The sequence below is a fragment of the Schistocerca piceifrons genome, chromosome 7, assembly GCF_021461385.2.
Source record: "Schistocerca piceifrons isolate TAMUIC-IGC-003096 chromosome 7, iqSchPice1.1, whole genome shotgun sequence".
In the NCBI taxonomy this organism is placed as follows: Eukaryota; Metazoa; Arthropoda; class Insecta; order Orthoptera; family Acrididae; genus Schistocerca; species Schistocerca piceifrons.
This window is the reverse complement of record NC_060144.1, coordinates 470,077,144-471,230,576: the sequence shown is the minus strand read 5'-3', so window position 1 is coordinate 471,230,576 and position 1,153,433 is coordinate 470,077,144. Positions and strand designations below refer to the sequence as shown.

At 42.6% G+C, this 1,153,433-nt stretch overlaps 1 protein-coding gene, 1 non-coding gene and 1 pseudogene across 2 annotated transcripts; all 3 read right to left on the bottom strand.

Annotated features, from left to right (window-relative positions):
* Positions 1-611,280: 611,280 nt before the first annotated feature.
* Positions 611,281-1,134,852, bottom strand: LOC124805076 (allatostatins). Its single transcript, XM_047265508.1, has 2 exons — positions 1,134,744-1,134,852; positions 611,281-613,293 (listed from the first exon to the last, which is right to left on the bottom strand). The coding sequence occupies exons 1-2, from the start codon at positions 1,134,745-1,134,747 to the stop codon at positions 612,446-612,448; spliced, it is 852 nt and encodes a 283-aa protein (XP_047121464.1). The 5' UTR covers positions 1,134,748-1,134,852; the 3' UTR covers positions 611,281-612,445.
* Trnas-gga lies at positions 711,201-711,284 on the bottom strand. The gene is given in 2 exon segments: positions 711,201-711,235; positions 711,245-711,284. It is a non-coding gene; the product is annotated as a tRNA-Ser (tRNA).
* On the bottom strand, positions 835,605-835,722 carry LOC124709483 (annotated as a pseudogene).
* Positions 1,134,853-1,153,433: the final 18,581 nt, after the last annotated feature.

Sequence of the window (1,153,433 nt, the reverse complement as noted above, 5' to 3'; positions counted from 1 at the left end):
GCGTCACGTTCGTGTTAAGTGCGCCTTGCGACATTCGTCCATTTGCAACCGTTTCCCCCATGCATAACATTGTTCCACTGTGTTCCACTGTATGTTGCCAAAGATCTATCTTCGCACGATGTTTGTCAAGCAAGTCCAGTCCGAGAATCATCGAATACCCCTCATCCACACATGGTAACACCTCTATCTGCTCACTAAACTTAGTTCCTGCGATCACAAATTGAAGTACCGTCGTACCCAATGACTCCACTTTATTATCCCCACCCCCGTAGCCTATAACGTGGTGGCTCAAGCCTTCTCCTGCTAACCAGGTCTAGACTAATAACAGGCAAGTATGCTCCTGTGTCAACCAGAAACCTCTGTTCCCTTCCGTTCACCAAGCCTAATAAGTAGCATTCCGTCTGTGAACCTACAAGCGCATTGCCTAATTTCATTGGGACCACCCTCCGACGGTTGAAGCAGTCCCGTTCTTGTTTAACGGCTGCTGTCGCCGAGGTTCCCCCTTGGTTTTACTCCTGCAGTTCACTGCCCGGTGACCCATTTTCCCACGTCAGTAACACCGCAACTGACGCTGACATTGCCTCCTAATAGCCCTACCCGTCCACAACCAAAACAATTTCCGCTGCCTGAACTTTATGCTCCATCCTTTGCTTGGTCGCATAATCTACGTCCTCCAAGTATGTGGCAATCCTTAGAGCCGCCGCAAGACCACTGGGATTCTCCATTCTCATCAGACGTGACATCTCCGGCGGTACTCCCCGTAAAAACACATCTGACGCCCTGTTCTTGGCCTCCTGTAACAGCACTCTATTCGTCTCCCCATTCAGTAACAGTTCGAACGTTTGTGCATTCAGCTTTTTAATATGTCTGAGAAAACCTACACAGTCTCATTTCTTCTCATAACTAACGCACTTAATTTTTTCCCCAAAAAACCTGGTACTGCTCTGTTTTTGGTACCTCTGGCGTAACCCAGACTCAAGCTCTGCAAACGTCCCCACATTGTTCAACGTTTCATGGTACAGTACGTACGACTTGGCATCCCCTATCAAGTGTAATTTCACCACTCTCAACATTACAACATCCAACCACCCATTGGCCTCAGCCATTATGATAATGTCATTAAGGAATACCGACACATCCTCCATTGTTTTACCTGAAAAGGGCTTAATCAATGCCGCGATTGCCGGGTCAAATGGTCGATGACACTCCTCGATCTGCAATTTACTTTCACCCGACGTCCCTTCTCCTACTTGCAATGTCTCAAATCTCCCCACTAATTTTTCGTATTTTTCTTTGTCCCTTATCCCTGCCTCCGACAATACCCGAATTTGCTCAGTTAGAGCGGCTACAGCTTCCGCTGTAGTCACTGCAGCAGCCTCCGCTGCTTGACGTGTTTCTACCATTCTTGCTTATAGCTCTACTGTTAGTAATAATTCCGCTCCGCTATTCCTAAAACTTAGTTTTGTGGCGAATCATTGCCTATCTACATTCTGAACGACTGCGCGCCGTATGTCCAAAATAGATTAGGCGCTATGTCGTCATCTCCCCCATTTCCCCTGAATTCAGATAAATCTACAGGCTCCTCCGCCCTTACAAAAGACACCTTCAAAAAGTCCACCCTAATTGACACTTAACCCATTAAAACACAAAAGAATGACACATCAACAATAAATCACGTCGCTCACCCATCCCCAACGTGCTCGTGCGCAGGTGAGAGTCCTGCTTTCCTCCCTATACTGGTATGGACGAACACTTTCTGAATGACAAGACGTAACAAGAAGTGTACGACCACCTGCCACGAACGCAGCCAAACACCTCAACTACTCCTCTGCATAGGCACAACTCAATGCTATTTGCTCGATATAAGATATGGGAGTGGAAATCCGGTATCAGTGCTGTAACCGGCACCACTTCCGACACCACTGTTGCGGGGTGTCGATAGTCAAATCCGGGACTCCAGGTGGCCGAGCTGAAGCCGGGATCCACCACTCCATATTTCATCAGGAGGCCGAGCAAATTCAATAGCATCAAGGGGTAGTGCAGAGTAATACAGCGGTATTCAGTAGCATTGCTTTATTCACATAATTTACAGTACTTTGATGGGTGCAGTGTAGTGGCGGCGTGCCGCCCGCAGCCCTGTTCTGCGAGTCCGGCCGGTTCAGCAACTCCTGGTATGCTGACGACACTGCTCCATCATCAAGGCCGCTCAGCTGGGGGTCGCCGTGCTCTGCCCGGTCGCCACCCGCTGGTGTGTCGCGTCTTGCGTCACGTAGCTGCCCGCGAATCCGGGGACTACTACAGTGCCTGGTCCCCGCTGCCCTCCACCCGTTTGGCCTGCTCTGTCCGACCATGAGGCGAAGGTTGATGTACTGGTCACCCGTTGCCCTCGGGCCACCGCTGCTCCCAGAACAGGACAGGACTCGAACCCACGCCCTCCTGGATGCGGTGCCACAAATTGCCGCTGGTTGTGCTTGTCGGATGGCAACACCCGCCACCGTCTCCGACGCTGCTACAGCGCTGTTGCGCCTCCTGCAGCGTACGCTTTGCTCGGACCCCGGTACGCCAGGTGGGAAGCGAACGTGGTCCGTCCTGGACCCATTGCAGACCGCTATTACTGCCCTCCTTCAGGCAGACTATGCAGTCTCCAAGTAGCCTGCTGCCGTTCCGTCCCGCCCCGGTGTTTTGTCCCCAGAGGCGGAATGCACCCCAAACAAGTACATAGAAACAACGTACAGGTTACACAGAATATTTACAACATCACTGCCAAACTGGCCCCTATAGGCGTAGACCAGCACAGGTCCGACCCATCTCTCGGCTGACCTGGCACACTCCTCAAGCTTAAAGTGCCTGATTATTTACTCTGATTTTTCCATCGCTTCTGACGTAGTGTCAGAGAGAGACAGGAACTATGGTAGGGGTAAATTCCCATACATCAGCCACTTACACATCGCTCTCCTGGCTCTGACCTACTGCCTCGCCTCATACATCGCAATAACTTCAAGTAACGCTGCGGTTTCCTGCCTCGTTGTTGTACAACTCAAAACAAATCGTGCGTGCAATAACGCCGTCGAAGCTTCGCGCCATCTTACCCTGTCTGGCCTACTGGCTGCCGATTATTACCACACACTGTCAGTGGCCCCAGACTTCATTGCCCAACCGCGCCTTTACCGAATTTTTTAACAAAATTCCCCTTTACTACGGCAAACACTAACATTAGCGCAGCAAAGATTAGCAACAGTCTACAGGTCCCCATTAGGAGACTGGGAGCAATTCACAAAAATATTTGACTCCCTATTATGCTGTCTGTCAGACAGAAAGAAAAAGTTAGTAGTCTGTGGTGATTTCAATGTAAACTTTCTAAGCAATTCTGATAGAAAAAGTGAACTAGAAGTGTTATTAACAACATATAACTTAGAATCAGTAGTCAATTTCCCTACACGTATATCTCAAGATAGTAGCACTCTAGTAGATAATGTATTTGTACAGAAAGAGGATGTAAAACAAACACATGCCTTCCCTGTGGTAAATGAATTGTCAGACCATGATGCAGAACTGATTAACTTACAAAAGCTAACAGAATGTACAGCGCAGAAACTATTAAGCAAAAGTGTGAGGTTGCTCAACCAGGTATCTATAGAAGACTTCAGAGAAAGTTTAAGAAATTTTAATTGGGGAGATGTATATAATAAGCCAAATGCTAATGATAAATGCAACATATATCTTGATAAACTTATATCCCTTTTTGAACATTGTTTCCCAAGAAAATTACTAAATGTAACACCACACACTCTTCAAAGAAACCTTGTATTGCTACAAGTATTAAAGTGTCTTCAGAAAGAAAAAGAAAACTGTATTAGACAGCAAGAACTAGTAAAGATCCATAAGTAGTTTTACACTATAAATATTATTGTAACACACTGAGAAAAGTTATAAGGAAATCAAGAAATATGTATGTTATAGAAGAAATTAACAACCCCGGCAATAGAATCAAATCAATATGGAATGTTGTTAGAAGGGAGACAGGAAAAGTAACCACTGGGGTAAATAGCATTACTATTAAAGAGAATGAGACCATCCTAACCAACAGTACACAAGCAGCTAATGTATTTAACAACCATCTCTTAAGTGTCAGAGAAGATATTGGTTAGAACAGTTCAAAAGAAAAAGCCAGGCAGTACATAGAAGAGTCAGTTCTGAAAAATTTTAGTCAGATTAAGTTTCACCTATCAACTTCTTTCGAAATGAGTAAAACTATTAAATCTTTGAAAAATAAATGTTCTGTTGGAGTAGATGACATCTCTAATAAGATATTAAAACAATGTGCAACAATTACAGCTGATGTTCTGAGTCACATATGTAATGCATCACTAACTCAAGGTATTTTCCCAGACTTAGAACTATTTAAAACTAACTAACCTAAGGACATCAAACACATCTATGCCCGGGGGAGGATTAGACTGTAGCACCAGCGCGGTTTCGGACTGAAGCACCTAGAACCGCTCGGCCACCGCGGGCGGCCAATTGAGTGTGCAAATAGCATAAAATGTGATGAGAAAGGCCAGAAAGAGGCCGCTGCTTTACAACATATTCTAGCTTTCCACAGACTGGTACCGAACTGATAAATCTGTCGGTGTTGTGGGATAAGATGGGATGCTAATTCGATTTGTGAAGATCGTAATTTTTCTTCAGTAGGCAGAGGGTGCAGGTATGTGGGGGTACGAGGACTCAGTTGCTCCTCTCCTTCCCTTTGTTGGGCATGACCCTGATGACCACGGAAAATCAAGCTACGCGGTTCTCAATTATTGAAAATGAAGCAGAAAGTTCCTTCCTTGTTAACTAATGTAAACTGGGAAAGTTGTCGCCGGAACTGACTCATCGATTATGTAACTAGCTGATCCCGGCCACGCGCTGCTGTTGTCAGTCTGGTTAAATGGAAAGGGAAGAAGTGGGAAAGCAAACGCTGGTAATACGTATGAGGATTGGAGTCCCCCCCCCCTCTCATTGTCCATCACCTTCTCCTCCTCCATCTATCTCCTCCCGCCCCTCTCTCCCCCCCCACTCTCTCTCTGTCCATCTCCTTCTTTCCGCTTTCTATCTCCACTTTCTCCCATTCATCTGTCCAACGCATCTTCAACTCTCTCTGTAGCGTTGAGCCTTGCTGATTGTTCCTGGATATTCACGGTCTGTAGTAGTATTCTAGTGATAAGCAGATATGCCATAAAGGCAACTATATTAAAAAATAGGTACTTAAAAACACACGTGTATTCGAATGCAGTTTTGTGTTAAAATCACAAAGAAATGGGTTTAGAACCTTTCGGAGATTTACGATTTTGTACAAACGGGCATTTACATTTTTATTGATTTCCCCTGTAGTTATTACGTATATGTTTATATATTGTATGTGGCTCTCTAGTAGGTATATAAAAATAAAAACCCTCAAATATTCAGGTGCAACGATGTGTCAAAATATCAAAGCTGTCGGTGAAGAACTTAATGGAGATTTAACATTTACATTTTTATTAGTATACTGGGTGTCCATAATTAAAGTTCCAGTTTCGAAACACTGTAGAAAAACAACCACTGCTCAGAACGGCCTCAAATATGAACAGCATGTTACTCACGCAAAGGGGGAAACGTTATGGAACAAAGTAGAATTTGTAACGTAAATTTTACTTATAGATGGTGCTGTAAGCGTCTTAACGTAAACAGGGTCGACTACAAATGACAGGTGAAACGCAGTAGAACAGTTATGGTTTGAGATGCACATTACACCATCCGTACTGCTGAATGTGCATGACTGCGCTGGTTCGGCACTGAACAGTTGTGGCACTTTTAGTGGGGTAAGGTCGCTCACCACGGCAAGGTCGTACCAACTCTGAAGGGAAAATCAGTTCTTCATTGTCCTGAGGTAAACAACCACGAAGAAGCAAAACGACGTCAGTTTTTAATTGCCCTGGAGCCAAAAACAGCATAAAAAGCAAAATGACATCGGTTTCTAATTGTCCTGAGACTGGCACAAAACATATTCAACATGCGGCCCACCTTTTTCTGCCACAAGTTGAAACCGATAAAAAACATGATCCAAAACAGATCGGCGTGTCTCTTGGGGCACGTTCAGAACGTGTTGCGCAGTGTGTGCTTTCAGTTCAGATAAGTTCGTAAATGGAGCACTGACTAGTGCTCTGATGCCTTCACTAATTCATCCCTCAGAGCTACCCATTCTTCTTCTTCTGTATTTCTTTCCACCATTCCTGTCGATTGTTCCCTTATGCTCTCCCTGAAACACTAACACCTCTTGTTCTTTCAATTTATCAAGGTCCCATCTTCTTAAATTCCCACCTTTTTGCAGTTTCTTCAGTTTTAATCTACAGTTCATAACTAATAGATTGTGGTCAGAGTCCACATCTGCCCCTGGAAATGTCTTACAATTTAAAACCTGGTTCCTAAATCTCTGTCTTACCATTATATAATCTATCTGAAACCTGTCATTATCTTCAGGATTCTTCCATGTATACAACCTTCTTGTATGATCCTTGAACCAAGTTTTAGCTATGATTAAGTTGTGCTCTGTGCAAAATTCTAACAGGCGGCTTCCTCTTTCATTTCTTACCCCAATCCATATTCACCTACTACGTTTCCTTCTCTCCCTTTTCCTACTGCCGAATTCCAGTCACCCATGACTATTAAATTTTCGTCTTCCTTCACTATCTGAATAATTTCTTTTATCTCATCATACATTGCATCAATTTCTTTGTCATCTGCAGCACTAGTTGGCATATAAACTTTACTACTGTAGTAGGCGTGGGCTTCGTGTCTATCTTGGCCGCAATAATGCGTTCACTATACTGTTTGCAGTTGCTTACCCGCACTCCTATTTTTTATTCATTATTAAATCTACTCCTGCATTACCCCAATTTGATTTTGTATTTATAACCCTGTATTCGCCCGACCAAAAGTCTTGTTCCTCCTGCCACCGAGCTTCACTAATTCCCACTATATCTAACTATGACCTATCCATTTCCCTTTTTAAATTTTCTAACCTACCTGACCGATTAAGGGATCTGACATTCCACGCTCCGATCCGTAGATACACTACTGGCAATTAAAATTGCTAACCAAGAAGAAATGCATATGATAAACGGGTATTCATTGGACAAATGTATTATACTAGAACTGACATGTGATTACATTTTCACGCTATTTGGGTGCATAGATCCTGAGAAATCAGTGCCCAGAACAACCACCTCTGGCCGTAATAACGGCTTTGATACGCCTGGGCATTGAGTCAAACAGAGCTTGGATGGCGTGTACAGGTACAGGTTCCCATGCAGCTTTAACATGATACCACAGTTCATCAAGAGTAGTGACTGGCGTATTGTGACGAGCCAGTTGCTCGGCCACCATTGACCAGACGCTTTCAGTTGGTGAGAGATCTGGAGAATGTGCTGGCCTGGGCACCAGTCGAATATTTTCTGTATCCAGAAAGGCCCGTACAGGACCTGCAACATGCGATCGTGCATTATCCTGCTGAAATGTAGGGTTTCGCAGGGATCGAATGAAGGGTAGAGCCATGGGTCGTAACACATCTGAAATGTAACGTCCACTGTTCAAAGTGCTGTCAGTGCGAACCTGAGGTGACCGAGACGTGTAACCAATGGCACCCCATACCATCACGCCGGCCGATACGCCAGTATGGCAAAGACGAATACACGCTTCCAATCTGCGTTCACCGCGATGTCGCCAATCACGGATGCGACCATCATGATGCTGTAAACAGAACCCGGATTCATTCGAAAAAATGACGTTTTGCCATTCGTGCACCCAGGTTCGTAGTTGAGTACACCATCGCAGGCGCTCCTGTCTGTGATGCAGCGTCAAAGGTAACCGCAACCATGGTCTCCGAGCTGATAGTCCACGCTGCTGCAAACGTCGTCGAACTGTTCGTGCAGATGGTTGTTGTCTTGCAAACGTCCCCATCTGTTGACTCAGGGATCGAGACGTGGCTGCACGATCCGTTACAGCCATGCGGATAATATGCATGTCATCTGGATTGCTAGTGATACGAGGCCGTTTGGATCCAGCACTACGCTCCGTATAACCCTCCTGAACCCACCGATTCCATATTGTGCTAACAGTCATTGGATCTCGACCAACGCGAGCAGCAGTGTCGCGATACGATAAACCGCAATCGCGATAGGCTACAATCCGACCTTTATCAAAATCGGAAACATGATGGTACGCATTTCTCCTCCTTACACGAGGCATCACAACAACGTTTCACCAGGCAACGCCGGTCAACTGCTGTTTGTGTATGAGAAATCGGTTGGAAACTTTCCTCATGTCAGCACGTTGTAGGTGTCGTCACCGGCGTCAACCTTGTGTGAATGCTCTGAAAAGCTAATCATTTGTATATCACAGCATCTTCTTCCTGTCGGTTAAATTTCGCTTCTGTAGCACGTCATCTTCGTGGTGTAGCAATTTTAATGGCCAGTAGTGTACCACAGCCGGAAGTCACACGGATTGAGATCAGTTGATTGGAAAGCCAGGCTGTGCGGAAATGGCTGATAATTCTAGGATTTCCGAAATCCCTCTGCAGCAGCAGTTCGACTGGCTGTGCAATGTGCGGAGGAGTGCCAATCTTGCAAAAAAGTGTTCCTATCAACACACCCACGCTGTTGAACTGTTGGAGTGACGTTGAGCAAAAAAACTCTCCTAACTTTTACCAGTGTCTGTACAGGTAACAGGACCCGCAGCACTTACCTTCCCGATAAAATGCGGTCCTACGATAAGCGATGCCGTCAATGCGCACCACTCAGTCACATTTGCGGAATGAAGTGTTACCGCTTGATGTGCGTGGGCGTTTTCCGTTACCAATATTACGTAATTCTGCGTATTGGTATGTCCTTTGGGATGGAAATGGGCTTCGCTTGTCCACAGAATGTTCCATAGCCATTCATTCTCCACTTCCACGCGAGCAACAAATTCCAGAGCGAATGTTTGTTTGGCTGGCATGTCAGTAAGAAGCAACTCCTAAAAATAGTGATTTAGTATGAATAGCAATGCAGGGTATTAGGCACTGAGGTCGCAGGCACGTTCAACGTTCGGCCAGCTCCCCGTACATTGCATGTTTGCGTACCACTTCTCGACCTCTTTTATAACTCTGTGGCCACATCTTCGAGAGACGGCAGATCAACTGCTTTCCTCCCTCTGCCACATTGCACTTCAAAATAACATGTCTTTTCAAATATTGTAGTCATTTTCTCTAGACCTTTTGCAGACATCGGACCAACGCCTTTCTTCATACCCTGAGTGCCCGGACTCCTGCTGGGCCACTGGCGTACAGTCACCGTTCTTGTAAAACAGCGTCCGATCCTTCAAGGAGACAGTCATGTCGGCGCTTTCAGATGCAAATGGAGGAAAAGTCATTGCCGCGTGCACCTGTTGGTGTTCATATTCTAACGCTTGCAGTCACACCTATTAGTCAAATTCTGTTAATTTTTCCCCTATGACGTCTCCCCTGCGTAATAAAATGCTATTCAAATTTGATGTTAATCTGAATAGTGCTTCTCTTTCTACAGCGGTTTGAAACTGGAGCTTTAATAATGTATAGGGTAAATAAGTACTCTTATATACAGGGTGGTCCATTGATAGTGACCGGGTCAAATATCTCACGAAATAAGCATCAAACGAAAAAACTACAAAGAACGAAACTCGTCTAGCTTGAAGGGGGAAACCAGATGGCGCTATGGTTGGCCCGCTAGATGGCGCTGCCATAGGTTAAACGGATATCAACTGCGTTTTTTAAAATAGGAACCCCCAGTTTTAATTGCATATTCGTGTAGTATGTATAGAAATATGAATGTTTTAGTTGGACCACTTTTTTCGCTTTCATGGTATCACGTAACATTCCGCCAGTGCGGACGGTATTTGCTTCGTGATACATTACCCGTGTTAAAATGGACCGTTTGCCAATTGCGGAAAAGATCGATATCGTGTTGATGTATGGCTATTGTGATCCACATGCTCAACGGTCTTGTGCTATGTATGCTGCTTGGTATCCTGGACGACATCATCCAAGTGTCCGGACCGTTCTCAGGATAGTTATGTTATTTAAGGAAACAGGAAGTGTTCAGCCACATTTGAAATGTCAACCACGAGCTGCAACAAATAATGATGCCCAAGTAGGTGTTTTAGCTGCTGTCGCGGCTAATCCGCACATCAGTAGCAGACAAATTGCGCGAGAATCGGGAATCTCAAAAACGTCGGTGTTGAGAATGCTACATCAACATCGATTGCACCCGTATCGTATTTCTATGCACCAGGAATTGCATGGCGACGACTTTCAAATGCATACCTGAGGAGCTATGATCATTCGCTCATCTTCACTAATGTGAAACACATCTCCTCTACTGAGCAAGTGTTCATAGCTGTTAAGGTATGCACTTTAAAGCCCACGTTTATTTGACATTTTTTCTCGTTTTTGTCCACACTACCACCACTGAAAATTACCGGCCCTACGCTCTTCGCAGCACAAGAACTGGTACATGTACTCAACTGTCAGAGGTATCAGAACGGGTTTCGCTTATAACTTTAGTTCGTTTCCGGTACAGGGATCCTCGCTTCAAATTAATACATTTGTCGTTCTCTATCATCCTAGAAAGTCTGTAGCATCATCACGGAATCACCCCGTGTGTACTAACATCTACAGACGCTCTGTAGTCTCGTTGAATGACGTTTCCGGACGTGGGTTCCTATTCAAAATACGATGTACTCACTCCCGTCTACAAGTCCTAGAAGTCTGTAACGGGAATTTCCGACCACCCTGTATATACCTTTTGAAGTGTCATATATGTATTATATACATTATATTTTTATTTACTATGTATGTAACATACAAATAGTTGTATACCATGTGGCATACCAGTAGGTGTACGAAACCACTAGCGTTTTCGAAAGCAATGTTGTGTCAAAATTTCTAAACAATCGGTGGAGAAATTTCGGAGATATACGATTTTGAACAAACATTTACATTTTTATTTATATGTTGTGTGTGGCGCTCTAGGAAGCGTATAGAAACACGACTGTGTCATAACGTAAAACTGCATAGGAATTTAAAAGCAATCTGTGAAGTGTTCTCAACACCAGCAAGAACGGGTCTACTCCACACCACAGATTCCTGCTGTCACCAAGGAAAGTAGATCTGATGATATTCTTTGCAGTAGATCGAAACTGGTCACCCACAAATAAAAAGTAACAACATAGGTGAGATAATATTAATACATCCCTGGAACAATATTTCAAAAAATTATAACTTATGGAGATTAAAAATTTCGAACACACAAATATTTATATTTGTATTTATGCAAATGTAAACGTTCATTTTCACAAAATTTCCGAATGTTCTTAACCAAATGCTTTGTAATTTTGACACAACATTGCATTCGAATATTCAAATGTTTTTATATACCTAATAAAGTGCCATATGGTATATATAAAACCTATGTAATGCACAAAAGGGGATACTTTCATGTTGTTTATTGAAAAGCTTACATCTCTGAAAGTTCTTCACCGATTCCATAGAAATTTTGACACAATGTTGCATTCGAATACTCACTTGTATCTATATACCTACTGCAGTGTACATAAAGATATATTACATTTTTATTTATTATGAATATAACACATATTGCATGTATAATACATATTATGTATATTTATATACTATATGGCCCTCCAGTCTATGTATATGTCCCTTGTCCCGCAGTTTGCACAGGGTCAGCACTGCTACAATCTGATTTGGCATGGTTAATTCCAAGGGATGGCCAGATGCCCTTCCTGCCACCACCCTGTACCACCTGGGATGGAATCAGTGTACCCCAGCTGTCTGGGTTGCTTGTAAATCATAAAAGGGTGCGAATGTGTTTCAAATGTCTGCGACTCGGGTAACTGAGGTGGGGCGTGGGGATCAGCCCGGTATTCACCTAGTGGGATGTGGAAAACCGCCTAAAGACCACATCCAGGCTGGCTGGCACACTATCCTTCGTCGTTAATTCGCCACGCGGATTCTATCCGGGGCTGACGCGCCTACTTGAGTCCAGGAAGCAGCGCATTAGCGCTCTCAGCTAACCTGCCAGGTCACCAAATTGCCCTCCAGTAGCTACATAAAAAATCGCGCGTACTTGAATGCAACATCGTGTCAAAATTTCAAAGGAATTTCCGGAGATTTAAGATTTCGAACAAACGAACATGAGACTTTTGTTAACAACGTTCCTCTTTACATATACACTTATGTATTCAAATGCAACTTCGTCAGACTTTTAAAGCAATCGGCGAGGAACGTACGGAAATTTAAGATTTTGAACACAGGCACATTTAGATTTTTACTTACACAGATGTAAATGTTCGTTCGTATGAAGCTGTAAATCTTCGGAAGTTCGTCACCAAATGCTTTGCAATTTTTACACAGCATTGCATTGAACTACGTGTGCGTTTTTGTATATGTGCTGAAGCATCATTATATATATATATATATATATATATATATATATATATATATATATATATATATATATATAAGTTAATAAAAGAATGGGAAATATCACAACAGGGGATAACCGTAGGAAACCTACAGATAAAATGCCTGGCTTTTGCAGACAATTTGGAGATTGTCTCGAAAGGTATAAACGAAACAAAGAAGCTATTGAAAAACTACACGAAATCGCTTCCAAAACTGGACTACAGATCTCTTACGAAAAGACACAGTTTGTGATCACAAAGAAACTCTCATATCTGACCACAAAGTACGGCACAATTTACAAAACGACAAACTTCAAATACCTCGGTGAAACACTACAAATGAGCAGACATACAGAAACTCGAACGAAGAAAGAAAACCTAAACTGGACAAGGCATACAAAGTAGTGTGGAATCATTACAACAAGAAGTCTATCTCACAAAAAGCCAAATTACACCACCACGACACAGTGGTGCTGCCCGAAGCACTGTATGCAGCAGAGACCACACTGATCCTAGCACATACATGTATCAGACAACTAGAAAAATTAGAACGGAAAATACTTAGGAAAATATTTGGCGCAACTAACAACAATGGAATATGGATCAAGTAACCCACAGAGGAACTATACAAACATATAGAGACAATCACAGAAAAGATTAGAAAATGCGGACTACAATTGTATGGACACCTCTACGGAATGACATCACACTGACTGACCAATCAGATCTTCGACTGGGTAACCACTAGAAACAACAGATGGGCGGCACAAATAAAAAACGACCTGAACCAACTCAACATCACATCAGACACAATAAACGGCAGAATAAAATTGAGAAACACCATTAAGAAAAGTAAACTACATAAGATACACTGTGACAAACGAACAAGCGTAAAATGGAACGAAGAACGCAAACAAGACCACTGCCGGAAGGTGAAAGAAATATGGGCAACCAAACAGGCAACCAAGATGAATCCGAAGACACGAACCCGACAAGAAGCATGGGCAGAGGACCGGAAACAGAAACACAGCGAGCGAATGATGAGAGTTTGGGCAGCAAGGAATGCAGCAAAATGAACTGGGCATGTCGTTTAATCTAACTGAGCTCTTTAAGGACAAAACACCAATAATATACAGAGGGATCCATAAAATGTATCCACTGTTTAAAAGTCCAAAACTGGCAAACTAATTGACGGAGTTGTCTCATCTTTGGTAGTGTAATAGTTTGTAGTTCCGGCAATCGCCACACAAGCGTTGTATTGCGTTGTTTTGTTTTGTTAGATGACAGTCGCCAGATAGTGTTTTGTTCTTAGTTGCACCTAGTTACTCGAGTAAACATGGCTGGCGCAAGGCTTACATTCGATGAAAGGAAGTCAGTTTTGAAATGGTATTTTAAGTACGAAAACATTAATGAGGTTCAAAGGCAAAGGCGAAATGAGTATCAAACAGAGCCACCGATACGTTTAACGATTTGTCGCATTTGAGGCATTCTGGACGACCTGTAACAATAACAAGTCCAGCTAACTCCCGTAGTGTGTTACAGCAATTCACTCGCTCACCACAGAAGTCTGTGAGACAGTGTGCCCGTGAAACTGGAGTGAGTCGCTCAAGTGTTCGATGAATTTTGAAGACAGTAAAGTGGAAGTGCTACATCCCACGATTGCTACACGCAATGAACGAGGACGACCCAGATCGTAGAACAGAGTACTGCGAGTGGTTTACTAACATGGTGCACAACGATGAAGAGTTGGCAGAGATGATTGTGTGGTCTGATGAGGCACAGTTCAAACTCTATGGTGCAGTAAATCGCCACAATTGCATCTACTGAGCCGCCGAAAATCCGAACGTCCATGCAGACAAAGCCGTGAATTTGCCAGGAGTAAATGTGTGGTGTAGCTTGTCTTACTGGGGCTTGATTGGGCCATTCTTCTTTGACAGCACAGTTACCGGTGAGGTGTACCTTCAGAAGCTTCAGACATCCATTTTATCTGCCATCCGAGACTTGTACGGGGACGGAAGAGTTTACTTTCAACAAGATGGTGCCCCAGCCCACTACCAAAATCATGTTAGGACGTATCTCGACGAAAATCTACCATGAAAATGGATAGGTCGTAGAGGTGCTGTGGAGTATCCATCACGTTCCCCAGACCTAACTCCTCTGGACTTTTACCTGTGGGGAACATTAAAGGACGCCGTTTATCGACAAAAACCACGCACATTGGATGAACTTCGAGAATCCATCGTACATTCATGTGCAAATATCCAACTCAACACGTTGCGGTCAGTAGTTCGTGCTGCAGTTCGGCGGCATCGTTTGTGTTTGGATGTTAATGGTGACCATTTCGAACACCTACAGTGATATCTTTAAGCTGCACTTTCACCAAAAACGAGAGAACTCCGTCAATTAGTTTGCAAGTTATGGACTTTTAAACAGTGGATACATTTTTTTTGGACCCCCCCCTCTCTCTCTCTCTCTACCAGGAAACTTTCCTCACACACAAATAAAGAAAAGATGTTATGTGGACATGTGTCCCGAAACGCTTAATTTCCATGTTAGAGCTCATTTTAGTTTCGTCAGTATGTACTGTACTTCCTCGATTCACCGCCAGTTGGCCCAATTGAAGGAAGGTAATGTTGACTTCGGCGCTTGTGTTGACATGCGACTCATTGCTCTACAGTACTAGCATCAAGCACATCAGTACGTAGCATCAACAGGTTAGTGTTCATCACGAACGTGGTTTTGCAGTCAGTGCAATGTTTACAAATGCGGAGTTGGCAGATGCCCATTTGATGTATAGATTAGCACGGGGCAATAGCCGTGGCGCGGTACGTTTGTATCGAGACAGATTTCCAGAACGAAGGTGTCCCGACAGGAAGACGTTCGAAGCAATTGATCGGAGTCTTCGGGAGTACGGAACATTCCAGCCTATGACCCGCGACTGGGGAAGACCTAGAACGACGAGGACACCTGCAATGGACGAGGCAATTCTTCGTGCAGTTGACGATAACCCTAATGTCAGCGTCAGAGAAGTTGCTGCTGTACAAGGTAACGTTGACCACGTCACTGTATGGAGAGTGGTACGGGAGAAACAGTTGTTTCCGTACCACGTACAGCGTGTGCAGGCACTATCAGCAGCTGATTGGCCTCCACGGGTACACTTCTGCGAACGGTTCGTCCAACAATGTGTCAATCCTCATTTCAGTGCAAATGTTCTCTTTACGGATGAGGCTTCATTCCAACGTCATCAAATTGTAAATTTTCACAATCAACATGTGTGGGCTGACGAGAATCCGCACGCAATTGTGCAATCACGTCATCAACACAGATTTTCTGTGAACGTTTGGGCAGGCATTGTTGGTGATGTCTTGATTGGACCCCATGTTCTTCCACCTACGCTCAGTGGAGCACGTTATCAAGATTTCATACGGGATACTCTAGGTGTGCTGCTAGAATATGTGCCTTTACAAGTACAACACAACATGTGGCTCATGCACGAAGGAGCTCCTGCACATTTCAGTCGAAGTGTTCGTACGCTTCTCAACAACAGATTCGGTGACCGATGGATTGGTAGAGGCGGACCAATTCCATGGCATCCACGCTCTCTTGACCTCAACCCTCTTGACTTTCATTTATGGGGGCATTTGAAAGCTCTTGTCTACGCAACCCCGGTACCAAAATATAGAGACTCTTCGTGCTCGTATTGTCGACGGCTGTGATACAATACGCCATTTTCCAGGGCTGCATCAGCTCATCAGGGATTCCATGCGACGGAGGGTGGATGCATGTATCCTCGCTAACGGAGGACATTTTGAACATTTCCTGCAACAAAGTGTTTGAAGTCACGCTGGTACGTTCTGTTGCTGTGTGTTTCCATTCCATGATTAATGTGATTTGAAGAGAAGTAATAAAATGAGCTCTAACATGGAAAGTAAGCGTTTCCGGACACATGTCCACATAACATATTTTCTTTCTTTATATGTGAGGAATGTTTCCTGAAAGTTTGGCCGTACCTTCTTTTTGTAACACCCTATATATATATATATATATATATATATATATATATATATATATATATATATATATTGTTAAAATTGAGACAACGTTGCATTCGAATGTTGACGTGTGTCTGTATACTTATTGATGAATGAAACGATGTGTCACAATTTAAAAGCAATCGGTGAAGAACTTTCGGTGAGATGCGGTTTTGAACAACCGAACGTTTCAGTTTTTATTTTTGTACACGAACAAAATTCGTTTGGAGGAACGGCAGCGCGAGACCTGGCCACCTGAGGCCGCGCGCTGTCCCTTTCCACGGCAGGAGGCCAGTTAGCCAGCTGGATTCCAGCCTCCCACTCATTCCGCGCCAGCAGAGGAAATCGCGCGGAAAAGAAACCGTAAATACAGTTCCTGGCGGGGCGGCTTAATGGAGGGACTAATGAGAAAGCTGTTTGCGCCTCCATGTAGCGGTAATGGATCGGAGGCCGGAAGCCGATGAGTCTAGCGTCACACGGAGCGGGGTCGCACCAATCGGAGTGCACTGTGCCCCACTCCGCACCTCCCACCCCTTCTGACCCACCCCATCTAGTTCCTTCTCCGGCTCGACAAAGTTGTCATTTCAGGACTGTTTTCGACTTGGTCCTCATTTTCGGAAAGTTATTGCATTAGCCGGCTCGAGTGGGCTGACAGCCAGAGAAACAAGGTCCGTGAGGCGGTTCCCGCCCTGTTTATTACGAGAAGTGGAGGAGCGCTGTTTTGTGACAATCCGATGCGCCCCTTTTGTGAGCAGACTACAGTTATTTACAAAGGCTTGCACCAGTCGGCATGTGCATTACGTATGCAGCGAGTGCCAGCTGATGAGAGTTTGGATTCGTTGTCTGAGGTAGCCTCATCTCATTGTGGTCACTTTGGTTTAAATTTCCTTTTGTTTCTATAGATTCTGTAGACTCTTGGAGATGAATAATTCTGAGATGATTGTATCACACAGGCAATATATTTCTTCACGTGCCATAGCATTTCTCGTCGAATGATTTGCTTATACAGAAAAAAAGTGGACTAAGATCTCTTCGAACATTTAATACGATTAATAGCTGAGTAAAATTACTTCAGGCGTGTTTGTGTTTGGAAGATTATCCAGTGTGTCACCATTTAGTGAACCTATAGCCAAACGTACCAAAAAAACAAAATTTCTACCACTTCAGAATTGTCTGTTGGTACTGTTATGTCGATGACGTAATCTGAGTTACTAACAAAATGAGTCACATGGATAAAATAGTTGTACAATGAAAAGCAAGCTGTTCACCCATACTGTAATTTCATTGACAATCGAGACTGAAATGGATAAAACAAACATTTTGTACCAAATTACAAAAAAAATGAAGTATCAACTCATGTGAATTCATGATTGAAAGAAAATTTACAACTATAAGCATTAAGCCCAATGTCTCCCTCCACGAAATCGAAACACAAACAGTGTACACAATCTAAGGACGAAACTGACTTTTACATCGCATTTCACTGAAAAACAACATAATTCTATGAAACTAGGATCATACATATAGAGAACTACAGTATTACAGTACGGAACGGAAGGTAATTGAAAGGAATGCGCAATGGGATGAACAGAAATGATACTTTTATTCAAAGACAGCAATTTCACTAAAGTCACCGCGGTTTATGATGGTCCCCAGAACATTACAAAAGGCGGGGCATGGTTCTTAATAGGGTGTGTGACCACCACGGACAGCAGTGTATGCTCTGCAACGTGTTCCCATGCTGGCCACAAAATTTGTAAGTCCTGATGATGAGGAGTTCCTTTCATTCACCAGTGCGGTTGACAGCTGCTGCATGGTCGTTGGTGCATATGGACGTGCTGTAGTACGTCTCTCCAACACATCCCAAACGTGTTTGATGGGATTTAAGTCGCAGCAACAGGCAGGTTAGTCTATTCGCCGAATATCCTCTTCTTATTAGAGCTGCTGCACCTGCGCTGTTCGCTGCAGTCACTCACTGTTATCCAAGAAATCAAGTCAGAGCCGAATGCACCAAAATGACGCACATGGGAAAGAGTACATTTTCACAATACCTTGACCAGTGAATGTACCGTGCTCAAAAATGTGGAGGTCAGTACGCCCACGCAATCTATTTGCCTCCCCACACCATAACATCTGGAGCACCAAAACCACCAAAACTCTCATTTTCAACAGTGCTCCTGGGTGCATGATGTCTCCCACCTTTCGTCTTCTACATCTACATCTACATTGATACTCCGCAAGCCACCCAACGGTGTGTGGCGGAGGGCACTTTACGTGCCACTGTCATTACCTCCCTTTCCTGTTCCAGTCGCGTATGGTTCGCGGGAAGAACGACTGTCTGAAAGCCTCCGTGCGCGCTCTAATCTCTCTAATTTTACATTCGTGATCTCCTCGGGAGGTATAAGTAGGGGGAAGCAATATATTCGATACCTCATCCAGAAACGCACCCTCTCGAAACCTGGCAAGCAAGCTACACCGCGATGCAGAGCGCCTCTCTTGCAGAGTCTGCCACTTGAGTTTATTAAACATCTCCGTAACGCTATCACGGTTACCAAATAACCCTGTGACGAAACGCGCCGCTCTTCTTTGGATCTTCTCTATCTCCTCCGTCAGACCGATCTGGTACGGATCCCACACTGATGAGCAATACTCAAGTATAGGTCGAACGAGTGTTTTGTAAGCCACCTCCTTTGTTGATGGACTACATTTTCTAAGCACTCTCCCAGTGAATCTCAACCTGGTACCCGCCTTACCAACAATTAATTTTATATGATCATTCCACTTCAAATCGTTCCGCACGCATACTCCCAGATATTTTACAGAAGTAACTGCTACCAGTGTTTGCTCCGCTATCATATAATCATACAATAAAGGATCCTTCTTTCTATGTATTCGCAATACATTACATTTGTCTATGTTAAGGGTCAGTTGCCACTCCCTGCACCAAGTGCCTATCCGCTGCAGATCTTCCTGCATTTCGCTACAATTTTCTAAAGCTGCAACTTCTCTGTATACTACAGCATCATCCGCGAAAAGCCGCATGAAACTTCCGACACTATCTACTAAGTCATTTATATATATTGTGAAAAGCAATGGTCCCATAACACTCCCCTGTGGCACGCCAGAGGTTACTTTAACGTCTGTAGACGTTTCTCCATTGATAACAACATGCTGTGTTCTGTTTGCTAAAAACTCTTCAATCCAGCCACACAGCTGGTCTGATATTCCGTAGGCTCTTACTTTGTTTATCAGGCGACAGTGCGGAAATGTATCCAGAATCATAGGCTGAAACTGCTGTCGTCTGAGAAGACACATGCTCACTCTCTCCGTAGACCTGTAAATGGTGCTGTCGATGTATGAGTGTCAACGGAATACAACATACTGGTTGTCATGCAAGGAGATCACCCCAAGCAATCGCCGTGCCTCTTGGTGCACGAGATTACATGCCCTGCTCTCCTCTTAAATGTGGTTGCAATTGCATACACTGTTTGGCTTGGGTTCCCTCTTGCCTGTTGCCAAATGTAGTGGTCATCTGCTGCTATGGTCGACCATTGTCACCTCTTTCCTACTCTTCGGGCTGCAATGCCTGTGGTTTGGAACACTCTCCATCCCCTTGAAATAAAGCAGTTGGCAGTATCAAATACCTAGACTAAACTCGTCATAATTCGTTCTCCTTTCAGTTTCCCGATGATTCTTCCCCATGTAAAGTAATCGAGGTATTGTCTCTGGGCCACGTTGCTATGAAGGGCAGCATAATTGCTCGCTAATGGACACACAGCGTCTTCTTCCGTTCCTTTAACTGACTCTTGTTGCGGAGCTAGCCTCATGTGGCGCTATAGTCATACTGAATTCACACCATGTGACGTCCATATTTCTGTGCGCGACTGGGAGACCTCTGGCAACATGCTTCCGCACCCATTAGTTGATATATTATGTTACTTTATGCATCTAAACCGCTGAGGAATGTGTATATAATGGGTAAATCAGAACTCTATCGACAAACCTTTCAGAGCAATTACTATCGACCAAAACTATAAAAAATTTGGGTATTCATGGACCCTAAAATGCATACTTTAAAAGCTGTGAACACTTATTCGTCTTCGATGCTGTGAAACACATGTCTGTTACTAAAAACTCTTTATTTTTTATACAGGGCGAGGCAAATAAAAGTGCAAAGAAACACAGCAGAGGAAAGGAAATGCGATAAAAGCTTGACTGTGTCCATCGCTCATCTCTTGGCACTTTTGGGCCCTGGTCAGCAAACTGCTGAAGGCAGATCGAATCTGGACTTCTGGAATTGGTGCAGCCTCATCCGAAATGTTCTGCTGCAGTCTTTAAGACCGTGAGGGTTGTTCCAATATACCTTAAACTTGAGAGCTCCCCGCACAGAGTAATCGCACACTGACAGATCAGGCGACCTGCGTGGCCAGGTCCATTGTGAGTACCATCGTCCCCTTGCACTGCTCCACTCACACTGACACAGCTGGCACTACGCTCTGAACTGGTTAAAGAGATAATTAAAAACACGAAAAAGAGAATCCCAGAATGCCCCAGAGAGCATCCCAGAGTGCCCCAGAGAGCATCCCAGAGTGCCCCAGAGAGCATCCCAGAGTGCCACTGAGACCTAAAACACTAAGAAGAATCGCTTCTCGGCTTTTGGCAAGATCAATGTGTAGTAGATTTTAATAGATAAAGCACACGCGGTATGGGCGTAGTGGGATGTGGTTGTATGCATACATTCACGCCCAATTGTATCCACTCGTCCGGGACACTTTTATTTGCACCTCTCTGTATTTTGGGAGGAGGTTGAACAGAACGAAACAAGAAAAAGCATACAGTAAATATAGGATCTAAAGTGAGTACTTTAAGAGTTACGATCACTTTCTCATCAGAGAAGATGTATTTGACAGTAGCGGAGATGAAAAGGTGCTAATAGTTGTCAATTTATGCACTTTAGGCACCGTTTTTACTGGGAATGTTTTCTTGTTTGGTCCATTGTACACCGAGGAATTTTCAGAGCTTGATCAGAGATGCTTTCTGAATATTTTGGTGTAAGTGACATGCTCTCTTGAGGCTCGTTACAGAGTTATTACATTTTGTTTGTTTTTTTCCCCAGTTAGCTTTGTGTCCGTATTACATTGAAAGAAGTGCACAACACTGCAAATGTCTACGATATGCGCTGTGTATCTTGTTTCTGTTCGCTCAAGACACCTGTTGTTGACAACAGCAATGCACTCTTTAACGTGTTGCCATCAAGCTTGCATTTCAGTACTGCTCGGTCGCGTCTAGGGTTATAGTTGGTTGGTTGGTTTAAAAGAGGGGAGAAGGGACCAATCTACGAGGTCATCGGTCCCTTGTTCCTAATAAAACAATGCCACAAGTGTGAGAATAAAACAGACGAGACATATAACACAAAATGAAAAGAAAGGAAAAACCATCAGAACGAAGGAAAGGCAACGAACACTAAAAGGAACAAAAGGGGACAAGAAAACAACAGAGAAACGCTAGAAACAGAAGACAGTAAAACAAGAAAGCAGATTACAGTGGCTGGCCGACCACGAGAATAGAAAGGAAAAGCCAGCCACTCTGCAACACATTAAAACCTCAATACTAAAAGCCCTAGGGTGGAGGACACAGAGGGACAAAGGACATGCGTTAAAACTTAGATCAAATGATAAAACCCATCCTCACGAATAAAACGTAAAGCTAAATCAGCCAATGAGTATTGTCAGATAAAATGAACGGAAACGAGTCCGGATGGCCGGCCGGAGTGGCCGAGCGGTTAAAGGCGCTACAGTCTGGAACCACACGACCGCTACGGTCGCAGGTTCGAATCCTGCCTCGGGCATGGATGTGTGTGATGTCCTTAGGTTGGTTAGGTTAAAGTAGTTCTAAGTTCTAGGGGACTTATGACCACAGCAGTTGAGTCCCATAGTGCTCAGAGCCATTTGAACCATTTGAAACGAGTCCGGTAACCCAAGATTTGGTCCCTGGGCAGTCAACGTGGGACAGTGCACCAGAATATGGGCCACTGTGAATCGGGAGCCGCACCGACACTGAGGTGGGTCTTCACGGCGCAGGAGGTAGCCGTGGGTCGCCCAAGCGTGGCCAATGCTGAGCCGGCAGAGGACATCCGATTCCCTGCGAGAGGCACGCATGGAAGACTTCCACACATTCGTAGTCTCCTTAATGACGCGCAGATTGTTGTGCGTACTGTTATGCCATTCCGTCTCCCAAAACCGAAAGAACCTGCGGCGTAAGTCAGAACGTAGGTCAGGTTCAGAGATGCCCATCTCCAGAAGCGGTTTCCTCGTAGCCTGTTTAGCCAGCCTGTCGGCAAGTTCGTTGCCTGGGATGCCAACGTGTCCTGGGGTCCATACGAACACCACTGAACGACGGGACCGGTCCAGGGCGTAGATGAACTCCTGGATGGACACCACCAAAGGATGGCGAGGGTAGCTCTGGTCGATAGCTTGTAGGCTGCTCAAGGAGTCATTACACAGAAGAAACGATTCCTCGGGCCTTGAGCAGATATACTGAAGTGCACGAGATATGACCACCAGCTCTGCACTGAATACACTGCAGCCATCGTGCAAGGAATGCTGTTCAATATGGCCTCTGTGGACAAAGGCGTAGCCAACATTACCATCAGCCATCGAGCTGTCGGTGTAAACCACTTCAGAGTCCTGGAACACTTCAAGAATCGAGAGGAAGTGACAGCGGAGAACGGCAGGGTTAACGGGAGTCCTTAGGGCCACGCGAAAGGGCCAGGTGAAGCTTCGGCCTACAGATACACCACGGAGGTGTACGTAATGGACCTCGAGGAGAGGTGGTACAGGCAAGGACTCCAGAAGCGATCGCACGCGAACAGGTCTAGGGTTATGTTTTCCGGTAGTGTCAGTTGTGTATTAACAGTGACACACAGCAGTACTGTGTATAAGTTTACTCAGTTGGCCAACATGCCTCTCGTGTGCAGGCTTCACGGGGTTCACTGAATGCAATGGAAGAGCAACGCAACGATGAGTTTTGCCCACACCGACAGCAACCACATCACATTACTTTTGCAGTGTAGGGTTGATGCATCACTCTGATTTGTGTTATTAGTTTTGGTGATTGTATATTGCAGGCTTTTTCACTGTTGTGGAGATATTCTCACAGAAACAAGGGCGACAGCGGTAACAAACCGAAGTAATCGTAATTACTTTATTACTCTTTAATGAGCCACCAGTCACCAGTGGTCCCTCGTAATGTAATACTCAGAAGGTGTCAATGAACAACCTCTGAACGTTTGTCTGTGGATTTCTGGTTAACAATGTATATATTCAGCAGATTAAACAGAATATTCATACACACATAGATTATACTCAATAAACTGGATATCTCTAGAGAATGCACTCAACACACATATGGTAGATAAACCATTCGCAGAGTATGAGAATAGGTGGTAAGGGAACATACTATTCAGAAACAAAACAGCGCTTGATGAACCCACACACAGATAATACTAGCATATAAAGGCCACAACTACCAGACACAGTTCCATGCCCTTCATGTAGCAAACAAAGGCCAATAGCTCAATCTGCTGGAAGCTCTGGAAATTAACAAACATCTGGCACACAGTCAAGATCTAACATTGAGTGACCAGAACAGCTTAATACTTCCCCTTTCCTAAACTTCACATAATCCTCTAAGTTTTTCATTACTTCCCACACTGTCTGCTCCTTCATATTCCCCCATTTTCCTGCATTCATTGAGTTCTTATATTTTACTGGAATTGCCTATGTAATCCATGTAGCCTGTAGTTACAGTTGTCAAGTCTTCCTTTTAGTTGGTACTTGTATTACTCTCCTTGTTTAATATCTCTTGAAGTTGTCTTGTCAAGTACTGTTTTTATTTTACTTGGCTCATTTATTTAATGTAAACCATTACACACTCACAGTTTTTTGTATAGAGTTAATCTTTTTCCTGTTTGCTCCCTTTATATTTGTATATTGTTCAACTTTTTAGTTTTTAAAATGCAGTACCACCACTCTCTCAAAGATGGCATTAACTTCATGTTCCCTCACACTCCTTCATTTTCCTACTTTTATTCATTTATGTTTATATTCCTGATATTACTTACGTTCTTCATATATTCTGTAGTTACGTTGATAATTCTTTCTTGTAATTAGTTTGTGTATCACTCTCCATGTTTTATACCTCCTGAAGTAGTCTTGTCAAGTACTAATTTTATTTTATTTTATTGGTTTTGTTTATTAATACAAACTGTTATGTAAGCACGCTGTTCCAAGTTTGTTTTTAGTTTTTCCTATTACTCCCCTTATATTTAGTTATTGCTCAACCTTTTACTTTATACATCGCATTGCCAGCACATTGTCAAAGTTGTCATTTACTGTGCCTTTGTGTTTCAATCTGTATGTGTAACTTCTTTTCCAGTGTCGTTTATAAACACTGTAATTTCTTTGGCGAGAATAATCAGTAAATATCTGAAGATGGCCTTGTAAGCCAAAAACAAATTAACACAATAAAATTAATACTATAGAACAAAAGCAGACTAGTGCTATTCATTTATTATAATGTTGTTCTACCAAGAATCGACAGAAGAGTCAGTTAACACAAACATAAAATTGTTCCAAAACTGACACATGCCTGTAGCAGACGGGATATCAGTGGCTGCTGCTGGATAATGGGAAGTGTCTTCGTGTATGTCAGTGGGCATTCCACTTGCACCTAGGGTGTCCTGGATTCGGATGACGGTGAGGAAGACTGTAGTATGTTGTGGGTGACTGGAACAAAACCATCGCTGAAATTAACACTTCCATATCATTACATTAGAACTTGAAGGTTACATGTGTATGCTTTCATTCTGGGCCAGGCTGCCCTGTGTTGTGAAATGTAGTGTTCAGCTGGACTGTGTATGCACGCAGTTGGAGGGAAAGCTGCATACTTGGAGAGTGCTGATGCGGTGGATGCTGACACAGTGGATGCTGACATGGCTGTGGCTGAGTGAAGCAGTTGACCCACCTGTGCTGCTGCCAAGAAGCAGCCAGTGGCACCTTCTGATGATGGTGCCCCAGCGTCCCAGAGATGCAGCAGGCAACGACATTGCCCAGAGTCAAGCTCTGAAAGGTTGGCTGGAGAGCAACAGTGGGTGACCTTGGCAGTGAACGGTGTGTGGACATCGGCAGCAAGGGGCCAGTGGGTTGACTGTTCACGCCTTGGACCATGGGGCAGCGGCAGGGTGCTGGATGGTGGTAACCAGGTGGTGGTCGGCGGCTGTCAGCAAACGGTGGCGGTGGCAGGGTCGTCCAGCACAGTGTGGTATAACTGTGCCGATCACGACTACGTCAGCAGAATGTTGTCGATCTCACAGAGGCGACTGTGAAATGGTAGGCGTCATAACAGCTGGGCCAGGGGTTAAATTCAGCGGTCCCGAGCTCACGATTTAGCAGATAGACCACGTGAAAGTTTCCTGAATGGGAGCCACTATTCTGGACCTGGATGTCGTCACACAGAAGGAGGTTGAAGTGTAGCAGGAACTTGGCGAGGGAAGCTGGTGTTAGCTGGTCATTGACTGTAGCAATCGGATTTCTACGTACGCCGCTGACACTGGCTGTGGTCTGTGCCGTTACGTATGAATTACAATAGCACACTTATCACCAAAATAGGCAATAACAACAAAAACAGAGTTCTCAAATATGATGTTATTTACGTCAAATACAGCAAAATACAGAATACGTAATACAATCACTGACAAGCCCAGCCAGTTCAGCATATAACAATCAATAAGAAACTGTCGGTAGTCTCCTTAGGCCAGTCATCGATGTACAAACTGTAACTCGAGGAAAGTGGACACCTATGTAAACTAAAAAGCAACAGTTCACAATGTACATTTTTTGATAAATCTATAATACACAACTGTTATCAACGAAACAGACACACTCTTAAAATTTTTAAATTTAACCACACGTTACACTAAAAATTGATGATCGAAGGAAACAACAAATTGGTTCATATTGAACGCAGCAGAGGAAGAGAAACAGTTTTGCTAAACAGAACATACGATCGACCTCAGAAAGTTAACTGCCTCTAGTTCTTTTTATTCAGCTGCCATAAATTGCAGAACTTATGGACCCTAAGATAGTTCAATGGAGATGGAAAGGGAGTGAAATAAGATCAAATGGCATATATTAGGGTTGCCATAAGCGCAGTGAAACAAGAAATACCAAATGTTATTAAAATCACGTTATATTTATATTACAGTGAAAAAGATCATGGAGCCGGCCGCGGTGGTCTCGCGGTTCTAGGCGCGCAGTCCGGAACCGTGTGACTGCTACGGTCGCAGGTTCGAATCCTGCCTCGGGCATGGATGTGTGTGATGTCCTTAGGTTAGTTAGGTTTAAGTAGTTCTAAGTTCTAGGGGACTGATGACCACAGCAGTTGAGTCCCATAGTGCTCAGAGCCATTTGAACCAAAGATCATGGAGGAAAGACAGATACAGGCATTACTAAGAACAGGGAATGAAAAATAGTGCAGAGAGTGAAGAGATCTCAGGCAGAATAGCAGCCTTTGTTTTAAAACGAAACACATGATATTCCATGAAAATAAAGAACTGGCTCCTATAAAACTAGAATTCACTGTTGGAGTGAGGATCGTCGATCACCTGATTCCCAGTAGCACCTGCTTCGACCGAACAACTACTACTGAAGAGTTCTATAAAAACCTGCATTCATTTGACTGCCCCATGTAACAGTTTATTTCCAATCACTACCAACCCCGAGAGCAAATAGAGTTCATTTTAGCTTATAATGGAGATTTGCAGTCGAGGCCATTATCTGAACACTTCTGCAATGACATGCTACTAAAGGTTCTCAGTTACCATTAGAGCTATGAGAAACGACTATACGTCATTTAGTGAGACCAGAATTACTATCTCTTAAATGTTTACTTAAGCGATTGTGGTGTACAACTCAGAAACACCGCACAGTGCGACGGATGTCAAACGCAATTTCTAAAGTAATCCGATTTGAGACTGCAAAAAATTTGCTTTCGTACGTTGCGTTTTATTGTAATTTTATAGTGTCCACCCTTATACCCTCTGGCAGGCATTTGCGTTATGCCTGGAGAGTCCGCAGGAAGGCCGGCGGCCTGAACGTGTGCAGGATCCAGCTGGCCTGCACAGTCCAACTGATCAAGCGGCTGGAGACGGAGCGAACACTCTTACGTCCGTAATGTCCGACTGAACAGAGCGTCAGCGATTTGGAGAGTGTGTAGCGTGAGGCGACAGGACTGAAGGCGTTAAACCAACACTCATCTGCTTCAAACGGAAATGATTCGATGCAGAAGACGCCATATTTATTTTGGCCTATTCAGCTGTTTCATAACATAACTTCAGTTTGCAAGGTTTCAAGATAGGGGAACATCGATGATTTATCACAAACACATCATCTTTATCATTAAATGACAGTTAATGAGCATCAAGAGACACAGTGATACCTAACACAAAAGACCAAAATCATATGACTGTGGCGTGGCATACTGAGTAACGTCATGGATTACAGCACCGAAGGAAGTGGGTTTGCGTTCTGCTACACTATGTGATCAAAAGTATCCGGACACCCACAAAAACATACGTTTTTCATATTAGGTGCATTGTGCTGCAACCTCCCTCCAAGTATTCCATTTCAACGACCTCAGTAGTCATTAGACATCAAGAGAGATCAGAATGGGGCGCTCCGCAGAAAATGGCTCTGAGCACTATGCGACTTAACTGCTGAGGTCATCAGTCGCCTAGAACTAATTAAACGTAACTAACCTAAGGACATCACACACATCCATGCCCGAGACAGGATTCGAACCTGCGACCGTAGCGGTCGCACGGTTTCAGACTGTAGCGCCTAGAACCGCACGGCCACTCCGGCCGGCCGCTCCGCAGAACTCACAGACTTCGAACGTGATCGGGTGATTGGGTGTCACTTGTGTCATGTGTGTGTACGCGAGATTTCCGTACTCCTAAACATCCCTAGGTGCACTGTTTCCGATGTGATAGTGAAGTGGAAACGTAAAGGGAAATGTACAGCACAAAAGCGAACAGGACGATCTCGCCAGTTGACTGACAAAAGACCACCGACAGTTGAAGAGGGTCGTAATGTGTAATAGGCAGACATCTATCCAGACCAACAACAGGAATTCCAAACTGCATCAGGATCCACTGCAAATACTATGACAGTTAGGCGGGAGCGCCTGCGCCTGCGCATAAGCCACAAATCACGCTGGCAAATGCCAAACGACGCCTCACTTGGTATAAGGAGCGTAAACATTGGACGATTGAACACTAGGAAAACGTTGTTTGGAGTGACGAATCACGGTACACAATGTGGCGATCCGACGGCAGGGTGTGGGTGAGGCGAATGCCCGGTGAACGTCATCTGCCAGACTGTGCCAACAGTAAAATTCGAAGGCTGTGGTGTTATGGTGTGGTCGTGTTTTTCATAGAGGGGGCTTGCACCCCTCGTTGTATTGTGTGGCACTATCACAGCACAGGCCTACATTGATGTTTTAAGCACCTTCTTGCTTCCCACTGTTGAAGAGCAATTCGGGGATGGCGATTGCATCTTTCAACACGATTGAACACCTTTCATAATGCACGGCATGTGGCGGAGTGGTTAGACGACTCTAGCATTCCTGTAATGGACTAGCCTGCACAGAGTCCTGACCTGAATCCTCTAGAACACCGTTGGGATGTTTTGGAACGCCGACTTCGTGTCAGGCCTCATCGACCGACATCGATATCTCTCTTCAGTGCAGCACTCCGTGGAGAATGGGCTGCCATTCCCCAAGAAACGTTCCAACACGTGAGTGAACGTATACCTGGAGAGTGGAAGCTGTCATTAAGGCTAAGGGTGGGCCAACACCATACTGAATTCAGGAATTACCGACGGAGGGCGCCACGAACTTATAAGTCATTTTCAGCCAGGTGTCCGGATACTTTTGATCACATAGTGTATGTTCTGCAATATTCGAATTTATTTATATTTAGATCTGATTAGAAAACGAAGAATGAAATAAATTTATTTGGCTGTTTGTTTCCAAATATATGGTGATTTACGAGTGTGCTTAGGGAGGAACCCAAGAGGACAGCTTAAATTGCTGCGAGTGAAATGAGCAGCAATGACATTTAAAATTCCTCGCTTGTCCCAAATATTCGGCTGTTCATTTCCGAATGTGTTGCTATATCCGAGGGTGTGGCTAGGCAGGAACATAAGAGGACAGCTTACAATGTTGCTAACGAAACGAGCAGCAATGACGTGTATATTCTTTGTTGTCACAATTATTTCGCCAGAAGATGATGAGAATGACACTCATCGAAACGTCGCGGATTTTCGACCCAGCTACCCGGATGGAAGCCCGAGAAGATTTCATCAGAAATATTTAGCTGTTTGAGAAGAGGAAAGCAGCCTTTGTCCATGTGGGCAGAGGTGCTTATTACACCACTTCGGATTGGAGCACATGCGTGGTGTGGGTTTGACGTCTTGTCGATAAGACGGTCGCCTGAAACTACGCGAGCTGGATACTAACCAACGGTGTTTTCTGGAAAAATTCGATATGATATACAGTCTAAAGCCGAGGGGGCAATTTAGGAGGAAGCTACACATTTCTTCGCAAAGTGCTCTTTACTACCATCCATCACCGCAAATTTCCACAGTCCCCTCACATCTGAACAGTATCCCCTGTTATGCTTCCCTGAGCTCGACCAGTTCATAATTCACCTTACCCAATCACTGCACCAGAGCACTCCTGTATATTCGCAATATTCTTACCATAACTTAAACCAAGACTACTGCTGTATCGAATAACAGCGAAGAAACAATAATCTACTTTCCACTTATTTGTTGCGTACAATGATTTTTCCTAATTCACACACTGAGGTGACAAAAGTCACGGAATACCTCATAACATCGTATTGGACCTACTTTTACCCGTAGTACTACAGCATCTCGACGTGGCATTGACTCAACAAGTCGTTGGAAGTCCTTTGCAGTAATACTGAACCATGCTGCTTCTACAACCGTCCATAATAGCGGAAGTGCACGAAGTGACATACCGATTATGTTCCCATGAATGATCGACGGTATTCATGTCGGGTGATGTGGGTAGCCAAATCATTCACTCGAATTGATCAGAACGTTATTGAAACCAGTTGCGAACAATTGTGGCCTGGTGACAATTCCATCGTTATTTGTGAATATGAAGTCCAAGAATGGCTGCAAATGGTATCTAAAAACATAACCATTTCCAGGCAATGATCGTTTCGGTTGGAACAAAGGACCCAGTTCATTCGGCTCAACCACAGCCCACACCACTAAGGATCCACCGCCAGCTTGCACAGTGCCTTGTTGACAACCTGGGTCCATGGTTTCGAGAGGTTTGCGCTGCACTCGACCCCTACCATCAGCTCCTACCAGTTTAAAGCAGAACTCATCTGACTAGGCCACGATTTTCCAGTCGTCTAGGGTCCAATGGATGTGGTCTCGAGCCCAGGAGAGACGCTGCAGGCGATGTCATGCCGTTAGCAAAGGCACCCGCGTCGGTCGTCTGCTGCCATGGCCCGTTAACACCAAATTTCGCAGCATTGTCCTAACGGATACGTTCGTCATAGGTGTCGCATTGATTTCAAATGGTTCAAATGGTTCTGAGCACTATCGGACTTAGAATCTGAGGTCATCAGTCCCCTAGAATTTAAAACTACTTAAACCTAACTAACCTAAGGACATCACACACATCCATGCTCGAGGCAGGATTCGAACCTGCGACCATAGCGGTCGCCCGGTTCCAGACTGAAGTGCCTAGAACCGCTCGGCCACAGCGGCTGGCCACATTGATTTCTGCAGTTATTTTGCGCAGTGTTCCTTGTCTGTTAGCATTGATAACTATACGCAAACGTCGCTGCTCTCGGTCGTTAAGTGAAAGCCGTCAGACATAGCGTTATCCATGGTGAGAGGTAACACCAGAAGATTGGTATTCCCGGCACTCTCTTGACAGTGCACATCCCGGAACTAGCTCCAACTACCACCAGAGTCTGTTAGTTCCCGTCGTGCTGCCATAATCACACCGGAAACCTTATCACGTGAATCATACGAGTATAAATCAAAGCTCCGCTTTTTCTTCCTTTATTGGGTTTCGATTCCCTCCCAGAGGTTGCGGACTGGCAGCAGCTCAGTGCGTCGCTCTTCAGCCTACAGAATATTTGTAAACATAATAAGAATGCACTGCTCTTTTATATCTTGTGTACGCGACACTACCGCCCTCAATAACTGTGCTTGTAGGTATCCCATGACTTTTGTCACTTCAGTGTATTCTTCTTCTTTTGTAATTAAGTCAGAATAAAAAATAACGCAGTATAATTATATGTGAAGTTCTTACCTGCAGATGATTTCTACGTAGAAACTTAGTAATTCTATCGCAGGTATCAGGCATAATTTTCCGAAGTGCCTGGGATATTATGATAGTAGAAAACTTCGGGTTCTCCAAAACTCTCCCTGTAACTAGGTACCTCCTGTAAGTCATTTATGAGGAAAATCCCATTTCTCTTCACCGTATTTTTTCTTTCAATTAATCCTGCCATGAATGACGTAACGGTTCCGTTACATTCATTTTCTTATTCCCCCGGAAATATTAATTTCAAATGTACACCTAGGACAATGGATCTCAGACGTTTGCTGAGTGATCGGAGAAAAGCGAGAAGTAGAAAAAATTCTTTTATTAATAATTTTTGAAAAAAATTGTTTCATTTTAATTGCTAACAGCGTCCGAATTATTACCCAACTTCGCATGCGAGGGAATGCAGGACTTGGTAAACTGATGTAAGTGTGATGCAGATACTGAACAATTTTCCAAGAGGCACAGGAGGCACGACTGGTGGTTGTTAGCAGAAAGTAAAGACTGTCATATAACTGCAACTGCACATGTGGAGGTACAGATGAAATAAAAAGAAACGTAAAAAGAGAAGAAAACTGCTCCTTGTAGAAAACGGATCTTCATTGTTCTTCCTCAGCCTTGAACGTGTTTATCAAGCACATCAAAACTTCAGCACAGATTTTCGAGCACCTTGACCGTTTTTTACAAAAAAAAAAAAACAAACCTTTTCATGTTATAGTACATGCCTTCCTCTATAACATTGCATTAGGCACTCAATTTTAAATTTTTATGGCCTTCGATCGTTATTTCCGTATACTCTTCATACATACATATTATTTCTTATTAAGTGCACTTATGTTCATGATTGCATATGATAAGTACAATGTACCAAAATTGATCTCCTTTACGGTGGGTGAAAGAATATATAAAAGCAGTAGTTGAATGGCATCCTAGTATGATTATTCGATTATCACAAAGCTTGGTGAAGGTTCGTGTACTTCGAAAACCTCAAAACGAAATTCAAAAGTAAAATCAACAAGGTTATTCCTGAGGAAGTGACACAGGGATGTCCTGGTAAGATATATTCTGGGAAATGAAGTAGATAGGCTACTGTTAAAAAGATACAATAATTTAGTGTGAAAACCAACTGTGAAACAACATGCTGTAACTAAATATTTTTTAAAATATATGTGAAATACCTGTTTAAGACGGATGCATATGTTACACAGATCAGGCTGTCATTACTAAAAGACTGAGTTACATAACTGCTAAATCAGAGTATCCATTTTACACGGTTTAAGTAATTGAGATCGATCCTTTATTCACAATGGCACTAACTAATTGAGGATGTATTAGTTTCAATGCTCGTTAATACTATGAGAACTGCCTAATGGCAACTATTATTGAATCGGAAATTGCTGGAAGACCCTTCTAAAATGTAATCACAGTTTTTTGCTGTTTTGGGCACACAATGAGTGATGATTCATAGGTAAGAGTTAAAAGTGAAAAGATGGTGTAAAACACAATGACACTGATACATTGGCAGTCTAATTAAACAACAGATCAATTCTGCATAGAAGTATACCTCCATGCAGTTATGTTCCCTCGACATTTCAAGAATCTTTCACTTTGTTGACAACTACAGTCATAGCATGCTTTGCTTACTTCTTTCCTCATTGCACATATTTATCGGTTCACAAAGAAGACGATCGTAAGTTTTTTGCAGACGTGAACATTAAAAACGTTGTGCGTATGATTTGGAAGTTAGAAATGTAACGATTACGAATTATTACCAACCAATAAGCAAATACACATTGCTTTCAGAATTATAGCTCCATCAGTTATCGGCACAAAAACAGTAAAAGAAGATTTAAATAGATGACAAAAGCATTCTTTTCACGCTACATACTTCTCTTTTTGGTTATTTGAAAGGTATAACGACAAATAACAATTGATTTAGATATTTCTGCATCAAATACGCATTTTGGTTTGAAAATACCTTCCTTTCTTTTATGTCTCCCTGTTCGTCGTTAATTGTTATGTGTCCCTGTTCGTCGTCAAATATGGGGTGTCTAGGAAACCTGCTTACTCGGATCGCTAGACAACATTCAAAACAAATCGTATTAATGAGTTTTATTACAAAATGAAGAGACAAAACTTTGCAATTACACATATATGTCACAAGCAAGGGGCGACATACAAAATAAGCAAGTGCCTAATCTTGAAGCTGCTGCTGAATTTATGTCCTCTTCGCATAGGGGCCGCTGCTGTCGCGCTGTCGTCCTGGAAAGGGGTCGGTCAGCGTGCGATTGGCTGACGTCTTCTCACAGCCATCTCTTCTCTATCGTCCCCTACTGTCGTGCCGGCCCTTGACTTTACGCCGTAACATTTCTCCCCTCTCCCGTAACATTTCTCCCCTCTCCCCCCACCCCTTCAAAACGACGGACCATCGTCGTGTAAGGAGCTCGACAACGGGAGGAGAGGCAGGGGACGATGGACTGGAAGCTACTGCTGCAGGAGACGTCAGACTTTCAGTCGTACCCCGGCATCTGGCCTGCGCTCTGATGGAAACATCCCACGGAAAACGCCCGGGATGGTACGCGTCCATCTCCTGAGGACCACAATTAGATGTAGAAGTCGTTGGGTGCTGCGGCGTGGGCTGGTCCAGCTCCATCGGTAGGACAAGAGGAGGCGAAGAAGGCGAAGGCTCCGTCTCCATGGGGTCTTCCCGAGGTGTCGTGATGACATCCTGTGGCAGCTGCTGTGTCCGCACTGTCCTCGGGATCCGTGAATCTGGGGGAAGAGAAACCGAAGGATCACCGTGCACATGACAGCGGCGAATTTGATTGTGATGTCGGCGCTGCAATCCGTCTGGGCCTGAAATGAGATACATGCATGCGCCAAGTCGACGAAGGATCTCGCCTCGCTCCCACCGTCTGCTGCCGCTAAAAACCATGAAAAGCACAACATCCTGCGGCGCAAACCGATAGTTGCGGCCTTCCTTCGGCGCCGGATGCTCAAGAGGGTGGAGCAGTGTCCGATGATGGCGGCCATGAAGTAATTCCGCCGGAGCTGGTCCATTTCGTGGATGCAAACGATAGGAGGCGAGAAACAGTTTCAATGCTTGATTCCTGGCGTGTGTGGTGCGAAGTTTGGCCATCTGCTGCTTGAAGGTTCTGATAAAACATACCGCTTCGCCGTTTGACCGTGGATGGAACGGTGCACTACTTAGATGCTGTATGCCATTGCGTTCACAGAAAGTTTCATATTCATTTGACGTGAACTGAGGACCGTTGTCCGACACTGTGACTTCAGGAAAACCTTCGAGGCAACAAACAGAGGACAACGCCTGAGTTGTGCTACGTGACATTGTCGAGTTCACTGGCACAGCAAAAGGAAACTTGCTATAAGTGTCTACCACAATCAACCAACGAATCTTCCAAAAAGGTCCCGCAAAGACTATGTGCACACATTGCCACAGTGATTGCGACTTAGGCCAACCAGAAATTTTTTGTGGTGGAGCCGACTGATTTGGGTGTCCATACCCACCAAGTACAGTGTCGACGCGCTAAGTGTTTCGTACAAGCAATCTCCCAGTGTGCTTGGTGAAGTAACTGCAACACTTCTTTTTATAAAGCTTTGGGAATCAACACACGTGACTGTCCACTGCCATTCTGAACAAGAATCACACCTTGCTGTATAGCGAGGATAAGCCACCAAGCAAAGTATCGGCGCACTACAGAGTTCTTTATGATATGCAATGAGCGAGGCCAAGATGTGCGGATGTATTTCAGCAAAATGTTCAAATCTGAATCAGCTTCCGTGGCCTGTGCAATTTTCCTATAGTTCAGAGGAAAGGATAGAAGCAATTTAGTATCCTGAGCGTCGATGTGACAACAAGATGCAGCAAAAGTGTCAAAGTCTGTATCAGGGCCAATCGGACGACATGGAAGTGCGTCCGCATTACCATGTTCAGCTGTCGGACGATACACAATCTCGTATTGGTATTGGGACAACAACAAAGCCCATCTTTGCAATTTTTGGACAGTTCGCACTGGAACCGCTTCATTTTATAAACAAGGACTGTAATGGCATGTGATCCGTCACTAAGTAGAATTTTCTGCCATACGGATAGTGGTGAAATTTAGTGAAACCATACACAATAGCCATTGCTTCTTTCTCTATTTGTGAATAGTTACAGTGAGCTTCAGATAACACTTTTGATGCGAAAGTAATAGGCCCGTCTTTATCACTAAAGCTGTGTGAAAGCACTGCGCCGATTCTGTAAGAAGAAGCGTCAACTTGCAACACAACCAGTTTGTCAGGATCAAAGTAAACCAAGCTTCGATCACTGAGCAATGCATCTTTAAGTTTTTGAAAAGTTTCTTGGCACTCATCTGTCCAAACAAAGGGGACATTCTTGTGACGCAAGCTATGCAGTGGAGCTGCGATTTGTACGTCATTTCTACATGGACCGAATGCAATAGTTCATTTTCCCTAAAAATGACTGCAATTCTGTGACATTGCGAGGAACTGGCAGATTCCGTATGGCTAACAAATGTGATTGAAGTGCATGTACACCTTGGCTGTTCGTCTAGTGGCATCTGAAGATATGCGTTGCGCAATTCAATTTTTGAGAAGTAGCGACCAGAACCTAATCTGTCCATGAGATTCTCTGGATAAGGCAATGGAAAAGTATCAGTCACAGTTCGTGGGTTGACTGTAGACGTAAAGTCAACACAGAGGCGAATATGACCTGATGGTTTGGGGAGCAAAACCAGTGGACTTGACCACTGACTAGCTTGTATGTGCACAATAGCTCCGCTATCTTGCAATTCTTTAAATTCAGCAGCGACTTTCTCCCGTAATCCAATGGGAACAGTTCTGACCTGGAAAAATTTCGACTGAGCATTGTCTTTCATAGTAATATGTGCAATAAAATTGTTAGCCTTGCCTAAAGCTTCAGAAAAGAGTTCAGGGAATTCTTTCAGCAAGCTACACTGTCTTTGGAAATGAATGCAGTGACTAACAACACATTGTCCTGAATTTGAAAGCGAAACAAGTCAAACAAATCAAGGCCAAATATGTTCTCACAATCGCGTGATTGTAGCACAATGAAAGTTACAGTTCGTGTGCCTGAGAGTGATACATGGCAAGCAAAGTACATTTTCTGAGAACGGGAATGTCTTGTCCATTATAAGCCGTCAGGTGCTCGTGATAGTTTTAGACAGTCTCTTCAGCAATGTAACAGAGGCACCCATGTCCAACTGAAGTATCATACGTTTTCTACTAATATGCAAATAAAAAAAAAGTTTGTTGGACTGGAGTAGCACTGAAGAAACTGTTTGCTTGTTAGTTTTGTTAATGCCTGAAGCAGATTTTGAATACACTGCATTGATTACGTGGGCCTTATACCTAGATTTTTGTGAGTGGGCAGAAGTCTTATGTTTGTTCCATTACAAACATACAAATCGTACGTGACCTTTCTTGTCACAAGTGTAACACTGAGCTTGTCTTGATGGATAGTCCTGGCATTTGTGCTGTGAATAGCACCGAGTGCATTACTTAATTCTGTTCGCCTGTTTGGAGGACTGTTTATGCGGCGTGGTGCATGTGGGCTGTTGCTGCCTAATGGGCTGGTCGCGAGCAAGGGATGACTCAACCTGACAAATTAGTGGCTGCTCAAATTTATCTGCCGCTACGGCATCTGAATCATACTGATCTACAATTTGCACTACGTGTTGAAATGATAGACTTCACTGTTTCAAATCTGTTCTCTAAGCCTGGAGTCTGTTACATTGTACACCATCATATCATGCAACATAACATCTGAATATAAAGCACCACAAGCACATTTTAATTTGCATTTCCTCATCATACACTGCAGATCTGTTACCCACTCACGGTAAGTTTGTTCTGACCTTTGTAATGAAAGAATTGGTACCTAGTTGCCACCACATTCACTTGTTGGTCATAATAGTTAGAGAATCTACAACCTATTCATAGGAAAGTTCACTCAGAGTGGTATCAGGGAACAATTTCTGAATGAGGCGAAAAACTGCATTTCCTACCATTGACAAAAAGTAATGTAGTTTCACAGTACCTGATACGTAGTGAGCAATTACATGTTGCAACCACTGGGGCCACTGCTCGCTTTTTTTCGTTAAACTGGCAAAAAGTCAGTATGGCACTCAGAGCTACAGGTATTTTTTGTTGTTCTGTTGGGTGCAGCATTGGCCAGTAACTGCTGTACTGTGTTTAGCAGCACACCCGTCTGCTGCATCAGAAACTGAAACATCTGTGTTAGCTGCGTTGTATCTATTGCTTGCAGCTGAGGTGCTTGAGCAGTGTATGGGAGAGGTGGGTTGGTCATTGTGCAATAGGCAAATGCAATAAACAGACAAGGCAAAAAATAAAAATAAGCACACAAGCAAAGAAAATTTCTGCAATGCCCAAATGGAAACGCTGATTAGCAAAAACACTATAAGAGACACTGTGAGAACATGTAAACACACCCCTGCAAAGAAAAGACAAGAAAGAATTAAGGGGTCAGAAAATCACAGAAGTCCACAACAAAAGAAAATTTAGTGAACAGCCAGGCACTGGGTTGTCGTTCACCTCCTCGTCGCCAAGTTTTATGCCTCCCTGATCGTCGTCAATTATTATGTCTCCCTGCTCGTCGTCAAATACGGGGTGTCTATGACAGCTGCCTCCTCTGATTACTAGACAACATTCAAACAATTTATATTAATGAGTTTTATTACAAAATGAAAAGAGACAATACTTTGCAATTACACAGGTGTGTCGCTAGCAAAGGGCGACATACAAATAAGCAAGTTTCTTCAGTATAGACAATCCTGAGTCGCTGCTATACAAGTGGCTAATCTTGAAGCTGCTATTGACCTGGGCTGCGACCAATCTGGCGTGGTGTTTATGTCCTCTTCGCATAGAGGCCACTGCTGTCGCGTTGTCGTCCTGGAGAGGGGTCGGACAGCGTATGATTGGCTGACGTCTTCTCACAGCCATCTCTTCTCTATCGTTCTTGATTGGCGTGCTGGCGCTTGACTTTACGCCGTAACACTTACATTATGTTATTTGCACAAGCATTGTAAAACAAATGTCACGTGCAAACAACGGAAATTACGAAAAAAAGAAATCGTGAACAGTCTCTCGTGAACAGTCTCTATGTAAACAATAGCCTGCTAATGTCATGGAGGTAAAAAAGATGGGAGATGGCACTACAGAATTACGCTGTATGTTTTTTTGAAGCCAGATGTGGGCGCCATTTGAAGTAGCCCAAAACATTAGCAGACTATTGTTTACGAGTGCTTCTTGTTCATTATTTGTGTCGTGTGCGCGCAATAACTATTTTAAACACTAAAAATTGTAGAGCTTCAATGGATAACATAGTGTTAGAAGGCAATTTCGAACATTTTTCTGTCCTTGAATGCGTATTTGCTCCAGTGACGTCACGGGCAAGTGCCAGAACGGTGAACTATGGTGGTATGAATGTGGTGAACCTAATGCTTTGGGGTAGTTAAGATGGCCTACATGGCCTTCAAGTTTGTGACGTAATGCTTCCTCCCTCTTGTTTTACCTCCATGGTTAATATTTTGAGGCATCTAACGTTGTGGCGTCGGCATTTATTTTTATCTCCATGCCAGAGCTAAGGTAACCCTCGATTTCACACTTCCTGTAAACGTGACGTCCTTTTGGCATCACGCGGAATATCGACGACCCCGTGATCAGCTATTGACTTTCGTTAGCGTTCGATACGGGCCTCTCACAAGACTTCATGCACTCGTATCGGGGATTTACAAAAATACGTCATTCTTGGAATTATTCGTTACAATTACTGCTACTGCTGCTTCATATCTTCAGGCCAAAACGGCATTAACCACAACCATCGCACACATCGATGAGTGGCTCTTTATCAACGGGCTGGAGATCTCCAAGTCGACGACAGCTCGCACTGAAGATCACATTACCTGTGGCAAGTACACCTTCCAAATAAAATCTCACGTTCGATTTCTGGGGATGATTTTTGACTCTTGGTTAAGCTGGGCGCCCCACATCCTATCCACCGTTACCAAGTGTGAAGAAGGTTTAAATGTAATCAGATCACTCACTCGTGTCTGGTGGGGAGCGCACCAGAGTGTTTTACTCACCATGTACCGAGGGATAATTCGATCTCGATTAGACTATGGCTGTCAATTCTACCACACTGCGTCAAAGATTCATCTCTCCAAATTAGATACTCTTCAATATAGAGCCATTGGTACCTGTCTTGGAGCCATGCGATCGACGACCACCAACGCCCTTTTAATAGAAGCAGGGGAGATGCCCTTGAGCATTAGGCGCCAAATGTTATCGGACAAATTCTACATTCAAAGCATGGCCATTATGGACAGTTCCGTCTATCAAAGTAGAGACTGCATTTATCGACTGTGGATTGCATCCCACAGAAGGAATAAAGTGCCAGCCGTTTGTGCCAGCTTTGACACTTGGTCACCTGTCATACATTCTATACGACGTTCAGCGCATCTACCTGTTTTTGAATATGATCTTCAAACGCTCTGCTCCCAGATCCCAGTCCATTATTTAGGTACGACCTGGCTGGACAGTACTGATGTCAACGTTGGCTTCAATCGTCTCGTTCAAGCAAAATGGCCGGGTTTTCTCTGTGTATATACCGATGGCTTCAAATTTCCGCAATAAGAGTGTACAGGATGCGCTTTTTTCTGCCCTCAGATCCAGATCCGCAAAACCTTCAAACTGCCTACGAGCACTTCTATTTTTACGGCGGAGATAGTGGCAGTTTTGGAAGCACTTAAGTTTGTGTCTAGCACTTACTTCCGCAAGATATTGATAGTATCTGACTCGCAAAGCGTTCTTAAAAACATTAAGTACAGTCGATGGAACAAAACAACCAACAGTTATATCTTGGATGTGATATCTGAATATATTCGCAGCACACGCACAGGCCAGACGATCCATTTGTTGTGGGTACCTTCCCACTCTGAATACTCTATAATGACGAAGTTGATGCATTAGCCAAACAAGCGGCAACCTTAGGCACCGTCCTGGATCTACACCTTCCTTATACAGACTACTAACGTGAAGTCAAGGATCACGCAAGACAACAATGGCAGGAAATGTGGAACGTTTCTCAACAGACGAAAGGCGGTTATTACGTGGTGCTACAACCTCGGATTCCTTCACAGCCATGGTTCATGAGGACACATCTGGACCGATCCACGATTTCTACTATCATAAGACTCCGCTTCAATCATGCCTCTTTTCCACAACATCTACATCGGATCAACGTTTACAGTTCACCAGCATGTGAGTGTGATCCTGAGTCGGAAGCTGATGTCAACCACATCTTATTTATGTGCCCCAAGTTTGACCGTGGACGGTTGGTCTTTCTGAAGACATTGCTGAGTATGGGCTACCATCTTCCTTAATCAGCTTCTTCTCTTTTGTGTACTAAAGACGTTCGTCTATATAAAGTGATAGTTAACTTCATCAAGAGTACTGGTCACAATCTGTAGGTTTTAATGGTGTACGTAAATTATAAATATGTCTTGCTGATGAAGATATTTCAGAATTGGTGTGAATTGTAAGCCAAGGCACTTTTAATTATTTTCCAATTCAATTAAGTTCAATTTTTAAAACATTATGTACAAACTTGTATTTATTCTTGTAAATATGCATTTCTGTATTTGTTTATTCAATTATGGGTACATTGTCACTATGTGTTGCCGATGGCTAAATTGAGTACACACTCAAAGGCCAAATAAAAAAAAATGCCACACAATGATTTATCGATGGTTAATGCCATCATCTAACAGTGCTCTCTCACGAGTGACTTGTTATCGTCAATAATTTACAGATTAAGCATGAAACACACTTGTGATATAATTTGCAGTATACCCTTTCAAGGTAATGGAGTACTGAAAATTTGTTGCCATTATCATTAAATGTCAGTTCATAACACATCAACGATACAAGCCTTCAAGAGAGACAATGATAACCAAAGCAGCAAACAAGTGTCACATGCTTACGTGCTAGCGTAGTGAATGATGTTGTGGCTTCTGGAGTAGAAAGATAAGGTCTGTGTTTCGACACATGAATTTATACTTTTTATGTTAGCATTGTTAACACATTCTATGACTTTCTTATGAATGTAATAGAAGTATGTTCTGCAAAATTCTATGTTATTTATATTCTGCCTGATTTGAGAAAGAGGGATGAAATAAATATTTAGCGACTTCAGAGGGCGTTGTTGGGCAGGAACCTAAAAAGACAGCTTAAATTTCTGCTAATGAACCCAGGAGCAATAAAAATAACATTCTTCCTTATGGCAGAGTTGATAGTCGATCATAAGATAGTCGTTAATGTGAGTGACAAAGTGACGTCACGTTTTCAGGAAGTAGTGTGAAACGAGCTTTACCCCCCAGAGCTATTGCAGTTACCGTTGATATTTTTAGACTGTTAGTAGGTTATTTCTGTGAGCTACAACGCCTGTAATATTCTTTGAAGAATATGTTGTGATTTTAGTTTAGTGAATAATGGCTCATTTTAAACAGTGAACTGATATGAAAGTCCTCTCGTTTTATTCTCAGTTACTTCCCGCAGCGTGGAATTGTTTAAAATCGCTTTGTGAAATAGAGACAAATATTTAATGCTTGGTGTTCTTCGCTTTTGTTGGTGGTACCTGAAGAGGCGAGAACATTTTTATTGTTTTCTGATGCTATATTTAGGTCCGAGTAATGCTTTTATCCTTGAAACTTTAATTTTCCTGGAGGTTTTTACTTTAGGCCACTCGTAGCGGTGGTTCATCCTGGACAAATCGTAAGAACTAAGTGGTTTCTGAACTTTGCGCTTCGGACTGAATAACACTTAATCATATTCAAGCCTCATTTTTTAAGAAAAGAAGCTGCCACCATCACTATAATTGTAAGTAAATTCTTCCGTCGAGTCTAAGGTATTGTAGCAGTCTTTTGGTGACAGCTTTAGTTCCTTGACCAAATTCAGATGTTAATACGTCGGTCTCTTCAGTGACCATTCTTCATGAGACACCATACGCTTTTCCTTACTGTCTCCTAATTAGAGCAAGAATAGCGAGAGCATCTCCATCGCTGGGGGACGTGATGACAGACGATCTCGCCTGCCTGCCAGCCTGTGTCGAACGTTCAATCAATCCAACTGCCGGTCTTTGGAGAACGGTTCAGGAGAAACTGATAGGCCTGCCGGAGGGTGCATGGGGCGCATAAGGAAACTGTACCTATTCTATTCACTCCTATGCTGAGTTGATGAAAACAGCCGTTATGCCTGCGTTGCTTAATTTTAACGTAAAATCGTAGTACTGACATGTTACTTCATATGTACATGTGTAACTATACATCATAAATAATGTTCTGATATACAGAAGTAGAGATTCCGATGATTAGCCTCGCTCTACAGGGTGTAACATAAGTAACAGCGAAAACTATCCAGAATGAAAGTACATAATAATAGAAGCAAAGACATTATAGTAGACATTGGTCTGTAAATGAGCGGTTTGCAAGATAATTTGAGCCCAATTAGACGGGCCTCGATCGAAATGCTTATATTTGAGATATATTCGTGCTAACTAGGACAATATTTGATACTAAAGTCACCGGCGGCTCGTAACCACACATTCGCAGTTCTCACACAAACGGCTCGTTTGCGGACTCATATTTACTGGACCCATTTTCCTTCTGTTAAGTATACTTTCACCCGTCTCAGTCCTTGCTACTAATTATCATACACCTCATATACAGTAAATACAGCATGATTCAGCTGCCCCTATGTATGGGTTGTACGCAACCCGCAACACCTTCAAAAAGCACTTGCGAGATTTTAATATTATGTCGCTGGCCACACACAAACCATTAGTGCCATGGAAAAAAATGGAAATTTAATGTAGTTTTTTTTGTACTGAGACGTGTTTTTATAAGAGGTCACAGTTTTCTAGTTATCCAAGAAGAACGCGCTTGAAGATCATTTTTCTATACTTTTCTTGAAAATTCGAAAACTGCTGGTGAGGTAGCTAGGACAGGTCACCCCAGAATGAGTAAATCAATCGCGGTGGGGTTTTCGCTAAAGTATAGCGCAGCATACGGGGAATTTCGAGACGTTCGCTAGTAATTTATCCTGTATACAGGGTGGTCCATTGATAGTGACTGGGCCAAATATCTCACGAAATAAGCATCAAACGAAAAAACTACAAAGAACGAAACTCGTCTAGCTTGAAGGGGGAAACCAGATTGCGCTATTGTTGGTCCCCTAGATGGCGCTGCCATAGGTCAAACGGACATCAACTGCGTTTTTTAAAATAGAAACCCCCATTTTTTATTACATATGCGTGTAGTACGTAAAGAAATATGAATGTTTTAGTTGGACCACTTTTTTCGCTTTGTGATAGATGGCGCTGTAATAGTCACAAACGTATAAGTATATGGTATCACGTAACAAGTAACAAAAAAAAAATAGCTCTGAGCACTATGGGAATTAACTTCTGAGGTCATCAATCCCCTAGAACTTAGAACTACTTAAACCCAACTAACCTAAGGACATCACACACATCCATGCCCGAGGCAGGATTCAAACCTGCGACCATAGCGGTCATTACGTAACATTCCGCCAGTACGGACGGTATTTGCGTCTTGATACATTACCGGTGTTAAATAGACAGTTTACCACTTGCAGAAAAGGTCGATATCGTGTTGATGTATGGCTATTGTGATCAAAATGCCCAACAGGCGTGTGCTATGTATGTTGCTTGGTATCCTGGATGACATCATCCAAATGTCCGGACCGTTCACCAGATAGTTACGTTATCTAAGGAAACAGGAAGTATTCAGCCACATGTGAAAGTCAACCACGACTTACAACAAATGATGATGCCCAAGTAGGTGTTTTAGCTGCTGTCGCGTCTAATCCGCACATCAGTAGCAGACAAATTGCGCGAGAATCGGGAATCTCAAAAACATTGGTGTTGAGAATGCTACATCAACATCGATTGCACCCGTACCATGTTTCTATGCACCAGGAATTGCATTGCGACGACTTTGAACGCCATGTACAGTTCTACCACTGGGCACAAGAGGAATTACGGGACGATGACAGATTTTTTGCACGCGTTTGTTTAGCGACGAAGCGTCATTCATCAACAGCGGTAACGTAAACCGGCATAATATGCAATACTGGGCAACGGAAAATCCACGGTGGCTGCGACAAGTGGAACATCAGCGATCTTGGCGGGTTAATGTATGGTGCAGTATTAAGGGAGGAAGGATAATTGGCCCCCATTTTATCGATGGCAATCTAAATGGTGCAATGTATGCTGATTTTCTACGTAATGTTCTACCGATGTTACTACAAGATGTTTCACTGCATGACAGAGTGGCGATGTACTTCCAACATGATGGATGTCCGGCACATAGCTCGCGTGCGGTTGAAGCGGTACTAAATAGCATATTTCATGACAGGTGGATTGGTCGTCGAAGCACCATACCATGGCCCGCACGTTCACCAGATCTGACGTCCCCGGATTTCTTTCTGTGGGGAAAGTTGAAGGATATTTGCTATAGTGATCCACCGACAACACCTGACAACGTGCGTCAGCGCATTGTCAATGCATGTGCGAACATTACGGAAGGCGAACTACTCGCTGTTGAGAGGAATGTCGTTACATGTATTGCCAAATGCATTGAGGTTGACGGACATCATTTTGTGCATTTATTGCATTAATGTGGTATTTACAGGTAGTCACACTATAACAGCATGCGTTCTCAGAAATGATAAGTCCACAAAGGTACATGTATCACATTGGAACAACCGTACTAAAATGTTCAAACGTACCTAAGTTCTGTATTTTAATTTAAAAAACCAACTTGTTACCAACTGCCGGCCGGAGTGGCTGAGCGGTTCTAGGCGCTACAGTCTGGAACCGTTGTGGGGCGGCGAGTAAGTTGTAAAAATAAATTGCTGTATAAATGCTTACTTGTTGAATCAGTTTCTGGCTTTTAGAATGTTGTTAATGCTGTCTTTCGCCGTTCTCAACACTGGCTCTCTATTTACTTTTTAGCACCCAGAAAGTGATTTAACAAAACGTGAAGCCAGTAGTTAGAGTTCCTAGTGCCCACTTCATCTGAGAATACAATTATAGCTGCAGCTTATAGCTCTGAGGAATTAGGAGATTGTCCGGGATTTCTAATCAAAAACGATTTTGCAAAATAGTTGAGTATATTCTGAAGTTCACTGATAAAAAACACAAGTATCCTTTCAACCTAACTAACCGAGCAGTTCAGAGTCTAATGCGCTGATGCAACTATAAATGTCCGAATTAAATGTTGAAATGAATGCTCGCCATAATTTGATGAGAATATTTCATCAAACGCCACGCTAAATAATTGGTAGAATGTCGGTCCCGCGACGACACGTGAAAATACGACAATACGCAAACTGAAGCTAGATAATGAAAATCATCCCAGAATTAACCCTTCACTTGAAATGATTTCATGGTTCCGCGTATTTCTAGTAACTTAATACGGCACCCGAGGCTGTTTGTAGCAGTGATACCGATGCGACGCGACTCCTGACACAGATGGCGTGTTATTCAGCGTCTGGAGAGAACTGGGGCCTTTCTTCCTCGCGCAACGATCTTATATATAAAGCCGCGGTGTGGACGGCTAAGGGAACGCCTGATCAAATCGGCTCTCCCGACTAGCCGCTGGGCTAGTAACGCACCACATCAAGTTACATAATAATTTATAGCTTCTTTTGCTGATGGCCGATGAAGCTCTTAATTTAAACGTGCATTCAGCACGCAGGTAAGTATTGATAATAAAATTTTGACGTGGCTAAGTTAAATATTTTGGGCGAGAGAATTAATTTAATTACACTGCACGCAGTAGATGAGCTCTGAACTGGCCCTTTTGAGATCCGCTATCGCTATACTTTTATAGGTATTCAAAAGAAACTTTTCACATCTTCATAGTCATAGCGGACCTCCAACCTGTTTAAATCTAAACATCCTAGCCTTATTTATTAGCCTACTTAATCTATCTTGCTTCCTTCAGTTTTGAGACGAAAATCAGAAAATCATGAATTTCCACTAAAATCTTAATTTGTGAAATCCAAAGTACTGTTTTTATTAAATCATTATGAAAGATGAATCTAAATATAAATTTTGAAGTCTCTAGCTCTTTTCTCTTGCGCCAATGATTTTTTTAGAAAAACGTCCAAATTTCGAAAATGGCTGAAGTTATCGAACTGATATTTAACACACATTAATTTAGTATTATTCCTGACATGTTAGAAAAGTTTTAGGTCATTTGCTTGATTTTTAAGGTATTGCACAACATTTATGACGTCAGAGCTAGTTACAGCAGACTGGCTGGCACACAATGGAAACTGATGTGAATTTACTACAGCGTGAGTAGGCTGCTTCCCTACACCGTGCGACCGCTACGGTCGCAGGTTCGAATCCTGCCTTGGGCATGGATGTGTGTGGTGTCCTTAGGTTAGTTAGGTTTTAGTAGTTCTAAGTTCTAGGGGACTGATGACCTCAGAAGTTAAGTCCCATAGTGCTCAGAGCCATTTGAACCATTTTGTTACCAATTGTCAGTCATATGTTTGTGACTATTACAGCGCCATCTATCACAAAGCGAAAAAAGTGGTCCAACTAAAACATTCATATTTCTTTACGTACTACACGTATATGTAATAAAAAAATGGGGGTTCCTATTTAAAAAACGCAGTTGATATCCGTTTGACCTACGACAGCGCCATCTAGCGGGCCAACCATAGCGCCACCTGGTTTCCCCCTTCAAGCTAGACAAGCTTAGTTCTTTGTAGTTTTTTCGTTTGACGCTTATTTCGTGAGATATTTGGCTCGGTCACGATCAGTGGGCCACCATGTAGTTGCCGAATTACGGCGATATCCATTTTGATGCTCTCACGCTTACCCATTACTTGGAGCTGGTCAACAAGCAAGAAACGACATCTGCGTCACGTTCCGCGCCTTATCGATTCGAGTAGCTCGCTATACAACGTGACCATCACCGCATCAACATCGCCGTGGCTCTAATAAATTCACCTTTCGATGTTTTTAATACTATTTTTATGTTACACAAACTGTAGACTGAGAATAGGTCTGAATGCGTATCTTGAGACTGAAAATAGGTCTGAATGAGTATGTCGCCCAAAGCTACTGACGATGCTTGTAGCAGAGAACAGGAATGGGTAGAAAAGTCTATGAAAAAGTGATTTGTAATGTCTTGTGCTGTGTGAATTTGCATTAACTAGGTCATCTTAAAATCAATGGTCGATAGTATTTTTTGTGTACAGATACTCTTCACTTGCAGGAGTAGTTTTATTAGATCGAATAGTATCAAGATAACAGCGCTGCAAACCACTGTGAAGAGAAAATGTTCAAAAACGGCTGCCCTATTATGCCAAATGTAAACAAACACGTAACTCAGGCATGGTTCGTGTGTTTACTTGTGCGCTGGAAGCTGTTGTAGCAATCAGATAACTCGCTCGTAAAACTATTGAGAAATTTTATAACGATACGACATTCGAAAAAGTGAATATCGTGTATGGCGAAGATCGCCAAACTATTCGAGCAGAGGTACGATTGTACGCTGAAGAGTAACGAGATCGTGCCAAGCACTCACGATGTATATTTGCAAATATTATAAAAAAAGGTTCTAGAAACTGGAAGTGTGGAGAATAAAATGCGCCAAGGGAAAACAAAAGTAGCCGATGAAAGAAATGGAACTAGCATTTTAGCAGCAGTAAAGCACAATGCAAATTTCACTAAGAGGCATCTCGGAAGTGTGACAGCGATCAGCCTAATTATTCATTCTCTTCACATTTCGCTGCATCTACAGCTTCATGGCAGTGTCTTCCATAATTGGTTACTGTTCTCCAAATGTTATCTAGGAAAAGTGCAAAGTGATGCGGCATATCGATGCTTTTTTTACAGAAAAAGCATTAATACATACCATGGCCAACTCAGTCTCCGCAGTATGCATTAATTGTCAGCAGAAAATCCACGGTAACTCAAAGAAGTGGATAAAAACAACGCTCTTGGTGTGTTAACCTTCGATGTGTGTTTTTTCAAGACCTGCATTATCGGTATCTGTTTTGTTGATGGAAAACTAAATACACTCAGAAGAAAAATGAAATGAGCGTGTGGCATTGTTGGCCGAGCGGCCCCATCCGGGGAAGTTCGGCCACCAAGTCCAAGTCTTATTTCAGTCGACGCCACATTGGGCGACTTGTGCGCCGGTGATGAGGATGAAATGATGACAAGGACAACACAACACCCAGACCACGAGCGGAAAAAATCTCTAACCCCGCTGGGTACCGAACCTGGGCCCGCAGTATGCGAGGCAAGCACGTTACCACCTTTTTTTCTTTTCTTTTTCCTCAGCGAAGCACGCGGAGTACACTCAGTTATTTCGAGTGCTTAAGATATGCTGCTACTGCAGTTACTGGGAAATACCCCACTGGACAAGCAGTCAGTGTGGTACCAACATGACGGACGTCCCTCTCATTCCACACATATAATGACAGACCCTCTTAAGAGAACATTTGGAGAGCAATGGAACGGTCGTTCAGGAAAAATAGTCTGCACACTCACCAAACTTTACACTTCTATACGGCGGAGGTTCGAGTCCTTCCTCGGGCATGGGTGTGTTTGTTTGTCCTTAGGATAATTTAGGTTACGTGGTGTGTAAGCTTAGAGACTGATGACCTTAGCAGTTAAATCCCACAAGATTTCACACACATTTGAACATTTTTTGAACACTTCTATAATTTTATCTGTGGCGTAAATTAAAACAAGACGTTTATTACTAAACACCGAAGACTCCTGAAAGCTTGAAATGCATTATAACACGGCTCTGTGCTGCCGTTAACTCCAGATAAAATTCGAAGTGCAATATTGTTTTTCCACAATCACTTTTCAGCGTGTGCAACGCTAAAGGTCAACATTTTGAGCACTTCAGTACGACAACCGTGATAATAAACACACGAAACGTATCTGAGTTACGTGTTTGCTTACATTTGGTATAATGGGGGCTGACGTATATGGCCGAACAGTGGTTTGTGGCTCTGTTATCTTGGTACTATTTGATCAAGTCCCATACAAGTTACGTCCCTAAAATTCTCTTAGAACCTTCTTTCAAATGTCACAGAAAAAAGTGTATAGTTCCGTTAGACAAAATCAAAGTCGGTGTCTTAATTCGAGCGACTATAAGCGACAAAAATTATTTGCTAACCTCGGGAAATGAGCCAAATTGTCCGCTATAACTGTGCCGAAAGCGCACATCCAATTATTTATTCATTCTGGATGTATCTGGGATGGCCTGTCTTAGCTGCTTCACCTTGTAGAAGTATAGTTTGCGCACAGGTGACTGTCAGTTTCGTCAAAATCCTCGTGCAAGTGAAGAATATCTGTACACTGAGAAGCAAAGACAGCTTAAAACAAAATTCTATCGCCCAGTACTGGGGCAGTTTGTTTTTCGGTTAATCTAGTTGATCTAAATTCACTCAACACAACAGCGTTACAAATTACTTTTTCTAGATGTTTCTCTTGAATCTTGTTCTGTGCTTGAAAGCTGTCAGTAGCTTTAAGCGACACGTATAGTCAGACCAATTTTCAGCCTATAGTTTGTGAAACAAAAAATAGTATTATAAAGATCGAAAGGTGCTGGTATTAGCAAACGGTGTTGCTGCTGCGATGAAATTGACATTGCTTGGCCAGCTGCTCGGATTCGTTAAGTTGCAGAAGGTGATATTGATGTCATTTCTTGCTTGCTGATAAGTTCCGGATAATGGGTAAGTGTGAGGAGATGAAAGTGAAGAGTAGACAGAGGATAAGAATACAGAGCTGACACCGGAATTACAGAGGAGTTGTGTGTGGTTTGTGAGGGCCATGGCAGGGACCTAACTGTGCTGTGGCCTGGGTTTGAGTGTTATGGCCTGGGTTTGGGTATATTGCACAAGTTTGAGTGGGAAAGTATTAGGTATGGGTGTTCGTTGGGTAAATAGGAAGTGAATGTGATTTTGGATGTATGTGGCAGTGGCATTTAATGGCATCTATGGTAGGATATTTTGAAGGACAATGGTAATGAAGCGGATGACATCTTCTGTGGTGAGAGTGGGTCATAGGGAGTTGTCTCGGAGAAGGTATACCGATAGGGTGGACAGGGACAGCTAATTTAGGTTTGGTTGGCGAATGTTTTGTTTTAAACTCATAGGTGTATGTGGGATGGGCTGGTGGCAGGTGTTACAGAAGTGGGGAAACTGAATGCTATTGGCTTTGCATTGGGGGAATGGGTGTTGGATTTTTCAGTTAGAAATTACATGGTGATTGTAGATGAGCCACTTTGCCAGCAGTAGTCTTTGGCTCTGGATCAGGTAGCTTCTGATTTTGTTTTCAATGATATATGTTGGCTCCACTCTGAAAGAGGTGATCTATGGCAGACGGGTCTTTGGAGAAGATGAGTATGAGAAATGTGGGACCGAAGTGGTGGTTAATTCAGAGAGCTCTTCGAATTTGGGGGGCTGGAATCGGAATTTAGGTCCTGCTAGACTTCCCTCCTCCCCCTCCCCATCCCACTGTGACCCTCAGATCAACCCCCATGATCAGAGTAGTGAGAGTCTGCAGGAGCGAGGTTTTGGTTTTCTAAGACTGCGTGGGCTAAGTGGGAACAGGGAACACGTGGACCAAAAATTATCGTAGAAAGTCTATGCAGTAGATGGAAGAGGAAATCAGAATTAGGAGACTCGGTTGCTGGGGAATCATCGTGAGATAAAAATTGTGAATTTTTGGGGTTTGGAAGATTCTTTTTCATTTGAGTATTAGGACTTAGGAATTTAACGGTCTGACGTGACAGGATGTAGGAATGTACTGGAGGAGACGTTTCGATTGGGACTGGAGTCTTTAAGTTTTGTTACGCAGGTTTTTATGGAGGTTTTTAGATTTAAGAGCTTCTGTACTAGGACATTCGCAGGGAGCTTTTGGAGATGGCTTGTGTGAGAATATTGTTTGAGGACAGGGATGAGTTTTCGCACAGCTAGTTTTTTTTTTAATCTGGAGCTGGTGGAGTTAAAGGCAGTGCAGATGAGGTTGTGGCAGTCACAGCTGCTGGATATGAAGCTGATGTGAAGTTGGATGTGGCTGGAGTAGTTGTGGCCGCTACTTCTGCTTCTGGATCCATTTGTAATGATGATGGTGGTGACAATGGACCGGCGATAGGGGTTGATGACGCAATCGACTGGTGCAGTTCTAATGATGATGGCAGTGGAGGTGGCAGTAGCGGCAGTGGTGGTGGCGGATGACCATGGTGGCAGTGGCAGTAGATCAGCAGAGCATGCTGGAATGATACTATCGGCGATGGAGAATTCTAGCAAGTTGTCGATTCCGTGTGTATTGGCGAAGAAGTTTAGTTAGTTGTCGATTCGGTGTGTGTGAGAGGGAAAGACGATAGAACCATTCTTGTAGTGGAAAAGTTGGTAAAAGTGGGGTGAACAAGTGGGGATGGTGAACAGAGATAAAGGAGAAAGTGAAGGTGGTAAAGGAATACGGGTGCCAGTACATTATTGTGGACGTCTAGCCGTGCGAGATACATCGTAGATAACGAGAGCGAAGACACTGAGTTTGTAAGGCGAACGAACCTCCGAGGCAGTGGTGACAGGAAGACGACGAAATGGTGGTGATGGTAATGACTGGCTGACGAAGGCAATGCTGGGAAGCAAAGATGATGAGTGGCGATGACTGGCGGCACAGTCCATGACTGGCAACGAGGGTGATGACTGGCGGCGATGGCAGTGACTGGTAGCAATGACTTGGCGGCAGCGCTGATGGCAAAGAAAGTGACGGAGAGACGAGGCGACGAAGCTTTTCCCGATCGAAATTCGTACTCTGACAGCAATGCAGGGAGTCCTTTTCTCGAGTGGAAGATGCGTTACAACCCTCGGATGTCGTACGCTGTCGGTGCTGCTGCTGACAGAACATACTGTGATGCAGATATCCGAAGGGTGAGGGATGCTAAACCGGTAGGTTTTTCCTCCAGTCTACCGGTTGCAACGTAGTCCAACTACGGATCACTTCAGTGCAACATTCTTCTAATAATGTCCTGGAGACAGCGCTGACTTCCAATGTTCCCAGGACATTGTTAGATGAGTGTTGCACTGACAGTGATCCATAGTTGTATAGCAAGTAGCACGAGAGAGTACTTGCGCACCAGCGCCCCCGACTGTGCTCGTTGGGCGAAACTTCTGTCGTGACGAAAAAGGTGCGCGACATCTCCCGGGAGCGTTGTCTAACGTATAGAATGCCCGCCAACTTATCGAGCAATTCTGCCGGGTAGTGCAGAGGAAGACGAAAACCCTATAGGCGCTTTACACTTTCTGACGCATAATAGGACCCGGTTACATGTGTCGAAACAGGAACGGTATCCAACGTAGAGAGAACGGTAGCGTTACAGCTTCGGACTCTTGGGTTTTGACTTCGCCAGTAAATTTGAAACGGATAGGACACTGCAAATAACGCTAAACAAGAATATTTAAATTTACGTACCTTTAACTGGGGTGACTCTTCGACTAAGGGGATGGCACTGTAAAAACCGTATTATCGTTTCTCTTGACGCAGCAGTTTCTTGGAACGAAGCGCAGAGGGCAGCACAATGTTCCAGAGAAATTAGTGCACTACAAGAATCCGCTTCTAATCTGCTAACGTGTACTCCATTGTTGCTGTGTACTTGGGTACAGGTGGATTTTTGATTAACAATTGAAAACTTTTATTTTTACGGCTCACTTCACATCCTGCTGATCCCAAAGTTGTATATTTTACAAACTTTAGTTCAATTTGAATAGCTGAGAGTCAAGTTCCGATCGCATTTGTCGGTTTTGCGGCATATCCCGAAATGTTTTCAGGAATTCTAGTCTTTGTCGGATGAATGTATAATACGTTGATAATGTTTAAAAGAGGCATCTGTTCTCAAATTTTTCCAATTGTAGGTATTATATATGACACAGATGAAGTTAGTCCAGGGATATTTGCTGTATTTCGTTATGAAAGAGATTTTTATGCTGGTTTGATCACAGGAGAAACACCATATGGATACACCCTTCATACAATGGCAAACAGTAAGAAATGTTGGCTATCGCCCGAGAAGCCAGTTGAAATGGAATAATTTCCAGATAATATCACTCTCCCAAAAACATCAGCACGAAAATTAGGTGACGAGACATATACAGGGTGGATAAAAATTTTAACCCTGGATAACTGATGCCAGTAGGTACCAAAATTACTAATGTTGTGCAGGTCGACAATGCACCATTTTTAAACTAAGGAAACGTGGCGCCACGCGCTGCGATTGGCCGTGTGATTGCCCTGTTGCCGTTGGTCGGTCTCTGGCACGCAAAGCATTTGCGGCCAGAGCATCCGGCAACAGGGCAACCCTGCGGCCAATCGGATCGCGTGGCGCCAAGTTTCCTTAGTGTGCGTTGTCGACCTACACAACATTAGTAATTTTGGTTCCTACTGGCATCAGCTATCTAGGGTTAAAATTTCTTGACACTATTTTTCTCCATTCTGTGTATGAGGTGCCTGTAATTATGTTACCGAAATGAACTGTAGAAAAACTGTCAGAAATGTTATTGCTTCCTTTGTGAATTTGAATATATTAATTTTGTAAATCACAATTTATCACCTTCTGTATAACTTTGATTTTCAGTTATTACATGGTGTTGTATGTGGCCATGGTGGTCCAACAGGTGGAACACTACTCTCCAGTCAAGGAGGTTCCGGTTTCAATCCTGGGTGGGGCCAGGGATTTCTCTGCGTTCCATTTCCTTCTGGATGGCCCCAGCTCCACTCAGCCTGCTACCGAATAAGTTCCAGGGATCTTTCCTGGGTGTGAAATGCGGCCGGGGTGATGGACCCACCATCCCTCCTAGTGCCAGGCCAGGTAGAAAGGTCCGATACCCTGGTTATGGGCCTACTCCACAGACTTTACGTTACCTTTACTTGATACTGTATGTAAATTAAAAGATCTGTGGGATAATTCTATTATTTCTTATCTTCCTGAAAATTTATTGTTGAAGAAAAATGTTGTTACGAATGCACCATAAATCGCAGGGTCACTTTGAGACAACACAGAAATATTTTCTCCTTTAAATATGTACATTTAATCGAAATTTACTTAAGATATCGATGGAAGAAATGGCTATATTTCAGATATAACTGCAGATATTTTTATCCAGGGCGGTCGGAAATTCCCGTTACAAGCTTCTAGGACATGTAGAGAGGGTAGTGAGTACAGAACATTTTGAATAGGAACCCATGTCCGGAATCATTTCGTTTCCGTTCTACGACAGTTTCAGTTTAGGTGTGTGCCTCGTCAACGTCTGCTTAGGGCAAGAGAAACGTCTCAGAGTTCCCTGTCCGGGTATGCAACAGTGTAGACACAATGACGTGTACTACGTCAAACGATCCCGAGATGTCACTTATTGTCCGCTTTGCTGTGAGACCGAGTCAATACCTGTGCATCACCGATAGAGGAAACATGGTGCAGGACACGTTTGCGGAATACACAGACATGCTCCTTGTGTATGGCGAAGCTGGAGGTAACGGAAGAGCTGCTAGTCGGCTGTATCACGAACGTTTTCCACACCGTCACACTCCATCGCACAAACTGTTTTCCCAAGTTACACAACGGTTACGACAAACGGGTACCTTCACCGTGAGGAGGCAGGACTGTGGTGCTCCACGGCGACGCCGCACTCCCGAATTTGTAGAAGCTGTACTGCGTCGCACTGAAGACAGTCCGTCAACGAGTTCGCGAACAATTGCGCGTGTAATGGCTGTTAGTCACAGTACCGTCTTGGACTTCCTGCACGAGCAACAATTATTTCCGTACCACTTACAGAGGGTACACGCTATGGGTCCAGCAGACTTTCCACAACGCGTCGCCTTCTGCACATGGTTCCTGCACCGTTGCATCGACGCGCCTCTTCACAGATGAATGTAGGTTCACAAGGGATTGTGTTCTGAATGCTCGAAATAGCCATGTCTGGGCTGACGAAAACCCTCATGCCACGCATATTCAGGGATTTCAAGACAGGTTTGGAATTAACGTGTGGGCAGGTATTCTGGACGGTCATGTAATTGGACCATACCTCCTCCTTCCATCCAGGCTCACGGGTCCCACATACTTAATCTTCCTACGACACGTTCTGGACCCGTTCTTGGAAGCTGTGCCATCGAATGTCCATCGGGAAAAGTGGTTTCAGCATGATGGAGCACCACCTCACTTTTCACTGGCTGCCTGGAGACAATATGTTGGTTGGTTGGTTTTTCTCTGCGTCGAATAGCCTTCCCACAAACGTGTCACAAACTTTACGACCTGATGTTTTCTACTCGGTCATACTCCACTACTAAGAGGACTTCCCTGTCAATGTAGACTAACTCTTTTGCGTCCACGTGTACACACTTCTACACCTAACCTGCTCCCCAGGGAAAAATAATAATTTTGTACAAGCATTTACGCTCCCACATACAACCCAGCTCAATAGAACATGATAATTCCTTTTTCCACACACAGTCATATTCGGTGAACAATTAAACGTACTAAATTATGCGTACATGTAGTCAAATAAGCAAATACTTTTACCGACATACGCATCCCTCCGACTGAGGATAAGGCATTTAATATTATATATTTAAACACAGACCAATGATAACAATATTCAGACGCGCACCTTGTCCTTGTAATAAAGATACAATTCATTTTCCTATACGGTACAGAATCCCCATTTTACATTAGAGTACCCTCAGTCGACCTAAGTCGGTCTCAGAACAGTTCAGCTAATTCGAGAGCCTTTTCCCATTGGCAGAAACGCGTCAGTCTTTCTGATCAGAGCCTGCTCCCTTTTCTATAGATATATCCACACTCGTGTATTAGAAGACCAAAAAATATTTTTAATATAATATTGTAAAATTCACCTTGTACTCGTCGATATTAAGCACAGTCCTAGTACTTTAGCGTCCCATAGACCTCTGACTAACTAGAATTCCTGCCCTGCACAAACATTAACACGGACTGATGCATGGCCTCTCACAGGAAACTGTAACTTGCACCTTGTAAATCATATTCTTACAGTCGATAGCATAACATTGAATGATTTTAAATAAAGGACAGCCACAACATCAGGAAACTAGAAGAGCCTGGTGACGTTGTGGCGATTTTCCAAACTACCCCCGAAAGTGATTGACGGCCTCTACATTTAAACTCATATGTCGCAATGACCCAATAGTTGATAACTCTGCGTTCCATTTCTAGTGATTGTTCATTTTGCACACAAGTACGGGATCACCGTTTCGGTGCTAGCAACCCCAGAAGTTGCGGTCCATCAATTAAAATTTGTTCCCCAACTCAAACAAGCATTGTCACTCAATCATTATGTGGTACCCACTGCACAGATGGGCTGGATAAGACACCACCGATCTACTGTAATATTATCCATCACAGCTGATATCGCAAAAAATTTTACAGTAACTCCAATACTGGTCAATCATGTGACAGTATGCTCTCCTAATTTCAGTATCATAGCTAAACCATACCTCCTCTACTTTGCAAGTGTCATTGCGAGCATTGATAGATGACTGCTCAGTATATTCATTCACACTTAATTCTCGAACACATAAAAACGATCAAAGTATACCAGGCAACGATATACATATTTCTAAGACCTCGCACATAGTACTCGATCAATCTCTCTGCGTATGGCGGTCACAGAGCAATCTCGCCCTCCTACGTTAAAAGACCGTTCTCACCTCGGCATTGACCAGCCTACCCCGCAACATCGCTTCCCAATTAATCCTCAACCGAGCAGACGAATATAGCTACACTTCACTTCTCATGACTGAATAGAGCTTTCCTAGTCCTAACCCCTCCAAGTGCACCACATTTCTCGAGATGTAACCAAGTCTTGGAGCTTAGCACACCATATCGATCTATTGTAACAGATCTCAAAGTGCCTTAATTTAATATCATTCAGTTAAGCAGAACAAGTACGGAGTGATATTTATACGCAACGTAGTTCGACACATTTTTACGTAAATCATCCAATCTATCATGCGTAAAGTATTGTAGCTGCATATGACTAGAATGCAGGCTATATCACGTGACTAAAGCATCCGGATAGAACACTTGAAAAAAATTGACCTTCAGCTAATTGTTCTTCTCTAGAATAAATGAGTCAACGCTTAAATTGTACCTAGTTACAGCTCTATCGCAATCGATCATCCCATGCACTCTCTCTGTTATCCTTTAACACAGATGTGAGTAAGTTTAGACGTGAATGATTTTCTGTCCTCCTGAAAAGCATCAAATACAGTATTCAACTCACGTGTATCACCGCTACCTCAGTGGACATACACTATAATACGAACTCAACGAGAAAAAATTGACTACCTTCCTGATTCCGCTCGCTTCGATATCATCGTTTTTCTGCATTCCTCATGTTGCCGCATACTTGACTCCACGTACAAATTGCTCCCTGTGAACCAGAAGATAAGCAAGTACGTCCTCATTTTCACCGCATTTAGGTTAGTTTATACGTATGCGCTAATCAGTTTTCGCATTTCTTTCGATTTTATGTCAGATCCATCCAAGCGAACGCAACATAACCTATCGTTCTGTGTTCTAAAATTGCATGTAAATGTAACCCAGACGAATCCAGTCACCTCCACATTCGGAGAGCGCTTGCTCTGTTTTCTATTTGTCTGTGTATATGCACGCCTCGTGGAAGGCTCCCAGGACCCAGTCCCATCGGCTGGTGGACCAAACTTCGAGCTTAGAATACTTGTCCGGTGGGGCCAAGGGGTGGCGACGATTTGAACTAATTCAGTTGGAGCGCTGACGTCGTGGCGACTGCATTGGGCGTTACTGTGATCACAAAGGTGTGTACTGATTGTATTGGAGAACAAGTGATGACCGTACTGTTTGAAATAAAGACTTCAGTCCCTTTCCCCCTGCAAAATCAAAGGACGTGACTTACGTTACTGCAAGTGCACTTTATTATTTGACACGATTTTGATTGGTTATCAGTCTTGAATAAATAATAATAATAAATGATAATAAATAATAAAAAATAGAAGTACGGTTTTCGAGAAATTATCGTTTCTGAATTTGGCGCAATTTTCTAGTGGAGGTAGGCCAATAATAATAATAAATGATGAATGATAAAGAATAATATTAATAAAGATAAGTACGGTTTCGCAGCCATTATCGTGCTGCAATTTGAATTTGGCGCGAATTTTGTAGTGGAGGTGGGCCAATAATAATAAATAATAATAATAATAATAATAAATGATAATAAATGATAATGACTGTTAATAAATGATAATAAATAATAATGAATAATAATAAAGACAAGTATGAGTTTTGCATGCATTATCTTGTTGGAATTTGAGTTTGGCGCGAATTTTTTCTGGAGGCTTAGGTTAGTGGACGTAGCCCAATTGACCTATTTTCCAGCCAAAATTCAAAATTCCCGCCATTTTTTCTGGAAGTTAGGTTAGTGGACATAGCACAATTGACCTATTTTCACGCCAAAATCGGCCATCTTGGGTGACGTCATGCGGTGTTGCCAACTCTACATGCCGCCATCTTGGATGACGTCACCGCTGCCATCTTGAGTAAATTTGGCAACAATGGAGAGTGGGGCTGCACATAGGTTGCCCCACTACTAATGTTGCTCAGTGCACTGTTCTCATTCGCCAACAGAAATATCTGCAGTAACACCTGTTGCACCATGTACTGGTGTGGTATTACTGTTGAGTATTTCCACAGAATTGTCAGAGGTCTGTTCAGGGAATGAGTGATATTAACTACAGCTGCAAATATATTTATTTCCTAATGATATTTGTCATAAAAATATATCTATTTTTCAGTTTCATGGAATTAATACTAGTAATGAAAACAATCATCACAAAGACTAGTAGTCATTTACTTTGGTTCAGAAACGTGTCCACTATTCAGAAACACACATTTTCAATAACTTGCCAGCAGCTATAAAAATTGTAACTACTAAGAAAGTTGAGTTTAAGAGCCTAAAGGATTTATTGGCGGCCAACTCTTCCTACTCTACTGATGAATTTCTTAGCAGAACCAACTGATGTGTATATGCTACTAACAATATAAAACAATGCGAGTATTAATAAAATCTGAGTTCTATGCAAATCCAGTGCAGTAATGTAGTCATTATACACATGCCGCTCCATGTATGAAGCTTTAATACACTACTGGCCATTAAAATTGCTACACCAAGAAGAAATGCAGATGATAAACGGGTATTCATTGGACAAATATACTCGTATTATACTAGAACTGACATGTGATTACATTTTCACGCAATTTGGGTGCATAGATCCTGAGAAATCAGTACCCAGAACAACCACCTCTGGCCGTAATAATGGCCTTGATACGCCTGGGCATTGAGTCAAACAGAGCTTGGATGGCATGTACAGGTACAGATTCCCATGCAGCTACAACACGATACCGCAGTTCATCAAGAGTAGTGACTGGTGTATTGTGACGAGCTAGTTGCTCGGGCACCATTGACCAGACGTTCTCAATTGATGAGAGATCTGGAGAATGTGCTGGCCAGGGCAGCAGTCGAACATTTTCTGTATCCAGGAAGGCCCGTACAGGACCTGCAACATGCGGTCGTGCATTATCCTGCTGAAATGTAAGGTTTCGCAGGGATCGAATGAAGGGTAGAGCCACGGTTCGTAACTCATCTGAAATGTAACGTCCACTGTTCAAAGTGCCGTCAACGCGAACAAGAGGTGACCGAGACGTGTAACCAATTGCTCGCCATACCATCACGGCAGGTGATACGCCAGTATGGCGATGACGAATACACGCTTCCAATGTGCGTTCACCGCGATGTCACCAAACACGGATGCGACCATCATGACGCTGTAAACAGAACCTGGATTCATCCGAATAAATGACGTTTTTCTATTCGTGCACTCAGGTTCATCGTTGAGTACACCATCGCAGGCGCTCCTGTCTGTGATGCAGCGTCAAAGGTAACCGCAACCATGGTCTGCGAGCTGATAGTCCAAGCTCCTGGAAACGTCGTCGAACTGTTCGTGCAGATGGTTGTTGTCTTGCAAACGTCCCCATCTGTTGACTCAGTGATCGGGACGTGGCTGCACGATCCGTTACAGCCATGCAGATAAGATGCCTGTCGTCTCGACTGCTAGTGATACGAGGCCGTTGGGATCCAGCACGGCGTTCCGTATTACCCATCCTGAACCCACCGATTCCATATTCTGCTAAGTCATTGGATCTCGACCAACGCGAGCAGCAGTGTCGCGATACGATAAACTTCAATCGCGATCGGCTACAATCCGACTTGTATCAAAGCCTCCTTATACGAGGCATCACAACAACGTTTCACCAGGCAACGTCGGTCAACTGCTGTTTGTGTATGAGAAATCGGTTGGAAACTTTCCTCATGTCAGCATGTTGTAGGTGTCGCCACCGGCGCCAACCTTGTGTGAATGCTCTGAAAAGCTAACGATTTGCATATCACAACATCTTCTTCCTGTCGATTAAATTTCGCTTCTGTAGCACGTCATCTTCGTGGTGTAGCAATTTTAATGGCCAGTAGTGTACATCACACGAAAAAATGTTTTCTCGTTTGCTATCAGATTGTCTGTCCATCCGTCACTTAAAAATCCTTTTACTCAGGAACAGGTTGACTTATCCAGTCGAAATTTATGTCCACGATCGGTTGGCAGTATAATAAACGTTAGCTTCTAAATACCGGGTGATCAAAAAGTCAGTATAAATCACGGAATAATGTAGATAGAGAGGTACAAATTGACACACATGCTTGGAATGACGTGGGGTTTTATTAGAACCAAAAAAACACAAAAGTTCAAAAAATGTCCGACAGATGGCGCTTCATCTGATCAGAATAACAATAATTAGCATAACAAAGTAAGACAAAGCAAAGATGATGTTCCTTACAGGAAATGCTCAATATGTCCATCATCATTCCTCAACAATAGCTGTAATCGAGGAATAATGTTGTGAACAGCACTGTAAAGCATGTCCGAAGTTATGGTGAGGCATTGGCGTCGGATGTTGTCTTTCAGCATCCCTAGAGTTGTCGGCCGATCACGATACACTTGCGACTTCAGGTAACCCCAAAGCCAATAATCGCACGGACCTAGGTCTGGGGACCTGGGAGGCCAAGCATGACGAAAGTGGCGGCTGAGCACACGATCAGCACCAAACGACGCGCGCAAGAGATCTTTCACGCGTCTAGCAATACTTTGTTTGTTGCTTTTCCTTTTTCGGTTCCAATAAAACCCTTTGTAATTTCAAGCATGTGTATCAATTTTTACCTCTCTATCTACATTATTATGTGGTTCATTAAGTTTTCAAATTTATACTGACTTTTTCATCACCCGGTATATCAAGCAATAGGTACGGCCACATATGTCACGCATTTCGATCCTCGCCAACTCACTCATCAAAACTTGCCGTTGGTCTTTAATGATGAAATCTGGCAAGAAGCAAGGTTCCACACTGCAAGTAAAGGAAAAAAAAACTTGAAAATTGTTAATTCGAAATTATATCACAAAAAATATTTATTTTGTCAGTTGTTATTCGATGTCAAACTTTAAACTGAAACAGTCAGTAGTTTTGCATTCAGGCTGATTGGGTCACAATGGTAAAAAGTCAAACATCAGACTAGGAATGACTTTTTTGCTCACATGACGCGGTTCGAAATCTACTCATCACCAGATATCCAAGAACGACTGCTGCACATAGATATGGCATTTCAAGTTGTGCGTGAAACCAACATTCACAGGATGTCACTCCTGGATATCTCATGATGGACGAATTACGAAACGCATCATATGAGCAATAAAGTCATTTCTAATCCAATGTTTCACTTTTACCACTGCGACCGAGCCAGCCGGAATGCATAAATGCAGTTTATTATAATAATGGTCGCCTGCCGCCTGCATGACTTTATGCCACATTAATATTAATGAAATTAAAACATACTTGAAAATCTTGGAATCACTGGTACCGGTATCTTGCCGGTATCAATGTCGATAAAAAGCAAAAATTGTCGAGATTCTCGATTATCTGAATCGATAAACTGCCTATTCTATCTATCTATCGATCTATGTCTCGTGCCTTATCCCGCGGTTGCGCAGGGTCGGACATGGTTAAACGGATTTGGCATGTTAATTTGAAGGGGTGGCCGGATGCCCTTACTGCCGCCACCCCATACTCCCCCCCCTCCTCCTCCGCGCAGGACGGAATTAGTGTACCCCAACTGTCTGCGTCTAATTTAATCCATGGAATAGTGCGAATGTGTTCAGATGTCTGCGAGCTGTGGAACTGAGGCGGAACGTGGGGACAAGCACGGTATTCACCTAGCGGGACGTGGAAAACCGCCTAAAAACCACATCCAGGCAGGCTGGCACACCGGCCCTCGTCGTTAATCCGCCGGGCGGATTCGATCCGGGGCCGGCGCGCCTACCCGAATCCAGGAAGCAGCGCGTTTGCACTCTCGGCTACCCTGGCGGGTAATCGATAAACTGTCTATATACATAATTCATGGTTCAAATGGCTTTGAGCATATCTAGAGCTTAGAACTACTTAAACCTAACTAACCTAAGGACATCACACACATCCATGCCCGAGGCAGAATTCGAACCTGCGACCGTAGCGGTCGCGCAGTTCCAGACTGAAGCGCCTAGAACCTCTCGGCCACACAGACCGGCACATAATTATGTGTGTACTGAATCCTCAGTGCGCCATCTTTTTTGCACCTGGCCAATTTCTTGTTTTCTGACATGTTAAAGTCCTGGAGGATCTCCTCACTCAGGACGTATTGGAACGAAAAGTACATCTTATCTATTCTCAGAAATTGCGAGAAGTCACACCCACTCACCGTGTGTAAGAAGAAAACATAATGTGTTCTTACAGTTCTTCAGGTGTGCTGTCCACGGCACCCACACGCGCTGCGCTGCGTATCTGTTATTGATGGAAACAATCTCGGCGGAAACAGTAAGTCGGCAGCGTGCTGCCGCGGCTGGCGTCTGGATCTTCGCTGCAGTCCTTTCGCTGAGTACTCCTGCCGCGACATCGCCGCCGCCGGCGTCCAATCTCAGGCGTCGTGCAAGCGTATCAAACCGCCGCTCCGCTGGGCGCCCCCGTTTCGCAGCAGACCACATGAAGTGCACGCGTCGTCGTCAAATCAGCGCGAATGTGGCTGGCCTTGCTGGAGGCGTGCTATCGCACGCAACCGGCCGCGTAGCTTTTTCCCTCTCCGTGCTCTGATCTCAGGGTGGCTGGCTGCCTGCGTGTGTGTGAATTATAACGCCCACAGATAATGGAGTCAGGGGCATAATGTATTACTCAGGCACGTCATGAGACACAGTACAGTGCTATTCATTAGTACGGGAAGGAGACAATTTTTACCACACGGAATATATACTCACTGTATTCTTGTATCAAATGTTTTTGCAAATATACAATGTGACTATCATTGGCTCTATCGCAGATATTCAGTTATTTTAAAGGGTATTGCGGTTCCTCCTATGTTTAACTAACAACCTGACAAAATTAATTAATTTGGGAGAGGTAAGGAGTGTTTCAGCCGTGACACGTTACTGCGTCGGGCAAGCGCGACGCGCACGTTCCGCATGTGTCGCGCGGGTCCAACGCATATTGAGACACGCACACGTGCTTCGCACGCGCCAGTTGGCAACGCTCTGGGCTGACAGCAACGAAGCGCGGCACACTGTGATTTTTCTCAAACGATTTTATACAAATTAATCAGTTCAAATATTTGATTTTTGCCTAACTTGTAGCGTTACATGTCAGATTCGTGCCGAAGTGCCCAAAATCTCCCTAATGGTTATACTTATTGTGGTATACACATTTTAGTAAGACCCTACGCAGAATTCGAAAAGTTTGCAATGAAAAATAGGGGTCGCTATGATTTTGTGTTTGGTGCGTATTACACCGTAAGCTGCTGCGTATGAAATTTAACTAACACGTTGAATTTTTCTTTAGACTTGGGAGGAAGTCTGTATCTGCCTCCGATCTCGAAAAAATGGATCCTATGTAGCACGCTCACTCCCTATCTGGCGCCTGCGAGAATGAAATATTCATAACATCTCTCATATCTTCTAAGCCGCTCGAGACATCGAAACGAGAGTTTGGCGTATGATAGTACAGAAGGAGGAGAGTATTTTGCAAATTCGTAAACACACGGAACTCTCTTAACTATGACGATATACCAGTAGTTATACTTCCTTTTTTATTTTCTTCACTCCAGTCACTGTAATTTTCTAAGAGTTATCGGCAGCTGATGACGATGATGAGGTCCCATACTCCGAGGAGCGTAGGGGACGGTGCGAGAGACCCGCACTGCCGTACTAGGCAAGGTCCTAGCGGAGGTGGTTTGCCATTGCCTCCCACCGTAATTGGGATGAATGATGATGATGATGAGAACGACACAACAACACACAGTCATATCGAGGCAGGAAAAATCCCCGACCACGCCGGGAATCGAATCCGGGACCCCGTGTGCTGGAAGCGAGAACGCTACGCAGGACCACGAGCTGCGGACAGCTAGTGAAACAAGAGTTTCCTGGTATGAAAATAAACATGAAATTTCTTCTCTTAAGTTACTGCAGACCGACAGTATGAGGTTTTTCGTAAGCTATTGAGCTCTTTGATTGCCAATTACTTGTTTAATGAGTCAGTCTGTTTCAGAATTCTGTCGCAATAGCTGCTGTGAGATGAGTTTATGAAAACTACACTGTGTTTTGGCACAGGAAGTACAGTTAAATCTCTCAACAAGAGAAATGTGGTCGCTACTCATAAACTGTGATGCTACTTCGAATGAGGAAAGGTTAATAACTCACACAAAAATAAGTTGCCGATTATGTTGGAAGTTTGGTTGAATCCCCGCAACCCATCGAATTTTCAACACTGAACGACTGGAATGGAAACTTACCAAAGGATTTTATTGCTTCTCCTGATATGAGCAGTATTAAAATAATGACGACCATTCCCTTCAGGTGGAATGATAGGCACATGCCAGATGCTGGTTACTCACCTACGGCTTGCTAAACTGACAATGTGTGATTCGCGAATAAAATAGTTGCTACTTAGGAAAACAAACAATTGATCTGGCGCCCAACACAATGGTCAGTGCATTGTCAGCAGCTGACAAGGGAGCACCAGGGAAGAGACAACACGTTACAAGCAGCACCAGGCGGGCGCGGACGGCAAAGAGAGCACCCAGCGCCGTCTGGGCATAAATACTGGACTAGATGCTCCAATATGTCAGTCTCAGGTAGCACCTGAAGAAGGCAACAAGTTACGTGGCCGACATACTGTGCCAGAGCGACACAAACATCCGGCAGTAGACCCGATTATTCCACATGTCAAATTAAATATATCTAATCACCGTACTCTTTCACGATACTCCTACTATCGTAATAATACCAACGATTTTTTTCATTTGTGTAGCCTGTTGTATAAGTGGTTTATTAATGCTGATAATGTGTATGCAACAACTGAAATGCTTTTTCTCAACACGGCGAGCCAATTAAAACATTATTATTTGTGACTGCTTTTCGACTGTTTCTAGCTTGCAGTGGAAATGTGATGTCCACATGTACATAGTATAATGTCTCTTATTACATCCACATCCAAGTAAGGATAGTGAAACTTATATACTTCATTCCTTGGACGCTTTTTACCAGATGCACAAAGGGGTCATATCTGTGGAAATTACGCCTTTTCGACTTTTTGCAACAGATCGTAGAGATACGTCAGCATATCAGGCAGCGAGTAGGTAACCTTGTTTTACTTTCCTGCCTTGCTTCTAAATCACGTGATTTTATAATATTCCTTACATCCTTATGCAATACCCTCACGATGAATCGTCTGTCCCTTCTTACGATCTGAAAACATTGTGGAGGCAGAAGATATAGTCCCAGTGGCTAATGGTTCACCAGTTATTGAGCTGTGCATTGTTATTGACAAAAGAATTAACAAAACAAAAGAATTGTACAGATATATGTAACTGAAAACTATTATGAACTAACAAAAAGAGATGGAGCGCTTAAACGGTGAAAAGCGAAACACTACTCTGTGATAATAAAATTCAGTATACAGTAAGGCCGTATTTTTCGGATAGGCAATACTTCCACTGCCCATATGCGCCATGTCGAAGTGAACATACGGCAGGACCGCCTTCCCGCTCCCCGCATCACCTTTTCCACAGTGCTCGCGAGGCGCGCGGCGCGGGGAACTGTGCCACAACCACAACGCCGCGCGACCTGGCGCAGGCGCGTGTCGCGTCCCAGTCGCGTCGCGTCGCAATTTGCGCGATACCGTTTGAACCAGTGAAGTTGCATCTCAATTTGTGCCTAGCCTAACAGCGAAAGTTATTCCGCGCGAAAGCACAGTATTCTAGGACAGCTTCACTAATGGGCCTTTCGTGGCCGCCTCCCCATATTCGTCCCGTCCTTCTTATCGAAACGCTTTTTGAGGTATCGAGTTGGTGACGTGCCGTCAAATAGCTCGGAGCAGGAAATGGTGTTACCAGGACAGTGTTTTAAGTTAACCTCTTTGCACTAGCCATAAACAGAGTAACGTCTATGGTAAAAAATTTTGTGCAGCGGTCCTTATTTGCAGACGGTTTTGCGATTTTGCGCTGCAACAGTGGCCCTTCAATTGCAACTTACAGCGACGAGGTTGAAGGAGTGGGCTGCAAAGGCAGGTTTTACGTTTATTGTAGATAACTGTATGTGTGTGTGTGTGTGTGTGTGTGTGTGTGTGTGTTGAGTTTAGTCGCTCTCTCTGGATATTTCTTAAACGTTTGGGTTGTGATACAACAACCAGAAAGGAACATGCAATTGTATCAGCAAACCAGGTTACCCGTTAGCTTGCAGATTAAACCGGACCATCCTATACGTAAGCGAGATCAAAAATTTATGCAGGCAGAGCAACTGGAGACTAATGAACTTTAACAGCCATTTCGCTTGGAAGATTAGACGCGCAGTGATGTGTTTAGCTGCATGTTGACGAACCATTAACAGTGGTAAGGCTGGCAAGGCAGCAGGTGAAGACGACAGATGAAACAATTTCTACAAAACCTGGAGGAAATCACATGTGATCCCCATCTTAAAACTTAAAAGTCGGCAACTGAGCCAGAGAACTGCAGGCTAATGTCCTTGTGCTATGTGCTCAAAATATTCTAGCGAATGTCGCTGAATATTTTGATTCATATTGTAGAACCAGTTCCAATTCAAGAACAAGCAGGTTTCGGTACAAGCAGTGTTTTGAGAAAACGATAATGAAGATGGGAACCAGAAACAGCATGCTTCGCAAGATCACTGATAGTACTGACACTCAGTCCCTGAGAGGGACGGCACTAGCACCGCGTTGTTTTTTTTCCTTTATTAGTACGCTGCTCTACAGCCTACAGACTTTTATTTTTAAAAAATGGAAGAAGAAAAGAAACAAGAAAAACAGGCGATAAAACGGTGACATAAAGTGTAAAATGGCGCAAAAATGCGGAAAGTTAAAACAGAAAGCAAAAGGGGTTGGCAATGTTAATAAAAGACACAGGAATCAGACAAGTAACATAGTACACACACAGTTAAAAAACATGGCGACAGTCTGGTTTCTGTTCGCAAGAGATAAAAAGCACACCCAGCTACAGTATGATGGCCGTTCGCAACACTTCCCAAAAAAACACATCACAGAACACTCACTCTAAAACACTCATTGTAAAACACTGCACAAAAAGGGCGGCACAAAGATGACACTCCCGAGCAAAAGGCAGAGGGGGAGGGGACCTGGAGGAGGGGAAGATCAAGGAGGAGGAAGGGAAAAAAACGAAAAGGGGGGAACCAAGGAGGGAGAGGACTAATAAAGGGGGGAGGGCAGGGCAGACGCGAGAGGGAATGAGAGGAGGCAGAGGAGGGAAATGAAAAAGGACTCGGGGGAGAGAAGGGGGCAGAGAGAGGGGAGGTGGGGAAGAAAGAGGATGGAAGGGGGGAGAGGGAGCCCAGGAAAAGGACACAGGAAAGGAGGGGGAGTGAGGATCAGAGTTGATAGGAGGGATAAATGGAGGGAGAGAGGGAATCATCCGGGAGGGGGAGTTGATGGAAGTCACCTTGGGAAAGGAGTGAAGGGTGTAGAGATGGAGGGTAGGGGGGACACAACAGTGAAGACGTGGCAGGGGGCAGGGATGGGAGAGGAGAGGAGCAACCAGGGGGTGAGGGGGATCATGGTGGTGGGAGGTGTAGAGGATGCAGATATGTTCGAGGAATAGGAGCAGATGGGGGAAAGGAATGAGATCATAGAGGATCCTCGTGGGGGATGGGAGGCATATACGGAAGGCAAGGCGCAGTGCGTGACGCTCAAGGATCTGGAGGGACTTATAGAATTTGGGGGGGGGGCAGATATCGAGGCAGGACTGGCATAACAGAGGATGGGACGGATTAAGGATTTATAGGTGTGGAGGATGGTAGAGGGGTGCAACCCCCATGTCCGGCCAGAGAGGAGATTGAGGAGTTGGAGGCAGTTGTGGGCTTTGGATTGGATGGAGCGGAGATGAGGGATCCAGGTGAGGTGACGGTCAATGGTGAGGCCAAGGTAGGTGAGGGTGGGGGTGAGGTGGACAGGATGGGCGCAGACAGTAAGGGAGAAATCCAGGAGCCGGAAGGACCTACGATGATTGCCTGGGTTTTGGACGGCAGGAGCCACTGGTTACACCATGCAGCAAAAAGGTCAAGGTGATTCTGGAGAAGGCGTTGGGACCGTTGGAGGGTAGGAGCGAGGGCGAGGAATGCGGTATCATCAGCATATTGCAAGAGGTGTACTGGAGGGGGGGGCATATGTGCCGTGTACAGGAGGTAGAGGGGAGAGGACAGAGCCCTGGGGCACACCTGCAGAGGGGTGGAAGGTGTGGGAATTGGCATTATGGATGATAACATAGGAGGGGCGGTGGGAGAGGAATGAGGCCATCAGACGGATGTAGTTGATAGGAAGGGCGTAGGTTTGGAGTTTAAACAGGAGACCGGGATGCCAGACATGGTCGTAGGCCTTTTTGAGGTCAAGGGAGACAAAAATGGCGGAGCGACGGGTGTTAAGCTGGAGGGAGAGGAGATGAGTGAGGCAGAGGAGTTGGTCATCAGCAGAGAAGGAAGGTCGAAAGCCACATTGGGTGTTGGGGAGGAGGTGGTTTTGGTGGAGGTGGTGATGGATGCACCGGGAATGGATGGATTCCAAGAGCTTGCTGAACACCGATGTGAGACAGATAGGACGATAGGAAGAGGCATCAGATGGAGGCTTGCTGGGTTTGGAGAACATCAGGATACGGGAGGTTTTCCACAGGTCGGGAGTTGCGTTTAGTGCGGAGTGTGAGGCTGATGTCCTGTGTAGTGATGGGAGTGTTAAGTTCAGATGGTGGTGTGTGGCCCAAGTACTGGAAGCTAGGAGCAAGGGGAGGAATGGAGGTATTTGTACGGTCTATGGCGTCAGGGAAGAGGGAATAATCAAAGTGGGAATCATCTGGGATGGGAAAAACATCAGAGAGGTGAGAGGCAAAGTGGTTGGCCTTACTGAGGTTGTCAGGAAAGGGACGGTCATTAAGGAGGAGAGGGTACTGGGGAGTGGGGCGGTTCCCAGTAAGGTGGTGGAAAGCAGACCAATACTTGGAAGAGTTTAAGGGGAGCGTGGTGTTGAGTTGTGTACATGTCTGGCGCCAGGCACTGCATTTCTTCGCAGTAAGCAGGTTGCGGATGTGTCGTTGTAATTGCCAGTGGCGGGTAAGTGTATCCCAGTCACGAGTGCGGAGAAAAGAGCGGTAGAGGCAGCGGGACTCTCGAAGAAGAAGGACGGCCTGTGGAGGCAGGGTGGGGTGGTGAGGGTGGATGGCTTTGGTGGGGATATGGGTGGCGACGGCGTCAGACAAGGTCTGGTGCAGGAAAGCAGCAGTGCGAGAGATGTCATCAGGAGATTGGAGGGTAAGGTCATGGCCGTCAACCTGGGTGTGAATGGAGTCCCGGTAGGCATCGCAGTTGGCACGGGAGTAATCATGGACAAGTTTAGGAGGGACGTCGGGGGAGGAGCGTTGCAGGGATGGCGACCATTAGAGATAGTGAGGAGAACAGGAGCATGGTCACTGCCAATGAGGTCAAGGACATCTGCGGTGATGCGCCCAAGGAGGTTGGGAGAGGCAAGGACCACATCGGGAGTGGTGTTGGATTCGGTTCGGGTGTGCTAAGGCAGGGGAACTAGGTCTCCCTGGAGGGTGGTGAGAAACTGATGCGACTGCTGGAGGTCGGCAGGATCATGGCTGTGGATATTGAGGTCGGCAGCAATCAAGTAGGTGGAGAAGGTGTGGTCAATGTGGGCCAGGAAATCGTACGGGATGGGGGTGCGAGGGTGGACATAAATGGTGGCACAGGTGATGGTAAGGGTGGGGAAGAAGAGGCTGAGGGTGAGATGCTTGGCAGGATTGTTAAGGAGAGGTTGGGGCCAGACAGGGAGGTGCTTGAGGTGGCCTATAGCAAATCTGCCACGCGCCAGAGTGTACAGGTTATCAGTGAGGTGAAGGGTGAAAGGAGCTGTGGAGATGGAGATACGGGGTTGAAGGAAGGTTTCATTTAGGACGAAGGCATCTATGTGGTGCTGACAGAGGGTGTGGAGGAAGAGGAGTTTGTGGGTGGGCAGGGAGCGAATTTTGTGGTACGGGATACGGTAGGGCTGTTGTACCATGGGAGGGGAGAGTTAGACGAGGGTTGTGAGGGGGGGAAGGTGAAGTGGGCTTGGTTGCGGGAGTATGTGGCATAGGTGGTAAGATGGAAGATGGAACGGGCAGCGAGGGCGATTTGGGAAAGGGTGTGGGAGCACTGGAAGGGGTGGATGTTTTGGAGCACAATGATGATGAAACGGATGATGTCCTCTGCAGTAGGTGGACGGCAGAGCGAGTTGTTGGGGTGGGTGGGGTCATCAACAGGATGGACAGGGATGGTGAGCTCAGGGGTGACTGGAGGAGGTTTCGTTTTACACTTCGAGGAGTAGGTAGGATGTGATTCGTTACAAGTGTTGCAGGAGGGGGGAGAGGTGATGTTGGGGCAATTCTTGAGGAAGTGTGAAGCTTTGCAGTGGGGACAAGTAGGGGGGTTCTTGCAGGCAGAGGTAACATGGTCATTGTATGTGAGACAGCGTTGGCAGCGGCAGGATTGGACTGGGGAACAGGAGGGGTCCACCTTATGACGGCAATTGTAGATGAGGGCTCCCTCGGCGAGGAGGCAGTCAATGGAGGAGGAGGATTCAGTGGAGACCCACATGAGAAAAGTCGGCCCGGCATCATTGAAGATGCGACGGGCCGAGCGGGCCTCTGTGATCACGGGGCTAAGCTTCGTGATCACAGCGGTGAAGGTCGGCGGACGTCGAGGAGGTTGAGACTGACGGGGAGAGGACGGGGTGTGGTAGGGGGTGAGGGTTGCACGTTGGCCAAATTGGATACGGCGGATGCGGGAGAGGAGATCAGTGTGGAAGGAAGAATTGGGGGATTTAATGAGGACTGAGTCCTTGCGAGGAATCAGAAGGGAGATGGGGGCATTGGGGTGATATTTCCGGATGGCGAGGGTGAGGGAGCGGGCATCAAGGAATTGAGGGTCAGGACTGGAGAGGACAAAGGTGTGGGTGGCAGGCGTGGTTGGGGCGGGGGTCAGGGTCGCGTCCATGGGGGTGGGTGGGTCACGGGGATTGGGGATTTTTTTGGAGGAGATTTTGGGGGAAGGGTCAACATTCGGGCGCTTTGGAGGTTTCGAGGTCACGACCAGGTGGAGAGGGGGCTGGGGGACGGGTTGCAGGGGGAGATGGCGGGGGGCAGCACCACCCTGAGCAGCGGACGACGCAGAGGGAGGGGGCGTGGGTGTCACAGAGACTGTGGAACGTCGAGCCGAAATCCGTGCTGGCTTGGAGCCCGTCGGAGGGGGTGCAGGGAGCGGCGGAAAGTCAGTAGCTGTCGATGGGGCGACAGGGGAGGGGGAGTTGGGGGTGGTTACAGCCGAAAGTGGCGCAGGGGTGGGGTGGACAGGGAGAGAAGGAAGGACGGGAAGAGGGGTGGAGGATGAGCTCCATGTGATTGTGGTTGGAGCAGCGGAGGGAGAGGTGAAAATGATAGTGGTGGTGGGTTGGGACATGGTGGCGGCGCGCGAGAAGGGAGGCGGCGGCGGCGGCAGACGGCGGCGGCGGCGGCGGCGAGCACCGGCAGGCGGTGACCGAGCGGCGGCGGCGGCGCGACAGGCAGACGGCGGCGGCGGCGACCAAGCGGCGGCGGCGCGGCGGTAGGCGGCGACGACGGCGGCGACGGCGGCGGCAGCAGGCAGCGACCGAACGTCGGCGGCGGTGGCGACGGCGGTGGTGGCGGCGGCGGCGGCGGCGGCGAGCACCTGCAGGCGGCGACCAGGCGGCGGCGGCGGCGGCGACGGCGAGGGGGACCGGACGGCGAGCAGTAGTGACGGCGAGCAGATGACACGGCAAGGAAATGGTGGGGCTCTTCCACGTCGAAGATACACCCTGAGAGTAGCCCAGGCAGTGCGAGTCCTCATTGAAGAAGTGAGGGAATCCAACCCTCGAATGCACCGCGTTGCAGTGCTACAGAGTATGAGTGGCCAGTCTGGTACAAATCCACCCATGCAACCAAAGTTGACAAGGCGCTAAGAAACACTCTTTTGCTGAGACCAACGCCATTTATAATACCGGGTGATCAAAAAGTCAGTATAAATTTGAAAACTTAGTAAAACACGGAATAATGTAGATAGAGAGGTAAAAATTGACACACATGCTTGGAATGACATGGGGTTTTAGTAGAACCAAAAAAAGAAACAAAGTTCACAAAATGTCCGACAGATGGCGCTGGACAGCAAAACGTCGGTGACTGCGCATGACAATCGTGTATAAAAGAAGCTGTAATCAGAGAGAGAATCAGATGCACCAGCAGTCGCAGCATGTTGACGTTACCTGAAAAGGTGCTTTTAGTGAAGCTGTATTATGAGAGTGGGGAATGTGCTAGTTCAGCGTTACGATCCTATCGCCATAGGAAGGGGATTCGAACGGGTAAAGGTCTGTTGACAAATGCAGCTGTAGCGAGAATGATTTCGAAGTTCGAAGCTACGGGTTGTTTAGACGATAGACCCCGTAGTGGCCGACCGAGCACAAGGCGTGATGCTGCTGAAACAGTTCAGGAAGAAATAGAGACTGTAGCTGGTTCGTCTACGCACGGGGAAGTCAGAGCTCGTGCAGTCGCACTTCGCACCGGCATTCCATACACTACTGTTTGGTTGGCACTTAGGCGTACCCTCCGATGCTATCCGTACAAAATCCATAGGCATCATGAACTGTTACTTGGCGATTTAGTGAAGCGGAGGGAATTTGCGGTGTGGGCGTTTCAAAAGATGGCGGACGCTGACGATTGGTTGAGTAACGTGTTGTGGACCGACGAAGCTCATTTCACGCTCCGAGGGTCTGTCAACGCCCACAACTGCGGATTTTGGGCTACCGAAAATCCTAGAACTGTCGTGGAAACTCCATGACGTGACGAGAAAGTCACGGTATAGGTTGGACTTACCACATCTACCGTTATCGTGCCTTTTTTCTTCGAGGAAATGCGTGATTCTTGTTTTGTAGCTGCTACCGTGACGGGTGAGAGGTGCGCCGATATGTTACAGAATCGCATCATCCCAAGCCTGGCTGATAAACACCTGCTGGGACGTACGATGTTTACGCAGGATGGCGCTCCACTCCATACTGCTAGACGCGTGAAAGATCTCTTGCGCGCGTCGTTTGGTGATGATCGTGTGCTCAGGCGCCACTTTCGCCATGCTTGGCCTCCCAGGTCCCCAGACCTCAGTCCGTACGATTATTGGCTTTGGGGTTACCTGAAGTCGCAAGTGTATCGTGATCGACCGACATCTCTAGGGATGCTGAAAGCTAACATCCGACGCCAATGCCTCACCATAACTCCGGACATGCTTTACAGTGCTCTTCACAACATTATTCCTCGACTGCAGCTATTGTTGAGGAATGATGGTGGACATATTGAGTATTTCCTGTAAAGAACATCATCTTTGCTTTGTCTTACTTTGTTATGCTAATTATTGTTATTCTGATAAGATGAAGCGCCATCTGTCGGACATTTTTTGAACTTTTCTATTTTTTTGGTTCTAATAAAACCCCATGTCTTTCCAAGCGTGTGTATCAATTTGTACCTCTATATCTACATTATTCCGTGATTTATTCAGTTTTCAAATTTATACTGACATTTTGATCACCTGGTACTTTACTAAATCGCTGGCAAAGCGCTACCAAATATTCGTCGTGGAGTAGCTGTCAGTGCAGTGAGAACAAACCAGACTCACCAGGAAAACCATGCAATATATGGCTGTTTCCAGTAGCCACAAAATAGAGTTCCAGAAGAAGTTTCCTAAAGACCACTTCCCTCTTACAAAACAACAGTAGCTACAGCAAGGAAACAATTGTGGATTTTCAGACTTGACAATAACTCCACCTGGCATCTCTTTTGGGAAAAAATTCCACCTGAGTACGAACAAAATTTCTTCTTGTGAAGGGCCCTCAGTCGTGTTCTTTCTGGAGTCGGTAGATCCTGCAGTAATCTCCAGAAATGGTACTTTTCAGAGTATACCACCAATTGTGAGTGTGGAGAGCCATAGACCATGGGCCACTTGCTGGATTGTCAACTGTGCCCTGCATCTTGCACAGAAGATCTTCTGCATTGACTCCGAGCGCAGTTCAAGTTGCAAGACTTTGGTCAACAATATTGTAGCTTGATAACTCTTTGTTTCATTTGTTTGCCCTCTATTTTAAATTACAGTCAAACGAATGTAGTGCGTCTACTAAGGTTTTGTGAGATGTTCGACTTGTTCTCTAAAGTTTTAGGGAGAAGTTTTGAATGTGTTGACAGGGAGCTTGGATCATTCACGTATTTTGTAAGTGATCAGCTTCTCGCATTTCCTTGTGTATTTATTTTAGTTTTCCTCTCGTATTACATGTGTTTCTACTGCCAGTTTTAGAACATCTGCCCACTTTTACACTATCTTAAAGGCTGCGAGATAGTGTGATTGTCTGTAGGACCGTGATAGAGGTTGGAGAAAGTGAGTGTAGTTATTAGTGTTACCCTTATTTATTTGATAGTATTTTAAACATTTTAATCACATTAGTTCCTACTAATTGTCTTAAGGATGCTGATAACCTCGCAGTTGAGCGCCAGTGAGCTGCAAACATAAATACACATAACACTTACTGTGTCTTTTTATTCTGAAAATTGCAGATATTGTAATCTGCTGTAGATAGTGAGCGGCGATAATCGGCAGGCCAGTTATCATCTACGCTGAATGACATCTTCAGACCTTCATCCCATTTAAAAAAAAGTGTTGTATAGGCTAGTCCAGCATCTTTCAGATGCGGGAGTGTTCTCAAAGACAAAGACGGTAGAGCATGGACACTTATCACGCCAGATATGCAGGAGTGAGCGTTGTGGCGAAGACGAGACGATACGGAAACAAGAGGGCGAAGAACTGGAGCTGTTGAAGGCACGTACCATGCTGTAGCGTGGTCAGTTCTGCACGAGCAAAATCTATATCACTTACAACGTATACAAGTTCTGTGGGCACGAGATCGTCATGCTAGTTTACAGTCCTGCCAATGGATACTACCGAAACGCTGAGGGACCGAAGGGCCGCACATCACTTGTAGCGTTCTACACTGACGGAAAAAAATCCCTACACCAAGAAATAATTACAGTAAAGTAACGAAATTTCGGGAATACATTTACGTAGGTAACGTATTTAAGCGATTAACGTTGAAAAATAACAGGGTAATGTAAGTGCGAGAGAAGCCATTACAAATTTTAAATGCTGGGACATTAATAGGCGGTTTAGCCTCCAGAATGTAGATTGAATGCATGCAAACGTGCATGCGTTGTGTCGTACGGTTGCCGGATGTCAGTTTGTGGGTTGGAGCTCCATACCTGCTGCACTTAGTCGATCAGCACAGGGACGGTTAATGTTGATTGGATAACCCTGGAGTTGTCGTCCGATCATTTTGTAATGTGTGCTCGAAAGAAGACTTCTGATGATAGAGCAGGCCAAGGCAACATGTGGATACTCTGAAGAACATGTTGGGCTACAACAACGGTACGTGGGCGTTACGCTTTTGGGAAATACGCCTTGGAATGTTGTTCACGAATGGTAGCAAAAAAGATCGAATCACCAGACGACGTACGAATTTGCAGTCAGGATAACCACGACAATGCTCCTGCTGTCATACGAAATCGAACTCCAGACTATAACTCCAGGTGTAGGTCCAGTGTGTCTAGGCCTCCGACAGGCTGGTTGTAGGTGCGCATCTGGTCTCTTTCTAGTCAACATACGGCCTCACTGGCACCGAGGCAGAACTGGCTTTCATCAGAAAACACACAAGACCTTCGCCCTGCCCTCCAATGAGCTCTCGTTTGTCACAACTGAAGTCGCAAATGGCAGTGGTTTGGGGTTGGTAGAATGCAGAACGTCTGACCCGGAGCTGCGCTTGAAGTAAGCGATTTGTAACAGTTCGTTGTGTCACTGTGATTCCAACTACTGCTCGAACTGGTGCTGCATACGCAGTACGACTCGCCACAGTCATACGCTGAACACGACGGTCTTCCCTGTCGGTAGTGCCACGTGCCGTCCGGGGCCCGGTTTTCTTGCGACCATACCTTTCTGTGACCACCACTGCCAGCAATCATGTACAATGGCTACATTGCCGCCAAATATTTCTGCAATATCTCGGATGGAATATCCAACTTCTCGTAGTCCTACACCACGATCTCGTTCAAACTCATTGAGCTGCAGACAGTGGTGTCCTTCTCTTCTTCAAGGCACTCTCGACTAACAGCAACTCACTAAGTCCACTCTCGAAGGTATCTAAAGCTCAGGACCTTTCCGGCGCGTATTTGAAGCAAACCTGATTTGCATCCTCTTATACGACTGATGTGAAATTTGGACAGACATCTATCAGATGTAGAAACGCACCTACCAACTTTCGGTTACCTCGCACAACACCTTCTTCGTGTTGTTTTTTTCCATCAGCGTATTTACCGATGAGACGCGTATCACAGAAGTGGCTATATCGATGAAAAGGTCTTGGAGACCTGCGCGCAGCAATGGCACAAAATTCTGTAGGCCGAAGTCGCAAGTGGTCATGCCAGACGCCGATGGCACCGACTGCGTTACAGCGCCATCTGTCTCTGCAGTAAATTCTGGCGCAAATTCTCTTGCTCATTTCTACTGCAATATTCCGGACAGTAGTCATCACGGAAGACGTAGTCCTTGCTGCCCTTATTCTACTGAGACATTATCCAGTTTTCCAAATAAATTAGCTCCTTGAGTGATGGCTCTTTTAAGGAAAGAGGACCACATTTCAGGCATTACCTCTCATCACGTAGAACACAGTGGCCAACGACCTTCAGGTAACGACCGAGAGCAGCGGCGTTTGTGCAGAGTTGTCAGTGCTATCAGACATGCAATATTGCGTGAAATAACCGCAGATATCAATTTAGCACGTAAGACTAAAGTACTCTTTAGGATGGTGCATCGAAATTTGGTGTTAATGAGCTACGCCAACAGACGGCCGACGCGAGTGCCTTCGCTAACAGCACGATATCGCTTGTAGCGCCTCTCCTGGGTTCATGCTCATATCGGTTGAACAACTGGAAAACCGTGAACTCGTCGGATGAGTCCCGATTTCAGTTGGTAAGAGCTGATGGTAGGGTTCTAGTGTGGCACAGACAACACGAAGCCATGGACCCAAATTGTCAACAAGGCACTGCGCGAGCTGGTGGTGTTCTATAATTATGTGGGCTGTGTTTACATGGAATGGACTTGGTCCTCTGGTCCAACTGAACCGATCATAAACTTGAAATGACCATTTTCAGCCACCCGTGGGCTTCATATTCCCAAAAAGAGATGGAACTTTTATGAATGACAATGCGCGATGTCACTGGGTCACACCTGTTCGTGATTGGTTTGAAGAACATTCTGGACAGTTCCAGCAGGTGATTCGGCCACTCAGATCTTCCGACATTAATCCCACTGAAAATTTATGGAACATAATGGAGAGGTCGGTACGTGAACAAAATCTTGCAACACTTCCGCAATTATGGACGGCGCAATTATGGATGGCTCAATATTTATGCAGGGACTTCCAGCGACGTGTTGAGTCCTTGCCACTTCAAGTTGCTGCGCTATGCAGGCCAAAAAGAGGTCCGACAAGATATTAGGAGGTATCCCATGACTTTTGTCACCACAGTGTAACCTTCGTTGAATCTCACACATTTTTGAGATGGTAATTGATATGTTGCAGTGATATATTTTTGGCCCATGATTAGTATTTTACTCGTTTACACAGATCAGTCACACTACAATGACCACCGCCCACAACAAAGCTGCCATCCTTCTGGCGCCGTTGCAGTGAGGAAAGTGCAGGATGAGCACAAAGTCTTTCCCTTATCACAAAAATTTGTTTCTAAAGATCTGTGCTGGATGAAGCTATGTGATTTGTTGCAAATGGTAGCTTAACTCATAAAGTTTTGTATGGAAACGCTTTCAAATGTCTATGCCGCTTTTTTGCAAGTTGGAGTTTTCTTAGACACACTTTCATATTTGATCTGACAGCATCAGTTACAGGAATTTCAACCACGGGTAGTGTTTCATCACTGGAGGTTATTTGTTTGCTAGTTTTTGTACGAAACCTTTCCGGAGAGATGGATCTGTAAGGATGGTCCACTATCATGGCCACAACGTCTACCAGACATAACCCCTATTGACATTTTTGTGGAATTACTTTAAGGAGAAAATGTTCATTTCAGCAGTTCCTGATGTGCAGGCTCTTACAAGCATGAATATGAGATGCTGCAGAGATGGTGATGGAACAGATATTTGCGAAAGACAAGGAGAGAAATTTAGTATCGTTAGTCATTGTGGTAAGTGGTACAAAACAACTATTCACGGTGGTGTGTAGGAAGTATGAGATTTGAGATACATCATCAGACATTCTGAAAAGCACCATTCACTCAATTCCGAATATAGCAAGCACCGATAAGTACGAGAATTATCGCTCCATCAGCCTAACAGCTCATGTAATCAAGTTGTTGACAAGAATAATGTACACGAGAATGGAAAAGGAAATTCAGGATGTATTAGATGACGATGAGTTTGGCTTTAGGAAAGGGAATGGCACGAGAGAGGCAATTCTAACGTCGGTGTTGATAATGGAAGGAAGACCGAGGAAAAACCAAGACACATTTATTGGATTTATAAACCTGGAAAAAGCGTCGACAATATAAAACGATGCAAGGTGTTCGAATTTTTGAAAAAAAGGGTAAGTTTAGGGAAAGACCCGTAGTGTACTATATGTACAAGAACCAAGAGGGAACATGTAGGGAAAGGTGGGTAATATACAATTATAGAAGAACCAAGAGGGAACAATAAGACTAGAAGACCAAGAATGAAGTGCTCGGATTAAAAAGAGTGTAAGGCAGGAGCGTAATCTTCCACTTATTCTGTTCAATCCGTACGTCGAAGAAGCAATAAGGGAAATAAAACAAAGGTTCAGGAATGGAACTAAAATTCAGTGTGAAAGGATATCAATGATAAGATTCGCTGATGATCTTGGTATCCTCAATGGAAGTGAAGAAGAATTACAGGATCAGTTGAGTGGAGTGAACAGTCTGAAGAGTACAGAATAAGGACTGACAGTAAATCGAAGAAACATGAAAGTATTGAGAAGTAGCAAAAACGAGAAAAGCGACAAACTTAACATCAAAATTGGGGAACTCACGAAGCAGGCGAAGTTAAGTAATTCTGTTACCTAGGCAGCAAAATAACTCGTGATAGGCGGAGTAAGAAGAACATAAAATGCGAACTTAGCATTGGCAAAAAGAGCATTCCTAGCCAAGAGAAGTCTTCTAATATCAAACATAGGCCTTAATTTGAGGAAGAAATTCTAAGAACGTACATGTGAACGTGCTTAACATTTCGAGGGGCGTCACTTATTAGAAACATTTGATTGTTCTTGAGTTGGGAATTTAACTGTGTAAAAAAAAGTAGCCTGTCTATCAGCAACGGTGTATTTAGATTAACATTACAGGCATATTTGATGTGACTTATTGTGTTCCACTGAAGTATTCTTCGCAACAACTTGATTGGGACTAGGCCAGTAATTCATCTACACGTAAATCTACATGGTTACTCTGCAATTCACACTTAAGTGCCTGGCAGAGGGTTCATCGAAACATTTTCATACTACTTCTCTACCATTCCACTCTCGAATGGCGCGTGGGAAAAAGGAACACCTAAATCTTTCCGTTCGAGTTTATGCATTCGGAAGAGAAAGTTGGTGATTGAAATTTCGTAAATAGATCTCGCCGCAAAGAAAACCGCCTTTGCTTCAGTGATTGCCACCCCAACTCGTGTATCATATCAGTGTCACTCTCAACCCTATTGCCCGATAACACGAAACGAGCTGCCCTTCTTTGCACTTCTTCGATGTCCTCCGTCAATTCTACCTGGTAAGGATCCCATACGGCCCAGCAATATTCCAGCAGAGGACGGACAAGTGTAATGTAGGCTGTCTCTTTAGTGCGTTTGTCGCATCTTCCACGCGTTCTCACAACGAAGCTCAGTCTTTGTTTCGCCTTCCCCATAATATTATCCATGTGGTCTTTCCAATTTAAGTTGCTCGTAATTGTAATTCCTAGGTATTTAGTCGAATTGACAGCACTTAGATTTGTGCGATTTATCGTATACCCAAAAATTATCGGATTTCTTTTCGTACCCGTGTAGATGACCTCGCACTTTTCTTTGTTTAGTGATAATTGCCACTTTTTGCACCATACAGAAATTCTCTCTAGATCATTTTGTAACTGGAATTGATCGTCTGATGATTTTACTAGACGGTAAATTACAGCGGCATCTGCAAACAATCTAAGGAGGCTGCTCAGATTATCACCTAGATCATTTATATAAATCAGGAACAGCAGAAGGCCTATGACACTACCTTGCGGAACGCCGGATATCACTTCTGTTCTACTCGATGATTTACCGTCTATCACTACGAACTGTGGCCCCCCTGAGAGGAAATCACGAATTCAGTGACACAACTGAGACGGTACTCCATATGCACGCAATTTGATTAATAATCGCCTGTGAGGAACGATATCAAAAGCCTTCTGGAAATATAGGAATATGGAATTGATCTGAGATCCATTGTCGACAGCACTCATTACTTCAAGGGAATAAGGAACTAGCTGTGTTGCACAAGAACGATTTTTTTTGAATCCGTGTTGGTTATGTATCATTTTCTTCAAGGTGATTCATAATGTTCGAGTACAGCATATGCTCTAAATTCCTACTGCAAATTGAGGTCAGTGATGTGGGTCTGTAATTCAGTGGGTTACTCCTATTTCCTTTCTTGAATATTGGTGTGACCTGTGCTACTTTCCAGTCTTTAGGAACAGATCTTTCGCCAAGTGAGCGGTTGTATATGACTGTTAATCAAGGCGCTATTGTGTCTGCATACTCTGAAAGGAACCTGATTGGTATAACATCTGGAGAGGAAGTCTTGCCTTTCTTAAGTGATTTCAGTTGTTTCGCAACACCTAAGATATCTACTTTTATGTCACTCATGCTAACAGCTGTTCTGGTTTCGAATTCTGGAATATTTACTTCGTCTTCTTTCATGAAGGAACCTCGGAAAACTGTATTTTGTAACTCCGCTTTAGTGGCACCATCATCGGTAACATTTTCATCGGATATCGCGCAGTGACGGTATTGACTGTTTTCTGCCACTGGTGTACTTTACATACGACTAGAATCTCTTTGGGTGTTCTACCATATTTTGAGACAATATTTCATTGTGGGAACTATTAAAAGCATCTCGCATTTAGTTGTTCAGGATTATTATTACTATTATTATTATTGTTATAGCTTGACCTGAAGCTCTTGGTCGCAAGTTGATAATGTTGACTTGACTCGTTTCGTATTTCATTTTAGGCGCTGACGTACTTGTACAATAGTTCAGTGCTTTTAAAATTTGGAAAATTGTTCTTAAATTTTTTAGTTAATTTTTTGCTGATAAATCACTGACTATTCCACCTTCATTATTATCCTTTTGCTTGAAAGAAATTGTTTTGTTTAAGAATTAATAAATTTTTATGTGTGTGGTGAGCAGTTATATTGAGAGGAAAGGTTTTAAAGGTTTTAATTATTTTTGGTTTTTCCATTTTAATGGACTTTTCATATGACACACGGTGCTGCTTCGCTGGTAAGACAGTGTCTGGGCCTGGGTCGACATAGTACCGGATATTATGCGTAACACCCACGCTCAGTCCATGTGAACATCGTCCCACTGTAGTACCGCTGGCTAGGGACGCTATGTTTAGTATCGCTGACGGAGGGACGCTCACTGAAGCACCCTCTGGGCACCAATAGGAGGACTGGGAAGGACGGTTTCGTGGGACGCGCAGGACCGCTTGTGTCTATATCGAGTACACTCTCTCGCCTTCCAGCAGTCTCCGACCGGACGTGTCCACTAGTTCCTCCCTTTGGAGGCGCAATGGCACTCAGTTTAACTGTGGCAGCCTCCTGTTGCCGTAGCGAGATTGAGTAGTGTACTACTTAGGCACAGGCTTTAGGAGAAATGAAACCTCCACTGGTGATTGGAAACAGTCTTTTCTCTCGAGGGTTTCCTCCTAACACCTCCGGACGCCAGTTCCCCGCTCATTTTCCCACCCTACCAAGTCCAGCCCTACAGTTGTTTATGGACATATGACTTAGGTCGGCCAGCACCTCACACTTTCCAACCAGCTCTCTACCTTTTAGAGTCCTAATCTAATACTTATGAAATTAACAGACTTTCTGTCACTTCCTTATTATGTCACTTTCGTCTCTGTCTGTCTGTTCATTACAAATTTTGCAGTTTATTTTAAACAAAGTTCCCGATGAGTTAGAGACTCGAAGTTTTAAACACAGTTCAGAACTGGATGACAACGCAATATCAACTCGCCTTTTGCCACCTACCTGTCAAAGGAGTGGGGGTGAAAAAGATTGTAAAGACTGACGTCTCAGCTGCACTGCAGAACCGGCATGTTGTGCAGGTGTTATTGGAATGCATTACAGGTGGTATGTGAGCAGACGGGCAGGGCTGACCAGAGAAAGGGGCAAGATTAGATGAGTACCTCTTGCTGTTCGGTACGGATTTTGTAATTGATTTTGAGCTATTTTCCCGGTGAGCTAGAGCCTAGTAATTTTAAACACAGCTCACACTCTATGGCAGTGCAGTATCAACCTTCTCTCTTGTCTGATGTGTGGTGGAGGGTACTTTTTGTACCACTGCATTTCTGCCTTTTCCTGTTGCAGTCACCAATTTCTCTAATTTTTACTTTCACAAGTTTTCGATAGGTACACATTGGAGGAACGAAAATATTTTGGTTGAGCGGGTGGAGAGAAACTGAAAGCAACCTAAAATTTACAACATATCTCTGCAGTAATGTCATCAAAATGTTTGAAACCGGTGGAAATATCACACATACAAGACTAAAAACCAGAATATATTTATTTAAATAAAAGTGAATTTTTAATGTAGCATGGTTTTGAATCGGACTAAAAAGTATAAAATAATTTCTCCTACTCCTATACAGATTGATAATCCCATTTATATAAATGATATGCCTTCTAGTATTACAGGTGATTTAAAAATATTTCTGTTTGCTGATGACACCAGCTTGGTAGTAAAGGATCTTGTGTGTAATAATGAAACAATATCAAATAATGTAGTTGATGAAATAAGTTCGTGGCTTGTGGAAAATAATTAGATGCTAAATCACAGTAAGACTCAGTTTTTTACAGTTTCTAACTCACAATTTAACAGGAACCGATATTTTGATCGGACAGAATGGGCGTATTATAAGCGAGACGGAACAGTTCAAGTTCCTAGGCGTTCGGACAGATAGTAAGCTGTTGTGGAAAGCCCATGTTCAGGATCTTGTTCAGAAACTAAATGCTGCTTTATTTACCATTAGAACAGTATCTGAAATAAGTGACAGTTCAACACGAAAAGTAGTCTACTTCGTATATTTTCATACGCTTATGTCATATGGTATTATTTTTTGGGGTAATTCTTCTGATTCAAAAAGGGTATTTTTGGCTCAAAAACGGGCTATTCGAGCTATATGTGGTGTAAGTTTGAGAACCTCTTGTCGACCCCTATTCAATAGTCTGGGAATTCTGATATTTCCCTCACAGTATATATTTTCTTTAATGTCGTTTGTTGTTAGCAATATTAGCTTATTCCCAAGAGTTAGCAGCTTTCAGTCAGTTAATACTAGGCAGAAATCAAATCTGCATGTGGAATGCACTTCCTTGACTCCTGTGCAGAAAGGAGTGCCCTATTCTGTTGCATCCATTTTCAATAAGCTACCACAAGAACTCAAAAATCTTAGCAGCAGCCCAAACACTTTTAAGTCTAAACTGAAGAGTTTCCTCATGGCTCACTCCTTCTATTCTGTCGAGGAGCTCCTGGAAGAGCTGAAAAATTAAGCAAATTCCAGTGTTACATTGTTGATTTTCTTTATTTAAACTTACTAAGTGTCGCCTGAATACGTTTCTTATATTTCATTTTATCTACTATCGTGTTATAATTTCATGTATTGGCTCGTTTCATGACCATGGAGACTTCTCCTTAATTTGGTCCCACGGAATAATAAATAAATAAATAAAAATAAATAAATAAGAGAATCCTGAAAGTATGTGAGTGTGAAATTTAAATAGCTACGAAAATACTTGTAAGATTTAAAATTAAAACCGCGGGGTGCATTCAGTACATAAATGATGCATTGAAAGTTCACCTCTTCGTTATTACACTACTTAATGGTTGATGCATTAATAGTTCACTTCCTTACTATTATCTGTTGCACGCACCGCCAAGTTTTCCGTTTTAAATCTTAGAACTATTTACATAATTGTTAAAAATTCACTATCACAATGTTTCAGGACTATCTGTGTGGGGTAAGGAATCTGTTTGGTCCTGGGATAAATTATTTTATACCTTTTAGTTCGATTTGAAAATGTGATTCAGTAAAAATTCATTTTTATTTAAATAATTATTTTTTAACATTGCTTAGGGAGGATGTGTCTGATAAGTCATACTGCACTTCTGCACAGAATAAGAGAGGTTTGCACTGGGGCTTGGTAGAAATAGGAGGGGGAAGGATGATCAATTTTTTTGGGTGGTAGGGCGTCGATAAGTGATTGTTACTGAACAAAGGTAAAAAAACTACTTGCTTAGTAGTCTGAACAAAAGAATGACGTGGGTTTTGTTCTGTACAAATCACATATAAAGAAGGTAGCCGTTTAACTAGAAACGGCTCACTGGCGAACGCATTTTAAGCTTTCCTAAATAATCCGCACCTCTGTAAGAACTTCTCCCAGTACAACAATACGGCTGGTGACAGTGCGTTCAGAGCACCACCTTTGCCATTAGGGTTTCCGATTTTCCTTGTAATTTCCTTCTTCTTTCCAAAATTGAGGAAATTATCGTTTCGTACCGTTCTTTGGCCGTGGAAACTTATTAATCCATGGATGAAGGATTTGTACAGTAAACCGTGGTAATTCAAGCTCTGGCAGTCCGAGCCTCCATTTAATCCAGATGAATGACGGATGACTTCTGTGTTAAGAAAATCAAAAGAATATCACGGATAAAATCGAAGATACGCAAGGAGTAGGTGTGACCAGCGGGCCAGATGCACGCATGTAATTATATTGTTTACAAGCGCTCCAACTTAAGCCGCTATTGTTATTTCACCCGCTGCCATTCAGCCATTGTCTGCCCAGGCTCCGTGGGGTGTGTATATGTAGCGCGGCTATATTAAGTATTTATTATTGTTCCAACAAAGGGAGTAATAGTGATGGAATGGCAGAATTAGAATTAGCACTGTGTTACATGGAGCAAAAGAATGTGGCGACACCAGCTAACGTTGTGCTTCTACGAAGGTGGCGGTACTACGCTGCTAAGATCAGGCGTTCTTCACAAAAACAGAGTAAAAACTGTTGATTTGTTTCTGAAAATAAAATAAGTACACTAATAACAGTTGTACAGTAGTCTAAGGATAAAGGATTTCTACAGTAAACTGTGGTAATTCAAGCTCTGGCAGTCCGAGCCTCCATTTAATCCTGGATTAATGACGGTGTTAACAGTAAAAGTTTGTTTCTGGCAGAACATTATTAGTACGGTAAAACAAACTGTAGGTTAGGCGTTAACTGATCAAATAATTTAGTTTACTGTAGTAGTTCTGTGCACTTAAAGTTCTTAACCTACCTTTAAATAAAAGGTCTCTAAAACTGTTGCTCTTCGTGAAATTCGAGCTTTCTCAAATACGAACTTCACTCAGTCCCAGTTACTTCGAGTTAAGAAGAGTTTACTGTATTCAGAGATCCACTAGAGTTTGAAGTGTTGGAGGGGTAACTGGCGACAATCATAACAGTCTCTTTCCAGCAAATGGCTGTGAGGAATTAGCAGAAAATGGCCAGAGATTGGGAGCTTCTGTTTCATATTGCGCATTAAAATACTCCTTTGTTAACCACTATCTTCCTTTAAAAACATATGTATGCAGCTCGTCGTATATGAATTAAAGTAACCCAAATAAAAATACTCAGACGGCTTTGGAAATTCACAAATTATTGTTTTCACTCTCTGGCAACGGTGTCATGGCATGGGACTGTCAGGGAGGAGGGAGAAGAATGAATGGATGTCAAGAACATTCCGTTCAAATATTTTTAATTTCTTCTAAACCTAATGAGAAAGCATCGTCACTTTTTTGAGTCATCAGTCTTCTGACCGGTTTGATGGGAGCCACCACAAGTTCCTCTCCTGTGGCAACCTTTTCATTTCTGAGTAGCTATTGCAACCTACGTCCTCTGTTATTTGATGGAGGTATTTCAGTCTCTGTTTTCCTCTACAGCTCCTTCTAGTACCATGGAAATTATTTCCTGATGTCTTAACAAATGGCCTGTCATCGTGTCCCTTCTTCCTGTCCGTGTTTTGCTTATGTTTCTTTCCTCGCTGATTCTGTGGAGAATATCCGCATCCCTTACATTATCAGTCCACCTGATTTTAAGCATTATTCTATATCATCACATCTCAAAAGCTTCGATTCCCTTCTGTTCCGGTATTCTCTCAGTCTATGTCTCACTACCATACAATGCTGTACTCCAATCGTACATTCTTATAAATTTCTTCCGCAAATTAAGACCTGTGTTTTTCACTTGCAGACTTCTCTTCGCCAGGAATGCCCTTCTTGTCAGTGCTAGTCTCTATTTATACCCTGCTTGCTCCGTCCGTCATGGTGTATTTTGTTGCCTAGATAGTAGAATTCGTTAACTTTGTCTACTTCGCGATCCACAATTCTGATGTTAAGTTTCAAGCTTTTCTCATTTGTGCTACTTCTCATTACTTTTGTGTTTCTTCGATTTACTCTCAGTCTATATCCTGAGTCATTAGACTGTTCATTCCATTCAGCACATCTTGTAATTCTTCTTCACCTTCACTGAGGATAGCAATGTCACCAGCGAAATAGCAATTGATATCCTTCCGCCCTGAATTTTAATCCCACTCTTGATTTCTCTCATTGCTTATTCGATGTATACATTGAACGGTAGGGACGAATTTTGGTTCTTGTACATGTTGTATATTACCCGTCTTTAAACTTTACCCGTATTTTTCTCAGAATTTCGAACATCTTGCCCCATTTTACATTGTCGAAAGCCTTTTCCAGGTCGTCATGAAAGCAATAATTATTTGAAGAAAAGAATTTTGGCTATTTCACCATGTGTGGAGTGTAGAAATGGAACGATATTTCGGCATCAGACCAAGAAAATATCATGAGGCAGTCTGGCGAAATGTGAGAAGACAGGAAGCATATTAGCAGCAGGCGAGACAACATCTGAGTCCATTGAGTGAAACTTGACGCCATTTCACCATATATGTCACCTGAACATCGTTTCTTCAATGCATCCACTGGCAAAATGCATCTTAGTCCATTTACAATGTTCTGTTGTTTACAGTGTTATTTGTGCGAAAGCACTCCATTGATCATTAACATTGCAACACAAAGAAGGAGACATGCAACAAACGTCAAACTGCCGTGGAGTGCCGTACATGCTTGGATTTGCAAATGATTAGCATTTAAGCTAATCCCATAAAGTAGGTAGAACTAGCACAGCTGAAATCTTTGTATTGAGGAAAATTACGTGGCAGATTTTTCATTCAGAAATCGCATTTGAGTGATGTTTATTTGTGAGAAGATTGTGTGTCTCATATAAGGAGAAACATGTACTAGCACAAGAATTTATAACAGCAGGGTAGTGATCTTTTAGGACTGTGGTTTATCATTCTGCGATATTGTTGCTTACATTGGTCGAGATCTCATGATGTCATGGTAAGGGTGGACTGCGCCGACACATACGTCTTACCGAGCGAGGTGGAGCAGTGGTTAGACACTGGACTCGCATTCGGGAGACGACGTTTCAATCCCGCGTCCGGCCATCCTGATTTAGGTTTTCCGTGATTTCCCTAAATCGCTCCAGGCAAATGCCGCGATGGTTCTTTTCAAAGGGCACGGCCGACTTCCTTCCCCGTCCTTCCCTAATCCGATGAGACCGATGACCTCGCTGTCTGGTCTCCTTCCCCAAACAACCCAACCCAACATACGTCTTTTCGAACCACGGAGGTCGTGAGCATTGTTGAGGAGGCTACCAGAAGAGTATCAAGATATACCACAGAGGAAATTCGTCGGGTAACCTGCCGAATTCTCGCCAGCTCGGCTTCACCATAAAGCTTTATCTCCAAAACAGAAGTGGCAACACACTCGGAGGAGACAAAGCAATTGTTGTTCTTCCACCCGACAACGGCAATGCCGCTGGTCTCCTCCAACGCAAGGAGCGCGAGGTGGAAATGCTAGAGCCTCTGGACGACAACAGCAGACCCAACCAAGAAAGAGCAGCAGAGTTCCTCCACCGTGTTAAAGGACGGGGTCTCTCGATAACGACGTAGCCCAGTCACTTCGCCAGCGCACTGCTGTACCACCCAGATTATATGGCCTTAAAAGACCCACAAGGAAGGGATGCGACAAAAATAGTGAGCAATATTGAGGCACCAACACATCCTCTGGCGAAGCAATTGGATTTTCTATTTGGCTCTCACGTCGGCAAGTCTACACATCACATAGAAACTCAGATGATTGCATCTGCCGGCTGAAGGAGACAAGGGCGCAAAAGTCCGACATTCGATGTTGTCTCGTTTTCACTCAAGTCCCTTTGGAAGACTCTGTAAAACGAATGAGCGTGAAGTTCAGCTCTGAGCTGACTCAGCTTTTTAGACGTGTTCTGACATTGACTTATTTTGTTTTTAACGTGCAGTAATAAGAGCAGACCGAATGGCGTAACCATGCGCAGTCAACTTTAGCCAGTTGCAGCAAATCTGTTCATTGAGTGCCGGCCGCGGTGGCCGTGCGGTTCTGGCGCTGCCGTCCGGAACCGCGGGACTGCTACGGTCGTAGGTTCGAATCCTGCCTCGGGCATGGGTGTGTGCGATGTTCTTAGGCTTCCAGAAGAGTATCAAGATATACCACAGAGGAAATTCGTCGGGTAACCTGCCGAATTCTCGCCAGCTCGGCTTCACCATAAAGCTTCATCTCCAAAACAGAAGTGGCAACACACTCGGAGGAGACAAAGCAATTGTTGTTCTTCCACCCGACAACGCGCTGGCGCTGCCGTCCGGAACCGCGGGACTGCTACGGTCGTAGGTTCGAATCCTGCCTCGGGCATGGGTGTGTGCGATGTTCTTAGGTTAGTTAGGTTTAAGTAGTTCTAAGTTCTAGGGGACTTATGACCTAAGATGTTGATTCCCATAGTGCTCAGAGCCATTTGAATTTGTTCATTGAGTACTTCCAGGACAGAACACTGGAAGCTGTTGATCTAAAACCTGTTTCTTTCTCTCAGTATGTTGATGATACTTTTGTCGTTTGGCCATATGGATCCGAATAACTACATATTTCTTACAACATCTGAATACCATTACTGAAATATTCAGTTTACCATGAAAATAGAAAAAGACAGTAAACTACCTTTACTCGACTTTTTAGTACAGCGTAGGATCGCTTGCACATAGTGCATACCGTAAGCCACCGCAAATGGATTTATGACTCCTTCCCTGCAACCGCCACCATACTTTGCAGAAGAGGGAACGACACAAAGACGGAAACACGGAAGAAGAAGATAAGAAGACCGCTTTCAATGCTGGCAACGAATCTACAAAAATTGGTGGACTACTGTGAAAGCACCAAATAACACCAGTTTTCCGTCCGCCAGCCAAAACACTAGCTTTGTTGGGGAAGGTCAAATACGATCTGGGTGTCAAAAAAGCGGGGGGTGAACCAAGTTCCATGTGAATGCGGATAAACTTTCATTGGACAAGCGATCCCTACGACTGAAGATCAATTGCAGAAAATGAACGCCATTCCCCTTTGCTGCAGCCCACCAAGTATGTAGGGGCAGACCACTGAACTAAAAATGGACATAAAATGAATTACCTGGCTACCACCGATAAATTTTGGACTTTATTTTTGAAGAATCAATTGAAATTCATACGATTGATAAGTTAATAAACAGGGACATTCGTTTACAAATGAGCAAGGCGTGGGAACCAATACTAAGCTTCATCAAGGCAAAACGTGACATCCGGGCGCGAGTCGCAATAGGGACGGTGGGCGGAGGGCAACTGAGAACTCCCTCCTCCGTCGCAGCCGCACGCCCCCCCACCACCGAGCTCGGCGCTGGGTCGACGAGGCATGAACTCTGGACCGGCAGGTATGAATACCACGAGCCCGCAGCACACACTTCAGGCCATCAATACCAACTGATCATGGCGAAAATGTGGACTTTCGAGGGTCATATCCGGCAGTACACGCGAGAACCATGGAAGCAGCATATATCACGGGAAAGTCTCAGATCACATAATACCCACCTCTATTATCTAAGCTCAGTTGAACGTGATGCCTGTGCCGTTAGAGCCATTGCTGCTGCCAGAGATGGCAGCTATGTGCACTAAATATCTCACCCTGCATAGCCTCAGACCACCTTCCACTTCCATGATATACACTACTGGAAATGGAAAAAAGAACACATTGACACCGGTGTGTCAGACCCACCATACTTGCTCCGGACACTGCGAGAGGGCTGTACAAGCAATGATCACACGCACGGCACAGCGGACACACCAGGAACCGCGGTGTTGGCCGTCGAATGGCGCTAGCTGCGCAGCATTTGTGCACCGCCGCCGTCAGTGTCAGCCAGTTTGCCGTGGCATACGGAGCTCCATCGCAGTCTTTAACACTGGTAGCATGCCGCGACAGCGTGGACGTGAACCGTATGTGCAGTTGACGGACTTTGAGCGAGGGCGTATAGTGAGCATGCGGGAGGCCGGGTGGACGTACCGCCGAATTGCTCAACACGTGGGGCGTGAGGTCTCCACAGTACATCGATGTTGTCGCCAGTGGTCGGCGGAAGGTGCACGTGCCCGTCGACCTGGGACCGGACCGCAGCGACGCACGGATGCACGCCAAGACCGTAGGATCCTACGCAGTGCCGTAGGGGACCGCACCGCCACTTCCCAGCAAATTAGGGACACTGTTGCTCCTGGGGTATCGGCGAGGACCATTCGCAATCGTCTCCATGAAGCTGGGCTACGGTCCCGCACACCGTTAGGCCGTCTTCCGCTCACGCCCCAACATCGTGCAGCCCGCCTCCAGTGGTGTCGCGACAGGCGTGAATGGAGGGACGAATGGAGACGTGTCGTCTTCAGTGATGAGAGTCGCTTCTGCCTTGGTGCCAATGATGGTCGTATGCGTGTTTGGCGCCGTGCAGGTGAGCGCCACAATCAGGACTGCATACGACCGAGGCACACAGGGCCAACACCCGGCATCATGGTGTGGGGAGCGATCTCCTACACTGGCTGTACACCACTGGTGATCGTCGAGGGGACACTGAATAGTGCACGGTACATCCAAACCGTCATCGAACCCATCGTTCTACCATTCCTAGACCGGCAAGGGAACTTGCTGTTCCAACAGGACAATGCACGTCCGCATGTATCCCATGCCACCCAACGTGCTCTAGAAGGTGTAAGTCAACTACCCTGGCCAGCAAGATCTCCGGATCTGTCCCCCATTGAGCATGTTTGGGACTGGATGAAGCGTCGTCTCACGCGGTCTGCACGTCCAGCACGAACGCTGGTCCAACTGAGGCGCCAGGTGGAAATGGCATGGCAAGTCGTTCCACAGGACTACATCCAGCATCTCTACGATCGTCTCCATGGGAGAATAGCAGCCTGCATTGCTGCGAAAGGTGGATATACACTGTACTAGTGCCGACATTGTGCATGCTCTGTTGCCTGTGTCTATGTGCCTGTGGTTCTGTCAGTGTGATCATGTGATGTATCTGACCCCAGGAATGTGTCAATAAAGTTTCCCCTTCCTGGGACAATGAATTCACGGTGTTCTTATTTCAATTTCCAGGAGTGTATTTTTCCTACCTACGGTATACCCTAAATTAATAAAATTTCATTATTTGCTATCTTTCCAGATGTTGTAATTTTAACAGCCAGCACTTTGTGTTCAGTCCATCGCTACCCTCTGCATCTAGGCGAGAATCTGTGTCATAGCGCCGCTGTGATGCAGTGCTGTGAACGAAACGTCGGTTGCGAGTGGAATTATAAAGAGGAACGTGCCCTGCCTCCCGTTGTTCGCGTTATCGACTTTATCGACTGCAGACTGTTCCTCAGTGTTGACGGAATTCAATTACGAAATTCCTGACCCGTTTACATGCGCCTTCACAATGCTCCTGATCTAAGCGCAAGACTGGTGAACGTTTTTCGAATGATCTGTATTACAGAGCGGAGTCTTCTCAAGATGACTGTTGTTTGAAATGATGACCGCTGCAAGCGATCCTTTGTCAAGACCGTATTACCACATCGGCATCCTAGCCGCAGTCTATTAGTAACATGTAAGCTCACTGAATAATCTTGTTACGAATGCAAATTAGATCACGATGTCAAGGCGACATTCTGCCTGATAGTGAAAGACTAATTTTTTTTTGACGAGATCTATTTATACAGAGAAACAGTCCCCTTTCATTTTCTCATTTGCTGTAGAGAGGTTTTTTCAGAGAGTGGATTCCACCTCTGAAGTACTACTCCTGAAGGTCTGTGTTTAATATTTTTAGTGGGCTCAAGACGCCTATCAACCACAATATTTTTTTTAGATCTGGAAATAGGTGAAAGTTGATGGTATCAAAAGTTGTGAATAAAGTTGACGTTAAAATAATTCGTACCTCTAATACTTCAGTTTTCTCGTTAGCAAAACATCCTTGTAGGTAGATGTAATATTCCGATGAAAGACGTGATTCTTAAGTAATTTTTCAGGAGAGTTGCACAGTATTCGACTGTTACAAGCTTTGCAAGTAAATCCGTAAGACCACTCCGTTATTTATCTCAGAAAATATTATTCATGACAGATAAATCATCTTCGTTTATTTTGATGCGGCATTATCGGAATCAACCCACTGTTGTGACCATACGCATCCGCAAGAAGGGAATTTGCGCCACCCTCGAGATGTGGAGCGTGGAGGTTTTATTCTCTACAGACTTCTTATACATTTCTAGAAGTGATTTCCGTTGGTTCTACCAAATCTCTCATTTACTCAAATGTATAATTACATAGTTGATCGCAGTGAGACGATAGTATGATTTTTGGTAATCGCTGTATAACTTTTGTTTTTTGGTTCTAACTATCAAAGAAATCTATCTATAACAAATATTGAGCTGATAACCATCAAATCTGAGGGGATATAACAAGTTTTTTGAGTCATTTATAAAATTTAGTTCTTGTGGCATGACACATCCCGAAAGTGACTAACTGCTTTATATAAAAAATGAGCATTTTAGAGTCTTGCCCACTCTACCTCTCACTCTGGATAAATTTGTGCGGGCTTCCATAGCTGTGCTTGTAATTTCATGTTTAGCCTAAAGTACTGGAGCCAAGAGCTATGTACAGTAACAAAATGTTAGTCAGTATCTGTTGGACTGCTGTTTTTTTAAATTGTCCAAGGACTAGAGATAAATTCGCTTTTGGTTTTCCTTTCGGCGTGCATTCATCAAACGTGCTACTTGGCTAGCAAAAATCTTTTGCATAGATAATTTCTCACGTAAAATGTACCAACTGTTATTTTCTCCGATTACACGTATGACGTCAGCTATTTGGTGCATTAATTACCGAGGCTGTAATACCAGGCCTGCATTCTCTAGTTGTTTTCATCACTGGTTACTGTTTTGGGACATTCTACACGTGGATTTTGTTGAAAATAAATTCGCTCACATTCAAATTTAGCCGTCAGTTTATTAGCAATTACAGGAGTAGACTCTACACAACTCTTCATCTACTTTGAATGAACTTTCTTAGCTAATACACATTCTGAAAGAAACAATTTTTCGCTCTCTTTGTTACTGCTCGCGTAACAACTAATATATTGATAAATGGATGAGATAAAATATGTTGCTACGAAAAGAGCCCTGAAATACTTTTTAGGGATGCTGTGCTGTGACTTTCTTTGGATCATTAATTTTCAACAAAACAAAATATATTTTGTTCTTATTATTCTGGATCTGGCTTTCTATAAAAGGAACATTGTTTCGTTACTGTAACTCGCTATAAAGTTCAACATATCTTTCTTATTTTACAGTTATTGAAAAGGTTACTGAAAATTATTTCGTTATCAATACTGATGTTACAGTATGCAATGTTTGTCCAACATCAAAATTTTGCAGTGGATTATTGTTAACATTAAAACACCAATAAGTACCACGACTAACACGAGAACATGAGACTATTATCAGAGAAAAATGTTTGTACTAAAATGTTTGCCATACCAGAACTACGCACAGCAAGATTTCTTTTATGTCATGAAGGTAAATTATCTTTTCGCACTGTTAATAATATAACATCATCTACAGCCCGCGTCCACCTGTAAAACACATCATAAAATCTGCTGCTCCGCTATGGAATCCCGAAAGCTGAAAGAAATAATTTTAGTTCACTATTACCTGTCCGCTTCTTTGCGGTATGATTCGTTTCATTTAAAGCAATTTGACTACGCTGCGGCAGCGGCTCGTTTGTTCGTAGTGCAGCTCTGCACCAAGAATAATATTTAAATAGCTGCAAATGTCTTAAAAGGATGGGATAAAATACCAGGCAAGTTTATTAAAAAATCATAATGCAAGTTTTCACTAAGTAACTCTATTCAAAACATTCAGACAGATTAAATTCTTACACACCTCTACAAATCAATGCCTAATGACGTCCTTCTCTCAATCTTGACAAAAGAATGCTACACAAGCATACAATATAGCGTCACAGGCTCTTCCTACTCACGTAACTCCAAAAAGACGACAGAGAAATTAGTGCTCGGTCACTACTACTTATACTCGGTTTAATACATTTATATCTTTATTTGATATTTAATAAGTATCGTCTGTGGTGGTTCCAGTACTCGCCGACACAGGTAATATCTTTAAAAAATCGATACATAATTCTATACAAGTATAAAACCTGACACATAATGGTTTCTTTTTATTACATAAAGTTCACACAATCATTATCCGTGGTTGGTTGGTTGGTTGGTTGGTTGTTTCGGGGAAGGAGACCAGACAGCGAGGTCATCGGTCTCATCGAATTAGGGAAGGACGGAGAAGGAAGTCGGCCGTGCCCTTTGAAAGGAACCATCCCGGCATTTGCCTGGAGCGATTTAGGGAAATCACGGAAAACCTAAATCATGGTGGCCGGAAGCGGGATTGAACCGTCGTCCTCCAGAATGCGAGTCCAGTTTCTAACCACTGCGCCACCTCGCTCGGTCATTATCCATGCAGAAATAACATTACAATCATCCAGTTCATTCATTTTTTCTTTTTTTAATTTTTTTTACCACATATATAATGTGTTTTGTCAGGAGACGTTACAAATTCCATGACAACACGGTATTCCCATTTATCTAATTGAACTTAATGCTTGCAACAGTACAACTTTAAAAAGCTGTACAAACAAGAAGATAGTGAAGATCTAATTGATCCAGAAACATAATTCATTCCTTTATACGGAACGCTCCCATACATAGAAGAGCACCGAGCTGTCTAGTACGCAGGTGCAGCTGAGTTAAGGCTAACCACTAACAGAAAGTACACAGGGCCAGGACTATTTTATGCATCGCCTGATGTCACACAAATAGGTCCCAGGTGGACTCCATCCGCCAAACGCAGAAGAAAGCAGGCGCGCGGCTCCACTCAGACAGTGTGTCTACAGTATCTCAACAGTAACAAGAGAGTCCCCAGACAGCATCAGGACTGTGTGTACGGTCGCCGCCAAGGAGAGGCAGACTGGACATTCTACAAACGATCGTAGGTATCATTCACCGCATTCAGCGCTAGACGTTAACTAAAGCATATCAGTGCAACTGAACACTAAAGTTAAGTAATGTAAAGTTTCTATTAATAAATTCATGTACATTGTTGTTAACAGGTGTTGCCTTCATCTTTCCGTAGCTGTAGCCGAACCATGTTGGGCTCTATGATGGAACTATATGTTTGGTGCAAGCAAGCAAACCATTTCATAACAATAACTGCTTTCGGTTGTAAGGGATTCTCTCCTTGTTACGTGGTTGTGTTGACACCAAGAACGCTTGATGCATACAACAATTAATTTGATCTCTTTAGTATGCTATTGACCACTATTCACAGAGCGTCTTGGAAGCCCACATTTCAGGTTGTTGCTCTTGGGAACACCGTGATCTATCACTTATTAATCTTCAAAATGTTGAAAATTTGCTCTGCACGCTTTCTTTATCTTCCACCTTCTTACCAAAGCTCCGTGTCCTAATCACTGGGAGACAAAATGAGATGTTTTTTGACCCTCTTCTTATGTGTTCGAAGCCGACTCAGAATACTCATATTTGATCTGTCATCCGAAGTATTGTGTGTTACTTTACCTTTAATGTAACTCTGTCATCGTTAATTATCTTCTTTACATGGAGGTCCTGCAAAGCAATATATCAGTAGAATCGTGTGTAGCCCTGGAAAGGTTCAAATGGTTCGAATGGCTCTGAGCACTATGGGACTTAACTTCTGTGGTCATCAGTCCCCTAGAACTTAGAACTACTTAAACCTAACTAACCTAAGGACATCACACACATCCATGCCCGAGGCAGGATACGAACCTGCGACCGTAGTGGTCACACGGTTCCAGACTGAAGCCCCTAGAACCGCACGGCCACACTGGCCGGCAGCCATGGAAAGGCTTCAGCTCTTCTCCTTCACAGCTGTTTTTGGCGAAGGAAAAACTGTATCTACTCTAATTACGAAATGACGTCAAAATTTCATTTCTGGCTATCTTGTATTTGTTTCAGTGGATGTACAGATCACAACTACTTCGTAACTTAGAGATACAATATAAATGAAATATAACATCCACCTTGAAGGTTCGACAAGAAGTGACATTTCATTTCTTATGGCTTCCTTTGTTCGTTGCTGTTTTCATTCTTCGAGAGGAATAAATTTTCTCAGCGTGTTATAGTCTTAGGTGGAGATTTCAATTTACCAGATATAGACTGGGACACTCAGATGTTTAGGACGGGTGGTAGGGACAGAGCATCGAGTGACATTATACTGAGTGCACTATCCGAAAATTATCTCGAGCAATCAAACAGAGAACCGACTCGTGGAGATAACATCTTGGACCTACTGATAACAAACAGACCCGAACTTTTCGACTCTGTATGTACAGAAGAGGGAATCAGTGATCATAAAGCCGTTGCAGCATCCCTGAATATGGAAGTTAGTAGGAATATAAAAAAAGGGAGGAAGGTTTATCTGTTTAGCAAGAGTAATAGAAGGCAGATTTCAGACTACCTAACAGATCAAAATGAAAATTTCTGTACCGACACTGACAATGTTGAGTGTTTATGGAAAAAGTTCAAGGCAATCGTAAAATGCGTTTTAGACAGGTACGTGGCGAGTAAAACTGTGAGGGACGGGAAAAACCCACCGTGGTACAACAACAAAGTTAGGAAACTACTGCGAAAGCAAAGAGAGCTTCACTCTAAGTTTAAACGCAACCAGAACCTCTCAGACAAACAGAAGCTAAACGATGTCAAAGTTAGCGTAAGGAGGGCTATGCGTGAAGCGTTCAGTGAATTGGAAAGTAAAATTCTATGTACCGACTTGACAGAAAATCCTAGGAAGTTCTGGTCTTACGTTAAATCAGTAAGTGGCTCGAAACAGCATATCCAGACACTCCGGGATGATGATGGCATTGAAACAGAGGATGACACGCGTAAAGCTGAAATACTAAACACCTTTTTCCAAAGCTGTTTCACAGAGGAAGACCGCACTGCAGTTCCTTCTCTAAATCCTCGCACAAACGAAAAAATTGCTGACATCGAAATAAGTGTCCAAGGAATAGAAAAGCAACTGGAATCACTCAATAGAGGAAAGTCCACTGGACCTGACGGGATACCAATTCGATTCTACACAGAGTACGGGAAAGAACTTGCCCCCCTTCTAACAGCCGTGTACCGCAAGTCTCTAGAGGAACGGAAGGTTCCAAATGATTGGAAAAGAGCACAGGTAGTCCCAGTCTTCAAGAAGGGTCGTCGAGCAGATGCGCAAAACTATAGACCTATATCTCTGACGTCGATCTGTTGTAGAATTTTAGAACATGTTTTTTGCTCGAGTATCATGTCGTTTTTGGAAACCCAGAATCTACTATGTAGGAATCAACATGGATTCCGGAAACAGCGATCGTGTGAGACCCAACTCGCTTTATTTGTTCATGAGACCCAGAAAATATTAGATACAGGCTCCCAGGTAGATGCTATTTTTCTTGACTTCCGGAAGGCGTTCGATACAGTTCCGCACTGTCGCCTGAAAAACAAAGTAAGAGCCTACGGAATATCAGACCAGCTGTGTGGCTGGATTGAAGAGTTTTTAGCAAACATAACACAGCATGTTGTTATCAATGCAGAGACGTCTACAGACGTTAAAGTAACCTCTGGCGTGCCACAGGGGAGTGTTATGGGACCATTACTTTTCACAATATATATAAATGACCTAATAGATAGTGTCGGAAGTCCCATGCGGCTTTTCGCGGATGATGCTGTAGTATACAGAGAAGTTGCAGCATTAGAAAATTGTAGCGAAATGCAGGAAGATCTGCAGCGGATAGGCACTTGGTGCAGGGAGTGGCAACTGACCCTTAACATAGACAAATGTAATGTATTGCGAATACGTAGAAAGAAGGATCCTTTATTGAATGATTATATGATAGCGGAACAAACACTAGTAGCAGTTACTTCTGTAAAATATCTGGGAGTATGCGTGCGGAACGATTTGAAGTGGAATGATCATATAAAATTAATTGTTGGTAAGACGGGTACCAGGTTGAGATTCATTGGGAGAGTCCTTAGAAAATGTAGTCCATCAACAAAGGAGGTAGCTTACAAAACACTCTTTCGACCTATACTTGAGTATTGCTCATCAGTGTGGGATCCGTACCAGATCGGGTTGACAGAGGAGATAGAGAAGATCCAAAGAAGAGCGGCGCGTTTCGTCACAGGGTTATTTGGTAACCGTGATAGCGTTACGGAGATGTTTAACAAACTCAAGTGGCAGACTCTGCAAGAGAGGCGCTCTGCATCGCGGTGTAGCTTGCTCGTCAGGTTTCGAGAGGGTGCGTTTCTGGATGAGGTATCGAATATATTGATTCCCCCTACTTATACCTCCCGAGGAGACACGAATGTAAAATTAGAGAGATTAGAGCGCGCACGGAGGCTTTCAGACAGTCGTTCTTCCCGCGAACCATACGCGACTGGAACAGGAAAGGGAGGTAATGACAGTGGCACGTAAAGTGCCCTCCGCCACACACCGTTGGGTGGCTTGCGGAGTATAAATGTAGATGTAGGTGTCTGGTTCTCGACAGTCAGCACACCGCCAAGCCGGTCCGTCAAAACATAAAAGGCCCGCCCACAGCAGGTGAAGACGTTTACACGCCGTCCCACCTTACCGATTACTCGAACCTCACAGCTCTCTGTTCAACTCTGCACAAGCGTGAAACAGAACGACCTCTCGCAGTATGTGTTTCGCGACTTCTTCCATTCCTAATACTACTTTACTGTTTTGTTACGATCATCTTAATTGTCATACATAGGGTGTGGGAAATGTCATTTACCTAAACGGCATGTAACACTAAAGATTCCCCCACATAAAGGAAAGTTATCGGGACAACTCTTTATTGTGCGAGTTTAGTATTATTGTCCTCTCAGTTTTATCCTTTCAAGAAAATGATGAGTCTTTTATTTAGTTTCAGGCAGATTTTGCTACGCAGTGTTAGCCTACGCGTATTCATCTTATATACTTCACATTCTGTTTAACTAACGCAGTAAACTGTTATGTAATGACCGATTTAAATAAAGAAAAATTGTTAAAACGCTTTCTTGTGGTTTCTGTATTTACACTATTACTACCCTTTAGATTTCCTTTCGGTCTTCTACTACTTGAGAATTACATCCCTATTTTATTTGAAATAAGTATGTGTACATATATGCATATGTGAGGTTGACCATATTTTCCAACACTTTCTTACGTTCTTGTTACCCGAGGAGTTGCCTGTCGGGTACGTATCTATCATACAATCTCTAGGGTCAAACCTCAGTACATACTCTTGTCAACTTGTGTGGAGCATCTGTACTGCAAACCATTCTTTATCTCAGCTATTAGGTTGGTTGGTTGGTTTGGGGAATTCAAGGGACCAGACTGCGACGGTCATCGGTCCCTTTTTCCAAATACTAAAAATACACACAGAGAATAAAAAAAACATTCAACAGAATAGCAGACAGAAACGTAGACAAGGACCAGACAAAACGAAATAAAATCACACAGAGTGTGACGGTGGTTGGCCGACCATAGGAACAAAATAAAGGAGAAGCCAACCACCGAGAGACACATTAAAAACTCAGTTTAAAATCGTAGGCCAAAGGCCCGAATTAACACAAAAAACATAACAAACACTCAAATTAAATGATAAAAAACCCCTGCCCGAATAAAACGTAAAACTAAGCATGCCATGGCAGAGTCATCAGTTAAAAGGGCAGGGAGCGTATCAGGCAGCGCAAATGTCTGCCTGACCACAACGAAAAGGGGACAGGCCAACAAAACGTGGGCCACTGTCAAAGCCGCCCCGCAACAACATAGAGGAGGGCCCTCCCGACGCAGTAAATAACTGTGTGTCAGCCGGATGTGGCCAACGCGGAGCCGACAAAGAACAACTGAATCTCTGCGAGTGGCTCGCATGGATGACTGCCACACACCCGTCGTCGCCTTGATAGGACGGAGTTTGTTTGGCGTGGGCAGATTGCGCCATTCAAAGCGAGAGAACTTCGCGGCATAAGACGGCCCACAAATCAGTCTCCGGGAGGCCAATCTCCAGAGATGGTTTACTGGTGGCCTCTTTCGCCAGGCGGTCAACATTTTCATTGCCGGGTATCCCAACATGGTCGGGGTCCACACAAAGGCCACAGAACGGCCGCTACGGGCAAGAGTATGCAGGGACTCCTGGATAACCAGCACCAGACGAGAACGAGGGAAACACTGGTCGATAGCTCGCAAACTGCTCAGGGAGTCGCTACAGATAACGGACACACCTGAGCAGGAGCGGATATACTCGAGGGCACGAAAGATGGCGACCAGCTCAGCAGTAAAAACGCTGCAGCCAGCTGGCAATGAATGTTGTTCATAGTGGTCCCCTAGAGTCAGAGCATAACCGACACGACCAGCAACCATCGAGCCGTCAGTGTAAACAACGCCAGAGCCCTGATACGTGGCCAGGATGGAATAAAAGCGGCGGCGGAAGGCCTCCGGAGGGACTGAGTCCTTCGGGCCCTGTGCCAAGTCGAGCCGAAGGCAAGGGCGAGGAACACACCATGGGGGTGTACGCAAAGGGGCCCGGAAAGGAGGCAGAACAGGGAAAACGCCAAGCCCTGAGAGAAGCTCTTTGACGCGGACCGCGATCGTACAGCCTGACCGGGGCCGACGTTCTGGCAGATGGACGACCGATTGTGGGAACAGAAGACGATAATTTGGATGCCCGGGCAAGCTAAAAACATTGGCAGCATAAGCGGCCAGCAAACGTTGGCGCCGTAACCGCAGTGGAGGGACACCTGCCTCCACGAGTATGCTGTCCACAGGGCTGGTCCGGAAGGCACCAGTGGCAAGTCGTATCCCGCTGTGTAGGAGTGGGTCCAGCACCCGCAACGCAGAAGGGGACGCCGAACCATAAGCCAGGCTCCCATAATCCAGACGGGACTGGATTAACGTCTGGTAGAGCCGTAAGAGGGTAGATCGGTCGGCGCCCCAGCTGGTGTGGCTCAGGCGTCGCAGAGCATTTAGATGCCGCCAACATACTTGTTTAAGCTTCCGAATATGAGGCAGCCAAGTCAAGCATCAAAAACTACACCCAAAAACCTATGTGTCTCAACCACAGCAAGAAGTTCGCCATCAAGATAAAGCCGCGGCTCCAGGTGAACAGTGCGTCGCCGGCAGAAATGCATAACGCAGGTCTTGGTAGCCGAAAACTGAAAGCCATGCGCTACAGCCCACGACTGCGCCTTGTGGATAGCGCCCTGAAGCTGACGTTCAGCGGCTGCGATGCCAATAGATCTATAGTAAAGGCAGAAGTCTTCAGCATACAAGGACGCTGAGACAGACGTTCCCACCGCCGAAGCAATCCCGTTAATTGCTATTAAAAACAGGCAGACACTTAAAACAGATCCCTGTGGCATCCCGTTCTCCTGAACTCAGGAGGAGCTATGTGAGGCTGCGACTTGCACGCGGAAGGTTCGATGCGACAGAAAATTTCGGATGAAAATCGGCAGTGGACCGCGAAGACCCCATCCATGAAGCGTAGAAAGGATGTGATGACGCCATGTCGTATCGTACGCCTTCCGCATGTCGAAAAAGACAGCGACCAGGTGCTGACGGCGGGCAAAGGCAGTACGGATGGCCGACTCCAGGCTCACCAGATTATCGGTGGCGTAGCGGCCTTTACGGAACCCACCCTGAGACGGAGCCAGAAGGCCCCGAGGCTCCAGTACCCAATTCAACCGCCAGCTCAGCATCCGTTCAAGAAACTTGCAAAGAACGTTGGTTGGGCTAATGGGACGGTAGCTGTCCACTTCCAAAGGGTTCTTGCCAGGTTTCAGAATGGGGATAACAATACTTTCCCGCCATTGCGACGGAAACTCACCCTCGACCCAGAGACGGTTGTAAAGGTCTAGGAGCCGTCGCTGAAAGGCGTTTCAGCATCTGACAGTGTATGCGATCTGGCCCAGGAGCGGTATTAGGGCAAGCGGCTAGGGCACTGCGAAATTCCCACTCACTGAATGGAACATTGTACGATTCTGGAAGGTGGGTGCGAAACGAAAGGCTCCGACGTTCCATCCGCTCTTTAATGGAGCGGAAGGCCAGGGGGTATTTCGCAGAAGCGGAACTCAGAGCAAAATGCTCTGCCAAGCGGTTTGCAATGACGTCGGAGTCAGTACAAACTGCTCCATTCAGTGAGAGCGCTGGGACGCTGACAGGGGTTCGATAGTCATAGAGGCGTCGAATCTTGGCCCAGACCTGCGATGGAGAGACATGGAGGCCAATGGTGGAAACATACTGCTCCCAGCACTCCTGCTTGCGTTGGCGGATAAGGCGGCGGGCCCGCGCACGCAGCCGTTTGAAGGCGATGAGGTGTTCTATGGAGGGATATCGCTTGGGACGCTGCAGCGCCCGCCGGCGATCTTTAATCGCTTCAGCGAGCTCAGGCGACCACCAAGGCACAGTCCTTCGCCGAGGGGACCCAGAAGAACGGGGAATGGCAGATTCTGCGGCAGTAACGATGCTGGTGGTGACTGAGTGAACCACCGCATCAATGTCGTCATTAGAGAGAAGCTCAATAGCGGCAATGGAGGAGAACAAGTCCCAGTCAGCCTTATTCATAGCCCATCTGCTGGGGCGCCCAGAAGAGTGACGCCGTGGCAGTGACAGAAAGATCGGAAAGTGGTCACTACCACACAGGTCGTCATGCACACTCCATTGGACAGACTGTAAGAGGCTAGGGCTGCAGATCGAAGGGTCAATGGCGGAGTATGTGCCATGCACCACACTGAAGTGTGTGAAGGCACCATCATTTGAAATCAAAAGATCGAGCTGCGCCAATAAATGCTCAACAGTGGCGCTTTGACCTGTTGCCACTGACCCACCCCACAGAGGGTTATGGGCGTTGAAGTCGCCCAGTAACAAGAAAGGTGGCGGCAATTGGGCTATCAGCGCAGCCAGGACATGCTGCGCGACATCACCATCTGGTGAAAGGTAAAGACTGCAGACGGTAACAGCCTGGGGCGTCCACACCTGAATAGCGACAGCCTCTAAGGCTGTTTGGAGAGGGACAGACGCTGTGAAGCGAGTGTAGGACATAGATGCAGACGCCACCAGACACCCTTTCATAAACTGCCCAGTTCTTACAATAACCCCGATAGCCACGGAGGGCGGGGTTTCGCATTGCGGGAAACCAAGTTTCCTGAAGAGCAATACAGAAGAAAGGGTGAAGGGTGATAAATTGTCGGAGCTCAGCTAGATGGTGGAAGAAACCGCTGCAGTTCCACTGGAGGATGGTATTGTCCATGGCTGAGAAAGGCGTGAAGGGACTTGGAAGGCAGATTACGCCGCTGGGTCACCTGCTGCCTCCAATTGAGCATCTGCGCTAGTACTATCCATGGTGTCTGAGGGACCGACGAGATCGAAGTTCTCAGTGGACGCCAGAATCTCCACCTCGTCCTCAGACGCAGAGCTTGTAGGAAGCGGTGGGACGGATGTCACTGCAATGTCGTTGTTCTTGGGGACTTTCTTCTTTTTCTGCTTCTCTCGCTGTGCCTTCGGTGGTTCAGGCTTGGAGGGCTTCACAGGGTCAGTCTCAGGGACGGACGACGACCGTGAGGCCCTACAACCAGGGACTGGTGGTTGTTTTAGCCACTTGCGTGTGTCCGCTTTTCCACTGGTCGGAACTTGCGAAGGGAGGTCCCCAAGGGACCCCTTCCTTGCGAGAGTAGCCAAAGAAGTCTTACTCTTCTCCAGCTGGGAAGGGGGAACTGATGTCCTCGATGGTTGTGGGGGGGGGGGGGGAATGTTGCTCCTGAAGTAGATGGAGCAGAAGCAACAGGGTGTGAAGTGCCCCCCACAATCAAGGGGGCTGGTGGATTTTGACCAATCATAGATCCAACCGGACGGGACGACACAGGAGATGGGAGAACGGTCGTTGCAGCAGCGGCTTAGGTCGACGTCATTGGCACAGGATGGAGCCGCTCATATTTCCGCCTAGCCTCTGTGTAGGTCAGGCGGTCCAGGGTCTTGTATTCCATTATCTTCCTTTCTTTCTGGAATATCCTACAGTCCAGCGAGCAGGGGGAATGGTGTTCTCCGCAGTTAACAAAGATAGGAGGTGGGGCACATGCGAAGGATGTCCACAATCTCGACATGTGATGCCAGAAGTACAGCGAGATGACATGTGCCCGAACTTCCAGCATTTAAAACACCGCATCGGAGGAGGGATATGTAGCTTCACATCACAATGGTAAACCATCACCTTAACCTTTTCAGGTAAGACATCACCCTCGAAGGCCAAGATGAAGGCACCGGTGGCTACCTGATTATCCCTCGAACCCCGATGGACGCGCCGGACGAAGTGAACACCTCGTCGTTCTAGGTTGGCGCGTAGTTCATCGTCGGACTGCAGAAGAAGATCCCTGTGGAATATAATACCTTGGACCATGTTGAGACTCTTATGGGGCGTGATGCTAACTGAAATATCCCCCAACTTGTCACAAGCAAGCAACCTCCGTGACTGGGCAGAGGATGCTGTTTTGATGAGTACTGACCCAGAGCGCATTTTGGACAAGCCCTCCACCTCCCCGAACTTCTCCTCTAAATGCTCCACAAAAAACTGAGGCTTGGTTGGCATAAAAGATTCACCATCAACCCACGTACAGACAAGGTACTGGGGTGAATAATCTCCACTACTGTCTTTAGACATGCATTCCTCCCATGGAGTGGCCAGGGAGGGAAATGATCTTGGATTGTATTGCTTGCTGTTGAGGTTAGACCTCGATCACTTAGAGACTGCTGCTGGAGGCCCACCAGCGAGAGATGATGTACCACGCTTCATTGCAGGTCGTCCGCCCTGATGCCACCCACTTCGACCAGGGGCTCTCCCCACAGGCGCCACCCAGCCGCAGCAAAGACCACCTGGCAGGATGGCCTTTGCCGGGAGTCCCGATGCCCCAGAGGGATAGGGATCTACTCCACGGAGTACATGGAGAGGTAGCAGCTCAGGCATCAGCAGTGCGATCCCTGTGTAGTCAGGGGGCTACCACCAAGAGGGTACATGATGACCCCACCACAACGAACTGGCTACCATGCTGGTTGTCGGGTGTGGAATATCCATTAATAAAGGGAGCAAAGATGGAAGTGCAGAATGGAGGGAATGTAGGCTACCCGGAACACACTGCAGCTGATGTGGCCAGAAGCTCAGTGTAAGTCCAACTCCATGACAGTAGCGAATATGCCAGATCTTAGGGCAAGATGGATATAGAATGCGCCACGTAAGGTGTCCTTCCCCAAATGGTATGCACTAACGGAAAATTTTGAAATGGAGTGGTCAAACACCGTAGGGGACCATCACATTAAGGCCGAAACGTTTGAGACTCCTTTTAGTCACCTCTTATGACAGGCAGGAATACCGCAGGCCTATTCTTACCCCCGAACCCGCAGGGGGGAGCTATTAGGTAAGTATATCCAATTTTATAACTAATTTGGTGAAAACTTCCATATCTTGACCATCAGGACATAGGAAAGGCACTGCGTCATGCCCCTATACCATTATAGATGTGGGTGTCTCCTTTTTACCTTCACACACAGAAAAGTACGATGCAGGTCATTCCCCCAATGGATTTGCCTTCCCAAGGTATAGACCATCCATTTCATGGGTTCACCCATCCTTACACCTCTCCTACCTACTTAAATTGGCATAGGTCATTCGTTCCATGGATTTGCCAGACCTATGTCTAGGACATTCGTCCTTCACCTATCCTTTTCTTCTCCTACACCTAATTTGCCAATTTTGGGTACGCCCCATCTTAACTTCATCAGTAAAAACAGCTACTACTCCTTTTCTACAATCTTTATTCACTTTAATGTTTCTTCATAATAATTATACCTTGACTTTACCTGATTACACTCTATCTCTACATTTTAACTAGTCTGTAACATCTTTTTTTTTTGCTTGTTACTCTTGTTTACAATGCGTATGACAACACCACATACATTCGGCTTCTGTTTATTGACATATATTTTCTTATGTTTCACTCTCTTACATCTACTAATTTTAATCAACACTCGACTATTTGAGTATATTCAACGTACTTCTTTTTAATACACTAGGAGAACGTTAGCATCTCATCTCCCGCTCTACACAAAATCCTTCATCGTTAACGGTTTTAGCTCCTATCCTGCATAACATACTTCTTGTTGAAGAAAAGTCAGCACACCTTCTCGTTAGTTTGTTGACTCTTTAACATACAATCTCGTGTTCAGTTATGCATGTTAGGGCGCCATCAATTTTCCTAGCCTTCTGCGTCCTCCGTGGAGTTTCCTCCCCTATAACAGGGAAGGTAACTAACACGTGTCATGTAATCGACACTCCACAAAAATCTGTCAGTCTGCTGTCGTCGTCATACATGAAATACTCTCCAGTGCAAACCTTATATTGTAGGTTGTAACGTCAATTATGTCGACTGTAAAGAGAAGGGATCCTGGAATAGGAACTTTACATATGAACAGAGGAAGAATAGATTTGGTACCCCTGAGGGAGAAGTAAGAAAAGGAAACAAAGAGACAGGTATGTTAGGATCGAAGAAGAAAAGAAGACAGTTGCCCATAGAGAGATTCCCTTAGCACCCCCACCCCAAGAACTCTATCTGCTAAGATACAACACCGTGGCACCGGAGAATGGAGGTGTTCAGTATTTCCTACAAAACGGCTTAGCCACGGTTTCGCAGAAAACCCGAAAATTGACTCGAAAAACTCCTATGAAATGCAGTTGAAAGGGAAGGATTTTCACTTAAGTCGTCGTCAAACTGTCACTATAACAGTTAAAGTTGGTCTGTTCGTCTGTCAGTACTCCGCAGATAACATCTTACTCTCAATTCCTCAGTAGTCTTTCTTCTACATTCATAGTTTATCGAAAGCACGTTGTCATTGCTATTTCAATTTTTTATACGTTTTATATGACTACATATTCTCCGAACTCATAATACTATCATATGCGAATAAAACTAAATCGTTCTTATTCTTAATTCTTCGTGTACCACATGTACATGCTGTCGTGTAATTAAATAAATGATATGGAAATATTAACTGTCATATATTCATGATAAATTTAATCGATGATACAATTAAGTTTATGCACTAATTGATCGTATATTATCTTAACGTAGTGGTGTAACAGTCACAAAACAAACAGTAGACGCTACGCATCCAGTTGTTGTAGACGTAGGGGCTTACCTGGTCATTTTCACGTCGAACTCAGTCCCCTTTTGTTTTCTTGCAGTTATTTTTACAGAAGAAGTGATGACAGAAAGTATTACTTTATTAAAGGGTTGCAGGAAATTCGAAGAAAGAAGACACTGTCTCCGGGAAAACTAAAAAGAGAAATACAGAAACAATTTAACTGGTACAGCCACTGGTCGTCAATCAGCGGAATTCAGAGAGGACGTGAACTCTCCTGGGGCTTGGGATCTTTTTTACCAAGCATACTGCTTTCGGATGTGGTATGTCTTGCACTTTGAATTGTTCACTGTACAGAGGGAAAAATTTATTTGTCTCCCTCTTTAATTTTGAGCTAAGGCAAAACTCACCCACTAACACCATATTGTCAGTCTCAAAGCTGGGTGTAACAGCTTTGTCATTAAAAGCCTTGATTTATTTCTGTGCCTGCATATGTACACTACTGGCAATTAAAATTGCTACACCAAGAATAAATACAGATGATAACCGGGTATTGATTGGACAGATATATTATACTAGAACTGACATGTGATTACATTTTCACCCAATTTGGATGCATAGATCCTGAGAAATCAGTACCCAGAACAACCACCTCTGGCCGTAATAAGGGCATTGAGTCAAACAGAGCTTGGATGGCGTGTACACGTACAGCTGCCCATGAAGCTTCAACACGGTACCACAGTTCATCAAGAGTAGTGACTGGCGTATTGTGACGAGCCAGTTGCTCGGCCACCATTGACCAGACGTTTTCAATTGGTGAGAGATCTGGAGAATGTGCTGATCAGGCAGCAGTCAAACATTTTCTGTATCCAGAAAGGCCAGTATAGGACCTGCTGAAATGTAGGGTTTCGCAGGGATCGAATGAAAGGTAATGTAACGTCCAAGAGGTGACCGAGACGTGTAACCAATGGCACCCCATACCATCACGCCGGGTGATACGCCAGTATGGCGATGACGAATACACGCTTCCAATGTGCGTTCACCGCGATGTCGCCAAACACGGATGCGACCAACATGATGCAGTAACCAGAACCTGGATTCATCTGAAAAAATGACGTTTTACCATTCGTGCACCCAGGTTCGTCGTTGAGCACACCATCGCAGGCGCTCCTGTCTGTGATGCAGCGTCAAGGGTAACCGCAGCCATGGTCTCCGAACTGATAGTCCATGCTGCTGCAAACGTCGTCGAACTGTTCGTGCGGGTGGTTGTTGTCTTCCAAACGTTCCCATCTGTTGACTCAGGGATGGAGACGTGGCTGCACGATCCGTTACAGCTTGCGGATAAGCTGCCTGTCATCTCGACTGTTAGTGATACGAGGCCGTTGGGATCCAGCACGGCGCTCCGTATTACCCTCCTGAACCCACCGATTCCATATTCTGCTAACAGTCACTGAATCTCGACCAATGCGAGCAGAAACGTCGCGATACGATAAACCGCAATCGCGATAGGCTACAATCCGACCTTTATCAAAGTCGGAAACGTGATGGTACGCATTTCTTCTCCTTACACGAGGCATCACAAAAACGTTTCACCAGGCAACGCCGGTCAAATGGTTCAAATGGCTCTGAGCACTATGGGACTTAACTTCTAAGGTAATCAGTCTCCTAGAACTTAGAACGACTTAAACCTAACTAACCTAAGGACACCACACACATCGATGCACTAGGCAGGATTCGAACCTGCGACCGCAGGCGTCGTGCGGTTCCTGACTGTAGCGCCTAGAAGCGCTCGGCCAGCCCGGCCGGCCAAAGCCGGTCAACTGCTGTTTGTGTATGAGAAATCGGTTGGAAACTTTCCTCATGTCAGCACGTTGCAGGTGTCGCCACCGGCGCCAACCTTACGTGAATGCTCTGAAAAGCTAATCATTTTCATATCACAGCATCTTCTTCCTGTCGGTTACATTTCGCGTCTGTAGCACGTCATCTTCGTGGTGTAGCAATTTTAATGGCCTGTAGTGTAGATTCTCTTGCTCCCTCTCTTGCAGTTTTTCTGTCACTCTGAGACAATGATCGTTTTTTACATCTATCACGGAATTAATGATCTATTTTCAACTCTTGTTTTATTCTTAAAGTTTAACTTTCTTACGTCATTGTTGGTGTAGCTTAAACCCAAAAAAAAAAAAAAAAAAAAAAAAAAAAAATTGCCGGCCGCGGTGGTCTAGCGTTTCTAGGCGCTCAGTCCGGAACCGCGCGACTGCTACGGTCGCAGGTTCGAATCCTGCCTCGGGCATGAATGTGTGTGATGTCCTTAGGTTAGTTAGGTTTAAGTAGTTCTAAGTTCTAGGGGACTGATGACCACAGATGTTAAGTCCCATAGTGCTCAGAGCCATTTGAACCATTTGAACCAAAAAATTATCGCAAAAATTACTCCTGGCCCTTCAATTCGTTTTGCTTTACTCATACCGAGACGCAATCGTGATAATATATCGGGTACTACATTCTGTCATCCTTTTATATAATTAATTTCTATATGGTATTCCTGGAAGACTAGAGCCCAACGCATGAGTGTTGATGCAATAACCGACTTCCTGTCAAAAATGACAATGCTTGATGGTTGTGTAGGTAATAACCTGTGAACCCCATATCAGTGTTTGAAATTTTGGTATACTCTATCCGCGACTCCGTATTCCGACGCATCTGTTGCTAAATGGCTCATTCATTGTGGTAAGGTCTTATGGGACCAAACTGCTGAGGTCATCTGTACCTAAGCTTACACGCTACTTAATCTAACTTAAACTTCCTTACGCTAAGGACAACACACACACCCATTCCAGAGGGGGGACTCGAATCTCCGACGGGGGCAGTTGCGCGAACCGTGACAAGCCCCCCTTCGACCGCTCGGCTACCCCGCGCATCTGGCTCATTCATTACAGGGTGCTTTAAAATGGATGTGTCTACTAACGCCTGCTAAATATTTTGTAATGCTTCTGCTGCACCTTCATATCATGACTACACATACCGTTCTCTTAAAAGATTTAGTAACCGTGTATCGTTCAAGGCTTGCCCTTGAACATATCGAATCCCGGTAATCCTAAAAACGAGCGAAATCGTTTTACATTCTGAGGTTGATAGCTCTTATTCTCTCTTAAAGTTATTTTATACCATTCACCCCACAAAATGCCCTAGAAATTTTGATTTCTCCCTTGCAAAACGCGATCTCGATGGCTTAATTCTTATCCCATTTCATAAAATTTTTTAAAAGCTTTCATTAATAAATGACAATGTTCTTCCCAAGTTTTCGACTCTACAAGTATGTCATCTACATAGATAGTCAGTTCTTGTAACAGTTCCTTACATAACGCTTCATCCAGGGCTCATATAAAATCTGATGCATAAATATTTAACCCAAAAGGCAACATTCGAAATTGGTAAGATCTTCCATCAAATAGAAACCCAGTGTAGTTTTTGGAGTCATCATGTAACTTGACTTGCTAGTAACCATCTGTCAGAGCCATTGAGCTAGAGTATTTGGCCGGCCGCGGTGGTCTCGCGGTTCTAGGGGCGCAGTTCGGAACCGTGCGACTGCTACGGTCGCAGGTTCGAATCCTGCCTCGGGCATGGGTGTGTGTGATGTCCTTAGGTTAGTTAGGTTTAAGTAGTTCTAAGTTCTGGGGGTCTGATGACCACGGCTGTTAAGTCCCATAGTGCTCAGAGCCATTTTAGAGTATTTGGCCTGTTTGAATCAGGCTAATAATTCTTCAATACAAATGGGTCTGTCCCTTACTGTTTTAATACGTTTATTTAACGTATGAGCATCCAACAGCAAGTGAACCTCTCCTGTAGATTTTTTACAAAAAGTGGTGGGTTGTTATGTTCCCTCAGGTTTCACTCAATAACTTGGTTAGCTACAATTTTGTTAATTTCTTCCTGGACTGCTCTTCTGAAACTTGTAAGCTGTGGGTTGTTGTTGTTGTTGTGGTCTTCAGTCCTGAGACTGGTTTGATGCAGCTCTCCATGCTACTCTATCCTGTGCAAGCTTTTTCATCTCCCAGTACCTACTGCAACCTACATCCTTCTGAATCTGCTTAGTGTATTCATCTCTTGGTCTCCCTCTACGATTTTTACCCTCCACGCTGCCCTCCAATACTAAATTGGTGATCCCTTGATGCCTCAGAACATGTCCTACCAACCGATCCCTTCTTCTGGTCAAGTTGTGCCACAAATTTCTCTCCTCCCCAATCCTATTCAATACCTCCTCATTAGTTATGTGATCTACCCATCTAATCTTCAGCATTCTTCTGTAGCACCACATTTCGAAAGCTTCTATTCTCTTCTTGTCCAAACTATTTATCGTCCATGTTTCACTTCCATACATGGCTACACTCCATACGAATACTTTCATAAATGACTTCCTGACACTTAAATCAATACTGGATGTTAACAAATTTCTCTTCTTCAGAAACGCTTTCCTGGCCATTGCCAGCCTACATTTTATATCCTCTCTACTTCGACCATCATCAGTTATTTTGCTCCCCAAATAGCAAAACTCCTTTACTACTTTAAGTGCCTCATTTCCTAATCTAATTCCCTCAGCATCACCGGACTTAATTAGACTACATTTCATTATCCTTGTTTTGCTTCTGTTGATGTTCATCTTATATCCTCCTTTCAAGACACTGTCCATTCCATTCAACTGCTCTTCCAAGTCCTTTGCTGTCTCTGACAGAATTACAATGTCATCGGCGAACCTCAAAGTTTTTATTTCTTCTCCATGAATTTTAATACCTACCCCGAATTTTTCTTTTGTTTCCTTTACTGCTTGCTCAATATACAGATTGAACAACATCGGGGAGAGGCTACAACCCTGTCTTACTCCCTTCCCAACCACTGCTTCCCTTTCATGTCCCTCGACTCTTATAACTGCCATCTGGTTTCTGTACAAATTGTAAATAGCCTTTCGCTCCCTGTATTTTACCCCTGCCACCTTCAGAATTTGAAAGAGAGTATTCCAGTCAACATTGTCAAAAGCTTTCTCTAAGTCTACAAATGCTAGAAACGTAGGTTTGCCTTTCCTTAATCTTTCTTCTAAGATAAGTCGTAAGGTCAGTATTGCCTCACGTGTTCCAGTGTTTCTACGGAATCCAAACTGATCTTCCCCGAGGTTGGCTTCTACTAGTTTTTCCATTCGTCTGTAAAGAATTCGTGTTAGTATTTTGCAGCTGTGACTTATTAAGCTGATAGTTCGGTAATTTTCACATCTGTCAACACCTGCTTTCTTTGGGATTGGAATTATTATATTCTTCTTGAAGTCTGAGGGTATTTCGCCTGTTTCATACATCTTGCTCACCAGGTGGTAGAGTTTTGTCAGGACTGGCTCTCCCACGGCCGTCAGTAGTTCCAATGGAATATTGTCTACTCCAGGGGCCTTGTTTCGACTCAGGTCTTTCAGTGCTCTGTCAAACTCTTCACGCAGTATCGTATCTCCCATTTCATCTTCATCTACATCCTCCTCCATTTCCATAATATTGTCCTCAAGTACATCGCCCTTGTATAGACCCTCTATATACTCCTTCCACCTTTCTGCTTTCCCTTCTTTGCTTAGAACTGGGTTTCCATCTGAGCTCTTGATATTCATACAAGTGGTTCTCTTATCTCCAAAGGTCTCTTTAATTTTCCTGTAGGCGGTATCTATCTTACCCCTAGTGAGATAGGCCTCTACATCCTTACATTTGTCCTCTAGCCATCCCTGCTTAGCCATTTTGCACTTCCTGTCGATCTCATTTTTGAGACGTTTGTATTCCTTTTTGCCTGTTTCACTTACTGCATTTTTATATTTTCTCCTTTCATCAATTAAATTCAATATTTCTTCTGTTACCCAAGGATTTCTACTAGCCCTCGTCTTTTTACCTACTTGATCCTCTGCTGCCTTCACTACTTCATCCCTCAAAGCTACCCATTCTTCTTCTACTGTATTTATTTCCCCCATTCCTGTCAATTGCTCCCTTATGCTCTCCCTGAATCTCTGTACAACCTCTGGTTCTTTTAGTTTATCCAGGTCCCATTTCCTTAAATTCCCACCTTTTTGCAGTTTCTTCGGTTTTAATCTACAGGTCATAACCAATAGATTGTGGTCAGAGTCCACATCTGCCCCTGGAAATGTCTTACAATTTAAAACCTGGTTCCTAAATCTCTGTCTTACCATTATATAATCTATCTGATACCTTTTAGTATCTCCAGGGTTCTTCCATGTATACAACCTTCTTTCATGATTCTTAAACCAAGTGTTAGTTATGATTATGTTGTGCTCTGTGCAAAATTCTACCAGGCGGCTTCCTCTTTCATTTCTGTCCCCCAATCCATATTCACCTACTATGTTTCCTTCTCTCCCTTTTCCTACACTCGAATTCCAGTCACCCATGACTATTAAATTTTCGTCTCCCTTCACAATCTGAATAATTTCTTTTATTTCATCATACATTTCTTCAATTTCTTCGTCATCTGCAGAGCTAGTTGGCATATAAACTTGTACTACTGTAGTAGGTGTGGGCTTCGTGTCTATCTTGGCCACAATAATGCGTTCACTATGCTGTTTGTAGTAGCTTACCCGCATTCCTATTTTCCTATTCATTATTAAACCTACTCCTGCATTACCCCTATTTGATTTTGTGTTTATAACCCTGTAATCACCTGACCAGAAGTCTTGTTCCTCCTGCCACCGAACTTCACTAATTCCCACTATATCTAACTTCAACCTATCCATTTCCCTTTTTAAATTTTCTAACCTACCTGCCCGATTAAGGGATCTGACATTCCACGCTCCGATCCGTAGAACGCCAGTTTTCTTTCTTCTGATAACGACATCCTCCTGAGTAGTCCCCGCCCGGAGATCCGAATGGGGGACTATTTTACCTCCGGAATATTTTACCCAAGAGGACGCCATCATCATGTAATCATACAGTAAAGCTGCATGCCCTCGGTAAAAATTACGGCTGTAGTTTCCCCTTGCTTTCAGCCGTTCGCAGTACCAGCACAGCAAGGCCGTTTTGGTTATTGTTACAAGGCCAGATCAGTCAATCATCCAGACTGTTGCCCTTGCAACTACTGAAAAGGCTGCTGCCCCTCTTCAGGAACCACACGTTTGTCTGGCCTCTCAACAGATACCCCTCCGTTGTGGTTGCACCTACGGTACGGCTATCTGTATCGATGAGGCACGCAAGCCTCCCCACCAACGGCAAGGTCCATGGTTCATGGGGGGAAGCTGTGGGTATATTTTAGAAAAGAAAGGGTCTGGGTCCTTTATGTGATATTTACACATATAATCTCTGATGATTCCTGATTTGTCAGAAAATACTTCTTTATATTTAGATAGAATAATATAACTCTTGTTGTTCTTTGGCAGTTATAAGGGTAATTCATACGCCTTATTATATATAATACTTTCACCAGTCAACATCTCATTTTAAGTTACGTCTCCATATGCAAACTGAAACACTGCGTTTGAAACTAAAGCTATTTTAATACTTAAAGAAGAGTCGGCTTTACCTGGCATTGCGTGTACATCAAAATTTTCGACTTCTTTATACTTTAGCAGCCAATCCATGCCAAGTAATACTGGTAAATTTACATTTGACGATATTAATAGAGTTTACATAAATTCCTGTGTTCCTATGCTTATAGGTATTCTTGTCTCATGCTTAACAGGCTTACCTTTGGGTTCTGTAATACCTACTGTATATATTCGTGTAACCGGTAATAGCTAAAACATACACTTATGTTTCATAGTATCTACTAATTCTTCTGGAATTAATGAGACTTCAAAACCAGAATCTTGATAAACATCTACTGGCTTTCCACAAATTTTTCCAATTACTACCGGCTTTGTTTGAACATCCTCTCGATCTCCTTCTTCCTCTTCTTCTGCCTCTTCTAGTAACCACCCTTTTGTAGGTATTCTATGAGTAAAGCAAAACTATGGTTTCTGTGTATGGACCTAACATCCGTTCGTTACATCCTGGATCTTGGCCCCTGTTCCAGGATACTTCCCGTTTTCCATAACTATTGTTGGGAAATTAGTTGTAATCACTGTGTTCTCTGTTCCCGTTCTACTTACTGGTGCTATGGTGTCTTAGCTACCGCCTTAGGCACGAATACCTGTGAGGGTATGTTACTATTTTGTAAACTGTCAGATGCACTTCTAGTTTTAATTTGTATACGTGTTCGGCAAAGATTTGTATTCTGTTTCTTAACAAATTTGTTTCGGAATCGTCTATTGCCTGTGTTATTTCCTCTGTTATCACCTAGCACACGTTCATTTTTTCCTTTGTTCAAAGTATCTAATCTCTCAAAATAGGGTAATAAATCACTACTATTGGTCCATCATCTATACAAAACCTCCTTTAGTGCATAATATGTTACTCTTCATACCAGTATTTTGACTAAGTGTGATTCTTCTATCCGATTATCTGAATACTTAGAACGGGTCAAGCGCCGTTCTATGTACTTCTTATAACTTCTCCACTAGCTGTTATAGTATTTTGAGTCTAATCAATTTTTGCTGTGTGCTAGCAGACCATTAGGCCTACTTTCTCTTAAACTTGTTTTTAAAGTCCTCCCAAGGTGTAAACACTTCAGAATGAGTGGTTTTCCATTCCGCTGCATCTCTCACTAAGTATCTCAAGGAAAAATCTATCTTTTTACGATCTTCCTAGTTTTATGGCTAAGACCGAGAAAATATTGTCAATAAATAGGTCTGGTGGACTTCTCCATCTAGTTTGAATTTCGGGAATTGCTCCCATAAGTTCACATTTTTTCCTAGTTGGAAAACCTCTAGTAAATGCCTTATAATTTTCTGTTTAGTACTCTCTGAAGCCTTCCATAGTTTCTTTAATTTCATCTTTCGTTCTGCAACATCTTCCTTTGAATGACTGCTAGTATTAGTTAATTCTCCTTTCTGCTTTACTGTATTATTTACAAATTCCTGTAACCGTTCAAAAATTGATAAAGCCTCAGGTGTTTTGTTTATTTCCCCGATTTCTTTGCATTTTTCCAATACCATAACACGTTCTTTTATCTTTGAGATTTGACCCTTAACCTGTTCGAATTGTTTAACGGCAAACTGGCCTACATTGTTAATCTTGCCATCTAATTCTTAAAACTGCTCTTTGACTTCCTCTTGAATTATATTAGTTTGGTTATCTATTTAATCCTTCAACTCCTTAGGTAACTGAGTCAGAGTGTTTTCTACATTCGTTAACTTAGTTTTTACTGTAGTAGTTGACTCTTCCTTAGTTGCATCTAATTTAGTGCTTACATCCTTAGTTCGCTGCGTCAAGACTTGTAGATAGTCGGGGGCCTCTGTGGCCATGCTCCGTGAGAGTACTGGCATATAACGCAAATATACCCTTTCCTTTTCTTCACCTTATCTAGGTAAATTGTCACCTCACACAGATACATTAACGCGATAACACAAAAACAATGTCAGTCTCCACAAAATGTTTCACAGATTTGAATTTTGGTAGCTTCCCCTCTCTGTGTAACTACACCCACAGGTTGCACACCCGATGCAACAGCGTGTGCGAGGCCATGCAGCGCGATGTTTTGTACCGCCTAGACGATGTCTAGAAAGAAGCGATTTGAAGATTGCAATGTGGGTTACCACGACACCCCCGCAGCGTTGCTCAGCTACTATTGCGTCACCACCGTTGTCAGGATTCGAAATCTCCTTCTCCGAACCTGCAGTAAAATCTTAGAAGCAGCAGGAAACCGTTTACGTTGCAGTTGAAAAATAAATGCTTTTATACATATGTCAGCATTATTTTCGGAACCTGTAAATTTTATTTCAGTTGACGTATTTGTTACTCGACCGCTGTAGACCTGTGTACTGTCATAAAATTTCATCAGTTGACCAGAATGTAAATAACTTTTGTCAGTACGATGGTTCAAATGGCTCTGAGCACTATGAGACTTAACTTCTAAGGTCATCAGTACCCTAGAACTACTTAAACCTAACTAACCTAAGGAAATCACACACATCCATGCCCGAGGCAGGATTCGAACCTGCGACTGTAGCGGTCGCGCGGTTACAGACTGTAGCGCTAGAACCGCTTCGCCACCCCGGCCGGCTTTGGCAGTACGGCTACATACACTATGTGATCAAAAGTATCCGGACACCTGGCTGAAAATCACTTACAAGTTCATGGCGCTCTCCATCGGTAACGCTGGAATTCAGTATGCTGTTGGCCCACCCATAGCCTTGATGACAGCTTCCACTCTCGGAGGCATACGTTCAATCACGTACTGGATGTTTTCTTGGGGAATGGCAGCCCATTCTTCACGGATTGCTGCACTGAGGAGAGATATCGATGTCGATCGGCGAGGCCTGGCACGAAGTCGGTGTTTCAAAACATCCCAAAGGAGCTCTATAGGTGTCAGATCAGGTCTCTGTGCAGGCCACTTCATTACAGACATGTTATTGTAGTGTAACCACTCCACCACAGGCCGTGCATTATGAACAGGTGCTCGATCGTGTTGAAAGATGCAATCACCATCCCCGAGTTGCTCTTCAACAATGGTAAGCAACAAGGTGCTTAAAACATCATTGTAGGTTTGTGCTGTGATAGTGCCACGCAAAACAACAAGGGGTGCAATCCCCCACCATGAAAAATACGACCACACCATACACCACCACCTTCGAATTTTACTGTTGGCACCACACACGCTGGCACATGATGTTCACCGGGCATTCACCAGACCTGCACGCTGTCATCGGATAGCTACATTGTGTATCGTGATTCGTCATGCCACACAACGTTTTTCCACTCCTCAGTCATCCAAAGTTTACCCTCCTTACACCAAGCGAGGCGTCGTTTGGCATTTACCGCCGTGATGTGTGGCTCATGAGCAGCCGCTCGACCATGAAATCCAAGTTTTCTCACCTCCCGCCTAACTATCATAGTACTTGCAGTGAATCCTGATGTAGTTTGAAATTCTTGTGTGATAGTCTGGATAGATGTCTGCCTATTACACATTACGACCCTCTTCAACTTTCGGCAGACTTTCAGTCGGCAGACGAGGTCGGCCTGTACGCTTTTGTGCTGTATCTGCACCTTCACGTTTCCACTTCACTATCATATCGAAAACAGTGGACCTAGGAATGTTTAGGAGTGTGGAAAACTCGCATACATACATATGACACAAGTGACACCCAATCTCCCGATCACGTTCGAAGTCCGTGAGTTCTGCGGAGCGCCCCATTCTGCTTTCTCACGATGTCTAATAACAACTAAGGTCGCTGATATGGAGCACCTGGCAGTAGGTGCCAGCACAATGCAACTAACATGAAAAACGTATGTTTTTGGGGGTGTCCGGATACTTTTGATCACATAGTGTACGTCCAGTTATATCTTGTTAGTCCTCATATTTTCTGTTGCTCTTGGGAACACCGTAATCTATCACTTATTAATCTTCAAAATCCTGAAAATTTGCGCTTTACGCCTTCTTTATCTTCCTCCGTCTAACCAGTACTCCGTGTCCTAATCACTGAGAGCGAAAATCAGATGTTATTTTGATCCTCTTCTTATGTGTATGAAGCTGAGTCAGAACACTCACATTTGATCTGTCACCTGAAGTATCGTGTGTTCATTTACCTTTGATGTAACTCGAGCGCCGTTTATTATCTCCTTTATGTGGAGGTCCTTCAAAGCACCGTGTGTAGCCGTGGAAAGACTTCAACTCTTGTGCTTTGCAGCTGTTACTGGCGGAAGGAAAAAATGATACCTACTCTAATTACGAAATGACGTCAACATTTCGTCATTACTATCTTGTATTTGTTTAAGCGGGTGTACAAATAACGATTACTTCGTAACTTGGAGCAGATGCGATATAAATTAAAAATAAAACCCGCCTTGAATGCTCGACAAGAAGTGATATTTAATTTCTTAGAGCTTCCTTTGTTCGTTGCTGATTTCATTCTTGGAGAGTACGTCTCCTCCTTGATAATCAAGGCACCGCTAAGCCGGGACGTCAAAACGTAAAAGTCCCACCCACAGCAGGTGAAGAGGTTTACAAGCCGTCACGCCTTGCCTATTACTTGAACCACACAGCTCTCCGTTCAACTCTGCACAAACGTGAAACTAAACGACCCTGCACAGTATGTGTTTCGCGATCTATAGCCACAAATGTCCGGACCCTATCGACAACGTCAATTTAGAAACGGAGATTAGCGATTAATGTCATTATAGCAACTTTGGTTACGAAAGTTAATAAATATGTCGAGAAACTAGGAGAATGTTTCTACTAGATAGAGCAGATAAGAAATTGTTAGAATCTCACTTAGGCAGTGAACTGACATAACTTAGTTCCTGTAAGATGGACGTAGAGAAACCACGGGAAAAGTTTAAGCAGCGTAAATCGTGGTCTGGAGCGTTATGTGCGTAGTAAGAGGATAAAGAATGGAAAAGACCCACCATGGTATAATAACGAAATTCAGAAAGTGCCGAGGAAGCAGAGGCTGTTACACTCTCGGTTCGAAAGAGAACGCACAAATGACAAGCGAAGGTTAGTAGAGATTCGTGCGTCTGTGAAAAGATCTACGCGCGAAGCATACGACTGCCACCGTCACACCTTAGCAAAAGATCTAGCAGAGAACCCGAGAAAATTCTGGTCATATTTAAAATTGCTTAGCGGTTCTAAGGCTTCCATTCAGTCTCTTGTTGACCAGTCTGGTCTGGCAGTTGAAGATAGCAAATCGAAAGCCCAGGTTTTAAATTTCGCGTTCAAGAATTCGCTCACACACGAGAGTCGTACAGACATACCATCATTTGACCATCGGACAGACTCCCGTATGGAGGACATAATAATAAGCATACGTACGTAGAGAAACAACTGAAAGATTTGAAAGTAAATAAACTACCAGGTGTGGACGGAACCCGAATTTGGCTTTACAAAGAGTACTCTACGGCATTGTGCCCTTACCTATCTTGTATGTATCGTGAATCTGTCACAACCGACTGGAAAAAAGCGCATATGGCTCCAGTATACGAGAATGGTAAAAGAGCGAACCCGCAAAATTATTGACCAATATCCCTAACTTCGGTTTGCTGGAGAATCCTTGAACTTATTTTCAGTTCGAATATAATAAACTTTTTTGAGACTGAGAAGCTTATATGTACGAATCACTGTGCTTTTAGAAAGCATGGCTCTTGCGAAACTCAGCTTGCCCTTTCCTTACATAACATACTGCGAACTGTGGATGTAGGACAACAGGCAGATTCCGTATTTTTAGATTTCCGCAAAGCATTGGACACGGTGCGCGACTGCATATTGTTAACGAAGGTGCCACCATATTGAATAAGTTCGCAGATATGTGAATGGCTCTAAGAATTCTTAAGTAATCGAACCCAGTATCTTATCCTGGACGGCGAGTATTCATCAGAGACAAGTGCATCGTTAGGATTGCCCCTAGAGAAGTGTGGTAGACCGCTTTTGTTCTCTACATACATAAATGATTTGGCGGACAGGGTGGGCAGAAATCGGCGGTTGTTTGCTAATGATGCTGTGGTGTATGGCAAGGTGCCGAAGTTCAGTGACTGTGGGAAGATAACAGACTACTTAGACAAAATTTCTAGTTATTGTGATGAATGGCAGCTGGCTCTAAATATGAAAAAATGAAAGTTAATGTGGATGAGTAGCAAGAACAAACATGTAATGTTCGGTTACAGTATTACAAGTATTCTGTTTGTCACAATCCAGTCGTTTAAATATCTGGGCGTAACGTTGCAAAGCGATACGAAGACGAACGGGCATGTGAGAACTGTGCTACGGAGGGCGAATGGTCGACTTCTGTTTATTGGGAGAATTTTTGGGAAAGAGTGGTTCACCTGTGAAAGAGACAGCATATAACACTCTGGACCTGTTCCTGATTACTGCTCGACTCTTTGGAATCCATACCAGGTCAGATCGAAGGCAGACATCGAAGCAATTTAGAGGCAAGCTGTTAAATTTGTTACCAGTAGGTTGGAACGACACGTAAGTGATACGGAGATGCTTCGGGAACTCAAATGGGAATCCCTGGAGGGAACGGGAGGATCTACAGCCGCCAACATAAATCGCGAGTAAGGATCACGAGGATAAGATTCGAAAAACTGGGACTCATACGGAGGCATATAGATAGTCGTTTTTCCCTCGTTCTATTTGCGTGTGGAACAGGAAAGGAAATGACTAGTGTACCCTTCGCCATGCACCGACAGTGGCTTACGGAATATCTGTGTTTATGTAGATGTATTTCCTACCTAATATTACTTTCTCGTTTTGTCACGATCAACTTTACTTGTCATAAATAGGGAGTCGGAAACGTCGTTTGCCTGAACGGCATGTAGTGCTACACTAGCAAGGATATACTGTGAAGCGGAATTTTACCTGTTGTGCATATGCATTATAGTACGATGAATACTTGATTAAATTTGAAAGTGCTTTGGATGTAGGAACTACAATGGGTGCAACATTCAGTACACAGAGCTGCTACTACCACCAGCAACAGCAATGGCTCTGACCTGGCTTGACATCGAACTGGACTGAGCTTGGGTGACAGTTATGGCTACGTTCCATCCTGCTTCAGCCCTATGCCAGAGTTTATCAATCTTGGTGACTGGTGAGTGGCCGAGTGCCAGTCTCTCAGCGAGACATGACCAGTTTTTGGATCGGTTTACGTTAGGAGAATTATTGCACAATCTGCATAATAGCTGATGCATCCAAGTTTCTGGCTAGAATAACATACAGAAGAATGGAAAAGGAAATTGGGGATGTGTTAGATGACGATCACTTTGGCTTTAGGAAAAGGAAAGGGACAGAGAGGCAGTTCTGACGTTGTGGTCGGTAATGGAAGCAAGACTGAAGAAAAATCAAGACAAAAATGTTTCAAATGGCTCTGAGCACTATGGGACTTAACTTCTGAGGTCATCAGTTCCCTAGAACTTAGAACTACTTAAGCCTAACTAACCTAAGGACATCACACACATCCATGCCGGAGGAAGGATTCGAACCTGCGACCGTAGCGAAAAATCAAGACACGTTCATAGGATTTGACGATCTGAAAAAAGCTTTTGACAACTTAAAATGGTGCAAGATGTTCGGAATTCTGAGAAAAATAGAGGTAAGCTTTAGAAGCAGACAGTTAAAATGTAATGCGCACGGAACAATAAGACTGGAAGACAAAGAAAGAGGTGCTCGGATTAAAAAGGATGTAAGAAACGGTACAGTCTATTGGTCCTATCGTTCAGTCTGGACGTCGAAGAAGCAATGACGGAACTGAAAGAAAGATTCAAGAGTGAGATTAAAATTTAAGCTGAAAGGATATGAGTGACAAGATTCGCTGATGACATTTTTATCCTCAGCAGAAGTGAAGAAGAATTGCAGGATGTGTTGAATCGAATGAACAGGCTACTGAGTACAGAATAAGAGCTAAGACTAAATTCCCAAAAAGATGAAAGTAATGAGACGTGGCAGAAAAAGAGAACAGCGACGAACTTAACATCAGAATTGCGGATCACGAAGTTAAGGTGTTGTGCTACTTAGGCAGCAAAATAACCTATGGTGGACGAGGCAAAGAGGACGTAAAAAGCAGACGAACACTGACAAAGAGGGTATTCATGGGCAAGAGAAGTCTACTAGTGGCAAACATAGACCTGGTCTCAGGGAAAAATTTGTAAGAATGTACGTTCGGAGCACAGCATTGCATGATAGCACAACATGGACCTTGGGGAAACGGGAACAGAAGAGAATGGCCTGAGCGCTTGCAGGCTGGTGTTTATTTAATTTTTTGTACTTACGTTGCTAGATTGCCTTTACTGTTAGTTTTATCTAGGGTTCATTATTTTTCCAATGCTTTATATTTTCCTTTGTTGTTTGATTTTGGTTCTTATACTTAAGTTTTATGTTTTTATAATTTTGGCTTTTTTAGTTAAGATGCCAATATTTTTAGTTCATTGAGAGGTGGTGCTACAGAAGAATGTTGAAGAGTAGGGGACAGATCACGTAAGAGATGCGCAGGTTCTCCGCAGAATCGACGAGGAAAGGAATTCACGAAAAACACTCACAACAAGCAACAGGACGTTAGGATATTTTTAAGACATCTGGGAACAAATTCCGTCGCATATCAGGGATCTGTAGAGGGTTAAACCTGTAAAGGAAGACAGACATTGGGATATGTTCTGCAAATAACTGATGATATACGCTATGTGATGAAAATGTATCCGGACACCTGGGTGACAATGACTTACAAGTTCGTGGCACCCTCCATCGGTAATGCTGGAATTCAGTATGCTGTTGGCCCACTCTTAGCCCTGATGACAGCTTTCACTCTCGCAAGCATGCGTTCAGTCAGGTGCTGGAACGTTTCTTGGGGAATGGCAGCCCATTCTTCACGGAGTGCTTCACTGAGGAGAGGTATCGATGTCGGTCGGTGAGGCCTGGCAGGGAGTCGGCATTCCAAAACATCCCGAAGGGGTTCTGTAGGATTCAGGTCAGCACTCTGTGCAGGGCCTTCCATTACAGATATGTTATTGTAGTGTAACCACACTGCCACAGGCCGTGCATTATGAACAGGTGCTCTATCGTGTTGAAAGATGCAGTCGCCATCTCCGAATTTCTCTTCAACAGTGGGAAGCAAGAAGGTGTTTAAAGCACCAATGTAGGCCTGTGCTGTGATAGTGCCACGCAAAACAACAAGGGGTACAAGCCCACTCCATGAAACACATGACCACACCATGACACCACAGTCTTCGAATTTTACTGTTGGCACTACACAGGCTGGCACATGAAGTTCACCGGGCTTTCGCCATTCCCACACCCTGCCATCGGATCGCCACACTGTGTGCCGCGATTCGTTACTCCACACAACATTTTTCCATTGTTCTATCGTCCAATGTTTACGCTCCTTACACCAAACAGGCGTCGTTTAGCATTTACCGGCGTGAAGTGTAGCTTAAGAGCCGCTGCTCGACCATGAAATCCAAGTTTTCTCACCTCCCGCGTAACTGTCATAGTACTTGCAGTGGATCCTGATGCAGTTTAGAGTTCCTGTGTAATGGTCTGGATAGACGTCTGCCTATTACACGTTACGACCCTCTTCAACTGTCGGCGGTCTCTGTCGGTCAACAGATGAGGTCGGCCTGTGCGGTTTTGTGCTGTACTTGTTCCTTCACGTTTCCACTTCACTAGGGATGTTTAGGAGTGTAGAAATCTAGCATATAGATGTATGACACAAGTGCACCCAATAACCTGACCACGTTCGAAGTCCGTAAGTCCGCGGAGCGCCCGAAGCTGCTCTTTCACGATGTCTAAGGTCTTCGAGGTCGCTGTTACGGAGTACGTGGCAGTAGGTGGCAGCACAATGCACCTAATATGAAAAACTATGTTATTGGGGGTGTCCGGATACTTTTGATCACATAGTGTAGGTTGCAGGTGCTACTCCGAGGTGAAGCGGATGGCATAGGAGAGAAATTCATGACAGGCTGCCTCAAACAAGTCAGAAGATTGATGAGAAAAGAAAGAAATAGAAGAGTTAGGAGAGCTCGGGGATCATGCGGTCTGGCCTTGTTGAAAGGAACCTGATACCATCACGCCAGCTACTGGGCCTGTGTGTCGATAGGAAGACAGTGTAGTAGTATTTGTTCTCCTTTGAGCCTCCATGCGAGGATAAGTCCATCATCGTGATGCTATACACATAACGGGGACTCACCTGAGAAAGCGAAGTGGTGCACCCCTGTGTCCTGTGTGGTCAAGGGCACACTATTTGCGCGGCTCTCTCTCGCTTGTCGGTCAGCGAATTGAGGCTGACTGGCTAGCGTGAGCCCAAAACAAATCTGGTGTGCGGTGGCCATGTTGTGCTGGTCTCTCTCGCTGGCTGTTAACAACGCCCCCACCGTCAATTAGGTTCTGGGAGGTAGCAACAGGGATGTGGAGCCTAGATGAGTACTGCGCCATGGCCAGCTGCTTTAGGTTTCTCGGCTGAGGATGCACGGCGCGGACAGGCTGGTCGAGGTGATCCTACAGATTCTCGCCTGGGCTTAAATCTAGGAAGTTTGGTGGCCAGAGGAGTACGGTAAACTCATGCTTGTGCTATTCGAAACATACGCATACACTGCGACGAGTGTGACATTGCCCAGCTGCTGGATGTCATCGTGCCGATGTAAACAAACTGCGTGTAGGGGTGGACATGGTCCCCAAGGATAGATGCATACTTGTGTTGATCCGTTGTGACCTCCAGAGTGAGGAGATTACCCAAGGAATGTCTCGAGAACATTTCCTAAACCATAACGCTCTAATGATTGTAGGACGGTGTTTGCTTTCAGACGTTCCACGCCGTGCACGCCACAAGCTGTCCATGCGATGGTGCACAAAATGTAGTCGTCTGAAAAGGCCACCTGCCGCCACTCACAGGACGTTTAATTGCGTCCCTGGCGTCAAAATTCGAGCTTCATCGCCGATGAACAGCAGTCACTATGGGTGACGAACCAGGAGCCTGCTGCGGAGACCCACGTGCAGCAATGTTCGCTGAACTGTCACTGAGGAGACATTCTTGTTAGCCTCTTGCTTCATCTGGGCAGTCTGCTGCTCAACAGCTCCACGTCTATTTGCCCGCAAACATCTTCACAGCCGTCAGTCACTTCTATCGTCTATGGCCCGTAGTGCACAACAGTTGCCTCGGCGCCGGTTTTGGAAAGCGCCGTTTTGGCACGCACATTATGCTTTAACCACGGCGGCACGCGAACGTTTTATAAATTTAGATGCATTTTATACACCCTCCACTGCTAGTGTTGCCACCTGCCGTCGATGAGTGGTTAATACAAGTTGAAGTCGAACATAGGCGGTGGACACATAAACGTGACTGGACCATGCAATATGAAAGCAACTGGTGCCAATTACCAGAAGTGGTAAAGATCAACAAAAGAGCTGGATTCTAATAACGATTACCTATTCAGTGTCCTACCGTGTAAGTATCGAAAATGTTCTTAGATGCAAGCTATTCTTTATGGTATGGAGAGTGAGGAAGACAGAGGGGAAAGATCACCATTCAAAAGAATACCAGTAAGAGGTGTAAGATATAAAAAACTGGACATATTCAGATATTGGAAGTTAAGCAGCACCACATAAGAGCTTATGAATAGAAAACTTAGCTAGAGTGCACTGAAACTACCCATCTGAATGAAAACTTACTTGAGCTGTACAAAGGTCAGCACTGTGTTAAGTGGAGAATGTTGGAGGTAATTCGCTTATTCGCTTAAGCAAGAGAGAGAGAGAGAGAGAGAGAGAGAGAGAGAGAGAGAGAGAGAGTACTTTAACTCAAGATAGTTATTCAGGTGACAAAGGGGAGGTGACAATATATTCTTACCACATGGCAGGCGCCATCAACCTGTGGCCATAGCACGAGTGGTGTGAACGAAGCAGAGTGTTTACGCGAGCGACATTGGCGCCATCTATTCACGTTAACCGTCTCATATCGGAATTTTTTCTGGGGAAAGAAAATGTTTTTATGTTTCCAATGTTCTTAGGTGGTTTTTAAAATGATTTATACAAATATACCTACCTGTTTTCGAAATGCACTTTGAACACTATTCCGTACACTGAACATCAATAAACGGTAAAATCGGTGCAGATAAAAAAAAATACATTTATATGGAGCACTTAAATTCGTACTCTTTCATATGTACATCCGCTGCATAACTCATTAGTGAAACTGTTCGGCTGCTATGCAGAGGAGCCGGGCTCAATCCCTGGTACTACTAGAGATTTTTGCTTGGTGGGAGGACTGGAATATGACGCATACCGCCTTGTGAGGCCAAATGAACAGCTACTTGATTAAAAAGTATAGGATCCAAGGTAAAGAAAGCTGGCCCCATTACCATCTGAATGACGTCATTAGCAAAGGATGACATGGCGATCGGTCGGTCCAGATTGGCTCTTCCGGGCCAGAACGCGGAACTTTGCTTTGATTTGCTTTTACACACACACTAGAAGTAAAATTCATGTTTTAGTCAACACTAAAATGTGTTAGATTTATGTTTATCATGCTCTTTTAATTCAAATGAAATGAACGGAAACAGTTGTTTTTCCTTTGAGAAACAAAAATATACATTACATTTTTCAAATTTTACTCTCGGACATCGCTTGTAATCTGGAAATTTGCATCTGATAGACAATGTGTCATTTTTCGGGCTTTGTCACACTGAGTCTCTTCAGGAGGTATAGTTACTCCTTGTCGCCTTTGAAGAGGATAATCTGGAATTGTGGTAGATGCTCGACTTCTTTTTTTGATTCGGGATATCCTTCCCACTTAACACCAGAACAATGGCTCGCTTCATACAGAAATGTAGGAGATCCATTATTTTCTTCATTGGTAGGCGAAGTGGTTTGGCACGTGTACAGCTAACTCTCTACGAGAGCAAAATTAACAGCATGAGAAATTGCTCTGAGATTCCATTTCTTGTATTTTATGAAAAGCCTACAGTATGACATTAATCGATCGTCCCTGGTATGGTTGCATAGTTTTACAGCCTCTAGTCGAACAACAGTAACGTTCTTATTATGTTTCTTTTCGTAGCCTTCAGCTTCGTCAGTTTCTCCTTTCCCAATAAAATCTGAACCTAGAACAGCTGTTTTGCTGTTAATCCCTTTTCCTGCTTTATGTTATCTGTGCCGCAAATTTTTTTCTGAGAATCCTCTGTCCTTCAGTGATTCCTTGTTCAGGATTAGAGAAGGTTTGACAGTTCCATCAGCAAATGCTTTCTTGATTCAATGATTGGAAAAACTTGTATAAAGAAATGTATGACATGGACCTTGACGACAGCTACTAGACGGCACTGCTGTCATCTGCGAGCGCTGCTATCGCCTTTGCAGCGCTGGCCACGGAGACACGGTCCTCCCGCCAGGCCATCAGCGATACGGACGATCTTTAAAGCCAGCAGTGAAGCCACTCTGTTATTCACGAGGTGAACACGGCAAGTGCCACTACCCGATTTCCCATCAACTTCGCTCAGTGGAATAGGGGTTAAAATAAGCGACGTGTGTCTTGGCTTATCCTCAGACAATCTACCGGTTCAGAGAAAACGACAGCCGGCCTGAGTGGCCATGCGGTTCTAGGCGCTGCAGTCTGGAACCGAGAGACCGCTACGGTCGCAGGTTCGAATCCTGGCTCTGAGCACTATGGGACTTAACATCTGTGGTCATCAGTCCCCTAGAACTTAGAACTACTTAAACCTAACTAACCTAAGGACATCACACACGTCCATGCACGAGGCAGGATTCGAACCTGCGACCGTAGCAGCCGCGCGGTTCCGGACTGAGCGCCTAGAACCGTCAGTAATTTTAAATAACGTGTCTTTTCCGAGTGAGATTCGTACAAAGAAATGTGGGAAACCTGATTTCACGCGATGCTCATTGTGTTCGGAATTACTATGTTTCGAAGGTTTCTGTGGTCGGTATCATCCAAGGTAACGCACCAAATCTTCTTGTACAATAAACATAATAATGAAATGTAAAAATTAATACAAGAACTGATGTAAGAATGAATTATAAGAATCAGAGAATTAAAAAAAAATTGTAACCTCTGTAAATACCATACACTCATGTATTATGTGATGAATGTATGGTACTCATTGTGAAAGCCTGTTGTAATTTTACAATCAATATAATGCCTATAAATCCGCTCACTTGATACATCCGTATAGTAAGCTTCAAAGTACGTGGGTAGACAAATGAAAAAATAAAATATAATAAAATAAATAAAACCATTAGTCGAGTTTCGAACACGGGGCTCAAAAGTGAGGGAGGAGAGACGGTAGCCACTGTGCCACCATTTCAGCTCGTATTACAGCACGTGGTTTTCTCAGACACGATCGAGTATTTAGGATAAGCCGACACGCATGTTCGCTTATTTTGACTCCTCTTACACTAAGCGAAGTTTCCGGGAAATCGGCTAAAGGTAGGAGAAGTCAGGCTGTTATGACATACCTTGCTGAAATAACAGCAAGGCTTTTGACGAAACCAGATGAGTGGCGCCACCTACATTAAGCTATGTAGAAAGGTCGACGGAGAACCGTGTTCCTACGTTTATGGTGATAAGCTGCCAGCTTTCGTCTTGCTACTGTGAACCAAAAACTTACAGGTAAGCTTCCAACATTTTACTTTTATTCACATACGGGGTGACAATTATTGAACGATAAGAAAAAGAAAATAAATTAGTTACAAACTGCGACGTGCACACATTTTATTCAACAAGTAAACGGCACTACAAGTATTCGGATTTAGGTTATGACATGCTCGATATGCCTGCCATAATTGGCTGTGATGTGGCGGAGACCAGTAGCGAAATTCTGCATTACCCGCTGAACTGTCGGAACATCGATGACTTCCTGGATGGCTGTGTTCAGCTCAGCGATGGTTTGTTTTGGGGTTATTGCTGTACACCCTATCTTTAATTTAGCCCCACAAATAGAAGTCACATATGGTCAGATCTGGAGAATATGGCGGTCAATCAGAGTCCATGCCAATGACCTCTGGTTATCCCAGAGCCAGAATGCGGTCTCTAAGTGCTCCTCCACGACATCAAACCGTCTCCTGCTTCGACGGGTTCGAGCACCGTCTCGCACGAACCACATCTTGTCGAAATCAGGGTCACTGTGGATAATGGGGATGAACTTATCTTCAAAAACCTTCACGTACCGATCGGTAGTCACCGTGCCATCAAGGAATGTCGCTTCGACATTCCGTGACTGGACAATGCAGACCACACAGTCACTTGCTGAGGGTGAAGAGACTTCTCGAACGCGAAATGTGGATTCTCAGTCCCCCAAATGCACCAGTTATACTTATTGACGAACCCATCCAAATGAAAGTGGGCTTCGTCGCTAAGCCAAACCATACAGCGCATACTAATTTCCATCATGCCACGTGACCAACCGTGCAGTTTGAACGTCCTAACGCAAACCGTTCATAAGTTATGACGATTTTATTTTATATAGTTCAATAATAGTCATCCTGTAAACTTTATTCATTAATATTGTAGGTAATTACATGTTTGAGACAAGTATAAGTTATCTTATAAAGCATACTTTTAGCTATGTTTTGAGGGGTAGAAGATTCTGCTAGGGCACGCAGTTGTTGAACGTTTCTCAAATGAATCAAAGAAGGCATTCCAGGCTACAATGACATATTAAATCTCATTGTAAAACGACACAGTATGTCATTTTACCCTGATTTTTTATTTTTTTGTTTACACTTTTAGTTCCGTAGGATCAAATTGAGGAGCAAATCTCCAAGGTCTTAGAACGTGTCAGTGCATGAAATTTTACAACATGAAAATAATAACAGATAAAATAAAAATGAATTAAAAGTTGGAAAAGCTGGAAATCCTACAAAGAAGAATATTACAGAAAGCATGGCTCCAACCCAGATTGAAAGGGCTGCAAACTTAGGAGCAACAATAAAATTTACAAAAAGGTGGAGAAAATCTCGGAGACCATGAAAAAGAGTAGGTTATTATTTCTAGGACACTTGTACAGAATGGACAAAACCAGACTAACCAAAAGGATATTAGAATATCTGAAGAAAAAGAAGAAAACAACGACATGGAAGCTAGTAAAGATCTGGAAAGTTTTAACATTCAGGAAGTTCTGATGTTAATTAGGGATACATTTCAGACCATGATTGAAAAATTGGAAGGATTTCAAGTCGAAAGAACCTAGAAGACTGGAAGAACCTGGACGGATGAACAGAAGCAACAGCACAGGGTCCATCTGAAGGAGTACTGGAGAAAGAGGAAACTTCAGACAAAGAAGAAATGAAATTGTAGCGAGATCCTAAGCGGTCAATTCGGAAATTAAAAAAAAAGTTTGTAAACCCAAAATAACTCAAGCCATAAGTTTGAGTAAACTCAATCAACAATATAAAATAGTGTGTGACTAGGGCCTCCCGTCGGGTAGACCGTTCGCCGGGTGCAAGTCTTTCGATGTGACGCCACTTCGGCGACTTGCATTTAGATGGGGGAGGAAATGATGATGATTAGGACACCACAACATCCAGTGCCTGAGCGGAGAAAATCTCCGACCCAGCGCGGAATCAAACCCGAGTCCTTAGGACTGACATTCTGTCGCGCTGACCACTCAGCTACCGGGGGAGGACAACAATATAAGAATCAGCTTAATTTTTCAAGGAACTCCTCAACAGAAGGAGTGACCCATGAGGAAACTCTTCAGTTTCGATTTGAAAAAGCGTGGATTACTTGGACCATCAACATCTACATCATAATCCGCAAGCCACCTAATGGTATGTGGCGGAGGGTACTTTCGGTACCACTGCCTGATCCCTTCAACCCTGTTCCACTCGCGAATAGTGCGTGGGAAGAATGATTGTCGGTAAGCCTCTGTATTTATTGGCTCTAATTTCTCGAATTTTCTCCTTGTGGTCAATACACGAGATGTATGTGGGGCGAAGTAATACGTTGTCTGATTCCTCCTGAAAAGTACTGTCCCGAAATTTCAGTAGAAAATCTCTCCGTGATACACAATGTGTCTCTTGTAACGTCTGCAAGTGGAGTTTGTTTAGCATCTCCGTTATGCTCTCTCGCCAGCTAAAGGATCCCTTTACGAAACGCGCCGCTCTTCGTTGGATCTTGCGGGCTTTCAAAAAAAAATTAATGGTGACCCTCAACTACATACCCTCAGATCCAGAGTTGAAATATAAAAAGTTTTGTCTGGTTTCGTTGTCTAGGGACTGGGATACGCATTAGAAGCCAAATACTGCTGAGTCTACAGTATACAATATGAATATACACATAAATCGAATGATCGAAGGTTCTTATCACTTGGCAATTGCAAATTTTGAATGAAACATAGAAATTTATAAAAGAAAGATTGCAATTAAATAAAATCTGCAGGTACTATTTTTAACAACTTTAAATGATGAGTACAATAGCAGAAGTACCTCAAAGAATGCCGTTTATTACTGCAAAACACTTATTGGTGTCGATGGTCCGCCGGTTGCTGCGGCCGAGCGGTTCTAGGCGCTTCAGTCCGGAACCACATTGCTGTTACGGTCGCAGGTTCGAATCCTGCCTCGGGCATGGATGTGTGTGATGTCCTTAGGTTAGTTACGTTCAAGTAGTTCTAAATGTAGGGGACTGAAGACCTCAGATATTAAGTCCCATAGTGCTTAGAGCCATTTTTGTCGGTGGTCCAACAATTAAATAAAATATAAGTTGAATGACAGGGAGACAATAATTTCGTACTTCACATAATCAGTTATGAACTACAACATAGCTCGCGAGATATTCACTTCTAAACGCATACTACGGTCTTCACTGCGGAAGCTACAGAAATCTCACAAGTGCACAAGTCGGCACTACGAAATATTTCTATCTCCCGCGACCCCGCGCAAACTGCTCAACACTCTCCAAGTATTTCCTGCGACCGTAAGTCACGCCTTCCCGTCCAGCACTTCCCCCGTGTCCTGTGCAACCCGATGCTCATCCCCCACTTCTATACAGTCTCTCCATTGACTTCGGTAGTCGCCTACCGTATTAACGAGCGCTGTGATTGGCTACAGTCTCCCGCCTTGTCTCCAAGACAACGCACACTCACAGATATATTGAAACACATACGAAATACTGAATTTACATTTAAATAACTTGAAATTAAATAAATATTCCCATGTCTGGACCATAAACACGCTCTATACACATTATTAAATACATAAACAAATCAAATAAATATACGTATATCAGAGGAATGGAAACAAAAGTAGGCCAGTAGCCTAATGTCTCTGTGGTGTCACCGCCAGACACCACACTTGCTAGGTGGTAGCTTAAATCGGCCGCGGTCCATTTAGTACATGTCGGACCCGCGTGTCGCCACTGTGTGATCGCAGACCTAGCGCCACCACAAGGCAGGTCTAGAGATACGGACTAGCACTCGATCCCCAGTTGTACGACGACTTTGCTAGCGACTACACTTACGAAGCCTTTCTCTCATTTGCCGAGAGACTGTTAGAATAGCCTTCAGCTAAGTCCATGGCTACGACCTAGCAAGGCGCCATTAGCCTTACATAGTTCGATAGTTATCATATGAAATGTCTCATCAAGAATGCTGTAATTCACATCAAAGAATAAAAGATAAGTATTCGAGGAGCTGCATACATTTCTTATGAGAATTCACTACTTATCCTGTTCCAGAATTCACGCCCGTCTGCCTTAGATAGCGTGCATTTAGGCCGCCTCTATCTACAAGGTGTTGGCACATTTACCAACACATCAGTCTCTGTGCTTTCTGAAACACAGAAAACATTTGACCAATTTCTTCATGAGTAGTATGTATCGGATATAAACAAAGACATAGACGAATAAATATATTTATAAGTATGCTGCTACCGTTTTTTGTATAACTGTGGAGTACTTATGGCCTGACGCGATCACTAGTAATTGGTCACTTTAACCTCCAATAACTCACGTGCTATTCAAGTTACATGCCTGTAATTCATACCAATTTAGGTTTACACTAATAACTTTCTAATGAGACATCGATCGACAAAATCGGATGAACCATTTTGATTTTGTAAGTTAGTTGCTGGGTGTTACTTGTATTATTTACTGTCAGATTCTAAACTCTAAACTAATAAAGATGTAGAAAATCTGATTACACCATCAGAATCGTCGTGCAAATAATTGTATTAGACATGTTTCTTTTTTAAAGTATCACGATTCCTCTGGCTATTATTAATTTCTACATGAACTGTGAAATGTCTGCCATTATGGTTTCACAAAGCCCGCCACCTTTTGCACTCCTGGCATACAAATCTCCTTCATCAACACAAAGCACAGTCCTCGACACAGCGTCAACATGTAATTCCCAGCCACGTGGTCGGCTTGGACCACATGCTGGTGCTACCCCTCTTGCACTGGCTAATGCACAGCACCATGCGGTTGCTGACAAGCCCCGGCTTGCTTAGTGGCCCCTGGGGCTACGCCAACTCTGAACTTAGAATATCTCGCCCCTACCTCACAATCTTCTCTATCTCCTCGATCAGTCCTACGTGATAGGTGTAGTGTTGGCAGAAGAGCCAACACTGTGTTGCTAGAGGAGGCCGAAATGCACGCGTTTAATTACACGCTGACTGGCGTGAGGTCTGGAACAGTTAAGGGAATTAATAGTAGCAAATAAAGTACGTAGTTGATATAATACTTAACTTTAATCCACAATTGTAGAACATCTCTCGTTACGGTACATGCTTCACAATATTAATTATCAAAGGCTATGGCGCCTTGCTAGGTCGTAGCAATTGACGTAGCTGAAGGCTATGCTAACTATCGTCTCGGCAAATGAGAGCGTAATTGTCAGTGAACCCTTGCTATTAACGTCGGCTGTACAACTGGGCGAGTGCCAGGACGTCTCTAGACCTGCCGTGTGGTGGCGCTCGGTCTGCTATCACTGACAGTGGCGACACGCGGTTCCGACGTATACTAACGGACCGCGGCCGATTTAAAGGCTACCACCTAGCAAGTGTGGTGTCTGGCGGTGACACCACAATAGGGATCCCAGATAGATGAACAATTCTCTAGAACCGTGCGAACAGGCACCTTATAAGACACTTCTTTCGTGGATGAGATACATTTCCTTAAGATTCTTCCGATGAATCTGGATCTTGTGTGTGCTTTTCCCACTATATGTTTTATATGGTCATTCCACTTAAGGTCGCTCTGGATAGTTACGCCTAGATATTTTTTGGCAGACACTGTCTCCAGCTGTTTGTCATCAGTAGTGTAGCTGTACAGTAGTGGATTGCTTTTCCTATGTACGCGTAATATGTTACATTTATGTACGTTCAGGGCCAACTGTCATTCATCAATTCCCTGCGGGTCAATCTGCAAATTCTTACTATCTTCTGGCGTTGCTACTTTGGTATAAACAACTGCATCATCTGCAAATAGCCTTAAAGAGCATCCGACGCTTTCTACTAGATCATTTATATATATTGTGAACAGCAACGGTCCTGTCACACTTCCCTGTGGTACTCCGGATATTACCTTTACATCTGTCGATTTAGTTCTGTTAAGAGCGACGTGTTGAGTTCTATCTACTTTATTTGAGACGTCTGTAAATAGATAGGGTTGGTGAGTACTATTTTTTAAAAAACGGAACTAATTTTGTCGTTCAATGCATTAACATTCCTAATTCTACTTTCAGTCTTCACTTTTTGTACGATTGAACTGAGAAAGCTTAATTACTACTGTTGAAGAATTGTTTTAGAAATAGTCTTTTATTTGTTCTTAAGTACAAGTGTATTAAATATATCAAATATCCAAGGTTTAACTGAATTTCTTACGCTTTCTTACTCCTATGTCATTTTACCCTGACATCGGTCTAAAATGTCATATTACGCACTTTTTACAAGAATGTCAAAAACATATGTTTTATACAGGGTGTTACAAAAAGGTACGGCCAAACTTTCAGGAAACATTCCTCACACACAAAGAAAGGAAATATGTTATGTGGACATGTGTCCGGAAACGCTTACTTTCCATGTTAGAGCTCTTTTTATTACTTCTCTTCAAATCACATTAATCATGGAATGGAAACACACAGCAACAGAACATTTGTACTGAAATGAGGATTGACACATTGTCGGATGAACCATTCGCAGAAGTGTACCCGTGGAGGCCAATCAGCTGCTGATAGTGCCTGCACACGCTGTACATGGTACGGAAACGACTGGTTCTCCCGTAGCACTCTCCATACAGTGCCGTGGTCAACGTTACCTTGTACAGCAGCAACTTCTCTGACGCTGACATTAGGGTTATCGTCAACTGCACGAAGAATTTACTCGTCCATTGCAGGTGTCCTCGTCGTTCTAGGTTTTCCCCAGTCGCGAGTCGTAGGCTGGAATGTTCCGTGCTCCCTAAGACGCCGATCAATTGCTTCGAACGTCTTCCTGTCGGGACACCTTCGTTCTGGAAATCTGTCTCGATACAAACGTACCGCGCCACGGCTATTGCCCCGTGCTAATCTGTACATCAAATGGGCATCTGCCAACTCCGCATTTGTAAACTTTGCACTGACTGCAAAACCATGTTAGTGATGAACACTAACCTGTTGATGCTACGTACTGATGTGCTTGATGCTAGTACTGAAGAGCAATGAGTCGCATGTCAACACAAGCACCTAAGTCAACATTACCTTCCTTCAATTGGGCCAACTGGCGGTGAATCGAGGAAGTACAGTACATACTGACGAAACTAAAATGAGCTCTAACATGAAAATTAAGCGTTTCCGGACACATGTACACATAACATCTTTTCTTTATTTGTGTGTGAGGAATGTTTCCTGAAAGTTTGGCCGTACCTTTTTGTAACACCCTGTATAAATTTAAAAACATAACACCAGGATAACGAAACCTATAAGTGAATAAGGAACGGTCCTGATACAAATTTTATTTAACACCATGCTTTATGAAACAACAATTACATCAAAACAAAATGGTATGTTATTTCAGCCAGACTTTTCCTACTTGTGTTCTCCTCGTCAATCGTGATTTCACTGCGCTGTTGAGTTGACCTCAGTACGCTCAGTTATTTTGGTTCAAATGGTTCAAATGGCTCTGAGCACTATGGGACGCAACTGCTGAGGTCATTAGTCCCCTAGAACTTAGAACTAGTTAAACCTAACTAACCTAAGGACAGCACAAACATCTATGCCCGAGGCAGGATTCGAACCTGCGACCGTAGCGGTCTTGCGGTTCCAGACTGCAGCGCCTTTAACCGCACGGCCACTTCGGCCGGCTCAGTTATTTTGGTTGTGAATTAGATACGCCTTAGGTTTTCGAGCTTGCTTTACTAGCTGGACTTGATTTTCCACCAAGTCGTCTCCGTAATGTGTCTTTTTCTCGTTGTTATAATGGTTACTCTCTGGCGACTCGTTGTTTGGCGCCTTCAAGCAGTCGGCCAGTCTCCACAGATTCTCGATCCATTCCCAGTATTGTCATATTCTGGCTACTGTAGCAAATTCTGTAAATTGTGAGTGCTCAGGAAGTGGATGGCGCTATGGAGATGTATGAAACTTACTCAAAGTTCAGCAAACGTGTGCCAGTCCGCGCCTGTCACCACCGGATGAAAGATCACCCCACCTTGCATTAGCAGGGTGTGCCACATTTGGAGCCAGAATGAGAAGTCTCTCTCCCTACCCGACAGGACTGCAAGAGTCCGAAATTAACCTCCTCTAAATCTAACTCCCCACTTTTTAGAAAATTCCACGTGGAATGAGTAATTCAGTTGTACTGCCAACACAATCACTGAAATGTTACTAAATGTGAATACAGGAGACCCCTGAAGAAATTTTCCCATTTTTGGCTTTCAGAACGCATCTTAATATGCAAGAGGTTACTACTAGCCACGTTGCACTCATTGGTCAATCCCTTCCTGCCAAGGCACGGTGGTGTATAAGGGGCATTTTATTGGATAACAAAATTTGGAGTGTAAGTCTACGAATTACAGCACAGTAGCTGAGCAGTGCCATAGCGGCCCATCCTTAGATCTGCGTACAGGGAGGTGATTTTGTCACGCTAAATGATGTACTATGGACATACAGCGGCTTAGCGGTTAAATGTCTTCAAAAGAGGAAACCGCATTTGCCGATAAAGTGCAGAGTAGGGGCTTACCACAACCGACCTCTGCAAACTGGAGTGCCCTGGGGATCCACGTCTTTTTTAGAGCCTCCGTGTCTGAGCTCTCTAGGCTAACCGTAAAACGACTATGAAGTCCAAAGAAAGTTTTGAATTCTATTGGAGTAGTTTCAAACAAACTCCTGAAGAGGTTTTCAGGAATGTGCTACTAAAATAAGTGGAAGGAGAAAGTAACTACTATACTTGAAAAAAGAGACAGCATTGGTCGTATATTTTTTACTATTGCAAAATCGATTTTCTGTCACTGAGTGACCATCTTCAGTGCTATATTGTATAACTTAAATTGGGATGCACTGTTGTCACTAAGCTTACGGCAATCACAGACTTTTTTCTGGGTGAAATGTACTTCATACTACTAAATTCATTGTTAATATGTACATCACGTTCTAGAATAGCGCTATACTGTCGCTACTGTTATTACACACATCACTTTCATTATATTGACATTACCTGGTCGTTGGCTTGTTCCCTGTTTATTTTGTCTGATCTCAGTTCTTTCCTCTTGTAGTATGGGAAGACACTACATCAGGAGTAATTTTTTCATCCGACGATAAATCAAACTTTAAGACCTTTCCACTCGTCAACACATCTAAACTGGCGTCTGAATTTAACTCAGTGTTGAAATACTGTTTGTTTGAGATGATGAACAGAGCTGAAAAATATTAGTTATAGTATACTTCTGCATATAATTATATATAGAAGGCCTAATCATGTTGTCGGTGACTGAAACTTGAATGCTATGCTAATTATCCTAATTCTAAATTATTATAACTATTACGAATATACATCAGTAATTGAAGAAATCCGAATCAAACCTCGTGAAAATTGTTAAAATAATAAAGAATCAGACAGGTACTCCACAGCAAGTACACACGAAAGTTCTAGGTTACGTCACATGTTGTACTTCAGAATTCATGGTTATGATTATACACACTACAAAACGTTGTTTCGTTTTGTGGGCTAAATAATTAATTTTGTAATTTTCGCAGTTGTAATAAATAATCATTAAACAATTTTTATGAAAAATAACAATAGTGATATTCAAACAATGGAAAATCCAGGATGGTACGTAACAATACCATAGAAGGAAAGTTGCTACTCACCAGATAGCGGAGCTGCTGAGTCGCGATAGGCACAATTAAAAGATTCACACAATTATAGCTTTCGGCCATTAAGGCTTTTGTCAGCAGTAGACACACATGCACACACACACACACACACACACACACACACACACACACACACACACACACACACACACACTCACGCAACTTGCGTTTGCGTGAGTGTTTGTGTTTGCGTGTGTGTATGTGTGTCTAATGCTGACAAAGGTCTTAACGGCCGAAAGCTATAATTGTGTGAATCTTTTTGTTGTGCCCATCGCGACTCAGCATCTCCGCTATATAATGATATTCAGTTATACGGTGGACTATAACTTACTAGCCACTTACGAAGATCACAAGCTGCTGAGCACTGCTATATTTACTTATTTACTTGTTGGTGTTATTATAGTGTTCCTCAATAGATAGCAGCAGTTGTGCATGATGAAAAGATAGAAATTTCACAAAAGTGTACACGAGGTTCCATTGTGAATAAATATTTCCATTGCAACAAAAATACAGTAAAATTTAATGTACACGAGTGTAGCAAATGGGTCCGAAAGGGGTAAACTATTACAAAAAGCAAGGCAGTATATGAATACAACAAATCTCATGTGCCACAAAGTTACATCTGTTGATCAGTATCAAACTTGACACTGAATGAGACCGAAGTTTTATGACTCCGCAAGAACCACCATCTACTGAGATTCTAACCCTAAAAGATAAGGCCATTGCCGTCTTACGTAGAAAGGCACGCACAAATGCCTACCTGTTATCGCACTAGGAGCTGACCACGTCTTTTGTCGACAACAGTTTCACTTTCTGGCTCAATCCCAACCGCCGGAAAATAGATCCACAGTATGTTCCTAAGCCTGCACGTGGAAGAAGAAGAGTTTTTAACGGTTGCCGCCATTTTGAGTAAACAAGGTCGCTCAAAATGACCACAGTCGAAATCTGATTTCAGATTTCAGTTCGTCATTACTTCAGAAATACACTACTGGCCATTAAAATTGCTACACCAAGAAGAAATGCAGATGATAAACGGGTATTCATTGGACAAATATATTATTTGACATGTGATTACATTTTCACGCAATTTGGGTGCATAGATCCTGAGAAATCAGTACCCAGAACAACCACCTCTGGCCGTAATAACGGCCTTGATACGCCTGGGCATTGAGTCAAACAGAGCTTGGATGGCGTGTACAGGTACAGTTGCCCTTACAGCTTCAACACAATACCACAGTTCATCAAGAGTAGTGACTAGCGTATTGTGACGAGCCAGTTGCTCGCCACCATTGGCCAGACGTTTTCAATTGGTGAGAGATCTGGAGAATTTTCTGGCCAGGGCAGCAGTCGAACATTTTCTGTATCCAGAAAGGCCCGTACAGGACCTGCTGAAGTGTAGGGTTTCGCAGGGATCGAATGAAGGGTAGAGCCACTGGTCATAACACAGCTGAAATACAACGTCCATTGTTCGAAGTGCCGTCAATGCGAACAAGAGGTGACCGAGATGTGCAACCCATGGCACCCCATACCATCACGCCGCGTAATACGCTAGTATGGCGAAGACGAATACACGCTTCCAATGTGCGTTCGCCGAGATGTCGCCAAACACGGATGCGACCATCATGATGCTGTAAACCGAACCTGGATTCATCCGAAAAAATGACGTTTTGCCATTCTCGCACCCAGGTTCGTCATTGAGTACATCATCGCAAGCGCTCCTGTCTGTGATGCAGCGTCAAGGGTAACTGCAGCTATGGTCTCCGAGCTGATAGTCCATGCTGCTGCAAACGTCGTCGAACTGTTCGTGGAGATGGTTGTCTTGCAAACGTCCCCATCTGTTGACTCAGGGATCGAAACGTGGCTGCACGATCCGTTACAGCCATGCGGATAAGATGCCTGTCATCTCGACTGCTAGTGATACAAGGCCGTTGGGATCCAGCACGGCGTTCCGTATTACCCTACTGAACCCACCGATTCCATATTGTGCTAACAGTCAGTGGTTCTCGACCAACGCGAGCAGCAGTGTCGCGATACGATACACCGCAATCGCGATAGGATACAATCCGGACTTTGTCAAAGTCGGAAACGTGATGGTACGCATTTCTCCTCCTTGCACGAGGCATCACAACAACGTTTCACCAGGCAAGGCCGGTCAACTCCTGTTTGTGTATGAGAAATCGGTTGGAAACATTCCTCATGTCAGCACGTTGTAGTTGTCGCCACCGGCGCCAACCTTGTGTGAATGCTCTGAAACGCTAGTCATTTGCATACCACAGCATCTTCTTCCTGTCGGTTAAATTTCGCGTCTGTAACACGTCATCTTCGTGATGTAGCAATTTTAATGGCCAGTAGGGTAGTTACAACAATGTCTATTTGCTCCTGTTATTTTTATTCAAGGGTTAAACCAGAATTGAAAATTAAAGGAACTCAAAATAATATTGATATAAAATGGTTACAGCGGTGATTTTTCATTATCAATGGGTCATGAATTTGCAATCAGATCGTATGATACGTTAGTGAACAGTGGTCGCCGTGCTAAAAGATCATGGTGCTCCAAATGCTGCAACAGATAATTCTGTTGCTGCAAACAAGTTCATTTCCTGATATAAGACACGTGACGTAGCTGTGTGATCCTTTGAGAACAAGTGAACGATTAACCTCTCCTCTCTAGCTTTAGCCACGTGGCGCTGTTAAGTTTCTGCGTGGTGTTGAGTACCCCTCTCATGAACCTATCAAACCCATATTCCCATGACAGCCATGGGATCCCGACTAATGCGGGCTATGATATCGTTGGACAATGAACACGAGTCTCAATATCCAGAAATATGTCATTGGCTAATTCCGACGTACTTGAAGAGGTTTCTTACACGATCAAAACAAGATAGTCCCTCAAATGCCAAATGTTTAAATGCGATTTCTGGTGGAGAAACGCACTGCATAAGCTTTCCTCATACTGTCTTTGTGCCGTTGATCTGAAATGCTAATCATTTGCATATCCAAACATGTAGCATCCCACATGCCATTATGCCGTTTGTTGCATTCCGCCTTCGTGGTGATGCAGTTTTAATTGCTATCCGTGCTCTTTATCGTCGATTCAAGATCAACGTATTCGAATACAGCATAAAGAAACGAAACGAAATTAAACACAGCGAACACGAAACACTGCTCCGAGAACAAGGTGAACATTTATCTGACGAGGGAAGAACCCCGGCTCGAACGCCTAAAACCGAGTACAATTGCGTTTACAATACGAAGCTGTGCCTCGTATAAAATCGATATTTTAAGGATGAAGAATCTAAAGACTAGAAAAGCACAAGTCACTAAGAAATAGTACCTGCCGGCCGGAGTGGCCGTGCGGTTCTAGGCGCTTCAGTCTGGAACCGAGCTACCGCTACGGTCGCGGGTTCGAATCCTGCCTCGGGCATGGATCTGTGTGATGTCCTTAGGTTAGTTAGGTTTAAGTAGTTCTAAGTTCTAGGCGACTGATGACCTCAGAAGTTAAGTCGCATAGTGCTCAGAGCCATTTGAACCATTTGAAATAGTACCATGTAACAGACAGTTACGAGCAGCAGATCCACAATGACATAAATGAAGTATTATCTTGCAAAAAGCTGCACGAAATTTGCTGTAACTAATACATTATATTAACAGATGCAGTACATACCCGTGCGTATTTTACAAACTAGTAGATGCTGTGCTGTGGAACGTTCTCCCTTCATTCGTCATCAAAGTGTAAACGTGGAGTTTCCATGATGTGATTAAATACTAAAGAATGGAAATAGTATGCACATTTTACAAGGGCAACATGTGGGCATGCTACATTGTCTTCTGTGTATCCGCACTGCAATAGTCCAATGGCAAAAGGCATAGTGCCCACACTATCAAATGATGCGACAGGAACATCACCATCGTATCCGGATCACTGCTATGCATAGTTAACGCAAATTTATCCCTCGGTGCAGAACGCTGACTGTGGTTATGATAGTGAAAGCGTATGACGAGATATCGATCATGTAATGTGACCTGGGGTTTGTCAATTTGGAATCATACAAAATCAACAAGAAATCTGCAATAGAGTTTGTACTGTCTAAAGAAATATACATACAGAGATGGGCATATTTGGTTGTCTTCGGTGGCAGTAGCTGTAACGTAATATTCTTATTGCGAAAATATTCTTCTATCAGACTGTAGTCTTTGTGCACTGACTATGAATCACGAAGTAATAGACCATTCTCACCAACATATTCACAGAGAACTGTACTGCAAAAGCCTTTTATGTGCACTTTTGTCATTTTTTCACTTTTATTCGCTTCAGTATGGATGTTCCGTGGATAAATTGCTACTAGTTTCTTTGCAACCTGCGAACCAAACGTCCCCTGTGTTTTCTGCAAACAAATGCAAAGGTTGTTCGCTAATCAACCATCCATAGACATAGGCACATCTATTGTGTAATTGTCTGTGGCACAATGAACAGATTGTACCACATCAGCTGTTGATTTTTCACCACTTTGTGAAAGTGGTGGAAGAGACGATAATTGATTAAAAGTTGGCTCTAGCCATATTCCCATATGCCTGCCTTAACAATGTTTTGTAGGTAAAGAACATATTGACATTCTCGTTCTAATAATATGGTCTTGATCGTCATGACCGCAGTGATATGCCTGGATGAAATGTAATATTCGTCTTTGAAGCCCTGACGAAATGCTTAGAAGCTTTAAAATTGTCCAGAGCCACTGCCCTAGCAGCTTGCAGATTCCCCACTTGAATGTGCCGTTTGTAGACTGCTGATCCATTGCCTCCGGCTTTGTCAAACTGTGCTGTGACAGATTCATCTTCAGCCTTTAATTTCGATGTTTTGTTTCCCTTGAACTGACCTTGGTCTTACTTTTTGCACGTCGCATAATCTAAAATTATCTCGCAGTTGGACTTTGAGCGTATGTAGCTATAATGGTTCAAAAGTCTTCCACTCCTGCCCTGGCGTACGAAGTCCCACCGCCAGATCTTCACCTGCCCATGTCAGGCTAAATTTTTCTGCCTGATTCATGTAGTACTATCACCGTCAGAGGGTGGTACGGGACTACAAGTCCCACCGCCACATCTCCAAAGCGAATTGCAGTGACGGAGTCACTGCCCTGTGGAAATTTACTGCCTCACCAACACAGTTAGACCGCAATAGACCGGTGACGCTGTATTGCAACATATCACCCTGGACTACAAGTCCATTTAAAAAAAACCCATGACGTTTGCATATAGATTATTAACGGCTTATATGGACGTTACCTATTGTATGGATTCCAGTACATTGTTGCATAATGGGTAGTGAAATTCTGTATGTCAGTTCAATAACTAGATAAAATTTGTCCAATGTTTGGGCCTCAATACACAGTAATTCATTTACTTGATAGATGTTGTTCAGTATCTGGGTGTCATTACACTGTTGCACATTGGGTTGTCATTTTGTTGGGAGTGAAGGTGTGCAGTGACTGGGACTACTAGTTCCTTCAATTGACGGCAAGGACGTTCTCGGACTGTTCGAACTCTCATGCCCATGAGGTGGTGTAACTTATGGGAGTCGAAGTGTGTATTCACTGTGACATCCACTTCCATCATTTTATGATGAGGACGTTCCAGAAGTAATTAATTCACATAAATATTGCCCAGCGTTTTGTCTTCAATACACTGTAGCACACAGCGTGGTGATATTGTTGCGAGTGAAGGTGTGTATTCCAGTTCCTTCAGTTGATAAACGTTGCCCAGTGTTTGGTCATCAACACATTGTAGCACTCTGGGTTGCGATATACTGGTAGTCCGGAGTGAAGGTGTGTAATGACTGTGATTTCAAGTTCCTACAGTTGATCGTGAGGACGTACCAGAGATGTTGGAACTATCACATCCACGATGTGGCGAAACTTGTGGGAATGGAAGTTTGTATTCATTGTGACCTCCATTCCATCATTTGCCGGCGAGGACGTTCCAAAGCTACTGGAACTCTCATACCTATGCGCGGTTTTTCTTTCTCCGTCAGACTCCCAATCACTGTTTCTATCTAATGTGTCACTATGCATTTCTGTTGAATCGCCATAGTATTTTTGCATTATGCTGTCACATAGTTGCCGTGTCGTTCGAGTCCGCAGCTCGTGGTCGTGCGGTAGCGTTCTCGCTTCCCGCGCCCGGGTTCCCGGGTTCGATTCCCGGCGGGGTCAGGGATTTTCACTGTCTCGTGATGACTGGGTGTTGTGTGATGTCCTTAGGTTAGTTAGGTTTAAGTAGTTCTAAGTTCTAGGGGACTGATGACCATAGATGTTAAGTCCCATAGTGCTCAGAGCTATCTGAACCATTTTTGCGTCGTTCGAACAAGACACAGTCAGGGCAAAAGCACCACAGGTGCAAAGACGCGAGCTTGCGCCAGTGCCATAGAGACTCGTCACTTGCGCGAGTTCGATCTGTGCCACGTGTGGCGCTGTGGATTAAGATATCGACTTCACCTCGGCCAGTTGCCGGCCGAGTACAATCCGCCAATGACCGGACGAGAATGCACAGAAGCCTACCCGGAAGACAGAAGAGTAGCTCACGCCCACTTAGTTATAGATCATCGTCCAGGGCCGCCTTAGACAGGGAACGTCGTTTACTGAACTCTTAGACGTGAACAGACTTGTTTTAAATTGCGTTTATTTACACTTAGCCATTGAGGTCTATTTTTGTGTTATATTACAAGCACTGTTGTAGACTTTATAATTCAACAAGTCACAAGGATAATTAAACGTTTTAACTCATTTGTGTGACTTTGTTACTAATTTGTTGGAGTGTTGTAGAATCGTCGTTCTCCTAACCTGTTAGCTGACCCTGGGGCGTAGCTGTGTAATAGTGACAGGGAGAAATTGTCATAGCGGTTACTGCAACAGGAGCCGTTTCACAAACTCACATATTCTGCCTGCCGTAACAACAGTGGCAAATCGGTCTCCATAGCAGCAGCAACGAGGCCTTTACAAAACTGGCGACGAGAGCTTACGAAAATAATACGCGTGCATGTGGCTCATCCTCAGCTCCAATTACTTCCTCATTGTCAGACATGTAAGTTCGACTTTCCGCGCAGCAGGCTCATAATGTTCATAGGATTAATTGGCTTCAGCCTACTCACGTTTGACAGTACTTGCACTTCACTGCCGCACACTGCAATGGTCACACTCTTACTGTCTGTATAGCTACGGCGCAGTGGGGCTAGATAGCGCTAGCGCCCGCACACGTAATTTCACAGTTGAATGACTTTGATAGCTGTTCGAACAGGTGCAACATTATGTTTTAAACGCGTTTGCAGTCGGCTTTGGCCGTTGGAACTGGGATTTTTCCCTTGTGAGTGATGTTGAAGTGCTATGTTTTCAGGCAGGAGTTTCATTTAGTTTTTCACTGTATTGTCCTTGGCGATCGATGTGATTTGCGCACCATTTGTCTGGTCAATAGATTTTGTCCTGGAAGTGCTGAGGAATGTACTGGAGTTTGTTTTACAGTTTCCAAAAGTTACTGAGAGGCGCCATAGACAGTACCACACTCTTGCTCTTGATGTGCATGCGGCATCATCTATGTTATTCATCTTCAACCCAATACCAGTTGCGCAGTGCCTCGCTGTTTGTGTGTGCGTAAGTGGTTGCAGATTTGAGACGTCCTTCACATCGATTATCATCGGTGGAAATACGACAACGTTTAAACTGAGAAGCTGATTTATTAACTGCTAAATAGCAGATTACTTATAAAGTTTCACAAGTTTTGGATGAATTTCCGTTGATGATAAAACAACTAAATCTAAGAATATTATGATGGCAGGCTATTCAGTATTATACGTTTGAGCTAAGAAGACACAGTATGTCTTCGTTACAAAGCTGAAAAAGCAGAAATGCTCCAGGCATTAAGTTAACAATTCACTTCAACACTATTGAGTAACATTTACCAACATTAGAGAATGAAATTTCATTTTTATTAACGCCCTTTTTAAACTAGATTCAAATGGTTCAAATGGCTCTGAGCACTTTGCGACTTAATTTCTGAGGTCATCAGTCGCCTAGAACTTAGAACTAATTAAACCTAACTAACCTAAGAACATCACACACATCCATGCCCGGGGCAGGATTCGAACCTGCCATCGTAGCGGTCGCTCGGTTCCAGACTGTAGCGCCTAGAACCGCACGGCCACTCCAGCCGGCTTTAAACTAGGCCCAGATATTTTCTCCTTGTCTCTATACATTGATGATGCCACAACAGGAACAAAACACTATTGGCAAAATACGGGTGTTTTTCATAACCCTATCTCTTTGGGTCCACCGCTCGTGGTCTCGCAGTAGCGTTCTCGCTTCCCGAGCACGGGGTCCACGGTTCGATTCCCGGCGGGGTCAGAGACTTTCAACTGCCCCGAGATGTGTGGGTGTTGTTGTGTCGTCTTCCTCATCATTATTCACCCCCATTACGGTCGGAGGAAGGCATCGGCAAACCGCCTCCATTAGGATCTTGCCTAGCACGGCGGTGCGGGTCTCCCGCATCGTTCCCCTACGCTCTGTCAAGCATGGGACTTCATTTCCATTATCTCTTTGGAATACGTATTGCCGATTTTGAATTATTCATTCGCGTGATGCCAGTTGCTATACGCTGAGGTGACAAAAGTCATTAGAGAGCGATAAGCAGATATACAGATGTTAGTAATATCACGTACAGAAGATATAAAAGGGCTGTGCATTGGTGGAGCTGTCATTTATCGTCAGGTGATTCATGTGAACAGGTTTCCGACGTGATTATGGGTGCACGACGGCAGTTAAGAGACTTTTAACGCGGAATGGTAGTTGGAGTTAGACGCATGGCATATTATATTTCTGAAATCGTTAGGGAATTCAGGATTCCGAGACCCAAAGTATCAAGAGTGTACCAAGAAAACCAGATTTAAGACATTATCTCTCACCACAGACAAAGCAGTGGCCGACGGCCTTCATTTAACGACCGAGAACAGTGCCGTTTGCGTTGAGCTGACAAACAAGCAGCACTGCGTGAATTAACCGCAGAAATCAATGTTGGACGCACGACTATCCAACCCGTTCGGAAACTTTTGTGAAATTTGGCGTTAATGGGCTATTGCAGCAGCCGAGTGAAGCAACTGTCTCTGCCAACAGCACGACATCGCCTGCAGCGCCCCACCTGGGCTCGTGATTATATCGGTTGGAACCTAGCCGACTGGAAAACCGTGCTCTGGTCAGATGAGTTCCGATTTCAGGAGGTAAGAGTTGGTGGTAGGTTTCAAGTGTGGCGCAGACTCTATGAAGCCATGGACAGAAATCGTCAATAGGGCACGGTGGAAGCTGGTGGTTGCTCTGTAATGGTGTAGGCCGTGTTTACATGGAATGGACTGGTTCCTCTGGTCCAACTGAACCGATTATTGACTGAAAATGGATATGTTCGTATACAGGAGACCATTTGCAGCCATTCGTTGACTTCATGTTTCCAAACAACGATGGAATTTTAATGGATGACAGTGCACCATGTCACAGGACCACGGTTTTCCGCGACTGGTTTGAAGATCATTCTGAACAGTTCGAGCGAATGATCGCCCCTCATGAATATCATCGAACAATCATGGGACATAATCGAGAGGTCAGTTCGTGCACATACCCTGCACCGGGAACACTTTCGGAATTATGGATGGTTAAAGAGGCAGCAAGGGACAATATTTCTGCAGGGGACTTCTAACGACTTGTTGAGTCCATGCCATGTCGAACTGCTGCACTACGTCGGTCAGAAGGGAGGTCCGACATGATATTAGGAGGTACCCCCTGACTTTTTTCGCCTCTGTGTCATCTACCAATGACCCCACTGTTCACTATTGTAATAATGTAGCAGAGGAAGGTAGCAGACCAGATCTGTAATAAGAGTTTACGCGACGTCTGAGGGTACCAGAAATCCAAACGCCATCTTTCAGTTGTTCGTAATCTTTAAAATTTCTCCTTCTTGGTTATGGAGAATACAAATGTCCTCCAAGATTTGGGTGTATAGTGGTCACATGATATTTCTTCAGCAATAATGCTTGTTTAAAAGTATCTCACTTTCTACATATGTCGATACACTAGTTTCTGCATTCCTCCACGAGTCTTCGGCACAGAGAGCTCCCATACACTTAATCACTTCCAAACGTTTCTTACCTTATTCCGTAGACAAATGCCGGATTGATTCAATGCCGTTTTATTGCTTTCTGTTATCAATGGTCTGTTCAATAAAATTACTTCATTTCATGAAGTCGATAGTGGTACGACATCTTATGACTCCAGAATGAGATTTTCACTCTGCAGCGGAGTGTGTGCTGATATGAAACTTCCTGGCAGATTAAAATTGTGTGCCCGACCGAGACTCGAACTCGGGACCTTTGCCTTTCGCGGGCAAGTGCTTTACCATCCGAGCTACCGAAACACGACTCACGCCCGGTACTCACAGCTTTACTTCTGCCAGTACCTCGTCTCCTGCCTTCCAAACTTTACAGAAGCTCTCCTGCGAACCTTGCAGAACTAGCACTCCTGAAAGAAAGGATATTGCGGAGACATGGCTTAGCCACAGCCTGGGGGATGTTTCCAGAATGAGATTTTCACTCTGCAGCGGAGTGTGCGCTGATATGAAACTTCCTGGCAGATTAAAACTGTGTGCCCGACCGAGACTCGAACTCGGGACCTTTGCCTTTCGCGGGCAAGTGCTCTGTCACCATGATCATGTTTTTTTTCTAAGGAAATGGACTCAATGAAAACCAGATTTCAGACATTATCTCTCCACAGACAACGCAGTGGCCGACGGCCTTCATTCAACGACCGAGAACAGTGCCGTTTGCCTAGAGTTGTTAGTGCTGACAAACTGAGGTACACCGTAATCAGTACGCAAAAATTGCGGATTGTGAAACTTTTCTTTTAGGTTCACATAGGTGTTGCTACGAATGCCAGCGAGGTGACAATCCAAAACGGACATGTATTGTTGTGAAAAGATAACTGTAATCAGAAACTCTAAAATTTAAATAAGGAAATCAAATTTCTTCACTGTTACTTGAGAGAACTATTTCATGGAACCAGTCTTTCCCTACAGTATTAATTTGGTACTTTATTGTGAGATGCTAATTAGTAATGATAACTCCCTCACATTAACGATGATGAAAATAATACGGATGTTTCTGAATAAAGTAACCTCATGTAAGTTAACCTGCAGGCCTGGTTCAAACTTTTATCTTAAATATTTGTTGAAAATTACTGTCAGAATAAGTTATATTCAAATTAGTTGCATTTTTTATGAAAATCAAATTCTGTTTCAATACTATGCAATAGCTCACTGATCACTATAAACCTTTTTGGGTTTACTCAATTAATAAGCTGTATTTCAAACCAATGGTAATCACTTAGAGGCTTTGTTAGAAAAATATGTTTTTCATTATAGTTATGGGGTTAAGGTTTATTTTAGGACTAACTGACAAGCCCGGGTATTCATTTTGCCAATTTTCTAGTAGAAACAAAACTGTATATGTACCCCTGCAGTAGAGGCGGTGGGATGTGATCCAGGGCTAGTTTCGTATGCGGAACGCAGCTGCTTTGGGCGCCTACAACGCTATTTTGTAACGTCTCTATGGCAACGCCTCTTCATAACTATTGTTTTTGCCTACAGGCGTTCGCGCTTCGCAGTTGAAAGCTGACAACAGCGCTGCCAGGTGCTGGAAATTTCCTTAAGTTGTCTCGACTGTGGAAGTATCTTAGCAGTAAAGAATAAATGTAAACTACTGGCCATTAAAATCGCTACACCACGAAGATGACGTGCTACAGACGCGAAATTTAACCGACAGAAAGAAGATGCTGTGATATGCAAATGATTAGCTTTTCAGAGCATTCACACAAGGTTGGCGCCGGTGGCGACATGAGGAAAGTTTCCAACCGATTTCTCATACACAAACAGCAGTTGCCTGGTAAAACGTTGTTGTGGTGTCTCGTGTAAGGAGGAGAAATTCGTACCATCACGTTTCCGACTTTGATAAAGGTCGGATTGTGGCCTATCACGCTTGCGGTTTATCGTATCGCGACACTGCTGCTCGCGTTGGTCGAGATCCAATGACTGTTAGCAGAAAATGGAATCGGTGGGTTCAGGAGGTGTGATGTAACAAAATAAAAGTGATGCTGTTATTCAATGGAAAGATTGGAATTTGAGATTTCGCTTACTGTTTTATCAATCACAATTGGTGTAAGAATCATGGATTGACCATTGTCATAAAATATTGCATTATGAAATGTGAATAGTCTTTACTTGCAGTTTCGTGTGGCTTGAAGCAGTCACAGCTAGCGTGCTATTGATTAAGAAATTGCATTGTCGTCTTTGTAATTACTTCATTATCGTAGATACGATCATACCCGGTCGTGAAGTTATTGTTATGAGAAAACAGTTTACTAAGGGACCAGGAAGTTCTTAAGGACGCAAAAACAACTGTAACATCACACAAATGGAAAATTCAATATTAAAGCTGATGCAAGAAGACGATAAAACAGTTTTCTTTTTGTCAATGTAACACGCACTTTGGACTGCTGATCTTGGCGTCTTTAATCTTAGCAAAATGCATAATTAAAATGAAAATAATACTGAGGAGATGATAGGAATGAGCACTGCTAAATGAGTCAATATTTCCAGAACAAATATTCATTATAACTAAAACTTATATCGTACCTTATGCTTAGTACTACAATGACGGTAGATTTTTATGTCCATTTCGTGTCCCTTGAGCGCTATTTTATCTAGCCATTGTCGTTTTGAGTCGCCCGTGCGTCGTCACGATAAGTTATAACACTTCTTCTTTTTACACTTCGCTCAAACTTAGACGTAACACGTTTTTATACATTTGGTAAATAATTAGATCAGACCGCCACAAATTTGCGTCCGTCTAACTTAAGAAAACCAGTACACGTGTTTAGCGCTCAAGGCTTCATTTGTTCTCCAGCGAACAAAATAGTGAAGGATCGCATATCTATCCGTATTCTTCTGTTTGTGTTGCCGCCCAAAGACGACGAATTACATTATTTAGGAAATTCCACCGTTGCTATGCGAGGCCTTATTATACATTAATCATTTTTTATAAACAAGTATTTGCCTTCTGGCTGAAAGTGTTAACTATTTGCTGTTTTAATGAAGCCAAAAATAGCGAATATCACATCGCCTCCCATGAGGAGAGAGGGAATACCAAAGGATTACCTCGATCCTCATGTCTTCATGAGATATTCGTGGTTATTGGTATGACACATAATGTTACTGGCGTATTAAGTACATACATTGAAATTACGTTTATAAACATATATTAGATATTTATCTTTTTCAAAATAATGTTTTTCACTCTTTGTTCATCAGTCACTTCATTCCTTAATACCAAGATTCACATTTATGTGCATATTTAAGTTTGGTCCATATTTGCTTATAACAACAAGTGAACGTTAATTTTTCACTTCGGGGGACAGAATTCAGAATTTACATTCTCTTGAGCTTAACAACTAATACGTGAGTACAGTGAGTGTTTATTTTCACTAAACTAGAGTGGACAATGTTCGAGCCTCTGTTGACTCATTGTGGTTCAATTACAGTTTAATAACGACTCACTACATTTGGTGATGCTTTCACTTTCTGTGTTAGCTGTCTACGGCGTTCATCATGCAGTACATCTGTCCTTTCCACTGTGGTACCAGGTATTCAAGTGGCTTCCCGGGTTTTTATTTACAGTATGAAACAGAAGAAGTGGAAAATTATTAGTATAACTTACAAGCTATTAGATACATTGGTTAAGGATCGGGACTGGTCTGGAGTTCAGAGTGTTCCTATAGTGTTCATTCATTTTCTTTGTCCATCAAGAGACAGGATTATAATTCATTTTTGCAGTGTTCAGGAGTGCCGGTATTAATGGCTTTAAGGTCTGAGTAATCTGACAATCTACTTCTCACTCATCTTAACTTCAACTCAAGTAAATTGCTTAATTTACGTATGAAAATGTAGTCACACAAGTGTGCAAATGTCTTTCCTTCAGTATGTACGATTGAAGTCATGGCGGTTAATAGTTTAAAGTTTGGATCGTTTCGTCACCCACACGTCAGCCACTCACAGTGGCTGCACAGTGTTGCGTGAGCTCCAATACTTAGTATCCGTTCGCGCTCAGGCTGTAACAGAGGTGCCGGTCGTCGATCGCTCCTTTTTTTTTTCCTTGAGGACTTCGTATCACGCGAGTGCATCGATACAGACACCTCGCGCGCGTTTTCCATCGGAGGAGCCGGACACTGAAGCTGCCTACGTACTTCCCTGTCAACTGCCTCCCTTGAGGCTCACAGGTAAGTGACGACGAATATTTTAGCTGTCTCTGTGTCACTGCACTTAGAACAACACTGAACTTTGCGTTGCACCTATTGTCGTATAACACTGCCACTAATACACACTGAACAGTTACTTTTATTATGCACGTCGCACTGTAGCGTGCATCTTCACACAGCATTCGTACTCAGATCCTTTGTCGATACAAAACAATCAAATTTGCAGGTTTCCTCCACTGGTACAGAAAGACTTATATTCTACTATTTACAAAAGATCACTTACGACCTAATATTTACAATTAATGGTCACTCCTCTTGTTAAGTCCAGTGAACAACCGCCTTATGAATGGACTCTTTATATCGCAAGGTTTACTTTCACTAGTGAACCTAAAAATATTCTTTCAAACTTTCTTTTAAGGGCTCTTCTCCTTAATATGAAAACTACAGATTTCGCAAAACACGTTGCATTTATTCTTTAGTGCACCCAAGACCATTTTCTACTGGCACGTAGTATATCTACTACTTAACGAGTACGAATTTAACGCTGAATCTTTTCTTTTGTGCTTTCCTTTGTGCTTGCCAAAATTTTTATATTTGAGGGCAGACTGGATAACAGTAGGTCTCCCTCTTCGCTTCATGTACTCAGCAATCGTTCTCTGTAAAAAAATAAAAAAAAAGGTAACGCGTGTCTACTATTTTTCGCATGAATGGAATTACCCACATTTCACTGGGCTTACGCAACCTGTCCATAACAAACATTACCAAAGCTAGCGAAGTTCATCGCACTTGCTGTCTCATTTCTCATAAGCACTGCTTTGCCTGCAAGCACACGTGCCTTTTACAAGTCGACCCTTGGTCTGGGTTAATGAACCAGGATCAAAAGGAAAGGGCACAAGGAAAATGGATTTCATAAGAGGAGTGTCTTAGGAGACATTTTTACAATAAAATCTGCATGTAAATAAAATTATCATTATAAACATAGGCACATATATAAACTTTTAACCTCTTTCATTACAGTATGCTTTGCTACTTCTACATCTTACTCTCGTTACAGTCAGTGTTAAGTTTAAATATCACTGCATTGCTTGTTATTTGCACTGAATGGTCGCTAGATTACACTACAAACCTTCTGAAGATCTTTACTTGGACTTATTTATGATATAGGGGGCTTGCAGTGTGGTTAATTAGTGCCTTGATTCTACTGTAATCAATTCGTCAGCTAACATTCCTCATATACTCTTTAAATTGGGCTCAGATCACAGGGAAACAGTTTACTTTCATAGCAATTAATGGCCTCGTGGAGTACTTTCGCTACAGTATTCATGCTTCATGATTTCTCTCTTTGTACTGTATTTCAACTAACTTAGTTTACTACAGCTTATTGTCTCCTTGCATGAACACATGTGGGTTACCACTTGTTTTCTCATTTAACAGCACGCTTTAACTGAACTTTAAGCTAAGATATTTCCTCCACTCCTGTTCACTGTCTGGTCGTGTTGAACATGTATTTTTTTTAAGCAGGTAATTTGGGCGTTTACAACAGAACTTCAAGTACTTACATTAGTAAAAATAAATCTATAAATCTACTTGTACTTTGAGAGAAGTGCTTATTTACGCATCCTCCTCCATTTATCACCTTTACATATTTATATAGCACCGGGCAATCACCTTGCAAGCACATTTTTTTTGTATACTAACTTAAAGCTAAATTCAAATTCTTTCTGCAACCTTAATTTCCTGCTTCAGTTTGTTGAAGAAATAGCAGTTCATGTCCATCACTATAAAATTTTTTTCCATACTTAACATTTAATACTTAAAGTTTCCATGTAGCAACCGTTACCTTGTAGTCTGGGCGCTGTTCAACACAATACTTATCATTAACAGTTCACACAAGGAAATTTCCAGTACGCAAGAGGTTAGAAACCAAAACTGATTCTATCTGCAGTTGAGGCTGTGTCTGTAAACGAACTCTCTGTTTCAATAGACCAATCGCTCCCGATATGGAGCAACCCTGAATCGGCAATGATAAAACTTTTGAAACAGAAGACACCTGTTTGAAGAGACTTGATGCCATGACATTGATGTTTGCTCCTGTACCAACCATGGCTGTGACAGGGAAGTTGGCAATAGAAATCTTAATCGATGCCTGAACCTGTTCATCATAAATGCCATTAATGTCTTGAGCTTCTTTGTCAGGTGCAAGGTCATCTCATAAGTCGGTCTCATGGTCGTACCAAATCGCATTAACATACTCAGAACCAGAGTATTCGTTAGTGCCCCACTCAAACCTGCAGCGACCTCTAGGAGGCTGAAAGGCGCTGCCTCTAATTTTCCGCAGGATGTTTAGTCTGTTTGTCATTCATGGCCTTAAGTGTTTGTTTCGTTTCATATTGGTGCTGGTTATGTGGTACAAATGTCGGTTGAAAGGGGTCTAATCCACTGGGTGCATTCACTTGTGAATAGAAGACTTGAGACGGCTGCTGTCGCCCCATCTTTTGGTTGCCGGCAAAACCATTTCCTTGTGAAGGAAAGTTCGCATTTGATGCCGTTTGAAAATTGTTCCGCGGTCCTCTGTCCTGTGAAAAGTTGTTCTGATGTTGAGCTGGGTGGCCTCCGCCTTGCCCATGCCACTTGCTATTTTTCCGCCTATAACTTTGATTGTACACTGGCCCATTTGAAAAATTACCAGTCGTTTGTGGAGAATTTCCATACTGCTCAGGCGCACAATTAAATGGCCGGTTTCCATATTGCTGTTGTACCTGGTGGTTATAAATTGGGTGGTATCTCTGCTGATTACTGTAATTGGTTTTCTGCTTCCGTTTAAAGTTATTGCTGTTTGTGTTTTCATAACGGCTGGCAGGTTGGTACTAGCGATCGCAGTAGCGCGCTCTCTCCTTCGGCGCATTGTTGTCCGCGTGCAATGGATTCTGCTGGCTGCCGGGGAAGAATTTACCGCTGTCAACCTTGGAGCGCACATCCTCGCTAATTAAATCTAAGGAATCCAGCACAGAAAGGAATGCATCCGTGTTTTCTTCGGACACATTTACTAGTTTCTCTCTAATAGACACAGGGAGTTTGCTTTTGAGAATCATAATTACGTCCTTGGAAGTAATCGGAGAATACCAGAATTTAATTTTTGCCAGATACTTCTCAAAGTATCGCCGGAGACTTCCATGATTCTCATTGAAAATTTCCGCACCATACACCTCCTTCCTTAAACTCTGCTGTACCCCATTACTCCAAAATTTTGCCAAGAACATTTTCTCAAACTCTTTATAAGTCCTTCACGTGTCTACCATTTCCGTTCCCCATAATGCTGCTTCACCAGAAATAAATCCAGTGACAAACTGAATACGCTGTCTGTCCAGCTCCTGGGAAATATGCCGGAAAAATTCTTTAGGAACACGATGGGGTGCATTTCTCGCTTCTGCGGATGAAAAACAGGAAAAGTGCGATGCTTAAATCACACTTTCCTCCTGCATTAAACTCACAATTGTGGGCGGATCATTTATTTTCCCCACTCGGGGCTCAACAGGACTGTTGTTTTGCATGTAATCAGGCGGTGAACCATAAGGAGTTGACTGACATTCGTCACCGTCTATAGAGTTGTTCCCTAAAGTTTGCGTATGTGTGTGCGGATTTTCTACCCAGTTTCTCAGCATTCTGACTTCGTCCACTACTTGCTGCTTCCACTCAGGAAGATCCCGTTTAGGTGTTCTCCGAATCTGTCCCAATTCAGACACCACTGTGTCTCCCGACTTACCAGGAGCAGCTAAGATTTCATATGTTACATCCTTGACAGTCTCCCTAAGCTCCTCCTTGACCTTCTTTTCGATTAAAATATCTTTACCCTTTATCCATTCACTGTAGTGTTCCGATAATGCTTCCGCGTGTGCTTTCACGGTGCTCTTAGCTTGTTCTTCGACACTGATTGAGTCTATCTGCCTCGACAGATCCTCTACTACACCTTCAATGTCAGATACCGCATTTCTAACTGAGTTTATTTCTTTGGTAGTTGCCTGAATTTTTGTATTTAATGTTCCAGATACTTCACCTATTTCTGCATTTTCTGAATTTGATCGCTGATCTTAGTTTGCATCTCATCCAGCTGGGTATTTAATTCAGCCGTAATTTCTTTATGCAGATCTGTTTTGATTGTGCCTAGCTGTGTTTCTACTGATTCGCTTATAGCATCTAATCTGGCGTTAACAGTCTCATTTTGTGTTTTTACTGATTCGCTTACATCATCTAATCGGGCGTTAACAGTCTCATTTTGTGTTTTTTCTGATTCACTTACAGCATCTAATCGGGCGTTAACAGTCTCATTCTGTGTTTTTATAGTCTCATTTACTGCGCGATCGTGAAGGATATGGAATACTGTTAACGTCTTCACTACCGTCTCCTGTTGTCACCTGTCTCTGTTTACTATCTGCCATTTTCGTCAGTAAATCACGTGCTACGCAAGGATTTCGTCGTTTGTCAGTGACGTGGCGAGTCCGCTAAAAACAGCGCTCTCGCGTGAGCAACAAATGAAATTGTGAAATTCTATCTGGCGAGAAGACAAGATGGAACCTAAAGATTTCAGACAAATGAATGAAGATGCGCTTCACTGCAAATTGCACACAGTATCCACCATCTTGAAAATGTAATACAGCTATTCTAACAACGGAGAAAAAAATTTCTATTATCAGACTACGAAGAATTTTACTTTGAAAGATAAAATAAAGCAGATTTTCTATAGCGGGAAGAAGATACAAAGGATATGAATCGACTTGGAAAAGCAACGTTGCTACTGAAGCACTACACTGCGTATGTAAAATTCTGACTTACTTTTTGATGGCTTGATCACCGCTATGTTGTCTCAGCAAATTCGCGTCTCTTTTCTTTTCCTTCCTCTCGGTAATTAAACTGCGTTATCAACCAGCATATTTTCCGTCTTTCTCTCAGAGGGATGATGTATACATGAAACGACAGAACATTTATTAACACAAGCACATAGAAAATTTTCCAAGTATTTGAACTAATTTTTGGTCAAGTCCCTGTTCGGGCGCCAAGTGTGATGTAAAAAAATAAAAGTGATGTTATTCAATGGAAAGGTTGGAATTTGAGATTTCGCTTACTGTTTTATCAATCACAATTGGCGTAAGAATCATGGATTGACCATTGTCATAAAATATTGCATTATGAAATGTGCATAGTCTTTACTTGCAGTTTCGTGTGGCTTGAAGCAGTCACAGCTAGCGTGCTATTGATTAAGAAAGTGCATTGTCGTCTTTCTAATTACTTCATGATCGTAGATACGATCATACCCGGTCGTGAAGTTATTGTTATGAGAAAACAATTTCCTAAGGGACAGAAAGTTCTTAAGGACGCAAAAACAACTGTAACATCACACAAAAAGAAAATTCAATATTAAAGCTGATGCAAGAAGACGATAAAACAGTTTTCTTTTTATCAATGTAACACGCACATTGGACTGCTGATCTTGGCGTCTTTAATCTTAGCAAAATGCATAATTAAAATGAAAATAATACTGAGGAGATGATAGGAATGAGCACTGCTAAATGAGTCAATATTTCCAGAACGAATATTTATTATGACTAAAACATATATCGTACTTTATACTTAGTGCTACAATGACGGTAGATTTTTATGTCCGTTTCGTGTCCCTTGAGCGCTATTTTATCTAGCCATTGTCCTTCTGAGTCGCCCGTGCGTCGTCACGATAAATTATAACACTTCTTCTTTTTACACTTCGCTCAAACTTAGACGTAACACGTTTTTATACATTTGGTAAATAATTAGATCAGACCGCCACAAATCTGCGTCCGTCTAACTTAAGAAAAACAGTACACGTGTTCAGCGCTCAAGGCTTCATTTGTTCTTCAGCGAACAAAATAGTGAAGGATCGCATATCTATCCGTATTCTTCTGTTTGTGTTGCCGCCCAAAGGCGACGAATTACATTATTTAGGAAATTCCATCGTTGCTATGCGAGGCCTTATTATACATTAATCATTCTTTATAAACAAGTATTTGCCTTCTGGCTGAAAGTGTTAACTATTTGCTGTTTTAATGAAGCCAAAAATAGCGAATGTCACAGAGGGTAATACGGAACGCCGTGCTGGATCCCAACGGCCTCATATCACTGGCAGTCGAGATACAGGCATCTTATCCGCATCGCTGTAACGGATCGTGCAGCCACGTCTCGATCCCTGAGTCAACAGATGGGGATGTTTGCAAGACAACAACCATCTGCACGAACAGTTCGACGACGTTTGCAGCAGCATGGACTATCAGCTCGCAGACCATGGCTGCGGTTACCCTTGACGCTGCATTACAGACAGGAGCGCCTGCGATGGTGTACTCAACGACGAAGCTGGGTGCTCGAATGGCAAAATGTCATTTTTTCGGATGAATCCAGGTTCTGTTTACAGCATCATGATAGTCACATCCGTGTTTGGCAACATCGCGGTGAACGCACGTTGGAAGCGTGTATTCGTCATCCCCTTACTGGCGTATCACCCGGCGTGATGGTATGGGGTGCCATTGGTTACACGTCTCGGTCACCTCTTGTTCGCATTGACGGCACTTTGAACAGTGGACGTTACATTTCAGATGTGTTACGACCCGTGGCTCTACCCTTCATTCGATCCTTGCGAAACCCTACATTTCAGCAGGATAAAGCACGACCGCATGTTGCAGGTCCTATAAGGGTCTTTCTGGATACAGAAAATGTTCGATTGCTGCCTTGGCCAGCACATTCTCCAGATCTCTCACCAACTGAAAACGTCTGGTCAATGGTGGCCGAGCAACTGGCTCGTCACAATACACCAATTACTACTCTTGATGAGCTGTGGTATCGTGTTGAAACTGCATGGACAGCTGTACCTGCACACGCCATCCAGGCTCTGTTTGACTCAATGCCCAGGCGTATCAAGGCCGTTATTACGGCCAGAGGTGGTTGTTCTGGGTACTGATTTCTTAGGATCTATGCACCCAAATTGCATGAAAATGTAATCTCATGTCAGTTCTAGTATAATATATTTGTCCAATGAATATCCGTTTATCATCTGCATTTCTTCTTGGTGTAGCAATTTTAATGGCCAGTAGTGTATTAAAACTTCATGCATGGCGCGGCATTTTTTCACGCACCTCACTGTTTATGCTGTCGTATCTCACAAACTATGATAGGTAGGTGGTTCTTACCCCATAGCAATTGTTGCCTAACAGTAAGGGGTATGTGTACCAAGTTTGGTTGAAAAAGATTCAGTGGGTTAGGAGATGTGGAACACATATACATACATCCATTCGTGTTCATAATATGTGTGGATTCAGGCGAGGATTCAATCAGGGGCAACATGACTTAGGTCAGACGTTAATTAAATTTTGCGCAATATTCATAAAAGAACACTCAATAAATACCGACCTATGCGTTTTTACAGTAATAAAGAAAACAGTACTTCTCCTGGGGGCGACGATGTGAAGTGCTGCATCGACGTTGACGAGTATTACGTAGAAGTAACTTCACCGTTTACGTGGCTCGAACGTAGAGCGTCTCCTACATACCAGTTCTCATGTAGCACAATACAGTCATTCCACATTTTTACATGTGGAACCAGCTTCCATCGGAGGTTCTAATTCGTTCAACTGGAGATACTTTACCCCGCTTCCACACAACGATGTGGGCTGTCTGTTGGTTAACAACTGACTGGTGCTGTTTTCTCATCTGGCGCGCTCTCCTGGGTCCTTGACTTTTCCACTGGTGTGGTGACACGTTGTGGAAATAGTACTGGTTAGAAAAAAGCCCTTTATTTCATAACAAGCTACTGCAATGAAGACTGAGAAGGGGTCAGTGCCATCCGCGATGTAGGTTGGACTCGGCTGGTGACCAGCACGACAGTTGAGTTGCTAGATCAGGAAAGGAGTGCAGTGGTGTGCGTTAGACAGCACACAGTGCCCACACCAGCTGGCCTGCTCTGTTATTCAGTACGAAGTGTGCCGGGCCAGGTGCGATCAAACAATGGCCCCTAGCACTGGTGATGGCGGTGGCATGTACCTGCACAGAGTGATTGCAAGCAACATCAGCACGTACCCACATGGGAGATGACAGGTGGGCATCTAGATGGCACAGGCTCGAACTGCAGTCTAGCAAGAAAGTGGCCGACTGCAGATGACAGCCACCCAGCATGTGGCTCACAGGTGAAGAGTAGTCAAATTGACAACATCCAGACGTAGTGGCTAGTGAAGACAATGTCTGATGGTAGCACCTCGCTGACACATCTTGACTCGAAAACTGATGTGGACCTTCCCTCATGACTGACGATAACTGAGACTGAGTGTCTAAATTTGGCGGTTTATGTGCAAACATGTTCCACTACCGTTTCTGGAACTGTAGCGTTTTTTTTTCTCCAATGCAAGGTGCAAGACCCAATAGATGAGCAAACAGGATATCATTGCTGCAGTTTTCCCTTCGTATCAGCAACTCCATAGGCCTGGCGGCACTGTAACGGTGTCGCAACTTCCGCTTTCAGAAGCCCCAGGTGTCGGCTTCCACAATGTCAGTATGCTGAATACAAGTTCTTCCACCAGTGCACTTGCTTAATGAGATGTCTTGTCAAACCCTCACTTATGTATGACATCATTGTGCTGTCAGACGCTGATGACCGTATTACTGAGCGACCTAAAGATGCAACAACAAACAACAACATCGTTGTGCTGAGCTGGTCACAATAGTTGTCCATTTCGCGCAGTGGCACCGTGATGCTACGTGATCTCCCCTTTGGGAGATCTGGTCCACTGGATCATCGTCTGTTTGTATTTGTGGAAAATTTCTTAACAACACATTCAATAGTTTAACGTATATGTAGAACATACTACGACTCTCTCTATTCTGATCCATTGTGAACCACAATGTTGACTGGCTGTTTATTAAATTAATTACTATTTTCCAATATTAACCCAATCTACCAGCACCTAATGCGATGGGAGCTCAAGTTGATGGATGGTTTACTGCCTAAAGTAAACGTGGATTAATGTGGATTATAGAAAGTCGAGTCAGAGACACAACGATACCAGAAATCAAGGCATTCAGAGCCATTACTTTATTGCTTCGTTCATCTTGCTATTTCTGTGTGTGCTAGAACATCTGCCCTCTGGTAGTGTGTCCCTTTTGTGTTGCTATTAGTTCGCCCAATGAATGGAGAAGGTGAAGTTCCAAGGTATCTTTTACGTAGGTCAGCTTCTGAGCAGGAAGCACCTCCAATGGTTTATCTGGTCAGTACAACAAGGATTGTGTCACATTCACAATAGTAATGTAAGTGATAGTGGCTGAGAGAAGAAAAGTTGCTGCTGAGATGTCACAAGCTGCATCATTAATCAGCAACCCACTGTCTTGTAATTCTAATCTCACCTCTCCTTTAAGTCGACCCCACTCATCTTAATTTGTGGTAATAATATTACACGGAATATATCCAATGCACGCTTACCATTTGGAATTAGGCTGTGCGGTGCGAGGGTCACAAGTGGGCATCCTTCTCGTAAAAACAATTGTACCTCGTATGTCTTTGAGTTAGTATGCACCACTGGCGTCGGGTATACCATAACCAGCTATCTCTGACAGTTACAGAGTTCTTCCGCAGAAATTGGCATGTAACTCTCCCTTTCTTTAGAAATCAGCATCACCTCTTGTATTCTTATTTGTGTGAGTTCCCCACTTTAGGTGTACTGTGCAACATTTATTCCCTGTACCAATACTTGTTACCGAAAATTGGACTATCACATAGTGTTGGGCCCTATTGGTGCCAATTCTTACTGTTGAAACGCGATAAAATAACGACAAGTCTTGTTTTTTGGTGTGATTATGTGCTTTAGTTCAGACGTTAGTTCCTTATGGAGCATCTGTAGGCCAAGCAGGATTTGTTCTGGGGGTAACAGAGCAGGGCTTAACTGCCCAAGCACCACATGATGAATGACTATTACTTTTACTCTAGCATCCCCCATGTCCGCAGCTCGTGGCCGTGCGGTAGCGTTCTCGCTTCCCACGCCCGGGTTCCCGGGTTCGATTCCCGACGGGGTCAGGGATTTTCTCTGCCTCGTGATGACTGGGTGTTGTGTGATGTCCTTAGGTTAGTTAGGTTTAATTAGTTCTAAGTCCTAGGGGACTGATGACCATAGATGTTAAATCCCATAGTGCTCAGAGCCATCCCCCATGCTGTCAGCTAGTGACGTAGGAGTTACGCCACAACTGCTCTAATATCTAGCAGATACAGCGAAGTCCATATCACGTTCAGATCTTGAATCACTAAGCCCACGGTCGTTATTGTTAATAACGCCACCTGGGAAAGGAAGCTACAATCACGCCCCCTTCCCCTCTTTTTAAGACTGGCTGCTCATGATCCATACACGCGCTATGACCTTTGTTGTTAGCAACGCCACATGTGAAACAAAGCCACAATAACTCCCCCCCCCCCCCCTCTTGATAAGACGGGATGCTCGAGTTCCCTGTACACTTTACGAATGACATAAATCCTTTTTTTGTATTAAGACACCTTCATGTTACTTCATTCATTATAAAATAAACTCCATGCCATGCCTGTCGTTACAAAATATATCAAAATAAAATAAATCTCCCATTGTTAACAAATAATAACCTAAGCAAAACAAGAAAAATCACACAGACAACACATAATTGATAAAAAAGCGTTAGATAGCAAAGATCATATAAATTCGTCTTTCTTTCTACAGTCGTTTTCGACAAATATAACTTCCTTTTTCTTGTCTTCAAAATATTTTTGTTTCTTCAAGACCAGAAGATGATAATTATATCTATGGGAACTGGAAGTAAAAAATAAAGACGAATTTATGTGAATGTTATTTTATCCATGTTGGATCTTGTGAACTCCATGACCGTTAATAATAGTTGGTGAATGACACAACGAGCAACATATACTTTTTTAATATTTTTTTCTAGTGCCATAATGGGCTTCGTGCTACCATGTCCATCTTCAGATGGCTAATATTTTCAGTTATGTAGATATTTTGTTCAATAGCATGTCGTCTGCTGGCCGAAGTGGCCGTGCGGTTCTAGGCGCTGCAGTCTGGCACCGCGAGACCACTACGGTCGCAGGTTCGAATCCTGCCTCGGGCATGGATGTGTGTGATGTCCTTAGGTTAGTTAGGTTTAACTAGTTCCAAGTTCTAGGGGACTAATGAACTCAGAAGTTGAGTCCCATAGTGCTCAGAGCCATTTGAAGTATTTGAACCATGTAGTCTGCTGCTGCACTGTAAAAGAGTATTTGAATATTTAATACCACATCATAAATCTTTCATCAATAAAAGCACTTTATTTGGATAGAATATAAAATAGTTTTATTCATTTACATAAGTTTCAGTAGATAGTGATTTGTTTTCTGTGGTTTTTCCAGGTCGATGTATATGTTGTTGAATTGCAAACAGAACACATATTGTAAATAAACTACTGTGGCACACTTCAAAATATTCTTAATGTCACTGTTGAGCATCATACATGTGTTAAATACTTGATGTCTTTGTTTACAGGATGGGCCTTGGTAGCCAGAAACCGGTTATGGCAACTAAATAAACCATTTAAAAGGAATTTAAGCAATCTCGGCTACTGAAGGTTTGTTGCCAAGTAACACAAATCATTCCTCCTAATATGTCAACATGAGAAAATTCGAACAAGACATAACATTTGGAAACGTTTTCAATGGGTTCCTTATTTCCTGCATAATAACCACATCCAATGGACAAGCTCAAAATATACATGGTAGCCTACCTGTCTATTTTCATCACCTCAATGTGTATGTCAATTCCTTTTGCCCCCTATCTTCTTCCCAGGTAGTGGCATAGGTATTGTCAGTAAGGCACTTGGAGTACTTTTAAAGGGATGAAAGCACCTCATATGGACAACTGCCCTATTTAACATTTACAAGAAATGTCATTTCCGCAACTTGGTACAGCTTCTAAGACAGCACGATAAACTTCATCGTCTTATTCTTCAGAATATATGGGTTAGTTAACACCACCCATTGGCCAATCCGATATTCTGGCAATTTGCCACTATGCTGCCCTATTTCCTCTTGCTCCTAGAGTGCTCTGGTGTTCACAATCCAGTCCCACTTCCATATATCCTTCGACGTTCTAGTGAAGTTCAGTATGCGTTCTCCATTTTTCATGTATTTAGGTTAATAATCTTTGAATGGTAATGGCAATTTCTTCGCACACATCACCTCAACACTATCATGCACTTTTGAATTTTACACCACCATGACTTATGTAAGCATCGCAGACATTATGGTGATTATTGATGTAAGATCAGCAGCCTCATGTTCATTTGAAGAATGCATTCGGTTCTCTTGTTAGCCTGTGGATACAAGGCTAGTTACTAGTTTACAGATGTATAAGAGGTGACATAGTTGTGTTTCATTATATCTGACGTGATGTTGGTGCCTTGATTAATGTCTTAGGACCACCAAACTACAACAACCAGTTATCCACGATCACTCGCGCTTCAGTGCTCACTTGCGGATTTGGAAGGCGATCACTGCAACATATCACGAAAAATTCTCTATAATAGTCAGAATGTAGTGGTTCCACACTAATCTCCGCTAAACAGGCCTAGGTGTCCAGTCTAATCATTTTGAATAATTTGGTTGCCTCTGGTAAACTGTGAAACAGCATTTGCCGATTTAATCTACACATTGTGCATGTGGCACAGAATTTCTCATATACTGGTCGACTTCTTGCGTGCACGTCTTCCACCAATAATATTAGACTACTCTGTGACCCATTGTCCTGCGTCTTGTGTGTCGAGATAGCACATGATCATGTGCTCCTTTTAACACTTCCTCTCAAGCACAGCAGGCACTATGATACATGGCCCAGGCCTTGCTGTCTAACTGAACAATCCATCATGAACAATGAACTACAGCTGAATTTTGAATACTTTGCAGTCTGCATCAGCAGTTTCTGCGTTCTGCCATTCCACAAGACTATGACCAAATGTTCAGATTACTCAAATTTTGCTGCTCAGTCCATCTAAATTACCATGTTTCTAACCTGGTTTGTGAATCGCCTCAAAGTGGAGTTGACTTAGCTTCTATGCCCATCGAGTCCGCCTGATCAATGGACCTTTAAACCTAAAAATGATTTTAATGCTGTGTGGTCTGCTAATACTTTGAATTTCTTGCTGTTCCGACAATATCTGCAGTAAGTTACGCCATATGTCAAACTTAACATTTCCTCTTCAGTGTTTCAATAATCCTCTCTGTCTTGTTTAATTGTCATGATGTATAATCCACTGGATACTCTTTATCTGACACTTCTTGGCTTAGAATACACCCTATCGCCTGGTTGGAAGCAACACATGCCACGATAAAATCCTTCTATTAACCTGGGAATAGTAACACAGAGCTAGTTGTTAGTCTCCTACAGTTTTTCAAGCTCCAAATGACGGTCTACCGTCTACCTGAACTTACAAACTTCTTTAACAATTGTGTCAATGGTCTTGCAATATCCACAAATCCCATTATACATTTCCTATTGTAGATGGCTAATCCAAAGAATGACTATAGTTCTTTACTTATGTACTGTATTGGGAAACTGTACACTGCATGTATCAATCCTAACTCCGTTTTTACACAATCCTTGTAGTCACTGTCCCTTGATGCAGAATGGCACTTCTCAACACTTTAATTCGAGTGTACGGACCCAAGCTCTTAAACAATTTTCTCAATCGTTGTGCATGTTCCTTCATATCCTTTGAAAATACAGTGATATCTGGATACATTATGCATTGACACTGCTTCAAACCTCTTAACACTTCATCTGAAAACTGTTGAAATGTGGCTGGTACATTCTTTCTACCAAACAGCATTCGCCAATACTCGTAACTATTTATCAACGAAATCGCTAAACAGTATGTTTTGAGTAGATATTTTATTTAGACAAGACAACAAGTTTTGGCGTCTCAATAATGCCATCTTCAGATCTCTGCATATTAAAAACGAGCACACATGTAGTTTACTATTGCTGACATTTATAGAAAGTTAAGCGTAATAATAAAAGTCCTTGAAATGCAGGGGCCTGATGATGGCATTTTTGAGATATAGAAACTGACTGTCTAACTAAAATATCTACTCAAAACATACGTATGTTTGGCAATCTTTCTTGGCAAATATCTAACAGGGGGTTATTTCAGTTTCACAGTGGATCAACAGAGAATACTGGTAATGGCCCAAAGGGACTGTAAAAGCAGTCTTTGGCCAATCCTGTGGCACAAATTCTAATTGATGGTAACCACTTTTCAGGTTTATTGTGGAAAAATAATTGCACGGATCCAAGTTATCCAGGGCCTCTGTAATATTTGGTATTGGATATGCATCTGTAACCATTGTAGTGTTCAAGTAGCATAATCACAACGTAACTTATACTTCTTTGTACCCTCTGACGACTGCTGTGCCACCATTCAACTGCTGGTTAAAAACTCTTACATTGCTAGCTGTAAGTGATGGTACTCTACGTAGTTTCTGGTGTATGGTGAGTCGTGTCTATTCAAAATTTGTGCTCTGTTATGGGTGTTGAATCCTACTAATACCTTCTCCATGACAATCCTATCTTCCTCTTCCAAATGCTCTATTTTAGCATGTACTGCAGCTGTCCTGGTAGTTTGCTAATGACTAAGGTCTACACTGACCGGTCTGAATCGTTCTCCCCCATAACGTCTACGTTGATAACTGTAAAAGGATTCTTAAAGTCACTACACTGGTACCAAATCTATCCACACTATTATCAGTGTGGATAAATCTGATGCCAAGTTCAGCATCTTCATCTATAACATGTACAAAACTTCTGCATATAAAACATTACAATACATCTAATTCATCATTGCCCTCTAATGGCTCTCCACACTTAAGACACTGGTCAATAGTTCTGTACCTAAGCCCACCCAAAGCGATTCCCCTGTGTTCTGTGGCACTTTCTCACGCAGATTGAGTTTGATGACTTTGTACACCGTTTAACTGGTTCAACTGTAATGGAAAGAGAACCTTGTGCAGTGCATCATCGGCAACAGTCTCCCCCGTCCGGAACAATGTGCCAAGTGGTACACCACGAAGATCAAATTATGAATGATATTTATTTAAGAAATCTAATCCTAGCATTGTGAAGCACCCTTCACTTATTCTGGGTAAAACTTCCATAGTCTCTCGGAACTGTTTTGCTTCAATGCGAAAATCCAATATCCCTGAACCTCATCATACTACATCATTATTTCCTACCCCACATAACCTACAGCATAGAGGCTTCAACCTTCTCTTGCCCAAGACGCCCAAAATCGCCTCAGCGTAATTCGACTACATACCATCAGCAAAGTGAATATATGCAGTGACGTCGTTTATTTTAACGTATGTAATTTGAATTGTCTTTGTTTCTGATGTCTTTGAGGCTGCGTATATTTCTCTGGATGCTTGTAGTGCGCTCTACAGAACGGATAAGTGACAAAAAAAAAAACAAAAAAAAACTACTACTCATCCTGTTTGAACCCCGAACTTTTGGTTTGATACCCACTTTGCCATTGAGTCACAATGTATAACTGTTCCAGAAGAATAGCTATAGTTCAGACGAATGAGTAAGACAGTTTAGCCGGCCGGAGTGGCCGAGCGGTTCTAGGCGCTTCAGTCTGGAACCGCGCGACCGCTATGGTCGCAGGTTCGAATCCTGCCTCGGGCATGAATGTGTGCGATGTCCTTAGGTTAGTTAGGTTTAAGTAGTTCTAAGTTCTAGGAGACTGATGACCACAGCTGTTAAGTCCAATAGTGCTCAGAGCCATTTGAGCCAGTAAGACAGTTTTCTTTCAACTAATTCCTTTCAGGAGAGAATCAAAATAGAATAATTAAACATAAACATATGATATTTCTGTCTTTCTCGGTGAGTTGAACTAATATAAAGATATGATATATCCTGAAGGTGATATGATTTACACTCATCGAAACGTCGCGTCGTTTGGACGAAGTCACTAGGCTTTTATCTTAAAGGTCATAAAAATTGCAATAAACGGATTCATGCTCGAGGAGCTCAATTCGCGCTTCATTCTTCCAGGTCATTGAGAACACTCTCATCACAATAGCCGACTAAACGTCACAGTCATTTGCGCCTCGTTCAGAGAGCTGCTTAACGACGCTTGTGCATTAACACGGTGGATGAAGAGAATACAGCAGGCTGCCATTTTAGTGAAGCGGCGGCGTTGCTGGTTGCAGAGGAAAGCGGGGAGAGAGAACCTGCGATCGCAGGCAAGTGGCACGACAGGTCATCAGCCGGCACGCGAGATTGCTTCCGTGGCCAACGCGGGCGGCAGTTCCATTTAGTTCTCTGCGTGATATCACAACGCGTCACGTTGTTCACACCAGGAAGTAACGGTAGCCGTTATTTTACTCACTGTAGAGAACTTTGTACTACAAGCATCCAGAAAATAATACTGTGCCAGTCGGATTTCACAAGTAAACACAACTCACATTACGCGTCTTGAAACAACCTAGGTCAATGAAAATACTTCTTCGATAAAGAATCTCACGTTGTAACATAGTAGCCTAAATGATGCCTATGATGCAATCATCACTAAATGTGATATGATTTAAAATTTGGACGTGTTTATTGATAGTTAAGTTTTCTTATGCTTATTTGCATATGTTGGTTTTGTTGTAAAGTATTACGGAAGTCTGATTCTCTGTGAAGGAAATAAGTAGTCCATGTTCCGTTAGAGACTCTCTGCAGCTAATTCTTTGTATTTAATTCGTGGCTAAAACTGTATATTGTGCGTGCTGCTTGTAACAGAATATATACCGCTAAAGCTAAAAGCGCGCAGTAACGTTTAATTTGCCCAAAAGTAACCCACTGAACGTGGTACCAGTACTTACGACAGTTGACAGCTCCTTCTACAGGCCGAACCACTCATGAACTTTCAGAAGTTGTGGTTCGCCAAAGCATGGACTCTAGAATGCATACCTTAATAGCTATGAGCACTTGTTCATGTTCGCTACTGTGAAACATCTCTTCTACAGCTCTTAAGGTATTCATTTCAGAATACTTGTTTACTGGTCATTTTTTTGTTGTTTTGGTCCACACTACAACTTCTCAAAGTATGGAAAGCAAAGAAGTTGCAGTAGCAGAGATATGTTCCACAGCAGCGAAGATGAATAACTGCTCACAGCTTAAGGTATAGATTTTAGAGCCCCTGTTTGCTAGGCTATTTTTCTTGTTTTGGTCCATACTACCACGTCTGACAGATTGTAATCGGAGTTCCGCTTCATCCAGCATGTACTTCTGGAATAAATCGGTCGCGTTGTAGTTTAATTGTAGAGAGCTGAGTAGAGAGTTAGCTAAATGTTGTTTTAGTGGTATAGGGCGCTGAACTGCGAAGGCATCAGCGTCCTTGCATGAAATAATCAGAGACGAGGGCGGTTAAAATTTATTGCAACAATATGTTCTAAAACCAATCTGTGCCAACAAACACAGCACAGTAAATAGTGCATTGACATTTGGAGAGTCACAAAAGATAATGCATGTAATACAGATAAAAACGCAATAGAATAACTGTAGCTAATATAGGTCATAGAATAATAGTACAGATACATATAAAAGGAGGCAGATTAATGTGGCTGGATGACTACCTAAAATGCAACACACTAAAACCTCATACCCAGTATTTTGAGAAGGGGTACTGACAACACATAAAACCTTGAAACTTCTGCTACATTCACTTCATTGTCACGCAGAACAGAGGTAAGCTCCTGTGGGAGACAGTGATCAGTCCTCAGGTCGTCAAATGGAACACAGCTAAAATATCCTGCCGGCCGGAGTGGCCGTGCGGTTCTAGGCGCTACAGTCTGGAACCGAGCGACCGCTACAGTCGCAGGTTCGAATCCTGCCTCGGGCATGGCTGTGTGTGATGTTCTTAGGTTACTTAGGTTTAATTAGTTCTAAGTTCTAGGCGACTGATGACCTCAGAAGTTAAGTCGCATAGTGCTCAGAGCCATTTGAACCACTTAAAATATCCTCTATCGAGAACCATGTTTGACACCTTTGACACACTGACGGATTCTCCCAGCGAAAGAGGAAGCCATGTGCTATGGGAAAATTTTCCACTCTTAGCCTCGTAAGGGCTACTTCCTCAGCAGGCCATGGTCGGAAGGGGGTAAACCAAAGGAGGTAAACCATGGTCGCACTGAAGGTTTCACTGACTGCTGTTTGTTGCTCCTCACCTCCAGCCACTGAGCCTCCCACCAACACATAGCCTATTTGGCTTGGAACCGAGCAGAAAATTATTTTCTTTTACTGCCTCTGCAAGAGAAGGAGAGCGTCTTGGATATCTTGCACCATCTTATCCGCTGGCTGCTCCTGACCAATAGCAAGAAGGGCCCTTTGGGAATCAATTTCTTTCCATGATGTTGTCTGATCTGTTGAACTGCTTTCAGAATAGCAAACAATACGGCATCATCATTATCATTATCATTGTCATTGCCAGTTCAATCATTAAATGATGTGGTCTCTTCGAGTCGTGGATTCAGATAGGCTTTCAGCAGTCTTCTCCAAGTGGGATGGTCTTGGGCAGTTCTCTGCCAGGTGTTACCAGCGATCTTCTTGATGTCTTTGTCCCATCTGTCTGGTGGTCTTCCTCTAGGCCCCCGGTGCTCTCTCTGACTCCAGTACTAGCTTCGTCCATTTGCTGTCTTTTCTTCTTGCATCGTCTCCAGCCCACTGCATAGTAAATCGAAAACTGATTTCGGAGCCATATCCAAAAGTCACATTCAAAGAATGCGACAGAGCTGTTGCCCAGTAGAAGAGTAATTAAGTGTAGGAATAAAATCTTATGATAACTAGCTGAGACCACACTAAGTGGAACGCGTCTGCTGGGTGCACACCAGTGGCATGACGAATGTCAACACTTGGAAGAACTGAAGTCGAAACAGACAGCGAGCTCATTGCTTCACAGTGTGCATGAGAAACGTCGGGAACCTAAAGAAGCAACATATAGTAACTCCGCCTAGAGATGACAAAAGAACGCCTTCCACGCTGTCTAAAGGAATGCTCTGAAGGCTTGAACTTAAACACTAGGCCAATCAAGAGCGCTGACAGGCTCAGAAATCAGGCGCAAAATTCGGTCATCCATATGGGCGAATCACATCATCGACTGCTGTAAAACTCCTGCCTTCCTTCCACTCACTCTCAGAGTTTGGCTATTCCACCTGCATCACGGATACTGGTGAAAGGTCAGTTCTACTGGTTGCAGGAGGCTGTGGTGAATACAGTTAAGTGTCTACAGCCGTGCGCCACCTTGGAGTCCTCTCCTACGAATCCGCACCTATCGGGCTGTGGAGGAAACTTCTCTGCGAGAAGCACTCCTGCCGATCATGATTGTGACATACTGAATATGAGAACTGGGCTGATCTTTCTTCAATGGGGAGCTGATCTGCCTGTCTGTACAAGTACCACCTTACCAGCTGTAGGCTGGGACCATTTCTTGGCTGTCTTCCGCTTACATGCCATCTCGACAACGAACAGCAGGGGCGTGCAGAGTTTTGGGGCCAAGCCTAAGCGCAGCTTCGCTCAAGAAGAACGCCGAGGCTCTGACAGACGTCCACAGCCCGGCTGTGCTTTAGCGACGGGCCGGACGCTGAACCCTCCTATGGCGGGCCACAGCACTGGCCCCCGACAACGCCAGATCCCGCCAGATCCTGCTCCTGCAAATTGCTTGCCTATCGCTGATGTGCCTCCGTTCAATGCGGGCTTAGCGCAGCTGCTGCGTGGCAACACTGGAAAGAAGAAAGAGTGAATGTAAAACTCTTACCAATAAATGATCGTTAATTGAATGATGTCCCATTAGCGCCCCAGTGCTCCACAGGCCTTCACCATCGCACCTCCGCTCATCTGTTCTATGCTCATGTAGAAGGCTACATCTGACAGGCTCCTACACAGCACACGATAAAGCCCCCGGTTTAGACACACAATTTTACAGACTCATAAAATTCGGGTGGTAATTTAAACTATCGTTAAATTTAAACCTAATAATGTAATGTGGGATCCAGTTCTTCCTGAACCTCATCAGTTATAAAACTAAACTAGGCCTCTTTAGTAACCAGTTGGATCCCCTACTCTACTCTTGGCTTTGGACCTTCCACTATTAATTGTAATACCTCAAAGCTTTCCTAACATGGATTCCAAAGAGTCTCACTGCCCTCTGATGGTTACTGAAAGAATGTTCCATTGGTAGCTGAGTAGCAATGATGGCTGCTGGGGTTTTTCAAACAGACAGGACCGTCTATGCTTAGCATTCCATGAGCAGAAGAAATCGAATGGACGGAGGGTGCTCATTAGCCTTTGAGTATAGAGAGGCTGTTATCTTACAGTAGGGTGCTTACGGCTTTCGAACAATTAAGAAAGAAGAAGTAAGACAAAGTATATTGATGGAGTTTCATGAGGTTATGTGTTAATATCAGCTTGTGTGCGATTTCCCTGGTAAGCAAACAGGCCGCGACTATCGACTGTCATCTATCTTGACACGTATGTATATCAGTAGTGAAGGAACTTTCAGAAGAGAGGCTCATATAGACGGTTTGAATATGTATATTCACGAACTCTGACAGAAGTTATGGCAGAAAGATGGTGGGAGACGAACGGAAGAGGTGAGGTATCAAACCAGTAATATTTCAAAATTAGTGCTCATTTTGTGTACTGAGTTGTGAGAGAGAAGATGGAATACGAAGGTCGAGAACAGAATTCTTGCGTGTAGATGCGCCTGTGCTAACAGATGTCGACACTATTGTAATGAACGAAAATGTAGTGAAGGGAAGCAGAGAGGGCAGGTGAGGTTGGTAATCAGTTAGTATCTGAGAGCAAACTAGAAGTTTGTGGGTTGGATAAGGGCAGTGGCCTCAGGGAAGAAATCGCACCAGCGAACAGTAAAAACGTTTCAGTTAAAGCAGAGGTTGTTGAGTTTAACTTGATGATGCGAATGTTGCAACAGAATTTTGTAGTCTTAGAACTAAGATGTCAATTGATTCTATTTCCTTTTATCTCATATCAGCATCGAATGTTACCTCTTTAACAATAACCTAATCACGGTTCACTCTGTGATTCATGAATGTATGGTTAATTGGGTAATGCATGTGGGATCGTAGAATCAGTGTAGCTTTTCTTGGTTCTCCTTGTGCAAGCGCTAGAACGTCCAAAAACGAAAGAGAGAAGATAGTAATTTCTAAAGTCATCTGGGAGATAACTTTTTCAGATGAGGATGACTGCTGATGTGTCTGAGACTGCAGAGGATTCTGAATCTAAGTTTTTCAAGGAATTTTGGTCAATGGAGGAACAAGAAGCGATTCTTCGTGAATTCTGGGTATGAACCGCTTAAAGGTGGTTTGAAAGCTTGACGCCAAACGTAGCTGTTCAAAGTGTAGCCTTTGGATAGTCGCGTAGGTGATGAAAAGGTAATTTTAGAACTCGACAACAAGTTTCCATGTTGTTGTTGTTGTTGTGGTCTTCAGTCCTGAGACTGGTTTGATGCAGCTCTCCATGCTACTCTATCCTGTGCAAGCTTTTTCATCTCCCAGTACCTACTGCAACCTACATCCTTCTGAATCTGCTTAGTGTATTCATCTCTTGGTCTCCCTCTACGATTTTTACCCTCCACGCTGCCCTCCAATACTAAATTGGTGATCCCTTGATGCCTCAGAACATGTCCTACCAACCGATCCCTTCTTCTGGTCAAGTTGTGCCACAAACTTCTCTTCTCCCCAATTCTATTCAATACTTCCTCATTAGTTATGTGATCTACCCATCTAATCTTCAGCATTCTTCTGTAGCACCACATTTCAAAAGCTTCTATTCTCTTCTTGTCCAAACTATTTATCGTCCATGTTTCACTTCCATACATGGCTACACTCCATACGAATACTTTCAGAAATGACTTCCTGACACTTAAATCTATACTCGATGTTAACAAATTTCTCTTCTTCAGAAACGCTTTCCTTGCCATTGCCAGCCTACATTTTATATCCTCTCTACTTCGACCATCATCAGTTATTTTGCTCCCCAAATAGCAAAACTCCTTTACTACTTTAAGTGCCTCATTTCCTAATCTAATTCCCTCAGCATCACCCGACTTAATTAGACTACATTCCATTATCCTTGTTTTGCTTTTGTTGATGTTCATCTTATATCCTCCTTTCAAGACACTGTCCATTCCATTCAACTGCTCTTCCAAGTCCTTTGCTGTCTCTGACAGAATTACAATGTCATCGGCGAACCTCAAAGTTTTTATTTCTTCTCCATGAATTTTAATACCTACTCCGAATTTTTCTTTTGTTTCCTTTACTGCTTGCTCAATATACAGATTGAACAACATCGGGGAGAGGCTACAACCCTGTCTTACTCCCTTCCCAACCACTGCTTCCCTTTCATGTCCCTCGACTCTTATAACTGCCATCTGGTTTCTGTACAAATTGTAAATAGCCTTTCGCTCCCTGTATTTTACCCCTGCCACCTTTAGAATTTGAAAGAGAGTATTCCAGTCAACATTGTCAAAAGCTTTCTCTAAGTCTACAAATGCTAGAAACGTAGGTTTGCCTTTCCTTAATCTTTCTTCTAAGATAAGTCGTAAGGTCAGTATTGCCTCACGTGTTCCAGTGTTTCTACGGAATCCAAACTGATCTTCCCCGAGGTTGGCTTCTACTAGTTTTTCCATTCGTCTGTAAAGAATTCGTGTTAGTATTTTGCAGCTGTGACTTATTAAGCTGATAGTTCGGTAATTTTCACATCTGTCAACACCTGCTTTCTTTGGGATTGGAATTATTATATTCTTCTTGAAGTCTGAGGGTATTTCGCCTGTTTCATACATCTTGCTCACCAGATGGTAGAGTTTTGTCAGGACTGGCTCTCCCACGGCCGTCAGTAGTTCCAATGGAATATTGTCTACTCCGGGGGCCTTGTTTCGACTCAGGTCTTTCAGTGCTCTGTCAAACTCTTCACGCAGTATCATATCTCCCATTTCATCTTCATCTACATCCTCTTCCATTTCCATAATATTGTCCTCAAGTACATCGCCCTTGTACTTCCATCACACGTAAAATAATTATTGGCAGACCAAAGAGGTCAGCGTGCAAGTAATGAAGGGTAAAGTAGTGGTAATGGCAAGTTTTGGCAGGGGAACAACAATAGTCACAGTCCATTTGAAATAAGCTGAATGAGAAGTGATAAAGAGTAGAATTCTTAGAGAGACCGTCGCTCTACTAAGCACACATGGGGCACACAGGAGATATCTCGAGGTGACAGCAGATCGTCTTTTCTTCTTCTGCAGTGTCTACCTCGTCAGTTATTTTTTGGACTATCGACACTAACGTTATGTGGGGAAGAATGTATGTTTTGTGTGACATTGGGAATAGAGTAAGACTGTGTTTTTACCTAGTGCTGTTTGTGACTGTATTTCTTTGGCAATCAAAACCAGAAGGGAAGCGAGGGAGAGAGAAGTGTTTGGCGCTTGAAACTTATTCCCAAACGATCCACTGTTCTGGAGTGGATATCTTTGACGCTCACAGGATTACCCTTTGGTAATGGAAGTTCTATTTCTCTCTTTGCCGATCTGCCTCCAAACGCTCTCTAGGCTGTCTGCACTTACATCTACAACTACATCTATATACTTGCTCTGTTAAGTCGCCGTATGGTACACGGTGGAGGGTACCTTGTACCATACTAGCCACTTCCTTCCCTGTACAACTCGCAGAAAGAGCGAGGGAAAACAACTGTCAATATGCCTCCATACGAACCCTTTCTCTTGTCTTCTTGTCCTTACGCGAAATATTTGTTGACAGCAGTAGATTAGTTCTACAGTCAGCTTCAAATCTGGTTCTCCAAACTTTCTCAATAGTTTAGGTGCATCCATTAGTGCTTTACTGAATGACGTGGCAACAGCCGATATGTATGTTAAAAATGTAAAGAACCCCGTCAGCTACAATTTCATCTCCAGTTTATTGGCTGCCGGTTTCAGCGTTACAATACGCCGTCGGATAAGCCGAGAACGAAGTATGTGTTCACAGTGTAGCAATGAAACTACATATCAGGTAATTTATCAAATATACTAGAAGCCATATAACTTCAAATGTGTTATCTAAGCGGTATGCTTGTGACCTACAATAAAATAGAGATAAGTTAATGTCAAAGAGTAAATGAGTGGAAGTCTTGACAGTGTTAAGTATGTTACTAGTAGTACCAAAATAGATTACTAAACAGTATCACACGATAAGTGATAAGAAAATTGCAAACAGTAATCAGTGGAAGACATCATAAGTAAAATCAAGTGAGCTACGTCAGTAGTATCCCAGATCACGTAGTATTTGTGTGCGTCAGTTATTGATGCACATCAGCTGACATAAAAGAGAATGTACTACTCCACCTAATAATTAGAATGGTGTATTGTACACTGTTTAACATGGAGTAAGGGACAAAAAATAATTTCATAGTCAACCATTATACACCTTAAAAATGGCTGAATACATACGGGTAGTACAGTAAAAGAAACTGTGAATGCTCATATGCGTCATATAACGACATAACAAAGCAGCTGATAAAAGGAATCACAAAGATAACAGAAACAAAACTGATCTTACCAAAGTACCCTAAACTACATAACCAATCTTCACACCTGAATTAAGTACTGACATCGTGGTACATGTGCAAATTCTTAGTAATACACTGAGGTGAGAAAAGTCATTGGATAGTGAGATGCTCATATACTGTAAGGTGGCTATAATTTCGTACCTTAGAAACACTCACCTACATACTTTGCCTTGATTTACAACCGGAATTAGGTATCATTTGATAAGTTGTTGATCGTATATATGAATATTTAAAGAAGACTGACATTGTCACGTGCACCTTCTAAATAGTTGTTAACGCTTATTGCACGAAAGGCGATGGAATGTCTTTATTATCAAAATGGCGTAATTAATGATTGCCTGTACTGTTAGAGGTTGGAACGCCAGTGGAATTGAAACGGCAGGCGTAACTCAGGCTCTGGGTGGAAAAGCCCGCACAGGTGTGTTGGTTCTGCTTAACAGAGGAGGACGGTCGGTGCTGAAGCGCAATAGAGTAGCGGCTGGCCGGTATTGTAGCTATGCCAGGAGGATAATTGGAAACTTTGAAAATCTTGGACGCAGCAGAGAGGAACAAGGAAGCATTACTTCGGAAATCATGCTGGCTGCGTTATTTCTGAGGAATTTTACTCTGAGAAGCGTACCATTGTATGAATTCCTAATTAGCGGGGATAGGTATTTCCTAGCAAACTTTGCGCGCTGGACGACAGAAGACTGAAATATGTGTTGGTCGGCGTTTGGAAGATTCTGTATAGAGGTAGAATATTCAGTGGTTTCGAGAATATGATTCGCCTTCTGCAGTTACGAGGGAGGGGAGCTGAGCTTTCCTGGAAGCCAGCTGTCGAGAGAATGAAGTCTTCCGTTTTGAGCGCCCATGTTTGACGATCACTTAGTATCAGCGTTTGTTGGTACAGGCGGACTTGCTGTCTTTGCTCTCAGGAGATTTTTATAATCAGAACGGTTAGGCACTGTACTGTTGCGAACTTACACGATTCTGGACTTCGCCTCAGGGTAGGGAGTCGTCGGTGAGTGCGCAGTGTTCAGGATTGAAAGCACTTCCTCTCTCTATACTCACATTGAGACGTTATCTGAATTTTGTCCTTGTGGCTGGGAGCTCGCGTTTCTTGTCTGTAGAACACAGAGAGGAGAAGACAGTATTAGATCATACTAGTCAGAGGACCGCCTTCTGTCGTCCTAGTGTTTAAAACAGTTTTTTTATATTTTGTGGTTGGAGTTCTTCCGTCGTCGCAGACGTGTACGAGAACCAACACTCCAACACACCGGACGCAGCGCATATGGTGATATTGCTAATTGCTTCGGCTTATTAGGACTATAAAGCAAAACAACTGTGATCACGTAAAGCTTTTTCCACTAAGGTTGCACACCACTATAAATCATCTTTGAAAGTAGTGTATTTTAGTGTTTGGTATGTTGGTGGTGTCAGTCATCTCGCATTATTTATATTATATCGCGTAGCCATAAAAAGAGGCAGATTTGGGCATTTGATCAATCATATTAGTCTATGGCAGCAGAAGGCCAATGCCAGTGCCTTTGTTAACAGCACAATATCGTCAGCAGCTCCTTTCCTGGACTCATGACCATATTGGTTGGACTCTAGACGACTGGAAAACTGTGGCCTGGTCAGACGAGTTTCGATTTTAGCTGGTAAGAGCTGATGGTAGGGTTCGACTGCGCTGCAGATCCCACGAAGCCATTGGCCCAAATTGACAACAAGCCAATAGGCAAGCTGGTGGTGTTCCTTAAAGGTGTGGGCTGTGCTTATACGGAATAGATTAGGTCCTCTGGTCCAACTGGACCGATCATTGACTAGATCGGCTACTTGGAGACAATTTGTAGCCATTCATAGACTTCATGTTCTCAAACGTCACGGGGCGACAAATGTTTACGACTGTTTTGAAGAACGTTCAGGACAATTTGAGCGAATAACTTGTCCACCCACATCACCCGAAATGATTCCCATCGAACATGTATAGGACGTTATTGAGAAGTCAGTTCGTGCACAAAATTCTGCGCCGGCAATACTTTCAGTTACAGACGGCTAAAGAGGCAGCATGATTCGATATTTCTGCAGTGGACTTCCAACGACTTGTTGAATCCACGCCACGCCTAGTTGCTGCACTGTGCCGGGCAAAAGGAGGTCCAACACGATATTTAGAGGTACCCCACGACTTTTGTTACTTCAGTGTAAGAGAACTAGACTATGTGCCAGAGCCACATGTGCACGCCACGTCCTTTCACTGATACGCTATAAACAAATACTCCGTTATCGGCTTATCCAGGTCCTATGGCTCACAGATTGACAGTTCTCAGTCTTATCGTCTTCTAACATAACGATCAAAGCTTGTGTAATATCTATATGCGGTGGCCTTACTTTCAGACTTGCTCAGGTAACATCATTTATGACAAATATGTTTTTATGTACCTTCTGTTTGATACTTTGTTTGACGTGATTCTTGATAATAATACGGCTGGCAATTTTGTTATTAAGGGCCTGATGGCGGATTATTGTAACACTGGAACCGGTAGCCAATAAATTGGAGATAAAATTGCAGCTGACGGCGTTCTTGACATTTTTAACATTTTCTCAATAGCGTTTCGAGAAAATAACGTCGTCTTCCTTCCAGGGATTTCAATTTTAGTTCATGAAGCATCACCGTAATACTCGCTTACAGCTCACCTCTGAACTGCTTCCATATATTCCTTCAACCCGACCTCGTGGTGAACCCGTAAACTCGACTAGTACTCGAAAACGTGCTGGGCTAGTGTTCTCTATGCGGTCTCCTTCATAGGTGAGCTACAATTTCCTAAAATTACCTCTGTAAGCCGAAGTCGAACATTTTACTTCCCTACTACCGTCTTTGAGTGCTTGTGCCACATTACATCATTACGCAATATTACGCCTAGGTATTTAATCGGTGTGCCTGTTTCAAGCAGCATGCTATTAAAGCTGTTTTCGAACCTTATGGGATTGTTTTTCCTACTCATCTGCATTAACTTGCGTTTTTCTACATTTACGAAATGCCATTTATCACACCAACTAGAAGTGATGTGTAAGTCCTCACGCTACAGTGTCATCAGCAAACAGTCACTGATTGCTACTCACCCTGTCCGTCAGGTAATTTATGTAGACAGAGAATAAGAGCGATCCTGTCGCACTTCTCCGGGGTACTCCTCACGATACTCTTGTATCTGATGAACACTCGCCGCCAACGACAACTTACTCTGTGCACAGGTATTGTCCAAATGTGCGTGTGGATTCCTAAGGGACCAAACTGCTGACGTCATCAGTCTCTAGACTTACACACAACTTAAACTAACTTATGCTAAGAGCACCACACACACCCATGCCCCAGGGAGCACTCGAGCCTCCGGCGGGAGGGGCCGCGCAGTCCGTGACATGCCGCCTCTAACCGCGCGGCCACTCCGCGCGGTTGTGTGCTATTACTGTCCTTAGTACGTACGAAAAAGCTTTCAACTGGAATATGGATTGTAGCACCCGACATGCGTGTTACAATGTGCTATGTACTGATAGCGACTTAGGTTGAAAAAATGACAGCTCACACTGGTAATTAATTTATGGTGACTTATAGTGAGCCAACTAATTGATTTGTATGTTGCAGCTATAATATGTTAGTGTGACATGTGGAACCCTATGTCTGAATGTAATGGTGTAACGTAGGTCGTGGTAGCGTGATATTTCTCTAGCTTGAATTATTGCTAGAATATGATGAGATAATTAGTGATAAAAGATAGGTGCTAATGTTAATCTATGTATGTGTTTGAATTGCATAAGAGATGCACACTATTTGTGATAATGTAATTTCCATGGTGTTATTAAGTTCTTGGTTTTATTCCATGGATGATAAAAGAAATTTGTGCATGAGGATAAAGATGATATGAGAATGGAATGCATGGGCTCACAAAAGCCATGTGTAGTTAAAAATAGATGTTTTGGAAGGAATCTTATTGGTTCCAAGGAACTGTATGCGTGGATTGAGGACATTAAGTACTAAAATACTTATGCAGGGTGTAAGATAACTGTTTACAACATAGCATAGTGGTGTACATGAAGTCTTGACGGAACAGTTTCATATAGGATACTTGATCTTTCAAGCTGGGAAATAACCTCAAATTGGCCTACAAAAGCCATGCACGAGCACAGGTGTTCAATATATTCTTGTTTACTTAGGCCACCGGCCTAATCATCTATTTGGTTTACTTTATTAATTTAGAATTTCACATAAGGTTTATGCAAAGAAAGACTTTGTGAACGTTATGCAAAAAGTTATTACATTTACAATGCTTTCTACATTTATACCTTGCAAGTGCAGTGGTTTCTTAGTGAGAAGGCTAGACAAAGAAAACAATTTAATCTATACTAATAACAATTATTAGTATAGATTAAACTGTCATGTCTGTCTGTCTTTGAACACGTTGATCTCCAAAACTACTAGACATCTCTATGGGGCTTTTACAGGTAAGCTGAGTATGGTTTTGGGCTCCGTATAGGCTTTACTTTATCAAAATATGATCAGGGAAAATGAGATATCCATAAATATAATAAAAATGTCTGCATGTGTTGTAAGGTGGCAGATTGAATGAATGTCAATTTCGCACCCTACATGAGAGATTTTGTATGTCATAACAAGTAGATGAGTATGTCACCTGACATACTTTGGCGATGATGAGCAGATTTGGCTATTAAAATGTACAGAATGTACTGCAAAGGATGATACTCAATTCGACGGTATTAATACTCCAAACCCAAATCCTGCATGTCAATGAGCAAAAGTTGAAAAAAGCTGCTGGAGGAAATGTTTTAGCTTGGGGGCAGATGCGGGTTGCACCGTCACACTCTGAGTACAATGGAACACTTTTAAAAAGGGGTTGGTGACCCGTGGCAAAAGGGGCAACGAACGCTGTGGGTGATACATCGAGGAGGGCAAGTAATGGGACCGCGCTGCTTGCTATGGAGAAATTCTTTAGAAAACTGTATTGAGGAATGTCCAGATGGATACAAACAGACCAGCGATGCAGTTGATCACATGAAATACCTGTGGTGCACTCATGATGTACGTGTGTAGCATTTAGGCGTTAGGAGTGGGCACAAAATGTCTGACTGGCTGGAATAAACTTGGAAGGAGCAGAAAGGGGCGAAATTTCGATGCAGTTTGAAGGTAGGCCCTTTGCGATTGGCAGAGGTAGATTCCACAAGATGAAAGGAATGCTCCCATTGGTCTGAAAAAGCCATTACGTGAAACACGAAAGGACACAGGTGTGGGACAGCTTGCTACAAAAGACACAAGACCGAAAACTTCGGGGACTCTCCACTGAACCAGCGTCAAGTGTAGAACAGGGAGCATCACACTCTGTATGATGTCAAAAGAGGAATTTTGTGAGAACACTGCGTTCACTTCAGCTGACATTCAGCTAGAAATTAGCTGAAGAGTCTCCAACAATGGAGAAACGTAACAGCCACAAAATTAATTGTTCTTGTGAGAACTGAGAGGAAAATGTAGTATACACCAAGTCCAAGGATATGAGGCCAATCAGTCTGTTCTCCTTCAGTCTCAAAACATTGAAAAAACTGGTTAATGCATACATAGTGCAGAGGAGGCTAATTAGGGGCCCTCTACATTCAAACCAAAATGCATATCAACCAGGTAAATTATGTGAGGCAGCACTCCACCAACTCGTTGGGAGGGTGGAGAAAGCGCTTCACTTCCAAGAAATAGCCCGCTGCATCTTCCTGGATATCGAGGGGGCCTTCAATAACACGACCTTCGATTCCATGAAGGGCAGCAGAGGCGCATGACCTAGGGACTACTATATGTAGGCAGACCAGAGCCATGCTTAGTGGAAGGAAGGTAGAGGCTATCACGATGAATGACAAGATGGTAATTAATGGCAGTAGAAGCTGCCCACAAGGAGGAGTTCTGTCCCCTTTATCGTGGAATATAGTGGTGCACGAACTCACTGGGGAACTTCTGCCAAGGATACACAGATGACCTTGTCATAGTAATACTTGGCAAATTTACTGACACAGTTAGAAATATGGCAGAAAGAGGATTGGACATTGTGAAAAATTGGTGCATTAAACAGGATCTGAGGGTTAATCCTAAGAAGACTGTTGTGGTGCCATTTGCGAAGAGGCATATCCAACACTCAAGTTGGAATCTAAAGCTCTTCGATGAAATTCTACCTGTGAAGGGGATAGTGAAATATCTAGCGGTAACCTTAGATAAGAAACTAACGTGGACCCCTCACATTAAGAGTATCTGATCCAAGGTAAAAAGCACTCTAGTGAGTACCAGAAGGGCTTGTGGTAAAAACTGGGGACTAAGCCCCAGAGGTATGCACTGGATATACACCACAGTGCTTATACCCAGGATTTCCTAGGGGGCTGTAGTGTGGTGGAAGGAGCTAGAACAGTGGGATGTAGATAAGGAGCTTGCTAAGGTGCAGAGACTGGCCTACTTACCCATAACACGCGGAATTAGCAACACACCAACCGCTGGGATGGAAGCCATGCTGGACATGCCTCCACTACACCTTTGGGTCAAGATGGAGGCAGCAGCTGGGGCACACAGACTTAAAAGTGGCAAAAAATGGATCTCATCGGAATATCCAGAACCACACACTAACATACTGAGTGAAGTAAACATAGGAATGGCTGGAGAAATGCCTGCCGACTACATGATAACTCCCAACTGCTTCAACAAGCCTTACATTATAATAATTGGAAGTAGGGAACAGTGGGAAAAAACAGTTCGACACCGTACAGGTGACATTGTTTGGTTCACTGATGGGTCGAAATCAGACCAAGGTGTTGGGGCAGGGGTGTACACGGTTCAGCCACGACTGGAGGGCATCATCTCTCCAGGAAAACTGGCCTCTGTATTCCAAGCTGAAATTACTGCAATCAGGGCATGTGTGGAGGAGAATATGCGTAGGTGCTACAATGACTGTAGCATCTACATCTATTCAGACAGCCGGGCAGCCCTGAAATCACTGGCAGCTCCTGCAACAAGATCTAAGATTGTTGCAGAATGCCGCAGGGCTCTGGTGGAGCTAAGGGGAAGCAATAGGGTAAACCTAGTGTGGGTCCCTGGCGACTCAGGGATTTGTGGCAACCAACAAGCCCACAGATTTTCCAGGTTGGGGGCAACGACTCCATTTATTGGACTGGAACCTGTCCTGACAATCACCAAGGCTATGATCAAACTAAACTACGGAACTGGCTCAGGAAACAGCACGTAGAATATTGGACCAAGGTCTATAAACAAAAACATGGTAAGGTAATGATGCCCAAGCCATGTTTTAAAAGAAGCTCTGTAATCCTGGGATTGAAAAGGAAAGAGATCAAACTCATAACTGGACTGAGGACCGGCCATGGGAATTTCAAAAACACCTATACAAAATTGGTATCATGGAAGAAGACCTTAAATGTAGGATCTGTGATGAGGGTGAAGAAACTGCATCACACCTAATCTTCGAATGCATGGCATTGGAGAGCAAAAGATACAGAATCTTCGGGACAACTAAACCTGAAGAAATTATTCTAACAAACAACTGGTAAAGGGACTCCTTGAACTATTTAAGGGTATTGGTTGGCTTTACTAGATATACAGGGAACGCTGCCGCACAATCAACTCGGTTTCGGTGCGGTCAGTGGCGGGTTGGACCTAAGCTGTTTTAGCTTCCCTGTCAAAATCAGATCAAATCAAAAAATCAATACACGCTGCTCCATCTATGCACGTGCATATCACCATATTTCCAGACTAGGGATGAGTGCATGTTTTCTCGGCTAACGAGAAACATAGGACAGTTTCTACTGATAAAATCAGTAAAGATTTTTATTAGCTATTTATAGGATTTTCAGACGGCGAGAGCAGCACTGCAGCTGACAGCTCACCGCAGCTAAGGTAAATGCCACTAGCAGAGGCTTAAACTTGTTGATTCATCAGCTTGCGTCCACTGTGCACTCGAACAACCTTGAGTAATCTATTGCTCATCTTGTAACAAAAACTAACCATCCTCCGTAGATTTGATTGTAATCGTAAATAGTAGCGAACTTAGAACCGGAATCGAATGATTTGTTGTAATATTGGCCAACTTCAACTTGTAGAGAACCTTCTATTTAAATTTGATATTGTCGTGTTCTGTGTAATTTCGGTTAAACAGGACGTAATGCGTTATCTTGACAACTGTCCTAACATAGTCATGTTACAACCTACGTAAATTCGTGTACTTCTTTGACAAAAAATCTGAAATTAAACAAATTGTGAACAGCTAAAGACCAACGTGCTCTGTCCTATAATAAGCCTCCACACCTAACACCAGTCACTGATTCTTGAGACGCTAATGCACTCACAGGGTGTTTTTTCTGATGTCTGACAAACGCGAAAAGGAGTGGAGTGTCAGAGTGTGTGTGTATGTTCCACATCTCCACTGAAACCACTGCACCGACGTTAACCAAACTTGGTACACGTATCACTTAACTGTCTGGAAAGAATTGCTGTGGGGGTAAGAATCACCAACCCATCAAAGGAGTGTGGGTGGAAAAGAAGTGTGGGCCACATCACGCCAGATTTTATTCATCAGGTATTTGAGAACGAGATCACTTAATGTTCTGCAACAAATTTTGTCATAATTTCACGCCTCAGCGAAACTTTTTCTCGCTGACACGCTCAAAAAAAAAAAAAAAAAAAGAAAAAAAAATTGTGAAAGAAGTAAAGTTTATTACTTACTAGATTTTTGCTGTTCATTTTCGCATCCGGAATGACGTTTTAATTTATCAATTCCTTACTACTAACTGTATTGGAAACACATTTTGCAGATAGGGTTCACATATACCACTGAATGTAGCTGCGAAATTATATCATTGTACGACACATAGCTCAGGGTATATGACGTCATAAACACTGAGATGCGTGAGAAAGGATCACATCTTGCATGACTTTTAAATTTATTATTACTACTCCCCCTTCCCCCCTCACCGCATCCGATTACGGTGAAATTTGGTTAGAAGATAGTTAGAACACTGAGGAATAATGTGGTGTCTAGGAAACCTGCTTTCTTGGATCGCTAGACAACATTCAAACAAATCATCTTAATGAGTTTTATTATAAAATGAAAAGAACACAACATTTAATTTTGTGGTACGCAGATGTGTCGATAGCAAAGGGCGACAGACAAAATAAGAAATCTCTTCAGTATAACAATTCCCAAGTCCACGTTACATAGCCGGCCGGAGTGGCCGAGCGGTTCTAGGCGCTACGGTCTGGAACCGCACCACCGCTAAGCTCGCAGGTTCGAATCCTGCCTCGGGCATGGATGTCTGTGATGTCATTAGGTTAGTTAGGTTTAAGTAGTTCTAAGTTCTAGGGGACTGATGACCTTAGAAGTTCCATAGTGCACAGAGCCATTTGAACCATATGAACCACAGTACAAACAAGTCATTAGAATTGATGCTTCTGTTCAAGTTGTTAGTCTTGAAGCTGCTATAGTACTGGCTGTGGTTTATGTCCTCTTCGCACAGGGGTCGCTGCTGTCGCATTGACGACCTGAAGAGGAGTCGGTCAGTGTGCAATTGGCTGACGTCTTCTCACAGCCCTCTCTCCTCTATCGTTCCAGACTGACGTGCCGGCGCTTGACTTTAGGCCGTAACATTCCTTGCCCTCCGACCCAAAGCGTAGGACCGTCATCGTATATGGAGGTCGAAAACGTCGGGGGAGGCGGGAGCGTGAACACTATGATGGACTGGAAGCTGTGACTGCAGGGGAAGTCGTACTTCCAGTCATAACCCCCCCCCCCCCCCCCACCAGTCCGGCCTTCAAAATGGTTCAAATGGCTCTGAGCACTACGGGACTTAACATCTGAGGTCATCAGTCCCCTAGACTTAGAACTACTTAAACCTAACTAACCTAAGGACATCACACACATCCATGCCCGAGGCAGGATTCGAACCTGCAACCGTAGCAGCAGCGCGGTTCCGGACTAAAGCGTTGTATCAAATTCATTTGACATGAACTGAGGGCCGTTGCCAGACAATATGAGTTCATGCAAACATTCGAGGCAGAAAATAGAAGACAAAGCTGAATTGTGCTGCATGACGTTGTCGAGTTCATAGACACAGCAAAAGGAAACTTGCTATAAGTCTACTACAATTAACCAACTAGTGTTCCAGAAAGGTCCTGCAAAGTCTATGTGCACACGTTGGCATGGTGATTGCGACTTAGGCCAAGCAGAGAATTTTTGTGTCGGAGAGGACTGATTTTCCTCATATGAGTGACACCGTGACGTCATCTGTTCAATTTAGTGTCCATACCCTGCCAGGTACAGTGTCGACGTACTAACTGCTTCGTACGAACAATGCCCCAGTGTCCTTCGTGAAGTAACTGCAGAACTTATTTTAGCAAAGCTTCGGGGATCAACACACGTGACTGTCCACTGTCACTTTGAACAACAGTCAAACCTTGCTGTATAGCGAGGCTATGCCGACGTGCAAAGTATCGGCGCACTACTGAGTTATCTACGCTATGCAACGAGCGAGGCCAAGATGTGCGAATATATTTTAACAAAATTTTCAAATCTGAATCGGCTTCAGTGGCCTGTGCAATTTTCCTATAGTTCAGAGGAAAAGATTGAAGCAATTCAGAATCATGAGCATCGATATGGCAAGAAGATGCAGCTGAAGCGTCAAAGTCTGTGTCAGGGCCAATCGGAAGACGTGAAAGCGCGTCCGCATCACCATGTTTAGCTGTCGGACGATACACAATCCCGTACTGGTATTGATTCTACAACAAAGCCCATCTTTGTAATTCTGAACAGTTCGATATAGGAACCGGCTTCATCGGATGAAACAAGGACTGCAATGTTTTGTGATCCGTTACTAAGTAGAATTTTGATCCGTTACTAAGTAGAATTTTCTGCCATACAAATATTGGTGGAATTTGGTGACACTGTACACAATAGCCAATGCCTCTCTCTCTCCATTTGTGAATAGTTACACTGAACTTTGGACAACACTTTTGATGCGAAAGCAATAGGCCTGTATTTATCACCAAATCTGTGCGAAAGCACTGCACCGATTCCATAAGAGGAAGCGTCAACTTCCAACACAACTGGTTTCTTAGGATCCAGGTGAATCAAGCATCGATGACAGAGCAAAACATTTTTAAGTCTTTTAAAAACTTCTTGGCACTCATCCGTCCAGACAAGCGATGCAATGGAGCTGCGATTTGTTTAGCATTCTGTATGAACCGAATATAATGGTTCATTTTCCCTAAGAATACTACAATTCTGTGACTTTGCGAGGAACTGGCAGGTCTCGTATGGCTAACAAACGGGACTGAAGAGGATGGTCACCTTGACTGTTTATGACATGACCAAGATTCTGCAATTCAGGTATAAAAAAATCACACTTGTCCAGTCTACAGTACAGTCCTGCATCGTATTACACACGACACAAAGAACACAAATTTTAGATGCGTCCTTCAGGTGTACGACCTGTTACGACAATATCGTCCAAATAGTTTGAACAGTTTGGTACTTGACCTGTCAGCTATTCCAAATACCGTTGGAAAATGGCGGGTGCCGAAGCACCGCCAAAAGGCAAACGCAAATATTTAAACAAGCCCAAATGAGTGTTCACAATACACACAGTTTGAGATTCTTCATCTAGTGGTATTTGAAGATATGCATCGCGCAAATCAATCTTTGGAAAGTAGCGACCAGCGCCTAATCTATCGACGAGATCCTCCGGGCGTGGCAGTGGACAAGTATCAATGACAATTTGTAGGTTGACCGCTAATGTCAACATAAAGGCGAATGCGACCCGAAGGTTTGGGGGAGAAAAACCAGTGGACTGGCCAATCGACTAGCTTGGATGAGCGCAATAACTCCGTTGCCTTGCAATTCTTTAAGTTCAGAAGCGACTTTGTCCCTTAATGCAATGGGAACAGTCCTGGCCCGGAAAAATTTCGGCTGAGTCTTGTCACTCATAGCAATATGCGCAACAAAATTGTTAGCCTTGCCTGAACATTCAGAAAAGAGTTCAGGGAATTCTTTAAGCAACCTAGCTACACTATCTTTGGCATCGAATGCAGTCACTGACAACGTATTGTCCTTAATTTGAAAGCCAAACAAATCAAATGGCCGGCCGCGGTGGTCTAGCGGTTCTAGGCGCGCAGTCCGGAACCGCGCGACTGCTACGGTCGCAGTTTCGAATCCTGCCTCGGGCATGGATGTGTGTGATGTCCTTAGGTTAGTTAGGTTTAAGTAGTTCTAAGTTCTAGGGGACTGATGACCACAGATGTTAAGTCCCATAATGCTCAGAGCCAAATCAAATGAATCAAGGCCAAATATTTTCTCACAGTTGCGTGGCTGTAGTACAGTAAAAGTCACAGTTCCCATATGCGAGCGGTACATCGCAGGCAATGTACGTTTTACGAGAATGGGAATACCTTGTCGATTATTAGCCGTCAAATGTGTTCTAGTTTTAGACACGCGTGGGGAGCCTAACGGTACGTATGTGTTGTTATTCAGCAATGTAACAGAGACACCCGTGTCCAACTGAAACTTCACACGTTTTCCACTAATATGCAAATGAACAAAACGTTTGTTGGACTGGCATAGCACTGAAGAAACTGGTCGCTTGCTGGTTTTGCTAATGTCTGTAGCAGGCTTCGGATACACTGCATTGATTACATGGGCCTTGTGACTAGATTTTTGTGAGTGGGCAGAATTCTTATGTTTGTTCCGTTAAAAACCTTTCTTGACACAAGTGTAACACTGTGCTCGCCTGGACGGGCACATTGTAGAGGACTGTTTACGCGGCGTGGTGCGTGCAGGCTGTTGCTGCGTAGTGGTCCGGTCCCGCTCAAGGGACGAGTCAACCCGACAACTGGTGGCTGCTCAGATTTGTCAGCCGAGACGGCACCTGAATCATACCGATCGAGAATTTGCACTACATGTTGAAACGAGGGATCTGACTTTCAAAATCTGTTCTCTGAGTTTGACATCAGTTACAGTGTACACGATTGCATCACGCAACATAACATCTGAATATAAAGCACCACAAGCACATATTAATTTGCATTTCCTTGTCATACCCTGCAAATCAGTTACTTACTCGCGAGAAGTTTGTTCTGACCTTTTTTTGCAACGAAAGAATTGATATCTAGCTGCCACCACTTTCACTTTTTGGTCATAATAGATAGTTATCGAGTCTACAACCTGTTCATAGGAAAATTCACTCAGAGTTGGGTTACGGAACAATTTCTGAGTGAGGCAAAAAATTGTGCTTCCTGTCATCGACAAAAAGTTATGTAACTTCACAGTACCTGATACGTTGTGAGCAATTACGTGGGTTTCATACTGTTGCAACCACTCGAGCTGCTCCTCATCGCCGGCCGCTGTGGCCGAGCGGTTCTAGGCGCTTCAGTCCGGAATCGCGCTGCTGCTACGGTCGCAGTTTCGAATACTGCCTCGGGCATGGATGTGTGTGATGTCCTTAGCTTAGTTAGGTTTAAGTAGTTCTAAGTTCTAGGGGACTGATGACCTCAGATGTTTAGTCCCATTGTGCTCAGAGCCATTTGAACCATTTTGATCCTCATTTTTTTCGCTAAACTGGCGAAAAGGTGGTATGGCACTCAGAGCTACGGTTGTTGCCTGTGGTCCTGCATTGGTGGCTTGATTTTGCAGGAGCTGCTGTACCGTGTTTAGCAGCGAGGCAATCTGTTGCGTCTGAAACTGAAACATTTGTGATAGCTGCGTTGCATCTGTCACTTGCAGCTGAGGTGTCTGAGGAGGGGGTGGGAGAGGTGGGTTGGTTATTTTGTGAGAGACAAATGCAATAAACGGACAAGGCGAGCAATAAAAATAAGAACACAAGCAAAAAAAAAATTCTGCAACGCCCACGTGAAAAAGCTGCTTAGCAAAAACACTATGACATTACTAAAACATGTAAACACCCCTACAAAGAAAAGACAAGGTAGAATTAAGGCACCAGCGAAACAAAAAAGCCCACGAGAAAAGAAAACAGAGAATCTGTGGTGGCTGTCGGTTCTGTGTGTGTCGCATTGGTGTTCGTTCAACCTTCTCGTCGCAAAATGTTAAAACCAGCCTAGTAGTCAGTTTGGGGTGTCTGGGAAACCTGCTTCCTCGGATGGCTAGACAACATTCAAGCAAATCGTATTAATGAGTTTCATTATAAATCTGATCCAACGGCCTTGCCACAGTGGTAACACCGGTTCCCGTCAGATCACCGAAGTGCTGTCGGGCTGGGCTACCACTTGGATGGGTGCCCATCCGGTCTGCCGAGCGCTGTTGGCAAGCGGGGTGCACTCAGCCCTTGTGAGGCAAACTGAGGAGCTACTTGATTGAGAAGCAGCGGCTCCGGTCTGGTAAACTGACATACGGCCGGGAGAGCGGTGTGCTGACCATATGCCCCTCCATTATCCGCATCCAGTGACGCCTGTGGGCTGAGGATGACACGGCAGCCGGTCGGTACCGTTGGGCCTTCCAAGGCCTGTTCGGACGGAATTATAAAATGAAAAATTACAATACTTAATTCTGGGTTACACAGATGTGGCGTAAGAAAAGGGCGACAGTCAAAATAAGAAACCTCTTGAGTATAACAATTCCCAAGTCCGCGTTACATAGACGATACAAACAAGTGCTTAGATTTGACGCTTCTATTCAAGTTGCTAGTCTTGAAGCTGATGTAGAACTGACCGCGACAAGTCGGGTGCGGCGCTAATGTCCTTTTTGCATAGGAGCTGCTGCTGTCGCGTTGTCGTCCTGAAGAGGAGTCGGTCAGCATGCAATTGGCTGACGTCTTCTCACAGCTTTCTCTGCTCTATCGTTCCCGACTGGAGTGCAGGCGCCTGACTTTACACCGTAACACTATTTATTCATAGACTTTTGAATTTTATTATATTTGTGAAAATAGTTTTATTGGCTGATATGTGCCATGTGATACGATTCAAAGTCGTAAGTACAATGCTTATATTATCTTCAGTGTACGTAATGTACGCATTGCATAATGTATAGCTAGTATGCGTACTATCCAGTATTTGAGAATGAGAGCACTTAGTCACTTGCAACAAATCTTTACACATAATTTTAAACTTTTACGAAACTTTTTCTCTCTGACAATCGCCACAAGGCGATGAAAGGAAAAAAGCTTATCAATTTTTACATTTGCTCTATTCATGCACTAAAACTGTTGCATTAGGCATGACGTCATGTCATTTAATTTCATTATTTGTTTGGCACTAATTCTATTCGCTATACATTTATCAGACAGTCTCCACATATCTACTGAATGTAGCTACAAAATAATATCACTGTACGGCTCAGGGAGAGAGGTGGAGGAGGGGGCGGATAAATAGATCAGGGGGTAGCAGATGGACACAGTTAGGGATGGGAAGAGGAGATGGGCAGAGAGTGAGGGGTGGAGGAGGTAGGCAGAGAGGAGGAGGAGAAGGAGATGGACAGAGAGGAGGGCAGAAGAGATAGATAAGAGAGAGGAGGAAGGAGGAGATGGACTGCTAGAACTGAAACAAATGCGTACCCAGGCAACACCCGGTACTCAGCTAGCTGTTAATATTATGTTGACAAAATTTACAATATTTTGAGGAAAAATTTACACAAACGTCAATTTTACATCCTCTGTTCCGAGAGCAAGGAGTTTTTAATATTAAAGGACGAATTTAACCAAAATGTCGTGCGGCGGGCAAGCGCTGTAGTTTAGGTCGTTTTAGTAGGCCAATTTACACTGTTTCCAGAATTGGTAGACCAAAAGTGTCCGGTATCAATTTGTTCGCCTCGACTTAGCCTACACCATTGCGGAACTTTTGAACAGTTATCGTCCATACTCTCTTTAGGGACCCTCTGTATGCTTTGTAGTGTTAAGGGGGTGCGTTTCTAAAGACAAGCTAGTGAGAATGATGACAGCACTACACAAACAATGATGATGTAGGTAGGGTCGGTGTAAGACTGTAACCGACGCATTACTTCTCTTGGAAGTGAATAAATGCTTCTTTAAGCCTGCATGACAGACAGTATCAAGTACCGCTGCACAGAGGAGTCGCAGAGAGGCCATATGGGAAGAGGTAGGATGAGGCATCTGGTTATACAATAAGATTAAAGGGGGTAATGTCACAGCAGAAATGGCACGTTGTTTAAAATGAAACGCTAGGGCTTAATAATAGGGGGAGAGAGTGTCTGAATGTGTGTGCGATGTTTCCATGTACTTTGGTTCTTGCGCTGGTATTCTTTGAGTCGTAGTGGCACTTTTTAGCCAGCTTTTGTGTATAGACAAAATAGCTTCTGCTGGGCCAAAGAGACATCAGAGGACACTGGTCAGCAGCTATTGGCGCTTCTACATGGGGACCTCTATCCGCTAGCGTGCAACAGGGAAGTCGAAAGGTGAGGTTGTCTGCTCCCGCCATCACTTATAACATAAGTTTAGGTAGTTGGAATGTGCAAAGATTTTGTTGAGGTCGGGATACTAATATGTTTCTCAGAACTATAGCGACGGTTAAATCATACCGATGTATCTATTTCAGTTAGGGAGTGCGACGATAGTTTCAGTTAATTAACGCGATTCTTTGTCCCACCGCTACTTAGTGATGGGAGAGCGCTTCGTTCAACTCATGTCTTGTTTCAGTTAGCGTGAATTTCATAGTGTGAATGCTTTGTCTGTTTGCTATCAAAATTTGTTGCCTCGAATTCTTTACCCGCGTTTTAATTTTACATTCAATTCGTGAGTTCGGTATTTCTTTCTGTTGGCACGTTAAACTAGACCTCGTGCCTTTCCGCCACGTGGAGAGTCTTCCGCTCAACGTTACTATCCATGCTGTTTAAATTGAATTTCGTATCGAATGAGAATTTCGTTTCGCCCTGTATATATCTGTATGTTTTGTATCTCCGAGGTGGAGAATTTCTACGCAAGCTGCCTACCAAGTAGCTTATCAACAAAGCCAACCTTTCTCTGACCCGTGTGTTTCTATCTGGTGTACAAATTGATATTTATCTTCTTTTCCTTCTGTGGGTTTGTTGTGAACGAATGTGAGTGTGCATATACATGAGACGAATCCATCGTTATAGCAATCCGAGGTCTTTCCCGTGTGTTCAGAAATAGTTATTGAAATAGTTACTATGTCATACACACAGTATCAAGCATTCCTGTAGTGAACTTGAGTGTTCGTAATTGATATTTTCATATGGCTTAATTCGTAAAATAAATGTTAACTGGATACTAAAGTGTGCTAGTAACGTTACTTGTGCAACCCGTACAAATTTTAACCTGGCTCACTCATAGTTATGTGGTATTTTAATCAGATGACTTTAAGGAGACAGACTAAAATTTGGACGGGTTGCACAAGTAATTTTTTAAAAAATATTTCACTTTGAATCTAATCGAATAATAGGCAGGGGGATAACATGCCAGTGACGCAGTGCAAAACTAGTTGATTCAATTATTAATCAGTTCGTAAAGTAACTGATCGAAGCTTACGCTCCCTTTTAATCTGACCATTCGAAAGGGTTGTGAAGCTGAAGCGCGAGCACCCAGCAATCAGTATTGCGGTTGCAAGAGTAGACCAGTCTCATTCTGTGGGAAGGAAATGAAATGAGAGATGCCAAATGGAAGACTGAGTTTGTGACAATAATAGCGTGTACGTGCTGTTTCAGAACAGAAAGAAAAGCAGGACACTGAGTGTTCAGTACAATAATTACCGTAACTGGGAAACTGAGTTCAGCTACTGTGCTCACTTCTGAACTAACTATGGGGAGTAATATAACATGGCGGCCTAAATGACGGCTACGATGCAGCGGTCACCCGCGCTAAGGCTATGATTTAATATTTAAATTAACGCAGTAAAGCTACCTGCTGTTTGTAGCAGAATATATACTGCTAAAGGTCAAAAAAGGAGGAGTAATGTTTCATTTAATCAAAAGACTATCATTGAACATGTTGCTAATGCCTGCAGTTGAAATGGTTCAAATGGCTCTGAGCACTATGGGACTTAACATCTATGGTCATCAGTCCCCTAGAACTTAGAACTACTTAAACCTAACTAACCTAAGGACATCACACAACACCCAGCCATCAGCAGTTGAAATCTTTTGTATGTACTAATAGACTAAATCGCCCACGTGGCAGTCAGTATACAGAAGGCTGTTAGACTGCAACATACACTCAGTTTGCTGGTAAAAGTTGTGAAACAGGTAAGTGGTTGATTTTCGAAATTCACGAAACACAATAACGCACAAATTTAAGTGAAGAAACAGCATCTCTACGGCCTATCCATCTTCTTGGTAGATTTTCGTCGAGATACGCCGTAACATGATTTGGTAGTGGGCTGGGGCACCATCTTGTTGAAAGTAAACTCTTCTGTATCCATACAAGTCTCGGATGGCAGGTAAAATGGATGTCTGAAGCTACTGAAGGTACACTTCACCAGTAATTGTGCCGTCAAAGAAGAATGGCCCAATCAAGCCCTATTAAGGCAACCCACACCACACATTTACTCCTGGTAAATTCACGGCTTTGTCTACATGGACGTACGAATTTTCGGCGGCTCAGTAGATGCAATTGTGGCGATTTACTCTACCATTGAGTTTGACCTGTGCCTCATCAGACCACACAATCATCTCTGCAAACTCTTCATCGTTGCGCACCATGTTAGTAAACCACTTGCAGTACTCCATTCAACGATCTGGGTCGTCCTCGTTCATTGAGTGTAGCAATCGTGGGGTGTGGCACTTCCACTTTGCTGTCTTCAAAATTCGCCGAACACTTGAGCGACTCACTCCAGTTTCACGGGCACACTGTCTCACAGACTTCTGTGGTGAGCGAGTGAATTGTTGTAACACACGACGGGAGTTAGCTGGACTTGTTACTGTTACAGGTCGTCCAGATCGTTGTTTGTGTACATCTTTAACACAGCCTTCGGCTTCAAATTTGTCTGGAATGCGACGAATCGTTAAACGTGTCGGTGGCTCTGTTTGATACTCATTTCGCCATTAATGTTTTCGTACTTAAAATACCACTTCAAAACTGACTTCGTTACATCGAATGTAAGCCTTGCGCCAGCCACGTTTACTCCAGTAACTAGGTGCAACTAAGAACAAAACACTATTGGGCGACTGTCATCTGAGAAAACAAAACAACGCAATACAACGCTTGTGTGGCGATTGCCGGAACTACAAACTATTACACTACCAAAGATGAGACAACTCCGTCAATTAGTTTGCCAGTTATGGACTTTTAAACAGTGGATACATTTCTTTGGACCCCTCTGTATAGTATCAACAGTAACAATGAGTAACAGAAACAAACACAAATAAACTGATGTATTTTCTGGTTTCAAAGATAAAGAATGCTTTTTTCGACTGACAGGATTACATTGTTTGCTTTAATTGTAGTTCTTGCAACACGTAATTCTTTTGATACTTCGCTGTCATTTTGATACTTCAATATCATTTTCACACGTGAGTAGAAAATCATTTGCGCGGCATTCTAGTAGCCAACAGGACGAAAAAGAGTAATACAAGAAACACAATTTTAAAACAGGCACAGCACTTAACACGTGCTAAATTATCTTTAAGTAAATCTTTTATCCGTAGTGGATGCAGAACAAGCGACTATGATGAGATAAGTTTATCAGAAACAGCTGCAACATGTCGCCTTTTGTGTTGGTAGAATTTTTACTTACGGCGCTCGCATTGTACTCGTTTTCCGATATTTCCGCTAACGCTCGGCTCGCTTCGGGTTCATACAGCGGGGGCCCCCGAGAAATGCGGGCCTCCCAAACATAGGTTGTGACGTCACAGTAGTCGGCTTGGCCGTCACAGTTCGCAAACACTCGGCTCCGTTCAGGGCACACAGGATATCAATGTGTAATTGAAAAGGTACCCGCTACACGTCTTGACTTTGTCGTAGCTTGCATGCTTTTAAATGAGCAGTCAAGAATTATTAAACTCGTCTGAAATGGTTACTCGCTCTCCACCGGACCTGCAGTGTGACATGCGGTGTGGAACGCGCCACGGGCTGTCTTTCTTGTGGGCATGGGTTTGGAGCTCACGACGCAGTCCATTGAAAGTTTTACTTGATCTGCACATGTGCCCGGCAGTTTCGCCGCCACTAGATTTGAACAACGAAGAGAAACACGTTTCCAGTTTGAGAGCAAAGTTATGGCCACTGAGCTCATGGAGAATGGAGGAAACAGCTCATCTCCTGGAATCGCTGCTAACAACACATACACACACGGTATTTACTGCCTACTTCCTACCTCTGTGCTACACGTTGATAGATCGCAAACGTTGGTAGCAGATGGCAGTGCCACGAAAATCATCTGATTTTAGCAGCGCCAGCAGAGCCATAACTTAGTGAACAAACTAGTTATCAGTTCACACGTAATGTTTTGTGCTAGTTATTTGTTAATTTCGTGCAAGTGTTGCTGTGTGTTCTTTCTGACGTTAATCGCAAAAAGTCTCGCATTTAAAAGAGAAAAGTAGCTGCTGAACGCCGCCAATTCCAGGAGAAATGGACGAAAGACTGTTTCATTACCATGTATTGTTTGCTTGTTGTGTAGTGAATCACTATCTGTTGTGAAGAAATATAATACGAAAAGGCACTTTTGTACGAAACACTTTGCTCAACAAAAACTTACATGGAAATTGCAGAAAGGCAAAATTAAAATATTAATTTATAATTTGTGCAAACAACAGCATATGTTTGCCAAACCGAGGATACAGTACGATAATTAGATAGTTTTATTGTGAGTAAAAGAACTACATATGGTTACAGCCTTTTTCTGACAACAAATTCGTGAAAGAGTGCCTCCTGGACATTGCAGATGTACTATGTCCCGACAGAAGAAAATGAGTTCGATCGCCGGCCGGGGTGGCCGAGCGGTGCTAGGTTCTACAGTCTGGAGCCGCGCGACCGCTACGGTCGCAGGTTCGAATCCTGCCTCGGGCATGGCTGTGTATGATGTCCTTAGGTTAGTTAGGTTTAAGTAGTTCTAAGTTCTAGGGTCCTGATGACCTCGGTAAAATCCCATAATGATCAGAGCCATTTGAGTTCGAGAAAATAAACTTGGCGAGACGAACAGTCGTTTGCCCAATTACTATGATAGCTGATAACATTTAAAACAGTTTGTGTGATTCGCCACAATCAAAGCATTTGCGATAGGCTTGTTCGAAAGCACTGATGTGTTAGATACAATTCAGCGATATCCGTTCGTGGTGTAGATGTGGAGTTCAACACAACGGAAAAATTACGAGCATTACAGCCATCAAAAGGAAAGTTGTTTCTTTACTATTAGCGTTGCACAATTTTGCAACGAAAGTATTTAAGGCAGATAGTGTAGAACGTCGTAAGTAAAGAAACAACGTTCACGACGCTTAAATAAATATAAACATCTGACGATGGGGTGAACATAAAATGAATGTACTCCCAGAAGCGAGTGTTTCGGGGCATAATTTGTCAGCGCAGCGTGTCGTGTGGGCATAGCGTGGGTGTGTTACACGATAAACATTTACGTCAAGGATGCTACAGCTCTGACTTTATGTTGCTGTGGCGTCATATGACGAGGTGGCCCACCTGTTTAAACAAGTAAGCGAATCAGGCACGCGAATCACCAAAGATTGCACATGCCTTGTTTATAGCATTGTAGCGGTCGTTGTTTATGTTACCAGTTAGCTTAATTGCATAACACTGGTTTCTAAAGGACGTGGGAGCTGTTACCTGCGACAAAGTTTGTGTAATGCTGTGTAATTAACGAGCAGGAAAACAAAAACAATGTTATTTGTGCAACGAGATTAATACCACGGATTCAAATAGACAAAAACCCCCACGGTGCTATAAATAATCACTAACAAATGTGTGCCACCTGATAATGAGTCGTTACCAATACAAAAGGCGACTGATTGCAATTATTTATGAAATCTTTATCGCTAAGTGGAAAATACAGAGAAACGACACTTCGGAATATGAAATAGTCATCGTTTCATGAATTGCTCCCGTACTAAGGCAGTAGTCTTTATGACTTAATTCTTATAAGCTCGAACCAGTCAAGCGAAAGTAAGGCCATTTTTGCATTCAGCGACACTAAATTCCTTAAGATGATCGTTTTACCGAAGAGACACTTTGACTGTCCAGAAGTATTATTGTGATGACAGGATGAATTTGAACGGAGAATTGTAGGAGACAGGCAAAATGACGGTCATGTAGTGGTTAATAAAGAAAGAACAAGAGAAGAAAAGAAAAGAAAAGGTTGAAAATGTGGAAAGAAATGGCGAATGAAAAGGGGGTTTTAAAATCGTTAATGACCGTGAAAAAAGGGAAAGAATGAAATGCAAATCGGACTTCGTATTACAGAAAAGTTATCGGACTTCGTGATTCGGGAATGCTATTGTTGGGGGGGGTAGGGGGGGGGGGGGGGTCCTTGTGGCGTTTCTGAGCAAAAGTCAAACCAATTTCCACTACAAAAATTATTTGAAACAGAACCGAGAATAACAAAATGTGATTAACAGGGGGAAATGGCGTAGATAAGAGTTCATCCTCTACCGTGTTAACACGTCTTCTCTCGTGCGGCGTCCAGGTCTTGTTCTCCAAAAATCTCCTGCCTAATTTCTGCGTGAAAAGTCGTTGCTGCTCCGAAATTTTGCAATCGTCCAGGAATCACTAATTTATACAAATCAAAATCATCTTGACACTGAATGCAATTTATTTTACGTTGCTACTTCCATCCTCCGAATTTCATAACAACTTCCACAATATGTCTACACATTAATAAGTTTTTTCGTCTTAAATCAGATCAAGACTAGCTAAATAAGTTTTTACGTCTGCATTAAGCTTCCGCTCTAAAGAGACAATAGACGGATAGAAAACAAAAAAAGAGTTACAATTTTAGTATTTTCTCTGCCGTCGAGCGCTCATACCGCTGCGACGGTATAATTTATATCTGAGGGAACGAGTGTAGCGCGGCGAAATTAAAAGTCCCGCTACAGTCATCAGCAAACATCAATTTCTATGTTCTCCCTACAGGGTCTTTTTTTTTTTTTTTGGTTATGGTTTTAGGGCGCAAAACTGCTACGGTCATAAGCGCCCATTCTGTGGCTTATGTGGCTTAGGAAAAGTAAATGTTAAATCAGCACCAGTGGGAGCGAAACTCAAGAAGGAGGGAAACTAAAAACGGAAGGAAATCTTAGAAAACTGCTATTGAAAGGTGGGACGGTTGTATCCCCAAAAAAGAGCTTCAAATGACCGATTTCATATCACTGACACCGATAAACTCAAGGACGTGATCGGCTGAGCGCGTGTCATCTGCTATCTATCCATATCCGTATCCCGCTCCAGCTACTTCCGGATCTGGGTGCTGACGAGTCCTCTCCATTTGGCTCGGTCCTCCCATCACTTTTCTTCCTCCACTTGCTGCCACGTCACACCTCTCCTTTCCACAGATATTCTCACTCCCATTTTCCATCGTGTTCTTTTCCCATCCATCTTTAGTTCTTCCATAATTTTGAGGAGTCTCCGCCCACGCATCCTCTTAACATACCCATACCATCTTAATCTCTTTTTTTCAATTTCTTCTCTCATACTTTCTTGTTTAAGGTCCTTTCTAATCTCAACATTCCTTATTCTGTCCATTCTTGTTTTTCCCTAAATTGCTCTGAGAAATTTCATTTCCCCTGCTTGCAGTCTGCTTCAGTCCCTTTCCGACATTGTCCATGTTTCTCCACCAAAGATGACAATAAGGAAGTAATAATTCTTATACATAAGGAGTTTTGCTTTCTCTGGAACTTCCTTATTCCAAATCAAGTGTTTAATTGTTTGGTAGAAATTGCCTCCCTTCTGTAACCTTCTAACAACCCTACCACAACAAAGGTCAAATTTAATAACGATTGTGGTGTTGCTCACGCTGCTAAATACTGCTTTTTGGGGCAACAACAGTCATATTATGTGGCAGGTGTCATTAGAGAACAGTTAATAAAGTTATTTCATGTAATAATCAAAAAACTAGGTACTCATCTTTTTGTGTTTCCCACGCTGGTCTCGTATTATCATGGCTCAATCGTTGAAAATCTAGGTGGTTATGATTCCAAGCTCGGATGCAAAGAGGCCTAGGTTTTATCCTGCTATATTCAAAAGTTTTGTAGATGGGCTTCTCAAGCCATTCTTGGAGGTTACACTTTTTCTGGACAATGGTGATGTAAAAAAAATAATCAGCACTCCGAAATTAAGTTACACTTCCTTTTAATTGCTTTTATTGCAATATCACGTGACACACAAACATCACTTCACAATACAAAACATACTTGAAAGCATCTTAATCACAGTCACTGTTAAAGTTCACATTTTATCAGCGGACTACAATACGCGTTTTTCCAACATGACGTCCAACATTTGACTTTCTCAAGGTCCGTCTCTCTAACAACTCAACAACTTAACTTAACTAACAATCGCTTACGCGCCCAAAAATCAGAGTTACAGGTACGTCAAAGATCATTGTGACAAAAGAAGCTCGCATCTCGTGGTCGTGCGGTAGCGTTCTCGCTTCCCACGCCCGGGTTCCCGGGTTCGATTCCCGGCGGGGTCAGGGATTTTCTCTGCCTCGTGATGGCTGGGTGTTGTGTGCTGTCCTTAGGTTAGTTAGGTTTAAGTAGTTCTAAGTTCTAGGGGACTGATGACCATAGATGTTAAGTCCCATAGTGCTCAGAGCCATTGGAACCATTGGACAAAAGAAAGAATACACATAAGAATAATATCATTGCAATATAAACATATCGATGTATCACAAATGAAATCAAAGCTGAATGTTGTCTCAGAAATATGTCAACTACTTTGCAGAAACACAGTAGAATATTACTGGTATCGAGAGGTTCAGGTGAGGTGCCGTAATGGTTGCGTAATTCAAGTACCATTACAACCTCCTATTAATTTCGTTAGTTATTCTTCCATCACTAGATATTTCACTCCCTAAATAAGTGAAAGTTTCTACCACTTTGAGGTGTTCTCCATTCAAGGTAGTATTTTCGTTGATCACTTTCTCTCTTCCAAATACCATTACTTCACTCTTATCTTTATTTATTTTCAATCCATACCTTTTCATTATTTCCTTTCACGCATCAAGTTGTAACTGTACATCTACCTCTTTATCACCCCATATTACCATATCATCTGCAAAAGTCATCTTTCTGTCTTTTTCTTTTACTATATCTTTAACTGCCCTATTCATTCCCTCCATCACAACATTAAAAAGTGCAGGAGATAGAATACTTCCTTGTTTAAGTCCTTGTCTTATTTCGAAGTATTCAGAGTTCCCCAATGGTGTTCTAATTCTACAATTGTGTCCTCTGTAATCTCTCTTTATTGCATTAATGTATCCATCTTCTATATCTATCTTCTTCATTTCTTTCCAGAGTCTTTCCCTGTTAACTGAGTCATATGTCTTTTCTATGTCTATAAAAACCATTATCACCCTTTTGTTATACTCCCAACTTTTTTCCATCAGTTGACAGATAGAAAATATCAGGTCGATCGTGCTTCTTCCTTTCCTAAAACCATGCTGTTCTTAACTCAGCTCCTTTTCTGTCTTTTCACTTATTCGATTTAGTAAAATCCTTTCAAAAATCTAGGCTGTATGACTCATAAGGGTTATTCCTCTGTAGTTTTTACAAAGTCTTTTATTGCCTTTTTTGAAGATGGGAACAATATCTCCTCTTCTCCAACCGTCAGGTATTGTACTATTTCTCCACACACATGATAGTACTCTATACACTGTCATCTGCTAAAAGGGAAGACATATCAGGCGACAGCTGTAAACGGGCGCGTAGCGGATTAAAATAGAGGCACTGAAGTAAAAGGTGTCTCAACGTCCACGGTTGGGAGAGTGGGGACAAAGCAGGGGAGGATAGCCACTTAAAAGGTGTCCATGGCTGAAAAGACAGTGCCCTATCTGGAGTCTAGTTAAAATTACCTCCTCCCGACGACGAGGCCGGGAGAAAGAGGTCAAAGCACAGGGAAGAGGTTTTACCTCACGTAATTTAGTATCGGGAAGTGTAGACCAATGTGTGTGCCATAAAAGAGCAACACGACGACATGAAACGCGCTGTGGTCTCATTGTGTTGTGAGCCTTCTGAAGGAGGAAAGGACCGGTGGCATCGTAGGGGGGAGGGGGGGAGGGAAGGATGCTTCTGTGCCATATATTGTACGTAGTTCATATTACACAGGGCGATTGACAGTGGTCCGTCATTCACAAAACAGTCCAGGGTGCCAAATAATGTCACAACTTAGAACTCCTATATAACAGGCTGAATCGTCCGCCATATCTTCCCCATCTCTGAGAATTCGTCACTATTTACCTTGTGGGTGGTTAACTTATTAACGCAATTTTTTACGATATTTCTAATAAAATGTAATATTACATGGCTATAGAAACGTAGTCTCGGAACTTGCATGGTAGTTTGCAAATATTAAATGCAAATATGGGTGTTACACAGTAGCAGCCTGTGTCTGTTTATTAGTCTTGCCTGTATATAGCCACTTGCAGAAGAGGTGTTTATTTATTTATTATCAGGAGGAGGTACTGTAAGAAATGTCGCACATTTATTGTACAGAGGTGGAGGAGAGTATAGTTTTACCTGACAGTGAAACGAATTTTTAGTAATAGTTTCATCTATCACTTAACCAGTATTCGCTTTATGTACTTGATGATAGGTTTGTTGTTTTGTGGTAAAAACTCGATTCTTTGAAAGTTATGTTACTTGTGCAGGTTCCCTCACCATGACCAGTCCGCTATAATAGTATCTGAATTATCACTCATTCTACGGTGCCTATACAATAAATGGGGTTCAGTATTAATCAGTTTGTGTATGTATGTTTATGATAAGACGAATATATACACAAAAATATTCCCCTCCACCTTGCCAATTGCGAAAATATCTCAGGAATCGAAAAAAATTGAGACGAACTGCTTCAGTACAGTTTTCCACATAGAAGAAACGCAATTGCACGCAACTGGTTTCACGTTTATAACTACTTTTATTAACATATATTTACAATGCATAAGTGAACGGCGGGTGGTTCCCAATTGTCTCTAGAGTCACTAGGAAAGCTAAACATGCAAAAAGCATTTCTGCAATTGTTAGTGCAGTTCACAGCTAAGCAGCCGCCCATATTTACTACGAATTCTTCAATACATTTCATTAGAAATCTTCACTCCATCGTGCACCGAGCGAGGTGGCGCAGTGGTTAGCACACTGGACTCGCATTCGGAAGGACGAAGGTTCAATCCCGCCTCCAGCCATCCTGATTTAGGTTTTCCGTGATTTCCCTAAATCGCTTCAGGCAAATGCCGGGATGGTTCCTTTGAAAGGGCACGGCCGATTTCCTTCCCAATCCTTCCCTAACCCGAGCATGAGCTCCGTCTCTAATGACCTCGTTGTCGACGGGACGTTAAACACTAACAACCACCACCATCCATCGTGCAGGAAGTGGCAACTGACCCTTAACATAGACATATGTAATGTATTGCGAATACATAGAAAGAAGGGTCCTTTATTGTATGACTATGTGATAGCGGAACAAACACTGGTAGCAGTTACTTCTGTAAAATATCTGGGAGTATGCGTACGGAACGATTTGAAGTGGAATGATCATATAAAATTAACTGTTGGCAAGGCGGGTGCCAGGTTGAGATTCATTGGGAGAGTCCTTAGAAAATGTAGTCCATCAACAAAGGAGGTGGCTTACAAAACACTCGGTCGACCTATACTTGAGTATTGCTCATCAATATGGGATCCCTACCAGGTCGGATTGACAGAGGAGATAGAGAAGATCCAAAGAAGAGCGGCGCGTTTCGTCACAGGGTTATTAGGTAAGCGTGATAGCGTTACGGAGATGTTTAGCAAACTCAAGTGGCAGACTCTGCAAGAGATGCGCTCTGCATCGCGTTGTAGCTTGCTGTCCAGGTTTCGAGAGGGTGCGTTTCTGGATGAGGTATCGAATGCATTGCTTTCCCCTACTTATACCTCCCGAGAAGATCACGAATGTAAAATTAGAGAGATTCGAGCGCGCACGGAGGCTTTCCGACAGTCGTTCTTCCCGCGAACCACACGCGAGTGAAGCAGGAAAGGGTGGTAATGACAGTGGCACGTGAAGTGTCCTCCGCCACACACCGTTGGGTGGCTTGCGGAGTATAAATGTAGATGTAGATGTAGACTTGCATGTAAACAAGTATGAATATTCCATACCTTGGGGAAAACATCGTGGACAGTTCAGATCAGGTTATAGGAGTCTTATTACAACTACTGACGTATTCACTGGATAAAACTGCAGTATCGACATTTTGATCGACCGCACAAATGGTCGCCGGCGGGCGCCTACGTTTTCTCTCCAGAGCTCGCCGCCTTCCGATGGGTGGCGCCACGTTCTCCACCACAAGACGCCGTCTTCGGTTTGAGTCGCTGCAACCTAACCTAACCCACGGCACGTCTGTTTAAGTCGCCGCACTCCGAGCTCCAGCCCAGATCTCGAAAGTCTTGCAATGAAAGTAGATGGACCTAGAACGACGCTACTGACCTGGGAATAGACCACAAGTGATTGAACATGGGACTAATAGCCAGTGAGCCACAGTATCATAGAACTCTGACAGTGTGGAACAGTTACATACAAGGCCAAAAATTTACGTACTTATCTTGTTCACCTGCACATATTGCAAATAGGGTAAATTAATATACTCATGTTTGAACCATTTAATAAATCTGGTCCACTTATGGACAGAAGAAAAACATTTAAATGACATGGTCTAGACCCAGATTTCTCAATCTTTTTTTTTTTTTTCTCTGGGGAACTCCAAAGTAAGTTTCAAACTTTCGCGACACCGCAACAAGTGACTTTTTCCCACATAAAAACAACACGTGAAGTAAGCACAGTAATATGAAACAACTATGAGATACAAATTTTACAAATTTATTACGGGAGACTCTTTACTAGGAAGATGTGAAAGTAAACATAAGGCATGCAATAAAAGAAATGTGTTACTCGTAAGCAGGAATGTAAAGAATAGCAAACACTTAAAGTACATAAAATACATATTTTGTCATTATGGAATAACTTTGAGATACTAACCTCGCAAACTAATTACTTAAGGCTCTTGAATAGAATTATATGAACATAAAAAGAACTTATGTCTTTTATGCAGGAACATAAAAAATAAACATTAACGTCAGAAATACAGGTTGATTCAGGAGGAAACGTATATACTTTGAGGTCTAATAGTGATTATGAACGAAAAGCTTCATATGGACGTAAGCTCTATTCTAAATACTTTCCGAAGTAGAACACATTTAATGTATATTGTTATTTACTTTCAGTAATATTCAAACATTGTCTTTACTCACAACCTCCACAGTAGTGGAGAGGATAGTCGAACAATTTGATGCAGGACACGTGTGGTCTGTCAAGTCGAGAAACTACCTGAAATTGGTCTACAGAACTACCGAAGCTACAGCGCATGCTCGTCGTGCGAGATTTCCAAATTGTCGCTCTCTCTTTGCGGAGTCTATTAGTCCTAGACGAAAAAAATCAAGAGTCCTTTTTTGTAGGAAATGTAATTTGGTTTTATACTGCGTCAGGTTTTCGCTGTAGAGTGCAGTTTTCCAATTACTCAAGAAAAAGGAATAAAAGTGATATTAAATGGTTCAAATGGCTCTGAGCACTATGGGACTTAACATCTGAGGTCATCAGTCCCCTATAACTTAGAACTACTTAAACCTAACTAACCTAAGGACATCACACACATCCATGCCCGGGGCAGGATTCGAACCTGCGACCGTAGCGGTCAAAAGTGATATTAAATGTGTTCCACCTCGGAAAAAATTCTGAACATGGCGGATGTCCATATGATGTTCTTTTGTTCAGAATAACTGATACTATTCCCCCCCCCCTCCCCCCCCCCCCCCCCCCCCCCGACTCACGTTGTATACAAAGACATAAAACTTAAAACTAGTGAGATACTTGTCCCTGGAGATTTTTGCAAAGTAGATCTATACGTGAAAGAACTTTTGACAGATACGTACTCATCTCACCGTCTACATCAAGGAGGCGAGACATGTACACATTTTACGTTCTTCAGTGTAGAGAATACCGACTCGTACACGTAGGACTTGAGAAGGGCAGTAAAAGGACTGAGATCCAAAAAACCCTTGGGAGCAATTTCTTTAAATTTCGACTTCACGGCTTCATTCGATGACATTTAGATAAGTTGGACTTTTTCGGAACCGTTTAATACTGCTTTGGATACGTTTTCCTCGTCAGGTGCAGTCAACCACTGCCAACAAATAGTCACGATCGAGGGAAATTGTTTGGACGTCTCTTCTTCCAACACAGATACCTGCTGTTTTATGTGTTTCTTTGACTGATTTTTTTCTTCCTGTATTCATCTCACTTGGTGCGGTAGCTGTAGTTGGAAAAGCAGTTAGATCGTTGTCTCCTATGGTCGAGATCAAAAGGGCGAGTTTTTCCAAAAATGAGCTGATTTAGTAACTTGATGATACGATCGTTTCATGTCGTCCATGCGTACATGAATTCAAAGCATTAAGTTTGATGAAAATATCGGAAAGGTAAACCAGCTCAGTACACCAAACTGGGACTTTAAGACATTCGCAATAATCAAACTTATGATTATCATTAGTTTCAAAAACTGCAAGTAGTTAACCTTTAAGTTCTTAGAGCTCTAGTAATTATTTTTGCTATGGGAAAACCAACAGGTTTTGCTGCGAATAACAAAATGTTATGAACGCTCGTGATTTTACAGGTAAGCTTTTACAAACCTGGTCACTGAAATATCCGTTTGAATGACATCACCCAAACGATTCCGTGCAGTCGTTACTATTAAAGCCAATATATGTAAAAATCAGTGAGTAGTTAATACTGGTGGGTTTTTATTGCGCACAAAAGCAAGAAACTCCTTTATATTTCCTGTTGATTCAGCAGCGCCATCAGTACATATAGCAATACAATGCGTCCAATTACGTCCGATATCTTGAAAGAAACTCTCAACAGTCATTGTTGTTTCCAGTTCTCGACTAAACATTTATTGCTCAACAATTTTTGACATAGACAAATTGCACAAAAGATAATAGTTGAACTTTTCCGGAAATGTCAGTGCTTTCATCCAACTACAGAGTAATTTGTGTGTCTCTTAAGTCTTCTACAACATAGTTTTACATACACTATGCGATCAAAGTATGCGGACACCTCCCCCCCCCCCCAAAAAAAACCATATGTTTTTCATATTAGGTGCATTGTACTGCCACCTACTGCCAGGTACTCCATATTAGTACTCATTATACATCGTGAGAGAGCGTTCTGTGGAACTTCGAACGTGGGCAGGTGACTGGGTGTCACTTGTGTAATACGACTGTACGAGAGATTTCCACACTGCAAAACATCCCTAGGTCCACTGTTTCCGATGTGATAGTGAAGTGGAAATGTGAAGGGATACTTACAGCACAAAAGAGTACAGGCCGACCTCGTCTGCTGACTGACAGAGACCGCCGACAGTTGAAGAGGGTTGTAATGTGTAATAGGCAGATATCTAGCCAGACCACCACACAGGAATTCCAAACTGCATCAGGATCCACTGCAAGTACTATGACAGTTAGGCGGGAGGTGAGAGAACTTAGATTTCATGGTCGAGCGGCTGCTCATAAGCCACACATCACGCTGGTAAATGCCAAACGACACCTCGCTTGGTGTAAAGAGCGTAAACATTGGACGACTGAACAGTGGAAAAACGTTGTCTGGGGGACGAATCACTGTACACAGTGTGGCGATCGAATGGCAGGGTGTCGGTATGGTGAATGCCTGGTAAACGTCATTTGCCAGCGTGTGTAGTGCCAACAGTAAAATTCGGAGGCGGTGGTGTTATGGTGTGGTGGTGTCTTTCATAGAGGGGGCTTGCACCCTTTATTGTTTTTCATGGCACTATCACAGCACTGGCCTCTATTGATATTTTAAGCACCTTCTTGCTTCCCACTGTTGAAGAGCAACTCGGGGATGGCGAGTGCAGTCTAGCATCTGTGCCTAATGCAGGGATTGTGGCGGAGTGGTTACACAACAGTAACAAATGGCTCTGAGCACTATGGGACTTAACATCTATGGTCATCAGTCCCCTAGAACTTAGAACTACTTAAACCTAACTAACCTAAGGACAGCACACAACACCCAGCCATCACGAGGCAGAGAAAATCCCTGACCCCGCCGGGAATCGAACCCGGGAACCCGGGCGTGGGAAGCGAGAACGCTACCGCACGGCCACGAGATGCGGGCACACAACAGTAACATCCCTGTAATGGACTGGCCTGACGAGAGTCCCGACCTGAATCCTATAGACCACCTTTGGGATGTTTTGGAACGCCGACTTCATGTCAGGCCTCCCCGACCGACGTCTACACCTCTCCTCAGTGCAGCACCCCGTGAAGAATGGGCTGCCATTCCCCAAGAAACCTTCCAGCACCTGATTGAATGTATGCCTGCGAGAGTGGAAGTTGTCAAGGCTAAGGGTGGGCCAACACCATATTTAAATCCAGCATTACCGATAGAGGGCGCCATTTTCAGCCAGTTGTCCGGATGCTTTTGATCACATAGTGTATTGACTAACACGCCATAATGCGGCGTTGAACTGCATTATCTGTCTGAGATAGTTTTGAAATCTCTTCAACCGTATCCGGTCCCAAAATAGTAGCAACAGTTTCTTTACACGCTGGTAAAATAAGCTCTTTTCCAATGATATGGGGTTTCTGTTTCTTGGCAATCACTTCAGAAGTTTTTAATCATGCCGAAAGGGTTTTACTTGAGTGTTTTTTTCGAGTTTCCATCATGACAAGAGATTCCTGAGTGGAAGTATACAGATGTTAAAATAGTCACGCGATTTTTCAGAGACGGTATGGTGGTTTCATTTCATATGCCTTTTCAGCTTGTTAAGTGCCATACGCTCATTAGACAACACTGTGCCGCACAGCAAACATTTTGGTGTATACTTGCCTTCCTCGCCTGTCCACGTCAACCCAAAATTTAAGTATTTTTCTTTATTGCGGCGATTATGTTGGACCTTGCCTGAGCCTGGTTTTATGTTCTTCTATTTAGTAGATAACGAAGACAGCACAATTTTTATTCTCTTTCGAATGTTAGTATATTCATGTGTAGAAGAGCTGTCGACGTCTAATACTTCGTCTTTCATTCTTTATGATGAAAAGAGCGCACTACCGAAAAGCAAATCCACGAAGTTACTGAATATAGAATAAAATTGCACCAAGTAGTGGAACAAGACACGCGTTGACAGTTAAAAAAATAAAACGATTGAGACGTTTATGTCGGCCTTCTTACACGTAGTGAACATTAATAAATCCGACGAACTGATGGGACGGATTCGGAAATGGAGGAAAAACGGTCCTATGAACAAGTGTCTAGAAATGCATATAGGCTTCTCTTGGCCAGGAATGCCCTTCTTACCAGTGCTAGTCTGCTTTTTATGTCCTCTTTTCTCCGCCCCTCATGGGCTATTTTGCTGCCTAGATATCAGATTCCTTAATTTCATCTACTTTGTGATAACCCACCCTTACGTTTAGTTTCTCACTGTTCTCATTTCTGCTACTTCTCATTACTTTCGTCTCTCTCCGATTTACTCTCAATCCATATTCTGTGCTCATTAGACTGTTCATTCTATTCACCTGATCCGGTAATTCTTCTTCACTTTCATTGAGGGTACCAATGTCATCAGCGAATCTTATCACTGATATCCTTTCACCTTGAATTTTCATTCCAGTCTTGAACCTTTCGTTTATTCTCAGTCATTGCTTCTTCGATTAATAGACTGAACAGTAGGGACGGAAGACTGCATCCCTGTCTTAAACCCTCTTTAATCCGTGCACTTCTACGAGGGCTGTTCGGAAAGTAATGCCTCCCATTTCTTTGTGGTGACTTTGGATGTCCCCGCCAGATGTCGTTGGTGTAGTGCTAATGCTTGAACCTTCCTCTTCCATTTGCAGGCGGTTCTGTTGTTCTGCGGTAGTTGGCGCCAGCAAAGGTGTGTTCCAAATTGGCGATGAGTTATTGAATTTCTCACTGCTGAAGAAATTGTGCCAATTGAAATCCATCGACGCTTGCTAAAGGTATATGAAGATATAACAGACGTGGGATACAACAGACGTGAGCAATGTGAGGTGAGAGTACGGCATTTTCAAGATGGTCAAAAGGGTGTGCATAACAAGCGACGGCCCAGTAAACACTGCACAGGTGCCATTCCTCGCAATGTCAGTTCCTCATCCGCGCTGATCGGCGGATAGAGACCAGAGAATTGTGTGCAAAGCTGAATTTCGGCTGGAATGCCTTGGAAACAGTGTGGGAACATCTTCGTTATCGCAAATTATGTGCTAGATGGGTCCTGCGGATGCTTAAAGAACAACAAAAAACTCATCGAATGGAAATTTGTTGGGACCTGCTGGACCAATATGGAGCTGAAGGTAGCAATTTTCTGAATAGCATCGCCACTGGAGATTAGACGTGGTGTCACCACTACGAGCTGGAATCCGTAAGACAGTCCATGGAATGGCAACATGCGAATTCTCCGTCAAAGAAGAAATTCAAGACGCAGCCTTCTGCAGGCAAAGTGATGTGCACAGTCTTCTGGTACAGCCAGGATGTGGTTGTTTTGGAAGTCCTGGAGCATGGAGAAACTATGAATTCAGCACGCTACAAGACGACACTGACTAAGCTGAAAGTCTGAATTTCCAGGGTAAGGCCAGAGAAGAAGACCAACTTTCACCTGCAACACGATAACGCCAGGCCCCACATCAGTTTTGAGATCATTGCAAAATTCGGCTGGACTGTCTTACCACATTCACCTGCAGCCCTGATTTAGTGCCTTCAGACTTCCATCTCTTTGGGCCTCTGAAAGATGGACTACGTGGGAAACACTTTCAAGACTAGGATGCTGTTCTCAAAGCTGTAAGTGGTTAGGCTCCGCTGGTTCGGATTTTTACAAGCGCGGCATGTAGGCCCTGGTTCATCATTGGCAAAAGTGCATAACGAAAGGTGGTGACTTTGTGGATAGATGACAGTCTGCAGCTGAAATATTGCTCTATTGAGCTGTGCTGTTATGATTTATGTATCTCCTGTACTTTCCGTGGATAAAAAAAGGCATTACTTTCGAAATGACTCTCGTGCTTGGTCTTCCACTTTTATTATTCCCTCTTGGTTCTTGTACATATTGTATATTACTTGTCTTTCCCTACAGATTACGGCAACTTTTCTCATAATTTTAAACATCTTGCACTATTTTACTTTGTCGAAAACTTTTTCCAGGTCGACGAATCCTATGAACGTGTTTTGATTTCTCTTTAGTCGTGCTTCCATAATCAGCCGCAATATCAGATTTGCCTCTCTGGTGCCTTTACCTTTCCTAAAGCCAAACTGAGCGTCATGTAACACATCCCTCTTTTATATTCTTCTGTGTATTATTCCTGTCAGCAACTTGGAGGCATGAGCTGTTAAGCTGATTGTGGGATAATTTTCGCACTTGTCGGATCTTGCAATCTTCGAAATTGAGTGGATGATGTTTTTCTGAAAGCCAGACGGTATATCGCTAGACTGAAACATTATACACACCTTCGTGAACAGTCGTTTCGTTGCCACTTCCCACAACGATTTTAGGAATTCTGGTGGATTATCCCTTCTGCCTCATTTGATTTTAAGTCTTGCAGAATTATTTTAAATTCTGACTCTAATTCTGGACACCCTATCTCTTCTATATCGACTCCCGTTTCCTCTTCTATCACGTCATCAGAAAAGTCTTCCACCTCTAGAGGCCTTCAATGTATTCTTTCCATCTCGTCTCTCTCTTTCCTCTACATTGGAGTTCCCAATGCAGTCTTAGAGTCAACGTCCTTGCTTTTACTTTTAGCGAAGGTTGTTTTGACTTTCCTATATGCTGAGTCAGTCTTTCCGGCAATCATTTCGTTTTCGATTTCTTCACTTTTTTTATGCAGCCCATTCGCCTCAGCTTCACTGCCCTTCCCGGTTATTTCCTTTCTAAGTTACTTGTACTTCTATATTCCTGCATGTCATCGGTATGGGGTATGTAATTTGTTTTCAGTTACTTGTTGTGGTTTCCGCATTTTCATGACTTTATGAAATAATATTCGTAAACACACATTGTGTCACTCTTTACGAAATCTTCTGCTGTTCCGGTATTTTGTGTTTGGGCCTGACTGTACCTGACTGTATCTCTCTCCCTCGCTTTCCGCGTGTGAAAGAGAGAGACAGAGAGAGAGAGAGAGAGAGAGAGAGAGAGAGAGAGAGAGAGAGCGAAAAGTTAAGACAGTTTCAGTTTTGTTATGTGAGTTTGGTTCTGCTGACACTTCTTTGACATCCACCAGAAGAAAAAGAAATAATAAATGAATATAAAGCCCTCTGCAGTGGAACTCTGTTTTCTGCTCTCAAAAACTGTCAAAAGATCCAACTTCATAAAACACATAACAGAACTGAATCTGTCTCTCCCTCTTACTCCCATTCCCATCACGCAATCCCCCCCATCACACACACACACACACACACACACACACACACACACACACACACGCGCGCGCAAACACACAGAAAGGACACAGACATCTCAAGACTTACTGTTTATTAAAGTTCCCAATTCTCTCCAAGAAAATATTAAACAAGATAGCGGAACAGTTGAATATTTCGTCAAAATGAATACGATTTCGTAGTCATGACAACGTGGAAACCAAAAAATGAACAGCAACAAATTACCTACACTTCCCACCCACGACATACTTGCTTATTTAAAGCCCATCGCAAGTAACATGTCTTCACAACCGATAAACTGAAATATTTTCGAAACTAGTTACAATGACCTAGCAATCAAACGTTAAAAGGGAATTAATATAGTAGTGTAAACAGCAGACACTGTCATACAAATAATTGCAGTAAGACAATATAATATTAACAAAGCAAAAATAACGCAAGCACCAAAAGTTTCGTTTAACCCTTAACATTTCCTTTCAATATGGGCAACGTACCATAGAGAAATCATTGTTAGATGCACATGACATATTATATAAAAATATCAGGTAAACCACAAACAATAGAGAGCTACATGAATAATAGTATACGCTTTTAAGGTATATATATATTTTTAAATGTCATGGGTTCAACTACTATAATCTCGAAATTGTTCATATTACATCCATATTTGACCTGTTTCTTGACAGATTCGAGGACGATGGTGAAATTTCATTGAAATATTGTATGCCTGATAAAGAAGAAAATTACGTTTGCCCATGGGGAATTAGTTTTTCAAATGACTATCCAATAATGTGGTTTCTTCCACTATGCCTATACTGTTGCACTTTTTATTTTAGTTCTTAAGCGCTCCTTGTACATTAATTTTCTACCGCAAAAAATAATTGAAAACAAATTATATACTTCCTCTCTGACATGCACTCACCAATCTATAAAGAAACGATAGATTGCGCAAATGTATTAATAATTTACTATGTCCTCGAAAGCAACTATCAGAAACGTTTTCGAAAATAAATACAATAATCTAACAAGGAAACGTGAAAATATAATTAACATAGCAGTGTTGAGAGTAGAATGGTAGATAACAAAGCGTAAAACAATCTTGACACCGACAATTTCATTTGAGGTCCAACGTGTGTCTTGTACTATAGAGATATTTATATTTGCTGTAGATGAGAAACGGTACAAAAATATCAGCTGTACTGTAGCCGACAGACAGCAACAGGAACATCCCTATGTGCGCTTAAAGTATACATTTCGTTAAAATTTTATATATATATAATCACCATAGTCCCAAAACTGTAAACATTGACATGGAAATTTTGACCTTTTCTTCGACAGAAAATAAAAATAAAATAAGCCCCACTGACGATCGTGACACTTCCCTTCAATAGTGTGAGGGAAAAGTAGGAAAACTGTGTTTCTTAAGGCATAATATTTTTTCAAACCATTTTTGTTTGAAAGCAAGCATAGGAATAAAATGCCATTTAACTTCAAGTTTTCATAGAATCAGAGAGGTAAGAATACGAAGTACACAAGAAATGCAGTCTGAGAGACACATTAAAGACTGACTATTTCGTTAGCGAAGATAAAGCTGTAGATGTAGCAACCGAACAGCGAAAATAATAGAATGTATAGCTTGCAAGTATCTGGGTGTGACGTTTACTAAAGCTGATAAAAACACAAAAGACACAAGTAACGAAACGGGCAAACGGAAAAGGACAATACTCAAACGCAGACCACATCACTCTACAAGATGTGGGAGATGTACAAAAACACAAATATTTTCTTGCTATAACAGCAAATTCGGTTACATGGCAATTACAAGTCTTCCCACTGATGCGTAACTTTATATTAACAACAATGAGAATCTCTAATCCACTTATCGCACTCTGGTGACGTTTATAATTACTTTGCATTTCGTTTTTGTCTAAGGTCGAGCGGCCACCTATAGCCAGAAACCGCACATTATCCTCCCGTCATGGAAATTTCCGAGAAAAACTTGTTCAAATGTTTGACAATAGAATCCCCGAGTTTGTTTTGGAGATACCCGTAGAGAGGGGAGTCTTTAGATGTGGAGCTAACATCACACATTGAACAGCTACTGTCATTGATCCCCACCCATTAAGGAAAATTGGTCATTTAGGATGAATAACGTAACTGATAACATCCGTAATGTATCATAACTGGTTCAGGTTAGTGAAACGAAACTTTCCGCAAATCGTAGTACGCCAAGGGTTGAATGTTACGCTGCGAAATCAACTAAGTTGTTTTCGAAAGGAAATACATACTTTTTCTTAGTCATTAGATACCTGCGAAAATGGCAGCACAGTAATAATACCCATCTCATTTACACAGTAATAGTTTTACAAAAAAGTAAGCGGAAAATTATATCGAGACGGTATTGTTTCATATACGTTTTCTAGAAATTTGTTATGTACATTCGATGATGCATCGCCACACACTCCGCCATGATTATGGGCTAACAAAGGACGATGACATCATTGCCTGCCATCGTCTACTGAAACTTTGTTTCGACTTCTTGAAGAGATGAGGTACAGAGCGAACCAAAAGTCCATCGAAAAACTTTCAGAGGTTGTTCAGGTGTACATTCTGAGAGTTTTGGTATAACAGACCCACGGTGTCTGGCGGCTCGTTTGGACAGCAATGGTTTGGTCGTGACCAGCTCGGTCACCGGACATGATACCAGTGGGTGTTTTCTTTCGGGAACATGCAAGGAAACCCAGTTTTTGAGACTTTGATCGATACTCACATGAATCTAGTTGTCAGGATTCCCATAGCCGTGAAGGTAGTACGCCAAACTCCTGGAATCTCGACCGCGTAAGACACTCTATAGCTCATCGTATTTTGAATAATACTTATGACGGATCAGTTGTGCACTCTTTACGGGCTGTACTGTGTACTGACAGAATAGACCGAACACACTCTGATAAAAGTGGACGTGTTTCTTCTGAGGGTTGTTGAATTGCTCATGTTGTGTGTTGTACGTTTGGGTTGTTGCATACTACAGGGTCATACACTATTGTGAAGGTATCTTAACAGAAGCAAGGTGGCTGCGGTGACAAACCGAATAAATCATAATTACATTACTACTCTGTGACAGCGGGTCTCTTACACCGAAATACTCAGAAGGTATCCGTGAACAACCCTTGAAAGTTTGTCGATGGAGTTCTTGTGGTGTCACCGCCAGACACCACACTTTCTAGGTGGTAGCCTTTAAATCGGCCGCGGTCCATTAGTATACGTCGGACCCGCGTGTCGCCACTGTCAGTGATAGCAGACCGAGCGCCACCACACGGCAGGTCTAGAGAGACGTACTAGCACTCGCCCCAGTTGTACAGCCGACTTTGCAAGGAAAGGTTCACTGACAAATACGCTCTCATTTTCCGAGACGATAGTTAGCATAGCCTTCAGCTACCTTTGCTACGACCTAGCAAGGCGCCGTATTCAATTGCTAATTAATATTATGAAGCATGTATCATCAAGAGCGATGTTCTACAATTATGGATTAAAGTTAAGTATTCCAGAAGCTACGTACTTTTCTTTATAGCATTCATTACGTATCCTGTTTCAGACCTCATGCCAGCCTGCGTGAGTTTAAGCGCGTGCCTTTCGGCTTCCTCTCATTGTGTATAGGCTGTCTTGCCTAGACACAACATTTTTGGTTCACCCTATATATGTGGTGTTATCAGTTATCACTTACGTGATTATATTTCTTAAACTTAGTACAGGACAGTCCGTAATTAATGAGCATTAGTTTTAATTAAATGGAAAGCGGAAATATCGAATGTTCTAAGTGACATTTTTTTCACAAAATGCCTGTTTAGTGTTATTGTGTTTTCGGTATTCTGTTGCATGACCCTGGACTTGCTCCAGCTGTCAAATCATGGAGAAAATGTTTCACACATTCATTACTCTTTTAATAGATGGCGCTTGGTCATTGTGCCAAGCAGTGCTTCCCTTTGGAATTCTAACTACCACGCGTCGAGATCTCGTCTATGTAGCCTGGAATGGTTTGAAGAGATAACACAAAAGTATTTGATGAGCGGGAACAGCTTTTGATCTGCGACATTTTGTACCTACCTGCGATATTTGCTACCTACAGCGGATCATCTTTACACAAGTTGCTGAGTCAGCTAAAACTAAGAACCTATTCCTCGTCATTCCTATGCACATTTCTTTGATTTTAAAGATGCTGCTGAAATACTGTTGACAATTCAGGCTTGTAAAATGTAGAAATCCAGTATAATCAATGTGCCTCATACTCATCCATCTCAAGTAGCCATTAAAAATTGTGACTGTGGAATAGAGGAATGGAAAAATATCAGTGTATTCAAAAGAGGAAAGACCGTGTGGCTGATGTACGCCATCTCGTACTTTATCCAAAGGTCCAGCCAGGTTCATCACTTGAAAAACAGAAAGACCTGTTTCCGATTTTTGTAAAGGACATCATATTCACCGTTGACTAGAAATTATGTAGTGCAGAAATGCAATTTCGGCCTGTACGCTGGCCACAATGTTCCATTTCACCACCAGCGAGACTGAAAAATGCTGGATCACCGTTGGTGTACGTGGACGTGCTGAAATACGACTCCCCAATGCATCGCACATGTGCTCAATGGAACTGATGTCGGAGGAACGGACAGGCCAGTACATTTGCCGAATATCCACTCGTTCCAAAAGCTGCTCCAGCACCGCTGTTCGTTGTGTTCGCCCGCTGTCATCCGTAAAAATGAAGCCGAATGCACCCCTGAAAAGAAACACATTCGGAAAGAGCACAGTGTCACAATAATGTTGACCAGTGAGTGCATTATGTTTAAAGATTTAGAGCTCAGTAAGCACTTGCAATATTATGCCTCCACACCTCATAACACCTGAACCATCAAAATGATCATGTTGGACAATTCTGGACGTACCCTGATATGACAGGAGGTTCGAACGCTTAATGCCCATACGACCATTGTCGTACATGATCGTTTTCCTAGTCCAGGTGTTATGGTGTGGGCAGGCATAATGTTACATGAACGTACCGTACTTCGAATCTTTGATCCTTTGATTAATTTGTCAGCGTTCTTCTGACACTACACTCCTGACAAAAATAAGGTCGACAGGAAACGCAAAGTGGGTAAGCAGAGATGGCTAGAGGACAAATGCAAGGATATAAAGGCATATATCACTAGAGGTAAGATAGATACTGCCTACAGGAAAATTAAAGAGACCTTTGGAGAAAAGAGAACTACTTGTATGAATATCAAGAACAAAAGAAAACCAGTTCTAAGCAAAGAAGGGAAAGCAGGAAGGTGCAACGATCTATACAATGGCGACGTACTGGAGGCCAGTATTATGGATATGGAAGAGGACGTAGATGAAGATGAAATAGGAGATAAGATACTCCGTGACGAGATCGACAGAGCACTGAAAGACCTGAGTCGAAACAAGGCTGCGTTAGTAGACAACATTCCGTTGGAACTACTGATAGCCTTGGGAGAGCCAGCCCTGACAAAACTCTACCATCTGGTGAGCAAGATCTATGAGACAGGCGAAATACCCTCAGACTTCATCAACAATGTAATAATTACAATCACAAAGAAAGCTGGCAGGTGTAAAAATTACCGAACTATCAGTTCTATCAGTACTAATACGAATTATTTACAGACGAATGGAAAAACTGGTAGAGGCCGACCTTGGGGAAGATCAGTTTGGATTCCGTAGAAATGTTGGAACACGTGAGGCAATAGTGACCCTACGATTATCTTAGAAGATAGATTAAGGAAAGGCAAACCTACGTTTCTAGCATTTTTAGACTTAGAGAAAGTTTTTGACAATGATGACTGGAATATTCTCTTTCAAATTCTGAAGGTGGCAGGGGTTAAATACACGGAACGAAAGGCTATTTACAATTTTGTAGAAACCAGGTGGCAGTTATAAGAGTCGAGGGGCATGAAAGAGAAGCAGTGGTTGGGAAGGGAGTGAGACAGGGCTATAGCCTATCTCCGATGTTACTCAATTTGTATATTGAGAAAGCAGTAAAGGAAACAAAAGAAAAATTCGGAGTAGGAATTAAAATCCATAAAGAAGAAATAAAAACTTTCAGGTTCACCGATGACATTGTAATTCTGTCAGAGACAGCAAAGGAGCTGGAAGAGCAGTTGAACGGAATGGACAGTATCTTAAAAGGAGGATATATGATGAACATCAACAAAAGCAAAACGAGCGTAATGGAATGAAGTCGAATTAAATCAGGTGATGCCGAGGGAATTAGATTACGAAATGAGACACTTCAAGTAGTAAATGAGTTTTGCTTTTTGGGAAAACAAAATAACTGATGATGTTCGAATTAGAGAGGATGTAAAATGTTGACTGGCAATGCTAAGGAAAGCGTTTCTAAAGAAGAGAATTTTTTGAAGATCTAGTATAGATTTAAGTGCCAGGAAGACCTTTCTGAAAGTATTCGTATGGAGTGTAACCATGTATGGAAGTGAAACATGAACGATAAACGGTTTAGACAAGAAGAGAATAGAAGCTTTTGAAATGCGGCGCTCCAGAAGAATACTGAAGATTAGATAGATAGGTCACGTAACTAATGAGGATGTACTGAATAGAAATGGGGAGAAGAGGAATTTCTGGCACAACTTGGCTAGAAAAAGGGATCGGTTGGTAAGACATGTTCTGAGGCATCAGGGGATCATTAGTTTAGTACTAGAGGGAGACCAAGCGATGAAAACACTTAGCAGATTCAGAAGTATATAGGTTGCAGTAGGTACTTGGAAATGAAGAAGCTTGCACAGGATAGAGTAGCATGGAGAGCTGCATCAAACCAGTCTCTGGACTGAAGACCACAACAACAACAACAACTTTTAGTGGTGGATTCGGCTCCAGCGTCATTATTAGGGATGACAGTGGGCGACCGCACTGAACTGCGCAGGTGGTGGAACTCTTGGAACGAGAGGATATTGTACGATCTTACTGACCTGCCCGTTCTCGCGACATAAAACCCCATGTATCACGTGTGGGATGGATTGGGGAAACGTACTGTAGCACGTCCACACGCACCAAAGACCATCCAACAGTTGCCGACCGCGCATGTGGAGAAATGGGACGCCCTACCACAAGAACTTTTTATTAACCTAGCGGCCAGTGTGGGAGCACCTTGCAGAGTATGTATTGCCGTCAGTGGTGATCACACACCGAATTAAAACTGCGTTACGTCTTTTGTGATGTCCAGAGGACCATTATAAATTGCTGTGACTTCAGTGTAATTATTGTCTTAAAAAAATACCATCACTTCTCTCCGTTTCATTGCGTATTTCCTTCAGTTCTTTACTACACTACAGCAGTCCTTTCTATGTATGGTCAAAGTTTCATCGAGCTGTGTTACTTCACAGTGACGTATCATGTGAAGTTACTTTCGTCATTAAGTTTTGCACACCCTTGTATTTTTTAATTTGTCTCATTTTTTGGGGTTATGTGGTCAGCCATAGTAGTAGTATCAGAATACCTTTTCAAATTTTTTGATGCAAATGTTATATACAGAGAAAGGTACATTGCTTTTAGATTCTCCTGATAAATGTGAGATTTGATACTTGGAATGTTTGGCATTTCCACTCTCTGATTATACGTGATGAAAAAATGAAATGAGCTTATGGCATCGTTGGCCGGTTAGGCCCTATCCGGTTAAGTTCAGCCGCCAACTGCATATCTTATTTCAGTCGACGTCACATTGGGCGACTTGCGCGCTGGTGATGAGGATGAAATGATGATGAGGACAACACTACACCCAGTCCACGAGCAGAGAAAATCTCCGATCCTTCCGGGAATCGAAACCGGACCTGCTGCACGGGAGGCAAGCACTTTACTATCCAGCTAAGCAGGTGGACATCATACAGGATATTCTAAGATAACGCATCCAGTTTCACAATATAATAAAGACAGAGATTTGAAGTATGTTTTAAATTGCACGTAGAGCTTCTATCACGTGTGAGACTGGTTCTGATCTATCTTCCTACCACAGTTGCGCAATGAGACTCTTTGAGTGTTTTAGGAATTTGGTGTTGAACTTACAGCCTGTAAGGTAGGAAGACACCATATCATGCGTGCAGAGTTCAGAAGAGTGCAGCAGTACAGACAGTGATGTAATCAGACAATGATCTCTATGTCTGTTCCACTGCACATCCTGTAAAGGAAACGCTATTGCTAACAGAAATTGGTGTACGGGTTCAGTCGTAACTATATGTTAGCAAAATGAAAATCTTAGATTTTCGTTATTAAGGTTTATTTTTACTCTAAGTAGGACTTCATGACGTAGCAATGCTACCAAAATTATGTACAGGGTGGTAAAATATTCATACTGGGTGTCTTCCTAACTGTTATAAAGTTCTTTAATGGTGAGATGGTTGATGACAATGTCTGGTGGTCAATAAATATACAAAAAAAATACAATTGGAGTTAGAGATATCAATTACGCTAAAATACACAGTGAAAATACCCAAAATTGAATGGAGGTTGGTAAAGAGCAATCAGGATGTACACAATTAAAACTGTTCATAACACTACAGTCGCTGATGAATCCTTTTCGTTAGATCGGCCATCTCGCGTTTCTGCTTCGTTTAGGCCCGACATCGTGAATAACTACAGGTCATGGTTGAAAGTACAAAAATTAGGAAAGATGGAGACGACTGCATGTGTGAGTGTCAATTGAATATCACTTGCTGGCGTGGCGCCAGAGTGTGTGATTATTACCTTGCATCGGCGGTGGCAGTGGCGGCTGTCGTCGCTAGCTGAGAATCTGAGAATCTATTCTAAATCTCTCTCAACTGTTAAGCACCAGTCTGATACAGTTTCTACGTCTTCTGTGAAGCCGAAATTCCTAGTTATTTCCTTGATAATTTAACTGGTATGGTACGCGCTATTTGCCTGGAATAGCACGTATGTCGTATCCCTCAAATCTCTCCCAAGTATTAACTGTCAGTGCTCGGTGCTTTTCTTCTTACTAGGGGAGTTTACACTTTAACTCCTTACGAGTTAAGACGAGCCTGTGAACAAATATTCACATAATGACTGTCGCAATCGTCTCATTGTGGCACGAGTACCCTTGCTCAAACACTGGACGTTGTTCTGCAAGAGAGGACGCCAATTGCTCTGTCTGCAAGTTACCTCTGTTAAAGCTGGTGGCCACACGTTTTCTTTCTGGCCAGTCAGGGCATTCGTACTTGTTATAACTCCATCCATTAGAGTTTTGTAGACTATCAAAGGCGTCGTTTCTTTCGTAGGGCAGAGTTTAACTTCTGCCACGTAATACTGAGATAAACAACTTTTTCTTCCATGCGAGTTTTAACGCAGGTGGCTACAGTGAGTCGCCGGTCTTTTGAGTTGGATTTATCCGGCGTTTATCAGCGATCTCTGGCCGTATTCCTGTAGTATGACTTTCCGAAGGGTGTCGTTAAAAGCAGGGACAAAGGCTGCTTTTGCCGGCGACCTACGCAGTGGCCCCGGCTTCTCATTGTGACCACTAGGTGTACTGTGGTGACGGTTTCAGCTGCGCGAGACTTCGTGGCGTCGTAGAATTCTCCTTTCCCTCAGAACTGCGTCTCTTAGCTCAGGTCTACTTCACATTTCCAGATATTTGTCATTCAATTTCATTGTCATGTGTTGACATAGGAACATGCGAAAAATGAATTTATTTTTGGAGCTCAGTGTGTAATAATTTGCACGACATATTTTTCCTCATTTATGACTCATCCGCAAGCAGTAAAGTAAACAAAAGAAATAATTCGGAGTAGGTATTAAAATCCGTGGAGAAGGAATAAAAACTTTGAGGTTCGCCGAGGACATTGTAATTCTATCAGAGACAGCAAAGGACTTGGAACAGCAGTTGAACGGAATGGACAGCGTCTTGAAAGGAGGATAATGGAATGTAGTCGAATTAAGTCGGGTGATGCTGAGGGAATTAGATTAGGAAATGAGACACTTAAAGCAGTAAAGGAGTTTTGCTATTTGGGGAGCAAAATAACTGATGATGGTCGAAGTAGAGAGGATATAAAATGTAGACTGGCAATGGCAAGTAAAGCGTTTCTGAAGAAGAGAAATTTGTTAAGTGTCAGGAAGTCGTTTCTGAAAGTATTTGAATGGAGTGTAGCCATGTATGGAAGTGAAACATGAACGATAAATAGTTTGGACAGGAAGACAATAGAAGCTTTCGAAATGTGGTGCTACAGAAGAATGCTGAAGATTCGATAGGTAGATCACATAACTAATGAGGAGGTACTGAATAGAATTGGGGAGAAGAGGAGTTTGTGGCACAACTTGACAAGAAGAAGGGACCGGTTGGTAGGACATGTTCTGAGGCATCAACGGGACAAATCGGCAACAGGGCACAACATGCAAGTGTTGTAGGTAGTCTAGCCGCTCACGAGAAGGCGAGGCATGCGGCGTGAGGCGAGGGTGTGCGTGACAGTGCGAGCAATGACAGCGCCCACATCTATCTCGTACCGGTTATGCGGGCGAGTATTATGTGTCGTGGATAGTTGGCATAGGGAAAGGAACGTGAGGAGGGGCTGCACTACTGTACATACTCGATCACACGCTCTGCATAATAATAATCTTCCTTTGTCAAAGTAGCTTATCTCAATGGATTTCTCCTTTCTCCTTCAGTAGGGTGATCCCCCATCTGGGTTTTCTCCGCTTACGTACTTTTGTTACAACGTTAGATGCTCGCAACGCCACAATGAGGCATTCAACGTCGCTGTTGACAGTGGTCATATTGTGTTAGTTTATCAGTGTACCTGTTTCCGTGTGTATTCAGAAGTGTCACTAATGGCAAGAAATCCAACACGTTGGGCTAGCAGAAAAGAAACCATGTACACGTTTAAAGGTTCATTGACGTTCTTAAGGCTCTGATTAACATAATTTGTAAGATGTAAGGAATGAAGTGTAGCAATGAGTCTTATAAAGATAATCTTCCCCTTTCAGTTTCTTCGTAAACCACAAGCAAGAATTAAGACCTTGCAGTCTGAGAGCACGGCCGCTGTAGTTGCATATGGCATCTTAGCAACGGCGCTATCAGAAGCAAAGTTGGAAGATTAAGTTCAAATGTCCCGTCGACAAGGAGGTCGTTAGGGACCGGGGATTGGGGGAAATCACGGAAAACCTCAATCTGTCTGCTGGGAAAGAGGAACTGAATCGCCGACATCCCGGAAGCGAATCTAGTGTCTTGCCGGTTGCTTTCAGAAACACGCAGCATCAAATGATCATGCGGCAAACTGAAACTTCCTGGCAGATAAAAACTGTGTGCCGGACCGAGACTCGAACTCGCGACCTTTGCCTTTCGCGGGCAAGTGCTCTACCAACTGAGCTACCCAAACACGACTCAAGCCCCTTTCTCACAGCTTTATTTCTGCCAGTACCTCGTCTCCTACCTTCCAAACTTTACAGAAGCTCTCCTGCGAACATTGCAGAACTAGCACTCCCGAACATCCCCCAGGCTGTGGCTAAGCCATGTCTCCGCAATATCCTTTCTTTCAGGAGTACTAGTTCTGTAAGGTTCGAAGGAGAGTTCCTGTAAAGTTTGGAAGGTAGGAGATGAGATACTGGCAGAAGTAAAGCTGTGAGGACGGGGCGTGAGTCGTGCTTGGGTAGTGCAGATGGGTAACGCAGGCAGGCCTGGGGTTGCGAACCATTAGAATATTTGAACTGCCTTTCGAAATAACTGCCCAGAAGATTAACGCCAAACTACGGGAATATGGTTCGGTAGTAAGCAACGTTCCTGAGAAATGGTCAGGTCAACATATATTCCCAGTATTGAACGGTGTGCGGCAAGTGAAAATCGAGTTGCTGAAGCATATTCCATCTTACGTCATTGTATGTGGATACAGGGCCGTAGTAATTTATGATGGGCAACCACGGACATGCTCGGGATGTGGATCCACAGCACACGTCCGTGCACAACGTATTCAAAGGCGCGTAGCGCAGATACCGACTGGTGAGCGTGAGCGGCCTGGCCCAAGTTCTACGTTGCCGATCTCTTACGTAGCCGCCGCCCGTGTAAACACCGCTCCAGAGCTCAGCGTCGATTTCGTCCTAGATGCGTACACTGACCACAAAGAAGAGAACATACCAATGGAGACGAGTAATGTACCGGAAACCCGCGGAGCTTCCTTAAAGGAAGTGGAGGAGGGAAGTAAGGAGACGCAAGGTGGCAGCATGGTCAGGGATGTCTCCGGACAGCCGCAAGCGGCGGACGTTTTTCCCATGGAAGAAGACTGTGCCACTCAAGAGAACACTGCCCAAAACTCCAAGTGCCCTTCCCCGAAAAAGCAGAAGAAACGAAGAATCGCGCAACAGGGTGCTGACACAAAAGCGCAACCACTACGCGAGAAAGCTAATCAGGTGTGTCAGAAGATGACCGAGATGACGTCTCAGGTTTCCACTGCAACTCCCGAGACGTCCAAAAAGTCCCGTACTGACGACTTAGAGGCTCACTACGAGAACAGACCCTCCCAATCACAGGCGAAGATGATGTCTATAGGTACAGAAGGTACAGGTGGGCACCTGCCGGATAGCAGTGAAGATCCGCGTGAAGCTCACCCTCCACGAAACTGGGCGGACGACGTCGAAGAACGCTCTCAAGACAAAGATATGACCGAAGTACAGGGGCAAGACGGAGAAACAGTGTCAGAAGTCCTGGAAACGGAATCGCAAGGGCAACGGAAGACTGAAACTGCTGTTAAGGCGGTGGATGCCGACCCCGACTTCTTTTAATTGATGCCCCTCCGTCATCACTAAGAGGGCGGCTCAACGCCACGCATACCTCTGCCATCATGCCACCTTTACAGGCATACCGTGTTGCCACGGTCAACATCAACAAGATCTGCAGCACGTCAAACCTGAGGAATCTTACGGATTTCTTATATGCAGCTGATGTCGACATTGCGCTGTTGCAAGAGGTCGCCGACATTGATCTAGAACCTATCACAGGTTACAATGCGTTAATCAACCCGGGAAATGGCAGTGAACTCGGAACCGCACTTTGACCAAAGAAGGAATCACCGTAACCAATGTCGACAGACTGCCAAACAGCAGAGGTATCGCGGGGACGATCCACAACACCAGATTCATAAATGTTTATGCCCCTTCTGGAACGGGAAAAAAGCGCCAGAGATCGGACTTTTTTGAAGAGGAGGTAGTGCCACTTTTTACAACCCACACAGGCCAAGTAATATTTGCAGGTGATTTCAACTGTGTACTAAAACCAAAAGTCCAAACGCCAAATTTTAACACTTCCATAGAACTTCTGGACATTGTTAGAGAATTAAACCTACTCGACACGTGGGAACTGAAACACGGCGACACGCCCGGTTTTACCCCACGTCACCAGCCATTGTGCCAGCCGCATTGACAGAATTTATGCAACTTCCAATTTACGGAACAATATTTTGCAAGCGGAGAGATGGCCACTTATATTCTCTGACGATGTAGCATATACATGTACCATAAATATGAAAAAAACATGGTACATATAGAGCAAGAGGCCCGTGGAAACTGAATTTATCAGATCCAGGGTGCCACGCTGTCTTCCAAAACACATGGGCAGGTTGTGAAAGGAAATTTCTACTGTACAATTCGGCTTTCTGGTGGTGGATAAAATGTGCAAAATGTGCATAAATAAAAGCGATGAAATGTTACTCTCGCGAGAAATGCGCCTGGCAGAGGACCACAATAGAATTCTATTTTCAGAGCCTACGTGACCTTTATAAAGACGATAATACAGTAGTGGACAATCACATGCAGATTAAAAGAATCAAGGCGACACTCCTAACACTGACGCGAAAAAATCTGAGGCTGTAAAGTGAGAACACGCCTGCAAAATGCAGTGCGGGGGGAGACAACATCCATGTACCACGTTATACAACAGCAAAAAAGAAGAAACAGGAAAATACCAACTGAGCTAAAAACTGCAGACGGTCGCCTTTTCAATACTCAAACTGATATTCAAGAAGAAATTTATAAACATTTTACAGTGTTACTAGCTGAAAAACCAATAGATGTGGCAGCGCAGGCAGTCCTTACGGAAAGGGCGTGGGGGAGACTTGGTCCGGAAGAACTCGCCATAGACATAATTGAGAATGAAGTAGCACATGCCATTCTCCGAAGCCCAATAAATAAATCGCCTGGTCCTGACGGATTACCTGCCGAGTTTTATCACACATTTAGGCAACAGTTAATTAGTAAGTTGACTCAGGGCTGTAATGAAATTATGAACATTCGAAATGACAGCCTGAAAGATTTTTGTAAAGGTATTGTGGTGCTAATTCCAAAAACTCCAGGAGGCAAAACTGTTGAGAATCTCCGGCCTTTAACATTACTTAACACTGACTATAAAATTTTCTCACGTGTCATTAATCAACGATTAAATTCGGTCATTACCAGCTTTACCGGCGACTACCAAACGGGTGCCGGAACAAATAGGAATATTTTCCACACTTTAACTGCATATAGAGATCTCATAGCGATTGCCGAAGCCTGTGACATACCAAGTGCCCTTGTGTCCTTCGACTTTGAAAAGACCTTTGACAGGGTGAACCACTCCTATCTCGTACGAACCATGGACGCCATGTATTTTCCTCAGAAAATCACTGATACTGTTAAAACTCTCCTGATGAATGGTACGTCGCAAATCAACGTAAGTGGACGCTTAAGCAGGCCGATCAGTATCGCAAGTTCAGTACGACAGGGCTGCCCAATGTCGATGGCATTGTTTGCCACAGCACTGGAGCCACTCTTGTATTCCCTGACGCAAGACCTTCCAGGACTGCTCATTCATGTTCAGAAGATTATTTGCCAGGCATACGCAGATGATGTCAGTTTTGTAGTAACGAAAGAGAGGACTTAGAGAAAGCTTTCCACAATGTGACAACGTATGAAGCTGCATCAGGGGCAAAACTCATCCGTCACAAGTCAGGCTTAATGCACATTGGACACGGATTAGAACTCGGTGCTGGTTAAAGAATAAGAAGCTTGGAAACGATTACCTGCCTCGGAATTGAATATACAAGCGATATCCGCCGCACGGCTGCCTTGAACTATAGAAAACTACTGGCAAAAATGCGCGCTGGCGTACAGCAACATAGCCTGCGAACTCTAAATGCCATTCAAAGAGTGTCTTTAGTTAATACCTACATAATATCCAAAGTAAATTACGTTGCCCAAGTACTGCCGACACCAAAGAATGTTAGCAGCGCTTGGCCACTTTGTTACCAGGGGTCAGATATTTAAAGTAAAGTATGAAACCCTCACGCTCCCAGTTTGGAAGGGAGGCCTCAATTTGACAGATGTCTACCTCAAAGCAAAAGCCTTGTATGTTAGTCAAACATACAAACAGTGGCACAGATCACCTAACACACTGACGGCTCAGATTTTAAATGAAATAGTGCCTCCCAATCTGAACCCACCTGTAGATGTAAAACACATTCTGAACCCGCTCTGTCACTTAAGGTATTTCATCCTAGAACTTAGCTACATACAAAGAAGAATTCCAGAGGCAGACCGACACAAAGTCAAAGCAATTTACGCCAAAATGACGGAAAGTAAACCAAGCAATATTGTAGAGGAGAAATATAAAAGGTTATAACTGGAAACAAGTCTGGGAGAACATTCACGACACGCATGTATCATCTACAGTGCGCTCAACTTGGTACATGGCAGTCAATAGGAAACTCCTGACCAATTTGAGGTTACACAAGATTCACCTGGCTGAAACACCGAATTGTATCAGATGTCACTTAGTCGACACAGAAGAGCATAGATTTACTTGCGACACTGTACAGGACATATAGTCCCTCTGCACACAGAAACTCGCAAGCATAATGCGAAAATCACCAAGAACGATAACACCGACACACCTACTCAACCCTGACGAAGTTCCCTATCCCAATACAAAACGACATGCAGTCAACTGGCTAAAGGGCCAGACTGTATACTACATCCTACCCGAGAGAGAGAAGAGTAAAGAAGAATATTGGGTACATTTAACGATGGAACACGAGAAACTGATACGAACGACGAAGTATAGAGAAAACTATGCTTGTTTTTTATTACGAACGTTGACGTAGAGTAACTATAATGCAAGAATCTTTACTTTATCACTTATTTTAATCTCTTTACTAGTTTTTTACATATCATTTGCCATACTAATGGGGAGAAATTTTTATTCTTTAATTTACTTTATGTTAGACAACCAAAAAGGTTCCCTGTCAGGATGTCATGGAGACTTTGGTGGCCGGGGCTTCAGAGTTCAGAGAAGCTGAAACAGAAATAAACTTTCAGAGATGGACGAAAAAACGAATGTTCAACAACGGCATACATTAGCAACAGCTATTCACCGACAAGACAAACTCTGAAGACACCAGTCTGCTGAAATTCCACACGTACACCTATGGAGTGTCAGGGGCACCAAAGAAGAAGAATTTTCATTTCTCTCTCATGAGGAGTCTACTGAAGCTAGCCGATGAAGGCAATTTTGGCGAGTGGAAGTGACGGGCTAACGGGCTATAAGGGGAGGATGGAGACCCTCCCTCCCCCCAAAAAAAATGGTAGAGCACTTGCCCGCGAAAGGCAAAGGTCCCGAGTTCGAGTCTCGGTCCGACACACAGTTTTAATCTGCCAGGAAGTTTAATATCAGCGCACACTCTGCTGCAGAGTGAAAATCTCATTATGCGGCAAACTGCTTGACGAAACTTCCCACACGTGTGGAAGACGGGCCATTGGGTGTAAATTGTCTAAGAAACTAACTGAAGCAGTACAGAAGCACTTTCACGAGCTTTGCGAGGTTAACAGAACCCGTAACTGGACTTAAAGTAGCACTTCTCTTGAATGATTAACAGAATTTATTCGCAAATCAATACCCATACACATGCTTGATCAGATGTATACGTAGCAATCCAACCTATTTTCGTACACAGTCCAGTCACATTAGTGTTACCACCCCCTACGTTTGACGACAATGTGCCATAATCACACGCAGAAGGCAGGTGGCAACGCTAGTAGTGGAGTGTATACAAAGTGTGTCGGGGGAGGAAGAGAGGCGAATGAAAAAATGCACTCGTAGTCATATTGCTGAAACGGAGCGATTTATCTGACGTCTAAAAGGGCTTTCGGGCCAAGAGTGGAAGCATTTCCGAAACGACGAAGTTTCGAAACTATTCACGTATTGCCATGGTGAAAATATACCATGCATGGTAAAATGGCGCCATCCAAAACCAGCACCGAGGCAGCTGTGGTGTATCTCGGCCAAAGGTGGCAGGACCGTGAGATGTGTACGAGCGAACAGACGTGCAACTGTTCAGCAGCTGACCGCCCAGATGAACCAAAGGGCTACCGGAAGCTTCTCCTCAACGAATGTTTAGCGAACATTGCTGTTTAGGTGCCTCCGAAGGCTGGAATTTTCCCGACAATACAACAACTGGAAATAAACTGAGTGGCGACATGTGGCCTTTTCAGATGAATCACGTTTTAAGCCCGTGAAGGAGCAAACACCCTGCACCAATCGTTGAATGGTTCCATGCTAGAGGAGGGAGCGTTGGGGCCTGGAGAATGTTTCTGTGGCAGTTCCTGGGAGATCTCGTCATTCTGGAAGACACAGTGGCTTAACAAAAGTATGCAGCTATGCTTGGGGACCATTTCCATCCCTACATGCAGATGGTTTTCCTTGTAACGATGACATCTACCAGCAGGACAATGCAACGTGTCGCACGTCTCGCGGTGTGCCTACGTAGTTCGAAGTGCCACCAAACTCCCCGGATTTAAACCAGTCGAGAATCTGTGCGATCACATCGACCGGGGTGCTCGCGCCATGGATCCACAACCGAGAAACCTAGCGCAGCCTGCTACGGCACAGGAGACGGCATAGCTCTACATCCCTGTCAGTATGATCCAGAACCTCATTGATTCTCTTCCTGCACTTCTCGCAGCGGTTCGCGTTGTAAAAGGTAATTACTCAGGCTTTTGGCACATACGTTAATGTGACTGGACAGTGTATCTAACGCCTGTGACAAGATCTGAAAAGAAGCACTTAGTTTTCCACTGAATTAGATCTTCTATTTCCAGCACGGCTAATGTTGATAAGAACTTTAAGACCGTCCTGATGTTTCTGGCAGATCTCAAGGCTTCTGAAAAAGTGATCTTTTTCCAAGTTAAAAAATTTAAAAAAATATGCATGTTCTTTATCATGAATGAAGAATGTTTACCCGATTTTGAAATATTATCGATGGGATAGATGTGGCGCGAGTGGTCACAGGTTCGTTTCATTGGCGAGAGACTGTGTCAGAAATGAAGAATAATCATAACTTACAGAATTCGCCATTCATCTCTCAACAAAGTGGTTGGAAAACTGCAAGACTCATCTTTCAGAGAAGAAACCACAAACATTCCTCATCCTCCAATGTTTCTATCCCTTACAGATCTCACATGGGAGCAGAAATATATTCTTCACACGCTCTACCCACAAATGGATGAGGAACAAACCTTAATGTTTGGTTCAGTAAAAAGTATCCTCTAAAATACAGTTTAGAACTGTGTGCAGAGCTTGTATGAAGATGTAGAGGTATGTCGAAAATGAATGAGAACGAAATACCGTTTTTTCTCAAATAATAGGCCATTTTGCACATACACAAACGAGAAAGTTTTCGTGTATAGATGAGGAGAATTAAGTTACTAACAAATAAATACCTTTCATTAGCACCTTACATTTTACATGGCTGTTGAAACGTACGTACTTTTTTGAAATTATCAATTCGTTTTTGTTTTGTCTTGCAGTAAAGCATCAGATATTATTGCACTTTCTGTAATATTATTCAGTGTTTCAATTAAGTAGTGTTGTGAGAAAATGGTCTTCATAGCTAACGCCTTACGAGCTACACAATGGTTCTTATAAGAAAGTAAAATGTCACTTGAATAGAGTGCAGGTTTCGTTATGCGCAATGATTCGGGGACAATAGCTGTTTCTTGTACAGATAAATCTGGGAAAATTTTACGATGGTATTTCGCTTCGCCGAAGTATTCTGGATAAAATTGCCTGCTTTTCAAAATTTTTCTTAGTTATTTAACTTCTTGAGTGAAGTGAGGGGAGAGCGGTGTGTGTTTGTGTGTGTGTGTGTGTGTGTGTGTGTGTGTGTGTGTGTGTGTGTGAGTGAAATAGAGGGAGAAAAGGAGAGAGGGAGAGAGGGAGAGAGAGAGAGAGAGAGATAGAGGAAAAGCGGGCTATGAATGACAGAGTGTGGGCGACATTCTATTGAATTGAGAACGGTGTGGGACGGGGTAGGCTTCCACGAGCGGGAAAGGTGGGTGGGCATGACTGTACTAATTCCCTGCTGCTACGAGCATGACCTGTGACATTAAATGATACATGAATAGGCAGAGGAAGAGCGGAAGTGGGCAAGCGTGGTGAATGCCTAAGCATTTGATTTACACGATAAGAACGCCAAAAGATATCGGAACGGGCTTCGGAAGGACGAGGAAAGGAACAGAGTGAATCAAAGGCCATTAAATTTCTGTTAGTGCAACAACTCAGCTCCAAGAAGAGCGTTAACTTGATTAAACCTGTGAAATAGATTGTGCGAGCTGTTCCAGCGAGGTTGTCGCTCGGTGCATTATAAGAAATAAACTGATTGCGAAAACAAGCCATTGTCTACTGAAGGTTCTCATTCTGAACTTGGAATCAGAGGTACAAAGTTCGCCTCTACGTCTGCTGCCGTCGCAAGTGGGACGACCGGACGTAACGAGTACGCTTAATCGGATTGACTGCGACCCGGATGAGTACGACTGACGAGAGCGTTTCAACTGAGTGGGAGTTATGTCAGTTTAGTGGAGTTGCTTTTGTATGGTGCAAATGTAGTATACTTTTAAACAGGTTACGAAAGGGACTACTTCTAAGGAAAAGTTAAAAACATGCCTGGGCTCTGGAGGGACGTACAGTATGTCTTCAAATTTATAACCATCTCTTTCTGGCACATTGTTTTGTAAAACATAGCACGCATTTATTATGGTGATTGCAAAGTCTTCTCGAACATTGACTGAGCGATGAAAACTTTTCCGTTCTCCATTATTTGACAGAGCGCCAAAAATGCATTCAGTAAATCTTCTAGTACGAGACAGTCAATTTTTAAAGATTCTTTTGTAGTTTGTTGAACTTCTTCCTCCAAAACGACGCATTAAATTTTCAGATATACCGAATGCCTCGTGTCCAACAATAATGCACGGCATCGCTAATCCCTTGTTTGGTAGGGAGCTTTTCTCTGAAATTCATAAATTTATACTAACGATATTTTGATGAAAAACTGATTGCATAAAGATAGGAGTCACTAAATTTTCCGTATGCTCCACATTTACGTAAGTGAGCTCATAACCCATAGCGCATGAAGCAAGTAAAACAACGGAAAATAATGTTTATAATTATAGTAAAGTACGTTTGTTATGAGAAAAAAGACGTAACATGTTCCACGTCCATCTCGCTCGGCTGATCGGTTGATACTGACCGTCAGGTGGCTGAATAAACTGGCTGCTCAACATTGCGGCCGCCAAGTGCGCAATAGCCCAAACAGCTGAGGCCGTCCGCCTGTAAGCGTTTTTATGTTTCATTGTATTTTTATGTTTCACTGTAAATCAAGTAAAGCTGTGCTCAACTTGAAGGGTGGTTTCAGCATTGCAGTGCTTTTCTAGGTTTGGTGGTTTGCCCTTGAGTTCCTCTCACCTCTGAACAGATACACACAGCCAGATGGAGGGGATCTACATTTCAGCGCTTGCTCCGGAATATGATGTAACTTGACTTGGCGTTACTGTCATTGTTATTGGTGAAAGAAGTGATAAGAACAGAGAAGATCGTAGAACCAAATGGGGATCGAATCCTAAGCCTATGTTTTGTAGTCTGGAACTTAAGCCACTGAGCCACAAAGGCACATTTCTGGACAAACCATTAATTTGTTATTTATGAAACAAAAGCTGGAAAGGGAACTGTAAGGTAGACATGTCATCTTGAATTTTTGTAAGTTGTCGATGTGCACGTCAGAGGAAGAGCAAGTTTTCATACTGTTAAACAATTTTCGGTTTTGTTGTGGCACAGTTCTTGCCTTTTATGCTGTCTGACACATTCTTAGTTGAAGTGTGGTAGAAGATGGGCGTATTCAGCAGAGCTGTGTTGATTTATGATTGTATCTGTCAGACGAAGAAAGATTAATTGTAAAGGATAGCAAGGACGAATGATGTATATATCGGGAGGCGAAAAAAATATAAATTTTGAATAGTGTTGTTATTTTTGAAGAGAAGAAGTCTGAAGTAAGACTGCAGCACTGCGCAACTTGTTTGTTGGAATGATTATTGTCAACTAGTTAACTTCCTCAGAGCTGAGAGAAAGACCACCCCATTTCCCTGAATCATACATTGAGATATCAACTGATTAAGCTGTCTGATTTTTATAGAACTTCTCATTTAACATCGTACCCTTTTCAAAACATTTTTCACTTTGTGAAGCATAGTATTGTTCAGGTCAATGTTATGTGTGAAGCTCACGCGAAATTTTACTGAATATTTTAGAAAACATACTTCTAAAATCGTTGTCTTGGAAATAATTTCATAGGAGTAGTTACTCTTTCCATCCCACTGTTTAAAGAAGGTTTATCATTACGTATTACCACATTGCACTATATGGTACCCAACGATTTGAATATTGTTTGGAAGTTTTATTTAAAAATAGAGATCGAGCTTAGCCGCTGCCTGCTTGCTGTTTGCTGTCGTGCTTTCAGAAATCTGCAGTAATGTTGTAAAGACGTGAGGTAAGTGAAATTTTGATTAGAGCCATATAATTGGTTTACTTTAGTTGCGATTTTAATATAAAGACAAGCTGTATTCATATAAGTTATAGTTCAGTTCAAATTACGTTCTGTCTACTCAAAAGTTAGCATACGAGTCTAAGATGGATAATAGTTTATGGGTACATAGTTTTGGTAACATGTAGACCTTTTATAAAGTGAGAGGTAAATCTGGGCTGGATTTCATACAAAAACATACAGGGTGTATTATAATCAATGGCATATACGCATACAGCTGAAAGTACACGATACTAGAAGTAACCTTAAGAGCTAGGAGCAATTTTTCATCATCAAAACTGTGAAACAAATCTCTTCTCCTGCAGGTTCTTTGCTTTCCACATTTTGGGAACTGGTAGTATGGACCAAAATGAGGACAAACTGTCGAGGAAACATGTGCTCTAAAACGCACACCTTAAAAGTTACGAGCACTTGATCATTGGAAGAGTTGTGTTTCAAAGTAGCAAAGATGAACAAGTATTCATAGCTCTTAAGGAATGCATTTTAGAGTACACGTTTATTGGACTTCCTTTGATAAGTAAAATCTGGATATAAATTCGGAATCGGCGTCTTCACTCTTTCTTTTTCTTCCTCGCTCTCATGAGCAGTTCAGTCAAAATCTGTCACTGCTGGCTGCGTCTCTCACTATCCCTGCCATTTTGAAAAGTTATTGTCCGGTTAATCCACGTTTAGCTCACTAACCGGCCAGAAATCGCTGGTTAAGCTATCTCGAGTTTATTCTCCGGCTAGGCGTTATTCCGGGTTTGTACAACGCGTTTCTCGCGCTATTCCGAGAATAGAGGTTAACAGGCTGCTAACAGGAGATTGTACAACTGGCCCACAAGTCAGTACAGGATGACACAAACCACATTGAGCAATTTGCAACTACGAACAGTTTACATGAGACTCCAGGAAATTGCGTGCATCCACAATTATTAACCAATTAAGCGAACTATAACGAAAAAGAACGAACGATGGGTAATGATCATGCAAATTATGAAGTTGAGTCGGTCGGCGACCAGTCACTGCAATCTAGAGATAGCTTACAAAAGTCGCCACAATCGTGCGAAATTTTTCGACTGGTAACTGACACATCAGAATCAGGTTTTGCATCAACCTCTTTTGAACTAACGCAACCAACATTACCTTCAGGGATCGATTGTATAGAACCATACTGCGCGAATCTGACAAATTTTCTAAAATCAATTCGTCTGGTGCTTAAAGAAATACAGAATGAAAACAGGAACTTACAGGAATAAAATAGTATATCACTAACGGAAGAAACAAAAAAATAAAACACGAGAAGAGAATACAAAACCACGGGAAGAAATGAAATTGAAAATGAAAAATTTGTCAACTGAGATTAGGGAAGATATTAATCATAACATTCAACCAGTAATTAGCAGTTTTGCAACTAGATTACACAAATTTGAAACTGAACACGAAAACCTGAAAACAAACCATCTTAATGACAAGGACGAATTGTCAGCTATAATCAGCACTGTAGTTTCAAGTGCGATAGTTCATAGATAAAACACAACGGCAAAAGAAATTAGTGAACAACTGGAAATTTTGACATTTAATTCTGAAGAACAGAAAGACCAGTTAAGTATAATTAAAGAAAAAATTGATGACCTGACAATTAAAATAACAAAGTTTTCAACAAGTGAAGATAGAGACTCAAATGAGACAATGCCAGTACAATTTTCAGACATAGCAGAGTACCAGTCATTAATAAATTTTAAAGACAACCAGGAGAAAATTAATTGGAAAAATAAGCATTATAGGAATGAAAAGGTCGAGCGTATTGAAAGGAAACTTAACCGCGAGGACGAAATGGCGAATTTGACAGTTAACATTCATATTCAGAAAACTTTGCTGACCTTACAAATTTATTGCGTTTAGTACCACACATCCAGATACGACAACGAATCGCCGACGTGGTGCAATAGAGAACAATCTGATTCACACAAAATGTTAACATCGATTACAAACGCTTCTTGATGGCATGTAAATTCAAAGAATATAGCAATTTCAATAACGAAATTCACCCCCCCCCCCCCAAGCTTGGACTGATGAGTTTCTATATTCTTTACTACGAAACTGGCCACTTGAACACAGACTAGTATTTCTCTGCGGTTATTCGGAAAAGGACGTACAACAAGAATGCTCTCAACAGTGAAAGTCTGCCAAAGCGTAAATGATTTCTGCCGAGCATTTTTGTCAGCCTACTGGTCGCAGACCACACAAGAGCAGGTAAATCATGGCATTTAATGTTAAGAAACTTTGAACGGTCTGACTTCTTTAGCCCAGCAAAATACTTTGAAGACATGGTACCCAGAAATCTGTACTTATCAAATTCATACAGTCCGTCGGAGCTCATTCGCATTTGTTTAACGAAGTTACAGTTAAACAATGATTATTTTGATAGAAGTAGTTTCCGGAGCTCTAGCTACGCACGTAGTAACAGATATCACTGGAATTATGGTAGTGAGATTAGGGTATTCATAACTATAATAACAATCAGAATACTCACAGACAATCCTCCAACTCAGATGGATAGGGTGCAGAGCAGGAAGCCAGAGATGGATGGTGAGGAGACATTATGGTGAGAAGGATGGGAACGTGGTCACTACCTGTGGGGACAGCAATACACCCAAGGAGGTTGACAGAGGCAATGAGAACATTGGGGATGGTATTGCTTTTCGGATAGGTGTGTTGGGCAAGAGGAACAAGGTCTGTTGGATCATAAGGCGGAACTGATGCCACAACCGCACATTGGCAGAGGAGCGGCTATGGATGTTGATGTCAGCGGCAATCACATAGGTGCAGAAGGTGCAGTCAATGTGGAAGATAAAGTCATAGGGGTTAAGAGCAGTGGGGCGGATATAGATGGTGGCACAGGTAACGATGAGGGAGGGGAAGAAGATGCTGAGGATAAGATATTCAGTAGGGTCATTGAGGAGGGGTTGTGGCCGGAGGGGATGTGCTTAATGTGGCTGATGGCAAATCCACCCCGGCCCAAGCAGAGGGACCAGGATCATCAGTTCGGTGGAGGATATAGAGAGAGGTGCAGATAGTATGGTGGGGCTGGAGAAAGGCTTTGTTCAGGAGGAAGGTGTCGACTTGGTGGTGGGAGAGGGTGTTTAGGTATTTCTTGGTGCAGAAGGAGTGGATGTTCCACAAGAGGATGTGACACTTGTGCCGTGCCACGATGGGAAGAGAGGGGGGTGAAGAGAGGGTGGGAAGAGGCTTAAACTAGGGTGTCGAGGTGGGTGAAGGTGAAATGGTCTTGGTTGTGGAAGTAAGTGGCGAAGGTGATGAGGCGAAAGACAGAGCAGGTGGTGAGGGAGATCTGTTGGAGGGTGTGTGGGCACTGGAAAGGGTGAATGTTTTGGAGGACTATGGTGAAAAAACAGATGGTGTCTTTAGCCATGGGGGTGAATGGAGAAAATTATTGGGGTGGACAGGGAGATTGATGGAACAGACAGGGACAGTAGGCTAGGGGGTGGCAGGTGGGGGCTTAACTTTACACTTACAGGAGTAGGTGGGATGGGTGCCATTGTAGGTGTTAGAGGAAGGAGAGTTGGGGCAGTGTTTAAGATAGTGGGAGGCCTTGCAGTGGGGACAGGTGGGGGAGGGGGTGGCAGTTGGTGGTCAGGTGATCATTATATATGAGGCAGCATTGGCGGTGGTAGGACTGGGGAGGGGATTTGGAGGATTCAACAGGCTGGTGGTGGCGCAAAATCAGGGCACCCTGGATTAGGAGGTGGTCAATGGAGGGCACTTGTGCCGTGCCATGATGGGAAGAGAGGGGGGGGGGTGAAGAGAGGGTGGGAAGAGGCTTAAACTAGGGTGTCGAGGTGGGTGAAGGTGAAATGGTCTTGGTTGTGGAAGTAAGTGGCGAAGGTGATGAGGCGAAAGACAGAGCAGGTGGTGAGGGAGATCTGTTGGCAGGTGTGTGGGCACTGGAAAGGGTGAATGTTTTGGAGGACTATGGTGAAAAAACAGATGGTGTCTTTAGCCATGGGGGGGTGAATGGAGAGAATTGTTGGGGTGGACAGGGAGATTGATGGGACAGACAGGGACAGTAGGCTAGGGGGTGGAAGGTGGGGGCTTAACTTTACACTTACGGGAGTAGGTGGGATGGGTGCCATTGCAGGTGTTAGAGGAAGGAGAGTTGGGGCAGTGTTTAAGATAATGGGAGGCATTGCAATGGGGACAGTTGGGGGGGGGGGTTGCAGTTGGTGGTCAGGTGATCATTATATATGAGGCAGCATTGGCGGTGGTAGGATTGGGGAGGAGATTTGGAGGATTCAACAGGATGGTGGTGGTGCAAAATCAGGGCACCGTGGATTAGGAGGTGGTCAATGGAGGGGGGGGGGGGCGGACTCTGAAAAGACACGGATGAGATAAGTGGGCTTGGAGGCATTGTGAATACGATGGGCAGAGCGGATTTCAAGAGGGTTGTGAGTTCAGTTCACGCCGCACTTCATCCTCCATGATGACAGGGCTGAGCATGGTGATCACGGCAGTGTACATTGGGGGGCGACAGGGAGGCTGGGGGCTGGTGTTTATGGAGGACATCTGTGTGAAAGGTCGTGATGGCTGGGTGTTGTGTGATGTCCTTAGGTTAGTTAGGTTTAAGTAGTTCTACGTTCTAGGGGACTGATGACCATAGATGTTAAGTCCCATAGCGCTCAGAGCCATTTGAACCATTTTTGTGTGAAAGGAGGGGGAGGGGTACTTGATGAGGACTGTGGGGAATCAGTTGGGAGATGGGAGCACCAGGGAGATACTTTCATATCTCCATGGTGAGGGTACGGGCGTCAGGGAACTTGGGGTCTGGAGTGGACAGGACAAAGGTGTGGAGATTGGGGACTGCAGTATGGGTGACAGCTGTTTCACAGAGGAAGACCACACTGCAGTTCCTTCTCTAAATCCTCACACAAACGAAATAATGGCTGACATCGAAATAAGTGTCCAAGGAAAAGAAAAGCAACTGAAATCGCTCAACAGAAGAAAGTCCACTGGACCTGACAGGATACCAATTGGATTATACACACGGTACGTGAAAGAACTTGCCCCCGTTCTAACAGCCGTGTACCGCAAGTCTCTAGAGCAACAGAATGTTCCAAATGATAGGAAAAGAGCACAGCTAGTCCCAGTCTTCAAGAAGGGTCGTCGAGCAGATGCGCAAAACTATAAACCTATATCTCTGACAAGGATCTGTTTTTTGCTCGTGTATCATGTCATTTCTGGAAACCCAGAATCTACTCTGTAGGAATCAACATGGATTACGAAAACAGCGATCGTGTGGGACCCAACTCGCTTTATTTGTTCATGAGACCCAGAAAATATTAGATACAGGCTCCCAGGTAGATGCCATTTTCCTTGACTTCCGGAAGGTGTTCGATACAGTTCCGCACTGTCGCCTGATAAACAGAGTAAGAGCCTACGGAATATCAGACCAGCTGTGTGGCTGGACTGAAGAGTTTTTAGCAAACAGAACACAGAATGTTGTTCTCAATGGAGAGACGTCTACAGGCGTTAAAGTAACCTCTGGCGGGCCACAGGGGAGTGTTATGGGACCATTGCTTTTCACAATATATATAAATGATCTAGTAGTGTCGGAAGTTCCATGCGGCTTTTCGCGGATGATGCTGTAGTATACAGAGAAGTTGCAGCATTAGAAAATTGCAGCGAAATGCAGGAAGATCTGCAGCGGATAGGCACTTGGTACAGGGAGTGGCAACTGACCCTCAACATAGACAAATGTAATGTATTGCGAATACATAGAAAGAAGGATCCTTTATTGTATGATTATATGATAGCAGAACAAACACTGATAGCAGTTACTTCTGTAAAATATCTGGGAGTATGCATGCGGAACGATCTGAAGTGGAATGATCACATAAAATTAATTGTTGGTAAGGTGGGTACCAAGTTGAGATTCTTTGGGGGAGTCCTTAGAAAATGTAGTACATCAACAAAGTAGGTGGCTTACAAAACACTCACTCGACCTGCACTTGAGTATTGCTCATCAGTGTGGGATCAAATGGTTCAAATGGCTCTGAGCGCTATGGGACTTAACATCTATGGTCATCAGTCCCCTAGAACTTAGAACTACTTAAACCTAACTAACCTAAGGACATCACACAACACCCAGTCATCACGAGGCAGTGTGGGATCCATACCAGGTCGGGTTGACAGAGTAGATAAAGAAGATACAAAGAAGAGCGGCGCGTTTCGTCACAGGGTTATTTGGTAAGCGTAATAGCGTTACGGAGATGTTTAGCAAACTCAAGTGGCAGGCTCTGGAAGAGAGGCGCTCAGCATCGCGGTGTGGCTTGCTATCCAGGTTTCGAGAGGGTGCGTTTCTGGATGAGGTATCGAATATATTGCTTCCCCATACTTATACCTCCCGAGGAGATCACGAATGTAAAATTAGAGAGATTCGAGCGCGCACGGAGGCTTTCCGGCAGTCGTTCTTCCCGCAAACCATACACGACTGGAACAGGAAAGGGGGGTAATGACAGTTGCATGTAAAGTGCCCTCCGCCACACACCGTTGGGTGGCTTGTGGAGTATAAATGTAGATGTAGATTTAGACAGGAGGAGGGGTGGTATCCATGGAGATGGCTGTGGGAGGGGAAGGAGGCAGTGACTTTTTGTCGGAAGAGGTGGGAGCAGATTTGGTATTGACGTGCTTCTAGGGTAGGTCGGGAGAAGGGGAGAGGAATGGGAGGTGGCAGGTGGCAGGTGGCAGAGCCTGTAGGTGTGGTGGAGGTGCTGGGAGATGCAGTCAGTTCTGTGGTGGCGATTGTGTCCTGGTGTGGTGTAATGCGGGGGGGGGGGGGGGGGTTGAGGCAGATGATGAACAAATGGGGTGTGAGAAGTGTGAGAAGGGGGAAGCCAACTACCTGAGGGGTTGCAGCAGTGACGGCAGTGGAGGTGTACGTGAGGGTGGGGGGAGATGGGCGAATGGGTGAGTGGGGAGAGGGAAAGTGAGGTGTGAGGGGGGAGGGCAGGTGTGGCACTCCAGGAAGTGATGGTAGAAGTGGGGAAGAGGTGTAGATGACAGTGGAGGTGGGAAGGGTCATGACGAACATTTCAGCAGATTTGTTCTTCTGATTTTTTCGTTTGATGCTAATTTCGTGTGATATTTGGCCCAGTCACTATCAGTGGACCACCCTGTATATAAAATCTTCTCGGTTTTCAAGCTGTGTCAGTTTGAATAAGATTCTCGAGCTTTCGATGAGCATGTCCGTCAGCGTCATCTGGAGTGAATCGACCGACTGCCTGGACTGGCACGGTTATCCGCTTATATAGCCATGATTGTGGCCTCTGGTACCAATCAGAGAGGGCCAAAACGACGCGTTCGCGGATGGTGATTGGGCAACTCATAGCAGGTTTGACGCGCCACGGAACTGAGTACGTCAGGTGGCACGAGGGGCCGGCGCCACGTTTGAAATGGCTGCTCCCGCCTCCCTACAAGCATCAGGCATCACCGTTGCTTCGTTTCGACGTCCAAAGCCAATCTCCATGCCCTACTGAGTGTGTAACCCTTATTTCTGTTAAAATTTTTGCTATTCATTCTAATCACAGCCTCCTCTTTTATAACGTAATCCCAGTATGTTGACGCATGTTCCAAGACCCTTGTGTTCTCAAACATCATTTTGTGTTCGTTTTCCAGGCAATGCTTAGCTGTGGCCGAAGTGTGAAGCTCATGTTTCTTCTAAAATGTTCGACGTTTCGACCCCTCTGCTGGGATCTTCCTCAGGATCTTTTGGTGTCCACTACTGCTAGAAGTGTTTCTTCTACTTAGGGACAGCCAGAAGGGCGCCAGTTCGCAAAACATTTTTACCTGGGCCAGGTGGCAGTCCATTGTAAAGATGGCCAGTTGGTGAAAAGTGGGTGGAGCAAGCAATTTAGGCCATTTTAAGAGAGACTGCTGTAAACTGAGCCTTCGTGCAAATCGTGGGAAGATCGTAAAACTCCGTGTACTTTCATATTAGAAGCTGGGATGATACGGACCGAGTGGCTGGTGCATGTGTTTTGTGGAGGGAAGACTGTAAACCCCCAGACACCATTAAGTCGCCAGGCTCTTTTATCGAGCAGCAAAAACATATTTTTTATGGTCACGACTGTCTCGGAAGCTTAACAGCCTTCTTTCAGAAATTGGAAATGGTCAGCCTGGAAAGATTAGATATCTTCATAACTGAGAGACTGTTGTCTCGTCTAGGTAGGCCACTTTTTTGCCAAATCATGGCCATGCATACTGTCAGAATGACTCCTCCCTAGTCTAAAATCATTTTTACAGACAAGATAGACTTGGAGTCGCTGATGGCTCCTCTCAGGATATGCAAAGTGAAGGCTTCCTCCCAAGTGTGCGAACCGTGGTGCTGAGTCTGGATTGACAACCAAACCAACAGAACACTCAAGAGGGGACATTAAATGAGTAGAGGACTGTCCCGTTGGTTTGTGAAATGTGGGAGCAGTTTCGTTTTTGCTAATTCGACTTCTGTACTGAGGCTGGTGGAAAAGAGATGTGATTCTTTGCCCCCTTCATCTTCTTGTCCTCCCCTGGTGGAGAACTCCAGATCTTCCCCTAGCGATTGACACTTGTATCTTGTGGTAGATTAAGAGCCAGAGGCAGTTTCCAACTGTACCGGCAATGGAACTGCGTATCATCTTGGACGTATCGCGGGTCACAAGGGTGAACTTATTTGTCCTGAATCGGTCGTCTAACGTTTGAGAATTCTGGCACGCACCGTCGTACCTGTGAGTCAAATTGGTTTGGCCAGACCAGCACTGAAATTTGCTGGGATTTCAGGACTCTGATAGAGAAGTTTCCCGAATTCTGATAGCCAGAAAGCGTAATTTGCAAATTTTCATGGATGTGTCGGAACATTACAGCTGCTGCAGCTCACCGCTCCTCGCCTACAGAGCTCTGTCTTCTGTTGCCAGCTGAGGAAATGTGAAGGGGTTAAATACTGCAGCATCGGCGTAGTGTCGTTACATGATATTCACAGCTTCCTGTCCTCAGGTGAACCATAGTTTCTCGTGTACTTGGTCATAGTTGATTCCATTGGAATAGAGTTCGGCCTCTCAGTGGATTCATGTAAGCAAATTCAGATTACGCTGTAAAAAGATTTAAGTCAGGGGAGAATTTGTGTAGCTTCCACCCCAATGTATGGTTTACCTGTGAAACACCATTACTTTTCTGATTTGTGTTTGTCACGTTTGTGTAAGATTTATCAGCTAGTTGTAGTTACAATAGGATTAATGAACCTTGTCATTATATTGGAAATATAAATACGCCACTGTGACTGTATCTTGTGGTAGATTAAGAGCCAGAGGCAGTTTCCAACTGTACCGGCAACGGAACTGCGTGTCATCTTGGACGTATCGCGGGTCACAAGGGTGAACTTATTTGTCCTGAATCGGTTTTTATTTTATTGTTGTGGTATATGAGTACATCAGCAATGTAAGGTTTAACCTTATTAAATTAATTAATTTGACTATTAATTTGATTTCTGAAAGTAACCATAGGCACAGACAATAAAAGTGCCACGAGGAAAATCACTAATTTATGCATAAAAAAATAACGATGCAGCTGAGGATTTGAAATTATTGAGAAGATAATACTTTTCTTTATCTAAAAATAATGGCATTTAGCAGCACTCAGACGTACATTTATGATTAAAGCAAGTGACAGCTTGCAATCGTTTTGAAACTTGATTTGCTGACTCGAATTTTTTCACTCTCTGTGAAGTTGGGACGTTCCAATGTGTGGAATGGCGCTTAATTTCTTAATCATAAGTGCAAAACCTTGATTTGTCACATGTTATAACTCTTTACAAGAAAGTGGGATTATTTTAAATGGTATTCAAATTGTCAATACAAACATTTTGACCAGCTTCTCTTTGTTCGATCTTGAGAATTTTCGGCACCAGTTTCATACACCCTTTTCTAATTCTTTATCACTTCCTATAGTTTTCAGCAATGGAATGAATTGTCAATCGACGGTCAGATCGAAGCATATTACCTACTTTTTCAATAATTTCACTCGGTTTTGATGTTGGAGGGCGTCCCAGGTGTGAGTAATCTTCAACTCCTCCACGGCCATCTTGGAAACGCTTGAACCACTAAAAAACTCTCGTACGTGGTAAACAGTCTTCACTATACATGTCTTTTAGTAAAAGATAGTGTTCAGCAGCAGGTTTACCGAGTTTCATGTGAAACTTTACGACAATTCGTTGCTGTACTATTACAACTATCAGTTTTCCGGCAAAACAAAATAACACCTCTTACACAAACGAAGGACAAGACCACACTGATTTACTTACAGACACCATAGATATCGCACGCGACTGAGACTGCTTCATGCTTCGCTGATGTTGGTCGTTTATCTTTGACGCATACGCAGGCTACTTGTTCTTTGACAGCATAAGTCCTTTTATCTTATAGCCGTACCCCTTATACTGGGTTTCCCATTACTCCAAATAAAACTTTGTGCAGTAACAAAATAAAATAAAATGTATTAAGCAAACTGAAAGCCACTGCTTCTCTTTTCAGTTTTCCTAAGGATACATGTCTATTTAACTCCGGTTTAGTGCCTCGAAAATATTCCCCTATATTCCCCTTTTGTATAAAATTTGACCCATGGATAACCAATAACGCGATGTAATTATTTTTAAAGAAATATGGATAGTAAAGTAAATTTTTCATTCCGCAACGGAGTATATAAAGGCCTTTAACGTGTGTTCAAATAAGATAAAATTACAACCATCCACGCTAATACAACCTTTAAGTATACATGCACCTCTTTTTGTAAAAAATAGACGTACTATGCGAATGTGACGGCCCTTTATATGCCTATCAGCAAGAAGACTGAATCGCTGAAATACAAAGTTTCGATGTGTTAATTAGTGCAACACATGTCCTGAAGTTCTCTGCAACTCGCCACTTTCCTTGATGACCTGAAGAACTACATATAGGAATAGAAAATACTCCTTTTACGGAAGGCAGTCTGTATGACTATTAATTCCACAGAGGCAGACAATTTACAGTAGGTAGTGCTCACAATCCTGCTACTGAGAACAATCACGAACCACCCGCATGTTCATTTCACCGTTATAGTTCGTAAAACTGGAAAATGACTTCAGGGGAAAATAATTTATGACCTGTTTGAAATTAAGTTCAATCACTACTCAAAATAAACACAACCTTTCGTAAACAGTAGATTCAAAAGTCCTCAGCTGGACCACGTGGATGTACAAATCAGATGTTCACAAAGAGCAAAAAATTGATGGCCTATGCTCTCAGGTTCCCATAATAGTATTTAGTGATTCAGAAAGAAACGTGAAGGTATATCTCTACCCATTAATGTCCGCCCCCGGTAGCTGAGTGGACAGTCCGGCTTTCGCCGCCGTGCAGTGCGGACGTGTTGTTATTTCCGCCTGCGGAGCGCGCGCGCTCGCTGTTGTTTACATTTCAGCGGCCGTCACTTACGTGTCGCTTACGTGCACTAGAATCATGGCCAACCGTTTTCGAAAATCAACTTTACGTTTCAACTTCTGCAACGACTACGCACGACCAAAGGCCTTGGAAGTGGAACGCTTCCTACGCGACGTTGCTAAGATCCCAGCTTCTGACATCTTGGGCATCCATTTGTCCATATTAAGCAGTACTGTGTACGTCAAAGTCGTCAATGACGCGGTATGTGAAAGAATACTTCGTGACACCAACCATGGATTACGCTTTTGCCACGCCGACGGCAATGTCGGAGCGGTCACTGTCGACCATGCCGGCTTAGGAATGCGCACCATACGAGTTTTCGAACTCCCGTTCGAGCTTCCAGCGGAAGACGTTATCGCGGCTTTCCGCCCCTATGGCACTGTACATGGCCACACTGCCGAACGTTGGGCGCAATTCCAAACGTACCCTGTTCTTAACGGTGTACGGCAGATCACCATCGATCTCCATCGCCACGTGCCATCTTACCTGCAAATTAGCGGGTGCCGCGCGGTTATCATATACGACGGCCAACCCAAGACCTGTTCCGGGTGCGGCAAAGAAGGCCACCTCAGATCTGAGTGTCTTCAGCGACGAATCACCCAATTGCCAGCCGCTACTGTGGCACCTCCGGCTCCGACGACGGTTTTACCGATCACCTACGCATCGGCGCTCTGTTCTCCTCCCACCGGCCGCCGCCCATCGGACCATGCACCGGTGACCCTTCCAGCTGCTACGGATACCGCTGGGGCCGACGCGTCGCGCTCAAAGCCTGACGCTACTCCGGCGCCACTACCAACAGCGACGACTTCCGACACCCATCCGCCTGAACATATGGACGCCCCTTCATTTGACGTTCCCGCGACGGCCTTCCTCTCAGAGCGACGCGACTCCCTCCCGTCTTCCGACACGGAGGGACGAACCCGCAAACAACGTTCACCTAAGAGGCGCAAGAGGAGGCGCCGTACGGTCTCGGAACGAGACGGATCACCACCCCCCGATGCTCCAGAAGCCGTCCGACCCGACGAGGCCTCGGAGAACCTACACGACGATATGAATGACGACAACATGACGCCGACTGTGGATACGTCGATGCCTACTCTACTGGCTCGCTCAGGTGCTCCTGAACCAATGGACTCCACAGATGCGACTACCGCCGAGACGTCCTCAGCCCCTACGACCGAAGTGGAACGTACGACCATCACAACGACAACGCCTTCAATGGTGTGGAGTGAGGACGTCGATGAGGAGCCGGACCACACGCTGGGGACAGAGTTACCCCAGACGGAAGCATCGTTACGCCGCTGACAATGCCGTCAGGTGGCGTACGGCACGACTCACCGTTGCCTCGTCCCTCTTCATCCTCCGCCGGTGGAGTTCCCCTCCACGGCGGGTTACGGCTCCAAACCTACCGAATAGCGACGATCAACACTAACACCATTAGCTCACCCGTGAAACTTCAACTGCTGCGAGAGTTGATATGGGCGTCGGACGTCGATATCGCACTACTACAGGAAGTACACCTGGCCACACTACCAGACGTCGCGGGATATAACACTTATCCTTCTCCTGGTGACCACCTGGGACGCGGCGTAGCCATCTACGCCAGAGAAGGCATTCCAGTGGCCGATATCACATACCTTCCATCTGCCAGAGGCATGGCCGTCACCGTCATGGGGACGCGTATCATCAACATTTACGCTCCGTCAGGCTCCACCCGCAGACGCGACAGGGCCCTCTTCTATTCAGAAGAAATCGCTCCTTTGTTTCTTGGACGCTGCGACCATTACTTGCTTGGGGGTGATTTTAATTGTGTCTTGCACCCTAAAGATCAAGTGCCCCACTACAACACCTGTCAAGAACTGCGTCTTGTCGTCCGAGATCTGTTGCTCCGCGACACTTGGGAAGTTCGGCACGGCGACGCGCCTGGACATACTTACCAGACGAGTCACTCCGCGACCCGCCTTGATAGAATTTACGTCTCTCGGGAACTCACACCTGCAGTCCAAGGTGCAGAACTTTGGCCCCTGGCCTTTTCGGACCACTGTGCCTACATCTGCAACATTCTCTTCCCCAAGCAAGTGGTCTGGCGTAGTCGTGCACCGTGGAAGCTAAACACCTCCCATCTTCATGATCCCGAATGTCTTCAACGTGTTACCGAGACATGGGCCACCTGTGAACGTCGCTTACCTAAATACTGCACGACCTTGACCTGGTGGCTAGAATGTGCCAAACCTGCCATTCGACGTACTTTGATTCAGTATGGAAAGGAAGTTGCTATGTGGCGCCGGCACACTACCGACTATTTCTACGCCGTTCTCCGCGACCTGGACGCCCAACCGCCCACCCCCGACACCCAGAGGGAACGCAGCAGGATTAAGGCGCAAATTGTAACTTTGACACGCCGTAGACTGCAGGGGGCTATGGTGCGAACCCGACGTCAAGATTCGGCGGAACAAGAACATCCGACCATGCATCATATCGCCTCCGATAGGAAACATCGACGACGACAACTCATCACCGAGATCACCACCTGTCGCGGCCAGCACGTCACTTGCCAGGCCGAAATCGTCAGTGCCTTTGTCGACCACTACCGCACAATGTACCAGGAGGAGACTACCAACAACCACGCTGAGGAGTCTGTGTTACCACACGTAACTCGCACCCTCACCAGCGACGAAGCGGACGAGCTGATTGAGCCCATTACGCGTGACGAAATCCACGATGCAATCAAGAAAGGTGCTCTGAATAAGTCGCCTGGTGTCGACGGATTGCCGATAGAATTTTATCGCGCTTTCTTCACACTAATGGCATCACGGTGGACAACGATGTTTAATGAACTGCTGACGATAGGGAACGCCGTACCGCCGTCCTTCGTCACGGGAATTATTATACCCATCCACAAACCGACACCAGGTGTGACGACAGCACATTACCGTCCCCTGACTCTGCTTAACGCAGACTGTAAAATTTTTACACGCCTACTGGCAACGCGATGCCGCAAGATCCTGCCTAGCATTCTATCCCCGGAACAGACAACTCCGGGCGGCTCAGTTAATATACAAACGGCCACAGGAGAATGTCGCGATTTAATTGCACTGGCAGCGGCGTGCAGACTCCGCGCCGCAGTGGTTGCCATTGATTTTGACAGCGCATTCGACAAATTGCGGCATCTTTTTCTGTTCTCAGTGATGAACCGCATGGGTTTTCCACCAGCCTTCATCGACGTGATCCGGCGCCTGTACGGCACCGCCGAATCTCTGATTCAGGTTAACGGCCGTGTGGCGGGACCAGTGGTGATCCGGCGTTCCGTACGGCAAGGCTGCCCACTTTCGACCCTACTGTATGCCATAAGCCTGGAGCCACTCATCGGGAGTCTGACGAGCCACCTTTCTGGTCTCACTTTGCGACAGCACAGTTTTCGATGTCGTGCGTATGCGGACGACCTCCTCCTCTTGATCCGCTCACGGAGTGAAACACACACGGTACTTGATTTGATATCAACGTACGGCACTGCAGCGGGCAGTAACATGAATGTGGCTAAATCCGCGGCGATGCCCATTGGACGCGGCCTCTCACACGAAGACTTAGCACCTCTCCCGTGTGTACAACAACTACGATATCTTGGTATCATTTTCACCTCCACCGTGCGCCGCTCCGCTGCCATCAATTTTCGGCGTGCACTCCAAACTATCCGCACGACGGTGCGACAAAATCTTCTCCGACGACTCGATTCTTTACAACGTGTCCAATACCTCAATCAACATGTGGCGTCCAGAATGGTCCACATCGCACAGGTCCTCCCGCTGCCATCAACTATTGGACGCAGCCTCCAGGCTGCCCTTGGATACTTCCTTGCGGCCGGTACGATCTTTAAGGTCCGCTGCGACACGCTCACCCTTCCCCCGCGAGCAGGAGGCCTCGGCCTTGTCAATGTGCGACTCCGAGCGGCGTCCTTGTACATGTCCACCATGCACAAGCAGTGGCACGGGGGCACCTCCCTTACGCGCAGCTTGCTGGAAATTCTTGTGCCAGCGACCATAACACCACCAGTACCAGTCGGACACATCAAGCACCATTTGACGCACATTTCTGATTTCATCGTCGACTTCAGTTATGATCACACACACTTACCGACCACGCGTTCTCCTCGACCTAAAGATTTTTACACCCCTCTCCTTCGTTCCATATCCAGCAACAATATCGAACTGAGACATCCGTCCACGCGGTGGCCAACGGTTTGGCGTCACATCCACCAGCCTTTTCTTCCCTCCAACGTCCGGGCAACATGGTACCAAGTCGCAAATGAAAAATTCGCCACAAATCATCGCCTTCACGCCATCGGACTACAGGACTCTCCACTTTGTTCCATTTGCCACCTCGTGGATGACGATGTCCATCAACTGACTTGTACTGCCACCAGTGACGTCTGGAAACTTGCCCGACAGTTCGTTGCCTGTTACCTCCGCGTTCCGCCGGACTCGATTGACCCACGGACTTTTATCCATCCTGAGAATACTTATTTCCCCGCCTCCAAAAATCATGCGATTGTATGGGTCAAGGGATGGACGATCACCTTTAATGGTGGCGACAGATCACACCTTGATTTCTGGCAGTACTTACAAACCGCCCACAGTGAAGTCGAACAGCGACCACGCTACCGCGCCTTCTTCGCCAATTACCTACACGCGATCTTTACTTCACCCCCGCTCAGTTGGATGGTGCCACACGCCGACAGCACTCCCGCCCCCCCTGCTGACATCTGAAACTCCCCGCGCTACTTTCTACATTGTAACCCACAGTGGAATAGGCGCATGGACACGCGCCTCCTTTCTTTAATGCACTACCCCAGACAACACTGGTCTTTCCCTCACTCCACTGTATATTGCTTCACGCCTCTTAGATTACATCAGACTTATTATTCTTTTTTTCCCTACACCATGTTCATAAAAAAAAAAAAAAAATTTCCTCGCCTTGTACGAGTATATTGTCTTGTGTTATTTTCGCCGGAAGGATGGCATTTCTGTTGTATTTAAGTTTGTACCAATAAAGATCTTTTTTTCATTTACCCTTTTCCTGGTGAAAAAAAATATAAATAAAAAAAAAAATCAAAAAGCTACTTTGAGGGAGTGATTCAGGGACGGGAGGGGGGAGACATCGCGGCCAGGCCTCGTGTTTCGACCCCTGCCCGCCTTGTCTCCACCTACCCGTATCTGAACACTCAAAAAAAAAAAAAAAAAAAAAAAAAAAAAAAAAAAAAAAAAAAAAAAAAAAAAAAAAAGTGGTCAGTGCGACAGACTGTCAGTACAAAGGGCCCGGGTTCGATTCCCGGCTGGGTCCGAGATTTTCTCCTCTGAGGCACTGGGTGTTGTGTTGTCCTAATCACCATCATTTCTTCCACATCGACGCGCAAGTCGCCGACATGGCGTCAAATCGAAAGACTAGCACCAGGCGAACGGTCTACCCGACGGGAGGCCCTCGTCACACGGCATTTCATTTCATTTTCTACCCATTAATGACTTATAGACCGATACTGATCCTTGAATGACTCAGACTGCAACGGAACAGTCGTGTGGCCACTATTTATGTCGTCCCTGAACGAGTCAACTCAATTACGGCAGGACAAAAATGTCAGTTTGATATGGGTACTGCACGGCCTAAAATTCTGGCATGGCTGTCGGAAGCCAGTAGGGGGTGGCCGTGCACAGTTGCTTTTAAACCCAAATCTTAACACATACACCTCTAAACACTTTTACTAGCACAGAAAAATCAGCGAAATAAAATATCTAAATAATTAAAGTAAGGAACAAAGACTTAAATGAAATAATGTAGGCTAAAACAAATTATTTAATGTTCGAGTCAAATGTTTATTTCAGATATCTCTGCATATAGATATGTGGAAGGTGGCCTTACATAGAAACTACTGATAAATCAGATGAACAATATTTACGCCAGTAGTGCGAAATGCAGTCACGTAGTGTAAGCAGAGCGATTACACACAGGGCCGTGAACGAAAGAGTTACATACAGCCGTGTGTTATCTCATGAAAAAACACAACCAAAAAATTAATGATCGTATGTACGTAATCTCACTAACATTCATAACAAAAGCTAGAGTTCATTAATAATCAGCGATATCACGACAAACACCTAAGTAGTTCGTCACACATGGCTGCCTGAAACTGTTTACACAACGATAATGTTCGCGTGAAGATTGAGTAAACACTCACGGTCAGTTTGTGACTTCATATCAAAACACCTGTGCATTATTTTAGTGGATGTGAATATATTTACGAGCACCTCATCTCATCAGGCGCCTCAACGCGCTCAGACTCAAACTGCAAATTACAATTACATTTCAAACATCCTATTATGATTAGCTAAACATTAGAATCTATTGGATTGTAGGATGGGACACTCAGGCTGACGTAATAGCACGTCTTTACATGGAGAAATTGTAGTTATGGCACACCCTGTGTACAACTTACAAGGGGAGGCCGCCAATTGTGAAATTCAGATTCGATTCATACTGCGCATAATAAAAGCTCATGGCCAGAGGAGTAATGTGGGAAAGCACCAAGATGCACTTCTCAGCCGTTGTCGAGAAAATCGACAGTTAAAAGAAACTGTTACGGTGAAATACTCTCTACGATTAATAATTTTCCAGAGCGTCCTGGCGCAGCGGTAAGCGCTCGGGTTCGTAATCTGAAGGTCGCCGCATCGAATCCCGCGCCATGCAACTTTTTTTTATTATTACTTTTTTGTAATTCAAATATATATACATATATATATATGTATGTATTGCTTATGCATGTTGGTGAAGGCGGATCGCTCTCCAATTGTACCGCCTCCATTTTTCCGTTTGTTTAACAGGGTGTACCAAAGCTCTCCCGTCCGCACTGATTTTCGACAATGTTATAACTTGCGCTAGGGACCGCATCTACCTTCTTTCGTAGTTAGCAGGCAACTACGCTGTTATGCGGCGGCTCGTTTCGGCCCATTCAACATCTGTCCTTCAAGTGTAACGAGCGAGTAACGGAGTTTATATTTCATACCTGCCACAGCAAATTTGTGTTCGTGGGGTTTATATTCTAATTCGAACGTTTGACTTACGCTATACGTATTCGTTTCGGAATATCGTTTCTACGTCTTCCGTTAACTATACGTGGTTAACATTATGAAGACAATTAATAACATTTGTGAAATACAACTTTGTTTGCGGAAAACACAATGATGTTCGAAGTCGCCAGTTTTTCCACGACAAACGACTTTCAACAACTTATTATATGCATAATTGTTGCAACTGATTGCCGGGAATTATATATATATATATATATATATATATATATATATATATATATATATATATATAAATTACAAAAAACAAATACGAAAAAAAAAGTTTGCATGGCGCGAGATTCGAACCGGCGACCTTCAGATTACGAACTCGAGCGCTTACCGCTGCACCACAACGCTGTAGAAATTTAGTAACCGTAGAGAGTGTTTCATCGCAACGGTTTCTTTTAACTGTCCATTTTCTCGACAACGGCTGAGAAGTGCATCTTGGTGCTTTGCCACATTACACCTCTGGCCATGAGCTTTTATTATGCGCAGTATGAATCGAATCTGAATTTCACAATTGGCGGCCTCCCCTTGTTAGTAAACTGTTTATAATTGGTTATATTTTATGTCACTGTAAAGGTGCATTTATCGTAATCGCTTGCATTTTCATTTTTCATATCGCGTATAACTAGTGCATACTGCTTTTTTGTGTCATTTGCTATAATTTTTATACGGTATAATAATCAGAATCATCAATAACTTATTAAGTAATGTGTTTATAGCCAAGGTTAAGTTTGCAGTGATCTCGTCGTACCACCACGATTCACATGGCTTGTCAACTTTTCCGTAGTATGTCTGTAAGACATTTTTGTATTTGCTGTAGAATGTTCAACTGAGGAAATGGGAACCAGAAGCGCCCAAGGCACAGATACAAAGTTTTGAAAATAACAGAAATCTGTGAAAATCAAATTTGTAGGCAAACTACCAGTCTCAGACGTTTGATATGTTCTGTAACGAAACCTCAATACGTTGTAAATAGTCCTCAGGGGTTTGCCGGCAATATTTTCTCGGAGCAAATGTCTGACAGCTTCAGGTGGTTGAACCTTGCTGGTAGCTAGGTACGACTGACGGAATCCGCACGTCAACGCCTCTGTGTATTGAACACGAGCGCGAAGAATGCGTAGGCGCGAAAATCACTCGTGCGCAATGATTTGCAGATAGATGGCCCCCTACTCAATCGCCCTCTCCCGGGAATCGCAAAGCAGACCTCCTGCGAATGCGCTGTACGCTATGTTTACTAACAGTGCGGCGAGACGTTACTCACTAAAAAACCTTATAATAAGGTATCAGGGGGATATTAATTAGCATGAGTGCCTTTCTTGTAACAGAAGTACGTAAGTTTAAATAGCACCTCATGTTTTTTATTTGATAACCCCACTGCCTCTCTTCAAGACCTGTTCAAAAATATGTTACATATTCACGCAGCTACAACATTGAACTTAAAAGAAAGAGAAAGGGGGATCTTTAAGGTTATTTCGTAGTTTTGTAATCTATCGTGTGCACAAAAAGAGGGCGGACGTTCGACGGTGCTCCATGTGGTGTCCGTGGACAGTGATACACAAATCCACGCACAGGATGAAATAGTTCATGATTGCCTCCAGTGTTACCTGCTGAAGTGAATTAGAAACAAGCACGATATTTTCCTGCATATTCTCTGGAGTTGTTGGAATATGGCAATCAACAACGGTTTTTGTAATTTCCAATAGAAAAAATTGCAAAGGAGTTAAGTCAGGAGACCAAGAAGGACAATGTACTCTTCTGTCACGGTCAATATATCTGTCGGGTTACCTTGGCATTACGTGCCGGACATTCGTCTTGCTGGTACCAAATTATCATTCCGGTTCTTAGTGTCACTTCATCGCTTCGTATGCAGGAAGAAGAAGAATCTGTGTGACAAAGTTGTCATATCTCCTGTCGCTAAGGCTACCACAGATGAAAGACGATGCAGAAATTGTAGTACCAAGCATGCCACATCAAACATGAATTCTCCACCGATGCTGATGTTCCATCTCTCTACGGGAAAGGAGGTCCCGTCGATGAGGATTTGCTGCTGCGCCTACTGACAGACACGTACACGATTGTGGAAATCAGACTCATGTAGTTATTTGTGGTAAGTACATAATAAGGATGGAGCTGGTGACGTGTTAGAATGTAATGTGCAATAGTTTTAGGAACGTCAAACGTCTGTTCAAACTATCGGGTGGTCACGCGTGAGTTCATTGCAGCAGAAACGGGAACAACATCTTTAGCGGCGGCGTCTGTGTGAATTCTACAACGATTGAGTTACCTTGGGTTGAAACATCCCGTTTCCTGAAGCATCGCAACAAGATTCGAGAACATACGTCGGAAACGTGTGCTCTTGTCAGGATATAGCTCTCTATGAAGTTCCTCGGCCTGAGTAGCGTTACTCCTACCTTCAATCACAATGAAAGAAATGTAATGATGAAGCAGTTTTTAGCCGACAACTTCTTTTGTTACACAACATATTGTTTAAATGTACTATAGCATTGTATTAAATGTACCTAACTAAGAAAACATTATTGCAATTACTGTTCTTCGAAATTATGTTCACTACAGATAAGTAGCGTTTCTATCTTCTCTTCGCTGCAGTTGAAGTCGGTTGGCTAAATAAATAACGTACATTTTCATTGTGTTTCCACTTAAAGAGTGCAAACAAAACTAGTTGTAAGAGCCTTTTTTTTTAAAACGCGTTTTCGATTCTATCGTGTTCTCTGTACGCTGTTGCATGTTCCTAGTCTTGATCCAGGAGCCAAACCATGGAGAAAGTCTTTCAAACATGTGTTAGTAAATAGCGCATGGTCCTTATGTCAAGCTGTGTCTCACTCTGAAGTTATAAAATTTAAACGATATGTGAAGTGGTTTTTGTTTAACACAGTTCCGCTAATTAAAACATGATACTGTATTTCTGCACTAGTATTATCACAAATAAAATGTAGTGCCCCAGTGTTAATGACACTTGGAACAAAAACTTTCTTCCTGCTATTTCGTTGAAAACTGACATCTTTGGTACCTTGGCTTTGTACAAAGTAAAAGGTGATTCTTGCAAAGAGAAAACAGCAACCGCCCACTGGTAACAGTGCTATTTATTTATAGAAATAGCCATTACCAGTTTCGAACGGACCGGTTCATCTTCAGACGGCTGTTCACATTTATATTACGTTTGTTGTTGCTTACTCTATAAAGCGTCGAAGCAGCAAGCCCCGTCATTTATCATTCCTCAGTATGTCATTATGCAAATAGTCAACTTTTTTATACGCAAATGAGAGTCCGTCTCATATGTAAATCAAATACATTTCAAATTAAATCGAGTCAAAATTGGCAGATTGCGGATGTACAGATTTATTTTCAATTGCAGCCACACAACGAAGCGTATGTGATTCCGTCCTTTTTTCCCACCTCGAAACTTGTGCATATTCCATTAGATGTACTGGGCACAGGCTAAGACGATTTCTGCGTGCTGTCCCAGCCACAAATCAACAACGCCAATTCAACAGAAGAACCGTTCCAAACCCTACTGGTTTGTCAGGCAGGGAAAGTATAGGGTTCTGGTGCGAGACTAAGCAGATAGGGACAGGACAGATGCTGGAAACAGCCATTATTTGTGGTCTGTCTGCACCTTGGAGACACTTTGCCAGCCAGCCACATTCTGTAACAGTTTGCTGCTGAGGACAATCTGTGAAACTTTTCCGTGTTGGAAAGAGGATGTGGTAAATAATATGACCAGTCTTTAGGCCATTCTTAAGAGAAAACGTTCTAAGAGAGATACCGACCACGAAAGCTTTGTAACAGACACGGGCATTCCTTGAGAGTGACAGTGACATGCTTCGGCCGCCCTGTTCGGCATCTAGCGCACCATTTCCCCCTTTTTTTTCATGTTCTCTTTTTGCGTTCCTGTTGTGTATATGTGTAGTCAGCGCGTACACAACTTTCCCACTAGAGCGCGCCCCGCTAAGCACAACAGCGCAGGCGCAGCGCTCGTCCGTCTCCGCACTACGAGATGGCGCTGCCATAAAGACGGACCAAATTCTGCTTCCGCCGATCCGCGTATTAATATGTAACGCAGCCGATGAGATTGCTGCTAACGTAGAACCTTTTTTTCTCGCGGATCACACTCGCGCAGTGATACATGAACGCACGAGGTATTATAACGAGTGTACAGACCTCCGATTAGTCAGTCTGCATTTGTCTGCACCAGTCTGTACGAGTCGACATTAGTCTGTACCAGTCTATAGTCAAGTTTCAGTCTGCGCCTAATAAGATTACCATATTCCTGTACATAGCCATGAAGATAAATGAATAGACACTTTTTCAAGTATCAGGGATATGTGAGAATTAGATTAACGTACCAAGACCAAAGGAACTTCAGATTGTCAATTGTAAACAGCATCCAGAATCAAGTTACGTAATATGAATGATTTTTATTATTTTAATGAATGTGTGTGAAAATTAATCAAGTTCTGTTTAAAGTTGGTCACCGTCAATCTGCTACTCTAAGCGCGCAAGTGGCATTTCTATCGTCTGACCTAACGGCAGAAGATAAACACGCCACGATAAGACCACGAGACATATTGCTGACGCTCGCCTACTTCGCTAGAGCAACAAGTCAAATAATCTGATGGTGTGTGTACCGAAGGTCTTACAGTACGCACACCACAGTTCCCACGCTAGAAAACAACACACAAAAGCCGCCAAATGTAAGAGATCTGTACTGGATGAAGTATTGTGACGTAACATTTTTAGACGTTAATTTCTGGAAGAGGGTTTTCGGTACACTTTGACTGGAAGGGTTGCATTTTTTCTATGCTGGTCTACTTAATTTTTTCATTGGCGAAACAAAAATATTACTTTTTAATTGGCAATTGCGGTTTGAGGCGTGGGAAACTTTCGCAGCCCTGACGCTCTCTGCACTTTCGACATCACTTTCGATGATGATCTGAGTATAGCAACTTCAGGCTCTGCTTGCAGAGGGGACACTTCGGCCTCTGTCTACAGCAGAGTCATTTCGCTTTGTCGCTAAACAGACACACTTCGGGTTCCGTACGCAGCTGGGACAATCTTCAGTCAGGACGCTCCAGGGGGAGACCTCCGTGTTAGACCTGACTTCGTCCAAGGACGATGCAGCAGCTGCGCGCGCACAGGTGCGCTTAGCGACCCATCGGCACCTCACGCAACCTGAACATTCATACCTCAGTGATGGTTAGGTTTTCGGGCAGAAGCGATGGTATTCGTAGCGATGAATTTAATGAATATGAATAATCTCACGTTTAAAACCTACTTGACCACTAGGTCTGGCACTGTAGTACAACTACTTTACTTATATTCCAAGTATGAACGCAATCTACATCTCCATCTACATCTACGTGATTACTCTGCTATTCACAATTAAGTGCCTGGCAGAGGGTTCAATGAACCACCTTCAAGCTGTCTCTCTACCGCTCCACTCTCGAACGGCGCCCGGGAAAAACGAGCACCTAAATTTTTCGGTGCAAGCCCTGATTTCTCTTATTTTATCGTGATGATCATTTCTCCCTAAGTAGGTGGGTGCCAACAGAATGTTTTCGCAATCAGTGGAGAAAACTGGTGATTGAAATTTCATGAGAAGATCCCGTCTCTCCGAAAAACCCCTTTGTTTTAGTGATTGCCGTTCCAATTGATGTATCATGTCTGTGGCACTATCTCCCCGACTACAAGATATTACAAAACGAGCCGCCCTCATTTGAACTGTTTCGATATCATCCGTCAGTCCCACCTGATACGGATCCCACACAGCACAGCAATACTCCAAAATAAGGCGGACAAGTGTAGTGTAAGCAATCTCTTTAGTAGATCTGTTGCACCTTCTAAGTGATCTGCCAATGAATCGCAGTCTTTGGTTTGCTCTACTCACAACATTATCTATGTCATCGTTCCAATTTAGGTTATTTGTAATTGTAATCCCTAAGTATTTAGTTGAATTTACAGCCTTCAGATTTGTGTGACTTACCGCGTAATCGAAATTTAGCGGATTTCTTTTAGTACTCATGTGAATAACTTCACATTTTTCTCTACTCAGGGTCGACTGCCACTTTTCGCACCACACAGATATCTTATCTAAAACATTTTGCAATTCATTTTGGTGATGACTTTACAAGACGGTAAATGACAGCATCAACTGCAAATAATCTAAGAGGGCTACTGAGATTGTCTCCCATGTCGTTAATACAGATCAGGAACAATAGAGGGCCTATAACACTTCCTGGGGGAACGCCGGATGTTAGATATGTTTTACTCGATGACTTTCCGTCTATTACTACGAACTGTGACCTATCTAACAGGAAATCACGAATCCAGTCGCACAACTGAGGCGATGTTCCGTAGACACACAATTTGGTTAGAAGACGCTTCTGAGAACGGTGTCGAAATCCTTCGGAAAATCTAAAAATATGGTGTCAATTTGACGTCCCCTGTCGATAGTACTCATTACTTCATGCGTATAAAGAGCTAGTTGTGTACCGCAAGAACGGTATTTTCTTAATCCGTCCTGACTATGTGTCAATAAATCGTTTTCTTCGAGGTACTTTATAATGTTCGAACACAGTATATGTTCTAAAACCCTACTGCAAATCGACGTTAGTGATATGGGCCTGGAATTCAGCGGATTACGCCTATTTCCCTTTTTGGGTATTGGTGTGACTTTCCAGTCTTTAGGTACGGAACTTTCTGTGAGCGAGTGCTTCTATATAATTGCTAAATATGGAGCTAACGCATCTGCATACCCTGAAAGGTACATGACTGGTATGCCATCTGGACCGAAAGCCTAGACTTTATTGATTTAATCTGCTTTGCTACACCGAGGATATCTACTTCTATGTTTCTCATCTTCGCAGTTGTCCTTGATTGGAATTCAGGAATATTTACTTCGTCTTCTTTGGTGAAGGAGTTTCGGAAAACCGTGATTAATAACCCTGCTTCGGTGGCACTGTCATCAGTGACTTCACCGCGCAGTGAAGGTATTGATTGCGTTTTGCCACTGGTGTGCTTTGTATATGACAAGAATCCCTTTGGGTTTTCTGTCAGATTCCGAGACAGAGTTTCGTTGTGGGCATCTCGCATTGAAGCACGCTATATATTTAGAACTTCTGCAAAACTTTGCCAATCTTCAGGATATTGCGTTCTTTTAAATTTGGCATCCTTTTTTCGTTGCTTCTGCAACACCGATCTGACCCGTTTTGTGTACGATGTGGGATCAGTACCATCACTTATTAATTTATGTGGTATATATCTCACAATTGCCGTCGATACTATCTCTTTGAAATCATTCCACATCTTTTCTACGCTTATGTGATCAGATCGAAAGGAGTGGAGACTGCCTCTTAAAAAGGCATTAACAGCATTTTTATCAACTTTTTTAAATAGATGTTCTATGCGTTTCTTTTTGATGGTTGTGGTTGTTAAGGTATTCAGCCTAGCAGCAACTGCCTTGTGTTCGCTAATCCCTGTATTCGTCACGATACTCACTATTTGCCCAGGATTATTTGTTGCTAACGGGTCAAGTATGCTTTCGTAACCGTTTACGCTTCGAGTGGGCTCATGAACTAATTCTTCAAAATAATTTTGTGAGAAAGCATTCAATACAATTTCGGATGATGTTTTATGCCGCCGGCTTTAAACATATAATTTTCCCAGCATATCGAATGTAGACTGAAGTCGCCACTGACTATAATTGTGTGAATGGGGTACATATTTGAAATGAGACTCAAGTTTTCTTTGAACTGTTCAACAACTATATCTTCTGAGTCGGGGGTTGCTAAAACGACCTAATTAATAGTTTAGTCCGACTGACAAGTATAACCTCTATCCATACTATTTCGCAGGAACTATTTACTTCGATTTCAGTACAAGGCAAACTACTTCTGACAGCAATAAATACTCCACCACCAACTGTATTTAATCCATCCTTTCTGAACACTGTTAGATCGTTTGCTGTCGAGGCGTGTGTTTGAGTCAGTTAAAAAGTAATATGTTAGAGAGCTGAAATTACCATCGTTCTTCCGTTACTGAACTGTGCCAACCATAAGTCACTACAATTTTATTTCGTTTTGTGTTCATTGTTAGTGTTGTTGCACCTGGAATAACTATTACTATTTGACACTGTTATTAAGAAATCAACTTGTACTAATAAACTCAAGAATTTCATTTTATAGCTAGTCATCCCTGTGCATTATTATGAAACCTGTGTGATTACCCCCATCGATTTATCTATTGATGAGCCGAAAATTAGCATTTATGAACTTTTTTGTGCACAGTTCAACTAGTTTCGTTCGTTGAGGGAGAGATCTAGATGATCGCTAACTAGCATCATTTCTCACTTTCTTTGAGAGTGAGGGGGTGTTTCACGACATTGGTTGTTGGCTTTTTTCTTCATTAACTAATATTGTGCCAAGGTTGGCAAGATTTTCTTTTCTGTAACAAGGTTGGCAATAATCTGATTCACTGAGTCGCTGAACGAAGATGCCGTTTGGTCCCACTGGCGGAATAGGTGATATTTCACGGCACCGTGGGTGGACTAGGGGACTTGGTTGTGAAGTGAGTGCGGGGTTGTTGACTGTGGAGTGCACGAGGCGGAGCGCACAGTAGCGGAGGCGGTTCTCTGTCCTATCGGGCAGAGTATGCACTTCACGTTTCGGAACTTGTGTTGATCTTGCAGATGTGGCTGTGAACTCTGACTTTTGGAGACTTGCAAGTGATGGTGGTTTGCTTGTGCCTAGAAGATGGAATGCCTATCAGGTGCTGTAATCTGGTGTTTTGCTGTTTCTGCCCTTGCTTAGCCACAGTGACTTCACTGGAACCTTGCTACATATTGTGAGACATACTGTCATTAGTAATCATGTTCCACGCCGCACTGAATGTAGTTTTCGTTTCATACGAATAGGTGCAACCTGTAGAATCACTTGTTTTAATTAATTTAGAGTCTTTTACGAAAGTGTTCCTAGTAGCCCACAGGTAGTGTTTTGATTTATTACATGTTGTTGTGGCTTTTCTCTAACAACTCAACTGTTTCAAGTAACCATTTGAGTAATGGCTAATTTTTATGTAAATTGTAAACACACATGGTGATTGACTGTTAAGTCAGGTCTTGGCAGGTCAAGTATCGTAGCAACCAAGTTTTGAGCAGTATTGTCCGGGATCCAAATCCGAAAGCAACGAAGTTCATTATAAAATGGAAGCTTTTAAATGTTAGATTTAAAAAAATTGTGAAGTTCCGGAAGATTTGATTTTACTGCTATAAAGTTATTTTTTCAGAAATGCTCTGGAAAACACGGTGTTCAGACAATTGTTAATCTTCTTAACCTCTTAAGTGGTGGCGTCATTTTCCTCGTGAGATCTGTTTATACCATTGTTCATCCCGTCAATCTTCTCTCTGTGTAGTTGAGCTCAAGTTAAAGCTGTTTGTTCTGATGCTCCATGTGAGGCGTCGCAGCTAGGGCGCGATCGCCAATTTGTGCATTAAAGCTTTCTTGTGTGAATGTATGTGGGTTCCAGTGTAAGCAGTTAGAATCTTATACGATCTGCAACGGGCGAGCTGTGTCCTGCAGTCGTGCGTCATGACCATATGGCGTGACTGCGGTGTGTGAAAGTAGCGGTGAGGCGCTTACAGAGTAATTACATTCTCTGGAACTATAAAAATTAATAACTGATCTAGAAATAGCCCGAGGAACTTCACATTAAGTACATAACCTTCTGTTGTGTAAAGGAACAATCTGTCAAAATCTAAAGTCAATAACTGTCATAATTTGGAAGTTACAAAAAAGAAAAGTCAGTAAAAAACTTAATTATCCGACACATAAAAAACTAAATCAATATAAACATGTTAATAGTTTACCAACTGTGACTATTTGAAAAGATATGATAACACCTTCAGTGTTTACATTCAAATTTGGAAAGATCTCATTTTAGAAAACTTTTCGTAATTTTGCTGTAGTAATAACTTTAAGAATTTCAAGTAGTTAATTATGTTTTGTGTTAGGGTGAGTGTGAAAGAGAGTACTTGTGTGAGTGTATGTGGGACGTTCGCCAATATTAGATTTTCAGTTTGTAATTCCGTATAGGTACTTGCAAGTGTTCCAACTTTGTATCGTGGGAAGGAATCCACTAGTGGTTCCCCTACTAGTGGATGACGGATGTCCAAGCATGTTTGAATGTGTAAGAGACAGCCAGAACGTTCGCAAATATATAGTTAAATTCCAGACGTAAAGTACAGTTTAAAGTTTATTTTATTTTATTTGTTTAACAAGAGAGTTTTGAGTTTCTTATTTTAATGACGTCAATGAGCTGAGAGCAGTGGTTGGTTCTTGCTAGATTTTGGCGTGAGCTGCGCCCTGAAAGTCAGTTCTGATTGACTGTACAGCCAATAAGAAGTGAGACGGTTTGCCACCTACCACATGAGATAGAGGGGCTTGTAGGGGCAGAGAGAGAAGAAGGAAATGGTGCACTAGCTTTCAAAGGAGCCGGTCATGCTGAAAGTGTCCGAACGCATTATGTGTAAAATGAAGTGATATTGTGACTTCCGCATTTCGGCACAGTGATAAAGGTAGCTGGTGTTTACCATTAACTATTTTTGAAATTTTAAGAGTCGAGAGATATTTTGTTCTGGAGCAAATCGCGTGTGTGAACTTTGAACTAAGAGCGTGGCGGTCCTAAGTAAATTTTTTTTTACTGAGCATTTATGGCGAGCAAAAACTTTATTTAAAGACAACCGCTGAATGCCGAGTACAAAAGTAAATAGCAGTTTATTGACTGTGTTACTCTCGTAAATGATTTCGGAATTGGATAGGAAAAGTTCTAGCTGTTTGAGTGTGACGAGGACTGTGAACAGGAACTTTAATGATTTGAACACAGGTGAGCCGATGATCTTGCTTAATAGCAATAAAAAAAAACCTAATGCAAGTTTAGAAGGACTTTTGAACTTAGAAATTTGATCAGCAACCCGTTTCCGATTTATTCTTTAGAGTTCACAAGGCTATTTTCAGCTTTTTGTACTTATAGTGGCCTCCGACGTGTAGTTATGAAATCTCAGTTTCTTCAACACTGCTTTTCTGAGATCTCTTAGGTAGCTGCAGTCAGGAGTTACGTGTGCAGATCTGCAGAAGTATCGAGGTAGGTGGACAATTTATGTTGCAGAACCGCCGTCGATGTGCGAAGGAGCGCGTTACGTCGCACATGGAGCGATCTAAAGTGATTTGTTACGTATTTTTTCTAAGTTGTGGTTTAACCAATGTACCATATTAGTTATCGGTAGCTCAACTCAATCAGTCGACCCCATACTTTCATCTTACTGCCAAATACCCCCACAGTGTAAACAAAAGATGTAAGAAAAGCAACAGCCGTCTGAAGATGAACCCGTCGGCAAGAAACCGGAAGGAGCTATTTATGTCAATAGTGGCAGTGACTGGTTGCTGTTTCCTTCTTTTCAAGAACGAAGTTGTAAAAACTTTCTTATTGGCATCTAGAACCTGTCAGCTTGTTGGTATTGCACTTAAAACATTCTTAATAAAGTATTTTTTTTAAATTTGCCTCATTCTTTTTGTGGTGATGTGGTGGGCAGTATAATTACGTGGTATCAGAATACCTTCTCAATTTTTTTCGGCAGAGATCAGTTATGTACAAACAGAAATACAGTGTTTCTTCATTCTCCTGACAAGTTTAAGATCTGACACCCAGAACGATTTCCTTTTCCACCCATCATCTGTTTACTATCAGCTCCCGCAGGTGGAAGAGCTACATAACCCCATGTGCTGTACTGTATCTCCTGGGTCGGTCATGAATTTAAAGTTTATAAATGCCATGTATTGATAATTATTGCATGAGTAGCTGGCGATGTATGCCAAAGAGTAAACAAATGCATTATGTTACAATTTATGCCTTGTTGAATATTCCATGGACATTCGAGATTCTGTGCCTAAACTTTCTATTCTGATTGACTTCTTCTGTTCTTGGACTCTAAGAAGAAAGAACGATTATCCGAGGTCCATCTTTCTGTAACAGTCTATGTAAATTATAAACGAAATTATAGTTGTTCATGACTTCAGACTTGTATATGGCACATAATTATTTATAAACCTAAACCATGCTTGTCCTGAATATACGTGGCCTTAACGGAACAGTGACCACTGTTGGGCGCCATACTAGAAAATAATTAGTAATTTTCTTTCAGCTCATCTTCGAGACATGCCGCCATTTAGGACACTAAACTTTCTTTCAGATTCCACGAGCTACACGGTGGCTACGAATAATTCAATATATTTCACTTTCAAATTTTCTCAAGGTTGCGAGATAACATCCCAAGGCAGGTAGGCCTTGTTACAGGAGTCTAGTTCTAGTATAAGATTTCATCTGCAGAAGATTATGCTATCTTATGTTGGTATTCAAGACGAAACCACGATCTGGAGTTACGGGTTTTATTACTTCACATTGAACTGACATACAGAATATTATATGGTGATATAAGCACATGAGTTTTAAAGATACCTTTGGTATACATTGAGGAATACCTGTGATAATTCAAGAGAGAGACATTTAATTACGCTGAACGACAAATTTGAAGTGAAAGTGTGTAAATTGCTTGATTCTGAGTTAGTTATGTTTATTTCAGTATAAAAGCATGCAAAATCATCATCTTCATAAATATTTAGTTTTAGATTTTTAAAAAGTAATCTACATTTTTTTAAATAAATAACTCATTAACAAAATATGCTTTCATGTTCCAAGAGTCAGCATAACATATTTTAAATGAATAATTGCTTGAATTATGTCATGTGTTATGCATTGGTAAATTTCAATGCCTTTCTGGAAGTAGAAAAGCAAAACTTAAGAAAAAAATGAAGATAATATTACACAAACAAAAATGCTTTGTAAGTCTACTTTGTACCAGAACTATGTAAAGCACAAGACGAAATATATAAGTTAAATGGTCACAAATGTATACGAAGGATTACAAATGTTAAATGTCCGTATGTACAGTATACACAATGACATATTTTGTTCAGAGATAAATTCAGGAGACGACCGTTTTCGTTTAGCTTGACGTTTATACACATGCTCTGGAACATCCCTTATGACAGTCCATAAGTAAGCTGCCAAAATATTAGGGCTCCACTTTCCGGCATTCCTCTCCTCAAATGTGGCAATATCTTGATGAAATCGCTCACCATGTTCATCACTTACTGCAGCACAATTTTTGGGGAAGAAGTCGAGATGACTATGTAAGAAATGCATTTTCAGTGAGATGTTGCAATCAAGTTTTTCATAAGATGACAACATGTTATCTACAATCTCCTTGTAATTTATTGCTCGTTTGTTTCCTAAGAACTGTAAACAGACTGTCTTAAAACATTCCCATGCATGCTTCTCATCATCATGTATGATTCTATCGGAAGTATGGTCGCCAAAAAGTTCTCGAATCTGTGGGCCTACAGAGATGCCCTCCTTTACTTTGGCATCAGTTAAGTAAGGGAACTTTTGCCTTAAGTACTTAAACGCCTCACCATCTTTGTTCATTCCCTAAACAAAGTTTTTCATGAGACTCAACTTGATGTGCAAAGGTGGAGGCAGAATCTTTTTAGGATCTGCTACAGGTTCACTCTCAATATTCTTCATACCTGGTTGAAGACATTTTCTGGTGGGCCATTAATGTTTACTGTAGTGAGATGCACGAGTTTGGCTATCCCATTCACAGAGAAAGCAGCAATATTTAGTATACCCTAAGTGCATACCTAACAGCAGTGCAAAAACTTCCAACTCACCACAAATCTACCATTGGGAGTCATTATACTTGATGGCTTCTAGTAAATTTTTCATGTTTTGGTATGACTCATTCATATGCATACTATGCCCAACTGGAATAGAAGGAAGCTTGTCAAAGTACATCTTTTAAGCTTAATTTCGACGAATCAATAAAGAGTCTCCACTCATCAGGGTTGTAATTAATTCTTAGAGCCTTCATTAGACCATCTATGTCCACACATGTCACGAGGCTATCTTACATGTTAAAAAAAGGAGTGAACTGTTGCTCTCTTCTGTGGTAAAATGAAATATTTACATTGCTTTCCAGAAAATTGCGCTGCTGCAGTCTTGATGCTAAAATCTCATCCTAAGCTTTAGAGAGCTCCAAATCTCTAATGAGATCACTTAACTCATTTTGAGACAATTTTTGTGGATCATCAGTTGATATATTTGGAAGAAGCTCTGGATCTTGTGATGTAAATGGTTCAGGAGATTCAGAATCCACATGAGAAGTAATCTTATACTCTGTTGGTGGTTCAGGTATTGGCAATCCATCCCCATGTAGAATTGTATGTATGGCAGACAGAGTGTTAGGATACATCACTGCCCATTTCTTCTTCTTAGATATTTCCTTCCTGATAGGAGGAACCATACAAAAGTAGCAGTCACTCACATGATTAGCTAGCTCACGCCAGATCATGGCCACTGCAAAGGGCATTGAATGTCCTTTCCCATGCATCCAATTCCTGAGGTTGCTGGCAGAAGTGTTGCAGATCAAATGTCGAGTCCAGGGGTTTATCCTGATCTATTTTGCACCCAAAATAACAACTGTAAGCTTTTTTAATCAGTGGAGCTATTTGCTGTTTTTGTGAAACAAATGTCACTTCTCCACATACACAGCAAAATGTTTCAGCACTATTAACACAAACTTGTGGCATTTTTGTTCACTTCAGTAGCAGTCATTTTGAACAACTGGTAGTTAATTTGGAAACAAATGTGCAAAAATTATTACATGCATTAATGAATTTGAAGAGGAAGGAGACAAGAACATCACTAAAATTGTTAGGTATGTTTATATCCAAAATACTGCACACAAGTGAGGCCAGGGACAATAATATAATCCACTGTTGCTAGTTATTATGACTTTGACAAAACATAATAATATTTGATTTTTTTAACTTTATATAAAAACCTGTGTATAATTATCTCACCATAATAAAACAGTGTAATATGAAAATGAGAGCTAATACTGAATTGTCTTTGTGATATTCGTGAGGAGCACATTAGAACTGATAGGAATTGACTATTTTCATTCGATTTACACTCCTGGAAATGGAAAAAAGAACACATTGACACCGGTGTGTCAGACCCACCATAGTTGCTCCGGACACTGCGAGAGGGCTGTACAAGCAATAATCACACGCACGGCACAGCGGACACACCAGGAACCGCGGTGTTAGCCGTCGAATGGCGCTAGCTGCGCAGCATTTGTGCACCGCCGCCGTCAGTGTCAGCCAGTTTGCCGTGGCATACGGAGCTCCATCGCAGTCTTTAACACTGGTAGCATGCCGCGACAGCGTGGACGTGAACCGTATGTGCAGTTGACGGACTTTGAGCGAGGGCGTATAGTGGGCATGCGGGAGGCCGGGTGGACGTACCGCCGAATTGCTCAACACGTGGGAAGTGAGGGCTCCACAGTACATCGATGTTGTCGCCAGTGGTCGGCGGAAGGTGCACGTGCCCGTCGACCTGGGACCGGACCGCAGTGACGCACGGATGCACGCCAAGACCGTAGGATCCTACGCAGTGCCGTAGGGGACCGCACCGCCACTTCCCAGCAAATTAGGGACACTGTTGCTCCTGGGGTATCGGCGAGGACCATTCGCAACCGTCTCCACGACGCTGGGCTACGGTCACGCACACCGTTAGGCCGTCTTCCGCTCACGCCCTAACATCGTGCAGCCCACCTCCAGTGGTGTCGCGACAGGCGTGAATGGAGGGACGAATGGAGACGTGTCGTCTTCAGCGATGAGAGTCGCTTCTGCCTTGGTGCCAATGATGGTCGTATGCGTGTTTGGCGCCGTGCAGGTGAGCGCCACAATCAGGACTGCATACGACCGAGGCACACAGGGCCAACACCCGGCATCATGGTGTGGGGAGCGATCTCCTACACTGGCCGTACACCACTGGTGATCGTCGAGGGGACACTGAATAGTGCACGGTACATCCAAACCGTCATGGAACCCATCGTTCTACCATTCCTAGACCGGCAAGGGAACTTGCTGTTCCAACAGGACAATGCACGTCCGCATGTATCCCGTGCCACCCAACGTGCTCTAGAAGGTGTAAGTCAACTACCCTGGCCAGCAAGATCTCCGGATCTGTCCCCCATTGAGCATGTTTGGGACTGGATGAAGCGTCGTCTCACGCGGTCTGCACGTCCAGCACGAACGCTGGTCCAACTGAGGCGCCAGGTGGAAATGGCATGGCAAGCCGTTCCACAGGACTACATCCAGCATCTCTACGATCGTCTCCATGCGAAAGGTGGATATACACTGTACTAGTGCCGACATTGTTCATGCTCTGTTGCCTGTGTCTATGTGCCTGTGGTTCTGTCAGTGTGATCATGTGATGCATCTGACCCCAGGAATGTGTCAATAAAGTTTCCCCTTCCTGGGACAATGAATTCACGGTGTTCTTATTTCAATTTCCAGGAGTGTATATTTTCATTGTTGCATAGTGTTATTTATAATCACGTAACCACCCTGAATACTGAGTTAGTTTGCTGATTGCTGATCAGTGTTGGGCTAATAGTAATGTTGCGTTATTAATCATTGAGAGACAGAGTGCATAATTACCTAACAGAACTGTAAGCATAGTATTATTAGTGTTATTTCTCTTTTGTTTTGATATCACTTTATTAAAAGCTGTCAAAGCATATTCGCAGTTTCAAGTCAATATGCTTAGGGAGCTAATTCTCATTCACATTACAAAACTAGTTTCAAAGACTAGCCTTCTGGGAAAGGAAAAATTACATCTATTAATATTCAAATAATAATTATTACTATATTATTTATTATTAATTACTTATATATATATATATATATATATATATATTACAGTGTCTGCACTGTACATTACTATGGGAGAATACAGCGAGTACTGGGGTACTAGGAAGGGAAATTAAATGAGATTGAAGTAGCTAAGAATATTGAGAAATGAGGAAGATCTGAGTGGAAAGAAGGACGCACAACAAAAATTTATTTGGGGTGGTGAAGACAAAGGAGGCCCTGCACAACTCCGGTGTGCCATGTATGTGTAATATTTTAGACTGTCAATATACCTTCGTAATGCTATAAATAGTGGTATCGATGTAGCTCATAACCTTCACAATGCCTTCTACTTTTTATGTTTGAGAGGGAAACTTCCGTTCTACAGTGAACAATGAGAAAGTGCCGCAGTTTTAATATTACTGAAACTAAGTCGAAAGTGTGCTACAGAAGTACGACAGTAAAATCCGAGGTGACCGCCAGATGTAGACTGTTTAAGTTACATCTGTATTCTATTAACTAGTAGTACTGAATCTTACCTTTGATTGAATTTCCACTTCCCTCACACGAAATTACGCCCTTCTGGTAGAAATTCGGTTGCCAAATATTTAAATTTAAAATTCCCTTATATTCACGACGTGGACTCAAAATTATTGTTTTTAACATAGCTTACGATTATTGTTTCTTGCTGAATTGCCTATTTTCCAGCAGAATCGATTTTTCAGTAATAAATGAAAATATTGCTGGCTTCTTGCATCAATATCAACTGTCATAGAGAGTTTTCTTTAGCATGGTATGGTGTATCTACAGCTGGAGACACACAAACTACAATAAAACACTTTACCAAAAAGTGTGAGGAAGGGACTTTAAGAAATGGCGGATTCCGTCGTTCACCATTTTGTCTTAATCTTCATTGAGTTAATCATACAACGTATATGAGTTCATGTCTCTATATTAGGAAAGTATGATTTTTTTAACTTGCTTCCTTTTCAATTACCGCAGCAAATATTGCTGTGTTATTTTGAGTTTCATGTATGAGCAGCGGACACGAGTCCTAAATCTATAAATTATCTACCAGTTTGCTTCAGCAAGAAGTTTGTTTTAACGATCCATTCTCCTCATTCAGCCTACAAAATGAACGATTTTTACGAGTTCTTTTTGAAAATCTAATGAGGCCATCAATGTAAATGTTTCTGCGCATTATTTATTGATTCTTGGACATCATTTTATGATCTTCAAAAGAAATTCATTCATCCTTAAGGCCCCAGTGGAGGAGTTAAAGTTGCTGTGTCCAAAGTGAGGTGTTTTCTTTATCTATAGATGTGGTTCATGGATTAATAGCATAGTTTTCTGAAATTTGACAAAATAATAAAACAAAGGACTTTTGAAACAAAGAGCACACTTTGTCTTGTGTTTTTGGTCACGCTTTATGCAATAACTAATGAATATATTTAAAAAAATTTGCGGACGTGCCCGAGAAGCTGATCGAATGGATTGCGGCCACACTGATAGAGACTTTTTTCTGTAATATGGATGAATTACTCCTTGCATATATCTGCAAGGAGTATTAAGCTATTTTTAGTTTTAATTTACTCATTAGTTATTGCAAAAAAGTGACCAAAACCACAAGACTAACTACATGTTTGATATACGTGAAATTTACTCGCAATTGCGAATGTGGACAACCATCAACTGTATAATGGTATGACTCCAACGAAGATTTGTGTCGGACCAGAACTCGAACCCGGATTTCCCGCGTATCGCTCGCGTAACCTAACCATTAGGCTATCCGAACACGACTGACGGCCGGACCCAAACTTCCATATGTCGTCAACCCTGTGTCAACTACCTGTTCTCATACATCAATTGGGTATATGCTCATACAGGTGAGACATTTTACTTGAAAGCTACTCCCTCAGTGTCGGCGGATAAATACGATATTGCAGTGCCTGTGAGATTCTGATTTACGACTGCTCATCCCTTCGCGCAGTGTAGTCCTATTCTTGCTCTGCTTCATAACTGCAGACAGTTTTAGGTATTTCCATTGACTGCCCAGATTATTGCCTTATTTTTCCTTATCTTTTATTATAGAGAGAATTCGTCATTTTCCGCAGACCTGAAAGCATCCAAGCTGTGTGGGACAGTGTATGTTATTTAAAGGAAGGGGCAAAGAGGTCAAAAGGCTGTAAAACTGAAGGCTGAGTTCCGGCAGAGGTAGCTGTGGACGGAATTTGTTTCGTCCATGCCCTGCACACCAGGTGGTTCACAAGGCCAGCTTCCTGCCAAAAGATAATATTGTTCGAAGAATCTTTCCAGAAAGACAAAAATCTAGCTATGTGTAGGCATTCAGAGGCGCCTCAGCAGCTAGGCTGTGGCACAAAGCTCTGTTTCAGCTTTTAGAAACACACTTCCTCACTAGTTCATAATGTTATTTGCTGTTAAGCGCATACTTTTCGTGTGTTTCTGTGAGTAAGCTCTCCTGTTCGTTAGCTTCAGAAACGTACCATGGAGTGGAAGAGGTTTTATGTCCTCCTCCCCAGGTCATAGCACTACTGGTCAGTAATAAAGAAAAAGCTCATAATGTTATTTTCTGTTGAGCGCATACTTTTTGTGTGTTTCTGTGTGTAAGCTCTCCTGTTTGTCAGCTTCAGAAACGTAGCATGGAGTGGAAGAGGTTTTATGTCCTCCTCCCCACGCCGTAGCACTACTGGTTAACAATAAACAATTACGCAGGAGTAGGAGTTCGTTCAGCCTTATTACAAGATTTTTACTGGACAGAACTCACAATATCTGCTACTGTTGGCAGGCGGGATTCCTGCTTTGGCGGAAACAGCCAGCTAGCATTAAGCTAGAGAGCATTTGTTCAAAATGGCTCTGAGCACTATGGGACTTAACATCTGTGGTCATCAGTCCCCTAGAACTTAGAACTACTTAAACCTAACTAACCTAAGGACATCACACACATCCATGCCCGAGGCAGGATTCGAACCTGCGACCGTAACGGGCACGCGGTTCCAGACTGAAGCGCCTAGAACCGCACGGCCACAGCGGCCGGCAGAGCATTTGTTACTGGGTCATTTTCAAGAAGATTAAACTAAATAAGCTTGAAGCTCTTTACATTACACATTGATTACAATTTCAATATTTACCGAATCCCTTGTCTGAAATGTGGGAAAAAATAACTAAATAATAAAATTGAAGCTCACACTGCACTTAGGCAGCGATAGGTTGTCGTGAACATAACTAGCAGGTGATACACAACTGCTTCGTCATGATTCATGGGTATTGTCGCTGTTCCTATTTTTAAAATTTTTTTTACACCTATTCATGTAAGACACCACAATTTTTTAATCAATATTGTTTTCAAATCAGATACTGAGCAATGCGGCGCAATTTTTATTCCATTTAAAATGACCCTTTTCAGGAAAAATATGAAAAATTTTGAAAATTAACATTAAATTTCAGTTTGTAAAAATATTTCAAAAATATGACCCCAAGTTATACACATTTTGAATTTTATTTGCTAATTTTATTTTGAACAGATCACAGCTGCGAGTTTGCAAAAGCTATTAACTTACCGTGTTCTTTAGACGACAGAAAAGTGAATCATCATAAAAAATGCAGTGGTTCCCGCAGTTCGAAATTAATTGGAACTGCTCGTACACACCACAAGGAATCATACAAAAACTTATCGCTAAGCACAAAAAAACCTGAATAATTTCTAGTGTACAAAAGATTCTTTTTTGTCAGGCTTGTTGACTGTGGTCTGGAGCTGCATTCCGTGATTCTATAATTTCCAAGGCTCCATTTTCCCTCTCTCTCTCTTGGCTCCTGTGGTACTCTGTTCCCCTGTCATGTTCCTTCGTCGAAATTTTTGGATCGTTTATTACGCCAATTTCATCGCAAACTTAGAGACCGACTTCCATTGCCGCTCTCTCCTGCATTTCCATTCGTGCTGTCATATTCTCATTCTTTCCGAAGGACCCCTCGCACTCTTCTCTTTTCGCACATACTCATCAACGTTAATTAAAATTAATCTGAATGCCTCTAGACCATTCTTTTCAAAGCAAATGAAGGAGATATTAAGCTCTATTGGTATTGAGCTAATAAATAATAAGATCAGCTCACAAGTATTACGTGGGTGGTCAAGGCGCTGGTTTAGATCTGAAATTTCACCCAAGTATGTTGCGTATAAATGTGTTGCAGTGAGCGGCGGAGCCCTTATGTTGCTCTGCAGCTGACCAATACAGTTTCATGACTTTTGACTCAAATTCTTCGAGTATTTCGCAGGTTCGTGTCACTGCCATCATCTTTGCAATTACTTCTCCACTAACGTGGCTACTAACATATTCTTATTTCCTCTGGATTGGTCAGGACTTTGGTAAACTGTCTTTAAATTGCAGCATCCAAGTTTTGATACGTAGATCTCAATCTGGACTATAAGTAAGAAATTTTTTCAAAGAGAAGAAGTGTTTGTCGTGAAGGTTTTGTCCATTACTGGACACACATCGTGTCGTTGTATTTGATTCTATCATAACGGCCCCATCTGGTACTAGAAAGGTATGTTATCTGATTGTGAACTCTCGCAAATACTCTGCTCATTAACGTTTCTCAGTCTGCTTTCTGCTATTGATAAGGGGGGCGCAGATAAAAGTAGCCGGTAAGTATAAAGCAAATGAAGTGAAGTTGCAGAAACGAAGTGCTGAAACGGTCCGGTTATTTATAAAGAAGAACTAAGATGAAAGGTACATTTATAGAAGATGATGAAAGTGACCTCCTGCTGTGCACGTCTAAGCATATTCAAATACACCCGGCATAAAGTTCGGATTTCGATGGCGGCAGCTTCACGTCTAATGTTGTATTTCAGTTCAAGTTTTGTGTGTGAATTTCTTTCACACAACTTACTCTTCAATTGTCCCCCCCTAAATGTTAACTGACTGCTCGGTCCTTAGTGAAGACACCATGGACTCGTTCCAGGGATACTTTAGAACAGTGGCATGTTGCCCCATCTTGCTGGAAGAAGCAGTATTGTCTTTCGTATTCAGTAAATTGAACACAAAATATGTCAAAAATTTCCATATATGAAACCGTCTGGAGATTAGTATTAAAAATATCTGTCCAATGATACGCGTTTCTGTTACACCACACCAAACGTCGAATTTTTCAGCATAGAGTGGTTGCTGAGACACTGTGTTAGGATTCTCCGCTGCCTAGTACCTCGTGTTCTCTGAATTTACGTGATCGTAAAGATGAAACCATGCTTCATCGCTCATGATGTAATGGACAGGACCTAAAAAACCATCGTTGACGTTATTCAAAAGCCACATGCAGTAATTTACACATTTCTGACTGTCATCCTCCCGTAATTACTGCAACCGTCACACGATATGGCTCCAGATTAAGACTTCTCAGTATCCGCTGGCAGTTCCTCCTACTTACATGCGCCTGTGGGACCAGTTTACTTCTGGACTTCTTTGGGCTCCGAATAATTCTTCGGGGAATATCTGCAATAACGTCTGGTGTGTGAACTGAAGGAATTCTTTGTCGTTTTACATTTTGCCTAGGTCCGTAGGTGCGACAATTTTGTATACAGACTCAGTGCTGCTATCTTTGCTGATAGGTCTCTATCCGGATACTTGACCCCGAAAATTTCGCGGGTTACCATAATCGAACCTCTTTTCAGACATGCTTCCACAATTTCAATTCTTTCTTCTATCGAGAAAGTCATTTTGGAGACCGCAAAGAGGAGCGTCTAACTTCACTGATGAAATAAACTGAAATGCTGCCAGATGATGCTTAAAATCGATTACTGCATAAAACTATACGTTGTTGCAGCCGTTAAGTCGATTTCAGAAGTCGAAATATTGCATTCGCTTTGAAAGGGGAGGCGGGCTACTTGTAACTGCGCCTCCTGCACCAGTGGCATCTCTGCTCGCAGTCACTCAGTCTCCTTTCTTAACTGTTCTATACCGCGTCTGAGCGAGAGAAATCCTTCGGTTTGTTCAAGTTACACTGGTTCTGTACGCTCCGATATTATTCGCTCCTCTAGAGTTTGCCCCTTTTGACGTAATGATGCACTGGGTGTCTGCACCGAAATTCCCTATTTTAAATTTGTTCCATATACAAAATTAAATGAAATAACATTATTTTTTTTCAGAAAAATAGGTTGTATGTGAAGATAGGTTTTGCGAAAAAAATTACAATAAAAAATCAAAACACTTCCACGTGAGCTCCTGCGGTGACACGAAGAATGTCGAGTCTGTTTTCAGTTTTCATTCAGGTCCGCTGCAACAAGTCCGAAGGATCGGCGTCAATGACTTCCACAATACGAGTACGGAGGTCTTGAATGCCCCGCACTGCAGTGACGAACACCCTGTCTTTGGCAAGTAGCCCCCTAGAAAAACATCCATCGGTGTGAGGTCAGGAGAACGTGGAGGCCAATTCGTAGGTGCACGTCGTCCAATACAGCGTCCTGGAAATGTTGCATTTAAGACTTTCCGAACATTCAGCGACCAGTGAGGTGGAGCACCATGTTGCTGAAAACCAATGTCTGGTTCCAAGTCTTCAACCTAGAGAAAGACAAACATGTCCAGCATGTCTAGGCACGTCATTCCTGCGACAGTTGTTTCAGCAAAGAAGAATGGCCCAATCATCGTGTCACACATGAGGCCAAACCAAGCGTTCACTTTCGGGCTATCTCGTACCTTTTCCCTGACACTGTGTGGATTTTGCGACCCCCAAATTCGAACGTTATAGTTCTTCACAGTTCCAGAGACATGAAATGTGGCTTTGTCAGAAAACATTACACTTGACAGGAACGCAAGATTCCGGTCGATTCTGTTAATCATTTTACATGCAAATTCGTATCGTCGCTGCTTGTTATCAGGCTTTATGGGCTGCAGTATCCGCACTTTGTGCGAATACAGATGCAACCGCTTTCTGAGAACTTTATGGACAGTTGCATGAGGCATCTGAAATTCTCCTGAAGCTTGAAGAATTGATTTTCGTGGACTTCGTTAGAATATTTGGCGGATATCCTCAACTTGTTAGTCAGAGACCCGCCGACCTCCTACATGCCCCTTTGCAATGCTGCAAGCTTCCAGAAACTGACTGCGCCATGCTTTTATGTTCTTGGCGTCTGGTACTGCTTTCCTGTAAACACCACGAAACTGTCTTTGCACCAAACATTGGATTTAAATTCTGCGTGCCAACGTACAGTTAGTCACTTTTCCTGAACTGACGCTATTTCCTCTCCTATGGGCAACTATTCAACAGTGAAAGTGCGCCAGAAGTTGAAAAAAATTAGACAGCAACTTTAGGTGTTTCTGCACCAAATGAACAAGTCAGACCTGCCTCACATAATAGCGAATTTTGGTGTAGACACCCTGTACACTCATTAGTCAGAACTTCATGACAACCTGCATAATATCTGATTAGGCCGCCTTTGTCACGGATAACAGTAGCGACATGTCGTGGCGTTTAAGCAACGAGGTCTTGGTATGGTAGGTAGCTGGAGGGAGCTGACACCACATCTGCACACACAAATCACCTGACTCTCGTAAATTACGGGGAAGAGCTTGATGAGCTCTGACGCCGCGTTCAATCACATCCTAAATGTGTTCGATCAGGTTCAGATCTGGTGAGCTGGGGAGGCAGCACGTCAACTGGAACATGCCACTGTGTCCCTCGAACCACTCATTACACACCAGGCCTTGTGACAGGGCGCATTATCTTGTTGAAAAATACCATTTCTGTCGGAAAACATGATCGTCACGAAGGGATGTAAATGGTCTGCAACCAGTGTACCATCATGGTGCCTTGCTCGAGCTCCACTGGCCCCATGGACGAACACATGAATGTTCCCCAGAGCGCAATGGAGCTGCCACTAGCTTGTCTCCATCTCGCAGTACAAGTATAAAGGAGCTGTTCTCCTGAAAGACGATGGATTCGCGAACTACCATCGGCGTTATGAAGAGGGTATCGGGTTTCAGCAGACCATACAATTCTCTCCACTGCACCAATGTCCAGTGATGATGGTAAAATGCCCATTTCAGTCGCAGTTGCCGATGTTGTGGTGTTAATATTAGCACACACATCGGTCGTGGGCTGTGGAGGCTCATCATTAGGAGTGTTTGCTGCACTGTGTATTCAGACACACTTGTACTCTGCCTAGCAGTAAAGTCTGATGTCAGTTCCGCCACAGTTCGCCGCCTGTTCTGTGTTATCAGTCTGTGAAGCCTATGGTGTCTGACATCTGTAACGAGGCGTGGCCGCCCAATCCAACGACATCTGGTTGTGGTTTCACCTTGATTTCGCTAAATGTTCAAGAGACCCACCACAGCATTCCTAGAACACCTGGAAAGTCCTGCAGCTTCCAAAATGCTCATGCTAAACCTCCGGGCCGTCACAATCTGCTCTTGGTCAAACTCTGATAGATTGCATGCCTTCCCCATTCTACACACGGACTGCACGCTCACTGATACTACACGCATTGTGTGTGTGTCTGACTAGCAGCCATTCCTTGCAAGGTAACGCTGCTATCGCCTGGACGGGTTTATATAGATAGTTGGTCGGTGGTCATAATGTTCTGGCTGATCAGTGTGGTCACATCTTGTGCCGTCTGTACCCTTTGTCACAGTGAGCAGTTCGTTCCCTCTGTGTTTCGCAGTCTGGATTACACCTAGACCGGCCTGGCCGCGATGATTTCCACAGTTTGGAAACCTCGACCATCCTTTCATCTATTGATTTCAATTCGGAATCCATTTTTCTGTGTAACTCTTCTATTTTTTCCAAAATTACTTTTTTCTCCTTTGCTTCTTTCCTCTCTGCTTTGAGTTTCCTATCTCTCCTTAGCTTTTCTCTCTCCTGTGCTTCTTTCAACATTTATCTGAATGAGAGTGTAACACCTCACATAATTCCTAAACCTGAGCTGCTGCGTGCAACGTTTAACTGTTTAGCAAGGACTGCTACTTCCCCCCTACTCGCTTATGGGTCCAGTTTCCTGTGTTTCAGCTACAGCTTCCGATGTCTGCCCGTCACAACGTCCCTACACGAGCTCTAACGGATCTGTCAAATCCTCCTATCTAGCGATTATTATATCTCCTCTAGAAAGCGCTCTACTAGTCCTATCTATTTTAAACAGTGCAATTAAAAATTTACTATCCAGTGAACAATCGCTGTCACATACAGATAAAAATAAATAACCCTAAACACATAGAAAATTCTTCACATACAAGAGAGACAAAACATTACACGCAGTATCTCACAAACACATCCCCCCAAAATACACTGAAGAGCCAAAGAAACTGGTACACCTGCCTAATATCGTGTAGGGCCCCTGCAAGCACGCAAACGTGCCTCAACACGACGTGACATGGTCTGAACTAATGTGTGAAGTAGTGCTGGAGGGAACTGACGCCATCAATCCTGCAGGGCTGTCCATAAATCCGTAAGACTACGAGAGGGTGGACATCTCTTCTGAACAGCACGTTGCAAGGCATCCCAGATATCCTCAATAATGTTCATGTCTGGGGAGTTTGGTGGTCAGCGGAAGTGTTTAAATTCAGAAAAGTATTCCTAGAGCCGCTCTGTAGCAATTCTGGACATGTGTGGTGTCACATTGTCCTGCTGGAATTTCCCGACTCCGTCGGAATGCACAATGGACATGAATGGATGCAGGTGATCAGACAGGACGCTAACGCACATGTCACCTGTCACAGTCGTATCTAGACATATCAAGGGTCCCGTATCGCTCATACTGCACCATTACAGAGCCTCCACCGGCTTGAACAGTCCCATTCTGGCATGCAGGTCCATGAATTCATGAGGTTGTCACCATATCCGTACACGTTCATCCACTTGAACAATCTGAAATGAGACTCCTCCGACCAGGCAACATGTTTCCAGTTATCAACAGTGCAGTGTCTGTGTTGACGGACCCTGGTGAGGCGTAAGGCTTTGCGTCATGCAAATCATCAAGTGTACATGAGTGACCTTCGGCTCTGAAAGCCCACATCGACGATATTTCGTTGAATGGTTCGCACTCTGACACTTGTTGATGACCCAGCATTGAAATCTGCAGCAATCTGCGCAAGGGTTGCTCTTCTGTCGCGTTGACGATTCTCTTCGGTCGTCGTTGGTCCCTTTCTTGGATGATCTTATTCCGGGCGCAGCGATGTCTGGGATCTGATGTTTCACCGGATTCCTGATATTCACGGTACGCTCGTAAACGACCGTGCGGGAAAATCCACACTTCATCTCTACCTCGGAGATGCTGTACTCTATCGCTCGTGGGCCGACTATAACACTACGTTAAAACTCACTTAAAACTTGATAACCTGCTATTGAAGCAGCAGTAACCTATTAGACTACTGCGCCAGACACTTGTCGTCTTATATAGGCATTGCCCACCGCAGATCCGTATTTTGCCTGTTTACATATCTGTGTATTTGAATACGCAGGCCTATACCAGTTTCTTTGGAGCTTCAGTGTACAATCACATAGTAGAAAATAAAACACGCTTTCCACTAGCAATGCAGCTGCTGCTGAACAACGTGCAAAATAGGAATCGTAAATGGTCGTTACAACTGATTTTGTGTTCTAAAATGTGCCTCACTGTACCGATTTGTCTACGAAATGGCAAATGATTCCAGAAGAAAGATCGTGGATAAGGGTCGACATAAACTCTTCCCGTCTTGGTGTCTGTAAGACCTGCCATTAGCATATTTAAGACAAGCTCAATGCAATGCTCATAAGTCATAATCACAGATCAAAACACTGTCATATGTAATAATATAATAAAAGGGTTGGCACCTACTTTACAATGGAGCACTGTGTCATTGAAGAAAACAAATTAGGAATGCAGGAGTTATGGTAGCTTTTAGAGGGTGCCCAGCGGAAATAGTTTGTAGGATAATACTTTGGTACTGAGATTCAGATCAAGTCTAAATTTAAAAGGTAATTTATTTAATGAAAATCTCGACGTATGTCACATTAAAATGACAGAACATAACTTTCCAACTAAATTAACATAAAGTCTCTTAACCTTGACTGAGACATTGCTCCAGATTCGTTTAAAATACCGAAACACAAAGCTCTCTAGAAGCTCAATTTAATCATGAATGTACATCTACACTGTGGGAAGGTACCTTATCTACGTGGAACACTGCTTTGGGAATCAGGGAAGCTTATACATGCAAAGCAAACAATTCCAAGACGCACGAAAAAATAAAATTCATCAGACAACTAAAGTTGCGGACCAATCCTGCAAACTGCGAGCTGCTTAGAAAATGGATAGCGCAAATTCAAAATGCGGCTCCAGACATCACCAAATAAGGGCAGCCGAGACGGCGGCGCCCGACGGCATCTAGACCACAAATATCCCTGACTGCTTCTCCAAGAAAAGTGCCCAAGATTTTCTTTCTCTAAACCTAACCCCCGACTATAAAAACTCTACATGGAGGGGAGGACAACAAGCTATTGCCATGGGTGACCAGTAAGAATTTAGGTTTATCTTCGTGAATACGGGGAACCCAGCAGAAATTTCCCAATCTTAATTTACGGAAGATGGTACGTGATGTTCTGTTGTTAATCATATTCCAGCCATTGGTATCCCCTTTGCTTCTAAACAGGATGGAGGACAAGACTCCGATCACTGGATAACAAGATTTTAATGTAAAACCAACGAATTTTCTCACGATGGCTGAGGAGCGCTATCTCGGCACATCTTTACATCTATATACAGGAAGTGCGTTTGTCATGTAAGATTTTATTCTGGGGACTTTCAGTAGCTTAGCGGCAGCTGCCTTCAAAGGAGGAAACTAACTTTGCTACCAAAGCGTGGGGCAGGGGAATATCGTAAATACTTCCACGAACTGCATTGCACTGGGATCCACTTCCCTCCTCCAGAAGCTCTATTGCTGACCTCCTGTGGTCAAGCTAGACAAGAGGATGAATATCTGGGCCCGCTCCTTTCTTGACAAGATAATTTAAGCTGTCATCCAGAGTTAGCAAGCCTAGTACTCTCCTCAAAAATAGCCAAGAAATGAAAAGAAAAACAATGAAATATAGATCAGTGATAAATTAAAGTCAAGTCACAATATTTACACCAATGTAAGTCATAGATAAAACTTTTACGCACATTGCCATTACTGAAAACCTAACGCAAGTTTATTTCCTGAAAATTACATCACACAAATGGCTTTCATTATTTTTGATGCATTGCTGAACATTTTAGAAAACTTCTCGTCAAGTTCTCAATCATTTCTTGAGGAAGTGTTTCCATATCTTCCCAGATTTTGACTTTCAGCTGATTAGTATTGTGGAATCGCTGTGAGAAATATTCGTTCACCAAATCATACCACAGGAAAAATCAGGAGCTGAATGATCAAGTGATCAAGCCGGCCAAAGGATATCACGGAGTCGAGATAACAGTCGATGTGGAAAATGGAACCTTAGTATACTCATTGACTTATGGGCCGTAATGGCTGTACCCGTCTTCCTGAAACCATATTGCGTTTAAATGTTCACATGTGTGTGTGAATTCTTAAGGGATCAAACTGCTGAGGTCCTCTGCAAAGACAATGCGGAGGATTTGTAACGTTCCGGGGTGGATACGAAAAGGTCGCTGAGGGCTTCGTTGCAGAGCTGCAGCAACTAGTCTGATATTTTTCGACGTTCCAACTATTTTAGGTCCCTTATGCCTGGCTTACAGAGCTCTCTATTGTTTTATCCACCCGGATACTGTGCTTGTTTGGAACGTAGAAATGGCGGTCTCTTTCACAGTACAGCGCTTGTTGGAGAACCGCAATGATCTGCACACGATAGAAATCAACTGCCTTAATAGCCATCTGTATTGTCCAGTGTTTCATACTCAACTGACAATGCGTGGCGCACTATGTGGGACCGATTAGATGCAGCGGACAGTTCGAGCCCTTATCTGTCTTAGCAGGGTGGTTAGTTGAAAATGTACTATTTCCGAGGGCCACCCTGTTCATAATATGAACAGTAATGGTCGTTTAACAGTTCCTCGGACTATCCCAAGGTACTTTTAAATCTGAAAGTTTCTTTCCGATAACAATGTACACACAAGCAAACAATCTGGCCAACATCAGTTCACTCAAGTATTTTAATACACCAATGTGCAAAATTTAAGAACGAAAGTAAATTTCGCATGATGTGCCACTGTCAAGTAATGTAACTCGTTGAAACTTGGACCATAAATGGAGAGAACTGCTACATTATAGTACAAGGTAACTGAAAGAAATAGGCATTTAAAACAAACGAAGTGACACGTCTATTCAAAGACAATAATTACAAGGAAGTCGCCGCGATTCATGACGGTTCCATGGGCATTAGCAAAGGCAGGAAGTGGTTCTTATTTTAAGATGTGTAATCATCAAGTACAGCAGTGTATGGTCTGCAACGTGGTACCATTGCTGGCCGCAAGTTGCCAAGGAGTTCTTGTGGTAAGGCTTTCTATTCCTCGGCTGGATGGTCTTTGGTGCATGTGGATTTGCTGCAGTACTTTGCCCCAAAGCATCCCACGCTTGCTCAATGGGGTTTAAGTCGGGATGACGGGAAAATCAGACCATTCGCCGAATATCCTCTCGTTCCAAGAGCTGCTCCCCCTGGGCTCTTCAATGCGGTAGCGCATTTTTATCCATAAATATGACGTAAAGGTAGAATGCACTCCAGAAAAGACGCACGTGAAGCAGGAGTACAGTGTTACAATAGCGTTGACCGTTGAGTGTACTTTATTGAAAGATTGGAAGTCAGTACGCTCATGCAACAATATGCCTCTCCGCACCATAACACGTGGACAACCTGAGCAATCGTATTCTACAATATGTCTGTGTGTATAACGTATTCCCATTATGAGGGCACATCAACTGTTGTCGAATATGATGATCTTGGGCTCCAACTGTTATGGTGTGAGGAGGCATAATGCGGCTTGGGTGTACTGACCTCCAAATGCTTGAACACTGTACATAATGTTGCATGGGTATACTGATGCACAAATCCTTGAAAACTGTACATTCAGCAGTCAATGTTATTGTGACACTGTACTCTTTCCCCGTACACCAGCGACCAATCAGCTGTTGTAAATAATGTTGGTGCATGAATGGAGCGCCTTACCACAAGAACTCCTTACGAACCTTGTGAGCGGCATCAAGCCACGTTGCAGAGCATGCATTGCCGTCCATTGTGGTCACGCACCACGTCCAGGGGATTTCATGAATACCGGCAACTTCAGTGTAATTATTGTCTTTTAATAAAAGTGTCATTTCTGTTCGTCTCATTGCATGTGTCTTTCAGTTACGCTGTACAGTACTGTACTAAACTAAAGTAAAGCCGTATAGCATGAATGGTTAGGAGACCTCGAAGGGCAGGTTCAGCCGCCTCATTGGAAGGGTTTTTCCTAGCAAAAAAGAAGGAATTGGGTTTAACGTCCCGTCGACATCGAGGTCATTACAGATCTAGCCAAGCTCTGATTGTGTCAAGAATGGGAAAGGAAACCGGCCATGCCCTTTCAAAGGAACCATCCTGGCAGCTGCCAGGAGCAACTTAGGTAAATCACGGTAAACCTAAATCTGAATGGCCCGACGCGGATTTGAACCGTCGACCTCCCGAATGCGAGTCCAGTGCGCAAACTGCTGAGGGTTTTTCCTAGCCTCCACGCTGTCAGGCAGCTTGTCTTTGAGAGGTATGAGAGCTGTGTGCGTAAGTGTATCTGTTAAGTGTAGATGACTATGATGATGTGTGTGTAGTGTAGTGGTAGTTTGATGTTGGAGATGATGAGAGGAACGCGGTGCCGGCACACACCCTCCTTGTCTCAAAGAGCGCCAAGGGCCCGCCGAGCTTCACATCCCCATCTGACGGTGCGATCACAGTCATCAGTGTTGCATTCCTTTACTTCATGAGACACTTCGTGAATGTTTGGAATTTAATCCAGGACATTTGCGCAAAAGACTGGCGAACAGCGGTTCTACGCCATCATCTTTTCCTTTCTGTTCGGTCTGCCGTAAATGCAAAGGAAAAATTGTCAACAGCACTGTAGCAGTTCTTTCTACCCGTATGAATGGCCCAAGTTTCATCAAGCTATGTTACTTGCCAGTGACACGTCATGCGAAAATTACTTCCGTCCTTAAAATTTGCACGCCAGTATATATTTGCGTCGCTCAAACCTATTCAAGTCAGTCACAGTTAGAGTGTTGACGCAACTGCATTCATGAAAATGCTTTCCAATGGCACACCCACTATATTCTCTAGATGTATCACACGACCTGCAGCCGCATTCCCCTCGCAATGTGGACTATAATGTTAGTAGTAGCCATCCCTGTTATACAGTGAAACTCAATCCCGCTCTTAGATTCATTGAGCTATATTTTGATCTGATGGCAGTAGAGGGGAGTCGGGGATTGAAGTCCTTTGCTGATAGCAGATCTGAACGCCGACTGGCCTAGTAGTGAATACAGCATTCTAACGAAAGCCACTTGGCGGTGGTGGCCGAAACGTTGGTCCACGACACATGACGACGAGGTCACATATTTGATAAGGTTTTGTTGAAAGTGACAGCGGTTGCGGATATCTACGATAAACATTAACACGATTTATCCTGACCTATCTGGGAGCATGTTGCTGACACGTATACGATCTCGTTATCTTTCTCTGCATGTTGACTTGGTATAAAGCTCTCAGGTATCTAACCGAGTGAATTCGTCGAAATGGTGTTATGCTTCGATGAGTGTCACTCGTATCTCCCCACACCAAACCAAAGCCCGGTCAGAAGAATGTAATGGTAGTGAAACTCATCGAATCGTCGCGACATTTCGACGAATTCACTCGGCTGGGAACTCGAGAGCTCCATATTAAGGATGCACTTATTTCCACAGTAGACTCAGCATTTTGTCTCTGCCCTGACAGTGATGACACTTGGTTTTGCCCCAACCGACTGTATAGGGAAACTGCTCATACAGCAAGCCATTTGTTTTTATGAAATTTGGTTTGCAGCACATATTCCGGTCATACTTTTCGATACGGCGAGTGAGTTTTTGTAACGATTTGTACTGAATGAAAACTTGTGAAGCCTCCTCCCGCCCCCCGATCTCCGGTAATCCTCCGTGTTTCCCCAGTAATCGTCCACTCGTGCAGCTGCAACGTCAGAATGAGGCTCTGCCAGGCGCCTGCTGTGTTGTGACAGGGGTCAGTGTAGGAATTGTTTCCGCCGCTCTAGTGCGCACGAACGTGGCTTACAGTGCGGGCTTCACACACCAGCGGAAGGTTATGAAATCCTCGCTGTACAACACGTTCGTCGCTAGAACACGAAACAAACCCGCGACTTTTACTGAAGAAAGTTCTCAGCGCAACGTGAATGAAACCAGCACAATTAATTAGCCTTTTTTCTCAGATTAGATTTTCCTGTGTGCTATCCTCTATTTTGGTTCTATTACGCGAAAAAATGCATAGTGTGCATTTTGATTTCAACACGAGAAGGGGAGCGGTTACTTCAAGGCTCCTAAGTTCATAAAAATTTAAAAATCTTATTTATTTTCTCACTAAAAGAGTGTTGTACAGAAGTAATTACTTAACTAACAAACTTTATTACTTTCAACAAAAGTATAAATACTGTTGTCTAAGCTTTTATAATAAAATATATTACAATACTATACACAGACTGTAATGGGTATAAGTGCAGATATTTTTTTAGGTGACTGAGGACAGTGTACTCAGCAACATTACATCAGTATTAAATTCATTTTCAGACTGATAATTATTACTGTTAGCAGTAGCATGTTTTTAGGTTCGTTAGTACCTCCAAGTACATGTGGCAAGAGCAAGTCATTAATGCTTACTTTCCCATGGGCTGCAGTTAGTCTTTACTGACAGATGTAGTCCACTTAGTGATGCAGTTACAACTGTGCAGAAAACATAGGGATGTTAAATTTGTGATACGTTTGTGATAACACTGTTCGGCGCTGGTAAAAATAACCAGTACACTGATGAGTGTACGTATTAAGGTACTATATATAAAAATATCTGAACTTATACCCGTTACATCCTGCATGATGTTCCTGAGGAAGATATGACGTTAAAATTACATCTGTTTTAAATATTCCTCTCTTCTGGGTGTCATGAAAACTTTTGGTGGTACTCAGATACAACTTGAAGGAAATCATACTGTTTGTGTTCCTCGTTTTACGTAAATAATTCGTTGCAGTCCTCCATCAGCTTCACGGCTCTATCATCCATAACATTCACAACTTTCAGTTTAATGGCTATCTGTATAGTATTGATGAAAATTGTGTTTTCATGCCACTCTGAAAGATCTGTCTTAAAGAATTCGTAGCCCAAGTCGAACCTCGTTTCGTATCTTAGAAGGAATCTGTTAGATCCCATTAGTCATCGGCCTGTGATGAGTCTGATTCCTACGTGGAACCTTTTAATATTTGCTTCTGGTGTTACAGACTCTTAATTCAATGTATTGCTTATATTCATCTTTTATTCAAAACACAGTTTAGGGTCAGATTTCTGGTTTTTACAAACCCATTTCATGATCGATAATCTGATGTTTATAACGTTATGAGGGAATGCTGGAATCCAAGTACGATGTAGGCGCAGAAGGGGTACAGAAACACTTTTCGATGTACATACAGACAAAGAAAATAAGAATATTACAAACTTCCGTCTCTCCTTTTGCTGATATTTCAAATTCATTATCGAGCATAAACGTTGTCAAGTAATAAACGAGTGACACCACCCACTTTAATTAACAGTTAACTCCTGGAGCATGGCAAGTGATTTTATGAGATTTTGATTTGCCATTAAAGATCGCAGTTATTTCTTAAAGTACTCTGTAATTCTCATTAGGCTGCTGGTCACTGTATCTGTAACAAAGTCGAAGACTCAGAACAAGTGTTGTTCATCCAACTGTGTCTTTACCATTCGGTGCTAAATTCCAATTTGAAATTGATCGAAGTCGATTCCAATCAGAGTTATGAAAATTTTTCAAGGATGCTATAATTAGACCTGTGCTTCAAGGACAATTTCTTCCTCAAAAATGTCTGTGAAAGTGATTTGAAACATGTAATACCTGTAAGATAGTTACAAATTCGCAGCTTCTGTGTCGAAGTTCGTGCTTTTTCTCAGTGAATCGTAATTTTCCACACAGCTAATATGGCTCTTTAACGCACCGTCAATCTCCGAAAGTTGTGCAAGAAAAGATAGATGGTAGAATTGCCAAATTTATGCTGGGAAAAGGAATGGCACAGTTCTGTCTGTCTCCCTCTGCTTCGTTTGTGGTCACAGACTCATCAAATCTTCCAAATAATGTGAATTGTAAAATGAGAACACATTCTTTTAAGAACTAAGCAACCCATCAACGTTAGGTGATAAATAAAACTGTGCAAATATGTTCAATTTCAGTCTGCGGATCACTTTTCTTGCGCGTCGCCCGGAGTGGCCGTGCGGTTAGAGGCGCCATGTCACGAATCGCGCGGCCCCTCTCGCCGGAGGTTCGGGTCCTCCCTCGAGCATGGGTGTGTGTCTTGTCCTTAGTTTAAGTAGTGTGTACGTCTAGGGACCGATGACCTCAGCAGTTTGGTCCCTTAGGAATTCACACACACACTTTTCTTGCCATCTGCCCATCTTAAGATCGGTTAGACATACGGGAATGCAATTTTACTGTGATAACTAAAATTATACTTGTCCGTTAAGACTTTATATTACAATTTACAAAAAACGTAATAGCTGGAACGCTTGTAACGTCTCTTTGCAGAAAATAGATTGACGTTCAAAAAACTATATCACTTAAAACAATTAAAAATAAAACCCTTTAAAGGAACTTTAAAACCAATTCTAAGAAACATTAAAAATGTAAGTAATCGTCTTTTGTTCTCTATATGATGCTCATACAGTGAGCTTCCCCCGGCAGGCGCACTTCGCGGCACTCTTCTTCTGACGTATCCATTTCGCCGTTCAAAAATGGTTCAATTGGCTCTGAGCACTATGGGACTTAACATCTGTGGTCATCAGTCCCCTAGAACTTAGAACTACTTAAACCTAACTAACCTAAGGACATCACACACATCCATGCCCGAGGCAGGATTCGAACCTGCGACCGTAGCGGTCGCTCGGCTCCAGACTGTAGCGCCTAGAACTGCTTGGCCACTTCGGCCGGCATTTCGCCGTCGCCACTACGCATGACGTCACAGCTGGTGCTTGGCGGAGCGTCCTATCTTATTCTGCAGTAAGGCTGAAAGAAGTCTTTAAAGATGGCGTAAAAATTACTATGCATATAATCATTTTGCTCGTTAAGCAGTTTTTCTCGGCTGGACGCAAATTTTCCGTTCCTGCAGCACAATTAGATAAAAACTTTTTGGAGCTCTGTGTAGTTACTTACATTTGTTCAATTACTGTGCTAACTTCATCTTCACTATCTTCTACATGCTTCCCAAACGTTGTCCAATTACTGTGACCGCAATGTTCTTTGTATCGGATCTCAAAACCTCTCCCATTCAGCCCTATACAGGGCGAGTCAGTAGCTATTGCCACCTAGAATAACTCCGAAAGCATGATAATAGCTGAAAAGTTTGTCGAACAAATGCTGTATGCGGCAACAAGGGCCATAATATAACGTTGGTTTTATATTGCTATGTGGGGTCGCGTCAGAGATATGTAGGTCAACTTTTTTTTATGGGATGCTGTAGTTTGGTACTTATTTTCTAATAGCGGCTATCGAGACGAATCCAATGATGTGTAACAGTAAGGTCTCTGAAGGTCAACGAAGGTCAAAATGGTGGCATGAACGTCTGTTTACAGAAGGTGTTGGAAGTGATGACCATCCAATGCCGCAATCTTCTTATCATGGATGGCGTGGTATTCCTTATCACTTCGGGACTTATCGAAGCACATGCTCTGACAATTCTCTCTCGTATATCGTGCCATTGACACGTAAACACCATTCAACCTGTTTTCCAATACAGCACTAACAGGAACGGTGAGACTAGTATCGTCAAATCAAGAGAATGTGAATGATGTATTCCTTCGAAGAACATGTCGATGTGTTTCTCATTTACGGAGAATGCCAATGAAATTCAAAGACTTATACGCTGAAAGATATCCTCAACGTACTCATCCTGCACCTCGTATATTTAAATATGTGTATGATAAATTGAGAACAGCTGGATCTTTAAGCCGGCCGAAGTGGCCGTGCGGTTAAAGGCGCTGCAGTCTGGAACCGCAAAACAGCTACGGTCGCAGGTTCGAATCCTACCTCGGGCATGGATGTTTGTGATGTCCTTAGGTTAGTTAGGTTCACCTAGTTCTAAGTTCTAGGGGACTAATGACCTCAGCAGTTGAGTCCCATAGTGCTCAGAGCCATTTGAACCATTTTTTTTTTTTTTGGATCGTTAACGTATCGGAAACATATCTAGTAAAGGAAAGTTAATAATGAGGAAATGAAAATTGGTACTCTTGCCACTGTGGTTCGAGATGCTTGTGTTAGTTCGCGTCAAATCGCAAGGGAATCTGGCATGAGCCAGAGTAGCGTTGTTCGTGTTCTGCATCGCCATAAACATCATCCTTACCAATCAGCCTCCACCAAGAATTAAGTGATACAGATTGTATGCGCCGCACTGAATTCTGCCGATGGGCTCAATTTCAGATTCAGATTGATGACATATCTATTAATTTGATTTTATTTACTGACGAGGCTACATTCACGAACCATGGATATGTTAAATTGCATAACATGCATTATTTGGCAATTGAAAATCCATGTTGGCTGCGGCAAGTTGCACATCAAAAACCGTGGTCGGTGAATCTATGGTGTAGATTCTGAAGGACGGAATTATAGACCTCAATTTCATCGAAGGAAATCTTAATGGTAGAAAGCACACCACATTCCTGCAAGAAACATGTCTGTTTTTGGAAGAAATACCTTGGGGAACAAGGAACAGAATGCGGTATCAACACGATGGGTGTCCGGCACAGTTTTTGCTGATAGCTAGAAATTAGTTGCAGAGACAGTTCCCAAATCGTTGGATTGGACGCGGAGACCTGTCGCGGCTGGCTCGTGCGCCAGACTTGACGCCTCTGGATTTTTTCTTGTGGGGATTGGTAAAAGACATTGTTTATGAAGACGTTCCGACTACACCTGAAGATATACGAGAGAGAATTGTCAGAGTATGTGCTCCGATAAGTGGAGATGTGATAAGGAATACCACTCAATCCGTGATAAGAAGATTGCAGCACTGCATTGATACCAACGGTCATCATTTCGAACACCTTGCCATCCGCTGCGGCCGAGCGGTTCTAGGTCCTTCAGTCCGGAGCCACTCTACTGCTACGGTCGCAGGTTAGAATGCTGCCTCTGGCATTAATGTGTGTGATGTCCTTAGGTTAGTTAGGTTTACATAGTTCTAAGTCTAGCGGACTGATGATCTCAGATGTTAAGTCCCTTAGTGCTTAGTGCCATTTGAACCACTTCGAACACCATCTGTAAATGGGCGTTCATGCCAGCTTTGTGACCTTCGTTGACCTTCAAAGTCCTTACTGTTACGCATCATTGGATTCGTCTCGATAGCTGCTATCAGAAAATAAGCACCAAACTATAGCATGCCATTTAAAAAAGCAAAATTGACCTTCATATCTCTGAAGCTACCCCACCTAGCAACAAAAAACCAAAGGCATATTATGGCCCCCGTTGTCCCATGAAACTTTTGTCCGACAAACTTTTCAACTCCTATCATACTTTCGGAGTTGTTCTTGGTGGCAATAGTTAGTGACTCACTCTGTATAATGCTTACCGCACATTTAATCTTGTATAGCTCAGAGTTACTGTGTTTGTTTTGATTTCTCGTGGCTGGTCTGTACCTTGACGTAAGCACCAATTTCCCTTCATTTTGAAATACCATGATAAATTTTTTGGAAAACATTAGCAATTCTCTCCGACACACGCCCTTTTTGTATCAAAGTGACAAACTTTTTTCTTTACTTTGAACTTCATACTTTCGTCACTCATAGACGTAAATTTCTCTCTGATTTTAGTAAACTTAAGCCTGATTTATTGTGTCCTGTGTTCATTAGCTGCAGCGACTTGTGCAATAATGCCTAATTCAAATTTGTTAATTCTTTCGTGGCCATTTGTTGACAAATTGCCTTTTGGCTTGTGCCCCCGGTTCTTCGGCCGACGTTCGTATGATGATTTGTCTGAAGTTTCACGAGCACGAGTGGCTGGAATTATCAAAGCTTCACCCTCCATTGCCGGTGGACCCGATCTCTCGGCCGCAGACTTTATGTACCTGGGCTTCTCCGCAGTCATTTCCGGTGCGTTTCTCCTCTTGCTACTTGCGATGGTCGTTCGTTGCAGCACGGGAAGCCAGGACCCGTCACAAAAAAAAAAAAAAAAAAAAAAAATTGACTGTCATGTAGTATTTTGTATAATGTAATATCTTGTATAGACATCTTTTATTAACCTAACACGTTCCACATCATTACGAAGTGCCGTATTCATGATCTATAGAACAAGTACTAATCTAATCTAATCTTGAGGCCTTCTTTCTTGTTAAAGCTATTCCCGGGTTTTTGTATTTCTGTTGCTTCTCTGAACAAGCAGATGTGATATTGGAGGGTGAAGTCTTGACAATGCCACCTACTCGTGCTGGCGAAACGTCAGGTAAATCATCAGACGAACGTCGGCAAAAGAACCCAAGACAGAAGCCAATAGGCAGTTTGTCAATGCGTAATTTTTTCTTAATTCGTATTCCTTGAATAGTAGTCCAATGACTCTGTTGCACACTGCATAAGCTCTTTTATGCTGTGCTGGGTGGCGTGAGGTCAATCCTTTAATGCTATCTGAGCATGTACCCTTTCCGTAGTCGCTGAAAGCATGCCTTCCTACCTCCTTTCTTAAGGCCAAATCGAGAAGCTGATTGCTCCATTCACCTCAATTTCTAGTGTGAGGCGTAATTTTGGATACTGCTCGTTTAACGTTTACGTTAATTCCGGTACTACTTCTTTCCATCCTTTGAACAACAAAATATCAATGCAAACTTACCCCTCACTTGTAATAGTCGACATTAAAGCTTTTTTTCTATATTCTGTTATTCCTTAAGCCGATTTCCCACCGATTACTCGCTATTGTTTTTATCTACTATTTATTCTATGGGAATAAGAGATATTTATATGACATTTGTCTTGGTAAACCGTATTAGGGATCCTCTTGTAATGTAAAGTAATTATTATGGCCCGATAAGTCAAGTCATACTCACTGTCCTATATTCACAAAATAAATACCGGTAGTTGCGCAATGGATAACGTTGCTAACGACAGTATCATACCATGACATCACACAGAAGGGGAAGGGGGGGGGGGAAAGTATTTCGTAATGCCCGACATTTAACTAACTTTCCTTCCGTACTCTTGTTCCTATCTGAGACCATTTACCTTCTTTCTTAATAATTTTTAAGAGTTCTGTTATTCTTTCCTAGTTTTATTGTTGGACATGAGAGGCTGAAGGTTTTTTAATTGTGGAAAACCACTATTTTGAATTCAAAGATTTAACACTTTCGTCGATAAAACAGGTTTTTCTCATACTCACGAAAATAGTTTAGCCTCCATTTTTACATAAATATCCGAAATAAAACAGCTTGTTAATTAGAAATTGGGACTTCAATTGCTCTCTTAAACTAAATTTACGTGTTCCACACTGTTGGGATGCAGTAGATAGTAACGGTAGCAACATAGCAAATTTTGTCATCATTCGTCATACAGTGTCATCCGAAGCATTCTGTTCATTATGCAATATCGTTTAAACATTACTTAGTGAGAGGCCAAACAAATGAGACTACCAAATGCTTGCAATGTAGCGTCTCATAGTATAGATCTTTACCATTTCTTAATTTATCTTAATTTTTTTAAATGCTGTACTGAAACCTACCTACTGTTCCTTATGATCATCAGAATGTACCATAGAAGCTATCACATTTACAACCCATAACTAAACCACAACTTCAAAAATAATCAGATATATTCAGTATTTGTATTTCTCTGGTAACGCTTACAACCGTTCGAGAGAAGCGAACAAGCTACCATAGATTTGAAATAATCTGCACCTATCTGACTACAGATACAAACACCAAACTAAACCATAATTATGATGAAAAATTAGGGATGTACCAAAATTTGTCACTTTGTATCAAATATGATTTCTATTCCAACTTATTCTGGCAAGGTCTAAACTTTTATTCTCCTTACTAAGTTAGCCAGAACATACATGGCCAAGCACGTGGTATCAAAACCCATCACAAAGAAAACCTATCTGAAAATACATAAAATGTTCGAAATCGATTTCATTACACATCCACTTCCTGATACACATTACACAATAGCTAACAAGTGTTTTAATGAGCACCAACTACAGTGAACCCTGTCGTTGCTGCATAAAGAGAACTACCTCTAAATCCAAATACAAATTTCTTCAAAATTATTCCGCATGACTCTGAGCTCAGATAAACGCTTAACATGGCGGGTAATTCAACTGTATCTCAAATAATACCGAAATTCAGTGCTCGTTATAAACACATGCTGCAGTACATTGAACAACACCATAGTAGAAAGAAAACTGCAAAAATATGAAAATTTACCTTGAGTCGCTACATTGAAAAAGTTTTTTCACGATTAATACACATTTGGAGCCAGTAACAAAATTAGAAATTCCACATTATAAGCCACAAACACTCAGGAAAAAACCCGTTGGTCATACCAAACACATGTACCACTTCTACACGAAGAAAACATTGATAATTTGGTAAAAACCTCACATAACCATGTCTCAGAATGAAACATTTTACCCCCGTTTTTACTTATTGAAAAATAACTTCACCCACACACAAAGATGCCAGGCTGACAGCCTGCACCACATTGAGTTACCAAGTCCTAACTAACTAGCTGAACGAGCAAAATTATAAAAACTATACCATCTTCTGAACTTTCCCTGTTCACGTTGACTTTAATAAATACGTTTCTAGCCTGATCGACGATGATGTAGCTCATTTTGCAACAGCATTGTCTTACCAAAACGACATCCGATATGGAGACGACTGCACACAACAGGTCCCGGTAACAGAGTGAGGAATTCGGCCACCTGGCTGCCAGTGCCCTCTTTCAAAAACTGAGGCGGAGGATAGCCCTCATTGGCTGACCGGCCTAGCTACCTCTAGACTATCGATACAGCCTCTGTTAGCCTCTTTCCTCAACCTTCCCTTCTACTCTATCTTTGTAAACTACCACCTTCTACAGTTCTTTGGCTAGTCGTCTGCTAGTTATCTGCACACATACTTTCATTGATTCATTCTTACATCTACCAGGAAGGCAAGGAAGAAATGAAGGAAATGTGATGAAAGATTTAAAGTAATGCACTGTTTGCGGACATTTTCCTATTCTACTGCCAATGGTGTAAGAAATACTGCTTTGTAGCTTGCCATTATGATAACAAAATTATTATCATACAAAACTGCTTGCAAATATTTAAATGGAGCGCACTTCCAGTACATCATCATCATCAACATACAATATGTAATAAATCATCTTCCCTTCAATCACTGGAAAGGAGCTAACAAATTCTTTCTGAAAGACATTCACAAAAATTTCCGCTAAAATGGCTGATGAGGCATTTGCCATGGCTAATCCTTCATCTTGCTTAAAAACCTTGTCATTGAAGATAAAACATTAAAAGTCAATGTAAACTCTATCACATCCAGAACTTCAAAGATTTCACACTTTATGTGACATATTTTTTCACCATATTATTTTTTAAAAATGATTTCTTGTGCTATAGTAATTGTTCTATAAAAATTGTTACAGCTCCACAAAATTCGGTAAAAATCGGACTGGCTCTTCATGATTTAATACTTTCCATTTCCCCTGTGAATTATGTATAGTCCATCTCCAAACTGGAGAGCGAGCAGGTGAGTCCCCACGCCTTCTACCCAACTGCGTCACAAGGAGCACCGACAGACTGTTTCCCAACGCTGAATCCGCCCTACTGCGACTTGTCTTTATGGGTTGCAATGCAATGCTTCGAGACGTCTGGGAATGCTTATTCTCAAATGTGTTAAGAGTTTACGAAATATAGGTTAACTAATAGACCATCCAGGAAAATGCGTAATAAATACAGCACCTCTGGGGTATACAAGATTGTAAGTATTGTATAGGACCGTCTTGGGGAATTTTTGAGATCCGATACAAAGATCATTGTGGTCACAGTAACTGGACAGCGTCTGGAGCGCTTGTGAAAGATAGTGAACATGAGGTTAGACCAATAAGTGAAAAAATGACGGTGACAACATAAAGCTACGAAAGGTTATTATCTAAATATGCTGGAGGAAGTGGAAATTTACGTCCACCAAATCAAAAAGTGAACGGTACCTAAACTGGAAGTCCAACTACCTCCCTCCGAGCGCCCCTGCCAACGGATACTCGCTCTTCGTTTCCTGCATAACTACAATTCGGTGGCCGCGATATGTCCTATTCTTCACCCAGGTGAGCCTATGACAGCGAATGTTTCAGATTTCGGGATAAGAACAAAATCATCTGTTTCAAAACTAGTGCAAAAATGGTAAGAGGTCTGTTGTATTGCCGGCCGCGGTGGCCGAGCGGTTCTAGGTGCTTCAGTCCGGTACCGTGCGACTGTTACGGTCGCAGGTTCGAATCCTGCCTTGGGCATGGATCTGTGTGATGTCCTTAGGTTAGTTAGGTTTAAGTAGTTCTAAGTTCTAGGGGACTGATGACCTCAGATGTTAAGTCCCATAGTGCTCAGAGCCATTTGAACCATTTTTGTGTTGTATTAGTTCAAAATATTGACAAATTGATCAGAAATTTGATTCCGCTTTATTTCACCTTTGCTTTACTCGTATATTCTACAGTTGTGCAGAAGAACACTATGATTTACAGTACAAAGTGATTTACTAGGTGCTTTCCAGTACATACAGTGTTATTACAAATGATTGAAGCGATTTCACAACTCTACAATAACTTTATTATTTGAGATATTTTCACAATGCTTTGCACACACATATAAAAACTCAAAAAGTTTTTTTTAGGCGCTCACAATTGTTCAATATGTGCCCCCTTAGTGATTCGGCAGACATCAAGCCGATAATCAAGTTCCTCCCACACTCGGTGCAGCATGTACCCATCAATGAGTTCGAAAGCATCGTTGATGCGAGCTCACAGTTCTGGCACGTTTCTTGGTAGAGGAGGTTTAAACACTGAATCTTTCACATAACCCCACAGAAAGAAATCGCATGGACTTAAGTCGGGAGAGCGTGGAGGCCATGACATGAATTGCTGATCATGATCTCCACCACGCCGAAAATTCAAAGCGTTTGACTTTGCCATCGGGTGTCAGGGCTTGTAGCAATTGTAAACGGTAAGGCTTCTGCTTTAGCCTTTTCCGTAAGATTTTCCAAACCGTCGGCTGTGGTACGTTTAGCTCCCTGCTTGCTTTATTCGTCGACTTCCGCGGGCAACGCGTGAAACTTGCCCGCACGCGTTCAACCGTTTCTTCTCTCACTGCAGGCCGACCCGTTGATTTCCCCTTACAGAGGCATCCAGAAGCTTTAAACTGCGCATACCATCGCCGAATGGAGTTAGCAGATGGTGGATCTTTGTTGAACTTCGTCCTGAAGTGTCGTTGCACTGTTATGACTGACCGATGTGAGTGCATTTCAAGTACGACATACGCTTTCTCGGCTCCTGTTGCCATTTTGTCTCACTGCCCTCTCGAGCGCTCTGGCGGCAGAAACCTGAAGTGCGGCTTCAGCCGAACAAAACTTTATGAGTTTTTCTACGTATCTGTAGTGTGTCGTGACCATATGTCAATGAATGGAGCTACAGTGAATTTATGAAATCGCTTCAATCATTTGTAGTAGCCCTGTATAATTCGTAAAATCACATATAGAAACCTGTGATTCTTGTTTCTCCCGGCGTAGTTCATGACGAAAGAGTTCACGGGTGAACAGCCGGGTGTTAGTGTCCAACGGGGACAATATTTAGGCAAGCGACCACTTTGCGATCATCAGGTGCGCTGAGGAACTGACCGCCGAGGCGCCGTCGCCGGCCTTTTATCTCCTCCGCCCCCTCCTCCTCCAGGTGTTCGTAACGCTGTCTGCGTAAAGGCGCGAAGCGTCCAACATCCGTTCAGTTCGCAGTCCGGGCCCAGGGGCGCGTACCGGCGGCGTCTTCTTAGTATCTCTGCCTATTCTTGAAGTCAGTTCGTGGTGGGATGTCCTCTTTTTCCTTTTAGTCGGATTCAAAGCGGGTTCTCAGGCCTTATTAAGGATGTAGCCGCTATCTCGATTGATCAGCGGTTCCCGTACTCGATTCTCGATAGATTCTTTAATGACACAGACCAAGTAATTGGACGTCTCTGTCAGAACCTTTATCTGCTCGTAATTCATTCTGTGTAATTCCGAGAGGCAACCGCCGACTTGTTAGGCTGCTACAGTCTGCTGTGCCGTTGATGTTCTTGGCAACGATCTTCGATAGTACGCAGCGTTTGACCTATGTAAGACATGCCATATTCGAGGGGGATCTGGTAGACTCCGGATTTCCGTAATCCTAGATCGTCGTTGCATTACCAAGCAGTGCCTGTGTCTTAATTGGTGGGCGGAGGACGGTCTTCACTTGATGTTTTTGAAGAATTCGACCTATCTTTCCCGATAAAGCGCCACCGAAGGGAATAAATGCTGTGCCTTCATACTGCCGAGGTTCCTCTGCAATTTCCTCCGGTTGTACAATCGGTGTGGGACGTAGAGCTCTCAGAATTTGCTTCTCTGTGTAGCCGTTTTTCCGGAAAACCGACCTCAGATGTTCAAGTTCTTGATAAAGGCTCTTATTGTCAGACACGGTACGCGCCCTGTGAACCAATGTTTTGTGGACGCCATTCCTCTGCGCTGGATGGTGGCAGCTGTTTGCGTGCAAGTAAAGGTCGGTATGCGTCTTCTTACGGTACACGCTGTGGCCCAGTCTGCCGCCTACTCTTCTTTTAAGTAGGTCGTCCAGAGAGGGAGCACTCCATCCACCTCGACTTCCATGATAAACTTGATGTTCTGGGTATGTAATTGAGATGTATTAGGAAACCACTCAGCTTGTCTCTACCGTTTGGTCATATGAAAGTTGTGTCGTCAACATAGTGGAAGAAACAGGTAGGTTCCCACTGCACTGAATCCAGGCCTTCCAGCTCGAAATGTTCCATGAACAAGTTGGCGACGACTGGTGAAAGTGGGCACCCCATGGCTACTCCTTCGGTCTGCTCGTAGTATCCGCCGTCGACGAGAAAATATATCGACATCAGGACGTGCTTAAGAAGGTTGTATTGTATGTTAACCGGGGCCCTTGAAACGACGGAGAGGCTCCATCCCCGATGCAGCCGCAGGGGTCCACAACTCCACAACGACTACCGCAGTCCACTTCACCCCTCCGCTGCTCCACACCGAACCACTCTGAGTTACTATGCGGTTCGACCCCCGGTGGACCCCGCCAGGGAACGTGTCACACCAGACGAGTGTAACCCCTATGTTTGCTTGGTAGAGTAATGGTGGTGTACGCGTTGGTGGAGAACTTGTTTGCACAGCAATCGTCGACACAGTGTAGCTGAGGCGGAATAAGGTGAACCAGACCGCATTCGCCGAGGTAGATGGAAAACCGCCTAAAAACCATCCACAGAGTGGCCGGCTCACCGGACCTCGACACAAGTCTGCCGGGCGGATTCGTGCCGGGGACCAGGCGCTCCTTCCCAATCCGGAAAGCCGTGTGTTAGACGGCACGGCTAACCGAGTGGACGCCTAGAAAGGTTGGTCGACTCTGTGTCAAATTTCTGACCAATAAGTACCAAGAATATCTGCAAAGGTACCCTCGTCAACGGAGATACAACATCGAAATTCACAAGGACATCCGAATCACGAAGTCTGAAGTTGTTAAGACGCCAAATAAAATACACTGAGTTGCGAATATGATGTGGACATTTTCCGACGTAAGGGCTAAGCAAATCCTTCAGACATTTAGCAAGCGAGTACGTCGGAGCACCGATGTTGCTGATAATCGAGCGTAAAGGCACTCCCTCTTTGCGTACCTCCGGGAGTCCGTAAAGACTCGGTGGAAGACTTGCTCTCTGTCGTGGCTTCTTCACAACATCGTCTGGTAAACCGGATTCTTCGAGAAGAGCCGTGGTCTTCCTCTTCCCTCTCTTGGTAGGATCAGAGTTGATCTTCTGATATGTACTGTCTTTTAGCAAGCCCCGAATTTTCTCAATGTAATCCCGATGAGATAAGATCACAGTTGCGTTGCCTTTGCCGGCTGGTAAGACCACGATATCTGGATCTTCTCATGGCTCCCGCGTGTCTGCCCTCTCCCTGATAGAGAAGGTTCGGTTTCACAGGTTCAGTTTGTGTGGGAGGACGATGGGTTTGGTGAGGTACTTACGCTGAGAAATATAGAAGCCTGTTGAATGAAGTTGACTTTGTATACTCAGACATGTAGTACTGATGGTAAAAATTACGAATGAACTAAGAAAGAAGGGGAGACCCTGTTGTTGTGTGGTACCCGTGCAATGTCTCGCCAATCGGTGATGCTATCTCTCGGTAGAATGTCGCGCTTATGTTCCAAGCGTCATTTGAATGTCTGGTAAGGTTGTTTTTTGTATTGTTTGAAGGTAACGGAAAAATCTATTTTATGAAGTAAGATCAGTTTTATTGTGTGCAGTCCTAAAGCACTGACTGCACACCGATGAGTGCAGTGCCGCGAAACGGCATCAAGAAGGCGCTGATCCGCGCGCCAATGGAAGGAGCGGGCCGCGCCACACGACCAGGTAACAAAGGCCAGCGCCCCCTTCTCAACGCTGACTTAACCAGCCGCCCATCGCTGGTCGAGGTCAGTTCGGTAGCAGACTTCGAGAGCATCACTATCGAGTAATAGGAAGACGATACTTAGGCTGTGTTCTGCCAGTAGTAATAGTGTGTAAAAGTATCTGCATGTGGGAGGTACAGGAAGCGCACCTAGCCACTTCATAACTAGAAGTTAAGTTATGTTTCTCTCCTTTTAGAAATAAAGTGTTCTATTAATCTGCAGTGTTATGCACAGATCGCTTCGGATTCGGGCCACTGGCATTGCAGCTTCTCTCCTGCCTGTTTGAGTCGGTGCTCCCTCCTACAGTATCCGACACAATATACACTACTGGCCATTAAAATTGTTACACCAAGAAGAAATGCAGATGATAAACAGGTATACTAGAACTGACATGTGATTACATTTTCACGAAATTTGGGCGCATAGATCCTGAGAAATCAGTACCCAGAACAACCACCTCTGGCCGTAATAACGGACTTGATACGCCTGGGCATTGAATCAAACAGAGCTTGGATGGCGTGTACAGGTACAGCTGCCCATGCAACTTCAACACGATACAACAGTTCATCAAGAGTAGTGACTGGCTTATTGTGACGAGCCAGTTGCTTGGCCACCATTGACCAGACGTTTTCAATAGGTGAGAGATCTGGAGAATGTGCTGGTCAGGGCAGCAGTCGAACATTCTCTGTATCCAGAAAGGCCCGTACAGGACCTGCAACATGCGGTCGTGCATTATCCTGCTGAAATGTAGGGTTTCGCAGGGATCGAATGAAGGGTAGAGCCACGGGTCGTAACACATCTGAAATGTAACGTGCACTGTTCAAAGTGACGTAAATGCGAACAAGAGGTGACCGAGACGTGTAACCAATGGCACCCCATACCATAACGCCGGGTGATACGCCAGTATGGCGATGACGAATACACGCTTCCAACGTGCGTACACCGCGATGTTGCCAAACACGGATGCGACCATCGTGATGATGTAAACAGAACCTGGATTCATCCAAAAAAATGACATTTTGCCATTCGTGCACCCAGGTTCGTCGTTGAGTACACAATCGCAGGCGCTCCTGTCTGTGATGCAGCGTCAAGGGTAACCGCAGCCATGGTCTCCGACCTGATAGTCCATGCGGCTGCAAACGTCGTTGAACTGTTCGTGCAGATGGTTGTCTTGCAAACGTCCCCACCCGTTGACTCAGGGATCGAGACGTGGCTTTACGATCCGTTACAGCCATGCGGATAAGATGCCTACTGCTAGTGATACGAGGCCGTTGGGATCCAGCACGGCGTTGCGTATTACCCTCCCGAACCGACCGATTCCATATTGTGCTAACAGTCATTGGATCTCGACCAACGCGAGCAGCAAAGTCGCGATACGATAAACCGCAATCGCGATAGGCTACAATCCGACCTTTATCAAACTCGGAAACGTGATGGTACGCATTTCTCCCTCCTTACACGTGGCATCACAACAACGTTTCACCAGGCAACGCCGGTCAACTGCTGTTTGTATATGAGAAATCGGTTGGAAACTTTCCTTGTCAGCACGTTGTAGGTGTCGCCACCGGCGCCAACCTTGTGTAAATGCTCTGAAAAGCTAATCATTTGCGTATCACAGCATCTTCTCCCTGTGTAGCAATTTTAATGGCTAGTAGTGTTTCATTAAAAGCGACTTACTTGGGAGAACTATTATTTACAATTAGTATTTTGGTTAGCTGCATCTTTAAATTAAGCCACCTCTATGTTTCGAGATTTTAAAACGTGCTAGACGACGTGCAACCATCTTTTTCTAGCCTGAGAGCATCTGGGACAAGATGGTCAAACTTTTCTTCAAATGGACCGTTTTACCCCAAACATATTTAATCGCAAGATTTGAATATTCTCTTGCAGAAAATTCTTAAATCGCTGTAAAAAGATCTCTAAATACTTCACAACAATGCTGGAGTCCAACAAAAATGCGGGAGGCTATTAAAGAAGTGAGAAGTTTCGATATGGGTTGCAAGAAAGTAAGCAAAATATGTAGTATTTTCGGAATGTCACTGAAGAGACAAGCCAAACATCTTAAATCAAGACGTAATGGAATACAAAAAAATTTCTTGATTCTAAACGTCCTGTGTTCACCCCTGAACAGGAGAAGAAACTAGAAGACTGTATTTTGACAATGGAAACAATGTTTGTTTAGTAAATAAACAATGTTCTTTGTCTTTTTAGTTAGATGCGCCAGAAATCTTGGTTTTCAACTGGCTGAGGGGAAAAAAAAAAAAAACGCAGCTCATATTCCAGATGTAATGTGACCGCAACCTACACTCATGCTCATAAATTAAGGATCATTGCAGATTGTGGTGCCACACAACGTGGCATTACACAAAACTGGCGCTGATAGCATAGGCTCGTAGGGAACACACACGACAGAGATCTGTAAGTCCACGATATTGGTGATATGTTGAGAAAACCGTCCCGAAATACATGTGCTACGAAACGCCACTGTTTCCTGCGCATGTACCCCGACATCAATATGGGATATGATCGCCATGCACACGTACACAAGCAGCATCCCATTCTTGCACCAGTGCCTGTCGGAGCTCCTGAAGTGTCGTAGGGGTTTGGAGACGTGCAGCGACACGTCGATCGACGTGCTCGATGGGGTTTAGAACTGGAGAACAGGCAGGCCACTCCATTCGCCTGATATCTTCTGTTTCAAGGTACTCCTCCACGATGGCAGCACGGTGGGGCCGTGCGTTATCATCCATCAGGAGGAAGGTGGGACCCACTGCACCCCTGAAAAGGCGGACATACTGTTGCAAAATGACATCCCGATACACCTGACCTGTTACAGTTCCTCTATCAAAGACATGCAGGGGTGTACGTGCACCAATCATAATCCCACCCCACACCGTCAAACCACGACCTCCATACAGGTCCCTTTCAAGAACATTAAGGGGTTGGTATCTGGTTCCTGGTTCAAGTCAGATGAAAACCCGGCGAGAATCACTGTTCACACCATACCTGGACTCCTTCGTGAACATAACCTGGTACCACTGTTCCAATGACCAAGTACTGTGTTCTTGACACCATGCTTTACAGGCTCTCCTGTGACCAGGGGCCAGTGGAATACCCTTTCGGGTCTCCGGGCGAATAAACCGTGTCTGTTCCGTCGTCTGTAGACTGTGTGTCTGGAGACAACTGTTCCAGTGGGTGCGGTAATGTCCCAAGCACGGCTACCTGCAGTACTCCGTGGCCGTCTGTGGGCACTGATTGTGAGACATCGGTCTTCTTGTGGTGTTGCACACTGTGGACGTCCCGTACTGTAGCGCCTGGACACGTTTCCTGTCTGCTGGAATGGTAATCTTGAGATTACACTTTCTGGCACACGGCGGGCCCATGCTACGACCTGCTGTGTTTGACCAGCCTCCAGTCGCCCTATTATTCTACCGCTCATAATCTCATCAATATGGGTTCTTTGAGCCATTTTCAACACACGGTCACCATTAGCACGACTGAAAACGTCTGCACACTTACTCGCAGCACCGTACTCTGACAACCACCAACACACGTCTGCGTATGTGGACTGCTGCCAGCGCCACCGTGCGACGACCGCAGGTTAAATGCACCGCATGGTCATACCCCGAGGTGATTTAATCCCGCAAATCGCCCACCAGAGCGTTGCTTCACCATGTATCAGCATTATCCTTAATTTATGGGCATGAGTGTAGTACTTCTTTTGTAGCTACTCCCGAAGATACCACCCCGCCGCCCTAAGCCATTCATGTACGTTCGCAGAACAGGAAAGGGGCTCAACTGCCGTCGTATCAAGCAGTACATATAAGCAACAGCTGACTGAAGAGAAGACGGCATGAAAAGAATGCGCAGAGCACGACAAATAGAGCGCGGAGGAAACTTGCTACTTCAGATAAGCAAAGAGAGACCAACATTAAGAGGAGGAAAGCTTCTGTTCAGGAGGACAGAAAATAAAAAGGAAGGAGATGACACAGTATGTATTTTCTGTAAGGATAAATGGTCGACAACCGCTGAAGGTTGGATTTGTTGCTCATCTTGTCGTGAATGATCGCGAGAAGCCTGTGTTGGAGTTGGCGATGATTGCGACGATTTCAACTGCGATTTTTGTATAAACAAATCTAGGAAGTAAACTCATGCAACGATTACTGAATTTCTCTAAGAAACCGACGTGTGAAACTGTTAAATTTAGCTTATAAGAGTTATTTTCAGATTTGTTTGCGATAATTTTTCGTTTCATTTACTAACTTTTTGTAGGCATATACAGACTATAATTGTATTAAAGTTAATTAAAACACTGAATTATAGTTTCTTTTAAGTGTAAAAGCAGTTTTTGTAGTATCATTTGCATCTTTTCACCAAGGGACCACATTACCCAGGGTCCTGGGGCAATTGTACACTGTGCAGACGTTCAAACTATTGTTATGAACACAAATGTGTTTAAGTTTATAAACTTGGTGAAATGTTAACTGAATGTATGTACAACAATAGTTAGAGACAATGAGTCTGAACGATGTGTCAGTTGTAGTACTTTATTTCTTAAGGTGACCACAATGCCCAGGTCTCTCCTATTCTTTAACCGTAAACATAATAAAATGCACAAAGGTATCTACTCCTCAGTCTAAACCGAAATACATGTTTACGTGCTTGACATTTGAAGTGAAGCTCTACATACCAGCACCAATGTTGCCTTTCACGTCGTAGACACACGTACTGCAAATGCTACAATGATTTTCTCTCAACAGACCACTAAATGTCGATTTTCGGGAAGGTTGTCTGCACTTCAGTTTAGACAACACAGACACGTACAGCATGAGACACAGTGGACTGTGGCAATAATGTTGCGAATACTTGACATTTTCCTGCAAGATGAACACAGTAAAGCTACAAAACGCACGAAATATTTCCGGAACACAAAATTTTCTTATACCACTTTCAGGATGGTTGTGAGCACTATGGGACTTAACATCTGTGGTCATCAGTCCCCTAGAACTTAGAACTACTTAAACCTAACTAACCTAAGGACATCACACAACACCCAGTCATCACGAGGCAGAGAACCACTTTCAGGAGCAAAGTCACTAGAAAAATAGGTAAATTTGCAGATTATGGAAGGAAGGAATTATTTTAGGATTTCTTCTAGCCGGCCGCTGTGACCTAGCGGTTCCAGGCGCTTCAGTGCGGAACCGCGCTGCTGCTAGGGTCTCAGGTTCGAATACTGCCTCGGGTATGGATGTGTGCGATGTCCTTAGGTTAGTTAGGTTTAAGTAGTTCTAAGTCTAGGGGATTGATGACCTCAGATGTTAAGTCCCATAGTGCTTAGAGCCATTTGAACCATTTTGATCATTTATAATGAAGTATTGCCGTATTGTGCTGATTTGATAGCTCCCTGATACAGACACATTTACCGTAAATGACAAGAGGTTCTGCAACAAGTAAATAACCCAGTCACGTATAGACCGACGAAAAGTTTCTGTCTAAGCACAATATGGCGGACAACGCAAGTGACAGGAGTATTTAGCATACTGGAGTTCTATACTCAGAGGCTGGTATTCTAAGCACAGCTAATATATGGAAAAGGAGGTATAAGAAGGAGAGGTGTTATCACAAACTTGAAGCCGATTTCCGCCATATTAAAAGCAATAACATCAGCTTGTGGTGTAAGTGTTTTGATAAAAACTTTGCATCGTTTGGAGGTGTGCTAGACGGTCTGGTTATACTCAGAAATGTAAAGGAGTCACATTTCATTCGTAAGTGGACTCTTCCAAGTGATATTTTCTGTTATGTACATGAATTTTAGTTGCGCTGGTTAGTTTTACTGTAGTGGTCTTATTTCTGAAATTTGACTTTAGATTTCCTATCAATACAACTCGAAGAGCGCTCTGTTTGAACGCTGTGAGAAAGAAATATCGCAAATCATCTAGACATGTCAAAATATGTTATCAGCATTTTCGGGAAGAGAACATAGACGGAACATCAATTCCCGTCATTGCGTATTAAGGAAAATGTTGGATTACGAAAGCAGACATTTAAATCACATACTTCGCTTCTTGGTTATTCGAATCGTATATAAAACAGAAAGTTACATTAACGACGCCAATGTGTGGTCTTACTGGATCAAATATGCCTTTAGACTAGAAAAACGTTTGAAAATACCTTTCTGACACTATAGTGTTCACGAAAATACTGTGATATTTACTATTTAAAACAACTGTTTCGTGGACACAACAGAAATTAAGAAAAATAAGCAGTTGTAAGCAGTAATGTGCTAATGTTATGGGGCTACTAACATGGCAGTGCCGGCTTCAAAGCAATATACAGCGTAAGTCTGTAGCGCCACCTCCTTGTGTAGAGCTCACTAGTAATATGCATGTCTGGTGCACGTCATTTTATCTGTGACTGTGAGATCCGGTTGTCACCTAACTATGGACTGAGAAGCTAGAAGAAGCCAGAAGCAATCAGAAGTCTGTTCTTGATAAAATAAATAATTTCGCTATCGTAACAGTAATTGACAAGCCCGAAGGAAAAAAATTGACTTAACGCATATTTTCTCAAACGGAATTAAACTCAAAATTTACAAAATTACAAGTGTTCGCGAAAGCCCTCAAAAAGAAATATGTATTAATCCACCAGCTGTACCAAAATGAATGTCGGGATTTTAAGGCTTTGTAGCACTAATTATATTCAACTTACAATTCTAAATAATGTATGAAATGAAAGAGCTACTCAGACAGTTGTTATTACAAATGCTCAATGTAAGCACCATTCGTAATCACGCGGCACACATCGAGTCCATGACGAAGTTTTTCTCAGATCATGACCAGTGTGCCTGGAGTAACTACTGCAATAACTGCTTGAGTCTTGTTTCGTGAGTCAGGTAGCTCACCTGGTAGCGGAGGCACATACACGTGATCGTTTATGAACCTCCGAAAAAAAAGTATGTTTTCAGATCAGGTGAAACTAGTTTTGCTATCCGTCCTCTTGCGGCCAATCCAGCGGTCAGGTAGAACGTCGAACGTCGATTAACCAATCGCGTATTGAGTTACGCCAATGATGCGGAGCACCGTCGTGCTGCCATATAAAGTTCTGGGGTTCCCCTTCTTCCAGTTGCGGAAAGAGCCATAGTTTTAGAGTATCAGTTATAGTTACTTCACCGAAAACAGAGCCCTATAAACTTCCCGCTCGGCTAAGCTAGAAAAGCATTCATTTTAGGGTAGTCTTGTTGCAACTGTACCACCTCGCGAAGGTTTGCTGACCCCCAGATGCGCACATGACATGTGTTCACATTTACACTTAGGTGAAATGTCGATTAATCTCTGAAGACGACACGATCCAGAAAATATTCATTGTTACGCAGCAACCTTCGTTTGCAAAGTTGTCACGTAAATTGTAGTCTATAGGCTTTAGTGCTTGTAGCAGCTGCATGCGCACGGGTATACAAACAAAACTGTTTGAGTTGCTCTTTCATTTGATGCATTATTTATAATTGTAAGTTGAACGTAATAAATGCCACAGTGTCTTAAAACTCCGATATTCATTTTGAAACGCCGGTAAACTGTGAGGGACGGGAAAAACCCACCGTGGTTCAACAACAATGTTAGGAAACTACTGCGAAAGCAAAGAGAGCTTCACTGCAAGTTTAAACGCAGCAAAAACCTCTCAGACAAACAGAAGCTAAACGATGTCAAAGTTTGCGTAAGGAGGGCTATGCGTGAAGCGTTCAGTGAATTCAAAGGTAAAATTCTATGTACCGGTGGCCGGCCGAAGTGGCCGTGCGGTTAAAGGCGCTGCAGTCTGGAACCGCAAGACCGCTACGGTCGCAGGTTCGAATCCTGCCTCGGGCATGGATGTTTGTGATGTCCTTAGGTTAGTTAGGTTTAACTAGTTCTAAGTTCTAGGGGACTAATGACCTCAGCAGTTGAGTCCCATAGTGCTCAGTGCCATTTTCTATGTACCGACTTGACAGAAAATCCTAGGAAGTTCTGGTCTTACGTTAAATCAGTAAGTGGCTCGAAACAACATATCCAGACACTTTGGGATGATGGTGGCATTGAAACAGATGATGACACGCGTAAAGCTGAAATACTAAACACGTTTTTCCAAAGCTGTTTTACAGAGGAAGATCGCACTGCAGTTCCTTCTCTAAATCCTCGCACAAACGAAAAAATGGCTGACATCTAAATAAGTGTCCAAGGAATAGAAAAGCAACTGAAATCACTCAACAGAGGAAAGTCCACTGGACCTGACGGGATACCAATTCGATTCTACACAGAGTACGCGAAAGAACTTGCCCCCTTCTAACAGCCGTGTAACGCAAGTCTCTAGAGGAACGGAAGGTTCCAAATAATTGGAAAAGAGCACAGGTAGTACCAGTCTTCAAGAAGGGTCGTCGGGCAGATACGCAAAACAATAGACCTATATCTCTGACATAGATCTGTTGTAAAATTTTAGAAGATGTTTTTTGCTCGTGTATCATGTCACTTCTGGGAACCCAGAATCTACTCTGTAGGAATCAACATGGATTCCGGAAACTGCGATCGTGTGAGACCCAACTCGCTTTATTTGTTCATGAGACCCAGAAAATATTAGATACAGGCTCCCAGGTAGATGCCATTTTCCTTGACTTCCGGAAGGCGTTCGATACAGTTTCGCACTGTCGCCTGATAAAGAAAGTTAGAGCCTACGGAATATCAGACCAGCTGTGTGGCTGGATTGAAGAGTTTTTTGGCAAACAGAACACAGCATGTTGTTCTCAATGGAGAACGTCTGCAAACGTTAAAGTAACCTCTGGCGTGCCACAGGGGATTGTTATGGGACCATTTCTTTTCACAATATATATAAATGACCTAGTAGATAGTGTCGGAAGTTCCATGCGGCTTTTCGTGGATGATGCTGTAGTATACAGAGAATTTGCAGCATTAGAAAATTGCAGCGAAATGCAGGAAGATCTGCAGCGGATGGGCACTTGGTGCAGGGAGTGGCAACTGACCATTAACACAGACAAATGTAATGTATTGAGAATACATAGAAAGAAGGATCCTTTATTGTATGATTATATGATAGCGGAACAAACACTGGTAGCAGTTACTTCTGTAAAATATCTGGGAGTATGCGTGCGGAACGATTTGAAGTGGAATGATCATATAAAATTAATAGTTGGTAAGGCGGGTGCCAGGTTGAGATTCATTGGGAGAGTCCTCAGAAAATGTAGTCCATCAAAAAAGGAGGTGGCTTACAAGATACTCGTTCGACCTATACTTGAATATTGCTGATCAGTGTGGGATCCGTACCAGGTCGGGTTGACAGAGGAGATAGAGAAGATCCAAACAAGAGCGACGCGTTTCGTCGCAGGGTTATTTGGTAAGCATGATAGCATTACGGAGATGTTTAGCAAACTCAAGTGGCAGATTCTGCAAGAGAGGCGCTCTGCATCGCGGTGTAGCTTGCTGTCCAGGTTTCGAGAGGGTGCGTTTCTGGATGAGGTATCGAATATATTGTTTCCCCCTACTTATACCTCCCGAGGAGATCACGAATGTAAAATTAGAGAGATTCAAGCACGCACGGAGGCTTTCCGGCAGTCGTTCTTCCCGCGAACCATACGCGACTGGAACAGGAAACTGAAGTAATTGCAGTGGCACGTAAAGTGCCCTCCGCCACACACCGTTGGGTGGCTCGCGGAGTATAAGTGTAGATGTAGATGTGTTATGTGTGAAACCACGTGTGTCCACTAAACGGCGTACATAAATTTCCCATATCAGGTACGGCGGTTCCTACCCACAAAAATGATGCCAGAGCTATTGTAATGACCAGCAAATAGTACACCTGCGGACTGCGTGCAGCGTGTTCTGGAGCGGCTCGGGCTAGGCGAGAACAGGGCCTCCGGAGCGTGCTGTTGTGCTTCTTCAGCTCCGCCAGCGGCCCCTCTCTGTAACCATAGATGTCCGGCGGACCAGAGGGCAGGCTGTTACGCGGGGTCGATGTCTGCGCCGCCACTCGACGCCGCCGGATTATAAAACTAAAGGCGATGCTCAGGCGCCGCGCCAAACACTGACCAGTGTCTGGCGCCGGCATCTAGGTCTGAGGACGTCTCTGCACTGGGACTCTGAGCAGAAAGTATCCACCAGGTTCACTATCAAAGAAGATGAAGGAGTCGAGAAATTTGGCACATATCTGCCAAATAAGGTAAAACTGAATTTCATTAAGGACTCTGGACAGAACATGCCTCTGTTTTCAATTCAGTTACCTTAGAAGATGTAACTCCGTCACGTCTTCCTCTTTCACAGGTTAGGCCAAAGAATCTTTGAAGTACCTTTGTCTCAAGGGCATCTGGCTTTCTATTATCTTTTGATGTTAACGGCCAAGTTCTCGGGGCATATGTAAGTACGGTCTTATAAGTATTTTATAAACTGTGATTCGCTGATAGGAATTAAGAGCCTTGAGGAAAATAGATTTTTGTATCTTAGAGTAAGCGTTGTCGGCAGCTATTAATCTATGTCTCATTTTATAAGAGGTGTCATTTGAGTGGATGCCTGTCTATCTCTGACATTTAAACTGCTAATCTCTCTCAAAACTAAAATTGTCCACTGTTATTCACGGTAGTATATTCTTCTTGCGTGTTTTCCCAGAAAATATTTTGTTTTCTCTTAGTAGACGTTTCTTATTCCTACTACCCTGCTCAAGTACGATGAATGTCTCCTCCACTGCCTTCCGTGTTCTTGCGACAATATCTATGTCACAGGCATAAGAGAGTATGAAAGATCGTTCCCCTGCTCAGCAGGTTTACGTCCCTCTTGATCTTCTCCGAGTCAACCGGAATGTGTTATAGATATCAATGTCAAATTTGGTCAAAATGTTTATTGATATTTCCTCTACAAACTAGAATTTTTTCGACCGGAAATGTCGAAGAGCATAGGCAGAAGTGCCGTCGGAACGAAACAATATTTCGACGTAGACCTCCACGCGCGGTATGTCACAGGTCAGCCGGCTTGTCTGAAATAAAAACTGAGTTGACGTCAGCGAAGTATATAAGATTCTTTAGGAGTTGTACCTCACTTAAGTTATTAGGACCGTAGAAAACAAAATGGCGGCCATTTGAATAAAATAGGGTTTTTTCATCGATTTTTCGACTTCGTCGGCCAAGTAAAATTATCTATAGTTGATGGATCGGAATAAAAGTGGTACACCTCCTAGACAATTTAGTTAGCTTCGACGGAAACAAAGAATCATGCCAATCGGTTCAGTAGATTTGAAGTTACCATAGCGCGCGATAAATGAAAAAGTCATTTCGAGAAAAACGCGTTTGAAGTTTTGACAATATATAAATGAAATATTATGCAACTTACATTCAGTCTGCTATTCCGGATCCATAAACTAGTTCTTCCTCTTCCTCACAGAGGGCGTTCCGCCCGATCTGGGCCATCCCGCACTGCTCCAGAGCCGCTCGTACGGTCGGTGACAAGCCGTTTTCGGCCACTTGAATCTGGTGGTCGTCTGAATGCTTGGCGAACTACGTCGAATAGAGTCCCAGGGTGACGTCCATCATTGTCATGGTCTTCATAATTGCTGAATACCCTTCGTTGAAGCTGCCACTGCCAGGCAAGTCGCAATCTCCACAGTCTTCGCACCAGAATGCAAATGCTTCGTGGCTAACTTCCAAACACACGCGTTCAAACTTTCATTTGATTTTTGTGTGTTTCCTCCGAAGCACCGGTACAATAACTCGTCCTCCGAAAGAAAAAAACAGGTGTGTGAAAAAGGCCGATTTCAGCCAGGTTCAACCGCGAATAACAAACATTTCCGTTCTGTATTCGGAAAAACCGTTTCAGGGTAGGATTCTAAACACTTTTATGGATCCAAAAACGCAATTTAAGAAAAATCGATTTTTTGAGACAGAAGATAGTAAACCTCCCCTTAACAAGGAGACACGCCAGCACGTCTCCTTGCCTTACGCTATCTTGTATCTAGTGGATCCGACTTCCTAATACCGTTCCTTCCGTTCTTGTATCACTCTGTACCTCAGTCACCGCCATTCTCACAAGCTTTACCAATTTTCCATGAGTTCATAGTCCAATCAAGGCACGGAACTGTTCCTCTCTATCTATGCTACCACATGCCGATTTGTAGTCAACGAAAATACTAAATTCAGTTGTCTTTTTAATACGTGGAGGGAATATTTTATGTCCCAAATTTAGCATCTCAGTACCTCGATAGTTGTCATAGTCTGACACATCTCGTTGGCCCAAACTATGAAAGAGGGAGATGAAGGAGGAGGTATCATCACTAGCCGCACACGATCCTCCTATTACGAGAATACTAAAGTCAGCCACATTGAGGTGCGTGAGGCACATGGCACGAATGAGTGGTATGGAAATAGGGAAAAGGAAATTAGATATAAGTCCAGGGGGTCGACCAAGAATCTGATGGATTGAAGGAGTCATGGAAGACCTCCAGAAAAGGGGCTGTAGGCGATGCAAAGATCGAGCGTTGGACAGTGATAACTGGCAGACAGTTGTCGGTGAGGGCAGGGTTCACGCTGAACTACAGAGCCACAGAAGGTGAAGAACCATAGAACATGGGCTTGGCTATAACCAAGAGGGACTAATAATTAAATTGACTGTAGTATCTATTCCTATTATAATATTAAAGGCATCCACTGCATTTATCTGTTTGTATGTGGAGACTGATCTCAGATACAACTGTAAGGATTTTGATACACTTTTCAGCAATTGACTGAGTCACATGGAAGGTTGTGTATACAATTTATTAGCGCCACGCAAGAAAAGTCGTTCGGTAGCAGATACCTAGCGCCAGCCGTGCGAAATCGGGGCGCGTGGCTAGCATAAAAGAAAATTGGACGTTAGCCGAAGAAGTTGTAATTCTGTCAAAGACGTCAAACAACCGTGATGAGCAGCTGAACGGAAAGGATGGTGTCCTGAAAAGAGATTAAGAGATGAACATCAATAAAAGTGCGAGGAGCGTTCAATAAGTAATTCAACACATTTTTCTCGGGAAGCAGATTGGCTTTGTTCAGGATTCCAAGACGCAATATTATTTGCCATTCTTTTGGGTACAAAACTTTATTTTCGACATAATCTCCTTTTAATGCTACGGCCTTATTCCACCCTACTGCGAGGCCCTGTAAGCCCGCCTGATCCCACTCTGCTGGTCGACGTCGGAGCCAATGTCTTGCTGTATCAATAATCTCCCCATCATCCACGTACTGCTTTCCGCGGAGTGCATCCGTCATTGGGCGAAACAAATGGAAGTCGGAAGGTGTTGTAGCGTGTATAAGGAAGAACAGTCCAATGAAATTTTGTGAAGACCTCTCGGGTGCGCAGACTACCAACAGAGATCCACCGATCATTTCAAATGAGAGTTCCCGCAAGTTCCAACATTGCAGAAGTCACAGCTGTGTGCGGGCGGCCGCCAAGCGGGAGATCGGGACAGATTTGCACGACTTTTTTGCGATGACGTCACTCCTCGCCCAACGACTCGCAGTGCTTTTGTTGACTGTCAGGTTTCCTAAAGTATTTTGCAAGCGCCTATCTAAATCTGTGTTGTTCTGGTTTCCCTCCAAAAGAAAACGACAGCTCTCTGTTTGGAATGTAAGTTCTTTACAGATGCCATTTTGAAGGCTGCGTATCTCGCAGGCACCTATTGGAACGTAATGAAGCTATAGAGGCTGAAGCGGGAATGTCACAAAAAATTTCGAATTTTTTTCGACCTAAACTGGCGGAGAAGAAAAGTGTTGTATTACTTATTGAACGTCCCTCGTAAAAAATGGGTGTAATGTAGTCGATTTAAATCAGGCGATGCTGAGTGAATTAGATTAAAAACGAGATACTAAAATTGTAGATGAGTTGTGTTATTTGCGTAGCATGAATGACTATGGCCGAAGTAGAGAGAATACAAAATCCAGACAGGCAATGGAAAGAAAGACAATTCTAAAAAATGTAATATAACATCTTCCAATGTAAATGTGATTATTAGGAAGTCTTTTAACGTAATATCCTTGTATGGAAGCGAAAGGTACACGATAAATAGTTTAGATGAGATGAGAAGAGAAGTTTTTGCATTGTGCGCTACAGAAAAATGCTGCGCATGCGTGAATCGGATAAATAATGAGTGCGTATTGATTCAAACCAGGATGAAAGGAAATTTATGGCACCATTTGACAACAAGGGATCGGTTGGTAGCAACATCCTAAGCCAACTGAACGTACCGACATCTGCCAGATAAGATTGAGGAGCAAGTTAATCATTTTACGATAGTAAAGCTACACACATATAGATCAAATGGAAAATCATTTCAGAAACGCACCTTTGCACACTATAATATATGTGGCAGATACAAAGAAAGGAAAAGGAAAGAACGTTCATTCGAAAGTAAGCAGCTACTATAGATAAAGTGAAAGTCTCTAATAAAAGATAGCAGTAGCATTGTGGGATATGCTGATCTTTTCTTTTCTTTCTTTCTTTCTTTCTTTTTTTTTTGAAATAGTGCTTTATGATATAAACAACTGCAGACTTGGGGTAATGAAAGTGTCAAGAGTTAACGTATTATGAGATGCGCCAGCCACGCACCGAGGCCTCCCGGCGGACTAACGACGAGGATTGGAGTGAGGGCCAGTCTGGATGTCGTTTGTAGGCGGTTTCCACATCTCATTACGTGAATACCTACCTGGTACTCAACCCGCTCCTCAGTTACACAGTCCGTAGTCATTTAGAAAACTTTCGTTCCCTTTCAGATGAATACACTACTGGCCATTAAATATGCTACACCAAGAAGAAATGCAGATGATAAACGGGTATTCATTGGACAAATATATTATACTAGAACTTACATGTGATTACATTTTCACGAAATTTGGGAGCATAGATCCTGAGAAATCAGTATCCAGAACAACCACCTCTGGCCGTAATAACGGCCTTGATACGCCTGGGCATTGAGTCAAACAGAGCTTGGATGGCGTGTACAAGTACAGCTGCCCATGCAGCATTAACACGATACCACAGTTCATCAAGAGTAGTGACTGGCTTATTGTGACGAGCCAGTTGCTGGGCCACCATTGACCAGACGTTTTCAATTGGTGAGAGATCTGGAGAATGTGCTGGCCAGGGCAGCAGTCGAACATTTTCTGTATACAGAAAGGCCAGTACAGGACCTGCAACATGCGGTCGTGTATTATCCTGCTGAAATGTAGGGTTTCGCAGGGATCGAATGAAGGGTAGAGCCACGGGTCGTAACACATCTGAAATGTAACGTCCACTGTTCAAACTGCCGTAAATGCGAACAAGAGATGACCGGCACGTGTAACCAATGGCACCCCATACCATCACGCTGAGTAATACGCCAGTATGGCGATGACGAATACACGCTTCCAATGTGCGTTCACCGCAATGTCGCCAAACACGGATGCGACCATCATGATGCTCTAAACAGAACCTGGATTCATCGGGAAAAGTTACGTTTTGCCATTCGTGCACCCAGGTTCGTCGTTGAGTACACCATCGCAGGCGCGCCTGTCTGTGATGCAGCGTCAAGGTTAACCGCAGCCATGGTCTCCGAGCTGCTGCAAACATCGTCGAACTGTTCGTGCAGATGGTTGTTGTCTTGCAAACGTCCCCACCCGTTGACTCAGGGTTCGAGACGTGGCTGCTCGATCCGTTACAGCCATGAGGATAAGATGCCTATCATCTCGACTGCTAGTGGTACGAGGCCGTTGGGATCCAGCACGGCGTTCCATATTACCCTCCTGAGCCCACCGATTCCATATTCTGCCAACAGTCATTGGATCTCGACCAATGCGAGCAGCAATGTCGTCATACGATAAACCGCAATCGCGATAGGCTACAATCAAAGTCGAAAACGTGATGGTACGCGTTTCTCCTCCTTAGACGAGGCATCACAACAACGTTTCACCAGGCAAGGCCGGTCAACTGCTGTTTGTGTATGAGAAATCAGTTGGAAACTTGCCTCACGTCAGCACGTTGTAGGTGTCGCCACCGACGCCAACCTTGTGTGAATGCTGAAAAGCTAATCATTAGCATATCACAGCATCTTCTTCCTGTCGGTTAATTTCACGTCTGTAGCACGTCATCTTCGTTTTGTAGCAATTTTAATGGCCAGTAGTGTAATACTACACGTACACCTTTGGGGTACACATATTCTTTCCTGGGTACGAAGGGGTGGCGACAGGTGCTGCATCCGGCCACTCCTTAAACGAACCATGTCAAAACCGTTAACAGCCGTGCCAACGCTGGGAAAAGGCTACAGAAATGTCTTTAAAGCAATATGTTGCGGCATTTGTTCGTCGTGGAAGAGACTAATGATTGCTCATAAATTACTTTTTAAAGATAATTTGCTGAGTCAGCTGCCAGAATTTTAATAGACAGCTCTAAAACAGCTGAACATAATGAGTATACAAACACTGTATTCACTGTTATACAAATACCATGGTCAATGATAAGGCGTATATAGCAAGTGCAAGTGCAATTCTGCCAGAAGAGAGGCTCCCTTTCTTAGGGTACCAGCCATTTAAAATTTTTAAACATTTCTGTTACACTCTATGGGCACTTAATTAAACCTGTTACCATTCGTGTCACCATCCTTCGTATACGTTCGATGTGTCCTATTAGTCTGCCTGATATGTTTCTAACACGACGAGAGTCTTTTAAATACAGGCCGCGCAAGTGTCCCTTACACAATATCTTTTGGAGACAGAAAGCACTTTCTTAGTACCCTATCAATGGATTTTAGTTTGGAAGTTACTATACCCCCAAACGAGCCTCTCCAGACGTTTCAATTCTTATGCTTACACACTGTTTCACATAGATGTTTGTATAACATGAGTGACTCATACTTCTATAAAGCAAATGATACTACGCTTTTAGATTTCGTGAAGCGCACATCTTTGGAATACTCTACATTACATGCTGACAGTCCTTGCACAGGCCTTACACTTTGTGGAAATGTAACAGCATATTACTGCAATTTTTTTACAGGACAGAATTTCTGCATAGATAAAAGCATCATCTGTTAGAAGCGTGAGACTGCAGTTAGTACTATCAGATAAGTAATTACTGTATAATACGTAGAGCAACGGTCCTACTACGCTTCCTTAGGGCACACAACACTTTACATCACTTTCTGTAGAAGATCCAGGACAATATCCCACGTACCGAATGTCAGAAAGTCTTCGATCCTGTCGCCTGCCGGGCTAGATACCCAATGGGGTCGTATTTTCCGTATATGGTGTCGACAAGCTGCTGTATCCAAAGCTTTCCAAAACACTACAAACAAAAAATCTGTGGGGTTTCCTCTACCAGTGACACTCAGTATATATATAATTAGCGCGAGCTGAATATACGAAAATGAACGTTGTGATCTTCCAGGTTTTCTCGGCGTGATACATTGACTGATGGTGTGTTTTCAACCGAGTTGTTTTCATTTTATGCGCAATAAGTATATCTTATTCACGTGCTGCGAGTTTTGCTGTTATGTGTATTCGCTGTCTGGACTCCTGCCACACTGAACTATTGTTGACGTCGCTCAGCTATTTATAGCTGAATTCGTCTGCCGACGCCCACTTACCTTCTGGCGCTCTTTTGTTTTTCAATGTCTCCACTGATTTTCCGTGAAATGCATGTTCTTGCAGAGTTTCCGGCCTCTGGTGGATGTGACGGCTGGCGAGATCTTAATAAATTGAGTGCCTGACGCCAAACCTCGTTTAAATTGAAACCTCCATCGCTGCTGATTAGATTTCCTGGCATTTCTATTTCGATAGACTCCTTAATTACTCTGTTCCGGAAACTTGACTTTTACTCTAGAATACTGGTCTCATCGCATTTTGTTTCATGAAGACTCAAAATACAGTGCCATGACAAAGACTTTCGAAGTTTTGTTTCAAATGGGATCTACATGGCAAACCCAATAACTGCAAAACGCTCAGACTACCACGAATGAAGATGTAGTACCAAATGCAATAAACAGATGGCATGCAGTTTAACAACCACTGCTGTTAACTCATGTAAGGTGTCATATTCCGCACGATTAATCCACAGTGTTAGATAAAATGGCAGAGGTAGCCGATGTTTGTAGCATTTTGAGTGGAAAGAAACGCCGAATTAAAGGAGAAGGTGCTATGGCAGCAATGAGGATAAAGCTGAAAAATGGAGGGAATGAATACATAAATGCAAGTAAGGATTCGCTCATCCAGGACGAGAGGTAAGTCTCATTACCGATCGCTAATCTACGCCGTAACTGAATAGACTGTTTTTTCTTGAGTTACCAAACACATTGTTCCAGAGGATGTAAATGACATGTTAAAGCAATCAAGACGAAGCCATTTACGGTCAGTAACTTGAATGCATCATAGATTTCAAGAAGGCAGCAGATTCTAATATAAACACTGCAAATCTAAACATACCCAAAGTACGGTGGCTATGGTTAGACAGGCATAGCCTCATGCAGTTAAGACCAGAGAAGCTTAAATGAAATTGAGGGCTGCGAAGGTATTCCTATTATGAGAAAAGTTGTACGAGTACAGGACATGAAGAAAATGTAATTACCTGCCCTGGATGTTACAAGACATGTATGTGAAGAAAAGAAGAAAGATCTTATTCAAATGAAGTAGTACCTGACAAATAATGACCACATACTAATTGGCAAAAGCACAATAAACTTTTACTATCCTTTTGATGAGGATTGAACTGTCGCATGTAGCGTTTCTCATTGCATTTCCATTTCAATAACTTTTTCATACTGTTACAGTACAGTGTTTGTAATTTCCTTTGGAAGCTAGATCCGTACTACGCTTAACTTTCAAATAAAATACATTAATAGTTCGATTGTGACCATTAACTGCCTAGTATACTTAAAACTCATTTTCCTCAATTACATGATTTTGACACTTAGAGCCCTTTTATACTTCGAGTCTTCGATTACATTCGAGGCAGTGCTCGGCCACATTTGATTTGCGTGGTTGTTTTAGTCGACTGTGTCGCTAATCATCCTTGGATCTCTCCTCGACTGTTCCAGTATTCCAGTAGTCTGCCCCAAATAATAATTGCCGTATTCGCATGGAATGCGGTACACATTCGGCTTTCAGAGACCTAGAGAGTGTTTAATATTACAAAGAACACCCTTTATCTTTGTTGAAAGGAGCTAAATACACTGGATGCCTTGTTGCTGTAGGAGTCTACCAATATTTCTCGACACTAGGCCAACATAAGGTAGATAAGCTATTCATGACTTTGTGAGATTTCCTACCCTTATTACGTACCCTCAGCTCACAAAAAATTATTATAATTCAATTGGTCAAGATAAATAGGGTATTGAAATGAAATATTACTCTTTTCAGACTTCGTTTACTACAAATCCAGCACATGTATTCCCAGAATTACCACAGCAGGACAAAAAGAAAAACCAACGAAACAAAATACACGATCCAGATGGTGTTGATGGATGGAAAAGTTATTAAAGGGGAAATGGGTCACGCTAAAACGACGCCTCCGTCAAGGTAATGGCAACAACGCCGACTGTACTTGAGTTACTGACCGAGGTTGTAAATCGCTTGCTGAACGTCAATACAATATAGGTTGGTTGAAATGCAGGGCTGCAGATCAGATGGACTCAGACAAAGATTGCTAATAAGCCCGGCCTTGCGATACGCTCACCACTGAACTGCCCAACAGGTGATGTGGAGACTGGCCGTTGGTGCGTAACTGCATAGGCCACGGCCGGAATACCCTCGTGCCGAGATGTGCAGAGAATCACGGCTGTTGGCCCGAAAATATCGAGACTGTGGCCACCAATTAGCCTAACATACAACATGCATGAAAATGGAAAAGAAAATTGAAAATGCGCTAGGTGACGATCAGTTTGGCTTTAGGAAAAGTAAAGGGACGGGAGAGGCAATTCTGACGTTACGGCTAGTAATGGAAGCAAGGCTAAAGAAAAATCGAGACACTTTCATAGGATTTGTCGACCCGGAAAAAGCGTTCGACAATATAAAATGGTGCAAGCTGTTCGAGATTCTGACAAAAGTAGGGGTAAGCTATAGGGAGAGACGGGTCATATCCAATATGTACAACAACGAAGAGGGAATAATAAGAGTGGACGATCAAGAACGAAGTGCTCGTATTAAGAAGGGTGTAAGACAAGGCTGTAACCTTTCGCCCCTACTCTTCAATCTGTACATCGAGGAAGCAATGATGGAAATGAAACAAAGGTTGAGGAGTGGAATTAAAATACAAGGTGAAAGGATATCAATGATACGATTCGCTGATGACATTGCTATCCTGAGTGAAAGTGAAGAAGAATTAAATGATCTGCTGAACGGAATGAACAATCTGATGAGTACACAGTATGGTTTGAGAGTAAATCGGAGAAAGACGAAGGTAATGAGAAGTAGTAGAAATGAGAACAGCGAGGAACTTAACATCAGGATTGATGGTCACGAAGTCTTTGAAGTTAAGGAATTCTGCTACCTAGGCAGTAAAATAACCAATGACGGACGGAGCAAGGAGGACATCAAAAGCAGACTCGCTATGGCAAAAAAGGCATTTCTGGCCAAGAGAAGTCTACTAATATCAAATACCGGCCTTAATTTGAGGAAGAAATTTCTGAGGATGTACGTCTGGAGTACAGCATTGTATGGCAGTGAAACATGGACTGTGGGAAAACCGGAACAGAAGAGAATCGAAGCATTTGAGATGTGGTGCTATAGACGAATGTTGAAAATTAGGTGGACTGATAAGGTAAGGAATGAGGAGGTTCTATGCAGAATCGAAGTGGAAGAGAATATGTGGAAAAGACTGATAAGGAGACGGGACAGGATGATAGGACATCTGCTAAGACGTGAGGGAATGACTTCCATGGTACTATAGGGAGCTGTAGAGGGCAAAAACTGTAGAGGAAGACAGAGATTGGAATAAGTCAAGCAAATAATTGAGGACGTAGGTTGCAAGTGCTACTCTGAGATGAAGAGGTTAGCACAGGAAAGGAATTCGTGGCGGGCCGCATCAAACCAGTCAGTAGACTGATGACAAAAAAAAAAAAAAAAAAAAAAAACAACATGCATTGGCCAAACTACGCAGACCGTCCTCTACGATGAACATCCACCGAATGCCTCGAAAATGCTTGTGAAGTCACAAAAAATTGTCCCGTCCAAAGCCAAGCTGCCCGTACAAATTGCGCCAATGACGTACTTATAACACCGCGCCAGAACTACCGCCTAGTAACGGCATAGCAACATTCCTCCAATGAGAAATTTTGCCGCCAAAATGTATGCTCTCTCTCCTGCTAAACTTGGCGTCAGAGAAACGCGCGTGCGTTCCACACCTGTGACGGAGAATGTTCTCCTTCCCAGAGCAAGTCATAAGGCTCTGTCGGTCCCACACTCCAGGTGGACAACACACCTCCTGAATGCAGGTCGCTGGCCATTGTCCTGTTGAAGATGAAGCCACCCTTGAGGGCTGACTTTTTGGCGAGATGTCACCGCCTGCTCTCCTTGTCCGAAAGTGTTCGAGCTCTGTCTTACATGGAGCAGACTATTAGAACAGACGAGGAAAGACAAAAGGAACACTCAGCTAACACACCTAAGCAAGCCAGCTGGCGTTGAGCATTGCCTCTAGTATAATGATGAAATGATGTACAATGAGACCTGTCTCAGACGGCTTAGTTAAGAAGTGTATCGAAATAAAAGTGTCACAGAACATAATAAACAAGGACAGAGATTTCTCTTTAAACAGGGCACAGCATCCGTTATCCAAATTTTTCAGATCTCGCTGGCCATCATATCAAAGAGACCTGGGAAAATCTGAGAGAACATGCATTTCACTCAATACAGAGCGGGCTCTGGAAAACGAAACAACATCAAAGGGTATAGTGGGTGTTGAACACAGCTGGAAATAGCTGCACGAGCTCAACAATAGTTCATTAAAGAACACAAAAGAAGAAAAGTTGTGAGCCTCTTGTTCTTTTTTGAAATTCAGATTTCCTGAAAATGTGTGTACTAATATGTGTGCTCAATAAAATTTCCTCTTCCGTATCAGATTAATTCAATGATATCGCGTAATAATACAATCTGATTTCACTTTTAAAAAATATGTCGGAAGAAGAACAGAAGTCACTTTTATACTCATAAGTAAATAAATGACTGAAGTGCGTGAACATACTAAAATGTAATAAACATAGGAATTCACATGAATAATGTGCGAGTAACCGAGCTTGTAGATAAGTTACGTGCATTGGACATGCAGAGTCCAATCTCTTGGCGTGACCTCACTAATTGGAAATCTGAAAAATTCAGTGATGTAAAACAATCACGTTTTATATAAAGTGATTAACAGCCAGCTCCCTCAGCGATGGCAACGGCAGATTTACCTTCGGTCCAGTAAAGGCGGGCAGAGAAAATATTCGAAATGTTCCACTCGCTGTGGGTTTTAAACATAAATATTGCTAGCAACAATCGTTCCAAAGGAAACGTATCTCTGCTGAATACAGTAGAAGTGGTTGCCGACCGCTAAGTGCTACTCTGTCGAAGGATCACAGAATTTTAAAGTAATGGCAAGGAATCACGAATAAACTTTACAATCTTTAGATAAAAAGTATTTAATTACAATTAATGCATAATTAAAGGCACTGTGATGCGCACAAGATCCTTGTGTAGAACACATGGTACCATAACCACTACATGTGAAGTATATAAAATTAGGAAATCCACACGAGGTGACAAAAGTCATGAGATACCTCTTAATACCGTGTCGAATCTATTTTTTCCCGGAATAGTGTAGCAACTCGACGTGACATGGACTCAACAAGTCGTTGGAGGTCCCCTGCAGAAATACTGAGCCATGTTGCCTCTACAGACGTCCATCATTGCGAAAGTGTTGTAGTGTAGGATTTTGTGCACGAACTATCCTCTAGATCAGGGGTCTCCAAACTACGGCCCGCGGGCCGAAACCGGCAAACCGTCCCGCGTTAGCTGGCCAGACATCCATGGTATCCGGCCCGCCAAATATTTGAGGTGGTACCTATACTGCCAACAATTGAGTTTCGAGGCCTATCGCGACCAATACACCGTTACATTAGCTCTGCTACTCGCTACAAGACTACATAACTAAACTTATTGTTGCGCCGCTTGAAATAACAGTGCGTTGACATACTCTACCTCCGTTACGTCTTGCAGTAACATTGCTAACAATGATTTTGAGATTTCGTTATCTTTGCAGGACGCTTTCGTGAAGGATGTGCAGTGACATACTTTTTTGTCGGTGAAACTCGCCAGAATAAAATATGCCAGAATTTCGGTCAGGTACGTCCACCAATCAAAATTATGTAATTAAATAAAAATCGTAGTTCGTTTTAGTGCTAGCTATTCCCACAACCTTAAATTTTTGCGATTTCATCTTTCCTTTAGCCTTACATTACGGTGATCATGGAGTGCTAGGGTGCTTTAATCCCACTAGGTAGATCTTGGCCCTTATGACTTCGTGGACGAGTCAATGTGGCCCGCGGACTAAAAAGTTTGGAGACCCCTGCTCTAGATTATGCCCAATAAACGTAGGATGCCGCGCGGGGTAGCCGCGCTGTCTAGGCGTCTTGTCACGGTCCGCGCAGCTCCCCCCGTCGGAAGTTCGAGTCCACCATCGGGCATGGGTGTGTGTGTGTCGTCCTTAGCGTAAGTTAGTTTAAGTTTGGTTAAGTTGTGTGTAAGCTTAGGGACCGACGACCTCAGCAGTTTGGTGCCATAAGACGTTGCCACAAATTTGCGATTTCCAAACGTACGATGGGATTCACTTCGGCCGATGTGGGTGACCGAATCATTCGCGCAAACTGTCCAGAATGTTCTTCAGACCAATCGCGAACAATTGTGCCCCGGTGACATAGCATCCACAAAAATGCCATCCATTGTCATCACACAAAAATGTCATCGTTGTTGAGGAATATGAAGTTCATGAATGGCTGCAATTGGTCTCCAGGTAGCCGAAGACAACAATTTCCAGTCAGTAACGGGTCCATTCCATGTAAACATGACCCACATAATGATGGAGCCACTGCCAGTTTGCACAGTGCTTTGTTGACAACTTGGGTCCATCGCTACGTGGGATCTGCGTCACACTCGAATTCTACCGTGTGAGTATATGCGATAGAAAGAACTGAAAGTTGCTCACTCGACGGGAACAGCCCAACTATTCGGATGGATTAATGTAAACCAGATCCTGTACGGTGCTTCGAAAGTTACTCATCTCACAAAGCCAAATTCGAATCGTCTCAAAATAGAAAATGCTCGCTAAAGTTGTGTAAGTACAATAACTATCACGACGTAAAGCCTTGCAACACGAGCCATAAAATAGGCACACATTTACAGCATTACATCTGCGAAAACACTGAGGTGACAGAAGTCATGGAATAGCGATATGCATCTACATCTACAACTACGTGAATACTCTGCAAATCACATTCAAGTGCCTGGCAGAGGGTTCATCGAACCACCTTCACAATTCTCTGTTATTCCAATCTCGTATAGCGCGCGGAAAGAATGAACACCTTTATATTTCCGTACGAGCTCTGATTTCCCTTATTTTATCGTGGTAATCGTTCCTCCTTATGTAGGTCGGTGTTAACAAAATATTTTCGCATTCGGAGGAAAAAGTTGGTGATAGGAATTTCGTGAGAAGATTCCGTCGCAACAAAAAACGCCTTTCCTTTAATGATTTCCAGCCCAAATCCTGTATCATTTCTGTGATACTCTCTCCCATATTTCGCCATAATACAAAACGTGCTGCCTTTCTTTTAACTTTTTCGATGTACTCCGTCAGTCCTAACTAGTAAAGGATCCCACACTGCGCAACAGTATTCTAAAAGAGGACGGACAAGCGTAGTGTAGGCAGTCTCCTTAGTAGGTCTGTTACATTTTCTAAGTGTCCTGCCAATAAAACGCAGTCTTTGGTTAGCTTTCCCAACAACATTTTCTATGTGTTCGTTCCAATTTAAGTTGTTCGTAATTGTAATACCTAGGTATTTAGTTGAGTTTACGGCTTTTAGATTAGACTGATTTACCGTGTAATAGAAGTTTGATGAGTTCCTTTTAGCACTCATGTGGATGACCTCGCACTTTTCGTTATTTAGGGTCAACTGCCGCTTTTCACACCATTCAGATATCTTTTCTAAATCGTTTAACAGTTTGTTTTGATCTTCTGATGACTTTATTAGTCGATAAACGACAGCGTGATCTGCAAACAACCGAAGACGATTGTTCAGATTGTCTCCCAGATCGTTTATATAGATAAGGAACAGCAAAGGGCCCATAACACTACCTTGGAGAACGCCAGAAAGCACTTCCGTTTTACTCGGTGACTTTCCGTCAATTATTACGAACTGTGACCTCCCTGACAGGAAATCACAAATCCAGTGACATAACTAAGACGATATTCCATAAGCATGCAATTTCACTACGAGCAGCTTGTGTGGTACAGTGTCAAAAGCCTTCCGGAAATCCAGAAATACGGAATCGATCTGAAACCCCTTGTCAATAGCACTCAACACTTCATGTGATTAAAGAGCTAGTTGTGTTTCACAGGAAATATGTTTTCTAAACCCATGTTGACTGTGCGTCAATAGACCTATTTCTTCGAGGTAATTCATAATGTTCGAACACAATATATGTTGCAAAATGCTGCTGCATATCGACGTTAACGATATTTAGTGGATTACTCCTACTACCTTCCTTGAATGCTGGTGTGACCTGTGCAACTTTCCAGTCTTTGGGTACGGATCTTTCGTCGAGCGAACGTTTGTATACGAGTGTTAAGTATGGAGCTTATGCATCAGCATCCTCCGGAAGGAATCTAATTGGTATACACTCTGGACGAGAAGACTTTTATTAAGCGATTTAAGTTGCTTCACTACTCCGAGGTTATTTACTTCTACGTTACTAATGTGGGCAGCTGTTCTAGATTCGAATTCTGGAATATTTACTTCGTCTTCTTTTGTGAAGGCATTTCGGAAGGCTGTGTTTAATAACTCTGCTTTGGCAACACTGTCTTCAATAGTATCTGTTCATGAACATATGCAGATGGCGGTAGAACCGCGTACACAATGTATAAATGGGCAGTGAATTGGCGGAGCTGTCAGTTGTACTGAGGTGATTCACGTGAAAAAATTGTCGACGTGATTACGGCCGCACGAAGGGAATTAATTTTAAGGTGGAGTGGTAGTTGGAGCTAGAGGCGTGGGACATTCCATTTCGAAAATCGTGAGGGTATTTTATATCCCGAGATCCACAGTGTTGAGAGTGTGCAGAAAATACCCAATTTCAGGCATTACTTCTCATCACGTTCAATGCATCGGCTGACGGCGTTCACGTAACGACAGAGAACAGTGGCGTTTGCGTAGAGTTGTCAGTGCTAACAGACAATTAACACTACGTGGAATAATAGCAGAATTTAATATGGGACGTACGACCAAAGTATCCGTCAGGAAAGTGTGGCGAAATTTGGTTTTAAAGGGGTGTGGCAGCAGACGGTAACGGAACGACACAGCGTGCAACGCTTCTCATGGGCTCGAAGCGTATCTATTGGCCTCTAGACGACTGGAAAACGGTGGCTTGGTCAGATGAACCCCAAAATCAGTAAGAGCTAATCGTACGGTTCGAGTTTGCCGCAGACCCCACGAAACCGTGGACCTAAGTTGTCAACAAGGTACTGTGGAAACTGGTGGTGACTCCATAATGGTGTGGACTGTATTTGTTTGGGCTGAACCGATCGTTGACTGTAAATGATTATGTTGAGTGCTTGGAGACCATTTGCAATCATTCATTCACTTCATGATCGAAAAAAAGATAGAGTTTTATGGAAGACAATGCGCTACGTCACCGGGCCACAACTGTTTGTGACTGCTTTGAAGAACATACTGGACATTCTAGCGAATGATTCGGCCACCCACATCGCCCTACGTGAATCCTATCGAGCATTTATGCACATTATCGAGCATTCATGCACAAAATCCTGTACCGGCAACACTTTCGCAATTATGGATGGCTATAGGGGCAGCATGGCTCAATATTTCTGGAGGGAACTTCCAACGGCTTGTTGAGCCCATTCCACGTCGAGATGCTGCAATACGCCGGGCAAAAGGAGGTTCGACACGTTATTAAGGGGCATCCCATGATTTTTGCCACCTCAGTGTATATGACTGGCTCTGACTCCACTTATGCATCAGTCTTACTCAACTATAACGGTATCTAATGATACCCGGACCTACCGAGCATTAGCGACCAGCTGGACCATGGTAATTTCCTCATGACATTCACCTGATCGTGTCGAATACAGTAATGATTTCAGAGCTTTATAGCTGTATACAAGATAAATGTTTGCTGAGAATCTGTGATTTAAGAACATACAAAAGAAAATCAGTAGGGGAGACTGTTGTACCAAGAGGACAGTGTATCTTACACTCGACGCTCCTTGATGAAGTTACTTTAGAATCACCTGAAAAATGCGCACAAGAAACTACCCCAAGCAATTTACCTGAAGTGAATGCGTAATTTCAAAATGGAATCCATACTAGTATTATAAATGTGAAAGTAGCTCTGTCTGTTACGCTTTCACGACTAAACCACTAAAACGATATTGACAAAATTTGGCATGGAGATAACTTGAACGTTGAGGAAGATCAGAGGGTGCTTTAGAAAGTGTGTAGTACTAACTATTTATTGATTTGAAGAATATAACGCGAAGTATGGAACAATAATTACTGATTTTCCAACTTCACTCGTGGATATACGTTTATTGTTTGATATATTTTTGATAATACGATGCAACGTAATGAGTACAATGTTCACAGAATCCTCTACGTGTTTAATCTATGCTTCTATACTAATGTCCGCCCCGATAGGTGAGTGGTCAGCGCGGCGGTCTGTCACGCCAAGGGGCCCAGGTTCGATTTCCGGCTGGGTTGGAGACTGTCTCATGTCAGAGACTGGGTGTTGTGTTGTCCTCATTATCATGTCATCATCATCAGTGGAAAGCAATTGGAAACCACCACTGGAATCACTTCTCTAGACGCTCATGCGATGGACGTCTCTGACGATGCTTTCCCCCTGACAAGACCTGCCGTAAGGCAGAACACAAAGTTTTTTCTTTACTAATATCAGAAAAAAACACGTGTTATTTTAGCCGCTGAGCGTCATGCGTCTTACAACTACTTTGTTGCACTCAAATTTGCGTGGGCAGCCGGTAGTCTTGCGGCGCGTGTTCCTGGTTTACAATAACGTGTCACCGCGTTCACCTTACGCGGCCGCCGACTTTTTTTCTGATCACGTCTGAATGTGTGCGTTGTCGTCACCATCATTCTGTCATCATCGGCGTGCTAATTACTGAAGCGGCATCAAATAAAAAGACTTGCACCAAGCTCCCGAACATCTCAACCGGGGATCTCCCGATAAATAAAAAACTATACACACATTTCATTTTGTTATGCGAGAGCAGCCGCTGGTAACAGCTAGAATACAATGCGCATGCAATCCTCAACACATTTAATCCACGTCAATCCCTATTGCGAAAGTAGCTCTGCCTGTTACGTTTTCACTATTCTACCGCTGAACCGAATTCCAGGGTATTTGGTACGGAGACAGCGTGAATCCTGAGGAAGACCACAGGCTTCTTTAGAAAGTTGTATCGTTTTGAGTATTATTAACATTTTTAAACATGGTATACGTGAGTGGCATTCAGGCGAAGCTGGCGCAATGGTCGGTGACTCTTAGCGTCTATAGATTTTCCGCAGCAGTGTGAATCCAGTGTTACTGTGCGTGTGGATTATGATATTGACTTCCTTCACTACGTCGCATAGGTGGAGAGTTTTGATGGATATGCAACAATAAAATCGGACGTCAAGACCGCGAACGATATTTAAATCTATTAATATAATCCTCGCAAACGTAAGTCTGATTTGAATAAAACGTTCTCGGTTTTCCAGCCGCGTCAATTCGAATAAAATGCTCGAGCTTTCGATGGCCATCTCCGCCATCGTCGTCAGGAGTTCACTGACTGCTGGGGCTACGCTACGCAAATGCACGGAGCAAAGTACTCCGGTGTGTTGTAGGGTAAGCGAATCAAGCCTTTCCTACTTCTGCTTGGGTGAGTTTGTAGCAGTCCTCTCGTTGGAATCTTCCTCACGTTGCGTTTGTCCTTTTACTTCATCTTTCTCATGTTGCGGCGTGCCTTCACCCCAGCAACAGGTCTGGCCACCTTGTGGTCCGGCGCCAGTGCACTTGGTTTCCCAAGTTGCGTATAAGCTCGTTCCCTGACAACCGGGCGGCCGCGTAAAAACGATGCGCCGACTGCCGGAATCGGTGCTTGAGCAGCGGGACTCCTGCTACTCTGTGGAGTTCTCCGGTGCTGAAGTCTCGTGGCAGGTGAAGCGCTAACCTAAGCGCCTTGTTCTGGACCGTCTACTGCCTGGAGATGGACGAGTCGGCCGCGTTGCCCCACATCACAGCAGCGTACTCTAACACAGGCCTGATGAGTGTTAGGTACAGAGTTATGCCACAGTGTGGGGGCAGGGTCGTCGCTGGGTTGAGTAAGGGGTACAACAAGCGCAATCTGCCAAGCGCTTTACCCCTTAATTCCCTGATGTGCGCCTCCCACGTCAGGCGTCCGTGCAGAGTGACGCCTAGTTAGCGTCCGGTGTTCGACCAAGGGATGGGGCCTCCCGTGATGCTGAGTGGCTGGAGGTCAGCAGGAAGACTGCCGGGGCTGTTACGGTCTCTCCCTTATATAGGCATGATGACATCATCAGCAGACAATCAGATAGATCCACTTTGGCGCGCGCGCGTAAATCGACCCCGGCAGCTCGTGGCAGCACCGGCGACATCAGGTGGCGCCAGGGGAGGCGCCACGTTTGGAACTGCCGCTCCTGCGTCGCGAATCTGTCTCTGCTTTCTTTCGATGTCCAAAGCCCATCCCCATGCCCTGCTGAGTGTGTATCCCCGGTCTCTGTCGAAATTGTTATTGTTTAAGCGAATCTCGGCCGCTTCCTTTACAAATGAGTCCCAATATGTAGAAGCATGAGCCAACACTTTTGTATTTTCGAACTGTATCTTATGTCCGTTTCCTAGGCAATGCTCGCTATGGCCAACTTGTCAAGCTCCCTTTGTTTTATATGGCGCTTGTGCTCAGTACAACGCTCCGCAATCGGGCCAATTGTCTGTCCAATGTACATGCTGCCACATTCGCAGGGTACACCATATACACCGGACACTCGAAGAGCCATGTCGTCCTTAACAGGGCGCAACATACGTCGTATCTGTGGTGTCGCCGCCAGACACCACACTTGCTAGGTGGTAGCTTTAAATCGGCCGCGGTCCATTAGTACATGTCGGACCCGCGTGTCGCCACTTTCAGTGATAGCAGACCGAGCGCCACCACACGGCAGGTCTAGAGAGCCTGACTAGCACTCGCCCCAGTTGTACGGACGACGTAGCTAGCGATGCACACTGTCGAAGCCTCGCTCATTTGCAGAGCAGATAGTTAGAATAGCCTTCAGCTAAGTCAATGGCTACGACCTAGCAAGGCGCAATTAGTAACATCGCATGTATCTCCAGAGTCTCACATGTCTCATCAAGAACGATGTATACAAATGATGGATTAAAGTTAAGTATTCCAGAAGCTACGTACTTTTCTTTATAGCATTCATTACGTATCCTGTTTCAGACCTCACGCCATCCTTCGTGTGCTTATAGCGTGCATTGCGGTCCCCTCAAATCACACTGTGTCGGCACTTCTGTCGACACATCAGTATCTTGGGGGCGGGCCGGAACACTGGTCTTAGCCCACGTTTCTGCAGCAAACGTCCTAACTTACTGCTAGTTGCTCCACAGTATGGCAGGAATACAGTCCGTTGTGCCTCTTCTTCTGATTCACCAGCTGTCCTTCGTCGGCGGCCCTTGAAAGCGTTTGCGATGTCTCTTTTGCTGTATCCATTTTCCCCGAAAACACGTTTTAAGTACTGCAATTCAGACTGTAGGTGGTCGTCGTCAGAGATAATCTTGGCTCTATGAACCAACGTGCTCAGGACAGCTTTCTTGTGTACAGGGTGGTGGAAACTATTGGCGTTCAAGTACCGATCAGTGTGTGTTGGTTTCCAGTATACTGAGTGACCAAGCTGGCCTCCTGCCTTCCGCTCAACCAAAACATCCAAGAATGGTAGCTTGACGTGCTTCTCCATCTCGACAGTAAATTTAATGTTGGGATGGACATCATTCATATGATCGACGAACTGCTGTAGTGTATCTTCACCATGAGGCCATATCAGGAAGGTGTCATCAACGTATCGTAGAAAGCGAGATGGCCGTATTGTCGCAGTTTACAGAGCCTGCTCCTCAAAGTGCTCCATGAAGAAATTTGCGACTGCTGGAGACAGTGGTGATCCCATGGCTGTGCCGTCAGTCATCTCATAATATTCATCGTAGTACAAAAAGTACGTTGTCGTTAGGACATGACGGAACAACTTAATGATTCCAGATGGAAAATGTTAGGCCAAAAGATCCAGCGTATGTTGTATTGGTACCCTCGTAAAAAGTGACACAACATCCAGGCTAACCATTAGGTCGTTTGGGCCTATCTTCATTCTCTTGGGTATCTCAACAAATTTCTGCGAGTTGACAACATGGTGTTCGTAAGTCTGATTTAGCGCATAGTTCTACGAGAGCTCCAGCTGCGAAAGTTACTCGGAACCAACAAACAGCAGAGCAATCTCTTGTCCGCCGGAACTTGGATGCAGAATGTCTAGTGGTCTTAAGAGCCTCAGAGGCGGTAGAACAGTCACAAACCCGTCGCATTTTAGACACTGAGCGTCACTCGTCTCTTATAGCTTCCGAAAAACTTGAAGACACACAACGACGTCGTCATTAAAAGGCCATACCACAAATAGAGAGTCGTGTCTTTACACGTGGACCGCGCGAGGCTTTTCGTCACGTTACATTTGATTATCATCTCTATGAATTAGTCATCATAGGGCGATAGTTAAAAATGTAGGCACTGTAAAGGATTAAAATAGAAGGGGAAGCGACTAGTACGTCAGTCGTATCCAGTCTTCCACAATATGTGCTAGTGCTAGTAAGACGTGAGCAAATTACACTTTGCTTAGCTACTATACCACATGCATACTGAAACAGGATACACTGCGTTGCCGCCGGCAGTATTTAACTATCTACAGCGGACAGCGTTTCACCGATAGGAAACATATCGTTGACGTTGTAATTAAATACGAAATAAAAAAAAGTTGTCTGCTTGTTCCTGAAACGAGTGGGTATATTTCAGTTTATATTTAGAAAAAATTTCTGTTTGGTGGCATGGAAGTTAATCACCCGTGTCTGTGACTGGATACCGATCTCACAGGCCACTGCACAAGGCCGTGCGCCCGGTGCAGCGGTCGGGCGGGTAACGGTCGAACAGCGTTTGTTGTTCAGCTACCACAGAAGTCGCCGAGCTGGTGAAACATCGCTCTTCATATACACAGCTGGACTATTCTGTTGCGACGGACTCTCCGCTCTATAGTAATCGACATACGTTCCGCAGATGGTCGATAGGAAATCTTGAAGTTCAAGTGGCTCTGAGCACTATGGGACTTAATATCTGAAGTCATCAGTCCCCTAGAACTTAGAACTACTTAAACCTAACTAACCTAAGGACATCACATACATCCATGCCCGAGGTAGGATTCAAACCGGCGACCGTAGCGGTCACGCGGTTCCAGACTGAAGCGCCTAGAACCGCTCGGCCACAAAGGCTGGTTAAACCTTAAAGTGAATCAGCTGATGGAAAGTGCTCTGTGGACAAATTCTCAGCTGAATTAAAGACCGAAAAATTGCGTACACAAAGATGCACTTTCCCTCTACAAGTCGTTTTATTCGATTTTGATGGATGATCCCACATGCTCTAAAGGGATTACTCACGACTAGATCCGATTTATAGCTACAGCGGTTGGGATCCCCTTCGTCTTAAATTCCTGAATAATAAATTAAAGATACCACATGTCAACTGAGCTTATAGGACATATCGAGCAATTACGAAGAAAGGCTGTGGAAAAAGACACTGGCTTGCTTCACTAGCGACAGACTGTAACATTGCCGCAAAATCTGAACCAGAAGACAGACACCTGGCGATGGAAGCTAAATACGTTGGGATAGGTGCCTGGAAATTTCTATGAACCAAGTTACAGTCTTCGATCGTTCTTTAGCTAGCATACAACTGGAACAGAGACCCACAGAAATTACTAACAGTAGCTCAGGTACATTAAATAAGCTGTTACTCTTCACACTGGGAAGAGAAAAGAACCATTGTAAGTAATACAAATGAAAGTACCCACAACGATGCTTTTTACGGTGATTTGCAAAGTATCATTGTAGATACAAGAGTAGTCTGGTAATCAGTGGAAACAGCAGTTTCTCCGGTCACTGGAGGTGAAATTGCGATACAGGAGTAACACTAAAGCCTTTTTCTTCAATGCGTTTTCTGTAATACATGTAAATAGTAAAGTTACAACGGGACTTGAGCCAATGCAAGTGCCTTATCTGGAATGCCAGGAGCCGTGGTCAACATCCACCTGACAGGAGCTCTCCTCGCCGTGTACCCACCTCTGTCATAGCACTTCCACGTACCGGTACCGATGACTTGGGATGTCGACCAGCCTCCAGGAAGATGCTACTGCCGATTAACCAGACTCTAGCCATTTCCCTGTTCCAGATGGTTCCAACTGACACCAAAACGCCGTCCCATCCATGATTCCAGCAGGAAGAAGCTTCATTTCAACACTGCCCCTGCGGATTACGTCATGATCGGCTCAGCAGAGCCACGTAGGGCACCTGCAGCCTTGGAGTCTTCCCCATAACGTTGCCGCCGCCGGGAAGCGACACATGGTCTTCCGCCAGACTGCCCAGTCCAGGAAGCCAACACTGTTCCAGCCATCGATCCAGACTTCGACTCCAGGCAGCGTCGTCACCGCCCAGCTGGGACGCCTTGTCCTACTGCAAAATACAAGACGTCACTGCCTTGCTTCGCACGGCAGCTGCAGCTGGCCCAAGTACGGTGTCCCCACAGTTGCCGTCGAGTTAGCGCGTCATGTCGGCATCCCTCTGTGTAAGCAGCGCGTGTCGCTGTACCTCTGGCCATTACCTCGCCTGGCGCTACGCCGCCAGAATGACTGTATGAGTTGCATGGATCAAATAAATACTTGTTGTGTACATTTGCACGCCTGCCCACAGCCACTTCTAACCAATTACATTGTGGAATCTAATCTGTATAAATTATCAGAGAAGTTATTGTATTCTCAGTAAGCCCTTGTTAAGTTGCTACACACGTCCCTTCCATCTTCGGCAGGAAACCACCATGCCCACACGTCAGCCTCAGCCAACATTATTTTTCCGTAAGATATACAAGTGATGGGGCCCCATTTCCTTTCAGCCCTGACATGAAACAATTACGCTGAAGAATAATTTTTAAATGCGTCACTAGCTCCATACTTCATTTTTAGGGTTAAGCAACGTTATGATATAGCCTGTCCTCCTTCATAGAAGAGAATCGTCACCCACAACTGCGATATTCGTACTACTCGTATGTTTCGAGACTGTTCTATAACTAAAAATAAGAAAGCCACTTCCAAAATAAACCCAGTAAGGGTGTATGAGAAATAGTGATGAGATAAACTCTAGGCACAACTCTTATCAGCCAATGCTGAAAACCGACAATATGTTGGTTTGATTCTGAGGTGCATAACCGGCGCAGGAGGTTAAAAATGTACCATGTATGTGAGTTACTTCTACAGTGGCTGTGACATCGTCCAAAGATCGAGGTGGCACACCAAAGTCGGCAACGCACTTCCATACCACAGACGTTAGCAAGGTCTCGTTTAACTCCGCAACGTCAAATGGGAGGCGCTCCAGAAGACATGTCCTCTGTCTCAGCACAGCAGCGCCCTCTCACGAAAGTCAAAATAGAGCACAGGATGGAAGCTCTCTGTTCAGTTCGTGACCTCATCTGAATTAAGTAACATCATCGAGAAGGACTTGTTGTTCAAGTTTCCGATGGAGAAGGACTAGTTATTCAAGCCTCAGACGGAAATGTACTTTTGTAAATGGTGAGCATTGTACTTCAAGTGAGCAGTTTGTTAGTTAATGCATCAAGTGATGCTTTAATATTCAATTACAGCTGTAAATTATCAAACACTCCTATGGAAAAGGGTTGTATCAAGTTACGTAAATATTTGCATCATTCATGTAATAAAGTGAACTAATACTTCATACACTGAAGAGCCAAAAAAACAGGTTCACTTGCCTAATATCGTGTAAGGCCCCACGAGCACGCAGAAGTGCTGTAACACGACGTGGCATGGACTCGACTAATGTCTGAAGTAGTGCTGGAAGGAACTGACACCATAAATCCTGAAAGGTTGTTCATAAGTCAGTGAGAGTAAGGGGGGAGGGGGGGATGGTGGAGATTTCTTCTGAATAGCACGTTGCAGGGCATCCCAGATGATTTTTAGCAATCTTCAGTGCTGTTGCATAATAGTCTCGTTACTAGTTGCAGATCATCTATGAAATTTACCGCTACTGTTATGCGAGGTGGCAACACTTTTCGTTAAGCAAAATGAACAGTTTTGACACTCAATACCGCACGCGCACAACACTAATGTATGGTTTCCTGTCAAAAATATTTCATGAAAGTTGTTTCGAAATAACCAGAGTTCATACATCAGCAGAGAACAATTTTTATCACGTAAGATGCTGTTTGCACAATATTTAAAAATTATTCACAATCTAAGTGGAAATTATTACCTCTGAGTGGGTTCTGGGCCACCAATACACAATTATTATCGTAACAATGACTATCAAGATTAATGTCTGTTTAAAAATTCAATTTAAAACAGCCGCTGCAATATTTCACTAAGATGACGGCTAACACAAGACAATCACTTATCGATTCTCCTTCAGGCACTGTTTTACTACTAACAAATAATATGTATTGAATCCTTTCTATACCTTTACTATATGCATTAACATTTAAAAGCGTTTCTCAATGTTAATCGCTTATTATTCAGCATTTACCAATAAACCGCGCTGTAGATCAATAGCGCTAATAGCTGCGCTCCATTGTAGCTGAACAGAAAATTTAATATTTATGTAGGACGAGAATCATATTGAAATAAAAGTTCAATCAAAAGGATTGATTTTAATGACAATGTAACTCTATTTTTCAAATATTACTCAACAACTTAATATAGTTTTTTTTCAGATCTCTGTGATACGAGACATCAACCACGTCCGATCAGTACAACAGTTCGAACAAGAAGGATTATTCTAGAAGAATCATAAATAACAAAAGATGAAGATTTTCATTATCTTCTTCCACAGGTATCGTCTAAGATACAGGTTCTTACAGAATGTTAAATTGTGTCACTGACAATAATTATTTATTATTTTAGTAACGCTGAAGTCCTTTTTATTAGTATCACGAGAATGTTCATTTAGATTCCACACACAACGATGTCGTAAATATTTTTCTGAATAAAATTTATGCGTGGATATTACAAGATGCATGGTATGAACTTGAACTTTGGTGCTTAACTCCTGACGCCAGTGAAGCAGATGCAAGAAGATGTCAACGCAATGCTAAGCCTTTTTGACATGAACTAAGCCTTTTGGACATGAGCTGTATGACTTCCCCATGTTCTTGTGTATGTGCTTGTGAACTTTGGATGTGTGTTGATTCTCGGCTGAACAACGTTCAGAACATACATTTGAAAGAAGTTAGGTTGTAAGAAAGGGTCAGATTTATGTTTGTTTTCTTTTTCAGTTTAACAGTTTAAGGAATAAGGGCACAAATATGACTCAGTTGTGTATGTGTGCTTTTGTTTTGCCTTCTTTAAAAACTTGCTGTGTAAACTAAGATTTACATTTATTGACTGTGCAGCATTAATTGAACTTCACACAATTAAAAAAAAAGAATGATATACATGAGAATACTTTTAGATGTCCTTTCTTCATTATCTTTCTCTATAGTAACATATCGATTTACTGATACATAAATAAGGTTCTCATGAATCTTGAAAATTGGAGATTTACAGTTGTACACGAGAAATACCATGTTAATTCTCTTAAGATGTTGAAATGTTCGGTACAGTCTTCAGTAATGCTGTATGATTGTTTTCTATTTAACAATAAGTTTTCTTGTATCACTTTGAGGACTTTGAGCTCTGCCTTGGCTGCGTGTATTTGCTTCTTTCTGTAAAATAATCAGTTCTCAAAAACATGTAGGCTATTTCTTTTACCTTATGTGTGCATCACTTACTATGTTCCCATTTTGAAATGTTTCTTGCTTGGATTTTGTAATAGTCCAATTCACTTTTAGTAAGGAGTGAATCGGTTTCCTAAAGTGTGATTGTGGATGTGGCTGCTTGATGAAGAGGTCATATTTTACAATTTTAGTGAATGAATGAAATCTATTTTGTAATTATATTAACAAAAACAGTATGAATCTGGAAGTCAATGGCGCCTTCAGAGGGACTATTAAAGAGTGATATTGGAATGTAAATATTCAGGCTTTTAAAGTACTGAACAGTAACTGTGAGTTAAAATAACAACAGCTGTCAAGTTTCTTTAAAAGAATGAGTGAGATGTGCAAGTTGGTTTCTTCTTTGTAAATGGGAATAAAAGTATTTATGTATACTAGTCATCAGTAAGTATGAATGAGTATTGATGACTCTAGAGTTTAGTGAGTAATATTTTTATCAAGTAAGTGTTGCTTTGGAGAAGGTCGTTTTCCCAGTTTCGCAACCATCCCTTGTGTTAGGGAGGTACTATAAAGAAGTTCTTGGTGATATCCCACCATGGTCTGCCTAAGTGCGACACCACCTACACAATTCCTTATCCTGATTTTGGGGGTGATACAAAGTGTCATCCTAGTGTTTGCTGATACGTTTCATGTTCCGTTTTTGTTGCACTGATTTATGGAAATCTGTGTGATGGTTGAGCCAATTTATAGAAATCTGTTATTATCATGGTTAATGATAACTCTTGTGAGGATCAAACTGTTTCTTTTTATCTATAAGTTCATGTTTCGTTGTTTAATGAGTTGCATGTGTCTACCAAAGAAATGACTGAGCCACAGAACAGGTAGTCTGGAAAGTTGTTTGCAGCCAGCATTTGTGTGCTGGGGATGGGACGATTTCTAAAGGGAGATCCCCCTGAGGAGAGGACTGTGTCCTAACCCCTTATTAGCAGATTGAATCTCTCAGTCACACTACTTTGTCATGGCAGCTATGAGCGAACATGTAGGGCATCAGATCCTTAAAATTGAGAACTTTGGTGGGCACAGCAGAAGTTACTTCCTTAAAGGCTTGGTTTGGGAAAATGTTGTATGTCCAGCCATGGTAAAATCAATTTCTGAACGAGCTGCTATCCATTAAAAAGAATCCATTGGTCATGTGTTTTCGCTGACAGGACCTCCGTGGAAGGATAGGGAAACAGTCATGGGCAAAAGTTTGCGATCCCGCTGTTCCCACTAGTTGAAGCTATGTGGCAGGTAACTGGCGACATCTTGATGAAAATCCACGTGAACAACAAATTTCTCTCTTGTGTTGCAGGGAAGCACCTCATAAAGAGGCGAAAAATACTATGTGAGATGTTGGAGACCCATTTCTAAAATTTCATTGTAAAATTTTTGGGTGAGCCTTCCCTTGGGAGTACAAAGTTTGCACAGACTATTGCAGCAGACTGTTTATCGGAGAGGAATGTCAAATTTTTGGAGTTACTTTCTCAAGGGACACAGGGGAAGATTCTCAATCGGAAGACGCAGATGACAGACACTGACTTGCATTCGAGAATCAGCTCATTGCTCCACGACTGATGATTTGTTTTTGTCAGGAGATCGCAATGGACGCAGCTCTTACCGCTCTGAACCGTCGATTCTGGTGACAATAGCTTGCAGTATGGGCCATCACGGGATGAGAATGGTTAGACGCTTTCGATTTGTTTCTCTTAAACTCGATTACACGATGTGATTTGATATTTCGTCTTACAGCGCCTCATCCATGTTTCGGAGTGGATTTAGATATATTTTTGCGGAGCTAATACCGATTATCCTGATATGGCTGGAGCAATCATTATGCACCCGACAGTGATTCCGTATTTCAAGGAGCAACTTATTTAGATGATTTGCTCTTGCCTTATGCATTCCTTGCTGGGCTGTCAAGCAGATCTATTATTGTCACTGCTTGTATCTCCCTTTCTTTGACTTTTATTACCTTCATTAATATGTGCTTCCTGTTTAGCAGAGTGGTATCAAAGAACAAATAAAACTGGAAGTAATTTGACCTATAGTGTCGATTAAGTAACCTATCCCATTTAATGATTTTGTAAGACTCGACACCATGAAATCTGATACAAGGATGTTTCTGTTCCCATTACGCAACCCATTGCGTGACAAATTCAACCGTATATCTGAGTTTAAGGCGAGTGATCTGTCTCTCGGTCGGTACACCCAGAAGAAATTACAAATGGTTCAAATGGCTCTGAGCACTATGGGACTTAACTGCTGAGGTCATAGTCCCCTAGAACTTAGAACTATTTAAATCTGACTAACGTAAGGACATAACACACATCCATGCCCAAGGCAGGATTCGAACCTGCAACCGTAGCGGTCACGCGGTTCCAGACTGAAGCGCCTAGAACGTCTCGCCCACACCGGCCGGCCAGATTACAAAAACGACCGAGAGGTTGGCCAGTTCGTTTTGGCTTCTTGCAGTGAAACACCCCCCCCCCCCCAAAAAAAAAGAATACCATCACATTTAGATCCCAAAGTATGTGAAGGAAACTGTTAGGATTGAAGGGCTTAGAAGAAAACTAAGTCCATAGAGCTCTATCTAGAAGAAGAAGTCGATTGAATTTTTTCATTTTATATTGATGCATGAGAATTAAGAACTATATGATGGATTTCATTTCGAAAGAATTGAGGAAGAAGAATAGATGCGTTTCCATTGAGAAGAGTGTCCTTTTTCAGGGCTCAGGAGCGAGAGCATTCATGTAAACTGTTTAATTTTGTTCTGTGACACTCAGCAGAACAGATAATACGTACTACAACTTTCTAGCTATTTAGCTCCAACAGAGAGACCACATGGTAACTTAATTCGTGCGACTCCATTAAGAGATAACAGGCGCTGAGCTGAGTTTCGTACGGATTCAGGAAAAGAGGTTCATGAATAATTTCATTTTTTATGATGCTATACAGAAAAATGGAAGAAACTGTTCATACCAGTAGGAAGGTAAACCTATAGAACACGTTCAATTTTTATAGTCTCCGAAAGGCCAGGAAACCTTTTTAAGACTTTCAGTTCATCGCCACTGTCAAGAAGAGAGAAAATTTGAAGCTGGAAGGAGATATGCAGTTTGAACGGGCGCTGCCAAACTGATATTAGAATATTTCTGTACCTCCCTGCCTGCTTTCAGGCTTCGCAGAAGTTTGATGGCCGCCGGAGGAAATGGACCTGGTTAGCTGCTACAGGGCATGCTATCACATAGCGAGCGTGCCCCCCCCCCCCCCCCCCCCCCGTAGTTATGCAAGTACGGCGGCGGACAACAGGGTTCATTCATCGCGGGCGGTATAAATACGGCCGCCCAGCGTTCTGCCAGTCAGTAAGAATACCGTTGCATGATTTTCTTAGATGTCACTCGAGTATTTGACAGTGTCTGCACAGTGGGCCCTGACTGGATCACAGGTGAAGTTACTCGCTGATTACCTCGTAGGCAGGACCTTCGTAGTCAGGACTTCTCATGGTGATTCAACGCCCAAAAAAGTACGTGGAGGAGTACCACAGGGGTCGGTAATAGGCCCAGTCTTGTATAATGCCACCTACACCGCCGACCTCCCTACGTCGCAACGTGCCACTAGATATGTCTACGCCAATGACACTGCACTCATCTACCGGAGTGGGAGCCGTCCAGTGAAGACTACAAACTGCCTCCACTGAAATCGAGCGATGGGCAGCAGACTGGCGCGTGGGTTTTAATGCTGCAACAAATCAGCCTCTGCTACTGACTAGGAGGCGTCCGCCGAACGTCCCTAACATTACACTCTTGAACTTGTCGATTCTGTGGACACCAACTGCAAACTACTTTTGTGTGATTTTGGACCGCCGACTCCTATAGAATCACCAGGTCTGTGAAGTCTACAAGAAGAGGACGAACACCCTGGACGCTCTTTATCCGCTCTTCAATGAGTGTTCGGCTCTCTCCATTGCATATGGCGTTCATATTTGTGGGTCTTACACCCGAAAGATATTGGACTACACCAATCCCGTTTGCGCATTAAGTGTGAAGACTCATCTCACCAAACTCCAACGGTTCGATAGCAAAGCTCTGCGACTAAAATACCACGTCCCAGTGGCGTACCTGCAGCACACAGTGAAGCCTTATGACAACACCAGAACATACCAACATCTTTTGATCCGTCGCCTTGGAAGGCGCGGCGACGTTGCCGTCCGCTACAATCGGCTCGTGGCTCTGCTTGATATGCAGTAGGACCACAAGAAGCTAACCTCCCAGTCATATCTAATTCCTGGCACCACATAGACACATCCAAACACGAGAAGTAGTAACCAAACAATATCACTGAATAGCATGCAGTATCCACAGAGTAAACAGTGCACCGACAGTACAGAGCAGCTTCCCTAGAGACGATGCTGACTTGTAGTGAGTCAGTTCTGTACTCGCGTCTGATATTGCAGATTACTGTCATTGCTGTACTACGAACTATTCGATAACAACCTCGCTTGGTGCTTCGGTCTTTTCTTTGGCCGCGATTCGGATTCTTGGCCTCTTGACGTCGTTGTGACGAAGGTTTCCATCTCCCAGATCGCTGTTGCGTATGTTGATTTGGGTTGTTCTAGTCTATGTCCCACCACCGTTAGACAACCGTGTTTAGCTCTGTTACCGCTTGGTGTCGTGTTCCCTTCCTCATGCGGTCCTTCCGTCTTGCGGTTGACGCGTTTCTAAAAATCAAATGCCTCTGAGCACTATGGGACTTAACATCTGAGGTCATCAGTCCCCTAGAACTTAGAACTACTTAAACCTAACTAACCTAAGGACATCACACACTTCCATGCCCGAGGCAGGATTCGAACCTGCAACCGTAGCGGACGTGCGGTTCGAGACTGAAGCGCCTAGAACCGCTCGGCCACACCGGCCGGCTTAACGACTTTTTCTCCCGGGCTCTGACGTGTACCCTAATATACGGCTGCTCTAGAATACAAAAATGGTTCAAATTGCTCTGAGCACTATGGAACTCAACTGCTGAGGTCATTAGTCCCCTAGAACTTAGAACTAGTTAAACCTAACTAACCTAAGGACATCACAAACATCCATGCCCGAGGCAGGATTCGAACCTGCGACCGTAGCGGTCTTGTGGTTCCAGCCTGCAGCGCCTTTAACCGCACGGCCACTTCGGCCGGCTCTAGAATACAGCCGTGAGATATGTTGATTGACAGTTTACCATTATTTTGAGCGCAAAAAAGCCGTTCCTCTAAAAGAAGAATGGCGTGAGTACATGATGGTTTTTGAGTGTGTATCGCTTCACTGGAACTTTCCAGGTGGAGATGGAAACACAGCGTCCCCATAGAACGCGCACATGTAGCTTGTCGCCGTCTTCCGGATTTTAAGAAAGAACAGTTGGCATGGGAGCATCATTACCGACAGATGACATAAAAACTGCATCTTGAGAAGAGCGTAGGATTGTTCGACTAGCTCTGAAGAATAGACGGATGACAACGGCTGTCACCTGCGCAAAGGTTACAGGCAGCACGTAACCATGAAGCGTTTGGCAGAGGTTGCTATAGCTGGGTTGAGACCTCGGGTTACCATCGTTTACCGATGGCGCTACACCACGGACAACACAGATTTTCATGGTGTAGAGCGAGTCAGCTGGGACGTTGAGTGGCATACCGTGCTGTTCATCGTTCATGGCCAGTAAGAGAACATTTTGCCACATAATGGACGTATAATTTCGCGCCTTGCTCATCCCTTCCAAAGACATTAGAAGCCTTTCGTTGGGCTGTTGACATGAACTATAAAACGTAATCCTAGCCTAGTGATCGTGTAAATGCGTTCTTTTTCTTTCAAGAAAAGTACTATGTAGACAATCCTGTCTGACAAAACAATTATGTATCTTGTTCCGGTGATGAATATTAAAAGAGAAAAACAGGTCGTTTGCACATAATGTACTTACCGAGATCTTTAAAAAGCATTTAGTGAAAATAGAAAGAACTAAACCTATGGCATTGTTCTAGATAGAAAAAATTTATGCTATCTGTTGAACTGAGTGGAAAGAACTAACATAATTACTCTAATTTTTTTAGTTTGACAATGGGACTTTCTAATACTGTAATTAAAAATTGTTTCACTTTCCATGGGAAAAACTAGGAGAGAAATTAAAAAAAATATCATTTAATTTTTTATTGATTAGTTACACACAGGACACTGTGTCATTGGGTAGGTCGTATGTTACTTGTGTAGAAAACTCACCAGTAAGTACTTAAATTTAAGAAAATTTGCCATGAAAATAGTTGAAACTTAATAAACATGCTCAAATGTTTTTCTATAAGCAACTGGAACGGAAACAAAAATTTGTGCGTGGTACGAAACAGTTATTATCTATTAGTAAAATAAAGCTTAATCCCTACGATTGTTCAGTATAGGTATTGATAACTTTTCAGTTGGATGAAATATTGACGTTTTTCTACCGTTTAACATAGGACAATCTTTGAAAGTGGAACCTGAATCGGTTCTCAGTGTATTGATTTTAATGGATATTGATCTTAATGGATGAATTTAACAGTCCAGAGAATCGTTCTTGAAAACGTGTTGCTCTAAGAAAAGTCTGTGTCAACCTGAGTTCTGAAAAACTCCCTCCATCAAACGTAACGTGCTGAGGTAGTATTGTACAGGGTGGTCCCGAATGCGGACTGCCACGAGCAGGTACAACAACAAACAGATAAGTATGTAGTAATTAGACAGCAAAGAAATAACAATAAGCTAATGAAAAGGTCTATACTTACTGGATTGCTCTTGTATTTTAGGTTACATTACGTTAGGTGCTGAAAACGACCTCGTTGTGCCTCAGTGCATTTTTGCTCGCGCCCTAATACGTTAATAAACACTTTGCGCAACTCCGCAGCATCAATTCTCTAAATTTCACTACGAATATTGTCCTTCAAGTCTTGTAACGTTATTGGGTTATTTGCATACACTTTTCACTTTAGACTGCCCTAAAGATAAAAGTCACAAGTGGTTAGACCCGGCTAACGCGGCGGCCACAGTCCTTCGCTCATACTTCTTTCTTCTGTGGATCTCCCATGAATTCGGGAGAGTGACTCATGTGAAGTGTGACAGACCGCTTCATCCTGTTTTCTCACTAATCGTGTAGGTATCATTTGTTGACCAGTGTCTGGTTTCCTGGGACTTCACATTCCCGTCAGATGGAACCAGGCTTCATCATTCATGAAATACAGCAGCGTGTTCAACATTTCACAGTTGCTAACATAGTCACGCACAGTAATTCACAACTTTTGTCTTATCTTCCTCCTTCCGTTCTTGGACACATGTCATTTTGTGGGGCTTCTTCCTTACAAGGTGTAAAACACGTTGACAAGACCTGCACGAAACATTCATTCGTTGCGACAATTTACGTGCCGACTTCTTTGGACTCTGGATCATTTGACGGGGTTATTTCAATAGTGGTACAAGTCCACTTTGGTTCCTTCTGAGATACAGAGTACTGAAAAATCTGCAGTTGAGATACCAGAAATATTCAAGCATATGGCTTCCTGCTAGAGATGAACCTTTCTTTCTGTTTGTTTAGACCATTAATGTCAGAAGCATTATACGTAGACAGAAAAGTGGAGGTAATGGACTTGTACATTGGACTTGGCACATTGTCTGTTTCAGGGGTGTTAAGTATTTCCTCAAGACGGGATTCGGAAGTTCTTTACTTCCATACCATAATGAATACAAGACTGAACTCGTGCCTGTGAGGGTCACACTTCGTAATGATGATGGGCATCAATTCTGAGTGGATCGTAGTTTAATCATTTTGATGAACTACTCCAGAATATTTGATAAGTATGGGAGTGTGCGTCATTGTGTAACTCCAGTTCTTTTAATACACTACTGGACATTAAAATTGCTACACCAAGAAGAAATGCAGATGATAAACGGGTATCCATTGGACAAATATATTATACTAGAACTGACATGTGATTACATTTTCACCCAGTTTGGGTGCATAGATCCTGAGAAATCAGTACCCAGAACAACCCCCTCTGGCCGTAATAACGGCCTTGATACGCCTGGGCATTGAGTCAAACAGAGCTTGGATGGCGTGTACAAGTACAGCTGCCCATGCAGCTTCAACACGATACCACAGTTCGTCAAGAGTAGTGACTGGAGTATTGTGACGAGCCAGTTGCTCGGGCACCGTTGACCAGACGTTTTCAATTAGTGGGAGATCTCGAGAATGTGCTGGCCAGGGCAGCAGTCGAACTTTTCTGTATCCAGAAAGGCCCGTACAGGACCTGCAACATGCGGTCGTGCATTATCCTGCTGAAATGTAGGGTTTCGCAGGGATCGAAGGAAGGGTAGAGCCACGGGTAGTAACACATCTGAAATGTAACGTCCACTATTCAAAGTGCCGTCAATGCGAACAAGAGGTGACCGTGACGTGTAACCAATGGCACCCTATACCATCACGCCGGGTGATACGCCAGTATGGCGATGACGAATACACGTTTCCAATGGGCGTTCACCGCGATGTCGCCAAACACGGATGCGACCATCATGATACTGTAAACAGAACCTAGATTCATTAGAAAAAAATGACGTTTTGCCATTCGTGCACCCAGGTTCGTCGTTGAGTATACCATCGCAGGCGCTCCTGTCTGTGATGCAGAGTCAAGGGCAGCCGCAGCCATGGTCTCCGAGCTGATAGTCCATGCTGCTGCAAACGTCGTCGAATTGTTCGTGCAGATGGTTGTTATCTTGCAAACGTCCCCATATTTTGACTCAGGGATCAAGACGTGGCTGCACGATCCTTTACAGCCATGCGGATAACATGCCTGTCATTTCGACTGCTAGTGATACGAGGCCGTTGGAATCCAGCACGGCGTTCCGTATTACCCTCCTGAACCCACCGATTCCATATTCTGTCATTGGATGTCATTGGATGTCGACCAACGCGAGCAGCAGTGTCGCGATACGATAAACCGCAATCGCGATAGGCTACAATCCGACCTTTATCAAAATCGGAAACGTAATGGTATGCATTTCTCCTCCTTACACGAGGCATCACGACAACGTTTGTGTATGAGAAATCGGTTGGAAACTTTTGTCATGTCAGCACGTTGTAGGTGTCGCCACCGGCGCCAACCTTGTGTGAATGGTCTGAAAAGCTAATCATTTGCATATCACAGCATCTTCTTCCTGTCGGTTAAATTTCGCGTTGTAGCACGTCATCTTCATGGTGTTGCAATTTTAATGCCAATGAAAGGTAGGTAAAAATGCGCAACTACCTTTGACCTACTTAGGTATTATTCTGAGAGTGGGTTACCGCATCAGTTGTGTATCCACTTTCACAATTTTAATATTTCCAGAGATTTTACTATCACAGAAATAGGAACGAGAAATGGCGCTAGTCCTTCTTCTGTTGCAAGACATTAAGTAAAAAGTTTCTCAATTCCAAAAGCGTCCGTATGCATATCACGAGACGGAAAGCTTTTCGGTGAAGTTACAAGCTATGAGCTGTTACTGTTGTCGACAGAAATTCTTGAAGCGGTATAAGAAATGCTAGCGCCGGGGTTGGGTATTTTCGTGAACAAACACCGAATATTCAAAGGCTTTCAACTTTAAAGCTTTCTGTAATTTAATCGCCGGTCGCAAGTTGTCCGCATCTGCATATGCTTATCGGCAATATGCAAATGGCGGCGGCGTGGGCGGCTCAGACGCAGTCGCGCCGGAGAGCCGCTGTGTGTCGCGGAACGACCACCCTCGCCGTGGTGTGCGCGCTCGATAGGGGCCCGCGGAAAGAACCCTGCCTGTCCCTCCAGCCCACAGAAGTCGAAAGGCAGCGGCGGCAGTACCGACGCAGGGATAAAATAACTCATCTCGTGCGAGGCGTAAACTCTCCCAACTTCATGCCTGGGATTACTCGAAGACCGGGGTGTAAAACGGCGAACATACAGCGGCGGACAGACCGAATGGAAACGTCGGACTAACGGACGCCAGGGTTGGGATGGAGGGGGGGAGGGTGGCGACAGTAAGCCCGACCACAGCAGCGGTGGCCTCTGCTGGCCACGCGGGCAGACTCGCGCTGAAATCCAGAGATTCACTGCAGTCGCCTAGGAAAACGAGGAGTGCTCCTCCGAGGAATAAAAGTTACATGAGAAATCGCTTTGAAACCCGAGTAAGATCTTTAACAGGAACCTTACTACTCTCATCAAAATTGTACATTTTTACTCTCAAAATAAACTTGAGAGGACTAATAATTTACACGCCATCAGCGAAAAATGCTTCACGTAAAACTGTAGTGGTTGTAGCATTCAGGTCGGTATCACGGGCGTGGAGAGATAGATCCCCACCAAGAACCCAGGCACAGAGGCGGCCCAAAAGCTGACAGAAAACGTGGTTTAAGATGTCAGTCTAAAAGAAGAAACCTTTCCTCGCGACTGTAAACGCGCGCTGTTGTCAAAGTGTCGTTTCGCCCAAGTAATATCATAAACAATCACTACCGAACAAACGTTTATCATTAATATAGTTTGTGTGGCAACAGTGCACTCAGCTGCCGCCAAAAGAACTCGGTCACATTCAACAATAATGTTCTTGCTCCTACTTCGATGCCGTATTGTTGGATCTCAAAGATCCACGAGCGAGAGGTGAAACAAATTTATTATCCTTCCGATTTTTCCCGAATGAGGAAAGGAGCGATATTCTCTGTGTCCGCGTGCTTCAGAGTATTTGATAGAATAATAAGTGAAACGGGAAAGAGATCTCACATGTACCACATACTGATACAGGGCAGCTGGTTAACGCAATAGCTGTTCTCCAGCAGGTGAAACAGCTGACAAAGAGCGTTGACACAGATTCTCATCTGGATACTTTGAAGCTTCAGAGATACTTATTCAATCATCGATCTAGCTTTGGGGATATTTATGACGTCAGTGTCTACAGCATTTTGTGAAAATAATTTCAGAAAATTAAAGAAAAAAGTAACTGCTTAAGGTTTAGTACAGGCGTAAGCAATCTCTACGCTTTTGCTATATTGTCGATAAAATACAACCCTCCTGCAAAACTTGCCTTCGGTGATATAGTCACTGATTTTATTTCGTTCAAAACAAGGAAGTGCTATGTAAAATTGTAATTAAAACAAAATTTCCAGGAAGAGATATTTTTGTCAGATTTTAATTACTGCCCCTTTTTATTTTTTATCTAATTAGCAACTTGTGCACCACTAATGACTTATGAGGCACAAATAAAACATGTTTTTCATTATATTTCATACTAAAAGTAATGTAGAATATCTGCCATAATCAATAATATAAAGATATAAAGATTTTTCTTTCATTGTTTTTAAAAAGTGTTTACAACTCGTAATATGTTCACTACAGCGACACATTTAATTTCTTGTCATCAGAATTTATGATTATCGTTCATTTGGACTTTATTTATTCAATAATGCTCAATTTTTATTAAATCTACGTTCAAAATTATAAAATTCACTATATCTATGTAAAAAATATAGGAAGTTGGAGGAGGCGGTTCACAGCTTCGACACTTCTACCAGGTGTGCAATAGCCCCGTGGTATAGGTCTGGCAGCATTGATCTGCTCGTGCTTGTAAAAAGCTTGAAGGAACATCAGAATGAGTGGAATGACATTAAAAAAATAAATAATTTCAAACTCACTAAGAAAATTGTTGTGCGGGAGAATTAACACTTCCTGTAAAAAGGTCCAGGCCAGAAATTTCATTATCGTTGGTAAATATGCTATTGACAACATTTTAATTGATTCATTAATCATTTTTATTCATGATTATAGCTTCGTTCATATTGACACATATTTACACACTATTGCCAACCTTGGCAATGTTCCTCATACAAAATTTATGCAGAAACTATAATGCTAGGCATAAAAGTCTTTTTTACACAGTGTTTAAAAACCAGTTGACGCTATGAACCTACACTTGGCTGAGCTTAAATGGTGGTACTCTGGGACAGTTGACAGTTTTAATATTTTTTAGTTCATATATAATTTTTTTTACATTAGTAAGAATCTTTCTACTGTGGTGTACGTGATTACAAAATTAGGTATTCTTATTCAGATAACTTTAAGAGAGATACAGTTTCCAATAACGTTTGCTGATCTGACTTAAATTAGGGTATGTCAACTTTTACATGTGAAGATAATGAAATTAATCAAATTGTAATTAACTAAACAAACACTGTTTTTTGCTTTGTTTCACAATTTTTATTATTAATGTTACTGCACAACTTAGGTTTCCCGTTAAAAGCCCATTTTCAAATACATTCACAGATAGATATGATGACATGGCCTTGTCGTCAGGTTTATCTGTGAATGTACTTGAAATGGGCTTATAACCCGAAACCTAGGTTGTGCAGTAACATTAATAATAAAATTGTGAGACAAGGCAAAAAATAGCGTTTGTTTAGTTAATTTACAATGTTTCGCCAAGAACCCACAGTTGATTCAATTGAAATTGTAATTATTTTGATTTACTAAGATTAATTAGTCTTAACAGTTCTCAAAATGTACAAAAAATAGCAGTTGCGTTAGTTTACATCAAATGACTAAAAAGCGAGGTTTAGAAAATTGTGGGGAAATGCCAATGGTGAATTAATTTTCGATTAATACATTTTTTTTAAATGTCAGGTGCTAAACAAATGCAGACTGAAAGCATAGTAATTATCACAACATTGTGGTTGTAATTGCGCCTAAGCTAATTGTGAATGCGACATTTATGTAAAAACTAGTAAACGGCGTAATATGAAACAACTGTATACAACTGTATTATTGTAATGTTCAAATAGAAAATTTATTTTAGTGTAATGTTGGTCCTAGATGAATAATCATCAGGAATGGCGGCTGAGGACTTCCGGCGTAAGAAGTCACTCTCATTCAGCCAACGGCCTTATGAAAGAGGACGGAGGAGCGGGCAAACGGTGGTGGGAAACAGTCCCTGAAGGTGGAAGAATCAGAAATGATCAGCGGCATGAGGACGCAGAAGGCAATGGAAACCACTGCATTAAAGAAGTATAGTGTGTATGCACAGGAACTGCGACCTGTAATTGAAAAACTGTCATGATGATCTCTCTCTTGGCAAAAGATTCCGGCCTAGTCCTCCATTCGAATTTCTGGCAGGGGACTGCCAAGGGGGACGTCATCATCAGCAAAAGATTGAATAACCAATTAAAGGATAAAGTTCTACGAATTGGGGCTGGAGTGTCAGAAATTTGAACGTTGTAGAGAAGGAAGATGATATGAAAAGCGAAATGCTAAGCCTCAGTCTAGATATAGTGGGGGCTCAGTGAAGTGAAATGAAAAGAAGCCAACGATTCCTGATCAGATGAGTCTAGAGTAATAAGCAGGAGAAAATGGTATAACAGGAGTAGGATTCCTTGTGAATAGAAAGATAGGGTGGAGAGGGAGTTCCTGCGAACAGTTCAGTGATGAGGTTGTTCTCACAGAATCGACAGCAAACAAACACCGACAACGATAGTTCAGGTATATATGCTGACGTCGTAAGGCGAAGAAGAAGAGATAAAGTACATGAGAATACTGAACAGGTAATTCAGTACGTAAAGGGAGATGCATATCCAGTAGTCATGGGGGCTGGATTTCGGTTGTAGGAGAAGGAATTGAAGATAGGGTTATGGCAGAATACGAGCTTGGTGCAATGCATGAGAGACGAGAAAGACTAATTGGGTTCTGCAACGAATTTCAGCTAGTGATAGCGAATATTCCGTCCAATAATCACAAAAGCGGCAGGTATATTGGAAAAGACCGGGAGATACGGGAAGATTTGAGTTAGATTACATCATGGTCAGACAGAGATTCCTAAATCAGATACTGGATTGTAAGGTGTACCTAGGAGCAGATATAGACTCAGATCACAATTTAGTGGTGATAAAGGGTAAGCTGAAGTTTAAGAGACAAGTTAGGAAGAATCAGTGAGCAAAGAAATGTGATACGGCAGTACTAAGGAATGAGGAGATACGCTTAAAGCTCTCTGAGGCTATAGATACAGCGATAATGAATAGCTCAGTAGGTAGGTAAGTTGAAGCGGAATGGACATCTTTAAGAATGGCAATCACAGAAATTGGAAAGAAAAACATAGATACAAGAAGATAACTACGAAGAAACCAAGGGTAACAGAAGAAGTACTTCACTCGGGTGATGAAAGCAGGAATCACAAAAACGTTTGAGGAAATTCAAGAATACAGAAATGCCAGTTATGAATGAAATGAATAGGAAGTGCAGTTAAGCTAAGACGAAGTAGCTGCATGAAAAATGTGAAGAAACCGAGAAAGAAATGATTGTCGGAAGGATTGAGTTAGCATATGAAAAAGTCAAAACAACTTTCGGTGAAATTAAAAACAACGGCGTAACATTAAGAATGCAAGGGGAATTCCACTGTTACCTGCTGAGCAGAGAGAGAGGATGGGTCGGAAAAGTGCATTGAAAGGCTCTGTGAGGGAAAGGAGTTGTCTGATGACGTGTCAGAGGAAAAAAACAGGAGTGGACAGGGAAGAGATAGGAGATTCAATATTAGAATCAGGATATAAAAGAGCTTTGGGAGACTTTAGATAGAATAAGACAGAAGGAATAAATAAAATTCCATAAGAATTTCATAAATCATCGGGGGAAGTGGCAACAAAACGACTGTTCACATTAGTGTGTAGAAAGTATGAGCCTGGCCATATACCATCTGTTGTTGTTGTTGTCGGAAAAATATCATGCACACAATTCAGAAACTTGCAGGAGCCGACAAGTGCGAATGTAATCACACCATCAGCTTAACAGATCATGCAGCCAAGTTGATGACAAGAATAATATACAGACGAATGGAAAACGACATTGAGCATTTATTATGGGACGATCAGTGGCTTTAGAAAAGGTAAAGACGCCAGAGAGGCAGTTCTGATGTTGCGGTTGATAATGAAAGCAAGAATGAAGCAAAATCAATCCTACTTATGTATTAGAAATCTCATTACTAAGATTCATTAAATGAATCTTTAAGATATTCTAATGTGTTAACAGCCACAAATATTTTTCTTAATCATGCTTTAGTTTTGTAGTTTTATTTAAAAAGTCATGTACAGTCGCAGTGTGTGGCTTGCTCTGTTAATACGCAGTGTGAAAATTGCTGACGCTGCATACTGCTCCGTAGTGAAACACGCGGATAGAGCACGGTTAAATAATGGCGAGAAACGGTTTGTTCTTACTGTTTTTCACGAATTTACAAAAAAATATCGACTTTGAAGTTTTCCGAGGAATGTATTTACTACAGTTAAGACTATTATTAAAAGGGGATGGATAGTTGTAGCGGTAGCGTTTGGAGTGGTAATCTGGTATAGAACGATGGTTCAAATCTCGCTTTGTTTTGTTTTCGTTCAGTTTGGAACATCTGCAAATTTTAAATCTAAAATTCATCAAATTTATACTAATTAACAGATATCTAATCATCTTTTCTATGAATAAAAAAATGATTCAAATGGCTCTGATCACTATGGGACTTAACATCTGAGGTCATCAGTCCCCTGGAACTTATAACTACTTAAACCTAACTAACCTAAGGACATCACACACATCCATGCCCGAGGCAGGATTCGAACCTGCGACCGTAGCGGTCTCGCGGTTCCACACTGAAGCGCCTAGAACCGCTCTTTTATGAATAGTGCACGTCTTGTTTCTAATTAATTATTGCACACGAAGTTCCAGTTTTCATTGCAAAAACGATTTCTTAATCGTCAATATTTTGCAAAGGTTGTTTAAATAAGTAAATCATAAATTGAATTTTTAGGACAAAATGAAAAATCAAATGTTCTTTATTTGGACTATGCCCATTGTTTCACACCGCAGAACGGTGTGGTTTCGCAAGTGTCTGAGTGATAGGGGTCACATGAAAAATAATAATTTTCACAGCACGAAGCACACCATAAAAATGCTGCATTTTTACAGTTGTCACTGTACCATTGCATTATGAACCCAACAGAGCTGATGTGGATCCAAGTTACGGGATTTATCGCGAGAAATAAGAAGGCATTTAAGCTGCCAGACGTGCTGGAACTAAGGCACGAAGCTTTGTCACATGTCGCCATCGAAAGCTGGCAGGATGTTGAACGACAGGTCATAAAGTGAGAGAAGATTCTCCTGTTGACTTTTGTAGCAGATGACACTTCCAGTACTGAAATATATTTCTCGGGTTCAGCTATGTAAGAAGCTCAGAGATTACCGGACGCCTAACTGTAAGTAATATCTTCAGTGGGTTTAATATTTAACTATAGAGTAAAATCAGTGCAGCAAGCTTTTGAATCACACATAGCTCGCTCAGAAAAATTCCCCTGTGTTTAATTTAGGAATTTTCATCATTCTTACTTATAATTACGAGAGCATGTTAGGATTTACGTCTGGTCCCATAAGAAGCGCGCGATATTGCTGGAGTTTTGCCGAATATTATTTAATGACATTCGAAGCTACGTATATTGTTTCTCTACTCATCTCTTTCTAAGTCTGAACTGCAACTGCGGACATCACTGAATGCTAGTTGGACCAGCTGGTTGGCCAGTGTTGTCCATGTTAAATGCGTCGGTAAAGCTGTTGTCCAGTATTATCGCTCCGTCGATGTGCACGTACTGCTGAGCATAAAACGTATCGTTGTTATCGTACTTGACTGTACTCGAGACAGTTTGGCTTCCACTCCATGCAAAACGAAATCCAAGAGATTCTAGCAAACGTCGAAGAACAGATGGTGTAGAGTTTACATCAGGTTCATTCCTATGATGAACACAGTATGTTACCAAACGTAGCCCTTAATTTGAGGAAGACATTTATGAGAATGTACGTTTAGAGCACAGCATTCTATGGTAGAGAATCACGTACTGTGGGAAAACCGGAACGGAAGAGAATCGAAGCTGATAATTAGATGGACTTATAAGAAATGAGGAGGTTCTCCCGAGAATCAGTGAGGAAAGGAACATATGGAAAACACTGACGAGAAGAAGGGACAGGTTGATAGAAAAGACGTCAAGGAAGAACTTTTATGGTACTAGAGGCAACTGTAAAGGGTAAAACCTGTAGAGCGGAACAGAGATTGGAATACATTTAGTAAATGATTGAGGATGCAGGTTGCAAGTGCACTCCATGATGAAGAGATTCAGGAAATTATCGGCAGGGATGTGGAGCCATTCCAATCACAGTACTGTGATCAGCTGCTGTAGATTTCTCGCATGAGATTTCACTGCGCAAACAGTCCGATGGAAGTGGCCCCTAGCCGGCCGCTGTGGCCGAGCGGTTCTAGACGCTTCAGTCTGGAACCGCGCTGCTGCTACGGTCGCGGGTTCGAATCTTGCCTCGGGCATGGATGTGTTTGATGTCGTTAGGTTAAAGTAGTTCTAAGTCTAGGGGACTGATGACCTCAGATGTTAAGTCCCGTAGTGCTTAGCGCCATTTGAACCATTTTTGAAGTGGCCCCACAAGTTCTTCATTGGGTTTAAATCCGGGAAGTTTTGTGGCCGGGGGAGTACGTCACACTCATCCAGATGGGCTTCGAACCGTGCACGTACACAGTCAACTGTGTGACACGTTACATTGTCCTGTAGGTAGGTGCCATCCTGCTGAGGAAAGACAGACAGGTAGGGGTGGACATGGTCCCCAAGGATAGACGCATACTGGTGTTGATCCTTTGAGCCTTCCAAGATGACAAAATCACCCAGGGAATTCCACGAAAATATTACCCAGAGAATAAAGCTCCCTCCTGGTTGCAAAGTGTTTGCTTTCATATGTTTCACACCGTACACGCCAATGGCCATTTGTTCGCTGAGGCATAAAACGCGATTCATCTGAAAAGCCCATCTCTCGCCAATCAGTGGACGCACAGATCCGGTTTTGTCTTGCAAATTTCAGCCTTTGTTGCCGATAAACAGCAGTCAGCATGAATGTATGAAACAGGCACCTGCTGCGTAAGTCCATACGCAGCAATGTTCGCTGAACAATCGTTGAAGGCTCAAATGACTCTGAGCACTGTGGGACTTAACTGCTGAGGTCATCAGTCCCCTAGAACTAAGAACTACTTAAACCTAACTAACCTAAGGACATCACACACATCCATGCCCGAGGCAGGATTCGAACGTGCGACCGTAGCGGTCGCGCGGTTCCAGATGTAGCGCCTAGAACCGCTCGGCCAACCTGGCCGCCAATCGTTGAAGGGATGCTATTGATAGCCCCTTGGTTCATGTGGGCTGTCAGTTACTCAACAGTTGCATGCCTATTCGCCCGTACACCCCTGTCATCTTTGGCCCATGGTGCACCACAGTTGACTCGGCGCCAGTTTTGGACAGCGCCATTTTGCCGTGCACGATATACACTCCTGGAAATGGAAAAAAGAACACATTGACACCGGTGTGTCAGACCCACCATACTTGCTCCGGACACTGCGAGAGGGCTGTACAAGCAATGATCACACGCACGGCACAGCGGACACACCAGGAACCGCGGTGTTGGCCGTCGAATGGCGCTAGCTGCGCAGCATTTGTGCACCGCCGCTGTCAGTGTCAGCCAGTTTGCCGTGGCATACGGAGCTCCATCGCAGTCTTTAACACTGGTAGCATGCCGCGACAGCGTGGACGTGAACCGTATGTGCAGTTGACGGACTTTGAGCGAGGGCGTATAGTGGGCATGCGGGAGGCCGGGTGGACGTACCGCCGAATTGCTCAACACGTGGGGCGTGAGGTCTCCACAGTACATCGATGTTGTCGCCAGTGGTCGGCGGAAGGTGCACGTGCCCGTCGACCTGGGACCGGACCGCAGCGACGCACGGATGCACGCCAAGACCGTAGGATCCTACGCAGTGCCGTAGGTGACCGCACCGCCACTTCCCAGCAAATTAGGGACACTGTTGCTCCTGGGGTATCGGCGAGGACCATTCGCAACCGTCTCCATGAAGCAGGGCTACGGTCCCGCACACCGTTAGGCCGTCTTCCGCTCACGCGCCAACATCGTGCAGCCCGCCTCCAGTGGTGTCGCGACAGGCGTGAATGGAGGGACGAATGGAGACGTGTCGTCTTCAGCGATGAGAGTCGCTTCTGCCTTGGTGCCAATGATGGTCGTATGCGTGTTTGGCGCCGTGCAGGTGAGCGCCACAATCAGGACTGCATACGACCGAGGCACACAGGGCCAACACCCGGCATCATTGTGTGGGGAGCGATCTCCTACACTGGCCGTACACCACTGGTGATCGTCGAGGGAACACTGAATAGTGCACGGTACATCCAAACCGTCATCGAACCCATCGTTCTACCATTCCTAGACCGGCAAGGGAACTTGCTGTTCCAACAGGACAATGCACGTCCGCATGTATCCCGTGCCACCCAACGTGCTCTAGAAGGTGTAAGTCAACTACCCTGGCCAGCAAGATCTCCGGATCTGTCCCCCATTGAGCATGTTTGGGACTGGATGAAGCGTCGTCTCACGCGGTCTGCACGTCCAGCACGAACGCTGGTCCAACTGAGGCGCCAGGTGGAAATGGCATGGCAAGCCGTTCCACAGGACTACATCCAGCATCTCTACGATCGTCTCCATGGGAGAATAGCAGCCTACATTGCTGCGAAAGGTGGATATACACTGTACTAGTGCCGACATTGTGCATGCTCTGTTGCCTGTGTCTATGTGCCTGTGGTTCTGTCAGTGTGATCATGTGATGTATCTGACCCCAGGAATGTGTCAATAAAGTTTCCCCTTCCTGAGACAATGAATTCACGGTGTTCGTATTTCAATTTCCAGGAGTGTATTTTTACAACGGCGGCACGCGAATTGTTTTCAAACTCAGCCGGTTTGGGAAGCCAATGTCCATGCCCTTCTGGACGTCAGGCAAACGGCTCCGTTTAAGCATTACATGCACGACTGCATTGTTTCCCGCGTCCCTCCGACACGATTTATGCACCCTAGACTGCCTGTGCTGCCACCTGCCGTCTGTGAGCGGTTATCGGACGTTGACGTCGAAAATAGCTGGTGGTCACATTAGTGTAACTGGACTGTGAAAATTTTGAAAGATGAAAAAAAAAGTGTAGGAGAGAATTGTTTTCGGCGGGGAAAAAGTATCATTCTGTGTCTGTTACGCACATCCATTATGATTAACAAAAGAAATGCTGTATAACTCTGTTCACAGCCACCATATTTCTAAAATCGCTGACGGCCATGAAGACGGCATGCAGCAATCATCAAATTCGCACATGCTCGAATGTGGAAATGACTGGCATTTCAGCAAAACCACATAGAGTATGTTACGCCATCCAGATTCAGTACGTTACGAAAGATCACGTAGCGCGTCTGAATGATGTTTGTTTGTGATTATTCCTCTGTAAAAAGATGAAATGTTTAACGTCACGTTTCATAATTCGCTAGCGGTAACATAGTGGCCTGCCGGAACTTCGTCTATCTTTCGCTCGTCCACGTCAGCCACGTCATGTACCTTACAGCCACGTCGCGTACCTTGAGCTTATTATCCACAAGGACAGTGCGACGATATCTAGAGCAACAAGAAGTGTCAGCACGCTGACCGTTGTTGCGGCTTCCTTCGAGACGGCAGCAGAGAGGGGATAGCATAGATACAGTGGGGTACCCAACGGCAGTACTGGACCCAAGACCCATTAACTGTCAGTTCTTTTTCTTCTATCTAAATTTGTTTCTGAGTTGCCTGACTAACATAGAGACTAGCAAAAGGAATGTAAAATAATAATAAAAAAAATGAAATAAACTTTAAACAAAAGCTATATTTTAGTCGATCCTCATACGGGGTTATTGGACATGCCAATCTCTTTTAGAAGGTTGGTTGGTTGGTTTTGGGGAAGGAGACCAAACAGCGAGGTCCATCCCGGCATTTGCCCGGAGCGATTTAGGGAAATCACGGAAAAACTAAATCAGGATGGCCGGACGCGGGATTGAACCGTCGTCCTCCCGAATGCCAGTCCAGTGTCTAACCACTGCGCCACCTCGCTCGGTTTTTAGAAGGGATAGCATCCATACAGTGGGGGGCCCAACGGCAATACTGCACCCAAGATCCATTAACTGTCAATTCTTTTTCTTCAATCTAAATTTGTTTCTGAGTTGAGTGGCAAAAGGAAAATAATAATAAAAAAATGAAATAAACTTTAAACAAAAACTATATTTTAGTCGATCCCCATATGGGGATATTGGACGTGCCAATATTTTTTTATATTTTCTTTCAGTTTTTGTGCCAGACAAAACAACATTCAACGTGGGGAACCGCCCTACACATAGATCTCTACTTCCTGTCATTTTCTTTGCAAATTCCACGTTTTCTTTCTTTGCCCATTGTTGTGTAACATGCCTGGTTCGAGAAGTCCTGAGCTTAGCTGGAACACATAAAGTGGATGCCATCGGTCATGATGGACGTCCTGCCCTTTCTGGACCAGAAGCAAAGGATGGTTGAGCACGATATGCCCTTGCCACCATCATAGGGGAATGAAGTAACGGAATATTTTCATTCGCGAGGCGGTAGATGATGGGAACAGTACATGCCCCACTGTTTGAATCCTTATCCCACTGTTTGAATCCTTATCCCACTGGTTTTGCCGCGAATGAATTGCTGTAGAAAAGTGTCAGCAATATCGAACTATTTGCTCACGAGTGCTCAGGCTGTCAGAAAAAAACTTGAAATTTCATGATCTTGTTCAGCAGGTCTATAACGGGAAGAATTTTGAAAAGCTTATTTTTTCGTCAGCTAGATGTGTGTTCTCATTGAAGTGAAGATGACACTCGATTTCCTGATATCTGTTGCGACGAGTATACTGTCTTCTTAACCTTATATCAAAGTCGTTGTCTTCATACCAGTGTAACTGCTCCTGTGGAAGAACATAGTCTCCAGTGAGGAGCAGTAAACGTAAGAAGTTTTTCATGCATTCATTGTGTCAGAGCTGTGACTATTGTCCTATATAGCACACTGGGCACTTTCACTGGCAGTCAAGTTCGGTAACTGTTCATCAACAAATTCTTCAAAGGAATCAACTGCAGACTTCCCTTCCAGTGCTACTATATGATGTCAGTAGCGCTGCTCAGTTTCTGCTAGATCGGAGCAGGTTTTACTATAAGCTGCAACTTCAGTTTTTCTATAAGAAGTGATATAAACTACTTCTTTCGATGGATTGCATTTTAAGGATCCTCCTTTTCTTCATTACTGTGAAATTCCAATGTACCTGAAACATCCCCAAATGAGGATCATAGCAGTTGGGTGAGAACACGTGTCAATACTGCGTGGAGAATCAAGCTAGACGTATCTTGTGTTGAGATAACCAACGTTGGTAGATGTCATTGTTAAATTGACCCAGCACCTGGCGTTAGTACATTTGGTTCCGTTGTATACACAATGCAGTCGCCTACAGTTCGCATAGCTAGTAACTTGGACAGTAGACGTTACATTTCTGACATCTTGAGACCGTTGGCTGTGCTCTGTTTCAAGATGTCAGTGACTTTACCTTTCGACAAGTTTACGCAAGACCGCACATTTCCCGTGCCATTCCGATCTGCCTCGATACAGAGGGTGTTCCGCTGTTACCCTGGCCAGCCTGTTCTCCATATCCCTCTAACAAAGAAAGCATCTGGTCACACATTGCTGAGAAATTGGCACTCCGCCACGTGCCACACACTACCGTTGGTGAATTCCAGCATCGAGTTGAAGTAACACGGAATGGTGTACTTGTACCTGTCAACCAAGCTAGAGCCACTGTTACTGTCAGAGTTGGCAGCTCTGACCACTACATTTCACATCCTGTATACTCCCCAAATAACCAACATGTTGAATACGTATTCTTCTTATTATATGAGAGGCAGTCAAATGAAAATCGAACACCCGCCACAACGGGACCATGGAATGGTTCCATTCGAAAGTAATCATGACAACCTCAACATTTATCCCACTGGGAGACAAGACGCTCACTTCCTCTTTCATAGAACGAGCTGGACCATTGCCGGATCTTCAACCGTGCACACAGTTGCACTTCTCCGTCCAAGTGAAACCGACGTCCACCCATTTTTTTCTTCAGGTCGTCAAAGATGAAAACATCTCACGGTGATAGAACCGGGCTGTACGAAGATGCTGCAGTGTTTCCCAAGCAAATCGCTGAAGCGCAACTTGGACATTATTGTGCAACGGGATGATTCCGTCGGGCAGCTTTCCGACAACCAGAGGGTAAAAGACAAAACCAGCAGTGGAAACATCCCACATCGTCCTCTCCAAAGAAATCCAGAGCTGTTCACACTAGTTTCGGTAAGGTCATGACGACCTTCTTCTTTGACGGCAGGGACCCTCTCCTCTTGGCCGGCCGGAGTGGCCGTGCGGTTCTAGGCGCTACAGTCTGGAACCGAGCGACCGCTACGGTCGCAGGTTCGAATCCTGCCTCGGGCATGGATGTGTGTGATGTCCTTAGGTTAGTTAGGTTTAAGTAGTTCTAAGTTCTAGGCGACTGATGACCTCAGAAGTTAAGTCACATAGTGCTCAGAGCCATTTGAACCCTCTCCTCTTCGAGTGTGGAGCAACAATCGATGCGCAGCGCTATGAAGACATTTTCCAGAAACTACGACGACCTTGAAGTCCAAACGCACACGAATGCTATTGGACAATATCGTCCGCCCTCACACTGCCAATCGGATGAACGCTACGCTTCAGATATTTGGTTGGGAAATACGTCAACGTCTCCAGTACGGCCCGGATCTTTCACCTTGTGATTTTGACATCTTTGACAACCTGAAGAAAGGCATCCGTAGACGTCGGCTTCAGTCATAAGAGGAAGTGCAAGAGTGAATGCAGTTGTGGAGACGCCAGTGGTCCAGGGCGTTCTACGAAACATGCATAATTGACATGAATGGATGCAGATGATCAGACAGGATGCTTACGTATGTGTCAACAGTCAGAGCCGTATCTATTCGTATCAGGGGTCCCATATCACTCCAACTGGACACGCGCCACACCATTACAGAGCCTTCAACAGCTTAAACAGTCCCCTGCTGACATGCAGGATTCATAGATTCATTATGTTGTTTCCATATCCGCACGCGTCCATCCGCTCGATACAACTTAAAATGAGACTTGTCCGACCAGGCAACATGTTTCCGGTCATCAACAGTCCAATGTTAGTGTTGACGGGCCCATCGAGGGTAAAGCTTTGTGTTGTGCAGTTCTGAAGGATACACGAGTGGGGCTTCGGCTCCGAAAGCCGATATCGATGATGTTTCGTTGAATAGTTCGCACGCTGACACTTGCTGATGGACCAGCATTGAAATCCGCAGCAATTTTCGGAAGGGTTGCACTTCTGTCACGTTGAACGATTCTTTTCAGTCGTCGTTGGTCCAGTTCAAATGGGTCAAATGGCTCTGAGCATATGCGACTTAACATCTGAGGTCATCAGTCCCCTAGAACTTAGAACTACTTAAACCTAACCAACCTAAGGACATTACACACATCCATGCCCGAGGCAGGATTCGAACCTGCGACCGTAGTGGTCGCGCGGCTCCAGACTGAAGCGCCTAGAACCGCTCGGCCACACTGGCCGGCTGCGGTCCAGGTCTTGCAGAATCTTTTTCCCGCCGCAGCGATCTCGGAGATTTGAAGTTTTACCGGGTTCCTGATATTCAGGATTCACTCGTGAAATGGTCGTACGGGAAAATCCCCCCTTTATCGCTACCGCAGAGATGTTGTGTCCCAGCGCTCGTGCACCGGCTATGACACCACATTCAAACTCACATAAATCTTGATAACCCTCCATTATAGCAGCAGTAACCGATTTAACAACTGCGCCTGACTCTTGTTGTCTTCTATAGGCATTGTCGACCGCAGCGCCGCATTATGCCTGTCTACATATCTGTTTGTTTGAATACACTTGCCTTTACCAGTTTCTTTGGCTCTTCAATGTATAATACCCAATGTAAAATGAAGTAATTGTGCAGAGCAGTACATAATTACATAAAATGGTTCCAGAAAATACAAAACAGAAAAATGGTTTCAACTAAGGAACTGCTGGGATGAAATTTGAATCAAAGATTGAGACAAGAAAGACATAAGTTTGGATAATGAAGCTCAGGCTACGCAGAAAGGAGGAAAATTCTTGTAATACTCGCGCACAGGAATAATGGTATACTGTTTCATTTCATTCAGTCGATCAAATATCTCGGTGTAACGATGTGGAACGACATGGCATGAAGTAACCCATTAGGTCATTTATAGATCTGTCGAGTAACCAACTACGTTTTTCTGAGATATAGTTTTAGAGGGTGAAGCCGAACCATGCCAGCAAATTTCGGAGATTGTTCAGGAATGTTTTTTGAATATTTTGGTGTAAGGGATCTGTGGTCCTCCGGGGGCTTTTTGCACAGTAATAATGTAGTTATGATTTATTAGTTTCATTTCTGTAAAAATATCTTCACAGCAGCGAAAAAAGACGTGTAATATACCAGTATCTTGAGTGATGCGGTTTATCGTAGATTTCTATGTACTGATGAAGAAGTGCTGGTCTCATCGTTGCAGGAAACAGATAGCGTTCAGGGAACCCATACACGAGGTGCATATCGGCCAACTCTTGATCCTATTCATACTGTTGTGTATTACTATTCACATACAATTAATACTACCGGAAAAACAAACATGAGACAGAAACGAGTAGTACAGAAAGCAAGCTTGAGAGCGAAGAGTAAAGTGGGTAGTACTATTACGAACAGGAAGCACCATGAGTGAATGCAACAACTAGAGCCGGCAGGGGTGGCCGAGCGGTTCTAGGCGCTACAGTCTGGAATCGCGCGACCGCTACGGTCGCAGGTTCGAATCGTGCCTCGGGCATGGATGTGTGTGATGTCTTTAGGTTAGTTAGGCTTAAGTAGTTCTAAGTCTAGGGGACTGATGACCTCAGAATTTAAGTCCCGTAGCACTCAGAGCCATTTGAACCATTTTTTTTGCAACAACCAGATAAAAAGCACATACTATTTAAACTTGTGCGGTCATGCTGTGTTCCCTTGGTTATGGGTTGCCAGACATGCCCACTCAGAAGAAGCTAAACGTCGAACCATCACTTCAGTGACATAAAATGAAAATCCAGTAATACATTCTCTTCTTGTAAACAGCCAAATTGTGTTTTGAGCGAGCTTGTGAGGAACTGAAAGAAGTGAAGTTTTTCAATTGAAGATTGTTTCCCAGCCACCTTGCGTATTAACAGACTGTATTTGGTGAGGCTGTCAGGAGCCGTTAAAGGACAAAGATCCACTGAGTGCGCCACTGTAATAAGAGAGACGGCATTCAAACTCGGGGCGTTGTGGAGATAATAGCCTCATGCGGTGCGGTCCCGGCACCCATATGAAACACAGACTGTCTCCGTCAGGCGCTATTGGACCCTTGCCATCCGGCGAAGCCGTTTCTGCATGCTAATGAGGCCTCTCTCAAGCCACACGCAGACACTGTTGATCTTCTCCGGTTTCTCTTTCGTCATTTCCCGAAGCACTCCAGTAATTCGCGCTTCTCCCGGGCTGCCTGACGTCACATTACAAACAGGGAGCCCAAAGACCGCGCAGACAGCTAGCTGTCTACGCCGATGAGCTCTATTCTGCAACCACACTTCTACACTGTCTCTCCGGGAATGGTCTTATTAGAAGCAGTGCGGACGTGAAATTCCTTTACCTTCTTCGCCAGTACGCTTCGAGAACTCAGCCTTGTCTCCGTAGTAGCAGTCGATACGCATTATCAGCTGTGCCCCTGTTCCTCGGGCCTTTGTGCTTGCGCTGGGCTCACAAGCAAGAAGACTCACGGCTGCATGTTTCTCAACACGTGCGCACTTGTAATTTCATTTCCTATTTGATAGAAGCTTGAGTGCTATCCCAGTGATCTAGATGTCTAATTTGGTAGCAGCAGCTGCCGCTGCTCTCGGGATTATTTTGGCAAAAGACGTTGCGCGAGAGGTGTGTCAATGAATTCCTCTTTGCCTCGTAATGTGTGAGTGTGGAGGAACAGATAAGGAAGGCAACTAGTACGCTATTTAAAAATTTTACACTTGCGTTAGCGACTGATTTTGAAGTAATACTTCGTTTTGTTGGGCCACTGACAGTGAAGAAAAACACAGAATACAGAGATGCTATACCAGTGGCGACAAGATTAGCTCTGACACTCTTTATATCTGTGACAGTTACGCTAGTCAGATGGTCCATGTCAATGCATTTGCTGCATCCAAGAAGATCCTTCTTATCATTGTGGGAATGATTCCACTGACTTCAGGGTCAGTTATCTCGCCACTGAAACGTGGTACTTAGGAAAAGGCAGGATTCAGTGTGAACGGGGCCGTATTCAGTTACCGGTGGTTGCTCAGTTTTTTTAATCACGTACACTTTATTTGAAAACAATTGCCAATAAGGTTGACAATAAGGAACAATTATCATATTTGGCTGTTAAGACACCATGTCCAATAACAAATTTCTTAAGCAAGTTGCACTCACGGTTGAAGGCCTTATTGACCAGAAATTCAAATTCTTTGTCGGCTGAAGGCCCCAATAGTAATAACTCAAAAAAAACAAAAAAAAAAAAACAATTTGATGGCAGAAGTCCTAGATAGCAAATTGTTGTGAACGTATTAACTTCTCCAAGAGATACTAAAATAATATAAAAAAAGGACAATCATCAAATTTTCACTATTAAGAGACGATTTCTAATAAAAAATTCGTAAGACAAATTGCATTCACGGCTGAAGGCCTTATCGACAATTATCGCAATCTGTCCAAAGCAAGAGAGAAGTGGGCCTCACACAGTGATGCAAGGATCGACCAGGGGAAGTCACTCAACTTCGTAAATGATGAGACAGGCAGCAAACAGTTGTATTCACTTAAACAGATGGCAGCTCAAAGCAGTGACAGTTTAAACACAGGCCAGCACTCATGCAACATCCACCTAACATCTGATAACCAACACGACGATGGAATAACCCAGGCAAGGCAGAACTGGCGGGCAGCACTGCATCTTCAGAATCCGGTGTTCAGAACATCCAGAAGCAGAAGGACACACTACGACCAAAGTAGTCCGAAAGAAACAAATATCCGAAACAAAATCAAGGAGGCTGTCGTACTTCACGCCTTACCGGACAGCAGCGGCAAAGCAAGGAAAGGTAAACTGCCGCAAAAATGCGCTAACCTCCAGGGCAGGTAACTGGGGCGTTAGCGACCACCAGGTAGAAAAATACCACTGGTAGAACTTCATCAATAAACACAAGGAATTCAATGATTAATAATAAAAGGTGGAGGACAGCTAATTAATTTCGCCAACTCCAAACACTCCATTCATTGCTCTTCGTCCCAGCGATCTTGCGAGCAGCAACGCACGAACAAACGGCGTGATCTCAAAATAGTGTGGGTTTCACTACTGGGTTAATGTTCACACAACTCAAACGTTATGGGTCCGGTGGAGAACGAGCTTGTCGCCCTCGCAACTACAGCCTCTCGATCCGGCAGTGCCTGTGTGCCGCCAGCAGTCCCGGCATATCAGCGCTCTGCCAGACCTCACTGCTGCTCCATCTCAATCGATCTACTCGACACACTCTGATCTGGAAAACACTTGACGCTCACCCCCCCCCCTCGACCCCCCCCCCCCCAAAGATAGTACTAGGGTACTAGATATCGACAACCGCTGCTGCTGCCACTGGTGGACAGACAACGCTAGCAAATGTAGTGGCACAAGTAAACAGGAGAAGAAAACGAGACGCCACTATTCCTGTTACACGATGCCAACCTACCAACGGCACCAACACGTGCTGCAACACGGCTCAGCCACAAAATATTGGTTGTGGAGAGATGACTTTGATAAGATAAATTTCAGGTTCGAGAATAACTAACAAGTCAGGTCTAAGAAATTGGACAATAAGCGAATTCCGTGGGATTTTAACTCTGGCTGTACAGGGCGCCAAATACCAGGGATTTCGTGTAGATTTGACATGAAAAAAGGAAGAGATGAAACATATGTAAAAGTTGGACACAAAGTCTAAAATACTGAAACAAATATTTTGTGAGATGTTACTGCAGAGAGCTTAACCAATAATTGTAACAGACTGCAGATCCCGTCTAGGAAACTTTCAGCTGTTTGTAAGAAATCGAGACACATTATTGAGCTATCTATCAGACAAGAAGAAACAATCAATAGTTTGTCGACATTTCAATGTTTATTTATTACAAGATACGAACAACTAGAATTATTATTTAGATGTTTCAATCTAATTTCAGTAGTCTTGTGTGCAGCAAAATGGTTGGACACTGATTGATAACATTTTTTATAAACAGTGCTCAAGCTGAAACAATGAATATGTACCCAGTTTCTAATGAACTATCTAATCATGATCCACAATTAATGTAAATAAATGGTATGGAAACTTAAAACCCCAGAGGCAAGTTCATGATAAGCAGTAAGGCTTATTAACGAAGAACAGGCTTCAATATTTTAGGAGTAAGCTGAAACGGGTGGTATGGGTTGAGATACATGTGAAAAGAGATGTTAAGGTCAAATCAGTTCATTTCATAGTAAATTTGTGTCTATATCTGAAAGTTTCTTCCCTAAAAATATCCAAAAGAACTATAAAAAAAGTAAGCTGCAGATAACGAAGGGAATTAAAATCTCAGAGTAAAATTCATGTACAAGACAGAATAGGTCGGTATCTGACATAACTTGCATACTACAAAAATCTGTGAAAACTGTCTAGTGTTTTAGAGAATGTCACTAAATTGTCCAGACGTATGCATGACCTGACAGAAATAAAACGCAGATAATAAGATTAAAACTATGTCCGATGGGAGACAGGACAACCAATCAGTGTACAAGATTCCTTACCAGAGAAACTAAATGACGATGTCATGACTGATAATTCACAAGTTGCAAGTACTTTTAACAACTACTTTCTAAATTTAGCAGCGAATATAGAATAAAATAGTCCAGTTGAAGAAACAAGAGAATATATTACTATATATTAAAAATTTCATTCCACAAAACTTTAAGCAGCTGGAAGTAGCACCAACGTTCTTTGCTGAAATTAACACAATTACAAAAATTCTTAGAAGCAAAAGCTCTGTGGGGTTGACGCTATTTCAATTCTGAGAAATTTTTCCAACTTAATAATTAATGTCCTTAGTGATATATGGAATGCATCACTAACATAAGGGATTTTTCCATATAGGTTACAATTTACAGTTATTAAACCACCTCATAAGAAAGGTGACAAGACAGACTTAAACAGTTATCATCCAAATTCATTCCTTAAAGCTTTTTCCAAAATATTCCAAAAAGTTATGCACCCAAAACTAGTCACACACTTAAGTGGAAACAATTCATTTAGCATACCACAGTTGGGATTCTAGAAAGGCTGCTCGGCCGAGAATGCTATTTATACATTCACTCACCCAATAGTGCAAGCCTTAAATAACAACCTGTCACATGTTGGTATTTCTTTGTGATTTCTCGTACGCCTTTCATTGTGTAGATCTTAACACTTTCTTAGAAATACTCAACTTTCATAGAATTGATGGCCTTACACACAGCTAGTTTGAATCATACTTGAGAGACATAATGCAGAAGGTTGTGCTGAATATTTCAGACAATGTCAGAAAGGTAGAAAATTTTAGTGACAGTAAAAATCACAAAGACAGTCCTGCAGGGCTCAATTGTGAGTCCACTCACAACCCTTATATATGTGAATGACCTTATACTTAACATTCAACAAGCAACATTGGTACTTTTTGTAGGCAATAGTAGTATTATAATGATTCCAATTAGAGAAAAAGCAACAGAAGAGTTAGTAAATGATACTTTCCAAAGAATTAATAAGTGGTTCTCTAAAACTGGTCTCTCCCTAAATTTAAAAAAAATGTACTGCGTTCAGTTCTGTACAAGAAATAGAGTTATATGAACAATTGATGCAGCACATGAACAGAAGTCAATAAGTAGGGTTGAATGCTCCAAATTTTTGGGTTTACATATTGATGAAAATATGAACTGGAAGAAGTATAGTACTAAGCTTCTTAGACAATTAAGTTTATCTACTTTTGCTCTTCATATAATTGCTAATCATGGAAACAAACTATCAACCTTCTGAAATATTTTGCATTTTTCTACTCAATAATGTCATACAGATTAATTTCTATTAGTAAATCATCACTCAGAAAGAAAGTACTGATTACACAAAGCGAGCAATAAGAACAATTGTAGTATTCATTAACAGACGTCATTTAGGCACCTTTTCACAGAGATAGGACTTTTAACTTCGCCGTCAGAATACTTATTTTCGCTGATGAAATTCGTAATAAATACTCCAGAACAGTTTGAGAAGAACAGTGATGTATATGCCTACAACACTAGAGGGAAAAAATGACCTTTATTACCCATTGTTAAAGTTGTCAGTGACTGGAAGTGGAGTTCAATATGTAGCAACAAAAATATTTGATAATTTTCCCAATGACATAAGATGTCTGACAGGTAGCGAAGCAAGTTTTAAATCTAATTTAAAATCATTTCGCCTCGAGAACTCCCTCTATTCTGTCGACAAATTTTTAACTAAAAACTAGTAGCCTGTAAAGAAGATTGTTTTTAAGTGTAGTTGAATGAGTAGGAATAAAATTATAACGTGTTCATCAGTGTTAACGCTAATCATGTGTACATATCCTGTAAACTGACTTGTTCTACATACCTTCGATAAAAGAATCGTACAAATGATTCGTGGAACATGTAAGTAACTACAACCTCCTAAAGTGGAATTGATGCTTTGCAAAATAGAGCCAAAATAATGTCTCCAATTTTTCCCTATCGCTTACTCGTAACAGCCCCTATCGCGCAACTGAAAGGGATTGGTCCAACACTATGGCGTACGCTTCCAACAATAATTTCCAGCACAGTGGTAACATGTTTCCAGTTTACCCGCTTGGTGTCAATCCCCAGTTCAGACGAGGGCGCCACCTCCCACTACTGTACAACTTACTAGCTGCAGTGATCTACTATTTGTCTGTGGACGAAGAAGATCAATTACAGCTTCCTGTTTTGCGCGTCTGTGGTAGCAGAATGTGAAAGTTGACCATTTACAATGGAAAAAAATTAGTTCCAATTTTGACCACCAGATGCAAATTTAGCACTGTAAACCGTTTGTATGACGGTATGACATCTACACTTTCATTTGACAAGCTGTTACGTGAGTGAACAGTATTTCTTTCTTTTATTAACAGTACAGAGTAACCCACCGCCTTGAAATATAAGGTGGGTACCATTCTCCTGAATCTAGCAGCAAAGACTTCTCATTATTACAAACTTATTAGTATAAAGTTGTCAATGCATTTTTAAAAATAATATAAAGAACATAATATATAAAGATTTCTCTGAGGTTACAGTGAAGTGCATGCTTAACTATTGTTAAAATGATTCCATATAATTTCTTACTACCTACTTGATGAGAATGTAATTTATATAATGTAAATATCAAAGAAAAGAAAGAAAAATGTAATACAATGAGTGTGGTGAAAATAATTTGCATTATGTAGAGGGAAGTGATATGCTGTATTTGGATGTGTAATATAGTCTAACTAGCATATTGGTTGATAATGGCCTATTTACACGTATTTCAAATGAGAAGGTCTCGGTACAACCTCGAGCTATTCTCATCTGAAATGGTTTGTGCTAATGACGTTTACACGGAGTATACAGATTAAATAATGATTGAGCACTTCATACATGGAATACATGAATATTAGCTTAACATGAGAAATAAGCTTATGTTTGTAATATGTTAGTAGAAACAGAATATAGTTCATTGCTACTTGAATGCCTTATTCCTTAAATAACGTAATAAATACTAATATATAAAATTCATTGATTGTAGCTTTGAATAGAGAAGAGAATAAACTTCTGTCTGCACGCAATAAGACGAGGAATACATTACTGCTTGTGCGCAGTTTATTTAAACACTATGCAGTATGTCCTTATGGAGAAGGAGCTTCGGAATAATAGTTCTTCGAGCTTTCTCCTCCCAAGCGATATTATCTTATTACTACAGCCTTCGTATGTGGCGCCAGTGTTTATTTGTTTCATGATTATTATGTTGATTATGACTGCGTTGTGCATGCATGGTCATGCATTGTTGGTTTTGATCCCTTACATGTTGATCCCTTCTGCCTCTGTTTCGGAATCTGTGGTCGTGTTTGTATCCTCCCATGTGGTTTCTTGTGTTGTTTGCGCTTGTCTATGCCTACTTCCATATGGGTTTTGGCGCTTGTATTCTTCGTGCACAGTGTTCGATACAATATCGGCTACGCCATTTATTGTATTCCAGTCATTGGGATTACGTATTATTCTGGCGATGTCATTGTCGTTCTGAATAGGTCTCACTTGTGCTAGCGTGTTGCACAGCAATGTGACATGTTCTGGTGTCCCAGTTTCTCCGCATACGCATACTTCATCGTTAGTTAGTCCCATATGGTTTAAATGTACCGGATATGGCCCGTGGCCTGTCAGGAAATGGACAGTATGGCTATCGAGAAGAGAGACCGTGCACTGTTGGTGAACTATTTTTATTGAACGGTAGCAATTACAATGCTACAATGAGATACTGTTGCCAACTGAAAGGACTAAGGAGAGGGCTAATGGCATTAAATGGTTTAAAGAAGATGAAAACGAAATTCTAAAACACGGGTAAGCTTTCTGTGGTACCAGGAAGAGGAAGGCTTCCTACTCCGGTGGAAGCTATTGAAGAGGTTGCTGTTGCTGTAACTCACCCTGCAGCACGTGCCACAGGTAGTACCAGAGCTCATGTCTTGTCACGAGCATTGTCCATTCCATAGTCACCAGTATGGAAAGTTTGGTCTCTATCTTACGCTGATACTAGACAACATCCAGACGTACCGGAACTGAAACCTCATAATCCGGAGCAATTTTCTGCACTTGCTATTCAGTTTCTGGCACGGATAGGAGTTAACGATATGTGTCAGGACAATATTTTATGGAATGACGAGGCATATTTTGCACAACACGGTGCAGTGAATACACAGAACTTCCGGGTTTGGGGTACTCCTTAACTGCGTGTTGCGCAAGAAGAGTCACTACACTCTGTGGTGCGACTGTGTGATATGGATTCAGAAGCACGTGTATTCTCGGTCCGTTCTTCTTTGAAGAGAATACACCCAGAGGGCCTGTCAGGTGTACTGTGACGTCTGTTCCTTATCGAGACCTCCTTGTACACCATGTGCTTGGAAGAGCACAACTGTGTGGAAAATCTCACGTTTGTCATCCAGTGAAAGACTTACTTGATGCAGCCTTCGATGAAAGTATTATCTCCAAATGCATAGCCTACAAGGTCACCTGGCCTCGATCCATGTGGCATTTGGCTCTAGGGATATCTAAAAGAATGCGTTTACGAGGGATATGTTTGGTCTCTCATTGATCTGAAGGCCAGTATATAGGAACACGTTGCTCAGATTCCACCGGAACTACAGGGAGCAACCGTTGATTACGTCGTTTTATAAATGCAGCATCTAGTCGACGTCTCCGGTGCTCATACTGAACAAATCCTGTTAGCAGCGGCTTATAATAAAATCACCACTATGTCTTACTCGCTTGTTTGACCTTCTATGCCCACATTCAGTTCGTAAGCCATTACATACGGAAACATTTTTGTACGTCTTCCTTGCATTCACAACCCCAGATTTGCACCTGGTGATCAAAATTGGAATCAGTTTTTCCTGCGTAAATTGGTTCTGCATTAATTCGCTAGAATATCTACCAAGTTTCGCCGTTATACGATAACAGCCCACTCTTGAACTCTGCGAGTAGTTCATCTTAAATAACAGTCACCCAATAGTTAACTTTTTTAAATTTTCAGTGTCAGAGTCACGATGTCATTATGGAAAAGTAAACCTGTTGTCAGTCTGAATAATGGTTTTATTAGCACAGTGATTTAATAGGTAGGCACGGTCTTGTTGGAAATGGTATGCTGATAACTTCCTTCAGCCTCCAAATTGATTTATCCACCCAATTATAGCGAGACTTATATTTTAATTTGGACACTGAACATTAGCAGCTTGGCATTTTTCTCATCAACAAACATTGTCGGAAATAAAGGAAGTGATAGGTGCTGACAAAGATCGTTGAGGCGAAAAAACAGTCCACATTCCTACTAATAATATAAAATTAAGTACTTAGCACAAACTAATGAAGTATGCATAGTACTCAATTCAGGAAAAACTGTGTATTGATACAAGTGCTCATTGCCATAATCGCACTGGCACAATGACTAATAACATTAGCAAGACCTGGGACACTTCCGTAGCATTGCAGCAAGTGGGGCACATGACACCTGGGGTGTCTGGTCAGTAACAAGCCCGCCCTGATGCATATAAATACTGACCATACAGCCGACAAGTAGCATTGAATAGAGCGGACTGCCACTGTGATACCGTTGTCGTTCACCGGACATCTGTTGAAGCAGCTACCTCCATTAGCCATCTTACGTGACAGCTTACTTGGGGGCCCAGCTGCTGCACCGATGGGCTGTAGGTCGAACGGAGGTCCTCCCAGCTGCCGCTATACTGGGCATCCATATCTGCTCTAAACTACTAGCCAGATGCAATGCTGGGTGTTCGCATCTGACTGCCATCATGGTCAATACAGTGCGCACTAAGTCAAACCGCCAGTTCAAGTTTCTAGCGGCATAGCCATGCTACACAGCTACACCATCACCTGACACAAATCTGCTGCCACTACCCACGAATGCCAGCTACGCAAGGTCGTCATACTACTGGGCCTCTTTGGGCATATCATAGATGTCTCAATATTACATACGACACCTATGTCGTACTTAAATTAAATGAGATATTGTTATACAGTAAATGTTATATGAAATTTAGGTATCTTGTCCACATTTCATTCTCAACATTGTGGCAACTAAAATCGACCATACGGAAAGTATACGCTATGGACTTCTACCTCTGCAAACTCTTCAAAATTTCGTGCAATGGTTTACTACATTTAATGCTGCATAATAACTGCGTTGAACATCGAAAAAAAATTAAGTTATTTATGGGGGGAAGGTATCAGTCAAGAAGACGTGTAAAAATCAAATTTTTGGGAAAAATAGTTTTTGTGAAATTGAATGATAAGTGTGTCAAAGCAGTGGGAACACCATGTGTCTGCACAGGCGAGCAGTGCAGTGGTGACAAAATCGCGCACAGCGCGGAATGCGGGAAGCACGTGTCAGCAGCAGCGAAAGGGTTAATGAAGAGACAAAGCACTAGAAATTTCAAAAAATTGCATTCAAACGAATATAATTCGTGAAGTAAGGCACTTCGATATTCTTTTTCACTAATGAAAATATTAAGCACCGCACAAGGTTTGATCTCATAACCTTTCACGTAGCAGCCCAACACCCTAACCGTTACACTAACGCACCTCGTCTGACTACATACCGTCATGAGGACTATAACACATCACGCAAAATACTGACAAACACTGTTGGTATGACTATGAATTACTCACACTTCGTCGAAGTACAATAGGAAATAAACAATTACCGCAGTTCTTTATTGCGACAAAGCGGTTCGTGAGAGTGATACAAACACCTTTCCTTGCTTTCGCCTGAATTAGGAGTCTTATTGCTTGTTTGGTTTAATTAATTAATAGAATATGAAGCGATTGGTATAAAGAATGCTTTTTCCAAACTTTCTATAAATGAATGTCTGCTATCAAGACATTGCTTTTGTTCTATTACTTTATTTATGACTGAACGTTTCTAAAACTGAAGACACTCGTCCATGCTCTGCACTGCAGTCGAGATGTGGCAACGTCGTTTTCTGTTCATTGGCTGACTGTGTTTTGTGACGTCAGATGCGCAGAACGAACCTAAACTCGGCCGCCAACATAAATGACGCGCACTTTAGTGAGGGCTGCAGCGGATGTTGGACATCAACATGGAGCGGTAATCGCAGTGGCAATTCAACTACGGCATTCAGCAGAAGAGTGCAAGAAAGCGCTGACTATAAGTGTTGGATGGGCTTGTATAGTTATTTGTTGCTCTTCCCTTTCTGAACTTATCAATATTTTACAATTGTTTTACCTTCTAGTTGTGTCAGATTATGAGCATGATGATATATGGTAATGAGGGTAAGAAGTTGTCTAACAAAGAGCAACTGAGTACTTACTTGATCAAGCCACTCAAATACTAGTGGACAATTTAGAGCTACTTAAGGATCTAGAGAGATTGTAGGAAGCCAATTTAAAGTTACATACAGAACTGGAGAAGTTACAGGAGGAGAGAAACCATCCTAATTTATCCCTGCTAACACTGCCACAGTAGTTATTCCTTTCGCTGGTAGATCAAGGGAGGAATTTTTTACTTTCACATGTGACCTATACATTGTAACGATAGTATTGGGATCGTATGATGATCAGTTGTTGAGTAAGGCTTGGCTGAAATTAGAGGGCGATGCAAGGAAATATGTGATACTCTATGAGAAACTGTGCTCCTTCTTTTCAGAAATTCTGTATGAGGAATAATATTTCTAGATATTACCAAGATGCGCTCAATAATCTTACTGAGAGGCAAGGGTAATCCGTGAAAAATATTGTAGATCGAATTAGGAAGTTAAACATTAACACTTTTGAACGGAGGATATTTATAGCATCAATGAAGCTATTCTGGGAGAGGCAGAGCACAGAGCGCTGGATGCACTTCTGTGTGGTTTGCCGCATGAAATTTCCCATAAGGTGCAGGTAAAATTTCTGAAGTCCTTAAAGAAAGCTGTGGCAACTGCAAAAGCCTTGGAAGAAATGGATGAAGCAACCAGACTTAGGGAAAGGAGGATGGTTTTTAATACTGGAGTCGCATGTTATCAGTATGGTCAGCATGGTCACATTCATCACAACTCTAGAAACCCTCATTGCAAACTCAAAGCAGGAATATCAGTGCGCTATTCTACAGGTGCAGATTGGACCTCACACTCGAAAATTAAATAAAAATAGGAATGTGGCGGCCGCTGTTTGATGTTCCCACCAAATATGAGCACAGGAAACCCCTGTGCAGTGTCAGCGGCAGATTGCTGCACAACTGGCTTTGCAGGAGGAACAGTATGTAGGTTTTTGCTGGGTACAGGATTGCAGGTATTTGTGACTACTCGGGGTGTGATTGGGATAAGGAATCTGAACCTATTTCATTACAGAATGAGTGGGGGTAATGTTCATTCACTCAGTTCAGCGTTAATGATATTCCAGTTGGGAGGGAAAAAACTCCTCACTTTCCTGGAAGTGGTGTCTAGAATTGACAACTAGTATGATGTCGTGCTTGGGCTGTATTTTCCACCAATGTCTATCAGGAACAGACTATACCAGAGCCGAATGGTACATCATTCCTTGCAGGTATTACTGCTGGGAATACTGAACTGCCACAAGGCAACCACAGACGTTGGGGAAGCCATCTAAAATGCGGGGACGGTCAGGTAGAATCTGCTCTCAGGACACAATACTGTAAGGCACGGGGAAATTAGTCTGGGTAGACATAGGAGCAGATTTGCCAATAAATACTTTGTGTAAACCAGAATCCTTAGCAGAAAATACGGAAGTAGACAAAGCAAAGTGTTCTGTGCACTGTAGTATGTGTGCTGGAAGTTGGCGAAAGCCAGGTAGTGCCCATCAGCATGGAAATATTTAGAAGTGAGCTGTCATGTGCTACACTGATAGACAATCTAGAGCTAGTGGAGAATGAAGAGCTGGATAGAGAGTTGAATGTGCAGTACTCCAAGCTGAAACAATCTGCCAGTTTAGCTACACAGTGGGAAAAAGTGTCACATTCACAAAAAAGTGATAGGGAGCCGGTGGAAACGTTGTTATATTGTTTAATCTAGAATATTGCCAGCATCTCTGATAATGCAACATTGGGTTTCTATCAGGATTTAAGCGATGGTGTAAAAGAAGCCATGCTGAGTTCCGCATCAAGTCCAGTTGGTGATGGAAGATTTTGAAAATGAGCTGCTCCTTGATGGGATTATAGAAGAAAAAAAAACTTTGTATTCTGCCTTACGACAGGTCTTGTCATGGGGGAAGCCTCGTCAGAGAGGTCCACCACATAAGCGTCTAGGGAAGTGATTACAGTGGTGGTATGCCGTTGCCTTCCACTGATGATGATGAAATGATAATGAGGGCAACACAACATTCACTCCCTGAGCGGAGAAAATCTTCGACCCAGCCGGGAATCGAACCCAGACCCATTGGAGTAACAGACAGCAGCGCTGACCACTCAGCTATCGGGGCGGACTATAGAAGAAAGTACTAGCATTTGAAAGTTTCTGGCAGTAATGTTCCTAAGAAAATCTTACGTGGGTGTAAGAAATATCAGTTTTGTTGTGACTATTGGTATTTAAATCAAGCAATAGTTTCAGACGCATACTCACTGCTGAACATCATTGATGCTTGGCAAAATAGAGCCAAAATAATGTTTCCAGTAATTTCCTTGTCACTTACTCGTAACAGCTTAAAGGGATTGGTCCAACAATATGGCTTATGCTTCTAACAATAATTTCCAGCACAACAATATTTCCTGTTTACCTGCTCGATGTCCATCCCCAGTTCACACTAGGGCGCCACCTCCCACTACTGTACAACTTACTAGCTGCAGTGATCTACTATTTGTCTGTGGACGAAGAAGATCAATTACAGCTTCCTGTTTTGCGCGTCTGTGGTAGCAGAATGAGAAAGTTGACCATTTACAATGGAATAAAATTAGTTCCAATTTTGACTACCAGATGCAAATTTAGCACTGTAGACTGTATGACGGTATGACATCTACGCATTCATTTGACAAGCTGTTACATGAGTGAACAGTATTTATTTATTTCGTTAACAGTACTGAGTAACCCACCGCCTTGAAATGTAAGGTGGGTCGGATGCTTCTGAATCTAACAGTAAAGATTTCTCATTATTACAACCTTATTAGTATACAGTTGTCAATGCTTTTTTAAAATAATATAAAGAACATAATATATAAAGATTTCTCTGAGGTTACAGCGAATTGCATGCTTAACAATTGTTAAAATGATTTCATATAATTTGTTACTACCTAGCTGACGAGAATGTAATTTATATAATGCCAATGTCAAAGAAAAGAAAGAAAAATGCAATACAATGAGTGTGTTGAATATAATTTGCATTATGTAGAGGGAAGTGACATGCTGTATTTGGATGTGTAATATAGTCTAAGTAGCATGTTGGTTGATAATGGCCTATTTCTACATATTTCAGATGAGAAGGTCTCAGTACAACCTCGAGCTACTCTCATCTGAAATGGTTCTTACGTGGGTGTGAGAAATATCGGTTTTGTTGTGACTATTGGTATTTAAATCAAGCAATAGTCTCAGACGCATACCCAGTGCTGAACATCATTGAAAATGTAGATTATCTAGGGAATGTGATTATTTTACGACTATCAATTAGTGAAGTGAGTAGCCTCAACTGTAAGCAACAGTGAAGGATTGACTCACGATATGTATTTACTATCTGGTCATTACCAGTACTGCTGAATTTCATTCGATTGGGAAGGGACTGAAAATGTTCCAGTGGACTGCTATGGGCCCTAAAAAACAAATCAGTGTATGGTATATTTGGATGACATTATAGTGTTTCTGAGGACATCCAAGAGCACGAAGTATGGTTACAGGACTTGGTCGGTGTATTACTAAGTTTAGAAAACTGTCATTTCATCATGGAGGACGCTTGTTGTTCGCTATTCGCCATTTTATCGGCTAGGATGGTGTGTGAACAGACTACCAGCTGTTACAAGACATGCGGAGATTTTAGGGATTTCCCACTCTTAGTGTGAGGAAACAGCTGCAGTCCTTTTTAGATATGGTTAATTTTTAGAAACAAAATTTGTGGAAGTGGTGAGTCCCTTTACACATCTAATGAAGAAGGGGATTAAGATTCATTCGATGAAGCCTTTGTGAGTTCTGTCAACACTTTTCTGGGTAATCAGTAGTAGTTCATAATTTATTGTGATACCAGCACCCATGCCTTAGTGTGCATACTAATTGAAGAAGTGGAGCAGAGCACTTCATAGTCTATGGATCCAAGAAACTAAATAAGGCAGAGATGAATTATTCCATAGCACAAAAAGAGCCTGTTTTATGGTATGATCTGTTCCCATTGTTTCTTGTACAGCAGACACTTCAACGTTGTAACAAATCCCACAGCATTAAAATAGTTTATGAGCCTGAAGAATCTGACAAACCATTAGACCAGTTGGGGATTATGGATTATTAAATTTTACTTTGAAGTGATACTCTGCCCTGGAAAACACGTGGTAATGCCAGCAGCCTGAGTCAGAACGTAAATTCAATGAAGAACTTGACAAACTCTGAAGGGTACACGCCACTGACACAAACTGTCAGCAGTTCATGACACAAGCACAGTAACGAGCTGATAATAGGGTGTTGTTGCTGATTTAACAGGAATTTGTATTTTGTTTTGCCAATCTCCTGTTACTGGTAAGGATATGTTGGTGCTTCATTCTCCATGTAGTCTTCCTTTAATTTCATACTTCTTACAATGTTAACATCAGTTTTTATCGGTGTAGTTCGTAATTTAATTATTCTAGTTTGATAACTTTTGATTAACGTTTATCGAATTTAAGAGTAAGCAACATTCTGTTAAAAGTAATATTAACTACTACTTCGAGATCCTGAATTTGTCCTACATCTGCCCTGGTTAGGTGACCTATTAATAAATAAACATAACTGGGCATACTACTAAATGGCGCTTGGCTGTTTCTGCATTGCCCTTGCAGTGGCCAAATACAAAAGTAATTTACTATTTTGAAAAAGTAACGTGCATTGCACATGATCAGATTATGTGGCATTTTAAAAGTAGGAAATTTTTACACTTGTAACGTTATGTATCTAAGCCTGCTGTGACATAGCAGGACTGTAGCTCAAGCAATGGTTAAACATTGCATCTCCATGTTTGGCACACCAGAAACCATGACAACCGATCAGGATACTAATTTTTTTTCTTAGGTGATGAAACAGTTATGAATGCTGTTACGGATTCAGAAGTTACAGACAAACACATTCCACCACAAGGTAGTGGGAGAACAGAGCGAGTACGCATTACAATAGGTAAAATGATAAGTTAATATCTATTGACTGGAATCCTCTACTGCCGTATGCACTAGACTTACAACGCAAAGTTACAGAGTACAACACTGTCACCTTATGAGATTGTCTATGAATAAAAATCCCTTCCCCTTTCGAGTTGTGCAAACCAGCCCCTTGATGAGAATGTGTTAACTACCTGAATTTTTGCGGAGTGTTAAGGCACAGAAGACATATGTAAAAGCTTATGGCGGCAAGAAGGTCCACATGAAGAGAAGACCTAACAGAATATGCTCCGCTTCAGGCAATAGGTGATATTAACCATCCCTTGCATTCTGAAAGACAAAACGAAAAAAAATCATTAGACAATACCATCCGTAATCGAAATGATGTCCCTAGTCGATGTAAAATTATAGCTCATTACACAGTGGTGGACTTTGGGTCAGTTAGCCCATTTAAGGGCGCAACTGAAGCTTTGCCTCAATTGTCTGCAGTTCTCTCCAAAGAGTGAAGTGGGAGATTGGAATGGCAAGGGGGATAGATAATATCCATGGGATGAGCGCATTATACCTGCATTTATGTCTACATCTACCTATCCACGCATCCTAAGTTACCGAGATGGCACCACGTTATACTAACCGGGGATTTGCTCTTGTCCTAACATCTAAAGTGTGCCAATTCAAGTGTTATATTAGCCACTCTTATGTGATACCATGAAAGACTGTAAGAAGGATCAAATGATTGGGTGTGCAAAATATTTTACCATATTATACTAGCCCGCTGAGATGAAGTCCGAAGGACTACTTTTCACCTTGGAACTGCTACAATGCAGAGCCAAATGAATCATAGTATTCTCCACGAAGTAGGATTCATATCATTACAGGATCCTGCGAGCACAACTTGCTCCATGCAGAGAAACCTACATACGAATTTCGTTAGGATGTGATTACGAATCGAACTGACTACTTTCAGATGGTGGGATAACATTGGCTGTTTTCAGGGACGGAACTGGTAATCACCATTTTCACATGGCCAGAGCTGCCGAAATAACACTCGACAATACCCATTTTGACATATATAGTCCCTCTCACAAGTTACCTGAAACCATCACTGAACACCACCTATTCACTACCATATCTACCGGCATTCCTTTCGAATTCCTTCCTAGTGAAAACTTGACCTATGTGAACACCACCCTGGATTCCACACTTCTTCCCTTCCTGACCAACTGTGAGCTTTCCAGAATGGTCGGATCTGAATGGAGCAGGAGTTTAAGCATATGAGACAGTACCCCAAAGAGCATCAGCACTAGATTAGGAACCCCACATCATTCACACTCTTAGTATCACTCATAGTAGGTGCTGTGTATTGCTAACCCAAATGCCTGAGGCTCATCCCTTACCACTCTTCCACCTGTAGGCCTGCACTAACAGTGTCGGTATTCGTGAGGAAATAGCGTAGCGACTGGGAATCTACAAGAGTATATACATGTGAATGTTCCATAGTGTGAGCCAAAGGCTGAGTAAAAATTTATCCAGTATGAACTGTGAAAGTAGAATAGTTATAGGTTCAACCAGGACAAGGAATTCGTAGGGCTAAATCCTCCAAAGAGGAGTAGAGTGTAACATCTTAGGCCTGTGCATGTATTCGTTGCCGTAATCGTGCTATTTTTTGCCATCAGGGTAGTGCAGCATTTCATCCAAAATTCCCTCACTTCATGGTCCCCAACTTTATTGTTAAGTTTATCTCTAATATATTTCTGCAAATCCTCATGACCTGCACATTTCTCTAATTTACTCAAAATCCATTCTGTTCGCTGGTTCTTCCTCTTTACATTCACTAAAAAATAAAATTTTATCCAGTCGTTTCCTCAATAATTTGGTGTACCACTTTGACAACGTGCTGCTTGCCTTTGAAAATAAACACTAGGAACCCGATCATGTGGATGGAATCGACAGGTACTCTTTATACAACTGGGAGAACATGTCTTCCCATTGATCTAAGCTCGGTACGACCAGGATTTGCACTCTCAGAGCACACTTGTACTTCACAAATGCAGTCGAGTTTGGCCAGTACTCTGGATTCCGCCACCACTGCGCTGTTCCAAACAGGTCTGTGAGTGAGATGGCCTATATGCTGAAGGTTGCACAGGTGGGATACTTAGGAAGACGGTTTGCAACACAGTGCAACTACGTCTAAGAGTCGAATATTGCAGCATACTTCTATAAGCAGGAGTTTATCACGTGTTTATCCTCAAATTTTTATTTTTGTGCCAAGGCAATAAGTTTCATTACTTAAGCAAGTATTTGTACATTAGGTAGTGCTAATATGGTGAGTAAAATCCAAAAGTTTTAGGTACTGGCATTTAACATTTAGTGGTGATGTTTATAAATTTATACACATTTAGATTTTTCAATAGATAATATATCAGCACTGTGGTTCAAGAAACACTACAGTTCAAAATACAGTTAAACACATAGATTTATGCAGATTAAAATCTATTAAACCTTAACGTTGGCAGGGCTATGTCGGTTCCATAACAGAAAAAGTATATATATGAAGATAGTCTCTGTTCTTGAAAGAACAGATATCATTGATGACCGTACAGCTTGTCTAGAATAAACGATAATTAATTGAAACCCTCAGCTACCGACAGGTGTTGTTGATATACCACGATGGGAACAGCTGAAAATGAGTGCCCCGACCGGGACTCGAACCCGGGATCTCCTGCTTACGTGGCAGAGGCTCCACCTATTTTTTTAAATCTCATTTTGTTCGTTTTCGTTCGTTTCATCTTCTCGGGGCGGACGTCGTAAGACACCCGTTTAAGTTCGTCTTTGATCCATTTTTATTACAGAGGGCAGCTAACCCTCTGACCGAACACGCTGAGTTACCGTGCCGGCATCTATCTGAGCCACCGAGGACACAGATGAATAGCGTGACTGCAGGGACTTATCCCTTGCACGCCTCCCGTCGGGGCACACATTTTCAGCTGTCCCCATCGTGGTATATCAACAACACCTGTCGATAGCTGAGGTTTTCAATTAATTATCATTTAGAAAAAAAAATTGTTCTCACAGATGTGTTGAATCAAACACTGAAATAACTTTAGAGGCTTGTCTGTGCAGTTGAGGATATTTCTCTTTGGGTATCATTTTATGAAAGTCTTTTAAATTCCTGGTTTGGTCATTGAGGTCATTGAGATGGGTGCTACGCTGTACATCTATCGATCTAAGCTGGATATAATGAGGTACATTAGCAGCCAAAAGCGACAAACAAATCGAAATCAGTGTTGAGTCATGCACTATCATGGAATCTCTTTGCGAACTCTTGATGAAATGTTAGTATTACTGAAACGTAGTCAACCATATTTAGTCCACAAATGACACTTGAGCTACAGGAAATATTCATGTCATGAACTTGAAGCTCATTTTCCGTAGGATTAATTTTTGTATAGCACAAGTTTTTTCTGCCGTTCCTGTTAGCAGATGATTCGAATTCTGGTGGTCGATGAAATTTTCACTGTCAATATTTGGTCAGCAGGGGGAAGAGAGGTGATGGCACAAAGTTCCTGATCACCAGTCTTTAGACGAGTGTACTGAATTGTACATCAAAACTCTCCATTGTGTCTCAGGAAGTGAGGGCATGTGATTTTGTTAATCGTGCTCCATCCGTCAGATGGGGCATTAAGACTTGCAGCTCACTTGCTGCTATTCAAGAGGAACAGGAATAAGCACCAGCTTTCACCCTCACCCCTCTCTCATCATCATCATCATACAACACAAACATAACAGTACACAACACACCCACCAACTACACTCATCTGCACTTATACATAAGACACACTTCTGAAATATCTGCATGGAAATGGGCGTGAAGGAATTGCATGTTTCCTGGCAGGCAGACTAAACATCCTCATGGGATATACTAGCACACAATTCAATGCAAAATTAACATTTTAATGCTTCAGCTATATTAAACAACAACATAAAAATAAATAAGTAACTCGAATAGTGAAGACAAGAGGATTCCAAGTGAACGTACAACGAAGGAAATATTGCCGAGTTTAGAAAAGAGTAGCAAATAATTCGTACAATCACTCAGTCTTTCAGTTGATGCACTGTTGGCAGTCGCGCGCTTAATCGTTGGAAGTGTTGGAACTGAATCGTAGAAGCGAATTTTTGGGTAGATAATAAGAATCTAATAACTCGTTAGTAGGACACTAGCTATGAAGTGCTGATAAGAGTAAAAGAATCATTGTCGGTGATCGAGACGGAAGTAGCCGATACCAAGACGTTTCGGTATTGTTTCTATGTCCATTGTCACATACTTCTAACTGGGCTCGAACTCATGAAGACGACGGTCCAAACCCGTGTCCGGCCATCGAGGTTTAGGTTTTCTATGATTTCCGTAAATTGCTCCAGGCAAATGCAAGGGTGGTTACTTTCTCCATACTTGATACAATACGAGCTTGTGCTCCCGTCTCGATGTCGACGGGACAGTTAACCCAACCTTCCTTCCTTCTTTACGCTTGTGTAGAACGCGTATAGTGAATAGGAGCGCCATGGAGGTTAGACAGTAGAGATCAGAAATGAGGTCTAAGTAGTTGCTTGAAACTCGGCAGCAATTCCTATGACGTCATCTCCGAACTCGCTGTCTCCATAAGCTCGGAGACTCGAGTCGCCAGTTTCCACCGTTGTCCATTTAACCGAAAACTCCTCTTTCGAGCCGGCCTCTGTGGCCGAGCGGTTCTAGGCGCTTCAGTCTGGAACCGCGCTGCTCCTATGGTCGCAGGTTCGAATCCTGCCTCGGGCATGGATGTGTGTGATGTCCTTAGGTTAGTTAGGTTTAAGTAGTTCTAAGTCTAGGGGACTGATGATCTCAGATGTTAAGTCCCATAGTGCTTAGGGCCATTTGAATCATTTTGAATCCTCTTTCGAATCTGTTGTCAGGTGCAAGAGGACTGTACCAGCGTAGAAAGGAGAGCGCGAGTACACAAGTTCGCAAGTATAGCCAGGGACTTGTGGCATTGCCACCACATTAGTAACTGAACATTATTATTTACCACCGAGTGAGGTGTCGCAGTGGTTAGCACACTGGACTCACATTCGGGAGGACGACGGTTCAGACCCGTGTCCGGCCATCCTGATTTAGGTTTTCCGTCATTTCCCTCAATCGCTTCAGGTAAATGCCGGGATGGTGCCTTTGAAATGACATGGCTGACTAACTTCCCCATCCTTCCCTAATCTAATGGGACCGATGACCTCGGTATCTGGGCCCCTCCCCAAATCAACAAACTAATAATTGTCATTTACCAATACAATGACTGACCAGTTGGAAGTGAATATTGTTCCGTTTATATGTGCATCTGTATACTGTAAGTAAGTATGTACATGTGTGTGCATGTATGTGTATATACAGGGGGCATTCAGTAAGTAATACAACACTTTTCTCGGCTAATTTCGGTTGAAAAAATACGTAATTTGTTTTGGGACACATGCAATGCAATGCAATGCAATGCAATAGTCTCGCTTTAGCACCTATAGTTTCATGAGGTACCGACAGGTGGGAGCACTTGACGTAGCCTTCAAAATGGCGTCTGTAACGGAGGTGCTTTCCAAGCAGAAAGCTGTCATTGAGTTTCTTTTGGAGGAAAACCAAAGCCTTGCAGATGTTCATAGACGATTTCAGAATGTATGCGGAGACATGGCAGTGAACAAAAGCACATTGAGTTGTTGGGTGAGGCGCATGTCAACATCCCAACAATGTCGCACAAACCTTTCCGGTCTCCCGCATGCTGGCCGGCTACAGACAACTGTGACTCCTGCAGTGTTGGAACGTGAGAACACTCTCATTCGAGGTGATCGACGGATCACAATAAAACACCTGGTTTCTCAACTGGACGTCTCTGTTGGTAGTACTGACACACTCATCCACCAGTTGGTTTATTCAAAGGTGTGTGCCTGCTGGGTTCCTTGGTGACTAACAGAAGACCATAGACAGTAACGAAAAGGCCATCTGTGCGGAACTGTTTGCGCGTTACGAGGCACATCATGAAAATATTTTGTCTAAAATCGTCACAGGTGCTGAAAATGGGTTTAACACTTCGAACCGAAAAGAAACCGGTTATGCAAGAAGTGGTGCCCTATCACTTCCCCTCCGAAGAAAAAGTTCAAAGCCGTACCGTCAGCTGGTAAGGTTATGGCAACCGTGTCCTGGGATTGTAAAAGGGTTATTCTGTTTGACTTCGTCCCTCAATGTACAATGATCAACTCTGAACTATACTGCACTAGCTTCAGGAAACTGAAGAAACGACTTCAGAGTGTTCGTCGCCACAAAAATACAAACGAACTTCTACTGGTCCATGACAACGGAAGCGTGATGCAAGTGTGCGCACTCAGTAGGAGATTCCAAACTTCATTGGACTATTCTGTCTCACCCACCCTATAGCCTGGATCTCGCATTTTCCAACTTCATCTGTTTGGTCCAATGAAGGATGCCTTCGCAGCAAACATTTCGTGGATGATAGGAAAGTTACTGATGCTGCAAGGCGTTGGCTCGGACGCCCACCAGAAGTTTGATACTATGCGGGCATACATGTCCTCCCAGTAAGGCAGCGTAAGGCCATCGCATTGGGTTGAAGAGTTCTTAGACAACAGAACGCAGCACGTCATTTTCAATGGAGAAAAGTCTTCCGAAGTAAAATTGATTTCAGGTATGCCGCAGGGGAGTGTCATAGGACCGTTGCTATTCACAATATTTATAAAAGACCTTGTGGATAACATCACAAGTTCACTGAGACTTTTTGCGGATGATGCTGTAGTACATCGAGAGGTTGTAACAATGGTTGTAACAATTGTACTGAAATGCAGGAGGATCTGCAATGAATCGACACATGGTGCAGGGAATGCCGATTGAATCTCAATGTAGACAAGAGTAATGTGCTGCGAATACATAGAAAGAAAGATCCTTTATTATTTAGCTACAATATAGCAGGTCAGCAACTGGAAGCAGTTAATTCCATAAATTATCTGAGAGTAGTGATTAGGAGCGATTTAAAGTGGAATGACCGTATAAAATTAATCGTCAGTAAAGCAGATGCCAGACTGAGCTTCATTGGAAGAATCCTAAGGAAATGCAGTCCGAAAACAAAGGAAGTAGGTTACAGTGCACTTGTTAGCCCATTGCTTGAATACTGCTCACCGGTACCGGTGTGGGATCCGTACCAGATAGGGTTGATAGAAGAGATGGAGAAGATCCAACTGAGAGCAGCGCGCTTCGTTACAGGATCATTTAGTAATCGCGAAAGCGTTACAGAGAAGATAGATAAACTCCAGTGGAAGACTCTGCAAGAGAGACGCTCAGTAGCTCCGTACGGGCTTTTGTTGAAGTTTCGAGAACATACCTTCACCGAGGAGTCAAACAGTATATTGCTCCCTCCTACGTATATCTCGCGAAGAGACAATGAGGATAAAATCAGAGAGATTAGAGCCCACACACAGGCATACCAACAACCTTTCTTTCCACGAACAATACGAGACTGGAACAGAAGGAAGAACCAATAGAGGTACTCAAGGTACCCTCCGCCACACACCGCCAGGTGACTTGCGGAGTATAGATGTAAATGTAGATGTAGAATGGAGATTGTGTTGAAAAATAAGGTTTTGTAACCAAAAGAGTGGGGAATAATAGTCGTATTGAAATCCTGAATAACACGAACCCGCTTTAAAAAAAAAAAAAAAAGAAATGCTTTGAATTTCTTACTGAATGCCCCTCGTACATATGTGTACATATTTGTATCACAAAACACAGCTTCGCTAGAGGATTCCAGGAGTCGATAATTTTTGCGTCTCATTGCTACACTAGAGCGGAAGCTCCTGTACTTCCATGCTACGTCACAGCTTTAGACTCGCATGCATTTCCTAGTAAGTGGGAAGTAAGTAATCGACGAGTAGGAAGTGACTGCAGCGCCACTATTCGTCATACCCGTGGAACTACAGCAGGAACGAAGGCAATCAGTATAGTACCGATTCACAGCGGTGTCTCATTTTCTAGTGTAAGCAACCCTCAATGCTGGACTCTAATTCGCTTCGTTTCTGATCTGTAGTGTCGCTTTTTCAACTCTTTTTCCTTTGGGGCAAACCAAAGTACGTTTCAAACTTTCACGATCCTACACGTGACTTCTTTCCTAGATGTTCAAATGGTTCAAATGGCTCTGAGCACTATGGGACTTAACTTCTGAGGTCATCAGTCCCCTAGAACTCAGAACTTCTTAAACCTAACTAACCTAAGGATATCACACACATCCATGCCCGAGGCAGGATTCGAACCTGCGACCGTAGCGGTCGCGCGGTTCCAGACTGTAGTGCCTAGAACCGCTCTGTCACAGCGGCCGGCCTCTTTCCTAGATGTAAAACAGCAAACACATGGAGTGCATACAAAACAATTTTTGTATAAGGGAATGCGTATGAGATGGAGATTTTACGTATTTGTAATTGTAAGAAACAATTTGGCGATAAACTTTTTATACTCTAGATATTTTACCTACGGAAGATTACAAGACAGTAAAGATTTCGCAAGATACCACTGTGTCGAGACAGGGCTGTCGAGGAACCCTGTCCTAGTTGGAAGGACACGGGAGCAGCTAGGCGGCGCCTCTCCCCTGGATGCGGCCGCTGCCGCTCCGCCTGTGGTTAGTGGCTGTTTGTCCGTCTCTGGGGGCCTCCCTTTGTGGTCTGCCTCCTCGGTGGAGACACGTCTCGCCGCACGGCTCTCTGTATTCTGTGCACAGTCCCGTGCAACCAACTGGTTGTCACTACGGCTGTCATCGCCAGGAATTTTCCTGAAATGACGTCCATATCTGCCGATGAAAAGTTCCGCTTGTTGCAAGTACCAGAGTTGTGGGCATCGGTATGTTTCTTTGTCAGTTTATCTTTAAAAAAATAATGAAAGAAAGCCTTTATTATCCAATTAAGTTGTATATTTGTTCACTTTTGTCATTGCAGTCCTACGGCGAGTGGTGTGTCGGAGAGGAAATGCTGCCATGGTTTCTTCGGTGAAGACAGGTTCCCAGAATCTGGAGAATGACAATTCAAACAGAGACCGACTTCGTTTTATAGTCTCCCACCAGGATTCCTTGATGTCTCTATATTGTCCTAATACTGCCAACGTAATCTTGCAGCTTTTCGCTAAATCTTCTCCATTTAACTAGGTTTCCCTACTTCAGTTTGATCAAAACCGTAATCTAGGAAAACATTCTCATTGTCAACATCCTGAAATATATGGCTCAGGTCGGTTGATCTTTCCCGTTTTAATAGCCCACCTCTCTCTAGGACTTTCAAAATCATGCCTTCTGTATCTAAAAAGTTTGCAGTACATAGCTAATTTTAATAAAAAATTTCCACCTTTCCCTTTTATTTTTGTGTTTATCTAATTTTTTCTTCAGTAAATGTCTAATACTGTTCTGGCTTGGAGCACTTTGGGACTTAACGTCTGAGGTCATCAGTCCCCTAGACTTAGAACTACTTAAACCTAACTAACTAAGGACATCACACACATCCAAACCCGAGGCAGGATTCGAACCCGCGACCGTAGCGGTCACGCGGTTCCGGACTGAAGCGCCTAGAACAGCTCGGCCACCGCGGCCGGCCTAATACTGTTCTGGTATCAACATGTGTTACACGGTTTCGTTTACAACAGATTTCTACTCCACATACGAAACTTCCTGCAATCAAAATTAGTTACAAAATCTCTAATAAGATAAACCTCTATTACAGGTAGTAAACGCATTAAACTTGCAGCAGAGCTTATACATACCCCTGTGATCTAGTGCTTAGCATTTCTGGATAGCAATTCAGAGATTGCAGTTACGATTCCTGATAGCCAGCACTGAGAAACAAACTGGCAGAGAATCTGACACGCAGGCCGTCGAAGTGGCGACGAGTCTGAAGACCGGCGCCGGTGTTTACTTCTCTATTTTTACGTATTGTGAAACACACTACCTGATCAACAGTACTCGGAAACTCCTATGTAATGCAGAAGGGGCCACTAGACTAAAGGTGGACCCGCCAGTATAAAAGGAGGCGGGATGTGTGTGTGTGTGTGTGTGGGGGGGGGGGGGGGGGGTGTTTGCTTTTGCAGTACAGAAACAGTGACAGCAGAACGAGGTGGTCAGAAGAGCTCAGCGTGGGCTGCTCATTGGCTGTCGTCTGAGTAACATTTAAACCCTTCTTCAGCTGCCCAAGCTGACTTTCGGTGATGTTACTGTGAAGTGCACAACCACAACTAAAGCCTGGCATACCTCGCATACTGACGGGCAGGGTCTGTCGAACAACGCAGATGGTGATAGTAAAAAATTGCATGAAATGAGGCGAAGGAATTAATCGTTAGTTCCAGTATGATGCCAGCAGTCCAGATAGCACAAAGACTTTGTGTAGAAACTTAAAAAAAATGAAATTACAACAGTCCATCAGCTTCTCATAGAAAAATATTTCTGTAGTCAATGCCAAACGATAATTGAGGTGGGGTAAAGAGTGACGCCCCTTATAGTGGATGATTGGAAACGAGTGATATGGAGCGATGAATGAGTCTATACCCTCCGGCAATGGAATGGAAAGGTTTGGATCTGGCGAACGCAGGAGCTGAGGGTGTGGTTCCCTTATTAGGCTTAAGGAAATGCTAAATGTGGTAGCATAAGGCCACATTTTACAGTATAGAGTACTGCATGCAGCAGAGAAACACTACGGCCACAATGACTGTGTGCAACAGCATGACAATACTTCCTGTCAAAAGCAGCGTCTTGGGGCAGCAGCCTGTGGACAGTAACATTCCTGAAATGTACTGGCCTCCCCAGAGTCCCGAGATGAACACTGTGGAACACCTCTGGGACGAGCCATCCACATATACATCTACGTGGATACTCTGAAAATCACATTCTAGAGCCTGGCAGAGGGTTCATCGAACCACCTTCTCAATTCTCTATTATTCCAGTCTCGTATAGCGCGCGGAAAGAACGAACACCTATATCTTCCCGTACGAGCTCTGATTTCCCTTATTTTATCGTGGTGATCGTTTCTCCCTATGTAGGTCGGTGTCAAAAAATATTTTCGTATTCATAGGAGAAAGTTGGTGACTGGAATCTCGTGAGAAGATTCCGTCGCAACGAAAAACACCTTTTTTTAAATGATGTCCAGCCTAGATCCTGTATCATTTCAGTGACACACTCTCCCATATTTCGCTATAAAACGTGCTACCTTTCTGTAAACTTTTTCGATGTACTTCGTCAGTCCTATGTGGTAAGGATTCCACACCGCGCAGCAGTATTCTAAAAGAGGACTGACAAGCATAGAACGTTACTTCGCTCCAGACCCGAACGTTGACATGGTTACTTTCTCTTGTTATAGCTCTTAAGACAGAACGGACTGCCATTCCTTCACAGACATTCGAAAATCTCATTGCAAGCGCCGGCAGCAAAGCTCAAGCCGTCATAAAGCCGAAGGGTGGACACACCCCATTTCAATATCCACTAACAGGTGTCCGTTGTAGCGTCCGTCTAAATGAATACAAGAATATTCTAGCAGTGGAGTCCAATATCGATTAATGAACTTGCGTTAGATTGTTGACAATGTTACTTAAATGAAATGTTTGTTGCAAAGAGAGAAGAATTAAAAATATTTAAATCTCAGCTACTAGCTTCACCGAAGATTGCAAACTAGGCTCTCTCCAATTATAACACTAAAAATTACTTCGCGGAGATGCGTGTTTTTTGACACTATAACTTTCTAGATATCTAGATTTCAACATACGATTATACACCTCACCGATTGCACACAACTGGTAGGTACATTGACCTAAGTTTCGACACCTACTAGAGGTTTCTTCATCAGAACGAAATTTCGCTAAATCGTAAAATTTCATTCTGATGAAGACATCCCTAGAAGGTGTCGAAACTTACGTCAATGTAACTACCAGTTATGTGCAACCCGTTGTCTGCATGATCCTATGTTGAAATGAGCATGCGGTTTGCTGAGTAACAGCCATGTTCAAAACTGTAAAATGTTTAGATTTAACCTGTGTGGTTAGATGCAGACACCCGCAACATTTACTAAGAACAGCATCTTAAATATTCGATCAGGTACAACAATGGTCAGTGCATTCAGATATTAAAATACCCACAAATCTATTACATAAGAAATATTTATTATATATTGTATATATGTTTTTTAAATCTTGCTTCTCAGAATGTAACCCACTGTACAATACATTCTCTTACACCAATGCCTGTACTCTTTCCATAACCGCATGGCGATTCGAATCAGATTCCCCGGATTAGAATCAAAACAGTTCGTTCCGATGCCAACCAAGAAGAAGGTCAAGATGGAAGATAAAAGTGTACAGTGAAAAAAATAAAAGAGGAACGAAGTTCCTGCAGTGCTTACACAGAAATTGTTTACATGTCCTCTACCTTTCAAACTGGGTCTATGCACGTGAAAAAAGTTTAATTAATTTTAGCGTTGATGCAACACCACTTACTTTTGATAAGATAGTGTGTTACTTGCGGTAATTTACTGTCAGATGTAGTAGTCTTTGGCAACATATTACAAGCATCAGGAAAGACACATTTAATAACATAAATTCGTAGATTGTTAAATGGGGGACGAGAAAGGGTTTCCTTGGTGTGGCGAACACAGACAATTACACGTTCTAATTCTGACCGCTACACAAGTACATGTTGTTTCTTCAAGTGATATTTGGTTGTTGTACTGGAACTGTAATGAAAGTTATAAAACGTACACAGTACTTCGATCTTTACTTCATATAATCGTATTAATAAACGATTGTTTTCTGTGAAAGTCAATAATTCTGCACGGATACACTCATTACATGTAAATGACATCAGGCTCAAAACGACAAAAACGGAATAAATACAAACAGGTAATATTAAAATGTGGGATTTTTATGGACAATTCTTGCACATAGACCAGAAAAAAATAAATATAGATATAAAAATTGTGTCTTGCAAATGAAAATTCAGGTCACTGACAAAACTGTGTGAGTAGTAATATTATTGGCGAAGTAATTTGTCGTTACTTTGGAGAAAGTTGCATTAGAAGAATAAAATCTGAGAGACTGGTAAGTAAAATGGCTAATAACATTGGCGGAAGGAGTTTTACCTGTAAGTCATTGTGCTCCAACAATACGCATCGACTGGCAATAATAACATAAGGGTTCAGCGTAAGTGTAGAACAATCACGTTATACGTCTAATGAGGCAACTAATTTGTGTTGTCAATAACTGTTATATTACTGGAATCATGAGTATGCTGTTGACAAAGCGCTATATCAATCGAGAAAATAAATGACGTTTTCATTTTAATTCGTAATATTCACTTGCAATCCTGTGGCTATGTCCGCAGCACGTCATTAGCTGCTTTTCAATGCAAAGCATTAACGATTCTGATCGAGTAGCACAAACTGTTGCAACTCGCTGCAGTTGTCATCGATGCGTAGGCTGAATACCTCTGTCATCACAAACGAGCGCAACATTATTTAGCATTATTTCCAGCCGTGTCATCGGTTAAATTTGTATAGCTGCGCAAATGGATCGGCATGCACATCCTTCTTCTAGCAATAAAAGTTTGCGCTGTTATTCAGCATACGACTGATTCAAAGCATTCGGATTTAGCGTCACAATGCTAACTGACTTCTGGCTACTAGTCCTAGAAAACTATTTCTTATGTAGCAGATTTGTCATTGATTCTACATACGTGTATCTTTGTGATATTAGCACCTTATTTCTTAAAATTTTTGTCAGTTTTATTTAGTAATTCGATACATCTTCTAATTTAATTAAATTCGCATGGATGAAACGGCGAAAACAACATTTACGGGCAAAACTACAAAGCAACATAAAATGTAACAGAAATCATAAGGTGAATGGGAGTTTTAGACTTTATGGGAGGATGACGCATTTGTAAAGGAAAGCGTATGCAAGATGCTGTTGGACCAGTGATGCAGAATTACTGTAGTACTTGGTGTCCTTATCAAGAAGACATGAAAAAAGACATAAAAAAGTTCAGAGACGTGTTGGTAAGGCCGTAACTGGACTGTATAATCCACACGGAACTGTAACGGAGATGCTTAAAGAAGATTATTGGAATGGTTTGAAGGAAAAGTGAGGCTAGTCCGAGAAATCCTTTTGCGTATATTTAGAGCACTTGTATCAAGGGAGACTGTTCCGTCATATATCACAGATAGGGACCATGTAAGTGAGGTAAGAAGGATTAGGGTGCACACCGTGGCATGCCGTTATTTTTCCCAACGTTTTTACAAAGCTTTACTCACCACGCTCTGTTCTATTGGCTGCCTTCGTCTGGAGCTCTCTACGCAATAAATGGCACACAATTTCATGGCGTGCGTTATAATTTAAGGTAATGTCAGCACAACTGTACCGTTTGAAACACTTTGTGACCTACCTGATATAATGCACCCATTAAAGGTGAAATGCACGTATTTATAAGCCAATGACCAAGGCTTAATGTCATTTTCTATCTGGGCTTCTCATCTGTAATTTAACTATGATAACTATTATTAATTTAACTATTTATGACAAACATTCGGATTTTTCTAGTATTCTTTCAAAAATGGTTAAAATGGCTCTGAGCACTATGGGACGTAACTTCTAAGGTCATCAGTCCCCTAGAACTTAGAACTACCTAAACCTTACTAGCCTAAGGATATCACACACATCCATGCCCGAGGCAGGATTCGAATCTGCGACCGTAGCGGTCGCGCGGTTCCACACTGTAGCGCCTAGAACCGCTTGGCCACCCCGGCCGGCCCTATTCTTTCGTTATCTCAAGAATTTAATTACTAATTTCTTGATTTCCCCAGTCTTTGCTTCCCAGACGAATCACCGTCTAGTACTTCATGGTCTTTGTGTGTAATTGTAGTGCTTTTTGCGTAACTTTTAGTTATTGTGCTTGTCATCCAATCATCGAGTGATACGTCCAGAGATGAGTCTCCGTTTCTTCAGGGCTACATTTGTTGTTGTTGTTGTTGTGGTCTTCAGTCCGAAGACTGGTTTGATGCAGCTCTCCAAACTAATCATACTCCTCAGCCCTCTTCGTCTCCGAACAACTACTGCAACTTACATCCTTGTGAATCTGCGTATTGTATTTATCTCTCGGTCTTCCTCTACGTTTTACCCCTCACACTTCACTCCAACGCTGAACTGGTGATCCCTTGATGTCTCGAAACGTGTTCGTCTTCTAGTCAGGTTGTGCCATAAATTTCTTTTCTCCCCAACTCTATTCAGTACCTCCTCATCAGTAATGTGATCTACCGATCTAATTTTCAGTATTGTCCTGTAACACCAAATTTCATAAGCTTCTATTTTCTTCTTGTCTCTTAATTGTCCATGTTTCACTTCGATATATCGCTACACTCCAGACAAATATTTTCAGAAAAGACTTCCTTACACTTAAATATAAATTCTATGTTAAGAAATTTCTCTTCTTCAGAAATTCTTTCCTTGCCATTGCCAGTCTACATTTTATTTTACTCTCTACTTCAGCCATCATCAGTCACTTTGCTGTCCAAATAGCAAAAATCATGTATTAATTTAAGTTCCTCGTTTCCTATAATTCCTTCAGCATCATCTGATTTAATGTGACTATATTCCTTGTTTTGCTTTTGTTGATGAGAATCTTATATCCTCCTTTCGAGACAATGTTCATTCCGTTCAACTTCTCTTCCAAGTCCTTTGCTGTCTTTCACAGAATTACAATGTCATCGGCAAACTTCAAAGTTTTTATTTCTTTTCCCGAACTTTAACTCCTACTCCAAATGTTTCTTTGGTTTCATTTACTACTTGTTCAATGTACAGATTGAATTACGCCGATGATGGCCTACAAACCTGTCTCATTCCCTTCTGAATGTCTGCTTTTCTTTCATGCCCCTCGTCTCTTATAACAGGTGTCTGGTTTATGTACAATATTCTATCCTTGCTACCTCCAGAACTTCAAAGGGAGTATTCCAGTCAACATTCTCAAAACCTTTCTTTAAGTCTACAAATGCTATAAACGTAGATTGCCTTTCCTTAACCTATCTTCTGATATAAGTCGTAGGGTTAATATTGCCTCGCGTGTGCTAAAATTTCTCCGGAATCCAAACTGATCTTCCCCAAGATCGGCTTCTACCAGTTTTTGCATTCATCTTTAAGGAATTCGTTTTAGTATTTTGCAATCATGACTTATTAAACTGATATTGACCCTGTCAACATCTTCTTTCTCTAGAATTGGAATTACTACATTCTTCTTGAAGTCTGAGGGTCTTTCGACTGTCTCATATATCTTCCACACCAGATGGAAGAGTTTTTTCTTCGCTGGCTCTTCCAAGGCTGTCAGTAGGTCTGAAGGAAAGACGTCTACTCCCTGCGGCTTATTTCGTCCTAAGTCTTTCACTGCTCTGTCAAATTTTCCTTGCATCTTGTCTTTATCTACGTCTTCTTCCAGTTTTATAACACTGCTTGCAAGTTCAACTCCCTTGTACAGACCCTCTCTATACTCCTTCCACCTTTCAGTTTTCCCTTTAGGACTGGTTTTCCTTCTGAGCTCTTGGTATTCACCAGCTGTTTCTCTTTTCAGCAAAGGCCTCTTTAATTTTCCTGTCTGCAGTTGCTATCTTTCCCCTTGTGAAATATGCTTCTAAATCCTTACATTTGTCCTCTAGCCATTCCTGCTTAGCCATTTTACACTTCATATTAATCTCATTTTTTTGACGTTCGTATTCCCTTTCGCCTGCTTTATCTGTCGCATTTTTATATTTTCTCCTTTCGGGAGTCAAATTCAGCATCTCCTGTGTTACCCAAGGACTGGTACTAGGCTATGTCTTTTTACCTATTTTATCCTCGGATGCCTTTACTATTTCATCTCTTTGTAATCTTCTTTGTAATCCTTTCCACTGTTCTAAACAATCGTTGTCCAATGTTCCACCCGAAATTAGCGGCAACTTCTGATTCTTTCAACATATCCAGGTCCCATCTCAATTTCCTACCTTTTTGCAATTTCTTCAGTTTTAATCTATAGTTCATAAACAATAAATTGTGATCAGAGTCCACATCTGTCCCTGGAAGATCTTACAATTTAAAATCTGGTTCCATAATATCTGTCTTAGCATTATATAAATAATCTGAAACCTTCCGGTGTCTCCAGGTCTCTTCCAAGTATACAACCTTCCTTCACTATTCTTAAACCAAGCTTTAGCAATGATGAAACTATGCTCTGTGCACTATTCTACCAGGCGGCTTACTTTTTCATTCCTTTCTACCCAGGCCATATTCATCTGCTACTTTTCCTTCTCTTCTTCCCTCTGCTATAGAGTTACAGTCGCCCATCTCAATTAAATTTTCTTCTTCATGAAACATCTGAATAATTTCTTTTATCTCGTCGTACATATCTTCAATCTCTTCATCCTCTGCAGAGCTAGTTGCCATATAAATTTGTATTACTGTGGCGGTAGTGGCTTCGAGTATATCTTGTCTTCGATAATGTATTCACTATGTTGTTCATAATAGCTTACTCGCATTCCTGTATTCTTATTCATTATTAAACCTACGCCTGCGTTACTCCTATTCGATTTTGTGTTAATAGCCCTGTTTTCACCTGAGCAGAAGTCCTGTTCCACCTGCTACTGAACACTAATTCTCACTATGTCCGACTTCAACTTATACATTTCCCCATTTTAAATTTTCTAGTCTAAATGCTCGACTACCGCGCTGCGATCCGTAGATCGCCAGTTTTGTTTCTGCTGATGACGACATCCTCCTGACTATTCTCTACTCGGAGATCCTAATGGGCGACTATTTTACATCCGCAGTATCTTACCCGAGAGGATGCTGTCATTTTTAACCCCGCATGCCCTCTTGAAAAATTACGGCTGTAGTTTCCGCTTGCTCTCATGTGTTCGCACTACCGGAACAGCATGGCCATTTTTGTTGACCTTACAAGACAAGATCAGGCAATCATCCAGACTGTTGCGCCTGTAGCTACTGAAGAGACCGAGCGAGATGGCGCAGTGGTTAGCACACTGGACTCGCATTCGGGAGGACGACGGTTCAATCCCGTCTCCGGCCATCCTGATTTAGGTTTTCCGTGATTTCCCTAAATCGTTTCAGGCAAATGCCGGGATGGTTCCTTTGAAAGGGCACGGCCGATTTCCTTCCCAATCCTTCCCTAACCCGAGCTTGCGCTCCGTCTCTAATGACCTCGTTGTCGACGGGACGTTAAACACTAACCACCACCACCACCTACTGAAGAGGCTGCTGCCCTCTTCAGGAACCATACGTTTATCTGGCGTCTCAACAGATACTCGTGCGATGCGGTTGCACCTTCGGTTCGGCTATCTGTATCGCTGAGGCACCCAAGTCACCCTACCAACGGCAAGGTTCATGGTCCATGGGGGAAGGGATAGGGGGAAGGGAAATTACATTTAGTATCTTAATTTTCTTATATAGATCTTCATTATTTATGTCCCTATAGTCACAATTCTCTTCTCAGGGTTGAAATATTTATCGGATTTTTTCCCCTTATCTTTTTCATGTTTAAGATTTTTCCTCAGAAGTTTTTACGTTATTACTATGTTTCTCTTTCTCGTAGATACTTACCTCTGCGACGGCAACTTAGGAAACCGTCTTTGTTTAAAAGCTTTTTTTAGTAGGTTTTCCCATAAGATTACAGTTATCATGGAAACTTTTGTTCAAATAAGTACATCAATAGTTGTTCTGACAATAATAATAATAACAGCTGTGGTAAGGATGTTAATTTCAAATAACTAATAAAAGCAGTTAATAGATAAGATTGCATGTAACGGTTATTGTAATCAACGATCCTTATCTTCGCTCCAAATGACAAGGTAAAGCCATGGAACCCTGAAACAAATCAGGATCAACCCTGAGTCTTCTTTATCCTAAGGTCAATTTATTTTAATAAAAATGATAACTAAACCGATATTAGAAATTCTTGCAGAAAACGAATTTTGCGTGGTTTCTCTCCAAGCAACCTCCTTAATTTCTGTTGTCCGTTACAACTCTATAATCATTAAGTACTAACGAACGAATGACCTTATATGCATCTAGCAAATGGGATCTATAGCAGCTGTATGCCCAAGGAGCGAAATGACCAGCTGATAAATTACGTGTACGAGAAACTTTAGTTGGAGTACATACATACTTGATACGGCACACTTGTGCCAAATAATGAGGGTGTTCTGTGAGATTTAATGTTGAAGATTTGCTTGAAGTAACTGGGGTCATAGTTTATCCGTTGTTAAGTTACAGCTTTCACTGAAGAGAACATTTCAACAACGCCAACAGCTCAACACCTTTTTTTGCTGTACGCCTCTTGAAGGCAAGTGTCGTGGATGTGTTCGGAGCCAACACAATCCAAGTGTGAGACTACTACCCTACACGACCTCGATTAGTTTACTACCTGAGACTGCGAACTTGTGCTCCCTGCCGCCGTTGGATAAGCAGCTGCAGCAGCAAGTCATATACTCCTAGCTCACTCATTTGTTACATAGTTTAATTCTTAATTTCTTTGCGTGTTTTTGGTACTTGTTTAATTCATAAATTTCGGGCGTATTATAGTATTTGAGAGTTGTAGCATCGCGTTTTAGTACCTGAATAGTGTAAATTCGCGTAGTCGTTTGTCTTCTGTTTTTGTTTTGAACGGCCAGTGTCGGTTGGTCACAGTCAGTGTGCTCCCTGCCGCCGTTGGATAAGCAGCTGCAGCAGCAAGTCGTATACTCCTAGCTCACTCATTTGTTACATAGTTTAATTCTTAATTTCTTTGCGTGTTTTTGGTACTTGCATTGTTTAATTCATAAATTTCGGGCGTATTATAGTATTTGAGAGTTGTAGCATCGCGTTTTAGTACCTGAATAGTGTAAAATCGCGTAGTCTCCTTCCGCCGCCGATCAGTGTCAGCAGTGCGCAAGTAGCAGCATTACTGAATTTACTAGGCAATCTTGTATTTTAATAACCGTTTAAATTTTGTCGATTTGTTTGCGCTCTCTGTAGATTAGTTCAGACGTTCTTTGCAAAACAGTTTTTAGCATGGATAGGGACTGCAACTGCTGTGTTCAGATGCAGGCTGAGTTGGCATCCCTTCGCTCCCAGCTTCAGGCAGTGTTGGCTTCGGTCACACAGCTTGATGCTGTTGCCAATGGGCATCACTGTGGGGGTCCGGATGGGGGTTTGTCGGGGACGGCCAGCTCGTCCCACGCATCCCCCGATCGGACTACGACTGTGGTTGCCCGGGATACTGCCCGCATTGAGGCTGATCCCTCACCTGTGGTAGAGTGGGAGGTCGTCTCGAGGTGTGGGGCGAAAGACATTCCGGAGGGCTGAACGGATGGCCTCTCCAGTTTGTCTGACGAACCGGTTTCAGGCTCTGTCTCAGGCTGATACTGATCTTCGGCCTGACATGGCTGCTTGTCCTGTTCCAGAGGTTGCCCCTCAGTCTGCAAGATCTGGGCGGTCGCAGAGGGTGGGCTTACTGGTAGTTGGGAGCTCCAACGTCAGGCGCGTAATGGGGCCCCTTAGGGAAATGGCATCAAGAGAGGGGAAGAAAACCAATGTGCACTTCGTGTGCATACCGGGGGGAGTCATTCCAGATGTGGAAAGGGTCCTTCCGGATGCCATGAAGGGTACAGGGTGCACCCATCTGCAGGTGGTCGCTCATGTCGGCACCAATGATGTGTGTCGCTATGGATTGGAGGAAATCCTCTCTGGCTTTCGGCGGCTATCTGATTTGGTGAAGACTGCCAGTCTCGCTAGCGGGATGAAGGCAGAGCTCACCATCTGCAGCATCGTCGACAGGACTGACTGCGGACCTTTGGTACAGAGCCGAGTGGAGGGTCTGAATCAGAGGCTGAGACGGTTCTGCGACCGTGTGGGCTGCAGATTCCTCGACTTGCGCCATAGGGTGGTGGGGTTTCGGGTTCCGCTGGATAGGTCAGGAGTCCACTACACGCAACAAGCGGGTACACGGGTAGCAGGGGTTGTGTGGCGTGGGCTGGGCGGTTTTTTAGGTTAGATGGCCTTGGGCAAGTACAGAAAGGGCAACAGCCCCGACGGGTGCGGGGCAAAGTCAGGACATGCGGGGACCAAGCAGCAATCGGTATTGTAATTGTCAACTGACAAAGCTGCGTTGGTAAAGTACCAGAACTTCAAGCGCTGATAGAAAGCACCGAAGCTGAAATCGTCATAGGTACAGAAAGCTGGCTTAAGCCAGAGATAAATTCTGCCGAAATTTTTACGAAGGTACAGACGGCGTTCAGAAAGGATAGATTGCATGCAACTGGTGGTGGAGTGTTAGTCGCTGTTAGTAGTAGTTTATCCTGTAGTGAAGTAGAAGTGGATAGTTCCTGTGAATTATTATGGGTGGAGGTTACACTCAACAACCGAGCTAGATTAATAATAGGCTCCATTTACCGACCTCCCGACTCAGCAGCATTAGTGGCAGAACAACTGAGAGAAAATTTGGAATACATTTCACATAAATTTTCTCAGCATGTTATAGTCTTAGGTGGAGATTTCAATTTACCAGACATAGACTGGGACACTCAGATGTTTAGGACGGGTGGTAGGGACAGAGCATCGAGTGACATTATACTGAGTGCACTATCCGAAAATTACCTCGAGCAATTAAACAGAGAACCGACTCGTGGAGATAACATCTTGGACCTACTGATAACAAACAGACCCGAACTTTTCGACTCTGTATGTACAGAAGAGGGAATCAGTGATCATAAGGCCGTTGCAGCATCCCTGAATATGGAAGTTAGTAGGAATATAAAAAAAGGGAGGAAGGTTTATCTGTTTAGCAAGACTAATAGAAGGCAGATTTCAGACTACCTAACAGATCAAAACGAAAATTTCTGTTCCGACACTGACAATGTTGAGTGTTTATGGAAAAAGTTCAAGGCAATCGTAAAATGCGTTTTAGACAGGTACGTGCCGAGTAAAACTGTGAGGGACGGGAAAAACCCACCGTGGTACAACAACAAAGTTAGGAAACTACTACGAAAGCAAAGAGAGCTTCACTCCAAGTTTAAACGCCGCCAAAACCTCTCAGACAAACAGAAGCTAAACGATGTCAAAGTTAGCGTAAGGAGGGCTATGCGTGAAGCGTTCAGTGAATTCGAAAGTAAAATTCTATGTACCGACTTGACAGAAAATCCTAGGAAGTTCCGGTCTTACGTTAAATCAGTAAGTGGCTCGAAACAGTATATCCAGACACTCCGGGATGATGATGGCATTGAAACAGAGGATGACACGCGTAAAGCTGAAATACTAAACACCTTTTTTCAAAGCTGTTTCACAGAGGAAGACCGCACTGCAGTTCCTTCTCTAAATCCTCGCACAAACGAAAAAATGGCTGACATCGAAATAAGTGTCCAAGGAATAGAAAAGCAACTGGAATCACTCAATAGAGGAAAGTCCACTGGACCTGACGGGATACCAATTCGATTCTACACAGAGTACGCGAAAGAACTTGCCCCCCTTCTAACAGCCGTGTACCGCAAGTCTCTAGAGGAACGGAGGATTCCAAATGATTGGAAAAGAGCACAGGTAGTCCCAGTCTTCAAGAAGGGTCGTCGAGCAGATGCGCAAAACCATAGACCTATATCTCTGACGTCGATCTGTTGTAGAATTTTAGAACATGTTTTTTGCTCGAGTATCATGTCGTTTTTGGAAACCCAGAATCTACTATGTAGGAATCAACATGGATTCCGGAAACAGCGATCTTGTGAGACCCAACTCGCTTTATTTGTTCATGAGACCCAGAAAATATTAGATACAGGCTCCCAGGTAGATGCTATTTTTCTTGACTTCCGGAAGACGTTCGATACAGTTCCGCACTGTCGCCTGATAAACAAAGTAAGAGCCTACGGAATATCAGACCAGCTGTGTGGCTGGATTGAAGAGTTTTTAGCAAACAGAACACAGCATGTTGTTATCAATGGAGAGACGTCTACAGACGTTAAAGTAACCTCTGGCGTGCCACAGGGGAGTGTTATGGGACCATTGCTTTTCACAATATATATAAATGACCTAGTAGATAGTGTCGGAAGTTCCATTCGGCTTTTCGCGGATGATGCTGTAGTATACAGAGAAGTTGCAGCATTAGAAAATTGTAGCGAAATGCAGGAAGATCTGCAGCGGATAGGCACTTGGTGCAGGGAGTGGCAACTGTCCCTTAACATAGACAAATGTAATGTATTGCGAATACATAGAAAGAAGAATCCTTTATTGTATGATTATATAATAGCGGAACAAACACTGGTAGCAGTTACTTCTGTAAAATATCTGGGAGTATGCGTGCGGAACGATTTGAAGTGGAATGATCATATAAAATTAATTGTTGGTAAGGCGGGTACCAGGTTGAGATTCATTGGGAGAGTGCTTAGAAAATGTAGTCCATCAACAAAGGAGGTGGCTTACAAAACACTCGTTCGACCAATACTTGAGTATTGCTCATCAGTGTGGGATCCGTACCAGATCGGTTTGACGGAGGAGATAGAGAAGATCCAAAGAAGAGCGGCACGTTTCGTCACAGGGTTATTTGGTAACCGTGATAGCGTTACGGAGATGTTTAATAAACTCAAGTGGCAGACTCTGCAAGAGAGGCGCTCTGCATCGCGGTGTAGCTTGCTCGCCAGGTTTCGAGAGGGTGCGTTTCTGGATGAGGTATCGAATATATTGCTTCCCCCTACTTATACCTCCCGAGGAGATCACGAATGTAAAATTAGAGAGATTAGAGCGCGCACGGAGGCTTTCAGACAGTCGTTCTTCCCGCGAACCATACGCGACTGGAACAGGAAAGGGAGGTAATGACAGTGGCACGTAAAGTGCCCTCCGCCACACACCGTTGGGTGGCTTGCGGAGTATAAATGTAGATGTAGATGTAGTTAAGAAGCCTGGCAGAGAGTTTGGTGTTATACCGTCCGAGTTCGCTCACAAACGGCAGCGATTACAATCTCACATCAGACTATTGTACTTGGGACATGGATGTATGGCCAGTGTGTACTGTAAGAGGCTTACATATGGTATTCGACATTGATTCTGACTCACGGCTGACATGTCTGTCTCGTCTTCCCAAGTGTATGTGTCTTTTTGGGCTAAAGCACAGATTTTTTTGAACATGTACAAAAAATACAGAACTTTCCCAGAATACGGATCCCCATGAAAAAATAGTTGATGTTTAACATGGTTCCTAATCAAAATACACGGTCCAGCCACATTAATGTGACCATCTGTCAAATGACTGAACTACCGCCTTTTCTAGGGCAGACGTATGGGAAGTGAGTCAGTGAGGTTCTGGAAGATTAAGACAGGGATAAGGAGTCCCGCTGCCTCCTGTGGCATGGCCAACTGCAGTAGGTTGCCCAGCTGAGGTTCCATGTCGCGAAAAGCCCGATCGAGGTTCTCCCATACAGTCTCGATTATGTTTAAATCCGGGTAGTTTGGTAGCTAGGAGAGTAGGAAAACTCATCCTGGTGCTCTTAGAACCACCCACGCACACTGCGAGCTGTGTGACACGTTGCATCGTCTTGCTGGTGGATGCCATCGTGCTTATAAAAAAACAAATTCCATGTAGGGGTGGACATGGTTCCCTAGGAATATGCTTACTTATGTTGCTGCAATGTGCCTTCCAGAATGATGAGATTATTCAGAGAATGCCCGAAACCATCCCCCAGGCCATAAGGCTCCTTCCTCAGCCCTGACCCATTCCGATGATTGTTGCTGGATGGAACATGCAAACGGCCAACTGTCCGATGGAGAGTAAACGATGATACGTCTGACAAGGGTAACTGTTACCTCTCAGTGGACGTTCAGTTGCGGTGTTGGCGAGCAAACTCCAGCCTTCGTCGTCTATTAACAGCAGTCAGCATGGGTGCATGAAACAGGCGCCTGCTGTGGATGGATGCCCATGCGCAGCAACGTTGGCGGTCATTGACGAGACGGTGTTGGTAGCTCTTTGTTCATCTGGGAGGTCAGTTGCTCATTCAGCCATAATCGTCTCCACAGCCTTCAGTCACCCATGTCATCTATGGTTCATGGTGCATCACAGTTGCCTCGGCAGCGGTTTTGGATAGGCCGTATTGCCATGAATGGCATAGATTAAGCATGGTAGCACGCGAACAGATTACAAATTTAGCTGTTTCGGAAGTACTTACACCCTAGCCCGAAACCTAATCATCGGGCCCTTTTGGACGTCAGATAAATCACTCCGTTTCCGCATTATGACAACGACTACACTGTGTTCTGCTTCTCACTGACATTGTAAAAATGTGTAAAAAGCTTAGATACAAAAAAGTTTTGTCGAGAACAACATATAAAAGCATGTGTCTCTCAACGTAAACTCAAGGAGGGCTCTTTTATAATTGTAATAGTATATAGGTCCCCTTCAGGAAAATTTCATTTGTTCCTGGAAAACTTGGATGCTTTATTGTGCTATCTGTCAGATAGGGGAGAGCAAATTATTAATTTTTGGGACTTAAATGTTGATTCACTGAAAGAGTGCAATAGGAAAAATGACCTGTTAGTCTTGCTCCGTTCTTTCAATTTGACATTGGTCATTAATTTTCCTACTGGGCTAGTAAAGGAAAGCAGAACATTGACAGATAACACTTTTATAGACCAAGATATATTTAAAAACATAAATTCTTGTCCTGTTGAGAATGGTCTTTTCGATCATTGTGCTCAACTGATTACAGTATATGACATAGCTCCATTCAGTAATTCAAAACTACCCTCCAAAGTTGTGCATTCAATTAATGACTCAACAATTCGAAATTTCAGGGAATATCTTCAGCAGTTAGACTGGGATGAGGTGTACAAGGAACCCAATGCTAATTTAAACTATAACTTTTTTCACGATACACTTGTAAGAGAATTTGAAAACTGTTTCCCCAAGAAAGTAGTTAAATCTGATTATAAGAAACCATGCAAAAAACCTTGGCTTTCTAAAGGAATAAAAGTATCTTGTAACCACAAAAGGGAACTGTATCTAACAACAAGAATGAGTAATGACCCAGAAACAGCCAAATATTATAAAAATTACAGTGCTACATTAAGAAAGGTTATTAAAAAGTCCAGAAGCATGTGCATCATGTCTGAGATTAATACCTCTGATAACAAAATCAAAACAATTTGGAATATTATAACAAGGGATACAGGGCAACCAAGAGTACAGGATGATGGCATTACCATCAAAGTGAATGGCAACTTGACAAACAACAAGCTGGAAGTCAAAAACATTTTGAATAAACGTTTTTTTAAATGTTGTAGAAAAAATAGGATCTAAATGTTCATTAGAAGAAGCAAGGCAGTTAATGGAAGAGGCCTTACCCACACAATTTGATACAATTGAAATTCCACCCACCTCTCCTTCTGAAATTAGGAAACTCTCTCAGGAATAAAAGCTCACTTGGAACTGATGGAATTTCCAGCAGGATAATAAAAGCTTGTTCCCAAGAGATAAGTGGGATTCTTAGCCACATATGTAATAGCTCTCTAAAGCAGGGTATGTTCCCAGATAGAATGAAAAATGCCATTTTTAAACCACTGCATAAAACGGGGATATGTCTGATGTCAACAAGTACCACCCAATCTCTCTTCTGACTGCCTTATCCAAAACTCTTGAAAAAGTAATGTATTGTAGAGTACCTTCACATCTTTGTAAAAATAAAGCTTTAACAAAATGTCAGTTTGGTTTCCAGAAAAGTTTTCCAATGGAAAATCCTATATATACTTTCACTAATGAAATATTAAATGTTCTGAGTAACTGAAAGTCACCTGTTGGGACTTTTTGTGATCTCTCAAAGGCTTTTGATTGTGTAAATCATGGAATACTTCTGGATAAGCTCAAGTACTGTGGTATGAATGGGATAGCGCTCAAATGATTTAAATCATACCTAACTGGAAGAGTGCAGGAAGTTGAAATAAGCAGTTCACATAATATGCAAAAAACTGGAGATTTCTCATACTGGGGAACAATCAAGAATTGGGTGCCACAAGGTTCGTTCTTGGGTCCTCTGCTGTTCTTAATATACACTCCTGGAAATTGAAATAAGAACACCGTGAATTCATTGTCCCAGGAAGGGGAAACTTTATTGACACATTCCTGGGGTCAGATACATCACATGATCACACTGACAGAACCACAGGCACATAGACACAGGCAACAGAGCATGCACAATGTCGGCACTAGTACAGTGTATATCCACCTTTCGCAGCAATGCAGGCTGCTATTCTCCCATGGAGACGATCGTAGAGATGCTGGATGTAGTCCTGTGGAACGGCTTGCCATGCCATTTCCACCTGGCGCCTCAGTTGGACCAGCGTTCGTGCTGGATGTGCAGACCGCGTGAGACGACGCTTCATCCAGTCCCAAACATGCTCAATGGGGGACAGATCCGGAGATCTTGCTGGCCAGGGTAGTTGACTTACACCTTCTAGAGCACGTTGGGTGGCACGGGATACATGCGGACGTGCATTGTCCTGTTGGAACAGCAAGTTCCCTTGCCGGTCTAGGAATGGTAGAACGATGGGTTCGATGACGGTTTGGATGTACCGTGCACTATTCAGTGTCCCCTCGACGATCACCAGTGGTGTACGGCCAGTGTAGGAGATCGCTCCCAACACCATGATGCCGGGTGTTGGCCCTGTGTGCCTCGGTCGTATGCAGTCCTGATTGTGGCGCTCACCTGCACGGCGCAAAACACGCATACGACCAACATTGGCACCAAGGCAGAAGCGACTCTCATCGCTGAAGACGACACGTCTCCATTCGTCCCTCCATTCACGCCTGTCGCGACACCACTGGAGGCGGGCTGCACGATGTTGGGGCGTGAGCGGAAGACGGCCTAACGGTGTGCGGGACCGTAGCCCAGCTTCATGGAGACGGTTGCGAATGGTCCTCGCCGATACCCCAGGAGCAACAGTGTCCCTAATTTGCTGGGAAGTGGCGGTGCGGTCCCCTACGGCACTGAGTAGGATCCTACGGTCTTGGCGTGCATCCGTGCGTCGCTACGGTCCGGTCCCAGGTCGACGGGCACGTGCACCTTCCGCCGACCACTGGCGACAACATCGATGTACTGTGGAGACCTCACGCCCCACGTGTTGAGCAATTCGGCGGTACGTCCACCCGGCCTCCCGCATGCCCACTATACACCCTCGCTCAAAGTCCGTCAACTGCACATACGGTTCACGTCCACGCTGTCGCGGCATGCTACCAGTGTTAAAGACTGCGATGGAGCTCCGTATGCCACGGCAAACTGGCTGACACTGACGGCGGCGGTGCACAAATGCTGCGCAGCTAGCGCCATTCGACGGCCAACACCGCGGTTCCTGGTGTGTGCGCTGTGCCGTGCGTGTGATCATTGCTTGTACAGCCCTCTCGCAATGTCCGGAGCAAGTATGGTGGGTCTGACACACCGGTGTCAATGTGTTCTTTTTTCCATTTCCAGGAGTGTATATTAACGTCTTGCCATTCTATATTCACGGAGATGCAAAGCTGGTACTTTTTGCTGATGACACAAGTATAGCTATTACACCCAACAGACAAGAATTAACTGGTGAAATTGTAAACTATGTTTTTCAGAAAATCATTAAGTGGTTCTCTGCAAATGGGCTCTCATTAAACTTTGACAGAACACATTATATACAGTTCCACATAGTAAATGGAATGACACCATTAATAAATATAGATCAGAATTCGGTAGCTAAAGTAGAATATTCAAAAGTTCTGGGTGTATGCAGTGATGAGGGGTTGAACTGGAAAAAACACACTGAAGATCTGCTGAAACGTTTGAGTTCAGCTACTTATTCTATTAGGGTCATTGCAAATTTTGGCGATAAACATCTCCATAAATTAGCTTACCACGCCTATTTTCATTCTCTGCTTTCGCATGGCATCATATTCTGGGGTAACTTATCATTGAGTAAAAGAGTGTTGATTGCACAAAAGCGTGTAATCAGAATAATTGCTGGAGCTCATCCAAGATCATCCTGAAGACACATATTTAAAGAGCTAGCGATCTTCACTGTAGCCTCACAATATATATATTCACTTATGAAATTTGTTATTAACAATCCAAACGAATTCAAAAGTAATAGCAGTGTACATGGCTACAACACTAGGAGAAGGATGATCTTTACTTTTTTTTTGGTCACCAGTCTACTGACTGGTTTGATGCGGCCCACCTCGAATTCCTTTCCTGTGCTAACCTCTTAATCTCAGAGTAGCACTTGCAACCTACGTCCTCAATTATTTGCTTGACGTATTCCAATCTCTGTCTTCCTCTACAGTTTTTGCCCTCTAGTACCATGGAAGTCATTCCCTCATTTCTTAGCAGATGTCCTATCATCCTGTCCCTTCTCCTTATCAGTGTTTTCCACATATTCCTTTCCTTTCCGATTCTGCGTAGAACCTCCTCATTCCTTACCTTATCAGTCCACCTAATTTTCAACATTCGTCTATAGCACCACATCTCAAATGCTTCGATTCTCTTCTGTTCCGGTTTTCCCACAGTCCATGTTTCACTACCATACAATGCTGTACTCCAGACGTACATCCTCAGAAATTTCTTCCTCAAATTAAGGCCGGTATTTGATATTAGTAGAGTTCTCTTGGCCAGAAATGCCTTTTTTGCCATAGTGAGTCTGCTTTTGATGTCCTCCTTGCTCCATCATTGGTTATGTTACTGCCTAGGTAGCAGAATTCCTTAACTTCATTGACTTCGTGACCATCAATCCTGATGTTAAGTTTCTCGCTGTTCTCATTTCTACTACTTCTCATTACCTTCGTCTTTCTCCGATTTACTCTCAAACCATACTGTGTACTCATTAGACTGTTCATTCCGTTCAGCAGATCATTTAATTCTTCTTCACTTTCACTCAGGATAGCAATGTCATCAGCGAATCGTATCATTGATATCCTTTCACCTTGTATTTTAATTTCACTCCTGAACCTTTCTTTTATTTCCATCATTGCTTCCTCGATGTACAGATTGAAGAGTAGGGGCGAAAGGCTACAGCCTTGTCTTACACCCTTCTTAATACGAGCACTTCGTTCTTGATCGTCCACTCTTATTACTCCCTCTTGGTTGTTGTACATATTGTATATGACCCGTCTCTCCCTATAGCTTACCCCTACTTTTTTCAGAATCTCGAACAGCTTACACCATTTTATATTGTCGAACGCTTTTTCCAGGTCGACAAATCCTATGAAAGTGTCATGATTTTTCTTTAGCCTTGCTTCCATTATTAGCCGTAACGTCAGAATTGCTTCTCTCGTCCCTTTACTTTTCCTAAAGCCAAAGTGATCGTCACCTAGCGCATTCTCAATTTTCTTTTCCATTCTCCTGTATATTATTCTTGTAAGCAGCTTCGATGCATGAGCTGTTAAGCTGATTGTGCGATAATTCTCGCACTTGTCAGCTCTTGCCGTCTTCGGAATTGTGTGGATGATGCTTTTCCGAAAGTCAGATGGTATGTCGCCAGACTCATATATTCTACACACCAACGTGAATAGTCGTTTTGTTGCCACTTCCCCCAATGATTTTAGAAATTCTGAGGGAATGTTATCTATCCTTTCTGCCTTATTTGACCGTAAGTCCTCCAAAGCTCTTTTAAATTCCGATTCTAATACTGGATCCCCTATCTCTTTTAAATCGACTCCTGTTTCTTCTATCACATCAGACAAATCTTCACCCTCATAGAGGCTTTCAATGTATTCTTTCCCCCTATCTGCTCTCTCCTCTGCATTTAACAGTGAAATTCCCGTTGCACTCTTAATGTTGCCACCGTTGCTTTTAATGTCACCAAAGGTTGTTTCGACTTTCCTGTATGCTGAGTCTGTCCTTCCGACAATCATATCTTTTTCGATGTCTTCACATTTTTCCTGCAGCCATTTCGTCTTAGCTTCCCTGCACTTCCTATTTATTTCATTCCTCAGCGACTTGTATTTCTGTATTCCTGATTTTCCCGGAACATGTTTGTACTTCCTCCTTTCATCAATCAACTGAAGTATTTCTTCTGTTACCCATGGTTTCTTCGCAGCTACCTTCTTTGTACCTATGTTTTCCTTCCCAACTTCTGTGATGGCCGTTTTAAGAGATGTCCATTCCTCTTCAACTGTACTGCCTACTGCGCTATTCCTTATTGCTGTATCTATAGCGTTAGAGAACTTCAAACGTATCTCGTCATTCCTTAGTACTTCTGTATCCCACTTCTTTGCGTATTGATTCTTCCTGACTAATGTCTTGAACTTCAGCCTACTCTTCATCACTACTATATTGTAATCTGAGTCTATATCAGCTCCTGGGTACGCCTTACAATCCAGTATCTGATTTCGGAATCTCTGCCTGACCACGATGTAATCTAATTGAAATCTTCCCGTATCTCCTGGCCTTTTCCAAGTATACCTCCTCCTCTTGTGATTCTTGAACAGGGTATTCGCTATTACTAGCTGAAACTTGTTACAGAACTCAATTAGTCTTTCTCCTCTTTCATTCCTTGTCCCAAGCCCATATTCTCCTGTAACCTTTTCTTCTACTCCTTCCCCTACAACTGCATTCCAGTCCCCCTTTACATACTGCATTACCCTTTCAATATCCTCGTACACTTTCTCTATCCGTTCATCTTCAGCTTGCGACGTCGGCATGTATACCTGAACTATCATTGTCGGTGTTGGTCTGCTGTCGATTCTGATTAGAACAACCTGGTCACTGAACTGTTCACAGTAACACACCCTCTGCCCTACCTTCCTATTCATAACGAATCCTACACCTGTTATACCATTTTCTGCTGCTGTTGATAATACCCGATACTCATCTGACCAGAAATCCTTGTCTTCCTTCCACTTCACTTCACTGACCCCTACTATATCTAGATTGAGCCTTTGAATTTCCCTTTTCAGATTTTCTAGTTTACCTACTACGTTCAAGCTTCTGACATTCCACGCCCCGACTCGTAGAACGTTATCCTTTCGTTGATTATTCAATCTTTTTCTCATGGTAACCTCCCCCTTGGCAGTCCCCTCCCGGAGATCCAAATGGGGGACTATTCTGGAATATTTTGCCAATGGAGAGATCATCATGATACTTCTTCAATTACAGGCCACATGTCCTGTGGATACACGTTACGTGTCTTTAATGCAGTGGTTTCCATTGCCTTCTGCATCCTCATGTCGCTGATCATTGCTGATTCTTCCGCCTTTAGGAGCAATTTCCCACCCCTAGGACAAGAGACTGCCCTGAACCTCTATCCGCTCCTCCGCCCTCTTTGACAAGGCCGTTGGCAGAATGAGGCTGACTTCTTATGCCGGAAGTCTTCGGCCGCCAATGCTGATTATTTATCAAAATTTAGGCAGTTGCGGGGATCGAACCCGGGACCGAAGACGTTTCGATTATGAATCAAAGACGCTACCCATAGACCACTGGCCTTTACTACTTAAGGTTAAAACTAACTTTGGCTCAGATGGGATAAATTATGCTGCCACAAAAGTCTTTGGTCACTTACGTAATAGCATCAAACGTCTGACAGATAGCCATATAGCATTTAAAAGGAAATTAAAAGAATTCCTTAATGGCATCTCCTTCTACTCATTAGATGAATTTTTGGATATAGTAAGTGGGCAATTTCCACAACCCCCACCAAAAAAAGAAAAAAAATTAAAAATATTAAGTGTCATGTAACATTTTGTGTAATGTAATAATCTTGTATAAACACCTTTTATTAGCCTGACACGTTCCACGTCATTGCAAAGTGTCGTATATATGATCTATGGAACAAGTACTAATCTAATCTAATCAATGAGCGAAGTATCAGAAATACTCCCTGATGACGGCTGTGCCTCTGGAAATAGCAATATCTGCACCATTCTTATGACTTGACATACTTTTCCAAGTAAAAAAAAAAAAATCATCCATTCCCTTTTCTATCGCTGTATTCCACGTCAAATCCATACCTTCCTTACAACTGGACATATCACTTTCTTTGCGAGTGTCGGAACACACACATACTTTATAAGCTTGATGCTCAAGGCGAACGTATCATGCATCCCCTACTACTAAGTGTAATACTTCGCCAGTAACTGATTGCTGGCGATATGAAAAAATACTGAGTGAAAATCAACGAAGGCTGGACATGTCTGACAAGTTCTTCTTGTGAGTGGTACCACTGTGTCTTAGAATGAGAGGCATAATCGTCTTACAAACCGCCGGATGTTAAAATCACGATCGCAAAGACCATATTACAACCACAATTGGTCTTGGATCTACAGGTGCACACAAGAATCGCTAATGATGTCCGTGTTAAAAACTATACAAGACCTATAAATCGAGGTATGGCATTTCCTCCGAGTGAAGTTCTTGTCCCAGACAAATACCACACCACTGAATATAGATGGAGATCGGTTGAGGTGGAGCTGTAACAAGGTACGATTTAATGGCAGACTGATGATGCATTCTTGAGAGGGAGGGAGATGTTGCTGCAGGTCATCTGACAATTTTTTCCGTTGTTCTGTCAAGATGCATCAGTCATGTGACATAGCCTGCGTTTGAGTTGTATACAACCGCACGCTCTGTGTGTGTCTTAGAGCCCTGTCTACTTGCGATCGTTAACAGCAAACCTCTTGGTCATCAGAGGACTTCCATCTCATGTGTGATGAAACGCGGCCATCCTATTTCGATACATTCTTCTACACGAACGAAGATTTATGTGACGAACTCCATTCCCCTGTCGCATCTTTGGTATAAAATCGAGACTTCAGTTTCATAACTAAGATGATTCTAAGTCAGCGACAGGTGTTTGTAAGGTATTGTAATCCCCGTGTATGCATCTGATTGACAGATGTTTGCAGAGTTAGTGGCAGCATGATGTGTAATCTCACATGTCAAACGCCTCTGCTATGCGTTTATCTCTTTCGTTGTAAGAGGCATTCTCCATTTCTAACGATTACTTTATGAAGTACTGATGCGCGCATAGTATAATTTCTGAACCGTGATCAGATGTGAGCAGTGGTTGCTATACATCTCTGGAAAGCTACATTGTGCATGTATCACATAGAATCGATATTTTAAAGAAGTAGTTTCTTTTTTCATTGTACAGTTTGCTACCATTGTTTATCTTATAGAAAACTGCAAGAAGGATGTATGTCATGCGCTGGAAATATATTTTTTACACTGGAATATTAACAGCTTTACATTCCATACGCCTAATAGGTTGGAAACTGAAGCCTGTTTTAAGTGCAGAACCATTTAGCCTTAGGAGTACGTGTGTTTATGTTCTCTCTTACGGATACCTTCCTGGTACTGATTCCAGACACTAGAACAAGACTTTAGAGTCGATAGTGTAGTTGATTTACGTAAAAATTCTCAAACACTATCCATCTGTAGCTCCATCATGCATAAAGACCATCTGGTTTTGTTCCTCTTAACCGGCTGCTATTACATCACAACACTTTCAGATCTACTACAATACACCGATAAGGGCTGCTAACCTCCTCGACATGCATGCATCTGTAGAAATCTTGTGCACTTGGATGGGTGCAGCAAGTTCCATTCACTCACGAGATGCGGAAAGTAGCAGTCTACTTCTGGTCAGCTGCAGATTAAATCGGTAACGATGCTGCAGAGCGGGTTGGCCAAAGACAGTGCAAGGGGTCTTTCAGTCCCTAACTTCATCCTAAGAATGCGAGAATGCCCTGTGACTTCCATCCACATAGAGTAACATCGTAAATTACTTAATACGCTCGAGGTGCTAGAAATATGTTGATCGCTATCTGATATAATTCGAATATGTATATGTTCGAGAATTAACAATGAATGGACGTACTGCATAAAAATCTATCTATATTCGCTATCGTAATCACAAAGTGGAGGATGGGGCAGTTTAGCGATGGTACAGAAACTGCGATGCATCATTGGTTGCCGGCCGAAGTGGCCGTGCGGTTAAAGGCGCTGCAGTCTGGAACCGCAAGACCGCTACGGTCGCAGGTTCGAATCCTGCCTCGGGCATGGATGTTTGTGATGTCCTTAGGTTAGTTAGGTTTAACTAGTTCTAAGTTCTAGGGGACTAATGACCTCAGCAGTTGAGTCCCATAGTGCTCAGAGCCAGCCATCATTGGTCGTTGTTGAAATTACTGTAAAATTACTAAGATTGTTCGCACTATCAACTGTGACGCTTATTATTACAGTACATCGAAGGTGTCTTTCCCATCTCATCCAGCCACTGGTACACTGTTGGTTACCACATAATGACTGGCTGACATCGTTTGTTTGAGATGGACAAAGAGTCATGGTGGAGAGGAAACACCATCTGGGAATGGTTAGCACTGAACAGTGATTACGCACATGACTGTGATATGAGAAATCAGTCGAAACGGAACAAAGAGCCGTCATCTATCCTGTCACTGTGACAGATGAGTTTGAATGCAGAGGCCGTCAATCACCTTCGGACTGCAGTTTGGAAACGCTCCACAATACTGCAAAGCTCTTCCAGTTTCCTTATGTTGTAACTGTCTTTTATTTAAAATTCTTCTCTCTCTCTCTCTCTCTCTCTCTTTCTCTCTCTCTCTCTCTGTGTGTGTGTGTGTGTGTGTGTGTGTGTGTGTGTGTATGTGTGTGTTATGGTAGAAGCAGCAACAACAACATGATTTACACTGTGCGATGCTTAGTTTTTTGTGAGCGGCAATGGACCAGAACATGTTAATGCCAGTTTACAACCTGACCCAGACCTCAAAGTCGTGGCAGTGAAAACAAAATGTATGACAGTGTACAAAGCGTGTTACAGCAGAAAAGAAACAATGATTCAAAGAATGAAACAGGGAGCCTCTCTTGCGACTGACAGTATAGTCTGTGGGATACGGTCATCCTCCTACAGTATGGGAAATGAAACTTTACACTATTCTATGCAATGGATCAATACCTGTATATTTAATAGAATCTCCACATGTGTCGAAGCCGGCACACAGACGGTAGTTGCTTTTTTTTTATAAATGGGAGGAGAGGGTGTGATAAAAACCTTGTCGCGTTCTCTGTTGGATAAAGTTAGTGGAGCTCTCATAGTTCAAATTTTTCTCTGTTGGGTGGTAAAGTATAATGATGATATCATGTTGGGGTGATAGACATGAATGGATCCTGAGGGAAGCGAATCAGCTTCGGACTGCAGTACCTGTATGTCATTTGGAGATGCATCACAATGCAGTAGCAAAATCCTCGTCCTTCTCCCAGTTCCTATACTGTCTTTTATACAACTTCGTGTTGGAGGCGTGGGCTTCGTTTGGTGCTGACCTTACTTATCGTGCACCGTTGGTGCAGCAGCGACAACAGGTTCCCATTTCTTTCGAATGGTCAAAACACGGCCTTCTCGCACTAACTCAGCTTAGCCTGTTTCTACACGGACTCAGAATGTGGTAGATATAGTTTTCTCATAGTTCTACTCAGTTTCGTCATAAATTGAAACGATCACATGTGCAAAGCTGCAGGGACGGTTGCACAGAGTCTGAGGGGCAGTTGCAAGAGGCACAGGGACTGCCTAAAAAGCCGATTTTGACTCAGTATTTTTTCGTATCGCCAGCAATCAGTTATTGTCGAAGTAGTATACTTAGTAGTAGGGGATGCATGATACGTTCGCCTTCAGCATCAAGCTTATAAACTATGTGTGCATGTTCTGACACTTGCAAAGAAAGTGATATATCCAGTTGTAAGGAATGTATAGATTTGACGTGGAATACTGCGATATAAAAGGGAATGGAAGATTTTTCTTTTCCTGCTTGGAAAAGTATGTCAAGTCATAGGAATGGTGCAGATATTGCTATTTCCAGAGCCACAGCCGTCATCAGGGAGTATTTCTGATACTTCGCTCATTGTCGAATGTTGTCCAGTCCCGACTGCAATCGTAATGTTTAATTGTAAGTACAGTGATCAAATATGTATGTAGCCATTTTCCTAGGATGATTCTATCTGGGGTGGACGGCGCGCAGCGGTGGTGGCCTGTGGCGGGAATGATTCGTGTTCCCCGCCAACAGCAGGAGCAGTCTGAATGGAAAGACCGATTGGGCTACAGGAATGTTGCTGACCTAACCGTGTCGCCCTTTGGATGGCTGAATAGCGGAATAACACACTGTATGAGTTGGACAGCTCTCGTGATCACGTGTGGTCTCCGTGGAAATTTGAGAAGATTCAATATGGACATGTGTTTGTACTTGACCATTGTTCCTTCCCATGTAAATTGTCTTGTTGACTGCTTCAGCACATTTCCCAGCTTTATTTGGTTGAGAGGACATCGATTATCGTGTGTGCAACTAACAGGTGAAAGAAGGGTGGAAGACACGCTGGCTGGTTGTTGAGATGGTTCAAATTGCTCTGAGCACTATGGAACTTAACATCTGAGGTCATCAGTCCCCTAGACTTAGAACTACTTAAACCTAACTAACCTAAGGACATCACACACATTCATGCCCAAGGCAGGATTCGGACCTGCTACCGTAGCAGCAGCGCGACTCCGGACTGAAGCGCCTAGAACTGCTCGACCAAAAATCAGTAAGAGATATGATGGATCATCTCTCCTGTTGGGACAATCAGGAAGAATGCATTCGTTGTTATTCTGGGCTATTTTCGTAAGCAGGTCTTGGTAGGACAAGAATTTCCATACAGGCAAGTTGAGACATCATGAAATTTCCTACAACAACAACAAAGGTGACTGTTAACTGTTTCTGCAACACTTAACTGTTTCTGGAAATGGACTGATATGTAATGGATGAGCTGCCGCATTAGGATCGCCAGGAAGAATGCGTTTCTAAAGCGCATCAAGAGGGAGACTTGGCTGTTATTTGCATAGACATCCCACATCAGTATAACAGTGACAACCTTTTAGCTGCACCTGCGGGGGTGAGCCACTATGCAAACATCTTGTTGAGGGTGATCCACTATGCAAACATCTCGCTGGATGGCAGCCCAAAGGCTATGTGTCAGTGTGCCATCAACGGTGTCTAGGTAGACACATATTTCGGTACGTATTCCACAGGTGTCATGTATGAATGGGATACCACCGCCTAATGCTCATTGGACCTGGACTGACACTTGCGCATGGTTTGGCTGCTGACAGCCGTGTCGTCGCTTTGCAGGGACTGCCAGTGCATTCTGACTCCTGGGTACGTGTGTGGTGGCATTCTGTGCAGTCCAGTGGACAGGAGACAGCGAGCAGTGTGTGTTTCGCCATCGAAAGATTTGTAACTGTGTAATTATGTGTGATGTGTGTTTCATGACAATATTCCTTGTGGGATTGGAATATAAAGAAAGCAATCGATTTAATTACTTTTTACAAGACCTTATCCTTTCCAAACAGCAGGTAACGATGAGCAAGATAAATCCAACCCCCGTAAACTGATTTTATTAATAAAATGTCAATATACCCTTGAATTTCCCTTCCTGAGATCCTTCCTTTCCATCATAGATGTACCACTTTCCGCAGAGGAGAGGAGGGGGAGAGGAGGGTGTGGTGGTGTGGTGGCAGGGAGGGGGGGGGATCGATTTCCTGAAAAATTCTTTAAATAAATAAATAAACTGTATTCCATACACTGCCTTGAATCCCCTAAATTGTTTCAATAAACAATAATCCACACATTGTCTAAATTGCTTAAACAATATTCCATACACTGCAATCGAATTCCCTCCAGATGACTGATCAACTGAGTCTTTTTCCCATCAATTTCTGTGAGGGAGGGTGGGAGGGGAGGGGGTTTCCCAGAGAGGGAGATGTTAATTAGTAGATCAATGTAACTAAGTAGTCGACCAAACTGATAAGGGTAAGAGGGGCTATTCCAATAACTCAGGCCTAAAATTGTCCCTGTCACAGCACGGGGGAAGGGGTGGGTTGGATGTTACCTGAGGGGTGGAGGAGGGGCAGGGTATGGGGGAACAATAGGTTAAGATCCTGTCAATCAAAAGGAAGGTTCCTTTTAGCAGAAAAACATGTTAAAGATCCGTCAATCAATGGAGAACAATATGTTATGGCCTGTCAATCAAAGGAGAACCATAGGTTTGCCTCTGAATGCATACCTGCCCCTGATGTAGCCAACCTGCACTAACAAATCACACTGGTTCCCCCGTTGGCCTACTGCTAACAGTGGATGGTTGCATAGTATCAAACTGTGCCACACAACTGGAAGACATAAGATAAAGAAAGTTCAAAGCGTTAACTTGACGATGCTCACCAGACTGCCTAATCAGCCAGAAAATTTGTAGATCAGAGAAATAAACTTGTCCCATCTTTCAGAAGAATTTTTTTTTTCAACTCCGTCCAATCGGGATTTGAAGAGGAAATCCATATGGAAGGAACCCTGGCAATTAGAGGTACAAAGCGAGTTGTACCAACATAAACTAACATCAGAGCCTTAACGGATTCGTATATAATTATGTTCACTGTTAATATGGAGGGTAAATTGATTGTAAAGTTATTTATTGTGCTGAGAGAAGTTGGAGGTGCTCTGCCCCCTTCGATCCTTACAGTGTGTGTGGTCTTGCAAGGACAGTGTGGAATATTTACGTCACTGCATGGAGCAGTGGCAAAGTGGGCATAAGAGAACTTCAGCTATCGTATGAACACTGCTTTTCGCTAAGAGCTTCTCAAAATAACATGCTTTTGTTTATTAATGGTCTGCATATAAAAACCATACTGCTTTAGAGGAAACTGTCCCTGCTGAAATGTGTGTGTATTGCAGTTTATACCACCTGGAACCACTGGACAAAATGTTTGTTTCTTTTCGTGCCTGTAAAACATATATTCGACTATATGCGTCTACGCCTTAAAGGATAGCTAGTTTCACGACAAGCTCTACGAAAGACTGTTTCACATTTGGTTGCATGCCATCACATTGTATCACTCCGTCATACCAGCGTGATTCTATATGCATGCTGTTAAGAATGATCTAGTTGAACATCCTGTACGGTTTGTAACTCCCAAGGGATTCGACTTCGACCCTGATGGTGCGAACTTTGTGATTACTGTGCCGCGTCATTTTCTTTCATGTTCATGGTGCAAATTAAAGTTTTGTTTTGAACATTTCCTGAATATCGACGATGTCCATCTTGTGAAGTGTAATACATATATCCCACAGAACGTTCATCTCTGCGCATCCCGGATACTCATTTTCACACTTTCAAATGAGCCTTATTAAAGACTGAACTTGCGAGATCTCTACTAGGTACATCTCTCCAGAACACCGCCGTAAAACTTTCAAAGTGTCTTTACAACACGCCGCCACTTCGTGTAACTTTACAACCTTCCACGGATGAGAGAATCGAGCTACGTCGAGAGCTTCATTGCCGACTAACTCCCTTGGTCAGATTCCCGCGCCTTATGTAGGATGTAAAAGACAACGTACACTATGTGATCAAAAGTATCCGGACACCTGGCTGAAAATGACTTACAAGTTAGTGACGCCCTCCATCAATAATGCTGGAATTCAGTATGCTGTTGGCCCACCATTAGCCTTGATGACAGCTTCCACTCTCGCAGGCATACGTTCAATCAGGTGCTGGAAGGTTTCTTGGTGAATGGCAGCCCATTCTTCACGGGGTGCTGCACTGAGGGGAGGTATCTATGTCAGTCGGCGAGGCGTTCCAAAACATCCCAAAGGTGTTCTACAGGATTCAGGTCAGGACTCTGTGCAGGCCAGTCCTTACAGGGATGTTACTGTCGAGTAACCACCCCGCCGCAGACCGTGCATTATGAATAGGTGCTCGATCGTGTAGGAGGATGCAGTCGCCATTCTCGAATTGCTCTTCAACAGTGGGAAGTAAGAAGGTGCTTAAAACTCAATGCAGGCGCGTGCTGTGATACTGTCACGCAAAACAACAAGAGGTGCCAGCCCCCTCCATGAAAAACACGACCACACCATAACACCACCGCCTCCCAATTCTACTGTAGGCACTACACACGCTAGCAGATGACGTTCACCGGGCATTCACCATACCCACCCTGTGCCATTGCACCACCACATCTTGTACCGTGATTCGTCACTCCACGCATCGTATTTCCATTGCTCAATCGTCTAATGTTTACGCTCCTTACACTAAGCGTGGTTTGGCATTTACCGGCGTGATGTGTGGCTTATGAGCAACTGCTCGACGTGAAATCCAAGTTTTCTCACCGCCCGCCTAACTGCCAAAGTACTTGCAGTGGAACCTGATGCAGTTTGGAATTCCTGTATGATGATCTGGATAGATGTGGTGTCACCGCCAGACACCACACTTGCTAGGTGGTAGCCTTTAAATTGGCCGCGGTCCGGTAATATACGTCGGACCCGCATGTCGCCACTATCAGTGATTGCAGACCGAGCGCCGCCACACGGCAGGTCTAGAGAGACTTCCTAGCGCTTGACCCAGTTGTACAGCCGACTTTGCTAGCGATGGTTCACTGACAAATTACGCTCTCATTTGCCGAGACGATAGTTAGCATAGCCTTCAGCTACGTCATTTGCTACGACCTAGCAAGGCGCCATTATCATTTGCTATTTATATTGTGATGCATGTACCGTCAGACAGATGTTCACCAATTATGGATTAAAGTTAAGTATTCCAGCAGCTACGTACTTTTCTTGACAGTATAATTACTTTACCTGTTCCAGACCTCACGCCAGCCTGCGTGAGCTTAACGCGTGCCTTTCGGCTTCCTCCAAACCCCGTGGATTGGCTCCTGCCAATCCACATCAATAGATGTCTGCCTGTTACACATTACGACCATCTTCGACTGTCGGCTGTCTCTGTCAGTCAACAGACGAGGTCGTCCTGTACGCTTTTGTGCTGTACGTGTCCCTTCACGTTTTCACTTCACTATCACATCGGAAACAGTGGACCTAGGGATCTTTAGGACTATGGAAATCTCGCGTAGAGACGTATGACACATTCAGCTGACCACGTTCGAAGTCCGTGAGTTTCGCGGAGCGGCCCATTCTGCTCTCTCACGATGTCTAAAGACTACTGAGGTCGCTGATATGGAGTATCTGGCAGTAGGTGGCAGCACAATGCACCTAATATGAAAAACGTGCGTTTTTGGGCGTGTCCGGATACTTTTGCTCGCATAGTGACTACAAAATTATTGTGTTTACAGGGTTCCATGCAAGATGTCTAAACACCCCAAGATCCGGAGTTTCATGCTCCTGTCAGCAGCCGTTCGGGAGTTATTAGTGTTTAATCGAAATTTGATTGTAATTGAGACCGACTCCGGATTAAAATCTACGTATTCTAAGTTTGGTATGAATATCTAGGGAGACATTACATTCGCGAAGTTAATGCTGTTTTGTGGTCTGTATATTAGTTGTACATTTACCCATGTTTGGTTCAGTTTTTGATTGTATCGTTGTAGAGTATATAGTAACAATTTTGGTGAGAGTCAAATAAGGTTGAGCGTAAGTTCGTAGTACTTTTCTGTAAGTGCAATAAACACAAAATATACACATAACAGAGACGTCAGTCATCAACTACATATTCTCCTTCACTATTTACAACAGTCTGCCAACGCTGGGGTGGCTTTTCGGTTCTGCGACTGTAGAAATCACGAGATTTTGAGATGAAGAACACGTTGATCCATGTTCGGAGAGCATTTTCACCCAGAAAACATGTTCCTTGATAATTTTCCGCTTGAGAGCTGGAAAGATAGTTGTGCATTAATGTAAAAGGATGACATTTTCAATAACACTCTGAAACAATATTCATCACATAGCACTTTCAATACCGTCTCTGAACATTACCAACGTTAAATCCTCTCCGACCCCTGTTGGGGACACGATGAATCTATAACTTTTTTCTCACATAAAAGGTGTTTCTCTGTATTTACTGTAAACATAATAATTTTGTATTTGTTGTTTCTTACACCCTATATAAAGCGCGAGAATCTGAGCACGGGAGTTGGTCAGCAATTAAGCTGTGACGAGTCCACGTAGTTCGATTCTCTCATCCGCGAACTGTTGTAAAGTTACGCGAGGTAGCGGCGTGTTGTAAAGATACTTTGAAAGTTTTACGGCGATTTTATGGAGAGATGAACCTAGTAGATAGAGCAATTCCGCGGTGCGAACTATGCCGGTGAACATTAACTTTGACGTGTGTGCTCGAAGTTGTTTTTTGAACAGTCACATCGAGTCGGAACTAAATAATTTTGATAGACGTTTTCAAGAGAGCCACTCTGATTTTCTCATACACATTCCGTTCCGTGCCATATAAAAACCCCTTGGCAGCACTAACGCATCCTGAACATTTACGAGCATTGGTATTTTAAGCCTAGCAAACATTTTATGAACTTCTGCTATTTTATGTTCTTAGGAGCACATACACAATTGTTACTTTGATTGTTCGTGATGAATAAAATCCGCTACAGCTGTAATTTCAAAGTTCATTTGTTTGGATAGAAGCATGTACACATCCGGGTTACAGGACACTAATCCCATCTTCAAGTGCTTCTGGAACAGAAATAAAGAATAAGTAGAACACTAAACAAAAGGAATGACAATAGAGGATCGTTAAATTAACCGTAGTATATACCCTACTTGTTTACGACAAAATTGTACAGCCGGCCGGGGTGGCCGAGCGGTTCTAGGTGCTACAGTCTGGAACCGCGCGACCGCTACGGTCACAGGTTCGAATCCTGCCTCGGGCATGGATGTGTGTGATGTCTTCAGGTTAGTTAGGCTTAAGTAGTTCTACGTTCTAGGGGACTGATGACCTCAGAAGTTAAGTCCCATAGTGCTCAGAGCCATGTTTGAAAACTGTACAAGTTACACAACAAATTTCTCCAGTAGTGTGAGAGAGTGCACGCTGGTGAGGGATGAAATTTGTGGGGTCAGCCGGTGAGACTCGAGGTAAACAGGGCCTGACCGAAAAAAAAGGACTGAATCTACAAATATACACTCATACACGAAAATAATATAACCTGATGATCTATTATGAACGGCCCGAGATGTATCACGGACTTAAGAAAAGGAACATCAAGCCAAAAATGCCGTTACTAACACCAGTTTTACTATTATACGCTCTTCTGATGGGATGTTAGGGTTTTGATAGATTTCAAATCGGGTTGTTCTGTTTAAGAATGGCGAATTCTACAGAAACATCTTATCGCTGGCTGTGTTTCGCTTTTCAACCCTACGCTATCATCTACATTCTACCCAGTAAAATTTATTGCAAATATCGCGTAATAATTTCCATTTCTTCGCACGTCCTTGTCGTAACATAATCACATGCCGATGTGGGAGTTGAAGATGAACTGAGAGAATGAACGTAAATAGTAATAAGGGCTGCATCCCCATGATATGGGCTCAAATAGAGTTAAAGTAAATAGCACTGATTCATCGGAAATTACAGTCTGTCTACAATAGAGGCTGCATGCCAAACACTTGAATGCTGCCCAGCTGTATGCGACCCATACAGATCGCACCGACAAGGGATAACTGACATGGACTCGAATAAAAAAAACAAAAAAAAAAAAACGCAGTACGAATGATCATAGCTTCGTGTGACTCTCGAGAGCATGTAATAGCAACGTTGAAAAATGGTAAGTGACAGGCACTCGAAAAAAAGCACTACATCTCGGGAGACTTGTTTTATTGAACTTCAAAGACTGTCTTCCAGAGCAGAGAATGTTCTTCAGTCCCAGCGTACCTGTCCGGTAGAGGTAAGGCAAGTGAAATTTTGCAAACAACAGCTCGCACAGAAGCACGCAAGGAGACAGTCTTTCCACACCTGTTCCGTCAACGTAAAGGAGAGAAACCCTGATACGTGGCGCAATAAAGCGCATCGTCTATCACACAGTTCACAGTAATTCATAGAGTATGTATGTTAATGCAGACGTAGATGTTAGAGTGAAAGTTGTAATTGTGTCATAACCTTATTCATTTATTTGTTCATCTTCGTCGTTTCCCTGCATGTATAGTGTAACAGGTGGAACGCAGAAAATGCTCAGGCACAGAGTCCTGAGGATTAACTTAATGATATCTTCAGAAGCGGCTTCATGGCGCAACAGGACAGGACCAAGTGGAACTACGTGAGACCTGAAATTAGAATGTCTTTCTTGAATGAACAAAAATGATATCCTTCGTTCCATTGTACTAAAATATTGCCTAGAAGGACTAACCGATGTTATCTAATCTATACATTCAGCAAGAAATAAAAGAAACCATAGAGAAATTTGCGGAGGAAATTATAGTTCAGAGAGCAGAAATAAAAAGGCTGAGGTTTGCAGATGACGTTGTATTTCTGTCAGAGGCGGCAAATAACTTGGAAGATCAGGAACGGAATGTATTATGTCTTGAAAGGTGGTTATAAAATTAGCACCAGCAAAAGCAAAACAAGGGTAATAGAACGTAATCGAATTAAATCAGATATTTGTTTATCGTATCGTATTACTATAAATCAGAGATTTTTTTATTGTATTATTTGTAAATCATATCAATGAACATAGGCCTATACAAAAAATAACATTTATAAAGAAATCTACAAATATAGTCAACTGAACTGTTAGTTTTATTATTTATGTCTTGAAAGGTGGTTATAAAATTAGCACCAGCAAAAGCAAAACAAGGGTAATAGAACGTAATCGAATTAAATCAGATATTTGTTTATCGTATCGTATTACTATAAATCAGAGATTTTTTTATTGTATTATTTGTAAATCATATCAATGAACATAGGCCTATACAAAAAATAACATTTATAAAGAAATCTACAAATATAGTCAACTGAACTGTTAGTTTTATTCAGGAAGTCTTCAGAATGTCAAGTGTACGCTGATAGTGAACAGGTCTGTACTAAATTCTTCATTGTCTGCCTTTCAACTCCACAGTCGCATAATTTATACAATGAGTCCGCACATTTACCACAGTTCGTTCTAATTCGTTTAGAACCACCCAGGATTTTCTTGGGATTTTCAGTGATACAACAGAATTTCTGAAATACGCAGTAACAGTATCTTCCCAGGCCTTCTTCCAGTATTGCACAAATCTGGAAACTTATTTTCTAAGCATGTAGCTTTCGCAAACGGCGGTTTTCTATGGCAGAGTCTAATATTTATGCAATCAGAGAACGAATGAAGACGAAAGTAAAGATTGTTTTGAATTTTTCTAAATCTCCAAGAAGAGCTTGTTGACTTCGCAGTTGTGGTGGATGTATATGCCTTAAGACTGATAGACAGAAGGTGGGTACCTGAAATCATTCGCTTGTGTGATTTAGTTCGACGTATGTTTTCTTGGTTTGCAGGCTATTAACTCAGATGGGGCAGCAGTATTCTACTTCTGAATAAACCAGAGCTAAATATGTTGTTCGAAACGCAGATTCATTTGGTACTACATACCTTCTGTATGATGGTATTCCTTGTACAGAGCTTTACTGCTGTCTTTGTCAGGTGTGAGTTAAGTTGACGTTGTTAAAAATAATTCTAAGTTACATGCTAATAAGTTTATTGATTACGTGAAAAGCATGAGACCTCAATCTTAGTTGACTTACCTGGAACCTCCATTTACGGAAGTAGTTACTCCTCCCTCCACATTGGTTCTTGCGTTTGTTACAATATCATCCGTTTTCTTAATTTCATCGTGTTGTGTAGCTAGTGCCTCATTGTCACCGTACCAGCACTATACATGCTAAAGAGCAGAGAACCCAAGGTGGAGCCGTGAGGAAGACCAATATTCAATTTCATTTGCTTTCTCCATGCATTCTCAGAAATCACTTGGAAAATTCTATTGCTAAGAATATTTTCTAACTGTCTTTCAACCACACGACAGGAATAACACTAAGGAACTTAAACATCAGTCCTTAACTCCATACACATTGCTATTTGTCCAGCAAAATAACTGACAATGGCCGAAGTAGAGGGAGGATATAATATGGAGACAGTACAAAATGAATTTCAGAAGAAGAAAAAGTTGTTAACATCGAATAATAAGTTATATGTTAGACAGTCTTTTCTCAAGGTATTTGTATGGAGTGCAGTTTTATACTGAAGTAAAACGTTGCCAATAAACACTTCAGACAAGAACAGACTAGAAGCATATGGAATGTGGTGCTACAGAAGAATGCTGAAGATTAGGTGGGTAGATCGGATAACTAATGAAGAGGTATTGAATTGAATAGGTGTGGTGGAGGTGGGGAGGGAGAAAGAAATTAAAAGGGATCAGTTGAAAGGACACTTCGTGAGGAATCAAGGAATCGTCAACTCGGTAATAGAACACAGTGTGGGCCGTAGAAATTGTGCACAGAGTTTGAGTACAGTAAGCACGTGCTAATGGGCGTAGCTCGCAATAATTATGCAGTCATGAAGAGGCTTTCACGCAATACACTAGCATGGAGAACTGCACAGAACCAGTCGCAGGACTGACGTCTACAACAATGACATCAACGACAGTGAGGTTGTCAATGAAATGCTAATACTTCGGTCGCGGGACAAAATATATTGTGGTAAGAAACAACCAGCTTGTGGGCATGGCGGCGAAGGCGAACGTATCGGGAAAGACTGCCACAAAAGCAGATAAATTTCAATTTGTATGCCCTGTAAAATTAGGGGAAAAACACACTTCTCTAAATGTTTACGGGGTGTGTGAGAAAAGTAATTAGACTGTCAACACTGCTAGCGATCTGGCAACACTGTGTTGTTTTAATTATGTAGATCGGAGTCTTCATCCCTTACACATGCTCAGTCTGAATTTCAGCTTCTTACAGTTCCCATGTGATTTTTGAGAGATCAATCAGTGAAGTTGTGTTTATGTCGTGCGTTACGGATATGGAACAGTGCTATTCAGAGCAATATTATGGAATCAAGTTTTGTGTTAAACTTTGGAAAACAGCGAGTATGACCTTTGAGAAGTTGAATAAGGCCTATGGAAAACATTCCCTATCAAGAGCACAAGTTTTTTACTGGCACACATCATATTTGGAAGGCCTAGAACACGTTTAAGATGAATCTTGCTCAGTGAGGCCTTCCCCTATCAAGAGCACAAGTTTTTTACTGGCACACATCATATTTGGAAGGCCTAGAACACGTTTAAGATGAATCTTGCTCAGTGAGGCCTTCAACTTCAAAAAACGACAAATATTTTTAACGTGTGTGTTTTCTTGTGAGATCAGACGGAAGTTTAATAACAAGCATGATGGATGGCCTGTTAAACTGAAACACTTTCACCCTACGTCAAATTTTGACCGGATATTTGCACATGCGTAAGGTTTATGCCAAAAAGGTACCGGGAAACCTCGCAACTGAGCGCAAGGACAATCGAAAAAAAGTGTGCGCTGATCTTTTCTAGACTTCTGCCTATGACCAGGAATGGTTCAGTCGTGTGATCAGAAATGATGAATGCTGGATTTTTGAGTACGATCCTGAAATAATGCGGCAAAGTTAGGAGTGGCGCACTGAGACATTACCTAGACAGAAAAAAAAGCTCGAATGGGCGTATCAGAGATCAAAACAGTGCTGATTTGCTTTTTTGACAGTGAGGGTATTGGGTATAAAGAATTTGGTCCTCCAAGACAAATTGTCAACCAAGCGTTTTACAAAGATGTTGAAATTCTCAGGAAAACGGTGAATGGAGTGAGACTGGACATAGCAGACAAATGGATGCTGCGTCATGATAACGGCCCATGTCAAAAGGCCACTTCCATCACTAAATTTTTGACTTCAAAAGGCATTCCACTTGTTCCACAGCCACCCCCATTCACCCGATCTGAATCCTTGTGACTTTTTTTCTTTTCCTGAAAACGAAAAGTGTCTTAAAAGGCCGTCATTTTGAGACTCTGGAGAACATTCAAAAGAATGTGAGGGACATGTCAAAGGCCTTCTCAGTTGAAGCTTTGTCAGCGCAGCTACCAACACTGGGAGAACGACTCCTTCGTTGTGCAGCTACCGAAGGAAACCTCTTTGAAGGAGATGATATGTTGTTCGCAAAACAAATTTTGGTTGATAAAAAATCAGTTCCATTACTTTTATCACACATCTCGTACATTAATTCAACTGTCAAAATTCTAGGCACTACCAATAACGAGATCTGAATATTACTTGTACCGCTGGTGAGAATGTGAATTCACTTCCTCAGAATGACCAAAACTCTGTTTAATGTTATGTGATCGTTCTGCGGAAGATCTCATTAATTTATTTCGTACATCTACATCTATATGGTTACTCTGCAGTTCACACTTAAGTGTCTGGCAGAAGGTTCATCGAACTATTTTCATACTACTTCTCTATCATTCCACTCTCGAATGGCGCGTGGGAAAAAGGAACACCTATATCTTTCCGTTCGACCTCTCATTTCTCTTATTTTATTCTGATGATCATCTTTCCCTACGTAGGTGGGTGTCAACAAAATATTTTCGCATTCGGAAGAGAAAGTTGGTGACTGAAATTTTGTAAATAGATCTCGCCGCAAAGAAAACCGCCTTTGTTTCAGTGACTGCCACCCCAACTCGCGTATCATTTCAGGACACTCTCACCCCTATTGCGCGATAACACGAAACGAGCTGCCCACCGCGCAGCAATATTCCAGCAAAGGACGGACAGGTGTAATGTAGGCTGTCTCTTTAGTGGGTTTGTCGCATCTTCTATGTGTTCTGCCAACAAAGCGCAGTCATTGTTTCGCCTTCCCCACAGTATTATCTACGTGATCATTCCAATTTAAGTTGCTTGTAATTGTAATTCCTAGGTATTTAGTTGAATTGACAGCTCTTGGATGTGTGTGATTTATCGTATACCCAAAATTTGTCGGATTTCTTTTAGTACCCATGTGGATGACTTTTCTTTGTTTAGTGCCAATTGCCAGTTTCCGGACCATACAGAAATTCTCTCTAGATAATTTTGTAATTGGAATTGATCGTCAGATGATTTTACTCGACAGTAAATTGCAGCGTCATCTGCAAACAATCTAAGGAGGCTGCTCAGATTATCATCTAGATCATTTATGTAAATCGGGAACGATTATTTACCGTCTATCACTACGAGCTGTGACCTCTCTGAGAGGAAATCACGAATCCAGTCAAACAACTGAGACGATACTCCATATGCACGAAATTTGATTAATAGTCGCTTGTGAGGAACGGTATCAAAAGCCTTCCGGAAATCTAGGAATATGGAATCGGTCTGAGGTCCCTTGTCGACAGCACTGATTACTTCATGGGAATAAACAGTTAGCTGTGTTGCACAAGAACGATATTTTCTGAATCCGTGTTGGTTACGTATCAATAAGTCACTGTTTACGAGTGGACAGAGCAGAGGGGAAAAAGGGGACCACAGGGAACGCCGGGAACGCGAAGCCCGCCCCCGTCATTTCCGCAGGTCTCATTCAGATGAGATTTAATTAATCTACGCCAGTGATGGAATCTCTGATGGCGTATTATTCCCTGCGGAAATTAAATACAACTACCAACACATGATCTGGTCATTAAGCCCTAGTAAATTTCTTCTTGATCAAGTACATCACTATCTGCATATTATCCATCCACTTGCTGTGGAATAACTGAATGGCATAGTAACGATAAAATAGGGAAAGAATTTCCTGTATGATAGGATTAGTTCCAGGAAGATAGTAAAGCGGTCGAGAAAAGTAATGAGACTAATTCGCACTATTTTTCATTTACATGCAAACATATAGGAAATTGTTCTGAATAGTCCTGTGTGGTCTGCAAATTAGATACACTTCTAATTATTTATGCCGGTGTTATTTTTTCAAACTCAATCAAACTCCTTTTCGAAACAAAAAAAATAAAAACATGTAATTCATTTAACAGCATACTGGTCAAAAAACTAATTATTCAACACACGTGTTTTATTCAGAGAAGGGCGGTTAAAAGTCTAATCAACAGAGAGCTTATTAGAGATTTAGAACAATCAAAATTGCAGAATGTTTGAGATGGAATGTGGCCTGTTTAGGGTATCATCGCCGTGTTTTATAAGCTGACTGGTATTTCGTCATTTAGTGACGTACTCGAGGCACTGTTTCTATTGGGGTTGGATGTACATACCTCTAAACACACGACGAGGCAACACTATAGCAGCAAGTGGTACCGACACAATTCACTAAAGATAAAATCTCAAAGCTCATCTGATTTTCCGTAAGTATATCTTTTACCCTATAGTCGTATGGTACGTTTCACAATTACATATAGTATGTAAACTTTCATTTACCTACGACAGATGTTCAATTTTACGTCCACTGGACGCCCTGCAAACGTACAGATTACAGTACAATTCGTCCCATATTTTTGCTAGCGTGCCTGGAGTGATTGGATTCACTGCTGCAAGTACGCGGTGTCACAGGTCAAAGATTTAGAAGGGAAGCACGCCCTCGCTCCCTCCAACCCCTCCAAAATAGACTTTGGGGTCAGGCGACCGTTGTGGACAATGGAGCAATGCAAGATCTGCACGCCTCTTATGATCGCCCGGCCAATCCATTGTTGAGACACCTCATCAATAACAAGTGCTCTTAGATGTTGGTGGAAATGCGGTTGTGCTCCGTCTTCTCCGAAATAAAAACGCAGTAGATTGTATGCTGTCGCCATCACACACACACTGGGTAATCAGCTACCGAGTTAGCGAGCTAACTGCACTAGGGAGACCCCTAATAACAACCACAAGATCCGGCAACTTGCAACTTACAAACTTTGTCTTCTAGGTGTAAGTTAAAATTCTGCATAAGTTTCTATCCTCATTCATGCAGAAGATAAAATATTTTGAAACATCCAATACGTCAATGTTACACCCTTGCCGTACTCCGACTAGTGGAAACAAATGCGGAACAAATGCAAACATAACGAGTCACGCTCGTGGTAACGAAATCAGGCCAAAAATTCCTTTGAGTGTGTCGGATGTGGCTCTATCCAATATTCACATTATCCAAAACATAACAGACGGTCAGAGAAAGGAAACATATATCGATTATCGAATAAATATAGCAGAAGTAACGCTAAGAAATCAATTGCCGGACTGTGAAAAGCGTTGAAAGCCATCCCTAGGTGAAAGAAGCTCTTCGACTCCAAGAGCAATCTTGAGCCCATTTCCCAAAAGACATCGATCAGACGCATACAAAAACCAACAAGGATGCGCAAACTTCGCATGAAACAAATTATCAAGCGAAACGGTGTGGAATCTGTGGAGTGTAAAGTGGCATTACATCTACCACACTGTTTTCGAATCTACCATGTCATGCAGAGCTACTAAGTTGAAGAGATATAGATATTTTCCCGTTCGAAATTCGTTCAAGAGGACCATTTCTTCTTCTCGACCACGGATTTCGTCGAACTAAGTAGTACGGCAAGGGGTTAAACGCCTAATAAATAAATTGTTCAGTTTTATTTGCTCAACACATTGTTAGTAAAGTTCTTTTTACATCTTTCAGTTGGCAACCTGTGGGTACACTAAAAAAAAAAAAAGAAAGAAAAAGGTCACACCACGAAGTAATTATTCACGAATGGGCCGGAAATCGGTAGATATCGGTAGATGTAATGTGATGTACCTGTGCAGACAAACGAATGGTTACAATCTCCACCTCTGAGCGTTATGCTAGCAGTTATTCTGCTTGGCATTGATTGACAGAGTTCATATATGTCCTGAGAGATCTCGTGCCATATTCTGTCGATTTGTCGCATTACATCGTCAGAATTCCGACATGGTTGGAGGGCCCTGCCCATAATGCTACAAAAGTTCTCAGTAGGTGAGAGATCAGGCGACTTCGCTAGGAAAGGAAGGGTCTGGGAAGCACGAAGCCGTGTGCGGGCGGGCATTATATCGTAGAAATGTAAGCTCAGGATGACATGCTAGGAAGGACAACAAAGCGGGACGTAGAAAATACCTTCTTCAAATATGTCATCGGCCTAGAATCAGCGAAGAGGCGTCTGGAGACTTCCCGGAATTCCCTGTCGTCCTCCATACGGCCGGACAACAAGGAGTGACTGTCTGGGGTGCCATTTCTTTTCATAGCAGAATCCGTTTGGTCGTCATCCACGGAAGCCTTATAGCGCAGAGATACGTCGCCTTTTCTTCTTGCCCCTCATGGCAAGCATCGTGGTTGCCAAATTTCACCTTGGCCAGCAAGGTCACCAGATCTCTCCCCAAGCAGAACTTTTGGAGCATTATTGGCAGGACCCTCAACTATCTCTGGATTTGATGGTCTAATGCACCAATTGGATATAATTTGGTGCGATATCTCTGAAAAGGACATTCAATAACTCCCTCTGCCAGGCACTTAAATGTGATTGGCAGAATATTCATGTAGCTGAACTCCATCAATCAATGCCAAGGCGAATAACTGCTTACATAAGAGGAAGAGATGAACCAACGCGTTATTGACTTGCCCAATTTGTGAAGCTCTTCTTCTTGAATAAATCATCAATTTCCCTGAATCAGTAATCATTTGTTTGTCTGTACATGTACATCACAGCTGTCTATTTCCGTCCCATTCGGATTTTTCGTTCTTCATGCCTCGTTTCCTTTTTTTCTGTATTTTTTTTGTCTTGTAGTGTAGTTGTTTTCCTCACATATCTCTCTGCAATAAATCAGTTGTAATGTGTAAAATGTTCAGCAAGCGGAACACGTTGTACTATATCTCTTGTCCTGACTGTTGGTAAAGAGTGAAAAATATTGACTGTAATGTAAGCAAAGTTGCATGTAATTTTTGAAAAACTACTCCGAAATCCAGGTTCGATGATGCGTAAGAGACGTAAACCAACCAGGTAGAAATTTCGGTGAATTACTCTCTATAATACACGCTGTTCTCATTATGATCCTTCTTTGACCACTAAACATCCTTCCTTGAGTATCTAATTTGAGTATTAACTTCGATTGTGAACACCAACTCGAACAACTTAACTAAATATCTTATTTATTAATTCATTCAAAATACAACAGCAGCACCTTTCAAGAGTAGCAGCCATTCGAATGATGGCTACAAAATTGTTTCTTTTAATGTGTCATAATCCTTTTTATTAGTTCGTCATTGCAGCGAATAGAATAGAATAGCAGCAAAGAGACTTTAAAGATCGAGCGCATGTAGCTCTTTTTGATACTTACTTGAACAACAGCAGAGATGAAAATAAGTTCGCGAAACGCGCGATCATACCATGATGCATCACACAAAAACCGGAAGGCTATCTAGAAGAGGCTGCACTCCGGGGCCGCGGGCGCACGGCAGTGTGCAAATCTTGGCCAGATCTGTCTTACGAATTTTTTGGCCGTCTGTATTGGCCTGACACAGACACAACATATCCGCTACTGCAGAAAACGAATGACCGTAAGAAACCCCACATTGTCAGTGGTCTGCGCCGTTATGTTTTAGCTCAGAGCCAGCCACGGCGTGCCAGATTTCACGAAGGACAGGTGTGTGGGATCGCGTGCGGGCCAAGACTCGGCCTGTATAAGTTTTGGTCGCTACTTCCCGGATGTAGTCACTACAGGGTTACGTGTCGTTTGGTATTGCGGTGCGGCACCTTTCGGTCGGTACAGCCCCCCTCACTTCGGCAGAATCGCGGTGTCAGTGCAGTTCACCTTTCGCTATTTGCTCGTGGTATGGAAGGACATTCACAGGTCCAGGGTCTAACAACCCTACCACAAGAAAGGTCAAAAATTAATTATGATTGTAGTGTTGCTCAAGCTGCTAAATATTGCATTTTCGGGCAACAACAAAGTTATATTATGTGGCAGGTGTCGTTAGAGCACAGTTAATAAAGCCATTTCTTGAAATAATGGATAAACTAGGCACTCATCTTTTCGTGTTTCCCACGCTGGTCTCGTTGTGAACTCATGGCTCAATCGTCGAAAATCTAGGTAGTGATGATTCCAAGCTCGGATGCAAAGAGGCCTAGGTGTTATTCGGCGATATTCAAAAGTTTTGTTGATGTGTTTCATAAACCATTCTTGAAGATTAAACTTTTGTAAGTTAGGACAATGGTGATGTAAAAAAGTAATCAGCACTCCGAATTTAAGTTACACTTCTCTTTTATTACTTTTGTTGCAATATCAAGTAACTCGTTCCAAAACATCACTTCACAATATAAAACATACTTGAAAATATCTTCCACACTGTTAAAGTTCACATTTCATAAACTGACTACAATTTGCGTCTTTTTAACATGACGACCAAAGCTTCACTCTCTAATAACCGCTTACGCGCCCAAAAATCAGAGTTACATATACGTCAAAGATCATAGTGACAAAAGAAAGAATAAACATAAGATTAATATCATTGCAATATATACATATCGATGTATCGAAGTACCTCTACATTAATGAAATCAAATCTGAATGTGGTCGCAGAAATATGTTAACTATTTTACAGAAAAACAGTAGAATATTGCTGGTATCGAAAGGTTGAGGTCAGGTGCCGCAATGGTTACGTAATTCAAGTACCATTACAAGGGACTGTTTGCACAAAAGAGGCAGTCTAGCGATCTACCGTCACAAGCCCTCAAAAATGAATAAGAATCACACAAGAGAAGGAAGAGAATACTTGATATATTTAATGCAGTCGCATAAGCGACGGGTAGAACAATTTCTCTACGAAATGCTTTGACAATACTGTAAAGAGAGAATTTAAAAACTTTGTTGACAATGAAAGAGAGAAAATCTACAACGATCAACAGACGGGATTCTTTGTTTTGAACAAGGTGTTTTAAAAAGTACTTTGTGCTAAATTTACGGACAGTAGGATGTGCATAAATTGGTGGTGCCAGTAGTAAAATTCCTGAACTCTCACGCATTATTCCGCAGTTGCCGATGGGAATGAACTAAGAGTACGGAGACTTTGTATATTACTGAAGAGAACTTCCATTAAACGTGCATTTAAAACTCGCTATTGATGAATTTATGAAGGAAAAAGAAGTGTAGGAATGAAAATTAGAAAATACGGAGTGGATTGCAAACCTCGCATTTTAAATGGCCTTGACTGCACACTGCCTATAGTTAGACAATGAATTGTGAGAATATATTTCTTTCTGATTTGATAGGGATGCGTTTAAAAAGAAAATCGCGTTATAGAAGGGACAGATTCTGACAAACGCAGTCCAGTTCCCTAATCTCACTGCCGTTGAAGGAAATGCAAGGGCTGAAGAATTCACTATGGCCTTGAAAGAATTAAAAAGATAGTTTCACTTGTTTTTGAGACCCTTTGCCGTTTAAGTTGAAAGCGGCCCAGTGCATGTGCGGATGTAAGTGATTGATTTGCAAGGTAATACCCACGTTCAGGAACAGTTGTTTTACGTTAAAACTGTCCACAACTTCTATCTTTCTTTCCTCAGGTAGAGTTTCTGGGTGTCCATAATGAGGTTGGAAAAATGCTGCAATATTTCGATCGACATATTTGTCTGACATTCTTTTTCTCGATTATGAAACTAAATAAGTAACAACCTCGTGGTAGCCTGAATGAAATTTTCTGCGCCTATCGGTGTGCCGACAGTTTGTGCCAAGTAAACATTGTATTATGTCTTCAACACGCCAAGATTAATTAAATAATACTGAGAATTTGTTTCGTGATCTATGTTGTTGTGAAATGTGAAACATAAAACCAAATTGTATGCAGTGCGATTGCACCGCCATTTAAGTGCGGCCCGTTCGTAGTTAACCCCTCTTCAACTTCCTCGGGCTCTGACAGTGTGGCGAGGAGGTGTGGAAAGTTTGCACCAGGGCTGAGCACTTTGACACTCATGCCAGGGCATGACCTGTGAACTAAATTCTTGGTGCCCCCCTTTTAGATCCTCCAGCGATGTGGAATGGTAATGTGGAATGGGGATTTCAACATATACCACGCCTGCAAATAAAACTTGACACCTAACTTTGTTTTTCGAGGTGATGATAAAACCTCTTGACTACCCCACCTACACCAACGGCATGTGAGGTCTGCAGCTTTCACAGCCATTAGATTATTGATGGAATGCTTTCACTGTAGAGACACTGAAAGTTTATGTGTTTAGCCACTTCCATAATTCTGCTCTCTTTGTGCTATGAGCCAGCGTGATACATCGCAGAAATATCGCATTGTTTGCCCATGTCAGGGGTGCGAAAAAATGGTGCATGTAATTAATCACTTCCCTCATGTACCTAATTTTCCAGTATACTGCATCATGAGATATGCAGTGTTGACATGATTTCTATGAGGTGTTCATAGTAAACCGAAGTGGAGGGCAAATTATACTACATAAGAAGTCTATTGAGCGAGGTGGTGCAATGGTTAGCACACTGGACTCACATTCGTGAGGACCATGGTTCAAATTCGTATCTGGCCATCCGGATTTGGGTTTTCCGTGATGTCCCTAAACTGCTGCAGCCAAATGTCAGGACGGTTCCTTTGAAAGGAAATGACCAATTTCTTTCCCGATCCTTGGAACAACTTGAGCTTGTGCCAGTCTTTAACTGACGTTGATGTCGACTGGCTGTTAAATCCTAATCTTCCTCCTTTCCTCTAGGAAGCCGACCTGTAGCAGTAATTAAATATTTAAGTATGCATCAAAATGTATATTAACAATGGATAATAGTATAGTTTGTGAAGAAGATTTACCCCTAACAATAAATCTGTTTAGTTCTGTTGTCGTTGTGGTCTCCATTCCGAAGACAGGTTTGATGTAGCTCTGCATGCTTATCTATCCTGTGAAAGCCTTTTCATCTCCGTGTAACTAGTGTAACCTACATTCCTCTGAATCTGCTTACTGTATTCAACTCTTAGTCTTCCTCTACGATTTTTTGCGTGGCCCCTCCCGCCGGAGGTTGGAGTCCACCCTCGGGTATGGCTGTGTGTGTTTTTCTTAGCATATGTTTGCTTAAGTAGTGTGTAAGTCTAGGGACCGATGACCTCAGCAGTTTGGTCCCTTAGGAATTCACACTCATTTTTTACAATTTTTACCCCTCATGCTTCCGTCCTGTACTAAATTGGTGATCCTTGATGACTCAGAATGTGTCCTGCCAACTGATCCCTTCTTTTGGTCAGTTTGTACCACAAATGTCTCTTCTCCCCAATTCTGTTCAGTTCCTCCCCATCAACTACATGATCTATCCATCCAATCTACAGTGTTCTTCTGCAGCACCACATTCCAAAAGTTTCTATTCTCTTCTTCTCTATACTGTTTGTCATTCATGTTTCACTTCCATACATGGCTACGATCCATACAAATACTTTCAGAAAGGACTGACTGACTCTTATATCTATATTCGATGTCAACAAATTTCTCTTCTTCAGAAACGCTTTTCTTGGAACTGCTAGCCTACATTTTACATCCTTCCTACTTCGACCATCATCAGTTATTTTGCTTCCCAAATAACAAAACTCATTTACCACTTTAAATATCTCATTTCCTAACCTAGTTCCCTCAGCATCATCTAATTCGACTACGTTCCATTATCCTCGTTTTGTTTTTGTCGAGGTTCATCTTATATCCTCAAGATACTGTCCATTCCGCTCAACTGCTCTTCCAAGTCCTTTGCTGTCTCTGACAGAATTACAATGTCATCGGCGAACCTCAAAGTTTTTATTTCTTCTCCATGGATTTTAATTCCTACTCCGAATTTTTCTTTTGTTTCTTTTACTGCTTGCTCAGTATACAGACTGAATAACATCGGGGATAGGCTACAACCCTGTCTCACTCCCTTCCCAACCACTGCTTCCCTTTCATGCTCCTCGACTCTTATAACTGCCGTCCGGTTTATGTACAAATTGTAAATAGCCTTTCGCTCCCTGTATTTTACCCTTGCCAGCTTCAGAATTTGAAAGAGAGTATTCCAGTCAACATTGTCAAAAGCTTCCTCTAAGTCTACAAGTGCTGGGTTTGCCTTTCCTTAATCTATATTCTGAGATAAGCCTCAGGGTCTGTATTGCCTCACGTGTTCCAACATTTCTACGGAGTCCAAACTGATCTTCTCCGAGGTCGGCTTCTACCAGTTTCTCCATTCGTCTGTAAAGAATTCGTGTTAGTATTTTGCAGCCGTGACTTATTAAAATGATAGTTCGGTGATTTCCACATATGTCAAGACCTGTCTTCTTTGGCATTGGAGTTATTATATTATTCTTGAAGTCGGAGGGTATTTCGCCTGCCTCATACGTCTTGCTCACCAGATGGTAGAGTTTTGTCAGGGCTGGCTCTCCCACGGCTATCAGTAGTTATAATGGAATGTTGTCTACTCCTGGGGCCTTGTTTCGACCAAGGCTGGGCGCTATGACACTCCTGACGACTATTGACAGGATGTTGATGTTAGCCTCAGGATACTTGGCCAATATCTCTTCAGCATGAGTGGTCAGCAATGTCATAGGTTCACCTTCCATTGCTCTGTAGTGGGCTAGCGCCGAGCCTAGTCCCAGAGAAAGTATGTATCTGTCACACTAACGTCTCAGGGCTCTGCCCTGGTCATTACCGCAGGGGTTCTCGCCTTGCTAAACGCAGCGGTCGTTCCTTGCTGAATAACTTCAACCAGGACAGCAGATGTGATCTTAGTAGTACTTGGAAATGGGCTCTCCATACTGAGAAGACATAGACAGAACACCAGTACGTCTGTTACCATGTCACTTGGAATACTAGTTTAAACGTAAGGTCTTCACCTTCAGAGACCTGTCTGAAAATTTTTCCAGTTTCCATATGCTGAAATGCTCCCACATTTTTGTCAATAAGAAATGCCACTTCTGTCTTTCATTTCAACCATCCTCTGTACTGTGGGAGCAGCTTACCTTACACCACGCGATGTGCAGCTTGCTGTGAGAGCCGATGGATCAAAATGTATTAGTGTCGATTTAGCACCTGACAGGGACCTCAAATCATGGTAGCAAAACAAAATGTATAGAGGTGTACAAAGCTGTAGTCATACACTGCTTGCATGTGTTTAAAAAAGAAAGTATCGAACTGCTTGTGAATGAACAATACAGGAACCTTCTGTTGTGACTGATAGACTGTGGGATATGGTCTTCCTACAGTACAGGTGATAAAACTTAACACAGGTGAGAAAACTTAACACAGGTGTGTGGAAATGACTCCGATCACTGGCCACTTTCTCCTAAGGACCAACATGTATATATTTAATGGGATCACCACACATGCTCGATGTTAACAAGCAGACGTTATTTGTTTTCGAAATATAGGAAGAGGGAGACGCCATAAAATCTGATCTAGTTCTCTGCTAGTTGATGTTAGTGAAGTTTCTATAGGTTGCAGATTTACTCCTTTTACTCTGTAGGATGATATAAAAATAACGATGAGAGAGAGAAACTCGGCTGTCAGTGCAGACTCTGACGCCAGTACATTGTTGTATTTCTACGTAGTAAACATAGGGATATGATAAAGGAGATTAGGACATGTACAGGGGGACATTTATAGACAATCATTCAATGTCTATGAATTGTAGGTTTTGTGCTTCTGAATTTCTTTGTGCAGTCTGCGTATAGTCAGAATGGTCGTGAATTTCCTCCGGTACGTTAGTGAGCTTATTTCTAGTTGTGATAGCTATCTGCCCAGTCAATGATAGGTGGAGGACTAGACCGCTTTCTAACTAGTGGAACAGTACTGTCACAACGTGATGGGACTTCAAGGGAAATAGCAAGGGTCGGTGACTTGGTGGGGGACATCTCTTACTCATCAGATCAGGTGGATTCAAATGCTATATTCTTAGACTGGAATATTCGTGAGAATACAGCAGATAAGTTATACGCCGACGAAGGGGAAGTTGAAAGTTGGTCTGTATTCTGCTTCTAAATGTTGTGGGGAAACATGTTACAACCTCTCACATATGTATCGTGAAGTGAGCGCAAGGAGAAAATTTGTGGCTAATAAGGATACTTTTAACAAGCGATAATCACCAGCAGAAGTTCCATCTTTTATTTTCTTGATAAATAAGAGACAAAGTTCTTCTGTGAGTTTTGAGTGGCTGTAAATGGATGGAGTGATAAAATTTACATTTACATCTATTTGCTTACTTTGCCAGCCATTGCACAGTTTGTAGCAGATGGTACCCTGTACCACTACTAGTAATTTCCTTTCCTAATCCACTCGAAAATAGAGCGAGGGAAAAGGAATATCTATATGCCTCCATATGGGTGCTAATTTCTCTGTTCTTATCTTGGTAGTCCTTACTGGAAATTTATGTTGGTAGCAACCTTCTGCAGTGAGCTTGAAATGTCGGCTCTCTAAATTTTCTCAATAGTGTTCCTTAAAAAGAACATCGTCTTTCCTCTAGGGATTCCCATTTGAGCTACCTGGCGAGTGTAATCCGACTGCAGGAAAAAAATTACTCACCATGCAAAGTGACTCCCACGATCAATTTAATTAATCAGTCAATCAATCTGATAGCAATGACGTGCTGCTGGGAGTTAAGAGGCAAGGGGCAGAGTGTCACACATACACTCCTGGAAATGGAAAAAAGAACACATTGACACCGGTGTGTCAGACCCACCATACTTGCTCCGGACACTGCGAGAGGGCTGTACAAGCAATGATCACACGCACGGCACAGCGGACACACCAGGAACCGCGGTGTTGGCCGTCGAATGGCGCTAGCTGCGCAGCATTTGTGCACCGCCGCCGTCAGTGTCAGCCAGTTTGCCGTGGCATACGGAGCTCCATCGCAGTCTTTAACACTGGTAGCATGCCGCGACAGCGTGGACGTGAACCGTATGTGCAGTTGACGGACTTTGAGCGAGGGCGTATAGTGGGCATGCGGGAGGCCGGGTGGACGTACCGCCGAATTGCTCAACACGTGGGGCGTGAGGTCTCCACAGTACATCGATGTTGTCGCCAGTGGTCGGCGGAAGGTGCACGTGCCTGTCGACCTGGGATCGGACCGCAGCGATGCACGGATGCACGCCAAGACCGTAGGATCCTACTCAGTGCCGTAGGGGACCGCACCGCCACTTCCCAGCAAATTAGGGACACTGTTGCTCCTGGGGTATCGGCGAGGACCATTCGCAACCGTCTCCATGAAGCTGGGCTACGGTCCCGCACACCGTTAGGCCGTCTTCCGCTCACGCCCCAACATCGTGCAGCCCGCCTCCAGTGGTGTCGCGACAGGCGTGAATGGAGGGACGAATGGAGACGTGTCGTCTTCAGCGATGAGAGTCGCTTCTGCCTTGGTGCCAATGATGGTCGTATGCGTGTTTGCGCCGTGCAGGTGAGCGCCACAATCAGGACTTCATACGACCGAGGCACACAGGGCCAACACCCGGCATCATGGTGTGGGGAGCGATCTCCTACACTGGCCGTACACCACTGGTGATCGTCGAGGGGACACTGAATAGTGCACGTACATCCAAACCGTCATCGAACCCATCGTTCTACCATTCCTAGACCGGCAAGGGAATTTGCTGTTCCAACAGGACAATGCACGTCCGCATGTATCCCGTGCCACCCAACGTGCTCTAGAAGGTGTAAGTCAACTACCCTGGATCTCCGGATCTGTCCCCCATTGAGCATGTTTGGGACTGGATGAAGCGTCGTCTCACGCGGTCTGCACGTCCAGCACGAACGCTGGTCCAACTGAGGCGCCAGGTGGAAATGGCATGGCAAGCCGTTCCACAGGACTACATCTAGCATCTCTACGATCGTCTCCATGGGAGAATAGCAGCCTGCATTGCTGCGAAAGGTGGATATACACTGTACTAGTGCCGACATTGTGCATGGTCTGTTGCCTGTGTCTATGTGCCTGTGGTTCTGTCAGTGTGATCATGTGATGTATCTGACCCCAGGAATGTGTCAATAAAGTTTCCCCTTCCTGGGACAATGAATTCACGGTGTTCTTATTTCAATTTCCAGGAGTGTATGATTCGCCAGTGGGATCGGTAATCGGGCGTCTTTTCGTTTCGGCAGGATCTTTCAACGAAATTTCAATCTCCCACCTACATAGCGAGAGATCACTATCGTAAGAAAATCGGCTATAGTACCTGATTTATAAAGTGATAAGTAGTATAAACCTGATATTTACAACTCCTTTGTGCTGCTACCTTAAGAGACTCCATAGGTGGCGAACCATTTGGTTAGTTTAAGAGAGTTTGAAAGAGAGTAGGCATCCTGTAACAGAGGCAGAGCATGCTCTTAGCTCTCCGTCATGAGCCAAGAACGAGTTTACTATTCTAGTCCTGTGATGTAGGAAATAGCCGATATTAAGCTGATAAGAACTTTTTTTTTTTTAACCTCATGAGAGAATACTTACAGGAAATATGCGCTATGCCATACTGTTGTACAGGATTTTCACAACAATTAACGATACCTGAGTGATGTGAACACGTGTGTATGCTCTCATTTCTTTTATATTAGAAAAAAAAAACTCGTATAAAACGGAGGAATTTGTACCTGCTTGTCTCACCGAGGCTGCAGCCAGAGGCTGACCAGAGGCTGCGGCTTAGTACGTGACGACTAGCTGATTAAATAGAATGGTCCAACCTGCTGGCTGTTGCCTGCAGCCACGGGGGCAAGTCCCAGCGGCGGCACCCTCTAGATGGCTGAACAGTGAACTAGCCAGTACGCTGGTTAACCGGTGACAGAAGTGGACGTGCGTGTTGTGTGAGAAGATTTTGGTTGACTGCTTGTCGGTCACGGTGACAGTCCCCCCACCCTCTGAGCGTCTGGAGATGTGCACGCAGGTGCCAGCATGGCCGATACATGTGCGACTCACTTCCTACCGGCCTGGAAATGAAGATATGATATCCTGGCTGTCGCGGTTCGCGGCGCGCCTGCAATCGGCGCGCGCTTCGTGATCGCTAGTGAGTGCGACTGGAAAGCCTTTTTCGCCAGATATGTTTCGTGTAAGGTGGAAACGTTCTAGTGGAGGAAGGTGCTTGTGTTCTCAAACGTTGGTGCATACAAGACCTCATATACAGGGTGTTTCAGAAGTGATGGCCAATATTCAGAGATATGACAGGAATGATAATTCGAAACAAAAAAAGTCAAGTAACCATGGGCTCTAAAACGCATACCTTGAGAGCTATGAGCAGTTCTTAATCTTCGATACCGTAAAACAGATCTCTTCTACTGCAAGGTCTTTGGTCTCCGTATTTTGGGAAGTGGTTGTATGGACCACAACAAGAAAAAAATGTCCAGTAAACATGTGCTCTAAAATGCGTACCTTAAAAATTACGAGCACTTGTTCATTGGAAGAGTTATCTTTCAATGTAGCAGAGATGAACAACTACGCATAGCTCTCAAGGTATGCGTCCTGGAGCCCATGTTAACCAGACTTTTTTGTTTCGAATGATCGTTCCTGTCGTATCCCTGAATATTGACCATTGTGTCTATAACACCCTGTATATTTAGCGTTACTATCTATTTGTGTCGGAAATTTAATTACTTGATTTACAAGACGTTTGCGTGTGATTCTCAGGTACTGAAAATACGTTTTATTAAAAAGAACAATCACCATAAGATAGTGGTAAGTGTTTTAAGCGATCTATTTGACTCCTGTAAATTGTTAAATAATTAATTTGATGTGGTAGTGCAATGGACTATTTACTGCTGTCTCTGATATTGCAATTGCACCAGCTCTCCCTTCGTTCCAAGCATTAGCCCATAGGAACACAATATTCTGAGGAAGGATGAAAACCTACATTTGCCTGTTTGGACACGTTGATTCATGCATCTGTTCACATAAAGAGGAAGTAGCCACTTCAGAGAGATAGTGACAAGGAGCGAGTCTGGCATCTCCAGATCAACATAATGCCACCATATGATGCTTTGTTGGGGGCTGCAAGATCAAAGTAAGCCGACGTCCGGTCCGCTGTCGGTGTTGTTCAGTACCGTGATCTGTAATTACGACATTGGACGGTTTTTGACATCCAGTGGCGGCGCCCGGATTACAGACACGCGCGGAACGGGTCAAAACGGCGCCTAATATACCGCACTTCCTTCCATTCCTCGGTGCATACAGTTGTTACGTCGTGGGAAGCGGGGGCGGGTAGTGTAAACTTGAGCTCTACCCAAGTGGGGGGGAGGGGAGCACCGTCTCCCACCAACTGATTAAATTAAGAATATACAAAGTGAATTGAACAATATATTATTATGGATATTGATGAGAATTCCATGTCGTGAGAGCCTCCTCTGCAGCACAGGTTGAGCCTTCTCCCACCAATGGGAGGGGTAGTGGGGGAGAGGGGAGTGGATACTGTGTGATATCTCAGAGGGAGGGGTAACTAATTGTTCAATTTAATTAATTAGTCAATTAATTTGATATCACACTGTATGGCAATTGCACAATGTTTTGAACGAGAACACTTTGTAGTGAATATCGTATCATTTGAGTGTAATTAGTAATTAGATAAGCATGTCAATGGAGGAAATATGTTAGATTATGATGTCTGAATTTGAAACAATGTTTCGTAGGACAGCACTTTAGTGCATCTAACTGGATTAGCATGTCTAGTTAGTAAATTATGTCAGGTCATGATCTTTGTATCTGAATGGTGGCGTAATTATAGGGGCAATGTACAAAAAAGTTTGTTCATGAAGCATGCATGACCAGTAACACAAAATTGTTTAGAATTACGTAAAATTCTTGAGAATCCGTATTTCAAGTGTTCGTCCTCTGTGATTTATGACAACAGGACTCGTATGAACGGATACGCGCTTTGAGTACAGGACAAGGCGATTTCAAGGTGGTCGCGCATGACGAGGTGTCATAATGATTCTGTGCCATGAGACGCTGTTTTAGTAGGACTACGTAACTGTTTTTTACAAAACTTATTGCCTAAACAAACGATATGTATTGTTTTTAAACGTTTCCTACGTGTAAACTGTTTATGTATATAGGCTGTTGGAAGACAATCATCTGTATTTTAACGCAAAGTCTATAATCGAGAAACGAATATCATTTTTATTTGTTTCATTGTACTTTGTATTAAAGACGTCCTGTTAATAAACACACTGGGAATCCCCCTGTTTTACTCCGTCGTGCCCATTGATTGTGGACGCGCACCTGGACATGAAATGCTTGTCTTATGTTAAAATGTGTAGCGGGTACATGTGTCATTTCTATTTTTGTAATACTTGTACATTTGTTGTCGTTATTCACTGTATGGAAAGGTGCTTGGACGTATCCACATTTAAAACGCGACGTGCCCAATGGCTACGGACGTGCGCTTATACGTGAGGCGCGACGCTAGCGACTTGGAAATTTTCCTGGTGCTGTTTGCGATGTTGACCTTCAGTTTGATTTTGACTTGGTAAGATGCACGTGTGGCATTCATTCATTCATTCATTCCTATTCATTCATTCATTCATAAAGCGTGCTCTGCGACTTTGACGTTTATTATTGAGATCGGGCACTGTCAGTGCACATGTTTTTCTATTCAAATAATTAATTTTTGTTACATTTTGAACTTTTTATTGTAATTCCACTTCAGTATTCACTGTTTACCGACAACTACGCACTGATTTTTTGTAATCTCAGTAGGGCAGGCTCGTAAATGAAACTGTAAGGTTCGAAGCTAGTCGCCTTATATATACTGGAAATTTTGACAGGATCACTAATAAGCGCTTCAAGAAAAACATGTAAATCGCGTGGGGAGAGATCGGAACTTTATGGATGTGTAAGCGCTTCCCAGCGAAAAATCTGCAGCGTGTGCGAAACAACATTGGCAACATGTGGGCGGGCCAACCTTTTGCCAAGGTTGTCCCTCCCCATGCGATTTCCATATTTTTGTTGGCCTGAAGAAAGACATTTGTGGCTGTTGATTTGCTTCCAACGAAGAAGTACACGCCTGATTTCAATAGTGGTTCAGTCGGCAACTGCAAACATTTTTCTATGAAGGCATTGACCGTTCCGTCTCGCAGACGAATAAAACTATCAACGCTTATGGTGATTACTGTTCAAAATAAAGAAATTTGGTTACTTTTTTGCGTCTGTCTCGTTTTCATTTGACTGCCCCTTGCAGATGCATTTGGTGTCCAGACAAGAAGAAATATCTGGATTTGCAGTGGGTTCTACAGTGATCGCAACTGATGTCCGGCCTGTTTCAGATGCTGGTATACGAGCGTATTTGATACAACAGCTAAATGGCTCCCCATGTGGCAGCAGTGTGTACTGTTGTTAACGGACGGAATGTGTGCTAAAACCGCCCGGAACTCCCGGAAAATCGTGCTGTCAGTGAGAGTTATTTACACGTCCGTCAGAAGCTGACATGGAGTACAGTGGTGAACACGGACTACGATTTATGGACTCAGGACACAGCGCTGCTTTCTGTCGCCGTTTGTCCATTTTTGCTCTTTCCAAGAGGACGAGGGCCGCTTTACTGAGTGTCTCTCGTTACGTTTGTGGCGACCCCATTCTAAAAAAAATGAGGATTATATCCCGAGCTCTAAAATTCGTGTAAATTTAATTACTAAAGTTTGTCTAGGGTAAATAACCGCTGTAAGGGGGCTGCCATAAAATTCCAATAGAAAAAATTATTTTGTGTTATAAAAATCGTATAAGCGCCCTAGAATTCGCAACTGATTGCTATTAGTAATGTTCCACTTCTCCCGGGCGTCCACAACGGTTAATACTCATTTCACAACACTTCTTGCAAACGTGATGTCAATTTGATGTCAGTCGCAGTATCGACTACCGGAGGATGCGGTATCGACTCTCTTTAACGTTCTCTACGGACATCTGACAAGACCAAGCACGCTTATCGGAGATGTATAAAAACCCGTCATTCTTTGAAAGATTTATTATAATTATTGTTATAAATAAACGTCACATAATGACTTATCGCCGGTTAGTGTCTTCATATAAGAGTTCTCTCTCTCATGAGTGGCTTGTTTTCGTCAATAATTTACAAATTTAGCATACAACACACTTGTATTATAATTTGCAGAAAGCCGTTTCAGGATTGCAGAGCATCGAAAATTTTGTCACGAACACGTGACCATTAGCATGAAATGTCAACAAATTATGCACTAACGATATAAACCTTCAAGAAATAGTACGATAACCAAGACGAGAAAAATATACCATCACACGAAATGGCAGCGTCATGTTCAAGGTCGTGCATTCTGGAATCGAAAGATGCAGGTTAGCATTTTCGCGGCATGCAATTTTTTTGCTAGCGTGATTACAAATTCTGGGACTTTACTATGAATATAACACCACTATGTTCTGCAATATCCTACGTTCTGTACTTTTCCGTGTGACTAGAGAAGGAAGGATGAAATAAATATTTAGTGATTTCCGAGAGTGTGGTCGGGCAGGAACCTAAAAGGACAGCTTAAATGCCCACGATTGAAAAGAAGAGCAATAACACTGATATTCTTTCTTCTCACATAGCCGATAGCATATCGTGTGGTGGTCGATATTGCACGTGATGTTAAATAGCAGCACGATTACAGGAAGTGTGAAATGAGTGTTACCCGCCCACAACCACTACAGAGTACTAAAGGACTAAACAAGGAATAAATAGCTGTCTCAGTTCCCCGCAACAATGTAAAGGTAACTGAACACTGTTCAAATTATGAAAAATAAATAACACTGTCATACACATAAGCGATTGATCAGTGAACGAAAAATATGAAGATATTCCGCAACTAACAACACAGACATTGCGCCTTCTAATAATAACTTACAGACAGTGTGAAAAAGAATGAAGGACAACTGCAGTAGCTCTGACGCAAATATGCCGGCCTGTCTAGGAGGGACACAAAGCAATGACGGAGTACTACACCTATAAAGTTTTTTTTGTTTCTGCACGGTAACTGTGTGGGTTGTGAACACCAAGTGTTTGAGGCCATTGTTCCGCGTAGTGCAATCAACCGTGAGAAGTTCAGTCTTCCGTGTTCTGCGTACTCGAAACTCAAAAAATGGTTCAAATGGCTCTAAGCACTATGCGACTTAACATCTGAGGTCACCAGTCCCCTAGACTTAGAACTACATAAACCTAACTAACCTAAGGACATCACTCCCATCCATGCCCGAGGCAGGATTCGAACCTGCGCCCTTAGCAGCAGCACGGTTCCGGTCTGAAGCGCCTAGAACCGTTTGGCCACAGCGGCCGGCGATTCGAAACTCAAAGCTGGGTGGTGGCCTGACAGTTCTCACTCAATTCAAGTAACAAATTTTTCCGAAAATCATTAATAAAAGGTTTTCCCCCCACTTGTGTCCCTTGTCCTGTCACCCAGCAATAATTTGCAAATAATATTTTGGTAACTTATATTTAAAATTGATATTTTAGCAGGGAATAAAGATACATACGAAACTGAACTATTACATTTTGTTATATTGTTTCTTTAATTTTTGCGAGTTTAAGTTTAGAAAAAATTGCATTTAAGCTGCTTGGGCGATTTTGTAATGCACGTTGTCGTCCAATGAGGGATTGAGTAATTTCAGTTTTACGCAGATGCTGCATCTATATCGAGATCTACATGGATTCCCCGCATTTCACCGTACGGTACATGGCGGAGGGTACCTATACAACTACTAATGATTTCCTCCCCTGTTCCACTCATAGATAGAGCGATGGAAATACCCCTGTCTAAAGCTGACCGTACGAAACTTAATTTCTCGTTACGCGAAATTTACGGTGGCGGCTGCAGGATCGTTCTGCAGTCGGCTGCAGATACCGTATCTCTAAGTTTGATCATTCGAGTCTTGCGGAAAGAGCATCGTCTTCCCTGTACGGATTCCCATTTGAATTCACGAAGCATCATCGTAATACTTGTGTGCTGATAAAATCTATCGGCAACAAATCTAGCAGCACGCCCTGAACTTCTTCCATGTTGTCCTTCAATCCGAGCCGTTGGGAATCCCAACAGTACTCAATAATGACTCGTTCTAACGTTCTATACGCCGTTTTCTTTATAGATGCCCTAAACTTTCCAGAATTATCTCAATAAAACGAAGTCGAGCATTCACCTTTCCCACTACCAACCTGACGTGCTGATTACATTTCATATCGCTTTGCAACGTTACGCCTATATACTTAATGGAAATGACAGTGTACATCTGTACACTACAAATGCTGTATACAAAACTGCTTTTCCTACTGAACCGCATTAAATCACTTTTTTATATTTAGAAGAAGCTGTCGTTCATCACACCAGCTAGAAATTTTGTCTAAGTCTTCTTGTACTTCTATCTCGTATCTTTCGACTCTCACTCAACGACACCCTTCCGTGCACCACAGCGTGATCAGCATACATCTACAATTTGCTCCTCACTCTGTCCGTCAGGTCACTGACATATATAGAGAATAAAATCGGTCCTAAAATACTTCTCTAGGGCAGTTCTAACGATATCCTTGTCTCTAACGAACATTCGATGTCGAGGGAAGCGTACTGGGTTCCGTTACTTAAAAAGTCTTCGAGCCACTCACATACCTGGGAACCTAAACCGTATGGTCGGACTATCGTCAACAATCTGCAGTGGGGCACCATGTAAAATGTGCACTGTGATGATTACGTCCTCTTAATTCAGGCAGATAGGGGAATCCGAAAGGGCTGGACAAGTGGGGATTTCACACACTTCAATCACTGGTTGAACAGAAATTTATTTTACAACTATGTATACCCGGCGAACTTCGTTCCGCCTCTGGAAATCTTTATACGTTATAGCTGACCCAGCAAACGTTGTTTTGCCATATAAATTATCTCTAGTCTATAAGAATAATGTATACGTGTAACAAAATGTATCGTATAACACGATAGCCGTAGTTGGCGGGAACTCGTGACACAAACAATAATAATGGCCGAAAACTGTGTAGGGAATGAGAAAAGGCTTAGGTGGAAGTCCGGCAGTATCGGCCACTATTAGTTCTAGCGTTTCTACGATATATCGCGAGGATTTAACAATTGCAGCCTATACACGGTTCGTTCATGAGCATACAAACATAGCGGCAATTTCGTGTCGAAACGTGTTCGCCAGCATTATGAATAAGGCCAAGCGCACACGCATCGATTTTTATCGTACGTAAAAATAGTGTACGGTTAAATTATTTTAGAGGAACAAAGGAGAGCATAGGAACTTCCTTGTTCCACTAAGAGAATTTGATAGTACGATATATTTCCGTACGATAAAAATCTATGCGTGTGCGCTAGGCCTAAATGTCGGTTTCTCGATCTAGTTACGTCGTTTCAAAGAGGGATATTCGAGTCGTTGCTTTTGGTACGTTTTCTTCAGTTACCTATCTATCGAATAGTGAAAGACTATCACCGGTAGACAACTGGCGGGAATAACTGATCAAGTGATAATTGATCAGATATCGACCGGGGTTGAAAACCATTAAATTAATAAAATCGCTATTAAAAATTGGGGTTGGTGGTAGAAGGGTGAAAATTTAGGGTTGTGTGTATTTTTAATGCCACATCATAAAAAAATAAAAATAAAAAGTTCTGTCCAAAAAATAAGAAAATTTTTTACGTGGACCACCCTTATCACTTAGGGGTATGAAAAATAGATTACGACCGATTCTCAGACCTACCGAATATACATGTAAAAGTTCATCAGAATCGATCGGGCCGTTTCGGAGGAGTATGGCTACTAACACTGTGACACAATAATTTTATATATAAGGATTTCACGCACATAGCAGCCAATTAAGCCTTTCTGTTAATTAATTAAGAGCCCAAGTACTGAGAATCGTTTAATATTCCATACCAACTTAAAAAATGTGCAGAAAATTTAACCCAAAATGACTTAATATTGTTTTAGGCGAGACACATCCTGTATAAAACACAGAATGAAATGAGGGTATAGTCGTAATAAAGGCAGACATGAATCTAAATAACACTACCAGAACAGATCAGAAGGGCGTTAATTACCAAATGGTGAGAATAAAATATGATTTAAGGTTGACTAATAAAAGACTAAAACTATACTTGAACAATGGGAAAACAATTTAACACGAATATCTAGGGAAGATGATTTTAAAACCAGAAACATACATCAATTGAAGATTTAACACATTTTCCAATAACACAACAATAATTAAATTGCAACAGATTAAGGTGTCTGTTGGGATCACAACGAACATTAAAATTTGCTTAATCTGAAGGCCACAAGCTGACGGATACAAATTCAGAATTATTCCATGCATAAAATTAACTTGAGCAGCAACATTAAGTAGTGCGGCTGTGGTTGGAGGAAACAGCGCGAAAAACAGTCAGCGGCGAGAGCTGCCGACTGTGTAAGCTCCAAATGACGTGAATACCCTCCTAAGTAAGCCGACGGGCCGTCAGTAAGCAGAGCCCAATCGTGGGCAACATGTAATACCAATGTGGTGCAAAAGGTTAACGACTGTTTTCTGCAGCACCAATAACTTAAATAGAATTAAAACACACAGCCGTGCATCAAATAAATAACTCTTAGGGTGGAATTAATTAATGTGAGCTCTTACCAAAAACCATGGCAACCAAAAGATTTAAGAACAAGCTACAAATATTTTAAAAAATAATTTCAACAATAAAATAGTAAATATCAGAATTTTTTCTCCTTTTAGCAAGCTATTGAAGCAGCCGCAAGGACACTCATCCATACATACATTAGTCCATAACGGTTCGGAGTGAACAAATTCTTCCTCGAACAGACTAAAATTTATCTTAACCATTTAAGTAGAACAGACGCACTATATAAGTTCTTGGACAGCGTAGGCCTTTAGAATTAGCTTCAAAGAAACCAGAACAACAAACGTAAATAATAAATAGGCCAATAAAATAGCAAAAACCGACACTCTCTGACTTGAACAATTATACATCCGTGGCAACTGGTAGTACTTTACATTTCACTGCACCTCCAATTGAAAACTATATGACCAATCACTTACTTTGGTTGGTTGGTTGCTTTGGTGGAGGGGACCAAACAGTGGGATCATCGGTCCCGTCGGATTACGGAAGGATGAGGAAGGGTGTCGGCCTTGCCCTTTCAAAGGAACCATCCCGGCATTTGCCTGAAGCAATTTAGGGAGATCATGGAAATCTAAATCGGTCGGACGCGAGCTCGAACCGTCGTCCTCCCGAATGCGAGACCAGTGTGCTAACCACTACGCCACTTCGCTCTAGTTACTTTAAAATTCAGAAGAATCTGTGGGAGGTGGACAAGAACAGGTAACGCATACACTAATGTACACCGCAAACCTCTCAAATGAGCTTTCCGCTAGAACATGGCGCTAAAGGTTCACAAGCACCACAGATGCCTAAGGTTAACACATAAAACAAATTATAATAAGATATTAGCCAATGAATAAGTCCAAAATGTCTAGAAGAACATGGAATCTCATTGCCTTTCTAGTACCATAGAGGCAGGCTCATCCGCAACCAACAAACAGAAGAAAGACAGACCAAAATGACCGCTCGGTGCCCTTCTGATGAACCACTGTGCAAGCCACGTCGCTGGTTAATAACTTACACGGTATAACATGATCTTAATATTGGTGGCCCGCCAACAGCTAACACTTCGGCGAAGAGGCCCCATGGAAAACCATCACACCCGGAGCCGCCGAGCCAGTGACGTCGATACATTGCGAGAAAGCCTCCGCGGCAAAAATGCTCTCCGGTGATCTGGGAATACGGAATCTGTATGTTGCCATCCATTCATGGTGTGTAGGACATTATGTGAGAAAAAGACAAGCTGAGTTTGCAGTGACGCAGGTATACCGTTCAGCTAGCTATTGTTGCTTTCACATAATTAACCTTGTTGTGTTAATATTTATTTAGCCGATCTGTATCTAATGGAAAGGGTCTTGGAAGGCCGGTCCTCTTGTTGTAACCATTCTTGGCCTTCCTATGTGGTGTAGTCTTGTACTCCTTGCATGTAAGCCTTCTGGTGCACTCCTTGTGAGGAGGCAATTCAAACTCTTGTTTACTAAACGGAAGCTGTTATTGTTGAAGGTCTGCCTGTTTTGCATTTGGTAATTTTATTTAACTGAAGTGGTTGTCACTGAAGGCCTGTCTGTTTTCTATTTGGTAATTTTACTTAACTGAAGCTCTTATTGTTGGGAGCCTGCCTGTTTTCTATTTGGTAATGTTAATTGACAGAAGCTGTTTAGTTGAAGGCCTGCCTGTTTTCTATTTCGTGATTTTACTTATCTGAAGCTGTCGTTATTGAAGGCCTGCATATTTTGTATTTGGCAATTCTATTTAAGTGAAGCTGTTATCATTGAACGCTTGCTTTTTTCTATTTTTCTTAAATGAAGCTGTGATTGTTGAAGGCCCGCGTGTTCCCTTTTAATTAAATTAAGAGCTATTTCATAATTTGGATAAGCTGAAACTTTTATTAATCAAGGCCTACCTGCTTTTATAGCTCTATTATTGAGACCTAATACCTTACTCAATCTGTGATGTAATTAACTGAAATCGCAATTGCCAAAGTCGTAACTGTTTCAGAGGCATTTATGTCAATAAGGTGGAGGCAGGAAATTACAAATGATGGCACATGGACTTTAACCTTTCACCTTACATCCCTTTATCCAGAATTGTAGATTTCAGTCGTGCAGGATCGCACAGCCAAGTTACATACATTGAGTGAGGAATTTATCCACAAAGACAGAGCGACGAAGACTAGAACTCTACCGACTAGCACAATGACCATCTTTGCAGGTTTCCTAGATGCAGTTGCAGAGTGAGGTGGGTCATCTGTGGGTACAAGAGTGGCGTCACGTCGCCTTTCTTGAGGAATCTCATTTCTGCATACAACCATCACCATGTAAACCTGTCAGTGTATTGAATAATAAAGAAAATAAATAACATTGAACAATGACCGTGTTCTGTTTCCAAAATCATACGGAATGGGGCACATATCCATACCAAGTTCTTTGCTTCAAATGATCGCTCCTGTCATACCCCTGAATACTGACCGTTCCTCCTGGGACAACTCGTAACAGGAAAGATTACGCAGTGGCCTTCTCATTTAGGAATCACATTTAAGTGTTTGTTCTTTGTGATCATCTTATGCCTCATGTAAAAAGACGACACGTCTTCCAGAACATCTTGGAGGTCGACAGCGGCAGAATCGTGGCCTGCCAAGACTGTGGTTAATTCTTCCAAGGCACTGCTACTCACTTTGGTTATGCTCCCACCGCTGACATACCGATCTGCAATCCTTGGGTTCGGGACGGCGGGCACACGATGCTATGCAGACTCTCAAAGGCCACACGCTACTAGTGCTGTACAGGACATACATTATACGATCAAAAGTATCCGGACACCCCCAAAAACGTACGTTTTTCGTATTAGGTGCATTTGGCTGCCACCTACTGCCAGGTACCCCATTTCAGCGGCCTCAGTAGTCATTAGACAACGTGAGAGAGCACAATGGGGCGCTGCGCGGAACCCGCGCACTTTGAACGTGGTCGGGTGATTGGGTGTCACTTGTGTCATACGTCTGTACGCGAGATTTCCACACTCCTAAACACCCATAGGTCCACTGTTTCCGACGTGATAGTGAAGTGGAAACATGAAGGGACACACACAGCACATAAGCGTACAGTCCGAACTCGTCTGTTGACTGACAGAAACCGCCGACAGTTGAAGAGGGTCGTAATGTGTAATAGGCAGACATCTATCCAGACCATCATACAGGAATTCAAAACTGAATCAGGATCCATTGCAAGTACTATGACAGTTTGGCGGGAGGTGAGAAAACTTGGATTTCACAGTCGAGCGGCTGCTCATAAGCCACACATCACGCCAGTAAATACCAAACGACGCCTCGCTTGGAGTAGGAAGCGTAAACATTGGACGATTGAACAGTGGTAAAACTTTGTGTGGAATGAGGAATCATGTTACAGAATGTGGCGATCCGATGGCAGGGTGTGGGTATGTCGAATACCCGGTGAACGTCATCTGCCAGCGTGTGTAGTGCCAACAGTAAAATTCGGAGGCGGTGGTGTTATGGTGTGGCCGTGTTTTTCATGGAGGGGGCTTGCACCCCTTGTTGCTTTGCGTGGCACTGTCACAACACAGGCCTACATTGATGTTTTAAGCCCCTTCTTGCTTCTCACTGTTGAAGAGCAATTTTGGGATGGCGACTGCATCTTTCATCGCAATCGAGCACCTGTTCATAATGGACGGCCTGTGGTCGAGTGGTTACATGACAATAACATCTCTGTAATGGACTGGCTTGCAGAGAGTCCCTTAGAACACCTTTGAGATGTGTTAGAACGCCAAATTCGTGCCAGGCCTCACCGACCGACATATCCTCAATGCAGCACTCCATGAAGAAATGGCTGCCATTCCTCAAGGAATCTTCCAGCACCTGATTGAACGTATGCCTACGCGAGCGGAAGCTGTCATTTAGGCTAAGGGTGGGCCAACACCATATTGAATTCCGACATTACCGATGGATAGCGCCAGGAACTTTCAAGTCATTTTCAGACAGGTGTCCGGATACTTTTGATCACATAGTGTATTTGATTGCTAAATGTGGAGTTTATATACCAGCATACTCTGGAAGGAAACTAACTGATCTACAATGTGGACCTTCGTTAAGTGGTTTAAGCTGCTTCGTTACTCCGAGGGTGTCCATTTTGTCATGGGTATAAGTACAGATGGAGTATTTTAATACATATATCAGTGCGGTTTTTTTTTTCTATGCCTCAAAGATATGTCTCACGAACACGTCACATACTTTACTATCAGATGTTTTCTGTACGGTCGTAACTGCACCACTAAGTGGACTATGCCTGTCAGTACAGGCGAACCATTCCGTGTCCACGTTTCCACACTTCATTACCTGACGAGCTGCCCAGGGGTAAATGAACATTAATGGCGTCTTCCTGCCAAATTTTTTTTTGATGTACCAACTATCCTACAAATATACTACTGAGTATAGCTGTAATTATTAGACTCCAAATGAAGTATATGTTTATGCAATGTTGTTTCGCACACTGTTCTCAATCATTAATAAAAATGTCTGCAATTATACCTGATACACACTGTATAATTATAAGTTACTCGTACTGGCAGCTGTTGTTGGTTCGAATTCTTCTGGATATTCCCTCAGATCGTGAGAGTGGAGACAGGCAATGCGTCCAGGAACATTACCGAACATGATAGTTTTGGTGGCCCAGGTGTTATGGCCTGGGGAACCATAATGCTTCATGGGTGTATTGATCTCCAAATCTAGGCTGCTGGAACACTCACTGGCCAACGCTGTTGTGACGTGGTATTGCTGCCGAAAGTGAGTCTTTTCGTGCTCGCATTCAGCCATTACTTCATTAGTATGAATGACAATGCGTTACCACATCTAAAAGCACGGCTGGAGGAGCTCTTGGAACGAGACGGTGTTGGCGAACGGTCTGGCCTGCCCATTTTCCCGCTTAAATCCCATCGAGCACGTGTGGGATGCGTTGGGGAGACGTGTTACAGCGCGTCCACATGCACCAACGACCAAACAGCAGCTGCCATTCGCGCTGGTGGAAGCATGGGGCACCATGCCATAAGGGCTCCGTATCAAGCTCGTGACTAACACTGTAGCACGTTTCGGAGCATGCGCGGCATCGAAATCCCTACAAAGAAGGACCATTATGATAGCGCTGAGGTCAGTGCATTTGTTGTCTTTCAGTAAAAGTTCAAATGGTTCAAATGATTCTGAGCACTATGGGACTTAACTGCTGTGGTCATCAGTCCCCTAGAACTTAGAACTAATTAAACCTAACTAACCTAAGGACACCACACACATCCATGCCCGAGGCAGGATTCGAACCTGCGACCGTAGCGGTCGCGCGGTTCCAGACTGTAGCGCCTAGAACCGCTCGGCCACTCCGGCCGGCTCAGTAAAAGTATAATATCCGTTCGTCTCATTTTGCAATTCTTTCAGTTACCTTCTGTACAACACTGTAGCAGTTCTTCAATGCTTGGTCCTAGTTTCGTCGATCTATATGTATATGATGTCTATCCTATCAGCCGTCAGGGGCATTTTGTCCTGTGTTTCGGCAGATATTTGTAATTTCGATTTCGCAATATGCAGCTGGACTCAGTCTCTCCCCCCTCTCCCCCCCCCCCCCCCCCGCCCAAAAAAAAGAAAACAACGACTTATCATATCTTTCATGCGACACCCAGTGTGGGTTTGCTTCCCATTAGAAACAAAATTATTTTTAAAGTGAAACTTATGTTCCCATTGCATAAAGCGGTCACAGATTAGTTTAGTGGGATATTAGGTTTAGTGATAGGTATTAAAAAGGACAGTAAAGCACGAAGAATAACCAGAGCTCCAGCGGCGGGACTGAACAGCGCAGATGCATGTCGACAGCTGTCATCGTGGGTCAGAACGACGTTGTCGCTGCTGAACTGCTGTTTGTTCTTCGTATTTTACTGCCCCTGTTAATATATATTGATGAGACGAATATTGCACTAGATAATTTGCAACCGATGTTTCGAACAGACATGTAAAATTACGTTTTAAAAATAATTTGGTTGTAAGGAGTAGGTATTAAAATCCATGGAGAAGAAATGAAAACTTTGAGGTTCGCCGATGACATTGCAATTCTGTCAGAGACAGCAAAGGACTTGGAAAAGCAGTTAAACGGAATGGACAGTGTCTTGACACGGGGATATAAGATGAACATCAACAAAAGCAAAACGAGGATAATGGAATGTGGTCGAATTAAGTCGGGTGATGCTGAGGGAATTAGATTAGGAAATGAGACACTTAAAGTAGTAAAGGAGTTTTGCTATTTGGGGAACAAAATAACTGATAATGGTCGGAGTAGAGAAGATATAAAATGTAGACTGGCAATGTCAAGGAAAGAGTTTCTGAAGAAGAGAAATTTGTTAACATCGGGTATAGATTTAAGTGTCAGGAAGTCATTTCTGAAAGTATTTGGATGGAGTGTAGCCATGTATGGAAGTGAAACATGGACGATAAATAGTTTGGACAAGAAGAGAATAGAAGCTTTCGAAATGTGGTGCTACAGAAGAATGCTGAAGATTAGATTGGTAGATCACATAACTAATGAGGACGTATTGAATAGAATTGGGGAGAAGAGGAGTTTGTGGCACAACTTGAGAAGAAGAAGGGACCGGTTGGTAGGACATGTTCTGAGGCATCAAGGGATCACAAATTTAGGATTGGAGGGCAGCGTGGTGGGTAAAAATCGTAGAGGGAGACCACGAGATGAATACACTATGGAGATTCAGAAGGATGTAGGTTGCAGTAATTACTAGTAGATGAAGAAGCTTGCACAGGATTGAGTAGCATGGAGAGCTGCATCAAACCAGTCTCAGGACTGAAGACCACAACAATAACAACGACGGGAAATAAAACGATACGTTGACTCAGGACCTCCTGTGAAAGACGTAATGAGTAATTTTTGTTTGGGTGTCTCTAGCTACACAGTGCAAAAACCTAATTGCATATATCTGACAAAATACCACAGATAATGCACCTGATAACTCTTAGGAGAAACACCATATATTTGGAACAATCTTACGTTGAAACTAAGTACATGCAGTCATATTTTACTCTCCTCAAAGTAGCCTCCTTCAGCTTCAATCACTGCTCTGCGCGCGCGAGGCACCCTTGCTGTCAGCTTCATCAGGGTTTCCCCGGTGATATGCCGCCATTCCTTTTTTAGTCTGTTTCACAGGTGATGAACTTTGTAACAGGCCTTGATGTAATTGGTCTATCGAATTTCTGCGTCCGTAGTTCGTGGTCTGGCGGTAGCGTTCTCGCTCCCCGCGCACGGGATCCCGGGTTCGATTCCCGGCGGGTTAGGGATTTTTCCTGTCTCGAAATGATTCGGTGTTGTTATCTCGTCTACATTGTAATCATTCACTGCCATTACGGTCGGAGAAAGGCAATGGCAAACCAACTCCGCCAGGACCTTGCCAAGTACGGCGGTGCGGGTCTTCTGCATCGTCCCCAAGCTCCTCGGAGTATGGGACCTCATCGTAAGTTGTACCAAAGCAGTTCAATAGGAATACAGTCGGCGGCCGGATACTATTTTTCAGTTCCTTCGTTTGTTCTAAATTTGCCAAATACGCTTTACACAGTTTTGTAGTGTGTTTAGGGTCCTGACAATGCTGCAGGACGAAACCATTGGCAAGCAAACGTCTTCCACATGACTTTGCATGATACTGTAGAATGCGATGATAATCCTCCTCCTTCACTGGTTCGTTTATTTGTTCTAGTCTCACCACCTCCAAAACATTCCCAGACCATGAGGGAATCCCTACCATGCTTTAATGTTGGAGACACACATTGGTGTAACATTCGTTCACCGGGTGAACATACTTGAGTCATTTTGTACCAAATACCTCAAATTTGCATTCCTCAGTGAACTGTACCTTTTTCCACTGATTTACTACCCAGCTTTCATGTTGTCTTGTCCAGTGTAGCCTCTTTTGTCTATTAATAGCCATCACTAACGGTTTCTTAGCCTCTACACGGCCAATAAATGTTAACTGCCTGAAAACGTTGAAAGACGTGCGATTCATTCTCATTCACTATACACGCCTTTCATATCTTATTAGTTTTACAATCTTTCATCATCTTACAATTTCAGTGGGATGATGCCTATACGACTAGACAATATTCTTCAGCAACATTACACTGGTCAGTGATAGAGGACGGGCGCAGGATGAAGGACCACCAGTATCCATATAAGCTGTATTTTCTACGATCGTAGCTTCCTGGCCAACTGACGAGACATCATCTACTCCCTGCTGGGTAAATGCCTTTCTCAAACTGCCCCATGCACTACAGTCTTCAGCTACACGTACCCTTGTCTGTTTCTGTACAGCCGTGGCTCAGAGTTTAAAGTTCTGAGACGGAATCACCGCAAAACATAGATCAAAAAATACACAGGGCATTCAAAAGTCCTAGCATCAAATGTCTACGGGTGATAAATCACATCATGCAGAACGACTTTTGGCAGACGGAAGATGTTCGTTGACGTTCCACGGCGGCGCCAGGCATTCTTCAGTATTTTCCGGCCTTGGGACGACGAAATTGAACCGAACTGGCAGCGTATACTAACTTGGGTCTCTGCTTCCTAGCTACCCCGTAAGTTGATGGAGTGATTTTCAACAGGAAAATCATATCATTCTCTCTATGCAGAAAAAGATATTTTAAAAGCGAATCAGTAATTTTCTCCGTCTTCGTAAAGAGGGAGGCAAAAGAAGAATCACAGAGTAATATAAATATTTGTTATATTACATCGCAGGTAAAAAGATTTCTTTAACATTAAATATCGATATGAAACTCGCACACTGGAGGCACAAAATAAAACTGAGTTACCACACAGGGATGAACAATGGGTGCGCGATTTAGTATGACGTAATTATAGCACCTTCCTTTTTTGTATCTTGAGATGCTGCTACTGTTTGCTTTTCCCTCGTTGCACAAGTAGCATTACATTGTTACTTTCCAAAAAATGGATGCATCACCTAAATAGTATATGCATATCCGTACCTATCTTCATACACTAATTTTCCTAGATGGTGGCGTGTTTACGTTTCACGACACTTTGACCTCCTATTCCTAACATAACGTTGTTTGGTCTCTCATCTGTCGTGTTATATCAAGGGTAGAGTCGAGAGAATTTGCGTACGAGGGAATGATTGTTTAATACGAATGCTATTTACATGATTACATAGACCATTCTTGTGATGTTGACTTTTGCATGGACTGTGATTAAGTATTAGTATAACCATATTTCAGTTTCTTTATATTTTTGTGCTAAGGATAGAAGTTGTGTATTTGATATTGAACCTCGTGAACGCGATTATCAACGGTTTACCTATGATGTCTGTGATGGTACTGAATATCATCTGGATCGAAAAGGCATGGAGGTATACTTAGACATGGGTTTCTTTGTTGTGTATTAAATGCTGCTGTTCTTAAGGAGCTTTTGATCCTGTTTCATCTCTCAGTCATATTAACAGGAAATATAAGGAAATCAAGCAATTGCTTCACGGAAACTATACCCTGAGGTGAAAAAAGTCATGTGATATCTCCTAGTATCATGTCGGACCTCCATTTGCCCTGTTTAGTGCAGGATCTCAACATGGCACGGACTAAGCAAGTCGTCGAAAGTCCCCTAGAGAAATATTGAGCCATGCTGCCTCTATAGGCATCCGCAATTGCAGAAGTGTCGTCGGTGCAGGATTTTGTGCACGACCTCTCGGTTATCTCCCATAAACGTTCGATGGGATTCACGTTGGCCTATCTGGGTGGCCAAATCATTCACTCGAACTGTCCACAATGTTTTTAAAACCAGTCTCGAACAATTTTGGCCCGATGACATGGCGCACTGTCATCCACAAAAGTTCCATCGTTGTTTGGGAACGCGAAGTCCGTGAATGGCTGTAAATGGTCTCCAAGTAGGCGAAATAATCATTTCCAGTCAATGATCGGTTCAGCTGGTCCAGAGGACCCAGCCCACACCATTATGGCTCCACCACCAGCTAGCACAGTGCCTTGTTGAGAACTTGGATGTATGCCTTCGAGGGGTCTGCTCGATCCCTACCAGCACCTCTTAACAACTGAAATCGGGACTCATCTGACCAGACTACGGTTTTTCAGTCGTCTAGGGCCCAAAGGATATGGTCACGAGCCTAGGAGAGGCGCTGAGGGCGACGTCGTACTGTGAGCAAAGGCACTCGCGTTGGGCGTCTGTTGCCGTAGTCCTTTAACTCCAAATTTTGCCGCACTGTGCTATCGGATATGTTCATCATACATCTCACATTGATTTCAGTGGTTATTTCACACAGTGTTGCTTGTCTGCTAGCATTGACAACTGTACCATAACGCCTTTACCCTCGATCGTTAAGTGAAGACCATCGGCCACTGTCTCGTCCGTGGTGGGAGGTAATGCCTGAAATTTGGTATTCTCGGCCCACTCTTGAGACTGTGGATTTCGGAACACGGAATTTCTCACCATTTCCAAAATGGAATGTTCTAAGCGTCTAGCTCCAAGTACCATTCCTCGCTGAAAGTCTGTTAATTCCCGTCATACGGCCATAATCACGTTGAAGACGATGAATCACCTGAGATAATTGACAGTTCCACCAATGCAACTTTGTGTGCGCGGTACTACCGCGATTGGTATATGTGTATATCACTATCCCACGACTTACACCACCTCAGTGTACATTAATACTTGCCCCAAATTTACAAAAAAGTTTTGATAGTTAGGGACGTTTTGCCACTGAATTATGAGTTACACTTAGAACAGAATCCTAATTGAACTGTTATGCAAAGGTTTGTGGAGAATCGCTAGTTGAGATTCGTGCCAAAACTATTTCGAAGGAAAATTTACAATGTTTTTCCCCTACGGTCTGTTTATCTTCGCATACGGCTGCGTTAAATCATTCGTGAGAGACAGAGAGTGCTTACCTAAAGTTAGTAGTAGCTTCTCGACGTTATTAGAAGACCAATACATGTATGGAGCCAGTAAAGTGGCCCGCGGTGTAGCGTGGCTTAAGATCCTTCCAGGCAGATTATGAAGCTTGGCGTTGATTAGCTCGGGATCACCTCCCAGCCGCTGGAAGCTCTCGTCGATGCTTTCGTGTAGTTTCACGAAGGCCTCATTTGCATCCGGAAACCAGCGACCTCAGGTCGATAGACCAGTACTCTCACAACTTCTTTAACCCCTCACACGTGGCTTTCTTGTTGCTAAAACACAACATAGGTAAAAAGTGGAGCAGAGTGTTGTACCTAGAGAATAGCGTACTAGGAATGCATCACGTTGTTTGTCGGTACTTCAGTTTAGTGACAGATTTTAGAATTACACGAAGGAAAGCACAGTAGTGAACGCCACAAACAGTTTCCGTCATTGTCTACAGTATCTGTTGTTGTTAGACATGAGTTTGTCTTTTGTGCAGCATTTGTAAATTTTTCACGTTCCACACATTTAAGTATTGTGCTATACAACATACTGTAGCTACGTGGAATGTATTGTTAATTTTACACATACAGAATTTTATGGTGAGTATATGTTCTGTGTTTTTGGAAATATTTATATAACATGCTGACAGTCAAGTCACAATTCATCTGCCTTACACCATCTTGTATCTTGAAACAGAAGTAGGTCTTTTACAATGGAACATGAGGTACTTGCAAATTAACTGTGTTACATTAATGTCATGACAAATTAACGTGTCGTGAAACTGGAAATTTGTGTTACTTTCTTATATCTTCTATTTGATCATGTATTTAACTTGTAACTTGTAACTGTGTCAGTTTAGAATTGCACCTAGTGGAAGTTATGTGAGGTGCCCAATCTTTATCCTGGTCTTCCAATTGGCATTTGAAGTACAAATGATACGACGCCCTCAGTAACTTAGAAACTGGTCGTCTTTGGTTCCTTGTCGTGAATTCATCACATATATAACAAAATGAATTGGGATGGTTTGTACATCCACGTTTTGATTTCTCCATGTCGTATTTTCAGTGCCTACAAAACACTTTTTTGTCGAATGAAGTTACGCCCTCAGTAACTTAGAAACTGGTCGTCTTTGGTTCCTTGTCGTGAATTCATCACATATATAACAAAATGAATTGGGATGGTTTGTACATCCACGTTTTGATTTCTCCATGTCGTATTTTCAGTGCCTACAAAACACTTTTTTGTCGAATGAAGTTGGCTCGATCAGTTCCTGAAAAAGAAAAGAAAAATTCAGACTTTAGATAATATGGAAAGAAGAGTAAGCAAATCTATGTGACTGGAGAGTTTAAATACATAACGTAAAATACACTGATGTTACATATTACATTTAAAAAGTAGTTCACATTAAAGTTAAGAACAAAAAAGGTCACTGCACTAACTTTTATCACACTCCTTTGAAACATAAAGCACTTAAAAATTATACAGTAAATTCAACTATGTTATGTAAATTACAAGTCATAACTTTTAATCATGGCGTGATGAACACTTTCTAATTTCACATTTTATGTCTCATTACACTATAAAATTAAGTTTTATATGCACTTTGGTGTACCAAATCACTGTTGACTAGTGTTATCAATCAGAGATGATTGGCACTGTCGGTCTACCACTTGCTTTCTCTGATTCATATTGCTTGTTGTCATTTATATTCGAGATATTATTGAAGAAATTGTTTTCACTATGAGCACTTTCAAAATTAGTAAACATTAAACTACTTATAACGTATCACTATGTAACGCTATTATCGATATTACCTATGTTTGTCATACCTAAATTCTTTGCCTGTTTTTACTTAATGTTACTTCCGTATAACCACTCTCTTTGATATAACATCTATGTAAAAGTATTATTGATTATTTGTGATCATTTATGTAATTGCAATTAATCTATAGGTGGAATTTCAAAAGTAATGTACTGTAAAAGAATGAGAATGTTAAAACAATTTATAATTCTGGTTCAGGCATACTAAAAGTAGCTTTGTAATCATGGAAAATTCGAAGGGATGTCCCTCCACAACGAAATTAGCTACGCGGGAATAGAAAAGATGGATCTGATGGTCTAACTTTGTCTTAATTTGATTTCACTTCCTGAGTGTTGATGGGTAGTAGAGTAATAACAGATTGATCATTAAGTACAGTATTTGCAAGAGTTGCTCCATTGCAAGGCTTTGAAATACCAATCTGATATTTGTTCTTACGTAAATGACAATGTGGAGCAAGCTTTCGCGTTTGCGAAAACATTTATTTTGCTGATTAATTTTTGTAATTCGAGAAAAAGACTACAGCTAATCATTAAAAAACGGACAAATGCGAGTAGGACTCCCGCTGTGAATGTTCCTTACAAGCTCGGTTGTATACGTGGGTATTAATGCCAGTTTTGTGTGGCTCAGTGGCCTGCTGCAAGTCTTTCAATTGGACGACGCTACAGCGACTTGAGTGCCCCTAACCTACCCCAGGTTACCCACCTGAAGAAAGGGGACCTATAGTTTATAGTGGCCGAACCAGGTGTCATTTCGGGCGATTCCTCACATCGTTGAGAGGTGAAGGCAAAGTTGAAACCAAGACTGAAAAATCCGTGGTTTGACCGAGATTCGATCTAGCAACCTCTCGGTTTCCAGACATTCGATTGACAGCTGGGAATTATTCGTTTAGATTAATACCGGAGGTAGAGATCATCACAACTAATATATTTATTTGTGCGACGTGTGGTTCAAGTGGCACTGAGCACTATGTGACTTAACATCTTAGGTCATCAGTCCCCTAGAACTTACAAATACCTAAACCTAACTAACCTAAGGAAATCACACACATCCATGCCCGAGGCAGGAATCGAACTTGCGACCGAAGCGCCTAGAACCCGCTCGGCCACTCCGGCCGGCGGTACATGTGGTCTCTGACTGCAATTTCTGATGCTAAGGACGATTCACACAGAAAGTAATTTTGCATGCTACTTGCAGCAGTGGCATTAGAGGAACTGCTGGAATGTGCGAGCACTGGCCTGCATGCAAGCAATACGTCGTCGGACCGTTGCTTGTCGTGTCCGCAATAGGAGCGATGGTAATTCCAGCGACGGGGTCTTCTTCTGTCTCCACAACGGTTTCATACAAAAGCTGATTACTGCGCTCTCAGAGGAAGAAATCCAGACACGTGAGGTCAGGTGACCTGGGAGGCCAGGCCACATGGCCACCTCTTCCAATCCATATATTCCCGAAAGTTGCTCTCAGATAATACCTCACAGAAATGCTGAAATGGGCTGGAAGTATATGCTTTGTCTAACATTCAGAGGTACATCCTCCAGCAGTTCCGGCTAACATGTTTCACGAAGTTGCGCTATCTCCGCCCGTTGAAACGGAATGGGAGAATTTATGGTCCAGTTAACCTGTCACGAGATCGCCGGCCCACACATTAGCGTCGAATCGGTGTGGAGCACGAAGTCGAATATCTCTTGGTTTCAGAAGTGCCCAAGCATGCGAAACGTGGGTACTGAGATGTCCTCGTCGGTTTCACGGGACCTCTGCCGGAAATAAATGATATAAAGCAGGCCGTTGTAAAATCCATTGCACGAAGTGCACGCGTTGGGGAAAATCTGCAGGTGATAGTTTTGGAACGCGCAGATGATAGAAAGAATGAAGCTGCTTATAACGTAACGCATTTCACACAAGGCTTTGTCTGAGGCCAAAGATGCATGCAATACGTCCTTTACTAGTAGATGCACTGTTGTCAACATGTTGCAGAATCTCTTCTTCCATTTCGGGAGTTCGCACTGTGCGATTCCGACCTACACTCCTGGAAATTGAAATAAGAACACCGTGAATTCATTGTCCCAGGAAGGGGAAACTTTATTGACACATTCCTGGGGTCAGATACATCACATGATCACACTGACAGAACCACAGGCACATAGACACAGGCAACAGAGCATGCACAATGTCGGCACTAGTACAGTGTATATCCACCTTTCGCAGCAATGCAGGCTGCTATTCTCCCATGGAGACGATCGTAGAGATGCTGGATGTACTCCTGTGGAACGGCTTGCCATGCCATTTCCACCTGGCGCCTCAGTTGGACCAGCGTTCGTGCTGGACGTGCAGACCGCGTGAGACGACGCTTCCTCCAGTCCCAAACATGCTCAATGGGGGACAGATCCGGAGATCTTGCTGGCCAGGGTAGTTGACTTACACCTTCTAGAGCACGTTGGGTGGCACGGGATACATGCGGACGTGCATTGTCCTGTTGGAACAGCAAGTTCCCTTGCCGGTCTAGGAATGGTAGAACGATGGGTTCGATGACGGTTTGGATGTACCGTGCACTATTCAGTGTCCCCTCGACGATCACCAGTGGTGTACGGCCAGTGTAGGAGATCGCTCTCCACACCATGATGCCGGGTGTTGGCCCTGTGTGCCTCGGTCGTATGAAGTCCTGATTGTGGCGCTCACCTGCACGGCGCCAAACACGCATACGGCCATCATTGGCACCAAGGCAGAAGCGACTCTCATCGCTGAAGACGACACGTCTCCATTCGTCCCTCCATTCACGCCTGTCGCGACACCACTGGAGGCGGGCTGCACGATGTTGGGGCGTGAGCGGAAGACGGCCTAACGGTGTGCGGGACCGTAGCCCAGCTTCATGGAGACGGTTGCGAATGGTCCTCGCCGATACCCCAGGAGCAACAGTGTCCCTAATTTGCTGGGAAGTGGCGGTGCGGTCCCCTACGGCACTGCGTAGGATCCTACGGTCTTGGCGTGCATCCGTGCGTCGCTGCGGTCCGGTCCCAGGTCGACGGGCACGTGCACCTTCCGCCGACCACTGGCGACAACATCGATGTACTGTGGAGACCTCACGCCCCACGTGTTGAGCAATTCGGCTGTACGTCCACCCGGCCTCCCGCATGTCCACTATACGCCCTCGCTCAAAGTCCGTCAACTGCACATACGGTTCACGTCCACGCTGTCGCGGCATGCTACCAGTGTTAAAGACTGCGATGGAGCTCCGTATGCCACGGCAAACTGGCTGACACTGACGGCGGCGGTGCACAAATGCTGCGCAGCTAGCGCCATTCGACGGCCAACACCGCGGTTCCTGGTGTGTCCGCTGTGCCGTGCGTGTGATCATTGCTTGTACAGCCCTCTCGCAGTGTCCGGAGCAAGTATGGTGGGTCTGACACACCGGTGTCAATGTGTTCTTTTTTCCATTTCCAGGAGTGTATTTACATTAAACAGCACAGCATGTACTTACAAAGAAAGTGACCACTTTGACCACATCGGCGGTTCTAAGTATAGTACTAGTTCCGGCCAATGATGGTCGTATGCGTGTTTGGCGCCGTGCAGGTGAGCGCCACAATCAGGACTGCATACGACCGAGGCACACAGGGCCAACACCCGGCATCATGGTGTGGGGAGCGATCTCCTACACTGGCCGTACACCACTGGTGATCGTCGAGGGGACACTGAATAGTGCACGGTACATCCAAACCGTCATCGAACCCATCGTTCTACCATTCCTAGACCGGCAAGGGAACTTGCTGTTCCAACAGGACAATGCACGTCCGCATGTATCCCGTGCCACTCAACGTGCTCTAGAAGGTGTAAGTCAACTACCCTGGCCAGCAAGATCTCCGGATCTGTCCCCCATTGAGCATGTTTGGGACTGGAGGAAGCGTCGTCTCACGCGGTCTGCACGTCCAGCACGAACGCTGGTCCAACTGAGGCGCCAGGTGGAAATGGCATGGCAAGCCGTTCCACAGGAGTACATCCAGCATCTCTACGATCGTCTCCATGGGAGAATAGCAGCCTGCATTGCTGCGAAAGGTGGATATACACTGTACTAGTGCCGACATTGTGCATGCTCTGTTGCCTGTGTCTATGTGCCTGTGGTTCTGTCAGTGTGATCATGTGATGTATCTGACCCCAGGAATGTGTCAATAAAGTTTCCCCTTCCTGGGACAATGAATTCACGGTGTTCTTATTTCAATTTCCAGGAGTGTATTAATGACCTTGATATCAATGTATCACTTTAATTACGTTTAATAACAATATCATTGTATTTTACAACAACAATGGGAACATAATATTACTAATATTAAAGAACATAGTTCACAATATTAATCTGCTACCATACTAATTGTATTGCAGTAGTTTTAAAATTAATAGAAATTAATCTTACTGGAGAAACTAAGTACCCATGAATATGTTAAGAGAAAGACCAATCATAAAATATGACCATGTATAGTACCTAATCCTACTTAAAGCATTACAAACTACTGTCTTTATTACTTTATAAGTACACGGCCCACAAACATATCTCTTGCATGTACTGCACACTTCATTTGCCTTGTTTCTACATTTCCTCGTTTATCATAGTTTTCGTACTTTCGCAGGAATTTCCGCTTCTTATCTTTCTTCGTCACCATCGTCCTTTTCTTCCTTTTCTTTTCCATCCTTTGGCATCCTTTCCTGATTTCTGGTTTCCATATAGGCTCTACGTAATTCTTCTGCTAGATTTAGGATGAAATTCCTCCTACTTATTTTGATCCCTGTCACTAGCTTGAAAATGATCCATGTATTGATGGCTTTTAAATCAAGGATATTGTGAAATACGTGTACAGGCCATCGACGAGTACCAGAGCCGACAGAATATTTCCTCGTCATCTGGTCCAAGACATCTACAGTAAATTTTGTGCTATTGTAGAAGCTCACTGTTTCGGGAAGACGTTTCGAATTATTTTGTATTTCAACATCGGTGTGCATGGTGCTATACAGAAGAACATTTTTGTTCTTTTTCCCTTGGTGAACAGTCAGAGTACCACCTTCCTTTTCAGGAGAACAGACGTATAAAGAGGAGTTTTCATTTTTTTATAGTGTTCGGAATTTCTTTTCTTGCACGGTTGGTAGTGCCGACAAGACTAGTTCTCTCTTTTTCCAGTCTCTCTCCAAGTGTGACCGTAGTGAAAAAATTATCAGTAGTCACATTTCGCCCCTTATTGCGATATGGAGCTACCAACTTCATTACTACTTGTTCTGGAAATTTCCCATTGGGTGCCCTCTGTTCGTTCTTTCCTACATAAAGGAACCCATTACAAAGATATTTTGTTTCTACATCCGCTAGAAGCCAGAATTTGATTCTGAATTTATCAGGTTTATTCGGCATATATTGCAAATACGGACACCTGGTTCTGCTGGGGAAAAGTTGTTCGTCCACAGTGACATTTGATCCAGGTATGTAATTCAACTGACAGTTTTCTATAAAATGGTTCCAAGTAGTTGATATAAGTGCAAATTTGTCACTTTTCAAACGTTGACCGTGTATTTTTTTTTTCATCAAAACGCAGATATTTCATAATTTCTCGAAACCTGTTTCTACTCCTTGTGTCAGTGAAAAATGGGGCTCCCCACTTTTTCGACCACAACTCATTTACTTCAATACGTCTGGCACCTAGTGCACCACGAACATATAATAAATCAACAAATGCATCTAATTCTTCTGAATGCAAACTCCAGGAATCATTTCCAAGAAGCCGTTGTGCCTCTGCTTCTGTGCATTTCTTTATGTGTTTCAACATTGACTGATCAACTAAAAGGCGCCAGGCACTCGAAACATTATCATTTGAGACGTGCCGCTTTGCGTGTGGAGTAGATCCCCGTGTTTCTTTCAATATATTCTGTTGACCTATCCTACCTGGAGTAGTAACATCGAAGTCTGCTACAGTCCACTCCGTGATCCCGTCCTTCCCCAGGAGTTTTGAGCCAGGTTCTGGAAGTGAACCCTCACTTCGTTCTCCTCTTCTACGTCGATTCTGTATTGGTCCACTTACAGGAGGTGCAGTTCTTTTTTTACCCAGGATAAGTCCTTCTCTAGCATTGTTTATATTACTGCTTGGTCCTGGTTCAGCAACTGCGTGAGGAAAGAGACAATTAGAAAGCTACAACTCATTATAAAGATAACATACCACACAATAAAATAGCAGTAACAGAAGTAGCAGTAGAAGTGTCAGCTCTATTATAATAGTGATCATTATTCATATAGTAACAATAATAATAATAATAATAATAATAATATAAGGGAATGTAAATTATCTTCATCTTCAGTCTCGGAGCTGTCACTCTCCACATTAGCGACAGGTTGGTAATCTTCATCTGTAGAATCTTCCACAAGGTCCTCAACTTCAGGATCATTTTCAGCATCCGAATCATACAAAAGTGTGACAATTTCTTCCTCTGAAAGTGGCTGTGGCCGTGATTTGTATCGCTGTGACATCTGAGCCATGTCTACTGCTCTGAGACCAGTACTCAAATAATCAGTCTCGTTTATGCGAAACCCAATAGCAAACAATAAATGACATATTGCATTGTTGAGCTTTTAAATTCAAACAATGCGAATAAACTTCAGTAACCAACATATTTAGTACAGTGTTGACGAGTGCTGAAAATAAATCCGGGGAGTGACGCACAAAAATCTTTAAATAATCTGTTTTCAAATATACATGTAATGTGGTCAAAGTGACCACTCAGTGATTTTAAGTATAAGTGGGCATTCAAAGAAAACTAATGAAGATAAAACAAATATTGGACTATTTATATGATCAACATAAACATTTAGGAAAAGTCATTAACTCACAACACAGATTAGAAATTGACGGAATAATAACATCTTAAAATATAAAAGGTGGTCAAATTGACCACTCGGCCGTCCTAGAGTTAAACTTCTGTTACGGGCATTTGTCGGAGAAGTAAAAAGTGTATCAAGGTACAACATTTTCCCCTACTAATTGACATTTTTGATAAAATTTACTTTATTACTGTTAAAAATTCTCCGACAACGTTCGGTTTAGGAATTTCACTGGTCTAGAATAACTTTTATGATATCGCTCCACGTTTTGCAGGATGTTTCAGGAGGATTTAGCAAATATTTTAGACGGTAATTGTGTAGTAAGGAAAACCACTTCAAATAACACTTGTTCAATTTTTGTCGGTTACAAATACAGCTATTAGAATGTAACCAGACAAATAGCCGCAGAAGATGTTAATTAAAGGCAAATAATTCAGTTGATTGTTGATTTTAAGAAATTACATCTCCGTCTCCAAGGCATTTTCCAAATTTCTTGACAACATCGCATGTAGCTTTTTTAGGAGTTCTTTTATGATAGCAGCATTATTAGTAATTCCAGCCATCAGTTCGTCCTTCATTCCTGGCAGGAATGAAGCCAGCGACTGGTTTCTCAATGACTTCTAAGACAGTGGAGATTCTGCTACTGTCACTAAATGAGAGCAGTCAAAACAGTTGGAAAGAACCTGTAGCTTCCTTGGATCATACTCACTACAGCAGGAAGATCTTGCCCTTAATCAGAAGGCTGGATGCAGCAAATACCACTCGAAAAAAATGTAACGTAAATTTGGATGATATGGGCAATTACATGACATCCATCTATAAATCAACAAGACATAAATATATCAAAAGAGAAGTGAGACATCTCTTAAAAGTAAAGATAAGGTCAGTTCCACAAACATCTGAGTTTTCCGTCTATTTCAATTGGAAGAGACCATAGAAGCTATAAAGAACATGAAAGTTAGGAAGGCAGCAGATGTTGATGGCATTTACCCTGAGTTTCTGTTGCACAGTTGTCCTGCTGCTGTCAAGTGGCCGCACACATTCTTTCCAAACATTGTCAGAGTCAGGCTATCTGTCTCTTCAAGAAAACTGGAAGGCGGCGCGTGGGTAGGAACGGGAAAAGGTAATACAAGTCGGCACTGCAAGAACATGGTTTACTGATGCAAAAACAAGGTGATAAACGATTACATAACTTTGTACGTAGGTGCGATGCTGAAGCGAAGTGTCCGGGCTGGCTGCACCTGATCAAATGGGCTGAAGCAGTCGCGGAGCTCGTAGACCTCGACAGCGCCGGCTAGAGGGCGCTGTCGTCGGTGTTTGTCGTAGTGCCAACCTAAGCAGTGGCATCGTAGCTATCAATACCACAATTGCTGTACTAAAGCTAAACAAGAGACTCATCCAAAGTTGAAAACTACCGCCCTACCGCTCTCCTTAGTGTCAAGGTCAAGCTCCTGGAGAGGATCATTCATAACAATCTGCTCAGTCACTTGTCGATAGAGCAAACAGGGTTACACCAGAAAGAGGATGTGAGGAATAGGCGCTAGCAGTAGCAACTCATATTGAAAACAGCTTTGAGAAACAGAAGATAAACATTCATCAGTATCATTCCATGTCGGAAACTAACTATTCTAATTGGCAACATGTTGTAAAATATGAGGGCGAGTCAAGTGAAAATCTTAAATATTTTTTTAAATATTGTTTGTTGTGCAGAAATGGTTCAAAGCTGTAGCACTTTTCAACATAATCTCCCCCACGCTCAGTGCAAGTTCTCCAGTGCTTACAAAGTGCATAAATTCCTTTAGAAAAAAATTGTTTTGGTAGTCCGCGCAACCACTCATGTACCGCCTGGTGTACCTCTTCATCCCAAAAGAGAGTCAGCATAACCTTCCCTGCTGATGGTTCTGTTTGAAACTTCTTTGGTTTTGGTGATGATGAATGGCACCGTTCCTTGTTTGCTCTCTTCGTTTTTGGTTGGTGGAAGTGAACCCAGTAACGATTCTTGCAAGGAAGCCATCACCTTCTCGTTCAAAGCGCCGAAGAAGTTCTTCACAAGCATTCACAAGCATCAACACGTTGTTCTCTCATTTCAGGAGTCAGCTGCGCAGGCCGGAGTGGCCGAGCGCTTCTAGGCGCTACAGTCTGGAACCGCGCGACCGCTACGGTCGCACGTTCGAATCCTGCCTCGGGCATGATGTCCTTAGGTTAGTTAGGTTTAAGTAGTTCTAATTCTAGGGGACTGATGACCTTAGAAGTTAAGTCCTATAGTGCTCAGAGCCGTTTGAACCATATTTTTGAGTCAGCTGCCGTGGCACCCATCTTGCAGACACTTTGTGAAACTGGAGCACATCATGCACAAAGTGGTGTGCTGGTCCATGACTAGTCTGTAAACATGGTGCATTGTCATTCAGTGTCACTCGGCGCGTTTCCTTCACTATGGCTTCAACTTCTGCAATGTTCTGTGGAGTCACAACTCGTTGTGCCTGACCTGGAGAAGTAACATCTTCCACTGAAGTCGCACCATTTGCGAACTTCCTATTCCATGCGTTGACTTGCTGCTGTGACAAACATACATCACCGTACTGAACCTTCATTTGTCGATGAATTTCAATAGGTTTCACACCTTCACTACGAAAAAACCGAATAACAGAATGCTGTTCTCCCCTGTTGTAAGTCGCAAGTGGGGCGGCCATCTTTGTACTGATACTGCGACGGTATGTGTGCATCTGCACTATGCTGCCACCTACAGGCCATTCTGCACGCTCTTTGTAGCATGCTTACCAACTTACAGGATAACGGTGCGAAATTTCGATTTGTTATTACAAATTTAAGGTGTTCATTTGACTTACTCTCGTAGATACTTCCAGATGGTCTCAGCGAACCCCAAAAGAAGAGTTCACAAAATAAATAACTATAGCCCACAAGGTTTTGGTTTGGCCCCACACCTTTTTAATTTGTATGCATACGACCTTCCGGAAACAAAGCCCAGAAATTAATTTATGCTGATGATATTGCTGTGATCGCTAAGGATCAAAGCTTTAGGGGAGATGAAGCAAGACTAACATCAGTCCTGAGGACGTTGGATGAATACTTCAAACGTAATTCTCTCCGACCAGATTCTCGAAAGACCGTTATATCAACTTTACACCTACGAAATAAGCAAGAAACCTATCATCACATTCAGAGACCAGACTCTCCATTATTGCATCACTCCCAAAATTTGCGTGTTACCATAGACAGGTCTTTGACTTACAAAATCCATCTCCAGAATGTGGCAGGTAAAGTCAATATTCAGAACAATAGACTCCAGAAGTTAACAGGAACCCTCTGGGGTGACACAGCAATAGTCCTCAGACAATCAGCTCTAGCTCTTTCATAACCCGGTCGCAGGATAGTACTGTTCCACTTAGGTAAACAGTGCTCAGACTAAAATAATAGGGACATAGCTCAATGAAACAATGCTCCTCATCACACGGTGTATTCGTCCCACAAAGACGCACTGGCTATCGATACTTAGCAATATTAAACCAACGTTGATTAGAAGATCACATTCATTGGTGAGCGTGGGGACGAGCATAAAAAACAACAAAGAATTACCAGTTCATTCAGAAATTTCGCCATCAGAACCCCAGCGACTGAGATGTAGAAAAACATCGTGGAGCACAGCAATCAGCCTACTGGACGCTTACTTCAACATGCGTGAAGCCTGGAACTATCAATGGCAGCAGCAGTCTCCCATGAAGCATCACCAATTAATAAAAACTACCTGGGAGTGAGCAGCAGGTTTTAATCTACTATCAAGAGACTCGTGCACACGAAATCGGACCAGAACTGACCGAGACAGAGTCGGAGCATTACTGCACCAATGGAGATGCAAGTCCTCCCCTGAATTTGACTACAGTGAAGAACACAGAACATTCCCTTAGACCTTTAAAGGGACACTGAACCTTCACATATTCTCTGAAGAAGCTTCTAGCTGGAATTTCAACCTGGACTTAGAGCTATGAACCGAACACGAACTGGAGATTGTTTTTATCCGTACAGATATATACATATTTGTTTAAAAAGTTGTCTATATTTCCCTTTAGTCATGCGATAAATAAATAATCCTTGTTAGAATGTAACCGTTCAAATGTGTGTGAAATCTTATGGGACTTAACTGCTAATGTCATCAGTCCCTAAGCTTACACACTACTTAACCTAAATTATCCTAAGGACAAACACACACACCCATGCCCGAGGGAGGATTCGAACCTCCGCCGGGACCAGCTGCACAGTCCATGACTGCAGCGCCTTAGACCGCTCAGCTAATCCCGCGCGGCAGAATGTAACCCCAACAAATACTTACAGAAGGTGTAAAGCAATGGCAAACAAGCTGAGGTTGTCAGTTAGTCATCATTTATTCCAGGGAAAAGCTGCATGGTCATCAACAGTAACTATTTTTTTCGAGAACAAGTTACTGTCTTCATATATATAGTTAAAGGCTACCCAACCATTGACCTTCGTCTGTGCGGATGCGCACAGGTTGCCCAAACTCTTAAGGGAATCGCCAAAGTGTACGCGAGTAATGAGTGGGTAGGCAAATGTCTATAAGGTACAATACATATGTAGAATTGTGGACAGTTGGGAATGTGAGTCTCACGGGAAGCGTGCAAGGGATGAGTCCCTGCAGTTGCGCTATTCATCTGTGTCCTCGGTGGCTCAGATGGATAGGGCGTCCTGCCATGTAAGCAGGAGATCCCGGGTTCGAGTCCCGGTCGGGGCACGCATTTTCAGCTGTTCACATCGAGGTATATCAACAACACCTGTCGGCAGCTGAGGTTGTCAGTTAGTCATCATTTATTCTAGGGAAAAACTGCATGGTCATCAACAGTAACTATTCTTTCGAGAACAAGTTACTGTCTTCGTATATATAATTACGTTAAAAGTTAATTTTAATAAATTTCACCTCCGCCTCCAATGAACATTGGTGAACATTCGAATTCCCTTGAGTGGTGCTTTCATGATAGCAGCACAACTCGTGATCCGATCGATCAATTCGTTTCTCGTGCTTACCTTTCCTTACTACACCTCTCACCCATGTTCTCAGGCAAAGACTCATGGAGTAAGGTCCGGGAGCCTCCGCTTCAAGTGAATCAGATCAACGTTTGTTTTAAGAACAAGAAGGTATGTATTGATTTAGTTCAGTGTGTTATCGCTAGGCATCAAACGTTGACCACGTTAATTTGATTAAAACTGCATAATACGTGTCTGCATGTGATGAGATTTAAAATATTTACTGTGAAGCTGTTGTAGTCTCTTTGTGTCTATCATTTGAGACATGATTGGTATTGGTGATACTTGTTCTGAACGACCTGCTATTGCTTGAGCATGCGGTAGCAATTATTTCAGAACGCCAACATTTTTAGTTTAACTTCCACGGGAATCATGAATATGAATTTAAAAACGCTTTGTCCACGCTTTATACGAGCGCTTAATAAATCGCCATCCCCCAGAGAGCGGGTGGCGCGTTGGCACAGGGCGCGCGCGCCCCGCTTGATTTATGACGTGCACGATGTTTCGGAAACGAAAAAAACTGGGTCATCAATCTGCAAATATTTATCGACACAGAGGTACAGCGGTAACTCTGTGTGCTAATGGACGTATCCGTTGAGATGCTTTATTTGGAAGGTCACGATCGCCGTAAAAATCCTTTCGTTATTGTCCTTGTGTGTTCTTTGATTCATGTACCGTTTAAAAATTTCACACTGTTTCGCAGTGGTACAAGTGTTAATATTCCTTCTGCACCGTGACAAATTTGACAACTGCACGATCTTTCATGTTCCAACATTGAACTTTAAGCTTCTTTCAGCGACGTTTGGCGCTCTATCGGTGGAATTGTTTAATGTTCACATTTATTACACGCTGTTTATGTTAAATATCTGATACAGGATGTAGTAACGCCCCGCTCGGATAGCCTGCGGCGAGGCAGGTTTATTAAAAATTTTTACTCGTTCGTCGCATTGTTCGATGCAAAAGTTCCGCCTACCTCAGTACGGCGTCAGTTCACCATCCCGTTTCTCTGCAAAGGTAGGTACTACTAGTACGTCGAAAAAGCAGCGTTGATAAAACGACGCCTATAATTACGTTACAAGGTCCGCGTAACTCTAGTAACCAGCTGTTCTGTAAATATCTTATAATAATTTTCGGGCGGAAAGTGGTTGCTTCATTCCTTTAGTAAAATGTCAAAATTCTAATACATGTCTTTTAATTTCCTTTAGCTCAAACGAAAAAAACCTGCCATCAAGTCCAAATGCACTTAACTAACAAGACCACAGTTCTCAGTTAACAATTCATGCAATCCAGATCACACGCAGAGCAGCCAAAAATATACATAAATTCGACCCGAATAATTACGCGATTTCAAACTTACAGTTCCGCTACTAATAGTGAGTTTCACTCTCGATCCTTTTCAGTGGAATTCTTTAACAGAAACTGCTCGCCAAGTATTCCATTTATGAATACGAAACATGCCACGCGGGATTTACACACAGGCCGAAAGTTCACACGCAGCTAACTTTTCAACAAAACAATCCACCAAAACTTTCAACTTTCAACGAACTGTTCGTAAATGCAACTGCTTTCATGGCAACACAATCCAGACGCGAGAAACCAATTACTTCTTCATTTTACACGTAATGAAGACTGAAACGTTCAACATGACCTGCACGTCCAAAAGCTGACTAGCGACTCCTTGGACGCTGGTTCTACCACACACATCTATCGAGCAGTGCACGGGAATTGCTTAACTCTGATCGGCCCATTATTTTGGCTGGCCAATCAGAAGAATTGTTCGAGATCATTCTCACAGCAAAACTGGTCTGCGCCAATCATCATTCTCAGATGCATTTACATCATTCCAACATGCAAATACTAATATGAGATTTAGTAAAACCAAACGAAACGAAAATTAATCTTGAAAACAAATTAGAATAGGATTTTACTTTCTAGCGATATTCTGGCTGCTTCCTTACAAAAGCAAGTATAATAAAGACCTACGTCATCAGCAATGTGGGTACAAACATCTTTCCCCTGCTATGATTGCGTAATGCGTTACATAAAATTAATCTTGAAAATTAACGTATGCTTCTCATACAATCTCACATTTACTCTCACTTATTCCCACAACAACATAAGAGACAAATAATAATTTCATCTCATTTTCTATATTACTAAATGAAAAGTAGTTAAAGTTTTTAAATTAAAATCTCAGTTAAATAATTCTGCCCATTGAGAGACCTGGTTATGTTTTCAAATGATACCAAAAGATAAACTGTTATAGTTCCTAACTATATTTAATTCCCTAAGTGTCTGTTTTAGACTTTTTAAGTACTTTTCTCTATCTCCGAAACCATGATAGTTACAAATTGAAATTTTTGTACAATCATCTCCTGAATAACAAAAACTAGTATATCGACTTTGAAAATGCTGGAATAATATTTAATATAGTTTATTTAGATTCGTAGGGAGTTTGAATGTACGGCCTCAACTAAGTGACACGGTTACCGTTTCTCACAGGTGCGAATGACTCATGTATAAGACACAGTTTGCTGTCTCCTACACAGCCTCCGGCTCCAGTACTGCGGGATGTACTGCAATGTGGCTTACTGCAATAAATGTTATCACGTATCAATTTGCGACGTCACAAGCGAAGCTTGTTAAAGCGCCGTTCCCGGGACGGGGAGGTGTGCCGGCCCCGGATCAAATCCGGTCGCTTGTTTAATATCGAGGGTTGATATGCTGGCTGGCCTAGATTGGCGTTTTACCACACTCCACTAGGTGAATACTGGACTGGTCCTCAATTAAACGATTCACAAACATCTAGGATTCGTTCGCTCACTTTCAGGTGACTAACACTACTGGCAGACCGTGGGAGGGGGGTGGGGTGGGAAGCATATGTTGTCCGGAGGAGGGGGGGGGGGGGTTAATTTCAGTAATGGGCATTCCTGTAAATTTTCCTATTTCTGTTCTGGACACTCTTCCATACAGTTAACATATAAGTTATTTAGGCTTGTTTATAACTTTTTTAATACTCAACAAATTTTTCCTTAAAATGGTGGAATTGTTATGCATTGCTAAAATTCAAGTTAAGCACCAACATTATGTACCAATTTCCGCACGTTTGCGACAGACTTTTTTAGATAATGCAGCGATACATTTCCAAGAACTTGGCGAATTCACTCCTTTTGAAGAACTTTTGGTTTTCTGCTATGAATCTTTCGTCACCCCCCCCCCAGAGGAAGAACACATAAGGCGATAAGTCAAGACTCCCTCCTGGCCTTCCAAGGGGCCACAGGGTCTTAACCAGCACCTTGGAAAATGGGTGTCGAGCCATGCTCGGACAGTAATTTTCCCATGTGAATACAATACCACGAACACAATTTTCAAGCGTGTCAAGATACCGTTGTGCATTCATTACATCGCGAATGAGATATGGACCCACAGTGAATACAATACCATGAACATAATTTTCAAGCATATCAAGATACCGTTCTGCTTTCGTTACATCGCGAATGGGATATTGACCTACAACTTACGTGGATGTCATGCTGCAGCACCCTTTGACCTTTGAGCGATGTTGGCTTTAGTCAGCAGTCACCCTAGAATCTTTTGTTGCCCAAAAATTAAAACTGTGCTCACTAACAAGCCTCCCCCCCCCCCCCCCCAACATTAAACACGTCTTCGTCTGACCACAGGATATTACCAGTCTTCAGACCAAACAAGCATTATCACCCCATATTCCAACCGATCATCACAGACTTCCGGCGGTAATTCATGGCAGTTATGTGATTTGCATAGACGAAAATTCAATTCATTCTTCAGAACAGTTCGGATTGTGAGTCGGATTAAACGATTTTCGCGAGATGCCTGCCTTTGTGATTTCTGACGACTTCGAGTGAACACTTCTGAATCATCTGCATATTTCCCTCCGTCACGGATGCTGAGGTTCGACCTCTACTAACATCTGATAGAGAACCTGTCTCTGTTTGCTTTAGGTGGCAGTTCCTTATGGTCTTTGCATGTATGGACGGACGAGGTCCTTTCAGACTTCGCCACCATCTCTGTAATTGTACCATCGATCGCCACACTCTGTACGGCAACCAACTGAACCCACTCAGACAAGGTTAGACGTTGCGCCGTGGTTAGTCACTGACACCGGGAATGACAAAAATCAGATACTGTGTAATAAATTCTACCACTGTAGGGAACAAATTGCAGTTTGTTTCATGGAAGTTAGTTGAATATTAAAAAAGTTACAAACAATTTTCAGTAGGGAGTTAATTCTCTCGTGCACTGTGGTGATACTATTCAGCCCTCTCCTGACACAGCAGATGATCTTTGTCTGTGGGAAATAGCTTCAAGCGTTGACATATGTCAGTCATTAGAGATGGAGCTACTAATACATTTTAAGACAAAAAATGCGACGCACCCCGAAGAAAATATTCGAATGATGCGGAAATCGGTAGATGTGCTGTACATGTGCAAACATACAAATGTTACAGTTTCAGAAAAAGTGGATGATTCATTGAAGAGAAAGAGTTCACAAATTGTGGAATTCAATAACGCGTTGGTCCATTCTGACACTTACACACGGAATTATTCGACCTGGCATTGTTTGACAGAGTTGCTGGATGTCCTCCTGAAGCATATCGTGCCAAATTCTGTCCAGTTGGCGCGTTAGATCGTCAGAATCGCAAGCTGAGATTTGGTGGCCTGCCCATACTCCTCCAAGCGTTCTCAGTTAGGGAGAGATCCGGCAACCTTACTGGTCAAGATAAGGTTTGGCAAGTAAAAAGACAAGCATTAGAAACTTTCGCTGTGTGGGGACAGGCATAATCTTTCTGAAATTATGGCTTGCCATGAAGGGGAACAAAACGAGCGTAGAGTACTGTCGACGTACCGCTGTATGGATGCCGTGGATGACAACCTACTATGAAAAGAAGTGGCACCCAGACCATCATTCCTGATTATCGGGCCATATGGCTCGCGACAGTCAAGTTGGGATCTCACCACTGTCGTGACATCTTCAGACACGTCTTCGCAGGTCATCAGGGCTGTATTCGAAGCGCGACTCGTCACTGAAGACAATTCTTCCCATGGAAGTGGTATTGGCCAACTTTTTCAGGATGAAATAGGATCAGAATACCAGGAGACCAAATTTTTTTAAACCTAGTGCCGATCTGGAGCAGGTGACAGAGGATTTAGGATCATTTTGCAAGTATTTCACTAAGGAAGACACCACCGTTATAGTGGATGGGCCAAGTAATAGTACTGACAGAGATCCTGGGTACAGTATAGAGTCCGTCCTGGCAAAGATTGCATCAGCATTGAAGCATACTAGTGTTGAGTTTGTATCTGTTCTTAGGCGCCATGACGGACCTCATCTGAACTCTTCTGCCAGGAGAGTTAATTTGGAGTTGGAACAGCTGCTTATGTTGGGTGCAGGGTCACAAATTGGTGTGGTTCCTGTTGATTCTCTCAGTAGGTGGGACTATACTGTGCATGGCCTTCACCTTAACAGGAAAGGGAAGGGTAAACTGGCTGGGAAAATAGCAGGAAAGTTAAAGGGGGGAGGCACTGTCATGAGTGATAAAATACCAGTGGTTATTGGGTTCAGAAAAGACCCTTTTTTAGGGTAGGGAGGACAGAAAGAAACCAAGTTTTAAGAGAGGTTAGGATTGAGACAAACCTTCAGTCTGAGAAAGGAACCAAAAAACACAATTCTAGCTTATTACATCAGCATGTACAGCCATTGGTAAAGAATTTTCACAATCAGCAGAAATTTCAACTCTAGCCAATTTTAACTCAATGTGAAATGTCAATGTGAATTGTATCAAAACATTTGAGTACTGAGAAATAAAATTAAAGCATTAATTATCTGCATAGATGAACTAGAGTCCTCATACCCAGCTGACATAATCTACCTCCCTGAACATCTTGTGACAACTGGCAGAGAACTTTTAAGTACTACAGGATTTAGGTTAGCATCTCACTTTTGTAGAGGAGAAATGGAGAAAAGAGGAGTTGCCACATTTATTAGGAACTGTCATGAATTTGAGAACACAGACATCCATAAATGTTGCGTAGAACAGCATACGGAAGCATGTGCAGAAGAAGTAGAATTTCATAAATAATCCTTCACAATATTAAGTGTACATCTAGCACCTGCAGGTAACTTTAATCTGTTCATAAACCACCTTGAAGCTGTTCTGGCTCATTTAAAAACCAAAAACAAAGAAAAATTGGTTGCTGGTGACTTCAATGTAGATTTCCTTAAAGGCTCTCCCAATAAGAACTTATTTGAGTTAGTAACACTATCATTCAGCTTAATTCTCACTGTAAAGTTCCCAACTAGGGTAGCCAATTGCTCACAAACAGCCATTGTTAATATCTTTATAGAAAAGTACAATGGACAATTCTATATTACAAAACCAACAGTCAATGGCCTCTCAGACTATGACATTCAGTTCCTTCTGTTAAACGTTAATACTGAACAGGATATAAAACCTGACTACATCTGAACTCAAGAAGGTAAGCAATAAGCCAAAAATTGATTATTTTAGGACACTACTCAGAGATATTCACTGGAGTGATGTTTACAGTGCTCATGAAATGCATGAAAAATATAACACTTTTGCTAATAAAGTGCTTACCCCCAAAACTAACCAAGGTTAGAGCAAGGTCTACAAAGAAGCCATGGATTACTCAAGCAATAGAGGTATCTTGTAAAACAAAAGGAAAACTGTATCTGTCAATCACAAACAGTTCTGATGTTGATGCACATTACAAGAAATACTGTAAAATATTAAAGACTGTAATACAGGAATCAAAGCAAATATATTATGAGGAAAAAATAGTCATATGAGTTAACAAAATAAAGACAATATGGGATATAGTGAAGAAGGAGACCAGTAGAATCAGATATGAAGAGGGGCAAATAGCATTAAGAGTAAGTGATACATTGGTGACAGATGTGTATAGTGTTTCAGAACTTTTTAACAATCATTTTATAGCTGTTACCGAAAAGATGGAGTTGTCAGGTTCTGTAGATGCTGCTGTGGTTTACTCACACCAGACATTTCAAGTAACTTCCATAATATGAATTTGACCCTCACTACCCCAGCTAAGTAATGTTCATTATAAAATCTTTAAAATCAAAAACATCTAGTGGGTATGATGAAATATCAACAAAGCTAATTAAAGTGTATGATTCTGAGTTAAGGACCATATTAAGCCATCTGTGTAACCAGTCATTTATCAGTGAAATATTTCATTAATGGCTGAAATACGCTGAAGTTAAGGCACTGTTTAAGAAAGGAGACAAAGAAATAGCATCAAATTTGTGTTCAATTTCAATTTTGCCAGCATTCTCAAAAATTTTAGAAAAGGTAATATACAATCGGATTTATAACCATATTATCACAAATAACATAGTCAAAGACGCAGTTCGGATTTCTAAAGGGTTCTGATATTGAGAAGGCTATCTACGCATACAGTGAAAATGTACTTATTTCATTAGACAAAAAATTGCCGGCAACTGGTATATTTTGTGATCTGTCAAAGGCATTTGACTGTGTAAATCACAATATCCTTTTAAATAAATTAGGATATTATGGTGTAACAGGAAATGCTGCAAAATGGTTCAAATCTTCAATGTCTGGCAGGAAACGAAGGGTATTATTAGGAAAGAGACATGTATTAAGCTCTCAGGCATAATGCAACTGCGACCTAATTGCATGTGGGGTCCCACATGTGACTAGCGCTGACTACAGGCAAATTTCCAAACTACGCTGTGGCGGTATACATGACAAAAAACTCTCAGGGTTTCTCTTCAAAATGACATATGTATGATATCTGTACAGTGTTTGGTTCTTGGGCAATAAATAATTGAAAGCGTTACCGGACTGTATGTGCACCATGTATATATGTATGTTTGTGTGCACACACACACAAACACACACACACACACACACACACACACACACACACATATATATATATATATATATATATATATATATATATATATATATGCTGTGTGTGTGTGTGTGTGTGTGTGTGTGTGTGTGTGTGTGATCAAAAGCATCCGGACACCCCCCCCCCCCCAAAAACATACATTTTTCATATTAGGTGCGTGGTGCTGCCACCTACTGCCAGTTACTCCGCATCAGCGACGTCAGTAGTTTTTAGATATCGTGAGAGACCAGAATGGGGCACTCCGCGGAACTGAAGGACTTCGAACGTGGTCAGGTGATTGGGTGCCACTTGTGTCATACGTCTAAACACGAGATTTCCAAACTTCTAGACATCTCTAGGTCCACTGTTTCTGATATTATAGTCAACTGGAAACGTGAAGGGACACGTACAGCACAAAAGCGTACAGGCCGACCTCGTCTGTTGACTGACAGAGACCGCCGACAGTTGAAGAGGGTCGTAATGTGTAATAGGTAGACATCTATCCAGACCATCACACGGGAATTGCAAACTTCATCAGGATCCTCTGCAAGTACTATGACAGTCAGGCGAAAGGTGAGAAAATTTGGATTTCATGGTCTGACAGCTGCCCAAAGACACACATCACACCAGTAAATGCCAAACGAAGCCTCGCTTGGTGTAATGAGCGTAGACATTAGACGATTGAACAGTGGAAAAACGTTATGTGGTATGACGAATCAAGGTACACAATGTGACGATCTGATGGTAGAGTGTGGGTGAACGTCATCTGCCAGCGTGTATAGTGCCAACAGTAAAATTCGGAGGCGGTGGTGTTCTGATGTGGTCGTGTTTTTCATTCAGGGTGCTTGCACCCCTTGCGTTCCGCGTGGCACTATCACAGCACAGGCGTACGTTGATGTTTTGATCATCTTCTTGCTTCGGGGATGGCGACTGCATCTTCCAACACGATCGAGCACCTGTTCGTAATGCACGGCCTGTATCGGAGTAGTTACACTACAATAACATCCCTGTAATGGACTGGTTTGCACAGAGTTCTGACCTGAATCCTACAGAACACCTTTGAGATATTTTGGAACGCCAGCTAAGTGTCATGCCTCACCGACCGACACCGATACCTCTCTTCAGTGCAGCACCCCGTGAAGAATGGGCTGCCATTCCCCAAGAAACCTTCCAGGACCTGACTGAACGTACGCCTACGAGAGTGGAAGTTGTCATCAGGGCTAAGAGTGGGGCAACACCATATTGAATTCCGGCATTACCGATGGAGGGCGCCACGAACATGTAAATCATTTTCAGCCATTTGTCCGGATACTTTTGATCACATGGTGTATATATACAGGGTGGTCCATTGATCGTGACCGGGCCAAATATCTCAAGAAATAAGCGTCAAACGAAAAAACTACAAAGAACGAAACTTGCCTAGCTTGAAGGGGGAAACCAGATGGCGCTATGGTTGACCTGCTCGATGGCGCTGCCGTAGGTCAAACGGATATCAACTGCGTTTTTTTAAATAGGAACACCATTTTTATTACATATTCGTGTAGTACGTAAAGAAATACGAATGTTTTAGTTGGACCACTTTTTTCGCTTTGTGATAGATAGCGCTGTAGTGGTCACAAACATATGGCTCACAATTTTAGACGAACAGTTTGTAACAGGTAGATTTTTTAAATTAAAATACAGAACGTAGGTACGTTTGAACGTTTTATTTCGGTTGTTCCAGTGTGATACATGTACCTTTGTGAACTTATCATTTCTGAGAACGCATGCTGTTACAGCGTGATTACCTGTAAATACCACATTAATGCAATAAATACTCAAAATTATGTGCGTCAACCTCAGAGCATTTGGCAATACGTGTAACGACATTCCTCTCAACAGCGAGTAGTTCGCCTTCCGTAATGGTCGCACATGCATTGACAATGCGCTAACGCATGTTGTCAGGCGTTGTCGGTGCATCACGATAGCAAATATCCTTCAACTTCCCCCACAGAAATAAATCCGGGGACGTCAGATCCGGTGAACGTGCGGGCCGTGGTATGGTGCTTCGACGACCAATCCACCTGTCATGAAATATGCAATTCAATACCGCTTCAACCGCACTCGAGCTGTGTGCCGGACATCCACCATGTTGGAAGTACATTGATATTATGTCATGCAGTGAAACATCTTGTAGTAACATCGGTAGAACATTACGTAGGAAATCAGCATACATTGCACCATTTAGATTGCCATCGATAAAATGGGGGCCAATTATCCTTCCTCCCATAACGCCGCACCATACATTAACCCACCAAGGTCGCTGATGTTACACTTGTCGCAGCCATCGTGGATTTTCCGTTGCCCAATAGTGCATGTTATGCCGGTTTACGTTACCGCTGTTGGTGAATGACGCTTCGTCGCTAAATAGAACGCGTGCAAAAAATCTGTCATCGTCCCGTAATTTCTCTTGTGCCCAGTGGCAGAACTTTACACGACGTTCAAAGCCGTCGCCATGCAATTCCTGGTGCATAGAAATATGGTACGGGTGCAATCGATGTTGATGTAGCGTTCTCAACACCGATGTTTCTGATATTCCCGATTCTCACGGAATTTGTCTGCTATTGATGTGCGGATTAGCCGCGACAGCAGCTAAAACATCTACTTGGGCATCATCATTTGTTGCAGGTCGTGGTTGGACGTTTCACATGTGGCTGTACACTTCCTGTTTAAGAAAATAACGTAACGGTCCGGACACTTGGATGATGTCGTCCAGGATACCGAGCAGCATACATAGCACACGCCCGTTGGGCATTTTGATCACAATTGCCATACATCAACACGATATGGACCTTTCCCGCAATTTATAAACGGTCAATTTTTACACGGGTAATGTATCACGAAGCAAATACCGTCCGCACTGGCGGAATGTTACGTGATACCACGTACTTACACGTTTGTGACTATCACAGGACCATCTATCACAAAGCGAAAAAAGTGGTTCAACTAAAACATTCATATTTCTTTACGTGCTACACGAATATGTAATAAAAATGGGGGTTCCTATTTAAAAAACGCAGTTGATATCCGTTTAACTATTGCAGCGCCATCTAGCGGGCCAACCATAGCGTCATCTGGTTTCCCCCTTCAAGCTAGACGAGTTTCGTTCTTTGTAGTTTTTTCGTTTGAAGCTTATTTCGCAAGATATTTGGCCCGGTCACTATCAATGGACCACCCTGTATATTAGGCAAGTGTATTCAGATACAGGCAGGCAGAATACGGAGCTGCGGTCAGCAACCCCTAAGTAAGACAACAAGTGTCTGGCGCAGTTGCTATATCGGTTACTACAGCTACAGTGGCATGTTATCAAGATTCTGCGTCTACAATTCCAAATGGCATCATTAAATATTCCTGGCTTTTTTGAGCTTCCCAATGCTTCAATGATACCGTTTGGTATCGCTTCGTGTCGTTCCAAGTTTGGAAAACAGATCGTAGTGGCGTTTGCTTTCGTGATTCGCCGCTTATTTGAATAGCAGAACAAAGAGGCGTCGTGAGCTATGATACCGCATTTGTGAGTGAATAACGACTGTTATGTTTAGTTTTATTCTGTGTATACTGAAATGCTTGGTTATGGAACCAACTTTACCTAGTTCCTCAAGGGCAAGGGAAAGAAATGCGTTGCGATGACTCTGAAATATCTGTGACTTTTTTCTGTGGGGACACATTAAAGATCTGGTGTATGTACCGCCTGTACCACGTGATGTAGCAGAAATCCGAGAGAAAATACGGGATGCGACTGCCACAGTTGATGATGCCATGCTGAAAAGGGTTCGGGAAGAATTCGATTACCATATTGACATGTGCCGGGTCACTAGGTTTGCATATCGAATGTTTGTAAAAAAAAAAAAAAAAAAACTTTCAGAGTTTTTTCCCTTCAAAATGCAATATGTGTGACATCTTACATTGTTTAGTTCCTGTGCAGTAAATAACGAAGGTTAGTTCCTGTGCAGTAAATAACGAAGGTGTTCCCTTCGCGGCTGCCAGCAAACAACAAAACAGTGAGACAAATGACTATCAACGTAAATGTGGAGCGAAATGTGCGTGTAAGGCACATGACGTAATAACGTCCAGAATTCGCGATGAGTTAGAGGAAACTTAAGCAAAACACTGTTTTATAATCCGTAACGCATTCTATAAACAGAAATCACATCAGAATAACATACGAAGTTTTACCGCTGTGCATAAGTCTCTTTAGACGTAAAGATATAAACAGTGAACACAATCAGCAGACATATAATGTCATATAGCTTAAGACATGTCTTATAGCGGTGGTAAACGCCAAAATAGAGGCCTATGGCGATATTTTACCAGAATACGCAGTTTAGTGGTAATATTCTAAACAAAAATTCAATACTGAAGTTTCCGTAACACTCCTGTGTTGTACGCGACATGCAGTATTAAAATAGACTTCTAGATGATTTCTGTCGGCGTCCAAAGGGCGCACATAATGTAAAAATATACGTATGTAACTTAATCAACAATAAAAACTAATTTTTAAACTAAGTTCTTAACTTCTATGTAATTTGAATGTATACAGTGTGTTTGTAAAGGTACTGTGCAACTTTAATATGTTACAGCATCCAAACCAACTAAGATATTCACGCCATGTTCGGCTTATATGATGTGAAATAAAATCTCTCAAAGTTTGTATGCTATTCAGTCAATTTCAACGCGTTCGCCTTGGGTGGCACGCACGGCATTCAGTCTGCATTCAAGCTCTATCTTCACTCTGTGCAACGTATCCTCATGGTAATGGCAGCAACGATTCGTTTCTTTAAATCGTTGATGTGATTGACAGGGGTTTGATAGACTCTGTCCTTGACATACCTCCACAGAAAGAAGCCTATCGGTGTAATGTCAGGCGACCTAGGAGGATAGGGAATTGGACACACCTGCCAATCCAGCGATCCGGGAACACTCGGTCTAGAACACCTCGCACAGTCTGAGCCCAATGTGGCTGTACACCATCTTGTTGGAAATGACTGCCTTTGCGGTCAGTCTATTGAGCAGACGATAACAGCTGCAGCATATCAATATAATTGTTAGAATTAACTGTATTTTCTGAGAAAAAAAATCGCGCCACAATGCGATAAACCATCAAAGAACACCACACATTCACTTTCTAGCTGTCACGTACCTTACAGTATGCGGGTTGGCTGTGTTCCAGATGCAAATATTGTCCCTCTGTTTCGTCAGAATATGTTAGGTAGTTTTGAAAATTTCTCTTCTAAACAGTAAAGAATGTCTATAGCCAACTGCATACGTTGTGGCTTTTCGCCTGGTTTCAACGTGTGCGACAACTATTACAATTGGTAAGGACACATCTGTAAACTTCATATAGAATGGAACTAAAATGAAAAGCAAGACAGCTGTAATTCGTGATTTCTTTATTGTCACAACCGGTTTCGCTTCATTAAAACAGCATCCTCAGGTGAACTACAAAAGAAGGAAATGATCCCATGTAATATATATGGTTAAACAATTACAAACATCCTATAAATTTTTTTAAAAAAATTGTAAAGTTTGCGAGAATTTTCTGTCTTTGAAGACATTTTTCCACTGTTAAGACGCTCTCCAAACTTCCGTATTTAAAAGTCTCACTGAATTTACCTTCTTTCGTTGCCTTATCATCGCTCACTATCGCCTTCCACTGTATGTGATCTTTCCTTGTTAGTACACACACGACGGCCTTTCATTCTGTACCCTTGCAATCACAAGAGGGTTTGTATAGATTCTCGTTTTATGTTACTTCAAGTCATCTTCGTGCTTTGCTGTCTTATTGTCATAAATGTCTGTAATGGTTCTGTGTCTTTCCACTTTATGGATTCCACACGGATACACTTATCGGCTTGTTGCTCAATCAGCCTTACGGTCTTGACATTTATCAATAAGGTGTAGGGTGAGTAAAGGGGAGAAGGGGGTAGGGTTTGAGGAAATTTCGGGGGGGGGGGGGGGGAGTTGGTTATTTAGCCCGCTGGAGATCCCAATTTCAATCTTTTCTTTTCATCTCTTTCATTTTCACTCACTGTGCTTATATATGTCTCTTTTTATCGTAGTACGCAACCGGAACATTCTCCCCGATGTCATGGTTTATTTATTTTAACAACTTCTCCTCTTCAGCGCCTTGATTTTTGAAAAAATGTTCAAATGTTGTAAGTAGGCTGTTTAGGTTTTCTTATTGGTAACGCCACGTAGCGCTCTGTATGAAAATCACTGACTGTGCTGTGTGCAGTCTGTGGCTAGTTTGCATTGTTGTCTGCCATTGTAGTGTTGGGCAGTTCGATGTTAACACCGCGTAGCGTTGCGCAGTTGGAGGTGAGCCGCCAGCAGTGGTGGATGTGGGGAAGTAAGATGGCGGATTTTTTAGAGCGGATGATCTGGACGTGTGTCCATCAGAAACAGTACATTTGTAAGAATGGATGTCATGAACTGCTATATATATGATGACCTTTGAACACTATTAAGGTAAATACATTGTTGTTCTCTATCAAAATCTTTCATTTGCTAATTATGCCTATCAGTAGTTAGTGCCTTCAGTAGTTTGAATCTTTTATTTAGCTGGCAGTAGTGCGCTCGCCATATTGCAGTAGTTCGAGTAACGAAGATTTTTGTGAGGTAAGTGATTTGTGAAAGGTATAGGTTAATGTTAGTCACGGCCATTCTTTTGTAGGGATTATTAAAAGTCAGATTGCGTTGCGCTAAAAAATATTGTGTGTCAGTTTAAGCACAGTCATGTATAAATTTTTCAAAGGGGACGTTTCAATGTATGTGAATTCTTAAGGGAACCAAACTGCTGAGGTCATCGGTCCCCAAGCCTACACACTACTCAACCTAACTTAAAGTAACTTACACTAAGGAAAACACACACACTTATGCCCGAGGGAGGACTCGAACCTCCTACGTGGGGGGGGGGGGGGAACCGGCGGACCGTGACAAGACGCCCAAGACCGCGCGGCTACCCCGCGCGGCTTGATTTTTGACTACGAACGTTGTGGGCGTCTTGGTGCGGTAATGTGACATTGTTGTAAGTACGTTTTAATCTTGATTTCTTCTGATTGTTTCAGTACCTTACATAAGATCTATAAAAATATTTTATTAAGAACTCGAAAAATGTGAAATTTTTAAAAAGATTCGGGTATTTTGATATATGTATTATTACGGTATCCTTTCCTGCTTAGCTAGTTTACCTCAGTTTGCCGCTTCGCTGCAGTGAAACGGGTTGTGACAGTAAATAAATCACCAGCGACACCTCTCTTGCGGTCTACTTTTCTTCCAGTCATCGTAAAGCTTAACGGCTGTGTCTGGTCGCATTACGAAGCACTATGTGACGTCTCTAAACGGTTTGAGATACACCGTGTTCTTCAGAAACAAGAAGAGAAAGACCCACTGAAGATACTGCAACTGTGGTGAAACATGTTTGAGCATGAAACAAAACAAAAAAAGTGTTGTTGCAAGAACGCTTCAGTTCATTATTTCAATCTGTCAACGTTCATTCTAACTGGAGCCATCACACATCTACATATATATCTACACAGGCACTCTGCAAGCCACCGCTCGGTGCGTGGAATAAATACATACCCCTGTACCACCACTAGTCATCTCCTCTCCTGTTCCACTCCTAAACAGAGCGAGGGAAAAACGACTGTCTGTATGTCTCAGTATGGACCCTAATTTCTTGAATCTTATCTTCGTGATCCTTACGAGCAATGTATGCTGGCACCAGCAGAATCGTTTGGCAGTCAGCTTCAGATGCCGGTTTTCTAAATTTTCACAATAACGTTTCTCCAAAAGAACGTCGCCTTCCCTTCAAGGATTCCCAGTTGAGTTCCCGAAGCATCTATTTAACACTTACGGGTTGTTCGAGTCCACCAGTAACAAGTCTAGCAGCCCGCCTCTGAACCGTTTCAATGTCTTCCTTCAATCCGACCTGGTACAGACCCCAAACACTCGAGCAATATTCAAGAATAGCCCGCACCAGCGCCCTATATGTGGTCTCTTTTAAAGGTGAATCACTTTTTCCTAAAATTCTCTTAATAAACCGAAGTCGACCATTCGCCTTCCCTGCCACAGTTCTCATATGCTCGTTCCACCTCATATCGCTTTGCAACGTTACGCCCAGATATTTAAACGACTTGACTGTGTCAAGCTGGACTAGTAATTCTGTATCTACTCGTTAAAGATTCCTACTCATCGACATTAACTTGCATTTTTCCACATTTGGAGCTAGCTGCCATTCATCACACTAACTGGAAATTTTGTCTAAGGCGTCTTGTATCTCCCTACAGTCACTCAACTTCTAAAGCTTACCGTACACCATGGCATCATCAGCAAACAACCGCAGACTGCTGCCCACCCTGTCCACCAAATCATTTGTGTATATAGAAGAAACAGCGGTCCTACCACACTTTCCTGGGGCACTCCTGACGATACCCAAGTCTCTCATAAACATTCGCCGTCGAGAACAGCACACCGGGTTCTATTACTGAATAAGTCTTCGAGCCACTCATCCGTGTGTGAAGTTATTCCACATCCTCGTACGTTCATTAACAGCCTGCAATGGGGCACATTATTAAATGCTTTCCGAAAATCCAGAAATATGGAATCAGCCTGTTGCACTTCATCCATTGTTCGCAGTATATCATCTGGGAAAAGGGTAAGCTGAGTTTCGCACGACCGATGCTTTCTAAAACCACGCAGATTCGTAGACATAAGCTTCTCAGTCTCAAGCAAGTTCATTACATTGGAACTGTGAATATGTTCAAGGATTCTGCAGCAAACTGAAGTTAGGGATATTGGTCTGGAATTTTGGGGCTCCTTCCAGTCGCTTAGATCTTTGCGCTGGGCGAGAGATTCACCATAAATGCAGTCTAGGTAAGGGGCCAATGCCGTCCACTAATCTTTGTAAAATCCATCTGGGATTGCATCCGGATCTGGTGACTTATTTGCTCTGAAATGCTTCAGTTGCTTCTCTACGCCACGGATGCTTATTACTATGTCGCCCATATGAGAGTCTGTCCGATGGGCAAATGACGGTATGTTTTTGCGATTCTCCTGTATGGACGATTTCTTGAACATGTATACATTCACATTGATGCTGTAACGAGAGCTGATACTCTTCTTAGAAGACGACGCTGTGCCAGTCCCGCGCTCAGTGCTGTTTCTGGGTGCAGCACTGTTGACAGATCTCTTTTTGCTGCCACGTCCAGGCAAGCTGCTACCATGGTCACCATGCTAACAGCCCATGGTAGTCCAGACGTCGTCGAACTGTTAGTGCGGGTACACATGTTGCTGTAAACAAAACCGGTTCCTGATTTCAGGTACATGTCGTGGCTGAACGTCGTGCACGGCTGATCGATCGGTACGGCTGTCCTCTGGTGTGCCGTAGCGTGGGGCCAACTAGATTTTTCATGTGTCGAGTATGGTCCTCCCGTAGCCATAGATTTCTTATTTGCATGACAGTCGTGGGATTACTATCAACACGGGCAGTAATTTCGTGGAACGATTGACCACGACACAGGCAGTGTCGAATTCCGACAAGTACTGGTATTCATTTCTCCTGCTTAGATGAGGTATAACACGATCTTCTCACAAACTAACAATATTCAAACACATTTTCTGAATCAAAAACCCGCTGTGTAATCTTTCCTGAGTACCCAGTGTTTTTCGGATACGTCTTTATTCCAATCTTCTATTAGTCCATCTCCACCTTCCCCCTTTTCCACTCCATCTCTTTCTTCCCCTTTCCACTCACTGTACATTTTCTTCACCCCCTCTCTCTATCCACCAGCTCCACTCCCTGCAGCCCTCGTCCTCCCCCTCTGTTTCTCTTCTCCTTCTGTATTTATCTCCCCCTCCCCCCACTCTCTACGTCCATCTCCTCAAAAAAAAAAAAAAAAAAAAAGGTTCAAATGGCTCTGAGCACTATGGGACTTAACATCTGATTTCATCAGTCCCCTAGAACTTAGAACTACTTAAACCTAACTAACCTAAAAACATCACACACATCCATGCCCGAGGCAGGATTCGAACCTGCGACCGTAGCGGTCGCGCGGTTCCAGACTGAAGCGCCTAGAACCGCTCGGCCACACCGGCCGGCTCCATCTCCTCCTCCCCCCTCTTTATCCCTCTGTTCACCACTCTCTCTGTGTCTCTCTCCTCTTCTTCTCTGCACACCTGTCTGAGTTACTTATTCCACCCCAATAGCAAGTTGCTAGTTTGTGGTGTGGCGGTTTAATAATAATAAGTAAGTAGGTAGCAGGGAAATATTAATCGCCTTCTTTTACGAGAGCCTGAAAACTATTCCTGTGGTCAGCCAGAAAGCGACGGAGAACATACTGACCATAGTTCCGTCTGCAAGTCCACATTCTTGTCCAGCCCCCTAAAGAAATGTTTCTTTTCTCTATTTGCTCAGCGGGATCACGACTATGATTATAAATGAAGATTTTGAGTTCTAATTGATAGAAATATTTGGTAAAGTTTCACACGCACAACATTGTAACATTCATTATGTTAATCTAATAATAAATCTCTCTATTCCAAACAGCACTATGAGCAGTTCAGAGGCGACCTCTACGGTAAGTTCCTATTAAATTGTCTTTCGCCCTGACTTCTGATAATCAAACTAATTGCTCGCCACAAAAGTGAAAAATAACTGTCACCACTTAACAGGCGGATTTGTTAACATTACGGGCGGCACACAAATAGTTACTTCCGTGAAATCTAAGCTCTCCAGGACGGTGTACAATCCTCGCGATTTCACTTCCTATTTGTCCTGAAGACAAGAGTTTAGTTCCGGTATGGCTATGACGTCATCCGAGACAGCGTGTACTCCGGTGTTTGACTGATGTAGACCATACGATACGGTAGCTGGGTGCGATGTGAAGACTAATCTTGCCTCTCGGGCTGTATTTATATATGGGCGCAGCGGACCGACAAGGGAACATCTGCTGGGAAAACACAGCTTTCCCATGACACAGTTAGATAATGCTGTACATCATATAGTATTGAATCTTTACATATGTCCCTCATACACACTCTCACTCATTCTCATTTACTCACACAACAGCATATTAACTAAATAATAATCTTTTCTGAATTTTGCATTATGACAAATGAAAAGTAGTTAATGTTTTTTAATTATGAAAATCGAAATTAATTGTTCTGCCTTTTTGCGAACTTCAGTAATGATTACAAATGATACTAAAAGACAAACTTTTATGTATCCTACCTGACTTTAATCTTACACGTGTCGGTTTGGAGTATTTTAGGTAATTTTCCCTACCTCTAGAAGCATGGCAGCTAGAAAGCTGAATTTTTTACACAATCTTCTTTTTAACAACAAAGGCCAGAATATTGACTTTAAACTAAATTGAATAATATGTAATATAATTTATTTAGATTCTTAGGGGTTTGAATATTCTGTCTCTCTAATTGACACAGTTACCGCTTCCCACAGCTAGGCTGCGAATGATTCACACTAAGATAGAAGCGACTGTTTCTACCACCGCCAACAGCTCCAAAGCTACGAGCCGTACTGCGAAGTAGTGCAATAAATACTATTGGATAGTGACTCGTAACGTTATAGTACGTAGTTTATCAGCAGATCCACAGACTGTGAAGGAAAACATATTTTCCATTCTGCTGAATCTATCTTTCGTCTTCGGAATAAAATTCTTTTGAATAAGCAACAGTATTGCGCTACTTTTGATAATTGGGGACTCCTAAATGACTTTTGACTAACGTCAACTGATCATTAGCATTCTGCTCCCATCTTAAGTTTTTAAATATTTTCTTCGAGGTACTGTTCTCCTTGAGCTTCAAATGTTTCAAATGCCTCTGAGCACTATGGGACTTAACATCTGAGGTCATCAGTCCCCTAGAACTTAGAACTACTTAAACCTAACGAACCGAAGGGCATCACACAAATCCATGCCCGAAGCAGGATTCGAACCTGCGATCATAGCGGTCGCGCGGTTCCAGACTGAAGCGCCTAGAACCGCTCGGCCACAGCGACCGGCTCCTCCTTGAGCTTATGTGTGGCCAACATGGTCACTTCATTCCTATCTGCTAAGGGAATTTCTGATTATTTGTATAACTCAGCACTTCTTGTTATTCCATGTGCTACCAGACTCTTTTTCTTGTTTGTATTTAATTTCAACGAAATGCTGAAAGTACATAGCCCACCTGGTTAGTCTTGGATGTCTCAGATTGCACGTTTTTAAAAACTTGAGTGCCTTGTGATCACTATGTATTATCACCTTGTGCCCTAACAAATAATGCTCAATCTTCTGCATACCAAACACGATGGCCAGTACTTCTAATTCTGAAATTCCATAATTTCACTCAGCAGGTAGCAGTGAACGACTTGCAAAAGCGATGGTTTTATGAACCTCTTGGTCGCCTTCTGTTTCCATCTGAAACACCTCTACTGCAGTCCCATAACCACTTGCATCAGCTGATATGCCAAAAGGTTTTGAAAACTCTGGATCGTGTAAAAGCGGACTATCTCTCAAACAGTGTTTTAATTCTTCAAAAGCAGACTAGCACTCTTTAGCCCAAACCCATGGGGTATCGTTCTTCAACGAGTTGAGTAAACAAGGTGCATTAAACAATTGATCTTTAACAAAACGGCGGTAGAATCCGAACAAACCGAACATTGACCTGAGCTTCTTTTTATTTGGGGGCGCTTCAAATTTTTCGATGACTGATAATTTAAAGGGATGAGGTAATATCACATTCCTGCTAAGTTCATGGCTTAGGAACTTTCTTGTCCCTTACAAACTCAGTCTTCTCTAAGTTCTGTTTCATACCTCCTTTTTGTATAGCTTACAGTACCCTGTCCAGTAGATTGATATGTTCTTCCCACGTGGGAGTTGTCAACAGTATATCATCTACATGTACTAATTCCTGATCCAGTATATGAGTCATTACTCTTATAAAGGCACACGTAGATATATTTAATGCGAATGGGACTACTTTATACTGGTAGCACATTCCTTCATACAAAAAGGCTGTATATGTACGTGATTCCTTCGCCAGGGGCAAATTACAGTATCCAAAAGTTATGTCCATAGGCGTAAGGTACCTGACTCCTCGGAATTTTTGTATTAGCTCGTCAATACTCTGAGGACGGTCACTCTCTCTTATTATAATTTCATTTAACCAGGGTGCAGCCATTACTAATCTAACACTTCCATCATGCTTAGGCACAACAACAAGAGGATTATTATACTCACTAACTGCTTGCTCAATGACACCCCTTGCCAACATGCGTTGAATTATTTTCTTAACCTCTCATTTTCTTGAAACATGAATCTAATAAGGTTTCTTGAAAAATACCCGCCCAGGCTTTACATTCAAACAGCACTCATGCCCTTTAACTTTACCATGTGTATTCGAGAATACATTGTGGTGTGTGTTTAATACCTTCCTTAATTCTGCTCTTTGTTTATCAAAAATTTGATCTGCTGACTGTACCTTTGCCTCTGTCTATTCTAGCATATAGCTTCCTTTTGCAGTAGCATCTTGCACATTATTACAGAATTCAGCATCTTCCTGCAAGTATCCTTTATTTCTCATCACCATAATAGGCAGTTCCCAGGTTTCATTATTACTGCCTACATAACTTCCTATAAAAGGCTCTTTATTACCTGAGAGCCAGGTAAGGTTAAAACTAAGTTGTTCTGGTGAAAATCAATCCTCCCCTGATATTTTATTAAGAAATCTGTGCCTATTAATATCTTAACACTTAAACTGAGCACTATTAAACAAGGATGATCTATTATCACGCCATCTTTACCAGATGGTATCAAAGCTTCATGCTGTGCTTGTCTAGAAACTTCCAGTAGCACCTATTATTTTCAAACCACTTACTTTCATGGCAGTTAATTCATTCTTATTAGGAATAAAATTAAAAAAAAATGCTTGGGACAGAGCACTTGCTTCACAGCCACTATCAAGAAGACAACGCACTGTTACCCCTGACATGTTAGTTTTATAATAAGTTGAAATGGCTCTGAGCGCTATGGGACTTAACATCTGAGGTCATCAGTCAACTAGAACTTAGAACTACTTAAACCTAACTAACCTAAGGACATCACACACATCCATGCCCGAGGCAGGATTCGAACCTGCGCCCGTAGCGGTTGCGCGGTTCCAGACTGAAGCGCCTAGAACCGCTCAGCCACTCCGGCCGGCGTTAGTTTTTATAATAGTGTGAGTTATTTTGCTATGAACAAGTTTATCATAAACCTCTAATAATTCCTCCTCAATTTGTTTCTAGCTAAAGTAGTTTTGATCAGTTGTGAGTAAATTCACACTTAGATTCTGGGGGACATCAGTCTGCATTTTAGCCGGCCGATGTCGCCATGCGGTTAAAGGTGCTTCAGTTCGGAACCGTGCTGCTGCTACGGTCGCAGGTTCGAATCCTGCCTCGGGCATGGGTGTGTGTGATGTCCTTAGGTTAGTTAGGTTTAAGTTGATGACGAAGTCCTCCTCGCCGTGTCCGGCGACAGCGACTCCGTCAGTCTTCTCTGTCCTTGTTGTGGTAGGCTCGGATGTGGCCCGCGAATCCGAATTTCGCTTTGAATATCGTGTTGCATGAAGCACAGTGAAGTTGACCAGCAGAGTTGTAAGTATACGTGTAGACAGGCTTGATCTGAGATTTTCGGAGCTCTCTTTTAGCATCCAGGTTCATTAGACGCTTTTGCTCGAATTGTTCGATGCTCTTATGTACAGTTGATCGCCACTCCGATCGGCGCAATGCTAGCTCCTCCCAACGGTTGCTTGGAATGCCACAGGCTGCAAGGTGGCGTTTAATGGTGTCTTTATATCGCAGGTGTTGACCACCTTTCCTCCTCTTCCCGCACGAGAGCTGCGAGTAGAACACCACTTTAGGTAGCCTACTGTCATCCATGCGTACTATGTGACCACTCCATCTCAGTTGATGTTTCATTATTAAAGCTTCAATACCAGCCAGTTTCACGCGGCGCAAAATCTCCGTGTTTGGGACACGGTCTTCCCATTTGATGCGCAGAATTGATCTCAGACATCGAAGATGAAATTTATCTAGCTTCTTAATGTCAGCTTTGTAACAGCACCAGGTTTCCGAGGCATAGAGTAAGGTGGATAATGCTACTGCTTTGTAGACTGCAATTTTTGTTTGTAGTTTGAGATCATGTGATTTCCATACTCGGTCATTAAGCTTACCGAAGGCTGAGGTTGCGCTGGCTATACGCGCTGCGATTTCCGTTGTCAGGCTGTTGTCACTTCTAATTTGGCTTCCCAGGTATTTGAAATTTGACACATTTTGCAACGGTTTGTTATTTATCTCAATACTGGAGTCATCTGCATTAAGACCTCTAAGTGGCTGTTTGAGAACTTGCGTCTTAGTGATGCTAATGGCTAAGCCAAATCTTCTGCAGGAGGCATTTAACAGATTTATGTAAGTCTGAAGAGTTTCGCAAGAATTAGCCATCATGCATACATCAACCGCGTAGAGAATCTCTAAGATTGATAGTTTGGTTACGCGACTTTTTGTTCTGAGGCGAGGGATGTTGAAGACACTTTTGTCTGTCCTTGTGTCGAGACTAATTTGATTACTACAGGCTTTGGTCGCGTCTCTCATAACAACTGCGAAGTAACACATCCTTGTTTTACACCGCATGTCACGGGAAACTGTTCTGAGAGCTTGTCCTCATGGCGGATTTTTGCCATCATGTTTTCATGAAACTGCCGAATCAAACTGACAATTTTGTCAGGGCACCCAGTTTTCTTTAGTATGATCCAGAGAGCTTCCCGTGGGACACGATCAAAAGCTTTTTCCAGGTCTACAAAGCACATGAACAAAGGCCGATGTTGCTCTAAGCTTTTCTCTTGCATTTGTTTGACAACAAATATGGCATCCACTGTGCCTCTGTTTGGATGAAAGCCACACTGGGTCTCGGGTAGCAGTTTTTCTGCAAAGTGTGTTAACCAGGTGTTAATTATGTGGGCAAGGACTTTTCCCGCTGCTGAGAAAAGAGAAATGCCCCTGTGGGAGCTGCAGTCTGATATGTCACCCTTGCCTTTATAGATCTTGGAAATACAAGCATCTTTCCAGTCTTGTGGAATCATTTCATACTCCCAAATCCTTAAGATCAGAGCAAACAATGGTTTCTTGATGTTTGGCCCCCCATATTTATATAGCTCTGATGGCACGTTATCTAATCCTGCTGTTTTGTCAGCTTAGCCAGTGCTGAAATGAATTCATCGTAGGAAGGGGCATCCGCAAGTTGTTCCTCAACTGGCAGGTCTTCAAGTGCTTCTATGTGTGGAATATCGGTTGTCTGATGGTCGGGATTAAGAACGTTATTAAAATGTTCCGCCCACCGAGACAGGATGTCACTCTGTTGCGTCAGCCGACAACTTTTATCTTTGTTATAGACTGGTGCTATCTTCCCAACTCTTGCACCAAAGATAGTTTTCAGGGACTCAAAGAATCTGCCCGTTTGGTGTGTGTCGGCATATAACTGTATTTCATTTGCTTTATTTGCCCACCAACTGTCTTTGAGAGCACGTACCTTCACTTTCAGATTGTAATGCGCTGCTCTACGCTTGTTATCATCAGGGGTGCGAAGAGAGGTTCTGAAATCATTAATTAGCTTTCTGATCTCTGGATCTGAGTCGTCAAACCAGTCCTGGTGCTTCTTCTGAGGCTTTCCCAAGACTTCTGAAGCACAGCCACGCAGTCTGCTAGCGTATGCACTCCACTGTTCATCTACAAGGGCAGATTCAGATATCAACAGGCCATCGACACCAAATTTTTCATCCAGTTTTGCTCTCATAGTCTGATCATTGGCCAAGATTTTGCAGGAGAATTTTGTTGGTATTTTGCGTGAAGCTCGGCGTGGTGCCTTCAAAGTTATCTTTAATTTGGACCTCACGAGCCGGTGGTCTGTCCATCCCTGAGCGCCTCTCATTGCACGTGTGACCAGTACGTCACCAAGATCTTTTTTCCGTACTATCACATAATCCAGAAGGTGCCAGTGTTTAGATCGCGGATGAATCCATGTCGTTTTATATTTTTCAGGCAGACGAAAATATGTATTTGTCAGAGTTCAAACTCAGCACATAGAATTAGAAGATCCAAACCATTCGAGTTGCATTTTTCAACCCCATGGCAACCAAGGACTCCATTCCAAGCACTGAAATCATTCCCAACACGAGCATTAAAATCACCAAGTAACAGAAGTTTATCTGCAGAAGGAATATCCCTAAGGACATGTCGGAGGTCTTGGTAGAACTTGTTCTTCTCTTCATCCGGAGATGGCAATGTAGGTGCGTATACATTGATCAAGTGAAGATATTTCTTGGATATCAGGTGAAGTCTGAGCGTTATTATGCTGTCACTGATACCTCTTGGGAGTTCTGTTAGTGAACATGCCAATTTATTGCGTATGGCAAACCCTACCCCACTTTCCGCCCTTTCAGTGGATGATTTTCCACTCCAGTAGTAGGTATAACCTCCGAGCGGTTCACATAACTGTCCAGAGTCACTAAGATGTGTTTCACTTATGGCGGTAATATCGATGTTATATCCAGCCAATTCCCTTGCGATAAGTCCTGTATTTCTCTCTGGGCACCGATTATGGTCGTTATCCTGTAAAGTACGGACGTTCCAGACTCCAATCATTAGATATTTAAGGTAACTGTTTATTTTATTATTTTTTTGACCGCATATGTTAGTGAACAAGCGACCGCAGTTTGCCACTTGTGCTGGGTTGAGACGGGCTATGTTTAGGCCACCTTTTCTAGGCCCCTCCCTGGATTAGGGAAAGCAGAGCGATCCTAAATAGGGCTGCTTTATCGTCTGACGAGCTGCCGAACCAGTCCTCCCGTCTCTCATGAGTACCAGAACGACCATCACCGTCTGACCGCCTAACGTGCAGAGCATCAACTAAGGTTCAGGTACACCATACCCTTGCCTCACCATCAGTACTCCATCCCCGCAGGACTTTCAAAGCTCATAGTCCATTGAAACTTTGCCGGAGTCATCTGCGCGTGAAGGTATTTAAAGTGGACAAGCAGTTGCGCAGATGCAGATCCACTCTCTCGTCCTCTGCCTCTGGTTGGCAGTGGATCGTAGGGCCGATACGACTGGCAAGAGGCAGGGGATGCAGTGAATGGCCATATGCCACTGGAAGTATACTGACATACGCTCTTAAGGCACATCACAGGTGCCTTGCTTCGTCGGTACAGAAGCCGTGAGTGTTTACCTATCGATATTACCAGCCTCCTACACCGATGAAGAGACTGACAGAAGGGAAGAAGGAAAGGGAAGGGACTGGAAGGGAAAGGGAGGAAAGGACGGTAGGTCGTTGTGAGGCACACTTCGTCTGGCTCCTCTGCTGAGACCTGACCGGCTAGGTTGAACCTGCCAGTAGCTACGCTACCACCGGTATAGCTCTCAGCATCACAGGAACACGCAAACTCTCCCACCCGCACGGACAGTGCTACGATAAGGTGGTGCCTCCAAGGTTTAAGTAGTTCCGAGTTCTAAGGGACTGATGACCTCAGATGTTAAGTCACATAGTGCTCAGAGCCATTTAAACCATTTGAATCTACATTTTAGCAGCCTTTTCCAACCTATCCACCACTTTTAAATCAGAGCACTCGACGACATCCTATACTTCCATTTGCTGCACATCAGCTAAACCATACTCTACCCTTAAGCAACTGCGTCCCTGCGCGACATTGCTACTTATAATACTGTCATCGGGGTTTACAGTTTATGGCAAGTCATAAAACTCATTATTATTTTTACCCCCTTTATCCATCAATTCCTCCTCTCTAAAGCATTGCAAAACTGACTCTACCTCCACTGTCGCAACTTTAGCATTAAGATCGACATCATTGTCTTCCTTCCTATTAAATATAGCGTTTTCTTTCTCTTTCTTGAACCATTTTTCTAAAGTATCCTAAATGCAGTCAACTATATTAGGTGAGTGGTTTAACACATCACAGGTACTGTTTGTTCCTATTTCATCATCCCTGTTTTCTGTTTCCGCATGGTTGAAGCAGAGAGGATATAAAATGTAGACTGGCAATGGCAAGGAAAGCGTTTCTGAAGAAGAGAAATTTGTTAACATCGAGTATAGATTTAAGTGTCAGGAAGTCATTTCTCAAAGTATTTGTATGGAGTGTAGCCATGTATGGAAGTGAAACATGGACGATAAATAGTTTGGACAAGAAGAGAATAGAAGCTTTCGAAATGTGGTGCTACAGAAGAATGCTGAAGATTAGATGGGTAGATCACATAACTAATGAGGAAGTATTGAATAGGATTGGGGAGAAGGGAAGTTTGTGGCACAACTTGACCAGAAGAAGGGATCGGTTGGTAGGACATGTTCTGAGGCATCAAGGGATCATCAATTTAGTATTGGAGGGTAGCGTGGAGGGTAAAAATCGTAAAGGGAGACCAAGAGATGAATTCACTAAGCAGATTCAAAAGGATGTAGGTTGCAGTAGGTACTGTGTTACGAATATAGTTAGTAGTGAAGAAGTAGTAAGTTATGCTTGAAGCGGCAGTTTTACTGCGTGAATATTGAAAATGTAGAACGCGATAATCACTTTTTTTTTTTTTTTGCTTTCATCATTTTGCGGGGGTTGTCAGCGAGAAAGGTTGTTTAAAAGTAATATTAAAAGTAGTATTTAATGAACTGTGGATGAAGCCCGACCAACAGGCATTACATGCATTGAGAATAAATAATAGTACATTGAGAATGGGTAGCTTCTAGCTGAAATCTAGCTCTGCCAATAAAATTTAAAAAGGATAACTGATCGCTGAAATCTATAATTTACATGTCAATATAACAGTCGCTGAGTGCAATAGCTTTCCTAATGTATGGTAATCTGATGTTTAAAAGTTTGTTTAAAATTGGTTGCAAGTCACCAAATGCTCTCATTCTCAAACACTGGACGAATACAGTCTGCCTATTTGTTCTTTGTGGGCTACGCTAATTTTTCATCCTCACGCCCACCCCCACCCCTTTTATAGTAGGTTGTTCTTATCTCCTCAACGACTGTTTCCAGCCAGTGAGTGATATTTGTACCAAGTTTGGTTGAAATCGGTCCAACAGTTTATAAGTAGATGTACATTCATGCATATCTACTTACGTCCGTTTTTCTAATATGTATGTGGCTATACTTCTATCTGCTTTGTACTGTTCATTTTGGAATGCTAATCATTTTTATATTCGAGAGTGTGGGACACTTCGTACTATACTGACGTTTGTTGCATTCTGTCTGAATAGATTGGCCGGGGGGGAATAAATGTAATATATAATGTAAACTGATTGAAAATTGCTGCTTAAATAATTAAAAGGGAAATTTTGAAAGAATAATTGAAAGAAATTGGAAGATACATATATCCTGAGTGGACTTTAACTGCCACTAATATCAACAGAACTTCAATATTCAGTTCATTTAAGATCAACATTCGACTTTTAAACTTACGTACTTCTCGTTATCGCCATTGTGCATAGAGCTGGTTATGACGGTCGCCCCTCCTCAGCTCACGCGAACTCCTCTTGATTGCTTCGATCCTTTTTATGCAGGATTCTCGGCGCGCCGCGTACTAAAGAACAGATGGGTTTTTAATAAATTTCGCCTCCCAAATAACGTTTATAATACTTCTTTAATGTCCGATTAGAATACACATTTTTAAACAATACTGATGCGGCCGAACTCTTCATACGTCCTCACGAGAGACAAACAGATGACTATAAAGAAATTAAAACATTGAAGAGAATATCTCTACTTGTTTTGTTTCTATGCCAATGTTACCTATGGTACAAATATATATAAAAGCAGAACGAGGGAGAAAAGAAATAATAATAATAATAATAATAATAGTAATAATAATAATAATGTGATACATTACAACTGCCCCCATGGTGCACTGACGTCATACGGAGGTTCACAGTGTCTGAGCTTATTTCTCTTTTTATGGGTTCATATCGCTGGGCGGTATGGGCATAGCTTTTATTTTTCGGCCATTTGAGTTATCCTATATGTTTATCAGTTTATATAGGCATGTCAGCTCCTTTAACACATACATACATAAGTTTATCTCCATGACAAAGTGCTTGCTGTAAGTGCATAGTCCCATTATTGTCAGTTAGTATCTGCCCAGTGTTTAGCTTGCGAAGGATGTGCGCGCAGCTCGACGTCCGTTACCGTCCCTGCTCGCGTTCACGTGTTTAATGCAAAGTCAGAGTGCCCATGTCGTGCGTTCATACAGTCTTCACTGCACAAATACCTGAAGCAAGTGTTCAGCGGCGTGATCCTTTGTGAAATCTTCGATGCGTTCACAACTGGATTCCATAACAGCTGCCAGAGGAATGTATTTGAACTCACCGCTCGCACTTTTCACAGGGGACACCAGTCGTACAACCAAGATCCGCCGACAAGTTAAGTTTCTTGCCGGTTGTACGACGTTGTCGAGCACAGAAAATTCATATTACACGAAGTATTGTCATTTTTAGTTCATAACGCGCACACCCACGTATCTCACATGCATACTTAACACTTTGCAGGCAGGTTTCGTATATTTTTCGCTTTGTTTTTGAGCGTCTTTCATACCGTTGCATTACACAAAATTTCTGTAGTGTCCCTTCCACATACTATGCATGTAACAAAAAAAAAAAAAAGAACAACTACAAGAATAAACTTATCCTGTTCATTTGCGGACATGCCATTTTCACTACTTATATACATTGTAGTCTGATTGTCATTTTGTTTTAGTACAGTTTGTTAAATTATAATTTCGTTACATTGTTCAATTCCAATTATATGAGTACAACTTTTACTCTCGTTTGCTTTTACATTCTTTACATAACATCACACAGTAATAGATTCTTTTATCCTTTATGGTATAAATTGACATACATTTGAAACTTCCTGGCAGATTAAAACTGTGTGCCCGACCGAGACTCGAACTCGGGACCTTTGCCTTTCGCGGGCAAGTGCTCTACCAACTGAGTCTCGGTCCGGCACACAGTTTTAATCTGCCTGGAAGTTTCATATCAGCGCACAGTCCGCTGCAGAGTGAAAATCTCATTCTGGTGACATACATTTCATTTCAATTTACAGTGACTTCTTGTCAGAGCATATTTATCAAGGTCAAAGAATTAAAGAAGTAAACAATAGCCGCCACAACAGATTCTACGCGCTGCCTAAATAACTACGCGTGGCGTCACCTCTCTAGCATTCTCCAGGAAGGATCTACACACTACAGGGGTCAAGAAATTTCACGGAAAGGCATTTATGTGCTCAGTTAAGTTTCGTTACTAGACTTAAGTGTGATCCTCAGAATAAAATAGTTTGTTGTTTACGAACGTAACGCAAAACTGGCGATTCTAATCGTATCTCATACCTATTCAGTGTTTAAGGTGCAGCTCAATATTTACTTGTTATGTTCATTGTATAAAGGATAATCATTTCATACGCTGAGGTATACTGAGTTGTATCATCAACACTATATGTCATGTGCAGTCGTGGACAAAACGAGCGAGACCCCTCCCCTTTTCGTTATGCTGATCCGCACAGCTTTAAAGTCTGCTACACAGCACAACAGGCAAGGTGACGAAGTGCTACCAACATACTATGCACAGGCGTGAAATTGACAAACTATCCGAACTTTGTCAAACTGCTTTCAATCATGTGTATGACTACACACAGCAAGTAAATGTAAGTTGTAAATGAAAGAAGAAACGCTAATTAGTATAAACTGTACTAATAAAAATGAATTTCAGCTTGTCGAGATAACATAACTGTTATAGTAAGACAAAGTACCCCAGATCGTTACGAATTAGCAAAACATTATGCGCATTCGGCTGCGAAACGGCCTGTCTCAACGTTCAGACCAGTCATACTGCATTACCGTTGCTGATTTACCATGAAAGTGTGCAAATTTAGCAATGCGTGAAGGTTCATAATGAAGTTCAGTTAAAAATCATTCAGTGCCACACATAAGTCAAATCAATTATTGACAGAAGCGGAAAAAGTTATCAGTAAGAAGTATGAAATTCTACAAGATCATATTTACATCCACAGGGCGCCGGTACAGAATAAAGGTAGCAATAAAACGTATTGGGGGCGCGAGAATTTCTTAAAATTGCTTTCCCGATAGTCTATCTGCCTCCATCGAGATTAGAACCGAAAAAAAACCAGACCTACCTTGCAGTAGCGAACACCTTTCACTAAGCTAGCAGTCAACCCAAGCAAACAGCCCTCTATTATTATCCCAGACTTGAATAAGCCGGCAATTTCGCAATGAAAATGGCAAAATGATCTGCAGTTTCTGTTGCTTAGAGCTTTCTGGACTAAAAAAAAAAAATCTACCTTTTTGTCCCCGATTATGTGACAGTCATTCGGGATGTTTATCGAAATAACAAAAAAATGTTACTAAGCGAGTAAATTTAGTAGGATAATTCTGCACCACCCCAGGATATAAACGGCTACATAGCTGCCAAACGTATTCCACAATGTTTCGAATCCTCCATTAGACTCGCCACAGCCCGAAAACGTTCATTAGCCGAAGTGTTTCTTAAGCTACCTAGCAATGGGAATGCTCGCACTTCTAAAACGCGGTCTCATTAATACTGGGATCTGAATTACCACGTGTATAGGCAAATGGATTTTATTTGCATTCCTGTAAAGGTGATTTGGATCGAAAGCATATCTACGAGTAATATGCTGATGTATCGACTGCAACTAGAACACTTCCAATAAAGAGTAGGGGGAATTATTTATGCGGCCCTCATCTTCAGTAACTGTCGTAGCTATTTTCGTTGTTAGGATTCCGTCACCTAAATCGGTAAACATGGAACCCTACTAGTCTCACTTTCTTCACCGTCTATCTGTCTACCCAGCCCTTAAAAACCGTTTTGCTAATTCGTAACGATCTTTGGTACTTAGTCTTACTAAAACAGTTATGTTCTCTTGATAAGCTGAAATTCATTTCTATTTGTACAGTTCATACTAATCAGCGTTTCTGCTTTCATTTATATCTTATATTTAAGTGTTGTGTTTAATACACTAATCAGCAATAATATAGTCACACACATGATTGAAAACAGTTTGAGAAAATTCGGATAGTTTGTCAATTTCACGCCTGTGCATAGTATGTTGGCAGCCTTTCCTGTTTTGCTGTGTAGAAGACTTTAAAGCTGTGCGGATCAGCATAACGAAAAGGCGAGGGGTCTCGCTCGTTTTGTCCACGACTGTACAATGAGCTTAAAATAGAGTTTATATAAATAACAAACGTGCAAAAAAATTCAATATAAATAAAGTGTTTGACGCTTTCATGAGTAGTCGACGCTCAAAGTGGATAGGTTTCAACCCCTTGATTATTTGGTAGTGCTCGACCTTAGCTAAGCATCATGATATGCGACGTACTGAAAATGCATTCTTCTACACATATCTTCACACTATCACATTCATACAGATCAACTTACAACTATATTAACTTGCGGTGCGGTCCTTTCTTATGTATATATGATACCTAACACTCGACAAGCATTTATCCTTCTTCACTTTAGGACGTGTCGATGCATCGTTCCCTGGAAGAAAAAACTTAATACTAACTTAAAACTAAATCTTCATAGGTAAGTGTACAGGGACTCGATGGTCACTAATACCTCTACCACATATTCAACCATGTATTCATTTACTTCAGTGTGCAGTCGTGCTATTACAACCTCATTTAATGTCATGTGTGTGTCTCTACATACCTCATAAATCTGAAACATAAAGTGTATTACAGGCGTGGTGTGACCTCTTATTCAGCTTGTCACTTATATTGTACTCGCTTGTTTACCTGCTGCTAGAGTTTTCCGTTCCTTCAATTATAATTAGTGCGTGTACACTCAATACTTAAATTTGTAATATATATATATATATATATATATATATATATATATATATATATATATATATATATATAATGTACGTAGTAGCGTAAGTTAGTAAATTTTTCGTAGTTTAGGATCCCTTTCCGTGTATATTATCTCTTAGCTTATCTTTGTTTGTGTGTATTGTGTAGATAGTCGTAATTGTAGTATAGACCCTCCCTTAATTTTTTATGTCCCAGTTTATGCAATAGGCTTTAAAAATGCTGGTGCAGTCCGTAGCTCATAGGGTTTGTTTGTTTTGGGTGCTCCAACACTTTCAGCTGTGTCTGGCGCACACGCGCTTACGGCTTGTTGACTAGCTTTCTCCCCAATGCGCACGCGCTGCGTCACTCTGTTACCACTAACGGCGCGGCGAGTTGTGTATTGCAGTGCGCGCTACCGTGCGTTTCACAAGTTCTTTCATTCATTTACATCTAGGCTACGCGCAGGGCGAAGCGTTATGTTTAAAGTATCGCTATCTCCAGACACATAAAAGTAAAATACTTCCATGTTACAACCACTCACCTTATCATTTACACATTCGACATATAAGGAAAAAAAAACAAACAAACAAAAAACATAAATTCTGGAATGTGATTTTCCAGCATCTTAATTCTAATATTATCATACATATGAACAACTTAGAGGGTGTACAGCCCTTCTTCAATATATAAACGTTGTCAAGTCTTTGTGTGGGTAAAGGCCCATTGTCTTTAGTCGTATTCGCGTGTGCCAATCTGTATGCTCCCGGGTAGGGGATTTTGGTTATCATGTATGGTCCGGTGTATAGTAATTGCCAATTACGATTCAGTTTTCAAATTTTTGTGGATTATAGGTCCTCACAAACCTGTTGAATTCCTTAAACACCCTTCCTATGGGGGACGCTTCGGGATGAAATTTGGATACTAAAATGTGTTTGATTCGGTTGGAATCTACAAACTCTTTCCATTTACATCCTACAAAATATGAGGCATTATCTGTTAATATGACTTTTGGTTTTCCTGCTCTTGGAAAATAATCCCCTTTAATTCGTCTTCTAATTTGAACTGGCTGTAAATTCCTGTACAGCATACAGTTTTACGTGTTTAGTGAAAATGTCGTACAGTCCTACTATATATTTTACTTCCCCTTTACCTCTGGGATAGGGTCGAGCCATATCTAACGATACCTTATCTGGAGGTTTCTTAGCCACAGTGGGTTGTAGTTCTGTCTGTTTGGAGATGTTAGAATGTTTTGCTTTCTGGCAAAAAATACACTTTCTTACCACCTGAAGCACTCTTCTTCTAAGGTTGGGGATATAACAATATTTAGCTATTTTATCAGTGCATTTTGCAGCACCATAATGGTCCCAAGTATTGTGTGTGTATAAGATAATAATCATCCACATATTCCTCTGGCAAACAGACGCACCATTTCTGTAGTTTGGGAGGTTTCCTATGGAACAGAACACCTTTGTGAACAGTGAAAAACCTGTTTACTTTTTCATCGTCGTTATATGCAAGTTTTGCTCTTACCTTACTCCAGCATGTGTCTTCCCGCTGTAGTTGCTCCATGTTTGCACATGTGGACATAGTATGCTCGGAGTGTTTTGTCCTTCATCAACATAGCTCTTATTTCACCTTCCTGCTCTAAAAGATTGTTGAGTTCCTCTAAGCCTTGTGGTAGTCGAGAAAGGGAATCAGCTATTATGTTTTGATTTCCTTTTATGTATACTGTTTCAGAATCGAATTCCTGAAGAAACATACACCACCTGGCTATACATCGATGTAGCAATTTACAAGTTAACAAAAACGATAGGGACTGATGGTCCCAGTATATTTTTGTGTGTTTACCCCAAAGGAAACATTCAAACTTATTAAAGGACCAAATTACAGCCAAATCCTGTAACTCTGTGACTGAATATGAACATTCAGCTTCGGATAAGGTGCGACTGGCGAAGCTAATTACTTTAGGGATAAGATTTCCCTCTTCTTCTACCATTTGAAAAAGACATACATCCAGACCGTAAGAAAACGTGTCGGTGTATAAACAAAAATCTTCCTTCATGTCTGGTTGAGATAAAATATTAGCATTTAATAGGGATCGCTTGATGTTTTCGAAATTGGTTTGACATTGCTTGTCCCACACCCAAGGTCTGTTTTTCCGAAGAAGATTGAGAACAGCGTCACTGTTCATAAGTTGGTTAGGGATGAATTTCCTGAAAAATGACACTAGGCCAAAGACTGTCTTTAACAGGGCAGTTCCTAATGGAATCAGGATCCGGCAGTGTGCCTTCCGGAGAGATTATGTGTCCTAAAAATTTTACCTTTTCTTGTCCGAAATTAGATTTCTTGAAATTTGCTGTTACTCCACATACGGAAAAATGGCTCAGTACTTGTTGAATTACTCTTAAATGTTCTACCCAAGTGGATGTAGCGACTAAAAGGTTGTCCACGTATACTGTTACATTATTCAAAAGTTCGGGTCCTAGCACTTTGTCAAGTGCAGAGGTAAATACACTTGCACTTACGTTCAATCCAAACGGTAATACTTGACATTTGAAGCTCCTGCCCCCACACACGAAGGCGGTATATTTCCGGCTTTCTTCATGTAGTTTTATTTGTCAATATGAATACCGGAGGTCGATTATAGTGAGAAATTTAGCATTGTGGAATTTCATAAGCTGTTCCTCTGAATTGTCTGGACGTGTTCGGACTGGTACAATAATCTTATTAATGTTACGTGCGTCGAGGACAAAGTGCACCTTACCATCTGGCAAGATGCCAAGATAGAACTACAACCAGGGGGAAATGATGGTTGTATTATGTCCTGTTCAGCCATCTTGTGAATCTCTTTTCTTACTGCTTCCCTCTTTGTCCATGGTATAGGATATGAGGTAGAAAAAAATTTCGTGAACATATACTTCCATTTTCTACACGAAATCCTTAATAATACTCGGTCTTTTTTCAAATACATGTATGTAAGCAAGTATCAGTTCGCTAAGTTCCGCTTGTTGTTCTTTAGACAAGCACTTACCTTTGTGCTTATTGTGTCGACTTTTATTTCTTATGCTGACGACTATATCAATTCTACATCTACATCTACATCTACATGACTACTCTGCAATTCACATTTAAGTGCTTGGTAGAAGGTTCATCGAACCACAATCATACTATCTCTCTACCATTCCACTCCCGAACAGCGCGCGGGAAAAACGAACACCTAAACCTTTCTGTTCGAGCTCTGATTCCTCTTGTTTTATTTTCATGATCATTCCTACCTATGTAGGTTGGGCTCAACAAAATATTTTCTCATTCGGAAGAGAAAGTTGGTGACTGAAATTTCGTAAATAGATCTCGCCGCGACGAAAAACGTCTTTGCTTTAATGACTTCCATCCCAACTCGCGTATCGTATCTGCCACAGTCTCTCCCCTATTACGTGATAATACAAAACGAGCTGTCTTTTTTGCACCCTTTCGATTTCCTCCGTCAATCCCACCTGGTAAGGATCCCACACCGCGCAGCAATATTCTAACAGAGGACGAACGAGTGTAGTGTAAGCTGTCTCTTTAGTGGACTTGTTGCATCTTCTAAGTGTCCTGCCAATGAAACGCAACCTTTGGCTCGCCTTTCCCACAATATTATCTATGTGGTCTTTCCAACTGAAGTTGTTTGTAATTTTAACACCCAGGTACTTAGTTGAATTGACAGCCTTGAAAATTGAACTATTTATCGAATAATAGAATTCCAACGGATTTCTTTTGGAACTCACGTGGATCACCTCACACTTTTCATTATTTAGCGTCAACTGCCACCTGCCACACCATACAGCTATCTTTTCTAAATCGCTTTGCAACTGATACTGGTCTTCGGATGATCTTACGAGACGGTAAATGACAGCATCATCTGCGAACAACCTAAGAGAACTGCTCAGATTGTCACCCAGGTCATTTATACAGATCACGAACAGCAGAGGTCCCAGGACGCTTCCCTGGGGAACACCTGATATCACTTCAGTTTTACTCGATTATTTGCCGCCTATTACTACGAACTGCGACCTTCCTGACAGAAAATCACGAATCCAGTCGCACAACTGAGACGATACCCCATAGGCCCGCAGCTTGATTAGAAGTCGCTTGTTAGGAACGGTGTCAAAAGCTTTCCGGAAATCAAGAAATACGGAATCAACTTGAGATCCCCTGTCGATAGCGGCCATTACTTCGTGCGAATAAAGAGCTAGCTGCGTTGCACAAGAACGATGGTTTCTGAAACCATGCTGATTACGTACCAATAGATCGTTCCCTTCGAGGTGATTCATAATGTTTGAATACAGTATATGCTCCAAAACCCTACTGCAAACCGACGTCAATGATATAGGTCTGTAGTTCGATGGATTACTCCTACTACCCTTCTTAAACACTGGTGCGACCTGCGCAATTTTCCAATCTGTAGGTACAAATCTATCGGTGAGCGAGCGGTTGTATATGATTGCTCAGTAGGGAGCTATTGTATTAGCGTAATCTGAAAGGAACCTAATCGGTATATTCCTACTTGGTATGTCCTAAATGTATCCATACCGATCAAACAATCAACTATTAATTTCTCTACTATCAAAAAATTGCATCGTACAGAAAAATGTCCTAATTGTATGAGAATTAAGGCTTGTATATTGACTGCTTTCTATTTCTTATCAGTGGCAGTTTGTACCTTGCAAAATTAACACTGGCAGTGTGGGTATACGTCCACGTTTCTTCTGTTCTTGAAAGAATCCCTGTGACATCAAATTAGTCAAGCACAATGGGTACATCAAGGTCAAATATTTTGGCTTTAATAGTAGCTTGTACCTTGCTCTCTATCACGTTTTTTTGCATACCCTTATTACCTTGATAGAGATGATGTGTCACATCACATTTTTCTGCGTGCCCTTATTACCTTGATACAGATCATCTCTCACATCATTACCATGACCATACCTGGTAAAACAAGTCTCGATCAAGCTCTGCCCCGCTCCCCTCCAAGGTTACAGAACGGGGGCCTATCGTGAGCGGTTCAAGTTTTCCGGCGTCACGGTGGCATCGATCTCTGGGTTGGAAGTTAACTTCTACTATGTTGACCATTGGTATTTGGTTACGCCAATTAGTCTCCTGAGAGGCTCTCGACTGAAATCCTCTTTGCCTCTGCGTGTTAGTCGGCACTTGTGTGTTACTTTGCTGGTCGACTTTCGCTGTCTGTGGGTTATTCGGTTGTCTGTTATTGTCTTGCGTTTGCCAAGCGATCGGCTGATTATTGCCGGTACCTTGTGTCTGTACATATTGTACAGGTTGGCCATAGGCTACTCGCCCATTTTAATTGTTTTTGCTAAATTTTTGCCCACCTTTGTATTTACTGCTTTCTCCATTGCCGTTGTGATTACCGTTACCAATAACATAGGTCTGTTTGGGATAAGGTTGCATCCGTGCTGTACTACAAATCCGTTGTTTACTTGTTGGTCCGTAAATCTCTTTGTCGCTATCGGCGTATTAACAGGCTTCGGTTATACCGGACTCTCTTCGTATATTAAATTTATTGAGTCCAGCACAGATAGAAAGTATTCAGTGTCGTCTTCCGGAATGGTAATGAGTTTTTCCCTAATGTGGGCAGGAAGACGGCTTTTCAAAATTTTTAGCACGTCTGCTTGAGATACCGGGTTCGTCCAGTATCTGGTTTTATTCAAACATTTTTCAGAATAGCCCCTTAAGCTTCCATACTTGCTATTGAACGGAGCTGGGTTGAATTCTTCTCGTCTGAGCCTCTCTTTTATAGCCTCAGACCAATACTTAACCAGAAATGCTCTCTCAGACTGTTCATAATAGTGGCAACGTTCCTCCATGTTCGTAGCACATAGCCGAACGTAACCCTGTGTGTATCCAACAACAAATTTAATTTTCTGGGCTTCGGTCCATGTACGAGGTAAAACATTTCGAAATGCTCTGATAAAGACCACATGGTGTGAAACTTCCTGGCAGATTAAAACTGTGTGCCCGACCGAGACTCGAACTCGGGACCTTTGCCTTTCGCGGGCAAGTGCTCTACCATCTGAGCTACCGAAGCACGAATCACGCCCGCTACTCACAGCTTTACTTCTGGCGGTACCTCGTCTCCTACCTTCGAAACTTTACAGAAGCTCTCCTGCGAACCTTGCAGAACTAGCACTTCTGAAAGAAAGGATATTGCGGAGACATGGCTTAGCCACAGCCTGGGGGATGTTTCCAGAATGAGATTTTCACTCTGCAGCGGAGTGTGCGCTGATATGAAACTTCCTGGCAGATTAAAACTGTGTGCCCGACCGAGACTCGAACTCGGGACCTTTGCCTTTCGCGGGCAAGTGCTCTACCATCTGAGCTACCGAAGCACGACTCACGCCCGGTACTCACAGCTGTACTTCTGTCGGTACCTCGTCTCCTACCTTCGAAACATTACAGAAGCTCTCCTGCGAACCTTGCAGAACTAGCACTTCTGAAAGAAAGGATATTGCGGAGACATGGCTTAGCCACAGCCTGGGGATGTTTCCAGAATGAGATTTTCACTCTGCAGCGGAGTGTGCGCTGATATGAAACTTCCTGGCAGATTAAAACTGTGTGCCCGACCGAGACTCGAATTCGGGACCTTTGCCTTTCGCGTGCAAGTGCTCTACCATCTGAGCTACCGAAGCACGACTCACGCCCGGTACTCACAGCTTTACTTCTGCCGGTACCTCGTCTCCTACCTTCGAAACTTTACAGAAGCTCTCCTGCGAACCTTGCAGAACTAGCACTTCTGAAAGAAAGGATATTGCGGAGACATGGCTTAGCCACAGCCTGGGGGATGTTTCGAGGGCGTGAGTCGTGCTTCGGTAGCTCAGATGGTAGAGCACTTGCCCGCGAAAGGCAAAGGTCCCCAGTTCGAGTCTCGGTCGGGCACACAGTTTTAATCTGAAAGGAAGTTTCATATCAGCGCACACTCCGCTGCAGAGTGAAAATCTCATTCTGGACCACATGGTGTGTTCTTTTCCCTCCAGAAGTAAATATCGGAAATTTTCGATGCCTAAGTAATCACTCATCTGCAAACAATGTTGACAAACAAGCCGCGCTGTCAGTGACTGGTGTGTTTATGTTCGCTTGTGACATAGCGCATGGTAACTGCGCTTGCTCGACAGGTACTGCAGGCAAGTGTTGTTGCATTGTGCAACCTTCGCTATTTTCCTTTGACGAGCAAACCCCGTATTGTGGGTAACCAGGGAAGGTGTCTAACTCGTCTAAAAGCATAGGTTTGTTTCCTGTCATATGTTGTTTTGGAATGTCAGTAGTTTTAGCATCACTATCTCGTAACCTCTCCTCTGCTTCCTTTAATCCCGAATCTGTTTTAGCTAGAAGTTGACTTTCTTTCTCTTTCAGAGCTTCTTCTACAGTACCTACATAAATTTTGCATTCTGACACTACCTTTCCAGCAAGGGTGCTGCCCTTATCCAGCATCCAGCATATTTTTCAGTTATTTCCTTTACGTCTGCACATAAGTTATCTCTCTGATTCTAAACTTAACTGATCTACTCTTAGACTCAGATTTGGTATTTCTGTAGGTAGGTTTTTGCATACGTCTTGCAGCTCGCTGACTGCGTTCGTCACATTTTTTACCGACGCATCCACTTGGGATTGCCTCTCCTAAATTTGAGAATATGCTTCACTAAGGTTTTGTAACTTACCTGCAAGTTGTTCCTGCTTATAGGCTACGAATGTTACTTTTTCCGTTACTGCGGGACATGTCGGTAGTTAAGGTTTTAGTTGTTTACCGAGTTCTGTGAACTTACCGGATAATTCGTCAGATAATTCAGTGCCTACAGTTTTGCTCACCTCACTGAACTGTTGACTAATTTCTTGAAATCATTAAATACCTGATTTTGCTGTGCAAACTGTTGTGTTAATAGATGCATGAGCTGTGTCAAAATGTGTGTCTCACTAGTATTTACATTGCTTTTGTGAACTATTTCCGCCGGCCGCTGTGGCCCAGCGGTTCTAGACGCTTCAGTCCGCAGGTTCGAATCCTGCTTCGGGCATGGATGTGTGTGATATCCTTAGGTCAGTTAGGTTTAAGTAGTTCTAAGTCTAGGGGACTGATAACCTCAGATGTTAAGTCCCATAGTGCTTAGAGCCATTTGTACCATTTTGAACTATTTCCTGTTATTGCGTTGGCGTCGTCGTGAGCAAATAATCAAAGGAATTTTCGCTGTCGCGCGCTTCAGTTTCACTATTTGAAACAATGTTTCCCGGTGAGAACTGAGAAAGTGTCTCATCGGGTGTCACAAAAGTGATATCATGATTAGTTGTATTACCAGCATCATCATTTTTTAATTGTGGGACACCAACTAGGTTGTTTTGGTAGCCATCGGTCAGTTCACGAGTTAGCGCGTTACTTTCAACTATTGCCAAGCTCGAATTTCCGACATCTTGCATTTTGTAATGAGTTTTCAACAATGGCCATTTCCTTTGCCTTCATTGTGAACAGTGTCTGACAAAATTATGAAAAAAAATATTTTCAAAATCGAAATTTTGTTTGTGTCGGTACTTTTCAATGAAAGCAGTTGTATATTCATATCCATTAATGAACACTTTGTTTTGCAATTTCATATTGACTTTACACAAATTTTCGTCTTTCCCAAAGGAATGCACTTGCCGTAAAGTATATTAATTGGGAGGAAAAGAGATTATCTACTGCGAGAGAGAAAGCGCCAATCGTGGCCATATAAGCATACAGCGTAGCAGCTTCCTACCTTAACCCGTGAAATCCGCATTCCCGGAGCGTCTCGTTTGTAGGCAGAATTTAATTTTAATTTGATCCTTCAAGTTTTTATTAGTTCCAATCAAACGGACATGTAACAAATGCAACAAAGGCTGCATTAGTTTCTTGAAACGATAAAATGGATCATTTATCTCAAAATTTTTTTATCTTAACACTTGAAAGGTCTGTTCATGTTCCGCTCGACGCCGTCCTTTGAACGGTCGCCGTTGAATAGTGGCGGGGGCCGGGGGGGGGGGGGATAAAATGTAATATATAATGGAAAGTGATTAAAAATTGCTGCTTAAATAATTAAAAGGGCATTTTTGAAAGAATAATTGAAAGAAATTGGAAGGCACACATATCCTGAGTGAACTTTAACTGACACTAATATCAACAGACCTTCAATATTCAGTTCATTTAAGGTCAACATTCACCATTTACGTTTACAACCTTGTCGTTATCGCCTTTGTGCATAGATCTGGTTATGACGATCGCCCCTCCTCAACTCACGCCAATTCCTCTTGTTTGCTACGATCCTATTTATGCAGGATTCTCGGCGCGTCGCGGAATAATGAACAGATGATTTTTTAATAAATTTTGTCTCCCAAATAACGTTTATAACACTTCTTTAATGTCCGATTAGAATACACAGTTTTGAACAATATTAATGCAGCGGAACTCTTCATACGTACTCTTGCCACCAGTTAGAGACAAACAAATGAATATAAAGAAATTAAAAACTAGAAGAGCATATATTTACCTGTTTCGTTTCTACACCAATGTTATCTATGGTACAAAATTATTATACCTAGACGAACAACTGGAACAACTGGAGATGACTTTCAGAATTACAGTATAAGAGATTTCTACAGGACAATTCCAAATAGGAAACGAGGATACACACCACAAAATCTCTGCTTTAAAAAACAAAATGGAAAATTAGCACTTACCAATGAAGAAAACTGCAAAGAACTCGCAGTTTACTTGTCTAGAACCCACAGAAAGATTCCCAATTATTGAACCCGCACACACCAACCAAGGCTCAATACCAACCTGAAAAGAAGAAATCCTCAAGCACATCCACCATCTTAAAAACAACAAAGCGGCTGGTGAAAACAACATAGTAGCAGAACAACTGAAAAATTTAGGCACTAAATCACTTGAGGAGCTCACGGAAATTATCAAAGAAATTTGGACAACAGAAGAATTACCTGACGATTGAAAGTGTGCACTTATCCACCCCCTGCACAAAAAAGGAGACAGAACGGATGTCAACAATTACCGAGGCATTTCACTACTACCAGTCACCTACAAGATCTTATCTTCATGCCTATTGCACAGAACACAGGAACAAATTGAATACAAGATTGGGGAGTATCAAGCGGGTTTCCGACCCGGACTTTCCTGCCCTGAACAAATTTTTAATCTAGAAACAACGTTGAAATACAGAGCTGTTAGACGTAAGCCCACCAAACGTACATTAGTCGACTTCAAGAAGGCGTATGACTCAGTCGACCGTAAATCCCTTCTCAACACTCTTAACAGAACTCGGACTTTACCAGGAAACACGTAAGCTCATTTAACAGACATTCTCCAATAGAACCTATAAAGTAAAATTCATGGGGGAAATCTCGGAATGTTCTGAGGTCAGAACTGGAGTAAGACGAGGAGACGGTCTGTCTCCAATTCTGTTCAATATCGTTTTGGACAAGGTCATAAGGGAATTGGAGATTGAGCAAAGAAAACGTGGCCTATGGAAACCAATGAAGATTGGCAGGATAAACTGAAGTCACCTACATAGCCTTTGCCGATGACCTTGCAATTTTGACAGACAGTGAACAAAATGCAATACATCAAATAGAAATACTCAAGGAAAGCGCCGAGAGGGTTGGCTTGCAAATTTCTTTTGAGAAAACGGAAATTATGTGTACACTCTTAAACATACAGAATCTCACCACAAAATATGGACAGATAAACAGAGTTCCAAATGTTAAATACCTGGGGGAAACTTTGGAACCCACTGGACTAGAAAAAAAATCTCAAGAAACTCGAGCAAAGAAACTAAAGAGAGCCTACAGTCGAACACATCAACTTTACAACAAAAAGTGCATGTCCATGCATGCAAAAATCAGGCACTACAGCACTGTCATTAAACTCGAGGTGCTATACGCAGCAGAAACCTTGTCACTCCATACCAAGATGCCACTACAAAATATACAAAAAGAACGAAAGATCATTAGGAAAATCCTTGGATCACGAAAAACTGAAGCTGGATATAGACTGCAAAACCAACAAAACTACAGAGAAAATTTCAAATATTGCTGCTGACATTAGAAAAAGACGCCTTAAATTCTATGGACACGTAGACTCCCTGAGTATAGACTCACACGCCAGATACAGACACTGAAAACCTTAAAGATATGACATGGACCGAACAAGTACGAAGAGACCTTACTGATGCTCAACTCACGATTCAGGATACTGCAGACTGTAGCATCTACAAAGCAAAATAGACAAGTGGAAAGTCCAGCCAGAGGCAAGAGCCCAAAAGACCAGTACAAAGTGGACGGATGAAAGAAGGAAAGCCATGAGCGAAAAAATGGAGGTCTCATGGAAAAAAACGCAGGAATAACTGTAGAAGCTTCACGTGATCTCTCTCTCTCTCTCTCTCTCTCTCTCTCTCTCTCTCTATATATATATATATATATATATATATATATATATATATATGTGTGTGTGTGTGTGTGTGTGTGTGTGTATGTATATATAACACCATGTAATTTCAGGCATGAGTGACAGTTTTTACATCTCTACCTACATTATTCCGTGGATTAGTGAATTCTCAAATATATCGGGTGATCAAAAAGTCAGTATAAATTTGAAAGCTGAATAAATCACGGAATAATGCGGATAGAGAGGTACAAATTTACACACATGCTTGGAATGACATGGGGTTTTATTAGAACCAAAAAAATACAAACGTTCAAAAATGTCCGACAGATGGCGCTTCATCTGATCAGAATAGCAATAACAAAGTAAGACAAAGCAAAGATGATGTTCTTTACAGGAAATGCTCAGTATGTCCACCGTCATTCATCAACAATAGCTATAGTCGAGGAATAATGTTGTGAACAGCTCTGTAAAGCATGTCCGGAGCTATGGTGAGGCATTGGCGTCGGATGTTATCTTTCAGCATCCCTAGAGATGTCGGTCGATCACGATACACTTGCAATTTCAGGTAACCCCAAAGCCAATAATCGCACGGACTGAGGTCTGGGGACCTGGGAGGCCAAGCATGACGAAAGTGGCAGCTGAGCACACGATCATCACCAAACGAGGCGGGCAAGAGATCTTTCACGCGTCTAGCAATATGAGGTGGAGCGCCATCCTGCATAAACATCGTATGTTCCAGCAGGTGTTTATCAGTCAGGCTGGGGATGATGCGATTCTGTAACATATCGGCGTACCTCTCACCCGTCACGGTAGCAGTTACTGACGTTGTGCTGTCCAGCGCCATTTGTCGGACATTTTGTGAACTTTGTTTTCTTTTTCGGTTCTAAGAAAACCCCATGTCATTCCAAGCATGTGTGAAAATTTTTACCCCTCTATCTACATTATTCTGTGGTTTATTAAATTTTCAAATTTATACTGACTTTTTGATCACCTTGTCTTCATGGCGTTGCAGTTTTAATGGCCGGCAATGGGCATGAGGGAATGACCGTGCTTCAGTTCCCTGTCTATTCATCCAGATTCAAGGTGTTTATGGTTTCCCTAAATCGCATAAGGCAAATGCCGGGATAATTTCTTTCAAAATTATATAGCTGATTTCCTTTGCAATCCTTATTCAGTCCGAACGAGTGTTCGTCTCAGATGGGCGCGTCGTCGATGCGTCGATTAAAGATCTTAATGTTCTTTGCATCCGTGTACAAGGGGACCCAAAAGTCCGTTAACATTTGAAAATGCACTAATCCACGGTATAATGTAGGTAGCGATGTAAAAACTGTCACTCATGCCTGAAATTAGATGGGGTTTTATTGAAAGTAAAAACGAGTACAAAAACTGGCCAACAAATGGCTCTGGACAGCAACACGTCAGTGACGCTGCATGCGAATCGTGTATAAAATAAGTTGTAATGAGATAGTCATACCATCACCACCGTCGCTGATAAATACGTGCTGGAAGATACGACTTTTATGCAGGATAGTGCTCCATCTCATTTTGCTACACGTATGGAAGACCTTTTGGGCAAATTGTTTGAAGAGGATTGCGTGCTGATCCGCCACTTTCTTCATGCTTGTCCTCCCAAGTCCCAAGACCTCTATCCGTGTGACTGTTGGTTGTGCGGTTACCTGAAGTTGCAAGTCCACCGCGATCGTCCGACCTCATTACGGATGCTAAAAGACAACATCCGACGGAAATTTCACACCATACCTACTGATGTGGTGTATCGTACTGTTTACACCACTGTCCCTCGACTACAGATATTGTTGATCAATGACGGCCAACATGTAGAGCATTCGTTGCAAAAAACATCGTCTTTGCCAAAAATAAATTATGCTAATTATTGCTTTTGTATTATATGCAGCTCCATCTGTTGCTTATTTTGTTCACCATTTTTTTTGTTGCAATACAACCCCATGTCACTTCAAGCAGCTGTGTCGATTTTTACCTGTATGCCTGCATTATTCCGTGAAGTATTGAATTTTCAAATATTAACGGGCTTTTGGGTCACCCTGTATATACGTTTCAACTTTTTTCCTAACATGCTGACATTTTTCTGTATACTGTCTCCTTTCAACGAGGACATTTCAGGTTTCTTAAGATAAGATTGTCGTCTCTTAAATGAGCTTCGTTGCTGCATAATAGTCGGATGGGTTAAACAATACACCTTCACCGTTTCGAGAAGAAACTGCCATTTGGCGGATTATTACATCACGTTTCACATTATAATGAATTGATTATATAATGATAATTATAATAATAATTATATATATATTATAATGATCATTATAATATTATGATATTCACATTATAATGATAAGGTTGTACGTAACAAATGAAGCAAATAGGTGGTGATAGGACATTATGTACTGCACTATCTTCTAGAAGTATATACGATGAACCATTGAATTTTCTGGCTGAAAGGACGCTAGAGTGTGTAACGCCGGAAATGCATATCCTCCTATTTCCCTCTATTGTACTATAATTTGTTTTCCTTATTTTTGCTACCTGAATATATGATATTTCTGTGTCTTCACATATTGTAATTGTTTTACTATTTGTATATATATATTTATGCATTTATTTCGATGTATAATTGGTTTGTTGTGTAAAGATTATTTGTATTTTTACGCTGGGTCTTGCCTAGGGAAAACTGCTATCGAACGATTACATCGATGGGTCGTGTGAAGAATCAAAGTGTGTAGGATCTTTGGGAGTGTTAACTCTGCCGCGTGGGGCGCGGGCAGTGGGAGTCTGGCTGGAGTAGCGAGTGGAGCAGGTGTGTTGTGTGACGCTCCCGCGAGTTGCCGCGCTTTCGGGGTTTGGCAGCATGTAATTGCGCTCGACTCGCGATGATAGTTTCTGACATGGTGTCGCGGACGGGAAGCATTAGCTGGCGCACATCAAGAGCCCGTTTCGCCTGGTGACCGTGTCGAGAAGAAGGCGCGCCAACATCCAGCTTCTGCAACAGCGACGGCCGACAATGAGTGACTGTCGCCACCTCCTCGATCGACGGCTTCAAACCTTCAATCAACCAACAAGGAAGACTAAAAGCACGTAAAGTTTCAGAACTGTATGGCAGACCTCAGCTTTTCAAATTGTTCCATTTGCCTCGGAAAATTACAGCAACTTAGCATGAACCTTTGTTGCTCATTGTCCCAATTGCATTGCCAAGCAGGATCCCTTCCTTTTCCGAAATGAACCCGAGTGTCGTTGAAATTTCAAAGTTCAGTAGCTGGCTACAATATTTAGGTTACACGAGCACAAATTTAGAGTGCGAGTTTTGTTAGCATATTTTAGCTTACCTGTGACTGCAGCTCAGCTTGGTACGTACTAAATTTTACTATTGTTAATAGTTCAGAATCATTTAGTTCAAGTTCAAAGTTAATTCTCTTATTTCTAAATTGCGTAGATTAAAGTAGCTTTTGAAATGATTGTTGAGGTAGTCCAAGACTAACCTTATTTTTCTGAATGTCGATGTGCTTCAGAAAGAAAGCTCACTATTAACTTCAGTCACTAAATTAACTTTCGATTTTCCGGTTTCATTAATTCTTTTGCTAAATTAAGTGTAGCGAAATTTATTACTTCTGACAAACTTTCAGTTTTCACACTACACGTGTCAACCTTCAGTTGCCACGCTTCTAGTGTTAATTATATGTGTAATAACCTTTCTTTTTCAGTTACTATAGTAATTGTCCTTAGGACTGGCGACCGTGATTTCCCCCAAATCTCAAATATCTAATTACCGCTAGTTAATTGTTAACGTAACGGCCGCACATTTACTTTCTTTATTAACTTTACCCCTTTTCAAAATTAATTTCCACCAGTTTCATTTGCATTTTTCCTTTCATTTAGATGTAACCCTTTCCTCCCTCTTTACCGATAGATTAACTTCGGTGACGATTGCTTTTCCCAAATTTCCATTAGGTACACGCGGTTTAATTTTTCACTGTCATTAAGGTCGATAAGTGAGGGGGGAGGTTACAAGTGTATCAAATGCGGTAGCACTTCGGCTTGATTTACACTGCTGAGCATTAAGCAGCGTTGTTTCGCAGCTGTGTCAGTTATGGGCTCTGAGCACTATGGGACTTAACATCTGTGGTCATAAGTCCCCTAGAACTAAGAACTACTTAAACCTAACTAACCTAAGAACATCACACACATCCATGCCCGAGGCAAGATTCGAACCTGCGACCGTAGCGGTCACGCGGTTCCAGACTGAAGCGCCTAGAGCCGCACGGCCACACCGGCCGGCCTTTGTCAGTTAAATCACGCTACAGCACAAAATGATGGTCTTATTGAACACTGAATAAAATACAGGTATATATATTTGGACAATGCCGTCTGGAGGCTGTACATACAGTAAGCACAAGTGTTTAAGGAACACACGTTTGAATACGTGAAGTGATTGTAATGGTAAGTGTTCTCAAAATGTGTATAACAAGTCAATTTGTAATACACAGGGGACAATACACAGGGGATAATCAGTTAGGCCTTAAGAAGGGTAATGGCAGCAGAGAAGCAGTTGTGACGTTCAGCTTGATAATGAAAGCGAGACTTAAGAAAAATCGAGCCGTGTTCATAGGATTTGTCGACCTAGAAAAAGCATTTAATACATGGTCCAATCACACTAAAGTGACTAACTATCAAAAGCGTACTTAAACACCGGTTGCAGAGCGGACTTGCAGGAAGAGAGTTAATGAAATTCTGGAAGGTACCCGCAGGGACGTGGAAGAATGGCGCACAGACTCCAGTGCTGCGGCCAACCGTGCTAGGTTTCTCGGTTGAGGATCCAAGGCGCGGACATTTCTATCGCGTTGGTCCCACATATTCTCGATTGGGTTTAAATCCCGAGGAGGGAAGGGGGTTTCGTTTCCAGGGGAGTACGGTAAACTCATCCGGGTGCTCTTCAAACTACGCAACTACGTGACATGTTGCATTGTCCTGCTGGGAGATGCCATCGTTCCGAGGAAAAAACGAACTGCATGTAGTGGTGGACATAGTCCCAATGGATAGATGAACACTTCTGTTGATCTACTGTACCTTCCAGAACGACGAGATCACCAAGAGAGTGCTGGCCGCGTTGGCCGAGCGTCTCTAGGTGCTTCAGTCTGGAACTGCGGTGTTGCTACGGTCGCAGGTTCGAATCCTGCCTCGGGCATGGGTGTGTGTGATGTCCTTAGGTTAGTTAGGTTTAAGTAGTTCTAAGTCTAGGGGACTGATGGCCCCAGATGTTAAGTCCCATAGCACTCAGAGCCATTTGAACCACGAAGAGAGTATCACGAAAACCTTCTCCAGACTATAGCGCACCCTCCTCCGACCTGGACCGTTCCGGATTGGAGCGGTGCCCTACACGCCAACGGCCACCTGTCCGATGACGTATAAAATGTGATTCATCTGGGAAGATCATACACTGGACGCCCACTTGCGCTATGGGCGCGAAAATTCTAGTCTTGAGCTGTTAGCATGGCAGCATGAACTAGGCGCCTGCTGCGGAGGACCATACACAGCAAGGTTCGCTGAACGGTCGTTGTGGACACTCAAGGCTTTCACGACCGGATGTTACAACTGCTGAGATTCTTCCGGGTTGTATGCCCATGATCTATGGAACTCGTCTCGCCCAAAGCTACGTTGGACATCTTCGGAGTGCTGCTCGTTGTGCTGAGTCTTACCGACTGACGAGTCGGACGTCGAAGAACGGCCTTAATACCGTGGAAAGTGGGCGTGGTCTGGAGTTCATTTGATAGCAGAGATAAACCTTGTCAAGGATAAAATACTGTTATGGTTGATCATAGTACGTCAAAGATAAAAACTTCTCATCGATTCTGTAGCGTCACTGTCCGTATATCGCTGAGTTTCATAGTTTCTTCTTTTCTGTCGGGAATAATTTTAACAGAGGAGTAGAAGCTATGAAACTCAGCGATATATGGACAGTGGCGCTACAGAATCGATGAGACGCTTTTATCTTTGATTTACTATGATCGACAGTTATATTTTATCCTTTACAAGGTTTATCTCTGCTATCACGTGAACCTGGAAGAATTCTCGGCAGTTGTAGACATTGTTGGTAGTCCATTCGCTAATTTAGCTCAGTGGCTCACGCCTGTTTGCCCGTACTAATCTCCCCAGCAGTCGTTCACCCAGTCATCTACGGCCCGTGGTACACCACAGTTGTCTCGGCGCCGTAGTTAGATGGCGCCGTTTTGCTATGTACGGTGTACTTTAGCTACGGCGGCACGGGAACAGCGTACAAACTTAACCAGTTTGGAGATGTTTCCATACTTGGCCGGAACGCCTAAGATCATACCCATCTGGACGTCAGATAAACCGCTCCATTTCTGCATTACGAAAACGACTGCTGTTTTCCGCGCCCTGCCCCCTGCCATACAAGCTTTATACAACGTCCAATGCTAGTGCTGCCACCTGCCGTTGGTGAGTGATTACGGCACGTTGACATCGAACATAGGCGGTGGTCACATGAATGTGACTGGATCGTGTAGAAATTATTAGAAAAATAGGTTTAAGCTATAAGAAGACACAGATAACATACACTTCTGGCCATTAAAATTGCTACACCAAGATGAAATGCACATGATAAACGGGTATTCATTGGACAAATATATTATACTAGAACTGACATGTGATTACATTTTCACTCAATTTGGGTGCATAGATCCTGAGAAATCAGTACCCAGAACAACCTTCTCTGGCCGTAATAACAACCTTCATACGCCTGGGCATTGAGCCAAACAGAGCTTGGATGGCGTGTACAGGTACAGCTGCCCATGCAGCTTCAACACGATACCACAGTTCAAAAGAGTAGTGACTGGCGTATTGTGACGAGCCAGTTGCTCGGCCACCATTGACCAGACGTTTTCAATTGGTGAGAGATCTGTAGAATGTGCTGGCCAGGGCAGCAGTCGAACATTTTCTGTATCCAGAAAGGCCCGTACAGGACCTGCAACATGCGGTCGTGCATTATCCTGCTGAAATGTAGGGTTTCGCAGGGATCGAATGAAGGGTAGAGCCACGGGTCGTAACACATCTGAAATGTAACGTCCACTGTTCGAAGTGCCGTCAAAGCGAACAAGAGGTGACCGAGACGTGTAACCAATGGCATCCCATACCATCACGCCGGGTGATACGCCAGTATGGCGATGACGAATACACGTTTCCAATGTGCGTTCACCGCGATGTCGCCAAACAGGGAAGCGACCATGATGTAAACAGAACCTGGATTCATCCGAAAAAATTACGTTTGGCCATTCGTGCACCCAGGTTCGTCGTTGAGTACACCATCGCAGGCGCTCCTGTCTGTGATGCAGCGCCAAGGGTAACCGCAGAAATGGTCTCCGAGCTGATCGTCCATGCTGTTGCAAACGTCGTCGAACTGTTCGTGCAGATGGTTGTTGTCTTGCAAACGTCCCCATCTGTTGACTCAGGGATCGAGATTTGGCTGCACGATCCGTTACAGCCATGCGGATAAGATGCCTGTCATCTCGACTGCTAGTGATACGAGGCCGTTAGGATCCAGTACGGCGTTCCGTATTACCCTCCTGAATCCACTGATTCCATATTCTGCGAACAGTCATTGGATCTTGACCAATGCGAGCAGCAATGTCGCGATACGATAAACCGCAATCGCGATAGATTGCAATCCGACCTTTATCAAAGTCAGAAACGTGATGGTACGCATTTCTCCTCCTTACATGAGGCATCACAACGGCGTTTCACCAGGCAACGCCGGGCAACTGCTGTTTGTGTATGAGAAATCTGTTGGAAACTTTCCTGATGTCAGCACGTTGTAGGTGTCGCCACTGGCGCCAACCTTGTGTGCATGCTCTGAAAACCTAATCATTTGCTTATCACAGCATCTTCTTCCTGTCGGGTAAATTTCGCTTCTGTAGCACGTCGTCTTCGTGGTGTAGCAATTTTAATGGCCAGTAGTGAATAACGTGTTGTAAGAGGTCCATGATTAAGAAATTTGTTGCTAGCGCACTCGAGCAGATGTAATTTCGATGGATTGCTCATGCGCTGCCTGCGATATGTAAGCTATAAGAGAATCTCAGACCAAAGAGCAGTGTTGACTGCAGTAGGAACTGTGTAGCAGTAGTAGTAAGTAGTAGCTAGCAGTCTAGTGTATCGTGTTGGCTGGGCCGGTCGTGGTGGAGCGATGGCGGAGCCTGAGCGTTATAGTATAAGGTAAATGCAGCTTCGCGCATATGTAGTATTGTTATCTCAAGTCCCATGTAAATGTTTTTAAAAAAATCTCTTAGTAATAATCTTTCTCATAAAAAGTAACTTTTGACAATCATTCATTTCAATTTAAAGAATTTACTAATTTCTCCAATCCTTGGCCATCCCGATTATTGAAAGGAAAAATCAGTTGTTTCTTTTTATACATGACAAATCTGTCGGGCAGCATTGCACAGAGCTGCGCCAGAAAAATGTCTTACAGGAGCAGATATATACGCGTTATCCGGGGAACTAATTGAGGTGAGATTTTTCAATTTATTCAGAATGAATTGTCAGGGCCATGACGCAGCACTGTTGACGTTCTAAATTTACCAGTTTAAATTCACAGTCATTATTGAAAGGTTATAAGTGAGCGACAATTTAATTGAGAGGTTAATCACATTGTATTATTGGTAGGTTGCGGAATTTATCTGTTGGTAGGTTACGCTAAATGTCAATGTTATGGTTATATTTTTTACTGTTGGAAGGTTTCGGAACTTTTACTGTTGAGAGGTTACACTAAATGTGAATATTATTCATATTATTTTACTGTGGGGAGGTTACACTATATGTGTATATTATTTACATTATTTTTTATTGTGGGTAGGTTACACTTGGCGACAACCGGCCAGGATCGTATTTTTGTGAATTTCTGAGAGGTAGTCAGTTGTATATCTGCTCTTATTTACTTAATATTAAATGTAGTTTGCATCTGGCGCAACGCATTTACTAATTTGTCATTCTTTCTTTCACAGATCATCGGCAATTTATTGCTCTTTGTTGTAATTGTATTTGTTCCATTTTTGCTTTGTCTTTGTTTCATTTTGTGCTTAACTTTGATTTGTGGAAATTCCGCGAAAAACTGCTAACAGTACATCGCGATGTGCAATGAGTGAAAAAGCTGATTCGAATAATTTGACCGATAATACTAGCGACAGTCAGTGTAATAGTGATACTCCTCTAATTACAGATAATCAGTGCGTGCCGATCGCTAGTAATGATTTTATTCCAGATGATGAACAAACACATTCAGTTATGTCCACACTTAATTTAACGGCAATTGATGACGCGGCACGATCCGTTACAATGAACGCTGGCCAGTTTGACACCCATGATTGGCAAAATTTACACAGTGAACAGACAAATGTTTCTAACGAAAATGAACAATGTACTCAAAATATGACAGATTTATTTGATCCTGGTGTAGTGACCAACAGTGCACATCCAGTTGGTAAACTTTTTCAAGAATCAGAGAATGACCAAATGGTTACACAAAACGTGACAATTGCAGATACGTCGTCAAACAGCACAAAGAATAGAGTAGGTAATATTGGCATGGATCAAGTTATGGCATTATTGCTACAACTTCATGAATCAAACAAACAACTTAATGAAAATCTCAAACACCAACATAATGAAAGTCTCAAACAACAACTCAATGAATCGAACAAACAACTTAATGAAAATCTCAAACAGTCGAATGAAAAACAAGACAACAATTTCAAATAGCTTAATGAAAAACACGACAACAATTTCAAACAACTTAATGAAAGTTTCAAACAGTCGAATGAAAAACACGACAGGTCGTTCAAACAAATTAATGAAAAACTTGACACCTCTATTGAACAGCTTACTGAACAGATTACAGCCGTTGCGGAGCAATGTAGTGAAACTAAAAAACAATTACGTGAGGAAATTAAGGCCTGTGCCAGGAATAATAGTGAAGAGATATGCAATATACATGCAGCCACAACGAAATTACTTAGGGATGAAATTAGTGCAGTCGCTAAACAGTGTTCTGAAAACGGAACACAGTTATGCGACGAGTTTATATTTATGTCAGCAGAACTTTCACACACGCTGGATGCGAAAGTCGACAAGAAATTTGAACAACAAATCAGCCTAATTGACGAACGTTTTAATCACCACCCACAAAGCAGTGAAACGCGTTACCGTGAATTTATACAGGAACAGAATAAAGTAAAGAAACAAGTCATGGAAACAATTACTGCACGGAGACAAGAAGATAAGCGAAAGTTGTTTACGAAAGCAGAAACATACGTAGACAACAACATTGCTACAGTATCAGACGAAATCAAACAGTTGAACACCGAACTGCATGATGAAATCTCCGATCTTAAAACAAAAACAGACACACACACATTAGACTTTCAGACAATGACCAACAGACTTGAAAAGTTGGAACTAATACAGGATCCCGATGCCATCAAAGCAGACGTTAAGAAATTGAACAAAACCACACGTAAAATACAAAAACAAATTAATGCTTGTGATACTAAAAACGATGATCAGGTAAAAGCACTGACTGAAAAATATGATGAATTGGCCAGTCGTATTGATGTTATCGAAAATAATAATGACACCAAATCAGACGATACGTCACCAGTTTCTTTTAATCAAACACCCGAATTCCAAAATTTACAGCAGACGATCAGTGAGATAGGTTCGTCCAATAACACATTACGTAGAAAATTTCAGCCTTTAACACATCACAGCATACGCCAATTTCCGAACATTTCTCAGACTCACACAGCCAGTATAATTTAGGTAATTTACAGAGAGTACGTGACTTAGATTCCGAACAGTCACAGACAAACAGATTATCATACAATCCTGAACCTGTTCAGACATACAGAGACTATAATTTTGATTATAAGCATTTTCTATCCGTGAGAAAATTTAAGGTATTTAAGAATGACAGAACACAAATTCACCCCTTGGATTGGATACAACAATTTAGTTTTGCTTTTCCACCAACTTGGCCCGTAACACACAAACTTGAATTTATCTGCAGTTTTTTGGAAGGCGAACCGGCAACTCGTATGAGACAGATCGCGAGACAATGCTACTCCGTAGAAGAATTTCAGAATGCTTTTCTGTCAGCGTATTGGTCAAAGACGACACACCGCGGAATCAAGGATCAATTAATTAGCTTACCGAATTATGAGAACTCAAATTTTCCCACTGTCACGCAATTTTTTGAACACATGGCCCTACAAAACCAGTACTTAAGTGAGCCATACAGTGAATCTGCACTTATTCAATTATGTATTTCTAAATTACCACGATCGTTAAGAGTATCACTATTAACAAGTCAGCACAAAGAAAATATTTCGGCATTTAGAGATCTGTTACAGCTTTTGGAAGTTCAGCAATCAGACTATTCTTTCATAAACAAACATTTTTCACATCATAATCAAGGCCAACAAACATATAGTAATTACGATCAGCCACGCTATTTCAATAGCAAAGGTGATCGACGCTGCAGGAATGACAACCACCAGAACTTTAATAACAGAAAAAATTTTAATTACAGTATCGACAAAATTATCAGCAACAGGAAACAAATTTTGGTAACAATAGAGGTTTTTCCCCACAACAACAACAAAACCAGTCCGTTAGCATACCTAACCAACAATGTAGTCCGCAAGGTCAAACAAACTTTAATGTTTCGCCGCCTAGACGTATAGTGTCGGCTCCACCAAATAGTAACTCACAGCAACAAGGAAATCAGTATGTACAGAAAACACATCATTTTACCTCCTATCGCAACGCGCCGTATAGGGATGACTATCACGACAGACGTAAAAGTAATGAGCACAGTTTTCAGCGTAACAGTCGGTCATACCGGCAGCAGAATCAGCTACAACAACAGATAATCATGAATGAACCAGACAGTAAGTATCATCCCGAACCTAATACGTCAGGACGAAGTAACAGAACAGTACAAATAGACAAAATGCCACAGCATCCTCCCGCAAACAACGGCACGTCAGAAAGAAATTGACTAGATACAGTACAGGTTGCATCTTCCAACAACGTAAGCACTACTTTTGACACGCAGAATGTTATTCACGAGAATGTTATTACTTTTGACGACATCCGAGACACTCTTTTGCATGAAAAACCAGTTATTCAAAAAACCATTTCCCACCCTGTCATTGAAGTAAAGATCGGATCATCCACATTTTCAGCAGTAATCGATTCTGGATCACCTATGTCAGTTATAAATGAAGAAACGTTCAACGAATGCAACAAAGAGAATATTTATCCTACGTTACCATTAGGCAAAACTAAAGTAAAAGGAGCAGTATCTGGTAAGGGAGTAGATGTAAAATTACAGACACACTTATCGTTTTGTATTGCAGGTCATACGTTCCACTCAAATTTTTGGATTGTTCCCTTATTGACAACAGACGTTATTTTAGGTACGAATTTTTTGGTACAACACGACGCAATTATTGACTTTCAAAATTCCTATTTAATATTAAAGGATGAAAATGTACAACTGGCATTAGAATTTCAGCACTCTTTATCTGCAGAAGAACAAACAATTAATCGGACAGAGGACATTTCTGCGTCACGTAACGTAGACTGTCATTCCACATTGTTCACAGATACGTATGTTCACAACTACAATACACCAGACGAAGCCGACTATGACGTTATGCAAATGATTTCTGATAAAGTTAAACAGAGCAGCGCAAATACTGACGACTGGTACTATGTCCGGTTTTATGTATGAGTTTCAAGTTAAACAGCACGACACGTTTAAAGTCAAACATTATCCCATTCCATATATTCACAGAGAACAAGTTAAGAAAGAATTGGAAGCTATGCTTGACCAAGGAATTATTGAACCGGCAGTTAGTCCGTACATAAACCCGCTCCATATTGTTAAGAAAAAGAATGGCTCACTTCGCCTCGTACTTGATTCGCGTCTTGTCAACGACATTATTATTAATGAAACAGATCGCCCACAGACACTAGAAGAACTTTTACAGAAATTTCATGGTACTGCTATTTATTCCACGTTAGATTTGAAATCGGGATTTTGGCAAATTCAGCTCCATCCGAACTGCAGAAAGTACACAGCATTTCTCTGTTTTGGTGACTTATCAGTTTTGCAATTACCGTTCGGTTTAACAATTTCTTCAGCTGCATTTATTCGCGGTTTGAATAGTATACTTCCGACAGAACTTAAAGACAGAATCACAACATATGTAGGCGACATCCTTATTGCAGAAGCTAACTGGTCTGAACACAATTTGATTCTGGAACAACTGTTGCAAACTTTCCGTGCACAAGGACCGACAGTTAATCTTAGCAAATCATACTTTGGTAAAACTTCTATAAAATTTCTTGGACATGTGATTTCAGCAGAAGGCATTGCGCCTGACCCGGAAAAACTTCAAACCTTACGTGACATTACTGTTCCAACGACGAAGAAACAACTACGCAGCTTTCTGGGTTTAATTAACTTTTTCTGTAAATTTATTCATTACTCTGCTTTAGACACTCCTAGATTATGCCAACTGACGGGTAAAAACGCTATTTGGTCCTGGGATAGCCAAGCACAATCTGAATTTGCCAATCTGAAACAAGCTTTGTTGAACGCACCACTTTTATCACACCCAAATCCTACCAGAAATTTTTCCATTACCACCGACACTTCTAACACAGATTTAGGCGTACACATTTTTCAGGAAATTGAAGAAGACGGTAATACAGTAATTAAAAACATCGCCTTAGCAAGTCGCATTCTGTCACCTGCTGAACACAATTATTCTGTTACAGAACTTGAAACATTATGTGTTGTATGGGCATTTACCAGATTTAGGCATTTTCTTTATGGAAGACATACGACCGTTTACACAGATCATAGAGCTATACAGTGTTTACTTTCCGCAAAATTTACACACGACAGGTTAAGCAGATGGAAAATTTATTTACAGGAATTTAATTTTACAGTTGTTCACATTCCCGGTACACGAAATATTGTAACAGACGCACTATCCCGTTCACTCAGCAACAATCAGCAAGGCATCGCAACCAACTTCTGCCAAGCAAATTCTAGCGTCATGTATATTCAACAAGTCGCATTTGAAAATTTCATTTCATCGTCATTACGAGACATAGCACAAGAGCAGAGCAAAGACAACGTGTGGAAAGAAATTAAACGCCTTTGGAAAGATAAGAATAATGTTACCATTAGAAACCATTATACTGTACGCAATAATATTCAGTTTCGCCGCTCCCACCCTGACAGCAACAACTGGTTATTATGTATTTCTGACGAACTTGTTAACAAATTGCCCGCATCTTGTGGTCGTGTGGTAGCGTTCTCGCTTCCCACGCCCTGGTTCCCGGGTTCGATTCCCGGCGGGGTCAGGGATTTTCTCTGCCTCGTGATGGCTGGGTGTTGTGTGCTGTCCTTAGGTTAGTTGGGTTTAAGTAGTTCTTAGTTCTAGGGGACTGATGACCATAGATGTTAAGTCCCATAGTGCTCAGAGCCATTTGAACCATTTTTTTGTTAACAAATTAATTTGGTATACTCATTTAAGTTACGCATATTATGGAGCCAAAAAATGTTTTCTTATACTGAGACAGAACTGTTATTTTGCCAACATGGAAAAACGTATTCGACGAGTTTTAACGTCATGTAAAATCTTCCAGAAAGCTAAATCAGACACCACATACTCCTCCGTTACATCCCATTGTACCCGTTAAATTGAGACACATGGCCGCTGTAGACATTTTTGGTCCGACTCCCAGATCTAATAGAGGTTTTTGTTACATCTTTGCCGTTATTGAACTCACTTCGAAATTTGTTACCTTCACTCCGTTACCCAAACCTACTTCTAAAACTATGTCGAATGCATTTGTCAAAGATTTTTTATTTCATGTAGGGCATGTATTGAAAGTAATTTTCGACAATGGACTGCAATTTCGATCTGCTATATGGACACGTATGTTACGAGCTAGAAACATTTCTCCGATCTACATATCCAGGTATAACGCTTCTTCGAACCCTTCTGAACGACTGATGAAAGAAATTGATAAACTATGTAGAATATACTGCCATAAAAAACATATTGTTTGGGATACACACATACTCTCATTCCAGGATGTAATTAACTCAATACCAAATGAATCTACTTTGTTATCTCCGACTGTTATATTGAAAAACGTTGAACCACCCAACAAAATTAAAGAATTAGTATCTTTTCCTACATCTCGACGACTACGCCACCATGAAATAATCGACATTGCACGCAACAACATCAAACATGCCGCAGAGCGCCGAAGAAGACAGCAAAAACAGGTTTGTACACGCCGTGACTTTCACATTGGACAGAAGATATTAGTACGCACACACTATTTATCCAACAGAGGAAAGAGTAGATGCAGTAAATTTGAGCTTCTATACGCAGGTCCATATAGAATTCGCAGCATTCCTCACCCTAATGTAGTACATGTCGAAACTTTGAGAACCAGAAAAAGCAAAGGCAATCACCATGTCTCCAATATCAAACCCTTTATTGAATCAACATACTTCATGATTTATCACACTGTAATGCCATTTGCTGATATTTATATGGCCACTTATGCAATTATATTTATGTAACTACTTACTGATAATGATCGTATTTTTTCTTGGCAAGTGCCAGGCAAGTTAAGGTTAGCAGGTCGCTTTTTTTGTCGTTATATATCAGACCGTGCACATTTTCCATTTTTTATGTATGTGTGTATATATGATTGTTCTCCTATCGAAAGTAGAATTTTCCCTGTATGCACTATGAAGTCTTTAAGATGTAACAAACAAGTTGACTTTGACGTTTTTGCCTTATGATATCTCAATATCTTCCCTATTCTACATTTTTGCTACTACATTATGATATTGTGTGAGCATTTCTGCACTTGAAAACTGTCTATGTTTTTGATCTAATACGTTTTCTGTCGTGCTATGCTGTATGCTTAGTTATATCACTAGAAACAAGTTTTTATTTAATGGGTATATGAATTAAATGCAAGATATTAATCCATATTCATAATTTTCAGAAAGCAATAATGTGTAAAAGAAATAAATTAAACAAACCACAATGGATTACTATGAAATGGAAATTTCACCATCGGAATCAACGAAAGAAAATGCAGTACCTTGTCACGAAGAGCAAATGAATCAGAATTAACAAGCATTAACAAGAATATTCTATACACACTGTATAATAGCAGTCTTAACTAATTATTTTCTTTCAGAATACGAGGCGATTGATGCAGGCTGTCAGACAGAACTGCATTTGTTAATTTTAGTGATGAAATATGCTAGAAGTAAGAAACTCTATACCATATGAAGTAATGAATGATAATGAATAGATGTATGAAGTAAATTTTAATATGAATAATGAAGTGTCTGTTTTTGCAGATGATGATAAGTGATGATGAATAGTTATATGAAGAATATGGTAATATGAATAATGAAGTTTTTCTTTGCAGATGATGATAATGATGAAGTTACGGTAATATGAATAATGAAGTTTTTGTTTGCAGATGATGATAATGATGAAGTTTGTATATATTTACAGTTAGTTAAGAAATGCTATGTAGTTATTTAGGTATTTATTGCAGTTCCTTTTGACAGTATGTCTTATGTCACATAGTATAATGACTGAATGTTTTGGGAAAGACAGCTAGAGTACATACATATTAAGTACACGTTTCATTACTTGTTAATTCGAAGTTTACTACTTTTCAGCATAATATGAATACATTTCTTCTTTCAGCTCAGTAATCCATTTTGCATTTTTTTCCAGGAGAAGCTTTTCATGATATTAATATGCTATAAGCACTTAATTATGAAACCTGTTCTAATACTTGCATTTTTTTACCCAGTTGTGTCTATCATTTATGAATGTGATCACATGTACTGTACTTGTTTCGTAACCTTGCTACAGCTGACTCATGACGAATGACTTTATTAATTCTTATTTCCAGCAATAAGTCAAAAACAATTATTTTCATACCCCAGCAATTGACTATAGTTCCCAACGCAATGCATTGCCAGCACAAAAAAAAAATCATTACCAGTCCCTTCTATTATCAGTATATAACTAAATAATGCTACCAGTTAAAGATATATTTCTGTTCCTAAATTTAATGCAAATTTTTCCGATGTATTGGTTCCATTCTGTCTATGTTATTGGACTACAGACCTTGAGTAATAGTTGCAATGTCTTACATTTTAAATATGTCTTATGTCACTTACATGATATCATATATAAACACTAGCAGCTTGATGCTACACTCAATAACTCCTGTTTTGAATGATGACTTGTGACTAATACTAAATAATGTTTTGTAAAACTATAAGAATCCTTTGTAACTGGCCAATGAGTGCCAATAATTACTGCAATCAGATGTGTTATGAATAGTGTTTTGTAATACTCAATACTTGCTACATGTTTAGTTACTGGCCAATGTATGCCACCGATTACTGTAATGAGATGTCTTACGATGCCAATGATTACTGTAACGAAATGACTTATGCATAAATGCAATGCCAGTGAATGGCAATAATTACTGTAATGAGATGAGTCATGAATATGTTATGTCATTAATTACTGTAATTAGATGACTTATGAATAATGTCCTACAATAATTACCATAATGAGATGTCTTATGATGCCAATGATTACTGTAACGGGATGACTTATGCATAAATGCAATGCCAGTGATTACTGTAAACTGTAATGAGATGACTTGTGATGCCAATGATTACTATAATTAGATGACTTATGCATAAATGCTGTGCCAATAATTAACACATTTTGAAAGATGACTTCTGAATAATGCATAAAAAATGCTTTGTAACTGGCCAATGAGTGCCAATAATTACTGTAATGAGATGATATGATGCCCGTAATTACTGTATTGAGATGACTTATGAATAATGTTTTGTAATACTCCATACATACTACTTAAATGCTGTGTAAATAGCCAATGAATGCCAGTAATTGTTCAGATTTGTTGATACACTAGTGTAATTCTGAATGATGACTAGCATAAGACTTACTGCAATATCCGTATGTCCTTTCCATCCTCATGATCATGGAACACTATATTTGGTTTGTGCACTAATTCTACGTTGATGTAAGAGTATGGATTCTACAAGAATGTGGTGTTGATATATCAAGCTGTCCACCACATTGAACGATGGAGATGTAATTATGGTCCTACTGTTTGGCGTACCTAATGTACTACCAAAATGATAACATAGAATGTTAATACAATATTTCAGTGTCTTGGCTACACTGATAAATACTTCAGGGAAGAGAACTTCTGATTGTCTCACTTGGTGTTGAGCTTCTGTAGAAAGATATGGACTTTCAGTGTAGCTACGTGCAAACTACTGTGCTGCAACCATGATGCTATCCTTCCCATTCCTTTCCTAGTTCTTGCAAAAATGATAAAGACTTTTACAGTGCGTACGCACTTTTTTTCACTTCTTAATGTAATCAATTCTTGTACAAAATGCTAAAAAATTTTACAGTGCGTGTGCACTTTATTTCATTTGTTAATGTATTCGATTCTCGTAAAAAAAAATGCTAAAGACTTATACAGTGTGTGTGCACTTCATTTCATTTGTTAATATGATCAGTTGTCCTAAATATGCTAAAGACTTCTACAGTGCGTGTGCACTTTATTTCACTCCTTGATATGTTTAATTGTTGTAAAAATGCTAAAGACTTTTACAGTGCGTGTGCACTTTATTTCTTTTCTTAACGTGTCCAGTTCTTGTAAAATGCTAAAGACTTCTACAGTGTATGTGCACTTTATTTCATTTGTTAATGTTTTCAGTTCTTGTAATAAATGCTAATGACTTATACAGTGCGTGTGCCCTTTATGTCATTTGTTAATATATTTTGTACTCATTGCGTATACATTTTGTCATTTCTTAATATGTTCTGCACTTATCAATAATGTATATACTTCTGTGACTGTAGACATAGTAACTAAATATATCATAAAAAAATTCGTTGCTCATGGCAAGTCCAATTGACTCACCATCGCTGCCAAATTTTTGCCCCCCAGTGGAGGGTTATGTAAGAGGTCCATGATTAAGAAATTTGTTGCTAGTGCACTCGAGCAGATTTAATTTCGATGGATTGATCATGCGCTGCCTGCGATATGTAAGCTATAAGAGAATCTCAGACCAAAGAGCAGTGTTGGCTGCAGTAGGAACTGTGTAGCAGTAGTAGTAAATAGTAGCTAGCAGTCTGGTGTATCGTGTTGGCTGGGCCGGTCGTGGTGGAGCGATGGCGGAGCCTGAGCGTTATAGTATAAGGTAAATGCAGCCTCGCGCATATGTGGTATTGTTATATCAAGTCCCATGCAAATGTTAAAAAAATCTCTTAACAATAATCTTTCTCATAAAAAGTAACTTTTGACAATCATTCATTTCAGTTTAAAGAATTTACTAATTTCTCCAATCCTTGGTCATCCCGATTATTGAAAGGAAAAATCAGTTGTTTCTTTTTATCGGGCAGCATTGCACAGAGCTGCGCCAGAAAAATGTCTTATAGGAGCAGATATATACGCGTTATCCGGCGAACTAATTGAGGTAAGATTTTTCAATTTATTCAGAATGAATTTTCAGGGCCATGACGCAGCACTGCTGACGTTCTAAATTTACCAGTTTAAATTCACAGTCATCATTGAAAGGTTATAAGTGAGCGACAATTTAATTGAGAGGTTAATCACATTGTATTATTGGTAGGTTGCGGAATTTATCTGTTGGTAGGTTACGCTAAATGTCAATGTTATGGTTATATTTTTTACTGTTGGAAGGTTTCGGAACTTTTACTGTTGAGAGGTTACACTAAATGTGAATATTATTCATATTATTTTACTGTGGGGATGTTACACTAAATGTGTATATTATTTATATTATTTTTTATTGTGGGTAGGTTACAGTGTATATAAACCAGGGAAGAACAATGAAAATTGTAGACCAAAAGCCAAGTGTTCGGATTGGAAAGGGTGTGAGATACAGATGTAGCCTTTTCCCCTTTTGCTCTATCTGTACATCTAAGGAGTCGTAACGAAAATAAAAGGTTGAGGAGTTGCATTAAAATTGAGGCTGAAAGAATGTCAACGACAAAATTCGCTGATGACATTGTTATCATGAGTGAAAGCGAGGAACTATTATAGGACACAATGAATGGAATATATAGTCTACTGAGCACATAATCTGGATTGAGAGCACAGCGAAGAAGAAAGTAATGAGAAATAGCAGAAACTGGATGAGTAGAAAACATCAAAAGTGAGGGACCAGGGAATAATCGAAGTGAAGAAATTCTGCTTCCTTGGTAGCTAAATCAGGTAAGACGGACGAAACATGAAGGACATAAAAAGCAGATCAGCTCAAGAAAAGAGGACATTCCTGGCCAAGACAAGTATGCTAGTATCAAATATATCCTCAGATTGAGGAAGACATTTCTGAGAATCTACGTTTAGAGCGCAACATGGTATGGCAGTTAATCACGGACTGTGGAAAAGAGAGATAGAAGACATTCAAAGAGTTAGAGACGTGGTGCTACAGAAAGATGTTGAAAATTAGGTACACTGACAAGATGCGGAACGAGAACTTTCTCTCCAGAAACGGCGAATAGAGGTAGATGTGGAAAACACTGTCAAGAAGAAAGGGGCAGAATAATAGCAAGTGTGTTAAGACATCAAGCAATATGTTCTGTCGTACTAAAGGGAGCAGTAGACGGTAAAAACCGTAGGAAAAGACAGAACTGCAATATATGCAACAAACAACTGAGGGATGTTGGGTGTAAATACATCTTCGAGATGGAAGAATGGAGTTTTTGGCTGACTGCATCAAAACATTCAGAAGGAGTTTCGCTTTCTGTTTTACACTGTAACATAAATTTATATTAGCTGTGAAGTATGGTACATGTAATTTATGAAATATGAAATGACAACGTGAAACAATTGTAATTCTCAGATATCTCTGTAATCACGACAGGAGTAAGGGAGCACAAAAGAAGGTCAGCATTAGGGGCTAATAAAGATTGGTCATTTGATCGGGTTGAATGGAGGAAGGACGCAGGAAGTACTTCCCCCCCCCCCCCCCCCCCCCCCGCCCTTTAGTAATAGCCATCCTGGTACTGGCGAGAAGTATTTAATTAATGTCAAGAACAACAAACCAGGTTAGTTTTCCAGGATTTCACTCCTGATTCTTCAGAAGATGACTCCATTATAACTACTCCCTACACCTTCCCTCCCTCTCAACTCCTTTCTCCACAGAACACCAAACATTGTGAGATTTTTTTATCTAGAATACTACATCTAAACCATACAGAGAAATGCACTGGATGGAAAGTTGACTTACGAGCTGATACGGAGCTTCGTGGTGTACCTCCTGTTTCAGTTTTCATTGACGAAACGGCGCTTCTGCTGTATCTTTTCCTTCCTGGGTATATTTCCACGCCCCTCTTGTCGTTTGCTTGTTTTCCTTGAGGTGCCCCTTTAATTGAGCGGCCAGTTCTTGGGTTTCGTCGCACGTCCCGTTTCCGCACGTGAGCACTACGGCTTCTACCGACTAACGCCGCCAATGGCGCTACGACTTATCTCCGCTGCCGCCACAATTCCAGGAGGCACAAAAGATGTCTCCGGTGACCCATTTTCGCTTCATACGCCGAAAGCCAGCACTAATACGAAACAGTAAGATTGCAAGCCGCGTTTGGTTGACGCAGTTTCAAAACACGTGTCTAAGATTATCTCTGTGGAGCGAGGACAGTTAATTGGAATCACCTTATGATCGAATTCAAAGCAAAGTTTCAGAAATATCCTTCCATATTGAGTTTGCGAACTTCATTAAGTGTTGTTTCACTAAGCCTACGAGTGACCATTGCAAAAAGAAGAAATTTATGCTACATTTGATAACATTTTGAGAAATCTCAGATGAACTACTGACGTAAATGCATATTCTGCGGTGCAACCGTAAGATGTAATTTATCATCGTGGCATCATATGAAATAAATGTAGTTTGTAGTATCACTTACCAAGTGGCTTTTATTTGCGCTGGATATTAATTAATCTCGCTGACTATGTACAGTGCTGACGAACTGAATGATCAAAATCCGTGATGTTCACTATTTAGTTACTGTTGATATGAATGGTACATATAATAAAAATTTTCCTTCTAATTCTGTCGAAAGACTCGGTCATATTTTGAAAAAAAAAAATCATGTTTGCGCCATTAGCAGTACAACTGTAGAGTTATTCTCTACCGGTTTCGGTTACAATAAATGCGTTCAAGGGAGGAAACTGTAAGGTACAGATGAGGAACGAATGTATAACATATACAGGAAACATACAAATTGAGGGAAATTAAAAAGAAATTTTAACCCGTAGTCCTTACACAGCATACATGAATGGATCAAAAATACGTATTAATCAAATATGACACAACCTAGGGCAGAAAATACATAACTGCACAAGAGTCTGAGTATAATCCACGTAAATATGTCATTAATTAGCACAATTACAGTAACCTATACTTGGTGAGAACTTCACATTTTATAACTAACATCTTATAGTTTTCAAAGGTACACATGTTATGTGATCGTCACAGAGATCATTTGAAATTAATACAAAGTGGGAATACGTAAAAGTTTACATATATTCTTTGGTCTTGTCAAAGATTAGAGTAACAAAAACATAGTAATGACATAGATACATAACCTGAGGCGGTGTGGTATGTCGACCTTAATATTACAGGAATTAAATTGAAGGTGTATGTCTGAGATAAACACTGTGAAAAGGTCAATCTAGACGATCGTAATGGAGTAGGACTTTTGAAACATTATACTATGTGGTAAATTGCAGATGAGGTTACCAGTATATGTAGATCGACAGAAGTAATAAAACTATAAAAAACGCTGAAAAGAGGCGCAGAGAACATCTATTTGTAATAAATAATTAATCTTTTTCACGCTTAAAATTATATTAAAGTGAGCAGCAACAAGTACTGATGTAATATTTGGCTCGTAAGAGAATCAATAGTCGACAGTAAAAGACTTAAAGAATGATCTTTATTTAGCACATGTAGACAAGTGGTCGTACCACTGAATATATCTATCTAGCTGTTAAGGGTACTGGTTTCCATGTGAGATAGTGAAGGCAGCACGGGCAATATATTTATTTGTTGGCAGAGAGTAGTTTCAGCAAAAACAAAAAGTAAATTTAATCACGAAGAATGTAAATCTTAGGCCCTGTAATATACGTCAAACCAACAAGCTTAAGTGATAGGTTCCATAAATTCCAATAACCAAACGGCAAACGCGAGACTGAGGCCTCGTGCGAGGGATAACACGAAACCTATGCATCGAGTAACATGTGATGCAAATCACAAGTAGAGTATGATCTGTAATTCGAAAATTCTGTATTGAATTTAAAGGTTAACTGCCTGTTTAGAAGGAATATGTACATAATACTTGTAGTTTTGAAAACTATAAAGTGTCAGTTATTAGGTGCGAAGTTCTTACCGAGTATACATTACTGCAATTGCTCAACTGACATCTTTATATGGATTATATTTGATAAAAACATGTTTCTGATCCGTTGACGTACACTGTGTAAATACTACAGTTTAAAAACGTTTTTAATCTCCCACATTCCTTATGATGACTGTATATGTTGCACATTCATCTCTCTTTTGTACCTTGGAATATTCTCCCGTGAAAATGGTTGTTAAACCGAAACCGGTAGAGAATAAATATACAATTATGCAGCTGATGCGGCAAATACACTGTTTTGAAAACAGCCGTAGACAGCCATCTAAGATAAATTTTACTCAGTCATGTTTTCAACTGTCAGGCCTGACACGCGTCTGATACTGACCTTAATATGGGGAAATGCTCATACAAAAATGCAGGTAATATTACACAGTTCTTAATGGTAATATGATTATAAAACATGTGTCATTTTTAATATTTTTATTCCTCACTATTAAAAGTAAACTTGCATATTGTATCACGTATCGCTATCGATATTTACGTTGAGCATCTGAACACTTCATTTCTTCTTTGTGCATCCAACATCCACTACACACATTCTGAGTTACTAACATAAATATTTATGATAAATAGGGCAATGTTCGACTATGATCTGGAAACTGCGACTGCTTATGACATAAAAGGTAAATTAAAACAATTATCTGTGTCAGTCGCTTGTATTTTTTCCACGGCCCTTAGATGAGTGGATTACATTACAAATGTTTTTTGAATGTAGTCAGCTGTTTCTTTTGAGCTTCATTCGAAGATGTGCCAGCAGGAAGAAGCCTATCTCTGGACTGTGCGTTGTTGTTTTGTGTTTCTATACCTGTGTAAAGGGGGCGCACAGCTTCAAACGTAGAATTGCTGTGGACTGTGCTTAAGGATTTCGTAATAACTTAGGTGTCAGTCGATGAAAAGTCAGATACGTTCGATAAGGTTGACATATGGTGAATAAATTTGTAAGTGATAGGAGGACTGTGGCGTCGTTGCACAGGCACTTGTCTTATTGGGAAATTACGTAGCCAGAGAGGAAGACATCAGCTATAACGATATGTGGACTTAATTGAGAGTTTTATCGGTGTCTTCTAAAACAGGCACATTTCTTAAGGAGGCCAGGGAATGGAAATGAGTCATTAGAGAGAGGCAAACCACATTTAATACAGAATTGCACTACTTTACCCATTTTTTCGCCTCTGTCTAGTTACGAAAATTATTTTAGAGGATTATGTTTCCTCTTAAGAACATAATCTGACATAATCAAGGATAAAAAGACATCAGAAAGTAATATTTCCAAGTTTAGTATTTATAGTAAATTCAATAGTTACTTATATAGTAACCAAGTAATACACGAAACCGACCAAAGTAGCACAAATATGGATTTATTCATAAAACTCTGAACAATAACGGAAATACGCCTCTCATGACTCCACACGAAACAAGAGAAAAGAATCATACAAAAGGTGCAACATTAGCCATAGAGAGGGGTATATAAGGGCGAATCGCCGGTAGATGGCGTTTGCTGTGTACGCGCTTCCCACAGGTGGCTTCTGGTGGCTGGCCCACACTCATACAGTTGGTGGTTGATTCACCGCACTCACACACACTAGTAACAAGGTATAGCAGTTTATGTTCTTTTGAAACAGCACAGCACGGTTTTGGAGCTGGAAGATAGAGTAGCAAGCTGATCAGTTTTCACATTTTTTTAAAAATATGATGTTGAATGTTGTAGTGGTGTCCCGTCCACTGACTGGTTTGATCCACCTCTCCACACTAGTCCACTCTGCGCACGACTCTTAATCTCTGTCCACAGCTCGTGGTCGTGCGGTAGCGTTCTCGCTTCCTACGCCCGGGTTCGATTCCCAGCGGGGTCAGGGATTTTCTCTGCCTCGTGATGACTGGGTGTTGTGTGATGTCCTTAAGTTAGTTAGGTTTAAGTAGTTGTAAGTTCTAGGGAACTGATGACCATAGATGTTAAGTCCCATAGTGCTCAGAGCCTACGTATCTTAATCTCCGCATACACAGACGGATTCAGCTGGACCTACAGGTGAGTTTTCTGCAACCTGCAACGCCTTCAAACACCACATGCAAGTTTTTCATATTCTCTCGGTCGCTACACGCAAACTGTTAGGCCTACAGAAAAAATGAACAGGAACCTTTTGCGAAAAATTTATTCCACTGGAATACGTCTTCGCTAGATGCCGTAGTTTTAGAATTATACATGAAAAAGTTAACAAAAGTTACCTTCAAACGCTTTTTTCTTGAATAACTTGTAACGTACCCTCTCTGTTGTGTTATTGTTGTTTTGTGTTACTGTAGTTGTAGAGATATGAAATTTTGAAGTGCGATTTGCGGCGTAAACAAAAATTAATTGCGGAGATGCAATCCACTGAATGTTAACAGAAAAGCTTTAGAACATTGCGCACGACTGACTAGACACATTCAGAGGGTACGTACATTCGCGTGCGAGTGGCTGCGATCTGATGAGAAAGATCTATCTTTATTTTTTTTCGTAAAACAATTACGTCGTAACACACTCGGAGATTGAGAACGTACAATCAGGGTAGAGGCACGTACGTTGTGTCATTTCCCGTGGTCTGGGTAAAAGAATTGCAATTATTTAAATTTAAGAATATTTCTTTTTCTATCGGACTTCTATTTTTATACGAAAAGGAAGATTGCGGGTTCTGAATGTCTGGGCAGAAACACATCGGAATTAATCTTAACGGCCACCAAAGGAAAGTAGTGAGCACAATCACGTACTTCTATTGCTGAACAGCACCGTCGTGAAAATCGTCGCCTCCATCTAAAATTCGCCTTCTCGAATTAACAGAATAATTTGTACTCCATTGGTATGGGATTTAGGCTTCATCTTGACAGAAATTATAAAAAACATTTTTCATCATTTAACACCTTCATTTAACACACACATAGACATGAAATTATACAGTACGTCTTTACACCAGCACATCAGAACAAAAAGGCAGTTAATACTAGAAGTAATAAAAGAATCTCGAAATTAATCCTTTGTCTATCGAGGATAAAACAGTTTTTCAGAGTATTCCTCTGGTATGACAGTCGAACAAATTTTCTTCTTGTATCTTTGAGATTAAATGACAAAATTTTTTAGTTTCTTTTCATACTCGAGAACTATGATTTCCAACGAAAACGTATCCCAGTACAAATTTTAACTACGTGAAATTTCCTACAAAAGGTTCCGTTACTTTTTTTTTGTTTTGCTTGAGACTAATAAGTTGTATGTAGTGAGTGATAGGAGATGAAAATCTCACACATGGTGTTTGAAGGCATTGTCGACTGCTTAAAACACGTCGTTAGGGGCAGCTGAATCACTTTGCATACTCGTATATTGTAAACTACATCCATTTGAAGTCGCTATTGTCAAGCTTTGATCTCTCTCCACAAATTTTACCCCTTACGCGTCCCTCCAGTACCAAATTTCCAATTCGTTGCTGCATCAGGAAGTGTCCTATCAACTGATCCTAGTTGGACAGATACCAATTTTAAGCGATTTTTTCAAGCTCAGACGTCTTTAGCATATGTAAAAGGAAACTGTGTTATTGTAGAAGATAGAGCGTCCAACGAAGGACCCCTTGAGTTTAAAGTAGCTAACATGAAAACAAATATCGGTAAAATAATGAAACAAACGGTACGTTTATTGAGAAAACTGTAAGAATTTTATACAAGAGTTTTGAAAAAGTAGTTACAAATGATGTCAACAAATGGCCCTCTATGCTGTACAGCTCACACCAGCATGCATAAATAAACTAGTTGTCTGCAAGAGGTCTTTGCAAACGCAATCACTGTTCATCACTCGTAATAGAAAATGAAAATTGCCGTTACATATTGGAGCCTCTCTGCGGAAATGAATTCAGTTAGCACACAGACCGACGATCCAAGCTCGTTAAACGTGGTGACAAAGTTCCGATGGACAGTGTCTCTCAGTGTGCCCCACGAGAGATAGTTCTATGAGTTACACATAATAAATATGGAGACCAACCCATGACGGCGGCAGCACATTTGGAATAATGCACCGCAGTGACTCTAACCCGAAGTACTTATCAAGAACACGAAAGATGCATTCGGATCGAAGTGATTGGGGCCCGTATTGTACGGACCACTCAGTGCATGGCCGATCCTCCAACGCTTGCTACGTTTCGACAAATTGTTCTAAAACTTGAACGTAACCTTCACTAGCTATCGAGTCCCGCATGAAAAAAGAGTCGATAATGGCTCTACTGTATACCGCAGAATTCAGCGGTTCCGCTTCACTCCAAAATCTCCATTCACAAACCATTCAGATCAGTGTATGAACCAGATGCAGCTAACATCAGATCCATCATTATCAATTATGTGAGAATCTGGTTTTGCACAGGTAGCCGTTTGTCGCACAGCAGGTACTGGAATGACCGGTGACTTTGGAATTTGAGTGTAAACATATGTAAACTGTTTATCAGTTTGCAACCGTGTTGAAACCAAAACAGCCTCTACTACAATTCGTAGGACAGACTTCCTCGATTCTTGCTGAACAAGTACAGAAATTGTGGTGACGTTCTCAGCAGTTACGAAGGTTGGCCTACAGTTCCCCACTAAATCATATTCTACATTACCTGTCAGAATTTGACTAAGAGCTTGCTATTGATCTTCGCATCGGATCCTGTTCTTTTCGGAACGTTATATCGTGTTTGAAAACTGCACTTTGTTGTCGTTACACTGTGTTCTAATGTAATATTCCAGTACCAGAAACACACGTTGTTCAGTACTTTCAAACTATTTCTTCGATACCCTAACTTCCGTTCACGTTTCGGCAGTGGAACTGATTGTCTGGGCTTTGGAGTGCTATTTATGGGCACTGCGATATTGCAATGACAGTGCCATCAGTTAGCAGCTTTTGTAAATACTAGTTAGAAACTTTATAACATGAAACTTTATAACATCCTTCTATTGATCCTTCTTTTCATATTATTTAATTTTAGAAACAAAGAGTTCTTTGACGGATGCACTGTAAATAATCATTGGCTGTGAGCTGATTCCGGAACAGCCTTCGAAAGAATCAGCCTTCACATTGTTGCGTAGGGAGCAGTGAACAGTTATAAAGAGTACCGACCAGAGTAGAGCAGACTGCGTCGACATTGACTCAACGCTTATTATGTCGATGATCTTCAGTTAAGAGTCTGGAGTATTTAGTGTGTGCTATATAAGATGTGCGAGTTAGGGACTGTGAATATTTTTCCGTTGTATGATACTGAGGCTAGAATTTGGCAGTGGGAATGTCATATGGGCCGAAACCTTCCCCGTCACAGCACTCTGTTGCCTATCATTATATTCAGTAGACGTATTTTCACTCTAACAAACGTAAAAATATAAAGTTATTCCGAGCTTCTAAGACATTAAGAGTGTCACTGCTAAAACAAAGATTACTTTTTAGTTTTTATGGCGACCATAAACCGTAATTAGCTTGACATTCTAATTACATTCTTCGGGTGGAATTGATACAAGTATTTTCCTTTGATGTACTCAGCTTCAGAAGTGATCGGTTACAACTGTTTTGATTTCAGTTAGACTGAGCAGAGATGTGCAAGGCTTAACCTACAAATGTATTGTTTTTAAAAAGACAATAGACGAAAAACGAAAGATACGAATCGTACACTGTCTGAAGGCATTGTCGGAAGTCAAAATAACCTCCGTAATGGATCCCACTAAAGTAAAATGTAAAGAGTCAAATGATGATGTGACTTTTTTGTATGGTATTATCAAGAAGCAGAACACGTCATATTGACGATAGTAGGAGTATTAGAATGATATGGAGCTGTAGATTTCTTTGTGCCAAGGACAACATTGAAACCCCTACTGCGCAAATATCCAGATATTCTGTTGAACACTTCAATAGACATTTTACGAAATATTGGAACCTCATTCCAAACAATGGAAGTGCAATCAAGCATCAGCTAAGAGTTTTATTTTGCTTTGGAACATTAAAAATGCTTACGTGTCGTAAGCACGGACAGACTGTCAAAAAATGTTTGTAAGTGCAATGAGCCGGTGGGGCGAGGAAGTTGGGCAGCATTATGCGTTTCATCGCTAGACGGCAAAGACATCGTTTTCACAGCAGTAAAAGACTCCACTTCATCGCAGCTGAGTCAGTTAGCAAGAAAGTTGTAAATTACGTACACAAAGCTTCCTCGCGAATCATTCTTCCAATTACTGAAAACAATATCAAAATCCGTACAGTAGTTCCTGAGATTTTTGATAGTTTACGAATGCAATGTCAGTTTGTAATAGCAAAAAATATTTTTCGCGAGATATAATTACAAATTAACAATTTTCGGTATCTTTTAACTTTGCTTGTACTGCGAAACCTTGCTCCTTGTCCAATTTCGTGGTTCTGGATCAACAGAAAGTACCTTATAAGTTTTGATGAGAGAGTTTGCGAGTATCAAAAAATGGCCGTATGTTTTTACTGCATCGACTTAGAAACCTAAATTTTTTGCACCGCCAATAGACCGTAGACCTTAGTATACGACATAAATTTCAGCTTTATATCGTAAGCCACTCTTGAGGAAAAAGGGGTCTTAACAGTCGTACAGACTGACAGACCGACAGACCGACAGACAGACAACGAATTTATCTTATAAGGGTCCCGTTTTTACCAGCTGAGCTACGGAACACAAAGAGAGGGTTCATTATAGTCATTTGGACTGCTATGTTTTTTATGGGAATCTGTTCAATTAAGAATATTCCCAAGAGATATCTAAAATATAACCTGTTTTCCTTGGTTCACTGAAACCCGAATCTCGTTTCCATTACTTGTTATCCAGTCGCGAAGTTTCTATGCTCACAGCAGTAATGAGTGGCGCTAATTTCACGTAAAGCTGTAAAGCTCTATTTGCAGTATCGTCTGACATGACGTGTGCACTGAAACGTTTATGCCACTTCCTCTGACTTTCCGGGTTCAGGTGGCGTTCAGAGTTTGGTGGCGGAATGGTAAGACACTAGACTCGTCTTCGGCACGATGGCAGTTCAGAGCCTCGGCCGGCTAGTCAAACAGAATTTTTTCGTGCTTTTCCTAAATCCTTTCAGACAAACAATTGTGTGGTCAAACAAGCTTTGGGCTTGCAGCCGGTAGTCGTTTAATACACTCCACTTTATTTCAACTGGGCACCTAGTAGTCATCCTCTGGTCAACCACAGAAGACTACCGGGGACTTCTATCGTTCCCCAGTATACAGGTTCTTTTTTTCTTTCACTTGAGACAAGTAAATATTTCGATAATGTCGCATCGTTAGAAAAAAATATTGTATGTGAAAAGTTAATATTAGTAAAGGGAACATCTGTCTGTGCTATAAATGACCACCTCCTAACCAGCTCTCCTGGGTGGGCGGGTTCAACTTTATATTTTCGAATAGAAACCACCCATTTCTATTGCATATTGGGATTCTATGCCATAAAATACGTTCAGTTTACTCAGACCGTTGTTTCCGAATCTTGGCGGACGGCGCTGTAACAGATAAATATCAAGTGTGCCTGTTTCTGTAATTAAGAACCGATGGAATTGATCTTACAGTTCATTTACAATGCAAATGTTAACCGTTGTGTTCTAACGGTTGTTGTTTATGTTACAAATTTACTTTAGTGTAGCACATTTGATTACACGGTACAAATACAATGGCTAGACATGAACACTTCTGGCAAATAAGCTACTTGTATAGCAACCTAGGTTTCTGTTCCCTGCGCGGTTGATTTTGATGAGTGCCCAGACCATGATTGATTTCAGTGGCTTCCCTGGAACCTCGACATCAGGGTGAATGATTTCGGTGTGTCTTTCGTTCCGGGGCCCACAAGAAATACGGACCTCGGAACTCGTCTGGTATAATTATTCCCTCCCATCCGGAGACTGCTGCTGGCACTAGTAAGACCTACGGAGCCATGTGCTGTGACGTACGCGCCACTACCTGTCTTTCTCGTAGGCCTCGGTTTCCATCCAGCCGCCGTAACTCACGCTCTGGCCTCTACATGGCTACCAGCGGATTACAAACCACAACCATTATAATAAAGTAAAATGTCCATGACGTAACAGGCACACCTGCCTGACACCAAACATCCGAATGGCGAGAGGCAAGGGGCCTCGTCGAAATCAAGTAAGCCAACCGTGTGAGGCAAGGGGGACCCGCCGAAATGAAGCACCCCAGAGGTGAGAGTGAAGAGGGCTCACCGATATCAAGCATCGCTATGGGAACAGAAAACTATTACATCCATGTCTTTATTCCTGAATCACGCCAAGTGTGGTTTATCACCAGACACTGAAGCGGCTAGACGTAATATACTGTGCAATCAATTTTGCAACATGAACGTAAATCTCGAACATAGCTATCAACCGTTAGAGCACAAAGGTCTACATTTACGTAATAAACGTAATGTAGAATTAAATGCGTCTGTTTTTTATAGTAAAAACATGTACACATTGTATACGGGGTGTTCAAAAATTCTCTCCGCAGTGCCGTACGATTGTTAGCCGCGCGTGCTGTATGACTGTTCGCCTGCCTGGGTTTTTCGGGGTTTATGGGCGCTCAACATCGAGGTCATCAGCGGCCTGGGTTTTTCAACGAAACTATAAACGCTCAACGATACTGCAGTGATATTCTGTACCCATTAATAGGAGAACTTGTGTTAAGTGAAATACTGTACAGTTATTTTCAACAAGATGGTGCAACTGCGCATACAGCTCGCGTTTCAATGTCACTGCTTGCTGATGTTTTTGGTGATCGCACAATTTCGCAGGGACTGGTCTCCACGATCGCCTGACCTAACACAACATGACTTTTTCTACTTGGGGTGCAGCGGAAGCAGCTGTCTATAAAAACCGTCCAAAATCCATCGATGATTTGAAAACTGAAATATCCTCTTTCACTGTTTCTGTTACAGAAGAAATGTTACAGCTTGTGTTTGGAAACATGACTAGACGAATTGAATTGTGTATTCAACAGCAGGGGGGACACTTTCAATATTGAATGTGAAAATTTGTAAGTAAAAATGAATATTTAATAAATTAATAACTTGTGTTTCATTGAGTTTCATTTCGGTATATTCACTGCGGCATACGGCACGCGCGGCTGCCAATCATACGGCACTGCGGAGATACTTTTTTAACACTCCGTATGTCGATTACAACGCCATCTGCCACGATTGGGAAACAATGGTTTCAGTAAACCTACGTATTTTCTGTCGTTGAATCTGAAGATATGATAACAATGAGGGGTTCCAACTGAAAATACAAAATTTGAACCCACCCATGAAAGAGGGTCGGTTAGGTAGGGGCCAGCTGTAGCACAGACATATGTTCCCTTTACTAGTATTAATTTTTCAGTTAGAATTTTTTTTTCGTACGATGCGTCGTTTTCGAGTTATTTAGTTGCCTACAGTTAAAACCGACACCTTGTACAGCGTGTTGTGAATATTCGCCGCATGCATCAAAATCAAGTTGACAGACGGACCACACTACGCGACGGCAGAGCCCTCACTGGTTAAACCGCGGAACTCATTACCCATTATCGCTCGCCTCGGCCATCGGTGCACTCGGTCGTCTTCGATTAGAGCAATATGGGAGTTGACAGGGTTCCACGTACTTTTCAACTGGTAGCCGCTATCATGGTTCACCATATTTTCTGCCAGACGTATTTTCATGGATTTTTTAAAGAATGCAGTACTAAAAACATGTCGCTGTGGTCAGAATCATTGTTTTGTCATACTCCATTGCATGTTCAGTGGAAATCCAATGTTCGCCAATAGTGGGCAAGCTTGGTTGCAAAAGGCGAGGGAAGTACTATTGTCCAGTGCAGCGTTCTTCCACACCTTGTATTTATGGAGGAATCTTGCTATCTTAAACGAATGTTGCCCACAAAAGGAAGAAAAGCCGGTGTATTCTTTTCATTATACAGTACCTAGTTGTAGGTTTTAACTGATAGTGCCTTGGTAATTTACCGCGTAGACTATCCATTTCTCCTGAACACTGTCTTTAGGTGGGCGACCTCTAGTTCTACCGTCTTTAGGTGTTCCAAGCAGGTTTATAGTTTGCGAAGGGTGATGACAACTCCATGCCTGTAAATAACTGTAACTTGGACTGGTTTTTCGTTCTACTAAATGTGAAGTCTTTTGATATAGTCAATAAGTTTTATTAGACTACAATGTAAGTACGACATGGTGCCTGGGAGAGTAGTTGCTGAATGAAACGCAGTTAACAGAGTATTGTGTGATACGATTTCATCAACAGATTTGTGTATTTTCAGTAACAGTTCCGCAGTATTTTATGTTTCTTATGTCTAGATCTACTAGTTACGGAACGTAGCGAGACGTCTTATGATGACAAAATTTCTAAAGATGTCGTTCTGAGTTTATGATTATATGCTTATAAAACCATTATGATTGGGCTTACGATAAGATCCAAGAAAGAACCTAAAAACTTAACGCTGAGTCTCAATGGCGAGGGCAGCTGACGGATGACTGCCACGAAGTTGAATTAGAGAACACGAAGACTTACAAGTGTCTTGAAGTGTACAAGAATTAAGATGTGACGTTTGCAGAGGTGACAAACCTAGCGTACGTGAACATGAAACAGTACCGGTCGAGGGTGAAAGTTAGATAGGGGTTACAGTTACCGCAAGAGAAAGTAGCGTAGTTGAAAGCAAAAGGTGTTTTTGTATATAAAATTCAATAACAGATGAAACTTCTGCTACGTAGCATAATGTACTGGGAAATATGATAATTTGGTTTGCTAGCACGTTGTAAGAGAGAGGAGAGTGGTAGACTTAACGGGAAGGGGGGGGGGGGAGGAAGTGATCATACACTCCTGGAAATTGAAATAAGAACACCGTGAATTCATTGTCCCAGGAAGGGGAAACTTTATTGACACATTCCTGGGGTCAGATACATCACATGATCACACTGACAGAACCACAGGCACATAGACACAGGCAACAGAGCATGCACAATGTCGGCACTAGTACAGTGTATATCCACCTTTCGCAGCAATGCAGGCTGCTATTCTCCCATGGAGACGATCGTAGAGATGCTGGATGTAGTCCTGTGGAACGGCTTGCCATGCCATTTCCACCTGGCGCCTCAGTTGGACCAGCGTTTGTGCTGGACGTGCAGACCGCGTGAGACGACGCTTCATTCAGTCCCAAACATGCTCAATGGGGGACAGATCCGGAGATCTTGCTGGCCAGGGTAGTTGACTTACACCTTCTAGAGCACGTTGGGTGGCACGGGATACATGCGGACGTGCATTGTCCTGTTGGAACAGCAAGTTCCCTTGCCGGTCTAGGAATGGTAGAACGATGGGTTCGATGACGGTTTGGATGTACTGTGCACTATTCAGTGTCCCCTCGACGATCACCAGTGGTGTACGGTTAGTGTAGGAGATCGCTCCCCACACCATGATGCCGGCTGTTGGCCCTGTGTGCCTCGGTCGTATGCAGTCCTGATTGTGGCGCTCACCTGCACGGCGCCAAACACGCATACGACCATCATTGGCACCAAGGCAGAAGCGACTCTCATCGCTGAAGACGACACGTCTCCATTCGTCCCTCCATTCACGCCTGTCGCGACACCACTGGAGGCGGGCTGCACGATGTTGGGGCGTGAGCGGAAGACGGCCTAACGGTGTGCGGGACCGTAGCCCAGCTTCATGGAGACGGTTGCAAATGGTCCTCGCCGATACCCCAGGAGCAACAGTGTCCCTAATTTGCTGGGAAGTGGCGGTGCGGTCCCCTACGGCACTGCGTAGGATCCTACGGTCTTGGCGTGCATCCGTGCGTCGCTGCGGTCCGGTCCCAGGTCGACGGGCACGTGCACCTTCCGCCGACCACTGGCGACAACATCGATGTACTGTGGAAACCTCACGCCCCACGTGTTGAGCAATTCGGCGGTACGTCCACCTGGCCTCCCGCATGCCCACTATACGCCCTCGCTCAAAGTCCGTCAACTGCACATACGGTTCACGTCCACGCTGTCGCGGCATGCTACCAGTGTTAAAGACTGCGATGGAGCTCCGTATGCCACGGCAAACTGGCTGACACTGACGGCGGCGGTGCACAAATGCTGCGCAGCTAGCGCCATTCGACGGCCAACACCGCGGTTCCTGGTGTGTCCGCTGTGCCGTGCGTGTGATCATTGCTTGTACAGCCCTCTCGCAGTGTCCGGAGCAAGTATGGTGGGTCTGACACACCGGTGTCAATGTGTTCTTTTTTCCATTTCCAGGAGTGTAGAAAGATGTTACCTAACCTGAATGAAATTACCGAATTTACGGTAGTGTGCGCCACGCAGTCGACGTGGGAAGTTCCGTACATTGTAGACGTCGCAGCCAAATCACGATGGTTGATTAACGAATTGCTTTCGGCTGACGGCTGACGATTGCGAGTCAGACAAGAATGCGGGGGCACAGTTACGAAATTTTAGACATATGTTAAACCCAAATAAAGTAAAGGAAGTTGTAAAAAGAGAGATGGGTAAAGAAACCTCTCAACATTATCGAAAATTTGCTGCCACATCACTATAAAGATGTGATGTATTTTAAAAAAAGGAAAGAGTTAAAATAACCACGCACAAGACAGGAAGCAGTGAAATGAGAGGTGGAATGACTTGGCCCTACAGCAAGACCTGCTATGGGAGAATGAAGGAATGAGAACTGAACAGAGCAAGCAGATCGTTATTCCAATTAAAATGTACGACATACTGTAAATACGTAAGTTTTAATTGATGTCGGTGCAGAAATTAGATAGTTAGCAGAAGCACTTTTCGATTCTACTGAAAATAAACCTGGAGTAATTAAGTACCCCCATCAGAATCTATGTAATTATTGCCACTATTGCAAAGAGTAACAAGCCAATATAAAGGTAAACATTTGTGTACTTCACAGTTGTTGGTTCTAAATAAAGCTTTTGATAGTTTCAATAGATAGAAACTTTGGAAGAAAATAACGACTCGCGGATATCCGAAGAATCTAATAAATACGATAAAAAGTCTGCATCAGAACACGACTGTCACTCAATATGTCAACGGAAAAATGACTGCTGAGATACCAGTCAACAAAAGAGTACGACAATTTTGCTGTATCTCCAATCTCCTCAACTTCGTTTAAAATTTAAATATATGAAATAATGCATATGTGGAACTCAGGAATTCCAAAAGGAGAATACCTAGAGGGGAGATCTCTTTTAAATAACTTACTATATGCTGACGATGCAATGATCCGAGTAGATCGAGAAGGGGATGTACGGAAAGGAATATACTCTCTGAAACAAATAATGGCAGAATTAGACAAGGAGATAGCAACAGAAAAGCTAAGACAATGGTCTTAAAGGGAAAATAACACATTAGAACTAAAGTAGTGTTAGCAAGTAAATCACTTCAGTTACCTAGAATGGGACGTGACCTAACGCTACAGCAGAGATGCAGAAATTGAACTTAGTAAGTTCAGCCAGGTGTGTGGAATAATTAACAGAAACTTAAAAACAAAACTAGGAAAGATACTGAAGTTAAATTCTACAAAACAGTTGCAGTCTCTACAGTGCTATATGGAAGCAAGAGGTGGATGATTAGCAAAAAGCAAGAAAGCCTTATTCAGGTACAAGAAATTCCTGAGACGAGATAAGCGTTACACAATAGAAGATAGATTAAGGAATCGAGGTATTAGTGAAGAACCAATAATTTTTAGTGTAGACGATAAAATTCTAGATTATAGCAGAAAGTGGGACGAACACGTAGGGCCGCCCGGTGTGGCAGTGCGGTTAAAGGCGCTTCAGTCTGGAACCGCGTGACCGCTACGGTCGCAGGTTCGAATCCTGCCTCGGGCATGGATGTGTGTGATGTCCTTAGGTTAGTTAGGTTTAATTAGTTCTAAGTTCTAGGCAACTGGTGACCTCAGAAGTTAAGTCGCATAGTGCTCAGAGCCATTTGAACCATTTGAACACGTAGGTGACAGACCTACCTAAAAGCTAGAAATTAAGAAAGAAGAGATAGAGGAAGACCCAGGCAACACTGGGTGCTGTAACAGGCAAGTTCGCATAATACCTGTAGAAGAATACAGTGGGTAATGTGAAATTAGAATTAGAATTTCTAGTTGTACAGGGCGGAGCAAACAAAAGTGGCCCAGTGAACAGAGTTCCAGAGTGCTAAGAAACACAGCAGATTAAAGGAAATACAGTACTGACCTGACTATAGCAGATGTTCAAAGTGACTAACATTCATCTCTTGGCACTTCTGGGCCCTGGTCAGCAAGCTGTTGAAGGCCAATTGAAACTGGACTACTTGAATTGCTGCAGTCTCATTCGAAATGTTCTGCTGCAGTTCTTGAAGACTATCAGAGTTGTTGCGATGAACCTTGGATTAGAGGGTTCCCCACTCAAAGCAACAACAGAATGGCAGGTTAGGTGACCTGGGTGGTCAGCTATGGTCACGGCGAGACTGTCCTCTCCTGACAACTCTGTCAGGTGTGAAGATTGTGTAAATGTGCACCAAGTTTCGTCTAGCTGTATGGGCAGTTGTTCCACCCTGCTGGAGGCAACTGTAGGTTTTTTCCTTCTCCGTTAATGCATGCATTTATGTTCAATCGTATCCACTCATCTGGGCACTTTTATCTACTCATCTTGTTCCATCCTGCTGGAAGCAACTCTATGTCTTTTCCTTCTCCGTTAATGCATACATTTATGTTCAATCGTATCCACTCGTCTGGGCACTTTTATCTACCAATCTTGTACCAAAGTAGCGTTCTGATTGATTGTTAGGGTTAGATTGGCTGCTGTAGCAACAATCCGCTACTCATTGTCAAAACAGTTGGGGATCATTTGATGTGAAAAGAATTTAATGTAGCTCATGAGATGGGATTGAAGTTGTCTAAATCCATTCAAATAATCGTGGCACCCAATAATAATGGTTTAGTAAACATCGCAGAATGTTATTGGATAATAAATTTGAAAAAGTCAGCTTTTCAAATGATAAATTTCATCGTATTGTGGATAAAGTTAAAGACATCACAGCAGTGCAGCATGACAATTTGTCAGAATATTAGTACAGAACGGGAAAGTGATTTCTTACAAGCCCGGTTCGACACAAGAAAGCAAGTGTCCTTCAGGTACAACCATTTCTTTGTACTACCTTATCCAGTACATTTAGTCCAGATGGAAGCGGCACACAGAGGCAACAATAATATTATGTAATGAACAGTAGCGTAATAGAGAAATGTTCTACACAACAACCCTTTAAATATATTTCAAAGAAAGATGTAGGTACATTAGTGTCTATTGAAGCTCGCAACCTGAATACGATGTTCAAAAGGGAAACAGACTGCCCAGATCATCTGGACAAGGTATTTCAAGATTTCCAAAACGTGTTATGTATGTCAAGCTTAGTCCAACTGTTAGGTATTGGCAGATACCTCTGGCACCCGAATAATGTAAATATACAGAATTTAAAATATTAAAAAAATGCTGGAAAAGATACCGTTACAAAGTTGAAATTTAAGAGAGGGGAAATGTAGCAGATGGGACCTGGATAAACTGAAGGAACCAGAGGTTGCTATGAGTTTCCTAGGCAACAGTAGGCAAAGGCGAACTGAAACAGGGGAAAGGAATACAATAGAAGACAAATCGGTAGCTGTAAGAAGACAAAAACTATTACAATGGGCTGAAAAAATACAGGAAATGAAATCGGTGAAGGAAACTCTTCTTCTTTCAGTAAATCTTCCCTCAGATATCCCCCAAATCTACCCTGTCCTGAGCACTCTCATTCATTTGCTTACAACTTCTTCCTCTCTTCACATCTGTTAGAATTCCAATCCTCCCTCTTTCTCTCCCTCTTTTTCCATCTATTTTCCCCACCATGATTCTCTGTAGTAGACAATTTCTACATAACATGTGTCTGATTGCAAGACATTTTCCTGTTGCGTATCATCCTCTCCTACGCTGCTCAGCTTTATTCATTCTGTCGATCTATTTCACTTTCATCATTCTTCTCCATAACCACATTTCAAAACTTTGTAAATATTTTTGTTCTTTGTGTCGGATTGTCCATGTTTCAGAGCCATAAGAGACCATACCCTACTCAAAATATATGGTGAACCTCTTCCTAAGTGTAATGGGGTTGCCTCTGTCGGTCAGGTAACCATTCACTCTCCCAAAAGCTCTGTTTCGCATGGAGATTCTGAATCTCATTTCCTCTGTGCGACTTCCGATGGAAGTTATCAAGCTTCCCAAATGCGGGAGTGACTGATCATGTTGTAATATCATTCATCTAGTGATACATTAATCATGCCGTCTTCTTTTCCGATCCTCGCCACTTTGGTGTTGCTAACCTTTTGTTCCAGTCCAGATTCTTTATCCACAGTTTCAATATTCTCCATCATCAACTGCAGCCTTTCCTCCGTTTCTATTAGCACAGTCGAATCATCAGCGCACTTGATGGTTTTTATTCTTCTTCTCCCGCTACAAGTCCCTTTGATTTTCCCAAGGCCTTATTGATTAGCTTCAAAAGTTTTTCAGTAAAATGTGATGCTGACATACCTTGTTTCACACCTTTTCCAATATCCACCTGTTCAGTTTCATCTTCTTCCACTCTAAGTACCACTTTCCATCCCATATAGAGTTGCTTTATCAACCTTCTATTCTTCAAGTCTATACCGGTATCTTTCATTGTGTTCAAAAGCATACGTCAGTCAACTTCTGTCAAATGCTTTTTCCTAGTCGACTAAACAAATGCATATTTCTCTACTCTCTTAAAAATATGATATGTCTGCCATCATCCTCAGATATCCAGTTGCGTTTCTGGTTCCTCCTCTTTTTTAAATACGAACTGATCTTCTCCTATATTCTCCTCAGCACTGTTCAGGACACAGCCTTCGTAATGTGGCACATAAAACTAATTGTCTTACAGTCTTTACACTGATTAGCATTGCATTGCTTTGGTGAGGGAGTACAGATGTCTAACAATGGGTCTGTCGGAAAGTGCAAAATGACGAAGCAGGAATAGCTAGAAGAGAAATGAAAGGCTGTAGAAGCATGTATAAGTAGGTGGAAGATAGATCCCACTTACAGAAAATTTAAAGAGCCATTTGAAGGAAAGAAAAGCAGCTATATGAGCACCAAAAGCTCAAGGAATGGAAGGCCGAAAGGTGGAAGGAGCACGTAGAGATGAGAAGGGAGATGTGATACTGTGGGAAGAATTTATCAAAGCGCTGAAAGACCTATGTGGAAACAAGGAGTAGACAATATTCCCTCACAGTTATTGAGATACTTGGGAGAGCCCTTCATAATAAAATTATTCCAGTTGGTGTACAAGATATACGAGACAGCGGAAATACCTTTAGATTTAAGGAAGACTGTAATAATTCCAATTTCAAAGAAAGAGGGTTCTGACAGGTGTGAATACTATTGAACTATGAGTTCAATAATTCATAGTTGCCAAGTACTGACACGAATTATTAAAGAAGACTGGAGAAGCTCGGGGAAGATCAGTTTGGGTTCTGGAGAAATACAGAACACGTGATGCAGTAATGACCCTATGACTTACCCTAGAAGATACGCTGAAGAAACCTAGCCGGCCGGAGTGACCGAGGAGTTCTAGGCGCTACAGTCTGGAACCGCGCGACCGCTACGGTCGCAGGTTCGAATCGTGCCTCGGGCATGGATGTGTATGAGGTCTTTAGGTTAGTTAGGTTTAAGTAGTTCTAAGTTCTAGGGGACTCATGACCTCAGAAGTTAAGTCCCATAGTGCCCAGAGCCATTTGAACCATTTGAAGAAACGGAAACCTACGTTTACAGGATTTTTAGATTTAGAAAAAGCTTTTGAAATCGTCGACTGGACTACAATCCTTGAAATTTCGAAAATAGCAGAGATAAAATACTGAGCAAGAAAGTTAATTTACGTCTTGTACAGAAATCAGACTGCAGTTACAAAAGTCGAAGGACATAAAAGTCATAATTGAGAAGACAGCTGTTAAGAAAATTCGAAGGACATAAAAGCCATAACTGAAAAGAAAGCTGCTAAGAAAACAAAGGAGAAGTTTGGAAAGAGAATTAAATTTTGTTGTTTTTGTTGTTATTGTGGTCTTCAGTTCAGAGACTGGTTTGATACAGCTCTCCGTGCTACTCTATGTTGTGCAAGCCCCTTAATCTCCGAATAAGTACTGCAGACTGCATTCTTCTGAAACTGCCTAGTGTATTCATCTCTTGGTCTCCCTCTACGATTTTTATCCTTCACGCCTCCCTCCAATACTAAATTGGTAATCCCTTCATGCCTCAGAACGTGTCCCACCAAACGATCCCTTCTTCTAGTCAAGTTGTGCCACAAATTCCTCTTCTCCCCGATTCTATTCAGTAGCGCCTCATTAGTTGCGTGATCTACCCATCTAATCTTAAGCATTCTTCCGAAGCACCACATTTCGAAAGCTTCTATTGTCTCCTTGTCTATACTGTTTACCGTCCATGTTTCACTTCCATACATGGCTACACTCCATACAAATACTTTCAGAAACGACTTCCTGAGACTTAAATCTATACTCTATGTTAACAAATTTCTCTTCTTCAGAAATGCTTCCCTTTCCATAGCCAGTCTACATTTTATATCCTCTCTACTTCGGCCAACATCAGTTATTTTGCTTCCCAAATAGCAAAACTCATTTACTACTTTAACTGCCTCATTTCATAAACTAATACTCTCAGCATCACCTGATTTAATTCGATTACATTACATTATCCTGGTTTTACTTTTGTTGATGATCATCTTATATCCTCCTTTCGAGACACTGTCCATTCCGCTCAACTGCAGTTCCAGATCCTTCGCTGTCTCTGACATAATTATAATGTCGTCGGCAGACCTCAAAGTTTTTATTTCTTCTCCGTGGATTTTAATTCCTACTCCAAATTTTTCTTTTATTTCCTTTACTGCTTGCTCAATAAACAGATTGAATAACATCAGGGATAGGCTACAACCCTGTCTCACTCCTTTCTAAATTTTATAGAGCAGAAAATGAAAAATTAATGGTTTGTTGATGACAATGTAATTTTCTCAGAAACAGCAAAGGATTTGGAAATGCAGTTGAACGGAATGGATATTGTCTTGAAAAGAGATTCTCAACAAAAGTAAAACAAGGCTAATAGAATGAAGTCGAATTAAAGCAGGCATTAATCTCTGTACTAGCAGCACAAGGCCAGAAGATCGTTTGCATGTTCATTTTACGGGCTTAAAAGTAGAAACTAGCTACTTATTTAGATTGGGCTCTGTGATTTTGTAGTTTAATTGTGAATTTCTCGAGTGTGTGTGTAGTGTATTTTTCCACCATATTGATAGGGACTGTGAATTCAGGCTCTACAGCACCGTGGTATTTAATCCATTGACAGAAGTGAACACGAGGCTCAAAATCACGTTTTTCGTGATAGGATTGTAATAACTGTACCACAAGTACTCTCCATACTATTTTCTTCGAAGTGTGCGATTCAGTGCAAGTTGACGTGTGTTATTGTCGGGTGGTCGCCCACATCATCCAACATCACCTCCTCATACTCTGGTGTCCGGACATATCTTTGGCTGGCTCCCTGTGGTGTGAACGACTCCGTCTCTTGTAAGTTGTTATCCACGGAGATAAACTTCTTCCATTTAGGATGACGCCTGTTGGGAAAGTGTTTCTGTAAATTCGTGCTGCGTTACGGGCGCTACATCCTACGTCCCCATACATTCAATACATGTCAGGCATCTCTCGTAACGAATAACGTTCCACCTTTGACTAAGCATCATGCACTGTGCACAGTAAGCACCTCACAATGGACACATGACAAGTTGTCTGATGCAATAATCGACTGACACCACAGATAGTGAGTGGTCTGTGTGCGGCGCAGATTAATGTCCCAGTGCGATGCATGCAGCCATCACGTGACACACGTGCTACGAGCTAAAGTGTGTACAGCACGTCTGTATGGTGGTCAGGGGTGTCCGCTATTTATCACCAATTACCTGTTCCAGTGTACAACAGACACCTGGGATCTTAGCGAGAGTGCGGCAGAACTGCACGTGCCTTTCTATAGATGCACTGATAAAGGCGATCTTCACTTTGAACAACTACTATGAGCTACGTTGTCGTTATGTGATGTACACTGTGTCCGTTAATAAAACAATAAATATGCATTCCCGACCATTGGTTCCATTTCTCAATACAATCGATTGTCGATCCACTCAAATTTCTTTCAGTTTGACGCAAAAGCTTGGAGATACCTTGTTTGTTATTGTGTACCGACCGCCGGGTCTGCATCTTTTTGGCGTTAGTTCAACAACTGATCTTTCTTATTGAGCTTCAGTGCTTTTGTAGTTTTATTTTTCCATTGTGGTTAAGGTGAAGGTAAGTGTTAGAGTGCGCTGACATCTGTGTGTTGTTGTATTCAAGGCCATTTCGAAGTTACAGTAATCACAGTACATTTTAACCTAGTATAGTGCAGAGTGATTCAAGCGTGATAAATTCAGTAATTGCACGGAATATTTGCATCAAAATACATGGTAAACAATTATATACTGTAACAGAGTTGTATATGCAGCTGTAGATCACATACGTCTATGCTGTATTCAATTGATTTTGCAGTAAAGTTTGTACAGTTGGACTCGCAACCGTATTTTTTCAAAATTATCCAAGTTCATCTCTAGAAATTAAATTATTCGGCTAGTGTAAATGTTTATTTTTTCTGAAAGTTCAGTAGCAACTTTAATACTTATATTTGTTAATAATTTCAAATCAAAAATATATTGTAATTGTTGAGTGAGTTGCTAAAACTATTCTCGGCAGTAAGTTATACATGTTTCCTTATATCGATTCGGTAGTATTCGGAACCAATATCTTTGCTTTCGGAATTTCTAGGTAAGTGATAACACAGTCATTGACTTTAGGTGGTGTGGATGTCCACGACGAGCCATCCATGACACAGACGCTTTCGTCAGTCATGGTCCCACTGCCAAACCCACAAACAAACCTTAATCCAGACATGATGGAAACTAAAGAAGACTATGTCAAGGACCTAGTTGGAGCGAGGATTGTTTAACCGGGATAAATCAAGAAAATCAGATGTTTGTCCTGAGTTCCGAAACAAAAAAACAGTGGCAGCGACTGAACGGTATGGCTTACAACAATATGACTGGCGGAGTCTCTTCGTGCAAACGGTGTGATTAGATAGTAGCAAGCAAACAACACACACTCTAACACACACACACACACACACACACACACACACACACACACACACACATTAATAAACGACGCGCCACGAAGGAATTAGCCGATTGCGACGGAAATCAGTAGATGTGATGTACATGTACAGACAAACAGGCGCTTATAATTTCAGAAAGATTTGATGATTTTGTCTGAGAGGAAGAGCTTCACAAATTGGGCAGGTGAATAACGCGTTGACCCAACTGAGGTCCCTATTCAAGCAGTTATTCAGGAAGGCACTGACTGATAGAGTTGTTTGATCTCCTCCTAAGGGATATCGTAGCAGAGTCTGTCCAATTGGCGTGATAGATCGTCCAAATTCCGTGCTGGTTGGAGAGCCCTACTCATAATGCTCGAAATGTTGTCATTTGGGGAGAGATCCGGCTAACTAAGGCAAGCAGCAGAAACTCTCGCCGGGTGCGAACCGACATTATCTTGCTGAATTGTAGGTCCAGGTTGGCTTGCCATGAAGGGCATAAATCTGATGTCGAATGTTGTCGACGTACTGCTGTGCAGTAAGGGCACCGCAGATGACAAGCACAGGGGTACTGCTGTGAAACGAAATGACATCCATCATTCCTGGTTGTCCGATCATATGTTTGTTACTCCACTGCTGTCTGGGGCGCCTTCGCTGGTCGTAGGGGCTCAGTTCGAAGTGAGACTCGTCACTCCAGCCAATGAGATTGCAGGCCGAAGACGCGTCTGGAGACCCCCAGGCAGCGTCGGGATATTAGGCTGACCGTCACCCTCCCTACGGCCCGATAATCAGAGGAGGTGGTTGAGGGTGCCATTTCTTTGCATAGCAGGACCTCTTTGATTACCACACGCGGCGCACTTACACCATGGTGGTACGTCGACGGTATTCTACGCCCCGTTTTGTTGCCCTTCGTATCAAGTCATCCTGGGCTTACATTTCAGCAAGATAATGCTCGCTTGCACATTGAGAGAGTTTTACTGTTTGTCTTCGCGCTTGCCAAACTTTACTTTGAGCAGCAAGGTCACCGGATATCTCCCCAATTGGGAATGTTTAGAACATTCTGGGCAGAGCCCTCCAACCAGCTCGAGAATTTGTCGATCTGGTGCGCCAACTGGTCAGAATTTGGGAAGATACCCTCAGGAGGACAACTATCAGTCAATGCCAAGCGGAATAACTGGTTGCTTAAGAGCCAGAGGTGGACCAACGCATTACTGACTTGCTCAATTTGAAAATTCTTTCACTGAAATTAATAATAGCATTTTTTCTGAAAATGTAATCATGTGTTTGTCTGCTGATTTTCGTCCCATTTGGGTAATTTTTTCGTGGTGCGTCGTTTTTCTTTGGGGTGTGTCGTGTCTTTTTCGCCTTAGATTGTATTTGCTCCAATATTCCTATAACGATAGGCACTAACCAAACGGGACCATCTGTGCACAATGCTGCTGCCAAGGTAATCGAAAACCTATCAAAATGGCGAAAACTTCCCCACCTCCGCTAACTGCGGTGTGAAGACTTCCAGTATCTGCAACCGACTGTGGGCTGGATAGCGACTCACCATGCTATTCGAAAACTTGGGTGCTACACAGTAGTGCCCGTCCGGGGTTAATTAAAAGATTCATATAGCCAACATGACAGGGGATGGAAGCGAAACTGTTGCTATCGCCCTTGGCGCTCAAGCTAGATCAACTGTCTGCGCTCCCGTTCTCCGAACGAGGAAGGAATTAATATGCCTCTGTGACGGCGTAGTTTCAGTTTAAAGTCAAAGTGATGGTCCCGGAACTTGTATAATTTAGAATACTTTCTAAATTTATTAAATGATGAATGTGAAAATTACTTTTTCTTCTTCAGACGGTTGTTTCCCAGCAGGCAAATCACCGGTGGTATTCAATGGCCGGCAAAATTAGTCTAATTACATAAAATAATTAACTTGCTTAATGACTTATTGATTAATTAACTATCCGGTTTGAAATTACTATCAATGAACACGGAGTTTTGCAGGCAACTAGAACTTGTGATTGTAATTTGTAGCAGCGACCGACCAGGACAGCTGTCATGACCTCGACACGTGTGTGTTGTATGCGTTCAGAAAGTCTCCACAGTTCAAATGTAAAGTAGAGCATTATGATCTCAGACGATAGGAGACTGGCACCTAAGTCCTGAGGCCAATGGATACTCAAGTGAGTGTAATGAAAATGGAAGATGAAGAAAGAGAAGTCCGCGTAAGACAGCGTTGAAACTTAAAATATTTTTAAATGTGACTTAAATATAAACATAGCAATCACGTAAGTCAATAGTAGAAGAAAATGAAAAACGACTTCTTTGACATCGAAAATGTGAATCACACACTGTTGGAATACGTGAAAGAACTCCTCTGTCTAGGAAACAACATTACACTAAATGAACGAAGCAAGGACGATATCAAAAGTAGACTGGAAGTGGTAAATAAAGCTTCCTCCAATAACAAAAATCTGTTGGTATCAGGTATTGATTTACAAAGGAGAAAGATGCTACTCAAAGTGTGCGTCTGGAGCAGTAGACTGTCTAAAAGTGAAACATTGACATTCAAAATTCAGGAGAAGCATTTGCAATATATGAATTGTGGTAGCGTCGACGAATGTTGACAACATGGTAAATACATAAAGGAAGAAATGAGTAAATGCTGAAACGCGTAGGAAAGGAGAGATGTATTTGGAGGACCGTTTCTAGACGAAGGGACACACTCTGACATCTGATCAAACAACCAGTAGTATTGTATGCAGAAGTCGAGGGGAAACGTTGGGGAATGGGGGACAAAGAATTATTTTATTTGGATCTTCAGCGCTCTGAATGGTTAGATGCGGTTCACCAAAAATTTCTCTTCTTGCCATCTCATACATTAGCATTTGCATTTACGCCCAGTGACTCTTTTTTTCTGTTTTTACACGTTCCTGTCTCTTTCTTCCCCTACAGTTATTTCACTGTACGTTCGACTTTGTTACCATGGAATTTATTGCTCGTGTCCTAACACATACCCTATCAATCTCTTTCCTCATTTGGTTTGTACTTACACCATATTACTTTTCTTGCTGCTTCTATAGCCAACATCATCATTTCTTATCCCATCAGTCGACTTAATTTTCAGCATTATTTACAACAAAAATTTCAAACACTTCGATCTATTTTATGTTCCTGCTTTCCCACAATGTGATCTGCTAGACTTCTACTATCGGAGGATGCTCCCTTGCCAGTGCTAGTCTGCTTCTTACACCCTCTATTATACTTCTCTCAGATGTTGTTCTGCTTTCGAAGTAGCGGAATTCCATCACTTCTAATACTATGTAGTCCTCAATTTCTATTTCTATATTATCGCTGTTCTCACTTCTTCTGCTCCTCAATAATTTCGTTTTTCTGGTTTACCCTCAGTCCCACTTTTGGTCAGTACACTTTTCATCCATTGAACATCGATTCTGATTCTAACACATTTTCACGGATGACGGCGACGTCTCAGTGAATATTGTCATTGATCATTTTCTTCATGTTCAGTACGACATCCGTATGCTGGTTGAAAGACACTGTAAAATTTCCTTCTCTGTTGTTCCGTATTCACTGATTATTACTTCATTGTATAATGTGTTTTTCACAATATGTCATTCCTTTGCTGGAGCAAACAAACTTTGCCACTTTTTCTAAATATATCTTCATGTTTGTCATTTTTTACGTAATGCTTTATGTTTATATGTCATCTAGTTGAATCACGTATGACAGTAACTACTAAGACCTTAATGTAAACTGTCTTCAGTCATATGTCGCTTTCTAGCTAAAGTAAATCTCATTTTCATAGATATATAGTTATGTCTGTATATGTAGACACTTACTTGTGTTTACTTATGCTTGTGTAGCGTCTGACAGAGGTGGATTTTTGTTTATTTTATACCCAAAATGCAATGAAGAATTCTTTTCTCTTTTTCCTAAATTACCTTTCACTCTGCAGACGCATTTGGTGCTTTGGCACACTCTTCGTACTGGACTTGGTTCTTACAATATCAGCCTTCTAATATTCTTTTAATTACGCATATATGGTAGGCTACGTATCCGTTTGTTATACTGGTCGTGGAGAGAGGTGTATACGTCAATTATCGGGAAGCCGCTCCAAAAATTGTCTGCCCAGAAACGTGCGCTGGCATAGTTGCGTTCTAATACATTAAATATACCCTAATCTTGTAGTTTTAGTGTGCGGCTTGGTAATTTACCTTTTCTCCCCAACGACGTACAACAATGCCGGCATGGCTGCGGCGGCTATTCTTTCTTCGAGTTGACTTCTTCTCCGAAGAACGGAATTTTAAAATGCAACTCTTCGAGGCTTCGGGAGAAGGAAATGAGGACGCAGCTCGGTAGTAAAAAGAAAAACTTGCGACTCCCGCGTATTTGAACTTCTACTTAACACAATACTGAGACAACTCGATTACATCTGACTTTTTCAGTCCAGCTCAGAGGACCGACAGACAGCGAGATCGGTGAAAAAGACAAATAAGGTACATAAAATAATTGCTATTTTTGTTCTTCCATATTTTTTGTCAGCGGAGATATAATCATACATTCCTACGATATATTTGTCGTACGGATACGGCGAGAATATTTTTAATGCTTGTAGGTCATTTAAAGAACCTGCACACTGTAATGCGTTTTGGAACTATAAACATCCTGATTTAAAGTGTTACATATTTGTTCTATTCGTTTCTAGCGTGGACAGAAATGACAGTTGTTTCATCGATTATTACTACTGCACTCAGTAAACATTCTGCTTTTAATTTTGACGCTTGTACATTATCTGCTCGCTCGTAGAACAGTTATATCCGCTGTAAACAATCGGTTAATATTATGTTTGTTGGCACTTGTAAGTTCACAATCGTTTAAACTGTTCTCTGTAAACTAAATTTTGTATATCAGTAGGACAGGCACAAACTTGCTGTATCTTTGCTCAGATATTTGTGGACTGCACTTGAGTGACCAATGGTGCGAGTTTTAATAAAGTAAGTAAGGAACAACTGAGGCGTAAATTTTACAATATCTTTCAACTTATATTTGATAACATTTCCCTCTGAATGTTAATACCGCCTCTGAATCTTTCCTTTGTTTCCTTAATTGCTTCTTCGATACCAGTTTGAATTGCCTATCTGTTGTGTTTTACCTTTCCTACATCCAAACAAATCGTCATCAAGCAGCTCCTCAATTCCGCTTTGCATTCCTATTTTATGTTAAGATAATTCTGCCTCAGCTGCATATGCAGGGCTTAACTAAATAAGGAAAGATAAAAATGGAAAAACTGGGAAAATCGATCCGACAAGTGATGTCTTTCGCTATATCAAATACGATTACAGTTGATTTTGGAAATCGTTCTGACAAGGATCCCCTTGAATGCGAGGTCGCTAAAGAGAACTCATGTAATGCGTCGGTAGAATGGTGCAATCTCCCCCCTCTTTATATTTTCCTCTCCCCCTCCTTTTTTCCCCCCATCATCGGTCCGCCCCCCCCCCCCCCCCCCCCCCCGCCCTACCTCTCCGTCCATCTGTCGTCGTCGTCTCCTCTATGGCACAGTTTTAAGTCAGTCTTCAGTGTTCTGCATCCCATTTCAGTGTTGCGAACAGACACCATACTGCCGATATGTGTGTTTTTTTTGTAACTACAGCGAACAGAAACCAGCATGTCACCGCCTTTTTTAATTTTGCCTGTCTAATTACTATGTATTTTAATCAGCATCTCCAATCATTTGTTTTATATTTTCATTTCACAACTTTCCGCTATGTTCCAGTTTTAACCAGTCACCGTTTTGTCGCCTGTTTTTTTATTGGTTTATTATCTCATTATGTTTTTAACATCTGTAGGCTGCAGAGCGGCATAACACGCTGCTGCCAGCCCGCCAACACTCGGGGGGGGGGGGGGGGGGGGGGGGCGGGGGGTGGAATGGAAAATCAGTAAAGAAAAAAAAAATGGTGCAGTCGTTTCGTCGGTTTTGTCTGAAGTTCCAGACTCAGAAGTTTGCTGATGGCTCACCTTGTGAGTGCTGTCGTTGCTCCATACTTTTGCTGAAGTACACGGTGTTCTTAAGATTTGGGGGACTGAAGAGGGACAAACTCACGTTGTTCGCTAGTCGGCTCGTCTCAGACTGTTGCTAAGCAACGGCGTGAGCTGCTGCAGGGACCCCTGTGTTGCTACTAACTGCGTCACGTCGCGATACGTTGTTTCCTCTAAAGCGGCCTAAACATGCATCAACCGACCGACCGACAAACTGTAAGCGTGTAGGCACTTTGTCCGACCGACCGACGAACTTTCCCTGTCGGGATGTCGGGCAGGTAGGACTAGTCAATAGCATCCCCCCCCTCCCCCTTACAATCCATCCAACAAACTGTGCTGTCGTGCCAACCACCCGACACAAATTTGTCATTTTTCGCTTCGCTCAGAATTAAATGTTGCTCTGTTATACATGATAGGGTTCAGTGCGGACGAAAGGGTAAGGACAGAGTTTCTAGAGAAATTTAAAGACGGCAGATGTTTGAGGGACACGTCGTACGAGGAGTATAGCAACATAGATGCAAGAAATGAAGCCCTTTTTCATTTTTATCGAATCATTAATGGTTTCTTGTGACACATGGAGAGAATAAAAGTCCGTCGACCTTATATATTTCTGTTTATTGGTTTTATTTTCACCACTTAACCAAAATGAAATCTAAAATGCAGAAATATCGACGTTTAATGGACGTTAATTCATAAAATATACTTGCTTAATTGCTGTAAGTGGTGAAAAAGTCCAGCCCATATCCAAGTCCTTTACTATGAAGAGTAAAGTGTGAGTTTTTTTGATAAATGCTTCATTTCTTATTTACCTGTTATATTTATTAAATAATGTACGCCACCGCTATGTGCAGTCTTTCTTCTTCGCATTTGAAATAACTTTTCCTTAGTCAACGACAAATCGAGTTCCAGGTTTCAAGAATCATTTTAGTAAATGATTTTGAGGATACAACACCACTGAATCTGAGGCCTTCCTAACTTTTCCCGGGGGTGGAAATCGAAATGTAGCCTCTCATCGGCGTTTGCAGCCTCTCTCATGGCAGTATTCTTTCGTTAAAGTGATGATGCGCAGCAGACCCGAGACGTATGATTCATCCATTCTTAGACAATTACGAAAATCATCGGTTCCCAGCTGCGTAAGTAAACGGAACGTGGGAGAATTTTTTTCTTACATTGTCCACTTCTTTGCCCATATCACTCTCTCGGCTTTTTTTTGGCCTTGTTACGTTCAAAATAGGCAAGGGAAACACCCGTTCATGTTTCTGTGTAAAACCAAGCGGGATCTCGCAGATCATACACTCAACGTGTACAAGTCACAACAGGACGGCTCTTTAATAGCTGAGTCGGTCATGGCGTGTGCAGGCTGCCAGAAATTGTTCGGTCACTCGAAAAATTGGTGCGTGTTTAGAGGTCTAAGGAGGGTACGCGAAAAACAACCACCACACAATTGAGGAAACCCTCCAGTGATAGTAGCAGCGATGTAACTACGTCGGGACGACCGAGGCAATGTACCAGAGAAATAGGTGCTCTGGAATTTAAAAATAAATAGAAAAATGAAAAATTAAGATGTTAAGGAAATGTGGGAAATTTAGTAAAATCGATCAGTCAAGAGAAGGCTGTCACTATGTTACAATAATGAAAGTTTGTTTCGGAACTCATTCTGGTGTGAAAGTAGGGGACTCATTTACCCTCTTTAATTAGCTCGAAGGTCAATGTGCATTAGAATATGAATATACAGAAAAAAAGGGACTAGATGTGGGCAAGTGTTTCGACTAAAGCTATGATGGACCACGTGGCGTGAAGAAAAGAGTCAAGTTACAATTTAAGTTCAGTCCTCAAAGGTACTTAAAAAGCCAAGGTTTCTGATCAAGAAACGTCCCTGTGTTTCGAAAAAATTGAAAAAAAATTACAAATTATCTGATCACAGATTGGTGACGACCGAAAAATTTGTGCCGTGAGAACATCTTAAAGACACCAAATCCAATGTGTTGGGCTGGCAGATAAGAAACCATCTATACACTTACAGAGTACTTGATGTTCCTAGTCTCTGACGAACATAATTCGAAAGAGTAAGACATAAAGAATGAAATATAGCAATAGGTCTTAAGAAATATAATCTTATTCCTTTCAAATTCAGTAAAGCCACATAAGGTTAAGCGGTCTAAGACATGGACGTTGCAGTTGCATATGACTTCTTAGGTACGATGCTGTCAGAAACAATGGTGCAGACGTACCGTCGATGGCGGTGTCATTAGAGACGGAGCACAAACACTGCAAGGGGAAAGACAGGTGAGGAAATCGGCCGCTTCGTTTTCAAAGGAAGCACCGCGGCATTTGCCTCAAGAAATAGTATTTTTGGGGGGGGGGGGAGGGTGAGAGGAGGGGGATGGGATGGACACGGGAAACAGCAGTCTGGTTGGACAGGAAGTGATCTGAATCGTAAGACGTACCTTACAAAATATCTATTATTTTATTTCTTTTATTATTGCAACGAAGAAAATCTTAATCTGAAAGAAACCTATGTCATACAATGTGTATGTAACATCAAATATTAAGTAACGATTATTAATTATAACTCTTGTCAGTTCTCTCATGTTAGTCTCCTCCTGGATACCAGATACCGGAATAATCCTGATCATTTTGTCAATGAAGAGATCACCATTGCATTTGTTTTTACAGGATGCTATCGAAACATATTCCGTATCGTTAATGCAACTGTTTCCTCAATTTTTTTCTGCATCTCCATGACGCTGATCAACGCAGATTTTCCCGTCTCTTACGCGTAGTTTCACTTCCCATGGGCAAGGGCCATCACCCTTTCGGCTTCTCTTTCACCCCCTTGCTAGAAAGCAAATGGCCTTTTAAGGCTGTGTTGTTTTAGCGGAAATCATCTTCTGTCTCAGACCGCTGTCACGAAAAAAAAAAGAAAAAAACGGCACTCTGGACATGCAGAACAGTTCACAGAGGATATTGGAAGTAGTAGTTAGAGATGAAAATTGTACCACAAGGTAGGAACTGATGAGTGACGCTATTAGATATTAAATATGGATGAATGATGTTTGTGAATTGACACGTGATAAGATCAATAGTACCTCTTTGCAGTAGATGGGTTAAAATAACTTTCAGTGACGAATGATGAGAAACGTCACAAAATTATTCTACAGCAACTTCGGAATAAGACTTCAAATAGATTCTGTATCTCAGTAATTCTTCTTTTTTCGACTCGTTTCTAAGATTTAGTTTTGATTTAATTCAAGAATTATTATATATATGCTATATTTTTTTTCATACAAAAACGGAAAACCATTACTACTAATTGCTATTTTCATCTGAAGTATAAATTATTATGAATGGCATGCCTGATCGCAACCGTATTTGCCTGCCACTATGACAATTTGTTCTTTACCATATTCATTTAAAATCTTTTTGTTGTAAATTACATGCATATAATGGAGCTTCAAGTTAATGGAATAAATTATAAATGATTAAACCGTGGGGATAAAGTAAAACAAAACTAAAATTCTACCAATATGTTGCACTGACCCCATTTGAGCGGAGCGCATCAACTAATTACACTAATGGACGGACATACAGATGCAGTTCGCTCTTCAGATACAGCAAAATCGCTTAGTTTGTTTTCGATTACTCAAGAACTCCATTAACTATATCTTTATTGAAATTTGTTAACAATGGCTAGCGGAATACGCTAACTTCACAGAAAGACATAATTATTTTAGAACTGTGTGAAATCTGTGGGCTGGAGGTTGACACTTTGCAATGTACGAGTGTAAGTAATGTCTTGGATGGAAAACAAAGCACCGTTATCCAGGAAAGAGCACTACGATGACTGCATATATTTAGTTTTCCAGTGTATTAAATTGAAGGAAAAATATGCATGTTTTTTTTTTAGATCATTGTACATTAGACAGGAAACTGAAACAACATCCATAGGTTTTTCATTTATGAACATTTTTTATATCTGATTCTAGAATAAAGATAAATTTTGTGTGCTGAAGAATAATAACAAGTGTGGCTGCCCTTTGCGGTCCTAAGTCTAGAGCAGGCGTTCCCGAACTTTTCGTCTGGTGGAACACTGATGGAAAACCTTGTCTATTTTGGAAGTTAATAAAATTAATAAAACTTTAAAAACTGAGAAAAACTTGTTTCATTCAGTGATTGCTTCAATTTGAATCATAACTAATAGCACAGCAATCATAATAAAAACTTTAAAGTAGTAAAAAACTTAAAAATAACCGCCATGTTATTAACAGTATTCTGCGGAGAACTTATTCTCTTCACGCAGAACATCAGTGTTGTGCAGAAGACAGTTTGGAGGACCCTAGTCTAGAGGAGTGTGGGAAACGATTAGGCATTAGTGTGAAGACATTGTTAACAACTACTATTGTGTTGGTAGACTAACACACATATATATTTTTTTAAGCCGATAGGCAAGTAATGATTTGATATTTAAAATTTGTTTTGTGTTACATTCAAGATTCTAAAACGTATGTTTTGTGGTGTGTACATGTCTGCTGTGTGTGTGTGTGTGTGAGAGAGAGAGAGAGAGAGAGAGAGAGAGAGAGAGAGAGTGCATGTGGACAGTATACGGAGGCAAAAGAAAAGAAATTTTCGTGATGGTGTAATTATGTTTTAACAAGCAAAACTCTTCAAGGAGTACTGCAGCATATTTTTCCTTGTGTTTAGATTCGCACGTTACATCTTCTTGTTTTGGAGATTCTTGTTTTAGCCGTCTGAGGTGTTACTTTACATATGACTTCCAGTACCTCTTCGTAACAGACTGATGTATGGGAAGAAAGAGTGATATATGGTGAACAACATCTAAGCGGCTTGGTTCCAAGAAAGGTCACAAGTAGGATTTGATTCGACTTGATGGTTCAGCGTCAACGCCAGTGGTGGATTAGCTCCAGTCTAGCAGCAGTCTCACATTGTTGTAGTGCGGTCGCAGCACTCCCTACTCGTGTAATGCAACGGGACTGACATCAAGATTGCAGGCCAGACATGGGTTGTGAACTGTTCAGGTGTTTAACTTGTTCCGCCATCGCTCAAGGACTCGTATAAGGATTCCGAATAGCATTCGTCGTTACAAACAACTTTGAGGGAGGACAGCCACAGCCCATAGACATTATGAATGACAATAAAAACCTCAACATTCAGTAACGGTTCAAATGTTCATAAAAATTACAACAATTACAATGTCTAGAAAGATGAGGTGTTTCCAAAAGCCGTACAGCTGTATGAAGGTGCTTTATTCGTAACTACCGGTTTCACGTCGGTATAGACGCATCTTGAGGTTTATAACCGTTATATTTCGATAATGTAAGTGAAAAATCTCGGATTCCCAACTTTCTGGAAGTTATTCACGTTAAAATTCAAACCACAATGGTGGGTTGTCATAATCAAATTGAATACACGCACAAGATGATTGTCACAATGTACAAAGCATGACTGCTGAATGAGCCAGGCCGGATAACACCAAGCAGCATATATTATGAGAACCAGTAGACACCAACTGTATAAAAATAATGAAGTAAAACTTAAAATCCCGTGTAATGTGCGTACTTCCACCATATTGGTAATCAGTCGATAGGGTGTAAACAGCCCGTGGAGGCTAGCAATACACTCAATACGGCGAAAGTACGCACCTTACATGGGATTTTAAGTTTTACTTAATTGGTTTTATACATGGTGTTATCCATCTTGGATAATTTAGCAATCACGTTTTGTACATTTTGAAAAGGATCTTATGGGTGTACTCAATTTTATTATGACAACCCACCATTGTCGCTTCACTTTTAACGAAGATAACTTCCAGGAAGCTGGGAATCCGTAATTGTCCACTTACATTATGGAAATATAACCGTTATAAATCTGAAGATGCGTCTATACTGACGTGAAACCGGTATTGCTACAAAACCAGCTTCATACAGCTATGCGGCTTTTGGAAACACCTCATCATTCTTCACCTTTTAATAGTTGTAATTTTTTTGATAAATTGAAACGTTACTGAATGTTGAGTTCAAATGGCGCTGAGCTTTATGGCACTTTACATCTGAGGTCATCAGTCCCCTAAACTTACAACTAATTAAACCTAACTAACCTAAGGACACCACACACACCCATGCCCGAGGCGGGATTCGAACCTGCTGCCGTAGCAACAGCGCCGTTCCGGACTGAAGCGCCTAAAACCGCTCGGACACAGCGGCCGGCGAATGTTGAGTGTTTTTATTGTTATTCATAGGATTCGTTGTACTAAGTTGTGTGTATTACAATATCTCTCACAATGATTGTGTCAGACTTTACTTGGTCACTTCAGTTACAGTCTCTCCATGCTTCCCCAAGATAAAGCAGAAGAAGAAGAAGAAGAGGAAGTTATGGAGAACTATTAAGAAACATGCACGTTGTTATGTTTTCGTAGTACCACAAAAAGTCTGTTTTGACTAGACGTACTAGACATTCAGGCCGCCATCGGTGAGATCAAATCTTATTTCTTTATTGTTTCCACCTTCTTCGAAGTCAAGAAACGTAACGCTGTTTGTTTTTATTCCCAGTTCAGTTCATCGTTACTGAACACACTTTACACACTTTAGAGAGTCTCTTACAAAGTGCTGTGAAACCAGCGTTCTTCTGACAAAGGGCGTTGCGAAAATTTAGAAATCGTCACAGCATCAATAATATTACTCAGACGAAGGCGTACACTATTTGATCAAAAGTATCCAGACACATACTGGTGGACATTAACATAGAGTATGCGCACATCACATTTATCATGAACTGACCACTGCTGGGGACACCTTGAATGAGATGTCTGTGGAGGATTGGCAGCCCATTCTTCCTGCTCTTTCGTCCTCAGCAGCCGATGATCAAGAAGGTAGCCATGTTGGACGCTGAAGCGAAGTCGACGTTCTATATCATCCGGAAGATGTATCGCTGGGTTCACGTGGAACCTCTGAGCAAGCTAGTACATTTCAGAACTATTATTTCCCACAGAACGTTGCCTCATAAATGTTGTTTTATGACAGGATGCGGGTTCTTTCCGATACAATCATCGTCGCCGAACTGTCCCTCTACGCAGCACGAAATACCGTAAAATATATTCATATCCTTCGCCATTGTGCCAAGGGTGGCAAGATTTTGGTTTTGATAAAAAGGGCGCCACCACTCTGATTCAATGAGTCGCAGGGCAGAGGTAGAAACACAGAGATGTTGCGGCTCCGAGTTGCGGCGTTGAGTTCGCTGTGAGCCGGGCTCCTGGGATCTTGACTGCGCAGTGCGCGAGGCGACGCCCACAACAGGGGGTCCAGCCCGTGGCTTACTGGGCAGAGTACACACTTAGCGTGTTGGAACGTGTTAATAGCTGGTGCTGAGTGTGCACTTGAGGCTGTGTTTTCTGACATTTTGTTGGTCGGTTGGCTGGTTGGGGGGAGAGAAGCACACAGCGAGGTCATCGGTCCCATAGGATTAGGGAAGGATCGGGAAGGAAGTCGGCTGTGCTCTTTCAAAGAAACCATCCCGGCATTTGCCTCACGTAATTTACATAAATCACGGAAAACCTAAATCAGCATGACTGGACGCTGGTTTGAACCGTGTGACATTTTCTACATGACATGTTATGGCGGGATCCTCAAATAAATATGATTAGCAGTTGGCAAAGAAGATAGTTCTTCTCTCAGGTACCGTGCGTTGATGTTTTGCAAGCTCTGACGTCGTTTAGCCAGAGTGTTTGAACTGTTTTAGTTGCACAGACATGTGTTTACAGCAATTATTTTAGGAAGTCCATTAGCAAATTTGAGGAGAAGTTGGTACCGTTTAAGCGTTAATGAACTGCTTAAGAAAGGCTACAAATTTCCTTGGGGTCCCTCACAGGAAGTCTCGTTTCTGGCAGTGGAACAAGCCTTGAAATCAGCACCTTATTTAGCCCTGCTGGACTTCAATGCCCAATTTATCCTTCAATTTGATGTATCGGCATAGGGAATAAGGGTACTCTTACTTCACGACCGAAATGTGTTAAAAAGCCAATTGCTTATGCTTCAAGGTGTTTGAACAATTTGGAAAACAAGTTCTCCATTTGGGAGTTAGAGACTTGAGCGGTTGTAGTTAGAATGGAGAAATTGTGCTACTATTTAGACCATCAAATATTTACCTAGGCGACTGTCAACCAAGCTCTCAGCCAGATACTAGCTAGCCGCGAAAACTTGTGTACATTGCCAGGTTCGGCAGTCTGCATCTCAACTTCCAGGTTTAAGGTTGACAATATAATAGGGCAGGATAATTTGGTGTCTGATAGCTGAGCCGGACCTTCGATCAGGGTGATGATAAATAGATGATCAGACCATAGAAGATCGCGGTCAGATTCCTTTAGTAAGTCCGATTTTGGCACAGATTCCTCAATTATTTCGTGATATCAGGGAATTTAAAGACCAAGATAGCCGACTGAGAGAAGCTGAAGACAAGTTAGAGAAAGGTGAGCAAGTAAAGCCTGAAGTTCTGAGAGAAAAGGTCATGTGTTATAAATCGCACACTGATAACAAATGTAAGATAGTTCTTACATTTCTTTGCTCTTCCGATAGTTTCACGAGTCATCAGTATGTGGGAGTTAGTCATATATAAAACTCGTAAAAAAATTTGCCCACAATTTATTAGGTAAGAAAGAGTATCCAGATGGAGTATTTGTGCAGCTAGTAATCTGGCCAAAATTAGCAAGGTAGGTTAGTTAGCATCCAAATCGACGGGAACAGCCTTTGAGAAGATGTTTGTGGATTCTGTGGGTCTTTTGCCTAGATAAAACCTCAGTAATTGCTATATTTAAGCTTATTTTGCCGCTTTACGCATGCAATTTCCATGAATCGCTCCAGGTAAATAATGGGATTGTCTTTCTGAAAGGCGACTGCCAATTTCCTTCCCTAGCCTTTTGTAATTCGAGCTTGTGCTCTGCTACTCATGAATGCACTGTAGATGGGACGCTATACTCTAATCGTGCTTTGTTCCTTTTTTGTTTACACGTTTTGTATGGCCGCTGCCTACTAAAGTGATGCTGCAAAATTCGCAGAGTGTTTTTTAAACCTTCACTAAACCTCAGCGTTTCGTAACTGATAATGCTATACCTTTTACGGCCCATAATTTTAAGCAGTTCTGCTGAGTTATGGGAATTCAACATGTAACTACCGTCCCTTAACTTCCAAACGCTTCGTAATATGAGCACATTAATACTCCTAAGACCATGAAGTCCGCTGTTGTAAATTATCAAAGCAGACATCGGAGTGGCTGGGATCGTTCACTTCGGTGGTTAACCATGGCATTTAATGCAACCCATTCTGAAAGCCATCGATCTACACCCGCTAGTTTTCTATTAGGTTATTTGTACCTTACGCTCAGTAAATGATCTTTTATAATTTTAGATAGGAATATCAGAATTTAATAGCGATCTTTTTACTGATTTTATATGATCTTTTGTCTGAGAGCGTGAATGCTCAGTAGGTGGTTACACAGTTGAGATAGGCTAAGAGGAACACTAAAAAAGCCTATCGAAAGGAAGCTAAGTGGTACAACCTGGGGTGAAACCAAGTACCTTCCGAGCTGGGCATAAGGTTTTCGTTAGGAATTTTAAGGTTATTGGTGAAGCCACTGAAAAAATCAATAAAGAGCTATTGTCCCGATTCAAGCTTCTACCAAAAATTAATAAGCTTCTAGCTCCGGTAACCATTTTGTTAACTGATCTTAATGGGGGAAGAGAAGTGAAAGCTCAACTAATCCAATGAAGCCAGGTCCTCAAGCGTGATTTGACTGTTTAGCAGATGTAACTGTGCAGGTACAGCCGAGTTAGGATGAGAGAAGAGGGAGTTAGGATGAAAGAAGTGGAGGAGGAGGGGGAGGAGGAGGAGATCAGCCTCTAACGTCCCGTAGACGCGTCGATAACTGGATCATTAGGGACGGAGCAAGGATGGAGGATGAGTTTGTCAGTAATCTTCTTTTTTTAAAAGGAGTCCATAACTAAATGAATTTGCGCCACTACTGGAGTTTATTGGCTCCAAATCTTACCGCCAGTGGATATGTAGGTGCTGTGATCTGCGGTGACAGGAGGCTGCTGCATCCAGACTAAGGGCATCTTGTCCAAGAAGAGAAGCTAGGAAATACGTCTTGTCGAGAGGACAGCTGCTACGCGCGACAGCGGGACCATTGTAACGGTGCGATCTGGCCTGCCACTCTGTGTCGCCCATGTAAACGTTTACAACCCTCCGATTGGCTAAAAGAGCTCTACCGCAACGTGTCCTTCGATCAACAGCGCTTTCGCGATAGCGTCCCCTGGTCAGCAGTACCTGATGGGGGAACGCTGTCCACGTGAAATTAGCGTGGTTAGGTGCTTGTCTAGTAATGCCTGGTGCTGCACTGGCATAGGCCTAGCCACTATTCCATCGTAAGATGCAGTACCAGAAATTATAAGAATAAAACGACTTGCAATAAAATTTTGAAGGATCTCTCAGTCCTCTCGGCAATCCACTTACTTCGACTGCTCACCGTGCACATGTCTAAATCGCGGCGAGTGGAGAGAGAGAGAGAGAGAGAGAGAGGGAGAGAGAGAGTATGTGCCAAGGACGGCACGATTTTACTTTCGGTAACAAGGTTGGCACCACTCAAGTTCAATGAGTCCCTGTCCAAAGTTGGTGAATGATAGAACCGGTGGAAACGAGATCTCGCAGCTCGGAGCGGTGGCGTAGAGTTCTCTGTGAGCTGGATTCCTGGCTTGTTGATTGCAGAGAGTCAACGGCTGGCGGCAACTGGACCAGCTTCGTAGTCTACTAAGCAGAGTCATACTTGGCTTGCTGGAAACGTGTGACCCCCTGTCGTTGAATGCACAGTTCAGTCTGTGACTTATAACATTTTGGATTTTGTGGACCGGCCACCAAGTAAATAAGAATAGGATGTGTTACGAAAGATAATGATTGCATCAAGTACCGGAAGCTGATGTTTCACTAATTCTGCCACTATTTGGGCTCAATGACTGAACCGTTATAGTTCGCTAGAAAGGGTTGTAGCTGGTCGGTTAGATGTGGACGGCCACAGTGAATGACTATTTAAATTCATGTAAGGTGCTGTCGATAACTTGTTTTTGTCTTCTGCTTCATACTGAACTGTTGCAGGTAAACGTTTGAGTTGTGGTTAATTTTGATACAAGCTGTGTGTGCAGATGTCAACGGCTTGCCGCAGTGGTAACACCGGCTTCCGTCAGTTCAGCGAAGTTAAGCGCTGTCGGGCTGGGCTAGCACTTGGATGTGTGACCATCCGGTCTGCCGGGCGCTGTTACCAGGCGGAGTGTACTCAGCCTTTGTGAGGCAAACTGAGGAGCTACTTGATTGAGAAGTAGCGGCTTCGGTCTCGGAAACTGGCTTACGGCCGGGAGAGCAGTGTGTTGACCACATGCCCCTCCATACCCACATCAAGTGACGCCTATGGTCTGAGGACGACACGGCAGCCGCTCGGTACCGTTGGGCTTTCATGGCCTGTTCCGGAGGAGTGTTTTTTTGTAAGTGCAGATGATGCTGGATTATTTTGCACACAGTCGACGTGTGTAATGAAGCCAGGTGGATGTTTAATAGCAACAACCTTGTGCTAGTTGCTTGAGATCCAAACCTGGAACCATCGATGTTCATCGTAAAATGTCAGCTACTGTTCCAAATTTCTAAAATATGCATTAGCTTTTTGTCATTATTCTGAAGCTCTGTTTCAAATATTTAGTATTACAAAATTGTTTTGGGTGCTGTGTTTTATGATTGTTGATTAGTCCATTTTTGTTTCTGCACAAGACATTTTTGGTGTTTCTGTAAAGTTTTAAGCTGTTTGTTTACCCGAACTCGAGACTCGAAGGTACTTCAGTGAACTGATTAACGACCTATCTGCTTAAGTTTTGTTTTTTATTTAAATAAGTGTACAAAACTTAGCTGCTGGTAATTCAAGTCAGTCAATCGATACCATCTTCTCATCTTACGCTCAGTACCGCACTAAGCATACCAGATCCTAACCCCGAAATACACTCCTGTTGATATCGCTGTATCGATACTCGCGCTCAGAGTGTCTCTTTACGCTGTACTGACAAGGGAAACTCCCAATCAGACTACCTCAGATTTAGTGGTAACATGGTCCAGTGGACAGACAGTCAAAAACTAAAGACAGATCCAACATGAAAACAGACAGTAGGTGTACTGAACTGTGAAAAACGGCAAAATAGAGACAGTGAACGGTACAAGAAAAACAAGTGCCATGAAGAACAACTACAAATAGCAACTGAGTCGTGGGTAAGTGGCCATGGTGTTTGACTATCAAGAAAGCGAACAGTGTTCGAAGCTCCCTCGTGCCATTTATTTATTTTTCACAACATTATGAACTGTCCGTCAGGTCATTGAAATGTTTGTTCCCTTTCTGTAGACATGGCATTTGTCATACTATACATTGGTTATAGAATATGTCATGTGGTTACAATACCGTGGCAAGTAAATGTGATGAAAAGTGAGAGCAGACGAAATACCACATAGACGTCTCACAGAAATGAAAACAACAAATAAACGAGTGTGAACTACGTTACAGCAAAGCAATTTAAGAGTCAAGACTTTCAAAACGGAACACAACTTCAAAAACGTTAAAAACACACGTTTCGACAGAGCACAGAGGAACAGTGTGATTATGAAGCTGTTGCGTTCATTTGTCGCAACTTATGTGACAAACTATCATGTTTCCATCATTTTCTTGGGAGTGATCGCATTCACATTCATACGAACACCTATATCGGGCAAGGAGGTATATCTCACTCATTTACTAGTCGTACAAATTAGGTGCGTCGATAAGAGATTCCTATCATATGACACCCGTATTGTATTGTATGTTAACCGGGGACCTAGAAAAGACGGACAGGCTCCGCCCCCGCCGCAGCCGCAGTGGTCGACACCCCCACGACGACTACCGCCGTTCACTTCACCCCTCCGCCGCCCCACACCGAACCCAGGGTTATTGTGCGGTTCGGCCCCCGGTGGACAACCCCCCCCCCCCCCCCCCCCTCCCTCAGGGAACGTCTCACACCAGTCGAGTCTAACCCCTACGTTTGCTTGGTAGAGTTAACATAAAATACAATACGGGTGTCATATGATAGGAATCTCTTATCGACGCACCTTCCCTCCGGGAAAGCCGTGCGTTAGACCGCTCGGCCAACCGGGCGGGCCATGAGACACGTACTGTCACTAATGTCGTGTATGACACATCAGACGTATTTTCCGGTGGAAGGTTCGGTTGATTTGCCGCCTTATCACCATACATTTGCGATTCCTATTCGAAAGCCTCTTGCTTTCTGCTACCAATGGAGGAGTTGTGCAGGATCAACTGTCATTATAAGTCCCTAGCTTACACCATCTCTGTCACAGACGGAAGTTGTACCTCGACACAGAGACAAATCTGAACAAAGCGAACAGCGAAAGAAAAAGAAGAAGGAAATTGGGACAAGGGAGGTTTGAACGCGGCTCGCCCTCTTGGCGGTGTAACAACGTAACCACTTAGTCCAATTTTCTTCCCGACTGCTCCATATTGCACTTCGTGTTCTCGGACCGTTCACTGGTTATATTTGATTTTTTTTCACAGTCCAATAGATCTTTTTCCTGTTTTCATGATTGATCTGTGTTCAGTTTTTGTCGGGCTGTCCACTGGACCATCTTACCACTAAATCTGAGGGGTGTGCGATGGGGAGTTTCCCTTGTGTGTTGCGGGTTCAGAGACGGGACGGTGCTTTACACATGAGTCAGGAAATTAAAGGACCAGCGCATGCTTCGGGCCACGACGCCAGTGGAGGGACGCCACGTAAAGTCAGCGGACGGAACAGGGCAACGTGTGAAGAGCGGCTTGCTGTTGAGTGTATGGGGAAACCATGATAGAGGACCAAACGAGGACTGGCAACGACGCTGGTGTGTCTGGGCGCTATCGAGCAAGTTTATGTGTGTGTGTGTGTGTGTTTCTGTGATCCTGACTCTTCCACGTTCCTCACCCACCGGTCCACCAGCTCATATGGACTTCAGCTTTAGAAACGGTGTGCATCCTTGCTAAATTGTGCCTCGAATTGTTTGAGAATGTGGTAACTGGCCATCAGTGATGTGTGGTTGTGAACTGTTACGCTAAATGACATTTCTGTCGTTCCGTTCTTGCTGGGTAGTTAAGGTGTACTAAGCCGGGGTTACGAACTACCGCGGCTTATTAATGGTTTAGACTTTTAAAGGCGGTTCATTCACGTCGTGTGTTCACTGCCATTGTTCCTTAAGTTTTTAAGATGCAGCGCTTCTCACTTTATCACTGAATACTGTGTTGATTTTCTCAGAGAAGTTTAATGATAGTAGCAGGACAAGCTGTTCGCCGATAGTCAGTTTAATTGCACCGTACCGTTTGTGCCGTGAGTAAATTTTTTTTTGTGGGTAATCAATGCTCGTCTTCTTAAATGTAAGAGGCTCATCGCTAGGAAAATTAACTGTGCAGCATTTCTATTCGTGGACTCAGTAGTTGTACTCTTGTAATTAAGTTTCTGTGTGTCCATCTTTGTGATCGATATTCTGAAGGACTTCGGCCGATCACTTACGTAAAAAAATGAAAGACATGCACCCGTCGTCCTGTTATTATATCATACTGCAACCAGTTTGAATGACCAAATACATTTAACGCCGGAAGATTGTGTAGTGAGTCTCCGAAACTGATTGCAGTGTAATAAATAAACATAATATCGGCGGCTGCAGGTGTTCCATTTTTTAGTCTTGTTGTTAATGGTCTCGTACAAGGCAGAGGGAGAGAGCGCTGGTCACATGTAAAGGTAGCTGTGCAGTAATTTTTATCGTTTACTAAAGGACTATGTCAACTACAGTTCTTGGTTAAAAAACAAGGTTGTGGTGGCAATGTGTATATATTTTCGTTTTCTTCTTTTTAAGAATATTGTGAACTGAGCAGTGCGCTGCTCGTTTTCATGCCGTTTATTGCTTGTCATCTTGTCTTTACGGTACTGTCGCCTCGTTTCTTATTCGATTTACTGGCGTCACCAAGTTGCTGGTTTATTTGCCTTTGAGTGGCAGCAGCGGTGCTCATCGATAAGTTTTCTGTCGTACTGTCTCTGGAGCGACCGCTTGTATTTCCAGGTCGTCGTCTGGCGAGTTCAGTTGTGACGGAACGCCAGTGAGGTGCAGACAGCCAGTATTCGCCGACCGCTGGCGACACACACATACTGTGAGACGGAAGGAGACTGGAGCGGAAACGACTGTTGGTTGGTCGTTCAGTCGTTTGGTCGGTCGTCTCTTCGGGCGACGTGTATTTGGTCTTTTGGCCGTTTCTGGGCCTTGTCAGTTGGTTATCTTGCTGGACGTCGGCCGGTTCCTTCTGTTATATCCTAGCCAGTAATGCCAACCGAGCCCGCTGCCAAAAGGTTGGCAGCATCAAAGTCCGGACGCCGTCCGCATAAGCAGCGCCAGCGATACAGGAAATCGCCGCAAGTCTGCGCGCGCCACCGCTGGCTTCTGGCTTCTGAAGCGCTGGAGTCGCGAGCGCTAGGACAGTTCTGTATTCGCCGCTCAGTTGTATACTCGCCACCGAACTGTGTACTTGCTAGTCAGTTGTGTGTTCATCGCAGCAGAGTTGTTGTTTGTCGTCAGCCGACGCTGACCTAGCCGCTCCGACTCTAACTAGACAGATTTCTGTAGACACGGAGTTCACTACTGTGTTTCTGTATCTTCGTCAATAAAGATAAGTACCGACTTTTATTTAATCAGAGTGTTTGGGTTTTCATCTTTCTGTTCACTGTTCCAGCGGACCGGTCGGCCCGCTATTAAAAGTGTGGCGGTGACTTCGTAAGCCGTTTCTACAGCGAATTGTTTGTTGCTACGAACGCCGCCACAAAACCTTCCTTGTGCAGAGATGTCAGGTGGCCAATGGGCAAGTGTTCCCTCTGCATGGTTGGGTCCGAGCCAGTGTGCCCGGGTCGCCGTGTCTCCGAGTTCCGAATGGACAACAAAGGAGTCGGGATGGAGCTGCAGTGAGCTGCGGACAGCCATGAAGCGCCCGACCGTTGCCGACACACTTAACTTGAGTGGGGACGACCTTGGTTGGTCGTTCGGTCGGTCGTCTCATCGGACGACGGGTTTTTGGGCGCCGACCGCTTATGGAAACTCTGCGTGTGTCGCCTTGTGATTAGTCCTTGTTGTTCTACAGTGATTGGTTTTAGGATTGTTGGAGTTCTCGGTGCAAGCATTTACGCGGAACTGTGTGTAGCTTCTGCGATTTGCACTGAGCAGTTATAAATGCTGTCTGCGTGTTGGAGTAGGCAGTCGCTCGGTTGGGACAGAGCAGCGAGTGTGTTTTTCCTCGCCGTGTTTATGCTGTTCGGCATGGTGTGTAGTTCGACAGCCTTTGGTGCTGTTCATATTTTTGAGTGGTTATTGTGTCTTGACTGTATTTAGACGCCAATTTTCAAGACGTAGTGCTGTTGGTTTCTTCATCCTCGCTGATTTTGTCCTTTGTCGTGCTGTTGGTCGGGCCAAAGGCAATTGATTAGGTTGTTGGTCGGTCCTTCAGCCGTCCCTGGGTCGGATTGCCATCCGATTATTTAATGGTCCTTGTTCAAAAATGTGTGTGAAATCTTATTGGACTTAACTGCTAAGGTAATCAGTCCCTAAATAGTACTTGGCTGTCTGTCTCACCTAACTTTACGTTAGAGTTACCTCTTCAGGCCGACCCTTTGGAACACTTCTGTTCTGTTGGTTTTAGATTGTGATTTTCTTTTAGTCTGAAGTACTGTGCGAGGCCTTCAGTCGTCTATTACGAGGGCAGTTCAATAAGTAATGCAACACATTTTTTTTCTCGGCCAATTTTGGTTGAAAAAACCGGAAATTTCTTGTGGAATATTTTCAAACATTCCCGCTTCGTCTCGTATAGTTTCATTGACTTCCGACAGGTGGCAGCGCTGTACGTAGTTGTTAAAATGGCGTCTGTAACGGATGTGCGTTGCAAACAACGGGCAGTGATCGAGTTTCTTTTGGCGGAAAACCAGGGCATCTCAGATATTCATAGGCGCTTGCAGAATGTCTACGGTGATCTGGCAGTGGACAAAAGCACGGTGAGTCGTTGGGCAAAGCGTGTGTCATCATCGCCGCAAGGTCAAGCAAGACTGTCTGATCTCCCGCGTGCGGGCCGGCCGTGCACAGCTGTGACTCCTGCAATGGCAGAGCGTGCGAACACACTCGTTCGAGATGATCAACGGATCACCGTCAAACAACTCAGTGCTCAACTTGACATCTCTGTTGGTAGTGCTGTCACAATTGTTCACCAGTTGGGATATTCAAAGGTTTGTTCCCGCTGGGTCCCTCGTTGTCTAACCGAACACCTTAAAGAGCAAAGGAGAACCATCTGTGCGGAATTGCTTGCTCGTCATGTGGCTGAGGGTGACAATTTCTTGTCAAAGATTGTTACAGGCGATGAAACATGGGTTCATCACTTCGAACCTGAAACAAAACGGCAATCAATGGAGTGGCGCCACACCCACTCTCCTACCAAGAAAAAGTTTAAAGCCATACCCTCAGCCGGTAAAGTCATGGTTACAGTCTTCTGGGACGCTGAAGGGGTTATTCTGTTCGATGTCCTTCCCCATGGTCAAACGATCAACTGTGAAGTGTATTGTGCTACTCTTCAGAAATTGAAGAAACGACTTCAGCGTGTTCGTAGGCACAAAAATCTGAACGAACTTCTCCTTCTTCATGACAACGCAAGACCTCACACAAGTCTTCGCACCCGAGAGGAGCTCACAAAACTTCAGTGGACTGTTCTTGCTCATGCTCCCTACAGCCCCGATCTCGCACCGTCGGATTTACATATGTTTGGCCCAATGAACGACGCAATCCGTGGGAGGCACTACGCGGATGATGAAGTTATTGATGCAGTACGACGTTGGCTCCGACATCGACCAGTGGAATGGTACCGTGCAGGCATACAGGCCCTCATTTCAAGGTGGCGTAAGGCCGTAGCATTGAATGGAGATTACGTTGAAAAATAGTGTTGTGTAGCTAAAAGATTGGGGAATAACCTGGTGTATTTCAATGCTGAATAAAACAACCCCTGTTTCAGAAAAAAAATGTGTTGCATTACTTATTGAACTGCCCTCGTAGTTTAGTTTTTTTTAATTTAAAAAAAGGCCTTCAGCCGACTTAAACAAAGTTTTCAAGATTGATTGGTTTAAAACTATTTTAAAAAGGAGATTTGCTTCCATTTGAAATCTTTGTTATCCACGCCTTAAGCCTCGAGTTGTTCTGTGTTCAGTATAAGCCCTTCAGCCGAACTTTATGTGAAATATTTTAAGATAAGGCCTTCAGCCGTATTAAATTAAAATTTGAAAGGTCATTTGTTTAAAACCTTTTAAAATTTTCTTACTGAAATCTTTGTTATCCAGGCCTTAAACCCTAAATTCTTCTATTTTGTAACTAAGGCATTCAGCCTTGTGTATTCCTTACGGTAATTTTAATGACTTGTGTTTTGGCCTTCGCCGTATTGCTTCTGAATTCTTTTAAGGGCATGTGTGTTTAAGTGTATTAGTAAGTACAGATTGTATGTTTGTGCAACTAACAGCAACTGATTTGGGCGCCTTTCCCCAACCTGATCCGCTCTGTCCTGCGAAACCAGATTTCATCAGCCTTGAAAGTGGAAGGTGTTTCCCTGTTTTAGAGAGTGTGTTTTCTTCTTGTTACGCGCCTGTTCTGTGCGGCTACGGCCTGTTCGTACAGTGGCACCTAGTGCAGGTGTAAGCTGGGCCCCTTAGAGGCTCAGTTGTGCGGGCAGGTTGGTGCGTCGATGTGTATTTGATGTTACTGTATGTGTCTTTTAATTTGTTTAATGGATTTGCCTATATTTTTCATGAGATATTAACTGGTTTGCACTTGGAGTGCACACTTCTGGGTAATTTTTTAATAATGCCTGCGATATTTGGATTTTAAACGTAAATATTAAGCTTTGGTTGTTGAACACACTGTGCTTGTGTAAAGATTTAAATAAACAACTTGGTGTGGACCTCATTAAGTGACTGGTGATTGCGAGGTTGCTTTATCAGAGAGGATTAATTAACTAATATGTGTGTATTTACACCAGGATGAAAAGTTTTAAAGTTGATTATGACTTACTGTTTTCTCTGAGATATATGCTGTTTCACCTTTATATGATCAAGAGTAATTATTGCTAGAGTGTACGCAAAAATTGTTGTGGGAAATAAACCCGGTTATTATATTTGCTTATATGAGCACAGTGGTTTCCACTTCCAGATTCCCATATGCAATTATCAGGTTTCATCCATACTGTAAGCATTCCATGCTTCACTACTGGCACTAACCATAATGGCAGGCAACGTTCCCCAGACTTCTGCGAAACGTAAACCCTTCCACAGGACTGCCACAGGTTATGCAGTGATACATCACTCAACGTCACTAGCTTCCAGTCATCCATCGTTCGTGGCGCATCCCTTAGCATTGACTACAGAAATGTGTGACATGTGAGGAGGCGCTCGACCAATAACTTGTGTGTCATTATTTTTAACTCCCTAGGCATAGTCTTTGTGCTTGGACCGGAACTCCACTCGGCTGTTTATGCTAAAACCACTTTCCACAATTCGATAAATGGGCCGAAGAGCGCTCGACGATCTGAGAATGGAGGCTACCTCCATGGTATTGGTTCCCGTGAGACACCAGACACAGCACCCTTATTTACATGGTGCTGATAACAATTACTTTCAGAGGTGCCATCACGAAATTTCATTTGGTTTATACTCTTCTAACTGGGAGCCAATGGCTCATAAAAGTGTGTCAGCACCAGATCGTAGAGCTTACTGATTTGTGCTCTGGCCACTACACTGATTTGCAGTTGAACATAGGTTCGATTGTTTATTTGGCTTATGGCTGGTATCACACCACAAACACATTTATGAATATCAACATGGAAGTTGGCTGTTGTATTGCAACTTCCCATATTTACTATCAAAATCAGTTATTTCACATACTAGTTACCACAGGGCTTATTACAAAGACGCAATTCTGTACCTAGTAGGGATTCCGAACAACTTGTTAATCTGCGAGTCTGTCTATGAAGTATGTAAGAAGTATTAAGTGACGGCTGCACCAGAGATTAATTCACAACTAGCCTCAATGTAAATGCTGTGACATTAGTCTGAAATATGTACTCTTGTGTTCTGCGTGTTGGAGTTCAGCCGTGTAATGGAGTCTGACGCTGCTGCTTTGTGTCCTAGTGTACGATGAGGTGATGATATGTAGCTTGGCTGTGTGTTAGGTGAGCACTTTTGCAACACGATCTTCCTAATCATTCGATGCAATCGCATGGTTCATGTGCAACTAAACTCATAGGCAAAATTTTAGGACAAAAGTAATGTCAATACTACGTAATATACAATGACAAAACATGGACCATACATAGAAGAAACTGCTACTTTATAGTACAGAACATAACTAAAAGCCGGCCGTTGTGGCCGAGCGGTTCTAGGCGCTTCAGTCTGGAACCGCCCGGCCGCTACGGTCGCAGGTTCGAATCCTGCCTCGGGCATGGATGTGTGTGATGTCCTTAGGTTATTTAGGTTTAAGTAGTTCTAAGTTCTAGGGGACTGATGACCTCAGATGTTACGTCCCATAATGCTTAGAGCCATTTGAACCATTTGAACGAAACTAAAAGAAATATGCAATGAGACGAACAGAAATGACATTTCTGAATTTGCCCCTCAGGGCATTACAAACGGCGGAACATGGTTTTTAATAGGGTGTGAGTGAACCGTGACGAAATGTCACGGTTGGTTCTGTTCGTTTCCTACTTGTCTGTAGCGCGTTCCTTTTGAAATTCCCGCTTCGCGCTCTACTGTTTCCTTACCCTAGCCAGAGGGCGCTGTGACGTTGATGCGGCCGGCTGCCGGCCGTGTTTGCGGAAGAGCGTCGGTCTGGAGGAGGAACTCTGATTGCGGACCTCTGGGAGCGCACCGGAGGCCACGCCGTTTTGTTGATGGTTTGGCATGACTCGTGTCACGTGTGATGCATCGTTAAGGCCGTGATAGCAGGTCTTGGTAGCAGATGCATCCAGTGGGATTAGGCATGGTTGTCCACTGAAACTCCTATCCTACGGATGCCATCACACTTAAGTAAGACGTTTCGACCATTATTTGCGTCATTTGCAAGCAACTGGGGATTCCGGCGTCTGCAGTAATTCGGCGAAGATTATTTGTTTCGTCGGTGTGTAAACGATTGAACAAGGTGCAGTTTATTTAATGTTCACCTTATGCTAGAATTCTGCGTGTGTTGCTTGCGAGTGTAAACTTGACTCTCACCTTTGTCTGTTGATTTTAAGCGCATCATCAAATACTGAATCCAAGTAGTGACTTTCAGTTAATTAACTGGATTCTTTCTTTCCTCGTCATGACGTGTGTTAAATGGCGAAGCAGAATTGTAGACCTGAACTTGCTACCTCATTTGCGTGGCATCAATAACAGAGCCTAACCTAAGGCTTGAGGTAAACAAAGGTATTTAAATATGTTGTTTTAAAATATTGTCTGAAGTGTGTCAATGATTTATATTGTGCTAGTTGATTCTGGGGTATGAACAGAAATGTTGTCAGGTCTGCCGTGTGAGGGAATCCTGATAGTTTTGATTGTTTTGGAAACTTCAATTGCGCGAGAAACTAGTGTACTTTAGTCCTGCCTTGGGTTAAGGCTATATGGGGGCTCTGGCATTTGTACTGGAAGCTGCAACATCATCCTGTTGTTTCATGATTGTTTTGATCTCAAAGTAGGTGTTTGCCCTAAATATGCTTTGGGCTGGGCGTTTGCCCCTCAGCATTATACTTGAATGGTCAACCTGTAATCAGCTGATTTCAGTGCCGTAGTAAGTTGTAAATTAGTACGGGTTCCATTACCTTCTTGCTCGACGCTTGTCTTTAAATACGCCGCTAACCTGGTTAGCGTATGTTGTGGCTAGCTTAAGTTAATCACTGCTCAATAGCCCAACACAGTTTGTCGGCCGTCAGAAGCCGTGCATGTGTTGTTTGTTCCTTTATTATAGTCAATCTATAAGCATGCTATTTTTAATTTTTTTACTCCACGTAGCCATTAAGTTGCCATTTTTGCGGTGTTTCGATGGAGTGCGGCTCCTTTGAGTATAGGTTTGTCAGTTTCCAATTTAGTGTTTTTCCACCAGTTTTAATCGTGCTTATGAGCATATATATTATCGGTGGAATCTAAATGGTTTATTTATTACAATTGAACTGTACTTAATGTCATATTGCAAAGAAAGGAACTTATTGGAGGGTAACTGTTGCCGTAAGGTGTTGTGGACGGTGCACTTTCTTGTTATTCACCTTAATGTTCTAGTCAGTGTGTAAACTTGCTTATTATCTTCCCTTCAAATGGAGTGTGCCTGCCTTGATATTATAAGTGACTGCTTCACAACCAGTTCTTTAACGCGCCTACGAGCATATTTATATTTATCGGAGAACTTAAATTGTTTTCGCCTGTTGAACTTTAACTAAAGTGCAGAAAACTCAATCAGGTGTTTATTATTGTTCTAGTGCTATTATCTGTCAAGCGTCCGTCTGCTTAGCTGGGTGGTAACGTGCTCGCCTCCCATGCAAGCGGGACCGGGTTCGATTCCCGGCCGGGTTGGAGATTTTCTCCGCTGGGGGACTGGATGTTGTGTTGTCCTCATCATTTCATCCTCATCACCGACGCACAAATCGCCCATTGTGGCGTCGACTGAAATAAGACTTGCACTTAGCGGCTGAACTTCCCCGATTGGGGCCTCCCGGTCAACGATGCCATACGCTCATTCCATCTGTCAAGTTTAAAACGCGACATGTTTTTGGTCTGTTATCAAGTGTTACAATAAATCCAAATTTCTGTGAAGTGATGCGCTATTTCAGTTGTTCCCATGATTTCCTATTTCTGCATATAATATTTGTTTGATTGATTAATCCTTTGTTGAAATATTGGAGGGAGGTGCGCGTGTCACAGTGTGATCACCAGGGACGGCAATACATGCCCTGCAACGTACCCCTATTCTGGCCTCAATGTCGGTAAGGAGTTCTTGTGGTAGGGTGTCCCATCCCTGCAGCAGCGCGGCTGGCAACTGCCCGATGATCGTTGGTGTCTTCCCAAAGCGTCTCACACGGCCTCGATGGGATTTAAGTCGAGGGAACGGGTAGGCCAGATCGTTCGCAGAATATTCATCCTGTTCCGAGAGCTCCTCCACCTGCCGTGTTCGCGCATTCACATCCATAAAACTGAAATCGGGACGGAATGCTCCCTTGGAAAGGCGCACATGGGGAACGAGCAATGTATCACAATAACGTTGACCGTCAGTGTACCGTGTTCAAAGATTTGGAAGTCAGTGCGCCCATGCACATTCCTCCCCACACGATTAACAGCTGGACCACCAAAACGACCATGTTCCACAATGTTCATAGGTGCATTTCGTGTTCCCACCTCTCACCACGTGAGGGTACATCCAGAATCACTACTGAGACTGTATCTGCTCTCATTCGAGAAGAGCACGCGACTCCACTCCTCCTTGGCCCAGACCAAACGGCAGCCCTATATAGTCGCCGTGCCACTGTGCTGAGTGAGACTGCGTGCCTTGCAGTCCTGTTAAATGTTGTTGCAATTGCACCCACTGTTCGATGTAAGTCACTTATTGCCTGTTGCGAAATTTAACGATCATCTGCTTCAGTAGTTGACCCTGGTCGACCACCTCCTCTTCTTTTGACAACGGTGCCTGTGATTCTAAACGCCCGCCATGCACAAGAAATAATGCTGTGAGGAATATTAAACTCATGCGCTACACTGGTTACATTTCGTCCTTCTCCATTTCCCCAGTGTAATGTCATCCAGATCTAGCTCCGCGCCCATTTGTAATGAAGATCAGCGCACCGTAGCAACTCGTTGACTGACACATGTTGTCTCTTCCCATTCCTTTAACTGCTTTTTGTTGCGGCGCCTGCCCCATTTGACGCTGTAGTCACGGTGACCGCAAATCATGTGACGTACAGCTTTCTCTGCACCACTTCACATCTCTAGCAACCTACTGCAGCATTCATTTTCACCTGGTTGATAATACAGGGTGTTTCAAAAATGACCGGTATATTTGAAGCGGCAATAAAAACTAAACGAGCAGCGATAGAAATACACCGTTTGTTGCAATATGCTTGGGACAACAGTACATTTTCAGGCGGACAAACTTTCGAAATTACAGTAGTTACAATTTTCAACAACAGATGGTGCTGCAAGTGATGTGAAAGATATAGAAGACAACCAGTCTGTGGGTGCGCCATTCTGTACGTCGTCTTTCTGCTGTAAGCGTGTGCTGTTCACAACGTGCTGTAGACAACATGGTTTATTCCTTAGAACAGAGGATTTTTCTGGTGTTGGAATTCCACCGCCTAGAACACAGTGTTGTTGCAACAAGACGAAGTTTTCAACGGAGGTTTAATGTAACCAAAGGACCGAAAAGCGATATAATAAAGGATCTGTTTGAAAAATTTCGACGGACTGGGAACGTGACGGATGAATGTGCTGGAAAGGTAGGGCGACCGCGTACGGCAACCACAGAGGGCAACGCGCAGCTAGTGCAGCAGGTGATCCAACAGCGGCCTCGGGTTTCCGTTCGCCGTGTTGCAGCTGCGGTCCAAATGACGCCAACGTCCACGTATCGTCTCATGCGCCAGAGTTTACACCTCTATCCATACAAAATTCAAACGCGGCAACCCCTCAGCGCCGCTACCATTGCTGCACGAGAGACATTCGCTAACGATATAGTGCACAGGATTGATGACGGCGATATGCATGTGGGCAGCATTTGGTTTACTGACGAAGCTTATTTTTACCTGGACGGCTTCGTCAATAAACAGAACTGGCGCATATGGGGAACCGAAAAGCCCCATGTTGCAGTCCCATCGTACCTGCATCCTCAAAAAGTACTGGTCTGAGCCGCCATTTCTTCCAAAGGAATCATTGGCCCATTTTTCAGATCCGAAGCGATTACTGCATCACGCTATCTGGACATTCTTCGTGAATTTGTGGCGGTACAAACTGCCTTAGACGACACTGCGAACACCTCGTGATTTATGCAAGATGGTGCCCGGCCACATCGCACGGCCGACGTCTTTAATTTCCTGAATGAATATTTCGATGATCGTGTGATTGCTTTGGGCTATCCGAAACATACAGGAGGCGGCGTGGATTGGCCTCCCTATTCGCCAGACATGAACCCCTGTGACTTCTTTCTGTGGGGACACTTGAAAGACCAGGTGTACCGCCAGAATCCAGAAACAATTGAACAGCTGAAGCAGTACATCTCATCTGCATGTGAAGCCATTCCGCCAGACACGTTGTCAAAGATTTCGGGTAATTTCATTCAGAGACTACGCCATATTATTGCTACGCATGGTGGATATGTGGAAAATATCGTACTATAGAGTTTCCCAGACCGCAGCGCCATCTGTTGTTGAAAATTGTAACTACTGTAATTTCGAAAGTTTGTCTGCCTGAAAATGTACTGTTGTCCCAAGCATATTGCAACAAACGGTGTATTTCTATCGGTGCTCGTTTAGTTTTTATTGCCGTTTCAAATATACCGGTCATTTTTGAAACACCCTGTATTATGATACTTTACCTATTTCTTCCCTAAGTTTTGCAGAGCGGTGTATTTTCTTTATTAGCATCGCAAAGTTATTGTAATTTTCATGGATCAGACTCTTGGTTCACATGAGGAAATTCAGGCAATATTTATGTCTTTGTGAGGAAAGTATGTTTCCAGGCTTGGTACAGTATCTGACTATCACTGACTGATCCGACAGGCTGTTTTATCACCCTCGCTATCAATGAACCTTTGTGGCTTGTAAAGAAGTTTCATTCTCTTACATAACGAAACTCCGAGTGCCACTCGTTTTCTGAGCACTTTCGTTACATGTACTAATATGACTGAGTTATATTCTGTGAGTCGGTTATATGGAGCTACAATCAAATATTCTTTCAATTTAATTTACCTTGTCACTCACTTTACTATCTAAACAAATTATATCGACCTGTGCTCAGCCGCAGGATCACGGTAACTTGATGTGAAACATACTATTTTTCTTCTCCAGTTGGAAAAATGTATGAATCTCTCCGGCAGAGGCCAGTGCTTTATTCTGTGGAATTGATTTGAAGCTTGTACCAGTTATTATAACATACTGAATCCGCATGCCCATTGGATTTCATGGGCCTACAAGACACGTTATTTTATACATTTTTATGTTTGATGAGTTATAGAGTTCGATTGCACATGTTCACTTAAATTCGCTTTACTTTTACTGTAACCTTTGTGAATCGTTGCGCTATAAAAAAAAAGTAATTCTTCACTGCCCAGGTAACATTCTACAAACTCTTGCAGTCAGAGCGTGATACTTGGGTCTAAATACTGTATTTAATGGAGCATAACTCTAAATTTGAGATAAGTCCGGACTGAAATTCAGCCTTATCTGAAATATAACAGGAAACCTGTAAACTTAGCAGAGCGAAACGAATGCACGGAAAGTTTTTGAAACGTTTGGTAGGAAAACTGTGGAAATATAAATACTTCATAAACAGAAATTTTGCATAGGAGGACTTGCCTCTTTAGCAGATAATAACCAAGTACATCAGATCTTAACTGCAAGCCTTTGTGATTTACAGAAAATCAATCGTAATTTGTGCTATAGTTATTTGCAAACGTAATCCTATGACAGGTGGTTCGATAAAAAGAATAGTCTTGAGAAAAAATAGACTCACTCCCTTTGTTTCAGTATCAGTTGGAAGAAGTGCTCCAAAAATTGCTTCCCTTTAATGATTCATGTCAACATTTGGGTAGTTCGTATGCTTCAGCTAATGCTATTTGCCAGCAGTTAACAGAACCTTTCTTGTTTTTTTTCATAATTTTAAAAAAGTGTCCAGTTTTTTAAATATAAATGTTTTTGATGTTGATTCAAAAAATGTTGTTTTCATGCATATCCGTGGTTGGTACGCGCTCATTCTTTGAACTAGGACCTTTGAAAATTTTGCATTGTTCCATTTCAGAAGAGATGTTTCTAGATCTGTGTTATTAAGGACCTACAAATGATGATAGATTGTTGTATGAATCCTAAGTCTCAATTTAAAAAATGTTTTCTCAAGTTCAAAATGTTTGACTTCCTGGAAATATCTAACAGCAGGAATTTTGAGGATCTGCTTCGTTTAGGCATAAAAGAGACACACATAGGAAAATCTATACAACTGCCCAGTTTCTGATAAGATATGATTATTATTCGTGAATTTTTAACTGAAGAAACGAACATGAAAGAAGTTACTTGAAGCAGTTTTTTTCTTTATTTTCTTCCACGGACAAGACTATCGAGATCAGCAGCAAACGACAAAAGTCTTTCCGAGTGAGGTCCAGTAAAGAATTTCCGCTTCCGTAACTGAGTGGTCAGCTTGGCTAACAGCCATGCGGAGGAGCCGGGTTCGATTCCAGGTACTGCCACAGATTTGTCCTTGTTGGAGGTATGGTACAGGGTACATTCAGCCTCGTGAGGCCAGCTGTGGAACTACTCGAACGAGCAGCAGCAGCTCCAGGTTGACGAAAACCGACAACCGTGGGAGAGCAGTGTGCTGACTCTATTCCCCCTTCATACCCATCTGATGACAGTATTGGCAGAGGATGACTCGGCGGTCGGTCGGTACTGTTTGATACTTCGGAGCCTGTGAGACTGGTTTACTTTAGCAATAAGGAAGATCCCGAGTATTAAAATAAGAATTGATAGATTTCATTGGGTTTGTTAAATTTGAACGAGAAAGTATTGCAGTAGTATTTAAGGTGATAAGAAGTACTAAAAATTAACAATTTTTAAGTTTAACGGATGCTTCGTCATGAGTGTTACGAATGATGTCAAAAAAAGGGCAAGAGATAAATTCTCGAAAGCTCCATTTTTCCATTATACATCCCACTGATTGACCTTCGTGGTCAGTTACTTATATATTGTGTCAGGAATCAGTAACACACTTGAAAACAAAGCAGTTGATAATATTCTGAAAGGAAAGCTCTCTTAAAAGAACGAAAATTCCATATCTCTGCGAAACATGGCGATGTGAAATTTTATACTACTCCTTTGTAAGCTTTTGTAACCATCAAGGAAATCTAGTGCAAGCAGTCTCTTTATTAAGATTAGAATCCAGAAATACTATTACAAGCCTTCTAGTTATATGCAGCTACATTAACTGTGAAGTTTACGGAACTCTCAGAGCAATCTTCAAGTTTCCTCCACTTCTGGAGCAAGCTACGCGTTATCAACATACAATTCGTGGAGTTTAATTATGTGCACTAGGATGTAGAAATGAAGCTTGTTGAGGTTTACCTCAGACGCAAAATGGAATCGGGAGACGAATTTGCTAACTTTTTGTGGAACAAAAGGGTACATGTGTTTTTCTGAAAAGCGATATTCAAATTTCGAAAATGTTTGCAAAACGAATTTGTTCTCTTAATTCTCCTGTTGTTTATTTGTTTACTAACTAGTAGTTCTGTTCATTCGTTGTCTATATTTTAGTGTTACGTATCCGACTCAAGGTTCATAGACATAATTAAGAAGCCATTCTTTAACGCCTGTTGGAGTGGCACATCAGCCAGCCTGAGTATAGTGTTACATACCTTTCCACGTTCGTTTGGCAAACGCTGCTGTGCTCTTCAGTCTCTGGCTCAGAAAATATGACACACAAAAAGTTCAAGTGCAATAAAAGATAAAAGATTATGACATTCGCAGACATGTTGAACACACAGTTTCCCAACTTTAGGCTAACTGACGACTACGGCGACAGAAAGAACACCTGGACACGAAGTTAAATTAAAATCATTTTAACACACGAATGAAAACAATGAACTCCGGACGACGAGATACACAAGGAAAGAGAGAGAAAACCCTGAACTGGCACTGGTAAGCAGAAAGCGATTTGCCTAATGTAAACAAAAGGACTGTGGCGAAAAAGCTTCTTTCAGATAATGTATATTTCCCTTTTCTGCTTTTATAACACCGCCAGTTACCTGACAATACCTATAACAATGTGCACCACTACAAGGTCGTTTGTCGCTCACAGGCTTAGGTGCACAACTAATCAGGACTGTCTTTCAGGAATGCAGTTACATAGTGTCTACCAACACAAAACAAAATAAAACTTTAACAAATCATTTGACCATTATACATTTTAGACTGGAGGAACATCTGGCATGCCTTTGAAGCCGGCCAATGTGGCCGTGCGGTTCTAGGCTCTTCAGTCTGGAAACGCGTTGCCGCTATGGTCGCAGGTTCGAATCCTGCCTCGGGCATGGATGTGTGTGATGTCCTTAGGTTAGTTAGGTTTAAGTAGTTATAAGTTCTAGGGGACTGATGACCACAGATGTTAAGTCCCATAGTGCTCAGAGCCATTTGAACCATGCCTTTGAATGATTCTGGGAATCACATGCAGTAGCTGAGATGCTGATACGTTAGCAGCGTTAAGGGGACCACTGAGAGAAATTCCCCATACATACCCCAATACTCTTTAAAACGCTCGATTTTAATTTAAGCACTGAACTTGAAATTCTCAAGCAGCACCTTACTTGCTGTTCGTGATTTCGAGCATAATTAAAGGACGTGCCAAATGTTTCGGTAATCTATTTTATCTATGACTTTTAGACTGAACATTTGAAAAAGATTTCATCTTTCACAAAATTTTATATTATTTTGAAGCTTTGTTCAAAAAGCATGAAATATAATACATTTAAACATCGATCGATGTTCTATTATTATTAAGAATATATAGGTCAATAGAATGCAGATAAGTTTCAGTTTGTGCTGTGATTTGACATTTTTGACACTTTTCGTGAAATATTTAAGTTTCCCTGAAATCACTTATTGAGTTTTTTTCCTTAATTACCTTGACTGGTTTCAAGTAATTAAAAGTTTTTGGTCGAAATGAGACATCAAGCTGGTCAATTTAGTATCCTACTTTTGCTATGAAAATTCCAGCAAAAATGTGATGCATGAATTCTATGGAGTTTTGTTTTCGCTCCACTCAAACATTTAAGCAAGAAAAAGAACAAATTCAGAAGCCGTAGACACAAGTATGTTTCCGAAATACAGCGAAACCTTCAATTTTTTTGAAAATGATTTGACGGTTTGGTGAGAGAACTATCTCCCACCACAATGTCCTCACAATTTAATTGCTGATTTGTTTGTGTAGTTGAGTTGTAACTTCTTAGTTCCAAAAAAATATTTACAAATTTCTATTTATTATAAATATAGTATGTTATAAATTTAACATTTAATATTTACTACTAAATTTCAATGACGATTATAATTATCTTCGGAACTACTTCCTTTTTAAATAATTAGATTTTGTATAACACCTGTATTTAGAGTCACAGAAAGATGTGTTACAATATTTAAATATCTTACGTTCATACACTCCATGGAGCCAAAACCACTGTAGCGGTTGTATTGCCATGGCCTAAAATTATTCGCTGCTTTCGTGTCGACCCTCAAAATTATGTGCGTACATCGAACGCTAATGGACCTGGAACATACTGTGTCTAACGGGAATAGTTTTGCGAATGAGTTGGAACACCAACAGTCTGCTTTTAAGGAAAATAGATGTCATTCACATCATATTTTTCACGTCTTTAATAAGAAGTAAACGTCGCCAGTCATAAGATAAAGAAGGTAAGGATCTATACAAGCCCAAAGAAAAGTACTAGTTATGCTGAAGCAATTGTCTGTCCACCGAGATAGGCTTATAGGTTTGTTCTCAGTTCTATGAAAACTGACTCGGATTTGAGGAAAGCCAGAGTTCATAGAAAACCCTAACAATGTAGCAATAGCGCCTACATTGGCCAGAGAAAATGCAACTATTGAAAGATGCGTGGCACATAACCGCCACTACCACCTTTCGTAACCCAGTAAGTCATCTGTAGCTGAGATTCTATCTCCTCGTGACATTCCATGCTTTATTCTGCGACGAAAATCTTAGCCACGCCGAGAGAATTCTGGAATTAGGTTATTATAGAATCTGAGGATGTACGTTTGGTGGGAGATGTTGACTCCTGCATTCATCTGGATAAGGGCTAGGACCTGGTGATATTTTTAATTTCTTCACAAAGCAAATTGTAGCTAATTCTGCGTCACTAAATTCGATAGAGGGCTGTCATGTAGCCAAGATCTACGCCACTTTGGTGTAAACTTAGTGACGTGTAGTGCACGTGGAGCCTCCTGTCAAAAACTTACCTGAAAATGGCTGCCTGGTTATCAGCCGAAATATCGTGGCTAGAAGTCGATGTCATCCGGTTGCAGTCCCGAAAACTCAGGTAATATAAACTATTATTCAGTTTTTATCTCTCTACGAGAGTGTACCATGACAAGTGGAGTTACTTAAGTAGTGATTTACTGTAGCTGCTAACAATTTTGATTAATGTTAATCACCTCAGTTCCTTCTTTTGCAGTGGTCGGAGGATGATACTGCAGCCACTAGAGAAGTTGATTCTGCGGATAGTGGTTTACTAATACTAACAGATTTATTTCATATTTAACTGCCATTTTACCTATTCAGCTCGTTACTTTGACGGATACTGTGTGTTTTTGCATTTTCTTCTCTTATGTCAATGACATTATACTCTTAAATTTTATTGACTACATCATTTCTGAATATTGCACATTGTGAGAATTTCTAATTATCTAGGCCTATGTTTCGATATCTCAGAATCATCTGTGTCTCCGACTCTTTCTCTCTAACTTACTACGGAGCGTAACGTCCCGAAACTTTGACACAAGTCAGTCTTTCACCCTCCCATCATCTGCAGTAACTGTCAGTAAGTGAAGAAGTTTTCCATTGTAAGTTCATTACGATTCAGTTTTGTTTCCTCTGCACATTTCACCTCACGGCGGCAATAGGTTTCAAAGAGAATAGTTTATCTTTTTCCTTATATTGGATGGTATAGCACGTATTAGCGTCATCCTGTCCTTTGTTTATTCCAAGAAACAGAATATGTGCTGTAAATGGCTTTTCAGTTTATTTAGAGGAGATGCTTTAAGAGACCCTTAAGCGTACATTGTCTCTCTATAATTTTCTAAGTAACAAGAAAGATATTTCTTCCATGTATTGTTGAAAATAATGTCAGTAATAATTCAAAATACTTTCAACAAGCGTAGCAAACCATTGGCATTTGCTGTGTGTTTCTTGGGTCTCAATTTGAGTGCTGAAAAGGTAGACTAAGAGTAATATTGTAGAAGTGTCATCGTGTTTGACGTTTGTTTATACTGCGCTTACAGAATCGAACACCAACGAATGATGTAGATGCCATGCGTCACTGCAAACACATTTCCAATTGACGTAACAGTTCCCTTTCACGCCTTGACGTAAGAATCTATACTGGAGGAGCCAACGTTTCGGCCACGGTTACAGTGGCCTTCTTCTGGGTATACTGGTGTGTTTTTTTGTGTGCAAAGTCACTTGTATTTTGTTGTTACTGCTCACTAAGCATGAGAGATGTTATGTGTTACTATACAGGAATGGAGATCTGCTATTGTCTCTTGCCTCTTTCGTTTTGTGCCATGATTGGTGTTCACCGGTGAATGACACGTGGGCGCTTGTTTTCCACGAGCTGGACGCAGGTCACGTGGCAGCAGTTATTGGCCGGTAGTGCTCGCTTCGTGTGTTGTTGGTGCGGCCTGTTGGATTCTTGAGGGGTGAAAGTCAGGATGGGGCAGGCCTGTATGCATCTTGTCTGTTAATGTTGTTTTCTGAGCATGTGTTTTATCAAACCCTGTTCCTCAGCAAAAACACACCAGTTGATCTACAAAAAGGCCGCTGTAACCGTGGCGGAAACGTCGATTTCTTTAGTACAATATTTTTACATTATGACGCGGTACCATGCACAGAAAACTTTTATGTCAACTTACTCTGGCTGCGGAAGCCTACACAATTACATGTTTCCAACTGTCTGCGTATCATCTTGCTATCAGGAAACACAGATATCCCGTATAGGCCTAAGTACAAAAAAAAAGTTCTTCTATATGCTGCGTAAAGCCGAAAGTGGAAAGGGTTGGGGGAGTGAGGTGGATAAACCAGTATTTGAGTTGCCTTATTTAGGGGAAGTAATAACATTTCGGAATTTCTTAATAATGGTATAACAATAGTATTGTACGATTTTTTTCTATTCTGGTTCAATAGAAGTGTATAGCACAGATATGCACATTTGATCAAAATCTGTACTTTTACTTCTTTAGTTCCATTGTAACGTGTGAATTGTACCACTCATCCAGTCCTATTTCGTAAATAGTGTTTTGTATTCAGAGTGATGTTAATGTTACGCCAATCATTAATGTGATTCAGAGATAAGTTTGGAGTGGCATATTAGGCATCGAAAAGAAAGTACTGAAATCTGTAAAAATGTGCATTTAGAGTAATTTATTTGTAACAGTGTAAACAATTTTGAGCAACAAAACTGTGATACTTCAACCTTTGCTACACTATCATAAATGCATATACATTGCAATAGGCCCATCATTTTCTTGATTCCAACGCTGAAGCTGTAAGCTACTAGTTTAAGTAAATGTATTAAACTCACGTTCTAATCTGGGGAAGAAAAAAATTGACTCCATGAAATCAACGTAAGAGAGATTGAAGTTACACTGTGTCTGTCGTTGCATGTGACTGAAGCAGTTAAGAGATTCAGATATCTGATTTTTTTGTGCTTAACTAGTTTTGAAGTAGTTTCGTACATTGATTTACTAACAGTTCATGCTCATTCTTTTAGGAATATCACATCAATTAGTAAGCTCTAATAAATGCTTATATTGAATCATAATTTATTTCATTTCAGTATTTTACAGAAATAGATTCAGTGGTCATTATTTACTGACAAATATATATATGTAGGCTAATACATACAAGTTACATGTTTTAATGCGAGAAACGCAAAAACTACAGCAGTAAAATGTTTCAGTCAAACATATGAGTCTGCTCATTATACTCGTGCCTCAGGAGAAAGTACTCAGTAGGGAGTCAGCAAATCTAGTTACTCAAACAGATTTGTTTTTTTTTTTCATCAGTCTAGGAAATCACATAAAGTTATATAATTCACAAATGAAGACTAGCTTCATCATAGTGTTTAGACGGGAACACTACCCCACAGAGAAGCTTGCACATAACAGGGTAAACAATGTTGTCGAAAGTAAAGCCGGAAGAAGATTTGATGCAATAACATGAAAAATTCGTGTAGCAGAGCTGCATTCTTGAAATGGCTTGAGGCGGGTTTGGTTGATGGCAAGACAGATTGGAACACTGCAAGTATCATCATATAGGATCCCATAAACTGTTTCATGGTAGGCAGGGAAAGGCTGTGTGCTAACAGTGCGTCTTTTAGCAGAAAGAAGCTTTTGCTTTGGAATTTGAATTGTCTAACACGTCTTTAAAGTAGGTATAATGAAATAAGGATAAATTGAAATTAACTGGCAATACATCTTGGTGATACTGAATGCCAGAAATTATTTGCTTTTTTTTCAACTAGTAATAGCATGTGGGGAGAGGAATTTTGTTTTACATTGTGCTGTGTCCTAAGCAGACAGTGAACAGCGTAAGGTCCAATTTCAGGAAATCTGAACTAAATTGTGGACATCATGTGAAATACATATGACAAAGGAAAGACTGCTGTTAAGAATGTTTTGTACACTAGGGTAAGTTTACTGTGGAGAGCACGAATACTGGTATGAAGAGAGCAGTTGTCAAATTTATTCAGTGATGCAATGAGCAAGCAGAGGTAGACAACTAAATTGAAGTGCAGGAAATAATGGAAGGTGAAATACTCTTAGAATGCCTGCACAGGTAGGCAGACTCGATTACCGAGTAACAGAAACGAGACAGACTCGCGGGACCTAGCTGGCGACTATGAAGGGGGGTGGGCATTGGGGCAGTACAGGTGGGGGCAGTACAGCGAGTAGTACAGAGCTGACTGAGGCTACTGGGAGTCGGCAGAGCGTGCGTCACGCTTGCCCAGACCGAAGGAGAAGCGGTGCTCTGCAGGTGCCCGCTTGCCCAGGCCGAATGAGAAGCGTCGGTCGCCACCGTACAGCGGCCGCTTGCCGAGGCCGAAACTGTACATGCGGCCCTCCCGTTTGCCCAGTCCAAAGCTGTAGAGTCGCGATGGGGCGGGGCCGGCGCGCTTACCCAAGCCGAAGCTGTAGGGGCGTGCACGCTTGCCCAAGCCAAAGCTGTAGAGTCGGCCGCGCTTGTCCACCACGTCTGTGAACACGCCCGGCATCTCCTCCTCGGCCGCCTCGGGCAGCTCCCGCTCGTCGGCTTCGACTGCGACTGGCAGAGCGTCTTCGCCGTCGCCATCCACGTCGGCGAACAGCTCCTGCTCGCTGTACTCGTTGGGCTCATCGTCGCCACGTTTACCCAAGCCGAAGGAGTAGGTGCGAGGCCCGCGTTTTCCCAAGCCGAAGCTGTACAGCGAGGCGGCGCCTGTGGCGCGCTTGCCCAAGCCGAAGTTGTACACTGGCAGGCGTTTGTACTCGGACACGTATGTGTAGGCGCGCTTGCCCACGCCGAAGTCGTAGAGTCGCTTGTACAGATCGTACTCGCTGTCGGCGTCCAGAGCGGCAGCACCGGCAGAGGCGGCACCTGGCGGTGAAGCTGCAGCTGCCTCACTTGCAGTGGACACAGGAGCTGAGGCCGGACCACCTCCAGTCATTGCATCTCCGGGAACCTCCTGTGGTGTCGCCGGTGTGGTACACAGCAGTAGCAGTACCAGTGCCGGTAGTGGCAACCTTGCAGCTTCACTAGATGTGAGTCTTGAAGTGATACCTGCAGAAAAAAATTGTTGTCAGTTCGCTTGGTGCTTCATGCCAGCTCTCAAAATCGCTATCTGTTTTTTGATAACATACACTTGATTCAGATGCTACTACCGATTCACTGAAAGCAACTGACACTACATCTGTATAAGGAACTCTATCAAGAAAGGTGACAACCATGTGATCAACATAATTTGCTCCTCACAGTTCTGAGTGACACTTAGCAAGGGAAATCATAGTGTAAAAGATAAAAGATTCAGAAACATTGCCTTATAAAGTGTGTTTCACCACTGAATACAACATAATTAAGAGGAGACGTCAAAATGGGTCTGGTGGAGGTAACAACTTCCTGGTATATAACATCACACCATTTACAAAAGATAAAGTGCTATAAATGGAATAAACCTACAGATATACAAAACCTGCTAATTACAGAAAGAAAAACTGCATACACTTACGTAACTATGACAGAAGTAAGGCACATTTTGGTCCAAAAAGACTCTGTAACTCATGGCCAGTCCTCAGTTGTATTTTGTTACAGTATGATTTCGGTTGCTAGCAGTTGCCCAAAAGTCTGAGAGAGGTTACATCGATTACATAGCTGACGCCTGCATGGATATCGTTCCTGGTACAGACGTAGTGCGGGTTGTATAAAAGAAATCAGTTGGGGGCAGCTGAGTCACCCTGTATGTCTAGACAGGTATCAGGCCTATCACTACTATTGTTATTGATGGCCACAACGGTCAGTTTGTTACAAATAAAAACTGGGACAACAGTTTCAAGACATCTTCCTGCAACAAATTGAGGCTTATCAATGATATGACAATAAGATGTTTTAATAATACTATATAACTGCCAATACGTGGACACATTTGCACTGGAATAGCTTTTAATGTGCGTTTTATTTCTTTCTTTTTTGCATAGTATTATTATAACAACGCCCCCTACAAATTAATCATGAATGGTATAAAAAGCAACAAGAGTGATTTCGAATGTTAGAGAGTTAAAGCAGCTTAGAAAAGTACGTTCGTATAATTGATACGAGTAAAAATATCTGCAGTAGTAACATGTAAATGAATTATTCGGTTTATTTTTCAGAAAATAGCATAGTTATTAAGAGACACTAAAATTTGCATTTCAAAACACAAATGAGTAATTTTGATAAAGAGTTTTAAATGAAATATAGTTAAATATTGATAACTTACTTTTCTGCAAGTAATACAAGTTTAAGACTTCTTAAACTTTCGTATTCACTTCATGTATAGCGTCATTAGCGACACATGTCATGAAATAAAAGCAATTTTTTTCAGATGTACAGAGAAAGTTAAAAATTTTTTTGTCAAGGAAAGAGAGATATACAGGGTGTTAACGATACGACGTTGCCATGTGTGTTATTTGGACTTACGATGCATGCATGTATGTCCAAAAGAACAGGCACTGCGGTAACTACTGCAGTTATGAAGTACACTAAATGTATTTGCACTTGCGAGTATGCGCAACCGTCGCCTGTCGAATGGAATGACAACAATGAACATTTTTGGCGGACCGTGACACGAACACAGATTTTCCGCTTATACCATGTGGCTATCTGTGCACGACTCCTCGCGACCAGACCCAAACTTCCATTTGCCGTGAACCATGCATGTCCAAAGGAACATTGCATCGCAATTCGGAATAACACAGGCACTACAACATCTTTTTTATCGCTGACACCAGGCAAACGACTTTCAAGTAGAATGTCTCACCTATACAGGTATATACATAATGGCTGTTAGAGTACAGGGTGTAGACGCATGGTTGACGGCATGTGGAACTTTGGGTTTGGCTGTGATTCGTGCACGGATAGCCAAATGGTAGGGCGACCGATCGCTATAAGCGGGAAATGAAGGTTCGCGTCCCAACCCGTATAAATTTTCAGTGTTGTCATTGCGTTCTACTGCTGATGGTTGTCCATATTCGCAATTGCGAATACATTTAATTTATCCAGGGTGTTTGTTGTAGCTTCAGTCAACTAAATATCGCGAAGACGACCTATCGTACGAAACAAATGTTCTAGTTGAAAAGATAGTAAAGGGGACATCTGCCTGCATTACAACCGGCCACTTCCTAACCAACCCTGCTGCATGGGCGGGATCAGCTTCGTATTTTTAAATAGGAACCCCACATTTTTTTGCATATTCAGATTCTACTCCAAAAATTACGTACGATATACTCAAACCATTATTTCCCATTCATGGTAGATGCCGCTGTAATCGGCAAATGTCAAGTCTGCCTGTTTTTGCAATTAAGGACCGGCACATTTGATTCTACATTTCATTTACGATGTAAATGTAAATCTTTGCTTTCTAACGGTTGATATCTATGTTCAAACGTTACTTCGGTGTTGCAAATGTGATTGTACAGTACAAGTAATAAGGCTAGACATTGAGATTTCTGGCAAATAAGCTACTTGTATGGTAACGTTGTTCTCTGTTCTTTGCGGGGTGGATTGTGCTCAGTCCCCAAATCATCGGAATGCTTGACTTCGGTGGCCGCCCTCGAACCCCGCCATCAGGGTGGTTCATTTCGTTGTGTGTTTCCACCCAGCCACCGTAAGTCTAGCACTGGCCGCTACGTGGCTACTGCCGAAATACAAACCACAAGCGTTGTATTAGGGTAAGATGTCCACGAAGTTGTTGTGACGGGTGCACCTGCCATGCATACTCACCAAAATCCGAGTCTTCAAGAGTGAGGGGCAAAGGGACTCACCAAAATCATGATGATGATGATACAATACTTGATTTTGGTGAGTCCCTTTGCCCCTCACTCTTGAAGACTCGATTTTGGTGAGTATGCATGGCAGGTGCACCTGTCACAACAACTTCGTGGACATCTTATGTTATTACAGTGCTTGTGGTTTGCATTTCGCTAGTATTGCAATGGTACAAAAAACAATGACATCCATATCGTTGTTGCTGGATCACACTAAACGTAGTTTCTAACCAGACACTGAAACGTCTAACCTTGTTGCACTGCACAATGAAAATTGCAACACTAAAGTAAATTTCGAACATAAATATCAACTGTTAGAACGCAAAGGCTTACATTTACATCGTAGAATCAAATGCGTCGGTGTTTAATTGCAGAAACAGGCACACTTGATATTTGTCGATTATAGCATCACGTATCAGCAACGGAAAACGCTGGTATGAGTAAACCGTACGTAATTTTTGGCGTAGAATCGGAATACGTAATAAAAGTGGGAAGGGGGGGGGGGGTTCCCCTTTGAAAATGCCAAGTTGATCCCGCCCACGCAGATGTGATGATTAAGAGATGGCCAGTTGTTGCACAGACAGCTGTCCCCTTTACTAATATCAAATTCCTCCTAAAACATTTTTTCGTTCGTTATGTCGTTTACGAGAAACTTAGTTGTCTTAGGTTAAAACAAATACACTCTACGTAATTACTCTTCATTTTATTTGCAGAAATGCATTTACAAAATTGTGGGGAAGGTAGTTCTTTCTAAATTTGCCTATACTTTGTGTAAGAACACTATCCCCAGCACATAAATTTGTTTCAAGTGGGGTTTGTTGACGAAGATAGCAGTTATACATTATCTCATGAAAACCTGAAGTATTAAAGTTACAAGACACTTTCAACTGTTTTTATCTGTTCAGAGCACCTGACTGAATAAGTGCACAAAGTGTAGTGGATGTTTCTAAATGACGATGTGTCACCACTAAAGTCTAACTGACGTTTCTTACACTGATTATCTGATTTAATTATAATGCAACATATGGGAAGCAGGGCTAATAGTTTCGGGATAGCAATAGAAAAAACTCTTACCGAATTTTTAAAACACTCCATCTATCCACTACTGAACAATGAACATAATGATACTAAAATAAACATAGTAAATGAACGGGAGTCAAGGAACAGGGCAGCATATTTCACAGGTTTGAGTACATACGTATTTCAGATAGGAGAAATATGATGCTCAGCCAGTTGTCTTGGAGAATTTTGGAATTTGTTTAACTGTCAGTCTTGCAAACTCACTAGTCGTTTTATTAACATTTCTGCATAGTTATACAGCTTGATCACTGCTACACAGCATTAAATAATTCTTCAGCAAAGAATTTTATATTGTGAAGACGTTACTGGAGAGAATAATATGTGGTGGTCTTCCACAGGTGTCTTGTGGGTATCCTTCAGAAGATTATATATTTACTAACTGGTCTACAGTGTGTGTAGAAAGTTTAATTAAAGAACTTGGAAGTAGTAGTTTCGCTCACAGAAACAGCACAGGAAGAAAAATCGAAGTTCAACATTATTCAAGTGTGCGCCTCAAAGAAGCGTGCCACCAATCACGTGTAAGTTTCTTTTTATCTGACACATTTCAGATAATTGCAATTCAGATCATGCAAACGATCTATACGAGGTTGAATCAAATGAAGAAATAATATCGAAAACACATCACCAGAAGAACCGGACTTTGATTTGACACTGGAGATAGTTCAGTGGCCTATTTTTGGAGTGACGAAACAACATGGACTGGTAGCCTGCACAGGAAAGCAGTGAAATGACACTACAGTAAATTTCAGTCATTTGCTGACGTTAAGGATGGTGCAAAACTTCGAAAACTTGGTGCCATTGAGTATTTGTCAGTTTCCCTAACGTAGAAAAATTCATTGCAGCTACATATTCATATCATGAAGTACATAACGTTCTTTAAGTCGTAATGGTATAGTTCGTAGGAAATAGTGGCTACTCACAATACTAATAATTTTATTTTCTGGTAATAAGTGAAACTGTAGGAGAAATCAGCATCATATCAACAGCTGCGCATTACGTAAGCTTCAAGCGAAAATTATTGTGAACGCTTTGTTAGCATAGTACTGCAGCAGCATGCTGCAGTACGAGATGTTACATCAGCATGCTGGATTTGGAATCTAAAAGCCAGCCTTGCATTGTGCAACATATAAAAAAATTTGTTCTATTCAGTGTGTTGACGCTGAAATTTTATATTACATAATTGTCGTTACGTAACAAGCTACTGTTTCAGTTCTAGGATCTTATGACACTCCAAAATTTATAATGCTCTAGTACTTGCAGACACCTCTCTAACAGTTTACTGCCTGATGAGAAGTATGATGCTGCTAGCGAACCTGGATAGAGAGCGCAAACAAAATCTGTGGACGTAGAGGGTGCTATCTCTATCCACACCATTTCCGAGTTGACATAATGGCGTAACACAGCCAATCAGGTGCCGTCTTGTGGTAATGAAATTGGGAGCCTCGTCAGTTCGCGACGATCAGGTATAGCCTCTGACGACAATGATGACGGCAATCACCAAATGCTTGGAATTTTACGCGGATTTGACGCGGCAACTTTTTATGCAAGGACTCCGTCGCGAAAAACTTCGTAGCCATCTCCACAAAACATTTCATTGCATATAGGAATCCTTTGCTAATTTTACTGAGCATTTCCAAACAAAATCAGTGCACGAAGTGCACTGTTGAGTTGCATTTGAAGTAATTTGCAGCTTTTACTACTCTGCCAAACGAAAATTAGTATCTCATCCTGACTATTGCGTAAAAAGTGTTTACACTCAGTTAACAATACGTTTGAACTGCCGAAGTACCGCAGTGATTAAAGATCTGTATTCGAATTTGGGATGGACTGGCTCCAATCGAGATTTACGGTTTCTGCGGTTTCCAGAATTTGCTTAATGACACTTTCAGGATGGTTTCTTTGTGAAGGATACAGCTAATTGAACATCTTTCCCTGTTCACCTAGCTGAAGAAGGAAGGACGGAAGATTGGAATTTATCGTCCTGTCTGCAGCTCGGTCATTAGAGTCGGAGCACAAATTCGGTTAAAAAATGGCTCAAAGCCCTATGGGGCTTAACATCTACGGTCATCAGTCCCCTAGACTTAGAACTACTTAAATCTAAGGACATCACACACATCCATGCCCGAGGCAGGATTCGAACCTTCGACCGTAGCAGCAGCGCGGTTCCGGACTGAAGCGCCTAGAACCGCTCGGCCACAGCGGCTGGCACACAAATTCGGGTTACGAAAGGAAGTGTAAAGCAATCGTCTGTGTCCTTTTCCAAGGAACCATGTCGGCAGAAAACCTAAATCTGCCTGGTCGGACGCGGATCTGAACCCTCATCCTCTCAGATGCCGAGAGTCCAATTTGATAACCACTGCGCTATCTCGCTCTGTTCCAGCAGTTTAATTACAGCGAATTCGTCTTCAACGATTCGTTAAACTCAGTTTCCCTTAGATGAGAGGATTGTTGAAGGGTGAGGGTTCATCGGCTGAATACTTGTTCGTCAATATGAATTTGCTCGTGAACCGCGTTAAAATCTCGTTCGCCGGCCAGAGTGGCCGAGCGGTTCTAGGCGCTTCAGTCTGGAACCTCGCGACCGCTACGGTCGCAGGTTGAAATCCTGCCTCTGGCATGGATGTGTGTGATGTCCTTAGATTAGTTAGGTTCAAGTAGTTCTAAGTTCTAGGGAACTGATGACCTCAGAAGTTAAGTCCCATAGTGCTCAGAGCCATTTGAATTTGAAAATCTCGTTCAAATTATTTTCTAAATTATATTGTGCCAGGAATGCATATGTATACTACGATATAAAGACGAATCGTTGTTTAAAGTTGTTACCAAAAATCTCGAGAAGTACTTGAGCGATTTACTTCAAATCTTTACACGATAAGAAACGTTCGGATTGATGTGTGTTCTATATTTTTCTAACATACGAGTACATACTAAATAACGGGGCAAAGTTTTTAGCAAAAAGTTCTTGATCGATTTACTTCCGACTTTTACACAATTTTCTATCAAACCTACGTACGGATATAGGTTACATACATTTTAATATATATATATATATATATATATACAGTAGATAAATATGTATTTAAAATCTGTACCAAAACTAAACTCCGTGTGAACAGGAAGGCCACTGGACAAATGCCTTCTCCCGTACTATTGTCTCATTATGTATATTATTTTTAACACTAATTGTGTACCCGACAATGTGCTGATTTGCTTTATTCCTCCACGTCAGTTTTACAGAAATAGAAAAGTTGTTTTATGACTTACCGGATTATGATTAGAATACTACTACGGAATACGAAGACAGAAAATACGTGAAATAGTGTCACTGAAGTTGTTTGGAAAGCAGTCTTTCACTCCTTCCAGCCACCTGCGTCTTAGTCTTCCTCTTGGGTTTTTACTTTCCCTTTCACCTCGTCTACCTTCCTGGGTATTTCCTCTGCATTCGCTTAACATTTCCATACCATCTAAGCCTTGTTCCTGTATTCTATAACGTAAGGACCAGTAATTCCTTGGTCCTCTCCATCATTAATCTGTTCATCTTCGTCAGTACAATACTATATCTCAAGAATTTCATCTAACTAGCTTGTAATTTGCTTCTCTCTCTCCCTTCCATTACGTAGGTCTCCGAGGCATGTATCAGGATTGCAACGCACGCGCGATATACAGGGTGAACCAGGATTCCACTGACAAAGCATCAGAGATGGTAGTGCGGATCGAAATATGAAAAAGAAATGTACATAAACAAGAGCTCTAAAATGCACACGTTGAAGGGCTAAAGTGCGTACTTTAAGAGCTATGAGCAATTGTTCATCTTCCGTGCTGTGAAGCAAATCTCTTATGCTGCATTTTAGAGCTCATGTTTACCAGAGATTTTTTTGGTCCATACTGCCTCCTAACAATAGGGGGAAAAGAAAAAGCCCTCCAATCAGCTCGGGAATTGGACGATCTATCACACCAGTTGTAGAGAATTTGGAACGATATCCCTCAGGAGGAATCCAAAAACTCTATCAATCAATGCCAAGCTGATTAACTGCTTTCATAAGGGTCAGAGGTGGACCAACGTGTTATTGACTTGCACAATTGTGAAGCTCTTTCACATAAATAAATCATCAATTTTTTTTTCTGTAATTGCAATCATTTGTTTGGCTGCTCATTTACATTACATCTAAAGATTTCCATCTCAATCGGATAACTCCTTCGTGATGCGTATTTTTTTTGTCTTGCAGGATATATCCAGTACTTACCCATTTTGTGCTACCTGAAAATCTGCACTTTTGCGTGCCTAAGGGAGGTTGCATAATACAGTATATCCAAGTCATTGTAAATCCAACACACAACGTTATTTGTTTTCAACAGACTTAAGGTGATAAACACTATGTGATCAATAGTATCCGGAGACCCCCAAAAACACATGTCTTTCATATTAGATGCATTGTGCTGCCACCTACCGCCAAGCACTCCATATCAGCGACCTCAGTAGGCATTAGACTTCGTGAGAGAGCAGAATGGGGTGTTCCGCGGAACTCACGGACTTCGAACGTGGTCAGATGGCTGCGTGTCACTTGTCATACGTCTGAGCGCGAGGTTTCCACACTCCTAAACATCCCTAGGTCTACTATTTCCGATGCGATAGTAAAGAGAGAACGTGAAGGAACACGTACAGCACAAAAGCGTACAGGTTGACCTCCTCTGTTGACTGACAGAGACCACTGACAGTTGAAGAGGGCCGTAACGTGTAATAGGCAGACATGTATCCAGACCATCACACAGGAATTTCAAACTGCATCAGGATCCACTGCAAGTACTGTGACAGTAAGGCGGGAGGTAAGAAAACTTGTATTTCGTGGTCGAGTGGCTGCTCATAAGCCATACATCACGCTGGTAAATGCCAAACGACACCTCGCTTGGTGTAAGGAGCGTAAATATTGGACGATTAAACAGTGGAAAAATGTTGTGTGGAGGGACGAATCACGGAACACAATGTGGTGATCCGATGCCAGGATGTGGGTATGGCGAAAGCCCGGTGAACGTCATCTGCCAGCGTGTGTAGTGCCAACAGCGGCGGTGGTGTTATTATAGTGTCATGGAGGGGGCTTGCACCCATTGTTGTTTTGTGTGGCACTATCGTAGCAAAGACCTACATTGATGCTTGAAGCACCTTCTTGCGTCCTGCTGTTGAAGAGCAATTCGGGGATGACCACTGCATCTTTCAACACAATCGAGCACCTGTTCACAATGCGCAGCCTGTGGCGGAGTGATTACACGACAACAACATCCCTGTAATGGACTGGCCTGCACAGAGTCCTGACCTGAATCCAAAAGAAAACCTTTTGGATGTTTTAAACGCCGACTTCGTGCGAGGCCTCACCGACCGATATAGATACCTCTTCTCAGTGCAGCACTCTGTGAGTAATGGGCTGTCATTCCCCAAGAATCCTCTCAGCATCTGATTGAAGATATGCCTGCGAGAGTGGAAGCTGTCATCAAGGCTATGTGTGGGCCAGCGCCATATTGAATTCCCGCATAACCGATGGAGGGCGCCACGAACTTGTAAGTCGTTTCAGCCAAGGGTCTGGATACTTTTGATCACATAGTGTGTATCTAAAATGAAATTTGCTTTAACTAAAGGTCGTTATCGTTTTCCCCGGTGTATATCATGCCCAAATTTTTGTCACCTTAGCGCAAAGATCTAAACTGAACAGGCAAAACTAATGTTGAAACTATTTTTAAAAAGAAGTAAACTATGTTCGTATTTTGTGGTTTATGTAATAAACACTTGAGCACAACATTTACTTGTTCTGTATTCAATTCATAACTGTTTTAGTTAAGAGCATTGTTCACCAATATATTTAAAGCGTCGACATTTCGTGACGTTACTGGAAAAGAAATTGCTACATTCGCTATACAATATAACTTGAGTTACACGAGGAACATGTGTATTTTTAAGAAGGTATTAATTTTCAGAGCACCGAACCTTAGAATATAATTAGTGCTTCCCACGATGTATTTTACTTAATTTTAGCTTTCCAGTTTCCGACGTAATAAACCTTCTGATTCATCTCGTTTTTAAACAGTCGAGGGATATCACATTACTCGGACGCAGAGGAGCAACTAGAATGCTGAAGACTACACTGTGCTAACACTATAGCAGTAAGCTCATAACTCTTACCCCTACGCACATTTCCTTGCTGCTTTCGACGTACTTTACAAATGTCTTGTCACTTCTGATTCATTAACTATATTACACCTGTTCTCCGCGGCATCAGGCCTGCAGTCACAAAAATTACAGTGTATAATTAACTACCGCTCCATTTATTTCAAGTTACACTTTTTCGTTCCAGTAATAAGACAGCAAAGTTGTAAGTTAACAGTGACTGCCCTTGGAAAGACGAATGAGGACTACGTTTTTTGTCAGTCGCGAAAATTTCGTGTTACCAGGGAAAATTTATTGCCTCATTTGCACTTTTCAGTCCGAGATAAACTTTTTAAGGCAGACAAAAATGATAAAAGGGCTGTGAATAAGAGCACAAGGGAAATGTTATACAATGCAGACACTGGCATTTTACCAACGACGGTGAACATTTAAGCGGCTCCCTGAGACAGAATAGAAACCAGCTACATAAGATGCAAGCAGAGAAGTACTCGAAATCTTTTGTACTGCATGGAGATAATTTCATGCACGTCATACGTTTCATTCGAATATTGAATCTGTATTTCTGTTAGATATACATTGATTAAATAAACCAGTAAAAAGTGTGCCAATACAGAGCTGCTTAGATATCAAGGGGACATTACCTAGCATGTCTGCCCTTCTTGTATCTTCGTCGGTCACGAAAAAATGAACGGCAATAAATCTTTTTTTAAATAGCACCTTATATTTCTCATTTGGTAACCCACTTCCCCTCCTAAAGAACTGTTCAAATGCGTATCACAGTGTGCAATTTACGAAAACAAGACGTTATTAAAAACGAAACACAAAACTGACTTTCACTCTCCTCTGCTAGGGGGCAATGTAGCTCGTCAACTTGGAGTTGACAGTAAACAGGTAAAAACACAAGAAAAATCCACACCAATCATTCAGTGAACCATATTCAGCTAAAGGTTTGCGTGAGCACGATGTACATCATTCCATTCCTTGCGTATGTTAAATATGGGACTGTTGTGTTTTAATGACATATACACCGGTTTTAAAAATGCCATTTTTCTGTTAAGTTGTCGTGTGCTCATGAGTGGATTCACTGAAACAAGTGAAAACAGTAACCTCGGCAGTTCCATTTGTGAGAGATCTGCGAGGATTGCTTTGCCTTGCGTTGAAATTTTCTGTCCCCTGAAGCGTCACAATACGAGAAAGCATCAGACAGGAGGCTAGGCTATTGTCAGGATGTCACTCAACGTAGAGATACTCTGTCGGAGTTGCAATACGCTTACCTTCAATCACAATAATTATTGAAATGAAAATAAATTTTTAATATAGCCGAAGTGTTACTAAATCGGACTAAAAAGTATGAAATAATTTCTTCTAGTCCTATACAGATTCCTAGCACCATAGTTCTGAAACTTTGAATTTTTAAGAAAATATTTGTATAACCAAAATCGTGGGGAGCATGCAACAGATGACAGTTAGGACGTGAACTGTTTATGCATAAATTATGTATTGCATGCGCCCCAAGTTTTTCGTTATAAATCTTTTTACATTCTTTTACTTTGTTTATGGGCAAAATCTTGTGTAGAATAGTCGCCGTAAAGTGGGACACCCTGTATAACAGACGGCTCAATAATAACTAAACATGATAACAGAGCCTCATTTAATGAATTTATATCGAAATCTGAGTCATTTTTAAATACACATAATGGGATTGTCAATTTTATGTAGGATAAGCAACCCATAGCAACGTTACGGCAAAACTAATGAAGTCGAATTCTGTAAATAATCTGTCAGTTACCTTCACAACAAAATTTCTTGTAAAACTATTTTCTTAGTGTGTGTATAGGTCTGGGAAGACAAGTTTGAACAGACTTGTTGTTGATAATTCTTCCGGGTTATATGGCCGTGTCCATGGAATTCTTCTATTCCTAACGTTTCGTCCAATATTACGTTGGACATCCTCAGAGGTATGGCTGGTCCTGCTGAGTCCTGCCGACTGACGAGTCGGGCGTCGGAGAGCGGCCTAAATACCGAGGAAAGTGGGCGTGGTCTAGCTTGCACATAGTAGCAGAGAGAAAACTAGTCAAAGATAAAATGTAACTATCGATAATAGTCCGTCATAGATAAAAATCACTTATCGATTCTGTAACGCCACTGTCCATATCTCGCTTAATTTCAAGGCCTCTTCTTTTCTATTAAAATTATCTTCATGTTTATAAATTTCAATAGCCTCCCTATACAGTGGTGGATAATAGTTCGTGGTAGCACTTAAAATTGTAGTTTCAGAAAACTTAACTACATGGTCACCTGACTGACGTGCATGTTCCACAACGGCCGATTTATCTATTTTCCCAGTCGGCAAAGACTTTTATGCTCCTTTACCCTCGTATTCACACTTCTTTTCGTAGTACCAATATAGATCTTGCCACAAGTACACGGAATATTATATACACCGCTAGATGATAATGGTGGCCTTCTATCTTTAACAGAACGAAGTGCTTGTCCTATTTTTCTGGTAGGATTGAATATCGGTTTCACTTTAGGTTTCAGCAAAATTTTGCCGATTCGATCTGTAACTTTACTAATGCAAGGTAAAGACACCGTGTTCTTCCATTGTTGTGTACCATCCTTGTCCTTTGGCCTGCTGTAATTAGGTCTTAAAACTCCGTTAATTTCTTTGTTTGAGTACCCATTCTTTTCGAAGGCCTGTTTCAGATGATTCAGTTACGTATCCAGATGTTCCGGCGTACAAATCCGTTTTGCCCTGTCCACTAAACTTTTGATTACACCTCTTTTTTGTTGTGGGTTATTGGAGTTCTTATGTAAGTATCTATCAGTATGTGTGCTTTTCCGAAACACTTTATATTTTAGACTGCCATCGGTCTGTCTCATGACTAATACATCGAGAAAGGAAATAGCCTGGTTTTTTCCACTTTGGTAAACTGAATTTTAGGGTTTATGCTATTAAGATAATCAAAAAATTCGTCTAAGGCTTTTTTACCGTGTGTCCAAACCACGAATCTGTTGTCCACATAACGATACCAGCAACATGGTTTCTTATTTGCTTTATTCAACGCTGATTGTTCAAATTTCTCCATGTAAAAATTGGCAATCGCAGGGCTCAACGGATTACCCGTGGCAACTCCAATCCACTTGCTCATAAAACTCCTCATCCCACTGAAACTGGCTAGATGTGAGACAGTGTCTAAACAGAGCGGTCAAATCTTCAGGGAAAACTTCCGCTATGTAAACCATAACTTCATTGACCGGAATCATAGTAAACAGAGATACAATTGCAGGCCAAAGGACAAGGAAGTACACTGTGTCTTTACCTTTCATTAGTAAGGTTACAGATCGAATCAGCAAAATTTTGCTGAAACCTAAAGTGAAACCGATATTCAATCCTACCACAAAAATAGGACAAGTACTTCGTTCTGTTAAAGATAGAAGGCCACCATTATCATCTAGCCGTGTGTATAATATTCCGTGTACTTGTGGCAAGGTCTATATTGGTATTACGAAAAGAAGTGTGAATACGAGGGTAAAGGAGCATAAAAGTCTTTGCCGACTGGGAAAATAGATAAATCGGCCGTTGCGGAACATGCACTTCAGTCAGGTGACCATGTAGTTAAGTTTTCTGAAACTACAATTTTAAGTGCTACCACGAACTATTATCCATGACCGTATAGGTAGGCTATTGAAATTTATAAACATGAAGATAATTTTAATAGAAAAGAAGAGGCCTTGAAATTAAGCGAGATATGGACAGTGGCGTTACAGAATCGATAAGTGATTTTTATCTATGACGGACTATTATCGATAGTTACATTTTATCTTTGACTAGTTCTCTCTCTGCTACTATGTGCAAGCTAGACCACGCCCACTTTCCTCGGTATTTAGGCCGCTCTCCGACGCGCGACTCGTCAGTCGGCGGGACTCAACAGGACCAGCCATACCTCTGAGGATGTCCAACGTGATATTGGACGAAACGTTAGGAATAGAAGAATTCCATGGACCACGGCCATATGACCCGGAAGAATTATTAACAACAATACCATCCGGTCGTGAAAGCCTTCATTGTATGATTAGAAAAAAGACTTCTGACGGTACCTCAGACGTGCAATGCGGTGCTCAGAATGGGAAAGTAATCTGCAGGTACCTTGCACTGCTTAGTATGCAGCGTGGAACCGGCATAATTAGGTATGTAGACATCGAGAACATCTTAAAGAATCCATTTATGCCTCTTCGATGATTGGTTATGAGCATTAGTTTGCGATTTTTTGAAGCGTCGGTTAACTATTTAGGAACAGTATTCCTATGCTCTTAGTTTTTATCAGACCAGACACAGTGTGGATGATAAATCTGAGATGTTATATACTTCTCGGTTTCTCGCAGAGTTTGTACGATGAAGATATACACAACATATCCTTACCCGAAAAGCAGCTAGCGACACTGTGTTGTGGGAAGTTATTTTCGAGAGGTAAGGTGGTGTTAAAGCCGTCTGCGTCCAATAGAGTTCCGAAGAGCACGAAGTAATCGACTTGGGGAGCGGCTACAAAGGGTGGGCCGCGCCGCGCCGAATGCGGGCAACTCACGGACTAGTCGCAGAGTTCGATAACAGCCGATGCGACATGGAGCAGGAAGCGTCTCGTTATATCTGCGCGTCGTATACAATTTAGAAAACTTTATTCGTATGCTGCTACTGAACAAGAATACGTAACGACTGAGCTGTTCAGTAGGGTCTAACTAACGTAATACTACTATTACGTATGTATGTATCTCATACTACTATATAAAGACAAGACGCTGTTCATCGTTGTTACTAAAAATCTCGAAATGTACTTCACTGATTTATTTCAAATTTTAATACGATACTGTAATAAATGTTCGGAAAGACATAGGCTACATACGTTTTTGATATACAGGTTGTCTCTTCTAATAGTCGTTAGGCGTATTTCCTCTGGTGTTTCAGCAGATATATGGAATTTAGTTTTTGCAGTGTGATGCTGAAATCGACCCAGATAAATACTGATCGTAGCAAATTTCATGCGACGCCCAGGGAAAGGTAAAGCGTCGGTTTGTTTCCCGCTAGAAACAAAGTGATTTTAAAGCGGAATTTTATTCCCGCTTTCGACTGAGCGGTCCCAAATTAGTACAGTGCGATATTCGTCTTTTCGATATACACTGAATAGCCTAAGAAACTGATACACCTGCTAATATCGTGTAGGACCCCCGTGAGCACGCAGAAGTGCCGTAACACGACGTGGCATGGACTCGTCTAAAGTCTAAAGTCTGAAGTAGTGCTGGAGGAAAATGAGACCATGAACTCTGCGGGGCTGTCCGTAAATCCGTAAGAGTACGAGGGGGTGGAGATCTCTTCTGAGCAGCACGTTGCAAGGTACCCCATATATTCTCAATAATGTTCATGTCTGGGGAATTTGGTGGCCAGTGGAAGTGTTTAAACTCAGAAGAGTGTTTCTGGAGTCAGTCTGTATCCGTTCTGGACGTGTGGGGTGTCGCGTTGTCCTGCTGGAATTGTCCAAACCTACGGAATGCACAATGGACATGAATCGATGCAGGTGATCGGACAGGATGCTTACGTACGTGTCACTTTCAGAGTCGTATCTAGACGTATCAGAGAACCCATCACTCCAATTGCACACGCCCTACACCATTGCAGAGCCTCCACCACCTTGAACAGTCCCCTGCTGACATGCAGGGTCCATGGATTCATGAGGTTGTCTCCATACCCGTTCACGTCCAGGCGCTCGATACAATTTGAAACGAGACTCGTCCGACCAGGCAACATCTTTTCAGGCATCGACAGTCCAATGTTGGTACTGACGGGCCCAGGTGAGGCGTAAAGCTTGTTGCCGTGCTGTCATCAAGGGTACACTAGTGGGCCTTCGGCTCCGAAAGCCCATATCTATGATGTTTCGTTGAATGATTCGCACGCTGATACTTGTTGATGGCCAGCACTGATATCTGCAGCAATCTGTGGAAGGGTTGCACTTCTGTCACATTGAAGGATTCTCTTCAGTCGTCGTTAGTCCCGTTCTTGCAGGGTCTTTTTCCGGCCGCAGCGATGTCAGAGATTTGATGTTTTACCGGATTCCTGATATTCATTGTACACTCGCGAAATGGTCTTACGGAGGAATTCCCACTTCATCGCTACCTCGGAGGTGCTGTGTCTCGTCGCACGTTCACCGACTGTAACACCACGTTCAACATCACTTAAATCTTCGTAACCCGTACTTGTAGCGGCAGTAACCGATCTAACATCTGCGCCAGTCACTGCTGGAGCATTCGTTATTCTTCGAGTTTTTTATGGCGTATTCGTATTCTTCGCCAAAACTACGTACGGATTACTCAAACAATTGTTTCCCATACCTGGTAGATGGCGCTGTAATCGACAGATATCAACTGTGACTGTTTTTGCAATTAAGAACCGACCCATTTGAATCTGCATTCCATTTACCATTTAAATATAAACATATATGTTCTATCGGCTGATAATAACCTCAAATGTTAAATGCAAATGTGACTGTACAGCACAAATAATATGTCTAGATACTGACATTTCTGACAAATAAGCTGCTTGTGTGGTAACGTAGCTTTCTGTTCCGTACAGGGTTGATTGTGGTGAGTCACCAAACAATCTGAATGCTTGGTATCAGTGGCTGCCCTCGAACCACGCCACCAGGGTGACTGATTTCGGTGTGTGTTTCTGTCCAATTGTTGTCTAATGGCTGCTACGTGGTGATCAGACGTGATCGACCGTAATCCTGACGGCAAGCATACGTGGTCTCGCGGTCCCATGCAGTCCTAAATCTGGCCACTGTCACATCCGAATTCCTCACAAATCTAGATATTACAAAATTCCATTATCCGTTTAAACGTTATCCTACAACGAGGCCGTTTTCAAAGTCTGTCATGTGCTGTCAATGCTGTCTCACAGATGTACATCGCACCTCATTGTCCTTCACAGTGAGCACTCAGCGTCTGGCGATGTTCACTCATGTAATACACGGTGTCCCAGGAGTAACGGTCAATACTCGGATTTGACAGGACCCATCATTCGAAGAAAAAAAAATCTAGTCAACATTGTCTCAAAAACGCATATCTTAATAGCCATAAGCACTTCTTCATCTTCAATACTGTGCATGTCTTGTATTACAAGTTCTGTATTTTTCGCATTTTGCGAGGAGATAGTATAGATCATAACAATTGTCTGGTAAACACTGGCAACGGCCTTTTCGAAGTGGATACGCCGATTCCGGTGAGATCACCGAAGTTAGGCTCTGTTGGGCGTGGCCGGCAATTGGGTGGGTGACCATCCAACCGCTGTGTGCTGTTGCCATTTTTTGGGGTGCACTCAGCCTCGTGATGCCAATTGATGAGCAACTCGACCGAATAGTAGCGGCTTCGGTCAAGAATACCATCTTAACGACCGGGAGAGCGGTGTGCTGACCCCACGCCCCTCCTATCCGCATCCTCCTCGGAGGATGACACGGCGGTCAGACGGTCCCGGTAGGCCACTCGTGGCCTGACGACGGAGTGCTGATAAACATTAGTTCCAAAATTCATACCTTAAGAGCCATGGGTACTTAGTAAAAGAGATGTGTTTCACAGCAGCGAAGATGAATAAGTGCTCATAGTTCTTATGGTATGTATCTTAGAGCCCATGTTTACTGGACATTTTTTTATTGTTTTGTTCCGTACTACCACCCTTCAATATATGGAAATCAACGAGCTTGCTGTAGAAGACAATAGTTTCACAATATCGAAGACGAAAAAGTGTTCAAAGCTTTTTAGATATGCATTTTAGAACTCATTGTTACTGGACTTCTTTCCTTCGAATAATCGTTCCTGTCATATCCTTGAATAATGGCAATTCCTCCTGGGACACCCTGTATACCCTAGCAAGTCTGGTAACAGGACTAAAGTCGAACAACACTAATTGCACTCTGGTGGCCATTGTACGTATCACAGACCATTGCAGCGCAAATCATTTACGTTCTAGCCGGTGGTGTGTTCCTGTACCAAGTCACATTGACATAGATCACGTCTTGCGGGTGCTTCACTTTTTTCCGGTAGTGTGTGATGTTCCACTTCGAAGCCAAGAATAAAGTGAAAGAAAATTTTGGAAGAGGAATGAAAGTACAGGGGGAACAGTTGCTAAGACCAATGTTCGCAGCCGAAATAATATTTCCAGCCGGATATAACAACAACTTAGAAGACATGTTGAGAGGAGTGGATCGTATAATTAGCAAAGAATGTTGTTAAAGGACAAACAAAGCAAAGAAGGCGATGGAGAGTAGTACAGAGTGAATACTTACATTCACAACATCGAAACTGGGAACAACACAGTAGTGGAAGAAATGGAGTAGTTCTCGTATCTATAAAACATGGTTACATAGGGAAGCCGCAGCCGAGAGGACATCAGAGGCAGACTGAATGTTATTCAGACGACCATCCATGTCTCTCCGCCTTAAATGCGATTTTCTTTCAGTTTTGGGGAAAGTGATGCGTTCTCAAAACTGGGTTACCATTGCTTTACTTCGTGTAGATGAAGGCAGTATAAATAGCATTTCTGCTTTTGAACGAATACCGCATCATATTGGTACGAAGGCTTTCTTTAAGCACATTCTCTAAGGGTTTCCCTGCTCTGGCGGATGTCGTGACCGGTAAGATATTAATGAACTGCATGAAATGTAGTCACAATTGCGAATATGGCTAATATAATCAGCTGTATAATGGAATGACAACAATGAAAATTTGTGCGGGACCGGGACTCGAAACCGGATTTCCCGGTTATGGCTAGTGGTCATCTTACCATTGGGCTACCCGAGCACAACTCATAGCCAGGTCCACACTTCCATACGTCATCAACCATGTGTCATGGAAACTTGATGGTTGTCCATATTCGCAACTGCGAATACATTTCGTGTATTTCATGACGGCTGTAGTCGCCGAAGTGCCTCGCTAAAGTGCCTGCTTTTTTTGGATATACATGCATAACCAAAAGAGGATAGCATCGAAATTCGGAATAACACAGGCACTCCAGTATCGTATTAATAAATTGAGTGCCGGACCCCAAGCCATGTTTAAACTGGAACCTCCATCCCTATTTATTATGTTTCCGGAGATATTTCTTTTGAAAGACTCCTTAAGTACGCTATCCTAGGATATTGGCGTGTGCACCACAGTTCTGGTCACAATGTATTTCATTTCATGATTGTACTCGAGAAATGCTCGGTGACAACGGATTTTCTTCCTTGTTTTTGTCGGGTGTGTCACTCCTGTTCCCTGAATTTTTTCTGGACTGTTGTAATGGATAGTTTGCTCCACGTATGACATGCCACATTCCCATGGAACGCGGTACACACCTGGCTTTCGGAAACCTTAATCGTTTTTAACATTATGAAGAAGACGTTTTATCTTTGTTGACGTCGAGTCGAACTCATTTACAAATTGCACAGCGAGACGAACAATAGAAAATAGTGTGGCTGGAGTCCAGGCAGCAAACATTCATAACAACACGTCGCAGCGCCTGAAGAAGACGGCTATGGTGATCGTCGAAAGTTGTACGTAATATGGAAAAAACAACTGTTGAACACTCGGAACCTCACGATTAATCAACTGCACCGAGGAATCACAAATCAATAGGTTGTGGAATATACACTACTGGCCATTAAATTTGCTACACAAAGAAGAAACGCAGATGATAAACGGGTATTCATTGGACAAGTATATTATACTAGAACTCACATGTGATTACATTTTCACGCAATTTGGGTGCACAGATCCAGAGAAATCAGTACCCAGAACAACCACCTCTGGCCATAATAACGGCCTTGATACGCTTGGGCATTGAGTCAAACAGAGTTTGGATGTCGTGTACAGGTACAGCTGCTCATGCAGCTTCAACATGATACCACAGTTCATCAAGAGTAGTGACTGGCGTATTGTGACGAGACAGTTGCTCGGCCACCATTGACCAGACGTTTTCAATTGGTGAGAGATCTGGAGAATGTGCTGGCCAGAGCAGCGGTCGAACATTTGCTGTATCCAGAAAGGCCCGTACAGGACCTGAAACATGCGGTCGTGCATTATCCTGCTGAAGTGTAGGATTTCGCAGGGATGGAACGAAGGGTAGAGCCAAGGGTCGTAACACATCTGAAATTTAACGTCCACTGTTCAAAGTGCCGTCAATGTGAACAAGACGTGACCGAGACGTGTAACCAATGGTGACCCATACCATCACGCTGGGTGATACGCCAGTATGGCGATGACGAATACACGCTTCCAATGTGCGTTCACCGTGATGTCGCCAAACACGGATGCGACCATCATGATGCTTTAAACAGAACGTGGATTCATCCGAAAAAAAATGACGTTTCGCCATTGGTGCACCCAGGTTCGTCGTTGAGTACACCATCGCAGGCGCTCCTGTCTGTGATGCAGCGTCAACGGCAACCGCAGCCATGGTCTCCGAGCTGGAAGTCCATGCTGCTGCAAACGTCGTCGAACTGTTCGTGCGTTCGTGCAGATGGTTGTTGTCTTGCAAACGTTCCCATCTGTTGATTCAGGGATCGAGACGTGGCTGAACGATCCGTTACAGCCATGCGGATAAGATGCCTGTCATCTCGAATGCTAGTGATACGAGGCCGTTTGGATCCAGCACGGCGTTCCGTATTACCTACCTGAACCCACCGATTCCATATTCTGCTAACAGTCATTGGATCTCGACAACTCGAGCAGCAATGGCGCGATACGATAAACCGCAATTGCGATAGGCTACAATCCGACCTTTATCAGAGTCGGAAACGTGATGGTACGCATTTCTCCTCCTTACAAGAGGCATCACAACAACATTTCACCAGCCAACGCCGGTCAGCTGCTGTTTGTGTATGAGAAATCGGTTGGAAACTTTCCTCATGTCAGCACGTTGCAGGTGTCGTCACCGGCGCCAACATTGTGTGAATGCTCTGAAAAGCTAATCATTTGCATATCACAGCATCTGCTTCCTGTCGGTTAAATTTCGCGTCTGTAGCAAGTCATCTTCGTGATGTAGCAATTTTAATGGCCAGTACTGTAGTCCAACCTCAAGGTGCAACAGGACCTCAAAAACATGAAGGTCTCCGTTAGTTCTACTTCTTGGCAGAACGTTATCAAAGAAGCAGCAACTAATATCTGAAGTAACAGAAACAATGTACATCACCTCAAAGTGTAGGATGCGGCGATGGCCATGCTAAATGAAAAAGGACTGCGTTTTTTTAAAAGGAACCATCTTGTAATTGGTATCACCGAGAGAGTCAGAACAATAACAGCCGACACTGAAGTTATATGTCACGCCTGATTTTCATTTTGGCTAGATGATGTGTACTGTATCTACTCAGTACAGTGACTAATTCGGTTGCTAATGACCTAAAAATCAGGTGCGTAATATTAAGATACACTGTCTCATCAAAAGTATCCGGAAACCTGAGGGTGGTGTTCTCCATCCTTAGACTGCTGTAACACCGCTGGGGACACATTCAGTGATATGTCTGAACGTCTGTGGAGAATGGTAACCCTTCTGCCTCAAGAGCTGAAACCAGAGAGGTTAGTCGTGTTTCGAATCAGGTGGACGTTGTAACTTATGCCAAAAAAGTTCCACGGGATTCAGGTCGTGACTCTGTGTAGAGTAGTCGATTTCAGGAATATCGTCCACGTACCTTTGCCTCACAGATGCTGCTTTACGACGGGGCGCATAGTCTTGCTGAAACAAGCATTCATTGTCTCCGACCTGTTCCTCCAGGGTGTTCACGACACTATGCTGTAATATGTGTTCATATCCTTCTGCATTTATCATTTTCTTAAGCGCAGTAGCGGATCCGAAGTGTAAGTACGAAAAATAAACCAATATCACAAAACAACCTCTTCCACACTTCTTCACTGTTGGCACTACGCATGAAGGCACTCATTCACCAGATCCAAACCCTTCCATCGGAAGGCGTGATTCATCTCTCCAAATCACTTGTTTCCAGTCATGCACTGGGCAGTGGCTTGCTCCTCTACACCACCGCTAGCGTCGCTTAGCGGTGACTGGAGCATCGTGTGGCTTACGAGGAGCTGCTCGACCATCGTACCACATTCACTATAACTCCACATGCTCAGTCATTGTGCTAGCTGGACTGCTGGTAGCACTTTGGAAATCACGAGTGATTTATTTCCCTGAATTCATGCTATTTTTTTACAATCGCCCCCTGCAGTGTTCGACGGTCCCTGTTCGTGCACGATGTTGCATGGCCTTCATTTAGCTGAGGCTATTCTTTCGCGTTTCCACTTCACAGTCACATCACCGGCCGGCCGGTGTGGTCATGCGGTTCTAGGCGCTACAGTCTGGAACCGCGCGGCCGCTACGGTCGCAGGTTCTAATCCTGCCTCGGGCATGGATGAGTGTGACGTCCTTAGGTTAGTTAGGTTTAAGTAGTTCTAAGTTCTAGGGGACTGATGACCTAAGATGTTGAGTCCCATAGTGCTCAGAGCCATTTAGTCACATCACCAACAGTCGATTTGGGCAGCTTCAGGAGGGTTGAAACGTCTCTGATGGATATGTTTCACAGGTGACATCAAGTAACTAGTCCACTTTCGAAATCACTGTTCTCTCCTGACCTTCCTACTCCGCTGTTACTGCTTCTATACTGACAATACGCTGGCGGTCCACATCTCGTGACACAATGGTCAATTTCGTGTTACGGAGACGTGTCCGGACATTTTTGATCAAATAATGTGTATATTAGAATACAGGAGCAGAACGAGGTTCGATTATTGGGACAGTGAATAAAATGCAGGTTAGATGTTTCAGATCACACTTTCAACTGTCGGTATATTGCTAAATTTGTCCTAAAAGCAACAGAGCGAGATAACAAGGCTATATGCTTTCGAATGGTACAACGGTTGATAATAGGAGACAATAAACTCCCATCCTGCTATACGTACGGAATTTTCAGAAGTCGGTGATAACGGAGTAATTAAAATTTGAGAACAGCAATTGTTTTGTAGCTTTTCTTGTTTTCTTATTGGGCAGGTATATAACATGGCACCGGAAGAACAAGTGGTATTTCTTGAAGGTAGCAACGCTCGCTTAATCCTAACTACCCAATCGATCACTTCTGTCGGCTTTAGAGTCAAAGCTTACCCAAAGACTTCCGTTCAGATAATGGATTTTATTTTACGAGCGCACCCGAGAGAAGATTATTCATGTCACTGTACATAAATCAGGAGTATCGTGTAAAAGACTTACGTGGACTGCATTTAAACGCAACATCAGACAAGTCGGGCTCTATGATTCATTACTCCCTATGGCACAGCAGTGTAGTTCATTACTGTTCGTAGCCATAGTCATAATTGTTCAGCGAACTTTTCTGTTTAATTCAGAGAATGTTCGCATTAATACTATAGGGAGCACAGCAGGTTAGACTACGAAATCATAGTTTAGTATCTCCTCTGTCGTATTTCAATATTACTTTCTTCTATGAGGATGTTCCCCGTTCCAAATCACCTATATAAAATGAAGTACAAGTTATCGCAACACGTAAACGGGGTCAGACAATTGAAGACTCAAAGGCATCAAAGGGCATCCGACCACCAACCGTCACCAACTTGTTTATTCGAGTCGTCCTGCCATGAGATGGTACGTCCACAACTGTTCAGTACTGAAGAATGTTTTTATTTCGTCAGTCTCAGTTTCGTTGACATAAAATTCAGATCTAGTGGTTACCGGTTTCGGTCTGACAAGCCCATTGCTGTCGATTGCAGTTATTCGCAGAATATGGTGCCAAAGGCACAGCGAAGTATACGACGGGCCACAAGTATCCTGACTTATCATACCCTATGTATCTGTTTCAGAGTTTGGTTGTGTCAGTCTATCGCAATTGACACGTAGGCTAAAATCAATGAGTGTACTTGTTGCCCACGGTATACATTTCTGCGCATTTTGGCACCATGTTGACCACACTAACATTTCCTCAACTCACAATCCATATAGCAATGCCGAACACATGGTTCAACCGGGAAAAGATGAAGAAGAAGAAGAAGAAGAAGAAGATACCATACGTACCTCAAGCGAAAATTTTCCTGACCGATGAAATGGAAGGAGAAGATAAATTTTAAGAAACCTAGATTCACAGTTTTAGGGCCCAATTCAAGACGCCTAGGATGATAAATTTAGGAAAAGAGGCGATGAAATAAGAGACTGAATTGTAGGAACGTTCCGGCCACTGACAGCTGCGGAGATACTTCGAGATACTCACAGTTCTTAGGCACGAGGAACCACTATATTCATAACACGTTGTGTACTACCTGAACTGTCTGTCACAATAAACCGACATCAGGCAGGTGCGTTCTTTTGTAATAACTTTTAATGAAGAAAATTAGTTATTATTAAGAAAAATAAGTGTCAAATTGTTAATATACATTGAGTTTCAAAGCGGAACAAAACATTATTTTCCTCATCAGATATTTCATAACAGGCGATCTAGTCACATTAATGCGACCACCTCCTATCTTCGATGTGAAAATGCAATAAACTCTCACATACGGCGTACGGCAGCACTAGCAGTAGACGATATATACAGATTGTCTAGGGGAAGCGGAAAACATTGCTATAGTGCGGAAACAGATCAATTTATATGACGTCCAAATGGAGATTGTCGTTGGCTGTCCTGCCAAGGGCGGAAACATTTCTCAAACGGCTAAGTTTGTAAGCTGTTCGCATGCTGCCGTAGTTAGGGTTTGGATAACACCATTTTTCATGCATTATCGTACAGCTGTTCTCATAACCATCCAACACTATAGTTGTATCGATAATTTTGTTTTTGCGAAGGACAGTATGGTTAATGCACTTCACTGCGTCGCAGAGAAGCCTTACTCAAAAACATTGTACACAAGACTGTTTCACAGATGAAATCCCTATACAATCGATTTAGAACAGGTCTTAGAGCTCGGAAATAATAATAATAATAATAATAATAATAACGATAATTACAAATATAAGAAGTGTCGATGAAGGTCTTCTAGTGAGCCCGTGGATATCATTCACACTGACTAATTAAAGATGTATATCCTACCTTCTAAACTGTTTACTTCATCTGAAAATGCACTTATCATTCTTTTAGTAGTTTTGTGATTCGAAATATCTTCAGTTGCCACAATTGCAACAGACTTAAATGTGTTGAAAGTGCTTACCATCGTTAGTTCCTTCAGTTAGTTGGTTAGTTCCAGGGATCATTTTGCACGATAGATCGTGATGATCTGCAACGAGTCATTTTGCATTCACATCGCAAATTAATTTGTAATGTGAACTTTTCTATTTAAAAAAATTTTTTTTATTATTATGGATTCGTATCCACCATCTTTTACAAATTACACCAACAGAAATTCTACTTTACAGACCTCGACGATACGTTTAATTTCATGTTTGTGCTCCTAGTTCAGTCACTACAACAGAGAAATCAAACCGACAAGTCACATATGCTAGTGAAAAACTCTTATTGAATGGAAAACTAGGTTTACAAGAATATTTATAATTAATTCTATTTGACGCAGTACGATGTATCAGAAACTATCCGCAGTGCTGGAAAAGAGTCGAACCGCATGACCCAATTCATGACTATATTTTAGAATTCAAAAAACTTTAACTGCTGTAGTGGTCACCACTCCATGTTTCAGTGTGAAACAGATGATTACAATGTAAACAGTCCAGTGTACTCGCATCAGACATGTTTTTAACGCGCGCCTGTATTGTCTGTGTCAACTGCGGTGGTCTGTATCAAACAGCATTGATCAGTGAATCAGCTATTCGCGGACGTCAGTGTAATCGCACTCCTCTATAACATTGGAAGCTGGCACTCTGTCGTCCGTAATCGGATGAGCCTCGATATTACGTTCACTGATGCTCGTCGTACGAACCTCGTATGCTTCCGTTTTCGTCTGAAAGTTTCCGGGCAGAGCCTGATGTCTCCAATGAGCACTATGTATACGTGAACAAGCTGATAAAATCTCGGACTCGGCCTGTTGTTCGAGGCAGCTACATCTACAGCTACAGCTACACTCCGCAAGCGACCGTACGATGTGTGGCGGAGGGTACTACGTGTACCATCGTCACTCCCGGCCTGAGTGGCCGAGCGGTTCTGGGCGCTTCAGTCTGGAACAGCGCGACCGCTACGGTCGCAGGTTCGAATCCTGCCTCGGGCATGGATGTGCGTGATGTCCTTAGGTTAGGTAGGTTTAAGTAGTTCTAAGTTCTAGGGGACTGATGACCTCAGATGTTAAGTCCCATAGTGCTCAGAGCCATTTTTGAACCAGCGTCACTTCCCCCTTTTCCTGTTCCAGTCACGCGTGTTTCGCGGGATTACTGGTAAGCCTTCGTGTGGGCTAATACCTCCAATTTTATCTTCATGGTCTTGTCGCGATATATACGTAGGAGGAAGTCATGTATTGGTTGACTCGTATAGGATTGTACGCCCTCCGGAATTTAACAATACACCGTATCGTGATACAGAAGTCCTCTATTGCAGCTTCTGCAACTGGAGTTAACAGAGCGTATCTGTTAAGATTTCGCGCTTACTGAATGACTCTTTAATGAAATGTGATGCTACTCTTCTGCTATTTCTGCTATCAATCCTGTTTGGTGCGAATGCCAGGATGAGCAATATGAAATGGTTGATACAGACGAAGCTTTTCACGATGGTTGCAGCTCCCTCCTCCCAAAGTCGGGGATTTAGGCCGATAAGAGACCTGGAGCGGCAGGGCATCCTATGGTAGTGGCCCCAACTGTGGCCATGCAGGAAACAGAACTGCGTAGAGGAGAACAATGTCCAGTTCAAGAAAATACGAGTACAAGCACCAGTGTGTTCCCAACTGCACAAGACACCACTCCTGCTGACCCTGTTAGGACGTACCCGAGCACAGGACACGCCATGCAACTGGCAATGCTGGAGCAACCGACTATCCTGACCATTGCCTTGCGACATGTGGTCCGGGTACGGCATAAATATGGCAGGAAGGTCACCTTCTCGGTGATGGAGGCTGTGGACAGAATACAGCTCAAGTCGATGAATCTCCCCACCGACTTCGGAGCCCTGTGGGATTTGGTCAAGAAACTTTTTGAAAAACGAGGCAAAAAATTTGATCTTGATAACATCTATACACAATCAGTCTTGGCAAACGGACTCATTCCTTTCGATTGGAGAAAGAACTGGCCAGATGATCGCATACATACATACTTCCTGTAATAAAAAAAAGGCCAATTGGTCAACTAAACACTCACTAGCAGACTTGTGATGCAGGATCAACGCGAGGTGGTGGAGGGGAAGAGATTGGATGTGCTCAGCCTGCAGAAGCCGTACTCCAAAGCTGGGAGGTGCAACATGGCAGACTGTCAGCAGCGGGGACGACCCGAGAGTGGTAATAATAATTACAAACAAATTATTACGGGCAACAGTTCTCTCGTAGTACACAAGCAATTACTGCAACGTCGTGGAAATGAAATCTCCCGCGGAACTATTAATTCTCGTAAATATGTACTTCCAGTACGGAGATAATATTGAGCAACACTTGGACAACCTCACAAGAGTAATCACGGTGTTGCAGTAACGGAAAGTGATTGTAATTGCTGATATTAATGCAAAATCCTCCCTGTGGTACAGTGGCACAAGAGACGCAAACGGGGGAAAAGCGGAAGAGTTGTCTAAGGCCCTGCAGCTTGTGGTGGCCAACAAGCCTGGTGGCAACCTCTCCCACCTACAGGGGGGGGGGGGGGGGGGACAAGGCACAAAAATTGACGTGACGTTAACCACACCAAACTCCGTCAACGTTATAAAAAATTGTAAGGCTGGAGACAATCCCACCACAAGTGATCACAATCTTACCACTTTCACAATAGGCGACAGAGAGTGCCACTGGACCATGGAGTGGACGGTTCAGATGAACTACAACAGAGCAGATTGGGAACGCCTAGCGAGGGAATGCGAAATCCCTGCGTTACTAGAAGGTGACCTACACCAAGACGTATTTGTGAACAAGTATGCCGAAGAGATGGTGAGTGCGATTTCCACAGTGGTGAAAGCAGCCGTAACAACTAGGAGGACGGCCATGGCGGCGTCTCCATCACCATGGTCAGCCGAACTAGAGGATATTTGCCAGTCTGTCAGAAGGCCGAGGAAGCACTACCAGCACAGTGTCGTCTGGTGGGAAAGGCAATGATGGTTGCAGCAATACAGGGAAACAAAGGAGATATTCCAAAATTAACTTCGGGCGGTTAGGGTACAAAGCTGGGAAAGCTATGTTATAAACCAATTAGCTCAGACCCATGGGGAATACACTACAACCTACCTAGTAAGGGAAAAGATCCACTCTCCAATGGTGATACCTAAACAAAAAAATAACAATAATAATAATTATTATTTTGTGTGGCTCAGTGACCGAGTGTGCGTCTTTCAATTGGAAGACACTTTGGCGGCTTGCATGTCTCTATTCTATGCGAGTTACCCAGGCGGAGAAAGGAGATCTACTGTTTAACGTGGGATCTCAACTACGTGTCGTTCCTGGCGACTGCTCACAGCGTTGAGAGGTGAAGGCTAGCTTAAAGGGAGACAAAATTTCCATGGTCCATACAGGATTCGATTCTGCGACTTCCTCATCGACAGGAAGCGTTTTAGCGTTAGACCACAAGGTCAGACTAATTGAAGCGGAGATAAATCCGTGACAACTGAAATACTATCCTTCTCAGTCCTTATGTAGCATTTACACCACACTCAACTTCTGTTTTTTCTGTCTCATGGAGTAAACAAAACAGCCTGAGCCTGATTGTGGGATAGATTCTACACCATCCGCTTTTCATGCGCCACTTGTTTTCGTTTGTGCATGTTTCCAGGAAGAGACAGTGTCTGCTAGAAGAAAGGCGTTTATTGCAGTATCAGTGTGTATTCGAAAAATGAAGATAATTTCAGTCTTTTTCTTTAAAAATGCGGTTTTGAGCTAGAATATGTTTATAACACGCTGTAATATGCAACTGTAGCTTACACTATTGTAGAAATTATTGTTTATTTGCAGTGTGGGGTAGCCGCGCTGTCTAAAGCGTATTGTCGCGGACCGAGCGACTCCCCCCGTCGGAGGTTCGAGTCCTCCCTCGAACTTGGATGTGTGTTGTCCATAGCGTTAGTTAGTTTAAGTTAGATTAAGTAGTGTGTGAGCTTAGGGAACAACGACCTACGCAGTTTGGTCGCATAAGATCTTACCACAAATTTACAATTTATTGTTTATTTCATCACAACATTACAACGATATACTTTCTCGACATAGCAACATATATTTTCACATTTCAGTGGAATAGTTTTCACAATTTTTAGGTGTTCAAGTTTGAGTGTTTTTGTTATTGGATATACTTCAGTTGCTTTATAAAGAAAAATAGTATACACTTTGAAAAATCGTAAAATTTTGGTGTTTTACGACGATTTTTAAAATTTACTATTTTAGTTTAATTTTGTCTCAGAACAATTGATTGACCACTAATAGAAACTTTTCATTCACAAAATCTAGGCTCCAGACTGAGGAGCAATCTATTGTCGGATTTGTATTTATAATTATTATCGGTTTCGTTCAAATACCGTACATTTTCAGATCTGTAAAGACAAATAAAAGACATCCCAACTCCGATTTTACATAACTACTCCTAAATACGCATAGCATAAATTTAACAGTGTAAATATCCATTGCAGTTGCAGAGAATTCAGTCTACTATATGCGCTGTGCGCCGTCTTCGGAAGTCGTAACTGTATACATAAAGGCAGTATTTTTGTTTATGTTCGTTTAGCCGGGGGTATGTGAACAAGCATTATTGGTGCCTATTTTGTCGTATTTCGCGTCAAAAGAGGGGAAGTGCTGCAAACGAACGTGAGGCGAAGCCAAAACATCAGTTACAAACATACCTGAAAAATGTGCAAGTATAGTCTGTCTGTAAACTCAAGAGCGAGCAGCGCTTTTGGTGGGGGAAGTGGCCTTTCCCGGAAGAACGCTGCCATTGGCCTACATGGCCACCCAAAATCAGTTGCCCGTTACCTGTCTAGCGGTGTAGTTCGGCGTGCAGTGATATACGTCGTTTCTGTTCGTGGGATATTAGTTGCCAGTGTCAGTCAGTTGACTTTGTGTACTCACTGATATACTTCAGTATCCGGAAGTGATGGATAATCGCCCTGCATTGCAAGAAAATGTGCAGAATACGAAGAAGAAGAGGTGTTTGCAGAGTAACGAGCGTTCGATCGTCTCTAACATTATTAGAGTGTATGTTAAGGAGGCGACACAATAAGAACTGTTGCATAATGTTACCAGCCCCAATCAAAGGGCTGCAGTATATGCAAACGTCAGCCTCGCCACAATAGGACGCATAAGAAAGGAACGCGAAAACAAGCCGCATGGTTTACTGAATTCGCCGCGAAGGAAAACTAATAATTTAGGGAGGAGACCCAACGTTATAGACAGTTTCACATGCCATTGCTTTTTCCAATTCCCAAAACACTTTAGGGACTGTTTCCTCGGGATAGTTCATAGGTATCTTAACTGTGCATTTTTAATCTCATCTATTCTTGTAAAACTGGTGCCCTTTATAGCCTGCTTTGAAATGTTTATACCACTTGTATGCTCTTGGTATACTCATAAGAGACTCACCGAAAGCAATATTTAACATTCCTAAAAATTTGATACATTTTATTCCATTTTTATAAGAAAATTTAGTACAGGTTCTCTAATCTATTTTTTTTTTTACAAAACAAGTAATAGTTGATGCTGCCAAAACCCATATAACCTTTTTCACAGTTGACAACAGGGCAAATTCTGAATATGCAAAACATTGCACATATACTTTTCAGATGGTGACAAAAAAGCAGTGCGAATCGAACTAATACAAGACACGAAATTATAAATTTCTGGTTACTTTTTAAACACTCTTCGTGTTCCAAGAAATGTTAACTTTCAATGCAGCCCTTCAAAGAAAACTTCTACCTTTTAGTAGAAACGCAAAGTAAGAACAAGCCTTAAATTCTACAGATTGATTGCGCTATATCTAGTTCGCCTTACGAATAGAGGAACATACATTCACATGAATGGGCATTCGGTTCTATGTTTATACTGGAATCCTGACTTCCGTTCTTATGTTAATATTATTTACTCTATAATGTTTTGTTGCGAAGAAGCTATCGTCATTTTTTTTCCTTACACTCTTAAAGCATTTGTCTAAAAATAAACGCAGCCGGGACGTATCCGTACACGGCGTCGCCAAAGATTTAAAGCGCGCGCCACGGCAGAGACGGTACCAAGTTGTGAAACAGCCTGTAGAAGCGCCCTGTGACGTAGCACGGTAGGCAGAGTGGGGACTCGCTTGCTCACTCTTCAGTTTACCGACAGACTATAGGAGGACTCCCAAATGTAAGCGGAAATTATGCAGGAAGTATGACCACTGACAATGTTTTAAAACGAAACGGATCTGAAAATACAAATACACTTATTTTAGCAGTTGCGAAGACGCATGTAAAATTACTTCAACAATGTTAAAGAAATCACGAACATTGCCGTCATACAAATGAAGAATTCTGCCGTCAATTCTGATAGCTGCGTGGTCAACGCGGCGGATTACGGAGCTAAGAGCTCGGTTTTGATTCATGGCCACGGTGGAGATTTTTTTTTTTTTACCACTCGGGGCTTGGGGTTGTGTTGTTCTTACTTTAGTGTCGTCATAACTGACATTACTATTCAGATGGCTGAATGAGCACTGCCGGAAAGTAAGCAAAAAATCTGAGTAGGATTCTGTTATTTACTGATAACGTTTCTGGCGCGCTTTTACCAACAAACATAATTTAAAAAGTCAAAGAACAAGTTGTTATTACTGAGCCTACGACAATCCTTCAGTTCTCTATGGACGGTGAATTTAAAAATCAGGCTAATGAGAGCACGCGCTGAAGCTAATATGACGTAATTCATAGCACGTTTCTTCCGACAATGGAACAGGAAGAAACTTCTATACGTCGAACAATAAAGCAATCCTCGTCACTGTATTTCACAATGATTCGCGAAGTACAAGTGGAGATGTAAATGCTACATAAAAGAAAGATGGACTATTAGTTGACGTATACATTTGGGCTTTAGTTAATACTCGTCTCTAACAACATTGGTGTCAACGGGGTGTTAGTAAGTTATAATATACCTTCAGATCACAGGCGGCTGCCGTTATCAGTAACAGAGAGAGTGCTGTACGTGGCCTCGGATATACCTCTAATTTAGTAACTCAGCACTGCTGTATGACCCACTGCAATTACAATGGAGTTAAGATTCTGACAAACGGTGAAGCAGTTTACAAAAAATCGACATATTTGAACCAGGGCTGCAATAGAAATAGGGGCCATCATTTCTTGTTATCACAGAATAATGGTATCTCCATAACGTAAATGGTGGAACATGAGCAACAAACTAATTATTTAAGCAACAGCTGCTCTTCACTACTCGTGGGGATAACGGGCGAAATGTGAATTCATTTCTTTTTGCTTGGATGTGTTGATACTTCTTTTGTTGGTAAAAATCTTAAAGCATCTCGCTTACTCCAGCTGAAAACGACCTACTGTGATCCAAGGAAACACAAAAAAGAGATCTATTGTATTAGAGAACCACTAAAGACAAACATAGCTACACGGCAATGGGAGACTCTTTTGAAACGTAGTTCCCGGTTGCAGGGCAGCGGACGCCGTTTCGATGCGATGTCGGATCTTAACTACCGCAGTTGACCATTAGCGGAAATTACTGTAAACAAATTCGGATTACGTCGGCCGCAGTAGCGGTTTTGCTGCCGTGGCCACGAAATCAACAAGTGAACATTCTTGAAACGAGTTTCCCCTTTCACATAAAGGAAAGAGACTGGCAAAACATTCTTGATGAAACCTCCCATTTAATGGTTTCCCTGCTGTTTGCAAAACTGTAACACCAAGAAATAATAGATAAAGGGAAATAAAAAAAAGTATTTAAGGTTATCTTGAAACACAGTATACTATACACCCGTTTCTTCAGAATGCCCTCTGAAAAGGTTTCTGGTGGATACTGCCTCTTGAGACAACATCAAAGGTTTTTGCACGGCATAATATTGACAAGCGTTCACTGCCGAGTCAAGTGATGACTTCCTGGCTGTGACATCTGCTGACGTACGACGCACAATGTGTAAGTGACAGGCGGTCTCTACGCCTCCCGCTCACTTCCACCGTGGGAAAGGACACTGATTTATTAGAATATCTGAAGTGGGTGATTATTGCCTTTCGGCTGAGAAGGATAGTGTTTAGGAAACTGCAAATTTTCTGAACCAATAATATGAACCTAGCCCTGAATAAATACTTTGAGTGACCACGGCTTTGTGGTGTGACGCGCTGAGGGATGATTTTAGTAAGATTCTGTAACTAAAATACAAGGGTACTTAATTCAACTAAATTTCCATGATTCTTATTTAGCAAATAGTCCATAATATAATAAACAAACGTTATTGTATGTATTCCACAGACGAACGAGACACGGAAATTAGATAATGTTATTCGTTACTAGCAGAAGTGTTTTTGAACATATTTGTGAAGTAACTCTTTTCAGTCAATAACACTAATTTATTTGATATCAGAAGACTGAAAGTAAACTTGTTCTTTACGAACTTTTTATGCTAATTTCAAAACTGTTCTTAATGTTTTCTATCACTTATAGTTTTTTATAATGTTTCTAACTATGAGAATGTTTTTTCAGATAGCAAGATGGGTGCACGAAAATCCACCGCTTTTTATGCGAGTTGTTTTAGCAGGATAAAGTAATGCGTTATAGAGTAGGTTATTCGAAAGAGAGATATTGGTGCCTGAGACTAAGAACATTTTGCATGAACCGCTTGTAGATCGCACAAAATATTGCTCTATTACATATCAAACATGGGATGGTGAAACAGTTTGTAAGTGCTCTTCCACAAGGCGGATCCTGTTTCATACGGCCTTCTGTAAAATTTTCTTTCATCAGCCAATAAACTGAAAGCTGGATTTAATGTTGGTCCACAAATTAACATATTGATGAAGGATCACTAATTCGAAAATACAATGAATTTTATAGAAAAAGATGCATGGAATGCTTTTAGGTCTGTTACCTAAAACGTGCCAGGGGCGAAAGACCCAAATTGTAAGAACATAGTCAAAGGCTTTTTGGAAAGTTTTGAGGAATTGAGTGTAAAATTCCATTTCTTACTTTATTATTCTGACTATTGAAAATCTGGGACATTATAGAGAAGAAAAAGGAAAACGCTTCCATCAGGAAATTAAGGAAATGAAGAAAATGTACCGAGAAAATTGGAATGAGAGTATGAATGCAGATTATTAATGGCTGTTGAAGAGGAAATTTGAAAATTAAACAGTATAGTACTCATGATGTTTCTTAAAAAACTGTTTGTAGTATTTTTAGTATAGTCATAAAAATATGGACCTTGATTGAAATTTTATTTAATTATTTGTGCTCCAATTGCTTAAACTTTTAAAATATGTGCTCTTATTTTGAAAAAAAAAAAAAAAACGTTGACGTGAGTGAGTAAAATAAAATTAATGTTCAGTGACAGCATTAAATATTGAGTCTACACTTCCTGTTTTTGAGAAAACATGTGACAAAACTGTGGTAAATACAGGCTTGTGTAATTATTAAATTTCGCCAACATAGCAGTGACCGCTATGTAGGCTCCTTCATATGGAGGAGGAACCTGATAAACGGAAAAATACTTCATCTGGCAGGTAGGTGACTGTTGGGATACGCTATATAATGATAACCTGATTGCTTGTAAAGCGACAAAAGCATTCATTATCAATCATTTAGGATCACACTCTAGAAAAGGACTAGCTGTGATAACATGTTCTTTCTCTTTGACCGTTTAGTTAGTATTTGTTAATACACTGACGCGAAAAAATTGCAACACCAAAAAAAATAATTAATAGTAATAATTAATTAGAGTAATGAAATTTTGGAAATACATTTGTCGACGTAACATATGTAAATGATTAACATTTCAAGACCACAGATTAATGTAAGCGCAAGATAAGCCACTGAAAATGTGAAATGCTGGTACATTAATAACCGGTGTAACCGCTAGAATGTTGAATGAAAGCATGTAAAGGTGCATGCACTGTGTTGTAGAACCGCGGGACCTCAGTTTGTGGGATGGAGTACTGTGACTGTTGCACTTGGTCGGTCACTGCAGGGATGCTGTTTGCGGATGACGCTGGAGTTATTGTCCGATGATGTCCCATTGTGCTCGTTTACAGACGAATCGGATGACCGAACAGGCCAAGGCAACGTGTCGACATTCTGTAGAACATGTTGGGCTAGAACAGCCGTATATGCACTAGCTCTATCCTGTTGGAAAACACAACCCGGGAATACTGTTATTGAATGGAGCACAACAGGTTGACGTACAGATTTGGAGTCAAGGTGCATGGGATGATCACGAAAATGTTCCTCATCTCATATGGAAACAAACCCAAGTCCTTAATTCCAGGTGCAGGTCCAGCGTGTCTAGCACGCATACAGGTTGGTTGCATGCCCTCAACTGACCTCCTTTTAACCAACACACGGTCATTACGGGTACAGAGGCAGAACCAACTTTCATCAGGATGCACAACAGGCCTCCAATGAGCTGTCACTTCACACTACCAAATACGCGAGTCCTGGTGGTTTGGGGTCAGTGGAATGCACGCTACAGACTACGTGGCTCAGAGCTGTCCTTGAAGTAACTGATTTGTAACAGTTAGTTGTATCACTGTGGTAGCAATTACTGCTCAAATTGTTACTGCAGACGCAATAGGATGCGTCACGACCATATGCCGAACACGATGGTCTCTCCTCTCGGTTGTGCCACATGGCCATCCGGATCCCGCTCTTCGTGCGACCGTGCTCTCTCAGGATCACCGCTGCCAAAAATCATGTACAGTGACTACTGTTTGTCAACCGATAAGTTGACGACTGGCGCGGTGGCTGTCGGGAACGGCTGTGCCACCATATTACGGCTGCCGAGGAGAGAGGAGCGGTAAGGGGAAGGCAGGATCGGTTGGTAGCAGCAGTGCCGGCACCACTGCCGGCGTTTCGTGCTTAACACGAAATCGGAGGCGGCACTCGCGGAAATAATGCCCACTTAAGTTCAAAAATGGCTCTGAGCACTATGGGACTTAACTTCTGAGGTCATCAGTCCCCTAGAACTTAGAACTACTTAAACCTAGCTACCCTAAGGAAATCACACACACCTATGCCCGAGGCAGGACTCGAACCTGCGACCGTAGCGGTCGCACGGTTCCAGACTGTAGCGCCTAGAACCGCTCGGTCACACCGCCCGGCGCCCGCTTAAGTGTCACGCACGACAGACCGGAAATCACCTGATTTGTTGAAATATTAATTTACGTAGAATTTATGTATTTATTTATCGAAAACTTTTAAAATTAATATTGATGAATGTACAACTGACGACACTATGAACTGAATGTCAGAAACTGAATTCGGGAATCTGTCTGTACGTTGCATTTATTAAGCGCATCACAGCAGTAATGTTACATAGTGTAATTAATTGTGCCCGAAAGAGCTGTCAAAATGATGAAACTTCCTGGCAGATTAAAACTGTGTGCTGGACCGAGACTCGAACTCGGGACCTTTGGAGAGTAGGTGACGAGGTACTGGCAGAAGTAAATCTGTGGGGACGGGGCGTGAGTCGTGCTTGGGTAGCTCAGTTGCTAGAGCACTTACCCGCGAAAGGCAAATGTCCCGAGTTCGAGTCTCGGTCCGATACACAGTTTTAATCTGCCAGGAAGTTTCATATCAGCGCACACTCCGCTGCAGAGTGAAAATATCATTCTGTCAAAATGATGTTCACTGAAGATCACTCATACATTTGTGTTTGATTCAAGATCATCATTTATATGTGCCAGTACTATTACACGTTAAGAACATTTGCTTTTCGGTATTACATATTGACAAACATTCATCGAGGGCTAAATATAGTACCGGGTGATTATAATTAAAGCGCAGGTACTCACAGAGGCCCAGTGTGTTCTGTAATTACCCTATGGCAGCGAAATTTGGTAGATATCCCAATGCATTGTGTGGAAACGATTACGCTGGAAAAAAATTACTTCCAGTTTTGACCACTCACTGCAAAAATGGCGCTGTGAATGTAAGAAAGACGTATAAAAATGATTCCATATGGATTAGGAAAGGCACGTGAGCAGAAACGGTCAAACAAGTGAAAAAGACATAGTGTTGATTTTATTATTATTATAATTTCTTCAAAAGGAGCGCCGGATAAGTCGACGAGACGCTGCATTTGTAAAACGACTCGATCAATAGTTTTACACAGCAGTTTCGGTGGAATTTGAGAAATGTGTTTTTGTATACTGGCCTCCAGAACGAAAGTGTCCCTGGTAAACGCGTTCTTTTAGATATCCCCAGAGTCAACAGTCACATGGATTCAGATCAGTTGGCCGGCCGCGGTGGTCTAGCGGTTCTAGGCGCTCAGTCCGGAGCCGCGCGACTGCTACGGTCGCAGGTTCGAATCCTGCCTCGGGCATGGATGTGTGTGATGTCCTTAGGTTAGTTAGGTTTAAGTAGTTCTAAGTTCTAGGGGACTGATGACCACAGATGTTAAGTCCCATAGTGCTCAGAGCCATTTGACCATTTTTTTCAGATCAGTTGATCTTGCAGCCTGCTTGGAAAGCGCTGGAGATACTACGATCGTGGAAGGTTTCGTTGAGCAGATCATTCACTGGACGAGCGACATGAGGTGTTACCCCAACTGTGAGGTTTCCATACACTTACGCCCTTGCAAAACAGGAATCACATGCTGACAAGGATTTCTCGATAGAATGCAGACATCACGATACACCTGACAGGCCGTTTGAGTGTATTCTCTTCAAAGGAGAACGGACCGAGAATAAAGGTACATGGGAATCCACACCTCACAAACACATACGGCGACTCCAATGGCTCTTCGTGCCCAACACGCGGTATTACAGCACCGTAAATTCGGCAGATCCGTGTATTCACTGCACCCTGTAGTGTAAAACGTACTTTGTCACTCCACTAAATATTTCCCGGCGAGTAGTTATCAACTTCGACCCATGACAGAAACCAGGAACGTTGCTGCGGATCATGAGATTCGAGTTGCAGCACCATCTGGATCTGGTACGAGTACCAGTATAATATAGACCGCGAAACTTTCCGTACTGTTGACTGTGGGACGGACAATTCTTGTGACACTGCACGAACACTACCATCATCCAGGGGCACGTGCTGCATTGTTACTTACAGCAACAGCAACCTCGTCGGTAACTTCCACCCAGTTCACCTCTGACTTCAAATTTCATTATCATGCTCTTTAAATAATTCAATGACATCAGGCCTCTCCTCAGACCTTTAAAGTCGGCGATACTCTCTCAAGGCAGCACTGTAATTGCAACTGTTCACATAAAACAGTTTAACTGTTCATGCTAGAGACTGAAAATCCATTAAGTGAAGATCGCACATGAAATCTCCCTTTTTGGGATGGATTACTAATTTTGACTAACAATCTAGTCATCTTCAGATCGTAAAACATTCTTGATAGTGTTGGCGCCATTAAAACTTCACACATAGTGGAACCAATACTACTCAAGAATGTTTTATGATCTGAAGATGGCTAGATAGTTAGCCGAATCTAGTAATCCACCCAAATTAAGAAGATATCATGTGCGATCTTGGTTTCATTGGTTTTCAATCCCAAATGTAAATAAAAAGTTTACAACACATCGCGTATCTCCTGGCTGACAATGTCAGTTGATAAAACATTTTTATTGTAAGTGCATCGTCTCTCTTCTCGATAGCCATACACTCACTCACGTTATGGCTTGTCAAATGACAGGGTGGATATTTACCGCCATACAAACAGTGTACAGCACAAGATTTGCATCTGGTGGCCAAAATTGGAACTAATTTTTTTCCAGCCTAAATCGGTTTCGCATTAACACTTTAGCATATGTACCAAGTATCGCTACCATACGATAATTAAAGCCCACAATGGACATCCGCGAGTAGCTGCACTTTGGTTATAGCCAACCAGTAGCGTAGGTGTCAGCAGAATACTCATCGACAGCAAAAGCTTTCCAAAGGTTATATGCTATTTTTCGGATCGCATTGGAAATTAAGCTTCTTATTGGAATTATGTATATGCAGCGGCACATACATTAATTTAATGAGACCTTTTGCTGCAAGCATTCCGTTGTGAAACGTTAACGAGGCTGTTTCTGGTGATCGTTAGCGTGAAATATCTCTGAAACGCATTTTTATCTGTTTACATTTTTTTTGGTAGAGCTGGTGTGGAAAACTAAATTAACTCCTAGCAAGCAGCTACGTTTTAACGAGGTACACTCAGTTACGAGCGTAATGTATTTGACAGCAGTGACTCCATTGCGGGTCCCGAGCAATTTCACCAATGCCCTTTCTACTTCGTATCAATTAATACTATGTTGATTTAACCTGCATTACTGAAAACTACTCAACGGTGCTTCCTTTATTGGTATCTGTGAAGTTATTATGTTAAGCGGACACGTTCAGAATTTAATCACTGGAAGTTCAACAAACGTCTCTATGGACTCAACCTAAGCACCACTCCTCTAAGTGTTTACGGAGATGGGGGAGATCCAAATATATATTTCTCCAACGGCCTCGGAACACGTACCACATAAATGTACTTGCCAGCAATCTTAGGGCTCTTTGTCATCAGCTCCCAAGCAGTCTCAAAACTTTTTAGCATCCAAAGATATAGTGACGTATGAACTACAGTACCTGTTCGTCAACAGTGGCAACATGGGCTTCTAACACTGGGTCAATAACATTTCTGTTGCATTGCTACCAGAGGTTGTTCTTACCTAATTTCAGGGTGCTGATTTCAGATCTGAGGTAGGATTTTTTTCTGAAAGCTCCAGTTTGTTTTTGCAATCGCCAAGTGCCAGTATTTCATGTTTCCATCACTTAACCATAGCGCAAGTGGATAAAGATTTGATTTAAATCTCTCGAACTTAGCTGGGTGATACAAATTAAATAGAAACCTATTCTAAGCCTGTTCAGTGGTACAAATTCAAACAACACAATCACGAAGATGATAATAGTAAGATAAAAGTGACTAATAAGTTACACGTCCCATTGAGGCAGAAATTTTCGTTTCGAGCACTTCAGTTCGTGGGAGATTTCAGTCATTACTCCAGTAATAGTTTGCCGTCATATGTTTCCGATATCCCTGAACAGCGCTCTTCCATTGCCTTTAGCTTCTGATGGACACATTCACCTTGCTCGTCACTGACGGCTCCTAAGGTGTCAGGAAATTTATCAAGAGGACCGTATAAGAAACGGAGTTTACCACTCATATTATATCCCAGGACATGAAATGCTGACAACGTATCAGCTATGAGACTTTCACAGTTAGCAGCTTTTTTATTATTAAGGTAGTTTTCTATTACCACTATTAGTGACACACATGCAACCCTTACCATGATGTGATAAAGTCATTATCACGTGCAAGTGCCTGAACGAGGATCCATTAAATACATAGATTTAGACAACATTGTCTGTGGAGCGCAGCGATCTGGTGCTATATTTAGGTTAAAATCAACTACCGAAATTGCAATAACATTTGTTTATTGAGCGGTTTCGTCTTTTTTTCAAAGCCATCCTCAGATTTTTTGTCCAAACTATGGCTCGGTTTTTCACGTGGTACCACGATTGTGCGCAGAGTGTTATCGTGGTATCACATGAAATACCGAGGAGCCCGAAAAATCTGAGGATGGCTTTAACATAAGCCGAAAGCGGTCAATAAACATATTTCATTGCGATCTCGACAGTTGATTTTAATCCATTAGATACTCCTGCCACGGGACAAATCAGGAAGAGCACTGACTACATGTTGGAAGCATTCACCATCCCTAGCTAACTGTTTGATGAAGCTCAGTTTGATATGGAGTGGCCGCGCGGGGTTATCGTGCGGTCTGAGGCGTCTTGTCACGGTCCGCGCGGCTCCCCCCGTCGGAGGTTCGAGACCTCCCTCGGACATGGGTGTGTGTGTTGTCCTTAGTTTACGTTACATTAAGCACTGCGTAAGCCTAGGGACCTATGACTTCAGCAGTCTGGACCCATAGTCATTACCACAAATTTCCAATTTGATAAGGAGTGGAGGGAAAATTATTTTTTCTCGACTGACAACTAGATCATCGACACAATTTAGCATAACGGTTTGCAAAGTCTCGTGCAGGTACCACTCCTTCTGGTTCCAGGGCCTATCTCGTGCTCGGCATGCAAATAGAGCTGGGATACTTTGTAAATCCTCTCTTTTCACCTAGCAGCTAACTAACTATTTTGAGGTCTGCACAAATTATCCTGTTGGGCTCCTGGTATTTTGGTGGGTTAAGAACGGTCTTTATGTCATTAGGATCCTCTCGTAAATACACAGTATGACCCACCGGAGAAGATATTTTCATTATGTAATAGGACACACTTCAGACTGTATTTGAATTGTCTACAAATAAATACCAGTCATCTTGATGTGCAATGTAATCCCTTATTCCTAGAGAAGACCTGAGACATTATGCCTAGTAAAATGTCAAATAAAGCATCTTGCGTCTTTCGGTTGTATGACACTCAATGCACATTTTCTTGCAATGTCGCATGATTGGAGAGACACTCAAGCTCTTCCGTTTATGGTATACTTTGGAGAGATCGCTTTTAGCACGCCAAAAAGGACTGTTCTCATATGTTTCTTCCGTATCCCTTGTAAGTAATTAATCTAACCGCAGACTGCTAGAATGTAAAAATTCGAATTACATGAAAACCAGAGCATGCTGAGCAAAAGCAATTTCAGATTTGAAATCAGCAGATCAGAAACACCAAGGATCAGTAAAAAACCTCATGCAACAGAAAGTTCGAAAAAAAAATTGTTGACAGTGTAACCTAATGCGTAATTAATTACAGTGATGAATGAAAATGGCAACACCAAGAAGGAGTTGTGCTACATAAACCCAAAGTGAAGTCTATTAAAATTTAGCGCCAGTAGCATAAGAGCGGCGCATGTAGAGTCAATATGGGGACGCAAATCAGATTTACTTAAAATACACGCTGTAAGGGTCTTGAGCGTTAGTTATCTTCGATATTGGACGTGCTAAGTTGATGTTAGTCAGAATTCCTTTAAGGCGATGAAGACGTCATTATTGACACTTCTCTGAGGTTGACGAGGTCGTGTAATAGGGCTACGAGAAGCTGGGTGTTTCTTCTGGAATACTGCAGAAAGACTTGGCTGGAAGGTAACCACTTTGTATGGTTGCTAACAGCGGTGTTAACGAGAATTTACGGCAGCAAGGAGACCAGTCTCCCGGCCGCCATATGGCACTACGGAGAGGGAAGACAGTCGCGATCGGCGTATGGCTCTGACGCATCTTACTGTATCTGAACAATCTGAGCAGCAGTTGGTACCACAGTGACAAAACGAACTACTACAAATCGATTAGTTCGACAGCTCCGAACCCACGCCCTGTAGCCATTTGGGACCTCAGTGTGGTCTCAAGCGAGAGCTCAGTGGAATTGTGTTTTGATGAAACGTGGTTCTACCTCGGTGTCAGAGGTAGCCCTATATTCACTGGAAGGAGGCCAATTGAGGACTGCAACCAAACTGTCTGCATGGTCTATACAATGGAGTTATGGTGCGTGCTTTCGTATGACAGCAGGAGCACTCTCGCGGTTATCCCATGACAATTTGCTCATCAGTATGGTGATATGACCTGTTGTCATTCACGAACAGCATTCCAGGCAATGTTTACCAACAGGACAACGCTCGCCCGCATACCGCTGATGTAAACCAATATCCACCAATATGGATGGAGTGTCGACATGTTGCCATGGCCTGCTCAATCACCAGATTTGTCTACACTCGAGTACATACGGGACGTCACTGGACAACTCCAGCATCATTCACAAGCAGCATTAGCAGTCCCTGTATTGATCGACCAAGTGCAACAGGCATCTCACAAACTGACATCCGATACCTGTACAACACAATGCATGCACGTTTGCATGCTTTCAGTCAACATTCTGGCGGTTACACCTGTTATTAATGTACCAGAATTTCACATTTATCCCGTGCTTACATTAACCGGTTATCTAGCAATGTTAATCACTTAAATGTGTCCCCTAGACAAATGGATTCTAAATTTTCATCGAGATTTTCTCCCGTCAGTGTAGAATGCCAGGGAAGTTCAAATCTTAATTAACTATACCACCTGCTGCTCAGCAGATACGGAAAGCTCATCCTCTAAATGTATATCAGCATGTGCCTCCTACACGTACATGTCTGGTTCAAATGGCTCTGAGCACTATGGGACTCAACTGCTGAAGTCATTAGTCCCCTAGAACTTAGAACTAGTTAAACCTAACTAACCTAAGGACATCACAAACATCCATGCCCGAGGCAGGATTCGAACCTGCGACCGTAGCGGTACATGTCTGAATGCTGGTGATGGCTATAATGCACAACTCAGGCTCTTGTAAACTGGTCTTCTGTTCTGTGTAGATGGTAGTTATAGACCTGTACAAGTATTCAATAATCTATCTGCAGCTGTTGTAGGACGCACAATAGGGCATTTTACTGTTAATTTAGGCATATAATCATTAACACGGTTTGAAGTGGGAATATCGCAAATGTGATACCAATAGTCATTCATAATTACTTATTATATTACGAGTAGGATTCTTACAGCACGCTATCTCTGTGAACCCTGTGTTCATTCTCGTCTTGTTTACTCGTTTCAGTATACTGTGGTTGTAAAATCTGTTTAGTGTCGGAATGTTGAGCCTATGTAACTTCGTATCAGCGTACGACATACACTAATGACCACTTTGAACTGTCAAAACAAACTGTAATCAGTAATATAGCTTTCCCAGTGTTGAGATGGCTGTATGGGAACGTTTGGAAAGCCAATAATAATGATAATAATAATAAAACCACCTGCTTAAGTACCGAGCGAGGTGGCGCAGTGGTTAGCCACTGGACTCGCATCCGGGAGGACGACGGTTCAATTCCGCGTCCGGCCATCCTGATTTAGGTTTTCCGTGATTTCCCTACATCACTCCAGGCAAATGCCGGGACGGTTCCTCTGAAAGGGCACGGCCGACTTCCTTCCCTAATCCGATGAGACCGATGACCACGCTGTCTGGTCTCCTTCCCCAAACAAACCAACCAACCAACCAACCTGCTTAAGTCATAATCACCCCACCCGATTCGACGATAACGTGATCGTAAACAGAAGTTATTTCCTCCAAAGTGCATAAAATTGAACCATTTGAAGATAATGCAGACGCAGAACACGTATTCTCTGAAGAACAGTACAAGTATCTGAATCAACTGAAATGCGAGTGAATTGAACCGTGTTTCGTCCTGTTTCACAGAGTCTTGTTTGGGACGTTGCTTGTTCAGATTCTCGCTGTTAACCTTTTCCCAGCAACATATCATTTCCTCCAATTTATTTGCTTACTGAATATTCATCCTGACCATATTATACAGTAAATGAAGAGCGTAATGATTAATTATACGAAATTATTCGTGAATGTAGGTTCAAAGGCGACGAAATAAATTACTACGGTAAACTACTGATATCAGAATTAAATACTATTTCTTTTTACTCTACCTGCAGGAACCGTAGGATGGTAATGAAAACTACTTTCAGTGGATGGACTTTAAGGTAACGGAAATTTTAGCAAGTAACTTACACCAACACTACATGATGTTTTCCCGTCTGTGAAACTGAACCTGAATTTTATTAATCTCTCAAGAATACGCTGCGAGAAATCACGGTGAACTTTTCCTTATAAGACGTCGGAAAAAAATCTAAGGTACCGAGAAGGTAATCTTCGATATGCTACACTGCTTCGTTCTTTTTTACGGAACTGTCTCGTCGTTAAACTAGTAGCTTCTTTATACTTCTTCTTAAGTTTCTTGCCGCCTTTCGTCTGTAGTTTTCCATCTACCGAAAGTTGCATAACGGATGATCTTAACTTTGCCGAGATCAATATCGAAGTTACAAGGAGATTTCCTCATGTTAAGAGATAATATACCTCTGTATTATCCCAGAAACAAAGAGTTCCAAGAGTTTCTTCTAGAGGACACATGTATATATTTTTAACTTCCCAGTCTTTGTGCTTTAAGTACTCTACCTTTAGTCAATTGTTAAAGCGATCTGCCATTCTGATCAACGAAAAAGTAATCCGAGAAATGTTCAGTTACTTATGTTGTGCTTCAGTAATACCTGTAAGCTATAATAAAACACGGCAAATGTAATCTGATTCATTTCAGTGCAAATTCTGATATCTGTTACTCTGCCGACGGCGAGCTGTGGAAAGGCGAATGTGAAGCACTTCTATCACAGTATTAATGGTTTCCTTTCGAAAGTGGAAGTTTAATTTTCCTTCATTATTTCGTACTATCCCCTGTGAAAACAACACGAAGAAAGCAAAATTAATCGACATCACAGATATGTGAAGTTCACAGATGAGTGTTTTTAATGTAGCCGAAAAGAACGAAGTTACACCAAAATTCGGCGTACAAATGCCGTCAAACGAAGTGGAAGGGTGAAAGTAGGAAGCAATATCTTCTGTCGACGATAAAGAATTCAATGTTAGCATATTGCATCGGATGACATAGTAGGGATGGCGGTTATTTCTAGAAAAAAATGGCTCTGAGCACTATGGGACTTAACATCTGAGGTCATCAGTCCCCTAGAACGTAGAACTACTTAAACCTGACCAACCTAAGGACGTCACACACATCCATGACCGAGGCAGGATCCGAACCTGCGACCGTAGCGGTCGCGCGGTTCCAGACTGAAGCGCCTAGAACCGCTTGGCCACACCGGCCGGCGTTATTTCTAAGACAACCTATTTTCGGTTATATCGGTTTTATTCGACGGCAGCTTAACCTGACTGCTAAAACCGACCAAAATAACTTGTTTCTGAAATAACCGAGTTTACGTTTTTTACTCCTATTATTTCCTGTAATAAACGTAGAAAAGTAATAAAGATTGCAAAATTTGACTCACTCAGTTTCAAGGTATATAGAATCAAAATATTAAATTCTGTCCTTTCACCATTTGCTGCTTTTCTCGAAAAGTGATAAGTGGTTGAATACTGCACAAATCATCAATGCAGTCCTAGTGATTCAAATTTTTTGAAACACTGCTGAAATATCATGTTATAATCTGGGATCATTATTTGGGCATAACGCATACTCAATGCTAAAGGGTGAAAAATGAGGTTGAAGAACTTCATTTTTTGTGTTACTTTGTACGTTTTTAAGGGCTACGAGCATGTAAAGTATACTATGTGGACACAGGCTACAGATCAGCTACTTTCTATTTTTACTGTATAATATGAACGAAATGATTGAGACGTGAAAGTCCATTGAAACCCATTTGAAACACGTATTTTTCGATCCAATTCGAAATTAACAGGAATCACTCATGTAAACAAAAGGTACATCTGTGCTTGTAGAATTATTGCAAAGAAACTGGTTACTAAATTATAATTGTATTGAATTGTATACGTCCTGTAATTTGTAGGAACATTTTCCGAACCATGTATCTTTTGCATTTTATAAAAATAGTAAAAGTATTATTAATATTTCATAATTTGAGTATTTGCACGCTCCTAAAATGTTAAATTCTTGACGATCTATATATGTATTTGTTCTATAAAAGCCAGAGTAACAGTTGAAATATGTCATTAATTTTGAGGCAACAGTTTTAATTGTAATTTTATTAAAAACCCTTTATAACAATACCGAGGATTGTTCGGAATTATATATGAAGGGGCAGCCATGTTGGCATCTTACGTCAGTGTCTTATGAGATTTTGTGCAAGAAGCATGTAATAGCTTAAGTAAGATGTACGTCAATGTTGTAAGCGTGTCAGTATTTTTGAGTTTTGTCAGTGTAACATAATAATTATGATGTGATATGGAATAAAGGTACTAAAACATGATGTTAGTATTGGTCATTCTTGGTGTAAAAACCAAGTTACAGAGGACATGAAGCAACACAGTGCTTGTGGCAGCAGCAGATAAAAAGCAGTTGGATGAGAACACCCTACAAAATTATAAGATTTTTAATAGTAATTTGACATGATGTTATGTTTTTAATTTATTACTGTTGTCATAATTTCCTTCCTCTTTTATTGTTTCATAGAAGTGGCAGACAAATCTTTAATCTTTTGTAGCAAATGAGGGTTTGCAGTTCATTGCTACGTCACTTAGTAAAAATATTTCCGTACTAGTATTGGTGCCATTCTACAATACGACGAGTGTCTGGCGACAACAGCGAGGAACAGCCGTACAGACTGGCGGTGGGAACGTCTTGCACAATGCAAGTACACGAGTGCCTTAAGCAACGGTACGGGGCACCAGGGACGTTACTGTCTCAGCCCTGCTGTGCCAGTTCACATGCCATGTGTCTGTTGCCGGTTTCTGTCAGCATTGTTATTAAAATATCACTAATCGCTTCTCCTATTTTCTATAATAATGCAAAATTCCAAACCAATGGAAATTTTACAATTAAGAATTACTCCTTTTTCAAAACGGTTTACTTAAAAATGAAAAATTTTAGGACTGCTGCTAGGGCTAATTGTTTTTAACTCAATTTTTTACTTGGTTATTAGTAAAAAATAAAAATAACCTCCTGTAGTCGAGACCTAACAAAAAATCGAAAAATACCGGTTATTCAGAACTAAAACACCGGTATCGGTTTAAACAGGTCGGTTTTCCTATCCCTATGTCATAGACTCGTCCTCTCCAGAAAATAGATTTCCAAAACGTACGATTTAGGTTCATACTAGGCATTCAGCAATAACAATCATGTATTACTTAAAGCAGGAGATTAAAGGGTTGAAAAGAAGTTAGGAAACCGTCAACGACGAAGTCATTAACACGTGCCGAAATCTCGAAATGAGGAAGGAAACTCGCCTTGCCATTTTATTCCGGTGTTTGTCTTAATCAGTTTAGGTAAACAACGGAAAACCTAAACCTGGATGGCCGGATAGGGAGCTGTGCTATCATTCTATCATTGCGCACCCTTCGCATGGCGAAGAAAATTGGGGTTTAACTCACGGTCGACGAGGAGACTGTTGGGAAAGAAACGGAAGTTCATACAGTACTAGAATAAGGCTGCAAAGTGACCAGAACCTTTCCACAGGAAACACGTGGCATTCGTCTGAATCTTTTCAGGAAAGTCATGTAAAATTCAAATCTGTACATCTGGAGGCGGATCCGTACAGCACTTTCCCCAAATGAGAAATCGGTGTCTTAGCCACTACACTACCTAGCTCGGTTAGTGCAGGGAGGACGACTGTGTGTAACGTCGATTGAGAAATTGAGAAAGAAATATGACAACAGCACGTGATAGCAACCATTTTGTTCACGTGACCGTCGTGGACGATGCAGCTTTGTCCATACTGTTCGCTCGCTGCAATAACTCTGCAGCGGATGTGAACCTATTTGTGGCGACGCTCCTACACTATCGGCTAATGGTTAAACTGATACAACGCATATTACTGCTTCTGGTGACCAGGATCCATAGCGCTTTAAATTGCAGCTACAGTGAAGCGCATAAGAAATTGGTATAGGCATGCGTATTCAAATGTATTGAGATATGTAAACAGGTAGAATACGGCGCTGCTGTTGGCAGCACCTATATGGGACAATAAGTGTCTGGCGCAGTTCTTAGATCGGTTACTGCTACTAAAATGGCAGGTTACAAAAATTTAATTGAGTTTGAACGTGGTGATAAAGTCAGCGCATGAGCAATAGGATACAGCAGCTTTGAGATAGCGATGAAGTGAGGATGTTCCCCAGGAATTCGATGAAACATCAAATCTCCTACATCGCTGCGGCCGGAAAAAGATACTACAAGAACGAGACCATCAACAGTGAAGATAATCGTTCAGCGTGACTGAAGTGCTACCTTTCCGCAAACTACTGCAGATTTCAGTACTGGGTCATCAACAAGTGTCAGCGTGCTAACTATTCAACGAAACATCATGGGCTTTCGGAGCCGAAGATTCACTGGTGTATCCTTGTTGACAGCATGAAAAAAATGGTTCAAATGCCTCTGAGCACTATGGGACTTAACATCTGTGGTCATCAGTCTCCTAGAACTTAGAACAACTTAAACCTAACTAACCTAAGGACATCATATAAATCCATGCCCGAGGCAGAATTCGAACCTGCGACCGTAGCGGTCACGCGGTTCCAGACTGAAGCGGCTAGAACCGCTCGGCCACTCTGGCCTGCGTGGTCTGACACTGGGAACGTTTTGACCGTTTGTGCCATACTGGCAAAGAAATTTTTTGGGAGGTTGGCAAAGTATTTTGTTCTATCTCTTTTCTTTGCAAATATTCTGGAAAAACAGCAGCTGCGGTTTGTTTTTCATTGCCTTTGTTTTTCGTGGTATGGGCTTCTTTACGCCCTTAAGACCTCGCCGTCATATACAACAGCTTAATTTCATTTTCCAGTTCATAATTATATTGTGCAGAAGCCGAAGGCAACAGTATATTTTAATAACATGCATATTCATCGTACAAACAAGGAAATGGAAGTAATATCTTTTTTTTCAAATTTCGGCGTGTGTTCCCGCTCTTCGTTTTTCAAAGACTCAATGTTTCTGTCAGTTTTTCAAGATTCGGGCCCACTTCTTATTTAAACTAGTCATGTATATTACCTCGGTTAATATATGCCATCAAAGTAAATTTAAAGCACGTATTTCACAATAAAATCCTACTTCCAATACAACATCTCTTTGGGTAATGATAACTGGGAAAGTATTTCTCATTTAACTATCATTTGCGGAACGTAAGAATACAACAACCAATATATCCTGCCTATGATGCCATATGGAGAATATTACAGCCTATATGCATGTCTGAACTCAATAAAACAATGCGAATTCAAAGTGTCAATCGACAGTAAAAACGATGAAATCGGTGGCCCTTCGAATAGGCAGTGATTTCTTTTGTTCTAATTTCTTTTTAGAATTGTTTTGCAGTCTCCGGTAGACGGTAACCACAGATTTGTCGCAATTCCACTTTGGACGAGCCTAACCGAACAATATGATAAATGTCATTATCTGTAAGCGACGTACGGGATGTGACACTGTGGTGCCGCCGTCTATTCGTTGGAGATGAAGTGTTTTGTTATGCTGCATCTGTTGAAAACATATTCACATGAGTCACCTCATGAAATGAACAGAAGAAGTACTCATTTACCTTATGAGTGGCGCTCTAAACGTTCCTCAAAATATATTCGCAGCTTCAGTTCGTAATTTCCGCAATTTTGTACTTAGAACGAAAACATCATAGGAACATGTAAATATCGTCATTCTTACATACATTTTTGAGGGATGAGATATGTCATTACACTTTAACTGCTCTAAAAAGTCAGTAGGCGCTGGAAAGGCTTTGAAAATTTTATGAGGATATGATTGATTGCCTCGTATGATACTTCGACGCTGAGAGTACCTCGTGCAGCTCATTTTGTGTAGGAGACGTACTTTATTAAAGTTCATGAGTTATTTTAATTCCTCAAAAGGCTCAGTGATTGGCTACTTAGCAGAGCCAAAGTTGGAAGTTACTTTTGTACAAGAGAAATAGGAAATGATAATGCAGCAACGTTATATTTTTAGTAGCACAAATATACATAGTGAAATATATCGGATCAATCGTGTAGTGTACACATAATTAATGTGATTTTTATGGATGTAACAAGTTATTTTCTTGAAATTAATTTAAAAATTTACAGAAACATAAAAACTGTACGTGGTTGATTCTTTACGGTTCCTGTCTCTTTGCAGATATAGTCGCTTAGTTGTTGCGCAAGAGTTAAACTTTCGTTATTAATTTTGCGCCGGAGTATAAAGCGTTCCAGCTTTCATTGCATCTGCTGTTTAATGTCTGTGTCACTCGTAAATGACATCGTTCGGTTTGTATCGTACCGTTCATAAGCAGAATGCATCTGTGTCTCGCTTCCCGCGCTCGGGTTCCCGGGTTCGATTCCCGGCGGGGTCAGGGATTTTCTCTGCCTCGTGATGACTGGGTGTTGTGTGATGTCCTTAGGTTAGTTAGGTTTAAGTAGTTCTAAGTTCTAGGGGACTGATGACCATAGATGTTAAGTCCCATAGTGCTCAGAGCCATTTGAACCATTTGAATGCATCCGTGACATTATCCACACGTGGCGATTGCTGCTCCATCAGGGCAGACCAGTGCACGCACTTTCTCTATTAACGCCACAGACAATGTGACAATGTGTTTCGTGTGGCCCTTGCGACATCACTCTATATTATTGAAATGGTATGATGGACATATGTCAAGTAAGATGACTGTTTTTTCATTGTAAATAACATGTGATCACGATTCATATGTATTTTTTTGTGGCAATGTAAACAGTAACCTCTAGTTCAGGAAGATTTTACACCTCACGGTGGTTTCTCTTCTTTCAGAAAACAGCACAAGCTTCATTGCAGAAGGACAATGCCTGTCCACTTGAGGTAAGGAATGTGTAAGGCTTCTTGGAAGAACGATGAGTACACTGCCTCCTTGACGTGCGAGTTTGCTTGACATGATGATCATCAAATATATCTTAGATGTATTTGGTTAACTATACAAGTTTCTGGTAGCACATAAAAATAGAAAAGAGAACAAGTATTTATTAGACGACACTCGGTTTGGCTTCCGTTGTAAGAAAAATTTTAATAACACTAAACATCACAACTTCTGTGATAAAGACGTATTAAACAAACACTTAACAGATGATTTCATATAAATACTTTAAAAACATAAGTTGCTTGCTGACGAAATTTTGTGAGCACCACTTCGCAATATCCACTTAGAGAAAAGGCATACGAAAATACTGAAACTCAATGACACACTTTTCTGATTCACAATCGCTCTTCTCGGGTTTTCCCCTGTCAACAAGAAAAGAACTGATGGCTAGGGGAGATCCGGCTCTTGCTGTTGTAATGTAATATACATTTATAGTTTTCATTTACAGTCGTCGGAAAGGTCTAGCAAGCAACGAATGAGTAAATGCAAAAGCAACTGAATACAGAACAATGCTGCAAAGACAATATTTACTTTCGTGTAGATTCAAAGCCTGATAGCTTTGGAACGTTGATTCAAGGATTTTTAATAACAGACTGGAGTTTCATTGAGATTCTCATTAATGGAGGCAAAAGCTGAAGAGAGCCTATCTCCTTATCCTCTGGATATATACAGCAACTTCTAACTCACAAATTCATTTCGCGGACGATGGCCTGCCACAGCTGAATTGTATGTAAACTACTGTATTATTGGGCAATTAAATTAATTCAGATATCTCAGATACCTTACAGAGGTAATGTACAGATAATTTACACACGGAAAATGTGCTTAAGTATCATTTAATACTCGTTGAGAAATTACCTTAAGTTGCACTCAAAAGGTAATATAAGCACTTAAAACTACTCAGATCATATGAAATACCTGTGTTGTACCGTGGAAAGCTAGACGTATCAGGTAGGAATAAAAATTAGATGCACTTGGAGATGTTATTTAAAAAATGGATTATGAAGAATTTGCTCAACGTATTGAAGGTAATATAAATATGAAACATGTCTTTATTACTACAGAATATAGAGTTATCCTCAAGCCGGTGGTGCATGTCTGTGGAACCTTGACGTCAGTCCAAGCACCTGGCCTCATAGACCCTTACAGTTTCCATCACATTTAATCTGCATTGTTACGTACAATGTAGCGCCAAACAAACTGGTGTAGGCATGTGTATTCAAACACATAGATATATAAACAGGCAGAATACAGCGCTGCGGTCGGAAACGCCGATATAAGTGTCTGGCGCAGTTGTTAGGTCGGTTACTGCTGCTACAAAGGCAGGTTATCAGAATTTAAGTGACTTAGAACGAGAGTTATAGTCAGTCCACAAGCGATGGGACACAGCATCTCCAAGGTAGCGATGAAGTGGGGATTTCCGCGTACGACTATTTCACGAATTTACCATGTACCGTGTACCGTGAATATCAGGAATTCGGTAAAACATCAAATATCCGACGTCGCTACTGCCGCAAAAAGATCCTGCAGGAACGGGACCAACGACGACTGAAGAGAATCGTTCAACGTGACGGAAGTGCAACCCTTCCGCAAATTACAGCAGATTTCAATGCTGGACCATCAACGAGTGTCACCGTGTGAACCATTTAACGAAACATCATCGATACGGACTCTCGGAGCCGAAGGCCCACCGGTGTACCGTTGATGACTGCACGACACAAAGCTTTACTCCTCGCCTGGGCCTGTCATCACCGGCATTGGACTATTGATGACTGGAAACGTGTTGCTTGGTTGGACGAGGCTTTTTTCTAACTGTATTAAGCCGATGGATGTGTATGAATATGGAGACTATCTCATGAATCGATGGACCCTGTATATCTGCAGAGGACTGTTAAAACTGGTGAAGGCTCTGTAATGGTGTGGGACGTGGGGATCTGGTGAGATATGGGACCCCAGATACGTCTAGATACGCTCTGACAGGTGACGCCTACGTAAGCATCCTGTCTTATCACCTGCATTCATTCATGTGCATTGTGCATTCCGACGAACTTAGGCAATTCCAGCAGGACAATGCGACACCCCACACGTCCAGAATTGCTACAGAGTTACTCCAGGAGCTCTCTTCTGAGTTTAAACACTTCCGCTGCCTGCCTAACTCCCCAGACATGAATATTATTGAGCTTGTCTGGGATGCCTTGCAACGTGCTGTTCAGAAGAGATCTCCATCTCTTCGTACTCTTACGGATTTGTAGGCAGCGGTGCAGGATCAGCCCTGCAGGACTCATGTTGTCAATTCCTTCCAGCACTACTTCATACATTAGTCGAGTCCATGCCACGTCGAGTTACGGTACTTCTGCATGCTCGCGGGGGGCCCTACACGATATTAGGCAGGTGTACCAGTTTATTTGGCTCTTCAGTGTATATTATGGAGGAAACTGTCAGTAAATGAAGTAGTATCATATATGTATTTAGCAGAAAAATTTTAGAGTTTGGTCAAAAGCTTTAGATAAAATGGAGATACATAAAAATGAGACTCTATCAAAATTCAGGGGGATAATTTGTCGATACAGCCTTGGAACACAATAAGAGAATATTCAAGGCAAATGTATTTCTTGCAGTATTTACGAAAATATCTGGTTTCTCTGTTTTTACTTTTGCTGTCTATACATCGTCCTAGTGAGCTAGCAGTTAATTCTGCTTCAAGGATTTTCGTACCATAAAGTTCTCCAATTCTCTCAATTACCTTTTTTGGCAAATGTTTTGACACTGCAATCTAATGAAATTGGTCTTTCAGGAGCGCAAAAGAAAGATGCCTCAAGAATTATCTTCTCAGTTGTTCTTTCTTATTTCTGTTGAAAATAATGGCTACTTTTTTCACAGCTGTGTTCATGGCACTACGAAATACAACCACTGGTCGTCTTATTGTGTTTCTAGCTACGTTATATAGTTCTCTCTTTCCGTCTATGACGTCAACGCCATCTTTAGTAAGGCCATAGAAAAGATAATTTCTGTTTTTTTTATCATTCCCAGTATTTTAATCAATATTTCCGTCGTGATGAATCGAACACTGAAGTAACGCCACTCTATTTCGTTTCGGCACTCAGGGAACTAAGGTGCAGTTTTCCTGAAAGCCGAACATAGATGACTTTTCTTGTCGGTTTTCGGTGCTAGTAGATCCCAACGGGATTTGTCTCTTATTCTTCCTCACAATGTCAGCGATGATCATCTTCTGATTCATGAATGCATTTGCAAACTCGTAACTCGTAAAATAATTGTCGCAAATTATGTTTCGCTGTTTATTCATTATATGTCGGCAAAGTCTCTAATGAAGTTCAATTGGGTTGGTGTCCTGTTTGTATGGGCCTTCACGTTGTTGTCCAACATACACCCCCATGTTGAATCTAAAAAGTTCTGGCATCAACTGCTGCACATTGTCTGGCTTATTTGGCATGTGCCGGTGGAATCTACATCTTCCACGGAATTCTTCAAGTTATTCGTCATTTGTCACATATTCAGAAACTGCATAAGCCTTCTGAAAGTTTTCAGTAGTTAAATTGAAAACCTGTCTTTGTACCTCAAAGTGATCTGTCCTCTCTCTCTCTCTCTCACACACACACACGTCTTGTTTCTTTATTGTCGAATCTGAGGCACCGAAGGAGAAAACAAAATTTGTTTATACCCATTGTGAAATGAAATACTACAACTTCTGCTTCATCTGTTCGCCACAAATCTTGTAGGCTTAGTCTATGGGCACGGATTGCACCAGCATAGTACAGTCATCCAAAAAAGCCTTCATTTCACTTTTATTAGTTTACTGGGTATCTCTCTCCCTAGAAAAGTTACTCCTGATACTTTGAATGTACCTATTAGTACAGTTAAAGTGTATGTCCATAATTTGTTCATCAATAAAGTTTCCAGCACAGTAGAAGATTTTAAAGTACTTTTTTGCATCACTTTTCAGACCCAGTAACAGTAACAGTAACAGTAAACTGACCCCCGTGCTTGCGGCTGGTCGGTGATACCCTATAACTGTCTGTTGTAAACTAACCGAGAGTGCTATTGTCAAAATGCAAGTTACACCATACCAAAATACTCTTATTATGGTCACTTAAAGGTACTGAGAATAGAGCTTCTTGGAAGCAATTGTCCAACATCGAATTAACGTGAAAATATTCTCCGTGGTTTCACTGACCACCTGTATGTACCTGCGGGTAAAGTACAAAGTGTCAGTAGGGTTACAAATAAATCTTCTCATTGGAAGCATGGGTACATACTAGTCGTTTAGATGATCTTATTTCCATGGATGTGGCTAGGATACCCTTCATAAAAAATTAGCAGTCCTAGAGGAAGTTTTGAAGACATTAAACTCGAAAAAGGAGAAAACGTATGTCATATTGATTCGTGATTGAAATATCTTCGTTTTGCGGTTAATATTGCACAGTTTGCGTCTTGTACATGCGTACTTCAGCAACGAGCCTATATAGAAAAGATTGCGCTGTGACGTTCGAGTGCGTGAATGTTGGTTTCCTGTACAGAGTGACTCGGTGATGATGTTACAACTATTCATGGATGATGGAGAATTATAAATGAATCAGTTTGCGGTAAGGGATCGTGCTCCGGAAAGGCCGAGTCGAAATTTATAAGCGAAAATCGTTCTGAGACTTCTTGCAGTGGAATACATGTATGGGTATTGTTGTTGCTAAGACCGTGGGGTAGGTGTCTTTCAGAGGTGATGCTATCTACTAAAACAAGAAAAAAGTCCAGTAAACACGAACTCTGAAATGCATACCTGGAGAACTATGAGCAGTTTCTCATCTTCCCTGCTGTGAAACATCTCTTCTATTGAACAGGCGCTCGTAGCTCTTCAAGGTATGCATTTTAGAGTTCATGTTTACTGGACATTTGTTTTGATCCATATTACCACCTCCAAAAATTGCCTACTCTACAATCCTAGCAACAAAGTTATCGTTACATGAATCCCGCTATCGGAGGTTCATGATGATTTTCACTTATAAGTTTCGACTCCCTAGTTTCTAGACCAAGATCCCTTACCTCAAAATGAGACTTTTACCCTTCTCTATCGCCTCTGAAAGTTTGTAACATCATCACGGAATCACCCTATATTTGAATTATGTTTGTCACGTAATAAAATGAAACACGTACAGCCGTTGTTTTATGTTACTTTATTATACTGATTCCATAGAATACTACCAACTAGTGCATGGTAATTGATGACTGCAGGCACAACATCGCTTTAACAGTATTTTACGGTGACGAGTTCATAGATGTTGGCCTCTGGTGGGATCGTGTATACGTTGTTCACCCCCTCAGCATCAGTTAAGGCCTAAAGATAATGTTCTCAGTCACCGAAACTGTCTGGAATATAATAAAATAACATCGACACGGCGGCTGTGGCTGTTTCATTTTATTACATGGATGAACGACCGAATTACTGTAAACCATCAACCACAAAGATGGGCACACAAAGATTATATTTCTTGTTCTTAAACTGTAATATCATGACTTGTCCAGTATCCTTTCAATAGTGATCCACGCATCACTATTACTACCACTAACTGCTACATAGTCTAGGGGAAACTGAGTGAACGGATCAACGATGAACGTAAATGAATGTCATGAGATGTCCGCCCCGAACAACAGCAACGAGCGGTAACGAACAAAACAAGATGTTTCTTTTAAGGGTTAGCGTCTTTGTTTAGTAATTAACACGCTCTCGGTCCCGGGTTCGAAACTCACCACCGCTTAGATTTTGATTAATGATCAGCAGTGGGGCCGATAACTTCCGGCATAATAGGTCACCCGCATGCTCCCAACGGCCTTGTCAAAGAGGGAGGAGGGGCAGACCGAGGTTCAGCGCACTCTGTTGTCTTTGGGGTGATTCAAAATGGTTCAAATGGCTCTGAGCACTATGGGACTCAACTTCTGAGGTCATTAGTCCCCTAGAACTTAGAACTAGTTAAACCTAACTAACCTAAGGACATCACAAACATCCATGCCCGAGGCAGGATTCGAACCTGCGACCGTAGCGGTCTTGCGGTTCCAGACTGCAGCTCCTTTAACCGCACGGCCACTTCGGCCGGCGTCTTTGGAGTGGAAAACTGCCCCTAAAGACGGAAGAATCAGCAATCATCAACAACACGATGATGCAGAAGGCAATGTAAGCCATTGATGAAAGACACATCAAGTGTATCCTTAGAACTTGTGGCCTGTTATTGAAAAAGTGTCATGATGATCTCTCCATTGGCAAAAGATTCCGGAATAGTCCCCCATTCGGATCTCCGGGAGGGGACTGCCAAGGGGGAGGTGACCATGAGAAAAAGATTGAATAATCAACGAAAGGATAACGTTCTACGAATCGGGGCGTGGAACGTCAGAAGCTTGAATGTGGTAGGGTTCAAATGGCTCTGAGCACTATGGGACTTATCATCTGTGGTCATCAGTCCCCTAGAACGTAGAACTACTTAAACCTAACTAACTTAAGGACATCACACACATCCATGCCCGAGGTAGGATTCGAACCTGCGACCGTTACGGCCACGCGGTTCCAGACTGAAGCTCCTAGAACAGCACGGCCACACCGGACAGCGAACGTGGTAGGGGAGCTAGAAAATCTGAAAAGGGAAATGCACAGGTGCATTCTAAACATAGTAGAGGTCAGTGAAGTGAAATGGAAAGAAAACAAGGATCTGTAATGAGATGAGTCTAGGGTAATATCAACAGCAGCAGCATATGGTGTAACGGGAGTAGGATTCATTACGAATAGGAGGGCAGGGCAGAGAATGTGTTACTGTGAACAGTTCAGTGATAGGAATGTTGTCATCAGAATCGACAGCAAACCAACACCGACAACAATAGGTCAGGTATACATGCCGATATCGCAATTTGAAGATGAAGAGACAGAAAAAGTATATGAGGATAATTATGGGGATATTGAACGGGTAATGCAGTACGTAAAGGGAGATGAAAATCTAATAATCACGGAAGATTGGGATGCACTTCTAGGGAAAGGAGTAGAAGAAAAGATTACAGGAAAATATGGGTTTGGTACAAGGAATGAGAAAGGAGAAACCCTAATTGAGTTCTGTAAAAGTGTTCAGCTAGTAATAGTGAATACTCTGTTCAAGAATCAAAAGAGGAGCAGGTATAATTGGACAAGGCCGAGTGATAAGTGAAGATTTCAAATTGAATCATCGTCAAGCAGAGATTCCGAAATCAGATACTGGACTGTAAGGTGTAACCAGGAACAAATATATACTCAGATTACAATTTAGTAATGATGAAGAGTACGCTGAAGTTTAAGAGATTAGTCAGGAAGAATCAATAAGCAAACGAATGGGCTACAGAAGCGCTAAGGAACGAAGAGGTACGCTTGAAGTTCGCAATGGCTATAGATGCAGTCGTAAGGAATAGCTCAGTAGGCATCACAGTTGAACAGGAATGGACATCTCTAAAACGGGCAATGACAGAAATTGGGAAGAAAAGCATAGCTACAAAGAAGGTAACTGCGAGGAAACCATGGGTAACAGAAGAAGTTCTAAGGCGAAATGGCTGCATGAAAAATGAGAAGAAATTGAAAAAGAAATGATTGTCGGAGAGACTGACTCGACATATAGGAAAGTCAAAACAATATTCGGTGTAATTAAAAGCAAGGGTGGCAACTTTAAAAGTTCAACGGGAATTCCTCTGTTTAATGCAGAGGAAAGAGCTGGTAGGTAGAAAGAGTACACTGAAGGCATCTATGAGGGGGAAGATTTGTCTGATGTGATAGAAGAAGGAACAGGAGTCGATTTAGAAGAGATACGAGATCCAGTATTGGAATCAGAATTTAAGAGAGTTTTGGAAGAATTAAGATCAAACAAGGCAGAAGGGATAGATAAAATTCCATCAGGATTTCTTAATTCTTTGAGGGAAGTGGCAATAAAACGACTATTGACGGTGGTGTGTAGAATATATGTGAAGCGACATACCATCTGACTTTCGGAAAAAAATATCGTCCACATAATTATTAAGACTGCAAGAACCGGTAAGTGCGAGAATTATCGCACAATCAGCTTAACATCTCATGCATCCAAACTGCTGATAAGAATAATATACAGGAGAATGAAGAAGAAAATTGAGGATGTCGTAGAAGACGATCAGTTTGGATTCATGAAAGTTAAAGGCACCAGAGAGGCAATTCTGATGTTGCAGTTGATAATGGAGGCAAGAATAAAGAAAAATCAAGACATGTTCATAGGATATGTCGACCTGGAAAAAGCGTTCGACAATGTAAAATGGTGCAAGATGTTCGAAATTCTGAGAAAAATAAGGGTAAGCTATAGGGAGAGACGGTAATATACAATATGTTCAAGATACAAGAGGCAATAATAAGAGTGGATGGCCAAGAACGAAATGCTCGGATTGAAAAGAGGGTAAGACAGGGATGTAGTCTTTCGCCCCTACTGTTCAATCTGTTCAACGAAGAAGTAATGATGGAAAATAAAGAAAGGTTCAGGAGTGGAATTAAAATTCAAGGTGAAAGGATGTCTACGAGGGTTGTTCGGAAAGTAAGAAACGGTCGGTCGCCAAATGGAAACCACAGAGAAAATCAAAACTGTTCTCTTTCCACATTTAGCTACACCTTCCAGGTACTTCTCTACATAGTTGCCGCCCCAACATAGACATTTGTCGGAGCGTTATACCAAATTTCCAACACCATCGTCATAGAAGGGAGCCACCTACGCTTTCCGATAATTCTCTACGCTCGTCTATAGCGCGTAGCCTGTACCCAAGTGTTATCTTCGTATCCAGCGCTTCATGTGAACAAAGATGATACTCAGACGAGCCAATTAGGGCTGTGTTGTGGGTGATGGAACACTTCAAATCGAAAAGGCGCAGGAGCGTCTTCACTGCCCCTGCAGAGTGTGGCTGAGAATTGCTATGAAGAAGGAAGTGCGTGGCAGTTGTGTTAGGTGGGCTGCATTCATTGAGGCGAAGCCTCTCAGCGAGCCCTCCCACTTGGTGGGAGAAATTTTTGTTCTAGGCACATTAACTCGCTCACAGTGCGCTCACAACTGAAAATAGCGTCATGATGCGATCGACGGGCATACTTGAGACACTGTCCAATACGTCTGTGAAAAGCCTCGTCGGATTTTCACATTGGTTTCCATTTCCGATCGTACCTCACTTTCCGAATAGCTCTCACACGATACGATTCGCTGATGACATTCCTGTCGTGAGTGAACAGTCTAATGAGTACAGAATATGGATTGAAAGTAAATCGAAGAAAGACGAAAGTAATGAGAAGCAGCAGAAATGAGAACAGCGAGAAACTTAACATCAGGTTTCACGGTCGCCAAGTAGATGAAGGAATTGTGCTACCCAGGCAGCAAAGTAACCAATGACGGATGGAGCAAGGAGGACATCAAAAGCAGACTATCACTGCCAAAAAGGGCATTCCTGTGCAAAAGAAGTCTACTAACATCAAACATAGGTTTTAATTTGAGGAAGAAATTTCTGAGAATGTACGTTTGGACCACAGCATTGTATGGTAGTGAAACATGGACTGCAGGAATACTGGAATAGAAGAGAATCCAAGCATTTGTGATGTGGTGCTACAGACGAATGTTGAAAATTAGGCAGGCTGATGAGGTAAGGAACGACGAGGTTCTGCGCCGGATGGGAGAGGAAAGGAATATGCGGAAAATACTGACAAGGAGAAGGTATAGGATGATAGGACATGTATAGAGGCAGCTGGGAATGACTTCCATGGTACTAGAAGGAGCTGTAGAGGGTAAAAAATGTAGAGGAAGACAGGGATTGGAATACACCCAGCAAATAACTGAGGACATAGGTTGCAAGTACTACTCTGATATGGAGAGGAATTCGTGGCGGGCCGCTTCAAATCAGTCAGAAGACTGAAAATAAAAAAAAAATAAAAAAAAAACTACTGCCTTTAGAAGGCCACAGTGCCACAGACCATTTGAGAAAGCGTGCCGTGTTGCTTAGAAAAGGGTAGATTTCGCCCCATAGTGACAGAGGACGAGCTGTCCGTGCCGAACAGTGGTGCAGCGGCCGCCACCTGTAGCGTTTAGCGCGGCCGCCCAATTAAGAGAGAGCAGGGAGGCCTGGTAGCGTGGTGGCCGGTGGCCCGCCGGTAATTGCTGAGGACTCTCCAGGGGTCAAGGGCGACCTCTCAGGCCGCGGCTCCACACCACGGCCAATTGTCGCGGCGGCAGCCCACGCAGGCTAGTCTGCGGTCCCACATCGCTGACCGGCAGTCAGAGAAACAGTTCACCCTGCAGGATACCATCACAATCTCGTTCTTGCAACTCAAGTGCATCTAGTTCAGGTTATACACAGAGAGAAAATAGACATCGGTTGCATAGCAACCCTACAGGAGCTGTAATAGGCCAACTATTTCTTTATTTTGCTGTTTTGACTAACCCACGTTATTAACTACTGCAAACAGCAAATAGTGTTTGGTTGCACTGTCAAGTGAGCTTCTATCTTATGTGGCTGTGCTGATTGACGTTAATGAACAGGAAGAACGAATTTCAGTTTTATAAGGACTAGTCAAGTGAAACCGAGACAGGTGGTAAATAAAGTAAGTTTATCAGGCCGCCCCCAGTAGCTGAGTGGTCAGCGTGACAGACTGTCAATCCTAAGGGCCCGGGTTCCATTCCCGGCTGGGTTGGAGATTTTCTCCGCTCAGGGACCAGGTGTTGTGTTGTCCTAATCATCATCATTTCATCCCCATCGACGCGCAGGTAGCCGAAGTGGCGTCAACTCGAAAGACCTGCACCAGTCGAACGGTCTACCCGTCTGGAGGCCCTAGCAACACGACATTTCATTTCATTTCAAAAGTGATATCAGTAACTATTAATATCGGTTGATTTAATTACTGACGGTGTTCCGAGTGCTGCAATGCGGGCCACGCACATCACATGATGCTAAAACTTCGTAGGTATGATCATTAATCGGTGCGCTCACGAAATATGCTGCAATCAGGTGAAAAAATTGCGCTGTAAACAGTCAGAATGTGGTGTGAAGTAAGAAAAAGGCAGGATAGATTAAACACATGATAACGGCGGTTCTGGCATATGTTTTGTTTCTCTTTGGTGGACTTGCGTTAAAAAAAAATGTAAACTAAATATTACGATAGATTTTATAAATAATCGACAAGTACGCCAAAGAAGAAGAGAGAGAACTACTGTGGACATGTTATTCCATGGACTATTGCGCTTCTATGCATGAGCCATCTTTCCTTTGGCATTCGCTTATCTTATCTGCTTGGATTCGGACCTAAGAGGACGTTCTTATGTAAAGCTCATGTTGCTGTACCAGCTGATAACGTACTTAAAACCCGAAAAATATAATGGTTATTTTGTCAAAAGAATTTTGTGTATGTGGTCAATCTACTGTTAGTCTGATAAGTAGACTGCCTTAAGTAGATATGGGCCTTAACAAAGAATTTTCATTGTTAGGCGCCATCTTAGAAAAATCTTTAAAATTTTTATTTTAGCTCAACTACGAGACGTGCCGTCGGTTAGGACAATTAACTTTATTGCAGATTCCATGAGAGCGGAAGCAGCTACCAATAATTTAACAATTTCATTTACAGATTTTCTTTATATAACGAGATATCCCAGGCAGAAAAGGTCTAGTCACAGGATTCCAGTTCCATTATAGGATTTCATTTGTAGATGCTACTCTTGTTATCTCATATTGGGGAATTCAGACGAAACCACGACATTAAGTTACGTACTACAGTAGTGTACATCGAACAGACTTGGTAAATATTCTCTGGTGCAATAAGCACACGACTTCTCACTACCCTGAGAACTGAGCTAGTTTACTGAGTGCTTATACATTTCGGGCTAAATTAAACAACATATTACACTGTTAATAATATTCCTACATTAGTTATTTCTCTTTTATGCTGAGCCATTGCGTTAATGTGTGCTTCTTTTTTGCATAAGTCAGGGCTCATATTTTATTTTATTAATTACACTAATAGTCACAAAATAATAAAAAAATTGTTTTATTACATTACACATGTTCATTAGGATATAGTCAGAAGTTACATCATATGATCAATTCTGTCTCTCGAATCAGCAACATATTGCGTCCATAACACGGCATGGGCGGAAGTTGTTCGCAGCTTATCTGGTGTAATCAGAGCGTTATGTCGTCCTATGCTATTCTTCAGATAAGGAAGAGTCCGAATACACTCCTGATAGACACGATCTTTCAGATATTCCCGCAATCAGAAGTCACATGGACTTAGGTCGGGGAGGGAGATGTTGCGGTCGTTACCGAAGGTTTCTAGAAGCAAATCTTTCACCCGGCAAGTAACGTGTGGCGTCGCCCCTCTTGCATGGAAATAGTGGTATGGACATGGTTGCGTTGTCGTAAAGCTTGAATCACATGCTGCGCATGTAGATGTCACTCTACACCTAAGAGGTTCGCGAAGTGTCATCTCCTCGAAGAAAAACGGATCGAGAGTGAAGGACATTGTGAAAGCACGTCACACAGATACATGAGCTGCGTGCAGTGGATGTTCCTGCAAAATATATGGCGGAGTCAAACACCTTATGCAACAATTCTGTGCGTTCACTGCAACCTGTAGAGTGAAATGTGCCTCGTTCATCCAAAGAATAGTCCCCGAGCACATGTCATCCTTTACCTTGCATGCCAAAACAGGAAGGACGAAGTCATGGTGTTGTAGCTTATCTTAGGGAGTCTCCTGGTGCACATTATAAATCTTGTAGGAATGACAGTGTAAAATGCGCCGCAAAATATTTTGAACTGTTCCAGGGGAGAGACAATTACTGTGACACAGCTCGAAAGCTGGCTACAAAATTTGGGCATTGCTGCGCCTAATTCACATGTTTCTTCAGATTTCTTGATCGTATTCTTTAACCCATTTATTGACATGGGGCGTCTTTACAGGTGTTGCTTTAGGCGATATTCCCGCAATGCGGAGCTGCTATTGCTGCTGTTCTGATAAAACAATTTTACCAGCAGTACACTGTTTTTCTTCTCAATAGTCATTGCGTTTCGTATGGAAAACCTCAACCTTGTTAACACTTTACTCCATCAGTCAATTCACAAAGGAAATCAACACCCATTGTCATGCGACAAGCAGCGTACTGGTATCAGACAGGAAACTTGTCACTTTCTTACTGCTTACAGCGCTATATTTTCACCTTGTGGCAGAAAGTGGAATTATTATTTTTTGAGCATGCTGCACAAGTGCACCAGTTACTGAACATACCTACGACGCTTAAGCGTCCTGCAGTGTATACGGCACCCACTGCAGCACTCGGAACATCGTCAGTTTTATTACAACCACCCGGTACATTAATTATGCTGTGACACAAGACGGTTAATGCCTTCACTGAAAAATGTTTCCAGTTGCATCCAGAACCATAACTGTACTCAGGGGAGCACCACTTCGTCCGAAGCAAATCGACGACCACGAATGTCTCTCTTGAGGGCTCCAAATATGCAGAAAAGGCATGGTGAGAGGTGGGGACAGTGTGAGAGGTGTGTAAGGGCTTGCCAGAGAAACTTCTGCAGCGTAGTTGAAACAACATTAGCATCATGAGGGTGGGCATTATCCTTGCAACAAAATAATGCCGTCTGGTAGAATTCCCGGGAATATGAACTTAGCAGGGCGCTTCAGTTTTTGCACAGTGTACACGTACCACTCTACAGTAATTGTGGTGCTATGTTCCAGAAAGTCAATTATCAGCGGACCTCTGCAGTCAGATCATCATGACTGTCTCGGGGCTGGCGTTTGGATTTTTTCGGTGGGAAGCTGTATGCTTCCATTGCTGGCTCCGACGTTTCCTCTTTGACGAAAAATGATGTCTTCATGTGTCATATAGCGTGACAATACTGATAAGTCGCATATATGTACAGTACTTAATAATCACTTTCTGAATATAGCAGGTGAACTAAATAGAAACCCAGTCCCAACAGGGAATCATATAGCGCTCTTAGAAAAAAGTGTTCCGAGACTGTTACCTGAAATGCTCCTCCATGATACTGACAAGAGGAAGATTGAGTTAATAATTAAATCATAAAGACCAAGAACTCTCATGGATATGACGGGGTGTCTAGCAGAATACTGAAGTATTGTTCCACGTATGTTAGCTCAATACTTAGCCATATTTGTAACTTTTCCTTTAGGAGTGGTCGGTTTCCTGACCGATTAAAGTACTCGGTAGTGAAGCCACTTTATAAAAAGGGAGACAGGGATAATGTTGACAATTATAGACCTATTTCTATGCCATCGATGTTTGCAAAAGTTATCGAGAGGGTTGTATATACAAGGTTACTGCAGCATTTAAATTCACAAAATTTGCTGTCAAATGTACAGTTTGGTTTTAGAAATGGCTTAACAACTGAAAATGCTATACCGTAGTCTCTTTTCTCTGTGAGGTTTTGGACGGATTAAATAAAAGGTTGCGAACGTTAGGTGTTTTCTTTGATTTAACGAAGGCTTTTGACTGTGTTGACCACAAAATATTAATGCAGAAGTTGGAACATTATGGAGTAAGGGGAGTAGCTTACAATTGGTTTGCCTCCTACTTTAAGAAAAGAAAGCAGAAGGTAATCCTCCACAATATTGAGAGTGGTAATTATGTTCAGTCCCAATGGGGCACTGTTAAATGGGGCATTCCCCAAGGGTCGGTGCTGGGGCCACTGCTGTTTCTTATTTATGTAAATGATATGCCTTCTAGTATTACAGGTGATTCAAAAATATTTCTGTTTGCTGATGACACCACCTTGGTAGTGAAGGATCTTGTGTGTAATATTGAAACATTATCAAATAATGTAGTTCATGATATAAGTTCGTGGCTTGTGGAAAATAATTTGATGCTAAATCACAGTAAGACTCAGTTTTTACAGTTTCTAACCCACAATTCAACAAGAACTGACATTTTAATCAGACAGAATGGGCATGTTATAAGCGAGACGGAACAGTTCAAGTTCCTAGGCGTACGGATAGATAGTAAGCTGTTGCGGAAAGCCCATGTTCAGGATCTTGTTCAGAAACTAAATGCCGCTTTATTTACCATTAGAACAGTATCTGAAATAAGTGACATTTCAACACGAAAAGTAGTATACTTCGCATATTTTCATACGCTTATGTCATATGGTATTATTTTTTGGGGTAATTCTTCTGATTCAAAAAGGGTATTTTTGGCTCAAAAACGGGCTGTTCGAGCTATGTATGGTGTAAGTTCGAAAACCTCTTGTCGACCCCTATTCAATAGTCTGGGAATTTTGACATTACCCTCACAGTATGTATTTTCTTTAATGTCGTTTGTTGTTAGCAATATTAGCTTATTCCCAAGAGTTAGCAGCTTTCACTCAGTTAATACTAGGCAGAAATCAAATCTGCATGTGGAATGCACTTCCTTGACTCTTGTGCAGAAAGGAATGCAGTATTCTGCTGCATCCATTTTCAATAAGCTACCACAAGAACTCAAAAATCTTAGCAGTAGCCCAAACACTTTTAAGTCTAAACTGAAGAGTTTCCTCATGGCTCACTCCTTCTATTCTGTCGAGGAGCTCCTGGAAGAGTTAAAAAATTAAGCAAATTCCAGTGTTACATTCTTGATTTTCTTTATTTAAACTAACGACTTGTCGCCTGAATATGTTTCTTATATTTCATTTTATCTGCTTCTACAATCGTGTTATAATTTCATGTATTGACTCGTTCCATGACCATGGAGACTTCTCCTAAATGTGGTCCCACGGAACAAAAAAAAAAAAAAAAAAAAAAAAAATACGGGACAAGAAACGATATTTTTCGTCGTGATACCATTCCACATGCTGCAGTGCTGTCGCCATTCTGCTGAACTCTTGCTCCTCCATCAGGCTGTGGGGAACCCACTATGCACGGATATTCCAGAAATTCAAATGCTCTGTCATGATGACGTGAGCAATATCGCGACTGATGCCCAACACGAGCCGAATGTCTTCCATGGTCATTTCTGGAAGGAGGGAAGGAAGATCAGGGTTTAACGTCCCTACGACAGTGTGGTGATTGGAGACGGTCGTTCATTTCTGACGATATCATCCACCACAGCACTGACAGAACGCGACGGTCCTCTCCTGGCCGACAGACGTCTTTCAGTGCCACGCAACCTTCCAGAAATTGCCCATTCCTTGCAAAGGGAAGGTCACGTTTCATGCTGTGTTCGAAATACAAAGCAGACATTCGGCATGCATTTCACTTTATGACACTGCAAACACACGCTCACTCGACGTACTGTTTTCGCAATACACAACGGACGTCTGGCGTGAATTTCACTTCATGACACTCCTTCCGCAGTCAAAAACCGTACTACACCTTGCTATTCCTATTTCCCGGTCTCCATATTGAAGGCGCTACGCACACACGGCTCGCTGCCCTCAGTCTAGCACGTCTAACGGACAAACGCCGCAGCGGTGAACGTTCGCGCTTTTCCTTTCTGATTGCCAGTAGAGTGCACTTCCATAAACACTCTTACCTGCGTTACGAACGTCCACGCCAAGTTAATTATACAACCTGTCTCATTTTCTTGAAATAATGCGTTGCAAACCACCAGCTATACCAACACAGCTTTATTTCTCTACCTGTTTCAGTTCACAAAACCATTCACTGGAGGGAAGACTGAACTTTCGTGATTTACGCATACGTATCAGTACAATGGCACATCACTATAAACTTGTCTCTGTCTTGGCTCACACAATATTTGCTAACCATTACGGCAACTTACGTCAGAAGATCACGATCACAAATTTGAAAAACTGATTGATATTACGGGTTTGTGATCGTCATCTTCTGACTTAAGTTGCAGTAATTATTAGCAGATATTGTATGAGCCAAGACAGAAGCAAGTTTATTGTAAGGTGGCAGTGTACAGTCTGAGTGAAATAATAAGTTTGTGATTCAAAGTGCATTACACGAGTGTCATCAATTATTTACAGAAAATAGTTCATTATTATCCCAAATCCATCACTGTGTGCAGCAATACCAGTAAAAAGGCTATATTACGTGAGTATCGGCGTATTAATGCAACAAGAGGATATAATCGGAGTTAACGCCGAAAATTTCCAATAAACGCCGGATTATACAACTGACAGAAGACGCCAGGTACTGTGCCACATTAATTACAGTTCAATCGATGTGGTGGCTTTTCAGTACATTACCAACGTAAAAACTCATTCAATTTAATTAGAACAAAATAATTCTAAAGTAATGTTTTTAACGTCTCAAGTAACCATCAGTTCTATAGTGTTCATTGTTTATTCAATTAAAGAACTTATTGCCACCACAGTACTCACTGTACTTTCAGTACAATGTATAATCAGTAACATTAAAATCATTACTTACAGTTGGTGTAGATTAATTTACAGCAAGTTCAGGTGTTTATTATATGTGTGTGCATATTGTGTTACGTAAATGTTGTTCCACTGCTAGGCGTGATTAACGTACACCAGTTAGTACTTTCTGTTCAGTCACTTCAAAGAGGTTATTTTTGTTAATGAAAATCAAAATTCATTTAACATTCGATTTCTTGTACGCCATCGTCAATATTTATTCAGTAATTCCGTGTAGTCGTCTGAACTACATAGCAAAACTATTCAGGCTTGTTACACGCGATAGCCGCTTTCCAGACGTCCGATGCCGCATGGTCTAAAATATTACAGTACATTCGGATAGTGGCATCGCAGCCTATAAATGTTTAGGAGAGTGGAAACCTCCCACCCAGTCACCTGACCACGTTCGAAGTCCGTGAGTTCCGCGGAGTGCCTTATTCTGCTCTCCCACAATGTCTAATGACTGCTGAGATCGCTGATATGGAGTACCTGGCAGAACAATGCACCTAATACGAGAAACATATGTTTTTGGGATTGTCCGGATGCTTTTGATCACATGGTATATCTCTGTAATTGAAGAAACATGCCTATACCAGTTTCTTTGGCACTTTAGTGTGTGTCGTGTAACGTAGGGATTCTGCAATGAAAAACCCAAATAGGTGTTGGAAATTATGACATTTTGTCCCAATGGGGAAGTTTACTGTGACAAGAATCACTTTCAAAAGCGCTTTTTTCAACTATAAGGTAACAACTATTGCAATTAATTTCTAGTTTCTTTTGTCGAAGTAAACATTTTCAGATCTCATTACGAACATGCCAGTATATTAACAATTACTTCACGGTCATAATATTCTTGTCATACTTTTTTCTCAGAACAAAGGTTTGCTTCGTAATGCTTAATTTTCCCTGAATCCTATATTCGTTTCAGGATGTTAATATCTTGTATGAAAGTTTTATACACTCCTGGAAATTGAAATAAGAACACCGTGAATTCATTGTCCCAGGAAGGGGAAACTTTATTGACACATTCCGGGGGTCAGATACATCACATGATCACACTGACAGACCCACAGGCACATAGACACAGGCAACAGAGCATGCACAATGTCGGCACTAGTACAGTGTATATCCACCTTTCGCAGCAATGCAGGCTGCTATTCTCCCATGGAGACGATCGTAGAGATGCTGGATGTAGTCCTGTGGAACGGCTTGCCATGCCATTTCCACCTGGCGCCTCAGTTGGACCAGCGTTCGTGCTGGACGTGCAGACCGCGTGAGACGACGCTTCATCCAGTCCCAAACATGCTCAATGGGGGACAGATCCGGAGATCTTGCTGGCCAGGGTAGTTGACTTACACCTTCTAGAGCACGTTGGGTGGCACGGGATACATGCGGACGTGCATTGTCCTGTTGGAACAGCAAGTTCCCTTGCCGGTCTAGGAATGGTAGAACGATGGGTTCGATGACGGTTTGGATGTACCGTGCACTATTCAGTGTCCCCTCGACGATCACCAGTGGTGTACGGCCAGTGTAGGAGATCGCTCCCCACACCATGATGCCGGGTGTTGGCCCTGTGTGCCTCGGTCGTATGCAGTCCTGATTGTGGCGCTCACCTCTACGGCGCCAAACACGCATACGACCATCATTGGCACCAAGGCAGAAGCGACTCTCATCGCTGAAGACGACACGTCTCCATTCGTCCCTCCATTCACGCCTGTTGCGACACCACTGGAGGCGGGCTGCGCGATGTTGGGGCGTGAGCGGAAGACGGCCTAACGGTGTGCGGGACCGTAGCCCAGCTTCATGGAGACGGTTGCGAATGGTCCTCGCCGATACCCCAGGAGCAACAGTGTCCCTAATTTGCTGGGAAGTGGCGGTGCGGTCCCCTACGGCACTGCGTAGGATCCTACGGTCTTGGCGTGCATCCGTGCGTCGCTGCGGTCCGGTCCCAGGTCGACGAGCACGTGCACCTTCCGCCGACCACTGGCGACAACATCGATGTACTGTGGAGACCTCACGCCCCACGTGTTGAGCAATTCGGCGGTACGTCCACCCGGCCTCCCGCATGCCCACTATACGCCCTCGCTCAAAGTCCGTCAACTGCACATACGGTTCACGTCCACGCTGTCGCGGCATTCTACCAGTGTTAAAGACTGCGATGGAGCTCCGTATGCCACGGCAAACTGGCTGACACTGACGGCGGCGGTGCACAAATGCTGCGCAGCTAGCGCCATTCGACGGCCAACACCGCGGTTCCTGGTGTGTCCGCTGTGCCGTGCGTGTGATCATTGCTTGTACAGCCCTCTCGCAGTGTCCGGAGCAAGTATGGTGGGTCTGACACACCGGTGTCAATGTGTTCTTTTTTCCATTTCCAGGAGTGTATATGCCGAAAGCTGCAACATCGTTCAAAAATATATTCAGGTTGTGGCGTAGGAATAAAAATAGCGAACGTGATTGACAGACCTTCACGATTAAGCCCGATTCAGATTTTATTATTTTAAAGTGACTCTTTCACCTGCATCAGTTTTTATGGTTTACAGGTTTCCCTGATTTTTTTAATCACGTAGATATATCATTTTCATATGCGTATTCTATGAGGTTCCTTCGTCGAAAACAACAAAGGTAGTTCCCAAGTATAATTGGGATAACCAACAGTGTTTTTGCGGTGTCGGAGAATCTAAGACACTTACGCTTATTGTGGAATAGAAGCTCTTCAAGAGCTTGTTAGAGGATTACTTAGTTAGAACTTTCAGAAGGAAAGATGATCCTGTCTAACGTAGCAATTGGCTGACGGCTTTCCTTCAGTCTTTTTCATCAACGAAGTTACCTTTTATACATATTCCGTAACGCCTGCTTTGCAAAGCAATAGATCAGGGAATCCTGTGTCCTTATACAATTAAAATTTCTACTGGCATAGCTCTTAATTGTCTATAAATGACATACTGTATAGTGTACTCACTATCACTATACAGGTACTCCCAAAAATTATGCTAGCCGTATACTGCCGAAGGACACGAATGTATCACAGAGATTAGAGCACCATTACCAATAACTATGGATTTTTAAAAATGCTGAAAATACTTTCGGAGACAGCTCAGTGATTAGGTTACTGTTTCTAGTTTCAGATTTACATTGATGAGCCAATTAAGTACATCTTTTTCATGCGGCACTTCAAATAACTTACAGTTAAGTGTTCACAACCTCACTTCAGACATAGAGATGGGAAGACGAGGTTACTCCTCCAAAGACTAAGATAAATTAGACTATACGTTTAACGCTATTGTTGTGAAGTGGAAGTTCCGCAGATTTCCAAACTTAATACTGCACTGTGTTCGTACTACGAGAGCCAGGCAGAGAAGATGAAACAGATGAACAGCTACGGCCAGTTTGGCTTCCGGAGCCACTGATCAGTAATCGTTCCTGGATATGGGGGATCGGGCAGCAGTGGAGGGCGATATTGTATGCATGGAATTACTGCAGTGCAATAATGGCATTGCCAATCACATTTGAATGAAGCCATATGTCCCATGCAATAGTGTATACGTTATCAAGCAGAATTATCGACAGGTAGTAAACGTAACACGGGCTCACGTCGTAAGTAGAAGGATGAACAATTTTTCCCCTACTCTCTGGTATTCGTAGGAGTCCTACAGATTTACATTCCATGTGCAGGTACTAAGTAGAGACGTAGAGAACAAACGTCACAAAGAAAGGTAGAGGCTGAAATACGTAGTGAAGCGTGACACTGTTAGGAAGGAGACAACGGTCTTAACGTAATATAATAAACAAAAATTTTAATGTAAAAAGACTGAAGCTTTCTTTTACTATTAAAGCATGACGACTGGTCTTGGCTGTTTTCTGAAACCATCTTCAGATCAGCAAACAAACACAGGAAAAGCAGCCTAAAATAATTTTGTACAGTAAAATATGATATGAAACATTGGATAAGAGCTGAACAAAATATTTTAGGAGAACCAACTCCAGTACTAAAAGTGAATATGTAACAAAACCACTTAACAGTGTTTTATAAGTGACATGTTTATGACCTACAGTTGAAATTATAAAAACGAGATAACTAAGCACTGAAAAACATTATCATTAGCTACAGTCATGCAATGACATGCATTCGTATCATGGGCCAACAAGATTAGGATAATATATAGTTCGTATTGTCAGGATAGTATGTAGTTAGAGAGCGAACGAGGTTTTAAACCTTCCAAAAAAATTCAAGACCTAAAATCTTAAAAATATTGTACCTAAATCCAAGTAATTTTGAAATTATAAAACTAAGAAGGGAATGAAATTAAGATTACAAGACGGTTAAACCGTCTTATGTACTTAACTGGCAACACGCTATAAGTAAAACAAAAATCATGTCAAAAGACAATAAACTTCAAATTACAGTATAGTGCTAAAAACATCAACAGCATACCACAATAAGCAAGATTCAGGTAATAATGAAGGAAAATTGCTAGTTGTATTAGAAAAAGTAACATATAATTCCCATGATTTAATATTGTACAACAGATATTATTGTGAGAAAAGTATACGCAGCGGTAACAAGAATTGTCAGCTGTTCCATGGCTGTGAAGATACAAACCAAATATTACGTAGTAATTTTATATATGAAGCTATGTGATCAACGGTCATGAGGTTAGAGAGAAATACCATATCCTGGCTTACAAAGGAGTAATCCGTCAAGGTGAATAAAATAGTCAGCCTTATAAAATATGAAACAGATGATGATTAAAAGTTAAATGCCAGAAACGAAACCAGCCTGGCAAAACACTTCAAGACGACCTGAACTATGCAAGAGCTCCTGCTGGGCAGCCGAAGTAGCCAACAGGACCACCACGTGGCGTGTGAGCGCTTGCATTAAAAAAAAAATAGCAGAACAAAAAATAAACTATATCGTATGTGTAATTTTTATACCGGAGATACTGAGCCTGAACAGCTCGACGCCGTTAGCTTAACAGAAGTGGCGTATTAGGTCTTTGATGATCAGACTCGTAAACGACGCCACCACATTAAGGTTGATCGCAACATAACCAAGTCGAAGACGCTCGAATCGACTAATAAAATCGGCTGAATTCTTAATATTTTTGTGACAAAGGACAGTAGGATCAGACGGTGTTGCGATTGGAAGCCCGTTAGCCCTAGCATTTGCAAACCGGATTGTAGTGGCATTCTAAGACATTGCCTTTAGCAAAGCTTTTAAAGCGTTGTTGCTTCTTTCAGCACGTTGACGACACGGTCGTCATCTGGCCATATATGTGCGAAAAACTTCTGTCGCAGCTTAACGTCTCTAAAAAACACTCTCTGTTCGCTAATGACGTAAAAAAAGACACTTAGCCGTTCCCCGATGTTCTCATCCGACGCATACGCAACGAATTTTTTATGGTACAGCGTGTACAGGGAACTGACGCACACTGGTCTGTGCGTGCACGCAGTTAGCCTTCGTCACCCGACACAAGAACGCATTTCGAAAAAGCTACAGCGCTTACCAAATAAGTCAAGTGATATCAAGAAGGAAACGCAATAGTAAGCCCTACGCTAGTCTGAAAAATCTGCTGTGTTGACGATGCTGTGTAATGCCATCACTGGATCAAGCAGGACAACACCTCTGTCGTGGCACGCACCAACGGCTTTTGGGATAACGGTATCAGCGAATCCCAACGCCGGTCGCCAACTTGATGCGACATGTGATCCAACAATCGAATGGATGAAGCGCCTGCATATTGCACAATACCACGGGGAGAAAAAGAAAAGAAGGAACATCTGGCAGTCTGAGTATATGAAGGCTTACCAGCAGTCCAACAGCAGTCATTAGCACATGACAATAGCATAGGAGCACTTGTTCGAAAGCTTGTGGATTGTTAACACCTTGAAGTGGCTAGATGCCCGAAAACATTTTACTGAACGTCATTGGCATGCGAACGTTCATTATTACAGTACGTGGAACGCTATACGTGTTATCCCAATGTGAACATGCGTGATTCTTGTATTAACAGATTAATTGAATCACTAGCTTGCCCCAGCGTAAATACAGAAATTGTGCTCCCAACAGTGAGTCTTATGTATAGAGAAAGAAAACAAAGAATAAAATGAACTGTAGAATATGCTATTTATGCTGTGCAGACGATGTCCAGACTTGGATTAAGAGTAGTGTATGCTCTATTTGCATCAAAAACTAGTGCAAAAAATGTGAGTTACCAATTCCAAATGAAGGATATTGTCAAATGAGATGAATTCACAACACTAAATTCTCACAAACAGTAGACAAAAAGCGTTTGCTAAGTATTTGTAAAAGGACATACAAAATCTTAAATCACATAAACGAGATTACTGTAAGTTGTTCTCCCTTTACCCCCCTCCCCCTCGCGTAACTTAAAGCTTTCTGACTGCGTTCCTAATAGTTGACAATCGGCTCTGGGGAGAGAGAGGTATTTACATAAAATCACGAAACTACAGCCTGAATGTAGTTGGTAACTGTAATTAATTACTACGAAATCAGTTATAAGGGTGATAAGGTTCCTCTGGAATAAAATATGACTCTTTTTAACTTAATTTATTCATCTTCACCCAAAGGAAAACATACTAAGTATGCCGGCCTCGTTCACTTTGATGATAGTGACAAATTTTAAAGTTCATTATACACACCACAAAGCCACAGTCGATTGGACATTCCTATTCTGGCGAAATAATCCTATAGTACAGTATTAAAGGCTTTACAATGTACCCTCGCGTATCTCTGATTCACAGCTCTTTCCATACAATTACACTCGACCGAGTTTACCCCAATACTCCTCTTTCTAGTGACTACCTCGCAGGCATTATTTGCCGGAGAAAAAGGGCGGAGACTGCAGGAAGCTCTAGAAGCTAAGGTTTGCCAGCAAGTGCCTGCTTCTAGATAGTTCACTAGCGAGGATATCGATTACGGTACCTTTACAGTGTGTCTGAGAAGCAGTATTTCTGAGGACTAAAAGATGTTTGACAGACGAGATATGCTACCAAGCATCCGGTTTAAAATAACTATTAAGCTAATGAAACTAATGAAATTATTAGAGGAAAATGAAAGGCAGCCTTGGAAGAAAGAGTGAAGCAGTATGTACAGGAGGTAGAGAGCAAGAGGGGCAAAGGAAATCCATTTTCAGTTGCTCTTACAATTCAATTTGTGCCCTGTGTGCTTAGAAAACCAGATAGTTTGGTAGCCTGATTATTGCTCTAGCTTCTACCTGTAACCGCCTTCGCCCCTTTAAAATCAATTTCTGTTTCTCAATCGCAGTCGCGATGCGCGCTATGGACTGTGTGACGAATAAGGGAGCCGTAGCATCGGAGGAGTGCACTCGCTGTGCTGAAAGCAGCGGAGCGCCGGGTTATTGTGACCGGCTAATGTCTGGCGCGGACAATGTGCGCCTGCTGGCTCGCTACCCGCATCGCCGCGTCTGCAAATTGCGCCCACTGCGGACACTCGGCTGCGTCCTATTCTACGTCGGCGGCCGCTTCAGCACCTGTCGTAGCTTTCGGATGGACGCCAAGAGCTAAGAACTCGTGTTCATTGTTTAGTCCCCTTGGGTGCCACTGAAAATACTCGCGAGAGGACGGTAGCTCGTGGTGATGGCACTGTTTCGCGTGTGTATTAGAAGAAGCAAGAAGCGTAATCGTAGGAGACGAAAGATTAAAAACTACCAAGTATGCACGTCATCAAGCAGTGTAGGCCGAATCAGAGGAAGAACTGTAGTACATTATGTAGAAGATCGTAAAAATGGGAAAAAAATTGGCCAGGTGAGAGCAGGACTCGCGTACTGAGAGTTCTATACAAACTTAATTACGTATATAGACAGTTAATCCATGCGAGGGATCGAGGATATGGAAGATTTTTGCCTTTTATCGACATTTATATTGGAAAGATATCGGTCTTAGGGATTCCATTACGTTCAAAAATGTTTTAATTTCAAGTTTGCAGTCGGATTTCAAATGACAAAAGAAATGTTGTCTCGTATAATATAATTAGAAATACACAATTTTCGGATCTTTTCCTTTGGTTGTTTTGTCGAACTTTGCTTCTTGACAAATTTAATGATTCTAGGTCAACGGGAACTATCTTCTGGTTTTTGCTCTCTAAGTTCGCGAGTTTCAAAATATGTGACATATATGTCCGTATCTTTTGGTTGCATTGACTTAGAAACTAGCGTTTATTATACAACCAAGGAACATACGCCTTAGTATGTGATATAAATTTCAACTTGGTACTTCTACCCACTCCAGAGAAAAAAGAGTCTTCTCAGTCAGAAGGACAGACAGTCAGTCTGATCACAAATGACAAAAAAAAAAAATTACAAATCAGATGTTTTCGGATTTATTCCTTTGGTTATAGTGTGAAACCTCTCTTCTTGGCAAGTTTCATGATACTAGGTCAACCCCGCAGGTTTTCATGTGTGAGTTTGCGAGTATCAAAGTATGTGACATAAATGGCCGTATCTTTTGACTGTATTGACTTAGAAGCTTCACTTTATTACATCGCCAAGGCATCGTTGACCTTAATATATGACATAGATTCCAACTTTACGTGACCCCCTGTTCCTGAGAAAAAGGAAATTTACCGGATGAACAACTTACATGTAGCACGGGAAGAGTGATGTTGGCCTTTTCCTTTTGTTATCTCTTAGGTTACGGTAATGGATGAAGACCAACCAGAGGGTAGTTTTAGACGCCGAATAATAATAGTAATAATAATTTCGTGTGCTTCAATGTCCGAGCGCAAGTCTTTCAAGTGCACGCCACTTCAACGTCTTGCGTTTCCCTAGTCTACTTCAGCTCTCCAATGAAGGAAAGGGGACGTGTAGTTTAACGTGGAATCCGCATGTCAGTGCTGGGGTACCTGTAGTTTAATGTGGAATCCGCATGTCCTGGCGACTCCTCGGATATTTGAGAGTGAAGGCTGGATCAAAGGCAAACTGAAAGTTTCCTTAGTCCGTCGAGGATTCTACACAGATTCCTGTCGCTTTACTGACAAGCGCTTTAACACTAGACCATCGAGTCCGACTCAGAACGAATGATATCCATTAAACAGCTACGTTCTAACAAATGAAGTCTCATCGTGGATGTGAGGTTGTTTTCTGTCTGGAAATAATGCGCGCCTTTGATTGCTGAGGTATAATTTAAGTGACTTAGTGTCTAAGGTTAATAGCATGCTTCGAATATTTACAATTACTTTCATTCCCAGTTTTATATTTTCTTGAGCTCCCTGAATGAATCTCTTTTTAATCTGTTTAAAACATGTCTCCTATTGTTTGACGCAGAATCTTCACAGTAAACTAACTGCTGCATGTTATACAGACAACAAGCGCAGGCCATGCAAACGTCACATTTGAACTTCAGAATGTTGCAGTAATCCCCTTAATAATGAAAGGCGAACAGAAGAAAATTTACGTTAAGTTTGTAGCATTTGTGAACCGAGAGAAAGTTTTCGATAATGCAAGGACGCAGTTGATCTTCACAATCCTTAGAAGATCTGAGATAAGCACGGATACATACGAATAATCTACAGCCACTACAAAAATTAGATGACAATGATAAAAGTGCACACTCAAAAAAGGAAATTTCACATTAAGAAGGTCGTAAGGCATCGTCACAGCTAAATCTCCACTGTTGTTCAGGTTGGTCACCGAAGAAACAATGAATGAGAAGTAATACTTCGTAAGAAGAATGAAAGTGCAAGAGGTACAAATGTCAGATCAAAGATTGTAAGACGATGTAACTGCTATTGCCGGATGTAAGAAAGCAGGAAAGAGGAATGATGTTTAGTTACAGACTGGGGAAGACGGAGACGAAAACTGTGCGTGTACTTTCAGATGAATCATTCGGGCATTGGTGTTTAGTCATTTGGGGAAATGGCAGAAGAAACTAAATCTGGGCGGGTGGGCAGGGATTTAAACCACCGTATTTCCGAAAACGAGTCCTCAGTCTTATCAATGCGCCTTCTCACTCGGTGATGGAAGAAAGATAGAAAAATTGTTCAACGAGTGGTCAGCACATTTGACACAGAATACGAGATATGGATAAATAACGGTGATGACGATGAGCAGTTGAAAGCATAATGATGATTGCTTAACATCAGATTTAGAAAGGAAAAGAAGACGCGAAAAATCGTTCCATCTAGGAAACAATCTTAGACAAGAATGAAATTTTCACTCTGCAGCGGAGTGTGCGCAGACGAGGCGTTTGAAGCAAGGCGAAATCCGTGACTTCATAAAACTCAAATGAGCGTTTTATAGCTACCACGAAGAGTTAACAAACCCTGTGTAGAAAAAGCTGAGAGCACAATCTTAAATGAAAATACAGCCATTTTATTAAATCCTGTATGCGATCAGCTGTCAGCAACGCATTGTGACATCCGGAAACTCATACAGGCAGTCCGAGATGAGAAGCGAAAATTATTTCTCCACCATGCAGCAGAAGTGCCATGTGGTTTCTGTTATTTGTGTGCAGTAGGAGAATTTTATCGATGGGAATAGATTACATGAACGGATAGAATTCCCAGGGGACATGCCTTGATGTCATCAGTAGTACATATTCTTATCACGTGAATCCTACTATGATTAAAAAGTCAATATATGCAAGACGAAACATTAGTTTCCCAACAGATATAACAGTATTCTTGCATCAGGACATACATGTTACTTTTCAAGATACTGTAACCTCTACGTAGTGTATCTTAATGTATTTACATGGAGAGCTTATCTGTCATGTGCTCCGTATGTCCTTATAGTGTAAAAATGTCATCAGATTTGGCACTTGGGTAAATACGCCGAAAAAGAAGAAAAAAGCAAAAAAAGAAAGTTGTAGTAGAGTCCCTCCCTGGTGACAGTTTATCAGTTAGGCTGTGTGCTGTGTTGTAGACGTGGAGATTATCAACAGAGTTAAAAACTAGTTAAAAGGACCGACTGCAGTGACAAGCACCAGCCATTGCTTGTAGCGCCTTATTTGATTATGCGGAAGGATCATACCGAAAAAAATCAGCTCGTTCTCCTTGGCAGTCATTAAATCTTCTTTTGTTTCATTTAAACAACTAACAGATACAAAGAAAGCAATTTTCCTCCGCACTGAATGACACAGAAGTCTGTAAACCCAATAACCCATAACATGAAAATACTAAAGAGAAGCTATAAGAAAATACTAACCGAATAAGTACATATTTTCAGTGAGAATACATCGAAAACAAATTACACAATTTCGATTATAATGTTCATTCTTTACCGTGTTAATTTCGACTTTTTCTTTCTGTGGCAGTAGGTTTATCGTAGCTTTTCATTACTTGAGTTAAGACTTTTCTTCGTACGATCCTTTTGTTCAAATCTGCGGTTTGCGTCAGCTGTGAAATACTGGTCACGAGCAAGCTTGGTTCTTGTAGCTCTCAAAAGTATTATCGAACAAAATGTGGGAATACCACGAACTATACTTTAGTTTTTTCCATATGAAATGGAAGCGCTCCTCTTTTGTACAAGCACAGGCGGTAATAAAAGACATAAAAATATAGAGCCACTGGACTATTTGCAGAAACCGGGCCTCACGAGTGGGAAAACTCGTAACTCCCAATGGACGAGATCGACACTGTTACACGGTAGAAAAGTAAGCGGACAGAGTTTTACTCACCAGGTGGAATACGCCTACAGTTCGTATAGTTACTGGCATCTGACCTATTATTCGTTACTAGTGGATCGACTACTGAAAGGGCCATCGCTTTGGGATATAATCCAATTTTATTGTTGTGATATTTGCACGGTACGTGCGTAGGAGGAAATTTCAGTTTATGAGATTCCTCGTTAAACACAGACATAGTTATACTTGTATACGAAAAAGGTAACACCATTACGTTTATTTAACGGTAATTACTCGTTTTCAGCTCAACATATATACAGAAAGCTCCTGACAACGTATTAAAGCTTAATAACCGATTCATTTATTTCGAATGACAACGATGCATAATATTCGATCACTAGTCATGACCATTTCGTACGCTACTTGAATGAAAGTGTCCGGACAGCTCTGTGCAATGTGGAATTGCCTACTAGATGTCACGAGAAGAGGACTCGCCGGTATAAAATGAGGCGAGAATATTGTGTTGTCAGTAAAGGAGCAGTTACAGCAGAATGGGTCCGTCGGGAGAGTTTTGTGGCTTCGGACGTGGAATACGCACTGGATGTCACCTGACTAAGAAAGCCATCAGGGACATATCATTCCACCTAAGGCAGACATATTCGACTGTTAGTGACGTTCAAGTGTAAACGCAAAAGAACAACAACAACTAAACCAAGACCACGCGGGTATTATATATTGACGGACAAGGGCCGTCAAGCACTGCGGAGGGTGGTTGAAGAAAAAAAAAAAAAAAGTCTGGAACCGCGTGACCGCTAAGGTCGCAGGTTCGTATCCTGCCTCGGGCATGGATGTGTGTGATGTCCTTAGGTTGGCTAGGTTTAAGTAGTTCTAAGTTCTAGGGGACTGATGACCTCAGATATTGAGTCAAATAGTGCTCAGAGCCATTTGAACCATTTTTGGAAAAAAAAATCACACAATCACGGGAAAGAATCACGCGTGACCGAACTAGGTGGTGCAGTGGTTAGCACACTGGACTCGCATGCGGGAAGACAACAGTTCAAACCCGCGTCCGGCAATCCAAATTTAGTGTTCCATGATTTCCCTAAACCGTTTCAGGCAAATGCCGGGATGGCTCCTTTGAAAGGGCACGGCCGACTTCCTTCCCCATCCTTCCCTAATCCGTTGGTCCCATCCCCCAAATCAACCAACCAACCAACCAATCACGGGTGAATTCTAAAGTGCTACCAGAGGTCGAGCTATCACAGTGGCTGTGCTTAGGGGTTTGAAAATAATGGAGTGCAGTGGTCGAGCAGCTCTTCAGAAGCCCCATATTTCTGTAGCCAGTGATAAGCGATACCTAAGGTGGTATGAAGAGCGGCGGCAATGGGCAATGGATAACTGGAAACGAGTGATTTGGAATGGTGAACCGCGTTGTAATCTGTAACAACCCAACGGAAGTGTTTGGGTTTGGTGTATACCTTGAGACTGTCGGGTCAGACCAAACAAAGCCCAGATTGAGAAGGGCGCCCATGTTCAGCCATCAACTAATATTTCCACCGCTGGAAATAGTACCGGGTGATCAAAAAGTCAGTATAAATTTGAAAACTGAATAAATCACGAAATACTGTAGACAGAGAGGTACAAATTGAGACACATGCTTGGAATGACATGGGGTTTTATTAGACCCAAAAAAATACAAACGTTCAAAAAATGTCCGACAGATGGCACTTCATCTGATCAGAATAGCAGTAATTAGCATAACAAAGTAAAACAAAGCAAAGATGATATTCTTAACAGGAAATGCTCAATATGTCCACCATCATCCCTCAACAATAACTGTAGTCGAGGAATAATGTTGTGAACAGCACTGTAAAGCATGTCCGGAGTTACGGTGAGGCATTGGCGTCGGATGTTGTCTTTCAGCGTCCCTAGAGATGTCGGTCGATCACGATACACTTGCGACTTCAGGTAACACCAAAGCCAATAATCGCATGGACTGAGGTCTGGGGACATGGGAGGGCAAGCATGACGAAAGTGGCGGCTGAGCACACGATCATCACCAAACGACGCGCGCAAGAGATCTTTCACGCTTCTAGCAATATGGGGTGGTTTATTTTTGTTCTAATAAAACCCCATGTCATTCCAAGCATGTGTGTCAATTTTTACCTCTCTATCTACATTATTCCGTGGTTTATTAAGTTTTCAAATTTATACTGACTTTTTGATCACCCGGTATTTCCTACTTTTAAGTGTGTCCATCGGAAGTACTGGGATTTAGAATCCAGAAAGTAACTACCGACCTGCCTTTGTGTCTTCTTGAAGTGAATTCTCCATATGACAGTTCTGTCATTTCTTCGTATCATATTAACCTTCTAACGAAGGAAGAGTAGTTACAAACTCATATGGTAGGTCTTCTTGTAGTGTCAAGTGAAACAAAATGAGCAATTCAGAACACGACTAATTAGAGTCCACATGCTACAGGTAGTTAAAAAATGGCTCTGAGCAATATAGGACTTAACTTCTGGGGTCATCAGAACTTAGAACTACTTAAACCTAACTAACCGAAGGACATCACACACATCCATGCCCGAGGCAGGATCCGAGCCTGCGACCGTAGCGGTCGCGCGGTTCCCGACTGTAGCGCCTAGAACCGTTCGGCCACCCCGGCCGGCCATCCTAGTTAATGCATCGCGAATGCAGGCTCTGTCGTAGGTCCACGCTCAGAACGGGAGATCACTTTTAGAGAGATATTAAAGCTACGGGAGTTATACAGCCGATTCAGATTCGCGTAAGATTAAAGGCTGCCTCTAAAACGCCGTAGCGACAGCTGGTGCTGCCGCCGGAACCGCTGAGGCACGTGCGCCAATAACAATAAAGACGCGACCTACACGCTTAGCGACACGGTACCCGCATCGCACCACGGCAGCTGTTCTGCTCCGAGCGCCCCCATCAGCAGCCGTGCGAAACCCCCTCCAGGCTCTACCGTGACTGTGCGAAAATTTATGTTGCACGCAAGCGGTTTTCAGTATTCTCATTGAGCATAGTGGCTCTGCAATACTTCAGTTTTTCGGTAGCAGATGTACGAAGAAGTAATGAGTACCTACTGTATTGGCATAATATCTCTCGTATACTTGAATAAACGTCTATAATTCGCAAAGAAGTTTGCATGGTAGAGTACTGACAAGCTACTTTTCGTGTAGGCAATACGGGCATAAGTCAACTGAACATCAGCTTAGGTAAACAGAGCAAATCGGTTGGTTCTCTTTGCATTAGATATAGTCTATGGTACGCTCTAATGTGCTTGGCACAAGGACAGTTCCTGAGGAAACCAAAAATTATGGGTTTTGGGTACTAAAACTTAACAGCGGATTCCAAGACGGATATGTACGAAAAATGCCTGAAAATTTTACTGTAAGTTTCTAAGGATCCGATCTCGAGCAGTATTAAAAATTTTCTTGATATCTTTATCTATTTCTGAGATACAGAGGTTCATAGTTACCCGAATTTCACACCTAAAATCTGATGTGAGGCGAAAACATAGTTTATAAGGTGATGTAGGGCGGGGAAATATGCTGTTTTTCCATTATCATCAGAAAGTATCTGGAAACCACATATTATTGTACTGAACCAAACACTAATTTTTGTGCACGTAAAATCCGGTTGGAGGCGTTTTTCTTTCTTTCAGTTCTACACAGGTAAACTACAAAAATTTTACTTGTCTATAAATGGGCATTCCGTTCTGTGAAAGGGGAAACGAGGGAACCAGAGGAAAAATATCCCTGTCAGAGCGTAAAAACGGCGAATGTGTTCCTGTTTATTGAAAGACTCTGAAAAGCTGCCTCATTGTACCTTCAAAATTTTCCTACACATTTTGGCATGCAGACATATTCGTACTTTTTTTATCGTGAGAGAGAAGAAGACAATGGCAGTGGGAAAGAGACGGTAACTAATAAATACTGGAAGAAAGCAGACAGTGATTGTGGTACAGAGTGAAGGAGAGAGTGCCAGCGGGAGAGGAATAAAAAGGAGGGGAAAGTGGAAAAATTTGGAAATTTGTAGTAAGATCTTATGGGACCAAACTGCTGAGGTCATCGGTGCCTGAGCTTACACACTACTTAATCGCTCACAAACTAACTGACGTTAAGGACAAAACACACACACACACACACACACACACACACACACACACACACACACACACACACACACACCCATGCCCGAGGGAAGATCGGAACGGCCGACGGGGCAAGTCATTCGGACAGTGACAAGACGCCTCAGACCGCGCGGGGTAGCAGAAAGTGGAAGAGCCAGACAGAATCTATAACAATGAAAACAAGGAACAGAGAGATAGTGATAGTGACAGTGACAAGAGACAGCAGTAGTGGGAAAGAATGAATGAGACAGCAGCAATAGGGAGACAGTGACGGTGAGAAGAGACAGTAGTAGTACTAGTAGTAGTAGTAGTAGGACAGTACGAGAGAGACTGTGGCTACTAGGCAGGGAACAATGACAGAGAGACGAAAACAGAGAATGCCAGTCAGCTGGGCTGAATGAGTGTGTGAGAATGGGCTTCTGAGATTGGATGAGTATGAGTGAGTTACAGCGATGGACTAGCGGGTGTGAGAGAGTAACAGTTAGAGGAGTTTGTAGGGGAGAGAGATGAGTTGCATGGTAAAAAGAGTGCGAATTTGTTGTCATGCCAAAATTTGTAAGAACATTTTTAAAGGTGGTGAGGAGAGTAGAGTGAGGCAGCTGGTACCCCACTGTGCAGTCAGTCTTTTAATAAACAGTAGCATGCTCACCTTTTTTGTGCTCCAAAAGTAGCATTTTTCTGATGGATGCTGTAATGTTCACCAAGTGTTAGCGGATTTCGTGATTGTGTGTTTTCGCACAGTAGCGCTAAGGCGATTTTATCGCTGCTTAATAGTCTGCGATTACAATGAAATTAATATCTCTGTAGTTGTATTGCCTATGTAATTTGAGGCGAACAAGGACTCGCAACCTTTCGTTCTCTCTCTTTCTGGTCAGCCATTGTCTGGTACCGTCAAAAAAATTAATGCTTGGTCAACGTTATGTATTTGTACTCATTTTTATAATAATAACTATTTAATTTCATTGTGTTTGTTATTACGACTAAACATATCTTTTTCCTCAGCTTTTTTCATGAATTTGATAATTAAATGTGGCTTACTTCGTGTGGAGATGTGTGTTACTGAATGATCGCGTATTAAAGCACCAATGAGTGAATACGTTTGATTTGCTTTCGGAATAGAACCTGCATCTAAAGTTTCACACACACATGGACCATGATGGTGGTAATTAAATTCCAATTTCAATCTTTAAAAAATATTTTTACCTGATTTTTCAAGTACGTAATTTTTCTTCATTTAATTGCAGATTACTCTGTAGGAATCAGCATGGGTTTCGAAAAAGACGGGCGTGTGAAACCCAGCTCGCGCTATTCGTCCACGAGACTCAGAGGGCCATAGACACGGGTTCACAGGTAGATGCCGTGTTTCTTGACTTCCGCAAGGCGTTCGATACAGTTCCTCACAGTCGTATAATGAACAAAGTAAGAGCATACGGACTATCAGACCAATTGTGTGATTGGATTGAAGAGTTCCTAGATAACAGATGCAGCATGTCATTCTCAATGGAGAGAAGTCTTCCGAAGTAAGAGTGATTTCAGGTGTGCCGCAGGGGAGTGTCATAGGACCGTTGCTATTCACAATATACATAAATGACCTTGTGGATGACATCGGAAGTTCACTGAGGCTTTTTGCAGATGATGCTGTGGTGTATCGAGAGGTTGTAACAATGGAAAATTGTACTGAAATGCAGGAGGATCTGCAGCGAATAGACGCATGGTGCAGGGAATGGCAATTGAATCTCAATGTAGACAAGTGTAATGTGCTGCGAATGCATAGAAAGATAGTTCCCTTATCATTTAACTGCAAAATAGCAGGTCAGCAACTGGAAGCAGTTAATTCCATAAATTATCTGGGAGTAGGCATTAGGAGTGATTTAAAATGGAAGGATCATATAAAGTTGATCGTCGGTAAAACAGATGCCAGACTGAGATTCATTGGAAGAATCCTAAGGAAATGCAATTCGAAAACAAAGGAAGTAGGTTACAGTACGCTTGTTCGCCCACTGCTTGAATACTGCTCAACAGTGTGAGATCCGTGCCAGGTGGGGTTGATAGAAGAGATAGAGAAGATCCAACGGAGAGCAGCGCACTTCGTTACAGGATCATTCAGTAATCGCGAAAGCGTTACGGAGATGATAGATAAACTCCAGTGGAAGACTCTGCAGGAGAGACGCTCAGTAGCTCGGTACGGGCTTTTGTCAAAGTTTCGAGAACATACCTTCACCGAAGAGTCAAGCAGGATATTGCTCCCTCCTACGTATATCTCGCGAGGAGACCATGAGGATAAAATCAGAGAGATTAGAGCCCACACAGAAGCATACCGACAATCCTTCTTTCCACGAACAATACGAGACTGGAATAGAAGGGAGAACCGATAGAGGTACTCAGGGTACCCTCCGCCACACACACCGTCAGGTGGCTTGCGGAGTATGGATGTAGATGTAGATGTAGATTCAATTACCCAATCCCAAATAATAAAAAATAATAATAATTAAAAATACTATTAAACTGCATTGTGTTTTCTTTCTTATCTCATTTTATCTCTCTACCTCTATTGCACTGGAAATATGTCCACAAAAGGGCAAATGTTGACGGTTTGGGCTGTGTGTCTCGTGTGGTAAGAAAATTGTTCCATTTAGACACCTACGATTCCTGCTGTTGACACCTGCAATGTCTGCTTTACACTTCGTCCTTGAGTTTGCATTCAGTACTGGTGGTCCTGTGTCGAGTTTGTTTTTCCGGCGTATTAGATGTGTATTAACAAAAATAAGGACCAGTGTGGTTAGAATTATAACGAACAGGTAATTGTTATGCACCACGTACGTGAGTTCCCCGAATGCAACGGAAGACCGGCACAACGAAGCTACGCTGAGCTGTTCCAGTAGCGACAGAACACGACTGAGCTCTTGCGAATGTGAACTAAATGTTGTTTGCGCGCCCTTGCCTTCCCTTCGCGGGCAGGATGGTCGTTCGCTGACGCTGGCTCTCTTGCCTGTGACTCAGGTGCATAGTCCTGCGGGTGACGCCTTTTCAGATGAGAGCTGTTGCACAATGCGTTACAAGCTACGGCAGGGGTGTTGCTAGACGGCCGCCGTAGCGAGTGTACGTCGTAGTAGCCAGAGGGGCGGGACAGAGCCACGTCTGTGGACGTTGCGGGTGGTCGCGTTCCAGGTTCCGGGCGAGCGCGCTCCGCTGTGTCGCCTGCAGGGCTGCGCCACCCCACAAAGGCGATGCAATCGGCCCGTCACACGTGTGCCAACCCCGTCGGCCGGCACCGCCCACAGCTGCACGCCCCAGTGCGTCCACCAGCCAGCGTACAGACTCTTTGACCGTATTTCGGCGTTATATGGATACGGTCATAAAAGCGATGATCCACATTTCTGTGTGGTATCAGACGACCCCAAAACAGGAAGACGATTCTGCTTTTATCCGTGTACAAACTGCACTGAAAAACTATTGTTTCAGGAAAGGCGTAGCAGGCCGAAATAACATACACAGGGTGATTTTTTCCACCTTGTAGAAACTCTAGGAATTGATCGATGAGAGGATACGGAACAAAAAAGGTCTAATGAACTCATGCCTCGAAATGCATGGTTTCTATGTTTGAGGTCATTTATTCAATCATTCTTAGTTATAGAGACTGCAGTCTTATATGTACTGTACCACGCAACCAAAGTTACAGTGTGCATGGTTTCCCCTTGGATGGTGGTGTGTTCCTCTTACGAGGGTCGCTTGAAATGTGTACTCCAAGTCCGAGAGATGGCACCACCGGCACGTTTTGAGGTCATGTTTAGTTAGTAGCATCTTTGGAAAGAACGCACACCAAGTTTCAGCCATATTGGTCAATGTATTTGTGTTAGGCATTGGTGTGAATCAAGGAAGTCGATGATTGTCAAGAAATGGACGAAAAAGAATTTTGTGTGGTGATTAAACATTACTTTATGAAAGGCAAAACACCTCACAAGACTAAAGAGAAGCTTTATAAAGATTACGGTGATTCTGTACCTTCGATTAGAACAGTTTATCAGTGGTTTCAAAATTTTCGGAGTGGCCTTATGGGCACAAATGACGCTGAACGTTCTGGACGTCATGTGGAGATTAGGACTCCAGAAGTCGTTGATAAAATCCATGATATGGTGATGGATAACAAAAGAGTTAAGGTGCGTGAGATTGATAGTGCTGTAGGCATCTGGAATGAATGGGTACATAATATTTTGCATAAAGATTTGGACACGTGAAAGCTATCCGCAAGATGGGTTCCGCGATTGCTCACGTTTGACCAAAAATCGTGTGAAGTGTTGCTAGGAAGGTTTGCAGCTGTTCAGGAAAAATCCGCAAGACTTTAAGCGTCGTTTCGTCACTGTGGATGAAACATGGATACATTACTATACTCCTGAGACCAAAGAACAATCTAAACAATGGGTTAGTAAGGGACAATCTGCACCAAGAAAGGCGAAGACCATTCCTTCGGCTGGGAAGGTTATGGCGACTGGATTCGCAAGGGACAATCCTCACCGACTATCTGGAAAAGGGTAAAACTATTACAGGTGCATATTGTTCATCGTTATTGGACCGTTTGAGAACCGATTTACAAGAAAAACGCCGGCGATTGGACCCCAAAAAGGTCCTTTTAAATCACGACAAAGCACCAGCAAATACCTCAGCAGTTGTGGTCGCAAAATTAATGGAAATATGATTCCAACTCGTTTGACATCATCCCTGTTCTCCAGACGTGGCTCCCTCGGACTACTGTTTGTTCCCCAATTGAAAGTAATAGCTGGCGGTTCAAAGATTTTATTCAAACGAGGAGATGATTGCAGCAACTAATAGCTATTTTGCAGAATTGGACAATTCCTATTATTCAGAAGGGATCAACAAATTAGAACAGCATGGAGTAGTGTATATGTCGAAAAGGAGACTATGTCGAAAAATAAAAAAAGGTTTGCCCCAAACACGTAAGTAGCTTTTATTTTTGCACGGACTTTTCAAACGCCCCACGAACGTCATGCCCTAGCGCCCTCGTTTGCCAAAGAAATTGGTGACGTGTCTGATTCGCTTCTCTTGCTGACTCACCTTGAAGTGGATATTACACAGCGCTGTACGCAATGGCTACGCGTTGGAATCAAGAGCTTGCCGACGTGGTGTTTACTTACGAAAAGGTAAATGGCAACGGGCGGCGTGCAGCAAGGTTGTATCAGGAGATCTATCCCAGCAAACAACAACCACACCAATATTTGCAACAGCGTTTTGCCATTTGTATGAGACAGGGTGTTTTAAGGAAGCAGGAAATCATGAATGATGTACCCGAAATGTTCGGACACCAGACTTCGGAGAAAATGTGATTAACACTGTGAAAGGCGACCACCGTGTCACTACGAGATAGTTTGCCCGCCAGTACGGGGTAAGCCAGACGACTGTGTGGAAGATTCTCCAGGACAATTGTTACTACCCTTAACACTTTCAGCGTGTGCAGGGCTTACTAGCGACAAGATTTCCACATCGGGAGCAGTTTTGTCGCTGGTTTCTTCACCATGCAACCACGATTCCAGGATTTTTGTCATCTACCCTATTCACTGATGAGGCCACCTTTACGCGAAGTGGTATTTTCAACTTTCATAACAGTTATCTGTGGGATAGTACGCAGAACCCCTATGGTATGGTGACAGCAAATCATCAGCATCGGTCCAGCTGGAGTGTGTGAGCAGGGATAATTGGTGACATTATTCTGGGGCCAGCCATACTTCCACGTCGCCAAAACGCCGGAGCAGTCGGGGTTTCCTGCGGGTGACCGCTGGAAGAAGTGCCACTCATGATTCGAAGGGTTAAGTGATGCTACATGATGGTGCTCCAGCCCACTTCGCCGTTAACGTTCGGACGCATCGCAGTTGTGTCTTCCCTGGTCGATGGATGGTACGAGGAAGTCCAGTTGCGTGGCCTGGTCTTTCACCTGATCTCCAACCCGTTTCTGGTTATGGGACCATCTCAGAAGTGTCGTGTATGCAGAACCCATTCCCGATGTGGAATCACTGGAGCAGCGTGATCATGCTGCCTCTGACTCTGTTGGGATACAGCCTAGCCGATGTCAACGTGTGAGACAGAACATGCTACGGCGCGTACAGGCATGCGTTAGGGGCATGGAAATCTTTTTCAGCACACACTTTAACTGTGGCTGCGTGGTATAGCGCGCTCTGTAACAATGTATGATCGAGTAAATGGTCTCTAGCACGGAAAAGTTATATTTCCGGGCATAAGTTCATTAGACCTTTCTTGTTCCGTATCCTCTCATCGATCAATCTCTAGAATTTGTAAACAGTGGGAAAAATCACCCGGTACAGTGGGTATTCCTGGGACACATTGAGTCTGACGTTTATCTCTGATATTGACGTAGACCAAAGCAACGAATCGAAATTTGTACCAGCACTGGGATTAGAGCCCGTGTCTCTTGCTTTCTAGACAGATGTGCCACCATACTGGAACTACAGACACCCGGAGGTGGAGGTGGTACAAATTTTAAGTAATTGTTTTTGCCTACATCATTACCATAGGTAATGGTGAGATCCAGCATGTCTCAGGAATACCAGCTATGTATAATTAATGTATCACCTACGCATTAGGGACAGGTAGCATTAACACCATTTCGCCATTTCTAAGGTGGTATTCCAATCGGATAGCCTTAGTAGCATTTATACAAGTTTAGAAGGGTAATAGCGATGAGCTGAGGTGTGAGTTGGGGTTCGTATCAGTAAGGAATATGTGCTAGAGTGGTCTGTGCAGCTGTAGTGTCTGTAGTACCGGCATGGCGTAATGGGTAGCACAGCTATCTAGTTTGCGGAAGACCCGGGTTTCAATTCCAATTCTGGTACAAATTCTAATTAATTGCTTCGACCCACATTATCATCAGAAATAACACACGTCGGTAAAGTGGTGGGTCCTCAGTTTTAATCCTGCAGGGGCCGAGATGATACTGCAACACGTAAAATATTTATTTTTTTGAAACTTAAATAAGATGAAATACTTCCAGTTTTTTTTGGGCCGGCCGGTGTGGCCGTGCGGTTAAAGGCGCTTCAGTCTGGAACCGCATGACCGCTACGGTCGCAGGTTCGAATCCTGCCTCGGGCGTGGATGTGTGTGATGTCCTTAGGTTAGTTAGGTTTAATTAGTTCTAAGTTCTAGGCGACTGATGACCTCAGAAGTTAAGTCGCATAGTGCTCAGAGCCATTTGAACCATTTTGAACTTCCAGTTTTTATAACCCATTTCCACAGGGATGTCCAGATTATTTATTGCTTTCGCTGAATGCAAACTCGTCACATAATACACAACAAGATACTAGTTTCTTTTCAAAGAGTGTAGTTGAGTATAAACTTTTACAGGGGAACGATTGAACTATATGAATAAAAACGTAAGGCCGACCAGAGTGGCCGAGCGGTTCTAGGCGCTACAGTCTGGAACCGCGGGACCGCTACGGTCGCAGGTTCGAATCGTGCCTCGGGCATGGATGTGTGTGATGTCCTTAGGTTAGTTAGGTTTAAGTTGTTCTAAGTTCTATGGGACTGATGACCTCAGAAGTTAAGTCCCATAGTGCTCAGAGCCATTTGAACCATTTAAAAACGTAATTTACGTAATTACGTACTACGGCGTGCACACATTTTATTCAACATGTAAACGTTACTACAGATATTCAGATTTAGTTTATGACGTGTTCGATAGGCCTCCCATTATTGGCGACGATGTGGCGCAGACAAATAGCGAAATTCTGCATAATCTGCTGACGTGTAGGAACATCGATGCTGTCAATGACCTCTTGAATGGTTGTTTTCAGCTCAACAATGTCTTGGGGTTATTGCTATACACCTTGTCTTTCATATAGTTTCTTGGGTTTATTGCTGTACACCTTGTCTTTCATATAGTCCCACAAAAAGCATTCGTATATCTTCACACCCGGAGAATATGGTGACCAGTCGAGGCCCACGTCAGTGGCGTCTGGGTACCCCAGAGCCAGAATGCGGTCCCCGAAGTGTTCCTCCAGGACATCAAACACTCTCCTGATTCGATGGGGTCGAGCTCCCTCTTGCGTGAACCACGGTGTGTCGAAATCAGGGTCCCTTTGGATAATGGGGTGAAATCATCATCCAAAACCTTCACGTACTGTTCGGTAGTCACCGTGCCGTGAAGTAATATCGCACAGATTAGTACGTGACTGGACATTGCATACTACACAGTCACCCGTTGAGGGTGAAGAGACTTTTCGATCGCGAAATGCGGATTCTGAGTCCCCAAATGCGCCAATTTTGCTTATTGACGAACCCATCCAAATGAAAATGATCGACAACAACCAGACGCGTGCGCATGCGCGTACTAATTCCCATCATGCCCCGCGGCCAACTGTGCAGTTTGAGCGTCCTAACACAAACCGATCAGGAGTTATGACGATATTATTTCATATTGTTCAATAATCGTCATCCTGTGTGTAGAGTGCTGCCTAATACGAGTGTCGCACTGCTAGCTTGCTAGAAAGGCGATGCTGTCTCGGCTGAGCAGCACTGTACTCAGACGTAAACGAGCTGAGGCGGTGGCATATGTAAACTCGTCTGGGCGTGTCTACGCCACTGCCTCTCGTTCGTCGTTGCTTCTGGCAGCGAATATACTTATTTGTGATTTCGTCGCGAGGTACCAATCTTCCCTATCACCTCGCTCTTCCGACTACAACACAATTCCAGAAGTAGCAGGCGACTTTTCAACATAAAAGTAAGCTCACCGTACGAAATACAGACTACTTATAAAGTCTACAGAAGACGTTCGAGAAGCGGTATAAGTAAATGCCTAATCATAAAGTAACTAATAACATACACAATACGTGTATTTTCAAATACGTGAAGCCGGCAAGCCGATTTGGAAATCCGCCATCAGTGGTGCCACCGACCGTTATTGTTCAAATTGGCGGCGAACGTGGCAGAGAAAACATTTCCTTTTCCAGAATTTGCCTGTTGAATGTGCAAAGGGATTGCCGTGGCGTGTTTGACAAGACACCACGTTTCACAACAGCACAGCGGACTGGTACAAGAAGTCAATGGGCCCTCCTTCTTCGCTGAGTCATTGGTATCACCTGTTTCGACACGCTGCCGTTGTGGCTCATGCCACACCTTGAATCTGATAGTGGGAATTTCATCTTCAACAAGAGCATGCTCGCCAACATTTCCACAGTTCTGTGCGAGATTATCTGAATGGTAAGTTGCCACACGGCTGGATATGTGGCGTTGGGGCTGCTGACGTGGCTTCACCCACGTAGCCACCACATTCGTTGAATTTGTCTCCAATTTTTTTATCGTTGAGTGCACTGAAAGGCCTGAGTCGAAACAAGGCCCCGGGAGTAGACGACATTCCATTAGAACTACTGCTAGCCTTGGGAGAGCCAGTCCTGACTAAACTCTACCTTATGGTGAGCAAGATGTATGAGACAGGGGAAATACCCTCAGACTTCAAGAAGAATATAATAATTCCAATCCCAAAGAAAGCAGGTGTTGACAGATGTGAAAATTACCAAACTATCAGTTTAATAAGTCACACCTGCAAAATGCTAACACGAATTCTTTACAGACGAATGGAAAAACTGGTAGAAGCCGACCTCAGGGAAGATCAGTTTGGATTCCGTAGAAATGTTGGGACACGTGAGGCAATACTCACCTTAAGACCTATCTTAGAAGAAAGATTAAGGAAAGGCAAACCTACGTTTCTAGCATTTGTAGACTTAGAGAAAGCCTTTGACAATGTTGACTGGAATACTCTCTTTCAAATTCTAAAAGTAGCAGGGGTAAAATACAGGGAGCGGAAGGCTATTTACAATTTGTACAGAAATCAGATGGCAATTATAAGAGTCGAGGGACATGAAAGGGAAGCAGTGGTTGGGAAGGGAGTGAGACAGGGTTTTAGTCTCTCACCGATGTTACTCAATCTGTATATTGAGCAAGCAGTGAAGGAAACAAAGGAAAAATTTGGAGTAGGTGTTAAAATCCATGGAGAAGAAATAAAAACTTTGAGGTTCGCCGATGACATTGTAATTCTGTCAGAGACAGCAAAGGACTTGAAAGAGCAGTTGAACGGAATGGGCAGTGTCTTGAAAGGAGGATATAAGATGAACATCAACAAAAGCAAAACTAGGATTATGGAATGTAGTCGAATCAGTCGGGTGATGCTGAGGGAATTAGATTAGGAAATGAGACACTTAAAGCAGTAAAGGAATTTTGCTATTTGGGGAGCAAAATAACTGATGATGGTCGAAGTAGAGAGGAAATAAAATGTAGACTGGCAATGGCAAGGAAAGCGTTTCTGAAGAAGAGAAATTTGTTAACATCGAGTATAGATTTAAGTGTCAGGAAGTCGTTTCTGAAAGTATATGTATGGAGTGTAGCCATGTATGGAAGTGAAACATGGACGATAAATAGTTTGGACAAGAAGAGAATAGAAGCTTTCGAAATGTGGTGCTACAGAAGAATGCTGAAGATTCGATGGGTAGATCACATAACTAATGAGGAGGTACTGAATAGAATTGGGGAGAAGAGGAGTTTGTGGCACAACTTGACAAGAAGAAGGGACCGGTTGGTAGGACATGTTCTGAGGCATCAAGGGATAACAAATCTAGCATTGGAGGGCAGCGTGGAGGGTAAAAATCGTCCAGGGAGGCCAAGAGATGAATACACTAAGCAGATTCAGAAGGATGTAGGTTGCAGGAGGTACTGGGAGATGAAGAAGCTTGCACAGGATAGGGTAGCATGGAGAGCTGCATCAAACCAGTCTCAGGACTGAAGAATACAACATATATATATATATATATATATATATATATATATATATATATATATATATATGTGTGTGTGTGTGTGTGTGTGTGTGTGTATTCGTGTTCTAGGGGTGCACTCTTCTTCATACGGCGCGCATCTTATCAGTAGACCAATCCTATCTATTGGCGACCCAGCATTTTCGGAGTTACTGCTGTATGACCAGCTACTGCGATGCCGTGTAGCAAATATGTATGTACACACATCAAGCAAAGTTTTGCATCACTCCGGTTCCCAGAACTCCTGAAAATAGACGTTGACTGTGGATATTGTATCACAGACACAGTCTCATTGACTGTCCAGAGATGTCACTAAACCCACCCAAAGATGTAAACAACCATGCATGACCAACGCCTATTAGACGGAGAGGGTCCGACAGCCGATCAGTTCGAATTATTCCACCAGGATGGAGGTTCACGGCTTGTGTTGTCTGTAGTTCAACCATGCCTAGACAGTCAATACCGCGGTTCGATCGCGTTCGCCGGCCGGTGTGGTCGAGCGGTTCTAGGCGCTTCAGTCCGTAACCACGCGGCTGCTACGGTCGCAGGTTAGATTCCTGCCTCTGGCATAAATGTCTTTGATGTTCTTAGATTAGTTACGTTTAAGTAGTTCTAAGTCTAGGGGACTGATGACCTCGGATTTTAAGTCCCAAAGTGCTTAGAGCCATTTGAACCATTTTCATTCGATCTCGTCCGCATTGTTTCTTTGTGCCAAGAAGGGCTCTCAACAAGCGAAGTGTCCAGGCGTCTCGGAGTGAACCAAAGCGATGTTGTTCGGACGTGGAGAAGATACAGAGAGACAGGAACTGACGATGGCATGCCTCGCTCAGGCCGCCTGAGGGCTACTACTGCAGTGGATGACCGCTACCTACGGATTATGGCTCGGACGAACCCTCACAGCAACGCCACCATGTTGAATAATGCTTTTCGTGCAGGAACTGGACGTCGTGTTACCGCTGTATGACCAGCAATAGGCTGCATGATGCGCAACTTCACTCCCGACGTCCATGGCGAGGTCCGTGTTTGTAACCAAGACACCATACAGCGCGGTACAGACGGGCTCAAAAACATGCCGAATTGCCGAATGGACCGTTCAGGATTGGCATCACTTTCTCTTCACCGATGAGAGTCGCATATGCCTTCAACTAGAGAATCGTTGGAGACGTGTTTGGAGGCAACGCGGTCAGGCTGAACGCCTTAGGCACACTGTCCAGCGAGTGCAGCAAGGTGGAAGTTCCCTGCTGTTTTGGGGTGGCATTATGTGGGGCCGCCGTGCGCCGCTGGTGGTCATGGAAGGTGCCGTAACGGCTGTACGATACGTGAATGCCATCCTCCGACCGATAGTGCAACCATATCGGCAGCATATTGGCGAGGCATCCGTCTTCCTAGACGACAATTCGCGCCCCCATCGTGCACGTCTTGTGAATGACCTCCTTCAGGATAATGACATCTCTCGACTAGAGTGGCCAGCATGTTCTCCAGACATGAACCCTATCGAAAATGCCTGGTATAGATTGAAAAGGGTTGTTTATGGACGACGTGACCCACCAACCATTCGGAGGGATGTACGCCGAATCGCCGTTGAGGAGTGGAACAATATGGACCAGCAGTGCCTTGAACTTGTGGATAGTAACCACGACGAATATAGGCATGCATCAACGCAAGAGGACGTGCTACTGGGTATTAGAGGTAGCGGTGTGTACAAAAATCTTTACAACCACCTCTGAACGTCTCGATGTATGGTTGTACAACATTCAATGTGTGGTTTTCATGAGCAATAAAAGGGGCGGAAATGATGTTTATGTTGACCTCTATTTCAATTTTCTGTACATGTTTCGGAACCCTCGGAACCGAGGTGATGCAATACTTTTTTTGATGTGTGTATATCTGTGAGTTTATCTTTCACATACTGAATCATTTATTACGTAATGATTAGCCATTTACCTATGCCGCCATTGAAATGTTTCACGAAATTTATACTGTGTCCAGTCACGTTAATTTGAACACCTCCCAAAAGTCTGAGTAATCATCTTTTACGGCCCACACCGTTTAGAGACGTGCACGAAGAGAGTTAATGAGGTTCTGGTAGGTAACGTCAGGGATGTGGTGCCATGAAGGCTCCGATGCTATCACCAGCTGCGCTACAAAAAATTGTTCAAATGTCTCTGAGCACTATGGGACTTAACATCTGAGGTCATCAGTCCCCTAGAACTTAGAACTACTTAAACCTAACTGACCTAAGGACATCACACACATCCATGCCAGAGGCAGGATTCGAACCTGCGACCATAGCGGTCGCGCGGTTCCAGACTGTAGCGCCTTGAACCGCTCGGCCACTCCGGCGGGCGTTGCGCTACATTTCTTGGTTGAAAATCCATGGCGTGAACAGTCCGATCGAGGTTGTCCCACAGATTCGTGGGTTAAATGAGGTAAATTTGGCGACCACTGGTGTCCGGTAAACTCATCTTTTCGGACCACTCATGTATACTGCGAGCTATGTGACACACTGCATTGTCCTGCTGGTAGATGCGACTGCAAGCATTATCTCCTACATTCGACCTTCTATGGCCTTCATTGACTGGTCTTATTACGCCATTGACTCAGTCAGCACTTAAAAATTCTAAAAGTGGCGTTTGTATAAATTTTACCTAGGAATATTGTAAACTTTAACAGCGTAAAATAAACAATTACATCGTTGTATTTGTCAGCCGTTCTGACTACGAAACTGCTGTCCATGTAAGGGTTAAGTTTGGATAGAATTGTCAACGTTATTAGTTTTAACGTAACGCTTACTGAAGTTCTTTTTTTAATTATCATCCCTCAATTAATAACGTGAAGGAAACAGCCGACTATACTGGTGGCGTAACAGCACTATGGATAGAGACCAAAAAATGTCGGGTATTAGTTCGTGTAGTCGGAAATTTTTGTGCAGTGGTAGGAGGGAGTGCCACGTACAACATACAAGAAATCCCGACTGGTGAGGGATGAGTGTGGGGATGGAGGTGAGCTTTTGAAGGTCACATTTGTACCTCCATGGGAAACGTGTCCCAATGTATAGTTTAACTACATTAAATTTTCAACAAAAAAATCAAGTTCATTTTTTTTTGTAGGACGTGTAGTGAGAGGGAGAGAAAGAAAATCTCACGCCTGGTTATGAAGGCCCGATATAACGTTGCGGGTTGCATAAAACGACATCGGTAAGGGCGACTGATTGACCCTGTTTATAATAACAGAGCAGTGACAGCTGTCAAATTTGCGTCCAGTAGAACCTCTTTTATTCATCCCTCATTGATGCCGTTTTCTGGTCAATCCGGACTTGTTATTGCTTTTATTATTTGACGTGACAGCATCTGTCCTCTTATCGGTGGAACTTTTTCTCTCGTCGATCGAAACTTCTTGTGTGACAGAACACCGTCAGGTTTGAATCGAGGTCTTGTTTAGATGTATTTGTTGACCAGTAATTGTCTTTCCGTGACGTCATTGTACCAGTATACGCACATGTGTGTGATTGTTACCAATTAGCTTTGTGTAGAGTTATAAACTGGTGTAAATTGGAAACGCTTTTAGCAATTGATCTGATTGTTGATGATAAATAATGAAATTTTCTAGACACACTGGGCAAAAAAAAAAAAAAAAAAAAAAAAAAATCTTCACCCTCAAGGAACACCACGCTATTGCCATGTAACATTGCCTCTAGCTGGATGTGGCGTACTTGAAGAAATTTGCGGACTCATTTCCAAGCTGAATGATGGGCATTAACAATGGACTCTTTTCCTAGACAAACGTAAGTCATTAATTAATATAGGACTCTTTCCATAGCCTAATGGGAGCCATTAATAATGGACTCTTATCCTAGCCGAATGGAAGCCATTAATAATGGACTCTTGTCCTAGCCTAATGGAAGCCATTAATAATGGACTCTATTCCTAGCCGAATATAGGCCATTAGTAACGGATTATTTTCCTAGCTGAATGTAGGCCATTTATAATGAACTCTTTTTCTAGCCTAATGGAAGCCATTAATTAATAATGGAGGTAATACTGGACTCTTGTCTTAGCCTAATGGAAGCCACTAATTATGGGCCCTTTTCCTAGCCAAATATAAGCCATTAATAATGAACTCGTTTCCTAGCCGAATGTGAGGCGTTAATAATGGACTACATTCTGTCGGGTCTTGCCCACTCGTCTCGTATAGCGTGCCTAAGGGATGCTGCGCTTTCGGAATGCTATATAACAGTTCAAGCAAATAACATTAGTTGTTTTATTTCTACATAGCAGACTGACAATACTGAACTTTAAGGTACAAAGGCGTTGCGAGCGATTTGCGACATGCAATATAAATCCGAGTCCTGGCTATACACAAAGTTCAAACAAGCAAGTCTGTCTCTCAGTTTGTGATTCACTACAAACTGTTCTTGTAGCACTCTCTGCTACGGTATGCTATGCTCCGTAATGCCCAGCTGAGGCTGGCAGGAGCGGCCCCTATATTCCCTTCGCCTAGGGGGCGCTTCTGTCGAGGTGCTGTCCTAATCAGCGCACCATTGGCCGACGTCGTTTCACCGCCTTCTCTGGTCTTGCGTTCCTCATCTTCGTTCCGGCGCTTGTGTTTATGCCAGAACTCATTCGGCTAGGAAAAGAGTCCGTTACTAATGGCCTACATTCAGATAGGAAAAGAGTCTATTATTAATGGCCTACATTCGGCTAGGGCAATGGTCCGTAAGTTCCTTGAACTGGGACACACCCAGCCTAATCCACGTGGTGACGATTGGACGCTGCAGAGATAAGAAGTACCAGGGAAGTTGATCGTTAAATTCGACATGCTGTTTCAAATACTAGCCCACATTTTCTATGGGAGCATCCTGATACAATAGCGCCACTCTTAGAAATCTGTACCTGAAGATTGAAAAATTGCAAAGTTCACACAAATACTCAAAAATCAAATAGGAGCAATCCGCTGACTTACAAACCCAGATCACTAACGTCGATTTGCAGTAGGTTTTTGGAACATGTACCACGTTCGAACATTATGACTTAACTCAAAGAAACGATTTATTGGCAATCAGCCACAGATTCAGAAAATATCGTCCTTGTGATGGGAAACTAGCTATTTCTTCTTACTAAGTAATGTGTACTATCGTCAGAGGATGTCGGTAGGCTTTTGACAGCGTATCTCCCTAGCAACTCCTAATCAAATGGTCTACGGAGATCTTGTGTGACTCAGTTGTGTGACTAGATCCGTGGCTTCCTGTCAGAAAGGTCACAGTTCGTAGTAATTGATGAAAAGACGAAAACAGAAATAATATCTGGCTTTCCACAAGAAAGTGTTATAGGCCCTCTGCTGTTCTTGAGCTATATAAACGATTTAGAAGACAATTGGAGCAGTTCTTTTAGATTATTTGCAGATGATGCTGTCATTTACCTTCTTGTAAAGTCATAAGATGAACAAAACCGTTGCAAAATGCCTTACACAAGATATCATTTCGGCGCGAAAAATTGCAGTTGACCCACAGAATGAAAAGTGTAGGGTCATCCACAAGAGTATTAAAGAAATCTGATAAATTTCAGTTACACGATAAATCTCACAAATCTAAAGGTTTTGAATGTAACTAAATACTTAGGAATTACAGTTATGAAAAGTTAAATTGGAAGGATCACACGTTTAATGTTGTGGGGAAAGCGAAGCGAAGACTGCGATTTATTCAACTGGTTCATATGGCTCTGAGCACTACGGGACTTAACATCTGAGGGTATCAGTCCCCTAGAACTTAGAACTACTTAAATCTTACTCCATGCCCGAGGCAGGATTCGACCCTGCGACCGTAGCAACCGCGCGGTTCCGGACTGAAGGGCCTAGAACCGCTCGGCCACAGCGGCCGGCTGCGATTTATTGGCAGAAACCGCCTTTCCTTGGTGCAACTTAATTCATTTTTCCAAGACTCGTTTCGCCTTTTTCTTGCTCTGAGGCATCTTCAGTGGGATCTGTGACGACACAGTTTTTTTAATTTTTGGATTATCAAACAATTCACATCGCTTTTTTATGTAAATAAGTAATTACTTACAGTTTGCTGTGATCTGCGTCTTCTCTCATCTGGTCTGGAGGTCGCACTACCACTTTATTTCCGAAACATAAGCACAATTTTGCATTCCAAACTTTTTCACACTGTTCACCATATTTCTCCTTTTTGTGGTGTACTATTATTCTTTTGTCACTAGATATATTTGTTTGAACATTGTGCTTTTCGCAACGTAAATATTGTAACTTCAATATGTGCTTCCTCCTCTTTGGTTTGTTTACCTACATGTTGCCATCATAACGAAGTGCATGTTCAAAACAACTTCTATTCATGATGTTTATATCTGTGTGTATGTGTGAGAGATAGATAGATAGATAGACAGAGAGAGAGAGAGAGAGAGAGAGAGAGAGAGAGAGAGAGAGGGGGGGGAGGGAGTGGGCTGAAGAGTGTGTATATTATACACTAGAGATATTCGGATTAGGTTATGACATGTTAGATATGCTTGCCACCATTGGTGATGAGACGAATAGCGAAATTCTGCATGACCCGCTGAAGTGTCGGAACCACCTGAACGGCTCTTTTCAGCTCAGAAATGGTCTACGGGTTATTGCTGTACACGTTGTATTTGATATAGCACCACAAACAGAAGTCGCATGTGTTCAGATCTGGAGAATATGGCGGCCAATCGAGGCCCATGCCAGCGGCCTCTGGGTACTCCAGAGCCAGAATGCGGTCCCCAAAGTGCTCCTAGAGGTCATCAAACACTCACCTGATTCGATGGGATCGAGCTCCGTCTTGCATGAACCTCATCTCATTGAAATCAGGGTCACTTTGCCATCAAGTAATATCGCACCAATTATTCCGTGACTGGACATTGCACACCACACCGTCACCCGTTGAGTGTGAAGAGATTTCTCGATGGCGAAATATGGATTCTCAGTCCTCCAAATTTTGCTTACTGACGAACCCATCGAAATGAAAGTGGGCTTCGTCGCTAAACTAAACCAAACACACCACACTAATTCCCATCGTGGTCCGCGGCCAAGCGTGCAATTTGAAGGTCCTAATGGAAACCGTTCAAAATCTATGACGATTTTATTACATATAGTTCAATAATTGTAACCTAGTAAAAGAAAGCTTGAACATTTGGAGCGTGAAAAGAAAACTGGGAGGAAACAGAGTTGGAATGAATATCTACAAAAAGTGGATCAAGAGAGACTAGCACGTCAGATGAAGAACTTTAAACCAAAAGCGAAAAAAGATCACGGTAGACTGAGAAAAAGATGGCAACCCTAACAAACCACTATTGGCAAGGAAAGTGTAGAAGAAGGGGAAAAAGAAGAAGAAGAAGAAGAAGCAAGGAAGCAAAGTACACTGTTAAACTTGCTACCCTCCGCTTTGTCAGCTCAACAAATGTGACTCTGAGAGGAGGCAACAATGTCAGAACACAGAAACGAGCCTGCTGCTAGTGGAGTACACACCGGACAGTAGAATACAGCAGGTGCTTGAGGCGTCACGGGCGCAGCCCGTTGCAGATTGCGTCTGGATGCGGCCGTATCGCCGTGTGAGCTGTCGTTGCCACTGTCACGGGCCGCTGCGCACGCACGCGTGGGCCGTGTAATTACAAGTTGCGTGCGGTGGCGGCCAATGGCGGATCACAATTACCCGCACCCGCCATCACGCACACACGATTAATTCTTTGCCGCCGCAATTAACCCGTTAAACCGCTCGCGTTGCAGCCATGGATGCCACCGCTTTCCACAATCACCGTGCACCAGGTCCTGTCCTACGCAGCTGGTGCGTCTCACTCTGTCTCTCACTTGACTGTACAAACCTGTAGGCTGCAGCTCAACTCACAAAGTGACTTGTTTACTTTTGTTTCACTTTCGATGTCGATTGGTGAAGCCCGTCTTACACGAGCGACTCTCTGGTCAAAACCGACTACTCGAAGTCGTGCGCCGTTCGTGCTTGAGTGTAAATTAGCAACCAACCACGACGCGAGTATTTTTATGTCAGCAGTGATATATAGTTTATGCCCAGTGTGGAATTTTAAGGTTCCGAGTACGCTGCATACTGCGCATGCGCAGAAACAGAGGACTGTGGCAGCGTGTAGTAACATCGAAAGTTAACCAGCTCTGGCCGAGCCCTATTATAGAGATTGATTTTGTGCTTTAAAGTCTTCTAAATCTTCTTTGTTTTCGTAACAGATCTAAAATGTACACAACAATCTGTTTATTCCTGTTAGCGTTCTCCTACAAGATAGACGAAATTTCTGAAAGCAGTAAGCTATTTACGTTTTACGGAGATGAAGACTGCACTAGGTAGCCAAACATGGGTATTGCGCTGTTTTATCCGTCCAAAAAAAGGCATCTGTGCATTGTTGTCAGTATGTTGCAAGTGTCAGATGTGGCCAGAACGATGTTCTGTGTAGTTGTTAGAGCATTGTGGTAAGCTAAGTGAATTCTAACATGAGTAAAGTACTAGGTTCTTACGGTAGATCCTTCCGTAATCAATGCAGCCAATGTATGTTGTGTTTCAAGAGGCACCTTATCGAAGAATCATACTGCATACTGCGAAAACGGAACCGCGAGACCGCTACGGACGCAGGTTCGAATCCTGCCTCGGGCATGGATGTTTGTGATGTCCTTAGGTTAGTTAGGTTTAACTAGTTCTAAGTTCTAGGGGACTAATGACCTGAGAAGTTGAGGCCCATAGTGCTCAGAGCCACTTGAACTGCGAAAACGGAAAAAACAACAGTTTTTGTGACGGACAGTAGTCGAAGAGCAGAGATGTTCGCCCACTGCTTGAATACTGCTCAGCAGTATGGGATCCGTACCAGATAGGGTTGATAGAAGAGATAGAGAAGATCCAACGGAGAGCAGCGCGCTTCGTTACAGGATCATTTAGTAATTGCGAAAGCGTTACGGAGATGATAGATAAACTCCAGTGGAAGACTCTGCAGGAGAGACGCTCAGTAGCTCGGTACGGGCTTTTGTTGAAGTTTCGAGAACATACCTTCACCGAGGAGTCAAGCAGTATACTGCTCCCTCCTACATATATCTCGCTAAGAGACCATGAGGATAAAATCAGAGAGATTAGAGCCCACACAGAGGCATACTGACAATCCTTGTTTCCACGAACAATACGAGACTGGAATAGAATGGTGAACCGATAGAGCTACTCAAGGTACCCTCTGCCACACACCGTCAGGTGGCTTGCGGAGTATGGATGTAGATGTAGATGAAAAGTAAAAGGACGGCAGCTGCAAAAGTCACTACAGAACCGAATGTCGCACTCGCGAACACTGTCACTACCAAAACACCACGAAGGCAGCTCCATTGGCAGGAAATTGCAGGACGAGCTGCGATTCCAAAGCAACTCATCAGTGCTTCAAATGCTCGTAACAGGAAAATGTGGCACCGTAGTTATAAACCCTGGACTACAGAGCAACAGAGGAAAGGCATTTAGTCGGATGAGCCTTGTTCCACAGTGTTTCCAACTTCTTGCCGGGTTTACGTCCCACAGTGGAACACGGCGGCGTTTCGGTGACGATTTTGGGCAGCCATATCGCGGTGTCTCATGGGTTTCATGGATACTCTGATAGGTCGCATTACTGCGAAGGACTATGTGACCATTTAGGCTGATCGGGTCTATCCCATGATACAATGTTTGTTTCCCAGTGGTGATGCTGCGTTCCAACATGACAGGATCCCCGCTCATACAGCTCGTAACATCCAAGACTGGTTTTGTGAGCACGAGGATGAACTGTTGCATATACCCTGGACACCAGTCACCGGATCTCAATATTATTGAGCCTTTGCGGTCTACTTTGAACAGAAGGGCGCGTGATCGCAATCCATCTCCATAATCGTTAGTGTCATTGTCTTGCCGGAAGAATGGTGTAAGAATCCCTACATCTGAATTTATTCTTTCCGAGACGACTAGTAGCTGTTTCGGATGCCAGTGTACTACTGCATTACTGTATTAGGCAAGGCGATGTGTTGTGATTTGGTGTTTCAATATTCTTGTCAACCCCCCCCCCCCCCCCCTGTGAGTGTGTGTGTGTGTGTGTGTGTGTGTGTGTGTGTGTGTGTAATTTTGAAGGTGTTGGATTAATGTGTGGTGCATGCAATGAGTTCATTTGCCAGGATGCACAAATACCGTTAAATGTCAAAATTCTGAACATGGCTGTGCTTCAGCAACTGTGCATGCAAGAGCATCAATGCACTGAAAATAACGACCAACCATTTGCAAGAAACAGGTTTCCTTGACCGTGGTTTCGACGGTTTTAAAACAGTCTTCTTCAGAAGATGTAGGACGTGGAACCACATTGCTTATAGTCAAACTATTGGCTGTCTGGTGCATGTCATCCACTTAATCACCATCTAAATACATTACGTAACAGTAGTTGCCGTCTGCTGTAGGGCTTTGTCTAAAAACCTTTGAATTAAAAATAAAACAACACATATTTGACTCAGGATACAACAATGTACAGTATGCCTCTTGAAAGATTCGTATAAAACTGACATTTAAATGTAAAACGTGGCTTCAGGTCCCACAGAAAGCGAATATATCACTGGATATGCACGTGACATATCGACCTGATACCTGATGCCACGTTCTTCGTTGTAGGAACGATATGTGGAATCTTGATGTTAGCACATAGGTTGTGGAGGCACTCTTTGAAATACTGGAGATAGAAGGAATAGCATACACCGAGCTTAAAACTTGTGCAAAACGACGGTCTGAATCACCTCTTATTCATGTATAAAACGGCAGCGAAGACAGCAAAAGACTTTCATTTGAAACCATTTAAGTCACCTGTTATTATCTATTGGTCGATATTTAAAGTTCAAAAAATGGTTCAAATGGCTCTGAGCACTATAGGACTTGACTTCTAAGGTCATCAGTCACCTCGAACTTAGAACTACTTAAACCTTACTAACATAAGGACATCACACATCCATGCCCGAGGCAGGTCTCGAACCTGCGACCGTAGCGGTCGCGCGGTTCCAGACTGTAGCGCCTAGAACTGCTCGGCCACCACGGCCGGCTGAAGTTCAAAATTATTATTGTTAGCGTATAGTGTATTTGCTGACTTTTAGAACCCTAGAAAAAAACGTACATCACATTAATAGTTAATACACTCAACTTAGTTTTGTAGTATACCTTCATAGTTTGAAACCATCGTTTGATCCTTTACAGACATGAGCAGCAGTACTGAATCGTAGCAGTTCTCTTCGCCATCAAAACCCAAGTTTTTAAGGGAAAACGAGGCGGTGTAGTCAGCCACAGCCCAATATTCTTGCTAGAGAGTACTGGAAGATAGTTGGTGCATATAATAATTATAGCCACTTACAAGGCCCAGTGTGGATTGTATTTACCGTATGGCGACGAAACTTTGTCGGTATTCTAAATGCGTTAATACGGAACCGATTTACGGTGGAAAAATATTAGTTCCAATTTTGGTCACCAAGTGGAAATCTGGCTTTGCGAATTCAAGAAAGGCATATAGAAATGTTTCCATACGTCATGTATAAGTAACTGGAGGTGGACAGAAAAGGTCAAACAAGTGTGAAAGGCATAATGTTGATTGTATTACCAACCGCCGCTTTCACAATTAGTTCAGTATGGGCTCCGGAGATACTGTCCAGTGTAAGATTTGCAGCTCCTGGCCGAAAATGGAACTAATTTCTTCCAACGTAAATCGGTTCCTCATTAACGCATTAGCATATCTACCAAGTTGCTCTGCCATACTATAGCTACAGCGGCCAGTTGACCTCCGTGGGTAGTTGCAATTTCATTACAACCACCAAGTATTTGTGACGGCCATGTATAGAAACAGTAACATATCTTTGAGCACAGAATTTTGGTCAGACTTGCAGTTCCCTTCAGAAACGAAGCATCAACAGAAAATCCAGTATGTCCCGTGTGTATTGCACTTGATTGGATTTAACATGGTATACCATGCTATACATTTTCATAAGAACTTAACGAAGTTACAGGAAAGGATGGGCCACGGTTTATCTCACATTTAAAAAGGAGTAATAGGTATCAGAAACGTAGCGAGTACGGATATAGTGTTGCGGGTTGCTTACTTTATAAACAGATGCGCCGCTGTTACATGTCACACCGCGTTCCCCGTTTAAGAAGAGTATTAGACTACAGCACTGCGGTCGCTTCGTACTTGTTAACTTGTGCTCCCTGAAGCGTCCAGAAATATAGGACAGTCGTGACTTAGCAAGAAGGTTGAGTGTACGGTCTTGCTGTTGTAGAGTAGTAATGACGGATTATTGGGATCAGATGACCTTTAATGAAGCTGTGTTTTGTGAGCTTGTAGCGGATATAGGACGAAAAGCAAGTGATGCAGTGTATACAACTGCAAATGTGTGCCACTAGAAGAGGACTGTTGCCGGCCGCGGTGGTCTAGCGGTTCTAGGCGCGCAGTCCGGAACCGCGCGACTGCTACGGTCGCAGGTTCGAATCCTGCCTCGGGCATGGATGTGTGTGATGTCCTTAGGTTAGTTAGGTTTAAGTAGTTCTAAGTTTTAGAGGACTGATGACCACAGATGTTAAGTCCCATAGTGCTCAGAGCCATTTGAACCATTTGAAGAGGACTGTTGTCTGGAATAAGCTGGAAAAACATAGAAATTTCGCTCAGTGCAAACGAAGCTATTGTATTGTTGGTTATTCCACCTCTACCACAAGGAAATATATGTGCTGCGTCAAACGAAAACTGGACCCAGGCACTATCACTGTTATGTACCTGCGATCAAAAAGCGAGCTATTTTTTTATTCTTTGGGTAATGGAAACTTGTGTTTATGGAGTAAAGCAAGTTGTGTATCTCATAATTAATTTCTTTAACTTTTGGGAAGACAGTTATGGTTCAAATGGCTCTGAGCACTGTGGGGCATAACAGCTGAGGTCATCAGTCCCCTAGAACTTAGAACAACTTAAACCTAACTAACCTAAGGACGTCACACACATCCATGCCCGAGGCAGGATTCGAACCTGCGATCGTAGCGGTCGCGCGGTTCCAAACTGAAGCGCCTAGAACCGTTCGGCCACTCCGGCCGGCGAAGACAGTTATAAATTTACTTTAATAATTAATCAGCATTTAGAGAATTCATCCTCGTGTCGTGTTTTCTTGAACACTCTGTAACGCCTCGAAAGTGTGTGTATGTTAATTGTCAGATATGAGCAGAATAGATGTTAAATATTAAAATAAATTCACAGCAGTCTTCGAATCAGTTTCACACGTATAAATACAATACATACACACTAGTATACGCATAAACATTCCACATCTGCAGCTACATCTACATCTACTAGATTAATCTGCAATTCACAATTAAGTGCCTCGCAAAGGGTTCATCCAATAACCTTTATGCTATTTCACTACCATTCCAGTCCCGAAAGGCGTGCGGGAAAAACGATCACTTAAGCCTTTTTATGCGAGCTCTGATTTCTCCTATTTTATCATGATTATCATGTACATTGGTGGCCGTCAACAGAATATTTTCGAAATTGGAGGAGAAAGATAGTGATTGAAATTTTATGGAAACATTCTGCCGCAAACAAAAAAAAAGCCTTTGTTTTAATGACTGACACCCCAGTTCCAATATACACCAATGATTTGCCACTAAATATGGCAGGTACGTCAAATTTTTTGCTTTTATATTCAATCGGCTGCCAACGGGAATGAAATGTTTGAGTGATAATTCCCAGGTTTTCAAATGTGAGTCGAAACGCTTTCTGTGAATTAGGCAGTGACTCGGTGCACGAAAAAGCAGTTTTGGTTCAATGCCAAAACTGCTTTTGAAGGAACAAATGCATTAAAGGGACATTCGATGAAAAGCGAAGGTTTTGTTACCTCTGTTACACTTCCTGTTGATTTATTTATTGGTAAATCAAGAGAGCTGCCTGCTGCTGTGGGCGAGCGGTTCTAGGCGTTTCAGCCCGGGACCGCGCTGCTGCTACGGCCGCAGGTTCGAATCCTGCCTCGGGCATGGATGTGTGTGATGTCCTTAGGTTAGTTAGGTTTAAGTAGTTCTTGGTCTAGGGGACTGATGACCACAGATGTTAAGTCCCATAGTGCTTGAGCCATTTGAACCATTTTTCAACAGAGCTCGCAGCATCATTAAACCTTCGCTGCAGAGTGTTCATATTCAAGTCTATCTCTTTTTTCATGTTAATGCACTACTGGCCATTAAAATTTCTACACCAAGAAGAAGTGCAGATGATAAACAGGTATTCATTGGACAAATATATTATACTAGAACTGACATGTGATTACATTTTCACGCAATTTGGGTGCATAGATCCTGAGAAATCAGTACCCAGAATAACCAACTCTCGTCGTAATAACGGCCTTGATACGCCTGGACATTGAGTCAAACAGACCTTGGATGGCATGTACAGTACAGCTGCCCATGCTGCTTCAACACGATACCACAGTTCATCAAGAGTAGTGACTGGCGTATTGTGACGAGCCAGTTGCTTGGCCACCATTGACCAGAGGTTTTCAATTGGTGAGAGATCTGGAGAATGTGCTGGCCAGGGCAGCAGTCGAACATTTTCTGTATCCAGAAAGGCCCGTACAGGACCTGCAACATGCGGTAGTGCATTACCTGCTCAAATAAAGGGTTTTACAGGGATAGAATGGAGGGTAGAGCCACGGGTCGCAACACATCTGAAATGTAGCGTCCACTGTTCAAAGTGCCGTCAATGCGAACAAGAGGTGACCGAGACGTGTAACCAGTGGAACCACATACCATCACGCCGGGTGATACGCCACTATGGCGATGACGAATACACGCTTCCAATGTGCGTTCACTACGATGTCGCCAAACGCGGATGCGACCATCATGATGCTGTAAACAGAACCTGGATTCACCCGAAAAATTACGGTTTGCCATTCGTGCACCCAGGATCGTCGTTGTGTACACCATCGCAGGCGCTCCTGTCTGTGATGCAGCGTCAAGGGTAACCGCAGCCATGGTCTCCAAGCTGATAGTACATGCTGCTGCAAACGTCGTCTAACGGTTCGTGCAGATGGTTGTTGCCTTGCAAACGTCGCCATCCGCTGACTCAGGGATCGAGACGTGGCTGCACGATCCGTTACAGCCATGCGGATAAGATGCCTGTCATCTCGACTGCTAGTGATACGAGGCCTTTGGGATCCAGCACGGCGTTCCGTATTACCCTCATGAACCCACCGATTCCATATTCTGCTAACAGTCATCGGATCTCGACCAAAGCGAGCAGCAGTGTCGCGATGCGATAAACCGCAATCGTGATAGGCTACAATCCGACCTTTATCAAAGTCGGAAACGTGATGGTACGTATTTCTCTTCCTTACACGAGGCATCACAACAACGTTTCACCAGTAGTGTATTTCACTGTTAATTGTAAAAATGCCATCCGTACCCACAGAACGGACAATAACAAATAACAAAAAAGAAATAGTCATTTTGTGGGGAGTACGAAAGCCTGTGTCGTGTATTGTAATAAATCTGGTCTAATGCATGAGTGGTCTGAAAGGACTGAAGTGAAAGAAGTAGAACTGTTCGCTGTGTCAGCATGGGCACGATACAGTAGCGGACGATTCTGCGCTGTGGCTATCCGACTGGCTTTGTGGCGCCTGTCGCGGCAGCCGTGCTGGTGACGTCACCCCGCCCGCGGTCTCGTTGAGAGCGCCCTCTGGCTGCGGCTCCTCAGAGCCCCTTCCGGCCGGCGCGCACCCTGTTTGCTCAAGTTGTTCTGCCGGCCGCCGAGGGCACCCTCTATCATATGGGTGACACCCACCCCCAGCCGCTCAGCTTCCGTAAATGTCAAGCGTCGTAACTAGCCCATCTCTAAATCTGCGACAATTCCGAGGACTGCAAGAGGCGACAAGTGCGAGAATTATCGCACAATCACCTTAACACCTTACGTATTCAAGTTGCTGACGAGAATAGTATGCAGAAGAATTTTTTTTTTTCGATCATCAGTCTACTGACTGGTTTGATGCGGCCCGCCACGAATTCCTTTCCTGTGCTAACCTCTTCATCTCAGAGTAGCACTTGCAACCTACGTCCTCAATTATTTGCTTGACGTATTCCAATCTCTGTCTTCCTCTACAGTTTCTGCCCTCTACAGCTCCCTCTAGTACAATGGAAGTCATTCCCTCATGTCTTAGCAGATGTCCTATCATCCTGTCCCTTCTCCTTATCAGTGTTTTCCACATATTCCTTTCCTCTCCGATTTTGCGTAGAACCTCCTCATTCCTTACCTTATCAGTCCACCTAATTTTCAACATTCGTCTATAGCACCACATCTCAAATGCTTCGGTTCTCTTCTGTTCCGGTTTTCCCACAGTCTATGTTTCACTACCATACAATGCTGTACTCCAGACGTACATCCTCAGAAATTTCTTCCTCAAATTAAGGCCGGTATTTGATATTAGTAGACTTCTCTTGGCCAGAAATGCCTTTTTTGCCATAGCGAGTCTGCTTTTGATGTCCTCCTTGCTCCGTCCGTCATTGGTTATTTTACTGCCTAGGTAGCAGAATTCCTTAACTTCATTGACTTAGTGACCATCAATCCTGATGTTAAGTTTCTCGCTGTTATCATTTCTACTACTTCTCATTACCTTCGTCTTTCTCCGATTTACTCTCAAACCCTCAAACCATACTGTGTACTCATTAGACTGTTCATTCCGTTCAGCAGATCATTTAATTCTTCTTCACTTTCACTCAGGATAGCAATGTCATCAGCGAATCGTATCATTGATATCCTTTCACCTTGAGTTTTTATTCTACTCCTGAGCCTTTCTTATATTTCCATCATTGCTTCCTCGATGTACAGATTGAAGAGTAGGGGCGAAAGGCTACAGCCTTGTCTTACACCCTTCTTAATACGAGCACTTCGTTCTTGATCGTCCACTCTTATTATTCCCTCTTGGTTGTTGTACATATTGTATATGACCCGTCTTTCCCTATAGCTTACCCCTACTTTTTTCAGAATCTCGAACAGCTTGCACCATTTTATATTGTCGAACGCTTTTTCCAGGTCGACAAATACTATGAAATTGTCTTGATTTTTCTTTAGCCTTGCTTCCATTATTAGCCGTAATGTCAGAATTGCATCTCTCGTCCCTTTACTTTTCCTAAAGCCAAGCTGATCGTCACCCAGCGCATTCTCAATTTTCTTTTCCATTATTCTGTATATTATTCTTGTAAGCATCTTCGATGCATGAGCTGTTAAGCTGATTGTGCGATAATTCTCGCACTTGTCAGCTCTTGCCGTCTTCGGAATTGTGTGGATGATGCTGTTCCGAAAGTCAGATGGTATGTCGCCAGACTCATATATTCTACACACCAACGTGAATAGTCGTTTTGTTGCCACTTCCCCCAGTGATTTTAGAAATTATGATGGAATGTTATCTATCCCTTCTGCCTTATTTGACCGTAAGTCCTCCAAAGCTCTTTTAAATTCCGATTCTAATACTGGATTCGCTGTCTCTTCTAAATCGACTCCTGGTTCTTCTTCTATCACCTCAGACAAATCTTCACCCTCATAGAGGCTTTCAATGTATTCTTTCCACCTATCTGCTCTCTCCTCGCCGGCCGTTGTGGCCGTGCGGTTCTAGGCGCTTCAGTCTGGAACCGCGTGACCGCTACGGTCGCAGGTTCGAATCCTGCCTCGGGCATGGATGTGTGTGATGTCCTTAGGTTAGTTAGGTTTAATTATTTCTAAGTTGTAGGCGACTGATGACCTCAGAAGTTAAGTCGCATAGTGCTCAGAGCCATTTTTGCTCTCTCCTCTGCATTTAACAGTGGAATTGCCGTTGCACTCTTAATGTTACCACCGTTGCTTTTAATGCCACCAAAGGTTGTTTTGACTTTCCTGTATGCTGAGTCTGTCCTTCCGACAATCATATCTTTTTCGCTGTCTTCACATTTTTCCTGCAGCCATTTCGTCTTAGCTTCCCTGCACTTCCTATTTATTTCATTCCTCAGCGACTTGTATTTCTGTATTCCTGATTTTCCCGGAACATGTTTGTACTTCCTCCTTTCATCAATCAACTGAAGTATTTCTTCTGTTACCCATGGTTTCTTCGCAGCTACCTTCTTTGTACCTATGTTTTCCTTCCCAACTTTTGTGATGGCCCTTTTTAGAGATGTCCATTCCTCTTCAACTGTACTGCCTACTGTGCTATTCCTTATTGCTGTATCTATAGCGTTAGAGAACTTCAAACGTATCTCGTCATACCTTAGTACTTCCGTATCCCACTTCTTTGCGTATTGATTCTTCCTGACTAATGTCTTGAACTTCAGCCTACTCTTCATCACTACTATATTGTGATCTGAGTCTATATCTGCTCCTGGGTACGCCTTACAATCCAGTATCTGATTTCGGAATCTCTGTCTGACCATGATGTAATCTAATTGAAATCTTCCCGTATCTCCCGGCCTTTTCCAAGAATAAAAAAGTAAATTGAAGATGTGTTGGACGACGATCAGTTTGGGTATAGAAAAGGTAAATGTACCAGAGAGGCAATTCTGACGTTGCGGTTGATAATGGAAGGAAAACTAAAGAAAAATCAACACGCGTTCACTAGATTGGTCGACCTGGAAAAAGCGTTCAACGATGTTAAATGATGCAAGGTGTTTGAAATTCTGAGAAAAGCAGGGGTAAGTTATGGTGAAAAACGGGTAATATACAATATGTACAAGAACCAGGAGGGAACAATAAGAGAAGGAGACGAAGAACAAGTGCTCGGATTAAAAAGAATGTAAGAGAGGAATGCAGTTTTTCGCCTGTACTGTCCAATCTATATATCGAAGAGGCAATGACGGGAATAAAAGAAAGTTTCAAGAGTACAGGTAGAATTAAAATCAAGGTGAAAGGATATTAATTATAAGATTCTCTGATGTCATTGCTATCCTCTGTGAAGATGAAGATGAAGGTGAAGATGAATTACAGGATATGCTAAATAGAATGAAGTCTAATGAGTACAGTATACGCATTGAGAGTGAACTTAAGGAGACGAAAGCAATGAGGAGTAGCAGAAATGAGAATAGCGAGAAACTAAACATCATAATTGGTGATCATGAAGTGGATGACGTCAAGGAATTCTGCTGCCTAGGCAGTAAAATAATCCATGATAGATGGAGCAAGAAGGATACAAAGAGCAGACCAGCACAGGCAAGAAGGGTATTCCTGGCCAAGTGAAGTCTACTAGTGTCAAACATAAGACTCAATCTGAGGAAGAAGTTTCTGAGAAGGTAAGTTTGGTGCACAGCATTGTATGGTGAAACATGGACTGTAGTGAAACTGTAATAGAAGAGGATCGAAAGTTTTGAGATGTGACTAAGTGTTGAAAATCTTTTAAGACATGATACTAGAGGGAGGTGTGTAGGGTGAAAACTGTAGAGGAAAAGAGAGACTGGAGCACGTACAGGAAATAATTGAGGACGTAGGTCGCAAGTGAAATGAAGAGGTTGGCACAGGAGAGAAATTCGTAACGGCTCGAGTCAAACCAGTCAGAAGACTGGTGACTACAGAAGGGTAGTACTTAGTTTAAATTTTCGCAATATCTCATGAATACTCTCCGAAGGCAGACGAAAAAAGTTACTTCTTCTTATTTGCTTCTAGGTATACTGACGTAATGCCTTGAGCAGTTTCTGATTCTTACCTCTTTAATTCTGATTGTGTTCACTTCCAGTCCCATAGTTTACTACTTACAGGCAATTCTGTCTTTCACTGGGCTCTAGTACGATCATATGACTTCGGCTCCGTGACACCTTCAACTGCTTGCTCACAACTCCGTAATTGTCCGCCCCCGATAGCTGAGTGGTCAGCGTGACAGAATGTCAATTCTAAGGGGCCGGGTTCGATTCCCGGCTGGGTCGGAGATTTTCTCCGCTCATCCCCATCGACGCGCAGGTCGCCGAAGTGGCGTCAACTCGAAAGACCTGCACCAGGCGAACGGTCTACCAGCCGGGAGGCCCTAGCCACACGACATTTCATTTCATTTCACTTCGTAATTTTACCCGGTCACCTAGTGCGTGGCGCAAGTGTCTCAATTGGATGCCACTTCGGCGACTTGAGTGTGCCTAATCTACCCCAGTAATCCTACCGAGGAGAGGGGACGTATAGTTTAACGTTGAATACGACCCATGTATCGCTTCTGGCGAATCTTCATATTACTGACAAGTAAAGGCTAGGTTGAAGGCTGGGTGAAACATTCAGCCATCCGACCGGGATTCGATCCCCCGACCTTTTCGATTCCCAGGCACCTGCTTTACCATTAGACCTCTGTATAAGCTGCCTGTCCAAAAAAAAAAAAAAAAAAAAAAAAAAATGAAACACCCAGAAGGCGTGAAAGTTCACTGTTTGGGAAGGCACATGTTGTTAATTCAGTAATCACAAAATAGACTCCAATTTATGAAGACCTCGACAGCATGAGTCCAGCATGACAGCATGAAATTGCACCCTTTCTGTCCTGGATGCGTGCACTGGTTCGGTTGGGAACGGTGCCGTAAAGCCGTTGTATTCACTTTTGAAGAATGATGGTACACAGCTGTTGTAATTAATTCTTCATATCCTGTATACTGGCCCTGAGACGAAGTTGAAGTCATGGCTCGTGCCACACGAGTTTTATCGGGGAGAGATCTGGATATCATGCTGCCCACAAGATGGTTCAACTTCAGACAGACAGTTCATAGAGACACGAGCTATATGTGGACTAGCATTGCGCTGTTGACAAATGACATCATGATGCTGTCGTATGAGAGGTAACGCATGTGGAAGCAGGGTGTCCGTGATGTATAGCCATGCGGTTAGAGTTCCTCATTCACTACCAGCCATGACCTGAACTCAAACCTACTGGTTCCCCACATCATGATGTCAGGAGTAATGCCAACAGGCCTCTCCAAAGCATTGGATGAATGGAACCTCTCCACATGTCACTGTCATGTACGTCAGCGATCGTCACCCGGCGTAGTGCAACGCAGCGTTAGTGTTGTTAACGGCAGTCTACGCACAGGATGGTAATTCCCTAGTCTGGCTGCTGCTAGCCCTTGACCAAAGGGCCAAACGATGCAAACTGCTGCCGGGAGTCCATCACTCGTTGTCAGATGGCAGGTGATAATGTGAAGGGTTCACGATGTGCCCGGTGCACAGTAGGGCGATCCTCCCTTGTGGTGTTCAGACATGGTGGACTGAAACCTTGACTTGAGTGTGCATGCCATCAGGTTCCCATGTAGTCCAACATCGGGCCACCGTTACTTCCAAATGCCCCACAAATCTGGGTATTGTACAATTCGACCAACCGTCCAAACAGAGACTGACAATCAAGCCCCTACGCTGTCTCACGTGAGTGCGCGGGATCTCCGTGTTCTTCACAGTCATAAGTCAGCATCTGACTCAGACCTGGTAACAATTCTAAACGCTAGCAGCACTAAGGCATACTGGTGCCTGTTGCAGCTGTGAGAGACAGCTGTAAACATAATCATTTATGTACCCTCCGAAGAAGTGTACGTGTACGAAGTTAATTGATGTCAGACCACGTCTTCTAGTTGCTCCACGTACTTAGTCAGACAGTGTATTTAAATGGCATGTGTGGCTCGTATGCATCTAGCTGGGTGACTGTATGAAATTAGAAGGATATGAGACCTACAGGAAGTGCAAAGTGGATAAGCAATGATGGCTACAGGACAAATGTAACCATGTATAGGCACATATAAGGTAGATACTGCCTAAAGGAAAATGAAAGACATCTTTGGAGAAAAGAGAACTACCTGTACGAATATCAAGAGCGCACATGGAAAACCAGTCCTAAGCAAAGAAGGGAAAGCAGAAAGGTGGAAGGAGTATACAGAGCGTCCGTGCAAGGGCGATGTACTTGAGAACAATATTATGGTAATGGAAGACGACGTAGATGAAGATGAAATGGGAGATACGATACTGAGGGAAGAATTTGACAGACCACTGAAAGACCTAAGTCAAAAAAAGGCCCCAGGAGTAGTCAACATTACATTAGAACTACTGATAGCCTTGGGAGAGCCAGCCACGACAAAAATTTAACATCTGATGAGCAAGATGTATCAGACAGATGAAATACCCTCAGATTTCAAGAACAATATAATAATTCCAATCCCAAAGAAAGCACGTGTCTACAGGTGTGAAAATTACCGAACTATCAGTTTACTAAGTCATGGCTGAAAAATTCTAACACAGATTCTTTACAGACGAATGGAAAAACTGGTAAAAGCCGACCTCGGGGAAGATCTTTTTGGATTCCGTAGAAATGTTGGAATACTTAAGGCAATACTGACCCTACGACTTGTATTAGATTATTGAATAAGGAAAGGCAAACCTACGTTTTTAGCATTTGTAGACTTAGAGAAAGCTTTTGATAATGTTGATTGGAACACTGTCTCTCAAATTCTGAAGGTGGCAGGGGTAAAATACAAGGAGCGAAAGACTATTTACAATTTGTACAGGAACCAGGTGGCAGTTATAAGAGTTGAGGGGCATGAAAGGGAAGCAGTGGTTGGGAAGGGAGTGAGACAGGGTTGTAGCCTATCCACGATGTTATTTAATCTGTATATTGAGAAAACAGTAAAATAAACAAAAGAAAAATTTGGAGCAGGAATTAAAATTCATGGAGAAGAAATAAAAACTTTGAGGTTCGCCGATGACATTGTATTTCTGTCAGAGACAGCAAAGGACCTAGAAGAGCAGTTGAACGGGAAGGAGGACATAAGATGAATATCAACATAAGCAAAATGAGGATAATGGAATGTAGTGGAATTAAATCAGGTAATGCTGAGGGAATTAGATTAGTAAATCAGATACTTACGGTAGTAGATGAGTTTTGCTATCTGGGGAGAAAATAGCTGACGATGGTCGAAGTAGAGAGGATATAAAATATAGACTGACTCTGGCAAGGAAAACATTTCTTAAGAAGAGAAATTTGTTAACATCAAGTATAGATTTATGTGTCAGGAATACTTTTCTGAAAGTATTTGTATGCAATGTCGCCATGTATGGAAGCGAAACATGGACGATAAATAGTTTAGACAAGAAGAGAATAGAAGCTTTCGAAATGTGGTGCTACAGAAGACGGGTAGATCACGTAACTATTGAGGAGGTGCCGAATAGAATGGCGGAGAAGAGGAATTTGTGGCACAATCTGACTAAAAGAAGGGATCGGTTGGTAGGACACTTTCTGAGGCATCAAGGGATCACTTATTTAGCACTGGTGGGAAGCGTGGAGGGTAAAAATCGTGGAGGGACACTAAGACATGAATACACTAAGCTGATTCAGACGGATGTAGGTTACAGCAGTTATTCGGAGATGAAGAGACTTGCACAGGAGAGAGCAGCATGGAGAGCTGCATCAAACCAGTCTCAGGACTGAAGACCACAACAACATGAGTAAGCTCTGATGATCTGATTGTATGAAATAAATGGCAGTGGTTGTTATACAGCCAAACTGGAAGGTCTTTTGATAAATTTCTGGCAGCACGTTTTATATTATCACGAACCAGGGAAGGATTTGGGGTGGACATCATTAAAACAAAGGCTTTTTTCGTTGCGGCGGAATCTTCTCACGAGATTTCGATCACCGGGTTTCTCCTCCGAATGCGAAAATATTTTGTTGACGTCGACCTCCATAGGGAGAAACGATCACCATAATAAAATAAGGGAAATTAGAGCTCGCACGGAAAGATATAGGAGTTCGTATTTTCCGCGCGCTGTACGACACTGGAGTAATACAGAATTGTGAAGGTGGCTCGATGAATTTATATATATGCAGTTCTGTTTTCCAAGAGGTCTTTCATCACTTGCTCTAACAGCAACAGAATAAGGCAGGAGAGAGGAAGCACACTGAATTCTTTTATGAGTTCTGTCAACTTTTCCTGGCGAATTACTTGTCATCCGTATTCCTCATACGTGCAGTTCGTCTGTTTGATTTAGTTTTGCTTGGGTGCCATATTTACTTCGGTCCTCCTCGTAGCACCTTTATTCAGGAGACAATGCCCCTTCGAAAAATGTACGAAGATCTCCAATGAATGTCTTTGCCGTTCCGTATTTCATTTATCACGTTACGGAGGGTATTGTTATCTGAACATTTATTTCCTCGGCAGCCAACTTGTTCTTTATTTATTTCAGTTGTTACTATTAAAATAAACTTTTTTCAATTTGACTATCAATTCATTGCAAAATTGGGATGATTTTACCTTTCTGATCTGGCAATGCAGGTTGAAAACTATTTCGTTAATAACACTACCGCTCCTTTTGTTCCTCGTTTACTAAGCGCGGCTCAAAGTGATTCTACAATAGAAGGGTGGGCGGTTGCGTAGAGAGGAACTGCATCATTGTTTCAGACTTGTAGGTGATTCTCAAAGGGAGATTTCAATACACTCGTGTGCCTTTTACGCTGCCGTTGCTACAGTATCCTTACATTGCTGCCCTCTAAAGATTTTTATCTGTTTCTGCCCGTTTAAAAATTCTGTAAATGACGAAGGATGTTTCTTTAGATCGTCTACTATTACTATTGAGTCACAATGAAAACAATTAAATGTATAAGGGCAAATGCTAATTTCAGACCTTTAACCGTAAAAACGCAAGCTGTCCAAGGAGCTGCAAAAACAGCGTCTTGTTGCCAACTCTGATGTGGTTATGAGACCTTGCCTGCGCTGAAACATGACATACTATTTACAGGCAGGTGGATATTGAAAGTTGTCATTGAGCGCCTATATTCCACGTAGCCGCAGGCTGTGCGACGTGTAAACGGGCTGCGTCCTTCCAACCACGGCATCCAATTTCACTGGTAATCCGACGTACTCTGCAATCCAGTAGCTGTAATTGGCTACTCAACACAAGGCGGGAAGCAATCGTAAATTGTGGCCGCTAAACACTGCTCCTGTATCCAGAGAGTAAAACACTCTCTTCTAACTGCGCTTTTCACCTTTGCCACACGATATGGACGTATACCACGGCTCTAGTGCGGAGCGAATCAGGAATTTGCCGATTTTATTCTCGGCTTTATAGAACGTTACTGCAATAATTCCCTTTTCCACCGTAAAAGCTCCTCATTTACCTCAGTTTTATTGGCAAAATTAACCATTGAACTGCATCCTACCGCTTTACATTGCAGCTAATTGTGGAAGCTCTGAACTTGTAACAAAAGAAATTGGCACATCCGCTTGTTATTTTCCTTTATTTTCATACGACGCCGTACCAGCACGTACAGTACTTCTAGATGCGATACCAAGAGCGGCGATATTAGAGGAGCAACGAAAAATGTAAACGGCATTCCATAACACTGTTTATATTCGAGCACCGCTCTCAGCCACACTTGGTGACGTAAAAAGGAAAAGATTTTGAATTTTCTTCACTGCAACCGAGTACTGATTTTGAAAGTGTTAGTGACGAAATACTTGCCAAGACTGCATTTGCGGCCTAGAAACTGTCACTATTCTGGAATGAAATCACAGCTGAACTGAAACAAATGAATAAGTTTATTTTCACTGTAAAAACTGAAATACATAACAGACCAGTTTTAAGGAGAATTCGAATTCTGTGACTGCCTGATTTCGTCTTTCAGTGCAAACTTGTTTAGGTGACACATTTATGGCTTCGTAAGTTTCTTTCCCTGTAAGATAACTTTCAGTTATCTTCTTGCTCAGTTATTAAATTTGCAGTAAGCAAGTGCATTTAACAATCGCGTCTGCGACGTTTAACAAAATTATGTCGCTCTGTTGCTAATATTTCCATTTCGAAAACATTACGAAATACCAAAGGCACATTCAATAGTTCTTGTTTTCTGTGATAACCCCCTGCTGAACATTTCTTGACAGCGTCTGACTGATGCATTCCGTTAGGTTTTAACAAAGTGAGCAGAAGTAAACAGGTTTGCTTAGTGCTACCGGCGCGAGGCCAGGTAGGTCGCTAGTTCTTGAATAAGCGTTTCAAGGAGTTCCTGAAGCGTATTCATCAATCTTTCGAGTACTTCCTCCGTCCCCATCGTCAGGACATCTTGGTAGGCTGTTAGATACTGTATTTAGTTGGCCGAATTACGTCTTGGACACATCACGAAGTCATCGAAGTTCCATACGCTGTGAGAGATTATTCGAGGTCTGCGACTGAAGATCACAGATAGCGATTCATTCCATTGTATGGTGGATGACTCAGTTGATTTGTCTGTAGCCTTTAAGCATCAAACGCCGGTTTCCACGCACCGCTAAGGACACATACGGCCACTGTACATTTCGGCATACATAATCGTATGTTTGTTCACTAGGCATCGACATAATTACTGTTAGCGTAAAGAATTTCGAGACTTCGCGACGTCTACATAGCATAAATCGGCCAACTAAATAAAAGCGCCTAACGGCCTATTGAAATCTCTTGACGATGAATACGGAAAAAGTCGTCAAAATTTTGGATTCAACATATACTGACGCTTCCTGAACTCTGTGAAGCACTTATTGACGTTTTTAAAATAAACCATCAAACTAATAAACAAACAAGAATATAACAACGAGCTTCTACAGATGTGTTGTTGGTAGCAAGTAGGCCTATAGAGTTTGTGGACTAATAATTATTGATGTATATTTATCGTAAACTAGCTTAGTACCCACTGATTCGCTCGTGTAGACTTTGGTCTGGACAGATTTCTTTTGTTTTTCTTTGATCTAATTTGTACGTTGTACGCCCATTGCTCATGTGTAAATCTACACACCATAAAATAGTGACCCTTTACGTGGTTACTGGTCTTTTCATAGTTAATGTCTTACAGTTAGAACTAGAAAGAGCCAAATTGGGTATGTTGTCCCGTTTTGTAGTTACTAGCGTCAGAAGTAAACGCAGTACTGAATGTTCTCATTTCAAAAGAATATTTCTTGTACATAGAATCGCATTTAAAAGTAGTGTCTACTTTGTCATAAATAACAATTAGTTGGCGTAGTAGTCATAACAAAAATAATTTTATAAACCTATTAGGCCTACTAAAAAGTTACCTTATTAAAGAACCACTTCTTTTTCTGGCTGATCTGACAAAGGCGATTTGTAGTGGTGACTGTTAGAATAACTTTCATTGATTTGTTCACCAATTCCAACACCTTCTAAACTTTTCACGCTAATTAGGGCCATAGAAACATTGCATTTTCCGAATGTGCTTTTGATTAATAAGCGATTCTGCTTTCGTAATGAAATATTTTCAAAAAACGTCTCATCCACTATTCACTCCCTTAGGGGTGAAATTTTGAAAAATCCCTTCCTAAACCATGCCTCCAGTATAAGATGATCCATTCCATGTTTAATGCACTGAATTATTTTCTAAAAAATTTCATAACCTATTTCACCCCATAGCGATTAATTTTCCAAAAACTCTGGAAGACATATCTTTTTCATTTCTAAACGAGAAGCCAAATACAAATTTTCATAGATTTATCCTCAAAAGTGCGTCCATAAAGAAGTATTTCGATAAAGCTTTCGATCCTCTAATTCGCCCACTTACGGGCTGAATTTCCCAAAACACTGGAACACAATTTTTTATGTCTAACCGAGAAGCCAAATACAAATTTTCATAGATGTAGCTTTAAAAATGCTTTGGTGGCTCTTTAGTAATGATTTTTATTGTAAAAAATTCATTCCCTTAGGGCTTGAATTTCCAAAAGCACTGAATAGTATTTTTCTTATTTCTGACTGAGAAACAAACACCAATTATCGCAGTTCTAGCTTCAAAACTGCCTAATAGCGACATATTTAAAAAAAATGCATCCCCTATTTCACATCCTTACGGATGCAATTTCGAAAAATCCGTTCTTAATCGATGCCTACAGTATAAGTTCAAGACTGTCTCCAAAGTTGAAGTTTCTATCGTTACCCGTTCGGGCTGGGAGGTGATAAGTCAGTCACTACATTTATTTTTGTATGTAGTGACTGTGAATGTACTAATGCCATAAAATTTGTCTGCAACAAATTATGCGAGAGAAAAAAAAACCTTGATGTCTGAAAGCTGAAACATTTTCCGAGAACTTGTTTTTTTTTACTTGAGTGAAGTTGTGCTGTACAGTGCGCACCGTCAGGTGATGGCTCAAGAAAATGAACCTCGAGATTCGGTTCAGTGTTCGGTGTCACAAAGTGGCAGTCTGGGAGTCAGTGGTAACTTTGCGCTGCACCATGCTGCTGGATCATTACGCTGAGCTCTGTATCGAGTCTTTCGGAGTACGAGAGAAACACTTTGGGAGCGGGTCATCGGGTAATGTGAAATGGAGTGCGAGCCTGGAGAGAGTAACCGGGCCGTGTTGTGGAAATTAATCTGCTCGAATGAAGGCGGCTTTAATTAGGAGGGATTTAGTGCGGCTGCAGGTGTCGCCTGGCTGGTAGTCGTGGCGCAGCGGCTGGGGCTGGCTGCCCTGCCCTGGCGAGCCGCGACCGTGTTCCGCGCCAGCCAGCCAGCCGGCCGCCTCCAGAATTAACTGCGACCCGCGGGCCCGCCTAAGCTCGCAAGCACTCTCGTTTGGAGACCGTATAATTCCTCGCCTTCCCTCCTTTGCCTAGGTTTCGCACTAATTAAATCTGTGAAGTAACACTGCATCAGAAAAGAAGTACACAGTCGTTTTCTGTCATGTCACTAAGCACCCCACCACCACCACCATCAGTTCTTCAAGAAATCGACCTTCCGTCTATAAAACAGTTTCAGATGCACGATTACTTTGCAAATGCGTTACTGTGTGTGACATATCTCTTGTAGAACGTATCCTACAATTATACAGGGTGTTACAAAAAGGTACGGCCAAATTTCCAGGAAACATTCCTCACACACAAATAAAGAAAAGATGGTATGTGGACATGTGTCCGGAAACGCTTAATTTCCATGTTAGAGCTCATTTTAGTTTCGTCAGTATGTACTACACTTCCTCGATTCACCGCCATGATTCCATGCGGGATAGTCTACCTGTGCTGCTAGAACATGTGCCTTTACAAGTACGACACAACATGTCGTTCATGCACGATGGAGCTCCTGTACATTTCAGTCGAAGTGTTCGTACGCTTCTCAACAAGAGATTCGGTGACCGATGGATTGGTACAGGCGGACCAATTCCATGGCTTCCACGCTCTCCTGACCTCAACCCTCTTGACTTTCATTTATGGGGGCATTTGAAAGCTCTTGTCTACGCAACCCGGGTACCAAATGTAGAGACTCTTTGTGCTCGCATTGTGGACGGCTGTGATACAATACGCCATTCTCCAGGGCTGCATCAGCGCATCAGGGATTCCATGCGACGGAGGGTGGATGCATGCATCCTCGCTAACGCAGGACATTTTGAACATTTCCTGTAACAAAGTGTTTGAAGTCACGCTGGTACGTTCTGTTGCTGTGTGTTTCCATTCCATGATTAATGTGATTTGAAGAGAAGTAATAAAATGAGCTCTAACATGGAAAGTAAGCGTTTCCGGACACATGTCCACATAACATATTTTCTTTCTTTGTGTGTGAGGAATGTTTCCTGAAAGTTTGGCCGTACCTTTTTGTAACACCCTGTATACACTGAGGCGACATTTTATTTAGCGTATGGTTAATACAGACATGTCATGAAATTAAATTACATATACATGTGTACATATTGACACACAAGAAACTTAAGTTTGTCTTTACAACTGAATATCCAGTCCTTCAATCCAACCCACTGCGTCCGGAGTTGCTAGCAGGAAGTCCTCTTTGGCGCCGTGATAGGCTCGAATCCTGTATTCACTGACAATGTGGTGAACAGTCTGGTATGGAGCCCCGCAGTCACAGGCTGGATCAGGCAGCTTCTTCCACCTAGAGCATCCCTGCATCGGCCATGGCCGGTACGGGTTCTGTTGAGAGTAGTCCAGGTCTTGCGTGGTAGGTCGATTCCACTTGGAAGTTTAGCACCTGAGAAAATGTTATGCAGGTGCACATCTGTCACTGCTTCCCACCGACCTTTCCTTTCTTCAAGAGGTTTGAAATCCTTAGCAACCATGTCAGCAGCATCGGAAAGAGATGGATGGCGTCATTTCAGTCTCTTGCGATTTAAAAGTGACAGGTCGCTATGCACGGGTAGGTTAGAATTCCTGGAGATCTTGTGGAATTCTCTCATAAGGGCAGTACATCTGCGTAGATCAGGAGGCATTATACCGGTTAACAGTGGAAGCCAATAAAAATAGATCTGATTGCGCCAGATATTATGCGCATTGTCGTATTCAGCCGGGTATCAACAAGCCTTGTATGATGACTCTTCACCCAAACAGGTGCACAATACTCAGCACTTGAGTACACCAGGCCCAGAGCTGAAGATCGCAGGGTGGTTGCTGAAGGTCCCCAAGTAGTTCCGCATAGCTTATGGACGATATTGTTTCGAGTCCTCAACTTTTGAGCTAAGTTAAGAAGGTGTTGTTTGAAGCATAGTGTACGATCCAGGATGACACAAAGATATTTTCGGTTCCAATTATGACGAAGAATTCTGCCTCTGAAACTTATTTCCAGTTTTACGTTCACCAAACGGTTATTTAGATGGAAGCAACACACTTCTGTTTTACTCACACTGGGTTGGAGTCTCCAGATTTTGAAGTAATTATCTAATGCAGACAGGTCATTGGCTAGAATATCTTCTGTTGTCTTCATTTCCTGGTGTTTTACAGCTAGAGCCAGGTCATCGGCATAGCAGTTTTTTTGGACGAAGTGTCAGGTATATCAGATAGATATAGGTTGAACAGTAAGGGTGAGAGAACTGATCCTTGAGGCAATCCGTTGTTCAACTTCCTCTCCTTACTTATGTTGCTTCCAGTGATTACCTGGAACTTTCGATCACTTAGCATGCTGTTAATCAGTCGAGCCATTGTTCTGCAGGGTATAATGCGGAGAAATTTGTAGATAAGGCCTTCCCTCCACACAGTGTCGAAGGCGGCAGTTAGATCAACAAATGCCACAGATGTTTTCTGCTTCATTTGGTATCCTGACTCTATGAAGGATGTGAGAGACAATACTTGGTCGCAGCAGCTACGCTCTGGTCTGAAGCCTGCCTGACCAACTTGAACGATCTCTAGGATAGCGCTACTTATTCTGTTATATATTAGCCTTTCACAAAGCTTGTAGCAGCAGCTAAGTAGGGCAATGGGGCGATAGTTTTCTACCTTGTTGCTGGGTTTGCGACAGAAGTCATAGGATAGCGGGCAAGTAGAGCAGAGAGTGAGTTAATGTGAACAGTTCAGTAGTAAGGCTGTTGTCATCGGAATCGACAACAAACCGACACCAACAACAGTTGAGCCGTGCTTCGGCTCGCCTTCGTGCCATTGACAGGTTGGCGTCGTGTATTGGGATTGTCACCTCTCGTTTTTTTAGTCCGTTCACCGGCGCCACTACGTTTGCTCGCTTCTCTGCCCGTGAGTGGCAGCAGCGGTGTTTATCGATAGCGAGTACTGGGGTACTATCTTTGGAGCCACCTCTAGTATTTACAGGTCGTCGTGTGTAGGAGTTGAGATGGGACGGAGCAGCAGTGAGGTGCGCCAGTACCCGCCGAGGCAGCTGGCGATATTTGCACTGCCCGATGGAAGGATGTGGTCGCGAGAGTGCACCCACGTCGAGGTCCGGATTCAGCGAGTTTAAGTTGAATGGATCGTTACATTCGAGTAGTGCAACTTTCACTTGTGTGTGTGTCCGTCTGTCGAAGTGACCTCATGCCATCAAGCTGTCAGTTGGCGGTTTTTATACTCCGACGTTTCCCTTGCCTGACTTGATTGGCAACAACCGATGGTTGGTCGTTCGGGCGGTCGTCTCAGTGGACGACGTGTATCTGGTCTTTCTGTGTTCATACCTTGATGTCCACGCACAATTCGTCTTGTTACTGTATAGTGACTGTTTTAGCATTGTTTGAGTTGTTTGTGGAATTGTCTTTTGCGGTTCCATGTGCATCTAGGCAGATATTGAACAGGCAGTTTGGTATTAACCCTGTCTTCGTACTAGGATTTGGTGGAGCCAACTTGTGTAATTAAATACTTGTCATTTGACGATATTAACTGTTATTTAACCGTGGTATTGGCTAACACATCGTAGGTGGATTTTTCTAGTGTGCTGGTCGGCGTTTAATCTGTCCATAGTTTGAGTTGCCATCCTGTTAAGTGAGCATAAGTCTTGGCTGCCTGTCTCGCCGCTTACGCAGCTGTAGGGACTTTTCCCAGGTCGACCCTTGGAGCACTGTCTGTGGATCACTCCCTTCTGTATTTGGTCTGATTCTGTCAATTGTTTAAAACAATCTTTTGTTTAAATCATTCCTATTGCTTGTGGCCTTCAGCCGACAAATAAATTCTTCTTAATAAGGCCTTCAGCCGTCTGTGTAGCTTGTGTTACAGTCAATTTTTTTTAAAATGATTGTTTTTTGAAAATTATTTCCTTAAATAAAGTGTACGTGTTTACTGTGCAACCAACGGTAACTGATTAGGCCCTGTCCACACCTTTTCCTGCCTTTTCTAAGTCCTACGTTTCAATAATATTTCAGATATACATGCCGACATGGCAAGCTGAAGATGAAGTGTGTGGCGTGTTCAGAACAATCGCCTAGGTTGGCAACACGCAAACTGTTATTCTACTTGACCATACTTCCTGACGACGTTGCTTGTGACCTCTCTCACAGAGGGTAGAGTTTATCTGGGCTAGCCTGGAACCTCACTGACTGAAGTAGAACTATCTACAGCGATGAGCCCCCGTGGAACTGAGCGGTGGGGTATCAACTAGGCTGCCGCCCGCCATATGACCCAACAGCCAGCAGTGATGGTGTGTGGTGTCTTTTCGTAGCAGGACCCCTTCGGTTGTCATCCGCGGCGCTGTTACAGCGCAGCGGTATGTCGATGGTATTCTGCACTCCGTTTTGTTGCCCTTCATGGTAAGCCAACCAGGGCTTACATTACAGCAAGGTAAACGCCAGCCCGCACGTTGCGAGAGTTTCTACTGCTTGCCTTCGTGCTTGCGAAACCGTACCTTGGCCAATCAAGGCCTCACATCTCTCCCCAATAGTTAACATTTGTAGCATTATTGGTCCTCCACCTACCTCGGGATTTTGACCGCCTGACGATCCAACTGGACAGAATTTGGCAAGATATCGCTCAGGAGGACATCCAACAACTCCATCAATCAGTTCCAAAACGAATAACTGTTTGTATGAGGGCCAGAGGCGGCTCAACAGGTTGTTTTATTGAAGCTCTTTTTTTTTTAATAAATCATCCAATTTTTCCGTGTAAATCGTCCAATTTTTCTGTGTAATCGTTTGTGTGTCTGTACATGTACATCTACCATTTCTGTCCCATTCGGTTAATTCCTTCGTGGTGCGTCTTTTTTTTTTGTCCTAGGCTGCATTACTAGAGTTATTTTTCCTCAGACTAGAAAAAAAATGTGTGTGAAATCTTATGGGACTTAACTGCTAGGGTCACCAGTCCCTAAATTATCCTAAGGACAAACACACACACCCATGCTCGAGGGAGGACTCGAACCTCCGCCGGGATAAGCCGCACCGTCCACGACTGCAGCGTCACAGTCCATGACTGCAGCGCCTTAAACCGCTCGGCTAATCCCGCGCGGCCTCAGACTAGATATTTCATGCTTAAGGCTCCAAGAGACTATTCCCTGAAGGAAACCGGAGGCTAGACCACTCAGGGATAACACCCCCATTATTGATCTTTTCATTTTTCATAGACTCAGACGAATATCACATTACTCGGAGATAAAACGAAATTACAAAGCAAAATATTTTGTAACATTAAACATTCACAATAATTTTGAACACAATTGAATATTAACAACGTTTTTCTTTTTCCCTCCAGGTGGTAGAATACGTAAGTCATTAGGTGAATCAGATCTTGTACAACCATCATAAACATATCTGTGAGAGGAACATAACGAACTAAAATTCACTCTGAAGTATTTGACAGACTGCCCCTAACAATAATACCGTTGGTTTAAGTTTATTACTATACGTTTCAGAGATATGTGATACACTGATGAAGGCTCTGTAATGGTATTGGAGCGGACTGGGTACTATAACGTGCATCAAGATCGGAAATTTTGGTAGAAGGGTAGAAAGAACACGACCGCCGAATTGATTAACCTGTCCTGTTTCAGCGCGATTAGCTACTGACGTAGACCCATCTGAGCTGCCTGGGACCAACATGAAGGTGTAGCTTGTGGTCGTAAAAAACCTCCTTATGTATGCGTTCGTCGGGTATGGGCCAGATTAATGCAGCAGTGTTCCGGCAACCTTGTGCGCAGCATGCCACGGAGGGTCTAAGCAGGATGAAATGCACTCGGTGGGGCTTCACGGCATTGAATGAACTACCCAGCAGCACATTTGATCTCACCATATGCATTTTGAAACAGATGGCTTTTATTTTGTTTCTTGTTTGGTTTCATTTCGTTATAAAGCTTTGTGTTTAATTTCATTCCTTGCTGCCGTTGCACTGAAGCCCACAGACATTTTCAGACACTGTAGTGGCATTAACTCAGCTGCAACACTCGTTTCTTTCGTAGAAGCTGACGAAATGTAGGCACTACGGAATTTTAAAAAGATTTTTTACGTTTTAAGGTAGATGTATGTTTCTTTTATAACTACAGAAGACTGTTTCTGTTTCTTTTTTTCCATGTAACGGTGACTTCGTTCTTGAAGCTTGAGACCAATTATTTCTAATAAGAATGTTCCATATTTTCTTTTTTGCTGATATATGAATTTTTCGGTGGTTGATGTGATGTGATATGAATAAAACGTTGGTCGCAAGTTGCCCATATTTGTTCATGTGCAGCTAAATATTAACTTACGACAGTATGCAGGTAATGCAAATACTTTGGAGCAATTTATTATAGAGAAAGACCTTGTAGCGTAGGAGAATGATAAGTGGTTGCCTTTAAAAAGCTATTTACGCAAGTAAACTGTGAGGACAGTGGAATTTGTCGATGACTATGTGATGATATGAGGCTGTTCCGTCAGTGGGCTCGAACGTAGGTACCGGACATTCGCCAGACCAGACGGGTGGTATCGGGAAGTTTAAGAATTCCAGATACTGTGTCGGAATTTTTGTATCGGACAGTTTATGTAGCAGTACGAACAAAAACCATATACAAACTACTGTTGGACTGCATTTAGTACAAAATCAAATGGAATTGCTGAATGGACATTCTCAGAATCTGATCACAAGAATTAATGAACATCTTTTTGTAGACTAAGAGCGCTGATCGACTACCGGCTGTATTAGAACTTAGTTTAAGGCCGTATTCGTAAATTAAATACTGTAACAATTGTAAGAAGCAAATATGGAACGGTTTTAGTTGCAACGCTGGCGTTATTAGGACAAACAGGAATAAGTTTCATTCGTATTAAAGGTTACTTAATGTATAAAGGAACAGTCCTCATTGGAAAGTTATTCTTTTAATGTCTTTAATGTGTGGTTTTATGAACTAATGCTAAAGAAACCGAACAAACCACAGGTCACATGTGAACTGCTGGAATACTGAGATGACTACCAACAAGAGAGCTGTCTGGCCTGAAGTGTGGGTGGCTGAAAGTTCTCATTAATAACAGCCCAACCCAGAAGCTTTCTGCTTGCCGTTGACACCATTATTAGCCCCGGGAAATGAGAGCTTCACGTCGTGCGCGCCAGTTTCCAGCAAACAGCCGATAATGAGTTGGGTGTCGCAACCAGGAATAGCCTACTTGTCTGTCGTCGCACGATAGCTGCTGGCCAGAAAGGCTCGCCCTTTGTGTAGCCAACTTCCACTTTGGCGGCCCGAGGGTTGCTGACAGGGATTGCGGCAAGGCGCAAGTTAACGGCGGCCTCTCGCTGCCGGCGGCGCTGTAGTCGCTCACAGAGCAACGCTAACTGCAGCTGGCGACCGTGCCAGGACTCTGGAAGGCTATACTGTTGACCAGCGGTCACCCACTAGCCTCTTACTGTCAGTCGCCTCGTTTCAGCTGCAGGCGGAAATACAGGGCTTATCCATAATTTTACATTTTGTGCTGAAAGTACCTTCTCTAGCTACATGAGGAAAACATAAAATATTCTAAGCAATTTCTATACTATTTTATACACTGCTAAACATTGCAACCAAATATTAATTTTAATATTCTTCAAAACATTGATAACACTCCCAAATGCTACTGAATGATTAGTTAACTTTTTTGCTAGATACTCAGGTAGAGCATTTCTCAGGAATGAGGGAGTCGCCTATTTCATAATGATTGAGACAATCATTCGCCTCTCACCTGGAAGATTTAGATAAACGTGGAAACTCTACGCTATGCTAAACCATTTCTGCACTATGTTATACACAGTTAAATATATGTATCATAAAATCAGTGATATTATGATTCGCTATATTGATATTCTCATTTCAAACTGACTGATGAGAAATTTTTCCTTAGATATTTTTAATTCATGTCAGTAATGGTGTAATTCCAATTTAAGTGTTTCTCAAGTACAAACAAAATTCTCAGTTTAATCACATTCAAGGGAACACATCTCATTTGGAAGGTTTTGGCAAACTATGCTAAACCACAATGACGACTAAAACTAAAAAAATCAGACTTTCTTAAATAATCTTATTTCTGCAGTGTCTTGATTGAATAATAACGTTGCCAATGACGTACCATATATGAGGATAAAATCGTTTGGTGGAGCATTTACAGTTTAATACACTATTTGCTTCAAACTATCTCTGTAATTTATTGTGGTTCTACACATTATTTCGTAACCTGTATTGGGTAACGTTCCCTGCTTCAAACTATCTCTGTAATTTATTGTGGTTCTACATGTTATTTCGTAACCTGTACTGGGTAACGTTCCCTGCTGCCTTGTGAAATTGTGTGCACGATGAAGGAAAATACACATTTTAAGACAACTGAATACAATATCACAAACTTGTACAACTAGGAGTGGAAATGGTCAATGGAGGGAAGTACAAATGTTCTACGAAATCATGTAGTAATCGCAATCTTCACTTATGTTTTCACAAATCAGAAGTGAAACTATGAGAATCGTTAGAATTGTTAGGAGACTGTGCTCGATGTGGGGAAAAGAAAGTATTTAGTTTTGAAAAACGAGAAGGAAACGACGTTAGCAGCTTTACTTTATTTCGGTCTACATTCGTAAATGTCTGAAACGACACTCAGTCGTGTGACAAAAAGTTGAAGGATGCATATCTAACGGTTTTCAGGGACAATACAAATTTTATTTCCTATGTTACATACAGGGTGTTCAGAAATTCCCGTTACAAACTTCTAGGAATTGTAGAAGGGAGTGACTACATAATATTCTGAATGGGAAGTCATGTCCGGAAACGTCATCCAACGACGTTAAAGAGCGTCAATGTTCAAAATGGCTCTGAGCGCTATGGGGCTTAACATCTGAGAGCATCAGTCCCCTAGAACTTAGAACTACTTAAACCTAACTAACCTAAGGACATCACACACATCCATGCCCGACGCAGGATTCGAACCTGCGACCGTAGCAGCAGCGCGGTTCCGGACTGAAGCGCCTAGAAACGCTCGGCCACAGCGGCCGGCTCGTTGTGTGGTCAAAGTTTAAACATGCAGCTGGTCGAAAGGTTGAGTTTCTGAAGTGTCAAATCCCGATGTTTTGTTGTATGTTATTATTCTCAGATTCTTTTATTTTGCCTCTGGATGAAACGTTATTTCGCATGTTCAGCGTAAATGGGACACCCTGTCTACTTTTCATCTCTAAAGGTTTTGAGCATCTTTGAATACCCTTTAGTGCATAACCTCAAGATACTCAATTTACTTCACCCATAGGACACATTTTTGTCTAACAAAAACTAACACTATTCCAACAGAAAGTTATAGATTCTAAAGAAACTTCGTGTGGGACATAAACTCTTTCAGGAAAAGATTGCCAACAAAACCTAATTCGAGAAAAGAACCTAAAAGCAAAGGGAACAATTTTATCACAAGACTTTGAACACATTCTGCAACTATCTATCGAATTCCCACGTGTGGGTTGTCAAAAATGCCTCTGATTAGTAGTATTGTGTAAGATAATAAATAATCAATCATTCGTCCCACACACCGTTGGCTAATTGAATCGGGAGAAATCCTGGACAGACACAATGCGTTTATTTAACGGTTATTACCAGGCACATCCGATACCCTGAGTACACCGCGAGAGTAATGTGATTAAAATATCGTTACATATCAGTCACAGCAATCTATTTTTCAGACATCGAACAACAAGTTTCACATCAGTCATTCTATCTTCGAGAAACACACAGACATCGACCCCTTAGTTCGTCAGCAGTATTAGAATATTAGTTTTCTGTAAAATTGTTAGCAACAAAATTAACTAAAAGAGTATAAATACCTATTCCGACAACTTTACAACTACAGAAGTCCATCTTGTCGTCAACAAAACTAATGCCCAAAAGCGCTTTGACGGTAGCTCTCGAGATAGCTGGATCAAACCGTAGTGGCAAAAAAATATTTTTGTCATCGGTACTGGCTGAATGACTATGTTAAGACGTACATATATCCACACAAATTATAAAAATGAATGTACGTACGTATGTATGCGTGTATGTACATATGTAATCTCCTCCTAAAGTACTGAACTGATTTCAACCAAACGTGGTGCACATATTGTTTATTGTCTAGAAAGAATCACTGTGATGTAAGAACCACCCACCTACCAAAGGAATGGGGGTGAAAAAACAGTGTAGGCCAGAACGCGAGAATACCTGTACTGTACTCATCCAGTAATTGAGAATGAGAGAGTTTGGAGACTTGCAACAAACTTTATACATAATTTCAAACTTAACTTTTTCTCGCTGACAACCCCTATAAAACGATGAAAAGTTAAAAGTTTATAGCTTACTAAGTTTTCGCTGTTAATGCTATAAAACTGCCACGTGAAGCATGACGGTTTAATTTGTGACTTCTTTACTACTAACTGTATTAGTGACATATTTTGCAGAAAGATTCACATATATTACTGAATTACAAGAAAAAATACATCACTGTACGACACTTAGTTTGGAGATACGACGTCATAAACACTGAGATGCATGAAAAATTACCACATCATGCATGAAGTTTTAATTTGTTACTTCTTTGCTCCTAAATCTATACACAACGCATTTCGCAGACAGCAGCACATATACCACTGGATGTACCTGCAAAATTATATCGTTGGGCATCCCATAATTCAGGAGATACGACGTAATAAACATTCAGTTGCGTGAAAATGAATCCGCCGGGTAAAATTCGCTAGAGATACAGGTGAAATATGTGTAGAAATACTTGTGAAATTTGTAAATGTGTGTCAGATATACACTGTGTGATCAAAAGTATCCGGACACCTCCCAAAACATATGTTTTTCATATTAGGTGCATTGTGCTGCCACGTAGTGCCAGTTACTCCATGTCAGCGACCTCAGTAGTCATTAGACATCGTGAGAGAGCAGAATGGGGCGCTCCGCGGAACTCACGGACTTCGAACGTAGTCAGGTGACTGGGTGTCACTTGTGTCATACGTCTGTACGCGAGATTTCCACACTCCCAAACATTCGTATGTCCACTGTTTCCGATGTGATAGTGAAGTGGAAACGTGAAGGGACACGTACAGCTATAAAGCTTAGAGGCCGACCTCGTATGTAGGCTGACAAAGACCGCCGACAGGTGAATAGGGTCGCAATGTGTTATAGGTACACATCTATCCAGACCATCACAGAGGAATTCCAAACTGCATCAGGATCCACTGCAAGTACTATGACAGTGAGGCGGGAGGTGAGAAAACTTGGATTTCGTGGTCGGGCGGCTGCTCTTATGCCACACATCAAGCCGGTAAATGCCAAACGACGCCTCGCTTGGTGTAAGGTGCGAAAACATTGGACGATTGAACAGTGTAAAAAAGTTGTGTGGAGTGACGAATCACGGTACACAAAGTGGCGATCCGATGGCAGGGTGTGGGTATGGGGAATGCCCGGTGAACATCATCTGCCAGCTTCTGTAGTGCCAACAGTAAAATTATGAGGCGGTGGTGTTATGGTGTGGTCGTGTTTTTCATAGAGGGGGCCTGCACTCCTTGTTGTTTTGCGTGGCACTATCACAGGCCAAGCCTACATTGTGTTTTAAGCACCTTCTTGCTTCCCACTGTTGAAGAGCAATTCGGGGATGGCGGTTGCATGTTTCAACACGATCGAGCACCTGTTCATAATGCACGGTCTGTGGCGGAGTGATTATACGACAATAACATCCCTGTAATTGACTGGCTAGCATAGAGTCCTGACTGAATCATATAGAACACCTTTGGGATGTTTTGGAACACCGACTTCGTGCCAGTCCTCACCGACCGAACCGATACCTCTCATCAGTGCAGCACTCCGTGAACAATGGGCTGCCATTCCCCAAGAAACCTCTTGGCACCTGATTGAACGTATGCCTGCGAGAGTGGAAGCTGTCATCAAGGCTAAGGGTGGGTCAACACCATATTGAATTCCAGCATTACTGATGGAGGGCGCCACGAACTTTTGAGTCATTTTCAGCCAGTTGTCCGGATACTTTTGATCACATAGTGTATTTGACGTGTGTGTATGCAAACAAAGTCACGGGTAAAACGTTCATCCTAAACCCATGGAGCAATTTCAATCAAATTTGGTAGACGTATTAGCTACAATCTGGAAAGAAGTACTGTAGGGGTAAGTACCACTATCCTCCTATTGGGTCCACTGTGATAATGAGAAAGAAGGGAGGATGAGGAGATGGACGGACTGCTAGGGAGGAGGAGATGGTAACAGATCTGAGAAGAAGGACAGAGACAGGAGGAGGAAGAGAGGGGCAGAAAGATGGGGGAAGAGGAGATGAACAGACAGAGTGGGAAGAAGAAATGGAGAGAGAACAGGATGAGGAGGATATGGTGAGAGAAGGGGAAGAGGAGCAGAGAGGGGAGATGACTGGATTGAAAAAGGAGGGGAAGAAGGAATTAGAAGTGGAAGGAGGAGACGGGCAATGGGAAAAGGAGCATATTGACAGGAGGGGGGAGGAGGAGCAGATTGATAGAGAGAAGGGAAAGACGAGATGGACAGAGAGAGGGACATGGGGGAGATGAACACAGAGGGGAGAGGGTGGAGGTGGTGGGCAGAGCGGGGATAATGGAGATGGACAGACAGACAGGGAGGGAGAAAATGGGCTAATAGAAGACTGGAATAAACACATACCTGGGCAACACTACATACATAGCATATATGTATACGTAAATTTTGAAACATTTGTATTGGCTGGCTGAAATCCAGAAACTGTAGGTTGTTTAATTACACTTTTACTCAGACATTTTTACCCACGGTGTGATCACATGCAATCCACGTAAAAATCTTTTATTGTGATGAAGATAGACCTAGTGCAGTGGAAACCATGGTCAATTTGACAAAAATTTTGTGCAAACGTTGTCGATATATGTACATCCTGTAATTATATACATAATGAACTTCATGAAGGCTGCAGAACAGTGTGAATACAAAACATTTGTTGAACGAGTTCTGTTGTCCCTGTAAATTCTCTATGAATGCAAGATGGCAGTAGGCGACAAACGTAATCAATTAGTCTTGTACCTACAAACAGTGGCAGTGAAGTGCACTTGCTCCCTGTTCTGTTATGAAATTACTCACCGAGTAGAGGACTGTGACAAGCTGAACACGGACTGTGCTCCCGCAGCCCTTTCCGCCCACGCGCCGTTCCCTCCCCCACACCTATCCACAGTTCTCTCGCCCCCCCCCCCCTGCCCTTCCCCCCTACCGCAGCGTATCTTCAGCCTGTGGTCCGGAGCGTTGCCCTGTCACGCGGCGGCGGCTCCGCTGATGACGCTGCCAGTTAATTGGCCTAATTGACGGAAAAACTGATAGCACTGCCTATCGGAAACAACGCTACACGGACTCGTTAATTGCGGCACGTAATGGGTTGGCGCGGCGGCAGTCGCTAAACGGCCGCCTGCGCCTGGGCTCCCTGCGACGTCACCCGCTAAATGGCAGCCGGCCGGCCGCGCTGATAGATTGCCGCGCTTCAGTGGCCGCGCCATCACGATCCAGCTGCGGTTCAGCACGCACCGGATATGTATAACAGCCCTGCGATTCACACGCTTCCTTTTTTTGCGAGTTGCAGTAGCACCGCTTTCAACTCCTGCTCGATTGCATCAGAAACTAGTCGTTACCGCGTCCTCAGTGCCGTATAATGAGATGCTGCGCTATTGAACTGTAAACAGTAATTTGTACGCGTCGGAAATCTGTTATCACATTTAATCTGCTCACCGCTCTTGTTTAACTGAGCTTTTCCATACGAGTATACGAGTAATTTCTGACAGCTTAATGGAACGTCCATACGAGGTTTATGAGAAAAGTAATCACACTGACAAAACTGCGAACGATCTGGCAACTCTGTGTTCCACTTGTGTAGATCGGTGTGTTGAACCCTTACAGATACTCAGTCCGAGTTTCATCTCCGCACAGTCTTACGTGGTGTCTGAGACCGTCGTCTGTGAAGCGGTATTTTTCCTGTGCGCTATGGTTCAAATGGCTCTGAACACTATGGGACTTAACATCTGAGGACACCAGTCCCCTAGAACTTAGAACTACTTAAACCTAACTAACCTAAGGACATCACACACATCCATGCCCGAGACAGGATTCGAACCTGCGACCGTAGCAGTCGCGCAGTTCCAGACTGAAGCGCCTAGAACCGCTCGGCCACTCCGGTCTGCCTGTATGGTATGAACAAGGAATTTACGGCAATATTATGCCATCAACTTTTGTGTTGAACTTGGGGAATTTGCGAGTGTGACATTGAAAGAGGCCTATGGGGAGCATTCATTATCCAGAGCAAAAGTTCTTCGCTGACGCAAATCATTTTCGGACGGCCGTGAAAACGTTGAACATGACCTCACTAGGGGAGATCTTCAACTTCAAAAACAGACGGAAACGCCGGACGTGTGGGTGCTCCTGTGACATCAGATCGACATTTAACAATAAGGATGGTGGGTGGCCTGTTAAACAGTGTCGCTGCACGTCAAATTTTGACCGAAGTTTTGCACATGTGAAAAGTTTGAACCAAAATGGTGCTGGGAAACCTCAAATCTGAGCAAAAGGCTCATCGAAGACATGTGCGCATTGATCTTCTTGAGAGGATTGTCAATGGACACAAATGGTTCAATCATGTCATCACAGGATTTTTGAGGACGATCCTGAGAAAAAGCGATATTGTGAGGGATGGCACACTAGGGATATCTTGGACCTAAAAAGGCTCTAATGAGCAAATCAAAGATCAAAACAATGCTGATTAGTTTTTTTGACAGTATGAGTATCGTGCGTAAAGAATTTGTTCCTTCTGGACAAACTGTCAACCACGTGTTTTACAAAAATATCCTTGAAAGACTGAGGAAAATGGTGACTCGAGTGAAACCAGTTTCCATCATGACAACGCCCCATGTCACACAGCCTCTTTCATCATGGGATTTTTTACCTCAAAAGCCATTCTTGTTGTTCCGTAGATCCTTCACCCCCGCCCCCCCTCCTACCCCATTCACCTGATCTGAGTCCTTGTGACATTTTTATTTTCCAGAAACTGAAAAATGTCTTAGAAAGACTTCATTTTCGGACTCTGGAGAACATTCAAAAGAATGTGACAGATATGTTAAAGGCCCCACCAGTTGAAGCTTTCCATCGCTGCTATCAGGACTGAGAACGACGACTCCGCCGGTGTATAGCTTGTATAGCTCCCGACGGACAGTACTGTTGTTTGAAAAAAATGAAAACTGTGGTAGTCTTATTACTTTTCTCATACAACGCGTACATAGTAATCGTCAGACATTCTTCATATTCTGCTAGAGAAGAGCTTCACAAGAATTGTCCAGTTTTGCATAAACTAGTGCATTCTGGGATCCTACGTCTCAATTCGATCATGCTATTATCTAATCTACGACTTTCTCTACGTGCATACTCAGCAAGTCACGCTGTTGTGTGCAAAAATGAGATACTGCCCATAGAGATTAAGTGACAGTCGTAGGGTGTTCTTTTACTTTTTATGTTTCATACGAGACAGTAATATGTATTCATTATATTGTTTCTACTTTAGTATCACCTGACTGCAACCTTGCAAAATTTCGATTTGTTGCTTTAATTTTGGACACCAGTGTACACGTGCGTACGGAGTGAGGAAACGTGATAGCTCTACATATTCATATTAATCTCCCTCATCTTACGCTCACGATTTTTGTACGAAATATACAATGGAGGCAGCATAACTGATGCGCAATCTGCCTGGAATACCGATTCGCTAAACGTACCTTAAAGGACGCATTGTGAACAACGGCGCCTTCCTTTCAAAGAGTCCCATCTTTCTTGCAGTTTTGTGTAGGACACACGAAATTTACATTACACCAGAAACAAATATCTGAATTTCATCTTCTGCATTTAGACTTGACTGATTGGGTTTCTAGACACTGCAGTAGCACACAATAATACGTGACACCACATCTTCCACATGATTTACTTTACGCAGCTATATAGTAGTTGACTGCTAAGCAATGGCAAGCTATTTGGACGGCATCTCTACTTACTGTACAGTATATCATCTCTCTTTAAATGTGGGTGAACGTTACATGTAGAAGACGAATTATCCAATTACAATACTTGCAATAAACGACTGAAGACTGTAAAATTGTTTAAATATCTAGGGGTAATATTATGAAACAGAGAAAAATACAAATCAGTATTAGGGATGGCGAATAGAACATTTATTTTCGGAGGATTATAGGAAAGTGCGCTAATTCTTTTAAGTAAATCGCCGGCCGGAGTGGCCGTGCGGTTCTAGGTGCTACAGTCTAGAGCCGCGTGACCGCTACGGTCGCAGGTTCGAATCCTGCCTCCGGCATGGATTTGTCTGATGTCCTTAGCTTAGTTAGGTTTAAGTAGTTCTAAGTTCTAGGGGACTGATGACCATAGATGTTAAGTCCCATAGTGCTCAGAACCATTTGAACCAGAGCATCGCAGGTATTTATGGGTGATTGCAGAATGTCTACGGAGACCTGGCAGTGAACAAAACAATAGTGAGTCGTTGGGCGAGGCATCTGTCATCATCGGAACAACACCACGCAAACCCATACAATCAACCCGCGTGCCAGCCGGCCGCACACAGCTATGACTCCTGCAATGTAGGAACGTGCGGACATTCTCGTTCGAGGTGATCGACAGATCATAATCGAACATCTGGCTGGAAAACTGGATGTCTGTGTCGGTAGTGCTCACAAAAATCCATTGGACTGTTCTTCCTCATTCACCCTACAGCCCGGATCTCGCAAATTCGACATCCATACGTTTGGTCCATTGAAGGACGAACCCCGCGGGAAGCGGTAGGGGATGATGGAGAGGCTATTGATGCAGCAAGATGTTGGCTCCGACGTTTACCTGTAGAGTGATACCATGCAGGAATACAGGTCCTCCCAGTAAGATGGCGTAAGACCGTCGTATTGAATGGAGATTATGTCCAAGAAAAGGGTTTTCAAGCCAAAAGATTGGGCAAACCGGCCACTGTGACCGAGCGGCTTCAGGCGCTTCAGTCTGGAACCGCGCGACCACTAATGTCGCAGGTTCGAATCCTGCCTCGGGCATGGATGTGTGTGGTGTCCTTAGGTTAGTTAGGTTTAAGTAGTTCTAAGGTCTAGGGGACTGATGACCTCAGATGTTAAGTCCCATAGTGCTCAGAGCTATTTGAACCATTTGTTAAGTCCCATAGAGCTCAGAGCCATTTGAACCATTTGAGGAGTGGGCAGTAGTATGGTGTTTTGGAATAAAACCATACCGCCTTCATGAAAAATGTGTTGCATTACTTACTGAACGCCCGCGTATTGTATGTCACTCTTATCATGAATTAATTAAAAGCACAAATTTAAAAAATCAGATTAGATTGTTAAACACTACAAAATACCAACGACACCCCCTCTCCTAATTAAAGGAACTATAATGTGAAAAATCATCATTCCGAAACTAAACGAAGTTTGCTCTTTTGGGAAAAACGGTACAGACTGAGATGACGCGGGGAAACTGTGAAAAGCGGCGCCATGTTCTCGAGACTAAGCTGCCGCTGAGAGCTCAGAATACAAAAGCAACAGCTTAGCGGCACACCAGTGGGCGAAAAAACACAGTATTCTGAGACAGGGTGAAGATATAGCTACTTTCTCAAAATAACAGAGGTATATGAGAAGCATTCGTTCAGAAAAATCTCAGGTCAGATAGTGACGTAGACTTCCATAGTTAAACAGAGAAAGTGTGGATTAGTAACGAGGGCTCTGGTAATCGAACGCTATTCGCAGTTGATAAAAGTATAAAGAGCCATTTGCCAGACAAAAATATTGATTAAGACTGGAATTTTAAGACGGTTACGTGATTTTATTTCTGAACTGTTCCATTTCACAAGAATGACGAGAGGAAACCAATGAAAAATTATATAGATCCTTATGGTGTACAATACATTCTCTCATATTATCATAAACACATAAAGAAATCGTCGGAATTTAATCAAGCAAAAGAGAAAACTAACTTCAGAAGCGAGTGTAGCAGAAGGAACCTTTTGTAAGGCATGGATGACGTTATAACACAAAAAAATGTGCGCGACTTATCTCTTTCTAAGCGATTCATACAATTATAAAACGTTATGAGCCGTTTTCAGAAAAATACGCTGTCTGATAAGAAGAGTGAAATACGCGGGAGAAATGGTCAGATGTCAATGTAACTTCGTACATGTATACATAATCAGCCGGTATATAAATGATTAGATTTCTTAAGTAATAGAACCCAGTACGTTGTCCTCGATGGTGAGTGTTCATCGGAGGTGAGGGTATCATCTGGAGTGCCCCAGGGAAGTATGGTAGGTCCGCTGTTGTTTTCTGTCTACATAAATGATCTTTTGGATAGGGTGGATAGCAAAGTGCGGCTGTTTGCTGAAGATGCTGTGGTGTACGAGAAGGTGTCGTCGTTGAGTGACTGTAGGTGGATGCAAGATGACTTGGACAGGATTTGTGATTGGTATAAAGAATGGCAGCTAACTCTAACTATAGATAAATGTAAATTAATGCAGATGAATAGGAAAAAGAATCCCATAATGTTTGAATACTCCATTAGTAGTGCAGCGGTTGACACAGTCACGTAAATTAAATATTTGGGCGTAACATTGCAGAGCGATATGAAGTGGGACAAGCATATATTGGCAGTTGTGGGGAAGGCGGATAGTTTTCTTCGGTTCATTGGTAGAGTTTTGGGAAGATGTGGTTCATCTGTAAAGGAGACCGCTTATAAAACACTAATACGCGTTATTCTTGAGTACTGCTCGAGCGTTTGGGAGGACATAGAAGAAATTCAGAGGCGGGCTTCTAGATTTGTTACTGGTAGGTTTGATCATCACGCGAGTGTTACGGAAATGCTTCAGAAACTCGGGTGGGAGTCTCTGGAGGAAAGGAGGCGTTCTTTTCGTGAATCGCTACTGAGGAAATTTAGAGAACCAGCATCTGAGGCTGACTGCAGTACAATTTTACTGCCACCAATTTATATTTCGCGGAAAGACCACAAAGATAAGATAAGAGAGATTAGGGCTCGTACAGAGGCATGTAGGCAGTAATTTTTCCCTCGTTCTGTTTTGGAGTGAAACAGGGAGAGAAGATGTTAGTTGTGGTTCGAGGTACCCTCCGCCACGCACCGTATGGTGGATTGCGGAGTATGTATGTAGATGTAGATGTAGTAGAGTTGAAATTAGTTACGACAGGTAGACCGACCACCAGAGTGTTTTACTGGTGATCCCGTTTAGTGTTGTTTCCAGTCCTAGGAGGGAGTATTTTGGGATGAACAGCTACAGATTTTGAGTCACCACTACGTAGTACACAGAGTTGCAAGACACCCGTGCGAGATATCATTATCAGCACCTAACAGAGTTTGAAGGGGGCCTGATTGAGGGTCTCCATTTGGCCGACTGGTCGAATCGTGCAATACCCAGACTTTTGGGTCACTCGGATGTGACAGTGCCCTTATGCTGGATGCTGCAATACAGTGGAACGTGATGGCTGACGTACTCGTCATCAAAGTTCTGATCGACCATGACAAGGGAGTAGTATTGCGCCCAGAGCACATGGTAACCGCTCCTGAATTGCGTCAGGCCTGTGAGAAAAAGTAATGGACTCATTTCAACATACTGGGTCACCTCGCACCATTGGTCGGAGACTAGCAGCATTCGGACTACGGAATTACTGCCTATGCGCAGGCTGAATTTAAGACTAAACCGCAAAATACTGGGTTTGGAGTGATAATGCGACCATGAAGCATGGTCCGCCGATAAATGGGGACGAACCGACTGAAGAATCGTGGTTTTGCACCCGTAGATCACCATCGTCGGCGAATATTGCTGCTACCTGGAGAGAGGCTCCATTCTTCCAATGTTTTGGAGAAGCTCAACGGTGATACTCCCAGCATCATGGTGTGTGTTTTGGGGGGGGGGGGGGGGGCGCTCGAATACTTCAGGCCACGGCTGGTAGTGACTGCGGGAACTGTAACAGCACGACGGTCTTGCGTCCTCTTGTGTAACTTCACACGTGACGAGTATCGCGATGCTACTTTGCTACGGGACAATGCTCGCTCATGCGTGACACACAACTCTGCGTCGTGCTGAAGTACTCCTGTGGCTAACAAGACCTCCAGATTTGTCCTAGACAGAACCTGAGGGGGACCAACCCGGACGTCAACTTTGTCTCATTGCGTGTATCCAAGACACCAAGGACCATTTACAACTGTGGGCTAGCTTGCTTCAGAAGAGGGATAAATGGGTTTATGGAATTCCTTCCTGACGAATCTCCAGTTTCAAATGTTCGATGCTGTTAATTAACATTCTACATCCCATTGTAAAGAGCTGTGAATTAGAGTTCATCATTGTGTCGCATTTAGTTTGCCAGGAACTATCTTTCGCTGTTTCTAGAAGACTTCGCATATTTGAATACGAATAAAAATACATGGAAATCTGATTTATGGAGCTCAGTGCCTTAGTATCTTACAGAGATGTTGTACTGTACACCACTCTCGTCTGAATGAAGTGATGCATCTTCATTTATCTCATAACTGTTTTGTTTGCGATACACTTCGTCGAATTTGATACTGGTAGAAAGCTAAGGAAAGATGTGAAGAAATCGAAAAAGAAATGATCGTTGGGAATATGGACTCAACATATGTAAAAAACACTCTTCGGTGTATTAAAAGCAGGGGAGATAACATTACAAGTGAAATGGAAATTCTACTGTTAGAAAAGAGAGCGAATAGATGGAAAGAGTACATTGAAGGCCTCTGTGACGGGGTGGACTTGACTGATGACGTGATAGAAGAAGAAACTGGAGTCCATATGGATGAGATAGCGATCCAGTATTCAGGCAGAATTTAAAAGACCTCTGGAAGACCTGAGATCAAGTAAGGCAGAATGGACAGATAGCATTCCATCGGTATTTCTAAAGTCATTGGGGTATTGGCATCCAAAGGATTATTCAAGTTTGCGTATAGAATATGTGAAACTATCGACGTCCCACCAGACTTTCAGAAAAATATTATTCACAAAATTCCAATGACAACCATGTCCGATTAGTGCGGAATCTATGGCACCATCAACTTAACAGCTCATGCATCCAAGCTGCTCACAAAAACAATATAAAGGAGAACGGAAAAGGTAACTGAAGATCTGTTAGATGACGATCAGTTTGGCCATAGGAAAGGTAAAGGCACCAAAGAGGCAATTCTCAGGTTGCGACTGGTACTGGAAGGAAGACTGAAGAAAAATGAGGACACGATCATAGGACTTGTCGACCTGGAAAAAGTGTTCGTCAATGTCAAATGGTGCAAAATGTTCGAAATTCTAAGAAAAATTGGGGTAAGGTACAGGGGCAGACGGGTAATACACAATATGAACAAGAACCAAGAAGGAACAATAAGAGTGAATATAAAAAACGAAGTGCAGGATAAGAAAAAGTGTAAGACAGCGATGCAATTTTTCGCGCCAACTGTTCAATCTATAAATCGAAGACGAAAAAAAAAAAGCCATAAGAGTTTGATTAAAATTCAGGGTGAAAGGATATCAGCGATAACATTCGCTGATGACATTACTGTCTTTAGTGGAAATGAACAGGAATGAAGGGATCTGTTGAATGGAATGAAGAACAGTATAATGAGTACAGAACATGGACTGAGAGTAAACCGCAAAGAGACAAAGGTAATGAATTTAACAGAAATGATAATAGTAACATTAAAATTGGTCATTAGGAAGTAGACTAAGTTAAGGGATTCTACTACTTTGGAAGCAAAATTACCCATGACGGATGGACCAAGGAGGACATAGGAAGAAGACAAACAGAAGCAAATAGAGTATTCCTGGTCAATAATAGTCTACTGGTATCAAGCATACCCCTTAATTTGAAGAAAAAAATCCTGTGGATGTGGGTTTGGTGGACAGTATTTGTATGGTAGTGAATTATGGGCAGTGGGAAAACCGCAATAGAGGAAAATCGAAGCTTTTGATATGTCGTGATACAGTAGAATGTTGAAAATTATGTGGACTGATAAAATAAAGAATGAGGAGGTTCCCTGCAGAATCGACGAAGAAAGGAACATACAGAAAACACTGAGAAGAAGAATTAGAAGGGAAAGGGACAGAATGATGGGACAAGAGTTAGGACATCAGAGCGTAACCTTCATGGTACTAAACCGATCTGTAGAGCGTAAAAACTGTAGGGGAAGACAGAAGTCTGAATGCATGCAGAAAATATTTGGGGTCCTAGAGTGCAGTATGAAGAGGTTAGCTCAGGATAGTAATTCGTGGCGGACTGCATCAAACCAATCATAAGACTGCTGAATAAAAAGAAAAAAGTGTTAAGCACTGGAGAGATAAGGCGAGATTACAAAATTGGAGGGAGTATGAAATGTGTCAAACACTTATTTTTCGTTTCCACGAGCATGGTGGAGATGTGTCATCGAGCAAAGCCAATGACGTGAAAATAACCACCAGGGCTTGTCTCTGTATGAGTATTATGAGTATTGCTTTACCGCTGCAGTGTGTTCCGGTAGTCGTTATATTTATTCGTAATGAACAAACGATAAGCGCCAACTATCAGGAGTTTGCTGGTGAATTGTGAAATATACGCATACAGGTAACTGAGTATGGAGGAAGGTTTTTGCGAGCTCACGAGTAGTAAATTTGCTGACTCCAAGAACAGTTTCTTGGTGGCGGGGGGAGGGAATAAAAGGATAATTCCATTTGTTCATTTACTTCGCTGTGTTAAAATATGACCCACCCTCTTAGTAACAATAGTGGATGGTACAAATCTTACAATGAAGTTCTTATTGAAGATATATGGTACTGTGGCATATGAAAAGTGCACTTACTCGATTAGGGATCTTTTATCTAATAGAACAACAGCAAACCCTTTCTCTAATTAAAACTGAAGAGCAAATTTTATCTGTTCCGAACGGAAAAAATAGGCACACATGGGAAGAGAAGGAAAAGTTTATACTTACATAAACTAAACTGTAAGAAAAAGAGTGAACGTAATTGATTGTAACTTCTACTATTATTGACACACAAGTACAAGAAAGTAGCATAACGTGCAAATAGAACTACAAAAAGTTTATTATTTACGACGTCACTTTTTCACATGTGTCTGTTAAACACATCACGCTTAAGACAAGTGAGTCGCACGGAAATTATTTTTATAGCGCGTAAGGTGTTGAGGGAATTGAGAAAATTGGCATGGTAAAGGACGTATAAATGACGGATAAATGCAGCTGCTCCACGTTAGACACAAAAGTAATGGAATTCCCGCAGACCACTGTTTCCTCGTTGAATGTTTCACACTGTAGAGAATACTGCCGCTGTGACGAAACGATACCATTTAACACATCAAAGGCGCGCTCCTACTTTGTTCAGGCGAGAGTGAAAGTCAATCTCCTGCAGCAAGTGTACACTGGTGGGTTAAAGTCTGAGGTTCTGTGCCAAACAGACACCAACTGGTTCTCGTGAAACTTAACTTACTGCTCACGGATCTGCGATTATTTTTACGACCTACCGAGGCTCACAGAATATATATGAGTTTTGTACATTTTTACGAGAGATACAACACACCACAACGTACTGTTCCTATCAAAGCGACCGGACACTGCTGCACCACTCGTGTCGTTATTGTTTTAGGATTTTCAAGCCGAGAACTTTTAGATAATTCTCAGCAAGTGAAACCTGTGTTCTTCAGCGAGTTCAATTATAAGTGTTCCGGATACAGAACGTCAGCAAATTTAATTTTAGGTTACACAGTTCCCCAGAGTGAAGAATTCATTCTCCAGTATACACATTATTTTCAATATAGACCTCTCTAGCTGAATGCAATTATACATTATCAAAACCAGTCACTATAAAACGCATATACGGTATTTTAGACGAAAATAAGGGTTTTCCTCACTACCTACAACGGCACATCTTCTGTACATAAAGTTTGGAGCACAGAACCCTGAGGCATTTCTCCTATACTTTGACATTCTCCCTATACGTATTTCGCCCTTACGGCGTCAATGTTCCTACACTAACTCCGGAGCTGCCGAAGAGTCAATTAAAACTACTCAAATATTGCTATGTCATCCAGATAGGCTTGTACAACAAAAGTCAGTTTTTGAGAACTATTATGAGCAGGGACTGTGGGAAAATGATTCTGGGCGTTACTCTGAAAAGGAGGTTTATAATTACGCTGCATCTTTGACTTCCAACTTAGCCTTATCCACCATCTGCATTAATGTTCTTTGGCTGAAGTGTGGTGCAATTTTTCCTTTCTGGACACTGATCAACGCAGCGATTCTTTCTAACGAAATTTATGTATAACATTTAACCATCGTATTCCTCACCCTGAGTGCTGTATACGTAGCACTCAAACTGCATGGCTACCAGTTTTAAGTAACATCCAACCTCCAAATCTACGAAGATCAATTGCTCTCCTGAAGATCTGGAGAAACATTCAGAAGAATCCCCAGCTACCCGTACACAGCGATATATTAATAGCAGAACATCAGCGTCTGAAGTCAAGAAAACCACCTTGGCAAACTGCACAACATCTTGAAGCCTCCGACTTTAACATCAACGAAGTATGTAGAAGTCAGTGGGAAGAATCGTCAATATTCAACGGTCATCTGGTTGAAAAGCCTTCCATGCGACTTCCAGGTTTCACACTCCCCAGACGGCAGTGGAGAACCATCAACCGCATCCGAACAGGGCAAGGGAACTGCGGGTATCTAAAACCCAAATGGGGCTGGGCAACATCTCCAGATTGTAACTGTGGAGCTGCCCTGCAAACAATAAATCACATTGTCGGTGAACGCCCAAAACGAGCCTTCGGGGGATCAATAAATGACATCCACCATGCATCACCTGAAGGGCTCAACTGGATCAACAGATTGGACTTAGAAATCTAAGAACTTGTGTAATGTGTACATAAGTTAGCATAATACTTTGAACATTTGATTCTGTACCTGTATTTTGCTTGTCATTTCCTACGCTGTATACTCTTAAAATTATGTATTTGATCCAAGCTCTGTATCATCATACGATAAATAAATAACTAAAATACTCAACTGTACCTCAGCGAAAATTATACTTAAATAAAAAGCAACATGTAAAAATCGCACTGACAGGGAAATGGCTGTTAAATTCCTTCAAAATTATTCCAGGAATGGTCAACGTATATACTTAAAAGAAGATACCATTTTCCACTTTTTCTGTAATAATTTTATTAGTTCACGCCACATTATTTTAATAAATTCATTGCTGTGGTACCCACTGTGAAGAAAACGACATTCCTAAAGTTTGCTAACTGGGTTTAGTGTTAGGTAAGGTAGTGACCACAGATCAAGATGAATGGATAGCTGATCTGTTCTCGTAAGACTGGAGCGGGTGGAATCCTATATTACAGAATCCACAGTCTGACGACACGATTATGCGGTTATATTATAGAGTATTTTAGAATACACAGCACACTGACTAGCAGGTAAGAAAGCTTGTCCTCATCAATACCTTATACATTGTAACTTTCATTTCTTCGTTTAGTGAAAACAAAACGTGCCTCATGTAACAAAAAGTAGTTTAATGCCTTATAAAAATCACGTGGGGAAGTACAATGGGTACAGGAATATATTTCAAATGCGATGTCTAGATTAGCCCTTAGTATAGTGCTCACATAATCTGAATCAACTTCACCTTCTCGATTACGTAGTGAAAGATTGTTATATGTAGCCAGAATAAATGTGAATTCAACGAACACATGCTTGTGTTGATGGCTTTCCGTTCTGAAGATACTGGTGTAACTACGTGTGTTGTTATTTTTTTGTTAGATTGAAAACCATTTAATCGGCACTGCCCAAAGCTACAGTCTTTGAATTTTTCGTACATAATACTTTCGATGGTACCATAACGTGATTTCGATAGAAAGCTGTGTATCGAAACTGGCGATGTTTGTAATTTATGTACTGTTTTATCTCAGCAGGAAATTGAAAATTGGCGTATTCTTTAAGGTGAACCTCCTTCATTACCTTTAAAATTTAGGCAGCTTAATTAGTTAATAGTTATTTGTTAGCATTCTTATTACTTTTTTATAATGTGGCCTCACCTATTCGTCTATGGGAAGTCTGATAAAATTTCTTTGAATTTGTGATTGGGCACAATGGTTATACAGGCCAAACTCAATGCTAGTAGCTTAAGTATTTCCTTTGCAGATTTTTTAATTTTTTTATTATTTTCTTTATACAGAATTTATATGACATTTAAACAATTCTATATGTTTGCTACTTATAGTTTCTTTTGTCTTGCCACTTAATGTTTTGATTGCGTTATGATCATAACATATTCCCTGAAACACAGCTGCTGAAGATCATGTAGACTATACACATTACTTCAGTTAGCTCAGTCTTTTTTTTAAATGTCTGTTTGAAGCAGCTAATTTAACCTGACACTTATTTAGATCACTGAAACATTTCTAAATCCTGTAGTGCCCCCTCCCCCCACCACACCATTTTTCCTGCCCTACTTACACTAGCAGAGACCTGTTACGTTAATCTAAAAATCGCAAAAATATTAAGGATTAGGCTATGTCTGGTCTATTACAGTGCCTATGTATGGTTTATAGGAGATATTCCACACCCATTTAGATGTATTGTAGGCTGGTTTCTCTTTCCTGATTAAACAGATTACGAACGCGACGGATTAAGATGACCATCCCACTTAGTTCTACTTTATGTCAGCATAATCTGTTAATTTACACTCACACGAATTCTTTGTAATCCAGAGATACATTTGCAATGTAGCTAGCAATGCTGAATTTATTTGTGTTCTAAACATGTGCATGTAGATTCTGTACGGGGATCTGTGCTTTGTCGTGCCAGTATAAATGTAGGTCATTTGCAATAGATTTGCTCGAAAACATGATAAATAAAAAAAAATGGTTGCCTCCAACTGCTTTTGAGCCGTTAATGCACCACAAGTAGTTTGCATAACGTATTCTAAATGAAGTATTCGCATCCATTTGCTTACGTATTATGTTATTTAAATAAATTCAGATTTTAACCACGTTTTACATCAAAAAATTTATTATCTGACTACTTAATATGCACATATCTGCTCGTAAATTAAAGTCTTAAAGCGAATAGAACTTAGTCGATATATGCACTTCGCACACCATTCGTTGGCAGCAGATTCGCCTGAGAACAACAGGCAACGTCAGTTATGTATAGAAAACCACAGTGCTATTCCATTTGTTGTACTACAATTGTCACCGTTATGATTGATCAAAAATATGAATTATCTAGTGAATACAGAACTAATAAGAATACTCCAAATGTCAATCTTCGAAATTAAATTTTCAAGCATTTGATACGCTCTACAATGGATGCACAGCCCAATTCCGTCAGTGACAAGTTTCGAATGGTAGATAAAATGAATTTATGTTGCTAGCTTGAATTTGAATGATGAAGACACTTTGGTGGTAGAAGTACACAATAGCGACGAAGATATTTGAAAGAATTACAGTACATTTGTAAGGCTGAAAAGTCATGCATATAAAAATAATTCATCATACATAATGTTTTGTTTGTTTGCTGGTACGTGTCTGCAAGTCCCTCGCCTCAGTGTTTGACAAGGTCTTCGAACCCATCCTCTCGCAACGCATCCATCAACATCTGAACCAAAACCACTTTCTTCCGCTTAACCTATGTGGCTTCCGTCCTAATTTCGTCATTCTGGTCTCCTTTTCAAACTTCAGATATACGCACTTTCATTTAACTATGTCCGCCCTGTGGCATCCTTTCTTTTTGTCACCATTAACAACACTAATTCTTGTACCTTTCATCCCTCTGCAGCAATGTCCCAGGGCTCTATCCTCCCTCCTCTCCTTTCTCTGCTCGACACCGCTAATATGCCCAAACAACCCCCATAAGTCCAGCTCCTGCAAAATGCGTACGACACCGATTTCCTTGCCCTCTACCGTACACTACAGAAATTCCAACGATCCCTCCGAACATACCTCAATCATATTACTTCCTAGTGTAACCAATGGCTCCTCAAGATCAGCCCCTCCAAAACCCAGTCAACAACTGTAGGGCGAACCGCCCACACCTTCTACCTCCATGACTTCTACTTTACAATTTAAGACCGTCCTACCCAGTTAACTAACACAATAAAATATCTTGGTGTAGCCCCCGACCAGCAACTAACGTGGAAACCTCATTACTAACCGTCCAACAGAAGGCCCACAACAGTCTAAAATTAATAAAGCTACTTACAGGCCGAACTTGGCTATAGCATACCTACACTGTTCTCCACACCTACAAAATTCTGATCCGAGCCATACTCTGCTATGTAAATGTTGCAGGGATCTCTGCCCCAACGAAAGGTTATATGACCCTCCAGATCCTCTGGCACGCTTTACGCGTCCGTTTACCTTCCCCCACCTGGATCCTCTACCATCTCTTCAAATTCCTACCCCTCCTCCCACACATCGAACACCTCTGGAACTCCTGTACTGTTCCACAAACTAGATTCAGATCACTACATTGGCTCTCAGCTGATCACAAACCACGGTATGCTGCCACGCTTTCACGAAAATAATCCTCCATCCCTACACCTACACGCACTTCATATTCTATCCCAACGAAGCTTCAACCAACTCCCTCTCCCAGACAATGAGATCCGCCCAGATATTTACCCCTTCTCCCAACTTTGACTCTTCCCCACATACCCCATTCCAGATCACACCTCATCTCTCCTTTTCTTTTACATCCATCCCCATTCCCTTCCTACTGTAGCCACTGCCCTACCCCCACACGACACTACTCCTCACCCTCTGTCTTTCCCACTATCCACTGCAACTCCTCATCTCCATATTGTTCCTATCTAACAGACCTTTATCCTTCTGTCCGCACCCGTCAACCCTACAGAACTTACTCTCCACTCCGGAAATACTTGTAAACCTAGTGCAGGTCCTTCAGATTTTAAGTGAATTTTCAGTGTTTTGTGAGAACAATTCCACCCCCCTGTGATGTGTTTTTGAAATGTTTATATTTTCGTTTCTTTAAGTGTCTGTCTGTGATTTTTGCTCTAAAATAGAAAACTCCCCAAATTTTGGTTGTATATTCTCATAATTTTTTTAATTCGCTCGTCTGAGGAACGGAGAATTGTACCGCTGACAACCCAACCGCCACCCATATGGAGCGAGGGCTTGAAATAACAATGCAGGAAGAAACCTGTCTACAGTCCTGGTAGACATTCAAGTCCCACCCAGCGAGGTGGTGCAATGGTTAGGACACTGGACTCGTATTCGGGAGGACGACGGTTCAACCCCGCGTCCGACCAGCCTGATTTAGATTTTCCGTGATTTCCCTAAATCACTTCAGGCAAATGCTGGTATGGTTTTCCTTTGAGAGGACACGGCCTACTTCGTTCCCTAATCCGATGGGACGGATGACCTCGCTGTTTGGTCCCCTCTCCCAAATCAACCAACCAACCAACCAACTGAGATTCCCGTGCCATAATACCGCAGTACGCCATTAGAACAACCAGAACCAAATGACACAGCTCATTTACGAAGCTAGTTTAGTTCAAGTAGAAAAGAAAAGAAATTATCAGTACCGTAAGTGAGGACATTACTGCCGGATCCTCGGTTACTGCCGGCCGGTATGGCCGCGCGGTTCTAGGCGCTACAGTCTGGAACCGCTCGGCCGCTACGGTCGCAGGTTCGAATCCTGCCTCGGGCATGGATGTGTGTGATGTCCTAAGGTTAGTTAGGTTTAAGTAGTTCTAAGTTCTAGCGGACTGATGACCTCAGAAGTTAATTCCCATAGTGCTTGGAGCCATTTCAACCATTTTTTCCTCGGTTCCTGCGGAGCCCATGATACAGTATCCTGTGGTGTACAGTAGAATTAGAAGCAAGGCACTTTTCAATCAATCCCGAGTGCTGCGCCAAATATAGTTTGTCACGGCATGTTACCAGCAAACAGCGCTAACTGATGTATAAGTTCATCGACAAATGCTGCGAATTGTCACCGCGATACTGTGCGAGTTGGGGGGGATACAACACAAGCGCAGAATCATTCGGAACCACTGTCCGGGCATATAAATCCTCGCCATTCACGCAGGTGCGACAAACACTCGTCGGCCATAAATCAACAAAGATGCGTAACGCATGAGATGCGGAGCAGTGCGCGCTTAATCCGCCGGCGAGAACAATTCGCAGAGTTCATCACAGGAGGGACAAAACGTGCGTCCGGCAGCGCACGTGCGTGATCTGCCTGTCAATAGAGCCCAATGGTATCTTCCCGCAGCAGAGCAGCCAGGAGCCATTCATGTCGCATGCACTTCCCCACAACGCAATCTCTAAAGCGCCAGTTGCCCTGGTTTAACCACATACTGATAGCCCTCCACTGCGGCACTGTTCTCGAGTTCAAGTAACATACCGAGTGCTTACTTTGGATCATTATTTATTTTCACATTTGTAGTAAATATTGGAATACTTTCTGTGTAAATTATTCTGTTTCTAGTGTTCAGCTCGTATAGTAGTGTAGAACTGTATTGAGATTTTCATGTTTTTACATGAAGCTAAGATTTTCCTACGAGGGCAGGAACTTTAGCAGCGGTAATTATTTATTTACAATTTATACAAAATAGATACATGTTTCAGAGCGTTAGTGTCCTTCAGAGTAGTCAACAGCGATGTAAATAATCCATTGCCAGCGATGTAGAAGTCATAGGATACTCTTATCGTTCGAGTGAGCTATTGCCACACGAATCTCTGTGACAGTTCTGAAGTGAATGTCATGAAGTGCTTCCTTCAATTTGGGACTCAAGTTGAAATGATAAGGGCTTACATCAGGGGAGTGTAGTGGATGCCACAGCACTTCCCAGCACAATGCATCGAACAAATTAGTCACAACGTGCTCCATAGGATACTCTTATCGTTCGAGTGAGCTATTGCCACACGAATCTCTGTGACACTTCTGAAGTGAATGTCATGAAGTGCTTCCTTCAATTTGGGACTCAAGTTGAAATGATAAGGGCTTACATCAGGGGAGTGTAGTGGGTGCCACAGCACTTCCCAGCACAATGCATAGAACAAATCAGTCACAACGTGCTCCATAAGCACCCGAGCATTGTCCAGAAAAGTAATGAGTGGCTCCTGCAAAAAAATATCGCCACTTCTTTATCTAAGCTGGTCGCAGGCTGTGTTCAGAAAATGAACAGCTTAGAGAAAGAAGCAGCGACACTTTGCAGCATAATGCTCGGGCGCTTATGGCGCAAGTTGGGACATATTTGTTCGATCGATGGGGCTGGGAAGTACTGTACCACCAACCAGACTGAAGCCCTCGTGACATGTACTTGATTTCTAAATTAAAGCAAGCACTTCGTGGCATTTGCTTCAGAACTATTACAGACATTTGTCGGGCAACAGGCTATCCACTCCAACTATCAACAGAACTGGTGATACTAAGGTTAAACCACGACTTCCACATCCCTGGCAGCGGGTTATGCACAATGCTGGTGACCCCTTTGAAAGTCAGTAGAACTGTTGAATATGTATCTACTTTGCACATCGTGTTGATTAACAGTTGCCACTATTAAAGTTCCAACCCTTGTATTGTGCATGACATGTAACAGTCCTGTAAGTCTGGTGAAATCTTCAATACGTCACCGGACCGTTTTAGAGTTGTCGTTCTTGAGACCTAAGGTCGAAAGACTGGTTTGATGCAGCTCTACACACAAGTCCATCTTCCTGCAAACCTCTTCATCTCTGTATTACTACTGCGACCTACGCCCACTTGAACCTGATTACTGTAATCAAGCTTCAGTCTCCCTCTACTACCTTATCACCCACACTTTCCTCCACAACCAAATTTACAATTAGAGGATTTCTCCCGATGTGTTCTCAACTGATCCCTCTTCTCGTCATGTTGGGCCAGAAATACATTTTTCCCGTTTCATTTAACTTTCCGTATTTTTCTGCACCTTCACACTTCAAAAGCTCTTTTGTTCTGTCCTGTTTATCGTTCATGCTTCACTTCCCACATGTACATGAGAGCTGAAATAGACCTGTATCGTTAGAAATGATAAGACAGGATCTGGCACGTAGACGTTCTTCGCGCATCGAAGTTGGTTAGAGCTGTTTCAAGCACCTGTTGTGAAGCACGGAAAAAGATAGGTAGTGTGTGCAGAGTCGTAAAAAGAACGCTGGTGACTTTCACCTGTAGATCCATATCTATTGTAATGTAACTGTGCATCTACAAATATTGATAATTCGAGTACATCAGTAGCCATAATTTATAGGGTGACAATTTTTGAAGTATATATGAAAAAAATGTAAATTAGTTTCAAACTACGGCGTGCACACACTTTCACTTTATTCAACATGTCAACGTCACTACAGATTTCGGGTTTAGGTTATGACATGTTCGATATGCCTGCCATCATTGGCGATGATGTGGTGCAGACGAAGAGCGAAATTTTTCATGATCCGCTGAAGTGCCGGAACATCGATGCTGTCGATGACCTCCTGGACGACTGTTTTTAGCTCAGCAATGATTTTTGGGGTTATTGCTGTACACCCTCTCTTTAATATAGCCCCACAAAAAGGAGGCGCATGTGTTCATATCCGCAGAATATGGCGGCCAATCGAGGACTATGGCAGTGGCCTCTGGGTACCCCAGAACCACAATGTGATCCTCAAAGTGCTCTTCCAACATATCAGGCAGTCTCCTGCTTTAATGGGGCCGAACTCCGTCTTGTGTGAACTATATCTTGTCGAAGTCAGGGTCACTTTGGGTAATGGGGATGAAATTATTTTCCAGAACCTTTACGTACCGTTCGGTAGTCACCGTGCCATGACGGAATATCGCACCGATTATTCCGTGACTGGACATTGCGCACCATACAGTCACTCGTTGAGGGTGAAGAGACTTCTCGATTGCGCAATGCGGATCCTCAGTCCCCCAAAAAGGCCAATTTTGCTTAGTGACGAATCCATCCAAATGAAGGTGGGCTCCGTCGCTAAACCAAATAATATTCACGTCGAAGTCCTGTTCGGCAATTCTGTAGACAACAGTGTTGGCGAAACACAGCCTCTGTTCCCTGGCCCTGCGGCTTAGCGGCTGATGGGTTTGAATTTTGTATGGGAAGAGATGTAGGTCTTCAACAACAAGTTGTCGCAGTTTCTCCTGGTTGATTCCCACCTGCTGTGATCGATTACCTGGGGCCGGTTTGAAACACAGCGCGTGTCTTCTCGGTGTTTTAAGGCGTTTTCACCCTTTTTGGACGACCGACAGTGCCAATACTGTGATCACGAATACTACCGTTTCTCTCAAACTTGCGAATCAAATTCTTGATTGTTAGTACACTTGGACGGGTTCTCTTCAACTTGAACTCGGTCGCAGACTGCCTTTGAGCCGCAGATGGGTTGTTATTACCCACATAGTAGGCCTTCACAAGAGCTGTACTCTGTACCGTGACATTTTCACGTGCAAATGGCGGACAACAAGAAGGGGCGTGCTCATGCCCAGAGGCCAGCCGTGCCTTTCGAACGTCCTAACTGTTCAGAAGTCATGATGATTTTGTTTCATATAGTTCAGTAATTGTCAGCCCATACATATAAAATTAAGATAAACAGCATTTTTGTTTTGTTTTATCAGTAGTTTGCAGCTGCCAATACGAGGGTAGTTTGAATAAAAATTACTTCAGTCACAATTTGTTCTTGTTTTATTAAATTACAGGATGCATTTCGAATCTTCAGGTAAATGGAAATGAGCGTTTGGCGACATTGGCCAGGAGTCCCCTTACAGGGCAGGATCTTCAAGTGAAAATCAACCAATATATAATTCACATGGATTCTAGAGTGAGGTGAAATGCACTTTACGAACAAACAAGGAAGAACGTTTTTGAGATCAGCATACATTGATTTATTCATATTGTCGTCGCAAATATGAGCGCCTTGAGTGACGTGATGTGCGACGACAGTATGAATAAACCAACGCATGCTGACCTCAAAAGAATAAAAATGTCCTTCCGTGTTTTGTCGGGCAAGGTATTTCACCTCACTCTAAGCCAAATGTAAATTGTGTATTAGGCAATTTGACTTGAAGATGGACCCACAGGGTCCGAAATGCGTCGTGAAATTTAATAAAACAAATTGTGACTGAAAGCATTTTTGTCCAAGCAACCCGTGTAAAAACAAACTCGCTGAACAATCTGTAAAGCTGACAGACATTTTCAGTTCCCATTCTCCTAAGCTAGCTTTCAAAGTTACAAGTTTCGTGGCTCGGAACATCAAACAGAGACTTCCCTCTTTGCTGTTTAATTTTTACACGCTTTCACAGAGGCGCCAAGTATGCTATGCCAATACTGAAATGTTGGTATCATGTTGGATAAGGCATTTCCTATGCATTGTTGATGTGTGGGCGGAGTTACCATCAGAATTAAATGTTCTAATGCATGTTAATCTACAATTTCCACGTGAAATTTCTCTTCGTGCGAATAAATTCAATTTAAAAAACTGAACGTACTGAATGCATTCGAATTTTAAGTAAATTTCTTATTAATAAAATTCATATTCATGAAACATAACATGTAAATCGCTATGTAAGCAGCTTATATGTTTGAAATCGCTAAATTAGATTTCTCGTGGGTACGTGGTTATATTCCAGGAGGTGAAACTGATATGCATAATCGGAAATTAGCGGACGAGAGCAGACAATGGTTAGCATACACCTGCTAATCACGCGATTTTGTGGCAGGCATGGACTGAGTTCTAGACCTCTCAGCAGAGGCTTACTGGATGGCGGTGTAAGGAACTTTGGTTCCCTATCCGTCGATGGTACTGGACAGTCAGAAAGAAAGCTAGGCTGTTCCTTGGTGGAGGAGTACCCTCTACGTTGCTTTTATTCAATTCTGTTACCCAAAGACACCAACATCTAATCTTATTTTATAATTCAGTTAGATTCATCTTCATTATCATTACAAATATAGGAATACGTCTGAAGTTGCGAGGAAAGCAAAAATTCACTGACACCATATCAAGAACACAAGTTGGGTTTTAGCGTTGTTATCAAAGGTTAGATTCATCTTCATTATCATTACAAATATTGGAATACGTCTGAAGTTGCGAGGAAAGCAAAAATTCACTGACACCATATCAAGAACACAAGTTGGGTTTTAGCGTTGTTATCAAGGGTACTGAACAGAATAAAATGTAAATACAGGCACCTAATATTTTACAAAAGGAAAGCGAGTGCTGAACAGAGGTGCTCCAAGTGAGGGAAAAAACCTCACCCAGAGAAAAATTGGCACGCGTGCAGGTGATATATCAGCTTCATGCTAGAGGACATCATGTTTCAGACCATCACGAATCTCAATTAAATGTAAGTGATTCAGCGCCAGATCAGAAAAACAGGAGGGTTGCAATGAGCTCTCTAGCTAATGTATGAGAGAAATGTCATCTCACCTTACTCAGTCAGTATTTGAACATTTAAGAAGGAGCCGTTGCTACTAGTAATTTGAACTGGTGAGTTGTCGCTGAAGCTGGATTTTGGCACCAGCAACGACACGTTTGTACATAGACGAAAAACACGTTAGAAAGGAATCCATGGTCCTGTGTTCCACATTAAACACTGGCGAAGATTACGTTGAAACGGCATTGGTGGATGAAAGACCTGTATGCAGACGATGAAGCTCGATTATTTGAATATTGTTGACTGAGAAATGCTAATGGTCGAATGACCTCGTCCGCTGAAGAGACTAATTTCGGTTGTAATAATGTCAACAACAGCCGATCTTTAACGGGTTCTGATATGACACTTCACTTAGCATTACGACATCTCGATCGACAACGGTTAAAATGTGCCTGTTGCCTTACCGAATGGTCTTGTAAGGCTGCAGTTGTTTGGTTGCAGGATTGCGCGGGGCATATCCTTTATGAAAGAAAGATTGAGGTGGGATTAAAATTTGTGGTGAGAGGATATCAACGATGAGATTCGCCAATGACATTGTTGTCCTTAATGAGAGCAAGAACTGCAGGACCTGCTGAATGGAATCAACAGTCACAGTAAAACGAACATAGACGAAAGTACTGATGAATATCAGAATCGAGATTAGTGATAAACTTAACATCGGAATTGACGACTACGGCTTGGCTACAGTGAAAGAACTCTTCTACATTGGAAAAATATAATACAGACGGACGAAGTAAGGAGGACATAAAAAGCAGACTTACACAGGTGAAGAGGGAATACCAGACCAAAGAAAGTATACTAGTATCATACATCAGCCTTAACCTTTAACTCACGAGGTGTGGTCTCTTAGACAGCGCCAGAATTTTCTAAGTCGCTCTCGTAGGTCAGTTATGGCGGAATGGTTTTATAGACCTCCTTTAATCACCAACCCTTTATTATAGTCAGTTGCGTTATCACCTTATTTGATTGTTACTGACATATGTTGTTTACGTGTGATGGGGTCTTCTAGATAGCGCCTCGTGAAATACTCATCTGTTTTCGTCAGTTCAGTACAAAATGTGTTCGCAAGAACGTGACAATTGTGCGCACTCTAGCTTCAATGAAAGTTTTAATCATTGGTTGGAGGATGATGTCAATGACATAGAACAATAAGTAAACAAAGAAAATAACGATGTTTCAATAGCCAGCGAACAGAATTCTGCTAGCGAACAGGAGGACCATTCAGTGGAAGAACTTCAGAACAATGATGATGAGCACCTTTCCGTTTCACCAAAAAAATACTTAACGTGTTAATTAAAATTAAATGTGTTCTGAGTGGTGATAAAGAAAGATGTAGATCTCAGCACTGAATATTAATTTTGCAGCCTTTCTTTTTCTGGCTATCGAGTTCTGTTTCTATATGCATGTTTAAACTCCGGAAATTAGTTTTATTTGAAAATTTGCTTTCTACAGAGATACCATAATTTTTCAGAACGTAAAATTCAGTTCTCTAACAGTTCGTTTATGTTTACTATTTAAAAAGCTTCACAAAACGTATGTAATTTTTGCGTGATACAAAACTAAAATACTGCTGGCTTTATTTAATGCAATAAACTCAAGAAGGAGTATTTAAACAACACTTACATAGCTGTAACCATAAATGTTATATAACATAAATTAAATTTTCAAATGATTTACAGCTTAAAACTTGTTTTAAAAATAGGGGTCTCAGAGACGACACCTCGTAGTATACGGGACTGGAAAGTCACCTCGTGAGTTAAGTGTTAAACTGAAGGAGAAATTTCTGAGTATTTACGTTTGGGGCACAGCACTGTATGATAGTGAATCGCGGAATTTGGAGAAAGAAGAACAGAAGACAATCGCAGCGTTTTAGATATGGTGTCGCAGAAGAAAGTTGGCAATCAGGTTCCCGCGGAATCAGTGAAAAAAAGAACTTGTAAAAAATGCTTACAAGAAGAAGGAAGAGATGATAGGACACGTGTTAAGAAATCAGAGAATATTTCTATGGTACTAAAGGGAGCGGTAGAGTGCAAAAGCTGTAGGGAAGACAGTGATTGGAATACAGCCAAAAAATGAGGACATAGGAGACCAAAAAAGTCCTTTCGGTGCGAACCTACTTGTCCACGTCCCACCTTCCACTTAAAATATCATGTAAATCTGAGCCGGTTGCGCAGATATTGCCGTATCCCACTTCATTAGATTCCTGTCTATTAGAGTTTAAGAAAAGTGCAGTCTACAGAGTAAAATATCAATGTAAAAACGTAGAGGTCGTTCTTATTCACCGAAACATGCCTTATAAAGCTACACGGAATATTGCGAGTGGAGCTGAAAGTATAAGTGCGGTTACTTCGGGATTAAAAACAAATTTTATAGATTTTTTTTTACTATTGCATCCGCAAACTTCTTCTGCAAGCTACTTATATGGTCTTGATTATATTTTTGCTTCGCGCATAATATCCAAAGTACACATCAACTTTTAATCTGAAGTTATCCATTGTGGTGTGCAACTTTCTGAATTACTTACGAGACGTCTTGAAATATCCTGTACCATTTGCTTTCATTAAGGACCAGATGGAGCTCTGGGGCTGAAACTATGCCAGACCACGGGGCGCAGGCTACTATTGTGTGGTACTCGGTAGATGAGTGTCGGAAGGCGCTTCCTAACTTGACTCTCAAGCCGCGCGGACCATCGTTGCTATGTAGCGCGCTAGCAGCAGCCGCGTAATGACGAAGTCTGCTGCTCTCACATCTCACTAAAGCGGCTGTATTACTTACAGTCCCACGAAGCGGGAAATCATGCTGCGCGAAGCTCATCCCAGGTGTCCGATATTGCGCGGCGACACTTGTTTACCGACAAGCGCGCTGCAGATTTCCCGTGGTCGACGTTCCTCAACATGTTAATCTGATCCGCAGAGACGATAGCGGCAGGGAGCGAATCGATGTTTACCTACCCTCTCAGGAGCTAACATTACCAAGGTCTCGCTTCCTCGCGCCCAAACATTGACCCAGAGACGACGAGGTCCAGCCCAGGTGCAGCTCACGTCGGTCGTTCGTGCAATACCGGGTGGTTATAATTAAAGTTACTCACAGAAGTCAAGTGTGGGCTTTGATTATCGTATGACAGCGAAATTTGATAGATATTCTAATGCGTTAATGCGGAACAGATTCAGCAGAAAAAAAATTAGTTGTAATTTTGGTCACCAGGTACAAATCTGGCGCTGTGAGCACAGTGGACAGAAAAAGTAAGAAAGGTTTCACTATTAACCGTCACACTCTGTTCAATATGATCACCGGAGATGTCGATAGGATGCTGTAGAGCGCTAGATTTGCACCTTGTGGGCAAAAGTGGAACTAATTTTTTCCAGCGTAAATCGGTTCCGAATTAACATATAACCATATCTACCAAGTTTCGCTGCTGTACAATAATTACAGTCCACACAGGATCTCCGTGAATAGCCGCACTTTAATTATAACCACCCCTTAGTTACTTGCGTCCCTGCTACGGGATTTCTTATGTTCATATGCAGCCAGCAAGCTGAATTCTTCTTCCCTACTTTTATATAAAGAAAGGAGAGTGAAGAATGCCTTGCTCTATTTTGTTTCCTCGGTGTATTTACTCAAGGCCTGCTGAAAGATACAGTTGTGGGAAGCGCAAGAGACGAGGATTTACTCCCACCGTTACTCATCTGCTCCATTATATCTAAGGCCGCATACAGTTCTATGGTGATCACTGCAAATTCAATCGGAATACTAACTATGGAAGGCAGTTCACGTGTTTGCATACCTCAGCATACGTAAAACGCAGATTGAACGAGTGCGCTATGTACAAAACCGCCTTTTTCTGCAAGATTGCTGGTAAGCAACAGTTTATTAGAACGAAATGGCACTACAACGTTTTTCGCTATGTTATGTAGCAAAACACAATTAGTAGCTTCGATGTAGTAGTTTATCACAACTGTAATTTATGCAAATGCGAAGCAACAGTGAACCGCTTATCCTCTCAAAGGGAAATTCTTTTAGAAATTCTCTGCAATTCAACACAAAGCGTGTTGCACCTACAAGCCACTGCCACACACTGCTTTTTTGTTTTCGTACTTCATTGTCATATTTACAGACAAGCGAGTCTTTCAGGGCTACAATAAATGACACATAGCGAAAAACACAAGTGCTGGGTAATAAAAAGTTCGTTTTTTTACTACTTGTTTTCATGTACTTCCTTTCTCCTCTTGTAGGGATGTTGAATTTCGGCAAGATACTTTGATTGTTTTGAATGTTGTATCTGTCAATATCTTTGATGCTGCACCTCTCTCCACTTATTGTAGAGGCTAGATACTAATGTATAAATAATACCAGCGTCTGGTGTATACATTTACGAAAGCAAAGAAAATCAGGAACGAACCGAACTGTACACGCTCTGAGTTCCCACTGTTCTGTCTGCTTATGAGTCAGCCTCTCAAGTTTTTTATATGATGTGGGTTTCTCCTATCAAATGGTTCAAATGACTCTGAGGACTATGCGACTTAACTTCTGAGGTCATCAGTCGCCTAGAACTTAGAACTAATTAAACCTAACTAACCTAAGGACATCACACACATCCACGCCCGAGGCAGGATTCGAACCTGCGACCGTAGTGGTCGCCCTGCTCCAGACTGTAGCGTCTAGAACCGCATGGCCACTCCGGCCGGCGTTTCTCCTATCATTATATGTCACACCTTCGGACTGTTTCTAACACAACTTCTTTTGCACAGTTTCTATTCTTTTACGAAAACAGAAGAGAGTCAGGTTGGATTCGAGCGCCATCTACTAACGCAGATAATGACGAAATAAAGATAATTTTGTATCCTCCCTACTCTAATATGTGAGACAGCCCCCCCCCCCACCAATATAAAATATAAATAATATGAAACGCTTCGGCACGCGGTGTAGCCGGGCATGGGTGTGTGTGCTGTCCTTAGCGTAAGTTAGTTTAAGCTGAATTAAGTAGTGTGTAGGCCTAGAGACCAGTGACCTCGGTAGTTTGGTCCCATAGTACCTTACCACAAATTTTCAAACTGAAACACACTAAAGGACCTCTCTGTGTTTTGGAGCTCTGTGTAACTAGACGCGGAGACGGATACTGGTAAATGAATCCCATGTAAATGACAAGCAACTCTTCCTGCCACTGACACAGCTATATAGGTCTATAGTGGAATGGGATGAATGCCACATTCCATCACTTGCAGGAATCTTTCATCGCTATATCAGTTGACTGCTTTTCCCTATTGCCAATGTGGCTGACGCGCATATAAGTGGCGCAGTAATGGTGTACTGGATGTTCATTCCAATTTTCTTTGTCCGGTAGCTATGGGATTGGGTTGTTTGGCGGGGAAGAGACGAAACAGCGAGGTCATCGGTCTCATCGGATTAGGGAAGGATGGGAAAGGAAGTCGGCCGTGCCCTTTCAAAGGAACCATCCCGGAATTTGCCTGGAGCGATTGAGGGAAATCACGGAAAACCTAAATCAGGATGTCCGGACGCGGGATTGAACCGTCGTCCTCTCGAATGCGAGTCCAGTGTGCTAACCACTGCGCCACGGTAGCTTTGCTGTAGTGTGTAGAGAACACTGCAGAAAGTTGACAAAATTCTTCGCTTAATCGCAGCTCATCTATTGCAGTACCTGCAGTATCGTGTACAATTCAGCAATGATGGAGAGAAGTACGCTGGGTACGAGGTTAACTGAAGTTATGTGGAAAAAAGCGGGTATTTTCTTTCCTGTGATCCGTTACTTATAAAATAATTCTAAATTACATAATGAGCCAAACAAATTTTGTCAGTTGCGTTGTCTTAAATATTAGTATTAACTGCATTGTTTCTGGAAAGCCATTCCTAGCATAGTTCATAAACGAACTTTGTTTCCCTTTTTGATCTACTGAGTGCAGTACAGGAATTTCGTGATCGAGGTTACTTTGGTTGCTGTTAAGTATCCTTGGTAAAGTGTCCCATATCTATGTGTGCGTCTTGTGTACGACGACGTCGTCAGGGGATAGAAAAGGAAGGAGAAATAGGACTTAACATCCGTGCAAACGAGAACTTCAGTGATTGAATATAAACGTATACTGAAAAATGCTGTTTTCAAAGGAAACAAATCGGTATTGGCCTTCTACCACAGAAAACTTAAATTTGCAGTGGCTAACGCGGATGTGATTTATGCTCCTCGCGAATTATATCCGCAAATTGTCTCCGCGAGTTTACTTTCATATCAAAGGATTTACTGCCGGCCGCTGTGACCGAGTGGTTCTAGGCGCTTCAGTCTGGAACCGCGGGACCCCTACGGTCGCAGGTTCGAATCCTGCCTCGGGCATGGATGTGTGTGGTGTCCTTATGTTAGTTAGGTTTAAGAAGTACTAAGTTCTAGGGGACTGGTGACCTCAGATGTTAATTCCCATAGTGCTCAGAGCCACTTGAACCATTTGGATGTACGTATACTGTGAATAACAAAGAACAAACTTCCTTGACGTGTACCCAATAGTGAATTGTGTTTCAGCTTTGGACGACGTCTCCCGTGCTTGGATAACGAACACTGTCCAGTCACATTAACGTGACCTTCTCTCATAACTGTGAGTAAGCATCTTCTGCAGCGCAGACAACTGCGAGGCGTGCAAGGAGAGCGTCAATGAACGGTCATTTGGTAGCCCTTTGGTTCATCTGGGCGGTGACTTACTTACAGTTGCACGTCTATTCGTCCATACACATCTCTGCAGCTGTCGTTCACCCCTGTCATGTCGATTTTGAATAACGCCATTTTGCTAGGACGGTATACCTTAACCACGACGGCACGTGAACAGTTTAAAAACTTAGCCGTTCTGGAAATGCTTCCATCCTTGACCAGAAAGCCAACTGTCATGCCCTTCTGGACGTCCGATAAATTTCCCCGTTTCCACATTAAGACAACAACTGCACAGATTTCGGCGTCCCCACCGACACGCTTTATACGTCCTCCACTGCTAGTGCTGCCATTTGCCGTCTGTGAGTGGTTATTACACGTTAACGTTGAACATAGGCGGTGGTCGCGTTAATGTGACTGGACTGTGTATATAAGCTCATCCATAAAGTAGGGGGTTTAAATTGATGCTAGAGGCCTGTCTCGAACACGCTTGACTGTTGTGTAATTACTCTGTAAATCTGCTAGAAAGTCTCCAGTTCACCTACGCAATCGAAGTGGAGGGAGAGCACTATTGAATGTGTTAACTGCATTTGAAAGATGTCAAAAAGACGAATAAGACGTTGGCGTTGAAAATTTTCGTAGAAGTGTCCGAGGCAGTTGGTATTGGCTAGTGAGATGTAAACAGGCTTCAAAGGCTCTGGGACTTAACATCTGAGGTCATCAGTCCCCTAGACTTAGAACCGTTCGGTCACAGCAACCGGCTGATGAAAACAGGGGTAAGCGGAGTGCTCATGACAGACTCCGTCCCTAAATGCAGCAAGAAGATTAGCCTACATCACTAGGATTAAATTTAATTTCTCTTGTCTCTTCTCTACACGACGAAGATACCAGATCAACTATGATTATTGTAAATGGAACCATTTGCAAACTTCTAGCACGTCAGAAGGGGATTAGCAAAACTATTTCCTATGTGTGTACCTACTTACGCTCAGCTCTTGTGGAAACAAGTAAACAGTCAAATCGCTTGATATATCGATGGAGCCTGGGTTCAGAGCTGCATCTGCCAGTATTCACACCGCAGTAGTAGGCAGCCATACCTTCCAATTTTAGCTGATTTACCGTTTTCGTTTTCTACCATTTCAACACTAATAATAACAACCGTTACATCACTACGCTCGTCTTTTCAACAGCTTTCGAAAGGGTATTATTCCATTAAAAAATACTTGCTTTAGTCTGTTGATTGATAGAAGAGTGCCGGCCGCTGTGGCCGAGCGGTTCTAGGCGCTTCAGTCTGGAACCGCGCTGCTGCTACGGTCGCAGGTTCGAATCCTGCCTAGGGCATGGATGTGTGTTATGTCCTTAGGTTAGTTAGGTTTAAGTAGTTCTAAGTCTAAGGGACTGATGACCTCAGATGTGCTTAGAGCCATTTGAATTTTGATAGAAGAGTGGAAGTGATTAAACAAGCAACAAGACTACGTGTTTTGCGGGAAACCTTGTTCTGGCGTCTTCAACGGTTCACGGAACACAAGGGTTTCAACTTTTGTCTGATTAACGCTATACATCTGCTTCCTGCAATGGCTTTAGTTGCTTCAAAATTGAACAGTATCTGCAGCTGTTTGTTGTATTCAAATCTGCGCCCTGTTTATTATGTCAACGCTGTATTTCAGAGGATAATGAAGACGAAACACATCTTGAACTGCTTACAAAATTGTTCTGTGTCTGAAACCAAATGTCATAAACAATGGGAATAATATTTTTGCTGTATCCAGTTCTTTAGAGCTGCCTTGCAGCATATTTTTGAATCTTTTTTTGTCGTACAAATTGCGAACCGTGAGAGACTGGTAGCCAGCAAATTAGATTCCCGTCTCTGGACTGAAATGCATGCTGCACACTTCCTCATAATTGCTTTGAAGTCGCTAGACTGATTGGATGGTATAGTCTTAAATGCAGTACATTCAGATATGAAGTCCAGAACAGAAGTCTACGACCTTAATTCCTGTAACGAGCGCACCTTTAGTCAGCGCTTCCGTATAGATGTAGAGGGACTACTCAACGCAACAGAGTCAAGTTTTCATCAATTTCACATCTGCACTTTAGTAGCATATGACATTAAAAATGGAAAATCATGTTATGAAAACGTTTCCCAGAAAGGTGTAGAATGGACTGCCACGATTATATTAAAACAGAGAAGATAATAAAATCAAATGAGGATGAAAATAAACGTCTCAAAACTGTCGCGCTATCCTCATGACTTACACTGGTTTCGTTTTACCGACCGTAAGCATCTTTCTCAATACTAGTTGGACCACAGGTAATTGCAACGTAAAACTGTAGTATCCTGTCCACTCGCCTAATATAGGGTGCTTAGGAAGCTGTTTTCTCGTATCGCTAGACAACAATTCAAGCAAATCGTATTAATGGAGTTTATTACTGTAAGTTAAGAAAAGTAAGAAAATAAACGTCTCAAAACTGTCGCGCTATCCTCATGACTTACACTGGTTTCGTTTTACCGACCGTAAGCATCTTTCTCAATACTAGTTGGACCACAGGTAATTGCAACGTAAAACTGTAGTATCCTGTCCACTCGCCTAATATAGGGTGCTTAGGAAGCTGTTTTCTCGTATCGCTAGACAACAATTCAAGCAAATCGTATTAATGGAGTTTATTACTGTAAGTTAAACAGACGATACTTAACTCTGGGTATTCACAAAGGTGTGTCGCAAGCAAATGGTGATATGCAAATAATCAGTGTTCAAATGGCTCTGAGCACTAAGGGACTTAACATCTATGGTCATCAGTCCCCTAGAACTTAGAACTACTTAAACCTAACTAACCTAAGGACATCACACAACACCCAGTCATCACGGAAAATAATCAGTGTCAGTCGGTATATACGAGGGCTATCCACAAAGTACATTACGTTTTGGAATTAAAAATAAATAAAGTATTGGAATTTTTTTATTATATACAGATGAAAGCCACACTTAAATACTACTTTTCTAGTATAGTTGCCATTTAAATTAAGGCACTTATCGTAGCGATGGATTCGGCTGCCTGCGCCTTCAACCACGCAATGACTGTCTTTTGGGACAGAAAAGGTGTGATTTTTGTGGATTTCCTGGAAAGAGGCACTACAATAAACTCTCAAAGGTATTGCCAAACTATGCACAACCTCAGAAGAGCAGTACAAAACAAGTGCAGGGGAAAGTTGGGCTCAAAGATCTTGCTGATTCACGACAACGCCCGGGCCCACACGGCAAATGCCACTCGTGAAGTTCTCGAATCTTTTAAGTGGGAGTTGTTTCCTCATCCGCCGTACAGTCCCGACCTGGCACCGAGCGACTTCCACTTATTCCCAGCAATGAAGAAGTGGTTGGCTATGCAGCGTTTTAATGACGACGCACAGCTTCAAGAAGAGGTAACCACGTGGTTGAAGGCGCAGGCGGCCGAATTTTACGACGAAGGAATTTCCAAACTCATCCATCGCTACGATAAGTGCCTTAACTTAAATGGCAACTATGTACAAAAGTAGTATTTAAGTGTGGCTTTCATCTGTATATAATAAAAAAAATTCCAATACTTTATTTATTTTTAATTCCAAAAAGTAATGTACTTTGTGGATAGCCCTCGTACAGTTTCAATGCAAGCAAACAAAACAGTTCACAAGTCACTACTATAGCGTTTTATGACGGCTCCTTGTCCACTCCGGCCGCGGTTAAGCGGCGCGGCGCTAATATTCTCTTCGTATAGAGGCCGCTCCTGCCTTGGTTTCGTCCTAGTCAGCGTACTGTTGGCTGTCGTCGTCTCACACCCCTCACTCTCTCTTCCGTTCTTCATCATCGTGCCGGCGCTTCTCGTTAAGCCGGAACAACAGCTATCTGTGTAATGAAGGTGTTTAGCCACATCACTATGGCGTGCTGTGCCACCAGGAGAAAGCGGCTTCCGTGTACTGATCAGTCTGAACATACCTCGAAGGTTATTATAAAATAAGACTATTTTCACTTCATGGTAAGAAGGTTCGTCAGAAAGAGAAGTTGCCGGGCGAATTAGCGCACATCACAGCGAAGATTCACTGCTATCGTAAGACATAAAACTCTAAATATGTGCCCCTTTGTTGTCGTCCGCGGTCAAAAACGACAGCTGATGACCGCTACGTACAACTTACAGGTCGTAGGTACGTCAAGGAAGTAGCAGTGGTCTTGTGTTCTGCCTTTGTGGAGACAACTGGAAGAGTTTCTCGACTCAGACGGAACGCAGCCCCCACCACACGATCATTACGAACAAAAATACAGACCGTTAAGCATATCGAGGTGTAAATGAGCAAGTGGGTATTTGGAAGGGTCAGTGACGTTGGTTTTTCCTCAGCGACAAGTGCACAGATTCAGTGTTGTCTGACGATTGTCGTATATGAGTGCGAAAGCGGCCAGGTACCAATGCACACAGCAGGCCTACAGTACCACGAGCTCAGCAGGGAGGAGGGTCTGTCACGTTTTCGACTGATACCATGTGCGGATATGAGGTACATCACCTGATGAAAAGCATCCGAACACGTATCAATTGACAGCGTTAATCGCTGTGTCCAGCCTTTGCCTCTACCATCGTTTTAACTATGCTGGGGCACGTTCAGTGCGGTGTCTGCATGTCTGAGGAGGAATGGCACCTCATATCCGAGGCAATCTTTTCCCTATTTCGCGGTAATACAGAATGAACTGCCCTTCTCTGAACTTTTTAGATATCGTCTTTCAGTTCTGTATGGAAAGGATCTCATTCCTCAGAGCCGAAACCAGAAAAGGTAGTGATGTTGAACGCTGGGGTCTGTAGCGAAGCAGACGTTCTAACTCGTCCCAAAGGTGTACCATTGGGTTCGTGTCGTGACTCTGGGCAGACCAGTCTATATTGTAAGTAGGCTGTTTAGGTTTTTATGTTGGTAACGCCACGTAGCGCCCTGTATGAAAATCACTGGCTGTACTGTGTGCAGTCTGTGGCTGGTTGGCATTGTTGGAATATTCAATATTGTAGTGTTGGGCAGCTGGATGTGAACAGTGCGTAGTGTTGTGCAGTTGGAGGTGAGCCGCCAGCAGTGGTGGATGTGGGGAGAGAGATGCCAGCGTTTTGAGAGCGGACGATATGGACGTGTGTCCGTCAGAAAAAGGAAATTTATAAGACTGGGTATCGTGAACTGTTATATACGATGACTTTTGAACATTGTTGAGGTAAATACACTGTTTGTTCTTCATCAAAATCTAACTATCAGTAGTTAGTGCCTTCAGTAGTTAGAATCTATTATTTAGATGGCAGTATTGGCGCACGCTGTATTGCAGTAGTTTCAGTAACGAAGATTTTTGTGAGGTAAGTGATTCATGAAAGGTATACGTTATTTGTTAGTCAGGGCCATTCTTTTGTAGGGATTATTCAGAATAAGTAAAGAGAGACATGTCTGAGTACGTTCAGTTTTGCTCAGCTGTTTGAAAATCAAATAACGTAAGAGATTTACCAGCACATTCATGCTCAATTTTTCTAACGGGATGTTTCAATATCACGAACGTGACTGTCTTCAAACCATTGACTTACAGGTACTGCTTTGTGACAGTGTGCATTGTCATGCTGATCTACGTATACACCCGTATGACTATTCTGCAATTCACACTTAGTCCTTGGCAGAGGATTCATCGAACCACCTATTCCTATACCATTCGACTATCTAATATCACGCTGGAGTAACTAACACTGAAAACTTTCCGTGAGAGCACGATTTCTCTTACCGCAGTTATCGGTTCTACCTATGCACGTGGGCGTGAACAAAATATTTCGGCATTCAGAGGAGAAGGTAAATGAAATTTCGCGAATATATTTCGCCGCAACGAAAGAAGAATCTCTTTTAATGGTTACAACCCCAACTCGCATATATCCAAGACACTATCTCACCTATTTCGCGGTAATACGGAACGAATTGCCCTTCTCTCAATTTTTTCGATATCATCTGTAAGTTCTACATGGTACGGATCGCATAACACACAGCAGGACGGAAAACTCTGGTATGGACAGTCTTTTTAGTAGGTCAGTACCATCGTTAAAGTGCTTTGCCAATAAAACAGCGTTTTATTGGTTCGCCATCCAAACAACATTATCTATGCCATCGTTCCAATATAAATTCTTCATAATTGTAATCCATAGATATTTAGTTGTATTGGTAGCCTTTAACTTTGTGCGATTTATCGTGTAACCGAGATTTAACGGATTCCTTATAGTACTCATTAGTGTGTTGAATATATTTAAAGTCAGAGAAAAAAAACGAAAGGAAAACAAATAACCTTTCTAAAGTAAGCCAAAAGCAGACATTACGAATATCAATGCAGCTAATGATTCATAGCAATTTATCATATATCCAATTACTAAATGTCTGTGGCTTCTTGCGTGCACAGTCATCTTTTCTTCTATTATTACATATCACTTTACACACTACCCTTAAAAAATATAATGTTACAAACTGAATTACAACATATGACAGTAACAGCTTTCAGTTAATATTATGTACTCACAGAACTTTTTCTTTTGTGTTTAATGGCTGAAGTATATATTTAGTGTAAAGAACAATCACATGACCTGCCACAGTAGCCGAGAGCGCTAACGCGCTGCTTCCTGGAGTCGGGTAGGTGCGCCGGTGCATTAACGACAAGGGCCGGAATGCCAGCCAGCCTGGATGTGGTTTTTAGGCGGTTTTCTACATCCTGCTAGGTGAATGCTGGGATGGTCCCCATGTTACGCCTCAGTTACACGGCTCGCAGGCATCTCAACACGTTCGCACTTTTCCATGGATTACATTTGATGCAGACAGTTGGGGTACTCTAATTCCTTCCTGGGAGGTACGGGGTGGCGACAGGAAGGGTATCTGGCCACCCCTTAACATTAACATGCCACATCCGGTTAACCAGCAGACGCCGCAAGTGGGGATTAATGCTTGGAAGGAGAGAGAGAGAGTGTAAAAAACAATTACATGCATGGAACTGCCGAGTTTTATTAATTTTGTAAGACTTGCATTAATTGCTGTTCTGTTATGGTCCATACTAGTAACAAAATTATTTCATAATTCTTAGAAGTGTGTGTGTGTGTGTGTGTGTGTGTGTGTGTGTGTGTGTGTGTGTGTAGCTTTTCACACAACGTTTCGTGAAGGTATTAAGCACTATTTAAAAAAAATTCAAGCCACATTCGTCTTGTAGTACTTTATAGTGAATACTTATGGCTGTGAAGTCGGACTCCGAGATGCTCCTATTACCACCTACATTATCATCATCATGATTTCTAGGAAAATATGTCTAGAGTGGGGTACTGACTGCTCATGCTAAGACTGGTGTCGCATGTCAGTTTTAGAAGCGCAATTTCTGTAAGGAGACTGCAGAACTGGAGGTACCAAAACTTCATTGCTGAAATGAGTGAAGCTATAACTGAGTACAGTTAAGCATAGGTAGGGCCGGTTGCATTTTTGTCGGGATTAATCTTGGTATGGAAACATTTTGTACGGATTGTCATTTAGATATTCTGAACCGCTGTTTCTTAACAGTGCGACGACTGGTAGTAGCGACAGCCGCCTCATGATCGGCGTGTCTTTGTTTGATCTAGTTGTCTCAGCAGCAATCTTAACTAGAAAGGTTTAAATTTATTTATTTATATTTATTTAGCCTAGGTCTGATGTGAGTCTACCCTGAGACAGCACGTACCTAAATTCTCGAAAATCGTTCTGGAACCTCACCTCTGCTGTTTCGTAGGCAGTGAAGAAAGTTTGAGAGCAGAAAAGATTGTAAACATTCAAAACACGGTGCTTTTATTAATTTTCCTATGAAATGACGCTTGACTTGTACGTCATACAGACAGCTTACTAATTGTAGGTCAGTCACAGTGATTTTTATTTCGTTTACAAAAGTTCAGTCTGCTCGCAGTATTGCTTTACAGAGTACACACACACAGTATTGTAACATTTATAGAGCATACCAATGCTGAAGTCAGGAACCGAAGCTCCTATGTTCATTTTACGAGACAGTGACGGTGCATTGAGATGACAGGGCACAAAAGGAGATGGACTTGCCAGGTACAGTGACGTATGTTTCACCGCACCATCTCTAAATCTAAAACTTTGGTTCTTACCCTCCTTCAGAAACTTGTAAAATATTCCTTACTTTCTTCAAATTACGCTAAGCCAACTAGACCTCATGACACATATTGACATTTACTAATCTTCAGTCTTTAATATTTGCACCAGTGGAATAAGGTCCCCATTTGAAACATGCAGGCTTTTATATCGTCCCCTTTAAAGACGTTCCCATAATATTCTCCGCGAAAGTTGCAAGGAGATATCATCGAGTTCGTTAAGTAACTGCAGTTCAGCCAAAGTTGCGCCATTGCTGTCTACAGAGGAACCCTGCGTAAAGGTGAGGTCCCTCCTCCACCCGGGGAAATGCCGAAGGGAACGGCGACAGCTGTTGAGCCTCACCATTGGGCGGGACCGCTTGTTTTATACGCATAAAGTTCTCAGCGTTTTACGGAGGTATCTCCTCTTATCTGTCTGACAAATCTAAGTCAATTTCAGACTCTCTCTAGACTCCAAACAGAGAGAACTGGAGGTGAAGGTCCGGAGTGCGTCTTCGAGATGGTACCTAAGTGGTATGCCACTGATAGCTGCAATGATAATGACACATATTACCGAGAACACTAGCATTGTGTAGCATTCCCTTACGCACTAAAGACGGCGGCGACGCGTCAGGGCATGTTTATTGTCGTACCCTGACAAAAAGTGAGCAGGTCACTGTTGTGAACCGTGCGGAGTGTAGAAACTAAAATAGCCGTCAAGTCAATGGTCGAAAATAGCGTAGACGGTGAACTTCATGACTGCAAGCACCAATGGACAAAGCCAGCCCAGTTTTCCAAATTTGAGGTCGAGATCCTGAAAGTGTATTACGTTCGGTTCTCAGCATAATGTAGGCTTGAATTGCGAGATGCCAAACGGGACACAGTGAAGGGTATCTACACTGTCTGATCAAAAGGCTCCTGTTATTGGACGTTAATGTGAGGTGTGTCCACCGTTCTCTGTATCACAGCTTGACCTCTGCTGGGGACACTTTCTACGAGATATCTCAAGCTCTATGGGGCAGTGGCAGATCATTCTTTCTCAAGAGCCAGAACCAGAGAAGGTAGTGATGTTGACGCTGGGGACTGGAGCAAAATCGACATTCTAACTCACCCCATGGGCGATCCATTGGGTTCAGATCGGGTCTCGGGAAAGATCAGCCCATTAGAGGAATGTTACTGTCCACAAACCACGACCTCAAAGATGCTGCTTTATCACAGGGAGCACTGTCACGTTGATACAGTCATCCTCTTCGAATGGTTCCTCTACTGTTCACAGTACACAACGCTGCAAAATTTATTGATACCCTTCCGCATTTAGCGTTTTCTTAATCCAGTAACATTCTATCCACGATTGACGTCCCTGTACCGTAATGCAACCTCCTTCGCACTTCACTGTTGACACCTCATGATGGCAGATAATGTTCCCCAGGCATTCGCCAAACTCAAGCTATTTCATCGGACTGTCATTAGGTATAGCGCGATTCATACCTCCAAAACACCCGTTTAAAATCATTCACTGTCCAGTGGCGTCGTTCTTCACGTCATCTCAAGGGTCGCTACAGAAATGTGTGGCTTATGCGGAGCTCCTTGGCCACTGTACCGCTTCTTTAAATTCCATGCTCACAGTCGTTGTGCTGTCTGGTCTGCTGGTAGCACATTGAAACTCACGAGCGATTCCTTCCAGCGATTTCATTCGATTTTTTTAACCCGCAAGCCGCAGTGCTTCAACTGAGACAGCTTTAGAAGGGCTGAAAAGTCCCTGCAGGACTTTTTACTCAGATGACTTACAGTGATTAGTCCATTTTCGTGGTCACTGAGCTCTCCCGAGCAACTCATTCTGCTGTTACTGATTCTCTACTGACAACACAACACTCCTCGCCTCATTTTATTGTGCCAGATCCGACTCTCGCAAAATTTCGCATTACAAAGGGGTATCTGGACACTGCTAATCACATGTGTATGTCCTAAAGTGGGCCAACAGCCATCCCCACATGACGTGTTTCCAGTGATCTCTGGAGTTATGGTAGCCGCTAGCTACTATACAATAACAGTCGCCGCCACTCTATGATTCAGACTCCATATCGCTGGAATGGCATGATATTAGAGATACTGAAAGCGTTTGGGTGCCACCCTGAACCAGGACCGCAAAATGACGCCCGCAGCTCACCAAGACTGATCGAAGCCAGGACTAGAGAATTTACAATGGCGGCCAAGGTGTGCTCAGTATGACTGACGTCTGCTGATCTCGGGGCCTGTCAGCCGTATTTTGACGGAGAATTTGTCCATCAGCCACTGGAGATCACTTTCCGTTTTACGTTGGAGGACTAATTAGTCAGCAAATAGCAGGACGTTAGCAAAACAACGGCTCTTAACCAAAACTATTGTTATTACCCTTCACAAGCGAAGATGCTTGTTTTCTTCACTCATAAAATATGTAATTAAGACACAAATTAAGGTATATGTCTAAATAAATTCGCTGAATGCGAATAACTTGGTGTCAGCTGTAACATTTACAGATGTTCTACCTGTTGGTGACATACGAAATATTTTTATTTCGAACGGCTGTCGATCGTCATACTGTAAATATTACAGACCGAAGTGGGTACTAGATGATAATTCACAGTCTTATTCTCACTAAAATGGGAATACAGCATTAAGCTGCGAGCATTCAATGACGAGTGTACGAGATTACAGTATAGGGATGTAGACATTGTGATACATGGACGGTTCGGTCGATCCAGGAGTGGTGCACGGATAGCCTAATGGTGGCCGGCACTGTAGCTCAGCGTGTTCGGTCAGAGGGGAGGACGATGGTCCAATCCCGCGTCCGGCCATCCTGATTTAGGTTTTCTGTGATTTCCCTAAATCGTTCCAGGCAAATGTCGGGATGGTTCCTTTGAAAGGGCACGGCCGACTTCCTTCCCCGTCCTTCCCTAATCCGATGAGACCGATGACCTCGCTGTTTGATCTCTTCCCCCAAACAACCCAACTCGGTCAGAGGATTAGCTGCCCTCTGCAATAAAACACTGAGTTAATGGCTCAACGACGAACTAGAACAAGTATCATGGGACGTCAGCCCCCAACATAGAGAACGAACACCAATGTACAAAATGAGATAAAAAGGAATGGAGTGGGACCGCTCGCTATAAGCGGGAAATCCGGGTTCGAGTCCGGTCAGGCACAAAATTTTGCATGGCATCAACAGGTAGAACCTCTGTAGCTAACACTGGCACCATGTTATTCGCATTCAACGAATTTATTTCTAGTTTTTCGAAATGCTGTCAATCATCATCAGTGTAAATAAAATATTTGTATTAGTGATAAAGTGGACCCTTGCGAACTTCTTCATTGGTGCGTTAGAAATACGTTTCATCTTGCATTGTTGTTCTATTCCCATTATGCAAAATTTTAATAACTAAGATAAGATGGTCAGGTATCCCGATTTCTTCCAGTATCATCCACAGTGCCACTGTATTTACGTCTCGGAATGCTACGTTAGGTTCTCTCAGCGTCAGTAGAATAAACACAACTCGTGTACCGGTAGTTCGTGTGACGAAATAATATTGTTTTGCCAAAAATAAGACTATTATTCTTGCTCTCTTTTTTGTTTAATGTTGATATATAATCATAATGTTTAGTACAACGAATCAGTAAGTCAATGGTTCGAGCAAGCTATCCATTTCTTTCTTTTTTTAATGATGGCCACGATAGTACATCTCGACACTGTAATTGTAGCTTTTAACTGAATTCATAAAACGAATGACTTGAAATATTTCGTGATTATTCACCGCAAAAATAGCCCAGCCAACCCCAGGATTCATTTATATATCTACTTTTTAATTAGCTTTCCGATTCGCAACCATTCAGCCAGAACAGCGGTCTTTTATCATTTGTTACTATCGTATGGCGTAACAGAACATATACACACACATGCGCAATGAATATCCCGCTCTTTACCGTTACCCAAGAGTAATAATCAGACTCGTTATTAACTGGCACGAAATCATAGGTGTGCTTATTGCTATCATTTTTAATTCTGTCTGTGTAAGGACACACGCTAACAGCACATGTAAAACACACACCAATGTCAGAGGCGAGGCTTGAACAAATGAGCTCCGCTTTTCGAAGCACTGGCGCAACGCCGACAGCACCGAAGTCGACAACTGAAGCTGTACTAATCAAAAAAGGAGCTTCTCACGCTCTTTTAAATTAAACTAAACTTGTTGCCACAATGACACAAATTGCTCCGCAAGTGACGTGTTCCACGGTGTCCACACTACGAACAGAAAACTTTTGCAGTAGCGGGTTCAGAACAGTTCCTCTTTAGTGACGGATGGGAGGCGGCCGCTAACTGGGACGGTCGTAAACAGCATCCCTCGGTCGTGACGAGGTCAGTGTATTCATGTGGTCGCCGCTCTTTACGATCCATATATTTCGACAGAGAACTGCGACCGCCTCGCAGCGAAGGGCTACACTTTCGATTGTCGCTTTGTAAATAAGGCAGTTGCGCTTGTGGGCGACCTGTCACTTGAGCAGTCTACGTGTTTGTTAGTCTCCAATCCTCACGCATCCACCCATTCCCCTCCCCATCCATCCACACACACACACACACACATATATATATACGAAAATTTATATCATCGACGTGCATTCTGAATCTTGAGGGCATAGTTAAATTACAAGGAAAACAAAAGAAAGCCTTTCACATCTAACGTCGACATATATATATATTACGTCATCTTGTCAATGTTCGTCGACGTTAGATGTGAAAGGCTTTCTTTTGTTTTCCTCATAATTTAACTATGCCCTCAATATTCGGAATGCACGTCGATGATATAAATTTTCGTCCTCTGAGATCTGTAACACAAATATGCGAAAAAAGATTTAGTTAGTTATTTATATGTTCCCCAAATCATTTGAATGCCGTTTTTAATCTACATGGTGTGGAGCGAGTCACTTTACAAGATGAGATTTTCACTCTGCAGCGGAGTGTGCGCTGATATGAAACTTCCTAGCAGATTAAAACTGTGTGCCGGACCGAGACTCGAACTCAGGACCTTTGCCTTTCGCGAGCAAGTGCTCTAACAACTTTTTTCTTTCTTTTTTTTTCTTTTTTTTTTTTTTTTTTGCATTTTGTTCGTCATTGATCGTTGTGTTTGGTCGTTGCGGACGTCTCAAGACATCCTGTTCAAGTTCGCTGGTTGATCCTTCCACTCAGTTTTTTTATTACAGATGCCAACGGGTTCTCTGACCGAACGCGCTGAGCTACCATGGCGGCGCCAACTGAGCTACCCAAGCACGACTCACGCCCCGTCCTCACAGCTTTACATCTGCCAGTACCTCGTCTCCTACCTTCCAAACCTTACAGAAGCTCTCCTGCAAACCCTGCAAAGAAAGGACATTGCTTCTGTAAAGTTTGGAAGTTAGGAGACGAGGTACTGGCAGATGTAAGGCTGTGAGAACGGAGCGTGAGTCGTGCTTGGGTATCTCAGTTGGTAGAACACCTGCCCGCGTAAGGCAAAGGTCCCGAGTTCGAGTCTCGGTCCGGCACACAGTTTTAATCTGACAGGAAGTTTCACTTTACAAGATATACGAGTGTATACACTACTATCTGTAAAAAGTGAAACGCTCTGAAGCAATAGTCTGCCAGAAGCCACGTTAAGAGGGCGTGTAGAACAGCGGAACTATAATGAGCGATTTAAATGGCAGGGGGATGGTGTGCACATAAGCCCAACAACGCCCTCTTTGGCATGACCGAGCAGGTCAATATTACGCAACGCGGAGCTACCATACTAAGTGAAAACGTGTAATCAAGAGCCGCTACGCATTGCGTATATCACTGGTTGGAATATCGGTATGCGAGTGCCTTCGAAGTGGGCAGAATGTTTGGTTTCCGGGACGCGGCTCTTGTCATTCTATGGCTTTTGGCTCTAGAGGGCACGTTGCTTCAACAGTGAGGAGTATGTGAAACCAGTGGAGAGATGAGGGGCTGTGAATGCCTTTACAGCCCCGATAGGGTACTGACGACACGATGTGATCACAGCGCAAGACGTCCTCTTGGCTGTAACGGACATAAGAGCTTCTTTCGCAGTGTTGGCGCGAAGTTCGAACACGGAAACGGGTGTCGGACATGCCTACGTCGACGGTTCGATGCCGTCTACTGCTGGTGGGACTTCTGGCAAGCTTGACATTGCTTCGCTTCCACTGACCAGAACTCACCAACGCCGCAGACTGCAATGGGCACGTGAACAGGACACAGGCGAGCTGAGTGGCAAAATGTAGCGTTTTCGGACTAGTATCGCTTTAACTTGTCCTGCAGTGAAAGTAGCATACGTGTTCGACGCTGCCGTGGTGAATGCAATCGTCCAGATGGTATTGTTAAGTGGCATAGCGCACAAGCGCCAAGTGTGATGGTTTGGGGCGCCATTGCTTAGCACACGATCTCGACTGCTACGTCTTGAGGGCAATCTGAATAACTACCGCTATATAAAGGAGGTTCAACAGCTAGGGGCACTGTCGCTCCTGCAGGTGGTTTCACGTGCCATATTTCAGCAGAACAGTGCCCGGCCGTATGGGGCGAAGCATATGAAGCCCTCCTCGAAGAGCGACGGGTACCACTGCTTCCCCGGCCTGGCCTTTCGTACACCGAACACGCTTGGGATGTGGTCGGTAGGAAACTCGTTTGTTCAGGTCCTTCTGCAGCCACATTTGATCCTTTATGGACGCGCCTACACACCACGTTGCAGAGTATGCGCTCTTTGATCCCACGCCACTACGCCTAGCAGCTCTGATTGCAGCTTGTAGTGGCGCTATTCCCTAATGAATTTCCAGGGTCATAGTGCATGTAAAGGTGTGTAATCCTAACAATTTGTGTAGCGTCATGTCCATAATCGGTAGAATAACTGTCATTGCGATTACATCTCTCGTTCTTGGCTTTAACTTTTTCCAAAAAGTAGTGTACATCCTTATTTATAATCGACAGGTATACTCTGCCAATTTACGAGATTCTAAATGGAACATTGACCTAAATGTAACAGTAATGGACATTTATCATTTTCTGTTCTGCTCACGCAGCTACTCTTAAAACTAAGACTTTTTTATGTGTCACCATTTTAAATAAAAGTTTGTCCATGGCGTAGAAGCAATTGTCCAGAAGAACTGATTCTGAGTTAGATTTAAAACTTGCTTTACTGTCAGACGATGTTATAGGGCAAGCGATGCAAAGTTTTTGTTAGTGCATATTGAACACCTTTAATAAAGAAATACTAGAGGTGACTTTTCCTTCTAGTGTTGCGCGTATTGTCATAGCTTTTCTTCTCAAATTATAATGGATTATTTCTTACGAATTTCGTTGTATGCTAAAGCGCAATTAAAATGGCTAACTCTATGAAGTGATACCTTCAAAATGACTTCTTGTGTAAATCACAAATAATTTTTACTTCTCGCTTTTGTGCAAGCAATACTTGATTTTGTGCAAACAATACTTTAATTCTAAGCGATGAATTAACCCTACAAAATATTCCATAAGACGCTAATCAGTGGAAATTTGCAAATTAGGAGGTTGGTTGGTTTGCTCCAAAGGCTAGTAATTAATACAGGAAGAGTGAATGCATCTGAAACTAACTGTTTGAGAAGCCAAGTAGATACGTTTTATCCAGTTCGAGTTTTGATCAATACGTACATCCAAAACTTTGTAGCATCCCGCCCTGTTCACTGACTCCTGTCCACGAGCCGCATCAATTGTTGGTATGACACTACTCGTTGTACAGAAATGAGTGCCGTGTGTTTTCTCAAAATTAAGTGCGACAACATTTCCTAAAAATCACTTTTTCTTAGAACATCATGGACTGTTTCTTTTGTTGTTTTCTCTCTACTGGGCCTATTACAACACTAGTATCGTCAAAAAGCTAACGGTTCCCCTTCATGAATGTGAAATGTAAGGTCATTCCCACATGTAAGGAAAAGGGGTGAACCCACAATTGAACCTTGTGCTACTTCCATTGTTATATCCTCCCAGTCACTAAAATTCTCTCTCGTTACATCATTGTTTGAATTCTTTTAGCACAACGTTTAGCAGTCTGTTTGTTACGTATGGTTCAAACCAGCTGTTTGTGAAGCCATCATTTCAAAAAAACGTAATTTTTTAAAAAGAGTAACATTGTCTACAGAATCAAACTCTCTGGACAGATCACAGAAACAATCAACTGCCGATATTCTATTACTTAAGGATTTTAATATTTTTTAAGAAAAGTATCGTGTTTTCAATGAAAAACTTTTGGAGGCGTAGTTATACTGCAGCACATATCGAAAAAGCAATCGACTATAGTAGCTCATTGACACCCACAGATGGAAACAAACTGATCTAAGATGATATGAATTAACGTTGTGAATAGAGACTTTACATAAATGAAAAATAAATAAGAGTCCTCTACCTTCCTCGCGAGATGGGACTGAGTAAGAGGTAGAAGCCTTTAGGTGGTATGAATTTTCAGTCCAAGTCTGCTGGAAAAGTGTAGAGAAAGAAGATTAGATTTTAACGTCCTACAACTTTTTAACTAGAGGAGAAGCTCAAGCTTTAATTGGGGAAAGAAATAGGTCGTGCTCGTTACAAAGGAACGTTCGCGGCATCTGCCTTAAGAAGATCACGGTAATCACGGATAAAAAAACGTGCAGGAGGTACAGGGACCTCCACGTCACTCGGTGAAGCAATAGTTCACTGCTGCCAGATCTATTCCGGGATTACCGTGAGAAACTTCAGGGAAAACACGAGAAGTCCAAGTCAGCCTGTGGAGTCAGCGAGAAAAAGTTTCGAAAAGCTTTGAAATTATGAAAGAAGTTTGTTGAAGCCACTAAGTGATCTCAGTCTCAAATGAAGGACGGATATAGTCTGGGTAATTTGCGCGCCGTGAATTACGATGCCTCAACACATATGCACAGTTTACTACTATAATACTTCACTTATTGTGTTAAACCTGTAATATAAGATTATAGCTCTTAATTGGTAGATTATGGTAGAATATTAAATTTTTAAATTCGCTCAAGAGTTACCAGCTGAGAAATGCTCTTTCTTTAAAAGACTCTGACAGAAAAGTGGGGAAGCAGCTGCTTCAGTCACCATTTCACTTTCCTTACCAAACATTTTGACGTGTGAACATAATCGCATCTTTTAACAGAGAAACTTTTAAATCCTTTTATCCAGTCTTTGTAGTGAAGCCTTCACGCTCAGCATCTCCCTCTCACTCCCACTGTCTACATATGTCTGCCTCCCACTGTCACCTTTTTCTCCAAGTGGCACTACCTCTTGTCCATCTCTGCCACTGTCTCAGTCTTCCTGCCTTTCTCTCGCTGTTCTTGCCACTGTCTCCTTCACTGTCACTTTCACTGTCTCTCTGCCCAGCTGCCACTGTCATTGTCCCACTTTATTCGCTCGTATTGCCACGATCTCTTTCTTTCTCGCTTACATTCCGCTGTGTTTCTCCTCAACTGCCATTGTCTCCACTCCACAGGGCCTTGACCCATAGAGTGGAAAACCTCAACTTGGACGTGTAGGGGACGGGGGAAAATGGTTAAATTTTTTTTGGGTTTAAGTTCGCCAGTCTGGGGAAACCAAACCCTCCCAAGCCTAGCACGCCCTCGTACGTTTTGAGAATTTTCTTCTTCGAACTGAGGCTGCTGTTTGATACTGTTAGAATTCTTTTGGCCACGATTGCCCTCTACCTATGCTAGTCCGGCTTTTCAGTCCTCTTTGGTTCACCCCTCATGAGTTATTTTGCTTTCAAGCCAGCAGAACACCTTCATTTTATCTACGTCGTGGGCCTCAGTTTTTGATGATAAGCTTATCGTTAAGCTCGTTTGTGCTACTATCTAATTACTTTCGTCCTTCTTCGATTTACTCTAAATCCATATTCTAATTCAGTAGACTGTTTTTCCAACACATCCAGTAATTCCTCTCCACTCTTATGGAGGGTATCATGATACGTCTAAAACAATAATATACTACTGGCCATTACAATTGCTACACCACGAAGACGACGTGCTATAGACGCGAAATTTAACCGACAGGAAGAAGATGCTGTGATATGCAAACGATTAGCTTTTCAGAGCATTCACACAAGATTGGCGCCAGTGGCGACACCTACAACGGGCTGACATGAGGAAAGTTTCCAACCGATTTCCCATACACAAACAGCAGTTGACCGGCGTTGCCTGGTGAAACGTTGTTGTGATGCCTCGTATAAGGAGGAGAAATGCGTACCATCACGTTTCCGACTTTGATAAAGGTCCGATTGTAGCCTATCGCGATTGCGGTTTATCGTTTCGCGACATTGCTGCTCGCGTTGGTCTAGATCCAACGACTGTTAGCAGAATATGGAATCGGTGGGTTCAGGAGGCTAATACGGAACGCCATGCTCCATCCCAACGGCCTCGTATCACTAGCAGTCGAGATGACATCTTATCCGCATGGCTGTAACGGATCGTGCAGCCACGTCTCGATCCCTGAGTCAACAGATGGGGACGTTTGCAAGACAACAACCATCTGCACGAACAGTTCGACGAAGTTTGCAGCAGCATGGACTATCAGCTCGGAGACCATGGCTGTGGTTACCCTTGATGCTGCATCACAGACAGGAGCGCCTGCGATGGTGTACTCAACGACGAACCTGGGTGCACGAATGGCAAAACGTCATTTTTTTTCGGATGAATCCAGATTCTGCTTACAGCATCATGATGGTCGCATCCGTGTTTGGCGACATTGCGGTGAACGCACATTGGAAGCGTGTATTCGTCATCGCCATACTGGCGTACCACCCGGCGTGATGGTATGGGGTGCCACTGGTTACAAGTCTCGGTCACCTCTTGTTCGCATTGACAGCACTTTGAACAGCGGACGTTACATTTCAGATGTGTTACGACCCGTGGCTCTACCCTTCATTCGATACCTGCAAAACTGTCCATTTGAGCAGGATAATGCACGACTGCATGTTGCAGGTCCTGTATGGGTCTTTCTGGATACAGAAAATGTTCGACTGCTGCCCTGGCCAGCACATTCTCCACATCTCTCGCCAACTGAAAACGTCTGGTCAATGGCGTCCGAGCAACTGGCTCGTCACAATACGCCAGTCACTACTCTTGATGAACTGTGATATCGTGTTGAAGCTGCATGGGCAGCTGTACCTGTACACGCCATTCGACTCAATGCCCAGTCGTATCAAGGCTGTTATTACGGCCAGAGGTGGTTGTTCTGGGTATTTGTTTCTCAGGATCTATGAACCCAAACTACGTGAAAATGTAGTCACATGTCAGTTCAGTATATCTTATTTGTCCAATGAATACCCGTTTATCATCTGCATTTCTTCTTGGTGTAGCAATTTTAATGGCCAGTAATGTATGTACTGCTGGAAAAAAAGAACACTCTTTTTGACGTTTCCAGTTCATTCAAGATTTATTTTCTGCGACGGTGCATATGGAGTACATGAATTGATTAGATCTACAGGTCAATACCACGAGCGGTTCTGAGCTACCACTCATCGACCCATGCTGTAACACCCGTACTAGCACGTGCTGTAGCTCCTACGGGAGGCAATGCAGGCGCAGGCTCTGGCATCATTTCGATCATACAGATGACGAATACGGTCCTGAGGTACGTTATTCGACGCCTGATCGATCTGTTCATAGTTTTATAAGGGTTCTTAGTTGACGAGTCGCATGAGTAACTTTTCATTATATGCTCGCTTGGAGACAAGTCTGGAGATCGTGCTGGCCAGGGAAGTCGCTGCACGTCTTGCAGGGCACGTGTGTGGGAGAGCATTATTATCTTGGAACAACACATCACAGGTCTAACAAGATGATACTCGTACCGAGCGCTGGTTAGCATCCCCCTCCTCCCTCCCCTGCCAGAAACACTAGATGTGAATGGGAATCGTAGTTTATCGCACCCCGACCATAAGGCCTGGGTTGGGGCCTGTGGGTCTTGGAAGAATGCACTCACCAGATCTACGTCGTACGCACAAACGACCAACACTTGTGTGCAGGCAAAATCCACTTTCTTCCTGAAGTCCACCGCGCTCCATTCCATCTTCCAAGTAATCCTCTGACGGCCGTGCACATAGATGCTCGAGCATGTTTAGAAGACGGGTTAGTGATGTGCTTACCCGTAGTCCCACTGCTAACAAGCGGTTCGCAGTTCGAGTTCACACGTGTGGGCTCATAAATCCTGTTGTCTGTGCGCCGGCCGAAGTGGCCGTGCGGTTCTAGGCGCTGCAGTTTGGAACTGCGAGACCGCTACGGTCGCAGGTTCGAATCCTGCCTCGCGCATGGATGTGTGTGATGTCCTTAGGTTAGTTAGGTTTACCTAGTTCTAAGTTCTAGGGGACTAATTACCTCAGAAGTTGAGTCCCATAGTGCTCAGAACCATTTTAACCATTTGTTGTCTGTGCTGTGATAGCTATAGGACCTGTCCTTACAATACGACGAACTAGGCGTGGACGTCCAGAATCTCGTTTGCACGTTTGAGAATGTTCACATGACCACTGATACCAGAATCGTTGCACAACGAACACAGCACGTCCAAATTGTGTGACAATTTTTCGAAAGGACCATCCCGCTACTCGGAAGGTCACAATTTGACCCCTTTCAAACCCGCTCGGTTAGCACGACTGCGTCTCCGTAGTATGGTTATTTTCTTGCTTCACATGTTGGCACAATACTGAGCATTCAGGCTGCGAACATTTCCTATTAAAGGGTAGACCTAGAGGTCGCTCTGGTAGCTATGCAGTAAGCTATCTGTTTATGGACGAGGTTGAAAGGATTATCAATACATCTGCTATCTCCCAGGAGGGATATGCCGTCATTGGATCAAAATCGACGTTTTCTCCAGTTGTGCTATTTTTTTTCCCAGCAGTATATCCCTGTGGTTGCAAAGTCTAAACAGAAGCAGGAGCTCTTCCCCGCAGTTACTCTCTTTCGTGTGCGTGCTCGTACTACCAGTGGTGAGGTCGCTGTGTACGTGGCTTTCAGCGGTGGTCGTTGGCTGCACTTCCGCAGAGCGCGAGTCGCTTGTTCCGTGTGCAGACAAACACAAGGAAGCGGGGCACAATGCGCAGCAATTAATTCACGGGCTGCTGGCCGCAGTAATCCAGCGCGGTGGCGAGCTGCGTGGAGCTGCGTAGAGCTGTGCGCGTCGCACTCTGCCGCGTGCGTCCGCGAGCCTTCTGCTCATCTCTCAGAGCACCGCTGCCGCCGCCGTCGCCGTTCCACTGCGTCCATCTGGCACAGCGGCGATCATATTCTGTGGCGAACATCACAAACGCCTGCGTCGCGTCTGAATCACACACATCAATAGTTAGACCACTCAGAGGATCGGGCGCTCGAGCTATTGCAGCCTCGACTAACATCTGGTTTGCTAAACGACTAAAACGCTATCCCAGGCCTTGTTGAAAATTGCTTCGAAAACAACAAAAATTTGATTTCTAGTATATCACATCGGTACGATTATATTTCAAAAAGTAGCGGCCGAAAATGCGACTTTCACGTCGTCATATATCCGTTGCCATTGATCACAGAAATAAAGGGTCAAGTGTCCTGGACAGCCCTTGGCCTAGAGAACATTTCTGTACATATCGGAAGAAGTAGTGGTATCCTGTAGCTGTACTACAGTATAGCGTGAAAATTTAAATATTACACACTTCCTCCAATCCAGGAAAATTGAGCATACCTACCATTTAATAGTAAATGTTCACAGCCAGAAGGCTCAGTCTGGTGTAAACGTGTGAAGCAAGCAAGCAGCCATGACACGAAGACGAATTCGTACTTCCTACAGCTAAGTGAACGAGTATGAAAGGGGTTGAAATCTGGATTTGCAGGACAGAACGGATCAGGTTATGGTTGTGGAAAGGGTAAAGAACAGTTACTGTTAATTGCACAAAACACACAAACTTTATTTTCCTAAAACACTTAATCACACAAGCCCTTAAAAGGATTCAAAAACAATGAAGCTGAGGGCCCGAACACAAGTTATTAGCCGGCCGGTGTGGCCAAGCGGTTCTAGGCGCTTCAGTCTGGAACCGCGCGACCGCTACGGTCGCAGGTTCGAATCGTGCCTCGGACATGCATGTATGTGTGCCCTAAGGTTAGTTGGGTTTAAGTAGTTTTAAGTTCTAGGGGACTGATGACCTCAGATGTTAAGTCCCATAGTATCAGAGGCATTTGAATCATTTGAACAAGTTATTAAAATTGCCTTAAGGAATAGACACGGCAGAAGGCCTCAGTTACCAAAAATTTTACGTAACTACTTGGCTGAAGGCCCCACAGTGGACATAGAAGACATGACGGCTTAAGACCTGGATAACAAGGATTTGCAATAGAGCAAAATACCCCCTTCTTTCTTTTAATAAAATTAGTTGAAACAAGAATCTTCAAAATTTTAACTTAAGACGGCTGAAGGCCTTATTTTAAAATTAAGACAAACTAAATTAATAGGCGGCTGAAGGCCTCGCACAGTACTTGAGACAAAAAATCACAATCTAAAAACAACAGAACAATGGTGCTCAGAAGTGTTCCAAGGGTAGGCCTGAGAAGGTAACTCTAACGTAAGGTGAGGCGAGACAGGCAGCCAAGAATAAGATTAAGTAATCAGATGGCAACCCGTCTCAGGGACTGCTGAAGGACCTACCAACAGCCTAATCAATTCTCTTCCGCCGAACAACGGCACGACAACAGAAAATATCAGCCGAGGACGAAGATACCAGCAGCACTACGTCTTCAAATTGGCGTCTAAAAACAGCCAAGGCACAATAACCACTCAAAAATATGAACAAACACAGAGGCTGTCAAGCTACACGCCGTGCCGTACAGCATCAACACGGCGAGGATAAACACACTCGCTGCTCTGTCCCAACCGACCGACTGCCTACTCCAGTACGCACACAGCATTCATAACTGCTCAGTGGAAATTACACAAGCTACACACAGTTCCACGAAAACACTTGCACCAAGACCGCCAACAATCCCAAAACCAATCACTGTGGAACAACAAGGACGAATCACAAGTCGACACACGCAGTGTTTCCATAAGCGATCGGCGACCAAATACACGTCGTCCGATGAGACGACAGACTGAACGATCAACCAGAATTGTCCCCACTCAAGTTGTGTGTGTCGGAACGGTCGGACGAGTTATGGCTGTCCGGAGCTCACTGCAGTTCCATCACGACTTCCTTGATGTCCATTCGGAACTCGGAGACACGGAGACCTGGGCACACTGGCTCGGACCCCACCATGCAGAGGTAACACTTGCCCATTGGCGACCCGAAATCTCTGCACAAGGAAGGAACCCACCCACGTCCGGCAAGATGACCAACTGACGAAGCCGGCCGCAGTGGCCATGCGGTTCTAGGCGCTACAGTCTGGAACCGCGCGACCGCTACGTCGCAGTTTCGAATCCTGCCTCGGGCATGGATGTGTGTGATGTCCTTAGGTTAGTTAGCTTTAAGTAGTTCTAAGTTCTCGGAGACTGATGACCTCAGAAGTTGAGTCCCATAGTGCTCAGTGCCATTTGAACCATTTGAACCAACTGACGAAGCCCAGAAACGGCCAAAAGAGCAAATACACGTCGTCCGATGAGACGACAGACCGAACGACCAACCAACGTTCGTTCCCCCTCCAGTCTTCTTCCGTCGTTAGTACATGTGTGTCACCAGCGGTCGGCAAGTACTGGCTCTCCGCAACTCACTGGCGCTGCATCCCGACTCAACCCCCGACACACGACGAGCCGGAAATACTATCGTTCGCTTCAAAGATGATACGACAGTGCTCTTATCGATACGCGCTGCTGCTGCCACTCACAGGCAGACAAGGCAGCAACTTAGTGGCGCCAGGAAATCGAATATGAAACGAGGCGACAGTTTCGTAAAGAGAAGCTGTCAAGCAAGAAACGGCATCAACACGAGCCACTCAGCGGCAAAATTGTGATCTTCAGAGAGGCGGGATGGTCCTTTCGGAGAATTGCACACAATTTAGACGTGCTGCGTCATGTGTGCAACGATGATGCCATCAGTGATCACGTGAATATTCTCACACCCGCAGACGAGGTTCTGGACGTCCACACAGCACAGGCTAGCGCCAGGATCCTCGTATCGTATGGGGAGTGGTGCAGATCGTAGTGGTACCACAGCGCAGGCTTGTGAAGCCAGACTCGTCAACACGGTTATGCATCGGTTATTAGCTCTGGGACTGCAGGCACGCACACCTCTAGCCCGTCTTCCACTCACGCCACAGCATCGAGTTGCACGTCTCCATTAGTGCCGTCAGAGGGTCTCTTGGAAGGTGGAATGGGTAGACGGAATTGTGGAAGGGAGCCAAAAGAGGGCTACAATCAAACACATTTAACTTTATTTAGTTGTCCAAACAGTACAGCAAAATTTTTTGAACTTAGTTATCGTTGAATAGGCCACACTATCTTATGCCTTAAGGGCACAACCACTTAAATTTAAAAACAGCTGAAAGCCATTAACTTAAAAGTCAGACTAAAAAACAGAATGTTTGGAAGGCAGAAGGCCTGACGTAAGTAAGTCCTATGTCCTGGCTGAAAGCCCAACAAATCTATCACTTGAAAAGCAAACAAGTTTAATTTAAAGACGGTTGAAGGCGCATGATTTAAAACCGCAGGTAAAATTAATTAAAAAAAAACCACAAGGCAGAAGGCCTTATCTTCAATTAGGCTGAAGGCTCCACACAGTCTGATACTTGAAAGACAAGAATTTAAAAACGGCTGAAGGCCGATTACTTAAAACAACTAAAATAATTTTTAGTAGGCAGAAGGCCCTAAGCTTTATCTGTAAACAATATTTTACACAGGCTGAAGGCCCAAAAATCTAACATTTAACAAGTAAGAAATTTAAATTTTGAACTGGCTGGAGGCCCATTATTAAAAAACACAACTACAATAAATTTTCAAAAGGCAGAAGGCCCAAAGCTTTATCCGAAAAATTATATTAAATGCGGCTGAAGGCCCAAACGATGGAAGACTTGACAAGTAAGGAAGTTTCAGTTTTAAAGCGGCTGGAGGCCCATTATTTAAAACCCAACTAAAAGCATACAAATTCAAATCATCGGCTATAAGCCATTAAAATGCACAATCAAACATCAATAAGAAAAGGCAGTACAGCCAGCGGCGCTCAGAAGTTTCTAGGGGTCGGTCTGAACTTGAAATATTAACGTTCGCTTAGGACAGACAGGTAGTCCGCCCAACTATATCCGATGCCCCGGCAACCCAACCAAGAGACAGTCAACGTACTCACGACAAGACGACTTGCTTTCCACCCGACCAGTGCACAAGCAACTCCAAAGCCAAAACGTAAAAGGCGTAGCCGTCCACAACCGAGTATTCATAAGCTGCCAAAACTACACACACGTGTTGGACAGCGACAACACGGTGAGGAAAGGACACTGCCTGAATTATACGTCAGCGGCCAGGACAGGTGATCGGAACGCTAACGGCCACAAGGCAGAAAATTCCGCTGGTGCACTTGGACTTCGAATAACCAAAATACAGTTGAACTCCACCGGATGGTGGCCAAACTTTCGCCAACTTGAAAACTCGCTGTTGCCCACGGGAATACCCCCAACAGCCAACCATGAAAACCAACGGCACAATGTGAACCGTCTGCCTTCGGTAATTAAATCACCACTTAACTCTGATGTCCTGGGTCGGTGAGCCACGAACCTCGTAGCAGTCGGAACAGCTCCCACACACTCCGACACTGCGTAGAGACCGCCAGCGGGCCCGGCCCACTGCGCGGTGCGGAGATTTCCTGGCTGATCCACACCAACCGACCGACTGCCGCACAGCGGCTCGCCGGAAAACATAAGCACCAGACCAAAGATAGTACAAGGTGTGAATATCGATACACACCGCTGCTGCCACGCGTAGAAAGAGGAAGAACCACGGCATAACCGCAATAACCGCGGGAAACCAAACGCAGCGTAACAGTCAAGGCATAAGCCGGGGCCAGCACGGCTCAGCGCGCCTTGGTCTTCAGCGATGAGAGCAGAGTCTGCCTGCGAACATGTGATGGTCGTTTGCGCATACGACGTAGACGTGGCGAACGCTGTCTCGTAGAGTGCGTTTGTCCAAGACACACTGGCCTCACCCTGGGGCTGATGGCTACAACTCAAGCACTGTACCGCCACTTACTAGTATCCCAATACTTCGCTCGTGCTGTTATCGTTCATATGGAGGGAACGCTAACCAGCTCCCGGTACGTGGGCATTGTTGTTAGACCCCTTCTTTTGCCGTTCTTGCAACAGAAAGGTCATGTGTTGCTCCAACAGGATAATGCTGGCCCTCACATTTCCCGTGAAATTCAACGTGCTCTGAAAGACGTGCGACCATTTGTGTACCTATCGGAATAACGGACGTAATGTAGCTGTACCACAGTATAGAGTGAAAATAGGAGACCACAGGAGAAGTCCATCTTTCAGCAAAGTATCGATCAGTTATTACTGACATTCAGACACAAACGACTACATCTGTGAATTTTCACTTTAGGCGCGTTTCTTAGTGCTCTTTTCGTACCCTGTGACTATGATTACATCGCCTTATTTAAACATCCAGACCAAATTAATAGTACTAAAAAATGGAGACCGTAAGCTTGAAGGTCTTAAGTACAGTTTTGTGCTCATGTAGGTCTGGTGTGATTTCTTACTCTCTCTCTCTGTCACGCTCAATCTCTCTCTCTCTCTCTCTGTACTTTTCATTCTCTTACTCCTTTGCTCTCTACCTTTCATGTCTACGCGATTTTAGATACAGTACCACTTCATCAATTCGCCACTTACTTTGGTGGTCACTTTTCCTAATGTCATAGAAAGCAGAAATTAGTCAAGCGATTTAAACTACTGCTGCAGTGGCACTTAATTGCAGACGTGGACAGAAAAGTAGAACAGGATCAAACCAAAGTAGTGACAAACAGAAAAATTTTGAATTATATTCAACTGAGAATAATATTTTATGAATGGAATCATTTCGCTGTCCTATTGTCTACGAATGGAATCATTTCGCTGTCCTATTCGACATTGGTGTTAATCGCTTAGGATAGCACCACGATACCGACGACTTCAGGAACAAATATATACGGGGGTGAAGTAATGCATCCAGTGTCACAAAGAAAAAAATGAATATGGGAGGGCTACTCGTTCATTAATGTTCGATCGAATGCGAAATGGAAACAACAGTGGAAATAAAAAAAAAGTTTTATCGGCAATAGTTAGCTGTGCCCGTAGGGGCTACAGCACGTGCTAATATGGGTGCTACAGCACGGGTCGATAACATAGTCGCCGCTCCGACTTGTTGTAGCCTTGTACCAACTCTCCAATACCCTCGTCATAGAAGGCAGTCGCCTGTGCTTTCTGCCAATTCTCTAAGCTCGTCTGTAGCTTATCGTCTGTGCCAAGCTGTTGTCTCCATAGACAGCGATTCATGTGAGCGAAGAGATAAGAGGGAGACAAGTCCAGGTTGTGTGGTGAGTAATCAAACAATTCCCATCAAAAACGCTGCCGGTGCTTCTTTGTTATCCCTGGAGTATGCAGCCGAATATTGTCGTGAAGAAGGAAATGCATGACATGTTACAAGGAATACATGAAATCAGGTGAAATATCTCAGCAGGCACTCGTACCTGGCGGAAGACACTATTATTCTAGGTATCTTTACGTGCTCCCTGTGCGCTCAGAACTGAAAAGAACGAAGTGACACGATTGACGGGCATACTAGAGACACTGCCCACTCCATCTGTGGAAGGCTTCATCGGATTTTCACTGTGGTTTCAATTTTGCAATCGATCGGATCATGAACGAATAGCCCTTGCATAGCAGAGGGGTTAGTGAATATCATAGCTTGAACTATGCTCTTCACAACGCTACCATGCAACGTAGTCGCCATGCATTTATACACATTTTCGACGCCGTTGAACACATACATCAAAACCAGTTTGCAAAATTTACCAATTATTTTGAAGCTATTTTAACCCCATCCGTAAAGGAAGTGTATGGGGAGACTGTAATGAACATCAGCAGTGTGCGAGCAGGGTGAAGAGCATGTTTGGTAACAGAGAAAAGGACATAGCAGAGAAACCGCGCAGCCGCCGATTCAAAACATCTGACACAGATACCAGTCGAGGACGTGCTGAAGAAGTGACTCGAGCGGATAGACATTCAGAGACAAGTGGGTCAAGACGCAAAACACGGAATTAATCCGAACCTATATTGCTGCCTATGTTCAACGATGTCGCAAATGTGAACAGATGCGTGGTGGTTCTTCCATTCCGTCGTGGCTTCGTAGAGCAGCAACCTTATAAATCCTAATATTAAAACAATCGTAGGTTGCACAATGTTCTTTATTAACTCAAGAACGACGCGTTTCGTCTGGGTAGAGCATCGTAAGCTTGTCACGAAGTACAAAGGGTCTAACATTCTGCGTGGTTTCTGTTTGTTCTATAACGTGTCTCCCTACCACTTTCGCGCAACGACGCTCTGAGCGTGTTTTTTAGGGAATTGACTAGTTCGAACCTGTGACCTGTTGCTGGTAAGGAGACGTCAGACCACACATGACATGTAGAGTTCAGAAGAGTTCAGTGAGACTAGCGATGATATAACCAAATACTTAATGATTTCAGCGTCAGCTCCACTGCACTCCCTGTAAAAGAATCTTAATACTAACTAAATTTAGTGGAAGGGGTTCAAGGCTTTCCTATTTTTAGTTAGCTGATAAAATAACGTCGAAAAAGCAGTTAAGTTTACCATAGGAAATTTTATTCTACTCACAAAACATTGTTTATAAATTGCACTATTGATGAAAGGAAATGTTGTAATACAGGATGGTAAAAAACAACTGCGTTCAACAAAAATGTGAACGAATATTCCCTGAGTGGGTTTCCAAGTTCTACAATGGATCGAAGGATGACCTATGCCATATCACATCTATAACCTAGGTTTAAATTAAGTTTCACAAGAGAGAAAACTATCAAAATGGTCTACAGTGACCCTCAATTATCTTTAATTACTTATCTAACTTGTCGTAAAATACAGTGGCTGATGTGGCTTCTCAATAACTATATAACAGAAAAATCATCGCGTTTCAGATTTTTACTTCAAGTGGCAAATGTGAACACCATGAGCTTTAATTGACGATCGACACTAGTATTACGCAAAAAGGGGGTGTAACAGATGAGACTTCTGCAGTTCTGAGTGAAGCTTTATGCGCTGTTATGCGGCATCGCGTGCGTTCATTACCTTGTCGGTGTTCGTCAGGGGGCGGCAGTCAGCACAGCTCCGCTCACCTCGCCGTCTCGGAAGCAACTCCCTCCTAACTTCTCCTTACTACGATTTACCGAAGTTGGTTTAAAAAAACTATCTGGCTGTGTTTTCATCTGACCAATCAGGGTCTCAATGTTAACCTTAAGCTCCGCCTACAAAAATTCTGTCCATCCAATGAGAAACGTTATACTTTTCGTGGTGGGGCAATGTTTTTAAAGTTTGCAACGTAACAGAGACGCGAAAAAGTCTCACGCTAAAACTTGCAGCTGGTGTGGTCCTTTTAGTGTTATCGTGAGATCTATACTGTTCTTCTGGAGGGCTCTATCTTTTAACATGGGCTGGGGGGTGGTCCTGACGTAACAGAGACGCGAAAAAGTCTCACGCTAAAACTTGCGGCTGATGTGGCCCTTTTTGTGTTATCGTAAGATCCATATTGTTCTTCTGGAGGGCTCTAGCTTTTAACATGGGCTGGGGGGGGGTGGTCCTAGCGGTTAGCTGGCGACGTGGGTGTCCGTCCATTATCGTAGGGCCTTCCAGCTTAACACGGTTCTGCTCTCGGCTTCTGTTCTCGTTTCTCCCCTCGGAACTGCGTCTGTCTCACGGTGGGAAGGTATGACATGCATTTAGGCATTCTTGTGTTAGTCTGTGGTATTCCATTTGCTCACTCGTTACTCCTATTACTTTGGTTAATTTAATGTCACGATTTATTCGGGGCTATGTGACATACTACTGGATTTGCTTATCATGTCAGAGTTTTCATGGAAGGTGTTGGATTTGCCTGACACCTTACAAGGGGGTACGACTCAGTTAACCCGAGGTGGCCCTGTCCTAGACTGTTACAACAGCAAGGTGAGAACGAGAAAATAGCACGATTGAAATGGCATAGCATTACATATACCGCAACTCGCGTAAAAAAAAATTAAAGTTATTGCCAAGAGGCGTTTTTAGATAATGTATCTTACGATCTAGCTAAACTTTTTCGGGGTCAAAAGTATGAATAGTGTTTACCAGCTCTAACAAAGTCCAATATCATTATGTTCACAATTAGAGTCGCCACAATTACAAATACGCTGCCTCTGGCGTGTATAAACTCGAATAATGTGAATGTCAAGCAGCTTACATTGACCAGAGGGAAAGGGCGTTTTAAACTCTGTTTCAGGAAGATGTACTCACAAAGAAAGGGCAAGTTAAACATAATTTCGCCTTCCCAGAGCCTCTCATATGCAGTGGCCGCAAACCACCCACGTTCGGAACCTAAGGATTTTACACCACACTCTCAAAGGGAAGACACTTAACTTTCTTGAAGGGACAGAAATTGATAAACGATAGTACGTTAAGAAGTTTATGTTACTTGACCAGTAAAAATCAAGTCTTCTATGATTCAGTGTCTCTAATTTATAAAGGATTTATGACCTTTCAGTTCCCCTTGTTCATTACGCCCAGGGCGTCATTTATCGTATATATTTTACTGTAATTTTCATATAGCTTCATTGCTTCATTGAAGCTTTATTTTGAATCATGACTTGTTAAAAGGGCTGAAGTCCACTTTTACCCTTTTTTAGTGATGTATATTGTTGGGATCTCGATACATAAATACATACGGTAGTGTTAAAATGACTTACTCCTACCAATCCTTGACGAAACACAAAGGCTTCAGTCTTTTCATGTAGCGTCAGTAGGGCTTAAGCACTTTCGAGATCGAACTGTGTGTGTGTGTGTGTGTGTGTGTGTGTGTGTGAACAGAATGAAAGCGACTACGACTGTAAATAACAGACTAATCTCTGGCCACAAAGATAATAGAGAAGAAGCTACGAGTTTCTCTTTTCTTCACGATTATTTTAGAGTTTTAAGCTGGTTGACTAAGGTGAAATTGTTAGAGACACATAAAAAAAAGATAAAAAGAGAAAGGGTCTGAGAAACGACACCTTGTTTTCAAGGAACATAATAAAATAAGCCTGTGTTAAAGGACAGCCATACATAAACAATCAGGAAGAACTGTGAAAATAATCGAATCATATGATACATTGAATGTTAATATCTGGTGGCCACAATAAGTACCAATGGAAACAAAGAAAACATTTTGTACCCCCATCTGAACAAGTGTCATTTAAGCCTTGTGACTTTATAGAATTTAAGCGCTCTTCATATCTGAAACGACGCGTAGAAACTTCATCTTACGTACGCAGCCCCGTATGTCATACATTTAAGCTTTCACAGCCTAATTGAGTGAATGCTCTAGCTTTCCCTAATACCTTAGCGTATACAGAAGGCAGTGTCTCCGACAAAACCACGAGAGCAGTGGACATTCAGCTAGCACTGTCATATATACCCCATGGAGTAAGACAAAAGATTTTCTACACGTGGTTGTTAATTGGAACAACACGGTCGGAGCAATTGACTTAGTGAAGAAGACTGAAAGATTATTGTTAAATTAGTACTTGTAAAATCATTAACTTGGTGACAAGCTTAAAAACCATAGTTTATGTTTTGTTTATTATGTGTTTGGATGCTAGTTACCCGCAAAAATGTTATAGATCATTCAACAAAATGTATTAAACCGCCATTGAGTTTTAAAGGCATTAATGCTTCCGGATAAAAATATGATTTTAGTTGAGAATAAGAGTAACAGAAACAATAAGAAATACTATTTTTGGAATAAGTTTACAAATTAATTGCTAAATGCACTTATGTCCATGTATTATAAACACCTTAAAATACGTCTAAATTGCTTTAGAAATGAAAAGTGTTCTAATAAACATGTGCAAGAATAGCGGTAGCAGCACTTACTGCAGTTTGAATTGAAGTCACACAAATGAAACTCATGGCACATAGTCTTTTTTTTATCTTTTTTCGTTTTAGTTTCCTCATGAGAAGAGTCAGTGGACTTTTAACAATCCTGAGTCATTTGTTGTTAATCTTTTCACTATTGTTTCTTTCACCAGTTTCACCTTTACACTACTGCGCTTGCACCTAGGGGCCTTTCTGTTACTGCCTCCACCCTTTGTTTTCGATCTTATACATCTCTAACTACGTATATTTGCATTTTTATATTACGGTTTAGATGTTTTTGTTAAACTATTCATTACTATTTTACAGTTTTTTGCTGTTATTGCACTGTACCCCCGCTTATAGCACCGCCTAGTGCCTGTCATTACTAGTAGCCCAATACTTTTCTCGTGCTGTTATCATTCCTTTGGATGCTTTGTGTGTATGTGGGCGCTTCTCCGGCGTCTCTTCGTCTGGTGCCATATTTACAGTTTGTGCGCATGATCTTGTTCTGCGCTGCTGTGATCGTTCGGCTCCCTCGTTTTCTTCTTCTGTTCTCTATCGCTTCCTGTTCCCTGCGTTTTTCTTCCTTCCGTATTTATGGTCTGTCATGTGGTTTATTCCAATTGGTGTCGTACCTTCGTACCTGTAATTGACGCATGCCTCTTGGCAGTATGTTTAATATCTCTTACATGAGTTACTATATACACTCCTGGAAATGGAAAAAAGAACACATTGACACCGGTGTGTCAGACCCACCATACTTGCTCCGGACACTGCGAGAGGGCTGTACAAGCAATGATCACACGCACGGCACAGCGGACACACCAGGAACCGCGGTGTTGGCCGTCGAATGGCGCTAGCTGCGCAGCATTTGTGCACCGCCGCCGTCAGTGTCAGCCAGTTTGCCGTGGCATACGGAGCTCCATCGCAGTCTTTAACACTGGTAGCATGCCGCGACAGCGTGGACGTGAACCGTATGTGCAGTTGACGGACTTTGAGCGAGGGCGTATAGTGGGCATGCGGGAGGCCGGGTGGACGTACCGCCGAATTGCTCAACACGTGGGGCGTGAGGTCTCCACAGTACATCGATGTTGTCGCCAGTGGTCGGCGGAAGGTGCACGTGCCCGTCGACCTGGGACCGGACCGCAGCGACGCACGGATGCACGCCAAGACCGTAGGATCCTACGCAGTGCCGTAGGGGACCGCACCGCCACTTCCCAGCAAATTAGGGACACTGTTGCTCCTGGGGTATCGGCGAGGACCATTCGCAGCCGTCTCCATGAAGCTGGGCTACGGTCCCGCACACCGTTAGGCCGTCTTCCGCTCACGCCCCAACATCGTGCAGCCCGCCTCCAGTGGTGTCGCGACAGGCGTGAATGGAGGGACGAATGGAGACGTGTCGTCTTCAGCGATGAGAGTCGCTTCTGCCTTGGTGCCAATGATGGTCGTATGCGTGTTTGGCGCCGTGCAGGTGAGCGCCACAATCAGGACTGCATACGACCGAGGCACACAGGGCCAACACCCGGCATCATAGTGTGGGGAGCGATCTCCTACACTGGCCGTACACCAATGGTGATCGTCGAGGGGACACTGAATAGTGCACGGTACATCCAAACCGTCATCGAACCCATCGTTCTACCATTCCTAGACCGGCAAGGGAACTTGCTGTTCCAACAGGACAATGCACGTCCGCATGTATCCCGTGCCACCCAACGTGCTCTAGAAGGTGTAAGTCAACTACCTTGGCCAGCAAGATCTCCGGATCTGTCCCCCATTGAGCATGTTTGGGACTGGATGAAGCGTCGTCTCACGCGGTCTGCACGTCCAGCACGAACGCTTGTCCAACTGAGGCGCCAGGTGGAAATGGCATGGCAAGCCGTTCCACAGGACTACATCCAGCATCTCTACGATCGTCTCCATGGGAGAATAGCAGCCTGCATTGCTGAGAAAGGTGGATATACACTGTACTAGTGCCGACATTGTGCATGCTCTGTTGCCTGTGTCTATGTGCCTGTGGTTCTGTCAGTGTGATCATGTGATGTATCTGACCCCAGGAATGTGTCAATAAAGTTTCCCCTTCCTGGGACAATGAATTCACGGTGTTCTTATTTCAATTTCCAGGAGTGTATACGTCATTTCATTCGGTGTGTTTTTTCGTTCTCAGCCGCGCTGCAGTCATAGACTGTGCGGCTGGTCACGGCGGAGGTTCGAGTCCTCCCTCGGGCATGGGTGTGTGTGTTTGTCCTTAGGATAATTTAGGATAAGTAGTGTGTAAGCTTAGGGACTGATGACCTTAGCAGTTAAGTCCATAAGATTTCACACACATTCGTCTCGTTCTCATTTATATGTTGTTGCAGTCCAGGAAAGAATCACGTCGGGTTAGTTGTAATGTGTCCCACGTTTATATTTCCAGATAACCTGATAACGCCCAACCTGGGTGAAACGCATAATTCGTAAGTTAATAAAGAACAGTGTGCAACCTACGGTATTTTTACAACTGAATGCAAGGTGACTGTGTTGAACGGCAACATTGTGTGCGGGACAGTTCAGGCGACGATCTGTATTAATCCCGCCATCATATCGCACCCCGACAAGAAAAATGACGATGGTCAAAAAACGGCAATTTATTAGTTTTTGTCACGAAAGAATATCTGTGGAGTGCACCACTGTACACGAGAAACGTAACATGCCTATCTTGCAGTTTGTCCACTTCAGGGCAGAGGTGTCAATTTTTTTCGTAATCTACTTCACGACGCGCCCCAGGGCAGAGGTGTCGATTTCTTTTTTCGTAATCTACTTCACGACGCGCCCTGGCAAGAACAGTGTCACGTAAGCGTTGCTACACAAGGAACAGATACTGTTTTGGTGATTACAGCTGTTCCAGATATTACGAAATTTCGTGCGTTGCAGCAAATACAGCTTTATTTATATAATTCCTTCACACTGAAAACTTCTCTCCATCCTCTGAAACCAGTCCCTAAAACAATTCTCCCAAATTTCTGTAGAAATAAGGCACACCTGTTGTCCCAAGACCTCAGGAGGTCCTCATCACTTGAATACTGTACTACTTTCAGCTGCATTTTTACATGTAGCAACACTTCAAAGTCACAAGGGACAAGGTCTGGACTATAAGAAGTGTGCTCAAGAAGTTTCAGTCTTGTAACCCGCAAATATTTGATGCACGCTTGGGCGCGGTGAGCTGGACCATTTAGTGATGGAGGAACTAAGTGTCCATTCTTGACTTCGGTCGCAGGTTCTTCAAAGATTGGGTGACTTTCGGCAGGCACTACTAACAAGGGAACCTCCCCATCGCACCCCCCTCAGATTTAGTTATAAGTTGGCACAGTGGATAGGCCTTGAAAAACTGAACACAGATCAATCGAGAAAACGGGAAGAAGTTGTGTGGAACTATGAAAAAATAAGCAAAATGTACAAACTGAGTAGTCCATGCGCAAGACAGGGAACACCAAGGATAGTGTGAGCTCAGGAGCGCCGTGGTCACGTGGTTAGCGTGAGCAGCTGTGGAACGAGTGGTCCTTGATCCAAGTTTTCCCCCGATTGAAAAGTTTGATTTTTTATTTTCAGACAATTATCAAAGTTCAGGCTCTCACACATAATCAACTTCGCTCTCCAAAATTCCAGGACATGTTCAGATTTGCTTAGACATATCCAGGATTTGACGGTCTACACACGGAAAAATTTGAAAACGTTAAAAACATATGTTTTGACAGAGCACAGGGAAAACTGTGCGACTTTGAAACTGTTGCATTCATTTGTTGCAGTTTATGTGACAAACTCTTATGTTTTCATAAATTTTTTGGGAGTGATTATCACATCCACAAGAAAACCTAAATCGGGCAAGGTAGAAGAATCTTTTTACCCATTCGCCAAGTGTACAAGTTAGGTGGGTCGACAACATGTTCCTGTCATGTGACGCACATGCCGTCACCAGTGTAGTATAGAATATATCAGACGTGTTTTCCTGTGGAGGACTCGGTTGACCTACGACCTTGCGATCAAATGTTTTCGGTTCCCATTGGAGAGGCACACCCTTTCGTCTACTAAAAAACGGTCGCAAAACACAGACACTAAACTTATTACAGTGAACAGAGACGTCAATGAACGAACGGACAGATCATAACTTTGCGAAAATGAAGAAAGTAAACTTTTCACGCGAGGGAAGACTTGAATGAAGGACCTCTTTTTTTTTTTTTTTTTTTTTTTTTTGGGCCGAGACTCGAACTCGGGACCTTTTTTATTTTATTTTATTTATTTATTTCTTTTGCGACCCCTACACCCCTTTTTTATTTTTTCCTAACAAAAGAAATAAAACAAAATCGTAGCCATCCCTACGGGGCACCGCCACTTGTGTCCCTGCCAAACAAAAATGACTCTTAGCTCTTCAGGCGTTGTTTTCCGAACTATACGTATCCACCCCCCATCGAAAATGTGAAGAAACTACACTATACGGGACTAACGTGTGTGCATCAGCCCACAAAAACACGATGAAAGGAATGGGGGAAGGGTATTTCTAGTAGGGTGCGGAAGATATTTTTTTATAAATTTATATTTATTTTTATTTTTATTTAGTTATTTATTTCATTTTTTATTTATATAGATATCAATGTGCGAACAGTCGTAGTTAATCAAGCCTGGAAAACTAAAACAGAATGAAGACACCATCGAAGATAGTAAACATAAATAAAATGAAATAAAGCCACCACTTCGTAGTTAGGCTTCCCAGAGACTGCGCCCACTGATAAAGATTGTTCAATATATGATCGTTTGCAGTTCGTTCTGACCTCATCTACCATTGCCTGGAACATTCCAGCTACACGGCGGGCTATGAAAGGCACTCCAGAGATAGTTTGCGAGGCATTGTCGATATCTAGTATGCCCGGAAATAGCATGATGTCTTTCTTGCAAATAGAGCCAGAAGTCAAGTAAATTTTTGTGTCCGTCGCGACAGAGGTAATGGACCGCATGTCCACGTATCCAGGTGACAGAGTTGGTTCGAGCCGTGGGGTAAAATGTCTCACGCGGAAACAATAACGTGCGTGCAGATATGTGCTCCGGCCTAACTCGCAAGAGATAAGCCAGCATCTGCCGCACAAGGTGCCAAACCGGTTTCGCCTCTCCACAGCTGAGGCGGTGCTCGTCAGAATCTACTGTATTACAACCCACACAATTGGGAGATTTTGCCATGTGGATATTGTAGAGACGTTTTTGCGTCACCAGCTTCCCATTAACGACGACGTACCATTGGGAAACAACATCGGAATCAAGCATGGCATCGTGTACAGTCTTCCACACCACGCGCCACCGTACGTCAGGATATTTTAGTTCGACCACATTTAGGGGACGGCGTTGCTGCATGTCGTGATATAGGCGTCGAGTTGTGGCCATTCACGGTGTCGTGAGCGCTACACTGCAATAACCTTGTTCTAAATAGAAACGTTCTATATAAAAGAGAGGCGCTGGGATGTCCTGTAATGGCACGGGCGCTCTTAGTGAAGCAGGTCGTAGCGCCGTCAGAAGCAGACTCGTGAGGCTCATAGGACAACGGCGCAGCAGACATAAATGTGAGCTAACATAGAGGGCAATGGCTCTATCATGGACGTTAACTAGGCCGAGACCACCTTTTTCCTTGGGGAGGGTAAGAGATACGTATCTGATCGTCAGTAACATACCAGCGGTGACGAAGTATCCCAGCGCTGCCATAATGCTACGAGCCAAGGGTTTCGGAATGGGTAGCGTTTGGGCGATATGCGGTATGCGGGACGCAAGGTATACATTGGCATAATACGCCCGCTGAACGATGTTGAGGGATCGCAAGCGCTGATTTGCAATTCCGGCTCTAATTTGGTTAAGAAGGCGTCGATAATTGAGCGTCGTCGCGCGTCGCATGTCGTTCATGAAATCTAAGCCCAAGCAGCGTACAGTATCACAGAAGCGTAAGGGGGCAATGTGTTCCTGCGGTAGCCCAATCCCGATGCTCAAGGCGACGGACTTGTCAACGTTGATTTGGCTACCAGAAGCTGAACCATAGGCTGCAATCCAGTCCAAAGCCGCGGCCATGTCGTCAGCTCCAAGTATGACGATCATCAAATCATCCGCATATGCGGTGCAGCGATAGATGAACCCGCCGAACTGTATCCCGGTGAGCCTGTCTCGGAGACCACACAACAAAGGTTCTAAGGCCAATGCAAATAACAATGTTGATAATGGACATCCCTGTCGTACTGATCGGCGGATCGGCATGGGTGCCGTCAGTCTTCCATTAACAAGAACTCGAGAAGTAGCACCATGCAGAAGGCGTGTCAACACTGTGATAAAGGGGTCGGGGTATTCCATGCGCCGTACAACGGCGGTGAGGAAAGTGTGGCCCACACGGTCAAAAGCCTGGCTAAAGTCGATAGACGCCAGGGCAGCCGGCAAACGTCTCACCCGTGCAAGGGAGATGAGATCCCTGTAACGACATAACGCAGTTCTGATGTTGTTGGGTCCCCCCAAGGACGTCTGATCGCTGGACAGGACGTGCAATAGTGTGCCGCGCATACGTTCTGATAGCAGCCTCGAAAAGATCTTGAAGTCGCTGTTCAATAACGTTAAGGGGCGATAATCGCGGACATGATTCCGTCCCTTCGGCCTATGGATGGGGACAATCAGACCTTCCAAGAACTGTGCAGGCAATGTTAAACCCGGGGACATCAATTCCTGACAAATTTCAATCAAACACGGTACCAACAGTAGTTTAAAGGCTCGATAGAACTCTAATGGTAATCCATCGATTCCTGGTGATTTATGGTGAGCACCTTTATCAATGGCATCGAGCACTTCCTCTTCTGTCACTTCTTCCAGTAAAATCGGTACCATGTCTGATGGAACTGTACCGTGGACATGTGCTGAAACGGTGTCTACCGTCGCCATATCCGGGAGCACTGCTGAATAAAGTTGAGCGTAATGCCCATAGAAGGCTTCTGCTATATCTGCTTGTTCTACCATGTGTCGACCGTCGTCCGTTATCACGTCGGTTACCAGTGCCCTACGGCGCCTCCTGCGTTCTAGGAGCATGTGGTGCATAGATGGCCTTTCTGATTGTATCATGTCTGGAGCACGCGACCGTATAACAGCGCCCCGTAAATGATGACGTGCTAAGGAGACGAGCTGCGCTTTCGCGCGATTGACTATGATCTGCCTGTCAGGTGAGGGCTCCATAGCAAGACATTCCCGTAGGACGGTGTAATAAAAGTTTTCCGTGCTCCTCCTCCATGCCGCAGCTTCCCGGCCGTAAGCCATGAAGGTGCGCCTAAGAGCAGGCTTCGCACATTCAATCCACCAACTGAGGGTCGATCGGTAACGACCACGACGCTGTAAGGACGCGTTCCACGACTCTTCGAGAGCACTTTTACATGCCGACTCGTCCAGATGGGCGACGTTCAGTTTCCAGGGGGGCCTACTGCGCCACACACGTGCAGGTTGGAGAGCAATGGTGCAAATATAGGCTGTGTTGTCGTTGAATGCAGTGGGCCAGAGCTCTGCTCCTCTCGTCGCCGTCGAAAGGGTGCTTGTGACATAAATCCTGTCTAACCGACTTGATGAATGACTTGTATAATGGGTGTAATCAGGAGCAGGGCCATGGATGTGGCGAAACGTGCCGATCAGGTGGAGGTCACGCACTAGCATTTCCAATTCCGCACACGGGACGTGATGTGGCTGCTGACCAGACGGAGATAATGTACAGTTAAAATCTCCTCCGATCACCATATCGTCTATGCGGCCCATAAATAGAGGCGTAATATCTTCCGAAGAAAAGCGGGCCCGATCTCTCCGTCTCCCTGATCCTGAAGGGGCATATACATTGATGAGTCATACACCGTTGACAGTCACTGCCATGGCTCTTGCACTCGGTGAGTACAGTACGTCCGTAGCCGCCAAGCCGTCCCGTAGCAGGACAGCCACACCACAATCGGTAGAAGAGGCGTGGGAGATGTGGGCGGTATATCCGTAGAAGTCAGGGAAACTAGCGACACATACTTCCTGCAAGAGGGCCACGTCGATGTCCGCCGCATCGAGCATGCGTTGTAGCATTTTCAGTTTGTGTGGTGCCCTTATCGGTTGATATTGATTGTGGCAAGGCGAAAGGTGTGTTGCCTAGCCTCTTCACCTAGGGTAGACGCCATGGCAATCGAAGACAACCGCAAGAGATGCCGGACCCACCGAACCCGTTACAAATTATGAGTCGTTCACGCTAGGAGTGGCATCCCCAGTGCCACCCTCTCCCCTGTCACCCGTGCCCTCTCCAGGAAGTTCCTCAACATCGTCCGACCACGCGCATCGTCGTCTGAGCGTACGTGAGGGGCAGGATTGTCGTCACCGTCGGGGAAACAGAGAGCCCCACTGGTGTCTGCGTAATTCTACGTTGTAAGCAGCTCGATCGTACATGACCTTCCTGCCCACATCCGGAACAAGTATGGGTTGACCGTCGTACATTATGATTGCACGACAGCCACCGATGTTCAAATAGGACGGCACATGTTTGTTGAGCTCGAGTTTAATTTGGCGCACACCATTGTAGACCTTATACATCGAGAAAGTTTGCCACTTTTCTGCAACGTGTATGATGACGGTGCCATATGGTCCGAAGGCGTCCTTGACAACTTCATCTGGGACCTCGAAGGGGTGCTCAAAAACCCTTACAGTCCTTAGGCCCATGCCTGCATGATCCACCGTCACTGTACCGATATGCCCGTCAGAATGTTTGAATCTGAGTGAGTTCCAGTATTTAGACACCACTGTCGCGCAGACCTCTGCACTGGTCATTTTAACATAAACCACGCTCGCCGCTATAGAAAAATGTATTCCGACGACATTCGCCGGATCGAAACGTAGATCGTCCCGTATGAACTGTTCAATTTCATAGGCTCGAGGACGCGCATGATCTGGTTGGAAAGTAATTTTGATCGTATCGTGGCGCCATGTGTGTGCCATAGTCGCACTGAACTTGGAACAAATACAACTCGCGCCGCGAGAAGGTAAACACAAGCAAGCGCTCACGGTCGCGCACGGCGGGGCGCAGCGGACGTCCTCGCCCCACCGCAGCCGAAAGCAGACTGAAAACAATTTCGCCCCCGGGTGTAACCTCTCGTTTCGCAGCTGCTCACGCTAACCACGGGACCACGGTGCTTCTGAGCTCACACTATCCTTGATGTTGCCTATCTTGCGCAGTTTGTATGTTTTGCTTATTTTTTTCATAGTTCCACACAACTTCCTCCTGTTTTCTCGATTGATCTGTGTTCAGTTTTTCAAGGCCTATCCACTGTGCTAACTTGTAACTAAATCTGAGGGGGTTGCGATGGGGAGGTTCCCTTGTAAGTGTACCACTTAGCTGTAACTATCTTCTGTGTGTCCAATTGAACACGCTCCACAGTTTCACTCGCTTTGGAAAAAATATAATTTTCTTCCTTGCTCATCTGTATTTTCTGACAGCTACTGGTGGGACGTCATCTTCAAAGATTCAAAATTTTTTTAGTAGCGGTCGGCACGTCATAATAGTACAGATAAGTCTCGGCACCTGTCACGATATTATTCAGCTACTGAGATTGTCCCTTAGTAAAGTTCTTTAACGTCTCACGGCACCAAGTCACACGTCATGTCATCTGCTGTTTCATCAATCCACGCGGCACCCGGAGACAACACAGTTTCTTTATTTGCAAATGATCATGCAAAATCGAACGACTTGGTGGTCCATTTGGCTCTAAACATTCTGTCTGCTTATGGGTCACTCTCCTGTCATCGTCTATCATTTTCATCACAGCATCAATGTTTTACTCTGTAAATGATGATCGTGGTCTTCCCGTCCTCTCAGCGTCCTCCAGAGTGAAATTTCCCCTTTGGACTTCTCTGTACCACCTGAGTATACAGGGTGTTTCAAAAAGGACTTTACAATTTAGAAAATTCATAGCTAACACTTGGTTCAAGAATCATAAAAGAAGGTTACATACATGGAAGAATCCTGAATATACTAAAAGGTATCAGATAGATTATATAATGGTTTGACAGAAATTTAGGAACCAGGTTTTGAATTGTAGGACATTTCCAGGGGCAGATGTGGACTCTGACCACAATCTATTGGTTATGAACTGTAGATTAAAACTGAAGAAATTGCAAAAAAGTGGGAATTTCAGGAGATGGGACCTGGATAAACTGACTAAACCAGAGGTTGTACAGAGTATCAGGGAAGGCATAAGGGAACAATTGACAGGAATGGGGGAAAGAAATACAGTAGAAGACGAATGGGTAGCTCTGAGGGATGAAGTAGTGAAGGCAGCAGAGGATCAAGTAGGTAAAAAGACGAGGGCTAGTAGAAATCCTTGGGTAGCAGAAAAATATTGAATTTAATTGATGAAAGGAGAAAATATAAAAATGCAGTAAATGAATCAGGCAAAAAGGAATACAAACGTCTCAAAAATGATATCGACAGCAAGTGCAAAATGGCTAAGCAGGCATGGTTAGAGGACAAACGTAAGGATGTAGAGGCTTATCTCACTAGGTGTAAGATAGATACATCCTACAGGAAAATCAAAGAGACCTTTGGAGAAAAGAGAGCCACTTGTATGAATACCAAGAGCTCAGATGGAAACCCAGTTCTAAGCAAAGAAGGGAAAGCAGAAATGTGGAAGGAGTATATAGAGGGTCTATACAAGGGCGATGTACTTGAGGACAATATTATGGAAATGGAAGAGATGTAGATGAAGATGAAATGGGAGATACGATACTGCGTGAAGAGTTTGACAGAGCACTGTAAGGCCTGAGTCGAAACAAGGCCCCGGGAGTAGACAACATTCCACTGGAACTACTGACGGCCTTGGGAGAGCCAGTCCTGACAAAACTCTACCATCTGGTGAGCAAGATGTACGAGACAGGTGCAATACCCTCAGACTTCAAGAAGAATATAATAATTCCAATCCCAAAGAAAGCAGGTGTTGACAGATGTGAAAATTACCGAACTATCAGTTTAATAAGTCACAGCTGCAAAATACTAACACGAATTCTTTACAGACGAATGGAAAAACTGGTAGAAGCCGACTTCGGGGAAGATCAGTTTGGATTCCGTAGAAATGTTGGAACACGTGAGACCATACTTACCTTACGACTTATCTTAGAAGAAAGATTTAGGAAAGGCAAACCTACGTTTCTAGCATTTGTAGACTTAGAGAAAGCTTTTGACAATGTTGACTGGAACACCCTCTTTCAAATTCTGAAGGTGGCAGGGGTAAAATACAGGGAGCGAAAGGCTATTTACAATTTGTACAGAAACCAGATGGCAGTTGTAAGAGTCGAGGGGCATGAAAGGGAAGTAGTGGTTGGGAAGGGAGTGAGACAGGGCTGTAGCCTCTCCCCGATGTTATTCAATCTGTATATTGAGCAAGCAGTAAAGGAAACAAAAGAAAAATTCGGAGTAGGTATTAAAATCCAGGGAGAGGAAATATAAACTTTGAGGTTCGCCGATGACATTGTAATTCTGTCAGAGATAGCAAAGGACTTGGAAGAGCAGTTGAACGGAATGGACAGTGTCTTGAAAGGAGGATAAAAGATGAACATCAACAAAAGCAAAACGAGGATAATGGAATGTAGTCAAATTAAGTCGGGTGATGCTGAGGGAATTAGATTAGGAAATGAGACACTTAAATTAGTAAAGGAGTTTTGCTATTTAGGGAGCAAAATAACTGATGATGGTCGAAGTAGAGAGGAAATAAAATGTAGACTGGCAATGGCAAGGAAAGCGTTTCTGAAGAAGAGAAATTTGTTAACGTCGAGTATAGATTTAAGTGTCAGGAAGTCGTCTCGCAAAGTATTTGTGTGGAGTGTAGCCATGTATGGAAGTGAAACATGGACAATAAATAGTTTGGACAAGAAGAGAATAGAAGGTTTCGAAATGTGGTGATACAGAAGAATGTTGAAGATTAGGTGAGTAGATCACATAACTAATGAGGAGGTATTGGATAGGATTGGGGAGATCAGAAGTTTGTGGCACAACTTGACCAGAAGAAGGGATCGGTTGGTAGGACATGTTCTGAGGCATCAAGGGATCACCAATTTAGTATTGGGGGGCAGCGTGGAGGGTAAAAATCGTAGAGGGAGACCAAGAGATGAATACACTAAGCAGATTCAGAAGGATGTAGGTTGCAGTAGGTACTGGGAGATGAAGGAGCTTGCACAGGATATATTAGCATGGAGAGCTGCATCAAACCAGTCTCAGGACTGAAGACCCCAACAACAACAACAACAACAACAACAACATATAAATTAATTCATAGTATCTACAGAGGTGATTATAGTGTTATTTTGTAGCGAAAGACAGCACGTTTTGTCTCGTGTATTTCGCTAGTGCCGAATCGCAACGTAAGGAGCACTAGCGGCATTTGGATTAAAGATGGCTGCCTTCACTGGACCCGAGCGTGCTAGCTGTGTGTTTGGTTTGAAGAATCGAAGTCAGCGACAGTAGTTCAGCTTAAGTACGCTAAAGATCCTCCTAGTAGACTTACAATTTACGAGTGGCATAAATGTTTTGTAGAAACGGGGTACTCTGTAAAACGGGAAATCATCAGGTCGTCCAAGCACATCTGACGACGTTGTTGAGCGAGTGAGACAAGGTTTTGTCAACAGCCCTACGAAATCGACGCGGCGTCCACCTCGCGAACTGCAAATCCCACATACGACTGTTTGGCGTGTGTTGAGAAACCGTGTGCATTCGAAACCGTACAGATTGACGATCGTACAAGCAATAAAAGATACTGATAAAATTGCTCGCGGATATGTTAACTCGATTAGATGGGGATGAACACTTCTTGGACAAAATCATCTTTTCTGACGAGTCGACTTTTCACTTAAGTGGCAAGATTAACGCACATAATTGTGGCATTTGGGGCAGTGAAATCTACATCAAATTTTGCAACGTGTTCGTGACGTGAACGTTTTTTGTGCATTCATTAAGAAGAAAGTGAACCATCAATGGGATAGTGTACCTGGATATGTTACAACAATTTTTGATACTACAGATTGATGAGGATTACCAAGAACGAAATGTTTACTTAATGCAAGTTGGTGCACCACCCCACAACCTCTCTGACGTCCAGGATTTTCTCAGTGACCGCTTTCCAGGTCAATGGATTGGCCGTGATGCGCCAGTTGTATGGCCCCCACGTTCCCCAGACCTGACACCACTCGATTTTTTTAATGCGGATTCATCAACATATCGTGTTTGTACCTCCTGTTCTGTACCAGCTTCTCTACCTAAAATTTACGCCGCCACTGAGGATGTTACACCTGAATGCTGCAGTGACTTTGGAAAAAAATTGACTTCCGATGGAATGTGTGCAGGATAACCAACGGAAGCCACATACAACATCTTTAGTTTACGGTTTAAATATATATATATATATATATATATATATATATATATATATATATATATATATATATATATATATATGTGTGTGTGTGTGTGTGGTTCCCTACAAAATAACACAAAACCGAACTCTTATCTTCTTTCAATAAATTTACACGATTTTTTAAAGTTGCAAAGTCCTTTTTGAAACACCCTGTAGTTGTGCGATGTGGACACACATCACCGACTGCAAGAGTCTTCAAAACACTGGTCTATTTTTAAACCACGCGCGAAGCTGTACCGCGTACCACGATGCCAAAGCAACAAGCACTTCAAGCGAACCCTGCTAGTGTACGACTGCACCCACACACTTGGCACAGCGACTCTAATGCAGGTATGAAGTATGATCAGAACACAGCAACAATCATCCTCCTGCGATTTATTGTTGCGTCGCATTGCAAAACTTTCCTAGTACCCTCCGATGTAGGTTACTCAGCATCGTCTACAACTAGACAACTACACAAGAAAGAATATATATATGGTTGTTGTGGTCTTCTTCAGTCCAGAGACTGGTTTGATGCATCTCTCCATGCTACTCTATCCTGTGCAAGCTTCTTCGCTTCTTCATCTCCCAGTACCTACTGCAACCTACATCCTTCTGAATCTGTTTACTGTATTCATCTCTTGGTCTGCCTCTGCGATTTTTACTCTCCACGCTGCCCTCCAATACTAAATTGGTGATCCCTTGATGCCTCAGAATATGTCCTACCAACCGATCCCTTCTTCTAGTCAAGTTGTGCCACAAATTTCTCTTCTCTCCAATTCTATTCAGTAGCTCCTCATTAGTTATGTGATCTACCCATCTAATCTTCAGCATTCTTCTGTAGAACCACATTTCGAAAGCTTCTATTCTCTTCTTGTCTAAATTATTTATCGTCAACATTTCACTTCCATATATACCAGGTGATCAAAAAGTCAGTAAAAGTTTCAAAACAATAAACCACAGAATAATGTAGATAGAGAGGTAAAAATTGACACACATGCTTGGAATGACATGGGGTTTTATTAGAAGGAAAAAGTTCACAAAATGTCCGACAGATGGCGCTGGACAGCAGAACGTCAGTGACTGCGCGTGACAATCGTGTATAAAAGGAGCTGTAATGAGAGAGAGAACCAGATGCGCCAGCAGTCGCAGCATATTAGATGTTACCTGAAAAGGCGGTTTTAGTGAAGCTATATTATCAGACTCATGAAAGATTCCTTGCGCGCGTCGTTTGGTGATGATCGTGTGCTCAGCCGCCACTTTCGTCATGCTTGGCCTCCCAGGTCCCAGACCTCAGTCCGTGCGATTATTGGCTTTGGGGTTACCTGAAGTCGCAAGTGTGTCGTGATCGACCGACATCTCTAGGGATGCTGAAAGACAACATCCGACTCCAATGCCTTACCATAACTCCGGATATGCTTTACAGTGCTGTTCAGAACATTATTCTTCGACTACAGCTATTGTTGAGGAATGATGGTGGACATATTGAGCATTTCCTGTGAAAGACATCATCTTCGCTTTGTCGTACTTTGTTATGCTAATTATTGCTATTCTGATCAGATGAAGCGCTATCTGTCGGACATTTCTTGAACTTCTGTATTTTTTTGGTTCTAATAAGCTATGTGTGTCAATTTGTACCTCTCTATCTACATTATTCCGTGATTTATTCAGTTTTCAAATTTATACTGACTTTTTAATCACCCAGTATATAATGACATGGCAAAATGGTCATAGCGAAAACGAATTAGTTTTTTTAGAAAATCAAGAAAAGTGACAGACGTCAAGAAATTAATTAATAAAAACCAGACAACACCGAACAGAATTACATGTCCATATTACTGTTGTACAGACCCTCATAGAATTTACTGGCAAAAAAATTTCAGGGACATTTATTCTATTTCATATAAATTTTATAGAATTCTTTAAGCCGATTTCTCTCAAGTAGTGCCTTTCTGAGTTGTATCACTGTTCTTGGTGGGGGCGAAATGTTCATTATTAAAATTGTTCTTTTCATGAGACATTACTTTTTGAACCAACCTCGTACTGCTGAATGGCAGGCCACTGCAGTTTGGTAAGGAGGAATGTGAAAGCGACACCAGTCTTAGCTCTAAATTGAGACATTGCAAGACAGCATTATGCGCAGACGCTCGGCAAGCCGTAAACACGCTCGAATGAACAGTGTCAGTGAGGGCTGGGGCACGGTCGACGCTCGTGGAATGCGCGGCAGACAATGGGTGGCGGCACTTATATCTGGGAGGAAAGTCTGTGAAAAGCGGCGCGGGCTGGGTCCGCCAGGCGAACGCTATCCGCGGCGACGTCTGCCCCCTTTGTCAGAGCAGCTTTCAGAGACGGCCGCAGCTGATATGGAAAAGCGGGCTGCGGGAGGGGAAGCACGACAACAGCCCTGGCGAGAGACGCGAGCCGTGAAACAAAGCCGCCCGGCAGAGATCAGCGCTCGTGAAATTGTTTTCATGAGCGCCGAGGAAAGGAAGAGGGCTGCGCAGTGTCGCGCCAGTGTTTGACATTTAGGGTATCAAACGCACAGGGGAGGAGGACCGGGAGCTAAAAGAAAGGAAGATAAACACCTGTCATGTCTTCTCGACGATGGTAGGGCAGACGTAAGTATCTGATGGTTTTTAAAGTACAGTGACCTGTGGGCTAGTGGTGGTCGGTATTGTGAACAAAAGGTGTTTCTGGAGGACAGGAGCTATGCTCAAGTCTGTGCTCCGTCAACACGACTCCTGGCAGACTTAACTCCTGGCCACAAGGCCTGTCGGATTCCACTGTCAGGGCCGGTAAAATGATGAGGCGGCACATTGCAAGACGGCAACCCGTTGCAACGGCGAGCGACGTTACTTCATGCCGAGCCCTGATGCCGTGTCGCTTCAGCCCCCTACACGAACAGAGGCGTTGCACTATCACAACAAAGCTGTGAAAATTTGCCACAAAAACTCACCTCGCTGTCCCAGCACTGTGTGTGTCTTCGACTGCTGCCTACGCCGAGAACTACAGCACGCCAGCCTGTCGGTCCGACGTAGGTTATTGAGCGTCGTCTACAACTAGACAACTACACAAGAAAGGAAATATGAGTACTCTACTGAATTACAGACCCACATCGCAAACGTCGATTTGCAGTAGAATTTTGGAACATACGCTGTGTTAAAACATTATGGATTATTTCGAAGAAAACGATTAATTCACAAACAGCCATCATGATTCAAAAAATATCGTTCTCTTGAAACACAACTAGCTCTTTGTAGTCGTGAAATAATGAGATCTGTCGACGAGGGATGTGAAACTGATTCCGTGTTTTTAGATTTCCAGAAGGCTTTGCACACACAAGGGACTACTAATCAAATTTCGTGCATATGGAGAACCGTCAAAGTTGTGCGACTGAATTCCCGATTTCTTGCCACCAAGGTCACAGTTCGGTTAATAGACGGAAAGTAATCAAGCAAAACGGAAATGTTGTAAGCCGGCCGCAGTGGCCGAGTGGTTCTAGGCGCTTCAGAATGGAACCACGAGACTACTACGGTCGCAGGTTCGAATCCTGCCTAAGGCATGGATGTGTGTGATGTCCTTAGGTTCGTTAGGTTTAAGTAATTCTAGCTTCTAGGGGACTGATGACCTCAGATGTTAAGTCCCGTAGTGCTCAGAGCCATTTGAACCATTTGAAATGTTGTAGACCCTCTGCTGTTCCTGATTTGCATAAACGATTTAGGAGACAATCTGAACAGCCCTCTTAGATTTTTTGCAGACGATGTTGTGTCTTGTAAAATCATCAGATGATCAAAACCAATTGCAAAAATAATATAGAAAAGATTCCTATATGGTGAAAAAAGTGGCAGTTGACTCTAAATAATGAAAAGTCTGGAGTCATCTACACGAGTATTCAAAAAGAATCTGCTAAATTTCGGTTACATGATAAATCACAAAAATACGAAGCATGTGAAATACTCATTGATTACAATTACGAATTGAAATGATTACGTAGACAATGTTCTGTGGAAAACGAACTAAAGACACCGATTTATTGGCAAAACAGAAAATGCAACAGTTCTACTAAAGATCCAACAACACGCTTGTCTGTCATTAAAACAAAGGCGTTTTTCGTTGCGGTAGCATCTTTTCATTAAGTGTGCTCCTCCGAATGCGAAAATATTTTGTTGACACCCACCTACGAAAGGGGAAAATATCATCGTAACAAAATAAGAGAAAGTGGAGTTGCCCGGAGAGCGGATCTTCCTGCCCACTTTTAGAGACTGGAATGCTACAGAAATACCTTGAAGATGGTTCGTTGAACACTGTGCCAGACACTGACGTGTCAACGGCAGCACATTCATGTAGATGTAGAAGAAGCTGCTGGTCTGTGGGCCGTATCAGGACCAGATGCTGTCATATGGACAGCGGTATCCCCCAGGCCATCGTCAACCAGTTCCTGGGCATCTTCAGACTTCGCAGTCGACGCCTGGGCCCGTCTCTTGCCTGACCTACTACAGCCGCTCGCTGTCCGGCGCACACTCGTCTTGCTGCCGCAGGAATGCCTGAAGCCACACGCCGCTGACGCTGCCACTCTCCTGATGCCGCCTTCTTGCCCGGCGTTCACCACCGAAACGATACGTATGGCTGTGTACGAGTTCTTGCTAAGAAACAATGATGTTTATGTCGAACCATTTCTGACTACACGATCACTGGGGAACTGTGTCTTCGCACCCAACGCTCTGATTACCATCTCAGTAGGCATCCTAGCTTTTAACTATGGAATTGACCAGTGGACTATTCTGGCAACGTGAAACCCAAAACTAATGGGCTAGTCGTCCCTCAACCTGGCTGAAGACCAATATCCCTAACCAGTTTGCTGCAGAGTTCTTGAACATATTCTGGGTTCTAATGTAATAAACTTACTTGAGTCAGAAACATTTCTGTCCACGAATTGTCACGGATTTAGGAAGCATCTCTCATGCGAAGTCATGCGAAGCCCTGCTTGCCCTTTCCTCACACGATATCCTGCGAACCGTGGATGAAGGTCAACAGGCAGATTCCACAACATTCGATTTCCAGAAAGTGTTTGACAAGGTTCCCCACTGCAGATTGTTGACGAACGTCCAAACACATTGAACAGGTCCCCAGATATGTGAGCGGCTCTGAGACTTCTTGAGTAATAGAACCCAGTGTATTATCTTCAACGTTGGTATCGTCGGGAATGCCCCAGAGAAGTGTAATATACGTAAATCCATCCTTGCATTGATCCACTGTGCTTTCTAGAGAGACGAGATCAACCAGGGAATGTCACGAAGACATTTCCCAGACTATAACTCGCTCTTCTCCTGCCTGGAACCTTCTGCTGATTGTCGAAGAATACATGCTTCCAGACGTTTCGCGACGTACACGCCAATGTCCATCTGTCCGATGAAGCAGAAAACATGACTCATCTGAAAAGGCTGCTACTTGTCACTCAAGGGACGTCCAGTTGCGCTACAAATTCCAGTGCTCGTCGCCAATGAACATTTGTCAGCATGGGTACATGAACGAGAGGCCTACTGCGGAGGCCCATACGCAGCCCCATCGCTGAGTCAGAGCTGGCAGCCCCTTGGTTCACCTTGGTCGTCAATTGCTCGACAGTTGCCCCCCTATCCGCCTGTACATGTCTCCGATGTACGTATCCTCTCTGAATGGCAGCATGTCATCTGCCCATGTACCAAAGGGGAACGTTTTAGTTGTTACCGCTATCCTACATGCTGTATGGGTGACGTGTGTAATGTAGAAAACATAATAATGTGAGTGCATCTGGAATTATATAAAGTGAGTCAGCCAGCACATATAAAGCAACATTGTCAAAATTCTTGAGGCACAACATATTCCTGAAATTACGCTGGGGTGAAGTATTTTAGTAGGTTCTTACATCAGTCGCCTGTAGCTCTTAAGTTCTGCTAGAACATCGAAAAAGTAGTTTTTTGGCGAGGTGCGCGAAGCTTCAAGATGCCTGTTAGGTCTAGCGAAATTTAACTGATATTAAGTAACGTCTGAAGATGATCAGGTGATGAACGAAACAGGTCAGCTTTAAATACACTTGCCTCACGACCTAGATTGTTTTGTAACTAATTTCAAAAACTATATGGTCTCAATATCACCTTTATCAGAATCTTTGATAGTTTATTTTCTTGCTATTCTATACTCCATGCATGTTTTTATTTCAGATTCAGTAGGTTATTGCACAAACGATTGCGTGACAACATTAAAATTATATTCTGTGGTAACAGACATTGTCCTACTTGGACGAGGAAGACCTGCTACCGACATAGTCTCTTCATATATTAAATTTACTTTGCGAATACCTTGACAGTTTGGAGGCTAGATGTTTGTAAAACGTTCGAAAAACAAACCACTAACATCACTGTAGTTATTGTCACGTTTCCACCTTGTTTGAAAAACAAATACACCGTATTCTGTACTTAACTTTGTATTCGTTGTTTCTCAGATAACAACAGACAACATAACTCAAGTAGCTAATGCCAGTTGACTTATGGGTACTGCGCATTAGCCAAGATCACTGCTGACCACCATTTCATTAGGAAAAAGAAAATATAAGGCTTTCTGGTGACAGCAGACTTATGCCTCATCATGTATTTTCTTCTAGTATAGCTATTCCATATACTCCAGCCGGCCGGAGTGGCCGTGCGGTTCTAGGCGCTACAGTCTGGAGCCGAGCGCTATGGTCGCAGGTTCGAATCCTGCCTCGGGTATGGATGTGTGTGATGTCCTTAGGTTAGTTAGGTTTAATTAGTTCTAAGTTCTAGGCGACTGATGACCTCAGAAGTTAAGTTGCATAGTGCTCAGAGCCATTTGAACCATTTTGAACCGTATACTCCTCCCGTTATTCCGGCTTCCCTTCTTTGCTTAGAACTCGCTTGCTATCAAGATAAATAGGACGCCGATAATATCGTCCTTGAGCGTCCCTTGGCAACACACACGAAAAACAGGATTGAAAACTACGAGTATTAATAAAATATTTATTTTGCGATTTGTTGTCATTTAATGATGACCTACGATTTATCTTCAAATTTGCGTGTTACAGTATTTGTAAACTTAGAGAAAGCTTTTGACAACGTTGAATGGAACACACTCTCACATATTCTGAAGGTATTAAGGAAAAGATACAAAGTTCTAAATGTTATCTACAATTTGCACAGAAACGAAACTGCAGTTGCAGTTGTCGAAGGATGTGAAAGGGAAGCCATAGTTGTGAAGGGAGTGAGACAGTGTTGAATCTATACACTGAGAAAGCAAGCAAGGAAACCATAGAGAAATTTTAGAAAGGGAATTAAAGTTCAGGGAGACTAAAATAAAAATAAAGTAAAATAACATAAAACAAAACAGGTTATGGACTGTAGTAAAATTAAATCAACTGATTTAGGGGGAATCAGATTAGGAAATAATATGCTAAATTTAGTAGATGATTTTTGCTATTTTAGCAGCAAAATGATTGACGATGGCCAAGTTAGAGGGGATATAAAACGTAGAGCGGCTATAGCACGAAAGGTATTTCTGAAAAAGAGGAATTTGTTGACATCTAGTAAACTCACCGGACAAAAACTTGCTCATCCCAGTTCGCACGCACAGCTCAGTCGTTAAGCTTGTACAGGTGGCACACTGATCGAGTCACGAGCTCAACCGCGCTAGTATCGCCCCTACGTCAGCATAAAGCAATAGTGGTCACTGAGGTATTCACGTTTCAAGCGGACATTGTACGTGAACGTGGGTAAATGTAAGGATGTGACAGAGTGACAAGAAAAAATAATCGTGTTGGCCGTGTTCATGGCCATACGGTGTGTGAAGGTGCTGGATTTGTTGGTGTTTCGTGGTGGACTGTTGAACGTGTCTACAAGCGCTGGTGTATGACACCTGTCACGAAACACAACGCCAGAATTGTGGTCCGAAAAAGATCCTGACTGAGGGGGAGCAGAGGCGCGTTTCACGGCTTGTGAAACAAAATCGCTTCCAAACTGGGCCAGTAATTGACGGTCCTTCTGAAATCGTTAGCGATAGAACGTAGCTACGGGAACTGCGTGAAATGAATATTAGGAGCCGGGCACCTCGCAATAAGCCATTGATGCTCCTATTTTTCATGACGACAACGGCAAAGTTCATCGGGCTGGAGGAATAAGTGACTGGTTTTCTGAATACTCCTCCATCCTACTGCGTCTCGAATGGTCCGGAAAATCACCTAACTAGAACCCATGGAAAAACTGTGGGACGTGTTGGAAAGCGTACAATACGCCGACATCAGCATCCCCGAATTTTTGTATAATTGGGCATTCGGACCCTCAGCGAGTGGCTTAAACTGGATGGTCTTACCTGTATAACCTTGTGGGCTCACTTCCTGGCAGAATTCAGACTGGTATCTTCATCTACATGTTCATTTATATTGATCCAATCCGTCTTGCGGCGCGTGGCGGAGGGTACCCAGTAGCACTACTAGTCATTTCCTTTCCTGTTCCACTCGCAAATACACTCCTGGAAATTGAAATAAGAACACCGTGAATTCATTGTCCCAGGAAGGGGAAACTTTATTGACACATTCCTGGGGTCAGATACATCACATGATCACACTGACAGAACCACAGGCACATAGACACAGGCAACAGAGAATGCACAATGTCGGCACTAGTACAGTGTATATCCACCTTTCGCAGCAATGCAGGCTGCTATTCTCCCATGGAGACGATCGTAGAGATGCTGGATGTAGTCCTGTGGAACGGCTTGCCATGCCATTTCCACCTGGCGCCTCAGTTGGACCAGCGTTCGTGCTGGACGTGCAGACCGCGTGAGACGACGCTTCATCCAGTCCCAAACATGCTCAGTGGGGGACAGATCCGGAGATCTTGCTGGCCAGGGTAGTTGACTTACACCTTCTAGAGCACGTTGGGTGGCACGGGATACATGCGGACGTGCATTGTCCTGTTGGAACAGCAAGTTCCCTTGCCGGTCTAGGAATGGTAGAACGATGGGTTCGATGACGGTTTGGATGTACCGTGCACTATTCATTGTCCCCTCGACGATCACCATTGGTGTTCGGCCAGTGTAGGAGATCGCTCCCCACACCATGATGCCGGGTGTTGGCCCTGTGTGCCTCGGTCGTATGCAGTCCTGATTGTGGCGCTCACCTGCACGGCGCCAAACACGCATACGACCATCATTGGCACCAAGGCAGAAGCGACTCTCATCGCTGAAGACGACACGTCTCCATTAGTCCCTCCATTCACGCCTGTCGCGACACCACTGGAGGCGGGCTGCACGATGTTGGGGCGTGAGCGGAAGACGGCCTAACGGTGTGCGGGACCGTAGCCCAGCTTCATGGAGACGGTTGCGAATGGTCCTCGCCGATACCCCAGGAGCAACAGTGTCCCTAATTTGCTGGGAAGTGGCGGTGCGGTCCCCTACGGCACTGCGTAGGATCCTACGGTCTTGGCGTGCATCCGTGCGTCGCTGCGGTCCGGTCCCAGGCGACGAGCACGTGCACCTTCCGCCGACCACTGGCGACAACATCGATGTACTGTGGAGACCTCACGCCCCACGTGTTGAGCAATTCGGCGGTACGTCCACCCGGCCTCCCGCATGCCCACTATACGCCCTCGCTCAAAGTCCGTCAACTGCACATACGGTTCACGTCCACGCTGTCGCGGCATGCTACCAGTGTTAAAGACTGCGATGGAGCTCCGTATGCCACGGCAAACTGGCTGACACTGACGGCGGCGGTGCACAAATGCTGCGCAGCTAGCGCCATTCGACGGCCAACACCGCGGTTCCTGGTGTGTCCGCTGTGCCGTGCGTGTGATCATTGCTTGTACAGCCCTCTCGCAGTGTCCGGAGCAAGTATGGTGGGTCTGACACACCGGTGTCAATGTGTTCTTTTTTCCATTTCCAGGAGTGTATATCGGTGGAAAAGCGACTATCTGTATACCTCCATATGGGCCCTAATTTCTCGTATTTTCTCTTTGTGGTCCTTACGCAAAATTTATGTTTTGCAGTAGAATCGTTTTGCAGTCCGCCTCAAATGCTGGTTCTCTAAATTTTCTCAATAGTAAAGCACTCCGTCTTCAGGCAACGAGTGACCTGCCGGGACCATCTGACTGCCGCGTCATCCTCAGAGGAGGATGCGGATAGGAGGGGCGTGGGGTCAGCACACCGCTCTCCCAGTCGTTATGATGGTATGCTTGACCGAAGCCGCTACTATTCGGTCGAGTAGCTCCTCAATTGGCATCACGAGGCTGTGTGCACCCCGAAAAATGGCAACAGCGCATGGCGGCCTGGATGGTCACCCATCCAAGTGCCGACCACGCCCGACAGCGTTTGACTTCGGTGATCTCACGGGAACCGGTGTATCCACTGCGGCAAGGTCGTTGCCTAAATTTTCTCAATAGTGTTCCTCGAAAAGAAATTCGCCTTCCGTCCAGCAATTCCCATTCGGGTTCACGAACCACTTCGTGTTGTTCGGACCTACCAATAACAAATGTAGCAGTCCAGAGGCAGAATTGCACAATGTTAAAAGATACCTGTAATGATTTCTCTAGGAGTGACTTTTTTTTTCGGTGATCTTATAAATTTAGCCGTTAGGAAGTCTTTTGTAAAGGTATTTGTGTGAAGCGTGGCACCGTGCGGGAGTGAAACTTCGAAACTAAGGATTTCAGACGAGAAGAGAAGAGAAGCGTTTGAAACGTGATTTTACAGAAGAATGCGAGAGATTAGATAGGTAGATCGAGCAACTAATGAGGAATCACTAAATCGAATTGCGGGAAAAGAAACTTCTGGCGAAAGTTGACTTACAGAAGGAATTGTTGATTGGCATGAACTAAATGCGAATTTGGTAGTGCAGGGAAAGAGCGGTGGGGAGTAAGGGATGAATACAGCAAACAGGTTCAAATGGATATAGGCTGTAGGCTGCCGCAGTTATTGAGATTTGAAGAGACCTGCAAAGGATAGACGTACGTGGAAAGGTTGATCAAAACAGTCTTCGTACCGATGATTAGAAACATAACAAGAAATTTAGTAATTCTTCGACGCCTTATTTTTTCTTACCGTGCTAAAGTACTATATTGGTCAAGCGGAGAACGAATATGTTAGCCGGCTATATACGTGTATGTAATTTCAGCGTTCATGACACGTGGACACTGTACGGGAGCTGCCCGCACGTGACACGTGGTACTTCAGGGTATGTGCATGCCAGCAGTCGCAAGGAAAAATGTGAGATCCGACATTTTCTCTTAACGTTACGGACTTAACGCGGGGAAGTAGGTCAAAGCCGGGGGGCCGTGTGACGTAAAAGAGAGATGAGGGCTGCGATACGCAGCGGCGCGGCCTTCCGGTGGGCCAGTTAGCCGGGAACGGCTGCTCTTCATTTACACTCGGCGCCGGCTGGAGGTGTACTGAGCGCCAGATCTGGAGACAAGGCCGCCAGCTGCGGAGCCAGCGACTGAGCGCTCTGTGTGCTGCCTGATGATATCAACGAAGCAGGCGGAACGACGCCGCCCCGCCTGTGCCAGACGCAGACACGGTTGCCTAGACGTGCGGCGCGCTCCATCCTCTGCAGATTACCTGCTTCAAGCGGAAAGTGTGTTCTGTTTGGGGACACCGTTATCATACGGTATTGCAGGGTAAGCTATAGATAAAAACGGATAATCGGTATTTACGTGAGACCATGTGTGCCTAATACAATCCAATACGCCGCGTATAAAAACAGGATTTTACGGTGCTCATATCTTGGGTTCCATTCATGTTAAAAGGTATTGTCAAGCGCCTTGGATAGCCTTTGGCTAGGGACTAATTGTATACGCAAGAAAAGGATCGTCTCAGTGTCACTACCCTACAGTACAGGTTCAAAGTGTGAATATTACACATTTCCTCCTGCTTAGGCAAATGGATGGAATAGGTTGGTCTTCTTTCCTTTTTCTTTTTTTCGTGTTTTCTACGGTACATTTCATGGGACTTACAGAGGCACCGTTAGTTCATGGGTGATTCCTCGTCAAACCCAAAGAGGATTTTTTAAAATAATTTCGCCAAAATGCAGACGTGGATTCCGAGACGCTGTGCACAGAAAATGGGTGTAATTTTTGCAATGTATTCCCAAAATCTCGATCTCGAACAACATGTAAAATTTTCTTAGTGTCTTTAATCGTTTCAGAGATACAGAGGTCCAAAGTTATCCTACTTGTACACGTAAAATACGCAAGTAAAATCCAGTATGAGGTGAAAATATAGTTCATAAAGCGACATAGCAGGGAGAAACATGATGTAAAACGTCTCCATTATCATCTGGGAACTCCGTGTTGTAGTACTGAAGCACATGCAAAATCTGTTCGCGTGCAAAACCTTTTTGCACGTAAAATCCGGTCTCAAGCGTAAAATTAGTTCGTGTTATTTGAATTTCACATATGTAAACTCTCTAAATTATCTTGGCCAATAGATTTCTTTTAGTACGAGTTACACGCCCTGATCCAGTAGGAAAAAGAAGAAAACCATCGGAAGAATTCTCCTCTCGGAGTGTATCAAAATGCGACTATGTTCCTGTTTATTTAAAAGAGTCTGACTGAAAAGTGGGGTAGCGGCGCGGAGTATCCGCGAGGTCTGGGGCGTCTTGTCACGGTGCTCGTGGCTCCCCCAGTCGGAGGTTCGAGTCCTCCCTAGGACATGGGTGTGTGTGTTATCCTTAGCGTAAGTTAGATTAAGTTAGATTAACCAGTGTGGAAGCTTAGGCACCGATGACCTCAGCAGTTTGGTCCCATAAGACCTTACCACAAATTTCCAAAATTTCCAAAAAATTCGGGTACCAGCTAACCTATTCTACCTTACTCAGCACTTTTAAAAGTTTCCTAAAATTTTTTTGACAAGCAAACATATTCTCTTTTCTTTTAACGTGCAAGTACGAAGAGGGAACAAAAAGACTGGAAAATCGGATTAAAAATGACGTAAGACTGGGATGTAGTCTTTCTCTCCTAATGCTCAATCTATTAATCGAAGATGCAATATCGGAAATAAAAGGAAGGTGCAAGAGTGGGAATAAAATTCAAGGTGAAAAAATACCGAAGATTCGCTGATGACATTGTTATCCTCAGTGAAAGTAAAGAAGCGTTACGGGATCTGTTGAACGAAATGAACAGTCGAATAAGTACAGAATTGAATAGAGAGTAAACCGAAGGAAGATTAAAGTAGTGAGAGGTAGTAGAAATGAGGACAGCGAGAAATTTGACATCCGAATTGGGGATCGCGATGTAGATATAGTTAAGGTATTCTTATATCTTGGAAAAAAAATAACCCATGATGGGTGAAAAAACGAGGACGTAAAAAGCAAACTAGCACTGACAAAAAGGGCACTTGTGCTCAAGAGGAATCTAGCAGTATCAAACAAAGGCCTTGATCTGAGGAAGAATTGCTGGGGATGTACTTTTGGATTTCAGGAATGTTACTGTCCGCAAATCATTGGCTCACAGATGACGCTTTTGAGAGGTTGCATTGTCATGCTGACGCTTAGCAGAAGTCGGTAAAAAGTGAGGAAATAAACACTAATAAATAACTGTATACGCTTGGATCATCTTCAGATCATGAAGTGATAAAAAATACAATTACATTCTTAGAACAACAGTGCAAGAACAATTTACAAAAATATGTTCCTTTATGACAGCAAACAAATGGTACATAGTGAACCTTCAAATGTTTAGAGTTTAGCGCTCATTTTAGTTATTATTGCTACTATTATGCCAGCCGCGGTGGTCTCGCGGTTAAGGCGCTCAGTCCGGAACCGCGCGACTGCTACGGTCGCAGGTTCGAATCCTGCCTCGGGCATGGATGTGTGTAATGTCCTTAGGTTATTTAGGTTTAAGTAGTTCTAAGTTCTAGGGGACTGATGACCACAGAAGTTAAGTCCCATAGTGCTCAGAGCCATTTTGAACCTACTATTATTTTTCTTTTTTCCTTCTTAAAAATCACAATAATTTAAAAACGGCATTGGATTTAAAATTAAGAAATTACATAACAAAACAGTCTTAACTGCAATAGAAAATTGACGCAAAATTGCAAATGCGGTTAGTCAAGTTTGCGTTTTACCGTAATATACAGTTTATACTACTATAAAAATTCGATCTGATCATGAATCTTGTGGCGTCGTAAAACTAGCGTTACACAACAATAATATGAAATTAATTTTTGTTGCAAAGAACTCCAGCGTCCATAGGGAATAGCGACTTAGTGTGGCTATGCATTACTGTGCAACCATCAGTTGACGATCTTTGGTCGCATATCCAGTTTCATGTTTGCGCAAGCAATGTCCGTGTGTTACGCCGGGACTCTCAGCGGACCTGCAACGCGCCTTCTCCATCGTCAAATCCCGTCGATGCAGCCTTTCACAACTGCACACTACCACGACCGTGGCTGGTCAATGAGCTGCCACACGGCGTGGAGAATGCGCGATGCAGCGCGGCTGAGAGCCCTATTGTACACCTCGACACGGCATGGGCAAACATGAAACTGGAGATGCGCCCAAAGATCGTCAACTAACAGTTGCAGAGCAACACATAGTCGAAGTATGTCACTGCTCTCTCTGAACGCTGAATTTCTTTTCAGTAAGAATTAAATTTGTATTTTATTATGTAACACGACTGTTTCGACGCTACTTGTTTAATTTAAAGATTCATGGTCAGATCGATTATTTATAGTGGTATAAACTTCGATAAAGTCTATTTGCGAATTTGCTTCTAATTTCGTAATATATTTGGCACAATATTGTTATGTAATGTCTCAAATTGAAAAAAAAATGTTGTTTGTAGAAGTCTACATCTACATCTACATCTACATAGATACTCTGCAAAGCACATTTAAGCGCCTGGCAGATGGTTCATCGAACCACCTTCACAATTCTCTGTTATTCCAACCTCGTATAGCGCGAAGAAAGAACGAACACCTATATTTTTCCGTACGAGCTCTGATTTCCCTTATTTTATCGCGGTGATCGTTCCTCCCTATGTAGGTCGGTGTCAACAAAATATTTTCGCATTCGGAGGAGAAAGTTGGTGATTGGAATTTCGTGAGATGATTCCGTCGCAACGGAAAACGCCTTTCTTTTAATGATGTCCAGCCCAAATCCTGTATCATTTCTGTGACACTCTCTCCCATATTTCGCGATAATACAAAACGTGCTGCCTTTCTGTGAACTTTTTCGATGTACTCCGTGAGTCCTATCTGGTAAGGATCCCACAACGCGGAGCAGTATTGTAAAAGAGGACGGACAAGTGCAGTGCAGGCAGTCTCCTTAGTAGGTCTGTTACATTTTCTAAGTGTTCTGCCAATAAAACGCACTCTTTGGTTATCCTTCCCCACAACATTTTCTGTGTGTTCCTTCCAATTTAAGTTGTTTGTAATTGTAATACCTAGGTATTTACACTCCTGGAAATGGAAAAAAGAACACATTGACACCGGTGTGTCAGACCCACCATACTTGCTCCGCACACTGCGAGAGGGCTGTACAAGCAATGATCACACGCACGGCACAGCGGACACACCAGGAACCGCGGTGTTGGCCGTCGAATGGCGCTAGCTGCGCAGCATTTGTGCACCGCCGCCGTCAGTGTCAGCCAGTTTGCCGTGGCATACGGAGCTCCATCGCAGTCTTTAACACTGGTAGCATGCCGCGACAGCGTGGACGTGAACCGTATGTGCAGTTAACGGACTTTGAGCGAGGGCGTATAGTGGGCATGCGGGAGGCCGGGTGGACGTACCGCCGAATTGCTCAACACGTGGGGCGTGAGGTCACCACAGTACATCGATGTTGTCGCCAGTGGTCGGCGGAAGGTGCACGTGCCCGTCGACCTGGGACCGGACCGCAGCGACGCACGGATGCACGCCAAGACCGTAGGATCCTACGCAGTGCCGTAGGGGACCGCACCGCCACTTCCCAGCAAATTAGGGACACTGTTGCTCCTGGGATATCGGCGAGGACCATTCGCAACCGTCTCCATGAAGCTGGGCTACGGTCCCGCACACCGTTAAGCCGTCTTCCGCTCACGCCCCAACATCGTGCAGCCCGCCTCCAGTGGTGTCGGGACAGGCGTGAGTGGGGGGACGAATGGAGACGTGTCGTCTTCAGCGATGAGAGTCGCTTCTGCCTTGGTGACAATGATGGTCGTATGCGTGTTTGGCGCCGTGCAGGTGAGCGCCACAATCAGGACTGCATACGACCGAGGCACACAGGGCCAACACCCGGCATCATGGTGTGGGGAGCGATCTCCTACACTGGCCGTACACCACTGGTGATCGTCGAGGGGACACTGAATAGTGCACGGTACATCCAAACCGTCATCGAACCCATCGTTCTACCATTCCTAGACCGGCAAGGGAACTTGCTGTTCCAACAGGACAATGCACGTCCGCATGTATCCCCTGCCACCCAACGTGCTCTAGAAGGTGTAAGTCAACTACCCTGGCCAGCAAGATCTCCGGATCTGTCCCCCATTGAGCATGTTGGGGACTGGATGAAGCGTCGTCTCACGCGGTCTGCACGTCCAGCACGAACGCTGGTCCAACTGAGGCGCCAGGTGGAAATGGCATGGCAAGCATGTCTACGATCGTCTCCATGGGAGAATAGCAGCCTGCATTGCTGCGAAGGTGGATATACACTGTACTAGTGCCGACATTGTGCATGCTCTGTTGCCTGTGTCTATGTGCCTGTGGTTCTGTCAGTGTGATCATGTGATGTATCTGACCCCAGGAATGTGTCAATAAAGTTTCCCCTTCCTGGGACAATGAATTCACGGTGTTCTTATTTCAATTTCCAGGAGTGTAGTTGAATTTATGGCTTTTAAGACGTAAAAAGAAAATTAATAGTAATAATAATAAACAAAGCAAACTCTAAGCAAAGGGTGAACTCTTATCACCGCTAGTCCCAATTTACATCTACTTAGTATTTGATGCATCTACTTGGGAAGAAAGCGTGACCACTGCTGGCCTCTGTTACCTACGTAACGTTAGTTTGCTGTCATGAGGGATAATATTTTTGTAAATTGGTCTTGCTCTACTGTTCTAAGTGTATAATTATATTTTTTGATCATAGGTTGGCCTGAGAATGGTACTCTGTACCGAAACCAGTAGCCAGTAGGCAAAATAAATAAACTACGATGCGATGGTTCGTTTGAAAGGGCAAGGCCGCCTTCCTTCTCCATTCTTCCGTAATCCGATGGGACCGATGACCTCGCTGTTTGGTCCCCTCCCCCAAATGAACCAACCAACCAAACCGCGACTCTAAACACAAACATAGGCCTACCGCTGTGGCCGAGCAGTTCTAGGCCCTTCAGTCTGGTACCGCGCTGTTCCTACGATTGCAGGTTCGAATCCCGCCTCGGGCATGGATGTGTGTGATGTCCTTAGGTTAGTTAGGTTTAAGTAGTTCTAAGTCTAGGGGACTGATGACCTCAGATGTTAAGTCCCATAATGCTTAGAGTCATTTTGAATTTGAACAGAAACATATACCTTTTCAGTATTATATTGATCGCTATTCCAACGGCAATACGTCAGGAATGTGTAAAGAATGGGTAAGTATTCGGATAGCGCCGAGTAATCACATGGTCGTACATAAACTCGTTCATTGTCCTTTCAAGCAGCCTGGTCGTGTCGTCTTGAAGTATCGCTAATGTTCATACGATCCCCGGCGATCACGCTTTCGTGTCACAAATATTAACGGTGCGACAATTACTCAGTGTGCGGTGACGTAAATTTGAAACGGGCCGGAGTAATTGTGAGCCGACGAGCGCGGCCCTCGCCGGCGCGCCCGCCGGTCGCGATTTATTGGCGAGCTGACGGGCAGGTGGTACGCGTCCGTTTGCACCGCGGCGGGTGTCCGCGCGCCGCGCCCAGCCGCAAAGCAATTTCGGAAAAGCCATTAAGCGCGCCGGCCGGCCCGTGGCGACGTAATGCGCGCCGCGACGCCTCGAGACAAATGCGCATCCACTTGCTGGCGCCGCCGCGCCGCACCGCAGCGTCGCCTGCGGCACCTGTGGCGAAGGCGGACCCGCGAGCCCTGGCTCTTCTCTCTGTCCGCCTCACGAAGCACCGTTATGTAAAATGAATAATAGTTGCAAGCCAAAGGCCATTTCTGTTACAGGTAACTAGAGCTTGTAGCTCTGTAATCAACTGAAGCCTTCCGAGTGTTAACAGGATGAATGTCGGTCGTCGTAAACTTCATTGCACGATATTTCGGCTGGACAACTGCCAGCCATCTTCGGGTGAGCCGAACGACGACTGACGAAGATTTTTTTTTTTTCCTTTATTGAGTTTCGATTCCCACTGAAGGGGGCGGGCTGGCAGCAGCTTATTACGCCGCTCTGCAGCCTACAGAATTTGTTTTAAAAAGATGAAGATAATAAAAAATGACAGTTGGCGATAAAAACGGTGACTTAAAGGTAAAATGGCAGAAAATTCTGGAACTTAAAACATAAAACACAGGGTTGATGATGCTAATAAAATACACAGGGAGCAGAAAAATAATAGAAAGACACTTAAAAAACACGGCGACAGTCTGGTTTCTGTTCGCAAGAGATATAAAATGCACACCCAGCGACAGCATGATTTCTGTTCGCAACACTGTGGAAAGACGCACAACACTGAACACTCACTTAAATACTGCACTAAAAAGTTGCCACAAATATGGCATACCACAGCCGAGAGCAGGTGGGGGGAAACTGGACAGATGACAGGAAGAAAAAGGGGGGGAAGGGGAGGAAAAGTGAAGGGTGGAGGGGGGAAAGGAGCCAATGGAATATGAGGATCCATAAGAGGTGTGAGGGGTGCTGAGCAGATGTGCCAGGGAGTGGGGAAGGCAGAGGAGGGGAATACAAAAGGACTTGGGGGGGGGGGAGAAACGAGATAGGGAGAGGTTAGGTGGGGAGAAAACCCAGGATGGAAGGGGGGAGGAAGAGGGAGCCCAGGGAAAGGACGGAGGAAAGGAGGAGGGTGAGGATCAGAGTTGATAGGAGGGATAAATGGAGGGAGAGAGGGCATCATCCGGGAGGGGGAGTTGAGGGAAGCCACCTTGGGAAAGGAGATGTAGGGTGTAGAGGTGGATGGTAGGGGGGGATACAACAGTGAAGACGGGGGAGGGGGCGGGGATGGGAGAGGAGAGGAGCAACCAGGGAGTGAGGGGGTTCAAGGCGGCGAGAGGTGTAGAGGATGCGGATATGTTCGAGGAATAGGAGCAGATGGGGGAAAGCTCCAGCTTATATAGTGCGCTGATAGTACTGCTGCGCATGCGTTGCAATTGCAGACACAGAAGGCACACGGCCCAGCGGGAACGCCCTCGCTGGTGGAACTGCAGTACTCAGCTGCCGTCGGTATTGTCGCTAGCCGCAGCTATCGAAGTCTTCTGGCGCCTTCGTCTCGAGCAAATTTCGGAGATGACGGGATTCCATGCGTTATTCAATTCGTAACCACTGTCACGGTTCATTAGATTTCTCGCAGTGAGTACTTCAACTGATTCTTTGATAATGGAGTCCCAAAAAGTTGTTGCAGTGGCCAAAATCGAAGTTTTGTCGTACTCCATTGAATGTCCGTTAGAAATACAATGTTCCGCAACTGCAGACTTACTTGGTTGCAGTAGGCGAGTGCAACGTTGATGTTGTGTACAACGCTCTTCCACTGTACGCGTTGTCTGTTCTATATGGGTCATACCACATTGACACAGTATTTTGTGAATTCCTGCCTTCCGCAGTACCAAATCATCCTTCACTGATCCCAGCAAATCCGAAATCTTAGAAGGCGGACGAAAAACCACTTTCACATTAAAATGATTAAGAATCCTTGCTATCTTGAAGGAGATATTTCCGACAAAGCGAAGAAAAGCTAGGGACTTGGCTGGCGCGTCCTCCTCTTTATCCACTTCCCGGTTCCTGGCTCTAGTTGAGAAGGCCCTGTTAATTTGCTGGGTCGAGTACCCATTGTCCCTGAACACCGTCGGCAAATGTGCCAGTTCCTTGGGCAAATTCTCTGCATCCGACACTGTGTGTGCCCTACGTACAAGGGTTTTAAGTACACTCATGGTGCCGGCCGCTGGTGGCCGAGCGGTTCTGGCGCTACAGTCTGGAACCGCGCGACCGCTACGGTCGCAGGTTCGAATCCTGCCTCGGGCATGGATGTGTGTGTTGTCCTTAGGTTAGTTAGGTTTACGTAGTTCTAAGTTCTAGGGGACTTATGACCTCAGCAGTTGACTCCCATAGTGCGCAGAGCCATTTTACACTCATGGTCTGGGATGGGTGATGGCAACTTGAAGAATGCAAATACAAATCTCGCCTACTGCAACCCAGTAAGTCTGCAGTTGCGGAACATTGTGTTTCTAACGGACATTCAATGGAGTACGACAAAACTTCGATTTTGGTCACTGCAACTACTTTATGGGACTCCATTATCAAAGAATCAGTTGAAATACTCATTGCGGGAAATCTGATGAATCGTGACAGTGGTTACCAATAGAATCCCGTCATCTCCGAAATTTGCTCGAGACGAAGACGCCAGAAGACTTCGATAGCTGCGGCCAGCGACAATACCGACGGCAGCTGAGTACTGCAGTTCCACCAGCGAGGGCGCTCCCGCTGGGCGGTGTGCCCCTTCTGTCTCCGCAATTGCAACGCATGCGCAGCAGTACTATCAGCGCACTATATAAGCTGGAGCGGAGAACGTCTTCGTCAGTCCTCGTTCGGCTCACATGAAGATGGCTGACAGTTGTCCAGCCGAAATATCGTGCAATGAAGTTTACGACGACCGGCTGCAAGCCCGAAATCTTTCTGAATAGTTGATTCTGCGGGAAAATTTCAAATTTTACAGGATGAATGTCGCTTGACCTGAACATAGTGAAGGCAGCCTTGTTGTACCATACCAGATATGGTGCGGCTGGTGGGCTCCAGGCACCAGGAGCCACTACTGGGCAAAACCCTAGATGTAATGCTCGCGAACACAAGAATGGCAGAATACATGGAACCAGACACAGAATGTAGGGAAACACACAGCTGGGTAGCATATGTGGGCCTGTGGTTGACAGGTTGGCGAAAGGCGTCAATTCCAGCGTACTGCCTAACACGCCTGCTGACAGACCATAGTCTGGGCACTGAAGAAACTGCGAGATGTACATGAGATGGGGTAGAGGATTTCAATCTACTCTAAACCTTCACATAGTTCACTGAGTGTAGAGATCAGCGCATAGAGGCAGTGCGACCTGAATACTTCCAGAAAAAGGAAACTCTCCTCCAAATAATAGCCAGACTGTCAGCAGTAAAGGGATTTGCTGAGGAATCTTTTGAAAGCAGGGAAGTAGCAAGAATACTCCATTAAATAGAGTGAAAAAGATCTACGATCATGGCTGAAGAGAGCGACCAGCACAAACTGCAAGCAACCAAAATGTTATTGACCGGATGGGTTCGAAACAACCATAAATTCTCGCGCATTTGGAGGACACTGCCTGAGCGTGGAGGGATTACGAACTACCTCTCAGAACCACCGATGATGACTCTGCATGGATCCTGGGACATCAGTAGAAAAGAGGGTATGTCAGGAAAAGAGAAAATCAGTCCTATGGACAGCCAAAATCCTGGGAAACTGGTCACCGACAGTATGTGGGCCAGGTCAGCCAGGAGAACACAGGATATCCCCTTAGGTAGTCTCACGTGAAAACGAACAAGCTGTAAGCTGATGCTACAGTGCGGGTGAAACGTTCGCCGTCACCAGTGATGACGTCTCCTCCATGTGGTTCCCCATGGGCGTCCTAGAGGATGGGTAAAGGTACTCCTCAATAGAAGGTCTTTCCACCACACAGGGGTTAGTTCTTCCGAGTCGGTCTCATTGGGAGTGGTGGAGTTGGATAGTGAATACATAGGGTGGACTTGAAGGGAGGTTGAGCGAAATCTCTGGTATCCCTGATGATGATCACTCTCTGGCAAGGGGAAACCTGCACCAGAGCAACCATTTATGATACTGACCACCTCATTAAGGGGTGCGAACGCCTACCGTGTCACCGATTGCAGAACATACTTAGAGGTGACAAATATTGCTCTAGAACAATGTATTTCGGTGAAATTAAGGTTCGGAATCTTACGAGCTTGTTGAAATATATCCAAGAGTGACAGCTACAACTGCTGGATATCGTATGTATTCTTTACTGAGTAACGAATACACTATTTGATCAGAAGTATCCTGACACCCCTCGCAGTGCGTCCTTGTCCACTACATGTCACGAGAAGCGCCATCCCTTGTCCCCCATATAAAATAAGGGAGGAGCATTGTGTTGTCAGTGGAGAACCAGTAACAGCGGAACGGATCTCCCAGGAGATATCAGTGACTTCGAACATGCACTAGGCATTGGAAATAATCTGAATAACAAATCCGTTAGGGACATTACAATCCCTCTATAGCTGCCATCGTCGACTGCTGATGGTGTTACTGTGAAGTAAAAACGCGAAGAAATAATCACAGCTGTACCAAGAGCAGGCAACCCTCATGTTGTGATCGACAGGGGATGGGGGCGGGGGGGGGGGGGGGTTTGTAAAAAATTCGCATGAAAGCAAAGGAAAGGAGTCACTGGTGAGTTCCAAAGTGTTATCAGCAGTTCAGCCAGAGCAGTGACTGTGAGTGGGGAGGTAAAAAGAATTGGATACAACGGTCGAACGGCTCCTCGTAAGCCACACATTTTTATGGTCAGTGTTAAGCGCGCTTGAGATGATGCAGAGAGCTGCACCACTAAAGAATGGATGATTGGAAATGAGTAATTTCGAGTGATGAACCACACTATACCATGTGGCAACCCGATGAGAGGATTTGGATCTTGCGAATGCCTACAGAACGATAGCTGCCATCAACAGCTGTTCTTTGTTGCTGCCACTGGTACAGTGCGCTTGTAAGGCCTGTCTTAAATGTAAACATATTTGTTTGACACTTAACATTCGGTGTACGAATTCCAGTTTCCCAACGATTCTGATTTCCGTGAACGTTAGCAGCACTTAGTTCAGATACTCAGTGGAACATTACACTACGTTTCCAGTGTTGCCTTACTTGGTGAAGTAATTTACCGTTGACACAGTACTCCATTTGGTGCGTTACTCGTCCCACTGCAAAACTAACCCACTGTTAAACAGGTCTTTACTCCGTAAGTTGTTGTCAGGATGCACATTCTGGAAGCAAAGCACCATACTTAAGTAAAGAAATTAATATCATTGTTTTGTCACTCACTAACGGCTCGTCAGATTGTTGACCGGACGAGAAGGCGCAGTGGTAAAACAATCGACTCCTTTGGAAAGAGCTGCATCTCAATCTCTCGTCCGGGGTTCCAGATTTACGATTTCGATTTCCCAAAAACCAAGGCAAATGCAGGGATGGTACCTTTGAAACAGCACTACTGTTTCTTTCCTAAATCAGAGCTTATGCCCTGTATCTAATGTCTTCGTCCATCATAGGACGCTAAATTCTTATCTTACTTCTATCTTTCGTTGTGTAGGCTATCATTTTAGGAATATACGATGGTTATTTACAAGGTTAAAACAGATTACTATTATCTATAAATATATCTGAGCTGAAAGTGCTAAGAGGGACACCATGTGTATTGTGTACAAGTGATGGGAGGAAGTTTGTCACACGGTTTGCTTGACGCGAGTCTCAGTTCTCAGTCGTGGCTCTTTTGCAGCTAACTAAATTCAAACCACAGTGCGATGGAAATATACTGAATAGCGTATACGCAGCTTCTAATTCCTGGCGACAGTTTTCTGGATTTTATAGGTGTCTTTTTGTTTTTACCGCTGTTAATGTTCATTTATTCATACAATTTGCTCTTACATTTCACTATTTTTTCAGTGAAGTCGGTACCCAAGTACGAAGTGCGTCCAGTAAGTAATGCAACACATTTTTTCCCCGACCAATTTCGCTTAAAAATGCGAAATTTACTGTGGGACGTCATGGAATATTCGTACTACTGCCCCTATAGTTCCATGAAGTTACGACAGGTGGCGCTGCTATACGTACCGTTCAAAATGGCATCTGTAACGTAAGTGTGTTTCAAGCGGAGAGCTGTCATTGAGCTTCTTTAGCGGAAAACAGAACATCGCAGATACGCATAGGCTGTTGCAGAATTTCTGCAGGGACATGGCAATGAACAAAAGAAAGTTGGGCTAGTGATCTGTTCTCGCAACTAGGTCGCGAAAAACTGTCCTGCTGTGACTGCTGCAATTTTGGAACGTGTAGAGACTCTCATTTGAGGTGAGCGACGGATGGTAAACAGACACGTCGCAGCTCAACTGAAGGGCCCTGTTAGTAGTGCTGGCCCACTCGCCCGCCAGCTGGGATACCGCTACCCAAAGGTGTGCGCTCGCTGGGTTCCTCTCCGCCTAACAGAAGACCATAAAGAGTGACGAAGAACCATCTGTGCGGAGTCCGCCCCGGTAGCTGAGTGGTCAGCGTGACAGGCTGTCAATCCTAAGGGCCCGGGTTCGATTCCCGGCTGGGTCGGAGATTTTCTCCGCTCAGGGACTGGGTGTTGTGTTGTCCTAATCATCATCATTTCATCCCCATCGACGCGCAGGTCGCCGAAGTGGCGTCAAATAGAAAGACCTGCACCAGGCGAACGGTCTACCCGACGGGAGGCCCTCGTCACACGACATTTCCATTATCTGTGCGGAACTGCTTGCGAGTTACAAGGCTTATAGTGATAATTTTTTAACGAGCATCGTCACAGGCGATGAAACATGAATTCATCACATCGAACAGAACAGAAAGCGGCAATGCGCGGGGTGGTGTCACGCCATCCCTCCTCCGAAGAAAAATCACAATGCCACACCCTCGGCGTTTTGGAACTCTGAAGGGGCTATTCTGTTACACGTCGTCCCTCATTGAACAACAGTCAACCTGGAAGTGTGCTGTGCTACCCTCAGGAAATTGAAGAAGCGACTTCAGCGTATTCGTCGCCACGAAAATGCAAACGAACTTCTCCATCTCCATGACAACGCAAGGCCTCACAAACGTCTACGCACCCGGGAGGAGCTCAGAAAACTTCATTGTACTGTTCCTCCTCATCTTCCGTACAATCCGGTCTCGCACTTTCAGACTTCCATCTGTTTGGTGCAATGAAGGATGCTCTCAACGGGAAGCAGTAAGTGCGTGATTGGGAGGTTACTGATGCAGCAAAACGTCGGTCGCGACGTCGAACAGTAGAGTGGTTTCATGCGGGCAGACAGGCCCTCCCCGTAAGGGGGTGTAGGGAGGAGATTATGTAGCCAGAAGAATGGGGAATAATATGGTGTATTCGACACTGAATGAAACCAACCCGATTTCAGAAAAAAAGTGTTGCATTGCTTATGAAACGCCCCTCGTATTACCTATTATTTTGTAACCGTTGCAAAATGTTAGTCGTATCAGCACGGGGGTTAGGTACAAGTTGTGGTGTTTATTTTCCTTTTTTTTCAGCTCGGTCATTGTCTGTAATATCACAATGGTGACTTGGTTGTCATGGACGTCTCAGTGATTGTTATCAGACGTGACAGTATATACCGGAAGGTTCTTGTAGTTCTTTAACTCGCTGTATTGAGGTTAAGATGGGGAGGATAAAAAGAGCCAAACTTCATGCTTGCAACAGTTAGGAAAGTAAAAAAGGAAGGATTACCATGTCTTAAATGTGCAAGAGACTGTAAAATCAGTTATTATATTTTAGCAAGATGTGAAATGAATTTCCAAGCTGAAACTGAAGATGAAAACATAGTTTACCACTGTTGCTTATTTTCCAAATGGAAAATATTTGCTGATGAAGACGAGAAGAGATTTAAATAATATGTTCCTCTAGCTTCTAACGTTCACTACGGTTTTCCGTCTAAAGCAGTAGTCGCTAATGAGCTAATCATTTGCTCAGTAGCCAATACTAACATTGTTTTGTTGGTGACGGCGGGAGGGGGGGGGGGGGGGGGGGGAAAGGCACCTAGGGCCCCGCAGGGCCGCATATGTGCCGATGCTGATGTTGTTATTAATTCGTAACGTACATAAATTGGAATGATATGAACTTCCAACAAATAGTATAGTAACGGCTCCAAAAGTCAGCCGCCTGACCCAAAGTACTGATGGTTAAATGCCATCACCATTCTGAGCACTTCCTGTCGACTGCTTCTTGTTTCAGATTGCTGCCACCCTAGGCGACACCAAAGCTGTGACCTGATGGAGTGTTCTTGTGTTTTTTGTGTGAGCGGATGATTGATTAATAACAATAATTATACTTGTATACAAATACATTTTGTAAAATCAGACGCGATAGCAAACGTTTACTAAATGTTCTGACTGCCATTTTTCTTCTACTCATTGTGTTTTATTCAACGGCCCTAAAATAGAACGATCATGAGAAAGATACACTATTTAAAAAGTGCACCAAACCGACGATTTTGAAGGTAGAAAAATAAAAATTTGAACCATACTTCACACGAAATTAACACATTGACTGTTAAGTTTCTTGGATTATATATAGTTAACATTTTTACGGAATTCAAAAATTTTATTTTCAAACAATAATATATGCGCTTTTGTCTCAGAAATTATTCAAGAGATTTCTACAAAATTTTCTCTGTTTATTCTCGTTGCATACGATAAGTTTCTCTCATACGGGTTTTGGTGTTTGGATTATATGGAATAGGAGAATTTTAGAAATCTTTAATTATAATTCTGTAAGCTAAATTGCAAGCACTTTGATCCAAATATCATCTTACATCCAGAATTACAAAATTTTCCTCTTGAGACAATAAATACTGGATTTGTAGAAATAAGTGTACATCATTTCATAATTCTATCCTTCATAGATTCTGAGAAAAAGGTATATAACTTTAAGAAACAAAAATTTCAGAAAATGCAATTTTAAGCCTAAATTTACATTTTTTCTTGTGTCACCTCTTCAGAAGGCCCCAGATTTGCACTTAGGGTCCTTTGTCCCTTCAAGTCTTCTCTTATGGTTTCTTGTCTCCTTCCTTCTTTACGTTACCAGGTCTTCATCTGACTTTTCAGCTGTAGAGAGGCGCTGTTAATCTATTTTTCTCAAGATGTCTTATGTGAAACTTCCTGTCTTAAATCCAGTTCTCGCTAATATCTTCATCCTGCCTGCGTTCCCATCACTAGATACAAGAATATAACACTTGCATAAACTTCCGTCAGTAGCAAAAGAAAAACAAGAATTGCTTTTTCTTAAACAAAGCAGCCGCGCGGTGTTAGCCGAGCGGTCTCAGGCGCTGCTGTCATGGACTGTGCGGCTGGTCCCGGCGGAGGTTCGAGTCCTCCCTCGGGCCTGGGTGTATGTGTTTGTCCTTAGGATAATTTAGGTTAAGTAGTGTGTAAGCTTGGGGACTGATGATGTTAGCAGTTAAGTCCCATAAGATTTCACACACATTTGAACATTTTTTTAAACAAAGCAGTTAGTTTGTTATTGTTTCTAAGATACGAAACAGATTCACAGTTGACGTACAGAACCAAACTTCATTTATCACAGCTTTCTACGTGTATACCGAGCAAGTTTTCTTGACATTAATCCACGGAACTGTTGTTCACTGAGCTTGTATTGAAGTGTCGCTTCGAGAAGTGGCGCGGCAGGAAGGTTGCATCACACATCTGATTATTTTTCAGACACTTCGAATGCATTGTCATCATTGAAACATCGCCCACGGGTTCTCCTAATAAATAAAAAATAGTTTGAAAATTGAAATTTTCCATCAATTTCATGAACGTATCCTAATTTTTCATATTCCTTGCGAAAAATATGTAGACCTTTTAAGATGATCGTCGCTGTAACGAATATTGACGAATCCATGTCACTCCCGTGTCAAAATTTATACCACAGCATCTGATCGGTACAAGTCAGGCATGCTCATGAGTAGTCAGTACTGGAAAACGAACAATAAAACACGCCCCGTCTTACACCCTCTAACCCCGCAATGGGCGCGCTATTTACCGCTCTTGCCCTCAGATACGTGGCCAGTTTAGCTTAGCTTACGGCCGAAGTCGTCAACTTCAGTTAAAAGCGCCGCGCTGGATTAGCCGAGCGGTCTAGGGCGCTGCAGCCATGGACTGTGCGGCTGGTCACGGCGGAGGTTCGAGTCCTCCCTCGGGCATGGGTGTGTGTGTTTGTCCTTAGGATAATTTAGGTTAAGTAGTGTGTAAACTTGGGGACTAATGACCTTAGCAGTTAAGTCCCATAAGATTTCACACACATTCAGTTAAAAATTAAGCACATGTTACAGTATTACTGTCTGTATTTTTGTTACTGAGCAGGAAAACTGCTCTTAAAATTCTATTAAAGTTCGTTGACGCATTTGAATTCGCCTGTTAGTTGCTGGATACGTACCATTATACAATGGACGTCTGAAAAATTCGATGAATGATATCAGAAAGTAAAATAAACAAGAGTTATTACCAAAATATCTTTACTAGCCTTCAAAGTAATCACCATTAGCCAGAATATACTTGTGACAGCGGTTGTAAAGTGTTGGAAACCGTCAGGAAACGCTTCTTGCGGAGTCGTTTGAAGCACCGCGGTCACGCGTTGTTCGTTATCGGCGACATTTCCGAGTTCAACTTTCACGCTCCACGCAAAGTGACTTCATTGACACCCTCTTTATTACACATATTATGCACCGACTGACTTCTTTTTTGTTTCTCCCCCTTAATTTAGCTCTCGAAAGGCTTACGCTTCGCAGACGTTTCACGGGACCACCGTTCTTCGAGAGGTTCCACAAGAAGCAGTTTCGAACAGAAGTGAGTTGCAGCTAAAGGTGATTACTCTGAAAGCCAGTAAAGGTTGAGTAGTTGATTCGGGCTGCATGCGGCCCGCGAGCCGCAGTTTGGAGACCACTTGTGTAAAGAACTTTACCAAGGCTGACTATACGACTTATATAGGCAGAAATAACTCACTAAAAGGAGATAGAGCACTTTTAACAGAGTCACGGAGTCACGAGTTAAAAGAAGGCTTGAAGAATAAGTTGAAAATGCAATGATGAAAATCAATGAAATATGTATTTGGAATAGCACCTAATAACAACGTGAAAACAAAAAACAAGAAAGGAAGTAAAAAGAAGAAGAAACAGAAAACCACATTTAGTGAAACAGAGGACGATGCTGACTACTTATGTAGTTTGTTGTGACCAATTTTTATGTTACTGATAAAGAAACATGGATCCAGTGTATGGAATATAAGATGTGGGCTCATGAGTTACCTACCCCTGAATCAAATAGGTATTATGCATGTCAAACTTCTGAGAGCGCCACCGAAACTGACAAGTCTAAAGTTCTTACATGTTTTTCTGAATTACTATTATAGTGTCTAAATTGGTCTTAAAAACGCTTTGCTGCTTAATTAATATCATTTTTTGTTTTTTATATTCTTAATACAATTCTTTTTTAAAAAAATATTTTTTTTTCTGATCTAAATAACCCATGCCAGCCAAGTCCAATGTTTTTGACAACCAACCAGGAACCGGCATATTGTCACAAAAATTTATTCCGCCAAATCTTTTTTTTTTTTTTTTACTGAAAAGCCAGATTCTTCTAGGGTCTCAAATTTGTGGGAGAATATAACAAGGTTACAAATCACAAGATACACTAATAACAGGTAGGGCACTGGAGACATTTCCGCTTCAGTAACTGAAAATCATAAATTGGTAGAAGCAGCCCCAGTCTCCCCGAAGTGGTTCTTTTAGTTTTAATAACACCGCGGGCTTTTGACAGCGGATTTGACGAATAAAGAAGTTATGATTCGTATTTCTTCTACACTTCGCCAAATGGTTGAAATGCCGCACTGGTGGTGGCTCCGCAAATGCTGAAGAGGGTGCTTAAGTTGGTGGCGCGGCTAACGTACAAAGCGAGTGGAAGCTCCTCGAAGCCGCAGCGCGTCGTGCGCCTAAGGCGGCCCGTGATGCGCTGTTCTATGGCTGCTATTAAAATATAATACTGCTCATTAGCGGTGGGGAGGCTATCAACTCCCGCGGCGTCTCGGAGGGTGTGATCGAGCGGTGTAACTGGAGCAGACGCCTCGCCTCGCCCTCGCATCCTCCCCCGCAAGCTGCAGCTTCCGCCAACCGCTCCGCGCTCTCTAATTGCGTTTATCGGCTCTCCAAGTTCCGACTGTCGCGTCTACCATATCAGTTTCTGGCCGCATTATATCTCAAAAACCATGAGATAGCAATGTGTACGTCATAAACCCCCAAGAACAGGCAGCTAATTCGTCTCATATAACTGTTGGCTCCTCTTGAGAATAAACCATCAAATCTGGGTTAGTTAGCCAAGATAGATCCCTCCACCTGCACATTTACACTCAGAAAGTCACCTTACGGTTGTAACAGAGGGTACTGTTGTGGAAGAGGGTACATTTCTACCATATCGTATCCCACCATATCCAGTTCCCGGTGAGAATTTTGGGCGGGATGAACGAGTGTTCGTAAGCAACTGAACGAATTATCATCATCATTATCAACAACAACATTATCATCATCTCCTTACAAGGACTGGTGTCACCTATTCCGGTCTCTTCATCCATCCATCCATCTCTTACTAGGTCTACTTAGTTCTCTCTTTCGAGTCGACAAGTAATTCGTTATGTTCTCCTTGGCAATCGGTTTACTGTTAACATGACCCTTCCGTTTCATTCTGTTCTCTTCTATCTTCGCCTTAACAGAAGAGATCTTATTTCATCCATTTTGCTACAGCTTCTTCCATATCTCATGAACTTCATCTTTACTGCCTGTATTTTGCCTTTTTGGTTACTGTCAATGGTTTGGAACCATATACAAGAGTGGGTGCAGCCATAATTTTGTAGAAATTCATTCGTTTGTCCTTTCTTGTTTTTCTTCCCAAAGTTATTCCAATTTTCCCTCAAATAGGTTGATGTATTTTAACCTTCTTCTTAATGTCTTTGTCTTAGTTGAAACTAATACCACAACCTAGATACTGAAGAGGGATACTTGTTACAGAATTTTGTTATTTACTGCTTTCGATCTGACTGGATTCTTTCCTTTGAAAGCCATTGTTTTCGTCTTAGTTGCAGTTCCATTTAAGTTGTACTATATCACGTTTTGGTTTAGTCGGTATCCTGTTCTTTGTAAATTATCCTCTGTTTCCTGTATAATTATCTGGACACGGACATATAACAGAGTATTTAATGAAATTACTGTCTCCCAGTAATTATCTAAAATTAAGAGTATTAAATAGTACGCTAAGTCCTGTTTTAATTTCTAAGTGTATTTCATCGTTCCATTCCATAACAAAGTCCTTAATATAAGAATTACATAAATTTGGTGTTAGATTGTACCATTGTTCAACACGTTGGTTCATTAAAATTTCATCTGACATAGTCGAAATTGGACTTATTACTGTTTTTGTATTTACATATAGAGACTTTGTGGTATTAATAAGGTGGTTATGAAAGCCTTTTATCTTCAATATTTTTCACAAAAGGGGTCTTTTTATCTTATAAAATGGTTTCTCATAATGAATAAATGTTAAATGCGCCTCTAAACCAAATTTCCGACGTTTTTCAATAATTTGTATTATTATAAACATATTATCATTAGACGAATGTTTATTTCCGAAACCTGACTGCCCTTCTGAGATTATTGCAACGGTGATAGTTCGTAATGTTTGATTTAGAATTTTCCCATAAACATTAAATCCAGCATATGTAATTTTACTTTCATGTGCTTTTCGAAAGGCAAATAGAAGTAAGATATTGGTAATTCTTCTAGGTGTGTACGCTCTTGGAATTTTAACAATAACCACACCATGATGCACAACGCCTCTCTTATAGCGTCTGGCCGCGGAAGTTATCTAACCTAACCGTGAGGCTCTCGGAATTACTAAACAAACCTGTGACGAAACGCTCTGCTTGTATATTGATCTTATTTATTTACTCTGTCAATTCTCTCTGATGTGGATCTGAGATTCCGACGTTATCCACTGGGACATTTATATACGAGTTGCTAGTTAATTTGCTTCATGTTCCTCGGATCATTTTGCACCATAAATCGTAATGGTGTGGAGAGCCATTTTACAATCACATCCCGAATTAATTTGTACGTATCGTTACACGCTTAACATTTCTTTCTTTTTCGAAAACAAATTTGCAATTGCGAGTTAGTAGTTTTCAACCACCCTCTTTTACACATTGCGATAGCAGAAATTCTTCTAGGAAATAGAAGGTGAAACTTTCTCTGTTTGCTTTCAAATTTTACTTTGCTGTCTCTCAAAGATTTTATATCACTGGATAGGTGCAACTCTGTGCACCCATTTTTTTTACTAAATGTGGAATAATGAATGTCTTTTTCCTTCTGGTATTGTAATTGTTTTCCTCATTATTCCTTTGAACTGTAAAAAATTGTTTACAAAGAACGTCATGGTTCAAATGGCTCTAAGCACTATGGACTTAACATCTGAGGTCATCAGTCCCCTAGAATTAGACCTACGTAAACCTAACTAACCTACCACACACATCCATGCCCGAGGTAAGATTCGAACCTACGACTGTAGCAGTCTCGTGGTTCTGGACCGAAGCGCCTAGAACCGCTCGGCCATACCAGCCGGCAAAAGGTCATGAGAGAATACATATACTGTGAAAAAGTAGTCGCAATGTCCAGCTCCTCAAAAAGATGTCTACAAGATCATAGCTAATTCGTCTCATATAACTGTTGGCTCCTCTTGAGAATAAGCCATCAAATCTGGGTTAGTTAGCCAAGATAGATCCCTCCACGCGGACATTCACACTCAGAAAGTCACCTTATCGTTTTACCAGAGGGTTCTGTTGTGCCAGAGGGTACATTTCCGCCATATCGTGTTCCGCCATATCCTGTTCCCGGTGCGAATTGTGGGCGGAATGAACGAGTGTTCGTAAGCAACCGAACGAATTATCATCATCATCGACATCATCAACATCATCATCATCATCTCCTTACAAGGACTGGTGTTGTGGTCATCTATTCCGGCCTCTTCATCCATCCACCCATCCATCATCTCTTACTAGGTCTACCCAGTTCTCTCTTTCCAGTCGACAAGTAATTCGTTATGTTTTCTTTGGCAATCTGTTTTCTGTCAACATGATCCTTCCGTTTCATTCTGTTCTCCTCTATCTTGGCACTAACAGAAAAGACTTTTACATCTGATCTTATTGTCGCATTCCTTATTTTATCCATTTTGTTACAGCCTCTTACATATCTCATGAACTTCATCTTTGCTGCCTGTATACGAGAATTTTTTTTTAGTTACTGTCAACAAGTTTGGAACCATATACAAGAGTGGGTGCAGCCATAATTTTGTAGAAATTCATTCGTTTTTCCTTTCTTGTTTTCCTTCCCAAAGTTCTTCCAATTTTCCCATAAATAGCTTGGTGTTTTTTAACCTTTTTTCTCAATGTCTTTGTCTTCAAATGGTTGAAATGGTTCTGAGCACTATTGGACTTATCATCTGAGGTCGTTGGTCCCCTAGAACTTAGAACTACTTAAACCTAACTAACCTAAGGACACCACATGCATCCATGCCCGAGGCAGGTGTCTTTGTCTTAGTTGAAACTAATACCACAACGTAGATACTGAAGCGGGATACTTGTTTTAGAATTTTGTTATTTACTGCTTTCGATCTGACTGAATTCTTCCCTTTGAAAGAAGCCATTATTTCTGTCTTATTTGCAGTTATATTTAAGTAGCACTATATCGCGTTTTGGTTTAGTCAATAGCCTGTTCTATGTAAATTATCTTCAATTTCCTGTATAATTATCTGGACACCGGCATGTAAAAGAGTATTTAATGAAATTACTGATAGATCACTGTTCCCCATAATGTTGTCAAAAATTAAGAGTATTTAATAGTATGCTAGGCCCTACTTTAATTTCTAAATGTATTTCACCTTTCCACTCCATAACAAAGTCGTTACTATAAGAATTAAATAAAGTGGGTGTTAGACTGTACCATTGTTCAACACGTTGGCTCATTAAAATTTCATCTGACGTTGCCGAAGTTGGACTGTTTTTGTATTTACACATAGTGCCTTTGTGGTATTAATAAGGTGGTTATGAACGCCTTTTATTTCTAAAATTTTTCACAAAAGAGGTCATTTTATCTTATAAAATGGTTTCTCATAATCAATAAATGTTAAACGAGCCTCTAAACCAAATTGCCGACGTTTTTCAATAATTTGTGTTATTATAAACATATTATCATTAGACGAATGTTTCTTTCCGAAACCTGACTGCTCTTCTGAGATTATTGCATCGGTGATAGTTCGTAATGTTTGATCAAGAATTTTCCCACAAATATTAAATCTAGCATATATAATTTTACTTTCATGGGCTTTTCGAAAGGCAAATGGATTTAAAATATTGGTTAAGTCTTCTAGGTAAGTACGCTCTTGGAATTTTATCAATAAACCGCACTATGATGCACAACGCCTCTCTTATAGCGTCTGGCCACGGAAGTTGGCTAACCTAACCGTGAGGCTCTCGGAATTACTAAACAAACCTGTGATGAAACGTTCTGCTTGTATACTGGTCATATTTATTTACTCTGTCAATTCTCTCTGATGTGGATCTGAGATTCCGACGTTATCCACTGGGACATTTATGTACGAGCTGCTAGTTAGTTAGCTTAATGTTCCAAGGATCATTTTGCACGATAAATCGTAATGGTGTGGAGAGTCATTTTACATTTACGTCGCAAATTAATTTGTACGTATCGTTACACGCTTAGCTTTCTTTCTTGAAACTTCCTGGCAGATTAAAACTGTGTGCCGGGCCGAGACTCGAACTCGGGACCTTTGCCTTTCGCGGGCAAGTGTTCTACAAACTGAACCTACCCAAGCACGATTCACGCCCCGTCCTCACAGCTTTACTTCTGGCAGTACCTCTTCTCCTACCACATGCTGTGGCTAAGCCATGTCTCCGCATATCCTTTCTTTCAGGAGTGCTAGTTCTGCAAGGTTCGCAGGAGAGCTTCTGTAAAGTTTGGAAGGTAGGAGACGAGGTACTGGCAGAAGTAAAGCTGTGAGGACGGGGCGTGAGTCGTGCTTGGGTAGCTCAGTTGGTAGAGTACTTGCCCGCGAAAGGCAAAGGTCTCGAGTTCGAGTCTCGGCCCGGCACACAGTTTAAATCTGCCAGTAATTAACGGTCGACTTGCGACAGCAACCGCACAACTTGCGTAAGAGGCGCTGGACGCCGCCGCGAACGCTGCGAGTGCATTGCGGTCGCAGGCGCGGGGGCCGCGAGGTGCCGCCACGAGCGCAACCGTATATAAGCTCTTATTTTGTTGGCATCTCATTTTTGCCTATTCTCTTATTTGCTTAGTCGCGTAGCTCTTATTCGTTTGTGGCTCATGCTATTGTGCTCTCTTTCAGCCATTCTGATTGTTTTGATTTACTCGCAATTGAGAAGTTCTCATTTTGGCATTTCACTTTTGCATATTTCTCATTTTGTTAGTAATATGAATCTTAGCTTTTTACAGTTAAATTGATTAACAAAGTCTCATGTACTGTTTGTTTATTTCAGCCTGTTCATATTTTGATGTTCTTTAAATACTGTAATAATTATCGGAACCATTTCTTCCCTTAAACTTGTGTAAAGTATTCTCGATGTAGAATTTGTTCTGTCACACAGGTGAGAGGTTTTGAATATAAATTATATACGAAACTGTGCTTTAAAAGGGATTTATTCTTTCAGTTTGTACTAAATCAGACGGCAATTTTGTGATATGAGGGAGGAATTTGAGGGGCGAACCTATGTAAATAGCCTTAAGTGATCCCCTTTAAAAATTAAAATATGTGTGACACTGAAAGACGTGACACTGTGGGCACCTAAAATTTTTATACGTCACACCTGGCACAAATGGGGTAAATATGAAACTATAAACTCCTTTGACAATCTACCCAATGAAACAAGAAACAGAGGTGAATTTTTTTCAAACTTAAAATAAGGATGTTTTTCTTCAACAACTCCTTCCTTATAATAGAGGAATTCTTGAGTAGAGATAAGTAATCATCAAAAGAAAAGAAAAAAAGAGGTTACAAATGGCCAGCAAGCAGCGTACAAATATTGTTTTTAACTTTTTATTTAATTCAGGGTATTCAAAAAAAGTGTCGAATACTATGAGAGGTGGCAACACTAATCGAAACAAGACAAATAAGTCCATTATACTTGGGTCCGAAAACGCATAGATTATGTGGGTACAACATCCCCTCTCCCCTCCAGATAAGAGAGTGAGACACGCCTTCTGCTGCTGCTAATCTTCGCACACTGGTCCCAGGGATTTCTTACACCGAACGTAGTACACGCTCCTCCATATCAGGCGTGGGGACTGTACGGGGCTTTCCACTGTCAGTCTTCTGAGGTGCCAGGGCATCTGTATTGCTCAGACGCTGGAGAAGTTGCCGAACAGCTTGTCTGAGGGCACTGTGCGCTATGGATATTTTTCAGCGTAGAGGGCACGGGCTGGCCGTAGCACAATATCATATCCGCCATTTCACCTGTCTAGTAGTAGGCTCCCATTGCTAACAAGTGGTGGAAGAGAAAAAAATGTAAATATACTACACTATTTGTATGTAGAAACGGCGCAATAAGTGAATCAACGTTTGAAAAAAGGTAAAACGTCATGATACGCTCCCAGGGTTGAAAGTATTGTTCAATAAGGCACACAAACACGACGAAAACTAACGTAGCCTACAACACGACTCGAACCACGCAATGACTGCAGATCACCTAATGGTAGGTACAGTACTTCGAATAAGACATCATAGTACCATGCCGACACGTTTGACGGAGCTCCAATGCAACGACTGTGCAAATATCCACAACCAAGCGTGCGCAGCCCTTCCTATAAACACTTCTTTATCTCGGAAAGTTTGAATTTCTGGACCCATGTCATTGGATATATTTTTTGTTTTTTTGTATGAGTACTACTACATTTCAATGTATTTGACTTTTACAACACTCTGTATACGTTTGCGCGACTGCATGCCCGAAATTTAATGGATTATTCATTACGCCGTGAGAAGTTGAAACGTTGTTTGCGGGATTCATTTTGATTCCTATAAAGGAGATTCTCTGCCTCCATAAAGTTCCTAATGCATTCGCATGAATTCTACAACCCACAGACATCAACAATGAAGGCTTATAGTTGGTTGCATCTTCTCGGCGAGTCTTCTTCACTGGTAAAGGCCTGGGAATTTATCCAGATCATTGGAATGTTTCGTCACTACCATACTTGCAACGACTTTAAAACTGCATCATGACATCTTGTGCTTATTGAGAAGCGGCGACGTTCTTAGAAACGAAAGAATAATTGCTCTGAACTGTCATCTTTTGGAACCGACTGACGTGCTTTGTGGATGTACTAGTTTAAAATTAACGATCCGACAAAATTTCACAGCCATAATATTCATATTTGTACCTGATGATGTCTTAACAGCCGAAAATCTGTGTGAAAAACAAAGTAATAAATATTACTGAATATTACGCTAATGTCTTTTATGCTTTCATTTCCAATGTGTACAAGACTCTATCAAAAAATGACGGAACAATCAATCATTGCGAAGGAATAATACTTGCTATAATCTAAAAAAGGGGTGTTGGTCGTTGGTTAGGGAACGGTTAAACAGATTTAGTAACGTTGATAAACGCGAAGAATGCTTTGTTAGAACAAGATTATATTTCACTTTCAACAGTAAGAAATGTAGCGTATCCATTACTCCATGACATGCTTTACCATAATTTACACGAAAACGAAAAACACGTTTTGAAGGCACAATAATGCGAACTGAAAAAGAAATATTAATTCTTGAATTAATAATTGCACACTTGTGCCAAATTCTTTAAATCCAAGATCTATTAAGCAAGGACTGTCTGTCAAGCAGGACCTGTCTCTCCTATGTATGCGGTATCGCACTTGCACCTAATTCCGTATACTCCAAGTCTATGTAGAACATGGTTGGTTTTTTCGTCGATCTTAACATACCTTTTCTTTTATGGCTGCTTGAAAAAATTGGTTTTAGACTCTGATGCTGGAGAATGTTCCCGATGTAATTTGTCACCCTCTTTATTAAAGACAGAAACACCATTTGTTGAGGTATTCGTCATCTTTATTGTCTGTTGCTCTTTCACCCTTCAGAATTTTCTCTATTGACTGCTGCATAGCCATTTGATATCACTGTTTTTCTTAGATTACTTAATTCTTGTTTTAAATTGGCTTCATTACAAATGCGAAATTCTGTTGCTCTCGGCGTGCTGAAAACTGCCTGCTTCTAAGCAAGGCGATGGTGAGAATCCGCGTGCAGGTATCTTCCGGTATCTGTGGGTTCAAGTTTACTTTGTGACCTAATTCTGTATGGGTTTGTCTGTAAATTATGGCATCTAGGAAAAGCAGACTGCAGGTAGGTGAAGTTGAAGACCCTGTTGCTCCCACGTAACGGAGCCTATGAAACTGTTTCATATCCTTTCTTTCGAGTGCATTTATTTCTAAAGCCTCCTTGAAAATATCTGCAGCCTGGGCTAAAGCCATAGGAGGAATACGATGTGGCTGTTGCAATCAATGAATAGCAAAGCTTCTAGCTTTGCAACGTACCTTGACATACGGAAGGCATTACATACGGTTATGCACTGTCGTTTAATGAGTAAAATACGAGGTTACCGAGTAGCTGACCAGATTTGTGACTGGATTCAGTATTTTATGAGAGATGGAACTCAATAAGCTACTCTTAACCGGACGAAATCGATGCATGTAAAAGTAATTCATGGAGTACCCGAGGGGAATGTTGTAGGGCCATTATTGTTCACAATACACGTAAATAATCTAGTGAATAACGTCGGAAGCAATACGAAGCTATTTCCAGATGATGCTGTTGACTGTAGGAAGGGTACAGCACCAAAGATTATAGTGAAATGTCGAAATAACTCCAGAGGATCGATGAATGGTGCAGAAACTGGCAGTTGGCCCTGCACGTTAATAAATATAACACCATGACCGTAAATAGTCGAAGATATCCGTTACTGCTCAATATCGACATTGATGAGAAGTCACTGGAGACTTTAACAACAGTAGAGTACCTAAGACAACCTTCCGGAGTGACCTGAAGTCATACGACCAATTAAAATAAATTGAACGGAAAGCAGATGCCAGGCTGAGATTTACTGGAGTAATCGAAAGGAAATTAAATTCATCAACCAAAGAAATCGTTTACAAAACCCAGCTTCTACCGACTCTTCAGCACTGTTTACCAGTTTGGGGTCCTTACTGCTGTGTACACTGTCAAAAATGGTTCAAATGGCTCTGAGCACTATGGGACTCAACTGCTGAGGTCATTAGTCCCCTAGAACTTAGAACTAGTGAAACCTAACTAACCTAAGGACATCACAAACATCCATGCCCGAGGCAGGATTCGAACCTGCGACCGTAGCGGTCTTGCGGTTCCAGACTGCAGCGCCTTTAACCGCACGGCCACGTCGGCCGGCTGTGTACACTGCCGTATAATGATGATGCTAGAGGGCGCCACCATTCGAGTACTTTTCACGCAAGGACCTCAAAGTTCCGAACAGTCACCACACAAATGGCACTCACGAAATGGAGCCAATTTATGCTTCCGCCACGATACCTTCAAATACTCAGCTCCAGTCACCTAATGTAATGTCAGCTGCGAAATAGGGCGCTGACACCTGGAACTACTTTTCTCTTCCGCAAAGCAGGGCGCTGATGGACAAAAGCGCGCCAGTCGCGGATAGATGGAGAGATACCGCATACACCTGGCCAGTTGTAATTCTTCTTGCAGGTTAGAGTAGCGGCAGGAGTTTATAAAGCCACGCATTATGCGCCACTGAAGCGTGGTACTCTATGTTACTTATTTTAATAAATGTTCATTATTTGTTTTATTTTTCGTTGCCCACATTACTTGCTTTAGTTATAACGGGCTGCGACCACATCTGTTGCTAGATTGGAAGCCAGCTACCTCGTACAGCATTAATTTTTCTGCGGTAGAGGGGTAGTTTCCTACTATCGTTGATGTTGAGCATCAGACGTGTGTAGGTGAATACAACACTCTGAGTAGGATTAACCGAAGGGTTCCAATGACAAGCGGTATATCTGGTTACAGGGTCGTTTACTAAGAACGAGAGTTTTACGAAGATAACCAACAAACTCAAATGCACAATATTACCCCAAGTTCAGTTCGCGACGGGACAGACGTTGTGTATCACTGAGAAGGTCATTATTGAAATTCCTAGAGCGTACGTTCCAAAAAGAGCTGTGCCGTGGGTAAGCGCCTATCCAGCTAGCAGCCAACAGTACATCCGAGGGAAGCTGTACATAGCGCATAGGGATCAGCCATCCTACAGACAGACGCAGCTTGGCCATGGTCTTTCCAGTCATAGACGGCATCCCAGGCGCAGACTGAGGTCATTGGCCCCGCGAGCCACATGACTGAACGTAGCGCTCACATTATGCCGACGCCCGGGCTTTCTTTAGGCCGGCGCTCGAACCGCGACGAGTAGTTCACACCAAGTGGGCTTTCTGGGCCAGTCGCATTCCATCAATCAGGAACTCACTTTGGAGCCCCTGCATCGACGAAGCTGTTTTCGTGTGAGTAATAAGTTAGTGGACGTGTAAGATTTCATGTTTTTGATTCTACCGTGAATTTAACTGTGCTTCATCATATTGGAAAATTGAAGCTGGACAATCCTTACTACAAGTCACATAGAGTCTAAATGTGCAAAACTTCAACTTTGCATTGTCCCGTCGCGAACTGAACTTGGGGTAATATTGTGCATTTTTAATTTATTCCATCGGTGTTTGTCCCAAAGGCCCAAAACTTAGATATTATTTATGTTTAATCATTTTCTCATAAAGAGGGACTGTTTTGGCTCTGGTCTTTCGCCTTCCTAATAGCATTGTTGTTGTATATATGGATGGAAATTTGGACTGAGGAGATAGGAGTGCTAGAATAATCCGTGCAGTTGTACAGAACCACTGTGCCAGCGTAGCGTAGGGGTTAGCGCATCTGGGTAGTGAGCTGGAGGCACGGGCGCGAATCCTTGCCTCGGTACAATTTTTTATTCGTCGCTTCACTCTGCATATATACATCATAGATGTTTGAGACCTGAAAAAGTATCCGGAAACTGTATTTTTATTTTAATGTTTTTGTTATTTCACTACTCAATACTGCTTATTCTTATTCAAGAAGACATATCCTCTTTTGTTAAATAAACTTTTTATATTAAATCTACTTGATCGTTTCTTGTCCGCCAAACTAGGTGGATATAACAAGTTGGGCAACATATTACTTCCTCCCAGATATGTGTCGCCAAATCAGAGCTCTCACGTAAGTTTATCGACAGTCGTTCTTCCTACGCACCATTCGAGAGCGGAACTGAAGAGGGATTGGGGGAGGGGAGACGAATGGTAGTAGGATGAAAACAAGTTTCACATGATCTGCCACAGACCAATAATGTAGCTCGATGAAACTTGGGGCATACACAGAAGTAACTGCTACAGTATACTACAGATGGTAACTGAAAGAAATACGCAGTGTGACGAACAGAAATGACACCATTGTTCGAACACCATAAATTCACCGAATTCAGACGATTTATGGTGGTGCCCCGGCCATTACAAAACGTGGGACATAGTTCTCAGTAGGGTGTGTGATCTGCGCGAACAGCGGTGCATGGAGCGTGCTCCCATGCCGGCCACGAGTTTGGTAAGGAGTTCTTGTGATAGGGCGTTCCATTCCTCTACAAGAAAAAAAAAGTTCAAATGTGTGTGAAATCTTATGGGACTTAACTGATAAGGTCATCAGTCCCTAAGCTTACACACTAGTTAACCTAAACTATCCTAAGGACAAACACACACACCCATGCCCGAGAGAGGGCTCGAACCTCCGCCGGGACCAGCCGCACAGTCCATGACTACAGCCCCTGGACCGCTCGGCTAATCCCGCGTGGCTCCTCCAGCAGCGCGGCTGACAATTGCTCGATGGTCGTTGGTGCATGTGGATGTGCTGCATTACGATCCCCCAATGTATCCCGCTCGCGCTGGATGGGATTTAAATCGAGGGAATGGGCAGGCACGTCCATTCACCGAATATCGTCCCGTTCCGAGAGCTCCTCTACATATGCAGTTCGATGCAGTCGCGTATTTCATCCATAAACATGAAGTCAGGGTCGGATGCAGTCCTGAAAAGACGTGTATGGGGAAGGAATACACTGTCACAACAACGTTCGCCGGTGAGTGTACCGCGTTCAAAGATTTGAAGGTCAGTACCATCATGCAACGTTGTGTCTCCCCACACCAGAACTCTTGGACAGTGCTGGAGGTACCCTCATATTCCGAGAGGTGTGAACACGTTATACACTCAGGAGCATTGTCGAAAATGGTCGCTTTGGCGGTCCAGATTATCTCGTATGGAGAGGCATAATATTGCACGTATGTACAAACCTCATTGGTCAACTTTATCGTGATATACTCCTTCAGCATGTGCGTCTTCTGAGGGGTGGATTCGACCTTCATCTTTATGGACGACAGTCTGCGACCGCATCGAAAGGTGCAAGTGGAGGAACTCTTGGAAGGAGAGCATGTTCGACAAATGGACTGTACTGTTCGATCCCCCGACTTAAATCCCATCAAGCACGTGTGGATTGCGTTGGGGGACACCACGTCCACAACCACCAATGACCATCCAGCAGTTGTCTGCCAAGCTGCTGGACGAATGAAACTCCCTGCCACAAGAACTCCTTAACAACCTTGTGGCTAGCATGGGAGTGTCAATCATCGTCCGTACTGATCAAACACCCTATTAGGAAGCAAGTCACATGTTTTGTAACGTCCAGGAGATCACCATTGCGATGACTTTGGTGTAAATATAGACCCTGGATAGAAAAGTCATTTCTGTTCGTCTCACTGCGAATTTCTTTCAGTTAAATTGTGTACTATGCTGTAGCAGTTCTTTCTATAGGGTGGCTCAAATGTTCTGGATCAAATTGAAACAGGTGATAGTGAGTCCTCAATCGATTATATTGAGACAAGTGAAACGTCGAAACGTCCCTTAGAAAAATTATAACTGACTGTGCTTAAACTGACGCACGATATTTTTAGCGCAACGCAATCTGACTTTCAATAATCCGTACAAGAGAATGGTCCTGACTAACATTAACCTATACGTTTCACAAATCACTTACCTCAAAAAAATCTTCATTGCTCGAACTACTGCAATACAGCGAGCGCCACTACTGCCAGCTAAATAAAAGATTCTAACTACTGAAGGCAGTAACTACTGATAGGCATAGTTAGCAAATGAAAGATTTTGATAGAGAACAAACAATGTATTTACGTTAATAGTGTTCAAAAGTCATAATGTATATAGCAGTTCATGACATCCAGTCTTGCAAATTTACTGTCTCTGTCCAGATCATCCGTTCTCAAAATTCCGCCATCTCTCTCCCCACAACCCCCACTGCTGGCGGCTCACCTCCAACTGCGCAACGCTACGCGCTGTTAACAGCCAACTGCCCAACACTACAATAGCCAACAACAATGCAAACCAGCCACAGACTGCAAGCAGCACAGCCAGTGATTTTCATACAGAGCGCTACGTGGCGGTGGCGTTACCAATATAAGAATATACCAATATAAGAACCTAAACAACCTACCTACACAAGGAACCAATGGTCGGAAATGCATATTTATTGTGTTATGGACATGTACAGCGCGCACGGCGTAACAAGAACGTGGCTCATAGTAATTGTTCAAAGTGACGACCGCCAGTCTCAATGCATGCATGACAACAGCGCATGATGTTTTGCTGCACACTCGCAAAGACACCTTGAGGCTGTTCTACCAGATGACGGGCAGCTTGGGACCTACCGAGCAGGTCTTCATACCTTTCTAAGAGGGTTTCATACACAGACGCCTTTGACGTAAACCTGGAGGAAAAAGTCTTGTGAGATCCGGCTATGGCGCTGGCCGTGGGACAGGGTCTCCCCTCCCAGTCCAACGATGAGGGAAGGTGTTGTTCAGGTGCGAGTGGGCATAGCATCGAAGTGGGTTGGTTCACCACCGTGCTGAAACCACATGCTTTCACCGATAACAAGTAGTACTGTCTCCAAGAACTGTGGAAATACAAGTCGCAGCAACACCAGGTAATGTGAACCAGTAAAACGGGGATGTAGCAAATAAGGTCTGGTTAGGTTACCTTGGACAATGCCCGCCCATACGCTGACAGAGAATCATCTCTGGTGGCGAACGATGTCGTTGACGTGGAGATTGTCCCCACTCCAAATATGGCTATTGCGGCTGTTGAAAACACCATCACTGATGAATGAGGCCTCATCCGCGAAGAATAAAACCTGTACGGTTCGGCATCACAGCACAGCAGTGAATAATCCATTGGCTGAAAGTCCATTGGTCCATTGGCTAAAGGCCCGTTGCTCCCACTGCTTGCATAAGGTCTTCATGGTAGGGTATAGCTGTTTCACCAATATTCTCCATACCGTATCCTTCAAAGTGTGCGTTTGACTTGCACGTTGACGGTTCTTATTGCTGAGTGGTCGGCCACACGATCCAACACCTCCTCATCGAAGTCTCGTTTCCAGAAATGTTTTTGGCGGGAACCTTGGCCGGCTCTTTGGGGCGTGAACGACTCCTCAATTATTCCTGGGGACAAACTTGTTAGACTGAGGACGAGGCCTTTGGGGAAACGTTCTCTGTACATTCATGCAGCTTTACGGGCAGTATATCCTGCCGCACCGAACATTAAATCTTTGTCTGCCAACTTCCGTGACGAGTAATGTGCCATCTTTGATTACGTGTTATACACCGTACACAGTAACACACCTGACTATGCGCACATCACAAACTGTCTGCTGCAATGGACAACTGACCCCAGGGATAGTGGTGTGCGTCTGCACAGATTACTGCGCAGGTGCGGTGCATGCTGTCATCACATGGCACACATGTTATGAGCGAAGTTGTGTGCAGTACTCCTGCTCGGTGGTCGGCGATGTACGCTGTTTATCACCTGCTGCCTGTTCCAGTGTACAATAGGCCAGCAGGATTGCGAGAGTGCGGCAGGACTGCATGCACCGTTGTAATATAGGTACTGACAGTGGTGGACGTCGCTTTGAACAGTTACTACGAGCTAAGTTGTTTTTATGCGGTTTACGCTATTTATGTCCATAACACCATAAATAAGCATTTATCAACCATTGGTTCCCTATCTCAATATAATCGGCTATAGACTCATTGTCACCCATATCAACCTTCCCAAAAGGTGTAAGACATCTTGTATGTACGCTGCAAGTTACATGGAGCTATGTTGCTTGGCAGTGACACGTCACGCTACTTCCGTCCACACGTTTAGCACACCATCAATGGCAAAACGTCGAGGTTCCGAGTACATTTTTCGTTAATTTTATTTGGTATGGGGTAGCCCCCATCCGCGGCCTAGCCTCTCGTCCGTCTTGTGCGCCAGCGACGGCGGAGGAAGACGCAGCATGCGGCCCGGCGCGGCGCCGCCGCACCCGCAACCCAACTGGAGGCCGTGCGGGGGCGGCGCCCGTCGCGGCGGCGGCGCTCCCTCATCCATTAGCGGCGGCCGGCCCGTGTCCCGCGGCGGCTCTTCTTTGTCTACCGTCGTCCGCGCTAACGCGCCTCTATGTCACGCGAATGCTACAACTCCCTTCACCCCGCCCCATTCTTAACCGCTCCGGTCCCTGGAGCCGGCCATGTAACTCCTACAATAACACTGCCCACGTCAAGAAGCGCCAGCGTCGCTACTGCACTACGTAGTTTTTTTTAGTCATCTGTCTTCTGAATGGTTTGATGCGTCCCACCACGAATTCCGCTACTGTGGAAACCTGTTCGTCTTGGAGCAACACTTGCAACCCACGTCCTCAGTTATTTGTTGGATGTCTTCCTTTACAATTTTTACTCTCTCCTGCTCCCTCTAGTATCATGGAAGTTATTCCTTGGTGTCTTAACTGATGTCCTACCATCTTGCCCGTTTTTCTTGTCAGTGTTTTCCATATATTCCTTTCCTCACTTCTTTTGCGAAGAACCTCCTCATTCCCTACTTTATCAGTCCACCCAATTTCAACGTTCTTCTGTATAGAATTTTATATAAGATTTTTACTTCCTTGCTCCATCTATCATATTTCGCTGCCTAGGTAGCCGGATTCCCTAATTTCATCTGCTTCGTGATTATCAGCCCTGACGTTTTCTTTCTCACTGTTCTCATTTCTGCTATTTCTGGCCGTTCGGTGTGGCCGTGAGGTTCTAGGCGCTTCAGTCTGGAACCGCGTGACGGCTACGCTACGGTCGCAGGTTCGAATCCTGCCTCGGGCATGGATGTGTGTGATGTCCTTAGGTTAGTTAGGTTTAATTAGGCGACTGATGACCTCAGGTGACTGATGACCTCAGAAGTTAAGTCGCATAGTGCTCAGAACCATTTTTTTGCTATTTCTCATTACTACAGCCTTTCTTCAATTCACTCTCAATCCATATTCTGTACTCGTTAGACTGTTCGTTCCATTCAGCGGATCCTGTAATTCTTCTTCACTTTTCTGAGGACAGCACTGTCATCAACGAATCTTGTTACTGATATCCTTTGACCTTGAATTTTAATTCCGCTCTTGAAACTTTCTTTTATTCCGCCATCCTCTTCGGTGCGTGATTGAACAGTATGGGCGAAGGGCTACATCCCTGTCTTATACCGTTCGTATTTCGTACTTGGTCTTCCACTCTTATTATTCTCTCTTGTTTCTTGTACATATTGTATATTATCCATTTTTTCCTATATCTTATCCTTATTTTTCTCAGAGTTTCAAACATAGTGCATCATTTGATATTGTCGAACGCTTTTTCTAAGCCTACAAATCCTATATACGAATCTTGATTTTTCTTTAGTCTTGCTTCCGTTGTTAATCGCAACGTCAGAATTGTCTCTCTTGTTCCTTTATCTTTCCTAAAGCATAACTGATGGTCATCTAACACATCCTCAATTCTCTTTTCCATTCTTCTGTATATTATTCTTGTCGGAAACTTGGATGCATGAGCTGTTAAGGTGATTGTGCAATAATTCTCGCACTTGTCTGATCTCGCAATCTTCGGAATTATGTGCATGATGTTTTTCCAAAAGTCAGTCACTTCCTTTTAATTTCCGCAAAGGCTATTTAGACTTTCCTATATCGCGAGTCAGTCCTTCTGACAATAATTTCGTTTTAGATTTCTTCACATTTTTCATACAGCCACTTCTCCTTAGTTCTCCTGCACTTACTATTTATTTCATTCCTAACATTTTTTTTTTCGTATTCCTGAATTTTCTTGAACATTTTTGAAAAGCTTCTTTCATCGATCACCTGTAGTATTTCTTCTGTTACCAATTGATTCTTCGCAGTTTCCTTCTTTGAACCGACAGTTTTCTTTCCAGATTCTGTGATTGCTCTTTCTAGAGACGTCAATACCTCTTCAACTGATCTGCCTACTGAGTCATTCGTTGTCACAGCATCTATAGCCTCACAGAATTTCATGCGTACCTCTTCTTTCCTTAGTACTTCCGTATCCCACTTCTTTGCGCACTTCAGCCCACTTTTCATCACTACTAAGTTGGGATCTCACTCTGTATTTGCTCCTGGGCACACCTTACAATCCAGTACCTGATTTCGGAACATCTGCTTGATCATGATGTAATCTAACTATAATCTTCCCATATCGCTCAGCCTTTTCCAAGTACATCTCCTCCTCTTGCGCTTCTTGAACAGGGTATTCGCTATTACTAGCTGAAAGTTATTACAGAAATCGGTCTTCCTCCTCTCTCATTCTTAGCATCCAGCCCATATTTTCTATCCACAAAAACCACATTCCTATCCCCTATGAAAATTAGGTTTTCATCTCACTTTACGTATTGAATTACCCTTTCAATATCCTCATATATTTTCTCTACCTCTTCGTGTTCCGTTTGCGACGTCGGCATATATATCTGAACTATCGTTGTCGATATTGGTTTTCTGTCGATTCTGATGAGAGTTACCATCTCACGGAACTGCCACTTTAACTCACTCTCTGCCCTACATTCCTATTCATAATGAAACCTGCTCCCTTTATAACATTTTGTGCAACTGTTAATATTACACTCCTGGAAATGGAAAAAAGAACACATTGACACCGGTGTGTCAGACCCACCATACTTGCTCCGGACCCTGCGAGAGGGCTGTACAAGCAATGATCACACGCACGGCACAGCGGACACACCAGGAACCGCGGTGTTGGCCGTCGAATGGCGCTAGCTGCGCAGCATTTGTGCACCGCCGCCGTCAGTGTCAGCCAGTTTGCCGTGGCATACGGAGCTCCATCGCAGTCTTTAACACTGGTAGCATGCCGCGACAGCGTGGACGTGAACCGTATGTGCAGTTGACGGACTTTGAGCGAGGGCGTATAGTGGGCATGCGGGAGGCCGGGTGGACGTACCGCCGAATTGCTCAACACGTGGGGCGTGAGGTCTTCACAGTACATCGATGTTGTCGCCAGTGGTCGGCGGAAGGTGCACGTGCCCGTCGACCTGGGACCGGACCGCAGCGACGCACGGATGCACGCCAAGACCGTAGGATCCTACGCAGTGCCGTAGGGGACCGCACCGCCACTTCCCAGCAAATTAGGGACACTGTTGCTACTGGGGTATCGGCGAGGACCATTCGCAACCGTCTCCATGAAGCTGGGCTACGGTCCCGCACACCGTTAGGCCGTCTTCCGCTCACGCCCCAACATCGTGCAGCCCGCCTCCAGTGGTGTCGCGACAGGCGTGAATGGAGGGACGAATGGAGACGTGTCGTCTTCAGCGATGAGAGTCGCTTCTGCCTTGGTGCCAATGATGGTCGTATGCGTGTTTGGCGCCGTGCAGATGAGCGCCACAATCAGGACTGCATACGACCGAGGCACACAGGGCCAACACCCGGCATCATGGTGTGGGGAGCGATCTCCTACACTGGCCGTACACCACTGGTGATCGTCGAGGGGACACTGAATAGTGCACGGTACATCCAAACCGTCATCGAACCCATCGTTCTACCATTCCTAGACCGGCAAGGGAACTTGCGGTTCCAACAGGACAATGCACGTCCGCATGTATCCCGTGCCACCCAACGTGCTCTAGAAGGTGTAAGTCAACTACCCTGGCCAGCAAGATCTCCGGATCTGTCCCCCATTGAGCATGTTTGGGACTGGATGAAGCGTCGTCTCACGCGGTCTGCACGTCCAGCACGAACGCTGGTCCAACTGAGGCGCCAGGTGGAAATGGCATGGCAAGCCGTTCCACAGGACTACATCCAGCATCTCTACGATCGTCTCCATGGGAGAATAGCAGCCTGCATTGCTGCGAAAGGTGAATATACACTGTACTAGTGCCGACATTGTGCATGCCCTGTTGCATGTGTCTATGTGCCTGTGGTTCTGTCAGTGTGATCATGTGATGTATCTGACCCCAGGAATGTGTCAATAAAGTTTCCCCTTCCTGGGACAATGAATTCACGGTGTTCTTATTTCAATTTCCAGGAGTGTATTATATACTCATCTGACCAAAAATTCTTGTCTTCTTGCCATTTCACTGGCTGACCCCCACTATATCTAGATTGAGCCTTAGCATTTCCGTTTTCAGCTTTACTAGCTTCCCTACCACTTTAAGACTTCTGACATTCCACGCCCCAACTCGTAGAACGTTATCTTTTTGTTAGTTATTCTGGCTTTTTCTCATGGTCATCTTGCCATTAGCAGTCCCCTCCCGGAGATCTGAATGGGGACTAGTCATCTAAATCTACATCTACATCTACGTGGATACTTTGCAAATCACACTGAAGTGCCTGGCAGAGGGCTCGTGGAAGCCCCTTCTCAATAATTCTCTATTATTCCACTCTCGAACAGCGCGAGGAAAAAAACGAACACATATGTCCTTCCATGCGAGCCCTGATTTCCCTTATTTTATTTTGTTGATCGTTTCTCCCTATGTAGGTCGTCGTCAACAGAAATTTTTTGCATTCGGAGGAGAAAGTTGGTGATTGAAATTTCGTGAGGAGATCCCGCCACAACAAGAAAGGCTTTGTTTTAATGTCGACCACACCAGATCTTGTATCATATCCGTGACACTTTTCCCCCTATTTCTCGCTAATACAAAACTTGCTGCTCTTCTTTGTACTTTATCGACGTGCTCTGTTAATCCTATCTGGTAAGGATTCCAGACCGCGTTGCAGTACTCCAAAAGAGGACGGACAAGGGTAGCGCAGGCAGTCTCTTTGGTAGAAACATCTCCTAAGTGTTCTGCCAATAAATCGCAGTCTTTGGTTCGCCTTCCCCACAACACTTTCTATGTGTTATTTCCAGTTTAAGTTGTTCATCATTGTAATTCCTATGAATTTAGTTGAATTTACGGCTTTTGGATTTGGTTGATTTACGGTGTAACCGAATTATAACGGATTCCTTTGAACACTCATGTGGGTAGCCCCACACTTTTCATTATTTAGGGTCAATTTCCAAATTTCGCACCGTACATTGCAATTTGTTTTGATTTTCTGATGACTTTACTAGACGATAAACTACAGCATCATCTGCAAATAACCTAAGACGGCTCCTCAGATTGTCTCCTAAATAATTTACATAGATAAGGAACAGTAGAGCGCATATAGCACTAAGCCAGACTTCCATTTTACTCTACTACGAACTGTGATCTCTCTGACGGGAAATCACTAATCCAGTCGCGTAACTGAGACGATATTCCATAAGCACGTCATTTTATTACAAGCCATTTGTGATGTACAGGGTCAATAGTTTTCTGGAAATCTAGAAATACGGAATCAGTTTGAAATCCCTTGTCAATAGCTCTCAACATTTCGTGTGCGTAAAGAACTAGTTATGTTTCACAAGAACGGTGTTTTCTGAATCCATATAGACTGTGTGGCAATAGACCGTTCTCTTTGTGGTATTGTCAATGGTCGAACATAATATATATTCCAAAATCTTGCTTCTTATCGACGTTAATGATATGGGGCTGTAATTTAATGGATTATTCTTACTACCTCTGTTGAATTTAGGTGTTCAACGTACAACTTTCCAGTCATTAGGTACGGACCTTCCATCGAGCGTTCGGCTGTATATGATCGGCGTCAGCATACTCTGAAAGGAACCTAATTAGTATACAGTCTGGACCAGAAGACTTGCTTTTGTTAAGTGATTTAAGTTGCTTCACTACTCCGAGGATGTCTACTTCTACATTACTCATGTTGGCAGCTGTTCTTGATTCGAATTATGGAGTATTTACTTCATCTTATTTAGTGAAGGAATTTCAAAAGACCGTGTTAAATAACTTTGCTTTAGCAGGACTGTCATCGATAGTATTTCCATTGTTATAGTGCTATGAAGGCAATGATTGTGTCTAGTCGCTAGCGTACTTTACATTAGATGAGAATCTCTCTGGATTTTCTTCCAGGTTTCGAGACCAAGTTTCATTTTGGAAAATATTATTAGCATCTGACATTGAAGTCCGTGCTAAATTTCAAATTTCTGTATAAGATCGCCGATCTTGGGGATTTTGCGTTCGTTTGATTTTGGCATGCTTTTTTCGTTGTTTCTGAAACAGTGTTCAGACCTGTTTTGTGTTTCAAAGAGGATCAGTCCCGTCGTTTGTAATTTTGTTTGGTATCTGTCAACTGCTGTCGATACTGTTTCTTTGAATTCGGTCACGTCTGGTCGACACTTACATTGTTAATTTGGAAGGAGTGGAGATTGTCTCTTAGGAAGGCGTCAAGCGAATTTTTATGCACTTTTTTTGGATAGGTATATTTTTGGTTGTTTTGGAGGATTTTGGAGTTACAATAAGCAGTCTCGCTATGACAAGCCTGTTTTCACTAACTGCTGTATCCGCTTTGATGCTCGTTATTAACTCAGGATTATTTATTGCTGAGAGGTTATGGAAGAACCCTGGAGATACTAAAAGGTATCAATTGGATTATATAATGGTAAGACAGAGATTTAGGAACCACGTTTTAAATTGTAGGGCATTTCCAGGGGCAGATGTGGACTCTGACCGCAATCTATGGGTTATGAACTGTAGATTAAACGTGAAGAAACTGCAAAAAGGTGGGAATTTAAGGAGATGGGACCTGGATAAACTGACTAAACCAGAAGTAGTACAGAGTTTCAGGGAGAGCGTAAGGGAACAAATGGCAGGAATGGGGGAAAGAAATACAGTAGAAGAAGAATGGGTAGCTTTGAGGGATGAAGTAGTGAAGGCAGCAGAGGATCAAGTAGGTAAAAAGACGAGGGCTAGTAGAAATCCATGGGTAACAGAAGAAATATTGAAATTAATTGATGAAAGGAGAAAATATAAAAATGCAGTAAATGAAGCAGGCAAAAAGGAATACAAACGTCTCAAAAATGAGTTCGTCAGGAAGTGCAAAATGGCTAAGCAGGCATGGCTAGAGGACAAATCTAAGGATGTAGAGGCTTATCTCACTAGGGGTAAGATAGATACTGCCTACAGGAAAATTAAAGAGACCTTTGGAGAAAAGAGAACCACTTGTATGAATATCAAGAGCTCAGATGGAAACCCAGTTCTAAGCAAAGAAGGGAATGCAGAAAGGTGGAAGGAGTATATAGAGGGTCTATACAAGGGCGATGTACTCGAGGACAACATTATGGAAATGGAAGAGGATGTAGATGAAGATGAAATGGGAGATATGATACTGCGTGAAGAGTTCGACAGAGCACTGAAAGACCTGAGTCGAAACAAGGCCCCGGAGTAGACAACATTCCATTAGAACTACTGGCGGCCTTGGGAGAGTCAGTCCTGACAAAACTCTACCATCTGGTGAGCAAGATGTATGAGACAGGCGAAATACCCTCAGACTTCAAGAAGAATATAATAATCCCAATCCCAAAGAAAGCAGGTGTTGACAAATGTGAAAATTACCGAACTATCAGTTTAATAAGTCACGGCTGCAAAATACTAACGCGAAATCTTTACAGACGAATGGAAAAACTGGTAGAAGCCGACCTCCGGGAAGATCAGTATGGATTCCGTAGAAGTATTGGAACACGTGAGGCAATACTGACCCTACGGCTTATCTTAGAAGCTAGATTAAGGAAAGGCAAACCTACGTTTCTAGCATTTGTAGACTTAGAGAAAGCTTTTGACAATGATGACTGGAATACTCTCTTTCAAATTCTGAAGGTGGCAGGGGTAAAATATAGGGAGCGAAAGGCTATTTACAATTTGTATAGAAACCAAGTGGCAGTTATAAGAGTTGAGGGGCATGAAAGGGAAGCAGTGGTTGGGAAAGGAGTGAGACAGGGTTGTAGCCTCTCCCCGATGTAATTCAATCTGTATATTGAGCAAGCAGTGAAGGAAACGAAAGAAAAATTCCGAGTAGGTATTAAAATCATTGGAGAAGAAATAAAAACTTTGAGGTTCGCCGATGAAATTGTAATTCTGTTTGAGGCAGCAAAGGACTTGGAAGAGCAGTAGAACGAAATGGACAGTGTCTTGAAAGGAGGGTATAAGATGAACATCAACAAGGGAAAAACGAGGATAATGGAATGTAGTCGAATTAAGTCGGGTGATCCTGAGGGTATTAGATTAGGAAATGAGACACTTAAAGTAGTAAAGGAGTTTTGTTATTTGGGGAGCAAAATAACTGATGATGGTCGAAGTAGAGAGACTATAAAATGTAGACTGGCAATGGCAAGGAAAACGTTTCTGAAGAAGAGAAATTAACATCGAGTATTGATTTAAGTGTTAGGAAGTCGTTTCTGAAAGTATTTGTATGGAGCATAGCCATGTATGGAAGTGAAACATGGACGATAAATAATTTAGACAAGAAGAGAATAGAAGCTTTCGATATGTGGTGCTACAGAAGAATGCTGAAGATTAGATGGGTAGATCACATAACTAATGAGGAGGTGTTGAATAGGATTGGGGAGAAGAGAAGTTTGTGGCACAACTTGACTAGAAGAAGGGATAGGTTGGTAGGACATGTTCTGAGGCATCAAGGGATGACCAATTTAGTATTAGAGGGCAGCGTGGAGGGCAAAAATCGTAGAGGGAGACCAAGAGATGAATACACCAAGCATATTCGATTCAGAACGATGTAGGTTGCAGTAGGTACTGGGAGATGAAGAAGCTTGCACAGGATAGTGTAGCATGGAGAGCTGCATCAAATCAGTCTCAGGACTGAAGACCACGACAACAAAAACAACGAGGTCAAGTGTGTTTTCACAATTGTTTACTATTCGAGAGGACTCGTGAGCTAACAGCTCGAAATAATTTCAGAGTATGCGTTTAGCACAACTTCGGATGATGTTTTATGCATGCATTCGGATTTAAACATGTATTTTCGCCATCATATCGAAGGTAATTGAAGTAACCACCAATTCTAATTATATGAGGCGGCTACGTGTTTGAAATTCGGCCCAACTTATCTATGAACCTTTCAGCAAGTGTTTCACTGAGTTGGGAGATCGGTAAAAGGGTATAGTTATTACTTTATTCCGGTTGCTAAGAATGACATCTACCCGTACTAACTAACAGGAACTATCTACTGAAATTTCGCTACAAGATAAACTGCTTCTAACAGAAACAATCACGCTACCACCTACTGTGTTTAGCCTATAGTGTCCGAGCACTTTTAGGTCCTTTTAAAAAATTTCGGCTGAACTTATCTCCGGTTTTAGTCAGCTTTCAATGCCTATAACGATTTGAGAATCGGTGCTTTCTGTTAGCGCTTGGAGCTCTGGTACTTTCCTACCACAACTACGACAATTTACAATTATTATACCCATAGTCCCTAGATCTACGTTCTTCCTGTGTTCGACCTGCACCTTTTCGGACTGAAGCTCTTTTTGTGAGTCACCTCAAGAAATGAAGTTACGACAAGGAATATTGGTGGTGGTTTTCGTCCTTCTCTACATACTCACTCTTTAAAGCGTCACATTTATCCCAACGGTGGATGATTTTCCGGAGACCTTGGTTGTAGAAGTCTGGATTCCAGCTGTTCAAGAAACTTTACAACTACCAAATCACTTCGACTTCATTCTGGAAGCATCTGTTCCTCAATGGCATTTCCTTGTGAGGAAAGAGGAAAATCATACTGCTAGGTGAGGACGAAGAGAGCAGAGGGGTACAGAACGGTGAGGGAGGGAGGAGAAGCATAATTTGATTGCACAAAGAAGTAACATGTTTGGCTATGCCGTGTGTAGACTGAGGTGGGGCGTTAGAGGAAACCTCCAATCTCCCCCCACCCCAAAAATCTCCGATTCTTTAAGGAAGGTCGTGCATGAATTTGATCGAAAATCTCAATTTTTGATGTATTTTTTATTTAGTAGTAGAACTCATGAGCAATAAGTTCCAAAAGTTTCAATTATGAATCCACATCCGATGAGCCTGAAAAATAATTAAATTTGTGACGTTACTTTCCCGCCACGCTTAATGTTTGAAGCAAAAGTTCAAAACCAGCTCGGTGAATAACGTTTCTGTTGATTACTTTCCAGCAAACTATCACGGGTTACATCTAGAAGGCTGCCATATATACACTTTGGTTTTACAGGTCATCTGTGACACTGCCAAAATCACAAAGAGAGTCTAGAAAACTGGATAAACTGCGTCTGCAGAAGTTAGTGAACACAAGACGTGAGAAACAGCTACAAATCAGCATTCATCATATGTGACACTTAACCTGTGTAAATATCTACAGGCTCAGAGGGATAACAACCCCTATTTTCAAATAACTTCCGGGAATTCAGCCAGGTAACACTTTCAGCGACCGCCGATATTTCGGCGGGAGAACACCCCGCCATTTTCAAGGCAAACTGCAACGGACAGGCGACGTACATGCAAATTTAATACCTCGGTTCTCGGACCCAAGCAGGAAAGATAACACACACACACTGAACACTAGTGCCACCAAAGATGGCCAAAGTCAGAGCTATCGATAGTGAGACTATGAATTCGCAGGTGAGGCAGCATTGAGTCTGTCCCTCTGTTTCTTGACAAGGGAGAGAGCCGTATTCCAAACAGAGTTTAAACAGAAACCTCCATCCCTGTTAACAAGGTTGCTCGCTAATTTAATCTCAACTGCCTCCCGAATCACACTGTCCCAATAGCTGGACGCGCACGCCAATATCTCGGTGTTATTATATAACATGGAGTGACCAGTATCCAAGCAATGTTCGGCAATAGCAGATCTATTTGGCTGCTGTAATCGTGTGTGCCGTTTATGCTCAATACATCTGTCCTCCACGGTCCTGATAGTTTGACCAATATATGCCATGCCGCAGCTACAAGGGATACGATATACACCCGCCTTACGTATCCCTTGTAGCTGCGGCGTGGCATATATTGGTCAAACTATCAGGACCGTGGAGGACAGATGTATTGAGCATAAACGGCACACACGATTACAGCAGCCAAATAGATCTGCTATTGCCGAACATTGCTTGGATACTGGTCACTCCATGTTATATAATAACACCGAGATATTGGCGTGCACGTCCAGCTATTGGGACAGTGTGATTCGGGAGGCAGTTGAGATTAAATTAGCGAGCAACCTTGTTAACAGGGATGGAGGTTTCTGTTTAAACTCTGTTTGGAATCCGGCTCTCTCCCTTGTCAAGAAACAGAGGGACAGACTCAATGCTGCCTCACCTGCGAATTCATAGTCTCACTATCGATAGCTCTGACTTTGGCCATCTTTGGTGGCACTAGTGTTCAGTGTGTGTGTGTTATCTTTCCTGCTTGGGTCCGAGAACCGAGGTATTAAATTTGCATGTACGTCGCCTGTCCGTTGCAGTTTGCCTTGAAAATGGCGGGGTGTTCTCCCGCCGAAATATCGGCGGTCGCTGAAAGTGTTACCTGGCTGAATTCCCGGAAGTTATTTGAAAGTTGTATACGCCAGGAGAAACTCAGGTCTCACAACAACCCCTATGTTCACAAGGAGAGGCTTCCAAATTGTATCGCTGATGTTATCAAGCCCATTTACAGATTTCTGGCCTATTCAGAACCTCTAAAAAAGTGCACACATGGCAAAACCCAGAATCCAAATGAGTCTCTATATTCACTCATATGGAAACGAAGCCCTACAACCACATTTTCATCTGCTGAATTTGTCATAATTGCAGCTTATAATGCAGTCCATGTATTTAATAATAGGAACGTAGGAAAGAACAACGTATTAGAGAGAATGGGCTTCAAGATAGGGAATTTCACACAAGACATCTTTAAAACAAAATAGATCTACAACGCCTTTCAGCAGCTGCAAAGTCAGTTGAAGACCTTGGGAGAAGGCAGAAAACAAGAAACCAGAAGAGAAGCCTTTAAGGGAAAGAGGACCCTGAATAAAGTCTGGTGCCTTCTGAAGAGGTGGCGTAAGAGAAAAATGTTGCGTTCCACCTAAAATTGCATTTTCTGAAAATTATATTTTTAAAATTTGTGTACCATTTTTTCGGGATCTATGAAGCCTAGAATTATAAAATTTTATTTCTCTAAATCCAATAAAAATTGCCTCACGAGTAAATTTTGAAATGTGAGTGTAAGCTGATATATGAGGCAGAGTACTTGGAATTGTGCATGAATTTTATATTATACCTTCATAACTATAATTTAAAAAATTATCAAAATTTTTGTGTTCGATATATTCAAAAAACTTCATGAAAGAAACTTATTATGTGCAAAGATATGAAATAAGGTACATTATGTAGAAATATTTTGAATAGATACATATATTATTTTTGAAAATAAAGGTATTAAATTCCATAAAAAGTTAAATGTACATGATCCACGAAACTTAAAAGTAATTTTTTTAATTTCATGTAAAGCACGATACAAACTGTGGTGTCACCGCCAGACACCACACTTGCTGGGTGGTAGCTTGAATCGGCTGCAGTCCATTTAGTACATGTCGGACCCGCGTGTCGCCACTGTGGAATCGCAGACCGAGCGCCACCACAAGGCAGGTCTCGAGATACGGAATAGCACTCGCCCCAGTTGTACGACGACTTTGCTAGCGACTACACTGACGAAGCCTTTCTCTCATTTGCCGAGAGACAGAATAGCCTTCAGCTAAGTCCATGGCTACGACCTAGCAAGGCGCCATTAGCCTTACATAGTTTGATAGTTATCGTATGAAATGTCTCATCAAGAATGCTGTATTCACACAAGGAATAAAAGATAAGTATTCGAGGAGCTGCATACATTTCTTATGAGAATTCACTACTTATCCTGTTCCAGAATTTACGCCCGTCTGCGTTAGATAGCGTGCATTTCGGCCTCCTCTATCTACAAGGTGTTGGCACGTTTGCCAACACATCACAAACTTTCATTGCTGTGTCTTCAAAATTGTATATTGGGTCATCTTTTGATTAGTGTGTGTTTTCATGAACGTCCCCCCTTAGCGGACCGCAGTCCAATGTATAAAACAACTTCAGATATCTCATTAGTTCACAAACGAATTAATATGTTGAACATTAGACCTTTAACACGTGAAACCTTTATGTTTGAAGACATCATATCTCTTGTCTATCTATGTGTCGTACAACGATATAATTTGGAGGTTACATTTAGTGGTATATGTGGATACTGACTTCGAAATGTGTTGAGAAAAGAGTTAATAGTAAAGTATCAAAGCTTAGGAAACTGAAAAAGATAATTAAGTGCTGGGTGCCTCCGCACAATGCTCTAAACATTTCTTGTTTCTCGTGAGCTCTCCAAATACGAACACAAATTCCACGAATTCTGCGCAACGAGTGTAGGCAGTTTTCACTCTGCATAGAGGTAGGCAATATATCTGAAAAAATACAGCATGGGCTCTACAACAGCGTGATACGTATTACAATGTTACTGTTGTGTTGTATTGTCAATTCGTTTGTTTACTGTTGTGATTACTGAAGTAATTTATGGTCTATTACAGGAAATACGTACAACTCGAGAAGGCATTTTCATGAGATTAAGCATTTATGATGATATGCCTCATTGTTACTGTCATAAATGTGCGGCACGAAGTACAGATTATTTGTGTACGTGGGTGGAATATGTGAGGAAGATGTTCATGCAATCGTGTCACAAGCGGTAACCCACACAACCTCGTCATGCGTTAATGTTTGTGTTTGCAAAAGAATATAATTATTCATAACTTCCGCACAGTCTTACGAAAGAGTGGCAATAGAAATGATCTTTTAAAAACAATTTATTTCGTGATCGAAATACAATCGTACTGTTGTATTTACGCTTTAGGAAATTACATTTTACTTCTGAGGGTTGGAAACCACTGGTCTAGAAAGACCTACATTGAAATGACTACATAAAAGGAATTGGAGGAAATGCAGATGCCACGCTGAGATTCATTGCAAAGACCTTAAGGAAATGTTGCTTGTACGAGGCATGTTAGCATGTGGTGGTAGGTAATTTCTTGCGTCTCTCTCAGTTGCACTGATATCAAATTTTTGTTGCAGAGGTTACCAGTTTCGGGCTGACACCACCATTCTCAAGCCACACATCTTGTTATTAACCGGTGCCAAAAGGTACCAATAGCTGCTTCTGTATACTGTATACCGTTGGGAACAAGCGCCCTCACTGCTATTAGCCTACGTGCCTGTGTCAGTCAGGTGCAACACTCACATAGGATAGTATCAATGAGGGTACTTGTTGCCAACAGTGTTCCTTTATGTACAGAAGCAGTTATTAGTGCCTTGACTAGTTACGGTTAATAACAAAGTGTGTGGCTTGAGAATGGACGTCTCAACCCGAAGCTGGTAACCTCTGCAGCAAAAATTCTATATCAGAGCAACTGAGACTGATAAGTAAATCATTTAAACTATATTAAGGAAACGCAATTCATCGACGAAAGCAGTGAATTACAAACACATGTCCCATGGATCCTTGTGTAGTGTTCATCAGTCGAGAACCCTTACGTAACAGAAGAGATAGATAAGAGAAGAGATAGATAAGATACAACGACATGCATCATGAAGAAGTTTACTACTAAAATTCCGGGAGCGTAAGTTAGAAAAGAAATTAGACAGCGTATTTCCATCTCCTTCATATGACTTGTGAAACGACCGAGACGAAAAAATGAGAGAAATTGCAGCTCATACGGAAAATTGAGGAGAGTCGTTTCTTCCAAGCGCCATTTGCGAGTGTAACAGAGAAGGGGCAAAATGATAGTGGTACCAGAAGTGTCCTTCGCCATGTCCCCCCCCCCCCCCCCCTCTTTCATATGTGGCTTGCTGAGTATAAATGTTGACGTAGATATGCCGCAACACCAGCAGAAAGAGACAGTGAGGTGAAAAGAAGGCAGAAGTGTAGGAAGTAGGTCGGTTCTCCAGAGAAGGGCACCAGTAAGAAAGCAAACCTTACGCGTCATATAGCGTTTGCCAGACGGAGCCATTATCAAAATAAGACAGAGCACGCCTGCTCTTGTTGGACGGATGAATTCACTCCATTGCGGCCATGGGGCATACAGAAGACTACGGGTGCTCTTCGTAAACTACACGAGACAGAGAGACCGTCCTGCGCTGCGAAATTGCTGTCGACGCGGTGGTCTTTGCGAAGCTCAAACAGAAGTCCGCGGTGGCCACGGTTGCCTCCGTGAACCCTACATTGCCATCGTAAGATCTTGTTACATGAAATTGCGCTTAAATGAGAGTCCCCACCTTTATAGCAGTTGCAATGCTCATGCCACCAACCTCAGTAAGGCCCGGCACACCAGAAAGTAGCGGAGACAGGCTTACACTTCACCGACACAGAAACCACGAATATACTCAAACATCCTTTCTCTGATTTTCCGTGCTGGAGTACTGCATTGCGTTTGCAGTAAGCTGGACATCGTTTACCATAGAGGGCGACGCAACGAAAAATAGAAGCTTTCGGCTCTTCATGGCCGGTGTATATTTTCCCACATTGTGCTATTTTAATGAACTTTCGCTAGATTCTCATAGCCTTATTTCTCTCTCATTTTCAGCCATTCACTGGATCAGCGACTTGTTTTCTTTTTCTTCTTTATACATACTTCTCAAGTCAATACAAAAAATCCTTTGCCTACATTGATAGCCATCTCAACTAGTGGAAAAAAAATTGCGACCCATCCTTCAGAAGTGAGGTAAATTTGACCAATTTCGTTGCTACGTTTGCGATCTCTTTTGACAAATCCGTGTATAGGAAACAGTGAATTTGACAAACGAGTTTGATCTTTTATGAGGGATTATACATACGGCTGGTTCTCTGGACCATTCGGAACTGACCATACCTTTTTCAGTAACAGACACTGCCTTATCGTTGAAAAATGCTCAGTCGCCACCTTTGGGGCTCCGTAATGCTTAATGTGAGGGGAGAATAATCGTTCATATTTCCCCTGGAACAGTTCCATGCAATCAAGTTGCACAAAAAAGATACTTTCCAGATATTTGGAAGTTTTCTGTTAGACGCTAGGGCAACAGTGAGTGATTAATTTCTTTTTTTTTTCGCGGAGTGTGGGCGTAGTTACACACCAAATCATAATCGCCGTTGTTAGCCACTAGCATCTGTTGGCGACTTATATTTTACTTAAACACTCATCATGACAACCGTGACCTTTTATAACGTGGTAAAAGAAATATAACAATGGCAAACTTCCGTGTGAACGTGGAACAGAATTTAACTGGCAATATGAGGATGACTGGGTTTAGTCACTGTTCTGAACAGTGGCAAACTTCAGTGTGAACGTGGAACAGAATTTAACTGTTAACATGAGGATGATTGGGTTTAGTCACAGTTATGAACAATGGCAAACTTCAGTGTGAACGTGGAACATAATTTAACTGTTAATATGAGGATGATTGGGTTTAGTCACTGTTATGAACAATGGCAAACTTCAGTGTGAACGTGGAACATAATTTAACTGTTAATAGGAGGATGATTGGGTTTAGTCACAGTTATGAACAATGGCAAACTTCAGTGTGAACGTGGAAAATAATTTAACTGTTAATATGAGGATGATTGGGTTTATTCACTGTTAGAAAGTGAGCAACCTACAATAAACGGAGTAAATGTTACGAACTATTCGCCTTTCAAAGCGACCTTTTCATTTAAGTTCTTGAATTAATGGCTTTAATGTTCGCAAATTAAAGTCTCTTGTTTTCATTTAGGCAACATGGGCAGGTTACATACGAAACGCGTTCTCTCTGTAAACCATCTATTCCCCCTGTCCGATCGGCATAAAGCAAACTGTTTCTATTGTTAATCGACAAAAATATAGCGGAAGGGAGGTTAAAACTGCTCTATACAGAGGGTAGCAGTTTCCTGCTGATGATTAGAAGTAGGGTTAGCAGTACGTTTCTGATATTGACGAAATACGGTTAAGCGTGAAATGCAATGCCAACATAGTCCTCTCGAACTGCTGCATGAGGCCAGTGAAACGGCACGAAAGTGCATCGGTAACCTCCCGTACTTAAACATAAACAACAAACCATCTGTACTTTTCGTTTAACGACTGAACACAGGCGCCTGCATATCTACATCTACATGGATACTCTGAAAATCATATTTAAATGCCTGGTAGGGGGTTCATCGAACCACCTTCACAATTCTCTATTATTCCAATCTCGTATAGCGCGCGGGAAGAATGAACACCTATATTTTTCCGTACGAGCTCTGATTTCCCTTATTTTATCTTTGTGATCGTTCCTCCCTATGTGAGTCGGTGTCAAAAAAATATTTTCGCATTCGGAGGAGAAAGTTGGTGATTGGAATTTCGTGAGAAGATTCCGTGGCAACGAAAAACGCCTTTCTTTTAATGGTGTCCATCCCATATCCTGCATCATTTCTGCGACACTCTCTTCCATATTTCGCGATAATACAAAACGTGTTGCCTTTCTTTGAACTTTTTCGATGTACTCCGTCAGTCCTATCTGGTAAGGATTCCACACCGCGCAACTGTATTCTAAAAGAGGACGGACAAGCGTAGTGTAGGCAGTCTCCTTAGTAGGTCTGTTACATTTTCTAAGTGTCCTACCAATGAAACGCAGTCTTTGGTTATCCTTCCCCTCAACATTTTCTATGTGTTCCTTCCCATTTAAATTGTTCGTAATTGTAATTCCAAGGTATTTAGTTGAATTTACGGCTTTTAGATTAGACTGATTTATCGTGTAACCGAAGTTTAGCGCCTTCTTTTTAGCACTCATGTGGATGACCTCACACTTTTCGTTATTTAAGGTCAACTGCCACTTTACGCACCATTTCGATATTTCTTCTAAATCGTTTTGCAGTTTGTTTTGATCTTCTGATGACTTTATTAGTCGATAAACGACAGTGTCATCTGCAAACAACCGAAGACGGCTACTCAGATTGTCTCCCAAATCGTTTATATAAATAAGGAACAGCAAAGGGCCTATAACACTACCTTGGGGAACGCCTGAAATCACTTCTGTTTTACTCGATGTCTTTCCGTCAGCTACTACAAACTGTGACTTGTCTGACAGGAAATCACAGATCCAGTCGCATAACTGAGACGATATTCCATAAGCACGCAGTTTCACTACGAGCCGCTTGTGTGGTACAGTATGGAGTACTAAATAATGCTAGTAACGTATTTTACGACGGAGGGCTGCCCCGAATACTCCCTGCTTTTCCTTGGAGCGAGACGTTATTTACTTTGATTCAAATCTGAGGCAAACTCACAGAAGTAATGCTCCCCAAACTGGAGCGAACAGTGAGGGGCGGCCGCTCTCAGAACGCCCTCGTAAAGGCAGGAATCACGACAAGTACCCGTTTCCCGAAACACGATCCGTAAAAACGGTACAGCTATTGAAAGCGAATTCGGAGGGGAGGGAAACGCAATACTGGCTGAGACGTGCCGTTCTCAAGGCGGCACTGGAGCTTATCGACTGCATGTCAGTCAGAACCACTCGCCAAGGGCTGAGAAGGAGGAGGAGTGAGTTGGCGGCGGGGGGGGGGGGGGGGGGGGGGCGGCAAATTTTTGGGGCAGCTAGGGTGTTCTGCTGTTCTGCTGCTTCGGATACAGCAAGAGTAATCACCGGGCGCAGTCGGCCGAATAGATTTACTTCTGAGCACTTCAGTCAGTAATAAAAGAGACAGGCTGAGAGACACAGCTTTCTACTACTTTTGCAACGATTTGATGTGTTGATTAAAAGTGTAGTACCCATATAAGCTGTTAGATTATATCGAATCTCGTGTTTGTTCTTTACCGGTTACATCGACATTGAACTGGCATTTATATTTTGGAATTCAATTAGATCGACATTGTGTTTGGTAGATATACTGTGGTATTTCTATTTATTACTTTTCCACTGTCATCGTCAATTAAATAGAAAAAAATTGACCAGATTCAAGTACGCGTCGCGTGCTGATGGTTCCGGACAAGCTTAATTATGTGTATAGACAATTTATCCATTTCGGGAATCGAGGATACTGACGACTTTGTCTATTGTCGACATTGATACTGGCAAGGTTTTCGTCCTAGGGATTCCAAGACTTTCGAGAATGTTTTAATTTCTAAGCTTGAAGTCGATAACAAATGGCAAAAGTAATATCTTTTTCGTCTGATGTAGTTACGAATTAACAATTTCGGATCCATCCTTTTGCGTGTACTGTGAAACCTTGCTTCTTGCCAAATTTCCTGATTCTGGGTCAACGGGAAGTACCCTACGGGTTTTCATGAGTGGGTTTACCAGTGTCGAAATATGTGACATAAATGGACGTATCTTTTGATGAACTGACGTAGAAGCTCAAAATTTTTGCACCGCTAAGGGCCCATAGATTTCAGTATGTGACATAAATTTGAACTTGATACGCCTACCTTTACCAGCCTCTTAACAAACGGAAAGACAAACAGACACATAAATAAAAAGCGTCAAAAAGATATTTTTTCGTGTGATATCATTAAAAATTAACAATTTTCGGATTTTTTTCCTTTACTTGTACTGTGAAACCTTCCTTCCTGTCAAATTTCATGATTGTGGGTCAAAGCGAACTACCGTATAGGTTTTTATGAGTGAGTTCTCGAGGATAAAAATTTGTGACATAAATGGACGTATCTTTTCATAAATTGACTTTGAAGCTTAAAATTTTTGCGGTGCCAAGAGACTATAGATTTTAATATGTGATATAAATTTGATACGTCTACTGGTTCCTGAGAAAAATAATTCCTAACAGTCAGACAGACAGGCAGAGAGCCACTACTTATAGGATTCCGTTTTCACAGATCGAGGCATGGAACCCTAATGACTTCAAATCCTATCTGGTATTATTCAGAGGAGCACGTTAACAGAAACAAAAGGTGCGGCGGAAGTCTTTTCTAACGTATTCATTTGTAACTCGTATAGGTAATGATTATTAAAATAAACTATCGAAAAAGAATGTCATAATTCCAGTTAAAAGCTGTTTGTACTCATTTAGATGATTCATATTCAGCGCGTGTCGCCGAACTCGCCGAACTTCAGATGCGAGTTAGAACCTGCGGCCAACAGAGAAAAAAACCAGTAGGAACGACGAGATAGCTGTACAAGATACGAGGTAAAGAAGCAAACCGATCTCAACTCATGACAGGAGACGATTTGGGAAAATGCTGATATTTAGTTATTATAAAAATAATATAATTAAAATAAATATTCAAAAAATAAAAATTAAAAGATAAATATTAAAATTGGAATCATACCACCTATCCAATTTTCTCACGAATTACTCAACATAGGCCTCCACATGCACCAATTCACAAAGAAACAATTCGCACTATGTTGTTGTTGTTGTGGTCTTCAGTCCTGAGACTGGTTTGATGCAGCTCTCCATGCTACTCTATCCTGTGCAAGCTTCTTCATCTCCCAGTACCTACTGCAACCTACATCCTTCTGAATCGAATCTGCTTGGTGTATTCATCTCCTGGTCTCCCTCTACGATTTTTACCCTCCACGCTGCCCTCTAATACTAAATTGGTCATCCCTTGATGCCTCAGAACATGTCCTACCGACCTATCAATTCTTCTAGTCAAGTTGTGCCACAAACTTCTCTTCTCCCCAATCCTATTCAACACCTCCTCATTAGTTATGTGATCTACCCATCTAATCTTCAACATTCTTCTGTAGCACCACATATCGAAAGCTTCTATTCTCTTCTTGTCTAAATTATTTATTGTCCATGTTTCACTTCCGTATATGGCTACACTCAATACAAATACTTCCAGAAACGACTTCCTAACACTTAAATCAATACTCGATATTAACAAATTTCTCTTCTTCACAAACGCTTTCCTTGCCATTGTCAGTCTACATTTTATATCCTCTCTACTTCCACCATCATCAGTTATTTTGCTCCTCAAATAGCAAAGCTCCTATACTACTTTAAGTGTCTCATTTCCTAATCTAATACCGTCAGCATCACCCGACTTAATTCGACTACATTCCATTATCTTCGTTTTGCTTTTGTTGATGTTCATCTTATATCCTCCTTTCAAGACACTGTCCATTCCATTCAACTGATCTTCCAAGTCCTTTGATGTCTCTGACAGAATTACAATGTCATCGGCGAACCTCAAAGTTTTTATTTCGTCTCAGTGGATTTTAATAATTACTCCGAATTTTTCTTTTGTTTCCTTTGCTGCTTGCTCAATATACAGATTAAATAACATCGGGGAGAGGCTACAACCCTGTCTTACTCCCTTCTCAACCACTGCTTCCCTTTCATGTCCCTCGACTCTTATAACTGCCATCTGGTTTATGTACAAATTATAAATAGCCTTCCGCTCCCTGCATTTTACCTCTGCCACCTTTAAAATTTGAGAGTATTCCAGTCAACATTGTCAAAAGCTTTCTCTAAGTCTACAAATGCTAGAAACGTAGGTTTGCCTTTCCTTAATCTTTCTTCTAAGATAAGTCGTAAGGTTAGTATTGCCTCACGTGTTCCAACATTTCTACGGAATCCAAACTGATCTTCCCCGAGGACCGCTTCTACCAGTTTTTCCATTCGTCTGTAAAGAATTCGCGTTAGTATTTTGCAGCTGTGACTTATTAAGCTGATAGTTCGGTAATTTTCACATCTGTCAACACCTGCTTTCTTTGGGATTGGAATTATTATATTCTTCTTGAAGTCTGAGGGTATTTCGCCTGTCTCATACATCTTGCTCACCAGATGGTAGAGTTTTGTCATGATTGGCTCTCCCAAGGCCATCAGTAGTTCTAATGGAATGTTGTCTACTCCCGGGGCCTTGTTTCGACTCAGGTCTTTCAGTGCTCTGTCAAACTCTTCACGCAGTATCTTATCTCCCATTTCATCTTCATCTACATCCTCTTCCATTTCCATAATATTGTCCTCAAGTACATCGCCCTTGTATAAACCCTCTATATACTCCTTCCACCTTTCTACCTTCCCTTCTTTGCTTCGAACTGGGTTGCCATCTGAGCTCTTGATATTCATACAAGTGGTTCTCTTCTCTCCAAAGGTCTCTTTAATTTTCCTGTAGACAGTATCTATCTTACCCCTAGTGAGACAAGCCTCTACATCCTTACATTTGTCCTCTAGCCATCCCTGCTTAGCCATTTTGCACTTCCTGTCGATCTCATTTTTGAGACGTTTGTATTCCTTTTTGCCTGCTTCATTTACTGCATTTTTATATTTTCTCCTTTCATCAATTAAATTCAATATTTCTTCTGTTACCCAAGGATTTCTACTAGCCCTCGTCTTTTTACCTACTTGATCCTCTGCTGCCTTCACTACTTCATCCCTCAAAGCTACCCATTCTTCTTCTACTGTATTTCTTTCCCCCATTCCTGTCAATTGTTCCCTGATGCTCTTCCTGAAACTCTCTACAACCTCTGGTTCTCTCTGTTTATCCAGGTCCCATCTCCTTAAATTCCCACCTTTTTCCAGTTTCTTCAGTTTCAATCTGCAGTTCATAACCAATAGATTGTGGTCAGAAACCACATCTGCCCCTGGAAATGTCTTACAATTTAAAACTTGGTTCCTAAATCTCTGTCTTACCATTATATAATCTATCTGATACCTTTTAGTATCTCCAGGATTCTTCCAGGTATACAACCTTCTTTCATGATTCTTGAACCAAGTGTTAGCTATGATTAAGTTATGCTCTGTGCAAAATTCTACAAGGCGGCTTCCTCTTTCATTTCTTCGTCCCAATCCATATTCACCTACTATGTTTCCTTCTCTCCCTTTTCCTACACTCGAATTCCAGTCACCCATGACTATTAAATTTTCGTCTCCCTTCACTATCTGAATAATTTCTTTTATTTCATCATACATTTCTTCAATTTCTTCGTCATCTGCAGAGCTAGTTGGTATATAAACTTGTACTACTGTAGTAGGTGTGGGCTTCGTATCTATCTTGGCCACACTAATGATTTCACTATGCTGTTTGTAGTAGCTTACCCGCACTCCTATTTTCCTATTCACTATTAAACCTACTCCTGCATTACCCCTATTTGATTTTGTGTTTATAAACCTGTAGTCACCTGACCAGAAGTCTTGTTCCTCCTGCCACCGAACTTCACTAATTCCCACTATATCTAACTTTAACCTATCCATTTCCCTTTTTAAATTTTCTAACCTACCTGCCCGATCAAGGGATCTGATATTCCACGCTCCGATCCGTAGAACGCCAGTTTTCTTTCTCCTGATAACGACATCTTCTTGAGTAGTCCCCGCCAGGAGATCCGAATGGGGGACTATTTTACCTCCAGAATAGTTTACCCAAGAGGACGCCATCATCATTTAATCATACAGTAAAGCTGCATGCCCTCGGGAAAAATTACGGCTGTAGTTTCCCCTTGGTTTCAGCCGTTCGCAGTACCAGCACAGCAAGGCCGTTTTGGTTATTGTTACAAGGCCAGATCAGTCAATCATCCAGACTGTTGCCCTTGCAACTACTGAAAAGGCTGCTGCCCCTCTTCAGGAACCACACGTTTGTCTGGCCTCTCAACAGATTCCCCTCCGTTGTGGTTGCACCTACGGTACGGCTATCTGTATCGCTGAGGCACGCAAGCCTCCCCACCAACGGCATGGTCCATGGTTCATGGGGGGGGGGGGGATTCGCACTATGCTCATCCTAATTCTTTAATTGCGGGGGCGTGCTAAAAAGTAACTCCCCCGAATTTGTCACCGTATTATCAGTATCGGTTGACGTATTACATGTCATGGATACTACTCTTAGTCGACTTTCACACTTCGCGACGAAAGTTGCAGGCCTCTGCCGCTGGAGGGCTCGGAACTGCAGTCTGTAATTGACGCTACTGGCCATTAAAATTGTTACACCAAGAAGAAACGCATATGATAAACGGGTATTCATTGGAGAAATGTATTATACTAGAACTGACATGTGATTACATTTTCAAGCAATTTGGGTGCATAGATCCTGAGAAATCAGTATCCAGAACGACCACCCCTGGCCGTAATAACGGCCTTGATACGCCTGGGTATTGAGTCAAACAGAGCTTGGATGCCGTGTCCAGGTACAGCTGCCCATGCAGCTTCAACACAATACCACGGCTCATCAAGAGTAGTGACTGGCGTCTTGTGAGGAGCCAGTTGCTCGGCCACCATTGACCAGACGCTTTCAGTTGGTGAGAGATCTGGAGAATGTGCTGGCCTGGGCACCAGTCGAATATTTTCTGTATCCAGAAAGGCCAGTACAGGACCTGCAACATGCGGTCGTGCATTATCCTGCTGAAATGTAGAGTTTCGCAGCGATCGAACGAAGGGTAGAGCCACGGGTCGTAACACATCTGAAATGTAACATCCACTGTTCAAAGTGCCGTCGGTGCGAACAAGAGGTGACAGAGACGTGTAACCAATGGCACCCCATACCATCACGCCGGGTGATACGCCAGTATGGCGATGACGAACACACGCTTCCAATGTCCGTTCACCGCGATGTCGCCAAACACGGATACGGCCATCATGATGCTGTAAACAGAACCTGGATTCATCCGAAAAAATGACGTTTTGCCATTCGTACACCCAGGTTCGTCGTTGAGTACACCATCTCAGGCGCTCCTGTCTGTGATGCAGCGTCAAGGGTAACCGCAGCCATGGTCTCCGAGCTGATAGTCCACGCTGCTGCAAATGTCGTCGAAGTGTTCGTGCAGATGGTTGTTGTCTTGCAAACGTCCCCATCTGTTGACTCAGGGATCGAGACGTGGCTGCACGATCCGTTACAGCCATACGGATAAGATGCCTGTCATCTCGGCTGAAAGTGATACGAGGCCGTTGGGATCCAGCATGGCGTTCCATATTACCCTCTTGAACCCACCAGTTCCATATTCTGCTAACAGTTATTGGATCTCGATCAACGCGAGCAGAAATGTCGCAATACGACAAACAGCAATCGTTATAGGCTACATTCCGACCTTTATCAGATTCGGAAACGTGATGGCACGCATTTCTCCTCCTTACACGAGGCATCACAACAACGTTTCACCAGGCAACGCTGGTCAACTGCTGTTTGTGTATGAGAAATCGGTTGGAAACTTTCCTCATGTCAGCACGTTGTAGGTGTTGCCACAGGCGCCAACCTTGTGTGAACGCTCTGAAAAGCTGATCATTTGCATATCACAGAATCTTCTTCTGTCGGTTAAATTTCGCGTCTGTAGCACGTCATCTTCGTGGTGTAGCAATTTTAATGGCCAGTTGTGTAATTATGTTGGTACGTGAGAAACAGCGTGCTGTAATCTAGTTTCTGAAAGAACTAATTCGAAGAGTGAGTCCACACATGGGGCACCCTTTCCTTCAACATGACAATTCCAGATCACACACGAACGCTACGACGTCTGCGACAACTTATGTTTTTATTGCCCCTTCAAATAACTGCTAGAAGCTGTTCAAAGTGACGATTGCCTTTCCCAGTGCTAGCATTATCATACAATCCGATGACAGAACTGAACTTCGGGTTCGAAATTGATCCCACGCATTTTTCATGACATGGCTGTTTTTACGTCTACTCCAACACTGTCCACAATGCTTCTTCGAGAACTCAATATCACTCGCAAGTTGCTCACTGACAGATATCCTTCCACTCGATCCTCAAGCATGTCCTCGAATTCTGATGTGGTTTCTGAGGCTTGAACGACCGAGTTTCTTGTAAGTTCTTACGGACTGCGAAAAATACCTGCCACTTAGGATGACTGCCGTCGTGAGACTTTTCCTTCTGTGCTCGTTTGGCTTTCAGGGCACTACAACCTGCTGTGCCACACATTAAAAGGATGTCTGAAGTTCGTGTAATGAGAACCGTTGTGCTTCAACGACTATTAATAAACAGGAAACATCGTTAATGTTGCTGAGATTTGAAGCTTCTGCTGCGAGGTTTCCTCGTTTGTGAATTTAAAAAAAAATCATTGAGCTACATACATGGCAATCTTCGTTAGGACTCTAACTGGAAAACTAAACATACACATCAGTGGGTATTGTGTATTATTTCTCAAGCTAGAGCCAACAAGGTCGATATGAAAGCAATATTTTATTAGGAAACGTGAGCAATTTACAAACAAAGGCTTCACACCCTCTATTTTTTGAAAATCTAGTACCGCCTGAAATAGGCATTTCCTGGCCTTTATTCCCCTTAACTTAAAATATTCAGTTCAACACCATCTCTCATCTAATTCTGAACCTGGAGGTTCGGGATATCCTGCATAATAGGAGCAGGAATGGTTCTCTCCTCTTCCTTTGGATACACTCAAATTATCTCTCTGATACAGTATTGCAGTTTGCATGCAGCCTGTCAGAACGTAAGCTGGACCATGTTGTGCTTCCACAACTATTAACGTAAGTGCTTAGAACACCACTACTGATGTTATTTTAGGTGTATTTGTTAAGCACGACTGGTTTCATTCCATACAAACGTCCTCGGGTAATCGGCACTGAAATGCGTTAAAACATGCACATATCACATTATACGGTATACAAATAACATACTGAAGTCACCAACAATCTTCGTAAATAAAGCAAAGTGGTAGAAATGTACCGATGTACTGAGTTAAAATTCTTAATAGGCCAGTAAAAAGTTCAAATGCAGATACTGGATTTCGAGAAGTACCATGTTTCACTTCACTGACTGTCATGATATACAGATAGCCAGCAGAACGTATTGAGTACTGAGTAACATGCAGTGCTGAGCAAAGAGGGGCGCCTCAACGAAAGAAATAAACATGTAGACATCCTTCTTGTCATCCGTCGGATGTGACGTAGACATTGTAAGATTTCACAATCGTTTCAAACGCAGTTAACGACTGTGCGAGGCTGTAACCTAATAAATGCATAGGCTGTTCATGGAGGCTGAGCTTAAACGTTTGATGTATAAATATTCAGTGCACTAAATATGGCAATGATGCATAAAATAACTTTTTAGAGGAAAGATTTACAGAGTTGACAGTCAAGTCTAAGAAACAGCACACTGTTATTTCTGAGAATACTGTATACAGGGAAAAGCAGTTCACAAAAATTATCTCTAATACAAGAGAAACCGATAATTCTGATTACACAACATCGTATATAATGGACATGAAAATTGTCTACTAAATCGCCAGTCACAAACACTTCGAGTGCGTCGAAATTTACTGTAAATTTTGTATCCCAGATCTTACACTGCCACATGTGTACGATGATTTTTTTCTATGTTTGTGATATAGATTTCGCCAAAAGATCAAAGATTTGGTGAACAAAAATGTAAACAACATCACGTAGCAGTACATTAAGAATCCTCAAGAAGAAAATGTCGTCAGGGGCTAAGGCCCCAAAACTGTCATTAAACTGAAACAAAAACATATTAATTACAACATGTTATGCTTCTTGTGTCAGGGCATCAGGGACTAACCTCCACAGCATTAGAGGGAAGTGTAGAGGATAAAAACTGTAGAGGAAGACATAGACTGGAATATATTAAGCAAATAAATTATTTAGGACGTAGGGTGCAATTGCTACTCTGAAATGAAGAGGTTAGCGCAGGCGAAAAAATAAATCTACTTTCTACTAGCAAACAAGTCCTCCGAACGCCAGCTACATGAAGTTGCTGAAATGTGACTCCGCTTCTCGTCGCTTCACTGCTGTTTTAGTCGTTTCATTGTTCTGCACGTAAATTATTTGCGAATCAGCTCTGACAACAGCAGAAATAACTGCACTATTCATTATTATGGAACATTGTATATTTCGAGTATATCCCTCAGTCAGTTGAGGTCATGGAACAAGTTTGAATAGATACTGCTGCACTGTTTGCGTCTGTTGCAAAGAACAAATGTATAGCGCCCTTAACTGGAATGAAGTATTTATTTTCGTCGTGCGGACGTTTACATGTGTGATTGTTGTGTGTGTGTGTGTGTGTGTGTGTGTGTGTGTGTGTGTGTGTGTGTGTGTGTGTGTGTGTATGTGTGTGTGTGTGTGTGTGTGTGGTGTGAAAAAGAGAGAGAGAGAGAGAGGGAGAGAGAGAGAGAGAGAGAGAAATGGTTCAAATGGCTCTGAGCACTATGGGACTTAACTGCTGTGGTCATCAGTCCCCTAGAACTTAGAACTACTTAAACCTAACTAACCTAAGGACATCACACACATCCATGCCCGAGGCAGGATTCGAACCTGCGACCGTAGCGGTCACGCGGTTCCAGACTGTAGCGCCTAGAACTGCTCGGCCACCACGGCCGGTTGAAGTATAAACGTGTAACTTAATCTACATGTACTGTTAAAATTCTTGTAAAACTTCTGTAAGGTTTAAGTCAGTCTGGTATGATTCGGGATACTCTTCTCTATCGATGTCAGCGTTCATTTAAAGTGTAGGTATTTCTCAATACACATATGAATCATGACGACTCTTCTACACAAATTGATAGAATGCTGAGTTTCTTGCGACAAAAGCAACAGCAGAGAAAGTGGGACGAAGTAGCGCCCGTATGTTTTTCATTTCATTTCAAACGAATAGATTTCCTTACGAATAACTAATTGCGTGACTTGTTGCCATAAAATTGTTGGAAACAGTATTACTGGAATGATAACTATCTCCAAGCTACTTCCGAATCTCATAACTGCTTGGGCACGATATCGACTGAACAGGCTTTTAAGTTAAATGGTTTGAACTTAAAATATAATGATTCCTTTAGACAGTTTTACTGTTCCTCACAATGATTTATTTTCCCTTGATTCGGACGTCTTGAGACAAACAAGTTCTGTCTGTGGGCTTTGCATCCTTCACATTTCGCCGTACACTCAAATCACGCAAATTCTGCGACAATAACCTAAAAAGAGAATGCTTTTAGAACTTTCAGCAGAGAAAACGTACTATGAAAAACTCATTCGCTACCGCTGCTTTGCAATATAAATAACTGATTCGTGATGTACTCGTTGTTTATAAGTAGTAGTAGTAGTAGTAGTAGTAGAAGACGAAGAAAGAGAAAATAAATACATGTCAAAAAGATGTTGGATCAAACTTTTATAGGAGGTTGTAGATAGACATTTCATTAATTCGGACAGATTTCTGACGGTTTAACAGATTGTGGTTTGAAAGAGATTTGAAACAGTGTGAATTATTTGTTGTCCCTTAGCGCACTGCGCTCATCTTGTATGCATGTCAAAATACACATAGTGTCTGCACTGGTTGTTTGGCTTCTTCATACCATTTTTGTGCAGGAATTATGAACAACATGACAGCAGCAATATACTGGATTCATCTCAATGTTGACACTCGCATATAATGCGATAGTTACAATCTTCTGAGGAAGGATACAAAGTGCCTGAAACCAGTTAAGAAATTAAATATCCTTTATACAACTGGTTGTCGTCTATTTTGATACAATGTCATATTTTTATTCCAAGTCATATTAGACAATGGCAGAAATAGCTGCACTATTCATGAATCACGATACGTCGTATATTCCGAGTATATATGTTCAGAATGGGGAACAAATAAATGAAATAAATACTTAATCTTAAGCATCAAGAAACGATAAAAGTTTGCTATTTATCGGTCTACTACGCAATGTCCATCAGAGAAGTATGCATGTCTGCAGCAACAGACATTGCTGTGATCTACAGCTGTTTGAACGATTAGACTCTAGCTGTACAATTTATTGGTGACCTAGAAAATTTTTGCCGGACTGGGAGCCAAATACGCATTTCCAGCTAAACGTTAACGGTCGCCTTAACTGCTGCGGCTAACTGAGAATGCTTCCAAGACAGACCCAAAACTCAGTATTTACATTACATTTCATTTATCGTTTTCCATAGATCCCGTGGAGAGGAGCTTCTGGGATGTGGAAAGCGTCGAAGTTTTTTTAGATACTTTTTTTTTCTCAGATACATGGCTATTGTACAATTCAAATGCAGACAGAGTTATGAGCTATAACCCTCGTGAAGATATACATCGATGGAGTAGAAGGAGTTGGCCAACGGGAAATTCTTTAATTCACTCTGAAACCGATCTTTATCACTTACAAGACCTTTGATATACTCTGATAAGTTATTGATTATATCAGTACTCATGTATTTGACGCGTTTTTGTACTAACATTAAGCTTTAATAGTCCTTATACAGATTGTTTTTGGTTCTGATATTATAATAATATTTTGCACTATTTTGTGTAAAAAGAGACATGCTGGAAATGACAAAGGACATCGATGAGTATAGGTACTGAGAAGTAGTAGAATACCAAGTTTCTAAAAAGAGGTCTGTGCACGATGATCTAGGACTGACACCAGATGTAATTCTAATGACCCGGTTCTGAATTTTGAAAATGTTCTCTTTGTGAGAGGAGTTTCCCCAAAAGATAATTCCATAACTCATTAGTGAATGGAAATTGGCCGAATAAACTAACTTCTTCATTTTAAAATCACCTATTTCTGCTATCATGCGAACTGCAAATGTAGCTGAACTACAGCGTTTCATTAAGTCTAGAGTGTGTTTTCCAATTTAGGTTGTGGTCAGTTTGTAGCCCTAAAAATGTGACACTGTCTACAGCTTTAATTTCATTGATTGAATACATTATAATTAAAAGGTCAGGTATTCTTTGTGAGGTACTAAACTGCATGTACTGGGTCTTGTGAAAATTCGGTGACAATCCATTTGCTGTGAACCACCCATTGATACAAATATTTTATTAGCTGGTTACACAGTGAGATCACGGGTACTGTTTTTTATACCAATACTTGTACCATCTGCAAATAAGACAAAATTAGCATTTTGTGACACTGCATATGAAAGGTCATTAATATATAATAGGAACAACAAGGGACCTAAAATAGAGCCCTGGGGCACCCATTGTCTGATGGTTTCATATTTTAAATGACTATTGTTATGTGGTAGGCCTGGTACAAACACACACTGTTCTGTTAAAAAGATAGGATGAGACCCATGAGCCTGCTACTCCTGTTATCCCATAATATTTTAACTTTTGTATAAGGAAATCATACCACTGTGTGTCCACGTCCTGCACTCGCACATTCACTGTGATTCTCCCACAGGAAGAGACTTACTTATTACTGTCGTGGTCTTAGCCCAGGCATGTAAATACACTTCTCGTGTTTCATAGAGCGGTGCATGTCTGAAGGACATTGCATAGTAGATCATTAAACACTGACACTCCAAACCGTATCTACATGCTTAGGCAAAGGACGCAACAATACTAAGTAAATGACAGCTATTGTGCGAGTGCGGGACGTGGATATATTGTGACGTAAGGAGTGTGAGTCGGTCCTGAAAGCGTGCTCGGATATCCGAAGTGGTAAGGTGACCACTCGCGTGAAGCGGGAAATCCAGGTTCGGGTCCGGGTCCCGCTCAAATTTTCATATGTCACCAACAACTGCACTGCTGGAGTCTTATCGTATTTGCAATTTCGAATAAATTTCTGGTAAAAACTTTATCTGCCTACATGTTTTATCGCCATATAAAAGCGAAGAGATCGGCTGCTGAGATGCCCTGAATTTTCCGTAAATTATGAAACCACAGAAAACGTAAGCAGCAACGGTAATTCTTTCTGTATGCTGTTCATTCTCTCGCCAGAGCGGCATGTTCGAATAATGATCCTTTTTAGACTCAAGCAGTACTCAGCCAAAGACCATGCGAACTGGTAGCAGGCCGGAGATGGTCGTCATTGGGAATATTTGCAAATATTAGTGATGGAATTTCCAGTTCCGGTATTTGCCTGAAAACCAAAGGATACCATGCAAGAACTTTGCTCAGAACGAGGGGTACGCCAACTACCCTCATGTGCCCACATGTCAACACTCGTAACCTCCCCGATGGCCAATCGAATTTAAAGAAAAGAAGCCTATGAGTGAACTTGCGGTTAGTGGCATCAAGTACAGCAACTCAAAATGCAATATGCAGATTTTTTTCCTAAACAATTCCTTTTTTTCAGGTGCTAAATAATTTCCAGAAATGGGACACCTCAGCAGAGAATACAATACGTGTTGTGGTCTGCGGAAACGAAGCCGCCCATTGCTGTCCAAAGAAATTTCCAACGTGAATTTCAAAGGCAGCCACCAGACGTAACGCCAATTAAGGCTTGGTAAGTCAAATTTCTAGCCACCGGGAGTGCAAACATACATTCAGGTTCTGGCAGAAAACACACATATCGTGGAATGGATTAGAAGATGAGGGGGACGTTTCACAGTAGCCCAACGAAGTCACTTCCCCGTGCGGCTCGCTGAACAGTTCGAAGGTGCTGCAGAAACGACTTCGCTTCTATGCTTAAAAAGTTCTTATTGTGGAAATATTGGGAAACGACTTGCAGCTTCGCTACGGAGTTGCTATTGTGATGTTGGACAGAGTCGGTAAAAAGGCCAACTATCTAGGAAACATCTTTTTCTGCGACGAAGCAACCTTCCACAAGTGTGGATGTTAATCGGCAGAACGATGGTATATGGTGTTCGAAACACATCCAAAGTTTTCAGGAACATGTCAGAAACGGCGAAAAGGTGAATGTGTGGTGTTCCCTGACAGCATAGTTGAAACATGTTCCTTCATCGAACAAACAATAACAGGAGACAGTTTATCCGGATGTGCTTGAGCAATTTACTGTCCCTCAACTTCTTTCCCTTCAGCCAAATGTGAAGTTCCAGCGGTAAGGTGCAACAACCCACTGGAGTTTACGTGTTGGTGATTTCCCGGACCGAACATTTCCATAGCTATGGATAAGATCTGTACCAACCAAGTGTCCACCGCTATCTCCGGGCATAGCCCTATTGGATTTCTTCACTGTCTTGACGATGTCCGCAGTAGAATTGTGACTGCAATAGCCTTTTTCAATGCAGACATGCTTGAGCACACGTCGGTTGAGAGAGAGAGTATCTCTTAGAAAATTTAGGGCTGCAAGAATAGTTGGTGTAGAAATGTGTTAATTATTTGCAGAAAACTGTTTGAGTTACTTTAGACGATACCGCAAACCACGAGTATTTATGCCTCATAGGTTTATTTTTAATTGCATTTGGAAATCAGGAGGCTTCATGTGAATGCCCTGAATTTTAAGTTAAGCCTGAAGTAATATGATCCTGACAAAAAATTGAAATCTTAGTGTACGTGGAAGTTTGTGGGTACAAGTTGTAAAGTCTCCCGCTTGTTCGACATATGCAGTGTGTTAGTAACACACTTCCGATTTTGTATCTAACCAACTGCCTGTTTAAGGACACCGTTCATAACAGATGTTCCTGGAAACCCAAAAAAGTCAGCGACTAATCTGGATGAATTCTTAATCGATAGTAGATTTCTGTGAAATTTTTGGACAGCTCGATACACGGAATCGCGTGTGTATAAGGGTCGCTGGCCATTCAATAATGCTGTTTGTACAACGGAAACTGAAAATACAACTGAATACAATAAGGAGCCAAAAAGTTAACTGAAGGACCCTGTTGCCATTATTAAAGATCAGAAACTGGAGTGCAGGTTTCAATTGCAGTTTGTAAACACGGAATACAGGAGACACATAATTTGCCACTAATTCGTTGACATCTGTCGCTCCTCCTAAGCGCTGTGTCTAGTCATTCAGTTGACACAGACGCTCAAATAAATGGAAAAACTTAAGCCAAGAGACAAATGAAATTAATGAAGTAAAAAAATCAGATGATTTCAATTGTAGGCCATGAATTAATAAGTTATATGTGTATTCTGTGGATCATAACTGCGACTGTGGTACAGGTCAGTGTAACAGAGTGGGCTGTCTCCGTGAAAAATACATGAAAATGCTGGCTACCTGCACGATTGATTTAAGCCGTTATTTTTGCATACTGTCGTTTATACCCAATTATGTTCAATTCTCTTTCTTCTCAAGCACACACGCGCACACACACACACACACACACACACACACACACACACACACACACACACACGCATTATCATCTGCGCAGAGATTCTTCTATGGAGCAGACGGAACTGTCAAGCAGATATGACTTTAGTTTGTGTTTGAAGTTACTTTTACCATCTATTAAATCCTTCACATCATCAGTACCCAGTCTTTAAAAAGTTGCTTCACCCAATCCCTTACTCTTTTCTGTGACACATTTAGGCTGAGGGGCGGAAACTGTAAGTCATTTCTCCTTCTAGTATTATATTTACGAATGTTACTGCCATTTACAAACCGTTATCGATAACAGACAAATACCAAGGGGAAAACGGAGTGTGAGTCTGGTGTCAGAACGTACGATTTAACAACTGTCCACAAGAAATTCTAGAGAGGACACGACACACTGACCTAATTACACGATTCTGTGCAACAAACACATTTTTCCTCAGTGACGAGTTACTCCAGAATGTGATGCTATAAGCCATTAATGAATGAATTTAGGGAAAACAAATCAACTTCTTCTCTTAAATATGATGTTATCCGCAACGCAAAAAATGCTTAGTTTAAACCCTTAAGAATATCTGTAATATGTGGGCTCCAATTAGGTGTCTTATCAATATAAACACATAATAATTTAGAATATTGTTTTTCATTTACTGATTTACCCACGCGCAATCTTTCTGATGGTTTGATGGGGCCTTGTGCAATACAGAGTTTTATGCTTTTGTTTTTGTAAGTTCATTAACAGTTCATTTGCCGAGAACCAGCTATTAATTGTCAAGTAAACTTCATTTACTTTTTCCTGTGTCGAAGTGTCTCCATTAGGATTAACTGTCATACGTGCGTCGTCACCAGAGAGTTACTCCAGAATGTGATGCTATAAGCCATTAATGAATGAATTTAGGGAAAACAAATCAACTTCTTCTCTTAAATATGATGTTATCCGCAACGCAAAAAAAGCTTAGTTTAAACCTTTAAGAATATCTGTAATATGTGGGCTCCAATTAGGTGTCTTATCAATATAAACACATAATAATTTAGAATATTGTTTTTCATTTACTGATTTACCCACGCGCAATCTTTCTGATGGTTTGATGGGGCCTTGTGCGATACAGAGTTTTATGCTTTTGTTTATGTAAGTTCATTAACAGTTCATTTGCCGAGAACCAGCTATTAATTATCAAGTAAACTTCATTTACTTTTTCCTGTGTCGAAGTGTCTCCATTAGGATTAACTGTCATACGTGCGTCGTCACCAGAGAGAACTTAATGCGTCTGAGGTATACTATGGCAGATCATCTATTAATAACGAGAACAAGAGTGGAACCAACATCGATTGCTGTAGCATATCTTAACCGATTATTCCCCTTTTTAAATTGCTGATTTGTTCTCTACATGTGTTCTCTATACTGGGTTTCGTAGCATGACGCTTTGCATCCTTTGGCTTAGATAGGATCAATTCCAGTTACTAGCAAAATTTGAGTTTATCTAGATAAACATTAAATTGACAGCTATAATTAAATTTCTGGAACATTACGAAGCTAAAATGCAACTAAAACATCGCGAAAGCTTTTTAAGAGAGGTGCGTGTAAGTTATTTCAGTTTGCTACCGAGGAAAAATATTTAGAAGCAATTTGACAGAAAGAACACAACGAGAAGAAGTGTAAAGCCGAACAGATAAAAACATAATAACAATATTGGAATAATATAATTCCAGGTATAATATTATTAGAACAATGAATACGTGAGTGCAGTGTCTCTTAATGTATTAAGAATGAAGAAATGTGATGATCGAGCGACCAGTAGAAGGTGACAGTTCCTGAGGAATTGCAAGAGAAGATCATGCAGCAGAGATTATATTATGAGAGTGACTGTGAGTATCGGTTGAGAGTCTGTCGAATAAGAGAGACAAGGAAACGAAAGATGTCATCAAGCCGAAACAGCCATACGAATTTCGAGTGGGAAATGATGTGGTAATTGCTTATTAAACGTATTCTCATAACAGATCTCTGCCTGACATCTGCGCGAACACTGCATAACAGACGTATTGGCTTCTGGCTTCTGTCTCGGGAGACACGCAATAAGTCAACCAAGAGAACACGAAAGCCTCAACAGCTTTGTACAGCATTTCTTCTCGTTAAGTTTGCAGTTCCGGTTTTAGAATAATACTGCCTGTCATAAGGGTGTCGTTAACGTTTCGCGTTTTGGTTTCATAGGTGGAAATAAACTGCCATCCAGTAAGCAGTGGGCTAAAAGCAGAGTCGTGTTGCGCTATAAAAGCTACTCTAGCAGCTCCGTCGAGAAGTTGATTTTATTTTTCTGATTGCAGGTATCGTTATGCAGGCAAATCGCCGTCAGCTGTTTTGCCCAAAGTATGCACCATAAGATAATATTACAAAACCACATCATACTCTAAAAAAATCGATTTACATGAGATAACAGGGGCGCTCTCTTCACAGACAACACATCTGAGGCTCTTTCGTGGTGACTGTATCAGGGATGTACACCCTCGAATAAAACATAAGCTCTGAGGTAAGAGTCTCTTTGCCGGTGATCATGACTAGAAAACTTTATTCTATGTGTGTTGGTTTCTTTTTTTCTTTTTTAAATCAAATGACAGTACTCGGCTGTCAGTTTCTATGCGATAGCATGCGTTACCAATATGTACCAGAACACTACGCATAAAAACGGGATTATTCCGGAACTCATAACTTGGGTTCTGTTGGAAAGCCATTAGGCTAGGGACCATTTGTATAACCAACAGAAGGATCGTCTTACAGTACAGGTTCAAAGCTGGAATATTACACATTTCTTCTAGCCTGTGCAAATGGAGCATATCGTCTGCATCCTTTTGTATTAGATGTGATCTATGGTGTACCTTAAGCGGCTTATGGAGACAGCATTAAGATCCTGAGAAAACACGGAAAAGCGTTTTTCACCAATTTTGCGCCGTCAGCAGCGGATATATAAATAATTAAAAGCAGCAGATTCCTCAAATTTTGATGGTGCGTTCTCTGAGAATTTATCTAGCAGTGTCATCCCCCCGTTTTCAAAAATCTTTATCCGTTACCGAGAAGTACCCCACAAACATGGGTTTTGGCTACGAAAACCGAGCCACGGTTTCCAAGGCTGCTATGCGCAGCAAATAGCAGAATTTTTACGATGTATTCCTAAGATTCCCATCTCGAGCGGTCTTTAAAATTTTCTTGATATTGTTATGAGTTTCTGAGGTACAGAGATTCAAAGTTACATCGCTTGCACACGAAAAATATGCACGTAAAATTCGGTGCGAGACGAAAACGTAGTTTATAAAGTAACGTAGTAGGGAGAAATATGCTATAAAGTATCTCCGTTACCATCAGAACGGTTTTGGGAACCCGAGTTCGTAGAACTGAAGCACACAAAAAATTTTGGGCACGTAAAATTCTGTCTGAGGTCTAAATATATTTTTGCGTTATTTCAGTTTCACAAAAGGTAACTGCCTCATGAAGCTCTTTTCATATGACTGACATGCCCTGGCATAACAGGGAAAAGAAGGAACCTGCGGAAAACTACTGTGTTCCTGTTTAAAAGATTCTTACTAGAAAGTGGGGTACAACTGTCTCAGTCTATCTTCCTCAGCACCTTTAAAATTTTTTTCCAAAACTTTGGCGCATTCGCACCTTTTTATGCTGAGAGAGAATTAGACTGCAGCTGTGGGAAAGAGACGAAAATGTAATAAATACTGGAAGACAGAACACAGTGGTTGTATTATAGAAAGAGAGATGGGTACAACGGCAGTGTGAGAGAAAGAGAGTGACACAGTGCTAGCAGAACATAGTTGACAGTGACAGAATAGTGCTAGGAAAAGAGGGAAGGAGATAGTGCCAGTGAGAGAGGGATAAAGAAAACGAGGAATTGGAAGTGGGTGATCAGGTGAGTAAATATTGCAGAATAGAGATTTCATTGTATTTAACAATGTCTACTTTTTGGTATCCAGAAGAACAAAATGTCAGAAGCGCACGATCCATGTTACGATACGGAGACAGACACCGACAGTGGCGCTGAGAGCGGCCTGGCAGCCTGCCTGAAACACGGGAAACTATGGAACTTTAATCTCTATACTTAGTTTGAGAATACGGGTGCTAGAGTATAATATTTTTCACTCATTCTTTGTGGTTGGGTCTGGTAGTCTGGTGGCAAAGAGTATTTATTTGTAATATCCACTACTACAGTTGTGACAGTGTGGCTGTTATCAGGTGGAAATTATGTTCCTGATTATGACCTTCTTTTGTGCAGTGCACTCTTTGAATTTAATTGTAAGTATTTTCTGTTTTTCTGTTTAATTTTCGTTCTCGTCCGTCATATTGGACGAGGTAAATGATTCCATATTTGATTTTGTTTCTTATGAAACAGAAGCTGGTTTCACCGCATGTTATTCTGTGGACTCAAGTTTATTTGTTACTGCTTACGCAACCGTGTGTGAGCTGCTCGATTTAAATGCTTGTAAGTATACTGCTAGGATTCAAACTTGATTTTGTTCCAACTGTTTTTAATGCGGGCCACCGAAATTTTCTTTGCCTTCAGATACAATGTACTGTTTACAGTACCCCATAAAATCTGCGTAAGTACTGTCACACTTCTGGTATTTGCAAGGAAGAATGCTCTAGTCACCAAGACTACAGTGAATGCTCATCTACATCTCCACCCATTCTCTGCAGGCCACTGTGAAATGCATGGCACTCAATGGCAGGGAGTACATCATTCAAAGCAGAATTATATACTCTTTCCGTGTCAAGGTGTCGTTAAGTTGGAGACCAATACTCTCAAAACTTGCGAACATGGAGTTCACCTTTAAATGCGAGAAAGTACGAAAAACGGATGCAAACAAAAATAAAGAAGATTGAAAGCAACATACTTAACATGCATTTGAATCGAGCAGTTGACACACGGAGTTGTAAGCTAGTAACAGATTCATAAAAGTCCACAAAACACCATCGACGAAACGAGCTTCTGTATTGTATGAAATAAAAGTAAGTACGGTATCATTTATTCCATCCAATATTACGGATACAGACAGAACTCAATCATAATACGAGAAACATATTTACAACTCAATACAAAAAGCGCAATACACACGAGAAGCAAGAAGCACTGTGTGGTGAAATAAGTTTCTGTTAATAATAAAACAAAAACAGACAAGCAAGGCTAAAACCCAGCCAATAAGAAAGAGAGGTCATGGACTGGTGAACACACAGCGCTCCAAGTGACCTGGCAGAGAACCAACGTATTGTTATTGTAACTCCCTAAATGAGTTTCACCCCCATGGTATCAAGGGTGAATTATCAGACGTGAGATAATATTATAATTATCTTTAATTAGCTGAAAGTATTTCATTAAAAAGCAAAGAGTAAATTCTATGTTTAAAATTAATTTTTATGGTTTATAAACATGCCAAGGAAAAGTGGTCATGTTAGTACGAATCATTTATATATTATTAAAAGGACTTTAATGAAATTAAAAAACCAATTTATTCGTTTAATAATATTTCACCGAAGCTAATCTTCGCTGTTGAATGAAAAATAAATCTGGTAAAAGTTGCAGTGCCCACTTTGCACCATTGTGCGCACAGTGACCTGCGTTTTTTTTAAAAAAAGATAACGAAGTTTAATTTATGAAACTAGCTTAAAATAAAACAGGATAAGCTAGTCTGCCGCGCAGCAATTTATTACAGGTACTTGCAGTTCAGCACTTCTCATTTTCATAGCATGCAGATAGAGCAGAGTTGAGTTTTGCGTTGGCAGTTGAAAACGATCACAGGTCCTAAACGAACCTTCTGAGATGAAATTAGAAACGGCATTCATTTGTAAAATTTTTGTGTAGTTCAGTATATGCGTTTTCCTAACAGCGCACAGTTTCAATACGTAACAGTTAACCACTGTTCGTGAGTGATGAAGAAGCCATTATGAGTTTTATTGACAACAATTCTTTGTATTCAGTTTTACTCACAGGTAGCCAGGTTCTGCTTTGATTGGTTGGCACCAAACACATTGAAAGTAATTTACGTACTTCGCGTACTAAATGTTCATGTTAAAAAGTAGGGTAGCAAAGGCGATTCCAGTTCAGGATACAAAGGCGACACTGAAAATCGGAATTTCAAGTCACACAGTTTCCTAGCGAAACGTAATAGTTTCATAAGTTTCATACAGTTACAATAATAGAATTATATTTAAAAGTTTGAAATGTAGTTCACCGGAGATCGCATATGGAGCACTAGTGCGACCCATTCTTGGCTGCTGGTCCAGTGTTTGCGATCCCCATCAGGAGAAGACAACGAACAATTTGAAGAGCAGGCTACAAGATTTGTTACCCGTAGGTTCGATCAACAGGCAAGTACTAAGGAGATGCTCCGTGAACTCAAATGGGAATATCGCGAATGAAGACGACGTTTCTTTAGGGAAACCCTACCGAGAAAATTTTAAGTAGTAGCGTTCGAATCTTTCGCGTAAGGATCATGAAGATAAGAGAAATTAGGGCTCTTACGGCAGCCTATAGATAGTCGATTTTCCCTCGCTGTATTTGCGAGCGGAACAGGAAAGGAAATGACTAGTTGTGGGACAAGGTACATTGCACCATGCACCATGCGGTGGCTTTAGGAGTATGCATGTAGACATAGGAAGACTTCATCCAAGAACTGGCGAGTAAATATGTGTGTGGCGGTGCACCATCTTGGTGAAACATTAGCCATTGTTAAAATTATTGCAATTGATGAGTCAGATAACATCTGGAGGTGTATCCATAAAAACTTCATGTGTTAAGCTACTATTTGGGAAAAACCGACAGAAAGTGAGTGTATGTCAGTGTAAAACTTTGTAAGTTAAGCTACCATTTGCAGTAAACCGCTTAACTGTAGGTAGCAGATAATAAGGCTAATGACAATATGCTCACCCTCCAGTTTCCTTACCGGGTAGTTACGGAAGATGTTTTACGCTCAAGAACTATGACGTTTTTGTAGAAAGAAAATCTCCTCCGTAAAAATCAAATGGGTTCTGCAAACAGAGATCTTGCCAAACAGCTTGTTCTGTTCCTCCATCAGATCATAGCGTTGTAGACAAAGACGCTCAAGCAGATACAGGATTGCGTTTGACACCGTCCCGCACTACATTCTAGTGAAAAAAGAAGAAAAAAAAGCTTACCGAATATAGGACCAGATTTGCGACTGGATTGAAGACTTACCTTGCAGATAGAGCTCAACATGTCGCTCTTAACGGAAAAAAATCTACAGATTTCTAGGTAGTTTCCGGAGTACCCTACGGAACTGTGATAGGCTCATTACTGTTTACAGTCTACGTAATTATTCTAACAGAATACGTGGGAAGCTCTTTAAGACTGTTCGCAGATGATGTGGTTGTCTATAACAAAGCAGCAATGTCAGAAGACAGTATATCTACAAAATAACCTACTGAAGATTGATGATTAGTGCTGCCTGTGTTTTTGCCAATTCTCTAAGTTGATTTGCAGCTTGTTGCCTGTGTCAAAATGTTGTCTTCGTAGCCATGTGAGCAGAGACGAAAATCAGAGGGAGCGAAGTTCGGACCGTATGGTGGGTGATCAAGCACTTCTGTCTAAAACGCTGTAGGAATGTCCTCATTTCCCCTGAAATGTGCTGTGCGGCAGAGATTTGTCATGAAGAAAGAAATGCGTGAAAGTTATGTTGTGTGGGCTACACAAAATACGGCGAAATTTCTCACATCCACTAGTACTTGGCGGGAGACACTATTTACTAGACGTCTTTAGGTGCTCACAGTGTGCTCAAAACTGAAAAAAGCGACGTGGTGCACTCGATGGGCATACTAGAGACACTGCCCAACACAGCTATGCAAACCTATATCGGATTTTCACTGTAGTTCCATTCACTATCGATAGGAACTTACTTTCCGAGTTACCCTCGTATCATAAGGAAAATTCACAAAGCTCTCTGTAATACTCATATGTTTGTACATAACCGCGGCTGAATGTTGCTAGCAATAAATATTAACAATCGTTAGCACATTTGCATTAAATATACGATTTTAATTCCGGACAACTTCATACAAATTTTCAAAAAATTTTCATTCGCAAGACAAAAATGTAAAATTATCGTAATTGTCCCTAGAAAATAATGAAGCTTATATAGTGTCACAAATACGGTTACCGTTCTAGTGGCGGATGCGTTGCGATGGTTAAGGCAATGGACTCGAACTCGGCAGGAGAGAGATTAAATTCTCCATGTTATTATCCAGACCATTGTCTCCCATGATTTTTCCCAACCGATTATGACGAATGCTGGGGTAATTTCTTTCAGAAGAGCCCCGACAATTTCCTCCTCGTCCGTGCTCCGTCCGTCATCATCTTGCCGTCGGTAGGATGTTAAATTCTAATTTTCCTTCCTGTTTTTCTAGTTCACGCTTGAAACATTCTGACCATGTGTTGTCCGAAAATCCACTGCATCATAACAAATTTACTGTAGTACCTTAAACGATATAATGTTGCTTGCAGCTGTCATTTTTTCCTGTATTGTTACACAATTTTACGGTATCGGTCTTAGGCCATTACCAGGTACCCTCACAAAATAAATTCATCTATGGCACGTTATACCCTACAAGCCTCTAGACCTCTGTATACTTAAACATCATCCACCATCAACGTGTCTATGAATGTAGGTGTCGTAACAGTCATAACTTTGAAATCACTGGCTCCATTCGTACGCTACATGTCACAGCTTTTAAAAACGTTAGGAGTGATTTCGGTTTTATGACAAATACCACATGTGTACTGATAGCCACGATGGCCGTGAACGCTACGTAAGTATACAGAGCTGCAAAGACATATCTGGCATAATGTGCTATCAATGAATTTTTGTAAAGGTGTTTGATAATGGTCTATGACTGAAATTGTGCAATCGTGCAAGCAGTTAATAAAAAAGACAGCTGCAAGTGGCAATAAATAGTTTCAACAATTCATCACAGCTGCCGACCCAGATTATTTAGCAGTATTACGTCACTCTGCTTAATAAAGATGCATTTCAAATGCCACACAGCAATTAAGAACTTGATGACATCGTAATAGTGGGTAACCCGTTTTCGTAGCACTTTTTAATCATGAATATTCCCTGTCAGGCAACTCGTAATTATATGCAACCGTCACAGCAAAATAAGAAGTGGAAGCTAGAAGCTGTCGATCGATAAGCAAGAGACGGAAGTAAAAAGTAGACAGCTGAATGGGAATGGAAGGGCCACGATCGGTTTAATGGAGACGTTAATAATGGAGGGACAATAGCAGCGTCTGCCCCCATCCCTAACTCCGAAAGATCGGATGGCGTTTTCATGCTCTGTGATGGCCCATTTTTTATATCTCTCTCTAGAAAGACAGATTTCATAGCCCGCTGCCATTCAAACAGAGTCATGTGAAGACACCCGAGGTAACGTTTCAGAGCTTTCGTATACGTATCAGACTGATCTTTGGTCCTCGAGGGATTGAAATATTCTGCCCTAGATAGCTAAGACTGTCAACGGAAGCACGGCTGTCTTGGAAGCAATTAAATAGCTGGAAATAAGAAATGAGACGGTAGTTATAATAACACGCTTATCAGTTTCAGCTTGACTTCCGGAGAGATGCCCACCTATGAAAACGTATCTCATTCTCAAGATCCTAATGCCCAATATGAAATTTATTCCACAACTGACATGCTATGTTGATAGGCTCATAGGCTACCAATACTAATCGTCTTCTTCTTCTTTCGTTTAAGCCCCTATGTTAACATTATGATTTCTCCAATACTCTTTTATTTGTTCATCTATTTCTGTACTCATCTGTGCTTGCCTTCTTAGAACTGTTTTTTGTTTAAAACCGTCCTAGTTCTTAATTTAGTTTCTCATTTTTTCTGTATTTAGTTTCTCTCTTATTTATACCAATTGCTTGTAGCGCTTTGTACACTTTTCTCGACCATTTAGGTTCACCTTTTATCTGTTTCAAAGTGCACAGATTTTCAATTGTCAATCTGATAAAACTCGTTCTTAGTTTGTAGATCTGCCAATAAAACATTACACTTCCTGACCTAATTTCCTCGGCAATTATTTTTACGTGTGTGTGTACTTCCGCGTGACTTCCTAATTTAGAGATTTCTATTTTTGTTCTCTGTTCCTGTATTCTAGTAATAAAATGCTTTCTGAATGTTTTCGCCACATACTCAGAAATTTAAATATGAGCCCATCAAAAGGGATTGACAGGACTAAAGCAATGAGTTTTTCCACGCTGCTCGGCAGAGTGGACGGAATCCTTCAGACCATTTCTTATGGGAATTTTATAAACATCCGGATTTCCTGACCGATATAAAACCGGTGTCACTAATTCACCAACACTTTTTAGCCGCCCATAGGATCAGATTTGAGCCGATCCCAGTCCATCCTCCGAAAAAAGATCCTTGTCACTAGTTGGAGCGGTAACCGTGTCTACGTTGTGGTAGTGATGCGTGTTAAAAGCTCAGCTATCCACACGATTGGACATGTTAGGATTTCAAAAAACGTTTTTAGCTTGCATTTCTGGTCAATCACAGTGCACCACAGCTCTACAGCGTAATACACAGCGTCAGCTCCCTATCCGTTTTTGCTATTACTGTCTGTTAATATTTAGGTATCGGACTGATTGACTAGTAGTGTGCTCACATCCGTAGTTAGCATTGGTCTCTAACAGTGACCATGTGTTAACATATGCACTGAAGAGCCAAAAAAAAAATGGTACACCTGCCTAATATCGTGTAGGGCCCACGTGAGCACGCAGAAGTGCCGTAACATGGACTCGAACATGGACTCGACTAATGTCTGGAGTAGTGCTGGAGGGAATTGACAACATGAATCTTGCAGGGCTATCCATAAATCCGTAAGAGTACGAAGCGATGGAGATGTCTTCTGAACAGCAAGTTGCAAGGCATCCCAGATATGTACGATAAGTTTCATGTCTAGGGAGTTTGGTGGCCAGCTGAGGTGTGTTCCTGGAGCTAATCTGTAGCAATTATGGATGTGTAGGGTGTCACATTGTTCTGCTGGAATTGCCCAAGTCCGTCGGAATGCACAATGGGCTTGAATGGATGCATGTTATCAGACAGGATGATTACGTACGTGTCACTTGTCAGAATCTTATCTAGCCGCACTGAGGCTCCCATATCACTCCACCTGCACACACCCAACACCATTACAGAGCCTCCACCAGCTTTAACAGCCCCTGCTGGCATGCAGGGTCCCTGGATTCCTGACGTTGTCTCCATACCCGTACACGTCCATCCGCTCGATACCGGTTGAAACGTGACTCGTCTTAGGGAACCAGAGTGGGCCTTCGGCTCCGAAAGCCCATATCGATGATGTTTCGTTGAATGATTCGCACGCTGACACTAGTTGATGGCCCAGCATTGAAACCCGCAGCAATTTGCTTCTGTCACGTTGAAAGAGTCTCTTCAGTTGTCGTTGCTCCCGTTCTTGCAGCGGTGTCGGAGATTTGATGTTTTACCGGATTCCTGATATTCATAGTACACTAGTGAAATGGTCGTTTGGGAAAATCTCCACTTCATTGCTCTCTCGGAGATGCTGAGTCCCGTCGCTAGTGAGACGACCATAACTCCATGTTCAAACTCATTTCAACCTTGATAACCTGCCACTGTAGGGGCAGTAACCGATCTGACAACTGCACCAGACTCTTGTTGTCTTATATAGGCGTTGACGACCGCAGCGCCGTATTCTGCCTGTTTACACATCTCTGTGTTTGAATACGCATGACTATACCACTTTCTTTGCCGCTTCAGTGTACGATCACGATTGGATTTCATGTTTCCAATTATATACGGAAGGAAAATGAATACTTACAGTTTCATGAGTATTTTTAGAGTTCTACACACATTAACAAAATGGAATTGGATTTAATTATCAAATGTACTGTACTTCACAGTAGCACCTATCGAATATCTTACTGCAGTGCTGTTTATTTAGTGCAACCTCCTACGTTAACAAATTAGTAAACTTTCAGCAGTTCTAGCAATCCGAATTAATGGGAATTAATTTCGCGGATAACTGGGTGTAGAGCAACTATTTGTGAACAGTGTTTTAAAGTTTGTCTTTCTTCAACTGTAGCCTAATAAAATTACACTGAGTTGTTTTATCCAGTAACTTCTATTCTTAGTATAGCGTCTAGAGTAAAGTAAGGTAATTTTCAAGTGTTTTCAATACGTATATCTTTATTTGAGCAAAATAACAAAAAGTGTTTCATTTAATTTTATTGAGCCACATGTTATAAACGTATAACACATTTCTTATTATAAGCACTGTTCGTAATTGTAAATAAAGGTAATTTTCAAGGGTTTCAACATGTGTTTCTATATTTGAGCAAAATAACAACAAGTGTTTCATTTAATTTTATTGAGCCACATGTTATAAACGTATAACACTTTTCTTATTATGGGCACTGTTCGTAATTGTAAATAAACTTGAATTATAAAGAGGAAGGTAATTTTTCAACATGTAAGGTAATTCTGCAGTAGTGGTAAAGCAACTCTGCAATACAGAGATTCATTCATAATCTTCAGACCGCATCTGCAGAAGTGGAAAGTTCGCAACAATTGTGTCACATGTCGACAACTTCCTTTGTCTGTGGATTTTGACAGATGTCGTGGTAGGTTGTTAAGCAAAAAAAGCCTTGTCCACGACGCACCTGTTTCTTTTTGCACCTCAGACTAGTAAGTCTTCAAGCAGATAGTATAAATCCATTCGTCATCTTTCCTGGAGACGTTGTTGTTTGAATGAAATAGTTACAGCCTTTGGGGCATTGCTTACTATTGTCGAGTTCGATGGTGGTAGACTGAAATCTTGGTTGTGTCCTTTGAGACATATGGCCAATGAAACTTCTTCCTCCTGTTCTGCTGCTGTGTTTTCTCCATAGGTTCATTAGGAATCTTCTACAGAGCTCAGCGTTTACCGGAATTTTTGGAATCCTAAAATACAAACCATAACGTCTTCGAGTTTTTACCACCACCGTTTGCAAGGTAACTGTTTTGCAGGATTAAACATAAGCTCTTTTCCTTAGGTAGCAGCCAAACCCTACGCAAGCTTTCCGATTTGTATCACGTTAAAAGCAGAACGCAGCTTCTGCAGCTCAACAATGGATTGGACAGCACAATGATCTCTTCCAAATGGTAATGCAAATGGCCTGCCCAGTTTTTCCATATGTGGATGTTGAGTGTCTTCCTTGTCTGACAAAATTTTTTTATAATAGTGTTGAAGGTGACACCATTTACTTTCTTCTCATATGTCACTCCTCTAGTTACAGCCAAAAGATCCGAAGTTTCGTAATTTCTGTACACTTTTCCACGTTTCACATTATTCGTTTCTTTAGGTTTTAGTTTCACATGCGTTCCATGTTGAACCGAATCCCGTAAAGTTAGAAATAAAAAAATATGAGCAAAAACGCTTAAAATATGTTTCAAATGATCGTTTATTTAATAAATAAAATTCTTCTGTTGTAAGGGAAGGTAAATCAGGAAAGGTGGGTTAGGTAATTTGGCAATGGTCTGAATCAGGTGTCTGAAATACGCCAGTAATACTTGAAATAGACATTAGGTAATTTGGCAACAATTTGAATTTAAAAAGCTTGTTTATGGTTAGGCGTGTGAATACGTGCCTCCAATATATTCGCATTAAATATCTAATGAAGCCCGTAGAACTAATGTAACGTCAACAGTCGTCCAGCTGACTGACTCAAGATTGAGTGTGACTATCGCAACACCAAGCACTGACTTCCTAAGGTCCTTTGTCTTCACATTTTTCACCAAACAAATAAACTAAATTGTTTACATAACACTGTTGATCTCATTATACCTACTGTGCATAAACAAAATTTATATTACTTGCTTCTTGTGTCTCTAAAATTAATTTACAGCTGCGAAGAAACAAACCACCATGCTTTCAAAATGAGATGCGTCACACAACAGTAACTTGCTTTGTCAGTGCATTTCACTGACGGCGAGAGAGCGCAGATGTAACGCAACTACAGAAGACATAAATAGGAAACAGTATACTGGACGGGTTCATCGCAGCTAGCTTATAACAAAATACTGCAAAATTACCTAAACCGCGAAATTATCTTACGTTAGCCTGTAAATATATTATGCACACTTCCAGCAGGCTGCCGCTGGCCATCTTTCGTTGTATGGCATGGGTGTGTGGATTATATATATATGTATATATATCTACCATTCAAAATCAAAACAGGAGTTCGACAAGGAGATGGACTGTCCCCAAATTTCTTTTAACTTGGCTTTAGATAAAATAGTAAAAACATGGGAAAGCGCATTAAGAACAGAGGAACGAAGGGTATAAGCATGACCCAAGCACAGGAAAAAATTGAAGTGAAACGTTTAGCCTTTGGCGAAGGTAATGAATTTATAACTGAAAACCGAACAGACGCAAGAGTAATGCTTGATCTGTTACACGAGACTGCTGAAAAGACTGGGATAAAAATATCCTATGAAAAAAAACGAGTATATAGAACATAAACATAATACAGAAAATCTTGCGGAAACAAAGTGTGGAAAAATTAAAAGAGCTGATAAATTCAAATACCTTGGGGAGTGGATCCAAGCCAATGGACTGGATAACACAACAAATAAAGAAAATCAAAAAGTTACAATCTGCATATAAATTAAGACAAAACTACTACAATAAGAAATCAATAGCCATTCAGTAGACATCATAATTCAGTTATTAGGACGCAAGCAGCATATGGATCAGAGTGCCTAACATTGAATAAGAAAGGCGAATTAAGAGAACTATAAAAAAGAGAGAGAAAAATACTAAGAAACATTCTAGGTCCTGAGAAAAACAATGAAAATAGGTGGACTACAAGGAGAAATGAAAATTTATACAAAAATACAGAAAAGGTCACAGATATAATGAGGAAGAGACGGCAAAAATTTTATGGACATTTAGGAAGAATGGAAGAAACACGGATTACAAAGAAAATTTTTAATTATGTAAGTAAGCTGAAAAAATTGTAGGATGCACAGAAGCAGTAAAGAAAGATACCAACAAAATATGTGTTACAGAAGAAATAATACGTGACAGGATTCACTTCAGGCAACTGACAGAAAACGCAAACTATGAAGAAGATGAGCCAAAACTTCGACCCAAGACAGTGTGGACAGATGAGAAGAGACGAGCAGATGGGGAGATAATGAAGAAGTAGTTGGAAGAAAGGAAGAAAAAGAAACACCATAAGTCTTAAGTTGTATGCGCTCCATAGCTGGCACCACATATAGTTTAGGAGATGTGACGTTATAAACATTGAGATGTGCGAAAAACTGCTGCATCACGCATGAAACATTGATGCATTTATTCTTTAATACTAAGACATTCCCAGAGTCGAGACAGTTAAAAGAAATCATGGACACCTCGCAGCGCTTTTGACACATTGCAGAGCTTTTGACAGCTTTCAATTGTGAAGCGCATACGGCTATAGGCGAAAACGGTAGCTGTCTATAGAGCTATGAAGAGGCGTTGCCATTGAGACGTTTATAACATCACGTTGTAGTCATGGGAAGCAGCTGTGTCCACCGTGCAGAAACTGTTCGGTATCATGTCTCTTAATTTGGTTACTGTACTTATATATTTGTAAGTTATATATTATTCTTTGCACACCTGTTTCATAACTTCAAAGGTGTTTTCACAAATACATGGAAATGGAATTTTTTCGATACTTCGCTTCAAAAACAGTTAATTTATTGTTTTCGTTTCCGATATGAAAATGGAAAAATGAAAACCTCGACACTGTCGGGTTTTTCAGCTAGTATTTGTAGAAAGAATACATCTGTAGCCAATTAAGAGAATTTCTTCAGTCCTTTCTATGACTTTTTTCACGTTAGGAGGATTCAACAGATACTCTACTTCACTTTAATGTAGAGGTGTTGGCTACTCTGTTTTCATTTTGCTTGAGAGACAACTCAGGAGTCTTTTATCGCAACAACTTTCCTACCACATAATTAATTAAAACCGTACCTTGTTGCAAGCAACGGAGTTTCGTTCTGCTTTGCTTATTACAACAGGCGACAAACTGTATTTCGCCTGGTTATCCTTTACAAGATCCAGTAATTAGGTCAGGCAGTTTGTGTCACAGCACAGTACATTAAAGGACCGGGAGTTAACTTCCAGGAAAACGAAACGCCCACTAACTTACTGTTTGTCTGGTTGCAGGTAAGTAAATATAACTGATTCCGCTTTTAAAATTTACGTATTAGATGTTCATATCGCACGTTTCTTCTGAAAATTGTACTATTTCGTGGCTGAACGTTTTTATCAACACGAGGAACATGCAGGGGTGTAATTTACGCGACGGAATTCTGACATACAACGTCGAGACTTGACATATAGCTGCGAGTTCCGATGATTCGTCGTTAATAACTGTGGATGAAATGTTTTGTAATTAGTATTAACAACGTCTGACGAAGTCTCCAAAACATTCATAAAAACTAATAGAATCATCGTCTTGAGATGTAAAAAGTTAGAGCACGCCCTTTTTATCGGAGCCTCAACGTTCTATCCGAACTTGATATTGGCTTCCAAGCGCAGTCAAAATCCCGTTCGTTTGCATCACACTTACTCAATAATGAGATTAGTCAGGAAACGGTGAGTGTCAAACTGGATAATTAAAGTACTGTAGTATGATAATAGTTTGAGTACAATTTATCTTTATTTTCCTGTCCAGACGCAAACTTGTCCATCGAAAAAGTTATACGGATGGGAACCTTAGCTTTATTTTCATCTCAAAGTCGAGTTAATAATTTAGTTATTGGGAAGTGTTCTATCTCGAGCGGGAGACGCTGGCAAATCAAAGATACTGATTTCAATTTCTTCATCGATGGCTGATAATAACTGACCCAAAAAATTGATGTTGAATAATGAATAAATAGAATGGCGTAGAGGTTACACACAGATACAATTAATATCATACTTTTAACGTATAGATACAGAAATAATTAACATTACATAGCCCACAACTTTTTGTCCACAGTCTGTAATGCTTCTTTATTAGCTGTCGGTAATTCCAGTACAGATTCAGGTATAAACTGACTGTTACATCTCACTGCATATATAACGTATCACAGAAGTTTTGTAGTGCGTTTCCTAACGATTAAGTCTTGAAAGTAAAAGGAAAGTATATACTGGTATAATAAATAAGGGTTTATGATTTCACAGACATCTTTAATGTTAATACAAAAAGTTTGAAAATGAAGAGAGCTAATAGTGTTTATTATTCGTAATAATTGTCTTTCAAAGTAACAAAAGAAAAGAACGAAATTATTCGAGATTTGAATACCTGAAAAACCCTAACTGTCGGTATACAAATTTCCTTTATATAAATATTTTTATTCGGATCAACTGCAATATCAACTGAAAATATATTGAATAAGTTCCAAGCATCATTATTGAAAATTACAAACAATTCGGGCACACATTCTTCGTACCAAGCTGACACATGTCTCGGTGGCTGACGGGAGTAACCGTAAAAGCATTGCCCATTATACAGTTGCTCCCATTAGACCCCGCACATAGAGTCTTCTTGGTCCAGGTGAAAAGTACTTGACACTACGAAATCATGACTTAATGAAAATGAGTGGCGTTGGGCCACGCTTAGCCACGAAAATAGTCAGTGTTCCTACCTATTTTGTTCAAACGATGTTGCTTACCTCAACCTCCTCTACACAAATCCGATTGTCATCTGGTCTCTTTGATAGATGACAATTGACCGATTTCGTATCACAAGTAATATTTAAAAATTAGTAACAACAATAAGTGAAACATTCACGTCATTCAAAAGAAAAAAAATCGCTTATTAAAAGTGATTAATGTTTACAACAAGTTTATCTCACTGCAAAGGTAGAGATCAGTTATTTTTAAATTTTCAATATTTCGTTCTGGTATGCATAGTGTTTGGGCGCGTGGACGTCACAGGGCAAAAATTCGGAAAACATACAACTGAAACGTGCCTGAAATTGTAATATACATTTTCTGGCCTATTGACGCACATCTCACTCACATATTGTTATTTTTAAATCTCGTCGTGAAAGGAAGTGTTTAGAGGTGTGGAAAAGATGAAGTTATACATTAGCGTGCAGAAACAACCACTCCAGAGACTTATGCAACACATACGAATAACAAATTATGAGCAGTGCTGATGTACTCACAATGAAAATTATGATAATTATTTCTATATATATGAAAAGTAAGGAGAACGAATCTCAAAAAAGCCACTACTACGTCCTCAATGCTACTTAGCTGTTGTTTTTATCTAAATGTTCAAACATAGCATTTATGTACCTTAGCACACGCCACTACGAGCTGGAAAGTCAAGATTTATCTAATGTAAATATTGGTTATAGGAATTTGTATACCTGAGTCCAATAACTCTCTTAATTTAGGAGGATCAACTAAAGACATATTTTTTACATTGGTTTCGAATTTTTGGGAATTTTCAATTTCCTGTCTGACGGCCAATGGCAATCTGTTATACGCTTGCACACCGGAGTATAAAACCTCATCTTGAACTCTAGAGAGTTGTAAGCCTGAGAGTTCTCCTCAATGTATCACCCACGCTTGGAAAGACGTTGACGGCTGTATTACCCACTCCCTTACTAAGGAGGAGTTCTTAATGCTGTGACAAGGCTTCCTCAGATTTAAATTTGTTTTTGAATGATCAGTATATAATTTCTGCATTAATACACTTCTTGTGTGTTACGTGTTTGTGGCCTTCAAACTGTCTCTTACTCTTGCTCATACAATTGCTGTGTGTTAGACGTCTGATGCTGCAATGGTGAGGGGACAGACGATCTGTAAGTAAGCTTTCTTTTATCTGCAGAGTGGTAACAGCTACGGAAGCTAATTCTATGAATTTCTTCCCCTCTTCGATATCAACTGGCAACGGCCTTGCCGCAGTGGATACACCGGTTCCCGTGAGATCAACGAAGTTAAGCGCTGTCGGGCGTGGTTGGCACTTGGATGGGTGACCATCCAGGCCGCCATAAGCTGTTGCCATTTTTCGGGGTGCACTCAGCCTCATGATGCCAACTGAGGAGCTACTCGACCGAATAGTAGCGGCTTCGGTCAAGAATACCAACATAACGACCGGGAGAGTGGTGTGCTGACCACATGCCTCTCCTATCCGCATCCTCAACTGAGGATGACACGGCGGTCGGATGGTCCCGATGGGCCGCTTGTGGCCTGCAGACGGAGTAAGTGCTTCGATATCAACAATAAAATTCTGTGCACACCATAAAATGAGTCATGCAAATTATTCTTATTCTGGCATTCTGGTTCTGAATTGCGGAGTTCGCCCTAAATTCACTCTTGTTACTAACCACAAGTGCCATTAAAGAGCATATGTGTTGGCACGTAATGTGTTTGAGCAGTGGAATCTAAACTGACAGCGATTTTTAGTTATAATACATCATGCGAGCAGTGCCTTTGAATCAACTTTTGGATGATAGTATAAAAACTCCAGTTCTCAAACTCAGCGAAGTGGAGTTTGGTCGTGTGGGTGGAAGCTGTGTCATTCGTGATCTGCAGGGGAGGTGGAACTGGAGTGGCTTAGTGCGCAAATTTTGACTGAACAGCAACTCGTTACGCCAGATTACTTGAGCGTTCCCATCTGTCAGACATAGTGTCGTCGATGGCATAAAAGTAACTAGTAACTTGCTCTCTCCAGAAAACTTTTTTTCTTTTTTTTTTCAAATATGAAGGACCGTTTTATCGGGCGAATGTGGTCATTCGTAACACATCTGTGTGTGTGTGTGTGTGTGTGTGTTTCCCGCAAAGTGCGCGTATTTATGAATGACGGAAAGCAGAAACTTGGTGCAATGCCAGCTGAGACCTTATTGGTCAAAGACTACTGAAGGAGGACAGTGGGGGGTCAGTCGCCTTGCTGTGAGTCTTGAGGGAAACGCTACGCGGGGGTGGACGCCGGGTGATGTATGACGCGGCGCTTCTGTCAGCCTGCTGTCCACGTGAATTATAGCCGGCTAGCGCAGTCGTCCCGAGGCTCGCAAGGCAAGAGCATCGCAGGGACAACGAAGCGATTTTGTTCAACTCCACAGCAATCACTAACGACAGCAAATATATCTAGCTACGTTTCGTAACCTTAAAGCATTTAAAACATACTGTTCACTATAGAAATAATACTGCTGAAGAGGAGCAGTTTTCAAACACCCCTGTTCTCCATATTCTAGAAATGTGTCGCTCGCTACTATCTTTCGCAGTGTTGAAGATATCGCAAAGATTGAGGAAAATACTTTCAAACCATTAGTAGTTGGTAATTTCTGATTGGATACAACTTCGGTATAAACGTCTTTCGTGTCTGACTTTATAGCGTAACACATACACTCGAACTGAGTGACAGTACCATTCTTACGTTGTGTGAATTTTATTCCAAAACATTCACTGCAAACATTCACAAGCATTCTCGACTGCAACTAAGAGAAAACACACAAGTCTGAACGGAAAATTCAACTTAAGCTTCAGTATGTCTGGAAGTAACAAAGTGCGAGTTTTAATCAAAGAGCATGTTTAACCGGTTGGAGATTATCTGTGCGTGAAAATATTGTTTCAGTGTTTTGAAATTTTTGTGAAACATCAGCGGTGTCCGCATCAAATAAACTCGCAGTATAAAACAAAAGCCTTGAGATTTCCTTCAGCTTTAGGATAAATGTGAGGAAAAGGTATTGGACGTCAAGTCAAATCGATGATTGTACGAGTCTTACTTGAAAATCAAGTGTATACACGGTATGTCGGAACCACATAGACAAAATTTCGGAGTTTTTCATGGATATTTTGTGAGTACTTTAGTGTAAGGATGGCCTCCAGTTATTCTTTATAGAGTAATAACGTGATTATTATTTATTCTCTGTTTCTGTCCAGTGAACAATGCGGCACTTATCGATAGTCGCACCAAAGGGCAGTGACCGCTCTTCGGGCCGGAAAGCTACTGGAGGTTCCTTGAAGCGATGGTCGGCCCCGAGTGAAGTGGTTGTTGTCTGGACTGGCGTTAAGTCGGGAGCGTGGCGGGGACAGCATGGCTGGTGGTCTGAATTAATTAGAACAAGAGGTATGCTCAGTGCCCTGCTGAAGCAGTGTTGACGCAAAAGTAACAGTGCTAAATCGTACAACGTGATAGTTGCACATGTGGCGATGTAAGGACGTACGAAGCCGACGTTTGAACTAACTTATGATTATACCGCGCACCGGCTGAGAAATTACTGAAGAAGCCTCCTGAAACTGTTCACTGCTGTTGCCACGGTCTCTCTCTTGTGAAATACCGAATACTATTTGTGGTCCGGAGAAGAAGTGCTGAGTTTAATAGTGGCCAGTCCCTTGAAATGCGTCAAAGATATATTAAGAGGAACACAATGGGCGCCAGAGAAATAGCCTGGTGTTTCTCTAATAGTTTTGTAGCAGTTTGCTGCTACGGGTGCTTGCATATTATTTGTTAAGCTGATGCAGTGTTATTGTTTCCAATGTGTAACATATGCCTCTTGTATATTAATAAAACCAATGTCTACGACCTATGCATATCAGGGCATGGGAAAGATGCCATATTCACGTGCATACATATGCTGCTGAATAACTGGAAAGGATGCTGGCAGCGGTTGAGGCGTGCTTCAATAGAAGGGAGAGCATTATTTTTTATTCAGCACAGGTTTCTGTACTTCTGTGAATGATGCTGTAGAAGGTGTTCATCTACTGGTTTGTAGCCTGGATCGAAAGACAGTAGGTTCCATGATTATGGTTTGTTCGAAAAAGGTGATAGCTCATGATTATTGTATTCTGGGAATATAAAAGTAATAATTTTGGATTTGTTGTTTTTAAAGATTCTAGTCCTAATAACATCCTATTAACTCTTTGATTATCAGACACTATATTATGAGAGCTAAAGGTTGGACACTGCTTCTTTTCTTTTTCTTCTTTTCAGTAAGATTTTGCTGTAGCAATTCATTTTTTAGTACCTTTTTCCTATTAGTCATTCTTATATTAACTTGCAGACATGACACTGTATTAGATATTCAATTTATACTTGGGGTCACTATTGTGTAATTTGGTCAGTAAGTATGAACTTATATTGTATACTCAATCAGTCGACTCCATCAGTAATTATTTTGAGCCAACTACCTGCTTGCATTACAGCAACTATGTTCGCAACAATGAAAATGACTATAGCACACAGTCATTCTAGTATGGATGGATCCGGTTTCTCGTAGGCGGTTACATACACGTAAAAAAAATTTTAGAATGTTGTCGTCGTCGCTGCAGCAACATTCAGCATGAAGTCACAGTGTCGCTCTACCACTGCATTCAGTGATCTCATACACCAGGTGCACATCGGCCAACTTTTCATGAGTTGTATTTCACTGTTAACGCACAATTAGGACGGCCATGAAACCAAACTCGGAACACAACGCAGCAGTACTGAATACAGGTTTGAGGGCAAAATCTGAAGTGGGGACTACTGTTGACAACAGCGAATATGGAGGGTGAATGGAACAAGTTTTTTTCCCGAACAAGACACACGGCGCATACCGTAGACATCTGCACTGTCGTACACAGTTTCAGTGCAATACAGACACGAACAAGAGAGTAAGAAATCAAATGAAATGCTATTACTCTGTAACTAGCAACAGGAACCGTGGATCGTTGATACCAAAATACTCAGCAAATCACCCTTGTAGAACGTTTTGTAATTTATATAGTAAAATTCAGGCTAAAAAAAAGGTTTGGAGAACACGTCCCTAGCACGAAACAAATAGAGTCAATTACAATCCATTACTTATTAGTAGTCGAGATTTAGCTGAACGTTGCATACAGCTTGCGGGCGTGGAAGGCCTTTAGTTATGTAAGCGGCTGTATCGTATGAAGAGTGCCTCGTAGAATTCGAATATACGAATACATGGAAATGTCAGTTGTAGGAATTGTCCGCCAGGGGAGCAAACAGTTGTGGTTCGCGGAAAGGGCGCCGAAGTCCAACGGGGTCGTATCTCTCGATGGGGCGGACGTCCCCTGGCGGCGCCGGTGCCAGCCAGTGATGTACTGCGTCTGCTGCCGCTCGCGCAGTGGAAATCCTTGCGCGCCAGGACGCTGCAACACTGGGCTATATTTAATTCACGACAACACTAGAGTAACTCGGGTTAGCATTTCACAGTTTACGTGGTCATGCGTTTGTGTGTGGCGGGGGATGGGCGCGGAGGCAGAGGGCTGAAAAGTTCTTTGTTTTGGCCTCTTCCAGTTGGTTTTCAAAAGTGAAAGCTTCATATTCTGGAAAGTAAATGTTTACTGTTCTCATAGGAGTGGTTACGCATTATAAAGGCCAAGTAACTTTCATCGAATGCTGCACTATACTTCGAAGTGACACAGAAACGTGAAACTATTCTTCGAAGTAATCAACAATGTAAACAATGGTCGGATCCTCCTGCCAATCGTTCAGTTCCTCGACGACAGAAATCCACAGTAATGGAGACAAAAACCATTCGAGAAGCGCTGTGTGAACGTTCTTATCGTTGCAATATCTCTTTCAGCCCTTACGGCTTTCCAATGAAAAGGAACTCCGTTTTGCAAGACCTGGACTTCTCGATCACCATTATACTCGTCTGGGCGGCCTTTGTTGAATTGTTGGCACAATTTCACTACGTCTGGAAATAACATTGCATTTAATCCATATACCTCCAAAAAAATCACTTCGAACGTACGTGTGATTCATACGTTTTGCCAACACGAATCGCAATGTGCCGCATACTCATCTTTGAAATACGTACCAGTTGCCGCGCCATTTCACGCCCACACTGTGACGCACCACTTACCGTACAGGAGCAAAACGTCGTCTGCCGGAAACCCGGAACATGTACTCTCTTCTGACAAGATTCCAGTCTTGTTACGCAACGGCCTTCGCGTGGGGTGACGTGTGTAACTTACTTTCTGAAGTTCCTGTGCAACTATTTTTAATTTTAGGTAGAATGTGATATGGCAGAGGCACAGGAAAATTTAACCTCTGCGGCGTTAGAAGGAACCCATAGTTTCGGTTTCTCCTGGAGAAGCGGCTGGAACTCCATGTTAATCTGTACTTCCCCTTGCCCCCGTAGTGTTACTGGGGACACGAGAGTCACCGAAGTGGCACCCAATTGATAGGCTTCCATCACGCCTTTCGAAGTACACGAATTAAATTAAATGTCATTATTTATATGTACTAAGGGTACAAGACGACCTCGGGGAGATCAGTTTGGATTCCGGAGTAATGTGAGAACGCAGGAGACAATACTGACCCTAAGACTTATTTTAGAAGATAGGTAGAGGAAAGGCAAGTTTATAGCATTTGTAGACATAGAGAAAGCTTTTCACAATTTTGTCTGGAAAACTCACTTTGAAGCGAAAGATTGTTTACAACCTATACAAAAACCAGAAGGCACTTATAAGAGTCAAGGGGCGTGAAAAGAAAACAGTGATTGAGAAGGGAGTGAGACCGTAATGTTATTCAGTCTGTACACTGAGCAGGCAGCAAAGGGAACCAAAGAGAGGCTTGGAGTAGGAAGCAATATGAAACAAAACTGATGATACTGTAATTCTGTCAGAGACAGCAAATGACTTGGAAAAGCAGCTGAACGGAATGGACAGTGTCTTGGAAGATGGATATAAGATCAAGATCGACAAAAGCAAAACAGAGATAATGGAATGTAACCGAATGAATTCATGTGGTGCTGAGGGAATTGGTTTAGGAAATGAGACACTTAAAGTAGTAGAAGCAAAATAAATGATGATAGTCGAAGTAGGGAGGATATAAAATGTAGACTGGCAATACCAAGAAAAGAGTTTCTGAAGAAGAGAGATTTATTAACTTCGAGTATAAATTTAACTGTTAGAAGGTCTTCCTTGGAGTGTTGGCAAGTATGGAAGTGAAATATGTATGATAAACAGTTCAAGCAAGACTCAGAAGCTTTTGAAATACGGTGCTACAGTAGAATGCAGAAGATTAGGTTCGTAGATCACGTAACTAATGAGGAGGTACCGAGTAGAACTGGGGAGAAAAGAAATTTTATGGCCCAACCTGATCAGAAGAAGGGATCGCTTGACAGGACAAAATCTGAGACATTACAGGATCACCAGTTTAGTATTGGAGGCAATGAGAGGGGGGGGGGGAGGGGGAGAGTAAAAATTGTAGAGGGAGACCGAGATGAATACAGTAAGCAGATTCAGAAGTATGTAAGTTGCATTAGTTGTACGGAGATTAAGATGTTTGCACAGGATACAGTAGCATGGAGAGCTGCATTAAGCCACTCTTCGGACTGAAGACCACAACAACAACAACTTGGCATCAGTTTCTAGTTTGACAAACAAAAGCAAACACTTAAAATAGACTACCAGAGTGGGTGATGCAAGGAACGTCGCCAGCTGCGTGGCGTTGTGCTCTGGCCATTGCCCCGCGCAGTGGAGGCAATGTGCAGCACCCAAACTAGCTGACAAGGCACACGCGGAAAACCAACCGAGGAGGCAGACGAGAGTCGATTAAACGGGCTGCACGCGATCGGCTGGCTCGGGATTAAAATTCCTGCGAGGGCGTGGGAGTGAAGTGGCGGGTGTGGGGGATGGAGGAGGGGGAGGGATAGGGGAGGCGGCCTCAGACACGATGTCGGTGTTGCGCTCGTAGTCCGCTCCACGGCTCATAAAACTCATGGCCCATCGCAGGCCCTCGACCCGCCAGCATAAACCGGCCCGGCGTGGCAGTGAGGTGCGTCACTACGCAGATTGATACCGCCAGTCCCAGTGCGATGCTGCAGCGTGGTCAATCCCTGGAACGACTCCACGTGGGTCAGGTCAACACTCTCTCGTTCGCGTCCTTGCCTTTAGCATAAATCCAACCTAAACGCTCGAATCCAGGACATCGAAAGCGAAACTGCATGCAGTTTGTAGAATATTATAAAGAGATGAAACTGTGACGACAATGAGACGAAGTGAATATTTCTCTGCTGTGGTTTATGTTTCTTAGCAATTGGGTGAGGCATAGTACAGCAGTGGATAATGTTTCAAGTAGCTAAGAAATAGCAGCCAACTATTAATGTTCATAAATGAGTGTGACAAACGAAAGTACTCCTGATTATAACAAACGAACACTTGATATACATAATCAACCTTGCTGTGACTTTTCCTTTTATTCTTTTCATACTCCACTCCTACGATTGGACCGGACTGTTCGAGATCTGGATCATTAAGGAATCGCGGTTCTATTCAGCCACTTATCGGGCTAACTGATTGTGGGTTCGCAATTGTGAGTTGAGAGATGCCTACCAGTTCCAGCATGCGGTGCACCACTATCGGAGATCTCCCAACAACACTCACCAAAACCAAGAAACAGAATAGATATTAATGCGAACATGCAAGTACTCTAGCCCCCGACGAGCGACTGCGAGATAGTTCTAAGGCAGAGACACGGTCTAAACAATTCAGTTTAACCATCTGTATTCGTGTGGTTTAAAATCCCATTTACTATACATAAGATATGCCCAGTAAAGAAAATGTATGCAATTAGGAGAAGATACTCACATGTGCAATCCACAGGTTGCGGAGGATAAACAGTTCATAGAGAAACGTTGCTTTTCATATAAATCGTGTGTAGCATGAAGTTAAATCTGTATTTCAGTTTGAACAAAACTTTGTATGAGATAGGTCAAATAGAGAAACTCCGACTCACGGATCAAATACAATATGATCCAACCTAGCTGATCAGTTGAACATGTAACCAAGCTGTTTGTTGAGCGTAGGTTTATGAAAGTAATTTCTAAAACCTACTAAGCTAAACGTCTTCCTCCTGAATCGTTTTATCATCTGCACATTCCATAAATCCAAAGTTTACAAACTGACTACCCCATGTACAAAAGGATTTAGAACATGTTTTATTAAATAATTTAAACTTAGCGCTTTTTATTTTTCCCACTATAATTTGAAGTTATAATATAAAACTGGTAACTATATACATGAAATAAAGGGTAATCTCAACGACTGTTAAAATGAATAAAATAATTGCCTCAGAGCATAGAAACATTTACTATCAGCTAGAACGGTAGAGAAACACTGTGTTTGAGAGAAAAATTCCCTACAAAAATTTTTTGGTCACTGAAGGAAGAAAGAGTGTGGAGGAGACTAAAAATGAAGAAATATACGCTATAATGCAGCGGCCGAATATCGTGCAACTAGCAAATGTTAAGCGACTAAAACCAGCTGGACATGTTACGAGGATGACAAAAGATGCTGTTCCAAAAGTACTGGTGGTAGGGAGGCGAGAGGAATAGCACGCACGGTGAAGACTAAAAACAACAAAAGAAAACTAATTATAGAAATACCTGAAACAACGAGGGTTCACCGGAAACTGGATGGAAGCTGTACAGGACAGGATCTATTGGAGACAGTTAGTAAGGTTGGTTCGTGATCTGCAAGCTCCCTGATCGCCGTTTAAGAGAAGTACATGCTTACAGGAAATGACAGGCCATTCTGTCTGTAATCCGTAATTTATAATTTGAAAGCATACTTCATTTAAATTTTAAAAAATGTTGGAGTAATGCCTATTGCAACTAGCAGAAAGTGAATCAATTTTTTATAATACTCAAAAAAATCCTCCCCCCATGAACCATGGACCTTGCCGTTGGTGGGGGAGGCTTGCGTGCCTCAGCAATACAGATAGCCGTACCGGAGGTGCAACCACAACGGAGGGTTATCTGTTGAGAGGCCAGACAAACGTGTGGTTCCTGAAGAGGGGCAGCAGCCTTTTCAGTAGTTGCAAGGGCAACAGTCTGGATGATTGACTGATCTGGCCTTGTAACAATAACCAAAACGGCCTTGCTGTGCTGGTACTGCGAACGGCTGAAAGCAAGGGGAAACTACGGCCGTAATTTTTCCCGAGGGCATACAGCTTTACTGTATGATTAAATGATGATGGCGTCCTCTTGGGTAAAATATCCCGGAGGTAAAATAGTCCCCCATTCGGATCTCCGGGCGGGGACTACTCAAGAGGACTTCGTTATCAGGAGAAAGAAAACTGGCGTTCCACGGATCGGAGCGTGGAATGTCAGATCACTTAATCGGGCAGGTAGGTTAGAAAATTTAAAAAGGGAAATGGATAGGTTAAAGTTAGATATAGTGGGGATTAGTGAAGTTCGGTGGCAAGAGGAACAAGACTTCTGGTCAGGTGACTACAGGGCTAAAAACACAAAATCAAATAGGGGTAATGCAGGAGTAGGTTTAATAATGAATAGGAAAATAGTAATGCGGGTAAGCTACTACAAACAGCATAGTGAACGCATTGTTGTGGCCAAGATAGATACGAAGCCCACACCTACTACAGTAGTACAAGTTTATATGCCAACTAGCTCTGCAGATGACGAAGAAATTGAAGAAATGTATGATGAGGTAAAAGAAATTATTCAGATAGTGAAGGGTGACGAAAATTTAATAGTCATGGGTGACTGGAATTCGGTAGTAGGAAAAGGGAGAGAAGGAAACGTCGTAGGGGAATATGGATTGGGGCTAAGAAATGAAAGAGGAAGTCGCCTGGTAGAATTTTGCACAGAGCACAACTTAATCATAGCTAACACTTGGTTTAAGAATCATGAAAGAAGGTTGTATACATGGAAGAACCCTGGAGATACTAAAAGGTATCAGATAGATTATATAATGGTAAGACAGAGATTTAGGAACCAGGTTTTAAATTGTAAGACATTTCCAGGGGCATATGTGGACTCTGACCACAATCTATTGGTTATGACCTGTAGATTAAAACTGAAGAAACTGCAAAAGGGTGGGAATTTAAGGAGATGGGACCTGGATAAACTGACTAGACCAGAAGTTGTACAGAGTTTCAGGGAGAGCATAAGGGAACAATTGACAGGAATGGGGGAAAGAAATACAGTAGAAGAAGAATGGGTAGCTTTGAGGGATGAAGTAGTGAAGGCAGCAGAGTATCAAGTAGGTAAAAAGACGAGGGCTAGTAGAAATCCTTGGGTAACAGAAGAAATATTGAATTTAATTGATGAAAGGAGAAAATATAAAAATGCAGTAAATGAAGCAGGCAAAAAGGAATACAAACGTCTCAAAAATGAGATCGACAGGAAGTGCAAAATGGCTAAGCAGGGATGGCTAGAGGACAAATATAAGGATGTAGAGGCTTTTCTCACGAGGGGTAAGATAGATACTGCCTACAGGAAAATTAAAGAGACCTTTGGAGAAAAGAGAACCACTTGTATGAATATCAAGGGCTCAGATGGAAACCCAGTTCTAAGCAAAGAAGGGAAAGCAGAAAGGTGGAAAGAGTATATAGAGGGTCTGTACAAGGGCGATGTACTTGAGGACAATATTATGAAAATGGAAGTGGATGTAGATGAAGATGAAATGGGAGATAAGATACTGCGTGAAGAGTTCGACAGAGCACTGAAAGACCTGACTCGAAACAAGGCCCCGGGAGTAGACAACATTCCATTAGAACTACTGACGGCCTTGGGAGAGCCAGTCCTGACAAAACTCTACCATCTGGTGAGCAAGATGTATGAAACAGGCGAAATACCCTGAGACTTCAAGAAGAATATAATAATTCCAATCCCAAAGAACTCAGGTGTTCACAGATGTGAAAATTACCCAACAATCAGTTTAATAAGCCACATCTGCAAAATACTAACACGAATTCTTTACAGACGAATGGAAAAACTGGGAGAAGCCGACCTCGGGGAAGATCAGTTTGGATTCCGTAGAAATACTGGAACACGCGAGGCAATACTGACCTTACGAGTTATCTTAGAAGAAAGATTAAGAAAAGGCAAACCTACGTTTCTAGCATTTGTAGACTTAGAGAAAGCTTTTGACAATGTTGACTGGAATACTCTCTTTCAAATTCTAAAGGTGGCAGGGGTAAAATACAAGGAGCGAAAGGCTATTTACAATTTGTACAGAAACCAGATGGCAGTTATAAGAGTCGAAGGACATGAAGGGGAAGCAGTGGTTGGGAATGGAGTAAGACAGGTTTGTAGCCTCTCTCCGATGTTATTCAATCTGTATATTGAGCAAGCAGTAAAGGAAACAAAAGAAAAATTCGGAGTAGGTAGTAAAATCCATGGAGAAGAAATAAAAACTTTGAGGTTCGCCGATGACATTGTAATTCTGTCAGAGACAGCAAAGGACTTGGAAGAGCAGTTGATTGGAATGGACAGTGTCTGGAAAGGAGGATATAAGAGGAACATCAACAAAAGCAAAACGAGGATAATGGAATGTAGTCGCATTAAGTCGGGTGATGCTGAGGGAATTAGATTAGGAAATGAGACACTGAAAGTAGTAAAGGAGTTTTGCTATTTGGGGAGCAAAATAACTGATGATGGTCGAAGTAGAGAGGATATAAAATGTAGACTGGCAATGGCAAGGAAAGCGTTTCTGAAGAAGAGAAATTTGTTAACATCGAGTATAGATTTAAGTGTCAGGAAGTCATTTCTGAAAGTATTTGTATGGAGTGTAGCCATGTATGGAAGTGAAACATGGACGATAAATAGTTTGGACAAGAAGAGAATAGAAGCTTTCGAAATGTGGTGCTACAGAAGAATGCTGAAGATTAGATGGATAGATCACATAACTAATGAGGAAGTATTGAATAGGATTGGGGAGAAGAGAAGTTTGTGGCACAACTTGACCAGAGGAAGGGATCGGTTGGTAGGACATGTTCTGAGGCATCAAGGGATCACCAATTTAGTATTGGAGGGCAGCGTGGAGGATAAAAATCGTAGAGGGAGACCAAGAGATTAATACACTAAGCAGATTCAGAAGGATGTAGGTTGCAGTAGGTACTGGGAGATGAAGAAGCTTGCACAGGATAGATTAGCATGGAGAGCTGCATGAAACCAGTCTCAGGACTAAAGGCCACAACAACAACAACAACTCAACAAAAATACGTAATTCATGGTATCTTTCATTGAGAAACTATGTTTTCAATCACAAAAATGTTACGATCTTATTTTCTTGACTTTTGGGATTTTCTCAAATTATGATGCAAGCCTTTGACGAGATTAGCTATCGTCACAAAATTCTAGGCACAACATGAGGCTCAGAGGAAAATAAGCGTTATTACACAAATAAACAGATACATCAACGTACACAAAATAAGTTTAGTCACAGACCATATGGAAAAATATGACCTTTTTTCTACATATGTGCTTGCTATTAAAACCATACACGAGCTCCTTCAGAACAGCTGTGGAATGACCACATAAAATGTGGCGTCAAACAGTATGGCGTGGGACCGCAGGCAGCGCTGAACAACTCGTCACAGTCTCTCTGTGTTGTCTACCTTTTTGGTTTGTTTTACGTTTATATTAACTCCAAGCGGTTACTTGAGACAGCGCTATGCGAATGAAAGACGTTTTAATGACTTCTGGAATCGGAAGCTCTAAAACCAAAGACAATGGGTGCCAGGCTTTTCGTTGGATGTGACTGCATTGCTCGGATTGTTGTGATGGAGCCTGCGATACCACGTTTGGGAAAGGAAGACCATACGCAACAGCACCTGAAATTTGACTACCAGTTTCTTTGTAACAAATTAGCTACACGTTTCGTCTGATAGAAAGGTGATGAGAGAATTATCAGAAGAAAGGAGACGGGGCCTTGTATACGTTTCGGAGTTGAATGGATGGCAAGGGGCCAACAAGTGAAAAGCAGGTAATATGTTAATAGGTCAACTTAATACTTCCAAGACGACAGCGTTTTTTGTGGAGAAGAAACATATTTAAATTACGAACGGTAATTAAAATTATTCGAGCAGAGATAGAACATTCTTGTGTTGAATAAGAGGATAGTTTCGAGTGGCCATCCTGCAATAAACAGAATTACCTTCAGGGAACTGCACGGGCTGGGAATAGATAACGATAATACAACATACTGACATATCTCATAGTCCTTTGATTTGTTGTAAATTAGTTCAAATAGCATTTAAGCCCTCAGAAATAACTAGTTTCAGAGCAAATCTACCTGGTGGAATACCTGCCCGTCCAACGAACGGACAGTGAAAAAAATTCTGTCATACTCATGTAGGTCAAAATAAATGGTGACACTGGAACATTGTCGAAACAGTTGTTGGATGTCTGCAGAGATAATCTACCACATTAAGTATTATTTACTTTTTTATTAGCTATTTCCCTTTGACGACAAGAGAATCCTGAGATATTCCTCACATTATGGTAACAAGGAGTGCTTCACGATGTTGAAGGATCAAAATTTCTACATTTTTCATCAGACGACGAGTAGCTGAAGGGACTATCGTTGGCAGAGCGAAATCATTAACAAAAATGAAAGTGCAAGCTCACTTCTGGCGGTTTTTCCATACCTTGACTCCCAACGATCACTGTTTGCTACACTGGCGATGTCAGCGGTCCGCCATTTATGGTGCATTTTAGGAATTAAACTTCTTATCTGACACTAATCTCAGGCAAGACTCACTAACTGTGGTCTTCAACCTTTGAGGTGCTCATGAACTTCAGTTAATGCAAACCAGAACAAATGCCCTTAGGTCTTCTAATTTTAATAACCAACAGCCTCAGTTGCAACGTTTACCTAGAATTTACCTAGGTTTCAGCCGGGATAATTCAGCCTTCTTCAAAATAAAAGTAAATACCCTTTGTCCATAGTGGACATCTTCAAGCTAAAACTACAAATTTATAAACTATCGTCAGACTTTTAAAAACGTATCTGAAACTGCCTCGGTCCCACTTCGCGACCGCGATGCGGCAGCCACGAGTACTGTTCCCGTACAGCACTCGTGGCTGCCGCATCGTGGTATACGACAGAAGTAATGAACAATAAGGAATTGTAAACAGTAGTCTGCTAATGTTTTGAGCTATTTAATATAGCGGCAGGCCCCACTCACTTGGGCTTCGAAACAACGTTCAGCATAAGTGTACAGTGCCATCTCCTTTTCCTACGCGTTTGGTTGTGACTGTGTGTTAGTCTGTGCCACAGGCGTACATTACTAGAGTGGCAATACCGTACACAGTATCATTGGCGTCAGTGAAGTCACTTTTGACAGGTAAGTACTACAATTGTCTAATTCCATTTACCATACCAGGAGAGTTACTTTTTATGTTGAAAATATGGAGACACAATGAAATAGAGAGTTAATATCTCAGGTCTAATTTATATGGCTATATGGCCATTATCAAGCCAGTCTCTGCACTGAAGACCACAACAACATCTGTTTACGAGACTAGTGTTAGGTAACTGCAGTAGTGTAGCAGGTAGTGTGCTGCCAGCCAATAAGTACTTTTAATAATTTTCACCTGTAAGTAGGTTTACATACGATACTCCGAGTTTTTACATCTCTGTTATAGGGATCTCCAAACCATTATGCTCCGTTTAAAGCACTCACAACAGGAATCTGTTGTACTAGCAGGTACGATGTGAAGAATGAGTTTGAAAGATTAATATTTTGGTTTCCCTAAGGGTGAACGAAGATAAACGTATGATATCAGAGAGGAAAAAAGGAAAAATTTCTGCTCCAAAATTTTCTAGAGTGTGATAAATAACTAATTTGCAGTGTGTCATAGATCCAAATTCGATGCTTTTTAGGACACTTTTAATCTCACGTGCCGTAATGCTACCATAAGGTAAGTTTTAAATAGATACTCACCAACACGATCGAGTACAGTACAAAATTCAAAAATTTCTTTTTTTGAAAAGAAAGATAGTTGAATTTGAAAACAGACAGTCAGAAGTACTATCGAGTGTGGTACAAGAACTAAAAAACTCTTTGGTTGGAAAGAAAATCACGTGAAATGACCTTGCAAGTATGTCTTCAATGATTCAAATCAAGTTGGTTTCAGATATTATGATGCCTGTTAAACGCGTGTGCAAAATCCACGCAACGTTTGTTCGAGATCCGCCTATACTAGCTGACTTTCAAAATCTGCTAGCGTTTAAGCCACACCACAGGCATGCGACCTGTGGAGTCCATGTACATTTGCAACAGAAATTCTGTTCTGTGCATCTGAATGCTCACACCATAGAAATTTCTATTCTGTGGTTAGTATTAAAAATATTTCAGCTTCTCTCGTTGCTATGCTAGAGTCGCTGAATTCAATTTTCGGCGCTATGTTAATTTAACGAAATTTTAACCTCGTAGATCACATACGACTTCAGGAATGTTTTTGTTGAAATGTTCAAAACAGTAATCGAGAAATTTATTCAGTTTGTGTGAGGGCTTTAGAACGAAATATAAGGCATAATTTTATATTCCAGAGGAAACTGTTGTCTAAACATTTACGTTGAACTGCGCTATTAATTCGGTACTGAAACATATGTTAATTTTAGAGTCGATACCCTAATGCAATTGTTTTTGCCGTTCGCAGTGGGCGTCAAATTTTTACAAAAACTGCAATTCAGTTTTCTGTTCCTTTCGTTTAACACGCTAAGCAGCATAACGTTTTAAACATAAATATTCATGGCGTTGCAAAATGAAAACCATATTTTCCAACAGTTTTCGTAACATGCAGTCAACAGCAACCTCCTCTCTCAGTCACAGATCTGTGTACCTTCGACGGTACCTAGCTTGACATGGATACAAGAGATAGTATTCGTAATATGAACGTCGTTCTTTAGGCTCTTCTTTCATAGTAATATACTCCCAATGTACCTCCGAACGTCTGTCACAAGAAGAGCTGCCGAGAAGCATTAACTGCAGTGAAATATTAAGCGGACGGCAAAGATGCAGAAGTAATGAGAGGATGGTAAAACCTCTTTCTTCAAGACTATTTTTCCTTCACAGTTCTTTATATAATGATGTCGTGACCGTGTCGAGATATTGTAATAGCAGAATATCACGCACATTTGCTTTGTGACATCATTGGTTCGATGGTTCACTATTTGTCCCTTTTCTTGTTCGTAATGTTCATGTATAACTGCTTAAACATTTTCAGGGGATGTCTAATGACTATGATTTTCCTCGCTTCTCCGATCTGGCACAGCTAATACTGTGTGGATGTTTTTATTAAAGTAACTGCTCAGGAAGGTTGAAGCTATCTTCCATGAAGTTTAATCGGTGCAATATTATTTCGCGGAAAGAGATATCCGGGATAATGATTACAGCTCCCTGAAAATGGAGAAATTCAATAACAATGCAATTACTCACACTGACAAATAATCAAAACGTCGCACTAGAATACGAGATGCTGTATTGACTGCTTTAAGTGAACATGCAGTTGCAGAACGGAACACCTAACAATCACAAGAGATTAAGTATTTTAGAGGCAGGAAATGAAACTAAAAGCGTAAGAGTCATTCAAAACCTACCAATTAATTACGTAATTGATGCAGGAAAAACCGACACCGATCAAAGATTGTAACCGAAAGATGCTAGGAAAAACACGGGCAGTGATCATGGATGCGATTTGTAACAGAAACTTACGTAAGGCTAAGAAAGCCAGAAACAGCAACGGGGGAGGGGGAGCGTGGGAGGGGGGGGGGAGGGGAACAAAGATAACTGGAACCAAGAAAAAGCTGTAGCTTCTAAGAAACTGTACGATGCCGTAAGGCCATTTAGGACGTCAAAGGAAGCTCAAAGACGGTTCACGGCAACTAAAATTTTACGTAGATGAAACGGGAAGACTATTCATGCATGACAAGGCCAGATATGAGGGCATATTAATAGCAGTAAAGGTTGTTGAATTACAAGTAGGGAATAGTGTACAGTAGTGGTAAAATATGCATAAAGTTTATGGACGAGGGTCTTTGATGGATCCATAGTAGGAATTCGAGATGCAATTGTTGTCGGTGAAAGTAACGGACACTTCAGGAAATAAATTGTGTTACCCGAAACTTTTGCATCGTTATCTAGAAACTGCATTTATCAGTCATTTGCATCAAGTAGTAAACATAAAGAAAACTCTAATAAACCACAAGGAAAAATAAGGGTCTTTTGCCACTCCGGCCGGCTGATGGAGATGCCACAAGCAAAACATGCCGCGGAATGATGAAGTTGGGGATATTCATAAGCTGCAATATCTATCTGTAATAAAGCAGTGTTTGCAGAAAGGGAATAACTGAGACGATGTCTGTTAGTGGTGCACTTTTCATAGTCATTTTGTAAAAGGAATGGTTCTGAAAAGGAAAGGGTGCGTAGTAGGAATCACACCACGCTATTAAACAAAAAGAAATCGAACGATTTAACTGAGTAGCTGCGCCGAAGGTGCATTTCGTTGTTTCAGTTCGTCCTAGAAGTTTATAAGCAAAACTTAGGCCTGTTAAATATTAGTCCGTAATTTTTGATGTTTGCTGACAAAAAAATTTAGGTGTTAAAAAAAATATTGAATCTGGCTATCAGTAATTTCATAGAACTAGAATATGTTCTAGAGAGACGCATAAATATTTTAAAAACAACCTTTTGTTACTTTCACTGTCTTGGAAATAAGACAAATCTTGGCAATAACAATGATTTAAGAAACATTCTGGTGGAAGACCCACCAGTCCAATATGTTCGACTTTCCGAAGGTCTCACTTGCTCTTTAACGTTTATAGACAGATACACCAGTTCGACAAAAGTTGTGCCTCTTCGAAAAATTGGAGCAGATACAAAAGAAAATGCATTACACTCAGATGGCAAAAGCCATGGGATACTTCGTAATCACGTGTTGGACCTGCTTTTGCCCGCCGTCGGGCAGCAACTCCACATGAGATGGACTCAACAAGTCGCTGGAAGGCTCCTGTAGAAATATTGAGCCATGCTGCCTCTATGCCGTCCATAATCTCAAAAGTGGTGCCGATGCAGGATTTTGCGCACGAACTGACTTCACGATTACGTCCCATAAGCGTTCGATGGGACTGATGATAATTCGTTAGAACTGCCACAATGTTCTTCAAACCAACTGCGAACAACTATGGCCCGCTGACATGGCGGTTTGTCATCCATAAAAATTCCATCGTTGTTTGGGAACACGAAGTCCATGAGTGGCTGCACATGGTCTCTAAGTTGCTGAACGTAACCGTTTCCAGTCAATGATCGCTTCAGTTCCAGCAGAGGACCCTCTCCATTCCATGTAAACAGAGCCCACACCGTTGTGGGGGCACCATCAGCTTGTGCAGAGCCCTGTTGACAAGTTGGGTCCATGGCTTCGTGCGGTCTGCGCCACACTCGAACCCTACCATCAGCTGTTACTAACTTAAATCGGGACTCATCTGACCAGGCAATGTTTTTCCAGATGTGTTTGGTCCGACCGATATGGTCGCGATTCCGTGAGAGGCGCTGCAGGCGATGTCGTGGCGTTGGGACAAGCAGTTTCCTGTCGTATATTTCTTGACGTATACGTCAGTTGTACGTCCCACGTTGATTTCTGAGGTTATTTCACGTAGTGTTGATTGTCTGTTAGCACTGAGAACCCCATGCAAACGCCGTTACTCTCGGTCGTTAAGTGATGGCCGTCGGTCACTGCGTTGTCCATGGTAAAAGGCAATGCCTGAAATCTGGCATTCTCGGCACATTCTTGACGCCATGGATATCGGAATGTTGAATTCCCCTAACGACTTCCGAAATGGAATGTTCCTAGCATCTAGCTCCAACTATCATTCTGCGTTAGAAGTTTCTTAATTCCCGTCGTGTGACCCTAAGCCCGCCAGAAACCTTTTCAAATGAATCATCTGCTTAGCTGAGTGGTAACGTGTTTGCCTACTATGTCGCTCGCTCGGATTCGAGTCCCTGCCAGGTTGGAGATTTTCTCCGCTCGTAGACTGGGTGTTGTTCTCATCATTGTCTCATCATCACCGACACGCATGTCGCCGAATGAGGCGTCACCTGAAATAAGACTTGCAATTCGGCGGACGTACTTCCCAGGTTGGCGCTTCCCGGCCATGAATCCCAGACGATTATTTCATTTTTACCTGAGTACAAATGACATCTCTGTCAGTACACTGGCGTTTATACATTATGTGCAATATTTACGCCATATGTATACGAGCTTGTAGATATCCAAAGACTTTTGTCACCTCAGTGTATTTAATCGCTGGATTCGGGTCAGTATGTCCCGTTCCTTGGCAAATATTTGTGGCAGTGAAGTTACAAGAACTATTACACACTACCCGCAGGTTAAAACTGGAAAGATATGGTGTAGGGCCCACGCTGCGGATAAAATGAACTACGCAGTGTTGGGCGAAATCATTATGACCTTCTACCTAATGGTTTGTTCGCTCATCCGGAAATACGTGACATCAGAGGTCTACGCATAGGTCACGCACTTACCACAAATTAAAGATGTGGGTGGTTTGGGGGCACGGAGGTGGCGCCCGATACCGATGCAGGTATGTTCCATCGGATTCAGATCAGCAGACTTGCTCTTAGATACACCAACGTTAGTTCATCAAGGTCCACAAAGCGCAGCAGTACGATTCTGCCCTTGGGACGCGGATAATTATCCTGGTGCAAGGTGTCATCGCTGTCCGGGAAGTCGTATGCATGATGAACTGCAGGTAGGCCACTGTTATGCTCTATATATAAAAATGATTTGGCGGACAGGGTGAGGAGCCATCTTCTGTGGTTTGCTGATGATGCTGGGATGTTTGATAAGGTGTCGAAGTTGAGCGGCTGTAGGAGGATACAAGATGACTTACGGAAAATTTCTAGTTGGTGTGTTGAATGACAGCTAGTTCTAAGTGTAGAAAAATGTTGGTTAATGCGCATGAATAGGAAAAACGAAACTGTAATGTTCGGATACAGCATTAGTAGTATACGTCATTTAAATATCTGGGCGTAATGTTTCGAAGCGGTATGAAATGGAACGAGCATATGAGGATTGTGGTAGGAAACACGACTTTGGTTTATTGGGAAGATGTGGTTCATCTGAGAAGGAGACCGTATATAGGATGCTGGTGCGATCTATTCTCGAGTACTGCTGGAATGTTTGGGATCCGTACCAGCTCGGATTAAAGGAAGACGTCGAAACAATTCAGAAGCGGGCTGCTAGATTTGTTACTGGTTGTTTCGAAGCCGATGTTCTTTTCGAGGAATACTGTTGAGAAGATTTGGAGAACCGGTTTTTGAAGCTGACTGCAGAACGATTCTGTTGCCTTTAACACACATGGCGTGTAAGGAGCACGAAGATTAGAGAAATTACGACTCGGATAATTGCTTTTCCCTCGCTCTGTTTGCTAATTGTACGCGAAAGGAAATGACTCGTACTCTCTGTTACACGCCGCAAGATATATTTTTTAGTATCGCTCTAGATGTAGACGTAGTCCACAGCAGCTATGGTTCCTTCGGTAGCTGCCACAGATCCCACAGCAATTTACGTGAATGTTCCCCAGAGCATAATGCTGCCCCCACTGTGTACGAGTTGCATGTTCCGAGCATCCGCTCGTCTGAATCACTGCCTGCCCGCACACGACCACCGAACTGGTGTGGCGATAACTGTGTTTTGTCCGTCTGGGAGACACGTTTCCATTGATCCAGTTCAATGATTCCGCGCCCACTGCAGCTGTAATTGACGATATCGTTCAGTAACGTGGTAACAAGTAAGGCTCATGTGCTGTGGAGCTCCGTGTTCAACATTGTGCGCTGGACGGTTTGCAACGGAACAGTATAGCCGGAGTTAGGAAGCATGGCGGTCGAGTGTGGGCTTGTCCTGCGCATCTACGTATGCAATCCCCAACAGCCAATAAGCTATTAGTAGTATTCTGAGCGCTTTGCTGTGAATGTCGTAACCAATGCCAGGGTTGAACGTGACTGTAGCGAGTTATTTAGCGAATATTTACACTACTGGCCATTAAAATTGCTACACCACGAAGATGACGTGCTACAGACGCGAAATCTAACCAACAGGAAGGAGATGCTGTGATATGAAAATGATTAGCTTTTCAGAGCATTCACACAAGGTTGGCGCCGGTGGCGACACCTACTACGTGCTGACATGAGGAAAGTTTCCAACCGATTTCTCATACACAAACAGCAGTTCACCGGCGTTGCCTGGTGAAAGGTTGTTGTGATGCCTTGTGTATGTTGTGTATGGAGGAGAAATGCGTACCATCACGTTTACGACTTTGATAAAGGTCGGATTGTAGCCTATTGCGATTGCGGTTTATCGTATCGCGACATTGTTGCCCGCGTTGGTCGAGATCCAATGAGTGTTAGCAGAATATGGAATAAGTGGGTTCAGGAGGGTAATACGGAACGCCGTGCTGGATCCCAACGGCCTCGTATCACTAGTAGTCGAGATGAAGGCATCTTATCCGTATGGCTGTAGCGGATCGTGCAGCCACGTCTCGATCCCTGAGTTTGCAAGAGAACAACCATCTGCACGAACAGTTCGACGACGTTTGCAGTAGCATGGACTATCATGGTTGCGGTTACCCTTGACGCTGCATCACAGACAGAAGTGCCTGCGATGGTGTACTCAACGACGAACCTGGGTGCACGAATGGCAAAACGTAATTTTTTCGGATGAATCCAGGTTCTGTTTACAGCATCATGATGACCGCATCCGTGTTTGGCGACATCGCGGTGAACGCTCATTGGAAGCGTATATTCGTCATCGTCATACTGACGTATCACCCGGCGTGATGGTATGGGGTGCCATTGGTTACACGTCTCGGTCACCTCCTGTTCGCACTGACGGCATTTTGAACAGTGGACGTTAGATTTCAGATGCGTTACGACCCGTGGCTCTACTCTTCATTCTATCCCTACGAGACACTACATTTCAGCAGGATAATACACGACCGCATGTTGCGGGTCCTGTAAGGGCCTTTCTGGATACAGAAAATGTTCGACTGCTGCCCTGGCCAGCACATTCTCCAGATCTCTTGAAAACGTCTGGTCAATGGTGACCGAGCATCTGGCTCGTCACAATACGCCGGTCACTACTCTTGATGAACTGTGGTATCGTGTTGAAGCTTCATGGGCAGCTGTACCTGTACACGCCATCCACGCTCTGTTTCACTCAATGTCCAGGCGTATCAAGGCCGTTATTACGGCCAGAGGTGGCTGTTCTGGTACTGATTTCTCAGGATCTATGCACCGAAATTGCTTGAAAATGTAATCACATGTCAGTTCTAGTATAATATATTTGTCCAATGAATACCTGTTTATCATCTGCATTTCTTCTTGGTGTAGCAATTTTAATGGCCAGTAGTGCATCACCCTTTTTAAAGGAATGGTAAATAACTGTTGGCCTGTAGCGTAGTTCATTTGTTGCGAGTTGTCATCGTTGACGCTTGTGGTAAGCGACAAAGTCTGCATAAGCAAACAAGAGACGAAATTTGCTGGGTACAAGCTTTCTTGAAGGGCAAAGCACATGTCTGCGGGTACCGCAACTGTCGCTTGGAACCGTCCGCGTCTCGATTTGTTCGTAAATCAGGCTTCAGCGCGTGCACCAGTGCTGCACGCTATTACCACATCTGTCACAGATCTCCAGCTGTCCAGTATACAGAGCGGACAGGCCACCGACGTCCTGTTCTGTGGGATGAGGCGTGGACGCCTAACAGCTCCTCGCCTACACCTTGTCCTTCGGGTATTTTTCATAGTGCTCACGACAGAAGCACGCGAACAGCCGAGTAGCTTCCTAGTTTACGATGTTGTCCTTCCCAGGCACCATGTATAACAGTTTGCCTCTTGTCAATGTCGCTCTGTCAGTGGATCTCTATATTTGCGCCCCATATCCGCTTGCATACTTTCCTTGTCACCTCACGTGCTCGCAACATGTCCAGGCGGCATGAAATCTGAGGGCGAGCAGTAATAATTTTTGGACTCGTTTGTGTTTATTACCAACAATTCTATAAGGCTTCAAATGCTCCTTCCCGAGTGAAACAATTCATTGACAGAAATATTGTGTGGAACTACACTTCAGTTAACTGAATACTTCTTACACGCATCTCATGATGGACGCTAACATTCCAAGCTTCGTCATCGAATTGAAGAAAATGGTTAATCGCCTGAAACCTGCAGAGTGGGACCACAAGGTCAAAATAGAACATCGCGTCCACAAGGGCATTAAAAGTATCAATCAGGCAATCGTTTGAATTTGTAAGGTAAGGTAACGAGTGGACTCAGTTTCGGTTAAAAATGCGGAATGTGTTGTGGAAAATTGTGGAATATTCCTACTTCAGCTCCTATAGTTTCAAGTTCCGTTATGTGGCGGTGCTCTACGTGGCCTTCAAAATGGTATCTTTAACGGAGTTGCTCTCATTCAGTTTCTTTTGGTGGAAAACCGGAGCATCGCAGATATTCATAGGCGCTTGCAGAATGTCTACTGAGGCCTGTCAGTAACCAAAAGCACGACAAGTCGTTGAGCGAGGCATCTGTCGCAATCGCAACAAGGTCGTGCACGCCTGTCCGATGTCCCGCGTGCCTGCGAGCCGCACGCAGCTGTCTCTCCTGCAGTGTTGGAACGTGCGGACTGTCTCATTCGAGGTGACAGGCGGATCACCCTTAAACACCACGCTGCTCAACTGGACGTCTTTGTTGGTAGTGCTGACACACTCGCCCACTCGGGGAGGAGGAGGAGGAGATAGACAGAAGAAGGGGGAAGAGGAGTTGGAGAAAGGTAGGAGTGAGGAGAAAATGGACAGAAATAGGGAAGAGGAGGAGATGGAGAGTGGAGAAAGCAAGAGATGGACAGTGAGAGTGGGATCAGGGTATGGCCAGGAAGAGGGGGAGGAAGAGGTGGACAGAGAGAGGAGCAGGAGGAGACGCACGGAGACTGGTGGGTAGAAGAGGTGGGCAGTGTTGAAGGGGGAGGGGAGATGGACAAAGAGAGGGTAGGAGGAGGTGGACAGTAAGAGGGGGCAGGAGATTTACAGAGAAAGAGAGAAGAAGTAGAGTGGCTTAGAGAAGACTCGAATAAATACATGCCAGGGGAAAGTCGGCTACTCTGTTATAGTGAAATATAAACTAACCAACACTTCTGTCGGTCGACTAAAACCATCTTTATTTTCTTCCTGATGACAATGAACATGAGGACCCAAAATCTGTCAACGAACTAGGATACGAAGTGTTACCAAGTGTATCAGAAAGTTAAAGAACCAGGACGTGTGGTAAAATTCCCTGGCAAAATTGCAGACGTCACTGAGTGAAACCCACTTTAAGGGACGGGGAGGGGGCGAAGTGGGAACATAGAGATTAAACGCACACGAACTGTATACTGCGAAGCAAGAGTTCCACCACGTACGTGGTAAACTACAACATTGATCCAATGTGTAAATCGCACGCTCTACAACCCCCCCCCCCCTTCCCCCCCCCCCCCCCCCCCTTCGCCGCCGGAGGTTAAGAGTCCTCCCTCGGGCATGGGTCTGTTTGTTGTTCTTAGCATAGGTTATTTGTTATTTTAAGTAGTGTGTAAGTCTAGGGACCATTGACCTAAGCAGTTTGGTCCCTTAGGAATTCACACACATTTGAACATTCGCATGACCACAGACGTGTTTGTGGAGACTGTCGCCGTCTAAATGTCCGCACAATCCCACAATATTATCTAATTTCAGGTAAAAATAACAACTTGTTACTTTATGACAAGAACTCAAGTAAAAGATAGACCCCTAAAAGGCTTGTTAGTAAATCCCATCTGCGGAGGAAGACACACAAAAATCGTTAGTTATTGCCTCATGCCGACGATGTGAATTTAATTTGACACCTTTTGGATTAAGAACTCCCCCCCCCCCCCCAAGCACTTTCAAAGATTTACTAACGAAGTACTGAAAAGATTAGACTTTTCGTTTGCCTGCATTCTGTATTGACAATCTGATCGGATCTCATTTACAAGAATAATGCTTCAATGGAATTATTCTATTCGCATAAAGATCTTTTTATACGAAATTTAACAAGCGCAATACCATTTCCTTGCAATGGTTTACATTCGACATTAACTTAGAACTACATTTATATACAACAGAATGTAGACGACATACCAGGCAGAGCAGTGTCACACAATTTTAGAAAAGTATTGAGTGAAACAAATAATTAGTCTGATACGAAAAATTTGTAAAAATACTGTTCCCATTTCATCATTGGCAATCTGGCACAACAACTGGTTACGACATTTTTTAATAAAGACAGGAGTTTTATTTACACAAATTACGCGTTGCACCCTTGTGTGGCATCATCAGATTATGCAAAAATTCAACAGAAGAATCTTCATTCGTTAGTTACCACGACATGACAGAAAATAAGAATAAAAATCATCTAGATGAGTCATCCGCTCTTAAAAAGGTCTTATCCGAACCGAGTCAGCATGGTATACACAGCATATAAAAACGCATACAACATGTATACCGCGAGGAAGAGAACGTTCCGGTGAAACAGGTCTGCTAAACACTACAGCAACAACTTTTGTGTTATGTGAGATTTAATGCCAAATACTATTGCAAAAACAGTTCGAATGTGTCGAACGCATTGTAGTAGCGCATGAAATACATTAAGTATATGCTTACAGTGTATCTAAAATAGTAGACTACCCATTTTGATCACGTAAAAATAAGAAGTTTGAACCGACATGTCACCGAAAATACTTGGCTCATAATGGGAAGACAGTTGGGCTACTGTCGGATTTACCTGTGAGACTGAATAGCCTCTTGGATTCTCAAAATCTGTTCTAAGAGGTACTTGCATGACAGAGCATGTAATTGATGTCCAGCACATCGATTAGGTTAAAAGTACATTCTCCTATATACTCACCTCACTTCAAATCATGTTTCTAACGAGGTTACAACAAACTGTCTATTACGGAACACCTGTCAATGAGTTTCTTCTGTTGGCAGTCGTGGAAGCATGTAAGGCAGCATGCACAAACTACACCAGGTGTATTCGAATAGGCGGGAATCAAACTGGTTGCCAGGAGGCGGTATGTGAGCACTTTGTGACCGTTTGTGTTGAGCGTTGTGAACCATTCGTAAGATGCAGCAAAAATTTAATGAACATCTTTACGTGCCGTAAAGTCATAATTCAGAAACCAATCCTTCCAGGAATATGTCTATACATTCCAACATTTGAACTTCCTAAGCCAACCGTCAGTTTTATTAAAGAGTTTATAGAATAAAAATGCGCTTCAGTTGCCAGTAATTTCTTAATTGATTCGAGACGGACTTCGAAGCTTAAAGCTTCATCTTCAAGTACGCCAAATAGTTACGAGAACATAAATGTGTGGCAATCGGGCTAGTCAGTCATTTCATGCTGTCCAGGCGTGCGCTGAGGTTGCTGGTCCTACGCTCCCACGCGTTAGTTTGAATGACTGACTGGCCCGACCGCCACACATTTATTTTTCAATGCTTATTTGGTGGCACCTGAGGATGAAACTTTAAGCTTCTAAACAGGTCGTGAAATCAATTAAGAAATTAGTGCCAACGGCGGCGGATTTTTTTTTCTATAAATATGTTATTCAGTTCAGTTCAGCGGACGTTCACTTAATCAAATATTTTGTTTCTATGGAGGTGGGAGATTGTGATTCAACATTCCGTCGACGACGAGATTATTAGGGATGGCGAGTAACATCATGTTGGAGAAAGATGGAGATAGAAATCTGCTGCGTCCGAGTATTATTTAGGGAAACAACGGAAAACGTAGATCTTGATAGCTGGACGGTTTCGTGCCGAATGCAAATCCTTTGTCTCAGTCAATGATACAGTCATCAGAAACTGCACTCGAGAAGCTCGTAAATCGAATTTCGTAGACAGTCATTTGTAGTTTTCTCACAAAAAAGGCATGAAAGTCTCGCGTTAATTAACAGCACCTACTTCTAAGTCAACGAGAATCAGCCAGTTTTACGGGAAATGTCACGTCTCTCTAAGTAGCGCGGAACAGTGTTGTATAGGCTTGCCTTTGACAGTTAATATGCGTGCGTAATGAACATCGATTGAACAGACGGTTAGCTCAGGAAGCTGTCAAAACTTTGAAAGCGCGCTGGAGCTAATAAGCAAAACTTTGTTAGGAATTTCTTGTGTTAACTTCAGCAGCACGTGGTAATTTTTGGTAGAATGCCAAACATCGAGTAGTTCTCTTCTCAATCGACGAATTACGCCAAAGAAAGTTTCACTCTGTGTCTCGTTTAGGATTTAATGTATTTAAGCAACGGATTTGTAGGATGACGCAGCTGCCTCCTTACTTGTAGTTAATAGAGTAATTTCCTTGGACAAAAAGGGGAAGGCTGGTAATGTCATATCAGAGTAGTTTAAGCAGCGTCACAACGTTTCATAGATGTTACTTTTAATCCAATAAATCAAGCGTGCTAAGCGAGTACATTCCCTATTATTTTGCAGCTGATAGTGAGTTGACCTTCACGTTATCTGCCTCCTCTAACTAGAAGAGTTCTGCTCAGCATACAAACTAGTAATGTTTTTCAGGCCCGTCTAAATGAAGTGAACGACAGCCATAATTAAAGGTGCGTGTTACGGGAGGTACAGAAACCGTTTAAGGCAAAATTAGTGTTAGCAAGTTCAGGTAAAACAGGTACTGGAATGAGTATTTTAAGTTATAAAGTGCAGTAGGCTATCTGTTCAGAGTGAGTGTATATAATAATTTCGTACATGCTAATAAACTTTGTTTATTATGGTGTTTGCAATGAAGTGATGATGCTGTTTCCGAAGAATACGTCAGAACTGCGGGGAGAAATCAAACACAATTTTACGTGAAGGAAAGAAAATCAGTACGTTTCAATTTCAAATCCATTTTGACGCAACAATTTGCTTTGGAAGTAGCTGTCATGCTGTTCCAAACCTTGAATTTCTTACGCAGTGTTGTGTACCTTTACTTTACACTGAACATGACTGATGTTTTAGGCATAATGAAATGAATGTATTACGAATGAGCAGCACTGACCATAAAATGGAGTTTCAGTGATTTTGATCGATGAAAGGTATTCGAATTAACTAAATATCAGATTGCCGTTAATTTAAAATTGAAGGACTAAAAATCGATCGAGGTGGCCCCACATAGTCTTGATTAGGTTTAAATCCGGGGAGTCTGGTGGCCAGAAGAGTACGGTAAACTAACCAGGGCGCACTTCGTACCGAGCACGTATACTGCGAGCTGTGTCACACATTGCATTGTCCTGCTGGTAGATGCCATTGTGCAGAGGAAAAACAATCTGCATATAGGCGTGTTGATCACTTATTCCCAATCATTCACATTTCGCTCCTCTAAAGACCCAGGGTACACTGCTGCTCGAAGAGGGGCAAGTTCCTTCGTATATTTACGTAAAATCGTAATGGTATCCCGACAGGTACAGTGGCCTTCTCTTTGTCGAGCGATTTCAGTTGCCTTTTTATCCCATCGTCACTTATTCCGATATCTATTTTGTTGTTCGTGCGACGATTTAAAGGAGGAACTACATTGCAATCTTCCTCTGTGACAGGATTTTGGAAATAAAACGTCTAGTATTTCGATCTTTTCCGTTTCATCTTCTGTTTCAATGCCATTACGGTCACAGAGTGTCTAGACAGACGATTTCGATCCATTTACTGAGTTAACGTAACACCAAACCTTCTTAGGTTCAAAATGGATCTGAGCACTATGGGACTTAACATCTGTGGTCATCAGTCCCCTAGAACTTAGAACTACTTAAACCTAACTAACCTAAGGACATCACACACATCCATGCCCGAGGCAGGATTCGAACCCGCGACCGTAGCGGTCATGCGGTTCCAGACTGAAGCGCCTAGAACCGCACGGCCACAACGGCCGACCAAACTTCTTAGGTATTTTTGTGAAATCGACAGATAGAATTTTACTTTCGAATTCGCTGAACGCTTCACGAATAGTACTCCTTACGCTAATTTTGGCCTCATTTAGTTTTAGTTTGTCTGTGAGGCTGTGGCTAAGTTTAAATATGCAGTGAACGCTTCTGCCACTACGTATTGAAATCGACAGCCCTAGCTAGTGGGCTGTCGAGACTGAAATTTATCGTTCCGTGTTGTTGCTGCTCACGTTGATCGAATTCCGCGACTGTCATGCGAATACGCGATTGATGGATGCAGGAGAGGCATACTCAACCGTTGTACAAGACTGCAACAGACTAGCTCGGTCGTGCAAGATGTACGAGGGTGGTTTGGTAAGCCGGGTAAACACCTTTGAAGGAATGGAATATTTTGTTACTGCCTTGTAGTTGATAAGCTTGATTTATTCCAAGGATGCTGTAAAGAATTTCAGCCATGCACAGTGTACATTTCATTGATGACAGCCATCTCAATTGGTCAGCGCGTCGACTGCGATTGAAAATGGAGAAAACCGAATTTCGTGCTGTTATTAATCATCTGATTTAAACGGTTGGGTTACCGCACAAATGAAAACAGCATTCAACAATTTCGTTTCCAGTGTGGCATCAATTTGCATGAGGCTGAAAAACGATATTTTTGCTTAATTTTTTTCTCTGCAGTAGGTGTTTATTTACTCGTAGTGAACCAAGTTACAGAACAAGTTTTTTTCGGCGTTTTGCCATTATCAAGGGTACGCGTTAGCTGGTATGACGTAGTCCATATGGCAACTTGGAGCGTAAATGTCGTTTGTCATCACAAAAAGACAACCGACATTTACACTCTAAGATGCCATGTTGACACGTCATATCAGCTAAGATGCACACTTGATAATGGCAAAACGCCGAAACGAGCTCGTCATGTAAATAGTTTCACTATGAGTAAATAAACAAATAGTGTAGCAAAAAGCTTGTACTTAAAATAAAACAGAATCGAATTATTATGATGTTTGAACGATATTTCCGCCTTTTGATTATACAAATTTCTTTATTTTACCTTACTGGCACGATTTCGACCTTAAGCCATCGTCAAGTAAAAGGATGTTGGGCATAATTAGACTTCGATAAGTCAAGAACTATTGAACTGGGTGTCCCAGCGTATTGGTCTTGACAATGGAATCACTTAAAAAGTCTAATTATATCAAACATAGTTTTACTTGATAATGGCTTAAGGCAGAAATCATGGTAATAATATAAAACAAATAACTTTGTACTCTCAGATGGCGGAAATGTCATTCAAAGATTATTATGTGACAGTGGCCGAAAATATGAAAAGATTATCAAGAATTGAATGAAGTTTACGCTGACTCTGCACCATCACTGACCGCCGTTTACTTTTGGACTAATGAATTTAAACATAGGCGCACAAACATCGAACATAAAGCGTGCTCGGACCTCCCAATTGAGGCCACCACAAAGGAAACCACTGACAAAATCGGTGATATGGTAATGCAGGACCGCCGAATAAAAATTCGTGATATTTCTGAGACCGTAGGCATCTCAACTGAGCTAGTGCATAATATCCTGCATGGATATGGGCTATGAAGAAGTTAGGTGGGTGCCACGATTGCTCACAATCGGGTAAATGCGTGTCCGACACAACATTTAATACAATGTTTGGCGATGTTTAATCGCAATCCGCAAGACTTCTTGCACTGATTTGTGACAGTAAATGAAACTTGGACCCATCATTACACACCAGAGTCAAAATGGCAGTCAAAACAATGGACAGAGGCTGGTGACATTTTGTTAGCTGGTATGGTTATGACGACTGTTTTATGGGTTTTCAAGGAATATTCCCCAAAGATTACTTGGAGAAAGACAGAACCATAAATTGACTCTGACATGCATTATTGTTGGATCGCATAAAACTTACGTTGGCTGAAAAAAGACCAGGGTTGACACTTAAAAAAGTTCTCTTTCACCGGGATAATCCACCATTCTACCATCAGCGATAACAATGGTGAACGTGTGTGAACTGGGCTTTGAATTGGTTCCTCATCCACGCTATTCACCATACATAGCCCTAAGTTCTTCTTCCTAACTTGAAAATTTCCCTTACTGGGAATAAATTTTTATCAAATGAGGAAGTGACAGTTGTAGTCAACGAGTATGCACAGTTTGACGGAACTTATTTTTGCAATGGAATGAAAAACTGCAGTATAGCTGTATCAAATGAATATCCCTCAAAGTAAGATGATCTGACTTCTAAAATCATCTTGGTGCACGTCTTGAGTCAGAAAAAGGTTTGTTTTCACGAAGGCAATCTCTGGAACAACACGGCCTGTCATCTCGGAGTGCGCTGTTGCGGCTTCCCTGGACGCGACTACAGTGGGGCGGTCAACGACAGCACTACAAACAGGAGTGGCATCATGCTGCCTTTTCAATTGTATCCTGGATTTGTGTGTACAGTCACGAAGGACATATTCCTATGTGAAGGCTCTGAGGTAAATGAACGTTTCCAGATAAGATCGACATTGTTATACAGACCCAACACCTTATAAGAAAGTACTCGTATGTAGTGGTTTTGGGTAGGCAATATGTTCACCCATATTTCGAGTAGCAAGAAATTTTAACAGTAGGCGTTGCGTTGCTAACGTTTTGAAGCCGTTGGCTGTGCCCTATTTTCGAGTTTCTCGTGATGTTTAATTTCAACAGGGAACGCAAGGCCGGATCTTTACAGTGCCGCCCTGACCTACATCGACATAGCGAATGTTGAACTACTGGCCTGGCCACAATGCCCTCCCCATGTCTCACGTACTGAAAACACACTATGACAGAAGAAAAAAGGCACCACGAAGGAAATACCCAAATGGAACGGAAATCGGTAGATATGATGTACAAGTACATAAAACAAATTACTAAAATTTCAGAGAAAAATGTACGATTTATTCAACAGAAAGAGTTTCACAAATGAAGCAAGTCAGTAACGCGTTGCTCCACCTTTGGCCCTTATGGAAGCAGTTATTCGACTTAGCATTGATTTACAGAGTTTCTGGGTGTCCTCTTGACGGATATCGTGCAAAATTCCTTCGAATTGGAGTGTTAGATCTTCAAACTCCCTATCTTGTTGGGTGGCCCTGCCCGTAATACTCCAAACGTTTTCAATTGGGGATAGATCCAGCACCACTTCTGGCCAAGGTAGGACTTGGTAAGAACGAAGACAAGTGGCTTGGACTCTCATTGACTGTCTTCATAGATGAGCCCCGCTTCGAACTGAGCCCCAATCACCAACGACGACGTGTCTGGAGGGGCCCCAGACAGCGGTGGGGTATCGACCTGATTGTCGCCCGCCTTATGGCCTCACACCCAAGTGAGTTGGTCTGGTCAGCCATTTCATTACATAGCAAGACACAATCAGTTGTGATCCGCAGAGTCCTTACAGCACAACAGCACGTCGACGATCTTCTATGCCCAGTTTTGTTACCCTTCATGCAAAGCCATCCTGGGTTTACATTTCAACTAGATAATGTTCTCCTGCACTCGACGAGAGTTTCTGCTGCTTGTCAAACCCTACCTTGGCCAGCGAGGCTGGTGGATCTCTCCCCAACTGAGAGCGTTTTGGAGATTATGGGCGAACCAGCTCGGTACTTTTACAATCTAACGTGCCAGTTTGGCATAACTTGGCACGATATCCCTCAGGAGGACATGTAACAACTCTATCAATCAATGCCAAGCTGCCTGCATAAAGACCAGAGGTGGACCAACGTATTATTGACTTGCTACGTTTGTGAAGCCCTTTCCCTTGAATGTGTCATTCAATTTTGTGAAATTGTAATCATTTGTCTGTATATCCACATCACATCTACCGATACATGTGCAATTCAGATAATTCCTTCGTAGTGTGTCCTATTGTTGCTCTTAGAGTGTATCTGAGTGTCGGTTACCGAGAGACTGACCGGCCACTAGTCACCAGCAGCTACGATTTTTGAACTCTGGTATACAGTGGTGATTCAGCGCCCCTATTAGGGTCGTTTTATGCAACCCGCAATGCTACCTCTGGCCTCCAAAACCCGTGAGCGAGATTTTCATATTCTGTCACTCTCTACGCGCAAACACTTAACTCTACAGAAAAAAATGAGCAGGACCTTTTCGTAGGAAATTTAATATAGTTAAATTGTGTACTGGAATATGTTCGCGATAGAGGCCGTAGTTCTCGAGCTATTCATGAAAGAGGTTTAAAAGTGACGTTCAGACACGCCCCTTGTCTCATATTTAGTCCCCGCTGGTCAAGATTTCTAGCATGTTGTTCGTGGCACTTACTCGTACCACTGCGAAAAAATCGCTATTTTACGGATCATCCCCATATTCGAGGTTTTTTGGTTTTATTGAGTGGTCTTACTACACCACCGGCTTAGTCCAGCACTTACAAACTGGAAAACTGACGTTTGTTTGAATTTTATCTAGCAATTTTGTGAATTTTAGCAGCATAAAATAGAAAAATTGCAACGTTGTATTCGTCAGGTCTCCCTACTACTAAATTATTGTGCTTGTAACGGTTAAGTTTGGATCGAACTGTCAACGTAATTAGCTTTGTTGTAAGTTTTACAAAAGATGTTCTTCTTTCATTAGCCTCACGGTAGCGTTTAAATCAATAACATTAACTAAATAGCCTACTATGCTGGTGGCCCAATTAATAAAGACCAACAAAAGTCGCATAGCGGGGATAGTTCGTGTCGTAGGAAATTTTTGTACAATGGTCGGGAGGAGTGCCACGAAAAACTTACTAGAAATCCTGATTGGCTAGGGATGAGTGTGGCGCTGGACTTAAGTTTGGTCACTGTCGTAAGTTTTCCTTGAATGACTCGAGAACCTCGGCCTGCACCGAAAACGTATCCCAGTACAGATTTTAACTACATTAGTTTTCCCACAAAAAGATCATGTTCATTTTTCCTGTAGGATTAATAGTTTGCGAGTAGCCATCAAGAGAACACGAAAATGTCGTGCTTGATTTTTGAAACCTAGATATTACATTGCGGACTGCATAAAACAACACCGGCAGTGACAGCTGTATCACCCCGTATAGCTGAAATGCCATGTTGTGTGGTACCTCTGTCTGTGATGTAAACTCAGTTCGATTCGATATCCTGCCCGGAAAGAATCGTTGTTTCTGCCAGTGGTGGCAATTTGTGTACTACGTTTCTCACACTGTACACAACCAGATCACCTGCAACCTTAATCTTGAAGTATTGCTGGTAACACTCTCTGAACTTTAAGAGCGACATAACTTATGTTTATTTTTGCACCTGTTCGTACGTTATCTAAGCAACCGCACGGACACAACGATTTTATTGCCTTGCAGCAATTGCTCTATACTGCAGAGATACGTTCATACGTTCCATTAAGCGGACGAAATTAGATTTTGCTATAAGCTGTATATCTGCTAACACTTTCTGCATCAATTCTTCTGCTGATGGAAATGTGTGCCACTGCAGTATTTCCACATCTCCTTTTCCTCTATGCAGCAACAGCAATTGCTTCGGTTTTCTGATAACATCAGCACGATGGCAACATTTGCATGCATTGCAACAGTGACGGTTTAAAAGAGTGTCCAATACATCCCGGTCGCTCTTACCTCTTCCCGGCTAATACGTCCATTCGATAAAAGATAGCAATGTTTAACTGGGGCACAACTTTGAGTACCGTTGCATACTGAAGCAGTTATTTTATAGGAAAGGGCAGAAAATATCGAGAGTCAGCAGGACGTAGACTCTTACACATACCTGTACGTGCCTTTTTCGTCGAATTAGGTCTCAGACGCATGGTTTCCAATAAGCTTCGATTTTTCGCCGTGGATATTCTTTGTAGAACGCCATCGATTTTAATCAACGATGAGCTTACTTTGTCCATTAAGTTACAGAGTTTCGATGCAGTGCAACTTTAGCGGGTGGCAGAGAAATTGCTTCATTACCGTGAATTGGGTCTAACAAAATTCCATTACATTCTGCTACCGTAACTACACATACGGAGATGACTTTAGTCTAAGTAATAGCTGTCGGCACCGCTTGCACTATGACTCCATTCTGCAGCCAGCACTAACTAGAAACTTCAACCTTTACCTGCACGAGTGTGAAACTGAATCCCTCAACAATGCTGAAATAGATCTGTCATCGTTTTCAGTGAAATCTGAATCACTAGCGTTCCAGTTTCACTCCACCGGAGATTATACCCCTTCTTCACCTGGGACTAGACAACCCCGGTGCTAGTGCTCCACTAATATTGAGGGAAAGCACGAAAGTGAAACTACAGAACGAGAAAGTTCAGTGAAACATCGCTTAACGAGCATCTCACATAACTCGCAATTCGCATAACGAGCAAAGAAAATTGTAAAAAATTGACATGCTTTACTAGGGCTTTTTCGCATAACAAGCGACGGCATTTAAGTGTAACGTCAGCAGCCATTGGCACGTGGCGGGGGAAACCTTCACCAATGTAAGGACCTTCATTGTCGGCAGCGGCATATGAACAATGTCTTTAGTACTTACTGCAGTCGGGCTTTAGCGCTGTTCCTGTTACCATCTTAGAGCAGCTTCTGATCACATATTTTTCTAAACTTGTGTTCACACAGTATTTCTTTGTGTGGAAATTTCAATAATCTTCATAGAAATGTCACCGAAGATAAAGTCGCAAGAAGACGACGATAAGAGAAAGAAAATGACCGTAGAAATATAAAATCACTGAAAAACGCGAAGGTGATGTGAGCGTTGCTGATCTAGCACTCGCTTGCAAACGGTTTACGTCAAGTATTTGTACTATCCTCAAGAACGAGGACAAGATTAAGGAGAGAGGAGCTTCAAAGCGAGTGAATAGAGTACCTAAACAACGGTTTAGTATTCTGGCCGATGTCGAAAGGTTGCTCCTCATATAGATAAATAAAACGTAATTGCAAGGCGACACTATTAACGAGAACATCATTTGTGAGAAGGCGAGAATGATTTTCGCCAACCTCTTTAAGAAGACGCCAGGATCATCAGCGGCCAAAAAGTGTTTGAGGGAAGCCGTGGGTGGTTCGAGAAGTTTAAGAGAAGAACCGGCACCGTTGTGAGGCACGGCGAAGCACCCAGCGCCAACACACAGGCAGCAGAGAACTTCATCAAGAACTTCAAGATGCTCGTAGATTCTGAGTGTATCTGCCGCAAAAGGTTTTTAATTGTAACGAGGCGGGTCTATTCAGGAAAAGATGGCAAAGCGTATCTTTATAGAGCAGCAGAGGATAATGCATTGCCCGGCCACAAGACAATGAAAGACCGTGTCACACTGCTATTCTGTTCCAATATAAGCGACGATTTGAAAATTAAATCGCTGCTTGTTTACCACTCAGAAATTCCATGAGCATTCAAGAAGTGTGAAATACTGAAGAGTATACTAAATATGATGTGGAGGTCCAACAACAAGGCTTGGGTGACACGTGATCTTTTTTATGATTGGATCAATGAAGTATTTGGTGTTTCGGTGAAAAAATATTTGGTTGAGTTGAATCAGCCACTCCATGTCTTGATTGTTACGGAGAACGCTCCTGCCCATTCTCCATGCCGACAATACCACCTCGTTGAAGAATTTCAGTTCATCGAGATCCAATTTCTACCTCCCAATACCACTCCGTTTCTGCGGCCTATGGTCCAGCACATTATTTCTAACTTTATGTAGCTCTACACTAAAGAACTCTTCGAGTGTTACTTTGAGTTGACAGAGGCTACCAATCTCACTCTCAGAGAGTTTTGGAAATATCATTTCAACATCGTTGCCTGTGTTAAGATAATCGAAAAGGCGTGGGAAGGCGTTACCAAGGGAACTCTCGCTTCTGCTTGGAAGAAGCTTTGGCCGGAGTGCGTTGTCGAATGTGACTCTGAGTCAGTTTAACTAGTACCTGTGGAGCCTGTAGTAAACGAAATTGTGTCTTCAGCCAAGAGCATGGGCTAGAAGTGGATAACAATGATATCGAAAGATCACAGCCAAAAAATGTCCACCAAAGAGCTTATGGAGTTGCAGCGTGTTTCACAGCAGGAAGTTGTGGAGAGGCGTTCTTCAGAGGATGTGCAGGAGGAGGCAGTAACAGGAAACCAGCAGTCTTTTGTGGCAATAATGGAAATGCTGAAAGCTTTGAAATCGGTTGCATTGTACATTGAAATCATCACCTCAATAAAGCACTGGCTACGCACGCTACAAATTTATTTGACGATAACGCTGTGTCGCATTTTCAACGAGTGTTGAAGCGTCAGTGGAAACAAATAAGTATAGATAGCTTCCTAGTAAAAAATAATTAGCTATCTATCTTGAATAATAAAGTACATAATACTGCATGTAAAATTTTCTTTGAATAAATGGCGGGTATAAGTACTTAGTACATTTTTTGCATGGATCGCATGATTGTATTTAAGACTAATTTATATGGGATAAACTGTTTCGCTTAACGACTGTTTCGCAATACAAGTAATATTGTGGAACGAATTATGCTCGTTATGTAAGTTTCCACTGTATTGGTGATCCTACGGTAGCATTTACTTAATTACCACCATAAAATAAAAGTAGATGATTGTTACAGCTAATTTAGGGTGAATGATGACTACACGATCGGAGATTTTTCCGGCAAGTATGTAATTTATTTTCTTCTAGGGTGTTACGCCGGGTAGTATTACTGATCGGTTATCAGTAGTTACCTGAAGATGGCATCAAATCTCGTTGCAGACAATTCGTGCAATATCAAAAACTACAATCAGTTAACCACCCGACAAGAATTTAATTAGCAACACTATTAATTGTTAGTTACTAATCCAAATTCACTACCGTCAAATGAAGAATAAATCACCAGACAAATTCCACAAGCAATAAATAATCGTGGGAGGGTGGAAACGTGGTAGAAACCGTAAAATCACCAAGCTCAAATGCCGTATAAGAAATTAGCAGTATCATGAAAGATATTCTACGAATAGAGCAATTTCCAGAAGGTTGGAAAAATGCGTTAATTCAGACGTGGCACAAGAAGGTAGAAGAAATAGACATAAGTGACTAAAAGGGAATCTCACTATTATCAGTTGCACATAAAATTCTATTGAGTGTGTTCTCGACAGAGCACAGAAACAACTTGAACCAAAAACTGGAGAATTTCAGGCAGAATTTGGACCAGGAGTAAATCTTAAACTTGAATCTAATCCTAAGATATCATAGGAGTTATAAAAAGAATCGAAGTCTGCCAGTTCGTTGATTTCAAAAAAGTCCGCGAACAGTTCTTCCAAATATTCAAAGGACAGAGTCTGCATTTGAAAACAATTGCAGACACTGACAAGGCCCAAACACAAAGGTTAAATTTACGAAATAAATGGGAGATCTTTTTGAAATCAAAGTGGGAGTAAGATATGGATATGGGGTTTATCTATTACTTTTCAACTGCGTCCTTGAGACAGTGGTACAAGAATAACTCAGAGGTTATTTATCAAAGTTGAACAACCAATCACTTTAGGCAGAGGAAAGTTGTATATAGATTGTCTAGCCTTTGCAGATGGTTTAGCAATCATAGTTAGCGATGTTTCAGCATTCCAAAATCGGACTGAACCCGTGAAAGAAACTCCAGAAAAATTGACCGTCAGATTTTTCTGAAAAAGGCAGATTGCCTGACGTGACCTGCAAAAAGCAAGCACCAAAATTCAAAAAGTTGAAATATTTCAAAATCATACGTGTTCCACAGTTTAAACGATAAAGCCAGTCAGAAAATCGGAACAAACGTTACCGAAATTAAGAAGGAAATTGCATTCCGACTTACCTAAACATTTACAACATGGACTGTATCTCAAATAACATAAAACTAAGCCATTACATTACAGTAATTAAACCAGAATGCTTCAGTGGATCAAAAGCACTACATTTGAACTGGAAAACAGACATTGAAAACATCGAGAAATAGGAACGGAAAATCATAAGAAAAACAGCGCAAAACTTGTAGACGAACAATACCTACTTAGGGGCAAACATAAAGTCAAGCAATACGCAGACATTAGAAACGCAGGTTAAGATTCTACAAAACTGGTCTGAAACTGGCAGCAGTACACCGGAGATATCGAAAAGTGGAAATCTTCAGGTCCAAAACTTGCAAATGACAAGTTGACCAAGAGGAAAAACCGAAGAGGAAGACTCGAACAAGCGCTGTCTGTACACAGAAAGGAAGCCCACAGGAAGAGAATGTAAGAAATATGGAAGCTAAGGAAGGCAAATGCACACCACTAAGTAATGTGTGCAAGCCTAATGAGTTATTCGCAAATAATAGTAACAGTCATTATTATTATGAGCCAAAATTGACACGAGTAAATGTACACGATGGTAGAATAAAATAAATTGCACTAAAAATGGGTTCGCAAACGAGCCGTTTGTCACATAATAGCGGATGCGGCATGAAATACTGTTCAAGTTAGTACAAATGCATTTAAAATGCTAGTTTTCGATTGTCCCGTCTAATAGGCCTCAAACCTTATCCACGGTCTATCTTAACAAGACGTACAATACTGGTCCAGCACGTCACATGTTACAATCTACTATACACTCGTATGTGTTAAAGGGAATGTTCAACTTGTCGTCCTCGCAGTTGGATACTGTACCTGCCTGCTCAGTGAGCCCCCAATTCCCTAACAGTCCAGGACCATCTCGTAAATCTTGCAAATACAGTACAATTCGCAATCTAGTTCTTCAATTATGTCAACGGAAGTGCTGTACACTTCACTTTTGAGATAACGCCATATAGTGAAATCCAGCTGTTTATTGTCGAGTGATGTTAAAGGCCAGGATAGAGTCGCTGCTTGACCTATCCACCTTGGACCATACTGGTGCGCTATATGGTCCTAACTCAGCTGCAAAATGAGCCAGTGCCCCATCACACATGTTCCACACTGCCCAACGTTGCGCAAGGAGAATGTTCTCAAGAAATCCTTGAAGACTCCACCACAGAAAGCGAAGATATCCTTGCGCAACAGGTTTTCTTGGGAGAATGTGTGGCAAAATGAGACGATCACCTAGTGCCTCTAACAACACAAGCAAACAATGGATGAAGGGGAACAGGCAAATTCCATATTCCTAGATTTCCGAAAAGCGTTTGACATAATGTCCCCCTGGAGACCGTTAACGAAGGTACGAGCGTACGGAGTATCTTCCCATATATCTGAGTGGTTCGAAAGTTCCTTAAGCAATAGAACCCAGTGCTTAGTCCTCTACAGCGAGTGTTCATCAGAGGCAAAGGTATCGTCAGAAGTGCCCCAGGGAAGTGTGACAGGACCGCTGTCATTTTCTACAAGCAGGTTGGCCCAAAAGTCAGTTAACATTTGAAAATTCAGTACTTCGCGGAACAATGCAGGTAGAGAAGTAAAAATTGACATACGTGTTTAAAATGACATGGTCTTTAATTGAAACCAAAAAGTATAAAAAATGGCCTACAGTTGGCGCTTCATATGATATAAAAGCAATAATTAGGATAACAGTAGATTTTTTAGTAAATACGATGTTCCTCATAATAAATGCTCAACATGTCGGCCGTCTTTCATCAACAAAGCCTGCAAACGAGGGACCATATTGTGAACAGCACTGTACAGATTGTGAGCAGGTATGGTGAGAAATTGCCGTCGGATGTTGTCTTTTAGCATCCGTAATGAAGTCGGACGTTCGCGGGAGACTTCAGGTAACCCCCACAACTAATAATCACAGGCATTGAGATCTGGGAACCTGGAAGGCCATGCATAACGAAACGGTTGCCTCAATACGCGATCCTCACCAAAAGAATTGCGCAAGAGATCTTTCATACGTGTAGCAATATGGGTTGAAGCGCCAGCCTGCATATAAGTCGTACATCCTAGCAGGTGTTCATCAGCCAGGCTAGGGTTGATACCATTCCGTAACACATCGGTGTAGCTCACACCAATCACGCTGAGAGTTTGAAAAGCACCACCCCTCATTTCCTCGAAAAGGAGTCCGATCATGACTAATGTGGTAAATACACACCACACTAAGACTTTCTCTTCATACACTGCGCTTTTCGCGACAGTTCATGAATTTTAGGTAGCCCAAACTCTACTGCTGTGAGCGTTAACGGGCCCTTGGAATGCGAAATGGGTCTCGTTGGTCCACAACAAATTAGACAAACAGTCGTCATCTTCCCCCTTTTTCTGAAGTGTCCAAATCGCAAATTCTCTCCACCTCACAAAATCAGTGGTTAACACTTCACGATGAGGCTGGATTTTGTAAGGATAGCATTAGAGGGTATGCCTTAGTGCTCTCCAAAGAGAAGTGCGTGGAATGCCAGTGAGATGTGCGACTTAACGAGCGCTGATTTCACCATGCGGCGATGAACGCAACCAAGTCTCCATTTCTTCCTGAACTGTCTGAGCAGCAGCAGCTGTCGTCTGGTCGCTCTCTACGAAGCCGAGCATCTAAACAAGTCATGGCTTCGAACTTCGCGATCATTTTCTTCACACCGACACTTGTAAAGGACCTTCACCCGTTCGTCTACCCATCTTATAACTATGGATTGTAAAGCTGCAGTAAGTGAGTTTTCCATTTTGATAGTAAGTCTTCACGAACTGTGACTTTTATGGTAAAGTCAAAGTGCCTCGAAATCTGGTGCATCAGACTCACTCTCTCACTAGAGATCACTTTATACACGATCCCCATAAAATGTCACCGATGTTTTGCTATCCAGCGCCATCTGTTGGTCAGAACTTGCACATTTCTTAGTTTCAATAAACCCATGTCATTTCAGGCAAGTGTGTCAATGTTAGCTCTCCACTTAAATTATACCGTGAATTAGTGCATTTAACTAACTTTTGGCTCAACCTGTAGATAAATGATCCGGATGGTGAACAGCGGTCAGCGGCTGTTTGCTGATGATGCTGTGCTGTACGGGAAGGTGTTGTCGCTGAATGACTATAGTAGGGTACAAGTCGACTTATAGACAAAATGTAGAAAAATGTAAGTTAATGCAGAGGAATAGGAGAAACAAAACCCATATTGATCCAACACAGTATTTGTAGTGTGCTGCTTGTCAGAATTGCATCGATTAAATATCTAGGCGTAACGTTGCAAAGCAGTATGAAATGGAATACACATGTAAGGATTGTAGTGAAGAAGGGAAGTTTTCGACTTTGGTTTATTGGGAGAATTTTGGGAAAGTGTGGTTCATCAGTAAAGAAGATCGCATATAGGACACTAGTACGAATGGGTCGTATACTTGATACTGCTCGAGTGTTTGGAAACCGCACCAGGTTAAAGGAAGATATCGAAGCAGTTCACAGGCGGGCAGCTATATTTGTTGCCGGTAGGATCGAACAACACGCTAAGATTAGACAGATGCACTAGGAACTCAAATGGGAATCCCGGGAGGGAAGCCGACGTCTGTTTCGAGTAACAGTGTTTCAAAAATTTAGAGAACCGGCATTTGGAGCTTACTGCAGAAGGATTTTAATGCCGTCTGTGGCTGGTTATTACTCTATGACGTCGGTTTCATGCAGTGGTCTCTCAACGTCACTTGCATATGAGCATCTCAGCTGCAACGCCTAATGATTTGCATAGCAATAGTAATTCTATCGGTAAAATATTTCGCCGAGTTTCCTCACATGCCAGTGGTGCATCAACGCCACGCAGTGGGAGGCTTCAAGGTCTAGATAATGCACAGACAAATATCCTCTAATACACCTCAAAATTTTAAGATAATAACTGAGTCAAAAATTGAACTTTAAATTCTCAATCGGCACCTCCTTTGCTGTGTATGACTTTTAGCTCATTCAGAGGCTGGTCAAATGTTCCTCTAATCTGTTTTATATCTTACATTCAGGCTATTCATTTCACAAAAATTTGAACGTTTCTTTAGCTTTGTCCAGCTACAGATTTTGTAGTAATTTTTGAGCACATATCTCTGAGAGCACAGCGGCCTGGCAAAAACCTGCTTTAAAAATGGACAAAAACAATCTCGACGGCAAGCAGTTTCGATTAGTTTTTGACAGTCCTCAGACCCTCGTAACATGACGGTGGACCGTGGCGGTGACTGGAGTCTGTGTTGTTGCTCCCCAAGCCTCAACTGCGTTGATTGACCGAAAACGGTTAACATCGAAATAAACGTTTTTGCGGTAGTGACTGTCTGTGTCCATTATTAAAGTACAAGTTCCTTTAATTATCGCGGCTACTTTCTTCAACTGGCGTTCTACGGATCGGAGCGTGGAATGTCAGATCCCTTAATCGGGCAGGTAGGTCAGAAAATTTAAAAAGGGAAATGGATAGGTTAAAGTTAGATATAGTGGGAATTAGTGAAGTTCGGTGGCAGGAGGAACACGACTTTTGGTCAGGTGATTACAGGGTTATAAATACAAAATTAAATAGAGGTAATGCAGGAGTAGGTTTAATAATGAATAAAAGAATAGGAGTGCGGGTTAGCTACTACAAACAGCATAGTGAACGCATTATTGTGGCCAAGATAGACACAAAGCCCATGCCTACTACAGTAGTACAAGTTTATATGCCAACTAGCTCTGCAGATGATGAAGAAATAGATGAAATGTATGACGAGATAAAAGAAATTATTCAGGTAGTGAAGGGAGACGAAAATTTAATAGTCATGGATGACTGGAATTCGTCAGTAGGAAAAGGGAGAGAAGGAAACATAGTAAGTGAATATGGATTGGGGGGAAGAAATGAAAGAGGAAGCCGCCTGGTAGAATTTTGCACAGAACATAACTTAATCATAGCTAACACTTGGTTCAAGAATCATAAAAGAAGGTTGTATACCTGGAAGAATCCTGGAGATACTAAAAGGTATCAGATAGATTATATAATGGTAAGACAGAGATTTAGGAACCAGGTTTTAAATTGTAAGACATTTCCTGGGGCAGATGTGGATTCTGACCACAATCTATTGGTTATGAACTGCAAATTGAAACTGAAGAAACTGCAAAAAGCTGGGAATTTAAGGAGATGGGACCTGGATAAACTGAAAGAACCAGAGGTTGTAGAGAGTTTCATGGAGAGCATAAGGGAACAATTGACAGGAATGGGGGAAGGAAATACAGTAGAAGAAGAATGGGTAGCTCTGAGGGGTGAAGTAGTGAAGGCAGCAGACGATCAAGTAGGTAAAAAGACGAGGGCTAATAGAAATTCTTGGGTAACAGATGAAATATTGAATTTAATTGATGAAAGGAGAAAATATAAAAATGCAGTAAATGAAGCAGGCAAAAAGGAATACAAACATCTCAAAAATGATATCGCCAGGAAGTGCAAAATGGCTAAGCAGGGATGGCTAGAAGACAAATGTAAGGATGTAAAGGCTTGTCTCACTAGGGGTAAGATAGATACTGCCTACAGGAAAATTAAAGAGACCTTTGGAGAGAAGAGAACCACTTGTATGAATATCAAGAGCTCAGATGGCAACCCAGTTCTAAGCAAAGAAGGGAAGGCAGAAAGGTGGAAGGAGTATATAGAGGGTTTATACAAGGACGATGTACTTGAGGACAATATTATGGAAATGGAAGAGGATGTAGATGAAGACGAAATGGGAGATAAGATACTGCGTGAAGAGTTTGACAGAGCACTGAAAGACCTGAGTCGAAACAAGGCCCCGGGAGTAGACAACATTCCATTAGAACTTCTGATGGCCTCGGGAGAGCCAGTCATGACAAAACTCTACCATCTGGTGAGCAAGATGTATGAGACAGGCGAAATACCCACAGACTTCAAGAAGAATATAATAATTCCAATCCCAAAGAAAGCAGGTGTTGACAGATGTGAAAATTACCGAACTATCAGTTTAATAAGTCGCAGCTGCAAAATACTAACGCGAATTTTTTACAGACGAATGGAAAAACTGGTAGAAGCCGACCTCGGGGAAGATCAGTTTGGATTCCGTAGAAATGTTGGAACACGTGAGGCAATACTGACCTTACGACTTATCTTAGAAGAAAGATTAAGAAAAGGCAAACCTACGTTTCTAGCATTTGTAGACTTAGAGAAAGCTTTTGACAATGTTAACTGGAATACTCTCTTTCAAACTCTGAAGGTGGCAGGGATAAAATACAGGGAGCGAAAGGCTATTTACAATTTCTACAGAAACCAGATGGCAGTTATAAGAGTCGAAAGACATGAAAGGGAAGCAGTGGTTGGGAAAGGAGTGACACAGGGTTGTAGCCTCTCCCCGATGTTATTCAATCTGTACATGGAGCAAGCAGTAAAGGAAACAAAAGAAAAATTCGAAGTAGGTATTAAAATCCATGGAGAAGAAATAAAAACTTTGAGGTTCGCCGATGACATTGTAATTCTGTCAGAGACAGCAAAGGACTTGGAAGAGCAGTTGAACGGAATGAACAGTGTCTTGAAAGGAGGATATAAGATGAACATCAACAAAAGCAAAACGAGGATAATGGAATGTAGTCAAATTAAGTCGGGTGATGCTGAGGGAATTAGGTTAGGAAATGAGACACTTAAAGTAGTAAAGGAGTTTTGCTATTTAGGGAGTAAAATAACGGATGATGGTCGAAGTAGAGAGGATATAAAATGTAGACTGGCAATGGCAAGTAAAGCGTTTCTGAAGAAGAGAAATTTGTTAACATCAAGTATAGATTTAAGTGTCAGGAAGATTCTGAAAGTATTTGTATGGAGTGTAGCCATGTATGGAAGTGAAACATGGACGATAACTAGTTTGGATAAGAAGAGAATAGAAGCTTTCGAAATGTGGTGCTCCAGGAGAATGCTGAAGATAAGGTGGGTAGATCACGTAACTAATGAGGAGGTACTGAATAGGATTGGGGAGAAGAGAAGTTTGTGGCACAACTTGACTAGAAGAAGGGATCGGTTGGTAGGACATGTTTTGAGGCATCAAGGGATCACAATTTTAGCATTGGAGGGCAGCGTCGAGGGTAAAAATCGTAGAGGTAGACCAAGAGATGAATACACTAAGCAGATTCAGAAGGATGTAGGTTGCAGAGGGTACTGGGAGATGAAGAAGCTTGCACAGGATAGAGTAGCTTTGAAAACATGGTAAAAGTTTTATTTCACATCACTAATTATGTTTTTCTTAATTAGTCAGATTACTTTCAAGCAATTTAACCTTTTTTACGAAAATACAACTCACGCTAGTCAAAATGATATCCCATTTTTCCATTTCCATCTCTTCGGTCGGCTATGAAAATTCGGATAGAATCTGATTAACTAGTTTGTAGGGAGTCTTGTTTCCGTTGCGCTGAAATGTTTGACCAAACAGTAAATTGTTCAGGAAGCCTTTCGTTGATCTAATGGAATTCTACAGACCCTCTACAACTTACAGTAAATTTGGTTAAACGGAAAGGTGTCTCCCGCAGATTGAGCTGGCCCTGTCGGCGTTGGTACACGAAAGGTCCTGTCCAGCACGTAGGAACACCACGCGGCTGCGGGCTGGGCGGCCGGCTTTACGATTGGGCGCATCATTTTCTCGCTGACAGCAGCCCCTCCCCCCACCCCACCCACTCCTCCCCCACCCCACCCCGCGGTGCAGTGTAGCGATAATCCGGCGCACGGCGCTCTATCACTCGCAGACCGACGCTTTCCTCCTGATTGATTGGCTGCGAAATTACACTTTATCCCCAACACTTGCCGCTCTACTCCCGCTGTCGAGAGCCCATATCCGCTCGGATATTTGACTCGGGATTTACTTCTAACATTTACAGTATTTTCGCAAATGGAAAAGTAACTGAACAAATACTGAAAGAGGAGAAAGTAGTGATTCACTGGCTCATAGATCTCAGTGAGTATTCCGGTTTCTTACAAGTCGACAATGTTTCAGATATATATATATATATATATATATATATATATAGAGAGAGAGAGAGAGAGAGAGATTCGTCATTTTCTAGTCTATGAGTAGGAAAGATGTTGTTTGTTTAACATCAGTGTGCCATGGATCACATAACTCCGTAAGAGGCATTTGTCATCTGTGAAGCTACAGAAAAGTATCAAAATAAGGGATGTCGACCTGAAAACGCTGCAGTAGGAATGTATAACTGAGAGAATTCCTTATAATCTTCTGGAGGTGGAAGGTTCAGCCAAACACGAAGCAGAACAAGCCAAAGCAAAGGGAAAAGAAATAATAATAACTCAACAATGAAGTTGATAACTCATAAAATCCAATATATTAAAACTATCAAATATATTAAAACCACCAATAAAAGACAATAAAATTAAAGCCAATCACTTTTGATACTAGCGAAAGACTAATTATATTTGCAAAAATTGTTAAAAACTGCGCAATCCTGCTGTGACGTAGGCTTGGCAGCAAAGCAGAAACCATGGCTTAATTTGGACAAGTTCACTGGATACGACGATTCTCAACAATTTATATCTTTCTTTATTTAGCACCATCTGGTGGACAAGTTTTTTTTGTGAAATTTGGTGATAAAGAAGGAACGAAAAAATTCTAATGTGTAGAACAAATGTTCTCTTGTGAGGATAAGTAAACGTTCAAAGCCGCGTGGCTTCCAATTACGTTGAATCTAGATTAGTCGACCAAGCACCAGGACCAGGTGCTCTAATCGAGACTTTGTCCCTTATAATCACAGTACCCCCTACTACCGTTATTAGAGGCTGAAAACATAGAGGTGTGTGAAATAATAGTTCAAACTGCTCTCCCTAATATTCAGTGCAACTCTTGTATTAATGGCTCCGTACGAATTTGCTAATGAGAACCCATTACTTAATCTTCGGCTGTTAAATAACTCACTCAAAAGAAACAAGCTTCATCTGTGAGAAATAACTTGGTTAGCATATGAGGTTTGGAGGCATGTTGCACCACTCATCAAGTAAATGCGTGCGCGACGCCAAATAGCTTGAACTCAAGGTGTGGATGATTTATAAATGGTAAAGGTGCATTTTGTGTCTTGATAATAGGCATCTACGCAACTGACCGGAGATTTCTAGGTAGCACGTAAGTGATACTTGATCAGCACAACACATGAAGACCAGAGTTCAATATATTGTACGTTCTGGTAGACACAACTACAGCATCCATCATGATATTGCTCGCGCCAGTGACTACTAGGTATAAGTTGACGGTCTAGTTTCCACATAAAAATACAAGTTCAGTGATACCGACTCCTGGTAACACAAGATCGGAGAATGAGGCTTCAACGGTGATGGCTTACTGCTTGATGTAGCTGCTGTGGGGTTTCCTCCCTTGTGTTGTGCTAAAAGGAGAAGTAGCCGGCGACTGGCCGGATATAAGGAGCAGTCAAGTGAAAACGAGACAAGTGGAAAAAAAGTAAGTTAACTGTTTAGTATTTCAGTAGTTATCTCCGTAACTGCTAATACATTAATTCCACTGTGAGATAAGACGGTCAATACCGTCATGGAAAAATGTTTGCAGTTACCTAAGATACATGATCGTATCAAGGTACGCTACTCGATATCTACAAATCGACGCCCGCGAATGTCTTTCTTTAGCGCTTCAAGTCTGTGGAAATCGCATGGGGAGACATCGGGACTGTGTGGAGGATGTGTAAGGGCTTCCCAGCGAAACGTCTGCAGCACAGTCGAAACGTGGCAACATCTGGTGCCGCCCACATCGAGCCGAGGAGCACACCCGGGTGCAATCATATTTCTGTAGCTAACCTCAAGCATTTTACCGTGAAGGCACTGACTGTCTTGTCTCACAATGGGATAGATGTATTTATAGTTATGGAGATTACTTTTGAAATAATAAAATGTTTACTTACTTTTTTCCCATCTATCTTGATTTCATTTGACTACTCCTTAAAATAGTACATATGTAGTCAGTGCAACAAACTGGTATTGGCTAGACGTCGCGGTTTGTTGTCGATCCAGAGGCTGGGCTCGGCTGGCCAGAGACGATGGGTTCAGTAGGACTGAGCTCGACGGTAGTTCCAGTGGATGGACTGCTGGGTGCAGAAAGCATAACGCATGGAGCATGAGTGTAAGAGGGACGCTAGTGGTCAGGCAGTGCCTTCAGTATCTATCTGGCAGAACGATATCCGTGGTGTGTTTGACGAGCACATGACCCATGAATGTAACATAGTCCCTATGAATCCAGCGCCAATATTGTGGATGGCGAGACTTGTACCTCTGGTAGTATCTGCAAGAATTAACTTGTCAGAAGGCATGCTTATGTTTGTTGACTGTAAGGTTACCAAATTCGCAATATACTTGGATTGCTATGTGCGTCTACTATCTACGAAGGAGAAGCGCTTGTAGCACTGTAGCTGACTATCTACTGGACACAGGTGTTGTGCGTGCTAAAAGTAAAAGTGGCCGACAAATGGCTGGATATAACATCCCTTCATCCTCAAGGAAAAGATGGTAGAGCTACCTTGAAATTGGCCAAATTATCTTGCATGCCTTCCCCCGTCAGTAGAAGACAGCAACGCCAAACCAACAATGGAGAGCCAGTGGGCACCTACACAGTTGAAGTGAAGGGATGCATCTCCTGGATCAGTGCGTGGGGAGCTCTTGCTTGCTGCGACTCTGTACCCTGGAATCTCGGGTCTAACGCTGTGAGGGGTTGCTGAAGGGGGATGGGGGTGGCTGCGAAGAAAGCTGGGGTGGAGCAAGTCTGAAAACAAACAAAATATGCAGAATTGGTGTTTTGGTTGGACCAAACCGGACAAAAGCTCACCCAGCATTTCGCAGCTAGTGGTGTGGAGTGGTATCTGAAGGAACGACTACAGGGCCAGGGAAGACTAACTGGAGATTACAGAGAAAATTCTGGCGACTATCTGGTGCGAGATGGGAGAACTGGAAGAGATCAGTCCACATGTTGCAGACATATGCGCAGGCCCATAGGCTGCAGCAGGCAGATTTCCCATCTGTAAGGTGAAGTGTTGCAAGAGAAGTGAACCTCGCATGGCGCACTGAAGAGGGAGCGGCTGCATCTGCTGGAAGAAGACGAGCAGTTGGCAGTTTGATGATGCTGACTAGTGTGTGGGGCGGTAGCGGGGCGTCGGTGGCTGACAGGAGATGGCACTCGACCAATGGCAGCAGCTGGGACCCCAACAGGGTCAATGGACCAATGGGGTGTCAGTGGTCAATGGGAATCATTGCTCAACCAAGCGGTAGCTGGGCAATTGCCAAAAATGCTGTGTGGGAGTGATGACTTGAACGAAAGTGTGAAAGTGGCAGATGGAGTTCAGGACGATAGGAGCACCTTGAGCATGGACGGTGAAGCCGTGAAGGACGAGAATCCATGGGCCAGAGTTCAGACAGCAAAAGGACAGGGATAAGAAACCATGAGCCAGAGTTCAGACAGCAGAAGGACAGTTCAGAAAGATGATGCATGTGGGTGAGCACGCATTTTGTCCAGATGGCAGTCAGTGGGCGCTATGTGGCAGAAGCGCCATATGCTGCCAGGCCATGCATGATCAACTGCAAGGAAATGGGACTGACAACCCAGAACATGTGGCATGTGGAGGAGCACACAAATAGGAAGGGCTGGTGGGAGGCCTGAAAGTGGAAAAGTTGTCACTGGACGGAGCATGCAGAGAAGCATTTGAAAAGGACAAAGAATGGCACATGCTAAAGGACAGCAAAATCTAAACCGCGTGAATGAGGAGTGGGCAAAGCACCAAAGAAATTGTGACAGCAACAGAGTGTCGCAGGGCATGCAGAAGAGGGGAAGCGCAAGTGCTGTACTGCCCTCTTGAGGCTGACCACGGCTGCATCTTCTTCACAAAGAGCCACGAAACATTGGAGACAGCTTCAATCTTGGACAGGCTGGGTAAAGTCCAGGCAGCACTCAGTGGCAGTCGAGTCCAGGTGCTTTGATGCCAAATGAACACACTAGGGAGTGATGACTTATTCTCATTAGAAACGTTTGTTTACTGATGTTAGGCATGCACGCAATTTATTGATGATTTCCAGGTAGCTAGTAATAATACTTTACTGCCACAACACATAAAAACCAAAGTTCAAGACGATATGGGTTCTGATAGACACAACTAAAGGATCCTCTGGTTTGGATACAAGTAGGACGAAATCAAAGTCCACCGAGACGTTGGTAGTGGCTGACAGTACAGGCACAAGTTCACAGCCTAAGTCCACAGAAAAATATAAGTCTAGTGACACAGACTCCCAGGAAGGATACCAATGCAGGTGACAAATGCTACAAAGGTGATGGCTTATCGGGCAGTGTGGTCGCTGTGGACTATCCTTTCTGGCGGCTGCTGGAATGACGTTGCGGTACAGGGTAGTTCTAGATGCTGGGCTCGGCTGGGTGGTGCCTGGATATGGTCGCTGAGAGCTCTGATGGATGTGTTGGTTTGCGATGTGGCGCAAAGCTTGGAGTGAGAGTGTAATCTGGCTGCTAGGGGTTGAGTGAGTGTTGTCTAAAATACACCGCTAGAAAAAGACTAGTACACCGTTTCAGAGGTTTCATATTCACTGAAGATTTGTTGTTACAACAGTGTATATGTAGTACATGAAAGGATTACGTTTACAGATCAATAGTAGAAGCGGTCCTGACGCACCAGGTATCGACCAATGCTGAAACTCTGATATTAGTACATAGTTTAGTATTGACAGGCGGCACTGCAGGCGCTGAAACTGTCATCCAGTCGACGTATAGATGGCGAAAACTGTCCTGGGGTACATTATTCCACACCTGCTCGAACTGTTCTCGTGGTTCAGTAAGAGTTGTGGGTTGATGCGTCACACGAGTCACTTCTCATCCAATCGTATCTCACACGTGCTTAACTGGAGATGAGTCCGGAAATTATGCTTGGCATGGAAGTTGCTTCACATATTGCAGAACACGTTTAGTAATGGGCAGTGTCTGGGCGAGCATTATCGTGTTGGAACAGCATATCGCCTTCCTAGTTGCAAAAACAGAAAACGAACGTGTCTAACAATATTATGCACGTACCAAGCGCTGGTTAGAGTCTCCCCCAGAAACGTAAACGAGACTTGTAGCTTATCGTACACCAGACCATAAGGCCAGGGGTGGAACAACAGTGAGTTGGGCGAATGCACACTACGAGATAGCGCTCACCAGGTCTACGTTGTACGTGCAAACGACCATTCCATCTTCCAAGCGGTCCTCTGACGGCACCAGTCGAGCTGTGCACGTTGATGTTGTGGCGTGAGTGTCAGACAGGCTAGAGGTGTGCGTACCTATAGTACCACTGCTAGGAACCAGTCCTCAACAGCTCGTATTGACACATCTGGGCTCACAAGTCCCCTTATCTCTGCTGCGGTAGTTGTACGATCTGCCACTGGTGCCCTGACAATACGACGATCCTGGCGGGCATCTGTGCTGTATCGACGTCCAGAACCTCGTCAGCGGGTGTGAAAATGTTCATGTGACCACTGCTACCAGCATCGTAGCACAAATGTCGCAGCTTGTGTGGCAATTCTCAGAAAGGACCATCCCACCACTCGGAAGACCACAATTTGATCCCTTTCAGACTCGCCCAGTTAGCTGTAGGAAGCACGAGTACATCTCCGTGGCAGGGTTGTTGCTTGCTTTGCACGTTTGCACTACAATGAACATTCTGGCCGTGAGCATTCCCTAGTAAAGGGTAAACACAGGTGGCACAGATGACACTCTGGTAGCTTTGTCACTAGGCGGTGTGTCAGCGGACGGTTTTGAAGCCATTATCAGTATGTCTACTATCCCCCAGGTGTCATATGCAGTCATAGAATCATAATCGACGTCGTTTTTTGTGTATTAATTTTGATTCCGGCAGTCTATCTGCATTGCTCGACAAGTGTTCTGTCTCCTGAGGCAAAGCGCCTGCGGTACCGGCTCAGACCACCCGTTAGCCGCAGGTGCTTTGTTGGAGGCAGAAGTGACCGGCGAATGCCCGGGTATAAGGAGCAGTCGAATAGAAACGAGATAAATGGGAAAAAAGTAAGTAAACTGCTTATTATTTCAAAAGTAATCTTCATAACTGTTAATATCCAAATGTAATATCCCAGTGCAAGACAAGACGATCAATATCAGCATGGAAAAACGTTTTCGGTTGCCTACGGATCTGCAACTGTATCCAGGTGTGCACCTCTTCATACGAATCAAATGAAGGAATTAACTATGGGGTAAATGTAGTAACAATCGTGTAAATTACTTTGAAATGATAAACAGTTATTGCTTATAGTGTACCAGTACAAACATTTGTTAGACCTTTGTTCTATATGTAGTAGAAAATGGACTATTCCTAACAAATATTTACACAGTGTTGGGATAAAGTGATCTTTGGCGAACTCATTCATCTGTACTTGTTTCTGTAAAATGTTTCTACTTCCACACTAATTCCTGTAACGTGTTCATATGAATGAACGTGCGACGTTAATACGTTTGACGAGGCTGTGCCATACTTCACTGATCGTGACGGACTGGAGGGCTCACTTTTCGTTATTTTACTCAGCAAAGAAAAGAATGTAGATGGCGATAAGGGTAGCTAACATTGTAATTTGTAGTGCTTCAGAGGATAACAGACTGTGTTTTGTGATCTCGGGACGCTTGGTAAAGGTTTGAATGTACGAGTATATCCTTCTACTCTTTGTCGAACGGATACATAATGATGACATGTATATATCGTACTTAAAGCAATCCAAAGTGAAGTGTAATACTGTAAAACACACAGATCGCTCGACCCGTCGGTAGCTGCTACTTGTAAACAGGAAAAACTTAAAAATAAGTCTACTGGTGGTTCGAGTTCATGGCCAGCGTCCGCCATCAATAAACTGAATGAAACATCGCGCAGTGACTAATGTCAGAGTTAAATGCCGCCAACTGAAACGAATCATTTCGACAGATCTTCATGTGCATAGGATTTCTGATCTCGTAATTGGATTTTTCTGCATCTTCATGTGGATTTAGAAAGTCAATATACAATTTGTGACAGCGGGCATATATCCGACGGGAAAAGAGAATGGTCTAATAAGGATTTATTATAAAAACTTTGTGTTCTGCCTTACGGCTGGGCTTGTCATAGGGAAAGCCTCGTCAGAGACGTCCACCGCATGAGCGTCTAGGGAAGTGATTCCAGTTGTGATTTCCCGTTGCCTTGCACTGATGATGATGAAATGATAATGAGGACAACACAACACCCAGTCCCTGAGCTGAGAAAATCTCCGACCGAGTCGGGAATCGAACCCGGGCCCCTTGGCGTGACAGACAGCTGCGCTGACCACTCAGCTATCGGACCGGACGGATTTACTGTAAATGTTAGAAATAAAAGTAGAGAGTTACTGATTTTTATTATTGTTGCTTAGTATTGTTTATTAGTATGATTATTCACCCAGGGAAAATCTGAGCTGTAAAATCCTCAAATTTAACCAGATATTCTTCATATTTTACCAGGACATTGATTATGCGACATTTGGTACAACAGTTTTAATGTTTACTGTGGAAAATAACTAACGGAAATAATAATTACAGACAGAGTGAAAAAAACTATAGGGGGAAGAATACAAACAAACGTCGCCCAAAGTACTTCGTGGAGAGCAGCATAATAAAGCGAATTGTAAAAGGTAGGTAGATTTACACTGTGAGATGTGACAGAAATCTTGAGCGAACGTATGGGATCTGAAAAGGTAGATAAAAGTAAAGAAGCAGCTAAATACAAACAATTAGGTGAAGAGGAAAAGCTCACTGAAGAGAGCGACTGGGGAAGGAATAGGCTGTTGGTCAGATGCAATGGAGAAGGTGTTTGGGAATGTTTCGGCTTGTGAATGGCTACAGCTAGGAAATAGCTCTTAACACATTCTAAAAAGTAAAAATGAATAAAATAAAAGATACTGTCGATGTGCAAAAAGGTGTATCGACACCTTGTTCCTGAAGTTGGAAAATTAGCGATATTTGGAAGAATGTGGTTCACTGTAATAGTGTGGAAAGATAAGTAAATGAATAATCAACTTATATGATTGACTTGTCTGATAAATTTTATTTCTTCGTGGAGTTGTATGCCTTTGCTTCTACAGTACAGCTAGTCTTGCCTGCCTCTTTTCTCTCCTTATGGTTGCCTAAACTATTTCTCATTCCAAAGCACGGACTTTGTCGGTGGGAGCAACTCAGATTGAGGTAGAACACCGTCTCTCAAGTGAGAGCTCAGAGTTGTGTTCACGCAGCAGTCAGCCGCGGGTTTCCGCTTCTCATATACGTCCATATGCATTATCATAGAGGGAGCCCTGGGACGACGAGTGCTTAGTGAAGATCCGCTCGACGCAGCATCGACAAAAGGCGGCGCCCTTGTCTCTGTTTCTGTCTCTCTCTCTCTCTCTCTCTCTCTCTCTCTCTCTCTCTCTCTCTACCTCTATGACAGGAGAGAAGCTCTCTGCGGACCCGTGACCACTTCTGGTTTGTTTGTGCGTGGGCTTCGGCACAGGCACCGGGGCGAACCTGTTCAGACAAGTTTGCTGCCTGTTGCGAAGCATCCAGAACAGCCGCGGGGCACTATGATGTTCCCTGCTCGTGTGTCTGTAGCCACGGCTGACAGAATCAAACGGACGGATGTATCGCACAAGTAATCCCTTGAGTGAGAGGTCGCAAAAGGCGAAAGATGTGTACGGCATTAGACGCACCCAAAATATTGGCATCTAATACCAACAGGGGGCGGGACTGAAGGTATCCAATGGTGAGTACAGCTTGAGGCTACGGGGCGTAGTTGGTCTGCATAGTCCAAGTTACAGTGCGCTACAGTGCAAATGATGATACAAAGCAGAGCAATAGCAACGATGAACAAACAAACTTGGGAATATATCTACAACAATAGTTGCCGACTTTGACATTTAGTCAGAAAGGAACCCAAGGAATTTCGCAGACTCAAAAAGAAGTAGGAGATGAAATATTACCGTTTCTGCAAAGATGAGTCAGTGGAATGTGTGGTGTCGTGTATGCTCGATTGTGCAGACAATATACATGAGGAATACAATGATGGCAACACCTGCTTAAGAAGTGAAGGTGATACTGAAACAGGTGTCGAGCCACCTAGTTTATCATTATTGTCGGACAGGGAGACACAAATCCCGTCTCCAATGAAACGTGGTAAAGCACAATCTTCGTCCAAGGAACGGGTGCTAAACATAATTACGTACATGGAAGGTCAACCACAGCATAGTACAATAACATTTATGAACAGATTTCGAATAAGTCCGCAGCAATATGATCGTGTAGTACGTAAGAGAAACTAGGGATATTCGAGGCAGCAGAAGACGCACTTGTTAGAAAAACTGGTTTTTGCGCGTTTCAAGGATGCTCGATGAGATTAACAGTATGTGCAGGATTGTGACATACTACGTTGTGCATATCAAATTGCGCGCGACATAGTTTATAGTGTTTCAAGAAAAGCGATGAATATTTGCATAGCCTCAACAGCCCTACAGAATTGGAAGACGTAAGATAACGAAATTTCGAACATAATGTCAACTTGAGGAAGCATAGAAAACTACGGAATCAGCCCGAAAATTCGTGGATGAGATAAACTAAGGTATCCCATCGTTTAGTATGGAATTTGTTTTCAACTCCGACCATTCGCAATTTGAAGAGGAAATATAAATATGAAAGGACGCTGAAAATCAGAGGTACCAAGAGAGGTGTATCAAGATCAACAAATATTAAAGCTTTAACGCATTCGTATACAACAGTGTCGTCTGTTAATCTGGGTGGTAAAATGGCTGGAAAGTTATTTGTTGTACTGTGAGAAGTAGGAGGTGCTCTGCCCCTTATGATTCTTTCTCGTTTGCGTCTTGTAAAAGCAGTAGGGAATATTTACGTCACAGGAACCAAAGTGGGAAAATGGACCTAAGAGAACTGCAACTATGGCATGAGCACTGCTTTTGGTCAATAGCTGCCCAAAATAACTTTCCTTTGCATGATTCATGGTGTGAGTAAAAAATTCGTAGTCCTTTAGAGCAAACTATCTTTCCTGAAAAATGTGAGACATTGTAAATTGTGTCGCCTGGAACCACTGGACAATTTCAGTCCCTAGATTTTTGTTTTTTTCCGTCCTATAAAACATTATCACACGACCTGCAGGTAAAACTAAAGGATAGCCAGTTTCAGGATAAGCTCCACGACAGACTGTTTCGCAATCTGTTGCCTGCCATTAAATTTCATCAGTTCTCATCACTCTGTTACACCAGTAGGACTCTATATGCATCCTTTCCGAGCAGATAACTAGGTGAAGGTCCTCCACGGTCTGTAACTCCCAAGGGGCTCACTTTCGGTCTTGATGGTACGAAAGTTTGTGATCACTGTGGCGCGGCATTTTTTATTTGGTGTTCATGGTGCAAGTTAATGGTTTGTTTTGAACATTTGTTGAACGTCCATTTTGTGAAGTGTAATACACACATCCAATAGAAGGTTGTTCTCTCCATTTCCCGGACTTTCATTTTCTGTCGCCCTCCTAATTCACAGTGTGTGTCATTAGCAAAATGTGAAATTTGTGGTAAGTTCTTTGGGACGAAACTGATAAGGTCATCGGTCCATAGGCTCACACATTACTTAATCTAACTTAGGCTAAGGACAACACGCACACACCCATGCCCGAGGGAGGACTCGAACCACCGAAGAGGGCAGCGCCGCGAACCGTGGCAAGGCTCCCTAGACCGCGCGGCTACCCCGCGGGGCTGTCACTAGCAGCTGATATGTTTCTGTCATAATTGTTAACACAAAACTTTAAAACGAGCCTTGCTAAAGACTGAACTTGCGACTCGCACTCAAGACGTCCATTGTTAGTTTTCATTTCGCCTTCCTCCTTACTAGTCACGCCTCAAAACGTTGTTTCTTATACACTCGTGTGATACCACCAGCACACTTGTATACAGGGTATAGAATTTAATATGAGAAACTGAAATGCTATGCCGTCAACAGTTTCCCTCTTCCATGGATGGAATTTCATTTTCATAACCGAAAGGATAGCGTCACAACAGTTTTATTCCTATCTGGGAAAAACAAATATCATGTTCAACAGGGACTAATATATGGTCTAGTCCCATTCCTAAGATACGTAAATTACCAGCAACGACTCTGAAGTATTTTTTCAAAACTGTAGTATTCGCTGATGATAGAAGCGCAAAAGTCAAGAGACCATAATCAGTCACACTAGACGCAGCTCGATTAATATTTGGAGAGTATTGTACCTGACTCACAGAATGCAATTAAAGTCCTAATCCAAGAAGTATTTTATTATCTAATTTCAACCACTTAAAATATCCTGCCTGCAGCAAAAATGTAATGAAACGCTTTCAGTTCTGCATTTCTTCTACTCATAAATTAAAAAAAAATGGCTCTGAGCACTATGGGACTTAACATCTGAGGTCATCAGTCCCCTAGAACTTAGAACTACTTAAACCTAACAAACCTAACGACATTACACACATCCATGCCCGAGGCAGGACTCGAAGCTGGGACCGTAGCGGTCGCGCGGTTCCAGACTGAAGTGCCTAGAACCGCTCGGCTCCTGCTGCCGGCGTTCAGAAATTTAATTGAAGATCAAGGTATTAGTTTATTTTATATACTTCGACGCTCTTTTGTCTTACGGCATAACCTCTTGGAGCCGAGAGAGTAAACAAGATAAAGTTTTTGTGCAGCAAAAACGGCCAGTTAGAATACTGTCCGAAGTAGATAACTTCACGTTTTGAGATATGGGCCGTTTCGGTGGTGTAGGCAGGATTGACAAGAGATGATGTAGAAAATAACCAAACTACGCACCTATGGATAGATACAAATCCTCGAGTAATCCTAGAGGTAAGGCATCAGGATTACTTCAGTATCAGTGGGCAGGAACTTCAGTAGGCAGGTTAACAGGTACTGTGATTCTTCCATTTCTGTATGATGATTTTTCAGCACTATTGGTGAACGCTTCACTTGCAGAAACACAGCGACAGAGATTTATGACCGACGCGGCACCTCCTCATTTTCTACAAATTGTGCGACAGTACCTCACTGCAACATTTCTGGGGGCCATGGATTGGTGGAGTGCGTCCCGTAACATTCCTTCCCGTCCAGCGGAACTGAAACTGTTGGACTTTTTGCTTTGCGGAGATTTAAAGGAACACGTCGACAATGTGCAGACGCTACAGGAGCGTGTGACAAATACATGTGACACAATCCGAATGGTGCCAGTGTATTCAAAAGTGTGCGTGATTGACTGCGAAGGCCAGAAACATGTAACAGATTGTTTGATAAACACACCTTCATACTCAGCATCTTCCTCTCACTGCCACTGACCATACAGGGTGTTACAAAAAGGTATGACCAAACTATCAGGAAACATTCGTCACACACAAAGAAAGAAAATATGTTATGTGGACATGTGGCCGGAAACGCTTATTTTCCATGTTAGAGCTTATTTTATTACTTCTCTTCAAATCACATTAATCATGGAATGGAAACACACAGCAACAGAACGTACCAGCGTGACTTCAAACACTTTGTTACAGGAAATGTTCTAAATGTCCTCCGTTAGCGAGGATACATGCATCCACCCTCCGTCGCATGGACTTCCTGATGCGCTGATGCAGCCCTGGGAATGGCGTATTGTATCACAGCCGTCCACAATACGAGCACGAAGAGTCTCTACATTTGGTACCGGGGTTGCGTAGACAAGAGCTTTCAAATGCCCCCATAAATGAAAGGCAAGAGGGTTGAGGTCAGGAGAGCGTGGAGGCCATGGAATTGGTGCGCCTCTACCAATCCATCGGTCACCGAATCTGTTGTTGAGAAGCGTACGAACACTTCGACTGAAATGTGCAGGAGCTCCATCCTGCATGAACCACATGTTGTGTCGTATTTGTAAAGGCACATGTTCTAGCGGGCACAGGTAGAGTATCCCGTATGAAATCATGGCGGTGAATCGAGGAAGTACAGTACATACTGACGAAACTAAAATGAGCTCTAACATGGAAATTAAGCGTTTCCGGACACATGTCCACATAACATCTTTTCTTTATTTGTGTGTGAGGAATGTTTCCTCAAAGTTTGGCCGTACCTTTTTGTAACACCCTGTATATGTCTCTCTCCCAGTGTCCCCCTTTTCTCACATTGATTTACAGTATTGCCACTGTCACTTCTCTCAATTACCTCTCCTCTTTTCTTTCTTTCTTTCCCACTGCCACTTTCACCACTACACCTCGGCGTCTCAGCAATTCTGTGGTTGTTCAGTTTATTTTGTGTCCTACATCCAAGTGTTAACAATTTCGGCACAAAAAGGGCGAAGACGTTCGCACGCCGAAATTTTTGGTGAAGAAGGCGGATTGGGGGTTGAAGCAGTTGGTTTCCCACTTTGCTGCCATAGTCCTTTAAAGAAGAGCACATTATCTTTTTCTTGCGCTCCGACAGCAGCGTGTACCTGCTGGCTCCCTTCATTTCATTGTCACTGCAGGGCGTGCTGCTTATACAATACGAATTCTGCTGGTCAGTATAGTTTTGGCAGTTTATTTATATACTGCGACACATTTAAAAAACAAGTAAGTACACATAGCATAAGGTTAACACAAAATTGTCTCCCATTGAATGTAAGTTCACTTTGTACTACTTTAGGTTACATTTACAGTATACCAAATAATGAGGTATTCGACTTGCAAGTAAAATAATGTCGTATAACAATCTAATTTTTTGTGAGATGCTTACGCCGCCAGGTGGCCCCGTCGGAAAATTTCCATACCACGACAATCTGTATAAGCGTGAAGTTCTCATTATACAGAGACAATGCGTAATAAAGCTGTATTAGTGGAACAATTGGGACTAAAAACATAATTTGGTGACCTCAGAACCGTTGCGGATGTCCACAAAATCCTCGACATGTATTCTTACGTCACTTAGAACTACATTTACGTCTCAGACCGGACATTATGCTCGTATTTTACGTACGTAAGTACGGTGAGTTCGAACCTCTGAATCTCAGTAACGAATAATTATATCGAAAAAATTTTCGAAGTGCCCTAAGAACATCATCTTAGGAACAAAAGGTAAAAAATTAGCTGATTTTCCATGAATAAAATTGTCTAAGTCACTATTCCCACAATTCGTACTTTTGGTACTCAAAAATCATGGTTTCCCGGAGTTTTTTGTAAGCTGATTAAGTCCTACTCTAGTTAACAGCTCATGCAAAACAACCAACGGATTTGATCAATTTTCCCGGGCAGGAGGAAGTGTTAAATGTTTAAACTCTGACCCTGTACTATTGGGTAGCTACAGTATTCTCATTCTACCGATAAGTATACGAACAGTCGCAAGTTCAAGGCTGTACAAACACTGGACCCATTATCTCTGAGATCATAAAACCGGAGATATAATTGCCTGACATTTCACATTTTCGCACGCTACTTTTTGGAACATACTGGTATCATGCACTGTTGTGCAAGGACCGATAATAACTTTTCTTCTAGTTCTGAACAATACTACCTTCGGCAGGAATATGTGACACATTTTTCGAAACACACTATTTTTATAACTAAAAAACCAGATTAAGTTGAATAATGATTCAAGCCACCACAATACGAGACGATAAATTAATTTCCTTGTAGATTTTGTTCCCGTTGTCTATGGTTCTGAGCGTATTCCTTTAGTCTGACGCAAATGTGCCAACAAACTCTAACGTATGAAATTTTAAGAATTCCTATACATTCAGCCATTCCATCTGTAAATTTTCAAAGTATCTAGTCTAGATTCAAGGGTAGGTACTTCTTATTAGTTACATGTCAAATAGTAGTTTTTTTTACGTAAACAGGTTTTGATTTTTACGGTAAATAGATGTACGTTATTCCTTGGTATATATCAATGTAATTGTGGAGATGTTAAGCTATCAATTTGGGATAAGTAGCAGATATTCCGCAGAGTTTATGCAGTGATATTATAAGGGGTGATCACAAATTTTCCGTTCGAAGGCCGTATAGTCCATAATCATTATGCCATTCAAGCAGAAACGCCATGAGCATTGAAGCAGTCATCTCACAGGTTCACCAGGTTTAAGATACCCGTTCGGAGAAACACAGTATCCTGCCGCAGTAAGAAATACGTAATTGCCGGCTGCACATCCTCGTCCGACAGGTAATCGTCAACCCTTCAAGGGCTTTTTTAAAGGTTGAAGGCAAATAATTGATGGGGAGTGTTGAAGACTATAGGGTGGGTGCTCTAGCGTCTCCATCTTAAGCTGGCGTTACTTCTGTGTTACGACATTTGCGATACGGGAACGTGTGTTATCGTGAATCAGCGGTATAGATTGTCGCAGTTTTCCCACAACCGTAGTTTTCGACATACATGCTGCCCCGAACACATTCTTCACTCTCCGCCAGATGTCTGGCGGTGTTTGTCCGTCGGCACCCAAGAAAAGATTAACAGTACTTTGGTGCTACTGGGACGCGGTTGGTATTAACGTAGCCATAAGTCAAGTTCCCGTATTTACCACATGCACGTTAGGAAAACACGAATGTTAAGCTGATCCCTTGCATGTCGGTGCATATATAGAGTGATCATGTAAAACTTGCACAGCAAATATTGCGGAAATGGAAAGTGTTGTTGATTTGCGGTTTTCACAGAACGGATTGGTAGTCAGAGGCTAGTACCGTTAGCCAATAAATTAGATTGTAACAATGCTTAGAAAGTGTATTTTCTGTGCAAATATGCGCTTTATAAAATGGAACAATGCCTATTGACATTAACAAACTAATAGTAGGCTAAATTAGAATGTCAGTGGTGTTTGTTGCAGTATTATAGGGTGAGTGGTTTACGAGATATCGTATTTCGAAAAATTTCCACACCGACCCTTGTTTGTGCTAGTCAACCCGCATAGTTGCTAGGTACGATATTGTTACGTTTACTTACAGCATGCCTGTGTGTTCCTTGAGTGCATTACGACTTCCTGGTCAGTTAGTGTGCGCCGACATGAACATGGTGTATGGACGGTGTAGGAAGAATGCAGTTCGTTCTTGTACGATGTATGCGGCAAGATATCCCAATAGACGTCAACCATCTCGGCAATTATTTGTCAACCTCTCCAACCAGTTAGGTGAAAGTGGCAGTGTGACACCTAGGTAACTTAACAGCAGGAAACAGGTGACTACAGAAGAGGGGGAAATCGTTGTTCATCTGCTGTTGCAGCTGATCCTAATCCACATTATGTGTTTTTGTAGATTTTTTCGGCTGAAGACACGACTACAATATCGCATAACCGGTCGTCTATAACCTTGGAATAAGGAATCACCACAAGCTAATGCGTGCGGTTTCCAGAAGTTTTCCAGAAGGTTATAATATAATTATTCCAAAGAATATTTTAACATTTTGAGGATTAATCTGAGGGCAAGATTTATTAAACTGATAGTTCTGTAATTATTACATCGCTTTGCACTGGGCTTACTGGGAAGTGGCAAAACGCTGTGATGTGGTGTTGTTCCACTCTGATAGATAATGTTGAACAAACCGAATCAGTAAAGGAAGAGATCGGGACGTCCTTGAACAGTGTTAGTTCTTCAGTGTGTATTTCGTCAAGACATAGAGCCTGCCCACTGTTTGATATAGTTATGACTTGTGTTCTTGTGATATTCATACCATCGCTCTCCAACAAACCATCATCAACATTTCTGTTGTCCCTGAAATGATTTTTCAGTGTATTTTTTCCACTCATCCAGTTTCTTCTCAGTACTAGGGAAGACGCTGCAATGTTTTCTTTATGAGGAGCCCACGTACACTGCTGTTGCAAAACCCTGCTACTCACCTTACTTCTTGAACAAGTTTAATGAGTCACCCATTACTTTCAGCTCTTTTTCTCTTGGATACAGCAAATTAAAATCACATGATGCAACAGAAGGCAAGAAAAACCAAGGAGATACTAATAACACTGATGAATGTAATTTCTGCCATAAAGTGAAAGACATTTCGAAGAAGTTGTTATCTTAATGAAATCCTCTTTATATTCCTTCTTGTGCCTTTTAATGCTAGTGGAAAACAGCTGGACTTCTTTTTAAATGAAACAAGCGAATAGCCTGGACAATAACTAGACGCTTTTCCTGAAGACGTACCTTTGCGCACCAAGCCTGATTTATAGTCACATAGGGATGAGGGGTGTGTTTCGTGTGTGCAGATACAGGCTCTAATGAGGAAAATGCAGCCACCTGCTTTCGGTGGCAAGAATAAGTGAACTTTAACTATCGATGTAATTAGCCATTTCCACCTCTGCTATCGACGTACTTAGTAATTATCACCTCTATATTTAAGTTAAGGATGTGCGCACTACTTTTGCAGCAGATTTAGCCATGTTTGTTTAATCCCCGTTTATACGCGCCTACAGTCATCGAAGTATTCTATGGAGAGACCATGTTACTAAACGTATTGATTTAAACAGCAGTAGGAAGTTTTTCTTCGCTGGAAAGACGCCAACAGAAAGCGCACAAGCGCTGAACCACAGAGGTGATTGGGTTAACAGAGAACAGTCAACAGCTCCTTGTCACGAAATCAACCAGGCGGTGCTTGAGAAATTATGCGTCGGAGTTAATAGTGCGACACACCCACCCTTTCTTCCCACCAGAGTACTCTATGTTATTAACACAATGTGCCGCCCATAAAACGCATTGATATGGCTAAATAATGTGCGTCCTTTAACGACTAATTGATTTTAGTTGTAAGGTGATGACTAAAAGATTTGTTGGGTAGTAGCCTACGGCTTTGATAGCTATACGACATATTTTCAGGTATCAAGTCGAGACGATGACTCACTTTGCGTTCACAACATTTCAACTACTAATTCAGACGCCTTCGTCAGATGGAGTTAGCTGTCTAGACTCAAACTTAACTGGATCCAGGTTTTGATATTACTCCTAAAGAAGAGATTAATACCTGTAATCATGTATAGATAATTACGTCCGGTATGTGCTGTAACACGGATGTACCCTGACAAAGTTGCTGTTTCAAGATTACACGATATCAGTCCTCACAGATCGGATAGATTTATCAAAGTAATAGAGTTTCGTTGTTTTACGCGACAGTTTTGACAGAAACGATTGTGTAACGATATCATAGCATTGTTAAGTGTGGAGGATTTTCCAATACAACAACTAGAAAATATTATAATTTCGAAGAAGCCTATGTGTCCGATACTACCCGACTTTTCCATGTATTTAAATCAGCTAAACTACATTACAGTTTGTGAAAAATGGACTATTGCGAATATCGTAAAATCCAATTGACGCCCGTACTGTTTACAGGTGTACTCATGGCATCAACCTACCACTGCTTCCTTCCTTTCGACTGTAGTCGACAGAGGCTAACTATATGATCCTGTATGAGCCTTCAAGCGGAGGACGGAATTTTCACACCTTCGTGTTTGTATAAGGCCTGTAACTGTTCCGTTTTTCGGAATTTTCGCAGCAGTAGACATCCGCATCAAATTAAATTAACAGACCGGAATACAAGATGGGTGAAAACACAGTTTATCCTACATGAATGCTCAAGTGGCTACAGGAAGATCGATACTGTGTTCAAGAGAATACACCTAAATCTGTGCAGTTTGTGGTGGCGTATGATCATAAACGAAGACATAAACATATTCGACTAAACTAAGAGCAGTTGTGATAATACACAATATGTCTTTTCGAATGCATATTGAGGCTGTTGGCTCTACATAAGCATCTCAGTTAACTAGTGCCTTTCATTCTTAATGGAGTTTCGTGCTCCAGTTTAAAATAATTTTATGATAAGATGGTTCACACGGATGCTAGTCGTGATCTGTGCGCTGCTCCTCACCGGTAAATGTAGATCCATGCCAAGGATACATCGCTGTCTTTGTCTTTCGAGATACCAAGAAAGCTATAGGAATTTTTTGTGTCGTCAGTCTTCTGGTTGGTTTGATGCGGGCCGCCACGAATCCCTCCCCTGTGCCAAATTTTTCATCTCAGACTAACAATTGCTTTTGCTCCATGTACTCCAATCTCTGCCTTTCTCTCACTTTTCACTCTCTACAGCTCCCTGTAGTACCATGGAAGATATACTGCGATGTCCTCACGGATTTCCTGCCATCCTGTCCCTTCTTCTTGTAGGTGTTTTACATAAATTCCTTTTCTCGGTGATTTGCAGTGAACCTTCTCATTCCTTACACTATCAGTCCACCTAACTTTCAACGTCCTTCTGTAGCAGCACATTTCAAACGCTTCGATTCCCTTCTGTTCCAGTTTTCTCACAGTCCATGTCTCACTACCATACAATCTGTGCCCCCGTCATACATTCTCAGAAATTTTTTCCTCACATTAAGACCTAATTTTGATACTAGCAGACTTTTCTTGGCCACGAATTCCCTTTTTGCTAGTGCTAGTCTGCCTTTTATGTCCTCCATACTCCGTCCGTCAAGGGTTATTTTGCTACCTAGGTAGTAGAATTTCTTCGCCTACTTCATGATTTTCGTGTTAAGTTTCTCACTGTTCACATTTCTGCTACTGTTCATTACTTTCGTCTTTTCTCGATTTACTCTCAATCCATATTCTGTACTCATTAGGCTGTTCCTTCTATGCAACAGATGCTAGTCGTGAGCTGTGTGCTGCTCTACACCGGTAAATATAGATAACGCCAAGGATACATCGCTGTCTTTCAAGATACCAAGAAAGCCACAGGATTGTTTTGTGTCGTCAGTGTTCTGGCTGGTTTGATGCGGGCCCCCACGAATTCCTCCCCTGTGTCAACTTTTTCATCTAAGAGTAGCAGTTGCTTTTGCTCCATGTACTCCAATCTCTGTCTTTCTCTACGGTTCCCACCCTTGACAGCTCCCTCTGGTACCATGGGTGCTATACCGTGATGATAGCAACGACATCAATGAAAAATTACATTGCATAAATTGTCACTGAGCAGCTCTCGGCCTTCGCTGTCACTGGAACGGTTATGCGATACGAAAAAGAAGAAACCTGAGAGGATACAAACAGGGTTCCAGGGTGTAGAACACAGAAAGTAATGTCATAAGTTCTTCTCCATATTTTGTGTCGATTTAGCCTACAGTGTGGTGCTTGGAATGACACTATCGCAACCACACGCAGCGAATTTCCACAGTGGGCTTTCACGTCAGTATCCTTGCAGGGCCTCTACCATACCATCCCCGCAGCACCGCCTACATTTACCTGCGTGGGTGGAAGCTGGAGTTACGTCAATGGTCAGCCGTTGAGCTCCTCCTCCAGGCGCTATCGGCAAAACCGTCTAACGACAAGCCATCTCCTCACATTATATCTGAATGGTGTTGGTAGCCTTATAACAACGAAATACTTGGTGTGACAATTTCTCTTAGATAAGCGGAATTTGAATTCATCTTCATTCGAAAAATCTTCTTTTACTGATAGAAAGTCCTCAGCCGTTATCTGGTATAAGATTTTATACGTGCATCCTGTCAAGGTCAAAAAGATGGTCCAAGGCCTAAACCAATAGATGTTTGGATGTAAAATAAAAACAGCATGCATTTTATAGATAATTTTCTAAAAATTGTTGAAAAAGTTTACTTACCCTAACGTATGCGGGATTACCCAACACCGCTTTCGATAAAATGTTTCTGGATACATTATCATGTCTTACTGCTGCCAGTATTTCGGTTACTATTATAACTGGTCTTTAAAGGACAAACTTGTGTGCTATTAGTTCACCGCTATTTCAAAACATACAATATGTTAAAAAAAAAGTACAACATATTCAAACAGGAGATAGTTTTAGCAAAAACTAGAAGAGAAGTTCCTGTAATTATGCTTCCGGAAGCCAACAGCTGAGATAAGGGACGTTTTAATTTTGACAATTCATGTATAGTGTTCAGTGGTGTAGGCAGGACTGACACGAGATGGCGTAGTACAGTACCGCAGCATACCCGTGTGAGCAGATACAAATCCTCGAGCAAATAATGGAGGTGGGGCGTTATAATCGCTTCAGTATGAATGTCTGGGCATGAATTATCTGTGACAATTCGTAGGCCCATATACAGTTTCTATTAATTGTTTGGCGATGTGTATCACCGATTTCTGCACGATGCAATACCAGCGCTGTTGGAGACTGTCACCCTTGCAGAAAGACGGCGACTGTGGTTTATACATGAAGGGGCGTCACCAAATGGACCATGTAGCAATACCTTAACGTAACGTTTAACGGGCAATGGATTGGTCGAGGGGATCCGAAAACATGGCCTCCCGTTCACCAGTCCTGATTTCATTGGATTTATCACTATGAGGACTTTGAAAGACGTTGGTGTGTCCGTCTGATGCTAACTGCAGCTGGACAAGTGTGAGCTGCCTATAGTGGCTTGCCTTCTATGCACATTTTTTTTTTTTTTTAGTTTTGTGACTAAAGTTTTATCGCTTGATATTTATTTTACACGTGACATGCCAGTTTGAGTGTTTTACTTTTGATGAAGGTACTCTTAGTAGTGCCGAAACCTAGGTCAAAAGGATTTTTTTTTGCGACCGAGGATTGTTATTGTTTTAATTTTACATTGGTGTGTACCAAAATCATTAACAATGTGCAGGCGTTACCGCAGCCTGTGACCAATGCATGTGATGGAACCAGGTGTATTTGAAAGAGTGCCAGGTTCATTGCGATGAATGGCTGAAAGATGTCAGGTTGCGTGATAATAATACGAATTACAGCATGTGGTTTCTGGATGTATCATTACAACGATTTTTTCCTCTAGTTTTGTTCAGTACTAGCTCTTGTAAGAATATGCGACACTTACTAAACATCGTGTATATACTGAACTACCTGACAAAGTCTTAGTTGTCTGTTAATGATAACGGCATCCTGACTGGGACCACTTGCGGTCGAGATGGAAGCGCTGGGCAGTTGTATACCTAGAAGGATATGAATGAGGCTTTTTTACCAGTTAAGATCTTATGGATTTTAGTGAAACATAAAACTGTTTCATTTTTGTCCTGATCTGCAGCTACAAATTGTATATATTGTCTTCTAATTATCACCAGAAGTGCTTTTTTTTATATCCTTTCTGCTTATTGCTACCAGTTTCGAGCACAACTCATTTTAAAGCGGTACCTAAATATAAGCAAACTATTATCAGTACTAGTTGCATTGTAAATTTTATGCATACAATGCTATCGTAAATGCTATTTTTCAAGTCGAATGTATTTCTGTTTTCTTGTATTTCAACATGGTCGTTATATTATCGATATATGTATTAGAGATTTTACTTGTTTTAAGTGTAATGTAATGCACAGATAGGAACATAAAAAATTAAATGCCGTGACTGTGACATATGCTGTATCAGAGAAAATCAAGAAGATCATCTAAATAAAAGTAGAAACAAGCTCTCCACGTTCAATATGCATCTTCGAGAAAATCAACACTCTATGACAGATATAAACACTTATCTTTCTATTCATCATACAGCCGAACAGAAAGCTACATGAGCGTTATGGAGAAAGCGGAAATCTACATACATTCGGCAAAAAATCCAAATAATATCCTAAATGAACAAACAGAACTCGGGAGTAAAAAAGGAATATACTGAGAACGCTGGCAATATTCTTACCTATGATAGATAATTAAGAACAAAAGACGTTCCTTAATTTTACCAAAGATATAAATCGATTCCTATCACAGATAAAAACTTAAAAACAAACCATATTTCTGAGACACAGACCGATAATACTCGTCTAACAACCGAGTAAAATATAACAAAACAAAAGTAAAACGTATTTGAAAAATAGCATTTACGGTATTATTGCGTAAGCAAAAAATTTCAATACAACAAAATATTATACATTTATACGCATACATGTAGCTATATGTACTGATAAGAGCATGAATATTTTAAGGTATTGCTTAAAAATGAGCCATGCTCGAAACTGGTAGTCATAAATAAAAAGATATAAAAAACAGCTCTGGTGGACTAGCATTACAGCGTATTTCGTAAAACTCTGTGACTGAATTGCCAGTTACAGCCTGCATGAGAGTCGATAATCAATCAGTGATAGAGCCACGGCCTGCGACGTACTTGTGTCGTCCCTGTAAACATACGCTTATCTGCCTGGGCGTCACCATGATTGCCAAACCATTTAGACAGCGACCACTTCAGTCTTGCCCCACTTCTGCCAATAATAACTAGAGTGGAACGCAGGTGGCGGGCCTCAACACCAAACAGGCTGCTAAATAATGCCAAGAGGCGCAGTACTGTCAATGGCAGCGTCATAGTCGTCATTGTGAAGTACACTGCGAATAGAAAACCTTAAACACTGGACTAGAAATTTTAAACATTTGATTGGCTGTGATCCAGTAACCGTACGCTATTTAATTACAAGACGTATGTACAGCCACTTCCGTTGCACAAAATTTTGTCAGTTGACCACATTGGAATACATGTAATCACATCATGGACGTTTTAAATCCATTCTGTGATTACATGTATGCCATGTAACTTTTATTCTGATGAAAACTGCCATAATGCAATCGAAACATTGGCCAATTGACAAAATTTTGTACAACCGAAGTTGCTGTATATACGTACTGTAATTATATACTGGACTAGCTTCTAAGTCATTTCAATCGCAGTAACTTATGCAGCGATATTAAAAAGTAAACTGTGCAATGGCACAACGGTGGACCACCTCCAAAGTCAGGGTCGTTATTTCATCACAACACTGTGATCCTGGATCTGGCAGTAGCCAATTTAAGTCATGTGGAGAGAAAAAATATTCATCGCCAGTACTTGGCGGGAGAACGGAGGAGAGGAGTTGTCTAATTCCTGACCGAAGTGCTGTTCGTCCCAGCAGAGACCTTGACCTTTCTTTCTCTCTCATCGTTATACATCACGACAGCAGCTTCCGCAAATGCAGATTACCATCTAGGGCAAACATTTAAAATGCACACTCTGAGGAGAATGGGATCGCTCCGACTGGAAGTTGAACATATCCCTCGGGAGTTTCCGACTATGTTGTAATCAATGGTGGTACTTAAATGGGTAGGATAACTTCGTATATGCGGTACTAAACCCTAATTAATTATTAATAATTAGCGTATTGTCATTCTAGTCGTTGTAACCGAGAGGAGTATTATAAAACCATTGCCTTTCACCACCAGGTCATATATGACCTGCTAGATAAGAGCACAAGCCAAAAGTCAGTCACAGTACAATTCTGGCTGGAGAATCACATCTCGACGAAAAAATAATTAGGCTGGCTAGGAGGAAGGCGTGCAGTACTTTGTATCAAAGTAATATTAAAAAGAAAAATGAACCACAGAAAAATCATTTATACTAAACTATAAAAATTATTAACTACACATTATTTAATCTGTTAGTCAGGTCTCCACAGACAGCCATCCAACGTGGTTGCATCTATAGTACCGTTGTATGTATCGTTGAGCCATACAAGCCGCACCATTTCAAGGTCCTTGGTTCATGTGGGTGAAAGTAAAACATTCATAAGCAGTAACCTCCCACTCCAATTATTATAGAAGCAATAAATTATATATGACTTTCTAATTTCAATACATAGGATCACTCGCCTGCACCCATAGCAACATCAATAGAGCCAACGGAACGTATTTAGCATTTCTAGAGATTTTGATGGCTTTCGATTCCGTACTTCACCGACACCTGATGAAGGACATGCTTTCATATGAAATATCAACTGACCACTTTATCATGGACGCTACAGAAATTACAGTAATTTTCGCGTGTTCACAGGTTTATAGTAAAGCCATTACCGTTCACGATACATGCTAAAGGCTCAGCAGATAACATCAGCGGCAGTTTCACACTTTTCCTAGATTATTCTGCTGTGTGTGAAGAAGTTTATTTCTATCTTGACAAAATATCACCCTTCTTAAAGGAATGGTAAGGCAGCTCAATACTGTGTATTTCACTTACCGAGCAAATGTAGCCACTGTTGATAGATCGACTGATAAGTCTCAAATCGAATCTGTCACGTTATACAAATGCCTGGGCGTTAGCAAGTGATATAGGCTTAGTTGTAGGTGAACGAAATATCACGGTTTAATCCATTCCTAGGACATAGGGAATTTAGTTGATAGAAGACAGTTTATAAAACAATTAAACATAATAATAATGGAATCCTGCTCGAACGTACAATATCTATATCCATGAAGGGTAACAGAAGGCCACGAGAAAAGGAGGGCTTTAGAATGGGATCTAGTATTTAATAAAAATTTCCATCATGTGAACTGATTGACATTTGGAAGGAGGTCCTTATGTCAGAGAACACCTCTTTATGGAAAAGCTAAGAGTTCGTTATCTTGTAACGTCCATTAGGATAGAGTAAGGTAAACAACAGTTTGTAGTTGCCCATAACGTGTTACCTCTCCTTGCTCTGGCAGTGAATGAAGTGGGGAAAAATGTAATAATATGCGGTAAAATACAAAAGTACACTCTGCTGCACAAGGGCAGAAATATGTGTAGGTGTAGATGTAGACTCACAATATCGCAACAAATTCCTTTTAAATACTGACATTAAATGGGCCTGGGAGAAAACTTCGACCTTCATAGCAATATACATTAATTGGTGCGTATGGTCTTGGGAAACCAAAGATTTTATGGAATTTTGGAACTTTGGACTAATGAAATTTTACTCCTGAACGGATCTTCCTATCGCGAACAGGAAGGTGAGCAGATTTTGCAAGGTAATGGTGTGACCTTGGAATATTAATATTTTAGATTGATATTGTTTGTTGTGCTCTCGTACCTGATTTGTAGCTATAAAAGACATTCAGGAACTAAGCTCGCCGGCCGCGGTGACCGAGCGGTTGTAGACGCTTCAGTCCGGAACCACGTGGCTGCTACGGTCGCAGGTTCGAATCCTGCTTCGGGCATGGCTGTGTGTCATTGTCCTTAGGTTAGTTATGTTTACTTAGTTCTAAGTCTAGGGGACTGATGACCTCAGATGTTAGTGCTTAGAGCCATTTGAACCATTTTGAACTAACACACATAGTTGTCGTAGGTAAAATACTCCAATAGCCATTAAAATTGCAAGACGAGAAAGGATTGGAAATAGCGAAATTGTATGTGTGCTGCATACCAAGAAGAATACATGATCCAGTTTGTAGGTAATCTGGGATTATACAAGGTGCGAAATTTAGTACTCGGAACTGCCACCTCTGGCAGCAATCACAACTGTCCTAACCCAGCTGGGAATCGAGTCGAAATGAGCCTGGCTGAGAAATGAGTCAAAACGAACTTGGATGACCAGCAGCGGGGGTACATCATCCCAAGCTGCTTCAACTCAGGGTCACAGTTCATCATTTATAGTGGCTAACGAACTGTGGTGTGCCAGTCTCTTGCTAAGACCTGACCATATGTTGTCAAGGGGTGAGGGATTTGGACAATGTGCAAACCGGGGCACCTTCTGTGTTAGGGTCGGCTAAGGTGTGCCAGACCCCACGGTTGCCGGGTGTGCGGGACAGGACGGACCAAAGCTCGGCGTGACTCGGCTTTGCTCGGTCCTTCTCGGAAGTACTCTGTATAGAGAGACATTTAGTTGAGTATTGCGGTGTGGCACTTTTTAGTCGACACAACTCTCTACATTTCGACAGAACTGTGCTGTCAGCGCGGTTTACCCTTCGCTATTTGTTCGTGGTGTGAAGGACGTTCACAGGTCCGGTGGCTGCTCCCACTAAAAGAGGAAATCTAGCGATATATCGTCACAAGCAGTTAAAAATTAATGAGAATGACAAAAGAGAGGGGGTATTGCAAATTTTCATGAAACGGCATTGTAATACCATGTCGAAAGAATTGAAATTTTTAAATTTATTTGACAGTGAAAGAGCAAATTATTGCGACGATTGCTACACGAAATTCTTTGTTCTGTGCATCAAGAAGAACTTTGTACTAGTTTTGCGGGCATGCGGCGCATGAAGAAATGGGTGTAAGAATGGTAAAATTTCTGAAATTGTATGCATCATTCGACTGTCAGTTGCAACAGTTATGGGTAGAAATGAACGGAGAGTGTGTAGCCTCTGTATAAAAAATAGTGCAAGCTACGCTGACCAGGTGAAGGGGCATCCATGGACCTATTTTTCCATTTGAAACCCGCTGTTGTCGAAATATGAAGGAAAAAATGGTGTAGGAACGAAAATGAGAACATCCGGAGTGTACAGCAGATCTCTCATTTTAAGTGGATTTGATTGCACACTGCCTACAATAAGACAATGCAAAGTGAGTAACAACGAATTTCTGATTTGATGAGGATCAACTAGTTTCTGATTTGATGAGGGTGCAGTTAAAATATCCCATTGTGAAAGTGAGAAATTCTGATAAAAAACGCCATCCATTTCCCTAGCTGACTGGTGTTAAACATAAATCGAGGTTTGAAGAACAAGGATACTTTTCTAAACGCTTTGAAGACACTTTCAATCTCATAGGTATTTTGGAGCTGTTTTAGAGATTACATACCGCTTCAGTTGGAAGCACCCCAGTGCACGTGCAGATGAAACTGATTGATCCGCAATGAAAATTTTTGTTTTAAAGGCAAATTCTTTTACGTTAAAATTGCCCGGGTCGTCTAGATTGTTTTCTTCGGTTAGAGTTTCCACGTCTCCATAATGAGGCTACAAAACTGCTGCAATATTTTGATCAACACAGATGTGTGTGAAAGATATTTTTGCTAATATGAAAGTAAATAAATCACGATTACGTGGAACCTGAGTGCGAAAATCTATTAAAATTGCCGCATCTGTCCGGTTGCTGACAGTTAGTACCAGTTAAAAACTATATTAAGTCATCAGTGCTTTACTTTTGATCTATGTTGCTGAAAAAATGTGAAAGAAAAACCCAAATGCTATGCTATGTGACTGCATTGCCATTCAAATGCGGCGCATTCGCAGTGCCTCTCCGCTCCCCGTAAGCACAGACATCATGTTGTAACGGTGGGGGAAGTGTACAGGATATGGCTCGCCAGCCGAATTCTTGGCCAACCCTCCCATAATCAACGTAGAACAGGACAATATGAGAGACTTGTGGTCTTGCGATATCTTGTTGAAAGATAATGGCTCAGAAAGCTGCAAGATATGGTACAGTTTCTGCACTTAATCAGAAACGTAGCGGTTCCTATACAAATTATCGGTTATATGACTGTGTTGTGAGTGGTATCGATAGCTACGATGCCACTTCGTAGGTGCCCGTCCTTAGGTTGGCACTACGAGAGCGGAAGTTCTTCGCCGACCACAGCGCCCTCCAGCCGACGCTGTGTAGCTCGACGAGCGTCGCTCCATTCGCCCAGTTTTTCAAGAGCGGGCGGCCGGGACACTTCGCTTCAGCGTCGCTTCGTATAGAGACTTTGCATCTACTTACGACGGGTCTAAGGCTTCACACCTACGTGCTCATCTATACAAAGTTATGTGTGCCTCTGTGTATATTCATGCGTCAGTAAACCCCTTTTGTTTACTTGCAGTACCGACGTGTTTTACCTCACCTGCCCCTACTCGCTTCCTTCATTAGGCCAACCTTTAAGTTTTCAGGAGCAGACCCACCCGCCGCCTTCCCGGCGGGATACAAAATTGTGTATCCAATGGCCCGTAAGATTAAGCCAGATAATGAGGCTGTGTTACATTGACGGATACAATCTTCTGACTTTCATTATCCTCTGAGGTTCCACACAAGATTGCATGCATTGTGGGTGTGTATGCAGAACTTAGACTCATCTGAAAATATGACGTGGTGCCACTCCTGCGCCAAGTGTTTTCTTTGGGGGGAGGGGTTGGGGAGGGGGTCGTCAATGTTGGCGCCACTGTCCTTGCGTCAAGGGAAGCCACAACGATGGCCGAGATGCTGACGGTTCGTCGTATGCCAGTCGTCGTCACACTGCCCTTGTTGCTTTTTGTCTTACTGCTATCAATCCCATTTTGAGCCTCAAAATATGTGATGCAGATATACGAAACTTTCACGTCCGAAGGAATAATGTCTCCATTCTCTGGGACTGCGGATTAGTGTCGGGGTCCAGTGTGCTGGCAAGTCTGTGGATGGTTTTTAAGGCTGTTTTTCATCTGACTCGGTGAATGCGGGGTGATTCCCCTTATTCCGCCTTAGTTACACAATGTCGGTGATTGCTGTGCGAACACTGTCTCCATGTACGCGTACATCATAATTACTCTACCACGCAAACATTTGGGGTTACACTCGTCTGGCCGGCAACTGTAGCCGAGCGGTTCTAGGCGCTTCAGCCCGGAACCACGCGGCTGCTACGGTCGCAGGTTAGAATCCTGCCTCGGGCATGGATGTGTGAGATGTCCTTAGGTTAGTTAGGTTTAAGTAGTTCAAGTCCAGGGGACTGATGACCTCAGATGCTTAGTCCCATAGTCCTTAGAGCCATTTGAACCATTCTGAACCATTTTTTTTTTACACTCGTCTCGTAGGAGACGTTCCGAAGGTGGGGAGGGGGGGGGGGTCCACTGGGGGCCGAACTGCACAATAAACCTGGGTTCGGGGTTGGGCGACGTTGATGTGGTTGGACCGTTGTGGCCTGTTGTGGGGTTGTGAACCACTGAGGGCTACGGCGGGGCGACGCCTCTCCGTCCCCGGTTGAATACACAATACACACACAATGGTGCTCCTGAATCTGTCGACTGTATGACAGTCGTGATATCACGACCATCACCAGCAGTAATGTATCTGTACGATAAATCGCTATTTCTATTGGTCGCGATCCTATAGCTGGTATACGTTCCTCCTTCTTACACGAAATATACCACGATCTTCCACCAAACAGGATTTCTGAGTACGAAATCCACTTCGTATCTCTCCTTATGTACAGCATCGAAACATAGCTACTCCTACCAACTTCGTGCAGTTGCGCTCAAAAGCATATCATTTGTATACCCAAGCTTGAAGTTCACCTCGTACCACTTTGTGGTTCGTTGCTGTCCTCATGGTGTTGCACTTTTTATGGCCAGAAGTGTATCATTTTGCTAGAGAATAGCATAATTCGCTTCCTGTTCAGAACGGTTGAGTGGGACAAATGTTCTCTGCGTGGTGATCCCGATGACAGTAGCAGTGAGCCAGGGGGCGTCATCAGAGGCGATCGGCATGCGCTCGGTGGGGCGCGCTCTGCCTGCAGCGGCTATTGTGCTGGCAGCGGATTAATACGGCCAGTCGGCCGTGTGCGTCGCCTCATGAAATGCAAACGCGCCTCGTAAAGGCCGGTTTTCGCGCGGTATTACACCCGCTCGCCTAAGTCACAGACGCCGCCTATGGGTTATGTCGGCTTACTGGCTGCCACGTATTAATGGCATAACGTGTTTCGCAGTAAATTCCGATCGTTTAAACGTTTCCGTATCCTGCAGTACCATCCTTTCACTAGAATGCTTTTCGATGTATCGTTTGCAACGATGAATCGGGAAATCTGGAATGTACCGCACCTGTAATGAAGTAGCATCTCTCTGTTGCTGTCAGGATCGACGTGGCGCAGTGGTAAGACAACGAACTCGGATTAGGAAAAGTGGCTGTCAGATATCGTATGTAGTTCAGTCGGCGCCTATCTCAACAAATACCGTAAGACGATTTTGTAAAGGTCTCTGTTGCAACGCCTCAGTGTTGTCACAGGTCTATAGACGATTACTGTGTTCGCCGGCAACCGTTAGCTTTTCGCAGCTGAAAGACGGCAACAGTGCTGCAACCAGTCAGGGATCTTCTTACGCTGTCTCCACTTTAGCCAAGCAGATTTGAGGTTTTAGTGATTTACCTGCGTCTTTCATGTGAAATTCTCGAATGATTCCGTTGAAAATGACGCTGCCTGTTTCCTTTCACGTCCTTCTACAGCGAGCATTTGTGCTCTGTGTCTTCTGACCTCGTCGTCAGAATCTTAAACCACACTCACCCTTCGGTACCTAGCTAGAATCCTGGGGAAGAAATGTGTTGGTGAAGTGACGAGAAGTAATGGTTTTTAGTAAATGAATCCAGATCAGCCAACCAGTTGCACCGAAAGGCGGTTTTATTCCATCTTCTAGCATTGTTTCGATGGATGCAAACTCGTCTTCTTCAGAAGAACACGTAACAAAATTTCACATTGAAAAAACAACAAATAATGAAGCTATCTACATCTGTCCGACTAAAATATGTTGTCAGCGCACATCACTATAAACTTCATAAAACATACTGGCCCCTATGATCAGCACTTGTCAAGTAAGAATAGTTAAAATCCATAAATAAAACTAGTCATCCAAACCACGGTAAAAGCTTGAATAAAACCTCCTTTAGTACCAATTGGTTGGCTACTTTGGATTCATCTCCAACCGTTACTGAAGCGCAGCCATGTTCAAACTATTAATGGATTTTACTTTTTGTGCATCATGTTACGTGACAATGTTCTTATAATTGTATGAGAATACGGTGTAGAGGGCACTTACTAATTAACTATTACGTTCCTCCCATGAAGAATGCGTACTAACAATTGAGCTGAATGATTTTTAACTCCGAGTTTAGTACTGTCAATGAAATTATACAGCGCGTCCGTAATGTCATAATACAGTTGTAATCTGTCTCAGAAAAGCAATGAAACAAGATAGAAATGTGAAACAAGATGGGAATGAAAGAAAGCTCTTCAAGTGTGCATACCTGTTCAGCGCAATTCGATGTGGCTTTCATTTGTTGCCATAAGCACATCTAAACGATACTCCAGTTCTTCACACGCGCGTGTAAAGACATCAGGTGTAACAGAGTGAATGGCGAATGTGATCATTTGTTTCTAATGATCAGTGTCGTTGATACGCTCACTATACACACGTTGCTTCACATATCTCCAAAAGTAAAAGTCTAATGTCGTTAGGTCCGGGGATCGTGGTGGCCACGGCTTGAAACCAGCCCTTCGTATCAACCGCTGGCGAAATTTTGTATCCAGGAACTCCGTTTTGTTGAAAGATGACACCTTCTGGAAACTATGGCACTGCATACAAGTGGGATTTGCAAATAAAAATGGGCTTATAACTTTATCGTTCATCAGGGAATACTGCACGTTCACTTTAGAGGTGTTACATTCATACTCTTTTTAAGCAAGAGGATTTTCAGAAGCCCATATTCTGACTTCATAGCGATGAACATGACCAGAGACATGGAATATGGCCTCATCGCTGAAGACAATCTTCTTCATAAATCGTCAGTCGGTTTGACAGCATTCGACAGCTGCAAGTTGTAAACAGAAAAACAGAGAAATTTCTTTAAAACAGAACGAGGTTTGTCCAGCAGACTACCAGTATCCTTTTACTATTTATTCCACCGGTTACTCTTATTTCTGTGTGGTGGCTGTTCGTCGTACACGCGATGATATTCACTTTGAACGTAGGCCACTGATTCAAATTTAGCAAGCCACTGTATACACTGAACTTTCCTCTGTACCACCCACATTCCACCGTTCAACACCATGCTGCAGAAACTCTTTGTGATACTGTCCAATGTGGAGCAAGTTTTTTTTCTCTTAGTCACAAGAAGCGTTCAGAGCTCCACCATGACTTTACGAGTGCACTGTGTTGTAATGCATGCGTTGAGAGTGTCAGTAATCACTTTGAACAGTTACTTCGATCTTTTCTCACACTGAAGCAATTGTTTATGTTAGTAAATAAACCTAAATATTCATTTTCTACAATTGGTTCCTTATATCAAAGCACACAATCCTTGTCAGCTGCATAATTTACATCCAAAACGTTTAGGTCAAGCTGCATGGCACTATACTGGGTGGTCCATTGATAGTGACTGGGCCAAATATCACACGAAATAAGCGTCAAACGAAAAAACGACTTGTCTAGCTTGAGGGGGGAAACCAGATGGCGCTATGGTTGGCCCGCTAGATGGCGCTGCCATAAGTCAAACGGATATCAACTGCGCTTTTTTAAATAGGAAAACCCATTTTTATTACGTATTCGTGAAGTACGTAAAGAAATGTGAATGATTTAGTTGGACCACTTTTTTCGCTTTGTGATAGATGGCGCTGTAATAGTCACAAACATATGGCTCACAATTTTAGACGAACAGTTGGTAACAGGTAGGTTTTTTAAATTAAAATACAAAACGAAGGTACGTTTGAACATTTTATTACGGTTGTTCCAATGTGATACATATACCTTTGTGAACTTATCGTTTCTCAAAACGCATGCTATTACAGCGTGATTACCTGTAAATACCACATTAATGCAATAAATGCTCAAAACGATGTCCGTCAACCTCAATGCATTTGGCAATACGTGTAACGACATTCCTCTCAACAGCTAGTAGGTCGCCTTCCGTAATGTTCGCACATGCATTGATAATGCGCTGACGCATGTTGTCAGGTGTTGTCGGTGAATCACGATTTCAAATATCCATCACCTTTCCCCACAGAAAGAAATCCGGGGACTTCAGATCAGGCGAACGTGCGGACCATGGTATGGTTCTTCGACGACCAATCCACCTGTCATGAAATATGCTATTCGATACCGCTTCAATCGCACGCGAGTTATGTGCCGGACAGCCGTCATGTTGGAAGTACATCGCCATTCTGTCATGCAGTGAAACATCTTGTAGTAACATCGGTAGAACATTACGTAGGAAATCAGCATACATTGCACCATTTAGATTGCCATAGATAAAATGTGGACCAATTATCCTTCCTCTCATAATGCCGCACCATACATTAACCCGCCAAGGTCGCCGATGTTCCACTTGTCGCAGCCATCGTGGATTTTCCATTGCCCAATAGTGCATATTGTGCCGATTTACGTTAACGCTGTTGGTGAATGACACTTTGTCGCTAAATAAGACGAGTGCAATGAATCTGTCATCGTCCCGTAATTTTTCTTGTGCCCAGTGATAGAACTGTACACGACGTTCAAACTCGTCACCATGCAATTCCTGGTGCATAGAAATACGTTACGGGTACAATCGATGTTGATGTAGCATTCTCAACACCGACGTTTTTGAGATTCCCGATTCTCGCGCAATTTGTCTGCTATTGATGACAGATTAACCGCGACAGCAGCTAAAACACCTACTTGGGCATCATCATTTGTTGCAGGTCGTGGTTGACGTTTCACATGTGGCTCAACACTTCCTGTTTCCTTAAATAACGTAACTATCCGGTGAACGGTCCGGACACTTGGATGATGTCGTCCAGGATACCGAGCAGCATACATAGCACACGCCCGTTGGGCGTTTTGATCACAACAGCCATACATAAACACGGTATCGACATACTCCGCAATTGGTAAACGGTCCATTTGAACACGGGTAATGTATCACGAAGCAAATACCGTCCAAACTGGCGTAATGTTACGTGATACCATGTACTTATGCAAAGCGAAAAAAGTGGTCCAACTAAAACATTCATATGTCTACACGAATATGTAATAAAAAGGGGGGTTCCTATTCAAAAAAGCGCAGTTAATATCCGTTTGACTTATGGCAGCGTCATCTAGCGGGCCAACCGTAGCGCCATCTGGTTTCCTCCTTCAGGCTAGACCAGTTTCGTTCTTTGTAGTGTTTTCGTTTGATGCTTATTTCGTGAGATATTTGGCCCGGTCACTATCAATGGACCACCCTGTATACGTTAACTAGGCTGTTCCAACGCTGCTCCACAGGGTGTAGGTACTTCTGGGTACCTATCAGCTCACTCGTAAACAAGGACAGCTTGCATAGACTAGCTTCCACATGGTCTTCCCTTTGGCTGTACACTTGACCACCACTGCCCAGTAGGTTCTTATACGATGCAGTTTGATTTCATACGCTACTGCCCGGTTGCAAGTTGCCCGTGCGTCAGCTGTTCGCTCACCGCTGCCCACCTGAGCCCGCGGGCGCCCGACTGGCAGCAGGAGGTCGCGGAAGCTGGAAAAGCCAGTTCGCCTGACGTCACATGGTGTGCACTCACTGTCAGAAGATTATCTGGCGCTGTTTGGAGAACTGCATTGGCAGCCGCTACAAGAGAGGTAATTTACATTTCCGAGCATTTTACTTTTAAAAGCGAGAGCGTACGTTGCTTGAAGAGTCAACCACCCACAAAAAGGTAACATTAGAGAAATTCGAGCTCATACAGCGGCTTCGCAAGTCATTCATCCAGTGGACTATTAGCGACTGCAACAGGAGGGGCAGAGAGGCGACGTGGTGGATGAAGTGGATGTGGAGTGGACGTTGTGCCTCTCTTTATGACAATATCTTTGTCATTATTAGAAGAAAATCGTCAGTGTGGGAGCGTTACAGAGCCGTTACAGTTTACAGTTTACATTAAGAATCTGGTGGGTGACGCTGGAGACTCCACGAGGCTTTTTTCTGTACTGTTGTCTATTGGATGGTTGCAACGCCGCAAGACTGTAGCGATATGCGGGAACACCTACCGGTTACCGACGATTGGTGCAGTGACTGACAGTTGGCCTCGAACATATATAAACGTAAAAAAAAAAAAATCCCACACATAGATGAAGAATTCGATTACACTGTTGATCACAAGTCACAGGAAACGATAACCACAGTAAAATACCTATGACTGACCATCCGGAGCGACCACATAAAACAAATACCTGGAAAAGCAGATACCGAGATTCAGTCGTGGAATGTTAAGGAAATGTGATTCAACCACGAGAGAAGTGGCCTACAAACACTTGCTCTATCGATTCTTCAGTACAGTTCGCCTGCGACACCTTAGCGAGTTGTGCAAACAGTAGAGGTAAGATCCAACTTCGTGCGTTACATTTCGTCAAAACATTGTTTAGGTGGCACTTAGAGCGTTACGGAGATGCTCAACCAAGTCCGGTGGCAGAGGCTACAAGAGGCTGTTGAAGTTTGGAGGGTGTAACTTGGCAACATGTCACTTCCTCCCACTACTTGCGAAATGATTACCACGAGAATAATGCAGATATTAGAGGTCGTACGAAGCCTTATTAACAACCATTCTGCCCAAGTGCCGTTTACGAATGGAACTAGATAGTGGATGTGGTAGGGGTGATGTACCAGAAGAAACTCCCGCCACACATCGTTACGATGCTTGCGGAGTACAGATGTATAGAACTGTCAAAATAAAATTGACTCGGAAAATATTCCTCAAGACAGGCAGTCCGACTTACATCTTTCTGAGGCGATATAAGTCGGGGTGCCTATCTTATGTTTCATGAAATACGCTCTAAGACCGAGAAACCGACACGCCAATGAATCATCCGAATGGGGCGGAAGTCGGTGGATATGATATAAATGTTCAGACGGATAAGTTACAATTTCAGAAAAACTGGATGATTTATTCAAGACAAAAGAGCTTCACAAACTGTGCTAGTCAATAACGCGTTCGTCTTCCTCTGACCCATATGGAAGCATTCATTCGACTTGGGTTTGATTGACAGAGTTGTTGGACGTTCTCTTAAGGGATGTCGTGGCAAATCCTGACCAACTTCCGCGTTAAATCGTCAAAACATCGTCAGATTCCCGAGATGGTTGGAGAGCTCTGGCCACAGTGTTCCATTGTCAATTTGGGGAGAGCTTCAGCAACCTTGCTGGCCAAAGTAGTGTTTGGCAAGCACGAAGACAGAAGAAATTCTTGTCGTGTGCGGGGAGGCATTATCTCCCTGAAATGTAAGCCCAGGATTGCTATCCATGAAAGGAAACAAGTACTGCTGTGCCGTGAGGGTGCCGCAGGTTACAACCAAAGGAGTTCTGTTGAGAAAAGAAGTAGCACCCCAGACCACCACAGCTGGTTGTCGGGCCATATGGTGGGTGAGAGTCAGGTTGGTATCTCACCGTCGTTTGGAGCGTTTCTAAATACGTCTGCGGCCTGGAATCTCATTGAGTGGAGCAGAACTGTCTTCAGTCATGAGTCTCGCTTCGAACAGAGCACCGATGAGCAGAGATGACGTATCTGAAGACGCCGATGGGATAGCAACCTGACTGTCCCACAGTATTCGCCCCGACATCCAAGAGTGATGATCTGGGGTGCCATTTCACACCATGAGATCTTTGGTTGCCATCCGCTGCACCCTCACAGCACAGCGGTACGTTGACGATCTTCTACGCCTTGTTTTGTTGCTCGAAAATGGTTCAAATGGCTCTAAGAACTATGGGACTTAACACCTGAGGTCATCAGTCCCCCTACACTTAGAACTAATTAAACGTAACTAACCTAAGGTCATCACACACATCCATGCCCGAGGCAGGTTTCGAAGCTGCGACCGTAGCAGCAGTGCGGTTCCGGACTCAGGCGCCTAGAACCGCTCGGCCTCAGCGGCCGGCTTGTTTTGTTGCCCTTCATGGCAAATCATCATGGGCTTACATTTCAGCAAGATAATGTCCGCCCACATATGCCGTCAACTTCTACTGCTTGTCTTCGTGCTTGCCAAATCCTGCCTTTGCCAGCAAGGTCGCCGGATCTCTCTCCAGTTGACAATGTTTGTAGCACTACAGGCGGGGCCCTATAACTGTCTCGGAATTTTGACGATATTTTGATGATATAATGGGCCAATTGCACATATTTTGCCACGATATCCCTCAGAAAGACATCCAACAGCTCTTTCAATCAATGCAAAGCCCAAAAGCTGCTTGCGAAACAGTCGTAGGTGGACCAACGTTATTGACTTTCTCTGTCTGTGAAGCTCTTTCACTTGAATAAATCCAGCAGCTTTTCCTGAAATTGTAATCACTTGTTTTTCTGTACACGTACATCACATTCTATCGGTTTCCGTGTCATTCGTGTAATTGCTCCGTGGTGCATCGTTTTTTGTCTTAGAATGTATTTTGCGGGTCAGTTTAATTTGGCAAATACCGTGGGTATTTTGGAACTTGGCTCAAGAGCCTGTGGAAAATAGTGCCTGAAGTCATATTGCTTTACTATGCAAGAGGATGGAAAGGAGCAAGGGTAAACAACGGCAGCCATCGGGCATCTCGCAGTGTTTTGGGTTCTGGCGTTCTCGGCAGACGGCGGTGCAAGAGTGGCGGCACCCGATCCGCTCTCAGGGTGCGAGGCTGGCCTCGTGCAAATCTGCGGCAGACAGCTGTTTGCATTCCGGCCGCGCAGACCAGGCCGGCATCGGCGCCCCGGCATGGGAACTCGATGCTTTAACAGCACCTGCCGCGCCCCTGTTTATCGGCGCTGAGCAAACTCCTCCGCGTCAGCCACGTGCTGGGTGCGCGCCGAAGCAACGCACCACACAGCTCCCACACGCAGCAAATCCTCTAGCCTCCTCAAGTCAGCTCTTATGTACGGTACGGACCACATGAAACTTCTATCTTTTATCTAGAGTAGGAATAAATTAAACTCACAGTGCCTCATATGCTTTACACGATGTGTATTATGGGCATCACTTGTTTTAATATTATTTCATACGGCGCTAACTGTCAAGCTCACTGTGCCTTATGTACTTTACACGATACGTATGCACTTTTTTTAATACATTACTGGCCATTAAAATTGCTACACCACGAAGATGACGTGCTACAGACGCGAAATTTAACCGACAGGAAGAAGAATATGCTGTGATATGCAAATGATTAGTTTTTCAGAGCATTCACACAAGGTTGGCGCCGCTGGCGACACCTACAACCAGCTGACATGAGGAAAGTTTCCAACTGATTTCTCATACACAAACAGCAGTTGACCGGCGTTGCCTGGTGAAACGTTGTTGTGATGCCTCGTGTAAGGAGGACATTGATAAAGGTCGGATTTTAGCCTATCGCCATTGCGGTTTATCGTATCACGACATTGCTGCTCGCGTTGGTCGAGATCCAATGACTGTTAGCAGAATATGGAATCGGTTGGCTCAGGAGGGTAATACGGAACGCCGTGCTGGATCCCAACGGCCTTGGATCACTAGCAGTCGAGATGACAGGCATCTTATCCGCGTGGCTGTAACGGATCGTGCAGCCACGTCGATCCCATGATGTCCCGCATGTCCTCTACTGTATACTGATTTCGTAATTGAGCAGGCTAAGGCAACGTTCAGATACTGTTTGAGCCTGCTTTGTCGCAGCAGTGATACGTGGCCGAGCATTATGCTGTTGGAAAACATTCCTGATGTTGATGACTGGCAGCACAACAGGTCTAATCAACAGACTGAAGTACAGATTTGCAGTCAGGGTGTGTGGAGTAACCACAAGAGTGCTCCAGCTGTCATATGAAACCTCAGCCTAGATAATAGTTCCAGGAAGAGATCCAGTGTGTCTACAATGCAGACAGTTCGGCTGCAGGACGTCAACTGGCCTCCTTCTAACCAGGACACCGCCATCACTGGCACCATTTTCTCAGAAAATGCAACAGACCTCCACCTTGCCTTTCAATGAGCTCTCGCTTGGCATAGTGGAACACATGCTACAGGGCGACTGCCTTGGAGCTGCATTGAAGTAACTGACTTCTAACAGTTCGTTGAGTCACTGTGATGCCAACTGCTGCTCAAATTGCTGCTGCACATGCAGTACGATGCGCCACAGCCATACACAGAATACGATGGTCTTCCCTCTCGGTAGCGTCATGTGGTATTTCGGAGCCCTGTCTCCTTCAGACCGTACATTCCCGTGACTACCGCTGCCAGAAATCAGGTACAGTGACTACATTCCTGTCAAGTCTGTCTGTAATATCGCAGAAGGAACGTGTAGCGTCTCGTAGCCCTATTACACTATACAGTTCAAATTCAGTAAGGAGTTGATATTGGCGTCTTTGTCGCCTTAAAGGCTTTCTGGATTAACATCAACTCACCACGTCCGCTGAGCGGTCCAAGGCGCTGCAATCGTGGACTGTGCGGCTGGTCCCTGCTGAGGTTCGAGTCCTCCCTCGGGCATGGGTGTGTGTGTTTGTCCTTAGGATAATTTAGGTTAAGTAGTGTGTAAGCTTAGGGACTGATTACCTTAGTTAAGTCCCATAAGATTTCACACACATTTGAACATTTTTCACCACGTCCAATCTCAAAGGTAACTAACTTATGCGACTGGCGCGAAATTTGGATAAACATCATGTTTCAGATGCAGAAATACGCCTAGCACTTACGTTTATGTCGCAAAACTCCCTCTTGGTAGTGTGATTTTTTGTTTTGTTGATTTTGAGCTTGTCCTCAAATTTTGCTGAGTTACACCATCTTTTAAATACATTTCTTTAGCCTTATTTTGCCCCAGAAAAGTGGATTGACCACCACTATAATCTTGTCATGCATAATGTATAAGGGTCATTGCATAAGTCATGGCACCTATGGCATTTATTACGACAGTGCATCAACGGCGTTCATTGAACTTGTAATACAGTGTGTATCTGGATGACAACATAAAATTGGTTTCTAGTACGGAAGGTCCTGGCAAAGGGTGAAATGAAACTCACGCATTGGAACTCTGTGCAAATTTATTGCACACAAGAAAAAATGGAACAAAACTGAATCAAAATTACAGTCCTTCAGAAAAGTCCGCCAGTGAAGCTAGACAGCATTACCAACGATGGGGAAGGCGCCTTTAGCATTGCCATCAATAAGTGCCCCCTGCAGCCGAAATGCCGTAAGGATATCCACCCTGTCTGCAAAACACTTTACACACTATGTTTTCTTCAGATGTGGAATGTGGTCAAAGTCGCTTGTAGGGATGTGGGTGAATAGGGTAGGTGGGGGAGGATATTCCACACCAAAGCCGTACACAGTTTTTGATGACGTTGGCTGGGTGGGCTGTAGCGTTATCATGCAGTTTGACTGGATTATTCAGCAGTGCCAAGCGTTTCGTCTGTCACCAACAGCTGCTCGTAGTTCCGCATGACACTGAATAGCATTTCTGCTAGCGAGAAAGCCAATTTTCACGTGTGCTCAACATTTCACTCTGTTTACATTCACCTTGTAGCACGGCCGATCTCATACTGAATGTTCCAGGCACAGGTAACGCGCCGTCCTAGCATACTGCTTATTTCGGTACTGTTTGCCTCTGGCTTTCGAATGTACTACAGTGATGCCGCGTGTTCGCACGACATATCGTAGTTTCCATTACTTATGGAGTGACCGTCGTATGAGATCAAACCCGAGGAGACTTGAGGACTGTTCTCTGCTTCTTCCTCTTCTCTATTTCTCTCTTCTCGACGTTAGTAGTATTGGTTATGATATTCAGTTCAAGCATTTATTTCAGACTTGATGTTCTCAAATTTCTTGTATAACATCATTCCACTAGAATGAGATTTTCACTCTGCAGCGGAGTGTGCGCTGATATGAAACTTCCTGGCAGATTAAAACTGTGTGCCCGACCGAGACTCGAACTCGGGTCCCGAGTTCGAGTCTCGATCGGGCACACAGTTTTAATCTGCCAGGAAGTTTCATCATTCCACTATTCTGTCATATCTATTTCTTTCTTCCAAGAAGTTGATTTAATGTTCTTCCTCGAAAATTTTATCGATGAGCACTTCCATTCTGGAAATATCTCTTTATGACACTTTTCATTGTTTTTCATTATATTGTCGTATTTACACTGATCAGTCAGAACATTATGACCACCGCCCTTCTATCGATATAAACCCACCCAGGTGACAGCAACGTTACCTGTTGAGGAATGACTGCTAGTCAGACACACGCACGGTGCACGCAATACAGTGAGGGTCCCGTCCATGTGTAGGATGGGGAAATCGCACTACCTATCTGAGTTTGATCCAGGGCAGATTTTGATGGCCCGGAGGCTTGGTATGAGCATTTTGCATGACTTGTCAGATGTTCGAGGACTGATGTAATGATGGTCTTCAACACGTGGCGAAACCAAGGTGAAACCACGTCCAGGTGTCGTGGGGTTGGGCGGCCCCCCTCCACATTACTAATCAGGGACGTCGTTGGCTGGGCGCGGCGAACTGTGGTGGAACTAACATCAGAGTTTAATGCTGGGCAGAGTACAAGTGTACATGAACCCTCAGTCCACTGAAAGCTCATAACGATGGACCTCTGCAGTCGACGACCCACGCATGTGCCTCTGTTAACACCACGACACTGGCAACTACCACTAAATTGGGCACATGACTATAGGTACAGGACGTTGGAACAGTGGCAGAGCGTTGCATGGTCTAATGAATCCCGATACTTTCTTCATCGTGCCGATGGGAGGGCGCGAATCCATGGCCATTCAAGGAAACAGCTCCTTGACCCCTGTACTGCGGGGCGGAGAAGAGCCAGCGGCTGCTCCATTATGCTCTGAAGAACATTCACGTGGGCATCAATGGATCCAGTGGAGCTCGTGCAAGGCACTAAGATGGCCAAGGAGTATCTTACACTGGCTACAGACGGCATGCACCCCTTCATGACGATCATGTTACCCAACAGCAATGGCATTATTTACAAGGCCACGAGTGTGATGGAATGGTTCGAGGAACACAGTGATGGGAAGCAATAGATGTGCTGGCCCCATAACTCGCCAGATCTGAATTCGATCAAATACATCTGGGATGTAGCTGTTGTTATCCATGCCAAAGGGGGACAGATCGGCTATTAAGTAGGTGGTCATAGTATTCTGGCTGATCGGCGTATGTCATCTTTTTCCAAAATTGGGATACTTAAGGATATATTTTGGTATGCTGTTGCGAGCTTTCTTCTCCGGGGTTTTGATGTTGTTTCTAGCTCAGCCACTGGTTTGATCCAGTCCTCTAAAGTAATCTACCTTGTGCAAGTTCATCTCTGCAAAGCTACTGCAACCTTCACTTACTTGAACCTGCTTAATGTCGTCTTGGTCTCCCTACAGGTTTTTAGGCCAACTTTCCTTATATTGCTCTCTTTTGGCAAATTGTAAATTCCTTGATAACGTAGGATGTGTGCTGTCAACCGATCTCTTCTTGGGTCATACATTTCTTTTCTCCCCTGTTCGTGTCAGTACCTATTAATAAGTTACCTGATGTGAGCGTCTAATTTGCAGCCTCCTTCTGTAGCATCACATTTCAAAACTTTCTCTTCTGCTCTTCTTCGAACACTTTCTGTGAGAATGGATTGAACAGTTTCTAGAAAACAAAAACCAGCATGTCATTCTGAGCGGAGAGAAGTCATCAGACGTAAAAATAACTTCGGGCATGACCCACGGGAGTGTTATAGGACCATAAATATTCACAGTACATTTAAATGATTTAATAGATAACGCGGGAAGTTTCACAAGGCTTCGCACGAATCATGCTGTTGTACACAGGTAAGTCGCGACGCTAGAAAATTGTAGCGAAAAGCAGAAAGACCAGTAGATAATCGACGCTTGGTGCAGGGATTGCTAATTGACCCTCAACTTAATCAAATGTAACGTATTACATTTACATAAACAAAAAAAATCTTTTATTCTATGATTACAAAATCACAAAGTAATCACTGAAAGCAGTTATTTCCGTAAAACATCTAGGACTATCCGAACACAGCGATCTGAAGCGACATAACAATATAAAACTGATGGATATTAAGGTCGATACCAGACTGAGATTCGTTGGAAGATTCCTCAAGAAATGTAGATCCCAACGAAGGAAGAATCTGCAATTCGTTCCACCAGTACTTAAGTATTGCTCGTCATCTGCACCAGATATGATTGACAGAGGTAATAGAGAAGATCCAAAGAAGAGCAGCACGTTTCGCCACAGGTTCATTTAGTAATCGTGAAAGTGTCACGAAGATGCTCAGCCAATTCCAGTGGTAGACGCAAAAAGAGAGGCATTTTATGGCGTATTGGTAAAGTTGGAACAAGAGTCACCCAATATATTGCTTCCCCCTACGTATATCTCAAGAAAAGCCATGAAATCAGAGAGATGCGATGGGAACGTCTGGAGGAAAGATATTGTGTTCAAGGGGAAATTGCTAAACAGACATTTAGAGCCCACCTTTAAGCAACTTAATATATGAAATTAAACTGGATCACGGATGTCCATAAGTGACAACAAATGTGCGCAGCGTCTTCGGAGAACGCCCTGGGAGATTTCTTCCCTTATCTTGGGGGTGTGCCTGATATGATCCCCATTGAAAGTGTCTCTCCAGAAGCACACCCAGGCAATCCTAGACTCCATGCCTTGATACTTAGTCCCTGACAGCAGCTTGTAAGACACCCTCGCAATACCGAATTTTCATATGGGACCATGTATAGTTTTTCATCTCTCATCATTTGTGCATCTTTGTTTAACAAAGATGGGTAGGGAGATCATTTTAGACACATGTACCCTTCTATGTAATGTAACTTTCACAAATGTCAGCGAACATGTCAGTCTCTGCTCATTTATCTCATATGACACTACCCGGAATTTCGCTTTTATATTCAATCCTGATGAAATTTCTGTGTTTCATCGTCAATGTGAAGTTCCAAGGGTTAGAGTAAACCTGCCGGGGTGCATCGGAAGCTACTACTGGACTCCCAGGAAAGGTTCAAAGCACAAATTCTTTGAGCCGTTACTCCCTCTGGACAGAAGTCGGCATTGTGCCTTTTGTATTCAATCCCGATGCAATTTCTGTGTTTCATCGTCAAGTTCAAGGTCCAAGGGTTACAGTAAACCTGCAGTGTTGCATCAGAATCTACTACTGGACTTCCGTCGAAAACTGATTCGAATGCCACATACAGAAGATAATGAAACGAGCAATATTGGTGTCAAATTTCACATACTGGTCCGTTATAGTAAGAATTCTGGTGAATGAAACTTTTGTTGTGTTATTATTATTAATTATTACTGACCCGTACGACTGCGCGTATAGATGGTTACTATTTGTCGACCACAATATTATTGCAACAGGGAGTGATGGCGCATCGGTTGGCTTATCGTGAGTTTTTATAGTGGTATTTCACGAGGAACGTTGAACCACTTGGTAGGATATGCCCAACTTTTCTGAAGGCATTCACAGTGCGATGCGTTTACATTAGTCACCACTGTACTTTTTTACTGTAACGTCACAGAGCGTATCCAACAACGGCCGCGGGAGACCAAGTGCAGTCGGATAGTAAGCTTGCCTGTCTTTGCTCAGAGAATTCTATGACTTCTCCGGTCGGCCGAAAGAGGGCATTACCGTTGAAGACAATTTAAGTGGCTCCACCGGCAACGAGAAGAAAGTTGGAGTTAACTATGGACAGTTTACCTCGTCGCTGCTGGTAGGTCAACACCGGAAGTCGGCTTGGTCAGTGATTGTGTGCGATTCCACTCGACGGATTGGTGCTGATTTTCAAGCAGGTCTAGTTATATGGAATTTTCTCTCAGAAAGGAAGGCTGTCTGGACTTATTAATGCCTTCTCAACTGCCGTAACGAATGCGGTCGGGTTGTAGGCGAGAGAAGATTGCATGGTGAGCATTATATGAACTTTATACTCTTGTGTTGTCGAAGGTGGTTAACGCGGCTGATTTATGAAGTTCGGCATCTTAGGCATTTGTAGTTGTCGCCACCGGAGTAGCAGTTGATTCACCTTCAGTTTCGAGTGGATAAGTTGCTAAAGCAAAAAACAATAGTGTTATTCGGCCATCCTGATATTACTGTTTTCTTATGGGCCGAGATAAGACGACGTATGTGTACTGACTGGATGTAAGTGCTTCCCCGGATTTTTCGTATTAATTGTATAGATTTCAACAGTGTACATTTGGAGCCTGTGCTTAATTGTGTGTTTTATCTGTCGTAGTACTGGTAGCTGTTGAATGGCCTGTGATTACTGTTGTTTTGAGGGATTTGCTGGTATGCCATTCAACCTCAGTTAATCTAATGTTAGCGGAGCGGATAAGCTCGTGGAAGACTACTGGCTGGGAGTCAGGTAGACCGTTTTAAATTTTGAACTGTCACCAGTGAGTACAAGGAATCTAAGGTGACAGGATTTTGAACACCTTTGCTGTTAGAAAAAAAAAATAATTTTCCTGTTTGCCCTTTATGTAAGGCATTTAACATTCAAGAACTTTTAACATTGAAGCGAGTCAGCAATAGTGAATAATTTAATGATTATAAATAATCCGCCTCGATTGCAAATAGAAACCGGATGTTGACCTAGGTTTCGGCGCGGATAACCACGCCTTCTTCGGATCGCACTAAAACTACAAACTGCCTAAAGAGGCATGGTCTGTATTAATGTTGGACCATGCCTCTTTAGGCAATTTGTAGTTTTAGTGTCAACATCCGGTTTCTATTTGCAATCGAGGCGGATTCTTTAGAATCATTTAACATTCATTTCGATGAAACTAGGCATTTCCACGGTTTTGGAATTTCTGTTTTATTCCTTATGTCTGTAACATAATTTCTTAACACTGTAAGCTGTATTCTGCGCAATTTGAGTAATCTCGTGTTCCAATGAAATTTCTGTGTGTGTGTAGTTCTTTTAAAATGGTATTCCTTGCACAGGTATAATCGTATAGCTGTGCCTTTCGTTTAGTTAAGAGACTTCAGCTGATCAGTCCTTGTCTTTCTTTTTTGTAATTTGTTTGAGTATTTGATAAATTGTTTTGTTATTACAGATGCACTTCAACTAAATTTTTTTATAAGTATGTTATTGCCTGCGCATTCGTGACAAAAAGTGGTGTTGTATAAATTGCACTACCTTCTGGTTCCTTTCAGCACCTTTTGCGTATTTGGCTATCGTGTTTTGAATTCTCGTCAGTAATTTTAAAACCGTTATTACTCATCTTTTGACTGAAAAAAAAATTGTAGCTGTTTTTTAAACGCTTTCTGCGTTTTCTGTTATCGTTTTTTGAATTTCCTTCACTAATTTTAAAAATGTTATCTGTCGATCTTTTGATTAAAAATTTTTGTAGATGTGTATTAAACAGTTATCAATAAAATCTTGTGTGATATTCCTGGCAAATAAATAAATCCCCTGCAGTTTCCATTCCACTTTTACCCCACCACCATTATCAGTTATTCATATTAATATTGGAACAGGTTTAAGAAGCAGCGTGGAACTAAATAGGTGGAAAACCTCTGAAAAAAAAAGAAAGAAAGAAAAACAGGAAATCTGCTGGAGCACTCAGGAATAGCAATAGCAGATTAGAACATTGACAAGGCATTTACAAACATTAGAAAATGCAGAACAGGTTATAGGGGATACTGCGTATAGTGTTAATGTGTGTATGAAAATATTAGCACGAAATAGGAAGAAATTCGAATCTGTACTGAACTAGTAGAAAATTACTAGAAGAATGGGAGTGTGCGACTTCCACCGTAATTCGTGTAGATCCGTTGGTTGAGACCGACTTTGTGAGACGGATATCTCAGTTGCATTCTCCACTGGTACAATGTAATATATTGTAAAGAAAGGATAGACATTTTAGATTTACGTAAATAACCACATTGCGGAAATTTATGATAAAAACTCTAAACTGTATTTTATGCGCAGAATAATTTTTTTCAATCTGAGTACGATAAGCATTGAGTGAGTGACCCACGTAACGAACAAGCCATCGACTTCATTCTGATACATATCATCAAGAACACTCATCACGTACCCTTATCCTAGCAATTTTATGACTGGTGTATATTATGCTACAAATAAATTAAAAGGAGTTCCCGTCATACGGTTCTGGCCAAGGTTTCCAGGAGGTTTCCTTTGGTTATAAGGCAAATACCGGAACAAGAAACTCCGTCTCAAATATTCCTGTTCGGACCTCTCTGTGACCCATTCCCAGTTTTCCTAGTATTTCCTTGAAAAGTCCCTGACTGTATATGTTACGGCGTAAAGTCAAGCGCCGGTACGCCAGTTGGTAACGATAAAGAAGGGACGGCTGTGAGAAGACGTCAGCCAATCGCACGCTGACCGACCCCTCTCCAGGACGACAACGCGACAGCAGCGGCCCCTATACAAAGAGGACTCAAGCACCGGGCCCGACTGGTCCCAGTTCTACAGCAGCTTCAAAACTAGCAACATGGATAGCAGCATCAATTCTAATCACTTGCTTGTAATGTCTATGTAACATGGACTTGGGAAGTGTTATACTAAATAGATTTCTTATTTTGTCTGCCGCCCTTTGCTTGCGACACATCTGTGTAACCCAAAGTACTGTATTTTTCCTTTTATAGTAAAACTCATTAATACGATTTGTTTGAATGTTGTCTAGTGATCCGAGAAATCAGGTTTCCCAGACACCCCATGTTTCACGACTAGGCTGGATTTAACAGAGTAATGGTTTATTACTCGAATAGCCCGACAGAACGAAATTATACCGACTAAAAGGGTACACGTTTGTACCGTCGTAAGTAGCCCATGTTCCTGTAGGGAAATTACTCTCTGCCCAGAGACGTGGATATTAGGAAAACAGATTACTCCGTAGTAAAATATTCTGCCAATTGTCTGCTGCATACGTTGCTGGGTAGTTCTGTGTGGATATCGTGGACTTCAGCGGCCACCACTTCTACGTACTGGACATGCTAATCCCGTTTGGAGGTACCGGAGCAATATGCCGTGCAGCAGGGCCGCACATGGTCCTGCAGACAGCCGGCCTAATCTAAAGTTACTTTGGACCCTCAGGGGCAGCAGTGCCCTTGTGGTGAACCTCACGTAACGCAGATATATGTGACCAGTACCTCCTCCTTGTGCGCGAAGCTAGGCAGCTTGTCATTTATACTTGTGCGAGAACGTCAAATAACCGGGAAAACAGTCGATGTGAAGTCTGTCACACAAAGAAAGCATACACTATCTCGCTTCTTCGCTATAGGTGCTCGACTAGCATCTATGAGCTTGCATTCAACAGCACTTATTTAATATTCATTGTTCCTTCATAAACGCTTCGGTGCAAATTCACCTAATTTTTTTGAGAGCGATTTTCATTTTTGTAGAGCAGCAGACACTAAAGCTTGTAACCATTCTAAGATTGGTGACGTTATATTTACGCCGTAATTATGTCAACAATGGCAGGAAGTTTCCTAGCTTGTAGCGCTGGCGTTCGAGAAATGTGCAACACTATGAAAGGCTCATCACTGGTGATTCTAGGTTATTCACATATGAGCCACAGTACTACCAAGAAAGATTAGAAACGTACAGAGAATTACAACCAATGTACCATGTCCAAAACCACTACTTTCTGTGATTATTCAGAGCTCTGACAAATCTTCCACTCATTGAATCGCGAAGTTAAATAGGCTTTGAATTTGTCAGTGAAGAGTTGTCTTTCAGACAGATCCTGTATAACAACAGTCACATTTACTGGTGCTAGGACAAGCGTTACGAATGATGACGTTCGAGCCACATTGAATGATTCGAAAACGATTGGAATTTGATCAGAGAAACAGTTTTGTGAGTTCACTGTGTTGTGTCTACGAGGATCGTCTTGTTAACATACAAGTGTGTAGACAGAAGTGAGATAGTCTGGGCTCTACAATTTTTCTGATGTAATGAACGTTCCTGAAAGAGTTCCCTCTGGAAGTGACAATGAAGCCCACGTCTACTCTTCATAATAATGACGGGTTTATATCTTCTACCGGATCGACTAATGCACTTCCATATCTTCTCAATAGCACTAGAACGAAAGTGTCACCAGAAGTGAATCGAGAGATACGGTAAATGGAATCTTGTTGCAGTAGAAACGCCACTGCACAGCAGACACCAGAGATATGTGGATGCAGACTTTCAGGCGATTGTAATATTGATCATTGACACTTAAAATGAAGCTCTAAGGTTCTCTACTTCCAGCAGTACGAAACGTCTGTCAGCTGGTGTTGACATTAGTTTGTGGTCTGCTATTATGTTTACATGCTCTTGGTTCCCCTTCGATGTCCAGCTTTCACAAAAGTATCAAAGAACTAAGGCTGCAGGTTGTGTATGCATTAAACTAAACCCATCAAAAGAAAGCTATAATATCTTTCAACATTCCACAGCTTGGATATACTGAGCGCAAAGCTTGAACGGAGTTTCGTGTTCTATGTATGTGAACAAAGATCATCTCTCAAAACCCAGCGTCGTTTATCATTTATTGCACTAGAGTGAAATAATTATCCTACAAACAGGTGTCGTGTGATTTGACTCAGATTTAGTTCAATTTGATTTACATTAATTTTAATTGGTTCATGAAAATTTTATCCTTGGTAGACTACGAAAATCTATAATATTAGAGCATCGTGGTGGATCGGATATCGCACAAAGATCATTGCCAGTCGCGGGAATCCGACAGAAAGTATGATAAAAGAGTACACTCCTTTCTATGCTGAAAGTTTCATTTTATGTAGCACATTCAGCCTTCTATTTAGCAGAAGGATTTTTTTATGAAAATGTGAAGAAGATATAACGATCTAAAAACTGATGAATGCGACTGTTAACAAAAAACTATGGCCGGAACGGTAGCTATGGTAAACAAAGAACTATGCTGAACTGTAAGAAGCCACACGACGGATAAATAATTTGGGACAAGGACGGTTGATTGGTTGTGTAGAAGCAATTGTATCGCAGTAGTGGAACAATAGACCAAGTAGGTTAGCATGAGGGCACCACTGTTGTGTGAAAGCGTTATGATTGAAACATACGGCAGTTTAGGGTTATTGTGACTGAGAAGGAAGCGTTTTTAGTGTTGATTCGAATAACTGTAGGAACTCTTGATTAGTTATAGACCTTCATTAATTCTTCTTGAGGGAAAAACTCGGAGTTTCGTGTTCTGTGTATGTGAACAAAGATCATCTCTCAAAACCCAGCGTCGTTTATCATTTATCCTACAAACAGGTGTCGTGTAATTTGATTCAGATTAAGTTCAATTTGATTTACATTAATTTTAATTGGTTCCCTGTCGAGGTAACAAAACTTGAAAATAAGTTACTACCGTACGCCCGAGTTTAAGTAGTTACGTTCTCGAGTTACCTCTGTGTCATTACTCGACGGCACGTCATTTCTCCCCAGCTGTTTCTCCACGGCTCTCTGCTCCAGGCCACGCCACCGTTTTGCTGAAAGCTCTTTTCGCCACGTGCAGAAGGAGGGGGTTGGAACGGAAGTTTCGCAACTACTTTTCGTATCGGTGACGAAACACTTTCAAGCTGAAACAAAGGAAGAGCGGCAGTTCGAGATGACGCCTGGGAAATCTGCCACCTGTTGGTCCTTCCTCTTGCTATGCATAGGAATCTTGTGAAATAAGTCCGTGTTGAGTGTAAATAGCAGATGGAAACAGGAACGTTTGTGCTTCGAGAAACAATAGGATTTTCAGCTTCTCCAGGAAACATACTTCTTTGAGAACAAATGAAATTTTTGGTCCATGTTGCTCACACACTCTGCGTTCGATACGTACAACATAATTATTTGCAAAGCACAGAGTGTGTACCGAAGCTACAAGTTCTTTATAAAATGTGAATCATAAGCTCAGAGCTGCTTGTTTTTAGGCAAACGTCCGGTAGTGTGTGTGTGTCCACCTCACTGGTCTTTTTACTATGGAGCTAGCAAAATCGAGACTGAATCATCACTGATCATCACTGAGTGAAGGAATGACGGACTAATTCTTGGTGTCCACTGTAAAAGCGTAGCACATTCTTCTTGTGAGAAAGTTTCGGAAAGTGCAGTCATAGGAAAGAGGCATCTTTAGTGTCACGGACTCCAGATTTAGAAGATAATCATGATGGATAGGAATACAAAGCTTCAAATGCTTACTGCTGTCCGGAGTCCTAACGATTAACGTTCAGAGATACAAAGATGAGATGTTGCAAATACTACACGACTTTTAAGAAGTGCAGGTAATGGAGATTTCCCCTTCGTGGCCCATAATGTTGCTTTGGTGGAGTAATCACTCGCAAATGACGATATCCATCGAGCAGAATGGCGTGTGATGTTTCCGGATCTGAATGTCACGGAATAGGGGTGAGTGGCTTTAGGGAAAATGTGTGTCGCCCGTCTACCGCCACATCTCCCCATATTTCTGCACAGTACTTTCTCAATAACCTATTAAAATTCCACTTGAGTTCTTGAACCAGCTCACAGAGAGCATATAATGTGCTCTGTTAACAGCTTTTGTGCCCTGGAAAAGCTGTTCCGAATTTGTAGCGGAATTAGATGTTTATCTTCAGTTTCAGTAGTTTGGTAATTTGGTGCTTTTGACACCACTTTAGGCTTGATCTTATCATGCAAACAAATTGTGCAGCAAAATATGCTTGTATTTTGCAAAATTTTTTTTGTTTATTTATAGCCGCACCCACATTCTTATGACACAATCATAACCGGTTTCGGCCATACAAAGACCATCTTCAGAATCTAAAGGCGGCAAACACTGAATACAGGTTCATGCGTTGTCAACGCATGAATTTGCTGAACATCTGGACTCTAGGTGAACATTTTCTGTTAGCTTTGTAAGTACTGTCTTACGCATTAGGCATTCCAAGAGTGTTCATAGTACAATCTCTGAAGTATCCTGAAGTACCTACTAGAAGGCTATGGCGTAACAGAAATTTGGAACTCTTGCCAAATATGAGACTAGGGTACTAATCAGACCACCAACTCTTCCGGTGACCTGACAGAGTGAACAACGACAACAGAGACTGTTGCAGGTGCTGCAGGATATTAGGAAGCTCTTTTTTGTGTGCAGAAGAAATCTCTTACAACACACCTGTACCATCTGCACTGGAATAATGATTAAGTAGACAGGATTGAGATTGGTACTGCTAAAGTGGTGTGCACTTAAGAAGGTGGGTGTTGAGACAATGGGCATCACGTAATGAACAAGCCAATTGCGCCATTTTGCCGAATGTGTTTGTAGTGTGTGCTTAGGACATGAGTAGGACATTTAGTGTTTATTTTCATGTTAGTTTAGCTCCAGTAAAGTTACTTAGCCACGTTAGTGTTCATTGTTGTTGCTGTTGGTGTGGTCTTCAGTCCTGAGACTGGTTTGATGCAGCTCTCCATGCTACTCTATCCTGTGCAAGCTTCTTCATCTCCCACTACCTACCGCAACCTACATCCTTCTGAATCTGCTTAGTGTATTCATCTCTTGGTCTCCCTCTACGATTTTTAACCTCCACGCTGCCGTCCAATACTAAATTGGATACCTCAGAACATGTCCTAACAACCGATCCCTTCTTCTAGTCAAGTTGTGACACAAACTTTTCTTCTCCCCAATTCTGTTCAATACTTCCTCATTACTTATGTGATCTACCCGTCTAATCTCCAGCGTTCTTCTGTAGCACCACATTTCGAAAGTTTCTATTCTCTTCTTTCCAAACTATTTATCGTCCACGTTTCACTTCCATACATGCCTACACTCCATACAAATACTTTCAGAAACGACTTCCTGACACTTAAATATATACTCGATGTTAACAAATTTCTCTTCTTCAGAAACGTTTTCCTTGCCATTGCCAGTCTACATTTTATATCCTCTCTACTTCGACCATCATCAGTTATTTTACTCCCTAAATGGCAAAACTCCTTTACTACTTTAAGTGTCGCATTTCCTAATCTAATTCCCTCAGCATCACTCGACTTAATTCGACTACATTTCATTATCCTCGTTTTGCTTTTGTTGATGTTCATCTTATATCCTCCTTTCAAGACACTATCGATTTCGTTCAACTGCTCTTCCAAGTGCTTTGCTGTCTCTGACAGAATTACAATGTCAACGGCGATCCGCAAAGTTTTTATTTCTTCTCCATGGATTTTGATACCTACTCCGAATTATTGTTTTGTTTACTTCACTGCTTGCACAATATACAGATTGAATAACATCGGGGAGAGGCTACAGCCCTGTCTCACTCCCTTCCCAACCATTGCTTCCCTTTCATGGCCCTCGACTCTTATAACTGCCATCTGGTTTCTGAACAAATTGTAAACAACCTTTCGTTCCCTGTATTTTACCCCTGCCACCTTCAGAATTTGAAAGAGGCTATTCCAGTCAACATTGTCAAAAGCTTTCTCTAATTCTACAAATGCTATAAACGTAGGTTTGCCTTTCCTTAATCTAGCTTCTAAGTTAAGTCGTAGGGTCAGTTAAGTGCTCATTATGGGAGATTTAAAGGAAGCACGATTAGTGGACTCTCCAGTAATAATGGAGGCGGAGAGTATTGTGGTGCCAATAGGGAAGCAGTAACAGCAGAATGCGCCGGTGAGACGAGCTCAGTAACTTCAAAAGTGGACGAGTCACTGGATGTCACCTGAGCAACCAAGCCATAAGGGAATTTGAAGCAACGTCGACAACTGGTGATGTAAAGTGGAAACGCGAAGGAATAATGGCTGATTAGTCAAGACCAGGCACCCCTCACGTACTGACAGACAGGGAAAGTGGTTGTAAATAGTTGCATGAAATTATCGGAAGTGATCACTCGTGAATTCTTAAGTGCTGCCAGCAGACCAGTTCGGGGAACAACTGTTGATATGGAGTTGAAAATAATAGGGCACAGTGATCGAGCAGCTTCTAAGAAACCCCACATTTCTGAAGTCAGTGCTAAGTGACACTCGAGTTAGTGTAAAGAACGACGCTACTGGATGGCGCATAAATGGAAGCGAGTGGTTTTGAGTGATGAGTCGCGCTATACCCCGTGGCAATCCGATGGAAGTGTTTAGATTTGGTGGATGCCTTGAGAACGTTACCTGCTGTCTCTTGTAGTGCCAACAGTGAAGTACGGAGGATGTGAGGATATTTTTCGTGGTTAGGATATAGTATTCTCTTTGCGGCTAAGAAAACGCTAAATGCGGAAGTATACGAACACATTTTGCAGCATTGTGCACTGCGTATAGAATAGGAACAGTAGACCAAGAAGAACGCCGCTGCAACCGTCACCGAAACGTTGGTTTTTTCCTTCAGCAGTAGTTTTATACAGTTTGACGATGTACCATACCCAGAAAACTTTTATGTCGACTGACTCTGGCCGCGGAAGCCTACGCAATTATAACAGGAAGAGTTATTAGACGAAGACTGTAGAAGACTGTATCAGCGAGACAATGCATCATTTCATAAGGCAGCATCAGTGAGGCTACGGTTTGTGAACAATAACATTTCTGAAACGGGCTGGTCTGACCAGACTCCCAACCTGAACCAGTTGGAACAGCTTCGTAATGGAACGTTGTCTTCATTACAGACCCATGCGTCCAAAATCACCTTCTCTTTCTCCTGTTCTTGAGGAAGAATGGGCTGAAATTTCTCCACAGGCATTCAGGCACGTCACTGAAAGTGTCCCCTGCAAAGTTCATGACGTCATGAAGGTGAAGGGTGAACACAAACTGTATTTATATCTACTGGCAAGTGTCCAGATAATTTTGTTAGATAGTGCATTCGAGCAGTCATTCCTTCCACTCTCCACCTGGGAATGGAAAAAAAGTTGATGTATGGTATAATAAAATGTACCCTGTGCCAAGCAAATTATGGTGACTAACCGAGAGCAGATATAGCGCGAAACTGTGCGACACTCTCAATAAAACAAAAACATTCACGACAGATGTGTAGTTAAAAAATTATTATATTGTATGTGTTCGCATCGATGTTCCTTTATTTCCGGTTGCGCAATTGAATCAGCTCGATGTATTTCTTTTGCAGCGTGACTGGGCTGGTGGCAGCCAATCATTGGAGACAGGTGTCATCAAAGCCGTTGAAAACTGGCCGTAATCAAATTTCACTCAAAAAGGCAATCCACATTGATTGAAAACAGCAACCTCCCCTGTATGGTTTACGTAACGTTCAATACAAATTTTTAAGCCGATCGGAGAGGACATGTAATCCATTATTAAAATACTCCGCTCTGTAGAGATTATCTCTCTATCCTTTTGTTTTTTGTTCAGTTCATATTAGATTCATTGTGCTGCCGTCGTCTGGTTGTAGAGAATTAATCAGCGTTTGTAAGATATCGAAGCTCAGTTTTCCGACCTCAAAAATTCACAGTGCTCATAACGAGAAGATGGAGAACGTAAAATATTCAGTAGAGATAAACACGATATTTCCTTCACAAACCTCAGTGGAGGAATGTTAAATAATTATTGCAATCATGAGGAATTTAAGGAAACTATATCGAAGATCTCAAACGCTGATGACATAAATATATTCTGCAAATTACGATGATATTTGGGACAGAGGATTTTATTAATTTTCCAGATATTAAGTTATCCAGTCACAGTCTGTGAAGAATAACTGCTTTTATGTCTCCATTAGAGGCTAAATTTGTCTTATTTTATTTGAACAATTCTTATCGGAGCGAGACTAAAGATTCTAAAATCCATCGTAGACAATATCCTAAAAATGTATTACTATAATTTTTTAATTGGTATTTGCAAGATAGAAAACATCCTTCCAAGAGTTTCTGCCAGCTCAGATTCTGCATCATTTGCTTCACACAGTCCTCCAACTTAAAGAACCAAATAACAACGTCCTTTATCCTGTCGAACCTCGAAAACTCCTCGTTGCCCAAAATGATACACGTGAGCAGAATTCAGTAAAAACAGAATACCTGTTTTATAATAATGTCTCCCACACCACACTGTGCACGATTCATATTCTTATCATCCACTACCCCGATCAATTTACAACATGCATCTCTCCTATGGTTTCTGAACACCCCTTGCTTTCTAAATGGTTTTCACTTTGAAAATGCACGCCTCGCTGCCATAAACTAAATAGCATTGCACACTGGTTGTAAGCCTTCCTTTTTAAATGTTTCGGAAATACAGTTTTCGAAACAGTAATTGCTTTAACTGAGGCACTTTTCACTATTTTTGCTCTTTTGTTCGTCTTGCAAATGACAATGTCTTTTGAGGGGATCTGGACGTCAATAGATATCATTTTCACCACATGCCTTGAGAATGCATTACTCTCGATGAGTAACACTTAGCACGTTGCGGTTCCACGTCGACATTGCGTAACATCAGGTAAAGCAGTATCAGTACCTCTTTATCTTTGGCAGTTTAATTCTAACAATTTGTTCCAGAGGTCTATTTTGAACGCACATTTAGTTTCCAGTTCCGTTATTTGCGGCATCGTAAGTGTAATATCACTCAAACTATTGCGAGCTTCTCTTGACATTCATGGAAATATGCTGTGCACCACATTTTCTAATCTGACGCAATACTGAAAAAATAATAACAGTTTATGTCAGCTAATGATGAATATGTGAAATAAATTATTGCCTCAGTCATATTACATCCCCATTAAGTAAGGAGTATACACTGTCTATCCAAAAGGTTCCGAGTCCGATTCCATTCCTAGCGTATAAGCGACGTCAGCGCAGTAACTGCGGTTCCAGCCTGACCTGACACGTATAGGCAACAGCTGCGCGTTCGACCAGTCAGCTGTGAACAGGCAGTGGATATGCGATCATATATGAAAATCTCGCGCCCATATATGCAGGGCACGTTCAGTAAGTAATGGAACACTTCTTTCTCGGCTATTTTCGGTTGAAAAGTGTGTAATTTGTTGTAGGACATCGTGGAACATTACCGCGTCATCCCCCACAGTTTCATTATGTTGCGATAGGTGGTTATGCTATACGAAGTCTTCAAAATGCTGTCTCTAGCGGAACTGCGTTTCAAGCAGAGAGCCGCACACAGCTGTGACTACTGCAATGCTGGAAAGTGCGGACACTCTCATTCGAGGTGATCGACAAATGACAAACACTTCGCTGCTTAACTGGACTTCTCTGCTGGTAATGCTGACACACTCGTCCGGCAGTTGGGGTACTCAAAAGCGTGTGCCCGTTGGGTTTCGCGCCACCTAACAGAAGACCATAAAGAACAACGAAGGACAATCTGTACGTAATTGCTCACGCGTTACAAGGCTGATCGTGATAATTTTTTACTGAACATCATCAGAGCCTATGAAAGATGGGTTCATCAGTTCCAACCGGAAATAAAACGGCAATCCATGGAGTGGCGCCACACCACCTCTCCTTCGAAGAGAAAGCTCAACGCCGCATCGTCAACCAGTAAGTTCCGGCAACGTTCTTCAAGAGCTCTGAAGGAGTAATTCTATTCGATGTTCTCCCTCATGATGCAAGAATCAACTCTCAAGTCTGTTGTGCTGCCCTCAGGAAGTTGAAGAAACGGCTTCAGCGTGTTCGTCGCCACAAAAATGCAAACGAACTTCTCCTACATGACGACGCAAGGCCTCACATAAGGCTACACATCCGAGAGCAGCTGATAGAATTTCATTGGAGTGTTTTGCCTCATCCTCCCCTCTGCCTGGAATTCGCAATTCCCAGTTGTTTAGCCCAGTGAAGTATGCACTCCACGGGAAGCAGTACATGGGTGATGGGGAGGTTACTCATGCAGCAAGGCCTTCCACTAAGGGGTGGCTTTTCTTCTAGGCCGGTTAAAAGCTATAGGGGTAGAGAAATCGGCAGCACAGTGCCTCACAATGATGATGTGGTCCATCCACTCATGGGTGGTCTCTAGACGTTGGAATACGGACAGTCGGACAGTGAGCTGTATATAGGAATAAACCAATGCCGTGGACTCTCAAAACCAGGGGATTGCTGAGCTACTTCTTATATTGAATGGACCCATATTTTTCCGTGGATGTCGAGTTAATTTTAGTCTGGATGCTGGCACTGGGAGTACTGGACAATAGCTAGGGTAAACCATCCACATCTGGGTTTTGCAACTACCGGTCCGCACCTGACAATCTTTTCCAAATAGAGGTGTAACTTGCAGACTTTCAGCGTGTCAGTAAGGTAGTGTAAGGCCATCGTAACGTACGAAGATTATGTTGAAAAATAGGGTTTTAAAGAGTGGAGAATGATATGGTTATAGAAGTCCTGAATAAAACCAACCTGCTTTCAAATTAAAAATGTGTTGCATCATATATTGAACGCCCCGCGTAGAACTGTGAATTGCCCAAAAGGAAATCGTTAGGGGCAGCTCAATATCCCTCCATGCATCTACTTTGTGAGCTTGCGCTGACATATTAATCATCTGCTTATGCAAGCCCACATGGTACCATCTTGTCGTTTGTTGCATATCGCTTTTAGCAGTGTATTATACTGGCATGTCCCGTTGGAGTACGTCCACTCTCGGTGAGAGTAGTAATGGAGATCCTGTTAAACAGATCCACGTCCCCTACCCCCTCCCACACCCCGGCTTGCGCCGGAAGTAGTGGGCCTCGTTGCGACTCTCTCTCTCTCTCTCTGCAGTGCGCAGCCGCGGGCTCTCAGCGGCGCCTCCGCGGCGCTGGTAATCCCCCGTGTTTGCTCAAGGCGAAACCATTCAGACGCGCCGTGCCGCGCGGATATCGTTATGTTCTGCCGCCTGCCCTGGCAACACCAGTCCGTCCCACACTCCGTTTTAATATCGCGCCTCGGAAGGTACGTGCGCCGTCCATTCCTGTTCCATATACCGTTTTTCTTCTTTTTTTTCAGGCTACGCCTGCCCTCCGACGAGGATAATCGAATTTTATTTCGATGGAGGCGAGAGCGCGTTTTGCCAGCAACACAGAACATTTCCGCTCTGGGGTTAGCAGGAAGAAAAGTTGTGAAATGTTCAAAGACAATTAAGGGCGTGACACTCCCACTGAAGGTTTGAAATCGCGGAAAGCACGAAATATGGGAGACGACTGCGAGTCATAACCTGACAATCACTCCTAAAGTACTACTTCCAGAAAGCAGATGTAACTCACTTAGTCCAACTCATTGTACCGTCTTGCGCTTTCTTTCGAGAGGTTTGAGACTGTCTGAAAGCAAACAGACAAAAGCGATATGAAGCCGTCGAGAGACAACGATAAACCATTGTCCAGTGACGGTGGGTCTGAATGTTTGTTTTTTCTTTTTCTGTCATCAGTCTTCTGACTGCTTTGATGCAACCAGCCATGAATTCGTCTCCTGAATTCCGAACTCACAGTAGCTGCTGCAACCTTAATTATTTGCTGTATAAATATAATGCGCGTGTTTGTGGCATTTAATCAACGTCATCTTAATTTTTCCAGGTTACCTGAATTTTAAATTATCCGGATGACACATGGTCCCACATGATCCACGTAAGGAAGGATAGACTCAATACATACATAGGTTGTTCAAAAATTTAGTTCCCAAACTGATAGATATTACGATGGAGCTAAGAACCACCGAGCATGCGGACGTATGCTCGTGGCGAAGAAGAGAAACAGAAAGTGCCGTCTTCAAACATCGTTAAATCAAAGCTGATTTTAGGGTACGTAGTGTTTTGACGCCCTGACTTTCGCATTGAACCAGTAAAAACACGTAGTCTGCAGTGCCTGCTTGGAGTCGCAGTGAAAACCATAGAGCGTTTTACAGAGAACTGATCGACATGCACCGCATTAGACTTCTTTCTCTGGATCTACGTGAAAAATGAAGTCTAATTTAACCCCGGCGACGCAGAGGAGGAATTAGTTGCAAGAGTTCTTGCAGCGGCCACACACATACAGAACACGCCACTCATATTCTATCGAACATGGGACACCATGATTAATCGATACTGGCTATACGCTGAAGTTAATGGTTCTAATTTTGAAAATATATTGTAACGTTGATCACAAAAATAAAGGATTGACTCAGATTTAACATTATTTTATTTTCAATCAAACTCCATGGCCTCCTGGATACTTCATACTCACTCCATACGCATTTCCAGCACTTGGTTGACTAACGAAATATATTTGTTGTTGTCTCCATCATTATGTCTATTAGTTTGGCGACTGAATATATGTATGCATATATAATACCGGGTGTTCAACAATCCAGTACGAAAACTGACAGGTTTGATGGTTCAAATGGCTCTGAGCACTATGGGACTTAACATCTGTGGTCATCAGTCCCCTAGAACTTAGAACTACCTAAACCTAACTAACCTAAGGACATCACACACATCCATGCCCGAGGCAGGATTCGAACCTGCGACCGTAGCAGTCACGCGGCTCCGGACTGAGCGCCTAGAACCGCGAGACCACCGCGGCCGGCGACAGGTTTGATGACGGAGACAACAAAACTTATGGATGAAAGTTACCTTCGCACGATTTGTTGCTGTCAAATAATATCATCCGATAAAACTTGGACCATACACAGCAAGGCCTCCTACAATGTAGAACAGAATGTCACTAAAAAGCACGCATTGAGACGAACAGAAATGACACTTTTATTAAAAGAAAACAATAAATATTTAGAAGTCACCGCGATTAGTGTTAGTCTCCGGATGGTCCTAAGTGTTCGTGGAAATGCTGCGGTAAATCTTCAAAACGCACGCCACACGTGCTCAAAGAGATTTAAGTCGGGGAAACGGGCAGGTCAGTCCAGTCGGCGAAAGTCCTCTCGTTCTAACAGCTCGTCCATCCGCCATGATTGATGGGGTAGCTGATGGTCATCCATAAAAATGGAGTCAGGGCTAAATGCACTCTAAAAATACATCTATGGTGAAGAAGTACAGTGTCGCAATAACGATGACCGATGAGTGTACCACGTTCGAAGATTTGGAGGTCTGTACGCTCGTGCACACCAACAATAATGTTCGACAATGTTCCTAGTAATACCATCTCACGCAATATGAGGGTACGTCCTACATTATCGGCTTCACTATAATTATTATCTTTGAGTAAAAGTATCATATTTGCATATTTAGTTTAGTTCTCTTTTGTACTGTACTGTGGCAGTTCTTTGAATGCATGGTCCAAGTTTCATCGAGCTATGTTACTTGGCAATGACACATCATACGAAAGTTATTCTCGTCCTTAGCTTTTGCACCTTAGTGTATTTTGTTCAGCAACCAATTGTTGACAATGCATACTGACAGGATACGGAGTATCCAGGACGTCATGGGAATATATTGCCGGCCGTTGTGGCCGAGTGATTCTAGGTGCTTCAGTCTGGAACCGCGCGACCGCTACGGTCGCAGGTTCGAATCCTGCCTCGTGCATGGATGTGTGTGATGCCCTTAGGTTAGTTAGGTTTAAGTAGTTCTCAGTTCTAGGGGACTGATGTCCTCAGACGTTAAGTCACATAGTGCTCAGAGCTATTTGAACCATTTGGATATACATTGCATTCCAAAAAATTTATTTGTTGTGACCAGTTTAGGACTACGCTGTCCATTCTCAAACCACAGCCTTCGTTGTAAGTGCTAACATACTTTTACATAAGTGCACACAAATCTAATAGATAAAGCTGGTATTTTTTCATATGTGTATAAAATACAAAAATGGTTCAAATGGCTCTGAGCACTATGGGACTTAACTTCTGAGGTCAGCAGTCCCCTAGAACTTAGAACTACTTAAATCTAACTTAACCTAAGGACATCACACACACGTCCATGCCCGAGGCAGGATTCGAACCTGCGACCATAGTGGTCGCGCGGTTCGAGACTGTAGCGCCTAGAACCGCTCGGCCACCCCGGCCGGCTATAAAATACACGTATATAAAATACACATGTATGAACATACCAGTTATGGCTATTGCATTTGTTTGCACTGTAGGAAATGTATATTAACGTATATGATGAAGGCATTGGATTGAGAACAGAGGACATAGTCCGAAATTAGTCACCACAAAAAAAAAAGAATGTAACTGTGCCACAAACTGGAAAAAACAAAATTATGTGATCCGACTTTCTGGTCCTCGCTACTACATTACCTTGAAGTAATATATATATATATATATATATATATATATATATATATATATATATATATATATATATTTATTGTGTTAAGGGCAGAAGTGCAGATATTGTGATCATTGTTACCCACTGCACTGTCAGTTGTTGGCAGTGCTCCTACATACATATCAGATAGTTTGCTACCTGGTGTTTTCTGCACAGTCATAGGTGGACTACACCTGTCAGGATAGACTAACCGCTTTGTGTCCAAGTGTCCACCCTTAAACACCAGACCCGCTGCCCAGGGGAAATAAGCTCTGACGACGTGCTCCTACCACATTTACTTGGCGGTAGTAACCTAGAAACGTACTATTCCTAATAGCTATAATTATTAGTCTGCAAATGAAATAAATGTTATGAAGTAGGCATTGTGAACGGGTTTTGCCATTGTTAGTAGTAAGTTAGTGGCCAGATGAAGTAATTTTGAATAGAGAACATTTATTTGAGGATGATTCCTCTTCATTAACAGCATAATACCAAATTTCGTTTTCGAATGCTGTACTTATGGAACCGTGGTGGCGAACTAGAAGAACGAAAGAACACTATCGGTAAGCTAAGCGGCGTTTTTCCCAGCTTCAGAGAGAAAAAGAAGTTACGTAACTCTCCTGGCGCATCTGCCGGACAAAACTGTCGACAGTCGCAATTTAATCATGAGAAACGGCCGAACTGGAGTGCGACTTAATTTTGTTTTCTCTCGTAAACGGATAACGGACAGTAACCTGGAACAAAGTTTGCTTCGCGCCGGTTGCAGCTCGATTCGCAGCTTTAACCCTGCGGGCAGACACATGTGGAACGCCTACCACCCTGTCCAACCCGCACGACGTCACAACACCGGATGCTGTAACCCCACTGTAATGAGCGATTCAGAAGAAGCTTTTGTGGACCACTAACAACTGTTCCTACCTCGTTCGCATGAAACCGAGAAACTTCCGTACTCTTTGGCGGTAGTAAAAGCAGAAAGCTTGCTTCCACAATTCTCCCAATCGTATATGTTCTGGAAGATCAGCGAACACACAAAGTTTCCTCAGAACTACCTCGCCGTAAAAAGCAGAATAAAAAGTCAAATAGCACTGAGGTACTGCAGTGTCGGCGGCTGGCGGCTGTGGAACATCTGACCTCTGCAAACAAAAACTCCGCGTTGCCTTGTTGCTAGGTCGGTTACAATCTGATAAAAGTTCAGCGCTCCCTACCGAAACTGGCGTATTTATTCCTCAAAGCAAACTCAAGTAACTCTTATACAATTTGCCAATGGATGTTTCAAAAATAATTCTCGACCACGGAAAACTCGAGCTGGATACCGGAATCATCTGTCTTTTCTTGGCCGTTGCAGTACGTTGCAGCTACATATGCGTCTGTAGCCACCGTATAGTGTGTAGCGGGGAGTACTTGTAAAACCGTTGTCATTTCTCCTCATTCCTGTTCCATTCCCGAATGGTATATGGAAAAAATGGCTGTCGGTAAACTCCCTCGTGAGCTACAGTTTCCTTTCGCAGAGTGATCATTTCTGAAGTATTATGTTCTTGGAGCATTCGCTGTCGCTATTTGAACACGAAAGCTCACCATAATGCGCAACATTTGTCTTTCAGCGACTGCCGTTGGAGGTTGTTGACTGTCTCCGTACCACCAGTAGTTTCTAAACAGTCTCGGAAGGAAATGCGACGCTTTTTATTAGACCGTCTCTATCTCTTCTATTAATCCCTACTGATAACGGTCCCAGACTGATGGTCTTCTGCTATTAACTTTATGTTTAGTTACACAGAAAGCCGTTTCTTCTCCGTAAAGATCCGACTGAATGACCACGACGTCAATGGGATGTTAAGCCATAATCTTCCTTCCTTCCGAAGTTTCTTCTTCTCAAACCAACGGTACACATTTGACTCCAACATCTACATGGTTTTGTCGTGATACGCATAGTGTAAATGTGCAATGTAAGTGAAAGAATTGATGAGGCTATATGTTTTTGTCCCGTGGATGGTGCCAACGTTCGTCCCTCGTTGCTTGTGATATGAAAATCTGCACCCCTATTACTTACTATTACACCTGTGTATTCGGTATTGGTCAATGGCGTATTGGGGTGTAAAATATTTTACTGATGATTGCTTTTTAGTCTACGCAAAGCCGTCTAGAAGAAAGTATTTCGAAAGGCGGTTGCTCTGCATTTCTTCGAATCCCACACAGAACACCTCTTAAGTTACGGTTTCGTGACACAGTGATTGTGTGTCAGACATCACACACTAACTTTCGTGATATTGTAGCTACTTCAGTTAAAGGGTACTTATTGGCAGTCGAAAGGATTTTCAACTCCAGCAATACTTCATGTGTCTAATTAGGTGTGGCGGATTTCAGGTAGGAGAGTGATAAGGACATATCATGTGAAACAGGACTATATACAGCAAAGTGCTGTCATGTACAGACTTATGGCTGTTGATGTGTGCTTCATATTTATTGCTTTATACGTATCGATAAGCAGCTGACATTGCATAATTTTTTATTAGGGCGAATAAAATTAAACATAAAAGATTATAGATTTTCCCGGAACGTTTCGAATTACGATGGTTTTGATGATGTAATTAGTTATTCCTAATTTACGTTACAAAACTCTAGTTCTCTCAGTGAGCACTGAATAGATAATGTTCTCAATTTGCATTCTGGACCGTCGTCATTCCGTTTAAACTGAAATTTGCATCACACTTTGTAAGCAACTGAGCTTGAGATCTTCTCCTACACAGTGTCACCGATATTATGTGTCTGCTAATAAACAGCGCGACGACATTGCAAAACGTTTGGTGCGTAATGTGAGAGATAATTTAGCCAACAGGTACTCTGCGTATCGGGTAGTCTAAGACGTTCATAGTTTGGCTCCGCTGATACCTGAATTTCCAACACCACTCGATTTATTTTGTTGTGGATTCACGTAAGTGCTCAAGTTACGACTTTCCAGCAGAGATAAGGGAGATAGACTCAACAACTCTGGTCTCCTCAACACTACGCTAACTCGCCTGAGAAAGCATAAAACCAGATGTGATTTTTAACTTTACATCTAATATGATAATGGGAACACAGTAGGTATCAAGGGTGTGGCATGAAATTAAACTAGAGGGTAAAAGGTAGAGAGGAAAATCGTGGGACCGCAGGTTGAAGTTACTAAAGGAGGCCGTTCGAGGGTGAGAGGAAGACTGGAAAAAAATAAACTCGAGACAGGTAGAAAAGCAAAACAAAAAAGGCTATTAATTCCAAATAGATCCGGTTTCAGTCTGGAAGAAAAAGATGGTAATCTAAAGTATCGCATTGAAATATGTGTGAGTACCAGAAATCGAATGTAGATTTCCTGCTTTTAGTAAGCATTCACTATAACAGTTGCGTTAAACAATCATGTCTCCTGGACCAATCTAAATTCTCGTTGCAACTCGATGGTACCCTCGTAATTTCCCTTCTTTTGTGGGCAGGAAATCTCCGCTCTGTTCGATCACTGGAATACGACCGCTGCAAGAGAGGTGGCTGGAGGCGTTTACTGACCCAGGACCACAACTTAAAGCTACAGTAATACAAAAACGTGCGTGATAGGCTGGATGTTGTCTGAGACGCACATAAGTTTCACAAACATGTTTGTGGGATGTGGCAAAAAAAAAAAAAAAATCATATGTTAATAATTATACACTTGTACGATCCTCAAAATGTATATTTACTACGAACCAGTTCTTCTCTTTCACGTCTATGTTGCGTACCTCCAGAGCCACGAGTGATTTCGTTACCAGCAGTAAACACCACGTTCATGCTAAATAAATAAATGGCTTGAATTTGCGTATCGTTCTATTTGCAGTCACTTCGGCGCAATTCGTGCACCTTCCAATATCTACTTATTTATGCAGCTTCTCAACTGGCTGATGCACTTTATTGCTATCATCTCAGAAAAAAAAAACGAGCAGTTGAAACCAGGAGTCCCGCTTCAGAAGGCCAATAGCGCTAGCCACTAGACAGCTCAGGTGATTCTTCACGTGTATTTAATGTTGTCAGATGCTACTGGCAGGAAAATCGGGACTTAAATGACAAGTTGTTTAAAAAAAGTTGACAGAACAAGAAAGTAAAAGCCAGGACATCTAAAGGAGAGAAACAGACAGTGAGACAACAGTCAAAAGGAGAAAAGTAAATTTTTGAATAATTAGATAAGTATTTTCTTACAGTGGTACACTGATGTAACTACACTTTAAGGGAAGATATAGATTTTCGTTACAGTTTATAGTTTGCGAAGTTGTGATAGCAACTCAAACAAATGTCATAAAACTATCTTGATCCTTTAATAGATACAGTAATCCAACATTGACATCCACCTGGCCGTACTGTATACATACAGGATGGTCAGAAATATTCTGAAAATCTTGTAAGGGTGTTTCAGGGTAGATTGCGCTGAGAAATACTTGCTAAGAAAATAATTTAATACTCTGCGCCTTTTCCGAGTTGAATTAGCATTGAGGTTAACCAATAAGGTCACTGAGCACGCCATGTATAATTAGCGTCAGCTGTTCTCATAGAGCAGATGACGGAGCACGAGAATGCTCAATCTTCGACTCGGATTCGTTTCTTACTACCGTCTCACGTCCAATTTATGTATAGCTCTGGTGCTCGGTTTTAGGGAACCAGGCTCAGAACACGGTTGGCGACAACTTCTCTGGCAGGCCTCTTGAATTTGCGTTTGCAACGATCTCATTGGCTATTTAACTCGAAAACGGCGCACCGTATCGAATTACTTTCTTTACAATTATTTCTCAGCACAGTCTACCATGTAAGATACTAGCGCAATAGATCATTGTCTCAGGAGAAGAAGTTCCACAAACGTCTGCCCTATTATACCAAATGTAAGCATTCAGTAACTTATCTCGGAACTTTAATGTGCTTGACAGTTTTTTAAGTGAAGGCGCATTACAGTTCGAATTTCCATAGTACCCGAAAGTCGAGACATCCGGTGTCCCGCCTAAGACTACATTTGCACTGAATCCGTATTTCTCACTATTTGATGGAGAGCGACTGTGTGATCCCACGTCGTCGGACGTCGCTCTTAGTGAGTGCCCACATTGGTTTCGGCTGACCCCGATGGGGACGCAACTGGAGTTGTGTTATAAGAGTATCACTAGTTACTTAGAGAATGATCTTTTGTGTTGGCTTCTGCTTAAGACTTAGACAAAAGATGTGGGTGTACCGGTTTAATGGAGATAGGCCTGCAGGGGAATTTTTTGAAACGTGCCAGCCTTTCCGAAATTATCCACATAAACTAAACATCTAACACTGTATGGCTAGAGAAATGTTTATGCAAAATATTTAAAGGCATAAGAAACGATATACAGGGGTTGGAAAAAATATGCAAACATCGAGAGAAATGCATGCTTGAATATAAATTCAGATGGAAGCCAATCCTGCAGGTTGCGCCGCTGTATTTGACCACTAACGGCACCTGTGCAATGATCTCTATAGTCGTGAGTGCATTCTGTCGTAGCTCAGCTCATTTGAACGCGGGAAAATGGTTGTTTCAAGAGACACGATACGGAAGATTTATTCCGCATGCAGGAAAAGTGCAAAACCTTCGTCCACCACGTCACAACCGGGACGAAAGTGAGCGTTCAGTGATTGTGACGAAAAAGAAGTCGACAACGGCAAAACTCACTGCAAAATTGAATGTTGCACTCGAGAACCCTTTCAGTACCAAAATAATACAAAGGGAGCTCCACAAATAGGGAACAGCAGGACGAACTGGAATTTGAAAACCACTCATCAGTGATGAAACGCCCATAGCAGAAACACGTGGTGCCAGAGCCATAAAAAATGGACTCTGGAACAATGGAAGAAAGTCATATGGTCGGATGAATCTTCTTTCACACTCTTTCCATCTTTTAGCTGAGTTAACGTCTGGCGTACGATGCAGACCGCTTGCTGCCAACAGTAAAGATACCGGAGAATCCCGTGATGATTTGGGCAGCTAATCGTGGTATTCTATGGGTGCCATGGTTGCTCTACAAGGTAACATTACTGCCAAGGGCTACGTGACCATTTTGGCTGGTAAGGTTCTTCGAATGTACAACGTTTGTTCTCCAATGGTCAGACTCTCGTTCACACCTCTCACATCGTCCTTGTGACTACCAGGATTAATTAGCGCATCCCCCTTGGTCACCAGGTCTCAATAGTATTGAGTCTCCGTTGTATACTTTGGAGAGAAGGATGCATCATCGCTATCCACCTCTAACATCGTTACCTGAACTTACCACTCTTTTGCAGGATGGATGGTTCGAGATTTCCTTGAAAACAGCACAGGGCCCGTATTGACCCGTTCAGAGGTGAGTGGAAGTTGTTTTCAGTGTCAACCGTATTGGACACGGTAATGTGTTTTTGGTGCTGCCATAATTTTGTACACCTACTGTGGCTGCTTAATCTAACTACAGGGTAACCAGCAGTTCATAAAAAACTTATTTTCACAAGTCAACACAATTAAAATTTGAACCCATGTTGGGTATTACTAACAAAGAATTGTTATTGGTTAACCATGTATGAGCTAGAGGTAGTCTACTTGAGGTATGAGACTGGGAACAAATATGTCTGGTCCGTCACTTGTCGGTCTATAATCGGGCATCATCGGTTGCTGTCGTATCGGGCTTCCGCTTGCACTGCACGTACTTATATTCTTGTCTTGGTGAATTACGGAACCAATGTAGGTGGGGCGGATCTTGAAATCCCTAAAAATAGGGACATCCCTCGGAAATCGGGACATCTGGCAACACTGTGTAGTACCAATCCTGACAGTAAACAGTCACAAATGGTGACTCTTAGTATACTACTGATTACGTATTGTCCAAACAACACCTTCCCAGTGTTTTACTGGTATCCTGAATATTTGGTCATAAATGTATGATCCGGGACGGTCGCAAAAGCAACTTCTTTATACAACGTTCGGGATAGGTTAGAGGAGAGTGCAGCAATACATATAGACTACGGTCATCAATCTGCGTCATACGGAAGAACACTTGAACAGCTTCAGCGCGTCTTCCGCGGGCAACCCGAGCCCTCTGATAAGAGGGGCCGCCTACGAATATTTACTGCCGCTCTCTTCTCAGCCTACACAGCGGCTGTCGGTGCTCGCCTTCACGTCGGTAAAGTGCTTTCTGCCTGCACACGCTGTTGGTTCCGCAAATGCAGGTTGTCCTACGTAACATGGATACGTAGACTCAGGGTATGGAAACGGAGGATTTCACAAGTGATGGCACGCAGTCGGACGAGTTTTCTATTGGATCATGCTGCTTTCATCGAAATCCCACAGCTGTTAAGAGAGTTAGAAAGTGGTATAACATTTACTAATATATGCAAGTGCAATGTTTCGAAAAGTTAGTAAAATAATGTGTTAAATAGGTAACTTCAATCTTACAGCTCAGTTCGCTTTCAGATCCGTTACGCAGTGTGTCTTCGAGGCAAAGAATCTACACTGATTCGGCATTGATAAGCTTATGTTCTACATAACACGTCTTCTAAAACGCTATGCGGATGTCTTACTGAAAACTGCTGTCACAATATCTTCTTTCTCAGGAGTGTTAAATGCTGTTAAAAAGTGTGCTGTTATGGAGAGGTTAGACAAAACTTTATGATCACCTGCTTGAGAAGGACGCGTGACGACTGCGTGTCAGGGGATGGGCTGTGTAGTGAAACCGGTAGCCAACACGCAAAACGAAGAAAAAGTGAGAGACATAAAAACTGTCATATCGGCCGCCGCACAGCAGCCGTCAACTCAGCGCGGCGTGCTACAACACGCGCGGCACACAGCGAGTACCGCTGGCGCCGCACAGAATGTCAACAACTGGTGCAAGTGAACGCGTCGTCGAGGGGTTAGCGGCAGCGTACGCACCACTATCGATACGGATTACCCTGGCGGCGCTGCCCTTGCCACCAGAGTGAGCAACCGCACAAGGGCGCCATCTACCAACACTCTGATTGGCTGGACCTGCGGATTTAAGCGAGCTCCCTGAGTCCGTTTAACCAGTTCAATCTTCGCCGGTGACTGTGTCACTACCCGGCTGCTGGATTCACGACGACCGAACCGCACTGTGGCCTCCCTGGCTAGAAACTTGCGACGCGTCGGTAATCTAATCGAACTTAAGTTTTGTTTTGAGTGACAGAAGGTCAAATAAATTTGGTTATCACGGAATATTTGTTGTGTTATAGTGCGGACATAACAAAAAGAAATATTTTTTTCTGCCATGATCACAGTCCACAGGGAGACTGATGCCGCTTTGGTGGCGGTACGGGCACGTCCCGCGGTAAGAACTACGATGGAAAGTCAAGATATGCGTAAGTGAAGCAGAGACGAATGAGCAATCTTTGAATTGATGATACGGACTGCCCTAGGGAAAATTCACTGACGTTGCCGGCTTTGTCGAAGGGCAGATTGTTATGACTCTCGGGTGGGAACGAACATCTCGAAAACGGCGAACTGGTCGACTGTTCGCGTGCTACTGTCGTGAACGTATAGGGAAAGTGGTTGAAGGATGCTGAAGCCACGAGTTGCCGACACGGTGTTGAATGACCACGTCTCATAACAGAATGTATAAGTCGGGGACTTGACCGCTCTGCAGAGTATGGTAGACGGAGACCTGTGGGTGATATGGCGCCAGATTGCAGTACTGGTGCAGGCACAAATGTTCCAGACACCAAGCAGCACACGTTGTTGATCATGGATCTATGCGGCAGACGACCCCTACGTGTTCTCATGTTGAACCAACGACATCGTCAGTGACGACTTAAGTGACCACGGAATCATCGATGTTGCCCCGCAGGTCAATAGAACTGTGTCGCCAGGTAGGATGGATCACGTTCCAGGTAGATGGTCAAATACGGATGGGCCGTCATTTGGGAGAACAGCTGTTCGACATAAGAACCACGCCACAGAGGCTGAGCATTGGGGGCTGTGGGAGACAATCACATAGCCTTCGATGTAACCAGTAATAGCAATCGAAGATACTCTGACAGCTGTGATAAGCGAACATCACTGCAGACCACCCTTCATGATTGGCGTCTTTTTCGATGGAGATGGTATGTTCCAGCAGGATAACTGTCTGTGTCACGAAGCTAGAACCTTGGTACGGTGGTTTAAGGAGCATTATAGTGAATACACGTTTATTTATTGGGCACCAGTTTACGAAATCTGAACCCAACGGAACACATCTATATTACTTACCTTCGGAAACCTAGCAAAGTCTTGTCGAATTCATACCAGGCACAATCGATGCTGTATCGCGCTCTAAACATGGCCCAAAACGCTATTAAACAGATGGCTACAATGTTTTTGTCTCATGAGTGCATGTACAAGATCGAAAGGTGAGTTAGTCTTTTTCAGAGGAAGGTCACCCTTGACGCATTATCATTTGTCGAAATGTCTTTTTCGAAACTTTGAACGGTTCATGAAGTGAATATGCAGTGACGATAGAAAATTTGTGCCAGACAGAGACTTGTAGTTTGACTTCTTTCATATCGCAACCAATAAGCGTAAAAACGACTTGCTTAAGCATGTTTCCACACCAGACTCAAAATATTGTTATCACATGATTATGAGGTAAGTTGAGAGGGGACAACACGTAGAATACGTGTTTCATTTATCAATACAAGACAATAAGGAATTAAATCTATTAGTTATCAGTGGTATCCATATTGTTCTTCCAGTTGTGCGAAAATAATGGAATAATATCTGTGTATACTTTCTGTTAACCTTTTGAGGATGGAATGCTTCTTGCTTTCCGAAAATCATTTTTGAGCAAGTTTCACTAATGAAGGTATATGTAGCACCTGTAAATAACTGACAGCTCTGCAACTACTATGACACTACGACGTTCAGTACTCTAGCGAAAGCGGCAGTGAGTGTAAAATAATTCAACATTAGCTGTGATTACGTATATTTCATGTAATACAGTTGCAGCTGTTATTGGCTTGACCCATTGTGGACTGGTGTAAAGATGACATTCCAAAACTCCAAATAAATAAGAAGTTAGATTCAGATCCCAAGTTACGAGCTGATGATAATCTGTGCTTTGTCATCTAGATGTAAATGACGCGCTATAACAAACTAATTTTTCCATAGTGATTAAAATTAAGCCGTCAGCATACTTTGAAACATTGAACCGTAAAATTATCACATAAAGCACCAATCTGTACCCAAAAGAGATTTGCCTTACAGTACATTATTATGCTAGCAAATATCACTGCATGGTGCGTGGGTCTGTGCATGGCGTTCAGCAGGGATTTTAGATAACCGTAAACTTCTGATAGGTGGCTATCCGTCGAGAGCGCTGAGAAGTAACAGCTGTAGGAATGTGTTCTGGCATACTGTGGATTCTTTGTCCGACAGACTACGGAATATCAAAATATTCTGTAATCCGTCTCACGTCTGAACTGTGGCCGTCCCGTCAGGCCGCCACTAATTCCATGTGTCTGCACGATGTCAGTAACTTGAGTGGCAGCAAGTTACCGATTTGCGGCAGTTCTCGCAAAATTTCACTGAACGATTTATACACTGGGGAAGTTGTGACAGCTCTACCAGTTCACAGCTGATCTGGTATGCCACTGCGGGAAGAACCTCTGTCACGTGAATTTTCAGGTCGGTAGCACAGAATCGGTTGAGCGTGATATGAGTACAATGGAGTCGCAGAAGCTCCTACCCACAACGCTGTTGTGTTATGTCCGTGACCGCTACATTTATGTGCCATACAACGAGCGAGAACGGCTATCTTCAACTCTTGCCTTGGGTGGGGTTGAACACATTTATCATAAAGTCTAAGTCTAACACATTACTGGCTATTACAATTACAACACAATAAAGATGGTATGCAATAAGCGGGTGTCCATAAAAGAGTGTTCCAATTTCAATGGTATGTTATAACAATTTCATTTACGATATTTACAACTAATGATACATAAAACTGAAGGTAAGCTAACAAAGTTTTTCTTAAAAATGTTCAGTACGTGCACATGTAAATAATAAGTCCGGAATAATGGGAGTAATAGCATCTCCAGTTCCGTGCCTCAACTCTGGCGGATCATCAGGTAGTGACGAAACGTAGACAAGATCTTTTATAGATCCCCAAACGAGAAATCCCTTGGCGTGAGATAGGTTAACGTGAGGCCACTGGGAAAGAGCTCTGTTGCATTGACCGTTACGTCCATTCCAACGGTCGGAGAGTTCGATGTTCAACCAGTCACGGACAAAGAGAAGCCAAGGGGAAGAAGCTCTACCTTGTTTTGCAATGAGGTTTTCAGGTTCACCTTCTAATCGAGGAAAGCGTCAGTCTTACAGCATATCCAGATAAACCACCCTTGTTACGACAGCTTCAGCGAAAACAAATAAATAAAATAAAATTGTCTGTGCACATGACGTCGGGACACAGTGCCGAATAAGTTTCGGGAATCACTTTGATATTGTACAGGTTAATGAGGATATTCTCATCAACAATACTAGCATTATGGATATTTACGAAGTTTGAAACTTTAATAGTGACAACTATTTATTTACAGCTCGTACAAAATAGATACGTGTTTCAAAGTTTTACTGACCTTTAAAATAGTCACCAGCATTGTGTATAACCCGTCGCCAGCGATGTGGAAGTCGTAGGATACTCTTAGCAGTGCCAGTTGTTTTGACAGTTCGAGCGGCGCAGTCTATTGCCTCTAGAATTTGTAGCAGTTCTGAAGTGAATGCCGTGCAGTGTTTCTTTCAGTTTAGAAATCTAGTTGAACTCATGAGGGCTTAAGTCAGGGGAGTGCAGTAGGAAGTATAGCATTTAGAAACCCCATCAGTCAAACAAACCAGTAACAGAATGAGATTTTCACTCTGCAGCGGAGTGTGTACTGATATGAAACTTCCTGGCAGATTAAAACTGTGTGCCGGACCGAGACTCGAACTGTAAAGTTTAGAAGGTAGGAGACGAGGTACTGTCAGAAGTAAAGCTGTGAGGACGAGGCGGAGTCGTGCTTGGGTAGCTCATTTGGTAGAGCACTTGCCCACAAAAGGCAAAGATCACGAGTTCGAGTCTCGGTCCGGCACACAGTTTTAATCTGCCAGGAAGTTTCATATCAGTAACAGCTTGCACTGTATGTGCTTGAGCATTGTCCTGCAAAAATGATGGTCAGATCCTGCAGAAAGTGTCATCATTGCTGTCTCTAAGCTGGTCGTAGGTTGTGTTCCAAAAATGAACAGCATAGAGACAGAAGTGATGACACTTTCTGCAGGACCTGACAATCATTTTGCAGGACAATGCTCAAGCACGTACAGTGCAAGCTGTTACTGATTCATTTGACTGATGGGGCTGCAAAGTGCTATACCACCTACTGCACTCTCCTGGCTTAACCTCTCGTGAGTTCAACTCGATTTCTAAACTGAAGGAAACACTTCACGGTATCCGCTTCAGAACTGCTACAAATTCGTCAGGCAATAGACAGCGCCGCTCGAACTGTCAACACAACTGCCACTGCTAAGAGTATCCTACGACTTCCACACGGCTGGCAACGAGTTACACTTAATGCTGGTAACTCCTTTGAAGGTCAGTAAAACTTTGAAACACGTATCTATTTTGGACGAGCTGTAAATAAATAGTTGTCACTATTAAAGTTCCAATCCTCGTATAAGAGAGCCTAAGAGTTAATTCATTGTATAAGCCATCTCCATTCCACATTTTATTCAAATACCTCCAGCAGTTCCAGCGTGAAGGAGTAACAAACATACTAACTCACACGCGCGGGCGCGCGCCACACACACACACACACACACACACACACACACACAAACACACACACAAACTTGCATTTATAATATATATATATATATATATAAGACCGCTTAAAGTTACAATTAACGTCCTGTGCCTCACGGTTTGTCCAGTACTGGAGAAGTTTCTTCTAACTGAGCTCATTTTCATCAAGGCATTCCCTAACAACAATCTTTGAGTGTCTATTGTGTACTTAAAGTAATTTGTTCGTTTGAAATTGGTATTCTTGTTGCTTAACTTAGAAAACAGAAAGCGGTAGTTTACTTTTACTGTTACACTATAGTAGTAGAACTATGGCTTCGAAGCCAGCTTCCATTTCCAATGAATCTGTATCCCGAACAACGTTTCAGAGGAGAGCTACAATGTTGAGCGCCAGATATGATTAGGCAGAAGTAAATTTAAGCAAACACTGAAAACCGTGATGATTACAGCTTCCAGTCATTAGGTATAAACGTCAAGCGAGAGTGCAATTACGGCCATACATTGCTTTCGCGAATTGTTGCTGCTGGTAATTGAGCTACTGAAAACACATTTGTGTGAGAGCATTTGCAAACAGCGGTAGAGCAAGAAGTCAGTCGCTGCATTACTTTGTCAGCTGGAGCTCATATGAAGGCTCCCGAGGCAGGTAGAAAATAGCTGAAAACGTACTTCCTATAGAAAACACTATAATACAATTATTTCCAAAAATAACGGAGTTTCTTTCTGAAGTGGTCATAGTGAAATGATGGAAGATGCAAAGACATATACGAGCAGTCCGATGAAGGTGAATCAGTGCACGTCTGCCAGATTGTGGAAAAGATTGGTGCCGGATGTAGCTAAAGAGCCCTCCCCCCCCTTGTGTTAATCTTAGATTATTTAAGATATCATGGTAAATCAGGCGTAGTGAACGTCTCACTATTGAGGAATGGTCACATATGTTTATCACCTCGGAAGAAAAGTTCCTAAATTTATTTTTGTTTGGGAATATTTGTCACCAAATCAGGGCTTGTACTAAGGTGTTGTTTTAACTTGGAACAACCAAATATCTCGAAAAATGTGCATCGCACAAAAAAAAAAGAAATTCCATATGAAACGTTAATCTACATCTACACCTACATCTACATCCATACTCTGCAAGCCACCTGACGATGTGTGGCGGAGGGTACCTTGAGTACCTCTATCGGTTCTCCCTTCTGTTCCCGTCTCGTATTGTTCGTGGAAAGAAAGATTGTCGGTATGCCTCTGTGTGGGCTCTAATCTCTCTGATTTTATCCTCATGGTCTCTTCGCGAGATATACGTAGTAGGGAGCAATATACTGCTTGATTCCTCGGTGAAGGTATGTTCTCGAAACTTCAACAAAAGCCGGTACCGAGCTACTGAGCGTCTCTCTTGCAGAGTCTTCCACTGGAGTCTGTCGTAACGCTTTCGCGATTACTAAATGATCCTGTAACGAAGCGCACTGCTCTCCGTTGGATCTTCTCTATCTCTTCTATCGATCGTATCTGGTACGGATCCCTCACCGGTGAGCAGTATTCAAGCAGTGGGCGAACAAGTGTACTGTAACCTACTTCCTTTGTTTTCGGATTGCATTTCCTTAGGATTCTTCCAATGAATCTCTATCTCGCGTCTGCTTTACCGACGATTAATTTTATATGGTCATTCCATTTTAAATCACTCCTAATGCCTACTCCCAGATAATTTATGGAATTAATTGCTTCCAGTTGCTGACCTGCTATATTGTAGCTAAATGATAAAGATCTTTCTTTCTATGTATTCGCAGCACATTTCACTTGTCTACACTGAGATTCAATTGCCATTCCCTGCACCATGCGTCAATTCGTTGCAGATCCTACGGCATTTCAGTACAATTTTCCATTGTTACAACCTCTCGATATACTACAGCATCATTCGCAAAAAGCCTCAGTGAACTTCCGATGTTATCCACAGGGTCATTTATGTATTGTGAATAGCATCGAACGTACGACACTCCCCTGCGGCACACCTGAAATCACTCTTACTTCGGAATATTTTCAACGGGGACATCTATCTCTGCTAGAATTGGCTACATTTTCCTTTCATTGCAGATTCGGATTCAACGCCAAAAATACCTAGGGTTACAGGGAACAATTTTTCTATTCTTAGTTGATGGCGCTGTAATCGACAAAATATATTTCTTTACGGTTTTTCCAATTAATAACGACTGATTTGCCTATTTTACATTTTTGATTATTAGATAAAAATTTAAACTTGTTTGTTCTAAACTGTTGATATTATTGCCAAGAATTTAAGAAGTCGAATATGAAATTAAAAAAAAAAAAGACGTTTCACTTAGAAAATCAGAAGTTGATCCCCTATGGGGGTGGGGTTGGCAGTTAGCTAAGTTTAGAACAGACAGATGTCCTTTCAAAATATTAACTTTTCATCAGGATTATTATTTCATACGATGCGTGTTTATCGGGATTCCTAGCTGTTCCAAGGTCAAACAAACACACTGTGTAAGAATAATGCAATTTATTTTATTTATAACAGTTTTGATTACAATAACCATTATCAGAACACAATTAATTTTTCAAGACTGCATGACGAGCTAGTGCTCGGAGCTGCTGTGAACTATCATGAGCTGTTGGTGACAGGTGGTCCTGCACATGGTATTGTATTGTATGGAACTGGGGACCTAGAAACGACGGAGAGGCTTAGTCCCGGCCGTAACCCTCAGTGGTTCACAACCCCACAACAAGCGACAGCAGTCTACTCACCTCGCCGCCACCCCACACCGAACTCAGGGTTATTATGCGATTTGGCCTGGATTCGCATAAGAGAATACTGAAGTGGTCTCTAATCAAAAGCTTTCCATGAGGCTCAGAGTCGCACCACATTTAGTAGTCTAAAGCATCAGCTTAGCTGAAAACACCGCTATGTGGATCAGCTGTTGCTCATGTACACTGTAATGTGCCCACAACACTATAGTTTTGATTCACTATTGTTTGTGGAACTCCTTTCTTACCAGTCAAGTATTTTAGTTAATTATCTAACGGCTACAGATGCGCTTCACAAAAACATTTTCCTTTCTTTCCAAGTCGTAAATGGAAACAGAGTTGCACAAAAAATAATGGTTAGCAAAAACGGCGTTGACAACAAAGGAGAAACGAACAAAAACAGCTGAGAAGGAACAAATAAATGATTAAAACCACCGAAATACAGAGCTTCAAAAAAGCATAGCGTAAATAAACGTTTTGTTGTAAAAAAATAAAATAGCAAGAAAAGTAAAAGATCGTAGGATGTCCTAAGTAATGAAAGAAACAGCAACAATTTTCGATACATGTAGAAATGAGATTGCCTCTTGGGATGAACTACCTAGAACAGCTAAAGCAGAGTCGTGCAATTTCCATGTGATCGTATTTGCCTGCTTGTAAGTGAAAATTGGGATCGCAGGTATTTCTCAAAATAATCGCTTGATCACTTTTTAGCAAATCTCTGAACTGTAAGCGATTTTGTAAGAGAATCACGAACGATTTGGATTTGGAACATTATGTGTGTTTTCTGTACGCGAGCATGTCTGGAAGGGAAAAGAGGGAAAGAGAGAGAGAGAGAGAGAGAGAGAGAGCGAAGGGAGGTGAGAGGAAGAAGAAACGTGGGAAGAGATAGACCAATATTCTGACGAAAAGCTAATTAGCTGCAAACTATCTGAATAGAAAAGCTTAATGTAAATTGGCCACAAAGTCCTCATTGCTTGTGACACATTCAGTGCAGAATTTATGAAGAGATAAATTGCTGTTTTAATGGATTTCACTATTATGAACGAATACGGATGAGGAAATCCTCCATGTAACTACAGTTAAATGTTTCACTGTATTATATAAGACAGAAATAATATATGTGGCCCCACAGTATTACATGGAATTTGGATTTTAAGTTAGTTTTTCCTTCCAGGTGTATAATATATCGTCTTTGCTATAATTTGTGAACATTGGGGCAATAATAAAAACAAAAATCTAGCAAAGCAGTAGCTTTCACATCGAAATATTACATGTTGTAATAGACGTGTAGGTACAGTACAGTGGAGAAAAATGTTTGTAGGCAAATGTTTTCTAGTAGGGAGCACCTTAGTACATTATCCATGAGCTAACTTAGTCTTTAGGAGGCGAAGAAATAATGTACAATTGGAGCTCTTAAATATTGAATACATTCTCAGAATGACGTACACTTCATAAATAACTAACAGAGATATCAACAGCAAATAATTTCAGTTATCTGCTGAAATCTAGGAATGTAATGAAAAGTATATACGAGTAAAAGGTGAAGGTATACTCCAAGTAAACATTAATCAGTTAAACAGAATCGGTAAAAATCATAACGGTAATACTACATCGGAAAACCAAGAATATTGCAATACCTTTCTTGGACGCAATATGGACCCATCAAAAATATTCAAGAAGATTATTCTCTCATACATACAAGCTTATCATATGTCGGGGGTATATAACATGCCCTGTAATGACGAGCCGTAGTAGGGAGTTTTGTGCCTTCGTATACTTCTCAAACTTCTCAGACTTTCGCCTCTAGCCAGCCCTGCAATAGGAGTTCAATACTTCTCCATTATTCCATTTATAAATTATGGCATTCACTTTTTAAGGGCTTTTTTTCTTAAATGATAAAAATTTGTCCAGGAAACTGAGGTTTCCCCAAATGTGAAAAAATGTCGCAAGATAAAACATGGTTGCCTGAAAACAAATATTGTATTTGAAATTTAAAAGTGTTACATTCGAGCAAATCTTGTTAATACGGCATTTAACTGTCTGTCTGTTACATTATTACTCTACGATAATGATCAGTAAGTGAGATCAAATTAAGTACATATGTTATCAAAAACAAGTTAGAAGTTAAATCATTTTGAAATAGAAGTTGTTGGAAACTAACACAAATTTCTAGTTTCAAAAGAGGTAAAATTGTTAAGATATTAAAGAAACTCAGTTCATTCGCAAATATCAAATGTTCCACGATAGAAGAAGTTTTGCTGTTTCAAGGTACAAGCTGGTGCACGACGGACGAAGAATGGCTTGACTGTCCAAATATTACATAAATAGTTCTAAAAGTATATAGCATTTTACTCACAGCATAGTTCTGTACCTGAAGATTTAACAATGCAGGATGTTCGGAAATTCTCGTTACAGAATTCTAGGACTTGTAGAATGAAGTGAGCATATGATATTTTGAATAGGAATCTCTCTCAGGAAACATGTCGTTTCCATTCTACGACAGATTCACTACTGATGTTTAGCCCATCACTTCTGCTTGAGGAATTGATTTAGGCGTGGTGCAAGATAATTATTAAGTTAAAATGCGAAAGTAAACATAACGAAACATCCTTTTACATTTAACTACATTTTCTTGTATCACCACTTAAAAATTACGTGTTTACGTTATTACAAAACAAAAAAGAATCCAATATACAGTACGTACAGAACAGTACTGATGCATTACAACAGTGGCTCGACGTGTCAACCACCAACGCTGTTACATTGTACCTATGGAGCATGTTCTCTCCATACCACGTGGCGTTTCTTCAATTTATTGTGTCTCTACAGGAGTATCGCAAACTAAAAACCACAAGAAGTAGTCCATAGGAGTTAAATCCAGCGATCACAACGGCCTCTTGATTGGACCACGTCGGCCTATCCATCCTTCACCACATCGTCTGCTGAGATGTCTCCGAAGAGCATTTGAGAAACCAGGTGGTGCACAATCATACTGAAACTACATTTCCTGACGGACATTCAGTGGCACACCATGTCGTCTACGCAATTGCATACCAAGACAAGCAACTCTTAGACTTTTCTCTTTCCCTCAGCAGATGCGGACGAGTTACACATAGTAACTCAAACAGTCGTAGAACTGAAACGGTAAATTCCGGGCATGGGTTCCCGTTCAAAATATTATGTAGTGATTCCCCTCTACAAGTCCTAGAAGTTTGTAACGAGAATTTCCGAACATCTTTTATATGCCAAATAGCTTTCAATATACAGGGTGTTACAAAAAGGTACGGCCAAACATTCAGGAAACATTCCTCACACACAAATAAAGAAAAGATGTTATGTGGACATGTGTCCGGAAACGCTTAATTTCCATGTTAGAGCTCATTTTAGTTTCATCAGTATGTACTGTACTTCCTCGATTCACCGCCAGTTGGCCCAATTGAAGGAAGGTAATGTTGACTTTGGTGCTTGTGTTGACATGCGACTCATTGCTCTACAGTACTAGCATCAAGCACATCAGTACGTAGCATCAACAGGTTAGTGTTCATCACGAACGTGGTTTTGCAGTCAGTGCGATGTTTACAAACGCGGTGTTGGCAGATGCCCATTTGATGTATGGATTAGCACGGGGCAATTGCCGTGGCGCGGTACGTTTGTATCGAGACAGATTTCCAGAACGAAGGTGTCCCGACAGGAAGACGTTCGAAGCAATTGATCGGCGTCTTAGGGAGCACGAAACATTCCAGCCTATGACTGGGGAAGACCTAGAACGACGAGGACACCTGCAAAGGACGAGGCAATTCTTCGTGCAGTTGACGACAACCCTAGTGTCAGCGTCAGAGAAGTTGCTGCAGTACGAGGTAACGTTGACCACGTCACTGTATCGAGAGGGCTACGGGAGAACCAGTTGTTTCCGTACCATGTACAGCGTGTGCAGGCACTATCAGCAGCTGACTGGCCTCCACGGGTACACTTCTGCAAATGGTTCATCCAACAATGTGTCAATCCTCATTTCAGTGCAAATGTTCTCTTTACGGATGAGGCTTCATTCCAACGTGATCGAATTGTAAATTTTCACAATCAACATGTGTGGGCTGACGAGAATCCGTACGCATTAGTGCAATCACGTCATCAACACAGATTTTCTGTGAACGTTTGGGCAGGCATTGTTGGTGATGTCTTGATTGGGCCCCATGTTTTTCCACCTACGCTCAATGGAGCACGTTATCATGATTTCATACAGGATACTCTACCTGTGCTGCTAGAACATGTGCCTTTACAAGTACGACACAACATGTGGTTCATGCACGATGGAGCTCCTGCACATTTCAGACGAAGTGTTGGTACGCTTCTCAACAACAGATTCGGTGACCGATGGATTGGTAGAGGCGGACCAATTCCATGTCCTCCACGCTCTCCTGACCTCAACCCTCTTGACTTTCATTTATGGGGGCATTTGAAAGCTCTTGTCTACGCAACCCCGGTATCAAATGTAGAGACTCTTCGTGCTCGTGTTGTGGACGGCTGTGATACAATACGCCATTCTCCAGGGCTGCCTCAGCGCATGAGGGATTCCATGCGACGGAGGGTGGATGCATGTCTCCTCGCTAACGGAGGACATTTAGAACATTTCCTGTAACAAAGTGTTTGAAGTCACACTGGTACGTTCTGTTGCTGTGTGTTTCCATTCCATGATTAATGTGATTTGAAGAGAAGTAATAAAATGAGCTCTAACATGGAAAGTAAGCGTTTCCGGACACACGTCCACATAACATATTTTCTTTCTTTGTGTGTGAGGAATGTTTCCTGAAAGTTTGGCCGTACCTTTTTGTAACACCCTGTATTATACAGCACTTAAATTAGTAGAACATGAAGCATTTAAAAAAGCGTTACGAAACACAGCTTCCTATTTAACAACAGCGAAACCTTAACGTGATTCTACAGTCAGTCGGCAGACTGAAGTACCTACCAAAAAGCAGGTTTTGCCGGGTACACTAGCCTGGAAAGCAAGACAAGCATCGATCTGCGGCAGATCTGGCCATTGAGTACGATGCTAGCGAAGGTGCAATGTCTTTTGAGATCACAGTTCAATGTACATTGATGAAAATGGGACACCGTAGAAGACAAGCCATACTTACTTCCATATTGACCCAACGACATCGTCGGTTACGATATCAGGGGGCGCGGTATCATAGATTAGACGGTGTGTCAGCAGAAACCTGTCGCCTGTTCGGATGAACTCGTTTCTCGTAACGCGAGGTTAATGGTCTTGTCCCTGATACCCAGTCACCCAGGCCAACGGCTGTCGAAGCACGCACCGCGCCACGTCGGTGCCAGTGTGGGCAGTACTGTGCTGTCCGCTGCTCGTGGTCTCGTGGTCGCGTTCTCGCTTCCCGAGCACGGGGTACCGGGTTCGATTCCCGGCGGGGCCAGGGATTTTCACCTGCCTCGAGATGACTGGGTGTTTGTGCTGTCATCATTTCATAATCATTCATGAAAGTGGCGAGATTGGACTGAGCAAAGTTTGGGAATTTGTACGGGCGCTGCTAACCGCGTAGATGAGCGGCCCACAAACCAAGCATCATCAACATCATCAGTACTATGCTGTGAAGGGCATTCACCTGGGTTTCCATGGGCGTAATCGTGGCTGCCATGAAAGCTTTGGGGGGTGGTGTAGTAAAGCCTGAGACATATTCTGAATTCTTCGACCCTGGTGGATATCGGTAATTTTAATTTAGAAATCAAAAAACTTCCTACAAATCTACCCACGAATAAAGTTCGTTATTTCATGCATAATTATTTATACGTGACGTGCTTATAGCAAATCCTCTTTGCTTCAGATGTTAGCTTTGCACTTTGTCCTTGGCACTTGGCCTGAAGTTGTGGAGTAATGGAAGCAAGTCTTGCTTGTGTTGCGGTAGAAAGCAGACACTGTAGTTGAAAATGGCAGCGCGAGGGAGCAAATGAAAATCGCATTTTGTTATTCCGATGATTGAAGAGTTAAAATGCTAATGTTCAAAAGAACAGATATTTATTTCATTTCGTAGTTAATGGATCAGCAGTCGGCCTCATCTCGTTTGGTTTGTACTGTACTGTGTCACTTGCCGTAATATAGACGGTGTTCAGTGTTATTAAAGCTTAGATAAGGGACAGTTACCTGCTGGGATGTTATTATGCGCGGTATCTCATGTACCCATTGCTACCAAATATCAGCCAATCCAAAGACGCCTAAATAAAGGTGAAACGTGTCATTTGAAATAATATAAAATTTTAACACTGCATCCAAGACTGCTTGTTTCTTCATATGGATGACAAACAGACATAACGAAGATGTCGGAGTTCCTGCACAAGGCCTGTATTTGGCAGATTGCAACCCATACAGGCGCAATGTGTGTAAATTACCAGCTGCAGCAAGAGCCTGCGACACCTCCGTAATGTCTCAAGCAGTTTCTGTCAAACTGGACACCCATATTACTTGCTATCTAGAAAAAAATTGTGACAATAAAATTCTCCTAGCACCCCTACAGCCGAGGGCGGCGGCGGTGAAAAGACGCGACGTAAAATCATAACTCGGGGACGCCTTGAGGAATTTCAATCAAATGTGGTATTTACTTGACTAATCTTTTTGTATGAAAGTACTGTGGGAGTAAGATGCGCCTACTAGGAGGCGGATGCGATTGAGAAGGCGGTGATAGGTGAAAATGTTATAAAACGACCTGATGGTATTCCTTTCCTCTGTTTAGTTGACTTGCATACTTTTGAAGATATGAAGTGCGATTGTCTCTAATTTGTGCTGTTAATTGTGTGAAAAAGGTTGCGAAAATGAGCATTGCACCGAGTCAACGAGTTTCGGATCATGACACGTTGTTGAATATCAGAGATCAATTCAAGATCCTCTCTGGAGTCTTATGGCCCAAAACAGCAGAAAACAAGGCATGTATGTGTGCAATATACGAGGTTCGACAATAAAGTAATGAGACTGATTTTCTTTGCAAGATGTGGCAACCCTGCAGGCTTGCGTAGGCACAATGTCTTTGACTTTGACCTATAAGCTGTTTCTAGTCCAAGCGGCACATCGATGCAACTGCTCAGTCGTGAGTTTTGCTGTTATAAGTTAACACATGTTTGTGTCTCTCGTCACGGAAATGGAACCGGATAATACTGCGCAATGGTCTGCTATTTCTTTTTGCTTTAAATTGGGTGAAAACGCGATGACAACTTACGGTAATCTTCAGAAGGCTTTTGGAGTGGAGGTTATGCCAAGAGCTCAAGTTTTTCGTTGGTATAAAATGTTTAGTGAAGGCAGAACGAATGTTGAAGATGAAGACCGCAGTGGACGACCATCAACCTCTTTGATTCCAAGGGAATTGCTCATAATCAGTGGGTGCCTCCTGGACAAACAGCTAACCAATACAACTACAAAGAAAGTTTAGATATACTTCGTAAAAGAGTTCTTCGTATCCGTGCCAACATTGCTGATAATTGGATTCTGCATCACGATAATGCGCCATCCCATACTGCTCCGTCAGTACAGTAATTCTTAACCTCAAAACAAATTTCAGTACTACCACAGCCACCTTATTCACTAGATATCGCTCTGTGCGACTTTTTTCTATTTAAGAGTCAAAACGACGGTCAAGGGACACCATTTTCAAACAACACAAGATGTCTAAAAAGCTGTGTGGAGGGTCTTGGAGGATACTACAGAAGATGAGTTTCAGAAATGTTACCATCAATGGCAGAAGCGCTGGAAAAAGTGTGTGCAATCAGAAGAGAACCACTTTGAAAGAGACAACACTAAACTAGACTAAAACGGTAAACAACATTTTTTTTAGATGAGTCTCAGTACATTATTGTCGCACCTCGTGACATACATGTTTGTGGCTATAGTCGTGGGTAAAAACGTAGTACATTGTTCATTGTTGCATAAAACTTAAGAACTGGATGATAAAGTAACATAACATTTTAACTAGTCAGTGGAAATGAACTAAAGTGTGGGAGAATGTTGCCAGAGGTCTCCCAGTCGCACACAGGAAGCTGGACAGCACATGGCGTAAGGTCAAAGTGACTGTGATGCCAAACGGGGCTGGTGCCACATGGAGGAACGGGAGAAGACAGAGTGCTTCAGTCAGTGAGCAGTTACAGCTACACTGTGGTGGCGTTATCATTACAACATGGTCCGAAAACAACATTTGGTTGGCTTCACACAGGGAAGAATCATCGGGAAGCTGGAAGAAGGACGAAGTCTGACGAGTGCAGCCCAGGAGTTTGGGGCGGCCGGAGTGGCCGAGCGGATGTAGGCGCTTCGGTCTGGAACCGCACGACCGCTACGGTCGCAGGTTCGAATCCTGCCTCGAGCATGGATGTGTGTGATATCCTTAGTTAGGTTTAAGTAGTTTTAAGTTCTAGGGGACTGATGACCTCAGAAGTTAAGTCCCATAGTGCTCAGAGCCATTTGAACCATTTTTGAACCTGGAGTTTGGTATTGCTCACAGCACTGATCACGTTCATGGGGAACGTTCCGAACCACGGGCATTGCTGGCCGAAGAAGAGTAGGTGATCGTGCACGGTCAAGTACAGCAGCAGATGACCGCTACATTGTGCAACAGGCAAGAAGAGATCTACGTCAAATAGAGGGCGGAAATGCAATCACATTTAACAGCACACAACCTAACGTTACACTGGAGCACGACAATTGCAGGGGGAAGGGCGTCCTCTTTGCCCAACAAACCAGTACGTACTGTTCTGTTGACAACCACACTCTGGCGGAATTATTCACCATGGTGGATCGAGTTCTCTTTTCGAAAGAGAGCAGTTCCAGTATGTGGTGTGATCCTGCACGTAACTTCATATGTCGAGAAGTGGGAGCATGTAATGGACTCAGTAACATTATAAGACATGATTGTTTTGGTGGTCAGGTGTTATGGTGTCGGGAGGCGTAACGCTGCACTGGCGTACTGACCTCCAAATCTTTGAGAACGGTACACTCATCGGTAAACGTTTTGTGACCTTATGAAATTTAACCATGAGGCTAAGGAGGGGTGCATTCAGAGCTGATTTCGTTTTTGTGGATGACAGTGCGTGACCGCATCGAACAGAGCCGGTGGACGACTTCTTGGAACGAGAAGATATTCGGCGAGTGGACTGACTTGCCCGTTACCACAACTTAAATCCCACCGTACACATGCGGGTTGAGTTTATGAGACAAACTGAAGCACGTCCAAATCCACCAACGTCCATCCAGCGGTTGTCAACAGCACTGGTGGAGGAACGGAACATCCCAGCACAATCTCACAAATCTTGTGGCTAGCGTCGGAGCACGAAGCATGGCATGCATTGCCGTCTGTGGCGATCACACACCCTAGTAAGAAACATGTACTGCGTTTTGTAATGATCAGAGGACCATCATCAACCGCGGCGACTTCAGCGTAACTATCGTCTTCGAAGAGCTGTGTGATTTCTTCTCGTCGCATTGCGTTTTTATCTCAGTTATCTTGTGTACTATACAGCCACAGTTCTTTCTACGTTTGGTTCAAGATTCATCGAGCTATGTTATTTGGCAGTAAAATGTCACAGGAAAGTTACTTTCTTTCTTTACTTTTGTAGGCCAGTGTGTATTACATATCATTCCCTGTGACTTATAACTTTTTTCAGAGAATTTCGAATGTTTTACATGATTTTGCGTTGTCAAATCTTTTTTTGTAGATCGAAAAAACCTGCGGAAGCGTCACAATTTCTCTTACGAATGAAGATGTTTAGGGATGGTAAAAGATTTGAAACACATGAAGTGGTTGTGGCAGGTGTATTGTAGAAGAATTCCAGAACAGCACTTCAGGGGCAAAATACCTACATTGGAAAAAGTGAACAAACCCGCAAAAAAGACGTCGTTGAAAAATAATTGCATATTTGTTTGTCGAATGCTTATTTCTTTTCAAAGCAGAAATACAGTGTGCATCTAAATGAATATACAGGTTTTAAGGCTTCGTAGCATCTATTACATTCACTTTGCAGTAATAAATAGTACATCAACTGAAAGAGCACCTCTAACTGTATTCTTTGTGTACCCGTGTGCAAAGGAAAGAATAGGAAAGACCAGGAGCGGCTGAAAAAACGAGTTGAGAGAGTCTTCACGAAAAACCAGTTCGGAACGCTAGTCGTGAATTAGCAAATCCAGTGACGTCTGTGTGGACACTTTTAAGAGGCGCTTACAACTACATCCTTACAGTGTCTAAAGCCTATAGACTACAGTTTACGAGCCAAATTTGCAAACGAAATGTTGGTGCACAACGACGTTCATTTTCCCGATCTTGTCGTCTTCACTGATGAGTCGATATTTCATCTAGGTGGAAAGTTGAATAGACATAATGTGCGCATCTTGGGTTCGGTATATCCTCACGAGATGGTACAGTCGCAACCGGACTCCCCTACGTTGAAGGATTTTGTGCCATATCCCGGCGGAAAGTTTATGCACCTCAATACGCAATTGGTTAAATGACTTTGTACCCGACCGCTGAACTGGCCGCAAGTGGCCGGACGATAGAATTTGTTTTGCACGATCTCCACGTTCATACGCGACCTGACGCCATGCGATATTTACCTTTAGGGGTCCTGATCTGCACGACCGTAGAAACAGCAGTCTTGCGACAATTACTCCAGACACAAGATTTGGGTAGAACTCGCCTAAAGGCTCGATGTGTGACGAAAGGTGCTCAGATTGAACACTTGTTCTTTCACTTGATTATTATTTATAATTGTAAGCTGAATATAAGAAATGCTACAAAACCTCGGAAACCGTATATTCATTTTGAAACTCCTTGTATTTTACTGCTGCCGTCGCAATGATCTCGTTTTGGTCTCAACATGAGCTTTTAAATATGATAGCGCGCTTTCGGAGCATCCGTAACGCAGAATGTGGGAGCCTTGTTGTCGACTCCCGTGCCGCACTGATTACTTGCTGGCATCTCGGTACTACACGTAACAAGCCAGGACGAGGCCCAGAGTTGCTGCGACCTTATACACATGGGAGCGATTAACCCCGAGGCTTCTGGCATGTTTAAAAGTCCCCCTTTCAGTTCCCACTTCGCTCGTCTCCAGGTACAGGTAAATGCAACGAGCAGCGGGGAACAAGGGGAGACGCCCACGGAGGCGGGGGCGGTTCACAGGCAGCAGCCATCAGCCGGCAGCTAGCCGGGCATCCAGCAGCGGGGCGCCACTCCGGCTGATTAAAATGCCGCCTCCGCTCCGGCTTCCGGGAGCGGCCAACACCAACAGTGCCAGCAAGTGTCTCGCCAGATCGACCGAGCCGCGCCGACGTGCGCCGGAATTGGCCGACGTCTGCTCTCAGTTCACTTTGCCAGTGCGATTCGGCATCGCGCGACGCACTTGGTTCCGCAGGCGACACTTTGCAGCCGCTGATGGCGAGCCGCTGAAAAGACGAGTGGATCGAAAGTGGTGGAGCTCTGTTACGAGGGCAAAAGCTTCTTCACATAAAAATATAAACCGTTTTCTTTTTTGTAAAAATGCCCTTATTATGTACTAGGTCGTTACAATTACATCTACATCTACTTGACTACTCTGCTATTCACAGTAAAGTGCCTGGCAGAGGGTTCAATGAACCACCTTCTAGCTGTCTCTCTACCGTTCCACTCTCGAACGACACACGGGGGAAACGAGCACTTAAATTTTTCTCTGCGAGCCCTGATTTCTCTTATTTTATCGTGATGATCGTTTCTCCCTATGTAGGTGGGTGCCAACAGAATGTTTTCGCAATCGGAGGAGAAAACTGGTGATTGAAATTTCATGAGAAGATCCCGGCGCAACGAAAATCGCCTTTGTTTTAATGATTACCACTACAGTTCACGTATCATGTCTGTGGCACTAACTCCCCCATTTCGCGATAATACAAAACGAGCTGCCCTCCTTTGAACTTTTTCGATGACATCCGTCAGTCCCACACGATGAGGATCCCACACCGCACAGCAGTACTCCAGAATAGGGTGGACAAGCGTGGTGTAAGCAGTCTCTTTAGTAGACCTGTTGCACCTTCTAAATGTTCTGCCAATGAATCGCAGTCTTTGGTTTGCTCTACCCACAATATTTTCTATGTCATCGTTTGAATTTAGGTTATTTGTAATTGTAATCCCTAAGTATTTAGTTGCATTTACAGCCTTTAGATTTGTGTGACTTATCGCATAATCGAAATTTAGCTCATTTCTTTTAGTACTCATGTGAAAATGGTTCAAATGGCTCTGAACACTATGGGACTTAACATATGAGGTCATCAGTCCCCTAGAACTTAGAACTACTCAAACATAACTAACCTAAGGTCATCATACACATACATGCCCGATGCAGGATTCGAACCTGCGACCGTAGCGGTCGCACGGTTGCAGACTGAAGCGCCTAGAACCGCTCGGCCACAATGGCCGGCAGTACTCATTTGAATAACTTCAAACTTTTCCTTATTCAGGGTCAGCTGCCACTTTTCGCACCATACAGGTATCCTATCTAAATCATTTTCAAGTCGTTTTGATCGATGACTTTACAAGACGGTAAATGACAGGATCATCTGCAAACAATCTAAGACTCAGATTGTCTCCTATGTCGTTAATATAGATCAGGAACAATAGAAGGCCTATAACACTTCCTTGGGGAACGCCGGATATTACTTCTGTTTTACTCGATGACATTCCGTCTATTACTACGAACGGTGACCTTTCTGACAGGAACACGAATCCAGTCGCACAACTGAGGAGATACTCGGTAGGCACGCAGTTTGGTTAGAATACGCTTGTGAGGAACGGTGTCAAAAGCCTTCTGGAAATCTAAAAATATGGATTCAATTGGAAATCCCTTGTCGATAGCACTTATTACTTCATGAGTATAAAGTGCTAGTTGTGTTTCACAAGAACGATATTTTCTGAAACCGTGCTGACTATGTATCAATAAATCGTTTTCTTCGAGGTACTTCATAACGTTCGAATACAGTATATGTTCCAAAACCCTAATGCAAATAGACGTTAGTGATATAGGCTAATTCAGCGGATTAAGTGAATACAGCGGATTAATGTGACGCTAGTGCGCGCTGTATTTATTGTAGGCAGCAAAACTTGATAGCTATTCTAAGGCGTTAATGGGGATCCGATTTACGTTAGAAAAGAAATTAGTTCCAGTTTTGGCCATCAGGTGCAAATCTGGCGCTGTGAATGCTAGAAAGACCTATAGAAATGTTTCCAAATGTAATGGATTGCGAACAGGACGTCGGCAGAAAAGACCAGACAAGTGAGAAAGACATAATGTTGATTTTATTCCTAACCGCCGCTTACACAATTTGTTTAGTATGAGCACAGGTTCGTCGACGAGATGCTGCGTCCGTTAAAGAACACGATCAGCAGTTGCTCACAGCAGTTTCGTTGCATTATGGACAACGTCTTCCTTTATACTGGCCTTTAGGTTAGGAAGAGACCTAACGTGTCCCTGGTAAATGCGTTCTTTTAGATTTCCCCAGAGCCAAAACTCACATATTTCAGATCACATGATGTTGCAGGCCATGGATCTGGGAAACCTCTGGAGATAAGACGTTCGTGGAAGGTTGCGTTAAGCAGACATGACGTGTTGTCCCATCTTGCAAGAAAACAGTGGTTTCCACAGAGTTGCGCTCTTCCAAAGCAGGATCCACATGTTTTACCAGGAGGTCTCGACAGCATGCAGACGTGACGGTACACCTCAAGGGCCCAATGGGTGTATGAAGAAAGGGACGAGATTGAAACTATTTGTGAATCCGCACTACGTAGTCACGCAGGGCCAGTGCAATGGCTCTTCATACACAACACATGGTTTAACAGTACTCCAAATTCGGCAGTTCTGTGTATGTGCCTCGTCAGCCCATGGAACACTGTCCGACCATCAACTTCGATCCGTGTCAGAAGCCCTGAGTATATTCTGAACGTTGCTGTAGATCATAATGTTTGAGTTGCTGCGGTGTCTGGACCTTCTGCGGGTATGAGTGTAAAATAGATCGCAAAACTTTGCTACTGTTGACCATGGAATGGACAATTCTCGTGGCACTGCACAAGCACAAGCACAACGAGGGGCACGGTCTGCATGGGGCATGTGCTATACGGTCAGCTACAGCAACAGCAACCTCGTCAATAACTGCCACCAGGATAGGACGCCTCCGTCTTGTAGGTGCCACACCAAGCTCAGCTGTGTTTTCAAATTTCGTTATCATGTTCTTCGAATCATTTAATGATATCAGGCCACTTTCAAACATTTCAGTCGGCGATACTCTCTCAATAAAACACTGTAATTGCTGCCGTTCACATGAAACAGTTTCACGAACAATGCACTGTCTCTCTTCTCGATAGCCATACTGTTCACTCACGTTATGGCTTGTCAAATGACAAGGTGGATGTCATACCGTCATACACAGCGCCAGATTTGCACCTCGTGGTCACAACAGAAACTAATTTGTTTTCCACAGTGAATCGGGTCCGCAACAACGTATTAGTATGTCTGCCAAGTTCTGTTGCCAGAAGATAATTACAGTCCACACTGGAATTCCGTGAGTAGTTGCACTTTAATTATAACCACCAGATACAAGGGAAATGAAGACAAAGTTATAGAAAGGGAAGATGAAGTAGATGATGATGGATTGAGACAAAAATTGGACAGAGCACGGGACCAAGGCCTCCGGTGTAGATGACATTCCATCAGAATTTTGGAGATGCAAGTGATAGCCAGCCATTGCAAAACTATTCAGCCTGGTGAGGGATATAACACAGGTGAAATACTCAAGGCTTCAAGAATAATATAACCATTTGTTTTAAAGAACACGCGTCCTGGCGACTATGGATATTACCGAACTTTTAATGCGCTAAATCATGGCTGCCAATTACGATTTGCAGAAGAATGGAAAAATGGTGAAAGCCGACGTCGGGGAACATCAGTTCGGGTTCCGGCAAAATTTATAATGGCTGAGAAGGCGATACAGCGAACACAGGGTTTGATAATCTCTACGTTTATGATAATTGTGCTTAGGTAGGAGTGATATGGTCGAAATAGCACACATCACAAGTGTATCGCACGCAAGCGTTCATCGCCAGTTCCAGTGGAAGTGAGTTCTCATACGAAAGTCCTTGGAGAGTAGGATCGTCGTAATCAAGGGCAGAGAGTATTAGTGACTCTATTACTTTCGTTTTAAGATCAAGAGGAAATACTTTTTTATATTCCTGTAATGAATGAAATGATACGGACATAATTTTTCAGGCTGCAATTGTGTGTTCAGTCGGGAATTATCCCCAAATTCTTTACGTCACATAGTGATTCGCTAATTTAATCGGAATCGTTTATTGTCGGACCCGAAATAATTACCTGCGCAACCATATATTGTCCGTCTATATATAAACAACCTTCAGTGTATCATTGAGTTGTGCGATAGGGTTGAACTTCCATTAATCATACACTAGTAATTAGCGTTCTGTATCAATCCAACGATTATCTACGGAGTCTAAGCTCCGACTACTGGGTTGGAAAACGCACATCATAAACCATCGCAACAGTCTCAAAACACTCTACTAGCAATTTGGTCTCCGACAGTCATTCGGATTCTTTTCTCAGGTGCAGAAGGTATAAAAGAGCAGTGCATTGGCGGATGTTTCCGACGTGATTATGGCCGCACGACGGGAAGTAAGAAATTTTGAAAGCGGAATCGTAGTTGGAGTTAGACACATGGGATATTCCGTTCCGGGAATCGTTAGGGAATTCAGTAATACGCGATCCACCGTGTCAAGAGTGTGCCAAGAATACCACCAATGGACAGCGCACTGGCCGACGGCCTTCAATTAAGACTGAGAACAGAGGCGTTTGCTTGGAGTTTTCAGTCATAACATACAAGCAATACTGCATGAATTAACAGCAGAAATCATTGTTGGACGTATCTGTTACTACAGTGCCGCGAAATTCGGCGTTAATGGGATATGGCAGTAGACGGCCGACGCGAGTGTCTTTGCTGACAAGACGACATCGCTTGCAGCTCGTGACCATATCGGTTTGACGGTAGACGAATGAAAAATCGTGACGTGGTCACATGAGTCCCTATTTCAGTTGGCAAGAGCTGATGGTAGGATTCGAGTGTCGTGCATACCCCACGAAGCCATAGACCCATGTTGTCAACAAGGCAATGTGCAAGCTGGTGGTGGCTCCATAATGGTGTAGGCTCTGTTTACATGGAATGGACTGGGTTCTTTGGCCAAACATAACCGATCACAGACGGGAAGTGGTAATTTTCGCCTACATTGAGATCATTTGCTGCCATTCATGGACTTTACGTTTCCAAACAACGATGGAATTTTTATGTATGACAATGTGCCAAGTCACCGGGCTACAATTGTTGGTGTTTGGTCTGAAGAATATTCTGTACATTTTGAGCGAATGATTCAGCCACTCAGGTCACCCGACATGACTTCCATTGAATATTAATGGAAAATTATCGAGAAGTGAATTCGTGCACAAAATCCTACACCGGCAACACTTTCGCAGTTATGGACAGCTGTAGAGGCAAAATGGCATTTCCTCAAGGGATTTCCAGTGACTTGTGGAGTCCACGCAACGTCGGGTTTCCGCGCTACGCTGGCGAAAGAAGGTCCGACATGATATTAGGAGGTGTTCCACGACTTTTGTCACCTCAGTGCATTAATACAGAGGAAAGGTCAGAGACAGACTTCATACCACCACCGCAGCTTGCTCCCGTTCAGGGTGCTGCCGCTGTGGCCATGTAACGTCTCGTCCACTGATGTGACAGTGTCCATCAAATACCGTGGCTGTGCAGGTAACCGGCAGTGCTGGCTACTTCTTGAAACCTTCGATATACTCTGCCGATAACAGAGTGATTGACCTTGCCTGGACATTTTGCGCAAGCTTACGACAATTGTCGCTACGTTGTGGACTTTGCTTCTGGATAGCCATTCACTTTGTGAACTGTGCCAGTATCGACCACAGGAACCGCCTGTTTCTTAAACTGGTCTGCGCGTCACTGCCAGAGCTAACGATCATAAGCCTGCGATCAATAGAAAAAGTTTAAACGTCATGGGGGTGTCAGCAGTGGCAAAATTTGTCAAGAACGTCGTCCTGTTGCCCATTTCCCTGAGAATTGTTGTTTTCGACCGCGAAATGTATGGGAGTCAATGTCTCAAAGGAAGGGGTGATTTCAAAATGGTTCAAATGGCTCTGAGCACTATGGGGCTTAACTTCTAAGGTCATCAGTCCCCTAGAACTTAGAACTACTTAAACCTAACTAACCTAAGGACATCACACACATCCATGCCCGAGGCAGGATTCGAAGCTGCGACCGTAGCGGCCGCGCGGTTACAGACTGTAGCGCCTTTAACCGCTTGGCCACCATGGCCGGCAAGGGGTGGTTTAATTGACCCAATTTATGCGACCTCCTGGGGCATTTTCGTGTCGATTCTCATACGGTGGTTTTTCAGAATTGTTTTCCTCGGCTACCCGTAAAACAATCGCGTGATTTCAACTCTGGGCATCGCTGTTCTGACATCTGTAGCAGAGCCGTCAAACGAAACTGTGAAATGTGGCTAAGAACCGTTGTGACGATCTTCGCAACGTGTGTAGAGTGTCTCGTCCACTGTGGCGTTGGTCAGAATTCTTGTGAAATTTGGTGCCGATGTGACATCATTAACCCAACTTACAGCTCACATTAACTTCTGAAATGTCGTCTCTCTCTCTCTCTCTCTCTCTCTCTGTGCTTCTAGTAGAACTACTGTTTGGTAATAGAGTAGTTTTAGTTTGAAAAAAGGAATTTTTTACTATAAATATTTCGGATGATTGCGTAGGTTTTTGCGATTTTCCTATGCTGCTCTTATATCTCCCTTTGTCGTTGCCAGTGTTCTAGATAATTTCATCTAAGGTCTTCATGTATTGAATATGAGTGAAGTCATCATATCTTGCCCCAGGTCTGTGCGTTTAAGAGCTCATGTACTGCACTTTTTCGTACAAGATTTGCAAGCAAGTTTAGATCGTATGGAGCTTCCCTAAGACGAGTCTGGCTTCAGTTGTAGAACTGGTAATTACTTTTACGTCAGCGGCAAAGTCAAGTTGTATGAAACTTATTATTTTACTTTCTGCTCCCACATTCATTCCAGATATATTAACTGATCACCTTATCTCCCAACAGGTGAATAGGGGTAGTGATAACACAGCATGCCTGAGTTTTTCTAAGTGGAAACCTTTAGGTCAGGTAGTTTTACCCCTTACCATTCAACTACGCCGATTGCATCTCTTTAGTGGATGTTGGAAGTCATTCAAAATATTAATTTACCTCTAACGTAACATTCTCGTTGTACCCCAACCACAAATTCCATCAGACGTGAGAATACGGATGTCGTAGGACGCCATATCTCACGAAATAAGCGTCAAACGAAAAAACTACAAAGTACGAAACTTGTCTAGCTTGAAGGGAGAAACAAGATGGCGCTATGGTTGGCCCGCTAGATGGCGCTGCCATAGGTCAAACGGATTTCAACTGCGTTTTTTAAATAGGAACCCCCATTTTTTATTACATATTCATGTAGTACGTAAGGAAATATGAATGTTTTAGTTGGACCACTTTCTTCGCTTTGTGACAGATGGCGCTGTAACAGTCACAAACATATTGCTCACAATTTTGGACGAACAGTTGGTAACAGGTAGGTTTTTTAAATTAAAATACAGGACGTAGGTACGTTTGAACATTTTATTTCGGTTGTTACAATGTGATACGTGTACCTTTGTGAACTTATCATTTCTGAGAACGCAAGCTGTTACAGCGTGATTACCTGTAAATACCAAATTAATGCAATAAATGCTCAAAATGATGCTCGTCAACCTCAATGTATTTGGCAATACGTGTAGCGACATTCCTCTCAACAGTGAGTAGTTCGCCTTCCGTAATGTCCGCACATGCATTGACAATGCGCTGACGCATGCTCTCAGGCGTTGTCGGTGGATCACGATAGCAAATATCCTTCAACTTTCCCCACAGAAGAAAACCCGGGACGTCAGATCCGGTAAATGTGCGGGCCATGGTATGGTGCTTCGACGACCAATCCACCTGTCATGAAATATGCTATTCAATACCGCTTCAACCGCAAGCGAGGTATGTGCCGGACATTCTGTCATGCAGTGAAACATCTTGTAGTAACATCGATAGAACATTACGTAGGAAATCAGCATACAATGCACCATTTAGAGTACAATCGATAAAATGGGGGCCAGTTATCCTTCCTCCCATAATGCCGCACCATACATTAACCCGCCAAGGTCGCTGATGATCCACTTGTCGCAGCCTTCGTGAATTTTCCGTTGCCCGATAGTGCGTATTATGCCGGTTTACGTTACCGCTGTTGGTGAATGACGCTTCGTCGCTAAATAGAACGCGTGCAAAAAATCTGTCATCGTCCCGTAATTTCTCTTGTGCCCAGTGGCAGAACTGTACACGACGTTCAAAGTCGTCGCCATGCAATTCCTGGTGCATAGAAATATGTTACGGGTGCAATCGATGTTGATATAGCATTCTCAACACCGACGTTTTTGAGATTCCCGATTCTCGCGCAATTTGTCTGCTACTGATGTGCGGATTAGCCGCGACAGCTGCTAAAACACCTACTTGTGCATCATCATTTGTTGCAGGTCGTGGTTGACGTTTCACATGTTGCTGAACACTTCCTGTTTCCTTAAATAACGTAACTATCCGACGAACGGTCCAGACACTTGGATGATGTCGTCCAGGTTACCGAGCAGCATACATAGCACACGTCCGTTGGGCATTTCGATCACAATAGCCATACATCAACACGATATCGACGTTTTCCGCAATTGGTAAACTGTCCATTTTAACACGGGTAATGTATCACGAAGCAAATACCGCCCGCACTGGCGGAATGTTACGTGATACCACGTACTTATACGTTTGTGACTATTACAGCGCAGTCTACCACAAAGCGAAAAATGTGGTCCAACTAAAACATTCATATTTCTTATCGTACTACACGAATATGTAATAAAAAATGGTGGTTCCTACATAAAAAAACCGCAGTTGACATCCGTTTGACCTATGGCAGCGCCATCTAGCGGACCAACCAAAGCGCCATTTGGTTTCCCCCTTCAGGCTAGACGATTTCGTTCTTTGTGGTTTTTTCGTTTGATGCTTATTTCGTGAGATATTTGGCCCGGTCACGATCAATGGACCACCCTATATATATCACCAAAGAACCCACACTAGTTTGTACGAAGAGGATTAAAAATTATCTAAATATTTTTTGTAAATGCCTTCCTTGGAGTCTGATTGACAGGTTAAGCCTTTCTCTCATTTAGCACTTAACAATAGAATTAGTTAATATTCAGTACCTCAGATGATAGCTACAGCCGCTCAATCTGTTAATTAAATTCAAACAAACTCTGATTGCTTAATGAATAGGTTTATATGATTCAAGTCAATAGAGGAAAATATACACGATGCTCGAGTCTGGCTATAATTATTTCAGTTCCGTGTGTCAGCTTCCACAGCCGCAGAGCTCCAATCACCAAAGAAATGTCACCTCAAACTCAATATGGCATTTGACTCTTTCTGGAAATTGTCTTAAATGATTAATTATGTCATTTTATGCGCGTAACATGCTTTTGCCCCCTCTTGAATTCTAATATTCTTTTATAATATCGGAAATGGAATTGAAATAATTTCAATGCTCCATTCGAGTCTTGAGATGCCTGTGACGTCATCAAATAGTTCGCTGCTCTTCTGTCATAATGTTAAGTGATAGTGATCTCTTGTTTTGGAATTTAAGTTTCGGAAAATGGATTAAAAATGATGCACAAATTCATAAACACTCCTCAAAAGCTGTTTTTGAGTGTTCCAGAGAGCGAGACGCGTAAAATTGTGCTTGCACTGTACCGGTAAAATACCGCCACGTCGACGCACAAGTTCACTATCTTAACTAAAAACGCATTGCACTGTGAAGCAACATTAACTTGCCTCCGAGATACGCTCTTCCACTGTTACAATGAAGCATTGCGTCATTCAAGAAACATAAATACCTAATGAAAATTGTCGTTTACCCAATTACACCTCAATTATTCAGTAGTTCGGATGTTAGAGCGTTAGGCCATCGTATTTTGTAAGATAATGTCCATAGATCGCTGGTTCGAATCTAACCTAAAAGAACATTTTAACTCACATGTAAAACGTTTCGACGGTTCTCTGATGTGAAAACCAAATCACAATTACGAAATTAAACCACACCGATCAGAAACAGACCATTATTGTGATTTCTTAGCTGTTTACATGCGTTTACATTTGCATTCGCTGTTCATACACGTCGCTTACAAAAAGATGTTTTCTGGTTAATGTGACCACTATGTAGTTTATTAGAAACAATGTTTTTATCTTCGTACTGTCAAGCTGGGATCCTTATTCTTTAAACTTTTGCTATTTCATCATCTTACATAAAGCTGATTTAAGTCTGCTTCAGACACTAAAATTAGTTTACACTCAATAACAACATAGCCATTATGTTTATGCCACATGCATGCTGTACACACTTTATATCTCTCCGTACAACCTGCTAACCGTCCTACACTTCGTTGTACTCTGGGGATATGGTGATATCTTGACTACTAGAAACGCTTTCCAAAAAAGTGAATTGTTTATTCACAAAGTAATTGCTTTTATCCTTTCTTGTCCATGTCTCAGACTAATGTGAAGCTACATATAATACAGCCCACAATAGAAACGGCTGCTACATTAATTCATGCTAACGCTATTTTCGAATTCCATGTAAAATTTTTAAAAGTGTATGACCCTTTCAGGATTCGAACGTTTCACCGTTCAATCTGCAATCGCATGCGCTACTCGTTGGGCTATCGAACAGCAGCGACAAGGAATGTACTTGCTGTGAGGGTCTTCTACAGAAGAAATCAGCACTAAGTTGTGCCAAGAATAATTTTATTATGCTTTGGATCGTAGCTCATGACTGATAGTCAATCTAGCTATAAAATACGGACCTATTTGCAAAAGCTCTACAATTCCTCAGTTTTGAGAGAGTTTAATGGTGTTGCAGGGAGCAAGGAAAAGAACGTTCGTCGTTGCTTTTATCGCTGCGTTAAATGGGTGGAGCATAAATACATCAACTTTCGGAAGGCATCCACTATCAATGTTCTCAAAACTCCTTTTTATTCTTACTTAAAAGTTGTAATTGCGAATTCCATCACTAAATAGCTAAACTGTTTGCAGAAAAGTACGTAAAAACCTTGTAACTTCGGCTAAGGCTCCTTAACACACGTATAGCTTCGTCTTACTGCTAACCTATGACGTTACTAGAGCATCAGCCAATAACAGAGCTTTTTCTATCATTTGACCAGATCTTCATATGTAACGATTTTTAGGCTTTAGTTGCATGAAAATAACCCCTGTTTCGTCAGAAAATTGACTGTAAATGCTATTTATATCTTTCTACTGAAAAGTAGAATTCAAATTACTGTTGACTTGGTTCAAATGGCTCTGAGCACTATGGGACTTGACTTCTGAGGTCATCAGTCCCCTAGAACTTAGAACTACTTAAACCTAAAGAGCTACTTAAACCTAACTAACCTAAGGACATCACACACATCCATGCCCGAGGCAGGATTCGAACCTGGGACCGTAGCGGTCGCGCGTTTACAGACTGAAGCGCCTAGAACCGCTCGGCCACAACGGCCGGCTACTGTTGACTGATTCTACGTGACGCTGCCAAGGTTTAATTTGTAGTTCAGTGAAAGAGCCTCTCGAAAGTTGTGAGCACAAGTAGTACTAACAGCCACGGGCGCCTCTTGCCTACCAAACACCAATTCATGTAATTATTGGAACAATTTTCCTAACAACATGTTTACTTCGGCATTCAATAAGTCAGTTCTCATCAAAACATCACTTTGGTTTTGAAGCAGCAGCATGAAATTGACACTTTTCCTTCAAGGATTTTAGAACACTGGACTCGCATTCGGGAGGACGACGATTCAAACCGGCGTCCAGCCATCTGATTTAGGTTTTCCGTGATTTCCCTAAATCCCTTCAGGCAAATGCCTGTATGGTTCCTTTGAAAGGGCACGTCCGACTTACTTCCCTGCTCCGATGGGACCGATCACCTCGCTGTTTGGTCCCCTCCCCCAAATCAACCAACTAACCTTCAAAGATTTACATGCAAAGATGGGTTTGAGTAGTCTCTTCAGTTTAGTATTGAGGTCACTGGCGGCAACAAGTTATTTCTAAGATTTATACGTTCCTTTTTTTGGAGTCTGACATTAGAAAGTTATCACACGGCTATTCTCCTGAATTTTGAAGATGGGGAAGAGAAGAAAAAGAAGAGGACAGCGAAGAAGAATAAGAATTACTGTCCAACGTCTCATTGACAGCTGAGCCATTGAGCGTCGAGCACTAACTTAGCTGAACAATGACCGCGTATCCTATTGGCCATAAATTTCGATCGATTCACGTGAATGTCGATGGAAGGTGCGTTGCTAGGAAGTACTCCAATATAAAGTTCAAAAATGGCTCTGAGCACTATGGGACTTAACTTCTGAGGTCATCAGTCGCCTAGGACTTAGAACTACTTAAACCTAATTGACCTAAGGACATCACACACATCCATGCCCGAGGCAGGATTCGAACCTGCGACCGTAGCGGTCCCGTGGTTCCAGACTGTAGCGCCTAGAACTGCACGGCCAATATAAAGTATAATTGAATGTACATCACCAGCCTTTAAAATAACAACACCAGTGAAGATAGCCAAGAACGAAATTTTCCTTATTTACCGATGATTTGAGGGTGTGCAGTGAGCGAAATTTACTACACACAGCTGCCACATATGACAGCAAGAACGACTCTATACCGGTTGGGCATTAACTGAGGCTATCTTGGATGACATACATGGACGAGATATTCCATGCTGCATCAACTCATATCCACAGTTTATCAGTAGTAGTGGCTGCTTAGTGGTTTTGTGCCAGTCTTTGCAGTAGATGAGAGATAAAGAGAACGTGTTTGCCAAGTCAACAGTCTCTGTAATGACGAAACTGGGGCTATCATGGGCGACATGGAGTTCTGTGTTATCTTGTTGATGAACAGTGTCATGGAGCCCTCGAAGATAGGGCACAGCGACCGATCTTAGCACACTGGAAACGTAAAACCTGTTTCCAAAGTTACCACCTAAACGATCCAGATATGTCCACTTCAGTACCCAATGACACCTCATACCAACATATGGTGTGCCGAACCCGTACGACGATGACGACTGCAGTCTAGCAACATTCGTCCCCTACGAAGTCTCCACACATGGCTACACGTAGAATCACGGCTTGCCACCTTCCGTCTAGTGGTGTCGCTGCTAGTACCACTGTCATTTTGCGGGGTGTTTATATACTGAGTTGACGAAAGTCATGGAAGAGCGGTGTGCACATACTCGTACAAATGGTGGCAGTATCGCATTCACAAGGTATAAAAAAAACGGTGCATTGGTAGAGCTGTCACTTGTGGTCAGGTGGTTCATGTGAAACATAACGGGAATTGACAGACTATGAACGTGGAATGGTAGTTGGAGTTTGACGGACGGGACATTCCATTTCGCAAATCCTTACGGAATTCAGTATTCTAAGATCAACAGTGTCCAGAGTGTGTCGAGAATACCAAATTTCAGGCGTCATCTCTCACCAAGGACAACGCAGTGGCCGTAGGCCTTCACTTAACGACCGGGAGCAGCGGGATTTGCGTAGAGTTGCCAATGTCAGCAGATAAGAAACACTACGTGAAATAACCGCAGAAATCAATGTGGTACGTACGACGAATGTTTCCGTTGGAATAGTGCTGCGAAACTTGGCGTTAGCGGGCAAGGCGAGTAGACGACCGACACGAGAGCCTTTGCTGACAGCACGACATTGTCTGCAGCACCTCTCCTAGGTTCGTTAGCATATCAGGTGGACCCTGAACAACTGGAAAACCGTGGCCTGGTTAGATGAGTCCCGATTTCAGTTGGTAAGAGCTGATGGTAGGATTCGAGTGTGCAGGCCCCACGGAGCCAGGTTGTCATGGCACTGTGCAAGCCAGTGGTGGCTTCACAATGGTGTAGGCTGTGTTTACATGGAATCGACTTGGTCATCTGGTCCAGCTGAACCGATCATCACCTGGAAATGGTTATGTTCGGCTACCTGGAGACCATCTGCAGCTACTTATGGACTTCCTATTCCCATGACAGTGCGCCATGCCACTGGGTCACAGTTCTTCGCGATTTGTTTGAATTACATTCTGAACAATTCGGGCGTATGATCTGGTCACGCAGATCGTCGAAGATGAATCGCATCAGACATTTACGGGACATAATCGACAGGTTTGTTCGTGCCCAGGATGCTGCACTGGCAACACTTTTACACTTATGGACGGCTATAGAGTCAGCATGGCTGAATATTTCTGTAAAGGACTTAACAACGACTTTCTGAGTCCATGCGACTTGGAGTTGCTACAGCACGCCGGGCAAAAAGGAAATCCGACACGACATTGATTGGTGTCCCACTAATTTTCTCACCTCAGTGTAAATTAGTTATACAAAAATAATCTTTGATTCAGAAAAGGCTAAACAACTTACAAAAATATGATACAGCATAGAATGCAGTATATCGTATTGTTTTATTCCCACCTAACGCTGTCTGGGACTGCAGGTGTGAGTGAATTATTCCAACACTTATCATGTAGTCGTATAACACTCCAGAGGTGCCCAGGTTTGTTTATAGTACCATGAATCAAAATCTGCTTCCACAGCTCAGATACAATTTAGGAAATTATTATAAACTTGCCAATCATTTCACGGAAACTGGCTTCGATAAAACTTGGGTTTGCACTATACGCTGTAAGAAGATTTACTGTCCTTTTTTTTTTTTTTGACGAATCAACTGCAACTGGCATGTCGTACAGTCGTACATGGGCATGCTTGAGCATTATCTTATGCTTCAATTACAACAGGAAAGGGCACAGAAATAATTTTCCAGCAAGATGCCGCGGTATCATATTATCATCGTGAATCTGTCACGTAACTCTACAGGAATTTGCCAACTTGAACTGGACGTGATGGAACGAAATACTGGTCGCCATGATCACCTGATTTAGCCCAAACGGACTTCAGTGTTAGGGGGTTACGTTAAAGAGAGAGTGTTTCTTCCTTCGCTTCTAGTAAACGTTGAAGAGCTGCAACAACGGATAACGGAAGCAGCTGACACCGTACACCAAGAATTACTTCATAGGATTAGGCAGGAAACTGATCACAGATGGGACATATACCGTGTTACTAAAGGTAACCATAGTCAACATTTCTAAATAAAACTTGAAGATATACTGCATTTAGTGCTGTATCAAACACTTCTATAAGTTACTTACCGTTTTCACAATTCTGAGTGTAACTTAATTTACAAACACACTGTCTTCATTCTGCTGCCGTGTCAAGGTAAGCTGCAACAATGACTGCCGTGCTGACAGTCAATAGTGTAGCAGAAATCGTTGCAATGTCTGCGTGGGTTCTTGTATGGTGCTTTTATGTCCATTGCAGACTGAAGGGATGTTCGTGACAGTATGATCATACACTGCTCGTAAAAAATGTTTGTTCTGTCAGGCCCTAGTCACGTGGGGCTGTTCAGATAGCGGTTAGGACGGCCCTCCTGAATCCGTCAGTTCCATAATCACGTGAAAGTCGTGTGAACAACGCGGGCAGCAATACCGCTGAACTATGAACCGCAGTCTTGACAAGCCACGATCCCGCCGCTGTCGAATTCAGACACGCTGGAAGGCGTTTCGAGTTTCACACGAGGCGTGACACTATCATCTCACGTCACAAGGTTCAACGTTCAAAGGTCATTTTTGAATGAGAAACCTCTTGTGCGGTTGCGCTCACGTGCCAGTCATTTGCATATTGAAGCGTATAGCAAACTGAAAGTCAATTACACGTTTCTGCATGTCCCCTTCACTGTGTTGCAATTTCAGTGGCCAGCAGTGTAAAATTTGTAATGGGTAACACGCACGATTAGTTGTTCTTATCCAAGCACGGGGAACGGTATAAACGAGCAGTCAAAGGTACATGTCCATAATCAGAAGTTAAAACGAAGCTGCTTACTGCTGTTTCAAGAAAACTTTTATCAGTAGTGACGTATTTTGTATGATATTACTGCGCTTATGCTATACACTGAGGTGCCAAAGGTCGTGGGATACCTTCTTCTATCGTGAAGAAACGTCTTTTGCCTGGCTTAGTGTACCATCACGACGTGACGTGGACTCAACAAGTCGTTGGAAGTGCCCTGCAGAAATATTGAGATGTATCCATCGATAAATGCAGAAGTGTAGCCTGTTCAGGATTTTGTACACTAACTGACCTCTCGATTGTGTCCCATAAATGTTAGATGGTACTCATATCGGACGAGCTGTGTGGCCAAACCATTCTTTCTAATTGTCCAGAATGTTGAACAAACCAATTGTGGCCCGGTGACATGGCTCATTGGCATCCACAAAAATTCCATCTTTGTTTGGGAACATGAAGTCCAAATGCTCACCATTTTCAGGAAATGATAGGTTCATTTATACCAGAGGAACCAGCTCGCTCTATGTAAACACAGCCCACACCATTATGGATCACTACCAGCTTGCACAGTGCCTTGTTGACAACTTGGGTCCATGGCTTCGTGGGGTCTGCGCCACACTTAAACCCTACCATCAGGTCTTACCAACTGAAATCGGGACTCATCTGACCACACCACGGTTTTCCAGACGTCTAGGGTCCAACCGATATGCTCACGAGCCCAGAAGAGGTGCTGCAGACAACGTCGTGCTGATAGCAAAGGCACTCGCGTCGGTCGACCGCTGCCAAGCCCATTAACGTCATATTTCACCGCACAGTCCTGACGGATATGTTCATCGTACATAGCGCATTGATTTCTGCTATTATTTCAACCGGTGTTGCTTGTCTGTAAGCACTGACAGCTCTACACATTCGCCACTGCTCTCGGTCGTTAAGTGAAGGCCATCAGCCATAGCTCTATTCTTAGTGAGATATAATTCGTGAAATTTGATGTTCTGGGCACATTCTTGACACACTGGATCCTGGAAGTTTGAATTCCCTAACGATTTCCGAAATGGAATGTCCGATGTGTCTAGTTCGAACTACCATTATGTGTTCCAAATGTGTTAATCCCGTCGTGCGGCCATAACCACGTCGGAAACCTTTTCACGTGAATCTCCTGAGTATGACAGCTCCGCCAATGCAGTGCCCTTTTGTACCCTGTATACGCCATACTATCGCCATCTCTATATGTGCATGTCGCTATCCCACGACTGTCGGCACTGTATTTACCAGGGAAGACTGTAAGAGGTACATAAAAGGTTTCAAGTCGGCACTACAGATCTCTGAAAATTGATTGACTCTCCATTACTGAAATCGAAGTTATTTGTGAATTAAGATGGCAACTTTCTGTGCTTTGCTGTTAACTTTTCTATGTGAATGCAGTAAGCAACAGCTTGAAACGCGACAATAGATTCTGAGATTCTAAGCCGATTCCTGATAAACGTAGTGCTAGGGGCACAAGGAAATGCACAAGAATCTCTTTTTCCTCTGTAGTTAATAATACTTTTATTTGTGTGCCTCCGTCTGCCATATCTCGTTTAGCTAAGGCGCAGAATCTCTCTCAGCTGACTACAGGGAAAATGAAGACTCCAACGTCTCTACGACAGTCCTTAAAGCTATTCTCAAATATTTAATCTCTTCTAGAAGACTATTGTCTCATAAGCAGCGACATGGTCTAGGATTAAAAGAGTGATCCAGAAAATGTAAAATAAATTTCTATTATTTCCGTCAATCATGACAAACATTTGATCTTTAGACTACCGATTTCGGTCAGCAGTAACCATCTTCTGATCTGCAGCATAACGGGGGGAATTAGATACGACTAGTGGACAGATTACATTTTGTAACAAATGAAAAATTATTCCTTTCATGGATATAGGATCACGCGCTTAAAACATGAAGAGGCATATGTGTTTTATAACATGTCCTAATGTAATAAAGCCATTGTCACAGAATACACACAGAATCAGCCTAGTATTCTCGCACATGTTTAAAATACGGTGAACAGTAGGCCACAGTGCCTGCGGAATCATACTATCGCTACTGTTCACAACGAACTGCAGTACAGTAGCCACAACCTATGACTGTGCCGCAAGGTAGTTAGATGTCGCTACTGTAAGTTTACACATATTCGTCAATTATAAAATTGTACAGAACGCAATATATGAAAAGAACAATAGGCAAGGTCAGTCACGAATAAAGTTAGATTTAAAACTGTTAAAATTGAATGACTAAATATAATATATTATTCTCTTTGTGTAACACATTTCATTAACAAGCTAATGTCCGCCTGCTTAGCTGGGTGGTAACGTGCACGCCTCCCATGCAAGCGGGCCCGGGTTCGATTCCCGGGCGCTTTGGCGATTTTCTCCGCTCGGGGACTGGGTGTTGTGTTGTCCTCATCATCATTTCATCCTCATCACCCTCGCGCAAGTCACCCAATGTGGCGTCGACTGAAATAAGACTTGGACTTGGTGGCCGAACTTCTCCGGATGGGGCCTCCTGGCCAACGATGCCATAGGCTCATTTCATTTAAACAAGATAATCTTGTTAAATATCTGTTACACTATTTTATTATACTTTTCTTAAAACGGCGTGCCGAAGGATACGTGAGACCCTCTGACAGTGAAGTTCCTCCGACTTATTATTTATGCTGTAGCTGATGGCTACACCAATACATGTCGCTGATTAGTTACTTCAGTCTTTTGTTTCATCCATTTTACTTCTTTCCCAATTATTTCTATCATATTTATGTTATTTTATTAGTTCCATAAGCTTTTTCTTACGAATGTTATTATTTCTATCTAAAAAGAACACAAGAGTGTCTTAGAATCAGGTAGTATCACTTAACCACTTCCTTTCAACAATTTTAAATTTAACCTTTTTTGTCTTTTTTGTTACATATTACATTTAACACTGTAGTGACTTATACATTTGGCAAGCCCACTATAGAGTTTAACTATTATACTCTTCACTCATTGCATTCTCTACAGTTCTATAATTGACGAATATGTGTAAACTTACAGTAGTGACATCTAACGAGCTTACAGCACGGTCGTATGTTGTGACTATTGTTCTTAAGTTTGTTATCAACAGTGGCGCTGTTAACAGTATGACTCTGCCCTCATTGTGACCTAGATTGCACCATATTTTTTAAAATATGTGACACGATACTAAGCTGACTTTGTGCATATTTTGTGACGATGTATTTATTACATTAGGATTCATTATAAAACAGATAAGCTTCGCATGTTCTCACATTCATGAAAGTCATAATTTTTCGTTCGGTATATTTATTCTTTTGAAATATAATATTTTCTTTCGTTGTATTTCATATCCCATGTTTCTCTGCAGATCTGAAGATGGTCATTGCCGACCGAAATCTGTAGTCTAAGGACCAAAATTTTTGTAATCACTGACGTAAATAAAAGAAACTTATTGTAGACTGTTGTCTGCTTTCTTTGCCTTTCCTCTCTAAAGATACTGTATTTCGTAATTCATTTCTCGATTTAACTTTTAAGTTCTCTTGTGGCTAGTATTTAGGATGTTTTCGATTTCTTTTTTAATAGCTTTTTTCCGTATGTTGCTGTGTTTGATACCCGTAGCACAAAAAAAAAGAGAATCCATATAATCTAGCAGTGCTGAAACTACAGCAATTCATGATCGCCATGCAATGATTCCAGTTTTCTAGGGTGTAGGAATTTACCTTGTTGATGCAGAGAAAGAGGAAGAAGTGCTGATATTTAACTCCCTGTTGACACTGATTTTACATTAGAAACAGATAACGATAATGAATAAAGACATTAGCCATGTCTTTGTTGAAGCCTAGTCTGCAGGAATAGATGAGTACTTCAACTCCACTCTTTCTGCGTAAGAGTCTTTCACATTAACTACTGCACCTCCTTTTTTTATTACTTGCGTTATTTGACGTTTGTTTCTGATGCCTTCCTTCATTAATCCTTTGTAAAAGGCATTTTTGTTTCTAATAGGCTGAAGATCATGAAAATGGAGCTTGGAGTGAGCAGGATCAGGGAGAAACGAAGTCGTCTCCTTGTAAACGCCATCTTCCCGTTTAGGAAAATACAGGAAAGTATGAATTAGGAGACCCCGACGGAACAATTCTTATCAATCTTTCCGAATTAGAGTTCAGAGCCATAACCAGTGCGCGACCTCCTTCACTTCTTTCATTTGTCTCGACTGAAGTATTGTTTTCACTGTAATTTCTGTCTTACGTAAAGAAGTTTCAGAAATCAATAAAAGATAGTTAGTATTTATCTACATCTACATCTACATCACTGTTCTCCTATTCGCAATAAAGTGACTGGCAGAGGGTTCAATGAACCACCTTCAAGCTGTCTCTCTACCGTTCCACTCTCGAAAGGCAAGCGGGAAAAACGAGCACTTAAATTTTTCTGTGCGAGCCCTGATTTCTCTTATTTTATTGTGATTATCATTTCTCCCTATGTAGGTGGGTCCCAACAGAATGTTTTCACAATCGAAGGAGAAAACTGGTGACTGAAACTTCATGAGAAGATCCAGTCGCAACGAGAAACGCCTTAGTTTTAATGATTGCCACACCAGTTCACGTATCATATCTGTGGCACTATCTCACCTATTTCGCGATAATACCTATTGCACCTTTTAAGTGTTCTGCCAATGAATCGCAGTCTTTTGTTTGCTCTACCCACAACACTACGAGATCGTTCCAATTGAGGTTATTTGTAATTGTAATTCCTAAGTTTTTAGTTGAAATTACGGTCTTCATGTTTGTGTGACTTATCGCCTAATTGAAATTTAAGGGATTTCTTTTAGTACTCATGTGAATAACTTCACACTATTCTTTATTCAGGGTCAAAAAAATGGTGGCTCTGAGCACTATGGGACTCAACTGCTGAGGTCATTAGTCCCCTAGAACTTAGAACTAGTTAAACCTAACTAACCTAAGGACATCACAAACATCCATGCCCGAAGCAGGATTCGAACCTGCGACCGTAGCGGTCTTGCGGTTCCAGGCTGCAGCGCCTTTAACCGCACGGCCACTTCGGCCGGCTATTCAGGGTCAATTGCCACTTTTCGCACCATACAGATATCGTATATAAACCATTTTTCAATTCTTTTGGGTCATCTGATGACTTTACATTACGGTAAATAACAGCATCATCTGCAAACAATCTAAGAGGGCTACTCAGATTGTCTACCATGTTGTTAATACAGATCAGGAACAATAGAGGGTCTATAAAAGTTTCTTGGGGAATGCCGGATATTACTTCTGTTTTACTCGATGACGTTCCGTCTGTTACTACAAGCTATGACCTTTCTGACAGGAAATCACGAAACCAGTTGCACAACTGAAGCGATATGCCGTAGGCAAGCAGTTTGGTTAGAAGACGCTTCTCAGGAACGGTGTCGAAAGCCTTCTGGAAATCTAAAAATAAATATAGTTGTATCCATACCCGTACACGTCTATCCGCTCGATACAATTTGAAACAAGATTCGTCCGACCAGGCAACACGTTTCGAATCGTCAACCGTCCAGTGTCAGTATTGACGGGCCCAGGCGAAGCGTAAAGCTTTGTGTCGAGTAGTCATCAAGGATACACGAGTGGGCCTTCGGCTCCAAAAGCCCATATCGATAATGTTTCGTTGAATGGTTCGCACGCTGACACTTGCTGATGACCCAGCATTGAAATCTGCAGCAATTTGCGGAAGGATTGCACTTTGGTTACATTGACCGATTCTCTTGACTCGTGGCTGGTCCCGTTCTTGCAGGATCTTTTTCCGGCCGCAGCGATGTCGGAGATGTGATATTTTACTGGATTCCTGATATTCACGGTGCACTCATGAAATGGTCGTACGAACAAATCTGTATAGTTTCTCTCTACTTTTTCAACATCAGCTCGGGATTTTGTTGTGTAAAGCATCATATCTACATCTACATCACACTCCGCAAGTCACCTAATGGGGTGTGTGGTGGAGGGTACTTCTGGTACCAATCACTTATCCTCTCTATCCAGTTCCACTCACGAATAATGCTTGGGAATAATGGTTGTCGGTAAGCCTCTGTATTACCTCTAATTATTCGAATTTTCTCGTCTCATCATTTCTTGAGATGTAAGTGGGGGGAAATAATATGTTGTTCTACACTTACTGGAAATAGTTCTCTTTTGTTAAGCATCTGTGTAACGCTCTCGCTCCGGCTAAACGATCCCGTAACGAAACACGCCGCTCTTCTTTGGATCTTCTGTTTCTCTTATATCACTCCTACCTAACTAAGGATCCCAGACTGATGAACAATACTCAAGAATCGGTTGAACAAGCCCCTCCAAACCACTTCCTTCGGGCCGGCCGCGGTGGCCGTGCGGTTCTGGCGCTGCAGTCCGGAACCGCGGGACTGCTACGGTCGCAGGTTCGAATCCTGCCTCGGGCATGGGTGTGTGTGATGTCCTTAGGTTAGTTAGGTTTAAGTAGTTCTAAGTTCTAGGGGACTTATGACCTAAGATGTTGAGTCCCATAGCGCTCAGAGCCAGCCACTTCCTTCGTGGATAAGATATATTTCCTCAAGAGCCTTATTCTAGCATCCGTTTTTCCTGCTGTTTGTTTTACAGGGTCATTGGACTTGAGATCTCACGTAGTTTGTTTCAAACAAAATACTGATAGTGTTTAATTCCATGCGTTCTGTCCAACTCTTCTTGACCGGCACAAGTCTGAGCAGATAGGCATGTGCGAGTGCGGAGATCTAGCATCTCCATGACATGTAAGCTGCTTTAATAGGGCTTGACAGTGTCAAGAATATGGAAAAGGATCTTAATTTTCAATTTTTGTCTAGTTTTAGAGTTTATAAAGTGATATGATCGTTATAAATTGTGGTAGCAATCATCTTCAGATCACAAAATATCGTTACAGTGTGTAACACCTCATATGTTGTACAATCAAAATCTGAGTCATTGAAACATTGTGCTCCACTGCGTAGTATACAACATCTTCACACATAACTTCACGGTTACGTCCAATTTATATACGGCTGTAAGACACCATGAGCGTGGCGTAATGTTAGTGACGTAACTAACAAACTCATACAAATTGTTAGCACAACAGAGCGAAAAGTGTCGGCGCGTTTTTTAATCAGGGTGCAACGTGTGTTACCAGCTAGCACCCTACAGTGAGTGCGTGTAAAGGAGGAATGTCAGGTAGTCAAAGCAAATTGATCAGTGACTACATTATGGGTGTGGAGGTCATGATTAGGAGTCCACACCTTCACAAACGCTTCCACTTGCAACTCTACCTAAACGACAAGAAGAAATAGTCTGGCACATGTCGAACACTTAGGTCTACGTAACCACAAACATTATATTAGTGTTATAATTACAGTAACCGTAGCTGTGGGATTCTTCCAATGCAAAATGCATTTATAACTTTCAGACTTACCATAATGACGTTAGCTGATACGAACAACGGCCCTGGGCGGAGAGTAAAGCCTTATGGTCTTCAGAAGCTGTACGCAGCATGCAGTACCGTACAGAAATAGATTATTAATAGACTGCAGGAAACTATTCGTGAGATGTAGACTCGTTCTACACTTCAAGGCCACAATCCCCGGCGGCTGCGATGTGAAGAAGGCGATATCAGTAACTATTTTGTAACTACTCTTTCCTCTTACTCTTAGAGTTCTTCAGTTTTCTGCATAGTTCGTGGCTTTTAGACCATCTAGCAACAGGCTACACAAACCACCAACTGTTATCCCTCAAGCTGTGTTTATGCTACCAAAATATACTGTGTATACGAATTGTGATTGAAAGTTTGATTTATATGATTTTAGTACTGTAACTACGATTGTTAGATGTGTCCGTTATGGAATGTAAAGACCGTCATATTATCTATACAGCCAACAATAAACTTATTACGTCAAATAAACAGATACATTTCATACGTGGACTTTCATTTTTGTATTTTGAATTTAAATGTGTATTACCGATATACGTTAATCTCATCAGTTATTATACAGAATTCTGATGACAGGATACTCAGACTTTAAGAAGAAAAATTCCCTGTTTAACTCGTTTGCAGTGTAGCACCCGGCTCTACTGACACAAAAATGGTTCAAATGGCTCTGAGCACTATGGGACTCAACTGCTGAGGTCATTAGTCCCCTAGAACTTAGAACAATTTAAACCTAACTAACCTAAGGACATCACAAACATCCATGCCCGAGGCAGGATTCGTACCTGCGACCGTAGCGGTCTTGCGGTTCCAGGCTGCAGCGCCTTTAACCGCACGGCCACTTCGGCCGGCTTACTGACACAAATATTTACATTCCGATTTTAGGCTCTAATGGACGCTCACTGATGGCATTGTGAACGATCGCTTATGGTGGTGCTCTGTTAAGATATGCTTGGGGTTCCGAAGCTCCGTTCAGGTTATTTGTGATTTCCGTGGGTTGCATAGGGCAAATGATGCGAATGGTTCTTTTGAAAAGGTTACGACTGATTTCATTCCGCATCCTCATGCTCTCCAAGAACTGCATTGCGACAAGAATTTTCACACGCACGACCAGACCGGACTCATTCATCTGTCTGTGTTCGATGCCACGCAGCGCTCCTCGATACGTCAGCCCTTGAATGAGTACTTGCGCGGGCTTTTAACACCAGCTGTCACTGGGAAATCGGTCCATACACTGAACTGTTTAGACACAAATTGTGCTTTCGGTCAGTTCCTGCACTGATAAGACTATTACACCTTATATGGCCTTCACTAGCAGCTCTTCTTGCTTTTCAGTGATTCAAAGGAATCACACAGAAAGTTCGTAGACACAGCTTTGCAGGTTAAGCTGCTAGAAAGCATCTGCATCGACATAGTCGTCCATTTCCATCTACTTCAGCGGAAACGACAAACAAATTAACGAAAGCCTGTAAGTAATTTCCGATAACGTAAACGGTCACAAGTGAGATATCTGCTTGCTTCGTGCTTTCACTTTAGGAACGGTTGTTAAGGTTCTCGACGTTCGGTCACGTTAATTAAAGAGGAAGCGCCTCTGGCCGGGCTGAAAAAGTTCTCCGGAATGCGCTGACCTGTGTTAACGAATAGCTGCAGCAACCGCTGGAATAATTTGCAGAGTCTGGAGAGCGGCGTAAATCACGCGGTCCTGCTGAGGCACCGAGCCAAATGGACTGCGAACACTATTGATTTGTGTTGCTTGACCTGCTGAGACGTCGAGGGAAACTCAAAATTGGAAAACGTCCTATTGGCCCTTAGACACTATGTACTGGAGAGAATATTGACACTAATCGGCGGAAAATGTGTTGTTTGCGAAGACAATGGACTGATGACTTGTCGGAAGGGGGAGTGAGGTAGGAGCGGACACTTAATGAATAAGGTTCGTGATCGGATTAAAGGCGGTAGGTAATGGGAGAGAAGTACACCTGTATAATTCACGAACTGTGGAGGTGATTATTCAGGTAATATTTATTACAAGCCCTTAATTCCCAATCGTTCTAGCGGAACGTCTGACAGCTTGGCGGCGAACACTGTGACGGAGGAAGGACCCTCAAATTGCATGACGAATAAGTTCATTAGGCTGGCGGAAGTAAGTTAATTGTATCTATACTAAATGTGAAACCGCACCTCGCAAAATCCAATTACTTTGCTGCCGGTGTAGAGAATTAATCTGAATTCTTAATTAGTGAGAGAATCCGGAAATTCAACGTAAAGGAGCGAGTCTGTCCCTTGGAAACAGGCATATAAAACTGACTGTAGTTGTAATGTCGCTCACTTTGAAATCGGGAAGCATGGTCGCCTGTAAGAGAATTATGTCAATTAACTGCAGCTCCCACAAGCGAAGTTTTTAGATATATACACCGGTAAAGAGAGGAAGGAATACGAGGTGACGGAATGTTCCTGAACAAACTATTTACGACTGGTATTGTAGTGTTAGCCTCTAATTCAGATAAACTTCAATAACTAATGGAATACCTTAGTGAGCAATACTGAAAATAGACCTGAAAATTAATTATAAAAAGATTAAATAATGTAAAATCGACATATTTACGATGTTGTTGGCGGTCTTCAATTCGAGGACTGGTTTGATGCAGCTCTCAAAGCTGGTCTACCCTGTACGAGCCTGTTAATCTTTGCATAGTTACTGCAACCAACATCCAATTGAATCCGCTTACTGTATTCAAGGTTTTGCCTCAGTCTACCACTGTATTTTTACCCATAATACTTCCCTTTATTACCAAACTGACGATTAGTTGATGCCTCAGGACGTGTCATATCAACCGATCTGTTCCTTTTTTTTCGCTAAGCTGTTCCGGAAATGTCTCATTTTTCCGAAATAGACACCGTACCTCTTCTTCATTAGTTGCTCTATACACAGACCTAACCTTCGAAAATTTTCTACATTCTTCTGTACCACGACTGTTCAAAAGCTTCTTCTGTCATCTTGACTGAACTGCATGTGGTCCACGTTACACTTCCTTACAAGGCTACACTCCATACAAATACCTTCACGCAAGACTTCCTAACACATTTCTATTCAGTGTTAACAAATTTCTCTTTTTCAGAAACCTGCTTCTTGCTATTACCTCTCAGCATTTTATATTCTCTCTACTCCGGCTACTGTCAGTTATTTTGCTGACCAAATAACAAAACTCCTCGACTACTTTTAGTGTCTCATTTATTCATCCAATTCTGTCATCGAGAAGGAATTTGTAAAACTTAAAAATGAAGTAGTTGATAAATTTTCATGTTCATGGAAGTTGAGGACAACGTCTGGATGAACGAGGACAGACAGTATATAAGGTCCTGAATGAATTAGGCAATTTAAACCCAGTCTTCAAAAATATGGTAAGATTTATTCGAAAAGATTAGTTTTCAATTACCAGTTATGACTTGCGGCAGTGTTTTTTAACCGAAGGCGTTCGTAACCTGAAGTTTCTCGGAGAGCACCCGACTGCTGCATGTTGCGAATTCCCAGTAGAAAGGGGAAAACAAACAAATGGAGCACAGAACACTATGGAGTGGAAGACATAACCATGACTGTAATGAAAGTGAAATGGAAGTAGGATAGACGTGCATGCAGTCCACTAGAAAATAGATCGATCAAGAAAGTTTTTTGCTAGATTCCAAGAAGTTATCCCATGGCGTAAGCTCTCACCACGCAATTATAACAGGTCTGACTGTGATCCTAATGACTATCGGACTATAGGGACAGACGTACTTCAGCTACCAACCACGATCGCACAAAACATAATGCTGTAATTTACCGTCTAGTAAGGTCATCCGAAGACCAGTATCAGTTGCAAAGCGATTTAGAAAAGATTGCTGTATTGTGTGGCAGGTGGCAGTTGGCGCTAAATAGCGAAAAGTGTGAGGTGATCCACATGAGTTCCAAAAGAAATCCGTTGGAATTCGATTACTCGATAAATAGTACAATTCTGAAGGCTGTCAATTCAACTAAGTACCTGGGTGTTAAAATTACGAACAACTTCAGTTGGAAAGGCCACATAGATAATATTGTGGGGAAGGCGAGCCAAAGGTTGCGTATCATTGTCAGTAGACTTAGAAGATGCAACAAGTCCACTAAAGAGACAGCTTACACTACACTCGTTCGTCCTCTGTTAGAATATTGCTGCGCGGTGTGGGATTCTTACCACGTGGGATTGACGGAGGACATCGGAAGGGTGCAAAAAAGGGCAGCTCGTTTTGTATTATCACGTAATAGGGGAGAGAGTGTGGCAGATATGATACGCGAGTTGGGATGGAAGTCATTAAAGCAAAGACGTTTTTCGTCGCGGCGTGATCTATTAACGAAATTTCAGTCACCAACATTCTCCTCCGAATGCGAAAATATTTTGTTGAGCCCAACCTACATAGGTAGGAATGATCATCAAAATAAAATAAGAGAAATCAGTGCTCGAACAGAAAGGTTTAGGTGTTCGTTTTTCCTGCGCGTTGTTCGGGAGTGGAATGGTAGAGAGATAGTGTGATTGTGGTTCGATGAAACCCCTGCCAAGCACTTAAATGTGAATTGCAGAGTAATCATGTAGATGTAGATGAAACATTAAATTGCTCATTAACTCTACTTGGCGACGCTGTAATTACTTACTCTAAAATGAATCATAAACGCACTTCTAAGACAAAAGATGTCCTTTAAATTTATTTATGCGTATTCGAACAATGGAAAATACCCCTAACTGTATCACTGTACTACTCCACCGAAATATTTCCCTCGTCGCGCTATTAAACACTTTATAATTGAACCTCGCGTATTTATGACTCGCAAGTCTTTCATTAGATGCTCACAAGACCGAGGCCGCCCCATTACCACATTTCGCGCTCGCTTCTAAACTTGCCTTGTCGACGGAACACAATGCCCTGTCCACCAGAGAAGGCGGAAAGCCTCAGAAAATTCCACGAGAAAAGGCTGGCCAGCTAGCTCCTGCTGCTAGGTAGCTCACTGACAAAGACACCGATTATACTAGCCTTACAACTGGTAATCCATTATAGTGAATGAGATTATGATGATGATGATGATGGCTTGGTTCAAATGGCTCTGAGGACTATGCGACTTAACTTCTGAGGTCATCAGTCGCCTAGAACATAGAACTAATTAAACGTAACTAACCTAAGGACACCACACACATCCATGCCCGAGGCAGGATTCGAACCTGCTACCGTAGCGGTCGCTCGGCTCCAGACTGCAGCGCCTAGAACCGCACGGCCACTCCGGCCGGCGATGATGATGATAAAGGTGCTGATGACGTTGATTTATTATCTCGTTTTGTGGATAAATAGCTATATACAATTGCATTCTAAGGTATTATTCCTATATTTTCACGAAATAAAAGGGTACACTTAATCATTAGAACTCAGCGCTTAAGATTGAAATACTGAATTTCGCGCTGAATTAATGGATGATATCGAAGACAGGAAGTCTGGAATCATTTTAAACCAGCCAATAACAGACACTTACAGCTATTCAAAGTCGCGCGAACAGTGTGTTGGTTCAAATGGTTCAAATGGCTCTGAGCACTATGGGACTTAACTTCTGAGGTCATCAGTCCCCTAGAACTTAGAACTACTTAAACCTAACTAATCTAAGGACATCACACACATCCATGGTCGAGGCAGGATTAGAACCTGCGACCGTAGCGATCGCGCGGTTCCAGACTGGAGCGCCTAGAACCCCTCGGCCACCCTGGCTGGCTAACAGTGTGTATGGAAGCAAATTAAGCGATACCGTGGCTAGACATATTCACATCGTCGTCGGGTATTAACGTAAACTATAGTGTTAACATCAACTGAAATTACTACACTAACAGAGTAAAGAAAAGTTAGAGCTTAATGTCACTAAAACCGGAGAACTAGATCAGATGGACAAGCATGGATAGATATTGTAACACGACGGCTTAGAATGAATCGTCACGGCACTCGCCTGAAGTAATTTATGGCAGCCACGAAATTCTGTTATTCGGATTGATGGATCAATGGATGGATGGAAGTTTGAACCCTGCACCTCCAATACAGACTTGCCGTATCACGTAACCAAGTGATGTTGCTTAAAAGGAAGATGTATTTCCTATGTATAAATCTGTCAGCGACTAGACATCAGATACTGGATGACTGTACACGTCAAAATCCTCCGTCAGAAATGAAAGCAAAATCAAATTCAAACAGAACAGTTGAGGCTGATACAAGAAATTGTAATAACAATTAAACTGTGAATACAGATGAAAGATTCTACTAGAGTAGCTATTGTGTGCGTGTGATTAACTATGAACATATCTTCGTTGAATCTTTTTTTGCTGAGGGAGTAGAGTCGAAGGGATAAACAGAAACATCATGATTTGTTGTAGTTGAAAATTAATGTAAAAAGGAGACTAAAAAGTTGACACACAGTTGGTATGGTAGGGACATGTGACCGTTGCAAAAATGGGTTCGGAAAAATATTTGTCGTTGTTTTTCTCCTCTTACCTCAACCCTGAAGTCAACCCTGAAGTCTGTGGATAGCATGATTCTTTTAGGTACTTCTGTTTTCATTATCTTAACAACATAGTATGACTACACCTTCATACCGTTCGTAATATATAGGCTAGTAGTTCCTCTATTTAGTTTAACTTGTTTTTGAAGTTGCATACCAGAAAATGACGTAATAATTCTAGAAACAAAGAATATGAAGGTTTAGCACATCATTAAAACCATAAGAGACGGACTGAAAGATAGGAATGGATAAGATATTGGCCGGGGCCTTGTTACACGTATCATACCGGTAGTGAATTCAAATGATGTGGGAAACCACAAGAAAATTAAAATAGAGTGTCTGTACTTCCTCTTACTTCTTCAGAACATACTGATGAGAAAAACTTGGGAAAGTAACTTTCGCATGCTGTTTCACCGCCAAGTGACATAGCTCGATGAAACATGGACCATACACAGAAAGAACTGCTGCAATACAGTAAAGAAGGTAAGGAAATACGCAGTGAGACTAAGTGGAATGACCATTCTATTCAAAGATAATAATTACACTGGAGTCACCGTCATTTATGATGGTCTCCTGGACATTAAAAAAAGGCGGGACATGGTTGTTAATAGGGTGTGCGACCACAACGGACGGCAGTGCTTGCTTTGCAACGTGCTCCCGTGTTACACACAAGATTGGTAAGGAGTTCTGGTAGCAGCGCGTTCCAGTCCTCCAGCACAGTGATTGACAACTGCTGGGTAGTCGCTGGTGCTCGTGGACGTGCTCCAGTACGACTCCCAGGCACATCCCACACGTTCTCGATGGGGCTTAACTCGGTAATATGGGCAAGCCAGTCTGTTCGCCCAGTATTGTCTCGTTCCAAGAGCTCCACCACTTGCGTTGTCCGATGCTGTCGCCCATTGTATAATATGCCTCTTCAGTGCTGCATATTCAATGACTTATTCTCAGCTTGGACATTAGCCATGATTTAGAAGTGAGCAGCATCGGGGGCATATCGGTATACTACGATATAAGGAGCAGATGGAAAAAAGTAAGTAAACTGTTTATTATTTCGAAAATAATCGCCATAACTTGTAATACATTTATCGCAGTGTGACACGAGATGATCAGCGCCTTCATGGAAAAATCCTTGCCGATGCTTACGGAAGTACGATTGTATCCAGGTGTGAAATTCTTCGTTCGAAGCAAATCGATGGCTTGGGTACAATCATGGTTTCGTGGTGTAATAAACATGGGTCTGACGAAACGTTTGCTCAGTTAACGAACTATGAGATACGACTTAAATTGTAGCCATTGTTTGTAATGTATGTAACCCATAGCTGTGGATCTTCACAGAGTTTTCTAGTCATCAGGCGTAATTTGTGTCGCAAATATGTTTTTTAGTTCATGTGTCGATATGTTCACACATTGTGAGGATACACTCTAAATATAAATTTGCAAATAACTAACAGCAAATATTCTAAAAACAAAACAACATTTCAACATTCTGCCAGGAAGTTTCATATCAGCGCACACTCCGCTACAGAGTGGAAACATCTCATTCTGGAGACATCCCCCAGGCTGTGGCTAAGCCATGTCTCCGAAATATCCTTTCTTTCAGGAGAGCCAGTTCTGCAAGTTTAGCAGAGCAGCTTCTGTGAAGTTTGGAAAGTAGAAGGCGAGGTACTGGCGGAAGTGAAGCTGTGAGGACGGGGCATGAGTCGTGCTTGGGCAGCTCAGAGTGTTCGGTCAGAGGGTCAGGTACCCAATCTGAGTGAACGGATCAACGAACAACGTGAACGGGTGTCATGAGACGCCCGCCCCGAACATATGAGCACTTGCACTTGAAAGGCAAAGGTGCCGAGTTCGAGTCTCGGTCAGGCACACAGTTTTAATCTGCCAGGAAGTTTCAAAACGACATTGTTTACTATCATTTTTACCATACAATTTTAAATGCAGACAAAACATATATTACTATTTATATATATTTTTATTCCTATAGTATTGATATGTAGCCGACATCCCAGTAAGACAAGAAGCTAGTAGGCTCAATATTGTCAACATTTTATAAATATCATCATCAGTTGTCATTCTTAAAGATATTTACAGAAATACATACTCACAAGAAATATCGAAAGTCACACTAGCATTGTGTTGACCCGTAGAATGTTCTGCAGAATTAAAGAAGAAAACAGCGAGTCTTTGGAGATGATGGTGTAAAGATGCGCGAAGATCTTTGCGGTATGGAACAGTTTAAATGGCCTTAAGTTGTAAGTATTACTCTTATATCTTGAATCTCTAAGTGATTGTGCGTTAATCCACATTTCTATGTAATGAAAAGTATTTGCCTCATGCCTAGACACTACACGTCCTTGGCCTAAAAGAAGATATTAAAACTACGCACTACAAAAAAAGCTCTAGCCACTGACGCCATGATGAAATCAAGTAAAACTTGATGTTACCTCCTTAAGATTGCAAATACATTGCTACAAAATGGTGCACATTATTTTTTATTATGGCTTAGCCACAGTCTGTGGTATGTTTCCAGAATGAGATGTTTTCACTCTGTAGCGGAGTGTGCGTTGATATTAAACTTCCTGGCAGAATGTTGGAATGTTGTTTTGTTTTTAGAATATTTGCTGTTAGTTATTTGCAAATTTATATTTAGAGTGTATTCTCACAATGTGTGAACATATCGACACATAAAGTAAAAAGACATATTTGCGACACAAACTACGCCTGATGACTAGAAAACTCTGTGAAGATACACAGCTGTGGGTTATGTACAAAAATAGTTCTGTTCTGGTATATTAAGGGAGGGCCGTTGCAGTAGGCAATAGCAAACATTTTTCCGTGAAGGCGTTATCTCACAGAGGGATAAAGGCATTAACAATTACGGCGATTAATTTTGAAATAATTTTTTCCCCATCTGTCTCATTGCCAGTTGCCAGTTGACTGCACTTTATATAAAGTTTTTACTTAGCTGATTACCTTGATGTTACCCTTGTTCTCTTCATAATACCCATGATAATGTCTGCAGGCTGGGCTGGTAGTTAGAAAATTAACTGATGAAACGACTTCGAAAATCTGGTTATTCTCAAATTACGCAAAGAAGTAAAGCACCTGAACTTTTAAAGGGTTGTATTCTGAAACTTTTCACAACAGTAATGACACACTTTGAAATAATAATTCGGACAGTGTCTCATTTCTGCAGCCTCCCACAAAGACTTGGCCATCATTCACCACAACGTAATTTTATGGTAAAGCATCAACATTGTTCTAAGGACATGTACTGTAAACATGAAATAACTAATTTTATGAATATTTATAAACTTTTCCTTTTGTAAATGAAGATACCGGTACCCGCTGGTATCGTAGGATTCATAACGTGTCATGGGCCTTATTAATTTAAAAATGTCATCCATAAAAATGAAGTCAGGGGCGAACGCACAGCTGAAAAGAAGAATGTGTAGAATGACGTTGACCGTGAGTATACCGCGTTGAAAGATTTACAGGTCAGTTAGCCCAGATATGGCCAGACGACATTATGACTCCTCACAAAACAAACCAACTGGACCACCTAAACGATCATGTTCCACAATGTTCCTGGGGGCGTTACGTGTTCCCACCTCTCGCCATGTGAGGGTAGGAATGACCACTCCGTCTGAATATGCCCTCATCTGTGAAAAAACATGAGACTCCATTCTTTGTTGGTGCAGTTCCTACGCTCTTGACACCAACGGTGTTGCCTATGTGCGGGTATCAACGGAACACGACGCACTGGTTGTCGGACTGTCGCCGTGCCAAACATGAGACTGCGTGCTTTGCAGTCCTGGTAGACGTGATTGCAACTGCACCTGTTGTTTGACATGGGTCCCTTCTTGTCTGTTGCACAAAGTTTCAGTCTCTACTGCTGTAGTTGACCCTGGTCGACCACCTCCTCTCATTAGGGCAACTGTGTCTGTGTTTCGGAATGTTCCACATGCAGGTGAAACAATTCTGGGGACGATACCAAACTCCTGGGCTACACTCGCCCCACTTCGTCCTTCTTACAGTTTTCCGATGATTCTTCCCAGTGTGAAGTCGTCCAGATGTCTCCAGGATGTAATGAAGAGCATCACCACCGCGCACCGTAACTGCTCGCTGACGAACACACACTGCCTTTTCCCATTCCTTCAACTGCCTCGTGTTTCGGGGTCAGCCTCATGTGGCACTATAGTCACGTCGACCTCCCCCCATCTGACATCCAGCTTTCTGTGAATGACTGGGAGGCCTCAGGCAACACGCTCCCGTACTTTCATTCTTTTCCAAGGTGTTGCTGATATGTTACCTCTCCCTAAAATTTTGCAGAGCAGTGAACGACCCCATGATTTTTCTTAAACAATTCTTTATTGAACATTGTGAGAATTACACACACGGAAGAATGGTGTTTTACCTACACACCCTATTTTTTCACTTAATCTCTATCCCGTTTTATGGCCATCCTCCAGCTCGTAACAAGGGTGTATATACCCTGTCGTTACCAATCTTTGTCCTAGTGGCGTAGCCAGTGTTTCACTGTGTCAACCACCTCCTCATCGTCCTCAAAATGCCTTCCACGAAGCCATCCTTTACGGCCCAAACAAGTGGAAGCTCTTTGCACATGTCAGTTGTGACAGCCGTGAATGGTCTCCCCGACCGCTGCAGATCGTGAGCTCCACCGAATCGCCTTCTGATGATCTCACTCTTTGTTCTCAGCGACTAACTGTACTTCTGTCGACAGCAGTTGCTCCATAGACTTTGCACAAGCGTTTGTGAACATCCCTTACAGTTTCTTTCTCTGCGGTGAGAACTTCAATGATGACACGTTGCTTGTAACGTACATATCCTACAGATGCCATTTTGAAACTTCCCTACAGCTACACTATCTGCCAGATGCGTCGGAAACTTGACACGCTCACTCAGGAGACTTGAAATAATACATACGCAACGTTTCGCATCCGTAGCATTGTTTATGGTTGAGGAAAAAAATGTGGTGCATTACTTTCTGGGCAACCATCGTATGAGTGTCTTCATTTGCTTATTGTATTATTTCTTCTTTTCCAGTATATTCACTTTTCTCTTGCTCCATCCAGTAATTACAAATTTGTTGTTCTGTCCAAAGGTAAGTGCTGGTTCCGTCACGAACACTACAATTCTTCCTAGGTTATTACGTTAGTTGCATCAAATATTCTTGGATGCAAGAGACCTGTGCATAAGCTTTATAATCTGCTCGGCTATAATGAACACTCCACCTTGTTTGATAAATTTCACCTTAGTCATTTTGTGCTTCCCGCAAGTGAATGCAAACATTACTAACCCCAAGCAATATCAGTGCTTAACGGAGAGTTTTCGTCTCATAATATGAGTCGAAACATTGACCCTTAAGATATTTACTTCTTCTAATAGAAGGGATGCAAAAAGGGACAGATTCAGACATTCGGATGCGTGAATGATTGTTCGCCTGACTGACAGGCGAACCAAGATGCAGTGAGGCGGTGCAGGCCTACTTTCCAATCTTTATCGCCTAATTTGGTTTTAACTAACAATTTCACTTGGCACACAAAAGCACTGAAAAGCGTATATTTTATGAATACAATACTATCGATTGTCTGTAACTGAGTTATTCATTTTTTAACTTCCCATACGTGTATGTGACTGTAACTCTCCATTGTCAGGCTGTCCAAGAATCACAACTTTTCAGTCATGCAGTGGCAGGTGCGACTGACTCACCACGTGATGACCGAATGCTTCACGTTTTTCCACTAAGAACTACTCATGATAAATATTTTTTAAAAATTAAAATAGGAAAAGAAAGTAGAAATGCAGACAGTCTGAAGACTTCTGTGCCAAGTGCTTTGCTAATCTGACTTGAGTTTATAATTACTGAAATGACGTCACATACTCATTCCAACCGTTAAGTCTCATTCCGTTTCCTCTGCCGCTTCCCAGGACTTCATTTTTTTACAAGTCAGTGTAGGGCGCGAATAAATACCGTCTGCTCTCTTTCATTTGAACAGCGGTGATCACCTTCTTGGAATATCCGTTTCACACAATTACAACAACGTAACAGTTTGTGATTATGGATATGTTATAGAAATGCACTGAGAATGAGTCACTATTACACTCGCGCGTCCTGGAAAGTAATGCCTCCGAATTTTTATGTGAAAACTCTGAAAGATTTTTAAATAAAAACGAAGCTATTAACATTCTACATCTTTATTCTTTATGTCTAAATATTTGCACTCTTAGGCTGCTAGCAGGCTCCGAATTGTTGTGTCTGACATGGTGGAGCGTGGGAAACAGAGTCCTATAATCGAGTTGCGAATCGGAATCGAAGACTTCGCACCCCCTCATTTCGAGCATGACAATGCCGGACTACACCCGAGCGCTGTGGCATCTGCCACAATCCGACACCTTGGATTCACCGTCATCGATTACCCTCCACACAGTACCGGCTTGGCCCCATCCTATTTTGAACAGTTCGTAAAACTTAACTTCGATAGTGGCGAAGCAGTGCAACCAGAGGTGAGGTTGTTACTCCGTCAACAAAGTAAAACATTCTGTAGTGATGATATCAACAACTGGTCTCTCGATGGGAGTAATGAGTTGATACGCGAGTTGACTATGTGGTGAAATAAATATATAGACGTGAGAAATACCAATGTAAAACGTTAAAGAATTTTGTTTTGTTTAAAAAATTTAAATCTTAATATAAAAAAATTCGGAGACATTATTTTTCAGCACGCCCCCGTATTTCAGAATGATGATATTTAACCTCACTGGCTGTCATCCAATAAATTAAAACTTCGCTAGAATCAAAATGCAGTTTACTTTTACTTCAGTGAGTGGCAATCAGTGTGGTAAAAAGTATCATTATGATAACTTGTTGTGGGTGTCAACCTGTTTCAACCAGAAATAACTGTGAAAATTTTCAGTTTATTGAATTAACATAACTGTCATGAATTATTTCCTGCAAATTGCAATGCAGGGTAGCCACAAGTTTTAAATAAATATTAGCATTTATAATATCGAGTACAGGGCAATGACACAGCCAAAACATTACGTTGGAATCGACGACTATCTTCTCATAGTTCAGCTGAATGGTCTTCACTCAGAGAAACCTACTGAATTACGGCTGTTCAAACCAGTATTTCAAATTAGTGCGCATCATTAACATCTTTAGTGAATCACGTTGTCTGTAAGAAAAATATTTATAAAAATTATGTTTTTTCCGCATCTACAGACAAAGTGTATAATCTTTGAGACGGACCTTGCGTCAACCGATACAGGGTGTCTCTCCTAAGAGGCGTCAGCCACATTTTCTCTGGTGTTTAAGCAGATCTTTAAAATTTCGTTTTTGCATTATGTAGCTATAGGGAGACAAAACAAATAGTACACATTAGGTCTTTCATGTGACACCCAGTTTCGACGGAAAGTGACGGTTTGTTTCCAGTTACAAACAAAATGATTTTAAAAATGTATTTTTACGTGAAAATTCTATAGAGCGGTGCCACGTTAGTCCAGCGCGTTATTTGTTATATCGTTATGTATTAACGGGGACAATAAAACTCAAAGATTAAACAGTACTTCAGCAGAGGCAGCACTTCCCGCTTCCCAGCACGCGCTGACTGCTACTGTCAAGAATGCAGCGCTTCTGAGTCATTGTATCGCTGTTTATTCTTCCTGTTTTACTGTTCCTGGTAATAAATGTCGTTAAAACGAATATCGCACTGAACTAATCTGGACCGCCTCTCGAATGGGTACGAAAAGTTCGGAGTGAAAAATTATTTTATTAGTAATGGGAAACAAAGCGCTCCTTTCTGTTCACACAGGGCGTCGCATGGAAGACGTGAGAGCAGTAATTGTTTACACCGACTCCAGCTACACAATCCGAAAACGAAACCGTAAATATCTGCAGAAACACCAGAAAAATGAGTCTGACGACTCTTAGGAGAGACACCCGATGTATCACAGTGTGGGTAATACGTCAGAGAAGTCAAAATTGAGATCATCTGGAACTATATTCGTAGTCAGTAAGCCAATAGAACTGATCATAGGTGATTACGTCATCACCAAGTATTAACAGGGAGCACGTACTTCTTTCTGTCGCGTTGTTCAAACTCTTTGGGGGGTCTGCATGTTGTGAGATTTCCACCCATACAGTTTTAGTATTGTTGTATTTGTTGATCAGGTACCACGGTTATCAGAAGTGAAAGAGAAAGTCTTAAGTCTGCGGAGAGTGTAAATTTATAGAATATTTTCAGTTTTAACTGGTTGTTTCACAGACGGTGTAAAGAACCAGCCTTGTGTTTGCCTTTCTTGGTGTGGTGAGTTGCCTATAATTCTGACTGACACTCCCCCATCCTATTCGTGCTAACAGTCCTTGTAATTCGATGGTCGGGTCCAGCTCGTTTTATTTCCTCTCAAAATCTCATTAACTGTCGTTCTACTCATCTTCTGTCTGCTAGCCACATTTTTTTATCTATTGTTATTTCATCCTCCTCACTCCATATGGGCAGGTGTGGCTATCAGCAGTATAACATTTCGTTCCTCAGCCAATACCTTTAAAATATCAATTAGACGAAAATAAATATTAAAAGGTGAAAAGGGAAGACTTATTTTGGCCTTTACGTAAAGAAATCCAGGCTTCTGATTTTTTTGTTTTAAGTTAAAATCAAAGAACTAAAGATAAAAAACCAAATTTATACATTTACAAGGACATCGCAGGAAAAGCAACATGCTTATAAAAAAATGACACTTCCCTTTCACCTAGAAGGGGAAGTTAAAACGTCTATGACCTGAACCGGGAGAAAATGACTTCAGAAGAAGATCATTCCTTTTGGGTCTAGGAGGGTAGGTAGGAATGAATAGCTATTCGTTAGGTAGGAAACACTGGAGTAAAAGGTAGATGTTGAGTTTGATGCTGGGAAACCATAAGATGGGGAGGGGTTTGGTGTGTGAGCAGGACAATAGCGTCAAGAGGAAATGGACGGGGAGAAAGAGAAGGAAAAAGAGAGAGGAGGAATGATGTATAGTATTATAGTTGGTAGGACAGTAAAGTATCGGGGCGGATCTCATTGTCTAGGAGAGTTAGTCAGTTGAGGTTCCGTTGGGATCGGATATGGAGCTTAGGGAAGCTGGGTGTGTCTGTAAAGGCGCGGCAAGACCTTGGGATTGGTGTTCAATAGGGAAACAGGGGGCTATTGGTATCTAGTTTGTGTATAGTGTTTGCAGATAGTGCAGGATATTCGGAGGGTTTCAATGACGGTGAGTAAGCGTCGGAATGACAATGTAGAGATCCCCGTGGTGGGAAGGAAACGGATGCGAAAGTGCAAGACTTTCAAGGATCTGGAGGGAGTTTTAGTACTTCCTGCGATGTATAGATAGAAGAGGATGGGTCAGATCAAGGTTTCGTTGTTGTAGAGGGTAGAAAGGGGGGGGGGGAGGGTGTAATCGCCAAGTTTAGCCAGTAAGTAATTTTAGTTGTCTTAGTCTGTTATGGACTTTCTGTTGGACGCTCTGCGAGGTTTCCGCAACAGTTCCCGCTCTTGAGTTAGTCCAAGGTATTTTAGTGTAGGCTGTTAGCTAACTGGAAAGGACGGTTAAAATGGTAAAGTAAAAGTCATGGAGACGGAAGGTATTGGAGGATCGTCCTATACTTGTTGCCTGGGTTTTGGCGACGACAGTAGTTGCACCAGGAGATAAACTGATTGGGAAGTATTTCTAATGGTCTTTGAGATTTCTGGAGTGTAAGACAGAGCACGAAAAAAACGGTGCCATCAGCATACAGAAGGAGGTGGATTGGCAGGTGTCGTTTGAGCGTATCGCCATTGTAGAGGAGATAAAGGAGAGAAGAGAGGGCGGAACCTTGGAGCACGACTGCAGTGGTCTATCTTCTCTTACTTTGTATCTATCTTCCATCTGTTTATCCACATCTACATCTACGTGATTAGTCTGCTATTCGCAATAAAATGCGTGGCAGAGGGTTCAATGGACCACCTTCAAGTTGTGTGTCTACTGTTCCAACCTCGAATGGCGCACGGGAAAAAAGAGCTCTTAAATTTTTCTGTGCCAGCCCTGATTTCTCTTATTTTATCGTGATGATAATTTCTCCCTATGTGGGTGGGTGCCAACAGAATGTTTTCGCAATCGAAGGAGAAAACTGATGACTGAGATTTCATGAGAAGATCCCGTCGCAACGAAGAATGCCTTTGTTTCAATGATTGCCACTCCAATTCACGTATCATGTCGCGATAATACAAAATGAGCTGCCCTTCTTTGAACTTTTTCCTGATGCCGATCCACACCGCACGGCAATAATCCACAAGAGGCCGAATAAGTATGGTGCAAGAACTTTCTTTACTAGATCTGTTGCACCTTCTAAGTGTTCTGCCAATGAATCGCAGTCTTTGGTTTGCTCTCCCTACAATATTAATGTACTTACGTAAATTAAAGTCCGCATGCGGTTTCTGACTGTATGTCTGCAAGTTCAAGCTGATGTCAGGAACTACTGTAAGCATTTACAGTTTTGAATAATAGACTGATCCAAAAGGTAGGTTTGTGTATATAGTTTATAAATATTTCATGCAAACTGACTGAACTATGATTAACTAAATTTCCTCGCCCCTGTGGAAGTGATGCCGTTGCCAATTAGCGGCGAATTGCAGAACTCCTCGAAATCATCCATACACATTAGGGCGCAGCCCATGTGACTGGCCCAGACATGGCAGCGTGGTAGCTTGCAGGCCTCATCACTGACACGAGATGACACTCCAAACGCCAATTAAATGTGGAATTATCTGTTACGTGCTGCTCAAATCGTGTAAGTTATATGGAAGTAATGATAAACTGCCTATTGGTTTCTGTCTCGGGTTTTTCGGCCGACTTTCAGCTAATGATTTTTCTGTCGTTTCGCCAGCACAAGTGGCTGGCATTGTCAAAGCTTCACCCTCCATTGCCGGAGGTGAACTGGAGCCGAGCTCGCGGCCGCAGACTATATGTACCTGGCGCGACAACGTCCGAGGGCTTCTCCGCGGTCATTTCCGGTGCGGTTCTCCTCTTGCTACCCGCGACGGTCGTTCGCTGCAGTACGGGAAGCCAGGATCCGTTTACCTTAAGGCCTTCCTCTTTCTTGTTCACACTGTTCGCGTGTTTTTGTATTTCTGCAGCTTCTCTGAACAAACGCGTGTGATAGTGCTTCTCTACAGCCAGAACTTCCGTGTCGGCGAATTTTATTACGTGGTCGGTCTCATTCAGTGTGTGCTCTGCCACGGCCGATTTCCCCACCTGCCCCAGGAGGTCAACTGATTGGGAAGTATTTCTAATGGTCTTTGAGATTTCTGGAGTGTAAGACAGAGGACGAAAAAAACGGTGCCATCAGCATACAGAAGGAGGTGGATTGGCAGGTGCCGTTTGAGCATATCGCCATTGTAGAGGAGATAAAGGAGAGAACAGAGGGCGGAGCCTTGGAGCACAACTGCCGTGTTCTATCTTCTCTTACTTTGTATCTATCTTCCATCTGTTTATTCACATCTACATCTACGTGATTAGTCTGCTATTCGCAATAAAATGCGTGGCAGAGGGTTCGCTTATGCTCTTCAATCCTGGTGTTAATGGATCGTCCAGTCATTCCGACATAAACTTTTCCGCATGTGCATGGCATACGGTATATACCTGACATTGCAAGTGGGTCTCTTTTCTCCTTCGGCGATCTAAGACACTCTTTGATCTCCCTTGTCGGTTTGAAAATCGTCTTTACGCCATGTTTGCGCAATATACGGCCGATTCTGTCCGTCACTCTGGGAGTGTATGGCAGAAAAGCCGTACCCGACATTTCTTTTTGTGGTTCCTTACTTCGCCGCGTGTTTGGCTCTGCTACACTTCTAATATAATTTGTGGAGTACCTATTGCACCTCAGGACAGTTTTCAGGTGTTGCATTTCTCGTTTGAGGTGTTGCGGCTCACATATTCGTTCTGCTCTCGTTACGAGCGTACTAATCATGCCTCTTTTCTGACTCGGGTGGTGGTTTGACAGATTGTGCAGGTATCGGTCTGTGTGTGTCGGTTTTCGATACACGCTGTCCCAGGTTTTCGCCGTCCCTTGTGACCAGGACATCTAGAAACGGCAGTTTCTTGTCCTTTTCTACTTCCATGGTAAATGTTATGTTGGCATGGAGGCTGTTCAAGTGTCTTAGGAAGTCACCGAGCTGTTCTTCACCATGGCTCCACACCACGAAAGTATCATCGACGTACCTGTACCACACCTTAGGTTTGCAAGTCGCCGAGTCTAGTGCCTGTGCTTCGAATTGTTCCATGAAGAAGTTGGCCACCACTGGATTGAGAGGACTGGCAAGTTTCAGTTTTTTCAGCTTCTCAATGAAGCCTTACCAGCTCGGCTGTATGGATTACCCAAAATCCACAAGAACAACGTTCCACTGAGACCGATCGTTAGCGCTCCTGGCTCACCGACATATAAACTGGCAAAACATTTGGCCTCTCTGCTCAAGCCACACGTGGGGAAGACCGACACATACATTAAGGACTCAGGACATTTCATTGAGAAGCTGAAAAAACTGAAACTTGCACCAAACGACATCCTGGTCAGCTCTGATGTTTCGTTATTTGCGAAAGTGCCACTCAGTGACGCTCTGGACCACATCGGTTCCATTTTCCCGCAAGACATCAGAAAGCTCTTCCATGCATGTCTCACCACGAGCTATTTCACGTGGAATGGCGATTTCTACGATCAGCTGGAAGGCGTCGCCATGGGTAGTCCTCTCAGTCCAGTGGTGGCCAACTTCTTCATGGAACAATTCGAAGCACAGGCACTGGACTCGGCGACATGCAAACCTAAGGTGTGGTACAGGTACGTCGATGACCGCGGAGAAGCCCTCGGACGTTGGCGCGCCAGGTACATATAGTCTGCGGCCGCGAGCTCGGCTCCAATTCACCACCGGCAATGGAGGGTGAAGCTTTGACAATGCCAGCCACTCGTGCTGGCGAAACGACAGAAAAATCATTAGCTGAAAGTCGGCCGAAGAACCCGAGACAGAAGCCAATAGGCAGTTTGTCAACAAGTGGCCACGAAAGCCTTAACAATCTTGAAGTCATGATATTCAGTAACCTGACGTTGTTCTCTGAATTTTAGTGATAACTCGCAGTGGGCCGTAAATAAAACTACCAATACGCCAGAAAAATCGTCCCAGTTGTACCCGTGTAAAGCTGGGACGGGTTGCTTGTTAAAGAAGGACGGGGAAGGAAGTCGCCGTGTCCTTTCAAGGGGAACATACCGGCATTTGCCTGAAGTGATTTTGGGAAATCACAGAAAATCTAAATCAGGATGGCTGGACGTGGGTTTGAACCACCGTCCCCCCGCAGTGAGGACGATGGGGAATGAGGGCCACTGTTTTGCGATATATACTAAATGGAACAAGGAGATTTTATTACTAATTCTGGTACAAGAGGGGATCTAATTGTAAATGAAACATAATGGTATGTTACAAAGTCTCTGGTTTCTCCTAGCCTAGCTTTTTCGTGACTTACACCTATCCATCTGTTTTAATGTCTGATACATCTCGCCTTTGAAGTCAGTACTGCTTACACCTAACTGTCCTTCTCCGTAACTCTGTGGTCAGTATAGATGGTTTTCATGCGGAGGACCTGGCTTTAATTCCGGGTACTGACAGGGAATTTCTCTTGGGGGGAGGGGTGGAACTGGGAACCACTCAGTCTCGTGAGACCAGGTGAAGAGCCACTTGAATGAGAAGTAGTGGCGACAAGGACTGCTCAGCCGTCAACAGCCGGGAGAGCGGTGCTGGGCCCTTGTCCCTCCGCACCTCATTTTGATGACGACACTGGCCGAGGATGACACGGCGATCGGTCGGTTACGATTGGCCATCTATGGCCAGAGTGGTGGAGTTTTGCTTTACACAGATTTACTATAGTTCATTTTATTTTAGCAACACAGGGTACCTCTGCTGTCATTATTATGACACACAAGGAAGACAGTGCAGCAAAATGGTGGTGGTATTTGTGGTAAGTTCCTATGGGACCAAACTGCTGTGATCATCGGTCCCTACGCTTACATACTACACAAAAAAAATAAATAACTGTGGCAAGGCGCCCTTTGACCGTGCAGCTACCCGAGCGGCGCAGCAAAATGGTCTGTAATTTTTTGCATTGTAGAACTCGTAAAGTTGTTCATAATTTTAGTTCCTCATTTGTGTAGCAAACTAACTAGTTTTGGTCTACAAGCCTATAAATATGAATTAAATAGCTTACTTTTGCCTAGAATAGTATGGAACTGAAATTGGACAGTGGAAAAAATACAAAACAAGAATTTGATGCATATTGCGACAAAAATGATTTAAATATTAAAATGGGTGGATAGGTGAAGAAAGAGCATTATGGAAAAAATAGCTGGAGTAGAGGCAGAGGTATTACAGAGATATGATCTTTATCAAAAGACTCATTAATATGAAGGTGAAGCAAGCAAAACAGGGGAAAAGATGATGTAGATGATATTGACAGGAAAATCTATCGCAGATTATTCAGGATATTTATTGTAGATGGCGTGTGGAAACTGTGCACTTGTTAGCAATCATACCATAGTATTAAACCAATAGAAAAATTGATACACGAAGCAAAAAAATAATAATTGCGCTTGAAGCAACGGAGATTGAGAAAATAGTTGTAGTGGAATGATCAGAAAACGTACGAAATCATTTCACTAGCTTTACTTTGACTATCCAGTTACATGGAACAATGGCAACCGATGTGTCTCTACATACAAGGGTCCTCTACTGTATTGAACGCTTGCGTATGTAGTAGTGCACTCTCGCACATTTAGTACGTCTCTACAGTACGTAAGGATAACCCCCCTGCAAATAGTATTGGATTCCCAACTGCTTGCTTTAACGATTGTAGCTGTAACTTTGATGTGCGGAACGCTAGTGTGAAACCCCGTACTTCCTGGTTATTGGAATGGTAAAGTTTACTGGTCCTCTGAGAGGCTAGTTTAGTGCACTATGGGTGCGCTTGAAAGATTCATGGTTAAGCTATCCTAGTTTCCATAAATATTTTGAAAAACATATTATGACATGAAGGTAGGTCATTGTTCACAACTTCTGCTGAAGAAAGTGGAGACAGATACTCTTCGCACTGAATGAGTCATTTATTGAGCCCTATGACCGTTACTGTCACTACTGGCGACTAAACACAAAGTGCAAATTAGTGGAAAAGTATGATGCGGTCTCTGTTCTTTCTGTACGTTAGAGATGTGACCCGAGGAAGAAAGTGAAAAGTCATTCCGTATAAAGATATTTTGAACGAAATTTCCTCTGTAATTTTTAAGATACTGTACAAAGAACTTTCTTATACGACTGGAAAGAACAAAAGTAAAAACAATGGGAAATATGTTCGCTGAAATGAGAAAATAATACTCAGAATTCTAAAAGAAAAGGACTACAGGTAAGTGTCAATAGTTGGCTATGGTAATCTCCTCTAATGAAATTATGTTTTTAGGCACATTTTCTCTCTGTGTCCTGTAGTTTATTAATCCCACATTCTGGCTGGTTCGTTAGGGGGAGGTGACCAAACAGCGGGGTCATCGGCCCGGTCGGATTAGGGAAGGAAGTCTGCTGTGTCCTTCCAGAGGAACCATTGAAGCATTTGCCTGAAGTGATTTACGGAAATCACGGTAAACCTAAATCAAGATGGACGGACGCTGATTGAACCGTCGTCCTCCCGAATGCGAGTCCAGTGTGTTAACCACTGCGCCACCTCGCTTATTTATCTTATTCTGAGTTCGCACTCGATAGGTACTGCCCACCCAGGAATTAGCAGTTTCGGTTTCCTTCAAAAAGAATGAAAACACATTGGCATGGTCATCCTAACTGATCTGTACAATCAACAGAGTCATTCGCTAAACGGCTGCGGTAAGCAAATTCCGTACGCCGCACAGCGCAGAACACGAGTTGTCATTTATGTGAAAATACACTAATCCACTCTTGTCGATTAGCATGGGTTTCTGAAATGGGATATCAACACCGAATTGCGTTTCCCTATTAGCTTAAAGCTAACAGAATTATTTTAACTACGCAATTATGAGAGTAATCCTGATTCTTAAGTGGATCAGAAGGTACGAGTGAAAATTAAATTTTCTGAGCTCCTTATGATAAGAATTAACCATTTCATCTCTTTTTGTATTTATTTCATTTCCGTTATGTTTGAAGGCTTAGTTTCTGAACAAGAAAATTTCTCACAGTTATAAAGCGAGGATCATAAAGGCATTGTGCAGTCGTTAATACAACGGATACGATAATTATATTACATTGCCGGCAAGTACGTACATTGAACAGTAAGCTGTTGGTATCATTGAAGCTAAAACCACATTCCAGTTTCCATCCAACAAATACAGAGTAGGCTGTCCGAAATTCGACCCATTGGACAGTGTATTTCTTTTCAGCAAAATGTCAAGTCAACTGGTAATGCAGAGGTTGTCTGTTTTGTGAGGAGGATGTTAACAATTTTTTTGAAATTATTTATTTATTTTCTTTTGAGCCATCAGTCTTCGGACTGGTTTGATGCGGCGAGACACGAATTCCTCTCCTGAGCCAACCTTTTCATCTCAGAGTAGCACTACGTCCTCAGTTACTTGCTGGATGTGTTCCAGTCTCTGTCTTCCTCTACAGGTTTCGCCGTCTTCAGCTCCCTGTAGTACCATGGAAGTCATTCCCTGATGTCTTAACAGATGTCCTATCATCCTGTCCTTTCTTCTTGTCAATGGTTTTCCATATATTCCTTTCCTCTCTGATTCTGTACAGAACCTCTCATTCTTTACCTCATCGGTCAGGCTTATTTTTAACATTATTCTGTAGGACAGCATCTCAACAGCTCTGATTCTCTTCTGTACCGGTTTACCGACAGTCCATGTTTCACTGTCAACCAGTGCTGTACTCCAAGCATAAATTCTCAGAAATTTCTTCCACAAATTAAGGCCTGTGTTTGACACCAGTAGATATCTTTTAGTTAGGAATGCGCTCTTAGCCTGTACTAGTCTGCTTTTTATGTCCTTATGTCTTTGCTTCGTCGGTCATGGGTAATTTTTCTTCCAAGATATCGGAATTGCTTAACATGGTCTACTTCTGATCACCAGTTTTGATGTTAAGTTGGTGCTATTTTCATTTCTGCTCTATGTCATTTACCTGTTGATATTACGCTGTAATCGTCTGGGCAGAAATCTTTGTCTTCTTTCCATTTCACTTCAGTGACCTGCATTGTATCTAGACCGAGCCTTAACATTTCCCTTTCCAATTCTCTAGATTCCCTACTAAGTTCAAACTTCGGATATTCCACGCTGCGAATCGTAGAACGCTATCCTTTCATTGGATACTAAGCCTTTTTCTCATGGTCACCTCCCACTTGGCAGTCACCTCCCACTTGGCAGTCACCTCCCACTTGGAAGTCCCCTCCCGGAGATCCGAGTGTGGCACTCCTTCGTAATCTTTTACCAATAAGGAGATCATCATGAAACTTTTTGTTTGAGATCTCGTGTGCTGTCGGTGCACATAATGTGTCTTTAATGCAGTGGTTTCCATTGCAATCTGCATCCTCACGCTGTTGATCATTGCTTGTTCTTCAGCCTTTTAGGGGCTGTTTCCCTCATCAAGGGCAAGGGAGTGCCCTGAACCTCTGTCCGCACTTGCGCCCTCTTTGACAAGGTCGTTAGCAGAATGAGGGTGACTGCTTATGCCCGACTTCTTAGGCCACCACTACTACTTTTTTTTCAAGGTTTAAGCACTGGCGAATTTCGAAACCGGGACAGAGAATGTTTTGTTCATTATTCAAAGACGCTACCCCTAGACCACCGCTCTAGTACGTAGCTTCAAAGCTAGAAAATGGTTCAGTAAAGTGAAATGGAAAGAAGATGGATATTTCTGATCAGATGAATATGGAGTGATAAGAACAACAGCAGAAAGTTGTGTAAGGCAGCAGGATTCTTTGTGAATAGGAATGCAGGGCAGAGACAGAGTTGGTGTGTACAATTCAGTGATTGTTGTTCTCATCAGATTCGACCGGAAACGGAAACCGACAACAATAATTCAGATATACATGGCGACGTCGCTAGCAGAAGGTGAAGAGATAGAGAAAATACATGAGAATACTGAACAGGTATGTTAGTGTGCAAAGGGAAATGAAAATCTAATAGCCATGACAGATTGGAATGCGGTTGTAGCGGAAAGTATAGAAGAAAGTGCTACGGGAGAATATGGGATCGGTAGTAGGAATGACAGAGGAGAAAGGCAAATGGAGTTCTATAATACATTTCAGATAGTACTATCGAATCACTGTTGATGAATCACAAGAGGAGGAGAGATACTCGAAAGGGACCCAGATGCACGGAAAGGTTGTAGATGAACATGGTCAGATAGAGATTCCGAAGTCAAATATTTGATTGTAAGGCGCGGCCAGATGCAGATGTAGACTGACGTCATATTCTAGTAATGATAAAGAGAAGGCTGAAGATCAAGAGAATCTTCCGAAAGAATAAATGTGGAAGATAATGGAATGCTAAAGAGTAATGAGATGGGTTTGAAATCGATAAGGATGTGGGTACTGCGACAAGGAACACCAGAGTGGGTGTTTCAGTTGAAGGGGAATGGACGTCTCTAAGAAGGACAATCACAGATGTAGTACAGGCAAACATTGGTATAAGGAAGGTAACTCAGACGAAACCTTGGGTAACAGATGAAATCCTTCAATTGATCGACGAAAGAAGAAAATATAAAAATGTTCAGGGAAAGACCGAATGCAGCAACTTAGTCCCCTTAAGAATGAAATAAATGCAGTGGAAAATGCAATGGCAGGCAAGGAAAAAAAGGCCGCAGTAAAGGTGTGAAGCAATATAGAAAGAAATGATCGTCGGGAGGGCTAACTCTGCATATAGAAAAATCAAAACAACCTTCTGTGAAATTAAAAGAAAGGGTGGAAACATTAAGGGCGCAATGGGAATACCACTGTTAAATGCAGTGCAGAGCAGGTGGTTGGGAAGGGTACACTGAAGGCCGCTATGACGGGTAGGACTTGTCTAATGACTTGATAGAAGAAAATATTGGAATCGATATTGATGAAGTAGATGATTCAGTGCTTGAGTCATAATTTACAAGGTCTCTGGAAAGACTTGAAACCGGATTAGGCAGCGGGGTTATGTAACATTCCATCGGTACTCAAAAAATCATTGGTGGAAGTGGGAGTCAAATGACTGTTCACGTTGGTATGTTGAGTCTATGGCACTGGCGACTTACCATGAGACTTTTGGAAAAATATCACCCACATAGTTCCAAAGACAGTAAGGACGGATAAATGCGAAAACTATCCCACAATCAGTTTAAGAACTCATGCTTATAAGCTATAGTAGAATAAAAAAGAAATGAGTGTAAGTTAGACGAGGATTAGTTTGGATTTACGAAAGGAGAAGACGCCAGAGAGGCAGTTCTCACGTTACACATGATAACGAAGCAAGGTTGAAGAAATATCAATAAACTCTCATAACATTCGTCGACCTAGAAAAAGCGCCGGCAATGTAAAATTGTGCAAGATCTTAAAAATTATAAGAAAAATTGGGTTTGTCTGTTGGGGAAGACGGGTGATATTCAATCTGTGCAAGAACAAAGAGGGAGCAACAATACTGGAAGACTAAAAACGAAGTGCATGAATTAAAAATGATGTAACACAGGAATGTAGGTTTTCGCCGTTACTGTTCAATCTATACAGTGAAGAAGCATCGTAAGAAATAAAATAACAGTTCAAGAGTGAGTTTAAAATTCACAGGGAAAGGATGTCAATGATTAGATTTCCTGATAGCATAGCTGTCCTCAGTGAATGTAAAGAAGAATTATCAGATCTCTTACATCAAATGAACAGTCTAATGAGTACAGAAGACGAATTGAGGTTAAACTGGAAAAAGAAAAAGGTACTGAGATTTAGCAGACGTGGAAATAGTGGAAAGTTAACATCGAAATTGGTGATCACAGCATAGACGAAATTAAAAAGGATGTAACACAGGAATGTAGCTTTTCGCCGTTACTGTTCAATCTACACAGTGAAGAAGCAACGTCGGAAATAAAATAACAGTTCAAGATTGAGTTTCAAATTCAGGGGGAAAGGATGTCAATGATTAAATTACGTGATAGCATAGCTGCCGTCAGTGAATGTGAAGAAGAATTATAATTAAATTACCCATGACGAATGAAGCAAGGACATAAGGAGAACATAAAAAGCAAACCATCACAAGCCAGGAGGGCGTTCCTGGCCACGAGATATATACTGGTATCAAACACCGGCCTCAGTCTGAGGAAGAATTGTCTGAGAATGTACGTATGGAAAACTAATTTGTATGGTAGTGAGTCATGGACAGTGGGATAACCGACGGAAGGGATTCGAAGTGTTTGAGATGAGATGCTACAGAAGAATGTTGAAATTAGGTGGACTGATAAGGAATCGGCGAAGAAAGGAACATATAGAAAACATTAATGAGAAGAAGGGACAGACTGACAGAATATGTGTTACGAGACCACGGAATATTCTCTATGGTACTAGAGGGACCTGTGGAGTATAAAATCTGTTGGCAAAGACAGAGATTGGAATATACACAACAAACAGTTGAGGACGCAGATTGTAATTGCTACTCTGAGATGAAAGGGTTAGCGCAGGAAAGGAATTCGTGGCGGGCCGCATCAAACCAGTCGGAAGACTGACGAGTCAAAGAAAGAAATATAGAAATATATAAATGAAAAAGAATTAATTAATTAAGCACGGACATTAACTTCAGAATCAAGAAAAACTTCCTCGACAGCTTGGTAAGAATCCATGGATGGGAAAATTTTAACTTAATTCTGAGTCAGCATGTGCCTGAAAAAAATATTAACGACTATTGCATGTGAAACAGTATTTAGTTGCCGCGCGGGATTAGCCGAGCGGTCTCAGGCGCTGCAGTCGTGGACTGTGCGGCTGGTCCCGGCGAAGGTTCGAGTCCTCCCTCGGGCATGGGTGTGTGTGTTTGTCCTTAGGATAATTTAGTTTAAGTGGTGTGTAAACTTTGGGACTGATGACCATAGCAGTTAAGTCCCCTTTTTTTTGTACTTAGTTATGAGTATACAGAGTACAGTCGATGACTTGTTCAACATACGTATCGTACCTTCTACGGCCAAAAGGTGTAGCAAAATTTTGGATATTGATACAAATAAGTCGGCTACGAAATTGTCTTTGTAAAGTTGCTTCGTTGCATCACAGAGTGTTAATGGCTGCCATAAATTCTTCGTCCGCGTTCTTTGTATTGCGGCGAGGAACGAAACGTGGTCCAAAATTTTGGATTTTCTGCAGTATGATTAAGAAAGTGATTTCTTTCCTTTAAGTATCTTCCGATAATTAGGAATTTGCTCGTTTTAGTTAAACATAACGTAAGTATCTGAAATATAGACAATACAATGCTATTTGCGAAGCAATCTTTTATCCAGTTATTACTTGCAATGAACGTCAAAATGAAAGTTATGTTAATATACTGGCATATCTCCTCCTTTTGAAAATAAAAATATTTGTTTGTAGTGCAATTTTCCAGCAACGGTATCCTGAAAAATAAAGTAGCTTTCCAGTTCTAGTAACGTATTAAACCTCTCAGAAACTTTAAATTAAAGAAGTTACAGTTCAAAGCTAATCACTTATCTGTTACTCATTTTTTTTCGGTTTCAAATGCACTACAATAGGATGTTCTTCTTGAGTTTCTTGTTCATCGTATTTTCATTTCCGACGTCATTTCTCCTTATTGTTGTTGCCTCTTTTGCATATTGAAGGACTCATTTTTCAAGTTCGGCTGCCCTTCGATTCCTTATGTCAGGAGAGAGCCAATTTATAGTAATTTTGTGGTTGATAACTTACATAAAGTCACATCATGAATACAAATTACCGCATCTGATGCACCTAGTTTCTCCGTATTGCATCTAGGAAACAGTTATCTTGAAAAGTATTTCTATAACAAATGCCTCACACGTTCGTTCACATTTAATGTGTTGCCATGTTAGCCCTTGAGACAACAATTTGTTACAACTTATGTCTCGGTGTGTAGAGTTAATTGATTCTAGTTCCGCATATGACAGAGATTGATTATGCACACACACTTGTACAAGTTCAGTGTCAACTTTTCGCGTGGAAAAGGAAGCGAAATTGACAAATCGACTGCCGAGATTTAAAGTAGTTGTAAACAAATGCTCAAATTATTTATTTTATTTCAAGTACCATTAGGTTCACAGAATTACGCGGATTGGTTTAAGACAAAAGACAGATAAGCGATTTTTAGAAGTCACATCCATAAACAAATTCACTTTGCGGAGTGATGTCTGTCACTCTTTTATCAAATTTTAACTGCAACTTTTCCTTACGCTTTAGTACTGTAGTAGTTTGCTTCATATGTTTCGGAGAAAAATCTCATCTCTTTCATAAAGGTTAGGTACGCCATATTGTTTACCGAAAATCCATATGCGTGTCTCTCAGCCTAATTGATACTGGTAGTGTGTAAAAAATTATGACCGCCATTTTCAATTTGCTGTTACTTTCGTATTTAATAAACAAATTCTCAAGATTTTCCTTGACAGTGTCGCAAAAATGTAAAGAGTCTACATGCATCAGAATCAAGAAAACGGGGCCATTCTGCAGTAATTAAAAGATTATGCTGCAGCAAATTCGTCGCTGCGATTTGGAGATGCGTGTAGGCAACTCGGCAGCGATTCACACGCATGCGGTAGCGCTGTCCGTGTATGGGACTCTTTCCCACAAGTGTCTCACAGTGCATTCTCTACCATAAATTGAGCAAATCATAGGCGGCAATTGTCTCGCTTTCTGAACGAATATTTTCTTCATAAGCGAATAAAATACGCAAAAGTAGTTTCAGATATATGACTTTAGCACTATTATTCATTATATGTATGACAACACATTTTTCCTTCGCTGATCTGTGCATTAAATTCTTCTGACAAAGGGCACGAAACTTCTCTTACTCGGCTGTATCTGTGGTGCACGAAGGACTATGATCGTTGTCCCTTATTTTGCGCAAAATTCTTGGTGGTAATAAATACCGAGAACGTGCTATTAACAGAGAAACGCTCAGTACTGGCTGATGCTATGTATTTCTAGTGTACATTTTTTTTAACAAGACCCTTACTTGCAGTTGATCTTGAATATAGATTACGTGAGGTTACATTATTATTCTCGGTGAATGCCGGAATAACTTGCCGATTACACTCTGCTGCATTTTAAAGTTTTTGAAACCATATGTTATGACTGTAAGGTGATATTTAAAGTATTTTTTCGTTTCAAAGACGATTTTGACTTTTCTGTATGACGTCAGATTTTAGAAAAAATCAAGTCTGGAGTTTGAGATGAAATCACATTTTTTTTCTAGCAGGGATTTAAAAAAGACTGCATTAAAAATTGCTTATTTATTTTGTAACCTCTAATATAACCACTAGAGACAGCTACAGAGTAGACAATGGTATATGTTTAGTTAAAATTCTAATAATTATTACAAAAACACATGTATGACGGCCATTTGGCTGTACAACAGGTTTTGTTTAACGATCTAGATTTCGGCCTTAGGCCATTATCAAGTGTTACAAGTGTTATAGATCATTAGACTTGAGTAGTACCCAAGTCATACACATAACAAGTGTCTTCGGTTAAATAAATCAATTTTCTAAAAATTGTGTAATATGCTAATTTACTGGCAATTAGCATGACTCAATTGATATGGATGTGGAAAGATGGATGACCTAATCACAGGTATTAAACATTACTACACTGTGTCTAAGCGGCCACATATATATGACTGTGGCTCTACAGAAGTAAATTCATTATGTGTATGACAACACATTTTTCCTTTGCTGATCTGTGCATCAAATTCTTCTGACAAAGGGGACGAAACTTCTCTTACTCGGCTGTATCCCTCCACTAGTGACGTCTCTCTTTAGCAAACCACCGTAGTCAATCATAATTTTTCATTCCTCGTGCTGTGGTATGTCTTTTCCAACTCCTTGATGTCTGGTGGAACCGATTTTCTTGTTGTTCACTGGTATCATCAAGTTTCGCAGGGTAAAAATTATCATGTGAATGTAGAAAATGAATCTCCACATTCATGTTAAATCATAGATGCATGAAACTGTACCACACTGTTTTAACCATAAGTTTATAATTTGGGTTTTTCTTGATGTCCAGAAAACTAGCCACTACTTCTTTAAACGAAGCCCATGCCCTTTTTTACCGGATTCATTGTAATTCAAAACATTTCAAATTTTTAATCAGATATTTTTGGAAACCTCATTACCAAGTACTGCACGTCAAAAACGCTCTAAAGTTTCCCGAAAACAGCCAGATGGGTGTGACAAGTGTGGCCAACAACTCTATCTTTCTAAAATAGTTTCCCTTACTTGGAATAAAATTTCTCCCTGTGGTACTTAGGTTTATGAAACGTCAGTTTACTTGACTTCTGAAAATTCTGTACGTGATAGAAAAAACAAATAGGCACTTCTTCGAGAGGTTGCAGGTGCGATCGAAAGTGTTTGCTCTCGTCAATTAAAATGGGGGTAAACTAGAGCTAACAAAGGTTTCAACTTCCACCTTCAAACAGGATTGTGTGGTCGACAGCCGTTGTTCCATTGTCAGGCAAAGGTCAACACACTGGAGGCTCGCTAAAGCGTAATGTCAGCCTTGTACTATGGGATCCCGTAGTGGTTACCGTAACTCCGCAACCTCTTCTGTCGCTTTCACTAACTGCTGCTTCTGTTTAAGGTAGAGGGCCACAGTATCAGGGTGACGTAGATGCCTGCTGCCGCCTACGAAAGGCCGGAAAGGTGCCACGATTTTTCTTTGTGTTTACTGAAGTCAAGCCTACATTTAAACAAAGGTTAAATGCTATACGGCATGACACAGAAGGATTTTGGGAAACACGAGAGCAACTACCGTCTAGAAGAAATACGGCGGACACTTTCAAAAACTTGTTAAATCTTCCAGTTGAACTTTGACAACGGATACTTCACCATATATTATCATGCCACCTACTAAAATATTTGGAACTAACTTTCGTCTGAAAAATTCTGTGGAAAACCCACTGTGTATGTATGTATGTATATACACATAAAAAACTAACAGATTAAACGGGATGATTACACCCTTCCAGTACCAGTCATACAAAGCAAGCTTTACCTGACTCATCTTAACCCTTGTGAAAATTGCTCGGAGTTTTGCTCCTCCCAGTTTTTATCACATAATCTTCATCACCTTATATTCTTATCCGCTTTCTTTTCATAAGAAATATCCATCAGATCTATATATCACATCGATTCCGTGTTCCTGGATTTCCGGAAGGCTTTTGGCACTGTACCACACAAGCGGCTCTTAGTAAAATTGCGTGCTTATGGAATATCGTCTCAGTTATGTGACTGGATTTGCGATTTCTTGTCAGAGAGGTCACAGTTCGTAGTAACTGACGGAAAGTCATCGAGTAAAACAGAAGTGATTTCAGGCGTTTCCCAAGGTAGTGTTATAGGCCCTTTGCTGTTCCTTATCTATATAAACGATTTGCGAGACAATCTGAGTAGCCGTCTTCGGTTGTTTGCAGATGACGCTGTCGTTTATCGACTAATAAAGTCATCGGAAGATCAAAACAAACTGCAAAACGATTTATAAACGATATCTGAATGGTGCGAAAAGTAGCAGTTGACCCTAAATAACGAAAAGTGTGAGGTCATTCACATGAGTAGTAAAAGGAACTCGTTTAACTTTGGTTACACGATAAATCAGTCTAATCGAAAAGCCGTAAATTCAACTAAATACCTAGGTATTACAATTACGAACAACTTAAATTGGAAGGAACATACATAAAATGTTGTGGGGAAGGCTAACCAAAGACTGCGTTTTATTCGCAGGACACTTAGAAAATGTAACAGACCTACTAAGGAGACTGCCTACAGTACGCTTGTCCGTCCTCTTTTAGAATACTGCTGCGCGGTGTGGAATCTTTATTAGGTAGGACTGACGGAGTACATCGAAAAAGTTCAAAGAAAGGCAGCACGTTTTGCATTATCGCGAAATATGGGAGAGAGTGTCACAGAAAGGATACAGGATTTGGGCTGAAAATCATGAAGAGAAAGGTGTTTTTCGTTGCGGCGGAATCTTCTCACGAAATTCCAATGACCAACTTTTTCCTCCCAATGCGAAAATATTTTGTTGACACCGACCTACATAGGGCGGAAAGATCACCACGATAAAATAAGGGAAATCAGAGCTCGTACGGAAAGATATAGGTGTTCAATCTTTTAGCGCGCTGTACGAGATTGGAATAACAGAGAATGGTGAAGGTGGTTTGATGAACCCTCTGCCAGACACTTAAATGTGATTTGCAGAGTATCCATGTAGATGTAGAAGTAGATGTAGATCTGCTAGTAACCGCCAGTGCACTGTATCGGACAAGAGCTGTTTCTAAACTCTATCGGTAGCGGGCTCACCTGTCGCACCACTGCACCGTGGAATATTTAGGAAGAAGACCACCCACGAGATTTTTAATCGAAACAACAGTGCGTTTCAGAGTGACAGCAAGATCCTAGTTGGTTTTGCAGTGCGCGAACCTAACTTTGGAGTTCTGCGTTTTGTTCACTATGAGTAAAACTACATTTGTAGTGTATCATCTGATAAATATGGTATGATCTCCGTATATAAAAAGTGATGTCGCGACCGACTGACTCACTCACTGACTCATCATCACCAAGCCCAAGCCACTGAGGACAAAAAATTTGAAATTTGCAAAGGGAGTTGATACTATAATGCTGGATTTTTCGGTATGCCTTCCCCAAGGCGGTGAAAGAGGGCTTGAAAGCCTTATTGAAAATATGTCGCTATTGAGGCAATTCTGTAGCTAGATCTACGAAAACTGTGATTTCGCTTCTCTGTCATAAATAAATAAATCCGTGTTTCATCATTTTTGGAAATTTAATTCCTATGGTGGTGAAACAGTGGGTGCATGTTTCTTTTAAAGAAAATACATCACTATAAAAGAACTCCTAAAGTAGTTTTACAGCTGCGTCTACCAACCACGGTGTTTGATTTCTCGGGTACAACTAAAAAAAGTGGGTGTTTCAGTGTTTTTGAAAATTCAACTCCTAAAGTAGTTTTACAGCTGCGTCTACCAACCACGGTGTTTGATTTCTCGGGTACAACTAAAAAAAGTGGGTGTTTCAGTGTTTTTGAAAATTCAACCCCTAAGGCATTGGAATAGGGGACGAGATGTTGTATGAAAATATTTCATTACGAAAGCATTTTTAAAGATAAACCTACGAAAATGTGAATTACGCTTCTCTGAAATAAAAAAAATACATATCTTAGAGTTTATAGAAATTCATCACCTATGGGTGCGAAGTAGGGGACGAAATTGTTTAAGGAAATATTTCGTTGTGCAAGCATTATTGTAGTTAAAACTATGAAAAGTTGTATTTGGCTTCCTGTTGGAAATGAAAAATACATGTCACTGTTTCTAGAAATTCAGTTCCGAAGGGGATGAAACAGGGGTTAATCAATTTATGAGAAATATTACCATTCTGAAAGCATTTTTAAACCTAAATCTTTGAAAATTGGTGTTTGGCTTCTCGGTTAGAAATGAAACAAATACGTGTTTCTCTGTTTTTGAAAATCCAACCCCTAAGGGGGTGAAATAGGGACAGACTGATTCACTAACTTCGCCCAGTCCAAAGCGCTAAGGACAGAAACTTGAAATCTGGAGAGGGTGTGGGATCTTATGCTGTAGGTGTCGTTTAAGATAAGATTGTTTGAAATTCCACCCTTAACTGGGTGAAATAAAGGATGAAAGGCTTTTTGGAAGTACGGCGCTGTTAAGGAAATTTTGAAGCTAGAACTACGAAAACTGATATTTTGTTTCCCAATCCGAAAAAAAAAAACTGTGTTCAGCGTTCTGGAAATTCAACCAGTAAGGGGACGAAATAGGGAATGAAAATTAATAAAAAAATATTTCTTTATATTAAAAGAGTTTTAGAGCTATGTCCTCGAAAACTGTTATTTCAGTTCTCGGTTAGATGTAAAGAAATGTATGTTGGGGGTTGAAAGTTTCTATGGAAACATCTCCATAAGAACGCAAGAACACATACTAATAAAAAGCTTGGACTCCAACTACCATAATCGCATTCTGATCAGAGGTACATTTTGAGGAGACCATACTTCTATGGCCGTAATTACCGTGAAAAGCTTAGAATGTGTTGCAATTTGTGATCAACATAAAGATTCGATGAATGAGAACACAAAATAAAAAAAAAAGTTTCTAGGCAATATGGTCTACGCGACCGAAATAGCGGGGGCTAAGCTAGTTCGCTGTGTTGTAAGCTGTGGCAACGTCAAACCCAGATAAGAACAATACTGCTGTTAAATTATCATAGCAGTACATCAAGTTCCTATCAGAAACTTAATGTACCGGATAAAATAGACGGCATAAAAATTTAAATGTTTACAGATTTTGCATCTTTAACAGGCAGAAATGGAGAAGTGAGGAAATAAATGGGAACAAAACAGAATGAAGGAAGTCGTTTGGAAGTGTTAGATTTTTGAAATCACGATCAGGGAAGATGGTGAGATATAATCAGCCCCAGGAAGTATATTAGATGATGAATTTGAAGTTTTACGGGAAAACAAAGAGTTGGTGATGAGATATGAATTAGGAAATAATCAGTTCTTTCCGAGAAGTTTCAGTGATGAACAGGAAACAGTATGGTCCAATCATGTTAAATATTTACGTAGCTGGTTTGAATAAAAATGAGCTCTTAAATCTCGTCTAAAAATATGCAGAGTGATTGAAATTAAAACGTCGTGTCTATAAGATGGTAATGAGACTAGAAAAAAGGCTTATAGTACGATTTTATGGAAAGACATGAAGCCTTAAGTCAGAGGGTAGCAGAAACCACGAGTTTTCAGCAAGCATCAGGTTTCATCACGAGACAAGTTGACACATTCCCCGACAAACTAAGCGAGCTGATCAACAGTTACAAGTTCATAACCATTTACAATCGAGTTGAATTTTTTGCAGCTGTAATTACTCTTTTATACATTACAGTTTCATGTCCCGTACAATCCTCAAAAAATTTACACGGCCAAAATGCAAAGAGTGGAAAAAGCATTAAAAACTCGAGGAACGTTTATTCTTAAGACATCGAGTTTACACTATAAATTATAATTTCAAACAGCTTACGCTTCCGATAGCACCCAATTTTTCCCCTGCACATTCTTTACCAGCTATTTGTGCTCCCAACCCACTTCAGATTCCTAGATCTTGACCAGTAAAACTCCACAGTGTCACCGTCCATCACCAAATCTGAGCAGCTGGCACACCACTATCAACAAATATATCTGTGTATAATTACACATTGTCGCTTTCCGCACATCTTCAGATGTTATTAATGGACTATGGCTGCATCGCGATATATAAAAATACCAGTTATGAGGTAGCATAAGAGATGTCAGCGAATTACACAGCATGTCATCACGTAGAGTCTCTTTTCCATGTGAAGACATGACGTATAACTCATTGACAGTTTTTATACCATTTCCTGATGTTCAGAGCGCATGACTGTAATTGTTACACCTGTCAGTGTATTCCACACACAGAAAATAGTAATATAATACAGAAACGGGTAATGTGATCATCGTCATTATCAAACGACCTTGACATTATAGTAAATTATCAAACAAACATTTGTAAGGCCAGAATATGTTTATTCTTCAAAAATATATCTCTTGTTCTTTACATCTCTACACATTCCACGTCATATCCATATGTAATTAAAATTTCCTATCGCTGTCCAGGAATCCGTAAGGAAATCTGTCTTTCTGGCTATCTGCCATTGTCCTTTTCTCTCCTCGTCCAGAAATAAAAGCTCTGTTAAATTTCCCTCCAACTATCGTTCCAACCCTCTAACACCTACCTCACATCGACATGAAACTCCTTTATGTCATTAAAATGAAAGTATATGGTTCCAGAGACCTTTTCTAGTCTGAAACATCTGTGACGTACATATGCAGACTGAAGCGACCAACGAAATTTGTACCAACGCTGGGATTCGAACCCAGGTAATCTGCTCAATATGCAGCTGCGCTAATCACTACGCCAACCTGCCACAGTGGCTTTGCACAACTGCACGGACTACCCTGTCATGCTACGGTCCTCAGTCCCAGTTCCCATTCACACCTCAGTCCCCTTGGTATTCCCCCTAAACTTCCCCTCTAACATCCACATCAAACTCCCTTTCCATTCTTGGCTCGAAATCCACATCAAGAAGCTGCTACTGGTATTACTTCACATCCCACGTACATACGATCCACTTAAAATTACCAGAAGCAGTTTACTCATTCACCTTGCGACCCACGGCATAAATTTAACGTGACACTGTGCGTCAACAGATATTAACCAATGTTAACGATCCGATTTTAATCCAGTTCATTATTTTAAAGATGCCCCGTAAGTTTTAAATATTCATGAAGGAAGCCATAGTGGCAACTGACAATCCACCCACGAGTAAAGAACAATTATCCAGACACGAGTTTCAGTACGAGCAGCTTGTTAATTCACGGTTACGTCAGTCCAGACATTTTTTTTGGTTTTCAGCGGGTACTTGCATGAGTGTGTGCACAGTAATAAGCAGCACTCTAGTTGATTATACCTCTGAAACAACAGCTGTTAATTCAAGGTATTGCTAGAAATACAGCTCCACTTTTAGACTCTTCTGGACATTTCTACCGAAGAGCTGAAAATTCACAATTCCGATTTTCACAGAGAGCTGTGTGACAACGGAGAATGTTTTGTGAGAATGTAGTCGCCGAACAATCAAGGCAAAGTCTGAATTACGTGAGTAAAGTCCTAACTTAGTATGCAGGTCACCACCTTACTATCCAAAGTATATCATCCGTTAGATCTGAGAGATTTTGACAATCTAAATGCAATTTTTTTTTACATCAAAGACCTACGTTTTATAAGAATGTCCTGCACATATTTGCTGGAGGAAATTTAGGTATGTACTTTTTATATTAATAAATTATATAATGAGTACGTAATGACAGCACTAGGTGTATTTGAATATTAATGTCATTGTTCACTGACGTGAATGCCTCACAGATATTTAATGACCCGACCACTAACTTTCTTATTATTTCGAACATTGTTCGAGACAGCTCGGAAATTTGCACTCACTCACGTATCATTCAGAATTGCATTGAGTATAAATGCGGTTTTGTTAAAACGTTATTATAAAAGATGAAGAGTCTTGGAAGAGGTCAACGATAATAGTGCCCTAATACAAGTGGAGATCTGTCAGTATTGCAGTTAGCACATCCGCATCAACTGTAATGAGCAGAGTTCCATCATTAGATGCACGCAGATAGAAATAACCAGTATAGGTTACAGTGTGTTTTTAGGATTCAGTAAAAAAAACTGTGTGAATTTTAAAGTGTCGTCTAATGACGGCTGCCCTGAAATAACCCTGGAGAGTCCAAAGAAAAGGGAAAAAACTGAGTATTTGTAAATATTAAAATAATGAATATTTTGCTGTGGGTTTGCTAGAATACTATATAAATACATGTAATGCTTCCATTAAAACGGAAACTACAGTTAATTAAATTATGTAAAGGGGACGCAAATCGATAACTTTCCTGAGTAGACTCATCGAATGTGATTCCAATCCCTAGTCATCCACACTTTCGTCTGTACACAGGATATTCCTATGGAGTGGGTGAAAGCAGGTATTGAACACTCATAGAGGGTACGAACATTTTTCGAACACTTCCCTCCAAGTGCAGTGATTCCAGTTATAATGACTTTCATGCTGCAATTTAGGAAACGGACTAATGTACATGCCACATCCTCTAATTTGCTGAATTTCGTCTCATCATTGTACAAAAGTAAAGATCTGCAATAAGACTGTTTCAGTATTTTTGTCTCCCAAATGAAATAAATTAATTTATATTTCGAGTATAAGTGTTATTAGGTCATCAGCGGTTATTTTAAGTTTCTAACTACAATACGTACTGCCAAAATATTAGAATTGGCCTGTAGCACAGCTACCAGTAGATAAAATTGACTCCCAAAGAGTGTAATCCAGAAATTTTCAATCTAAGTTTGAAGGTATCCTAGTGACACACTGTTTTCCTTTTGGACAAGAGTTTCTCGCCGTTGTTCAGAGCTTTGAACTGAAACGTATTAAATGTGATACAGCTTTCTTGCGCTTCTAAACTTTTACTGTTTTCTTATTGGGCTTATAAATGTTCTGATAGACTGTTCGTGATGTACGAAGCGGATCGTTACATGACCAAGTAGGATTGTTACAGTGGACCTATGGAACCGAATCAATTAAATAAAGTTTGAGTTACTGTTCATAGAGGTCTTCGTAGGTATAGTAATGCAGAACTATTTCGCTTGGGACTAGGATTCGAAAAGAAAAGACTGAAATAAAAAGAAAACGATGCATTTACTTATTCAAATTAACTGTCTCGTCTAGTTAAAGAAATGCGGTACTTTACCTGTCGGAGTTAGATTCAAAAGGAAATGACGGGGAATAAGAAGACAATAGACTGGTTTTCTGGCATATACAAGTGAGACAATACATCTAAATTAAGAAATAAACCGAAGTTCAGCTCATAGTTCACTTAGTTACAAGGCCTTTTTAGTGACATTTAGTAGACTGATATGTAGCTAAGATGGAAACGCAAAGGGGGTCAATAACGGTACGTCATTGACATCAGCTGAGTGTGAATTATCTCTTTCATGAATCATATTACTCCATTTGTCTCGGTAGAATGAAACAACGTATACATTTTACCGTCTATTTTAGTAAAATCTGTTTACCAAGGTGTGTCGTTCCACTTGTACGGCACTTGAATCTCACCCTGCAGTTGTACAGAGAACAAATTCCCATCTTGAAAATTTACAAAGAGCGTCAAGCCTTGAGGTCAATGAATTAGGTGAACAGTATGAAGAATTACGGTATTTATCTGATCTGCACGACGTAAGTCACTGGGTAATGCATTCAGAAACTGTCACGGTTACGGTTGCACTTCGAATATGATGAATACAGCAACAGGTGCCGTTTCCATTCCTTTTCGTCACACTAACAGCATTCAGCATTAATAACAGGATAAATATGAATAACGCCAGACGTCACTGATATAAACCACACTTCAGGGAAAGGTACAGCACTGTGCAAAAGAGCTTTAGAAAGAGAAAGCAGTGAGTAATGCTGCCAAGTTGGAGTAGTCCGCAGAGCAGTACTGCGGTATCCACGTAGCGATCGCAAACTTTTGATTAGAATGTGGGCGAGAAATCGCGACTGTTCTTTTCCGTGGACGACAAGCAAGTCCATTTTGATAAACTAAGACAGAAATGTCGGTAGATAAATTACCATTTTTTGTGTAAAGTTATTAACAGTTCTGCACAGACAAGAACATCAGCGACATAGAGTTCATTCGGCATCACACTGTAAGTGAAACCAATCGTTGAAACTAATAGAGAGAAATACAGGGTGATTCAAAAAGAATACCACAACTTTAGGAATTTAAAACTCTGCAACGACAAAAGGCAGAGCTAAGCACTATCTGTCGGCGAATTAAGGGAGCTATAAAGGTTCATTTAGTTGTACATCTGTTCGCTTGAGGCGCTGTTGACTAGGCGTCAGCGTCAGTTGATGCTAAGATGGCGACCGCTCAGAGTACGGCAGAAGTGAATCGACGACAGTTGTTCAGCGTGCATTTCGAACGAAGTATGGTGTTAAACCTCCTGATAGGTGGTGTATTAAACGTTGGTATAAACAGTTTACAGAGAATGGGTGATTGTGCAAAGGGAAAAGTTCTGGACGGCCGAGAACGAGTGATGAAAATGTAGCACGCATCCAGCAAGCATTTGTTCGCAGCCCAGGAAAATCAACTCGCAGAGCTAGCAGAGAGCTGCAAATTCCATAATCAACTGTATGGAGAGTCCTACAAAAAAGGTTAGTTATGAAACCTTATCGTCCGAAATTGGTTCAAGCACTGTCTGCAGCTGATAAGATTAAAAGAATCGATTTCTGTGATTTTATCCTTGCTCAAATGGAAACAGATGAATCTTTCGTTTCAAAGATTGTGTTTAGTGATGAAGCAACTTTCCACACTAACGGGAAAGTCAACCGTCACAATGTCTGTATATGGGGCACTGAGAATCCGCGGGAAACAACTCAGTATGAACGTGACTCGCCTAAGGTGAACGTTTTCTGTGCCATTTGAGCCAATAAAGTTTTTGGTCCCTTTTTCTTCGAAGGTGCTACTGCAACTGGACTACAGTATCTGGAGATGTTAGAGAATTGGCTGTTCCCTCAGCTCGAACAGAAGCACAACAATTCATATTTCAGCAGGATGGAGCGCCACCACATTGGCACCTATCTGTCCGTAACTACCTGAACGTCAACTACCCGAGGCGATGGATCGGCCGCCAGGCAGCCCGTGACAGAGCACTTCATCACTGGCCTCCAAGAAGCCCTGATCTTACCCCCTGCGATTTTTTCTTATGGGGGTATGTTAAGGATATGGTGTTTCGGCCACCTCTCCCAGCCACCATTGATGATTTGAAACGAGAAATAACAGCAGCTATCCAAACTGTTACGCCTGATATGCTACAGAGAGTGTGGAACGAGTTGGAGTATCGGATTGATATTGCTCGAGTGTCTGGAGGGGCCATATTGAACATCTCTGAACTTGTTTTTGAGCGAAAAGACCTTTTTAAATACTCTTTGCAATGATGTATAACAGAAGGTTATATTATGTTTCTTTCATTAAATACACATTTTTAAAGTTGTGGTATTCTTCTTGAATCACCCTGTATAATTAACAGAATCGAATGCTTAGAGCCTACAGTGGTTCTTTCTAATGATAAATGAAAGATGATGAAATCGTATCGAATTACTGTTGAAACGAAGAACTTGGCATATTTTGAATCTTAAGTTACTAAGGTCTTATGGAATACTCTTTTGTGTCTAAACTTCAAGTTTTACCACAATTATTATTAAAAAAGGGTAATTACTGTTACTTGTGCGATACGTAGATGTGTGACTTAGGACCCGCTGTATGAGAGACTGAAAACTGTAACATTACCCTCTAAGGACACCTCACTGATAAAATTTGTCATCAAAAAGTCTCCCACTATGAGGATGATTGTGGTATTCGCAGACGCTGTTATAGAAGTACAGTTGATGTGTCGTACCTCTGGTGATATTAACACTGTGTCAAAAAGTTCCGAAGTCCTTTGATTGTGATAATTCACCTACAGAAATAAAAGTCTGCGACACAAGAGGAATGTGTTTAAACGCAATTTCAATCACGATTTGTCCTTGTTGTAACATTAAAAGAAACACGCAGCATTTGTAAAAATTGCATGTTGCATATTATAAGCTAATTACAAATACGATCATGGAACGAGTAACCAAACAGTTAAGCGAATGCAACCGACTCTTTTTGCTCACATCAATAAATGGAAAAATGAGAGAATATTGGGGTGAAGGAAGTGAGATTACCTAGGTGAAAAGGGAAAATCGTAACAGGCTTTCACAGGTAAAAGCAGTACTCTCTGGTAAAGTATGTCTAGGTGTATCAACAGTGGCCCAGGAATGAGTAAGAATTTTCTGAAAATAAACATGTGGAACACAATATCATGGAACAATATAAGGCAGACAGTGCAAAAACAGAGAAGAACTACACAGAATTGAAAAGCAACACTAGAGCACGATGTAGCATATTAAAAAGACAGATAATATACTCGTACAATCTACAACGTATTATACGGAATCAGCAGAAAAAAGTGTGCCAAAAACTCCAATTACAAGAAGTGACAAATTTATGAGGTAAGTGATAACACATGAGAGACAGCAACGAAGAAAGAAATGTACTCGTAAGGTGAAAACAGGAGATGACAAAACAGTTTGGAAGAGATAACACTGATTATTGCGGATGTTGAATGCCATATTTACGGATAAGTTAAGTCATAGCACAGAATACGACGAACTAAAGATCGCAAAGAGGTTATGAAAACAAGGAAATCGCAACTTTGTTCACTACGAGACACAAACCACACAGCGCCATCTTGTACTGAATTTCCTCTCAACAGAAGGCACACGACTTATCATCCGTGAGCGTAGAAGCACTTCTGGAAGAGCGCCAGGAGAGACTTGATTTTGTGAAAGTCCTAGTCGTCGCGTTCATTTCCAGTGTTTCCGCTTGTTCGGGTGCTTCCATAGCGCCGCGAGAAGTTGACACAAAAAAAACAAAAAAAAAGAGAAAGGAGGGAGTTCCGTGGGCGAGCGAGCTATCACAGTCGGTCGTTTGTCTGCACAAATGTCTCAGTTGTGGGTTAAAGGACGTCGCATGGAAAAAGACCCCGAGGGGACGAGCGAACTGCTTTGCCTCAGATTTAAGCTGCTTGTGCCCGACAAAGTGATCCTTTGTGGTCCAACGCTTCAGAACAGTGGAGCTGCAGTCTGTAATCAAGAGTCCGTATCTCGAGGTGCGGCGAAACGGGTGGAATTCCGCGAAAATTTTTAACCGTACCAGCTAGAATTACATTCTTGAAGATCCTCTGTCTCTGTTTCCTTGAAAAGAAAAACATTTTTTTTCCAAAGTTTCTGTGGAAGCAAATTATTATCCCTTACACTCATTCTTACACATAAATATTTGCCTTCCCGTGTTATTAAAGCAACGTGGAAATGTATAGAAAACAGAATTCCACGCGAAATTATCTAATTAACAGCGAACCCTTGAGGAATTTCAGAAAGTATATTTTTTTATCAAGGAATTTGTTTTTGTTCTAAGAAAATAGATTATTCCTAGACTTCTTGTTATTAAATCTTAAATGATGGACTATGCAGTATGTAATACTTTCGCATCTGTTATAGTTTCTTGCAGAGATGTACACTGATGAACCAAAACATTACTGCCACCTGCTTAATAGCTTTCTGGCCCGTCTTTGGAACGGAATACTTTACTGTTTCTGCTTATCGTGGAACCAATAGTTCGTTAGTAGGTTTGTGGAGTTGCATGGTGTTAGATGTCTACGCATGGGTCACGTAATTCGCATAAATGACGGGCAGCAGATTTGCGGATGCAGCGATGGCGCTGGATACCGACACAGATGGGTCTTACTACAGGCGAATTTGGTCGCCGAGACATCAATGTGAGTTCACTATAATACTCCTCGAACCGCTGTGGCACAGTTCTGGCTCCGAGATCGGGATAATTATACTGGTGAAGGGTGACATCGCTATCAGAAAGCCATCAAGCATGAAGGGATGCAAGTGGTTCGCAGCTGTCAGCGTGTCTTCGATTACTACCACAGGTCCCGTGCAAGCACAGGAGAATGTCTGTAGTAGCATACTACTCCTCTCGCCAGCCTACGTCCGTGGCGCGTTGCATATTTCGAGCCGCCATTCACCTCGATAATCGCACTTGCGGAGACGACCATCGACCTAGTGTGATCACCCGAAAAGTCGACAGGTTTCCATCGACCGACGGTCGAATCACGATGGCCCCTTGCTACTGTAGTCATCATTGGGTATGTCGTTGGGTCAATACGTAAACATGTAGGAGGGATCTGCTACGGAGGTCCATGTCCAACAACGTATAACTAATAGTGTGCTCCAAAACACTTGTGCGTGAACCAAAATTGGGCTTTTTCTGCAAAGACGCCACGGATTACAATGTGTCTTACTTTGTAGAGCAGGCAAACTTCTGAAGCCCACGTTCTGAGTACAGACGAGTACATCGAACCATTTAGAGCCTAGTGGTAGTTTCGCTGTCCTACCTCTCTCCATAGACCTTACGACAGTAGCACGTGAACATTGGAACAGATTAGCCGTTTCCGAGATACTCGTCCATAGGCTTTCCCTAATAATAATCTGTCCCTTGACAAAGTTGCTTGTCTCAGTGGATTTTCCCATTTTCAGCCCACATCTTCGCTAGGGTGTTCACCCATCTGTCTCTGCTGCACCTACATACTTTTCATAACGAGTCACGTGCCCGCAGCGTGAACAGGCGGCACCCAACCTCTCGTGGGCTGTGGTAATAATGTTTTTGATTATCAGTGTATACTCCACGTGTACTGTTATACAGTATTTCCCAAAAAAATGGCTCTGAGCACTATGCGACTTAACTTCGGAGGTCATCATTCGCCTAGAACTTAGAACTAATTAAACCTAACTAACCTAAGGACAACACACTCCCATGCCCGAGGCAGGATTCGAACCTGCGACCGTAGCGCTCGCTCGGCTCCAGACTGTAGCGCCCAGAACCGCACGGCCACTCCGGCCGGCAGTAGTTCCCATTTAATCTTGACCATCCTAAATAAATTTATCCACAAGTAAGATAAACTGGTATACACCGCAGGTAGCCGGGACAACCCAAACCATCCACTCGCTCAAGTTGACAGTAAAGACATGAAAACACAAGGAGAGTACACACTGATCTTTCAGTCAAGCGTCGTCGGCTGAGTCATGTGAGAAAAGTGCGCGCCAGCGAAAAGAAGTTAGAAATGTAACATATTGCTTATAAGTATTGCAATACTGTATTACATGAACCATATTGTAAATAAGAAGACGTTGGTGCAATAACTGTTGTGCTAACTGACGTCCTACATGGATGAGATGCACTTCTGCTTACCATTATTTGGTATTCTTTGATCTCATACAAATCTTCAACTAAGGACGGCTGACCGAGGGACCAGTATCCACTTTTCTCGCGTTTCGATTTGTCTACTGACAACTCCAGAAAGTGGACGAGTTACGTTACTCCAATCACCTGCGCTGCTGGCTGGTACAGGGAAGTCAAAGACATCTTTGTGTCACGTTTTTAATAAAGACATGTTTGCGTTGATGGTAGACTGTCATACAGTTTTCAACATGCCATGAAGCGGACAAGTGGATTAGTAAATAAAAAATGTAAATTACTATTTGAAAAAAAAGATCTACAGTCGTTCATATTTTCGTAATGAACAAAATTACAAGAATGGCATGCCGGGAAATGTCCTCTAAGTAACTTAACAACATTTTCTTGATATATTTTTGTCAGTTTGCTTTTAGAGAAAAAGTTATCTGGTGTGGTAAAGATGTATTCGATACCAAGTCTGTTACTGGTTTGTGGCAGAAAGTGCGCGTTAAATTAAGAAAGCTGATATTTTTATCATAGAACGTGATTGGTAAGAGATGTAGTCGTCTGCTATGTAAATGTGAATAAACGATTTCGCTGAATATGAAAGACTAAAGCTTTTACAGAATATAGAATTCACACTGTTCGATTATAAGGCCCCGAAATGGTCAAAACATGAAATAAAATGTTGTGGGTCACATAATTTTGTTACCTTGCGTATCACTGAGAGTGAATATTATGTTATCAGACACGTTAGTTACTGATGTGTTACCGTGTGGTCATTGAATATACATACTTAAAATATCGGATAAGTGGTGTTTTAGGACCAATAAAAATTTAAGAATTGTCCAAAAGTTTTAAATGCTTGTATCCCGCCTGCAACTGATAGTTTTCTTTATTTGTTTTGTTATTTTCTACAACTTACGCCTTAGGCCATTTTCAAGTGTCTGGACTCCTGGAGATAATACAGCCGCCAAGACTCGCCGGCGGTGGAAGCTCACGTATTTGTGTTAATGAGGCTTGTCTGATGGAAAATGTACCAGCAAATCGTGATGAGCTTAATTCCATTGCTGTGGCAGCAAAAAGCAGGAACACCACTGCAGAGACTAATAAAGTTATGTTGCTTGTAAATACATGTTGTAGGACAATGAGGTGCGGCATACCGAAAAGCTTTGCCTATGCAACATTTGTAATCAGCCTTTAACGCGTTCAATAGACGCTCTGGGCATCAGTTACACAGAGGCATAGGGGAATCGATGAAAATGAACAGCAAGAGGATTGAAATATGACGTACCGTTATGAATGACGGATATCTGGGCTGGTATGTGGCTGCTAGGGAGAACGAAAGCAGAAGCTGTGTAAACACGGAGACGGCGCAAGAGGCCATTCTGCAGAATGCCCCTCGCGGTAAGCTCCCTTATTGCGAAAACGTTAACGCGTCCGGCGCAGCGACTAGTCTTAAAAACAATGTTATGGCGACGTTAAGCAATTATGACCCTGCTTTAAAGGATCTCCGGCGCACTTCTTTCATATTACACTTGTAAATAACACGCTTAAGGGTCAACATGGCGTCGTCCTCCTGCATCTGCTCCTATGGCATGCAGCCCGACAGTACAATATAGAGCACTATGCTTGGTAATGGACAAAGCTACTAGAAATTCCCACTTTTCGGGAAGCTTGAGGGAAGCTTCATTTAAAAACGATGCATAACTTATATAGTCAAGCAAAATTTCGTACAGTAGCAGTACTCTGAAGTCTGAGTGAACTGATGTTTCTCTTCCGACACAAACAATGTTTCGAGAAAAAAGGTTTATAAATGAAATAGGACATTACGGTAGCATCTCCGTTCCTCTTCTTCTTCGTGAATAAGTCTACCTTTGCTTTCTTGGTTCGTATCTCTTTGCAGCTCTTATCTGAAGCTGCGTAGTATTTTCCTCATTAAGTAAGTTGAGACTTATTACAATAATAGAAAGGTACTAAACTGTCAAAGAAGTAATAACCTAACACTTTGGCTGACTTATTACCGAAGTTTGTAGACGTAGTATTCATTCCCGTAATCTACATAAGAACAAATACTTTTAGTTGATAAAATTCTTGGTGGAACGAGATTCTCTGGTCAGAAGATTTCCATGGTCCACTGAAAAAGGTTTAGCTGTATCATATGGGAACAGTATTACCCCATTTCGTGGGAAACAATTCAGATTCTACTTGAAACAGGATTCTAATAGTTTTGTTTTTCAGTTATTCTGTCTAAAACGAACTTGTTTGTGGCTTTCAGATCTTTATAAATGTTTTAGCTAGGAGAAATCCGGGCAGTGAACACAGAAAGTGAATTGGAATTGAATGTAATGACGTAATGACACACCAAGGCATAGATGTTCCCCTACAAAACGTTTTAGGTTTTACAGCTCGCAGCATGCAAACTTATAGTGCATATAACATGTCTCTCAGTTGGAAATCCTGGTTTACAATTTTGATCATCGTCGTTTTTAGGACGATGACAGATTCTAACCAAATAATGCTTTATAGACTGAAACAAAATTCCTAATCTAAAAAAAAGAAACTCTGCAATAAATTGAGACGCATATGTGCTTTTCATACCGAAATAGTTGTTCATTAGAGATGTGACCAAAAACACCTTCACTACGTATTTAGATTCTGTAAGATCAATACTGCCGATGTTACATGAATATTAAATTCTCCCTAAATAGTATTTCCAATACTTATGTTAATAAATCTGTTGTACATTTAATAGAACTTCAACCAACAAAAATCATTTTAGTCGCTTACTTCTTTCCTTTTGGTCTCATTATCGAACGTATAAGTTTTATTTCATCTGTTTTGCACAGACATACGGTCCTCTCTGTGCGAAACCGCAAATTTCGGGCTCCTAAAAGTTTGCTTAAACCATTTGTTCGAAAGACGCCAAAAGTTGTTAAGCAGGTTCCTTCAGAGACATAGAAGAATTGTAATCTCAAGGTCCCATACATGCTAGTGACGAAGACCATCGCGCGAAATGTATCTGCTGTTCTTGGAGTCTTCCTCAATGAGGAAGCGAGCTCGAACGGCCTGAGAAGGTACAACCTATCATCTGGTTGCAAAGTAATAGCGACTAGGCGTGTGATATTTTGGTGATAAACGCTACGCAGCAGAATAGAGGCTACACATAGTCTCTAAGCTTTTCTTCTCATTTTCATTTTATTCAGTTCCATTTCCCTTCCACTATTTTTGTGCATAGGTATCTTTTTTGTGTGTGTATACACTCTTGTTTACCAGTGAGAATATTACAGTTTATTTATTCAGAAGCGGAAATGAACCTATTTTTATCCCGAACGTTTAACAAAGCGCTTCACTGCTACAAATAATTGTGTCTATTGAAGTATACAGCGAGACGTCTGTAATCAGGTCGTTTTAGTTACAGTTTTACAATGTATTAGACATCAGCTCTCAGGTGGATTCAACCAGTATTGGTGTATAAAAGACATTTTTGTGCTCGATTTTGTGGCAGCCTATGGTGTTATCTTCAAATGCTACTTTCCAAACAGTGTACTCCTATACGCGTTATATGATCTCGTTTCATAGAGGTAAACTCATAACGTATGTAATCACATATACTTAGAAAAGGAAAAACGCTTTGTGCGTTTTTTATTGCAAGCAGGAAACTGTATTCTTGTGTAATATTATTTGGAAGATCAGTTCTTTTTAGGGGCTTCATTATATAGTACACAGTTGTACTGTTTCTCTTTTGTAACAATCTATTTCAGGCTATAGTCGAACCATCTTCGTGTTATCTGCATCAGGAATTTTTTTTCCTTCAAATGTATCCAAATGAAGTAAAATGATTTCCTCTGATACAGATAACACGAAAATGGTTCGACTATAGAATGAAATCGATTGTTTCGGTAAACAAGCAGAACAGCTGTACTTTACATATAACATTACCAACGATTCTTGAAAGCTGCCCAATACTATGCACTCAAACTGTTTATCTCTTTTTTACTTTTAAGATTAACGAAAGAAGCACGTATTGATAATAGATAAGAAATTAACGTGTTTTATTCATTACATCATTGGAAGTTTCTTTTCCTATTTTTGGTATATTTGATTTCTTTCGAAAATTTCACTCTCCATCCTTCAACGTTGTACAATCCGTCAGCTTCAGTGCAATTATTTTGACAGTAATCAAAAACGGACATAATTCTAAAACATCTTCCTCAGAAAATTTTGAGAGCTTTATTCAGTTATACTGATTTTGGACGATGTAATCACTTGAACAAATTTTGAAGTTGAGATCAGATTCCAACAGATTCCAGGCAACCTGCCGTTAATCATTCAATTCACCTTTAATTGTTCGCCGTGAGTGTATTCTACCCGATAAATTCGAACGCACTATTTTCTAAAAGAAAAAATTCATATGTTAGTTCCGGGTAACTCTATACTCGTAATGGTTAAAATGTGGTGCAGAATCATAAATTCAAGTGACTGTTTACAGATAATTGTACGTTTTCATGGTGAAATATACAAGAAATTTGTACTTAAGTTTTGGTAACACGAGCCATAAAGACCATGATGTTAAGAAATCCACATTATTATTGAAGAAGTTCGCTAAGATCGCTAGTATTTCTTTTTATTGCTATTGCCGGTTTCGACAGGTCTACGCTGCCATCATTGGATCTTGTAACATTAGTTGTACATGCTTTTTGCCACACTGTAATTCACATAATGATGTTGCGTCGAATTGTAATAATGAAAAGCGGCAGGGCACCATGTCAAAAATAAAATACGACGCAATTAAAACGAACAACACATAGTTCTGATGTACTGTCACACACTTCAGTGCTGGGACATTAGCACAACATGTATGTTTTAATTGTGTAGCATTTTAAATGTTCGCTGCTAATTTTTACTACAAATTGACACAAGGTTAGTATGTGGCTTTTGGTGTTGTTAAAATCATGTACATCTAATAATATAACAACCGGTAATAGTACAAAGAAACTAATTACTAACGATCTTGGCAAACTCGATTCTTAGAGAATATATAACATTGATATGTAAAACATATCAAAGCCTCAATGAAATAGAAATGACAGCCAATCCGTCGCATAATACAGTTTTATTAACATTGACCATGGTTTTGGCTGTCTTCTTAAGAATATACTGTACGTAGAATCGCATTAGTTGCAGCCAATGTGGGAGTCGTTGACTGTCTAGTACATGTCATCCACTTAATCAACATTTAAAATACATTATATAGAAGTAGTGGCCATCTACCGCAGGATTTTGTCTTCAGCCCTCCAGTAGACGGCTACTACTTTTGTATAATGTATTTTAAACGTTGATTAAGTGGATGACATGAACTGGACAGTGTCAACGACTACCACATTGGCTATAGATAATGGGATTCTACGTACAGTATATTCTGGAGAAAACAATTTTAAAACCGTCGAAACTTTGGTAAAGATTTAATAAACCTGTATTTTGCAACAGATTTTCTGTTATTTCTATTCCGGTGAAGCTCTTGCATGCACAGTTGCTGAAGGGCAACCATGTTCAAACTCTTGATATGTATATAGCATCCACCTGCGGGCCACCAATTGTTGGTATCCAAAGGACACAAGATTTCAGTCACAATATTTCAGCTCTTGGACACCTAAACCAATTGGTACACTGGTGGATTATTTTGTTATAATATAGGCAGGAAAAAAGTGATGAACTAGTTCTTATGAAGAACTCAGTTAAGGGGGGTAGGACGTCAAACGGGCCGACTTGGAGCAGGAGAGGTACCACAGGACATTTTAATTTCCACTGTCTATACTTTTACAAATAAATTCATAAAACTTTAACAGCATGACCAGAAAGGATTCAAGATTCATAGTCATCATAGCAGTGGAAGCTCAAAAACGTAACAAAACACATTTTTTTTACATGTGAAATTTCATCATTTTTTGACTTACTACTGGCTGCATTTGTTGCTATAGGTGCACTTTTCTTCCTAAGTAAGAGAGATTCTTCGATGACTTTTGTACAGCATACAAACCATAGTTACAGGTGTATGAAACTGTAGAAGTTAATTAATTTATGAAAAATGGATGAACTGTTACATTTTAAACTTCAAGTTTAGAAAAAAACTCAAGTTTTATAGTTAATTATCTCAATTTTTTCCACAGTTTTTTAATGGATTTGGAAAATTTTAGAGTTTCATACACCTGTAACTACTGTTTGTATGCTATGAAAAATTCATCGAAGAATATCTCTTACTTAGGGAGAAAAGTGTACCTATAGCAACAAATGGAACCAGCAATAAGTGAATAAAATGATGAAATTTCACTTGTAAAAAAACGTATTTTGATACGTTTTTGAACTTCCACTGCGATGAGTGTGAGTCCTCAATCCTTCCTGGTCATGGTGACAAAGTTTTATGAATTTATTTGTAAAAGTGTAGACAGTAGAACTTAAAATGGCCTGTGGTGCCTCTCCTGCTCCAAGTCGGCCCGTTTGGCGTCTTACCCCACTCAGCTACTGAGTAAAAAAAATCACGTTCCCGTATTTCACGTTATAGAGTTCTTCGCAATAGGAGAATGGGGAACCAACAATATGTAGAAGAAAATAAACGAAAGAAGAAGAAACGCAAGAAAATGTAGAGATGAAAGGTTTAGTTAGGGAGTGCCCGCGGCAGCCTCACCCATTGTTGCGGTCGTCGGTCGGCAGGGAGAGAGGAGAGCGTCGGGAGCGTCTGCGGCGCCTGCGGGAGACGGTGCGGGCTGCGGCGTCGGTCGGCGCGTGTGCAGGGTCGGCGGCGCCGGTGTGGATGCGCGCCCGCACCCGCCTCGCTTTATAACCGCCGCCCGGCGTCGCGACGCGCCGTGACGTCACGGGCCGTCCGGCGCGCCGCCAATGGGCGCTCCGGGCGTGGGGGGCTCCGCACGCCGCACGCCGGCGCTCGTCCCCGCCCCCGATCGCCGCCCCCACGGCCGCGTGAGACGCCGGATTTAATTACCCCTCTCTGCAGTGCGGTGTCATTCCGAATAATTCCGCTTACTTCTGACAGATTATCGATATTAAATTTCACCTGCTTAATTTCTGTTTACTGTAGCCCGATTAAAATTTTATCCGCGTCGGCTTTCGGAACCGAGCGGCGCAGGTAGGTGCAAGATTGCCGCAGATCGGATGGCGCGAGGAAAAGTCGACCAGGGGGATTGCTTAAGTATTGTTAACGGAACGAACTCAAAATACGGCCGTCCGGCAATGGAATTTCGTGTAAATGCAGAATGGAGAACAGCAACCTGGTAATGAGGTTAGAGCAGGGGACGGGACATGGAACCGAACAAAAGTTTCCAAATAATCACGGGTCAGAAATGCATTGTTCTGGAACTGTAGCCATAAAATTATTGTCAGTCAACGACGAGCCCTAGGTAGTGTTTGCACGTCAAAAACTTGGCACAGTTAACACCAATTATCCCAAAGAGAGCCAGCCGGAGTGGCGGAGCGGTTTTAGGCGCTTCAGTCTGGAACCGCGGGACCTCTACGGTCGCAGGTTCGAATCCTGCCTCGGGCATGGATGTGTGTGATGTCCTTAGGTTGGTTAGGTTTAAGTAATTCTAAGTTCTAGGGGACTGATGACCTCGGCAGTTAAGTCCCATAGTGCTCAGAACCATTTGAACTATTTGAACCTAAAGAGAATTAAGTTACGCAAGTTTCCAGGAGGTGATGATTCATAGCTTCTACAAATTTTTGGAAAATCATGGTTTGCAGAGAGCAGTACCGGATGATTCAAAAGGTAAGAACAGATTTCTATTGTTTATTACAGACAAACTACAAAAGATAGAAACTCATTAGCTTGTCACAGGAGGAAGGTTCAAAGAAAGTTTTGGCACAGCTGTGCTGTTGTTTGTAGCGACATGGATACTACACTACAAGAGAAATCATGCTGTGTGTTGGGATTTTCGCGAGGTCAATCAGTTGTTCAGGTGCATTCAGCAAGAAGCCACTTCTCCACCAGCAGATTTATGACTGGCATAAAAAATTCTTGGAAGACGGTTGAATGCTCAAAGGGAAGAACACTCACGGTAAACTCCTAATAGCTCTCCGGCTAATTAGGCTTTCGTGTATAACTGTGTACCTAAGGTCCGTAATCTGTGGGGAAAAGGCATCTACACCGAAGAATAACGCAAAACCGAGAGAAGTAGATGAAGTTATGACCGCATCGCCACTGCTCAGTACTCTAGCAATGACGATTAGAAACAAAGTTCGGTTAACTTTTACTACGTAAACTGATTTTTAATAGACAGTAGCTAGTGGAAAATTTAGAAAAAAGGTTTTGAAAGTATGTCATTAATGAAAATAACCAGCTTCAAGATTTTAAACGTGGCTGAAACAGCAACTGTTGAAATTCTTCACAGTAAATGGTGACAGCCAAAACAGTTGCAGGATAAAGATTTATTAAAATTCTTGACCATAGTTTCGGTATATAGAAATATACCTTCATCAGAAGTAAAATACATAAAATCACATCCTTCAATGGAGATTCATAAAACAATTGTGTCAAAGGCGTCGTCAGCAGTTAAAGCATCATCTCCATTTATACAACATGATTATGGACAGAGGGTCGATGTGACCACTGCTTGGCATCAGTACTTCGCCTCTACTAAGGCGAAGTACTGATGCTGAGCTGTGTAACTTTAAAATACTACATATCTTGGTACAGTAGTATTGATAATGGGATGTTAAAGCCTACTCTAGAATGTTAACTTGTGACATCTTGTCATAAAATTCCCAGCAGTCTCAAGGCAAATACCATTGTTGGCGTAAATATTACAACAGTGATAATAAGACTAGGGAGTTGTAATCCAACCATCACGTTGCCACGGGCGAACCGTTTTATAGTACCCAGTGGATGAAGTTCTTATTTTCGTATAATTCTGCTTTTGTGTTCGCCACACGGCTCGTGCCCACGTGGTGTGCTGAAGCGCGGATATACACTGAAGAACCAAAGAAACTGGTACACCTGCCTAATATCGTGTACGGTCCCAGTGAGGACGCAGAAACGCCACAGCGTTAATCTTTGAAGTAGTATTGGAGGGAACTGTCACCATGAATCCTGCACGGTTGTTCATAAATCCGTAAGAGGACGAGGGGATGGAGATCTCTTCTGAACAGCATATTGCAAGGCATTCCAGATATGCTGAATAATGTTCATGTCTGGGGAGTTTGGTGGCGAGTGGAAGTGTTTAAACTCAGACGAGTGTTCCTGGAGCCACTCTGTAGCAATTCTGAACGTGTGGGGTGTCACATTGTCCTGCTGGAATTGCCCAAGTCCTTCGGAATGCACAATGGACAAGAATGGATGCGGATGATCAGACAGGATTCTTACGTACGTGTCACCTGTCAGAGGCGTATCAGTGGTCCTCCGGCCGTTGTGGCCGAGCGGTTCTAAGCGCTTCGTCTGGAACCGCGCTACCACTAGGTTTAACTAGTTCTAGGGGACTGATGACCTCTGACGATGAGTTCCATAGTGCTCAGAGTCATTTGAACTATCAGTGGTCCCATGTCACTCTAACTGCATACGCTTCACGCCTTTACAGGGCCCCCATCAGATTGATCAGTCCCCTGCTGACGTGCAAGGTCCACGAATTCATGAGCTTGCCTCCATACCCGTACACGTCCATTCGCTCGTCACGATTTCAAACGAGAATCGTCCGACTAGGCAATATGTTTGCCTTCTTCAACAGTGCATTGTTGATGTTCACGGGCCCAAGTGAGGAATAAATCTTTGTGTCGTGCAGTCATCAAGGGTACACAAGTGGACTTTAGGCCATGTCGATGATGTATCGTTGAATGGTTCGCATTTTGAGACTTGTTTATGGCCCAGCACTGAAGCCTGCAGTAATATACAGCAGGATTGCATTTCTGTCACGTTTAACTATTCCCTTCACCCAACGTTGGTCCCGTCCTTACAGGATCTTTTTCCGGCCGCAGCTATGTCGGAGATTTGATGTTTTACCGGATTCCTGATATTCACGGTACTCGTGAAATGGTCGTACGTGAAAATCGCTACCTCGAAGATACTGTGTCCCATATTTCATGCGCCGACTGCAACACCACTTTCAAACTCACTTAAATCTCGATAACACGGCGTTGTAGCAGCAGTAACCGATCGAACAACTGTGCCAGACACTTTTTGTCATATATATGTGTTGACTACGGGAGCGCCGTATTCTGCCTGTTTACGTATCATCTCTGTATTAGAATACGCATGCCTATACCAGTTTCTTTGGGGCTTTAGTGTACTTATCCCACCAGTTTGACGGGTTTAGATGGCATTCGATGTTATTTCAGTGCGTATAAACTGGAGTCAAATTTGCAGAGAACTTGGTTGTATAAGCCCACTTACCAGTAGGACGTGGTATTCTTCCCGGCTTTGGTGCAGGCACTGATCTGGTTGTAATGCGTGTCATTTCACCGTTGTGTCGTTTCTTGGGGCAGTATGGTCTACAGTAGTTGTCAGTATTTCTTGATATCCTGGATGCTAACACTGGAATGGAGTTGACGTCCGATATGGGTCAATTCGCTTGTAGGGAAAGAAATAGTAGAAAGGGTTACGATAGGATATGGGCTTAATAATAGGAATGAGAGAAGAGAAAAATAATTGAGTTCTGCGATAAACTTCAGCTATTAATAGTCAACACCTATTCAAGTATCACAAGAGGAGGAGGTGTACTAGGATAAGGCCGGGGGATGTAGGATGATTTGAGTAAGATTACATCAAGATCAGGCGGAGATTTGGAAATCAGATACTGGGCGTACCCAGGGGCAGATACAGACTGATGTCACAATTTGGTTGTGATGAAGAGTAGACTGGTGTTCAAGAGACTTGCCGGGAACAATCAGTGCGCAAAGAGGTTGTATGCGGAAGTACTATGGAATGAAGAGTTAATCTTGAAGTTCTCTGAGGCTATAGACACTGTGATGATGAACAGCTCAGGAGGCAGTTTAGATGAAGAGGAATGAATATCTGAAGGGCAATCACAGACATTGGATAGTTTATCGATGAAAGAAGAAGCACAAAAATGTTCAAGGAAATTCAGGAATACAGAAATACAAGTAATTTAGGAAAATCAATAAGAAGTGCTGGAAGGTAAGGTGCAATGGCTACATGAAGAAAGTAAAGAAATCGTAAAAGAAATGATTGTCGAAAGGACTGTCGTAGCGTACAGAAAAGTAAAAACAACCATCGGTAAATATAAAAACAAGGGTGGTAATGTTAACAGTTCAATGGGAATTCCACTGTTAAATTTAGAGGAGAGAGCGGATAGGTGGAAAGAGTACTTTAAAAAGCCTATGAGGGGTAGACTATTGTGATGATGTGTTCGAAGAAGAAACAGGAATCGATGGGAAAGATGTACGGGATCCAGTATTAGATTCAGAATTTAGAGTGGAGTTGGGAGACATAAAATCAAAGAAGGCAGAAGGGATAGATAACATGCCATCTGAATTTTTAAAATAATTGGGTGAAGTGGCCACAAAACGATTAATCACGAGTGTGTGTGGAATGTATGAGAGTGGGGATATACCGTCAGACTTTCGGGAAAAATATCATCCACACAGTTGAAAGATTGCATGAACCGACAAGTGCAAGAATTATCACACAATCAGCTTAACAGCTGATGCATCCAAGCAGCTGAAAAGATTAATATACAGAAAACGAAAAAGGAAATAGTAGATGTGTTAGATGACGATCAGATTGGCTTTAGAATAGGTAAAGGCACTAGAGAGGCAGCACTGACGCTGAGTTTGGTAATTAAAGCAAGGCTGAAGAAAAATCATGACACGTTTATTGGATTTAATGGTCATGTTTTCGCTGTTCATTATTTATCTCGTGGAAAGGGAATAGTTGAGGGTGTGCTACACAGCGTTTTAAGTTGAAACGGGCAAATGAAACTAACTGTAGGAAAGAAGATGCCACACTGATTCTGTCAAAGCATTCTGAAGACGTGCATTAAAAAATCTTCGTTTGACTTATACGTTAATATTATTTGTCGCTCTTGAAGGCGTACCAGAAAGGAGATGATACAGAAAGTAATGAAGATCCAAAGAAGAGCACCTCGTTTCGTCAGATTCGTTTAGCAGGTATGAAAGCGTCAAGGAGATTATCGTCCAACTTTTGTAGCGTGAGTGACGAGAGATGTGTTTCTTTATTAAAACAATACGACGCTCAATTGTAGAGGTGACTCTTTCAGTGCGTTTTTATCACTTCATTGTTTTCTCGCTCAGTACGTACCGTACATTTTCTTTCCCAATTCTGAGACTTTTTCGAACACCACCTCAACATAAGGCATCAATTACAGGCCTGCTTCATATGAAATCTATCAGAATGTTATCACGATGTCTCTACATTCAAAACCCCGTGAGTAAAGGGGCATCACGCTCGAAGAATTTCTTACCCGGGTGATTTCAGTCAAGAAGATCTGCAGTTCATTCATTGCATGGGTGAACTGCGTAAGATTTTCAGTTCGTCAGACACAACCAATACACAAACAAATAAAGCACCCATGAAGTGATAATAAATACTTAAAAAAGAATGATTTGTTCAACCTTAACGAAGTTTATTTGGCGAGGAAATATCAAAAGGTAATCAACTTTTCACCTTGATTACTTAGTGATTCCGCGTCTTTCGTCAGCAGCTATCGAAAACACAGTGATCTATTTCCACTGAAGTTGTTACTCATTCTTTATTACTGCAGTGATCACTACACCGGTACTCTTCGCTTTGTTTCACCTACCCCGCTCTAATCAAACGCTTCTGAAACAGTTCAGTGTTTCACTGTTCCAGCGGCTGGACGGTTGCTCGCTGTTCATGCCTCCACCCACACAGCTCCCTTGCTTTCGCCACCTACGCACGCACTAGAGCACCGCCACGTTGTCTCCCGTTCCAGTCTGTTTCCTTTCGTAATCTTTTTTTTTCACTCTAGACCAATAAATGCTTCACATTGCCTACCGCAAAACCAATCGACTGATTTACTTGGAATCGTTGATAACAGTCTTCTAAGAGTGCTTGAAGTTCACTAGCGTTGTGAATTTTTGAATACACCGGCATGCGGCCACGCCTCGGCCCTCCCTTCGTCTAGCTCCTCTCAATTTCTTTTTAGAGGCAGAAGAATTCACCCGCTACGGCTACGGCTGGCGTATTATCCAGGTAAACTGTTACGCAGTTTATAACCCCCTCCCCCATCAAGTACTCGTTAAACGGCTACGCGGAGGCAACTGCAATATAGCAAGTCCTGCAGCGCAGGATACCAGAGAGTACCTGGGAATGCCGCTGCAACGGGAGCTACCTGCGGAAACTGCCCGCACCACCCTGTTTCCACTTCTCGCCGATCGTTCTAGAGACACCAATTCCTTTGTCTCTTATGACAAAATCAGATATTGCGATATATTGCCCGCAACAAGGCATATTCCGTTCACTCCTCTTCTTATTCGCCTTGTAAATGTAATACATACACAAAACGACTTTAAACATGTTCAGGAACCGAGAAATGATTCACTAGCAGGTTGACCATCCATCATCTACAAAGTTGCAAGGCGCTTCCGATGGCTGACGGAATTCGGAAGCACCCAATCATAAAAAACTCATGCGATCACCGCAAATTGCCACTTGTGCCAGCCTTAAGACACCCGTATAATCTCTAGCTCCACTCTCTTGCCCACTTAATACAGCCGTAACTGCCCTATTATTTGTAGCTTTCGACCCTTGTTTGAATTGAACTTAGGATTATGATACTGTTCCGCCTACGCAGATCCTAGTGTGATACGGATTTAATTATCTTCCTAGAAACTTTGCCCATTGATACAATACCACATTTACAATATGACCTCCCGGGCACATAACCAAAACACCGGTTTGTTCTACGAACCCTTCTGCGTTTTTTCTGCTCATTTTGTGAGCGATTCTGTCTTCGACACAAGCATTGTGTTGTGCTTCTATGACAGTGACGACTTGAGGTACAAGTTGATTCAGTGAATTCTGGACCCAAACATGTTGAATGTGCAAAGCATAAGTAACATTTCCATGTTTCATGGTGATAGCTTGATTTCTGGAAGTGAGAATTAAAACTTTGTGATTACTTAGGAACGTCGAACAGATGTGCAGAACTATAGACCTATATCTCTAACGTCGATGTGTTGTAGAATTTTGGAACACGTATTATGTTCGAGTATAATGACTTTTCTGGAGACTAGAAATCTACTCTGTAGGAATCAGCATGGGTTTCGAAAAAGACGGTCGTGTGAAACCCATCTCGCGCTATTCGTCCACGAGACTCAGAGGGCCATAGACACGGGTTCACAGGTGGATGCCGTGTTTCTTGACTTCCGCAAGGCGTTCGATACAGTTCCCCACAGTCGTTTAATGAACAAAGTAAGAGCATATGGACTATCAGACCAATTGTGTTATTGGATTGAAGAGTTCCTAGATAACAGAACGCAGCATGTCATTCTCAATGGAGAGAAGTAAGAGTGATTTCAGGTGTGCCGCAGGGGAGTGTCATAGGACCGTTGCTATTCACAATATACATAAATGACCTTGTGGATGATATCGGACGTTCACTGAGGCTTTTTGCAGATGATGCTGTGGTGTATCGAGAGGTTGTAACAATGGAAAATTGTACTGAAATGCAGGAGGATCTGCAGCGAATTGACACATGGTGCAGGGAATGGCAATTGAATCTCAATGTAGACAAGTGTAATGTGCTACGAATACACAGAAAGATAGATCCCTTATCATTTAGCTACAAAATAGCAGGTCAGCAACTGCAAGCAGTTAATTCCATAAATTATCTGGGAGTACACATTAGGAGTGATTTAAAATGGAATGATCATATAAAGTTGGTCGTCGGTAAAGCAGATGCTAGACTGAGATTCATTAGAAGAATCCTAAGGAAATGCAATCCGAAAACGAAGGAAGTAGGTTACAGTACGCTTGTTCGCCCACTGCTTGAATACTGCTCAGCAGTGTGGGATCCGGACCAGATAGGTTTGATAGAAGAGATAGAGAAAATCCAACGGAGAGCAGCGCGCTTCGTTACAGGATCATTTAGTAATAGGGAAAGCGTTACGGAGATGATAGATAAACTCCAGTGGAAGACTCTGCAGGAGAGACGCTCAGTAGCTAGGTACGGGCTTTTGTTAAAGTTTCGAGAACATACCTTCACCGAAGAGTCAAGGAGTATATTGCTCCCTCGTACGTATATCTCGCGAAGAGACCATGAGGATAAAATCAGAGAGATTAGAGCCCACACAGAAGCATACCGACAATCCTTCTTTCCAAGAACAATGCGAGACTGGAATAGAAGGAAGAACCGATAGAGGTACTCAGGGTATCCTCCGCCACACACCGTCAGGTGGCTTGCGGAGTATGAATGTAGATGTAGATGTAGATGTAGAACCACCAAGAACGCTTAGTACGTTTTGCGGGAAGCAGAGGTGCTGGTTATATCGATATATCGATATTATTTCCGAAATACGTCGATACACACAAGCATATTTTTTCACCGATCTCCTGTATCGAAATGGCAATACCCATTGCCGACATTTTTATTTTATATTATACATTTTTTGCAATTTTCGTTAAATATTGGAAGCTTTTCTTTTGGAATTGCAGTACAGCATAATTTTACTTTCACTGTGTGAAGGAGTCTTACTACTTTTGAGGTTCCATCACGTCCAGTCTTTCTCTTTGACTGGGTGAATCAAGTATAGATGGCAACTGCACTGTCGGATGGAGTTGTGAATGGAATAGCAAAATATCCGATGTGAAGACATAGCATACCATTTGCGTTAAAAACAATTTTTAACGTAACATAGTGTGCTATTTCTTCACATCGGCATTCTTCAAAAACATGTGCTGAAAGTGATGAACAAAAATCTAAATGACAAGACTGGTATTTGCGATGGGCGGCGACGTGTAAGGGTAACTGCTGACATAATTGGCGCTCGGCGCTACCAACAGAAACTCTTAACTTCAGCACGCAGTTCTGACACTATAACTGCTAGGTCGCCGGCATTTTCAGAAATGAAAAAACAGGAAGTCGACATGAACCATAAAGATCTGATATGTGATGGAGCCGGCTGACGGACGCATGGGACATCTTTTACTGTGGCACTTAATTGTTAATAAAATGGCTATCGCCAAGCGTGAATGTGCTTCATTTTCCTTTCAATTCCTACTCTGAGAGGGATAATTAGGCTGCTAGCTTGTTGATCTACAGAATATCTAATAATAAATCAATACTTAAAAACACAGCTCTAAAACTGGCAGTATATTTACAATGTGCAAAATTGGAAATTTGTGGTAAGGTCTTACGTTACCAAACGGCAAAGGTCATCGGTCCCTAAGCCTACACACAACTTAATCTAACTTAAACTCACTATGCAAGTGCTATTCTGAAATATACGAAAATCCACATGCGCAGGTGATTCAAAATCAGTAACAAAGGCCCGGGTAATTGGTGACCATAGTATCAGGGCACATCTACTGCCAAATAGACCAACAGGACAGACCTATACTACAAAGCTTATTTGCTTACACTATTGGATGTAGTGCCACTAAATTTCAGACGGACATGTGGTGGGAACAGCACGGAGCTCGAGAACACTTTGATATCGATGTGCGGAATCACTTCAACGTCACAGATCCCAATCGATGGATTTTTAGTGGTGGACTAGTTCCTTGGCCAGCACCGTAGCCAGATCTGATACCTCTCGGCGATCTTATGTAGGGTAGTATGGAGGACGTAGCTTGCAAGTGCTATTCTGAAATGAAGAGGTTGGCGCAGGAGAGAAATTCGTGGTGGGCCGCATCAAACCAGACGGAAGACTGATGACTCAAAAAAAAAAAAAAAGTATGGAGAGTAAGGAGAATGGCACATCGGTGACGTCAGAGGAGGACCTTATTACTCGAGTCCAAAGAGCGACTGAAATACACACATCAAAAATAGTTCTGCAGCATCCCGGTTCCTAGAACTCCTGAAGACAGACGTTCACACAGACACAGTCCCTTGGACTATTCAAAGATGTCACTAAAACCGCACAAAGACGTAAACAACCATGCAGGAGAAGCACCTATTAGACGGAGGGGGTACGACAGCCGATCACTTCCTGTCATTCCACCAGGAAGGCGATACATGGCTCGTGTTGTCTGTAGTTCAACCATGCCTAGACGCTCAATACCGCGGTTCGATCGCGTCCGCGTTGTTACTTTGTGCCAGGAAGGGCTCTCAGCAAGGGAAGTGTCCAGGCTTCTCGGAGTGAACCAAAGCGATGATACAGAGAGACAGCAACTGTCGATGACATGCCTCGCTCAGGCCGTGCAAGGGCTACTACTGCAGTGGATGACCGCTACCTACCGGTTATGGCTCGGAGGAAACCTGACAACAACGCCACCATGTTGAATAATGTTTCTCGTGCAGCCACAGAACGTCGTATTACGAGTCAGGTTGTGCGCAATAGGCAGCATGATGCGCAACTTCACTCCTGACGTCCATGGCGAGGTCCATCTTTGCAACCACGACACCATGCAGCGCGGTGCAGATGGACCCAATCACATGCCGAATGTACTGCTCAGATTTGGCATCACGTTCTCTTCACCAATGAGTGTCGCATATGTCTTCAACCAGACAATCGTGTCCGCAGCTCGTGGTCGTGCGGTAGCGTTCTCGCTTCCCGCGCCCGGGTTCCCGGGTTCGATTCCCGGCGGGTCAGGGATTTTCTCTGCCTCGTGATGACAGGGTATTGTGTGATGTCCTTAGGTTAGTTAGGTTTAAGTAGTTCTAAGTTCTAGGGGACTGATGACCATAGATGTTAAGTCCCATAGTGCTCAGAGCCATTTTTTTGAACCAGACAATCGTCGGAGACGTGTTTGGAGGCAACCCAGTCAGGCTGAACGCCTTAGACACACTGTCCAGCGTGTGCAGCAAGATGAAGATTCGCTGCTGTTTTGGGATGGCATTATTAGGGATCGACGTACGCCACTGGTGGTCATGGAAGGCGCCATAACTGCTGTAAGGTACGTAAATGCCATCTTCCGACCGATATGCGACCATATCAGCAACATAGTGGCGAGGCATTCGTCTTCATGGACGTTAATTCGCGACCCCATTGTGCACATCTTGTGAATGACTTACTTCAGGATAATGACTTCGCTCAACTAGTGTGTCCGGCATGTTCTCAGACCAACAGCAGCAGAAAATTGTATAACTTGCGTAGGATTCGTTATGAATAGGAAGGTACGGCAGAGAGTGTGTTACTGTGAACAGTTCAGCGACAGGGACGCTCTTATTAGAATCGACAGCAAACGATAGTTCAGGTATACATGCCGACGTCGCAAGCTGAAGATGAAGAGATAAAGTGTATGAGTATATTGAGAGCGTAATACAGTACGTAAAGGGAGATGAAACTCTAATAGTCATGGGAGACTGGAATGCAGCTGTAGGGGAAGGAGTAGAAGAAAAGGTTACAGGAGAATATGGGCTTGGTGCAAGGACTGAGAGAGGAGAAAGAGTAATTGAGTTCTGAAACAAGTTTCAGCTAATAATAGCGAATACTCTGTTCAAGAATCGCAAGAGGAGGAGGTATACTTGGAGAAAGCCGGTTGATACGGGAAGATTTCAGTTAGATTACATCATGGTCAGACAGATTCAGAAATCAAATACTGGGTTGTAAGGAGCAGACATAGACTCAGATCACAATATAGTAGTGATGAAGAGAAGGCTGAAGTTTAAGACATTAGTCAAGAAGAATAAATACGCAAAGAGGTGGGATATGGAAGTACTAAGGAATGACGAGATACGGTTGAAGCTGTCTAAGGCTATAGATACAGCAATAAGGAATTGCTGAACAGGCAGTGCAGTTGAAGGGGAATGGACATCTCTAAACAGAGCTATCACAGAAGTTGGGAAGGAGAACATAGGTGCAAAGAAAGTAACTGAGAAGAAACCATGGGTAACAGAAGAAATACTTCAATTGATCGATGAAAGGAGGAAATACAAAAATGTTACAGGACACTCAGGAACAGAGAAATACAAGTCGCTGAGGAATGAAATAAATAGGAAGAGCAGGGAAGGAAAAAATATGAAGACATATAAAGAGAAATAAGCGTCGGAAGGACAGACTCAGCATGCAAGAAAGTCAAAACAGTCTTTGGTGACATTAAAAGCAAGGGTGAAAACATTAGGAGAGTAACGGGAATTCCACTGATAAATGCAGAGGAAAGAGCAGATGGGTGGAAAGAATACATTGAAAGCCTTTGTGAAGGGGAAGATTTGTGTGATGTGATAAAAGAAAAAATAGGCGTCTATTTAGAAGAGATGGGATGTCGAGAGAATCAAAATGTAAAAGAGCTTTGGAGGTCTTAAGATCAAATAAGGCAGAGGGGATGGATAGAATTCACTCAGAATTTCTAAAATCATTGGGGAAGTGGCAACAAAACGACTATTCACTTTGGTGTTAGAATATATGGGTCTGGCAACATACCATTTGATTTTCGGAAAAGCATCATCCACACAATTCCGAAGACTGCTACGACAGACAAGTGCGAGAATCATCGCACCATCAGCTTAACAACTCATGCATCTATGTTGCTGACAAGAATAATATACAGAAGAATGGAAAAGAAAATAGAGGATGTTATACATGAGGATCAGAGTGGCTACTGGAAATATAAAAACACTAGAAAGTCCATTCTGCCGGCCGGAGTGGCCGTGCGGTTCTAGGCGCTACAGTCTGGAGCCGAGCGACCGCTACGGTCGCAGGTTCGAATCCTCCCTCGGGCATGGATGTGTGTGATGTCCTTAGGTTAGTTAGGTTTAACTAGTTCTAAGTTCTAGGCGGCTGATGACCTCAGAAGTTAAGTCGGATAGTGCTCAAGCCAATTTTTGAAGTCCATTCTGACGCTGCCGTTGATAATGGAAGCGAAACTGTAGAAATATCAGTACACGTTCATAGGATTTGTCGACCTTCAGGAGGCGCTCGATGACGTAAAATGGTGCAAGATGTTCGAAATACTGAGAAACATAGTGGTAAGCGTAGGGAAAGACGGGTAATATACACTACTGGCCATTAAAATTGCAACACCACGAAGATGACGTCCTATACACGTGAAATTTAACCGACAGGAAGAAGATGCTGTGATATGCAAATGATTAGCTTTTCAGAGCATTCACAGAAGGTTGGCGCCGGTGGCGACACCAACAACGTACTGACATGAGGAAAGTTTCCAACCGATTTCTCATACACAAACAGCAGTTGACCGGCGTTGCCTGGAGAAACGTTGTTGTGATGCTTCGTGTAAGAAGGAGAAATGCGCTTCATCACGTTTTCGACTTTGGCAAAAGTCGGATTGCAGCCTATCGCGATTGCCCTTTATCGTATCGCAACATTGCTGCTCGCGTTGGTCGAGATCCACTGACTGTTATCAGAGTATGGAAACGGTGGGTTCAGGAGGGTAATACGGAACGCCGTGCTGGATCCCAACGACCTCGTATCACTAGCAGTCGAGATGACAGGCATCTCACCCTTACCCGCATGGCTGTAACGGATCGAGCAGTCACGTCTCGATCCCTGAGTCAACAGATGGGGACGTTTGCAAGACAACAACCATCTGCACGAGCAGTTCGACGACGTTTGCAGCAGCATTACTAGCAGCTCGGAGACCATGGCTGCGTTTACACTTGACGCTGCATCACAGACAGGAGCGCCTGAGATGGTGTACTCAACGACGAACCTGGGTGCACGAATGGCAAAACGTCATTTGTTCGGATGAATCCAGGTTCTGCTTACAGTATCATGATGGTCGCATCCGCGTTTGGTGACACGCGGTGAACGCACATTGGAAGCGTGTATTTGTCATCGCCGTACTGGCGTATCACCCGGCGTGATGGTATGGGGTGCCATTGGTTACACGTCTCGGTCACCTCTTGTTCGCATTGACAGCACTTTGAACATTTCAGATGTGTTACGACCCGTGACTCTACCCTTCATTTGATCCCTGCGAAACCCTACATTTCAGCAGAATAACGCACGACCGCATGTTGCAGGTCCTGTGCGGCCCTTTCTGGATACAGAAAATGTTCGACTGCTGCCCTGGCCAGCACATTCTCCAGATCTCTCACCAACTGAAGACGTCTCGTCAATGGCGGCAGAGCAACTGGCTCGTCACAATACGCCAGTGACTATTGATGAACTATGGTATCGTGTTGAAGATGCATGGGCAGCTGTACCTGTACACGCCATCCAAGCTCTGTTTGACTCAATTTCTAAGCGTATGAAGGCCGTTATTACGCCCAGAGGTGGTTGTTCTGGGTACTGATTTCTCAGGATCTATGCACCCAAATTGCGTGAAAATGTAATCACATGTCAGTCCTAGTATAATATATTTGTCCATTGAATACTCGTTTATCATCTGCATTTCTTCTTGGTGTAGCAATTTCAATGGCCAGTAATGTACAATATGTACGAGAGCCAAGAGGGAACAATAAGAGTGAACGACCAAGAACAAAATGCTCGGATTAAAAAGGGTGTAAGACAAGGTTGTAGCCTTTCGCCCCTACAGTTCAATCGGTACATCGAGGAAGTAATGATGGAAATAAAAGAAAGGTTCAGGAGTGGAATTAAAATTCAAGTTGACAGGATATGAATGATACGATTCGCTGATGACATTGCTATCCTGAGTGAAAGTGAAGAAGAATTAAATGATCTGCTGAACGGAATGAACAGTCTAATGAGTACACAGTATGGTTTGAGAGTAAATCGGAGAAAGTTAAAGGTAATGAGAAGTAGTAGAAAAGAGAACAGCGAGAAACATAACATCAGGATTGATGGTCACGAAACAGATGAAGTTAAGGAATTCTGCTACCTAGGCAGTAAAATAGCCAATGACGGATGGAGCAAGGAGAACATCAAAAGCAGACTAGCAATGGCAAAAAGGGCATTCCTGGCCAAGAGAAGTCTAATAATATCAAATATCGATCTTCATTTGAGGAATAAATTTGTGAAAATGTACGTCTGGAGTACAGTATTGTATGGTAGTGAACCATGGACTGTGGGAAAACCGGAACACGTAAGGAATGAGGAAGTTTTGCGCAGAATCGGAGAGGAAAGGAATATGTGGAGAACACTGATAGGGAGAAGGAACAGGATGATAGGACATCTGATAAGACATGAGGGAATGACTTCCATGGTACTAGAGGAAGATGTAGAGGGGAAAACTGTAGAGGAAGACAGAGACTGGAATGCATCCAGCAAATAATTGAGGACGTAGGTGGATGAAGAGGTTAGCACAGGAGAAGAATTCGTGGCAGGCAGCATCAAACCAGTCAGAAGAGTGAAGAGAAAGAGAGAGAGAGAGAGAGAGAGAGAGAGAGAGACCGAATACTTCATATCCACGAATCAGCACGACTACGACTTCAGAAAGCGTCGCTCGCGCAAAACACAGCTTGCTATCTTCTCACATGATGTATTATGAACTATGGATGAAGGGCAACAGGCTGATTCCATTCCTTATTTCTAAATTTCCGAAAAGCATTCAACACGGTAGTCCATTTTTTTTTTTGTCATCAGTCTACTGACTGGTTTGATGCGGCCCGCCACGAATTCCTTTCCTGCGCTAACCTCTTCATCTCAGAGTAGCACTTGCAACCTACGTTCTCAATTATTTGCTTGACGTATTCCAATCTCTGTCTTCCTCTACAGTTTTTGCCCTCTACAGCTCCCTCTAGTACCATGTCTTAGCAGATGTCCTATCAACCTGTCCCTTTTCCTTATCAGTGTTTTCCACATATTCCTTTCCTCTCCGATTCTGCGTAGAACCTCCTCATTCCTTGCATTATCAGTCCACCTAATTTTCAACATTCGTCTATAGCACCACGTCTCAAATGCTTCGATTCTCTTCTGTTCCGGTTTTCCCACAGTCCATGTTTCACTACCATACAATGCTGTACTCCAGACGTACATCCTCAGAAATTTCTTCCTCAAATTAAGGCCGGTATTTGATATTAGTAGACTTCTCTTGGCCAGAAATGCCTTTTTTGCCATAGCGAGTCTGATTTTGATGTCATCCTTACTCCGTCCGTCATTGGTTATTTTACTCCCTATGTAGCAGAATTCCTTAATTTCATTGACTTCGTGACCATCAATCCTGATGTTAAGTTTTTTTCTGTTCTCATTTCTACTACTTCTCATTACCTTCGTCTTTCTCCGATTTACTCTCAAACCATATTGTGTACTCATTAGACTGTACATTCCGTTCAGCAGATCATTTAATTCTTCTTCACTTTCACTCAGGATAGCAATGTCATCAGCGAATCGTATCATTGATATCCTTTCACCTTGTATTTTAATTCCACTCCTGAACCTTTCATTTATTACCATCATTGCTTCCTCGATCTACAGATTGAAGAGTAGGGGCGAAAGGCTACAGCCTTGTCTTACACCCTTCTCAATACGAGCACTTCGTTCTTGATCGCCCACTCTTATTATTCCCTCTTGGTTGTTGTACATATTGTATATGACCTGTCTTTCCCTATAGCGTACCCCTACTTTTTTTCAGAATCTCGAACAGCTTGCACCATTTTATATTGTCGAACGCTTTTTCCAGGTCGACAAATCCTATAAAAGTGTCTTGATTTTTCTTTAGCCTTGCTTCTATTACTAGCCGTCACGTCAGAATTGCCTCTCTCGTCCCTTTTCTTTTCCTAAAGCCAAACTGATCGTCACCTAGCGCATTCTCAATTTTCTTTTCCATTCTTCTGTATATTATTCTTGGAAGCAGCTTCGATGAATGAGCTGTTAAGCTGATTGTGCGATAATTCTCGCACTTGTCAGCTCTTGCCGTCTTCGGAATTGTGTGGATGATGCTTTTCCGAAAGTCAGATGGTATATCTCCAGACTCATATATTCTACACACCAACGTGAATAGTCGTTTTGTTGCCACTTCCCCCAATGATTTTAGAAATTCTGATGGAATGTTATCTATCCCTTCTGCCTTATTTGACCGTAAGTCCTCCAAAGCTTTTTTAAATTCCGATTCTAATACTGGATCCCCTATCTCTTCTAAATCGACTCCTGTTTCTTCTTCTATCACATCAGACAAATCTTCACCCTCATAGTGGCTTTCAATGTATTCTTTCCAGCTATCTGCTCTCTCCTCTGCATTTAACAGTGGAATTCCCGTTGCACCCTTAATGTTACCACCGTTACTTTTAATGTCACCAAAGGTTGTTTTGACTTTCCTGTATGCTGAATCTGTCCTTCCGACAATCATATCTTTTTCGATGTCTTCACATTTTTTCTGCAGCCATTTCGTCTTAGCTTCCCTGCACTTCCTATTTATTTCATTCCTCAGCGACTTGTATTTCTGTATTCCTGATTTGCCCGGAACATGTTTGTACTTCCTCCTTTCATCAATCAACTGAAGTATTTCTTCTGTTACCCATGGTTTCTTCGCAGCTACCTTCTTTGTACCTATGTTTTCCTTCCCAACTTCTGTGATGGCCCTTTTTAGAGATTTCCATTCCTCTTCAACTGTACTGCCTACTGCGCTATTCCTTATTGCTGTATCTATAGCGTTAGAGAACTTCAAACGTATCTCGTCATTCCTTAGTACTTCCGTATCCTTAGTACTTCGTAGTCCACTACCGACTGTTAACGAAAGTACGTGCATACGGAATACGCCTCCAGATGCGTGACTCTCTCGAAGACTTCTTTAGTAATAGAACCCGGTATATTGTCCTCGACGGCGAGTGTTCATTGAAGACGGAGGAAAAATCAGGAGAGCCCCAGGAAAGTGTGATAGGACCGTTTCTATTTTCTATATACATAAATGATTTGGGAAACATTGTGGGCAGCAACCTGCGGTAGTTTGCTGATGATGCTGTGGTGTGCAGGAAGGTGTCGACGATAAGTGACTGTAGGTTGATACACGATGAGCTACACAAAATTTCTAGTTAGTGTGATGAATGGCAGTTGGCTCTTAATGTAGAAAATGCAGATGAGTAGGATATGACATTAGAAGAGTCTCGCTCGACATAGTCACACGTCGTTGAAATATCTGGGCGTAACGCTTCAAATTGATATGAAATGGGACGAGATTTTGATGATTGTGTTTTGGAAGGCGAATCATCGGCTTCGGATTATTGGGAGAATTTTATGAAAGTGTGGTTCATCTGTAAAGGAGATCGCATATAGGACGCTTGTGAGACCTGTTCTTGAGTACTGCTGGAGTGTTTGTTATCTGCAGCAGGTCGGACTGAAAGAAGAGATTATGCAAATGTTGCGGATCTGCTTCGAGAGCTCAAGTGGGAGTCCCTGCAGGGAAGAAGACATT